This window comes from Emydura macquarii, unplaced genomic scaffold (genome assembly GCF_026122565.2).
Source record: "Emydura macquarii macquarii isolate MOO-44397 ecotype Brisbane River unplaced genomic scaffold, CSIRO-AGI_Emac_v2 contig_2768, whole genome shotgun sequence".
Classification (NCBI taxonomy): Eukaryota; Metazoa; Chordata; order Testudines; family Chelidae; genus Emydura; species Emydura macquarii.
In genome coordinates, this window is record NW_027132905.1 from 23,978,665 (window position 1) to 24,974,388 (window position 995,724).

A 995,724-nucleotide genomic window follows, 5' to 3' on the forward strand; every position below is an offset into this window, starting at 1 on the left:
CTGTCTGTGTCAGAACATTGATGCTAATGCCACTAGATAGAAACGGTTTCTGCTAAAAAGCAGAAGTATACATCCTTCCTTGTATGGGATGTTAGAAGTATTATAACAGAAAAAAAGCCTTTCCTTTCCAGCTGTGTAATAATAGGCCTAATAAACACCCTTCCCTCTTTATTATTTTTAAACAACTCTCCTGCTCCTTTCTAAAGTTTAAGCAAAACTATAGCTATTACCCTTCCCTTGATCCTGGTCACTGTCCTACCAGAGCATCATGGCTTCCTTCCTTCAAAACCCAGCAGTTATGTCTGATACATTATCAAACTCAGCTGCATGCGCTCCACACCCTTTAACCTATCCACATCTGTTTCTCTACCACTGCAGAGCCAAGAATGAAATAAAGGGTCCAGCTGGGGCTACCCTGATGGATCAAAGGCCCAAATGTACAGAAGCCTCAGGGACCTAGATAGGTAGTAAAATGCTAAGACAAGGTATGATAGGGTGTATCTGCCTCAACCCTTTTCCCACAAACAAATGTACAGCTGGTGGAAAATGTTTGAAAGAAATTAAGACCTAAATCTGTGTTAATTCCATAGGCAAAACTCCAATTGACATAAATAGGAGTTTATGCTGAGAAGAGTGCCTAATCAGGCCCTACATCACTAGAGCTCCACTATCACTTGTCAGATTGCCAATCCTCAGAGCATTAGTAATGCCCAACAGATGTCCTTTAATCAAAGATCTTGTCTATTACAACTAGAATAATAAAGTATCACATTCAATAGGTTTGATCTGAGAAGACTAGTTGTCTATTATAATATAGCATCCAATATAACAATATTAATTCTTTGTGCAGGCATTGTATAATTAAATGAAAAGCTCCAGAGGTCTTGTCAATTTATTCCATTTTTAAAGGCCTACATTTTTCCAACAATTAGAGCAGAAGAGTAGCCGACCAGGTTTAGGGATGAAATCAAGAACCCTAAGTCTCAAATTTCAGGTGTATGTACTAGCCGACTTCCACAATGCCCAGCCAGAGAAAACAATCCTTACCAGAAATCTGAACTTAAGAGTTTGAAAGGCTTCCTTCAGCCCAGTTCCTAAATGAACAAAAGAGTGGCTCTTTGCAGCCAAAATTTGAATCTGTCAAAAGCAATCTGTGGGAGTTAGCCTTTCATCCTTCCCACAAAGATGGACTGGTACCTAATACTCAGGGTATGTCTACATTGCAGAGTGAGGTCGATTTAATTTCAGTCGACTTTCATCCGCTGAGCTTACGAAGTCGGAGGAGCATGATCATACCATGCGCATTGCATCGGGTGTTTGCATCCCCACCAGCCATGCTTGCATCGATAATCAAAGCAGTGCACCATGGGTAGCTGTCCCACAGTGCAACTACCCACGGTGCCTTTTGGGAAGGTTGTCGTCCTCCCATGAAGCAACATGCTCCCTCCCCTGCTCCTTGTCCAAAACAAACACGAATGTTTTTTCATGCCATTTTTCCAAATCCATCTCTGCCACACGCATGCCATTGCCAGAGAGGCATGGAGCCCGCTCAGCTGTGCACTATCATTGTGAGTATCACAAATACCACATGACTTATCCTGCAGTATTTTCAAGGCTGAAACAGGAGCTGCAGTGTGGAAAATTGCAATATTACTGAAGCCGCCCTGCTACAAGCCATAGAGCGAAACAATTCCCGTTTGCTGCAGGCTGTCACGTAATATCTTCAGTCAGTGAAGTGCCGGTTCTGGTCCCGGGAAACAAGCGCAGACTGATGGGATTGCATCATTATGAAGGTATGGGATGATGATCAGTGGCTGCAGAACTTTTGTATGTGAGAGGCACTTTAATTGAACTTTGCGCAGAGCTGTCCCCAGCCCTGAAATGCATGAACACTCGCTTGAGACCTGCTCTGACAGTGGAGAAACGAGTGGCCATCACTCTGTGGAAGCTAGCAACCTAGACTGCTACCGGTCAGTTGGGAATCAATTCAGAGTTGGTAAATCCACCATGGGAGTTGCTGTGATGCTAGTGTGCCGGGCCATTAATAGACTTCTGCTAAGAAGGGTAGTGACTTTGGGAAACATGCAGGACATAGTAGACCGGTTTGCTGCAATGGGGTTCCCAAACTGGCGGGGCGATAGATAGATAGCACACATATCTCTATCTTAGAACCAGACGACCTTGCCACAAAGTACATAAACCGAAAGGGATACTTCTCAATGGTGTTGCAGGTCCTTGTGGATCATGGGAGAACTCAGGTCTGTTCAAAAAGATGCAGGTGGGCACTTTCTTTCCTGATCAAAAAATAAATATTGGCAATGTTGAAACGTCAATAGTGATCCTGAGGGATCTTGCCTACCCCTTGCTGCCCTGGCTAATGGAGCCCTACCCTGGGCACCTGGACAGGGAGAAGGAGCGCTTCAATAATAGGCTCAGCAAGTGCAGAATGGTGGTGGAATGTGCATTTGGCCGCTTAAAGGCAAGATGGCACAGTTTGCTCACTAGTTAGACCTCTGTGAACACAACATCCCAACTGTTATCTCTGCCTGCTATGTGCTCCATAATGAGTGTGAAACAAAGGGGGGAAATTTCCTGCAGGGTTGGGTCATGGAGGTTGATAGGCTGGCCGCAAATTTTGAACAGCCAGATTCCAGTGCTATGCTGAGAGCCAACCGTGCTGCACCTCAGGGAAGCATTGAAAACCTGTTTTTGCAATGACCTCAGTAATGTCATCTCTGTCAGTGCTGTGCCTTCCCTTCCCATCCCCCACCGTCGCACCATCAGTCCCCTCCCCTTCTTTCCCCACTAACAATCCCCAAGCTCTCAATTAACAAAGAGTAATGTTTTTTAAAGCAGTACGCTTTTCTTGGTGACCCATTACAGTGCGGGGTGGGTGCGGGAGAAGGAAGATAATTTAACATTCTCATAAGGCTGTTTGGCTATCCAGAACAAAGTGTGACTGTGCAAACAGCAAAACACGCACATTCCCATTTCTTAAAGGGTTGTCACCTCTTTCTGCTCCCCTCCACCATCGTGGAGTGGAGCACGTACTGCAGCACCCCGTTTGACCTCCTCCTATAGCACTTGGGGGTGGGGCTGGAAAGAAACAACTTGTTTGAGTGTTTTGGAGGGCTGCAGAGGGAGTCTGTCCTGCTGCTGTTCTTCCCGGAGCTTTACCAGATGCCTCAGCATGTCAGACTGGTCTCTCATAATACACAACATCTGTTGCATTGCATGCTCCTGCTCTGTGCTGATTTTCGGTTTTCTATGTCCATGTTTAGTTTCTCTGAAAATGACATCCTCCAGGCTCTGAGCTCTGTGTCAGCAGCCACGGAGGTGTTTATTAGTTCGTTGAACAGGTCATCTTGAGTTTTTTTCTCTCGCTTTCTAATCTGGGAAAGGCACTCTGCAGGAGCAGAAGCTGGGGTGAAGGCTGAGATGTCCACTGTAAGGCAAGCAAAGCACAAAGTTGCCATTGTTAGCTGGCCCCATGGATGAAAAATGTTACAATGTAATAAGAACTCCCTTTCATATTCACAAGGCAAAGCCAGACCCGCATACCAATCAGTACTTATTGCACGGGTTGGAGTGGCATTCCAGTCATGGTAAGTAAGGGGCCCTTGAATCCATTATAGGGAAGTCTCTGTAGCACTAAATTCCCCAAATCTACAGTTAACCAAGGAGAAGGATCATTGGGCTCCCCTTTACCATCCCAAAGACCGGTTTGGGAGGAGATGGTCAAAAGGGATTGGAGGAGGGTGTGAGTGAAGTGTTGTTGGAGAAAAAAAAAGGGGTTCTCGGACCCCTAACATTCATGCCAACAATATCATGGCTAGGAATTGTCTGTGTTGGGGCCCAGAACACCGTCCACGACGGGAATAACACGTAGTGACTATATTTGTCGGGTACTGTAAACTTGCACCATCTTCCATAGGTGACCATGTGTGATATCAGTCTCCTGAGGGTAACGCAGGTGGAAAGGAAAGATTTGCTGCAAGCATTGGGGTACAAGCCTGGCTGTTATACTACTATGCTGTGTTCTGCAATGATGCATGCTCATTTAATAGCAGAGTGGTGGGGAAAAGTGTCCTACCGTGGCAGAAGAAATAAGGCTGCCTTCCCCAGAAACCTTCTGCAAAAGATTGCAGAGTACCTACATGAAAATTTCCTGGAGATATCCATGAAGGATTCTCGGAGCATCCCTATGCACATAAATAGTCTGTTCTGGGGGTAACCCTCTACTGAAGAGTACGAACACCCAGGAAGCCCATCCCCACAAAAACACAAACTTCTTTTTTCCCCAAAATAAGAAACTGGACTAGGGACGTGACCACAGAAATGTGATTTGCTACACACACTCACCAGATGTGCCTTCCCCGGCATCTTGGTCAGTAACCCTGTCCTGTTCCTGGCTGTGCTTCTCTGTGGTAACAAACGGGTCCTGGCTCTCAGGGAGAATGGATACCCCGCTCTCCTGTCCCCTGTTCCCCTGCTCCTCTTTGTCCACAGAATCCTCCTCATTCATCCTGGACTGGGCTTTTTCAGAGGTATCAATGCTGTGTGGTGGCACGATGGTGGGGTCACCGCTGAGAATCGCATACAGCTCCTCATAAAAGCGGCATGTCTTTGGTAACAAGCCAGAACAACTGTTTGCCTCCCTAGTTTTCTGATATGTCTGCCTCTGCTCTTTGATTTTAACGCGGCATTGCTGCACATCCCTGTTGTGGCCCTTCTCCACCATACTATGCAATATCTTCTAGCAGATATCCAAATGTCTTTTGCCGACTCAGAGTTGAGCCAGAACAGACTCTTCACCCCACAGGCTGATGAAATCCACTGCATGCTGGAGTGCGTCTGGGGTGTGCAGTCCCATGAGCAGTTCAGCTACAAAGCTCTCTCCATGCTTACCAAACAGGAAATGGACATTCAAAATTTCCCAGAGCTTGAGGGGAAGAGCTATTTTCTGTTTATGTGGCCACGGTGCAGCACAGTGTGAATGTCCAGAGCTGTCACAACAGAGCATTATGGGACACCTCCCAAAGGCCAGTGACATTGATTTACATTGTGCTCTGCCTACACTGACGCTCGTTAGATCCATAGAATTCAACTTCAGCGCTACGCCACTTGCGGAGGTGGTTTTATAAAGTAGAATTTTACTGCAATTTAGGTCAGTGGAACAGATATGCCAGTGGAGACACATACTTTATGTGGTCGACATAAGCCGCGTTACGTTGACCTACATTGTCCATGTAGACCAGGCCTCAGATGAGAATCCTGAGGTTACATCCTTCCTCTAGTGAGTTGGGGTGGGGTGATGGATCTCAACTGTAGTTCTTTCCCAGGCAGATTTTCTGATAAGAGCTTGCCCTGTGGGCAGGCATCTATGATTTTTTTCTTCCCAGTAAAACCCCCCCTGCCAAGCCCTGGAAAAGTCTAAAACTGTCACAAGGGGGACTGTATACAATTTTTGAATGAAACTTGCCCCCCCCTTAGAGGAAGTTAGAAACATAGCTGTATTTTGAAACTTCCTTCCCTTTCCTGTAAACTCCAAGTGACTGGGAAATCCCAGGCACAGCACTTAAAGAAAGGGAATTTTGTTACAGTTTTGTGGTTTGCCCTGTAAGAGGCAGATTACTGTAACCCATAGTTTCTCAACCAGGGGGTACTTGGGAAAAACAGAGAGAAGGGGAGACGGGCAGCAGCTGCTGACTTCTGGGGAAGCCTGGTGGCAGCAACCCACTTCCCACCCAGCCCCCGGCTTCTGGGGAAGGCGGGCGGCAACCACCTGCTTCCTGCCCAGTCACAGCTCCCAGCTGGGAGGCAGGCGGCAGGCACCACAGTCCCGGGAAGCCAGGCTGTAGCCACCTGCTTCCTGCCCGGTCCCAGCTGCGAGGCAGGCAGCAGCCTCTGGCTTTTCAGGAAGGCGCGCAGCAGCCGCCTGCTTCCCGCCAGGTCACAGCTGGGAGGTGGGCGGCAGCCCCGAGCTTCTGGGAGCGTTGGCAGCCTCCTGTGTCTCAGGAGCTGGGCTCGCAACTGGGTGGCAGCCACCTACACCCGGCTCCGAGCCAAGGGACAGCCTCCAGTGCCCCGGCTTGAAGATTGGCAGCAGCTGCCTGGCCACATCCCTGGGTCCCAGGTGGCGCAGAAGCCTCCTCTGCCCACCTCAGAGTGGGTGGCAGTCGCCCACCTCCCAGGCTGGCAGCCAGGCAGCAGCCGCCTGCAACTTGCCTAGGTGGCAGCCCTTCTCCCTGGTCAAAGCCCAGTACCCAGAAACTTGTCAATTTCACTGCTCTAGCTGAGCAGTGAAATTGACAACTATGACAGCCCCAGATTTTACCAGTTTAAAAATGTTAAGAGGGGCCCATACAGTGTGATTTGCCCCAGGTCTGCACCCCCCCCAGAGACGGCCATGGGGAGCGTTGGTATCCACTCTGGTGGGCCGCTACTGCCTGCTTATACCTCAAAAGTTCACACCTGTGTGAGGAGAACACCAGGTGACCCTGACATGAGGCCATAATGATTGCCTGGTGTTGACCTTTGCTCCTAGTATGGAGGAAGGGGAAGAGGAAGGAGGGTAGAGAGAGCAGGGGTTTTGTGATCTGCCACAGCCACACAGCACTGCAGAACTCAGAACTCTCCTGCTTTATGAGAAATACAGTCATCCAGGAGTAAAGGGGGAAAAGACTGTTTCTCAGCATTTAAGCATGTGCCAGTTTGCTGTAGTTTCCACTTTTAGTGTTTGAATGTAACTGGGCTTGTGTTACTGTTTTAAGTTTACTGATTGTCAGGGTGTTAAAATGGATTGTTTTCTTGTAAAAAAAACCAAAAAAAAAAACCAGGGTTACTTACCAGTAACTGTTCTTTGAGATGTGTTGCTCATATACATTCCATTATAGGTGTGTGCGCACCCCGTGCACTGATTCCCGGAACTTTTTTCCCCCTTAGCAAGTCCCGTAGGGTCAGCTCAGGCGTCCCCTGGAGTACTGCGGTCATGCCGTGGTACATAGGGCGCTGCCGACCCCGCGGGCCCTCAGTCCCTTCTTTCTGCCGACAGCGGGGATGGAGGGTGGGTGTGGAATGGATATGAGCAACACATCTCGAAGAACAACAGTTACTGGTAAGTAATCCTGTTTTCTCTCTTCGAGTGATTGCTCATATCCATTTCATTATAGGTGATTAAATAGCCGTACCTTGGAGGTGGGTAGGAGTCAGCGTTGCGCCGCCCTCGCCAGCACGGCTCTGCCGAATCCCACGTCCTCTCTCGCCTGCTGCACGATGGCGTAGTGGGACGAGAAGGTGTGGACCGACGATCAGGTCGCTGCTCTGCGGATATCCTGCGGGGGCACTCTTCCCAGGAAGGCTGCAGATGAGGCCTAGGCTCTGGTTGAGTGCGCTGTCACAGCTCCTGGAAGCGGCACGTTCGCCCACTCGTAACAGGTCCTGATGCAGGCGGTGATCCAGGTGGAGATGCGCTGGGTGGAGACAGGTGAGCCTTTCATCCGGTCCGCCACTGCCACAAACAGCTGCGTCGACTTCCGGAATGGCCTAATCCGCTCAATGTAGTAGACCAGGGCTCGTCTGCCATCCAGGGAATGCCATCTCCGCTCCTCCTCCGAACCGTGCGGTTTAGGAAAGAACACGGGGAGGAAGATATCCTGGTTATAATGAAACTGAGACACCACCTTAGGCAGGAAAGCTGGGTGGGGTCTCAGTCGGACCTTATCTTTGTAGAAGACCGTGTAGGGGGGCTCCAAGGTCAATGCTCTTATCTCAGAGACCCTCCTAGCCGATGTAATGGCCACTAGGAAGGATACCTTCCAAGAGAGGATGAGCAACGGGCATGTAGCCATGGGCTCGAAGGGTGGTCCTGTCAGCATGGCGAGGACCAGGTTTAAGTCCCAGGGAGGCACCGGTCACGGACCTGGGGATATAGCCTCTCCACCCCCTTGAGGAATCTAGCTGACATGGGGTGTGAAAATAGGGATCTGCCCTCCATCGGCTGGTGGAAAGCCGAGATGGCCTCAGGTGCACCCGAAGAGATGCCAGAGCTAAGCCCTGTAGCTTCAAGTGAAGGAGATACTCCAAAATTGCCTGTATTGGTGAAGAGCTTGGTGGGATGCCCCGGGACTGAGCCCAATAGGTAAAACGCTTCCACTTGGCCCGGTACACCATCTGGGTGGAAGGTTTCCTGCTGCTAAGCAGGACCTGCTGTACTTGCATGGAGCAGGCTCTCTCTCCCTCCGTCAGCCACAGAGTCTCCAAGCTGTCAGGGAGTCCAGGTCCGGGTGGAGCAGGCGACCCTGGTCCTGGGAGAGCAGGTCGTAACGCCTCGGGAGCGGCAGGGGCGTGGCTATGAACAGGTCCAGCAATATGCTGAACCAGTACTGTCTTGGCCAAGCTGGGGCGATCAGTATGCCATCCGCCTTGTCTCTCTTGATCTTCAAGAGGACTCTGGGCAGCAACAAAATGGGGGGAACGCATACACAAGGGTCCCCGTCCATTCTATAAGGAACGCGTCGGAGATGGAGCCCAGCTCGCAACCCCGAAGCAAGCAGAACCTCGGGCATTTCCTGTTCCAGGTCGACGCGAATAGGTCCAATTGGGGAACACCCCACTTGCAGAAGCGGTCTGCCTCGTCGTTCCGGACCCCCGGAAGGTGAGAGGCAGATATATGAAAGTCGTGTCTCACCGCTAAGTCCCAAAGTTGTATGGCCTCCTGACAGAGAGCCAAGGAGCGCGCTCCTCCCTGCCTGTTCATATAGAACATGGCTGCTGTATTGTCCTTTAGGACCTGTACCACTCTGCCTTTGAGGAAAACTTTGCATGCCAGGCGGACTGCTCTGAGTTCCCTGACATTGATGTGGAGGGACATCTCGCCTGGTGACCCGCGGCTCTGGGTACTCAGGTTGCCGGTGATGTGTGCTCCCCTTCAGCCCAGATCTGAGGCGTCCGTGATCAGAGTCACAGATGATATTACCTCCCTGAAGGGGACTCCCTTCAACACCTCCCTTCGGTCCTTCCACCAGACTTGGGAAGCCAATATCTGGGTGGGCAGCGTGACCACCCTGTTCAGAGGGTGTCTGGCTGGGGCGTAGATGGAGGCTAGCCACGTCTGGAGAGGCCTGAGTTTGAGGCAAGCCAGCCTCACCACATATGTGCTGGCTGCCATCTGTCCCAACAGCTGGAGGCAACGCCTGGCTGTCGTTGTGGGGGAACCTGTGCAGGTCATCGATTATGTAGCCATCGCCTCAAAGCGAGGCCTTGGGAGGAAGGCTCTGGTCTGGGTGGCATCTAGTGTGGCCCCAATTAACTCTATGCGCTGCACTGGGGTGAGAATGGACTTCTGCTCGTTGATGAGCAGCCCCAGGTTGGTGCACACTGCGCACGTGAGCTCTAGGCTGTTCCTGACATGGGCCCTGGACCTGCCCCGGATCAGCCAGTCGTCCAGGTATGGGACGCAGGTGGGCCGCAACTACCGCCATACACTTGGTAAATACCTTGGGGGCGGATGAAAGGCTAAAGGGCAGGGCTGAAAACTGGTAGTGGCCACCAGCTACCACAAACCGTAGAAACCTTCTGTGCCCTGGGAGGATAGAGATATGAAAGTATGCATCCTTTAAGTCGAGGGTAGCATACCAGTCCCCTGGATCTAGGGTAGGAATGAAGGAGGCTAGGGAGACCATCCGAAACCTGAGGCGTCTGATGAACTTGTTTAGATGGCGGAGATCTAGAATGGGCCTCAGGCCCCTCTTGGCCTTGGGAATTAGGAAATACCGGGAGTAAAAACCCTTTCCTTTTTCCCGTGAGGGAACCTCTTCCACCGCTCCTAACTGGAGGAGGGAGCAGACTTCCTGAATGAGGAGCTGCTCGTGAGAGGGGTCCCTGAAGGGGGACTGGGTAGGCGGGGAGTCTGGAGAGAAGGCCGTCAGCTGTAGGGCATAGCCTCTGCGGACTATACCAAGGACCCATTGGTCCGAAGTAATGTTTTGCCAGTAGGCATAATACGGCCTGAGTCTGTGGGCAAAGGGCCGGTTGAGATCCAGGAGGAAAGGAAGAGTGCCACCCTCGAGCGCACCGTCAAAAGGATTTTTTATTATTTTGGCCCTTATTTGGGCCTTGCTGTGGCTCTGCCGAAGAACCTGAACGGTCACGGCGGTTAGGGCCCCGGAATCGCTCCCGACCCCTCCTGGGTTGAGCAGGTCTTGGGGGCTGCCTTGGGGGAAGCTGAGGCTGCCGCTGGACCTGAGGCCGAGACTGACGCCTCGAGGCCTGCGGGGTGTAGAGTCCTAGGGATCGCAGCGTGGCCCTAGAATCTTTCAGGGCATGTAGCTTGTCATCAGTTTTGTCCGAAAAGAGGCCAGCACCATCGAATGGGAGATCTTGTATGGTCTGCTGGACCTCTTGGGACAGCTCCGACGACTGGCGCCACGAGGATCGTCACATGACTATGGCCGAGGCCATAGCCCTGCTGGCAGCATCCGCTGCATCGCTGGAGGAATGTAAGGCCACTCCTGCCACCGCAGCGCCCTCCTCAATGACAGTCGAGAAGTCCGCCGCTTGATCCTGGGGTAGAACCTGTGGCAGGATCTTAGCAAGTCTCTGCAGTGAGGACCAGAGGTTGAGGTTGTACCTCCCAAGGAGCGCCTGGTGGTTCGCGATCCTCAGCTGCAGAGACGCTGTTGAATAGACCTTGCGGCGAAACAGGTCTAGCTTTTTGGCTTCCTTATTTTTGGGGGTGTTACCCTGGGCCCCCTGTCTATCCCTCTGGTTCACTGCATCCACCACTAGTGCAGGGTGATTATATAAATACTCAATCCCCTTGGTGGGTACAAAGTATTTCCTTTCTGCTCCCTTGGCAGTAGGGGGAACCGAGGTGGGGGTTTGCCAGAGGGATTTTGCTAGTTTGAGCACCCTCTCGTGTACAGGTAGGGCTACTCTAGATGGGCCTGCCGTCCCCGAAACCCCAGATAGGGGGTCTTCCTCCTCTGAGAGCTCCTTAAGCTCTAGATTCGGGTTGCTAGCAACTTTTTTTTAGCATATCCTGATGAGCCCTGAAGTCGGGCTATGGAGCCTTATGGTCCCGGGAGGTAACATCATCAGGGGATGAGGAGGAGGATTGAGGAAGTGGCCCTGTGGAGGGGCCTTCTTCTGGGTCTGATCCCCCATCAGAGGGATGGCCCTTATCCGGCTGGGTCGTGGGGGGGGTGGTGGCAGAGCCACTGATGAGTGGAGCGAGGCGGTAGCCTGGCCACTTGTGTACCCCATGGGCCCCAATATGGCCACTGTCAAGGTCCCTGAGGCCACGCTGAAGCTGGTATCGGTGCTGGCTGGGACACCTGGTGCCGGGATCTGGATATAGAGCCACTGGACCTCCACTTACTTTCCTTTGCAGGGGAGCAGCTCCTGGAGGATGACGATGGTGAGTGCCGGTTGCCGTCGTGTGCGTTGCCGGGCTGGAGAGGAGCTACTGGAGCTAGAACGTCTCTTCCCTCTTGACGACTTGCATCGACACTTCCCCCTCTGGGAGCGGGAGCGGTGCCGTCAGTGCCAACGCGAAGATCGGGACTGTGAAGATCGGTGCCGACCAGAGGAGCGGGACCACCCGTGAGATGTTGTGCGCGTCGGTGCCAGTGCCAGTGGTGTCGGTGCCGGCGCCGGCAACAAGATGTAAGGCAGCGGGATCCGCGCTGGGCTAGGTGCCGGGGATCAAGACTGATGCTGTGGAATGCGGTGCCGAGTTGGGCTCTCCAGGGATGACTGGGAGGTAGCCCTGCGTGAACCCCTCAACCGCCCTCGGTGCCTCAGTGTTGAGGAGCTTGACAACTCAGTGCTAGAGCTGGGAAGGGAGCCCGCACTCTCTACCCTCCTTGACCGTCTGGGGGGAGACTTGGACTCCTGTCTCCGCCAACCACTGGGGCCACCCAGCGTGGGTTTACCCCGAGACGCAGGTCTCCTAGCCCTTGGCCGAGGGGGGACGGAGGCATGGGCAGTCCCATGAGGGCGCGTGCCGTGGCGAACACCTCTGGCGTCGACTGCCCTTGCAGGGGCACTAACCCACTCCGCAGAGTTGGGGAAGTCTCCCTGCATGGAAATGCCGGTGCCAGAGTTATCTCGACAGCACGTGGCTGGGGCATCTCCTGATTCCCCCCCCTGGCCGGGCAGGCGGTGCAGGGAAGCCTCGGCGCGTGGTGTTCTTTGGTGCCGGGCCCTGGATCAACGACGCCGGTGCTGGAGGAGCACTCCGCACCAAGGAGACGCTCGGTGCTGCAGGGGAACACGCCGGTTCAGAGTCCGGACGCAGGGTGGACTCCATGAGGATAGCCTTCAGCCGCGCCTTTCTCTCCTTCTGGGTGCGGGGCTTGAAGGCTCTGCAGATCTTACATTTATCTCTGCGGTGCTGCTCTCCGAAGCATCGAAGGCAGCAATTGTGAGGGTCATTCACGGGAACAAGTTTGGCACACTCGGTGCAGGGTTTGAAGCCCGTTGAGCCAGGCATGGCCCAACTTGAAGAAAACCCCCCTAAGGGTTTCCTTAACTATCTATGTATACTAAATTCACGTAACTACTTAACAATCTGTAACAATCACTAACAATACTAAGGGGCTGCGACATGCAAAGCAAGAGGCAATGTTCCAGCAACCGTCAATGGGCGGAAAGAAGGAACTGAGGGCCCGCGTGGTTGGCAGCGCCCTATGTACCATGGCATGAGCGCGGTACTCCAGGGGGTGCCTGAGCCGACCCTACGGGGCTTGCAAAGGGGAAAAAAGTTCCGGGAATCTGTGCACGGGGCGCACACACACCTATAATGGAATGGATATGAGCAATCACTCGAAGAGAGAAAAAAAAGACTTCAGATTTAGAAGAAAGTAGTTCCCATACAAATGTGGAACAAGTGTTGGATGCAGAGGATCATGTTTCAGGGGGAAAAAAGCATCAGTAGTGAAAGTACAAGGTCTTCACAGGTTCATAAAGCACATAGCTATGATCACAGTTATCTGGCTTTTGGGTTTACAACAACTAGAGGTATACCTCCATTACCACTTTGTGTGATCTGCAGTGAGACATTGTCTAGTCACTGTATGAAGCCTTCCCTTTTGAAAGGCACCTTCAAATGAAACATCCTGATCTGAAGGACAAATCAATAGATTTTTTTCACAAGAAAATGTGAAAGTTTGACAAAATCAAGTGCTGCTATGAACTTGTACTCTGCGATCCTTAAACAAGCTCTACAAGCTTTGTTTGAAATTGCACACATGGTGGCAAAAACGAAGAAACCACATACCATTGCTGAGAACCTTGTCATTCCTGCTGCTATCAGAACTGCTGAAATCATGTTTGGCAAAACAGAAGTAGATAAAATTAAAACCATCCCACATTCAAATGACACTATGACAAGAAGAACTGATGACATGGCAGAAGACATAATTAAACAAATTTCAGAAAAAAATCATCCAGAAAAAACAGTTCGCTTTACAGATTGATGAATCTATGGATGTATCCAACTATGCACAACTGATGATGTTTGTCAGATACATTGATGATGAAGACGAGCAAGGAATACAGGAACAAATATATGGCTGCAAAGAATTGGACACAAGAACAAGAGGAGAGGACATTTTTAAGATCTTAAATGAGCACGTTGTAAAAAATGGATTGTAATGGGAGTGGTGTGTGTCTGTGTGCACAGACGGAGCAGCAGCAATGGTAGGTCGACAAAGTGATCTTGTTGCTCGCTTAAAATCTATAAATCCTTCAATCAAGTGGAACTATTGTATTATCCATAGACAGGTATTGGCTGCAAAGCAACTGAATGAAGATTTAAACAGTGTGTTAGGAACGGCCGTGAAAACAGTAAACTTCATAAAAATGCGGGCTCTGAATTCACATGTTTTCCCTATCACTGTGCCATGACATGGGCTTTGAACATATTACTGTACTTCACACTGAAGTTCGGTGGTTGTCACATAGAAGGTTGTTGAATTGCCTATTTGAGTTGAGATATGAACTTACCGTCTTTCTAAGAGATAATGAAATCTGAATTCTTACAGCATTTTGAAGATGAAGTATAGATTTGCAAATTAGCCTATCTTTATGACATTTTTGATAAAATCAATAACTTGAACCTTCAGCCTCAGGGATACAACACAAATATATTTATCTTGCATGACAAAGTAAGAGCTTTTAGAAAAAAGTTGAGGTTCTGGAAAAAATCGAGCTTTATGTGGAAATTTTGTTTCATTTTCACAGCGCTCAGAATTCTGTGAAGAAAACGAAATCACTCTGAATGAAGGTGTGAAAGAAAATATTAAAGAACACTTGGTAAATTTGGAGTCAAACTTTGAATGTTATTTCCCTAATGTTGAAGAGCATGAAGAGCCACAGAGACTGTGGATTTTGAATCCATTTAATGACAGCGCTATAGAACAAGCAGGGATTCCAGAAAGCATGAAGGAAAAACTTTTTGAGCTTTGCATGGACAGTACGTTGCAGAGGATGCAGAGCATGGGATTCGGTGACATTCCTGCATTTTGGCAGAAAATGAAACGGGAATACCTACAGCTGAAAAACATGGCTCTCACAGGGCTTTTCCCATTTGCCTCAATATATTTGTGTGAGACCAGTTTCTCGCACTTGACAGGGCTAAAAAGTAAAATAAGGAATTTGTGCCTGGAAAATGATCTGATAGTAGCAATAAGTAGTTTAAAACCGAGATGTGGAATGCTTATGGCATCCAAACAAGCCCAAGTTTCTCATTAAATCCAGCTCTTACAAGACCTCATTTTTATGTTATTTTGTTAAAACTAGCAAAAAGTCCAGTCCAGTCCCACATTTGTAGAACAATTCTAGAGGGGGGGTATCAGTTCCAGTCACAAAGCTACCTATGTTTAGAGAGTTTTATTAATATAAATGTTTGAGTTATATTGTTTTTACTGTTCTATAATTTTTATGATTCACGGGTTATTTTGTTTCAAAAACTAGTGTAAAATTCAATAAAAAAGAATAAATCTTACATTCTGAATTATTGTATACCTATTTGTGTGTGTGTGCGCATGCCTCCATGTCTGCCTGCACATGCGTGCATCTCAGCATGTTGCTGCATGTGTCTATGTCCTTGTGTCTTTTTATCTCTGAACTACAGGTCCAAACACTCCCTTCACCCACTGCCACCACAGTACTCCTGCAGACATACCCTTTTTAGAAAAAGAGCAACCACAATCTTCCCTCCTGCCCTCCTTCCCGGTCTCTCTCTCTCTCTCTCACACACCTTCTTTTCCTCTCTCTCTCTCTCTCTCTCTCTCTCTCTCGCCCTCCTTCCCTGTCTCTCTCTCACACCTTCCTCCTCTCAAATCTATGGCAAAAAATTTAGTGCGCCATGCTTTATATCCCCCAGCATTGGCATGCCACTCAAAGCCTCTGACCTTTGGCCAACATCACCAGGTACATACTTGAGTTGTGCATCCCTGGTGTAAAAGTGGTAACCCTATGTGACCCTTCCGTGCCTAGGGTAGCCACCTGAAAATGCCAAGGTCAGGGCAGGCTGCAAAAGGAGAGCAGATTCTCCCAGCGCTGATTGGTGGCACTGAAGTCAGGCTTCCCACACAGCCACAAACTGTGCTTCTGATTCCCCAAACCGGTTATCAAGAAGCTAGTACACAAATACACGCAGCCCCCTTTACTACATTCCAGTCTCCGGCCCCCAATCAGCCACTAGGTCCACTAAAACTAAAGGTTTATTATAAAAAGAAAGGAACAAACAATGAGAGAAATGTTAAAGGATTAAAGCAATCAGATACACACAGTTGATTTAAAAATCCATATATATCAGGTTTCTAGTAGAATTGTGGAGTTTGCAGGCTTATATAATCCCTCTGGTGTACATCCAGTACCTGGATGGGTCTCAGTCCTTTGTTTCACAGCTTCAGTTGCAGATGACTTGATCCAGAGGTAGATAGGTGGCTGAAGGCTGAACCCAACTGAAGACAAAATGGATTCCGTGCCCCTGCCTTTTATGTCCTCTGCCCTTGCCATGCTGCTTGTGGAATTTCACAGGAACCAAAATGGAGTCCAGAGTCACATGAGCAAGTCCCGGTGACTCATCAGGTATATTCCTGGCTTCTCTTCGGCCCCTTGCATCTGTGAATTTCTTAATGGGCCATCAAGCAGAACTTTGTTCTGCAGCCATCCTGTCTGGGGTGTGACCCAGACAGCACAATTTGAAATACTGATATATCAAACATATCCATAACTTCCATTACACATATAACACATGAACATAAACATTATCATCTTACGGAGCACATTATAGCCTCTCTAACAGTACCTGACATGGCATATCTTACATGAATTACTATGATTTTGACATACTGATGTCAAACAATATAATAAATGCCCCCCCACCAATCCAGCCAGTATGACACCCCCAATGCAAGACTGGTGTAGAAGAGAGTAATCAGAGCTCCTGAATACACCTCAAGGGTCCCCTTTATCCAGCCAGTGTGACACCCTACCCACACTAGATCTGACATCTGTCATATCACGGCCTTATATACTCAGCCCTTCTTCCAAAATATGGCTCCAATTAGTCTGTAAATATAAAATCCTGAGCAAAATTGAGTGTTGGGGTACTTATTACAATTTTCAGATGTTAGGGGGTACTTGCTACTTAAAAGGTTGAGAAACACTGGTCTAGGATACTCATTGTAGTATCTGAGTGTCTCACAAACAATGAATTTATTTCCTCTACAAGAGAAGAGAATATTATCATCCCAATTTTACTGATGGAGGAACAGAGAAAGAGACTTGCTGAGGCCACATAGTGAATCAGTAATAGCTAAGCTTAGAAACTGGGACTGCCTGATTCCTAAATCTGTACTCATTCCTCCAGCTTTCATTGCCTTATCTTAGTGCCAGGCGAGCTCCACATCGACAGCTCCCAACTGACGTCAGTTGCAGTTGTGAGTGCTCAGCACTTCTGCCAAACAAGCCCAAGTGGCTCAAGTTGGGCACCCATAAAATACAGACACACAATTAGTGGTTACCTATGAAAAGATTTGGTTGAAGTGACTTGCCTAGCATCATATAGGAACTCTGTGGAAAAGGCAGAGAGAAAATTCAGCTCTCCAGGTAGTCATTCAACTACTTCAACCATGATAGACATACTTTTTCTTCCTGTATTGTCCGCATACCTTTCAGTTTTATAGCACATGAGAAAACACCCCAGTTTCGGAGATACAAACAAATTCTGGCTCACTTGGTGTATACACACAAACCAGAAAAACAGTGCCCAAACCTGTACTGTTGAAGAATGCATGGTGCATGACAACTGCCCCAATTCTTACTCGGCTGTAGTACATGGAAAGCTTGCTGTGCAGAGCCTTTCTAACAGGAATCACAGAGGAATTAACACATGAACAGATATTAAGCCAAAAGGGTACTATAGAATTACTTAAAATCGTATGGAATCTAATAGAAAAGGATCTCAAAAATGATCTAGAAAATGATTTTTTGTTTTAAATCAACCTATATAATCCTACACAAGGGATATCAATTCCCTATAAAATGTATAGGACTTTTACACTTTAATTTAGAAAGGAGTCAAAACTAGAACAACTTCTCTAAGTTTTTATGGTGGTGGTGGGTTCACTTAAATAAGGACTTGGATCCAAACAACGCATGGTTTTGAACACTTGGCAGACATATATTTATAAAACCCAAAACCACATTGTTTTGCCTGATAGTCTCTGAAAAAACATACACTGATTAGTTCCTACAATTTGGCTCCTACTCTTCTTGCAGCTCAGTCACATGCCATCTAGTGACTCAATGAGAAACTGCAGTATCGCTTTTATGAAGCCAGAAAAGGGTCTATGTTAATAACGCTCAGACCCCTATGCAATCTATAGTCTGTGGACTGATAAGGGGAAAAAAACGATACTTTTAAAATGTCAAACAAGTGACTATAACGTAATCTTCAGCGCAAAAGGTGTATGGGACAGTTCTGTCACTCACAAACACACACAAAAGCAATCAGACATGGCAAAATTTCGTTTAAGGAATCTAGATGAATTGATGTCAAAACAATTCCTAGCCTATTATTAGAACTTACTCTCTACCTTAAAAAAAAAAAGTTTGAAAAAGTGGAATTAAAGACACCCCGATCGCTTTTTCCCACAGGCATATTTGTTAAAGTGATCATATTTTAAAAATGGGTCACACTTATAGCATCACAAAAATATAAAATACACTTTTTATAATGTGTGCTGGTTTTACTACTGCCTGCTTCTGACCAAACGGCGGCACATGAATATTCCTCAGCGGGAAGAATGTTTTCTTGTAACATAGTATTCTGAATGAATTTAGTATGAAACACCAAACAGGTATTAGTAGCATTCACTTTGAGCGCAAGAACACCTTTTGCAGCTTCTACACTAATTCAACCTTTTTCTTCATTCCAAATACTGTCCATCAAATTGAACACACATTTCCACTGACTATTTGTTCCTGGGAAACATGGAGCAAAATTCAGCTGTTACAGAACCATCATCCCATAGTTTTAAAAGAACCACACTGTTGATTGATGAAGTGACATTTCAGGGTTCTGAAAGACATTCATAGGACATTGTGATATATGAAAAACTATGACTGTCCCTGTAAAATTGGAGTGTAAGGTTTCTAATTTTTGTGTCTTCTGCCATGCTGCCCCTTATATTTGGAATTCCAAGTTGTTTCTGTCATAAAGATTAACATCTGTTGTCTTGTCTGCAGGAAGAGAGGGGGGGGAAGGAAATATTTTTCAATTAAAATAATGCAGCTCTTAATATGAGTACATGTTCTATTGACTTGAGTAACCATGTGTCCTCTTGGTCTTTCTCTTTTTATGTCCATTTATGACCCTAGCTTCTTGGGGCATGTCACGTCTAGACTGTATGGGTAGGGACTGTCCTTGTTTCTGTGAGGCACCGAAGTTGCTTTGGGTACTCAATTACTAATAATGAATAAGAACATAAGAATGGCCATACTGGGTCAGATCAATGCTTCATCTAGCCAACTATCCTATTTTCGGACAGTGGCCAATGCCAGGTGCTTCAGATGGAATGAACAGACCAGGCAATCATCCCCTGTCATCTAGTCCCAGCTGCTGGCAATCAGTGTGTGAGACAGTGAATTGATGCTGATCATGTATGGGACAGGCAGCTAAAACCCTGTATGCCCTGTGCTGGCTAACCATTTGCTTGAAGTTCCAGTTTTGGGTGCTGGTTATGAGATCTCATTTCAAGTCTGGTGTAGGATCTGATTATCTGAGAAGCTGTCCTGTCCTTTCATCTTCCACCAGGACTCGTAAGTTTGGCTGGGCTGCTTCTACTATCAGACTTGTGCTATTTCTTTCTGGAACTGGCACTGGAATGTTTTCAATAGAGGGCTCTGGCTTGCATTATGTCAGCCTTTGGATGATTCAGAGGGAGAGTTTGGTGAGGGCAGGTTGCATTTGTTCTAACAGGCTTTTACATTGTGGTTTGAATTGTATTTTTTTATATGGCAGCTCTTTATGTGCTGTAACATGGGTGTAACACAAGAAAGTAATGTCCGATTTTCTGTGGATAGTATTGCAATTACGTTAAAACACTGTCAAGCATTCAAGATGATAGGTGTGTGTGTATGAAAATGAAGACATAATATATACAGTGTTTATTATTCACACATGGTTTGTTTTGGGGGTAGATGAAAGGGGATTTTTTTTGCTTTGGCTGTATATAATGTGTTTATCAATATGTATATGCTGAACAAAACTGTATGCTCAGTACCTAGAAACATAATTTTATTTTTAAATACATGTAATAAACCAATACATGTTCCATCCAGAGGCAAGCAGGGTTATGTTTTTTAGCCAAGAGGCAGTGTCACCTAATGGCCAGGCAACTGAGTCAGGTGTTCTGAGTTCTGACCTGACTTGGGGAAATCTGTACTTTAGTGTATTTTATAGAGTTGGGCCCCCAAAATGAAGTGTCTGCTTCTGAAAAGTTTGGAAGTGTGTTCTAATTTGGTCCTGTTGATGGTGACTCAGAATATAACTTTTGCCACCTTCTAAATTCTTTTCCTCCCCCCCCCCCTTTTAAAACTTGTTTCTTTTTAGTCCTTAACTCCTGTCACTGAGGGTAAAACACCTTTCAGTTGGGGATCTCACATTGCTTTACCTAAAATGTATAAGCTGTGGTTAAAGTAGATTGAAACAGTGCTCCCCACACTGGCTAAAGAGAAGAATGACCTCTAGCACAGGGAACTGTGCTTTCTATCCACCCTCTGCCAATTTACTTTAATCCTGGAATGTAAGTGCAGCGTATTAGAGGTGGTGCTGATAGTATTGCCTGTTGTTAAGGTTGCCTCACACTTCCCATGACAAGACTCTGTTTTTCAGTTGCTTACAACTTTGCCAAATTTCAGCCATTTGGGAGTGAAATGTGACATGCTGGGTTTCTGCTTCAGACTGAACTTTTTTTTGGAAAAGTCCAGCCAGAACAGGTCAGCCATTTCTAAGAACAAGGCTAAAGGAAAAATCTTGCTTTTCCCCAGTTAAAAAAGTCTGGTGACCTTTTCTTTCAGCAGCTGTGGTGCTCCCATGACTTGGAGCAGGGACTTGAAATTTGGCAGGGGTTGGCCTTTGTGGTCTGCCTATTGCCATCCCTGTGAAAATCCACCAAATGTAGCTAAATTATAAACCTTTGAAAATCTGCAGTACACATATGCTCAGTAGGGACTGCGCATGTGCCAGCCTGTGACTGAGCAGGCCTTTTCCATACACATCTGGGCTGCTGCAGCCTGTCATGGGCCCTGGCAGCACTTTACATTTTCAAGCATTTAGTGAACATTTTCTGATGAACTCTCACAACGCTCATGAGAAGTGGGTAAGTTGTGCTATCCCTAGTTTACTTGGAGTCATGTGACAGTCTTCTCTTCCCTCCCCCACTCACTTAAATGTAATGCTTCTGGGAGAAAAGAACTGCCCCATGCACTTGGGGAAGGAATTATTAAGGCAATAATGGGCCCTTTCACAAGAACAGATCACCAATGAATTACAATTCTACACAGAGAAGTAATTTCTCCCCATCCCATGTGTGTGAATTTGTGTGACATCAACATTTACAGTGATGGTGTACCTAGGCTAAGTCTCACATAGATGAAACACAGGGCATGAAATGAGCCTTTGGCTCAGCCAATCAGAGCAGCACATCATTACCAGATACTATACCATAAAGGGTTATTGTTCAGGGGGCAATTAATACAAGGGCCTGTGATGGGAACATCAGAGGCAAGAAGTGATTACTATTTAAAACTCAGCAGAAAATACAGATTTGAGATAAAAACTGCTTTAAAAAAGTCTAAGACTTAAAGAAAGGGGAATGTTTTCCTTCATACAAAACTGTTTGTAAAAGCTCATATTTTTAGAGTAATGAGTTTAGCTGAAGATGCAGAATGGAATATCCATCCTGTGATCTTATAACTACATATGAAAATGCTATCTCCTAAAAAAGTTATCCCCTCAAGACTTTCCAGATTCCTTCCTACATTATTGTTAATCCTAGTTCTATTAGGTGGTGACATGACCTATGTCTGGGTTGTCTTCACCTACTTCTTTTTTCAGCTGTAGGAATCTCTTCTTGAGAAAAGAAATGTGCAATACGAGGACTGAAGAAGTTATGCTATTCAGACAAATGGATGCATATCTTTCCACAGTTGTCTGGCCTTCAGACAGAAATTATTTATTAGAAATTTGAACTTGTTACTACTATAATTCTGAAATTTTAATCCAGTAGATTTGAATTTATGTGCTATTCAGCTGCTTGTCTCATTGCTTGTATTGTATGAAAGTACAATATCTGTCATCCATCAGCAATTTCTGCCGTAATCAATGTAAATTGTGTGTATCTCTGCCCTATTATACTGTATGCCTCTTTGTAGGAATTATTTTCTTGGAAGGTCTGTGACTTTTTGGAAACCTCACTGCAATGGATTTTATTTTGAATATTGTTCTTCGTGGTTTTGTTTCTTTCAGGTCAGTCTCTCTAGATCCATTGACTTTCATAGATTTAGAAGAGTTTAATGCCGGAGGAACCATTTGATCATCTAGTCTGACCTCCTGTGTATTACAGGCCATTAGATTTCACCCTGTTACCCACTGGTTGAACTCAGTCACTTGGGTTAGAATAAAGCAATCTAGTCCCCGGGATACCACAGTACCATGTGCCCCAGGCAAAGAACAGGAGAGATCAAGGTACAACCAATGCCCAAGGCCCCTGCAGTGGCAGGGAATTAAGAGATTCATCGATTTTGAGGTCATAAGGGACCATTGTGATCATCCATTCTGACCTCCTCCACAGATCATAGAACTTCCCCAAAGTAATTTCTAGAGCATATTTTTAGGGGGAAAAAAAAATCACATCTTGATTTAAAAATTGCCAGTAGTGGGAGAATCCACCACGCCCCTTGGTAAAGGTGGGGTTAGGTGGGATAAGCCCAAATGATTGTAACAGATGATCTGTGCGCCATGCTGCAGAGGAAGGCAAAAATACCTCCAAGGTCCCTGCCACTCTGACCTGGAGAAAAATTTCTTCCCAGACTCTAAATCTGGCTACCTTGAGCATCAGCAGAACATGTAAGAAAGAGGATGTCAAAGGAACTATTCATGTGAGAAAAGATTTTCAGGGTCAGGCCAGTATGTGTGTTCTTATTAGCAGAGATAAAATAAAGAGGAAATCAAGGGAGACCAATTACCCCACCTATGCTCCCTCCGCTCTCCTTGTGGTCAGACAGCACTGTTCGCCCTCCTCTGATGAGTTAGCATTGCCAACCCTAAATGTTTAAAATCATGACCCAGGCTGCCCACAATCATGAGTCTTCTAATATAAGAAATTCGGAGCTCTGTTTCTTTTCCTTCTGGCCTCTATGGCACACTCGGGCCATCTTTTCAAGAGTCTCTCTCTGCAACTAACAAGGCTAGAAACATTTTTTTTAATAAAGGAAAACTCAGGTTCTCACCTAATCCCAGGACTCTGGAAGCCGGGGCTGAAGGAAACAGATATCGCGAGACTTGTGTTAAAAATCACAAGAGTTGGCATCAGTGTGTGATTGATTGATTGATTGATTGATCGCTTTTAAGTCTCAGTGTTTGTGTGCTTTGTTCTGCATTGGCTGAGAGCACCTGTGCAGTGCCTGAGACCATTATGTCCAACAGTGCCACCTGGTGGCATGCACTATACAATGCAGCTGGGCCCCCATACACTTGTGAGAGCATTGTGCACCGCTTCTCCAGGTCCCTGCCTAGGAGAAATTCCATGGGCACAGCAAGCAGTGCTTAATTTGTAATGAAAGCGGAGCTGGGTCTCAAACAACTAGGTGCTGGGGCTCAAGCAATTTTTTTACATTCACAGCTGATGCAGCAATCACAGATGTCAGGGCTATGAACTGCCATGCGTAGAGGTGCCGGGGCTGAGCCCTGGCACAAATTAAGCACTGGCAGCAAGGGGCAAGCAGAGGGGAGAACCAGCCCTTCTGCTGGCCAGCAGCATGTGGAGGAGCAAGGCAGGCCACAGTTGCTGAGCATCCTCTGAATCAGACCCTCAGTCCTGGAGCCCCCGGCTCTTAGGCCAGGTAAGGGAAGTTTTAGGGAGAAAGACAGGATCCCAGCAATGAGGGATAGCAGGGGGGACATTGGAGAAGAGATTGAATTGTGGGAGGAATTCTAGTTTTGTTTGTTTAAATGTGCAAGAAAATGGTAAACTACCAACCCAAGTGATTTTAATCCTTCTTTGAAAGTTCCCTGGCCAGAGTCTATTCCTAGGCCTTAGCTATGATGGTCACTTGCTCATTCCTCTGCGGGCAGGCCATATCTTTACATGGGTGCAACAGGGGCCATAAGTGAATTGGCTGGGGAGCAAGGGGATGCAATAACTGAATTGTGGGGAATTGCTCCCTTCCCTCCCTCCCCCACATTGCAAGTCAGATGTCCCAGTTCAGCACAATTGTAGTAAGGAACCTGGGGGAAAGAGGGGGGAGGGGAGGCAGCACTGACAACTGTGGGATACAAGGGAGGTGGTGAGGGGCACACAGAATCCCAGTTGGAGGCGTGGGTGACCTGTTTGTGTGCACCCCATGGCAGGAACAGCTGCCGGGACCTCAGGGAGAGGGAGGAGCAGGGACTGTGCTGAGCCAAGCAAGGTTGGGTGGGGGTGGGGACGGAGAAACAGGGTTACTTACCAGTAACTGCTGTTCTTCGAGATGTGTTGCTCATGTTCATTCCAATGTAGGTGAGTGCACGCCAGCGAGCACGGTTCCCAGAACTTTTTTTCCCTTAGCAGACCCCGTAGGACTGGCTCTATTGCCCCCTGGAGCCCTGCGCACATGCCGCGGTATATGAGGCACTGCCGACCCTGCGGGCCCTCACTCCCTTCTTTCTGCCAACTCCGACAGTGGGGACGGGGGGTGGGTGTGGATGGACATGAGCAACACATCTCGAAGAACAACAGTTACTGGTAAGTAACCTTGTTTTCTATCTTCGAGTGATTGCTCATATCCATTCCAATATAGGGGATTAAAAAGCAATACCTTGGAGGTGGGTAGGAGTTACCGCTAGACTACCCTCAGCACCGCTCTACCTTGAGCGTCCTTGCCTTTCCGGGACCTGGAGCCACTGGAGCGGTAGGGCCGAGCCCATCTCTGGCCCTTGCCGCGCTGCGCCGGGGACCGACCCCTCTGGCCGCCCTCTCCGCAAATGGTGCCAACAACTTCCTGTGCTGCTTGCCGATGCCATTGGGAGCCTCGCGGTGCCAAACCCGACTCCAAAGACTGGGATCTGCGACGCGCTGGGTTCGGTGCCGCCTGGACGAACGGCTCAGTGCTGGGGACTGGGAGCGTGAACTGCCCCTGTGCCACGAGGTGGCCCTCGAGCGGCACTGCCTTGCCTGTGCTGCCTCCGGCGTCGGGGACTGACCTCAGTACCGCGGGGAGGATCTGCTCGATGAGTAGGACTCAGAGCTGAGAGGGGAGCTTCCACACTCTACCCTCGGTGACTGTCCGGTGGGAGATTTTTCCACCCCTGTCAGGGGTCTCAACCAGCCTTCGGGGGGACCCAGCGCGGGTTTGCCCTGAGACACTGGCCCTCTCTCCCTCAGCGGAGGGGTGGGGGACGGAGGCGCAGGCAAGGCCATCAGGGCTCTTGCCGCCTGACAAGCCTCGGGTGTCGACGGCATCTGCAGGGGCACTCCTGCACCCCCAGGAGTCGGGGGAGGCTCCCAGCTTGGAGATGCAGGCACTGGAGCAAGCTTTACGGGCTATGGCTGGTGCACGTCCACACTCGACCCCGCCCATATCAGTGGTGCGGGGGAGTGTGCGCACACCGTGCGCTGCCGCCTCTTTTTCTTCAGCACCGGAGATGCCTCCCTGCGCCGAGTTGACTCCGGTGCCGGCAGTGCGCTCTGCACCGAGGAGACGCTCGGTGCCGAGGTGGAACGTGGTGGCTCAGAGGCCAGTCGGAGCGCCGCCTCCATCAAAATGGCTTTCAGCCTAATGTCCCGCTCTTTCTGAGTCCTAGGCTTGAAAGCTTTACAAATCCTACACTTCTCCCTCTGGTTCTGCTCTCCCAGGCACTTGAGGCAGCAATTGCAAGGTTCACTAACTGGAAAAGCTTTGCTGCAAGCGGTACAAGGCTTAAAGCCAGGGGACCCGGGCATGGCCCGGCCACCCTACGCCCCGAAGCCCTTCTATTCTTTATCACTAACTATTCTACTTAACAGTACTTAACACCTAACTAACTCAACAACAACAACAACAAAGGTCAACGAGGGGAATGGTACTTGCGAGAAGCAAGAGATGTTCCAGCAACCGTCATGGGCGGAAAGAAGGAACTGAGGGGGGCCGTAGGGTCGGCAGTGCCTCATATAGCGCGGCATGAGTGCGAGGCTCCAGGGGGCACCAGAGCTGGCCCTACGGGGTCTGCTAAGTGGGGGGGGAAGTTCCGGGAACCGTGCACGCTAGCGTGCACTCACCTCTAGTGGAGTGGACATGAGCAATCACTCGAAGTAGAAGCAGGAGATTTGGAAAAACCACTAAGGGAAGCCTAGCCCGCAGTGGGAAGAGCAGGTGGGGGGAGCCTGCTCCATGAGAAAAAATAGTCTCAGGAAGGTTGGGAGGAGGTGAACTCCCCCGCCACCTCTGGCTCTAGTTGTAAGAACAGGGAGGTGCAGGGAGCAGAATTACTGAGGGAAACCCAGGCCGCAGCAGAGGAGGGGGTGGGGTTGGGCAGGTGAAGAAGACAGGTGACCCCTCACCCATGCAGCAGACCGAGAGGGTGCATGACTGGGGAACAGGACGACGCCCCTCCGGATATGACCTCTCTAATCACTATTTGTTATCCGTTTTGTAAAGCTCATAAATCTGTCTCCCTAATTATACTTAAATGAGTAGAAAAATGAAGGTTGGGATCCATAACAACAAAACTTGGCGGGCAGGGAGTTGTCAAAAAATAAGAAAAATAAATTTTGTGAAAGATGGTTTCCTTGGGTCCAATCCTGCAATGTGCTGAGCACCTTCCACTGTTACCTGTCCCTTGAAGGCTCAAGCTCCTTTTCAGCTTAATCCACTGATCTCTGCAAAAGTGGCAAATTGTAGGCTAGATTGGTACAGTTTAATGAAGCAGATACACATATCAGTGGGCATGGATTTTTTAGTAAGTGCTATAAAGCCAAGTTGAGTTGTCAATGTATAATAGACATCCTCCTCCCATACATACCTATTAGCCTAGCCTTCCCCCTCAAAAGTCCAGTCTCAAATATAACTGGAGCCACCTTAGAACAAAATGATTTGAGGGTATGCAAGAACTCTGACTCCAGAGACAAGTCCAGCACATGCATCCTGCTATTCTATAGACTTCTGTAAAGCAAGTGTTTCCTGGAGTAGCTGGCTTAGGACTCTGGAACATACTCCTGAAGGAGATCAGGACAACTGGGAATTTCAGGGCCTTGGAGAAAAATGCAAAAAACTCATTTCACCCAGGCCTGGCCTCAAAAAAACAAAGACCAGTCCCTGCTGACTAAAGGGTGGGGAGAGAAAGGAGGGTGGAATATAGTGCACGCTTTCTGATTTTCAGAGGCACTGATATATACATGGTAACTGGAGGCAGAAGGCACAAAACTCTTAATAAATGCATCGCATCCTAAAAGTGGTGCACCATGCTGGGTAAGTGCTTTTGGAAGAAATCTAACATTCCAAATCCACTGACCGTGAGTAATGCCAAGTGATTATTGTTCTGATGTGTGTCAAACCAGTTTACTTTAGCCCAGTGCTACTTAGAGTGAGGCTTGAGAGCCACAAGTGGCTCTTTAATATGCCCCCTGCGGCTCTTTGCAGCACATGAGCTTAAAACACTTTGTGATTTTAATTATTAACCAATCAGGATGCTTTTACTATGTGATTCACCAATTTTAGGTGATAAAATAATAATATCGGGTCAGCCCTTTTGCTGTGAGAATTATGTATATAAACAATGAGTTCCCAGTACTGTGGCTCTTTTGGGTAATGTTGAGCACTAATTTAGCTTCTGAAGTCTGAGCATCACTGCTTTAGCTCAGTGATGCTCAACCAGGGATACACGTACCCTTGGGGGGTACGCAGAGATCTTCCAGGGGGTACATCAACTCATTGAGATACTCGCCTCGTTTTACAACAGGCTACATAAAAAGCGCTAGCGAAGTCAGTACAAACTAGAATTTCATACAGACAATGACTTGTTTATACTGCTACATATATTATACACTGAAATGTAAATATAACTTTTATATTCCAATTGATTTATAATTATATGGTAAAATGAGGAAAGTAAGCAATTTTTCAGTAGTAGGGTACTGTGACACTTTTGTATTTTTAGGTCTGAGTTTGTAAACAAGTAGTTTGAGATGAAACTTGGGGTAGGCAAGACAAATCAAACTCCTAAAAGGAATAGTCTGGAAGTAGTACAGTATTCTGGAAAGGTTGAGAGCTACTGCTTTAGTCTATACATGGCACCTTGTGTGTGTTTCCCTTCAGCATTTTTATTGAGCTGGGGGGGGGTCTCTCTGTGTTGAAATACTACCGTCTGCTCGGTTTGCATGGTTAACCATTCTAGTTCAGGCTTAATGAGTCTTATTAAGATGAAATATTTTTATTGGCTTGTAGAGAAGACTGAATGTTGTCACCATTTGTATGTGTTACCCGAACTACCAGAGGAAAACTTGAGTTCTGTGGTTAGAAACCTAATAGGTCATGTGTGCAGCCTCCAAGAAGGTGTGTGGAAAGGAAGCAGGTGTCAACTCAGTGTTTTCCATGTTTAGGGTGAAACTTGAATAAAACTGGGTCACTAAGTTATAGCATCATAGATTTCGAGGCTAGAAGGGACGGGTGTGCTCATCTAGTCTGATCTTCTGCATAAAACAAGCCATAGGACATTCCCTGAATTTATTACTTGTCCAACACATACTGATGGCATTTTCTGAGTAATACACTCAACATCCTTTCCCACTCTTCAGTTAGCTTTAGTTGCAACACTTTTATAATATTCTATCAAATGGAAAATTGATTCACAATATGACAAGTAAATAAAGTATGCAACAAACAGTACACTGCTCTTGCACAACTTTTAAATTGCAGAGGGCACATGGGGGAAGTACATATTTCACACTGGCTAGTAGACTTCTCAAGTTTGTTGAGCATTTTGAAACATGTTCAAACCCTGTAAATTCACCTTTCCATTTTGTTCTCCACGTGCTATTGGAACCACTAAGAGAAATGATCAAAAGGTGATGGCTGGGATTGGAGGGTTAGGTTAGCCAGTGACCAAAAATGTATTCAATTAGCATGATATTATTTCTCAAACTAAAGTCACCCAACCCTAGTCTGACAAGCCAGACTTGGCAATGAAGTAGCAGAAAAGCTAGTTTAAAATTAATATCCAAGCAATTTGGTGACGAGCTGCCCCCTGGCTAGGTATATTTACTGTGTTCAGCGTCTTATCCAGCTCCAGCACAAGTGCTTCTTGTGGATCAGGGGATGGGAAGCCAGGGTTTTCCTCCAAGACAACAATTCAAGGTCATTAAGCTAAATATTTTAGGTGCGCCTTTGTCTCAATCCTTCCATAATTCTGCCACCTTCTTTGGTTTGTGGTTGCACCGCTGTGCTAGGCACTATACAATACAGACTAACCTCTTGCCATAAAGGGTTTAGGATCTATGGTCACTAGCAATATTTAGGAGCAACAGTGTAGCAGCAGATTAAAATAGATGACTAATGTACATTGAGGGGTCCATGTGACTCCCTGATTGACTGCAACCCATTTTGAAGCCTCAACCTAAGTGGTGTTTGGGTCTGTAAATACTCAACAATGTCCATGGGTGAGTGCGTGCATGCGCACATGCACACACTGTGTGATCTAACCACTAGAGGAAGACAAAGCCACACTGTTAACATGGGTTACACAAGCTGTATATCTTGCATTTTTTACATGAATGCGATAATGAGAATGCACAGTATAGTAGAAACTGGGCGATGCAGGCCAGATCCTGTGGGAGGGGTTTTCCTTGGAGTCGTGTGTCGTGTCCTCCCCCCCCCACACTCATTCTGTGTGATGAGGAGGCTCCAGGGGAAAAAGTAGTACATCTGTAAGCAAACATCTGACTGTGATTTCGGTGGGAATTGGATCAGGAGCAGAGAATGGGTGGTAATAGTTTATTACATAATGTGTTGTACAACATCCTGGGCATGTATGTGTGGCGGTGGGGGAGGAACTATAAAAATAAAAATGATCTGTTAGTTGTGTGTGTTCACTCAAGGTTTGTAGGGCTCCTGCAAAGTTCTGTATTCTGAACGTATGTTAAGTTTCACAGCAGAACTCTGCCATCTTACAATAACACTTACTTGATGTGCGTGAATGGTCTGCTCTTTCCGTTTCAACAATAACAGAACTTATTTTTATTAGCAGGCAGCCAAGAACAGATGACTTAAGTCACACTGCTTGCCAGGCATGGCTGTTTTCTTAAATGCTTGCTTTCAGTTCTGGTCTTTTTATCTGCTTTAAAAAAGACCTCTGGCTAAAACATGCTTGCGGGGGTTTGGTCTCATCGGTGCTGTTGCTTTGGCTTCAGGAGTGGGAACGAGGGTTAAAGGCAAATACTGGGGTATCGGTGTCTAGGATAATCCTTGCCTAATCAGAAAATGTGGAAGAAAGTCACCTAGAAAACATCACAGAAGTCTTCAAAACTAATCAGTTTTGGGTTCCTTTGACCTTTTCCCTGACTGAGCTCTCTGGCTTTCCTACCCTGTGTAATCTTCACCACCACATTATGGTTCAACCAGTTTTTCTTTCAATCGTGGCTCATTGTTTGGCAAAGCATGAAGATGATTTGGTGATAGGGCCATAGTATACCCTCTGTAAGCACAGGCTACAGGGATCTAGAGGATTCCTAGCTTGGATGGTAGAGGAGGGAGCAGTGCCACTGTCATAGCAATGTGTGACTTTCCCCCTCACCCCCAACAGAAGACCCTAAACGGGAGTCAGGGTCTATGTGGAGAGCACATGGGCGACATCACTCAGTCATCTCATGGACTTTTTGTGGGTAATCTTACACTGCTCCACGTTTTTCCCTCGGTCACTGAACTCCTTTTTCAGTGGGGAAGCCCCATCAGCAAAGGTTCATAGGGGAAGGCTGCTGGAAGGAGCAGAGGTGCACATCCTTTGTGAGGGTGACCACATGGCTCTGGAGTCACAAAATTCTCCAGCAGCTGCTGGTTTTGGTGGCAGACCGCTCTGTACAAGGGCAGGGGACCCACTCTTGAGTGGGACCTCTGGCTGCTACTATAATGTAAATGTTACCACTATGGCTTCTTTAGGGGGAGCAAATTCAGCCCCTTTATGCCCAAATAAAGAATGGAATGGAAATTTTCCAGACCACCTTATGCATTGGAGTTGCCTGTACAGGCAGTTACGTTATGGTCTCATTGCAATACTTCAGCCACCTCAGTGGTGCAAGAGATAACATCCCCAGGAAGTGGCCAGAACAGGAAACCCAAAATACAAAGTAGAGAGAAATAATGTGCATCACACCACAGGATATGTTATAATCTTCCATAACCCAACACTTTATTTAAAATTACATCACAAGGAGCGTGATAATAAAATACATTAATTCACACCAGGCTGCATTGCCCTTTTATTTGGGGGTTGGTTTTTGTTGTTGTTGTTGTTGTTTGTTTTTTTAGGGTTAACATCTTTCTTCACTTTATATTAAAAACTTGATAGCATTAAAAATAACTACTGCATTGTACCTCCAGTAGCTGATATCTACTGTGGCATGCAGGTTACAGAGGAAACTTCCAGAGCTAATTAACACTTCGGTTAACCTCATTTTTTGGTACCAGTGAATTTTCTTATTAACCCAAGCAAACTAATTCCATATTATGGCAATAAAATCACTGATAGGAAACATGGCAAAGATTGTCGTGCAAATACTGTCTAGAAATGTATAAAAATGCTTGTTTTGGTTAAAAATAGGAATTCTGAATTATTTCTGCGTCCCAGCACTTGACTGGGATTATAGAACAAGGCCAGCCTCATGAAGTTTTGGTTAACACATCAGTCTGGGGTTCACTTAGGAGACTGTTGATGGGGTGGTTTTTGCCTTTGGTAACAGTTATATTTTAAAAACCTGTCAAGAAGGTGGGGTGGACACAAGAAACTTTATTTTCTCTCAGTCCTGCTGCTGTGTGGATGAAAGCAATGGCTACAATTTCACTTAGTTTTCAGGTAAAGCCATGCCCCACAATGTTTTGGCAGTTTACTGGCTGACAATTATCCATCTTACTAATGAGACATTACTACATTAAGAGCACAGAAGTGCTGTGCTCCACTGGTGAAGTCTTGATTTCTTTTCCCTGGGATGATGCTAACTGCTGCTATGAAAATGCACTGAGACTGAACGTATAATTAACAATAGTATTCTTGTGCCAGGGCCATTTTTATACAAGCATGTGCAGTTGGTTGCTTTTGCAAATTTTTAGAATCTACAGCTTGGGGCTGGAGGAATTTTTTTGGTGGTTTTTTTTTTTTTTTTTAAACTTTATAAACTCCAGCTGCTTCTAGCCTCACATATTACTCAAAATGAAACAAAACCCATGCTATATATAACTGGGTTTTTTCCTCTGGCTCCTGACTACTATTTCAATCAGTTTTTGGCACATTGATTGTTTTATGTTTCACTGATTGCAGGCTCCATTGTACTAGGATTTATTTTGAAAGACTTCTATTCTATCACTCATTTCCCTCCTGCCCAAATTACTCTGGGAAACAAAAAGGAAATCTGAATGCACTCTTATGGATAAGAAATATTTAATTAGAATAAGGCCTTTAAGCATCTTAGGGCTATTGGTTCCAAAAAAGGACAAAGATTTACATGGTTACTGCAATGGTGTCTGTTCTTTTGCTGAGGGGAATGAAAATTTGTACTGGCTATGACAGGAATCTCTTTTTAAAAAAAAAAAAAACTCGCTTTCTGCCTCTGCTCTTAAAGGGCCTGATCCTTTCCATTGACTTCACTGGGTATTGCATTAGGCTGCAACTGCAGGGAATAAGCTGTCTTACACAAAATTTCCTGTTCTAACCTATTGTGCACTTCAGTGGTGCGGTATGCATGGAATTTGCAAAGACAGTGATCTTTTCAGATGAAAGCTGCTACCTAAATAAACTGTCTTAGTTCTTTCTCACAAACAGACTATTTGAAGAAAGGACTACTATACTATATTGGCAGGGAGAAAGAGATAAATTACACAAGGAAACAATGGAACAGTAATTGACAGGGAGATTTGAAATTCATGGTACTAGAAAACTTCAAGGTGTGTGTAATGTAATCACTGTCCCTAACAGGTAACCCTGCCAACCCGCACTCTCCCCCAATGGTAAAAGTCACATCTCAGATTCACACTGAATTTTTCATCTGCATTGATCTCTGCTGATATTCTGCGCTCACACAGCCCTGTTGAAGTCAAGGGGAGAGGAGGGGGGTCCTGTGGGAGCAACAAGTGTAGAATATCTGAGTGTAGGTGAAGTTTTTAGCATGGGTCAGTCAGTCAATCTGTATAGTGGAAAGTGAGAGCAAAACTACATGGAGATATCCAGAGTCTCCTTAAGGAACAGATGAGAGTTCTGTTACAGTGGGACAGCCAGCAGGCCTATAGGAATGCCACATACATGTAATGTAGCTTACACTAATTTGAGAAGTAATGGGTGAAGAAGCAGCATGTTGGCCATGTACCAAAGAGTGTGTATTAATAGGCAACTGTGGCAAAGAGTAAAATTTTGGCTGAACTAAATGGAAGTGGGAATAAAGTACAATATACTAGGATGGTAAATCCTGGTTCCTGGGATATTTTTCACTTTTTAAAAATGGATTGATATATATGAACTTTGAAAGCTGTAGTGTAATGTCTTGCCAAATGGCATGGTAGTGTATTCCCCACATTTCATATACAAAGAAGAACTCAAGGCTGAGAGCTGTAAAGCATAAACCTGGGAAATAACACAGGAAGGGTAAGTAGAAGAGATTAGTGTGTTATTTAATTGGCATCACTTAGCACTTATTTTTGCCTTTATGGACAAAAACTTCCCAAAGCAAAATATTTTTCCCACATTTTCTCCCCCGCTTCCTTTTGGATAGAGCTGTCTGTGCTATCGAGATACTGTCACTCAAAAATATACTGGGAAGACAGAAAAATATAAAACAAAAATGCATTATACTATTATAATACCATCAGTGTCAGACTTTGGCTACTGCCATAACTATGTGCTTTTTGGGGAACTGGTTCAAGAGAATCAAGCTGAGCCACCGTACAGGAACAAAACACAAACTAGCATTGTTAGGCAGGGTTAAGAAGCAAGAGGGAGACTTTTTCAGAGTGCACAGATAGAAGAGATGGGTGTTGAATGTGCTTTCCTGTTCCTATCAGAACCTTGGAGATTTTTTTTTTCCAGTCTGTATCTATCGTTTTGTGGCAGGTCCTTGAAACATCTTCACATTTGGCCATCGTGCATGCTTATAAACTTACCCCATATCCCCTTTCGTTAGGCTATGATTTCTTTATTTTTTAAAAACATTTAAAGTTTTGTTTTTAACAACTGTTAAAAAAGTTTTATGGTAAAAATAACTCACTATATGATACATATACCCGAATGGTATGATACTTTATATAATAAAAGATGAAAATATTCACTTTCCATAATAAAAATAAGTTCTATTTTTTGTTTATTTTACAATATACTTAATATTCTTTTCTTCTTCACGCTGAAAGTAAATAGGTCCCATGCTGAGAGCACGTCTGAGTCGATTAAAGTGGCAAGAGATTGGAGAATGGCTTATAAACATTTTGAACAGCCACATTCCACGTGCCTCTCCAATTCTTCCACGAAGGAGGATCCATCCACACACTGAAAGATGTATTTCCGCCTTTTGCTGCGGAGAGGAACGCAACACTGACCGTTACTGCAACTACCACGACATTCCATCTGGGGAACTTTGGAGGCAGTGACACACGAGCTGTAGCCCTGCTGCTTACGGATCACTTCTCGGATAATCTCTCCCTGGCAAAGATTTTCTGTTATGACAATGCAGAGAAAAGAAAGGGAAGGTGATAATTATCTTGTAACAACTCTCACCTCCCCAAATAGCCCTGTGCATGTACTGACATTTATTTTATTAAAGATAAACAACAATGCATACAGCCTCAATTCTCCACAGCATGGCACCAGGTGTAAAATGCTATCCGAACAGAATAGTACTCACTTTGTGCAGGTATGTATTTATACAAGGCAGTGTAGAATCAGGCCTGTTACCTTCAACAGAACTGGAGATGCTTTAACAAATAATTATATACACTTCCAACACCTCTGTGAAGTATATATTATGCCCATATTAAGATGAAAAATGGAAAAAATATATTCGTCCTAAAAATGGTTTAATGACATTAGACTCACATTTCAAACACTTCAGCTCTCTAGAGCCACAGGTGCAAATCTTGGTAAGGTTGATTTGCCCTTACATCCTTTCAGATGAGATATATGGAGTTCCATGCAGTTCACTCTGTGTAAGTCTTTAGAGGAGACCCTCAAACCTAAGATTCAGCCTACGGTGTATGAACTTTAATAATCTGGGGTTGGCCCAAGTATACGTGGCAAACATGCCTGTCCTAACCTATGGTGCAGTTACTGTGCAGCAGGTGGATGCATTTCAATGGTGCTGTAAACATGGATTTTGCAAAGACTGATCCTTTCAGATGAAAATTGTTGCCTACATAAAAATTAGGGGCCAAATTGTCCCTCTTGTGGAGGAACAATGGAAGGACTGGGAGACTGAGTTAGAACTTGCTGAGTTTTTAATAGGTCATCTTATTTGGGGCCAAAGAGGTGTGGAACAGTCAGGGGCATGGGTCTCCCCAGAAGCCCAGTAGGAATACAGAAAAAGCAAAGAATTCTCCTTGAGGCTCCACAGCTCAGGAGAGGGAAGGAATGAGGGCAACTTAACTTACTCATCCAAAACAGCCTGGTTCCTAGAGGAGCTGTGCTTCATGGGAATTCTGCCTTTGCCTTTCTGAACTTCCCCCTTCGGGATGTGTTTTAATGCGGGGGCAGGGGATGGCACTTTCATCCCCGATGAGACAGTGCGGACAATCCTTGTAGCATATGAAGGGGAAGATGCCACAGAGAAGCGGCCACACAGCAAGCCCTTTCCCCTCAGACATCCCACCCAGAAACCACAGAGTTACAAACCTCTAGGATTCTGTTGGAACAGAGCTGTTACCATAGATCTGCCCTTTTCCACCCACCCAGGCAACTTCCGGTCAGCTCTCATGTGGTTTCCCTCTCCTCCTCATACTGCTCTGAAGGGGCCATTGTTCCATTAATGACAGTTAAATGGAGGAAGCATGAAAAGAAATTACAGCAAAACAGCATTCCAGGCTCTGTAGCCAGGCATACCTTTGTCACAGTGCTCTCCACTATAGGTAGGGTCACATTCGCAGTATGGTTCCCCATGGTCTGAAATTTTACACTGCCCGTGGTTGCATTTCATAATTCTGCAAGGGTTTGAGGAGTCATTCTTCTTGTCGCAGTACATGCCCATGTAACCCTCTGAGCACTTACATGTGTAAGCAAAGTTGGCGGCTGTGCATTTACCATGGAGACACCTGAGAAAGGAGAAAAGTTTAGAGCTAGCTTATGCTTGTGGGGTTTGAATTAGGGCAGGAAGCGACCTCAGTTTCTCCAAGAATATTTACTTTGGATGTTTTTTCTCCCATTCAATTTCTGGCCAATATTCTAAAGAAAAGAAGTTCAGTGTCAGGCATGCTGGCAGAAACTGCAAGTGAATATTGGATAATTCTGAATTTAGTGATCATGAAATATTTTCATAGAAAACCTGAGTAAGGGTTAGGCTCATTCAATTAGGGATAAAACAATACAATGGATCCAAACAAAACAGCTCAGATTTAAAGGATCAATACTTGAAACAAACTGCTTGCGAACAATCCACATGTCAAAGCTTACTTGGAGAAACTATTCTACAGATTACTTCACATGATGAATAAATGGGAGAAAAATCGCTGTCTGTGGAATTTGTGAACAAAAAAGAGGCTAAATTACCCCCAAAATACTTGACTCACTCAGTTCTAGTTGAATGGTTTCATGACTCAGGAGTTTTACAGTGGGCTGTGGTATTTCTGGAGAGGTAATGAGGGGAGAGGAGGTATAATAGATCCCCATTCAAAGGTCAGATGAGGGCTCAGACTGTGGAAGCAGGGGGAGGAGATGAAAGGGGGAATCTTTATGCTTGAGGATGCCATCCAGTGGTACAAACATTTTATATCTATAAAGCCCTATTTTATATACATTTTCCCTGGTTGTTATTTTTCTGGTATTTTAAAATAGCAGGTTTACTGGTATTTAAATTTCCCATTTTAAAAATTGTTCATTTTTAACCCTTGCCAGTTTCATGTTTGTGCAAAATAGGCAAATATAAAACCCAAGAAATAATAAAAGTAATAGCAGTGGGCTGTGAGGTCAGGATACAGGAAAAAAAGATAATTAAGTGGAGTCAGATTATTTAAAAAAGGGATTTTCAAAGCCACAACATTAACTCTTGTTATTCATCTCCTCCTCAGTTCTGTATTACCATGTCTCCACTTAGATTGTAAACTCTTTAGTGTGGAGATCATGTCTCTGTCTGTAGGGAATCTACCACTCTTTTGGACACCCAGGGTGAAAAAAACCTTCACCATTTAAACAACTGCAAGTCCCTAATTCTTTCCTTGCCCAGCCATCGTGGCTAACTGCTGATCTTCAAAACTCAGGGGATTGATTGCCTGAGCATCCTCATTGGTGAAATTCAATAACAAAGTGTCAGTTTAAATAAAAAGTCAAATCAATATTTCAATATTATTTAGGGTTAGGGCCTTGGATCCAGAACAGTCTCTGATTTCCCCTTACCAGTTTTACTAGTAGCTTACAATTTAAAGGGCTTCAATCTAGTGAGATGCTAGCCACGCTCAGATTGCGGAGCTGAGGGCACTCAGTACCTCCCCTAAGTGGTTCAGCACCTTGCAGGAATGCCCAGAAGCTAGATTAAAATGGTTGCTGTGCCATGTAAAATTCCTGTTCACTCCAATCAGGCACCAAGGATGATTACAGACTGGGTCACTCTGCCTGTCAAAATCATGTATTTGCAATATCCCTTTCCCACAGATTCTCCTACAGCTAACCATGGGAGCAGCTTCTAATATAAAAGTGGTTCCATGTATTTGAGATAAGACACAGGGCTACATAGACTGTTGGTCTGTGCTTGTTTGTCTATTTGTGTTCCTGTCAGGAAATTAATGTTTCTATCCAGTGTTCTGACATGAATGTGCACTTTGTTTCTTTGAATTATAAATGCTTCTCATAACCCCATTTCCTGGGACTATATGCTATTCTTTACTCTACTGCTCATCAGGGCGTTCCTCAGATGTTCTACTCCAAAGAGAACTCTTTAAAGACAACAGCGTTTGGGGGGATTTTAAACCAGTTTAAGCTGGAATACATAGTTCTAAAGAACAACGTTAATGGCCTTTGGAGAACTAGACTCTGAACATCACGTCCAGCATATGCTTTATTGAGCATTTTCTTTTATCTAGATCTGGATGCCTCAACAAAATGTGCACCATCCTGCTACAGAAAACTTATGCATTGATGTGGGGTTTACGTACGCAATGTAGGGATGTGTATTTGGCAGGCACATCCCAGCTGAAAATGTGGCTGCTGGTATAAATGCCTCAACTCCTGGGCAAGGAGCTGAACTGGAGAGCAGATCTATGGCCTGGCATAGTCCTAAACAAGAAGTGGGTGATGTAATTTTCAGAGATGAAGAGACCTCACAACTCCTAATGGTTTCAGTGAGAGTTGTGGGTATTCAGCACCTCTGAAAATGAAGCCTGGCTCGGCAAGATAAAAAGTTAAATGTCCGTTCATTGAAGAGAGCCCTCCCATCAGCACCAAGTTGACCTTACTTGTTATTAAGGCAGGGGTCTCCAATTTCCTGGTCACAGAGTGGGCCTGTCCAGCCTGGATGACACTCACAGATAACACTGGTCTTCTCTATGGACCGGCAGATGCCATGCTTGCAGATGTTACAGGATTTGCAGCCGGGAAGGACTCCTAATGACTGCTGGGGTAGATCCTTAAAGTCCTGCAGCTCATTATTAATGCGGACATCATGGATACATCCATGAAAGCCATTTGACATCCTATCTGTGCCTTGGCGCAATGAAGATAGCCCAGTAGATGTTGGAATCCCTTCAAATAAAAAAACCCAAAAATAAAGACGGTCTTGCCATCACAATAATACTAGAAAAAACGATAATGCCTAGCATTTCTACTGCACCTTCCCTTTGAGGAGCTCCCAGCCCTTTACAAACATTAATGAATTACATTTTAGGACATCTCTTTTCAGTAGTTCAGTATTATTCACATTTTGCAGATGGGGAAGTGGAAGGGCAGAAAGATAAGTACTTGCCCAATATTGCACAAGTAGTATGTGGCAGAGCAGTGAAAAAAGTCCACATCCCTGCATTTCAACCATTATATCATGCTTCTTCTATTTATATTTTTATAGCAACTTTAATCCTGAAGTTCTTTAGAAATATATAAGAATTTCTTAGCTTGCCAGTGAAATGCTGCCACCTCTGGAATGCAACAAGAAAGCTAACAGTACTCAGTACCAATATGCAACAAGCAGGACAGGAAATAGCAATGTTGTAGTCAATTAAAACTATTGCAGGAGAAATCAAGACAGGCAGAAAGTAGCTATTCATATTGGATAGAATGTTGGGACTAACCCTTGTTAAAGAGCCTTGAGATGTTTAGTGAGTGTAACTGGGCAGGTCTTTAGTTTTACATCACACTTAAAATATGATCCTTACAGAGTCTTCATAGAAGTAATGTCACATTAGTCCTTTGAATTTATAAAGCTTACGGTCAAATGTTTCTGCTTTCAATTAAAAAGGACAGAATTTTGCAATATGTATATAGAGGAGCTATGTGAGGAAGACATTGAGGTTGCAAAGGGAAGTAGTCAAAAGCCAAGACTACTTTAAGGCTCCCCCATTATATGTTTATGCATTGCAAAAATGTAATTACGTGATCATTTCATGCTTATTTCCACAGGACATACTATTTATGTTTATAAGGCTGTATCTTTCACACAGCTTGTGTGGTTCAGGAGACATGTTCTCATAGCTCTGCCACCAGATCATCTCTGCTGCATGAGGCAATTTAATCTGTGACATTCTTAATATGAGCCAATTGTTAAGGTTCAATTCTGGCCAAAACCAGATTATCTAGGTTTCAGATTTGTGTGGGGAATAATTCACTAGCCATGTAGAAAAGGATTATTAAAAGGAATTATTCACAAAGGGCCTGATCCAGCACATAGTGGAATTATTACCATCCATTTCCATGGTTTTTGGATCAGGCCCAAAGGCCTTTAGGGATCCATTATAAACTGTAGGCATTTGTGCTTGGTTTTAATCTGGCTAATTTGCTTGGTGTCCCTTGGAAAAGTCACAGCTGAAGAGTGGACGTTCCTTATCTAATCCAAGTTCTACCATGCCCATCACTGCAGTAGCTCCATGCCTATCCTGCATGGCTTCATGGAGTGTTGAATTAAAGGACACTAACATCCTGACAGACCATAATGTTGGAATGGCTAATGTTTTTTCTCTCTTATCGTCTTTATTTCAGGCAAATCATTTTCAGAGCAGTAACAGGAATCTCCACTGCTGGGAGATGCCAGCTGTATTATTAGCTGAAGAATCTTTTGTAAAATTGTCAATGGCTTAGCCATTGTTGCGAAGAGTAGTTGAACATACCTCCAATGTAGAGCGGGGTATTGAGGCTGACTGTTGGTTGTTTCTGCAGTTTGCCAAGACTCTTGGGGGTTCCTTTATCCACAACCAAGTTCAATGTTTGGTTCAGCATCACCAGCTCCACACTGTGAAACTGCCCATCATTTATTGTTTCCACACTAAAGGAGAAAACAAAGAAGGAAGAGAATTCAGAAGAAGCTTAGCTGTGACTTCCTTGCTTCTGTTACAGGCCATCACCCACTTCTACCCTTAGAAAGAAAACAGCACACCCCCCTTGGCTGCTTTGTGATCAGTTGTCCTTTTTCATATGAAGCACTTTGCTAAGAATAAAGAATCTAAAAGGTGCAACTTCAGACCTTTGTCAACTTTCATGTAATCAGTACATATACAGGTTCAACTCTTAAGACTCTGGTTAGTTACTGGGAGGGTTGAGAATGTGAGTATCGTGAGGCTTAATTTATATTTTAAGCATTTTGAGATTCTCAGCTGAAAGATGCTATATAAATGCAAAAGCGTATTTTTAATTGTTAATCTATGCAGATAAGTCAATGAGAAAGGAAGAAGAATAGACAAAAAACATTTGCTATGAAGTATGTGCATTGAGGAGCTAGGGCGAATGACAGTTTAATTAGCAACCCCCTTCCTAGTAGGATCAATGTCTGAAGATGAAACACAAGACTACATTGTCATCTGAAGAAGACCAAGATGCGATTATGTGGCAGAGGACAACATCATCACATTTGGCAGTGCTAGTTCTTCTTTGGGCCAGGACTTCACAGACATTAATCATGAACTCCTCCACAGCATATGGTTTCCTAGATTAGGGTTTAAGTGCTTTGATTAACTGGCAAAAGGAGGCCCATGTGTCCTGTTGATGCATCCAAGCTTCAACCCCTAATTCTTCACTATTTTTAGTGTACTCAGAGCTAACATTGTAATTGGAGGTGGGGAACCAGAGGTAGAGAGGGCTTCTCTGGTCCCATTCTGAAGCTGTAACTGGCTGGATGTTGTCAAGTCCCAAGCTTTCTCCTTTAGGCTACAAGAGAAAAATCTTTTATGCCCAAACTTTGGGAAACAGAAAATCATTTGTTGCCCTAGCCAACCATTTCAGTTTTATGAAGTTGATAAAGTCAAAACAGGCTAAGCACACTTTTTCTTTTAAAAAAAAAATGCTCATAAACAATGAAGGGGCCAAATGCTAACACCCAAAGGGAAAAGGGCTCTGAGAAAACCGAGATAGTGGATAAATCAAAGCATTTGTTGTTGACAAAAGAGACTTTTAAAAGGCGTTAGATTCTGAGACACACACATACACAGACGAAGGGTGAGGGGGAAAGTGCTATGTGAATTCTTCCTTAGAGCTTGGTGTGCCACTGGGTCTCTAGAAGACTCAGCAATCATCGGAGACAGTGGCTTGGCGAGAGATAAAGGGAAGAAAGCCACAGATGCTGAACAGTGCATTGTAACTGGGCTCAGCACAAACTTGCTGTGCTCTGCTTTTTTCAAGGGGCTTCTTCCCGACCTGGCTCTCTGTAAGGTTTTCATTAAAACGCTAATTGAATTCTTATTGGCGATCAGGTGGTCTTACAGCTTATCCTTCTGAAACAGCCCTCAATATATAACTACCTACCTGCATCAGGGATTTATTGCATTTTATTGGTGTTTTCATTCTACAGAACTACTCTACACAGTGCCAAAGGCACGTTAGCTTTTAAACCTGCCATGCTGACAATGGTAATGATGCGACAAACATGAGTGGTAGTCTTAAGATAGAAACTGTAAGGTGTAAACATTTTATGTATCTGCAAGGCCCAGAGGCTAGACTTCAAAAAATGCAGCTATGTTCACTATGATGCACAATGTACTCTAAAATTCTACCACTAGATGGAGATACAGCATCACACAAAGGATTGCCAAATTTGAAAAAAACATTGCTATTTTTGTATTTTTATATTCTTCTAATTCCTCACGCCACATCAGAATGTTAATAGCTTGATACACAAATGAATATTGCATTAGTATACAGTCAGGATACACAGCTACAAAATTAAAACATTACAGGATGGGCTGAAGGTTTGTTTTGGCTTGTTTCTTATAATTTATTTACTGAAAACAAGCTTTTGTAAAGTCATTCACCTGCTTGCCCTTTTTGCAAATGCTTTTATGATACGTGATTAAACCATAATCACTTATCTGAGCAAATGTGGAGGGAGTGGAGTCAGGGTAAAACGCAAGCTGGATCAGAACCAACTCTGGTTTTGGAGTCACAAAACCAAGTGCTGGCTCATGAGATTTTCCAGCCCATTAAAAACCAGTCCTGAACTTTTCATCTTGGGCAACTTCCAATGGAACAATTACAGTATTGTGGGCCATTACCATAGAATACTATAAGTTTATAATATATACTTGTTAAATAAAGGAATGAAATATTTTAAATGTAAACATTTGAAGAATTAGCAAGGGTTTTCATGAATTTGATTTAACAACACAAGTTACCAAAAAGTAAACAGCAGAAGGAGCCTACACACCAGTTTTATATAAAATGGAAACAGTTCTGTCCAAAATATGGGAATTGCCTCACCAATTGTCAAACAGTTGGTCACAGACAGTTCACTGATTTTACTACAGTAATTAAGATTTTATACAATGCCTTCATCCTGAAGCATTTTACAAACATTATATGGAAGCATCATTTCCCATACCATCTAAGTGCAGCCTTTCTAGTTCTTTGTCCATAGGTATATCAAGCAACAGATCAGAACAGGAAGTGAGGTATCATTCCATTGAAACTGCAGGGGAGAGTTAGTTAGGCAAAGTCTTAAATCATGATTTGAGGACTTCAGTAAATCAGCCAGAGATTTATGGGTCTATTACAGGACTGGGTGATCAAACTGTGGTCTACAGACCCCTGAGTGTCTGCAGACTATGTCTAAGGGATCCGCGAAAGGTTCTGCCTAAACTGCTCCATGCCTCATTTAGATGTGCCACAACAGACTAAAGTGAAGTGAGTGACTGAGGGGTGGAGGAACAATGGAAAAGACTAAAGTGATGAATTGTTAAAGCACAAAACAAAAGAAAGTAACTTGAAACCACTATTCAGCAGAATCCAATAATCTTATAGCAGACAAGAACAAACTCTGCATGAGGTGTGCCAAGGTGAAAAAATATTTGGGAGCTGCAAGGAGATAGGGCGGAGCAGGAGAAGAACAAGGAACTCCATCTAGAACAGCTATGTACCTCTGCTGAGTTTTATTTGCAGTCCTCTCCAATTCTTAATTCAAATTCTAATTTAAATTAGTCCCTGAGCTAAAATAAACTTAAACCTCCTCATGGCAATAAAAGCAAAATGAATGAATTATAGTAGCATTTGTAGCCATTGCTGCAATGTTTTGTCATGTCTAGCACTGTCATCATCTGAACCCAAATTAAAATTTGTATTATAGGTGAAAATTCATGTTAATGAAACTCAGGATCAGAGAAACATAGGTGCAAAAGACCTATCAAATTACTTACATTCAGCCCCTCAGCCAGTGCAGGGTTATTCCCCACAGCATGCTCTCTGTTGTATTCAGTCCAGTTTGAAATGACTCCAGCGTCAGAGCTTCCAATCAGCTCTACACCCTCCCAGATCTCACCACTGGTATCTCAGTTTCCCTTTGCTTGTTTTATCCCAGTTATAGTTCCTGGGAGCACCCTAAACAGTTTCCCTCTATGCTTGGTGTTTACAACCTTCAAATACTTACAGTTGATTACTGTATGTATTTCCCTTAATGATTATTTGGCCAAGATGTGCCTATCTAATTTCTACTCATAATTCAATCCCTGCAGCACACCTGCCGGCAATGAAATATGGAGAGAAAAAACAGACTTTTTATGCTACTGCAGACTGTAATTAACATGCTCTTGAATCCCCCTTTCCCAGATTATTAATACAGGGACAGAGTCTCAGCTGGATCCTTATCTTTCCCCAGAAAAATCATGGAGCAAGTCCTCAAGGAATCCATTTTGAAGCACTTGAAGGAGAGAGAGGTGATCATGAACAGTCAGCATGGATTCACCAAAGGCAGGTCATACCTGACGAACCTGATTGCCTTCTATGATGAGATGACTGGCTCTGTGGATGTGGGGAAAGTGGTGGACATGATATATCTTGACTTTAGCAAAGCTTTTGATACAGTTTCCTACAGCATTCTTGCCAGCAAGTTAAAGAAGTATGAGTTAGATGAATGGACTATATGGCTGAATCTTCGGGCTCAATGGGTATTGATTAATGGCTTGATGTCTAGTTGGCAGTTGGTATTGAGCGGAGTGCCCCGGTGGTTGGTCCTGGGGCCAGTTTTGCTCACCATCTTCATTAATGATCCGGATGATGGGGTGCATTGCACCCTCAGCAAGTTTGAAGATGACAATAAGATGGGGGGAGTGATAGATACCCTGGAGGGTAGCGATAGGGTATAGAGTGACCTAGACAAATTGGAAGATTGGGCCAAAAGAAATCTGATGAGGTTCAACAAGGACAAGTGCAGAGTCCTGCACTTAGGATGGAAGAATCCCATGCAGCACTACAGACAGGGATTGACTGGCTATGCAGCAGTTATGCAGAAAAGGACCTGGGGATTACAGTGGACAAGAAGCTGGATATGAGTCAACAGTGTGCTCTTATTGCCAAGAAGGCAAACGGAATATTGGGCTACATAATTAAGAGCATTGCCATCAGATTAAGGGGAGTGATTATTGCCCTCTATTCAGCACTGGTGAGGCCACATTTGGAGTACTTTGTACAATTTTGGGCCCTCCCACTAAAGGAAAGATGTGGACAAATTGGAGAGAGTCCAGCGGAATGAAACGAAAAGGATCAGAGGGCTGGGGCACATGACTTATGAGGAGAGGCTGAGGGAACTAGGACTGTTTAGTCTACAGAAGAGAAGAGTGAGGGGGGATTTGATAGCAGCCTTCAACTACCTGAAGGCAGGTTTCAGGGAGTATGGAGCTAGGCTGTTCTCATTAGCGGCAGATGACAGAACAAGGAACAATGGTCTCAAGTTGGAATGGGGGAGGTCTAGGTTGGATATTAGGAGAAACTTTTTTCACCAGGTGGGTGGTGAAGCACTGGAATGGGCTATCTAGAAAGGTGGTGGAATTTCCATCCTTAGAGGTTTTTAAGGCCCGGTTTGACAAAGCCCTGGCTGGGATGATTTAGTTGGTGTTGGTACTGATTTGAGCAGGGGGTTGGACTAGATGACCTCCTGAGGTCCCTTCCAAATCTAGTCTTCTATGATTCTGCGGTGTAAATTGTCCCTGCTTTGAAGTCAATGGAGCTATGATAATTTACTCTAGCGAAGGATCTGCCCCACAAATGTTAGCAAGACTAAGCCCAACACCAATCTCTGCATTACCCCTTGGATGCCTCCTCTGTGTGGATATTTTGGCCTGCATGGATGTGATGGGGCGTTGGCCCCACACTTGCCTCTACAGGGTTACACAGGACCAGAGGCAGTCAATTAGACCGGGGCTGAGGAGAGCAGCCAATCAGGGCCAGGCAGGCCTATATAAGAAGAGCTGCAGGGTACAGCAGAGTCAGTTACTCCCTGGAGCTCAAGGAAGGAGGACTGGGTGTTTGACAGGCAGGAGAAAGCAGCTAGTATCCTGGACAGAGCAGTGCTTCTACCAGGGACTGGGAAAGCTAGAGCCAGCTCCTGGCTGGCTGCTGGGATTGGCAAGCTGAGGCCCTGAGACAAGGGTGAAGAAGGGGCTGGGGCTGCAGGGAAGTAGCCTAGGGAAATGTACTGAGGAGTTGGAGGGGACGCAGCACAGGGCTGCCTTCTACAGGGTCACTGGGCTGGGACTGGAGTAGTGGGTGAGCCTGCATCCCGCCCCTAGTCACCACTGGGGAAAGGAAGCACTCACCCCTGGAAGGGGGGAACACAGATCATGATATGGCCAGAGGGCTGTATTGTGAGGAGGATGCTGTGGTTCTTGAAGTGTCATGGGTCCAGGGGCAGAATTGACAGTGGGCGAAGCACCATCAGAAGAGGGTGAACTGACCTATGGAGCTAATCCCCAAAACAGCCAGCAGGAGGCTCCAGTGCGGTGAATGGAGCCCTGTTACAATGGAAAACTGGCTGAAACATCAGGAGTAATAGCAGTGTTCACATCTAAGTCAATCTGAATTTACTTTTTGGGTCAGTGACTGATCCTGGATAGCAGATCATGGGGCTGTTGCTTTTCCAAATTAATCCCACAGAAGAAGTATGTGTCAAAGTTTGCATAGCTGTGTCAGGATGTTGCTGTCAGCACACTGTAATACAATGGCTCTTTGCTTGGCAACATCATGGTATCATGCATGGGTAAAGACAAACAGTTTCATGACATAACCTTCTACAGATCCAGAAATGATGTCAGGATTCATGAGCATCCTATATGTTACCCTGAGAAAATGCGAATGATTGCAGAAATCATAGAAGGATTGGCAAGGACCGAGTGACTAGCTCTAAGACAGCAGTGGAAGGCAAGTACTGAAATTCAAGGATCCTAAGTGGTCAGAGAGTAGAATTATTTTATATTTAGGTCCCTGCATCACTCCCAAGAATGAAGCCACCAAGCAGAAGGAAAGCTTGACCTGCACATGTCTGCCTCACAACAAAACACTACTGACCTAGTGTCCACTCACTACTGAAAGCTACACTGGCTTCAGCATTCAGTGTGATATAAATCCTTAGCCTCTCCTGACAAGAACATTTAGCAAGTATCGTCAATGGTCCATTCTAGAATAAGGAGTGCTTAGAAAACCCTCCAACAATAGTTCCTCTTTTGTGCTCTCGAAAATGTGTTGATGCACACCATTCACTAGCAGTTGCTGGTGACATTGATCATTGCTGCTGTTGAATGTAATTAAAAGTGCTTCCAGCTTAAATGACAGGAAGCGAATGAAGTTGTTCAACTAAAATTGGAAGCAAGGTACTAAGGAAGAGAACTAGTGTCTATTTAGAAACCTGATACACCACCAAGAAATGAAATAGTTTCCACTTTATTTTCTGGTGCCAGTGTATTCATAAGTACATGCTTCCCCTGCCCTGAAAATAAACAAACTCCATTCCTGTTTGGAGACCTGGAGAGTAGCAAATGTCTTTCCTATCTGCTAAAAAGGCACTTGGGTGGATCCTGGAAATTATAGAGAAGCAAGCCTAACTTCTATACCAGGTAAATTTATGGAAATAACAACAAAGAATTCTAAACACTCTTATGCTTCAGGCATAAGCTATCTATTGTGGGTGGGGAGGTTAGAAAGTTATTTTCCCTATAAGCAGTTTTATTCCATAATTGTCCATTATGGAGGTTCTTGTACCCTCCTCTGATGCAGCTAGTATTGGCCATTGTTGACAACAGAACATTGGATTACGGACCAATGAGCATTCAGGACATTTAGAAAATAATTGGCTTGGGCTTGCATACCTCTCTCACATACTCACTGGAAGTGGAGTTCCACATAAGACCAAGGTTCCAACATTCAGAAATAGAAGTGCCCCCCTGAAAGCTGGTCTAGTGTCAATTTTCCTTTACTTGTGCTCACTGGGTGTCAGAAAACTTAGCTCTGCTCTGCCATATTTTAAGTGGCAACTTCTCATAAAGGAGGCAATAATGTTTTGTGAATAGACTGACTGAATCAATTAACCACAGGAGTGGATGACATTCTTATCATTCAACAATTACACCTGCTGTAGCCGCACATTTCCTAACTGAAAACTTGAACAGCTCATCCCAGCCACCCAATACAAGGAACAGGTGACAGGTACCCTCCAAAATACTCAAATGGACTTCCATATTTTTAGCAGCAATTTCTGTTCACAAGTAAACCTCCACACTATCAGGCAGACAGCCACAGAATGCTATGCTGATTTACAATAATTTTCTTATCATTGGATAAGGACTTAAGGGCCTGATCCTGGAAAGTGAAAACCCTGCAACTGCCAATGTAGTCAACAGAGTTACAGGTACTCAGCATCCCTCAGGATTCAATCCTAACCACCCACCACTGAGCTCTTTTGACCAATACAGCTGAACACCTGATTCAGGCAGAGGCCCTTGCAGACCTTATTACATTTTATTATTGTCCGCTGCTTAAAGAAAGCAGTTTTATTGTCCTATTGTAAGGAAGCTGTGTGAGGAGTTGTAGTTTTCTCCTTTTTACAACACCATGACACAATAGTGCAGAGCAATTTGCAAACTAGATTGTGGCTAATGCTAACTTAGGATTCATAGAATAATGATACTGACCTTTTGTAAAGTGTTTGGAGAGTTACTAATGAAAAGTGCTATATAAGAGCTCAGTATTATTGTTATAAAGTCAACGGTACTGGTTTAACCGAGATGAGAAATAAACCTATAAAACACTAATATGGAGCGTCTGGATTTGGTTTCTAGATGTTAACTGAATGCCTCGAAACAATATTATGTGTTGGATGCAAGACAAGTAGCTAAGATGTAAGAAAACAGAATGTCATTTAACCATATATTATCATCACATATCATTGAGGGAATGACTTGTAAAACATCCATTAATGCCAACAGGATTTTGCCTATATAAATCCATATGAATCGTGAAGGATGAAACTATGCCCTCAAAGCATTCAGAAGTAGGCTGTTCTGAATAACACAAAATCAAGTATTTGATTCCTAAGCCTGAACACATCCATCCTTTGCCTTGGCTCATGCAAGATGTATAAGCACATTTGAATTTTACAACATTTACTGAGCAGGTCAGAGATTAATGCCAGTTGCTTTCATTATACTCGATGCAAAATCTCTAAGGGGGACCTGAAAAAATCATAGTGCAGTAGAGAGAACAAAATGAATTGCAAATACTCATAACTGTTAAGGACCTGCTGATGTCTCATGGAAATCTCTGAAAACAGTCTATTTAGAGACCGTTCAGAAGCATCAAACAGAGATCCCAGTGGGGATGAGCACAGCACAAGCTGCAGGGGAGAAAGGTATTAGAATAAAAAGGACCAGTCATACAGACAGTCAGCTTCTGCAATCAGACTTCTGGTGAATATTTTAACTGACAAACTCCAACAATTATTCTAATGATAATTAATACTTCGCACTCCTACAGCACTTTCCTTATGAGAAGCTCAAAGCATTAAAGAAGTAAGGCTCTTAACTTTCGTGGGGGGGGGGGGGGGGGGGGGGGGGGGAAGCAGGGAAATCATATCACCCTACAGATGAACAGTTGGAGGAACAGAGATATAAGGGGGAAATCCTGTCTTCCCTTCCCTGCCTCCTGTGGGTGTGGAGCTTTCCACACACAGTTGAACTGATGCGATTCCATTGCTTGAAGAAGGACTTGGGGAGCCTGCCCGGGGAGCCAGCACCCGCTGCACATTACGGAACCGAGTTCGACTCTCTCTTTGGAGTAAGATTTACAGTGGATAGGAATAGATGGTTGAGGTCTGGTGGACCCCACACTCTTCTAACCCACCAACCATTGCTCTCTGTAAAAGGTTCAACAACAGGCACAGAATAATACTCCAGCACTTTGAGGGCCTACCCTGGGCATGGGAGAATCCATTTATCTTCTGCAGCTTTGTGGAGGACGAAATCCTGTCTTTCAGAGATCCCTAGCATCCAAACCAATTACTTGAGACATGTACCACAAACAGGATTTACATCTGTGGCCTTCCCAAGGTCATATAGAAAGTATGTAGCAGAACCAAGAAAAAAACTCAACTACCTGATTTCAGGTCTTGTGCTTTAACTAAAAGAACAGCCATCCTCCCTATACACATTCTGATCATACCACTAAAACTTTTTGGAGATATTTGATGGCATTTTATGTAATGTCTATATTTTAAGCAGTAGATAGTAGCTCAACATTCTTCTAAATTTTTTGAAGAACTCTGCCATTATTTGGGATTCGACACTGAAAGAGAAACAGTTAATATGGTAAGCAGAATTGATAATAATGATTTGCGTTTCTACATTTTTATTGATGCCAGGAAATTTGCATGAAAACACATTCTTCATTTCTTAGGAGATCACTGACTTCTGCTTCTCATTCTTCACCTAAAGTGACAGTCTGTTTGCAACATGTCAGTTAGTTACCGTGGGAAGCATTACGTTATCACATTAGTGGCTAGTCTCTGATCCCACTCAGAGCTGTTAAGGAATAATTCCATCGGAGTCACTGAAATTTACATCAGGGTAAAAGAAGAGGCAGAGAATAAGGCCTATTCTATAAAAATAGAAGATAGATTAAATTAGGAAGCTCTTTACTCTAGAAGACAAATGCATGAAGTAAATCCAATGGCTGAAAGTTGGATTTAAAAAGTGGCATCTTAGTTCCAATTTAGAGTTTTAACCATTGGAACAGCTCAGCAAGAGGAAGTAGTAAATTCATAATCATTTGGAGTTTGTCAATTGAGACTCAAGTTTACACTCTAGTTTAACCACTCATTATTGGGTTCAATAGTATTCAGTAATATAGTAGGGAAGAGTAATTTCTCCCATTGCAGCAATCACTGGGTGAAAGGCTATGGCTCAAACTATCTTATTGGTGCAATCTGGCTTTAAAAACTAGAATGCTCAGAATGCAGAATTTTGTTTTTCTACGTATAACCTCAGCAATAATTAAAGAAATGAGAAGAAACAATGTCTCTGTACAGAATGGATCTTTTGAAAAATGTTTGCCAGGAGGTTCAGATTGTCTTTAATTTGCAATTCAAAAGTGATCCTTACCCATAATATGGCAGTCAGGTGTTCTGTTAAAGGCCAATTTTAATTTGGAGTTTTTCATACATTAATTTCTATCTCCTTCCAACTTGGTGATAAATGGCAATATACTGTGTGTAATCTCGTACAATGGATATTTGCTGACTTTTATCTGACTTTATGGCTAGTACTCAAGAAAACATTAATTCAAACTTTGACCTTTCCATCTAAGTCATAATGCAGGAGTGAAGAAATTTGAAGTAAATCCAGAATGAACAGCCTATTCATCTTTTCCTAACTAACTTTGCATTACACTTCTACTGAAACAAATCCACTGAAGGGAGCAAGTAAGATCATGTAATAAGTTCCCCCTAACCCCATCAGAGACCACATTAAAGAAAGCAACACCCCAGCAGGCAGTATCAGCTACGCTCACCTGACCTGCTAGCAAGCCACTATCATCTTGCTTCACCATGTTTGATTAATCCTGTAGAGCAATAGCCCAAAGGAAGCCTGTCATCTCAAAACTCCAAAGCAGGTGAGGTGATGTTCAAACTTACTTATAGATGCAGGTTTCCCTTTTCTTAATAATACTGTTTGAGGAATACAACATGTTACTGGCATTATACTAACAAGAGGAGAAATAACTGCCACATAACCCAGAACACACTCCTCATCCATCTTTCTAGCACTCTTTACACCATAATTAGCTTGAGGGGATGGTTTATTAATCTCAAACCCAAATTTGAAATACATTGAAATGGGAGGTTCAAAGCCAGGGAGGGTCAACTGAGCCCATTAGAATCAGATAAGATGAGATCATTCCAGGCAGTTTGCCACACATGGGTCTTTGGGATAAGATTTTAGAACGATCACATGGCATTTCAGACAAGTCAGAGAAAAGTTTTTGAAAAACACCAGGTCAAAAAGCCAAAACAACATCTTATCTCCCCTGGAGATTAAATATATCAGCCACTCATTATCTTTATTTCATTGCTATTAAATATTTGTAAATCCACTGGGCTGTGTTCACTCCACTATGCAGACCTTGGCTCAGAATCACCAATGATGGAAAGACTGCTAGTGGGCCTGTTGAGATCCAACCACAGGCACCCGGAAACACCCAGTACAGCCACAAAGGTCATAGAACTGCACAAGTCCAGCACAACAGAAAGCAGATTATCTGCTGGTTCTGTCCATCTTGTCTGCAGTCTCCACTGGAGCAGGGCCAACTGAAGAACCCCTGCTTGAATGTAAAGCCTCCCTTTCTCCAAGCAGACACTTCTGAAGGAGGACAGTAGTGAAAACACTGCTTATCCTTGGGGTATATCCCCTTTGGGGTGCAATCACTCTTGGTAGTGCTGGTGGGCTAAGAGGTTTAAGAGAGTTCCTCCAAGCCGGGCAATATGCTTCTAATGTGGGCCCAGGAGTGTTCAATTGCTTTAGATAATCCATTTGACCACATTAGACAGGGAAGAGGTGATTTCACTGGTATATAGTACTGGTAAGACCAATACTGTAGGGCAGGGATGGGGCCCACATTCTTAAAATACTGTTGAAAAGTTAGAGAGGATGCAGAAAAGAGCTTATTCCAGGGCTGGAGAAAATGCCTCACAGTGAGAAACTTAAAGAGCTCAATCTGTTTAGTTTATCAAAATGGAGATTGAGAGATGACTTGATTTACAGTTTACAAATACCTTCACAGAGAGAAATCATCAGGTACTAACAGACTCTTTAATATGCAGAGAAAGGCAGAAGAGAAATCAATGGCTGGAAATGAAAGCCAGACAAATTCCCACTGGAAACAAGGCATAAATTTTTAACAGTGAGGGTGATTAACCAATGGAACAAACTACAAAGGGAAATGGTTGATTCTCCTTCTCTTGCTGTCTTCTGAATGCCTCTCTGGAAGATTATGTTTTAGCCAAACACAAGTTATACATTAGTCAAACCCAAGTTACTGGGGCTCAATACAGGGATAACAGGGTGAAATTTAATTGCCTGTGATATATAAGCAGTCAAACTAGATGATCTAAAGGTCCCTTCTGACCTTAAACTCCATGAATCTATGGAGCCAACCGGGTTTCTCTTCCCTCCCCAGTTCTTATGGAAAAAAAGTTTTTAATCCATTTAGAAGTCGCTTTTTGACATTCTTTAGCTGCAGTTTTTCTCAATCAGCCTAATCTTTTCCCATCAAGCTTCATGCTAATCCCATTCTGCTTTACTCCTTAAACTAATAAAAGATTAGGGTGACATTTCAGAAAGGACATTGCATTAAGCAGCAGCTTTCCCATCTCAACAGATCACACTGCGCAAAATGTAGTGAGCAGACCATTAATCTTATGGTAACGAGGTATCTTTTGAATGGAGACCTCCTCCTTGATCAATATGAAGGGCACAAGAATAATGAGGACACTGATGCTCGCCATAACTCTGCCAGGAGGTAGCAAATCCGCACAGTACTGTACTGTGATGTTGGAAACAACTCCTGTCACCACACCATTCTGCCACTGACAATTGAGAACAGGCTCCCACTAGGATCTGTCACCTCATGTGCCATCTGAAGATAATGAGCCTTCCCCTATGTTCTAATTAGTGGCATAGAACTGTTTAACAACTTTGGCTTTGCTTTAACATGGAATCAATTAGGATTAGCAGCTGAAGAAAGAGTAAATTTTCATGCCTCTCTCATGAAGCCTGCATACTGGTGAAAATTACTAACAAAACCCTATGTTCCTTCCTAGGGTGGACAGAATACCACAAACCTAATCACTGGCTTTGCTGTTCCAGAACAGGGCCTGCAGATATCATTGTATTGCCTAATTAGTCTTTACACCAGAAGAATAGAAAGCAGCCTACTGATTTATTTTTGTTTGTTACATATATCCCAGCTCTCAAAAGGAAGAGACAGCAAATACAAACAGAGGCAATTATACATCTGCCTTTTTTCTGGGGGCAAATCTCACATGAAGTATTGAGAAAATCTTTGAGAAAAAAAAGCATCTTCTTTACCTGTATATAAACTGCATCTTTATACTTGCTATGATAGGGCACTATCCCTTTAAGATCACGGCAACTGGGTAACCTCTCCAGCATATAAAATAAAGCTCTGATCTTTCAATGACATCCATGCAGGCAGACCTTGGCATCTACCACTGAATTCAATAGGTTCTGTGTGGGTAGAGGGGTCTGACCACATGGAACAAGTTTGGAGGATCAGGGACTAGGTTAGCAGAGAGAAGTCGGTCTGTGGTGGGCTCTGGTGAAGGAAAGACCCGTGGGCACTGCAGTCAGGGTCCTAATAAAAAAAAAACCCCACTTTGGATATGGATTATACCATCTTTGTCTTTGGTTTTCTCTCTTGTGGTTAATGAATTGAGATTTGCTCTTGCATCCCTTGAATGTTCGCAATTCCAAATTGCAGGCTTCTGGAATCCAGATGACCCCGTGTCACTCCTGGCCTTCTGTTTACTTCCATTAGATATGTGTTTTTAAACCTTTTTATTTTGTTGTTAATACATGCAACAGTGCTTCTAAAAACATTCACCCAGTAAAACTACATAACTTTCATAAAACTGCAATCCTGTACTACTGGCAATATATTATATTGCTGTCTCTCTCAGGATTCTGAGTTCACTGTAGATATCAACACAAGGAAATGGATTACAATGGACATTTACAAAGTCAGCATTTACCAAAAGCTACCACACTGTAATATCTGTGAAATCACAGTATTTCCTTATTCTCAGAACAAAAATAACTGCAATAACTCAGATACAACTGGATAGTACCTGATAATAAACACTGACTTCTTAGCAGAGGTAAATGCAGCCACCCTAATTTTGCAGTCTGTGAAGGCAAAAGATTCCCAGTTCAGGAAACAGGCTTATTGGTAGAGCCCTGTGTGAATATAAAATTTGAATGCGCCTCCAATCTGCGATCTGCAAACATGGTCTACGGATATAAAGCAGATATCCACAGATTTGTAGGGCTCTACATATTGGATATGTGCAAAAAAAAAAAAAGAATAGAAAGTGCACCTCCATCTTTTTGGGGAATAGTGCACCCTGTGATAGGGGGAGGGACTTACCTGTACACTGTTGTAGGCAGAGAGCTCAGAGTGTCGTAGATAAGCCTCACGTGTCCTTGGTACAACTCCAAAGCCAAAGGGTCATTGTCCCCTTTGTACAATAAGATGCCATTGTCTTTATCTGTTGCTACCTGTTAAACATCAACAGTTAGGTTAGGATGCTTTAGAGCTAAAATGGAAGCAATAAACCTATACAGGAGGATCCTGTATTTAGACTAACAGCTCTACTGACATTTTAAAAATCAGATGCAACAAAAGCAGGAGCAATGCAAATTCCCACAAACTGCCTCAACCATTGACTGTGAGCTGAGTATCCAAACCCATTCTATCCTTGGGCTCTTTAAAGACTGCCAACAAAGGTTTCTACTGTAATGGTGAATTTTGCAAGGTGGATTCTAGGTATTGGACAGGAGCTACTAAACTCATTTTATATAGGCTGTTCAGCTGCCGTCATGAGCTTTGCTCAGCAGAGTTAGATCAATTCTGCAAATAACGTTCTGCTAAGATCTAGTCACAGTTTTTAAAGTATTTACCTAGGCTCATTGCAATGCATTCCCTGAACATTCATGCAATGGAGTTTTACCAGTGCAAATGCTCATGGGCTGTGAATTCTAAATGTTGCACCTTCAAATGTTAATGGAAATTTAACTTAAAAGCCAGTTGTGAAAACCTTGCATCTCACCAGCAAACGTAATTAACACTGATGTACTGGCTTTGTGTGAATGAGTGAGTGAGTGAGCTGAGCCCTGACACAAAAAAAGGGACCTACCACAGCCACGAGGCGCTTTCTTTAGTTCAAACGGTAGAGACCTATATTTTAGGAGGTGAATGGGCACGATTCTAGTTCCAGTCTCTCTCTTGAATCTCTGAAAGTGAATTGTTGTGACTATTTTTTGGCAGCACATCAATTCATTTCACAATCCCTACTAAGCAACAGCTTGAATTAGGGATTTAGAAAGGCAAGTTATGGAGTCAATTAAGTTAATCAAAATTGCAATCAAAGAAATGAGAAAATTTCAATCTGATCATGGACATTCTGTGAACACAAAGAGAAGCTAAAGCGAGCCTAATGGATTATACATTGTGAATTATTCACTCAACTCGTTATTACCAAGCCAGGCTGAGTTCAAACTAGTGACACAGAGGGTCAGAGTATCAGTCCCTCCTAGATTTCCATCTTTAGTGTCTTACAAGATACCCAAAAGACTAAATCAATAGGTGATGAATCCACCCTGCCATGAGGTGCCCCTAAAAGTCAGAGTAGAAAAAGTGGCACAGAAAGTACTTTGAACAAAATCTGTCTCGGAGTTATTTTTGCAACAAATACTGCAAAGGCTTTTTTTTTTTTTTTTTTTTAAATGGCAGGTATGTGGCAAAACTAAACAGTAAATATTTTAATCTATTTTTATTTAAAAATAACACTCTTCCATGTCCCTTAGGAGATCATGATTTTCATTCTTTTATGAGTATGTTTTAATAGGAAGCACTCTTTAATCCCTTTTTAATGGCCACAGAGGTATCCTAGTTTTACTTTGTTGGAAATTAATTAGCAGATGCAGAAACAATATTTAAACTGAAAAATGGGAGTTGAGAACAGCATCTGGCCTTCAAGTTATTGTTGGGAGACATTTATCCCTTGTACATTTTATTTAAAGGGAAAATGTCAAGGGTTTCAAGCTCTGAACTTAGCCTATGTTGCAGTGAAGCCATTGAGATGAGAGACTTTCCTATTATCTGAAATAAGTGAGAATCTGGAAGGGGAAAAAAAAGGAGAAGGTAATATGTCTATATGGAGTAGATTCATCTCTCATACAAAATGCATATTCAGACTTGTTGGCCTCTGCATTATTTACATCATAATGAGTCATTATTTTTTAAAAGCAACTTACAAATCTTCAGAAGGTGAGGTTTTGACACAGAAGCAAATCTCTTTGATATAAATGCAAAATTCTGACCTTATGATCACAGATGGCTCCTTTAGTTTGAAACAAATTCATCTATGATAAAAGATTTTAATCTAAACAGGTGGTGGTAATTTTGGGCCCAATAAAAAACTTGTTAAAGTTAGTGGAAAGAGTCCCATCTACTTCAGTTGCCTTGGGATCAGGCCCTTCTGAAGTTTTTTGGCAATGCCCTTCATGAATAATATTTGCAAAATATTTTGTAGTAGATGTAGTTGTTTACAATATTGTTTCAGTCAACAGAACAAACTTGGTAGAAACCATCTAAATAAGCCTTTGAAAAAGTCTATTCTTAATAATTAAATCTAGTCCCTTCTTCAAAGTCTTTCCCACTGGTATTTTGACTATGTTGAATTTACGCTCTAACAATTAGTTCTGGGACATTATTTGCAACACCAGAAGCTATTTCCTTTTAAAACTGAGAAAATAAAGCAAAATGAAAGAAGACTAATGCAATAATCTTCCTTTCTCACATATCCTCATTCATCATTTGAAATGCATTCTTCTTTTGTAGGGTGAGGCTGGGATAGAAGCAGTTCAGGTGTATAATCAGTGGTATATGGAAGAGATATATTATGTCACAGATTAATTTTGTGCTTCTCTTTTCTCTTCATTATAAAATATTAAAAAGAGGCAGATTTTCCCTCTGTTACCCTGGGCCAATGGAAAAATAATTACAATTCAAGTGACATAGGCATATTTTAAAATTGTATTTGTACATTAAAATGACTTCCAAATGACATGGTTCTAGTATTGGATTTAGTGGCTCCAATCCAAAGCATCTGTGATCCAGAAAATACAAACAAATACTGCAGGAGAAGCATGGTAACCATTATGTTTATTTTCCAGTCTTCTAAAATACATAACACAAAGCAAATTGATGTGATCTAAATAGACATTTAATCAAAACCTACACACTTTTGTCTAAGTGAACATGTACAGTAATACTTGAGCAGTCTGATTTCTGGAAAAGCCATTTAAAGCAGCATCTTTTTACAATGCTGTGCCCTAATATTAAGTATTCACTTATGAAGGATGAAAGGGTACCCGTAAATTAGCAGCCAGAGAGGGAAATTTGCAGATACCACATCTCTTTTTAAACTGCTGATACCACCTTGTTATGCACGTCTCAAGAGGTGACAGGGTGGAGAGGCAAACAAGGGATAGGTCAAACAAGGGACAGGAATATCTCAGTTTCTTCATAATGTGATAGCACCGTTGCAGAGCAGCCACTGTCATCAACCCAACACAGCTGTCTGTCACTCTGGGGGTGTCAATAAATGTCAACTGCCTCTAGGATGAAAAGCACTGCAAAGATATCTCTTGGAAGGACACTGGACTGACAGATGAGCCATTACCTTTTCTGTGCAACGTACCTGGAGGGAGATGTTTGCCTGAGGACGGATTTTGGCCGACGGCAGCTCAACATAGGAATCCTTCCCAACAAAATTGACGGTAATGAGTTTCTCGCACTTTTGGCCAGCAAAGCCAGCCAGGCAGCGGCAGACTGGTTCGTGGTGCACTACAATGCACTGAGCCCCATTCTGGCATTCATAGTGGTCACAAGGGCTGGTCTGCAGCAGAACCATTGGTGGAGGATTTTCACAGAAGAGTCCGCTTTAAATGGGGGAAAAAGCGACTGTAATTATCAGACCCTTTAGCACTCTGGAAGCATTTTCAGGATCTGAGATTCAAACACCACATTGCATTGTGACTCCCCAAGGCTAACAAACCATATGACATGGTGATCTGAGCTGCTCATAGGTATTTGGAGGAGGCCACTTCAAATAACATGCATGAAAATAGGGTATCATTAAGCATGGGACTGAGCCAAAACTCCAGATCAGACTCTCACCCTCCCCTACGCACACGCACGAAACATTTCAGAAGATTCAGACTTTGCAGCTTGTGTTCATCTCTGTTTTTACAGCAGCCGCCACGTGGCCAAAAACCCTGCTTTTAAATGTTTTAAAGGGTCTCCTTGTCTGCCTCACCGTATGGGTACGTCTTCCCGGCAATGCGAGGTGTGACTGTAGCATGGGTAGACATTTCCACAGTGGTATGGCTGAAAATAGCATTAGAGGCTTTGGTGACGGTTTCTGCATGCACAGGCTGTACAAGCATGGTGGGGACCTGCGGGATGTACCTACGCTGCTAGCCCAGTGCTGAAGCCTGTACTGCCATGTCTATGGTGCTATTTTCAGCTGCGCTAGTGTGGGTGGAGCTTCCATGGCTGTGCCTACCCAAGCTGCAGTCACACCTCAGATGGCCATGTAGACATAGTCTACATGTATATATGTAGTCAAAAAAAAAAAGTGTGCTCTCTAGTGGGCAGTTTCCCAGTGATGCTGCTTCTAGCAGCCACAGGAATGTCAGATCCCTCTTACGTGAGATTCTGGTTATGTTAAAGGACCGACAAAGTTCTGAGGAAAGTAAGGTCTGCAATAGGTAGAGATGTCTGAAAACAGGAATGCCATATCTGAGCACTCATGAAAGCAGAGGTGGAGAGAGGAATATTCAGATCCAGATCCATATTTTGTATCTGACTTTTATCTGTCTAATAGGTTGAGCCAAAACTAGGTATACAAACATCTGAACTTTGGATCTGATCTATTCTTTGAAGCTTGGGCCCACATCTACAACAGTAGCTATGGTTCAATTTCCTGTGATTTCATTGTGCCTGGAATTTGTTCCAAACTATTTGCTTTCAACAACAAGCTGGGACGATGACACTTCTCTGAAACATCAAAAACACAGTGTGTGTGTGTGTGTGGGGGGAGGGGGAGGGGAAGGGGGAGAAGTAAGGCGGGTGGAGGGGAGTGTGAAGAACTGCAGTGATCTTTCAGTGTGATGCTACTTGACAAACTAAACAGTAAAAAGCAGATTGAAAATCCCTGCCCACTATGCTCATGCAATCCATGAGTGCTGCTAGGTTGCTACATTTGGCAGACAGTTTGTTAATCCCACAGAGATGCTCAAGCAGAAAAGCCCATCAATGCACCTGCTGTATGCCCTGAAGTTCCTAATCACAGTAGCTTCCAAAGCCAACAAAACCTTTGTGCTCATGAATATAGCATAAAGTTCTGTGATCATTTGGAACCAATGGAGCTTGTGAATAACAAATGAAATGATGAAAAATCTTTGCTCAGTGCACAGAGAATGCAAACAGAGATTTGCTGTTATGCATGCCCAGTGCTCAGAAATGCTTCATGTTCCAACCATGTAGTGCATTGGCCGTTAGCAAATAGGACAGCTGTTAAGTATTCAATAGGAACTCCAGCTTAGCTGTGGACTTACTTTTGTTGAGACAGAAGTTAGTAAAGAAACTTGGGTTATGGCATTCTCTACTCTTCACTGCTGATTTCATCATGGATAATTTATCAGAGAAAGGAAATAGTTTAACATCTCATTCAACAGGTGGCATGAGTGCAAAACACTCTAATATTTCACTGCAGCGTTAGCACGGTGTTGCACTTAAATCTAGTGATCTTTCAGTAGACAACCAACTGGACCATCTTGGTGCCACATAATAGAGGTATTCATATCCCAGGAAATGTGGATGGGTCAAATTCTATGGTCTATCAAAGATGATGACGTTATACCATATTTGAGAGCAGAATTTGGCCCAGTCTTTTATAAGCAAAAGACTAAGTAAAGTACAAGTGTTAATAACATTTTGGTTTCTTCTCTTGAACCTGCTTCCACAGAACTCCTGCTTCCACAGCCAACACCAGGGTGTCCCTGGTTTGTGGGACCTACAGATGCAAGAAGGAACCTCCGCTTTCCTTTTTCTTTCTTACAGTTAGTTTCTGGTCCTTTTCCTTGGGCAGATAACCTTGAAAGAACAAGCCAATGGCTAAATGCTGAAAGGAGCAAGCAGCTAGGCTCTACCTGCTTCAGGAGGCAGCCAGCGGGGCCTAATGATCTCCCCCTCCCTATCCACACACACTGTTTATACAAATGGAGTATGCTAAGTTTGTGTTGTACTGCAATAACCTTCTCACTAACTCTCCCCCAAATCCACAGCCTGGCCCTGCACATGATAGCGTCATCACTGCACACAGGAATCTATTATATAGACTGCAAAGTGGGAGTGGGGAAAGAGGTGGCAAAATACTGTTCAACAGGCTTGGCCTCCAGTGCTCAGGCCACCTCTGCCTACTTTACAACGTGTATCACACCCAGGGATTGCTCTGGTCCAAGGCCAGCATTACACAAAGTCAAAATATACTAATGTGGATAAACACTCTTTCGTCCTTGTCAGCCACCATCATCTCTTCCGTGTTTTCCAGGATAAACTGCATTTCAACACTTTTCTTACTGTATTACCAAATACTTCCCTCATCTGCCACAGAAACCCAGCCGCGCTACACAGCCGGACTCCACATGTGCACAGCAGTGCTGCTTCAGAGCAAATTGTCTTAAGGAACAATGCAGAGGAGAGCAATAGTTGATTAAGAATCTGTTCCTTTCCCATTCTTTGAGCTGATGCATCACGCATTGAGGGTGTCACAGTGATGGGATTTAGCATAGGCTATGGGGAATATTTCTCTTGGAGAAATCAAGAATTCTCTTGTCAATCTACCCAGACAGCATGGTTTTGCAGAGGGACTAGCCAACCTATTCATATGTTTTCCCATTTAAACAAAAAAGTTTTCTCAAACCTGTAGTCTAGGAGGCAGCACCACCAGGCAAACATAAGCCACCACTTATTTATATACTGAGCATGACGCTATCATTGTGTTCAAGTCATCACTGGAAACGAAGAAGGCCAGTTAGAATTTTCTGAAGTGGGGAGTTCTTCACGGATAAATACAAGGTCGATATTACCTCACCCACCTTGTCTCTCTAATATCCTGAGATCAACACGGCTATACAGACACTGCATACAACAATGGAAGATTGGTTGGTGAATGCTTTACCAGGGGAACTGGAAGTGAGCCTCTAACTGTGGCCAAGTCAGTGGGAAGCTACTTCTGCTGACCTAGTGTCAGCTAAAATGGACTCTTTAAATATCGTAGGCTGTCCCACACATTAATGGTAGAAGGTAGCACTAGTATCCCAACCCTTAATCCTTGTCTAGCCTAGTGCCAGGTGTTCTGTTTTGTCTGAGACAAATAATTCAAGTAGAACACCAAGCCTGTACATTTTCATGTGAATTTAACAAAATCACCCAGCCCATGCTAACCTCACTAACAAAGAGGGAGTGTTACAGGAAGCTCTTTTGCCTCTTGCTGGTGTCACTCTCAAAGATTTCTAAAGAACTCTAATGACCAAATCACCACATGGATCACTGGGTAATTTACTCCCTCAATCACATCCCATTTATTGGCTGGCTCAGTCAGATGTAGCCATTCAACTAGTCGTGTCAAAAAGTTACTCTACCCACAAGTGTTTGTCAAGGGTTTTGTATTCCCAATGATCAGAAGTCAAAGTCTGGCCCTGCTTTTCCGAGCCGCCCGAGTCCACAGGGCAGGATTCTCCAGGGCTGCACAATCCTCATTTATTTGAATAATCACTGTTGAGTTTCCTGCAGCAAAATATCACTAGGGGAAGCTCTGAAATACCCACACAATGGAGAAACAAAACATGTTTTATGTAAAGCTCAGTGGTGTTAATATATATTTACCCTATCAAGCAACATTTATCAGAATGAAACTGCTGTTCCATGGATAGCTAAAGGGAACATTTGATAAGTCAGACTTTGCCCAATAGGGTTTCATGAATTGTAGAAACAGCGTCCGTCCATGGAGTAAACAAATTACACTTTGGACAGCAGACACACAGAAAACGTTTCAGGAAGAAAAGCATATCAAGTATTTAAAAGCACACATAAGCTGTCTCACAGTGCTGCATATAGAGCAACTATAAATTAGCAATTAACAGCTCATGCCATAATGAAATGACGAGTGTGAATCCATACTACTATCCTTTGCTGGATGGAAACAGAGGTGCTTAACTCTGCAGCTGAGGCCCTAGACTGCTAATAGCGATTGTCCCTTGGTCAAGTGTGTTTCCTCAGCAGAGGAATATGGGTTTTAACCCCACTGTTACTGTGCCATTCCATGTGACCATGATGAACAGAACAATCAGAACCATAAAGCTGCTAGGGGACCAGGCATATATTACAGTAGTTTAGACGTAACTACTGGGAGGTTACTCTGTACACTCACTGAGATGCTTCCTGATATTTAGCCAAAAATTTCTGTGCTCAGTTTCATCTCACACTTCCTTAGTTATCTTTCCTAGGCCATCCCAAACCTTCTCTCCCTCGGACACCCTTCAAACATTTGCAAAGTTGTCCTATCTCCTTAGTAGTCTGATGCCTGAGGCATATATCACTGCACATCTTGCAAATGCACAGGAGGTGATTTTACATGCCTGCACATCACAGATCTGAACTCTGTCCTTCAACATGTTTGCAATTACCATCATAACCAAAAAAGTCAGAATCCCCTTCAGAGCTGTGTGCTTTGAAACTACAAAAGGCCAGAGGCATAAAAAGAATAATGAGTTTTTGTTAGCAGAATTTTAATGCTCAGTTTGAAAAAGACCAGATACTGTACAGCATGGGTGGTGAGAGCGGACTAACTCCAGGAGTTCAAGGCAAATTCAGTCTCCACAGCCTATTCAGCCCATAAGCATCTTCAGAGACTACTAGAACGTGAGTCAGTCAGTGATCATTGTGACAGTGATAAGGTGGTGTGGATATCACTAGGGTCTGGACTGAAACCACCAAACTCATGTCACACAAGTTGGCAGTAAGGCACGACTCTACATTTCAAGGTAATTTATAAGGACGATATGAAAAATATCAGAAGCTGATTTCTAAAACAGGCCTTCCTTACAGTGATTTATTCACTGTACAGAATCGTATATGAATTTAGACTCAAAGCTTGAGGGAGGTTCTGTAGTCAGGGGCAATGGACTGAGGAGCAGGAGATTTGGGTTCTATAATCCTGGCTCCACCATTAATTTGCACTGGGACCACGTGGAATTCCCATTAGCTCTCTGTGTCATTTCCTCCTCTGTAAAATGAGGATACTGCTGCCTACTCACTTCTTCCTCTGGCTGAAAAGTGCTGCATAAGGCCTGATCATTACCGCTGTGCAGAGAAAGGTGATGCCATTTCATAGTGGCTTTTGATATTTGGAAATTTGGTTTCATTCCGATTTGGAACAACTGCCAACATTTTGAAATTCTCCATAAAAGGGAAGGAAGCCCTAGCTCTGGGACAGTCTGCATAGAGAGCTGTTCCAAAGCTCAAACCCAGCCACTCTGGGGCCCGTAGCTCAGGGGCAGTTCACCTGGTGAGCTGTGGAAGACCTGGGATCCTGGAAGCCTCCCTTTGTGGCAGACCACCAGGTGAGATGTGGAGGAATCTGGCTGCTTAGGAGCTGGGCTTTCCAGGCTCATGGGCTGCCAAACAGCTGGAAGCCTGAAATCCAGGCTGCCAAGGAGCTGGGCAGGTGAGCGTGTAGGAAACCAAACATATTTACATCAAGACCCTGCCCGGGTTCTATTGCAACTGGGTGAAAATTGAAGTATCTCCATGAAACATTTAGTTTTTGACTAATCTACATACTGATGGAAAAATGTTCTGGCAGAGAATTTCGAACCAACTCTATTCAGTATATGATATTTAGAGTGATTTCTTGAAGACGCACTCTCAAATGCTTGTTAGTGACTCCTTATTGAGCACCAATTGAGGAACATTCCTTAAAACACAGAACAGATCACCACTCTAGCTGGATTCTCCTAAAGGTATTACCATCTCATAGCTGGCTTGAGCTGGATTTGAATAGGCACCGTAGCATTGCATGAGTCTGCAATCCAAATTCTTGAATATTCTACCAAATAGCAATGCTATTTAGTGATTACAATTCTACCAAAGAAAATTTCTATCTCGTACCCTCTCCAGTCCAAGTACTGATATGGTCACCAGGGGATTTAAGTAGGGAATCGAACATGATGGAAAAGGTTTGCCTAAGGAATTCAGGGATTTCTGTTATCTTTTTAAGATTTGGTCCTTTGAAATTGCATGCTTACATCACTGTAAATATTAATGTCAGTTCGATAGGAGACTGACATTTGCGATAAAAATACTTGAGGAAAAATAAAGAATACGGATGAAATAGGAGAATAAAATGCCATGCACAGAATAGGGCTTATAAATGCTCATGCATTTTTTATTTTGTCCAGGCTGATCTTTTCAGGTACCCCTCTCTCTCACTCTCTCATTGTTTGTTTCAAATACAGAAAAGATTCAGTTGGAAGGAAGCCAGCATCTAACCTCAGGCAATGATTAGTGCATCTGTTTGGAGAAGCACTCCTATCTTTGACAGACAGCAAGTTCCCTGGAAGTCTGATATATTGGCAGCTGTCAGAGTTGGAGACTTGAAATGTACAGGCTGAGTTGTGTGGAGTTTGTCCACTAACAGACACACAACATTCAGACCCCTATCTTTTTAGGGCTAGATATGCTGTGTGTGAGTGTGTATATATATCTCAAATGAAAAAGCTAGGTCTCCACTAGATCTATCATCCCATTTGTTTCTCTGATGGAACTCGCACGTAATCTAGTAGGGGGTGCACAGGACATGGAGCCAGTATCTCATGCAGTCTCATTACAGCTGTGTGTGACTGAAGAGTCATTTCTGCAAACTTGTGGAGTTTTGCAAATAGCTTATTTGGTAACAAAACACAGAAAATTGTAAAACTCTGCTCATCATTGATCCTATTTGATCCTATTTGCACAGGAAAAATTTACAGAATCTAACAGAACTGAGTGAAAGCCCTGTCATTTTCTTTTCCATTGTAAGTATGTCACCAACCTGCTCTGTGTATGTCAGCAAGCACAAGTGTTTTATATGTGGGTATTAAACCACACACAGATATAATAGAAAAGTTACATGGAGTTGTTCTTAAAGTATGCACACTAATCATCCAAGTGACAACTTCATTCTCCTCTTTCCCTGCCTTATAATGACTTTCTGTTGTCTCGACTTAATGTAGAGCCTGATCCTAAAAATACCCACTTCCTGGTGCAGTAATTACTAATGTGCACTGTTCCACTGATTTCAAATGGACAGCTCACAGTGTTAAGTGCTGTGCTGGGTACCAGGTGCCTGCAGGATTGACTCCTTAAATTGCAAACTCTTTGGGTAGGGAATAAGTCTTTATAGGGTATATGAAGAGCCATTCTATAGTGCTAGACATATGCACAGAATGTATATGCGCCTGATTCTGATCTCACTTACACCAGTGAGAATCAGGAGTCCATGGAGTTCCACAGACAATCAAGATGAGAATCAGGGCTTGTGTGTAGAGAAGAAATCACTCCTGGGTTAAAATTCTATATGACAAGCTTTCTCCTGATACGAATTTTGTGGCCAGTTTACAGAATCTTCTAAAATGGGAACGGAACAGAATGACTGGTGCCACTATAAGAGTCTTCAATTGTACTGAAAAGCCAAAGGTGTGTTTGTTTTTAATGAAGAATTAACCTCTGAAACAGGTCTTCAGTTTTCCCCTATTCATTGTGGTAAAGTACAGTGCTCCTCTCAGGTGTCTGCAGATTTCCAGCATAGTAAGAGTTTTTTTCTATCACCCCCTTGCCTAGAAAGGCTGGATAAAGTAGGAGGGCTATGCTCCTAGAGCAGTTAGAACAAGCGAGGACAGAAAATCTAGCTCTCTCACTGGACGTGTAAGCACAACCCTTTATCTGCTCTACTACACCACAGTGTGGAGAGCCACCCAACTCAGAGTGACATTTCATCATCAGGTACATTTCGTTCAGTCTCTGCTCCCTGCTTCTTCCCACATCATGGTGGCAGGTTGGGCTTGTTGTGATTCCCCTTAGCAGACATCACTGCTGTGCCTCTATCAGACACTGGGGTCATTGCAGAGTGATACAAAGCAGTCTCATCTGAGTGGGCAGCCCTTCCCCAGCTCTTCTTGTCACTGCTAGCCCAGCACTGAAACCTAGGTCTCTCACATATTAACAGAATGCTGGACAAAAGGTCGGGCCCTGAGATCTTTTCTATTTTCAAGTAAGGAGAGAACATTTGAGTATCTGGTTAAACCCTTAGCCCCAGCTCATCTGCAAGATTAAGGGCACTGAACCATCAGTTCACAGAGTAAGTGATGGATAAATACCATATCTAGAGGCTAGTCAGCTTTGAGTCCGAAAACAATTAAAGAAAGAGACTAGATATTATGGAGAGAGTACACATGCTCTGAATGATGAGCATAAATCTCTGCTTACCTGAAACCTTGGGGGCAGATACAGGTGTAGCCATTGACTGCATCAACGCACACAGCACCATGGCGACATTTATGGCCCACACAGTCATCATCATCAGTTTCACAGTGTTTGCCACTATAGCCAGGTAGGCACTCACATCTGAAACACAAGGAAGATTATCATCAGTAGGCTGTGTCCTTAGAAGAGCTAAACATCAGCTTTCAGAACTGCTTGAGTTTCTTTGACTGCTGGTGTTACGCATCTTAGGCGATCAAAGCAAGTACTATACTACATAATTTCTCTTTTTCAGGTCTGCTAAAGAGGGGCACTGCATGGTGAGGTACAAGCTTTCTTTTTATGTATAAGATAATTAAGTTCACTTTGCTCAGCTTATTAAAGTTTGACATGTTACTGACTCAGCGTTTAAAAGGACTGTAAACTCCATTTTAACAGCCTCTGCTCAGCTGTCTGAGTCATAGAATATTAGGGTTGGAAGGGACCTCAGGAGGTCATCTAGTTTAACCTCCTGCTCAAAGCAGGACCTACCCCAACTAAATCATCTCATCCACAGCTTTATCAAGCTGGGCCTTAAAGACCTGTAAGGATGGTAATTCCACCATCTCCCTAGGGAACCCGTTCCAGTGCTTCACAACCCTTCTAGTGAAAACATTTTTCCTAATATCCAATCTAGACCTCTCCTATTACACCTTGAGACCATTGCTCCTTGTTCTGTCATCTGCCACCACTGAGAACAGCCTACCTCCATCCTCCCTGGAACCCTCCTTCAGGCAGTTGAAGGCCGCTACCAACCCCCTCCCCCACCGACTCTTCTCTTCTGAAGACTAAACAAGCCTAGTTTCCTCAGCCTCTCCTCATAAGTCATGTGCTTCAGCCCCCTAATCATGTTTGTTGCCCTCCACTGGACTCTCTCCAATTTGTCCACATTCTTCCTGTAGTGGGGGGCCCAAAACTGGACACAACACTCCAAACGAGGCCTCATCAGTGCCGAATAGAGGGGAATAATCACTTCCCTCGATCTGTTGGCAATGCTTCTACTAATGCAGCCCAATATGCCATTGGCCTACTTGGCAATAAGAGCACACTGTAAACTCATATCCAGCTTCTTGTCCACTGTAACCCCCAGGCTCTTTTCTGCAGAGCTGTTGCCTAGCCAGTTGGTCCCCAGTCTGTAGCAGAGCATGGGATTCTTCCATCCTAAGTGCAGGACTCTGCATTTGTCCTTGTTGAACCTCCTCCAATTTGTCTAGGTCACTCTGTAACCTCTCCCTATCCTCCAGCTTATCTACAACCCCTCCATCTTAGTGTCAGCTGCAAACTTGCTGAGGGTGCAATCCATCCCATACTCCAGATCATTAGTGAAGATGTTAAACAGCGGCAGCAACAGCAGGGCTGCTGGGTGCAGAGGTGACATACAGGAGTGTCATTTTGGAAGACACTCTAGGAGATCCTGGCCAGAGGAGGCCAGACACATTGCAGAGGTAGTGCAGTCCATTCAAGAGTGGGAGAAGAGGATCCTGATCACATCTTTTCTATGATTTGAGCTTCATTCATAGCAGCCACAAGGGACAGAGAGGGCTTTATTCTTCAGATCAAGTAAATCATAAAACCCAATCATGTAAATGATTTTGAAAGGCAAAAACAAATTTAAAGGAGGTGACCATTAGTTTTTAGTCCACCAACTGTTTGCCTTTTCATTGGAGATACTCTATGGGAGCAGTAACAATTGAATATTTTCAAATTGGATCTCCTGTTGAAATACTGGTGCAATTCCACTTTCCTGCCACTAGGTGGCAACTCACTCCTAGGAAGAAATGACATGGGATGCACCCAAAACTGCAAGCATCGGCTTTTTTATTATTATTATTTTTTATTACAGTTGTTAAGTTTGTTGTGTTAAGTTTGTGTCAGCATTTCCATTATAAACCCTATTTTCAGAGGTTTATAACTTGACCATAAAAAATGTGCTCTAGGCTGAAATTTGGCATTCAAGGACTCTCAGGCCAGGAGCAGATCTTTTTGGAAAGTTGAACAGACTCTCTGAGCCTGTACACACTACATTTTAGTCTGGTTTGAAGGCATCTTAGTCCATAAACCACATTTCAATTCTCTCAGCTGGATTTTATTCCACTGCTGGAAAATAATAAGCATATCACTTAAACCAAAACAAAGGGGGAGCCCCAATTACCTCCCAATGTGCATGTGTATTTTACAACCCATAAGTCTGTAACCCCTGAATTCTGGATTTCCCCACTTGGAGTGGTTATGATAACAGCCTTCACACTCTGAAGGGCAAATGTAGCCTCCTTTCCTAGCTGAAAGGGCCCTTGGGCCGTGGAATGGATGCTGCTCCACTGGGCATGGGCAGTAAAGAGGATGGATAGAGATAGGCTCTGTATGGACGTGTATCCCGTGTGGTATAGAGCCCTGATCCACACAAACTCAGTGCGGAAGTGTTCAGGGGCAGGAAGGATTGAGGCATAGGAAAGCCAAGGGAGGTGGCACTGGAGGATCCACCACTATACAGATACCCCTGTCCTGTCGTCCTCTACCCCAGCGGCAGTTTGGAGGACCAAGAGCATTATAAGATGCTACTTCAGATATTAGGCTGAAGTCTCTGCAGAGACTTCCTGTGTGATGTAGGGTTGGCAGGTGCCTGGTTTTCGACAAGAAAGTCTGAAAAGGGGACCTGACAATGTCCAGTTAAATCTACTGACTGGATACCAAAAGTCTGGTTACTGCAGGCGGGGAAGTGCTGGGGCATCACTCAAACCAGCCCTTACTCAGCCAAGGCCACCTCCTACCTGCATCGGGTGGCTGCAGCTCCCAGTTCTTCAGGCGAGTCCCTCTCGACCCAGGTAGGGCGGGGGAAAAGGGAGAGCAGCATGCGATGGGAGGAGGAAGAAAGAGGAGTGAATGGGGGCGAGGCCTTGAAGGAAGTTGGGGCAAGGGTGGGGCCTTGGGGGGAAACGGCAGGGTGGGGCCTGAAGGGGGTAAAGAGGCTAGATGGGCCATCTTGAGGAGAAGCCAGGGAGTAACAAGGATTAATTAAAGAGGAAGCGCAGTTGGCCAGAAAGAAGGAGGCGTCTGGATAAAGCCCAGGATCTGAGAGTAGAAAGGGGGCTGCAGAGAGAGAGAGAGTTGGCAGTCACTCTCAGCATGAGGTGGCCAGGTAGGATGCAGCCCAAGTACAGCAGTAAAGTTCAGGGCTGTGCAGCCCCTGAATGCTTGTTGTAGGGTCCTTAGGCTGGAACCCAGTATAGCGGGTGGGCCTGGGTTCCCCTACCAACCAGTGGTCAGTGGCACTGTTAAGAGTGAAAGAGAAGACTGCCTGGACAACGGGTCCCAACATACTTTGAGAATGCAACCCCCGCAAGAAGGGGAAAATTCAGTGACTTGGCCAGAGGACCAAGCCACAAAGGGAAGCAGCAAAGTCCCGAGAGAGTGAGACCATGAGAATGACAGACTGCAACCGCAAGAAGGGACGGGCGTCGGCCTGGCAGACCTAGTCCCCAGACGTGGCAAGAAGGAGGCTCCAGCAGTGAGTGGAGCACCCTGTGACACCTGTGTATATGATTCTCTCTTTTTTCGGCATTTGTAAGTACTAATAACATTGGCTCTTACATGGCACTTTTCATCCATAGACATGGTTTGTAAAGCAGCCATCATCCGTAGTATCTAGACTTCTACAGCCATCTGTAACACACCTAGCACAGTGCTGTAGTTGGGTAAAATGACACATCAGTCTGAAACCCAAATAATCGCTTATCTGAGAAAGCAATATGAGTGACTGAAAAAGCAGCTAATAGAGCAAAATCTAATAACTTAGATTCTGCCTGGCTAAATCCATTTCTATGAAAAGGGGTCCCTGTGTGGCAGCCCTCAGGGGCCATAAAAGGGTCAGGGCATAGGGTGGCTGAAGCTCAAGGATCTGATGCTGTGCAGTTCCACCAATTTCCTTCTCCACCCTCAGTGTGGGAGGGGCCCCTGTAATGGCCATACGTTGGCACTCTTTGGTTGACATTCCACCTCTCGATGTCCTAATTGTATGCAATGCATCTTGGTTGCTGTAGGAACAGTGTGAATAACATGGTGTTGGACATAATAAAACAAAACCAAAGACCATTCCTTTCCCAAACTCTGTAAGAGCTGAGTAAAGATTTTCAGCAAGGTTTCAGTCACACCTGCAAACAAATAACATCCATCTAAAGACTTGGTGGGGGGAAATGCAGCATTTAATCCTGTTGCTTTTTATTGATCCCTGTTGTCCTAATATTAAGTGATATAATAATGAATGATGTGCAGTTCCTTATTCAAAGCTGCCATGTATCACTTTTATGATGTGTATTTGCTATCACAGTAATGATGGAACCACCACTTTTCTCTGCAGGGCTGCATTAAATCAGTGTTGCATGCTGTCAGGTAATAATTCCATGTTTCGGAATAATAAAACGTATTTATATTGTACTCTATCAGAGCCACAGTGAGTGGAAAAACACGCTTCTTTCCTGAAGTTATTTTTTAAAGGCATTTCATTGCATTAGCTAATTTTTTGGTCTGAGATACTGAAAGTTGGCCTTTTAATAAATCACAGCACAATAAAGATCTGGAGGCTAGAAGTGAGGAAAGCCACCTGCAAGTCTAGCTTGAAAAACAACCAGCAAAGATCTCAGGGCAGCCAAAAGCACATCCAAACGTCATTTTGTTTCCCAAGATAAGCTTTGGCTATGCCCTTTAGAAGCACAGAATTCTCTTCTGTTCAGTGCTTTCTGTTATTTTAGTTTTTTCTCTAGGCTGGATAATTTTTAGCTACCCCACTAACACTTGCTGCTCCTTTTCAACCTGAGCAGTTAGTCAAATTTTGGGCCCTGGCAATGTTCCAATTGTTTGTTTACAAGAAGTGTACAAAGTCCTGCTTCTCTGAACACAGGAGAACCAAGAACAAAAGGAGTTTCTTTGCTTATAGCCCCAAGCCTCTTCAGCCAACGCCAGACTTAAAAGCTCACTCTGTCTAGCTTTTTCCAGGGTCATACTGTGCTCTCAGTCTACTGTTTGGCATTCTTGCTTTTTTGCCTCTCTCTCTTGGTCTTTCCTTTCCTTTCCATTTGTGTGTGTTCTGCCTTCTCTTTGTCTCACCCACACCTCCACCCGCTAACAATATTCAGCAAAACCCTGCTGAACTCACACCTGGGTAAGTTCACAACCTCCTTTAGTCTTAGATGGGGGACTTCTGATTAACAGTATTTGAAGGGCTTGTTCGCACCCTGCCTCAAAGAGGTTTGTGATCAAAGCAGTCACGCCCAGTATCTCTCAGCACAACACACTAGAGGGGTTCAAAACAGCATGCTAAAAGTAGCAGTGTGGCCACTGCAGCTCAGGCTGGAACTCAGGTTCTCAAGCCTAGGGGATCGGTACAATGCTCGAGCCCCTCTGAGTCTGTCTACCCAGTCTGGGAGGCTCATTCCCAGTTGCAGTGGAGACATACCCTTCGGGTCAGACTCTCCGATGCCTCGCCAGACAGGAATGGAAACTCTCAACCCCTTTCCTTCAACCACTGTGCACAGGTGAAAGTGACTACACAAGTCAAAGGTAGGAGAGAATCAAACATGTACATTTTAGTACTCAAGCCTTGGTAAAAGGCCAATCTACCTGATGGACCATCTGGTGCCTGATATCCCAGTGATCCAGCTGATGGGTGGGGCTATAACAACTGGCTTGCACAGAACAACCTGGAGGCAAGGCTAACATTTTCAAAAGCACCGAAATGACTTAGGACTTGGCACCGAAGTCCCATTTTCAAAAGTGACATGGGCACTTAGGAACCAAAGTCGATAGGACTTAGGTTCCTAAATCACTTAGTTGCATATGAACAGTCTACTTGGGCTTTCTCTGCTGACAAATATCTGCTCTGGAATGCTCTGCCCTCACCAAATATCAGGACATCTTCCCGGTGAGTCTCACAGGGTTTTCATTTCCTAGATTTTTGTTTGGTGAGGGGCATTTTACTTACTCTGATGGGAATAGTTATGAGGGGTTTGTTCTTCTAAACCTGCTCTGAGATTTATTAGACTATGCTACCTTTGACTTGGCTTAAGACCTGTGTTTTCTTAGGCACTCAGGGACTTTCAGACATGGGGCACCATAAACATCAATACGAATAGATTAATAGATTTTTATAAGTCCAAATACACGTTTCCCGCATGAGTGAACTGGCACTAAGTCACTCCTGGAGTTAATGGGTTTATTGTCTATAAGTGGAGAGGAGAACAAAAGTGGCCCAATGTTTGAGAGAGGGCTGATTCCTGAGCCAATGTCATTCTGTATGTTGCACTGTAGTACCTCATATTGAATACATGCCATGATCACAGGGATATGTAATACATGCCAGTGAAGTGGACTGCTGAGGAGGGGCCACTAGCAATGCAAAGTGGTGGAGAAGCCTGTTCCACCGCTGCCTGCCTGGTACCTGGTCTTTGACTAAATAGAGTAACTAAACATACAGTTTTTACATTATTATTTCATTACTACTGTTCTTACAGTAGTGCTCTTGATGAGGGTCAGGACCCCACTGAATGAGGAACACATAATAAAGAGACAATCCCCGCACTAAAGAACTTACAACTTCTACAATGTCACTGCCCTGCAAATAGTGAACTAAAAGATGTGTGTTAGCTACATTCAGTGCTACAGATTAATGACGCGTGGGATTACTCCTCGGTGGTGGGTAACTCTGAGAGCATGCCCGGGAATGGTTCAGCAGTTTGGGTCTGAGGCAGTCTCCACCCTCTCAAATCTCTAGTGACACTGAACACTTCGAGTTAATTTATGAATGTTCAGTTCTGAAAACTGTCAAGAGTACTTTGAACCAGGAGCAGGAAATGACATGCTACCTCTGCCTTGTAACATGCTGCAACTAATGGATCAAACAAACAATGGATTATTTGAATGAGGACGTCTAAAGGAACGTCAGGTAGGCAGCAGGTATTGCTGTAACACTCAGAGGAGATTACTTCAGGAACTGTCCTAAATCATTTAACAGTTTCTTTGCCGTCATGAGTTGGGAGCAGCAATTTCTTGAAGTCCTTCACCTGTCAGCAAGCCATGTGCATGGTACGTCGGGTTAGTGGAGAATAGTATGGGTTCAGCAGACTGAAAGAGACAGTCCTATAGGTGCTTCACAGGACACAGTCCCTTCCCACAACACATACTAAGTTAGACACTGATAACAGTCAGACCAAGATTTCTACTGCAGATATCTCCTTCCCTTGCTCCAGGTTGGAGTGGGCAAATCACCTGCTCTGTGGCCTTCCCATTTTCTTTCCTATCCCTCCCCCACTCCCAACAGCAAAACCAAAGAGCCACTAAGAGGGGAGGAAGATGGTTGCATTGTCAGGGAGTGGGGAGCTCAGCACGCAAACTGGCTTCACTGTCACCATCCTACTAAGCTTTCCTGAAATCTCCCCACCTCTTCACTCTTTCCCATGTTCAAGTGTGGGGGTGTTTTCTCTATAATTTCCCCAATTTAGCTCTATTTGAACCTTTGATAAGACTTATCCTATTAACAACACAGAAGTAGAGGCTCTTGCTACCATCTTCTGGAAGTCCATCCTTGCTGATAATGCATATTAGTGCTAGGCACATCTTAAGCACCTTCCATCCAAGGTTCTCTAAATGTTTTACAGACATTAGTGAATTAAGCCTCATCTTACCTCTGGGATGTAGGTCAGTATCACTCCCATTATGCAAAGGAGGTGCAGAGAGAGGAAGTGACTTGCCCAAGGTCCTTCACAAAGTCTATAGCAGAGCTGGGAACAGAATCCAGATCTCCTGATTCCCAGCCTTGACCATCCTTCCTTTCAATTTAAATTTGATTTAAATTTGATGTTTTTTAAAATTGACTGAGTGCCAGAGGAGAATTACATTATTTTTTTATTTCTTCAAGTGAGCCTTATTCTAGGAGTTGCATGTCCCTGGGGAGGGTCAGACAGATCCCTCTGCATATTGACATGACAATAACTCATTCTACTAATGAGAAGACTTATTTTCAGTTTCCTAAACTGTTTGTTGTTTGGCTGGACAATGTTTATTCACTCCAGCAAGGGAAAAGCTTGTTGAACATGGGCAGACGGTCACGTATCCTCTGTACTGGAAACATACATCTGATGAAGTGGGTTTCTGCCCACGAAAGCTTATGCCCAAATACATTTGTTAATCTTTAAGATGCCTCAGGACTTTCGCTGTTATACATTGGAAAGAAGGTCATATGACTGAAGAGTGTGGTGAACTATTCATGCTGACAGTGAACACTAGCATTTCCAATACAGAGGACACATAGAATCTATCAATGTATGAATCTATGCATCTTCTGTATTGGAAACACCAGTGTGCACTGACTACATGAATAATTCACCACACTCTGTAATCATATGACCTTCTTTCCAATTTTCCCATTCCTAAATGCAGTATGCATCCATCTGGAACAACATTCCAAAGACAAGACTAAATGCCTAAAATAGAAAGGAGTGCAAATCTAATCCAGACATCCAGTTTTCAGGGGCTAGCTGTAGTTTTTCCTACATTTTGGAGGTGAGGGAGGGGGAAAGGAGTATTTAGTCTTCGTTGACAATAGATACTTATCTGTTTATGTTCATTTCATTTCTGCCATGCAGTCAGGGCTGTGCCTAAATGGCATGATATTAATAAACTATACGTTATAGCCAATTTTAGCTGTCATTTTTGTTAGCTACACCTACAGTGTGTGATAGCTTTTCCAATCACAACAGCAGCCTTACAATTACTAAATGATTAATTGCCAGAATTAATCACCATGTTTTGAAATCTGTGCTATGCTTCATGTAGAGGTCATTCAGTGCGATGAATCCTGCTCTCCTTGGAGAAAAGGACTTCTGCTATATGAGAATAGCAAAAGTGATGTTGATACGTGAGCCTGCACAGATCGGCCATCCTTAAAACCTTGCCTTTTCATTGTGTTTAATACCAGCAATACCTCAGGAACCTGCATGTCCTGAGGAATCATTAGTTACCTAAGGCAACTGGCAGGTTTTTTGAAAAGGTGACTGCTGTCCTTCACTTGATTTTATTTGAGGAAAGTTAATCTGCTTTGGAAGTGCACTAATTAACCTGGAATAAAGTAACAAATTCTGAGGAGCTGGAAGAAAATATAAGTTAAAAGTAGCCCCTGAAATGGTCTAAATTACACCACCTCACACATATTTTCAGTTTGGCTCATTAGGTCAAACTCATCGCTAGTGTGAGTGCACTGAAGTCAGTAGATGAAGATGACTCAATGTGTGAAGGCAAGGATGCTCACTCACCTGAATCCTTTGTCAAGGGAGATACATTTGGATTCATGTTTGCATGGATTTAGCTCAGGAACACAGTGGTTAATCACCTCATCGCACAGCTCACCTGTGGCAAAAGAAAATGAATAAGGTTGCAACACATCTGCTACCAACACAGCTCATTGGCTTTGCTGAAACAGCTCCAACTATGCTGTCCAGGGATGTTAAACACACCAGCATTTATGGCTACAGGTCTGACTAAACTGAAGTGATTCAGTAGTTCAAGAGGAAGCCCCATACCTATTGTGATAGCAAGACAAACTAAATAAGGGTGGGTTCACTCAATACCGGATAGTTAAATTCTGACTATATTTAGCGACTCCTAAGCAACTGAGCTACACCGTGTGCAGTGATTATGTCATATAAACTTGAGAGGCCTGATTCAGAAGACCTTACACTCAAACCCTCTCAACTTCAGCTGGAGTTTTGCCAGAGTAAGGACTGCAGGGTCAGTTTCTGACCCCAAGTTGCTAGCATCAAAGAGAGCCAGTGACATACATGTGGATATGCATATTAACAGAGTCCTTAAACTTTTCACACCAAGCAATATTCTAGTCATAGTCGATACTTTACTGCCCTAGGAGAGGATCTGACGTCATTCAGAAAAAAGGGCTTTTCAATAATGGGAAACAGCTTTAGGGCTGCATATAATTATACAACTCCCACGATTTACAAGAAGAGCACTAAGTCTATTGTACTCATTAGAGATACTATTTTTCTGTAAAACATTCTTAAATGCAAGCACTGCTCAGCTGTTTCTAGGTACTGTGTGTAGAATTCAGTGCATTTCCCTGGATTTGTGTAACTTTTAATAATGAACAGTTCCAGAGTGTTCAAAACCAGATAGTTTATTTAAGCACCATCCTTCTTCTGAGCCCTAAATTATTAGGTTATACTTCAGTACCTCAGGACTTGAGATTCTGCCAAACAATGAGCATCAACCTTTGCCTTTGAAACAAACTTCTTGCAGGGAATGGGTAGGTCAATTATGCTCAGTATGGAAACCCTCAAACAAAATCCAGTCCCAATGCCCCTTTTGCAGTAATATTGGAAGACTGCATCTGCACAATTTCAAGGATACATGCATGCATAAAATATTCACGCACACTCACAGATCCTCACAGAAAGTAACCATAGCAGCTACTATTACCTTTCGTAACCTAAGACTGTTTCTCATTTGTGTGTGCATATTTACATGCTTTAACCTTGTAAATAACTCATTTCTTTTTCTTAATTAACCTTTAGTTAGTTTATTATAGGATTGGTTATTGTCTTTGGTTTGAGATCTGAGGTACAATTGACCTGGGTAAGTGACTGATCCTTTGGGACTGGGAGCAACCTGAATATTGTTGTGATTTTTGGTGTAAAGGACCCGCTATCATAAAGGCAGGCTTGCCTCAGTGGCAAGAGAGATCAGAGTGCCCAAGGGGACTTTCTGTGACTCCATGTTAAGGCTGTTGTTATGCTTTAGGTGTTCGCACTTGTTACTTGGTTGGTGAAATATAATTATAGAACACAGCCAATTTGGGGTTTGTGCCCTTCTTCTAGAACAGCCTGCCCTGAGGTTGGCACTCATGGTCATTAGCCACTCCAGACAGTTTGACAATCATCACCTAGGTCTCATATAGCACTAAACTTAAAATAACTTGGACAATTACAAAGAATGCCTCTGGATTGGGACGGGGGATGTGCTAAAGAAAAAGAAGTACTTTCCATCTTTGAATCTCTAGGAAAACCAGGGAAATCAATGCACATATTCTGCTGAGCTTGAGTTTCTGATGCTTGTTCTTGCACCTCATTCTTCATCCAAAGTAAGTTAGCACACTCAGTTGTTACCTGCATGACTGAAACTATTGCTGAAGACATTCAGTAACATTTTTGAGGTGGCCCAATTGGAAGTTTACTTTCATCTCCAAAAAAATTAAAATAACCCACAACCTAGTTCATTCAGGTAGCAGAGAAACTGACCTCAGGATATCTCTACACAGGGATAAAAGACAGCATGGCTGCAGCTGGCCCAGGTCAGCTGACTCAGGCTCACAGGACTTGAGCTGCAGGGCTAAAAATTGCTGTGTTAACATGCAGACTTACACTGGAGCCTGAGCTCTGGGATCTGCCCTCCCCCGCGCCATTCTTGCAGGGTCCGAGAGCTCAGGCTGCAGCCCAAGCCCGAACATCTACACAGCAATTTTCAGTCCTGGAGCCCAAGCGCTTTGAGCCTGAGCTAGCTGACCCAGGGAAGCCACAGGTTTTTTATCCCTGCATAGACATACCCCATCAGGTCAGCCTTGGCTTCCACTCTTCCTTCAGTGTGCCTTTTTTGTGTATTTCTATTAGCATAAAATATGACAAGAATTCTTCAAAAAAGAAATCCACAGAATTTTGAACAGGATGGTGACATGACAGGAACTCAACGTTCTAAAGCTTTCAAGCATCCTTTTGAAAGGCATCCTTTTTTGTTAATAGACTGCATTGTAGATAGATGCCTTAAGCTGTAACTTTGCTACAATATCCATAAAAGCTGCTTCTTCTTCTTCTTTTTAAAAAATAAAGAAAAACAGACTTTTGAGAAAAGCCAGAATAAGGGTGTAAACTCTCAAAGGAAATCATAATTCTTCTTAAAGTATTCTTCTCAGCCGGCTTGGAAAATTGACAAATGCTAGAAATCCAGTAAAAATTCCCCTAAAATGTATACACTTGTCAAATATTATGACTCACTGTGTCATACTGAAAGCACCACTATCAAAATTTAGGAGGATTTCAGGCTTGGTACCAAACACAGCATCCAACTAATTTATCATTTTTCACAGAAAACTTGGAATGTTTTAGGCTCCTTCCTATTACTTATTTTTTCTCATCTCTCTCTCATTTCAGATTTCAACATTTCCAGATTTCTCTTGGGAATGTCGTGCAACCAAGACAGCCTCATCTTAGGGAAGAAAATTCCTGTTGATAATTGAATTGGGCTTCACCGATGTTCAATGAATGACAGACAGCATGGTGGGGAAAGAAAACACTTTCTAAACAGCGATACTCAAGGCAAGAGCTACACAAAGTTTCTTACGTTTCCTTCAATCAGAAATATTTTGGGCATAAATCTGTCTGTAAACAGGGGTATGTAACATTCAGTGGCCATCTGACTGCATGTTTCTGAGGTGAAAATCTGGCCTTTTTTACTTTTGTGTGTAGCTTTGGGCAGTTAATTATTGTAGCAATTAAAGGTCTTTTCCAAGTTTTTCTTTGAAGAGTGGTATTGGGTTCAAAATGATACTTCAGCATAGTGTGTCATTTTGTTATTTATTTGCATACAGACTATGCTGGGTTCTATAGGCATTACACAGCTTTTTAAAATTTATCAAAAGTGTTTTACATAGACGACATTCCCCCACACTAAAGCTATGGCTACACTAACAGCAGCATATATAATACATATACTATATGCCCCCCAGCAGGGTATAAATAACAGTGTATATAGTAAGGCACTGCTTAAGCGAGCAAACACATGCCATTAGGGCACATACCCTATACAGTTCTCTACGGGCTCAAGCAGTGCCTCCCACATCTACACTGCTATTTTTAGCTCCCCATTGCCTCCCCACTTCCAAGAGCTTTCCCACCACTGGAGTCTCGCTGAGGCATGTAGCTACACGAGGCATGAGGCATATAGTAATGGTGATGCAGCCTGCCCTTCCACTGTGGCATGCAGTGATACATACCTTACATGCCGCCACCAGTGTAGACAAGGCCTAACAAACACACACGCCACTGGCAATACTTTCCCAACTCCCAACAATCTCCTCAAACCAACCTCCCATATGCAACTCCTCCCTAGGTATGCTACTCCACTATTCACCCAACCAATTAAGATAAAATTCACACTGTACATCCCAAAGCCTCTCCTTTCACCAGGGTCTGCAAGAATGGATAAGCTTTGTAGCATACCCTGCTGGTCAGCCGAATAGATGTAAGATTCTGTTTTGCACATGGAAACAGATTGGTAACTAGCACAGAACACAGCATTCTAAACAGAGGCCAAATGCTGAATGGGCAAGGAGACTAAGCTGCCCTCCTATCCTGGAAATAGAACCAAATGGTGGAGTGATGTGGGTGAAGCTTGCCTTGTTACTAACCATGTTCTGGATAAACTGTGCTTTATTTGTACTTGGGTCTGTCAATCTGGCACCTTTCACTACACTGACATTTTAAAAGTCACAACAAAATATTTACCCCACTTATACAACATTCTTCCCCCTTTTTTATTTCATACAATGAAATCCCAAAGAGGGGACATTGGTCATTTTAAAATAGTCCCTTTTCACGGGCCTCACCACTTACAAATAGCTGATCTTCCATAAGTCCAAAAACAAAGCCAAAATAACAGCAACAGAGCTATACAAATCCTTTTGTACGCAGTTGGCTTGATTTAATTATTTGGTTTGTTATTTAAATGACCACATTGGCATATGCATTATTTATTTTACACCACGTTAGGTTTTTTTAAGCCATGATCTGAATTATATTGTTCCTTCCTAATGGGAAAAAAGGGAGGTGGGTGTGTCAACATCTTTTTTTAAATAATCCCAACTTTGAAATGATCATAACACCCCACTGTAACTTGCAGCCAAGTACCATGTGTTCCTCAATTTTATTGTCTGCAGTGTCACTTAGGCAATCCTTTGCTCTCATTCCTAATATTATTCAAAATAATTAATAACACGGCATGGAAAATATTCTCATCCTCATGTGAAAACAACTTTTACAGACCTGAGGGCTAAGGCTAACAATGATGTCAGGAACATCACAAGATTATACAGGAAAAAGGAAAGTGTTCCTTGAGAGTGTTGCCTGATTTTAGGGGATTAATATTGTTTATATAATATAGTTTTTAGGATGGAGCAATGGATGGAGACAAACTGGCTGTTATCTACTGGACTAACTTTTACAGCTTGCAAAGGGAAGATATATAATTTGAATTGTTAAGTAGTAGGTATAGTCCACTTAATTGTGCTCAGTGAGCCAAAAGGGGAACATTGCCTCTAGCCACACCAGAACACCCACAAACAGGGGTATCGTTTCAGGAAAATCGAAGGGGAGGAGCAAAGTTGTGTCAGTATCCCCACTTCCACCTTCCCACTGAGGCAACTGCTGCTCGTGGTGGGTAAATGGGCTGGTCCCACCTGAGGGGGCTGGAGCAGTGGTATGCCAGTCCTATCCCTGGGAATGGTGGTGTGTGGTGAGGCAAGGGGTGGTGTCTCACTGAATGGCTGGTCTGGGGAAGGTATTGGGTCCCAGCCCAGGCCATCACTGCTGCTTCCCGTCCAGCCAGTAGAATATAGGGTTGGTGCTGACAGTGCAGCGATTAGGAGCTCTGGCCCAGACTGCTGCCCACTGGCCTGGGGGAAGACACCACAGTTCTGGCTAGCGAGGGTATGAAAAGTCTGGTGTGGGGTGAGAGGGCAAATCAAACTCTGGTGAGGCAACTGTTCTATTTCCCCACTCCCCCCCTTCGGGCCACATAGCAAATGACACTCCTGCCCACACAATTTTAGGAGAGAGGTGTCAAATTTGAACCTGGAGTAGAATCTCATGGCTGATGGGCCTTTATCATGGGCTGAGTCCAACTCCTGAACTTTGAAGAGATTTAAAGCCTAGATCCATACTTCTTGTATTGTTTTACATGACTCTCTTTCTGCTGGGCAGGGTTTATCGAGCTCAACATTCAGAAATAAAAGGCAAGATTTTCCATCTCCAGATATTGCTTCAATCCATTGTGTTCATTCACTGAAACGAAGCAAACAGAGAAGTCACAGCCAAAATCCTTCTGGAAACAGTCCATTCAGTTGCCATGCAAGCACACTGACCCTATCTGCTAAAAATTCTTTACGAGGGTTTGTTGCAAAAATTTCAGGCTGGATGCACGGTAGCTGATTTCCATACCTCCATTTATCTGGACTCAATTCTTGCTTGAGAAAAAGAGACTCCAACTCAGAAGCTTTAGCCGAAAAAACAATTACTTAGAAAATAATTTAAGGCTGCCTATGGTGAACTCAGATATTGGGGGAGATTTTTTCACCTTTAAACTTTTGGGCAAGATTTTGAAAAGTAAGATCCAAAAGTTTGACTCCTAATTCATATTTAAGTACCCAAGCAAGGGGCTTGATTTTCAGAAGTAGGGAGAATCAAGCAGCTATCACTGATCATTGTGGTACAAATGAAGCCAAGAGCTCAATGAGATCAGATGTGGGAAGAGAAGCAGGGATTCCAGCAGTATTCCCAGGTGTTTAAACAAAAATGCATTCTGGTTTTCTCCATAGACAAAATAAGGAAAAAGCACACACAACCTCCCAAACGAACACTGCTTCATGTTTATGGCACCAGAGACTTGAAAGAGATGTAGCCTTAGAATAAGACCCTAGAGTGTACTGATGCACTGGGACGTTTAAATTGACAAAGGAATTCAAATCCTAATTTATCACAGAAATTTAAAGACAGACAAAACATGTTACTTTGAAGAGAGATATCACTATAAATGTTGTACAAACATTAGCTGTTAAGTCATCTTAGTCTATTTCCCTGATAAGCGTATGACAGATTCTTACAATATATTATACGTCCTGGAAGTTTTATTGCATTGGTGGAAATTATGTTGCTTAGACATTTATATAAATAAAAAGAACAACCACATTTAAATTAGCTGAGCTAAAGAATTTGCAAGGGACATTTTTCAGGGCAAGAGTGAATTACTAACTAATGGGGGTTAATCAGAAATTCTCCCTTTTGGAAGGATATTCCACAAGTGTCCACTGTGAAGTTTCTTGCACCATCCTCTGAAGCATCTGATACTGGCACTATCAGAGACAGGACACAGGCCTAGATGGATTATTGGGCTGACCCAGTATGGTAATTCCTATCTTCTTATGTTGACGAAGAACTGAAATTGGAATAAGACATGTCCAAGCGCTGAAGAAAAATACTGTGTCTATTACATTAGTGCAGACATTAGTCATGGACGATTTATACTTGGGTTAGGTCTCTGTAATGCTTTCAAGGCTAATGGGAGATTTCAATTAACCCACACTCCCCAACACAGCAATTGAACATATTTGGCAAAATTATGCTTCAGTTTATGGGAGTAAATCACAAGACTCTTCAGTCCACTTTTTCCCTTTGAAGTTGGCTATATCTACTCTAAAGTGTAGCCAAAGATAGCGCAGAAGATAAATTACAGCTTGCGTCTTTGTACACCAGTTGTTAAAATATAGTGATCCTCCTAGCATGATTTATATACAAGGATACCTGCTTACATCTTGCTGGCATTTCTAATGTGCCCACTGTGTGCTGAATACAGTAATTAACGTTCACATCAAGTTGTAGATAGTGGATGTCCACTCCTCCTAGATTTGGCAGTTTAGCATGCTGTCTTATTTATTGAATATCACAATTTATTCTGAAAGTGGTTACATTTGTGCTCAGTTTCTAATCTATGACAGGTTGTTTACAGGCTGGGGCCTGTCCACCAAGAGCACCTTATGTTCAGATCTCACATGCTTCACCCTCGAAGACAGCGTTAGTCTCATTGTTCAAGAGACGTGTAGCTATCTTGGTGGGCCATGAATGCAGAGGAAGTCTGACATTTGGAGCCCACCCCTGGGTGGCAATAAGAATTAAGACTAGGGATTTCAGTTGGCATCAGAAGCAAGGTAGGAGCCAAGGTAGAATGCAGAACACCAATGTGATGCGTTGTTCATGGTTTTTCCTTCTGAGGAATCAGATAGCTGTATTCTCAATTGCTGTGCTGCTTCCACTTTCAGTCCCAGCTCAATGAATTACCATAATCTGATTTGGGGGAGGTAAACATGTGGATCGCTGTTACTAGAAAACTGACTTCACTGACAGCAGGAATGGGCACAAGATCCTTGTGTCAGTTAGGTGTGTCCAGTTCTCTTCATGTTCACATCCTTTGATTCTGGGGTTGCTGGTTTTAGTCTTCTATACAGAAAATAAACAAATTTCACATTTACCAAGTAACGAAACTGGGAAACTTCCACCTAGAGCAGGACTCTCTTGGTTGAAAGGATGGGTGCACCAAACCCTAACCATTACTTGCTTTGTCTTTCAAGCAAATTATGACTACGGTTCCATAGTTCTGAAACCGGCAAATAGTTAGGAATGTGTTTAAGCCTTAGATACACATTTAATAGCTCAAATTCTTGGTGAACTTACAAAAGAAATACTTGAAACCACACTACCAGAAAACTTCCTGCTTGTATGTGTGACACATGCTCTAAAAATATGCAAAGGCAACAAACCAATCTAAAGAGCTATGATTCAGATAAGTTCAACTCAGCACTGCAATTGGGGCCCCTCACTGATTGTTCTGTACCATATCGCCACAATGGTTAGCTACGTGAAGCAAGCTAGCAAAGCTCCATAAACTAACGGCAACCACAAGTCACCACAAGGCATCTTTCCTCCAGGCTATTTTGTTTGCTTAAGTGCTTGGCTTTGGACAGGCAACAGCACTTCAGTAAATTGGGCCAGAGGGAGGAGCTGTAATCACTCAGTAAAAATGAACAGTGTTGAGTTGAAAAGGGGTGGAACAACAAAAAATCTGTAACAACATCTAACCCAAGAGACTGCAAGGTCCCCTGAGGGAAAAAGACATTAGGCTCATCATGCTAACATGTGAAACCAGAAATGGTTTCTACTCATTTTTCTGTGATACAAGCTAATGGAGACAAATCTTTCATAAGGAAATAGACTATTTTAAAACATTTGATTTTCCAAGATAATAATCCTACAGGATCTCCTGCCCCCTTCTCCCCCTTCCTGAGAAGCCATCTGTTTTAGAAAGCGGCCATTTTATTTAGTATGGGTCATTTTTTAAATTTTTTTCCAAACCTGATCCCAATTTCCAGACCAAAGAGGGTTGGATACATGTGCTGAGACTCATTGGATCAGGCTCTTTAAAGAAATTTCTAGTATTTCCCAAATTCCTTGTGGCATCTCCTCATTTCTGTTTCTGGTAAAAACCACAATGCAGCGGTGCGAGAAATTAAAAAAGAAAAAAACAAAAGTTAACCAAATGTTTCAAAAACTTCAAAGACCAACTCAAGTTTGGGACTGGTTCAGATTCTGGCCAAAGCTTCACATAAATTCATGGATGATCTTTTGAGCTGCCAGTTCCATATGGATGATACTGTTTGGACACTACCATTAAAACAGTGAGACAGTATATGCAAGACAGATGAGGGGGACAAACTCTGGGAATTCTGTGGGCTCTGCTAGAGACTCCTGGGGCAGACAAAGCTGTGGGGCTAGCAGTAAAGCATTTCTGGAATACATGGAGGGTGATGGCTTTAGGCCAGAAAGCTAGATATTGCCAAGTCCCAGGAAGGAAGTTAAGAGACCAGCAGAGTGAAGAAACAGACCATCGACAAAGGAAGAACAGAAAACTTGAAAGAGAAATCAAGTGGTAGATTCCTGTTTTGAATCCATGACTACAAGTTCACTTGCATTTCCCTGAAACAAGAGGGAAGATTGCTTAGACCATCAAGAGAGGGTTGTGGCCACAAAGGGCTCCAACAAACTGATCTTCATCTAGTTTCTGGTCCATTGTTAACCTTAGACTTCTTCTGAACTGTCTACCCTGGAAAAAGTAGGGTTTTTTGTTTAGCTGTGGGGCTAAACTACCCATCCAGTAAGAGGAAAACTGAGGCAACAGCTGATGACAAGACGAGTTAAGGACACACAGAGACTAAATATAGCTTTAATTGCTTAAATTTAGGCACCCAGATTTGCAAGCATTGAACTTAATGAATAAAAAGGAAACCATTGTCTGGTCTTGTGGTTAAGGTCTTGAGTGAAGAGATCCAGGCCTTGTATTTTTGTTTCTGGCATTAAATATCTCTGTCACATTCAGCCAGTCACATTCCATTACTGTACCTCAGTATGGCCATCTACAGATAATTCTCACCTATTTCAAAGAAGGGCTGTGAGGCTCAATTCATTCATGTTTGCAAAGCACTTTGAGATCACTGGATGAGAAGGAACTATGAGAGAGTCAAGAATATTTTTTAATAAAACCAAAATGGGGCCTTGGGTGTGGGAAATTCCTCCCCTCTATAGTCATTTACCATACTGTATATCTTCCATGTAGAATCAACTAAGAAAGGAAAACATAGGGAAAACTATTCATTGAAGAGAGATTTACAGCTTTACTTATTTTAACCAATGAAAGCAAAATTCATACTTGGCATATTTTTCCCAAAAAGGGTATAACGGTAAAATTAGAGCAACACAAGATAACAAAGAAGGGCGATTCTGAGAAAACAAAGAAAACCCTGGATACTTCCAACAGAGACCGGCGTACTGCAACTCATCTGGCAGTTAATATTTCAAAGACACTCTCTTACTTTTATTAGATTTATATTCAGAAATGTGAGATTTACCATTCTGATGTAATTATTGGTCCAAGAGACCCAGTTGGAGACCAAGTCCTTCTAACTGAAGAATACAGAAAGAGAGAGAAAGAAAGAGAATGTCATCGTGTTTGATGCTTCAGAGGAATGCAAAAACCAGGAATGCATGGTAGCCCATTGGAAAATTTTAAATATGGGAGAAAATTCCTTCCTGACCTCGCAGTGGTTAGCTTATTCTTTGAAGCATGATATTTCATTATTCTGATTTTAGCTTGCAAAACCATGTCATTAGTTATTAGGTTAATCTGCTCAATTTTTTAAAGATATAGCCACAGTATTGTTATAGATATATATATTGATTGTATTGATATAGCCCATTGTTTGACCTGAGCTGTTTTGACAGAGCACATCCATCATGTATTGGGTTCAGTTTCCTTTTCACTCAACTTCCAGCATTACAGTATTTTACCCTAAGACTTTTTGCTGAAGTGAATTCATTGGAATGATTACAAGGTGTGAATAAATATTCTCGTTTGTACTAAAATTAGCCTACAGTTAATCTGAGTGACCCTGATCTCACATTTCACTAGATCCTTCATATTTTTAAATAAATTCCTCTAACTCTAAGTAAAATAAGCCTAATTTTTTCAGCCTTTCATTATACGCAAGTCCTATCACACCTCTACAACCATGCATACTACTCTTCTCTGGACTGTCAGCCTTATTGTTTATAGCTTATAATCAAACTGGTTTCAATCGCAATCAAATAGTTATTGGCTAAGCAAAGGGTTAATATTCTAGGCCTCAGATATTGTATACTATATCAGGCAGTGCGTGTCATGCCGCTGAAACTAGAATCTGGTCCAAGGAATTTAAATGTATGGCTATTTGATGAACTGGTATATTTTAGCTGATGAATAGCATACAACAGGCTATATTCAATCATTCATTCTGGTAACAGTGAGCTGGAATGTGACTGAAAATATTTACAAATCTGACTCTGAAGTGTCATAGAAATTCTTTGGCCATGGCCAGAAATGACTCACTGACAGGTACTATCTGCAGCAAAATCCCACTTTACCCCTTTTCCTGGTATTTTTCTCTTCAAGAGCCATTATAGCCCACCATGCGGCTGTTAAAAAGGACAGAGCATGTCCCTTGTGCTTTGGGTTCAGTTCCTTGCAGGCTCTCTCTTGCTTAGCTGCTCAAATACACTTCCCTCTGTAAATGTAAAGCCTTTATCTCCAAATAAGGAGTTCTATTTGAGATCCCCAGTATAAGGCTCACATATATATAGTGCAAATAAGAACAATTGGCTCAACACACTAGAAACAAAGTTCTTTGCTCTGGGCAAGCCTAAGCTTTACCGTCTATTTTGGCAGAAGGAGTAGATAAAAACTCTAATAAATTTTCATTCAAGTCATAAGGCTTTTCCCAGCCAAAGATTTACACAAGCCTCTAATATTGCAAAAAGCATTTTAAGAGTTTGGGAAATTCTAGAAGACTTCCCTCTCACTTACCAAGCCACTCAAACTTTATACTTATTAAGTCCCCTGATATGTAATATCCTCCAGTGTACGAGAAGCCCGTCATTAGTGCTCCATTCTCATAAAGTAACAAACCTATTTCAAAGCATCAAAATAGGAACTAACATGGATGTTTTCTTACCACTGAGAGGAGTAGATCAGAGTTGGGTGGCTTGTCATGAGTGAAGTATCCACTCCAGCAGTCATCTGACAGCAGCATTTTTACATTTTTGAGTTAACAGAGTTCCTAGCCCTACAGAAGATTTAGGAAGGAAGACATCTAAAGCACAGGACAGAGAGCCAGAAGATCTGGGTTCTAGTTCCAGCTCTATTAGCGACTCGCTCTGTGACTGAGGGCTAATCACTTAGCCTCTGTGCCTTAGTTCCCCATCTGCAAAACGAAGGTTACTTAAATGGGGTACCGTCATGGTTGATTCATTAATATGCACCATGCTTTGAGATTGTTAGATGGAAATCACTTTACAAGTGTTACTATTATATTGTAATTTGAAACAGAAGTCATTTTTATTCTCAGAAACACTAAGCAGATGTATATTGAACTAAACTCAGTACTGGGAACACTTCTGTGATGCACTTAAAGGAAAGACAAGTGGAAAACTACAGATTTCTCTAACCAACAGACAAACTTGAGAATTTCTTGTTTATATATTTTAACTGAAGTTCCAGTAACTATGATGAGTACTTCTGACTTGGGGAAGTGCATGTGTACAAAATATGCCAAGACAGTAATAGCTTTTCCCCTATGACACTCCCCGAACGCTTCCTTCTGGTATGAATTACACTCTCACAGGGGTAGTGGTGATCTTTCTGGATTAAGGGTCAGACATATTGCTGGAACAGCATCTTTGCAAAGCTATCCCTCCTTCTTGCCTCTGTTTACAGGGTGGGCAGGAATTCACTGACAACATGCTTACAATTCAGATACTTTAAAATCTACTCAGAACCTGGGTTAATTCTATGCAAGTGATCTCACCAAGTGGGAGCAAACTGGTTTCTTATGGTGCCCAAGGTGAATGGAAGTTTCTTAAACTGCTCCCCCTTGGTTCCCTATGCCCTTTGGCTGTGGTACTTCCTTACCTGTGTAATTAGGAGGGCAGAGACAGACATAGTTGTTAATTCCATCCATGCACGTGGAGTTATTCTCACAATCGTTATCTTCACAGTCATCTGGGTTTACTTCACATCGCTCCCCCTCATATCCTAGAGGGCAAGAACAGCTTTGGAGGAGGGATAGAAAAAACAGAGGAAAAGTTAGTTTGGATTTCAGATTTTTTTTTGGAGGAAGGAGGAAGTATTGGAGTGAGATGAAAACTGATACAGATGAGCTCTACCCACTGCTGCTGCAATGCTGCAGCATTCACATTACTAGTGAGTTTGGTGAAAGATGCCACACTGACCGCCTGGAGATTGTATTCGTCTACTTACCTCCAGAAAAGATACAGTATGGACAGGAGAATTCCTGCCCCTGCACCTCGACTGCCCTGCTTGCTAATGAGCCTGAACTGGAATGAACAGCTCTAGGGTGACAGGGTAGGCCATTCACCAAATTACTGGCTTCTCTGCTGAGATGGCCAGCAAGGGTATCAATTGCTATAACAGGTTTGGTTATGAAGGGACCTGTCCACCAAGAACTGGACTAAGACACCAACACACATCACCACAGGTGAACAGGAAGTTGTTAAATGGTTCTACCTCTTTCACCATTAACAACCTGCACTGGATTTGAACTGGTGATGTAGAAGTGAAAGTTTTCGTCTCATTACCACTTTGTCTCCAATCCAAACAACAAATGTTTGTTAATGGATCTTCCAAATAGAGTACCTTGAGTGTTAAGATATCAGCACTTTTTCAGCTCCTCCAGTACCCATGAAGTATCAACCAGGAAAGAGTAATTAAATTACATGTTGTAATTGTCCACATCCTAAGTATTTATGACTCCCAATGCCTGAGGAAGAGTGCTGTGTAAGTTTGAAAGCTTGTCTCTTTCACCAACAGAGGTTGGTCCAATAAAATATATTGCCTCTCCCACCTTGTCTCCCAATTCTTTAGTGACATACCCAAACAACAGACCAAACAAACAAGAACTTGAATTCTGGGTTTGTAAGGACTTGGTCACAGAACTATTGTACTAAATATTTTATCTTCTAAAAGAAGTAGTGTGTGTGCCCACTTAAGGAAGTATGGAGGACCAGAGTATGGCAGTGCAGAAAGGTCTCAGTTGTTCTCCAGAATCTCCAATTTCAATTTTTAAGACACCTAGTTGTTATTTTTAAGACACCTAGTTGTTGTGAAGAAAACCTTGAAAATGTAACCCACTGGTTTATCCAAGTACAAACCAATGCAGAGGGATCTGCCTGAGTTTGCAGAGGGCCTTAAACTCTGTGATGAGTAGAGTGGGGCTGAGGTTGTGGGGTCTGGTGTAGAATCACCTTAGCAGGGTCACAGGCAGACTTCCATAAGTTGCATATATGGGGAAAAGGAGGGGACTGGAAAATTTGGAAGTTGGCTGGTTCAGAGATTCATCACAGGCAGTGTGTGGCCTCATCTGTACTCAAGAATAACCCTTGATTCAGCAATTTATATAGCTGTCCTCTATCTGTAGATCAGGACATTTAGGGGTTTTTGTTCCAGCTGGGCCTGTAAAGCATAATTGCAAAACCACATTGTAAAACAAATCCTGGCTTGCCTTTGTCTACAGAACAGTGTAGCCTAGTGAACAGAGCACTAAGGAGTCCTGGGTTCTATTTCCATTTCTGCCACTGGCCTGCTGGGTGACCTTGGGCAAGTGACTTCCCCTGTCTGTGCCTCACCTTCCTCATCTCTAAAATGGGGATAATGATACTGACCACATTTGTAAAGCATTTTGAGATCGACAGATGAAATGTCCTAAAAGAGTTAAGTATTAATTTATTATTACTACTACTACTACTACTGCTGCTTGTAGGGGAAAGCACCAAAGCATCTATGACAATTACTGGCCACTGACTGCTGAATTAAGACTATTTCCAAATGCAGGCAAGGCTTGTGCGTGTGTGGTGGTGGTGGTGTTTATTGCTTACATGGTCAGGCTGGGGAGGAAGTACTCATCATGGAGGTGATAGGGTTGAGACATATAGACAAGGGCTAGTATTTGGTGGAGGCTCTGCTCTGAAGAAGCAGGAAGGATTTAGTAGCTGGGTGCATGGAACCAGCCTGGTGAATATGACGCTGGCTTTCCCCCTTCTCCTCCTCCGCTCTAATGATTGGCTGCATATGAACACGCCACACATGCCTCCGTATGACCCTGAGGAGTAAACTTGGATTCCCCTGAACCATCCACTCCCATGGAAAGCCAGGAATAAAAACTGTGAAGGAAAGTGGGCGTGTGTGTGTGCGCGTATGTGTGTGTGTTTGAGAGAGAGAGAGAGAGAGAGAGAGAGAGAGCGAGCGCGCGCGCTCTTGACCCAGTCATGACAGGAAGAGCTTCCAGAGGGAGATTAGCACAAAAGCATAGGTTAGAAGCAGACAGCTACATTCCTTCAGACCTATGCTGACTGTTCACAGGTCATGAGAGCTAGAAGGGAGGGGAAACTCTTCAGAGCGAATAACTGAAAACAAACTGCTCAGATCAATTCAATTTAAACCACAATAAATCAATATGAAATATTTTCTTGGTCTGGCTCTACCTCATTAGTACCAATAAAAAATGTCCTCTTCCTGACCCTGCAAAGATCCAGGGGATCGCAGGAGGCAGATATGAAAGTGAGGAGCTGGCACAGCATCTTTTGTGGCAAGGGGAGCAGAAGGAGGCTAACGAAGTCTAACTGAATAAAGTGGTACATTTATCATGTCACCCTTTTCCATTACAAAACCCCATTTTTCAGGGGTTTATAACTCAGCCATAAAAATGTGCTCCAGCCTGCAACCTGGCATTCAAGGTCTCAGTTTGGGAAGAGAGATCTTTCAATGTAAAGGAAAACAAAAAGAGGAGATTGTGCTGGTGATTTTTATATGAATATTACACCCTCTTCTTTCCACATCCTGACTGGCACAGCTTGGGTATATGTCATTAAACACTGCTAGTAATGGTCCAACCCACCAAAGAGTTACAAGGGCAATTACAGTACATGGCATTGTTATTATACAATAGGAAGGTTTGTTTGGGTCTTGTTAAGAAGGGAAATGTCACCAAAATTAATGAAATTCGGCAACCACTTACTCTATTCTAGGGCAAGTCCTTGGTTTATTATTCACATATCATTCCTGATTTCAATTTGTGTTCAGTTGTGCCCAATCAGAGATCTGGGTGCAAGTGGAAATTAAATGATAAAACATACAAATTGGGACTCTGTCTGGGTTGTACATTGGAAGAGTTGTTGTTTGGGAGGATTTACACATATCTTCCCACACAGCCTGTAAGAAAAATATGAGGTTTTCACTATAATCTGAAGGACATCAAATTAGGGTTCCTATTAACCAGAGGATAAAGTATACTCCAGATATGAGGATACAGCATGCTCTAGTGAATAATGCATTGGCCTAGGATTCAAAGATGGGTATTATTATTGGAAACTCCCTGGGCTCTGGCCTACTGTTGATTAAGCTATGGGACTATTTACCTGAACACCTCACTTGGCTTTCACATGTTATAGTCTCACATAGGGAGAGGTGATCTCCTAGATACTGTGACCAAAACCATTTAAAAGGGTAAAATTCAGCTTGCTCTTTCAGTTCAGTTATTTCATGACAGTGCTGTTCTCAAAAATCCTGGTGCTCTTGATACAATTTCCCTTTCTCCTATCACTGGTCTGCAGTATGCTGGGCACAAGTGAGTTGTTTCCCTCTACCCCACAAGTGACTACCCTCCATCCTTCAGAGATGCAGCATCTACAGAACTTGTGAAGTGCTTTGGCGTGAAAAAACAAAAATTCTTAATGGCTGACTCTACTCTAAAAAGTGATTATGTAAAATTAGCACCTTCTTACCCAACAGAGCTGCTTCCTGTGCACATTCAGACAAAAATATGGTTGATCCAGTGATTATAGTAACTTATTGTGACTTTTTACTCCTTCTTACACTATGGTCTATTATTTCTTGTGCATCATCAACATCTTAATTTACTAAATTCCACTTTCAGGATCAATCAGATGCATCCACGCAACTGAAGGTATAATTTGAAGACATTGGGGTTCATAGTTGTGACTGAAGGCAGAATATGGCCTATAGAACCTTTATTACTAGGGAGAATGCATGATAAGGGGAGAAAAAACAAATTACTTTCAAATCTCAGGTTGAGTTTTCAAAGCTGGCTATTAGGAATACACATCTTTTTACTTGTAAACTGAGCTCATTTATAAAGAGCCATTGAGATGCAATGGAACATAGAACTTAATCCCATTGTTAGAATCACTTTTCAAAGCTAAACTGTATTGGCAGCAAACTCAGTATGGTTGGCTGTGCTTTTTCCATGCTATGATTAATCGTTTTAGTATTTGGATAACAAAATAAATACAGAGATGATATATCGTGCTTTAAAAAAACAGCTCGTGTACACAGAGAAAATCTTTTCAAGAAAACTATGGCTTTTTGGCAGATGAACTTTGTGCACCTGTATAACAAGTGAATGACTTGCTAGCCTGTAAGAGCTTCATTTATCCTTGCCCTAAGAGGCATCACACCACAGAATTTATCAGTTTCAGGTTTTTACATATGTCAGCGAACTCAGCATTTGTGGAAGGCACAGGACTAACAGTCCTGGACAACGGTGTTCTTTTTATAGACAGAACTGGATAGAGCAATGCAGTACTATATACATTTCCCCACATTGTACTGTCAATGATCTGCTGCTTATATGGGACTAAATCTGAGTCAGAATCTCCGTCTCCTTGATCACAGTCTCAGCAGAGGGACTACAAGGTGCTAAATGACACGGTTGGCTTTTGTGACATAGATACGTGCTTGACACTATTGTTACATTTTATGAATCCCACCAAGCAGCTTTCAGTGGGTGACCTATGTCACAGCCGACCGAATCGGATTAGAAGCAGCAATTTAGAGGAAGGAAAGGCTTTGTGTTCTACTACCAATCCCCTGAGCCACTCAGTATCATTTATTTATTTATTTTGAAAGAAAACAAATCCACCATGATAAAAGGCATGAAAATGATTCAGAGTAAACAAATATTTAAGAATAAAAAGGTGACGAGAATGGATCGGAGAACTCCAGCTGAACCTAAGCCCTTCACCCACTCCATTGTGGTTAGCTATCACAGCAACAAACATGAGAAGTGAAATCACCTGCTGTTTAGAGGCCCTTGCCCTACCTCATGCACAGCCGGGGAAGGGTGTGTGTGAGGATAGAGTCTGATTCTTAACTGTGAATTTCCTGCCTTTGGCTGGCTTATGTCACCACCTTCCCATTATTTAAAAGGTAATTTCGCTTGTCTGTGACTACAGAAATGTGAGAGTTAAACCACTTGGCATTTTATAGGGAGGAAAGCTTTGGCTTAAGTTTCCTTTTACAAGAGTAAAGATTTGACAAGCTTGGCAGCTGAGTTTGTGTATTAATATATTCCTCCAGGGAAGTAAGTATATAGAAGATATAATTTCTTTCACAGGCCACACAACAGAAAACTCTAAGGGGGCCTCTCATTAGAACATTTTTTTTTGACATTTCTGATTTCCTCATAGCAAACAATCTAAGAGGATATTTTCTCATTTCGATGCACACAAATTTATGCATGTAACTCCAGTGGATGCCAACCGGAGTTGCACATCCACTGGAGAAAGATTTCCCTCTAGAGGGAGCTCAATATGTTTCTTCATCTTCCTCCTCTACCTCTCTGTCACATCCAAGTCCATCAGCATAGATAGCCTTAGATAATGCCTTATACTTCTACAATACATCTCCTCCAGCAAGACGAGCACCCAAGGTACTTGTAATATGGTGGCCATCACCTGAGCACCCCCTCCTGGCCAAAGGTTGCTCTGCAACACCCTGCCTCTGTTTTTCCCACCTTCACTGGGCACCAAAGGTCCACCTCACTCTCCTCTTGTATCAGGGGCTGATCTAAGTGCCTGCATCCCCCAGCATGTAGGACACATCAGAGCTTCTCCCGAGCTTAACAAGCACTCTCTGTCATGCCCAGTGTCCTTTAAATAGGTTTATTCGTCCAAATAGAAGCCCGTAACAGACTAAATACAGTTCCTCAGCTTATCCTTTCTCCTAGGGTTTCCCAGCCTTTCTTCCAAGGGGTCTCTAGTAATAGTGTTTTTTGCAGCTTCCCAGTCCCAGCCAGCTCCCTTCTCACAGACAGATCTTATTCACCCAGCTCTGCTCTCAGCCAGCTCTTGTTTCCCTTTGGGAACACCAGCTGCAGGGCTACCTCCCTGACCATCTGGCCCCTTGATCCAGGACCCACCACTGGAGTAAGCTCCTTCACTGGTTCCTCTCCCCAGGCACCGTCTGCCCCAAACACTCCTCCTCTTTCTGCACTCCAAGAGGCCTTTATAGTCCCAGGTATAACTCTGCCCCTGGTAATAGGCTAAGTTGGACCCATCTGCTCTGACGCAGGATCGCTGAGCCTGATCTAATCACAGGGACTAGCTACTCCATGACAGCGCTTTAGATGACATATATTAAAGGAAATTGATGGAAAACAGAGGCATGTGGAGGACAGAAGTTCCCTTTCATGGAGGATTTTGAGATTTCAAAATTTGGTTTAATTCCAGATTGGAGCAAAACCAGAAAACTTCAAAATTGTCAGTAAAGAACTTTTTTTAAAAAAATGGTTATGGGTCATTTGAAACATTATTTAAAAGAGGATGTTTGAACACGGCTGGGACCTTTCTTGCATTTTTTTTCTAAACAAAATTCTGGCAAAATTGACTCGATTTCACAAAACATTTCAATTTTGGAAGAAGTGCATGTTCCAGTGGAATACCATTCCATCAAAAGTTTCTCCGACTAGCTCTAAAAGGAAGCCTGAGCCATTTAAAAACAAGACTAGAAAATGCATTTGAGGATGTACTATACAGCACAATCCTAGGTTGGCTGATGGTGGCCTGCCCAAGTTGCCTCAACAACATTTTCCGCATCTGTAACCCTCACAATTCTGTGTCTCACTTCAGTCACCATTCATATGTAGCTGTATATGGGAAAAGACACAGCAGTCATTCCTGCAACAGGAACACCATGTAAGGCTTTTTTCCTGTATGCAACTGGAACTACAGTATGGGAAATTTTGAGTAAAAGATAGCGTAAATGTAGCACTTTTTTCATGATCTCAGCAACTAATTTCCAAAAAGCATCCCATTACCCATTAATGCAGATAAATGACCAGAGTCTCATTGTTATGTTTCAGTTGAAAAACAACCCTCCTGAACAATGCAATGTCCCTTAGACACACTGGAGAATTGGAGAAATACTAGCTCAGAGGCAAGGGTATCTTTTTCTTAATCATCACCACCACCACTTCATGCAACTTCCTGTATTCCCTTTGGAGGTCGCCTATCTGAGCAAGGTCTAGGCTGCACCCTGTTCATGTGGCGAGATTGAAGCCCAAGATATTAAATTATAGAGGTTGTTCTCTTATGGGCGCTAAACCCATGAACTGACATAACCTCTCCATTGTTCAATTGTTTCTTTAAAGCCTATTTGACTATGAGATTCTTTAGCATGAAAACATTTTGCATCTGGCTGTCAAGCAACAGATGCTCATTTTACAAATTAAAAAAGGGTGTGTGTGTGTTTGAAATGCCCCAAGGAAAATTAGTCTCTGGATAACACAAAGCAGATCAGGGGAATGCTCAAAACAGCTTTTAGAGTGAGTCCCATTAAGAGAAAATAAGGAGGCCTGTTTTAGAGGAAACGATATGTCACCAATGAAACCAAATTAATTTAACGTCTGGCAAACAGAATTATTTGTCATATATGGCAGTTTCAGTAAAGAAGCCATTAGACTTCATTAGTGTAAAATAGATAAATGCAAGGTAAATTCATCTCATCTTGCTTTAAATGTAATTCGCTCTCTGTTACCTGAATCCGTCTTTATTTGCCTCAGTGAGATGGCAGGTCCCTCCATTCTGGCATGGATTCTGAATGCAGGCATTAATGGGCATATTGCAGTCCTGACCCTATTGGGAAAGTTCAAGAGAAATTCAGTTAGCAACACACAGAGCAGCTGGACTAATCTATCATGTGCCCTGGACTTTGTTTTCATTTTTCTGTTTGCACTGACAGAAAGGATGTAGTCTTTACTGCAATCACATCACCTGGCATTTTTTACTGAATGACAGACATCGCTTAAACCAGGCTTCTGGGGAGGCAGGACTACAATAAGGGCTGGTATTAGTGTGTAGGCTACTGTTTGCAGTCTCTGGTTAGTTATTTTTTCACCTGCTAGAGAAAGCTGCTGGTTTTAACTTTATGTAAATCTACTTTATTCTTCAATATTAGTTACACATTGATATGAGCAAATAATTATGATGAGAGGTACACCCCAGGAATGTGCAGCACTCAGCAGCACTTACAAGTACGCAGTCAAGTGTTATAGCAGCACACAGAACTCAATACTAAGAATGGCCAAAACTTAAAGGTAAAAGCTTATTTTTCTCCTAGGAGGCCCAGCTGAAATTCCTCTACAAAATACAGTGAAACCTATTCAAAATACCATCGTTACTAAGCTGCCTTGTGTCTTTAAGAGAACATCCAAAAATACCTCCAAGTTCATCAACTATAATTCTGCCCCACCATTACTGGAAGGGTACACCTGTGTTAAGCAACTGATTTTTGCTGGTCCTTTGAGTGACAGTTAAAGCAGGTTTCACTGTACTTTGTATCCTGCTGGCTAATGCCGAACTAGCTATGGAGTTGATATTTACATCACAGAGATTGGTCCTATCCTTTGAGCAGATTAGAAGTTGAGGAAGTCTCTGATCCACCAAAGCCTGTGCAATCACGGGAAACTGAAGGGATCTGCCCTGTGATCCTACTGGATGATCCCTTAGCAGTGTGTCTCTCTGACTGTTAGATTTCCTTCACCAACTAATCCATTTGGTCAGTTCTACCAATAAATAACCACACTCGAAGATAAGAAAAATATCTCAAATTAAACCGGAAGATTATTAAAAGTAACATTTTTCATTTAAAATCATGGTTCACATCATATGTTACTAAAATAATGTTTGTGAATACTCTGTAATAGTCTTTAGAAGGACGGAGCAGTCCCCTGAGTCAAGAGGGTCGGAAGAAGTGGCTGCATGCAATATGGGAGAAAACAAGGTTACTTACCAGTAACTGATGTTCTTCGAGATGTGTTGCTTATGTCCATTCCACTATAGGTGTGTGCACGCCTCTGTGCACGGCTACAGGAACTCTGGTGCCCCCTGGAGTCCCACACGCATGCCGCGGTATATGAGGCACTGCCGGCCCTATCCCCCCTCAATCCCTTCTTTCTGCCAACTCCAGCAGTGGGGACAGGGGGTGGATTGTGGAATGGACATGAGCAACACATCTCGAAGAACATCAGGTACTGGTCAGTAACCTTGTTTTCTTCTTCGAGTGCTTTCTCATGTCCATTCCACTACAGGTGACTAACAAGCAGTACGTTGGAGGTGGGCCAGAGTTAGCGGTAAGCTGCTTGCAGCCCAGCTCTGCTGAAGCCCACTCCTTCCTGTGCCTTGGACAGAGGCGGGGTGGGAAGTGAAGGTCTGCACCGCCAGCCTGGCAGCTGCTTTGAAGATGCCCTGCCCTAGCACTTCCGCTAGGAAGGCTGTAGATGGTGCTTGAGCCCTGTTGGGTGAGCTGTGGTGGCGGCTGGAAGAGGCACCTTCACTTGCTCATAGCCAAACACAATGCAGGGAGTTATTCACAAGGAAATGCGCTGGCGGAGACTGGTGAACCTGTCATCTGGTCAGATGCTGTGAAGAAGAGCTGCATCGCTCTCCATAACAGCCTTATATGTCTGATGTAGAAGCCAGGGCCCCACTCACGTTCTAGCAAGTGCTGCTTTCTCCTCTCCTCTGAGCCATGTGGTTCGGGGAACCTGGGGAGAATATATGATTGGTCCAATGAGACTGGGCAACCCCTTGGGCCGGAGGGCCCGGTGAGGTCTCGCTGAACCTTATCTTATAGACTACAATATGAGGGAGGAGCTCTGAGGTCAGAGCTCTGATCCTGGAGACCTTCCTTGCTGAGGTAAACACCCCCAGGAAGACCACCTTCCCAGACAGCCAGAATAGAGGGTATGATGCCATGGGTTTTGGAGGGGGAGGGGGCCCATAGCCCGGGAAGGACCAGGCCAAGATCCCATGGGAGCCCTGGGTCGCGGGCCTACAGATACAGCCTCCCACCGCCTTCAGGGGCCGAACCGCCATCCAACGGAAGGGCCACAATCCCCCCTCGAGCGGCTGATGGAAGGCCAATATGGCTGCTAGGTGGACCTTCAGGGAGGCCACAGTCAGTCCCTAGAGCATTAGCTGCAGCAGGTATTTCCCAGCTCACCTATACTGGCGAGAGGCCGGGCAGAGTATCTCGGTACTGCTCCCGGCAGGCAACAGCCACTTCCACTTAACCCGGTATACAGCCTGCGTGGAGGGTTTTCTGCTACCCATTGGTACACACTGGGCTTGTTCTGAGCGGCTCGTTCATCGCCTCTCAGCCACCGGTCTATCACTCTCCTAGATGTCGGGGATCCAGGTCTGGGCCCCACAGGTGACCGTGATCATGGGAGCTGGAATCGTGAAGGCTCGGAGGCTCCCAAGGCGGGTGATCGAGAAATCTAGCAGCATGGTGAACCCATGCTGGCGTGGCCAGCCGGAACAATCGGGATGGCATCTGATTAGCCCTTCCTAGTTGAGCAGGACTATATGCAGGAGGGGAGGGCGGGAGAGCGAATATAAAGGTCTCTGATCACTATGGACAAATGGCGTTGGCAAGCACCCCTGCCCCTTGACCATGGAGGGAGCAGCACCATGGACACTTCGTGCTGCAGGCTGATACAGCCTGATTCCCTTTGGGGAAACCCCCCTCCTGATGGTCATAGATGCCCTTATAGGCGTAGCAACTCCTCGTGGTGAGGAAGCGCAACCCCTTGATGCGGTCCGTCTTGCCGTTCCTCACCCTGGGAGGTGATCACTAACAGGTCCCAAGGACCGAAAGGTTCCCTTCATAAAGCTGATGAATGGGCTCCCGCCACCTGTTGGCATAGTACATGGTCGCTACACTGACTGACAGCACCTGTACCTCCCTGCTTTCAATAAAGCGGAGGAACCTTCCACAAGCCCTGCGAGTGTTTTGCGGGTCTTCTCATCGGTGTGCCAACGCCTGTCCTTCCTTGGCCAGATGCCTTGTAAGCCGAGGTGAGCACTGATACGGCAGTGCACTCTTTCCTTGAGGTGGCTGCTATCAGGGTAACTGAAGGAGCCTGTTCCTTGAACGGAATGCCCCTTCACACGTCCCGAGGAGTTATTCACCAGACTCAGGAGGCTCGGGCTTGCTGCTGTCGGGTTATTACTATTTTTTTTGGGGGGGGGAGGGGGGGTGCGGAAAGGAGGAGAAGAGATCATAGCCCGTCAGTGTATGAGCTGCCTGCTCAGACTGTATCCTGGGGCCGTGACTGAAGTAGCCTACGTGTCAGGCTAGATATCCTCACCGCATACGTGCAGGCCATACTATGCCCTATCCACTGTTGGCAACCTTTGGCAGTTGTCGGAGGGCGTTTGTGCATGTGACCCATCCTGAGGCACTCTGACCCTGAGCACGGCTGGGGAAAGAAGGTCTGGTCCGGGAAGCAAGCGGTCACGCCCATGCATTTCGTAGGCTGCACCTGAGTTAACGTGAGTTTTGTGCATTTACCAGCAGGACTCTGCCAGTCATAAGACGCCTGACCAACTGACGCTGCTCCGGGCTTGGGACCTGGGCCTGTCTGGGTGGACAAAACTCGTCAAGCGTGCAGCTATCCCTGCACGGCTTTCAGTAAACCCCGTTGGCCAGTAAAAGATCGCGGGGTAAGCCGTAAAGCATTAGAGGGGGTCACCCTTACGAAGTGGGGGAACCTTGAGGATGTGCGTCCCTGACATCCAGGGCGGCATACCAGGCTCCTGTTCCCACTACTGGAGCTGGGGGGACCATGCAAGACTTGAGCCCCTAGTTTGGTATTTGTGTGACGACATAGGTCTGTCACCATCCTCAAATCCCCCTTCTTTTTTCCCTTTTCTTTTTTTTTGGGGGGACGAGGAAGTACCTGGAGAAGGACCTCTTCTGCCATTGCCTCTGGGACCTCTCCCGCTGCTTCTGGCTGAGGCGGCCTCAACCTCCTGCCCTAACTCGTTGAGCTACCTCAGGGGCCCATTGGGCCAAATTCTGGCTCACCCAAGCCTAAAGGAGGATACAGACTAGGGCACTGCCCTTACGTTCACCAGCAGGAGGGCCCTTCCGATTGCCCCGTAGCCGAGAGAACGTTTACTAAGGGCCTAAGGAGCGATTCAGGGTGGGTGGTATTTCGTAGATCCCCTGACTCAGTCCCATTGCCCGTAGTTCACGAGACAGCCATGGCTGGCACCTCCGCTCCTGCTGTCCCTGGAGACCTGCCTGACACCTGAAGGTCTGTGGTGCGTAGCGGCCTAGGGAATGGAGCATGAGATCATGCAGCTCCGCTTCCATGCGTACAAAGAGAAGGCTGACCCGTCGACGGAAGAGCCCCTGATGTGCTTGCTGGACCTTTTCAGGATAGCCCGGGATTGCAGCTACTAACCTCCGGGCATGCCGATGGTGGAGGGAATGGCCCTGCCCACCGAATAGGCAGCAGCTAAGGGTGGCAGGAGCCCTTGTTATCTGGAGTAGAGCCCGTCTGCTCCGCCTATCCCCGTGGCCACCAGGGACCTGGGGTGGGGTGGTGAACAGTGTTCAAACCCCTTGGCTGGGCATAATACCTTTCACGGCTCATTTAGGCATCAGGGTACAGGAGGAGGGGGTTTGCCACAAGACCCTCACTACGTTGGGCACCCCTCTGTAGGCCAGCAAGGCTAGCACTCTGTGGAGCCCCTAGGTAACATATTAAAGGTTGTCTGACACCCCTTTTGCTCTTTCGCCTCCAGGGAGAGGCCACCTCCTGAGCAGCTCCCAGTGTGCCCTAGAAACAACCAGGGCTCGGGAGTGTGCTTCACCTGGCGGGGAGGGAGGACCTGCAGGCGGTCCCCACAGAAGTCACTGCCCGTGGGCCTGAGTCGTCATCCAAGGGTGCATGGTGTCCTTGTACTTAAGGCACTGAATGCATCCCTGAGGGGTTGACGGACCGTGGTCCCGTTCCCCCTCGGGAAACCCCTTAGGCCCCCATACAGCCATTGGGGTGACCATTGTCTTTGAGGCCATCTGCCTGGGGTTCTGGCACCTTCGTTGATGGTTGCTCCTCCAGGTACGCATCCCCAAAGGGACACTGAGGCACCATTGACAGACCACTGCTCAGGCTGCCCAAAGCCTCTTACTGTGTGGTATCGTCGCTGCAGAGAGCGACCCTTCGGCGATGACCAACTTGACTACCAGGTTGGTCGTGGGTGCCATGGCCGGAGCAGGGGTACAGACCATGCTCCGGCGAGCTGGGGTGACCCGAGCATCATCCCTGCACCGAAGAATTTTTGCCCTTTGTATGCATCTCGGTGCTGAGTCAAGCTCCAGTGACCAGCTGTGCCCGGCCTCGGTGCAGGGCGAACTCCTCGGTGCCGGTTTCGTCTCCGGCATCCGAGTTGGTGCAGCCCAGGTACGGGGGGCGAAACCTCGGTGCCGAAGCTGTCTCCAGCATTTGGGCTTTGCCTCAGTACGGGGTCAAACTCCTCGTTACCGCGTCTGTCTCTGGCATCTGGGGTTCATCGTTGCCTCGGCGCAGGGGGCGAACTCTTCGGTGCCGAGCCTGTCTCCGGCTACCGGGTTCTGCACTGCCCTAGGTCTTCGGTACCGAGGCTGTCTACGGTGACTGGGATCAGTGCTGCGTACTTGCTGGCAAACTCTTCGGTGCTGGAGCGGTGGGATGGACTTCACCCGCTGCCGGGGGGTCGAGAACGGTGTCAGGCGGGCGACTTCGCTCTCCGCCTCAATGCAAGTCCTGGGATGACTTCTAGGGGAGCGATCCTGCTCTACCCTAGGAAACTGGTCTGCAGAAGATGTTCCTCTGTGTGCCAGGGATCTCCTGAGCCATTCAGGGTCCCAGTGCGGGCTTCCCCCTTAATGCCAGCTCCTTCTCTCTCGTGGAGGTATGGGTGGCGATGGCGTTTGCAAGGCCAACAAGGCTCTTGCCGCCCTTTGGCCACCGAAGCTGATAAGTGCCGAGGGGCTCTCCACTCCTCGAGTCAGGGGAGGCTCCCTGGCTGGAGGCGCTGGCTCTGGCAGCGGGTCTCCGCGATCTGACCTCGGTGTGGATCAGTGCTCCACCCCGCCTGCTACAATGGTGCGAGGGAGTCAGAGTGCTTCCATCTCCGCGGTGCCATGTTGGGTCGGTGACGACGGTGCTCTCTGTACCGGAGGTGCGCTGGGTACCGCAGCAAAGCGGTTGGCTTGGAGCTGGCTCAGGGCTCCATGAGCAGGGCTTTCATGTGGATTTTCCCCAGAGACTGAAAGCCTTATCGATCTGTTCTCTTAGTTATGAAGAGCTTCCCCCCCATGCTTTAGGCAGTGGAGGTCAGATAGTGGGAAAGCCTTCCCGCCGGAGCGCATGGCTTGAAGCCATGACACCGGAGCATACCCGCTCCCGGTAAAAAAAAGGTCAGCTAGACTATCTTCAAGTGTCTAACTACCACTACAGCAGTTACTAATCTAACTAACTAACTAACACAAAAAACCTAGTTTAAAGTTTAAACACTGGGAATAAAGCGCTTGCAATGGAAGCGCAGGCAGTTCCAGTAACCGCCATAGGCGGAAAGAAGGAACTGAGGGGGCGTAGGGCCGGCAGCGCCTCATATACTGCGGCATGCACGCGGAGTTCCAGGAGGCACCAGAGCCAGCCCTACGGGATCTGCTAAGAGGAAAAAAGTTCCGGTAGCTGTGCACGGAGGCATGCACACACCTATAGTGAAATGGACATGAGCAATCACTCGAAGAACCACCTAGCTTCCATTTCAAAGTGTTCAGTGGCAGGTCTAATGATTGGTCTTTGGCTGGATTTAGGTTTGGTTAACTTTTTACACGCTGGTCTGCACTCCGAACAAGATGTATATGTAGATAAACAGCCAACCCCATTATCTTAACCATAATTCTGTTCTGTTGTCCCCAACGCCCTCTCTTTATTGTTCATCTTGCAATGTTCAGTGAGAATACAGGCCCCAGTCCTGCATTTGAGCGCCAGATGGGTGCAAGAGTCTGCACAACTGGATCCAACTGCAGGATCAGGGCCGGAGCTAGGAAGCTCACCAGGGCTGTTTCTATGGCAGTTTAAGTGCCGATGGTGCAATAAATGCTATGTAGATACAGTACCAACAATCCAAAACTGTTTCAGGCTTGCTCATCTTGAGATTGGTGCAGCCTCATCAGTTACAACTAGCCAGCACATTTTAGAAAACAACCTGTGATCACGAGGAACTATAGAGAAACTGTTGAATATGGCTGATAGCAGCTTTTTCTTCCCAATGGTCCTGATTCCATCTAGATTTGATCCCCTTCCCCCCCCCCCCCACATAGATATGAGTCCCACAAATGTTAATGAATTAATTCTCAACATCATGTGAAGTAGAGAAACATTCCTATTTTACAGATGGGAGAAACTGAGGCACAGAGAGAGTAAGCACCTTGCCCAAGGCCACACAAGTATGTCGCAGAAATGCGAGTTGAAACCACATTTCTTGAGTGTAAATCCATTGCTTTAGTCACAACCACCACCAATCCCAGTATTAGGCAGACAGGAAGATTCCCATTTGTTGTGCTTGTTTGTTCTTTCTCCAGGCCAAAAGGAGAAAGGGAGAACATCCGTCAGGATGCTCCATTTCTGAAGGTCAGGGAAGCAGGAGGCCCAGGTCCATAAAGCAGGAGCCAGACCTAACCAAATACTGGAATGACTGGGGACTACCAGAGCCCACTTCCCAAATCAATAAGAATGAGAGGACATGCTTTACCCAGGAACTGGCACAGGTATTTTCTGCTTCATAGATACCCAAATCTCTGCCAAACAGCTTGGCATTCTCCATTTGAATCTCTCACTCAAAAATTCTTGGGACGGGGGATGCTGAAAGCCAAGAGAAAAGCTCATGCGGCTTTTGCTTTGGCACCATGTGTTCCACAGTATTTACAAGATGCCAGCCACATCTAATATGCTGCCACCAACTGCAGTGTTGTCTCTGCTTTGTCCATCTGTATTGCAAATCCTACGTGCTCATCATGTCATCCCAATGAAGCTGGGATGATGCCGTGCTTAGTATTTCTCAAGTGTTCAGCACAAATGCTTTTCCATATTCCTGGTAAATGGAGTATTTTGTAGATGATTCAATACTGTAGATATCCTTTCAACTTCACATGTACTCTGTTCTCTTGGCATCAACATCTGAAACCCTCTGTGAACTGAGCATAGCAACAAGCAAAACAAAAAGTCCAGCGTTTATTTTTCAAAAAGTTCTACGCACACTCTCAAAACAGCCTTTCAAACATCACGTGTAATAAAACTCACATTACCTTTCATGCAACTATGCACATTTCCATGGAAGTTACCAGTGACTGTTAATAGAGATGCATGTTAAAATGAAAGCATCCCCTCCCAAAGAGTTTTCTAACCCCTCGTATCTGCACATGAAATCCTGATGAGTAGAGCCCAGTTTTCACTCCTTCACCACACAACCCTGGGTTTCAGCAGCCTCAGGATCCCTGGAAACTGAACAATGTTTTCTGCTGAATCAGGCTTTTAATCATAACATTAATTTGCTGTGTGACACTAGGTAAAGCAAAACCTCTGCCTCACTTCACCCATTTCTAAAAACTGGAATACCACTTGCCTCTCGCTGACCTCATGGATGTCAACTGTCTGTAATGCAGAGTTCTTTATACAGCAGGTGCTATGGAAATGAAATATTTTATTGTATACAAGTGTGTGGAAAACAGAGAGTAACAAGAGACTGTTTAAAATATCAGTATTGATTAAGCGACAGCTAATCAGGCCACTTTACTTCTGAATGAGAGAGTCCATAAAGGGGTTTAATGTGCTTTAACTTCACAGCTTAAATTAATGCATCTTAACTTCCCTGCATGTTCCCAAATAGACAAGCCCTAAAACATGCTGAAAACATCTTTCAAATAAACACTGCAAGTGTCTGGTACCAATTTACAATAAAACTGGCATATTTGGAAAAGATGAATTTCTTTAAGTGTCAAGCACCAATCCCCAACTCAGTTCATTTGCTCTTGAACTGGAGACAACTCTTTGACCTACATACTCTGAAAATCAATTATGTCTGCTCTCAAAAAGGGCACACACTGAACATTTGGTCCAAGACTGAGGGTGTATGAATTAAGCTGTAACTGGGATTAGAGGTGAAAGCTTTGCTTTCAAATACTTAGGGCCATATTTATAAAAGTACGTTGGTGCCGAAGTTTATAAATCTGGCCCTTAGACAAAAATAAAATGATTGTCTCAGCAATTCATGCCACTATATTGGAGGGTCCCTCTTTTGACTGTAACTCTATGTTTAGGGATTTGTAACTCTACTCTAAAAATTTTGTTGTAATCTGATGGTAAGGGAAAAGCATCAGCCTAGAGACATTTTCTTATGAGTTTTGCAGAACAACACCATGCCTTCCCTCCAAATATGTTTGCCCACTCCCAAAGAAAAGGGGAGGAACAACATGGATTTTGACAAAAAGTTCCTGCAAATAGCTAGGCAGAGATCACACAGGACCACATTTTGATTTTCACAAACACCTAAATCTGGAGTAACTCAATCTGCTCCAATTTTAGTAAAGTTGCTCCAAATGAACATTCCTGTGAATGAGCAGAATCTGGTCCATTGTGTTCAGAAAACTCAAGTTCTTTTAGTTCCAGCACTGATTTAAATAAATTGTACTAAATAGTGCTATGTACACGGGTTGTAAATCACGAGGATTGTATCAGATCCTGCACTCAATTACTGACCTGTACTTATAACATTTTCCAGGATCAAATTCATCATAACAGCAAAAAGCCAGGAAGAATTGGCATAAACCAATGGAGAGTTGGGCACATAGGGCAAAGAGAGATTATGTGAACATATGTTTGATGAAAAAACACATTTGCTTTGATAGTATTTTGACCATTTAAATTGGTTGCTATGAACTTCCTCAATGTGGAAAGTGCATATTTGTTTGTGCAAAGGTTTGTGACATACAAGTTCACCTAGCTATCTGATATTTTGGAGTTTCCCCTACCTACTTCTAACAGAGTCAGCCAGTCACAGATATCCCTATTAACTGATCATACCCCAGAAAGAGGGTTTCATCCTACACTACTGAAATCATTGTGAATTTGATCCATTAGTTCAATGGGTGCAGGACCGAGTTCATAATGAAGAGACAAAGATAAAGTTAAACCAATAGTTCCTGGACAATCCATAGTCAGAAATATGTTTGCAAGTAGTATCTGAACAATTACAAATAACAGAGAAAAGCAGTTTGTTTTGCACATAATTCATGTACAAAAAGAAAGCCAAAATTTGTCAAATCACTGGCTATAAATTATTTCTCCAGCTCTACAATAAATAATAATAATAATACCTAACACATTGCATCAGTAGATGTCAAAGCACTTTAAATGATCATTATCCCTATTTTACATATGGGGAAACTGAGGCACAGAGCAGTGATGTGATTTGACCAAGGTCACCCAGAAGGCCCAGGACAGAGCAGGGAACAGAACCCAGGACTCCACCCACTGGGCTGCACTAACAGTCATAACCACTAGGTAGCTATCTTTTTCACATGAGCTAAAAATAAACTAGGGCCCTGCTGATACAGAGGCTATTATTACATATTATAATAAATATTTAAGGAAGTCATCTCATACTATCTATATGTCATTAACTGGGAAAATACTGCATAAATATTCCATCAAGATTCACTCAATATTTTAAATTAACTTGATTTGCTTGTGCCATTAACCCCATTGAATTAACACCCTGCAAATTTGTCAATTAAGTTTTAATAGCACAAATATTCATGGAAAGTGAATTTCAAAGCTCACATAGGAATTTGCAGAAACTAAACTTTGAATTTCCACCTGTGAGTATTTGCATCACAAGTGCTTGAGCACTGATCTAATCTGACCAATCACCACCAACATGCACAAATCAACAACAATATACCCCAAAAATGCCTCACATTCATGTCATGGAATTTTCAGAATTTTACAAAACTATCAAGTAGTTGTGGAAAATAATTGAGAAAAACAGTTTACATATATTCTCTGAGCAACAGGCTAAATAGACTGGATATGTTATTCACTGAGAATTATTCATTTCTCTAATCAGTTTTCCCCTTAAGGGAAGGAACATATCCGACTCACAGATTAAAGCCACTGGAGTTATTTTCCTATTCAGCTTTTTGGAGGAGATTTACAAGAACAAGAATCTTGCATCATGTTCTAAAAGCTGCAAAAATTAGGTATGAAACTTCAATAGATTAACTGATAAACCACCAAATATTATAATTCTCTTATTTACTTCTCTTAAGGCAACTCTTATTGACAAAAAGGACCTAATTCTGATCAGTTAAACTAGAGTAAGAATGGAGCAATTGCATCCACTTCATTGGAATGACTCTGTATTTATACTCTATAACAGAGATCAACATTTGGATTAAAGATTGTCACCCATTGAAAATGTGGAAAAAAATCTTTGAGATTATTTTATCACAGAAGACTTTACATACCACTTATTAGTGACGCCAGAAAAAAAGGAAAGATATGCTAGGTAGCCACTATCTATTGAAAAGTAAAGTTACAAGACGTACTACCGACTTCTTATGTTGTTCTAGAATGAAATATTAGAATTATCAGTATAAAAGGATGAAAACCTCCATCGCCCTCCCGGTTGATCTGTGCTGTGTAACATTAATCATTGCTAAATCATGCTGAGTGTAAAGGTTATTGAAATGTTATCAGATACCTCATTTTTCAAGGTGCAGAAAGTGATAAAACAAAAGGCGTAAAATGATTATTCCATGTTACTAGGAGAAAACTTAGTAATTAAGAGACATTTTGTAAGTTCTAACTTTGTAATTAAGAGACATTTTCTGTGGCTGTAACATATGGTGACTCAATTCAACAAAAGATCATTTTGTAAAAAGCAATGGCAGACCTCAGAAAACAGCAATGACAGGGAGCCAAGGAGATTTTTGTGCTCCCATGGAAAGGGACTAAAGGAACTCTGAGCACCTGGGTAGGCAAAAATCAGAGCACAAGGAGACGAGCAGAAGATTAAACAGTTTTCAGTACCCACTGTCCTTTTTGGCCCTCTGAATAGGAAGCGCAGCAGGCTCCACACCTGTAGAGTCACAGAGGCCCACAGGGCTTCCATGAGTTGGCAGCCACAGAGATTTTTTTCTGCGTGATGGGAGCCTTGTTCAGTAGCTAACATTCTTTGTGTTGGAAGCTGATAAAAAAAATCACTCTTGGAAAATGACTGCAGGAGAAAGAAAAAGTGTTGCACACAAACGCATAGAAATTGTTAACTTTTCACCCTATGTTATTCCTATTAATAGATTTTGTTGAGGCAGTCTATGGGCAGAACAGATGTCACCATTTTCATATATTTAGTGTAGATACTACACAAAGCAATTTCAGTGATAGAAAGTTTGACGTAAGATCTAGGAATATTATTTAATCGTTTTAAGTATCTTAACTCTCTAAATATCGCTAGCACTTCCTGAGAAGTCAATACACCAAATCACTCAATTGCAAAAACACCATTTTGAAAATATAGATATTCCAAAATATCAATATACCCCCTCCACCACAAACAACCTCACAAATGCCAGTGCACTCAACTTACTGATGTTCTGAATAAAACCCAATAAACCAGCTTTACTCAATAAGAAATGACTAAATAAATCCTTTACTATATGATAAACTTAAAGGGCCATTTACAAGCGGCTAAATCAAAATATAAAACTATCTTTAAGTGTTTATCTGTCCAGGAATGCCATCCTAAAATAAAATATCTACTGGCTTTAATAGTTTAGTGTCCTGCTGCTGTGAAATTAAGGAAATATGGACACTGTTTCCCTTCCAAAATGTATATCCACTATTAATGCATGACTCCATTCCTTAGCCACAACTAAATAATAAGGGGACCCCAAGTTTCTTAAACCCATTTTCAGAGCTGTACTGATAGCTGTGACATTACTGATGATTGTCCCAGTCTTGCAATCATATTTGCATGGGTCAATGGAACTCTGCAAAGGCATAGTGGTCTGTCTGCATTGATAAGATTTCAGGATCCGGATGTAGGTGGTTTGCATACAAGGAGGTAACTAAAAGAAGGCAAAACCATGTTTGTTTTTGCTTTATAATAACTACCTCTGGTTTGATGGGGTGAGAGAAGATGAAATAATCTGTGCACAAATAAGTGGAAAAGAAACAAAAGCCCTTTAGAGAAAGGCAGGTTAATTTCAAGCTTCTAAAAGGATATTGAAAAAAGAAAACATGCACAGAAGAATGATGAATATAACAGCTTCCCTTTAATAATTACATGAGGTAAACACAATCTGTAAATACAAATTAAGAGAAGCAGGAAGAATTTTACACAGATGACTAAGAAAACATGAAGGGATGAAGTCAGCTACCCAACCAATGCACTTAATTATAAGTTTGGTAGAAAAAGACTATCATGAAGTTCTGTTTACAACTGTAACATTTCAAAGCCCATCATTATAAAGGAAACCAACATTTATAAGATGAGAATGTTAAGAGAAAGCAAAACTTAATGAAGTGTGCTGTAAAACTAAAAACAAACCATTTAAAAAATCCAGCATATCACCTTATTATGCAAACTGCTACACAAATGAAACTGAGGGACAGCTACACAAAGGGAAATATATGGATTGCTACATCCATATCTAGCGTAATGAACCTAAACCAGCTGCACATCTGTGTAAAGAAACCATCTAGATCTCAACAAAATAATTACTGATGTTACAGAAATGGAGAATGAAACTAGCTTTGAAATATCTGATTACTTTGATGGGATAGATATAAAAAAGACCATCAAAAACCACAGCCTATTTACTGTACCATTCTCTCCCACTCCTATTTTACCACAGAAACCTCTTGTCCTGGGAGGTAATATACATAAATTGCTGCCTGAAGTTGAGGTCACTCAGATCTGTCTCCTTTTTGGCCGATACAGGTGATGCAGTTTCTTTGTTTATCCTGTACCTGGCCAAACATAAGATGGCTAAGGCTCAATCAAGATAAAATGCAGATGATGTTAGCTGGCAGGATTAAGTAACTAGAAGCCTCAGTAGGGTGCATGTCTGATCTATCTGTTGGAGGCATATATACAAATCCTTTGACAAAGTAGATACTTTTGGACCTGATTGCTCTTAGATTGTAAGCTAGAAGCAGTGCCTCATACAGATTTTGTTCATCTGTGCTTTGCAAATGGGCTGCCAATGCACACTTTGCAAAATAATTTGTGCCTTTGCCCCTGTGACACAGGTAGACCAGGTGCCAGCTCATGCCAAGGCCACTAGGCCTCACTGAACACTGACAAATGCATAACTGGAAACCAGTCTGGCTAACCTGTGTGTGTGATCATTGTTAAAATAGATGTTAAGTTGGTAAGAACATGTTTAGACTTGATGAAATGCTTGTAGGATGCTCTATATATTGATCTCACTTATAGCCTCTGTAGTCCATGGCATAAAATTATACTGAGTGTTTGCATTATAAATCTCTGTAACTGCGTAGCCCACCAAACAGGAAAGAAGCATTAATTCGTGTAAAGTGCTGGTATTGCAGACAAGAAGGCTCATTGAAACCACATGAGCAATTGTGAAACATCAAAGGACAAAGATTTTGTTGATAGCCTCCCCCCCACCCATGAAGAGGAGACAGGCGCCACACTTGTTCCATCCATTTGAACTCTCGGGGAAGGGAATAAAAATGCCTGATGAGAAGAAGCTGTAAAATGTTGCGGCTTGGAATTTGGTGAGGGCAATATTTCTAAGCGTAAGCAAGGGATCCCCAAGCTGCTTGGTTTGGATTAGCAAAAGGAAATATAGTGCTTGCATATTATAGCAGCTACTATTACCTTTTGTAACCTAAGACTGTATCTCATTTATGTGTGCACGTTTATCTGCTTTAACTTTGTAAATAACTCTGAGGTACTCTTGGCCTGGGATAACTGAGAGTAACCGGAATACTGTTGTTGATTTTTGGTGTAAGGGACCTTCTATCACAAAGGCAGGCTTTCCGGGATGGCAAGAAAGACCAAAGCACCCAAGCGGAATGGGTTAAGGCTGTTACAATGCTTTAGGAATTCACACTTGGTACTTGGCTGGTGAAGTTTAATTATAGAACACACAGCCAATTTTGCATTTGTGTCCTGTTCCTGGACAGTCTGCCATGAGATTGGCACTCATGCTTGTGAGCTACTCTAGACAGCTTGACAGCCACCTCCAGGTTAGATTACTGCAAGTGATAATGAATTAACTCTTTCCTTGGTAACCTACCCCAGGATTGATTACCCTCAGTGTTAAAAAGTTTCATTATATGATTGTTAATAATCCAATACTTTAATTTATTTAATGTGAGAAAAAATTTCATTCATTTCTAGTTTTGGTCACATCCTCAGAATTGGTTTGATCTCACCTGGACCAGTTCATTCATACATTTTTGGGTGCTGTGCACAGAGTTGCAGTTTTGTTGACACAGCAACCTAACCTAAACCCTGCCCACTATTGTTCAAATACAATGAGAAATACTACATGCTGAAGGCCACAGAAGGTGGTTTAAGGAGAGGAGATCAGTTTAGGCTTTAGCCTCTGAAAACTTTCATAGAATTGGTGACTGTAGTAAAAATGCAGAGAACTGTTACTGTCTTCAAGGCTGTACCTTCTGCACCAGTTTGGCTTCCTCTGGCATCTGATTAAACAATAATTGGGCATGGCAGCAGCACTTTTTAGTGACTTCCTTGTCCTTTTTAATAAATCCCATTTGTCAATTTATAGTAAATTAGGCCAACTCTGCTCTCTTAAGCCTCATTTTATTTTAATAAAAAAGATTTATGATCCTCTAGGGTATACTACATCTTCCATTATCTTTGTAGCTAGTAATCAAGATTATGTCCGTCAAAATCAAGGGGCAAGGATTTGAGATATTATTAAAAATATTCTGGCTTTGGTGCCATGAGTATGAAATTTGATTCTCAATGGATGCTTGAGGTTTATTTGTCAATAATAAACATTACTGTATATTTCTGATTGCCTTATAGACCTCTGCTTACACAAGCACACTGTATTTCAATGCTCCTTATGGGTAAAGGACTTCTGGGCTTTCAATCAGCAGGAAGAAGAGGTGGCACTAGTCTACCACATGAAAAATCCACATCCTGTGCTAATGGACAGGAACCAATCTCCATTAATCCAATGTTGGAACCTCTGGAATACTTCCAGAAATTTAGCTACTTAAAATGTGAACCAAAATCCTAGTTCCAATTGAAAAGAAATCTTTAGAGTACCCTAAAATATCCTATTATAATTGTTTCCAGGCTTATAGTATTCGGACTACAGCAAAGATGACAAAGGAGGGCTTAATTAGAATTGCAGAATTATAATGCAAATTAAAAAAAGAAAAAGAGGAAAATTTTCTCGTCTCTTTCCATTAACATACTGGTCTTAGGTGCTACTTCTAACAGCAGGTATAAATCATTTTCAGGCGAGAATGTGGCTTTCAAGATGACAATGTCTCTTTGAAGTGTTACCGATTTCCTCCAAAAAAGTTGTGAATCAGACCATGCAACAACATCATGAAAGACCAAGTGTGACACAAGCAATTGCCATATATAATATTTGGGTACTGCCATGCCCCGTGGCTGAAGTAAGGTGGATGGGCACAGTTAAGTCAGTTGGGTTAAATGGTTTGAGAGAGAGTCGGTAACAATAAAAACAACTGAAAAGACAACCACTTTTTATTCTCCTTTTAAAACCAACAATAACAGTAAAAAATCAATATTAGAGCATTTTGTTCTGTGGAGGTCACATAACCACTAGGCACCTAGCATGAGAGGAGCCAGCGTGGCACTTAACATTGGCTTATTCCAGTCTCACAGATCAGGAGCCAAAATACCGATGTTTAATGTTGTGCATTTAGGCCTCGATTCAGCAAAGCTCTTGAGTATGTGAATAACCCTATCCCTCTTTCACCAAAGCACTTAAGCACAGGTTTACCACAGAGACTCTCAGAGGTATAAGGAGGAACAGACTCCAGAGAGAGCAGTGAGGCAAGTCTCTCTGATCTCCACATGGCTCAATGACTGAGACTGTGAGACCAATTGGCAAGGACTGATAGAATGCAAGAAGCTTTGATATACCTGTAACTATTGTGCATGGGCTTTGTTTAAATGAGCCGAACACCTGTTCTGAGACGAGGTATGGCATGGCACTGTTTCTGTTCTATAGGAGGCAATGCACTCTCACTTTCTAATGAAAATTATTTTCTCTACAGCCTTAGATTGCTTATAGCAAATTCACGCTAAGCCATCCCAAGGGAAGAGAAAACAAGTAATTAATCTCTGAGGAGAGGTAACAAGCTTAAACTCTGCACAGGTTTTCAGACAGAAAGACACAGGCTAGAAGGTCGTGTCCTATGAGGTGCAGTCAATGCCAGAGCTGCACAGGAACAGCCGAAGGGTAAAAGAAAAGAGCCAATCATGAAAGGCTTTAATAACAAGGAGGACTGTCTGATTTGACGGACGGCTTCAGTTGGGTGGCTGGCGGGATTGAAGAAAGATTAACAGTTAAATACATACAGCCTGATTAAGCAGGGACATAGCTGTCTACAGATACCTGAAGGACAAGGACACCAAGGAGTGAGAGACATTACTTAACATAATAACAAGGCGTATAACTAGGAGTGAAAGGATGATATTAAGAAAAGGAAATTCAATTTGACATTAAAATACACTTCTGAGAGTGAGATTTATTAGAGTGTGGAATGGGAAAGGAAAAGGGTGGAAGCTTTATCTCTTTGGACACTTAAAACTAGGCTGACCATTAAATGTGCAATGGCGAACAATCCTGCATTGGCAGGGGACTCTTTATTTCGATTCTGGGTTATATCACTAGCTTAGCTTCTGACTCTTTAATTTATTTAAAGTTACCTTTATTTGGGGGAAGTATTATAGCTCATCCCTTTTTCTTGATGCAGCACTGAACAATCACAGCCAATGCCTCAAATTGCTCAACATCCGCTTTCTCACTGCCCTAGAGCAAATGGAAACATTTCCTCAGGTTTTGGCTTCATTGTTAACAGCCTTCATTAGGCCACAGCACAATGCATCACTGTGCTTTTTACAGGGCTCCTGGTGAGTATGTGCCTGCCTCAGCACCCTCAGCCAGCAACTGTGGCCTGTAATCCTTCCTTAAATCTTTCATTTGTATATTCTTGTGGATGTAAATCCTCACCTTTCTTAAACCTACGGTAGCAGGGAAAAAGGATCCCTCCACAAATCAGCTAAGCGGTGCAGAGTTACATCTTGGGAAGCCTAAATAAATCCTTCAAGTGTGAACAGGAGAATGGTGCACTTTCCCCTTCCATAGTCTTCCTGTTTTAGGGGCATCAGAATAAATTATAGACCCCTGCTGCTGCCCCATGTCTTTTCCTACAAAATCCATACACACAAGGAGCTCTTATTTTAGAGGGCCACCCATTACTGCTCCCTTATCTCTCAACCTCTGTGGCTTTCCCCTCTATCTTACAGAGAGCAGGAAGCACTTCCCACATTAACTGATAATTATTCTAAGTAGTGTAGCTTCACCAAAAAAACCTCATGCCTTCTAAGGATGGCATCACAGTGAGGATGGGAATCTAGTTTGCTAAGACAGAATCGCCTAACAGCAGCAATGTTTCGCTGCACTGATTTTTTTCACACTAATCAAACTTGGCAAGGGACTAGCATTCCATTGTCTTTCCCCCTACCCAGACACTGTTAATGGAAAGAGGCCCAGATAGGATAACATGTAAAGACTGAGATGTTTGAACTCTCCTTCATATGTGGAAGAGGGCAGGCAAGATTTAAGTTCAAGAGTTCCTTCCAAATTTCTCCTCTTTCTGGAATTCAGACTGAGGGATTTTTCTTGCACCGACTGAGGAATGAGGGATTTATGCACATATGTTAATAGAGCCAAAGAAATAAAAGCAAGGAGTTGTATTCCCAAACGGTATAGTCTAAGAAATTAGAGCTGACATATAGTCTCATACAGCGGACATATATCATGAGCCAAATTCTGCTCTCAGTTACACCGATGCAAAACTCAAATCATTCAAATCAGTATAACTGAGGTTACGGTTTGACGCATTGCACAGACTGTTAACCACAGGTAGGAGACAAACGTTAGCAAGGAGATGGGTCTTGAATTCTGATCTGAATATTGTCTGAGTTGGCCATCGAGTCTGATCTCCTTAGTTAAAGTATTCCAAAACAAGCTCCTAGTAGAGAGAATGCTCTGCCCCAGTCCCCGAAAGACTTATACAGGATTTTTCCAGTTACATAACCCTCATGAAGCATAGCTGTTTGGTGAATTATAGATGCAATTTATCCCTCAAGATAGTCAGGGGTCAACACATTTAGGACTGTATAAATTAAGACATTAACTTTAATCTCAATCAGGAATAAGTAGTATTTGTGGAGCAACATTGTGATGAACTAACACTAGCCTCAGTTGCTTAAGAGGTGTGCTGTAGTAGTTGCATCTGCTAAGTAATGATCATCTTAAACCTCAGGGAGATTTGCAATAGCCGAACACTGAGGTGATGAAATCACGGGTCAGCCACACACAGATCTCGGTTCCATTTTATCCAAACCACCAAAGCTCTAAGAGGCAGTGAAGCGGGAAGGGGCAGTTATTCCATTAAATATTTTCATTTGGCTTTATTCTTACATATTGAATACAGCACAGCATGTATTTTAAACTCTTCCCCTTTTATTGAGCTACTCCCTTAATTTGGGGTGGGGGAAGTGTGATTATTGTTTAATGAAGATGATTCTCCTTCACACATTCCTGGCTAAGCTCGCTATCAAGGGAAATTATTAAAAAGAACAAATAAAAGACCAGCAAGTCATGCATGTCTAATGATGTCATTATCAGAATGTAGAAGGCCAGAATATACTTACTGCTAGCATCATGTTCCTCTGGTTTTGGTAGTATTACTTACTTTATTTATTTATTTATTTACTTATATATTACTTTTTCCAATAACCTCCCAATTCTCAATTTGATTATTCTATTTAACTATAATTTAGCCATGACCTCTTTACTGTCTATCACAGTAACTGTGTAAAAAACTTACTCAATAGGTTATGTGAAATAAAATCATGCCATTATCTCCATACATATGAGTCCATACAGTCAATACAACTCAGCATTTAAAGGCGGAGAAAAGTAAGCAAGAAAGATTTCAGAATCTATTTTATAGTGATCCATCTTCAGACGGACAAACATCCTACAAGTGAAGGGACAAATATTTTTTAAATGATGGTATCGATGATGGAGAAAGGAGAAATTATGTATAATATCTAATGCATAATATAAAAGCCTAATATGTCATTTGTTTCAGTGGAAGTTGTATAAAGTGAACTTCAATTAAATAGCTGCATGTTAGCTGACATCATGATATCCTGAAGTTATCCCAAGTAAATCCTGCTAGTCTCCATAGGTGGCACTCTTACACTATTTGCTGGTTATAGTCTAATGCTCTTCAAAGGAAAGAATCTTGAAGGCAAGATCTCCTATATGGCTTATGTGTTACAAACACATTCATTACTCAACATGAGGAGAGAGCAGCAGCAGAGGTAACTATCAGGACTTAGTTTCCCCCATTTTAAAGCTGGCATATTTCCACCCTCAAACAGATTTGTCTGTCCCACAAGCCTGCCAGCTCAGATTTAGAGTTTGAACAATTCATGAGCTACCTCACTTTTAAACCCAGCCTAAAATATGCAGTGTTATACACAAGAGACATTGCTAACCAACTTTACGCGTGCATTTCAGAGGGAAAAAGGACTTCAAAGGACACCAAATGTAGCATTCCTGGTGTAATGGTAACAATGGACCAGATTTCAATGTAGTAATGTAAAGAAGATTACAAGCCTACTGCTTCCACTGCCATTCTATCTACAGCAAGTAGAAGAAACTCTTGATACCATAAGCTGGTTGGCGATTAGTCACTTGAACTAAATTTTCTGCTAAGCAGCACACTGTGCTTTCAAATAGCCCCATGAATACTGAAACTGCAGATAAGTTAATACCCCATTCAGGGATACCGTGTACACTTCAGCTCCACTGAACGAGACTATATGTGAAATAAGGGTGGTTGGTGTTTTTTTCCTTCCAGTGATACACTCCCTCACACAGGATTTTCTCCAAACTTACATCAAACAAGGAAAAACAAATGCCGTGAGGGAAGATTTAGGGCAATTTATCAAGATCTGGGAAATAGCTTCCAGATGGATGGAGCTGTTTGGTGCTGGCTGGTGAGAAGGAAGCAAGGTATTGTTATTGAATTAGCATGAATCTCTGGTGGAGAACAGCTTGGTAGAAATAGAGAGCTCCCTTCATATGGTTTACATTTGGACCTGTCAAATTTTACTTTTACTCAAAAACCCATGGTAAAGATGCAGGGTTCTTTTTTACTTATTAAATTTTCCCCAAGTCTCCCTGTACTAGTTACTAGTCAGTATTTTTAAGCTGTCTGCTTTGTTTTAAATGCCACACCTGGGTCTGTTCAGGCTTTGCTATGCTTGGATGAGTGTTTGGTACTTGCAAGCTCAAAAGCGGTTTTGTATCAGACCAAGTTCACACACTGAATGTCACCTGAGAATGAGGGTCAGCGAGAGAGAGAGAGAAGGAAAGCTAAACTTTCTAGAAGGTATTTAAAATAAGTCACCTCAAGAGCTTATCAAAATGTTTCTAAGTAAAGTTGAAGCATTCTGAGGTCTAGTGTACTGTAAAGAAGGTTTGCTGGTATAGCTACAGATGTATACCTATATTAGCAAACCCTCCTTTTATAGCTGCAGCTTTTAGCAGCAAAAGAACTGTATCGACACTCGGGCTTTTGCCAGTATAAAATATGGCAAAAAACCCACTCCCTTAACTGACATTATATTACCAGTGACAGTTTCTAATATAGACCTGGCTCGATTCACAGACAGCTACTCCACAACATGTGTCTTTTAGCATGAAGCATACAAAATATGAATGCATAAATCTATATATTCTCCAGTGAGCATGGATCAAAGTTATTTACTTTCATTGACATTACCTCAGCAGTCTCCCAGTCTTGCTTTCAATAATTTAGGTGGTTTGGGGTTTTTTTGCATACCATATTCAAAATGACCACCCTGACTCTTAGTGTCCTACTGACACATGGAGACAAGATAGCCACAGATTTCCCTAATACATAGTCAAACTTTTGTCAGAAACTGCTGCTTCTGACTGATTTCAACATCCAAAGGATGCCCCCAAAGCTATTTGTGTATGTAGGGAACAATGGTTCTCCAAGATAAACTGGGTGATAGTAAATAATAGCTACAAATAATAAATATAAATTATATCCCTCTCCCGCAATAAGATTTTCTTGGTTCGCTATCTGATCTTGGCTTTTCTATCCTGAATGTACGAGAGCCAAGAAACTAACATCAGCCACCACCACAATGAATCTTACAGTTTATTGTAGCTCATTCCTCTCAGGTTAGGACTACACTACACTTATAGCGGTGCACAGAATACGGACACCACATGCCCATCCAGCATGGGTATAAACAGAGGTGTAGACAGTGACCCCGCTGCTTAGGCAAGTAGAGTAGAGTAGAGTGCTCTATATGTCTGTATCCTAGGGTGTGTACCCTAAATGTCTCTCTACATCCCTAAGCAGTGATTCCTACATCTATACTGCTATTTTTAGCAGTGGAGTGTCCATTGTCTCCCTGCTGCAGTGAAAGACTCTGGCTGCAGGGAAAGGTCTGGCAGAGGGGAGGCAATAGGAAAAGGCTCTGGCAGCTTCCCACTGCCTCCCCCCCGCTGGAGCCTTTCACTGCTATGCATAGCAACACACCTCAGTGTGCATGGTAGCTACCCATGTAGCTACCTGTCCTCTACATGCTGCTGCAAGTGTGGACAAGGTCTCCCAGAGGCTCCGGTGAGATACCACTAGGGAAGATTGTTGTGCAGACACCTGTACTTTATGTTGTCCAAGGCAGCCAAAGTCCAGTTCAGCCTGTTACAAAAATTGTTTGTGAAACTCAGCAAAAGCTGGAGACAAACAGACTGGTACAAACTGGATTTTTTATGTTAAAAGAATTGTGATAAGGCACCTTGTAGAACCACAGGTTGATATGCTGATGAGCTGAAAGATTCTAGAAACGGGAGGAAATGTTTATAGCTGAAATCACTAAAATGTGTTTCAATTGGTTCATCATGAAGGGATGAGGCTGCTGCCCTTTCTTGGACATTGTGCATCTGGGAGTCATTCCATAGGAGTAGGAGGACAGGTGGATTAGAAAGAGGGAGTTTTCCATCACGGCTCCCATCTCCTGGGACCCCAGGATCCATTATGACACTATTGAACCTTCTCCATCCCAATCCTGAAAGGGCCAGAGTGGGCCAGAGAGAGGGAACCAATAACATCACCACTCTCAGCTTGCGCTAGGTCCTAAATAGCACTTGGAATGTGAGCCTTGGGTTTCTGCTGTCACCCCCTCCATCACGTGTGTTTTTCCTAGCTCTCTTTTTTTTTTTGCCTTTTGTGTAATAAAACAGCCAAAACTGCATTTTTGCAACACTGCTATGTGCCAGCGACCAGTGAGGTAGCTAAAAGCAAATCCCTACCTTGTCCAAAGTTGGACCAAGATTGCCAGGCCTCACAGTGCCTGATAAGACTGTACGCTGGGCCCCTTGTTTCTCCAGCAGCAAGGCTACAAGTAGGAGTCACCATCAGAGATGACAGCAGTATTTTCTATCTTTGCTGTTCTTTATTGGGCCTTTGTTGGTGAGTGTATATGTTTTATTTTATCTTGCAGGGAACAGGAACAGACTTCAACAACATCAACAGCAGCTCCAGACCATTTCAATTAATATTTTCCCCCCAAAAAGAAAATTAATAACATCTTTAATAACATCTGAAAGACTGACAAACAAGGAGTTTTCCTTATCAAAACTCTCTATAGCTAAAGAGAAAGGAAATAAGGCAGATTGTTAAGAGGAAAGCTTTACTTAATCCTTCATGTTTCAAATGTTTTAACTGTTTTCCATTCTTTTTCTGTATCGTTAATAAAAGGTTAAAAGTGGAAGTCACCAGATCACACTGAACTGTTCAGTATTGTAAGAGTGAACAATGTTTTCATTAACATTTTATCCCTTGTGGGCCAGAGACACCAGCTTTTCAACACAACGGAATATAGCCAGTGATTGATGCAACCTGCCTCTTAATTTAAAAGGGACGCACCATCCCTGACATGTCTGAACATATGATTATTTGTATTATTTAATTTTTATATTTTAAACCCCATAACTATTTGCACCTTTTCCCTTGTGCTACCCTTGATATTTACATTAAGCTCCTACTGATCTCAGTGGAAGCTGGGAACCTAGATAAAAGGCAGTATGCAGCCCTAAGTTTAAAGGGCACATTCTTCTTATGAGGTATGATTAACAGAGGAAGTTCTACACCAGCACTGAGGAAACAGTGTCGCTAAATGACTGAATTTTCCAATATGCTGTACTGGAATTGATAGTAAAGTGTTTTCTCTCTCTTTGATACTGCTACGTGTTCTATTACTAAGGATAATAGCACTTCAGATTTATAGTATTTTCAATATGTGAGAACAAACATTAATATTCACAACTGATTTGAAAGCATGTTATTGGGCCCAATCACTCAACACCTCTGTACAAAATGGGTATCAATTAGTGGCTACCAGATAGGAATGTCTCCATTATATCAGCGGTGACAGCTTACATTCACTTGTCACAGGCGCACATGATTATACAAGGTGCAACAATGAAAAATTAGGCCCATTATCCCAATTTGTAAGAGAAAGACAGATTACATGACATAGTCAAGGCCACACAGAGTTAGTGGCAGAGCCAGGATCTAACATAGACCTAATTTCTAGCCTCAGACTTCTTCCCCGAGGCCTGAATGCTTCAAGAGTGGCTGTTTTGGTGCTGATGTTAAAAATGAAATCAACTTGCTCTTTTACATTCTCACCAGTATATATAAAGTTTAAAGAACAAATACATACATTAAATGGAGTAACCATCTGTAAGCTGTGTGCAGTTGAAAGACACAACCTACAGTGGTTCCCAACCTTTTTGAGTGAAAGCCCCAGTACAGTGTAAGACTAGTTAAAACATGCGCTGCCCCTCCCCTCGTCCCACCCCTTCACCAGCCATAAACCCTATAAACACACCATGAGAACAACAACAACACTAAATTACATAATAATAAATTACTCCTATCTGAGTAAGAAACTAAGCCTTCCCTGCTTAGTGCAGCTGCCACCGCATGCCCCATGTGGCCCCGCCTCTTCCCAGCCCTCATGGACTGAGGATAACGGAGGCGGGCTCTGGTGGGTTGGCTGGGGCTGCTCCAAGCTGCCACCAGCGTGGGGATGCTCCTCTCCAGCCGGGCGCCTGGCCAGTGTGGGTCTGGAGGGGGGCTGCTCCTCCGCTCTGGCCGGCGCAGAGCTCGAGGTGGGCTGTGCCTAGCCAGCGTGGAGCTTGGGCAGGCTGCTCCTCTGCTCCAGCTGGCGCAGAGGTCAAGGCTACTGTGCCCAGTGCAGAGCTCAGGGGGCTAAATGACCTCAATATTACTGAAGACTCATGGAACTTCCAGAATCTTTGCTCCCCTCCCCCCCCCACCCCTGGTTGGGAACCGTTGACCTTCCTGAGCAAGGGATTTTTGAGTTTAGTTGCCTGTACAATTGACCCTTCATGGTACAACAGTGAAGAAGCCAGCTGAAAGCTGCAAATACTATGTGACTTTTAATATTATATTCATACCTTGAAACCGAAGGGACAAGTACACCGATAGAACTCCACTGGATCACTGTTGCACGTCCCATTGTTCTTACATGGACTGGAAAGGCAAGGGTTACATTTGGACACAATGCTGATATCTACCAGTCCTGCAAAAATAAAAATGAAAGTGTAGCTTATTAATGGAAAATGTGGATTGCAAAATTCATTCTTAGTTCATGTACAGGATTCTTACAGACACTGACACTGTGTTTCCTGTGCCCTGCAGTAACAATAGTAAGTGCCACCCTTAAAACTTCATGTTATAATATTGAATCACCAGGGATTAATTCAAATTTTAAATACTTCAAGTGTTGGACAAATCCCAATGATATCTGGATGCTCATCTAAATAGATAAATGCCCAGCCTGCAAAAATGGACTGCAAATGTCATGAGATTGGGTTGCTATCAAGATTTTTGGAAATTTCCACTTCCATCTGTGCTGGAAATTCTACAAGAGCAGCTCCTGACTGTTAATATTTTGGCATTTCTAGTTTGTGGCTGAGACCAAAAAAGAAAGAGCAGATTCAGCAGCAAAAATTAAAAATGGGTACAAAAATGTTGCACAAACATTTGTTAACCTCAAGAAAGGTTCAATTAGAGGTTTAGGAGAAGTTTCAATGTTTCACCATCCCTAGTTTTAATATGGTTTATTTTAGACTTAATTCCTCCTGGTCTTACTGTAGAAAAAGCAATAAGCAAAACATAGATATATTTGGGAAATGTGCAACTGATATTGCCCTGTATAAACACACCAATCCATATTTAAGCCATTTAATAAACTACATAATTGGACACAACCATTCCAAACAGTTAGGGGCTGGTGTGACCAAAAGCACCCCTGCATTCAGACCTTACACACAACTGCAATAATCATTGTACAAAATATGCCTAGTGAAGTATCATTTGAAAACTAATATCTCATAGTCAATAAGTTCATCGTGAAATGTATGTAGCAACATTACATGTAAAGATACGAAATTCCTCTGCACAATGTTCTTAGCACACGTTTAAAGCCACACAGTCCTGATCAGGCAGAAGGATCCTGAACGAAAAAATAAGTGTTTACTTCAATTTAAATATAAGTAGTGAACATGGTCCTTGAGACTTTACTTTGAGTGGTAACCCTCAGAAGAATCCACTTTGAAGACTATCCACTTGGACTATAAAGAAAGGGACAGAAAACCCCAAGCTATGCCTCCACTCCCCTAGAAAGACAAAGGAACCAGCCCCTTGACTTTGGGGGTAGATCTTTACCTTAGAATTTGGTCAGCCATGTTGCTGGGAACCTGTGGTAAGGACTTTATCTTGAACAAAGTCTAGCGTGCTATGTTCTACCTAATAGAAAGCATTTTATCTTTATTTCTCTTGTTGCCATTACTGAGTTTAATACCTGATACCTGAATTCACTTAAAACCCTATCTTCCTTTGTTAATAAACTTGATTTACTCTTTAATCTAAACCAATCTAGTGCTATGTTTAAACTGAACTCTTTGGTAACTCCAGTTAAAGTAGCAAACTGTTGAACATTAACCCATTACAGGGACAATGGGCCTTTAATATCTGAACTGCTCAGGAGAGGGGAAAATTTGGGACTGGCAGTGTGTGGGGGTCAGCCTGCCAGGAGTAAGCAAGGCTGGTGGAGGCCAGAGTATGACTGGAGTGTTGCTGAAAGGCTGCTGGGATCAGAGCTGCTGGGCCAGGGCTGGAGCTATACACAGACACTCATGCTGGTAGGCTGTTTATGAGTAACCCTCGTTGGGACCTACAACGGCAAAGTTTTGTAAGGCACCTAAGGTTGTGAGGCAGGTGGTGACACAACCTTTCATTGGTCTGGATTGCACCCTGGAATGTGACAGAGGGTTTGTGGGTCAGCAGGAATCCGAACACAGCCCAGAACAGTGGAATTTGGAGACTCAAGCTGAAAGCCCAGAGCCAAATGAAAATCATTTTATCCCACAATGAATGCCAGCCTCCAGTTACCACTGCAATCCCCTGACTTCTGCACAGTCAACTGCCTATACTGTCTGGCTTGCCTGCTCCTTGCAGACCCTAATTTCACTAACTACCTCCTTCTGGGGAGGGAGGAGACTGCCTGTGTGGGGAAGGGAAGTATGGTTTCCGAGGGAGAAGAGCAAGTAATTGGCTAGTGGAGGGTTGATTGCAAGGGAAGGGATGCAGCCTTGTGAAAGGCAACTATAGGAAATAGAAGTGGGGGTGGCAATAAAGCTTCATGTGTGAGCATATTGCAAATATATAGATTTAAGAATCAAAACGGTCTTATCAATCTTTTCTAAAGGTACTCCTTTGTAAACAAGAAACACAACATTCGAACATGAGAGAAAGACAGTAAGTTGTTTTCATTCCATTTTTTTTTTTGAGCATGCAAAATCCCTGTTTTAACTGCCCTAAGGCACTAAGAAAGGCCTGTGAAAAATGTAAACAAAAACAGAAACACACAAATACTTAAAACAAACTCAGACTCTAAACCCCACACACTCAGGCAGCTACACCAAAGAGAATTTCTGGTTTGCTATGTAAACACAGAATTACCCAAATTTAAAAACAAGCATTTATTTACTGGACCTGAACAGGTCATCTGCAGAGCAAAGCACTCAAATTGACAAGGACACTCCTTCAAAGTAGTTACTGTCTATTGTGTCCATCTGTAGCAAAGAGCGGAGTACTAAATCAATCATTATTATAGATCTGGTAGGATGTTAATAAAGATAGGCAAATTTGGAATTGTGAAAATACAATTGTGATTTTGTAGCCACTAACTTTCAAATATTAATGACTCAAATGCTTTTAAAATTTAAAAAGGTCAAAAGAGGCTAATTCATTTCAAGCAGCGAAGGTCTTAAAGCACTTTATTTCCTTTATGAGAAAATACTTCTTTTAAGTGAAAGGATTCCACAAAAGTACTGACAAATAATAAATTTTAAACCATTTAGGACAGCCCAAGCACATGAGAGCAGGGTGAGGTGGGCTGAAAAGGATTTCATGGGAAGTTTGTAAAATCTATTGTTCGCTGGCTGAGATCATTTAGCCTAAGGAGAATGTTAATCTCTGAGTTACGTATGAGTGAAAAACATGCTTCGTGTTTATATTGACGGCCCCTTTTGGGCAGTTAAAAATGAGCAGCCAGGTGAAAAAGCAATGCCCAGGAAATAGGAATTCTTTGCTAACATTGATCATATTAGCATTCCATAGTAAGATAGTGACAAACACCTTCCTTGTGGCAGATCCACATATGACAAATACGTCTAAAGAGAAGAGAGAACTTCTAACAACTAAAGAGAAGAAATAATTGATAAGCAGGAGAGAAGAAAACTGACTTTGTTGTCTTATGTGTTAGGAAACTGTCCAGTAATTCAGGTCTATATATAATATATTCAGGGTTTGCTTCTGACTGCCCTAGCTGAGATATTGACCTAAGAAATCATTATTAATATTTATTATTTACATAGCACCAACAGGGAGTGAAGGGCTTAACATATATGTACATCGACAATGACTCTGCCACAATGAGCCCTCAATCTAAAAGCCAAATTCTGATGCCCTTACCCAGCTCACTTACACTGCAAGTAGTGTCATTGATGTCAATGAACTACAGTACTAGTAAAGTTAGGTGCTATTTAGCCTAAATAAGGATACTGAACCTGGCCCTAAACAAAACATTACCCAGCAAAAGGACCCACAAAGAATTAATACATTCAAAAGACGACTTTTCTCCTTCTTTTCTATGTGTGTTTTATATTTAATCCATTCCTGTCCTACTTTATTTTCACTTCTTTCCTATTTGCTGAAAACTCTAGTTAGGTACAACAGCCTGCCTATCTTCAGCAGAAGAGATTAGTTTGAATGTCTGTAGTTATGCCCCAGGGCTTTTTTCTCCTCTGTGTGCTACTCTTCTGTTGCTTCTCCCAAAAGTGCACGAGAGTAGCTATTTGGGGAAAAGGAGGTGGCTCAAGAGGAAATGACACCAGCTTGGATTATAACATACACTAAAACCTTTAAGTCCTATTCTATCACATCCTTTTTCTACATATATACGCAGTAGAACACATTTCATCTGTCCCTACGGCATTGATTAAAGCCAATCAATGAAGAAGCTAATAAGAGCAGTCTTAGCTCCTGGCCCTTAAGTAGCCTATTACTTTGCCCTTGGGGGCTTGATTTATAAACCATGTGGCAAAAATGTTCTCAGTCTAGTACAGTCCTTTCCAACAGTGCTGCAGACAAGGAAGGCAATTTAATAAAACACAGGACTGAGTCTGCACAACTTGTGCCTTAAGTATGGTCCTGTTTGCACTGTTCCGAGACAAGGAGCGGACACTTGGTTTTTAGTCCAAATGTTGGGTTAAACCACAATTTTGACAAAATACACGTTCATTTACAAAGACTTGTGTGTCGGTCTTCAAATAGGGTTTTGCAGTGGCTGACAGGAATATGGCAATAATCAGGGGGAAGATAGTGAGCTAGAATGGAGATTTTTTTTAAATTAGGATTTAATTGCAATTGATTGTGGAGCTCTGCTGACTTAACTGGGGTTTGAACAAGTGAAGGAGAGAGCTCACACACAAGCAACTGCAGGATCGGTGTGTAAGTGTGTATACAGGGGTGACAGATTGCTCCTGTTAAGTTGCAAAGTCTTGTACGTTTGTTTTCAGTGAGGGGGAAGAAGATGGAGGGAGGAATCCAGAAACTCTCCTCATTCTAAACCAGCACATTAGCTGCTCTATTTGTCCACATGTCCATAGACTCCTGCTCGGCTCATGTGGTTTGTGACCCCAGGAGAATGCTTCGAGGAGAATCAGGCAAATCAATCTCAAAATATGAGCGTTTCAAAAATAAAAAAAAGTTAGCTACTTTTATCATTGCGTCATATTTAAAAAATAGCTTTATCTACAAATGCCACAATTATTTTCTTCATTTTTCCTCAATAAAAGTTAGCACATTGTTGTATGTTTATGTAGGAATATTTGTAACGCTCAGCAGTGAAATTATAAACTCAGCAAAGAGCAGAGAGCTCTCATTACAATTTGCCATCTTAAAGCTATCGTCACTTTTAAAATAACTGAATTTGAATGCTGTAGTTATTAAAAATGAAGCTGGAAGGTCAGGGTCAGGAAAGTCAGCTCCAGTTTGGGAAACAATCTCTAGCTCTATGTCAACACCTGTCCTCTATTCAGCAATCAGTTTAATCCCAGCCACTATACAACCATCCTGCTAAGCCAGCACCATTATTGTAATTTATTATTACATATAAGTGTGCATGGCACTTCATAGACAAATAACAAGATAATGTCATTTCCCCGTCATCTACATTTCCAACCACAGACCCTTTTCTCCATTACCATAAAGACACACTTCAAACTTCTGTTTTCACATATAGGCTACCAACTCCAAACAAACATTCCTCACTCCAACGGTCCTTGACAGGAAAAACCACAAACGTATCCTCAATATAGATACTAGTACCAACATTCTTTGTCCACAATTTCATAGTCAGAAACCCCATTTATTCTCATTCTACCTCCATATTATATACCTCACTGTAACTCCTCAATCAGTTTCTCCTCACATAGCTCCTATATTCCATCATTACAGTCATATATCTGCATCCTCTCCTGATCTTACAACATAAAATACATCTAATAATCCAGTCCCTGATCTAGAGTTGATGGGACATGGGGTTGGAGTTAAAGTTGTTTGTAGATCTTCAGTTACAAATTTCCTCATCACCTAATATTTGCTTTCCACCTGAAACTTCATTACTAAAGCTTTCAAACTTATTTTTATAACTACAACATTATCATTTTTAAAAAATGTAGAATTACTTACCACATAAACCTTCTCTTACCCAAGTTTTTTGAGGTCTGGAAATAAATTATTTGGTTAATTAGCCCTAAAATGACATTCCATACAGTAATTTGCAATAATATTATCTGATGTAATGACAGTGTTGCTAACTTATGCGAGATTTAATGTTTCTTTTAAAGCCCCAAGGGAGGGAGTTAAGTGATCACATGAAAACATCAGCTTTCTAGCCTTTCTGGTGGCAGAGAAAAGCTTGAAAACCTGTCCCAAGTGGGCTCCGATAGTTCAGAAACCACAAGGGAAAAAAAAGCCCCACATTCACTTTAATTTCTCATAATTCTACCAATGAAGCTGTTCACAAGATAAGCAATGACACTCAGTCAAATAGTTTACAGCCCTCAGCCAAACAGCTTGTTCCTACCTTTGCACTGGAAGCGATGGGTTGGTGTTGTGAGCAGCAGTCTGTCTGCCATGTCCTCTGGCCCACTGCAGCGTGCAATCCCTGGCTCTTTGTATCCTGCCTTCACCCATTCGGAAAGCCAACGCAGACTGCAGTCACAGTTCAAGGGGTTGGTACCTAGAGCCCTGATGATGTAAAACAATGTACTTTTTCCTTTGCTCACAAGCAAAATTAGCCCTGTGCCCCCCAAATGGCACATTTTACCCAACTCTCCACATTAAAGTTTCCAAAAAACTGGAAAACTTCATTCCAAAGAGCTGGAAAGAAAATCTTTCCATATTTAACAGAGTTTCAATGTTTGATGTCTCCAAAACCAGCCCTCTCGAGATTTATTTGGGCAAAAATCATAATATTAGATTAGAATTCAGTATAAAGTGGCCCATCCTCATCCTCACCTCACTGCTCCATTTGTGTTCTTTCCAAATTGCAGCCTCGGGCCTTCTATCTTCCTCCACGCCTAGAATACTGACTCCATGACTTTCCAACTCAACATTCTCTCCCTGCTCCTTCCTTAAGGCTGACCTCTTCCAACAATCCCTCCTCCTACCTTTCTTCTAAGCAGAGCTGAATGAATAATTTACTACAAATCATTTATTCAAGCAATTTAGCCTATTCAGCTTGTAAAATATGCACTCTGTTTCATTAAATTTTGTATTTGATCTGACAAAATTCAGGTGTTTGTTTAAACTCTATGGCCTGAATGAGAATATTCAAAGTTGAGCTGTCTTGCTTAGTTTTCATCAGTGTTCTTACTGTCCCCTCACTGGTTCAGCACATAAGCACTTGCTCAAGAATACCTAGATGGTCAAAATTAAAACTTGGTTTCTGCAAAAATGTGTGCATGTGAGTTTAAAAGTCACCTCCTGCTAACATTTGCCACTTAATCCCTTGAGTGCTTGTATTAAGCAAACCCAAATGGGCATGAGCATGACTGAACCAGATGCATTTAAAAATTGAAATAATCATTCACCGAACTCTTACATTATTTGCTGATATTCATCAATAATTCATTCGCTCACCCTATCCTGAACTGTTGTTCTGGCTTATTTAAGATGAAGGTTTCTGAGGTAGAACATGTGTTTTTGCAACAGACCTGCATCTGCAAACTTTTACTCATGAGTGTAGTGCCACTGCCTGCAATAGGGCTATTTCTATAAGAAAGTGTCTTAGAAACGATAAAGAATTTCAATACGACTTAAGCACAAACTTGAGAACTCTTCCTGGAAAGGGATATTTCCTGAATTAGGGTCTAAAGTTGTAAAATGTACTAATGAAATATCTTTTTTTTTTTAAATCAAGCTTTGGTTTGTATTTTTAAAACTGCAGAGATGGGTAACATAAGGCATATGAGTCGTTACATTTCTATTTTTCAAACTACTATGAAAATACATAAACTAAGTAGAAATAAGTGAAATATGATCTAAATCTGCTAAAAGTAGCTTTTTGAATATAATCCTGTAAGAGTTGAAGTGGAGATAGTCAGGCAACAAGCTGAAAAATAGACTAGCATCTCCACTTGAAAGAGACAACCATTTTCTGAACACTTTCTGAAAAGATGTAAGCCAAAGAAGAACAGACTTTTTAATAAAAATGCATAATGAATTTATAATTAAAAAAAAAAAAAAGAAAGAAAGGAGGGACGGCATAGACCATGCATTAACGAGGGTTCCACGAAGCTCTGGAATTGCACCTAGTTTTTTGAAACATGACATTACTTTTATTCCAGCCAGAAAACAGTTCCTATTAAGTCTGTGTGTGGTGGTCCAGTGATGCGAACAACATACATGAGAAAACTGGGACTAGCTTTAAGGCTGTAACCCAAGTCAGACTTTAATAAAGATTCCCAGTCTTGGATGGTTAGTGAATTAACTCACTGTGCCATAGGCTACTGTATTTGAGAGTATTGGAGATATTTATGGATTGCTGCCAACTATATTTAAAATGTCCTTTTTGGGAGTTTGGAGACCAGGGTCTATTTCCAACTCTCTCACTGATTCATTGTGTGACCCTGGGCAAGTCACTTAACTTCTGTAATTTATTTTAAACAAAGGGCTCAACCAAATATATTCCCCTTGGTCTAGGAAAAATTCCATGTAGCAGAGATACATGTACTTGCAAACACAAGATGGGAGAATGTATTGGTTTGTCTTCCCATTTAATCAGAACTGTTTTCTCATAACCAAGGAAGGAGGCAGCACTTCCAAGGAGAAAAATGTATATTAAGCTGTGCTTTGCTGTGCATATAAATATTTGCTCCTGGGGAAACAAAAACAACAACAAAAAACCCCCCCAACATCCTAGAATAATAAATAGTGTGTCCAGTTTGGATAATCTGTAAAATAGCTCAGATCTTCAAAAAAAGTGCAAGGCTATACGCCTCTCAGACATTTTTTAAAAATAATAGTTGTTTAGAACAATCTGATCCAAACCAAATGCAAAATATTGTTTCTTTAGAAAGAGGCTAGGGATACGTCATCTCTGAACAGGATGATTTAAGGATAACTCCATCAGAGGCAGGGAAATCACCCCAACTCGTTCTTCAGTTTGCTAGCAGAGTTTTAACAAGAATCTCTCCATGAGTTTCTGAGAGTCCCATCCAGCATATCATTGTGTGAAGTGTGAAATAAATGCAATCTTTTTTTTTCTATTTCAATGAAGTTGCAGCACAAACAAAAGAAACGCATCAATGTTGGAGGTAAGACCCACGTGAACAGAAGCAATGACATCAAGCCAGGCCATGGATCCCATATATCTCACAAGTAGGAGGAAAGAAAGAAAACAAAATCCTGGTAAAGACTGGGATTTTCAAAGAAGCCTAACTCCCACTGACATTTAGTGGAAGTTGTTTGTTCAACTCTCTTAAACTCTTGGAAATCCCAGCTAAAACATAAGTAGTTGACCAAAGCCAGTTTAAAAAAAAAAAAAAAAGCATTAGAAGTCTATGGCGTTACTTTTAAAAAAAAGCAATGCAGGGTTTTAGCCACGTAACTCTCTTTCTTTAATAGGCAGCCACACGACTAAAATACTGTAAAGTGATCAGGGCATTTAAAGGTATCAACAGTCTACAGAGATTTTGACTCGGAAAGAATTATTACAACAAAACGATGCAAATTAATTTTTGAATTTTAGCTTTACCCCATGAACCAAACGAAAAATCATTTTTTAAAATAATGTTTTGAACTCAAGCTTCTTTTGGATAAAAATGTTCAGACAGGATATTAAAAAAGGAAAACTCACTAAATTTGTTGACACATTTCTAACAGAGTGACTAATGAAACAACTGTGACCTAGACAGACTCAACTGTAGAGTTCATGGGTTCAATCCCCAGCCAGGGCTCATTCATCAAAATTAAATGTGTACAGCAGCAATATCTAAAAAAAAACCCACATCCAGCCCCACTTGTAGCTCCATCACTTTAAATGGAAAAACTCCAGGGATGACCTTTTGACCACATCAGCAATCAGCTGGCCCACCTGTGCAAGGCTAAACAAAACTCTGCATTTCAAAGTTTGGCTAGAAATTACAGTTAACCATTTAGCACTGAACAAATTCAAGGTGAAACATTCAACATACAAGGTGAGAGGAGAAGCACAAAACAAACACTGAAACATCCAGGTTAATGAATCTTTGTAATGCAGCTTGAAGATGAAATTGCTATATAAATGCTAGGAATAATTTTATTCCATTAACTGTTTAAATTATGAAGTGTATTTTTTGTTTCCAGTAATTTTTATGTACTACAGCATGCTTGTTTCCACTCACACAGACACTCTCTTCTCCTTTTGTTTCTTTCATCTATATAGCAAAACAATTTTTGGAGGTTAATCATCTCATACTGCTATGAAACACTAAGGATCTTTGAAATGAAGAGAAGATTTTTTTCTCTCAGACTTGCATATTTCTAATTGAAGGGAAATCTTCCATTAAATGGTCAATTAAAATAACTATAGACAAGATAAACTGGAGATGGAGCGCGCTATGGAGGGCATAGTTAATTTTTTTGTTAGGTATTTAACACGAGTTTGAGTAAACAAGAGACGGGTCAACAGGGACAGGAATCTGAGCTGTTTATATACAGAGTATATGTCTCTCAGGCATGTTTTTAATAATGTGTCCTTTACCACGTTTTTGATCAACTTTCTGGAGCACTGCCTAGGCCAAGCCCTCACCAGGGAGTGGCACCTGGTAGGGAGTCAGGTAGTTTGGGATGTGGGTATCATGCACAGGCACTGAATGAATTCATGGGAGTTCCTAAGCTTGCTTTGTCAAACTTTAAGGCTGCTCTTACCCTAGCAAATTTAGAGCCTTTTTTTCAAAAGCACTAGTATAGGGATTAGTGTAGACAGAACTCAGACATTTTTAACATGGTTTCAGAAAAAACTAAGTTTACTAGTGTAGACACAGCCTCCATAAGAGACTATTCGGGATAGTTACAGTATATTGCATAGGTTCTGTACAAAACGAGTATGTGTGTATTCCATAGATAAACTATCCTGTCTCTTTTAAGATAGATTTTTGAATGAAATATATAGATAATATAGCTCCATAGAATGTTAAGTTTGCAATGAGAAGCAATTTTGGTGAAAATCTTACCCTGTGTTTTGAGCAGCTTTGGAAAGTAGATTAGAATAGTCTAGATCTGAGTTTTTAAATTTCCAATTTCAAAACATATTACAGCTGCAGCTGTTGCAAAAGGCTTTGACCAAAAAAAAAATAATAATAATTTTGTCTACACTAGAGAACTGCATCTTTGGAATTTACACTGGTCCATTTGTACCATTGTAACTTTTAACGATGCTGTGTGTCCAAACTAACCATTCTGGCTAGGGTAAACCTGTTCAACATCTCAACACTCAGCATCTCCTCCCACCTTAGGAATACCAGTGTATAATAGGTACTTAATTCCACCATTTACCATGCATTCATATCGCTGGCACAGAAAGTATCTCTCACATGTAAATTTTATTCAATTAGAAGATATATGCAATTAATGCATGGCACTTATTTGTTCAATTTTTTGAAAATGCCACAGCTACAGACCTCAGAAATATGTGAATCCCAGAGAGATCAGTCTCAGTATTCATAAAATACATTGTTTTAAATTACTCATGGCTTTATTGGTGAATTCAGCTTCTTCCATTGTGCAAAGGCACTGGTTTTCCCTAGACTTACAGAAGGCAAATGCTACTTTAAAGAAACAGCCCAGAACAATCACATGGTAAAACTTAATTGTTCACTGAGCAAATTATACCCTAGACAGGTCTTAATTATTTTATGGATCCTACTCATTACCATTCATTTCAGCTTTGTGTACTTTACATTGCTGGCAGCATATACTTCTAAACAGAGATGCTACAGTGACTGTGCTGGGCCAAAGGGGGATTTTATGACTTCCTAGGGTGAACAGTTTACCTTGGAAAACAGTGTCTGCACTTAGTTTAATGTAAACTCTGATGAAAACCCAAACAAATAGCACATGACATGTTTATCATTTCAGTTCTAAATATGTCCTCAGACGCCAGCTTCTCCTGTATGGAAGGTGTCATTGCATTTCCAAGTGTAGACAAAGGAATTTAATACAATCTCACTTACACTGGATTCATCCCCATAAAATGTCTAAAATGAATTTACTATACCAGTGTTTCTCAACCAGAGGTACGCAGGATGAATTCCTATTTCCTGGGCATTGCTTTTTCAGTCAACATTCTAAGAGGGGGTCTTCTAGGGAATATATCACGTAATCTAGATATTTGCCTAGTTTTACAACAGACTACATAAAAAGCACTAGCGAAGTCAGTACAGATTAAGATTTCATACAATGACTTGTTTATATTGCTCTATGTACTATACACTGAAATGTAAGTACAATATTTATATTCCAATTGATTTATTTTATAATTATATGGTAAAAATAAGAAAGTAAGCAATTTTTCAATAAGAGTGTACTGTGACACTTTTGTATTTTTATGTCTGAGTTTGTAAGGAAGTAGTTTTTAAGTGAGGTGAGAAACCACCCTCCTGAAAGGGTTACAATAGTCTGGAAAGGTTGAGAGTCATTGTACTATACTATCAACACAGTGTAGAATACATTTCATATGTAACAAATACTTGTACTTAAACATTTATCTAGCTTAGGTACAGGCTAGAGCTTGAGGTTTGGATTTGAAGTTGAATTAGGGTTAAAACAGGTTCAAATTCATGTAAAACTCTGTTGAAATCCCTTGAACTGTTCACATAAGATTTCTGTCTCAAATAATAATATTTAGTAAGTCTTACTATTGCTTGTTTTGTAAAGAGAAACTGAGGGACAACAATGTTAAGTGATTTCTCCCACAGAAACCACAAAGTTGGGACTGGGATCCAGGGCTAGAGTTGAGCAAACAATGAATGTTTTGGTTCATTGTTAGTTCTGGGGAAAAAAGTCAATTTTTTGTTGTTGTTTCAGGTCCAATAAAACATTTATTTCAAGTTGGAGCTTATTCAAAAACAAAAGTAAAACTAAAGGAAATTTTGAAACAAAAAATATTTTTGAGGGAATCATTGTTTTGAATAAAAAACCAAACATTTCATTTAAAAAAGATCAAAACAAAACTTTTCAATCTTTTTGGATTCTCTTTTTCCCTGATCAAAACAATTCGGCAAATTTATGACAAATTTGCAAAATGCTTCAGTAAATGTAAATATGCTTTTTAAATATTGCCCAGGACTCCTAACTCCCAGAACACTCCATTCTGATGCCTTATTCACTGGACCATGCTACCTCCCATCCTGAGTGATGGAAATTTCAAAAAATCTATTTTTGCAAGCTATTTGAACATCCAAGCCAAAACTGGATCTGAACTCTGGATCTGGCCTGAAACCAATCATAGGAGTAAGTTTGGAGCCTCACAAATCAAAAGTAAAAGATGACTTTTTTACAGTAGGTGAATGACTGGTCCAAGGCCACAACAGAAGGAAGAGTGATGGAAAAATTAAAACAGACATTTGGATTGTCTTCTCATGTGGAAAGAGCAAATGTGTTTCATGTACATGGATAACGTCATTTTTAGAACACATTTTAAATATACGTGAGGAGTGAAATACATGAAAATTTCACATTTATTATTAATAAATGTGAATTATTAGTTCATGTACAAGATCCTATATTGACAAAAAACAGTATTTGAACATATGATAGTTATTATGCCCAGAATCCACATATAAGTTACTTAATACTTGTTCTTGGTGGGTGGCTTCCTGTCTCACACTCAGACTTCTGGACCATGATGATCTCTAAATTTCAGATGCACAGTGCTAGAGGACTAGAGTCTTAGCACAAATGCCATAAAAGAGTAAATAGTCATATTTATTCATTCAATTGTTTTTCCTAAGAAAATATTTAAATAAGAACCAGTCCAAGCATGTATTTTATTTAATTTGAACAGACACTATCTGAATAAAGACAGTATAATGCAAAGAGAAAATGGGCACAACTCAGAATAGTTTAGAACCGTGGTTCCCAACCTTTTTGGCTTGAGGGCCACAGATATCATTTTTACAACCCTGAAGGCCCACCAGTCTCCCACTACAGCCAGACAGAAGGAGTTCAGCAAGGAGGCTGCCTCCCTCCTCGCTGATCTCCCGTGCTCCTGACTACAGCAGGGAAACCGCATGTGTCCTGTAGCCCTGTGTGCTCCACCTGGATCTCTGGGTAGTGGTTCCCTTCTGCAGCCAGCGGAATGGGAGCAGCGAGCCACTTTGAAAGCCCGCACAGGTCACTTTTGGCCTGGGGCCTTGGGTTGGGAACCACTGGTTTAGAAACTAGTTTAGTAGCATAACCTACATCATGCTAGAGAAATAACAGTCAGAAATATTAATTCAGAGCAAGGATACTTACAGATGTGAAAGGGACACAAGGTCATTAAAAGAACCTTCAGGAACACTGGAAATATCATTACCATGAAGAGTTCTAGAGAAAAGAAGAAACAAGAAGATATTAGAACACTGTATTGTCATGCTCCACCCCAAATTTTGAACAAATTGTTAACTTTGGAACCAATATTCAACTCTCCCCTACTCCAGAGTCACTTCTAGCTTCATAACCCACCAGAGTCCATGCTTTCTTATTTGTACTTTTATACAATGATGTTATAAATGTTATCTGCAGTTTAAAATGTTCATTAACTTTTAATTTAAAAGATGTTTTGCTTCTTTTTAAAAAATGAATCAATTCCATTTAAGCATATTTTCTTCAAATAGAAAAATAGGAAAGCATCTTTTCCTCCCTGCCACAGACACCCTTATTGCTGCACAGAGTCCCATTAGTTGAAAACACAAAGAAAACAAAGGAAAAGAGGGAATGTGAAAGATGAAATAAACATTGACTACAATGGGACTCCAAGTGGAGTGCGGTTCCATATGTGTGAGTATACCAGTCTGCAAGGACAGATACATTTGCACTTCTAGGCAAAATACTTGGAAATCAGTTCTTTGAAATACCTGTCCACACTGGACAAAGAAACCAGTACCTTTCTAGTATGAACAGAGTATAAACACAATCTTTCCTAGAAGGATTATAAATGTTTTCCAGACCGTTGTAAAGTGTATTTTATTCCCCATCCCTTCCAAGAACTATATTATTTTTATTTATATAAATATCTGGGAGATTTTTTCCAATAATTTGTGGAACACAGTATTTGAAAGGTGCTACAATAAAGTAAATCGTTACTCTAAATATATACAGTTTGTGTTGCAACAGTAATCCAATCAATCCATAATCTGGACTGAGACATCATAGTGCTAGGTGCTGTACAAACAAAAATGCAATTGTTGTACCAAAGACCTTATAATCAAATTGAAAGAGGTGGCCCAAAAAGTGAGTGAGACAGACTATGGGAAGAAACATAAGAATGGTCATACTGGGTCAGAACAAAAGTCCATCTAGCCCAGTAGCCTGTCTTCTGACAGTGGCCGGTGCTGGATGCTTCAGAGAAAATTAACAGAGCAGCACAATTTATAGAATGATTCATCTTGTCGTCCAGTCCCAGATTCTGCCAGTCAGAGGCTCAGCAACACCCAGAGCATGGGGTTATGTCCCTGATTCTCTTGGCTAATAGATATTGCCTATCCTCCATGAACTTATCTAATTCCTTTTTTAACTCAGTTATACTTTTGGCCTTCACAATATCCCCTCACAACAAGTTCCACTGACTGACTGTGTGTTGTGTGAAGAAGTACTTCCTTATGTTTGTTTTAATCTGCTGCCTATTCGTTTAATTGAGTAATCCCTGGTTCTTGTGTTCTGTGAAGGGGTAAACAACACTTCCCTATCCACTTTCTCCACACCATTCATAATTTTATAGACCTCTATCATATCCCCCCATAGTCATCTCTTTTCTAAACTGAACAGTCTCAGTCTTTTTTAACTCTCCTCATACGGAAGTTGTTCCATACCCCTCATCATTTGTGTTGTCCTTTTCTTTTTCCAATTCTAATGTATCTTTTTTGAGATGGGGAGACCAGAATTGCACGCAGTGTTTAAAGCGTGGGTGTACCTTAGGTTTACATAGCGATCTTCCCAATGCACAGACAGTGGAGCTGCGGCCAAACTGATATTGAATGACACGCACCTCCTTGCATGCACCAGTGAGCAGTTGGGTTTTATTGATCCTACACAAACCATGGACTATGCTACAGATTCATCTACTGGCACATTAACTTTTCACATATATTCAGATACAGAGTTTCTCAAAAGTCATCACAGCAGAAATATAAGGAGAACACACCAGATCTTGTAAATCTTTTCTTATAAAGAGTCAGCAAGATATTGTGCAAAGTGGGAGGAGGGATTAAGAGGGCATCAGAGCATCTTAAAACAATATTTTATTTATTTTGCCGTTCTCCTGAGGCTGGTACCAATGAAAGAAAGTAGCTAGTTCCCAGTATTTATGAACTCCTTCCTCGATGTCAGTGAGAGCTGTATCTGTCTTTCACTGATGTCAAAGACAGTGATGTGCTAACCTGCTGCAGTAGCATGCGGAACAGAAAGCTAGTGTGTGTACTTCTTATAATAATTTTGTTGGAGTAATTTCTTCCCTGATTTCTTCTAGTATTTACGGTATGCAGTGACCACCTCCTACTATTTACTCTGGTGATTTTATAGATATTCACCATGTTGCAGATGAACTTGAGCTGTGATATTTATCACTTACAAAATTATCTAGATCCCTAAAGAGAAAGCTGTTGCTCTATTTAAAACAAAAAGCATCTCTGATGCTGAGTCTTTTTTCTATGTCCTGTCCTTTCCTGTACACTAGTCCCACTGCAATACTCACCAGAATTTACACTAGTGAATTACACCTTTACAGTATCACCTTTCCAGTGCACACACAGCGCAGCTGAGACCAAACTGACTATCGAATGACACACACCTCCCTGCACGCTCCAGTGAGGTTCCTGGCACTGCAGTGGGCATTTGGGCTGAGTGAGGGGAGGCAGCGTTACTGCCATCATCCTCCACCAGGATGTCCATAGACAAGGAGCAGCTTTAGTTTCAATCTTGTTGCCTTGCAGAGATTTGCTACAGAGAACTCATCCTTGTATGTGGGTGTAGAGTTCCTGGACATGCATTCTCTGCTGGTTTGGGCACCAGGACCATGAAAGCCTTGTGTTCTCACTGCTCTGACCCTGAAGCACCCCATTAAAGTGTTTGGCTCACCAAGAATAACTTGTGGCACTGACACTCCAAGATAAATCTCCAAGCAATCCACCTCAGTTGGAAGGAGAAGCAGTCCAACACAGTAACTCCAGACAGAAGACACTTATTAACAAAGCTAAAAATGAGCATCTCATTGGACCTTATGCTGCAGCCCTTACACACAGGAAATATTTTTATTGGTATAGAGACAGCAAAACCAGGCCTGTTCATTAAGTGCTCAAAAGTCAGACATGAATATAATGGCCTGGAGCTCATTAATATTATAATAGACTCACTACTATGTTACAGAAAATGATGGCAGAGATCAGAAATGTAAGCCACAAAAGGGGGTGCCTAATTTGCAGCAATGGTGCAGTTGGAATAGAGCATTTACAATGATTTCCTGTGTTGTCTTAAGCCTCCTTATTTTGTAAATATTTAAATGAAAGCTGGGTTCAGCATGTAAAAGCGTGATCCCATGAGGTGCTCAGCTCCCACCAGAAAGCCTGGATGCCCTCATCTCCCACAGCAACCAATCCATGTTGAAGGTGCTCAGATGTCACTGGAGATCCTACGCACCCTGCAGCTGTAACTTTTAGGTTACCTTTGACCCAACAGTGTCTTTAACTATTTTGCCAGCCACACATACACACATTAGTTCTTTTCATGTTTAAAAAAAAAAAAAAAAAAAATGGGATGAAAGATAAATAATTTTAAAAGATCAGTCTATCCAGGGCCAGGACACTTCCATTTCAATATGTGCAGCCGCTAATCAACTAAACGACAGTGCATAAACTGGATATAAAAACAAAGGAAGAACACTTGTAGGAGTTTTACCATCACACTGTATACTATATTTATGGGACTGTACCTTTCCCACAGTGTAAGATTTTCTATATTAACAGGCATCCAACTACAGTTTACATTTCACTATATGTCAGTGATCCTTCAAGGCAGTAGTTCTGAATGTGTATATCTGGTGGAACATTTTGTAACTCTTTTCACGATTGGGCTGTCACGTTATTGCAAAAGTCATGCTAATGACTAGGGCCCTCAGGATGCAAACCCTTTCTCCAGGGCTTAACAATAAATATGAGTAATCCCATTCACATCAATGTGGACTCCTCATGCATCTAACGTAGAGCATGTGCATAAGCACTTGCAGGATGGGTTCCGAAAGAAGAAGGATAAAAAAATATGAGAGAGAGACAGAGAGGCTGAGTAGCACAGCCAGAGAGAGATGACACGAAACATGTAATTAAATTAACCATTCATGGTTATTCTGATTTTCAGATACGTATTTTATATTTATTGTTAACAGAATAAAATGAAAGGAAAGCAAAAGGAACTGGAAAGACACTGAATCCTGCATGAAAGAGGCCAGTTACCTTCAGAAGCTAGCACAAGATGATGAAATATCGCATATACCTTAAAAAACAACAACTACCAACAACCCTGAAAATGTGGAAATTGTTTTGCTTTTTTTTTTTTCTTTTAAATTCTCCTGAGAACATGGATAATAAATGACAATAACACATTGCACACAGTCACTCAGAAGCACTTTTTCCCCTCTGGAGAATTGATTTTTAATAACAACATAGATGACATGTAGTGAGAGTTGTAGCTGACACCAGAGTTTTGTAGGTCATAATAAATCAAATCAATCTGGAGGTTTCCAAATGTATAGAGCACAGGCAGAGACTCCCTTTCAGGCTTCATTTCACTAATGTTGTTTTGCGCAGGAGTGAGAGGGCTCAGTGTTATCTCCCTTGAAGCAGGAGGTTCTTTTAAGATTTGATTAGCAGATTTTCAAAAAAAGCCAAGAGCCAGCATTCGAATTTTTAAAAGCCACCCTTTGTTTGTGTCACAGTCCAGGCATGACCTGCAGAAACTGAAATTAAATTACTACTCAGCTGCTAAAACCCCTGGAGTTACTAATAACTGGGAATGGAAACATGGCTAGGAGTGCAAGCCCAGTGGGACAAATGGCTCTCCAGCAGTTAAGAATTTGCCATATAACGGCACCCACCCACAGCCACAAGGAACCTCTCCTGAGTGGCTGAACCCTAATAATTATACTTCATTTTTCTGCAGCACCTTCCATCCAAGGATCTCAAAACACTTTGCAAACTCTCAGGGCCTGATACTTTGAAGTGCTGAGAACCCACAATTCCAGACAAAGACAATAGCACCTGCAAATACACAGCAGCTCTGAAATCCAGACTCAAATTAATTAGACCTTACAACATCGGTGATATAGCTAAGTATTAACCCCATGCTTCAGACGGGGAAGTTAAGGCTCAAAGATTAAACTTGCTTAAGGTCACATGGGATGTTTGTGACAGGGACTAGAAACAGAGTCCAGATTCTCTGACATCTAGGGCTGTGGCTTTGCCACAGGACCACCCTTTCCTCTTCAAGTGCACCAATCAAACCTGGCTTGAAATCCTTACAAACACCAATGTCCAACTGCTAACCATTCTCCTTTCCCGTTTTAGCTTGAATTGATAACTTTAGACTATAAAAATGCAGGAACAACCATCTACTATCTGCTAATAGACAATGGGACAATAGAGAATGGCTCTCAAGTAAGGAAAAGAACATAATTTCTTCACTTCAGCCCTACTATACTGCAAAACGAACACACCCAGCAGGTTCAAATTTAAGGAGGTTACATATAAATCATGTCTAATTAGGGGCAAAGGTTGCAAATGAATAGCCGAGGGGATGAAGAATGGCATACAGAATCTTTTACCATTAAGCCACCAATTAAGACGTGGCAATACATTTTGGTCACAAAAAGAGCAGGGCATAAAATGTGAAGTGAATAATACATTTGCCACAAAACATCTTTTGAGGGGGCACTGAAACTATTTGCAAATTTGCGTCAAATTCGACAAATAGTTTAAACTGAAAAAAACACGAAAATTTTTGAAAATGTGGTTTCATACTGACATTTCAAATTGTTTTCCTTGACCCAAATAATTTTTTGTGGCTTTTTGTTTTGACAAGAAAGACACAGTTTTGTGCAAAATGAACCGACTTTCCCCTGAATTTCCCATTTTGGCCACCAAACTGAAAAATCAATTATTTGCTTAGCTCTAGTCACAGCCAGACTGGACTGTTAAGAGGCCTATGAAAAAAGCTGAAGGCCTCAATCCAGTGACCAGTGGACAAATGTCTCCCAGACAATGGGCACATTCACTGAAGTCTCAGCAGAGAGGCAAAGCATTGAATGGATACAGAGATTTAACTATTCTTCTCACCGGGTCAGAATTTAGCACATTGAAAAGGCTGTGTAGAGAAGATCATGCTGTGGGTGCCCATGATGTACCTGTTTGGTGGAGTAAGAAAGGTCCTCAGTCGCCAAGGCTCTCAGTCTGGCACCCTTCTTGAACACTGCATTCATTTGAATTCCAGCCTAATAGAAAGGTCAGAGCTATGGGAAGATTTTCCATTCATAAATCTTACTCCTACAAAGTCCCACTGCAGGATTTTAGTCTGCAGTAGCAAATCCCTCCAGACAGCGGTCAGTCATTGTTTGCCAAATAGCTCTGTGAGGTAAGTATTCAGTGGGGTGTACAGTACAGTTAGCTCCATCCCAAATACTCTTATTTCTGATGGGAGGTGTGGACATAAATAACTCTCAGGCCATGTCTACACTGCTGAATGAAGTCGATTTATTTTAAGTTGACTTTCAGCAGCCGATTTTTTAGAAGTCGCAGCAGCGTGTATGCACTACGCTGTTTGCACAGGTCTTCTGCATTTACACTGACCACTCTTAATTCGAATTTCAAAGCAGTGCAGTGTGGATAGCTATCCCACAGTGCAACTAGCCGCGGTGGCTGTTGGGACGAGTATCATCGTCCCATGATGCACGCTGCTTCCCCTTCCCTTCTTCCCCCCGCAAACAAACAGGAAACGTATTTTCATGCCATTTTTTTACTCCCTGTGCTCGCCATTGCTGCAGAGACATGGAGACAGCTCAACTCTGCACTATTATTGTGAGCATTACAAATACATCGCGGCTTATCATCGAGTATTTTTGAAGTAGAGCAAGAAGCCGAAGCACAGACAACAGTGATGCCACCAAGGCTGCCCTGCTACAAGCTGTTGAGTAGAACAATCCCGATTGCTGCAGGCTGTAACGAATCATCTGCAGTCCATGGAGCACTGGTTCTGGTGCAGGGAAAGAAACACAGACTGGTGGGACTGCATCGTTATGCAGCTGTGGGATCATGACCAGTGGCTGCAAAACTTTCGTATGCGAAAGGCAACTTTCCTGGAACTATGCAGACAAGAATCGTCTTTTGTGACAACACATGTGAAGTGGATTTGCAGGGAAATATCTAGGGGGAGGTGAATGCAAATTTTCCCCCACTCCCTGATTATGCAAAAACTCAGCCTTTTGAAGCTACGCCCTAAAGAGTGGACCTTTATCTGCTGATGATCTGTTCCTGGAGTCTGAAGTTCAAAGCCCAAACTCTATAAAGTAAAGGCTGAACTTATGTGGTAACTGCAGGCAATCACACTGTTCATTAGCCATTGGGAAGAAAGCGAAGCGTAGGCACTGGCCTGTTTAGGCAGTCTGATTTACTGAGGATATCAGAGTGTTGCAGGAAACTGTGCAGCCTGGAAAAATCTCTGATCAGGAGGGAGACACACACAGGTCTCCACCCAACAGAGGTTATGGCTGAGGAGCCAGGAGCCTAGAGTGCATGCCTTTGATGAACCCTGGAGGGGAAATACAAATGCAGTTGACCTGCACTGTAACAATCAGTCAGACCACAAAGTGTTTGAAATCTGAGCCCAAAACCAAACTTTACAAATGGATCTCTCTCTTTATAACCAAAGCCATGGCTCCAAATAGCCTTAGAAGAAAGAATATGAAGATTCATTTCTTTCAAAGTACTTGAAAGTTTCTGCTACACAGACAAGGAAGCAGTGTGACTTTTGCAACCACTAATCTCCGCATCATGCCTCTCCATTGATATACCAGAATTTATTTAACAAAAATGAAAAATATTCTCTTGTAAAGCCCCAAAACCTTAACAATGGTTATAACTTTAAATGGGCAATTCCAAAGTACTATATAGACAACCAGAGTGACAGTCTGCTCTCTCAGATGTTAATAGGTGAGCATGTCACATAACACTGTATTAGTAGCATAACATTTGTAAAACAATTAAGAAAAGTCAAAGATATTAAAGAATGTCAACCTCTCTTGATGTTCCCTTAATATATCCCCCTCCATATTATAAACCAAAGAGTTTTAGACCAAAATATTCTGAGGGAACCTCATCTTCAAGGGGATCCAACTTCGGAGAGCAAGGCAGAGCAAGAGGTCAGTGGGAAAGTAAACAGCGCTTTAGGAGGGAAAAAAATCATGATTTCAAGAAACAAGACTCATTCCGCCTAACTGTTAAGAGTCCAAGGCAGGAGCCGTAAGAGAAAAAAGATTTTTGTTTAGTTTTATCTGGGGAGGGCAGAAGCATGGAGTGAAGTTCCCTTTTTCCCCCATTGTCCTACCTACTTTTGCTTTCATGAAAAATAAAGAAGGCACTAGAAAGTGTCCCTTTACCACAAGAGATTCGGGACAAGGGGCAGAGCTGTCTTTCCCCACAAAAAAGAGTGCAGAGGGTGAGGCTCCCAATGACTTTCCTTTTAGTAGGGTATGCTGGGAATGGAAGGGTCTAGGGCACTAAATAATACAGGGTCTTCTCCACCTTAATATTGGAGAAAGCACCACTAGAAAAAGAGGTGCTAGCCTAAAGGCCAAGGTTATAACCTGTTGGAGGTTTATAGACAAGAACTTCCCTATTTAAAAATGCCTATGGACTTTTAAAAAGAGGATACTTTGGAAATACATTAACACTTTGCTCACTAAGCACCACTGGGGGATTGACTGCTAAGAAGCTGTATGCATCTACTAGCACGATAAACACTCTTGCATTTGAAGAAATACTTCATTGAGTTTGTTTATCCCAACATTTCTGGGTGGATAAAACATTGATTCACAACTGTGCTACTGGAAAAAAATTTGAAATTTCAGAAACAAGCCACATGTGACTACTAACAGCAAGCAAGAGAGAGATAAGAAATCAAAAGCCATGGAATTTTTGAAGTGACATCTACCTTGCGCTGAGCTGAACTGCAAATCAGGTGCATTCCACCTCAAAGTATACAAGCAAGTACATTTTCTGACATGAAGGACACAAATACTGATGAGAATCTTGATTACACATTTTCTGCTTCTTCTGCTAGGCTCTTTTTCAGTTCTAGTTTCATGCTATTCACAACGTTCTTTATAGAAAGAAGAACTGCAGTCAGAATGTCTAAGGCTGAGCCTAGAAGTACACAATTGCTGTTACTAAAAGTCTGTTTTTCAGAGTGTAGAACCTTCTCCAAATTGAGGGATATAAGAAAAATGGTAATACAAGCAGCTCAATGTGACCTGAAGTTTCATCTCTTAGCATAAATGTTTTCTAAAACAGATTTCCAAACTGGCGCATGTAGATCACTGGTGATATGTGGAGAGATGATCCCCAGAAAATCCACATCAATTGCAACTCTCCTTCCCAATATTTTCCTTGCTGGTCATTTGCTGGATTTAAGTCATTTATTTGCATCCATGCTGCCCATATCCACATCATACTCCTGATCCCATGGTGCTCACGCAACCCTTTCCCCAACTATTAAAGCGCATTACAAGTAGCTACAAATATTACTTCTCCGTGTAAGTGATAGCTTTGGTCAACTGATATGTTAAACAATCACAGATGGGACAGGAGGTGGTCTGTGATTGTGTATTATGTGGTCTATATGAAATAGTTTGAGTGCCCCCCACCATTATATAATGTCACTTTCATTCTTATACATGTCTACTCAGTAATTTACAATAATAAAAAGAGACATAAATGTAGGTTTGTAGGTGGCGGTGGTAAATTTCAAATGAGGGATATCCCTTTAAATGAGGCACAGCTCTTGAGAGGTATGATTGAAAGAAAATGTCCTTAAAAATATTTAATGTTTTTATTGCATGCTGTGGCAAGGAGGTGGAACACTAAAGCTGAGGTGTCAAGAAGAAAAGTTATGAATTGTTTTGCACAATCAAATCTCACTGTATCATCATCACATGGTGGAGCCTCAATTCCCTCTGATTTAAACAGATCTGAGAGGTTCTCATTTGTCACAACAATTCACAGTCATAGGTATGAATTACAGTATGAAAGTAAAGTACACAACCAGCTTGTTGCAGTCTTTTTCCTGCCATTTGAATGTTTCCACTCTGATTCTTTATTTCCATTGAGTACCAGGTGAGCAGAACATCGTGCAGACTAGAAGTATGGGATCTTAATTTAAAGGGTTTCACTTGCTTTCTGCATTCAATATGCCCCCCAAACTCAGCTCATCCCATGCTTCTGATCCTATTCAGAGTAGGCTTTTAATGCACCATATCACTAAGAAGATTCTCATGAGCTGACCCATCCTGGGAAACCAGCACAGGTGGATAGCTACCTCCAAATCTGCACTGTCACACAGCTTGCCAACCTGCCCATCCTTAGGAATAGTGAAAATAGATACCTAAACCCACCCTCCTAGAGGCAGAGAATCACCTTTGCAGGCACTTATCTCTCAGCCTGACAGGGAGAAGTCACATCTGAATTTGGCTATTCCATGTCAGAACATTACAAAGCCATACATCTAGCTGGTATAATTGTCTCTGTTCATACTGGTTTCTGTGAACTACACCACTAGTTCTCAACCAGGCGTACATGTACCCCTGGTGATATTCAGAGGTCTTCCAACTCATCTAGATATTTGCCTGGTTTTACAACAAGCTACATAAAAAGCACTAGCAAAGTCAGTACAAAATAAAATTTAATACAGACAAAATGTAAGCAATTCTTCAATAGTAATAGTGTGCTGTGACACTTTTGTATTTTTATGTCTGATTTCGTATGCAAGTAGTTTTTAAGTAGGGTGAAACTTGAGGTACACAAGACAAATCAGACTCCTGAAAGGGATGCAGTAGTATAGGAAGAACCACTGTATTATGCCATCTTTTACAGGAACTGTCCTATGAAACTCAGTAGGATTCTACAGAAGTTCAAGCTTCATAAAAAACCTTTAGGATTTAAAAGACAGATACTTTCTATAGGTTCTGAGGCATCTTCTAGAAAATGATGCTCTAGATTTCTATGAATTCCTATAGGCCAGGGGGAATAAATGGATAGATGTTCTCCTCCATTCTGCACAAGCAGTTACTATTTTGTGTTCCAGCAGACAAATACACTGTATGCTGTCCCATGGAGACTGTCTTGTTCATTCTTGTCCCCATAATATTAGAGCAAGGGCATTTATACTGAAAGTATATGATTACTCTTTGCATATGAAAAAGCTTAACATTCACCTGTGGTACAGGATGTGTTGCATAAAAGTACAAGTACATTGAAAGCTAATTGTGTAAAAATATTTATGGTGTACTGAATCAAGTGAAAGCCATCTGCTTATTAAAAATCCTGCTGTCATCGACAGCATCCTAATAAGCTGCAACGCTGACACATTGAACAAGTATTACTTACAGCACTCGAAGAGACTTGAGTCCATTAAATGCATGGGCTGGAATACACCGGAGTCTGTTGTAGCTCAGGATCCTAGGAGAATTCGAAAATGCACTTGCAGTGTTATATTTTCTTTGGTTATTTTGCTACTAATTCATGTAAAAAGCAGCATGGAAAGCCATCAGCTTAAATAACAAGAGAGATACTCATTATTTAATGCAACTGATTTTGTGCTGAACAGCAATTAAAACTGATGCCAGAACTTCTGATTACTTACAGTGTTGATAGCTGAGTCATGTTGACGAAGGTGTAATTGGCCAATATGCCGATGCTGTTGTTGCTCAAGTCGCTAAAGAAATACATACAGCAGATACATCATTTATACAAATAACTTTAAAAACAAGTCATTTTTAAATGTGAAATAAGACTCAAGCAACAAAGTTAGCAATTTCAAAGCTAGCCATTATGAACTGTCATCATCTCTTATAATTAACCATGGAAGGATCCTACAAGGCACATCAGATTATTTCTTTATGAGACTCTCAAACATCTTGTGGGGAACATTTTCAGTACACTGCAATGTAGAAGCAGTAGATGTAAAAGAAATTTCTGGGCAGAATTTAGGTGCACAACAATCTGCAATTTGCCACACTGATATCACCTCCACAGGTAGTGTGTAAGTATTTTGTATACACATATACATGCAACTACTGCAGAGTACTAGGGTGAATAGAGTTTGATTGTTGAGATCTATTTTAAACCTACAGTTACAATGACTCCATTGCTCATATATCAAAAGAAAAGGCTTTGTTAGATGCCCTCATTTTTTCAGTGCCTTGATATCACAAGCAATTTTTTAACTACAAGAAATTGATGTCTGCCATTTTAATAGTCCTTTCAAGCCTACCTGCATTGTACAGGTAAAGCTGCCATACCCAACTATGGTAACATCGTACATAACAATTTTATGAACCCTTAAAGGAAACAACTGCTGACATGACAGGCACTCAGAAATGAGTTTCAAACGATAATTCCCCATATTCCACCCACAACACGTGGAGGAAAGAATAATTTAATTTTGCTGCATTTCTTACATGAGTGTCAGGTGTCGGAAGGTGGACAGCTCCTTTGGCACAGCTGTTAAATGGTTTCCTTCCAGATATCTGAAAAGAGTCAGATTTTGATGATTAGGCATAAACGGTAACATGAACTTTTGCCAGGCCAGGCTGCGTCACTTGTATTTGTTGGGAAATGTAGGATTTATTAGAATTTTAAAAGTAGTAACTAAGGGTGGAATCTTTGACTCATCACAGCTTCGAAGCTATACTAAAACTCTGCCAGAATTGATTTTCTTTGCAATCAATTGTCTCCAGTGCAATACACCACGGTAGCTTGTTGGTGGTTTTGCTCAAAAATTTGAAGTGAGTATAGCAAGGACTCTTGACCTGCAGCTCAGATGAAAGATCATTTAGCTCTTCATAGAAGACCCTTATAGAAGGAGAGAAAAATAACACATGATGTGCCCTTGGTATAAGGTTATATTTAATTAAAGTTTCTACAAGCAACTCCAAATACTAATTGATCCCATTAGAACAATTTCTGCCCTCTGACTGCAAACATTTGTACAGACAATGTTTAAATAAACCCTTGTCTGGCATGTTGCATTGCTTGATATTGGTACATCAGAATCTCACTTGTTCCAACAGGGCTAACCCAAACATCTGGATTATTTTCTAAAAGTTTAATTGCAGCATCTCCTATCTGAAACATCTTTTTTTAAATTTATTTTTACAATATATACTGATACAGGGGAAGATTTTCAAAAATACAAATCAGGGTTGAGTGTTTAACTCTCATTTGTATCCCAAAAAAATCTCTTCCATGTTCAGCAGGTATACTTAATACAATATGCTGCATTTCCACATTAGGTATGCACTGGAGTACCATTTAAATATGTGTACTTAAAAAACAAAAACAAAACTAATGTTGTTCAGAGAAATTAATTCCGCAAAGCAAGTAATCCCCTTTAACACAGGAGGAATTTTATAGGGCCGGGAGTATATATCATCTATATAACACCAAATAGATGACAACTAATTTTTAGCCCTGAAGGTTTCTATCTTTGCCAGAGAATTTTCCTTAACATTCATGTATGCAGAAATCCCTACATGTTAAGATGTGAAGACTCTTCCCTTCATGTTCATACTAAGATTAAGTACTAAATGCACTCATGTGCATTTCCCAATCATTGCACAGGAGCTACATGCACACACATTATACATGCTGGACTATAATGCTTTCTTCCAAAGTTATAACCAGTTACTCCTTAAACACATTTCATTATTTAATGAAATATATAAAGATTATAATATCTCTAGGGCTTTTACAAGTGTCTTCATACCAGAGGCACTCAAATAATCGGTTAATCTGGGATCTGAAAAAAACTCAGAATTGCTAGAATTTTGCCGGGATGTCTTCATTTAACAATGCTAGTTAAATATCGCCATTGCAAAGCATGAGAAATTGCATGTGCAATTATGCAGTTCACTTGTGTACATGGTATCATGTGCTATCTAGGTGCTTATCCCCCCACAGATGTACAACTACACGCAGTAGAACACACATAGCTGGGTGGAAAAAAACCTAGTTCCTTTAAGTCAATTTGTCACTTCTCATAAAGCCTCTCAATTATAAATACATTCCTTTTTAATACTATCAGGTCAAGCTAAGCCTGTTACGGTCAAAGCATTAGAAAGCAAAGAAAATGCAAGAGGGATTAATTATGGAAACATTACAAAATAGTGACATTAGGAACTGTGGTTAAAGACTTGAAAGTTCTTCAAATACTACCAGATGTCAACAGTATATAGTCTCACTTCAAATGGGAAACAGTACATTTCATTTAGTTAAATGTGCTGTCAAGATCTATGGAGAGTCCTTTCGCTCTACTGTTGGACCTTGTGTAACCATATTTAAGGTCTGGAGGTCTTGCTCCTGCACTCCTTACTCAAATAAACCTCACTGAGATGAAGAATGCCAAATCAGGCCCTTGAAAGCCAAAACGGCTCTTCTGTGGGAGTGGAGCAGGAAAATGGTTCTACATCATAAAGCTCTTTCAGCCAGAAAGTGTAACATGGCTTCCCAGCATATGTCTACACCTTCTCATTGCTGGGACTGCAGAATGGGAGACCTGCGGCGAGGGGAATGGATCAGATTATTAGATGCTTTTTGTATTCGTAAGGAAAACTGTCATGAAACTAAGACATCATTAAAAAAGAACAGTGAGCTAGATCATACATTCTACACTCTGCTGCCACTCTGGCACCCTCCATCTTGCTCCGTGGATGGTTCCCCAAGGTCCTGTGGCTGCAGGAAGGTTGTGAAAGGGCAGGTTGGGGTGGGATATGCATGCTGTCCTCATTTTGGCGCTGTAGAAATTGGTCAAAAATAATATAGCCCTAGGTCTTTCTTCTTTCATCCCTATGTTTTGGAGGCAGCTGTGGCAAGGAGAAGGCAATGGTAGAGAGGTTCCAGTGGAACTGTATTTCCACTGGGGAAAGGCCAATACAGAACTATAAGTAGGACCTAACATGACATTGGTCCATGTGACTCCACAGGCATCTGCCAGTTTTCCATGCAACTCCAGTGGCCTTTTCTACAGGGGGAAGAAATCCAACTTCCTCAGAACTATGTGAAGGGAGGGGAAGGATCTGTAAACCATGCAAAGATTTCATCCCTGTGAGGCCCCTTTTTGGTGGATAGACGTAGATTATTGTAATCAGTGTGGTGTCCTTGGCTTATCAGGTATCACCAGGGAGTATGTATACCCACACATAGTGGAGTGCTTAGTATACTGCATCTAAAGGTGAAAATATAACACAACAATAATCTCAGGATCTGTGCCACACACACAACTTTTATTTTCTTTGGCAACAAACCTACTTGGCCTGCATTTATAACAGCAAACAACAATAATTATAGCTACTAACATGTTATAGGTTCTGTCTCCATGTAGGCTGCTACATTGCCAAGGGATTTTGTGCAAGCTATTTGGTCTAAAAGACTCTTGCTGCAAGTTGAGTTTTATTTGTGTGCATTATTTAAAAGTAAATCAGAGTAGACAGAAAAGCTACTGTCATTTGTTACAGAATATATTATTCATATCAACTTTTATTTTATTTTCTCCCTTCTGTTTTAATGTGACACCCTCCCCCCATTTTCTGTTGCCTCAGCTCCGTCTTCTAAACTAAACAAACCCTGGGAAGAATTTCTCATAAGGTATTAGATGCTGGAGCCTAATAATAAAATGAAAAAATCCTCAGCTATCAAATGAATAGAAAGAAAATTGACCTTTCACTTGCATTTATGAACCCCCCATGTGAACAGGAATCCTATAAAGATAGATTTACATTTAGAGCAGATGGGAGAAATGAACCAACTCCTGCTAGAGTTAGGTTGGAGAAAAAAGACCAAGACTTCTTCAATTTTTATCCAAAGGCAAAATCCATTCCAAAATGAAAAACTTTTGAATTGATCAATTCTTCCATGCACAGATTAACTCTCAAAAAGGAGTGAGCAGTAAATAAGCTACAATTTCAGAGAGGGGCAAATGCTGCCCACACTTCTATGGGTGCAGAGGCCCATGAAGGCAGTGAGCTGTTGCGAACCTGGTGGTGGTGGTGCTCATCCCATGCACATAGTGGATTCCAGCTCCAGAAGTGTGCCTTCTTCATTGAAAGAGAGTTTAATGTGGGCCAGGGCAAGTAAATATATAACTATATGATCCATCAGTCATTTGCCCCAAATGGAACAGGGTGTGACAGCTGTGTGTGTTATTTCAGCTCTGACATTGAAAAACTGGGGAACTGTCACCTATGGGAAAAGATTCCTCTTTCTTGACACTCAGATAGTTCCCATGCACCAAGCCCATGGACTCTGGGCTAAGTGAAGGACCTAGTATTTGGTCCAAATAAGTAACTCACATGATAAACATTGAAGGCTACTCAGGAATCCTTATTTAGGACAGTAGCCACAATTCTTGCAATACAGTGGTGAAACCTTCAGAAATACATTTTTGGGGCATTTTCCAATTTATTTCGATATGAAATGGACATCAATTTAAACAGGTCTTTTTGGCAAGGTCTTACCCCCCCTTTTTTCTTAATATCCGGTGGGTGTTCAGCTATTGAACACTGAAAGGTGCATGTTGTACTCTAATTCTTCAGTATTCTGACCGAGACAGAGACAACCATTTGGGCCTCTGGAGCTGGACTGCTACAGCATATCTTCTTTCAGAGCATATTCATTTACAATATTCTCAACAATTTTCCAGTTATCTTAGGGTATTGGCAGAAAGTGATGATAATATTTATACCAAAGGAACATTTTGTGAATAGAACACAACAGTTTCCTAATGATTTTACCCTGAAAAATTACTGATTATACCATTATCATGCATGGCTATGGACATCTAATGATATAATGGGACTCATGTTGATTTGAATTTCTGCATTTGAAAAAGCACCATAGGAACAAACTTGATGATTATGACAGAGGATAGTGCCACATTTATGGAAAAATCAAAATAATGTAGAGATTTTGTGCTCATTTCTTTTTTGGCCAAAGAAGCAAAACACAAAGTACATTCATTCACTTGACCTTTAGTAGGCAAAGAAACTTTGGTATGAACTAAAAAAATAAATTTATCTCGCTGATTATATTATTCATAGATTAGATTAATAGATTCCCAGGCCAGAAAAGATCATTGTGATCATCTAATCTGACCTCCTGTATAAAACAGGCCACTGAATGTCCCCAAAATAATTCCTAGAGTGGATCTTTTATAACCAATATTGATTTAAAAATTGTCAGAGATGGAGAATCCAACACAACTGTTGGTAAATTGTTCCAATGCTTAATTACTCACTGTTAAAAATGACACTATTTCCTCTCTGAATTTGTCTAGCATCAACTTCTAGACATTGGATCATGTTATACCTTTCTGTTAGTTTGAAAAGTCCATTATTAAATATTTGTTTTCCCATGTAGGTTCTTATAGACTGTGATCAAGTCACACCTTAATCTTCTCTTTGTTAAATTAAATAGATTGAGCTCCTTTAGTCTATCATTAAAAGGTAGGCTTTCTAGTCCTTTAATCATTCTTGAAGCTCTTCTCTGAACCATCTAAAATTTTCAACCACCGTGTACATTAACTGACAGTATAGGAAAGCTGATTGAAGGCCAAAATAATATCTTAGATTCATAATGCTTTTAGATGCTGTAGTTTTATATTTAAATATTTGGATCCAGTTCATCCCTGCTTTAATGTCATTGAGTACAGCATCACACCATTGGATGGATCTGGTTCAATAAGTTCATCTGTTTAAGATTGTGCACTTAAAATTTCTATTAAGTTTTATCCATCAATCTAATACTAAACTAATCTTTGCCACTACTCAGATACAAAGAAAAAATAAAATGCAATCAGATATAAACCTCTAGAAAAGGTTTTTCCAAGCCCGCAGTTCCTCATACAGATGTCTCAAATAGGGATTTAGGCCCGGATTCCTAACTCCCTGATTTCAATAGAGTTAGGCACCTAAATACCTTTGAAGATCTGGGCCTTAGGACCTCTAAGAAGGTGCCAATTTAATTTCATTTTGTGAGGAGCTATTTTGTAAAAGGTAGGAATACTTAGCATTTGTACAGCAACTTCATCCTGTAATCTCAAAGAACATTGCCAACAGGTTAGGGTTTATGGCGCTAGGTACCATGCAAACATACTGTAAGAGATATTTATTCCCCTGAAACACACAAACTATACAGGCACAGAGAGTAAGCGACTGGCTCCAGGCCATATAGGGAATCTAGAGCAGAATCAGGAATTTAACCCTGATTACTTGAGGCCCACAGCAGTGTGTAAACTACAAGGCCAACGAACTCAAAAATGATGTAGGGAAATTTCAATCTTCTTTCTGACAGAAAGGACATGCCCACAAACACACAGAAAATCGGAGAGAGTTTCAAGGGAGAACCCTAAACTCTTGACTTCCAGCCCTGTGTTCTAACCACTACAACATACACTAGTCAGAAAGATTTCATCAAAGAGATGAAATTGCTAAGGATTTTGGTAATGCGATATAGAAACTTTCACCATGAGGTTGCTGTTGTGAATCTAGGTGGGGTAGCAGTGACAAAGTTGTTACCATCAAATATGTTTTAGAGCCTCAGAGAAAGGTGATTAAAGTTCTCATACATAACGTCCCACCACTTACCAATAAAAAGTGCTCAACTCCTTTCTGGTAATTTAGAAAGATCAAAGATTGAATGCCTCTTTCACCCCTACAGGTGGCCCATCTCGCTCACGGTTGTGGCACACGGGCATGCCTGGCAGTGCTGCTGAATACACTGGGCTTGCTTTGAAAATAGAGAGGGCAGCTCAGACTCCAGCAATTGACTCCAGCCCTTTCAGAGGCACTAACTTTACATTAAAAAATAAAACTGATGCACTTAAAACGACAACTGCTCTTTTTCTAACCTGTCTATTTTTATACCGGAGAACACTTGGATTTGAGATGATATGACTATCACAAGGTACCGAAGTGGCATGTAATGTTTTGAATCACTTATAATTTTTTGTATGATAGAATGCCTGCTCAGCCATAAAGACAAGTCCACAGGAGCATTCTGTGCTAAGAGAGGAAACCAAAAGGAAAATACAGTTCTCAGACAGTAACTGAAGAGGCACAAGGGAAGGATGGGAAAAACTACAGTAATTTTAGGATTTTTATTTTAAATGCTTAAGGTAAAAATTAGGAGTTGTTTGGCAATGCTACATCTAAGTTTTAAAATTAAGTTAGGGTCAAAACATTATTGATGGGATGTTCAGAACATTGTTTGAAATCAAGGCAGAGAGTAAGGGAGCGAAGTATGAAACATACCAGAAAATTTCAGATTTCAGTGACTTGAAGAGTCTTAAGGTCTGGGGTTTCAGTTCAGTTCACTAAGAAGACAGGGGCATTTGCAAAAATTTGGATTCAGAAAGATCTAGGTTTAGACTTGGACTCTGAACTCTCTGAAGTTTAAGCAGGGTTTTATGTTGGAATCATCTTTACTAAAATTGCTATTTAAAAATGACATGTAGAAAATATGGCTTTGTTTAAAAGACAGTAATGAGGGCTCCAAAGCTAATTTTCTCTAGTATACTCTATTAGTGCTGAAATCAGTTTTCTGAAGCCTGTTACACCTTTATATCCACTCAAAACACCATTTGATAACTGTTGATCTATTTCCTTTTTTTAAATTGTCAGATCTGAAATACAGATTTAAATTATCTATTTTGGCTATAGCTAAAAACACCCTTTTATAGAAAAATTCACGCTCTTCGCAACTGAAAGAGCTTTCCATTTAAGCAGACTGGAAAATCTTTCCAGACTGAAAGTCCCAAGGCCAAATCTGCCTAAACTTTCAGCTAAATAGGTTCTCTGTTTTTATTATTAAAAAAGAAAATTCACTCAATTACATGTTAACTGTTAGTGCACAAAATAGTACTGATTGCCAGGAAAGTTCAGGCACAAACAGATATTTCTATCAAATATTCCACTTTCAGGGTTATCACAGATTAGCAGGAATGATGCAGATAGTAATGTAGCAGCATTGGGAGACGGCACACAGTATGCTAGTAAATCTGTTTGCATCTCAGCTGACTCCCTGAAGTCTAAATTTGCTGTATCTACTTGATTGCAACAGGTTGAGTGTACAGCACTCAAAAGTGATGCTAGTGCTGAATGCATAGGACTATACTGAAAAGTGCTGCTACTTACTCTAGGCCACTATTACAAACTGGATGTTATTCCAGTCTCATTGATTAAAGTGGAGCAAAACAGGATGGAGAGCTCATGAATTTTGATGATGGTAATTAATGTACAATAGGCAGGTGGGAGAATGTTACTTTAACTTGTGGTGACAGGTAACAGCATAAGAAGAAAGTGGGGACTGGAGGAAGAAAAATGTTTCCTAAGAGTTACTCTCTCCAAAAGGGCTCACAGCCAGCCAAGTAAAGGTGAGTTTGAGTGTGTGAATACAGCACATGGAGCTGTGTCAGGACTTATTCTTTGAGCTTTATGCCACTGTTCTTGTCATGTTCATACGACTGATCAGGACAGAGAATGGACACTATTTAAAAATAAATCAAACTGGAAAGCCTGAGCAGGATGCAAGGGATCACTCCCTGGAAATCTGAATTATCCAGTGCAATTTCTTACATGAAGATACTTCAAAAGGTTCTTAGCAAAATTATGTATTTGTGCCTTTCCTCCAACAGGAGTTAGAATGCAAACAGTAGTGTTTCCTATTGGAGTATTATAATGATGGGCTAGCTTCTGCCATTTATTAGGATCAGTTACATTTCCAACTTGTATCCCAGCTGCCTAAAGGATAGGTAATATTTGATGAGGCAAGACAACGCTCACAGTATCTCGATGCCTTTGATCTCACTGATCCTTGTCAGTCTGAGTATGAGTCATGGAGAGGCTGAGTGACCGGGCATGCAATAGAAGGGCTAATGGGCAATGCTGAAAGAGACTAGGTGATAATCAGAGAGGGAGAACTCAGCAATGGAGAGGTCAGAGAGAACAGTGCTTGGTAAAGATCAAGTCAAATTAATGGCCCTTTTAGTGAGTGAGAGAGTTGAACGAGAGGAGAGGTGAGGGTGGGGAAATGTACAGCTAAGGGATTGGATGGTTCATCAACATGGAAGCTGAAGTTGCCAAAGAAGAGCATGGGAGATTGTGAAGAAAGGAAGAGACAGTGTGAGACAGGAATGCAATAAAAATAAAAATTCTGTGTATATGCATAGCAATACAAATAAAAAAAGTCACTAAAAAAAAGTTGATGTACAACTAGGTTTTCATACCACCCTCTTCACTGTTCTATCCAAGTGCTTCATGTCACCATAGTATTATGAATCCAGAGATAACATGATTGATGTATATTTAATCTAAAACCAGACTATGCTCATTATAACAACATAAGTAATGCCAATGTTTTCTCCCCAATGCAAAACCTTGCTATTTCCCATAGACCTAATAACAGCAGCTGGATACTGTCAGGCCTTTATTAGATACAGCCAGGCCTTTATTAGAGATTACTGTTCCTTTTTAAAAAAGAAATAAAACTCAAGTACTGGGGTAACGTATTAAAAGCATGCTTGGGAAAGTTGCTTCAGACAGAAAAAAAAAACCAAAAGTTTTTCTAAAGGCAATGATTTGGAGGGAAGTTAGGCTGAATACTGGATCAGTATGCTACTCTTTTACTCCTGAGAGCAGGACTGGAAACCTGAGTAAATTCAAAGGACAAGTCTTCCGTTCAGAGCTATTCACAGAGCAAAGGAAACCCATGTATGTACTGGCCAACAATACCAGTAACATAAGGAAGGGCAGTAAGACACCCTGGAAGGCATCCTCTTCCTCCTTCCTTCCTATGAAACCTGTGGAAAGCTTGTACATGGGGCTAGGTTTTTCAGAGGTGTGGTGGGACTGGGGAATGGCAATTGTCTCTGATATCTTCCTTCTTAAAAGCCCAGGAGATTTACACTGCAGGATACACCGGACCTTGCCAGAATTATCTTGTACAGAACCTTTCACTGCAACATGAAGACCCTTCTTCCAAGGAATGCTTGGGACCAACTACAGGTAGGCATCCTATGGCAGCATGGTTCCAAATGTCAAGGGAATAACGGGCTCCAAGGATTGTCTTTCATCTTGCACCTCCTCCCATAGCTGTGTGCTGTACAGCCCTAGACACAATCTGTGGTTCCATAATATTCCACTGCCCTTTTGAAAGCAATCCTTCACTCCTTCCCTAGTCAATCACTTGTCAAAACTTGGAGTTGATAATACTTGTGGTGTTGCTTATCCCTCATGGGAATTTCTGCAGATTTGACCCTTCCTATACAATTCTAGGTTTCTACACATCACAGAACCCACCAAGACATTTATTGGGACTTAATATGACTGGCAATCTCTATGTTTAGAGACACATAGGGTTGGAATAGCAGGATTGAAGTGCGTCAGCAAAGCAGTATGTGGAAAGCTTGTACAGCCCCTGTCTGCACTATGCCTAGCTCTGGACAGTTCTCTTAACCCCTGGTTTTATGAGACTTCAATTAACTTACAAATTACAAAGTAGACTTTCTAGTATGTATTTCATATGTTAAAAGGATAAAAGCAATAAAATTAAGAGTAATTGCTTCACTGGGGGGACTTGATGCAAGTTGACCTTCCTTAAAGTTGGCATCAACACAATTTCTATGTATAACATGCTTGAGTCTTTATAGTCAATCCAGAAAGGAAACTCAAGAGGAAAATTGGAGAGGCAGAGATACTAGTTTCCAGCCTGCCACCAGAGAAATAACACAAGGGCTGATGCTCTACTTAGGCTTTTCTGCTGAACAAGGATATGATGAAATTCTACCCACTGTGGAATGAAATTCTCTGTCCCCTTGTAAGGCGTATATTCATTTCAGCACTTTGTTATTTAGTACCTGTTGCAGTTAGAAATTTCCTGCTCTAGAGGTATTTTGGAGTTTTATATGCAACACTAATTTACTGGCTTGGTAAGCGGTATGGCAGTGTTTTTTATTAAAATGTGATGTATAAAATACATCACATTTTAATAAAAAGCATTTCAGCTGATGGCTTATTATAGAGGTTGCCATTCTAACATTGAAAATGGAAGCATATAAATGCAAGACTCCACAGTATTCATTAAAATTCCACTAAAATACTCCCCTTCATTACTTGAAAGTGCACCTGAACATCACATCGACCCTTCCCTGAGAAAGAGCCATGAACCATCAGGGCAATTAACTCTAAATCCTTGCCCCAGCCATCACCAAGGGCTCAGTCCACAGTGACACAGCTACAATTCTAACGCATAGTGGGAAGGGCAAGATGTAGACATGAAGCATGAGGGAGCCATTGCTTTCCAGGGCTCATTGCAAACCAGTGTGTAGTTTGCTCAAGAATGGAGGCAGGCTGGGGGAGAAGCTGGAAGTGAGCTGATGAACTGGTCATTTCTCCCTTGTGGGAGGTCAACACCTGCTGAAATAGTAGGGAGTGCTGGCATATGCTGGGTTGCAATAGTAGCCATGGAGAGGTTCCACTACTACTGTAGCTGGGAAGGTCAAGGATTCCCTTCTCAAGAAGACCATTGTGGATCTTTTGTATACATGGAGCAACTACTCAGAAGCCATGCAGTCTGAGGATTAGGTATTGAACCTGTCATAGCAAGTGGTTACTTAAATAATTTGCAGCACTTTGCCAAAAAATAATTGCTCACTAGGAGTATAGAGCATCTTCAAGGACTCTGGTGTATCCTGTGATGTGTTGAACACAGACTGACGAATGGCCCTGATACATCCTTATATCACATAGCAATGCTTTGGTGAGTGGTAAAAACATCACCTTCAAGGGTTAACACTAAAATCTTGTTTTCCTGCAAGTTACTGAAATCTGCTGGAGAGTCTCCTGGGTTTCATTTCTTTCTTCCAAATCTACCATCTTGCTACAGAAATAGAGACTAGAAGATGTTTGTTTCATAGTCCTAATAAACCCGCTGGGGTGCTTCTGTTTCTGCCAGAGCAGGTAAATATGTGGTGGTTTAGAGCGGTTGTTGATACTATTAGAGAAACAGACACTTTGGAAATGTCTAAGTTATGAAAGTCAAAACTTTAGCAGTTTAAAAAAAGTTAGACTTTAGCTGTGTTCAATATGGGCAGGGATATGGGGTGCCTCAGAGGAATCTATTATTGCTACTAGAAAATGAAAACCTTCAGGTAGGTTTTACCCCGAAATACAGTTTTAAAAAAGCCTTTAAATCTCCTACAACTTTTGGAATTTGCACAGATAACCAGGCCCTAGATGATACAAGGTTTTCTAGAATGTAACCAACACCTTGACCTGGAAGCAAAGAGGAAGCTTGTGAGCTGGATCATATTCTTTTCTTTTCAGACCTGTCATGCTTTGAAACAAAAAAGATCACAAAACTTTTGATGTCGAAGGAAATTTGCCTGGCTTTGTTTTTACTGACAAACTAAATAAATAATTTGCAGCACTTGCCAAAAAATAATAGCTCACTAGCAGTATAGTTCATCTTCAAGGACTCAGCGTGTATCCTGTGAAGTGTTGAATATATACCATCAAAGTCTAGGCAACCAGTTTCAGATTGGCTGAAAGAATAAGCAAGGTGGCAAAATCAGTTGAGACTGATTCAGGATTTTACTTTCAAAACATGCAAAACTCAGTGTTGAAACCGTGCAAAACGAGGTGTGGTTTGGAGTTAGTTCCATTGCTAAGTTTTTTTATTCAAAACCCAAAGCTAAACTAGAGAATTGCAAATTCAAGTAGATTAGACCGAAGGGCATACTTCCATGAATTCCTATGAACTGAAACTGCTCAGTTCCATGCAGCTGTAGTCATAGTACCACAGATTGCTACCTTAATTTGGAAAGAACAGCTGAAGGATATAGCAAACTGCAGGAATTTGTGCTATTGCTGTCACAATAGGAATGAAGTTAACTCATGTCACTGGTGTAGAGCATATAAAACATTATTGCACTGATTATGACAATCCTGACCACAAAAAGCTATCAGTGTTGCACAGTTATATGGAACTGAAGGGATACCTGTAACTGCCCATTGTCTACAAATCATGCCTGAGGACACTACTGGGGCTCCAGCATGACAAGAGCAGAAGAAGCAGCTTTACTGTTGGTGATGACACATTAGAAGGATAAGAATAAACTGGACTTTCAGATGAAATCCTATTATTTACTGCATGAACTGAGCAAATTTGACCAGAAGTTACTGAAAGACGTTAAACATGTAATCTTTCACTTCTCCAATAAGAGTCACTTTTCAGAGCAGAATTGTACTTCATTCAGCATGAATTTCCTTTAATAACTAGAAAATGATGTTAAGTATTTTAGATACTAACTGGTTTTCCCAGTAATGTGTGTATCTATGCAGAACACCCATGAACTATATTTTACACAAAAAAACACACCACAGATCCTCCCTATGGATTTTTCTACACTGGAACACTCAGAAAAGTTAAGATTAACCAAGTAAGCGTGGGAAGTTAATGTGCATAATTTAAAGTGCATTCAACCCTTGGCAGGATGCTCACTTTCAGAAGTAAAGTGGCCATAGTTTGCTCTTGCTTAATCCTCCTTAAAGGACACCCAAGGAAGGTGCCACAGAATGTTTGAGAACAAAGTCCACACAAGAAGTGCAGCATGTGCAGCAGCAGTGCAAAATTCCGTCCACTGAACAGGAGGGGCTAACCCTAACTGTGAAACTGTAGTGCCTGTTACTTTCCTTGTCTCCCTTGTGTCCACCAATGGTAGTGCTAATTAGCATCAATCAGACATATTGCCTGTTCAGTAGGAAATGGACCAAGCCCACCAACTAACTTCATATACTGTCACTATACAGTAACTAATTACTTTCATATATAAACAATCATCAGCTGGTAACAACTGCCAATAACCATTCATCTGGGCTAGATTTCAATATGTGAGCTAGAGGTGAAAAGCTCTATATTCCTACTACCAACCTTCAAGATATTCAGTGTCTCTAGTATTGTTTTAATTCCATGGAAAGAATAAAAAAAACTAATGTAAATTCATAGCAAATGAACAAGCCTAGAAAGGCACCCTCAGCTCATGCACATTCACTTTACAATTTAATCTAATTACCTCTGTTATTTTAGACATTTCATGAGAAAAGAAAATAATCCACTGTTTGTTTTCCCTGCTGTTTCTTTTGAACAAAGTCATGTAGTGGGATAATTAGCCCATAGACGTGTATGTAGGGAATATATTTTCCATAGAGCTTTCAAACTGTCCAGTGTGAACTCAAGCTGCTGAAAATGCACTACATATTATTCAGTATTGATTTATTCATTTGTTCCCCACATATGGAATGAATAGAAACAAATACATGGCTTGCATACAAGTTAAAATGACCTCGTCTCTGGGCAGAATAACATAAGCAGTTACAGCCTAGTCGGACATAAGAAAAAGGCCACAACAATCAAAAAGATAAGGAAAGTATCAAAGTACAAAGATTCATTCACTAAAGTCAATGGCAAACTCCCATGGACCTCAACTGTCACAGTACCTACCCCCCTCTTCTTATGAAAAGAAGAACATAACATGTAACTTACAGCTCAGTCACATCCTTGGGGATGCCTTTGGGCAGGATGTGCAGCCCTTTGTTACTGCACCGTACCACTGAGTCCACACAAGTACATTGATCAGGACAACGAGGAGAGAGCAGACAGCTGCTTTCATCATTACCTGAAGAGAGAGAAAGAGAACACAGGAGGACCCTGATATTTAGGAAGGAAATCAACGAGGGAGACCAGGAGGGCTTGCTTCAAAGATAACTGCTCCCCTCTAGTACAAAACAAGGACATCCATATACGTCTACAACAGCTGGGTTGCCAATTGGCCCCTAATACTTAGTATCTCCCCAACACCCTTACTGAATCATTGGTATCGGGATGCAAAACCGTCCTGAAAATGGTGGCAATTGTTTTAAAGCGAAAACAAAAGAAAGTTTTATCCAAAATGTATCTAGCTTTTTTAAATTCTACAAATCTTCATCCACTAAATAATCCCTCTCCCCCAACAATCCCCTCCCCTCCATGTTATCTGAAATGGAATACTTTACCAGACCATTAGCATTAATCTTACTTTGACATAAGACAATCATGACCTACTTTATGTTTTACAAGGCCTCTTTCTTTTTTTTAAAAAGAAAACCCACTACCTAGCTTTATTTCCTCATGATGTTAATCATTCAATGTTAAGTGTCGACTTTTAATGTTGGCATGACACTTCATTTATCACTTTAATTGAAAAGCCTCATTGTTGACAAGGATAATGAGGCAAAAAACAAACCAAGCCACACACTCAGAATTGTTGGCAATCCATCTGTGCATGCATAAAAATATCTAATACTCCTAAAGTGGATTCAAACTTCCATAAACAACAGATTAAATCTCATCATTGAAGAACAACAGGGTTTGCATGGAAGAAACCAAGTCTTTGAAGTTAAGAACATTAAAGCATGGATTTTCCCCAAAAACAACACGCTTCACAAAACATTAGAAAAATGCAAACTGTAGTATCAAGATGGGTATGGAAGGAAGCATTTAGTGAAACATACACTAGATGATCATGATAAGAAGTATATAAATGTTTATGAATGCAAGCATACTGAACGTACTGAACATTGAAATAGTAAACTTAAACCATATGACCATGTTTCCATTAGACATTTTCATTTCTTTAAGACTGATACAAAGACTAATTGAGGCAGAGATGATTTTCCTTCCTTTGCAGGTCTGCCAGGGGTATGCTTGAGCTTCGGGTTTAAACAAGACTGGAAGCCCTGCTAGAGTGCTGCAAAGCAATCCTAGGAACTTTTACTGATGAGTATGTGTGTCTGAAAAGTGATGGTTTGCATTAAGAATGATGGAGAGAAAAAGAAGAAAGGGGAATGGGAAAAAAAACCCACCATTGTGGAACAAACCGTGCATCAAGATATGCATGTAACTTAATTAAATAGCCTCATGATCTTTCATTGTAAGTCACAGTCTTCCCTGCTCACCTGTTTACTAAATTTACTCATGTGTCTTGTATTAAATTATTTGCTGATTCTGCATATGCTTCGGAACAAGAGCAACTTTATTCACCTAAGTAGTCCCACTGAACCCAAAGGAGATGAATGTGCATTAAGTTACTCCACTCTCACCCTGCTCTACTGTCCCCAAATCTTGTTTCATGGGGAGGTAGAGGCAGCCTTCGCAGAATTTGGCTGAGATGCACAGGGAGCACAAATCTCCACAGATCCTGTCCCTATATAGAGCACAACTGAAGCATTTCTGCAAAGTCCCTTGGAGCATGGACTGTCTTTTTGTTCTGTGTTTGTACAGCACCTAATACGATGCGGTCCTGTTTCATATCCAAGGCTCCTATCCTAGCTGTTACAATTATATAAACAATAACAGCAGCATAAACATCTGTGGCCCTCCCTGGCAGAGGATGAAGGTCAGGGTTTGCCCCTGAATGCCACAGAGGTTGGCATCTTCATCGAACCTTTCTGTTTGATTTCTAAATCTCTGATATCCCTCTATTCACATTATACTACTGTTGAAACTTCACAGTCCCAAATTCTAGTTGGATCTCCAAGCAAGCCCCATTTCCACTGCTCTCAGACATTAAGGGAACGAAAGGAAAAGTCAATAACTGCATTGGCATCATCCTCAAGAAAGACTGTTTTGTTCATCAACCTGCCCAGCAAGGAGCTGAGTACATTAGGATTCCAGAGTGGAAAAAGATGTGCCCTGAAGGATTCCAGAAAAACCAGTCTCAGCTGATTGTACAAGGAAGAACTCCTACTTATCTAGGCTTGGAGGGAGGCAGCCCAGAACATGGAGCGGTACAAAGGTGTCATCACCAATGAAAAACAATTCCCTAATGATACAGAACAATTACATTTGATTATACACCATTCGTTCTCTTCCTCATGACTACATTTAATTCAACTATTTTCATCATGATATTGTGGTACTGATTAGGTAGGGAAACCACTGCAGAGATACCAGTCGGCTAGTGAAATACCAAATCCAATCCAGTTCGCTTACCGTCACAGGTGAAGTCCTGTATGGCCACATCTTGAATTGGAATCTCCTTTAAGAAAGACGGTTTCTGACAACGTGGATTTCCACTGACTATTCTCCTTTTCCTCAGCCATTTCCCCAGCCATGCCAGGTGGCAGTTACAATTAAAGGGATTAGACAACAAATTACTGAAAGGGAATTAAGACAAAAATACATTGAACATGGTCAGCTACTACATAAATTAAGTGACTAGCAAAAGCCCACATATTCAGAGCTCAAGATTCCATTCAAGGCTCTGCTTCTTATTTTCCGTGAGAGCCTGGCCAATTCACTTAGGCCTGTTCTACACAGAAATTTTGTACCAATATAATTGTAAGATGTGTGTGTTTTATACTGATATAATTCCTAGTGCAGATGCACTTATATCAGTATCAAAGTACTTTACACTGATATAACTTTTTCCCATTCCTTTAAGGAAATGAACCATAATGGTATAAGTACATTTATACCGGTATAACCGTGGTCACACTGGGGAGGAGGGGTATGTACCACTTTAACTAAGCTAGTATAGTTAAAATGATACTGCCTTTATCAGTAGACAAGCCCTTGATCTGAGTGAGTTTACTCATCCAGAAAAGGCTGTAATAATATGGTGCTTACCTGCCTCTCAGGTATTGTGAGATACACACCATGTCTTGTAACTGCTTCTGATATATCTGTCAAATGCAGTCCAACAGTGGTAGCACAGCATGTGGCTACGCTATCATGGTAAAAATTCACAATAAGAGATCATTGGATGGACTGTCTCAGAGGGGTAAGTCTATATCGCAGTTTGGGCTAGCAGTGTTTACAAAAAGAAATCCCTGTGTACTCCAAATATCAACAATCATGCTGTCAAACAAGATTCCTGGGGACTGGTGGGTAACAGCTGTCTTTTCAAACACAGCTGTATCTCTAGTATCATTGCTGATGTCACTATAGACAGAACCTGAGTCCATAAATATTCCTTAAAGCTTTCGGGATCCTGTGGATGAAAGCATCTTAATGTAAGTTGGTGCTATATTTAAAACATTCATCAGCCCAGTGCTAGGGTAATTAGGAACAGAGCTGAGAGAGTTCTGAGAGAAGATAAATGTTACCTGAGACCACAGCTAATGAGTTGAAATGTCTGTAATTTGTGTTTGTGTTGTTTGAAGCTCAACAGCAGACTAAAGGAAAAGGGTGATGTTCCTGCTAAAGCAATGGTTCCCAGCCTGGGGTCGGGACCCCCTTGGGGGTGTGCCAAAGATTACAGGGGGTCCATGAGGCTTCAGTCATTTAGCCCCTGAGCTCCATGCCAGGCACAGCAGCCTCGAGCTCTGCTCTGGCCAGACGGAGGAGCAGCCCCCGCAAGCTCCACACCGGCCAGGCACAGCCCACCTAAGCTCCGTGCCAACAGGAGCAGCCCTCCCAAGGGAGCAGCAGCCCCGAGCTCCACTCCGGCCAGAGCGGAGGAGCAGCCCCCTCTAGCCCCACACAGCCAGGCACCCATCCAGAGAAGAGCAGCCCCAGCACCGGTGGGGGCCTGGAACCCTGGCCAACCTGCCAGAGCCTGCCTTCATTATCCTCAGTCCATGAGGGATGGGAAGAGATGTGGCCACACAGGGTGCACGGTGGTGGCTGCGCCAGGGAAGGCTTCGCTTCTTACTCAGAGTAAGAGTAATTTATTATTATTATTATTATGCAATTTAGTGTTATCATCATCATATGTATTTATAGGGGTTGTGTGTGTTTATGGCCAGTGAGGGGGTGGGGCGGGGGAGGAAACACGTGTTTTACCTAGTCTTAACTAGTAGGGCTTTCACTCAAAAAAGGTTCAGAACTAAAAGGAAAATCATCAGATGTATGAAGAGCAGCAGTGGCTTCAAGTATGTGAAAGACCTCCTCCAGGAAGGAGAATGAACAGTGTGCTTACCACTATCCAAGCCCTAAAAATGTAAAATGAGGGGTCCAAGCTGAAAACTAGGGAGATCTCCAGCAAGGCAACAGGAATTTTAAGGCCCCATGAATGCAGGATCTCTTGCCCAGGCGGCAAGTGGGTGGATTTAGCTGAGTGGAGGCTTTTGATATCCTACATGCTCTGAAAAATCTAAAGTCTCAGTCAAACAAAGTTACATCAAGATTTCATCCAATCACTGGTCCTTCAGATTGCTATGGAATCTCATGAAAAACATCTGAGTGAACTGTGAGGAAAATAAATAATCATACCCATGCCCATGCTATATAGTTTTAGGCCAACACCACATACCCACAATATGGTTTACAGCCACTCTTAGCAAACTGACTAATATTTTTAGCAAAAAAACACCCCAATGCCAGCAATAGTCCAGAGCAATGGGCATGTAATTACAAGTTGGTCTAGCACTGATTACCAAAAGTTATATTTAGAGTAAAAGAGGCAGATGGAAACTCAGCACCATGTGGTTCAATGACCAAACCCCCCCCAACTTTCTTTATCTGCACTATGACTCTACTAACGACCTCATTGTCAATAAAGAGATTGAAAAGAAGGAAGAAAAGAGAAGCTTTCAGAGTCAAAAAGTCATAATCAAACATATTTTCTCAGGTGAAGACAGGCAATGAAAGTGTCCATATATTTCTAGTTATTTTCATCCTAAATTGTTTTCCATTTTCTTTCATCCATAATAGGACCACAGACAGGATGTCCTGTATATTTTCCAAATGGACTTACTTTGGCATAAACAATATTTCCACAAGCCAAATGTTTAAACCTCCAAAGCCAGAGCTTCAAAGACCATTTGCTATATTGCCTGTGAGAGACTTGAGTCATGTGCGCACATAAATCTCCAGAACAAAACAGTCCACAACTTGGAGCAGCTTATATGTATATACGAGTCTCTTGGAGAAAAGGCTGTCTTGAACTTAAAGAATATTTCACACATCTACAGCATCTTTATTCTGGGTATCTCCAAGAGCTTTTAAAATACAATGAATTAAAAATTCAAACCCTCCGATGAAGGTGATTATTGTCTCCATTTTACAGATGGATAAACTATATCAAAGAGGGGTTAGTGGAGTAGCCCAGAGTCCCAGTGATTCAACAGATGATCAGGGAAGAGAATCCAGGACTTCTGACCTCCTTTTGCCAGGCTCTAATTATTAAACACCGTTTCTCACAAACGAGACCATCTTTATTGTTAGACTCATGAAGCTATACTGATTTTTGGCTCTAAGGGCTTCCTAATTCATAAATAAAAGGTCAAAATAGAGAAAACATACAAAAGAAACCTTACTCTTTTATCCACATTCACATTTCACGATTCATATTATATAGACCTCACTCACTGAATCCACTCTTTAGTGTAGAGTTTTGCTATGTGGAAAAAAATTATTGTAACTCAATTATAAGGCTCTGAATCTAGCATTTTATTAATGTGGAGTAGTATTTGAGTACACAACAGTCCTAATGCTTTTAATAGAACTACTTGTGTAGCAAGGTTCCACTAGTATGGGTGGCATGAACTGGGCCCTAAGGATTCACTGAATCTGCTCAGGCACATTGTTGAAATTTAACAGCTGTTTTTTAAATCACGTCCATTTCAGTTTCTAAGAACCCCACTGTTATCCAACTCAAGAGTTGTTTGTTCTGTGTCATGAACAAAACAGCCATGAGTCTTCAGAGTATTCTCTAAAGAAATAGAGAGGAATAAGATTAAATCAAACAAAAAATGGAGACTCATGACTTGGTGGTTTTTCAAACTAGGATTTCCTGGTTTTTTGGTGACACTGTTTTTCAGACAAACAATGTCCTTCAGTGTCTTTCAGCCAAACAGCTTTTACAAAGCATAACTTTAAGATCAATTCAGAGACAAGAACTCAAAGTGAGTTCTTAACATAATATTCTTCATGTGCTGGTATTGCCAGATCATATTGGGCATGACTATATGGCATATCAGGTGTACTGTAAACAAAACAAGAGTATAATTATTATCCTTAATATACAATCCAATTAATTATGGCAGGATGGCAGGGATTGCATAATGGTATCTGTACTAGCCCCCTATTTTCAGAGGTTTATATTAATTAATTATATTATATTGTATTTAAAGTGGAGATGTTGGAGCAAAAACAGGTTAGCCAGTTTTACCCACAGAGAGTAAATACCTTCAACTATCATAGAAAGGCTTGACTTTTTTTTTTTTTTTTTTAAACCTGGAATGCTGTGATAGACGGTTGAAAAATGGCATGACAAAAAGCCCTTAAGGAGAAGTGCCTTTAAAAAACATCAGATGTGTGTTCAAAATACATTTTGGGGCGAGGGCTATATAAGCTCCTATATTTTATGTTTTCTCTATTTTGACTCTTTTATTTATGAATTAGGAAGCCTCTAAAGACAAAAATCAGTACATTCTCATGACACTCTTGTAAGTAAACTAGAGAAATCTGGTCTGGATGAAATTACTATAAGGTGGGTGAACCACTGGTTGAAAGACCATATTGAAAGAATAGTTATGAATGGTTTACTGTCAAACTGGTAGGATGTATTTAGTGGGGTCCTGCAGAGATCTGTCCTGGGCCTGGTACTATTCAATATTTTCATTAAACACTTGGATAATGGAATAGAAAGTATGCTTATAAAATTTGCACAGGACACCAAGCTGGGAAGAGTTGCAAGCACTTTGGAGGACAGGCTTAAAATTCAAAATGACCTTGACACATTGGAGAATTGGTCTGAATTTAACAAGATAAAATCTAATAAAGAAAGTATTTCACTTAAGAGGGAAAAATCAAATGCACAACTATAAAATGGGAAATGACCGTCTAAGGTGGTAGTACTGCTGAAAAGGATCTGGGGGGTTACAGTGGACCACAAACGAAATATGAATCATCAATGTCACAGCTGCAAAAAAAAAAGCTAATATGATTCTGGGGTATATTAATAGGAGTGTTCTGTGTCTTATATACGAGGTCTGTCCCACTGTACTTGGCACTTGTGAGGCTCCAGCTGGAGTACTGTGTCCAGTTCTGGGCACCACAATTTAGGAAGGATGTAGACAAACTGGAAATAGTTCAAAGGAGAGCAACAAAAATGATAAAAGTTTTAGAAAACCTGATCTACGAGGAAAGGTTGAAAATACTGAAGTTTAGTCTTCAGAAAAGAAGAGTGATAAAGCTTCAAATATGTTAAGAGCGGTTATAAAGTGGAGAGTAATGAATTGTTCTCCATGTCCACTGAAGGTAGCACAAGAAGTAATGGGCTTACTCTGCAGCAAGGGAGATTTAGGTTAGATATTAGGAAAAGCTTTCTAACTATAAGGGTAGCTAAAACTCAGGAACAGGTTTCCAAAGGAGGTCGTGGAGTCCCCATTGTTGAATGCATCTAAAAACAAGTTGGATAAACATTTGTCAGAGATGGTCTAGGTTTACTTGGTCCTGCCCAGTGCAGGGGGCTGGACCTGATGACCTCTCGAGGTTCCTTCTAAGCCCTACATTTCTATTATTCTATGATTTGTCAGCTTGTGTGGGTTAACTAGCGTCTAGAGAAAAGTAATGGGCTGAGGAAGGATTTTAAGTTCTCTGCACATTTTGCAGGATATGGTGTGGCTGAGCAAGGTGTGCTGAAAGCGAGCTGGGGCTAATGATGTTCTACATGCTCAGGCCCAACTTCTGCAAGGTGATGCAAGCTCAGTCCCCTCTAGAGTTCACTGAAGTTCAAGAGCCTCCACATGAGTGCAGGGATCTACCCATGCAGATCAGCTTGCAGGATCAAGGATAAGGTGCACAGGAGGAAGTTCCTCTCTTAGGCACTTTAAGAATTACATAGCTGGGGAAGGCATAAGCATACTCTGGCATTGCCTGACCTAGCATTGCCCTGTTGAGTTTCATCAGGGTGAAATTCACCTCTATTTACAGACAGCACAAAGCCTCTTGCTACTTCACTGCCACATACATGCCATTTTGAGGGTGAAAGTGATGCCTTGAGCAGTCCCTGTGCTCAGAGGTGAATTTTACCCTTCATGTACTTTCTGGTATGGAGAACATACATTCACACGCCACAGTAATCTACGCAACTCTTGATGATTTTATTTAATTAATTTTCTTTTAAAAAATAAACAGTTATAAACTAATTTGGCACCATAGTCACAGGGCTGGAAGCTGAATAGCAAAGTGGAGTCTCTTTAATCTGATTTCATGAAGTTAAATGTAACCCATGGCTTCAGATTTTCCCATTTATTGTAAGTCTGAGATGGATTTGTTCCAAACCCTGGAATCAAACACCCATGAAGACTGGCAAAGTACAAATCTGGTTCCAATCCAAATTTTGTAGCTGTAATTCAAATATGTAAGTGTAACTTTTGGTCAGGGAGGAAAATTGATAATGGATGTTATTCCATACTCAGTAGTGGGAACAATGAACAAATCTTTGTTTAACGTTACTATTTTAGGAAGCATGGATTATTCATATGGAATGGTGTAATAAATATCAATCAATCAATCAATCTTAATATACTGTTCCTTTCGCTAATCCATTTTGAGATACATTTATATAATTATATTAGAAAACTAGATACAGATATGTTTTGGTACCAAAACAGCTCAAGCTGTTTCCATGGCAACATGATGATGCCACTTGGCAAGATCATTAGGTCAATGATATCTAAGCATCATATGGAACAAAAGCTTCACTATGCAAAATTATTTCTTATGATAAGCAATTTGAAAGTCTGGAAGGGACAATAAATTGTAACGGCATTAGGATGGAGTTTGACTGACCCTATTAAAGTGGGGATTTTCAGATCACAAACAGTAATGGTTGACAGCTGAAATGCTATGAAATGAAATAATCAAATTTTCTACACCTAATGATAGTAATATAGCCACTCACATTGGAACAGGACAATCAGGTTTTTAGCAAAGGTGGCTTATTGAAAGGTTTCAGTCAAAGATATAAGAATATGTTTTATAGCAAGTCAAACAGAAGTATCTTTATTAAAATTTGCAGAAGAGCTATGGATATTAAAATATTTAAAAGGAAAAGTTCCAAATTGCAACCAGTCTTGCTACTGTTATAATCATCTTGGAAACACCGTCTAAAATCTAGGCTGATATTTTAATAGTGTGTGAGCATGCCCTCTTTGCATGTTTAATTCATGCAAAAACCACTGTAAACAAGCTTGCCTAGGTATTAAAATACATGCTTTAGGAACTAGGCCTATAGAAGTGCATGAACATCTAAAAAAAGGGATCCCAACAACCTTCTTATTTAATTCAACTCACTGGTAGTAAGAAATCATAAAAATAGGTATGCTTTTGCAGTGACACACAAAATAAAGTATGTGCTCCCTCTTCTAGAAACCATTCCTTTGAATGCCATTTTCAGAATTGTATACTTTCTGATAATATTAACAATAGTGTCAGTAAACAAAAAGTAAAAATGCTGTTTTTAATTTGGTGAGTGAGGCAAAATATAGAGTTTTCCAAATTAAAAAGTGGAATGAAATGTTAGTTTGTAAGTGGTTATTATAAAAATGACTATAAAATGGAATGGTTCATAGTTTTGTATTAATAAATGGCAAAAAAGTGAAATATCAGCACTGATTAATCCTCACAATTCGGGGGTCAACAGTCCAGTCAATGGCCTAAACTCTTTAAGTCATGAAAGTAATACTTAATCTCTAGTAGATTCAACACACAAGCACAGCCATCCATAATGGAACAGCTTGGGAAAACAACAGTTCCTCATTTTTCATGTAAAGGTGCGACTGCCCTTATAGCACCATGTAGAGTACAGATACTGCACACTTAGCTGGCGTAGGTATAAATAACAGTGTAGATGGTGAGGCATGGCTTAGGTAAGAAGAGGAGAGTGCCCTTCACACCTGAACCCTACAGTATGTACCGTACACAGCTCTTTGCATGGCCAAGCATTGCCTACCATGTCTATACTGCTATTTTTAGCGGTGTAGAGTACTGCTGCCTCCCCTCTGCCAGAGCCTTTCCTCGCTGTGGTGAAAGGCTCCAGTAGCTCCCCCAGCTGCATCCCCCCACCAGAGCCTTTTACTGGTGCAGGTAGATACACACCACAATGAAAAGTGCAGATGCAGCCTGCTTTCACTGCAGCATGTAGCTATACATTTAGTGCCTCTACCTGCTGCCATTAGTGTAGACACAGCAAATATCTGAATGCTATGACCCCTAATCCAAAGTCCAGTGAAATCAGTGGTAGTCCTGCCATTGACTCAAATGGCCACTGGATCAAGCTCTACATGAAAACCCGTCTGAGTGAACTTCCTAAGTCAGATGTGCATAGGAATACAATGTCCATCTTCCATGGCCAAATTGATTACTACTAAAAGGCATTTTTGGCCAAAGCAGCTCAGTCAATGATCATCATCTTTAACACACTTCCAGAGCTGTGAAAATCTTTACCAGGAACTGACAAATACCCACAAAGGTGCAAAATTCTTTCCTGACACGACACAATCACAAATTATCCCAGACTTCTTGCAGCCAATAACCCAGTGAACTGGGTAAACAAACGGAAAAAACAGCATTATTTCTTTGAGTATGTCTACACAGCACTTGGAAAGGAACTTTCCAGTGTGGGTAGACAGATGTACACTTCCTGTGCTTGAGCTAAAAATAGCAGTGTGGCCACCATAACAAAGTGGCAACTTGGGCACCTGAAAACATGGCCAGGGGGTTGAGCGGGATTGCATTTGGCGGCTAGGCTGAGGTGCCACTATGGCCACCCTACTATTTTTAGCACATTAGTTATCCTCGAGAGAGCCTGTCTATCTACCGATTCTGGGAAGCACTTCTCCAGATGCTGTGTAGAAATACCTTTTACAGTAGAGCATGTGATGAGCTAGCTGCTTTCCTGACATTCAACAGTAAGTAAATAAGGGACGGTTTCTGAGGTCTGAGATCATATGTAACGGCAGACAAGCACACAGAGATTAGGAAAAGGGAAAGAACAGAGGAAACTGTTTAAAAAGTTGAACAGATTCACTATAGGGAGCATAGCAGAGGCGAGTTTTTGAGAGATGCTTAAAAGCAGACAGGAGTAGCCCAAGATCAGTGGCGTACCAAGCGGTGAGGAGCAGGAGAGGGCCAAGCCCTGGGCGCCGGCCTGCAGGGGGGTGCCAGGCTGGCCCTTCTTGACACGCAGGGGGCAGGGGGGACAGGAGGCTGTGAGGGGCACAGAGCCTCCTCCTGCATCCCCCGCCCTCCGCGAAGGGTTGGCCCAGAGCGCACTTACCGGCCGCTCCAACCCCGCAGCCCGGTGCCAGCTGAGATAGGGCGGCCTCGCTCCCCAGCCTGCGGGGGAAGGCCAGGCAGGGCACACGGGAGGGACGCAGAAGCGGAAGTGGAGCAGCCGCCCCTCAGCCTCCAACACTCCTCGCCCCTTATGAAGGGCCGACCCAGTGCCCCATCCGAGCTGGCAACGGGCTGTGGGGCTGTAGCAGCGGGTTAGTACTGGGGGAGGGGGGTAAGAGAGGGAGCAGGGCTCCAGGCCAGCCCTTCACAACGGGCAGGAGGCGGGGGACAGAGGAGGCTCTGTGGGGCGCCTCAGCGCCTCCCCCTCCAGGCACTGTAAAGAGCCGGCTCAGCCCCAAAGGATGAGGCCGCCCCCGTCCAAGCAGGTACAGGGCTGTGGGGCTGCACTGGGACAGGCAGGCACTGGGTAAGTGCAGGAAGTGGGGGGCAGCAGAGCCAAGCCTGCATTAGCACTCCCCCCCAGTGCCTCAGGCTCCCCTCCCCCCGCAGTTATAGATTCCCCCTTCCCTGGGGTAGGTGGGGGGCAGTGTCAGGACCCCTCCTGCCCTATGGGGGGGAGGGGTGTGAAGTTGGGGGGGGCACAAATGTAGGCTTGGTCTCTGAGTGCTGGAGACTCTCTATACAGTACTGCCCAAGATTGTCATTTCATTCATAGCGGATGCATGGGAGGAGGCATGGAAGCAACTGCACGAAGCAGAGAAACAGGCAAATAAGACTGGGAATGCTGGCAACACAAAGGGAAAAAAAGCACGTGGGGTACTAAATTTTGGAATGTATGGTTTGACCAATCTAGAATAACGAGCAATGCAGATGGTGAGCAGTGAAAATTAATTCCACTATAGATAGTGCCCTTGTCCTTCAATTTGCAGGGTGACTTTTAGGAGGATTGTATACCTCTCTTTCCCTCCTAGATGCCACAGTACTTGGTTAGGAAAAGGTTATTAACAGCAAGAGGAGGTGATCAGAATGAAGGAAGGAGCAACAAAACATTACAGGACCTCCGCTCTGCTACACACACAATCCCCCCTCACCCCCCCCCCCCAAAAACAAAAACAAAATAAACCCTCCTTATTTAAAGCAAGTAAACACCACAGAGGTTACTTTCAAAGCCAAAAAATACAATGGCAATGAACAGTTTGTTTTGTTTGGATAGCGAGGGTGCATTTTCAGTGCAGAGGATTAAGTAGACAACTTCCATTAACAGTTACGCCAGTTTCCCATTCACAGCTGGAAGCACAGACCAGACTATCTCTATATTTAACAGTCTGCATTTGTATGAAAATAGATACACTAAGAAAAGGAACCCAGAAAATACATAATAGGAAAAGTCAAAAATATTATATAAAAACCTTTGGAACTTTTTGCAAATGTTTAGGCTGGGATATGCAAATTCAAGTCCAGTGGGAACAGAGCTCCTAATCTTTGTAGGTTTAGATATTAATTTTACAGAACAACTTTTTGACATTTAGGTTTTTTAATTACATTGAAAAACAAAAATAAAAACTTTTACTCTGCCCTCTGTCTGTCCAAGCCCACTCCACACTCATCCCGTAATGGCAACTCTTGTCCCGCGGTGCGGGACTCAACTCCCTGGTCCTGGTGTTGCAACCTAGTGCAGGGGGTCCCAGTGATGATCTGAGCCTGCAGTGGCCAGACCAAACCTGAGTGGTATGGCAACCACATGTGCCAGATTGCAATGTCCCTCACCCAAAGTCCACGGGTTTGGAGGCCCTCTCAAACAGGGTGGGCTGGGGCAACCTGTCCCTTTGGAATCCTCCCTCTCCCCAAAGCAGCCCTAGACAATAGAACCATTAAAAAAACTAAAAAGATTACTTACATAGTGGACAAAGAGACAAGAGTATTGAAAGCTCCAGGAGTGATGGTGGTGATACGATTGTCATACAGCGAGAGTAACCTTACTGAGCTTAGTCCTGCGAAGGTGTCATTGTTTACACAGCTGATCAAGTTGCTCCTCAGCATCCTGCAAAGATTCAGACATAGAATTAAAATACTTGTTGGGGCTGTAGTGGTGGTAGGGCTAATTTAAGGGCAGGGATCCATGAATGCCACTTCTAACGGCAACCTGTTATGATACAGGACAGTATGGCATTAAAGGGTGGTGGAATTACAGTATGACCAAAAACCTTTGCTAGCATAAGACATGCAGACAGCTTTAAAAGTCTATTAATTTACTGTGTATGAGTGTAGTCTAATATGAATCTCTGAAACCACCTGATATGGACTCTGGCTACCCTCTGAGCATAACAATACTTACATTGCTTTAAGAAAATTACTATCCTAAATAGCTGTTTTAAAATCTGTATTTAATCAGTATGAAAGAAGTCAGCAACAGTGGAAGTTTATGTTTGGTATAGGAAAGGCTTTCCAAACCAAAGCCAGCTCTGAAATCTTATCATCATTAACTTTCCTATAACAGTCAGAGAAAAAAAAAAGTAATGACCCCATAAAATGCCTCTTTGCTCAGCACATGTACAGATGAACATACATTGCTGTGAGTTGTTATGGTAACAATGAAATCTGTGGTAAACCTAATTGATTTGAAATACTGTAATATCTCATTTTGCATCATAGCAACAAAGGCTTTAGAGATATTCATGAGGCATGTGTCACATTTCATATCAAAGAATGTCTGGGTCCGTAAATGTCACTATTCATCTTTAGATTAAACATTATTCAGTATCTAAAACATGCCACCAGAAAGTCCCAAAACACATGTGAGGATGTGCTCCTACTCCAATAATCTAAGTATGTAAACTAAAGGGGAATTAATTCTCTGATCTGAAATTCAGGCAGTCTGTATTGAGTTCAGTTTACTTGGTTGTCTGCATCCTCATCTTACACTGATACCAGACAGCTAGATACTTCATTGATAGGCACTTTACAATTGCCTGAGAGAGATTAGATTTAGCATAAAAAATATAGATATTAACAATCTAATCAGACGGTGTGAAAGGCCATGACTTGACACTTGGTATTAGGTGGATTTACTTCCAAATCCAGTTATCATCTCAGTCACCTATAATATAATGGGTCCTAGTGCCATAAGCAATGGTTAAATAAATCATGTTTAAAAATGGGGAGACCAAGAAGTACATGATAAGAGATATTAACAGGACACCAAAAAGTTGGGGGGAACCTGTCCCTTCATGCAATACAATGGAACATGCCATTAGTAGAGAGGGGGATGTGTAAGGCCCTGGTTGGATTAGTTCAATTCTGGAAGTACATTATATTGAAGACATATGTCAATATGATACGTGTTTTGGATTCCGTAAGTTTTAGAGGGTAACTTCACATAGCCAGGAATGTTTTTAAATCCTTATCCATCTCTATAACTATTCAATACATTTATAGAAGCACACAGGATTTTCAAAAGCAATGCACATCTCTGTCCAATGTGGCCTCTTGGTTTAAGGCTACAGTTTCTATGCGCAAAGAACCCAGGTTTATAGATCCAAATATGTCTCTCAAGCCAAATCTGGATTCTATACCACAATACACTACACACTGGGTGCTCTTCCTGAAGGAAAACTTATACTTACAGATTTTCATTTCATGCTGTGTATATTTAGACTGCTTTAAGCAGCTAGGGGGAAATGCAGGTCAGGTCAGCAGCATAGCTTAAATGCTAAATATCTTTTTATGAAAAAATACTTATTTTGTTTGGGAGCACTGCCATGGGCTGCTTTCATAGTATAAAAAGTTAATTTAGTGTCCACAAACAGTATTTAAAAGTTTCTCAGTAATACACACACACCAGACAGACTAAGCCAAAGAAAAGCAAAAGTTGAAAGAATAGTGAAGGAAAAGTTCCCCAGTTTTTTCCTCTATGGGCCAAGTTGTGAGGTCCTCACCCAGGCAGACCTCCAAGACAAGTCAGGGTTGTTTTGCTTGAGTAACGACTGAAGGATTTGGCACTCTGATACTTTGCAAAGTAAGAAACACTTGTTGCTGAGACTAAACTGAGCTTTTTAAAAATTACACTTGGCATTTTGGAGCCAACTGCAGGGGGCAGTCACATTGTTCAGATGTTATGTCCTTCTAGAACAGAGAGAGTGTTCAAAAAGGATATTTGTCAGGTGGTCAACCACATGCCATCATTCTTTCTGATTTTAACGGAAGCTTTATCTCTGGTGCATGGGGCAGAAGCCAATTGTGATCCATTTTCCAGTGTCTGCTGTTTGTCTATATGTCTAAGGCACTTATGCGGCCCCATCACTGTAGGAACCTCACATGCATTAAAGAATTTATCCTCAACACCCATGAGAAACAGGGAAGTATTAACCCCATATTGGAAACTTAAAAACAGAGATATTAAGTGGCTTGCACAAAACCACATGGGAAGTCTGTAGTGGAGCTAGGAATTTAAATCTTAATATCCTGAAATCTAGAATAGTTTTTTACCATGAGATCATATTGCCTTATATGACCGCCATCATCTCTGACAATCACAGATAATGTCACAGTGAGTACATTAATTAGACCTAAGTGGATTTTTAAAAGAATTTTAGAAAGGGTCTTAATTAATTCTTATCTTTAACTAACTAACTAAAACAGCTAAATGATTAAATCCACTCAGCTTTGGCCCAAGACAGTTTCAATCCTTGAAAATCAATTTATAAAGAAATAGCAGATAAGTTATCACTCGTAGAGCACCATAAAAAGACACAGCGCTTTGTAAACACAGCAAGACACATTCCCTGCCCTGAAGAATTTATTGCCTAATAAATGTGGTGTAAATAGGTATGGCTGTAACCAAGCTCTCCCAAACAAGCAGCCGCACTTTTTCAGCAGGTTTCACACTTACATAGTCTTGAGTCCTGTGAGGCCTCTAAACATTCGCCCTTGCACAGATTCCAGCAGATTCCCCGTCAGCATCAGTTCCTGCACCCCTGCTGACCCATCAAAGGCACCTTCTCGGATCTCCTTGATCTTATTGTTATTCAGGTTTCTGGAGGGAGAAAGCAAAGGTAATAGGAAAAAGATTGCTGCCTTGTTCCAAACATTTGTCAGCACAAGGGAAAGAGAGGCTTAAGGAAGGCTCTGTGCTTTGCAGAAATCATCCAGCCAGGTTTTCACTCTGTAATGGAGGGCAAACAGCAGTTTGGAATCACAACTATGTCCAAACAGCTCCCCTTGCACACCACCTATCACAAATGCAATCATACTAGGATGGGAAACAGAGCTGATGCAAGCATGTGAGACCAAAGTCAATGGAGTTGCACCTTCTTACACATGTTCAGAATCAGGCTCTTAAAGGCTCAATCATGCACTGTGCAGAGGATTCAGGCACACTACTTGTGCATACAGTTAAACACCTGCCTAAGTGGTTTTGCTAAACTGGGGCCAGAGTACTCAGTCCCTGAGGGAAGCAAGCCTTATGTAACCACAGGGAGCACAGAGTATAACTCTGAGATATGAACCATCTTTACTTGCATTGATTGAACAACACCAAACACCATGCTGGCTCTAAATCTGTCAACAGTAATGAAATGGTGAAACATATGCATACCGGTGACAAATTCAAACATGTAAGATCATAAACAGAATGACACTTAAAACCTGTTACCTCTAGATATAATTCAAATTGGAATAAATATTACATTATTTCTCAGGTATGGTTAACGCAACATACAGCTTTATGTTCTAAATATTTACCCTGAAAATACAATCTAAAGATGTTTGTTTATAGCACATAACTGAAGAGGGTTAACCTGTAAAGTCAACGGTCTGAAGGGGACAATGAATGTTAACGTACTAAGTAATTAAACTACACAATGGTTTAAACCTGAAACAAAACCTTTTATGAATGTGTTGTATTTGTGAAAAAGCCAAATGAATTGAAAACTGCCATTTGAAAAAATGCTGTTAAAGATTTATTAAAATAGACTACTCTTATTTATGAAAATCATGCCTTAAGTTCTTCAGAACCTTAAGGCTTAACCCTGTAAACACTTACTAGTAGTAATTTACATTTACGTAGTAGTGCATGCTACTGTGAATAATCCTATTGACTTCAGAATTACTTCTCATAGAAGTAAACGCTATTCTTTGTAGTAAGAGTCTGAAGTATAGGGCCATGCATAAAACACTTTTCTATTCTCCAAAGAGCATACAGTCTAAAGACCAGACTCTAACACTGATACTCTTATTGAGAAGCAGAAGTAAGGGATTCAGAATCTGTGCCTAAATGAGGGAAAACAAGCAAACAACAAGCATTGGACTTGTGCCTGGGCCACGCTGTTCTGAAAAATGGATAAAATGGATAAAAGTTAATGGAACACATGGCAAAAGTACAATTCTGGTCTTAGATGCAAACAAACAATGTGGGGCTTGCTCTTTGCAGAACTTGTCCCTGAATGAAAGGAACATTGTAGACTGGAGATGGGTTTCATGTGGTAAATTCTGGTAAACTGGTTTACATCTCCTGAACAACTGTCAGATACTGGGCCATACAACATGTGACCCATCCCTTCTTGTGCATTCTGCAGCCAGCAAGGCGGGGAAAGAATGCCAACTATAAGGTGGGGAGAAAAAAATTTATAAAAATATATACACTTTTTTGGGGGGAGGGGTGGGTTTCCAAAAGTTTTTTGTGCTTTGTATTTTCGTCCATGATGTGAAGACTAGAGTTTATGTTCAGAGTCAAAGCTAGCCTAGGAAGGATATTATGACATATGAATTTAATTTGAGGTTGAAGTGTTGTCTGATGAAAGTTTATAGTTGAGCATCTCTTTTGTGCCTGTTTTGAATTCCTACATGATGTTACTTCTATTGCTCACATTCACTGCCTTTTCCTGGTGATGACCATGGAGTGATGCATATTTACAATTTTGTTCTCTGACTGGCAATTCGTATAACACCTTTGACCTGTAATTTCACCACTTATAATCCAACCCACACTTGTAGCGATTAAGTTTCATTACCATCTGAAGGTGGTTTGATCATCCATGTAAAAGAGTGATTGCAATCCACTTCCTACAGGTCATATGCTCATGTTGCAAAAACCAAACACATTCAGTAGGCTGGCCAGAGATTGGAGAAGGCTTTACCTTCTCACCGCTCACCCTACAAATTGGACACACCAATCAAGACAGGAAAAAAGCATATTGGTTGACAGAGTGTCAAAGCTGTCACATTTAAATCAACAGAGTCACTTCTCTGTAGTTATGGGACTTCAACCACCTGGGTTCTTGAATCCTGCTTCTTTGAAACCAGCAGATACATTACTAGTTTTAAGTGTCCAAAAAACATGCTAGGTGTTTTACAGAATAGACAAAAGTATATCCCTTGCTCTGAAGATCTTAACATTCAATATCTGTGAAAGTATCCCTAAAGCCTAACTGAAATCTTGAAAGATCTACTAGAATCCTAGACCTTGGAAATAAGGGGCTTTTCACATTCAAGCTGCCTAAAAAGATTCTCACTGCAGGCAAAATGGTGAGAAAAAAAATCAGCAAAACTTCATTGTTCTTGTCTTATAATTTGGACAAAAAACAGGTTACCGTTTTCACAGATGACAATGTAATTTCACAGTGAAAATGGCATGTTTCCATCTGGAGTAAACTTCTGAAAAAACCCTGACTTCACAGCAGACTTTACTATTTCAAACATTAAAAGCCGTGTCCTTCAGGAATGCTGAGATTCCATCCCAAATCATACTTGAAACAAGTGCTTTGAAATAATATTAGATCAGTCTTGGCAACCTTCCAGCTCAATCCTATTTTCCATCTGTTACTCTGGATTTGTTTTACAGAGATACATGAGTTTCCTTTTAAGTGAATTTGTCGGAGGTGAATGATACTGGGCTAGTCTTTACGTGGGGAGCAGGGCATGCTACAAGTGGCAGTAATATAGGTTTCCTCATGCAGCCCTATTGGTGTACCTTGACCCTTCCATGCCAAGAGTCCGCACCAAGACCCTCTCCTCTTGACTCCATGGCCATCGACCTTTCTTCTGGGACTGCTGGTGGGACACGTGCAGTTCAGAGATGTGATTACCTGTCTTTTGAAGTCAGCCCACCAACTCCTTGATGTAGCCCAGTGAATAACTTTTGGTCACTACCAACCTCAGCTAGATTTGATCCTGTATTACCTAGACATGAGTGCTTAGGGTACTATTATCCAACTTCTGAGCCTCTCAGAGCAAAGGAAGTTTCAGAGACACAGAGAACCATAAGGGTAGACTTACTCACCACTAAAGCTGGTCAGGAAATGATTTTCCCGTCCCACAAAAATATCTGAAATTTCAGAAGATTTTCCCTGTTCCACACTGGGAAGAAACCAAGACCTTTAGAAACTTTTCACAAAAAATTAGAGAAAGAGAGACACACCTCCATATGAGCCAATAGCCTGGTGATTAGTGTACTCATCTGGGATGTCGGTGACTCAGGTTCAAATTCCTATTCTTCTTGATTTGGAGCAAAGACTACATTTCAGATGAATGTCCTAGTCACAAAACTATCCTAGGGTCTTTGTTTCTTTCTCTTTTGTCATTACCAGAAATTCCATCCTGGACCCAAGGAAACTTTTTTTGGTGAAAGTTTAATCAAGCCAACCCCTTCTTGAAAATTTTTTTGATTTTGATGAATTTGCATTTTCTGACTAAAAACCATTTTGTCAAAAAATTCCAGACCAGCTCTACTTATCACCTCTGCTATTATATGTCCATCCTGGACTTAAAATAAAAATCCAGAAGTCCAAACAATCCAGTAACTCTCTTTCTTTTGGAAAAATCCAGGAGAGAATGTGGCCTTCTGGCTATAGCATGATGTTGGAGGTTAAGAGTTCTGTTCTCAGTTCTGACACTGACATGTGGTCTGACCTCAGAAAAGTTCTCGTAACTTCCCTGTGTCTATCTTCGGTCTGACTTACATCTCCCTCCTATAAATATCTGGGACAGCTTCACCCATCCACTTCAGCATGGGAGTATAATGTTTGGGTTCTTTTTCAAACATGCATGCAGCACAAGTTTATTAGATAGACCTGTAATGGCTTTTTGGTATCCATGATGAGCTATCATGTAAATTTGTACCAAGGGAATTCTTAAAAGGTGGACACATTTGATTCCCAGATCCAGAGGTCAATGAATCCTTGGGGACAATTTAAATACATGGCTTATTGACAAAACGGATAAAGGCTCCAAAATGAAAGCTGCCCACACATGTACTATTATTTACATATGAATAAGCCAGAATTTCTAGGGGAGAAAGCAGCTGCCATTGCCTTCCCATAGGAATAGGTTAGGCTACCGTGCCATACTATGGGAGTTCAAATGGGCATAAATACATAAAGATTGTGAGGTGCTCAGATACCATGGAAATGAAGTGCATAAATGTGCCTCACGTAGCTTGAGGGAGGGATTTCCTTTGTTACTGTTAAAAGTAAGAATCACTTTACCACACAGTATTATAACGAGTATTTTATTCATACAACCCAGATGCACAGTGTTGCATATAAGATTAAAAATGAGGGGAACAGGGAGCACAGTGGAACCCAGCCCTGCATTAATGAGTGTCTACTGAGCAGCTGCTAGTTTACTTCAGGTCATGACCCCACAGACATGTCCAGTCTCTGCCTACACCCCGTCCTATATTTTCGGCTTTGGCTTTGCACTTGTGCATATGAGAGATGTATCACAGTGGGCTTGATATCACTAATTACCACTGCTGTGTTCCTAGGGCTCTTAACCTCATTTGTGTTCACAGGCAGCCTCCACCTCCACTTGTGCTGGAGTGTAACAGTCTGGCACATTGCACAAGGACTAGCAGGATCAATGTTCTGCATCTACAGCGCTCTTGTTAATTTGGCTGTTTTTACATAGTAGTGGTAACCCCTGATATCCCATTGCTACCATACAATAAAATCCATCAAAACCACATGGACAGCTGAAAAAGAAATGGGTCTTGAGGCATGTCTATAAGCACTTAATGTGTACAGGCACGAACCAAAGGGGAACACATATATAAAGCCTGGTCATCATTAAAGGCTTTGCTCTCTAACTTGTACCTGGTGGTAAAGTTTAAGCCCACACCCACATTATGGGAAAGGAGGGGGGAAATAAAAGAGTACCTCGGAAGTCTGGGCCTATATCAAAGTGTGTCTCTGAACACACAGAGCACAGATCTATTGAGTTATAAAGGTGCCATTTTTACAGGGTTACTGCTCAGAGTCTTATCTGTTTACTTTAGTAGCTAAAATTTATAGTGGTTTTATACTTGTGGGTCCTACAGAGTTAACATAGCTGTGGGAAAGGGAGCTGGGTTCTTTTCTGAGTCATGCATCAACAGAATTGTTTATTCAGTACTAATTGCTAGGTTAAATTCTCTCTCTTTTAGAGTTTTATCCTGCTAGTCATCACTGTAGTATGTAAGCACTTTCCACATAAAATCGATAACAGTTCAATCCCTAGTGGAATTTATGGAGTCTCTGGAATGTCTCCTGTTTCAGGGTAAAAATGCTGCTTGTGTTAGGAGTTAAATTTTTAACTATTTCGATTGCTTTTACTTGGTTTTAGGTTGATTCCCCCCCTCTGGGTTTATAATTGTTTTTAAAGTTGATTGGAGAACAGGGTTTGAGAACAAACGGGCGTGTTTCTAAGAAGGAAAGGCCTTTTTATGATTTCCTAAAGGTGTCAAGACTCTGGATTTGCTCTCATACAGCCATAATGAAGACAACTGAGCAATTCTGATTTTGGATCATTGGGCCACAGTGAACCAGAATTCATAAAACTGATGATAGAGGGAGTTGTTTTCAGAGTAGAACTGCACTTGAAGGCTTTAATTACTAAAACAAACACTGCAATGCATTCAGTGATCAGATTGAGGAAATAAAGGAAAAGCTCAGGTACATTCAGGATGCTGTGTTCCACAACACACTCAGCATATATCTATATGGTGCGTACCATATAAAGTCCATTACAGTAACCCTGGCTAGAGGTAATGAAGACATGGGTTGCTAGGGCAAGGTCAGTGTTTTGAAGAAAGGATGACAATTTAGGAATATTTTCAAGGATAAAAGCCATTCTTAGCCATTGATGAAATTTGAGATTTTATGTTAAAAAATGATCCCACATTGCAAACCCTATCAGCGTACTTGGAACAGGGAAGCCACTGATCAAGTGAGATACTATAAACTTCCCTTTAACCATAAGCAATTACTCTTGAGATTCCAGCTGCTGTTTTGCATCCACTCTGGAATGTCATCTAGGAAGCAGAGAGTGTTGCTCTGGTCTGAAACTGTATAAAGTATAGGTATGTTCAGCACTGTGCTAATACTACAGACCTTTCCACCTTACATATAGGATTATATAATTAATTACTTAAATTAATCAGGAAAAAATTGATAGGCACTGAAGTTTTACCCTTTTAAAAAACAGCAAGCTCATTTTAGTGGTTTGATTTATAAATAAAAAGCTGCCTAACTTGCAATGGGCTAGTGACCTTTAGAGTTTCTGTACCAAGGTTTTAATTTCATTTTGCAGCCCTATAACATGTAAAATCAATTTAAGGCTAGGTTGTAATTTTATACAATAAGAGTCACCATAGAAGGAATATTTTCAGATTTTTAACCACTGTATGTAATTGTATATTATAGGTGGGGCTGTTAGTATTGCCAGTTAACTTGCATGAGGATACTGGAACAGAGGTTCAATTTAAAGGTCTACCCCATATTAAAAAACATAGTAAGAGGACCAAAAAAGTGCCACTGCAGCTAAACAACAAGTAAAAGAAGCAGTTAGAGCCAAAAAGGCATCCTTTAAAAAGTGGAAGTTGAATTCTATTGAAGAAAATAGAAAGGAGCATAAATTCTGGCAAGTGAAGTGTAAAAATATAATTAGGAAGGCCAAAAAAGAATTTGAAGAACAACTAGCCAAAGACTCAAAATATAAACGGCAATTTTTTTAAAAAGTATATCAGAGACAGAAAGCCAGCTAATCAACCAGTGGGGCCACTGGATGATCGAGATGCTAACGGCGCACTCAATGAAGATAAGGCCATTGCAGAGAAACTAAATGAATTCTTTACATCAGTCTTCACATGTAAGGGAGATTCCCAAACCTGAGCCATTCTGAGAAATCTGAGAAATTCTCCCAGATTGAGGTGTCATTAGATGACATTTTGGAACAAATTGATAAATTAAACAGTAATAAGTCATCAGGACCAGATGGCATTCACTCAAGAGTTCTGAAGGAACTCAAATGTGAAACTGCAGAATTACTAACTGTGGTATGTAATCTATCATTTAAATCATCTTCTGTATCAGATGACTGGAGGATAGCTAATGTGATGCCAATTTTTAAAAAAATACTCCCGAGGCAATACTGACAGTTACAGGCTGGTAGCCTAACTTCAGTACCAGGTAAATTAGTTGAAACTAAAGTAAAGAACAGAATTATCAGACACACAGATGACCATGATTTGCTGGGGAAGAGCCAACATGGTTTTTGTAAAAAGAAATCATGCCTCACCAATCTACCAGAATTCTTTAAGGAATATGAACATGGGTGATTCAATGGATATAGTGTACTTAGATTTTCAGAAAGCCTTTGACAAGGTCCTCACCAAAAACTCTTAAGCAAAGTAAGCTGTCATGGGAGAAGAGGGAAGGTCCTCTCCTGGACCAGTAAACTGGTTAAATGATAGAGAACAAAGGGTCGGAATAAATAGTCAGTTTTCAGAATGGAGAGAGGTAAATAGTGGTGTTCCCCAGAGGTCTGTACTGGGACCAGGGCTGTTCAACATATTCATAAATGATCTTGAAAGAGGGATAAACAGTCAGGTGGCAAAATTTGCAGATGATATAAAACTACTCAAGGTAGTTAAGTCCAAAGCAAACTGAAGAGTTACAAAGAGAATCTCACAAGACTGGTGACTGGGCAACAAAATGGCAGATAAAATTCAATGTTGATAAATGCAAAGTAATGCACATTGGAAAACATAATGCTAACTATACGTATTAAATGATGGGGTATAAATTAGCTGTTACCAACTCAAGAAAGATCTTGGAGTCACTGAGGATAGTTCTCTGAAAACATCCACTCAATGTGCAGTGGCAGTCAAAAATGATAACAGAATGTTAGGAATCATTAGGAAAGAGATACACGATAAGACAGAAAGTATCATATTGTTTCTTTATAAATCCATGGTACATCCACATCTTGAATACTGCGTGCAGATCTGGTCACCCCATCTCAAAAGAGATATTGGAATTGGAAAAGGTACAAAAAAGGCAACAAAAATTATTAGGGATATGGAACAGTTTCCATATGAGGAGAGATTAATAAGATTGGAACTTTTCAGTTTGGAAAAGAGACTACTAAGGGAGGGGCATGATAGAGGTCTATAAAACCATGACTGGTATGGAGAAAGTAAATAAGGTAGTGTTATTTACTGCCGTGATATGGACGCAGCCTGCTTTTCACTGTGGTGTGTACATGTACCCTACATGCTGAACCAAATGTAGGCAAGGGTAGACAAGGTCACAGAGATGTGCTTTTTGCCATTCTTGTAAAAATCTTCCCAAATTTGGCCAAGTTATAAGCCTATGAAAAATTGCAGGTTGCACATGCTCACTAGAGTCTTGAGATTTTAGCAGCTAAAGTCCCTCAAAATTCTGTCCACACTGGGTATGCTCCAGCCCAGGTTGAGGACTTTCCCTGGAATTGCAGCTCTGGTCAGTTGTGAGCTGTGCCAGAGAAGAGTCTGGTGCCAGGCACCTGGACTGCAAGCAAGAAGAATCTATTCCCTGTACTGTTAATGCCTCTTCTGCTGGGCCTAGGCAATTGGAGAGGAAATCTTCATGATTTGAACATAGAGGGGACGAGAACCAGATCTGTCTGCAGGAACCTTAGGGTGGCGGGGGTTGACTAGGACTGGCAGGGATGAAAGGAGGAGGAAATTTGGACTGAAAGATGGGGTGTGATGGAGACTGGGACTGGCTGGGCAAGATAACAGTAACACCTCCCCCCCCAACTAATCTTGCAGGGGTGGTTGTTAAGATAAATTAGTTAATGTTGGCGAAGCACTCAGATGTGACAGCAATGAGTGCCATAGAAAAGGTAATGAAACACAGAACACCTGTTGTGTGGTGCTTACAAATGATTGTTAAAGACCCTCTCAATCTCGGCCCTAAAATGGTGGTGAAACTAGTCTGCATTCCACACCTACACGGAAAAAATGGGGTCTTGATTCAATTTCTTTGCCCCTTTTATAACAAGTGGCAGCAACAGGTGGCTGGAAGGCTTACCTGACATCTTTTCTATCACGTTACCTGCCACATACATTAAGCAGCTGTGTTAGAGTCAGAACCATCTGCAATCCCACCCACCATTGTTTCCCTGGCAGTGTTTGTGCCATGCAGTGTATACTACACACTGAAGCAGCCTATCACTTAGTAAAAAGATATTTGATAAAGGGTAAGCCATGATGTACAGGAGAGTTGTTTTCCTGGTGGCTCAGCTGCTTTATGGATGCTTCTAAAGCCATTTTATGGAAATGTATGTCTATAGCGTTTCAAACTGTGGAAAGTGGTGGCATAATCAAGTTTGATGTGTGCTTTTCAAGAAAACTAACAAATTATTTTAAAGAAAGCAGTGCTCCTCAATACCTTTTTCTAAAATCCCAGCAGGTCACGTGGAACTACCATTTTACTATGTGATAAAAGGATCTTCAGGTAGGGCAGGAAAAACTTAAGCCCAGCTAACCAGCATGGCTTGAAAACTCTGCTTGGAGGCTGCTATTGAAAATCCATATGAGGCAATTGCTTTATTATGAACTTCAAGGCAAAATTACCTCTCAATGCCAGAATCCAGACATCTGAACTGCACCTGTAATCTTACATTCTTATCTTCTGCCAAGAATAGAGCACTGAGGATTTATTGCTTCATAGGAAACAAGCTTTAAAAACACATGGCTGTTTCATGCTGTGTTTATGGATAGCAATGCTGCCTTGTCAAAATGCCCCAACTCCTTATAGATCTATAGGCACAAGAAGGACAGCTGCTTAATCAGTCTATTTTAAGTGTCAAATGAAATCCAGGAAATGATCCCAACTATCATCTCATAATTCCAACAACTAAAACATGATCATGTGAGATTATTTTTGCAGTTGTACATACTTATTTATTTTTGGAATCCTATTTACTTTCTGTAACTAGACACAATGGCCTCTTATAGGTAACAGGGCTTCATGAAAATGTCACCAACGTTTACTAAAAAGCACCAACATGCCTTCTTCATGGTGTCTCTCAGGGTGTTCTAGGCTTACAGATTTGACTAACTCCTATGTTCTCTTTCAATCCTGAGGTTCAGGATCTAAAATAAACATCATCTGACACTCTGGTAACTTTCAAACTGACCAAAAGGACCCATGCCAGTCTTGTCTCTCAGATCTTGAGATCTTGCATAACTTGAAACTGCCAGGGGGCTCCAGATGTTTAGTAACATGTGAAAATGAAAAGTATGTGTGGTAGAGAGAGCAAATGTGGTTGGTTGGTTTTCCCAAACTTGGTTGGACTGAACTATGTAATTTTACTCAGTAGAACCTATACATGGGATTTGGGTGAGGACAAGAGAGGTCAACAATAAGGTTTGATAAGAGACACTTTTTAAGATAAATTTTAAAAGAGCCCAAATAGAGCTCCAATGGATATATTGGATTATAATAGCGCTCCAATGGATACATTTGAAGCCATGAATGCTTGCAGCAGAATATTTATCGGGAGAGATCTCATATTACTGAATATCCCAAAAATATGACTTATTGAAATATGCACACTCTATAGGGACAGAAGAATGGATAGGACTGATAAAGGATACAGAACCATGCACCTCAAAGGCAACTGCTTTATTGTACTCTATAGAATATTAGTGACCGCAAGAAGTTGCCCTAATTTATTTCCCATTGAAATTATTTCAGAGTTTAGCGTATCCTATACTATCATGCTGCTTGGCAGCCTATATGAGATATAGAACGGTCCAGGAGTTGTGGGTGGGCATGTGTCGACATGACAAATCAACAGACTAATTAATACCTTGTTGGCAGTCTCAGGTAAGAGTCAGAGTACACAATGGGCATGAAGGCTGAACTCCCGTTCATCTCTATTTCATATCTTGGGAAAGATAAGGTGGGTGAGGTAATATATTTTATTGGACCAACTTCTTTTGGTAAGAGAGACAAGCTTTGAAATTCCACAGAGCTGGTAGAGCTCGAAAGCTTCACCAACAGAAGGTGGTTCAATAAAATATATTACTTCACCCACCTGGTCACTCTTACATCCTGGGATCAACATGGCTACAGCAACCCTTCAAACAACATATCTTGGGAAGTAAGGGTTGAAGCAGTTGGGCCAACACGAGAAGCTTGTAGTGCCACTGTCTGTCTCACATCTGGTTTGTGCCTAAACTGAGGACTTCCATCTTCCAGGGCTGCCCATCTCACACCTTATCCATTAAATTCACTTATATTTAAATGAAAAAAAAAAACAAAAAAAAACCAACCACAGGACATTCTACTATTGCAGTACTGAACTGTTTAAGTGGGACATCCCCTGCCTCACAGTACAAGGTAGCAGGTGTTATATTATTTATGCATACTAATGAGAAAATGACTTGAACTTACATTTTCCTTAAGTTGGGCAGTTTCTTGAAGACTCCAGTGGCTTCTAGAACTGAGATATCATTGTCATTTAGACGTCTGGTGGGAACAAACAAAAAGGCACTTAATGCTTCATGGAGCTCTGTAGATGTACAACATTGCCATACAGAGAATTCTGACCTTTGCGAAACAAAAAGAAGCACCCCACCCTAATTTCCTGCAAACTCTCTATCCACCACCTATTTGAGCTTCATACAACAGAAGGCATTATAGACAAAAATATATATAAAAATAAGTGTATAGAAAGTTTAGAATTCCCTTAAGAGGCACGAGACTGACTTAGTCAAAAAGATTTTATCTTAAAAGGCCGTAATGACCAGGTAAGGTACATCACATCCCTTAAATTCAAAGTGCAGGGTGTTGCTTTGGGATGAAACCTCTGCATCGCTTGGGGACATGCTTACCTGAGGCATCTCTTTCTCCTCACACCATACTGCCACTGAAGAAGTGCTCTAGCTGAAGCACAGTTCGGTGCAAATGAGAGGGAGTTGCTTGAAGACCATTTTTTATATGGCCCCTTAAATCTGAAATTTGCTTCCCATGTTTTGGTCTGAAATAGCCCATGCCTGTTGATCTCAGAAGTGCTGTAAAGACCATTCATTAGCAAGGGCTATTAGGCAGACCAAAGGGCTTGAGTGGGAGGCTATATTCTCCTGATTGAATTTGTACCTGGTTAAATTTAGTTTAATTTTGTTGTGCGCATGCTTTACTATGCTTGTGGATAGTTGCTCATTGTATGAATGGTTCAGATCTTTTTTTCTTTTCTTTGTATGAAGTGAAAATAAATAAAATACTTTAAATACATAAAAGATTGTGAGGACACAAGCACTATAACAGGACCAAATCCTGAAGATACTATGTTATATCCAGTATCGTCTTATACTCTATTAAATTGGATATTTTGCCTTTCATCTGAAAGCAGAAAGCTTACATAGAACATATTAGCTCTTTTATATACAGAGTCACTTCACAGTTAACGGTGTACAGACAATTCTGAGGCGGAATGCATGAGCAATTTAACAGCCTTACACACAGATTTAGGCCAAAGGAGTACCCCATTTCCTAATTAGCAGCTTTGCCTTTTGAAAGGTCCAATAAACAAGCAGTCAGAAAGGAGAGGAAAAATGTGCAAAGGATATTCAGAACATCAGCATTCACCATAACCATCTCTTGAAGATGTGTCACTTACAGATCGGTAGCATATTCAGGAAGGTGATTGGGTAAGCGGGTGAGTTTTTGGTTGGAACAGTCTACAATTGTTCCTTCACAGCGACACTTTTCAGGACAGACCAGGTCCATGAAGCACTCCCCAGTGAACTTGCTTCTGTAATCCTCTGAACCTGCAGGAAAATAGAAACGTATTCAGATAAACAACCAGACAATTAACAATCACAGAAATTACAGATTGAAAAGAGACCCCCCCGAGTTCCTTGTCAATCATCCCCATTCACTCCTCCCCCCCCCCCCAGCCTCTGCCATCCAACGCAGAGCTACTCCCTACATTCCATTACAAGGTGTTTTGTCATAGTTTTGTAGGCTTCCTTGTTAAAGCATCTTTTTCTTAATCTTGTCTAATTATTCCTTTGGGATCCATCCACAAGACTGCATACATACATCCCTGCTGCACTCAGGTTCGTCCATGTGGCTCTCACTCCTGCATCAGGGCAGAGATCTCTAATGATGTCAGCAGGCAAGTTGGTGTGTTATAGTGAAGGAGTAATTTTAAACAAGGGTGTTCAAAAAGGATTCTTTAAGACTCAAGACATTAGCTATTAACCTAGCATAAGAGAGCCTAGTCAATTTTGCAACAATTAGATATCTTGACTAACTATATTAAACAAAAAGCAGTTGGAAGTAACAGCAGATTAAATCATTTTCATTTTAATCAAGGTAAAGACAGACTGTACTTAATGAGAATCACTCTCTAACATGCCATTATATTGTAATTTCCAGACCTCTTTGACAAGGTTTTTGACCCATTCTAATGAAATGATTTTCCAATTAGTTTCAATGAACTAAACTTTACTATTCAGCTGTTTTTATTAATAATAAGGGGTTTGAAACTTGATCTCTGCGCTTCTAGGAACCAAAAATATTAATAAATGTGTATGTAAATCCAAGACTTGCCAGGACATATCCAGTCATGCAATACTTGCCTGCTCACTTCATATTTCATTATGGAACCACCAAAAACATCTTTGGAACATTTGTTATGTTCAAATGATCATAACAACCAAAACCATATTCTTAACTTGTCCAGGGTCCCAAAAGTCAATTGTAATCGTAAAACGTCTTTGTCACTACCAAACACACACAGTTGAAAAGCATTGATTCAAACAGGCAATGTCTTTTTCAGAGTGATTTGTACAAGCTCTATCTTAAAGAATTCTGAAAAAAGTAATAAAAACTAAAACGCAAGCTGAAATTTGTCTTCTGAAAGTTGTCGTCATTTTTAATTCTAGTTTCCCTATCGAGGTTAATAAAAACACCACTATTGCTCTATGACTGCTAACTGTAAGAAGAAGAAATGAATCATCCAATGCTACCGTTATTTTATTAATTCCTCTTACATATCACCTTACCAGGAGAATCCAGCAAAATCTGGTAGCTCCTAAGTTCTAGAACTTTGATCATTAGACCAGCAGTTTAAGGTCCGATAGATAGACTTCCATTTAGTTTATAACACATTGGTTAAAACTACAGAAAGGCAAGTAGGTAACATGCTTCTTTGTGCAGTACAGATACGAGGGTGATGAATGCTGTGCAAAAGGTCATCATTCTGAAGATAAAGTACATTCATTCAAGGTCTGATCTGGCTATTGTTTTTAGCCTGAAGGCACTAGAAACAGAGCATAGAGATATTCAAAGCTGAAAACTTTTGTGCTCAAGATTTCCTTATTCATTTAAAGTCATTTAAAACATTAGGCAGCAATATCCCATGGTATGTTTTAATGTGCTTTCAAAATATGAACGAGAAAAATACTTACAGTCTATAATTTTCAGCAATAACAACCAACTCTCTCCTGAAAATCCCATAACTGGGAGCTAATTAAAATGGTGACAGGTGAACACTACAGCATATGATGGACAGCGATCTACATCTGTGTTCATTAGAACTTCAGAATTGCTGTTACATCACAAAGTTATTCCCAGACTGAGCAGTCCCCATGAATTAAGTAGTGACCAGAAATGGGTTTGAGAATCTATCAAATTTAACCTCTTAAAAATTCAATTGTAACATTCATTATAAATCCATTCCTTGAAAGAATAATTGTGAATGCAATAATGTGATGGTGAGTAACTTTTTATTTAGGCATTTTGTCTACTTTGAATATAATGGCCAGTGTTCTGTAGATAAATAAGAGATGCCTAGTAAAAAAGGCAGAGAAAAGCATATATTTTGGAGGGATTTAAGATTTTAATTTCTAGACATATTTTCTCTCAACCTTTTTGGAAAAGCTAATAGAATGAAATTTACCACATGTGACTTTGCAACTTCAATTCCAATTCTCCTGCTGTGTACATCTCTCATACCCACCCTGAATCAACCATTAGAAACCCATCTAGCCTGGGCACCAGTCCACCACCTACATGCTTGGAATAGGTGAAACCCCTTCTGAGCTCAGCAGGAGAGAAAGGAAGCAAGGTGGGTTTTTTGGGTTGTTTTTTTTTTGTTTTGTTTTTTTTGTTTTTAAGATTTAAAGAAGAGTCATCTGTATAAGCATGGAGTAAAAAATGATAAATTACATACACATCCTCGTCAAGTAGTCAAAGTCATCCATTAGGCTGAAAGACAGCAAAAATCAGCTGACAATGATTAGATAAAATTTACTATTTGACTAGAGCCTTGAGATCACTTGGACAGGTGGCTGCTCTATTAAGTTATTCCCATCAGGGAAACTAATGTGAAATGCAGCCATCTGCTTGCAGAACTAGTTAAATGTGTATCCCCATCTCTACATGCAATATTTTATCAGCATACTACCACAAACCTTTAGCTGGATATGGTATGATTTAAAAAGCACAGTTAGAGATCATGTGCAAATATTATTTCCTCTGTTCTAAAAATTAACCTTGGTGAGCCATGGAAAAGAGCTACAGAAACAGTGCAAAATACTTTGTTTCAGACTAACCATTAACTCTTATTTTTATACCACTTCAGATGGGAGATCTGTGAAGCTAGCCTGAATATAAAACATGGTATGAAAGTTTAAGGTAATTTCCAGTTGAAATATGACAAGAATTAAGTTGTCTCTAAGAAGGAGTTGCCAAAGATGGTAATTGGGGAACTGCATTTAACTGATGTGCCAGTTACTGTTATAGAATTTTTATCTAATAATCTCAAAAGTGCTGTTACAACAAAAAATGATAAAGTAACATAAGCCTTCTGGGGAGACTGCTGCCGGGGATCCTGGAAGGATTTAGACTGGTTTCCCAGTCTATCGTCTTAACAACTGCACCATGTTTCCGGGCCCCAACTGTTCTTGGCAGGGAGAGGAGGTTGTTTCGGGAGGAGCCAGTGAGGCAGGGGCGATGCAAGAGGAGGCGGTAAGGCAGATGCGGTTTTTTCCATTTCACAAAAGGGTAAACTGAGGCAAAGTTAAGCACAAAGTTTTCAAGAGTGTCCATTAAGCTGGGGTGCCTTTTTTCTGCTCTTCAACTTGAGAAATTAAAGTTCTCAGGCCAAGACTTTTTTTTAAAGGGGTGCTTAGTTAACTTCCCAAATAAGTGCTACACACCTCCCAGTGGAGTCTATGGGAGCCATTGGGTGCTCAGCACTACTGGGAAATCAGGACACATGTAAGCACCTGGATGCCATTTTAAGCACTCATTTAGTTAAAATTTTGACATAAGTATTTCAAATTGACCACACAAAATTGGTGAACGAAACTGAAAATTTAGTACAAAGTGCTTTAACCAAAGTCAGAATGCCAGAGAATACAAAAAACAAAACCAGGAAACCTGACACCATTTCTTAAAGTAACCACTATATAACACTATCTCCGTGTTTACTCAGAACAAACAAACAAAAAGCAGGGCCCCTTGGTGATTCACTACTCTGTATCAGCAACTGTTGTCAGGTCTGACATATTCATTGCCCCAACTCACTGTTGTCATAATCTGTATCTAAAAGGTGTCACAAGATCTCATATACAAACTGATAAATGTTGATCAAGAAAATTGTTGTATAGGGTACGTATGGGGTGTGTACAAAGTTATAAATATGTGCTAGAATCATATCCTTATAATTTGTTTGACAAGCAATGCACAAGCTCAACCTGCCCTAGACAAAGAAATGTGTATTTGCTGGTCTGACCAGCCTGGTTGTCAGGCAGAGCCAATGAAAATACATTTACATATAAGATAAACAAAATTAACAAGCAAGGGGAAGACAGCATGGTGTCATGGTCACAAGAGGAGAGAAAAACTTTGCCTGGGCTTACTTTTCACAGAATACATTTCAAAAGTTTATTAGACTACAAAAAGAAAGGGAAAGAACCCCATAGTCATCCTTCACCTAAGGAGACAAAGAAAACCAGGTGCTTTGGGTCCTGTGATCGGATCCTGACTGAGGACTAGCCAATCATGATGGAGGAATTTCTATGGTGAGAAAACTTTGAACAAAAGACTCTAGTTTGTCGAGATTGAGCCTTGATAGCTTATTTTCACATGTTTCTTTGTAACCATTTTTATCCCTATTACTTCTACTTGGTATCACTTTATACATTTGTTTTACTTACTCTGAGCCTATTCAGTGCTGTGATTGAAAGGAGGGTGTGTTAACCCCAGTTAAGCGAACAGGCTGCTGTGTATTGTCTCTTTAAAGAAGCAGAAAACGTGTAAGATTTTGGGAGTGTTCCAATGTGACGCGGTAGGCATTACAGGGGAGATAGTTTTGGGGAAACGAGGCTGGAAGGGTTGCTGAGATCCCCCTGCAAAGAGTAACTGGGTAGTGGAAGTCAGGATGCGTCCTGCATGCTAGTCTGCTGGCTGTTGGTGCCAGGGCTATGAGCCACAGCTGCATTGCATTTAAGGCACGCAGAGCTGCAAGGCAGGGGGTTGACCAAATCCCCTACTGGCCAGAGGGAACCCCAAAGTATCAGAGTCTCTCCTTGTTATTTGATACTCGTGTTTTCAATTCTTACAAATAACTGCTTAGACAATTTAGCAACAGCAAAAGCATTTCTGGTGTTAGCACAATTTATCAGTAACACTTCGAAACAAAATATAGTGCTACCTTAGTACTAAGCTTCCATGTGAGGCTCTCAAAATACTTTATAATAGCTAGGCCTCATTATCCATATTTTACACATGGGGAAACTGAGGCAGAGAGCCGTTAAGTGACTTGCTCAAGGACACAGTCAAGCATCAGATCAAGAAAAAAGCTCTGGTATGCTCACTTGCAGTCTCCTGCTCTAACCATTTCAGGATCTCACCCTCCTGTCAGAAAATGTTTTCCATTTCAGTAGACATACAGCTATGGAGACTCTCCTGAAATGCTCTATCAAAGTACTTTATTTCTAGTGCAAAGATATTCAAATATGTTAGTTCAGTCCTGAGATTCTGTTAAGTATCTGTTAAGCCAGATAAGAACACATAACATTGCCTCATCTGTGATTCCAAGGTGTGGTTCATGCAATATAGTTTATGGGACAGCTCTAAAAACAGTTCCTCAATTTATGATCTCACTAGCTAATTAAATGAGCATGATTTTTTATCTCGTTAGAAATTATTACTGAAGCCAGAGCCTAATATAACTCATCAACAAGATGTCCAACGTGTTCACTTTAATATCAATTAAGCAAATGAGTTATTTAGGGACAGTTATTCTGCATGCAGGCCCTCTGAAAATCACTTTGAAACGCTACTGTTCACTGGAGTTATTTCCCCTGCAAGCTGCAATCAGCTGCTCAGCTGTAGGCGGATCTATTTATAGAACACAAATAATCTTTTTCACTTTTTCTGTGAGAATGAGGGAATCTCTCACCTGTTGATGCTTCTGAAAACAGCAGAAGTATCCCAGCATGCCATGCGGCAGGAAAGTATGCAGCCTTCCATGGTGCTTGACAGAACCATGTTCAATTTGTATTGTTCTACCACATGGTTAGATCAAGCACAAAGGAAAACCCCATTAACAGCCAGAGTCAGTGTTAGGCAGCACCAAAGAGAGAGGAGCGTTGAGAGGAAGCAGCATTGAGAGGCACAAGCTGGAGATTTCACTGAGAGCTGCTGTCCATTTCACTCATGCAAAAAGGAACTGGAGTACAGGAGGACATCATTTTATGCTACAACTGCAAGAACACTCTGTATAGGACAATCTGTTAGCATATGAGAACAGGGACCAGAAGGTTTTAAAGGCAGAACTATTGCAACGGAAATACACCAAAGGATTGCAAATGGCTGCCTCCAGTAGGCAGTACGCAATCGACTGTACAGTGAGCATGTGGAGGTAGGACCACATATAAAATGCCTGATCTATGCTACTATTTATTAGGTCCCTTACTCTCCTCTGGTGACTCCTTTTAGAAGATACAGTGGAAAAGCACACTCAACTTTTTTTGTTTTTATTATACTATCCATCCACTTAAGAAGCCAGCTTGGAGGTACAAAAAGCCAACTTCATATGCCAGAGCACATACTGGTAAATATAGAATTCCAACTTCATGGCCAAACTTTGGCTTCAGATGCTCGCACACAACTCACTGAAATCAATGAGAATTGTGAGTTGGGATCTCAGAGCAGAATATGTCCCCCAAATGGTCATACAGAAGTGGGAATTATATTTACAAGAGACTAATAATAAGCAGCAGTAATCATTGCTTAATTCCTGTTTTTTAAAACCACAATTCAAAACAAGGACACAGTAGAGAACAATTACAGTTTAAAAATATAAATGAGTCTATTGCTATTGCTGCTTCTTAGCATAATACCTGTAGTTTTCCATAGGTTAGGCCATGGTTGAAATTTGGCTAAATATTAGTTCTTGTCCATCATGGATCCATATAATTCACCTGGTGATCTTTTTTCCTTCGCGGAACCCAGGCTCACTTCCTTATAACTCACCCTGTATTCTTGACATTAGGGGTGGAACTTTCAAAAGTGCTCAGTGTTAGCCTTACTCTGCTTCCTATGAAGTCAACAGGGAAACTCCCATTGACTTCAGCGGGCACACAGCTAAGCCAACAGTAAGTGCTTTTGAAAGACTCATCTCAGACATATTTATACAGATGACAAGCTTAGTAACAGAGTGATGAGAGGGGAACAGGACTGAAGAAGGGCAGGCTCTATGCAGCTAGTAAGATCATTTTGCTGGACTATGATGAAGGTTGATATGTTGCCTTTTTGAAAATGAGGTCTTCCTTAGTAAAGTGTTTGTAACTAGCCAGAGGATAGCAGTCTGTGTCAGGGTAGGCCATTTACTGCAGCAATGCAGAACAGCTTAAAAACTTTTACAGAGGTGATAGACAGAGCTGGGTGAACTATTGGGAACCACAAAAAAATAAAATCCCTTAATTTTTACAGGTTTGTTTATTAATTGACCAATGTATCATATGACCAAGTTTCCACCAGTTGATTGCTTGGGAACTATGGTAACTGAGTAATTGCTATGTGTTGTTAGAGCTGTCTGGTCTCTTTAGTCACATGATATTGTTGCTCTTTTCTGGCTGGATGAGCAACTAAAGCAAGAGAAGGGTATGATCCAGTCCCTGGCTTTTAGATTGGCTTTTTAGAGGGACTAGACAAAACAGAGTTGGGGAATCTGACACTTAAAACCTTTGTGTTTAAGGATCATTTGAGTCCAAACTAGCCAGGGATATCACAGGTAAAAAATTAGGCTATTGTAATATTTAATTACCTTTCTTTCATAATTCACACAAAATTGCATGTGGGTGCATGATCACGGATTCCATCTCTGGATTATTTATAATACTTCTGTCCCAGGGCTCTTGCTGAGGGTTTTGCACAGTGCTTTTTTGTGAAGGATGCACTCCCTTATTCCGCCTCTTGTTTAACCGTGCATCCACTCAAGCCCTGGATTTTTGGAATAAACTCCCCTCCATTAAAGGTGCTCCATTAAGCAATGAGCAGAATATCTTCCAAATGCCTTTATTTAATGTACTGGTCTCCAACATTCAGCAGTCCCTTTAAACAAACCAAGTAATTTTGATGTGGGTGCACACTTTCAGTCATTGTGAAAAAGGCATGTAAAAATCACCAGGATAGAGCTTTGGGGAATTTTTGAACATGTCTGTGTCCCTCTGTTGTGTTAATTTAGCATTTTTCTCTTTTTACTTGTACTAGCCATGAACCACCATGAATAAGAGGTAGCAATGTAAAAAGGAATGAGTCTAGTTGAAATGCTCCCCATACACAAAGGGAAAGGCATTTCACAAGCATCATTATCTTTGCTTTGCAGTTATGTTTTGGGATTTCTGTTCATGGCGGCCTGTGACAAAAATATTCAGCAGCTTTTCTGGATAAATGGACAAAGGAAGGGAGGAAAGCTTACTACTTGTGCTTTGGTCCGAAACACTTGCTACTTCATAAAATGAATTTCAGTTTGGGCCCAAAACTCATCTTTCGTGAGCCTCTGTATGAACAAAACATCACTCACATAAATGTTTGCAAAACGTTGTTTAAAAAGGGGTGACTGACATGGGAAATTGAAATTTAGTTGCCAATTCACTGAAAATTTGGCAGACAAATTCCCCTGCTACTTGCCCAGCTCTAGAAGAACAACGTTAGATGTAAGTTACATCAAAGTAAAATTGTATGACTTACTGTAAAAAGAAATTCCAAACAATGGTAATCAGAAGTCTGTTATTTCAAACCCATGGTTTGAGAAGGAGTTTTATATATTTTGTTGTTTTCAGTTCTGCCATTAGGCTGCAGCAACTGAGCAAACTGTTCAGGTATCAGAACAATCAGACAGAAGATTTACTGATCTATTTCAGGTTATGTTACTGCCTTTGTTTTATTTAACTGGCTTTCTTCATGCCAGTGTTTCTCTCGTGCTTTTCTTTTTTCTATTTAAGTGACTTTTTGTGATCATTAAAAGGTGCTAAATTCACAGCTCTAGTGAGTGACCTTCGATTTAGACACAGAACAAGTGCAATAGATGTAGTGGCAATGAGCTTATCCCCAAACTAGAGGCACCAGCCTCCAGGGGTAGAGGGCAACTCTGTGCCCACCCCTTTCTTTCCAGTGCCTCTCTGCTAAGGCTGTTGGCTGGTAATTTTTACAGACATTTGATGAACCATTACCTACTTTCTGTCAAATGTTCTACTTTCATCAGAAGAGTGGGCTCTAAAGTAAACATTTAATTGGACACCTTCATATTTTACCCTCTTTGGGGTGACTATATTTTCTGGAAAACAAGATCACAGATTTTAAGATGGACTTGTGATTCCTTGGGTAAGAAAGCCTATAGCATATAACAGCTATGCAGTGTAGGAAACCTTTCACATATTGTGTTCATCCTGGGACACTGGAATGACTGGGAAAAGAAATACACAGAGAGATCTGAATTGCTTCCAATCAGGAAATGAAAAGTAAGATCAGTGGCATAATTTAATCAACTGTCTTTTTCAATGGGAATATTTTTGGAGTGAAAGGAAAATAAGAACTATTATTATCAGTCACACTAATACCAAGTCATATTGCTCTCTCTTTCAAAGTGGCTAGATAACAGAGGACGTAAGATGCATAGTTTCATGTAAAACTAAGTTTGCAAATGCAGTTACATTGTGCAACAAAGACTTCATGTTCATAAATATGATCATGCAAAATCAAACACAAGATTCAATTTGCTCATTTCCCTTCTCCCACAACATTCTATTCAAAACAGGTTTATTTAGCTATACTATTACTGCAGACACTCACTTGGACCAACTTTTAATTCCCTTTTCCCTCTGCATTCCTCCCAGCCAACCTAGTGATGAGCAACAATAAGCAACATCCTAGCTTCACTATGTTCTAACACCTCTGGGAGCATTTTCAGCTCAGCTAAAATGACCTTAAAAACCAAAACAAAATTTAAAAAATGCAACTTTTCAGTTGCCCAGATCACATGGCATTATTTTGTCTCTCTCTCCTTGGCTCCATTCCAGCAAAGCTCTTGCAAGCAGAAGCGCTGTAAGCTTGGCCTCAGGCAAGTTCTTCTACAAATGTGACTAGGCCTCAGAGAAGTCTATTTAGTTCCAGATAATCCCCAATAGTGTCAAGTACAGTATGGGATAACATAACAGCTGTCAGGTTTCTGTCTCCGCCTCCAGCTAGGAGCTGCTGGAGGTCAGCAGGATAAGAGCAGGCTGAACAGCAAATCCCTGACCAGGTGTTATTGCAACACTGTAACTAGGCAGATTAGGGCATGGGGTTATCTGCATTTATTAAAAAAAAGAGACAGGGCTGAACACTACAGATAGGAATATGAACACATAGTATAAGTGAATGATGATTTTTGCTTAATAAAATGGGGAGGAATTTCTAAAAAGAGATTATCATAGCGATTTGCAAGTTATAGGAACTGCTGCTAGCATTAACAACTGATTACACTCACTTTGCATAAGTTTTAAACATTTAAAGGAAGAAAACGACGACTTTGCATCTTTCATTTAAAGATCTCAAAGAATTTCAGCAAGGAATGCATACAACTCTGCTACAGATAGGAAATAATTATAACCACTTACTTGAGGGAAACCAAGGCATGGAAAAATTAAGTGACTTGCCCAAGGTGTATTAGTAAGTTGGTAACACAACTAGAAAAAGAATGTCAAGCATCAGCCTCTGCTCTCATGACTAAAATAGCCCTCTCTCTTCTTCATTCATGGAGTTCTCTATGTAAGATCCAATCCTGAGGTCATGAGATTTTTGCTTCAGTTAACACAGTTAACCTCAGGCTTGGGCCCATTCTGTAGAGAGGTGAAATTTCAGTCTGGTGACAGGAAAGGGCCATCACAGTCACAAATAATGGGAACTATGCTCTAACATGGAGCTCCAACCCAAGAAGTTTGAATATGTTCACAAACAGAATAGTTGCTTAGAACCCAAATGCAAACACAAAGACAGGGAAAGACAAATTGCAAATACCATGAATAGCTTTTATGCACCTATAAATCAATGATAACACTCTAAAATACATCATCTAGTCTGATGACAAGGGTCTCAGAAGAAATATGAAACTATCCCTAAGCAGGTGCTTATGTCTCCATTTTCCACATTTGCTGCCTTCTGATTGGATTGAATTACTGAGAGGCAGTGTCTGAAAGGGAGAGATTTGTGCTGGCAGATGGCTCATTATCCTCCTTATATAGTTCACCCTGTTTTTGGTTTTGACAGACCTCTCTGGTGTTGTAGCAGCTAATTACATCAGTTAAAAATCACAGGTGCCCAATTCAAGAGGAATCAAGGAGGCAGGTTTAGTTATTAGCACTTCAAATGGGCTTCATATTTCTACATTTTGGTGTGTTTGGAGGAGGCTTTTGTAATTGGCACTCTTAGAAACAAATATTCTTTGATTATCACCAAAGGTAGGGTGGGGAGGGTTGTGGCAGGTGGAACTTCCATCAGTTTTCAAATGCACAAGAAACTGACATATGTATACACACTCACACACACATATGTAGATATCTCCAAATGGTGTCCTGACACCACTTCTAGATACAGAGCTGACATCTGAAACTCCACCCAGCAAAACTTCAATGTCCCATCTTTTCCTCCCAAGCCTTACCCACAATTCCTTTTCTCTCACCCAAGATGACTTCTGGGTCACCCTGGTGCTTACAATCCCCCTCATTACCCATTTTCTCTTATGCCACATGATCACCTGTTTTCTCATTCAAATCCCTCATGAAAAGACACCTTTGTGAAGCCTTGGAGAATCCAAAGGAAGAAGAAAAATATCTTCACTGCTTTGGGGACAGAGTCCATTTCTTCCCCTGTTGCTATAGTGCTAAGTACACCGAAGGTAAACTAATAATAGGTCTGATACTGAGAGAAACTTCATTGTTTTAGGCAAATTTACTTTGAAATTTATTCATGGGCTAACACAAATAGAATGAAAATATCAGTAGCCCTAAAGGAGAAATTAATTTTGTGACCTCTGAGCAGGAAGGTAAAAGCTGTAGATTTACAACAGAAAATTACTTTCCCTTTCCTTCATTCAGAAAAATAAGAAACAAACAGATGAGTGGCAAGAATCAGATGAGCAAGATCCCTGAGTCAGCAAAGATAAACAGACAGATCACTAAGTATTCTCCTCACAGCAGTGCTGATGCAGGACTGTCCCTGGGTAAAGAGATGCATTGCACACCTCTCTTTTTCCTTTAAATACACAACGATCGCACAATTTATGCCTCTGCATGAAGACATGTTGCGATAAAGCCCAGGAGGAAGTCATATTCCTTAAGAATAAAGAGTGGAAAATTACATTTTTCTGTTGCATTCTAAGTTTGAAGCAACAAAAATTAGAAAAAAGAACAGGCTGAGCAGGCTAAATGCTAATGCTGCCTTCTTGAATGCACTACAGATCAGTTTACAAATAATGATTCGTCAAAATATCTCAGGGAACAGTACTGCAAAATTTCTCCCCATATTTTAAATGAACAGAAGAATGAGTAGCGAGCTATGATTCTCATTGCCATTTGGAGCGTTTGCTAACAAGGACAGGAGCCTCTCGAGTTTTTCCAATAGTGTAAGCTTTCAGCCAACTTTAAAGTCTTGTTTTGGAGCCTGCATACTGCATGTCTCCTCTCCTTAACCACACACCAGGAAAGCTTCAAGTATGCTTTCTCGTGTGGGGTTGATATTATTAAATGAATAAGTAGGGCTGAAACAGATGGCCTGAGAACATAATGGATTGAAGAAAGAACCCCACAGAGGAATACAGACAAAACATGATTCTCAACACCATTAAGTGAACTGTTGTCCTTCTCAACTATGATCCTTCATAGATTGTATCAGATAGTCTCAGCTTTTTCCAATGGCTTATACCACTGGATAGGATAGGATAGGTGTATAGATACTGTTACAAAGCTCTTCCTCTACCTCCTGGGTGTGTGTGTGTGTGTGTGTGTGTGTGTGTACATCACTTCCTTCTAGTGGCAGGTCAGGGAACTGCTTCACCCCTTAGTGTTCTTCTACCCTCTTGTGGTGAGTGTGGGAAATACAGCCTCTCTAAAATGGCCATTCCCAGTCCTGTCTCTAGTTCTTGTAGGCCCTTGCCTCTTCGCTGGGGCTCTTGCCCCTCCAGTGAATGGAGGGGAGAGAATGAGAATGGCCTCAACTCTGGGCCCCAACCCAGGGACCCTACAAGTAGCAGCCTCGTGCTGTGGCTTCAGGAAAGCTGCAAGCTTCCCTGGGTTACTTCCTCGTGCCCCTTGACTTAACGTCAATATCCTGCTCAGACAGGGGTCCTTCCTGGCCTCCTTGCCAGGGAAAGCTCTTGGCTTCTGATAGCCCCACTGGGCGTGAAGGGCCCAAACCAAATGTTCAGTTCAATCTTTCTCTTCTGGAAGGGTCTCTTTCCTCAGGCCTCCAAGCCTGGGAAAGGTCCTTTGCCTTCTTCCCTCTCCCAGTCTTTGTACCTGCTGGGTTCTCTCCTGCCAGCGTTCTGCTCCTTCTCCTAAACTCTCCTGGCTCTTGACAGTGTCTTCCCTGCTCACACACTCTGGTAGCTCACCTCACTCCCACAACTCCAGCCACACCATTTCTTTGGAGGGGAGGCTTTTAACAAGTCTTAGGTAGAGCCTTGATTGGCTCCAGGTGTATTAATTAACCTGGAGTAATCCCTGCTCATCTACCAGGGGAAAAGAGACTTGCTGATCCTGGGGCTGATATATTGGCCTTCTAGAACTCCCTGGCAGCCAACTGGTCTGACCCCGTCACAATACACATGTAACACACTTTGATTATTGCTCTGCCTATTAACAGAGTAAAATAAAAATGGCAGCCTGACTACAGATTTAGAGTCATTACCGTCTTCAGAGTGTTCTTTATTTTCTAAATATCCATGACTTCTCCATTCTCATTCCAAGTTTTTTTAAAGGTGAATATTAATGACTAATTACTATGGTACAGAAATGGCCCTAAACCAAATCTCTGGATCAAACACTCCATAATTTAATAATTTCAGATTTGGCTCTAAACTGCGTGGCTTGAGCCCATAACTCAAATTACTTAAAGCTTTAAGACCGGCCTACAAGAGAGTCTGATTGCAAATGAAGTTATCTTTATTTTATTTGATCAGTAAAGAGCAGTTTATCTGAGAACACGGTTTGCGGAGACACACAATGCACCATGTCTTGTTTTGAGCTGCTGCCATGCAGTCTCATACTACATCAGTCTCTGTGCCATCAATCTTGTACTGTCAGGAACACAATTAATCATGGTGTTTTTTCAGGGGGAAAAATGGACAAAAATGATAGTAATTTTTATGGAAAATACTGAAAGGTATTCCATCAATGACAGTCATTTTTCTTCCCAAAACATAACTACAGATTTTCTTACACAGAAATCCTGCCTGTCCCTACAGCATACCACAAGTACAGTAAATCTGAATCCTGTGCTACCAATACAACACACATATGAACAAATTGAGTCAGCTAAATGAGGCTGCATAATGTGATATCCTTTTGTTGACATCTGGAAGATGAAAAAGCTAAAAGTGCAGTTTATGAGCTGGTGGGGTGAGGAAGAGTTGTATAACTTTTCAAATAATTTTCATCATCACCACCTAATTACACAGACAGTACATAACAAAATCTCTGGACCAAACCCTAAGGTCAGTTTTAATTCATTCCTTCCTAAGGACAAAAATCCACTGACTGCAATGCCTGAATGAATAAAAACTAAGGTAAGAGCTTCTGGGTTGGATCTGCAGAAATTCCTTGTGGATGGCAAAGCCCTGCTAATTCATATGGTCTATTTCTTCCCTTTTCTCTCCAGGGGCAGAATTGTTCCTTGCAGTTTATGTGGGACTTAATCCACAAGGTTCTTGGTTCTTATTTCCCTCTCTCTCTCTCCCCTTCACCTCTGCACTTTTTTTTTTTTTTAAAGCTGAGTACTTACTCAGGCAAAACTCCCATTCAAGCCAATGCAGGACCTCAGGATTTGGCCCAATGTACATCCAGGTTTCTGCCCTTCTCAAATATACCATTTTGCAGAGGAATTCATCTACACCTCCACTGGTTTGCAAAGACATTTTGTAACCCAGCATTCTTTAAAAATTAAATGTCAAGGAATAAAAAAAAAAAAAAAAAAAAAGACAGAAAAAAGACAAGCTACAGACTGGGCTCTTTTTTAATCCATAAGGTAATTGGTTTTCTGGAGGACTAACTGAATTTCCCAAATTTAATTTTAAAAGATGCTCCACAGTATCCATTATAGCAAACACTGTCCTGCAGATTTGATTAGCAGGCTCTCTGGACCTGCTTATTTCTGAATTGAAAGTGCAGTACAGCCTGGATAAATGAATTACCTGAGCAGCGGAACTTCTTGCTCTTGATCTGGCTGATTCGTTTGTTGGCAAGGCGACGCGGACTGCTGCATCGAGCGCCGCTGGTTTCTATTGGATTATCCTGCAGGTAATCAGCCAGCCACTTCAAATGGCAGTCACACACAAATGGATTCTGAGCTAAATGTCTGCAAGAGGGATGGGATGTTTAATCAGAAATGACCTGTAACACTGTACTCCATCATTGTTTTTCACAAACGCAAACCTGAAGAGTAGAGTAATAGAATAAGCTCCCAAAAACTCAGGCCTGGTTGAAGTCTCATGGAGCTGCACATGAATGGGAGAATTCCGTGAGCTATCGTATTTCTTAGTCCAGTAAGCCTGCTGCAAGTCCTCTCATGGAGGAAGCAAAAATTAATACAGCAAAGACTGATTTAAAGGATACAGATCTTCTGTCTATAAAGGCCAGTGTTTTCTCTTGGAAGTATTGTAATAGAAATGCATCTTTTTAGAAACACCTGACTTGAGAGAACACTTTCTGCCCTGGTTTCAAAATAAGTTTTATTGACAAGTGGGATCAAAATGTGGATAAGTAAAGGAGAGCACCTTGGATCAGTGGGCAGCACCACAAATGAGCCAGAGGCCTTCGCTCAAGAGTGAAATTAATATTTGCATATCCTGCTCAGGGCTAATAGAATTTTTTTACGTTTATTTCCTCCTGGACCTGAAATTTCAACTTTTCAGAACAGACAGCTGATGCAAACTAGGACCTGATTAATATAGTTCAACAAAAGCCTGTGTGAAATACACTAGTCTAGTTGGCAAGGTTTTTCATCAGACATTCAAACTGCAGTGATAAAGGTCCTCTGGACTGTCTACAAATATTTCAGGTAGAGCCTCTTCTGCTGCCCTTAGGCTCCCAGAGGTTAAGACAAAAATGATTCCTACAGTTGTTTTGGTCCTCTTTGTTGGGTTCAGTGAGGCATTAAATAAAGGAAGTTTGTCAGGGCTTTTACAAAGCCTGCTCCTGCTCCCATTGAAATCAATGACAAAACTCCCACTTGTTTGAAAACTGGATTCAGAAAGATGTTAACTTGTGTTTGTGAGCAGAGGTATAAGGACATATTCCCTTAGAGTTATAGTCCTACTAGTATTAAGGCATATTTTTCTCTCCAGCTCATATTCCATCCACACTAAATTTATTTTGTTTTTTTGACCCAGGTATGTTTAGGAGTTGTGGTTTAATATAATGAACCTAACATGCCACACGGTTGTGGTGGAAGCAGCAGAGGAAGTGAAGTCAAATGAGTGTGAAGAGTGGGGAGAAAAAAAAGTTCCTGCCAGAGGTTACCTGAAGAGGCTAAACACTATTGCTGCATTGAGCCTGTAAAGTAAAGCCACTCCAGTGCTGGAAAGTCCAAATACCAAACTAAATTAACAGTATGTGATGGTGGGGATGGACTGTGCTCAGTGCTGTAAAAAAAGGCAGAAACTGGAAATCAGTGAGAACACCAGACTGCACATGAAGAAGTGTCTCAGTGTGAACCAAGAAGGAAAGCTTGATGTACACTCTAAGCAATGGCCCCAAGCACTGCCTAGAAAAAAAAACATGGAACCCAAGGAGTATATTTATAGCTTAACATTTTAAAAATATTGTTTCACTTGGTTTGTTGAATTTTATGCAACTGTAGCATTTGCAGCAGAGTCATATTAGCACTTTTAGCTTCATCTGAAACTAACTCTGATTTGTGTACACACATACGTTTCATATATATATGAGTGTGTGTGTGTGTGTGTGTGTGTGTACAAACCAGATGCATTTATACATCACAGAAATATTTATTTTAATGTCTGCTTGGATTGGTGCAACAGGTGCTGGCCAAATATTTGTGGGAAATTATCTTCATGATCCCAGCCTCTTGAGGAGCTTGCCTGTTGCTAAACATAATAATTATACATTCTCTTTTAAGTGAGAAAACATATATAAGATTCATTTACATAGTAAAAACAACGAGAGTCCTGTAGCATAGTGCATAGAGCAGCTCCTGTCTTGCAGTGGGTGTACACACACACACACACACACACACACACACACACACACACACACACACACACACACACACACACACACACACACACACACACACACACACACACACACACACACTTTAGATACTTTTTTTTAAATGAGTTTGCCAGTCAGACTCTGCGAGAGGAGAGTTAATCTTTCTCTGGAAGTTCTCACAGCTTTATGATGAAATCTTATCCTACAAAATATCAGTTATGATGTATACTTATGTATCCAGGAAAAATAAGGGGTTTCTGACCCTTTTCCTAGTCTTAATGCTTTATATCTTCTCACACTAAGACTTCAGAGAAAACTCACTAGATCCATGGATATTTTTTTAAATTAATATTTTTACCTGGACCAAATGAATAACAACTTACAGTGATATACATTTGCCCTTTATGGCTGGAATATCAATTAAAATGGAGCTTCAGCACTCATGAACTATGCAGCAGGTCTTAACCTGTGATAGGGATAAATACCAAATACATAAGCTCACAGAAAAGCATTATGCAAATATTTTAAACTATATGTAGTCTGCTATGCATAGCTACCCTACACAGAGTCAAATACACATACCCAGTATCCTCCCTATTTAAAACTATTGAATGTACCTGAATGAAATATTTATATTCATTAATAAAATTACGATATTTATAAGACCCATGAAAGGGAGGCAGAACCTTGTATAATTTGGCAAGGCTGAATTTATTCTATACTTTTCTTTCACTTGTTCCTTTTATTTCTGACAAAAAGGGAAGCTACTGGCCTTGGATTTCTTCAGTATTGTCTTAATGCCAGATGCAAAGTCTATGCAAAGGCAGGGATCATCTTTGGGGAAAAGGGAAGAGCTGTCAGTTGTAGTGTGCCTGTGTACTCACAGAGTCTGGATCGACTGGAGAGGTGCAAAGAGCCCCTTGCTGATGGTCTGCAGTTTGTTGTCATAAAGAGATAGCAGGTTGAGATTATGCAGATCTTGAAATGTGTTTACCCTCAGGCAGTTGATCTTATTGGCATTGAGAAGCCTGAAAGCAGAGGAAAGGTTTATAATTCACTAATATTGTAATTACCAGATAAAGAGAGGATGAACTTTGGGGTTAACCTCAAAAAAAATCAAACCACTCAAACCAAATCATTCCACATTAAAGGTTGTTGGTCTAACTATTACCTTAAAAGCAAAAAAAGCCTACAGTCACCATTAAAGCTATCAAACTGTGGGACATAAACAGACATGAATATAACAGAGCCAGACACATTTTTTTGTTTTTTTAAAAAAGGTCCTGCAAATATATACCAGGATATTTTATGCACATAATTTCTGCAAGGTAATTCCATACAAATATTGTACAGGGGTCCTTGAGAGACCCTTTTCTTTAATAATGGGTATATAACATACACAAAGAGATGGTCAAATAGTCGTCATCCCCCACGTAGGGCCTATTTTATGGAAGTCCACTGTAAGAGGTTGACAGGGCACTTCTTTTAACCCCCAGTCAGCAGGTGTTAGAATCCTGCATGAAGCTGCTAAGTTCTGATCACCTCATTGTGGTGGTTGTGGCTAGTCAGTTCTACCAGAGAACTAAAGAACATAAGAGTGTCTCCTGAAGGACAGGGAACTAGGACAGCAGGTTCTGGAACAAAAATCTAGGGACAGCCAAGCTCACTTGGCAGTTATGTTGTGTTACAGGTTGAGTTACTAAAAAAGACAAAACCCAGGAATGGGGAGAGTTTGGACACTTCACTCAGGGCATGCTTACATGAGACTCAGACAGGCAGTTTGCCATACATAATTACATACAAAGTACTATTATTAAGGATATGATTTGGTCACTGTGGTCATGGATTCCGTGACTTTCCAGGACCTCCGTGACATTTGGGGCAAGGCTGGAGCAGCTGTCAGCCCCAGGGCCACCCCCGAACAGCTGCCAGTGGAGCAGGCTGGAGCAGCTGCTAGCCCTGGCAGCTCTGTTTTCCCACATCACCCAGGGTATTTTAGTAATAGTCAGGGACAGGCCGTGGGCTTCCATGAATTTTTGTTTACTGCCCACGACCTGTCCCTGACTTTTACTAAAAATACTTGTGACAAAATCTTAACCTTAATTATTATAGAACAATATTCCATTTAGTTTCCATAGACCATGAGCTATTTAATGCTGGCTGCAATGACATGCATTCAGTGCAGTCCATAGGTATCACAAGCAATACGGTTTCTATGATGACCATAAAGAGTTAAGAAACAAAAAAGTCAATCCCACTTCTCTATTACCCTGTACATCCCATCAATCTATGTTCTGTCTATGGGCTGTAAACTCCAAGGTAGGGACTGTCTATGTGTGTGTACAGTGGAGTGCCAAATATATAATCATTGCCAAACAAGCACATTAGTAACATAAATAAATGTAGTGTGAACCTTATTTAAGTCTCACTGCTTCTGGTTTCACACTTTATCCACCAACATTATCTAATTGGAGCTATCATTTTTGGGCCAGGCTGTAGCTTTAAGCTACTGGACACATTAGTGCAGAGGGGTGAGAGGGACCACATAGCAGTTGGACTTTCAGGATGAATTCTGACCAACTCAGCCAGAATTCCTCCAGAGGCTTTGGGGAAAACGCACATCAGAATGGGAGTTTCACAACCCTTATTGGATGTAAGTTCACTCACCCCTTTGAGAGAATAGTACAGACAAGCATAGTGCTTGCCTTCAGTTATGTCAGCCTCCTGTGCAGGTGTGCAAGGGGAACAGTGCAGATTAAGCCATCTCAGTGCCCTCTCCCACCTTGAACACCTGCACAGAGAACTCACAATAATTCATATTTAATCCATTCATCCACAAAATCAATACAGAATGGATAGTCCCAATGAACACTTTTCCCTACCACCCAGTCATGGTCACATCAACTCTGACATGTATGGATAACCTCCATCGGTAATAGGGGAGTGCAGTTTTCATTGCCCATTCAGCCACAAGTTTCAAGTGCTATCAACCTGAGCCATATTCAAGACTAGCCTACACATGTAAGATGTTGTACCTCAAGCCAATCTAGACGTTTTCTTTTCTGTGCTCTACTGTAGTTTCTGAAGTGGCTTATGTTTCTTCAGGACTCCTGAAGTGTCTTGGTCTAAACCTTTTCCCTAGAGTTGTTTACCTAAAGAATTCTATAGTTTTATTTTTTTGAAGGGATGCCTATATCTCTTGAAATGATTCGGTAGAATCCCTCAACAAACATATGTAAAACTGACCTCTCCACTTAATTCCAATGATCCACCAAAGTTACTCAAAAAAACCTTAACTATCTTTGAGCCTTCTGAAAATGACAATGGACTTTCACCAGGCAACAACTTTTTTAAAAGAAAATCTTATTCTAACTGGTAAGACTAAGACAGTAAGGATGAAATGCTGTTGCAACAGGACCTGAACCTGATCAATGCTTCTGTGTGGTACCTCAATAACAGTAATAGGGTTGTGTTTGTGGAGGCAGAGGTATCTTTGCTTCCTGAGCAAACTAATATGAGATTTTCAACAATGCTCAAGGGTGCATTATATGGGAGCTTTGTCTCTTGCACTTCTAGCCCTAAGGACAATAGGGCACATTCTGTCAGGTAGAAGCACATGCCAGCTAGGGTCACGTCTTGCTGCTTCTTTTCTCCAACAAAGCATGCCACACAGAACTTTCTTCATGCTATCCTACCCTTCAACTACAGGAAGTCTTTAATACAAAGTATGGCCATCACTGCTGTGTGCTCTCCGTTTTATTTGGTGGGGTGCCCCAGATATTGTACTAAAGTGTTACAATAGTTGTGTTGGAAATACTCAGTTGTAATACTTGGAAACAGAGGGTCCTTTTCTCAAGGATTTACAACATACAGATCTTTGATGTAATAATTTGTCAGAATACAGCTCCTCTGCTTAACCAAAGGAAAAAAAATCAATATTAATTCACCTGGATTTTCTTCATCATGCTGTGCAGCAGGTCTGTGATGGGGGAAGGTCCAACAGAGGGCAATGAGAAATAAATGGGTGCAGTCCTTGCCTGAATAAACAGCTTACAGCATTTTACAGAACTGAAATCTTTGTCTCAAATACAGGGTATACAAGACCAGGCTGTCTCCTGGGCAGCTTAAAATTCTGTGACTGGTGCTTATGTGGCACGTAACCCAAGATCTTACTGACCCTAGCTGTACTATGGGGTAATTTTCACATTAGGACAACATTTGAATAATTCCTCCAGTGGATTAGCCATACTGAAGCTTTGCTTCAACAGCAGGCATCAGATCATCAGTTAATGACTTGTTCTTATGATTTTTATTGTGTTCAAGACAAAGCAATCACCATTATCTCTGAGTTCTCATGCAGTATGTGTGTCTCTCTCAGACTGATAGTTCATCTCCTTATGAAACACAGGTCAACACTTTATAGAAGGCAGCATAAAAAGGAGATTTTTTTGAGCTGCTCCCCCAAATAGGCACTTACTGTTATGAACCCTTCAATTTCCACCTCTTTCTTCTTATCTACCATCCCTACTTACCATTTCCCTCTTTTCACGTAACAGTCACTAACGGCTATGTTTCAAGGGGACTGTTCCTTGATCATATTAAAGCCACACCATAGTACCGATGCAGCATGGGATTACAGGAAAACATGCAAATCCCTTCCCTTTGGGATTGAAGGATAGATTTGCCTTCACATCCAAACTGGGAGTCTCCTCTATTGTGTCTCCAGCTTTCTCTGGCCTTCTCCAACAGCCCTCTAACATTCCCAATAGCTGTCGTCAGTGATTTCTGGTGCTGCTTCTGAAAGACCCTTTTAACCACTAGACCAGACACGTGACCCACTATTGTTATGCAATCTATCCCTCATTTCCAACCTCATATTAGTTGCTCTCTACCTGATCACATCAAAAGACTTCAGCTCTGGACTTGTGTATCTGAAGGGATAGTTTTTCTGCGAAGCCAAAATGTTACTTAATCTTCATGCATGCCTCTGTTGGATTGTGCTCCACAGTTGTGTCTTTGAGTCAGAATCAGCTTCCAAAGCTCCTGAACAATAAAACTGAAAGTAGCATTTATGGATCTTCTGTACCACTAGCTCTGTTTTCGATGACTGAAATTATTCTCTCACATTAATGTATGCAGATATAAAGCATGCCCTTCAGCTAAAATCAGCAGCAGAAGAGGTGCTGAACATTAGACACAGCAAACTCAAACTATCTTAGAGCAAGTTCTCCAACTTCTTGGAATACAATAAACCACTTTTGGTGAACCACACCCAGATAGAGGGATGTTTGCTTAAAAGAGTGCATCCAACCCACCAACCCAGGAAAGAATTTAATAGGGAGACAGATACAGCAGAGCTTCACTAATCTACACCCAAGACTGAGAGACTCATTGAGTGGCTGAATTTTGCCATCCAGTAACACAGGCATAACTTTAGGAAAATGGAACATAAATTTGCTTTGATATTTCTTGCCAGTGGGCATTTGGCTGCAGTTCTTTATGATAATTCTTTATGGTATAGTTAGCAAAAGTAGCATAGGGAATAGTGATGAAATCTTAGTAACCACAGCATCTGCACTCACAGGTGGGGAGGCCCTAATGAAATCTGCACTTACAGGTGGGAAAGCCCTAACTTTATTTTGTAAGGTGTGCACATTAGCAAGACTGTGCAGCCTGGATGCAATTCACCTTTTTGTAGAGGGCCAGCACAGGGCCTCCACACCACTTCCCATTGTAACCCCTCAAAACAGGAGTAATAAGCAGGATATTAGTGGTATACAAAGGGCTCACACTCATCCTCTGCACAGGAGTGAGTACTGTGCACACCAAAAATATTACAAGAACATTACGGTTGGAAAGTCAGAATTTAGGAAGTGCTAGAATCAAGGTTACCTGTAGAATCCATTGTGTGTATGTATTATGATACAGTCTTTAATTACGTGATCATTTCTTATTTTGCTAAAGTGGCTGAACAATTTTTGCTGAGACTTATAATTATACATACAATATTCAAGCTGAGGTAGAATCCGACATAGGAAACTTCAGCCCAAACAAGTTAAGTTTGGCAAAGTCATAAGGAACTGAAAACAGGATTTTGTAATGGGAAGTGCCAGGCAACCTACACTATAGTCGCACTACCAGCTCATGCCTATAGGCAGCTAAATAAGGTGCATGAAATAGGAATTTAAAGAGTGGTGTCCTTCCATGATGCATATCTCTCTCCTGAGGTCTAAAACTATACATGACTACGTTGGTCATTTGTATAACCAAAGGGAAAGAAGATATCCTTAGACTATTATTGTCTTATAGGGAACTGGCGACAGGTGCAAGAGTAAATCTCTTTTAAAAAATAATAGTTTTTTTTCATAAGCAGGGAGAGGAAGAGACATACAAAAGTTATAGGTACCATACATACACAGAAATCTCTCTAAACAAAATGGCTTTCAGAACTGTCCATGAAGCATTTTAAAAGTAATTGTGTAAGGAGAGAGATCAGTTCCATATCGCCTTACAAATCAATGTATGTTAACTATAAAGTCAGCACTTGAATAAATAATAGAGAACAATAGGGAAGAGAGGAATAGAGTAAAGAAAAACAAACACCATTCTGAGCAAACCATGAACATCCCCAGTACTAGGAACTAGAATTTACAAGTCTGACTCTCCTCGTATAGAATTGCCACTATTTAGAGTAATACAACAAGAAACAACACTGAGATACCACTGTGAGGGGTATTACAGAAATACAAACCGGGAGAGACTGATTCTATATATGCACCCAAGATATATAGGCATACTTCCTACATCACAAAAAGTAATGAAAAAGGGGATTTGTTTATGTGAACTAGAGTGAAAACTCACATAACCATTCAGAACTGGGAGCTCAGTGAAAACACAATATATTTGGTGTGACCAGAAGTTGCTGTTTGTATAGGATATATACTACCCATGAAATATACCTCTACTATCTGAAGCTACACAATACAGATACAGAGAAAACTCAGAGATAGAACAGCTTGGACATTTTCTATCACAATATATCTGACAGAAAATGCCATTTTCTTCTAGTTCAAAACATTTCTTCCTACCCATCTTTAGTTAAAGGCTGACTTATGTCCTGAAAGACTGAGGTTTATACTCCTTCCAAAACTCTTGATTACTTTTTACTCCTACTGTAATAACTTTGGATATTGTTTTAATCCATGGAAATGTCATTTTTTTTTATCCTGTTAAGATCCTGGCCTCAATCATTACATCAAATTATTAATTAGCTAGATTGGACTTAAACATGTATATTAGATAAACCCATGAAATAAAAATTGATCTCAATTCCTCTAAAATATTGTAGATGAGAAAGCCAGCTATCACATAACAAGGAGAAAAAATTATTCTGTTTAGACACTGCACATTTTAGAAACTGTGCTCAACAAATGACAAGAGTTTCATTCTCTTTAGAGTGGTTTTGGAAAGAGGGGATAGTTTGCAGTGTATTTTGCAGTCTTATCATAGCAGGGACTAACCTGTATTTCTCTTGCAACAAATTATGGGGAAACTAATTTCCTCTAATTTTTCTCATTATGTTATCAGCCTAATCAGATGTGATTTGTACACTGGTTCCACATGTGGTACAGCATTCAAAGAGAAGTTAAAAATTCAAGTAGAAATAAAACCACATGCTACTCAGAGGGATGATAGATTATTAACTCAGCTCTCTATTTTCATCCATCTGGACATGTTAAAAAGTGTGCAAGAGATCGCTCGATATCTCCATAGTGTAAGGGAGAATGGCTTAAAGACCTGTGGTTTGCACTCTGTTGAAAGCCCTGAGCAGAACACAACTCTATTACAACACTATGATCACATTACCTGAAAGAGTGAATTTGTCCAGGCACGCTGTAATAATAATGTGTTTCAGCTAAGCCCTTTGAAAGTGCATTGAGTTGGCACAGTAACGGTATCAGATGTTCACAAGTTCCATCTGCATAATTAAGATGGTCTCTTAATTGAATTATATACACAAGAGCAGTGTCAAGTGATTAATATTTAAATAATATTTTGAACTCCAAAAACAAAAGAGTAAAGATGTTCATGTGGCTTTCACCCTAAGCAGCATTTTTATTTTCTGTTCAGTGAAGACAAGTAATCAAACTATCAGCAAATAACTACATAACTCGAAGTTTGAAACAGCAGCCTAGCAACCTTAATGCACTCAGGAGACTGCAGGTTGCTCTAGGTTGCTAGTGGATAGATCAGAAATCATTCTAAGTACATTAATAAGCTGAGGAAAAGCAACGGGGAGAAAGGCTGCACAGAGCCCCTGTGAAGCTATTTCTTCTTCCTTTTATTTAGCTTTGTATTATGATAACAACAACAATACAGCTAGAATTAAAAGAGCCAATATTCTGTGACTTGACCGATGGGGCCCACCAGCCAGACTTCTTTGGGAAAAATGAGAACAGGATGGGAAAGAGCAGGCTGAAAATATGTAGGAGACTTGTAAGAAGGTAGGTAACCGAAGTTATCTGCACGGATAAGAATGAAATTCAAATCGAATACACACAACTCTTGTTAAATACCTTCAGCAAAAGGCTTCATCTACATTCAAAGGCCCCGTGTGGGAGACATTAAGGAAGGCCTACACTGCAATTAGATGCCTGTGCCAGCTGACTGGAGCTCATGGACCTTGGGGTGTGTGGGGCTGTTTAACTTGGGCATAGATGTTCCAGTTTGAACTGCAGCCCGAGCTCTGGGCCTCTCCAACTTTGCAGGGTTCTAGAGCCCAGGGTTCCATCTCAAGCCCGGACAGCTGCATGAAGTTAAACGGCACCATAGCCCAAGCCCGAGCCAGCTGGCCCGGGCTAACCACAGGCTTTTAATTGCAGTGTAGTCATATCCTAAGAGAGGCTACATCAAGACACAGGGAATCAGGACTCTTTGATTCTATTCCTGACGCTGTCATTGATTCACTCTATCACAGAGCAAAACACAACTATTTCTACTTACCTACATCTCAAGGGTGATGCGAGGCTTAATTAAGGCTTGTAAAAGTGTTAGGACCCTCATCGAGGTGGTTACATCATCATTAAAAGCCAGAATCTAGCACAGAGTGGTACCTAAGATTTCACACAGATAGCTGTTGCACTGTAACCATAGGGGTGTCTATATATAATCTTTTTACAATATTTTTACACCTTTACAATATCTATCTAGATGCAGCTTTTCAAATGCCGCTGTGATAGATTTGAAATATGGCCACCAACTATTCATGTAGAAATTATATCTTTTTTGGTGAAAGTATTCTCCTCTTGAAAGGTATTCCAAATATTGATATCCTGAGCTAAAAGGTGTCTCCCTCTGAGAAAGATGGAATACATCTACTGCCATTTGTTTATCTGGCATCAAAGTAGTCAGATATTATTAGTGGATTTCACTGAAGAGACTATTATTACAGATTGGTTGAGAAAGGAACAAGAAATTAAATGTCGTTACTTCCAAGAAAAACTAAGCACTGAAAGACCTACAGTCTTTCCAGACTTAAGCCAGTATGATCCTCTTTGTAGTAAAATGATGTGGAAAAGACTAAGATTTGAAAATAAAAAAAATGTAAAAGTCCATAAATGAACTCTTAATATGCATCACTAATTAGAAGAAAATAAAGTGCTTGTCATTACCAGCAATTGGCATGACTAGAGATACCAATAAAAGACATTACACAACTGTGATTTGCATGCTGTGGAAGATGTAGAAGGCTCCTTGCAGTCTGATATGAAGAGCACAAAGCTTGCTACCTGTCGACTCCCTCAATATATTTAGAAAACCACTGATATTTATCTTTTTTCATATTTTGACTGGTCATCAACATTTCTGCCAGGAGTCTGTTGACAATGCCAAGAGCTAATTCACTATCAGTTTTTCCTGTAGTAACATGGTGTTTTCTCAACAGTTTAGAAAAGGAGGTGAAGACAAGGAACTTGTCCAATGTAAATTATCAGGGAAATTCCCAAAGGTAGAATTTAACTATTCAAGTTGGAATTTAATCACGGTGCAGTCAAACATTCTTGACTTTGACAGATTTTAAACGCCTCTGTTTTACTTCTCCAAAAGATGGCAGCTCAAGTTGAACCATGACTAACACTATACTCGGGTATTTGTGACTGTGAGGAAAGAGGGTTGATGAATTACCAACACCTCTTGTCATAGCACCTGGACTTCTTGTGAGGTTCTCCCATTCAAATGTTGACCCTGTTCAGCTTATGAAAGCAAACAAGATCACAACTTGATTTATACAGCCACATAATGAGTCACACAAATAGAGGAGAAAATTAATGAAGCTGAAAAAACGTGCTAGGAGAGTGATTTTTCTTGTTCAGTAATTATTAGGAGAGTAAGTGTAAGGTGAGTTCGGTTTTGAACATTTACACTGAATGTCTAATGAATTATAACTGCTGTACAAACTAGCAGTTGTTTTTGAAGGCTACATGCACATGGATTACAAAAGTGACACAGAAAAGGTAAGATGCTATTGCAATCTTTCATTAATGCTTGAGTGTTGTATTTCTGTGCCTAATAGAAGCTGCTTCCTCACTTTAACAGCACTTATGGAGTTTGTAATATTACCACAAGAGTAACAAACACAGAAAGACTGAAGAAAAAAATGACAACTTCGCAAGCAGCCTGAAAATAATTTTAAAGCTCATTATACAGATCTATACAGAGAATCTTCTTCTCTACTCTGGACTAGACTCTGATCTGATAGTCCCTCTGGTCTCTCCAGGATTGTATTAAATAGCAATACAAAGGTGCCCCATGTGACTCTACTAAGAATTGAAGGTGGTCACTTCCTCCATAAGTAAAATGCTGTGGTTGGTGCCATGGTAAACAATACTTTAAGTGACAAGATACACTGTAAAGAGAAATGTTCCATTGTTCGTGAGGCCCATACCCCCACAAGGTGCTGAGCTGCCTCCACTCCCATTAAAGGACTAGACTGTGGGAGATGCTCAACACATTCTCCAGTACTACCTAGGGTACAGGTTGCTCACAGCATTTAGTAAATGTAAGTCTGTTGACATTCATGGCTTTATTTAAGTAATGATATATAGTCAAATAGAGCACGAGAAAATACCTCTCTAAAATTTAAAAATATTAGATTTATACACGCATCTGCTCAGTCATTGAGTTCACTGAGTCTGCCTGTTTCTAATGTTATCATTTACCTTGAGATACAGAGCATCTTAAAGGTGCACACCACTATCCCCTGCAGTCTTCCAACTTGGTTTAATTTGCAGAGAGAGCACAAGTGCATGGTCTGCATAGCTTTTTCAAAAGAAAACAAAAACATCCCCACTTTTTAGAGTGATTGGAATAAAGGTAGTGTGGAATACACATATTTATATTTGGTTTCGATTCATAACCATTGAATTTTACTTGGGTTTAACTAAACCTCTCAATTCAAAGCAAAATTAAGTAGAAACCATAAAATCTTCTTTTTAAAATGTAAAATGACTACATTGGCCCAGATTCAATCAGAAATATAAATGGCTTAGGTCAAACAGTTTGGATACATTCAGTCAGTCAGAAGCATAATGTGTTGACAAACACAGAAAGGTATGGGTGGGACTCTTTTTCTGAGCACTTATTGCAAATTCTGAGACTGTTAAAAGACTGAACAAGGCAAGAAGAGATATACACACACACACAAAACCTCACAAGTTTGAAAGACATGTAAGTATTTTCAAGGGCAAGAGAGTGCAAATTCATTTAAAATGATTTTTCATCAATACCATGGGACTACAAAATATTTTAAAGATTGTACTGCAGCTGCATCTGGTTGTGCAAAGAAATTGATGCTAAGAAAGTGGAAAAGCACCAGGGTCCAGTTTTAAAAATTGCTTACTGCAGGCAACTTATTTATAAGACTAAATAATAAAACTGAAGAGTTTCATGTGATAAGAAGAATTTATCTTTTACCTGAAGGGAAACACACGTGTTCATGACAGGTACACATGAGGTCACTAGGGAAGTGTTGGGGGTAAAAAGCAAATGATGTACAGTGAGAAGGATCTTGTTATGAAAAATTGTTGCTTGTTTGTATGTTTTGTTATTTTTCTATATGTTTTTGTACCCCTGGTTAAAACTCATAAAGATATATTACTTTAAAGATTATATTGGAGGTGCTGGACAAAGTGGTGCAGAACTTGGTGTTTACAAGTTTTCAGAGAGATTGTGTGAACTTTTCTCCCTTACATCATCTCGTGTGGGTTAGCAACTCTCTAGATTCTCTTTGAGCATCAGGTTCTAACTAACTCAAGTCCAATGGCAAAACATCAAGAATTTGGTGGAAACTATGTACAGCTATTGAATTCTGCATGGCATCCACTCCGAATTATAAATCAACTCACAGGCACTTCAAACTTGCTAACACTGGTACATAACTTCACCCATTCATCTGTGGAGCTTCTCTAAATTGCCTGAATGGCTTGGTGGTTCAAAATTGGGCTGAAGATGTTGTAAGAATAGCATCTCTTGTGAAAGTACTGAAAATCTCATTACCAGCCAAAACCCACAACATAGAAGCAGAGGAAAATGAAAAGCAATGAGCATTAACTAAACAAAATTGTGATTGGCTTTTAGGGGGAAAGGGCTTGGATAGAGTGTTTATTTGCACTGGTTTTACAAATGTCAGTGCAATTTGTGGGGATATGGGGTTTTGGCTTGAGCCCATCTCTAATTCTGGAACACCTTTAAAATGTGTTTTATCTGTTTATACTTCAATCTACAGGCATTACTATGTTTATAGCTCACTGCCCCCCTCAATGCACACATTTAACTCTGAGAGTCACTGAAATTACACACATATATAAAAGGAGAAGAGAGCACTAAGCTTCTGGTGGATTGTTATGGAGATGAAGCTACAACAAACCCACCATTTTCCAGTTACAAGCTCTCCAGCACACCAGGGTATGGAAAGAGCAAATATAGGGCTATATACAAAAGAATGGAAACCACTCTGGGAAAATTTTCTTGCGCATATGTCCAACTGACCTTAGTGAGCTCAACCTCTGACTCCTCAAGATTTAAGATCAACAAATCATAGCACTAGTATGATCAGTGACAGTCAAGGCAAATTTCCTCAAAGAACAAGGTTTACTGAAAACTGATACGTTAGACACTTGATAAACCAGATTACATTCCCTACTTTGTTACCTAATCTCCTTAAACAGAAAGTGTTATGATATCCGTTTGGCTCCAGAGACAAAGATACTACAAAGCATGTGGTGTTTGATGGCAATAAAAAGGGTCTGAAAATGTTTGTTTTAATATGGCTGCATAAAGTGCATTGTTCAGATATGAAAAGGATAGTTAAACTCTGTGCTCATTATCCACAATTTATTGGCAAGAGCCATTTGAATCATAGCTCTGTTTCGCTGCAGGATGGTACTGCAGATTTAGCCAGGAGGGGGTAAACAGAGCAGTCATCAAGTTATCTGTCAAACTGCTGCAGAGAAAGAACAAGCAGTGTTAAGTTTTACCTACTGTATTGTGATTAAGTTTTACCTACTGTATTGTGATTGGCATGTTATTTGGGAAACTCAGGAATTCTTGAAAGGTCTTGTCAACATTCCAAGAAAATTGAAAGACAGGTGACTAAATTGCTTTAATTTTATTCCAGCCTCCAGACAGATCAAGATTAGTTTAAAGCCTCCTGTAAAACTGACTGTGGCTAATGTTTACATGAAAACATCCATCTCAAACTGAGGCACTTCCCATTTCTGTAATACTCATATACATGTCAGACACGCCATGATAATAAAGCAAATGCTGTTCCACAGCTGCATTCTCCTTCTATGGCTTGTTGCCACAAACTGGAAATGAAAGTTGCAGGTCACTAATAAATTCACATTCCAATTCTCCTTCCTGGAAAATAGTACCTCACTAGTTGGTCAGCTAAAACCCCAAGAGGCACTTGGTACATCCTGATAAGTTGAATAGAGAGTACATGATCATCCCTTCCATGAAAGAGGTCCAGGCTCAAGATCAACCTCCCAGAATCTCATTTGGGCTACCAGAAGCTCAGATCATGACTACTCTGAGGGTGATACAGTCCAAGAAGAGAGGGTCCTGCCTACTCATTAGGATGCTAGAATCTGTATTGCGACTGGATTCCGTGGATATTGCTGGTTACACTTGTGTATTTATGGAACAGTAGGAAGATCTGGGAGAGCAGCAGTCTATTGAAATTCAATTATAGAGTTATTTATTGTAGGTTAGGTCAGCCACTTAGGTAAATTAATCATGGCACAGACTTCAGAAGTTACATTTATCCTCCAAATTTTAAATTAATCCAGTAGGGTAATAAAGTTAAATTTAAAAAAAAAAAGATGGATAACATCTAACTATGCCTTATTGGCTATGGTATATATGCCTTACCCATCACTGTGTTGTCTGAATGCATTACAGATTACCATTCTAGGTGGTCTAAAAGTAGACTAAAATGACCATCTTCCCCATATTCAAGGGGAAGATATGATTGTTAAAGGTATTATGAATCAGATTCGGCCATCCATACTCAAGCTGAGCAGTACCTTGCTCCGAAAGTAAGTAGTCCATTGACTTTAGGAGAACTACTTACAGAATTAAGATACTATTCTTCCTAATTAAGAGAGGCAGCACTTGGCCCTACTTTATGATGTTTTTGTATATAACACAAGACTATAGAGCTTTTTGTGGGGCTTAAAAGAATGGCATAATTGACAGCAAACAACAAAGAAGCATCCTCTATGCAATTTCAGAGATTTTCTTCCTAAATTGAAACCTGAAAGCTTTGAGAAGGACCTACACTCACCCTCCCTTCCTAACAGCATATACTGCTTTATAATGTACCAATACATTTTCAAAAATGCTCCAGTTCAAGCTTAGAAAATTACACTGGCTACCAACATATTCTAATCAGAGCATTTTTATCAGTGTGTCTCCAGACTAATAAGAAGAAATCCAATCTAGAGCTCACTGAATGATAAATTAGATCTAATCAGAGGGCAGTTTTCCAACTGTTCAACAGCAGGTCTAAAACCAATCCATGCCATTTATGTTTTAGGCATCCATTAAAATACAACAAGCAAATCTGTGATTGCTGCTTCAAAGGCACGGTCAGAAAATATGTGCAGACATTTGTTTGCATTTAAGCATGATCATTCAACTTTATCTTTGCCAGCAGCTACTTTACATTCCAAATACCTTCAAAAAGTCATTTAAAAGCCCCTAAAGTAACATTCCCTGGGAATGCCCTAACTTGGACAATCTTTTAAGATTTATCCATTTAGATCTTCTCATCTTGATGCAGTTTAAATGGTTTAACTACAATAGCTTTGAACTATTTCCCATTACATGGATTTTGTCACTTTGACAAAAAAGTGTCACTTTAGCTAATCTCAGTAGTAATGTTACAACGTTTGGGCTTAAAGAAGTAACTCATAAAATAAGGTGTTCCATACACAGAAGGACTATAATATAAATACAAGCACAGTATATAAACTTATCTTTATGCATCATTCAAAGGCTATACAGCCTCATTTTTATGGGACACTTAAATAGCCATATGTTAAGTGATTTTTTTTAACAGATGGGAAAGAACCCATCTGTAACTTGTCCATCTTTGAATCCAATGACTGAGCATCCTTTTAAACTCACAGCTGTAAAAGGCACTGTGTGAACAGAGTTTGACCAAGCTGAGTTCTTCATACACTTTCCTTCAAAATAACAAAAATAAACTATAATGAAACTGAGGATTATTTAGAGTTGAAGGCTCCTTTCGCTTGCAGTTCCTCCACTGAACTATATGCTGCAATTACAGAACTACAATACCTAATGTTCTTCTTGTATCAATTGGTACGGCACCCAAGTTCAGAATACTTCAGGGTCTACTGTCCTCATGTACAACAAAACAAAAAAGCCTGCATATTTACTCCATTCTTAGTGCACATGGTGGGACCAGAAGGAATTTAAGATAGAGAGGGGCTTGCTGTGAATGTTGATGCTGGCTGACAGGAAAGAAGTGTGCACAGGGCAACAGGAGGTAACTGAATGCCTGAAGGAGGAGAGGAACAGTTTGCAGAATTCTCTCCTGAAGACTTATAATAAATCCATCTTGAGTGCTCTTCCCCATCTTGTCTCTTTCCAAAAAAAAAGATGATCCAGGTTTGCAACTGAAAAACCTATTGACTAAATTACACACCTGAATTGAGAAGAGAGCAATCCGTGTAGATTATCACATACAGCAAAATTACAAATATTTTAACGAATTTTAGCTTTTCATTTGTACCAAAAAATGTATAATTCAAATCTCTCTCTACTTTTGTACAGTCTCTAGTGCAATGGAGTGATGACACAGAAATAATAATAGTTATGATTTGGGTTGCCAATTGTCTTTATGTTGAGACAGACTGAAAGGCTTAAAAATAAGATGTTTTATGACAAATTTTATTGTATGCCATCTAGAAATACCTGATTTCCCCATTTTCCATTGCATTCCCTGTATGTGTTTTATGTGATGTTAGCCTATATGGATCAACTTCATTCATGTATTTCATGAAATTCATGTGTTTCTTTGCCTACATACGCGCATCCATCAGGATGGTAAATGAACTCTGGGAATACAGTTCAAATCAATTTAACTTTTGCTCCCTCTGCTGGCTGGCTCAATGGTGGCTGATTTCTCATTCTCTAGGAATAGGCTCAAGATGCTAAATTTTGTTCCAAATTTGTTCCAAATTCCAAATTTTGTTCCAAATTCCCACAAAGGGAAGAAGGTTTGGATCTGGAATTTTAATTCTGGCCCATCTCTATTTTTCCGAGTGGGTTAATGAAAAAGTACTATATTTATAATCCAGAGTAGATCGTTCCTCAGATCATGACATTGTCTTAGAGTAAGACAAATCTACATCTTAAACTACTTGACTATGTAAATATACTAATGGCATGGGATTGAGACCATTTGTATTCAAATGGAGCCATATCAATGTAATAAAAAGAATAAAGAAATGGAACTAAATACTGCAGGTAATTGCAATATCTTTACATATTACTATTTCGCTTACCAGCACAAACTATTTGCAACATGATTATCACTGAGGATCTACACATTCACCCACATATGCTACAAATAGCAAATATGAAAAACAGTGTAAAAATTATCAACTGGCATCATCTTACTGGCATTTGGTGGTGACTTTCAGATTTTGAGTTTCTTCATAATTCACCAACAAGATACTTCCCCTTGGAGAATTATTGTGTTTTTCCTCCCCCAACCTTAATCTACTGTATCAGCTGCCTGATACAGTTACTGAGCTGTAAAAATCACACTCACCTTTTTCTTTTCTCCTCTTCACCCCATTGCTATCTTAGTCTCTTCACATGGAAAGAGCACAGTGAAGTGTCTCAATGAGTTTTTAATGCACAAGGTGATAGGCCAACAAGGGAAGTTAAAATTAGGAGCTGAAAAAACTAAAAATCTGGTTAAGCTGCATAATAGTAAAAGAAGAGATCATACTCACAGCAACTGCAGAGAGACAAGCCCATCAAAAAGACCTTTGGGAATCTCAGTGATTTTATTTCCATAGAGCACTCTGAAAGATATGGGGAAACAAAAGAATGGTAAGTAACAGTCCAGCTTACTATCATCTCACCCCTCTCTGAATTATCATTTTTATTGATCTCATGCACCATGACCAGGATCTGTGGCCATTTCATTTAATTACTGATCTCATTTTCTTTTCAGGAGGGCACATGGTATTAAATGAGTTGTTATGATTCAGGCTTTGTCTGGTGTTGAAAAGCGTTTTTAATGCAGAAACTGGACATTATCCAAAAACTGTATCTAAACTATTTTTCAGACTGCTTTTTTTCCTTTTCTTCCTGTATTAAATGTTTTAACCACTGAGATCCCCTGTTCATGATGCAAAAAGCCTATAATTCTGTGTGGTGCTGTTGCACTGCTAAAGATCCTGAAACACAAACCAGAGATGTACATACTTTAAAGGACCTAATCTGGACAAGGTCTGAACCCCTTATGACAGCTGAACTGGGCAATGAATGTCACACAAGCAGCATTTCATGCGGTATTCTGCCCCCACCAGCTGCAATCTCCGTCCGACCCAATCAGTGCAGTGGAGCCCAGGAGGGAATAATAAGGATATTTGAATATTTCACAACAACAAAAATGATTCAATTATGAAACTGAGAAAAAGATTTGGGAGCATAGATGGGAGTTACTTTGTATAAATCACTTCACTGTGAAGTGACAAGTGCATCGATATAGGAAAAGTTCCAAAGAGTTTCCCTCAACCCAAGCCAAACACAGAGCTGTGGAAAGCAGTGATCAGATCAGTGGCCATCATGGTAGTACTGCCCTTCCTGCTGATTATCCCCATCTTTGAAAATATCTTACACCAATCTCAGCCTCAACACCTGACAAACCTATTACTTGGGTTGCTACCCAAAGGAACCTTGGAAGAATGTGGTTAAAGTAATTTATCACTGGTGTTTATTTAAAAGTAGGAAGGTCGTGAAATTCAATGCTCACGTCAATTTGAAATCTTAGAAAAAATGTCTATATTTAAATTTTTTTACAAAAACCTTTACAACAAAATAAAATTTTGGATTTTTAGAAGCCATAAAAAGAAAATAAGGATTTCCAAGTCTAATGGGGTCTGCGTGCGTGTGGTACATTAACATTTGAACAAATAGATGACTAAATAAAAGTCAGTATGATGGCTCAGGCACACATTTGTAATTCATATTAATGTTCAGCGCTACACAGAGCCAAATTAACTAATGTCATTGTCTGCCCACAATGTCACAGTTGAAGTCAAACCTTCCCATACAGCAGCAGAGAAACGTGGGGGAAGCACATGACATTGCATCTTATTTCCCTTCATCCTACATTTCCATTTATTCTTTCTAATTGAGAGCCTGGAAACATTTACGCAGGAGCTTTGATTATGTTTGACACAGACAAATGTTCAAATGCCCACATAAGCCTGGCTGTTCTCGGGTCCATACTCCAAAGATATTTTGCCTTTGATACACTGTCAATGGCACACCTGAAAGTACTATTGCTATTAGTCACTTATGGGAGATGTATTTCCTTACTGGCTAATCTCATGCCCCATTACTGTATCCCCAACGCTCATCTTTCTTCCTCTCTCACACAAATACACACAGTATAGTTTCTGGAATGCCAACATTTAAGTCAGAAAAACACCACCAGAAAGTACTCAGTAAGACCCAGGAGACCATTTCAATGATTCCAGATACTCTCAAAGATGCCTTTAACAACAAGGGGCCTATTTTTGGAGGTTTAGCTTCAGAAATAAGAGCTGTAAAATGCATATGCATTTGCTTCTCTAATTTGCACATTGGTCATTTCTACTTTTAACGCATGCAGGTGTTCTAGCTACATGGGCAAATTTGATACACAAATCTACACATTCTTGCATCACTCAACATCTGACCCAAGGTCTGAAAATCAGACCCAAGATGTTTTGCATTAAAATTACAGTAAGACAGAGTAAGATACACAATAAAACAGAATAAACAAAGGAAATGGTTCTATCATACAATTAGTGAATCAAGCACTTCTACCCTTCTTTTTTTTCCTCAGAGTCCCATTAATGCTTCATTTGCGTCACAGGATATTTGGGAGAATGAAAGGACGGCTTTATAGGGATGTATACTTGTCATTTACTGCCAGGTAATGGAAGAGATTTACAGACATCATCTCCCCTTGGGGCAGGAGGAGGAGGAAGAAGATTACTGGCTGAACTAAACCTGCAGAACTCTGATCTCTATGCTCTTGATTTGAAATTTAAAAATGAGAGTGAGAAAAAGTTAAAAGGCTCTGCAAAACTGCTTCCTCTCCTCTTCTCTGCTGCTCCCTTCCCTCTCTTCCAACTACACACACCTATAGTGGTGGTCTCTGATTAAGATGGATACCGATCTTGATGTCGATGAGACCCATGAAAACAAGCAAGCACTCCTAGGTTCAAGAGTACCCAAATGCATAAGTTGTATTCAGCTCATTCCTGGCACTTCTGACAAGGCTGTTTCTTTTAATGCCAGAATAATTAATTCTGAAGAATCATATACTATCTGTTTGAGTCAAGCAAACGTCTCACAATACTGCAGTTGGCTTCCTAATGTTAGCAAGTTGTTGTTGTGGCATATGCACAGTTGACGCATTTGAGGGCTATATTCTTAATAGCATGTGGAGCCATCAGCCTGCCAGTTCACAGCTAAATGTCTTCAGCATGGCTGTGACCCACATGCTGCAATTCTTCAGAGCACCTGGCAGATTGGGTGGATTTCAGCTAGCAGCAATTTCCAGACTGTCATCAACCTTCCCAACACTGGTAAGAACAATGCATGAAAACCCCAAACTGCCGGCTGCATTTCAAACATTAGAGCAGAAGCCCTCTTAAACTAATGAGGAGATTCTTCACTAAAACGATAAAATGAAATCCCTACAGTTATATTCAGCTGTTCATGGAAATTAAAAGTGCTTCTAGAAACAGGCCAATTTATTTTACTGATCCAGCTAATTGCTTGGATTCAGAGAACTGAAAAAAGGAGTAACTTTTTTACATATTCTTTGCCTTTTATTATATTTAACAAACAATGCATTACAGAAAGTGAACCTTGCTGTTCCTTCACTATTCTACATATCTTGTTAGCTCTTCAAAGCAAGAAACACAACAAGCAAACAAAAACCTTATTTAAAGAGGTCAGAAATGCCTTCAAATGTACCATGCTAGTCTACTTCATATTGTTTGGTCACACACTTTTATGGTCTTATATTAAAGGTATCTGCCAAAAGATACCATTAAACATGAAGAAAAGTTTATCAGAACATGATATTTAGGGGTTAATTTGTCTCAAACTGGTGCCAAAATCCACAGTTGCTGACATTCTGAACAAATATTGATATTAATAAAATAATTAGACAGAAATAAGGAAAATTCTCCCCACAGTTTGGTGTCTCAGTTCTGGACTAATCATCTGATGTAAGTGGTAGAAGCACTGCTTCACACCTTCCATTAGAATATACTGTAAAGAACTCTAGAAAATATTAAACATGAAACAATCCTGTATTGGCAGGAACTTGAACAAGGGCACTGATGACTTTACTACAATCTCTAGACGTTCTGAACCCCTTAAACAATCACAAGATTAAGGAGCTTGTGACTACCTGATCAACATAATATAGTACCTCTTGTCTTCCATAAGCACTGAGGTTTATTTGTCTGCTTTTTAAGTATCTGAAATAATGGCTGAACATTTCTCTTTATTCTCTGACTCTCCTGCATGCATTCCTGCAAACCTATTGCAACTTGCTCTGTTGAGTCAGAGTCCCAGAATATAAAGCTTTTCTCCTGAAAGTCAACCCAGAACTTGCTGGGTATAAAAGCCCAGTGCTGAATCCTTTACTCTGTACCATATGTTTTCCAGCTAATAGTTCCTTTATTTTGGCTTGGTTATAACATTCTTAGTGAAGTGTCAAATCATGACTCTATGCAATGGCTTTTTCAGCCCTCAAAAGGCTTTTAACTACCCTTCAGACTGTGAAAGTGATTCTTGTTATGAAGAATTATGTTTCCAAAATTATGAGGACAATGGCATTGGTTCAACAGGAATAAGAGCTCTCAAAACAGCAGCAAGGATTGTGGGTAATAGCAGCACTAAATTTCTGATATTTTAGGAAAACTTGGACTTTTTTTCCCTACTGCATTTCATATTTCTGCATAACAACTAGTCCAAATAAATCAAGGTAAAAATACTCAATGCAATTTGTTATTTTAAAATAGATTCAACATTTATTTAAATAGATAGTATTTTAGTGCAGATTTCACATCACCCAGAATGATACCAGATACATCATCACACAGCACGTGATGATATAAAATATAAATGACATGCCAAACACAAAGCCTAGTCTGTATTCCATCTGATCTAACATGATAAATCACTTGGGAGCCTAATTCAGATGGGGAAAGATTTCTCATCTGACACAGTTCTGAAATGTATTCCTTCACAACTGAAAGGCTTAGGCTGCTTTGCTGCACCACGCAAAATGTCTCCAGACTGTCTGGAGAAGGTCTTCAGAACTCTGGCACAGTCAAATTAAACGTGCTCCCAGAATCCTCTTGTATCTTTGATACTATGTACAATAAGCAGACACTAATCTCTCATCACTCCCCTCTCTGATAGTCAAGCCAGCTGTATCACTGGCTGAATCAAAAATTAATATACTTCAGAAAGTCCATGTGACAGCTGAAACAGAGTCAAAACAGGAAAGTATTCTTAACTTATCCATGATATTCCAGCCCTGTGTATGAAACTTGTATTTTATTAACAGCTACTTAATAAAAGAAGAAGAATACTCTAGTTATATAGGTTGTAAATCTAATATATTACTAACCTAGCAGTTTTCAAACGTTTGCTTAACACTGAGATAGTGGAGCCCTTCCAATCAATTCATTCTGCTTCCACGTCTTCCCTACAACAACATTATCTGGTCTCTCTCACACACAAAGTAATATTAGGATAGTATTACAGAGGCAAGATAATAACAAGCCTTCTGATATGAATATAGCAGCTGCATTGTTACCACCTCTTTTTGTACCTGTGTTGCTTATTTTTCCTTAGGTTAAGGACTTTGCATTTACTTCTATGTATCCTAGATACTTATATGGACCCCAGCCCTGTAGTACAGTATTTGGGCACCTCACAATGTTTAATATATTTATCCTCCCAACATAGGGAGGTGCTTTTATTCCTATTACTAAGACACAGAGTGACTAAGTGACTCGCCAAAGGTCACACAGAATGGGAATTGAAACGAAGTCCTCAGAGTCCCACATTAGCATCCAAATAATAGGACCATCCTTCCTCTCCTGACTTGTACTAGGATTCCCTTTCTCCACATTTGCTGCCTGCAGACCTCCACTTCTCTAATCGCTCTAAGTCAACTCACACCTTGGTTTCATCGTCTTATGTGTTCGGTATAGTGCAGAAACAAGATCATGGACAACTTAAAGACATGAAAAGAGCCTGCAAGGAGGTGCCTGTGTTTGGTGAGCACTTCTTTAAAGTGTAGCTGGTGACCAAATAATTTTCTGGAAACTACAAGGAAACCCTGAACTCTGCTTCAACAATTGTAGCAGAAAATTTCATAGCTTGAAGATTGGCAGGAGGATTCATCACTGTAACAAAAACAACTCCATAGACTACCCAAAAATATGAACAATCAGGGACCCACAGACCATAGACTGAGAGCAACTTTATGTGACAGAACAAAGTGTCAATGCTCTTTAACAAACTAGATTTATTCTCCCTCATTCTGGGGTCTAACAACTAACTCTAAAGGAAGGGAGTTGAGGGAATGGTCAGAGTTCCCCTTTTTCCATGTGTTCCCTAAATTTTCTTTCAGGAAGAAAAACATCCTTTCCCCAAAGACAGATTCAAGACATGGCTATAGAACAAACTTCTTCTGCTGAAGACATAGGTTAGGAGATACCAGCTACTTGGTTTCCTTTTTACAGGGACATGCTGGCAATGGAAGGCACTGGGGGCCTTATATTGGATAAGCTCTTCCTCTCTCAGTTAGTGCTAAAGAAATCACTGCCAAGGCAGGAAGTGCTGTTCTGAGGAGCTGGAATGTTAGCAGAGTTTGAATCTGAGCACTAAGAGATTTCTTGTTTCAAAAAGATTATTTTTTTAAGACAAAGACTGGTGACTCTGGAGTGCATGGGTCACTCGCCACTTTTAAGAGATTGGATTTTATGTAGTGTGTGCACCTGCTGCTATAATAAGCATCACTATGTTTAGAAAACTACTCCACACTGTTTTCATCTATTCTACTGTAAATGTGGTGAGCAGAGTATCCTGCCTCACCACTTAGCCTTGTAACACTCAACTTAACTAACTACAGAAGAGTTTGGATTGGGTAAGCGACTATAGGGGCATCCAGTAGCTAGTTGTTAGCAAAACATTGTGGGCAGCCTTGCAGATAGGCACTGTCACTTCCTGGAAGTAGAGAGAGCACCACAACTACTGTTAGCTAGGATGGAGTACAAAAAGGGGGCTGCAGAAGAAAAGGAAAACAATTAAGTGTTTATTTTTTAATGGTTACAAATTTGCTTACTTTTATTTCTGCATTAGTATGTCCCCTTCCTTTATCATGATTTTAACCCTGAAAGCTACAAGACCAGCTGTACCATGTACAGATTTAATCTCAATGCTAGCTAACATTTTGATCAGACAACAACCACATTCAGTTTAAAGATAAGAAAAATTACACTCAGCTAAGACAATGCACTGTAGACAAAGCAGTGTCCATTCAGAAAATAGAGTTGAATAACGTCATTGGGCCACAGGGCTCCATAAATAATGGACTGCTTAAAAAAAAAGGGAGTGAATCCATCCTGTTCTGCCCCATTTGATAGCGCCATAGGATGGGGACTGGTGCTGTAAGGGGAGTTGGCTTCAGCCCCACTTATGCTTAGTTATCTGCCTCCCAGTTGATGGGCCTCAGTGGTGTTTGAATGTCATGACCATGCATCAGATAGTAATAGTCCAGGGGTAGGGCTTCCTATAAAAGAGAGCCAGCTCCATCAGGGAGGAAGACCAAGTGCAAGGAAAGACCTGAGGGAAATCTTTCTAGAGACACCCAGACTCTGTAGTGGGCCTGACACAACTCCCTGGCTCAGAGAGAGCTAGGACCTGATGCACAAAAACAAGGGTAAGAAGATACATCAGCAGTGAGGCACCTGCAAGGGAGCCAGAGGAGATCCATGGTTAGGGACGACTAGGAAACCAGTCCTCCCTACCAGCCAGATGGAAAGGCCTGACTAGAGTGACCTGCAGAGTGTGGCAGGAGCAAAACTTTGAGAGAGAATTTAGCATCCCTGAGATGTACAACAGACTAGTGAGCATCCAAGAGGATTCTAGTTTTGAATTTAAGTACCTTTGTGTAAATAATCCCGTCCCTGCAAGGGGACAGCAATTAAAGCACCAGTTGTGGTGGTTGGTTTGGTTACAGAAAGAGGGAACCTGAGGCAGAGGCAGCTTCCAACACCAGATGAGGAAAGATGCTGCTATAGGCAGCTTCCATCCTTTTATCCTTCTTTTGCTGCTTCTCGCCAAAACTATGCCTGCCCCCTTGATGTGCTTTTTCTGTTTTAGGCCACACCTATACTTTACCTGAGCTGGTCTGAAACAGTTTTAAACCAATTCAGGCTCATTTGGTTTAAACAGAGTTTTGGATGACAAGCCAAAGAATACACAGTCACCTTACTTGCTTCTGGGAGAATCATAGAATCATAGAATATTAGAGTTGGAAGGGACCTCAGGAGGTCATCTAGACCAACCCCCTGCTCAAAGCAGGACTAACCTCAGCTATATCATCCCAACCAGGGCTTTGTCAAGCCTCACCTTAAAAACCTCTAAGGATGGAGATTCCACCACCTCCCTAGGTAACCCATTCCAATGCTTCACCACCCTCCTAGTAAAAAACTTTTTCCTAATGTCCAACTTAGACCTCCCGCCCTGCAACTTGAGACCGTTGCTCCTTGTTCGGTCATCTGCCACCACCGAGAACAGCCTAGCCCCATCCTCCCTGGAACCCCCTTTCAGGTAGTTAAAGGCCGCTATCAAATCCCCCCTCACTCTTCTCTTTTGCAGACTAAACAAGCCCAGTTCCCTCAGCCTCTCCTCATAAGTCCTGTGCTCCAGCCCCCTAATCATTTTGGTTGCCCTCCGTTGCACTCTCTCCAACTTGTCCACATCCTTTTTGTAGTGGGGGGCCCAAAACTGGACACAATATTCTAAATGCGGCCTCACCAATGCCGAATAGAGGGGAATAATCACTTCCCGTGACCTGCTGGCAATGCCCCTCCTAATGCAGCCCAATATGCCATTAGCCTTCTTGACAACCAGGGCACACTGCTGACTCATATCCAGCTTTTTATCCACCGTTACCCCCAGGTCCTTTTCTGCAGAGCTGCTGCCCAGCTCGTCGGTCCCCAGTCTATAGTGTTATTGATAAATCCCCACATTGAATCCCTGCCTGAATCCCCGTGTGCCACCCCAGCCGCTGCTGCCAATTTGTAGTGCTCGTGTCAATTCTATCTAAACTTGAATGCCTTTGAGCTTGGCAGGGCATTATCAGTGGAGGTACCTTGTCTCTGAAACTTGCTTGTGCTCTGGGCAAACAGAAAAAAGCTTGTTGAGCAATGCTAGTCTAGTATTGTGCCAAAATTGCAGTTTTCAGTGAATGTCACTCTTTTTTCACTGAATCATTGGCACACAATTTTGTGGGATCTGACCAGATCCATAGAGGGTTGATTAACACCACAATACTCAAATCATTCAATAAATGCTGGTAACAGTATATATTTTTGGCATGCTACCAGTTGTACTTAGGGCACAGGATGAAGCTCATCTTTTAGTGATCTGCCTCAAGGGCTTAGTACAATATAGAGTTTCAGGCTGATAAGCCTTTGCATTGACTAACAGGAATACGCAGTTATTTACTAATGCTGTTCAGCACCCTGAAAATGCAGGGATAGCAGCATTTGTAAAGTGTATACTATATTTATGCCAACTTCATAATAGCTGGACTAGGGGGTCTCTAAACCAGGTTAATCTAAATTGGCTTAAAACCATATTTCATATTAACTCAGGTAAGGCCATTCCAAAGTTTTAGATTCCTCTTACTACTAGGATTTCTTCCCAACAGTTTGTCTTTGGTTCATTTTCCTTATGTAGCATTTGATCTTGTACTGCCCCATCTTTGCTATTACAAGCCCCGGTGTTTTAAAATAGAACTTAATAGTGCTGTGAGTATCTGACTAAAATACAGCAGTATTCAGACTCAACTGGACCCCAGGAACAGTTTCTTTGTTCAATAAAGAAAAATATTAGTTATCAATAGATTCTGTTTTCCCCCTTTTGTTTCTGTATTAAGTAATATTTTAGTTCATGTACCTTGTTGATAAAAGTAGTACTGACGGGTAAGAAATATAAGCTTTTTCTGGATTGGTGGAGGTCCTTCCTTATGTAATTTGCAAAAAGAAAAATAGAATCTGAGTGCTGCTGAGAAAATGGAAGAGGGTGCTGGTGTAGCATAGATTTTTTCCAAGGTCTTTATAAAAGCACCATACAAAAGCGACCTGAGCTGTGGTGTGTTTTTGGGCACCAAGATGAGGCTGGCGATAAGCCTCCATAACCACATACAACACAGATATAGAGAGAATGCATTCATTCAATGGCTTTGGAGAAGTGAACAAATAAGTAACCTTCAGGGTACTCATCTATAAAGGAACTTATTAGAGTTGTGTAAACAGTTCTCTCTTCAAGTCTGCACGATCAATTTCTCATTTACGAAAGATTAGGCCCTTCACACTAGTTGACGATTGTGCACAGAAACATAAAAGCATCACCAGCTACCATTTACTCTATTTTTTTTTCCAATCAGATTCTCCCCAAACAGCTCATTCAGCCCTACTTACAATGAGGTGAGAAATTTCAAGCCATGGAATGCATCAGGAGCTATGTCGGATATTTGATTCTTGCTGATATCGCTGTAAAGATACAGGGGAGGAAAGGACAGGTTATTTGTCAATAAGAATTTGTTGGAAAAAAAGTTACATTTTTCAGTGTTATAAGCACTTTATTATTTATTTTATTATTATTGTTATTTATTTGTATTACCATAGTATGCAGGAGCCCTAGTCACCATAACTAGGTGTTGTAATAGGTGTACAAACACAGAACAAGAAGATAGCTCCTGACCCAAAGAGCTTACAATTGCAGTTTAAAGGTATGTACACACTGATGGTGGCAAATTCGCTGCCATCAGATCAATCTATCCAGATCGATTGAGCGGAAATGAATACCCCTCAATCGATCTGGAAGTCGATTACATTAAACCACTTCCTCAAAAGGCAGAGCACAGTGGAGATGGCATGCTAAAGGAAAGTTACAAAGTCGACGGGAGTTAGACAAGCTACTCCGCGTAACTTGCGTAACTCCCGACAACTGCTGCCGAATTTCCAGGCAAGTGCAGATTAGGCCTAAGACAAGAGACAACAGATGGATACAGACAAATGGGGGAGTATGAGAAAACAATGCGGCAATACTGATCAGCATGATAGCAGTGTTATCAATATGACCGTGGACTAAGTGTTGTTGGGCTTTTACAAACATCATTGCAAAGGAGAGTTTTAAGGAAGAATTTAGAGGAGGACAATGAGGTGGCTTTGAGGATGTTTATAGAGCGCACCTCCCAAGCATGAAAGGCAGCATGGAAAAAAAGCAAAGATGCTTGTTTAAAAATGTAACAAGTGGGTGATTGAGGCTGGCATCATTAGCTGATCAGAGGCAAGAGCCAACATTTCCACACTGAGATAATAGGTAGATGTAGGGATAGGTCATGAAAGGCCATGAAAGTGAAGACGAGTAGCTGATGTTTGATGTAATAGAGAAGAGGGAGCCAGTGGAGGGATATAAAGAGAGGGGTGACGTGGTCAAAACACTGGGCTAGGAAAGTGAGCTGTACAGCAGCATTCTGAATGGATATGAGTAGAACAAGACTATTTGTCTAGCCCAGAGAAAAGGATGTTGCGGTAATCGAAATGCAAGATAATAGCAGCCTGGACAAGAATGTCAACTTCATAAACGAAACAAGACCAGCTCCAGTGTCGCTTACAGCTGGTCCTGGGCAGTAATGAATTGCACCACCAATGTAAGGTTCTTACTAGATACTATTGCCTGTTGGAGATGAACAGAGCGTATTCCACTGCACCCCCATCCTAGGAGTACTCTGCTGGGCATTTAAACCTAGATTATGGCCCTATTATGCCACCAGCATGGTGTAAAGGAGCCATAAATCACTACAGAATCTGGCCAAGGTGTTAAGTTTCAGTAAGGTCCCCTTTACACTGCCATTACAATTGTGCTGGGGCATCCAGTTACAACATACTTTCACTGTTTCAATAGAAGCTTTGAAAATGTGATGCTGAAAAAAAAAAACCCCACATGAAGGTTGGAGAACAGTTTATTTGTAAATGGGACCAAATTATTATTATATCCCTGTTAAAGACCCAATCCATCCTTCATTATAGGTGGGATACAAACATGTACTGGGTGCCTCAGCATAGCCATAACCTCAAATCATTTTCTCCATGGCCCAATTCACCAAGGTACTTAAGTACATGCAGAACTTTAAGCATGTAAACTGTCCCATTGTCTTCCTTGGGAATGGTACCTGCTTATGTCAGAAGTGACTCTGTTCCATGACACAGGCAGTATTTCATATACTACATTTCCATTGTTACTCCAATTCTGCTAGAACACATATTCAGAACAGTAGATGGGCTTATGCAATAAATCTCATTTGAGTAGCAGCATCCTAACATTGCTTTAGGAATCTACAAGTAATAAGGTTTTCTCACAAATCTCTTAACAAAGCAATTGCTCTGGGATCTAATATAGTTTCCTACTATAGCTTTTTGCCTCACTTTCATCCACCAGAGTCTCATTTTTATGAGCTATACTCAGCACAGTCAAATCAGTTAACATTTGCTGTACTTTGTGTCTAGACAGTAAGATGTAAATAGCAGCCTTCCTACTACAGTAATAGCTAAATTTCTTGGCATGAAATTTGTACTATATTATCTATTTGGAAGAAGGTGACCAGACAGTAAGTGTGAAAAATCTGGATGGCAGTGTGGGGGGGGAAGGAGGGTGAATAGGAGCCTACATAAGACAAAGCCTTGAACATCGGGACTGTCCCTATAAAATCGGGACATAATTTGGGAATATTTTTCAACCCATTACAATGGAGCAGAGAAATGTGATGGATTAGAACCCTGTCATCTGAAAGGGAACCTCTAGTTTTGGAATCAAACATCTCAATCTAGCTTGTTTCTGTATTTGTCATGTTTTGAGTGAAACAAGAGATTTTGTCCCTCCTCCCCCTCTCCAATTTAGGATGTTAATCTGGGTATATCTAATGGTGCCTGAACTTGCATAAATATCATGCTGGGAGATGACATTCACCCGTTTCTTGCGGATGTGGTATGATCAGTATCAAAAGTTAATTAGACACATTATTTCCTTTCCATTAGAGCCAAGGCTCCAGTATTATTACTTAGATAGCGAGGCTGAATATCCTCCTGCCTTGATTGAGGCACAAGGATACAATTAGGATTTTGCTTTTCTTTTTGTTTCCTTTTTGTGGTCTGCTGCATTGTGGTAAATTCACTCCACTCTAGTGCTTGATTTACATCAAGAAAGAATGGGTACAAGCTTTCCTAACCTTACATTACTAAGTTAGTTTAGGTCACAGAGCACCAACTTAAATAGTTTTGGATGTCACTAGAATCAATTAATGGAACTGTAGCTCTTTAACTGGGAATTTAATAGACTGATCAGGATTCCATCCAGGCAGGGAATTCATTAACCATCTCAAAGTCTCATCTTCTTATGCCCATGACAACACAGAAATGATTTCCTTTATCAAAAGGTTGCTAAAACACTCTTGAGGGTGACTGTACACAACTATAGCAGACTATAGCAACTATAGCAGAACAAATTGCTTCTGTCTCTGCAGTAGGGCAGAAAGTATATCCTGTGCTTCTTGTATAGCATATAAAGATACTTTAAGTTTCTTTACTGCGCTCTGTAAGAGCTTTTGAGACAAACTACTGAATAATGTTTAGAGCTAATTGAATAATGAAAAAAACCCTGCTATTCATAAAATAATTTGAGTTCTCTTCGGTATATTCCTAGGGTCCCTAGACATGTTGTTAATCCCTCTGATATCAAAGGCTCCTGCCATTTCTAAAGAATCAGCATGAACAAGTGAGCTTTTTCCTATATTAGAAACCAGCACAGTCTCCATGTCATACCATAGTGAGTTCTAAAAGCAGAGAGAAAGGAATTAAGAAAATCTGAAGGCTTCTGATGATGCAGAGCTGCCTAGCTACAATCTTCTCAACACTATCTCCCAAAGTATGAAGATTAGAGGCGTGACTGTGGAGCCTTGCAGTATTAAGAGTGAGGTTTTTTTTTACCACCGTCCATGCTTGCACTAGATTACTAATACTAGCATCTTGCACGCCCAAATGAAGATGACAATAACTACCACCAGTAACAGAACAAATAAATCTCCACTAGATTTTTCAAACCCTGATGAGTACTGGTCCAGATCACAGATCCTCACTGTCCCACAATAATATTGGAACCTCACTAAGGCGACAGGCCAACAATACAGCAGAGAAATGTCACATTTTTCCTGCCACACTGATAAAGACATCTCTTGATCTTAGATTTTTTCATAGAAGCCATCACCACATTACTTAAGTGTTAATAAAGTGTGCGAAGCACTTGGGAATCTTTCCTTGCTAAAAGTGGATAAATAATGTCACATTATCATCTGGCATAACGGTCTACTGTCTCACTGTCATGTCAGGAACAGTAATATGTCTCTGTAGAATCAAAACTGCAATAAAGGCTGTCTTTCCTATATGTACATTTATTTATTTTTTAAACTGCAAAGACCTATTTTTAATACTACTTAACATATTTTCAAGAATAATCTCAAAGCCTATGCCAACAGTGCTTCAAAAGCCTATTAATGTAACTTGCTAATGGAATTCTTGTACACAAAACCTTTACTGTTTATCCTTTTCATAATAAGCATCACACTGGATCCTGAATGGTTAGGGGGAAACGTATAATTTTCTATATCTTGACTAAGTCCTATACAGTTGGAAGGCAATCATGAAACTTTAAACAACAATAAAGGATTGTCAAGTTCTAATATTAGTTATACCTCAGAAAAAAATAAAGTAGTAACTTAAATAATGAAAGAGTTTCAGGTTAGGTCACTCAGAAGGGAACTGTCATTTTTCACAGAAATTACTGACTTGCAATCTAATACAGTACAGCTTTAAAAATACATACAGCTATATTGAAAAAGAGAGAAGAACAGAGAATCCATGAGATTGATGACTTGATCTTTTAAATATTAAGATCCATATTTACAATTCCGCAGCTCTCGGATTTGGATGACTCTGGATTGGTGGTGCAGTAACTTCACCCAAAAGCCACTGTTCAACATGGGATCATGTCAAATAGCATTAACTATTTGATATTTCAGTGTCTTATGTGAAATTTGTTTTTACAGGATCAATCTTACTCCTAGAGAGCAGTTGTTCACATAAAAAAACCCACTATCCATGATGCCTTCAGTAGCAGTCTCAGCAATGGGCCATGAAGACTGAATTACTCCTCTCATCCCCAGAGGTATTTGGTGCAGAGGAGTGCATGCTGTGCAAATCAGGCACAGTGATGGGATGGCGAGGCACTTTAGGAGAAGCTTGTTTTACCACCATTTTGGGTTGTAGCAGTACTGTCAGAAGAGGACAACAAATTCCAGTACTGTCAGTCCAGCACCTTTCATATGAGCCTCAACTTCACTTCTCGGGAGAAATATATCTATCTTCAAATTCTGTTCTTTTACTACTGATGTAAATCCAGGGTTACTATATTGAATATAATAGATTAGGCTTGTTCCAGATTTACACTGGTGACTGAAAAAATATAGACTACTAACCAAACTTAATTTGGTCAAACTCCTCTTGTAAGAACCCGCTCTCCTGCCATAATCAGTGACAACTAAATTAAAGTGATGCAACTAGACATCTGTATACAGAAGAGAAAATCATTATAACTCAGAATCTTCTCTGAGGAAAGGAATTCAATGTTTAGAAAGAAATAAAGGGTACAGCAATTAATGACTTTATTTGCTACATGATAGAGAAGTGAACCTGTATTTTATTAAGGATTACATGCACTGTTAAACATCCTAGGCCTATTCCATCCACTTTGCAAACGAGTTTCTCTATGTAATCCTCAGTGGTTTCAATAAAGAATTTGGCCCCTTATTTGAAAAATAAAGAAGATGAAGTTGAAAATGGTACAAGCTACAAGTATCAATCTTCCATGTTAGTCTTATTTTTAAACTTACATTCTCTTAAGTTTCTTGTACTGGGAAAAAGCTCCAGGGGAAATTGTTTTGATGGAGTTCTGTTCCAAGCGTCTAAAAACAAACAGAGTAATATAAACATTAAATATAAGATTGTGAAACAGGAATAACATTAAATTTTATAGTGACTTTTTGTACAAATATATAAAACTATATTTGAAACAGATTTTTTTTGAAAGCCACTAAAATTCAGCAAATGACTTTTTTAAGAAACAAATTTATCTTCCTGACTAACCAAATTTCTACCAAAAAAAAGGAAAACTCAGCTACAAGGTATGTCACAGTAAGATGGTAAATTTAGCTCTTTGGGAGCTAAGCCCACTTTATCCTTTCTCATGATAGACATATTGCAAACCACCATCTGTATCTTTAAGGCCAACAGAATTAATAAAATATTTTCTTTATATATTGTAATATTTCTCACCAAGGATAAGATAAAAAATATCAATTCCCTTCTTATACAGAGCAGTTATCACAAATGGTTGGCAAATGTCCACTTTATTTCCTCTATTCTTGTTCTCTGAAGCAGATAAAGGATACTTTCAAGCTGTTTTGATCTAAGACAACACTTTTATGCATATGGCAATACCTTTATGCATATGTGCACAACTCCCAACAGTCACTTATCTTAAAACAGAATTTGGTCTGTAACATCAGACCACTAGACCACGTTCTCTCACGGATAAGTAGATCTATTTGCAAAGTGTGGGTGTAAAAGCAAGGAACTCGTAAGTTCTAGATCCGGTTAACTCACTCTGTCACTTTTTTAGACAAGGCCTTATAATAACTTCTGTATCAGTTTCCCCATTTGTAAATTGGGAATAATAATGCTTTATTACCTACCTCACAAAGGCATTGCAAGGATTAATATATATTTGTGATACACTTTGAAAAAAAGAAAATACTACATAAAAAGTGTAAGATTTTTTGCCTCTTTTGATGCCAGTCAAGAAATAAAAGGAGAGGTCCCAAAAGATGAAAGAAAACACCTTTGTCACTGTGTTAGAATACTAGGGTCTATTTTTAATTCCATATACAGAGAGGTATCCCATATAAAACACTCTGGATGAGATGACAGTAACATAGAACACAAAATAACAACAGTAAAATAGAACACAAAAAATTGCAAGATTGACTGAGAAATATAAAATTTAATTTAGCCTTTCTGATATTTTTTCATAAAAAAATTTCTAAGTAGACATTTAAAAAGTTCCCATAATCCTCAGAAACAGGATTAGTGATTTTATAGGTTAATAAGAATAAAAGTGAATCCCAATAAGCTAAACTCAAAATGCTCAAATTACCACGTTATCAAAAATTCTCCAAATTATCTCCAAACCAGACACTGGCATCAAGGCCAAAATTTGTTTTTATTAAGTCCCTATTCTCACAAAAAGAAAATTGTATTTTTTTCAGGAACTTCATAACATCAGGAGTTTTAACTGTGTTGGCATGGTTACTATTCGCTCATTTTGGAAATGGTAGAGGGCTGAAATACAAAAGCACACCTTCCCATAATACCCTAGGAGGGGCCAAGGCAACTCAGCTACTTTAAAACCACACTTGGCGATGGGTAACTGAAGAAAACAACTACCTGAGATGACATAGAGTCAATCAGCATTGATTATTGCTACAACCAAATGGAGGCGAGAAATGAAAACTTGAAAATACAGTAGAACCTCAGAGTTATAAACACCAGTGTTACAAACTGACCAGTCAATCACACACCTACTTTGGAACCGGAAGTACATAAATCAGGCAGCAGCAGAGACCAAAACGAAAAAAAGGCAAATGCAGTACAGTATTGTGTTAAACGTAAACTTTAGGTCAACTTTTCAGCCAAGCCTTTTGCCTCACATACTAACAAAGTTTGCACGTGCAATAATTTCCATGAACAAAGTGTGGAGCCATGGCTCCAACTACCCATTTTGTGGACATAAATAGGGGTGTCTCATGCTAAAGAGGTGCATATCCATTTCTACAGCAGCAACCAACTGAACAGAATTGCAAGATGAAGTTAGGCTGGGAGAAAACTTGGCCCTGTATTAATAATTCTTTGAAGTACACAGGAAATGTTACACACAGAGAATAGAAACAATTATATGTAAAAAATACCAATCCCCCTTCCTCCCAACACACACACACACACACACACACACACACACACACACACACACACACACACACACACACACACACACACACACACACAAATCAAAATCACCAGGGATTAAAGTCCACAGCTCTTGAAAATCTGAAAAATAAATAATCTAGAGGAGGATAGAAGAATGGGGGAAAATAAAAAGAAATTAAGATTCCAGAGGCTTGTTTTACAGTCAAGGGTGATACCACATGCTGCTGCATTTTCAGTTTAGTTCTACAATAAGCTCTTGATTTTATTTCATTTTATTTTTAAGAAGTCCTTTCTGGGGGGTGGGGGAGGGGATATTGGACTGAATAGATGATGCTTAGTGAGCCCTAACATGATAATGATGTCATGCAGGTAGATGTATGTAGATTCCAAACTTTCCACAAAGCATGGTTAACTCTCACTGTATAGTATTAAAATGAGTAACTGGAAAATACAAAGTGAAACTTGGGTTTTACAATTTCTTTATTCATAAATGCATGTTATGATGCTGTGGGTATGGGCTCAAAAATTTTCATATTTCACAAATATTTCACAAATTTCATATGACAAAATTCATATTACTGTATACCACCCTGCCTGACCTCACTAATTAAGCAACATGAGTACAAGTCAGTATTAGATGGGAGATGACTAAAGAACAATTAGATTCTGCCAGAAGAGGTGCTGATGGTTCTGAGGGGTCACTCTTTACTCTGAGTCAGTGCAGACTCACCATGGAATAATGGGGACCAGTGCTGCTAGACACAATCTTTCAAATGAGATATAAAACTGAGGCTCTTAGCAGATCATTTAACATGCTTCATAAAAAAAAAAAAAAAAAAGGTGTGGGGGGGCAACCTGAGCATCATGGCCAAACTCTATTTTAAGAGTAGAGCAAGGCAGAACAAAATTTATCTAATTTGCATCTTCTGGTCGGCAGCATTCTTTAGCCCACGTCGTAGTACGTTGGATGGTGTTGCTGTACTTTTTTAAGAGCAATTTTGTTCTCCCTACAGGTGACTGAGGTTTCAGTGATTGGTGAAACAATCCCTTAAGAATCTTTTACTTGCCTCCCTGGAATATGAGAAAACAATTTTTGTGAAGCATTTTGAAAGGTTTTGATGAAAGATGGAAGTGCAAAAGAATAATTTTTATTGAGTATTCGAACCATTTCCTCCCTGCTCTGTTCTAGATTTCTGTGCTGTTTGGATTTGGTGTCAAAATGTAAGAGTAAACAGTAGGAAAACAAACAAAAAAAAATTCAGGAAAATTTGTTTCCATTCTTCATCCCAATTTCATTTTCACTAATATTTTGCAATTAGCTGTACTTAACGTACACAGAATTGAACAAGTAGAGTCCATGAGAACATGCTGTAAAAACTGATGGAATAAATTCACTCTATATGAAAGGTACTGTTTAACCCTTTCATGGGCTTTTGCTCGTCCATTCAATCATCCCCTTTATTTTGCCACATCAGCTGCTGCCTGAGAGCATCATTCATATTGGCTAGATGTATTTTAGATGTTGCACTTCCGCCTTCTGATATTAAAGTGTTCTGTCTGCCTTTGGAAGTTTTATTTTTAAAGCTTCAATGACAGTTGATGTCAAAGGACAACAGCAATTTCTTTTTTTTCCCCCCAATAAAGTATTAGAGCCTGGAAAACACAGAGGGACTGATGGATTTAAATACATTTTTCTTCTAATAATGTGACGTGGAAAATCTTTTTGATTTTTAAATGACTCCATGGTACTAAGAGCAGATAGTAAACAAAACAGTTAGAAAAAGCAAGGGGGAAAGGATGCACTTAAAGGTGACAAATGATCCTCTGGCAAAGAATAAACACTCAAAATCCCATTCTAATCCATTTCAAGGTTCACTGGGGTGCAAATCTTTTCATCACCTCCTCATCTGGTGCTTATACTACTCAAACACATGGCAGGAAAACACAAAGGATAAAAAACCACCACCTAAGGCAGCTTTCTTAGAGCCAGATCACATTCTTTGGAGTGACGAAGTCATTTGTCTTGAAGAGTAATGCCCGTTGTAGAGTGGGGGAGACAGCCATATTAATTTGGGCCTGAGCTATCTCTTTTTCATGGGGGAAAGAAAGAATTTGTTACTTGGTTTGCTAATGGAGCAGTTTGCTAGCAATTTTCCCATTTCAAACAACATCTCAGCCACTAATGAATAATAGTTTGTCAAGCCTACCCATAACACAGACAAATCACTAGCTTGGGATAAAAGAGAGAGGGAGGGAGTGAAGCATCAGTATTGATAATTCTTAGCTGTCAAATGAATAGAGTCTACAAATGAGACAGCCACGCTCTATTAACAGTGTTGTCGTGCTCTGCCTGAGATGTGTCAGAAAACGTCCCTTCCGCAAGAGGCAGCCATGAATGTCCCTGCTGGGAGAGCGTAAGAGCAAAGTACAACACCCAATCTGTTCAATGGATCATGTTGCTCTGCTTAAATTCACAAGGTTCATACAGGCTTGCACCATTTGGGTGGCCAATAGCTGAAAGAAATATCTGGTAGAAAGAGGGGCATCAGTACCTTGCTAGCTCTCATTTGTCTGACAGGGTACACAAAGTCTGTTCAAAGGTCATCGGGAAGGGGTAGGCCCTCTGTCCCCGGCTGGGGGAAGGATCGCCTATCCTGAGTGCAAGGATTTGCAGGGTAGCAAGCCAAAATCAGTGATGGGGAATTAATTAATTTCTCCCAGTGCCTTAATTAATCCCACCCAGCGGGATGTGCTGTGATGAGTTGGGGGTTAGGGAAAGGCAGTGACAGGGAGGAAATTAGGGATCTTTAGAAAATGTCAGAGACCCAGTGAGAAGTGTGGTTCTTCTGCTGATACTTGAGTAAGGTGAGATGCATTTTAAAAGTTGCCTGGAGAATGCCACATCTTATACTTGGGACTCTCATGAAGGAAGTCTGCTGAACTGATTTGGCCCTTAACAGGGACTGGTCAGGCATCGGATTTATTCTTCTGTTTGATTACAAGTTGCCTCACAGAAGTGTTGAAACCTGATCTAGATCTGCTGAACCCTTTCCTGCCTTGAATGGCCTGTCCCACTCTGCAGCCTTAGTTCCATCGTAATTACACTAACAGATACCGAGGTCACTGTATTAAAGTAGGTATCAAAAGGTAAGCTCACATTGTAAAAACACATTGTGGTTACTAAAAAATGCTGCTCTGAATTTACCCATTCAGTACTATCTTCTTAGTATGCAATTAAAGGAACAAAGTAAAATGGTATTCATACTGAATTACTGCAGTGCACATCAAAACAATGCCAATAAGTGATTTGGACAGCACCATGTAAGCCAAGTCTGAGGTCAAAATGCACAGTCTTTTTGTTTCAGAAGCTTTGTGGGTTGGCAGTGCTGACTGATGGCCTTTGTACCTCTTCTCTCCATTTGGCACCTTCCTCACACAAAAGACAACAGAAATTCTTTAATGGCTGTGTGTTTTGGGATACAGGAAAACCAAATATTCTAAATATCTCTCTTTGTACTCTGCTCTTGTTTTAAGTAATGGATATTTAAAGCTTTTATCCCTTCTTAATTGGAGTTGCTGCAACACTGAACATGTATGTGGTTCTCTCACTGTCGCAGGGATTTATACTGCCACCCAACAACATACTGTCTGACTGGCTTCCAAGTAAAGGCAACAGTATTTATTATGAATCATAATGAAACCAGGGTTTTTCCACTGCAACCAATGGAATTCACTTCTCCTCAACAGGCTCCAAGTTCACCTTTAGGAGTACAGGAGCTGTGGTCAGCAACCTGCCCTCCCATCCTAACACAAAAGGCAGCTAGCAACTCCCCTCCATGTTCCATGTGTTTTGTTAGGTTTTGTTTTTTTTAAAGAAACCTCCACCATCTTTGAGTGGAATTGGAAATCTGTCAGTTTTGAAAATTAGCCTCACAGAACTTGGATCTAATGTATACCAGAGATCAACATGTGACTTTGGATCAGAAATGATTAGACTGATAAATATCTTTGGGTATGTCTACACTGCTGGCTCCTTAGGAATAGATGCAGTGGGATCGATTTGCTCAAACGATCCCGGAAGTGCTCTCCAGTCAAAGCCATTCATCCACCTCCCCGAAAGAGTAAGGCCGTGTCGACCAGAGGGCCTCTCCTGTCGATACAGCGCAGTGAAGATACTGCCCGAGGCAGTGTAGACCAGGTCTATGTGGTTTCCAAGCACAGGGACACCGCAGATTCAATCACTCACAAGTCATGTTGATCAACTTTTGCATAAGATCTGAAATATTACAGTAGTTTTAAGAAAGCATGAGTTAGGTCTCAGGTGTGTCTGATAGAAAACAAAAGATTGTTTACCTACATGGATGTTTATCCACTTATCCAGATATGACCACTTCTTCCTAAGTAGCTTTTTTCTTTGGTTTCTCAAGACACTTGCTCTTCTCTGTCTGCACAACTTCACTTCAACTTGGCTGCAGATCTGCAAGCTTAGCCCAGAGCTATGAAGCAGGAGTATGAGTTTCCACCCAGCAGCTCAAACCCTCCATCAACTGATAATGAACAGCTATTTACACAACTCCCCGTGATGCAGATTCTTCCCACACATACTGCATCTTTAAAAAGCTAATGATGGAATTCTTAACTATTTACCTAACACTAAGGACAGACCTTTAGCAGCCAAAATTCCCATCGGAATTGTCAAACCTGAAATGGGCTTTTAAAATAAATATGCATATTAACCTATTTGTATAGTAAAGCTCAGCAAAGAGTTCTCTAGTGTGACAGCTGAAATCCTTTAGAATAAAAACAATGTAGTTGCACTTTAAGGGCTTGTTCTGGCCTCTGATACTGTGGTTCCCATTAAAAAGTCAGCAATTGCCACACCACGGTATCTGTAGTTCATTGAGTCCAAGTTGTTATGTATCAACAGCACTTTTAATACCAGCCTGTAAATGCTGAATTTTGCAAGCACTGTATGAATCCACTTGATACCACAAGAGTACTTCCTATATTCTATTTTCTGGAGAGGAAAGGCCTCCGTCTAGATGAAGCACCTTCTTGTGTTAGGTGCTCTCCAAACAGACAGGAAGATGGTCCTAATTTTATTTTCCTGCTGCCATGCTATGCTGTTGATTTCTGTTTTGTGAATCTAGTTTACATGTAACATGTGAATGTGTCTTTTTTTCAGATGACTGTGACATGCTGCTACATCTGAACAAGAGGATCCCAAGCTTTCTGCCTCAACACGGATGCATGTGACATACCCTGGATAAAATACGCTGCCCTTCACTTTGCTCCTCAATGACTACATCAGTCTCATACTCTTCTGCCTCCCCAATCCATTAATCCTTCCACATCCAAACACCTGCAGAAGTCTCAATCCACCATACTCATGCCTCTCATTACCTCCTTTCAATAGGTGGCTCTCCTCCCTGGTAGTTATAGTTGTTGCTCCAGTGCAAGTCCTAAACATGAGCACAGCCCAAATGTTTGGATACCAAACATGAGCAATGAGTTTTGAGGCTGTGGGTAACTTTACAATATTTACATTTCATCACAAAATACATTGTGTTAAAATCTGTTTATATTCCTTTCTTGTAGTTAAGAAAAACAATTGTTTTAGATTTGTTGGAAACATTACCTAACAGTAAACTGCTTAAAGGAAAAATAGTCATCATATAATAGATTATATAAGGTGTGCACAATCCCCCAGCTCCCTTAAAATCTATTTGTAGTACACACCTACAAATGTTGAGAAGGAAAAGGGATAAGAAGAAAAGGTGAACAACAACAACAGGTTGGAAAAGTGCAAATACTTTCCCTGTGAGATAAAGTGCTGTCCTTATAGTATTTTGTCAACAAAACAGATGTTTTAGGGCTCTGTTAACTAGATTCTATATGTTGTATATCCTTTCAGTGAAAACATCCATCAAAACCCCCAGGTTCATTTAAGAAACACAGTAGAGAAACAAACAAACAAATCAAACATCATAGCACCTTCCTGCAATAATAAAACTGATTAGCACATTTTATATAAAATTCATGCTTTTGTATTCCCTATTTATTTTCCCTGATGTCTTTTGCACTTTCATAATGAACTTTCAAGATGCATACACACATGATACAATACAATCTCCTTCCTGCAATATTTCAGCCAACACTATGCTGTGGCTTTCAATACAAAGTACAAATACAAGTACAAAAAAAGACCATACTTTGCTTAGTAAAATACAAGGTTAGAAACTACCTTTGAGTGACATTCGCATTGGATAAAACAAGATCTCTGAGGTTTTTTGTTCTGAATTTTCTAATCTGCGTTGCTTGATCTAAAGTTAGCCAATCTGATTACTTTATATATATATTATTATCCTTACTGTCATACAAATTCCTTTTTATTAGTAGAGCCAGATTTGTGTGTCTGGGGAGCTGAAAGGATGCTTCAGAAAATACTCCCAAGATTACAAACTCCTGCAGAGTTTGCCCTGGTGAAATTCATCTGCACGCAGCTACCTTTTACAAATGTCAAATTTAGAAATAGGCCAGAATCATCTTTAAAAATGTGATGCAACCATAAAAATGTACCCAACTATCAGACTTAGCAGAAACATAATTCACCTTCATGTCATTGGAAGTGACAGTAATCACACCTGACAAATCAGAAAATAAGTAAATATCTTAAGACACAAAACTTAGCTTGATCTAATATCTGAGATCTTGTGTAGCGATTGTTTATTTGTACTAAAATTGTTTAAAAAACAAATATTTACCTATTTTAATATCCAAATATCTTCTATGTTTCAAATATCTCATTCAACAAATATGGAAATACTTGATTATTGACTTGCTTCACTCTTTCCCTTTGAGAGTTTAGCAAACACAATATAAAGCAGAATTTACCTATTGGCAATTTAAACAGAAACTAAACATTTCCATTCAAACTGTACATTATGGTACACAGACAAAATAAAAATACATGTTCTCCTAAATCCATCTCTGCACAAGAAAGTGTCTTTTTTCCCTCCTTTTATCATTAATTTACATCTTCGCCATTGATTGTTCACAGCTCATCTAAAATATCTTTGCCCACATTTTTCATGTCCTTGTTCTCAATGGAAAAAGGGCCCAGTACATGTTTTAAGCCTAGAGAGTAGGAAATTATTTCTTGATTGTGAGCATAAGCAGTCAATGACAGCTTATGACCTGGTGACAGCTGAAAGCGGTAGGCAAAACTGACATGTAAAGATGTCCAGAGCCACTGTACAGCAGTGAGTGAAGATCATATTATTTGACTCAAATAGAGTAGACAAGCTCTGCTTTCCTACCTGGGGGAGTCTCCGCTGGAGGTAATTTTGGAACAGTCATTAGATGTTCCGAAATACTGTACTAGCCAAAGCCACATTATACATTGGAAAATGGATGAAAAAAAGTTCAATATTAACTTCAGGAGAAAGGACAATTTGAACTCTATCTTACCTCTGTCCCCAAATTTGATGTGCCATACTTTTATTTAAAAGAATAATAATTTTGGGGAAAAAATCTAAACACTCACCTCCAGTTTGAGACGTTTAAAGTCAAATTTCAATGAAAACCGAATTATTACTGTGCAATGTAAATTACTGAAAATAATGGATTTATTCTATAACAAATGCTACAGACTCTCCTACTCTAAAGGTGTCTGTTGGTGTAACTTAATATATGCAAAATTAAATTTATAAAATGCCAGCACAGAAATTTCTATTTTAAAAAGAGCATGGTAAGGATATCTTGCACTTCTATAACACCTTCATTCTCACAATCACAAAAGCTTTACCCAGAATTAATTATTTAATCTCAACACCGCTATGAAGTATATTCTCTGGGTATACTGAGTAAGAATAACTTCCCTAAAGGGTATCAATGAAGCAGCAAGAGTCGCAGAAATAGAACCAAGAACCTTGATGTCGAGTTGCCTGCTCTATTAACTGTGCAACAGTCCCTATGAGGGACTCCCTCCCAATCTTTCTCACAAAACCTATTTCCTAAAATGTAACCGTTAGGCAAAGAAGCACATTTATAACAGGTAGAATGAACAGCGAGTTAAAATTAAAGCAGTTTTCTCAGGGAAACTCAGGGAAAGCAGCTTTGTTTGCTTTTCCATGGGTAGCAGGAAGAGATAATGAATATTTAAAAATGCAGTAATAGATATTTCCACAATGTTAAGTGACTCTCTCTTATTTCTCTCAAGCTATGAGAAGCCATTATGTACTAAAATGAACCATATTTCGCCCGTATAAATCAACGTTGATTAACAATAAAACAAATCAAGTATCAGTAAACCAGATACCAAAAAACATCTGACATGAAGTTCCCACTAAACTTGGAACTATCCCAGACCGTGTTTTGAGGTTTGAAAAAGTTTGGTTCAACTAAAATATTTTGCACACTTGCACAGTGACTAGTACTGGCTATGGCTGGCAGTGATAGACCAGTGCACATATAGACCAGAGCAGTGGTTCTCAACAAGGGGTACATGTACTCCTGGGTGTACACAGAGGTACTTCAACTCATCTTGATATTTGCCTACTTTACAATAGGCTACATAAAAAGCACCAGTGAAGTCAGTACAAACTAAAACAGACAATGACTTGTTTATACTGCTCTATATACTACACACTGAAATGTAAGTACAATATTTATATTCCAATTGATTTATTTTATAATTATAAGGTAAAAATGAGAAACGAAACAATTTTTCAGTAACAGGGTGCTGTGACACTTCTGTATTTTTATGTCTGATTTTGTAAGCAAGTAGTTTTTAAGTGAGGTGAAACTTGGAATATGCAAGACAAATCAGACACCTGAAATGGGTACAGTAGTTTGGAAAAGTTGAGAACCACTGGACTAGAGCATCTACAAAACCTATGGTTTCAGCATTTTGGATAAACTCTAACCCTCAAATTGCCAGGAGTCAGGTATTAAATTGCAATTGGCCAGTGCAGAAATGAGAGCTGCAGCTAAGCTTTGTCCCAGAAAGTCTTGCAGTCTAGCAATATTTCTGCAGAGATGAAAAGCTGAATTGGTACAGTAACTACATGGAGATGATTAAATCTATAAAGTTAAGGCTCTTAAAGCAGGTTGTAAGAGGGATACTATCTGCAGTACAACAACCTTTGAAGGAAAATAATTGCTCAACGTTCCCTGTGGAACAATCAAAAGCAATTCTGTTTTATTTCACACTAATCAGGACTGTGGTAGATTGTGAACTGCTGTAACAGATAAAACTAGTAAAGACAAGTAAATCTGTAAAACCAGTATCTGATGTGAAGATACAAGATAGTGTTAAGATAGGTGTAAAAGATTTGGGATAATGAAATGTAGAAGGCAGAAAAGAGGGGAACAAATAATGGAGCAATCTGTTCTAATGTCAGACTTCAGCAAAGGAGAGATCCCCACCACATGTTCACTTTGCCAGTCTAACATGAGATATTTCCATTCTTTTGGGAGAACTCACCAAGTTAAGTCAAAATGTGAAAATAACCCTGTTAAGGGAAATGTAAAGAGGAACTGATCTATTTTCGTTTCCTGGTCTCCAGATAAAAATGACCATATCCTGTTTTTTGGGAGTAAAAATACAAATTGAAATGAATTTGCTGAAAACTTGATCCTTTCTCGGACAGGCAGGGATGTGTTGAAACAATATCTCATTTTGCATTTAAAATGTGGATTAAGCCCTAAAATTGAAAAATGTGGAGGATAATGGCAATGTGACTGGCAAATGGCCCTGGTTATCAGTTTAAATGGTTAAAAATTGCAGCTTTCTTCCATAAGTGAAGCAAACTAGATTTGGAATGACACATATGAAAATAGCTGACATTGAAATAGTATGTTGACATTGGCACTTACATTTCCACAATGCCCTCTGGTAGATTAGATGGAATTTCTGTTAAGCCCTTGCCTCGACAGTCCACAATGTTGTTGCTGCATGTGCAAGCAGATGGGCAAGTGATGGAATTAGCATTGCAGGATGGAGGTTCAGAGTGGGAACCTGAGAAGGTAAAACCAGTACCAAAATGTCAAGATTAGGTTTGCAAACTGATCACTTATTATCTTAACAATTAAAAATACAGCAGTCAGTGAATTTTCAGTTCCCTTTTACATAAGTGGTAATCCCTTTGGATTAAATTAATTTATTATTGTGCCACAAATCAATCTTAGAGAAAATGCACAGAATATTATTCTTATTATTATACCACCTCCATTTTATTAATACATTGTACCTCTGACCTTTTTTACATTGGCCACATATTTAAATTTATTATTTTAATCTAAATTTGGAAAATGAAGGCTGAAGATCCAGGAAGACTTCCAAATATTGAGGTCTATTGTAGTTCTGAATAATTTTGTTAGGAAAATGATGAGAGCTCAATCTCTGGAGTCATTTAGATAAAGACAGGACAACGAGCTCAAAAAACCCAGTATATGAGGGAACAATCCTGCATTGGCTGAGGAAAAGGCTAGCTGACCCAGTAGATTTTTTGGTGCTCCAATTTCTGTGAAACTTCCAAAATGTTGAGGTTTGAACTTACTAGCTATGAGATAGAACCATTTTACTACTCATTAAAGTACAAAGGATGGGATAGTACACTAATTTTCACAATATGAGGCAATGCAGTTGATGGAAAGAAAAACTGCTCATAAAAATTAAGAGTTCAGCATTGCAAACTTTTACTCAATTCAGTAGTCCCACTGGAGCCAAGGAAACTACTCATATGGGTCAGGTTTTATGAATGGAGCCATCTAGATGCATACATTCTGAACAATTCTTTAAGTGCAAGTTTAATTTTACCTTCATTCCAGTTTCCAAAAGTTTATCACTTTCTCCAATTTTATCCTAAAAATGGCAATTCACACATGCACAGACACACAGAATATTTTTGTACCAAGACATCATTTATATATATATGCATGCACGCATGCAAAGAGATAATCTGTGTGGTGGAAACCATTTCTTAAACCTATCAAAACTGACAAATGATTGAAAGGTGTTGATGTTGAGTCAAACTTCCAAAAATTACATACAATTTAAGAGACAGAAGATTTTTTTTGGAATTATGACTAAAGATAATGAGCTGACCAATAACTGCTAAAATGTGATAAGGCTTCATTAAAACAGCTTCTTCCTCAAGGTTTCAGAGGGGTAGCCATGTTAGTCTGTATACAGCAAAAACAACTTGAGTTCTGTAGCACTTTAAAGACCAACATTTTTAATTTCAGTAGGCATAAGCTTTCGTGAGTCTCAGCTCACTTCCTCAGATGCAATTGGTAGAAATTTCAAGAAAGTGAGCTGAGGCTCACAAAAGCTTATGCCTACTGAAATTAAAATTGTTAGTCTTTAAAATGTTACAGAACTCAAGTTGTTTTTTCTCAAGGTTGTGATTAGAGCTGAGTGGGAATTTTTTGATGGAACCTTCTTCCATCAGTAAATGCCAATCTATGAAAACAGAAACTTTTCATGGAAACATATTTGTTTTGACAAATAGTCCATCAGGAAGATTTCTCAGGTCTAGAATGGCGGGGGCATAGAGGGGTGGAAGCTAAGAAAGCCCAACCCCACAATAGCTACTATCCCAGTTCAAGTCCCTGCTTTGAATAAGGAATAATAGATACTTGAACGTGGTCTCCCACATCCCAGGTGAGTGTCCTAACTACTGGCAAATGGCTGTTCTCAGGGGCAGCTCTGTCTCTGTTTTTCTCGAAACGTTGGAAAGATCTAGAATTGGTTCCCACATGGAATGAAACCAAATGTTAAAACCTCAGTTTTTTGTGAAATGGAATTCTTATTTTCTGGCTAATCCTAGATGAGATACAAAGAGGCAATGTCAAAATACTAACAAAGTGATAAAAAGCAATAGAAAATGCTCTTTAGAAAAATTCCTTTCCTATGGTTATAAAACACTAAATAAACTCCCTACTAAAGTTCAAATCACAAATTACAGATGACATGTGGAAAGTCATATATGGAACTCTATGTTCCTTAGGTTTGTGTTTAATTAGAAACATGTATGGTATTAAACCAGAGATTAGAACTGTAGCTGGCATGATGGTCAAGAAGGTCTGAAAAATTCTGTTCTCATCAAATATCAAACATTGTTATAACCTGCTTCTCTTGACCTATGTCTGCAGGCCATCCAGATTATAGCAAGACCTTAATTGTGCAAACCCAACAGTTAACTTGAATACTGTGTCACACGAATCCTGTGTGTGTGCATTTATACACACATATCCCACAAGCCCCTGTTGGGAAAAATATTTGAGTGCAGTGTAAACACCTAATGGTTGGAAAAGTCATCTTGCAAAATAGCGCCCTTAACACAATAAAACATGGTTTTAATGACCAGTGTGGTCAGGAATTGCTTTTTTTGCATCCAGGGAAGAATAATATTTAGACAACTGATGGTTCAGAGTTCTGCTAACTTCAATAAAATATTATATTAGAAAGTTCTGTGAGATTTGGATGGGTTCACAAGCAGCTGAAAGACAGCTCCAAATATTCCCACTATCCAAAGTATGAGATGGAGGTTGGACAAATATCTGAGGCTTTGCATACTTTTCACAAACATCATCTAATTCCAATGATGGGTAAAGAAATAGCACAGGGGTAAGTAACTTATATCATATCCTCTCACATCAGAAAGATGTTTAGATTGATATGGCTATAAATGTCATGATTTTGAAATGTAGATCCAATTCCCAAGAGCTGCAAAATGAAAACTGCCAGTGATTGGCCTCACACATCCAGGGCGGATGTCTCTTGACAAAAAGAAAAGAGAATTACTGCAAACTTGTGCCTTCAGTCTCAGTAATGTCAGAGATTCCATTGAGAATTGGTGTCTGTGTGCTTGAATTTCCATTAGCTCAAACAGATTGCGTCTGATGGTCATCCCTCTTTTGATCTGTCAATATTATGTGGATAGAAAGTGTCAGAAAATGGGGAGGGAGAGACAATATAAACAATGACTTACACTTTGAGATATGAGAGTCTTAAAGTGAGTCAAAAAAGTGTTCATCCAACTTTTATAGTAGTTTCAATTCCAGCAGAATTAAAGTAGGGTTTATTTCAGAGGCTTCCTCTGAGGCAGCTGGGTATTTCACATTTCTTTTTTTTAAAGGAACAGTGACAATTTTTAAGCCATCCTTTCCTGTTTATTACTTGTACATCAGACTATTTAAGATGAAAGAATTACATAATTGTAATCTAATTTTCACTTTTGAATATCATCATTATAGGTGGAGCAGGTAGCACTGCTTATTATTAAGGTTGCCTGAAACATCCCATTATAAAACCCTGTTTTCAGTGGCTGATAACTTTGTCAAACTTTAATAATCAGGGATAACATTTTGTATGACAGGTGTCTGCCTTGCGCTGATTTTTTTTTTTTTTTTTTTTTGAAAATGTATTGTCTTTATATGTTCAATGCATAGGTCCCATTGATTTCCAATGCTGTTGTTAGCAGTCAACATTTCTGTGAGTCAGACAGAGTCTCAACTCAAGAGCCCAGAAAATGAGAAACACACAATGAGTTGGTAGTTAGGTCAAATTTTCTGCAAACATTTCAACATTCAAGTCTGGTATGTTTTCTGAACTGAACTTGTAATGTTATTTGCACTGATATACCTTGCAATATATCACTATGGTTTACGTGAGCAGTAATATACTCTGTTTTCATTAGAATGTGGTGTCAGAAAATCCATACTTGTATTGTTAGTTGGAGTTCAAGTGTCGGTATCTCACAGAACATTTAATTGACCACATGCAAGTTAGAGGACTCAACATCTACTAGAAAGCTTCAGGAGAGCTCAATTAATCACTTCAACATTTTGTGTGATACAGTATTCCACAACAGGACATTATATAAGGTGATCTACATAAAAGAGGTCATCTAGGTAGGCTGAGTGGCTAGAGATAGGCCAGAAACACAAGCCTTTACTGCTTAGAAAGTAAGCAGCAACAATAATAAAAGTCCTAATTAATTTTCCTGTTAGAGCTTAGTATCATGAAAATTTCTGGCATAAGTCTTTCTGTGTGAGAAGCTTCCAGCTATTTCAGATCACTAGTCCTGCTGGCCAGTGAGCAGTGGAAATAAAGATTCCGAGAATTAACAACAAGGAATCTTTTTCTCTCAGTTCCCCAAGTCCCTATGAAGCCTTTCAGGTCCACTCCATACAAAGACCTTGATCCAAAGCCTACTGAAGACAAAGGGGAGTCCTTCCATTGACTTCAATGGGTATGAGACCAATGGGTTCCAATGGGACCAAAAAGCAAGTTTCCACAGGGAGTGGGGAACTTTTCAGAGAAGCACAAAGCAGAGTTTTCTGGCTAGGTGGGGATTAGAAACCTCTGATGAGTTAACCCACCACAGAGTTACATGGACAAGAAACAGAGAGAAAGTGATGTTGTGCCTTTATTCTCAGAACAGATGTAACAGGGAAGTAGAGGTGGGAAAAAAAACTGTCAAAGTTTTGACCATACAGAATCAACTGCGCTTTCATTAAGAAGAAAAACATCTAAGTAAATGAAAATGCAAGGGGAAGAGGACAGCTGTGCATGGCCCCATTATTTTAGATACTTTATACTAATGTTTAATTTTTCCGTTTCCATTAAAAATACCCCAGAAACTAGAATATTTTTGGTAAATATAATATCTCATTATTCTATGCTTGGCATAATATACTCTGTATCCAGGTTTTAATAAATGTTAAGTCCCATACTTGTTGCAGCACACATTTTTGTGCTGGTTTGTGTGAATATCTTTTGATCCTGTACCTAAATCTATTATATGCCTCTTGTAGTCAGTAAGCTCTTCATTTTTTAAATGAGTGGCAGGTTGGCTGTTGGTTTCAAAGCATCTTAGTGGAATAAAAAGACTTCATGCATAAACTGTGGGACTATTTCAATCTAGTGAGTAGGGGTTTTTTGGGTTGTTTTTTTTTTGTTTTTTTTTTTGTTTGCAGAAAACAAACATTGCTTTACATGTGAAATTGCAACAGCATTTTATTAATCTGTATATTGTAAATTTCACCACCATTTCGTTCAATGTTCATCTGCTGAGTTTAAGGTTCCTTTAATCAAATTGTAAAGAGCATTTGCAAAATTATTTGGATTAAATAGCCCTACCTAAATGAGGGTCTGTGTTACTTTTACCTTCACGCCAGGTCTCTGTAATCTATCCTACAGTTTGGGAGTAAGTGTATTGCCAGGACAATGAAACACCAAGGAGAAAAATTTTAATCAGAAATTTCCACTGCTGATGGTAAGGAGGAGATATGTCCATACTAAAGAGAAGACTAATTAAGTGTCCAAATCTAAATATCCCTGGAATTTGGAGTGCTAGAAATCCAGATTTGGATCTGATTTTAAAACATGGCATTTATCTTCATAATTTTTTGCCCAAATCCCTGGTTCAGATCATCATCAAACTAAGGATGTTCAGATCAAGCACTGAATTTCCCAGATTTCCAGGGTTACCCCAGTCCAAAACAAAGAACCCACCAAGAGAATGAGCTCTACTGCTTGTGTTAGCTAACAGTTTGGTAAGCCACATACCAGGTAAGTGTTACCAAAACACACGGCCATGGCATACAGGGCTGCAGAGACAGTATTTCTTTTATGGGGTTGTAAATTTGTAGCTCACCCTGAGGCCCCCAAAGTATCATCGGGCCCAGCTTTCCTGTTCCAGTCCAGGTGTCCTCTAGTTTGGTGTAATGAGGAGGGCAAGGCTGCTCTGGGAGTTATAAATGGGAACCAGCCCAAAGGTAAGAGAGTTCAGAACACAAAGGCCAGAGACGGAGAGAGCTCAGAAGAGCAGAGCTGGGCTGGCCTGAGAGCTTTAGGGAAGGGATGACTCTGAAGGAGGAGCAGTGAGAGTTCCCTAGTGAAAAATGGAGCCAGATCAGGCGGGTGAAAGCAGAAAGGCTGTTGGAGGGAGAGGAGTCACCTATAAACTGTCCCTGGCCAGAGAGACAGGGCCAGAAAAGGCTGGAGTGGGGGAAGGGGGCCCTGAAGGCTGACAGCAGCAGCGGGAGAGGCCTACTGGCTCTCTGAGCTGGAGAGCTAAAGGTTGGGGAATGATGGGGGGTTAAATTCACTGATGTCTCCAGGCAAGATTTGTAATCATATGGGAAGGAAAGAGGGCAAAGAAGCATCTCAGCTAGAGGGGCTGCAGTGAGGCATGGTGAGAGACACCGGAGCTGCACCTGGGATCTGGAGCTTGGTGAAAAATGCTGCAGCTGTATTGGAAAGTTAGAGCAGGATGAGCCTCCAGTGCTGTAAGGGAGAACAGCAGCATGGTGAGAGACTCCTGAGCTGGACTTGGGGTGCTGATGAATGGCTGGAACTTGAAAAACTGAACATATTGTTTGGACAGTGCAGCAGAAATTTGGATGATGGTGGTGGGATGTATTTTATAATAAATTTACCCCATAAATGGCTATTTTTATTCTGATACCTTATGTGAAGTTATTGCAGGCTCCAGAAGAAAGGAGAAACTGAGGGAGGTGGCCCAATCATGCCTCAACCTGCTACAGGATGGCACCCCTGGTAGGGGTCGCCATATGACAAGGGTTCTCAATATTACCTACAACTCAGAGAGATACTACAGCTCTGCTTCTCTGTGTTAATTGCATTTTTACTTCATAGCTAATAGAACTCAGTTCATTCCTTTATATCTATATCTATCTCATTCTATATAGAGATAGACATATCTCAATAATCTTTGTACCAAAATATGCACAGTAAGATCAGTCGTCAGGCTGACAAAAATGATAGTTCTCATCTATCTGTGAATGGCATCTCTAATTTTGGTATTCGGTAGCTTGTGTGCTGAATAGCAGCATTTTGTTTTGGAACCTAAGTCCATGGGTCATGGAGGGAGAGAGGGGAGATTTAGGACCTGGGAGTTTACTGAGAAAAGTTCATTCCTGTTTCCATATTAAGTATTTCATTGGCCTCTAGCCTTTTAAGAGCAGCCGGTAGACTGAAATTGCAATTAGAACAGAACAGTTGTAGATTATAAATGAATGATTTACATGCCAGTGGCATTTAAATTAAGTTTTACAAGGAGTAAATAAACCAAATAATCTCATTCCTACTGATGCCCAGTTATGGCACTTTAATTACACACAGCAAATAGATCTCAGTATAGTCCTGCATCACCTAACCAATTGCTTTAATAGAAACCAACAAAATGTTCCTTGTTTTTTCAGAGGTTTTGCAGGCTTAAATAAAAACCCGACAAGATGAATTTACTGGGTAAGGGTCTAAGACAAGTTTAAAATCATTTTAAGTCTGGTGGATGCTAAGTTATTGATTAACAAACAAAATGGTACATTAGTGCAGCAAATTTTTGGATACAATATGAAAGCTGTAGTTCTTGACCACTTGTGCGTAATTAAATGGCTCTGTGGTATTTTTCATAAGGGTAGAGATTTCAGTCCCGATATCTAGGTTAAATACAACCACATGATCTGTATTACAATTTTCACTAAATTTCAAATAAATAAATTTGACTCCCCTTGGTTTCCTAGAACAAATGTGATGCTGGTTTTGAATGGCCATTGCATCCTGGAAGTGGTCAGATGTCACCCTCCATGTACAGAGCAAAATAAACAGAGATGGGTTAGCTACTCAACATGAACATGGATAGGGTTTATTATTGATTTCTTGACTCTTGGCTTTTCCCTCCTACTTACCCCAGTTGGGATTTTCTGTTAAAGTCTATCATGCCCACAAAGTCAGCCTCTTCCACAACTTAACTAGTCAGAGATTTTCTTGTACACACTCAGCGAGAGAACAGACAATTCCTTCTGAGCATCCATATGCCAGGCAGAGCGTTTACTCTTCTGTGAATGTTACACTTTCACCACTCTGCCCTGTGCTATGTAAGCCTAGGTTATTGTGCCCTTTCAACACAACCCAAGTCCAAAGGAGGTACGCTACTGGGTGAAAGATTTAAACGGGTATATCTTGTTCCTGAGTCCCAAGTGGAATCAGTATTGAGTAATCCCATTAAAGCCAATGCAACTATTTGCATGAGTGAGGGTGGCAGGATTTGGCCCCTACCAAGTGAGCTTGGCTTGTTTAGCCTAACCAAAAGAAGGCTGAGGGGAGATATGATTGCTCTCTATAAATACATCAGAGGGATAAATATCAGGGAGGGAGAGGAATTATTTAAGTTCAGCGCCAATGTGGACACAAGAACTAATGATATAGACTAGCCATTAGGAAGTTTAGACTTGAAATTAGATGCAGGTTTCTAAGCATCAGAGGAATGAAGTTCTGGAATAGCATTCCAAGGGGAGCAGTGGGGGCAAAAACCTAGCTGGCTTAAAAACTGAGCTTGATAAATTTATGGAGGGGATGGTATGATGGGACAGTCTAGTTTGGCAATTTATTGATCTTTGACTACTGATGGTAGATATGCCAATGGCCTGTGAAGGGTAGTTAGATGGGGTGGGTTCTAAGTTATTACAGATAATTCTTTCTTGGGTGTCTGGCTCATGAGTCTTGCCCACATGCTCAGGGTTTAACTGATTGCAATATTTGGGGTTGGGAAGGAATTTTCCCCCAGGGCAGATTGGCAAGGCTCAGGGGATATTCACCTTCCTCTGTAGCATGGGGCACGGCTCACTTGCTGGTGATGTCTTTAAATGTCTTTAAACCATGATTTGAGGACTTTAATAACTCACTCATAGTTTAGCGATTTATTACAGGAGTGGGTAGGTGAGGTTCTCTGACCTGCATTGTGTAGGAGGTCAGATTAGATGATCATATTGGTCCCTTCTGACCTTAGAGTCTACGAGGTCTATGAGAACAAAACACCACTAATTCGAATGAATTATATGACATCACCAATTTCCTACAAGTTTCATTATATACTTCAATCAAAGGTAGCAGTAAAACTAGTCCCAATATTAAAGTTTGATTTTTAAAGCCAATTTAAATTCACAGAGAGCTGACACAGATTCCACGTAACTAAGTGTGTGTCAGTCACAAATGCATTGGAATTGTCATGTATTTTCTTGGAAGGAGCTTTTGCCTAAATTCCTAGGCATTGGTAACCATCATAAAGACTTGTTTCTAAATAAGCAGCAGAGCACAAATGGTAAAGAGAATATTGATTGTCAACGGAGATAAAAATGAAGAGGCTGTCCAAGGGCTTAAGTCAAATGCATACAAGAGTTTGAAGTCCAGCCATCTTCATTCTTCCCAACTCAGCAATATTACTGCAAGTGAACTGCAGCTTCAGAATGGCATTACATTAACACAAGTAAATGTAGCACTTTCACTGTATTCTGAAACACTATTAGTGTACGAGTAATAAAACAAGCCATTAGGCTTAGACATCCAGATAAAAATGTAATTACATTAGCACTCTTGGAGTAATGATTCAAATACTGACTTTCTGTATGATTATACCCCAATCCAGCATCATAAAACAAGCAGTAACACTGCTTTTACAGAATACTGCTTAAAGGGGAAAAATCCATGGCAATGCCAGTGAAAATAACAAGAAGAGAGAAATAAATAAGAGGGAATACTTTGACGCTGCTCCATTCCACATAATCTTACTATAGTTTAACAACAATTTTCAGTCATGATCTCCAGAGAAGTTGTAGTAACAGCAATAGTAATGGGAGCTACTTTGGACCAAATTTTGCCTTTGGTGTGTGCATGGGGTACACAATTAGCTTCTTGTGAGCACACTGAAAGGCAGAGCTTGGCCAGCTTAATATGGATTACATTGATTTTCTTGCACAGAAACCAGTTTAGCTATATTTAGGGTAAATATTCCTGTTGTTTCACACTGTATAGTGTCCCTCACAGCAGAGAAGAGGCACGACTCTGCAGTCATGAACATACAGGATATTAATTATTCACGCCAAGACTGGTGCTAGATACTTTAGTGCCCAAGGTTGCTGCTACTCATTGGTGCTACCCAGGCAAAGCAGTCCTAGCTGGTGTGGGTGCGGTAGTCTACCTCTAGCAATGATCCTGATTCAGGCTAGTGGAAAAAGACTAAATCTTGCAGTTGCCCCTTTTACTATAGATTCCCACCTTAGTGTTACCAAACAAGGTCTCACTAAGTCTTGGACTAAACAGTAAAAGAATGGACTGTTGACTATTCTGTACGTCTCAATTCATCATCTAGATAAAGATGTGCTTGCTAAAACAACAACAAGCTGAAACAGGCCACCTGTATAACAGATGAGAAGGCCATTAGCACTGAAATTTGAAAGATACTTGATAAGCATTGATATGTTTCTCTAGAAAGTTTTTTTGTGTGTCTAACATTTACAAGGACAATCAAGAAAAATATTCAGTATTTATTTTGATCCTCCAGGAGACCATTTAATTGACTTTTCTGTTTCTGCAAAAAAAAATCACACATATATCTCTTTATGAAGGTTCACTATCCAGAGTGCTGTGTAGTGGCCAGGTTTCTAGCATTTCTGTACAGGTTTTCACTTGGCCCTAATCAATGTAGTCTACAATTCTGTCTTTCACTGAATGTTGCTTTCCTTTTAAATGTGCACCTTCCTAACATAGTTCCCATGGCACTGAGATCTCTCTTCATTTTGCAGATTAGTATGGATTGATCCTGGTTGTAAGACAGAAGGCAACATGGTGTGATTTTTTAAAAGTATTTTATTTCCTATCTCAAACTTAGCTCTACATCAAGAACAAAAGGCAGAAGTCTTCTGACACTCCAGCAATAGCTTATTCAAAAGGGCCCCACATGGACAGCCCTGGATCTTGCATAAACTTTGCATGTGAAACATTTTTCACATGAGAAAAACTTCACAAGTTTTCATAAATTTGGTCAAGGGACAAAGTATAATCATTTGCATTGAACACTTTGTACTTCCACAAATTTGTCTCCAGCTGAATTTAACCATTTTAGCACTAACATTTTCCCATTTTTCGTAACACAACTAAACTGCACTTTCATAGGAAAAATACAAAAAGTTCAAGCATAAACCATTAATTATTTAGCACTTTACCCACCTGCTAAAAAAGGCTTCCCCCCCCACCAACACCTGGTTTTGCCGGTGATCTCTCCCCACAGTCCACAAAATAAAATGTCTCTGTCATCATCCTGGATCAACCACAACAAGGACTTCTTATTTGGAAACAGCATGTCTGCAACTGTTATTACAATTGGCAATAAGAATACAAATAGGGATGCTTCAGAACATCTAAACAAGAACACACTTTACTGATTTCAGTTTAGTATTGGAAAGCGTGTTGGTGTATCACAAGGGTGGCCAAGCTTACTGACCCCTCCAAGACTCCCTTCCCTGCTAGACAGAATCCTCTAGCCCCACCATCATGCCGCAGGGCAGAGGCTCTGAGCTCCCCATCCCAGTCTGGTGGGCAGAGGGGATTCCATGAGCTGCATTTTAACTGTAAAAAGAGCCGCATGTGACTAACGAGCCAGAGTTTGGCCACCTCAGTGTATGACAAAAAGGTTCCAGAATGCTTATACACACAAGCCCAATTTGTCATTGTGGCTTTACTTTTACTAGTTCTGGGTAGTTGCTTAACTTGTGTGTGTATAATTAGCAATATTAAAACAGAAACAGAAACCCTCCATTTAACCAGAGGAAAAGTTCAGTATTACAAACATCCCTAAAACACTCCACAAATGGGACCTAATTTAAGAGGGGCTGCAGTTAGGAAACTCAAGGTAAAGAATAAGACCCACTGAAAAAAATGTTTCTTTATACTAGATCTCAGTTATATTTGGTGGTGACAAGAGTTGTTTAGAAGGAGCTGAAAATCCTCTGAAAATGTCACTAAAGGGCACCTAGAACAGATTCAGACCCTGATTTTCTCAAATGGCTTTAAGAGAAATGAACAAACACAGTGTTAAGTCCTACAGCTTTGTCCAAAATCCAGTTTAAGAATGTTTACCGGTACCCTTGGGATTCTCATAGGGGCTAAAACCCTCCTCAGAGACAAAACAGGTATTTTGTGGAATTTAACCCACAAGTCCCTCTTATAGAAAGGGGCAAAAGTTGGAGCAAATGGTTAGGTTAATTGATACAAATACTGAGATTTCTGTTTAGTGGTACACTGAGGATAGCAAAGCAGTCTTAATAGAAGCTTTACAAAAAAACAAACAAAAAACACATCCAAATACCTGAACCCCCTTACCATTAAAAACTGGACATCTGTAGGGGTCATTGCTATCCCATCCTTGCAGAAACTGAGATCAATTAGTTGTGGGGAAAGGAGACAAAACCTTTTCTGCTGCCTCAGAAATAACTGCTGTTGCTCAGTAGGGGCAAGGTGTCCATAATTAAGTGCACCACTAGATAAAATGGCCCCTCATCTCCATCTTTCTCTTTGTTTTTCTTTAATCTACATCCCTTCTCTTTTCAAGGGTTTACCATTTTTATCAGCTATCAGTACCTCCAGATAACATGTTGTAAGAAGATAACGCTTTAGATAGAGAGATAGATAGACAGACGGACAGACAGGTATATAGATAGATAGATAATTATTGTATGAAGGGATTTAAATGAAATATTAACCAAGTATTTTTCCCTGCTTTTCTCTTAGCATTTTTGAATGTCTATCATAATATCTAGCCTATGGAGTGTTATTTATATTAGTTTTTCATTCTTGTTTTTCTCTCCTTAACAACATACTATGAAGTTATCAGAAAAAAACTGATTAAGTCAGTCTAGTGACTCTAGAAGTGCTGGCCAGAGATCAGTAGCTATGATTTTAGTACTGCTAGACCTCTTCTTAACAGAAACCAACCAACGAACTTTCCCTACTATGGCACTTGGTGTTGTGCCAAGAGGCAGTAATGGGATAAAAGATACTACATTATCCTCCATATTACACCCCACATGCCAATTTTATCATAGGAATCAGGAACTTCAGATTCCCAAATTAGATTTGGATCAATTCAATGTTTCCTTAAAATCCGTGTCAGCTGCATTAGCCAGAGCAGATTGGAAGTCTGATTCTCTGGGACTGATTCTCCTTTCACCCAGTTTCAGTGTGATGTAACCCCAACTGAACTTCAACTGAATTACTACTGATTTATATTGCAACAAGTATGTGAGAAGAAAATTTGGCCATTGTGAGTAAGGAACAGGAAACGGGGAAAAACCGCTACTTCCTTAATGGAAAAAGAAAATTATTCAGGTAACCAAGTTCCCCCCTTTCAAACTCCAACTCCATTGCTCACTAAAGAAAATCTGTCCTATAGGAAGCAGTGCAAAAACTAAATGTTTAAATTTATGTATTGTTACATTTCCTATTGGGGAATCCATTGAAAGAAAGAAATAATAAATCAACTATGAATTAATTTCAAGGAGATTTTAGATACTAGCAGTATTGCTTACATTAAAAATAACACCACTTTTTTAATTTCTCCCCTGGAAATTTATACCCCTGGTTCTTACCCTATTTTTTTTTTTTTTTTTTTAGTTTTTAATGGTTCCCACTGCAAATTATCCCAAGTGACTGGTAAAAAATTATGTTAATACACTGTCACAAACCAGTGCCAATCTAGGAATTCAGGGTCATCGCTATGCTGCCTGTCAGAGTCACCCAGAACTTGAAGCACCAACAGAAAAAGAACAATCCCTCTTATTCCAATGCCCACTGAAGTCAACTGCAGCTGAAAAGAAAAATCACCTTTACCTATAAGCAGTGTAGGATCTATGAAACAACTGAGCAATTTTGATTCATCCAGCAGAGGGCAGCGGTGGGTAAGCATACTAGCCAGTTGACTACAGAATCACATGACAGGCTCAATTTTGTTACAATTGAGCTGCTTTACCCTCAACATTTTAGTGTGAATGAATATTTCTTTATTTCTCCTGAGTCTCTTTCCTTATTCTCCTCATATATACACTTTAAAAAACCATAGAACTTTAAGGGTGATTTATTAAAATATTTTCAAAAGAAATCAAATTGTGATCTAAAATAGGGGCATTGAGCAGATCACCCACAGGACACTGACAAGATCAAGGCAGTTGCTTGCTGACTGCATGGCTTCATACACTCACCACTTTAGACCTGCGAGGCCTGAGCACTGCATTAAAGTCAGTGACAAAAGGCTTTGTGACTCAATGTAGCTAATCATTATGTAGATTAAACTCACCTTGAATGAGCAAAGATCAGGTAGAAGAAAAATCAAAGAACCACAAATCAAATTAATGTAAGAATTAAGTCAGAGGACCCAGGAAAATGAAACAGAACAGCTACCCTATAGGGGGTAGAGAGAAAATAATCCAACGGAGTAACATCTAAACATTGTTTAGGATTTGGTTTTCACTTAAAGCAGAGATTGGAAGGTAGGTACCAACAACAAGCTCGTACTCTCATCCCCACTGTTTCCCTGATTAAAAGAATATGAAAATAAACAGTCCCCTTGCATCAAAAGAAAGCTGATATCTCAGATGACAGCCAAGTCTTTCCTCAGTGTCTTGTTACTCTTTGCTACATAATGTGGATGGGTGTTGCAGAGTTCTGGTGGAGGAAGATAGGATAAATGTGTCATACTATTTGTACCTCATTGATTGGTATAATCATCCTTTGGTTGAAAATACAATACCACCCTATTTAGTATGATGCCTTGCATGCTAACTATATCTCAAAATATGTTGCAGAGTTAAATAAAGCAGTTGCATGGTGGAAAAGGTGCGTTCGCAAAATAATTAGAGCGTTAAGGCAGAGATCTGACAGAAGCAGCTGCAGAGGAGAAGACCGTTATACTAAGAATGGACAAGTTATGTTTACTGCCAGAGAGAAGGATCATGATAGATGAAAAGAAGTCTAGAAAGCTGTATGGATAACTGCCTGACATTTCTTCACTGCTCTCCCAAACAAGATGCCAAAATATTTTTTTTTTCACCTACAGCCAATGCTGTTCAGATCACATAAATTATGTTTCTCTGCTGTCCTCAGTACCACAAATCTGATTAGACATCTTTTGAGCTATATTTGCACGCCAGCCTCCAAGTTGCTGCACACAAATCTTCTGCAGACACACACATGCCTGAGCGAATCCTTCATGTGCATGAACAAACCCCCATGTATCTAAACCATTCAATAAGCATGTGTAAAATCTGTGAGAGACCTGCTTCAAAGCTTAGTCCTTAAAGCTCTTTTATTCTGAATTTATGCATCTTACCAATTTCTCATACTAATATACACAATTACCATGAAGAGAGGTAGCATGCTGCTGCATGCAAGGAACTAGATATGGAGTGTCACAACCTGGGTTCTTCTTCCAGCTTTGCTGTGAGAGTTTGGGTGAGTCACTGCATTTCTTTGTTCTTCAATTTTTCAACCATTTCTTGTAACAGAGGATTCAGTAGTTAGTTGGACCTTTATTGCCCATTAACGCAAATTTTAAAATTTGCTATGAAATGAAAATTGTGTTTTTGTGTAGTGATCTGTGCCAATGTGAAGTGATTTCCCGTAGTTCAAATTAAATGTTGTTCTAACTGATCTTTTCTCACTTGTATTCCACCAACCCCTCCTCCGCCCCCCGCACTCTCTGCTTCAAAGCTTGAAAGTATCAGCACCAAGCTTTGATCTAGAATTCTGACAAAGTCCATAATAGGTGGTCCAAAAAAAAAAAAAAAAAAAAAGAAGAAACGTAAAGACTCTGTCTTCTCCCAAGAAATAATGCCCACTGCTATAAATCAGTTCTGTCTGAACCCTGAACATTATACTGAAGCACAATGGTGCAGCACATTATATTCCAGCACGGCCCTTGTCACTATTTTTACATAGAAGCTTTTTAGCACCACTTTGGGGCTTGCTACCATTGTTCATATCACCTTAAATTATATAAAATACATTCATAGAGGGACAAGGCCTGCATAGCACTATCTTGTACCAGTCTGGTCTGAAGCAGCTCTATGAAGACCCAGTAACTTCATAGTAAAAAAATGACTCAACTAGCCGGTAAATCCAATAGAAGCTGGCTTGTAAAACAGTGGGGCCGAGGTTTAAGATGCACTTTAGAACATATAAACCAAGTGCATCTTCAGCAAACTGTGCACACAGAGATTTTTTAAAACCAAGTGGGCACTAAGTGGGGATCTGCACTAACTCTTCTCCTGTGATGAACTCTTGTAGATTTCTTTTTAACTGCATGTCATTTACAACTGGGGGCTAAGGAATGGAATCTCAGGGCTACATAGCTGAAAGCCTTTTTGTTGTGTGTGGTTTTGATTTTTTAAATAAAAAATAACCTACCCTTAAGAGAGTTACCTTACAATGAACCAGAGAGGACTTCTTAATCATCTTATCTCCTCCTATCAACTGCACTGTCTCCCTTCCGTTTCTCTTTTGGGCCAGCATGGCTGATACAGAACACTATTTATTCTGGCAGGTACTTTTCCCCTAGAGAGGAGTTCCTCACACTCCAGTTATACCTTAGCTCTCCCGATTTAAACACCTCCTTTTGTTTCACTGTACAGTACTGTTTTTCTCGAAGCACCAGTTGTTGAGTTCTTGACTATTTTGATAAGAAAGGATCGCTGTGATTACTTCCCTACTAAAATGAAGCTCTGTTAAGGGCAGAGTTCCCTTCCCTGTGTTTTTTCTTCTCTTTACTTCTCCCCTTCACCATGATTTGTTGTAAACTTCCTAATCTTATCTTTGTAATTTAGATTTTAATGGCCTGCTTTTCAGAAGTGCTGGGCATCCACAAATCTCAATGAAGTCCATGGTAACTGCATGAAAATCAGGCCATGCATGCTCCTTGGTGGAGGGACTTTGTTTCCTATGTCTCTGTAATATACCATGCCCATCTCTATTATTTTAACTACTTGATTATCAACAATGCACGTAAGCCTTTGACCAAACCCTTGTCCCACAAATACAACTATTTACCTCTCACTTATGGTCACAAACGAATACAACAATGGTGAAAGGCTTGCAGATATGCCTGCCCCCGCAGCTGTCACTTGAACTCCAGCCATTTCTCAAATGTTCCCAGTGCAACCACCACAATTACATTTCTTATAGTTGACACTGGCCCCTCGGGCCTCACTCACCAAAGTGCACAGCACCGCCAAGTGGCCAGATGGAAGGCAACAGCCATTTTGTACAAACAAACACAAGAACTTGACAAATTCTGGTGTCCTCCATTATGTAGTTCTCACATTTTCTCTCTTTGATCAAGTCATATATAAAAATAACTAAAAAAACAGAGTTATTTGTACTGTAACTATTTAGGTCAGACAGCGTAAGTTTTAGCATTGCTTCCTTCTAAAGTCAGGCATAAAGCACTTAAAAAAGAACAAAATCTCCTATGAAATGGGGATTTTCCTGCTGTTTGACTCAAACTCTTAAGTCTTCTCAGAGAGGCTCAAGTCCTGCTTTCTGATATGTAATATGCATAGCTGCTTTTTTTTTCTTTAAGTTTGGCTTACATGCCTGCTGTTAAATTGACTGGCAAACTTCATGTAAAAGGGAACTCATCCTGCAGATAATTATACAGCATGTGGGTGGTGAATCTGCCTTCCTCTAAATCTCAGAGCAGAGATCACACGCTTGAATGAGGGTAAGGTACCCAACTGTCATCTTCCTATTAGAGCAGGAGGCGAGCACAAGCACATCTCTGTCCTTGTCATCTATCACTACCACTAACATGTATTATTGATATAAGGGACCAAACTGACAACCCTGGTGACCGTCCACAGAACATAAGCGTCTACATACTACCCCACCGACGGACCACCTCTAACAGCAAAAGGAAAACATTATCTAAGCTCATTCAATCCTTGGCCTTTCTGCTGACAGTGCCAGCAACTCTAGATAATATAATGATGGTTTTCATAATGAAGGACCTCGTAGTCATCTGAACAGTCACAAATGAATGATTCCTGCATTCTACTCCTAGTGCTGACAACAGCTTGTTGAGACACTCTGGGCAATTCACTCTGTATCTAGTTTCCCCACCTGTAAAACGGGGATAATAATAATACTTTCTTACTTCAAAGGGATGCTGTTAGTTAACATTTGCAAATGGACATAAATATACAAAATGCTATATGATGAGTAAGGACAATTATTATCTAACCTGAGATCACCTCGTGTTGCATACAACCCCAGTCATCAGAAGGTACAAACACACATTTGGTCACAAAAATCAGTGACAGCATATTAATAATAATACACTGACAGAACTTCACATACATGTATGTCAAATTAATATATTATATATATACCCATACTCATACACACACACACACACACACACACACACACACACTTTGACACCCTTATGAGATGAGTAAGTATGATCATGCCTGTTTAACCAGTGAGGAAAATTACGCAAAGAAAAGTTAAGTGTCTTGACTTCAAGTCACACATGAAGTGCGTTTCAGAGAGTGGGAGAGATTTCTGGACTCATAGTCCGTGCCTTCATAAACAGACCAATTCCCACTGGATTAAACACCATTCTAGCTAAACAGCCGTATATACAGATCAGCATTTACAACCCCTTTCTCTTTGTATGCTAGTCAGCAGCAGAGATTAGAGGGATTTTCCCCTGAGAAATGCTAGATTACTACTACTTAATTGTCCTTTCACATTAAAATAATTTCTAACACTGCAGCTGAGAAAAGAATTGGAGAACAGAATAATTAAGATTCCAACACTTTATGTGAGATGAACAAATCATAACAATTTACAATATTAGCAAACAGTTTAACAGTGATCTGACTGGCACGGAATGACATTTAAATGGGACTAATAATAATACTTCATTCACTGGTTTTGTGTGAACTTCATTATAAAAATGTCAGAAGATAGATAAATGAATAATCAGTGTCATACCAGAGCAGACGTATTCTTTTTTCTGAACATCCGCCACATTAAAACCCCGCAGGTGCACGGGTGCCATGCAGAACGTGAACTGTCCAATCGAGCGCCTTTGACGCAGCCAGTCAGACAGCCAGGCCAGGTGACAGTCGCAATACAGGTAATTGGAGTGAAGCCGCCTGCAATGGACAGAAAGAGTCATATCACATCTGAATGTTTTTGAAACAGTGACAAACCAGAGCAAACTCATACAAATCTCTCAAAGACATTGTGCTAAAACTACTGCACATATTTTCACACACGAGTAAGCTGAATCTTTACAGGTGAGTGTTGAAATTAGAGGACAGGGTGGGCGGGGCAGAAAATTGAAGGTGCTTTCATTTGATCAAATTGTCTTTTATGTTATATTGAAAAGCAATGTGTGAACCTGACAAGAGGCAGAGCTCCAAGCAAGCATCCAAAAGGATGGGTATTCAATCAACCCATGAAACTGAAAGAAAAAAAGAAGGAAAAGAAAAAGGCTGAAAATTTTCTGACAGGCAGCAATCTCAGGTGAAATTACTAGTGCCAGGAGTACCATAGCAGTTTCATGGTAGTTGGAGGCTTTTGCATTAGGGAGGTATAGACAAGCCCAGAGGACTCCAAAAAAAGAAAAATAATATCTATGAACTGAACTTTTTCTAACCCAGGAAAGATTTAGTTCAAGTTCAGCTGAGGATTCATCCATCCACAGCATTAAGTAATTTAATAGTAGCTTCACTTGTCATCATGGCCATCCACTGAACTTCTAAGATGAGTCCGAGAAGTATTGTTCAGCAACGGGATTGTCTATTTTACAAGCTCACAACAGGTTGACATCTTAAATACAAAATACTCAAGCTATGTATACTTGTGCAATTCTGCTTTGGGTTTGCTGCATACATTAATTTGCATACCACCCGCTAAACGTACTTCTCCTCCCCCACTACAACCACCTGTTCATTTTTAATATGATATAATTTCACAAGAGAAGATGTAAACTTTTAAGTTTGTACTGAAGACTTCCAGAAGCATCACCCCGCTTTAACCTCCTCCCGCTGCCTCACATTTTAAATAGTAAACATGTCACTAGGGAATGAGTCCAACACTGTTTAATAACTACCACAAACTTTAGGTCAGAGTTTACATTAAAACTGGGAAGAATAAACATTTCACTCCTTTTAACGAGTCATAAATTTGTAGTGTAATGGCAAAGTTGAAATGACAACAACAAAAAATAACCCTCCAAAGATAGCAAATCCTGTAAGATAGGGTTAAACAAAGTATTCTTCACTGTGATGCATTAATATATCAAATATTACATTTAAAAAACAATTGGTGTGTGCATAGGATTTAGCCTTGCCTATCTCCAGAAGAAATTAACCATCAATCTGAAAGATCTTCATATTACACAGTGGCAGTTGAGATCAGTGGTGGCGCCTGAGCTGACAGTCCCTAGATTTGTATGTCTGAGGGGACCCAGTTGATGCATTTTCAGTGGCTGGACCTCAAGCCTGGAATTCACTTCCTGGCTGTGGCCAGTAGCACTTATATCTGCTGATCTTCAGGGCATACTGTAAAGCATATCTGTTCACCTAATATTTCAACAAAGGGGTAGGGGTGATGCTGTTATACATAGTGAAAGTTTCAGATGACACTACATCAACTTAGATCTTTGATAAAATGTTTTCAGGACCGCCGACAAGAGGGAGCAAAGAGGACCATTGTCCTCCAGGCCTGGTGATTTAAAAGGGCCTGGGCAGATGGAAGGGTAGATACGATCCTCCTCTCCTCCACACACACCTTTTCCGCTTTGACCCCCACCGCCCACGCTCTCTGCCCCTCCCCTGAGCCAAGCTTATTTATTATACGTCATGCAGGATCCCAGGTGACTGAGGAGGCAGTATCTGCTACTCAGCTTTCCGGGTTCATCAGTAATCTCCCTGGGGAGACCGAGGGAACCGGGAAGCTGAGTAGCAGATACTGCCTTCCTCAGCCACCGGGGAACCTGCATGGCACATAATAAATAAGTAAAAACTTCCAACAGAAGCCCACTTGGACCTCAGCCATCCCTTTCGGGGGGGGGGGGGGGGGTGTCATTGGCCATTCCGCACTGAGGACTGGAATTGCTGTAGCTGGGTCTGAATGTTTTTATTATGAATTGTGAATGCTGCCTAATGCATTTTTGATAGGCAAGTTATATAAACTGAAAGAACAAACATATATATTCACAAAGCTGAGAGAACACTGTCTAGGAAAAGATCACCTTAATTGTAGCAAGACTGTGTCAACATATAGATGAACAATTTAATTTAGCTAACCTGACAAAGAATTAGCATTTCTTCCCACTATAATATTCAAGGGCATGCTATGATGTTATTCAGAATTATACTTTCTAAAGAAATTAGAAACATGATTTTTGGTTTTCAGACAGGGCCCATATGATAAACATTTCTCAAGAACTGCTTCCAGTTCTCCTATTTTTTTTCTTGCTAGATATGTAGAACTAGTTTCTGGGTTTAAATATTTTAACAGAGGGAACTATATTTCTCCTCAATCTGCCTGTGTTGCCCCATTTGAGCCCCGGCTTTAGATGTGGTAAAATGTTATTTATGTTGAAATTCTGCAGCATTCCATGAGTGTTTGGGAATTGCTCTTGAGAAGGGTCCATCGTAAACAAGCTGTTAAGCTCAACTAGGTAGCCTGTAGGAATACATCTTTAATAAACAAATTAAAAATACAATAAGAGTGCCTTAAAAGGGTATCCATTGTGGTTGAGAAACATGGCACAAGAGTCGCGTGTGCATGATAGAAGCATTACAGCCATTTGGTGTATTTTTGTATATTTAACATTTTTTTAATAACATAATCCTCTACCTCAGAGTCACTTACAGATGAAGAGACAGCAGGAGACTCACCATTCAGGAAATTAATAAAGGGGCCACGTTTAGCATAAATAAAGCTGTTTCAGGCAAATGAAAGCAGATCAATGCAAACTAATTCCTGTAAGTTCCAATCAAGGCTAAAGTATCAATAAAACAAAAAATCTTAACAGAAAAGCTTGGACACAACAGCACAGAAGAGCAGATTTATTTATTTTATTTTTTAAAAGGATTTTTAAGTGCTACAATTATATTAGTACATTTTTCTTTCCCTTTAAGGTCATGTTGACTGGACATTTCCTTAATTCTTCTTCCTATGTTCTTCACAATGGCATGACATCTTTTTCTTTTAAAAAATTCACACGACTCTTGTCTTTATAAAACAAGCTGGACTGAGAGCACTGAGAATAAACTTTCTATCCACAGAACAAGTACAGTACAGGCAGCTTCCCCAATTGGCTGTCAATGGACCTCACTATAAAGAACTACATCCAGTGAACTCTATTTATAGGGACCCATAGGGATCGCATAATTTCCAAGGCCCATTCAATCCATGGCCTCTCTGCTAAACCTAACTAACCTCTACTAACACAATGGCCGATGTTCTGGATCATTTTTGTGATGTGGACATTGTTCACTGGGAACTAAACGAAGACTATATTCATTCTACATAAGGTACTGCACAGCCATCAGATGGCTGGATTTGCACCATTGACTGAAGACTGAAATGCTACATCGTATTCCCCCAACGGAAGCCATCATGCCTGCAACAAATTCTATGCAACATACTTTCTCTCATAGATTTTGCCCCTTATGAAAGCAGCTTCTTTGAGGTGAGCATTAACATGGAAGAGACAGAAAAAAAACGTTACAAAGTGAAATCAGAAACATGACATGAGAGAAAGTATTGCTGTTCCTTCCCCCATTAATATCTTCCTATGAATATTTTACCTAACAGAACAATAAGAGACTTATTTCTAAGTTGATTATACAGAGATGCTTTAGCTGTGTGGTTGTAAAGGGGCATTATTACCTACTTCAGCAAAGCACATGTTTAATGTCAAAGCTAGATTATACTGAAATATGGATCAATGATGGTCAAGTGTGTTTCTAATAATTTTTAGCTATGCAAAATAATGTTAATATTTAGAAATCATCTTTGAGAGATATAATGGTGAGAAGCTGGGGAGAATGGAACAATTCCAGCTTTGAGGCAGCAGCAGAAGTAGTAATGAAATATTTGTGATGTTTCTGTGTTTATCTTACTTTTATTATTCTTTTTATGGCTTCACTACCTCTGAGAAAACAGAGGGAAAGTAAAATGAAAAAAATAAACCATTGTATTACAATTCTAACCTTCCTTCTAAACAGTTCAGTATTTTAAAAAAAAGTTAGATATTGAAGGGTGTTGCATGTTGTTTGGAAGCCTTTGAGGCACACATGCCACTGGCTATTGATGAAACTGCCTTTGTAAAACATAAGGTGAATAAATACAAATGCCAGCTTTTAAAGGTGCCCTTTTAGCCACAGACTCTAAATTAAATTTCCAGCAAATCCTTTTAGAGTGGGTCAGCATTCATGTTCTGTAAAATGTGGCTCTCAGAATTCAATATAAAAGCTTCCCTTTATAAATCCCATTTATGACTTCCTTCCTTTTTTTCCCCTTCCCTTTTTTTTTCTTCTTTAATTACAGCAAAGGGGGATTAGTCAGTGTAAGTCTCCAGGGAGCGATATACAAAGCCATCTCCGAAATTAAACTAAAGGGAAAATGGCAGCAGGCACTGAGCTCTGGGAACAGACAAGATTGATTGATCTGAAGTAACCAGGCAAATATTTTAGATCATTAAGGGGAAACAAGACCTTACCTCTCCCTCACAGCCCCCCGAAAAGAAGACAAAAATATAAATTCTCTTTAATCAGTTACATTAACACTAACATCTTTTAGTCATCCTTTAAAGGAGAAAAGAAAGTAAATATAAATAAGTGGTTATCACGTTATAGAAAACAGGTTATCTGTATGGCCAGACAAAAAACATTTTTCTTCAGTTCAGTTAACTGGTCTGTGATTATATGAAAATATATATTCACACTCAGCATTCTGCTTCCTACTAGTATGAACAGGCTGCTAGTATTTGGCTTACTGACTATTTTGGAGTAAATGCATATTGGCTTGTTTTTATACCCTGGAGTAAAACCAAACAGGCTTTTTTATAAAAATTACTTCTGGAGCTGTGTATTTATTTAAAGGGAATGATTTTGGAAATGGTTGGGTGGGGTAGAACTGCAAATCTGACTGCATTACCCTTTGGAATTTTACTTCTAAGCCCTCAGTCTAAATTCCACAAAAATGACACACAGGTCAATTTAACTCCTTTTGTATGTGGTTCTCCTAGAGTTGGGTGGAAATTTCCCAGAAGAACCTTTTTCCATTGGAAAAAGCAAAATTGTCACGAGAAAACATTTTGCAAAAATGGGTCAATTTCTATTAAATTTCATTTGGAGGGAAGAAATTCAAAACAAAATCTTTTAGATTTTTTGTTGCAAAATGACTTCTCATTTCAAAATGTATTTTTTTGTGTGTATTTTACTGTGTATGCTAAAAAATAAAATTAATTAAAATGTCAATCAGATTGAAACATTTTGACTTTATCAAAATTAAAGGTTTTGACTGACTGAAACCAATTCTTTATTTAATTTTGTTTGAGAGATATTTTGAAATTTTGGGGTTTGGTCCATTTTGGAACAACTTTTTTATTTATTTATTTATTTATTTTTTGACATCACAGAATTTCCCACTAAACGAAAACCTTGTTTCTGCACAGCTCTGACTTCTGCAAGATCCTAAGTCAAATTGTGCCTGCATTTAAAAGCCGTATAACCCCAATGTATAGAGATTTGCATAGGATGAAAGGGAGGGTTCAATTTGGCTTCCCAGTATTAACGGAATAGCAAAGTTACATTTCATAATCAGCACATGAGAACAACTAGGCTCAACTGAAAGATTTTTCCTCCCAAAAGTAGCTTGAGTTGACTGCACTGGGGAGAGGCTAAAATGTGCTCTCACCTGATAACCTCCAGGAATGAGGTGTAACGTCATAAAATAAAGTTTTGGCTTGACCTATTTACTGTCCTTTTCCTTAAAGAAAAGTGGCTAAAAAATCTTTACAAAAGTATTACTTGAATAAAGACAAATATCCAAAGCAAAGACAGAGTTATCCAAGGCTGCTACTTATTTCTCAACATAGTACTTACAGAGTCCTGATCTTTGGCATATGGTTGAAACTGGTAAGAGGGATGCGGGTGATGTTGTTATTGTTGAGAGTACTGTTAAAAAGAAAGAAAGAGAGAAAAGAAAAACAGATTGATCAATTATTTACATTGTTTTACCAACACACTATTTATAGACATGAACTGCTTCAGCAATATATAATAAATCTGCAGGTTGCAAAGAATGAGATGTGCTGACAAACATCTCAGAAGCGATTTGTTAGTTGTCAAGAAGGATATTTTTATGGCAAAATAACCAGTAACTGCACAGAAATAGACAAAAAAAATCTATTTAACATGCCCTGCCCTGAGTAGCAAGTAGCACAAGATTTCATCCACTAGAGAATTTGTTTTGAAACAAAAAGGGAGATGATAGCACTTACAGCCTTGTCATCACAGCCAATTTGCTGTGAGAGATACAGCTCAGATTGCTCCTTTGGAAACACACGGATGGATGGGTAATTCTTGTTTGGTTTCCTTATGAAGAAATATATGGAACGTGGAATGTACCATAATAAACATTTCCTGTTCCAAGCATGTAAAGCTTTCAAAGAGAAATTCCATGCAGTATATTTTATCAGAGCTGGCCTGGCAGAATGGGCTCTTGGCTGCCATTACGGACCCTAATAACGTTTTTTTATGATAAATTGATTAGTTTAGCATCAACTGGGTACGTTGCCCTCATTTATGTTGTTCCTAATTATATCAGTGACTCCCTGGCAAATTAAAAGCTATAAAGTTTATCAATGATGGCTTGGGAAATGGAACGCACACACCAGGAGGGTATGCTTGCCACATTCTAATTGCTCAGAAATTGCAACTACAGCAGCCTATTGTGTCAAGAGATTTGGTCAACCCGTTATGCTGCACTGTCCATCCTATCTCTAAGTGAAATGATTAAAACTCTTTACATTTCCCGTATTTAAAACACAAACACACAACAATTGTTTATAGCAATGGCCCAGCATGCTGTACTTTATAACAGCCGTACTGTGGTGTATCAGGCAATTACTGTAGAAATCAATAGCTGGGGCTTGTTTTTGTTTTAAATTAAGGACTGTATGCTTGTGCAGGTGATAAAATAAATAGCCACCTTAAATAATATTTTAAAGCATCACTGCTGTTACTTATACCTGAACTGTAGTTGTAACACTATGTATTTGTGCAGGGGATTTCATCAAAAGATTTCCAAGAGCTTTAAAATAATTAACTAATCAAACCTCTAATTCACGTGTAATCTCATTCCAACAGATGACTCGCTTTCTGTATACTAGAGATCAGCATGTACAACAGAAACCTCTCCACAGATTCCCAGTTTGCATAGCCTTAGTGTACTGCAGCCTACAATATAATATATTGCAGTATTTTAGCTCCATTAGAAAAACTGGCAATGTCAAACATTGGCTCAAATCAGAAATTCAGATCTGAACGCTCTCAACTACAGATGGTATAAGGTGTTTGAAACCCAGACTTGAACCAAGATGCACATTTCACAATCTGAGCATAAATAGAACCCCAAACTCAGAACATCCCAATTTCATTGGGAAGGGTGAAGAATCAGTGAGGAAAGTGCTGTCAACATCTGGAGCTGAATCCTGGATGCATCAGTCATGGTTCAAACCTCTCAGGACACAAACTGTGATGCCTTACAGTGCACCTTTTTGAGACTAAAAAGCTGCTCTGTCTGTACCACAGAACTCCCTCCTTAATGGCATCATAAGGCCAAAATGAATTTTCCACTATGCCAGTTTGTGTTTCAAAATGAAGCTGTCTTTATGTATAATGATTATGGTTAGATCATGGGATCTAGCAGATGGTGCCGGGGTAGAAGTCAATGGTGGATAGATAGTCAAAAGAAGTGTATGGCACAATCATCTTCATACAAGCAAATGAAACACTGTGTAGGAATAAATGACAGCAATCATTATCCAGTGACTCAAGCAGGGGATTACGATTCAGAACTCCTGAGTTCAATTGCTCGTTCTGTCACTAATTCTGCCTGTAATCTTGGAAAAGTCACTTACCATCTGCCTCTGTTTCCCCATCTGTAAAATGGGGATTATAATACTTATCTACCTCGTCATAGAGATATTGATGTGTAATGTTTGTAAAACACTCTGAAATCCTTGGATGAACCACTTTAGATGATGCTCTGGAAGTGCTGCTTTTTTATTACTGCTTTTATACTTGTGTTCTGATTTTGTTCATATGTCCACCAAAAGAATAGAGGCAAAGTGTAAATGTGCTGTAGTGTATGTGGCATGTATTACAGAGAGCATTAGTACAGGCAAGAATGCCATGCGAGGGTGAGGGGGGATCATATAGCCAAACAATGATCATACACATAGTCAGCTTTGAAAATTAAATCGTACAGGAAGTTGATGACTGAATGTGTCAGTCAGGGCATTAATGGATCCAGTGCAAGTCAAACTGAATTCAGTGGAGATTTTCTGTTGACTTCAACAGGGCATGGAGTGGATTCAGAGAAAGTGAGACGTGACCATGAACATCTTTCCCAGGTAACTGAGAGATAACTGTACACTATTCCCAGCACAATTGTCGAAAATTCAACCTGTAATGTCAAACTAACTCAGATATATCTATTTTAAAATCCCACGTATTTAATAGACAAAGTATCAGTCTAGCCACCCAAATCCTAGCTTTACTACTTACACATTTCCATTAAGAGCCCATTTGTTGCTAGAAATAAGCAAGAAGTTTTCCATAGGCCTCCAATAAATAAATAATAAAGCAATAATGAGGAATACAGTTGAATACTGAATTAAGCCCTGTTTAATTAATCTACTCATTAACTACAAAATTTCAAGTATAATCGTAGCAGATAGCTACTGCACAGAAGACTTATTAATGTATTATTACACTGATATTTAAATGTTAACCATTATGAAGTCAATAAAGCATTTATGATTATAGCAGTTATTTCAACACAAAGGCAGCTAAACACAGCTCTGCTCTACAAAGGATACTAATTGACAGTGAACTGTCTGCATTATCAGCCACCATTTTAGTTGGGGGGAGTTAACCCCTTTGCAATGATTCTTCAGCATGTGGCAGTGCAGCAGTGTTCTTGTACAGACACTTGCATGGGAGCATTCCAGGTAGATGGAACAGTGAAAGAGAGGCAATTTGAAAACCTGTGTACAAGTATATGAAACTGTTTACAAGCATCTAAAACTCACTTCCCTAGCAACCATTTTTACACCTGTGTGTCGTGGTGGAGTCAAAAGACCATAATGCACTTGCATATGGAAGATGAGTGGAACCAGAGAAAATCCTCTACCCTCTCTACGATTTTCTATTAAGTGCTATGAAGCCTATTTGAAACAGAGCAAGAACCAAACCATAGACAAAGCTGAATCACAGCAGAAAGCTATGCGAGGTCTTGGACTCTCAGAGCATCCAGGTTCCCTCAGTATCATATGGGGAGACTGGAGATTCACATCATGCCACATTTTCACCAGCATCACACTTCTCACCTGTTGCTTATTTTAAAGCCAGGTTTACCCTCATCCCTCATAAATTCACTGTCATCTCACTGTTATCATTGTAAGGTGTTCACTTCCAAAATGCTGAATCAGTAACCTGAGGTTTACAGACAGTCTTATTTATGGCTATAGACTTGCCACCTTGGGCTGAGATCCTGTCAGACCTCGGAAGCAAAGCAGGCTCAGGATGCATCAGTACCTGGTCGGCCTCCAAAGACTGCTTGGGAGCTGCACGCAATGGTGTTTGTCGTCTGGTAGGTGGCACTTCCCTCTCTTGGGCAGATCTCAGCTGCAGTAAATTTTCACAGCTCCAATGACTTCCATCTATACCAGCTGAGATCTGCCCCCAGGGGCAGCATGCTGTCGGAGGTGCTCACTTTTCCATAAGCAGTAAAGTTGACTCTGGAATCTTGTATGTATCCATGACTGATTCAGTCACAGGGAGTCATTTTCATGACATTTCAAAAGTGAATTTTTATACCAATGTTACCCACCTCCTCCCTTGGTCTAGAATCCTGGCCCAATCCCAAATGTGGTAAACACAATCTGCCTCCTTCCCCACACTTCCCATGCAAATTCAATTGCATACAACATTCTTACACACTTTCTAGCTGCTCTAAACTGTTGTGCAGCATTGCAGTGCGCTGATAAAAAGTTACTAAATTCCACCCTAAATGTGGCTGTGTTTTCTGGTGAATGACATGCTTTAGGATGAAAGGTGCTATAGATATGTAAAATCATAATAATTATGCAAAAGGAATTAATCCCACACCATTAAAATATTTCTGCTCTCGTTTTGTGGTCTCCCCATCATTTTGAGTGGGAAAAGAGGTGCTAATGGGTGATTGAAACGTACATACTAATCTTTATTCCAAATTTTAAAGCAAACAATATTAGCTTCTAGGCACAGCCCAAATATTGTGACCAAAATGTGAAAGGATTTAGATTTCTAAATTGCCCACTATAACTACTCAGTCTGAAAGACTCAGCAGTCTAATCATCTCCCCAAACCATCTGGACTGATTAGGAACTAAGAAATCCTGGGACCTTTGCTCAATGGCCAGAAGAACTCTCTCCTCTCTCTGTTTTACTGCTTCAAGTTAGAGGGAAATACTGTGGGTTTTGTTCCTTTTTGTTCTGCCTTTGCACCTCCAATTTATAAAAAGTACACATCCATATTAAAATGGCCAGCAAATCTGTAATAAATTAAAATAAAATAATAATAATCAATTACAACACATCCACCCTACGTGCTCCAGTTAAGTACTGGAAATATACTATAAGACCAAAGATATCTTCTTCTGGAAATGGCATCAGAAAACCAAATGTAAAAAGGTTATTTTAAATACCTATATTACAACAAGTAAAAGGTAACAATATTAACCGCCTTGCTATTTTTGCAGTCAACCACACCTTCAATTGGGAAAACGGGTGGATTTTGGGGGGTTTCTTTTACAGTGAAAGGGCCCTATTATATAAGGATTAAGTATCATCCACTGTACCCCAGTTAATACAAATTATGGCATTCTGTTTTGTGAGTTATAAAGAAAAAGATCACATAAAATCTAATTTTCCTCCTCTGAACAGTACACTTTTTCATAAAAAGAACATGTACGGGAAAACAAACTGAGTATCAATACAATATCCACAATGATGTTTCTTTTTTTACACAGGATTTGAATGGATGTAAATGACAGAAAAAAATACATGCAACACTAGGCCAGAGCTGAGGGCACGCTTTGGTTTCTGGATATAATAGGGACTCTGATTTTCTTTTACATTCCATTTCTGCAGCTGATTAGCACAAACAGCTAATCAAATTGAGAAATGATATAGTAGATTACATTTCTGATTAGCACTTTTTTCCAATCATTAATTAGCATCTACCATAGTTACCAGGGGTCTGCTAACCATTCAGCCTTTGATAAGCACCAGGCTTCTTTTGTGTAGCATTTGGCTCTGCTGATCAAGGGAGTTTGCAGCACTTGCAGAATTCTCAACTATGAAGAAACACTAAGGCCTGTAGGGATCAGACCCATGAGAGGGAAAATAAAATTAATCTAGACATCGATTAATGGCCATGTTTAACAAACTACTGGTCAGAAATATACTTTCAAGTGGTAAATGGGAAAAGAGAAATGGAAACGACCAACTCATTTTCTGGGTTTGTGTTCCTCTTTGAATTTCTTTTACTTTTGCTCACTAGAGATTAATAGTATCTGGTTTGTTTGCCAAAATTTTGTAGTTTAAACAGAATTGTTTGAACCCTGGAAATAACAAGCATCATATGACTGCACACAGCTCACACTTCTATGGGCCTAAAACTCAGACATTATTTTAATTCTCAGTCCCTCACTGTTCTCCTCCCCCCCAACAAAAAAAGACCAATTTGCTTCTCTAGCTGTGTGGTAAACCTGCTTTGAATGTGTGTCTTTGATTTGCATGATCTGGGCCTGGAGCTGAAAAGCAGACCTCTGAGGCTGCTTGAAGCAGCAGCAGTCACTGTGCTGCTGGTAGTGCTAACAAATCTAACATTTCCCTCTGTCTCCTTTGATTAGACGACTGCTTTATCACAGTGTCCTTTTTTGGCTGTGTGTGTAATCTGTGTGTTGTGTGTCCATAACACCATGTAATTGGCCCTAATGCAACATTATTATCTGTATGCATGCAAAGGCTGAATACAAATGGTGCATATGCAGGCTTACAACGTTCCCAGGAATGAGTTACTCACCCATCACCCTCCCTGATTATTGCCTCTGCCATAACTGCCATGTTTTTCATGTTGCCAGTCCCCAAAACAAATGGTTATTCAGTTCAAAGTGGAAAGCTAAAGGATGATGGAATTCCACACACACATGCATATACCTTCAGTTAAATGACACTGGAATATTTTACTAAGACTTTGTCTAGGAATCTCCAAGTACACGTAAACAGACAATTAAGCCTCACAACACCCTTCACATAAACAATATTATTAAGATGTTATCTCTGAGCAGAGATGGGTGTATCGAGGCAAACAGAGATTAAGCTATTTGCTTACGGACAGTGGTGGAGCTAAGAACAGAGACCAAAAGAACCCTGATACACATCCCCTGCCAGGATCAGACAGACAGCACTTTCCAGATAGGTAGCTTTCAAAAACCAAGAATCACGTGCTAAAATCATGAGAAACTTATTAAAAATGGATTATTTTTATTTGCTTTCTAGTTTTTTAGCCTTTGCGATTCACACTTTCAAGCTTCTTTCTGCAACCAAGTGTAACAGAAACTTTTTAAATATAAATTGAGATTCTCATGCAATCTCAGGATCTGGACCTATAAGAAACACATCAAATACCTCTGACTCATAATAAAATCATGAGAGTCGGCAACCTTTTCTTTTTTCATTGGGACAGCAGACTCCTGTTCATTTCAGACTTAGCTGTCACCATTTTGATTCAATAGCACTCCTGGAAATATACTGTAACCACCACAACATGAACAGTAATAGGGTTCCTATGACTTCATGTTTACGGGAAATCTTTTAATATCTATGTGACTATATTGTAGAACCACAATGCCAACAACACTGTATCTTTATGTATTATATAGAGATGATGAGTGTCTTGGCTTCCAGTATTTTTCCCCTCTCTTTCCATAAAACTTATTTGATTTCTAAAGTATCAACCCTAATAAGGAAGCCCATCTTGGGGACAGGGCAAAAATTAATAAGACTAGGTTTAACACATCATTCTGCCACTAATACTTTCTATGGTAAAATGACAATTGTGGTCATCAGTGGCAGCACTAACTCTTAGGCCCTTGTCTACATTGACACTTGAATCTTGCAAGTAGAATTCGTTTTAAATGTAGTTTAAAATCATTAATAGGGTAGATTGGACACAGCCGTTTACAAACTCACGTTCAAGGCCTTGTCCACAGAGGCTAAATAACTCCATTTGGAAAAGGTGTTTATTAATGGCCTGATTTGTAAGGGCACTGAGCACCTGCAGCTCCCACCTTCCTCACTGCAGTTAATATTGATTAGCACTTCTGAAAAGCAAGCCATAAATCTCTTTTCAGTTGTTCAAACACAGTCTGTGCACTTGCATTTTGTGTTCAGGCATAATTAATCTACGTAAAGAACATTTGGATCCTAGGATGAAAGTTGCTATATTTTCATCAGTTGGGTTATTTTTAGCATAGGTCAGAATAAATCAGCATTAAATAAAACGGTTAGTATTTCTCAAAAAGGTGAGCTGCCTCAACAACCCTTACCCTCTTCTTTCTAAGTGCTCAAGCAAAGGAAGACCCAGTGCTCCCAGGGGTTGCTTTCAATTTATTTTTCTTTTCCAATTCTGGGTGCCTCCCATGCTCAGTTCCTTGATCTCCCCATAGAGTATTTAAATTAAAGCCCATAACAACTGTGTGGGCATATAATTAAAGTAACTGATGCTGCACTGATTAATCCATTACTCTCAGCTGTTAGAAAACAATGATCTCACAAGGGGCCTTATTCACTGACTTATAGCAGTTGAGCTGTAACCTGACACCTCAAATTAGCAGCAAAAGCAACAACAGCTGGGTTTTTTGTCTCAATATTTGTACCCAACTCTAAAGAGATTTGGCACCATACAAGTGTTATTTTTTAAACACAACGTTAACACAGCCAACTAACCTTTTAAATGGTCTCCAGGTGTCATGTAAAATCCACAGAAATAAAAACAATCAGTTGCCAATTTGGTTTTTAGTCTGTTTTTATCTTAATAAACAGATTCACCATTAATCTTTTGAGATTGTTTTCTTTTTTCAAATGTGTTATCAAAGATATGAGAGGGTCTTGTATTGTTATCTCAGGTGTCTGGCAATGGAAATTTAAACAAGCCAAAGGAAACAGAAGAAAAAAAAATGTCCTTTTTTGGAAATGTATGAGTGAATAAGCTTCATGTGATTAACACATGTATATGCTATGCAGAGCTGGTAGCACCACCTATTATTAAGGTTGTCTGACACTTTCCACTATAATCCTGGTTTTTAGTTGCTTTATATCTTTTCCAAACTTACCATTTGGACTGAAATTTTCCATGCTGGGTGTCTGCCTCAAGCATTTTTTTCAGCCACTAGTTCAGCTATTTCCGAGAATAAGACTAAGGAAAAATACACTGTTTTGTCCATGTTAAAAAATTCTGGTGACCTTTTCTTTGAAATGCTCAAGTGCACTGAATGAGACAGAGGTCCAGTGGAAAAAATAGTATGTGATCATATAATTAAAGACTATCAATGGATATGCACAAGGGGGCTGAATTAAGGTTGCACAGGCAACCTTAATTCTGGTATTTTCTAACTTTTGAGAGATGACTTTACAACCATAATAATGCTCTTTTACCACACTGTTTTCATGTATCTAATGTGTGTGCATGCACGTGTGTGTGTATAAATGTGTGCATACACACACACACTTCATGCACTGAATGTATTTTTCTGGTTACTACAGATTTATACTTTAGAGTTGATATTTAGGTTTCTCATGATCTATGCCCTCCCAAATATGGGGAAAAATAAAGAGGAACAAAGGAGAAATGAGTAAAAGTAATAGGCTTCTAAAAGTATGTTTTCACTGTGAGATAACACAAGTTATCGACACTCAAGTTTCTCCTCTCAAATTATCCTTGTTCGTGTAAGAGTGGCCACATTGAAAAATAATATTCAAGCAGCTGTGCCTACACTGGTGCTGCACTCACTGATGTGTGACACTAAGGCCTGGTCTACACTTACCTAGCGATTCGGCAACAGTCGACAGGAGTTTGCTTGTGTAGCTTGCGTAACTCCCGTCAACTGCTGTGCTTCCATTCTGCACGGCGTCTTCACTGCACTGTGCCGATGGGAACCGTGTTCCTGTCAACGCAGTGCTATGCCACTTGAGGGGGTAGTTTTACTGCATCGACTTCTGGATCAATTGAGCGTATCTTCACTGACCGCTCAATCGATCCAGAAAAGTCGATCTGACAGTGTTGACTTTGCTGCCATCAGTGTAGACATACCCTAAGACAACTAGGGGCATATCCCATGGTTCTTTGCACTCCAGAAAGCTGAGTCATTCTGCAAATTCTTTCCCAGTGAACTGTGGGAGAATTCGTCAGTCCTTCCTGAGCACAGTGGGGATCGAGAGGGAATTGTGGAAAAGCATTAAAGGACTAGCAGCACTTGAGTGGTGCTAGCCTGAGTACATAAATGCAGAGTGGTCATGTTAGCAGCTGAGTTGTGTTAATTCATGCGTTAGCCTATATCCCATAACATGCCAGCCAACTCAAGTAAAAAGTTCCTTCACATGCTAATTAAAGGTTCTGTGTGAGGACAGGACTCAAGTTACAACTTGATTTAACTGTTCAATGATGATAATCCCTAAACAAGTCTCAGCTGTCAGGGGTTTTCTGGAGAATTATGTTCTATTTCAGCTGGTTAACTGAAATTCCTGAGAGTTTATAAGTTGGTTTTGCATTTGATTTTTTCATTTAATATACTTAGTAACCCAGGTTTTCAATATGCATGTACAAGAATTATTGTCTAGCCTTTTGAACAGGGCTTGTTTTTCTTTTCTTTCATGTATACTATACATATCAAACACTTTGGTTATGGAAACAATTAGATCATAAGCCTGTCAAAGCACGGACCATGTGTTTGCTCTAAAGCATCTAACACATTTGTGGGTGCTACAATAATAGCAATAATAATAATAATAATAGATATTATTTTTATACATTCCTTCATTCTGTAGCCGAACTTATTTTTTCTTGGTGATTGTCGCCATGTCTTAGTGTGTTATTTTAACATAGGAGATCTCTTGCAATAGGGGCTATCATTTTCATATTAGCTATAAAGTACAAAGAAACAGTATTTCCATTTTTGGACATAGGTAAAGTTGTAAGTAAGAGACACAGTGACATCTCAAAATGGATCATTTTTTTCAGAGTCCATAAAGAGCTACTAAAACATAATTAAAAATTCTTAAACTTTTGAACTTAGAAGAAAGAGCTTTAAAAATCAAGAAAGCAAGCAACCATCCTCTGTATAGTGCCAATTTAATCTAAAACTGTGTATTTTTGTATTATGAGAAAGGCCTTCTTCCAGCTCCAATATAAAATATTTTCATTAAAATATTTGATAGTATCTAGCACAGGAGATGCAATGGGCTGGAAAAGCATACTTGCCTATCAATACAGAGAAACAAAAAACTCTGCAACAGGGTACTGGAAGAAGTTTGATTTAAGACCGTGTAAATGGCAGTTTTTGACTTTGCAAACAACAGAGCTCTCTGCCCAAATGAGATGGATGATGATCACTGTGATACCTAAATCCTAGGCACAGTCATTACAAATGAAGTTCAGGACTCAAGGCAGAGGGACAAAGTAACCATGAGTACTGCAAAGCCTGGGGTAGGAAAGGTAACATACAAGATCCAGGGGCTGCTTCAACACACTTCACTATCTCAGATCATTATATCTGCTAACTATTAGTTTTCTGTTTATTATATTTTTACTTTTGTTTTTAGTAGACAACCAAGTGGGTATAAACTGGCCACAAATGAATTTAGGGTGGAAATTAGAAGACTGTTTCTAACCAATGGAGGAGTGAGGTTCTGGTACAGCCTTTCCATAGGAGTAGGGGGGGCAAACAACCTAATTAGTTTTAGGATGAAACTTGACACATTTCTGAACAGTATTATATAGTAGGGTTGCCTGCAGCAGCAGGGGACTGGACTCGATGATCCAAAAGGTCCCTTCACAGTCCCACATTCCTAAACTTTTCAGCACAATACATCTCTCCATTTTAGGCTTGAGCATATGATGCTTTGAATAACTCTCGTTCAAAGAAAAATATGACTCTTGAATAGGCAACCAGGTTGCCTCTTGCTGCCAAAGTGTTTCAATGATGACATTTTCCCATCTTCCATGCTAAATCATTTGCTTTCCCCATTGTCAAACAACTTCAATCTTTCAATACAATGCTAAGCTATACAATACAATACAATGCTACACTGAAAGCATTCAAGTTGTGTGTCCCACAGAGTTTCTTGTTTTAATTTGGAGTAAAGGTAGTAGAGATGCAGTCTTTTTATAAACCCCTTTTTTCCTTCAGGAATAAAATCACTCTTATTCTAGCAAATAAGTCAAGAATGATAGCAAAAATAATTGGTTAAAAGTGGATATCTCAAATTATTGCTGGCTTCTTATCCACATAATAGGCCTGTCTTTTATCGAAGAAACTAAACAATAAGTTCACGACTCTCCTGTAAAATAGATTTTACAACTATTTTACATATGGGAAACTGAGGCATGTAGAGATGAAGGGTTTCATCTTGCTCACATTAAAGTCAATGAAACTTAAGCATACGAAGAGCTGTCTGAAGAGTGATGGATTTAAGCACATACTTAAGAGCTCACCAAACTGACTCCTTATGTGGCTTGTTGAAGGTCAGCACAACATGACAGGGAAAGCACAGGGAAAGATCCCAGGAGTCCTGTCTCTCAATCCTACTCTTTAACCATTAGATATCAATCCCCATTCACGCTATGTTTCATTCCTGAATGTGCTTCACTTTTATAAGGCTGAGGCTACATTAGTCTTCCAGTTAAGTTAAGCTCCATCAATGATACCGGTGGCAGCAACTCTGGTGTAGCCAAGGTTTAATAGCCACCAACATCTTTACTACTCTGTTGTCTAATCCTCGCCATCTGATGACATGATGTTAAAAATGTTGGAAGCCATTGGCACCATGCGCACACTAGTACCAGCACTGGCGGAGCTCAACTGGTGGTAGCAATGGTAGAAAACTTTTGGGAGAAAAAGACAAGTGAAGACAAGGCTTAAAGGACTGAATAATTCTCTTTCTAGGGATATTGTTCATTTAAGCACCTATTCGATCCAAGACCTCTTTTAAAAAAAATCATCAATGGTACTGAACTAGGGTATTCACTCTAGATTATTCTTTACATCCATTTCACCAGGATGATAGTCCCTAAAGTCAAAGCTACTTTCAAGTTGTGATTCCAGAAAGGGTCCATTAGGAACTCTTCAATGAATTCCAACTCATTACATCTGTAAAAATAAGTATCTTAGGCATCCCTCCTTTAATTTCCCCTTGAAAACAACAGTACTGCCTCTTTAGAGAACTCCACTATTCTGTCTAGAATGCTTAATGTCATTCATTGCTAGTTCCCTCAGCAGCAACTTCAGGGTAAATGATGAAGTACTCCATAAAGTCTCTCTCACTGAGTCAAAGTAGTCTGTGCTTTCCCCTCCATATTGTGGCAACCAATCAATACTCTTTCTTCCCTAATGCCTGTACCCAAAGATCTGCAAAAAATTTTTAGAGTCCAGAAGTGCTGGCTTTATCTTTGCTAGCTTCTACACACCACATCTGACTGTTCTCCTGGACAGAAAATGCAACTTCAAAATTTTAAATCATCTAAACAGAAAATCCAATTGTAAATGAAACATTTCAAAGGCAAAAGTAAAAACTTTTTGGTGATTTGTTTGGGGGTGAATATTGTTCATTTGTTTTGTTATGTTTTTTGGCTGTTGTTTTATTTATTTTATTTTTAAATAAAGTGTGCTCACCAAATAATTGTAATATATTCAAACAACAGCACAATAGAGACTGGTTTTACTTACCTTTTCAAAAAGAGGAGGCTATGAATTAAAGGTTTGTGTAAGGTATTTAAGTATTTAAATGCAGCACACAGAGAGATAATGTTATGGATCTAAACTTCAGCATTTTATTAATTTCTTGTAAATTATTCTGACAAGGGGAAAGACAACCATGCCCACAAATACCGAATAAGCTGCATTGTAGCAGTTTTTCATGCTACAACAGTTGTAGTGGCATGGATGTTTGCATTCTGACATCTAATTTCCAGGCATTTACATCTCAGTCATAAAAATGCACTGTAGTTTGATCATATATTATCACCAAATTTCTACATTCAAAATTTTGGTGAGTGAGTGAGTTTATAACCTCCACATAAAAACACAGATTCATTCTACTGACTGCACAACTCAACTACACATTTTTGCCGAGCTATGAAGTTTTTAATTACTTTTTGTAATTTGTTAATGATGTCATATAGGTTGAAAACAACTTCTCCTACCTGTAGATGCGAATAACTAATTAAAAAAAAATCATATGGTTTATTAGTTGCCTAAAGCAAATCTGAACCAATGAGTACAATTACCATCACTGCACCCAATTCAATGCCCACTGAAGTCAATGATGGCCTTTCCACTGACTTAAGTGGTCCATGAATTAGGCCCTTGCAGTCTATTGACTTGGGCAAGGATTTTCAAAAGGAACTAAAGGGAGTTGGGCACTGAACTTAAATTCTGTTTCAATGGGATGTGGGCATCTCAGTCCTGTAGGCTCCTTTAAAATTCCCAGACTTGATCAATAATATGCACTTATAATTATTCCATAGGTCATATTTTATGTAACACAGCGATCACTTGCAACACAAAACAAATCCCCCCCAGAATTTACCAAATGATGAGCTTTCAGCGGTGTCCACTGTACATTATAATTCCTTATACATCACAGTTTATGTGCCTGATTTAGTTCCTACTGAAGTTAATGGAAACTGAATCAGGCCCTCTATGCATAATTCATTTAAAGCACACCTGAATACATATTCACAAGGAAAACCAAAAAGAACCAATGAGCTGAAGGGGGTTCATGTGAACACCAAGTTCAGAGCCTCAACCTCCAGGCAACGTAAAAGAGAATCATGGCTTCCATTTTAAAGAGTTATTTATAGCTCTTTACATTGCAGAGACACCCTTAAAAATGTAAACCAATTCAAAGTAATGCAATCCAACTGCTAGGGTTGAAAGGAACAAACAACTGGACTCCACTTCTGCAGCGAGACACTGGGGGAATCCAATGATCCTCATGCCACACTCCCACAATAAAGAAGTCCTATAGTATAAAACCTATACGGGTTCATCGATTCAATTGGATTCTATAAACAGAAATGATAAATAGTAATACATTTATAATTTAGTTCAGAAGAGGATGGTCTCATTCTTCTAGTTATTTTTGTCTTATTTTTGTCTAATATTCTAGAAGATGGTTTAAAAAAAAAGTATGGAAATGTTATTTCCCATGCTGTTCTGTAGAGTTTCTCCATTGGTACACAATTGTTTGGCAAAACAAGTCAGTTGAGTGGTGAAGCATCTCTTGAAACACCTCCCCGAAATCCGTAGGTCAGCCTCATGCATGGGAGTGTGATTATAGTGGACACAAATTGTTCACCTTTTCAAGTATGGAGAGTTGTAGCAAAAAATTGTATCACATACCCACTCCAAAATGCTATGATTGTATCTACTTATTAAAATGGTCACCTCTCCAAGGTTCGCCCTGCACTGGCTGCTGCCATTTGGCCAGTTGCCGCAATGCGACACTGCCTGCTGTGACTGAGGAGCCTGCATGTCCTGCTTGAGCCACTAGGAGTGTATGGGGGACAAACCGTCAAGTTCTATACACCACATTGCCAGCTTCTCCAAAAGCACAAGAATGACAATGAGTCAGCGATGAGTCCAAGCAAGTGCTCCACTGAGTGATATGGCTGCAGCCCCCCTCTTCCCCACATCATTGCTTTCATGGCCGGCCCCATCCCTGAGTTTGAAGAGGAGGTTTGGGAGGAAGCCTAGAGCCCCATTCCCACCTAAGCCTCCACACTAGTGACAGATGAGCTGCTTTCCCCTGCTACCTGCCAGGATCTACACCCACACAATAGAAAGGGGGACATTAAGAAGCAAAGAATGAAAAAATGGACAGATATGAAATGAGGAGGAAAAACATGACACTGATTTTTTTTATGCAACTTGGGAGAGGAAAGGAAACGTGTATTTTACCCAGTGAACACCACATGCATTGCCAAGTTAGACAGAACGTTTTCAGGAAGTCCTTTGTTAAAATTTTAGGTTCTAAACAGCATGTCAGCCTTATGGCGAAGTTACATGCACTGTAAATTAAGGATAATATGTACATTTTAATACACACAAATGGATGGATTAACACACACAAACTGAAAATTTATAACTTTAATGTTCAAAGTTATCATTTATATAGCATTGCAAACTGTTCAACACAGACCTTTGCCAAACCCAGGTACAGAGGCAACTATTTTTTCTGCACATGTTCTTTTGGGTGAAAGGGCAAAGACTTCTGTACTTAGTCAAGAAACCAAAAATGGACTATTTTTGTAGCAATGATGCTTCAGCCAAAGCTTGTCTAACTGAGAAAGTAAAAAGTTTAAAAAAAACCAAAAAAACAAACAAACAAACAAAAAAAACCCCGTGAAAATTACCTAATTCTGATTAGCTGTTAAATTTCACTAAGATGCTACTTGCCCAAGTGTCAGAACCAGGAGGCTTCTCCAAGTCCCTAAATGATTACATAAGTTAGTTAATTCACTACCATGTGCTACGTGCAAGAAACCGACACACCTTAAATATTCAATACTCACACAGTGTTCCACTGACATTCAGTCCACAGAGTAAAAATTTGCAAAAACAAAATAGAAGTTTGAATAAATATGAATCAATCATCGTGAATATTCTGCAAACATGAAAAGAAGCTAAATAAACTGCGTCGATTACTCACTATAAATTATTTGCTCAGTTCTAATAACTATACACATGCACAACAGGGTACTAACTCCACTTTTGATGTTCTGCTCCAGATGTTTAAATGTAGCAAGTATTAGCTCAAGCACCTCACCTGATTTCAAATGCCATCACAGTAGATGGGGAGAGAGGTGGTGTCTGAGATAAAATGGATCCAAGCCTTATAGGATTTTATAGATCAACCCATCTTGTATTATATCCAAGAGCCAATAGGCTGCTTGTGCAGTTGGAGAATTGCTGAAATAAACTCCCTGCTGCTGACCCCGCCCAGCAGACTGACAACCTCATTTTGCACCAACTGGAGGTTGGGTGGGCTTCAAGGATAGTCTCATGTATGCTGCATTGCGGTAATCCATGGATTACTGTGGCCAAGTCAAAATCTGAGACAGATGGTCACAATCACCCTCATCAGATAAAAACGGAGAAAGGCACTTTTGGTGACTGACACTAGCCAAGATTCCAGAAGTAGAGGGTGTGAAAGCCTCTCCGAACAGTGCATCTCTAGACAAAGGGCAGATAGGCTTCTTCATTAATCCTTCCTTTGTACTCCCTAGAGCTTTCTGCCAACCCATCAGCCTCACCTCTACCTTGTTTGGATGAGAAGTAAAATACCTCAACTCAATACAAAATTCCAATCTCTGCCAGGCCCTAGGAAACTGCAGACATAATGCACCATCTCGGTCTGAGGAAAATGAGATGGAGAGGTGTATTTACTGAATATTATTGGCACTGCAGCTCAAAATGTTCTGCTACCTACCTCAGTGGCCTCCTATGCAATAAAAAGCCTTGTAGAACCCCACTTAATAAGTCCTAGGGGCAGATTATCAATACATCCACATTCCAAGCTCTCTAAAAGCAAGGACTGGAAATACTCAAAAGCAATAGTTTACCACAGCGAGGATCTGTGGGTGATCCAACAAAACCTTAAAGTCAATGGTATTTAAGGAATTGTAAGGAACATCAATATATATCCAATGTTAATATACACTGAACATATGTTTAACGGTAATTCACCCAACAATGTAAAACTCCTCCAAAGTAACTGTGATCTATTTTGCTAAAAAAGTACATAGCTCTTTAATAATATTAATTTCTCATATTTTGATGAGTTTCCTTCCTTCATTAAAACTGAAAATTAAAAAAAAAGCGTTCTATCCAAATTAATTTTGTGATACAGTTCTTTTAAAATTAAGGGTCATGCTTCCATCCTTAACAAATCCTCTTTCACCTTCCTTCCTTTTAATAAACAAAACAGCACATGCTAAATAAAGAATTGAGCATTTTCCTTTCTATGTGTGATGGTTTGTCTCATTAAAAAATCCTGTTTTCTCTCAATGTCTTGTGTGTATGTGTATATATATAATAGATACATTTTTAGATCTATTTATGCTATACGCATAAATACATGTACAAAATTAAATAACCGAAAAGTTTGGGATTGCTGTCTTTTAGATCATATGCACCCCAGAATTTTGCACTTGCAATTTTGTACGAACCAATTAATTGGAGAGGCCTTTTGCAGGCACAAATGAATTTAAATACCTATGTACCTGATTTGTAAGCAAAATTTCTATCTACAAATTAAGTTCTTAAATGTCTATGTCCTACCATTTCAACCTCCAGTTGGCTGCAGATGCAAAATTATTGGCCTATCTGGAAATTTTTGGATGTTCTAATGTCAATCATCATATAGAATTCTGAATCTCAGCAGCTACAATTTAAAGTTAAATATTTGGCATGATAGATGGAGTGTTGGACCCACAACTCTGCTACAGGGAGCACGTTGGATACACTCATTCCCACCATATTGAAAATTTAACTTCAAGAAAGTCTAATTTGAGAAGAATCAGGGATATTTTGGACCAAATGGGGGAACAAGTGCCTTGCCAGCAGCACCCTCTCTTTTAGAATGATGTGGATCCAAGTCAAGCGCCTCCACTGTCCACAGCTATGGCCTTATGGTGGATGGAGAATAAGATTCGCTGACAAAAGCAGATTCCAGGCCATTTAGAACTCTATAGGTTATGACCAACTCCTTAAACAGACAGGAAGCCAGCACTGATCCCAGAGGAGCATAGTAATGCAATCCAAGCAACGTGCCCCACTCAGTAAATGAGTGCTGATGCATTTTGCACTGGTTTCAGTTTTTAGACAGTTTTAAGATGTTGTGCTATGTTAAGCATGTTGCAACAATCTCATCTTGAGGTTACAAAGACTCGAACAACAGTGGCAAGGTCTGCATCAGAATGAAGAAGTTGCAACCTGCTGGCCAGACAGATGGTAAACAACTGACTGGGTTACTTCTGTGATATGATCATCCAACAACAGCTGGGAGTCACATCGCCTCAAACTGTGAGTCCTGGTAACTAACAGCAGATCCACTCCCTCCACCAAGGGATTGCTATTACCTTCCCCAGCTACTTCCTCCACCTCAGTCTCATCTGGGTTGAGCTTCAGCCAGCTAACTCTCACTACTAGATATTAGTTAAGATGTAGAGAGCTACATGGTCCAATTCGAATGAGAGAGAGAGAGATTTAATTAGGGAGTTATGAACAATAAATTGGTCACTTACCTTACATTTAGTCAAAGCCAAAAGCTTGCCCTATGTTTGCTATAAAACCGATGAAAATATTATATCAGACAGAGGGGAGGAAAAGGTAGCAAAGTAGTCATAAAATGAACAGAGCATGCAAATGAAACAACAGGAAAGCAAGTCTGGTAAAAGTCCCTGACAGGTCACAAAAACAGGATCCCCTCAGAAATGTATTTTATTCTTGATTCATGAACATAATAGTTCCAAATGGCATTGCTCTTCTGCCTTCCTAAGGGCTCCTGGGTGTTAGTTTAAAGGGGGAAAAACACCCTGGTAGTGGGGGTAGGTGGAAAATGAGCACAGCATTCAAATATACTTCAGTAAGTGAAATCCTTTTTCTGTAGAGATATTATATAGTTAAGCATCAATATTGATTTTTCATGGAGTTCTGTAAGATTAACAAAATTACTAATTAAAGTACTTATGTGAATATAGTGAACCCCTCCATAAAGCAACTACCATTTCAGCCATAACAGGCATCAATGATGTTTTCAGAGAGCCTCTCTTCCCCCCTCTTATTTTGTTTCTGTTGGTCTTTGATATAAAACCTGTCACCTTGGTGCCATCTGGATCCTATTTCTTTCACCCTACACTGTACTTTCAACCTCAGATTTTTGAAATATGTTATACAACAGAGATCATCTCACATTTCATTTCCATATTGTTAGCAATGACAGTGGATCTCTCACTGAAAAGTTTCAGCAAATAAAAACATTCCTTATTAAACACCATTAAAGCATTCTACCTCCCATAGCCTGCCCGCCCACTGCAGAATTCTTCATTTCCAATTAATAAAACATGTTAATCTCACACCTCAGGGTTTCAGTATATTTAAAAGTTCCCAGGACCTGACAAAATCCTCTAGGGCAGAGATTTCCAAGGCATTTCTGCTGCTCCTCTTATTTCCAATGTTATTCTTATAGCAAAAGTGTAGAAGCCGCCATGCACTTTGGGAACATTGCTCCCTCCCTCACTACAGAGATCTACAATGAGACAGAAACTGATGGAGGGAGGACAATTACTGGGCATTCTCATAATGCTTATCATTGGAGTAGCTCCAGATAGCTAATGAAGTAGACAAAAGAGGAACCAGCCATCTGTCCAGTGATACCTCTATACACTGAGGCAGTGGTACTTGGCCATAGCCAAGTCTATATTTGTTTCATCTCTGGCTGTCTTGTGAGAGTAGCTTCTCTGTCATAACTCTAGGGGGAGGAAAAGCGGGTGTAAGGAGAAAAGCCTGATGATACTGTTAGGAAAGGCACAGTTGGTATTGCAAATTATTTTGGATTATATGCAATGGGATTAAACCATATATTCTGATTACCCAGACCTTGCCACTAGTAACCTATTTTGACTTTTTGTTTCCATTGCATGTGTCTTATTGTGTACAACTACTGGTGAAGTAGTTTAACAGATTTTTAACCCAAGTTTATTATGAGCCCAACTGTGTTATTTTCCATTTATTTCTTATTTTAATTCAACTGTACAAGAACATGAATGACTAAAACAAAAGTTACACAATTTATTGTGAAATCTAGTTCCCGCTACTGATTGCACTGTGGCAGTTAAGAATGCACCTCACGAAATTCAAATTTAATCTTGATTGCCTGAACTGATAGTAATTTGCAGAAAAATAGAGCAAGAAATCATTCTCGTGGCATTTTCAGGCTTTCATTAAGCAATGACATCTCATATATTTAGAATTATGTCATGACTAACTCCCTGCCTCTCAAGGTAGTTGAAGCAAATAAAATGTTGAGACATGCCTGACAAAAAACTGGCTGCGCACACACACACGCACACACAAAGCAGCAAGACCGTAAACGGAAGAAAATTGGAAGAAAAATTAAGCTCTGCTGTATCTGAAGATCCTGATTCATGCTCACAAAAATGTTTCAAGTTCGTTCTGTTGAAAAAACATTCACTGTGTATTATAATCATACATCTGAGAGTTCAGTGTCATAAGCAGCACAAGTTATTTACCAGGTTATTGTGGAACACTGTGTTATTTTACAGGTTGGAAAATGACCAATGGTAACTTGTAACTCAAGGTAAAGCTGCTGAATTCTCACCATAATCGGTGGCAACAGAAATGGATTGGAGTAGAAAATCTAAAAACGCCACAATAATATCTCCATTCTACTTGTGAAAGTTTCATTGACTGTCAATGGGTGTTTTGCACACAGTTCAAGTGAACCATACTGTACACATTTAAACTGTTCTAACACACTCCAATGTGTTCTGCAGAATACAAGCTTCTACCTAAAGCAAATTTTAAAAAGCCAAATGCATTATTTGATATGCTTGCATATCGAGATCTTCGTATTTCAGTCTGTATAAATGATACTTTTTGAGATACTAGGTTTCAGTGCATAATTTGAGACAGAAAGGAGACAAGTTCAAACTCCACCACACCTTTTTGAACTGTCATTTTTTCAAATTGTGCTTCTTTCTTTCTTTCTTTTCCGTTTTTGACAGACTGGAGCACTTTTTGTTAGGTTTGAGGATTATGACCTGGAAAGTAATTTTTGTGGTTTCTTTTTCAGATCAGCACCTGCTTTTCACACATTTACAAGCTAAAGACTAAAATTCAGGTTCTAAGTTTAATTTTTGGTGCTCAATTCATGTATTAGTAGTTTAGGTTTGTTTTAGACATCTGGCTGCTAGGGTTGGGATTTTTTCAACCTTTGTGAGTGAACTGTGGATGCATACCACCCTAAAATGGCTTTTAATGCTGAATGCCTGTATACATAGTTTGTTGTCCATTAACTTAAACAAGACTATTCACAAAAGTAGGATTACTCTTGGCAAAAGTATTGGAAGGTTTGGACCAGAACTTGGAAAGCCTCAAAACCTAGGATGAGAGGCATAATATGAAAGTAATTGTAACACAAATTAACACTATTAACAACATACCAAGAACAAAACTGTGCATTATTACCACTGCACAGTGAGAACATAATGTGTTTGAAATGACATTCTTAACAGTTTTCTTTGGGAAAATTCTTGGTATTGTGAACTGAACTGAACTGAACAAATATGCCGTGGACTTTTTATTCCTTTCCATATTGTGAAATCTGCAGCATCCAGAAAGTTTTCAAGCTCCAATTTTCAAAGCTATTTCAAGTAACTGGATCCTCAAAAATACCAAGATTTTAAGCATTTCACTGCTATGGTAACAGCAGAAACACCCCGCTAATATTCATATTAGATTGTCAGTTTTGCAGGACATACTGAACGCACCCTCAGATTCATTCCTATTGAAAGGATGTCCCAAAGGAATAAAGATGAATTCTGAACTTTGAAATAGTTGTGTCATCTATCCAATGCTCTTTTGATTACTTGGCTAATCAAGATGTCTGCTAACACCTTTATAAATAAGGATTAAAATGGCACTAACTAAAAAGTGTTCGACTCCTGGGATATGGATTGGAGGATATTGAGGGTTTTGTTTTCTTTTTTAATGAATCTTAGACTGTTGACAGCTAAGCTTGTTCAGTTTAATAACCTAATAAATATTTCTGAACAGTACTATTGTGTCTGATGGTAATATCTGGCATTATAAAGTAAGGATTCAGTGGAGTAGAACAGAAAATAAAGAAAACCTTCGTCTAGCAGAAATCAGACTTTTTGTTTTGGTGAGAAATTCACATCAATTTTTTTCTGTTCTGCCAGGTGGTAGCTTAGATTCTGTCACCGCTGTACAAATGCGTATCAGTTTTATATTTTATAATGATTTTACTGATAAGATGCACCCTCTCATTTCTGTCTTGGACTGCATGTACACAGCCTAGTAAAAACAAACTTATATTTACAAGAGGGGGGAAGAGGAAACACAAAAACTGTCCCCACCGCTACCCTGTCACTGCTATAAGCAAAGGCCCGTGAAAGCTACATAGGAAAATATGAAGCAAAAAAGGGCCAAGCTAAATTGACAATACCTGTTCTGCATGCCCTTCCTATGGCATTATCTCCATCTTGCATTTCAGATTTCATTTTAATGAAGGTGATAAACAAAAGATTCCAAAAATCCCTTTATTCCCAACATTTTCTTAAATTTGAGAGACAACTTTAGGCCCAGATCCTGTGATCTCATCATCATAGGCAGCCTGTGTCTGGAGTCAATTATGGTCAATACACGCTGCATAGATTCAGAAATCTGCCTGCACAGATGAGACTGGGGGATCAGGGCCATAGGGGCATGAGCAATGGGACATCTGAAACATTCATACTCATAAACAGGGAAGTGATCCAAAGAGTTCATTTATGTTAGGAGGCATACACAGTGAATGAGGCTTTATTGTAAAATTTTCACATTTGAGTCTTCCTAAAGTAAACTGTATCTAATTGTAGTTAGTATGGAATTACTAATATATGAAGCTTCCTATACTATTGTCTCATAACAACAACAATTCCTCCTCTCCAATATATTTCCATTTTACTTCAAACCACTATGTTGGCACATTATTAGTAAGGGGTTTGGAGAGCCAACAAAAGCCACATTCAATCAACAGTGATGCTTACTGATGAACTGGCACAGGGCACAGTAACAGCAACACAACCTGGCAATGTATGCCATAAAGTCTGAAGGGCACACTACTATAAGCACCCATTACAAGTCTGTAAGCATACTAGTATATGCAATCACATTCCTTAACTGAAATATAGGTATCCAGTCAGTAGCACAATATTGTATCAATGTACTTTTTGGGTAGAGCAATCAAATGCAGTGATGGTCCAATTTTCAACCTTCAACCTGTTTGATGTTGGTTTATTAACAAAAAGAATTTGATTACAAGTTTAGTAATGGCAGGAGGAACTGATGGTAAAGTAGGCTCTTATACATGTATCAGACCTTTTCCCTGAGAACCAATAACCAAAAATATCAGATCATGAGGTTCTCTCTTCTCAGAGACAACTGAATAATTTTCCTTCCAGTTTCAAATCTATTTTGAGAAGCTCCTCTGATGAGTTTCAATTTGGAAATTTGCAAATGCAATATAGAGACAGAACTGCTAAAATTTAGTGTAGTTATTTATTTTCTGTATAGCACTACGAATGGGCTAGATATGTTAAGCAACTTGCAAAAAAAACATGGTTTCTTCTCCAAAGAGTTTACAATTTAGGCAAGAACTTACCATGTAAACCAATCTGTGTATGTTTTGAGAAAGATGGCAATACGTTAGTTTGGAAGAAAAAGAAAAACGAACAAGGCTGCATCTTTTGGTATCACTGCAAGTTGTTCAAATTGATTAGAGTTAGAGAATAGTATTTGCCAAAACTACTGTATCCCCATCATGTGCTGCATTATAGGTGATAACATATTTGCATGCAATTATGCAGTGTTGACTGCACTAAGGAGTGTTCACTTGATGTTCTTCTGGTTCCATTGTTAACATTCTTCCTGAATGTTGATAACGTTTGATTTTTTACTCTTTGTAACCATATTAAGGATGAAGGTGTGACATCTCTTGGGAAGCTAAGCCATTTGTTTTGTTTCAGAGACTTGAAGTGCTCAGAATTGCCCTGAAGAGAGCTTAAATAAAAATTTCAAACTGGAAAGGCAACATAATACTGAGGATTTTGTGCCTGCAAGAAAGATATCTTAAGAATTAGTTAGTGCCAACCTATTTTCTCATCTCTTAGAATTAAGATTGATTTTTCCCATAAAAGCATTCCTACACTGAAAATTAAAACTGCATAGAATAACTGATTATGGTCAATTCTATACACCGAGCAGGGTTATAACAGCTTATCCCCCAACCCCAACAATTATATTGATTTGGGGATGGTTTAGAATCAAGCCATTATACACTGATAAGTAGATAAACTAATTCAACATTTGATTTGCTCTGGTAACAATGTGGGAGAGAAATGTGTTGCTATCATTTAACTCAAAGCCTACAGTTTTGGGAATATTATAGTACAAATGCCATGTAATTTGCTAGCCAACATACTCTGTTGAAAGTAATAGCATAATCTAGTGTCAGCGGATGTCTAACGCATAAATAAAATACATGCCAACAGAAAAAGTATTAGAACCGAACTTTTTCTTTCTGTATAATTGGATCAAACTTATGGTAGCTAGTGATGACTTTTTTTTAAAAAAAATCACAATAATCCTTTCAATCCGGCAGAGATGGAAAATTTTATTGTGGTAGGTCATTACCTTTACTAACAAATGCTATTAATTCAAAAGAAAAGTTCTGCCTTTCTAGCTGTATTCTTCACAAAACAAGTTTCCAGCTAGGAGATCCTTCAAATACCTAATGTGAGCTCAACACAAGAAAAACAGTATTAGTTCAATGCACCATATTTATTATATATCATTACTTCAAAACTTGATAGACAAAGACCGTAAGTATCTAAAATGACCATCCTAGACAGGCAACCATGGAAACTAGCCTTAGGTTATTTAGAGTCTGATCCTACTTCTACTCAAGTTGATGACAAAACTCCTGTTGGTTTCAGAGTAAGCGGCATAGGGTTCTCCACAATTTTTTTGAGGAGTTTGGTTATTTGTGTTGCCTGTTCTCATAATTCAGATGGCTCTGCGCTGATTCATCTCCAGTTTAACTTGCCTGCAATAGGCATGTGCACAGTATAACGATCCAATATTCCACTGTTTGCTTTCATCTAGCTAAGCGAAACCTTTTTTAGTAGGCTGGATCAGGCCTTCTCTTCTGTATTTCATTTCATATAGCTACGGTACTTGACTGCTCTTACCTTTACTTCAGGTGCTAAGGGGGTTGGTGGGGTTTGTTTGTTTTTTGTATTGTTTTTGCTTTTGTTTGCCAAAAAGTTAACATCTTCAGATGCGTTATTGCTTTTAGTTTGGAAGAATTAACTTGGCAATAACAAGAAAGCCTTTGCACCAGTTTTAGTTAAGCAGTGCACTAGAAAATGTGTCATTGCTCAGATAGCAACAGAAAGTAACAATGTTAGTAATCGCCAAATTATGCTATGCTTAGATACTTAACTGTGTGTAATAGTTGACTTTATAAATTAATGGCACACAAACACAGTCAGTATGTTTGTAGCTCAAAATCAGGCTTTATTGTTGAATCCAATTTTAAAAGTATTACTATTCTGCTTATTGCCATTCCGCTATTGCACTAAAACCATGCAAAGGATGCACTTTACTAAAGGTTGGGAAAATATTAAAGACTGGGTTTTTTTGTGCTGCAGCTTTAAAAGTTAATGTTTAAAGTTCATGTTACATATAGAACAAAACTTGCATTTTTCAGATTCTCAGGCTGGGACCTTCCCCATAAGCCAATGTTGTAAACAATCATGTCAAAGTTCCCTACAACCCTCCTCCCACCTTTTTATTTTTTTTTGTATCTTAACATGTCCTTTCTATCTAGCTCCATTGTAAGATACCTCTAAATAGTCTTCTCTCCAAACCTGTTACACATCCTCTACTCCACATTACATATATATGAATAGGCTTCTGGCTGTACATACTGTACATTGCATGTGCTCTGGATGTTACTGAACCCCATCTGTTTCACACTAACAAATATGGCAATTTCTATGCTCCTCAGGAGCATCAGCATAGAAGACCTCTATTGTAGTTTAATTAGCAGTAATCCGCATCTGGGGGAGGTGAGAAATTTCACTTTGCTGGTTATAACACTTTGGCCAGGATAAGAAGGAGACAAAAAGAAATCCCTACTGTTAATCAGCACTGCAGCATGAAGAGAGACAAACACATACAGACACAAAAAAAATCACAAAGTCAACTCACAGAATCTCCAAGTCACGCAGGGCTCTGAAGGCTCCATCTTCAATGCAGCTGATCTGGTTGTTGTCCAGTTGCCTGCAGGAAGGAAGGGAAAGTATGAAGGCTTGCTGGGTAACTAAGCTGCCTTAAAGCACCGGGTTCCAGTCTTTCCTGTCACTGAGGTGTCCCTCCACCCCCTTGCAGTCTTTGCTCGTCCCCCAGGAGGAGGCTTGCTCATAGCCTGCCACACTGCTCTGTCTCTTCTCACTGACTGTCTGAAAGAACTGCACAGTACAGCACACTGAAGCCTGTCAGGTCTCAGTAAATATTAATTGCGCTTTTTTTTCTTTCTTTTTTTTTTTTTTTAAAGGCAGAAGGGAGTAATTTCATTACATTAGGGCATCCAATCCATTATGAGCTTTTACCGTCATGTCACTGAAACAATTTCATTAAGCTAAAGGCCTGTAAATCATTGGAGGTCACTGCGCTGCCCTCTGTGACCTCCCAGAATGCCTTTTTTTCTTTTACTGGAAGTTGCAGTCTTCTATCCTGAAAGTACTAAATCTCAAGGCTTTATCTGCCCAAGAGCTGCAAGAGTGCACGGGGAATATACCAATTCCAAATTAGACTCAACTAATCTAATTTTATAGACTTTTTATTATGCTAAGCACTAAATGTCTGGGGTGGTTTGAGGCTTTTCTGCATTGTTACTGGTCCCATCTGGTTGGCCATTCTATTGAAAGATTTTTGACTAAATACAGATTCTGCCTAACCGTATCAGTCAGAAAAATCCATTGATAGAAAACATTCAAGAAATTGTACACACACACACACACACACACACACACACACACACACACAATTACAGTCTTAATAATTTAGTATTTTGCTATAAAACAGGTGTAATTTAATACACCTAATGTTGATTTTTCATATTTATCTTCCTCCAATGTGCACGTTTTAAATATATTTTACAGTATTGGGGAACATATAGTGCATATGCATGTGGTGTGTATTTCAACTGCAAAATTAGTGTTTTATGCTGCCATCATTTGAATCCAAGTTTAAAGATTAAGAATTTAAGTCCCTAAGTATCAGATAATATACATTACACACTGTAAAAAAAATCTGTATTATATATTACTGTATAAACCATTCATACATTTGAATACAGTACAGAGATTGCAAATGATGTGAATATACACCTCTCATTCTGTATGGTCTTTGCCTAGAAGACTATAAGGCAGGTTGTCTGTTCTGCAATGTTCATACAGCATCTAGCACAATGGTGCTATGATATATTTTGGGTTTATACATGTTATTGCATATTAAATAAAATTATTATAAATATTATATACACAGTGTACATATACACACTGGCACCAGTGCAGATATGATATATGATATGATAAAGTAGGAAGATCATCGTCATCTGTGCTCTGCACTGTAGAAACATTTAAGGAACCATTTATGGCCCCACGAACCTTCCAATGAAAGTAGAAATAAACCATGAACTGGATGCTCTAATAACTATAATACAATAAAAAAGAGAGTTTGCATCTTTTTAGGTAAGAAGTGTGTGTCAATGTAAAGTTCTAAATGACTATAGCGTTCATTTTAAACTTCTTTATGAATCACCACATAGTTATAAATTGAAACTATTGATATAAATTATGCTGAATATGGATATATCTAAAGCCCAAGTGAAGTTTATCCAAGCTGGTGTGGTCCTATCCAAATGTACCAGGCTCAGTAAACTCCAAGTTTTTACGATTTAAAGTATGTGAAAAATCATACTGATTATTAAGGCTACCAAACAGCTTACAAGCATAAACCCATATTAAGTTTCCTCATAGATCTCATAACTTAACAGAGCATGCTGAACTTGGCAAAACTTTGAGCAGTGTCTCTCCTATTGAAACGGAAGATGTAAAATCATCCAAAGGGGATCTTTTGTGGTCGTGAAGTGTGTGTCTCTCTCTCTCTCTCTCTCACACACACACACACAATTCTGCATCTTTTGAGGATAGCAGGAAGAAGTTGCTGAGGGATTACTTTTTGGATCTTTATTTACTGGTGGTTTGTGAAATATTAACATTTGTCACTTTACTGGAATGGTGTCTAAGTGATCATTTAGATGTCAGGATTGCTGTAACAAGCATTAAAATGGAGTTAAATATATGATAACCATTGTGTGTGTCTTTAAGAACTTTATATTTTAACTTGCTTCCTCGTGTACATTATTATTCTGATTCACATGTGCTTGACATTTGATACTAGGCATGTTAAAGAAAAAGCAAGAGCCAGCAACTCAGTGCACACAGGTACCACCTACTTCTTTCTTTTCAAACACATTAGGTTGTGTTGCCTAGTTTTAACTGAGGTACAGTATGCTATCCATTTTACTGCCAAATATGCTAAGATATAAGTAAATAAGCCCAGTGTGATTAATATATGTATTCAGCATCATAAAGCCTTCTGCTAGTCATGCTACAGCATAAGTAAACAGCACAAGTTTCTTTTTTAAGAATGCTGCTCTGTTATATGGATTTTATGGTAAAAATGTGTTTAATAAGTCATATTATTAAATATTAATAATTAATTAAGTCATATTAATCAACGGGACCACTCACAACAGTAAGAGAAGCGCTACATGCTTGACAGAGCTAATGTATTTATAGGATTGGGCCCAAAATTATTAAGCTTTCCAGATAGATCTAATTTTTCATTAGTTACACCCTGCCCTTTAGGAGTAATTTTATTTTCCTAACAAAGAAGCTATAGGAGCATGTGTCTGAAAGACAGTCAGGTTAAGCATTTAGAGAACGCAACAGGGGGTCAGTGTCACCTGAGTTTTAGTCTTAGTTCTGCTATGACTAAGGCCCCAAATCTGCAAACACTTACACATGTGCTTAACTTTAAGCATGTGAATTATTCCTCTGAAGACAATGGAATTATACATAGTCTTAATCATTGCAATATCGGGGACTAACTGTGTGATCTTGGGCACGTCACTTCACCTCTCCTTTTCAGTTTTCCCATCTATAAAATGAGAATATTTATTCATACAGTAACTCACAGCCGTGTTGTGAATATTAAATAATGCTCATGTGGTGATTTGAAAATCTAAAGTAAATGATTTAAATATCTAAATTACTACTATCTTCCTTCCCAAAGCAATATGCCAGTGTTAAATTCCCAGGATATCTTACTTACATATGTTTCCATCAGATGAAAAGAATGAAGTATTTCTAGATGGCAATGTATACAATGTATAACTCAGGGAAATGTTATTGAACAAATAAATTGAACAAAATTGAACAAAACAAACATGCTGTGATACTCAAAATGGATAACTTGTGTTTTTAAAGAAAAAATCAGGATTTGAGAAAAGCTATAATATACATAGAAAAACTGAAGAGTCTGAGAAAAAAATAGGAGAAGATGCAGGACGACATTTCCCTGAGTTATACATTGTACCACAACTGTCTCCTCTTATCACTTAGCTCTGAATGTAGTGTTAAAACACACACGTAAAAGAACTACATATTCATTTGTCAGCTATTACAATCTTTCACAGCTAAGTTTAAAAGATGCATCAGTTTTATGTGACAGTTTTGTGTGTCAACTTCCAGACATTTGTAGAAAAGAGACTTCTCCTCACTATCACCAAAATAATATAACTAAGGGAGGCTGCATGTCTGACGGTTAGAGCGGAAGACTGCAGGTCTTCCCTGGGTTCTGGTGTTATTCTGCCACTGACATGATTTGTGATCTGGAAAGTCACTCTTCACCTAACTTTCTCCCCACCTAGGAAATGAGTACAACATTGACCACATGAGGATGTTTTGAGGCTTATCTAACACTTACAAAGTGGTCAGATTGCCTCTTATGAAAGGCACTATGAAATATGCCCACTGCAGCCTTTATGAAAATGCACCTTTATATGGCTAGCTGGAAAAAAAGGGGTTTTGCCCCTGTAACAGCTCACTTATAGCAAGTGGGAGAAATGGGAAAGTTTATACATGGACGGACAGGAAGCAGTTGGGGCTAGGTTAGGACAACAGCCCTTCCTGCTGACTGGACGAGTAGGGGGGTATTTATGCCCTAAGCAGCCTCTTTACCAGGACTGGGCTACCCACATATGTACTTGGCAAATGGACCAGATTCCCTTTTGACCTACTGTTGACATTACGCTAATTGCCCTTTTCTTTTCAGGGCTGGGAAGGAATTTTTTCCTCACCCCTGGATTGACTGAAGCCAGCTAGTTTTTTTCACCTTCCCGACAGCTAGTCTGGGACCTGTGGGGTGGAGTAAGGGGTTAGGTTATAATGTCACAACATACTACATAATATTTGTGGTGGATGTCCAGTGCAGGTATTCAGTATAGAAGGGATACAGTTATCCGATAAAATGAATTGGAAAAGAATTTGGAGGGAAGCATCCCTTAAAGAAGTTGAGTAAGGGGGGGATAGGGCTCCTACATCTCATCAGCAGGACCCCCCTCTTTTTTCTGTCCCTCTTTAAGGGAGCTAAGGAGTTTTGGGGCTCCTGTCTTGTCAGTGGGGAACTGACCCCCTCCCTCCTGCACTGTACAATTTGTTGCCTGGTAACCCCAGATATTATAAGCGAACAAAGTTGTGGCCTAATTAAAACACATCCATGGCCCCCTGTCTTTCTTCTGGCATGGATGGACAAATACAATGTATTCCTATGATAAACAAACAATAAAAATATGTTTGGATAACATTATATATTTGAACTATGAAAGAAAAAATAGAGGAAACAAACTACATCTTTCTGCTCATGCAGTCGCTCCTGGAATATTACTGGAGTCTCTGAACACTAGTCAGACTTACAATATGCATCATGTGGACTGAGATAACCAGAATGAAAGAGGGGAATTGAAAAAGGGGTGCCAGATTTAATTCTGAACTTTCAGGCTTTTATCAGGTTAATTATGGATCCGTAAGATTAATAGGAATTAAAGTGTTTGCTTAGGTTTAAATGCTAAACCCCTCATGCATAATTTCATACGTTAGATACCAGACACTGGACTTGGGTCCATGATTTTTGTCAAAAGTGTCTCTTGCTTTGACGTCAGCGGGCATGGGAAACCCTGCAACACATGTGTGACTAAATACGCCTGTTTTGACGTCACCCAAAAGGCTTCAGGAAACTAGCTACTAGACTATAACAACAACTACAGAGATATAACAAATGAATTCAGAAAAAAAGAGTGAAATAGGATATCAGTGCAAAAATGTACCCAGCTACATAAAATATAGATAACGTTTGAGAGAGGAACCCTTGAAGCTTGTAAACTGGTGATTGAAGACTTGAAATATTCCGTTTTTTTTTTAAATAAATCTTCTCTTACAGATAAGAAAAATCATGGAAATGTAGGACAAGAAGGGGACATCTAGTCTATTCCCCAACATGGAGGCCAGATTAACTATATCTAATGTACAGCATGCATATATATGTATAATAATATGGTGTTATGTATAATTTCATGTCACCCATTTACTACTCAGTGTTTTCAATAGAAGTACAAAAAATATAAATTATAATTGACCAACAAATTATGTGTCTGTCAAATAACTAATTGGTCATTAAAACTGGCATTTTATTATTCAAAATTAATATAAAAACATAAAATTGAGAAACAATCCTGAACCACTATAGCTATTAAATTTCAACTACTGTATTTCAACTGTTATTTAGCCAAGAGATGGAGCTAAATTTTAGGACCAAAATCCCATGATACCATAATACTTTGGCTCATATATTTGGATTTGCATATTATCTACCAGAAGATGAGAGATACATTTCAAATTCCATTATAAGAAAGAATAAGATTTCAAAATGTTGATTTCCTTTTGCCATTAAATAAATCCTTTAATATTAAAAATCTAAATTGATCATTTTTGGCAATTATTCCGCAAATAACACTGTTCCTTTGTTCTATAATCAGATACCAAATGCAAAAGAATTCACTACCTTTTGTGCAATTAACAAGCCAGTCCAACGTACAGAAAGGAGATCATCAAGCACTAAGCATGTTGAAATAACAAGCTAAATTCTCATTTGTTTTACTATATTTTATTTATGTGTAATATAGGAAGATTTTTTTTTAAATGTACAAACATCAGTCCGGACACCGTAGAATCCAAATGATCTAGTCAAAGAACAGACAGAACACTAAGTTAATTAATGTCTTCACTTTGTATGCCCTGTCTGGAGCCTAGTTAAAAATTTAAACACGAATCTATTTTAACAAGGACTATTATGCATACTTTGTAGTTATTCCCATTTAATACATTTTATTTCCTGTATTTTATATTGCTATTTAGCATATATGATTCCTAAGTGGAAGAATAGTTTTACATTATAATAGTTGTTCATTTACAAGAACTCCACATTAATACAAATGCACATGGCAGATTAATATCACAGAAGCATGTCACGTAAGCTAATAAAAAAATATTTCACACATCAGTGTGAAAAATGTCAACAACAAATTTATTTTCACATTAAAATATTTTACTGTGTTTTAGACTGATTTTTTTTTTTTTTTTTTTTACAGACATTTAGTGGGAAGGAGCATTGACTGCACCCTTTTTTAAAAGAACACTTGCAGGTAATTTCAGCTAAAAATTAAGTTTAATTAATCACCCCTCCATAATATTCATTTTGATAGATGTGTTTATAGGAACTTTTTCTTAAAATTTTAGAGGAATCAACTATTTGGATGTGTTTCTCCTGCAGTCTTTGCATTCTGATAGTGCAGCACTTGGATAGTTCATAAGAACCAGAAACAGACTAGTCTACATTTACTGTCCAAATCTAGAGTCTGATCCTGCAAACACTCAAGCACATGAATAATTTGAAGAACATGGGCCTAACACATGTAAGTAAAATTTCTCACATGCCTAAGAATTGAAGGAGACGGATTCTATATGTAAAGAAACTCCACAAATGGGGCATCGAAGTGCACATTTTCTATTCTTTCTGTTTCAGTAATCAAGTGTATTAACATAGAAAAGGGAATTTTAAAAACATTATTTAAATCAATTTTCATTTTTCACACTTAATTTTACTCATCTTTGAAGAATTACTACAATGGAACTATTAAAATCTCAGAATAATATTTAAAAAATGTGTAGGTTAAATAAATTGATTTTAACATTAAAATACATGTTGAATGGGGGTAATAAAGCTGGAAAAGTTTATATGGGTGAAAGAGCTAAAGTGATCAGTCTCAAATCCATCTTTGACGTTTTCAGCCTTACTTCAGAATTGCCTCTTTTCATGACAATATGGCTTTGGAAACAGCAACAACTAAAGCACTATGCAGAAACAGCTCATCTGCATGGAGTAACTGGGCAATCAGGTCTTATCAATTCTCAGTCCCGTTCTGTGTTACCAAGGTTGTTAAGTAAATATATAGGGGTTTTTTAAAAAATAATTGTTCTGCGGACTAGGAAGTTTGAAGTTACCAGTTTATGCTCTCTTTATCTAAATAAAATTACATGACTTTGTTATTTTGGGGGACATGCAGGTTTTTACATAAACATCACACAAATTTAAAGCAATACTTAAAAATTAACAAACTAAAACCTTTCTCCCACCACACCCAACATCCGCTTTCAATTTCATGGTATTTACAACATCCTTATTTTACTGTCCCCGGTTGTAACAAATAGTGCATACCAAACACATACATGGCTGTCTCCATAGCAATTGGGGCAGGTTTTGTGGTTTCCCTAGTTACTCTTGACTGATAACCATCTGTTGTTCCTCATTGCCATAGGCCCAACAGGAGGGGGAAGGGAGAAATCAGAAAAATAAAATTGGTGATTGTTAGCTCATTTGAAAAGGTATCTGTTTTATTTTTTCTTAAACTTAACCTTTCTTAACAGAAAAGATTTGTACTTATTTGGGTTCCAATTCTGTCTTTTACTTTCAGTAGATGTGAACTAAATATCTTTGTGTAGAAGACGACTCTCGTGCCAAACTGGATCAAAGAGGGCATTGCCGGGAGGGCAAGAAGTTGCCAGCCTTTCACTGTATTAATACATCCAGTTTTACATCTATTTATTTACATTTATTTTACATCCAGTTTCAGACTTTTCTTTTTGAGCTAGAATCATCAGGGATCTAATGTTCCATTCACAAAACAGAAGGAGGAGGAAGAGACGGTGCTGCTCTTATACCCAATAGTCCAGTTATTTGGTTATTCACCTGACATGTGGGACATCAGTATTAAAATCCTTGCTCTGAAGCAGGAATTTTAACCCATGTCTCCCCCACTCTAAGGAGAGTGCCCTGACCACCAGCCTATAAGTTATTCTTTGGTGGGTCTCTCAATCTCTCCTGCTGAAGCTGTTCCACTTTATATAAATAATGATTGGCAAAGGGATTTGCACTTGGGTCTCCCATGTCCCAGGTGAATGCCCTAACCACTATAGCTATAGTATCATTCTTAGTCACTCTCTCTCTCTCTGGCCCAATGATTATTAAAGTATTTTATACAAAGTGGAATGGCTTTGACAGGAAAGCCTGAGACACACAAAACCCAAAATAGCTAATGGTCTGGTGGTTAAAGTACCGGGGAACTCCTTTAGGGTGGGGATTCAAATGTGAGTTTCCCACATTGCAGACGTGTACTCTAAACATTGGGCTGTTGGATATAAGGGGAAGACTCTCCTCCTTCCACCTATTTTGTGAATCTAACTCTTCATTTCCTTAAAGAGGATAACAATGCCCAGAACTAAATCTTTCATGTATAATAAAACATTTCAAGCTAAAAATTAGTTTGTCAACTTTTTGATTCACCATAAATTCTGAAAACTGTAGCTTTTGGTTCGTGTTGAACCAAACTTTTTTCTCCCCTGAACTTTCAGAGAACAAAAAAAAGTCACTTATTTGCCCATCTCTAGACAGGATGTTGTTTCATTGTTTGCTTTATTGTTTTAATATATAAATTTAAAAAACACATGTCTTTGAGGGAATACTAGGGTTTCTAAGTTTCTAAGAAGCCATGTGTTTTCTGAAGGACTTGAAGGGAGATAGGATGGAGTGATGACAACAAAGATGGGACATATGACAGATCTTAACCACTACAATAGCGTGTGAGCTCCTCAGGGTGAATCACCCACACTCACTCATCTAAAAAATCAAGAGGAAGATGGAACAGGTAGCAATCTTACTGTTGAATATCCATACATTTGTCCACTCATGTCACACTATTACATTACTTTAATATTTTTGTACATTCCATACTACCACCTTGTAGTCAATATCCATTTAATTTTTATGGATGACTTGAGAACAAACCAAAGAAGCCAAAATATACCAAAGAATATCCAAGATGAGGGACAGCTGGGATATCAACTAGCTCAGATTAGCAACATGCCACTGAATTATTAAACTGAATTATTAAGCCCACTAGACAGTTTGTTGAGTTGCAAACCGAGATCAACAGTCAACCAATGTATTTCAGTAAGTGATTTTGATTTACTAATACCCTATTTTTTTCTTAAGTCCTAGCAGTGCCAAAGAGGGCAGGGAGGGAGTTTTAAATATCACAGGGCACCCCTTTTTATACAAACATACTCAGTTCCTCTATACCCAAAAACTGTTGCTCTATTAATAACAATTTTAGTTGAATTGACAGTCACAGTGACATTTGTAATGAAAGCTATAGATTTCAAGCTGATGCTTTAGCCTTAAATCATGCTATTGTGACTAGGTATTGTCACGGTTTTCCCAATATGGATCATACTTAGCATATCCCTAGTCCTGGCAGGCTTTCCTAGGGAGCTAGAGGGGGCAGTTATAGTAAAGGTGTGGTGGCTGGTGTTATGATGATCAGGTGCCACACATGACCAAAGCTGGCTTTAACCATTTTCAAAACACCAACAAAATGCAGCTATCTGTCAATATGCTGACATGGCAAAAGTGACACTGCCCTTGAGATACTGATGTTAAATTATTCTAATGAGCTTTATTGTGGGTCACTGAAAAATTAAGTAGTGCACAATGAGCCTCCTTGATTGCTCTAAGGGAGTAAATGTGAGGACATAAGGTATTCTGTTTTACTATTGCTCTATTCTCACCACTGTCTGTCTGTCTCAGTATAAACAGAATTGAAGAATTTGGTTTGCATATTTAAATGCCCTGGGTCCCAGATACACGGTCTCTCACTAAAGGCTCTTAAGCAAAGTAAGCAGTCATGAGGTAATAGAAAAGATCCTTTCCTGGATCAGCAACTGATTGAAAGATTGGAGACAAAGGATAGGAATAAACGGCCAATTTCAGAACGGAAATAGTGCTGCCTCCAGCGGTCTGTACTGGGACAAGTGCTGTTCAACATATTCATAAATGATCTGGAAAAAGGGATAAAAAGTGGAAAAATCTGCAGATGATACAAAATTACTCAAGACAGTTAAGTCCAAAGAGTTACAAGAGTAACTGCGAAGAGTTACAAATGGATCTCACAAAACTGGGTGAGTGAGCAACAAAATAGCAGATGAAATTCAATGTTGATAAATGCAAAGTAATGCATATTGGAAAATACAATCCAACTATACATACAAAAAAATGGGGTCTAAATTAGCTGTTGCCACTCAAGAAAGAGATCTTGGAGTCATTGTGGATAGTTCTTTGAAAACATCCACTCAATGTGAAGTGGCAGTCAAAAAAGCTAACAGAATGTTAGGAACCATTAGGAAAGGAATAAGTAATAAGACAGAAAATATCATAATGCCTTTATATAAATCCATGGTATGCCTACATCTTAAATTCTGCATACAGATCTGGTTGTGCCATCTCAAAAAAGATATATTAGAATTGTAAAAGGTACAGAGAAGGGCAACAAAAATGATTCAGGGTATGGAACAGCTTCCATATGAGGAGAGATTAAAAAGACTGGGATTTTTCATCTTGGAAAAGAGATGACTAAGAGGGGATATGATAGAGGTCTATAAGATCATGAATAGTGTGAAGAAAGTGCATAAAGAAATGTTATTTACTTCTTCACATAACACAAGAACTAGGGGTTACCCAACAAAAATAATAGACAGCAGCTTTAAAACAAACAAAAGGAAGTACTTTTTCACATAATGCACACTTAACCTGTGGAACTGTTTGTCAGGGGATGTTGTGAAGACCAAAACTATTACAGGATTCAAAAAAGAACTAGTTAAGTTCATGGAGGACTGGTCTATGAGTGGCTACTAGCCAGGATGGTCAGCAATGCAATCCCAAGCTGGCAGTGGACAACAGAGGATGGATCACTCCATTATTGTTTGTTCATACCCTTTGAAGCACCTGTGACTGGCCACTGTCAGAAGACGGGATACTGGGTTTGATAGACCATTGGTCTGACCCAGTATAACTGTTCTTATGTTCATTCTTAACTTTTGGCTCCCTGCTATTGTATATATGAATTGTATAGTAAAATGCAACCTGATAATGGCTAGGCAGGTAGTGATGTGTGATTGGCTAAAAATTGCACTCACCCTATTATTTATGTCTTTTCCACACACACGCACCAGTCCAACCCTCTTGTTTGCCTCATGAACTTATTATGTCTTATCTTTTAGACTGTAAACTCTTTGGAGGATTTTCTGCTTGCTGTATAGTGCCTAACTAAATAGACTCTGACTTGGTTGGCCTGTAGGTGCCACTGCAATATAAATGTGAAAAAACAATATTGCTTAGAAATGCCCAATGTTTAGAAATTACGACGACAAATGGCTTGATTGATACAATACTGTCAGAAGCCCAGCCATTCTGATAAGATGTGAAATTGGATCCATGAATGATCTACCCAGTTGAAGATCTCATGGCATTTTTCTAAAAGAGCAAACATTCTGTGGTTCACTGCTGCATGTAAGTATTATTGAATGCGTAACACCTGCTAGATTTACCTAAGGTGTTACTGTAATACCTATTCCCATATCTAACAAACTGAGTTGTAAAAGGCTTTGGGACATTTAACAAACAAGAGGTTCTAGATAAAACCAAATTGCATTTTTTTTGTCTATTTGGTTCCTTTTCTAAGATCAAAAAAATCAATATTAAAAAAATAAATCAAGAGAAAACCCAAAAGGGGGGGAAAAAGGCAATTACATAATTGTTAGTTTGGTAAATATTAACTTTTTTGGTAATAAATCAAAAGTAATTTTGCTGTTGGTGGTCATCTTTCAGTCTTACTGCATTTAGTTGGTTTTAAATAGAACCCAGAGACTCAATAGGTGCTTTAAATAGAACCCAGAGACTCAATAGGTGCTTTGGAAAGATACAGTGAAAATTAAATTAAATTAGATTAAATTGTACAAAGATTGATATCAAAGACAAAATGCTCCTTTAGCATTCAGCCAACATTGAAATCATTTGTGTAATATTTACTAAATGATATCACAGATTTAGATTTACAAGCATTTTGTAACCTATATTTTTATATATTATTTATATTATTATTAGTCCAAGAGTATCAGATAGCAAAAATTTAGTTCCGTCATTTTGACCTAATAGATCACTGAGCTTGTGAGCAGCACTCTACTGAATCTCCATAGCAAAGCACTTCTGTGTGGTAAAAGTGTACACAACATGTGTGGTGAATCTTACACATATTCTTTCTTTCTCCCTAAATTAAATTCTGACCATTTCACTTAATTCAAAATATTAAATGACATCTGTCAATCTTAGGTACTTATCTGACCCCCATCACCATAGTATCTGAGTGTCTCACAGTCTTTAATGTATCTGTCCACCTTGCAGATACACAGCTGTTAGTATGATGAGATTTTCTAAAACCTCAGGAATTCAACACACCTCTTTCATTTCCAGAACATCTATATTATTTTTGCTACATTAAAAATTTCTTATGTCAAGTGTCAGCCCAGAGGGAAGAAAACTAGAGATTTTATAATGGAAAAGCAGAAAACGTAAAAATGATGGATCAGTATTGATAGTGTAAGTATCACTGCACAATACAGTAATAAAGATAAAAGAAGAAAATTGTACACCTGCTATTACACTATTAAGATTTTTATTGAATCAACATATCTCTAATTAAAAGTAATAATATCATCAGGAAGAAGTACAGGTATCTGATATCATCATGTAAGCCCAGTTCTTGCGTAGGATTTAAAGCAGTCTAACAGATACTAATACACTTCATTCAGCTTTCTTTCTGGATCTCTATTAGCTTTGAGAGACTAGCTGACACATAAATAATATCTGAACTCTGGATCTGAAACATTAGAGTTTAGAAATCTAGATACAAAGGGGCAAGCATAATCCCACAGACTGCATATGTTAATAAAGACAAGCCACGTGTCAGTTCCAAGTGAGTTTATTCCCTCTGTTTTGCAGAGGGACACACTTCTAATACGACAGTTAGAAAGTCTCAGTTTATCTTCAGAGAAAGCATTTCTAATTAGGGAAATGGTGAAAGAATTATCCCTTGCAGAAGGTAAAAAACAGCAAACAAACCCGCTCTCTCCAAATATAAAATAATTTTACTCCTGAATGACATACAAGGATTTAGAGAGATGTGATCTATTTTTGTGAGATGTGCTAAAATTAATTTTAACTTAAATTTGACACTTCATTACACGTCTAGCAGGAAATATTGAAGATATAGGTTTACATTCCAATACTTTTTTATAATACAAAGTAATATTTTTCTGTGGAATTTGTTTCTTTTTAAAATTTTGTTAATGAAGTCATTTTAAAAAGAAAAAACCCACAGGCCCTTTTATTAGGCATCTTTATCTGGTAAATATAAACAGTCATATATCTAATCTGGTCATCCATATTAATTATTAACCATTCACTAATTATTCCAAGAGCTTCATGAAACTTAGTTATCTACTAAGAAGTTGAAATGTAACACGCACAGTCAAACTCAATCTGCAAGGTAAGACTTCCAACCATTTCTTTCTTGCTTCCACACTCCTTTCTAAATATTTTCTTCATCAATACAAACATTAAAGGGACAACTACTTTCCCCCACCAACCACGTAATCAACAGGAAGTTCAACACAAACACTTGTTTGAGTGTATTAGCTGCTATTCCCTAGCAGTTTCAGGTAGCAGTTTGGGTCAGAACAGCCCGTCAGTAACCTTAGCTGACTGTCATAACCCAACCTTGAAATGTCTGAATCATAATGAAAGGAGAATGCCTTTTATAAAATATACAGAGACAAGATCTGTCCCTAAATTGTCTTTTAATCTTTTTATCTTATTGTTGCTACTAAAGCAATAAACATTTTATAAGTATGTAAAGAAGATACCTGTGCAATCTTGGCTTGATGGTGAATTTCTCCAGCCCTTCTTATCTTGGCCATTCTAATCCAGAATGCCTGCAAGCCTAAATTATTGACAACTGGAATTTGCTGCTTAACCCCTTCAATGCCTGAAGGTTAACACCTAATTAAGCTCTATGGTCATTCGAGAAAACATACAAGCAACACCCTTAAAAAACCAGTGTGAGTTAGTGGTAGCGAGCAAAAGGCTGGGAAAGCAGTCTATTCAAATAGATTTTAGATCACTTTGTTTCATTGTATCATTTAGGGCAAATCACTTGACCTCCCTGCAATCGTCATTCCAACTATAAGGGTGGTTTTAAAAGCAGGACCTAACCAAGAATCCATGCTGCATCTAAGCTTCGCTGTGTACATAAATTACGTACAAAACAAGGCAGGCTCAAGGGTTGACGCAAGTGCAAAAATCTTGGGTGGCATGATCAAGGGGTCATGCAACAAAGAGAGAGACAAGAAGCTATCCTTATTTCAGAAGCTAGCTTTCACATCAGAAACAACCATTTACTACTCCAAGCCATGATAACAGATGTTCAATTTATTAGTTTAAAAATATTATGAAGTTATGCTGGTGAGTGGCCGGAGCATGCAGAATCATTTCTCAGACATCTGGGATTATGACGGAGAGGGCTTATTAAAACCCAATATTTGTATTAGAATGTTTTTATGTGCCATGTCTTAGCCTCATCTTGTGCATTGTCTATTATTTTTACTATCTATTTAAATGGCAATTAAACATAAGTATTACAATTTTTTAAAATGTGTTTATTAAATACAATACAGGATTATTACATTTTGGCCCTTTAATATTCTCATCTTGGACTGACTGGCTATTTAGAGCAAAAACTGCATAGGTAAATTACCTAGATCATATTAGGATCTTTTTAGTATCATTTTACCTAGATCATTTATCATTTAGTGTGCTAAAAATAAAAATGAAAACAACAATAACAACAGAAAACATTTCGCTTTCTCCACGATGATACTAAAAAGAAAGGAATCTAGGTAATGATTATCTTACACTGCAAACCTTGAACACAAAATTATCCTTGAATTATTGTACTAATGTTTAATGCTTTGGAAAACTAACTTTAAACAATGCTCTCTCAGATTAAAAAAAGACATGACAAAATACTGGATAAACGATCACATTCACAGAGGGACCAAATTCTACCACCTCTTACACACGTGCATCTCTATTTACTTTAATAGGACCAGAAGGGGCTAGAGAAATAGCAACATTTGGTCCCACAGGCTCTTACTCGGGAAAAAGAGGAAAAGAACAACATTTTGGTGCAGAAATAAATTGTGTAAAATGAATGCTATATTGGTATACTTGGATATTTTCTGCATAAGCTAGCCTTTTCAGTGAAGACCAGATCTGTCCAGACTAGGGTGGCTTTTAAAGGGAATTATATTTGGCTGCAACTGACTTAACTCATGGTCTTGTTCCTGCATCTCCCTTCCCTTGGAGATGATCTTATATAGGAGAATTGTCAGGGACTTATTTATGCGACTGGAAGAAATGTAATTATGAACTGGAAATGTGTAAAGTTTTCACCTTCCTTCCAAGAGAAGAAGAAACCTGAAAGCCCTTCACCCAATCACCAGGTCATGAAGCATTTTGTAGAGTTTGGATTACTTTGTTGTTTGTAAAGATTGGATCTTAGAAAATATGTAGGCAAAATATGCAAGCTACCCAAAGAAAAACTAAGGAGTTCCTTCTGAAGTGAGCCGAAGTACTTCTCTCCCAGATCTACTTTGAGAGAATAATTTATTTTTGGGGATTATATTCAAGGAGGTAGGAGCCATGGGGGGTGATGGTCATACGAAGCTAAGTTTTTTCAGCCGGAAGTTCCTTCTTTTTTCCATTTCAGAGCAATTTAATCAGTTTTCTGCTTTCCAACACCAGATATTGGGTTCAGAATTCAAACAGATCTGTTTAGGCTAGGCACTTTGAGGACAGTAGAATTATACAGTTACTATAGACTTTAGGGATATGAACCTCTATATTTTCAGAGACCAAGTTTCACTGTTCCACTTTTTCAACGCTGGTTTCTTTTTTGTCATGCCTCCAAAGGCACTATGGGTGCTTTTGTGGCTTCTTTGCTGCAATTGGGGGAGTGTTTAAAGAAATAATACCTTAATACTTGACAAAGCTCTGGCTGAGATGATTTAGTTGGGGTTTGTCCTGCTTTTTGAGCAGGGGGTTGGACTAGATGACCTCCTGAGGTCCCTTCCAACCCTAATCTTCTATGATTCTATGATAATACCTTTCTATTGCTCTCAGGAGGGCACAGTCTAGTGTCCCCTCTGAATGCTGCTGTAACACATTTTTGCACCATGTTCTAATCTAAAACTGAAGAATTTTTATCCTTCGTCTCCCAGCCATTTCACAGCAACTTGCTTCCAGATTTCCATCTATCTACCCCTCGGTATTTCTATTAAGCATATCTCTGATATCTAAGTGTCAGAGGATTTGTGCTGCAGTTGCCTTAGATTTTGTCACTCCATTTTAATTTAACTAGAGACAGAACATTGTGGACATAAGCACAATACCTACTCTTATGAGAGCTTCCTGAGATTATTAATGTCCCTGCAGAACCTACGGGACCTGAGTTTCCTTTGATACCAGAAACAATCTGTTACTGTTCCTCTCCCGTTGCTGTGCAATAGCTTTTAAAAGCAAATGGACGGTATTGCTTGTTTTATTAACATAATACAATGTACATATAAAAGCAATAAATTATGAAAAGTTAACGAGAAGGATTAAGGCATTCAAGTTTCATACTTCCTTTTCTTATGAAAATATTTTCATTCCAATGCATAGTGACGACCTTGGCTTGAAGACCTATGAAAATGGATTAGTTTTCCTATGGCCACCCTGTATCACACACAATAGTTTGGTTACAGGATGGCAAATCCATCCATCCATGCAACAGTAGGCTCAGAGATGTGAAATCAAGTACTTAAATTTTCATTTCTGTGCTATAAATATGGGTAAGAAACTACACCAACTTTATATGTGGTTCTCTCCTCACAGTGCTGAAACCATGTTTAGGTTTCCAAATGGCCTAGCATTAATGGCATAGCCTTTGCCTTTTGGGCACCAATCTAAGGTTCTGTGGATAAAACACAGGATCAGGAATCAGGAGAGAGAGAGAGAGAGTCTCTGACATAGGATCCCTTTCTGATATTAAGCAAGCCATTTATCTTCTTGGTGAAGTGTGGATATTACTGCTTACTGTTTCGCAAAGATATTGTCAGGTTAAATCCATCAATATTTTTAAACCACTGAGATTTTCAGATAAATTTTTCTATTGCCCTGAAAAATGTTGTCTTCCAATATATTATTTCAGGGCCCAGAAAATGGTCTGCGTCTTAAAAAGTAGTATAAATTCATGAACGATGCTGACTATTTGCGAAATTCAATTTCAAAAGTTAATACCATTGAAACAATGCAACAACTTGGCAGCTTAGAGACTACAGTATCAATGTCTAGATATTATATTCCCTCTTCAAAACTTTGTATAAGCAATATCTAAGTATTTCTTTACAGGTTCCCTTGTGATATAGGCATGATATCCATATCAGAGATAGGAAAACTGGAGCAGTGAAGGAAATCACAGAGCAAATCAGAGGCAGGATTAAAACTAAGGAGTTCATGGCTCTTGGCCTTATCCACTAACCAATAAATTGCACCTCTCCGAGATTAAAAAAAAACAACAAACTTCGTAGTTTTCTCACCTGAGACAGATGTGAATCTGGCCCTTTTTTTTTTGGACTAATCACCAGGACCAGAGGTGCAGCAGAGAAAAACAAACAAACAGGCCTATTACTTCACTTGGTTCAAGTGGACAGGTCAAATACAGGAGTACTCATTTTGACAGAGCTGGTGGGCAATATTTATAACCCCATTATTCGTAGAGTCTGTGCTGAAATTATATCGCTATGCTGTTTTGGCTAAGACAGTGCGCACTGACCCTGTGCCCAGCACAGCACCAGAATAATTCTGTGCAAAAGGTTTGCATTAAACGTAATGAAGCAAATGTCAAAATCAATAAACCAGGAATGGTGTGGCTATCATAAAAATGATGTAACTTCAGAGTTCAGAGTGGTTATGAAGTTATTTAGAATTGTAATTAAAATCAGCACCATTTTTTTTCCAGGATAAAAGCCCCTTTGACAACCACAAATGAATGCTATAGGAAATTTTCAACAAATATATTCAAAATTAATGTATGGAACAAAGATGGCATAAATTATCCAAGAATAACTTGTATATGTTGACTTCTGATCAAGTTTAAGAGTACAGAATAAAGGGGCTTTGATTTTACATATGATTTTTCAAGTTATTCTGCCTTCCATTTTAATCAAGTTTTATATTAAAAGGACATTAATGATACAGTGTATCCCATTCTAAATGAATTGTACTTCAGAAGCTATTCTCTGTCAAAGGGACTTTTTCAAGACTATTAAAATTGCAACGAGAGGATCAAATCTGCCGTTCGTTACCCTCCACTCAAATCTCATTGATGCTGTGTTTATCCAATCCTAACTTTCAAGATAGTATTTTATACCTTACCTATATTTTATTTGAACAAAGGAACCACTGAGCAGACGAGTGATCCTTAGCAAAATTAGTAGCATTTCTCTGGCACTGGCCCGTAAACCAGATTTAAGCTTAGCAGACAAAAAGTAGCAGGTGTAAACAGATGTGTCAGACTTATTTGGGTGTGTTATACATAACACTAACACCTGAACACTATCCTCAACAAACCTACTCCTCCCATGCACAATGTGTAAGTTACTCAGGAGTTCAAGCTGAAGGGAGTGCATAAATAACCTGCAAATACTGACAGCATAATCCTACAGCACATATGCTTCCTACCAATCAGCAATTCATGGTATTCTTACCTGCAGGGTACCCCACATTTCAATGTCAAATGGGGGATGTTCAGCCAGTGACCACTTTTAAAAATTCACATCAAAATGACATTTAGGAAAGTGCAGTGCATACAGGTTAAAATAAAAGGATTCCCATATCTAGTATTTAATTGATATATCCATTTCAATAAACTGGATAAAATCCAATATAAACTCAAAAATAATATTTAAATTTGGGATTTTGTCATTCAGATACAACCATCTCACAATGCTCTGCTGAGCTGATATCACTGGACATATCACAATGCTGCAGATACACTGCTTGTGAAGGGTGCTGTCCATGCCATTCTTCAACACACCCATTACTGGGTAACTCAGTAGGCTGCACTACTGATATCTACAGAAAAAGCCACTCTTGGATCTTCTTAAACAGTTAAAACAAAGTAAATTATGCAAAGTGAAGAGAGTAAGGAATGGCAGAATAAGGTAGACGGAGAGGACAACTTGGGTCACATGCTATACTTTCTCAGCACAAGGCCTTCCCTCCCTATCAATAGAATTTCACCATGTGAATCAAGGACAGTAGAGCCCATTTAAAGATGTTTGAAAAGCGATTTTTAAAATCCATATTTGTCCCTAATTAAGTAATCAGGAAAAAATGAAAATTCATGGGAAGCCAAAAATATGACTATTGAAACACTGTATACATTGACGGTATAAAACAAAAATCATTATAATTAAATCAAATTATAAAAGAGCCTTGTCGCAGTGGCATGGAGCTTGGATTTCACAAAAATCTAACAATTAAATATCTGTATCTCTCCAGTGAATCTAAATATTTAATTTTTTTAAAATACGAAACATAAGTAAGAGATACAGGCTGAAGTAGCATGTACTGTTATTTTATTTATTTGCATTTTGCAGATTGAATACCTTTAAGAAGACAAAGAGGTATTTCAGCTTTATCTAATTGACATTTTACACAGCAGAGGGGAACTAAAACCAGCTCTGCAGTGGGGAAATTCATTTTCCAAGGGTCACAGGTTTGGCTTCTAATGATTTTTTTCTTGAAAAATCCCTCATGGCAGGTCAAACCCGCCACTATAGACATTCACAGAATACAAATACTTCTTCTAATGCAAATGGATATTAGGAGCCACGTTAATTAATATGGATATGCTTATGTAAATTTCAGTGATATCATTTAGTTATACACAGAAAAATCACAGGAAAAGGTTCATATCAGAGACGAACGTAGCTGAAGGGTTTAATATTTTTCACAAGTGCTAGTTAACTGACATTCTATTTATGAGCTAGGAACATGGAAGACAAAATCACAAAAGCAGAACATGTAATACAGAAAGCAGCTATAGGCTAAGCAAGGAACAAAAGGATGCATGGATAGAAAAGGATGGTGTCACAGGTCCCAAACTTCATGCAAGGGTACTTGGAATTCTGCCATGTCTCGCATGTGCACTGCAAAATTTGCTAGATATTAGGCCATACACATCACTGCCATTGCCCCCTATAGCCTTAATACTCCCCCAAGTAGCTCACATTTCTTATAGCAATTTCTGCTGCTCTGAAAAACCAACATTTCTTTTTAAAAAATATTCCTCTTCCTATATGACCAGGTGCAGCCCTTGCAGGTTAAAACCAACCTCTTCAGCTCCCTGGGTGGTACTGTCATGCATGAGAGCAACTGATATGTGTTTATCCAACCTGTTCTTTAAAATCTCCAATGATTAGGATTCCACAATCTCCCTTTGAAGCCTATTCCAGACCTTAAGTATACTTATAGTTAGAAAGTTTTTCCTAACATCTAGCCTAAATCTCCCTTGCTGCAGATTAAGCCCATTACTTCTTGTATTACCTTCAGTGGGCATGGAAAAGAGTTGATCCCCATCATATTATCCTTTAAATGTATCTGAAAACTTATCAGTCCCCCCCTCGGTCTTCTTTTCTCAAGACTGGACCTGCCCAGTTTTTAACCTTTCCTCAATTTTGTTGCTTGCCTCTGGAGTCTCTCCAATTTGTCCATGTGTCCTGAATGTCGTACCCACAACTGGACACATTACTCCAGCTGAGGCCTCACCAGCGCTGAGTAGAGCAGTACAATTACCTCCCTTGTCTTACACACAACACTCCTCGTAATACAGAATAATATTAGCCTTTTTTGCAATTGCATCACATTGTTGACTCACATTCAATTTGTGATCCACTATAACCCTCAGATTCTTTTCAGCAGTATTAGCCAGTTATTCCCCCTTCTGTAGTTGTGCATTTGATTTTTCCTTCCTAAGTAAAGTATTTTGCACTAGTCTTTATTGATTTTCTCCTTGCTGATTTAAGACCAATTCTTTAATTTGTCAAGATCCTTTTGAATTGTATTCCTGTCCCCCAAAGTGCTTGCAACCCCTCCCAGCTTGGCATCATCCACAAATTTTATATGCATACTCTCCATTCCATTATCCAAGTAATTAGTGAAAATATTGAGTAGTACCAGACCCAGGACTGATCTCTGTGTGACCCCTTAGATAAACTGGGAGGGTGTCACAGCGGACCATTGATAACTAGTCTTTGAATATCGTCTTTCATCAGTCGCACACCCACTTCATAGTAATTTCATCTAGGCATATTTCCCTAATTTGTTTATGAGACTGTCATGTGGGACTGTCAAAAGCTTTAGTAAAGTCAAGATATAACACATCTACTGCCTCCCCCTATCCAGTACGCATGTAACCCTGTCAGAGAAAGAAAATAGATTGGTTTGCAATGATTTTTCTTGTCACAGCCATACTGGCTATTTCTTATAAATCTATTATCTTCTAGGTGCTTACAAAATGAATGTTTAATAAAGTGTTCCAGAATCTTTTCAGGTATTGAAGTTAGGTTGACAGGTCTATAATTTCTCAGGTTCACTCTGTTCCCCTTTTTACAGATATGTATTATGTTTGCCTTTCTCCAGACTTTTGGACCTCACCTGTTCTCCAGCAGTTCTCTAAGACAATTGCTAATGGTTCCAAGATTGCTTCAACTAGTTCCTAAGTGCCCTATGATGAATTTTATCAGGTCCTGCTAACTTGAACACATTTAACTCATATAAATATTCTTTAGCCTGTTCTTACCCTGTTTTGGCTTGCATTCCTTCTCCCTTGGTATTAATATTACTTGTGTTGAGTCACTATTGACCTTTTTAATGAAGACAGAAGTAAAATAGGCATTAATCACCCCTGACTTTCTGATTTCATGCGCTGCCCTTCCTAACTATGTAGAGTACACTTACTCTAAAGTAACTACACGTTCTTTTATCTTTTGCTGCTAATGTATTTATAGAACCTCTTCTTATTACTTTTATGTCCTTTGAAAGGTGTAACTCAAATTGTGTTTTAGCCTTTCTGATTTTGTCCCTACATGCTTGTGCTATTGTTTTGTATTCCTCATCAATTTGTCCATGTTTTCACTTTTTCTAGGATTCCTTTTTGATATCCAGGTCATGAAAGTAGTGGCGTACCATGGGTCTCCGGTGCCCGGGTCCCAATGCTTGCATTTGCGCCCCTGCAGGCCTCATGTGCCCCCCCCACAGGGCTGGAAGGGTCCCTGGATCCCACCAGATGGCACCACCTCCCAGTTGTCCCAGAAAGGGTGGAGTCTGTACCTGCAGTGAACATGCTGCTTTCCTCCTCCTGCTTCGGGACTTTCTGGCGCTCATGGCAGCGCCTCCCCCGACAGTGGCTGGGCTCTACCGCTGCTCCTTCGCACTTACACGCCACGTGGAGCCCACCTCTCCCGCTCCAGTCCCACAGCCTAATCAGATCCAGCACCAGCTCCCCCTACCAGGTGGGGCGACCTCAACATCCGGCCGGGGGGCGGAGTTCCTTCTCCTGGTCACCCATAGCTCCCCACCCCCCTGCCTGCCCCTGGGCTCCACCCAGACACCCCTCAGAGTCTCCTGCACCCCCCACACGTCTCTTGTCTGAAGGGCCCGGCCGGTCATGGCCTCCCCCACCCCTACCCCCGGTCAGTCTACCACTGCATTAAAGAGCTCCTTGTGGAACCATGTTGATCTCTTACTATTTTTCCTATCTTTCCTTCACATTGGAATAATTGGCAGTAGTGCATGTATATTGTCTCCTTGAGAAACTGCCAGCTATCCTCAACATCTTTTCCCCTTCGTTTTCCTCCCAGAGACCTTACCTATCAGTTCTATGAGTTTGTTAAAGTCTGCCTTTTTTTTTTAAACTGCATTGTCCTGAGTCTGCTGCTCTCACTCCTTCCTTTCCTTAGAATCATGAAATCTATTATTTCATGATCTCTTTCACCCAACTTGCCTTCCACATACAGATTCGCTACCAATTTCTCTCTGTTGGTCAGAAACAAGTCTAAAATTAATTTCTCCACTTTCCGAAACAAAAAGTTATTCCCAATACATTCCAAGAACTTATCGAAAATTTTGGCCAGATTTGGTAACCTTCAGGTCATGCCACAAGGCATTCTTCTCCAGGCTTCTTTCTCAGACAGTGAAAAGTGCCACATGCCAAGATACTGCCAAGTAATGCAGCCTTCATCAATTCCCAAGGCTAGAATTTGGCACACAGTCACAAGTTAGTGGGTTTCACTGTGGTTTATGTACAATATTTTAAATTCAGAAGCTGCAGAAGAAAAAATACTCAGGAAACAATAATGCACTAATATTTCAAGATGCTATTTTCTGAGCGAGTAATTGGGTAGGAGAGGTGTTTAAGGGTATGAGAAGGTGATTAAATATGTGTTTTCTGTCACTGCTAGCTGTCCCCTGCATGGAATAGGAAGCCAGAGTTTAAGTTGTTTCTCAAGCTTGCAAGTGTACACAAGATAGTATCATAGTAAAGATGGAAAACATTTATCCAGACAATCCCACCCTGATTCCCAGGAGGAAAACACAACATACTAAATTCTCAGTCCAATCGTTCTCTATAACAGCTTAATTCAACACGAGAAGAAAGAAAACATTTCTGTATCAAGAAATACCCAATACCAAGACTTAACCTCTCTTCTTCATTGCATTGTGAATTATGAGAAAAATCATCTTAAATGCACACTGCACTGTACAGGGAACATGTACACGCATTTGAATCAATCGTCTTTTTAATTATGTAATTGTGAAATATGCGCTTTTTGCATTTATAATTAGGGGTGGATCAGATGGTGAAAGATTAAACACCATATTCATTAAATTAACTTATGCTTCAGGTGACTTTACACCATAGAAGGAGTTAAGTCGGTAACACATTATTTTAATAGTATAATGATGCTGCATTACAATGGAATTTCTCTGTAAGTGAATGTGACAGCCATAGGAATACCTCCTGAATTCATTATGGTCAATATCACAATGAATAACAATTACAGGAGTTAGAAAAATTTAATCCACTGGAATACTTAGAAAGTAATTGTGAATTTAGGAATATGAAAAGGTTTTTCGTTATAAATATGATCAATCTATTCATCCCGTAAAGGATACATGAGACTTGTCTCCAGCATATATTTCTCATATAAATGGTTATTCTTTATCTCTGAATGGTTTAGCACCTCTGGAAATGCTCAAGAAATATCATTGTTCAGGATCAAAGTAATTTGGAATCCATTGCACAATACAAATAAATTTGCCTTTTAAACTCTTATATTTTGGAACATATTTAAAATACAACGTGTCTCATATCAACATCAGAGAAACACTAGTTGGTCAGCCTCTACACACACACACGCACACGCACACAGGGCCAAACTTCCTTCTCATTTAAGTGGTTTTGTACAGATGTAATAATTGACTATTTACTCCAGATTTTACTCCTTCTTAAATGAGTGGACAATCAGACCCACTGATTCTTTTCTCTCTTCCTCAAATAATTTTGTGCAAACTCCAATATTAATGTAATGGTAAGTTGGCAAATTCAGCCATTCAGGAGTAAAGAAATGAAGGTTAGGATTTTCAAAGGGCCTAAGAGTTTAGGCTCCTTGAAAATCCCAACCTGAGGTTGTTAAGGTTTCTAATGCAACATTAATTAAGATATGCTGCACATTATAAGTAGAGCTCAGCGAATAACTCTTGATCACTTACCCTCTTTCTGCTTGTGAAATATTTGCAAGCAGATCACCAATTTCTCAGATTTATTCATTATTTTAATTAATTTGACTATTTATTTATTTACTTACTTAAACTCTATGGCTGGATCATGAATATTGTAAGCAGGAGCCGTGTTGCTTTGCTGTGACGGATAAGAAATGTCACACAAACACTGCTGCTGTTCTCTGTTTGGATGAGTGTACAAGCAACTGTTCGTGTTAACTGAAAATTCAACTTTTGCGAAAACTTAAGTGTGCAACTTGGAAATTAAATTTTTGTAAAAGCTAATCTGATAAATGTTAACAGAAAGTAAATACAAAAGGGGTATGAGCACAGACCAAGAGAACTCATTTAATAAGTAGAACCAATATTCACAGAAATGTTTTTGCATGTTATAATATTCTAGACATTATGGTAGATATTTAATAGCAAAATAAATGTGTATTGGTTTACAATGGTAGATAATGCTATGTAAGTGCAACATGAATGACATAATGCTGTAATTACTCCTCCTCCCCCTTTGTTTGAATTTTCCTATGCTTAATTTCTTCTGCTAAAGGAGGCGTTAGATCTGGAAAGCAAATCAACAATTTCCGAAGTGGCCCTGTCCCCGTCACAGATCCATAGGATCAGGGCTACCCCCAGCTTTGAAACAGTCTATAGGAGGAACTTCTTCAGTTTGCTAGTTGCCCCAGGGGTCTCACTCTCCCTGCACAGGGTAGGCCACACAGCCTCACCGCCTCCTTGGACTGAACTCTGGGGCTCCAGCACTCCTGCATCATACTGTGAGCTCTGTCCAGTGAGTCCAACAGAGACAGACTCCTGGTAGAGACTTGCACACTGTTTAGGGATTAATGCACCTCGCCAAGCATTTGCAGTGACACTCAAACAGACTGGTTTGTTGGTCAACTGGAACAGAGCACAGGAAGTCCTTAGATTAGCATAAAGAAATGAAGGTTTAGGCATAGACCATTTTGCTTACCCAGAGCCCAGTCAAACAGTAGTGAATCCCATAGTCCAGACTCTGTCTCTCAGTCTGTCTTCCTTGGTCACTTCTCAGATGAGAACCCTAACTCCTTCCAGCAGCCAACTCTTATCCCCCCACTTCACACCTTCCCCAGTCCCTTGTTCTCCAATTGGTTTCTTTGCTCTGCTTCCCTGTTGAGAGATGGTGAAATCCATCTCTCTCTGGGTCATTGGTTGGTAGGTGTCACTGTCCTGTAGATTGGATTTGCCACTGTCTTCTCAGATTCTCCAAATGATATGGGGTTGGCCTCAGCCAGTCCTTTTCAATGACTCATTCAGACACAAGCTGCTAAGCATCATTCACACCTATGTCTCTCTGCCTCACCCTGACAGTAAACAAGCAAACATTTCCACCCCTGGTAAGCATGCAAAATATTGAGGAAACTGAGGCACATATCGGATTCATAAAGCTATTACAGAAAATTCATAATTTTGTGACAGCCCCCTGATGCATTGCTTGGAAAAACAGCTTGCAGGATCAGTAATATGAAGTAGTACTGTATATGCTGTTATGAAATCTTGTGACATGAATTAAATCAGCCTGTGTCATCACAGGATAGATGGTGAACCTGTTAGTCTATTTTTCTGCATCATAGTCCTGCAGACTCCTATCCCACAGTCAAATGCTGCAACTGGATGACAACAAACCTGAACAAACACACATTTGTACGCTTAGTGACTTAAAATAACAAGAAAAGCCAGTTATTTCTCATGGTTAAGTATATTTATTTTTGGTCTCAACTTTATGAAATTATGTATATTAATGTGGCTCTGGGGGTCTGGCAAATTGTCCATGTGACCCCTCAATATCACCACATGTGGGCACCCCAATCTATATACAAGACAAATGCTTGCATTATCACTTTATAGGAGCAACTTTCTTTTAGTCTGAGAAAAGTGCAAGACAAGTGTGTCTAAGGAACAAAGACTAATGGGAGTGCCCAAAGGGAGTCTTGCCATCTTTGTTTTCAGACAGTCCATTCAGAATTCTGCGGGCTGGAAAGACTTGGGGTTATTGATTTTCTGTTCTGCAATGCTCGTCTTGCTGCATGTTTCTAGAAGAAGGAGAATGGAAAACGAAGGAACACACTGCAGTCAGGAGTAGACAGGGAAAGAAAGGATGGTAACTCACTGGGTAGCAGAGTTTCTTTGAGATCCTTGCCTTTCCATATGCTCTCTGCCACACAGCTGAACTTTGGGATGAGATGGTGGACAGATGTCAGCCCAAGACATCCCCTCATGGCCTGAGGGTGTCCCAGCAGTTTCCCTGCCTCAGTTTCATCCCCATGAAGCTATTTATACACAATAATCAAGTCATCCCTTTTTTATAAAATAAACAAATTGCACTCCCTAGATCTCTCACTGTAAGGTATTTTGTCTAGCCTTTGAATCACTTTTGTGGCTCTTCTCCACACCCTCTCCAATTTTTCAACATAATTTTAACCTGTGAACACCAAAACTGGACAGAATATTTCATTCACGAATGCCACAAACAGAGGTAAAATAACCTCCCTAGTCCTACTCACAACACATGTTTACACATCCAAGAATCAGATTAGTCTTTTTTGTCCCAGCATCACACTGGGAGTTCACATTCTGTTTTAGGTCTCTTTTTTAGAATCACGCTTTCCATGATACAGCCCCCCATTGTGTAAATTTGGCCTGAATACTTTTTTAAAGTACTTACTGCAGTTGCTACAAGTACTGAGGATGGAACATGCTGTGTTTTTAATGACAACCATTAGAATTTGCATATATTGTATAAATCTACAATGTATATTGCATATTCAGGGCCCTAAACCAATCACCAGCTATTAGATATGAAGATAAATCCTTCATAAAGGATTCTCACCATGACCTATTGCAGAGTTTCCTGTAACTTTTTTGAGGCATCTGTTGCTGGGTACTGTTAGAGACAGGATACTGGACTAAATGGACCAGAGATCTGATCCAGTGTAGCTCCTTTATACAACCTATTGAGACATTATTTTCCCCATGACATATGGACTGATTAGTTGGATGCTGGTAGGGTCAAGGCCACTTCAAGTGCTAAGTTACCAAAATGTAAAGGAGCAGTTCAGTTCCAGCATTACTACATATTTGCTATTGAGACAGGCATAGGAAAGACTTTGACAGCAGGGGAAAATCCACAACTCTGCTTTTTACTCCTAAAATTCTCCAAAACCCCATGGGAGATTGCTTTAAAATAGGGAGGGAATGCTTAGAAAGTGCAATAAAACTAGAAAGTGATAACCATATAATAATAATAATAATCCCAATTAACATCATATTAGTCCACACAGGGAGCCACTATGAGATTAGCAGTGCAGGTGTTAGCACAGCTGACTGGACCTGAAAGCCAAAGGATGATCAACTTGAACTTGTTACTTGAACAATCCTGGCATGCTCACTTCTGTAATACAGAAAGTGGAGCATTATGGATGCTGTGCAACATCACAATGGATCCAGCTTATCTATGGCATTCATTAACTTGCATCACCATTTAAATATATCACTCGAGAGAGGTTTTAACTTTTTATCCAGTAGCAAGTCAGCTTCTAAACCTTAGCAATATTTTTCTCAGCAACTCCAGGGACAAGAATGTGTGTCTGGAAGCAGTCACCATCTTCTCTAATGGATTATGGTAGACACACAATTCATACATTAATTATAGAGGGGAAATAGACAGTATATGTGAATAAACTACTTATCCAGCTTCCTAAGTGTCTTTTCCACCACTGATCTGAATGATCTGTATTGCTGGCTCAAACCAGCAGAATTTCCTGTATACATAAACCAAAACCCCTTGCACTGTGCTCTGGTCTTGTAACATTAACGATGTTTGTAGCATGTTTGTAGAAAAATGTATGCAGAATGTTCACACTATGGAGAGGCATTTCAAAAATAGTGTTCCCACGTGGTCTACAGTAAAAATACCAGATTGAGAAGCTAATAAAAAAATCTATTATGTAGCAAAAAGTGCTGTAGTGGGCTACTGGAGCCAGCTTCACCATTCTGGCTGCCACCCCCTGGATCTTCTTCTCCCTGATCATTACATCACCACCATCTTCACTGGCTGAAACCTAACCACTCCCTGGGATTATGGACATAGTCTCTCATCTTTCTCTCTCCTCCCCCTCCATTATATTCCCTCTTTCTTCCCCACCTTATTTCTTCTCTTTCCTATCTTTCCCTTCTGTCTAAAAAGAGCCTGGCTTAGCCAGCCAAGACTGCATATTTGGCAACAGTGATGTAAGGCTATGACTATGGCATGTGTTTCCAATTCCAGGTCTCAGAATGGCCAATAAAACTGTGTGCTGTGCCCATTTATTTATTTGCAGCAATGAGATTGCAAGTAAAAGTCAACACCAGAAACAGAAGTTGCTATTTTGCTGTTCTTTTCTCCCCATGTTTCATGTGTGTGTCTTGTTTTTCTTCAATGGGATCAGATTTTAACAATAGCAACAGCACCAGCTCATCCCTACTAATTTCTCTTTTCCTCGAAAACCGTTATTAGCATTTTTGATACCATCTAAGAGAGTGTCCAATAAGGGGGTTTTCCTTCTAAAAACTCTCTCCAGCTAAAGAGAAAGGGAACAAGGGACATTGTTAAAACAGAAGCTTTACTTCATAATCTACATTTCAAATGCTTTAACCATTTTTCCTTCTTTTCTGTATCTTTAATAAAAAGATTAAAATGATTTTTAATTGTGCGTTTGCCATAGTACTAAGCAGGCTGAAATCTCTGTATATCAAACCCTGAACTTTATTTAATACTATTTAATATTGGACATTGACTGGGTAATATTAACATATATTCCTTCTTAATTAAGACAACATTTTTGTTATTGTGACATTTTATTATCTTTTATATACTTTTTACAGTTTTGCCTACAATTAGAGTAAATTTGTAGGCCCAATTACTATAACGTAATCCCTTTTTAAATTAACTAATTTTGTTTAGGATTGGATATTTGTTTATAAAATTACAATTATAAAAAAACTTTATTTGAGTTTAAGCATATAGCAAAAAGGAAAAGAAAAACATATTTCATTATACTTTAAGGTTTGCAAATATTTTATTTTAAAGTTGGGATTTATAAATTTGATTTGATTAAATACTAGTTATGTCTAACATTTATATATTATATATTTAATAGTTATAACCGTTAAAACAATTCTGTGGAAGTTTATAAAGTTTAAGATTTTGCAATTTATTTTTAGTTAAAACTTAAAATTGTTGCTGCTATGTTTTTGAGATGATTAAAAATAAACTAGGGAGGGGTTTCTTTGGCTGAATGTTTAGAATAGGTAAGGATTTTTTGTGGGGGTTTTTTGCTTACACAGTTAATGCGATATATTTACACTTGTGATAACTGGAACTACAAATTTACCCTAACTGTAAGTTCAACTGTAAAAAATAGTTAAAAGTTCATAAAATGTCACAATAATCTTTGACAACAAATGTTAATAAAAAAGTGCAGCTCCCCCACAAAAAAATTAAATTTGTCCAAAGGCGCCTACTAATATAACTCAAAAAAATTCATTAAAACTCATTAAAATCATGCTTGATAAACAACCAAAATCAGTGAACCAAAAATAATATATCAAAAACTACACCTAAATAATAAACAAAACAACAAAAAATGGGCTACTCCACCCACCTTTCCCTTTATAAATCCTTCAATAAAATAGATACTAAAGCAAACTTCACCATCATGGCTGCCACCCCCAATGTCTCTTGGAACCCATAATCCTAATAATGTGCTGAACAAACCTGGCCAGATGACATTGCCACCTCTAACAATTCCAACTGAATCCATAACACCTCTTGGGTTGTGAGATTTTGTTACATACACCCCGTCCCTTTTTCCTGTTTTCTTTTTTCTTCCCCACTTTTATTTCTTCACACAAAAGACAGAATATTTTACAAGACGCCTTAAACCTGTAACCAGATAGAGGCAGCTAAAAACAATGCCGTAAACAGTCCAGTGCTGACCCGTTTGCCAGATCTCAAAACATCTGATAAGACCACGGTCTGTGTCTGTATTTTTGCAGCAATGAGGTTACAAGTAAAAGTCAACATCAAACACAGAAGCCACATTTTCTATTCTTTGCTAGTCTTTTCTCTCCCCATTTTTTACGTGTTTATCTTGTTTTGTCTTCTTAGGAAAAGGGATCAAACGTTAACAATAACAGCAATGACACAGCCCCAGCCTATCTGAACAAACTTCTTTTCTATTCCCTAGAAACACAATTACCATCTTTAATATCACCTAAAAGACCGTCAAATACGGGATTTTTTCCCTTCTAAAAACTCTCCAGCTAAAGGGAAACAAAAGAAAAGATGTTGTTAAAACAAAAGCTGTAATAAAATGTTATAACTATTTTCCCTTCTTTTCTATATCTTTAAAAAAAGGTTTTAAAAAGTGTATTTACCATAATACTAAGCGAGTTAAAATCCTTGTATATCAACCCTAAACCTTATTTAAGACTGTGTAACGTTAAACGGTAACTAAATTATATTAACATACTTAAGCCAATATATTCCAGCTAAATTAATACAACTGTGTGGGGAGGGGAGGGGGGGATTGTTTTATCTGCTGTGTAATCTGCATAGCCAGTGGTGAACACCAAACTATTTTGCTTTATCAAGGATCCCACAAGTAGATTTCCACAGGAAAAACCACTTGCTGAAGGTGAAATTTAAAAGTCATGAGCTAGTGGCAGTCAAGGTTGAACACAAATTGCCTCACAGTTGAGACGCTACCAATTACTGTTCGATACCCAAATACCAAGCTGACAAAACCATCGTACTGTCGCAAGCTTGGTGTCCTGATGGAGTCAAGATATGTCTGTTAGTGTTTAAAACCCATAAACATATAAACCTTTCTTTTGACTCCTCTGTAAGAAACCTGTCACTGTACAATTAAGGAGAGCAGTGAATGTGCCCTAAAAGCTCAGAGGCTGCAGCAGTCTCACTCTTGTTCCTCTATGCGAGTTTGTTAGTTTTGCAGATGGAGTAACCCCACTTCTTGTCTTCTGCTTCCACCCTTCCAATCTCCCAATGGTGCACTGATTCCAACATGAAAGGCCTTAAAGAGTTGTGACTGAATCCCTGTCTCACTGACAACTTGCTGGCTATAACCATGCTTGTCTCAAGGTGGCACTATTTTGCTTCTGGCACAATGACAGCACATTACAGATGGCCTCAAGGTAAGGTGTAGCCCTGGGAAGGCAGAACAGGAAATCTTTACATAACCATATTCCTTAGTTGTATGTTTTACAGAAAGGCAAGGGCCAAACGAATTTAAGGTAATTTTATTACCACAAATAAACACATTTTACCCCTTTAATGGCTTTTATTACAAACACAGGCCAGGAATGCAAATGGCAGAAAGAAAATAAACCTGTTCATCAAGTTAATTTCTTCTGCCTAGGAAAAGTCATACCATTTTCTCACTTCTTTACTCTGAAATTTGTGCTTGATCTGTGTAGCCCTGACCTATGCGCTGTAACATAATTACCTGCACTCTCTGAATGAAGTTGTGGAATGGAAAAAAAAAAAAAAAACCAAAACCACAAAACCTTCAGATAACATCCTGATGCTGTTCCTTTCAACTTCTCACTGATCTATTGTATTGTTTCCTTTGACTGATCCACTTTAGCACAGTCTGTAATTTAACCAGACTTTGCAGAGTAAGATTGTGTATTGGTGGCATAGGATCGTATCTGAATTTAAGAAAATAATCTGCACATCTGACTTTCTTCAGAAGTCCTACTGATACAGTGGGAATTGTTTGTGTGGATTGAGAGTAGCACTTATGTTCTTTGACTGTAACATGCTTCTCGGGACAGAGACCATCTTCATATGTGCGCTGCATAGAACTGAGCCCACACCTAAGGCTCAAAAAAATAATACCAGTAGCATGTGGCCACAAGAAAACGTAAGAGTATAACAACATAAGAAAGGCCATACTGGGACATCAATGGTCCATCTAGCCCAGTATCCTGTCTTCCAACAGTGGCCAGTGCCAGATACTTCAGACGGAATGAACAGAACAGGGCATTTGATCAAGTGGTCCCTGTCATTCAGTCCCAGCTTCTGGCAGTCAGAGATTTAGGAACACTCAGAGCATGGGACTGCATCCCTAACCACCTTGGGTAATGGCCACTGATGAACCTAACATCCGAGAACCTATCTAATTCTTTTTGGAACCTAGTAGTACTTTTGGCCTTCAAAATCACTTGGAAAAAAGCTCCGCAGGTTGACTGTGCATTATGTGAAGAAGTACTTCCATATGTTTGTTTCAAATCTACTGACTATTAATTTCATTGGGTGACCCCTGATTTTGTGAAGGGGTGAACAGTACTTCCCTATTCACTTTCTCCACGCCATTCATGATATTATAGACCTCTATCATATCCCCCCTTAGTCATCTCTTTACTAAGCTGAACAGTCCCAGTCTTTTTACTCTCTCCTCACGTGGAAGCTGTTCTATACTCCTAATTATTTTAGTTGCCCTTCTCTGTACCTTTTCCAATTCTAAACTTTTTTAGATGGGGTAACCAAAATTGTACGGAGTACTCGAGGTGTGGGTGTACCATGGAGTTAGATAGTGGCATCATGATATATTCTGTCTTATTACCTATCCTTTTCCTAATAGTTTCTACCATTCTGTTAGCATTTTTGACTGCCACTGCATGTGGAGCAGATATTTTCAGAGAACTATCCACGATGACACCAAGATCTCTTTCTTCTGTGGTAATAGCTAACTCAGACCACCTCATGTTGAATACAATTTGCAACAAACATTAAAAACATTAAAAAAGGCATCACTTACAAGTTCTTCACATCAGTAATTCCTCGAAAGGCCTTCCTTGGGATTCCTTGAATTTGGTTCTCACTCAGATCTCTAAACAAGAGAAGAGGAAAAACATATCATATTAACGCAGAGAACACCTTGCTCTAAACTGCATTGAGATAATGGAATATAAACAGTTCGGCAACTCCAGACTTGTTAGACTTTGGCAAAAAAAAATCCCAATATTCCCTTTTTAGAAAATAAGTGGTGACATTTATTAAAAATGGCTATACACATTACAGAACTTCCACCACATCTTCAAATGTGTTTTATAGGCTGTAATATCAATCATTGTGTGTGTGAATCACTGCCATGATATTTGCAGCGCGATTGTGCACCTTAGCGTGTAATCTTTTAATTTGGTGCAAGTGCGGCTTTTCCCCCACTGTTCATGTGACCTTGTATCAATCTACCTGTTTAAAAAGCAAATAAAATTAATACATTATCTTAATTAATAACATTTTAAAATGTTTGGCTTTCCTATGATCAAATCATCATCAATGTATGTTGATGTTGATAGCTTTACTAGAGGCTGGATTAATAGTTAGAGAACAGATTCTTCCAATAATTTACTAAAATGTATTGCAAAATAAGACAAATAAAAATTTGATTAGTTTTGTTCAAAAGGCATTGTGCTGTGTATCACTTAGAAAAAATGCATTTTTAAAACCTGCGGTACAACACTTTAACAACCCTTTAACAACACTTGCAAATTTATTTTCCCTTAAAATGTTACAAAATTTCTGTAAATTAGAATCTTAAGATTTGCATTAGAGGCGGCACAGGTAGCAATGCCTATACTTCAGCTTGCCAAACTTCTAATATAGGTAGGTATGTCTACACAACTGCTGGGAGTGTGTCTCACAGTCTGGGTTGACAGACTTGCTCTAGTGGGGCTTGCATTAGCGCACTAAAAATAGCAATGTGGACGTTCTGGCTCAGGCTGGAGCCTCCAAAAGGGAGTGAACTTCAGAGCCCAAGCCCAAACATCAAAACATCTGCACAGCTATTTTTAGCACCCCAGCCTGACCCCCAACTCTAGAGTGTGACTGACTGAGCAAGACTTCCCTGTGAAATTGCTCCCTCTGGCACTGGGTGCTGGCATTGAGAGCAAGGACATGGTCTCTCCTGAACTCACAGTTCTCCCCATGCTGGTGACCAAGCAAGGAGGAGGAAGCAACTTGATTCAAATGCAAAGAAACAAAGCGGGAGGGGAGATAGGTGCCTGGATTGGGGGAGGAGAAAGAGATAAAGAGCAGGAGCAGGGTGAATAACAGGGCAGGAGAGGTGGAGGGGCTGGGGATGGGTGAGGAAAGGAAATGTGATGGGGAAAGGGCAGAAGCAAAGGGATTGGAAGAAGACAGGAGCAAAGGGAGGCGGGAACATGGGTGGGGCAGCATACTACAGATTCTGTCAGTTGGTGTGATCATTACATTGTATTAAAACATTCACTATGTTAAAAGGAATTTGCCCTGCCATGAGACCAGAACTCACATTTCCAAATGATTATTAAAAGGTAAGTGACAGCAAACAGATGGCATGCCACCAGATATCTTTTTCTTTTAATAAATTGTGTATTGCAGTGAGACCCCAACCCAGTCTCCTCCAAATTGGCTTTATTGAATATCAGCCTTGGAATCAAGAGCATTTCACAAAAGTCCATGCTGACATTCCAGGTCAAGCCGTGTCACCAAGGACTTTCTTCTGTTTTCTATCAGGCAGAGAAGGGGGGGAAGGAGGAGAGGGGACATAGGTTATATGTCTTTGACATCATACTAATTCAATTTATACCAGTCATCTAGTCTACACCAAATTCTTGTAGTAGACACAATTGTTCACTCAGACTCCCATCATCAAAAAAATGCTGTTGTATACAAGAGACTCTTTTTCAAACTAGATCCAAATTCTTTTTTGACCTTCCCAATTTGTCTGCCACTGATACATGCGGCAACCATTCCCCTCCCTCCCCGCTTTCTTCTGTCGCTTGCCAACAAAAAAAAAATCAGTTGTTTGATGAAGGGCCTTCATCCAGACAAACAAATCTGCAACCAGTCTATATGGAAAGGCAAAGCAAAGGATGTTTCAGATGCACATGAATGTAAATTATTTCACACCACCTCCCCTAGAACAATTGGCTTTGGTGTACGAGAGACACACAGGAGAACTGTAGTTGCTGGTAAAAGAGTGGTAAAGTGTGATTAAGATGTGGAACAAGAAATAAGGGTCAAAGGCAAGAGAAGGGCACAGACCAAAATAAAAAGGGCTTTAACTAGTGAAATTATGAGACCCAATCGACTACATCCAGAAAAAAAATTTAATTCATACTTCAATGTTTTGTTCAAGATTTTTATTCTGCATTGTCACAAAGCACCTTCAGAAACAAATTCCTGGTTTCAAGCAATTCTTCTAATAATATTAGGGATTAATCAGACCAATTTATGTTATTACCTTCCGTTTTCTCTCCATGCCTAAGCCCTCTTCACAGTCAAGTAAAAACAGGAGACTATAGGAAATTCATCCATTTTCTATGACAATCTGCTTGTAAATTATATTAATTTTATTTTCCATTGAGGCACTCTCCTCTGGCTAACAATACTGCCTCAATAAATCTCCAGGATTGTGTATTGATTTCATAAATACCTCTAGTGATCTGACAAACTGACAGCTTTAATGGTGTTACATTAAACGTGGAGAAAAGCATGGAGAAAAGTTCAGGGCTTCATGCTTCATTTTATGTAACTGCCCTTTCATAACTATAAGCATGCCTTCTGAGATGATTACTAATAGTGTGTTTATCTCTGCTTGATAGCAATATGCCAAATTATTGTTAAGCACCTTTCATAAGCAAGTAAACTACCACCAAATTCTTCCAAAACACTACAAAATCTGTCTATAATGTGTAGAAGCTGAATTCTAGCCAATCGGTCACACTGTTTCTTTCAAGTTTCATTTGGTCATTCTACAATGCTGTTTGTTCCATAATCATCAAAAGCATCAAAAGTTCCCTTGCCTGTTTTGAGTTAATATTCACAAAACAGAAAAACAGAAAACTAGCAAAAAATTTTTAAAAAACACAAATAACTAAGTTATTTGTTAGCAGAAACTATGGAAAAATAGATAAAATAAACTATCATAAAATACAAGATTGAGAAGAATTTTGGAATAAAAATAGCAAATAAATTATTAATCATAATACAGTCCTGAATCCTTACACAGTAGTTTTTATCTACCTATCTCAAAGAGAGTAACAGAGGGTATGAACCAGTGTCTCTAATTTATCACAAAGGAAGTTAAGTGAAATGAATTTTGTCTTTAGACAAAAAACAAACAACCCCCCATATTGTATAGAGAACACGTACAGCACATCAAATATCACTCAACTTGATAGTTTGTGAAACACAAACTCTAAGATGTGTTTTTAAGCCTCTGAAAGCCAGCTATTAAACATTGTATCCTTAATGGGCCATTCTCAGTGAGAAAGCAGCAAGACCAAAAGCTTAGCGTTTCTATATGAAAAAAGTAGTTTGGAGTATGGGGTGCTTCCCTTTATCAAAAGAGGAGTGTCTAGATATGCATGCTGTCCTGTACAGGGGTCTTCGATAATCAGGTTGTTTAGGAAAGGAGAGCCTGGACCATGTGAGATAGGAACTCAGAATGGACAAAAATACAGTCAGGATTTGTTCTTGGGACATGCAAGGTTCTTATCTTTGGCCTTGTCTACACAATGCAGGAGTGTGCACCAGCAGGTGTGAATTCTAAATGTGCAACCAAGGAATTGTGCACTAACTGGTCTATGTAGACTCTGCTGGTGCACACTAAAATTTCCTGAGTGTGCACTGATGTAGTCCTGTTTTAAACAGTATTACATTAACACACACTAGGGAACTTTTAGTGCACACCAGCAGAGTCTACAGCTAGTGCACGATATATTGGTGTACACTAGAACTTACCCTGTACTGGCACGCACTCCCAAACAGGAGTGCTAAACTAAGGGGTTTTATCTAGTTTACATTATGAGATGTATAAACCTAGATATGTTAAGCATGTTTTTTCTTTTTGTTTTCACTCCACCTTCACTGTTATTAATAGTTCTCTGGTCATGAAAGGGGGTTGACCTGCGCAGCCTCGTAAGACCTTGGATGCACCTTGTGGCCAATGCACGACGCACATGTGGATCACCTGACATTACTACAAACAGTTCTGCCTCTGGCACATGGCATACATGCGCACCCACGTATGGAATCCACATAGGGACAATCACTCGAAGAACTCTCCCTACCACTCAACCTCAATCTTGGTCACCAGGGCATGGACAAAGCCATCCTCTCCCAGCGAAGGGTGAATCAGACATGCCAGGGGAGAAACCATGAGAGCAAGGAAGTGACAAAGGTTGACACTAGGGTTAGGTAACTAACATCTGCTACGAACATTAATTCTAGCAACACGCCCTTGAGGAACTCAGGTATTCTCATTTCACAGATGGGTAAAGAGAGGCACGATATTAAAGCAATTTGGCTAAGGTGCACAGAAACTCAGTGGCACAGCAGCCAGATGACAGAATCCAGAAGTTGAGCTCCCATTCCCAAGCTCTGCACACTATACCATGCACTAATCTGGATTAAACTCAAAACTTGGCATGAATCAACAGGTTTTTCTTTTTTTTACTTGTAATTTATTAAAATGCTTTGGATGCAGATTAATTCTACTTGCAAGCATAAAGCTTCACCCATTTTGAAATAGGAAATGCAAGAACTTTAATAAAAGGACTGGGAGAAAAAACACTATCATTACTAATTGGCTCTATAGCCTTGGTTACAATGCTGTTTTCTAGGCTCCTGTTTTAACACTCCCTGGTGCATCTAAAGTGAGATTTTAAGTGCATTCCACAGCAAGAGATTATATCAGGTCTATTTTTTTTATTTACTTGCCAACAATGGAAGAGCCACATAAATCAGTTAATTGAAACACAGTCTCTATACACACTCATACAATAAGATTCTAAACTTAAATTGAAGCTCTAAAAAATGTAAATAGATGCTTAAAAAGTAGCATTTATGTTACAATGTCATTGCAAAACTGATGTTATGTTGATGAAAATCACACACTGATACGCTTGGGTTTTCTCTCTCCCTTTTGTTATTTTAATTATTTGCATGCTGAAGAGTTATTGGCCAACCTTTTCTTGTATGTACAGACCCTAACATTAAAAAGACTAATTTAAATAGAGAACTGATTGAAAAGAAATTGGAGTAATAAATATTTATTTTTGTTGAATGCTGCTCTTTGATTATTCCTCTTTCTAAGTTGGAATGACGTATACCACAGAATACAGTATTACCTAACAAAGAATCTGATTTACCTCTACTATCTAGAATGCGTAATTTAAAATATGCACGCACTCCAAGGGCATGTCTACACTGCAATTAGACATACATGGCTGGCCCGTGCCAGCGGACTAGCACTTGCGGAGCTTGGGCTGCAGGGCTGTTTAATAGCAGTGTAGACTTCCAGGCTCAGGCTGCACCCTGCGCACTGGGATCCTCCCACCTCATAGGGTCAGCCCCAGCCCGAATGTCCACAGCACAAATAAACAGCCCCACGGGCACAGCTGAGTCAGCTAAGACAGGCCAGCTGCAAGTTTTTAACTGCAGTGTAGACATGCCCCAAGATTTAAAAACTCATTAAGTGCACATGGTCCTCAGCCCAACACACATCTTTTGTGATATGTTACAGAGTGTGAACTGAATCATGAAGTTCCAGTACATTGAAAAAGAAGGGAAAATCTGGGTAATTTGAGATGGTCTATTAAAATATATTTTAGTTTTATACACAATCCCATTGTTCCTTTGTAATAAGGCAGTAAAGCAACATACAATGACACTTTTAGATTGGATAAAGATCACAAGGTCTACAGTGGCCAGTTGTATTTCTGAGTGAAAATGATATCAGAGTATGCATGCTGGTTTTCAGAAAGCGTTTCTGATTTTTGATACAAGTGAAGAGAACAGATGAAACTCAGAAGAACTCACCCCCTGTATACTTTAGATTCTTTCCCAGCCTCCATTCTGCCAATTGATAGGAAAACTGCTTTCTAACTTCCTGTCTGATAGTGGCAGAAAGAGGGAGAGAAGAAGCTGCCACTAACATGTCCTCCTTGGTTGAATAAAGGAATAAGAGAAAAAAAGACTATGGAAAAGTGAATCCAAGAAAAGCTACACAAGGAAAATAAATGTTTGACTATTTCTGCTTCAATATATTGAGTAGAGCTGGTTGGAATAATCACAGGGTTTGTCTTGAAAATTTTCTTTCCATTTTCAATCAATAGTTTTATTTTATGAAAATGTTCTCACCAGTTTCAATATTACATACTCTGATAATGAACAATAATTTGTAAATATGATACTGTCTTTGTAATTCAGGGAATCAATACAGAGCGCTGTATTAAAGCTTCCCTGATAAAGGGGGCAAATTCATGGCTGTGTGTGTGAGAATGATCATGTTAGTAGATTACAAAAGCAGAATTAACTATATCCAGGTGTACAATTTTTATGTTTTCATCTTGTCAGGATATCTGGTTAATAGTCAGTCATTTCAGATATTTGTTTGTTGGTGTGTGTTTGTGTAAAAGCAAACTCTTCTGTTTTTGTGCAGGCAATGATTTGCTAAATATTTCTGACAATGATCAGAAACAACATTTTCTTTACACACCAGACTAGAGATAGGCTGAGCTAGTTTGGGAAAAACTAAAACTTGCTCATTGCAATTTGTCTCATTTTGAAATATTTTTATATTCCACAGCATCTTTCACATAAACACCATCCCCCAAAGTGCCTTAGGGTGTGTCTACACTGCAGTTAGATACCTACAGCTGACCTGTGCCTGCTGACTAGGGCTCACATGATCAGGCTGGGCTGTTTCCTCACAGTGTAGATTTTCGGGTTTGGGCTAAAGCCTGGGCTCTGGGACCCTGTGAGGGTGGGAGGGTCACAGAGCTCAGGCTGCAGCCCAGGCCTGAATGTCTACATTGCAATTAAACAGCCCCACAGCCCAAGCCCCATGAGCCTGAGTCAGCCACAGGTGTTTAATTCCAGTGTAGACTGACCCCCAGAACTAAGAAATGCATTTCTGAAGTTAAATAGTTACTGATGGAGAAAAATCATGAAGGATAATGAAGGGAGAGAAGGAATGTTTTCAGAAAATACATAATAAAATATGTGAATCAGTGAGGTGGATGAAGATATAGAAAGGCTCTTTCAGATGGTAGAAGCTGCAGAGAAGAGAACTCTTGCAGCAAGAATATCCAGATTATGAGGGACTAGAACGGCCAATGCTAGGGAAGTGAAGGCAATCCCAGAAGGAAGGAAATGGGGAATGGGAGAGAAGAAAAGATAAGAGAAGGCAAGTCACTGAGGAGGAAAGGAAAGAGAAGTTTGCTTAGTTACAACTGTAACAAGCTACAGAGTATTTTAAAAACAAAGTTTGGCCATTCTTTCCTGAAGCCTTTACTATAGTCTGCAACAGATCAAAGTACCTGAAATCCAGTCTACAACAAAACCATAATCAAACTGGGTACCATCACAACAGTTCCGGCATGCACAGTCACCACCATGGACTCCATTCTAAGTGCTGCGATTTCTTTCTTGTTCATCAGTCAAATCTATATTAAAGGATATGGGCAAGACTATAGCACTGCTGCTCTGATACCCTGCAGTCTGAACCAGCCAGTCTTCTTTGTGAAGAGTGAGAAAGAAGAGTGAGACTACTGATTCAGAAGATGAGTGGGTGTGAGTCAGGAGAGTTGGGTAGTGAGTGACTGGTGTGGTGGGTTTCTGATGTGTGAGATAAACAGGTGCAAAACGTACAGTTGCAAGAAAATCCGTCTGTGTGAAAGACACACAGAAGCCCAATCATCAAGGTCACGTGATACAAATGATGAGATGTCTGTGTTGATGTTTATGGTATGGATGATCCAGCCAATTTTTCCTGGCCGATATATTTTTCACCACAATTTCTGCAAGGCTTAAATAATACTTAGCACTTGTAACAACTAAATGCTGTTCTTGTATAAACATCACTATTAACAAATCTTCTAACTCCTGTATGAGATGGGCAAGTAACATTACCCCATTTTACAGGTGAGCTATTAAATCATACAGTTAGCTCTTTAGACTATGTCAAATGCTCCTGGCCCTAATCCTGTAGGTATGCCAGATATGCTTCTGGCAGGTAACATTTTCCAGCTTGAAACAGTAATTAAGACCAAGTTTGCTTACTGTGACTACAGTACGACTGAGCCATGGCAACACTGGAGCTCAAGTCAGCTCCTCTACGATCAGTGGAACAATGATTCTATGATACTACTAGATGTTAAGCAAAAAGGATAATAGTTAAGCACCATAAAGAAGCAATTGCATCTTTCCTCATGCCTTAAGAAAGCATATAAGAGGCTAATTGCTGATGGGGATACATGACAAGATCTTAAGAATTACAGTATTGTGACTGTCACTTTGTGAAAGCAAGCAACCATTATATTGTCACCTTTGCTTTGATGAAAGGCAGACAAAACTTGCCACCACTGCCACTGAGAAAGCACAGACATCAGCAGTGACTCGGATATACAAGACAAGAGCAGGTTCTATCTCTGGCTTGTACACTGAGCTATTAAAGATGATTGTTATTCTTACTAAAAATAATACTGCTGGAGAGCAACCCCTCTCTGGGAAACTACCAAGAAAGCCCCATTCTTAAAAAAAGAAAAATCTAGCTTCAAGCTATCTAATAGAAACATTGTGATGATTTGCAAAGACATAGACATGCACTGCTACTCATTCACTACTTCTAAACCAGTTGCTGGAGGATGTACACCAGTATTTCTTCATTGCTGTTGATTCTATTGTAGAGCAATCGATAGTGGTTCTATACTCAACATTCACACAATGCTCTACAAAGCATAAACCCAAGGCAACACACAAGTGCATCCTTTAAGGACTGGAATACTGAATATATACTGAGCTTGGAACAGGGGGAAAGGGATTAAGCATACAGCCAAGCAAAGACAAATCAAAGCAGCAAATGCTTTTTTCAGCCTTCTCCTGCTCCAAGGTCAAATTTAAAAAATCATTATCTAATAAAAATCTTTACCCACGGTTTCAATGACACACAGGCTTACACACATGCTTAATTTTACACAATGAGCAGTGTAGTTGATGGGACCACTGAGTATTAAAAGCGTAATATTTTAATTTTAGTTTGCTTTATACCAATTATAGGGCTTGTAGATTTTTTGTATTTTGCTCACTTAAATCAGAAAAATTATCATTTGCTTTCACTGCCCACTTCTTGTGCACTAAGCAAAACGCTGCAGCTTTTTGTGTAACTAACACTGCAGAGGAATATCTGACGTAGCCAAGACAAAAATCAATTAAATTAAAAATCTATCCAAATATTTGTTGTATGGAGTTTTATATTTTTTTATATAGTTACTTTTAAGTAAATGTGGTTAAGCTACATAGTAATGTCCCTTTAAGGAACTATATTTGTTCTTCATCAATGTCTTTTATAGTTATTCATGGGCTTTCTCCTACCCTCTCCTCAAATACTACAACAGCAATGAACATTGGTGAAATAATACTTTGTGCAGCTCAGTCATTTTAAAGCAACCAAACATATAATTAGTATATTTTGTTACCTATTAATGTTTGGCAATTGACACACAAAAACACAGATGTCCAATTTCACTTTCAATCTATTTCCTCTAAACATCCAACTCTGGTGAATGCTCAGGAACAGACCATTACCAAGGAACATTGGACTCTTATTTATGCACTTTAAACAAATGGAGGAGCACTGCCTCAAAACAGATGATCTAGGTTCTTCCATTTCATGCTAGTTACATCCTAGCCTTATCTATCACAGCAAGAGGGACTTTCCAGTAGCAAAATAGTACACTACAGTTTTTTGATGTCAACTTTAATAGGAATTTATCCTAGTAAGTAAATCTCTTCTATTAGTGATTCAGACACTGCCATATGCAATAGTGTCACTGTCAAAGCAAGATGAAAGAATGCGTATGTCCTAGTTACAGATCACTGATTTCTATTAATGCATTTTCATTACACAGCTTCCTTCCAGATTACAACAGAGAACTACAAAACCTAGTAAAAAAGAACCACATGTAGTTCAATGAGCTAGGACTGACCTCAATAGAAAGAGAAATAATTTCCCAACACTTTATAATTGCTAAGAAATATTCCATTGCTGGCGGTACGGTAAGAATTTACAGATCTCTCGCTGCTTTTATGATATTAAAATTTAGTAAAGGAAAGAAAAACAAAAACATAGGTGCTTTAAGACCTGCTTTCTTTCTCAAGAAGATTAATATCTACACTATTCAGACATTTTACCAAATTTTACCGATTGCTTGGGTAAAAATGATCATGAAATGATGAATTCATTATTCAAACAAATGGTAGGAGGGAAATAAGCACAATAAAGACAATGAGTTTCAAGAAGGCAGACTTTAGCAAACTCAGGCAGTTGGTAGGTAAGATCCCATGGTAAAAAATTCTAAGCAGAAAAAGGAGTTCAAAAGAGTCAGCAGTTTTTCAAAAAGGGCGCAAGAACCAACTATTCCACTGCATGGAAAGATAGGAAGTATGGCAAAAGACCACCCTGGGCTTATCTAGGAGATTTTCAATGATCTGAAACGCAAAAGAGTCCTACAAAAAGTGGAAAGTAGGTCAAATTACAAAGTATGAATATAAACAAATAAAACAAGTATGTAGGGACAAAATTAGAAATTCCAAAGCACAAAACTAGCTGGGATGGATTGTAAGTGTTTTGGAGGATAGGATTAAAATTCAAAATGATCTGGACAAACTGGAGAAATGGTCTAAAGTAAACAGGATGAAATTCAATAAGAAAAAATGCAAAGTACTCCATTTAGCAAGGAACAATCAGCTGCACATGTAAAAAATGGGAAATTGCCTAGGAAGGAGTATTGCAGAAAGGGATCTAGGGGTCATAGCGGATCACAAGCTAAATATGAGTCAACAGTTTAACACTGTTGCAAAAAAAGCAAACATCATTCTGGGATGTATTAGCAGGAATGTTATAAACAAGACACAAAAAGTAATTCTTCTGCTTTAATCTGTGCTGATTAGGCCTCAGATGGTATCGTGTCCAGTTCTGGGTGCCACATTTCAGGAAAGATGTAGACAAATTAGAGAAAACCCAGGGAAGAGCAACAAAAATGATTAAATGTATATGACTTATGAGGGAAGAGTGAAAAAAACTGGGTTTGTTTAGTCTTGAGAAGAGAAGAGTAAGGAGGACATGATAACAATTTTCAAATACATAAAAGGTTGTAGGAGGAAGAGGGAGAAAAAAATGTTCTTGTTAGTATCTGAGGATAGGTCAAGAAGCAATAGGTTTAAATTGCAACAAGGGTGGTTTAGGTTGGACATTACAAAAAAACTTCCTCTCAGGGTAAGTAAGCACTGGAATAAATTCCCTAAGGAGGTTGTGGAATCTCCATCATTTTAAGAGCAGGTTAGACAAACACCTGTCAGGGAAGGTCTAGATAATACTTAGTCCTGTGTTGAGTGCAAGGGACTGGAATAAAAGACCTCTCAAGGAGACTTCCAGTCCTACAATTCTATGATTCTTTGATCATGAACTTTTCGGGAGGAGGGGTCTGCTATCATTTAATTCGTATGTAAAACTATGCAGACTTCTGAAATTGTAAAAAGGAAAATAAATAATTATAGTGGATGCCATGTATACTGTAATTAGATACAATTACATTTCATTTATTATCATGAAGCAGAAATTAATCTCAAATTATTTTAACACTGCCATGTGAAGAAAATCATTCTGGTTGGAGTTTAAGCCTCTTCATGATGAAGCTATTCTGTGGCAAAAAGGGCCTCACTGTAAGAGGGTTCCACAATAGCCCAATGTATTACTCATGATGTAACACAATTACTTAAAATCAGATGATAACCTTAGACCAATAATACCTGTTGCTGAACTCTCTCACAGTCAACCCTGCAGATGAGCACAGGCAAGTGCCAAGAAAGTTACTTTAGAACAGTGTTTCTTAACCTGGGGTTTTAGAGGGGTTGCAAGTGCAGAGCTGGTATTGGGGGTGGCAAGAAAGGCAATTGCCTGGAGCCACAGGGGTGCCATGAAACTAAGTTACATGCCTCAGCCCCATGGGGGTGGGATTCAGGCTTCAGGGGTACAGTAGTTTGGAAAGGTTATGAACCACTGCTTTAGAAATTGTTTAGCTATTTATTTTAGAAATTTAGCTATTGTATATTGCCTGTGCTTTCATTCATAACATTTTTATAATCAGATTCCAAGCCTGGAAGAGACCAGCAGATCATCCAGTTTGTCCTTCTCTATATAATACACACCACCAGGGTTTAAATTCTCACAGCGTATTTCCTGGAGCAGACCACACCCCAATTTTCCACAGGAGGCACCAAGGCATAAGGCTTTAGCCCCATAGAGTGCATTGGGGCTAAGGGCTTCAGTCCTGTGAGGGGGACGGGGTTTGGGGTTTTGCCCTGCGGGCTAAAATATTTTCCAGAGCTCTGCTTCAGACAGCTCTGGCTGAATTTAAGCCCTGCAGGCCACTAAAACCACCCCCCACCCCGCACACTAAACCCAACAACCAAAATTAGACCAATATATTACAACTGAGACTGAACTATTATGTGCCACAGGCAGAAAACACGAGGCAGTGTATCAATGCCCAAGGCCCCTGCAATGGCAAGGAATTAACTGAGATAATCCCAGCAAGTGACCTGCACTCCATGCAGCAGAGGCAAGTGAAAACGTCTCAAGGTCGCTGCTAATCTGCCCTGAGAAAAACTTCCTTCCCAATCCTATATATGGCAATTAGTTAGAACCTGAGCATGTGAAGAAGAACCAGATAGTTAAACACGTGAGAGAGAGAATGCTTGGCACCACATCAGCACGCTGGTCTATGCCATCTACTGTCTTCTCTCCAGCCGTGGCCACCTGTGATACCTCAGAGGAAGGAGGCCACAAAACAAAACCGGAACATATTGGGAGGAAAAATCCCTTCCTCCAGGTGACCAACTGAACCCCTCAGGCATGAGCTTTAGAAACATAGGACAAAAATCAGAATGCCCCAAGAACAGTTGAGCTCTGACCCCACCATCACAAGCAATCCTATCATATAATACCACTCAAAAATTTGTCCAGCTTTTATTTTTTCTCTCTCGTGATTCTTCCTTTATATTTTACCTGCTGAGAATCACTTAGTTCCTGGGAGCTTTTTAGAAATACTAAATGTGTAACTAGATATAGTTCATACTGTAAGGGGAAGGGTTGTGTTTGGGAAAGGCATGGCACTTCGTGGGTGCTAGTGAAAACAAATAATTAATACTAAATATGAAATGGTATTTAACTACAAACCCTTCAAACGTTTTTGTATTTTTAATTCAGTTGTTCCATGTGGATATGATATTTAGGCTTATTAGACCAAGATGTGTGATCTCATGTGGCTTATGCTGTTGGGGGTATTCTCATAAAAAGCAACTGTATAAGCAAGAAAAAATCCTTCTTCCATATGCCATATGGCATGAATTCAACCCTGAGCCTCATATGCTACTCAGTTACACCATCTGTAACATAGAGGAGAATCAGGCCTAACATCTGTGCACTCATCAGTGAGGCTGCATGACCTTTACAAACCTCATTCCAATATTTTCCCATACATAAGATCAAAGATTCATTGAAGCATTACCCCAGTCATTCCCTTTCAAAAGTACCGAGACAGGCACAAACACCTTGAGAACTCGAGTAGACTCACAGAAAGTTTATCAATCAATATCTCTTGGCTTTTTTGGTGAAGTGCAAGGGGGTGGGGAGAGAGGAAGTTTTCAGTGTGGTATATATTACAGTATAGTACAAAGAAACAGGATATCTTGTTATCAAGGATGCCTGAATGCGAACCCTCAGTTGTGTTAATGTCTAAATAGTTCCTCTTTCGGCTTCCACATGTTTAAAATAATACACTTCTCCAAAACTGCAGCAGGTAGATAAACTGTGACATATCACCAGACCTACTGAAAGTTGGCAGTACATCTTCTCTACAGTCAAATGTGATGGCTTAATAGTGCTGATATTGGATAAAAAGAAGAGTTTTACTAAATATTCTGTTATCTTAATGTTTGGTAGGGCTTCTGTGCAGGAGATATAGTAATATTTAGGGACTGATGTAAGGTAAATGGAAAATCAAGGCAAGCCATTCAAAAATTTGCAACCCTCGCAGAACTAACTTCATTGCCATTTATGCACATAGCAAGTCTGGTCTGCTACTGATGCCTGAACATTCAATTTCTTATATTCAAAGCTATGTGATGGAAAGAGAGGGACAAAGATTACACACACACACACAAGTATGGAATAAAACTACTATTATTCCACTATGAAATCCTTGCTTCATATTTGTCTCCACTGCACAGTTAAGACTCCACTTTTACATTGAATTCAATAGTTCACACAACAGTTCACGCTCCCGCAACACACATACACACACACACACTCTCTCAAGGAAGATATTTGTGCTTATTATTTAAAATAACAAGAAAAGGCTCTTGTGACACGTTTCAAGCTTTATTCTTGAAGAAGACAAGGGAACAAGGGCACTACTCCGATTAATCAGCAAATGTCTTGCTTCAGCGCTCTGCAAGAGGATTTATTTACATAAAGCCACTTCCAGAAATGAACTCGACTTTCCTCTGAGTCACTGTCAAACATGTTACTGGATTTCAGATTGACAATGTCAGCTCAGAAAATTAAATTAAGCGTAAGAGGAGCTGATGGCTGAGTGGGGAGAGGGAGGAGGCGCCCTGCTTGACAGACTCCAAGAGGAAGCAGGAGAAGTACACAAGTTCCTGTTTCGTCTTTCTCTATTATAAGAAACCACTGAAGAATCACAAAGATCGTCAAGTCCCAAAGCAATTCAATGTCATCACTCCTGGATGAGTTTGAGTTTTAGCACCGGTCTCAATCTAACTTCCACTCTAGCTATGTGAGCTTGCAAAACAAACCACTCATACCAATAGTTCTTGGCTTTAAATTAGCAAAATCCTTAAAGTTAGGAACAAACTAGTAAATGTCCAGCTTTAGTGGGCTTTTGAAAAGCCAGTCAAGCCGGGTTCTGCATATAAAGAGCAGAAAGGATTGAATGGTTCACAGGAAATCCTCCGTGTACCTGAATCGTTCATTTTACCTTCAAATACACTTTCCTGAACTTTGAAAGGAAAAATGTTCTGCAAATGCACAGCAGGAGAGCTCCCATCACTGCTGACACTAAGTCCTTAGATGCAGGCAACTTCCGATTACATGTTACATTCCAAGAAAACATGAACAATTTAAGCTGTATTGTAACTGTGAGAGGCAATTTTTAGCCTTTTTTTTTTTTTTTGGCAGTCAGTCAGTCAGTCAAACCTCTGAGTTGAAGAAATTATCCCACAACATTCTTTCAATAAAATCAATGTAATTTCAAAAAGACTCAAAATTATTTTCTAGTGTAAACTAATTTAGCAGGAGCTGTGTTCCCTAAGGTTTGGAAGCATGGTACCTAGCAGCATAGCTATTCCTAAAATTCAGCATTGTATAATTTTGTCTTCCACATTGCAATTGTTCTATAGCACCTTTTTCATCCCCATACATATTTTAAACAATTTATAATTTGCTTTCATATCTTATTAAAAACACCAGATAATTGATACTAAATATATGTAGGATCTCGCTATTGATAAGTAGGTTTGTAGTTTGAATATTATCTTTGACTATTATTTTTTCTCTTTTATGTACTTAGTTCAAATATTGCACTGAAAGTTTTTCAGTCTTCTATATATTACCCTTATTTCCAGCTACTCATTTTGAAAGACAACAATTAAGACTGTTTCTCACTAGTGGAGTAAACATGGGAACAGTAAAGGTTGAAACTAAATTTAAAAATTTCCATGAGAAACTGACTCACAGGTCTTGTTTTAAAGGAAGCTATATACTGTTCTAACTTGTATGAGGTGCTTTCTAGAAAGCGAGGAAAAATGGGCTTTTTATCAACCACTTATTTGATAAATCTCTCAGTAGAAAATTGCTAACACTGTGTCCTTGGCCATCACAGACTTGGCCTAAGTATAAAAGTGACCCTTTTTTGATGTCACATCCCTATAGAAAGGGTAATCACAAATGCAGCGAAGAGAGAAGACAAAGCTACAATAAGGATCAGAGTTTATTTTTGTGAAACTGACAGAAACCCCTAAATAGAAGGCTGGCTGCACAGGGCTTTTTTGTAAGTCTCAAATGTATACATTGCAAGCATTTCAGTTAGATAACATAAAATTTCAAGGCACATAGTTAATGTTCAAATGGCAGAATGTATTGATTCTCTTCCCATCCCCTAGTAGCTTAAGTTTACCCAAAAGACTATTTTATTTAATTAACTTGATGCTTTATTAATATAAATATTCCACTATTGATCATAAGAGAAGCTGACGCATGTTTGAGTCAGGCATACATCAGATCCATTTAATAGAGCTCTACTTAGGAGAGTAGTTGGCCCTAAATCAAGGTAAATGGTAGCAAGTGCTCCTTTGGGATGACAGGACTTAGCTGAATCTATAACATTTTTACGGAGCTAGTTTTTTTAAAAGCAGAAAGCGTATGGAAATTAGATATGAAAATGGTCTCTCCTTGCACGTATCAATTAAGCATGTCAATACCTTAATTAAATTGCTCAACTTAATGAGATTTATATCAATGAATATGTTTTATAGTTATAATAGCTTTTTTGGCCAGTGTTCAAGATGTCAAATAAATTGTGAAAAGAGGATTAAAAAAAAGTAGTAATTGACATTCTGAACTGAAGCCAGTATTTTTTCCCCTCTCTTTTCCCTCCATTCATGTGATTTTGGAGAACATATAAGTAATGAACCCTGTAATAGCTTCGCTTTTTAAAATGTCTTTCTTCTGCAGTTCTAATCTTTCTTATCAAATTCTCTGTCTAAGTAGCACACCATTTGATTTTAAGGAGCACTTCATCCTAAATGATTATAGGTTCTTTTTCTACAAGGTTTGCAGAGTTCCTTGCTCCAAGTCCAATGGAAGTAACTTTCATGCCACTTAAAAATATAGCTTCTGTAGAGTCCTTTATACCAATATGGGATAGCACAATACTTTGGGGGCATATAGCTGCTTAGACCCACTCACTAGCCAAAGAAGAAGAACAAATTTTAATATTATGGGACTGTCCACTGTTTTCAGAAAAGGATTTTCTCACCCTCACCCTCCACTTACTCACTCCTAATCCATCCTCCCAGGCTCAGACAAAATATACTTTCTGAAAATCTATAGGAGGATTGAAGAACTGATACAGAAAAAGTGTCAGAAAGTACAATTTCCAGAAAGGAAACTTTCCCATTTCCTTGATGGTTTCTGCAGTGCTCTAACAAAAATTTATAAGCAGTGTCACCAAAAGAAGGAAAAGGAAACAAATTACTAACTCACTGCCTGGGAGATGAATTTCCAATGAAATAAATGACATACTTACAAGCTGCTAACTCCAGTCTTTCTGAACTCATTGGTCTCCCTATTGACGACTCAAACCTGGGCAATTTAGGTTAGAAACTCTTGTTCAGGTGACACTAAAACAAGGAACTTCAAATTAGACACCATGTTCTCAGCTTCAGGTTGATCATGAAGTACTAAAGGTTTCTGATGAGATCATTTATAAAAGTAAGCTGACTACAGGTCAGAATTTGGCACCAAGACATCGAAACAACCCCAAGTAAAAAAGTGGCAGGTCTGTTGCCTTGAAGTCTTAGTTCTGCCTCTAATATATTCCGTGCAACCTTAAAAAGGTTACTAAATTTTCCAGAGCCTCAATTTTCCAGTATGTGAAATGGGATTAATAATTCATACTGAAGAGGTGCTGTCAGGCTTAGTTAACTAATGTTCATAAAAGTTCTATGAGATTCTCAAATGAAAGGTACTATAGAAGTGCAAGACATTATTTCTAGCAAGCTGTCAAAGTGGACTGCAGTGCAGTGAAAATACATAATGCCATTCCCTCTGCGTGACACAGACTAACTGAGGAAAAGACACCTAGGAAGAAAGTGATAGTGCTGTTCACATAAGATTTGCTCTGTCATTAACCGCAGGCAGATAAAGATAAACTGAAGTTAATAGCAGGAGTTCATGGTAACATGTCATTTTTTTAAAAAACAGTCAAATAAAACCTCTAGACAAACACTAATTTTGAAGTGAACGGAGGAATTTTCACATGGAAACAATTGTTTTAATTTAAATGTGCTCAGTTAAACCACACACTTGACAACTTTTCCCTCCAAATGCGGACTAAATAAAAAAGTCTGAAGTAATTTTTGGACAGCTGAATAAATAATTGAAACGTTAACATCAGAAAAGGCACTTCCAACCAATTCTTCTGTATATGCTGAAGATGAGTTTAAGGAGACCAGCGCTTGACAAAACTAGGGAAGTGGAACGACAGATCATCTTGCAGCCCTTTGGACGGTCTGAGAAACTCATACTGTTAAGTCCCATTGACTGCAGGGCAGAAACCTCTATCCTCTTGCACACAAGGCAGACAAAGATCCTCTATCCTCTTGCACACAAGATATTTTTACCTTTTTTTAGTGTAGGGCTGACTGTTCCTAAGGAGAAGGAAAAGGCAGATGTTGGCACCCTTTCTGATGCTCTTTTTCCCTTGTCCAAGGACCTTGGAAGCTCCTCCTTGTTCCATTCCTGGCACAGGGAGGAGAAGCATACCCATGGCACTATCACTGCTGCCACTCCACCTCCTGCAGTATTCCTAGACCATGCCCCCTCTCCTAGTCTCCCCTGACCTGGTGGGAAAAGGAGTCTTGCTGGGCAGCACTGATCTGTTGAAATCAGACCTGTACAGAGCTGTGTCTGCTTTCTTCCTGCTCCTCACTCCAAACGAGGGGATATGGAGAGGATTGGCCCCCCAGGGGTGAGACTTTGAGGGGAGAAGGACTGGAGACAAAGGATTAGGAGTTAGTTCCGGGGCTACTCACTAGGGTGCCAGGTATCTCACACACTGACGGTCCTCTGCTTCCCCTCCTGCTGTCAGCTCCCTCAGAATCAGAGCCTCCCCCCAGTTCAGGCAGAAGGTACCCAGAGTGCGTCACAGCCTGGCACCTGTCCTGTATGGCAGAACCTCTGTTGGGGTCAGCTATACTACTTGCCAGCAAAAGGAGCTCATTACACATGCGACAAAGATCCTGCTTTATGGAGTGCGCTGGAGGCAAATGCACACAACTATGTCAGTTTTCCCTCGACCTCAAGGCTTCCTTGAGCTCCTGAAAGGGATCCCCCTCCTGCAGGAGACAGAAACAAGTCAAAGACATGAGTAGGTCTTTAAAAATGCTGGAGGAGGACATCCTAAAAAACCCAGTGATTTGTCTCCAGCTGCTGGATAGGATGAACTATAACCTAGGTATCTGGACTGGTGCAGATAAATGAAGAGAAAAAAACCAGTTCTTACTCAGATGCTTTTGGTAAAATGACAATGTTAATACTGTAAGGGTGTATCTGTGCACAGGTATGGGAATTAATACTTTACCTTTACTCTAACAGAAACTAATTATGATTTGGTCAATTGGTGTCTGTTAATTTCCAAATAAAATTGGATGTTGGTAGAAGTGTACAATAAAGTTGGGACGGAGGCTACTCTGTTCTACAAAAGCAAGCACTATAATAAAGGCTGGAATGTTTACAAGTTACTAACGCACCTTTGATTACACAAAGTAATAATCAAAGTCTTTCAAAAATCCATTAGACTTCTCAGTATTTTATTTCGCTGGTTTTCTTTTTGCCATTCAGCTTTGACAACAGGAACAGACTAACCAGTTTCACTTTTATTTCAATAGTCTTTATCCAGTTTACATTTCATGTTCCTACACATTGTCACCAAGCTGAAGTGTTTTGATTGCAAATACTTCAAGGAGAAATGTATTTTAAAAACTATACTACCACTTGATTGAATAGGAAATATTTGCATTTGTTGTCCTCTGTAGATTTTACAAACTAAAATTTTACCCCAATATCCATTTAAAATTAACTAAGACCTCACCCCAAAAGACTTAATAGTGTCAAGAGCAGTACAGATTTTGTTTTTGTAAATTGCCAGTTCACACCAGTCACCCCCACACAACACTACATTGTTAACTGATATACTTTTAAACAATACAGTTACTACTTTGACTTTAGTTTCTATCCTTATAGAAAGGGTGTATTGTTGATTTAATTTTGATCCTGTCATCAAACCAACTTCTTTAGCAGGATATCACAACAGCACCCTCTTGACAGTGAATTATAAACTCCTTGATATAAATCAGTTTGCTATGTTAATATATTAACAAAATGATGGTTGAAAAGTCAGGGAGAAAAGAATTGTACAGATTCAGTGTTATTTCTCTCCAGTGTGCTTACAAATATTTAAGTCTAAATTGAAATTAAATTGATTAACACAAGCACAAGTTACACAGATTCACACCGTTATAGAAACATTTTATTCACACTATGGTATCATTATTTTAGATAAAAAGTAAAGTAACCCATTATTTGATTAAAGTAACCACCGTTTTCTTTATACAGTTGAACTACGACCAACTATTTTTGTTAAATATTATACTATTCCAGTGAGACATTTAAATGTCCACAGAATGTTACAGTAAATCATTTCACTATAGTTTTTATCTCCTTAGTTTTGCCTGCTGACTACATCAATAAAGAACTACCAAAAATCTGCGATTTATTTTCAAGTAAACTGCAGTTTGCTAAAAAGTACAAATTAAATGTGATTGTCTCTATTTCCAATACATTACTGTACTGTTAAGAACAATCTATTCTAATTTGATGGCCTAAAGAAAGCAAATGTGTTTTAATAGAAAGTGACATACCCCTCTCATCTGCATTATCTGCTGTGACCTCTTTTCACTCAGAGTTACCAACATTTGATTCTCATTACCCTTTTTAATATATATTTTTCATACCCAAATCACTGCATTAGAATTGCCTTGCTGCATTGTTGCCCATCTTTCTGAAGGTTCATCTCTTCTCTTTATAGTAACATAAAGCAACTTTGTAATATTCCATTTGTCTAAAATTAGAATTTTTCATACGTAAGTAAAATATCATTAGATTTTTCAACATCACCCTGGTGGAGCAGGTTATACACTACACTAGTGGTGTACCTAAAACGGGGAAATGATACGACTTTTTCATCTGTCAGTTGTGTACATATGTGCATACATTTAGGGGAAAACATTTTATATAAACTTACATAAAATCAAATGTAAACCATTGTATGTAATTTTCAATATTGCTTCCTACACTTACATCCTAATTTGGGTGTATGTGCATTTCTCAATGCTCAAAATCACCTGTTTTTTTCTTTACCCGCGGTGATAGTATTTATATTTGGTTGTTATCCCATGATGTGTTTTCATGCTGTATCTCATTTATCAATTGAGGCCTGAGTTTGAGAACACACTTGGGGTTACATTTCCATCTTTCAGCTATGCTTGCAACTGAGGACACAAGGGGTGAAATTCTGGACCTATTTAAGTCAATGTGAATTTTGTCATTGACATTAGCTAAGCCAGGATTTTACCTATGGTGCAGAGGGCTGCTGAACATATCTCATGCCAACATGATGAAGTCTGTCCAGACATCTGATCAGGAGACAGCATTGGCTAGGTCACTGCTATCAGGACTTACTTTGATTTTATCTTCTTCCTGCCAACAGATATCAATCCCATGCTACAGATTTTTGGGGATACACAAAACTAGGGAAGGTGGCTAATATTAGGGGAAACAAAGGAAAAAATAATGAGTTGGGCACTAATCACACACCCTCCACACATGTGCACACTTGCACACGCACACATCCCTCACATGTGCCAGTGTGCACACACTAAACACTGTCTCAATTGGCCATTCACTTCAGTTTTATCAGATGAAAAGATATATGCTAATTAAATGCCAAATTATTATTAAAACGTTAGCTGGAGGAGAATAATTCTGTAACAGACCACCATCAATTGTAATTTGTACATTATTTATTTAGATTTAAAATAATAAAGATGCTAATCCAAGGCCCTATTAGACCATAGTACCTATGCAAATTTTTATGTGTTAAAACACAGTTATTCTTATGTTTGTTAAGACTAAGAAGATTTTTCTTATTGTGTATAATTAATTCTAAAAGAAAATTTGTTTTTAAATCAAAGCCATTGGCATTAAATATACTAAGGACTTCTAAGTAGGTGTATATTCAACATATAGTGTATAAAGACTATCATTCAAACATCTTCCGCCTGCTGTACTGTTTACTCCTGTGAGCAGAATGGAGAAGATAACAAGATTACTCATAACAAGAAGCAGTATTTTTCTGCCAGGACTGGGTCTCAGGTTACATATTTGAGACCCTTCAAACTCCAGACACTTTAAGCTCCAAACTGCGTGAAACTCTTATTAACATTGATGTGATCTGCACAGGCCTATAAAGCAAGAGAGTCTTCAAATTAAAGCACTATGTCTATCATTCTAAAGGAATTGGAAATAATTATTTTGATTCAAGAGAGTCAATTTAGGAATCCAGCATTAAGTAAACAGCACTGTTGACATAGAATACTAACTGAAAGAGCCAAAGCCAAGTCCAAAGCTCTTAATTCTGAGGGAGACCTGAAAACAGACAGTAGAAATGCAATTCATGTTGGACAGATCCTGCCTTTTTGCACAAAGTTCCCACTGAAGATGAGTGAGAGTTTTGGATATGGAAGGAAAGCAGGATAGGGTCTTATGAGGTGGGATAAAGCATCAGGGAAGGAGTGGCACTGGTACACTGGGCGCCCGCACAACAAGCTTTATGTGCTACAATACAATTCATAAAGCATGTACTGCACTCTGAAGCACTTGATATAACAGAGAGGAGCCAAGAGACATTCAGTCACATGAAACACATACTGGATTTTATTGTGTCAAACGACAGGGTAAAACATCAAAGGTACATCAAAGTTGTGTGCTATACTTGGGGTAGGCAGGGATGGAATGTGCCTGTGCGTGGCTTTTGAGTACAGAGAGTAAAAAGCTGGACAAAGTTTAAGGGGTCCTTATATATAAAACAGGAAATGGTGGAAAGAATCACACTCAGAATGTATGTACACATACAAACACAGAGTAGGATGCAGTCACCGAGATCTTGGTTTGCCCCTTTGTGAAAGGGCAGTGCATTTTGTTTCCGGCTTTCACACAGCAATACATTTTTGGAATGTAATGCTTCCCAAATGTTCGGTACAGAATGGGTTTGAATTATAATATGGAAGATTCACATTTTCATTGCACTATCCAACAAAACAGGAAATGTGTGCCAACATTATTGGCAAATAGTTTTGTCCTCTATGATAGTGGTACATTTAATCATACAATGGACAATTAATAAAATTCTTAAATGTGGCTTTTTATTCTTGCAAGCACTTTTTTTTTTTTTTTTTTAAACTTTCCTACTTTTATAATTTTACACTAAAAACTCCTCAGTGCTGGATAATAATGCATGAAAAAGCAGGCGAACATCCTATGAACTTGGCAGCAAATGAGAGAAAATTATTACATTGTACTCTCCTGCTAAGAACTCAGATGTCAACTGAATGTTATCCAGTCTCTTCTCTCTTCTACAGCAGCTGCTTTAAAACCATTTCTACTGGTTTGGAAAAGATGTTACAGGATTTAGAGATACTGCCTATAAATCACAATGGTTTGGAACATTCTTAGATCAAGTTAATGCACAGTCTGATTATTCTTGCCTTTGTCCTTCCTTCCATTCCCTCCTTATTGCTGATTCCATCCACTTGTTGTATCTTGTAATAACCTAGATTGTGGGTTGAAGGGGCTGAGACTACATTAGTACAGTGCCCAGCACAAAAGTGCCCTGATTTTGACTGGGGCCTCTGATCACCACCGGAATATAAACAATAGCAGTGCATCTATAATGGGAAATGCTGGTCAAATTCTATATTTCATATTTTACCAACTTCTCCAAATACCTCTGACTTCAGTATTAATATTAGTATCTATTATTTATAGTCCAATAGTACTTAGGACCCCAAACAAGTTGCTAGGCACAGAACACACCCAGCCACACGCACACACACAGATACAATCCCAGCCCTGAAGAATTTACAGTCTAAATGGACAAGACAGCCAAAGGGTGGGAGGAAAAGCTGAAGAACAGAGAAGGGAGTGCCAGAGTTGGGAATAGAATCCAGATGTCCTGAATCCCAGCCTCGTGTCCACTGGACCATGCTGCTTCTCTGAAGTCAATAAGTCTGCACTGGAATAAGCACTATACCTGTAATACATTTTGGCAGGACTGGGCCCTAAAGCAAAAACATTATTTGTATATTGGATGCTGCCAGTTCCAGTGCTCTATCCCACAGGCTCTCACTTTTGAGCACTCTCACTTAGTGCTAACTAACAGGAGTAGAAAATTCAGTGGGATTACTCTTGGTAGTAAAATGATATATACCCAATAGTGTAGGCACAGTCAAGCTTTTATTCTTCCGAAGTCTATGCCTAAAGAGAGGAAAGTAACAGAGAATAAATGAAGAGAGACCATGTGGTTATGTATACAGAATATAATATCTATTTAAAACACTATTAGTTCCCTCCCAGTCCAATAATTGTGGATGTACAATCTGATTTTTATATATTGTATTTCCCTTTTTGATGTGTACAGAATTGAAAACCCAGGGGGGAAAAACCTCAAGGAAGCCTATCAAATCAGTATGTACTGTAGTTAGTTGTGTTCTTGGAAAGAAACATACAGTAGAAAAGAGCAAGTGGAATACTCGGTGTCTGGGAAGTTTATTCTTGTAACTGTTCCTCTCTGTTGCATTTGTTTACATTTAATAGAATATACATACACTTTGTAGTGTGGTGCATGCACATTTTCCACTCAACCAGTGGCCATGTAGGCTCTGAGTTTTATTGTACAAAGTTGTCATTTCCTGTTGCTTTATTTTTTTTTCTCAAAAATAGTATGTATATGAAATAAATATGGTTACCAGGATTCTACTATTATGGGCCTGTAGTGGATGGGCTTGGCTTTTGTTCTTGTCTGCCTCAGGAGTCTATAGCTCATAAATGCCTGTTTTGCAACACTGTTTAGGGAAGAAACTCATTTTTAGCTGAAACATCTGTTGGGAGAGAGGGCAGCCTGATGATTACTGAGAGGTAAGAGGTGTTAGGACTTTTGTGCTATGTACCTGGCATTTCCTCAAAATCTCTCTTCTATTAACATTGAACATTTTTATGGAATACCACAGATTAGTGAGTGAAGAAACAGACCACACCAATTAACTCACTGGAACTAAATAGCCACCTTAATCCCTGCAGGAGAAAGTAAAGCCCCACATCTACCTGGTCAAAATACGCAAATCCTAGCCACCAATATACATTTCCTAGGCATGAAGATTAAAAAAATTGTGCCTATCCTTGAAGATCTAGGACTGTAAGGAAATAGATCAGACAAAGGGGACGGGAGGGCTTTCAAAATAGTTCACATCCTGTTTTCTTTTTAAATGTTATTTCTTAAATAGTGTGGGAATGAGTCTGTGCCTCAGTTTCCCCATCTGGACATATTACTTATCTACCTGCTGCAAACTGAAAGAATGATTATATATAAATGTGAAGTCAGCATAGTGGATCTAATTTGGAGTATGTGAACAGTAACTTTGTATCGTAAATTAAGTACTATAACATACCACCTTAACACAAGGATTCAGAGAAGCATAAATTCCTACTCCTTTTAAATGCCTTATTGCTGATTCCCTTTCCCATGCAGAAAACACACTGAAGATATTGATCTGTGACCATCTCCTTGATATACATTCAGAATGGGACCTTCAGTTACACAGATCAGAAAGACGAACGATTGTCTAGCTCCTAAAGAGGACTGGAAGCTAAGATGGTAGCTGCTCTCTTGTGATTTACCTCTAAAACTGGAATTTTTACCATTAATTAAACCATAGCTAGCAGTGCATGTACATTGCTACTGGGCTTTCACTGGCTCTATCTATATTAAAGTACACCCCAAATGTAACATATTACACCTCTGACATGAATAAACTGTGACAATAAGCTGTGCTTTGGAAGCTAACCAAATACATTTGGTGGTAAATATACAAGATTTTCCATCATGAATTCCTGGTTATCAGCAGAAAATATTTTATTTTGATACTTTCATAATGCCACGTGAAAAGAGAATGAAATGATTGGAATTATTTATCTTAGAGCGGAGACATGATAAAAGTATACAAATTCATGAACTGTATAGGGAAGACAGACTACCTGACAAAACTGATTCTTGTTCCATCTTAGTGAAAAAAATAATTGGCATTTTTGCCCCTAAAATTTCACTGTACAAAAATGACTTTGCAGCAAATATAGATTTTTCTATGAGTTGCCTCTTACATTGGTCATAATAATTTAAACAAACTCTGTGCACACAAATCTTGCCCTGTAAAGAAATCCTTGCTACCCCCAAATTCTGCGTGTGTGAACCTTGCCGTCTGAAAGAAGTTTGAGAATTCAGCAAAGTTGGTGGTTTCTTGGAGTGTTCATTCAACCATATTACATGCCAACCCACTTCCATGAGGAGGTGCAACTCACAGAGCCTCACAGACCCTCGGGTTGAGCAACCACTCAGGTTGGGTTTTTTTGTTATGGAAGGGATATGTAGTGTGTAGGGAGCTTCAGAATTGCTCTTCCAGCTTGGAGTTGTCACACAGGCCAAGAACATTTGTTGTGGGATTGATTTTCAGAAAACGCTCTTTTTCCTTTGGGTAAATGGAGGAATTTGCAGCCACCTTTATTTAAATTAAAAGTCATGGACTCTAGAAGGAAGCAGACTTTAAAAAAAAAAAAAAAAAATCAGTAAAATCTAAGTCGTGTTTTTGAGTTGCCATCAACACTACCTGCAGAGTTTTGCATTTTTTTTCCAGCCTGGGTGCTTCGTGTGTTTATGGTTTAATTTCCTACCAATGTCAACGTTCAGACTGCCAAGTGTTTGTCAAAAAATTATGACTTAGTTCCGGGAGACGACAGCATGCCTTTGTGCACAGGCAAAAGAAAAGGGAGCCATCGCTGTGTGCATGTGCACTATGGGCTCTGCATTCTTCAAGTTTGTTATTATGCTAAACACATTGCGGCTGGGGCTAATGCAGTTGGACATTACATAAAACACACTGACATTGTGGTTATGCAGAGACTTTGGCTCGGGGAATAAAAAAGGATGAAAGCATTTGCACAAGTCACTTCAGTGTCGAATGCATAACTTCTCTTTTAGTGTGAAGCTAAAAGAATTTTTATGGATCACATTCAAACATCGTGACTGGGCTCTATGTAATTTAAGTTTGGTTTATTGTTTCATTTCTGATTGATTTTCAAAAAAAAAATTCTCTTGCAGGGGAGATTACATAAGCTCTTTACTAATGGATATCTATATCTCTCTATATAAAATTTACTCTCTTGGTCATCTTCCCTAATTGAGTTAATTCATTTGTTAGCAGGAGGGCCAAGCTGCTTTTTTTAGTGAACTGAAATAGGTACTTCAAATGAAGATGTCCCAGAACAAGAACTTTTATGTATTAAGTTCAAATTAATTCAAAATGTAAGAGCGTGTTTCAATTTAGAAATCGATAACTAGGACATTTATTGAGTCTTATCAATGGAATTCATTAGTCAAACTGATGGGGTTGAGGAATGAGAGGGCACATGGGATTGATTTCACCAGCTTCCACAGTTCTTAGAGTCCTAATCAGCCTTGTAGAGAGGCTAAGAATCAGGAATTAAAACCTAAAGTCCCTCAAGGGAAGAGTAATAATTTGCAAGTACATTTTTGTTCAAGAATTTTTAAATTAATTAATATCGTTAATACCAATACTAATAATACCTAGCTCTTATATAGTACTTTTCATCAGTAGATCTCAAAGTCCCTTACAAAGGAGAGCGGTACTATTGTCCCCATTTTTCAGATGTGGAAATTGAAATTTACATATTTGCACAGCTACTCAATGGCAGACTCAGGAACAGAACCCAAGAGTCCTGATTCTGAATCTTCCTCTGTTCTAATCACTAGAAGGCACTCCCTCCAGTGCAGTGCAGTATTAGGCCACTATGATATCCTCACTTTTGAGCTTTTACCAAAAAAACAAAGATACTTTTATATCAAACTTTGTCAGTGAATATCAAAAAGCGAGTACAGATAAGAACCAATGCTCTACTATGTTAACAACAGATATTGTTAACACAGTACTATAAGATCTAATGAGGGTGAGGGAAATCACCTGATTCCAATTAATACAGCTAAACAGAAGGTCTGAAGAGTGTAAAATATTAGCATACCATGAGATCTTAAGAGTAACATTCTTTCTTTTCCTTTGCAAAACAATTCCATTTGCCTTCCCAGGGTCAAAATATTAGCCAAAATTGATAAATCTCCCTCTCTCTACCCTCCTCCTTAAAAATAAAAGTTTACTTTTATCTTTCAAAATCCAGTCTACTTTGGAATTAACATAATGCACAGGGAAGTACAGTATGTTTGGACATTCACTTGAAACTCTTCTCTCCTTCCCACCCACTGAACCCAGGACGTTATGCTCCTTTGGTTATACTAAGCATCATTCAGAGTCAAACAGACAAACAAAAACACCTACTACCCCAATAACCAATCCAAAATTATTCCACTCTTCCCCTTCCTGGAACATATTTCAGTCAAATGAATCTGAAATATTTCCTGGTCACCTTTCTCACTAGGGTAGTTCCATTAAAGGCAAGTAGACTCCTGAATAAAGCAAGCAGGCTTGGGCCCTTAATCTACAAAGTTTAGAAAAGTAAGTTGATATTAACCTCTAGATATTCAGACTTTGACAGGAATAAAGAAAAGATGAGTTATTATACTGTACACTAAGAGGGTTTCCAAAGAAGTTTGATCAGCACTGAAACATTTAATTTAACTTAATTTAATTCCACTGGAACCACTAATGCAACTACCAAGGGATGGCACATCTCAAAACAGTGTGGAGCAGGGGATGTGCTATGATCTGTGTATATGCATCATTTACTGCACTCTGAGTAGGAAGCATTACATGCCGCCCTTCATTATCACTAATGGAATCCCAAGGTCAATGACCAGTCATAAATGTCTATTCTAAATAAAATGTATTGAAGGCACCCTGCCCAATGCCTTTTACACAGGTTTCTGGGGAGACGAGGAGTGTCAAAAATGCAGTTAACCTTTAGAGATAAAAATATTATCAATTGTGTTGATTTAGAACTTAATCTCCTTCAATTAAATTTACCAACTGAGATTATATATTTCCTGTCAGTAGTTCCTACTTTGTGACATGTTTTATCAATATAATTTTTTTTCTTTGGCCCTACAGTGTTTCTCCAACTGGTGGTCCCCCACAGTGCATGTGTATGAAACCTTTGTTGGAAATGCTAGTACTATGAAAATGCTACAACCCACCTGATATGGTATTTTATTTTTGCTAACTACATCTTCTGTATTTTTAGTTTGCATTTTTCTCCTTTCTCATAGGCAGCAGCTGGAAGGTATTAAGAATACCTCTGCAACCTTTGTCACACAGAATAAATAATATGTTAGAGATCAGAGAGATGTAGGAGTGGATAGAAATAGGTGAAGAAATGAAGTTTGTGTGGTTTTTTACATTTTCTCTCAGCCTTTTTCTTCCTCATCCCCCTCCCAAATCTGAGATGTCTGAAACAGTGTAACATCAATACACAATAATGACAGACTATAGCTGGTCAGAGGTCTTTGACCCTAGAATTCACTTCCCATCTGGTCTTACAGAGCACTGATTTTGTTGAAACTCAGGATGAACTGAAAGAATAATCTATTTTACCACGTTTTTCTGTGAGGGAAGAAAGAGAGCGTGGTGGGGTGTAAAAAAAGGAGGAACTGATCAAAGTTATGAGTCAAGAGGGACAGAATTCTGTTTATGTGAGGTCGAAAGGGAGATCTTTTTTGAGTTGTTTGATCTAACAATTTCTAGTTGGATTTTTAAGTGACTTTACAGCATCTAGAGTCTCACCAAAATGTCTTTTATAAGTTTGGAAACTAAATGCTATATTTTGCACAACATTGTTTTGCAAAGGAATGAACAGCAAGTCTGGGTATGTAAGAAAATCTGCCTTTTGTGAATACACACAGAGTGAGTAAATCACCTTGGAAACAGAAGAGAGCTGATAACCAAGAACCCAGAGTCTAAAGCAGGATCTGAAAATCCTTCTTCATCCCACATATACTTTAAAATACTAATTTAGTATGGTTGTAGGAAGATTGACTGGACTGTGTCTGAAGATTTCTATTGGACAATTGTGTTTGTCTACAACTCTGACGCAGAATTCATGAATAAGTCAATGATTTGGAAGAGAGGGTGACTATAAACTCTGTAGACCCTGTAAGCCATGCCTGCTCTTTGAGACGTTCTGAAAAAAATGTTTTCTCAGCAAAAGTTAGAATAATGATTATCCTGATTTACAAGCTATATTAGAGGCAAGAGAGTGGAGAGTTTACAAAACTTGACTTTACGTCTGAAGTGACAATGGGTCAGTTTTGTTTGCTTGAATTTATTGAAATATTTTGAGGAAAATAATTTGTAGAATTTTAGTAGAGATTATTATTCCTTACAAGGGACTGTATAGGAATTGAGGGGGGAAATTCCTCCTCAAAGGAAACCAAGTGAAACATATCTTTTTAAAGAAATCTTCAAGACTAGAAACTATTCCTTTTTTCATATCTGTAAGTTAGTTTACGGTTAAATAAATAAAGATACCAGAGTTTAGATATGTGATGGATTTAGGGCAGCCACTCACACATTCCTGGAATACCAGACATTCCAGTAATCCCAGGAACAGTGTGGGCCTGCCCTTCCCAACATGATCCTGCCTCCCTTGGCATGACTTTGGTGCATGCAAGGTTACATCACATGGGGGCGCCATTTTGAAGAGTGCATTGCCCCGACGACATGACTTGCATGCGTAGTGTATGCGAGGTCACACCAGCAGGGGTGGAGAAGCATGTTCTTCATTATGGCAATCCCCTTCTGATATTGGACAAAACCACATTTGGTTTTGTCTCAGTTTCAGATAAGGGACAGACATTAGAAAATCAGGACTGTCCTGTTTAAAACTGGATGAATGGCCTGCCTAGATAGATTAGTATAGTCTGCATGTATCTATATCAAATCTGCAAAATCCATTTTGTTTTGTAAACACCATTTTGAAACTTATTAAGCCATATTGGATTGGGATTCCAGGAAGTGTCAGGATACATTTTTGCACTTAGCCGAGGACTGACAATGGAGAACAATAAGGAATCGTTACCCTGGATAGGCTTCCATTCAAATGAAAGGATTCTAGGACAACGAACTGGCAGCAGCCTAGGGGAAACACCTTTAACAATCTGGAGTGCATGGGGTCATAACCATGTAACAAATCATATGATGAAGGATGTGAACCCAATAAGGAATCACCTGATGGAACTTGAGAGGGTCTGGAGTCTTATACATGGAAGGATCTCTCACCAGCCATTTGTGAAAAGAGACTAGAAGAAGGCAAGACTGGCCAGGAGGAGGATCCTGGGATGCCAAAAGGTCACTGACCAAAACTTGAAGGGCTCTCAGGGTGGTGAGCAAACAAAGGAAAGGTATTGCGTGCAGGTTTTGGTTATTTTCCATATTTCTGTATATTTCTTCTACTTGGTCTCTGAGTAAAGTCTGATGGGTTCAGAAATTCCTTTGCAAAGTCTATGCATTACTTGCTTTCACTGCCTCTGAAAGGGGAAACAGTAATGCAGAGAGTGCACAGCATCAGTGGAACTCTGGGAGTGTGCAAGAGTTACTGGGAGTCTTGAAGGAATTGGTGCTACTTTCAGGGTTTAGACATTTGGAATGCAGACTCTCCATCTGTCAGGAAGGGGAGCTAACCACCAGAGGATCTATATTCTAAGAGTGTTCTAGAAGTCCAGGGCCAGGACTCTATCCAGGCCCATGAAGCCATCCAGTGGGTGGCTCCAAGCACAGAAATCTGAAGAGCACCAACCAGTAAGAACTCTTTTTAAGGTTATAACAGGATATATATTTATCTTCATATTTATTATCTGGTCTCAAATCACAAAAAGAAGGTAAAGTTAGTAGTTTAGGACTTTCTGCCCTTGTAATGCATGGCACTAATAATTGTAGCCATTGCTGGGTAACTAAACCTCAGCACAACAATCACTTTGTACTAGAAAGGTTTAAAATCACTGTACAGGATGTTATTTCTTTAAATAATGGTATTTGCCAATTGAACAGAATTAAGAATGTTGTAAAATGGCCCCTGAACTACACATATCTGTAGTAATTCTTGAACTTTTTGTTGATCTTTCTCCTCTCAATTTCCCTTCTCTAAAGTCAGCCCTACACAATCAAATTAACCTTTTCCAACCACTGCCTTCTCTCATAAACACCCATTTAACCCAAGGTCAGTTACCTACAAAGCCTTGGAGGTAATGTGCAAATGCAAACAGATGGCAGGGCCCCAAACTGAAAGGAATTGGAGAAATGTGGCTCTGAGTCATTGGGATATTCCATCAGTGCATTCCTTGGGTGCCAGAGTCATCTTTTTCATGGTTTGGACCATTAGGTATGATTGCTAATTAAGTTTGAGAGTCACCTTGTGAGCATGTAGACCTTTTCTTGTTCTACGTCAGTTTCAGAAACCTGGCCAGCTTGGGCCATTCCTAGAGATTTAAATTGCTCTAAAGACGAGACAGAAGGCTGCTCTGTTTGTACTGCAGATCCTTGAGATTATGCCTTACATTCAGGGAAAGCATTCAACTTCCCTAAATAGTACAATGTACTGCAGTCTGGAAAACTTTATGAAATACTATTAGACACCAAAAGCCCTTACATATTTTGTGCACAGGCAGCTGATTAATAATGAAAAATATGTAATATTATTTTCAGTTCAAAATATTTTTTGTGCAGAGGAAGAACTATAGCCACATTGCTAAATACACCAGTCTCCAACTAGCCTTCAAGGGTTAATTTTATATTATTTTAAAGCATATTGTTTTCTTCAAACAAGCTACATTAGACAGATGCCATGTTGATACAATAAACAGCAATGCCAAATCTAATAAATTAAGAAAAAGAGAACCACATGCAGAGATTTTCAGATGAAATCAGGTAATGCAGGAAAGAAAAATGAAGATTTATTAAAACGGTTTTTGAGTTCAACGTTCGAGGTGTAGAGAGATTCTGAGCAGGAGGAAGTCTGCCTCTAATACTGCCTTTGTTGTACATATGCATTTGAGCATGGTGAGTTGAATATATTTTATTTTTCTGTTGAATCACTTGCACTTTAATTAAATCTATATTCTGCTATACAACCCAAACAAAGATGAATTTGCTGCCAGGGAATCAAAACACATAACTGGATTAATTAAAATGTTCAATACACTGTTTCTTAGAATGAAATTTAATATTTAAGTACTTTGTTGTATGGTTCTCCAATTCACTTGCACCAAACTGGCTTACAGAGGCTTGTTGATTACAAAGAAGGAAATAAAAGCAAAGAGGATGCATGTGCTTGTTACAGGTGCCACTACTATTTAAAGATCAAACTAATCTACAAGGTGAAAATGCTAGTTGTGCAGGCATATTTCTAACAGGCATTAACTGCACCTCATGGATCTTTGTGACATAACTATCATGCTGTGAGCCATAGTGCCTAGAGTGAGTTAAATCCCTATTATATCAAGGGAAGTCTAGATTCTCTATTCAGAGGAGTTTACGGCTTTCTCAATTCGTGGTAGATTAAAGTTACTGCATTTATTGTAGGTTTTTTTAACCTTTTAATAGCAGGTTGGACTGGACAACTATTAACTGTTTAACAGTGGGTTGGAACTGGACAACAAATAGTATGTGAATGGCTAGTGGAACACTACATAGAAAGAAAGGATATGGGTGGCAATACAGATGCACTGATATATCAAATATACTGCCACAAACTTTTTTATCTAGAAATGTGCCTTTTTGTCATGGGATCCTGACAAACACTGAACATAGGTAGCAGTCTCTCTCACCAGTCTGGGCTGACTCAGTGTGTGTTGCCTGTCAAAGTCTAGTCTTGATTTGGACATCTTTGCTGTTACCATTCTGGAATCTAGACATGGCAGAAACATTACAACTACTCAAAATTAAACTCATGGCTTTAGAGTAAATGATACCATCAGCATATTGCTTCCTCCTGCTCAAAGAACTACAGCAGGAATTTGAAATTCATCAAACTATATTAATATGAGCTATTTATTGTACTCTCAGATATATCATCGCATGTGAACACATGTTGACACTGGTACCCATACTATCCCTATTTGTGTGAAAAGCCTCAAATTCTATAAACAAAATTACTATGAGAAAACTTAGACTAGAGATGAGTAACATACATATACCACTTCTAAAAGAACTGTGGAACAGCTATATCTCACAGAGAGGCAATTTACTGAAATTAACCTGTAATGAACTTGGGGGCTGAAAGTAAAGTAACTACACAAGAAATGACTTTTAAAGATTAATAATAATCATCTTACACCTGCAAAACATCAACGTTCAGTGTACAAGTCAGTAGACACAGGATAAATAAATGTAGTAGCACTCATCTCTTTTACATTTGGGGGCTTGGAGACCACAGGTAAGCTCAGAATTTGCTTCCTGAACAGCCTTTCTGTGAACAGCTGTTGGTGCACATGTATCATTCATGTTTTTTGGGATAGTACTTCTGAAAAACAATATTGTAACACTGTGCTACAAAATCTTGAGAAATACATTGTATGGGGAGGGAGGATATTCTGTAAGTACTCAGGGAGAGCCAGTTTCTCTATTTCATCTTATGTCCTTCACCTTTGCAGAGACTGAATGAAAAAGTATTATTTTTTGAAATGCATCTTTTATGGCCTACACACTCAAGTGTAAATAACAAGGGTAACTCTTCCCAGAATGAATTCACACATTGCTGTAGTATTCTTTACATCTTTTCCTTATAGGAGGGCTTGTCCGTTCTCTCTCCTGTATACATACCTAAAGCCCCATAGTTTGAGGAACTGACCTCTTCTTTTTGCATTTAATGGAGTTCATCTGTATCTCTGGGGGAAACATGTAGCTCAAGGCTCAAAATTCAATTAACCTATTAGTAACATTTTCAGGAATTTTTTTTTCCAAGTTCATTTGAGGTCTGTTTAGCATTTCTCTGTAAAATACAATGTCAGTTTCTGGCATGGAGAACCTGGTCCTGTCTAACATTATGCTAGTCATATGCGGCTGTTTTTTTGTTTTGTTTTGTTTTGTTTTTTTAAGATTATGAAGCAATAATCTCTTTAGTCGTCACAAACACTAGACACTCAAATGCCAGGCAAAAAATATCACCACAAAATATTTCTTGCTTTCATTAAATGGCTCAATCTATACAGTCTCTAAATTACAAGGCCATGATTTTCTGTAGTATCCCAATGTTAAAATACATAATACAATTTGGGTTTACAGTTTTAGGCAAAGATAATAAAACACCAATCAAAAGTAAAAAAAAAAAAAATGGAGCAGAGATATTAATGAAATCTACAGTGAAAATACCTGAAATTTAGAATGTTACATAATTCTGAAACTTATTTGTGAAGAAGGATGGCGGGCCCTACATGGATATATTTTTTAAAAAGGATCATGAATCTTCCCTATGCTGATCTTCTGACCAGTCTTTCCTTGACACCGGCTAATGCCTGAGCTGTTGCTGCATGTTTTGTTTTTGCCTGCCCCAGACACTTGGGAGTTGGAGTCTTGCCTTGTTTGCTCTGTAAAGCATCATGTGCAGCTAGACCACTACAGGAACTCCACATGCCTGCTGTTTATTAAGATTCACATAAAAATATTTAAAAAAAAGAAAAGAAAATTAGAAGAGTGGGGCTTTAAGCACACTGGGAACGATACCCATTAGGAGGTGTAAACAGAACTGTAAATAGAGCTATCTGGAGAAAAAATACAAACATCTTTTATTTCCACTGAAAAGCACGTGTGCAAGAAAACTTTTTTGGAAGAGCATGGGGGAAAAACAAACAAACGAAACAAAAATAAATAGAGAAAAAATACAAAAATAAATGGAGACGGTCCCTCCTAATCAGAAGAGGAGATAAGTATGTAGTAGGAACTGCAGTAGGTAAAATCTTGAACAAAACCTATCTGTTGAAGTGGAAACTCTCTGTGAAAACCTCTTCTGCTGACTTGCAAAAAAATCTTTGCTCAACATGAGATCTCCTTTGCCCTCCCACCCTGTGCATACACAGAAAAGAGCTGCCTGGAATTTAGTTAATGTTTGGTTTTCTTTTAAGTAGATACCAGCATATCTCTCACATGGTTGTTATGACAAGAGGTGTGCAAAGGCTTCACTGGCACAGGGCTGACATGAAAAGCTATTTCTTTTCTAAAGCAGGTAGTTACAAAAAGGGAGCATAGGCCAGATCAGATATTTGCTTGATGTGCTGCTATCTATTCCATAGCCCCCAAAAGGGCTGTGCCACAGCAACTTGGAGAACAGAGGAAGGACACTAAGCCTCCTTGGGGTGATGGTATACTTGTGGTTGCCATTCATTTCAATACATTCTTTACCTTTATTGGTGTAAGAGGGTGAGGGGCATGGGATCCTCCTATTTATATAATTCCCTCCCCAAACACATATTCATTTTTATGGGGAGAAAAAGGGGGATCCAGTTGAAAATCAAGTTACTCCCACCTTAGCCCTCTGCCTGGTAGAATTAGGTGTCCTATTGCAGAGTGACAGATGGCCTCCTCTGACTGGCAGAATGAAAATGGGGTGGCTGCAACATACAATGTATGTATAAAATGTAGTTCCTCTCTAGCAAGGATAGGAGGTTGAAGGGCTCATGCAATTCTTTCTCTGTTGAATCTATTTTCAATTCCTCACCCGTTTGGCCTTCATAATGGTTTGCATGCAGTGGGGAGGCCTGCAGTTTATTATTTTGTTACTCCCCAGGCCATCTGCATATGCAATCTACTCATCTTTAGCAAATCAGACTGTAAATAATACCCTGTTCATGAGAACTGCATGATAGATTGTATTCTGAGAATATTACCGATTGCCACCTATGGACCACTGGCTATCAAAACATGAGTTGCCCCCGACCCTCTAATATCCTGGCCACACAACCACCTTGTGGAGCTGTCACCACCTCCAGGTAGTAAGTAATGTGCTGAACTCACAGCTGCGTTTCATAGGTTTGCCAGCCTCCACTGGCAATATAATGATGCAACACAGCAGTTATTATGCTGTACGGTTTACAGCGATGTTTTCTGAAACTGTGAAAGATCACTGCTAAGGGATACAGGTAATATAACTCCCTCTGAAACTTCACAGACAAAGACCCGTGTCAGTTAACAAATACACCTCTGTACTGTCAGAGGCTTAGAACATCATCTGCACTCAGCTACTTCTGAGAGCGTCTCAGTGCAGCCTCAGGTACTCCATACAGCAGCAACAATGCCAATCTAGCTACCGAATCATTTTAACAACTCCCTAATAATGTTAAATCTATCACAGGACGTACAGTAAGTAGTTTTTCACAATGGTTTGCCAACAGCTAATTCAAGATCTTTGCTCTACGCAAAGGAAGCAGAGGAGGATGTGCTTTCTTGTAGTGATTATTGTTTTGGTGGCAAAGCAATAGAGAAGGGGAAAAGTTACCTGGCAAAGAGGGGGGTTCTCTCCCTGCTTTAAAATAAATAAATAAATAAATAAATAAAACAAATCAAATCAGGTTACCATTCTCTAAATCAGCAGATACTTCAGCTCAAGCCAGCAACCTGGATTTTCCTCTTATTTGGATGAGTGAATGTTTATATTTTTATTTTATATACATACACACATGTGCACACACACACTCCTATATAAACAAACCTGTTGCATGCACAGACTCATAGGCGCACACACAAAGTTGTTATGAATTTAGTGGTTGTACAAAGATGCTGGATTGCCAGCCTGGAGTTCTATAATCAGGTTTCTATCCACACACAAATACAACAGTGCTGAGCTAGTGTCCTCATGTCCTGACATGTGGGCAACACCTCTCAGAGTAAGACAGTAATTCATTCTCCAAACCCCTTTATCCCTTCCCCTTTCTGTTGAGATAGTGCCCTTGCTAACTAACAATTACTGATGGTGAGATATACAAAAAGTGTGAGTGTCTATTTTTAGCCAGTAACAGTCCCTAGGCAGAACACAGATGAATGAAAGAAATCTTTTCATGAGGTTTAAGCATCATGCAGACCTATACTGTTCTTCAGTGTTAGTATCAAGGACAGGTTTGTTGATGATCGTTTAAAAACAGCAATAGAATTTCTACTCCTTTTGATTGGGAGCAACAGAACAGTAACATCAAAGATGATTCCATAAAACAATACTCAGTTTACTTTGAAAAGCGAACAGTAGAGAACAATTAATCGGCAAATGGCATCTCAGATACTTCTCCTTGGAATGTTATTTTATCTTTTATAGAGAGACATTTTCCAACCATAGAACACCACCCATTCAAAGGGCTAAAACCTCCTCCACTACCTGGGAGAACTACACAGCTATTAAACAACAAAATAAAACTGTCAAACAATTAACAGAAGCCATCTAGGTACTGTCAAACTAATTAAAAGAGAATGTCAATATGGTTGAACTTTGTGACTGCATAATGATATTCCAGTGGAAGATAAATGCTGAGAAAAAAACAAGATAGTCACAGAAAACAAACGAGGAGCAGGAGCCAGTTTTCTAGACATAATATATGTTTCTATTGACATTATAATCATGCTAAACGATTTATTTTCTTTAAAAGGTAGTCACGCAAGACAGAAGCACAAGTCCAGCAGCAGATTTGTACTGCTGTAATTTTAGTTTGGAAACTACTTTTCAAAATATTTGATTTAATGTTTTATCATATTGAAATCTGATGGCAAGCTCTGGGTCAACTGTAGGCCTTCCTTAAATTTACCCACAAAGTAGGTTCTACAAGATTTTTCCCTGGCGCTTACCAACCAAGGTGCTTCAAAGACTTGTTTTCATGCATCAATCCTTGGCCTTGACTGATAATTGCCAAAAGGAATCAGTCAGTCAGTGCCAGTTGTGGTTCTGATTTTGTGGTGTTGACATTTGGGTACGGGGCATTGGACTGACACTCTAATCTGGGTTATTGGACAGTCACCAAATGGCAACAAAATAGTAGTAACAACACCTAGACTTTTTTCTTAGCTCTTTGTGACAAGAGATCAGAAAAAAATATTAGTTTGGGATAAAATTTCATGATACTTCATAATTTTCAGTTCCCCTTCTTTTCTGTTAACCATGTTTCACTTGTGTGAGATTTTTGTATATTCACATTTATGATATATCCAAACTGTGTGGTCTTTAATGGCCACAGTTGTACAAGTTATTCAGCCACATGATCTAAAACATTTTTTCCTCTAAGTTGGGAAAACTTGTGAGTCTAAAATTTTTGTTTTTCATCCCAATCTAAGTTTGTTGCCAGATATGACTCAGCACTTTACTGATCAGGGCCATTACTGAACTGGTGACTAAAGTGATAAATCTTGCTTTGAAGACAGGTAACTCACAGGTATGATAACATAGACAGACAGAGGGAATGTTTACAGTGCCTAAGTTTTGCTCGAACAGATATGAATGTATGCCCACTGAGAGTCTGTAAGAAGTTTAAAACAGCTCCTACTTGTTAGATAGCAACCAGAACACATTCATTAGACAGGCCCAGTGCCATAAGTGGCTGGCAGCTGGAGAGGGCTCACCCCCGACCTCTGCAAAAATCTCTCTTTGCCTTGTCATTTTCTGAAACACCCCAATCCCCATGTGCACTGCCCAGCCCGGTGTGCGAAGTCCCATATCCGACAGCACCAGAGCCAGGGCAGGGCATTGCAGGGAAAGACCCTGCCTACGTGCCAGATTCCCAGCAGGTGTGGCTAAATTCATCAGTCCTGGGAGGACTCCTGAGCAGCTCTTCTCGGGAAATTTGAAGTTTGAAAATTGCTGTTTGCAGAAGGCTTCACCCAACAGGAATACTTGGGAGCCACATTGGGAATGGGTTATAGGAAAAGAGGAGCTATGGTGTTCAGAGAACCCCAGCAGGTGGGCAGGAGGGACCTGTCCAAGTGGAGATCCTGGGAGGTTCTCTATAAAAGGAGGAGATGAGACTGGCATGGAGCAGAGTCTAAAGTCCCCACTCTGGGGATTGGGATGAGGTTCACTGGGACAGGGCAAGAGTCCCAGGGAAACTGAGATCATGAGGTGATAAGGGGAGGAGAAGAGGCATCCCAGAGAAGGGAGGGAAGATTATGAGGCAATTGGGGGGAGGGAAGTCACAGGGCAGGGGTGGAGCGCCTGATGGGTTCGTGGAGGGGGAAGAGATTCTCTGGTGTGGGAGGGGATCCTGAAGCCCCACATCTGGAGGTGCCAGGACCAGGAAGGAAGTGAGGGAGAGCATTGCAGAGGGAGGGCGTCACCTGCATGCAGAGACATGCATCAAGTGACACTGGCAAATGACGTGGCAGGCTTCTCCAAATCCATGAGTGGCGAGTGAACAGGCCAGACCTGCCTCAGCCCCACAGAACAGGAGCTGCTACTATAGGGAGAGTGAGAGGAGGGCTCAGCCCCTCCAAAGAATATTTTTACCAGCCACCTATGCCCAATGCTGCAAATGCAAAAAACAAAATTCTGGTTTATGTATCACGTTTCATGCTGAATCTGTCCCAAAGTAAGGGACATCACCTTGAGAGGGGGTAGCTATTTTGCACTCAACAATTGCGCCAAAACAATATTATAAATTTGGATTCAGAACGAATGTTGATTAAGAAAGTAGAGCTATCTCCCACTTTTTTTGACAAGCCAACTGGGATATTTAGCCCCCAGAGACAGATGGACAGGACCTGTGTTACTGAAATTCTTTTCCTCCTTTCTGTTGCTATGACAGCTCTAGGTAGAACATTCACAAACCAAGGAATGGATGCTTTGATCCTTTATACCATTAAGTGAAAGCATTTTCAAAGTATATTGAAGTTGGCAATAACAGTGAACACGTTATTTTAAAAAACACATCAATGTTGACTTTACATCCAATATTTCAGTGTTTTACTGTTAAAATCAGAACACTTGAGCTAAAGGATTTGGGTAATGAACCTTCTGCACATCCTAACTGGGGACTGAAGTAGTAGATAAGTTCTAGGAAGAAAAGGATCTTTTCGGTCCTTAGGATTCATATTGACACAACTGACCATCTCAATTCATAAGTGAAAAAGTACTAGTAGATTCCAGTCCCTTATTCCTCATTATATCTTTACAAGTCCTGTACAAAACTGTTGTTACTTCAGCATTAGCCTTGGAAATACAACAAAAATGCATAAGAGAGGAAGGATGGTCCAGCGGTTTGGATGCTAGAATGGGATTTGGGACATCTGGATTCAATTTCCTGCTCCACCAAAGGCTGCCTGTGTTACCTTAAAAGTCACATAACCTCTCTGTGCCTCAGTTCTTCTTCTGTAAAGTGGGAATTTACTTCCCTATCTCACAAAGGTGTTGTGAGAATAAATACATCAGACATTGTGAGGAGCTCAGATAATAGGCTATAAGACCCTAAGATAGATAGATACAATACAGATAATTGTAAAGTCCACTTTCCATGGTAATTAGGGTGCAGTCATGAAGCTCACAGCAACTTCAGGAAGGCCATCTGTGTTCTGTACAACTTTATCATGAACTATGGAGCTAATCCTCATCCCACACAATTTGTACACTGGTATAACTGAAGAAGAGTTACTCTTGTGAAAAAGAGTAGAATCACAGACAATTCGATTAGATGCTGATCTAGCAAGCGGGAAGAACCACAACTAACAGATAACTCCATTCTCTGCTTGCAGGGGTACTCCCTCAATTGCATACCCAGAGGGATGTTTTCACCATAATAAATAATAATAACTATACCTAGATCTTATATAGTGCTTTCCATCAGTAGATCTCAAAGCTCTTTACAATACAACTAGTCAATACCACTGTCCCCATTTTACAGATAAGGAAACCATAAGGCCAAGCTAAGAGACAACCTATCAAATGAAGGTAGCTATTGCTGATATTTTGACATGTCTCTCTGTCCAAAAGCCTTATTTTAAATCAATATTCAGAATGAAACATACTAGATGGGTGCATAAAAGACTAGATAGCTATTTCATAGGAGAGCAAGGTCTGTTTCAGTGTCAGTAAATTACACACCCTGTTTCTTTAAATTATTAAAAGTGTTTTGGGGTTTTTTGTTTGTTTCTTTTCCACAAGTCTCACAGCAGTGATATTTAACCACTAGTTTAAAGAATCAGACACGGCACGTTCATTTTTCCTCAGGAAGCACACCAAATTTCCTGCTTTAAGCACACTGTATAATTAAGAACCAACAAATAATGAGTACCCAGGATATAGAAGTCTATTAAGAGTGTTGGCAGTGCTAAAGACTCATGCTGTTTCACTGTGGGCTCCAATTGAAGAGGTGATTTATGGAGGACACTTTTTCATTAAGTAATAGCAAATGGTTTCCACACTCAGAGTACCAAGCAATCTTCTGGGAGCAACTCGTTGATATTGAAGCCCTTTCCTGGGGAGGAGTGTTTCAAGGACTTTGGGTAGATCATAAAATGACAATCACTTACTCAAGGTCAGTAAAACAAGGGCAAATGCAACCAGAGGTTAAACAGAAAGCACTTGGGATACATAAAATTGTTTTTTTAGAGAAAGAACACAATTGCTTTCAAAACACATAGGCGCTTTAGTAATACCTTTGTAGAGACTAAAAGGTGGCCAGAGCATCTCCAGACATCTCAGACTGCCATTGCTACTGCTGCATTCTCTATATTCATTATTGCCTCTAAATAGTTACCTTCTTATTACCCACATGTTCTAATTTTCCATACTTCCCCAGTTCCCCGAGTCACTCTAAATACGCCTTCCTCAATCAGAGCATACAAAAGGCTTCATTATAAAACAGTGCTTGTGTGTCAGCTAACACCACAATAATATTGGTACCTAATCATTTCAATTACCAGCTTTCCTGTTCCCAGGAGAAGAGCTGAGCATAATTACACTGGCACTCTTTCTACTGCATCTGCTTTCTCCTCAATTATCCAGTGCTGATTACCACAGTCTTGTATCTGCTAAGAGGGATTTCTCTAGTGCAGTGTTGCATAGGGTGGAAAATATCATAACTGCAATATTTTGCATTTCTGACCCTCTTGTCTAAGGATCTCAAACTATGTTACGACCATTTAAATAATTCTCAAGGTATTAATGGGAACTATTTTTCTCGTTTTACAGATGGGGAAGCTGAGTGACAGAAATTAAGTGACTTCCCAAGAAGATACACTAAGTAATTGACAGAGCCAGGAAAAAAAAAACTTGGAGTCCTGGTTCTCAAATCAATTGACGATTCTCTCAAATATTTTCCCGTGGCCATAATAAAACCATCGACATGCAAAGATGTCATCACAATGAACCAACTGAATATGAGGGAAAATTACTGTTAGAGCTTCAGGTAAGCTCTTCTACATGCCAAGCAAATACTTTGCTGAAGAGTTATACACATGGGTCAAGATTCAAAGCAAGCTGACAAAAACACTTTATATAGTATCTATCTGCAGAAATATATTGATTTACAAGAACTATAGTTCAAGAACCTAATATGTTGGGAGATTCAAATAAAACTTTAAGACTGTATAAACCACAATTCAATAAACGTGCTGTGCTGAAGGCCGTAACATCAGCTCACAATACTTCAAACACTTTCCTCAACCACAAAAGAATCTCCGCCAACCCTTTGACACCACCCCACCCCAAGTCACAAGCCTGAATGAAGACATATCTTGCAACATGCCTGAAGATCAATACTCTTGAGAAAGGGATAATCCCATAGTTTTTCTTAGACTAAGGAGGAAGGCTAATCCACAGCACTGAGACAATAGGTAAAGATATAAAACGTCTTTAAATGCCCTAGAGTCCAATAACAATCTCAGCAAATGATATGTGATACACTGATAATCTATATCATCCAAACACGCACTCCATGATCTCGCAGCAGACATGACAGGGCTGTGTAATAAGCTCTCGATTTTCTTCGGGTTGAAATAAGATGACTGTAGAAACAAAGTAAAGCAAAGAGGATTTTCTCAATCATCCTCACTTGGCTGTTTCTCTTAATTAGTTTCTTCCATTATCCTACATAGTGGGGTGCCACCCAAAGAGGCACATCACCCCAAGTGGGCACTCTGGGAGGCTTTACCCTTGGGGCTCTGAGGAGCAACAACTGCTATATCACCATTGGAGAAGGAACTGGAAAGCTCCAATATTCAGTGCAAAGAGTGAGATTACAGGCTTTCCTCATTTCTGATCCATTTGGGGAGTTTACCACCACCTTTCTTATGGGGACTCCATCCTGGGAGGATCTCTGACTCCAGGCAGGACTCCTCAGCTACAACACAGTTGAAGGATAATAGGGAGATACGTTGAATCAGCCCGTCTTCCAGATGCTCCGGTCTGAACAGATCCTTGGCCAACAGAACATACTTTGAGCAGCATCCGTAGACTCCTGACGCCCAAGAGCAGTGGCAGTTGCAGCTGGCTTTAGATACATCCCCAGGTGCATTTTCTGCTGCTAAGTGGTACAGTCTGGTTTTGCTGATGAAATCAGCCAGGCCCAGAATGTACAAAACAACTATATTGTTATTACAAATCCTCAGACGGCAATACATGTGCTTGGCAGTATCTCTGTGAAAACACTTCTACAACTCCACAGTGAGAACTGGTATGCTAGCCTTTGTTTATGTATCTCAAAAATATTGAAGTCACTCCATGTGCAGTGAAGTGACCTCTTCAAAAATCCCTGAAATTGTATACTCTTCTCTTGCTCATTTTTCTAGTAATGCCAGATTTAAAGAAACCAGCTTTGTAAAAATCACATTGTTCTCCATCTGCTTCCCTCATTCATCTCATTCAAGAGCCAGAAACTGGAGATATGTCAGCTACCACACAGAACCCTCATGCACTCTGACATCAGTCATGTTATGTGCTGTGATGTGTCATGCACATCATCGGTCACTTTACGTGAGGACCATTAACAAGCCAGATGTAATCACAGGACAGATACTTCAGCATAGGGCATTAACAAATACAGTTATGCCTATGAAAAATGCAGTTAAAATAAGATGATTTTTCATAGCTAGCTCTTTTTCTTACTTTTACTTTTATTCAGTTAACCAAAAATTTCATCTTGTTTTTCCCAACTCGGTGGAAACTGTAACTTATGCTGAGTAATACCATATGCGCCACAAAGGTACTCAGGTCTATTAAAAGATTCATCTTAACTAACAGGTAAAGAATAAACCTCTAGCCTGACCCAAATTTCTATCACACCTTGGTATATAACATTACAAAAGGCTCTACTTCAAGGATGCTTGATAGCTTGGCAGACAGCTAAAGAGATAGATACACTACATTTAAGTGCCATTTTTAGAAAACAGCTTTATCAGAGGAATAGTGTAAGTTTTACACACATTCAGTACAAAGAATATTTTGCCTCCCACAGCAACAGCCATTATCCAACGCATATAGAATATGCTTCCCTAAAACCCAGTGGCAGGAGGGGGTGTGAACAATAATAATTATCATTAGTACTATATGGCATTTAGTGCAGCTCACTCTGGTGAGCCTTACATGACTTAAACTGGGCAATCCAAGGTATTGGTAGGAGTACAGATAGCACACTTTTCTGCACTGTTCTCCACTAATCAAAATGAAGAACTATTCATTTTAATTAGAAATGGTCTCAAGCTGTAAAACTTTCATTTGAATCAGGATTTCAAATGTTCCACATTTCAAAGGCATTAGGATTTAATATTTGGTTTGGGCTATTATACAGACAGAGGGATTTATAAAATTCAGTTGTGAGTTCATATTTCAAACACACCTGAAATTTGGGAGTCTTCGTGTCAAGCCAGTCTCCACCCTTCATATTATTTTGGTTTATAGTTAAATTCCTATATAAGACAATGTCTTATATTGTGAATTATATTAAAATTTAGTAGCTAAACATAGTTAATAAATGCTATTTGTTAATTTAATTATTCATAAACATAACACTTAATGAAAGAGTAGAGTGTGTTTCAATGGAGGCCAGCTAATACTCTCTCCCCAAAATTACATTTTTTCCCAAGAATTCAACATCTTTAAAAAAAATACATACAAAGGTTAGGAAGTGCGGAAATGAACAGTTAAAGAATCCAGCCAGTTTTCCACTACTACATAATCCTTCATTAATATCATCCCCCAAAATTAACATTGCCCTCTTAACCTGCATTTTGACCCCCTAAAACACACACACACACACACACACACACACACACACACACACACACACAATCACTAGGACCTCCATTCAGCAAAACAATTAAGCACACACACAAGTTAAAGCATGGATGACAAAAGTACAACTATGCTGAGGCTGCAGGTAGAGAACATGGGTATAAATACATTGTAGATGGTGAGGCACAATTAGGCAAGTAGAACAGAGCACCTGAAGCCCTATACACACTGTACAGGTCTCTACATGCCCAAGCAGTACCTCTCTACATTGGTATTTTAGCAGTATAGTGCCCAAATGCCTCCCCAGTGCTGGAACCTTTCTCCACCACAGTGAAAGGCGCTGGCAGCAAGGAAAGGCTCAAGCATGGGAGAGGCAGTGAGGGAAGACTCTGGTGGGCAGAGGGAAGGGGCTGCTGGAGCCTTTCCCCACTGCCAAAGCCTTTTACTGCCATGTCTAGTTGCACATGTAGTGCCTGTACTCTGCAAGCTGATGTGAGTGTAAGTGTATGGGCAAAGGTGGAGACTTACCCACCCTGAAGTTTAAACAACTAGCTTTATCCCTCAGTTTGCCTCCCTCTATAAACTCTACCCCCCCTTACTCAAACTCAGTTTCCACCCTGTTTCTTGTCAATCCTCTGTACCCCAACCTTGTGTGCCTTCTCAATAGCTTCTATCCACCTCCATTTAAATCTCTTAGGGACAGATTTTTAAAGGTTTAGAGGCAGCTAGCGGGATTTTCAAAAGCACAGACTCTATCACACCTAGATACTTTTGAAAATCCTACTGGGCATCTAAATACCTTTAAAAATTTGGCCTAAGGTTTACAATTTAAACCTAGAATATTACAAGGTTTTAAGTTTTCATATGAATTGAAGACTCCACATTCACTCTGCTCCCGGTAGAAGCTTTCCTATTTCCCCCTAGTTTCCTTCACCTCCATCCATCAGCTCCAAACATCCCACCCCAACACGACTCCCCTGGTCTACACAAAAGATGACATATTTGAGCCAAAAGAGTGGGGAATGGAGACAAATAGTCCAACTGTCTTTAACTGACAAAGCAGACACTACAGCAAAATGGTCAGTTTCCGATTTATCCTTGCGGGCTGGGTTTATGTCCAGGAAATTCCTGACTGTTTTTCTTGGGTCAGTGAAAAAGAGCAACTCATCCTGGGCACCCTCTTGGTACCTCTGCTGTAACAAGCCCAAGTTAACCCCTTCCCTGCCTTAGGTAGGGTGCATAAACCCCCTTAGAAGCTCTTTATACTTACCCCACTATGCTAGTCCTATCTTACAGGAAGGTGTAGCTAACAATTTACAGTATATACATGCTCTGATCAATCCACTGCTCTTTGCCAATAATGCATTTATATTCTCCCTGCATCAAGATCATTAGCACACACAAAGTTATCCCTAACACAGTAAGCTCAGTTAGACAGAACTATAACAGAGTGATAAGGGCCTGATAAAGAAAACTAAGAGTTACTACTGTGCACAAAGAAATGTTCAAAGTTTAATGTTATTACACGCAACGGGTTAGTTGCCAAGCTAAAAAAAGGCAAAAAAACTAAATGAATAAAAGACATCTAAAACTGAAGTTGCAGTGTAAGGTAAGTGAAAGAAAATCAATCATCCCATGAGTATTAATAGGCTCATCCAATGAACACTGCCTTTTAATAATGGTAAATTTGCCCATATGTCAAGCGTAATAGCTTTCCATTATTTCTCCCTCTTTATGAAATATAAAATTGTAAAAATGGCCATTTACTGCAAAGGTTCTAGAAAAGTGTGCAGGAAAACTAGTATAATCACCCTTTTGGCTACTGCCAATGTCTAGCTAATAGTGTCTGCAGCTCACAGGTTAAAAATCTGCACTGGAAACTGAAGTCATTTTTCTCCCACAGTGAAAACACCAGAATTCTTGGAGTTGCATAGATTTATCAAGTTTTCCTTGTCATTTTAACTCAGTGAAGGATGTGCCTTCTAATATGACTAGTATGCTTCTGTTACCTGCTCATAGTGACACCTTATTTTGAAGGATAATTTCTATAAGCTAGCTAACAGCCTTCCAATCGTGTTGTGGGTTTCTTGACACCACAGTGCCCACACACTTCCTTTTCCTAACACACACCAGACAACCTCATGTGAAAAGTAAGACAAATGTGTCATAGTACATCCAGAAAGTGCTTGCTTAACTGTTAGCAATAAATGAGGGGAAACATTTATGAAAAACCAAACTTTCCAAGCTTAAAAGGACTTTAAGTAAAATCTTCAGTAATAAAATAATACTATATTCATGTTTGTGCTTTGCAAAATTTTAAAATGTTTTGCTTAGAATGAAAAAAATCAGTAAGTGTAGAAGGTTTTTAATATGAAGATGAACAACTGGCAGATATAGACTGAAATCTTGAATCTACTAGCACAGATCCTTAAGCTGTTTTAGAGTCTCAAGGAGACAGGGGGGTCCCATGAGTGGAACCTGACAAAGGACTGAGGTTTTGGTTTTAAACATGCATATTACCATATAGCTGCTATTGCTTTAAGAGTTTATGAATCAAAATTTTAAAATTTACAAGTAATCAAGGGCAGGAATTTTTAAATAAATAATTTGTAGGGTTTTTTTAACACTAAATCCAGACAACTATTTTTCAAGAGACAGCAGTAAAACACACAACACCCTCTTAAACCTTCTGTCTTCAAGTCGTGACAAAATTTCAATAGGCTGAGTAGGAATTGAGTTGTACGTTGTCCATTAACATTAACTAGATCCACTTGAGTAAATCCTTGAATAAACTGGTGGAAGCATTCCTCTTTAAATTGGCGTACAATGCACTTCATATTTACTGCCGATATTTGTTTAAAAGTTGTGTTTTTACTATGGAAAACAGTATTACTGCAAAAATTTGGACCATCTCTGAAGGATTTTCTAGTATTTTTATACAAGTTTTTTAATAAAGAGTCACATCTGTTAATATTTATCAGACAGCTAAACAAATTAAATTCAGAGTAAATGTTCTGATAGTAGGGGAATAACAAGACTGCAAAGTTAAGATTATTACATATAACTCTAAATTCTGCTTTTAGTTTCCTTTTGTGAGGTGCCCAGAAATTGAAAATAATAACAAATAGACATAGTTTCACATTTTACAATCAGAAAACATCATTTAAAGAGCACAAAGGTGCATCCCAAAGCAATAACTTGAACAGACCAAATAATTTGATTTAATTTGCTGCATTCAATTAAATTGATGAATCTGTATTAGGTATCCAGCATTGGGCACGCCCGATTTTCATAGTCAAGAAGAAATTCAATCCCCTCTAGCAAGGGCATGCATATATATAACATACCAAATAGAGCTCCATGGAGATATAGCAATATCTACAAGATATCAAGATACTTGGCAATGTCAAAAAAGCAAACTGACAATACCACAATACAAACAGAAAAGCTCCAGATTTTTAGTGAAACAGTCTCACAAAATTATGAAAATGAGCCACCCCAAAAATAAAAAGTGCTTACCTACCGTTACTAAAATGACGCTGATAATAAGGAAAAGAAACATAATTGATACATTATTAATACTCAACCATTGAAACATTTTTATAAGGCCCAGGCAAACTGGGGAAAAAGTTCATAAGGCTATATAGCAAGCAGATAAACTAAACAGGTAATGTCTAAATGTTTCTCTGTATAGTAAGAATTAAGGAGCATAAAGTTACGTTTTGCATTTTAATATCATACAGTAATATAATGCAACACTAAGCGACAAATTAATGTATAGAACCTAATGACTTATTTCTACGTCATTAGGTCATGTTTTATTTAGCTAGTGTGGAGGCTCAATTCTGAAATCTGAAAATGAATACCAAGAATAATTCTTACTTCTTTGTGTAAATAAATGAAGTCAACAGGACTACATTTTCCAGTAAGCACTGAACTTGGGGGAAGCAGCATCTACAGGCATAAGGTCTATAGTATCACGCTTACCTGCAGAGCGTGGAGTTATATAAAATAATTAAAATCTAGAGTGAAAATCAAGTTGGTAACCATGATGTTTGAGTGCAATATCACCTACATGCAGGAACACTGGGTTGGAAAAAGCTGGGTCGGCTGAGGCATGCGCATCATTTTTCAGGACTAATCAAATCAACATGATTCATAGGTATTGGAGGAAAGGCTATAAGGTTTTCTTCCCCTTTTAGATTTCTGGCAGATTCTTTCATTTTTTCTCTCCTCACACCCTAACTGTCTGGGAGTCAATTCAATCCTGTCTTGAAAATAGTGCTGTTTCTTGTTTTGATGGCTTTTCCTTCGTAAATTCAAAGTGTATGGTTTTAAAAATATTTTGCAAGTGGTGAAAAACTATATATGTAGCTGGATTAAAAAGATTTAAGGAATTAATTAAGAAAATAGTATTCAGACTTTGTATACTAACTTTACTTTTTTGTGACAGGCCATTATAAATGTCACACTAAATATGAGATTGGGCAAAAACATGCACAAGCCAGGGACATAAGAGCAGTGATTACAGCTCCTTTCAAGACATGATGCAATAAGAGAAAACAGTTACATCAGATAATCCTAAAATTAGTTTTTACAATAGCTATGTACTATAGGCAAAAATATATGGAATAACTAACCATTTCACACACACACACAAAAAATCATGATTATGCACTTCATATAGAAATAGCATTAAAATCATGCAGGGTTTAAGAATTAAGATATGAACATTGTGGTTCTGGGGAACTACTGTGCAATTCAATCATGTTGCAAGTTTATCCTGACCGGAGGCCTGTGACTTCAATAGCAGAGAAAGTGTTATAACTTCCCTGAAACTCATTGCCTGATGTAGCTTGCTGCTGTTATGAATTGAAAATTATATATAAAAGGGAAAGGGTCATATCTATTAATTTATTAATTATTCACACTGGGCATGACATCACTGACACCCAATCAGAACGCTCTAACTTTAAAGTCATATTATAATCCTTCATAACAAATTGTAGGAAACCAAATCGATCCCTTTAATTTCTTTACTTGTCATATTTTACAACTATCCAGTATTATATTAGTTTATGTGGAAAAGAGTGGGGGTTAGATTGTATTCAATCAAGAGAGATAATACATGCAGTGCATGATCTAAAGTAAATCAGTCCCAGAATAGTTCTTCCAGATTTTAGTAGAGATTATTTTAAAATAGAGTTGGTTAGTAAATCTAATGAATTTTGAAACGTTAACCTCACCAACTGATCAGTAACAATATAAATGTTCATCTTAGCAGCAGCTGAAAATACTGCACAAAATAATTACAACATATAACACATTCACTTCAGATGCTTTTGAAAAAATTATTGAACTGTCATGTCAAAGATGCTGAAAAAGCTGCAACCCAAGAGACTAAGCATGGAAACTTGAAGTCAGCAGGCTGAGGTTATACTTCCAGTTCTCTAACCTTCCATGGGATCATGAATAAATCATTCACTTTTTCTTTGCCTCAATTTAACCCTTCTGTAATAACTGTTACAAGTGTTGTAAAGTGCTTTCAGTTCCATGGATAAAAAAAGTGCTAGGTAATAGGCTGTCAATTAATCACAGTTAACTCAAGTGAGTAATGCAAAAGAAATTAACTAGATTTAAAAAAGTCACAATTATTCGCAGTTTTAATCACACTGTTAAACAAGAATAGAATACCAATTTAAATTTATTATATTTTTGAATGTTTTTCTATATTTTCAAATATATTGATTTCAATTACAGCACCAAATACAAAGTGTACAGTGCTCACTTTATATTATTTTTATTACAAGTATTTACACTGTAAAAAAGATAAATAGTATTCTTCAATTCTCATACAAGTACTGTACTGCAATCTCTATATTGTTATATTGCAACTTACAAATATAAACTTTTTTTTTTTTTTTTTACATAACTGCACTCAAAACAAAAAACTTTAGATCCTACAAGTCCACTCAGTCCTACTTCTTGTTCAGCCAGTCACTAAGACAAACAAGTTTGGTTACATTTCTGGAGATAATGCTCCCTACTTCTTATTTACAGTGTCACCTGAAATTGAGATATGCTAAACATTTATATACCCCTTCATGCTTCAATTTATAGATTGCACAATCAAAAATAATAATATAAAATGAGCACTGTACACTTTGTATTCTGTGATGGAATTGAAATAAATATCTTTGAAAATGTAGAAAATATTTACAATAAATTTAAAATGGTATTCTATCATTAACAGTGCAATTAAAATTGTGATTAATCCTGACTATTTTTTATTCTCACGATTAATTGTGCTTTTTTAAAAATCATCTGACAGCCCTGCTAGGTAATATAAATACAGAATATCAATTATCATCATACTTTGAGCACCATAAAAATATCCTCGGTCTATGACAGAATTAATGATATAGCGGCACTGTGGGCATAAATCAAGATCAGTACAACAAAGAACCACTGAATCTTACATAAAGTATTTGGCTCAATCTCTGTATATGCTCAGAAAATGGAATTTTAAAAAAGTTTTTGAGCAAGATGAGAAAGTGTCCAGCTTTGGGGCTGACATTTTTCATTGTAAACACAATATTGTGAGGAAGAGAGGAGTGAGAAATAGAATTCTGAAACGTCTCATAATTTATTCCCTCTTGTTCTGCTCCCATAGAACTGGACATTTCTAAGTCACCTATTTGCAAAATACTATAAAAAATGGTGCTTTAAGTTTTCACCTGGAGTAAGAGGTTTAACACATCGGAATTATAATGTCCTGAAAACAGAGGTTTTAATAGAATCATTAAACAAGCCCTTAGCTGCAGCTTCACTATGGGGCACTGTCCTAATTAATATTACATAATAGAAACAACACATGCTATCGATTTAGGGATCCCATGCTGTTCTTAAGCGAATTAATGTGATTTGTTAGCTCCGATCTGCCACTTCCACTTACTGCAGAAGTGTCTAAATTTCATATTACACTCTAAAGCACACTGTGAGAACTCCATTAGAACTCACGTTATTCATATAATGATCAAGTTCCACAGACGTAATCAGTACATGGTCAAGACAACACCTCTAAAACCACAACATGAAACTAGAGGAAACAGACGGGTGAGTGGGAACACTTGCCTACTAATGGAGGAGTTGCAAGAGAAAATCCCAACCCAAACCTTGCATAAACTACTGCAGTTTTTCTGCCTTTGTCCCAGAAGTAGTACATTATAAAGAAAGATTAGGTGAAAAGCTTGGCAGAATCTCAGCTAAAAGCTTTCCACAATTTTAAATTTTCTGAGCTAACATAATTAAGGTAGCTGAAGGGAAACACCAGTATGGCACTTTGGCAGCTCATCTAAAGAGAAATAGCCATAGTTCGAGGCTGATTTCCTGATTAGAGCACTAGGCAAGACCTGTGATTCTCATTGCAAGTAACTATAATTTCCACATTACAAATTTCCAAATTATAGAGCAACATTCCTATTTAGAAAAAATACAATTAGTAATTAGGGAAAGTTTGCTTATTAACTCTTGCTGTTTTTCTTTACTTAGCAAAACATGGGATTGAGATAGTCAAAAAATTTTCTAATAAAAAATTTTCCAGCAAAACAGTTTTCCATTGAAAAACACTGATTTGATAACCCCAAAGTGCTTTGTTTTGATTTTATTGTTGCAACTATTATGAGTGCTAAAGCACTTAATTTTGATTTCTCTGAAACACATTTTTTCTTAAATGTTTTGTGGAAAATTTTGAAAATTCGTTATGATATGGGACTAAAGGAGATTTTAAACTATTGGAATGTCCCGCAGAACAGAAATTTCAAGTTTCGACAAGCTCTATTAGGCAACTTAATGTATGGAAACAGAAATTAACCATACCAGCATATACTAACACTACAGAACCCTCCATTAGGGCAGTCACTTTTTCACACGTAGCAGTTTCATGATAAATGAAGGTTCACTGAGGGATAAAGTCTTGTTTAGCAGCTACAACAAAGCACTTGGAGTCAAGACTTCTGGGTGGCACTTCTGGTTCAGACACTGAGGAATGTACCTGGGGAAATCACTTAACTTTTCTGTGCCACAGTTAACTTTTCTTTAAGATAGGTAAAATACTCAACGTGTCGAGTTTTGTGAGACTTGTTCAATATAATTGGAAAGTGCTTCCTGTTTAATTGGTAATAGCCTTACCCAGGACTAAAATAATCTGAGGCCTGGAGGATTACAGTAAATCATCTCTGAGGAGGAACCCAGGAGATGGTGACTATTGAGTTCACAGGAACTCAGATTATTATTACTTTGACATGCATAAATAAATATTAATATTTTAAATGAAAGAGAAGGGAAAAAAGAAAGGGGAAGATGGGTAAATAAGGAAAGAGTAACGCGAGAAAGTACTTGATTCTGATCCTATTCAACTCCAGTACAAAGATCCTACCGCTATCAATTAGAATATGGTAGGTCAGGAAGGAGACAAGCAGAGTTAAAACATTTTAGAACAATTTTCAAAAACCAATTTCCATTTCCTTCCCTTTGCTTTTAAAGGTGTCTCTCTGCTTCCTCAGAACAAAATTTGACAATGCCTGAATATTTGAGTTGTTTGCCAGTGTAGAGGAACTCTAGTAACCAAACTAAAGGTCTGCAAAGTTACAATATGCTTAATGAGAATGTACTGTAAACTGAAAAAGTAAATGTATGCAGTTTGACTGACTAGTAATTGCTATCAATCCCAATATTTATACAAATCCAACTCAAAAACCAAATACAGAAAAATGTAAACCAGGGAGAAAAAGTATGGTTATGGGTCACTAACTTTCAATTTCCCCAGTATGATTAAATATTTCCATTTCAGTTTAATTGTTTTAAAAGCAATGAGATCCTCAGATGAAAAGCGCTATGGACATCGTTATAAGCAGAATTCCAATTTGCACATTGCAATGCACTGAAACAACCCAGGACCTTTTTTTTTCTATTGTGCTAAAATTGGAAATGCAAGTGTTCCAGCTAAATGGGTCCTGTATGTTACAACTAGAGAGCGAAGCTGATCAGAGAAATATGTTTCAGGACCAACAATCCTGGAAAACCATCTTATTTCTGAAAACAGTGATGCGTAGGATTCCCATAATAAAAGTCAGATGTTTTAACTACTTTGAGTTATTCTATTTTATTTGTTTATTTTATACATAAATAAATCCAATCCACTTGCATTCCCTGCAGGGTGTCACAATGAACAGCCATTCATCCCTCCTCCCCCAACACACACACACATACACACGTGCCCTGCTAGGTCTCATGCTGAAGTCTTGCTTTGTTATGCTCAGCTCTTATTCTAGAACTAATCTTTTTACAACGAACTTAATCCAGTTAGCTGCAAAGGATGACTAAATGTCAAAGTAATTGGATAACAGCCTGAGATTTTGTAATTATTTCATTATTCAGGCAGACACTGTTTAAAGCTGTACGCCTACTGCCTGACATTCTACCAGACAATGTTATAAGCAGCAGCAGTGGAGGAGTGTCACTCAAGTGGCCATTGTTTCCTTTCTCAAGATCACAAGTTGTTTCTGATCTCTTGCTTTGTGGGGAAACGTGTCGCCGAAAACACTTGTTTGAGAAACGTTAGCTACTCCATGTGCTACTTCATGTCCAGAATTTCTAAATTAAAGTGCTGAATTAAAGCAATGATTAATGAAGAATAGACTACTCTTAAAATCAAATCAGATGATTGGTTTAGCAGCTTTTACATAATAACAAAAGGCTCAGTTATTCCACCATGTGTTCTGTTCCTCCTTTTATTGTAATCCATGCCTGCTATTCGTCATCCAGGCCTGTTGGAGGAGCTTTGAGAAAACACCACAATGGAATTTCGAACTTGTCTATGGTGCTCTGATTTCCTTGTAGTTTGCCAAACTTTTCGGTTCTAGTTGGTAGGACTGCTGGAATAACTAGAACTAGAAAAAAATTCATCTATGTCGTGAAAAGCAATAATGCTTCATTTGTACAGCAGATGAGATTTTAAAACTGCAATATGTAGTGAAACAAAAATGTAGATGAATGTGACCTTAACGCAGCTCTCAATGGTGTGAAATGACAAAAACGTTTATGTGAAAGATACCTTCCACAACACACGCATGTGTATATGAACACGAAACACATACACATACATAAAAGCGAACAGGAGCACTGGAGCCAGATCATATAATCAGATGCATGTCGTTCATTTTATGTGCAACAACAGTGACATCCAGGGGAAAGGTAGTATGAACACAGGTGCTCTGGTTCTTCAAGCATCTCAGATATAGTCGAGCAAACAATTTGCAACTACAGTATACAAATTTAAAATATAGTTTACACGTATACTCATACATGATTTTAAAGTTCTCTTTCCCCAAACATTCTTTTCATATGATCACAACAACAATAGTAGAAAGTGACCAACAAGAGGCCCCGAACATGGCCAAAATGAGTTCACTGAAAAATCTGAACAAATATTCATGAATAATGCTTTTTACATTATCTTCCTTAAATCTAGTCTCAAGCTTATCTACCTCTTGAAACATCATTCACTCACTGTCAATAGTGATAGTGTACTTTACTGCATTGGTGAAGCTAGAAACCAGGGAGCATTCTACAAGAAAGGACAGGATTCTTTCACTCCTATTCCTGCAGCAATTTTGAATAGAAGGGTTCAGACCGTGAAAACACTTAGACAGTTTTTCCAGCTCCCAGAGTAAAAAAAAAAAAAGCATGAGTTGGAACATAGTGATGAGTGTGGAGAAAATCACAAGATTTAGAAGAGAATGTCATGCTTTTTGGACTGTCTTCTGGCTCTTGAACTTCCTTTCCCACCCCCAATGTGTGTGATAATTATAGGGTGGAAACGGAACCTTAATGAGTGCACACAAAAAATGCTGGCCAAGGCTCCCCTATGCACATGCTTTCCAGCTCCCCCTTGGCTGGCTCCACACACACTTCTACCGCTGCGGGCTCACGCCATACTTCCTTGGCAGGTTCTCAAAACACTGCCCTCCTTCCTCGTAGGCTCCCACAATCCCTCCAATTCACGCTTGCCTTCAGGACAAGGAGCTGCCTTGTGCTCCTACTGCACACTGCATTATCTCCCTTTTTTGCATTGTTGTGGAGGGAGGGATGAGGCTGCTTTAGCTGAGTTTGGGGTTGGGGACAACTCCACTGTGCTGTCCCACTCATAGAGTGTAGGGTGGCCAGTACTGCAGACAGCAGCTACAGCTGCCTGAAACACAAGCGGCAAAGGCACTTCTAGCACACAAAGCAAGGAACTGGAAACAGTGCTGGCAAAATTCCTGAGCTGATTTTGTTTCTCTCATATCAGCCCCTCAAAAATCAGCCCAAATCATGACACTCGGAATAACATTGTGAATATTGGAAATGTTATTTGGGTCCAAATCTACGAGTATCCCTATACAAAATTAACAGAGACAGCTTATATATCTCAAATATTTCCAATGCACTAATTATGGTAGTATGTAGGTACTTAATTATCAAGGCATATATCTCAGGTCAATACAAAAATTTGTAGGGAGCCCCAACGTGGAGTTTTGCACCTCCCACAGTTCTGCTCTGAGCTTCTAGTCTAGGCGACCCTACCAGGACTACAAGATGACTACGAAATCCCCCAATCTTATTCCCAGAAGTCTTGGAGTGGATAAGTGAGGATAGAAGAGAACAGAAACTCCTACTAAGGCAAATGAGGAGGCTTCAACATGGGGTGGGTCTAGATGAGCAGCCCACAAAGCCAGGACTGCACAGCTGCAACACATTAACTAGGGAAGGGCAACAGATTGTTGAGAAAGAGTTTAAATTTGTAAACGGGGAGAGAGACATCGTGGTTCAGGGATTCCTAAATTCCCCCTTTACCTAGGAGTTTGTGCCATTCTGAGACTCTGGTTGCAGGGATCAGAAAGCTCCAGCAATGCAGCAACCAGAGAGAGATCGATCAGATCCAGCACCAACTACCAAGAAGTTGCCAAGATCCCAGGAGAATTCCGGATTAGAGAAATGGAGAGCCCAGCTGGAGTCAAGAGAGTACACTGCCCAACCCAGGGGTTGGAGGGGGGGTGGGGGGGGAAGAAAGAAGAGAGAAGAAAAGAAGAAGAAGAAGAAGGGGACTTTTATTTAAACTGGCCAATGCTACAGAGATTCAACACTCCAGCACAGCCCACCACATCTTGGTTAAACCATCCACCTCAGGAAGGTGCAAGAACTGAGGTTTGGAAAATTTGTGAGTGTTAGGAATTGGAGAATTGGCTTTTGATAAATGCTTATTGGTTAACCTTAACTGCTTCCTTCCCCAAAGCCTATTTTCCATTTCCCAGTGAAGTCATCCCAATGATATGCTGTTATTTTTGGTGCGTCATTTCTTTGCTGTGGTTTGTTTCATTTACTTCTGCCTGCTGAACTTTACACTCCTTGCCAGCCAATAGTGTCACTGATTTCTCAAGGGACAGCACCTCTATGTAGATGGCACAGTGAGGAGTCATTGCAAATGGAGGCAACAGGTGCCAAGAAAGAACCCAGGATCAGACACCCCCATGAAGATAGGGAGAAAAGCAACTCCAAACACTGGTAATAGCAAGCACCAGAAAGAGAAGAGAAAAGGAAGAAGATTTACCTCAAGGGAGGAGCAGATACCTCATGTCCGGTATTTTCCCATAAGGAGATATTAAGCTTTTCCTGTCTTGAACTGAATGCTAAATTGCAATGTCTGGTTCTGACAGCCAACAGCCTTCCCAGAACTTTTCCTCTTTCACAGTGTAAAGCTTTTGGGGAAGGATTCTGGTACAAGTATCTTACAAAAGTAGGTCATCACCTTGTTGTCACACTGAGTTTTTTAATCTGAATTTCCTCATGCCTAGCAATCATTGTTTTGCTACCCTTTGTTTCCAGATACATATATTGGTTTTCTGCCACACCTACCCAAAGAAAGGAATGTGTTACCTCTGTGGAGGGGAAAAAAGTGACTGAGCACCTATGATCCTCTACCTGCTGGTTTTAATATATCCCATCTGCAGGTGCTTATGCTCATGCTCTTCTTATAAGTGAGTTTTTCCCAGGAGGCAAACTCACATGCAAGAGTTTGAAGAGCTTTTGCAGGCAGACCTGACCATGTCTGTCTGCATAAAAATCTGTAGGAATTACAACACAAAGGACATCAAAATCAAGCCCCTTTCTAAGCACGACCCAATAAAAAATTTAAGTCAATGAGCAGCATCCAAGGACGGCATATGAATGAATAAATAAAAAAATCTGCTTGAAATGTGTATCATATAACCCTAGGTACAAATATATCTGACTTCTATATGGTAGAGAAGTACAACTAAGAGATGATAATTGCTTTGTCACACGGTACAAGTCAGACTGCCATAAGCAAGAGCGAGACCTAACACACACGATTAAATAGCTGTGATTATGCTGTTTTCTCTGAGTCGCTTTGACAGAAATATTTCCTCATGCACAGTGAACTAAGAATCCTGCTGCTGTCACGCTAATATTATACAGTCGTCTAAAACTAAACTAACACTGACAAAAGCAAAGCTGGTTCACTGAATCCTTCCTGAAGGTAACAGTCAATTATTTTTTAGATTTTTCATACTTAGATGGAAGTAGCAATCACAGGCAAAGAATGCAGAAGGCAATGAAGTTGGTAATAATTATGCCAATCAAAGGGAGCAGGGGAGAGGGAAGAATCAGGTCTAATTCGTAGGTCTGAATGAGACACTCTACCCAAAAACTACCCTGCTTGAGCAAAGTATCTACAAGGTGTGTAATGTAAGCTCCTTAATCACCTCCAATAGCCATTAAATACAAATCCTAGAGAATTCAGGCAAACCATTTCCTTTATGAATGCTAAACTTCTGTGTTTCGTAACACTTCCTGTTTAAAAAAAAACCATAGTGGATTTCAAACATTATGAAAATACATTGGCCTCACTATAGTTTAACAAAATCTAATCCAGTAATTCGGAACATAATCTTTGTACTATGGGATGACTGTATGATCATACCAACTAGTGTAAGGAAACTAGCTTTCTACGGTTGTTGCCTGTTTCAAAATAAGCATTCCCCCTGACCAAAAATACAATAGAGCACATACGGAGGAAAGCACATATGAGACCGTGCAGTATCAGTTCTGCTACAATATAAAAAAGGCAGCAACCACACGGTTACATGCAAAATTTATAACCCTTACCATGGCAATGTGACATATTACTTATTCACACTCAAAACAGATTAGCACCACACTAATTCACTATGTTGATGCAGCATGTGCATTGCAATTTACAAGTCCTGAGATAGGGTTGGTAAGGAAATAACTACCATTAAAAAATCTTTTGGTAATAATAAATACAGGCCACAATACTTCAATAGTTAAGGGCATAATAGTTCAGGGCATATAACTAATAGAAAATTTGGATTAAATACTGATTACACAGTGACATTACAATAGGGAAGAGTTTTAGACCGAAAGATGAATTTCATTTAGCACAGCCCAATGCATACACTGTGTAAGTGAGTTTACCTAATAGGTAATAGAATATTTACTCCCAAATCAATAGCGGTGCATCTTTAACACGTTGTATTGCATAACTGTAGCTGTATGTTACAAACAAAAACAAATAAATAAATAAAAAAGGAAAAGTAAGAAATGTGGATGTGGCCACCTGAACGCCCACAGTCAATGAGGAAATAAAACTTGTTCTACACCTCTCAACTCGGCAGTAAACAGATTTTACAGATTGTTGGCACAAGAGGCAATCACACAGAAATCCCTGTCCAAGAAGGTACTCTTAGGGAGCCATGAATCAGTGTAGAAATCTCTAACACAAGAGATACCAGAAGAATGCTGCTGACCCCTAGGGTGGTCAGTACATACTGTAACACTAGTAAACACTGCAGATCAAGAAGTTCTGCTGTGTAGTAAAGGGGGGTTTTAATTCAGTGGGATGACTTTTCAAGTGCTCCCAAACAGTTTGAAACTTATTTGGTTGAGAAATATGCTGAAGCGGTCCAAAGGACATTTTGTCATACATAAAATTAGGTATTGTGAAAGCCATTGGCAGTATGGTATTTTATGTCATTCGTAATACAAAGTGTTGGACTAGTCCTAACATACTTTAGGGATGGTGGATCACTGCTCTAAAAGGATAAAATGGACAGGGGAAAAAATAAATACGAAAGGCAGCCAGGTTTTGATACATCTTTACTTAAGATGAAAAACCTAAATCTTCTTCCCACTTTGAGCACTACAGCTGTAACAGCTTTATTATTAGAGATTTATATATATTTACATTTTTAGCTGATCGTTGGCATCACAGCCACATATGGTATCATTTCTCTTAATGTAGGACTATTTTCACCATATTTCCCTCAATCCCTGAGCCCCTCAGGGATCAATCTTGCCCATATCCCTCCCTCTCCTTTTCACTGATTACCTTTTCCTCCAAGCCTACCACTTTGGTGGCCTTCTCTTCAAAAGAAGAATGACAACATGCAACACTTTTCCAGTCCTTTCTCCTATCAGGGAAATAGAGTGCCAATTCTGCATTTCTGTTATTCTCTGCTAGTCAGGAACATACTCATAACCTTTACTCTGACCCCTACTTCAATGAACCTGGCCAGACAATATATATTTAACTCTTCTGTTCAATTACCGCTGCATCCAAATAAACATGTTTTTTCCAGCAGCTTTTTCCCCAATCTCCTGTGCACACACACATGCACATGCACCATTTTTCCATAAACAGTCAATGAAATCTGCTTAAACTTCCCTAATAACTGTGAAGGAATGTAAATTTAAAATAGCCATCAATTTCTGTAAGAGAAACAACAAAACAATTGACCAACACATTACAAGCTAAACACCAAATCAGATCTGTCAGCTTGATTTTTAAAAGGGCTACGGTATTTATGACCAACATTTGTGACTCTGCGAGCTAAAGTAATCAAATCTTAGGCTACAGAGCATGAGTTCATTGCCTACAGCGGGTAAGAAAGAAACACCCTACCCTCATGTACAGCACTGATTTATAGAGGAACCATCTTCTTTTGAAATATTAACCATTAAGGTGGATAGAAAGCTGGCTAGATCATCAGGTTCAGCGGGTAGCAATCAATGGCTCGATTTCTAGTTGGCAGCCGGTAACAAGTGGAGTGCCCCAGGGGTCGGTCCTGGGGCCGGTTTTGTTCAACATCTTCATTAACGATGTGGAGGATGGAGTGAATTGCATCCTCAGCAAGTTTACAGATGACACTAAGCTGCGGGGAGTGGTAGACACACTGGAGGATAAGGATAGGAAGGATACAGAGTGATCAAGACAAATTAGAGAATTTGTCCAAAAGAAATCTGATGAGTTCAAAAAGAACAAGTGCAGAGCCCTGCACTTAGGACAGAAGAATCCCACGTATTTCTACAGACTGGGGATCAACTGGCTAGGCAGCAGGCCTGCAAAAAATGACCTGGGGATTTCTGTGGACAAGAAGCTGGATGTGAGCCAACAGCGTGCCCTTATTGCCAGGAAGGCTAACAGCATATTGGGCTGCATTAGTAGGAGCACTGCCAACAGATCAAGGGAAGTTTATTATTCCCATCTATTCGGCACTCATTTGGAGTATTGTGTCCAGTTTTGGGTCCCTCATTACAGAAAGGAGGTGGACAAATTCGAGAGAGTCCAGAGGAGGGCAACAAAAATTATTAGGGGGCTGGAGCACATGACTTATGAGGAGGGGCTGAGGGAACTAGGCTTGTTTAGTCTGCAGAAGAGAAGAGTGAGGGGGGATTTGGTAGCGGCCTTCAACTACCTGAAATAGGGTTCCAGGGAGGATGGAGCTAGGCTGTTCTCAGTAGTGGCAGACGACAGAAATAGGAGCAATGCTGTCAAGTTGCAGGGGGGGAGGTTTAGGTTGAATATCAGGAAAATCTTTTTCAGTAGGAGGGTAGTGAAGCACTGGAATGGGTTACCTAGGGAGATGGGTGGAATCTCCATCCTTAGATGTATTTAAGGCCTGGCTTGATAAAGCTCTGGCTGGGATGATTTAATAGGGGTTGGTCCTGCTTTGAGCAGAAGATTGAACTAGATGACCTCCGGAGGTCCCTGTCAACACTAATCTTCTATGATTCAGGCCACTGTCAAAGACAAGATACCGGACTAGACTGTCGTCTGGTTTGATCTGCTATAGCATGTCTCATGTTCCTCATCTCAAGTGACCAACCTGTGAAGTTTGTGTGTCTTTTCACATAATTTCAGGATAGTGAAAAAGCAGGTTTTCTCACCACGATGGCTTTTAACATCCAAGTAATTCTCACCTCCTAACCAGCTGTAAACAAATTTCAGAGTACTGATAGGGCTTTTATAACCCCAATCGTTATGTGAAAGTCACACATTCATGCATATGGTAGAGGCTTACGATGGATTAGAGGTGGCTTGCTAGAATCATGGAACATATATTTCACATGCTTGCTAGATAGGTGTAAGCCAGTGTTTCTCAAACTTTTAAATAGCAAGTACCCCTAAATTCTGAAAATTTTAATAAGTACCCCAACATTCAATTTTCCACTCTGAGAAATACAATCTTTTTCCCCTTTACCACTGGACGACTTTATTTCTCGTAAATCAGGAGAGTTCTGAGTTTTGCTGTGTGGCTGTGGCAGATCACAAACCCGCCCGCTGTTTCTCCCCTCCTTCCTTCTCCCCTTCCTCCATATAGGAGCAAAGGTCAACACCAGCCAATCACTATGGCCTGATGGCAGGGTCACGTGGTGTTCTCCTCACACAGGCGGGAACTTGTGAGGTATGAGCAGGCAGTAGCAGCCCACCAGAGTGGATACCAATGCTCCCGATGGCCGTCCCTAGGGGGGTGCGGGCCTGGGGCAAATCACACTGTGTGGGCCCCTCTTAAGATTCAGCTAGAGCAGTGAAATTGACAAGTTAGCCTGCGGTTAGAGCCGGCTCCAGGACTGGGCAAGCTGGGACCGGGCGGGAAGCTGGCAGCTGCTGCCCGCCTCCCCCAGAAGCCAGCAGCTGCTGCCTGCCTCCCAGCTGGGAGCTGGGACCGGGGAGGAAACGGGCAGCTGCCACCTGGCTTCCCCAGAAGTCCCTTCACTGGGTTTTTTGCTGCGTACCCCCTGCCTGTGTCTCGCGTACCCCCAGGGGTACGTGTACCACAGGTTGAGAAACTATGGTCTAGGCAACCTCTCCGTTACCAAACTAGACCTGAGTGTGGCTTCCATAACTGGAACTATCCAACAGCAATTGTTTATAGCATCTGAGCCGGTGAATCACTGGAGATAGCGTAGGATACCACTATCCTCACTAGGGATCGTTTGCATCACAAAAGAAATGAGACTGAGGGATAATTGAGACAGAAAGCTACCGTGGAAGCGTTGTTAGGGCTCAGCAAACTCTCCAAGACTAGGTTGAATGGGCCACTAGAGACCGCACAGAATTTGCTCATGGGGACAAGCTCACCTCCAAACCTCTGCAGATTCACTGCTGACCACGAGAAACCATCTAACCTCCACCCCAAAACAACATAACCTTGCCTCTGCCAAACTCGGCAACTCCACAGCCACCACTCCATACCGTATGTTATGAATCCCTCTTGGTGTTCTGGTAGCTTGCACTGAGCCTGCCAATGGGCCTTCTCCCAAGTTCTTCAGGGAAGGTGGGATAGATATTCCCACAGTGTTCTCTCTCAGGATCAGCAGGATAGAAGGCAGATTGCACTCCCGACCAAAGAATCCTAAGGGATCTATTGGGGAAAGGAAAATATGTCTCTCCCCCCAACACACCAGAAGCAGGTGAAAACACACTTGTCCTGCTGCAGCCATCAGCTTTACTGAGCTGGCAGTAAAAACATCTTATAATTTTTAGCCAGGGAACCCTAATAAACAATATCTGGGTATTTGTGTGGGTGGGAGGTTCCTATCATGGACCAGCACATTTGCATTAGGAACATTCTTCCTCTCCTGCTGTCCTCCTGGTTTGTTGTGGGGAGAGACCAGGCCATGCAAAGACAGTGTTAAAGGTAGCAACTCCCCAGCACTCCCTGAATATATGGAAAGAGAGAGATACGTGGCTCCAGGATGGATTGTGGGGTAAGCTGGAGGGATGGAGAGACTGTCACCATGACTTCATCTTCCAGAGACACCTTACGTAAATTGGGAGGACCTGAGACAGTAGGCTTTGGTGGCACCTGTGATAGCAACATCAGCAGCCAAGATCTAAGACCCTCTCACAAACTTGTGCACTGTTTACATGAGATAAAATCCTGAGCCCACAAGGATTTTAAGGAGATTCAGGGCTAAATGCCAACCTTTATCCCGGTTATCTATTAACTCCCTTCTTCACAATTTTCCCACCAACATATATAATTTATTGCATGGGATCAAGGCTCATAAATAAATACTTTAACATTTGAAAGGTGAAAACAGTCAAAAGGAGTAGTCCTAGGGGAATAAAAGGATATAGAGGTGACATTTTGTGAAGGTTTCACTTATTAGGGCAAGGTTGTGCTGCAGGATTTCTTGAAAAGCAGAAGAAGGAGAGACTATTTCACTTAAAGATAACAGCATTTGCATTATTTTAACTCTTTTCCTGTGCCTGTAATGCTGACAAACTTTCATTAAAATGTTGGAATCCCTTCAGATGCAGGAGACCAGGAATGCAAAGATCTTTTTTGCCCGAGACTTCTATAGATTTAATCTGACCACAAGTAAGCTATGTGATGGTCTAAGCTCTGACTTTCTACTTATTCCTGCCACTTAGTGGCACTCATGGTCTTTGAAAGGACAATACAAGCCGGAATAGCCAGGTGTTTTCTATTTAATTTTGACATGCAGGTTTTAACAAGAGCAATTTATGAGTATGACAGTGTCACTGGTGGTCTATGTGGTTTTCAAAGCTATACAAATGCTGCCAAAACACATTAACAGATCAATGGGGAAGTTTTTATTTTTTTACAAGTTATACAATTATGCTCATTCTCTAGAAACTAATTTAGCTCAGGGCATTTGAATTATTTCCAGGGCAACTGAGTATGACTATTATCTATAAAAAAAGGCCCTCTGTTGATTCTAAAAGTAAAAGAGTGGGTATAAAAAAGCAGAGTAACCTCTGACTTTCTGTTCCCTTTCATAACAGAAAAACACATAATAAAAGTGAAATGGCAGCTGTTCATCAGAAGACATGAGTCTTAGATGCAACCTACTCTTGAAAAAACCTACCATATAAAAAACATAGAAATAGTATTTACTCTTAGTGGGTGCATGAGTAGAATTCTACAGGGCTAATATATCAGTCTAATTAAGACACCACTCCTAAAGGAAGGGACCTTGTCTTTCATGTGTTTGTAATGCACTGTCTGCACTCTGTTCATCATCATTTATGCAAATTTTATCTCCTATTTTGAACCCTTAAAAAATCCTTATTTACAGCCAGAAAGAAAATTATATTTTTATTAAAGATGAAATTTCAGATGTCTTTTATGGAAATCCACAACTTTTCTCAACAGATGTTATGTAGCAAATTTTCCTTAAAACAACTTGAGTTTTACCAGATTTTACATTATTATTATTGTCTTCCGAAATGTTTTCTCCTATAATTAGAGGTAAACATGAATAAAACTACATGCCGCAGCTTTCATCTCAAAAAAGCCTGCTTACTCATAGTATCCATCTATTTTTAAGGAGCCTACCACCTTGGTATCTAAGCACTACAGTATATTTGTCGGACTATTTGCTACTAAATAGGCAGAGCTTGCTTAACGTTTCTATGAACTATAAAAAGTCTTTAAAAAAAGAGGGAAACAATTATACGTGTAATAACCTAAAATGATTTTTGCAGATATAAACCAGGACAAGTAACACTCAGACAAGTTAATATAACACATGGTACATGTTAAGCCATATTCAACCTATATCTTTTAGTGACCCAAATAGAAGGATAAATACATTTTCCCCAGTCTAACTCTACATGTTGATGACTTCCTTAATGGCAAATTTAAGTATTATTCACAAATAGTCTATTCATTTGTCTAATGCAGGAATAAAATAGAATTTCTCATAGCCACAGCATTCAATTTTACATGAAAATATAAGCCAAAATACATAAACCAAAATACAGTTTGGATTTTAAAACTCAGTGCAATTTATATTGATTCTTACTAAGAACCACAGACCTTGCAAACTTTCGCAATTACAGGGCTCAGTTGTTTTTTTGCTAGAAAAGTTCTTTGAAAACTTTGTTATAAAAGCATCCTCAGTCAGTTCCTCAATACATTTACAAAACATCTTTTATCACCAAGGCTCCTCAAGCACTTTACAAACCTATATATGCATACAGACAACATGAACAGAGAAATAAAATTAATTCACTTAAAGTGCAGTCACCTCTCAGGTAAAAAGCAGCAACTTGTTTACCACCACATAGCAGCAACCATATACACCAATTCAAGGTAGTGAAGAACTTGATTTTGAACTAACTGCAGTGAGAGAAACAAGGTGCTAGAGAAGTTGGAATCTCACTAGGACACCAAGACCCAGACCTCCACTCTCACAAGAAATGCCCATGGATCTTTAGTGACCTGAACTGGTCAGAACCTTAATTTTGTAACCTCCCCGAAGGCAGAGAAAAAAGATTCTAAAGTCAATGAATAAAAAGTGAATTCTTCATTCAGGTTGCTGGACACAATTTCTTTACTTCTTCCTCACTCTCTATGTCCCCAACTAATTAAACAAAGCTGTGCTTTCTAATGTCAACCCTCAAGGCTGATCTAAATTCTGACCTAAAATAACCAACTCTGTAAGGGACTGGAGATTGTAATGCAAGCTTCACATCTCATTTGAAAGATTGGATCTAGAAACACAGCTTTCCCTGGCTTTGTTTTGGAGCATTGGTCCAGCTACAGACTCAGAATGCCAAAGATTGCAATCTCCAAATTACCAACTAATAAGCCACCAGCTCCATTACCTGGGTTCTCCTAGACTATCTCCCATCCAACTGTGCTTAGCTGGGGCAATGACCAAAATCTCAGTTCAAATTGGTATGGCTGCATAAACAAGAGTTAAGAAACTACTAAGTGAAACTCTGCAGATATACTCGAGGAACAAATAATGTAGCCTAGATAGAGCTCTTTTTCGCATCAATGCTTTTTAAACAGTGGCACTTAAAAAAAATAACTGAAGTATGTTAGCAGAAATACAGCAGAGATGCAAAAAATTGAAGGGAAAGAAGAGCTCTGTCGGGTACTTCTTCTCCCAACACTGAGACCCTGTCCCTTCCAGAGGCAACACCAGGCAGCGGTGTTACAATCTCCATAACAGAGGGACTGTTAGGAATCTCTGAAGACAATAGACACAGCTACCAATATTATCTAATATTTAAACTTTTTTTTCTGGTAAGTATTAAAAGCCTATTGCCCCATTTGAATTTAAAAAGGCCAAACATGTCAGTATGAACATAATTTTCAATTTAGGTACCTTAACATAAAATCTCTGCTTTCCTAGGCATAATACATGCACTAGTTAATTTAAAGTAGATTTTGTCCTATTCCAGCTATGGTAAATCCCTTCCTATATTATAACTTTCAGTTGCATTGGAACAGATGTACAGTGCATTTTTTCAAATCCACTTAACGCAAAATCAGTGGTCAAGTCTCTAAACTATATAGACAAACTTTCCATTCAAGGTTCCTGTCCCGTTTTCACAGAGACTACAAAAATACTGTAGGCACAGGCCACTACAGAGCAACAACTGATATGATGAGTTTGGCCTGTGTTACACGCCATAATTAATTATTTTTATTTACTGAAGTAGGGCCTGCTGCTGGCCAGTTAGAGAGGGGAAACAATATAAATGGTGGTGAATGATCTTCCTGACCAGAGAGAGGGCCAGTGCTCAGTTTCTGGCAGTTAAGAGCAGAAGTCATGCCCTCTGCTCCCACACAGGAATAGAAGAAGAATGAAGAGGTGGAAATCACTGGCTTCCTGAATGGCTGATTTCTTTCAAGCTTTGAGGCAAGAGGAAGCCCTGCTGGTCATAAGACTAAACAAAAGGAAATGGCATAATAAACTTTTATCAGGGATTATAAAGCGTCCTTTTTAAAAAATTCTTTTCCTGTTCTGAGTGCTTTACATAGCTTAACATTTGTGTATCCAGCAAGGGAATGTGAATATTATATGGACAAATAGTGTATCTGTGGACTGAGCACTCTAACAAAATTCAAAATCTGGAAAGCATATTGAGCATGTTCACTTACGATGACATCATAAAAGGTCTGACAATGTGAAACATATGTCAGCAGTTTTCTGCATTCCCCACCCAGTAGGCATGAAAATTTACTGAACCTTGATCTTTTCAGTGGAGAAATTAGAGACATTTAGGGCCTAAATTAAGAAAATAAATAACCTGAGCACCAGTTAACTTTGAATTTCAGGTAATAAGTTGTAAAATGGCTATAATTTTTAAAAAGACAGTGTATACTTTACTATAAGTACCATAATTTTGAAGTTTAACGTAACACTTTGAACCTACTTTTGATGCAAAAAAACTTAGTGCACATGAGTCAGCCATTTATTACAAAGGGTGCATATGAAGTGGTGAAAATAAAAAGAACTTCCTCCTCCACAACAAACATGCACAAAACACCAAAAAAGCTGGCAAAAAGATTGGCATAAAAACCAAGTTACCAGATGTACCTATTAGTGTGGCTGCTGAAGCTCCCTGAAGTGTTCTATCATGCTGAGCAATGATGTCTCTTAGTGGTGAGTTAAAGTGTCATCCCTTTCGGTATGATGTTAGCATTTCCAAGCCTGCCATGTGTTGTGGACATTCAAGAGCCATTCACTTTTTCTTCTGCTATACATATTTGGTACAGTTCATCTGCTTTCATTTTCATCTCTGACACAGTTCACTGCAATTCTGCTGCTACTGGAGTGCCACGCCAGATATGTATGGAGACATATTTGAAAAGGCAGAAAATAAATCCCTGACATCATGTCTCCTGCTTCTTGTATCAAGACTTTATCATGTCATGATTTAGAACACATATTCTAAGTAATACCATCCACACCTATCAAAGTCACCATCAGGGGACATGAAAAGAATATTGCTTGCTGCCCAAAACAACCTTCTCCAATATTGGAGAATAGAATTTCCTTTCCTTCCACCTCTGGGAGAGAGTACATGTTCCACTTATACAGTGTTTCAAGTAAATGTATTTCCTGCCTCTAAATTTTATAAACAAAAGGTTCTATTCAGTCCAAAAAATGTAATTACTATATCATTTTGATAACACCACCTCTGAATTTTCTAAAGATGCCTAATCCAGAATTAGGAGTGAAATTCCTGGACAAATTTTGATTCAGAGAGGGGAATTGGAGAATATACCTGATTTATAATAAAACATTAAATATCTAAAGTCAGAGAATTCAAGCCTAAACTTCACAACCTAATCTTCTGTCCTCACAATCCAGACTCACATATCCCACACCAGAGATTCTTTCTAGTTGTCACATGAAATTCATATTTGATGTATTAGACCATATGACACTTGTACTTACATCATAAAAAAGGAAAAAAGTTACAGTTCTGCAGTCTCTTGGAGGGTTTTGAAGTATTGTTTTCTTCTTTAAAAGGAAGACAAGCTATATTGAAATCAGTAGTACCCATGTCTAAGCTTTTCAGAAGAGACTATCTTTTTCCATTATGCAGCTATGGAACATCTTGCTGCTTCCAAAGGAGGAGATATAAACTTAGTATTTTTCACTGGATTATCCACTTTCATGGAAAAGAACACTAATCTCACTCAAGCGTCAAAGAGCAGACTAGGTCCAATGATGACTGAAAAGATTAAATCCCAGATATGAATCCAAAATTTAGATACTTCCTCCAAACACAGGACATACTCCTCCTGACATATACTCAAGGAAATATAAGATTTATATTTCAACATTTACCGAGTTGCATTCTTGTCTGAGTTCATGAACCAAGACTCTGGGGCCTTAATCATGTTTGTTTATAATTATGTTTGTAATAATGTTTGTAATGTTTGTAATAATGCTGCTTTAGCCACCGGAAGACACTTTCTGCGTTAGAGAGAAAGATATCTAATAGTCTCTAATTGTAAGTCCCTAAAATTTACTTCGAAACACTATTTTTCAATGTTATTTTCTTTAGAGTTATACAGTCCATCACAGTTATGCAGGCAATTGTTGTGAAGCCCTTATTTGGTCAACATTGACAGGGTGTAGACAAATTTGTTTGTGGCGGATGCTTCTAAGATATATGAAGAGTACAGATTGGTGTTTCACTTACATCAGGAGGGTGCACAGGGTACAGCATGTTGTCTTTGATTAAGAGAAATGCTGGATGGGAAGAGTATGATGCGTCTTGTGTGTGTGTGAAAACTAAGACAAGACAGTTTCCAGACTTCAGTAGGACAGTGACCTGATGGAAGGCAGTCTCGATGCCATTCATGGTAATTGCTGAGTAGTTCATAAGCAAGTTTGAAGATTTTAGGCTTTTGTGAATTATAAGTAGACAGAGATTTTACAACCATTTAAAAAAAAAAATGGTAAGTCCCATTACTCACAAATCACTTATTTAATTAGCCTCCAGGGCTTTCCCAAATTCTCATAATCAGGTCTAGTGTCATGGGGTCCACTCACAACAGTGGCGCCTCCTGCTAGCCACCCTGGGGATTAGCTCTGACAGTTGGTGCCTCTCCCATCATCTTCTCATCCTGCAGACTCACCTCACTCCAGGAACCGCGGTATACTCTTCATGACTCAGCCCTCCGGCTGGGTCACCATCCCTGTTTCTCCTTTCCGCAGTTACCCAAAGTCTTTCTACGGAAACAGTCCAAGGCAGCCTTTTCCTCTGCTGTCCTGATAGTTCCCAGTGGATTCCAGTCCAGTTCAGTTATGGGCGCTACTTCTCTGGATGGCTTCCTACTCTTCCTGGTATCCCCCTTCTCTGAGAGTACCAGCTCCAAACCAATTCCCTTCTCCTTCTTCCCAGGGAGTGACTGCCCTTTTCCCCAGCAGTCCTGTCTATTCTCAGCTCCTGGGTTTTGTAGATCCCACCTCTTGCCCAGCTCAGCCTCCTTTAATCTGCTCCCTGGCTACTCCTCCAAATGCAGCCTGTGCTGTTAATTGGCCTACCAGGCCACTTTAATCCTTTCTTATCCCCATCACTCCTAGGCTTAGATCTATGCATGCAGAATATCATGCTGAATGGAGAAGTTGGAGAAACGGGATAAGTCAACTCAGTTTCACAATGGAAAGAGTCAGTCATTGTGGAGATTGCCATGTAGTGCTGAGTTTTTCAGCATATTACCATGCAGCATAATTAAAAGCTTTTCTCAACCCTTTTCTGCCCAGAGTAGCATGGAGCAGTGCCCTGCCATCCCTCAGGCTCATATACCAGTCTGAAGGAAGCCCCATGCTTTACTTTGGAGGCTGAAGTCACACAAGATCACCATTTGTTCTTGCAAATACCTACAAAGTGCCATTTAGGTTATTGATATTTCTGTTTTATAGGATGCCCAGAGATAGCACAAACCCACAGGCCTGGAATATTGCCACAAGAAATGTTGTTGTTGTACTTGAAATAGTTTCCCTAAATACACATATTTCTTCTATACTGGAGGTAGTGCTCTCTCTTCCAGTAACTATTGTGACACTTAATATCCAAACTAACTTTCTATGATAGTGCCTAAGAAGAAAATCAGTTTCTATGCATGGACTAAGAAGTATAGGAGTTAATAATCTGCTCTATTGTGCCATCTGGAGATTAGAGTTCAAAATTTGGCATATGCCACAAAATGTCCCAATGACAACTATGTGGGTGAAACCAAATGATCACCATATTCTCGAATAAACTCACACAGAAAGATAAGACAAAAACACCCTATCACCTGTGGGTGAACCCTTTTCACAAAATGATCCAGCCATATCTGACCTCTCAGTCCTCATCCTCAAAGGAAACCCGCACAACCCTTTCAAAAGACGATTATGGGAGCTTAAATTCATATCTCTGCTAGACACTAAAAATCATGGTCTTAATAAAGGCACTGAATTTATAATAGACAAGGTGGATGAGGTAATATCTTTCATTGAACCAACTTCTGTTGGTGACAGAGACATAGCTTTCAAGCTTACACAGAAAACTTGAAAGCTTGTCTTTCTCACCAACAGAAGTCGGTCCAATGGAAGTTATTACCTCACCCACCTTGTCTCTCTAACATGCCACAAATTAAAGTTTGGTGATCACATCTTTGTTACTTAAAAACATTTGTTCAAATCACAAAACAAACATATATATTATATATAATTGTTTAATACACACTCGTCTTGCATATGAAAATATATGGATCGGGATTCATTTTGCAGCCATTAGGGACAATTGGCAGTCTCCACTCAGAGAACTCTCTGGATTGGAATACCATGTGTGCATGAGTCTACAGTGAGGTGTACTGGAAACGTTTTGTGGAAAAGCTAACATAATGTCTGCCCTTATTTTGTTTGGCTCCAACTAGTACTTCAATCAGACCCTCATCTCCATATTTAAAAAAAAACTATGGGTTTTTTTTGGTTTTGTTTTGGTTTTGGTTTTTTTTTAGAAAAAACCCCCAAGTCACCTAAGTTTTAAATATAATTTAATGAATACTTTGTCTCCCTTCTTTGGATTAAGGAAAATGTAAGGTAGCAAAAATCAAAGTATTTTCATGTGTGTCACCTGAAAGTTTTCTTTTTTCTATTGGTTAACATATAATGTCAGTCACAAAAATTGCTATAAGACAGGTGTTAACCTACAACCTACTTCCCAGATGTGAAGGCTAACAGAGCATTAATTCGTAGTAGTGCTGGCCATCTCCAATTTATCCTGCAGCTCTCAGTGGGTTATCATTAGTGCTATAACCTAATATTTATCCTAACAAGGAGATTCCTTCCTTAGGAATAAAAAATGATATCTAACATGATTAGTGAAAACCTCATCTCCCAGAGAAGTTATGATTTATACCCCATCTCTCATATTGCTTACACTTAGGTGCATGTGGTTTGCATGTGGTTTTACTTAACTGGACATTTTTTAAAGGAAAGTTGTTTAACTCTTGTCCTGGTCAGCTGATACCCAATAAGAAGTCATTGAACCATTCTTTGGTTGTTCATGGAGAACTAATGAAAAACCGACTCCAGTCACCGGAAAAAATTAGAACAAACAGATTACAGGTTATCTCAAAGAGCAAAGGATACTCCTGTCTCTTGCTGGAGACTGAGATGATTCCTTTGCACTTAGATTTACAAATTAGATTAAAACCCGGGTGACGTTCCTTCTTCCTGTCAGTCTATTTCATTTTAAAAAAACCCAAACACATAGCTTTTGAAAAGAGTCTGAAAGCACATACAAAATTGTAAGCATCATTAACTCTAGTGCATGAGGCATACATTGGTGCGTCAGTCATAACAGCAGCTAATGGGATTGCCGTCCTGAAATGATTGATATAGGTGCCTAATAGATAGATTCAGGAATAAGATCTGCTTGACTTCTCTTCAAGACAGTACAAATCTATCTGTAATAGACAGCAAAAACTTGATTAAAATTAATTTAATGAAGCATTTGGAAAACCACTTATTTATACAATAATGACTTGTTGAAATTGCCTTGTCATGGGAACATATTATTAAAAAATTAGTAATGGCCTTAAAGAGAGATGCTGTGGAAGAGAATACCCCATTCATTTGGCCAAAATAATTGGAAGTAGTATTTGATGAGAAGTTTGATCTTACCATATTTGTGGAGAGGATGGTTTAATTGTCTTCCCATTATGCTGTTTTGAGATAAGAAAGTATTGGGTAGCAAGATACTTCCATAACTTTGTTAATGACTTATCTTTTATGGTGACTGATAAAAAAAACTGAAAATCATTTTTAAAATAAAAGTAATTTATCAGGACTGAAGGGTTCTAAATTTTCCCTGATGTGCTTCATGAGACACATCCCCACAAACTAAGATTTAAATCTCTTGAGAATGAATTTGTTAATACAGGAGTGCAATTTATTTTTTGGTATTACTGAGCAAAACCTCTATTCATGAAACAAATGCACGTTCTGAAATTAGGATGAGGTCCAGACTTCTTTACTCTTGAAATTGGTTACACAATACGAGAACAAGTGGGGATCCCCCAAATTGTGAATCATGATGATGTTAATCATTAATGGGTGGGAGTGAATGGGATTTATTAAGGGTGGGATTTTCAAAGGATCCCAAGGGGATCAGTTCAATTCAATTTGGGATCCTATTCAACTTTCAATTCAATTTAGGATCCTAACTTCCAGAGGTCCCTTTGAAAATTTCAGCCCAATGACTTAAAATATCTGTATATTACTTAGCTAAAAGGTAAAATAATTTTTACAGAGTTCTGGCACTGTGAAGATATAGATTAGGAAATAAGATGTCATTTAAAATAGGGAAGGATAATATTTGTTTAATAAAATGTTACAAAGGTAAGAGTCTTGAGTCTATACCTTAAGACAGAGGTTTAATGAATGGGTAGAATTGCAATATGGTAATCAATTAATTACTTAATCAACATAAATTTAATCCCTTGTGTAGTCTCTCATTCTTATTACAGTCATTAGTGGATCATATATATGAAAAATCCATTAATTTTAAGTTCATATTTTACTATTAGCCTTTATGTTAGTTCAACATAGATTAAAAATTGACTGGAAACATGTTTTTTTTCCATAGGCATGCCAGAGTGCTGGACTGAGCCTAAAATTTTCCCAAGGTGACACTATAGCTATTTTTGAACGGCCAAATATTGTAATTCATTAATGTATTTGTATTTTTGTAAAGTTGATTTACTGGAACTGCATGGATGACTGGACTATAGATAACAAAACTATTTTATGTAGTGTGTGTGTGTTTTATAAGCAAATATATATATAAAACACAGTTGGATTTATCAAATGCATGCTTTGAAAAGCATAATTTGATAGAAGACATACGCATGGAAATATAAGAAAAAGGCGCTTTCTTTGACTATATATTACAGTCAATCAGTGACAGAAGATAATGAGGGCTGCCATTTAAATACTTCTCATATGATTCTAAATACAATTGTTTAAATTAATGTCCTCTGCAAGGGGGAAGGGGGAAACCAGCTTGCTGAATGATCAAAAATATGAAGGGGCTAGCAGCAAATTCACCAAGAGTGAGTGTTTTGGGGAAACTCTGTCCACAATAAATGATGAACGAAAACAGCCTTGATAAGATGAGAAAGTTTAAATTCTAATAAAATTAGAAATTCTTTAATGGATTGTTAAAGAGTTTTGAGATCCCCAGATAAAAGGTACTGTAGAAAGGAGAAATACTACTAATATTGCTAAACTAAAAAAACAAGGAATAATCCAAACACCATACACAGAGAACCATATAGTTATTCTAGGTTGCTGGGCTAAAAAAAAAAAATATTGGGAAATGTAATTTAAAGTAAGAAGTCTGGGGAAAAACCAACCAAAATAAAGAGGTTATTTTTAATGGAACAGCCATACAATGTGCGAAGAGTCAGGGGAAAGGTTTGGGGCTATTGTTTGGAAGTCTTGAAGCTGTCAGTGCAACACATGTCTGCAGTACAGAAAACAAACAGGACAGAAGTATGCCTCCAGGTGTGGAAATAGTACAAATAAAACATGGTTTGTTCCATTTCAGAACACTGTCTAGATCTCAAATGACAAAGCATTAAAATTTGTCGATCTTTAATAGAAAAGATCTTTCCTTCGACTCAGTGCAACATAGGACAATCAGGCCAACTGTGGGATTAAAGAATATTTGTAGTGAAGAAAAGCTAAATTTGGTCATTGTAGTCTAAGTGGGAGAGAGAAGAGCTTGAAGTCATCAAATGGAGGAATTGCAGCTGTGATTTTCAAAGTTGCCGAGGATTTGGATGCCAAACTCCCCAACACTCCTTTGAAAATACCTGCCTTGAAGAATTATGAAGGAGTTCGGCAAAGTGCAAAAAAAAACCCTCTAGTGGAGTGTTTCTCAACCTCTTAAATAGCAAGTACCCCCTAACTTCTGAAAATTTTAATAAGTACCCCAACACTCAATTTTCCACGGGATTTTATATTTACAGACTAATGGGAGCCATATGTTGGAAGAAGGGCTGAGTATATAAGGTGTCAGACAGATGTCAGATCTAGTGTGGGTAGGATTACCACCTTTACATCAGGGGTGCGAAACTCAAGTATGTACCTAGGCTAGAGGGGATGTTGGCCAAAGCTAGGAGGCTTTGAGTGGCATGCCAATGCTGGGGAATATAAAGTGCCGCGCCTAATTTTTTGCCCTAGATTTGAGAGGAGGAAGGGGTGAGAAAGAGAGACAGGGAAAGAGGGCGAAAGAGAGACAGGAAAAGAGGGTAACTGGTGAAATCTGTGCTGTCATAGTTGTCAATTTCACTGCTCAGCAAGAGCAGTGAAATTGACAAGTTTTCTGGGCACTGGGCTTTGAGCCAGGGAGGGGGCTGCCACCTGGCTGCCAGCCAGGAAGGTGGGCGACTGCCACCCAATCCAAGCTGAGGCAAAGAGGCTTCTGCACTGGCTGGGACCCAGGGATGTGGACAGGTGGCTGCTGACCATTTTCAAGCCAAGGCACTGGAGGTTGTCCCTCAGCTTGGAGCTGGGGCACGGGTGGCTGCCACCAGCTGCAAGCCCAGCTTGCGAGATGCAGGAGGCTGCTGCTGGGCTCCCACCTTGGAGCTGGGATCCGGCGGGAAGCGGGGTGCTGCTGCCTGCCTTCCCCAGAAGTTAGCAGCTGCCACCTGCCTCCCAGCTGGAAGCTGTGACTGACCGGGAAGGGGGGCTGCTGTTTTTCCCCAGGTACCCTCTGCCTGTGTCTCACATACCCCCAGGGGTACACGTACCACAAGTTGAGAAACTATGCTCTAGCGCACTAGAAAGGGTCTCAAAAGGCAGGGAAAATAGAAATATATCATCAGCTCGTAGGCAGATTCCACTAACATACAAACATGTGAAACAAATTGCCAGTGAAGCCTGTAAACCAAAGAGTCTAATTAGATATGAGAGACTTTTTATGAAGAAAAAACAGGGAATCAGAAGAAATAAAACTGATTTAGGTAGGATTCATTCTCAAGGGGATGAGTCCTTCAGGACATATGGACATTTTCTATCCAGTTCATTCCTTGGGTCTTGCAGCATCCCTTTCAATCCCAGTGCAGTTAATTGAGAAAACAATCCATTGCTAAAATTTGCTTCAGAGGGGGAATAAAATATTGGTGCAGAATTCATCATGTTCTCTTTTAAAAAGTTAATACAGTAATGCTCCAAAAACCGACAACTTACATAATGATACTACATCTTGGTTGGTGAGAGAAACAAACAGAAGTGGGTCCAATAAAAGATATTATCTCACTCACTATGCTTCTCCAATAATGGTATTAAAACATTTAAGGGGAAAAAATTTTATGCAACTACTGGGTTCCTTCTGCAGTTCTTTTTCAATAATTAGAACTTTAGCGAAGAGAAACTGTGCCACTGAACATTCATTCACCTGTTTGCCAAAGAGGGTCAGAGTCTTAGCTAGTATAAACTGTCATAACTCCACTGGCTTCAGTGGAAGTAGGGCAGCTAAGGATATACCCCAAAACCTTCAACTTGCTTTTGGGAGCCAGTTCTGTTACCCTGGAATAGTACTCCAGAAAACCCAACTATAATGAAGTGTTACAATCATTGTCTTACATGAACCTCTTTCTTTCTATTTTGTGCTTTGGTACTCAAGATATATTAATCTTCAAAAGGGCCTGGATGCCTTGAAGGTTCAATATCTCCACAAACAACACATCTCCACAATAGTCTCCCTTATATGAAACTGGTGAGAACTTAGGAAAACATAATGTGCAAAAAGTGCCTGAAGATATGCTATATTGATTATGAGATATGATTGTGAGTTTTTATTACCCTTCTGGTGGGAAAAAAGAAACATAAAAGCAAGGAGTTCTGTGCCAGATGTAAGAGTTTAATACTATTCATATCTGATTAGCATTAGGAACATGTGCTTTGAATATGAAACACTTGTAAGTCTCCCCAGGTGAGTACTCAATCTTATCCTCTCAATTTCTGTCAGACATTTATATACCGGCTTCTTTTCAAACAGGACACAGATGAAGTTTGATCTAGCAACTAAATGACTTTGAGAACTTGATTGTATTTTTAATATTTTAATGTAATTCTTTCATGCAGTACATCTTCTTCAGGTAAATATTGCAATAGAATAAACAAAAGTTTCACTGCAGTTTCATCTAAGAGTGTTGAAACAGTAAAAGAGGGGGAAGTAATCTTAGGTTTCTCTCCTTTCTTTTCAAACTGTTCTTTCACACAATACTCTTCATATTTACTGTGAATGCCATCCTTAACTGTTTAATAATTTCTCATAATGTTGGTGGTCACTGTTGCCTTCAGTTACTGTACTATAATGTTTACTAGAGATGATGAAGACACTGGTAGGCTAACATAACACACATACAAGTCATCTCCTGAAGCTAGCCCAATCAAATATTTTCACTTAACAGAACTTTTTGGTTCCAGATAGGAGAAGAACTGTTACAATACAATAAGAAAGGTCACTTTCAGGTGACTTCCAGCCAATAAGAATCTTTAGAACAAAGCCTCTGAACTTTGTGAGGGTCTCATTTAAGTAAACCAGTGACTGCAGACAATAAAACATCACATTCTGCAGCTACATATATGGAGGAAACAGGATATGATATACACATTTATGTACAGCATTGAATAGTAAAATTATCCTGAAAAAGATTCTTAGATGGACAGTATATTCTTCTCTGACTAGGCTGCATGTATGAAATCTGCCTCAACAGTAGAATAAAATCTATGTGTAAAAAAGTTATTTTATGCCAGAGCTGCTGTTTGTGTTTTTCTTTGAAGCAGAAACAATGGAGACAGTTAAATGAGCCTAACTTCAAATGCGGACAAGGAGTGAATTAGTTTTAGGTTGTGATGAATACAGTATACGGAGGTTTATTCTCCTCAGCTGACATGAAGCATTTGTAGTGGCTTAACTGCTAAAAGGAGACATTTAGCTCAATACAAACAGACAAGTGTAAAATATGCTGCTAATGAGCTCTGTGTTCTCCAATTGTTCCACATTTATGATAGTTATTAAATATTTTTATTATAGCAGCAGCCAGGGAGCTCAGCTACTCTTTCTACTTTCAGTGCTAGTGACTCAATATATTTTAGCCCAGCCAAGGAAGGCAAGTACTATTTTGCCTTTAATTTTTGTACAAAGATATTGACCAGAAAAGAAGCGATGGTGCTGCGCCACTTGACAGAGCTGATAAACAAAAACACATTCACCTGTTTTTTCTGACAGTTTACTAGCCAACAGCTTGCTAAATGGGAATGAGAGACTCTGTAATAGTATTTGACAGACAGTTTCTATTAACTTCACAATTCCTGAATATTTCCAAAAATGCCTGTGGAAAATGATTTTGGCTGTTTGCTTTAGAGTTCAGAAAGTGATATTTTTGAGAGCACAGGCCTATTAGTTTACAATATACTATTTTATATTCAAATTCATATGAACACGACTGAATGAAACAGACAGATGCAACCATTATGCCAGGCTAGACTATTTTTTCCACTGAAAAAATATGTCACTGAAAATGTAGGCATGGCAGCAAGGCAGTGGTGGACCACAACCAGAATTTCAGTTATACTTACCTTACAGTAATTGTGAGACTTATTGTCCACATGGATCCTAATGTCAGCATGCAGGCACGTCATGCTCATGAGGCCAACAGGGTCTGTTAGGGCTGCTGTTCTGCATTTTGTTTTTAGGGTTTAGGCTCTAGTCAGTCTATGTAATGATATATTTCACAGCTGGTTTTTAATTTTATGGGTGCTGTTCCTCACACATCCTCTCTATCTTTTTTAAACATTGTCAGCAACCTGGAAGTTATGGATGACACTACCACCGACATGCAGATGCATCATGGAAGCAACCTGGAAATTAATGGCTATAACCAGACTTCAAAAGACTCTTCCTTCCTACCCACAGGAACCTATCCTCATTAAACGTTTATGAAATCAAGCTGAGAAAGGCTTCGCTTTTCCTCTGGTCAGCACCGACCTATGCCATGCATGGTGGAATCGCTTCATCCTTCTGTGACTTTCCCCCCCAATAGTTATTGACCAACATGCCAAGCTCTGGGGATAATATAACTTCAACCTGCCTCTGCTCAAATATTTATCCATATTAATTATTTATACCACAAGGGGCAAAAAAATACCTGCAGAAAAATTTTTATGGATCCTCTAACAGTCAAGGAAAGGCCAACGTTATGAAAATAATTAACTGTTGGTAGGTACACTGATACATATGTTATGTTAACAAAGCAAAAACAGTACAATGAAAATATTCACAAAAATACATCTTTATTGTGGTTCCTTGTTAATCACACAACACAAACAGCTCACCATCTGTTATATGTGGCAAAGGAGCAAAAAATCAGATATAAGGGTGCCACACAGTTATCATTACTGCATCTGACTTGCATATATATTCATGCTGGGTAAACCTTCACAGGCACATATGGTGAAATGTTCATGTTGTGTGATTAACAAGGAATCATAGTAAAGATGTATTTTTGTGAATATTTCCATTGTACTGTTTGGTGCTTGGGAGGAATTTCTTAGCCAAGCCTATTGATTCTTCAAAATTTGGTTGGAAATGCCAAGAGGGCCAGCCCTCATATCAAATCACCCAGTGCTCTCTGGTTCTTGCTGGGGATGTATCACTGGAAGAATCATCCCTGTACTCTCTCTTCCAATCCTGGCTGGAGCCAGGTTGTGCAAGGATGCATGGAAACAAAAACAAAACAGCAAAAAATAATGGAAGACGTAGAAGTGGTCAAAAGTTTTTCGTCAAAATGATTTTTCAATTAAAAATGGCTTTTCAAGTCCACACATTTTTGTGAAATATTATTTTAGTCAAAAACTATTTTTAAAGAATTGCAGGGGGAAAAAAAGAAAAAAAAAACCCCAAACAATTATTATTATTTTTTACTTTTTCAAGGAACAATAATCATTTCCTGATCAGCTCTGGAAAGAGTTCATTTTCACAGCCCCTCAGAAACATCGCTGAAGTTTGGCGAGAAGCACTGGGTTATGTACTTTGTCTAAGTTGTTTTGTCCATCTACGTCAACGCTTCTCAAAACTGTGCTCTGTAGCTTTGCCAGGTAGCACTTGCTGGTCATCTATGGAGTACTAGCTGGGCATGCAGCACTGACTTCTCATTGTTCCCAGCATGTACACAGCCAATAAGAGAAGCTAAAAATAGATTTTCTTCCTTCCCCACCCATAATAGCTATATATATTTTCCTGCCAGAAAAGTTGCTGGTGGAGCTCCTCTTCACAACAAGGCAGAAGTTCCTGCAGTATGTTCCAAGGGGCCAGCTTTGTTCCTTCAAGGATCTCTCTCTTCCAACTACAGAGACCAGATGTCCCAATTTTATAGGGACAGTCCGATATTCAGGGCTTTTTCTTATATAGACGCCTATTATCCCAGTCCCAATTTTTCACACTTGCTATCTGGTCACTCTACTTCCAACATCCCATCTGCTTCTTGTTCCCTGTTTCCCACACCCACCTGCTTCTAATACCCTGACTACCTCTTCCCCACATACCCCTCTCCTACCCTTAATACCCTGACCGCCTCTGCCAATATACCCCTCTCCCATCTCTAATCTTCCCATCCCAGCCTCCTGGCTCCTCTCTAGTAAGTTACTTTGTCTCACTACTTGTTTGCTTCTGCCTCCTCAACACACCACCTAACCTTCCCACATGAACCCCACGAGGCTCCCATCAACTGCTTGCAGGCAACCTCCTCTAAGAGAAAGGGAAAGAACAAGAATAAGAGGGTCTATGACGCAGAAAGAAAACTTTCAAACTACATACACATTGGTGTCTCTCCAGAATTCATCACAATGAGCCATTCAAACAAGTGGGTTAAAAAAATCCATGGAAACTTTAGTATAACCACAATCTTTATATAGATTTATCCTGCAAAGCAAAAAGCCCTAACTATAGTATTAACTTCTGACATTAGTTTACATCTCTCTTTGACCATCCAATGATGTTTCATTACTTCTCAATATTCAACATTTATTTTCTTGTGTTAGTTTTCCCTCATGACACATTTTTATTGTGTTTTTGGAGGTGGAGAACCAGGAGTACAATTGTTTAGAGTCTGATGTCTAATACCCTAGTTTCGGTACAGACACAAACACTTCCAGCTCGCCTTACACAACCTCTTTGTAATGATGCTCTAGGATGAACTGTGCAAGCTCGCATTCACCAGGGATCAGCATGCTAATTAAAAGCTGGAGGGATAAGAGATCCTGGAGAGTATCCAAATCTCTAGTGGGAGTTTGCATAACTGATTTAGGTAATTCTCCCTGGAATTTCTTTTCAATTAGGCTCTGGGAATACACAGCATGCTAGCAAGCACTAGCTTGACAATTAATGTACTTCTCAATAAAGATTTGCTAAGTTAAAATGGACCTTTGATGGGTTGAAAGGAATTCTGTTGTTCTAAAAGCTTTCTAACATTTTTTCCTTGTTTCCTCCTTCCACACTATCTAAAATGCTTTCTCCCTGGGGAACCTTTATCATTCCCCATTGGGATATAGGATTTTAATAGGTAAACAGTTCTTCTAAGAGGACAGGAACTCGTTCTTCACTTGATCATTTGCAGGTGGCTAAGGAAAATTGCTTTATTGTCTAAAGAAATCTGACACATGACTTAAAAAAGAGAAACCATGAAGGTTGACACACACAATATTTAACCAACTGTACCTTAATCACATATGCATATATTAAACTGTCTGCTTGATCCCCCCCCAAAATCCCTATTTCATAGCAGATGAAATATTGTTAAAAATCTAATTCTGCAGCCATCAGATTATCCAGAACAAGCCCAGAGCAACCACCCTATAAAGACACAACATATGATGTTAGGAGAGTTAGAGAGCAGTGTGATTAAGGCCCAAGAAAGTAGTCTGATTAAGGCCCAAGATAGGAAGAGAACTAGGTGCCATTCCAAGCTTTACCATCAAAGTCCTAGGTGAGTTTAACCAAGTCACCTCTCTGTTTTATAAAATGAGATACTATTACCTGCCTTCTTTACGGGTATTGTGAGAATTAATGCATGGTTTTAAAGCCCTTTGAAATTCTTGATGGATGCATTATAGAAGTAGATTAATCGTATTGCTGTGACACCACAAGTCTGCTCACATACATGAACCTGGCTAAAAGTTTTCAGCAGTACACATGTAGAGTACTAATGGTCTTCATGCTGCCGGCCTCATGGAACCATATAGTTTGAAATATGCTTATGCTAACTAATCTGTAAAGTCAAATTAATGCACAGTCTAAACCAAATAATGACGCCAGGTTGGGATATAGAAGGTAAGAGAGTGTGTGCTCGTGCGCCTCTTGTTCTCTCTGGCAATGGAATAGGAATCCAAACAGAAGAGAGACACTAGCTTAGTGCATACGTGTTCTCTTTCTAATATATGACTAACAAGTCAGTGCAGTGCATTTAGAGCACCAAGTACATCCTGACCCACTCCTAAAGCCATTAAACAGCTTTTGTTTGTTTTTAAAAGGAACTCATCGACACGGTGTCATTTAATCAAGGAAGACTGCAATTTATTGGCCCCTTTGTCAAGGGTACAAAAACACATCTTAATGAAATTCTTCAAAAATAGTTCTTACGTACCTTGCTAGTATGGATGATACAATATTCTGGAGAGACGTTTTCCTCTTTTTAAATACCCACTAGCATTCCAGAATATAGTACACTCATTTAAATTTAATAGAATCCCTAAACCCCAAAGAAACTACAGATATGCTGTGCTCAACAGCTGATTCTTTGTCAAATGGGAGATATTATATGATGCAATATCTCACCGAGTCCTCAATTCACCACCATTAAAAGCTCATCAACATTTAAGTGACACTGTGTCATCAGTGTAAGGAGTCTTCACTCAAAGGGAGCCTGCAAGTGTAATTTTGCAAATCCTCTAAAGACTGTATATTAACTCTTACTATCCCACTAAAGATTATTCCATCAAGTTACAACAATGAATGGCAAAAAAACCCCAAAAAACTGATGCAGTAGATTTGTATGCCTCTGACATGGCTCTCTGAGGAAAAAAAGTACAAAAAAGCTTTTTGAATTCCAGAAATGGAAGCATTCCCATGTTAGCCAATCATCTGAAATTCTTCCTATAAAGCAAATAATTAAAACGCAGCACAGCAGCTAATGCGGCTAGTAACTAAATTAACTAAAATAAAATAACTAAAGAATGCTGAATTAGGACAGAAAGCTTATTTTCATATTTACTGCATGTGACAGTTGTATAAAGTAAATGAATCATCTGTATCTTTCCATTTCCAGGTATCCATCATGATGTATTTATCCCTCTCATTTTCTGTCTTTCTTTCAATTTGAAAAAAAGACACAGTATAGTCTAAATTATTAATTTTCTGGTCAGTTCCTTCTAACACTAGCTCCAGTTCGCTGACCTGCATAGCCCATTGATTTAACCAATGAACTATCTAGAGTGTTATGTATTAACCTTCTAATCTACTAAAATATTTCTATACCAATGCATCAAAAGAATACACTATCTTTTTCCTTGATAAGGTTTTTCCTTCTGTTTTCAGGCTAACAAACAAAAGGTATTAAAGTAGCATTGTCTGATTTTGTAATGATAGCCAGATTCACATCTGATGGGCAAAGAGAGACCTAATCCTGCTCTCACCAAAATAAACTTCAAAGTTCCTATTAACTTTAATTAGGGCCCTAAATATCTTATGCCACAGGGATCTTATAAAGAAAGTTTCTTGTCACAGTGACACACACAGGTAAAAATATAAGGCTTGACTCCTCATTTTGCAAAATGTCCTCAAACTCCCACTGACTCCAAATAGAATGAAGGGCATGCTAAGTTTCACAGATGGAACACACAAACATTAAACAAAAGGACAAGGACTGCAAAAATGCACTGAAAGGCTGCCAGGAAAAGCTGCAAATCGTTTGCTCTCTCTCTCACCTAGGGCAACTGACTTCCACCTCCAGAGAAAAGAAATCCAGCCAACATTAAACTCTATGCTTTCTGCAAAGTCATTGTATGAATCTCCTGCATAACGATTCAACAGATCATAGAAAATAATAGCACATCATCAGAAAAGCCAGGAACAGCTTGAGAAAATAAGTTTGGCAATGCATTATGGTGAAAACAGTGCAGCTAACTTTAACAGGTGCAGAGAATACAATAGACATCTAAGACTTCACTAAGTATTTTGACATGAAAATTGATTGTTTCCTTCCCTCTTTGCATTTGTTTTTTTTTTAAACATTTTGTTCCCCATTATATTGGTTTATATTAGGTTGAGAAAGTCATAGTGCTTCACAGCTAACGCAGTGACATTGGGCTGAAATGCCTGGCCACACCACAAGAGGGAGGGAAGCATTGTCATTGAAATGAGAGTCTATTCCAATGGAACCTGAGAGCTTTTCCAGCTAAATACTGTGTCCGTTAAAGCTTTCACACCACTCATTTATCTCCCCAGATTATTCAGGGATAAGTTTCAACTGATATAAACCTGACTGTACCGGAAATGGAAGAGAAAACCTGGAGGGGGTGTGATTTTAGAAAGTATTTGTTTGTTCATATTCTCAGACATCTTTTAATGTAGAGGAATGGCAAGATGAATTCTACCCATCTCCTTCCTGCTGAAACAATCAACCTCTTTGGTTGTGCTTTCTTGACCTTTTCTCATTTAAAGTACAGAGAGGAAACATGGCTTCAGAATTTGGTTTTTTGGCTTTAGAATTATAAATTAGAGCTGAACAATCTACCCAAACACACAAAGCAAGTAACTACGCCCCCAGAATTACATAACCAAGAGTCCCATAACTTCTGGGAATGAGAGACTGGAGCCAACTATTGTGCGGGAACATTCTTTTTAACAGATATGGTTCAAACTGTTTTTAATTTATAGCCAGAGAGTTTCAATACAAGGAAAGGCACATATAAAACATTACAGTCTGTGAATCTTAATCTGATGCTGCAGGTAAAATACATAGAAAAAAAGTCCTTAAAAAGTAGCAAGAGAAATATGAAAACTGTACTGATTTTTAACATGCAGAAAGTCAGTGGTGGTGGGATACAGTGCCCTCTGCTGGCCACTGAGTATTTTACAGCCTAAAGCATTATTATGTTTGTATACTAATGTTAATTATTACTGTAGTTATGCTAAACTTGTATACTTGTATACTAATGCAGTTATGCTAAACTTGTAATCTTGTATACTAATGTTAATTATTACTGAAGTTCTGCTAAACTTTCTGAGCTGAATTTTCTTTCTTTATTTTATAATGGTCCAAATTAACCCTCACTGCTCTTTTCTGCACCAACAAAGCACTCTTGAGTCCTGGGGTTGCATGGACATGCAGAGGAGGGGAAGGCAGGCAACACTGAGGTTATGTCTCCACTGCAGCTGCATGGTGTAAAACCCAGCTCGAAGAGACATATCCACACTATCTTTCATTGAACTGATATGCGAAAACGAGAAGCGTAGCCATGGCAGCGGCAGGGGCCAGCTGCCCTGACTGTGAACCTGTCGGAGACCCCAGGTATGTATTCAGAGCAGATAGCTGCTCCTACAGCTCTTGCCACAACGGCTACACTCTATTTTTAGCATACTAGGTCAATCAGAGCTAGTGTGGGTATGTCTCCTCAAGACGGAATTTTCACCTTCTAGCTTCAATGCAAACACACGCTTAGAAGGAGGCAGTTTTCATTTCCACCTGGAAATCCAGAGAATTCCTGCTGTCAGATGCTGCTGAGGGGGCTAAACAGAGTAAGCATATCTCCTAGCTGCCATGATCACTCCAGCTTCCTGAACAGCACTGTCCACGCTTCCAGCCGGGCTGGTTCCCTGCAGCCACCTATGGAATTAGGAGATTTTGGCTTTTTGCATGGTAACTCTCTTCCCTGAGAAAAATACTAGGGGCCATGTTTCTGTGGATTAAACCAGCAGATGCAGACATAAACCAGGAAGAAATTAGCACTTCGAAGCCAATTAAACAACAATGCCCTTTACTGCTGATGAGTAAGCATGCAATGCGTGCACTTTTCATCCACCCTGAAACCTGGTCAAATTCCTTACACTATTTGTATGGATTAAAACCATGACTAAATCTGAAAGCAAAGAAGAAACACATGTTTGTAGTCTTACTCCTCTCAGGTATTTCATTACAGATACCCCTGGCTTCTAGAACATAAAACCAGATATAAACCACCACATTAACCTCGCTGGATTTGCCAGTGCAGTCACAAATCATGACCCAGCAGAACTGGGCACTTTGGTTTTAGATGATAATATTTGAATCACTAAAGTTATCAGGGTTTCTGCTAGAGCTGGGGTAATAATTTTCAGCAAATAAGTCATCCAATGAATTTTGCCTCCTCCTCTATTCACTAATTGTCCACGTACAGCCTAAAATTGCCCAATTATATCTACAAATAATTTCATCTCTAGTCAGATTATGAGCATTTGACAGAGTATTGCTGATATTTAAAATTTGAGTTTGAGCCACATGGTGTGATGCTGTTCCCAACTAGGGGAGTGTCTCTTTTAGAACGAGGTTTCCAGAGCAAATACTCACATTTGCAAAGCATAAATTATCATTTTGAAGACAGTCTCTGAAATTGGCTAAATGTTTGCTGCTCATATAAATGTTTCCAACAGGAAATTGACTGTTGGAATATTTGTAGAAAGTGAGCCTCAAAAGAGGAAAGAAAAAGTTGGTCCTTCCCCCTTATTGCTCAGTTTTATTTTCCACTATCTCCTCTGTGGTTGTGCCAGGGACTCCATTCAAAGCCTTTTTGATATCAACTATTAAAACCAAGAAAAACTAGCATATCCTGGCTTGACAATTTTGCTCTCAGGACAAAAGTTCCAAAAGGAGCAAGATGCAGGCAGAAAACAGCTGATACGTACAACACGTATGCTATGAAAACTACCATAGGTAGGGATTGAACTCTCAGTGTGTGGGTGAAGTACTGGTTCAACAACCACAGGATGTCACTTTGTGCCATCCAGTTACTGTGACACCACCCTGTCTGCAATATATTTGACTTCAACAGAGCCTTAGTCTTGTCGCACATGCACATTTCACTCTTTTAGGCACATCGGTTTAGTTTGTGCTGAACTAGGGTTTATAACTTTAAACAAAATAACTTTTTCAATATTGCTTCCCCAAAGGGCCACTGGGTGCTAGGCACCAAATGAGCAGCTGAGATCAGTGTGGGGAGGATTAGAGCCATAGCATGTCCCCTGCCCCCCCACAAAAATATAGAATAGAATAGAATAATCAGGTGATTTTCTAAACAGCTGATTTTATGGGGGCTGTTCTTTGGGAATCCCTTGCTCAAATGATCTCACATTTAGATCTCTAACCTTACCTCACACTCCCATGAATTACAACAAATTTCAAGACAATCTGAATCACCATGTGGATTTTAGTGCATGATAAGAAGAATGATAATCTCTTAAACAGTAGGCATGCTTGATTCTCTCTTGTATACATTTCTCATTCAAATTTACCAAAAACGTACCTGGTAAAAACAATGAGAGTTCTGTAGCACTTTAAAGACTAACAAATTTAATTTCAGCAAGCGTAAGCTTTCGTGGGCTCCAACCCACTTCCTCAGATGCAAGTAATAGAAATCAAACAGGAGGCAACATATACAGGAGGCAACATATACATACCCAAGGGAAGTGACAACAATGGGGGAGGTGGATGAAGGCAGGGTACTTGAGGCCTAATTACAACCATTGAGTAGGAGGTGAGAATGGGTGATCAGAGGTATTACTTCTTGTAATGAGATAACCATTCCAAGTCCCGATTCAGACCCCATTTGATTGTGTCAAGTTTGCAGATGCCATGTACATTGGACAAACTGGACTGTCACTACGCAAAAGGATAAATGGACACAAATCAGACATAAAAAATAACAACATCCATAAACCAGTCGGAGAACACTTCAATTTCCAAGGACATTCTGTCTTTGACCTGAAAGTTGCTATTCTCTCACAAAAAAACTTCAAAAACAGACTTCAAAGAGAAACTGCTGATCTTGAAATCATCTGCAAACTTGACACAATCAAACTGGGTCTGGCCTTAAAAACCTCTAATTACCATAGTTACATTATTCCTTAAATATTACTCATACATACATCTAATAATGATTATGAGTCTTGATAAGTTAAGAGTTTTCTGCAGATACCTTACATGTTACCCTTTACAGATAAATACCTGGCAAAACATGTGTTTGGTGTAGTGAATTTGCCAGGTCTGATATGAGTTGTTTGCGAAGAAAAGGGGACCCTTTGCCACGGGGTCTCTATATCACATATGCCTTAGTCCCGAGCACTGGGAAAGAGGATGTCACTGGAGTTCCTGTGTGCTTTGACATTCCCCAGCTGGAGATCTGAACTACTTCTAACAAGTCACACAGAAGAATGTATGTCTACAACTTTTATGAGTCAATGCCCAAATATTCAGATTTTGTACATTATATATTTTTCTTAACTTAGCCATTCTAATGTCTTAGTTCAGTATCTACGGAGACCGGGAGAAAGTAGAAAGTTAGTGTCCAATGCATTTAAGTGTAAAATGATACCACAAACTAGCCTGTTAAAATTAGACCCTGGTACAAATGAAAAGTAATAAATCCTTGGAAAAATAAACTAATGTCTGTGAAATATTAACCAATGTTTTCATAAATATTCCAGCAATTACTCATAGATCAATTCTGATTATGGACATTGTATGGAGAAGGCTGCATACATTGAGACCTTCAATGTAATGCCCTGAATTCACATTGTCAAAACTTCCTGTAAAATTCTACTTTTTTGTGCTTCAAGGTGAACTTTCATTAAAAAAAAAAAAAAAAGCAAAATTATTTCAGTCATTGTTTCCCCTAGTTACAGAGGAACTAAATAAAATTGTACTTTTCTATTTTAATATAATTTAAGGGGATTTTTTCCTCACTAACAGCATACAGTTGAAGACCATCATCTGAAATTTTTTAGGATGGTTAGTTATCAGGGACAAAATTATTTTATTGTATGCAAAAAAGAAAAACAAGGTTACTTACCAGTAACTGCTGTTCTCCGAGATGTGTTGCTCATGTCCATTCCACGATAGGTGTGTACACGCCTCCATGCACGGTTCCCGGAACTTTTTTCCCCTTAGCAGATCCCGTAGGGCTGGCTCCAGTGCCCCCTGGATCCCCACGCGCATGCCATGGTATATGAGGCACAGCCAGCCCTACGCCCACTCAGTCCCTTCTTTCTGCCAACTCCGGCAGCAGGGACGGGGGGTGGATTGTGGAATGAACATGAGCAACACATCTCGAAGAACATCAGTTACTGGAAAGTAACCTTGTTTTCTTCTTCAAGTGCTTGCTCATGTCCATTCCACTATAGGTGACTAACAAGTTATACCTTGGAAGTTGGTCAGAGTTACCGGTGAGCTGCCCTCAGCACCGCTCTGCCGAATCCTGTGTCCTCTCTTGCCTGCTGGACAATGGTGTAGTGGGACATGAAGGTTTGCACCAACGACCAGGTGGTGGCTTTGCAGATGTCCTGAAGGGGCACTCTCCAGGAAGGCTGTAGACAAGGCTTGAGCTCTGGTTGAGTGTGCTGTGATGGTTCTTGGAAGCGGCACCCTCGCCTGCTCATAGCAGAACTTAATGCATGATGTAATCCACGAGGAGATGCGCTGGGTGGAGACAGGTGAGCCTCTCATCCAGTCAGCCACTGCGAGGAAGAGCTGCGTTGATTTCTGAAACGGCTTGGGAAAAAACATGGGGAGAAAAATATCTTTATTACAATGAAATTGGGAAACCACCTTGGGCAGGAAGGCTGGATGCATCCTCAGATGCACCTTATCCTTATAGAATACTGCATAAGGGGGCTCCAAAGTCAAGGCCCTAATCTCAGAGACCCTCCTAGCTGAGGTAATGGCCACCAGGAAGGCTACCTTCCATGAAAGCATGAGTAGCGGGCATGAAGCCATGGATTCAAAGGGGGGCCCCGTGAGTCTCGGGAGGACCAGGTTGAGATCCCAGGGAAGCACCGGGTCACGGACCTGCGGATAAAGCCTCTCCACCCCCATGAGGAACCTGACCGAAATGGGGTGGGAGAACAGCAATCTCCCCTATAGCGGCTGATGGAAGGCTGAAATAGCTGCCAGGTGAACCTTCAGCAAGACCAGCACCAGACGGTGGAGCTTTAGCTGGAGCAGGTACTCCAGGATCACCTGTACAGGCGAGAGGCTGGGCAGAATGGGGACTCTGCCCAAGAGCTAAACCGTTTCCACTTAGCCCAATACACGACCTGTGTAGAAGGTTTCTTACTGCTAAGCAGGACTTGCTGGACCTGCACCAACCAAGCTCCCTCTCCCTCCATCAGCCACAGAGACTCCAGGCCATGAGGTGCAGGGAGTCCAGGTCCGGGTGCAACAAGCGAGCATGGTCCTGGGATAGAAGATCATGTCGCCTCGGGAGCTCAAGGGGTGGGGCGATCGAAAGGTCCAGCAGCATGCTGAACCAGTGCTGTCTCGGCCGGGCCGGAACAATAAGTATAACATTCGCCCTGTCCCTCTTTATTTTCAGCAGGACCTTGGGTAGGAGCGGAAATGGGCGGAAACGTGTACATGAGGGTCCCCTCTCCAGTCTGTGAGGAACGCGTCAGAAATCGACGTAGTCTCATGACCCCAGAGCAAGCAGAAACTGCAACACTTCCTGTTCCAGGCCGATTTGAATAGGTCCAGTTGGGGAATGCCGCACTTCTGGAAGATCATAGCCACCACCTCTGGGTGCAACAACTAGTCATGGCAGGGTAGAAATGACCTGCTGAGGCAATCCGCCTCGTTTTTCCTCACTCCTGGGAGGTGAGCGGCAGTCAAGTGGAAATCGTGCCTCACGGCAAAGTCCCACAGACGGATAGCTTCCTCGCAGAGGGCTGAGGAGCGCGCTCCCCTCTACCTGTTTACGTAAAACTTGGCTGCGGTGTTGTCTGTCAGCACCTGCACCGTTCTGCCAGTCAGGAATTGGAGGAACACCTTGCACGCTAGGCGAATGGCCCTCAGCTCCTTCACGATGATGTGCAGGTGCCCCTCCTCTCCCGCTAGGGAGACCATGCGGAACCTGAGTCGTTTGAGATATTTGTTTAGACGACGCAGATCTAACATGGGTCTCAGAGCCCCCTTTGCCTTGGGGATGAAGAAGTACCTCGAATAAAACCCCTTCCTCTTCTGCTTTGGGGACCATTTCCACCACTCCTATGTTGAGGGGGAGTCCACCTCCTGCAAGAGGAGTTGCTCGTGAGAGGGGTCCCTGAAGAGGGACGGAGGTGGAGGGTTGTTGGGGGGGAGGGTAGATGTAAACTGTAGGGCATATCCCAAGGACCCAACCGTCCAAAGTGATCTTTGCCCATTCGGGACAGAAGGGCCTTAACCTGTTCAGGAAAGGGCGGGGTGGATCCAAGAGAGCAGTCAGGGTGCCACCATCGGGCGCACCATCAAAATTGTCTCCTCTGGTTGCCCGACCTCCTGGTGGGCCCTTGCTGGGGAGCTGAGGACGAGCTGGGGGGCTGATTTCTCCTTCTAAACCCCCTATTCCAATCCCTATTCCTATAGGGTTGGAAAGGCTGAGGCAGGGACCTTGGCTGCTGCTGTGACTGGGGCCATGACTGAAGCCTGGAAAACTGGGGCGTGTCCAGGCCCAGGGAGCGAAGCATGGCCCTGGAGTCCTTCAGACTGTGCAGCTTCACATCGATCTGGTTGGAGAATAGGGCCGACCCATCAAAGGGGAGGTCCTGAATAGACTGCTGCACCTCCTGGGACAGGTCCAAGGATTGCAGCCACGAGCACCTTCTCATGCTGATGGCGGAGGCTATAGCCCTGCCTGCCGAGTCAGCAGCGTCACAGGACATCTGGAGCGCTGCCCTAGCTACCATGGTTCCTTCCTCCACGGTGGTGGTAAAGTCTGCAGCCTGGTCCTGGGGCAAGGCCTCAGTGAACCACCTGGGGGAGTCCCACAGGTTGAAACTATATCTACCCATGAAGGCCTGATGGTTGGTAATCCTGAACTGCAGGCTTGCCGTGGAATAAACCTTTCTCCCAAACAAGTCCAGCTTCTTATTGTCTTTGTTTTTGGGAGCGGACCCTGGCTGACCTTGCTTGTCTTGCTGGTTAGCCACATCTACCACCAGGGTTCCTGGGGCGGGGTGAGTGAACAAATACTCAAACCCTTCAGCCGGGACATAATATTTTTTCTCGGCCACCCTTGACGTAGGGGCGACCAAGGAAGGGGTTTGCCACAGGGCCTTTACAATCTTAAGGACCATTTCATAGACTAGGAGGGCCACTCTCACTGGGGCAGCCACCGCCAGCATATTAAAGAGGCTATCTTCAGTCTCATCTAACTCCTTCACCTCCAGCCCCAAGTTGGAGGCCATTGAGCAGCTCCGGGTGCATCCTGAAATCCTCTAGTGGTGGCGAGTGGTCCCGGGAGACTGCCTCGTCCAGTGAGGAGGAAGAGGACTGCTGAGGCGCGTCCTGCGGGTGCGCCCCCTCATGGCGAAGGGTTGCACCCATTGAGGGTCCCTCCATGGGGTCCGATTTCTCGTCTGAGGAGTGGTGTTTATGGGCCTTCTCCTGTGCCGGAGGCATGGACTGCACCCCTGATGACATAAGAGATTAGGGCCCCAGCCCCATCCAGATACCCCCAGGGGCCCAATAAGGCCATTGTTGCAGCCATTGACCCTGGGGCCAAACCAGAGCTGACTGCGCCACAGGCTGTGACACTTTGTGGGAGCATCAGCTCTCCCGAAGCCTGTCCTCACGGGAGACCCCAAGTCACTGGACCGGCAGTGCCGTGTTCATCCTCGGTCCCGGGCGCCCTTCCATGCTGGGGACCACCCTCTCAGCGTCTCCAACCTGGAGGACAATGAGGACTGCTTCTGTTGCCGCAAGCGGTGCCGACGAACGGAGGTGCGCTCCAAAGAGCTAGAGGTACTGGCGCATCATCTCGGTGACGATGATTTCCAGTGCTGCTTGCCTTATGGCTCTGCAGACATCTTCGGTGACCGGGGTTGGTGCCACTCCTAACTCCTCAGTGCCGAGCCGGACTCTGGCAACTAGGTTCCGCGTCGTGGACTGCGCGGTGCCGGGTCCTCCAACAGCGACCGGCTTCTGCGCCGCCTCGGTGCAGGCAAACTGCTCAGAGCTGGGGATCTGGAACGGGAGCTGTCCGAGCGCTGCCTGGCAGACCTCAACCAGTGCCACACCTTCTGGCATGTGCTGCCTCTGGTGCCGTGGATTGACATCGGTGCCGAGAGGGAGACTCCACATCCTGTGCCGGTGCCAGTCGGCTTGATGATGCTGACCTGGAGCGACTGCTGGGGGAGTGGCTCTGTTCTACCCCCAGAAGCCATCCAGCGGGAGATCTTCCTCCCCGTACCGGGGCTCTCCACCGCCCTTCAAGGGGACCCAGTGCGGGCTTTCCCTGTGACACCGGCTACTTCTCCCTCGGCAGAGATGGAGTAGGCAAGACCAACAAGACTCTTGCCGCCTGAAAAGCCTCTGGTGTCGACGGTGTCGGCAGGGACACTCTCCCACTCCCAGGAGTCAGGGGAGGCTCCCTGATCAGAGATGCAGGCACCGGAGAAGACTCAATGGGCCAGGACTGGTGCATCTTTGTACTCGACCCTGCCCGTACCAATGGCGCAGGGGAGTGTCCACACTCTGTGCGCTGCTTCTTCCTCTTTGGTGCCGGTGATGTTGCACAGTGCCAGGTCGAGGCCAGTGCCAGTGGTGCGCTCTGCACTGGAGGTCAGCAGAACTTTCAACCGGATTTCCCGGTCCTTCTGAGTCCTTGGTTTAAAAGCCCTGCAGATCTTACACTTTTCTTTTCTGTGTGCTTCCCCCAAGAACTTAAAGCAGCGATCGTGGGGATCAAATTCCATGAAGCACAGGGTAAAGGCCTAAAACAGACTTAACCTCAATGATTACAGGAGCAACCATGACTCTGCACTGGGGTTTTTCAGTCCTCAGAATACGAAATGCACTATAAAATATTATTTTGTTCTATGTTATCAGCCTAAGTCCTGTCCCCTTTGAAAGAAATAGGTCAGTCCTAGGAACATGTGAACTGCCACATTAGAACAAATTGTCTGTTTAACCTGCTCTCATATGGCATCTTATCCACTGTGCTTCTTCAGAGGAGAGCAAAAGGCCATTAAGGCAAGCTGGCTAATACCATGGTGATGGTATGTATTTCTTCTAGAGTCCCAGAAGGGGATCTCTGGAGCATGATGAATGATCATCTTTTCGGACTTCACTAATTGAACTATAGCCACTGCTATTAAAAAAAGATCTCACTGTCTTCTTTTTACTCCTAGGCCTTAAAAATAAATATCCTGCAGTTGTATGTTCCACAGGTTAATTTTACACTGCATAGAAACACATACTTCTCCTTAAAATATTGGGGCTCAATTCTCATTTTCCGTAAGGACATTTCTCTGTTGCCAGAGTGTTATAAAGGGACCTTAGGTGTTAATGAAAATCAGGCCCTAAATATCTTTGATTGTCCCATTATGCCCCTAGGAGTCATGGATAATACGAGCTTTCAAACTATCTTCTTTATAGCTATTAGTTATTTTAGAGTACTTCCACCATCGTCGCTCTGATTCTTTTCCCTTCCAAACTAAACAATGTGAGTCAACAGATTAACCATCTTTGCCAGACTTCCAGATTTATTAGAAACTTTGGACACTGAGTTCAAATGTTAAACCTCTTCACATGTGCACAACACACCCAAAACACAACCAATGTAAACTCCAGTACAGAATGTTTGTTAAATTATCCCAAATAGTTTACCATTCCAGTGCTTTAACTCAGCTTAGCCCATTGCCCCTCTAAAGCTGGCCAGTCTGAAGAATGATTTACTGCTATTAAAATAATTACACAAACTTAAAAAATCAGACAAGAGCAGGCAAAATCCTTCCCTGTGGAGACAATATTTAGAGACAACAGCATCAAGAATCAGGAAATCACCTGCTCACTGTGCTTTAAAGATTTTTGCCATTTGAAGAAAAAAAAATTAAAACCAAACTACTACTTTGCTCTCTTTTCCCCCTTGGACTCTCTCAAGGGAGTTCTCTTTACTTAAAAATAATGTTTTACTCACTGTAGCTTATGAAAAAAAAAATGCAATCTTGAAATTGAAATCTGTTTCCTTCAAACCCTCAGCTACAATTATTCGCCAATTTCCAACCCCATTTCTTATTGTAGGGTGAGCTGTGAATGTTAAGATATTGACACTGTTTCTTCCCCTCTTCTAGTGAGAAAACAGCAGCCACCCTTTTCTTATAAAACAAAATGGATACCTCAAAGCATTACTTGGACTAAACATACAAGTCTACAAGTCTATATATAAAAGTTTCAAGCTTCTGAAGCTCAGGGCCATTTTTGTTTCACTTTAAAAAAAACAAAAAGAAAAAAAATCCTCTTTTTTTGTAAGCAGTGTGAGTTTCATTTTGGGGCTTAATCTGGGTACTGACAATTTATAGTGCTGATGAAAGGTGCTGGAGACAGTCCGGGAAACTGAAGTCATCTATTTGTCCAAGAACAAGCAGCACAAGCTTTTCCTAAGAGCCCAGTTAAATGTGCCTAAACCCCAACTTACCGAGACTACTTCCACCTTTGTTCAGTCCTTGGTTTCTTTGAAAAAAATGCCCCATTTACCACCTAGTAGCAATTCCAATGGCTACTTAAAAATGTGGACAAGAAAGCTCTGTATTATTGTACTGATTCATGTAATAAAACCACTTTACATCCTATGTTGTCACTGATGTGGCCTGAGACTTGTGCTAAAGAGACAGCTGTAATTTGGAATAACAAATCTCTTCCTAAAACACAAAGCGCAATAGCTCAAACAATAGCCATATCCATGTGCATTTCAACAATATTTAGATTTGCAGTGATGCTAACCATGTATACAATGAAGCAGGCTGTTCAAAGACACAGAGGTGCTAAAACAGGGGGGAGGGGGAAATAAACATAACCACTGAGTATGTCTACACTGCAATTAGACACCAATGGTTGGTCTGTACCAGCTGATTTGTGCTTGCGGGACACAGTGTAAGGGGCTGTTTAACTGCAGTGTAGATGTTCAAGCTCGGGCTGCAGCCTGAGCTGCCAGACCCTCCCATCTCGCAGAGTCCTAGAGCCCAGACTCCAGCCCAAGCTGAATATCTACACTGCAATTAAACTGTCCCTTAGGTCTGGTCTACACTTATATTGGCAAATTCGGCGGCAGTCAGTGGCAGTTACACAAGCTATGTAGAGTAGCTTGCATAACTTATGCCGACTTCTTAAATTCTGTTCGGTGTGCCGTCTCCACTATGCTGCACCGATGGGAAATGCGTACCCGTCAACGCAGTTCTATTCTTTTTCCGGAGATAGTTTTATTAAATCGATTTCCAGATTGATTGAGCGGATCTTCACTTCTGCTCAATCGAATTGGATAAATTGATCTGACGGTGGTGAATTTGCCACCGTCAGTGTAGACATAGTCTTAGCCTGAGCCCCACAAGCCCAAGTCAGCTGGCATGGGTCAGCCGTGAATTTTTAATTGCTGTGTAATCATATCCAGTGAGATACAAAGAAACCCCTTTAGTTAAAAGTTTATCTGCATTAACCAGATTTTCTGACTTTTCTAATCTATTGCTTTTATGTCTATGTTAATGTGGCAATCACCCTTCCGAACACAGGACATCTTTCTTTGAACCAGCTTCTTATTCTCCTACATTGCCCTGACTACCACCTCTTAATACTCAATTTCCATCCATCTTCTCTACCTCCCTTTCCTTCCAAGTGCTCAACAGCTTTCGGTTTATAGAAGGAAACATTTATAAACTGCATGTCTGTAACATGGCCTATCTTTTTCTCAGGACCAAAATGTGACCTTTACACATTAAAGACATATTATATAATGTAACGTACAGAAGTGCAACAAAGCATAATGTATTTATTTATATCGTTTTGATTCAATTATGAATGACTGTTAAATTAGAACTAAATCTGGGAATGGAAATCTGTGTCAGTACCAACCTACAGTCACCATATCACTTTTGAAGTAACTAAATCAGTATCATGAAATAAGAAAGCACTTTTATTACTGGAAGAAAAAGTGACTTCTTACCATTAATTAGGAATAGCGCTGTTTGAGTTTTAAGAGAAAATAGCACCGCAATGATACATTGTGAACTGCAAGTGAAAATTGGGGATTTGATGAGTCCACCACAATAGTGTTGCTATGGAAATGTATGATTATAGCACAATATTTCAAGTTTTTTTATCCTGGTTACCATAGTTAACTTCCCCCAATGCTTTGCTTTCAAAACAAAGGTTTTCCTGACGTACTTTTTATTTCACACTGGCTACAGAAAAAAAAAAAAAGCCTTCCAGCTACGGGGAATGAAGACCCACACCTCAGCATGCCCATGTTCATTTACATCCAATCCCGGAGGCTTGGAAATTAAATGTTTAATAACTAGTGGAGTCCTCTGTTCATTCTAGGGGTTTTGCTCTGGCTACCATTAAAGTAACTTGCAAAACTTCCACTAGCTTAAGCTGGAGCAAAAATCTAGCCTCTAGCCTCTGTATTACAAGAAGATGGGTGTGGAAATGATTTCTCTGCAGAATTACAGCATCATTTATAGTTAAAAATTAACCAGTCACAGGACGAACAGTTTCTCTTGACTTATGTAAGCTGCTAGAGACAGGGAGCATGCCTTCCCATATATATGGGTGCAGCATGGAGCACAAAAAATTGTAAGTAGTAATACTCTCAGCATTGCTACTGAATGAAACCAAAACATCTATGAGTGTGCCGCACACACATACAACTGTAATATTTTAAAAAATCAATCAAACTTTTACAAGCCTCAAGTAAAGTTCTGCTCAGATTTGAACATGAGACAGTCACTTCTTCCTTTATCACTATCAAAAGGTGGGATCTTTATTTCTGCAGTTATCATAATAGATTGCTTAGTTATTCACAGGTAGTTTACTATTGCCACACTTCCAGAGCCCACTCAGTTTTGCCATATAGATCTCATGCATCCTATCATAAATCCCAAGCCTGTAAGCTGATCCATTTAGATGAAACTTGTGACCATGCAGAGCCAAGTAGTTTGGAAGGATCCAATTGTAGAGCTCTGCTTTTAATACTTCTGGTTAGCCAGAAACACCGAAAAATGAACAATTGCTCCAAAATAAGGTGCGCAATTAAAAAACCTTCAAGTACATTATTTTCTTTAAATAGAGCCTCACCCCATATTTTCAGATATAAATTTTAAATGGCAAAACCCAGCATTGTGTTTATCATCCTAGTGGTAACAGCTAGTTTAATATCAGTTAGCGTTCAAACAAGATAAAAAGAGAGAAACCAGCCTTTATTAAATTATATGGAAGAGGGTCAAAGATTAAAAATCCTCTGCCTCTCATTATTAGACTTGAGATGACGGACTCATTCCAGAGCACAGAAGGAAATATATTATCCCAAAACAGGATATGAAGTTCAGTCCCAGTAGATTAGTCTCTGTTAAGTAAATTTACCATCTAATCTTTTAACTGTCTCCCTAAAGTGCTGTCCAAGATGTTCTTTCCTATCAACTCTAAACCCACTCAAAAACCAGCACTGCCTTCTGGTCCTGCTAGGACTTTGATGGAACATGAATCTAACAAAAAAACAAGAGGGGCCATGGGTAGGAGGGAAAGGACTGTAACTGTAATCAAACTACTAATAAAACCATGATGTATAGAGTGCAGGAGCTTTTTTGTGAGGGACTGGATAGGTAGAAGAGAGAGAATAAAGTGAACACTTTTTGCCTTCTTTGAATAAAAGCTGATAGTCCAGTTAATGTGTTCAAGTGTGCTGATTTCTCCTTTGTTATGTTTGCCTAGTAACATTGCTGCAGTTTAAATACAGACATTGAAGAAAACATGCAAAAAGCTGCAATTGAACGATGGTAATTTCTGATAAAAATTAAATGCACCACACAAAGCTAGAGGGTACATCAAACAAACAGCAATTCTATCCCCTTTATTGTTTACCAAGGAAGAAGCAGTCTTCCATACAATGCTACATTTCTAATACTCTGTTTAGTCTAACTGTAGCTCCACGAAATTATTTGCAAAGACAAGGATTCCCAGCAAATGCGATTAAAAAAAAAAAAAAAGATTTTCTAAGCAGTTTTTCCCCACTCAACTATTTCTTTATTGGTTTTTCTGTATATGAAAAACAGAGAATAAGGAATCAGGCCAAGGCAGAAATAATACACTGAAATTAACAAAGAACTGCACAGTTTAGAGTACTGGCCATGGAACCATTACTAGTGTCTTTGATGCCAATGAGTAAAATACTTCACAGAAATAATTACAAGCAACATCTAGCAAATGCACACTGGGATGATGGTTCATATTTTAGTTTGTATCTTAGGTCTCATATACACTACAAAGGTAAGTCGACCTATATGAAATCAACTTGGGCTGGTGGTGCAGGTCCTCACCAGAAGCACTTCCGCTGACCTAAGAGGGGCAGTGTGGGGAGCTCCCAGTGGGCTGCCCTTCCTCCCATTCCTCATTCCCTACAAGAACAAGAAGCCTGAGCGGCTGGACCCTCTTTTCTGTCAGAAACCAGGGGAAGACACCCAGGCTTCTCCCCTTCCCATTCCCGGCCAGGAGCAGGATCTAGCTGCCCAGGCTTCTTGCCCTGGCTCTCAGCCAGGAGCGGGATCCACCCACTCAGCTGTTCACGGGAGTGGGGGGCAGCTGGGCTCTATCTGCCTGACTTTCTTGTCAATTTCACGGCTCCGCTTACAAGAATTGACAAGAATGACAGCCAACCGCCTATGTAAGGAACACAGTGTCTACACTGACACTACCTCACGCAAGTACATAAGCCCTTCACCTCTCATTGAGGTCAGCATAGCAGGGGAGTTACATCAGTGGGAGGGGCACTTCGGTGTGTATACCTCCACTGTTTTGTCGACAAAAGCTGACTTTTGTCGACAAAACTCTGTAGTGTACACCAGCCCTTAAGTCTTTTGTATCTCTCAGTAAGTCATATAAATACTCCTTGTTTTGTCTCTGGTCTCCCTTTATCTGGTACTTTATCTCTGCACTCCACTCACATGTTTTTCCTTGTCAAAGCTGTCTTGTAGCTTCTAAAATTAATACTCTCAAAAACCACAAATGGCTTGGTTTGACCGATTGAGTGTGCTGTCTCTCTGGATATTAAATGTAGGATAACAACACTCAGGGACACTTTGGTGTATTTATGTTATTTCAGCTGGAGATCTTCTCTTGCAAATGCTTGATTTCTGCAATAAGAAGTTTAAATAGATACCACCCTCTCATACCTAATGTCTAATTCCATAGGGCCTATTCGAGGACACAATTCTTCACTTCAGGAGGATTATGGAGGACAGGATCTTGTAACTTTAGTGCTTGTGGTCTCAAATAGCAGTTAAGTTTCTTTACAAACCTTCTTTATTAGAGGTAGGCAAAAAATTTGGCTGGAACTTCTTTTTTGGGGATGGTGTAAAAAAATAAATCACAGAGGTTCAGTGACACCAAAATATTTCATGAATTCACGCCAATTTCTCGGTCGAAAAAGACCTAAAAAATATAATAGAACCTGAAATGTTTCATTTTGACATTTTCATAATGAAACATTTTGATTTTTCAGTTCAAAATGACTTTTTGTTTAATTTTATTTAAAAAAAATGTTTAAAAAAAACCCTCAAAATTTGAATGCAACTTTCCATTTAACCCAAAACAATTTTTTTCGACTTTTCAATTTGCCAAGGTGATTTTGGAGCTACCCAAAAAAAATTTTTTTTTAATTTTTCAGAATTTCTAGAAAACCAAAAAACCACAATTATTTGCCCAGCTCCAGTCTTCATTTCTTTTTTGTGGTCTTGGGGGGGGGCTGGTTTGCAACAGTTTGATGACAAAGTCTCTAAATTAACAATGGTTAAGTTGACCAAAGGAAGAGTATGCTATTAAACTAGCCTTTTTTTTTTCTTCAGATTCAAGAGCAACAAGAAGGACCTCAGCATGTGTCTCAAATGACCCTCATTTCAGTCCCAAAGTTCAATGCATTCCATGCATATTAACGACAAGCTCATTTATTGCTGGAAATTTACATCAGAAAAAAGAATCATGGAACAAAATTATTGAGAGTTATTTGGTCTGAATGACAAAATCCCACTGCATTTTATGTTTCCTCAATGGATAATCTGACCCTCTTATGTTCAGTTTAACACATTATGTCCCATCTTGAGACCTTGGCAGAATGAGAGGGATGCATCCCTGTAACAGACACAGGAACTGTATTACTCTATTTATTGTTTTCAGCGTTGTTTTACGCATGTTGCTTCTAGGTTTCTTGTAACATGTGTTAGTCCCTTATGCTTAACAACCTTTCCCACCTCGTATTTAACTGTGTCAATTGGGTTACCTTTTCCAGACCCAAAGAAGTGCTCCATGAAGCTCCAAGTCTGTCTCTTCCACCAACAGAATTTGATCCAATAGAAGATATTACCTCACCCGCCTTGTCTCTCTAACACCCATTGTCAATTAACTCTCAGGACTGCTCCCCCAAAGGCAAGCAAGGAGATTTTGAAGGTTCACCTCAGTATGGAAATCAACATAAACAGTGGAAAAACAAGCGGCAGCACAGGAAACTAGGCAGCGAAACACAGACATCTACATAAAGCCAATCACACTGTCCTTTCCTTATAGCTTCATTCTGCAAACATTTATATATTAGGTGTAGCCAGGAGGGATGGCTCCCCTCTGAGAGAGACCCAGAGGGAGAGCCAAACCCACCCTGGCTGCTAGAGCCCAAGAGAAGATCACCTGACTGGAAGCCAGGAGGCGGGGCCAGGCCTTTAAAACACCGGCCTGGGAGCTCAGTCAGGCGGGGACAGCCGAGGGAGAAGAATGTCTCTCCCTGGAGGCTCCGCGCTAGAGCCGGGCCCGAAACCCCCGCTGAAAGGGAAAGGCCGGTCTCCACCCCAGACTGGGGGCTGACGGAGAGCTTGCCTGAGTCTCCCGTTGCCGGGGAATCGGACGAGAACCCACCGGAGTCACCCGCTGCCCGGGAGCCAGACGAGGACCCGCCCAGGCCGTCTGCTGCCAGGGAACCCGTCGAGGATCGACCCGAGCAGCACCGAGCCTGGGACTCGGAGACCCTACCAGCCCTACCGGCGGCCTGGGGGCCGCAGGACCTGGAGGAACTCCCATCCGAGGAGGAGCCAATGGAGTTGCCCGAGCTGCCACCAGTGGACGAAGAGGGCCTGATCGGACTACCACATCCCAGCGGCCTGGAGGAATCAGGTACCTGTGGGTACAGGGAGGAAAAAGCCCAGGGACAGCCCTAAACAGAGGCTGAGTACGGGACCTGGTTGGTGTGTTGCGGCCGGAGCCCCGCCAACGCAGTGACAGGCACCCCTGCCACTGCTAGGGCCCTGGGCTGGGACGCAGTGGAGACGGGTGGGCCTGCGTCCCCCTCCCCCCTTCCCGAGCCACCACGGGAGACCCTTATCCTCCGCACCATCCTAAACGCTAGAGTGTGTGTTGCCTCGCCAGCCCTGCCTACAGGCCGGGCACTGGACTGTTTGTTGCTTGGCCAGCCCTGCCTAGGGGCCGGGGCGACGGACTACTGGCTCGCCCGTCCTGCCTAGGGGCTGGGGCGACGGACTACTGGCTCGCCCGCCCTGCCTAGGGGCCGGGGCGACGGACTAGACTCCCACACCGGAGAAAGTCAGGAAGAGTGGTTCCCCTCCAGAAAGGACTCGGAGGGGAGACCCTGACGCTGCCCCCAGAAGGGCACGTTTACATTAGGTAATTAAACAACAATACATTTGTTTCATTTTGTTGATAAGAGACACATATTAGCAAGCAATTTACCTCTCTGTTTCCTGTACTTAGATGCCACTTTGAACACAGGTCTTAATAAGCTGGTTAAAGGGCACATGGACTTGGATAAAAGTGTACATGCCGGCATCTGTAAATCATACTCACAATCCAGTATACAAAAGACATTTACACATACACATGCAGATTGCAAACTCCAACCCTGCAGGTATGCTTAATAGAGCAATGCTGCCAGCATCTTCTTAAGATATCCACACATTTCCACCTATAAGTCTTGTGCTCAATGGAACAAAAGACATGAGCTCTAACCAGTGAAACTCATGGTTATTCAGAGCACTCAAAGAATTGCACAAATCCACCACTAGCCTGAATAATGTAATGTTACTGCAAGTCAAACTCAAGCTGCCAAATGTAATCTGTAGGCTGGCACTCAGGATGTGGAGTGTTTATGGATAGGGTTCATCAGGACTCAGAATAAAATCTAATATTCATTTCCATAGGCAAAAACAGATGAATAGTTTGGGAGCATGTACCAAATTATATTGTTTTGTAGGCAATAGTAACAACGAAGGAGGAAAATGAAACAAAGTAAGGGAGTTTATCCGATGAGGGACAGCATATATTGTCATGATACAAACCTAGAACTGACTCAACCCAAACCAACACCTTTAAATCCTCTTATGACTGATATATCCTTCTAGCCAAGGGAGAATATTAGGAACTTGTTTTGGAACCCAAGAGCATCTGTATCAGTCACAGAAGACATGCTCCTTCCTCACCTAGAGCTTAAGGTGCATTCTCAGCTCAGAACCAACGGAACTAGAGTTTCCTGTATGGCATTAAAAAGCAATAGCAATCACTAACCACTGTGCTAGGCCAGAATTTCATGGCTTTCAGGAGCTTTATGGTATACAGCATTCAGAACACCTGATAAGGTTTCAGCTATAATATCCTTTTTCTCCCTCAGGTCAATAATCCTGCTAAAAATGCACAGAAATATATTCAGTCTGTATCTCATTTCTGCTTCCTACTAGAATCTATAATGGGTGCATTATCATTTCCCTTAACAATGGGGAAACCAAACTAGTATTTTTCCTCCCAAGTTTCATGAATATTTTGATGAACCATACATTTAAGGCAAGGATTTTCATATTACAAGAGAAAACTCACTACCAAAATAAGTCAAACTTCAAATTTAAGACACACTGAACCAAAAACAAAAGAAACTAAGTGACAGACATATTGCTTTTAATATCTTTGATTTATACGTGGCTGTCAGCTATCTTTGTTTAAGCAACATACAGTAAGTCACAGAGGATTATTTTAGTTTTCTGAACATAAGAAGTAAGATTTTTCGGTATGTGTCAAGAGTCTTCAGATAAACAAGTATTAGCAGCACTGTTTCATATACGATTTTGCCAAATTTTAATAATACTAATCTAATCCAGGATGTGGCTTTTGAAAGTTCATTCAAAATGTGCTTTAATTTTTGGACATAAAATCTATGACTCAGTCTCCAGAGACACATCAGTGCATTCATAGATATTAAGACCAGAAAGGACTGTTATTTTCATTCAGTCTGACCTCTTGCATACGACAGGCTATAAAATTTCATCTAGTAATTGTTTATGCTAATCACTGCTTGGTTTTTTTTGTTCTTCTAACCTTAGTTCCATCTATATGGGTCAGCTCTTCAAGTCCTTCGTCTCCATTCCAGTCTGTAATGAAGCAGGTCCCCAAAAAATCCTCAGCTAATCAAATCCTTTCATATGACATCCATCCATCTAGTTTTGAGTCTTCAATTCTTCTCTTATCTTACACTTTTAAGTTTAATACATTGTTTCTTCTATATTCTTTCGATCTTCTTTTCATATCTTACAAACCACCTAAACCTTAGTTTTTCTATAATTGATATCATCTTCATATTTCCCCTAATTTGTTTGTTCTGAACATGGTTCATCCTTGTAATTCCAAGCTTCCACCTTAACATTTCCACTGTATTCAAGTTCTGCTTCAGCATCTTCCTCAGTGTCCAACATTCAGAGCCTTACAAAAGTGCAAGCCTATTTACTGTTTTGTAGATCTTAGTCTATCAAGCTGAAAAGTTTCCTCTATTGCAGATCACTCCACTCACTTCATTCCATTTAGTCCATGCCTTTCCTATGGCTTTTGGCTTTTTTTCTGTATCTGTATTCTGTTTCTTTCACGAGATGTTGCATTCTACATTAATTCTAAACAATATAACTGAAGCAATAATATATAAATAAAATGCATGGTCACTAACATTTTTAACAACCATTTTCTACAAAAAACCATGCCTGAAATTGAAAGCTCCAATGTGGTCCCAGAGAGCTAGCAAAAAAAGCTATGTTTAACAACTTGGCACCAATATTAAATAAATCTAAACTAAAATAAGGTTAAGTTAGCATAACTCAACAGGATTCACTTATCTCAGTTGGCTACAATCAAAGATAGTATTGATTTAAAAACTCTTTTGCATGCAAACAGAGCTCTTCACACAGAGAAGAGATTCTTACACTCGTTATCCCCAGCAAAAAAACCCTGAGATTATCTGAAGCTGCAGCTATTATTTTCTGCTCCCCAATTTCTCTTTTCACATCAACTCAATGAAGGCTTAGCATTCTGTCATTTTGATTGCAAGCTCTGGAGTTCTTTCCCTAGTGATATATAAGGAACTCTCCTCCTCAGAAACTTGAAGTCTAGAAGTGGGGTCTTTTCCTTTATATATGCAGATGGGGGCTTGGATTGTTTATTTATTAAAAATAATTAAATGTTTTAGCGGCTACTTTGAAAAGATTACAACACACTCTCATACACTAATAAAGTACTGTATCCATAATACACCTTCATTAAAGTTTTCTAGCTGAAGTGCCGCCAAGGTCTTGATGACTTGCGGTCATTAAAAAAGCCAATGGAATTCTCTGCAAGAACAAGGTGTAAGCTCTGATCCAGCCAAATTCCATTTTTCATTAATACATTCTGCCCTTTTGATTTAACTGATTGTGGTATTATTCTTCATTTCTGATCCTCAGCTATTGTGTGGTGTTGCTGCATACAAAATGGTGAACATGCCCCAAGGGTTATCGCAATTCACTAGCCAGTGAAGTAATAAATGTACACATGCCAATAGTCCTACTACATATCAAGAGCGTAGTAAAAGGTTAAGACTTCTGTTAGTTCTGCAACTAACTCATGAAAATCTGATTAATTATGTTTCATCAATGGCTTCTAAAGACAAATAAATAGCACATCCCATAGCACTGAATGATGAAAGTATTAATTCAGATGCCAGATTATTTGTACTGATTAAATTATCTGAAATACATTATTTTTGCATTGTATAATTTACTAAGTTTGGACACTTAAACATAACAAGCAAACATGCTATTTGATTGCTAGTATCTAGAACATTCCCATAACTTTATATTTTGCGTGTTGATTCCATCAGTCACCATAATAAGTAATATTCAAGTATTTGAGCCACTTGTTTAAAGAAATGTCACACAACAGATGTGGGCAATTAATGGAAAAAAAACATTTTCCATTTGTTTTGGAAACATATACATACCCCAAAAGATGAACTGTTGTGATTCTAGTGGCTTTAGATGACGTTTGAAAAATGAGAACTCCTGTGTCATAATGAAAACCAAACACACTGAAAAAAGCAGTTCAACTTCTTTCAATTAGTAGATAATACAACCAAGTTCATTGGTCATTGCTCTCTGTGTCTCCCACTAATGTGCTGTTTCAGAAGAATTGCTACAAAATAAGTGAAAGAAAAACTAAAAGGAAAACTTTTAGTAAAGTTTAAGAGTTGTGATTGTCAACCAGAAGACTCAATAGTGTGTACATTCTACAAATAGAATTCATTAGGGCAGAAATATACGTACATGAAACTTCTTAGAAGTATTTATTTTCAAGTCATTTAAATGTATTAACTGGTAATCAAATTGAGTTTGAGTTGGTGTTCTGCACTTCATAAACAATGTGCAAAAAAAAATCTGGAGTTTAAAAAACATAGCAGCTATGCTAATGGTGACAGGGTACATTTACGTGGAAGCAGTTTGGGATGGAGAAAAATTGGTGTAGAAGGAGGTACTGATTTGGTTCCTCTTGGACTCCAAGTGTGTCATGACGAATGCTGCTACAGGAAATATGGAAAGGCAACTTCTTTCTGTGCTAGCTGTTTGTTTGGGGCATGAAGACAATGATAGTATCTCTATACACTTCAGTGGAAGTTGGACTGGACCCTTGGTGCAGAAAACTTTCTGATTTATTGAGAAGTGTGCATAATGCTCAGCAACATGAGCTCATCACTGGTGAAAGTGGGAGTCAGGAGGGACACAAATAGGGTGTATGTGCTTGAATGCCATTTACTGGAAACAAATGATATCTACTGTTTTAGAATAAAGTAATGTAGATAGAACATGGTACTATGCAAGGTCTTGAACCTATGCTCAATTACAGACACCAACATTTATCTTGTAAAATCATGCATTCACAACCACAGTAGTGGTTCTGGAAGAAATGTTGCCCTGAAATGTGACATTGCAGAAGTTACCTAAAGGGTTGTACCAAGTAGATTAGCTAGTCTGCAGAAAAGCTTTTGGAGTGACTATTCACTATACGGATAGGGTGACAAAAAAAGGAATCAAAGGAAAGATCAACTACAAAAGGAATTTATGTGAACTTTTTTGCATCAAGTATCTAATTGAACTTTTTTGGCACGCCTATAATTTTCAAATGGTCTGATAATTATCACATTGCATGTTACTCAAAATTAAACAAAGCACATGTGCCTGTGGTGAAACCTATTAAGTCACATTTGGGCTAGAAGGAAATTAATAGTTAAGGTACATAATATGTAGCTGAAAATTCCTCTATGATGGAAGAGCTGACAAACTCAACTACAGGACATCAGCATAAACAGGGACACTATAATTCATTTACTTACTCAGGTGTCAATCTCATCCTAACAAACATTAATAATGCAGTGAAAGCGAGGGAAAACCAGGTCTCAGATGGGCAGGCGGCTTGAAAAACACTTGTGAGAGATCTTTTCCTCTGCTTTGGACCAGATTCTTCCTTGTTAGTGCAGGGAGCTTTAAATTACACCCTCCCTCCATTAGCTGCTCTTGCAGAAGGGAGAATCGCCCACGGAAAGACAAGTGGTTGTACCATCACAAGTATTCCTTGATCGTTACCACCAGAGATTTGTGGGTTAGGAAATGGAACAGCTTTAATTTTCAACCCAGATTTCATAGGAGCTTTATTATTCGTGGCATACACTAGGAATAGCCTCAATCAGCCAGTCCCCAGACTTAAGCTTCCTTCCCGGCCAGTATCACTGACTTTTTAGTTGTGTTGCCTCCTAAAAGAACTGTGGCAAAGCAGAGATGGCGGATGCTTTTCCTTGAATATTACTTCCCCAAGTGCCTCGTGCCCTTCACCGTAATCCTGAGCTGATTCTATCCTTCCCCATAATCCTAGGCTGATTCTATCCTACCCCAATAATACAAATTCTTCATGCTGTAAGGGAGATATTTTAAAACTTGAGCCTAAAAAATGAGTAACACACATTCTGAATGAACATTTTCTGTCAGGGACTGAAATACAGTGCTTAGGGGAAACACATCCATTACACACACATGAAGGACTTACACTTCATAACCAATCAAGGATTATTTACTAACTATACTGAATGGACAAAACACTTCTTTCTGGTTCCCATGCACAGAGAATGGTATTGGTGTCTAGTTTCTTCCAATATTTATTTAATGAGGCTATTACAGATACTAAAGGCTACAATGATGCATATCTGCTGGTTTTACCTCCTTGTTCTAGCACATGGTGGCCTACAATTCAACATGGGCAAAGCGTGTTCTAAATATTGAAAGTCACCTGTTTATTACTAACATTTAACACTTGACAGCGATGGATGTCTCTTTCAGTGACATCAGAATTAGCAGTCATGTTCCTGATATACGTTACGTTTTACATGATAAACATAAATGGTGTCTTTTCCCTTAGAATTAAGAGGTTACCCTTGTCACATTATATTTAGCTTTGGTCACTCTATATTTTAAGTACATTGCACTTCTAACTTGTTTTCGGGAACCACAACTGATCCAGATGTGTGTGCTACATAAACCGTATATATTGAGTGATTTGCTCCAGAAATTCTTTATATGCCAATAGTGAGGCATTTAGCTCCCAGGCACACCAAACACAAAATCACTGAGCAATACAATATTGTATTTGATGCTTTCTGTGAAACTACAGATGTGCTATTTGCAAGCCCAATATGGGGATTAACTATTGGAATTATAGGCAGACATGCCATGTTCATCTTGGCTTATGCTTTGATACAGATCATTTACTATGGCAGGAAAAGCAAACTTAAAAGCAAAGCTAGCATCTAATTTCTTTGCTTTTCAGCTGAGCCAACTACATGAAAGAACCCTAAATAAAGAAATCTGCCAAGCAACTGATGGAACCCTAAGTAAAGAATTAGGACACTGGATCCCAAGATACCCTGTGAGAACTTTTTCCCCTTTACATTCAAGAAATTAAATATCATTTTCATGACACTTCCACACTATGATGAATTTTTTATACCTCTAGGCTTTCTAACAAAATGGTTAGAAAGCTGCATCCAAAGTACAGATTACATGTAGGAAAACTGGCTAGCAAAACTCAAAGCAACATTTTTTATCATATAACTAAGAAGTGCATACTTGACAGCCAACTAGCTGGGGGCTCAGTCTCATCACACCACTGCTTATACTCTCACACTGGTTTTGCTTATTACTTGGGAAAAAGTATTTCCAGAAACATGTATTAAAAATGCAAAAAACTTATAATAAAAATCATATTGACCCAATCTTCAGAGTCTAAAACAAAGCATTAATATTTCATCTTTGCACATAGGGAAATGTATAAGTTTTATGGTATGTTTCCCTATGTGCAAAGATGTAACATTAATGCATTGCTTTAGACCATGAAGATTGGGTCAATAGTAATTTTCTATATAATATAAAATAATGGAAGTTTCCTGTTTTAAAAGGGTCCAGTTCTCTCAGGGGAAATCCTCCTAATGATTCAGAACTATGCAGATTTCTTCAACAGGTGACAAGGTACAAATAAGCAACTTTGTTATAACTCTACCTTTTTGAGGTTCTGCAGATATCCTTACGCAAAGGCAGAGAACTAAAGAACGGTTTCCTGACCCCAGCAAGGAATCTGGATTTCAGTTAATTTGGTACTCATGTAAACAGAATGTCACTGAGAACGTAAGTTCTGAACACTGAAGCACAGGAGCCTGGCAGTGATTAGCAATAGCTAGGCACCCTCCAGTAAAGGCACAATTCAACTACCATTGAAAACAGAAAGGAAAAAACTCCAGAGATTTTGATGGAAGATGAACAGGCCCTTAAAGCATTCCCATCTCACATTATTTTTCAGACTCCAGAGCACAACATGCAAGTTCCCTCTTTTTCCCCAGAAATTAATTGCTTGTCTTCACAATGGGGTGACAATTCTAAGGTGCACCAGTATGTTGTGCACTAACTGGCCCGTGTGGATCCCGCTGGTGCTCACTCCAAGTTCCCTACTATGCATTTACATAGTCCTGTTTCAAGCAGTACTTCGTTAACATGGATTAGGGAACTTCAAGTGTGCACCTGCGTGGTCTCCATAAGTCAGTTAGTGCGCAACACACTGGTGCACGTTAGAATTCACACCCCACTGATGTGCCATGTAGACAAACCCTAAATGCTTCCTTTTGTTTTACCAATACTAATTTTTAATCTTTTTGAGAGCAGCTAAATTGAAGGGCTTTTCTACATGGACATTTCGTTCACGGCAAGCTAGGATGTGAATCCACCCCACACTAGCCTGCTACAGATGAACTGTTTATGTGCATCAGCTGGGTCCACATGGACAGTTCATCCATAGCAAGCTTGTACAGTGCAGAGTCACACCCTAGCTTATCACAAACTAAATGTTAATGTAGACAAGACCGAAACTGCATAAATGTGTAGCTCAGCTCTCTGCTGTGTAATTTACTCCCTTGAAAGAAGAAGAGTTTTATTGTTTGACTACGGATATGTAGCAAGAAGCCAAGTGAATATGGGTTAACCCACAGAAATACATATTACTTAACACAGCATCTTGAAAATGCAATGGGGGGACTAAAATAAGAGATTTTGACACAAACGACAGATGGTTGCGAAGACCAATTGTCAAGCTAACAATTGTGCAGTTTTATAAAATATCTCATGCATGTTCTAACAACATAATCTAGCAGGTTATTGACTATACACCCCCTGGTCCATGCAATGTTTTGTTCATGCACATTAATGTAGCAAGCCATAAAAACTCTTAATACTTTAATCAACACATACGTGCAATAACACTTAAAAGCCACATTGAAATTATTTGATAATTATCATTTTTCTGCTTCTTGTACCCTTTTTTTGGTTCTTGGCTTCATCTATTCTACCAAATTAAGTTCAGAGTCAGTCAAGTCTAGACATTACTCTACATGTAATTCCAGTCACGATACTGAAAAGCTGCCCCACAGTTATGCCCTGGCTGGCTTCCTTCCTTTGGTAGCAGCATGGTGCTGCAACCCATCCTACCAAAGATCAACTTTCTGTATCACAAACTATTCTCTTCCCAAGCCAAAGTCAAATGAACTTGAAGGCAGCATCCACAGGACAAGTCATAGGCAGAAGTCACAGCTTTAAAAGATTAGGAGAAGCCATTGTTTTCATGTCAGACATGTTTTTATAATACAGACCATGTCTATCCTTGTCATTTCAATTTCATCATTATGCCAGTTTTTCAGCAGTCACCCGACCCTTTCCCACACCACAGCTTTAAAGGCTCAGAAACATTATCTTATTATATTTAGGGAGATCCAACATTTTAAAACAGATGTAAAACCGTCTCCTGCCAAGAACCTACACACAGTGTGATTCAATAGGGTGTGGATGCTGTAATGCACAGAAGACAGGCATTTTAAAATTTACAAAAGCTTGGGATCAACTCTCTGAAGGCTTATTTGTTGTTTCAAAAAAAGCCTGCACAAGGGAGCCTGTATGGGTGTGACAATATGTGAGAATAATGATCTTTGTAGGGACACTTTCGCATAGAGAAAATCAGACACAATATCCATGATGATTCATGTAAAACGGAGAGAAAGAACATTTCAGAACAGTTGAATTTTAGCCCTTGGCAGCACAGAACTAAGGCAATTTACCTTCTACCCAAAGCAGAAACGACATTACCTGTTGAGTCTGACAAGAGGTAAGATTGGAGGGAAAATTCTGCCCATGTTTCACCAATATCTTCACTGTGGCATAGTGTGATGGTACATGTTTAATACCAGGAGTATTTCTACTACTAATTAGTTTCTTCTGGGCTGAAAGCCATTTGAGTTTCCTGCTACCCTCTTTCCCTCCTTGTGGTTTTGGTTTTTGCCCGCTTTTGTTTGGTGCTGTATTTCCAGGAATACTGAGGACTTTTAAGTTAGGAAGACATTTTCCCTAGAATGCAAACTTGGCCCATCCAGCATGGGTATTTTTTATTTCCTATCGGCCACCAGAAGCTCTGATTTTCTTAAATTTCAGATACAACATTTATGTAGCAATCTTAGCAGGAGTATTTTGTGGCTATTGAAATTTGCAAGGCCAAGTTGCCAATATGACAGCTTAATTACTGAGACAATCTGAGGGCTTGGCATAATAAGCAGGGCAGTGATATGGGTCTCAAAAGATTTGCATCTTGAGGCACTCCTTCATAGCCTAGGAATGGCAAGGGAATGTGTCTGCAGGCCAAATCCCTTGTGGTTTGATTACCTCCCATTTAACTGGTTATGGCGTCCAAAGTTCTTGTGTGGTAACTGTGACCACAACTGAAACCTAAGAGGAAGGAGATAAAATTGCATTGTTGCTTCCACTGCATCTCTAGTGGATGGTCACAAACAATACAAAACAATGACACACTAAAAGCAGAGGTCTGACCAATCTGTCAGTTACATATGCTCAATTCCCAGTGACTACAGTGGGAACTGCATGAAAATGATCAGGGCCCAAGTGGTTTGGAAAACTAACCGAACCTAACCTACCAACCAACCCACTCATACACAACACACACACATTGAGGCAGTAAACAGCAATTTCCAGGGTTTTTAGCTCATATTGTTTTGAAATAAAATTATAGTACAAGCACTGCTGCTGGCCAGTAGATGGCAGCTATTTCTGCAGCCTTTCATTTAGAAAGCAAATGTAGAGATAATTTTGAAACTTAAATTAGAAAGTATATGACCCAAGCAGCTGTGCAGAGGGCTGAACACATTCAATATTGACAGTGAGGACAGGTTAAAACACATGAAAATAAAAAAAAAAAAGTTCTCCAATCACAAAAGAAATTAAGTTACAAACACCGGAGTTAAGTTTGGAAATAGTTTAAATAACTTAAAGAAAATATTTTCTAAAAGCACATTACATTTTAAATAACTAATCTAAAAATTAGTAGATTCAAACCTAAGAATTTACTTAAAAACTAGAAATGTTGAAAAGCATGGAGATGGAGTTGAAATACCCTACCCAGTCACATCCAAATGTGGATTATACATTAAGAGCCATTCCTAGCCTTAATAGTGGAGAAGTATAATCAACAGTTCAATTCAGAAAACAAGCTCTGTGTTATACTATAGCAGGACTTCTACAGAAGTGACAGGAAACATGAGAACAAGAACCATATATGTTAATTTATGTGGCATATTTACCTGCATAGATAAGACAGACAAGGCTCTCAGTTCTCTGCAACAAACAGAAGAAAAAAAAAAGGGGCAGACTATCCCTTGAAGAGTTTCCAATCATGCCTGAAGAGGATAATTAGTGTAGGTAGTATTCTCATGTATGATCAAGTGATCAAGATTTTATATAAAAGAAATAAATATTTCCCTTCTCCACAATATGACAGCTAGAATTCATATGTTACAATGCATTATCACTCAAATGATTGTAATTAACTGTAAGTGCAACATCACTTAACCTCTCCTAGATAAAAATCTATTCGTTCCACTGTGCATATGTCTACATTTGGAGCTGGGAGATGTGATTTTTAGCTCATAGTGACATCCCCAACTAGCATACTAAAACCAGAGCAAAAGCTGTGGCAGCTAAATCTGCGAGGGGGCTGTATATACACATACAAGACACTAGGCATATACTCAGGGTAGCTAGCCCCTCCTGCTGCTCACATTAACACAGCTACACTCTATTTTTAGTGCACTAGCTTGACCAGAGCTAGCACCAGGTATGTCTCCTCGAGCTGGGAGTCAGACTCCGAACACGCCATGCAGAGATAACAGCATAGGGTTATGACATAGAAGATATCATCTAATGGCAAATCTTTCTTAGCTAAACTGCTTTCAGAACAAGAAGATACGAATTATATTTCACTGGTGCCAAAACATTCAAGTAACCATGGTATGCAGCATAAGTAACAACCATGAAGTCACAGATTTGTTTGTGCATGTCACAGAATTGAAGAAAGAAGCAATGACGGAGGACAAAGTTTATGTAAACTACCCCTACAAAAATAAAGTAATAAAAACGTCCTGGAACCCATTAGTTTTACTTGAAAGAGTTTACCGACCATAAAATCTTAATTCCACAGCAGTCCTCTGAAGCAGATGCTCTGTGCAGTACCTGCCAGGCTGCATGTGACACTGCACAGTACACTCCCAATAATCCAAATAGCATGGGGGACACGGATTTTATATAGATAATCAGCTCAGATAATTGAGAGGGCAGTGGAGGCACAGCAGGGAGCCCTCTACAGTTCTGCTGTCATGTCTCCGCTCGCTCACTCCTTTGGCAGCGGGGCTGCAGAGGGATCCTGAACCTCCCGCAGCAGGATGGTCTCTCCCACTGTCAGGGGTCTCTGCTCTGTTATCCAGACCTCTGCATTACCCAGATCCTGGCTCAGCATTGCGGACAAGGAAGGGATCTGGATAATGTGGAGGTTCAGATAATAAGATTTAGAAAAATCAGGGGTATACTCTATGTGCTAGCTGCATTAATTGCTTATTTAAAAGTAAATTTAAAATTTTAAAAATTTTAAAAAGCTCCATGTAATAAGCTCTGTGTGTGTGTTGGGACCTGCCTGGGTCAATATTTTCTAATTTTCCTGAAAACTTGCATTTTGCTCTTTGGACCAAGGCCATCTCTCCTTCTGCTGGCTCTGCCCCCTCTGGGTCACGCACCACGCAGCTGAATAGCTGTGAGCTTGCCACTAGCAGACAAGTAGGAGAGGATTTACTGGATCAAATTGTGTTTTTGGAGGAAGTGTTTTCCACAATCTCTCCTTCTAAGTCAAGTTCATAGAAATTCCACCCAACTCTGTGTAAAAGCTTTATTGAGACCAAAAGTTCACTAACAGATGCAAAGGTTTGTCTACCAACCAAAAAGGAGGAATGGGGGGAGGACAGGGGTAGAAGGGAGGAATAATACTTGCATGGAGCAAATTAGCCAATGAGATTGCCTAGGCTTCCTCATTTTCCTCTAGGGATCTATGAAGACAGATTTCTGAATGGGCTGGCATATGCATACAATCATAGCTCAGATTCTGTGGAATGCCTCTTTAAATATAACAAAAATTCATATGAAATTCTCTCTCAGAGCTACAGAGAGCACCAGAAATAAAATTCCCATTACTGTATGTTTCAAACCGAGAGAAAAGGGAGGTTTGTGTTGGAGGCCAGAGGAGGGACAGCAAAATTGCAATTTGCTTTGTCCCATATCTAAGCAAACTAGTTTGACCCTGCCATTTCCTTTTATCATCTCCAGTGAAAGTTAATAGAATGTAAATCAATGCAGGAAAACTAGCTATAGCTGAACTGAGTCGTATGTTATTTTTATTGGTGCAGTTACAAGCTGTGATGTTTAACACCTTGAAGAATAAGAAGGTGGATGAGAGAAGAGGTATCATCTTTTGGTTACTGGTGGGTGGCATCTTGGGGCAAAGCAGGGGTGGCTGTAAGTAGTACACGATGTGAAACTGTGGTTGTGTTTCTAAAATCTACATCCTTTATACATTCGCTTTAAGTCCCTCACAAGACAGGATATCATTCTTTCAAAGCTGAAATACAAATTTCCTTCTAACCCCCATATGAACTGAGAAAATTGGAGAATAACTGAAAGAAACCTAGATTACATTCCTTAAGAGGTACCAAGCTGAAGTTCTGCTAAACTGGAATTATAGATTGCATAGATGTGTACAATTCTAATATTCAGTTATACGTTTATCCTCAAATAGATTTACTTACAGTGGATTTATAACATCACATGTTAATTCAAATTCTGCATTATGGCACTCTGAATGACAGAAATTAGCTTGAAGGCAAGTTGGCTTGTAATATGAAAAAGCTTTCATTAATCCCTAATTAAATATTTCTGCACTCATAATAAGTTAAACACACAAAAAAGAAATATAATGAAAACGAAGATTTTCCTGGAACACAGAAATGACTAAATGAATCTCGAGAACCTAGTTTCTAATTTCACCTTTTTTTATTGTTTTAACCTTTCCTCCAGTGCGATGCTCCTGAATGTTTTAACAAACAACCCACAGTTATTTATGAATAATGTAAAAATAAATCCTGGAATACACCAGCATATACTGTGAATTTGAATAAAAGATCCCAGATTCAGACACCCTAAATGCACTAGTTCTGTGGAACCACAATTAAGGAAAGATTAATTCAAAACAGCATAAGAACATAAGAATGACCATACTGAGTCAAACCAATGGTCCATCTAGCTCAGTATCCTGTATTCTGACAGTGGCCAATGCCAGGTGCTACAGAGGGAATGTACAGAACATGTAATCAGCAAGTGATCCATCCCATTGCCCATTCCCAGCTTCTGGCAGGCAGTAAGTTGCTGTTACTTGCCTCTGAAGAAGGTAAAGAGCCAGTAGCTAGATAAGCTGTAACATTATAAGTTGTTAGAAATAAAAACAAAAAGCAAAACAAATTTAACACATTTTTTTCGTAAAAAGGATCTTAGAAATAACAACAGAACACAGAATAAGAGGAAAATAAACTCAGCTTTTCATAAAAATCCTGCTACAAGTAGATTTTCCAAAGCACTACTTTTCCATTTACAAACTTGTAGGAAGGTCATATTTAGTGGCATAGCAGATTAGCATACTAACGTTTCTTTTCCAGTTTTTATCCTGCCTCTTTACTTTACCAGAGCAAAAAAGCTATGTTATTAACATCACAAACAACACTACACAACACTGAAAAAGACAGGGTTAAAAAAAACCCCTGTTGCATAAATTATAAAGAACTTAAGGCATATTTTACATTTTAACCTGGTTAGTATTCTAAATCCTTGCATTATTTAAAAGAAACTTATAAAAATTCTTGAATTGATTTGACAGAATAAAGTGTCACTGGTATAAAAAGAACACTTTTGTATTATAAAAATAAATTCATGCAGAATATGTGACAACTTTGCAGTCTTTAGCTTCAGTCTAGTATCTTATTTTCCAGTTTTACTCACGTTTTCTACCTAAAAATATTATATGAATGATGTTGGGGTTCATACTGCTGCATTTATTACCTGGCAAAGCATTTCACAAAAGGTTGGCAGACATAATAGTGGTAGCCATGCAGTGATGTCCAGCTATAGAAACAAGTAAAGTAGTTTACCTGTGTTTCCACAGAATTAAGATGTCTGACACCATAAAATCAAGTGAGCTGTATTGATGGTTTCATTTAACGAACAACCGTATATAGTGTAGAGCTGGTTCTCCAAAATGGGGAAATATTTAGTGAAAATATTATTTTCCATAGGATACTGTCATTTTCCCCTCGTTTTTTAAAAAGGGAAATTTCAAAACAAAATATAAATGTTAGTTTCATTTTAAATTGACATTTTTGCTTAGTTTTGGTTTGGTTTTTGAAAATTGAGTTTTTTTAACTTCATATTTCTCCCCATATTCTCTGTCTATTTTTCTTTTTGTCGATGCATATTACAGAATTAACATTCTTTAGTTTTTTTCATTTTTCCTCTCTAACTTTACTAAATTTCTCTATCTTTGGAATGGTTGCAGAGTAGCAAAAGAAACTCTAACTTTGCCACTCTAACTTTTCAAAGTTTGGAGAAACTGCAGCGTTAGACAGGAAAAAGGGGAACTGGAGGAGGAAGAAAAATGAAAGTGAAATGAAGACATAGTTCATTTCATTGAACATAGTGGCAAAAATGAAGGGGGTGGGGGGAGATTCCACAACATACACATTCTAAAATCTAATTATTTAAAAAATATATTTCATTAGAAAAATGAGGGGGGAAATTCAATTTAGAATCCAGTGAAATGGATAACAAGAATTTTTTGTGAATGATTTTATCCATTGTGACCAGTTATAGTGTACACTCATGAAGCCCACTTCAGATAATATTAACATTCTGCCATTTTTATTTATTCAATCTTAACAAAAATAATAGCTGGCAAACCACATTTTAGTATTAAGTGACAAAAATATGCATTTGTTAAGTAATATCTGGATGAATCATTCAATTTTGCTTTCCCTTTACTTTGCTATGTATCTTCATGATACCACGTTTCGCACTGGGGGGATGCAAGCAAAACACACAACAGAAGACCAAAAGAACAGTTCCTTCAAAAAGGATATATTTATTCCCACACCACTGCACCCATCCACTATACTCCGAATATTTGGAGTAACAATTTACAGTACACAGGATTTATTTATACATTTTCTTTTAAAAATACTGTCGGACACTTGTACACTTTTGTAACATGAATCTCTCTTCTGACTGTAATACTCTCTTAATTAAACACTGAATCTGATTACTCCAAATTATATTCATCATTGCCAGATTCAAGCTCTGTGTAACTTCACACACAGTTAAATTTCAGAAATAGCCAGTAGGTGGCTCTGCACTACAATTCCCCCTTCCCCCCCACCCCCATTTAATAAAGCTCACAGAACTCCCCATGTTTAAAAGTTCTGCCTATGTGAACATATATGAAACTCAACTAAATTGAGATGAATTGTGTCTAATCATTAAGACTTTTTAAATCCAATTTAACAGGGAAAGCTGAAGCTGGATGGCCATGTTGATTAGCCTCAGTAGGAAGAGGTTCTTTCAGAGAATTTTAGACTAACTGGAAAGCATGTATTACATGAGTTTATCCTTCCATGTTTATTTAGAATTGTTCCCTGCCTTTCCTAGTACTTTTTCCCAGTACAATTTTAATATGTTTTGAGTATAGGGCTTTCATACACACAATCCCACCTAACCCAATAAGTTCCTCTAAGGCGTGTTCCAAGGCACAACACCTGGATCAAATGTTTCCATTTCCCAACCTCTCTCAGGATGGAACAGGATGGAAGTAGTAGCCCAACAATGGTGATTGGTGATTCTTGAAAGCGCTGCTTGAGTACACATTTAAACACTCCAGATGAGGTTCCAGAAGCATACTAGTGGCCCTGTTTCAGAAATAGCTTATCAAGCAACTCACATTTGCCTGCTATTCCCTATGCCAGATGTATGGCTAGCATATATTAATGAAGGTCTGATCCGTTTTCTGTGGCCTAACAGTCGATTATTCCAATACGCCTGCACTGCTCCTTGTATTTCTAAAGTAACTAGAGATGAGCTTGAACTGTAACTTCATAAAGGTGTAAGTTAAAATACATCACCACTTACTTTGACTCAGAAGTTCTTAAGAATCCTGAAGTGCAAGTAGCATCAAATTAGACCCATAAGGTGTATTTACGTTAGGGACATTTTTGCTGAAATTTCCTACGGTTGCTACCACCAATGGTAGTAACAGCGACCATTAATGTACACAATATGTGAAGGTGGCCACTGCTGTTTTTAAGGACAATGTTGTGTCAGCCTACTCTGAGCAGGGTTAGGTGACAACGTACTTTAAACATCATGGCTGCCTGAAGCCCTGCTTACACTGCCTGAAAATGTGATAGCAACAGTGGTCGCATTTTAGCAAAAATGTTTTAGCAGAGACACAACCTTACACTCACTCTCTCATAAATAAGTGGGTGTAGGTAGCTCCAAAGGAGACAAAGCCAAACCAAAGAATATAAGCTATTTCCCTAAATGTTGCCTAGAAGCAAATTTTTCCATTCTGGTTTCACTACAACAACAATCTTCTCACTCTGACTAAACTACACAGTGTGGTTGCTCCTTAAACAAGATGTCCAGTTATAAATAAAGCAATGAAAAGAGAAAAAAAGTGTTGGTAAGTGGTTCCACTCACAGCTGCAGACCCCCCATGGCATCAGGTTGTGGTGTTGCATGGCTCCTCGTTTCCAGTGCCCACTTCAGCATCTAGATTCTAGTATCCACTTCTTTGGCACATAATGGGCTGTCTCTGTTTATGTCTTCCACAGCTCAGCCCTCCGGCCAGGTCACATTTAAGTTCAGCTCTCTTCCAGGGTAAGAAAAGTTCAACTAAAGAATCTAAATAAGAGTCGAAACAAATGACCCTTCTGCCCTTCTTGGCCTATGTTTCACTTCCCTGCTCTACAGCCTTACTCCCAGACACTGCAGAGTTCCCTCTTGGCCCCTTTGGGCCAACCCTGCCTCCCAGAGCATTTTCCCTGCAGGCCCTTCCTCTTAGCAGGGTTCTAAATGGCCTCCCTTCCCTAGAGACTCTGACAACTTCTCCCAGGGACTTTCCCTGTTTCTTACGGTGCATCTTCACCGTAAAAACAAACAAACAAACAAACAAACAAACAAACAAACAAACACGGCAGCGATTCTGAGAGCCCACATCTGCAGGCTCAGGCTGGCACTACAGCACTAAAAATAGCACAGTAGACACTCCTGAGCAGGCTCTGAAATCCATCAAGCGGGCTGGGTCTCTGAGCCTGAGCTCCAGCCTAAGCAGGAACTTCTAGATAACTATTTTTAGCACCGCAGCATGACTCAGGCTCTGAGACTTGCTAGACTTGCTACTGCAGTTTTTCTTTTTTCTTTCTAAGCAGTGTAGACTTACCCATCCAAAATCTAATCACCAGGCGTTGCATAGGAACCTACCCTACTCCCTATAGTTCTCTAAAGCCTGCCTCCTCTAGGCTCTCCTCAGAGAGAGAGAGAGAAAGGGAACGCTCTTTGCCCCTCTCTCCTCATGTAGTACTCCCTGGCCCTTTCCTAGCTGGAATCACTGGGGTAATTAAGCCAGCTGCTCAGGATCAGCTGGGGGATAATTACTTGGTCACAGGCAAAGCTGACCCCAAAACTCTTAAAGCCAGCCATCCTGTGACAATGTGATTGAACATGGTGGAGTTTTTGTCAACACTCTTGAAATTCTAGCAAGTGTGCAAGATGCTCACATTGCTGGGTTTGGGGGTTTTAACAGGACTATGGACCTGCCATTTTGTTACTAGCTGTTTGTTTATGTGTAGACTAATGACAAGAAGGCTGAAAACTAGGTAGAATGCAGAAAAGAGGACATTGCAAACTTAATTATCAGCTTTGTTGTTCCACCTTTCCCACTGCTATGTGTGTTCCCCCAGGTTAAAAATGTCATCAGCTAAATCTGAAATAACCCAAATGTCCTGTTGATATAAATCAAGTTGCATCAAATTAAATCAATCGAATAAAAATTATGAAGTACAAGTGTATTGTTTATCAGTGAGGGATTAGGATGCCTGCAAAGTAATATGCAAGTTATTTTATTCCTGAATGGCTCATCTTCATGCTGATTTGGTCACCATATAAAACTTGAAAGATTAGTGAAACTTATTTCATTTTATCATCAACCAAGCAAAAGAAAGCACTATGCTTTTGCATCTGGTCTTCAAGTCTGTCATTAAATCAGACACCAATTTTGAAAATATCTGACTCTTCTCCTATATGAATCTACCTTCCTTACCCATGTCAAGTACCTCTTTGTTCATCTGATGACTGTTAAACAGGTAAAAAGTGAAGTGGATCTTTAGTGCACTGTGTGATGTCACTTAGCTCTAGTTAACAGCTAGCTAAGTTTGGCATAGTGCCACTTAATGCAAATACTTGCAGTAGGCAACCAGGGAAAACTGAACATAATACACACTGACAGTCCAAGTTTTATGACCATAAATTCCTTAATGGCACTCAGGGGGCATGAAGGCAAACAAAACCCATTCTCTGTGTGGTACGATGTCATTTCTCCATTATTACACAATACCTCTTTTTTTTAATTTTTTTTTTTTTTTTTTTTTTTTTTTTTTAAAAGAGCAAGCAAGCCTGGAAAAAGAAGTGGCTTATCCTTTTTCAGATGGATGAAATATCTGGTTTTTAGATCAGACAAGTTCAGGACCTGCTGGTGTCAGTGCAGAAAAGGGAAGTGACCTGATTTATCACAGTCCTGAGACGCTAATGTTCTCACACTGCCTGAGAAAGTGCAGAGAAAAAACTTTGCAGCATACAGGAGTAAAAGGGATGTCTGATGGACACATTACATGCTGCTATAAGTTATAAAGGGCAGTTCCTCTAAGCACCCAGAGTCACTTAGAAGTTAAAGCCAAGCTAGACAAACCTTTCAGGCCATTTATTAATACTCGTGTAGTTCCCATTTCAAGGCAGGTTAATCACTAATATTGAGCAGAGGAAGTTATTCTTTATCCAAAAACATGTAAATTAATGCAAAAGTAAAATTAAAATAGGAGCTAGACGTTTGGGCCTTCTTCAGCTCTTAAGGTAAATACAGCAGAACTTCAAAGATATGAACACCTCAGGAATGGAGGCTGTCCGAAACTCTAAAATGTTTGTAGTTCTGAACAAAAGATTAGGGTTGTTCTTTCAAAAGTTTAAAACTGAACATTCACTTAATACAACTTTGAAACTTTACTATGAAGAACTAACTCACTGCTTTTAACCATCTTAATGTAAATGAAACAAGCACAGAAACAGAAATCTTTTATTTGAAACTTTCCCTTTCATTTTAGTACGGTACCGTTCCTTTACTCTTATATACTCTACACTCAGTGCCTTCCAGCTGAGGCTGGGAGAGATCTCTGCAAAGGTGGCACCTGGCACTAAGGAACCTGGCAGTACTGCCTGGTTTGCAAGCAGCTCCCTGCTCTATTCCTGTTTCTTGCCTTTGGGCTGAGCTGGGTGGACTTGTCCTGCACTCTTGGTGCTAGAAGCCTCAGGCCTCAGCCACCTATCCCCAGGGCTCGCCTTGCTCTGTGCACTGCCCGCTGGGCTCCAGAGACAGCATGTGACAGGGAGTGACTACCAGCCTGCTGCCAGTGTCCCTCCCTCCCCTGGCCTTTGCATTCCCAGAGGTGCTAGCAGGACCCAGGAGCAGAGCCGCAGGCAAAGTTGGGCCGCATCCGTGCTGCCTGTGGCAGTGTGCAGGCAGCAGCTCAGACTCTGGCTCCTCATGCTCCAGGCCAGGCTCTGGCTGCAACAGCAACAGCTCCCATCCTAGTGCTGGCAGCTTCCTTGCAGCATCAGCAGCTTGGGCTGTGGTAGCTTCTTTTCTGGGCTGGGACTGAGCTTGCAAGCTTGTCCCCCTGCTGGTGTTGGTGGTGGGGGGTGAAAACAGTGTTCTCCTCTCAGTGATGTGGGGTGAGGGAGGTGAAACAGCACCCACAGCTTACCGAAAAGGAGCACAGACCTCAGGCTGCTTCTGCTCTGCGTGCTCAGGCTGCCTTGGGCTGGCGGCAGGGGCTCACAGCAGTACCTGTAAATCTCAGAGTCTTTACCTCCTACCTGTAAGTGGCTGCCCCTCGCATGGCAAGTGTGGGTTGGGACAGGAAGCCTAGATGTGTCTTCCTTTAAGATGCAATACAGGGACAGTATAGTATTTGCTTTCTTTTCTTTTTTTCCCTCTCTGCTGCTGCCTTCTTGCTTACTTCTGGTTCCATGTGGTGCTCAGTTAACAGCCAGTCCGTAACTTTGGTCTTCGTATCTTTGAGGTTCTACTGTAAATAGAACTAGTCAAGTTCAAGAAGAGGCACAAACCAAGAAACTACAGAAACGTAGGCTTTGTGTGCTCTGGGCCCATAGCCAATGGAGTAGTTACAATTGTGCAATTTACCCCATGCTAAATTGTATTAGTACAAGCTGTAGTTTATGCCAGCGCAGCTACATCAGCATGACTACACCAGAGATTAAAAACCCAGTGTGGACAAGGCCTTTAGTCACAAAAATATTTACATCAAACATTTGCTGCACCCTGTACCTCACACCACCGCCTTAAGGCAAATGGCAATAGGAGGAGGAAAGTCCATGGAAAGAGGCACCAAAGGAACACCCTAGATGGTTGAAGGAGAACCAGAAGACAATCATGTCCCAAAAACTAAGAGGAGGATATGATTTCAGGGTGGAGGATGTGACTGAGTACAGAAAGTAACAGATGGAGGGGTTTTTCAGAAATGTTTAAGTGATTTAGGAGCACAAGTCCTATTGATTTTAAATGAAATGATGCTAAATCACTTAGCTGCTTTTGAAAATCCCATCCAAAGGGTAAAGGAGTATGAAGGGGGATTTTTGTGTGGAAGAAATCAGAGATCTTGGTGAGAGCAGTTTCAGCTGGATGAAGAAGGTGTGTAATAAGCTTGACTGGAGGGGATTCAGATGATGTTGAAGAAGAGGAACTCTTGGTGCATTTGAAGTGAATTAACTCAAGTTTGTGTTTCTAATTTCCAAAAATTTTCACACTGTTTGGAAAGCAAGTTTAACAAAGTTTTTGAACAAGCTGTTAAAAATAAGTTTAAATTTAATTTGACACGTTTAAGCCCCAAAAGTCAGGTATTTTAATTTTAAACATTCAGTCTCATACAAAATAGGAATCTTTTCATGTTTATTTCACTTGCAAGGTTTTGGCTGTTTGTTTTTTGTTAGTTCAAGGACATTCCCCTCCCGGGTTGGCCGCCCCAACACTGCAGTTTGGGACTAGTTCCTGATCTGGATATGAATAATCTAGTTTCACAGTTCAAACTCAATGTAAAAGTGAGCTGACAGCACCGAAGGTATATTCTGTCCCCAAAATCCATCTGTGCAGGCAACTATGTGGGCAGGTACCCAGTTCCCATGGAAACTGGAGTGGGGATCTATTAGCTGCATCCCAGTATCATCCTATCCTGAAGACTAGGAGCCAATGTGAAGGCTCAAAGACACCATACAAATGCCCCACAGGCCGGTGCTCAATGGGTATAGGCCCTATCTACAGCTCATTTCACAAACTTTCACTGCGGCACAAATCAAGGAGGAAATAGTCAACAAGAAGCTCATAGAATTTCTCTCTCCTTAGCTCCTCATGTGTATTCTAATCCAATAGAGGAAGTTTGACTCATTGCTAAAATCACTGAACTGCACCTTTTGATAATGAGAATTTTTTATGGCTGTAGTTTTTATTCCTTTTAGCAGATTCTTGGTATTTCCCATTCTCACATTTTGCCACATGCATGAAAATGCATAGAAACTTATGTTTCTTAGAGAAAAGGCCCACAGAAATTAATAGGGATGGAAATATTGCATTTTCATATAATTTTTTAAAGAAATGAAGTATGCGTTATACTTTTTTTAGGCAGTCTACAGAATTTTTTGTTTCTTTTAGGGAGTTTCAGAAAAACCTATAGAAAGGACATTAATTCCTCTGAAATTCAAGACTTTACCATAGCATAATGTATAAAGTGAGCATTAATTTATATACTAACATACATTCTTCTGTGATCATGAAGAAAAAGGAAGGAAATCAAAAAAGTTAACTGTACTTTTATGTCTAGTCTCATGTTCTGTATCTAAAGGAATAGCTTGGTCTGGCTTTAGGCCTGTGATTGCTCTGTCAAATCAATCAAAGCAACTATAAAGATATAAGAGTCAAGCAGCACCATCAGGGGACTTTTTAAGGACTCTTGCCAGACATAACAAGAGTAAATATGAAATGGCTTCATATTCCAAGAATGAATTAATGTTGGGGTTGTGACTGGTAAACACAAAATAGCTAAACAGCCTCTGACTTACTGGCTTTGCAGACGATGAAGCCCATATTCTCACTGGAAGGCTACTTTTATTGATGGTATCACATGCCTTGCTGTCTGGGAGAGGTTTTCCTCTCCCAGGCACCCTGTAACTAATTCGCACGTTAGCAAAACAGTGGTAAATCATCAGCATAATCCAGGAATTATTTATTTTTGCAATGTTAGCAAGATTTCATTTTTTATCTGCTTCTCATTTTCTCTACATGTGCTATAGCTATTCTATTACTTCAAAGTAACCTTGGCTTCAACTCTGTTACCAGTATGAGCAAAAAGTTTGGAAAATTATGTAAGTTCAGGAAGAATAAACTGAACTCACCTAAAATATTTACTTAGGGCTTCACAGAAAGCCACCTTGTATTTCTTTCCAGTTGGTGCTGCCTGGACTGTTGGAAACATCTCTGTTTACTTTTTGTATAAGTAACTTGGCTTGTCACCTTATTCCAGTTAATGAGTGTGTTATCTCACAACTGTCCTTCATAGTCTGAGATGACCTTCATTTTAGGCACACATTTTTTTTTTTGATCCCATACCAATCCAGTTTTCTCACATGGTTATTATTGTAAATTATTGACAACAGAAGCTGAATCACGTAACTTTGGTTAGGAAATGCTATTTATGCCGAGGAAACAATATTTTCGTAGGCTTCACATGAGTTTTCTTTTTATGTATTCTTTATTAGTTTTAAATCTCAGATAATTTGAGTTGAGTTGAGACATAAGAGAAAATACTGTTAAATTGAACAAAAGAAGGTTTATACAAAAACACAGGAGCAAGTAAACATAACATTGGATTCCTTCCTGATTAAGAAAATAAAAGAAATAAAGACAATATAAATCAGTAAAATGTCACTGTTGTCATTGTAAAACAGCCTGGGTGTGCGTGTGTCTATATATATCACAGGATTATTCAGTTTTCCACCAGTCTATAAAAGAATAAGTCATCCTTATTTGGTACCACCCTGCCACAATCTAGAGAGAAAGCACATTTCTACAATTTTTTTTTTTTGCTGTCCCCCAATTTTCTCTAAGCGAATCCCATCTAAAATCCAATCACAAATGCCACATTATATCACTTCATGAATTATCCCATGCAACTTTACAATGGTTCGTAATAAAAGACGTTTGGAGAGTTCAATGAATAGGCACTAATATAGGAAAGCATAATTCCTTGGATTGGGCAGAAGACGCAACAGCAAGGCCAGTTCAGAAATTTAGGATAGATATATTACTTCCTTTACATTAAATGAAGGCACGGCCTTTCAGCAACTTACTTCCACCTTACAAGGGCATGTTCCTGGAAAAGGCATTTGTTTTCTATGAAAATTGTACAAGTGTGAATAAGTCAATGTGTTAGGGGCCTCATTTTCTGAGATGCTTTGTACCATTGTCTTCAAAGGGAACTGCAGACTATTCAACCTACGTTGTGGGGGCAAGAAATCACGGCATAGGTCAGAAGTTTTCAAAATGTATGGCACACCCGCATAGGGGAGCATGTAGGAACGTTTGTGGGGGGCCAGTGTAGATGCCAGGGGGCTGGTGTCAGCCAAACACAGCAAAGTCCAGGCCGGCCCCCATGGGCAGCGGGAAGAGAGCGCCACCTCCATTCCCTGACTCACCTGAGCGGGCCACGCAGCCTGTGGGACACCGTCACCATCTGCTGTGGCCAGTCTGATTTTCGCTCCCAGCAGCCTCTGCACTCAGCGCTTGCTCCACCCCCAGAGACCATTGTACACACCCTCCTCTACCCTGAAAACCAGAAGAGGGAGGGGCAGAGGGGCAGGTATTGGCCCTGCCCTAGCAGTGCAGCCTGGCTGCAAGGTAGAAGCAGCCCACTGCCGAGGCAGCCTTGGCTGTGCCACTGGTAAGTATCTGGGTATTTGAAACTGACAGAGGTAGGTAATGTAATTAAAGTTGTGTTAAGGTCTCTGTTAAGTTTAAGAGTAGCCTGTCAAGCATACTTTGCCTGCGTCTATTTTTGTCTGGGTTGGGGAGGTGCAACCAAAAATTGTATCATAGCCATAAATACCGGTAACAATCAATTGGCTGTACCAAACATATTTCTAAGTCAAGTCCAGTGCTATCACGTTTATACAAAACTTTTAAGCAAAACAGTGCTGGTTTTACAAAATATTGTTTATCCAGAAGACTCAAGCTATGTTATAAAGAAACATGCATGTCATACAGTTGCAAAATTAAAGCACAGGGAAAAATACCGTTTTCACTTCAAACCATTTGGAACTGTGCCAAAAGCTTACTTACAACATGAAGTAATTAGAACCAGTTATTATTAGGATGCAAAGACAGTACCCAAATTGATCTCTCATTTTGTGTTCAGGAAGTTTCTGTACTGATAAATTCATTGCATCAGAAACTGAAGAATAATCTGAATTCTCTGGAGATTCCCTTCATTGCTATTTCCAACTTCTTTGCACTGACCTATACATATGTGTTACAGCCATGAATTAAATCCAGAAACCAGGAACTAAGCACACAATACTATGTCATAGGTCTATATAATATCATTCTGACCTCACTAAGTCTCTTGATGAAAAAGAAAAAAAAAAAAAAAGCACAATTACCATCTGTGTGTACCTGAGGCTGCAAGTTCCCAAATTTTGGCTATTAGCAAGCATTTTTTATTTGGAAGCAAAAAATGTCTGTCAAATTCTGTTTATTATATATGAAAATCATGAATTCATATAATAATTTAATGAGTACTCGTAATTTCAGGTATAAACCTAAAATGATTATTAAGGTCTCTGGCAAGTGACAGACAGAGTTTTTTACTAAGTCGTTCTTAATAATAGTTAGTGATTTTTAAAGTTATCAGTTATCAGCATGCTACAAAGCTAATCATTTTTCTTCGTTTTAGAAAGCATTATAAGTATTTGGTTTCCCATACCGTTCCTATTGCAAAACCAGCTATTTTCCCTTCACAGTGCCAGATCCAACATTCCTTGAAGCCTTTCAATACTGAGTCACCTAATCCCACACAGGAAAAATGAAATTTACATTATACTCATTGCCTTGCTTGTGGTTATCAGATAAAATTGTCTGAGTGAAAGGCAAAAGAAGAGAGAACCAGTATCTAAAAGCATTAAGTCCAGTTTTTAATATTATATTAAAGATTTTACAAAGTGTATGCTTACCTGTTGGGGAAACTACAACAGAAGGAACTCTCTCCTCCCCCCATTTCATTTTTGTGAAATTCTGATCTCTGGATGGACAACTGAAATTTCACAAATAATTTTCATTTCCATTATTTATCTGAGATAAAGACCTATAAGTTTCAATATTGCCAAATCAGAAATCCTGAGTCAGGCCTCCAGTGGATTAAAAACCACTACATTTTTTATTTTAAAAAAATATACTTTTGGGGTTCTTTTTGCCTGCTCATGCTGGAACATTTAGGGTTCATGTTTACAAGCTTTGATTCACAGCCATAAGAACTAGATACTTAGTTTATCTTTTAAATGAAAGCTGAATTTCTCACTTAATAATCAGATTCCAACTTCCTGGAACTTTAAAAGAAACAAAAATTGTTGTGAGACTATTAAAATCACAACACTCGGCTTTTTGCAATTTTAAGAACTTCCATTTCCCACTGTATTAATTTCAGTGTCAAGCTTCATTTGTAATTTTACTTAAACTAGAATGTATAACAAGAACACAACCAGCAGAATGAAAAACTTAAGAGATGCTGTAGTTCTTGGGAACTGTAACAGGGACCACACCATTGACTTCTTGTGGTGACTTAGGCTCTTCCCATGTCTACAATCAGCACTAGAGAATAACCCAACTGTTGTTTCCTTGCCGAATCATCTTATTCCTCATATGATCAAAGTGTTGATCTCTAAAATCAAGTGAGTGGTTGCCAAGGACACAAGATTGTGGGAACCCTGCCAAATCTGCCATTGTTATGGCATTACCAGAAGCATGCCAATGTTTTCAACTTATATTTCAGATTTCTCCTTTCATTGGGAAATATATATGGCCACTTGCCACCCTCATTCTACACAGAGCACTCATGCTTATCAGTCGGAGTTGCACACATACAATACTTAAGGAATATAAGGAAGTTGCAAAGGGGGTAGAAGCCACATCTACCAGCCTAATAATTCCCAACACACAAATTTCTTACTATTAAAAGAATGGATGAAAAGCTTCATAAAGGAAAAAAGTTCTTTCGAGCACCAAAATGGTGACACACGACATGTTGTTAGTATCACTTGAACACGTACATTTCGCAAGAGAGCAGGAAACCATTACTCCAGTTACATACACTGGAAATGAATCTAAATTGCTGCTGCATCACAATACCAGTTGTGAACTGAAGAGATAAAAGAGCAAATTGCACATGAGACGATTAGGCTGATACGATCTTACTAAACACCTGTATTTTTGGTAGACTTGTAGCCAGGGAAGTGGAGGTATGTCAACTTTGTGGAAATAATCTGTTGTAATATTATTAACCAGTGTGCACCCTTGGCTCCGACATTGACACTTATATCGTTATCTGGTATCTGTATCATAGGTGCTGTTGTCTCGGCCCAAGTTATTGAATAGTTTGGACTGGCTGACTGCAACAGGAAATGAACATACCCTTCCCTTTACCAGAGTGAGTGACCTACACAGGAAGTGACGGTGCCTTAGGTCAAAGAGGGAAGGCTTGCAAGAAAGAGAACAATTTCAAACAGGCCCTTGCCTGCCACCCCGTATATGGTAGCAGTTTGCTTTAGGGAAAATGTGTTTTTGTGGACATACACTTAGTTTCTTTACTGTAATAGTTTAAAGCACTAATAAATCACAAATATTTGTGTGTGTGCACCAAAGTATATGTTGCCAGAACCAATTTTGGTGAAATGTTCTGTGCTTCCCTGACACTGCAGCAACAGGGATTCTTCTCTTGCAAAATCACTGACTCTAACTGTTGGAAATTGCCAGTGCTTTACCACAGATTAGCAAGACAGACAGATTTGCTGCCGTGTGCTGAGTGAATCACTGGTCTCCTTAATGAAATAAAGGGACTAGTGAAGGCAAGAAAAGAAAAAAGGGGAAATGTATTTTGGAACCTGTTTTTTCCCCCTCTGTAAATTCGGATTCAAAGTTTTTAATCTTACTGTGGATAAGACTATAGATCAGGGTTTGACACTGACACTGGGGTCAAGAACCAGGATAGTAACAATAGGGAAATGAAACAAAGCATTCCCTCACAGTGGTTATTGCCCATAGAAGAACTATCTCTGAGCTGATAAATTAAAATTCTCTTGGTCCGACTGCCATTATCAGCAACCTATTCCCAAAGGCAAGATAATACTGCTCTAAGTGCCTGCAATTATCATTGGATAAGCGGTATAGCAGAAAGGTTTAAGTAGGTGAAAAAAGAAAATTTACGTGGAAAGGGCAGAAGAGGAAATGCAAATGGAGTAGAATAGATTTCTAGCAGAAAACAAGCTCTCAATTCTATTGCTAATCTCATTCTTTCTTCTTGGCATAATCCTTCCTTCTGATTAACAACTAGAGGAAGGTGGGATAGGCCCTTTGTCTGAAAATTATACCCTACATTAGCAAGGGAATAGATGGGTTAGGGGACCCAACTGGGGATGAAAAGCTGGCATAATGGATACTCAGAGAACATCACCATATTGGGGTCCCCTTTCTACCCCCCTCATGCAGTTTCAAAGAGGGAGAAGGGGAGAATGCCAGGACAGATAAGGGAGTGGCTGGAGCTATTTGCCCCCTGGCTATTCTCAGCTACAGAGGCAGTGGCAGCCATTAGTAGTTACCATAAATGAGAACTTACCCTTTAACTCAGTAGGAATACTCAAGGTTGTAAGTGTTAACAGGATCAGGACTTAAGTGTTCCACGCTGTTAGTAAAATTTCAAAAAATGTCTCCTATCCATTCTGTTGAAGTACCATACATTCCCCTCTCCCACTCATTTCACAATCCATTGTTGCATTCACTGATTGAAATCATGACGTGTTAATTTATTTTCCAGATTTGGCATACAGTCTAAGAAGATCATGAATTTTTTTTTTATCAGCTGAAATATTTTAAAGTACTTTCTGAAAAAATAATATAAATTCAAAATGCACTGCAAATTACTAAGTAACTGGAACACTTTCTGTACTTCCTTATTAATGTACTGCCATTTACAGATTTAACTACCAAACGCAGAACCAAGTATGAGACACTTCCAAATGCAAGTCCATGCCAATTTACTTTGTATTTGAAGTTTAGGTCCATCATTATAACATCTCTGGTAGAGGATGTTATAGTTAAGGATGTCAACAGACTATCACCACAAGGTCAATGTTCACTCAATACTACTTTTTTTCTAGAACATTTAATTTGCGGCTGATAACTTCCCATGTTTATTTTCAGTCCAAAGAAGATTTTTTTTTAAACTTAAGACAAATCAATTCATCTGATCTGCCCCCACCCCATTATTTCAGTGAGAAAAATAAATATTCACCAGAAAATATTCACTAGAAAATGATCAGTGTCACATTATGATTGAGTATTTATTATTGGTGAACTCAAAGACCCCAGTCAATCAGGTTGTGAACCTCAGTGTGTTAGGAGCTGCACATAAATAGCATCTTCCTCATTAAGTAGACTATTAAATATTTCTGCTAGTATACACAATACATATAATGTTAATGAATTCACATTACAGTCAGAACATGAATTATATTGTTTATAAAGATTTATATGGTTGACAAGGATTTTTTTTAAATGTGTTAGTTATATTTGTCCCCCTCCTGCTTGATCCTGAAGGAACCCAAATTGCTATCATACAGGACTTACCCATTGCTAAACTGCACATCCTTAAGGAGTGGAAATCAGAAGCAATGCTAAACTTCACTTTTTAGAAGGCAGCAGTGACAGCAACCAAGTTACTGCTTCCAGTTAAAATTGACCTGGTTATATCACAATCAAATACTGAATAAACCTGATCCACCTACATTTAGAAACTCGCTGGGAAATGCTGGGTATTTGAAAGTGCTACATGAAATTTAATTTTATCTTACAGAAGGTCCTATTTATGAAAGTTATAACAAAAAAATTAAGCTAAATAGGTCATTCTGTGCAAGTTAGATGGAGACGACAGAGACCAGAATAATCTCTTTTTACTGTTTGTGGTTCCTAGAACAACATGACTTATTGGCCTGACTACTGCTTCTTTTGTTCATCTTCTCTTTGTTCATAGGACACCCACTATTCGACAATAAGCTCACTTGCCCAGACCAAAGTAAAGTTGAGCTGATGACTGTGATTTATGAGGGAGCAAGCTGCGCAAAGTATTAGAGACACTGACCCTTGTGAATTGTCTGTTAGGCCACGGAAAAATACAATGTTAAAGAATGTATGTAAGCAGGAAATCAGCACATCCATGCACTGAAAATTCAATTGTTGCTTTTGCCAACTCATTATCATATTTTAAAATTTCATTAGAGAAGCAAAGACATGTGGTAGGTGCAAATTTATGGTAGCTGATTATGTAATTACCAATCTTGATACAACTGCTTTTGCAGGAGATGTTTGCTTAGTGCACAGCAGGGAACCAGACACACAAATCTGTAATCCAGTAGGAAACAGAAAACACTCTTCTCCTCTTTAATTAAAACAAGAATCCATGTTAAATCCATTTCATGTGGTTTGAGCAGGAGACCTTCACTGTAAAAACAACACGACAGCATCATGTCTCATTACATTTCAGTTGCCCACCTGAGATGAGAGAGACTGATTAGTCTGCTTTGAAACACCAGTGGATTTCATTTCTCCTCAAAACAAGAGTGAAAACACAGACGGTCTCTCTTAAGAGTTAATTTCTGCAAGATTGCTTAAAACTGCTAAGGAACAAACTGCAAGGATGCACAGAGTCAAACAAGTATGGAGAAAAACATACAGTGACGTTCTTTATGCAAACCTGCTTTGACCTCCTTTGACTGGCAAACAATAGATTGCAATTCCAAATAACTGCCTTTTTCCAATGTTTTCATTTCAGTGTCAACATTTATTTGCAATTTTAAGCCAAGCTAGAATGTATCACACAAACATGACTTGCAGCATAAGGGACTAAAAGATCAGGTTAACCTGACTCTAGGAAAGGTCAATGGGTAATAAAGTACCACCGAATGATAAAAAGGCCAACATAGCAACCAGTAACTTGTAAATGTACAGCCATTACTAAATGCTCGGATTTCATTAAGAGGCTCATTAAAATTTACAGCAGTTATAATAAGGAGGAAAGCGAGCTCTTGAAAACAGTTTTGTTATTTTTTTTATTCCAATAAATATCTAGAGATTGAGTTGCATTAAGCAACCTTACTCGAAATAAATGTGCTTTCATAATCAGTTCAGCTGGTATAAGAGGACACATTGCAATACATCACATTGAAGTTTACTTTCAGGACATTGTGCTAATTGTGTCCACCAAAATTACAAGCCTATTCATTTCTATGCACATAAACTTCAAATCTGCATGTGTTGGTGAATTATGCCTACACAAATACCATTTTACATACATTATTAAATTAGTTTGTACAAGCAAACAGATATGTTTACAATTATTATTTTGAAGGATAATTGTGTTGGGGAAATATAAAATATATGGTCATTACATTATCAATATAGTCCATTACCTGGTCTTGTATTGGCTCTATACATTCAGCATAGGTGGCTAAATTCTACTGTGCTATTTATAAAAGGTGTCTAACTACTTATTAAGAATTATCATCAACAGACATTTCAAACGATGAAACAGATTCTTTTGGGTTTCACATTTGTAAAATATACAGTATTGTGAAACTCAGGAGACCAAAAATCACGAGTCAGAGCCCCAAAATCATTGGCCCAAAACTTGTGAGATTTAAAAAAAGTAAATGTGTGTGTGTGTGTGTGACAGGGAGAGAGAAAGAGAGAGAACATTAAGCTCAAGCAGACAGACAGACATGATCTCTCTGTGATGGAACTAGCATGCTAAAAAGACCAGTGTGGCCACAGTGGCACAGGTGGAGGTTTGGGCTAGGAATTGTACTTGGGCAGCTAGCCTGAGCCACGGTGGCCACAGTAGCTCTATCGGAGATCACATATGTATGTCTGCACAAGCTGGGAATTACACCTCCCAACTGCAGTGTACATCTACCCTTACTGCTGCCCACTCTCCCAACTGTATTGGATAAGGTGATTTTGGAGCCTGCTGCAGGAGCTCTTACCCATGTGTCTGCCTGGCCTCTGCCCAACGATTAATCCTGCCCCCAACCTCCAAATCAATCCTGTCTTCCAGCCCCCCATCAGTTCAGTCTCCTCCCCTCAGCTTCACTTCTCCTGGGGTTCTTCACCCCCCTCTCCCATGCCCAGAGGGAGCAGGGTCTGCAACAGGTTTCCCTCTTCCCCTTTCAAGCTGGTGGACAGCTCCATGGATTCTTCACACCCTCGCTCTCCCAGCAGCACCCATCCTGGGAAATGAAAGCAGAGGAGCAGAAGCACTGTCCCATCAGGGTTGCTCACAGGAGGGGAGAGAGAGGAAGGAATTTTTGCTTCCCCCCTCCTTTTCTGTGAGAATAGTTTTTGGCTGCTGAGGTGGGGAGGTGAGGGAGGAGTGGCAGAGCTCTCTTCCTGCAGCAACTCTGTTTTGTGGTTCAGCCCAGAAGACAGGCAAGTGGGGTGGGAAACCAAATTGAGTGGGTTATTCCCCTAGGCAGGGCTCAAATTCACGAGAGGGCTGGAGGTTCTTGCATCACAGCGGGACTGGTTCCAATCCCACCTAAAATCCTGTCACTCTCCCCCTCCCCCCTGCCCAAAAAAAAAAAGCAAGAGTAAGAGTTGGCAACACTGCAGATAACTGGAATAGGGAAGCTTTCTAGACAAACCGAATGGAGTACTGTGATGGTACCCAGGACTGTGAGTCCCTTTGTTACTCCATGCCTCTAGCGAGAGGTAGCCTTGCCCGTGGGGACGGAGTGTTAGCTCTCTAAAATCACCAGGCTGGTAGGCACTTAAGCACTCTACGCTGGGCTATGCCAGCCCTGTCTTTGCCTTGCAGGTTAACCAGTGGTGCACTCCGGCCCCTTTGCAGCATTTCACTGGTATCACAGAAATCCCAGGCCCTCTGCCTCCAAAGAAGCAGCGTACGCCAGTTTACTAATTTTTGCCTTAAATTGCTGCTCCTGTAAACCACACATCACTTGTGGGCATTTACAATAAAACAAAAGTAGGTGTATTTAAGAAAGAATAGAGATTCAGCTAGAAACAAGAGAGAGTGATGGAAACAAATGGTTACAATACCAAACAAAATAATAAAACACAAACTAGGGTCTACACATCAATAATTATCTTTCCTATCTAATAAAGCAGGTTTTCCCCACAACATTCATTTTGTTACAGAGCTGGCTTGTTTCACAGGAACAAGGGTACAAACTTTCATGAAAATACCCCTGCCCCACAAGAATGAATACAGAGTGCCTCTCCCCTCTCTGTATTATGCTGGAAGTCTTTTGTCTCTCTTCAAAGACAGGGCGATCTCCTGTCTCTTGTAATGTTCCTTTTTTTTACCTTGAGTGGTCTTGATTGTGTGCAGTTGTCGGATGGTTTTCTCCAGTGATAGTCTTGGGATTGAGCAAGGCTAGACAACTGAGCCTTGTATCATATCACCAGCTAACAAAGGAGGGGTGACAACTCCCTTCTGCTTCAACGAGCCATCACTGACACCATGTCTACATGTGCGGTGTTACAGCAGCGCAATTGTATCAGTACAGCTACTGCGCTGCAGTGTGTGTGGTGAAAATGCTGTATGCTGATAGCAGAGAGCTCTCATATTGGCATAAATCCCCCCTCCAGCAGCATAAACTATGTAACTTATGTCACTCAGGGAGGTGGAACATTCACCCCCCTGATCGACATAAGTTTTGCCAACATAAGCACTAGTGTAGACATAGCCTGAGACTCATCTGCACATTGTGCATGCACTCAAGACAGGTATGCACTAAAGAGTGCTTTCTTTTGAAATTCTGGGCTTATGAGTACAATAGTTAGCGAGAGAAAAGATGAAACCTCACATTCAAACCCTTTGAGTTTTTAGGAAGTGGGGGAGTTGACTCTGAATCCCTGGATTTGAATCTATTTCTATGGTTGTGGTTCAAAGGTGAAGCCTAAACTGAAAGTGGGCTATACTTTTAAGCTCAGGGTCACATGTGGCCCAGATCACACAAAATTCTAGGGCTGTGGAGAAAGAACAAAAAGGAGAAAAAAGATTTTTCCTAACATATTTCTGGTTTTGTTTCAATTTGGCTGGATGGGCTTTCTGATCACTTGAATGTGATGCCCAAAGCATTCTGGCATGCAAGCCTTGTTCGCTCCATTTGGCTCAGTAACATGGCCAGCCTACAAAGCCTGAGGACAAACTGTTTCTCCTACCCGCTTTTATGAGGAGTGAGCCAAAAGGCCACTAGTTCCAACAAAGCAAAATTCTTCATATTCATAAATATTAATTAAAAAGCCATTCAGCATACTCCCATGTAGAGAAAAACAGCTTAATACAGTTCATTATAATTTCCAAACTTTGTAAAGCATGATAAGGACAGAGGTCTCTTTGGTTTTGTAATTAAAACTGAAACACGACCTTTCTTCCTAGAGTCTCAACTCCAAGATCAGCTTTCAACCCAAGTACCTTGATGTTTATTAAAACCCCAACCTGTAATAAGTATTCAGTTACTCAACATTCAACAGCTGCTTAACCTCTTTCAGTTAATTTCTTTCCTAGGTGACTACCCAAACTGAATTAAATGTTTGCTAAATACGTGGCCTGTGGCAGAGTCTAAGCCAGATCTATGCCTCAGGCAACAGAGGAGGTTATTGGAGACCATCAAATGAAGAATAAAAGATTCATGAGAGTTAAACACATGACTTTGGTGTCAGAAATGTATAGGAATGTGTAAATGTAGACCACTGCAGACTAATGTTTGATAATATGTAACAGCGAAACACTTTTGTGAAGCTCTCTGTTGATAGGATTAATTACTACACTCCTATAATCCATTATTTTTCTTTGAGAAGTTGCTGGTGTTAATTAACAGGTTCATATAACCTCGAGGTTAAACTCACCACCTCTCACCACATGAACCTGCTAAGGTCTCCTCCTGGACAAATCTCAGACACTCCACTCTATTGTGATGTTCCAATCAATCATCATCATCTTTTTGATGCCTTGTCCTCACCGGGTTTGCGAGATACTGTCCTCTCCCGATTCTCCTACCACCTTTCCAACTACTTTTGCAGTATTTTTCCATGTTTCTCTCCCCCCCTCTTCTCCTGTTCTCTATAGAGTTTCCCTGAGATCTGTTCTTGACCCTATGCTCCTCCCCCTTTATAATCTCATAAGATCACATGGCTTCAGTCATCATCAGTATAGTGATGATTTGTAAATCTCTCTCCACATCACTGAACAGTTTCCTTTTCTCTTCTTGCAAATCAGCTTCTCTCTCCAACATCTCCTCCTGTATGTCTGTTATCTTAAACTGAAAACATGGCCAAAACCAAATTCCTTATCTCTCTTTGTTTCCTATGTGACAACCCAAACTGAATTATAGGTTTGCTAAATACGTGGTCTGAGGCAGTCTAAGCCAGATCTAGTCTCAGGCAACAGAGGAGATTATTGGAGACCATCAAATGAATTCAGCAAAAACACAACCCAAAGGCACAAGCCAACCTGAGGTAAGGGAGACAGAACGAGGACCTTGAAACTTATACACAACACTGCCAATAAAACATTTATTCCAAAGCAGGGAGTATGAAAGAGGCCACAACTTTAGTACTAGAAATGGGCCCAATGCACAAAGCTGGATTATAAAATAAGAGCCAAATCAAAATTCTCTCATAGTTTGAAGAGTTTTTTTCTTTGCTGTTGTTGTTTTTTTAAATGAAAGCTTTCAGTTCAGGACCATCTCTAACACGGATACTACATGAGCTGATTAATAGGATCTCTCTCCCCCTTTGAAATGATGAAGCAGCTGAAGTTTATCACAAGTTTTGTAGTCTCATTACTCACTGAAACTGAAATCCAGAGCTCCAGTAGTTGGATAGAGGGCTGAGCATAAGTTCTAAGGATAAGCAGAGGAAGAACTGCATCTCCAGCTTCTCCAGCAACAAGAAGTTGCACCAGGAGCCACTCTGAAGTCTGCAGGCCTTCACAGACTCTTCCTCCACCTTTCCCTCTTCTATGACTTCTGTCCATGCTATCTATGAAGTTACATCGGTCTGCTTGTAGGGAATGCATATTTATTAAAATCTGAGACAAATCTGTTGAAAACATGAAAAACTAGGAATTAAAGTCTTATATAAAGGTTTATAATTACCATGTGTGTATATTTGTAAACTGAAGTTGCCCCGGAAGGGAATCTTAACATGACCGATGTGCCCGTAGAATTGGTGCTAGAACAAAAAAAAAGCTTACTGAATTTCACATGTTTATATACAGCATATATCCCTGTTGGAGGGCATAAAGCATTGATATAATGTATAGGGAATGACCACACATTTCTCCAGTTCCCATTAATAAGTTATGAGTAGCTAAGCTCCCATGCATCACCCTGGAAATTTGTCTCGACAGAAGTTCCTGAAACGTAATTGCAACCCGGCTTTTAATGTTATGCTCCTACCACTTAAAAGAATATTACAAAGTTTTGTAGGAAATCAATACACCGTAGCGTGCTATCAGTCACTTCAGTACTGTTAGCTAAGCTAAATGTCTCCACTCACCAGTAAGAATATTAATAGCATCTACAAATATGGAGATGTCATGGAACAAGCTGAACCTTAAAAAGGAAAACTTCCTCACAGATCATGTCATAGACCGACCATGTGACTAAGGAATGGCAGCAAGACTATGTAAATCTGTCAGATAGAAAAAGAAGAGGCCAGCCTCCTGAGGCTGCGGAAGACAGCCTGGGAACAGACCAAGAGATAGACACAGACAAGAGAAGGGTACAGAACCTTGTGAAGGGATAAAGCATGTAAAGGAAAAGGACAACAGTGGAGTGGGTTCCTAAACTGACACCTGAGTTTACTTATGAGCTCCAGGCATACACTTCCAACAAGGGTGGGAGGAAGTTGCACCCTCCGCTCCCCTGTATCAACATGGGTGAAATATGCGACCTAGAGAGGGTCAAGAAAGGAAAAGATCAGTCCTGCATCAACGGTGTCAGAGACTATTTAGCACTATGTTAACAAGGTCAGAGAGAGTTCAGCCCAGTGAGGCCTGAAGGACTACAGAACCCAGTCGCACCTAATCTGCCCTATTACAAAAGGGAGATTACAGACCAGAAGGGAAAGAGGCCGAACCAAATCTGACAGCAGAGAGGTAAGGAACCGCTACACACAGGCTAATTTCAAGCAAACACAACCAAATCTCATGACATTCCACAGCAAAAAATTACTATCCAACATCCAACTCCTTGCATGCAGCCATGTCAAGTTCAAACATATGCTGCATCTCTTACACAAAAGGACTATCTGAGCTGCCTGCAAAAGACATTATGTGTCAACATTTAAAATATTTTTACGTTTCAAATCTTGACTAAACTGACATATGCCAGATTATCCAGCAATGCTTAAAACAGAAGAGCAGTCTGAGAAATTTTAGGCTTGCTAAAATCTAGTCTGCTTTTTCCATCATATATTATGTCCTGAGACACTGACAGCTCTAAATCAGAGTTACCTGTGGCCATTTTTTATACTGAAATTCCAACTCCAGAAAAGAACAGGCAGGCAGAAGTTTCACAGATTTACACCACAGTACAGTGCTCATATAATTCTACAAAACACCATGGAATTGGAGGAAAACCCTGCTAAGAGTTGAGAAGCAAAGCATGAATTTGTGTGAAGATCATTTCCTACGGTAATGAGATTAAGAATATGAACTGGGAATAAATGAAAAACTGGAAGCAAACAAATCACAGGATTTTTTTCAAAGCCAAGCAGCAGCCTTGGAAATTAAAGGCAAATTACAAGATACAATACATAGTTAATTCAGTGTAGATTTCTAGAATGAATATCCCTGTTAACCAGGGCAATGAGCACTAAAACATTTAAGTATTTGTAGTTCTTATATTGTAGTTACATATGCTAGTCACTTTCCAAACAGAGGAAGATATTTCCTCTCCCAAAAAAGTGTACACATTATAAAATGTACAATTTAATTGAACATTTTCCATTCTTAAATACCAGAACACCACATCACACATACCAAAAGTCTCATTACAAGAATATAACCTTTGGTATTTGTGATTGCACAGAATATGGCATTCTGGGATATACTTCCCTAACTAGACAATACCAAGGAAGTTTTACAAAAAAAAAAAAAAAAAAAAAAAAAAGAACAAATATTTTTAAAAGGTTTTATTTAAAGACCTGAGCTACTTGATACATTCAACTGTACTTAAATATGGCTTTACTTCACATTTTAATTTTTGCTTTGCTTCATCTTTATGAAAAATATTTGTAATTCTTTTCACTGGTCCTTTACTTAGGCCATACAACAAATATTTACTAACTGGAGGCATATTTTTGTCTCTTTTAAAAGTAAGAAGTGTAAAAGGACCCTGGGAACTGAAGTTGGGCATTCACATTGGAGTAAGATGAGTGAAATGAATTGTGAAGGACAAGAGAACAGAGTGTTTGTCAATAGGAAACACAAACATGTAACTGATAGGGTGCAAGCTTCTGACTACTGTGATCACTTGACTTCTACATTGTATCTTCTCCTTCTGTCTTTTGCCTCTTTTTAGACCACAAATACTTTGGGGAAAGGGCATTGCCTTCATCTGTACTTGGAAATTTCCACAGCATGATAGGTGCTATTGTCATCTAAATAACACATGAAAACAATCATGAAATCAAAGGGGAGTGGGTCAGCAGCTGAATGAAAGGAGCTCTCATGCATAATGTGTTGCAAAGAATGGATAGACCAGAGAACCACATGGTCAACAGCATTATTCGGATTGTCAGTAGAAACTAGCATGGCAAAGTGTTAGTAATCATAAAACAATTACTAAATAAATTATTCTGATAAAATTACTAAGTAAATCAGTGAGGCTACCCATGCATGAAATCTGTACTTTCAATATATGTTAGATTTTAGAAATTATTAGGTTTTAATTAAATAATTTATCCTTGTAAATTAATAAAATTCTATCGAAGCAAAATAAATAAAATAAATCAACTAAATAAAATAAAAATAAAAAAACAACCAAAACAAAACAAACTATATGCACGTTATCTATCTGGAGCTCTTTAATACCCCCATGGCAATAAGTGACTTACTTAGACTTAGAATCTCCTGTGCCTAGTGGCACATGAGGAAACCCATTTTTCCCATTGCTGCCTGTCCAGAGCAAGGTGTTTGACTCCACTGGAATTTGTCTCCAAGAAAAGGATCGGGGGGGGGGGTGGGCCTATAGTGGATCAAGAACTATGAGGCAAAAACATAATACGGTTGCATAAAAAGCAAACATCATTCAGGGATGTATCAGCAGGAGTGTTGTAAGCAAGACAGAAGAAATAATTCTTCCCTATACTCAACAAGGCTCAACTGGAATACTGCATCCAGTTCTGGGCACCACACTTCAGGAAAGATGTGGCCAAATTGGAGGAAGTCTAGAGGAGAGCAACAAAAATGATTACAAGCCTAGAAAACAAGACTCACAAGGAAAGTTTGAAAAAACAGGATCTGTTTAGTCTGTAGAGGAGAATACTGAGGAGGGGGCATGATAACATTCTTCATATATGTAAAAAGGTCTTATAAAGAGGAGTGTGATAAATCGTTCTCCTTAATCACTTAGGAAATGGGCTTAAATTGCAGCGAGAGAGATTTAAGTTAGACATTAGGAAAAGCTTCCTAACGGTAAGGGTAGTTAAGTGCTGGAACAAATTACCTAGGAAGGTTGTGGAATCTCCGTCAATGGAGATTTGACATTGACAAAACACCATCATTGACAGGTTAGATGAACACCTGTCAGGGATGGTCTAGTTAATACTTAATCCTGCCCTCAGTGCAGTACACTGGACTAGATGATCTATTGAGATCTCATCCAGTCCTATATTTATCCGATTCTGTGATTCACACTATAAAAAACAGTATTGGCAACCCCAAGCATTCAAAAAGCATAAAATTATTTGACAAATCATGAGATTAAAAAAGAAAAGGGGGGGGGGGAGGGGTTCTTTATTTGCCTTCTGGTCTTTGAGCCTTTAGAGTACATTTCGATCAGTTTCCAGCTTTTCTTTGCAACTATGAGGGCTAGAAACTTTTCTTTTTTCTAAGTGAAAGGTGAGTTTCTCACATGACTCCAGGAACTGGGTCTTCAAGAAAGACACCAAATATTGTTAGACTATGCTTTGATTGTTAGTGCTGAATATCAATTCATACCAAATATGTACAGCATATTTGAGAGCTACTCCTACTCAAAAAGAATCAGTACTGGTTAGTGTGAATTGCTTAAAAGGAAACAACTTCAGGATGTATTACAAAGACAACACTTTAAGGCACAAGAAAAGAACAAGCGAACAGCAAAAAATATTCAGGGTTCTTTTTTATGCATTTAGATATGCCTAGGAATTTACTGCTGTGTCTGAATTTTGTTTTAACATACTGTGTGTATTTGAATTTAAGTCAGCAGCATAAAGATTTGTGTATTATATCTTTTTCTTTTTAACCTAGTCATGTGTTTTCTGCTTCTCTGAATAGGATTTCTGCAATTATAAATGGCGATTACTTTTTTTCTGTCTTATTGATTGGAAAATTAATTTATACTCTGGCATGGGAATATTGATGTGTCCACTTACGGATATGAATTATCACATAACTCCTGCTGCATTTTACAAGCTTCAAACTCAAATGATGCTGCGGAAATAAAAAGTGTCATATTTTTAACCAGTTTTTCATTTTTTCAAAAAATTGTACAATAGGAGCACACGTCTAGGTACATACTCAGTTATGCTGCTCTGTTGCCTGGCAACCTGAAGAAGGGAGCATAATAAAGAGCAGCATCTCCCACATGAAAGGTCAGATGTATGGATGTCAATTTCAGATAAAATAAGGGAGGCTCACTACAGCATTTCAATTATTTGTGTTTAAATTAGAGATGCACCTAAATCAAAACCCTGGATCTGTATTTTATCCGCAGCATATGAATAAATACTCTAAGTAACCTTTAATAGCAAGAAGACCCAGTATAGTGGGCATTATTCATCATTGCCCTGCGATCATTTTATGCCAACAAGGCTGGCACAATTCCTTCCCCTCTCTTTGAATACCCTAAAGTATAATGGAGTCCAATGCGTGGTTGCAGCCTTCAGCTATTCCTGCATGAATCCTGGGTGCAGGAAGCATTCTAGAGTGAGACGGGGTGTGGGTGGGATAGTTTATGGATAGTAAGGGGTGGAGAGAACTGTCAGCTCAGTATTCTGTGTCCCTACAAAGTCCTATAGGGGTCACTGCAGCAGGAGTGTGTATATTTAAGTAGCCCTTAGGATTCTTCGAGGGACCAAAGCCAATAGCAGCCCCTGAACATGGGAGCTGCAAACTGCTTTCTCTCAATCCCTGCCCTGGTGCAGGAATCCTACCTAATGTGTTCCCGAGTTATAGTAAGCTACTATCATGATATTCAACCATACAAACACACTAATACATAGAACTAGATAAAAAACATTCACCAGGGGTTTTTTTTAGACAAAATATTGCCTTTATGACTAAATGGAAAATTTTAGGAGAATTTCCATTCTTGATTCTTTTTTTCCAGTTCTCATCAAAAAACAAAGTCTTTTTCTGAAATTTTTCAGGGAAGTAATAGCATTTTCTGACCAGCTCTCCTAACACCATTTCTAACATTCACATTTTCTATTGGCTAGTACCATTTTGGATGTATTGTTTTTGTTCTCAGTACAAACATGCAGTTGTAGTTTTTTCACAAGCAAATGGCAACAATTAGAACAAATGGCACAGTGAGAAAGTACAATCTGTATGAAGAAACTGATGCTTAATATAATGGACTCCTGTACATTATATAATAATATATTGGATTTTATACACAGGGGAAAAAGTCATCATTAGTACCATCACAATACATTCCTAAGGACTTCTTTGTTTATCCATCTCTCTATTTTTCTAAATTGCCATTCACTATCATGCTGTCTGAGCACCTCCCAAGAGTAGGGTGGTGTATATTTAGGGCATTTTAACTTTCTCAGCCATTAGACTGTAAGTAACCCTGGCTTATTAGGATGTGAAGGTTATGCCATTTGTTTTAAAGTAATTTTCTCTAGATTTACCGTAAGATCTTGGATTTGTTCTGATGTCATTGCCATGGTCTTCCTGATAGCAGGTTGTGAGTCAGGTTGAAAACCTGTCCACGCAAAAATGCTTCCTGCTTTGGAAACAGTCCAGAGACCAGACACGTTTGTCACAGATTAGCAAATACAACATTTTTTAATGTCCTTGATTTTATGAAAGCATTTGATAGTGTCCATAGAGAAGCCCTCTGGAAGATCCTGAAGCATTATGGAATTCCAACAGAGATTGTTAATTTAATAAAAGCTTTGCATGACAAATCTGCGTGCTGCATCCCGACAAAGAGTGGAGACACAAAATGTTTTAGAGTATTACTGGTGTAAGGCAAAGTTGCATACTGTCCCTACTGCACTTCTGCATTGTCATAGACTTTGGGATGAGAAAAGCAACAGTTGCTGCCAAAGATACTGGTATTGTTCGAGCAAAAGATAAGCTGCAAGACTTAGATTTTACAGATATTATAGTCATAATGGATACCAACTTGGCTGGAATGAAAAGACTCTTCATGAACATAAAAGCAGAAGCTGCTTAAGTGGGACTTCATATCTGTACTCAGAAGACCAAGACCCTGGAGATGAGAGAGAATACTGTCAATGCTGGCGGATGTGTGATGATGGAGAAAAGTACAAAAGAGATGGTGGCGTTGTCTATCTTGGAAGTAAAATATCTGCTGATGACCAGATCACTGCAGAAATGAAGGCAAGAATAGGTAAATCCAGTGGATCACTTTCCTATCTGTCAAACATTTGGAAGAGTAAAAAAATAGATCTACATACTAAAATAAAAATCTCAGAAATGTGGCAGACGATGGAAGTACAAAACAGGAAGCTCAATGCATTTCACCAGTGTTGTTTTAAGAACAATCTTGGGAATTCATTGGTGAGATCGTGTAAGCAAAGTGGCAGTGTTGTGCTGCATGGGTCAGCAGACTGTGGACTCAGTAATTAGAGAAAGCTACAATGGTTTGGTCACATCATCAGGCAGCCCCGTGACAGAAGCATAAGGTATGCCTTACTCTGGATTCCACCTGGAGGGAAGTGAAGGTGTGGAGGACAAAGAATAACCTAACACAGTATGAGTGAAAAGGATGTCATTTTCTACATGGTCATTTCCATTTTGTATTTGTGCAATTTATTCCTTCTTAAGTGTAGTATTTTGCATTTGTCCTTATTGAATTTCATCCTATTTATTTCAGACCATTTTCCAGTTTGTCAATATCATTTCCAATTCTAATCCTTTCCTTCAAAGTTCTTACAACCCCCACCCCTCCCAGGTTGGTATCATTTGCAAACTTTATAAAAGTGTACTCTCTATGCCATTATTTAAATCATTAATGAAGGTATTGAATAGAACAGGACCCAGGCCTGCAGGACCCCACTTGGTATGTTCTTCCTGTTTGACAGTCAACCATTGATAACTACTCTCCGAGCACAGTTTTCCAACCAGTTGGGCACCCACCATTCAGTAGTTTTGTCTAGGCTATATTTCCCTAGTTTGTTTACGAGGAAGTCATGTGACATAATATCAAAAGCCTCACTAAAGTCAAAATATATCACATCTACTACTTTCCCCCATCCACAAGGTGTGTTACACTGTTAAACAAGGATATTAAGTTGGTTTGACATGATTTGTTCTTGACAAATATATGTTGAATGTTACTTATCACCTTATTAACTTCTTGCTGCTTACAAATTGATTGATTGATTATTTGCTCCATTATCTTTCCAGTACTGTAGTTAAGCTGACTGGTCAGTAATTCCCTCTGCAATCCTTATTCCTCTTTTTTATAGACAGGTATTGTATTTTGTCATTACAAAGCCTTTTATTTTTTAAAAAATGCATTATACATAAAGCCTGGTATAATGCAGCAGTTCTATTTTCACCACGCTGACTCTTTAAATTTGGAAATCTGTTCCCAGGATAGCTTTTCCCTGAGAACTAAAGTGCTCTGAGACTCCTGTAATACTTCACTTAGGAACTGTCTCTTCTTAGAGCTTGCATATATTGTAACCTTTTCTAGTTAAAATGTAATTGTTATGACGTTTTGTAGAGAAAATATTAATCCTGAAAACTAATTAAGGTAGGAATAGGCACAAGCTATGCCTTTCTGAAACTGTGGTTACTCTTAGCAAAAAGCTGCAGCACATGGCTGCAAAGACACAAGCTTTCTGACTCAGTGTAGTACCAGAGATGTTGCTTTTGCACAAAACAAATATTAAAGCAATGTAAACAACTGTATATTGTTTACAAATTACTTTTGTTGGCCATTTTAGACTAAGGTTATTTTAAAAAATGCTTAACTGACTTAGGAAACTAAAGTCCCATTGACTCTCAATGAGACTAAAGTTCTTAAGGGTCAAACTTTTGAAAATGTGATTTAGGAGCCTAAGGGCCAGATTTGTAAAGTCCAAAAAAAATCCCTAAAAAAGCAGATAGGCACCTGTTGGGATTTTCAAAAGTGCCTACACACCTAACTCCCAGGCACTACTGAAATTTCAACCAGGTTCAATAGGTTTTCAGTGCAACACAAGCAGGAATATAGTTTTGCTCTTGCAATTATGTGCAATTCAAGGCAGAAATTCAGAAATAGTGATTGAATTCCTTAGCAGCTGCTGGGTTAACGAACACCCAAACAATGTACTTGACACTTCTCCTAAACCTCCCTTATCTTCCCAGGGTTTCCTCAGATGGCCTACATGAAATGAGTTAGTTATCTCAGTGCAATTCCTAGAGGACACGTGTCCATATCACAAAAACTACCACCATAGTTGGTCCAAACTGGCAGACTCTGGCAATGTCAGTAGAAAAGTCATGTATTAAATCAGTCCTGGAAAATACCTCCCTCCTAATTGAGTTGAAGCACATTGGTGGGATGGAATTGAAATTACATTGTCACTGACTTTGTTATATTCGTTCTGTGGATAATGGAGGAATTCAGTGTACGGAGGTGTCAACAAAGCACTTTTCACAAGAATCAAATTCCTTCTAAAATCTAACACCACCAAAAGAGAGCCCCCACCTCCACAACTTGTTATTTCCAAATATTCAGCAGTTACTCTTCCATACAACTTACCGACTATTAAAAAACCCACACAACACACGCACCACAATCATCTCTCCACACAGCAAGCATGCCTAGATAATTAATTTTATAAGACAGGTTACAGCATTTCATTTCTCAAAATTAATCTATTTGGGGGTCTAGAGCTTTCCTATAATTAATAAAAATGTCTGAAAGCCTAAGGATATTATTTGTTTGGCAAGGTTTTAAAAATGTCTGACTGACTTATATTACTGTAAATATAAACTCCTAAATGAAAACTGATCTTATCTTAATAACAAATACTAAAAAAATATGGCTTCCAGGCCAAATCCTGCAGTGCCATGATCTTGTGTAATACCATCTAAAGTGGCCAGTATTCAAGCCCTGATTTTTTTTTTAAAAGGAAAAGCTGAAACAACCCACAGTGGCACTTCTCCAGACACTAATATTTTCATTTAAATGAAGACCAAATGCCAAGCTCTAAAGCTGCTACATTATTTGTTTAAGCTTGTTAACATTACATTTTGTATTTTTGGCTTTCAGAACTATCTTCATTTAACTAACTTGTTATGGCACTTAAAACTACATTTATTTATATTTAAAAAATGCAAGAGGAAGTTGGGTGGCACAGGCAATTTCCAGGCAGTCATCTGTTAAGGTGAAAGATAGGTTGTAGACAGACATTAACTGGAAATATCTTCCCCAGGATTTTTTTTTTAAACTATCTATCACTTTGGGTCAGTCTGATCTATTCCGTAGGCAACAAAAACCAACAACAAAAAGCCGTTTGTAAGTATCGTTATGAGCCAGAAATAACCATTATTCCTGACAGGGATTACTTAGTACTATCGAGAGAGGAAGATGCACTTCAGAGTTAGGCAAAATCTCCCTCGATTACATAAGAGCGTTTAATCAAACACTGAGCAGAGGAGATGAAGCACAGGCATTTCACTAAGGATTTAAGCCCTCTTGGTCATTCCAAGTAAAGTGGAGTTTAATATTTTCTCTAGACTGCCAAGTAATTCCTGTCAAAAAACCACACACACTTCAACATAATAAGCAGCCTCTGCTCAGCATCTTTTCTTTGAGACGGAATTACACACCTCACCCACGGGCAGGGTGGTCCCTTCACGTTAATGCTGAAGTCTTTTTGGCAGGGTAACCAGCGTGGTTGAGTGCCTGGTGTGTAGATAAACAGAAGGAATTCAGCATCAGTTCCAGCCCTTAGGATTCAGAAGTGAAAAACATTTGACAAAGCAAGCAGTGAAATAGTAAGTCAAAGAAGCGTTCCTTCTTGATTCTTTCATTTAATGGCTATGAAATTACCCCATCCTGTATCACAGGAACAAAACATTCAATTACTAGGCCTCATCAAGCAATACCTTGTGTGCCTTATCACTTAACTGCAAAAAAAAAAAAAATTAAATTTAAAAAAATGTGGACGGTCTTACTAAAGCATCAGGCCGTAACAGCTCAGGGGACTGGTAACAGAACAGAACCGCTTTCACTCTAAATCATCAGTTCAAAGCTAGAACATTTGCTACTTTCTGAGGGTTGTCGAGAGGTGCAGAGAACATGAAATAAATGTGATGTTCTCAGTCTCGTTTCCAGCAGACAGGTGACCACATATAACAAAACACTACACATTAACTGACAGCCTTGTTATCAGTATTAGCAGAAAAACCAAGCATTGAGCGTGCCTGAATAATGAACTATCCTCTCACCTCTACATAGGTGAGTCCTCTCAAGGACAAAGTAGACAGGGTGAGGAAGGGCAACGTGTGGAAAATTGATGCTGCTCCCTGTGTTGTATCTGATTACTTGGATAAGGAGCTGCAGTCTCCAAAGCTGTCACTCTGCTATATTCTGCAAACACTGGGCTAGATGATTACTTTAAAAAGATCTCTAAATGTGTAAGGCTCTGCATCATTACCAAGTGTTCCTTTTAACTAGAGCTTCACCCTAATTGCTTATTCAATTGTATCATTACAAATTTCTCTCATTTGAATGTAACAATATAGACATTGGTAAAGATCTTATTTGTTTGCTGAACACATATAGCTTGTTGTGTGGTCAATTTGGTTTCAGGTTTATGAAGTTCAATTTTTTCCCTCCAAATAAATGGAAGTTAAACATATTGTACACATGCACACTGTGACTAGAAGGTGTACTAGAACACACATCTTCTACTGCAGGATATATGCTCACCACTAGCTGGGTGGGGGACACCAAAATAACCTTCATTCTAGTAAAATATTGCTTATTTAGAGATTACATGGATTTTATTTCTCACTATGAATCCTCTGGCATAAGGCACTATATGAGTGAGGATACAGGAATAGGTGGACATTAGACTGTTTCAGAATGGAAATGGTTGTGTTTACAAAATCTTACTGATAAGTATACTTAATACTACAGATCAATCCAAAACACAACCTTACATCCAAATGTGCCCTCCCCCACCTTATTTAGGAAAAAAACCTGACAAAGATCTAAACTTTGAAGTTAAGACCCGAGGAATGTAATAAGATAATTTTACATCCTTCAGCAAAGCTAGTTGGGATTACACACCTGCACAATACACTAGTGGTGGAACCAAAAAGTAACATAGGACTTATCTTCCACTTGACATTAAAAATGGAGGTCATGAAGGTAAAGAAATAAAGCTGTGCTGGGTCTTGGTTAATTAGGAGTACTTTAATTTAAACAACAATCTAACCCGCAACATAAAAGGACTCGGAGGTTAGAGGAGTTGTTATAAAAATTAAATGGTGTGTCCTAAACTCCTATTAGATAACAAAGGGAAAATATTTTCCTGGAAAGGATTTATTAATTTCAATTTAAGTTCATCACCCTTTGTAATGTTCCTTAACATTACAAGTAATATTGTTTTTAAAATTCCTGACTCAGACACTGCTTTCCCCATAGATTTTTTCTTCTTGTTCTTCTCTCTCTATCTTTCCTGGTGACTTATTCCTGGTAATTTGATCTTGCTCAGAAATGCCTCTGATTCTGGTTCAATGCCATGGATTTAGAGGGATTCAATAATTCATAATATTATATGAATGACTGCAGAATCCGTATAGATTCAGAGCCTGGAATGCCATTTTAGGACTATATCTCTGATGTCTTTATGCTCTTCTGATTATATTATCAAGCTATTACATTAGCCACTTTCTTGACTTGCCTCCCTATTTTCATCATCTCATCCAAATTCAAGGCATTCTTAACCTGCAGATAAAAAGTCATTTTACAGTTAATGCATAAGTAATACTTGGAGGTGCAGAACTGCTAGGCTTTTGCAGTCTAAAGAGAAAACTCAATTTAGAGCTCATGTTACTCTAGCTGATTGAAATGAGAGCGATAACTGCTTCCATAGGAAAGCTTTTAATGAATCCCATACAGTGCTAGCAAAGGTAGCCACACCTTATTTAACTGTGAGGAAGAAATTTCATTTTGGATACGTTTAACCCTACAATAACCACAAAATTCAATAACCCGAAAACATGGTCCACAACAAGTATATTCTTGTACTACTGAGAATTCAATTTGTGGAGTGCCAGGGGCCAGATTCTAGTCTCCAGTGGAGACTTCCATTGACTTCAATGCAGTAATATGCTCTGGGAGACTCAACTGTTGTGGACCGGGAGAGGAATTTTAAGGCAAGGATTACCTTCTGAGAACAAAGGAAAATCAGGAAATATCAATTTGAGATTTTTTTTATGTTTGTGTACAAAAAATTAAATCTTAAAGGATAAAAGCATAGCCATGGGGCAACTTAATTTGAATGTTGTAGTCTCTGATTCAAAGGGTAGGAAGAAGGGTTAAAATTGCTTTATCCAGTAGAAGAACTGTCAAGGGATAAGGATTTTGTATATCTACACCTTTTCTTACAATAGCAAAAGCAAATGGAAACCCACTGAGCGTACAGACATAAAAAAAGTTGGGTCATCTTTATTTGAACCTTAAACATCTGTCTATGTGAAGTTGTGGTTTCCTAATAAAACATTAAAGTTGGCAACACAGACATTTTTATCAGCCATGTGCTTAGGAAGGAAAAGGCAATTAAGAAGACTAAACGTAATTACTCTTTAGTAGTTAATACTGCAAAGGCATGCTTTGACTTAAGACTTACAGCAACTTCTTAGCTTTCTTTGTTCCTCTACATCTCATAGTGACAAAACAGTGACAGGCCTGTCTAAATATTTAAACATCTCTACCATCCTGTTTTTGTTGTTACGTATTCTTACAAGCCAAGGAAAGAAGTTTAAACACATTTTCTATAAGACGAATTCTACTTAGGGATAAGAATAAAAATCTACTGACTCATTCTTTTCCAGTTTACAGAGTAAACCCTAGCATTACTAAGTATAGCATTAGATTCCTATCTTGCTCAGCAGCCTCTATAGAACCTCTGGTTGTCTGATGCCCGGCCCTGTGCCTTCCATTCAAAATGTGGCCCATAATTCTTTGCAACAACTGAGAGTAGGAGAATGTTAGCCATTCACCTTAATTCTCTCTTGCCCTGATATATGTTCAGACTGCACAACCAAAGTACCCCCATGCCCAGAAAGGTTTATGAAGTCTCATGAACAAAAAGCCCTGGAAGAATATGATACACCCAAGACAACACTTTTTCCATATGCAAACTTTCAACTGAATGTTTGTCTTGAAAATTATTTATTTTTATCTTGTCTTAACCAGACATCAATCATCATCAAGGAGCAACAGTCAAACACCACACAAATAAGATACAGCTTCATTAATTCTGTCTCAAGTCATATGCTTTCCCCACAAATTACTTTTAACAAATATTACTATTGTATGGCCACAATCTACTAGTAATTAGAACAAATGTATTCAACTATCATTTCTAGATAAATGTGTCATCAGTATAATGTCACAGTTTTTGTGTAGTTTAAATCTGTTGTAATACTTTTGGATTTTTTTAAATTGGATTTGGTTCACTCCACTCAAAATGAGCTCTTGATTAAAATAATTATCTTTCATTGCTTATTTTGCTACTTGGACAGTGTGTGATGGGAAGGGAGGAACAAACAAAGAGAAATCAACCATTGCCAATTTATTTGCATAAACCAGAGACCAAAGAATGGACCAATTCTAGCAACTCCATCTTTGCCTTTTGTACATTGTTATTCCCTATATTTTTCAACAGATTCAAACATTAGGTGAGAATTATTTTAAACATTTTTATTCCAAACAAACAGCAATCCTCTTAAGTAGCAGTACTTCTAAAGTGAGTGCACTGACGATTGATGCAGGCTGAGGAATAATGGTGCTGCAGATACAAATTGTTCTCTCCCCAGACACATCATTAGATCCTCATGCAGCTATACAAGAGTAGAAAGAAAAACGAAGGCAAAAAGAACAGATGACGTTGTCAATAGTGTGCTCTATTGTGTATCATCTAAAAAATTTTAACTTTAAACTTCTGAAAGAAATCCTGACAATTTCTGAAGTACCAAAATCACAAGTAACACTGAAATATCTCAGATACTATAAGTACTCTCTGACATAATTCCAGTTGAAAAAAGAGACCTGTTGGGATAATTAAAACTGTTTGCTGCCCCTCTTCCCCCCTTTTTTTTTTAATTTGCTACCTGGCCTATCCTGATCATCTATGTCAGTATAAGAGGAGCAAAAGCAGAATTGTAATTAAAACATCCTTTAAATTCTAAGTAGTTGTCTAGTAGTAGTTTATCATTTTCATATCATTGACTAAAGAGCATGGATGAAGAAAAGGTAAATAAATATACAGGAAAAACTAAAAGGTCTTATATGAAAGAGATCAATGCTTTAGAGTAAGTAATTATTAATTATTTTGTTACTGTTTTAACAGTAACCACAGTAGGAGTAATTATCACTGCCCTGAACATTATATAGTTATTCCCCTCAATGCTCAAAAAACCCAGTTTGCTACCTAATCAAACTTTTAGCAAATTACACCTACTTAGTGCTCCTGTAAGTCTTTTTCTCCCATTGAAAATCGGGCAACTGCCAGTAAAACTAGAAAAAATAATCCAGCTACTTATCTGGACTAGCCCTTGGTCCATAAGCAACTCAATAAGCAATTTTAAGCAATACTTAAAAAGATAAGGGCTTACTGAAGATACTCTCTACAAAGATTAGGAAAGAGACAGGCTGTGGCAGCATAAGAAAAGCAGCAACTTTACAAAGTTTCGTACTGTATGTGTCTCTTGATTCTGAACAATTCCTTTGGAACGTAAATATCTTAGGTCTCTCCAAGTGCCTGTTTGATATTACCAATAACAAATTTGCAAGGATAACAGACATCAAAGAACTTTATAACATCTGTTCCTGCTCCATATATGCTATGTTAATTTAAAAAAGGCATTCTCATCTTCTCTAAAAACTTGTAAATGATGACCAGTTCAACCCAATACATTTAGAATTTATAAAAATAAAAAATACATAGTTTTGGTTTTTTTTAAAAAGGTTGCTGGAAATCCAAGGAAAGTGCTGGGTTTTTGAACATGTGAAGGAAAACAAATCTCTTTTTATTATGGAAAATACTACTTCAGCGTTGACTAAAGAGCGTTAAATCAGCTGTCAGTTAAGCAACAGAAAATGCAGTGGAACGACTTAATTCCTTCTTCCATAAAGAAAATGTAAAAAAAAAAAAAAAAAAAAAAAAAAAAGCATTTCACTTCTGAATATGGCAATGTTCTTTTTATGTGAAATGTTAAGCAGGGATTAGCGATACAACACGTTACAACTCAATCTTTAATTTGTTTTGTTTTCTTGACACATCATGGAAATATTTTGGCATAACTTTTTTTCCAGTTACTTCCTCGAAATTAGATCTCCTTAATTATACACAGCTTTTGTAACTTAAAATAAATGCAATTCCTTTCTCTCTTTAATGGTTATTGAAGTACAACAGAACAGCATTTACCAACAGCTAAAAGCTCAGTTTTTAACTGCTAATGTCATGTTCATACAAAGATATATACTGATTTTGCCAGAAGCCATATATCAAAGCCCTAATATTAAGATAAGTGTCTTGGTCAAATGAGTCTATGCACAGTTGTTTTAACTTCTCTTGAAGTACAGTGTACTTTCTGATTAACTCACCTGAAGAACACAAAACTATTGCCTCATCTTATACGACATCAGATGAAATTTGAAAGTTTTGATTCGAAAAACCAAACTCAGCCTCTGAGCAGGAAATAATAATTATAAGGAGTATTTATTTATTGTTCTCCTAGCTGACCCTGACATGCAATATTCAAAAGCATTTGTGTGGCTACACCAAACACTATATGCTAAGATGTATCCTATCAGTAAACAAAGCAGGAAAAGTGAACCTTTACATTGAGTTTGCAATTGCAACAAAGCATCAGGCATGTTTATAATAAAACTCATTACAAAAGGGTAGTTGCTCCATTTTATGTTTATTTTTTCATTATTACAGCTGTCTGAACTGTGTTTGCATATTTTCATGATTTGATCCACTGAGGACTGGAGCAAGAATTTACCCAGGACACTCTGGTTAACAACCTTACTCTCCCGAAAAATGCTGTATGAATATTATTAGTATCAGTAATTTTAACAGGGTTGGATTAAAGAATAGGCATTACAGGTCCATGTCTAGGTCCCAGCTCCTGAAGTCATGCAATTATATCAAACTCAGCTTTCATTTTAAAAAGTTTTTAGCCCTTTTGATTGAAGAAATTCCTAAAAATGTGACCATTGCAGCAATATTGATCTGAGTCTACAGCCTGAAACAATAGTTCTGAGACACATGAACTGCCCCCATCCATCTCAATGGTATGTTAACTCCAAACCGCACTGCTCCAGCAGAGGGCTGTGTATGTAGCGGGAGTGCAGCAGCCCCAGCCTACCCCCTCGCATATACACTCCCGGAGTGGCTAAGAACCGGGGCAACCCCTGCTGCCACCTTTATTAGATGAGGTATAAGGCATCAATGCCAGCACAGAGACAGTACTGGAGAGGCCTTTGGAAACTCTCCCACTTTGTTTGGATGTGGAGACCAGAGAAGAAGAGGAGCTAGTAACCCCATGCCTTCCCCACAGCCTTCCATTCTGGAAGTCTGTCCATGCAGCTGGCTCCTAGCTTGAAAAACACCTGTAATGCATCCAGTGAACCTCAACTGTATGACAGACAGGGCAAAGATCTTGTGGAAACTGTGTGTGATTGTGTAATTAAATGCTGTATTAAAATATATATGCACAAGAGGACTGAATTAAGGTTGCACAAGGAGACATAATTCTGGCATTTCCTATTTTTAGGTGCCACCTTAATAATGCTCTTTAATGTAGCTTTTGTATGTGTGATTTCTTAGATTTTTTTTTAAAAGCCAATTGAGAAAAACAGGGTCATCAGCAAGGGTGGAATCTTTAAATCTACTGCACAGACCTCTCCACTTGAGCTAACAGAGTAACTGACAGCTGTAGTTTATCATCCTCTATGTGAATCATCACCAGAGGGGGATGGGAGACTGTGCCAATGGGCTTGATAGATATTTGCTGACAGCAAAGGAATGGTGAGACTCAGGATACGTGAGGTCCATGCCAGGCTCTGGAGAGGAATGTGATGTAGCAGACACAGATTGTTCTGCTCATTTTCCCCACTCCTGATCCCTTCTGCCACTTCCACTCCAACTTGCCCCAGTCCCAGTCCTGGTCTGTTTCCTACCTCTGGTACCTCAGCACAGTCCCTTTCTCCACTCTCAGGCTTCCCATCCCCAGCCAAGTCTCCTTGCTCAAGAAGTCCCGCTCTCATCCCTCCTCTCTCAATCTCCCCTCTCCTACCCCACACCCTGTTGCAATCCCTTGTCCAGCCATTCGCTTTCCCCTCCTGGCTCCTCCCTCATCCATCTTATGTTCTCTCCCTGGCTCAGTCATTCCCCAGCCATATACTGAGTATGTTCCCCATCCCCAATGACATCCAGGGAGATTTCAATTCTCGTCCACTCCCGCCCAGCTCTTTGCCCCAGTCTCTTTGCCCAGTCACTCCCAGCTCCCCCGCTTCCAACCACTGCTCCTTATCAGAATTGTTTTGCCTCCCCCTTACTCCTGCCCTCACTGCACCACTCAGTCACTCTCAGCCCCACTCCCTTTGCCAGCTCCAGGCTTCTCCCAGCTCCTCCTCCAATCTCAGTCTTCCCACACCTACTGACTCCCAGTCCCACCTTTGTTTCCCTCCCCTGCTCTTAATCCCAGGCTCCTAGACCAGCCAGTCTCAGTCTGCCCCCCTCCCAACTCCCAGTCCAGTTTCCCTCTCCACCAGCCTTCAGTCCCAGTCTCCCTTCCCACACAGTCTTTTCTCCAGTCTACTCTCCCTTTCCCTCCCCACAGTCCAGCTCTTATTCCCTCTGCATTTAAGTCAGGCCGCTTCCTCTTCTGTGCTCCTGGGTCTCAGTGGGCAGGGGGTTCCATTGAGAGCACAACAGAGATAGGATCATTGCTCTGAGTTCAGGTGTCAAGACCCAGCACAGCCCACAGCAGTTCAAAGCTGCAATTGCAGACCTGAGCTGGAGCATGCCCACGGTGCATGGAATCTTCTGGTAATTTAGCTGCTAAAAGCGTTATCTCTACTGAGCATGTGCAAACTGACATTTTTGGCCAAATTTGTGCATGTTCTCATGACAATGGCAGAATGAAACTCACTGACCCATTGACTCTTCTCCTGCCAAATTTCAACTCTGTGCTCCAAAGCAAGGGGCACCATAGTTTTCAAGGTAAAAGTTGCCAGAATTTTTAACAATGGCAAAACAATATATTTTTCCCTAGCCTCATTCTCAGAAGACCACTGAACTTTTTCGCCTGAAATTTTCCAGAAAATCCTGCCTGACGCAGATACCCAGCATGGAAAATTTCAGATCATTTATAGTTTGGCAATACTGTAAGCAATTAAAAACAGAGCCTTATAAAGGAAAGTTTTGGGAGCTAATAGATGGAGTTTCCAGTCTTATAAAATATTATTTGTTTATTTATTTATTTACACATTTCTATTGAGTAAACCAATTTTGTAAATAGGAAACATGATAGTGATCTGATACTAAATACATCTGGAGCACCTCCATTTGAGTCAGTGGAGGACAAATTGTGTGTACCTGGAGCACCTCCACTGGAGTCAGCGAGTACAAATGGTGTGTTAGATCAGGAACTTTATGACAAAAATTGATGTGGCAAGACTCTTGTAAAGATATTTGTCTCCTGAATGCACAAAGCTGAGACAGGCACAAAAGACTGGGACTATTAAAATGGTATTTAATATGGAAACTGTTCAGATTTTTTTCATATTTACACCACAAAATATGTGCAAAGGGAATGGTCCTACGCCACAAAGCTTGGATGTGGCCCCAGATCAGAACTTTTCCAAATGTCAGATCAGGCATTTTGGTTTGATATTGTCTCTACTTTTCTATAATGCAACAAACAAAATCCAATGGGGAAAAAAAAAGTTTTTTGTGTTTTGCCAAGTGTCTGATCAAAGCCAAGATACACAATTCTGAATAGCTCTGTTAATCTTAATAGCAAAATGCCAGTCTCTCCTCACATGCACATTGCTTTTACTACAGAGCTTTACCACTTCCCTTTTCCTACCAGAATACACAAATAGAAATGTAAGTTGCAAAAACTTTAAGCAATGATTTCCAAAACACTGTGAAACTGATCTAATATCATAGAGAACATATTATTTGGGTCTTATCTTAGCAACTACCATCCTCAAATGGTAATGAAGAAGATGTCATACACTAGTGCAGTGTTTATTTTCAGTTCAAAGCAAATTTTAAAATTTTGGGCATACTTTTAATTTTATATAAAATAAAGCATTATCTGAAAGAACACTCTTGTTTCCCTGTGAAAACATAAAGCCATATCTTTTGTCTTCTTATAATTGTAAGCTATTTTGATTACTAAAATACTTAGAGACAACAAACCACATTATGGTTTACTACAGATAGATTTACTACAACGTTCCAGTTCCTTCATTACAAAAATTTGGTTTCACGCTAATGGGAATGGTGAGATTTAAAACCTGATCCGGGATTTAAATCCCTTCCCGTTTTGCTGAACCAAGCACAAGCGTAGTCCCATTCAAGTCAAGAGGGCTACTCACATGATCGATCAAGTGATTTACTTTATCAGAGTCTAGATGAAGTACTGAGCAATTGACCAATTAAACCTTTCATTTCCAAATTAAAACAAAAGTGGAATGAAGAAGTGGGAAGTCATGGCAACTGGGAGACTGCATGCTAAAAGGAGAGGAACATCATCTATTAGGCACGAGGAGGCATGAGAACAGCAAGCAGGTGTGTAGAGGCACCAGGAAAGTAAGGGGAAAGAGTGGAAAGATTCAGAGCACAAGACCATCAAGAAGTAGTTGCAGGACATGAGACATGCTGCACCAACTTGCAAAGAGTTGGAATTATGTATCAAAAGAGACCAGGCAGATTCAGGAAAGGTGGTGATCAATCAGCCCAGGAGAGCTGTGGTCAAAGATCCATCGCAACTCTTGGAAATTTAAACCCATTCCTGACATGCCATTCTAAGATATTCCATTCAGAATTAAAGATCTTGTTCTTACCTTGAATCCAGGGGTTTATAAGATTTCTCAATTATAGGTGGAGCTGGTAACAATCCATATAGTTAAGGTTGCCCAACACTCTCCATTATAATGCCCTGTTTTCAGTTGCTGATAACTTTACCAAAATTTAACCATTTGGGCTGAGATTTTCCATGCTGGCTCAGGCGGAAACTTTTATTTTTAAGTTTTCTGCAAAAATGGTTCAGCCATTTCCAAGAAAGAGGTGAAGGGAAAATACATTTTGCCCATGTCAAAATTTGCCACTATTATTTTGTTTAGAAGCTCTAACGTCTCCATGCTTTGAAGCTAGGTCTTAACATTTGGCAGGGTGGTTGCCCTGGTACCAGGGATGTGCCTTTTGCTATTCCCATGAAAAATTGTCCACATTTATTGAAGTTATGAGCCTTCAACAATCTCTTCAGACATGCTCAGTAGCCACTTGTTAGAGTTTGGCCCTCAAAACCTCTGAAAATTCTGTTTGCATTGGGTATGCTCCAGCCCAAGGCTGCAAGAGCTGACCAGGACTCTTCTGCAATTGCTGCTCTCCTGCAAGTGCTGTGGCACTGGGCACCAGAATTGAGAGCAAGGGATACCGTCTCCCCTGTGCTTTCAACGTTCCTCCTCTGGCATCCAGATAGGGTGGAAAAGGAAACAGTCTGAGTCTATGAAATCTTGGACCTGACTTTCAGAGATGCCCAATACCCATAGTTCCTACTGCAAAAAAAGTGTAATGTAGCTCCTGTTAAACTCACACTGTGTTATATTAATTTACAGTTTGCACTGCAAAAACAGATGATCTGTAATCATGGCCTGTCAGCTCAGTTTAGAAAAGCAAAACATTTCTTTAGTTTGTTTACACCACAAAAATCTCTGTATGCTGGTTCAATAAAGCACTGGCTTATCTAAATAAGAATGTTACTCTTTTATCCTACAAGCTACAGATATAGCATATAAATATTTAGAAAATTGCTGGAGAAATAAACTAGAAAAAAACAAGCTGCTGCAATGCTGTTTGATCTCTCTTGCATATTCAGTCTAACATTGTAGGTGTATATTTCCTCGCTATGCAAAATCCCCCTCTCTCCCTTGACAACTTCATTTCCTGCACACTTTGGGAGACAGGCAGATGAATATTTAGTGTAGAACATGATTGTGATTAAGCTTCCAAATGCATTCTTCATCTGGATTCCAGCTGGTACAGCATCTCAATTACTCCTCCATCTTTCCTATGGGAGAGTGTCTTATTGATGTATTGAGCGTTACATGAAGGTGCTGGATTAAAAAGCTCCAAAGACCCTCCAAAACTTCTGACCGCTATCAATTATCCCTTAATGAAGGAACAGAAAGTTCTTGGGCAAAAAATATTATGGCCCGCACTCAAACTTAGGAACTTACTATTATAGCACAAACCTTTAACAGGCATACAAATACATTTTTAGTGAAATTAAGTTGCTCCCCACTAGCTTTGCTTCACTTTCAAAGGCAAATTTACTGAGCAATACATAGTTGAAAAAAACTGCTAGTCAAAACATTATGAAATTGTTGAAAACTTTTGAAATTGTTGAATTTTTCATACAGATTTTTTTAAAATCTGTTTACTAATCAGCTGTAGCTAGAAGGCTGTAATGCAGGCATTGTCTGTTATGACCTGCAGCCATGCCAAGCTCGACCATAAAACATCCCTGAAGAGAAGCAAGGGATCATTTAAAACCCTCCTAAAGCCCCTTTGTACAGGCCACCGAGATTGCCAGGTCATGCGCAAGAAAGGAGAGAAGTTTCCATGGGGTTGTTACTCCACTTCTCAAGCAGATGGGCAGGGCCTTTGCTCCAACAAGTCAATCAGTGCAGCTGAGTCAGTGCAAAGAGGGAAGTAAGTTGCACCAAAGAAAGGACTGGCCCAGCTTACTTCCCCCATGGAGCAAGGGAAAAGCAAGGTCCATATTATGGCTATTAGTCACAGTTTGGCTCCTTCCCAGCTTCTGGAACAGCACACATATGCTCTGTCTTTATTCACGCTTGATCATAATGTTACATGATAGCCTGATGTCAGTAGTCAGAAGCTATGTAGTTTCAGGCCTATTCAGTACTCTGACACCACGTGCAGACCACACAGCAAGGACATGAACTGTCTGAGCATGGTGGAAGTGATGGCACAGGGTACTCAACTGCAGATCCCTCACTGTGTACAGGTATCAAGGGGAGGTGGTAATGTCCTTCCTTAAAATCTCACAGCTGTCACCAGATGGCTGAAAAGATCAATCACACTTGTCCCTCCTCCACATTTTCTACCTTTAACACATGCTTTACTCTCCCTACTGAGCCCCTACTATCCCATCCACTGGTCCAGCCCACTGCCTGATAGAGGTGGGGGAAATAAAACTGTTCTTGGAGGTACGGATTCAACCCTCAAAACCTCCATGATGGTCCTATCTCTTTCCTCCACTTATACTTCGATTTGGTGGCTAAATGGGCGCTTGGTGGGCAAGGACCACTTTGTGGAAGATGAGGAGTGCATAATCATGCTAATGCATGTCACCATCTACTCCAGTGATGGTTTCATGTCAGTGGCCAGAGCAGTGGCAATCTCACCAATATGAAAGAGGTTCTCTTACACTCAGGCAGTGATTGCCTGAGCTCAACTTTTTCTTATCATTAGAGTAAGATTAAGATCAGAAATGTCCCTTGAGGCTTGGGCACCATCTGGGATCTTTATGATGACTACATTGTCCAGTTCCTTGCAAAATCCTTCATAAGGAATCCCTGTTATGGTCACAGAAGAATGAAGTCTAGCAACACAGTTATTCAATTAAAAGGTTTCTTCAATTTTGGGGGGAAAAGGCCGGCTGTAATTTAGTCATTCTATTTATTTTATGTCCTTTGCAGAACATAAAGCCTGTTAGACACTTTTTCCCATTCCCCAGTTGTTCTCTATGAACTTCCCACTCCTAAAAATTAATCATGGTACTTAAAAGCATCATCCATCCTGTCTTCATTTTTCCCTCCCTCTCACTCTCTGTCTCTAACCCCAGTATCTGTTAAAGCTGTCAAGCATTTCCTCCCCTGACACTTTTTCCCTTCACAAGCCCCTGATTTCTGTAGTCTCCAGTTATTTTCCTTACATTTGGAGCAATATATCTTTATATATCTGCACATTTCTCTTAAGGCAATTAATTACTTTATGGACATACCGCAGAAACTCCCAGCCTTTGCAGACCATGGTACCAGTTTGCCAGAGACGGACTTCCCACATACAAGCCAGAGCATAGCCAATCCCATTCAGATATTTGTGTTGAAATCTGCAGTGAAGCTGTGGTACAATCCACTGGGGTTTGGAGCAGCCCATACTCCTCTGCTTCACTTCAGAATAAGGCCAGCAGTGGTAGATTGGGTCCCTACATAGATAATCATTACTTAAGGGAGCTGCAGCTTTACACACCGATCACATAAACCTCCAGTACGAGCACAGGAACACATCAGTGACTGGTAACCACTGTGCTAGAACAGAATGCATTTGTTACAGAGAACCATTATCTACAAAGTTTGCTCTGTTTGACACATTCTCTTTCTACCCTAGGATTTCCATTCGTTTTATGTTGGTGCATAAAATCTCTTTGCAGGACGGATTTTAAGCAATTCTATTTTTCCATCCACCCAGTCAGTGAATAAAAAAAGATGTGGAATGACTGCTTTACGGAAAAGTGGAACATGCCATTTGTATATGAATCTTTGGAAAATTCCCAGCTGTATTAAAACTGCCTTTTCAAGAAAAAACCTCTGCATAAAATGGGGAAAAAGAGAAGGGTGGGAGGGGGAACGCAAACTATCTTTCTGATTATGGAAACACTTAACACAATTCATCCTACACATTAAAAAAATCCTCAGAAGCTAGAAGAGGCTTCACAGTAGCATAAGACATTGTAAACTCATGGAAAATTAATTTAATCGTCAAAGCCAAGACCAGTAAGAACCACTCTACATAACAAAACGGTTTCCAGTTGCATTATTAAAAACATTGCTTTTGAGAGATCAATTAATCTCAAAGGGCTTGACTTCCTGCATTAGAAATTATTAAAGACAGATGTACTAAAAGGATCCTTTCTATCAAGCATGGTGCCCGTCTGCTCTATCAGCATTCTGATTGCAATGATTATCATCAGTTTAAGCACTTGTGTGTTCATTTTAATCTTGATGTTCATGTAAGATTCCTCCAAAAATCCTGATGGTGAGTGAAAATGCAGTGAGGGGGATACCTGCTGCATGTGGTTACGGCATCACCAGGAAGCTCTTTACCAACTTTATGTATAACCCACCTTGTCCAAAGTTCCCTGGACATTTTATTTCTTCAAATGCTAAATACACATTTAGAGGTGTCTACCCAGTCCTATGGGAGCCTAACCCATACATTAAGAATTACAACATGCACAGACATAAAACTGCACATAAATATATTCATCCCAGTCCACAGCTTCCTTGACAGCCTGAAGTAAAAGATTGTCTACACTAAGAGATGGGAGTTGTGACTCCCAGCTTCAGGAGACATGCTCGTGCTAGCTCTTACCAAGCCAGTGTGCTAAAAACAGAGGGTAACAGCAGCAACGTAAGTGTCAGGAGAGGCTAGTCACCCAAAGTACACACCTAATGTCTCCCCATGACCCAGGGTGTCTAGCCCCTCCCACTGCTGAAGCTACACTGTATTTTAAGCATGCTGGCCTGATCAGAGCTAGTGTGAGTGTGTTGCCACAAGCTGGGAATCATATCCCCAGCCAAAGTACAGCCATACCCGAGGATGGACTTTGAAGTGTGCCTACAAAGTTTAATGTGGGCTCTGGAGGACTGATTTGAGGTAATGATTTTGAAGATCACAGATTATGCCATGCCAGTAACATCCTCTCATTCACTGGAAAAGGGTGCCATCCAGAGTACCTGTGATCTTAACTATGGCTATGTTTCAAGAGTTGAGAGGCAGCCTTCTATTGGTAAACAGAGTGGTTTGATTAATTTTTGGTTTTATATCGTTAATGCAATGTCCTGGGTAGGTTTAGTGCTCATGGAACAGAGTGAGAGCACGAGCTTCAGATTTTCTATACTATAGGAGATTGGGATTTATACAGAGAAGAGTACATGTAGATATTTATTATTATTTCATCTGCCTAGAGGCCAGAGACTGTTGCACAAATAGCCAAAGCACTGTGGAGTAGAGCATAAAATTGGGTCAAGATAGTGCTACTCCTGCCTCCAGTACCCCCAGAATAGTATAAGGGAGACACCCCTCTCTCAGGGGGCACTAAAACCAAAGTCTTGACTCCCTTCCCCTCCCCATTGCCATGTGATATGGGAAAAAACTGCAGGAAGGAACTAGCCAGACTCCAGCTGGTTGGAGCAGCTGAAGAAGCAGCCAAAGCAGGAAGCTTCAGACATTCAGAGAGCCACATCTATAGTGTAGACTGGACTTACTCTGCCCTGTCTGATTGGATGTTTTCTCCATCCCTCCCTCTCCCTCACTGTCTTGTCAACTTGGCTTCATTCCACACCTCCCCATCTCCCTCATCCGCCTTCCTATCAATATCCCTCCTCCCTTCTCTTTTCTTTCCATTTAGCGGATCCCTTTCAACTAAACGCACCCAAAAAATAAATCAGTCATGGTGTTAACTGACTTTTGCTGCCATCCCACAGGATACTCTGCTGTTGTGTTCTAATCCTGCTCTCACCCCATGTTTGTCTGGTCTACTGATGTTTCAGGCTCTTTGGGACAAGGACTGTCTACAACTCTGTGATTGTATACTGCCTAGTGCAATGGGGCCTTATTCTTGGTTGTTCCTTGATCATTACCAATAAACACGATTAATAAATAAATGACCAGGTCACAGCCACGTTATGCTAGAGTGCTGCCTTTTTTTTAAGATGTAAAACTCTCAGCTATTACTTCATTAAAATGCTACTAGCAGGAGAATTGAAATGCCATTTAAATATAAATTCTCAAAAAGCCCACATCACCTCTAATTTCTCTCTCTCTTAGCCACCAAGTAGTACTAATAATAATACTCTGGAGTAGTACTGAGTACTCAATCTCAACTGCAATCTCTCAGACCAACCAAGAAACACCATTCGTGAGCTTAGAAGAGAGTCCAGTCCCATCTTTCTGAGCCAGTAGCACAGGAGACCCAGCAGCACAGTGGACCCAGCAGCAAGACTTCAATGGAAAGGGATATACGTAAAGAAAATAAAATGCAGATGAAAATCTATCTGGGAAGCAAGTTGCACTGGAAGAAAAAGGCTAGTTAATCAATAGTATTGATTCATTTACCCTTAAAATTAATGTTGCTTCAAATCTTCAGAATTGGAAGTCTAATGTTTCTGCATTACCTTTTTAACAGTCCTTCCTTCCTAAATCTGAAATTGGATTTCTTGACATTCAAATGACCATGGCTAAATTATTTGGGCAACTTCAAATACTGATTGAAAATACTTAATATAAGCTTCCTAGAGATAGAGTATCATTCTTCATTGATATCTGGAGCACAGCACAATGTATGTGTCTATTCGTTCAAAGAATAATTCATAACATCATTCAAAGAATAATTATGAGACCATATATGATTGTGTTAGCATTTATATTGGTAATACTGACTTACCTCTTTGCCCTAATAGAATCTCTCTTCTCGGTAGTCTTTTCCTATCCTTATGCAAATCAAACAAACTGTAACTCACTGGAATTAGAGAATGATTGGGTGGATTTTAAATTGCCCAATTCAAACCTGACTTACTGAGTGGGATATTCTAAAGTGTACACAAAGCAGTTTTCTTTTAGTGTTCTTATGCAGTCTAGCCCCAGTATCTAGCCAAAATTTAAATATACATTGACACGAATATACTATCTGAGAAAAATTTATCACAAAACTCAGATACTAATCCATTATGCACCTTCACTGGGACTTACTATAACACCCAAATCTCTAAGAAAATCTGAACTTCCAGAAATCTTTCTTCTTCCTCCCATATGTGGAATTCCTCCCCAAATTACACGTACCTTAGACCCAAGATGGGTAATTCAGCCTCATGGGACAGCAACAGTTTTTCAAGATAGAAGAATCATAGCTTTGATATTTCAGAACCATGCTGGATAGAAACAAGAATTTTATACCATGGGAAAGGAGAGATTCTTAGCACTCACTTCCATTCCTACGAGAGCTAGAAATATTGGACTTTTATTTGTTTGGGATGCCCAGCATGAAACTTGCTCATGAGTAAAGTATCCAGCTCAAACTCCTACTGATAAAACCTTTCTACCACATTTCATTACCAAGTATTTCGTATTGCCTGATTGTTACAAGAAAGCTCTTATTACATTTTGCTAATAAACTTAATTAAGGACTAGTCATCCACCTTGTCTCTTAACCTGACTTACTGTAACCTATGGGGTTCAGACAGTCTTACACTTGACACAAGAATTTCAGCACTGCCTAGTGGGGAAAACCTCCCACTGTTTTGTTTTTTAAAACAAGCCTATCCAGTGTCCTTCCAAGCAGCAGCTCACTGCATGCTTTGTGATGTAGATACTCAATACCACATTCTGACATTACAATGTGAGATCCTTCAGAGGCTTAAGAATCTAATATTTAGTACATCTAATTTTCTCCATCTAGATAGTTAAGAAGACTCTATTAAGGAGCATGTTGTTAGCTCTGATTTTCCATCTTCATGTTATATAGTTTTTTATTTCACAAGTGGTGCCATTGAAGTCAATGCAACACAAAGGCACTCCTCAGCTTGACTAATGGTAGTCATATCTGGCCATAAACTTACTACCTAGGATGTGCTAAGCTTTCCTCGAAAAAAAAAAAATCTTATTAAAAATGAACACTAACTCAGAATAGGGAATAGCTCACCAGTTAAAGATCCATGAAAGCCACAACGTTTACACCAGAGGTGCAATAAATACCTTTGCAGAGACAACTAAAATGAGAACTACTGCTATGGAGCTCAATGTAAATTGTTAAGATACAGATCTTGCTTAGCAGCACTGAAATCTCGTATTTATCTACATATACTTATTACTGTAGCACAGCAAGTTGATGGAAAATGCTCTTCCATTATTCAACATATCTAGTATTAAATCTCTTTAAGTATTCTGAGAAACATTATTCTGTGACTCCACTTCAGCCAATAAAGTCAGCATAAAATAAAAGCTCTAGATACTACAAGTAAAAAGAATATTTGATCTTTTGCTTCACAGAATTGCACCAAAATATTATTGAATTCTTAAAGCAGATCTTGAATAAATATTTAACACCATTATGAACTAACAGTGCCTAGAAATCTGGAGATTTTTTTCCTGAAACTTCTTATAATAAATGGCTAGCTGTACATTACATATTTTTGTAGACTGTTAGCATGCAAAAAAGCCTGTTGTATATGCCTTAGCTTAAGAGGGCAGGTAACAGAAAAATAAGAAGCATAAATTTCTTGCTCATGAGTGCCATACTTCTGTTCCCATCACTGCTCATATTCAACAGCTAAGAAAAGAGCTCACAAGTGAAACTGTTTTGCAAACTTATAACTTGTTTACAATAGTGAATGTTAGTATTTTAAGATATGATTAAGACCTCTGAAACGACTTGTAAAACCCTTTGTATCAACATCCAAAAAAACTTTAACTGGTGAACAAGCAGTCCAAGAACACACTGGAATACAAGAGTCAGTTCAGTCTATAGCGGGTGACTGCCTGTGTAGATGTGGACAAGCAGAAACCGCGTAACTTGTCCCCCCACTTTATATCTCCTACTCTGCCAGTGGCATTGTGAAATCTCTCAGAACCCACTCTATAGAGGACTTTTTCAGGAATTGGAAGACTGGCACCTGGAGGTCATTGCAACAGAAATTGCTTAAAACAGTGATAATGCGTAATGCAGGGCAAGTCATTGGTTCTTAAACCCTTTTAGCATATGTAGTTAGCTTTTTCATTGTGAAATTAACACTCCCAACATTAACTGAATGTGAGCCAGTGCTGTGCTGACTTCCTGAGTCCCCAGACACCTCCAGTGGCATTGTGGTCTATGCCTTCCCCAGTGGACCAAAATGAAATAAAAAAGAAGAGTGTAGTTAATTTTGCTGCTGATATTCAGAAGCCTGTGGGCATTAGCAAAACCTTCATGCACAGATTTACACCCTCCTGCTGCTTCGCAAGATGGGTAGAATCCTCCTTTGCAAGAACTCAAGTTCTTCATGTGAAAGGAGCCAGAAGAAATTATGATGAACGGACAAGGAAACATTCATGTTTATGACACTCATTAGCTCAGGGGTGGGGAACCTCCGGCCCGCGGGCCGTATAAGGCCCGCGGGACATATAATAAGGCCCGCGAAATCATTTGGTCTGGCGGCGGTGGGGAGTTCGGCGTGATTTCGGCGGCGGGGGGTGGAGTCGGTGGCGGCGCGGTTTCACGGCGGCGGGGGGGAATGCCCGCCGCCGAAACCCTGCCACCGTTTGCCCCTTTTCGGCGGCGGGGGGAGGGGGAATTCGGCGGCGGAATCGGCGGCATGGCCCGCGAATGAAGGCAGAAATATCAAAATGGCCCTTGGCAGGAAAAAGGTTCCCCACCCCTGCATTAGCTAGAGGTTTATTTGAAAGATAGGCCCCCATGGATGCTCTAAAACCTCCATCCTAATAGAAACCCCAGCACCTTATCCCTTTCCAACTCATATGACAAAGGACTTCCCAGAAAAGAATTGTCCCAGAGATCTCTGAGGAGGTTCCCTCTCTTTTTGGATGAAATGCATTCATCCAAAGAAGTTGGCAGTTCATCCCTATTACTAGCACCTTCCCTTTTTCACAGAAGATACCCTGATACAGGTAGGATCAGAACACTTGTAGCATATAGGTCACTAAAAACTGAGACCCCATTATGCACTGTTCCAATATGATCACACCTGGTTACAATAAGCCAAGACAAGTTTAAAGGAAACACAGGTTACGAGCAATAGGACTAAGTCATGCCTTCCCCTTTGCACACAGGAGAAAATAGTCTTCCTAAGTAAATGTGGCAGTTGTTTGCAATGACCACTCTTGCTACCTGTGTCATTTCAGCTGTGGGGATAAGTACAAGGTCAAAATTTCCTACTCCACATAACGTGTTGTTAAAAGCATAAATCTGTCTTTAACCAGAAAGTGGAAAATGTGCTCAAAATGTCAGCTTTACTTTAGTAAGAGCAGATGGGATAGTTTGGAGATTTCTGCAAAATGGTCTTTATTTTTCTGAACCGAATTTTCCTGCAGTTACCACAGCCTTTTCTACAAGTGAATTATAACATAAGTCACTGTGAAGTATTTACAGAATGTATCTTTAACTGTTATTGTAGAATCCTCAACTCCTTGCATAGAGTCATAGGGACTTTTAATTGGAAAGAGTGAGTAAGTAAATATTAGTTACCCACCTATTTGGAAAGAATCTTTTTCCTGCTAAGATAAGGGAGCACTAAGCAGATCACACTGTCACAGTTCTCAACCCCTTTCTTCAAGATGTAACTGCCACTCTGGCACTTATTTTACAACAGTGAGGGCAGAATGCTTCTGGCTTCCAGAGAACCTGTCTTTAATTTAATGCTTGTTGTCACAATTTACCAGCAGGGAGGGCAGTGGGCAGACTCCAAACACAACAAGGAAAAGGAAAATTAAAGGCTAAAACTCCCCTCATTAATTTGCTTCCTGTCTAGAACATGCTGCTGTGATAAAGCTACTGCAGCTAATACAGCACATGCCAGGTGTAATCAATTATTCTTTGTCAAGGTCCAAATTTCTTGGTCATGGTATAGCCAAAGTCCAGACTCCAGAGAAAATAATACAAAAATGACAACAATAATGGTAAGTAAATAAAAAGATTTCATGGTCCGTTCAAAGGCCTCTGGCAGTCCGAATTTGGCCCACAGTCCACCTATTAACTACCCCGGCATATGCCATCACACTGCTGATGTACCAAAGCACAAGCTGGAAGTTGAAGAAAAGAACAGAAGTTATTCAAAGGGAGAGGTTCTACCCTTAAAGACATCCATCCAGTTAACTACAGATAGTGCTTGTACGCGTAAACTACATTGCATCTCACATCCTCACCTACCAGTGCCCAATTTTTCCTGAGGGAAATGGACAGTTTCTACGTGATAGGATGTGGACATTCAGCTACTGAGTTCTACACTCAAGGAGAGGAAAGCTCTTCATCTTCCAATCCATGATTAAACTCCTACGGTGCTGAGCCCTGGCAGACACAGATTTCAGCTGAAACCTAATTTCAAGAGAAATGAGGCCTTGTTTAATTTACTTCAGCCTTTTCAAGTGGGCAATAACAAGGCTTAAAATTTAGTCCAACTAAAGAATCCATTTTAAAATGAGTGGGTCCTCAGTAGCTAGTGATCATTCCCTAGCCGGTTTTTAATAGCCAAGAGTTTTCATGTGTAATAGCAAGGTAAGTGATATATAAGCTAGTAAGTAAAAGTAATTTATACTGGAATAGTTAGTAACTGGGAACCAGAACACAGTAACCATATATAGGAGCACAGCTTTATAATCAAGACGGTTCATTCATGGGAACAATATGTATTCTGGATTACATAATACACATACTGCACAATGTATATGGATTACATATACTAGTATATTGTGGCCATGTGGTATGTGGATGTTGCTAAGAACAAAAAAAGCCAAGAAAATCTATTAATTTTGTTGTGGATGCCATGATGTAATAGGTATACATAAAATCTAGTAGGCAGAGGAATTCAAAATGCATAAAGATTTCTCTGCACTACATTATTGGAACTACATTGCCCAAAATAATGACTGAACTTGTAGCTATAAAAGTCTGGACCTACGTGTTTCTCGCATGATGTTGCCAAGAGTTTTAAAACTGGCTTAAGATTTACTACAAGGATAAAATAAGGTAGTGTCAAATCACTTTAACTAGCATTTTCATTGACAAATGCTACTCCCCACCATCTCTAAATGCAACTGAACTGTGCTTTGGAATAAAAAGGACCAAGTCAGAGTTGTAGTTTTTACAAATCACTGTGTTTGTGTGTGTTAACTTCGAGACTGCAAAAAGCAGCAATGGCAGATTTTGACCTAGCAGGAAAAGCATTGGCCTTGCAGTCAGATGGCAGTAGAACGTTTTCTCTTCATTTGTTGGGCTATTTCTCAGAGTTACCAGCTTCAGCAAGTCATCTGCACCAATCCTAGTAATTTAGTCTGAGATGAAAATCTATGAAGGCAGATAGCAGTTTGTGCCCCCACACTCTGAGTAAGTATTGCTAAGTTGGTGGGGGGAATTTAAATTGTATCACAGCATTAATGTTTTTTAGTTTTCCTACTGGTTCTTCATCTCTGTCCTGTGATTTCAATCCAATTTAGATGGACATTATGGCCTGATTTTTTCAGCGTGGGTGCCTAGAGTTGGTGCCATCTTTAGGCAATAAATAAAAGTGACTGGTGGTCCACATAACGGTGAGCAACAGCAATCCTCCTGCAGTTAGTGTGAACTACTGGATCCTGAGAACCTCTGGATATGTGGTCACTTAGATTTCGGTGCCCAAATTTAGGTTTCAAAAATGAGAACATTTTGACCTATATACTTATGTAATTTGTTAGCAGTGTATGCTCCTACGTCTCAGAAATCAAAGATTTTGCACAGCCCGATCCAGAAACGGATGCCACTGTCAATGACAAGATAATTCCTACTCCCTAATATTAGTTATTAGGTAATTTGATAACACATTCACAAAGTTTAACAAAGCCTGATGATTTCCCCCAGTAGACAATATTCAAGCCAGAGAAAAAACAACGTTTGCTTCAAGTTTGTCAAGGGAACACATTGTTAATATGTTATTTTATTTTATTTTCTGATGCATTAAGCTTGTAGTATGGAAAGTGTAAATTATACCTGTCTATGCTGTATCTGTATTAGTCTATTTAAGTGCTCAAATTTAAGTGGACAGACTCTAAAGAGGAAATGAATTCACAACAGGGGATCCTCTAGTTGATTAGTTTTACCTTCAACAGTGGATGTCAGTCTTAGTTGAAATCAATCTACAGCACTTAAGGTGGCAAAAGGAATAATTAGGCGAGGTGGAGAGATGGGTCCACAGTTTTCAAAATAAACTCTATGTTAAGAACTTATTGCAGTAAGTTCTGCACCACAACAGAACCCCACAAGCATCTTCAACATGCTGATTTAATAGGCAAATTAAAGTCAGTTTGCAATAGCTTGTCTAAAAATCTAATATGGGGGGAAATGAGTCATAATACAAATTATATCAACAATAAACCGATCAAAAGCAATATAAAAAGTAGGAAAGGCAAGTTTCTAATAGTGAGTTTATATACGTGGCACATAATTTGTGAGCCTACTTTTATGCAGTGTAGAAGTGACATCTGTGCTCATATACCATTTGCACATCACAGGTCACAGTTTTAAAACATGCAGGGAGGAGCACATTCACTAAGTTACTTCAAAAGTGGCTTAGGCTAATGCCATAAACTGAAAACAGAAGCACAATATGGAGAATTCTTGCCATTTATGCAATAGATTGAAGATTTCCACATAGAAACATAGGGTTTTTTTATTAAACGTGCACAATTATTTTCTTCAATTTAAGAATACACAATACCATTGCTCTCACTTCACAAGGACTAATTTTTAGTACAGAAAATATCTTCTTTTTTACACTCATATAGCAATATGAAAGGCGAAAAATTATACAAAAGTCATTTGGCCAGAATTTCTTCCCTCCCGCCCCCCATCCTTTAGGGAATACAATGAATGCCAGATGTTCTAGTGAAATGTCTTCATCACTTCAATTGCAGCAAATACCTCTAAGACAGCCACACTGTATTTTATTTATTATTACACAGGGGTCAAAAGGTATTTAGCAGATTTATATAAAAGCTGTGGCCTTCTATAGCCTTTTATCTTTTCCATTTAAGTTACTGTGGCCAATTAACTGAAAAGATTAAGATCCCTGGTTGTTTCCCCTTAGGCCGACAAAGGGCTTGTCAAGACCAGTTAAGCACTTAGTTTTTTGGGGTTTTTGGTTTTTTTAAAATTGTTAGAAGAAATCAAACAAAGGAAGGGAGACCAGGGTAATCTCCAAGCAGTAGCCAATATGAGAGAGAGAAAAAGTAAAGTAAAACAGGATCAAGTGGAAGGGAATTGGAAGAAGTCTCTGTCAACAAATCAGTGAACAGTTCAGAATTGCTAAGCAAGCCAGTCAAATCCTCATTGTTCCTTCCTTGCTGTGGTCACCAACCCCAATAATGATCACATTGTACGCAGCTCAAAAGATGTTAAAGGAGGTTTTAAGAATAAGGAAAGTGATCATTTCCTCCCCCAAAGTCACAGATTTCCCTTCTGAGTTTCCGCCAAGTACCACTGCTGAAATACCAAGTCATCACCCTTGATTAGCTTTGCTGGCTGTAAGGGATACTGCCTGGAGTATATTGGTCTTAGAGCAGACACTCACACCACGCCTACATTTCAAAGCACAGGAAAGGAGGCGTTCAGTTTGCTGATGCAGAGAAAGCTACTCGGTAAACTGGCTAAAAGTATGTGGAGCCCTCAAACAAAAGTTGCTTAAGACTCATCTAAATATAAAGGATTAGTGCTGGAATCCCTGCACACTTTGAAAATTGTGTCTAAAGGGGACATTTGCTTATTTATTGAAAAAAAAGAAGTGTTGTATTAATAAATTTTATTACATTATTGTGCCTTTTAATACTCTCACTGGATATATCCAATGGCTAGGACTTAGAACCCATCCAGACCCTATTCATTTAATCTAAATACCAGATAGACAGTTTCATTCTCCACCCCGCTCCCCATTATAAACATGTGCTACACCTGCTGCTCATAAGAACAGCCATAGGGGGTCAGACCAATGGTCCATCTAGCCCACTATCCTGTTGTCTGACAGTGGCCAATGCCAGGTGCTTCAGAGTGAATGAACAGAACAGGTAATCATCAAGTGATCCATCCCATCGCCCATTCCCAGATTCTGGCAAACAACAATCCCTGCCCATCCTGGCTTACATGTTCCTCCATGAACTTATCCTGTTCTCCATAAACATATCCTGTTCCTCCGTTAACTTATCTAGTTCTTTTTTGTAGGAAGTTATGTCATATAGTTTTCATTTAGATCCCCGACCTTTCTTGGAGGGAGGTCAGGGTCCTTTTACTTCATTTCAATGCCAACCTGTTCCAGAAGAAGAGCACAATTCACTCAGTCCCAATAAACATGAGAATTTACACTGTGACTTCCTGAGAAGGGTTCTTCGAGCATAAGGATGTTTCCGTATGTACCACTGTGTGATCTACTGCCTGATGTCAAACTCCTGCATTCCGTTCTTGGCTGTGGCAATGACTCTTTTGTGACCTACAGTAAGCTGATAGCTATTCTGTACTTCAGTTTCCCTATCTGTAAAAATGATACAGCTGTGGGGTGCAGCTTTTAAAATTCTTTGATATCCTCAAATGAAAGGCTGTATATAATTCTCATCTAGGTATTTACTTGGTCCACACCACTGTCGTATGTGAGTGCATATTGTATAACTCTGGCTTGCAGCTGCAACTTAGACTTGGTCTACACTAGAAACTTATGTTGGTATAACTATGTCACTTATCCACACCACCCCAGAGCGACACAGTTATATCACTCTAACCCCCAGTGCAGACTGTGCTATGTCGACGGGCGGGCTTCTTCCATTGGCACAGCTACTGCCTCTTCGGGAGGTGGGGTACCTATGCCAATGGGAGAATCCCTCCTGTCAGTGTAGGTAGAGTCTTCACTGAAGTGCTTCAGTGGTGCACCTGCACCAATGCAGCATTTTAAGTGTAAACAAGCCCTTGCTCACATCCCCACTTCATCGCCACTTAACTGACAACAGTCACTACCTTCCAAAAGGTGACTGGAATGCCCAAGTAAGAGACTTGTCTTTACAGCCTATATAATAAAACTAAGCAATTTCATCACCACATTACAGCTTTAAAATTCCAAATACGTAACAAGCATAGCAGATATTTGGACACCTCCCAAATATTCTTGTTGAGTACTGGCATGGCTGGTATCTTTTTGATGATTCTTTTTTTTTTTTTTTTTTTTTTTTTTTTTTAAGTATAAACGAAACTTGCACTGACTTCAATACTTTCTCTGCTTCAAGACTCAGGAGTTGTTCCCAACATGGATTTATTTGGAACAGACACACTGGTTATAGAAGCTGCTTATTTAATACTTTAGGATTTTATAACTCTGTTTCTTGACAGCTAATGGAAAAATTGTTATGTTAAAGGTATTGCACAGACAGCTTCAACACTCCTTTGCATGAAGAGAACAGGGGACTTATCCTTTCATCTTGAAGAACAATAACTTATTTTCAAATACTCTGTGTAACTAGCTTGCTTTTAATTTCAAAGAGCTCCTAAAGCATCTCACTAGGATGGTAACACATGCAAATCATATCACAAGTCTCTCTTGTAGCCACTGCTTAGCTCAGGGATGGCCAAAATGCAGCACACAGAACACATCTGACATGAATCAAAGGCCAGTGTGTCCAATAGTGGTCTTCATCTTTAATACACCAATGAGGCTCAGAGCGGGATTCAGAAACAACATGATATTAAATTAAAATCTCTACTCCATTTAAGCATATGAAGCAATGAAGTATTCCATTACATCAAAAATGAGGCAATGTTGTGGCACTGAGTCTTCTCATCGAAATAGCTTATTGGACATTGGTGTGGATGCAATGCAAAATTATCTCTAGTATTCTGGAAACGTAGGGGGGAAGGAATGTTTTCTTTTTTAAAATGTCATAGAACTATTATATTAATTTATAGAAACACTGTTTGAATTTAGTGGATGTTTGCTTAGTTATACAAAAGTGGGGATATTGTTATTCCACTATTACAACTGGTTTTCATCAAAACTACTATTTTGTTTTAACAGTGCACGTGCAATGTGCCAAATGCACTATACCTGATGTTTCTTAAAACTATTCCCACTAAAAATGTTGGGTTCCATTAACTGCAAAAGATGAATATAGGGCATTAGCATTCTTTCCATTATTACGCTAAGCACAGTTACGGATATTGTATGCACAATAAAAACAGATTTGCCTCCACGAGGCACAGTTTAGGCATAATGAAATACATCTTGATGTCTGTGGCAAAGTTGCAGCCTCAACACACACCGATGTGGCCAGATGTGGCATTGTGGCAGTTGTGCCTCAGTTTCCCCCCTGCTGTCCTCCTCCGACCATAGGAATATCCTGGCCCTTTAATTAGACAATTCTAGAGAGCTCTGCTTCTTCTGGGGCAATAGTGTCCTTTACAAAGTCCCTGTAACAATCCCACTGTCCAGGAACTGGCATATTCCTCCTCTAACTCAGGGATTCAGTAGAGTTGCCACCTGTCCAGGTTTTCCCAGAATCATCCCTTTTTTTGAGGTAGCTGTCCTGGCAAAACTGTCAGACACACCGCCAGCTGTCCAGTTTTATGGGCTCAGGATTGTCTGGCTTTTTGTACCTCAGAAGTGGCAATCCTAAACTCTGCAGGCTACAGCTCCTCAGGGCCCCTGTCTCCAGGCAGGCTTCCAGCTCACCCCTCGAGTAGCCTGCTTGCTCTGCTCTCCTTCTTCCTTTCAGGCTGTTTCCCAGAGTGCAGGCACTTCCCACCTCCTCTGCTCTGGGTCTCCTCCCCCAGCTCCAGCTCTCCCTGCTCTTTATGGAAACAACCCCTGCTCTCCTGCAGCTGGGCTTTAATTTTAACCCCTGCTCTCCTGGTGCAAGTAAGCAGATTGATTGGCCTCCCAGATCCATAATTATCCTTATGTATGTGTGGGGAAAAAAACACACAGTATGTGTGGGGAAAAAACCCTATCACAAAATGTTATATCAAGACTAAGTAGATGTTCTGTTTTTCTAGTCAAGTTATTCTATTGTATGTGCACTTGCCAGTTTTGGACTCATTTGCTATTTGAATTAACTTGTTTATTATTTTTTTTAAAAAACCCTGCAAAGCTGTTACACAGCATTGTGCAGACATTCAGAAGCTGTTGTGTGAGCATGAGCAATGTCTCTTATCAAGTTCAGACCTGGAACGTCTTTTGCTGGAAAGAAGGTAACAGAGAAAGTCCAAACAACATACCAACACTGCAGTGAGACATGTTGCTCTTTTCCCTATGACTTACCCCCTTAGCAAAAACAAGCCCTATGGTGGTTAACCATTGCAATGAGTAAGGAAATGCTTTTTCCAGGAGCACAATCTGAAGTCAAAAGGGATTGTGGATGCTTGAAAATTAAACCTTAAATTTACCTTTCTATAAAAGAGATGAAGACAGGATAGAGAGCGGCGGGAGGGCTCATGGAGCTAAGGCATGAGCAGCAGGAGCCTCCTGACAAAAAACTGGCATCCCTCCGACTGAAGCATGAGTATTTGTTATTTAGATTGTAAGCTCTTTGGGACATGGACCACATATTTTTGTCATGTGTCTACAATGCCTAGCTTAACAGGGCCCTGTTCCCTGACTGGGGCCTCTAGGTGCTAGTGTAATAGAAATCATAAAAGTAAAATCAAAAGATTCTTGTCGCTGTTTTGAAAATACATGAAGTGAGCACTACAGTGGAGATAGGCCTTGAAGTGTACTTGGTGAGTGTTATATATTCATGCAGAGTGGGTTTGTCATCAGGTACCAAACAGTAAATCTGCTGTATAGACCCAAACTGATGGCCTTTTTTTTTTTTTTTCCTAAACACTAATAAAAGTCAATATCTGTAATTTAGTAAGATTTGCACTAATTTAGTCAGCAGATAAGTGTTTTCATTATTTCAGGTTTAAAAGAAACCAATTACTGCTATTTCTTCAGTCAAGAACATAAGCTGTTTCCTCTCAATTCTTCCTGGAATTTTATCCTCAGTCAGCTTAAACAACTAAATGGAAAAGAAATAAACGCATAAAATATGCAGATTGTGTGCTTGAATGCCATACATGAGCCTCCATTTTGCCAGCACTAATACCACCTCCATATATCACAACACATCCATACAGCATCCCATCCCTGCTGACACGAATACCCTCACAGAATGGCACAGGTGCACTATCTATCCTAGAGTATCCTAGAAAGAAGAGATTTGAATAGATATACTGCAAGAGATTTCCGGAATGCCACCTGGTAGGTAATGACAGACTAAACAAGCCCTGTAGGAATGGCCATGACCAATCTGAAGCAGGAAGTTAAATGCCTGCCTCAAAGAGCCAGTCATCAGAGATAGGGCTGGAACACAACTAATTAGGAATAGTGTCCCATGGAAATAAAGTTAGAGATACAACTTTAGTTGCCTGCTTTCTCTTAAGAAACAGCAAAAGAAGTCTTTGTTCTTGAAAACTCAGAGTTAACAGCACTGACCACACAGATCAGCAAATCAATCAGTCAAGAAAAAATACCACAGCAGAAGCTTGTGATTCTCATACACCAAAGCCCCATGAATGCCTTTTAGCAAAATGCAGGAACATTTTAAGATATAAACTACTTCCAGGGCAATCATCAGAACTAACTGCCATCTTTCCAGGCTCTACATTTGACCCCTTTATTAGTGCAAGAAATCCCAGTACTGGCTTCTGAATGCTCTTGGTTTGCTAACATGGTTTCAAGTGACTTTGTGCAACACACATCGATTGCCTAGCACACAAAGACTGCTTAGGGGCAACAAATGAACAAGCAAGGTGGCAAGCCAGGAATGCTATGCAGAAGTGGTCTAGAACTATGTTCAGATAGAAATATTCTTACAAACACTGAGGAAGGGGCTGTCCATGGGTGAGAGGGAGAAGAAAACTGAAGGAAGTGGGGAGGCTGAGGGAGCAGGTGGGGTAGAGATGTTTGTAGGGCAATTTCTTTGGTTCTAAAAATACTAGCTGAGGCACTGTGTGTTTCCCTTTAAGGAACAATGAGTCTGACAGAGACCTCCCCTGCATGTGTTGATATCTACTCTATGTTGTCTCTGAATATATACACAGTTCACTTAGCTTAGCATGTGTGGGAGTTGTACTCACCTTCCATTTATGGGCACATTTTCTCTGTGAGAGAGTGAGGGATTGATTGCAAAAGCCGTGAATCAGAGCACCCTGGGACCAGTGCTGAAAAGCTTCTGACTCCAAAAACAGGATTAGAATTCATGGGAGCCAAGGCATCAACGTCCTGTGGTGGCTTTTTGTCCAAAACCACAGAAATTACTCTTTGGGCCTGAACAGGGAACTAAAGTAAAAAATGAGGCTCTTATCAGGTTACTGATACACTCATCATCCAGCCATAGCCAGCCTCTTTCAACCACAGCAGCCTTACATACAGGCCTGAAAAAGGCTGATAAAGAGACAGCTTTCAGAATGGCTTAAGTAATCATGCAAGGGTTTGATGTAATTACTTTAACAGCTAAAACTCAACCGCAGTGTAAACTACTCAGATCTCTACCTGCTTTTTCTTGCATGTGTTCAAGTCACTAATTAGTGTTTGCTGCTTGCTGAGGTAAATTTTCCATTCCATTATCACCAGCTCAAATTTCCTAGCCAAAAAGCACAGGATCAAATCTAGAGTGGGTTGAGCTGGACACAAAGCAATGACCTCTCTCTTCACCACTGGAAAAGACCTTCCCTTTGCAGCAAACCAAAGTGAACAGAATACTCAAGGCAGGAATATCCCTGTCTAAACTTCTACAGTTCAGATCACAGTGAACTTCACTGACAACAGGCAAATCCCAATAAAAATGTGTTGCTCAAAACAGAAGTTATAAAATGGGAAATTCAGAATGGAGATTCCACAGCCAGCCAATGCTCTTTCCAGCCAGGACCTATATCTCCCATTTCCTGCACCTAAACTACCCTATCTACGTACCCCTAGTATTGTCTGCAGATCCACTGTATCTATTCTAACAGTCTACACACTGACCTCCAAAGCACTACTCCAGTCAGAGCTCACTGTGATGTTCATTACATCTTTCACTCCCCTCTATCACACTATTTCCATCTTACAAGTATCTTGTATTTTACCCTTCACACAGGGTCTCAGGAACTACAGCCTTCCAGCTTCTCCATTCCATTTTGAGTCAGATACTCCATGTGTTGTGGTCACACTTAAATTTCATTTCATATTTAGAGATACTGCTGAATGAAGCAGTATCTCAAATTTTTCAGAACTGAATGAGATTTAAGTGGGTTGTACCCTTTTAACCCTTCATGCAGGCTAGAACTCAGTGTATCTACCTTTAACATCCTCTAGTTTTGGCTCTGAGACCTCATGCTTCAGATCCGTACCCACTACACATTACACGTAATATCACAGTTACTGAAACAGACTGAAGCCTTCCTTCTTTCTCTGGAGAGGATGACTAGCATGATTTTATCACACAGTCATTTGTCACTAATTATATGAAAAGTTTCTCCAGTTTATGGAAGTGGTTTGCCTGTATCACTATAGTGGATTTGATCCTGCTACCCTACCACAGTAGGCGTAGGATTGGGGTCTAGATGAATGCTGGGCAGGTTACTGTATCTATTTTAAGAACCATTTAGGTTTTTTCCCCCTGAAAGAATTTCAGATTCAGTGTATATGAAGTTTGTCTCAGACTTGTCAGTACTATGTCACACTGCAAATGCAAGCAGCCCATTTTCAATAAGAAACAAATGGATCTTTCAAATGTTTTGATTTATTAAAAACAAGCAAATCCTTTTCATTACAAGGTGATTTTTTAAAATAGAGCTAAGTGACTTATTTATCCATTGTGAAGTATTGTTTGACGCAAAGTCACTTACCTGAGATACAAAGCCCTCAATAACTGCTAACACCACAATTGCCAATAGATCCTTAAACTACAGCTGAATTCCACTACACATATATAGCCACCTACAGATTTACTCTATCAAAGATTCAGTCATTTGGCATTGCCAATTTAATATTCAGTAATGTTGTAACATCCATATTCATCATATGCATCTACAGCCTCATCCCACAAGGAGCCCAGCACCTGTTGCAAAATGAAGGCAGCAATGGCTACAATGGGAACGGAGCTGCTGTGCATCACGATCTATGTGACACCATGGGCTTTTCTTCTTCGGGCTCTTTGTTAACAACAAACTTTGGGATTTACGTAGTTAATCCTAGTTAAATTATTTTCATCAAACCATTCACAGTACTTTTATTACTTCTCTGTTTCACTCAGATTATTCACTTGGATGATAACTTTTTTCCTTTGGCCTTTTTAATTACTTCTGTATTGACTTAGAGGTTCAATGTTAATTTCTGCATCATTCGATGTCCAACCCTAATCATTACACACTGCCAGTGACTTTTCATTTTCCAATGAATTCCACCTGCCACTAAAAGGGACTCAAACTGCACACAAGAACTGGCGAGAGAAACCTAGTGAAAGTTTTATGCGTGTGATGTCTTGCATTGTAAATCTGAATTCCTGTCAGTGTTTAAACCTGTGAAATGCAGAGGGAATTTAAATAACAATACAGTCACCAGGGCAGGTGGTTGATTAAGTTGTTGAATGTTCATCCTGCTGTTAACAGCCTGAACATTGATATTATAGAACAAGACACAGCAAGGTACTTGGAGAAGGAACTTAAGGTGTTAACAACTGATACAAAATATTTCTTTATCGTATGTTTCCTCCATTTCATGTCAACATAAACTCTGACAACAGAAAAGCACTATTAATCTATGTTATCATTTATGTTTAAAGGCTGCTTTTAATTTACAGGATAATAAGAGCCTAAATTTCAACATCCAATATTTTCACAGTCAGCGTTTAAATGATTACTTCATCTGCCCCTTTAAGTAGAGGCATATCATTAGTTTCCCAATGATGATTTACTTATTCATTTCTATTGAAATATTTTAAAATAGACATATTCCATTTAAATAAACACACATTCTGCAAAAGCACTCTCCTTTATTGAGTCTTTACAAAACACCTGTGTCTCCTTAAGTGAAATCATTTATTCATTAGAAGGAGCGGCAGTAGTTTCCACACTAACATGTTGATCCAAATGTATTTCACCATTGCCCAAAGTATGTGTCCCCAGATTCCCATTTATGATTGAGGCCCTCCAACATACACATACTTTGTCCAAGAGCACAAGTTGTCACCCTGACACCCAAGCTTTCCATGTTCTGGTATAAGAAATAATGGCTTGCTGGGAAAACTAACACTCCTGAGCCTCTGCTGAGAGTCCCAAGTGGCATGTATTTTTACAAATCTTTCAGATAACAGGTATCAAAATGCAAAACTTGTCATTTAATACTATCAGGTGGAAATCGGGGTCTTCCCTAGAGTGTTTATGATCCAAATTCAATGAACAGATTACAAGGAGATGTAAATCCATTACTACTCAATATTTTACTTACCTTTCAAATAAATGTTATATCTGTTTTTCTCTGCCTCAAAGCCTGTAATTTAAGAAGAAATGAAGCGCCTCATGGCATGAACAAACAGTAAAATGAACATGACAACTGCGTTCCTTACCAACTCCTAACTCTTGTTCTCAGAACATATTGCCTCCACAGAGACACACTGCAAGGGTCTCATTATCTAGCCATGCAGCCATGGCCAATTTGAGCAGTAATTGGTATTTATAGGTCAAACACATTTACTTTGATCGTCATATTCTACAGACCAAGAGCATCACCACCCTGCTCCCTCAGTTCCTCTATAACTCTACCAAGTGCTGGTTAGAGCATGGGTCCAAACTTCAGCTGAGGAAAAGGGTCACAGGAGATTCTATGGAGGAAATACATTCAGAGAAAAAGGGGTAGTGTTGCCTTTTCCTTTTTTTTAATGATATGGTCTTCACAGCTCCACTTTACAAGAGTAGCTGGCAATAACCTACTAGAGGAGGAAATAGGCTGAGAAGCCTTTCTTGTTTTCCAAACCCTGTTCAATTGTACCCACCTAACATACATACTGAATGGAGTATTTCTGGATGTCCTTAATGGTTCCTTTTCTTGTGAAGTGATTGTGATTTGTAACTGAACTAATAAGTACATCTTAAACCTTATAAACCTTTGTAAAAACAAGAGTAAAACAAACAAGTTCTTTGTTTAGGGGATTTCCCAAGATTTTTTTTTTAAATTTATACCTATGTAAACTAAATAAATGACCAAAGTGGTGCAAGCTAATAATGTTTGAAGCCCAAGGTCTATATTCCTCTAGTAGCTCTGAAATTGTGTGTATCTGTGAAAAGGCACTTTCTACAGACAACACATTAAACAAGTATGTGTGCAAGGGAAGTGGAAAGTACCTGATGAGAGCACATCACCCTAGTATGTCCATACTGGTAGTTTAAATAATAAATCAATGACACGGCAGTAGCAGAATATATTTGTTGGAGAACCCTCCTTTCTATCAGCTTAAGAAATGGAGAACCCAGTCCAGTTTCCAAATTAGAGTCAACTACTTCAATATTTTACTAAAATCTGCCACTTGAATGAGCCAATATATGCTTCCAGTTTTGAGGAGCAACATCATGTCTTCCTTTGGAAGATAGAGGGATCCAAACACATTTAGCCACACTGCAAAGATTTGAGAATTGAAATGATTAACATCTCTTTCAATTTCTAAGCAGGTAATCCAATTGTTACCAATTTTTCTGAACGTGCTAATAGTTGATACACTATGACTACAACCCTGGTCCTGCAGCTCCTATGCTACTTAAAAAGAAAAGAAAATCTGTAGAAGCTGTCAACTGTAGAAATACCATTGTGTTCTTCCTAAGGGCAATCAATCAAGGGAGGACAACATGCTCACACAAACAGCCTACTCGCACTTCCATTGAGGTCAGTAGCAATACTCCCTTTGACATAACTTGAAACTAGGAGCAAACTCGAAATGAGGCATAGCCAAAAGAATCCATTGCTTAATTACAACTTGTTCTTTAAAAAATAGAACAGATTTCAAAGAAAATCAGCTATATGGAATGTTTGAAAGAGAGTAAGAACTACAGCTGGGCAGGAAACGTTCCATGAACGTTTTTTAGGTTTCAACAATTTTTCCCATTCTGCATCAGGAGGAACCTGAGACCTTTCCAACTTCATTTTTTTTAATGAAAAGCCATCTCAAACTATCCCAGTATTTACAGCACTCAGCAGGCTATTGGCTGCTTTGAGACAGGTCTCTCAATCTCTCCTATTGGAACTGTTCCACTTTGTGTAAATAAATTAAATATTCTTTGAACAGTAGAGACTCACTATAGCCTGGTGGTGAATCAAGCAGAATGAAGTCTTGAACCTGTGTCTCTGACATGCTGGGCTAACCACATACTCTAGCCAGCGGGCTATTAGCTATTCCAGGATTGGTCTCACTCTCAAAATTTCATTCTAGACCTGAGAAACCTCTTTCCAATAACTGTTTCACTGAAACATATACCGTCTTGCGAAATGTTTCAGTTTTGTCAACTGAATAACTCTAAACAACTCTAGTAACAAGCCATTTTTGAGTTACAAGAGAGGAAAAACATTAAACCTAAGTCAAAATTAAAAGTATTACCCTGACATTTAATTATCAGTAACTCAAAAGGTTTGATAAATATTCTTTAAGAGATAAACTGTTTTTCCTTGGTTTTCAGAATAAACTGGACAATTTTTAAGGCAAACTTATTTTCTATGCTGAAGTCAGAAGGAATAAGTTAAATTGAGTCATTAGAAATGAAACCTGTTCTCATCCTTATCTATGGAAAGACACATCAGATAAGGACAGAAGGATATAAAGAAAAATGTATGAAAAAAATCTGTATATGCTATACTTAATACTGACTACAAAACGTGTCCCACGTGTTGTAGTTGCTAAGCATTCCTGAATTGCTCTTGTAGGATGAAAACTAGTATACCTACTGAGTAGCATTCTCCGTTATTCCACAAATGAAAGTGCTAAATGCCGAGTCTTTGTTATATGTCATACTATTCATGATTCCATCTTTCTGCTGTACATTGTCTTTTCCATAGAATGCTTGGATTATCTTTTTCCAATATGTCTTATGCACCAGTTATGTTAGAAGATTTTTCAGAGGAAAGAAGCAATAACTCTTCTGAAGTCTGTTAAGAAAATTACACACCAGGGATTGTGGGTTCTTTTTCCCTCATTTGAAATCATCCTGCCAAATGGCTAAGCTCAGTTCAAGGAAGACTTCACATTAACTATAACAAGCTAAATAGTTCTCAAAATGTACAGAACTAAGATACTTTGCTTCTTACATATGCACTGAGGAAGGCTATAACCTTAGCTTTTTTTTTTTAGCCTCAGCACTAAAGACTGAATAGCCACAATAACACTAAAATTAATGTAAAGGGAGTTAGCAGCTTATTACAAAAAGATAAGTTCTTTAGCGGTCTTAGGAAACTTAAAATCAAGTTAGTTACAATTAAGTTTACAGCCTGGGGTGGACAGGGTGAAGGTCACAAAATTCACCTTGGACTCCTAGAAATCTTAACGGAATTTGGGATGACAGCATGGTCTAGGGGTTACAACAACAAACTAAATACATCCCACTTACTCGATAGACAAGTCATTTAACGATACTTTAATTCATCCATCTGCAAAGTGTGTCCACCTTTATAATCTGCTTTAAGAATCTTTTTATGTGTACAGAGTATTAGTATTTCACTGCACATCGGATCAGTTACGGCAGTTAAGTTATTTCTGGACAATAGTGGACAAATAGATCTAAACATGTACTTTCAATCTAAAAGTAGTTTATTTTAGATTAAGAAGCAGTAAAGCAGATGTTGGCACTGCATCTTTCCATATGAAGTTATACAGAGACATGGTCTCATAATATAAATACATTAATAGTACAAATATGAACATTTAAATGTGATGACCAGGTATTGTATATCTAGCCATTTTTAAATGTTAACGCAATCAAATAATTTTTTGGCAGCAGATTAGTTGTAAAAACCCAATGTCCCCCAAGTTTTCATCTTATATTACACTGTAAAATTTCATAGGCCTGAATTATGAATTATTTAGTCTGTTTTTAATATCTGCACACTTTGTACATATTATCATGTGTATATTGTCTCAAAGTAACAATTTGCTTTTTAAAAACATGTCAACAGTCTAGAAATCAATATTAACGCTACAATAAATAATAAACCTCTGTGCATATGCAAGAAAGTTTATTTTATCGAAGCCCAGATAATCAGTCCTCATTCTCAGACCAGCTGAAAACCTGGAAGAACAAGAAATCTGACAAAGAAGCTTGGTCTCAGAAGGTGTTTGCGGCTTGGCCAGTCCAAAATTCCAAGTGGCCAGTGTGCACAGCACTCATGCAAACTGCCTCACACTTTTGGGATCAAAGTCTCATCAGCCTTCTCAGAATCTAACTATAAGATCACTTTCTTGATGATCCCTTTCACCACAAAAAAAAATTAACTGGGGCCGGGAAGGAGTGATGTCTCTCCACCACATGAAGTGCCCTTATCTACAACCCCAAACACATTATGACACCTTCTACCCCTAGACTCCTGCTGAGGAACACCCAATTCCTTACCCAATTACAACCTCTCCTTCCCTCAACCACGTCTCCACAAGTTACTCAACTCTTCCTAAGAGCCTCACAATTGTTTTTTAATACAGAGACCCACAAAAACAGTGCTGGCTTCACTTTTGAGATCCGCAGCTCACAAAGATATAATATGACACAATACAGGGATTCCCAGATCTGTCTATGCCTCACAATGTGAGTTTGAGGGAGCCATTTACCTGTGGCAGTTTGCCCATTTGTAAATGGGGAAATTGACATCCAACTTTGTCAAGTTCTTTCAGCTCTATGGATGTCAAGTGCTAAATAAACGCTAAGTGTTATCATTCAATTGTTTTTCACCTATTGACTCTCAGAGAAGAACACGTGCAGGTTTCTACTACTTCATTTATAAAAGGGCCATTTAATTTCTACATAAAGAAAATGCGAAAGGCAGTCTTTGGCTGGAAGCTGGTAACGTGTAGGAGATCATGCTGTGCTGAAGGACTTAAAAGTAATTATTTAGTTATGATCATTATTAGCCGCTTTTAATCACAATAATGAACGAATACAGTAGTACTTATGCAGGGGAAGTCAATGGAAATCCATTAAAAAGCTAATTAAAAGACAGTCTTTAAGAAGAGTCATGGCTTCTTTATCTCTCTATTAGGTAATATAAACTAGTGAATTGTGCAGGTTGGAAAATTTCCACCAGTAGAGCTGGTAAGCACTATTTCCCCCCATAGCTATAAAACTACAATAAATCCTGCTTTAGAGGAACTTTCTATTTCAAGGAGAGAGGGGGAAAAGGCTTTGCTATTCCCTCTGTTGGTAGAATTAAAATGGACACTGTTCAGCATGTAAAATCACACCTGTTGTGTGTACCCACACTCACTGTAAGAACACCTTGGCTGTATCCACACTGGCAGGACCAGGACCAAGGATTCACCACCAGTAGAAACAGTTGGCGCTGTAGTGTAGACAGAGCCCCACAGTTTACATGACCACTTTTTGTGGGAAAGGACTGGTTTCAATGAAACAAAGTCAGGAAGGTTTCTCAAGTCCAAGGTAGGAGGAGGATTGGATGAGGAGGAGAGAAAACCATCCTGTATAACTCCATGGTCTGGTGTTCAAGGCCGTCACTTGGGATGTGGGAGATATGGGTTCAAGTCCCTATTCCAAAATAGGCAGAGCAGGTACTTGAACCTAGGTCTTCCAAAAGCCAGGTGAGTGCCCTGACCCATGGGTTTGACTACTGTAGGGTGAGGGTATCTCCCTCTCCCTTCTTGGTCCTGAGAAACATTCCTGACAAAAGTTTTGTTGAAGCTATCCCTCAAAAAGTTTCAATTTTAAAGAATCAGGATTTTCCAACAAGGAACTATTTTGTTGAAATATTCATGACCCCAGCAGTAGCCATAGCTCTGTTCCTGGTATCATTTACTTACCATTCTTTCTTTAGCACTTACAGCACATCTAAACCACTTCATCAGGCATGAGGTAGATTTCGAAAAAGAAACCAAGGCAGTGGTTCCAGGATTTAAATGTATTTAAATATGTACAGGATTCTTCACTGAAAATTAGTTATTTTAGAATCATTTGTAACTGACCTGATAGACTAAGTTTGCTGGAACATTCAAGTAAAACAGAAACAAATACCTGGGGTTAAATTAAATTATTACTTTGAGCAAAAATAGAAGAAAAATGGTACCTTGAAGGGAAACAAAGTTCATGGGACACTGATTAAAGCAAAGAGTATCGTGCTATGATGAATGACTACTCTGCTCTGGAAATGCGCATGAAAAGACGATATTGTTCTCACCTGTGGACCTTTTCCTTTAGTCAGGGTCCCTAATGAATCCAAGTCCCTGTAGTTCACCACTAGTTCTTTACTTTGTTTCTTTCCAGACTCCAATTTAACATTACTCTTCCCAGTATTCTGAGACCAGAACTCAGACATACTGTTGATTCAAATATTTATTACTCAACAGGCAGAGAGCATGCTGGAAATAGAAGGGATTTAGTCTCTTTTGTATACGATATCAAATTATTTTCTCTCTTTTTTTTTTTTTTTTTTAAACTTTTATTCAGGAAATATTTATTTTCTACAGACTTTTTTATTTTTTTTTATTTTTTGTGCTTAAGGTTCAACATAGTAGGGCAGTCTGAAGGAAATGACTACACTCCATAAACACAAACATATGTTTGCTGAAAGAACGCATTTAAGTGCTCTACTGCAATTACAGCCATAATTGTGGGAATAGTAAGTTTAATATGGTATTGCTAATGCGAAAATTCAGTTTCAAGGCATAGCAAACACTTGACATTTCTTTAAAGCATATTTAACCGATACATCTTTTCTGAAGCAGTGAATGGCACAGCATCCCACTGGGAATATTATGCTACATTGGTCTACTGCACTTGACAAATAAGCAACTGGGTAAGCAAGGTCATACAACACAGGTGTTTAACCAGACCCGAGAACAAAAATCTGTAAAGACATCGACTGTAACATTTATGTGTTTTAAATAAACACCCAGTAGAATGCCTCTTCCTAGTTTTCCATCATTAAAAAACACTCAAGTTTGATTCTGAAATCAATACAATAGCACATTGTATGGGGGGGGAGTGAAGCAAACACTCAACTACCAAGCATCCAAAATATACAAGAAACCCAACCTGAACCTTCAAGGAAAGCCCACCCCCACATACCGCAATAGCCCCAAAGGAAAATAGGTGTTGTGAAGTCAGGTGCACTGCTTTATTTGTTGTAATGTTTATTATTATTATTTGTATTACATCTAGATGCCCAACTAGATGCCCAAACAGAGATCAGGGCTCCATTGTACAAGACCTCTCTCTAAGCACTCACCATTCAATGATTTGATCAAAGTCACAAAGCAAGACATTGCCAGAGCTGTGAGCAGAGCCCTACAGCCCTGCAAATCCACGAATATCTGTGAACCATATTTGTGGATCATGGATTGGATGTGGATACAAATTTTGTATCCCCAAAGGGCTCTACATGTAAGATCTTAAAAGCGGGAAAGTAGCTGTCTGTAATAGCCTATGAAGCTGCTTCCCCACCTTCGAGATACTATCTTCCCTCTCCCCCCCACCATATGCAGTGAAAGGGGAGGTGAAAGATCAAGGCAGGCAGCAAAATCCCCATGCTCCTATCGCTGCCATTTAAGCAGCCAACCGATTTAGGAAACCTCTTCTGACTTCATTGCCGTATCAGGTCCGTTGGAGAGAGAGGCAGCTGCTCCTTTGCATGGGGGATTTTCCTGCATGTCTTGATCAATACCTCCCCTTTCCCTGTATCCGGGGTTGAGGGGACAGGTGAGGGAAGATAGCCTGCTTTCCTGCCTTCAAGATCTTAGCTGCTTCCCCTCCTTTGAGATCCTATATAGGAATACACAGGCACACACACAGAAGCTCCTCCTGAGAGGCACAGCGAGATAGTGTGCTGTTGTGCGTGTGATGCGGATGCAGATACAGATAAAAGACTTGAGTGAGGATTGTGGGTTGGACACAAGGTGATTTTTGCAGATCCGCATTTTTTTATCTGTGCAGCATTCTTTCAGAGCCAAATTCTCCTGACTCCCAGTCCAATGCTTTGTACTAGACCATGCTGCCTTCCAATTATGTTAGCAATATAATATTTATGCGACCCTATATTTGTTTATTGGGTTCTTATAGACAGAGCAGGCAGCACAGCCTAATAAATTTACCCAACACTTCTTTTCTTTACTTACAATTTTGCCAAACTAATTTTTTGGGATGAGATTTTCTTTATGCTGGGTATTTGCCTCAGGCTCACCTCCCCCCTCCCCCCCAAAAGGTACAAATGCATTGTTTTGTCCATGTTAAAAATTCTGGTAACCTTTTCTGAAGAGCTCTAGTATCCCCTGATTTTGGGCAGGGATATGACATTTGGCAGGAGGTGCCCTTTGTAAGAGGGATGTACCTTTTGCCATTCATGTGAAAAAACAACTAAAATCTGGCCAAATTACAACCCTTTGGGGAAAAAAAATCCTGTATCAAACATGCTCAGAACAGACTGTTTACATTTTAACAGCTAAAGTCTCAGAAGATTCCATCCTTATTGATCACACTCAAGCCTCTCACAGCTCCTACCTGCTGATCAACTTGCACATGTGTCATTCCCCACAGAGTGACTGTGCATGCTCCCTCCAGACCAGGGCTATAGAAGCAAAGCCAAAGTTTCCTGTAATGGCTTCTCTCAGGTGCTCTGGGCTGGGGTAACACTCCCGCAATCGCACCCAGGCATTGTAGGGGAGGAGGCAGTGTCATTCAAATTCAGCGGAGGACCACAAAAACTGGACCAGGTGGGAGGAAAAGGAGTAGATTGGATCTAGCAGTCTGGTGAGACTGGGATTGGAGGAGGCATGGGAGGGCAGGGGAGAGAAAAAGATTGGGACTATCTGGGAAAGGAGTCTGGGAGCCAGGAGTAAGGGAGAGGGGAGGCTGGAACTGGTGAAGAAGAGAGACTGGGAGCTCATGAGGGAAATGGAGGGGGGGGGGAAGAGTGCATGTAGAATGGGAGCCAGTTGATGGCTTCCAAATTTCCCAACAAATGCAGCAGGAGTCCTACAGATAATGGGCTCTTTCACTGCACTCTGATTCCTCCCCAGAGTAGATACATCTTGAGGTAGGGGTACAGTGGAAAAAGTCATATGTGATCATATAATTAAAGACTTTATCATAATGTGTGTGCACAAAGGGGCACAATTAGAGTCACATAGACAACTGTATTTCTGAGAGCTAACTTTCAAGTTATTCATTTTGTAACCTTAATAATATTCTTTTAACATTTTTGTGTGTATAATTATAAATTGGTAATAGGAAGCATATTGTTGTTGTCACTTAGCAACCTTCATTGCTTTAGTTTTTAACAGAATGAAGAATAGACTATCCCAAGCCACCGCAGGAGTCATGTTGCTTCTGTTAACTAGACAAAAAGCAATGACTTAAGTGAAACATTGAGCCTTCTGCTTTGAATGTTACAAGTTCTGTGGTTTTAAGACAGGCACTTTTGCTCTATTGTAATAGAGTTTGGTAAGTTTGTGGTAAAACCCTTGGAAAAAAACAAAACAAAACAAAGCAATTCTGTCCTGGAAGCACACTGAGCACATTAAAATAGTTTTCTCTCTCATATTAAAATAAATGCTCAAGGACTTTTAATGTATAAATATTCAACAGGAACCTTTTATGTCTATCATAATGTTTATAAACACAAGTACTGTTTCCCAACTGTCCCCCACAAATACAAACTCATATTCAAGTGGCTTCTTTAAAAGCTTACAACTGATCTGACACTAATGACCTCTTGGTTGGTCAGGCTATAAAAGCTCTCTATCAGTGAGCAGATAAATCAATGCTCATGCACAATAAGTACATATGCTATAAATTCTAAGGACATTTTTAGTTAAGAAAGATGTGCAACAGCAGACCTGTTTTCTAAATAAACAATGGTATTTATTTAGCATTTTACGGATATATTCAAAAGGCACTAACTCAACATTATAGTTTAATAAGCAGAAGCTATTCATCCTAAAGATGAAGTTACTGAATGTTGTAATAGCTGACTGCATTCACTACTTAAACAAATATCCATGTGTGCAGTGGGAAGCAATGCTAACTATCTCACCTCTAACCGTTGGGGAAAAAGCTAGTGCAGTAGGAAATGAAAAGATAGTGTCTTAGGTTAAACACATTTGACAAAGGCTTGACTGTAAATACACCATGCACAGAAGACTAAAGAACTTTTGTGCAGAAGGTTAAGCATCCAGTCTTGCTCCAACTACATTCCACTGCAATACACCCATTAATCGCTCTCACCTGACTTTTCTCTCCATCACACCATTCTACTCTGCCCCAAAAGTGCCTGCACCTATTGAATTTGAAGTGGCCAAACTGAATTTAATCAAGTTTTGAGGATCTACTTGCTCTCCTGGTGACAATTCCTACAGCATGTCTTATCCCAGAGATGTTTTTTAACTCTCTCTTTCTCTTTCATACACACCCGTGTTATAAACATTTGAAAAGATAGATATTTAACTCTGTGGTGCCAACTGACTTGCCCATCAGCAGAAACATGCAGTTCAATGAGGCTTTATGTAGTCAGTGACAGACCAAAGGAGCAGTATATTTTCACAATGGTATTAACATCTTAAATCATTATTCTGTATTAAAGTTAATTGGAATTACTGTTTTGCATTTTTAACACTTCTAGCATCTGGAAGAGCTTTAGCAAAGGGAAAACCAACCATAGAACAAAAGCTGTCAAGTAGTGAGACCCTGCTGTAAGAACAATACATCACTTAAACTCTTGTAATATCTGGATCATATTACATAATATGTATTAACAGACTGATCTACTGCTGTGGTTCCAATGTAGTTTCATTTCATTCATGAAAGCTTTTTTTGCAGGAGATCAACTGATAGCAAGACATCCTCACATCTTTTTAAAAGTTTGCTTCGTTGAAGTGTTTGTAATAATACAAATTATTGTTATTATTATTATTACTTAATGTCCTGGGACAAGTTAGAATCATTTTGCAATAAGAAGGGAAAAGTATGTTGTGCTGGTACATTAAGTTTTTTATTGCTTTTTAAAATATTCTTTATAGAATTGGAAGTCTCAAAATGTTAATTTTAAATTCATCCCAATTTTATGTGTCCCAACATGTAATATCTAACATGAAATTTACTGTATTTTGAGCTTAAGTTTCCTGCACATACAACAATATTGCATCTCTCTGATTTGTTACAACCCGTTTGGTACAAAAGGAAATTAGAAGAATTTTTTTACTATATTATGAGCAGGAGAAAAATGAAGAAAAATGTAGGCCTTCTACTTAGCGGAGAAGGAGAGCTAATAACGGATGACATCAAAAAAGCTGAGGCATTTAATGCCTATTTTGCTTGCATCTTAAAAGGGTAATGATACTCAACACAATTAATATTAACAACAAAGGGGGGAAAACGCAAGTCAAAATATTAAAAGAACAGGTTAAAGAATATTTAGGTAAGGGCTGGTTCACACTTACTTCGGTAAGGCCTGATGAAATTCATCCTAGGGAATTAAAGGAATTAGCTGAAGCAATCTTGGGACTGTTAGTTATCATCTTTGAGAACTCCGGGAGGACTGGTGAGGTCCCAGAAGACAGGAGAAGGGCAAACAGAGTACCTATCTGCAAAAAGGGGAACAAAGAGAATCTGGGAAATTATAGACCAATCAGCCTAACTTTAGCACCTGGAAAGATACTGGAACAAATTATTAAACAATCAGTTTTCAAGCACTGGGAGGATAATAGGGTTATAAGGAATAGAGAACGCATGACTTTGTCAAGACAAATCACGCCGAATCAACCTAATTTTCTTCTTTGACAGCGTTACTGGCCTAGTGGATAGGGGAGAAACAGTAGACATGATATATCTTGATGTTAGCAAGGCTAATGACACAGTCCCATATGATATTCTCATAAACCAACTACAACACATGGTCTAGATGAAATTACTTATAAAGCGGATTCACAACTGGTTGAAATACTGTACTCAAAGAGTAGTTACAAATAGTTTGCAGTCAAACTAGGAGGGAGTATGTAGTGGGGTCCTGCAGTGGTCAGTCCTAGGTCTGAGTTAATTGTCCCACTCTGTTTGGCATTGGTGAGGCAACAGCTCGAATGCTGTATGCAATTCTGAATCCACCCTTTAGGAAGGATGTGGACAAACTGGAGAGCGTCTGGAAGAGAGCAACAAAAATGATAAAAGGGTTAAAAAACTCATAAGGAAAGGTTAAAAAAAAACTGGACGTTTAGTCTTGAGAAAAGACCAGTGGGGGGGCGGACCTGATAACATTCTTCAAATATGTTAAGGGCTAAAGAAGACAGTGATCACCTGTGATTCATGTCCACTGAACATAGAACAAGAAGTAATGGGCTTAATTTGCAGCAAAGGAGATTTAGGTAGATATTAGGAAAAGCTCCCTAATTATAAAAGTAGTTAAATTCTTGAACAGGCTCCCAAGGGAGATTGTGGAATCCCCATCATTGGAGGTTTTTATGAACAGGTTAGACAAACACCTATCAGGAACGGTATAGGTTTATTTGGTCATGCCACAGCAAAGGAGACTGGACTTGATGACTTCTTGAGGTCCCTTCAAATCCTGTACTTCCATGATTCTTGCACTTCATTGCTGCAGAAAGCCCTACTGCCCTGTGCACTTCAGAAAAACTTGATGGCATAAGAAATCTCTCAATACTCAAAAACTAGAGAAGTTCAAATCTTTTGAGCATAGCATAATTGCTTCTGAATTACTAACATTTAGCTTCATATCAGAATAAACACTGTTGGGTATTCAGTTATAATAGCCATCACACTTGTACACTGATCACATCACAATGTCTCAAATGCTCATTAGCTTGGCAGTTAAAGTTCCTCCGTATCTTCAATAACCAGCATCTCAACACAGAAAACTCACTCACTCACCATCTTCAACAATTCACATGCTCTGCTAGGTTCCATAATCATACAACAGGGCAAACAAAGTTATGAGTAAGAACGATCTAAAATACTCTTATGAGCAGAGAAGGACCTACTCATCCAGGACAATTACTTTATCTAATCCACAGATATTCCATAGCTTCTGAAAAAGCTCTGAGATTTGATTAGTTAAGCAATTAACTAGGGAACTGTCTCTCAGGGGTGCTATGTGAAAAAAATATTACTGTTCATTATATTTGGAGAACAATTCCAACACAAGTCATTACACTTCCCTCCTCTAAGCTCCAAATGGGAGCATTTTTCTTCACTTCACCTCCTATAAAAGCCATTTTAGATTATTGGAGCTCAAGAGTTCTATTCTATTAGTTCTGTAATATGTTCTATAACAGCTATGTTTCAGTGAAGAGCAAAGAGCAAAGTGACGGGAAGCACACTGATTAAGTGATGACTTATCTGCTCTTTGCATTTTTTGTGGCAACAGATCAGTTAGCAATTTCTTTCCAATGAATCAAAATTAAATTGTGTTTGTGTTTTCCTTTTTCATAATAATGCTTCATTGTGTTCATCCAATAGCAAATATTACTACAAACATGGGACAATTACTGTTTTCAGTTTAAGGCAATTAGAAATGGAATTTTCAATAGCTCCCAAGTCACTTGGACTCATGCTACTAGGGCATTTCTGAAAATCCTCCCAAGCTGTCTAAGGTATAGCACGCTTTCTAACTAAACAGGCTCATAAATAGAGAATTTCTCCAGGCACATTAACATTTCAGTAGACATTCATCGTGTCAGATATTTTTCTTCCCCCAAGTAGTAGATGTTAAGATAACTTATACGTTCTTGTCAGGGTCACCCCATTTTTCCCCTTGTTTCTAAAAAATTAAGGTGCTCTTAACAGAATGTGTGCCTCTGTTCAATGTAGTTTCTATTGTTTCTGTCCTTAATTGCACTAGAAAATCGTACAGCATAAAGCAACATCTCTTTCAAGGGGCAAGAAAGTGTGAATGTTGGTTGTGGAAAGATAAACTGATCTAATTACTAAAACAGGGATCTGGGAAACAAGGAGTACCAGGGTCTATTTCTGGCTACGCCAGTGAGTCAGTGTGTGACCTTTTAAGCTACTTAGGTCCTGACATTAAGAACTCCTGAATAGCTCTTGCTCCAATTGCCATCAACAGGAGCTGAAGGTGATAAGCACCTCTGAAATCAGGCCATTAACCTCTGGGTGCCTTAGTTTTCCTATTTCCATATATGGATCAAAACTCCCTACTCCTAGGTGTGTTTTATCAATTAACTCATGTTTGTAAAGCTCTTTGCTATAGAACGACTCACTATGTGATGTCTATCACAACTGTTGGATGTGTTTCAGCATAGGTGTAAAAAAGGATCCAAGATTGCTAAATCAATTGCATTGCTTTGAATTTAATCATGCTATTAAAAATAGAAGATGCTCCTACATTTAGCAATAAACAGCCAAAGGTGTTCCTATTGCTACAGTCGAGACCAGAGAGAGAAATTTATATGATTATATTACGTAATCTGTTTATACACAAATATAAATACATAATATATCTATATCTATTTATAGATATAGATTGATATATATATACACACACACACACACACACATACGTTAGCCAACATTTATTTCATCTAAATAATCCTTGCTTTAAAATATTAATTTTCACACCAGACAGAGTCTTCATATTTGAGCATCATCACATCCTCTGATAAAGTCTCGTAGGTCTCATCTGCACTGCTTACATGACACTGTTGTACCAAGAAACACCCTGCAAGCCTTAGTATCTAGCACAGCTTTGCACATGGAAGGGTAATACTGATGCAAAATTCAAATTGCATTCTGACACCAAGTTGTGCATAGTGGCATAGACAAAATGTATCAGTTGCTCTATTGTTGGAAAAATATGCAGGGGTATTGAGATTTATATGCTGCAAGAGCCAATATTGCATGGGCTGCCAATTGCAAATTCTGCACCATTATGGAAATTCAAAATGCTGTGTGGGCTTGCAAACTAGTATGTTCCTTTTGCAGAGCTATTCCTTCCAAATTTCCAGCTCTGCATTTTTCCCTGTTTTGTCCACCATCCAATCTCTTCTCATCACCACTTTATAGCTACCGCCTAGTCAGGGCTGGACATTGAGGTGGGGCTGAGAAAGAAGGAGCCCTCCCAAAGGAAAACATTCATGCATTTGACTTTGGCAGTGGCACTGTAGCTTGTGTTTTGGGGTTAATTCCCTTTCTCCCATTTAAACAGCAATTCTTGGCTAAGTTATTGAACAAAATTCACAATACTTCACTGTCAATTCCCTCAACGACTACTTATCATGAGTACCCAAGGGAAAAAAAAATCTAACCCACTGGTTTATGTTACAGCTTTAATTCTTTGTAGAGTCCTTTAGCTGTGAAATACAAAGCTGACATTTTATAAATAGCTCAGGAGGGGCTTGTTATGTGGTAAAACAACCTCCTCCCTGGAGTTCAGCCTCCCTTTTCTCCCTCCCACTTTTGTTTTAGTAGTTTCATGTTAACGAGGTGGCTTTTATTGTCTCTTTTGCATGCCTGTTGGGTTAGTCTATGTTTTGTACATCTTACATACACACCATACTTCATTAAAAGAGTGTATTAGAGACAGAAAAAATAGGATACTAGTGGCTGATTCTAGACATGTCTTCTATGCGCACTCATTAGGAATGACCTCAAAGCTGAGGTAAGCATTAGATCAATGTCTTGTGAATTCTATGCTTGTTATTTTAACTCTGCTTCAACTTTGCTTTATTTCAACTTCTGTTGTAGCCAACCGCTCAATTGAATCTATAGTAATAGCTGAGGAGAAAATTCATTATCTCTCTATTTTCACTCAAACAGCTTTTTCAAGAAACTTTCTTTTGGATTGAAACTCCTCCTGTCTACTCCTTGCCAAAGGATGATTTTTTTTTTGAGCATTCAATGAAAGACTAGTCAACCATTCTTCAGTGATACAAACATAAAACTTTAATGTAGATGGTTTACAGGAGGGGGCAGAGGATATGGTAACTTAAAAGGAAGCTAATATAAGATCAAACATTTTCAGAGACAGGAGTGTGATCTTCATAATGATGGTATCTTTTTAGCCAGCTAGAGCCTACTATTTCTCATTTGTGCAAACTAAAATAAAATAAGAAAGTTATTCTTATTAAACCTTAAGTACACACAGGTTTATTTCATTTTAACAAGATAGACATATATTTACTTTCAAGGAACTTTTTAATAACAGTACAATTTTTTTTAAGAGTAATGATTATACAGTATTTCCTGCAATGACCGGTCTAATGGTGGAATTTTTGTTAGTCTATTAAGTGAAAATTCCTTGTGTGTCTTTGCAGAGATTTATTTTTTAATATCTGTTTATATTTTCCCTACAGTTATAATTAACATGCTATCTCTACTTCTTTCTGAAACATTAATTACTTGCTATTTACACTGAAATACCATAATACTTCAGGATTCTTTTTTCCTTATAAGGTTAATTACTGTTTATCATTTTGGTTTTTCACTTAGGAGAAAAATGCAAGAAAACAAAGAGCTTCAGGCATTTAAAGGTGAAGTCTCATCATTACAGTAAAAAAAAAAAAAAAAAAAAAAAAAAGGCTGAACAAAAAATCAAGCCACTTGTTTTAGCGAACTCACGCAATGAAATTCCCATTCAGCTTCATGCACGCTAAGGTCAGAAGTATGAAAACATCCCATCTGTCATGCAGTAGCTAGTAGATGATTTAATTTGATTTTAGTAGTATTCGTTGAACTAACCCCGTAAATGAAGTAGCTGTATATATGATATGGCAACTTGGCACTAATGTAGTAAAGGCAGAATCAAAATGTCATCTAGTTTTCTTTGAGCACACGTCGTATTTCACACAGGATGACCTACAGCTTGTTAGTCTTGTCACTCTGGCTAGCCCCAGCCTGACCTTCAGCTTGTTTCTAACAGCAAGAACTAGAACGGATAATATTGAGGGCTTTGGGGAAAAAAAAAAAAAAACCCACACACTTTCTCACTAGCTGGGAAGAAAAAAATCTCAAACCTGGTGCTGACTTGTTAATTGCCAGAGGGCAACAGCCGCCATAGGTTGCACTAACACCGCAAAGAATGTTCAGGCCACATTTAAACAACCAAGGGTCAGCCAGGTGTCGTCCACTTACAAGAAAACAATTTTCTACTTCTGAACTTTGTCTTTTGCTCCCGATTTCTCCTGAGGGGTAGGCTTCCTTTTTATTTCATTAAAAATGAGTAAGGGGAAGGAGAAGAAGGGGTAGAACCAAGGAGAGTTGTGATACAACCAAGAGGTTATTCGGAACTATATTTGGCAAACATAACCCAAGCAGTTAATTCTTCTTAACAAAGGTGAATTCTTAATTCTTAATTTTGTGAACGTGCCATCTCTACTGAATTCAGCAGGAAATATCTGTTAATCTACAGAGATACTTCTGCCTAAAAACTACTTTTGGGGATGGAGGGAGAAACTCCCTTAAGAGGTATATTCCCCAATAAATATACTTCTTGGCACTGAGTAATGTAAGTCTTTTGTGAGGCATCATCTTCTGCAATGGTGAAAAAAATGGTTACTATTTGAAACAGGTATAGTGAGTTCTAAGTTGTTCTGAGCAAATTTGTTTGCTTCGGATTCTGATATCCAGAGTTTAAAACTATTTCAACGATTCATTTAAAGCAGGGTGTTCTTTTTTATTCCTTTAGATAAAGAAATTTTGCAATCCTATTTGTTCTGCCTAGAGGGCAGAATATGTAAAGATCTTGAAAACACAGGAGTTTTTGGTGGAGGGCCATCTACGTTCTTTGATGTTTAGATTTTGATCCTATTTGTAAAGTGCTCATCAAGACTTCACGACAAGCAGCATCTTTGTATACTAAATTATATTCCCATGATTAAATTCACAAATTGGCAGTCCTTTCAGGGATCTACTAATGCTAAGGTACTCACTTCAAGGGCACATCCACTATCTACCACAAAGTCAAACATACAAATTCCTTCATTATCTTATCTTCAGATAAAATAGGGGTAAAAAATTGCTTTAAAAAGTGTGCTAATAAAGATAAGTATTTCAGATGCAGTAACCTTGACAGTGCAGCAGAAATTAGTTTCATTTTCTCATCTCTTGTCAAATATAAACAGAGTATTGCTATGGGTATGTGAGAAAATTACTTTGCATTACCATATGGCTTGCATCAATTACCCTTTTAAAAAGTAACTTTTAATAAATTATAGCCTGAGTAACAAAGGAGATGAAAATGTGTGCTTACATGTCATATTTGCTCAAACAAATATCAGTTGCTTCTGGATGCCAAAAGGGGGTTTTAGTTAAAGATAACTCACACCTAAACTGCTGAGATTCCATGTTGAGTTTTATCTGAGGAAAAGTGACTAACAGGAAATTGTTCTTGTGATCTCCTCGTCTTCAAAGTAGTAGCCTCTCAAATCTGTTTATTGGTTCAAAGTTTAATTAGCCATCTATATGCACTCAATCTGTGCACAGCAGGGAAGACAAAACACTGTCCAGATTCAATTGAAACATCACAGACTACTGGCGAACACAGAGTCTGTTTTACAGCATCTCATCTTTATTGGCATTCCTGAACCATTCCATGGATACTGATTAGCCATTCCAATCCAGATAGCCAGCTCCTTGCCTTAACTTCAGATGTCTCCCATGACACAATCTGAATTCCTATAGTTTGTACAATAACCACCACATAGTGCAAGAGAACATTCCAAGTGTCTATTACTAGACTACTCTAACGGCCAGTCTACATGGGAAACAGGTTGGCAAAACCATTGCAGTATTATAACTCTGGGGAGACAAGCCCTAACACTGTTTGCCAATCAAGGAGAGAGGAGGCTCCCTGTGAATGGAGGGGGCAGAAGGATGAGACAGAAAGTGCGGGAAAGTACTGAGAGCAGAGCTAGAGGGGCAGCTGCTCCTCCCTGGGGGTCTTACCTGCTACCAGGTGCATTCCTGCTCCTCTGTGTCCTATTCCCAGATCCAACTCTGGGTGCTGCTGCAACTGCTCTAGTCCCTCCCTCCAGGTCCTGCTCCCCATCCCACTCCTGTGCCCCACAGGGGCGACCCCAGCCCTTCTTGGTCTTGCTTTTGTTTCTGTGCCCTCCTCACCCCCCAGGGCTTGCACATGTTTACACAAGATCAGAGCCCTCACACTATTTCCATTGCAGAGGTGCTAACCCTTCCCTCCCTCTGCAATTCCACCAGTTGCCAAGTATTCGGGTTTCTGTTTTTGTTTTGTGCAGTTTTACGCTCACTTTAGCACAGTCTCTCTTATGACACATATTTCTCTATTTTCTCAGCAGGTGAGAAGGAACTGCAGCACAGTAGTGCAAAGGGTGGGATTCTCTGTAACTTGAAGTCTTTAAACCATGAGTTGACGACTTCAGTAACTCAGCCAGAGGTTAGTGATCTATTACAGGAGTGGATGGGTAAGGTTCTGTGGCCTGCCATGTGCAGGAGGTCAGACTAGATGATCATGATGGTCTCTTCTGACCTTATGGTCTATGAGTCAGTATTTGGTAAGTGAAACCACATTGTTACATTTAGGAAAGAGAAACTGTTTGAACTTGCAATAGATTTACTTGACTAACAAAGAAATGTGGAAATACATAGATTCATCCCAGAGTGGAGAGATGCCCCTACTGAGTTTCTTTAGGCAGAAGTCTGGTGGCAGATCAATTTTCTATGTTTGGACTATGGCACGTTTTAATTATATAAACCTCAACTATAGACATGGCTGCATGTACTGATTATTATACCCTGTGAACAGAAGATACAAAGGAATATTGTAAACTTCTTGGGGCGTGGATACTATCTTTATTCTTGTTTTATACAGGCCTGAACACACACTTGGTACTTAATAAAAAATGTTTAGCAGGCTCTCTCACTATGTAATAATCATGCTAACTTTCTTCTTTCTTTCCTCCCTTGAAATGTATTAAGCAGACCAGGAAAGTAGTGTTATAAACCAAAATTTTACAGCATGGATTAACATGCTGTTTGCCCCCAGTTATACCCATAAAAACAACTAAAATCAGAGTTATTTAGAAAATTAACATCATTTTCATAGCTAACAAGAAACACTATGCTCCAGACATTGGAATGTTTATCAAGGATGAGAACTGAATGCTAAATTTCACATCTAGATTCAGTCTTGTCTATGACTATTTAAAATGTCATGAATTTTTTTTTATGATATATAAATTGCATCACATCATTAGAAGTATCTGTGGTTCAGCAGTTCTTTTAAACAATCATCAACTGTAAAATATTTAAGTACAAAATGGGTTATCTTCCTTTAAAATGTCAAATAATTGCTATTTTCTTGCAAATTGGGATTAGCAAGAGTTCCTGGAAACTAAATCTTATTTTTTAAAATTATATTTCTATCAGATGCTAATAACACATCATTTGCCAGTGATTTAAGAGTGTACTTAATAAAATAAATCTTGCTTAATAAAACTGCTGTAACACTTCCTCTTAGTATTACTAGATTTTCAAACCCTGGATATCTTGAGTAGGTATAATAAGTGGTAACTGTTCATATCCTCTTGCTTATGTCAGGAATTTTACATCATAAACCCATTTAATGACTTTAAAAGAAGGTTACAAATCAACTCTGAAAGAAATAATTCTTATTCTAAAGTTAGTGGAAGTTAATTAAGAAAAAATAAACTGCTATAATATATTGCAGAATCACTAATCTTTTCACAAGGTAATGTTTCCGTAGACTGAGAAATTGAGAGTATACTGAAAAAATGAACCTATAAAATGCTATGATATAAAGAAAGTAGGCAAATTGGGAAAAAAAATTCTCTCTAATCTCTCAGTTACCTACTGTTGTAAACCCTATGAAAACCTGCAACACTTGTTTATGGAGAAGTGTAATTATTCATTTGATGGCATCTCTTCATAATACCAATATATGGGTGACAATACAAATCAGTTCATGACAATATGTGCTTTAGTACTGTAAAGGTAAAATCTCATAACCTGCCCTTGTCATCATTTTGACAGACCTGAAGAATGTTACCTCAGCAAAGACAATGTCAACTCTAATTCAGATCCTTATTTAGATTTTTTAGTAAAAAAAGCTTTTATAGTAAGACCACAGCAGTGTTGCTCTGAATGTATGCCTACTAGAATTCTTAAAGAGAGACTTGTCAAACAAGTTGACTTTCTCCCTGCAGCACTTTTCCTCTATTCCACACTGATCACCTTAGTATCTGGGCACCTGGCAAAAACCAGCAGCGGTCTGTGGAGTGGTTCCCTGACCTAGATATGCGCAACAGAATAGTAAACAGTAAGGCTGAGATTTTTCAATGCTTCCTGATGTATTCAGAAACCTATCCTCATCTGTTTTGTGAGCTAACCATTGCAATTCCTCAGGAAGCTCTGAAAAGTCTCCCACAGTAAAACAAGAAGCAGGTGAATTACAGTGGATTTTTAAAATTAATTCATTTTTAATCATGTGAGTTGTTTACAAACTTAAGGAAATCTATTTGCTTGAAATACTGTCCACTAAAAAACCATGTAACTCTCAATTACAACATTTATGTTCCATGTTTGCACTCAACTGATGATTGGGAACTTTTTATTTGAGAGTTTAGGAAAATAAAGAAAGGTGTGACTAGGACAGTACAAACTCTATAAGAAGGTCTTAAGGAAATGCATGCACTCACGCGCGCACACGCACACACTATGAAATACAGTAATAGAGTCCGAGTGGTTCTTGTTTCACTAATTATGATTAATGAAGAGGCATTACAGACTAGTAAATGTAATTATGAAAATCTCTGACTAATAATTTTACATGTATTCTACTGAACTCAATAACTTTCATAAAAACACAACAACACTGCAGAGAGAAAGGGGAGTTTAAAATTCATGCAGAACTAGTAGAATGCAATGTAAACAGCCGGTAATGCTTCAGGACACTGGAGATAATCCTCACACCACAGTAATTTTGCAGGTCAAATTGAAGTGAACAATCTCAGGAAAATACTGACTAAGAGTCTTATTGTTAAGAATGGAGAAGGGAAATAGACTATGACTTAAAACACATTACTTTCCATTAGAGAAAGCTGAGACTTGACACATAGACTAGCTCAAACATGAATCCTGGAGACAGCAGGGGCAGTCTGGCCATGGGCGCAATTTAAAGGAGCCTCAGGCCTTTATTGGGTTGTCCTGGCTTGCAACTACCCCATGTACCAGCTGAAGATTTGCCCACACTAGGATAGGGGAGGAGATACTCAGATGCTGGCTTATGGGAGTTAGCAGGTCTGAGGATCTGCATCAATAGCTACTAAAGAGGATTTAGGTTATGGAAACAATACCTGAATTAGTAACTGACTATTGTCCCAAAAAACAAACAAAAAAAGAATGCTGTTGCAAAGATTTCACATGTGGAAACAGCAGTTCAGCAGGTACTATGGAGGTCTGAGATCAAAGATGCTGTCAGCTGCGAACTGTGATGCTAAGGCAGGTGAATGTGTTACACCATTTGTATGTTACATCTGAACTTCCTTGTTTCACTTTGGGTCTCAGCACAGTGTTTATGAAAAAACTATTTTGTTTGTAAAGTACTTGTTTTTAACATAGTGTAGCCAAGAACAAAGGAGTAATACCCTATGGCAGCGGTTCTCAAACTGGGGTACAGGTCTCCCTAAGGGGGCGAGAGATGGATCATGGGGGGGATGCGCCATGAGCAGAGTCTGGGGGGAAAAGGGTGGGCAATGTCCCCCCCAAACTTATGATGATGGAGCTGTCTCCCCCTGCTGGGTGAGGGGCGCTGGGCTGAAAGCGGGGCCGAGCGGCGGACCCCAGCACCTCACATAGGCATTCCCAGGCAGGTGTTGGGGGTGAGGGACCCTTAGGAGGGGAGCGGAGATGGGGGGAGGCTGCTGTGGACAGCGGGCCCAGCACTGCTGGTAGAGGGGGGAAGAGGCGGTCCAACTCCAGGCTCCAGTTTGCACAGCTGCTTCCGTCTCCAGTCAGAGCGCTGCTCCCGGCAGCCACTGATGCCGTCCACTTCCCACAGCAGCAGCAGCCCCCCGCTGCTGCCAGGCACGCTCCCCACTCTGCTGCTGCTGCTCCCTGCATCACTGCCACTCTGCAGGCTTCTGCACATTGTTTTCTTATTTTGTTGTTATTCTTATTGCTTATTATTTTCAATTTTGTGTGAGCTGTCAGCCGTTATTGATATATATGTAGGCCCTGTTTTTTTCTGAAAGTCTGTGTGGGGGTGTGTTTGGGAGTGGGAAGGGGGAACACAATTGTTACACAAAAGTCCACAGGGGGGCTCCATTTAAAAAGTTTGAGAACCCCTGTCCTATGGAAACATATGGCAGCTGAAAATCAACTAATTCCTCCGGTTTGTTGCATGTACACATACTTAGCATTGAATAAATGATTTTTGTTTTTTAGTTAAACTATTTATCTAGGAAACAAAAGCTGTTCCTCCAGAGCCATTACATTCTTACACCTCACTAAACATACACGTGCATTTTTGACATGATGCTCAATTGCGAAAATGTAAAACAATTAGCCCATCCAGTGAATATCCCAAAGATAAGTTATCAGAACCACTTATGCAACTCTCTTGTTCAAAGCATCATCATTATGTAATATGGTAACAATGGCAAGGTAGAGCCTTTCAACTACTAAAAATATTTCATGAATATATTTCAATTACTGAAAATATTTCATGCAGTCTAAAGACTATAACAGTTGACCAGGGTTCAACTCTCAAAGCTAAGAAACAACGCAGCTTTTAGCCAAATACCATTTTCCCTCACCAACAAAAACCCCAGACATGAGGTGAATGGTATTTAAATATTTGTGCCTCAAACAGCACTGGTGGGTAGGCTTCCTTTCGCTGTTGATTGTACCATCTTTGACTGGGATTCCCATTTATCAAAACTCTATGGAAAAGAGAAAGTTTCTGAAGAGAGTTTTGCATAAAGGTGAATAAAGATGTGGAATAAGCTACCATGACAGCCACTGAAGCAGAGAGCATCATTGTGCAGTATTCAAGAGGGACTGGATCAGTTTCCAAGGAGACAATAGGAAAGTGGAAATGTAGGAACAAAAAGGGCAGATTTAATGGGTACCGTAGCCTTTTCTGTTTCTTGTTCCAATGGTATATCATCTTAAAGTTACACACTGCTCAAACAAATCTTATTTCAGACTGATAATTAGCTATCATTCCTCTCATGCTTAAAATCACTTCATAACCTGCTAGACTATTCCTTGCATAACTTGCACAGGTCTCGCAACTAGATTTAACAAACTGCATTCACCACTAAAGTTAATTAAACATCAGATAAGTTGGTCATTAAATTAGCTTTAGCAGCTAATATTTTTTCCCCACCATAATGCTGCTAACTGACTGACTTCTATAAACAGAAGCTCAGAATAGAGGAAAAACCCCAACCCTGATATACTCAAAACAGACAACTGACCTGTTATATAGTTTACATCCCCATTACCTACAGGCTAGCTCTTTTTCATTTTGACTAATCAATGGTTATAAAAGTAAAATTAAAAGTGGCTGGTAATACATAAAAAGATATATTTTAAATGGTCAATTGTACATGGTAATTATAGGCCTGGTCTACACTGGCAATGGAGGTCGACGTAATGCCCCTTAACGTATGTGTCTCCGCTGGCACGTAAGTTCCGCCAATCTAAATCATGGTAAAAGTCGACCTTATAAAACCACCTCCGCAAATGGTGTAGCGCTGAAGTCGAATTGTATGGGTCGCATTTGCGTCAGTGTTGGCAGAGTGCAATGTAAATCGATACCATTGGCCTACGGGAGGTATCCCATAATGCTCTGTTGTGACTGCTCTGGACATTCGTGCTCTGCTGTAATGTGGCCATGTAAACAGCTCCTCCCCTCAAGCCCTGGGAAATTTTGAATTACCATTTCCGATTTGGACAGCGTGGAGAGAGCTTTGTAGCTGAACTACTCATGGCGACTGCACAGCCCAAACGCGCTTGAGCTGGAGTTGACCAGAGATCTTGGATCTTGTCGGTCTGTGGAGCGAAGAGTCTGTTCTGGCTCAACTCTGAGCCAGCAAAAGAAATTTAGATATCTACAAGAAGATATCTCGTGGCATGTTGGAGAAGGGGCACAACAGGGACATGTAGCAATGCTGCATTAAGACCAAAGAGCTGAGGCAGGCTCATCGGAAAACTAGGGAAGCGAACAGCCATTCTAGCTCCTCGCCCAAAACATGCCGCTTTTATGAGGAGCTGCATGCGATTCTCGATGGTGAGCCCACCACTATGTCACCACGCAGCGTCGATACCTCAGCAGAATCCCAGTCCAGAATGAATGAGGAGGACTCTGTGGATGATGAGGATGAGGAGAGCACAGTGCAGGAGAGGGAGGTATCCATTCTCCCTGAGAGCCAGGACCTGTTCATTACCCCAGAGCAGCCCTGCTACACACAGGACAGCGGGACATTGCATAATATTGAAAGGAAGCTTGCACACACTGCTCTCACTTTGGTTACCTCTTTTTATGTGTTTCATTCGGTTGTTTCTTCTTTAAATGGTCTCCTTTTCTCAGGAGAGGCTAATACCCTTTCCAACTTTGAGCCAAATGCTGCAGATAGGACTGCACTTTATACTCCTTAACTGCCTTAGAAAATAAAATTAAGACTCAGATTCATTCCAAATACATATCATTCATAATTTCTACAACACATTTTATTTCCAATTACCCAGTAGAGTTACATTTTTAAGCAACATTGAACAAGTATTTAGAAAACAGGAAACATACTTAGTGTTCATTCTTTAAAGATAGCAATTACAGACAATCTTGGGACTATCCCAAATCACACCTATTGTCAAAAGCTGTAGCACTGAAACGTTGTCAGTCTGACAGTACATAGTTCATAGCTTTTGGCTTACCCCCTCAGATAATGAAGGAAAACATATGCACATGGCACAAGACCCAAATCTAGCTTCCAAATTGGTCATTTGCAGCATAGTTTCTCAACCTATGGTACGCGTACCCCTGGGGGTACGCAAGACACAGGCAGGGGGTATGCAGCAAAAAACCCAGTGAAGGGAGGCAAGTGGCAGCTGCCAACTTCTGGGGAAGCCAAGTGGCAGCCGCCTGCTTCCCGTCTGGTCCCAGCTGGAAAGCAAGTGGCCCACACAGTGTGATTTGCCCCAGCCCCACACCTACTTAGGGACGGCCATGGGGAGCGCTACTATCCACTCTGGTGGGCCGCTTGTGCCTGCTCAGACCTCACAAGTTCCCGCCTGTGTGAGGAGAATACCACGTGACCCCGCCATCAGGCCATAGTGAGTGGCTGGCATTGTCTTTTGCTCCTATGTGGAGGAAGGGGAGGAGAAACAGCAGGGTTTTTTTTGATCTCTCACAGAACTCAGAACTCTCCTGCTTTATGAGAAATAGTCATACAGCAGTAAAGGGGAAAAAGATTGTATTTCTCAGTGGACAATTGAGTGTTGGGGTACTTATTAAAATTTTCAGAAGTTACGGGGTACTTGCTACTTAAAAGGTTGACAAACACTGGTTTACAGTATCAAGTGTTTGTGTATTTTAGCAGTTTGCCAAATTAATTGCTGAAACTTACCAAGTTCATAATCTTTAGAGATACAAAACTGAACAGTATGAACACAGATGTAATTCTGTGTTTTCCACGCATCATTTTATCCTTTTTTATACCTTTAATTATGCTTCATGACCATTATACACACTGTGCCTTTGAGAATCAGCCCCGGGGAACCACCAAACACATTTCACTGCCTGCAGTTTCTCCAATTGTTATTTCTTATTAGAGTCCAGCTTTATTTCATTTAGAGTGCTGATTTGTTCTCACATGTTACATTTTATGACTTTGCATTTTTCGTTGCATTTTGCACCCTATTGAAGTGTTCACACTAATTCATACATTGACCTTCCTTCAACACTCACAGAACATCCCTATTTTTCACTAACAGCTGAGCTCATCTTTTTCTAGATTACCTGGCAAATTCTTAATAAATGGTTAGTATGTAATCTATACTGACTTCACTAATCTCCAAATATAGACAAATATTAAAGGTACATATATATATATATATCAGAACAGTTGTGTTAGTCTCAAGTCTGAGGAACAGATATTGAGCAAGGTGATTGCTTTGATATAATCAATTTAATCAACATCAGCAAATATACTGTGCATGACACACACTGTACAGCACAACACAGAACCTTCCATGATTCTCTGATTAAGAATAACAGGAAACTACTTTTCGTAAACAAAATGTAAGTCCAGTAGCGAGTTTGACAGACCACAAAAGGAGAAAATATATGCATTACAAGCTACTAGCTATGAAATGATGTCTTCCGTAAAAGCAGGTGGCAGGGAGAGGGGAGAAAGGGGGAGAGAAAAGCAAAAAGAATTTTACTAATTAAATATCCCAAGTGACTACATTTCTGGCTAAAACTACACATCTGCATCACTGCTGCAGGCCAATATCAGAGCTAAACCATGCAAACGATTTGCCACCTTTCCAGGTCCAAGATTTGCTAAATTTATAGCATTTTTCATGTCACCTATGGTAATGCTGGGACAAGGAAACCAGAGTGAAGTATTCTAGCTAAGTGTTCACACTCTTCCCACTGTAGCTTATTAACTAAATTTAACATGCTTGAAAACATGTTCTGCCCAAACGGTATGTCTCTCTTACTTTTCAGGCAATCGTCATACTAAGTACTAACCATACTAAGGAGGTTATACACATCTTGATGTGGCCCAAATAGAAGAGAAAAGAAGGGTTATTTTAAAGCACTTCCTCAGGTTAGTTTATCTTATGATTCATTTTAATTCTAGCTAACCTTGTACCCACTCATCACCAATATGATTTGCCATTTTATAAGCAAGGGACATAAACAGATGGACCATTATAAAGGAAGCTGATTTTCACTAGAATAAGGTGGTCAAACATGACTGACCTTTCATTAATACTACTGAAAGAGAGAAAAGTATTGCACAGCTCCAGCCCTATTTATCTAATCTAGATGTCAAGCATTCCTTTGGCACCTTCAATAGCTTGTGGAACTCCAAAAGTAATTCTCTCTTCATTTCACAGCAACTTCAAAAGTGAGACAGCAGAGGATTCTCTTGCATTTCTTCCTGATTTGGATTAGTACTTTGCTCAAATGCATCAACAGTTATATCTCACCTTCATTCATACCAGGAATAGCTAACCAGTAGTCACCATTAAAATAGGCACATGCAAGATCACATTTATTAAGAGGCTCCTAAAAATGTGCCTGCAAAGTGAATATCTCTAAAATCTCACATATGCATTAATTTAAGCATTCATTAATCCATTTTCAGTTTTTAAGTGTCTGATCTGTTAACACAATTGTCCGTTAACACAGTATTAACAGAACAGGAAAATCAGGGTAACAGAAATGGAGGGGTGAAAAGAGGAAAAGATGCTTGGAAACAGTTGCCTGCACAGTGTGGGCACATATTTAAAGGCCCATCTGAAAATGTGAACCAGAGAATCAATTTTCTATATGTATATTTCTATACCCAGTTTAAGTATTTTTTGATTGGTTTTGTTTCAATGTAAAGCTGCAGCCTTTTGACAACAGGAAGTTCCTAATCCTCACTTAGGAATTCTATACAAACCAAAGACCCTTAAAATCCACAGGCATGTTCCCAAAGATAGTCTCTTGGGTTCTTCTTTCTTTACTGAATGCAGAACACATTGCCAAGGAAGTACTAATTTTTAAGAAGAATAGTTTTTAAATTTTGTAACAGATAAACCTTCCTAGAGATCACAGCTGTGTAAATTAAAAACCTTTGATGACCCAGGAACAAGAAGAAAATACCTAGAAATCTTCATGGGCAAGCTCTCTCTAGGCACATTACTGTACACTACACTCAGAAGGGTGGGATTGCTGCTATATGCTTAACTGTTCAGTCTCAATTTTGATCCCACATTTCCAATAAGATGTCATCCTTGTGCCCATCTGTGATGGCTATGCCGCTGCAAAAAAAACCAAAACACCTTCTGCTATATTTTGGTTCAAGAAAACAGAAAACAGTATAGTCTCACCTATACTGCTCTGTGGAAAAAAAATCTTGAAAGGAATGGTGGATGTACCTATTGTCTCCTTCTCCTCAAGAAGTCTAAATAGAGCCGCGTGCCTTGTCTTTACTATACTGCTCTGTCGCTGCTGCAGCCATTGATGCAGCGGCATTGATTGAGCGGGCTTGGTGAAGACATGCTCAACTGATTGCTGAGGTCTCTCCCATTGACTCCGGTACCCCACTGGAATGAGAAGCATAAGCTATGTTGATGGGAAAGCATCTCCCATCGACATAGCATAGTGAAGACAGCATGGTTATTCAACGAAAGGTATGTCAACTTCAGTTACATTACTTACCTAATATAACTTGCGTACCTCACATTGATGGAGCTGTGTAATGAGGACAAGCCCTTAGTTATTTGAGGTATATTTACAAAGCAGCTAGGAGCTTCCTTCCCAGTCCAGGTAGAAAGAGATGTGCTAGCTCTGCTCAAGCTAGTGACCTAAAAATAGCAGTGTGGCTGCAATGGCACAGGTCGCGGCTCGACCTAGCCACTTGAGTATAAACCCATCTGACCCTGTGGGTACATATTTAGGTGACTAGTCCGAACCACCGTTCATGCCACTGCAGTCACATTGCTACCTTTTAGGGTGCCAACTCAAGCACAGCTAGCATGTCTGCCTACCTGCACCAGGAAGCACGTTCCCAGATGCTGTGTAGACATATCTTTAAAGGGAAGGCAATAAAATGGCCAGGGACAGAACAGAGGCAAAACAAAATGGCTTTTGTTGGCTCAATGTTTAGCTTATGCCACAGAATGCAACTAACACTTGACTATTCGTTTTTCATTATTATTATTTCCTACAGTCTAGTCTGAACTCTGAAATGACAGTGTTTCATAACTGGTCATGTATCTTGTTTCACCAGCATTCAGTTCCAAAAATAATATTACTCTTAATATATTATTCTTCATTAAATTGGCCCACAACATGAACTGTGCTTAATTCACCTATTATTCATGCTTTTTTTTAATTCTCAACATTGACTTTGCAGTCTGTAACATCCAGTTCACTGTATCACAGCATTCCCTATAGAATGCATTTGTACTGTCAGCAGATACCTTACTGGAAAAAAATACACAATGGTTAAGAGATTTTTCCTATATTAATTATTTTAGCTTTTTAAGGCAAATGTTTAGAGAATGAGTATGTAGAAGATAATTAATTGTACTTAATTATTTAAGCAAAGAGTTATTGTATGCTTCCTTAAGTCACATTTTCCATTGTACTTTTGAATCCTCTACAGACATCTTCACCTAAGTTAATATTTTCATTCGTCCAACTGGAAACTATTAAACTTTCATTAGGCTTCACACATTTGTTAAATCAACTTAACCTTGGGTCAAAAATACTTTCTAAGCATCAAATATCAGACCCACAAATTAATTAAAAAAAAACCAACCTCTCTAACTTCATTTCATAATTATATCTCGCTTGTTAAAAAAGGAAAGATCTTGCATGCCACCAATATTTCCTAACACAGTCACAGAGTAGTTGGGCCTACATACAAATAGTTTGTATCTCCCCAAAAGAAAGAGTAAGTAAAGTGAATCTAACAGAAGCCGAACTATTCTGGTTACAAATCTCTGTACTTGGTGATTAACAAACAAAAACATGAACAGTTTGTTAAGCATTTGTGTTGTACATCTTCTACCTTTGTTTTGGGGAGAAGAATTTGATCTCAAGAAGTGTACTGGAAAAACAAGTTAACTGTTTTTAATTGAACAAGCACGAACATACCGCACCAGAGCAAGTCCTCGCCAAGAGAGCCCTCCCAAATGTGTTTCAACTCTAAACCTAGAGTGACAACTTCTAACAATGTAAGAGAAGTTCAGTCTCCATGACCATCCGCTCCATGACTTCTCACCCCCCAGCCTTACAGGACTCCATTAGTCAAAGTCAAAAAAGGCAAGTACTCAATCTCATTCTATAAAAATATTTTAAAACATTTTTGTTTTAATAAAAGCCAACACATCAGACAAAACAGTTTTACTACACTAAAAAGTGTTGTTCTTTTTTAATACCATGATTTACTAGGGTCTCACCCAGTGGAACCTATGCTGTTGAGACTCTGGGATGAGAGTTTTCTGGCACATTCATTGATTCTTATATCTTTCTCTTGTACCCACTTAGCTGCAATATACTATTCTGACCTTTTTATGAAGTTTTGATAATAGCTTAAACGAATGTGGATGTCTTCCATCAGACTGTATCAGTGAGCATTTAACTGTCATCAGTGGCAGTTTCCTTGTTATATCTATGTTTGATAATGTAGGTTGCTCAATTTATTAGCTATACATTACAAGTGAGGTAGCTGTAGGAAAGACTTCAATCTGCAGTGAGGAACCTGGGGTAAAATCAGGTAATTTACATTATTTCTCAAACAGTTCTGATGTTAATTTTAGTTTATAGTGCAAGGTCCAAAACTTCATATTCTCTTTTAAAAACAAGTGTAGACAAAAAACCAACTCATTTTAACCAAAATTTTTCTCCAACTGTAGACGGTTTCAGGAACTGAATGGTTCGAGGGCTTAAATTCTGAATTCCTTCCATTTTAAAAAATACCAGTATTGTTTTTACTGGCAATATTTTTTTTTTTTGGAGGAGGGGGGTGTTAGGGACAGACAGACAGACACTTATTTTGCCTAATTTCACATTCAAATGAAGATCATGGTTTCAAAAGCTGGATTCTAACATCCACTGCACCTGATTCTGCAAAGGAGAGTGAAATTGAATTCTACAAAATACATATGAATATTGTACTTAGAAAACTAGTGCTACTGTAGGTTTGGAGGTGGTGATGTGTGATATTTTCATCCCCCCCCCACCTCTCTCAAAATTCATTCCTTATCCTCCACCCCCAGGAAATTCTATTTTTTTTTAATCATCTTCAGGAAGAAACATCAGCTATACTATTAAAATAAATGTAAACAAACAATTCATTCTTCTAACACAAAATATAATTGATATTTATCAACCCTTGATTTCCCACAAGTGCTATGGAGAATGTGTGCAATTTCTTCACTTTTTTTAATGAAATATTATGTGTGAGTCATTTTATCTGTTTAATTTTATTATTTATTACCTGATCTCACGGAGGTAACTTGTTTCTAGAGATACTTGCAGGGAGCGGGGAATAGGCACTCAATGGACATGTGTGTCTGTTCGTGTGTTTTTTAACGTGGACATTTGTGCCAAGCGGTCTGGTAACAAGACAATGGATCACTGGTGGAGGACTTAGATCACCCAATGAGGTTGATTGGAAGGGGGGGTGGAGGCGGTATCACCTGACAATAGAAAATGGAAGTTATAAAAAGAAGGGTCTCTCACCAGCAACTTTAGATAGAGTGGAAGGACGCTACTTCCATGGGTCAAAAAGAGAGAAAGACTCCATTATTTGGAGAAGAATCCATGGGCTGCCAAAAGGGTATCCTGGATACTCTAGAAGACTCTTGACAAAATCCCAATCAATAGTGATGAGAAAACAGAGAGGGGATAGTGTACAGGTGCTCTACCTAGATCTCTGTATTTCTTGTGCTGTCTAAAAGGAATGAATAATTGTGTTAGAAACCTTTGCAAAGCCTGTGTCTTTTTTCCTTCCAACAGCACATATCACTGAAGAGGTGACCTGTAACCTGGAGTGCCCACAGGTTGGAGCTCTGGGAAAGGGTGTGCTTATGCAACTGGGGAATCTTGGGGAGCCAACTCTAATCTCTGAACCTAGCCTGGTGGACTGTGAAAACACAGCTCTCAGAAGAACATACTAGAAAGAGAACTGGCAGCTAATAGTATGCATAGAAATCCAGAACAAAAGGCAGTGCTCCGCCTCTGCTCAGACTCAGGACAAGCTTAAAAGCAGATGGGTCCAGTGTTGGGACCTAAAGACAGCAGCATCATGAGTGCCCAACAGGGGGAGCTTAACCAGGATAGTGACAAGTGCTAATACAGGTACAGAATAATACCAAGTAGGGTGTCTGGATAACAAGTGTGAAAAAATTGGGACGGGGTGAAGGGTAATAGGCACCTATATAAGAAAAAGCCCCAAATATCAGGACTGTCCCTATAAAATCGGGATATCTGGTCACCCTAATATCAAGTAGGGGTAGGTGTTTCTTAGAGTGGTTATAAAGCCCTAGTAAGGGACATCTCTGGAGGTTCTTATTTATGTTGAGCTGTTATATCAACTTCATGTTGAGCTTCATGACAAGCAAATCTCATTGATGAAACAGCAAACATCTTGCTGTTGAACTGCCTACCATTAAGCAGCAAAGAAGTGAAGATGACTAATTCTATCAGATTTACTACACTTCAGATATTATAAAGCCATTATTTTTGACTCTTATACCACATGCAATTCTCTGAGACCCACAAAGGCTAATTGAACAAAGGATAATTATCCTTACATATCAGACATCATGTTCTGAAAAAACTATTTCCAATCATTTTATCTATTGATTGGCATTTTTATACCATTCGAACCATAGTGACCTCACACACACAGTATTCTAGGACAGTATATTTTTGTTTAGTTATTTAAAGCTAAAATTTATCAGTCAGATGTTCAAAATATTCTACAATTCTACATATATTTCTTTAAAAGAATGTTTACATTTCTCTTCCTCTCCAAAAAATAGTACCTTTCAGAAAAACAATTGAGCTAGACTCCTTGTAAGAGCTATCACCAAAGTAAAAGCATTTAAAAGGTAGAGCAGATTAATTTTAAGGCTTAAAATAAGAAACTCAAATTACATAAAAGATTGAGCTGACATTGAATACTCACCATTTGTAAGTCAATATTTACTAAGTTATAACTGTTATCTTTGGCACGTCATCATTTACTCAGTTCTTAGCAGAGGAAATAATTGTGGTAACTCTTGTGAGCATAGACTTATAAAACTGTGACCACTGCAGTAATACCAGAAAAACTGCAAGAACAGTTTAATAAAATATACTGTCCAAAACAGGGAGAATATGGTTATTCTGAAGGTGCTAATGGCAGTCATGTCATCAAATGAGTGTTTGATCTGTAGATAATCACAGACCTGGTTGAATCAATTGGGGGCACTAAGCATCTTCTTTCAGGCAAATAGAAGGAACAATTAAGCTCCCTCATATAGTGAGATAGCTGGAAACAATAAAAGCCACTGCTCAAGGCAATAGGCCACATGACATGGCTAATCAGAAGCTTAGTTTTTGTCAGCCAAGAGATTCTCTGAGCAGGGGCTAAGGGATTGTTTGGCAAGCTGTTCATGTGTTGCAGACAGAAAGTAAGCAGCCAATAAGAGAGAGAACAGACATAGAGCTTCTTTTGGTACGGAACTGACTAGAGGGGCAGACTTGAAAATTGGGAGCAGAGAAACTGCCTGCGTTTTGTTTCTACTGTGTTTCAGGAAACAGGACTTTGTGTAATTTCTTTGTAAACAAACAGGATTGCACCAAAGAAATATCTGACTCATATATCCTTCTCCTCCTAACAGAAACAATCCTACAAGGCCCTGATTACTAGCTAACTACTCGGGCCAAGATACAACAATATGTCTGGAATATATTGAGTCAGCATCTAAAGGTATTATTTCATGAACAGTCTGTATATTTAGGAACATTCTCATTTTAGTTGCTTGAATCATCTTCCACCAACTTCAAAAAAATACATTACTTAAGAACAGAGCAAGGTAAAGCAACTTCAATGTTAAAGCCGTAGCATCTTCCCTTCTACTGTGCTGTAAATATAAGTATGCTGCCTCTGATAACACAGCTTGGATTGCTATCTCAAAAAAGGAGTGATGTTTCAGATCAGACTTTCCCTTAAAACAGTAAAACAAGTAAAATGCTGAAAGTCTTTACTTGTTTATGAATAAAGAAAAACTTATTTTTTCAATTAATTTCATAAGTGTTTGGCTCCAAAATATGACTCCTACCCTAATAGCTGTGAAATTGTTCTTTCATTCCAAGAGGATGTGGGTTAAAACTTTTCTAAAGATTTTTATTCCAAACCATGACCATAGTGAATGCAGTGTTATAATATGACCTCCCCTTGAATAGTTTGGGTGAGGAGAATAATGGAATGTTTTTTTTCTCCCCGTGAATGAAAAATACTGACTCTATAGCCAAGTTTGTGATTAGATGAAATAAAACAGTTTATATCAAAGGGCAGTACACATGTTCCTTACATAGGTGCCAAGAAGAATTTAGGATGACAGGTGCAATAGATCTAAGTAGAAAGAACCTGTGTTACGTATATTCTCCATATCTGCCATACATTACTTGGGAGCAACAGTTGTCAAAATGGAGTTCTGTCCTCCTCTTCCTCCTTAACAGAGAAGAAGTGGGAATCAACTTCTTGATAGCATATGAGAGAGAGCATGGGGAAAGGCTGTACAGGGTCTTGAAGAGTAAAGATAAATAACTCTTTTGTTGTAATGGGGAACCAGTGCAGAGACACAAGGGAAGCCAGGGAGGCCAAAGATATGCTCAAACCTGAAGGAGGGAAGTGGTTGTGGGAAGAGAGTTCTACTATTACTGTTAATGGAAAGCACTTGGATACACCAATGAAGGGAACCTTCCTATATTGCTAAACCCAGGAGATTAAAAAAAAAAAAAAAGTCAGGCCCAGAATGTCATGAAGTTCGCTTAAAAGTCACAGCATTTTAGAAAATAATGTATTTTGGTATTTTATTTTCCTTCTGGGTTTGAAGTCATTAGAGAGCACATTTTCAGGCTTTCCTTTGCAACCACGAGGGTTGGAAGTTTCTTGGTTGTTTTTTAAACGAAAACAGAGATTCTCATTGAATTCAGGAGCATAGCCCCTACACCAAAAAAAAAAAAAAAAAAAAAAAATCAAATCAAATCAAATCATTAAACTTGCAGTAGAGTGTCAAGGGTTGGCACCACCACCTTCTAAAAAGCCTAGATTAGATCAAGACAGAAAGTCTCCTTGGTGAGGCTGAGGTGAAGAGTACAATAGCAGAGCCAGGATCATTCCTCTGACATGGAGAGAGAAGAGATACCAGAGTATGTTCATAATAGACCTGCCCCAAAAAGTCCTGTGTGGTTGCTGGGGATGCCTCCCTAAAATTAAAGATTAAAAGTAGGCAAGTTCCAGGGGTCAGCACCAACTTCTCACTTCAATAGCTGTTAAACAATGATGTAAAAAACAACCGATGATACATTTATTCTCTTATTCACATTTCTAATGCAGACTGGAGCAGTTGTTCTCACATATTCTTACTACTGAACAAATGGGGATTGTGTAATTAGCTTCCAGAGCCGTGGATTACGTCAAAGTACTAGTGAGTAACAAATGCCAGGATTTAACAGAAACCCTTCTTCTCCATCTACATAGGAATTGGAACATGAAAATGTGATCTGGAGAATTAAATCCCATTTGAAAACTTTCACAAAGACTCTACCTAAGGCATTATTAATACTACAAATAGGAGAAAATGGATGTCCAAGTTGTCCATGTTCCTTTATGTTAAACAACGTTTTCCCTTCACAGTAATCAAACTTTGACTAGACAAAAAATGCTGGGTTTTTCAAATGCCCTTTTTAACCAAAATGAAAACAACTGATCTAAAAGAATAATGAAGTTTTGGAGGTAATTCTCACAGGTAAATTAATAAAGCATAGCACAAGTAGAACTTATTCACCCAAGTGATGGGATGTTTCCCCAAAGGCGATGAGAAATGCTATGAGGAAAACAAAATTACGGACAAAAATAATTGCCTTAAAATAAGTGTGAAATTTGAAGTAGCAGCCAATACTGAGCTAACTGCCACCTCAGTTCTTAGCTCCCTGTGTTTTTCTTATAGTCATCTTACATTGGATGTGTTATAGTTCCCAGCAACAAAACAGTGGCCTAGTCTACACTGCCACCCGTGGTCAACAGCCTGCTCAATTGATCCCACTGGCTATGCAGCCCTGGCTGGGTAGACATAAGTAATTGATCAGTTGAATGCCTACCTAAATTGTTACTCGGTAGGTATGTTAGTAGATATTTAAAAATCAATTTTATTTTATGGACATACAAATTCACAAACACACTCACTCACTCTTGCAACGCTATACAGCACACTGAAAAAGGAACCTAATTGAGCATTTGATTAATTTTGTGATAAACAAGTCACCATTTCAAAACTAATCTGAACACCTCAACCTCATGAAGCACAGGATAACTTGACAGATTAAAGAAATGCATTCCTTCATTATATGTGTAACTGGAGAAGAGTGGGCCATCTTTCATTGGCTGGTATTTTCTCTTCCTGAGCCATATGTTCATTTGTGAAGCAGTAATCCTATAATGAAATTTAAATACTACCACATCCGGGGATGCATATGTAGCTGATGTTCAGGCATGAGTACAGCATTCATTTTCTGCCAGAGCGAAGGTCTCACGCTGTATTTTAGGGAAATATCAAATTATGTTTCAAAGATGGCCAGAACCGACAGCAGTACTTTATTCCTCCAAATTATAGCCTCAATATACCAGAAATAGTCTTCTGCCTCTAACTACTCCAGCTTGGTGACTGAACAATAAAGGGAACAAACAATCAATGTATGCAGCTTTTTTGTGTGTGTGGTTTCTGATCATAAGGGAGCTTGGTTGCTTGCCTAACCACCTGGGGAGGAGACTGAAAACTGATGAACGCCTCCCAGCAGTACAGACAGAGAGGCGAAACTCTGATTAAGCCACTGACATGACAACTGGCAGCCCTCCTGTTCCTGGCACTCTTTAAAAGAGAAGAATATGGCAATTTTCCAGCCAAATTCTCCCAGTTAGGTAGTTAGTGAAACATTATCCACCCTAGGATAGAGTTGATGATATGAGTAGAGGGGTTATATTTCACTAGATTAAGCGCCTTAATAACGCTGTCTATTTTGGCTTTCATGGTTGGGCATACATTGTGCTATGTAGTTCAGTATCTGTGTGGTGTGGTGTGTTGTGCTATCCGTAAGGTAAAGAAAGGCTTCTGCTAATAAAATAGGATCCTCACCATGTTGCATTACAAAAGGCTTCATGGCTCTCTTGGTCAGCAATGCAAGTGCCAAATATTTTGAAAACCATTTCACAAAGCTTTTTATCCATCAACACTGCAGAGGATCATTGTGTCGTTCCCCTCCTCTCTCCCCCTCCTTTTTTTGAGTCACTTAACATTTCTCATTTTCATTTTAGCATCTCAAGACCAACCATTCCTACATTTTCCAGACTGGTATAGATAAAATGAAAATGTTAATTGCATCTGACAGTGCAGACATAATAGTGGTTCAAAACCTTTCAAGATGTTTCTCTAGGATTCACCACAGGTGTTTCATAAACTGTACTGTGTTAACTCTTGGGTACCATCACTCATCATGAAATGTGTTATTTATTTTGTATTTTCTTAGTGAAGTGTCCAAGTAACTGGCAAAGCAATCAGAGTGGATAAAGTTATAAACAGAAAGACAATTCACAGATTACAGTACCAAATAAAAGTTCTTACAAGAAACATCTGTCTCCTGTCCTCTAACAAATGAAATCTCTCTTTAGAGCCCATGCTGCATAATGGTTACACCGGTGGAGGGATAATTTTTTGGGCTTGTTTTGTTTTATTTTTTAATGTGAAACACTCAAGGAATTATCTCTAAGGCAAAATATTTATAATTTTGAGGACAATAGTTGCAGTCTTCATAAGAGAAAAAGAGCAAGTATTAGCTTTAGACAGGTATAGTAAGATGTGCTGAATTAATAAGATGCCTTTTACTGAGAAGGCCAGTCTTCTGGATTGCAAGTAAACAGCATAGGTAAACAGCACTCATAGTCCATTTTAAATGACATGCCTGGATTCATCTTCAAGTCTATTAGCAGATATGAAATAGTACCTGCCAGCGTAAGTTTTCATTATACAGTGCTTCATTGATGTACCCAAATTATCTTAATATAGCATTTTAAGATTTTTAAATTGAGCTGGTTAAATAATATGAGTAATTCAGCAAAGTGCAATGGCCCAGCCCCACAAGCATCTTGAGCCACTAGGAAAGGAAGGGTCATTCTTCCTTCCTCCAGAAGAAATGACTTGATGTGAAAAGGGGAAAAGCAAGCTGCAGCCTGTAAAGAGCGGCAATGAGTTATTGCTTCCTGAGAATAGAGGAGGAATTCTGGTTGAGCCAGAGTTTCTTCTAAGGATTCTTCCTGGGGCACCATAGTTTACTGCCATCCTTACAGGCTCTAGTCCAAAGGCTCAGTCTAGCATTTTACTGAAATAATTTTTGAATAGTTTAAAATAAAAAAACCACTACTTTTTAAACTATACCCAGTTCTACTTGTAAAGCCTTGTGTAGCATTTAGATTTAAAACAATTATATGGATGGGAAATGGTTTATCAACAGAAAGTAATTAAAAGAACCAGCCCAAAAATCTTTACCCATTTCTAGAAAGGAACTCGGACTCTTCTCTAAAATGGTTATAAATAAAATAAATAAATAAATACTCACTTTTATTAATTTTTGGCCATGTGGTTCTGGAAATACCTTAGGAAAGCTTATCATCATGACATTTACTAAACAGTTTTGCAAGCTTAAGAGGATCCAATAAATTTTAAGTGGAGTTTCCATATGCTTACTAACATGTGAAAATGCCCTGTCTAATTCTTCAGAGCTTCAGATAAATTAGACTGTACAAATTTCAGGTTCCAGTGGGACTTATCAATTAAGAAAATTCTCCTGTCCTCATCACAGAGCTTTATAACTGGAAGTATATGGATAAATGTAATGTTTTTAGAGTCACAAGAGATTTATAAAACTGAAGTGCACTATTTTCAGTTTCTTGAAATATCCAATTCTGTTTTGTGTCTTTTAAAACAAAATGCTTCCTGGTAAATGGAATTTATAAGACACAACCAACAGCTATTGAAATCAACTATGTTATTTCCTACATCAGTTAACTGCTCCTGCCAATAACCAGGTACGATTTTTTCTACCTGCACTTCAGAAATAGAAATAGATGCTTTATGAAGGTCAAGCAACTGTTTGGCAAGAAGAGTAACTAATGCAAAGTAACCCAAATATGGCAAGTAAGTGCAAATGACATCATGTTATGGCAGTCATACACATAGCTCACGATTTACTGAAGCATTTATGTGTATGTTCAACTTGAGTTGCTAGTGCTCTGATTACTAGGCAGAACAAACTAGTTTTCACCAATTTTAAATTTCCTCCTTGTTGTGGGGTATGTCCAACCCGTCTCTCTTTGGGGCAGGTTGGGGTGTGTGGAGACCCCGCGGTTGGTGCTTACCCAACTGTCCTTGGACTCAAGACACTACGGCCTAGCAGTCAGAGTCAATATGGTTGCCCTGGAGATCAGTCCCCTCCCTGGGCTACTTCCTATCATGTCTCCTGACATGGTGGTTCACAAGTTGTCGACACCTCCAGGCTCCTCAGCACTGGTAGTCTCCAAAGACTGACTTCAGGTGGAAGTCCATATACACCGCAGATCCTGCCTAGTTCTCTGGGTCTCTGTCTGCCTTGGGCAAGGGCTGTAGCAGCCCCTGGACTGGAGCTTCAACCATGCGTCCTTCCTCCTTGTAGTCAGCCTCGAGTGAGCTGGGCTGCTCCATTTTACACAGGGGCAGCATCTGGAACACATCCAGCACGGTATAGGGGATGGGGCTTCTGCCACCCATAATGTGGGGTTAACCCTTTCTTGGCTAGTGTGGAATACGTCCACCCTGTCATGCTCCTGTTTAACACTTGTTTGACAAATCCCCTTCCTCTGTTTGAAACCTTAAGGCTGCAGTCATGTATACTGAGACTCATTTTGTCAAGGAGACTGATTCTTAGACACCTGATTGTAAGTTTCTGGTTCAGTCAGGCTGTTTGTATTAAGCACATGCACACACAGACAAACACACAAAGGAAGATAAAGGAATATCCTTCCACCTCACACACAATTTGTTGAATCTTTAGATCATATTTTTTCCAATCACTTAAGAGGGCATCAAAGGGAAGATTTTAAAACCTGTGTTTTGTTTGACTGATGTTCAGGGTTAAGATTTCCCTGCACTGAGCTACTCATTGGCCTGGATTTAAGGTTTCGCAGATCATGACTGTCTTTGGATTGCTTCCACTGCAAGGACATAACTGCCTTTCTAATGAATGAGCCCAGTTTTCACAGGAGTTGAGTACCCACAACTCCACCTTAAATTAGTGGGAGTTGCTCATGCTCAGCACCTCACATTAGATTCCAGCATAGCATACTGCTACGCTCACTAACACCTTTTGAGCTTCTAGCTACTAGTATTTAAATTAAGACAAAATTTCAGAACGGCATCAGATGGGCAACTCCAGAAACTTTAGATTTTTTACATATCTGAATGATGGGTACAAACCAGCAAGATTCCCATGCATGTTTCCACCATCCCTGCATCTACTCATACTCTCAATAATGTGCTTTACTCTGAGGTGAAAAATGCATTATTGTCCACATCCTCAAGATCTCTGCTGAGTTAGCTAACAAGAGTGGCAATTAGCAATAATTACTTTATCAGAGATGGACCTATAAAAAAGTTCAAGATTCAGACACCTTTGACCTTTAAAGTAAGGATCCACACCTGAATTTAACATCTTGGATCCATCTCTAGTTTTCAGATTGCCACATTTGATTGAAACTGATGAGCCAATCTCCCATATCACCTCCCCCTTTCAGGTTGTTCAAAACAAGCCATTCCATTAAGCGCTGGAAATAAGGTTCCAAACGCAGCCAGAAAAGTGTGACAGCAGCAAGACGGTGTGGGCCACATGGCAGTGTGCTGGAATGAAGCTCCCATCTCACACGTAGCAACCTCAGTACAAGGACCAGGCATAATGTTCCTGAATTCAGAGGAGTACATGGACTGATCCTTCTTAGAACCATGAGGGGCTCAAACAGAGAGTCAGAACACTAGCTACTACAATTGAAACAATGCTGCACAATCCTAGTTCACACATTGCACTCCCTGCAGTTGCAGAGGTGTTGTGTGTCAGAAGGCACACTCCACACCAGGGATATCCCTGGGGCAGTCACAGTCCCTTGTCCCTTACTTTGGACTGTGCATTAATGACAAAATTGATGTTCTATTGTGAAAACCTTGATCATTTCCACAGAATCTGGCTCCAGGATTCTGCCCAGTCACAAGAACATGATGAAATTAATTATGGGATCTGTGTTCCCCCAACACCGAAGTCTTCTTAGACACACATACAGCTATGAGAAAATGTGTTTCCCAAGTTCTTTACTAAACTTAAAAAGAGGAAAATTTGACTCTGTAAAACTAATTACCCTAAACTGCCTCATAGAACCATCTATGCTTCCACCCAAGTAACTGCTCTCCAGTGTGATCACTTTTCTGACTTTGTAATTACATTAGGTGCACTCTCTCATTCACTCTGTAACAGTCTGGGCTTGATATATAGGACATGAAAACCTGAAGGGGGAACTCAATGACAAGTGCAACAGAACTGCAACTTATATCCAAGTATCATCTAAATTGGAAAGAAAAACTGAATATAGAACAGAAAACAAACTATTGGACTTGAAAATATTTTCTTTTGGAATCTGCTCTGCAGCCCTCTCTATCAACACTGTACCAATCTATACTAAGATGCAGATAGACATTAAAGTACTTACAACACCAGGGACTGAAATTAAATAGTATTCCTGAAATAAAAGGAGGGTTTACTATGAGCCCCTTCAATCTTAGACTTATATTTGGCATTTTAAAAGGCATTTCCAAACTGAGAAGAGGCGGTTTTAAAAAGTAAGACTACAGGATTTAGAATTAGATTTAGTTGAACTCCTGCTTATTTGAGAAAGTTCTCATCTTAAATTATAATTTGTATTACCAGTCTCTTAAGGCATATACCTTTGATATACCTAAAATGCACATGTCTGAAATTAATGCACATTAGGTTCTGAGTAGAGAGAAAGAAGCAATACTAGAAATATTACAAGTTCTGCAAAATGTTATGCATCAGAAAATCCTGGCCCCTTGCTTGCCTCTTGAAAGCTACCAACAACATTGGCCATATTTAATGCTTCTCTTCAAGAGCCTGACCCAGCAATGATTAACTTTAAATGGTACTGGATCAAGCCATGAAAGAGTTTGCTAACACATATCATATAGGGCCAGATTTATCCAAGAGATATTTACTAATTGAAATTAAATGTTTTTGATATGTCACTATTTTACCTAATTTAGAAACGAACAAGACTGTCTTTTCGAGTTCTCTGTTGACCCATTTAATAAATTTGGTCCTTAAAAAACAGAGGGGCTTTTCTTAATAGTTTAGTTGAAAATGTGGCTTCAGCAAAAGAGGCATCTATTTGTGCAGACATTCAAATGGCCGAATTTGCTACCTCCAATTGGTGGCATATCCTATTTCTTACTGAGTTTAAGCTCCTGATTAGAATGGTTGTGGGATACTCTGCAAAACAATATTACATCTGAAGTTTGCTTTATTTTGGGTTATGCTGTTACTCATTTTCAAATAGAGATTCTTTTAAATAGAATGTAAAATGAAGGCTGTCAGAAGTATAATTTTGTGTACAATCAGCTTCTATTACATGCTTTGATTACAAAAATGGAGGTCTCAGACCACAATCTTACATACTGAACTCAGACTGCCTATTTTGTTGCTCTTTAAACTGTCATTATTCCAACCGCTGAAATTAAAACAAGGCTGCCTCAGTAAGAGCTTGGTGTGGTATTTTTGGAAGCTTCCATCCATCCTTGAGGCACAAGCGATACATACACACTCTTACATATATTGCTATGGTGTCAGAGTTCCCCTTCTGATGCGTAATCTTTTTAAGTCTACAAGTCACAACAGAACACTTACTTGGGTAATACGCTGTCTCCTCCTGCCATCTTTTAAAATGCACAAATTGTTACAGCCTTCACTTCACTGAGAATTTAAACGGTTTTCAGAGCTACTTAATTGGGCCTTTCATTCTTTTACAAAGATTTTTTTAATCACCATGGGAACAGGGTTTATAATACTAAGTGTTACAATCCAGGTGAAACCTTAAGAGATTTCAAAACCATGGGAAAACTTCCCAATCATGAAGTGGAGTTACAAAAAAATTAAGATACTATGCCATGGAACTTGGGTGTCACAATAGAAAATGTAAACTACTATGTAAATGTACAAATATACTTGTCTTCACCCATGTTCCCAGGATTTCTTGTTTACTGTTTTACTGTAAGAATGGCTTTATTGATGTGTTCCTCGCTTTAAGATCTAGTAGCCTGAACTTTTATTCACAACTGTTGGCACAAAGTTGAAAATGACACTGCTTGCTTTCCTCCAGTGTGATTTGTGCAATGTTTCCAGCCTGAGGAATCCTTGACAAGTGCATTCCTTCCATACCAATCTATCACTTGGAGAAATTAAACCTGGAATCAGTTTCTGAAATTCACTGAGCATACCATACCCTCTCACTTCCCCAATAACTGCAGTACATAAACCAAGATCCTCAGAGATTTGCACAGGGAAAGAGAACTCCAGCTACTTCTAATGAATTAGATACTCGCTGCCAAGAAATGTTTGGTTTCACCATGACTTTATTTTAACATCCAGTTGTTTAGCTTCATTTGCTTTGATGCTATTTTAGGTGGGAAATGTCTAATACATTTTCAAAGCAGGTACTTTGAAAGTAGTTCATTGTTAATTGCTTTAAATCTGTTCAGTAGAAGGAAACGTGCATTTGTTTTTAGGATAAAATGTAGCCCTGTAAAGCAGCAATCTCAGTTCTGGAACAGTTGGGCTTTAATGTCAAATACCCAAAACCACAACAACTGTCATGTTTACAACTGAAAAGGAAAGGCACAGTGGCTAACCACATTTAAACTACCAAAAACAAGAAAAACAATTTAAGGTGTATAATTTGCTTCATGTCTAATTGACGTTTCAGTTTAAAAGCTCCTCACAATTGTCCAGACATCAGTTTCTACTGAAAATAAAATAAAAACAGGCAGTCAGTCAGATATATGGGAATGGCTCAAGCCACTGCTGTGGGTTCATGATACAATCCTAATTTTCAGAAAGGTGTGAGATTGAGTACACTTGTTCACATTTGACCTTGATGTCCATAACTGCCAATTCACCATCATGCCTGCATATGCTAAAAGTACACTTGCAGGTATCCATTCTGGGTTTTGAGGGCCCAAGCCAGGCATACACATTTGAAAATTTGGGCCTCTCCCAAATGGTAAGTAACATATACTAGCCTGGGCATCATCCCCTAACTTCAATTTATATCTTATGGCAATGCGAAAATAAGTGATGCTGATGATACAACCATTATCAGAGGTTAACAGTGTGAGAATGATAAGAAATGTCTAACCACTTATAAGTTATCTCCAGTCATAACTCTCATGCAGCAGACTAAAGAAGGCCCACAACTCTGTTAATTAAATCTGATGTTCCTTAAGTGACTTAATTCCCAACTTTTCATATGAGAGGCAGAACTGGTAGTGATGCTTGTAGTCAAAGTTGCCTAATATTGTTTCTGGATCTGTTATAAGCCCTCGTTTTCAATTTTTAAACATTTGGGCTACTATTTTCCAGGAATGGTATCTGCTTTTAAAAAGTCAGCAAAAATCGATTAGCCATTTACTAGAACTATGAGAGCAAAAATACATTGTTTTGTCATTTTTTTTTTTTAGTTAGTTAGTTATTTGAAGATCTCTTGTGTATTCATGATTTGTAATTTGGCAGGGGGCATTGGTAAAGTTAGAGAGGTGCTTTTTGTGGGCTATGAAAATCTGCCCAAATTATAAACCTCTGAAAATTGCTATTTGCATATACCCAGTAGAGCATTTTTAGAATGTTGCTGCTATAATTGCAAATATTCCACCTATTGCTGCTATAATTGCAAATATTCCACTGAGCACATACCACAACCCCAATGACCTCCATCTACACTGAGTGGTCTCTGATACCATGGATTTTATACAAATGTATTAGCATAATATTTGTAAAATAGTTTTCCATCACAGAATGTAAAGCGATGTGCAAGATACTTGGTATAGGGAAGCATGCTTTTTGAGAGCTATGCTCTGATAATTAAGAAAATTGGAGATAAGACAAAATCATCATAGTCTGAAGACCAAATAAAGACATCAATGAGGGGGAATGATACGCAATACAAGGTCCGTGTCAGTAATACAGATGGTGAAAATTTAGGCCCATGAAGTTTAAATGATTTGCCTAAGGTCACATACAAAGTCTGTGGAAGAATCAGCAACTGAACATAGATCAAGTCCTACTTCCCATTTTAATTATAAAACTAGCCTTCCCTTCACACACTTCCATCTGTAAATAGTGATTGTGCTATTCGTCAAACTATTTCTATCCCTGTCTGCTTAATTTGATTAAAGTGTTCATAAAAACAAGTAATTTTCAACCTAGACCTTACAATTTAATGCCTCATTTATCTTAGAGAACAAAAGCATCACTGACAATAAGGAGTGACTTTCAGAAAGATTTCATTGCTATCTGACCCTACCTGATACAAATCAATACAATAATTGGAAAAAGCAAACTACCCAGTTACTCATAGAATTATTCTGAACATGTGTGAAAGCGCCCATCACCATGGTATCTGTGAATGCCTTAAATTATTTAAATTAGATCATTAACAGTTCCAAATCGAGGTGCAATAACACCATCTGCTTTTGCTAAGACACAGAGATGATACAGTTCTGGCCAGTTGGCTAAGAGCCCAGACTTTCATAGTTTACAATCAGTTGAAAGCGAAGGCAAAAATGAGTTCAGCAACCCTTTCTGAATATGTCCAGGTCTGCACTTCAACATATCTTCTGCATGGGCAACCCTGCTTCTATGGAGCATCACAGTATGTTTGGGGCAGTAATTTAAAAAAACCCAAACTAATTGGGGAAACCATGTTACAGCGTAGTTAAAGTAAAACCAGAATAACATCTAATGGTAAACCCATACATCAAATATTTTATTTTTTTTAAAGCATATTGTTCATTTCCCCGCTTCTTAAATGGATGCATTCATGTTTCCTTCAGCCTGGCTCTCATTCACAGACCTCAAAAAGTGAATCCAGCAGGCACATTGTTGAACAAGCTCAGACCTCACTGTTGTGCTGAAAGGTGCTAATGCCCACCATCAGAAGTCTTGGATGCAAGACACTCACAGACCTCCTTAAAATAAATAGGTGTGCTAAAGCATCCCCCTTTATGCCCAATAGTAGTTAAGAGCAACTGAGACTCTCTTACAGTGCAAAGCAGCTGGGCATAAAGAAGGGGGCTAATGTTAAGAGCAAAACCATGCAATGCAGCAAGAAGTGGAGTGTGGAGTTAGTAGTCATAGATATTGAAGGTGTTGGTTTGTTGCTATAGAAGTGATCTGAAAAAGTTGTTATGAGACCCTGCAAGTAAGCAGAGGCAGAGAAATAGCCATACCCTGGGATCAAGACTTGAACATCTGTCGGCTCAGCGCTATGCTACTTGAGGGGGTGGACTTACTCAGTCGATTTCCTGATTGATTGAGCGGGTCTTGCTAACTGCTCAATCAATCCAGAAAGATGGATATGCCGGCGGCGAATTTTTCGGCGTCAGTATAAACATAGCCTTAGGTAGCTAAATCTCAGTCATCCAAATAAAAAACAACTTTAGCATAAAATGTTTTTGTTTTTATAGCTAAGTTCTTCCTAGTATCACTTAAACTTACATTTTTCTCATTTTGTACTCTAAAATTTGAGGAATAGAAGAAACGATAAAAAAGCAATATTAGAACAAAATATAAATATCTTCCATTGGTACCAGAAAACAGTGTACTCTAGAGAAACAAAGCTAATTAGTATAACATTTCCATCGGCTATGAACAAAGAGCAGAAATTCTGAGATAGATAACATGAAGGACGTAGTCCAGTTCTTCAGCCTCTTCATTTTGTGGACCACTTTGACAGACATCTTCATGTGATCCACCTTCCCAACAACCCATTCCTTGATTCTCAAAAGGAATTATTCTGTTTATTACCAGGAAGGGATGTACTGACTACTGGTGGTCCACAGATTTTGACTTTGAGCATCACTGACCATCCAATCATTTAAAATCTTTAGGCTAAGGTCTTAACAGAAATAATTGGGTGGATGGGTGGGTGAAAAAAGGGGTTGTACGTTCATGTCTAGTGAAACATCTTCAACTTGAAATGTTTTCAGTGATTTTGTTAATTTCCCTGGAATTTTCCCGGAGTTCTTTCCTTTTAAGTGTCCGCCAAAAGCTCAGATTAAGTTGCTGGATAATGACTCTTATGTGTGGTGATTGTTCAGACAGATATATGATGAAAAGTCAGGCTTCCCTCCTGCCGTCCTAAATCTACAGGAGATATGTGTGGCACTATGAAAGCAATAAAATAGCTGGATTTAAGATTAATGGAGGTTTCCCATAATCCTCACTCATTTTCTGCAGGCTATTCCATTCCTTTTTTAAACCCCATGCAGTTTTAGTGCAGACTCCCATCCATGCCTCCTCCAGCTTTCTGTACCCATTCTTTCCAGTACCCTGCATTCCCTCCTTCCTCTGATCATTTGACAACACCCATGTACCTCATTATCTACTTTGATATACTTCCAGGGTCCTTTCTCCCCACCAGCCCAGGTCTCTGTGAGGTGGACTTCCCATTCAGAAACCAAAAAGCATAGTTCTATGCAACCTATTCATGTGTGCACGCACACATCCACCCAGCAAGCCTGTTCTTTCATATTCATCACCCTTCTATAGTCTTGTCCCAATTAATTTCCCTCAATTTCTACTCCTGTTCCTAGTGCATATCCCCCTACTGAATTAAGTAGCATGTAACATTATATTAATGAATTTCACAATATTGATATTCACTGGGAAACTCTTCTTCCACGTCTTTACTTCCCCACTTTGAGATATTAAATGGCATGTTTTTAGCAAAACAGCATATACTTGGAATTTGTAAGTCAACCCATTTCATCAGTATGCTGAGTCCAAACAACTTTTTCTTTTATGTTTTGAAGGATGGATGTATTTGCAAAACACTAACTTTTAAACTTTTCTGAATTTTACCAAATTTCTTTAAAAATCTCTTCTGAAAAAAGATGCAGCATGCAATGTTTCTTTTGAAGGAAGTATATGGAAGATTTTAAAGTTCAGGATTCTTGTGACAGATTGTGTCTGACAATTGAGCAATGGCAATTGCACTGGAAAAGTTAACAGTACATACTATGCTAACTTGACATGAAAGTTTTGGAATTATCACTACTTCAATTCATTATACCAAACACACAAAGTTTTAAAAATTAAAAGTTTTAAAAAGTTGGCTTATAACACAAAGCTCCCTTCTATTTTAACTTTGTAACTGAGGCAGTGACTGCGTAACAGCAACATTCCATATTGTTTTCTTTCTGTGCTCATGCAGTATGTTGATTTTGTTAAACCTCCCAGACTGCCTGGGCCACAGTATAGGTAACCACAGTAATCAACTGCTCAGAGAGTGATAATTTTGATACGTCTCTTCTCTTAGGCCATGTCTACACTAGCACTTGGGATGTCAAAACTTTTGTCGCTCAGGGGTGTGAAAAATACACCCCTGAGCATCATATGTTTTGCTGGCATAAGTCCTCGTGCACAGCATCATGTCGGCAGGAGACGCTCTCCTGCTGATATAGCTATTGCTGCTGATAGAGCTGGTTTTATGATGTCTACAGGACAGCTCTCTCCCCTGTCGGGGTAATGCAGCTACACGAGCACTCTTACAGCAGCACAGCATCTGGAAGTAGTTTTTACAACCTCTTAATTTTGTTGTGCTTGTTGAGCTGTTACTTGGGCAAGACTTTTTTGAATTAATGAACATACGTAACAGGGGAAATTAGCTAAAGTCTAAGTGGGGGCTCATCTCTCCACAAACGTTCATGTTACTTGTCAGGGTCATGCAGGTGGACAATCCCTGCCACGAAGCTTTTAAAAAATATTCCTGAACAAAAAAAGCATGATATCCTACTGCTAGAAACAGATAATTCTCCGCTCCTCCCTCTGAACATCAATTGCAGAGTTGCTGCCGAGTCAGGATATTAGTTTTACAAGAGCTCTCTCCATTCCACAACCTCTACAGCAACTGTGGACAGAAGCTCCAGAAAGTGTAATTACAAAACAGTCTCAAATGACAGCATCAAAGAGCTCTGGTCATGTAAGATCACACTAATCCTTTTGTAACAAAAGAAAGGCTTCTATCTGGAGTCAAAGCAAGCAGAAATTATCTCTTAATAGAGATAGAGCATTCAAAGGGAAAAAGGCAATAAGTAAGCTGAACCTGATTGTAGTTACGGTACACCGCTGACCTTTAGGGTTCCTCAGATTAACTTTTTTCCCCCCATGCAAGGACAGTTATGATTCCTCATGGAGGATCAAAATGACGGCTTATTAAAACACACTTCTGCCATTTCCCTACTGGCCACTGATTCTTTTACGAACTACTGGACTCTTTTTCTCACACTTTTGAGAGGAAGAGTAAAGTTTTAGCAGAGCACATAAAAACAGAGTCAAAACTCATTCACATATGCTTGGCTACAAACAAGACTTAAATTCAGCCGTAGCTGTCCAGAGCAGAGCTCCGGTAAATATTTTCAACCCCTCTGGAGTTTTTATAGCATGTTGGGGAGGTGGAGGGCTCCGGGAAATACTCTATAAGAATTTAAGCCTTGGCTACATACACTATCTGGTGTATTGAAAAGTGGCTGTACAACAATAAACCAAGGACAATGGTATCTACAATCTCTCAGGTTTAGGGAGTTCCTAGTGATGTAACCTGAAAAGACATTAGATTTCATCTCAAATATCTTCATTCGTGATCTCTAACAAGGATGAAATAGCACACAGTGATATTCACAGTTAATAGTACCTAGTTAACAGCAACAATGACAAATTATAAAAACCTATGTAGGTTAACAAGCTGGGCAGAAAATTAAGTGTTTTTCAGCCTGTAAAATCAGAAGTTAGGACACTTTCTGGGAAAATAATAGGAAAGGTGATTCAAGAGAGAGAAACCTGGAAAGCATAAATACTAGAAGTACCTTAAGAATAACACAAAACAAATTAAACAAGAATCTGAAATGCAGTATGGCACCAAAAGTAAGCCAATGCAATTGTGGGCAATGTCAATGTAATCTTTGATGTACATTGTACAAGTACAAAATCTTCACATGATATACTGAAATCTTTTCCCATTTGAGTTGATCTCTTCAGAGATACCTCCTCTATTATTATCTTGATCTGAGTTTTAAGCAGCTTTAAAACAACTTTGTGCTATGCTGGTTAAGATGAAGTTGATTTGATAATAAATATCACGCAACACCAAATTAAGGTGGTGAGGATGCTCAGTCTCTGAAAGCCATATTTTGACACAGCTCAGAGAGTTTATTTAAAACTACATAGACTAAAGCACTCAAAAATACAATGCAGGAAATTTTTCTCAACTATCAGGGGAATGGGCCAGATAACCTAATGTATCATTTCTATCTTTAAAGTCTACCTTTAGTGAATTCACATTTTTTCCATCTAACATCATTTAAAAAAAATATTCCTCCTTTGCTTCAGGGTGACCATAATTAAAATGGTTTTGGTTATGGTTTGACCATTTTAAAATGGTTAATTAAAATGGTTGTTTTTCAAAGGCTTTCCTCTTTGAAATAAATAAAAATATACTGCTAAGCAAAACAAAACACATAACAAAAACATTTCTCTAGGCTCAAACATTATAGGTTTATCCACATGACAGGTGGTATATTTTCATTTCTCTCCCCGCAACTGCAAGTAACCACAGTGGCAGCTACAATGCTGTATACAGTTCTGCTTTGAGGCTTAATCTTGTGACTCTAATGATACGATAATATCTATTCTTAGGTAGACTGACATGACAAAAAAATCATGATGCTGTGGCAGTTTATTACTTCTTCATTTACAAACTAATAGAATGGATGGTCTGAGACTGCATGCCCAGCAGCCCACAATCCCTGTTCTTGATGCGTTTTTCACACCGCATCCACCACCTCCCGCAAAATAATGTCTGTTTTGACCCTGGAGCTTCAGAGACAGCAGTAGCAACATCCTATAGCAGGGCCACTATCTCCTGAACTTCAGTTTCAGACCCCTTTAGGTTCTCATGCAGAGAAGTCACAATAGAGAAGAATGACATGGTATTGAAATAACAGATAGAAGCCAGGTCCTTTATGGCTCTTGAAGTTCAGGGTTTTCATGCTAGGCTGTATATGACAATTCAGCAATGACAGTTTGCACTGGAAAAGTTAGCACACCATGCTAACTTGCCATGAAAGTTGTGGACGTATCAATAAATATACTCCAATCCATTATACCAAACTTCAATCCAGTTTGCTTTTCTGCACTGACCTAGCTAGTACAAGCTGAACACATCACTAGCTTTTTAAGCAGCAAGAAACAGCTGGCAGATAATTCTCAGAATTTTCCTCCTAACTAGATCTAACTAATGGAGTGAGGCAACAACGAATAATCTCTTTCAAATGATTATGCTCATAGGAGCAGCTGAATTTCTGCAATAGAGCCTCTGACAGTACCAATAAGTGTGCAGGTAGCCTAGAAAAAAAGAGGACACCTAATGACTGACAATAGAATTAACTCTAGAGGATAATCTATCACTGCCCACTGAACTGGCTATGGCCTGCAGTGAAAGGGCTCAAGGTGGAAACAGTGGAGACTCAAGGGGCACAGCAACCTAGACATATGCTCTACTTGAAAATCAAATGGTTCTTGGGAGGGAGTCTGCCACCATGAATATGGAACCAGTAGTGTTTGGCACTGCACCTGGATGCCTCCAGATTCCACTAGACAATTTTTGCACAAGTTTTGCTGAGCTCAAATGCTAATAAAATTATTCAGGGCTGTAAAACAGTGATTCAGATTTTGAAATTAATATGGAAATTCATATTTGAAGGATAGTGATACTTTAAGTTGTTTTAATCGTCTCTTACTTTCAGGCATTCTCGCTTCTTCCATCATAACCCTGGAGTTAAACTGGCAAATTAGTTCAGGCTAATAAGAGTCTAGAGTAATTTCCGACAAGGTTTTTGTCTTTGAGAGTCAAATAGTAAGTTACACTTATATAGCCCTAATGTTAAGCTTCTCAACAATCCTGCAAGGTGCAATCCATGCATTATGCTTCGCAGATGTGAGGTACGGAAAGATTGGTGACTTTCTACAAGGGCAAATGTCTTGCATATATTTAATGTAGAAATCCGTACTTCCTCTGCGCTCCCTCCCCTCCCCCCCGACCTGGGGTAACCATTACTGAGCACAACCTCCCAAAAAGCCATTATGGACTGGTGATTCAAGATTGCATTCCCCTTCTTTGCCACTTACTTCTCATATGACATTGCACCTCAGTTTGCCTCCCTTTCCCTTACATGTAAAATTGATAAATTGTACAACATTGATAAATTGTATTACTGTCTGAAGCATTTTGGGGTGTCTTACATGAAAGGCAATATTTAAAACTAAAATTACCATGTTACATTATGGTCATGAATTAGGGTTTTAATTTACTGTGTGGATTTTGAGACTAGGGACTACCTTACCTACAGGTTTAATCAGCACACAATATGATCTGAACACTGTGGTTATAGTTAGATTTTTGTACACATTTGTAATGTACTGCTCTTCATGAGTCATTTTGGCTTTCATTATTTTTTAAATTAAGTATTAATGTCTGCACCCACACTGCTAGAAATAATCCCTGCCATGCTCTAGAATTGCATGTTTACTTCTCAAGAGACAACATGGCCTGTATTCCTCCTCGGCCCCCAGTTAAACAATGTTTAAAATACTTCCTTTCATTCCTAGAAAGCACAGAAAGGCAATGCTGAAAGTGTTAGATAGAAAGGTGCTTTGATACACAGAAGCCATTCAGAAAATCAGGTAATTTCCCAGAACAAAGAAGTTTCCTTTCAGCTAAACAGATGAGCAGATTCCTTAACATTTTTTGTAATTGTTTTGCAACTATATATAACGGCACTTGAATTTTGCATCAAATTTCATTGTGGGCTTACACAATAATTCATCATGTAACAACTAGTTTGCAGGCGCAAACCAGATAGATACCAAATATTTGCACATGAACTCCGTGCAAGATCAAGATCAAGATCTGTGGTGCCATTCCGCAGCTGCAAAAATGTAGTCAGCTAACAATCATGCCCCGAGGTCTATTATTCTTAATTGTAAACATGCTAATTGCCATGTGTCTTGTGAAATCTACTAATGCACTTGATTGAAGTAGAAGCAGGTGTTACAGCAACTTCAACCTTTTTCTTGTAGACCTGTTAACTCATTTGATGCTTGCTAATCCTTTGTAATAAAGGTTTCAATTACTGTTATATTTACAATTAAATGTAATGCCTTAAAAAAGGTGGACATTTCTTTGGACTATGAAGTACTGTCATGGTTATATTCATAAGAGTATTTTAGTTGTCTGCATGTGGATTCAGATATACTAACTGCAGAACAGCAGTGTCACGAAGATAACTGTTTCCATGGAGAACAAAAAAGTCCGTTCATAATTAATGGAAAAAATTTCAGTCCAACATTAGTCAAGGTTGACAGGGGAACTCTTCTTTTAAAGACTTAAAAAACCTGGAAAAAAATTGGCATCTATGTCAATTGTTTACATTGCTTATTGTCTGCAACTTGAAGGCAATGGCTCAGAGGAAAGCTGTCATGGAAACACATTTTTATTGCAGATGATAAGCTGGCATAAAGATAATGCAGGTGAATAAAGGCTAAGGGAAATAAAGCTACTTGTCAGGCAGTAATAGGGGGGGGGGAAAAGGAGAACACACCACACAATTTTGTTCCTGCAATTAAATGTCAGATGTACACAATGCAAGAAAATAATTACTACAGCATAACTGATTACCATTCAGCTGGAGCCCTGTATAGGCGCCAAACAATTTGTACCAACACAGCACAAGCTGTTCAAACAAACTGATTGTTTTTAAAATTTCTACATGTAACAATCCTGTTCTAGCCCTGCCTAAAATAAAGTGTTGCATTATTAATATCTTTTCTAAGAAGCTTATGGAGGGTCAATTTGAAACACAGGCATGCATGAGAGGTTGCAATCATAAGAGGTTGCAATAGCTGATTCTCAAGATAACATGCATTATGCCACCCCTTTATGTAAGAGCTGGATGAAGCCTTCAGCAAAAAGAGATGGCATTCTATAAGAGCATCTGACAGCCCACAAGATATGATTAGCAAAAATATAAGTATTTAAATTAATTAACAAACGCCTGGATCAAGTGGGCTGCTTCTGGGAGCCTTCTCTGTTCAAGAGATACTTATCTCCAGATATAGTTAACTAAATGCTTGGGGAAAATCTTTGATATAATCCAGAACTAAGGCAAATCTGGTCCCTTATTATTCTGGTCCAAATAATCCACTCTCAGTAGTAGTTAGGTATCCCTCATTTCCAAGTGGAAACCCCAAGTTTTGTATTTTCTCATTTACAGGGATGCCAGGAGTTATTTGTTGCAACAAGTTGTTGAGCAGTGTTTCTATGAATCTCAGCATAATTACCATGGTTTTCAATTAACTTTGTTTTTACCACATAGCTTTTCACTCACTGCCACATCTTGTGAAGATCTGATGACCACTATACAAAAACAAAGTACCTGGAGTAAGTAACTAATTATGCTCTAGGTGCCCAAATTCTCTTGAGATGGACCACAGACAGTCAAATTCCGCAATCCTTACTCAAGCAAAATGTCCCATGGACTTCAATGGAGGTATTACACAAGGCCTGCAAAACATGGACCTTTGTGATCCATTCTTACAAAAGGAAACATCATGAGATCTCATGGGGAGTTATTTTCGGGATAACTGTTGCAAAGTACAGCAATGCGATTTTTAAAAAGATAATCTGAATATGTTTGACTTGGTACTGGCTTCATTTCAAATATTTCTACCATCAAAAAAATTCTGTCACTTTTACTGCTCCTGCTTTTTTTAATTGATTCTTATTCTTTTCATTATGCTTCAAACTAAATAATTGCATGCCTTGTATATTTATCTCTGATATATTCAGAGTTTGAATCATGTTGCCGCTTAGTCTTAATCTCTTTTAAGGAAAGATTAATCTCCTTTGACCTTTCACATGGAGTCAGCTCTTGAGAATTATGATGTGAAATTGTGCATGTGTGACATTGCTGTGCATCACAAAGCAATAAACGTAGAATTCAAATGTTCTCACAGATTATTGTCTGGCTATGCCAGAAGGTCAGGCAACACTGGGAGTGGTTTAGTTAGGCCACAAACTTATTCCTAAATGTCAGGGAGTACCTGGCAGATAAAAGTGTATGGTGAGGGTAATTTCATAATCATTTATATATACCTGGGGGTGGGGTGCTGCTGTCAGACTTCCCCTTTACCCATCCTGGTCCCTAGTCAACAGCTTCAGAGACCCCCTCCTTTAAATCCTTTACCAATCCATTTTATCTGATCACCTTATCCCTTCCCTAAGGAGTACATGAACTGGACATCCACTCCATGCTTACACAATGAGTTATAACTTCACAGCCTAACTCCCTTTTCATGTCCACCCCAACTAAGCCCCAGCCCGCTGTGGGGAAAGCAAAAATAAAACCGACCTCACCTTAGCCAATCTGGCAGTGAGGGAAAACATTCTTTCCCTGCCCCCAAGGAAGGAATGACTAGTGCAATGCCCACAGTGGGTCATGACAAAACCTGATACCTAGCTACATCCATAGGTGGCAGAATGGATGCTGCTTTGCCTGGTCCAGGTTAAGGAGGTCTTTTCCCACACAGACATGGACCTAAGTAGTGCTCCCTCTCTTCTGGTCACCTGGGAGGGGAGGAGGATGGGTCAGCATCCCCACACTGTCCTGGTCTGAAGCTGCACACCAAGTCACTCTCTGGCTACATAGCCCTTAAAGGAGCCACACACCTTCTCCTAAAAGCCAGACAATGGCCCCCCCTGCTTAATGCATGGTGAGGTCATTTACAGCACACTAGGAATGGATGTAGGAAGTGCCAGGGAGAATTACTGCTACCCGGAGCTTCTGTATTCCACTGGGTGCTAAATGGAAAAATGTCTAAACAGGTGTCGGAACCGGCCATAAAGTAGCTCATAGCGTGAAACACTTTACACTAAGAAGAGATATGTAAATAATCCTGTCACAATTAGGAGATTTAAAAAAGGAGAAAAAAATCTAAAACATTAAACCAGTGAAGTGAAAACATGTCTACACAAACTGAGCAGTGTCATCAAAGGACAGGATTTCTTAGCCAGCTCCATGTGAGCGGTGCTCCCAATGGAATGGTATTCTCCAATGTGTCATCTGAAATTAGGCTGCCTTCCTGTTAAATAGTTACAGTCTGAATTGTTGATTTGTGTGTTTCAGGTACCCCACTAATTCTCTTGAATCGTCCAACCATCAGTTACAGTTATGCATTCTGATTTTCTTCTCTTCACTACATACCCTTTTTTTGGGGGGTGGGGAGGGGGCAGCGGGGATGGGGTAGAGGGCAGGATTGAGAGGAGCAACAAAAGAGGAAAAAGAGTTCCACTTTAATAGATTTCGGTATTAAAAGGCCAGGAACCTAGTAGTGATTGTACAAACTACTCTGAACACAGAGATCATTCACTTAAGCTTAAAAGGTGCTGATAAAATGCCAAACAACAGTATTGGACTTGATGGACTACTGGTCTGATCCAACATACTAATTCCTATGTAATAACTGATATAGCCCTATCAAAACATAAACAAGCTTCTATTACATAAGGCGATAAGTGCTATTGGGCTCCTGTCTCTTCACATGTTGTCTCAACTGTAATCAAGTAATTACATTTCCACTGGGGAGGGAACTTCCTATTGCACAGAATTCAGGCAATAAACACCACGATATCTACCCCATTATTGTACAGATGTGCATTATCCTCCAGTATGCGAGTGCATCTCATGTGTACAGCCTGAAAAATGTATCCTTTAAAGTAACTTTTCGTAATGACCTCTGCAAAACACCTAAATGAATATATACAAGGTGAGATGTCCATTAGTGTTTTGGGGACTTTCTCTGCCAAATTCCTCCTCTCAGCCAATATCGGTATTCTAACCACAGATCAAGTTCTCTCAGAAAAATAAATATGCCTTTATAGTAATTGTTTTTCCTGGACATTTGCCATTCCAGTCATTATCATTAGTTAATGATAGAAATGGGACTGGTCAGTATTGCTATTTAACTATTTGAGGACACATTGTGATATTCTTTCGATTGTGAATACAGAAACTATACTAACTGAATTGTGCACACCAAATATTCAATACAAAACTAAACATTTGGACTTCAGTTAACTTCATGATTTCTCAGTTGTTGGTATTATTTTATTTTAAAATATCCACTTTTACAGACCTTATTTATTTCTACAGAACCTATCACAGCAGTGCTTATGACTAGTAAGTTATCTGACATGCTATAGCTAGGACAGCTCAACTCATTTTAAAACAAACCCATGTAGCACACTATGGCGCATGGTGATGTACTGCTGAAGTTCTAACATTGGATCAGATGACTCTCGCCTTTTACCAGTTGCACCATCATGAGGGCCAGTAGCCTACTGTAGGGTTGCCAATTCCTAGAGGTTTCATCACATGACAATCTTTAATTAAAGATTAATCTTTAATTCCTGGAGACTCTAGGACAATCCTGTTGTCAGACCAAAGCACAAGTCCATCAAAAAAAAATTCTAAGATTATTTTTCCTGAGTAGCCCATGTCTACATTCATCACCATCATGCAGAAGCAGCTTTCTTCTGCTCTCATTTAAGTCCACACATGCTTGTTCAGATGCTCTCAGCATGTCATATCCCATCCTACTCTTATCCCTTCCATCCCACCCCACACACATGCCTGCCTGTGCCCTCTCCATGCCACACATTTTGCTTCACAAATGTCTCCTAGTGCAAGGCAGGGCAGACATCCAATTCCCCCATCAAAGCCATACCCTTGCAAAATACAGCCAGGCCTCAACAGGAATTTAACACCAAACCCACAAAATCCCTCTAGCAGTGCGCTAACCCCTGGCATTAGAGTTACATGGTGGAAAGCCTTATTGAAGATATTCTGTAAATCCTGTACATGCACTCCTCCCTTCTTACCCACTCCCTCCAGTACTGATAACCTCAGGCATTCAGAAACCACGTCAGATCCCAAAAAACCTAGACGTTGGCTCAAAAACTAGAAGGATAATGGAAAAGCGAGCGTGCACGCGCACGCACGCACGCACGCACACCATATATATATTTAATCTCATATTTTTTATGCAATTATCCACAACCATGAGGGCTAATAACTTGACTTGCTTTTTATATGCAAGCTGTGATTCTTATGTAACCACATGGCTCCAGGAACTAGGGCTTTAAGAACAATATCAAATATCTCAAGACTAGAATCATTAGTGCTAGTGGTCCTCTGTGAAGACGCTAAGGAGAATGAAAGACGAAATGAAGCAACATTTCACTGTGATGCAAACACCACCACGGTAGCAACAGGCAATGCTGCTGCCACAAACATATTTTTCTATAGTGTTTGTCACCAAAACATTGCAGTTTTATGTTAGTATTTGAAAGCCAGAAAGTGAATGCCACTTGTTTTTCCTTTTTGCAATTCTCTCAGCTTGGACAAAGAACGAACAGCAAGTTAGACTGTTCTTTTGTTCTGATAATATCAAATGTCAGGACAATCGATTTAAAGGCATAACTTTTAATGTGGTGTTCAATTTTTTCCTTCTGTTTTCACTGGATTGTGTGTGTCAGCTCAGTGTCTCAGTAGACAATATTCAATGAAAAAACTCCTACAGTATTTGCTAAGAGATAAGAGGATTGATATAGCATGGGAATTTCAGTCAGGTGACAACTTCTACTTCTGGCTCTAACACTGGCCTGCTGTAACACCTTGGGTAAGTCTTTTCACCTCTCGCTTCTTCTGTTTCTGCTCTCACTCTAAGTTTGTCCCATCTATTTAGACTAAGCTGTTTGGGATAGGGACTCTCACTTACCACGTGTTTGTAGAGAATCTTCCACAGTTGTTTGGGCCTCTACATGCTACCATAATACAAACAAACGAACCAAGAAACACTGCTAGGAAAGGCCAAGTGGGGCCATACAACATATCTGAAGAAGCTTGTATCACCAATTTTGTGGGAGTACATTCTCAGACAGTTACTCTAGGGCCAAATTTTGTCACCCCTGGATTTTCCTAACCCCCGCTCCTCAACATGTACATTAACAATAGAAAAACAGCGTTAGTTGTATGCCCATATGCCTGTTGGCTGTAGATCACACAGTGCCAGCCTGCCTCCTCTAACCTGGCTATCCCTGCTAGATGCCTCAGTACACAGGACAGGAAATGCTGATATTTGCCAGGGCACAGCACTTACCCAGAACTCTATTCCCCACCCAGAACTGCCTCCCTGTGACTACACTTGGAGAGATTGGTAAATGGTTTGGAGGCCCAACACTTTCATCTTCTGACCACAGCTTTGTGTGTCGTGTGCACATGTACAGACACCACGCAGAACTTGGCTTCAACACAAACCAAAGCCATCTTCCAGTTCACAAGGAAATATACCTTGTTACCTGCTAGAAGAAGACCAAATGCAAATGTTTTCCTCATCTTAACATAGCTATCTTTTATGGGGAAAAATGAATTTAATTCCTTGGTTTGGTTCTTTTCAGTATTAGCAGCTAACGCCTTTCACCTACCACCTGCTGTAGCTTCTAGCTCTCTCCAAATCAATTACCATAACTCAGAGTGGACTGGTCCTCCCCCACTCCTGCTTAAGTATTTTAAACCACAACAAGATACAGAATCACCTTTGCAGATTGTATTTGTTCAGTGAAAAGAGGCCTGGGTAAAGAAATATGAAGGTTTGCAAACTTTGAGAGAGATATAATGGAGAATTTGAAGTGGTCTTTTGACTGTTAGAGCTTCTCCAGATATTCTGCAGAGGACAAATACATGTCTTCCTTGTTACCCTCAATCTTACATTATAAAACATGGAAGGACATATATGTATATATTTTACACAGCTAATAATTAACCTGCAGTACCCTCCTACTGGATTTTATTGTGGCCAATAGCATACCAAGATTAATACATTAAGTACATTAATTAATATCAAGTATTTATTGTTAATATTTGTATTACCATAGTGCCTAGGAAACCCAGTCCTGGATCAAGATCCCATTGTTGGATCCCAGGTTGGACCTGTAAGCAAATTATTTTCCATTGTGTAGTTTCCTGCCTATTTCCCTCAAGTGTCTCTGGCTACAGTAAAACAGGATACTGATCCAGCAGGTCAATTCCTACGTTCCTATTCCAATAACACTAATGATTATTCAAGAATAATCATTTGAAAATACACATTATTTGATCCCTGTTCAGTCAGGATGGAAACCAGTATCAACCATTTATCAGTTACGCAAGCCTTGATCATTTTTTCCCCCTACTGCCTATGGTTTAGCTGTGAAAAGGGGGTAGGGTTGCTTGTATAGTTTTGTCTATTTCATTAAAATGTACTCAGTGGTTCTCTAACAAAGACAGAAACCTGACAAGATCACATACACATCCCTTTGATCATTGAAAGGGGCAGTTATTGAGAATAGTGTCACTTAATTCAGCAGTTAGCCAGGCAATAGTTTATCTCACAGAAATTACTTGATAATTTCCCCTTTGTGTGTGATGGATAGCAGAGATTTTCACTGAACAAAAGATAAATATTATTAGCAACCAACTGACATAGCACAGGGTCTTTTTATGTATCCAAACTCCCTAAATTCAATGGTATGTTTCAGCGCTTCATCAGTTGAGAAGGTCAGTCAGCACCTAGAGACCTGCAAAAACTTATTAAGCCAAGTAACGAATTGATGTTCTGTGAAGAATCTGAAATTTAGTATGTTTACCAAAAATGAGTAACTGGCACCAATCCCTTCAATATATTTATAGTTCAAATGAATCCCCTTAATTTAAAACAATGTCTTTTTAATGTAGCTTAAAAAAACAAAACAAAAAAGTAGGAACAGTTTCACAGATAGGTACTACAATATGTTAGTAACTCAAAGACAACCATACAACAAGATTAAAGAGTAATATCTAATAATAAAATCTGTTTCAAGCACTGGTTGAATTCAGATAATGGCTTACCTAGAAATCAGTTTCACCGTTTATCTGTCTGCACCCATCAGGCCTCTCATTTTAGTACTGAGTCTTCGATTCTGGATTTTCATTGCCCATTCACATAGCTTTTTTCCTTAGGATTTGAAACTGAATGTGTGCGCCACAGTCTTTGGACTATATAAATTCACATTACAATAAGTGTGTGTGACAGGGTGATATTCATTATTGCTGGACTGATAGCTTAGAAACCATCTGAATATTTAAATGACTTCCCTTTGACTGTGTTAGTGCTCCGTGTGTCACTGTTTTCTATGAATGTTCACTAGCAATGATACTCATAGGAATGCTCATGGAAACAGCCAGTGTTACACTACTATTGGTGAATGCTTTCAAAGAGAGTTTATGTATTGGTAAATGAAAAGAATTCTCAACACAAACTTGATTCTACAATTCAAAACTACCCAGCACTGTTCAGATTTGATGTTGCAAATACTGACAATGTTCTTCTCACAATCCACAAGCCAAGTGCCAGTTATAAGACGTATTCAACAAATTCCAAATAATGAATACGTTTCCCAAAAGCCACCATCTACCTGAAAATACTAAATGAATCAAAAATTTGCTGAACTAATTAATCAGTAGAAATTATTCCTTCTACTTAGTAATATACTCAAGGGCTAAGAGATTTAGGTAAACGCCTTAGGTAGTCCTGTGACAGATATGGTGACAAGCAACGTACAGTTCGGTATAAATAAGTAAAGTGAAGCAGGTAGTTTTCATTTAAGCTCTTCCACGGATTTGCTTGGAGCTCCCAATCCAATTAATAGGAGTTGTATGGATAGCTGAGTATCAACTGCTGAACTTCTGGCCACAAGTTACCTGATAACAAATTGAAAAGCTTATTGCCCTTACAGAAAACAAGAATAGGGAAGCAGAATGAGGAAAAAAAGTTTCCAGGTTACATATTACAGCTAATTATACATAGTATTATATAAATCCATGTACGATAGAGAGAATATCTGCCAAAAAAGAGTTTCATACTGAAGATCTCATCTATAAACCACTATATTTGCTTAAATTACACCCATATACTCTATTATTGTGTGGCCTGAAACCAAATATACATTAAACTACCATAATTCCTTTAACACCACAACATACAGTCATATTAGTGCAGGCCATTATAACACATGTATTTTTGTTATTGGTAACTAACATGCCTTCAATGATATTTTGAAAAACTGTATACAACCAATTCTTTACCCAACAAATATATATTAGAGAAATACTTTATAAAGTAACTGAAATCTCATGGGTCACTTGATCTTTAATGTTATATCTGTGTCACTGAGTGGAGTTCAGATAAATCACTACCAATTTCTCTTAATGTACGGGGTGTTAAGTTCAACCTCTTCAGGGGGTCTGCAATCACTTAAAAGCATGAGTCAAAGTCACCTTCAGCAAATCTCATGATTGATATGGAGCTCCAAAGCTTCTTGAACTTGGAATAGTGAGCTAGTGGGCATCATACTATATTTCTCCTAATTATATAAGGAACCTTGCAAGTTCCTCACTATGTTGATATTAAAACCTTCCAATACTATTAAGCTTTTTTAACAAGAAGCAAGAATAAAAGCTTTCCGATGATGCACAATGGGGTTTTGACCATTAAAATATTAGAAATGCCTCCTGAAAATGATCTATATTTGAGCTTCATAATTTCCTGTTCACCTAATAATTCTGACAAGCCCAAAATTTTAATCTACTAGGAATTGATATTTTTGCCTTTCAAACAAAAATCATAGGACATTCTAACACCAGCAAATACAGCAGCATTCTGGAAAATATACAATTGCTGAATTTTAGTGAGTAGACTTTTAGTTACAAATGGTCTGTGAAAGAGAAAATATCTCCACCAATAAGATTAAACAAATAATTAGAATTATAACCTCTGGTTAGACTAGTCAAAAGTAGCAATTCTTCCAGGTATCTCTTTTAACTACATCAATTCATATATTTAAATTATGTGCACAGCCATTGTCTTTTTAACAGTTTTTGTGGTTTAGAAACACAAACATGAGAGTTCTCATCTTAATTGTCAAAATCATACGACAAGACTTCACTTTTTGAGTAACATGCAGCAAATCCATCAAAAAGCCAAAATACCCACAAGATTCCAAGATGCAAGAAATAAACAAAACTTGCCCTACAGCAGGGTCTGGGGCTTGCAAAAATAGAGGGCACCGGCAGCACATAAACCTTTCAAATAAATAAGTGCTTCCCTTTTATTAAGGAATAGACATTTATGAAGTGAAAAGGTTGCAGAAGCAGCAGAAAACCAATAGGTTCTAAGACTCAGTCTGTGTAAAACTCCACGTTTTTTCTATTTTGCTCACTGTAATCCACAAGACTGCATTCTTTATATACCAAATGATTATGTTTAATCAGATTCTTTTGTCCTAAGGTTATAATTATCACCATTCCACACTAAGCTTCAAAATTAATTGCCCCCTTAATGAAGCTGTTTTGCAATTAGGAGCCATGGATCTGCAGACAAAGGGGAAACTAATTTAACATTTAAGGGGAGCAGTTTCACAAAGGTGTGCCTCTATAAAAGAACACTTTTACTTTTCTTTTTAAAAAAAGATGAACATATGAACACATGAACTCCCCGTACACACGTGAGAATGATCAGAAAACCTTTTGTTTCTTCTAAATTAGAACACAACTAGGTGGGTGTAAAGAATGGCTTTCTGACTGCAAGGGAAGGCTAGTCTATAAAGACACCACGGGAAAATAGACATTCAATGGCAATTATTCCAAATATGCATATTCCACTTTAACATGGCTGAGAATACTGTGAGGTAAGTATATAAAAAGGCCTCTCCTCTGCTGTACCGACAGAAAATCTAAGTCTATTTCAAAAGTAATCTAAAGTACAATAGTCCTCTGATGCGGATGTACAGCACCACTTTCTCTAGAACAAGCAGTCTAAAACAGTTAAAACATAACTTCCCTTAAGCTGCCCAACTTTAGTAACTAATACCATACCTGGCATAAGATCCTCGGAAATCAGAAACGTCATATAACCTTTATAGGTTTATCGGAATATTCTTGCAATAACTGCCCATCCCATTAGGCAAGGAATATACGGTAGTTGGCCAAGGGAAATGGGACTGCATCCCTCCCCTGTCCACCCACCTTTTCTTTGGGTATGACCACATTCCACATTTCCTGCCTCTGACTGACAGTCAGGAAACCAGTTTGGGACTCCTGATTGGCTGCTTCTCTCCACTTCCTGCCCCCTCCACCCCAATTGACTGTCATTTCCTTACTTCTCTATGCCATTTAGCACCATAGTTCTGCAGCCATCCCCACAGTCACCCTTCCTGATCTTGACTGTTGATGGTTTCCCTATACATCTATGGGATTTTGCCAATGACTTTATGGGTTTAGGAGAGCATTGTAGCCACAAAGGTAGAGTGATGTATTCTGTGTGGGTTTATTTTTCAGGTTTTATTTATTTATTTATTTATTTTTACTTCCTTCCAGCAACCAGGAGAGCTGGATATTTGCATGTTATGTTTTCGTTTTAACATTTGCACTGAGAAGTCTAGCATAAGCCCAATTTGCAAAATAATGGCCAATTAAACTGAGCATGATGGGGCTAAGAGATGCAGGATGGAAATGTGTCTCTCTCAAATCTGGCACAGACAGAAGTTCCACCTCATTTGTGCCTTAACACTTCCACAAGAAAAGATGGAATGGAAATTAGACTTCAGAGCCTACTATCTATTAGAATGGTGAAGCGTGTCTGTACAGCCTCCCCCACTTTGTGATTGATTGAGACTTTTCATGTTGGAAGGGTCAAGTAATTTGAATCTACACTAAACCACTTCTGCTTGGTAGCTCGAAACCTTTTTACTTTTATTGAGTTATTAAATTTAAGGTTCATTTAACTAGACATTGCTGTCCAATGTCTCATTCCTGAGCATGTGCTAAAGACACGTCATCAATGCAGTTTACATTTGCTGCACAATAGTCAGTTGTATTTTTTCCAAAAGATCCAGATTACATTTAGCATCACTTTTTAAAAGAAAATAGTTCATTGGTCTACCTGAAGTTAAGTGGTTTTCAGTTCTTTGCTTTTAAAACAGGTATCCCCACTCACGGAAACTTATCAGCCTCCCTGGGAGATGTAATAAAAAAAGATCAAGAGTGCTTTAACTTAATAGTAACATATCAACTGTTATCTGTGAGGTTCTATTTGTTGTCAACGAGTTTGACAAATAGTCTAAAAAAACCTAGTTAATGTCAATGTACCTTTTTCAATAGTCTTGGACAGGTTATTTCATATATTCATTCGTTAACAAAAGATACTGAATTTCAATAAGATGAAATTGGTAAACAGGCATAACACTAAAACCTTTGTAACCATGGCACAGCATCATATATTCCATATTATTTGATACACACAGATCTCTTTCCTCCCACCTTAACATAGGGTTGGGGAAGAGGATAAAGAGGAAGCTCTCAAGTATATCTTAGGTAGGTATATATGTAAATTCACATATGAGTTATACAGGTCACTGAGTAGAGGAAGGGTTGGAAATTTACCTGCCAGTGGATCAGTTAAAGAACGGGATAGAGAAAAGAGTATTTTACCAGGTCTCTAGGATTTGGGATTTTTGTTGTCACTTGGCCCCTACCTACTATACTATGAACAAACTTTCCCAATCAAATGGTAAGATACTACCATAACTATTTTCTTTATTTTGCCAGGCCTGTCAATATTACCTCTTCCTTACAAAGACTGATCTTTAAACAGCTAATGCTCAGAGTCCCAGTCTGGACTAAAATCTGGGTAAATCAAAGGTCATGGCTGAGTTAGACAATGTGAGTAAGCTAGGGAAAGCTTATAGAGGAAATAGTAGAGATAACACTTGCGCACTTGATTCAACAAGTTGACCTGTCTCTGACTGACTTTTAATTTGGAAATCTTAGCCAGTCCTCAAGTGGAGTCAACAGTTAGCCTGAACATGTGTGGGCTGCAGGACAAGCATGATGGTAGAAGAGGAATTTGCCAGGTTTCCCTACCAACTGTTTGAATATCTTGCCATTTGGAACATAAAAATTACACAACAGTTAATCACAAATAAGATTGTCTTGAAATTGATTTTTAATTAACAACCATTTAAAATACATTAAATTTAGATGCTTACTTGTGATTATGTATTCATTTTATTAAACACTGTAATTAAACACATAATTAATAAAAAATAATACTATTTAGCCATTTGAAAGTAATATATGTTAATGCTTCAATATAAAAAAGCCTGTTTATTTGCTTTGATAAAATTATGTCCTTAATAGTTCAAACATTAGAACCAACTATAAATTTGCATAATGGTAACGTTCTTAAGTTAGCATGTTTAATTTGTTTTTCTAAAACCTCCTTTTTAGATTTACATTCATTGGAATACATCAGCGCTTCATGCCATTTCATAGCAAGAAATATTAAGACTTCACTAGAATTACACTATGGGTGAGTTTGGCCCACTGCCCAGATTGTAAAATGATTGGCACATTAGAAGTTGAGACCAATCAGAGCTGATCCTGATTGGAGTTATTAGATCTATTGATCAAATCAAATTTAAATCTAAGGGCTTGTCTATACTTACAGTGATGCAGCTGCGCCACTGTAGCGCTTAGTGGAGACCTTACCTACGCTGATGGAAAAGCTTCTTCTGTGAGCGTAGATATTCTGCTTCCCTGAGAGGCGGTAGTTATGTTGACGAGAGCAGCACTCCCATCGACATAGTGGTGTCTACACCGGGGATTAGGTCAGTATAACTATGTCACTCAGGCATGTGGATTGTGTGCAACACATTTTTACTGACATAGGTTTGTACTGTAGACTGGGGCTTAGCAATAAAGATAGGTTACTCTGTTTTCAAACACATTTTCAACATTCTTTTATCATTCAAGTTTTATTATGCATCATCCCCACTGAAGAAAATCAGGATTCCCAAATGAAATGGAAATTCCATTCTGCCCATTTCTTTGCAGTCTTTTCAATACAGTTTACAAAATCCTCAGGCTGGTGCAGTGAAAGACTGCTTATGTATGCTTTAATACATGCACTTCACAAGTTACTTCTGACAGACACAGGAAACTGGCTTTATGAGAGAGAAAAATCCAAATTTTACTCCAAAATCTGTCCCTTTTCCTGCATCCAGGTTGCAATTCACAAAAGGACCAAGAGGCAAACTGCCGAGGCATGGAGATTCTGGGTTTTGGTTTGGCCCTACATCTTTTTACAATAAGGGTAGCAAGGTCTGCTCCCTTTAGTATGTCTGCCTGGATCCTATACTTTCTTTCAATTGGTGAGGAAGGATTTTAGCCAGAGGAGATACAAGATACTCTAACTTCAGCAGCATTGCTAAGAGCCTCACTTCTCAGATGGGTCTTATTTGTCTGCAAGCTAAATAGGTAGCAGGCCTCCAAGTGCTTCATTGCCCAATGGGATCTATGGCAGGGGCAGCTCCTCACCCCATTCAAGAAGGGGTTAAAGAGCTCCTCTGCGCTCAATCAACCCCAAACCACCATACCTGTAAGGCCTGTCAATCCGGGAGAAGGACACATTCTTAAAAGAGAGGATCCTGGTTCAAGTGGGGCAGCACTGAGGAGCAGACAGAACTTCTGCACAGAGTTCCGTGGCCCAAAGAAACTCCTGGGGAAACTGAAAGCACAAGTCACCTGAGCCCTCTGAGGAATCAGAGGAACGAACTTTTCTTTCTTTGTATTCTTGGAGTCCTGGGATTCAGCCTTGGTTGTTTGGACACATGAGGGATAAGGAACCCAGCCCTTCCTCCCAAGGACTACTGGTCTCTGTCCTGCATGAGACTCTGGGGACCCAGCCCTTTTCATGGGCTGTGGAGGTATTTAATGTCCCCCTCTCCAGAAGGGGACTGACTTCCTAAAAGGTACAGCCAAAGGTCTGTACCTAAAGTCTGGAACCCAGACATCAGACAAGCCACTGTCCAGACAAGGAAATCTAAAACAAGAGGCACTTGCCTTATCCCACCAGAGAGATACAAGCTATCACAGGACCAAATTGTGCAACATTATTTTAGTCTATTACTATTTAATGCCTTTAATTTCCACTTAGATTTTCCAATATAAATGGCTATGATTCAGTTGAAAATATTTGTTGACTAAGTTTGCTTTCTTGATCTTTTGAGGATTGTTTTTATGCTGTGCTCTGTTGGAAGCCTGGCTCCACCGCCAGGGCTTTATCTCCCATGAGGAAGCTCACCACTTTGTTTCAAGTGACAAGCTTACAGCTAACTTGACTCATATCCTGGCACCCAGGACCTACGTTACTGTGCTGTTCTCCACATTGCTCAATTCACCAGCTTCCATTTGGGTTCCCCCTTTCACCCTGGCTGCAATCCAGATTGCAGCTCTGACACCTCTCTCACATCATACGGTTTTGATAACATTAACAGACCAAACTCTAGCAGAAGCTAACAGGACTGCCACAATATGGAGGCACCAGGCTATCTGCATATGTGAATTAGCATTTACTAATCAGCAAGTTTCCCACAAAATGAACAACCCCCACATCCTCCAACAGAGAACATAAAATCAGAACCAAGTGGGAAACTGACAGAGATGGCATCTGAAAGAGAACAAATGAGTAATCCTGCTTGTTATCCAGAGACAATGGGCCACAGGCAATCAATTTCCCTTTATGATTTATGTTTGGATCATGGCTGAAGAAAGCCATTAGCATGTTGGCCATCTGGAATAAGAGACTTCAATGGGATACACTCTTTTGTGTTATTATATGGTGTTTGTATGCTAACAATACTTCCCTGAAACTAATAGCAATTCCAACCATTTGTGACTACTGCTATAGATGGTAAAATTTTTGTCGTTAGCAGATTCAAGATGAAGGGAGATTAGATCTTCCACCAACATGTACATGTCAAGAAATGCGGAACAGAAGTTCTGAATAACTGGAATGAATACTTAGGGTTTCCATAGAGAGTCTTTAACAGACTTCTATTGCTGAGAAGACAGATTGAGAAGCATGGCATAGAGTAACCACAATTACAGCAAGGTAGCTAGAGTGAAGTAAGGCTTTGTATTTAAACAGAAGCAGATTTTTCTTATTTGTAAGTGGCACACTATTTCTGTCTTCAATATATCCATCTGAGCCCAGCATGCAGTTTCATTAAATGTACACTTTATAGCCAATCTCCCTCTGTGAAGTGCAGTCTATCCTCCCCATTCTCTCTTATTTTTTTTTATTTTTTTTTTTTTTTTTTTTACCATTTCACTGGTTTAAAGACTCATGTTTTTATATCTAATATTTCTTTGAGCACACATCAGCCTCAACATTTCCAGTAATTGAACTTCAGTATTCTCATTTGAAGACACATTGTTCTGAAAACCTACCTCAGTTTAAAAGCTGACAAATAACAAAATGTGTATGGCCCCGTATGGCTGCTATGAAAATATGATTACAGCTTTTGCAACACGTTACTTGCCTGTCAGAGTTTTAGACAAGGGACTGCTATAATCGTTTTCCAACTCTTGTTTTCCTCTTTTTACTGTGACAGTTCATTTGATAAATATTGGGATATTAGATTCTCTATTTCAAGTCTGGAAACTAATAAAGGAAAAACCGAGCTAGGGCTACAACTTGACAGAGGCAACAGAATTCCATCTTTGGCAGTTTACATGCTGAGTTGTGCTGGGCAGTTGACCATTCACCACTAACATTGAACCCCTTGATAGCGTAACTTTTTATTCTTCTTCCCTACCCACAAACTAAATTTCAAATGTTATGCTAAGGCTCAAATTGTGTTCAGAATAGAGACAAAAATACCTTACCTATATTAAGATCTTCACCAGACCCAGATTTCTCACCACATTCTCTGCACAATTTCAAATAGCTACACATTTCCTGTAATTTTTATCTGAGCTGATGACAGGCTAAGTGCCAGTTTTTGCAGGCACAGAAAGATATTGCAAGGCTGTCTCACACTGAACTGTTCACTCAGTTATTACAGACCTATTCTCTCCTTTTTCCAATCTAAATATTTCTGACATACAGCATCACACAAACACTACACAATTAAAATCAACTTCAGTGAAATTCTGCATTCCAGTCATTACATTATTTAGCAAGTCAAAATGTCTGACTTTGGGCCATGTAATTTGTTTTGTAAGACTATAGCAACCTATCTTCAAATGTTTCCACAGATTGTTGTATCATACTTCATAACAGAAATATTACCTTGGATGACAACAGGGATGAGATGATTCCTCAGTTAAAAAGCTATTTGTATAGAACTTTGTCCATACAAATCTGATTCTTAAAATCTATTGGATGTGAGCTACTTTAATACAGCTGCTATGTGGCCCCGTCTCCTCTACATCCCTAATATTTGTCCTGCTCCTACTAGTAGGCCCTCCCTCAGCTTCTTCCACAGCTCCAGAGACTGTCCTCCAACTCCTGTTTATCCAGCAATTAATGTTTTTGTGATGTGCTCCATCAGTATATTTACCAAGCACCTTAGTAACCATCCTCTTAACTCTAGTCATATGCACTTCAACTGCTTCCACAGTGGCATCTTGCCCCATACACTCCATCCATTCTTTAGGATTTCCAAGATTCTTCTCCAATAGCTATGCTCTCATTCCAGTTCTCAGTAGGTGGCATTGCTCACATCCAGAAAGTCTAAAGACCAGTCTAATAATAATTCATTTTATCTAAGTATATAAATATGCAAGAAAAGAAGTGAAGAGAAGCCACTTACTGCCCCATTCTTATGCCACCCACACCATAAACACACAAATAGCAATGCATTGTTCAGTATCTTGGTTTGTTGGGTTGGTGTTGTTACACAATTTTGGGTCTAATTTAAGAAACTTATGTAATTGTTATGGATGCAGTATGAGGACAATGTATATGAAACCTCATCTCTAACATGGACTGCCTTTTTACTTCCCATTCCTCCTCGGGCTACATGGGGCTGGTTATTTCAGCCATTGATCTTCTAGGTATACCAAATGAAGTTCAATATAGAAGCTCCCCCAAACTACTTTTATATGCTACATGAGTGTTTGTATTTTAACTAACACAAATGTATTAGTAATATCACCCTGTAAGCATTTAAATCATTTCCTCAAATACAATACTTTCTGTTGCATATAAATCCTTAATTGTTGAACAAATGCTGAACAATTACAGCCAGTTTTTTGGCAAACAAAATTCTGGGGTTCATTAAACAGAAACAGAAACAATAAACAGAAATCTGAAGAAATTATTCTAAGCATTGTGTATGAGCTAAGCCACATGTGAAATACTACATTGTCCTACCAGAAAGGGGAACTATTGCAAAAACATGACAGACATTTCCAGGATTTGCAGGATCGTTTATTAGATAAAAGTTTGAGACACTTGGTTACTTTATGTTATCTGGGAAAAAGATTGAGGAAAGTTCTGTGCTGTGTAGTGAAGTGTTAAGAGAAGGGCAAGGACAGATGCTACTACAAATGCTAGACCATAAATACTGAGCTAAAAAACAAGCTAAAAAAATTTGACTATAGCAGTGAGAGTGGGAAGGCAAAAATATATATCCAGTTGTACTTGACAGGAAATTACTATGTTGCTGCAAACCACTAATTTACTGATTAACCTAATTTAAGAGCCATCTAATGGCAGCATAAAGTCTGATATTTTTAAATGTGTATTTTAACTGTGACCCCATTCATCTCTGTTTATAGTGTACTTGCCTCAGGTGATTTTGTCCGTGCACACATAAAAAGAATAATTTGTTTGAAAAAAAAAGAGAAGTATTCCAAAGAGGGCTACAAGGTAAGAACTTATATTCTATCTCATTTCTTAGATCTGATGACTGGCTACAACTGGGGTGTGATGGGGTATACTAGGCTCAGAAGTTCCCACTGGAGGCCTCTTGGTCCACCCTGCCCCAGAAAAGAGCTGTAGAGGTGAGTCCTTCAGGCTGCCTAGAGCAGCTGCAGGGAAGCAGCCAATCACAGAGAGGCTGCAGCGAGCAGCCAATCACAGCCCAGACGCCTCATATAAAAGAGCTGCTGGAAAGAACAAAGTCAGTCAGTTGCTGGCTGGAGCTAGAGGAGCAAGTAAAGTGCTCCTGGCTGGCTGGCTGGCTGGCTGGCTGGTTGCAGGGACTCAAGAAAGACTTCAGCTCTGGGCTGGGGCTAGGGAGAACTGGCTCAGGAAATAGCAACAGAGTAAAAAGAAGGCAGCAGATGGCTGCTATTTGTAGGGTCCCTGGGTCAGGATCCAGAGTGGTGGGCTGACCCAGGTCCCCCTGCCCCACCAGCCACTGGGTAAGTGGCTTAAGCCCTGAGCAACAGAGTAGCCTAGGCAAGAATGATTCATCTTGGGAGCTGGGGCAACTGGTAAATAGTCTCCAGAGAGGAAGCCCTAGGAGAACCGCTCTATTCCAAAGCAGGGACCTTTTGAGAGCTGGTCCAGAAGGGGCTGAAGGACAATTTGAGACTGAGCCTAGGGAGGGCTGCAGGAAGAGACCAACTGAGGGTACTGTGACAGGCCTGTACCTGGAAGGGACCTGTTGTTTCACACATGAACTATATGTGACTTGGCCAGAGGCGCTGAGTTGCCAAAGATCCACCTGACAGGGCAGAAGCTGGCAGGAGGCATCATGAGCACCACAAAGCTGGCAAAAAGAGCGTGCACATGCATACCCACTAGTGGGTGCTTGTAAGAGGTGAGTGGACCACCTCACATGGGGCAATTTTATTCTACTTCGACATCAAACAAAACTATCCCTAGAATTTCCAGAAAGGGTGGTGGGATCCTTCTTTACCCCAGGCCATCTCTCACATAAATAGGTACAAAATAAATAGTAAAAACAAAACTACTCTATACCTAAATTGGCCCCATTTTAGGAGTTTGCATAAACCCTTCATCCACGTACCCCATTTCCTCCCTATACATTAGGCAGACATCCTGCATGCAGGTTAATTCCCATTATGTCAATAGAAGTTAGGCTTATGTTTTTCATGAGACACCCAATCAGAGACTACAACCCATAAAACTTACAGTTAATCTTACATCCAGCTTCAAAATGAACTCTACATGCTCTGTGTGCCTTAGTGAAAATACTGTCAGTCGCTTTCACTGAACCTTACAAAACCAGTAACATACCATATATAATTCTAGTATCAAGAAAAAAGGAAATCATACAAAACTTGTCTACTAAAATTGCTATTACATTTTTAATTTAAGTGACCTCATTGAAAAGGAGCTGGGGAAAAGCTTTCATTGTTTTTTTTATTTTCAATAGTTTTGGAAAACTATTGGAAGCAGGGAAAATCACCCATGTATTTACAGTACACATATGTCTGAACAATAACCCTAAGGACTTGTGTCCACTTGAAAGTTAATTCAGATTAAAATACAGCATGAATTTAACAAACAATAGCTATTCCTAAATGACTCCACAAGAAATTATTTTGAATAAACTATTCCTTCCTGAATAACTCCATCTATGGACACCCTTATCCAGAATAAAAGTTCCCTGTCCCTTAAACCGGAAAAAAAACACTCTTATTCTGGGATAAGTGTGTCCACACACATAGCTATTCAGAATAACTCTGAGTATATAAACTCTAGATTTAAATCCCCCTCCCTCCCGGCAAGATTGTGGGAGTTCATATTCAAATCCAATTATAAATCATAATTTCCTAAATTTGAACCCTCATTAATTTAGCCAAGTGTGTACACTGGTATCATTTATAAGTGAACTTTGGCATAATTTAGTTGTACAAAGTGACTTAAAACAATAAGTTTAGTTTGGATGCAATTTTTAATTCAGCCTGTGTAGTATAATTATTGGTAGATTATGCTAATGATATTTGATAGGAAAATATTCTCACAATGCTCCCCTTTATTCTTTGAATACATTAAGTCTAATCTTAAATCTAACCTAAGGATTCACAGAGAAATTAATATTACTACTACAGCATGTGGATTTCCTAAGAGAAAAATCAACGATAACCACGAAAGAAAAGTTTTGATCCCATGAAAGGCAAGTCAATTAGTAATTAATTTTTGATGGATTTTCTCAATGCTACAGGTACTTAATTTATCCTCCCTTCCCCCCTTTTTATCCCAGCAGTTTTGATGTGTGCATATTAACAGCACTGTAATGATGGCATGCCTAACATCAAGAGGTAGTAATCAAACAGTCCACTCTATTTTAACAAATGAAATATGGCAACAATTTGACGTCGCAGCAGTGTTTTGCCCTCCTGAACCCTGGCAATGACCCAGAGGATTTGCACTCTGCTGCTAATCAGAATGCTGGCCATGGCCATTTCCCATGACATAGCTGGAATTCTCCCACTGCTTGCCCTCCCGGCTTCAGTTACCAAGCCATACTGAAACTATTTGTTATATCCCCAGGCTGTCAATCATAGCACCTTTCCCCCCTAGACACTCCTCTGCAACACCACAGTCTCTAAGTTCCTCCGTGGCGGGGGCTGCAAACCTTTGCACCTTTTTATTACTGACCCAAAACCAGAAGTGAAAACTCCCTCAGCCAAGCCGCTTGTCCTAAAAAGCTGCCTTTTAAACAATGATATACCATAGTAAAAGTAGCAGCTACTATGCCTGAATGCACCAATAGCAAAAGGGAAGCCAACCATTTTATTCTTAAATTGAGACGATAAGCGTGTTCTTTAGACACATCTAAGAGTGAAAGTTTTTGATTCAAAAGTTGACACTCCAAAGACCAATTTTAATCCAATATTTAATCTGCTATTCAAAGTTTCCCAGACCTACCATGGCATTCTCTCTAAAGACACACAGAGAGAATGCCAATACATTTATGTTATCTTTGCAGATAGAAATTAAAATGCCACAAGTTTATGTGACACATGAAAATACCAAAAATAAGAAATACCACAGATGACTCAACCCATGGTCCAGCCATATAATTCTGTACCCAGTCATGAAAAATGGTAGCAGGAGAGGCTTCTAAGGAAGTGAAGAGAAATCCCATAATGAAACGTGCCATCCACCTTGACCATAATCCTTTGACCAGAAAACACTTGACAGATATCTGCTGTTCACTAACCACATTTTTAGGGATCCCACCATCACACCTCAAGGCAGCATGGAATTGAATGTTTGCTGCCGTGTAGGTCCTTTGATCAAGATCCCATTTTCCTTTTTAATTTATCTCTGGGTTTTCTACTTTTAAAAACTTATCCAGAAGGTTTATTTAATCACATGGCCATTGTTGGCATCTTCTCCTTCCTTTGGTTTCTTCCACACTCAAGCTAGAGTGCCTTGATTTATTCACATCTGCTTAGTTTTTAAAAGGTACTTTACAATGTATTTCATAATGGTTTTAATTATAACTCTTATTTGTTTTTCAGCTGTGCACTTTTTAAAACAAAAGTTACCCATCAACAATTAATGGAAAATGATGGCACTAATTTAAGCCTCTTATTTTCCTTGTGAAACAAAGTCTGTGTATCTCCTAATTCATGGCCATATCAAGCTTGATCATTTTAAATTCACAGTACTTAGCCACACAATTTACTGACTTTCCTAGGCATAGCATAGATAAATTTCTGTGCTGTGATTGAAAGTCATAGTGTGACAGTATTTAAGCATTGACACCTGTATAAGATCAGAATTTAGATGATGGATTTTGATCCACTGTACCTACAGAAACAAAAGCAATCAGAGTTTAGTCACTGAGTCCAGCCTGCTTTGTTTCATTCTTTATCTTTACAAGAGAGAAGAATTCTCAAGCATGTAGAAGCATTTGTCAAAATCTACCTTAATGTTTTGAAATTTTCCTTTTAGCACAGGAAGTATCCCAATAGCTAGTAAATACACCTATAATAAAATAGGGGGAAATCACATACCAAGTTAACAATTCCATTTTACCATTAATCGACTCTATTATTTTAAAGCATCTATACTCTTTTAAACTTCACATTTATACTATTGTGGTATATACGCCTTTCATTTGCTATTAAATTTTCTTGAAACAAGTCCAAGTGTTTATATTAAGAAGTTTTGTTTTGTACAGATTATACTCATATGATTTCAAAGTTTACCATTGACATCTCGTTCTAGTAAACATGTGCCTATTAAAAGAATAGTGTCCTTGCTCATCATAAAAGCCCTCACACAAGGAAAGCTAGATAGCTATCTAAGAAAATGATTGGAAAAAAGTCCAACACAAATGCTGGCCAATTTTCATTCTTCTATACATATTGTTTGGCAATCTAAATTATTTTACCCAGTTATTTTGGACACTGACTCAAATAAGGCAGTTATTTCAACAATTAAACAAGTCCAGCCGTGACAGTGAAGCTATTGTTCATTATACCCATAAGCCTCTTTTCTCTCTCTGAATTTAACAATTAAGACTAGCATACTGGTGTTTAGAGCTACAATCCTTTCTGTTTTTTTCTTTTTTTTTTTTAAATCACTCAAACCCACTCTCAAAAATGCCACTGCTAGTTTCTGAATTTTCCATGTGAGTTTGTTTTCACAAACCACAACATGAACAGGTTCAAAGTGTTGGCCAGCTAAGTGGGGAGATTTGTGGACACCTATCCTGAAACATGGTGTGATGACATTTCATCTACTATGTGCTAGTGGACACATCTCTCCTAACCTGACCTTTGCACTTAATGACGAAATTGCTCTTTAGTATTTTTTCATAATTAGATGTCTTTAATAATAAATTCAGCATACTGGACAAGTACATCATACTCTTCTCTTTCAGGAGTACTTTACTAACGCCTGTGTACATATAGGAAATTGTTTAAATCAGTAAGCGTGTTACTTATCTTATGAAAAAAAGTTATACTCGAAACTTTAAAATTGAATATTCATCATTCATCTCTAGATGAATACTCTAGGTTTGTTTTTACACTACTAAGCAACATAAGCACATTTCTAGATTGGTGTGTTATACTTATGAAAACAATTTAATGTTTTTAAGACATGCCTTTGAAGGAAAATTCAAATGTTATCCAATAACCTTTCAACTATTTAGTCACATACATACATCAGGGACAGGAAAATTGAGTACATTTTAACACTGGGAAATAATAACGATGGTCCTCAGAGTCATAATACAAAAACATTACGCCAAGATCACTTTTCAGATCAGTGAATCAGTTTGTAAATTGCCTCATGATATGTTGGCATATCAAGAGACGTAAATGCAATATCTTAATTATGCACAGAATGTATATGCTAAGCATAAATGAGATAATGGAAGAAAGCTTCTCTTGGTATTGCATGTTGCATTTCAGGCCTTACTTGTGTTGATATTTCAACAGTCTTAGCAACACACTTTATAAAGAATGAATGTACTTAAATTGATCACTTGTATTCCTTGAACACCTGGAATAAATTAACACAGTTTTCTAATTTCTAGTACTTTTCAAATAGCCTTTAATGTTAATTGTTTTAAACAATTAGCCATTAATATATTGGATATGATGCAGTAAATGTAATTCTGACTAACAGATAACAGTAAGCATGAACAGTAGGAAACATCCAACTTTGCTATAATAGAGTTAATTATTTTATTTTTGGGAAAGAAAGTAGATGCATGAAAGCAAAAATTCAGTAAACAGTGCTAGCCAAATCTAACTGTCTGTTACCAATAGTCTAAGGCAGAAAAATTCCTAAGAGTACCATTCAGAACACAGGGAAGTTTCAGAGTGACATGAACCATCAAGCAAACCTAACAATAGCCCCCATTGAGGGACCTCATTGCTATATTACATGCTTATGCTCTGCTCTGAAGAATGCCTTCTTCCAAAACTGTAGGAAATAAGGAAGACCGAATTATGGTTTTTTTTGTTTGTTTGTTTGTTTTACATTATTTGAACAATTTACAAAGTGATTACATATTTGATTTTTATAGAAAATATTTGAATTGAATACACCACAAATATCAATCTCTCCCTCTATTTTAATATTCATATCACACAATGAATAACAATTAACTTGCTTATTACCTATCATTTGCATTTTCTACATTTAAATCTATGCAGAGTAGCCAATTGATTTGGTTAGAGTTTTTTATTTGAAAATATATGAACCACCTAATTCATTTGTATAATCAGGCCCACAAGGTTAAAAGCTGCAGTATTTTGTCAATTTTCAGAATAATTTTTTTTGCAATATACTCATTTATTTTGTATATGCAAGATTGCCAGATGTATTCATAGGACCGTTTTGGAACAAAAAAAAGCAAATCAGGATTTCAAAAGTTCTTCTGGCATACACATTTAAATCCAACATAAAAGGTACACAATTCATTGGCAATAGGGGAAAACTTTACATTCCACAGGAAATAGCCACTGGAGAACTACTTTGCTAACTGTACACCTTTCATAAACTCCTCTGGTTGCTAAATCCTAACTTTTCATTGTATCCTGAAAAATAACTCCTCATAGGATATTTGTACATTTAATGTAAATTGCATCTTTTGCTCGGAAAATTTGTATTATAAAAAATAGTAATTGATGTTTTAGTTTGTAAACTCTAGTCAGGGACTTTATTTATTGAACAGCCTAGCTGACTTCTGGAACTTTGCAAGAAAGCTTGATCTGTTTTATTAGAAAGTGTGTTCATAACCAAAATAACTTAGATAATTGCTTCTTAATTATTGTTTGTATTACAGTGACGTCTACAGGCCTTAACAAAAATCAGGAATTCATTGTGCTAAGCATCATAGGTACAGACACATGCATGTTCCCAAGAGCTTATTGTCTAAATAGGCCAGACAACCAAAAGATGGGAGGGAACACGGAAATGAAGTGGCTTGTCAAAGTTACACACCAAGGCAGAAGAATAGCTGGGAACAGAATCTAGGTCTCCTGACTTACAATCCAATGTCGTCTCCTATCCACAACACCACATTGCCTCTCAATAACTTGTTATTTTGGGGGACACAAACAGGGTTCCAATTTCCGTTCAATCTCAGATTTCTGTTCATACTCCCATTAAAGGCAATGGATATTACACTATTTCCCAAAACTGGAATTTTGCTACAGGCCTCAAAAGAAGTAGACAAACTGGAAACACTGCAAATTTAACTGATACCCATCAATGCAAGAACACATTTTATCTTTTTAATATACACAATAAATAAGGAAACACTATAGCATATGCCTTTCCCATGGGTATCCTTACCCTGCCACTTCCCACATATACCATTTCAAAAATTGACTCAGTCCATTTGAATGAACCATCATTTCCTTGGCCTGGTCTACACTGACAATAGAGGTCGACATAAAGCCACTTACATCGGCCCCCTAAAGTATGTGTCTCCACTGGCACATCAGTTCCACCAACCTAAATCGTGGTAAAATTCAACTTAATAAAACCACCTCCGCAAGTGGCACAGCACTGAAGTCAAATTCTGTGGGTCAAATGAGCGTCGGTTTAGGCAGAGCGCAACGTAAATCGATGGCACAGGCCTCCAGGAGGTATCCCATAATGCTCTGTTCTGACCGCTCTGCACATTCACAGTCTGCTGCACTGTGTCCACATAAACAGGAAATAGTTCCTCCCCGCAAGCCCTGGAAAATTTTGAATAACCATTAGTCAGTGTGGAGAGAGCTTGCCAGCACAGCTGATCATGGCGACTGCACGCCCCAAACACGCTCCAGCCTGGAGTCGACCTGAGGTCTTGATCTCATCCGTTTGTGGGGCAAAGAGTCTGTTCTGGTTCAGCCCCAAGACAGCAAAAGAAATTTGGATATCTACGAGAAGATCTCGTGGCATGTTGGAAAAGGGGCACAACAGGGAGGCGTAGCAGTGCCGCATTAAGATCAAAGAGCTGAGGCAGGTTTATCAGAAAATTGGGGAAGCTAACAGCTATTCTGGCTCCTCACACAAAACATGCCACTTTTACGAGAAGCTGCTAGTGATTCTTGGCAGAGACCCTACCACTATGACACCACGCAGCCTACCCAGATGCAGGAAACCATGACTGACTGGGATGCTGGGGAAGGCATATCTGGTGAGTTTGTACACTTTCCCTCATCACTCTGTTATAAATTGTGCAGGCATCATCGCAGAACACGGCATAACAGCATAAGGGCCAGGCCTGTAGCCAGATGCTTGCAGCAAGTCCTCCTTTTCCATCTCTGTGACTCTCAGCAGGCTGATATTACTCATGGTTACCAAGGAAAGATGGCGCACATTTACAGTAGCCAACCAAGGAAGTTTTTTAAAGTGTATGTTATTGCACAGCCGGGGATGGTTTCTTGGTTCAGCACACCGCAAGTCCCTAAGCAGGACGTTGTTGCTATGGCCCTTGGGCATGCGCAAATGGGTTCCCGTTTTTTTATTCCAGAGACTGTTAACCCTTCACCCTTTCTTCCACCTGTTAAAAGCCTGATCAATTAGGAGCCCCACATCCATGCAGCTCTAGGGAGCATAGACTTGTGCAGCATGGGCCCTGGAGATTTCACTCACACAGATGCACTTGCCCCTTACTTACCATGGCTGGAATGGCACACTGACCCCTGCAATAGTCAGGAAGTGGAATGCAGTTGTAGCCTTCCTTGGGAATGTTCAGGAGACTTCTATTTACACTGTAACACTGCTTTTCATCTATGGGATGAGATAACAATGAGTACCTTGTTTTTTGCTTCCCTCACAGTGGGCAACGTGGCCTTCAACACACCACTGTCTCATACTCCTGCAGAACGCCTGTCGCAGATAAGAAAGCGAAAAAAAACCCCAGGGATGACATGTTTAATGAGATAATGAACACCTTCACAGCTGTTGACGCACAGCTAAAAGCGTGGAGGATTTCATTATCTGACAAACAGGACATGGACAACAGGAAGGCAGCACAGGAGTATGAGCATTTAACACAGGAAGAGATGCTGCATATAATGTGGGATCAATGAGACATGTTGAAGCATCTGGTTGAACCTCAGGAAGCTCAGCAGCAAGATACTCTCTCTGCAGCCCCTGCAAAACTCTGAACTAATGCAGTCTTTCCTAGCCCTCACCCCAAAGTGGTCTAGGAAGAGGTTGATCAGGATGCAGTACATGCTGTACTCCTCGCCAGTGAAGACAAGCAGAAAGAGGCGACGGCCCCTTTAAGGAGTGGGGAGGTGTAATTCTTTCCTGTGTGCATAGCCAAAATGGGCTCTGCATCCCTGGCCCCACAAAATGCATGTGGAAGATTCCATTATATTCCATTTTCCCCCCTGTGAAGGATCACCAATAAAGAAAGTACTGCTTTCCAATTCATTAATCTTTATTTCTTTATTGATAAAAAGGGAATAAAGGGAGGGGAAGGTGGAGGGGCAAGGCTGGGGAGGGAACATACCGTTTCACATTTCATTACTTTTTGTTTTTTGATAAGAAGGAAATAAAAGGAGAGGGAAGGAGGGAGGACTGGTACGGTGGATGGGAGGGACTGGCGTGGTGGGGGATGGGTAGGGAATGCAAAGTGAAAGCATAGCACAGATAAGCAATGCACATTAGTGGTGTATCTCATTGCAAAGGCGGTTTCTCACTGCTTCCCTGAGGTGCAGCGCTCCACAATTAGCTCTCAGCGTTCCATTGGCATCTGGCTGCTCAAAATTTGTGGCCAGCCTATTTGCCTCCACAACCCAACCCAATGGGAACTTCTTCCCCTTTATAGAGCACAAAGCAGGCAGAAATAATTATTGGGATTTTTTTTTAAACTGAGGTTTAACCTAGTGAGCAGACTTCGCCAGCACACTTTTAAACATCCAAATGCACATATCAGCACCATTCTGCACTTGCGGAACCTATTATTAAAACGCTCCTTCTCACTTTCCAGGTGCCCGGTGTAGAGCTTCATTAGCCAAGGGAGCAAGGGGTAGGCAGGATCAACTAGGATTATTATTGGCATTTCAACATCGCCAATATTTATTTTATGGTCTGGAAAGGAAGTGCCTACCTGAATCTTTCTGAACAGTCCTGAGTTCCTAAAGATGTGTGTGTCATGTACCTTTCCAGACCACCCCACACTGATGTCAGTGAAGTGTTCCGTGATCCACAAGGGCCTGCAACACCACTGAGAAGTATCTTTTTCAGTTTATGTACTCTGTGGCAAGGTGGTCCAGGGCTAAGATAGGGATATGCATGCCATCTATCACCCTGCCACAGTTTGGGAGCCCCATTGCGGAAGAGCCTTCCACTACATCCTCCATGTTTCCCAAAGTCACTACCCTTCTTAGCAGAAGTCTATTAATGGCCCGGCACATTTGAATCTCAGCTGCTCACATAGTTGATTTACCGACTCCGAATGGATCCCCAACTGACCGGTAGCAGTCTGGCATTGCTAGCTTCCACAGAGGAATGGCCACTCTCTTCTCCATTGTCAGAGCTTGTCTCAAGCGAGTATTCATGCATTTCAGGGCAGGGGCATGCTCTCCACAAAGTTCAAAGAAAAGTGGCCTTTTGCATTCGAAAGTACTGCAGCCACTGCTCATCATTCCACACCTTCATAACAATGCAATCAGTCACTGCTTGTTTCCCAGGACCAGAAGCTGCGCTCCACCGACTGCAGACAGTGTGTGACAGCCTGCAGCAAACAGGAATTGTTTCATTCTATGGCTTGTAGCAAGGTGGCCTCAGTAACATCACAATTTTCAGCGCTGCAGCTCCTATCTTGCCCCTGAAAATACTGCACGATAAGTTGTGAGGGGTTTGTGATGCTCACAAAAATAGTGCAGAGTTGAGCGGGCTCCATTCCTCTCAGGCAATTGTGTGCATGCAGCAGAGACTGAAGGCGCAAAAAGATCATCTGTTTGTTTTGGACTGGGGCAAGGGGAGGGGGTATGTTGCATCATGGGAAGACGACAATCTTCCCAAAAGCCTCTGCAGCTAGTTGCACTGTGGGACAGCTATCCATGGTTCACTGCTTTGATTGTCAACCCAAGCACGGCTAATGGGGGACGCAATTCACCAACACGAGCATGGTGTGATCACGCTCCTCCGACTTCTACAATTCGGTGGGTAAAATCTGATTTAAAATAAATCGACTTCACTCTGCAGTGTAGACATACTGTTGAATTACCACCATCACCACATGCAGTCCAGGCCTTATGTTATAATAGCCTGAACCATTTCTGAATACAACACAGCTCAACACAGCTGAAGGTCTCCTTTTACCTAGATTATGTTATCCTAGAACTTTATTAAATGTGGACAGCTTGCTGACACATTGATAAGCATGGCCTTAGAGGTAATGCAAATAAACTATAATACTGAATGAAGTCTGTAGCATCAAGATGAGTGAACAACTATCAGGGCTGCCCTAATTGCACTACAATATGAAACTGGATTGATATTGGATTACACTAAAAATCAAAAGCTATTTCCTCAGAAACAGCAGAACAAACACTAAACACTCAGTATCTAATACCTAACATTGCCGTGTGCTCCAACTCAAGACTGCATTAGCAGGTGACGTGTTCTCGTCCACATGGAGCTTTTTTCCTTTCAACACTCAGGCAGAACCTTCTCACTAAGGTCAGTATGAGTTCCCATATATGGAAAGGGGGCAGAAAAGGAGAGAAAATCCTCATTGAGTATGTTTTGAAATATCAAGTTTGATACATATGTCCAAGTAATAAATCCCATTATTCAGACCTGCAACGCCATACTTGCTGGAAAAAAAATTAATAAATAAACTTTGGTGTACCCAAAGACTTCATTTCTGTAACAGAGAACTGCTTTTGAGAATTTCTCTAAATTTTCTACTTTAAGTCACAGGAGCAAAAATAAACGGTGTATTTTCTCCACAGGAAAAAAAGGCAAATCTATTGACACCAGCACCTTCATAATATTAATTTCAAAAAGCAAGAACATCAGCAGAAGAATCTAAGTGGAAAAGTCAGCAGCCATCCACTATGGTAATCACTATGACAACTAAGTCATTCCTTTTTATCTATCCTTATGATAATGTCCTGTAGAATTCGGCAGGGATGATGTCAGTTGTGTTCAGCATAAATTACTCTAAAAGTCAATATAAAATGATATTACTATTGTATAATTATACAGGTTAGTTTAAAAATTCTGCAGAAATGATGTGTCATTGGTTACTCAACTCTGCAGATATTTTCCATAAGGGTGGGTATTAACACCTCCTTTCCCCTGATATCTGAGTGTATAGCACTAATAGCTGTGTGGAGAGAGTGGGAACAGAACTTCAATCTGAGTATCTTGTATTTTGATAGCAAAATGGAACGTATCTGCACAAGATTTTAAATCACTGTTTTAACGATCAAGTGTCATCTTGGTCAGAGGAGACGATCAAGGTAGAAAAAGCATGAAGAGTTTGTTTTGACAGTGTTCTTTTCAATATTTTGTTCAAAACAATGGTCAGCAAAAAAAGAACTTCCTTACACACATTTGTACTAAAACAGAAACTCACTTGTCATTTTGGGAGCATACAATAGATTCAGACCCATGCTGCTTATTTGTCCAGCTTCCTTGGAATGATTCCTGTGCCTTAGGGAAGAGAAGTGTTCCTTCATTTCTTTTTATCACTTATTAGGGAGAATCCCATTCACAGTTAGAGATATCAAGGATTTTATACAGCTGTAACAGATGCAATCCTTTCTTTAGGGAGTGTATAATCGCTTGTTCTTTCTAACTTTCAAATCCCACTCATCTGTGTGGAGAGTCAATAGATGTGATGTTGGTTTAAAAAAAAAAGTGTTGCCATTTGGGATTAGGATGGGCAATGGGTGAAGAAAGAAGGGTGAAAGGAAGAATTTATTTATAGCACTTCAAATATCAATTCTAAAGATTAATTCAACTAATATTGACAGACGGCAAAGGGCAACAAAAGGTAACAACATTTATTGCTCTTCAGAAAATATCTTAATTGATTGTGGTATTTGGTTTCAAGCAACGTACTATAGTCTTGGGGAATTGTTTTCCTTGCCCCAAGCAATAACTTTACTGTTATTGCTCCTGCATCCATTCAGTATTTTTAATTTCTGACACACCTCTCCAATTTTCTCAAAGAGCTACACTCATGTGGTTTTGAAAATAAAAACGAAGCAGACTTGCTTTGCTTTGGTGGGTTATCACTGACCTCATTCCAAGATGCTGTACAACTAGAAACATACTGTCATCCTCCCCAATGACCTATTGAATTTAAACCTTGGAACCACAGAGCTCAAGTAAATACTAATTCATTAAGAGGAATAATTTGTCTTCAAAAGCAAGATTACTAAATTAACTGCTTGGCCCTGGATGCAGTAGGTATCCTCTGCAGATACAGCAATTAAAACCACCCAGATGCCCTCTAACAGTCTATTTTTTCCCCAGGCTGCAAGAAACCTGGGACTGCGAAAGGTATTTGAATTCTCACTCCCTGGCGGCAATGCAGGAAATTCACATAGCACAACAGAAATATTAGGTGGAAGGTGGAGGAAGAAAAACTGCTAAAAGACTCTTATCCTTTGCCCCAGAAGAGCAGAACAGTTGCCACTCTGGAGAGAAAGGCTCACATTATTGGAAAAAACAACGAGAGACCTGTAGCACCTTAAAGGCTAACAAATGTCTGCGGGCATAAGCTTTGGTGGGCTGCAACCCGTTTTGTCAGATACATGAAGTGGAAATCACAGATAGGAGGTGTGTACACACACACACTCACCCACCCACCCCCTCCCCAAGGGTAAAACAAGGTTACTTACCAGTAACTGATGTTCTTCGAGATGTGTTGCTCATGTCCATTCCACTATAGATGTGTGCACGCCTCTGTGCATGGTTACCCAGAACTTTTTTCCCCTTAGCAGATCCTGTAGGGCCGGCTCTGGCACCCCCTGAAGCCCTGTGCACATGCCACGGTATGAGGCGCTGCCGGCCCTACGTCCCCTCAGTTGCTTCTTTCTGTCAACTCCGGCAGCAGGGACGGAGGATGGATTGTGGAATGGACATGAGCAACACATCTCGAAGAACATCAGTTACCGGTAAGTAACCTTGTTTTCTTCTTCAAGTGCTTGCTCACGTCCATTCCACTATAGGTGACTAACAAGCAATACCTTTGGAGATGGGTCAGAGTTACCGGTGAGATGCCCTCAGCACCGCTCTGCCGAATCCCGTGTCCTCTCTCACCCACTGGACGATGGTGTAGTGGGACGTGAAGGTATGCACCAATGACAAGGTGGCAGTTTTGCAGATGTCCTGCAGGGGCGCACTCTTCAAGAAAGCTGTAGACGAGGCTTGAGCTCTGGTTGAGTGTGCTGTGATGGTTCTCGGAAGTGGCACCCTCACCTGCTCATAGCAGAACTTGATGCATGATGTAATCCACGAGGAGATGCACTGGGTGGAGACAGGTGGAGCCTTTCATCCGGTCAGCCACTGCAACGAAGAGCTGCGTCGATTTCCAGAACAGCTTTGTACGCTCGATGTAGAAGGCCAGGGCTCGTCTCACGTCCTGTGAATGCCATCTCCTCTCCTCCTCCAAACCGTGCGGTTTGGGAAAAAACACAGGGAGAAAAATATCTTGATTATAATGAAATTGGGAAACCACCTTGGGCAGGAAGGCTGGATGCGGCCTCAGCTGTACCTTATCCTTATAGAATACCGTATAAGGGGGCTCCAAGGTCAAGGCCCTAATCTCAGAGACCTTCCTAACTGAGGTAATGGCCACTAGGAAGGCTACCTTCCATGAAAGCATGAGCAGCAGGCATGAAGCCATGGGTTCAAAGGGGGGCACCCATGAGTCTCGAGAGGACCAGGTTGAGATCCCAAGGAGGCACCGGCTCACGGACCTGTGGATAAAGCCTCTCCACCCCCTTGAGGAAACTGACCGACATGGGATGGGAGAACAATGATCTCCCCTCAAGCGGCTGATGGAAGGCCAAAATGGCCGCCAGGTGAACCTTCAACGAGGCCAGTGCCAGACCCTGGAGCTTTAGCTGGAGCATGTACTGCAGGATTGCCTGTATAGGCGAGAGGCTGGACGGAATACCCCGGGACTCTGCCCAACAGGTAAACCACCTCCACTGAACCCGATACACAACCTGTGTAGAAGGCTTCCTGCTGCCAAGCAGGACTTGCTGGACCTACACCAAGCAGGCTCTCTCTTCTCCCTCAGTCAGCCACAGAGCCTCCAGGCCGTGAGCTGCAGGGAGTCCAGGTCTGGGTGCAACAGGTGACCATGGTCCTGGGATAGAAGATCGTGTCACCTTGGGAGCTCCAGGGATGGGGCGATCGAAAGGTCCAGCAGCATGCTGAACCAGTGCTGTCTCGGCCAGGCCAGAGCGATGAGTATAATGTTTTCCCTGTCCCTCTTTATTTTCAGCAGGACCTTGGGTAGGAGCTGAATGGGTGGAAACGCATACATGAGTGTCCCCGTCCAGTCCATGAGAAATGCGTCAGAAATCGACCCAGTTTCGCGACCCCGGAGTAAGCAGAACCTCTGACACTTCCTGTTCCAGGCCGATGCAAATAGGTCCAGTAGGGGAATGCCCCGCTTCTGGAAGACCATAGCCACCACCTCTGGATGCAATGACCAGTTGTGGCGGAGTAGAAATGACCTGCTAAGGCGATCAGTCTCATCGTTCCTCACTCCTGGGAGGTGAGAGACAGTCAAGTGGAAATCGTGCCTCACAGCAAAGTCCCTCAGACAGATAGCTTCCTCACAGATGGCTGAGGGGCGCGCTCCCCCTGCCTGTTTATGTAAAACATGGCTGCGGTGTTGTCCGTCAGCACCTGCACCGCTCTGCCTGTCAGGAATCGGAGGAACACCTTGCATGCTAGGCGAATGGCCCTCAGTTCCTTCACATGGATGTGCAGGCGCCTCTCCTCCCCCAACCAGAGCCCGAGTGCCTAGGTTGGCACTGATGTGGGTTCCCCATCCTACGTCCAAGGCGTCAGAAATTAGGGTGACCGACGGGACCAGTTCCCTGAACGGAATGCCCTTCATCACTGCCCTGGGAGTCCGCCACCAGTTTAGGGAGGCTAAGATGGGTGGGGGAACTGTGACCACCAGGTCCAATGGGTGTCTGCTTGGCACATATACCAAGCCAACCATGCCTGAAGTGGTCTGAGCCTCAGGCGAGCTAGTCTCACTACGTACATGCAGGCCACCATGTGGCCTAACAGCTGTAGGCCGTGCCTGACTGTTGTCGTGGGACATAGGTGCAGCTGGGAGATGATAGAGACCATCGCCTCGAAACGTGACTGAGACAGGAAGGCTTTGGCCTGGGAAGCATCCGGGGTAGCTCCAATGAATTCTATGCGTTGCACTGGAGTTAATGTGGACTTCTGCTCGTTTATGAGCAGTCCCAGCCTACTGCACATGGAGCAAGTGAGGGTCACGCTTTCCTGCACTTGGGACCTGGACCTGCCCCTGATCAGCCAATCATCCCGGTAACGAAAAATTTGCACACCCTTTCATCTCAGGTGGGCAGCCACTACCACCATGCACTTGGTGAACATCCTTGAAGCCAAGGATAGGCCAAAGGGCAGGGCTGTAAACTGGTAGTGGGAGCCAGTCACCGTGAAACGGAGAAAACGCCTGTGGCTGGGGACGATAGACACATGAAAGTACGCATCCTTGAGGCATAGCCCGGCCGTTCAAAATCCCCACAGGGACTTGCCTTATCTCTAACTACTCTTAACAACACTTAATAACTACTTAACTAACTAAAACCAACTTAGAATAACAAACAAGTTCAAGTAAAGGGAATAGTACTTACTCAGAGCAAGGCTAGTTCCAGCAACTGTCATAGGCAGAAAGAAGGAACTAAGGGGGCGTAGGGCCGGCAGCACCACATATACCATGGCATGTGGAGGGAGCTCCAGGGGGCGCCAGAGCCAGCCCCACAGGATCTGCTAAGGGGAAAAAATTCTGGGTAACTGCGCATTGAGGCGTGCACATACTTATAGTGGAATGGACATGAGCAAGCACTTGAAGAAGAAGAAACATAACAATGGGAAGGGCAAGTGCTAACAAAGTCAATTCAGCTAGAGTAGATGAGGCTTATTCACAACCATTGATTAGAAGGTGAGAATGTGTGAACAGTGACAATTACTTCTTGTAATGAGATAACCATTCCAAGTCCCCAGTCAGACCCATACTGATTGTGTCAAGTTTGCATATGACTTCCAGCTCTGCAGTTTCTCCCTGAAGCCTGTTTTTGAAGTTTTTTTGTAGAAGTATGGCAACTTTCAAGTCAGCTACAGAGTGTCCTGGAAGATTGAAGTGCTCTCCTACTGGCTTATGGATGTTACCATTTTTTATGTCTGATTTGTGTCCCATTTATTCTTTTGCATAGTGACAGTTCAGTTTGGCCAATATACATGGCAGAGAGGCATTGCTGGCACATGATGGCATATATTACATTAGTAGATGTGCAGGTGAATGAGCTCCTGATGGTGTGGCTGATGAAGTTAGGACCTGTGATGGTGTCACTAGAGTCGATGTGCGGGCAGAGTTGGCAACGGGGTTTGTTGCAGGGATAGGTTCTTGGGTTAGTGTTCTTGTATGGTGTACGGTTGCTGGTGAGTATTTGCTTCAGGTTGGGAGGCTGTCTATAAGCAAGGACAGGCTTGCCTCTCACGGCTTGAGGAAATTATTATTTTGGAAGGGTGGAGGAACTATGAAGGAAAGCAGCTGAATGAAGAGGCAGACAAAAATCCTGCGCATCTGAGAAGGTATATTTATCATGCACACAAGTTAGTTCCCGTAGAATCAGTTCAGAAGGCTTTGAGGATGACAATTTTCAGTGCAGCCTGTGACCATCCTTCATTTCCAACCACACAGAAAACAAGCTGATGCAGGATTCTCCTTGATGCTGTCAGCATGATCAGCATAATACCACACAAAATTCTCTACATGTGATTTCCTGGTAGAATGCCACAAGAAAGTTCTCTCACAATGGAAGCTAATTTGTTTAGCCACATACAGAAAATGTGGTTTATATATTTTTACACTTTTTTATTTTTCAACGCTTTTTCTTACAATTCATGAACCATTTTGAAAGTCTATATCTGGCATTCAAACCACACATAAAGCATCAAAATTAACCTATGAGCATAATCACCCAGGAATAAAGTCAATCTATAACAGCTATTTCCTGAGAGTGGATGTCCTTCCATCTGCCTCCAACAAACAGCCCTTCAGGCAATTTATTGTACTGCAGCACAAAAATGCACACTGGCAGTTAGCTGAAAAACATGTTCTTCGATCATTGCCACAATTTATTTTCTAAAAATCAAAGAGACAGAAAAACAGACAGAAAGAAAGACAAAGATCTATAGACTTGATCACACCAAGTCTATATACACAGTGAGAGACTTTTGGGGGTATTTTTAAAACGGATATCCTTTTAAGGTTTAACAGTGCAACTGGTCCTTATTCACTTGAATAGCTGCACTGAGATACAAAGGATTGTTTATGAATAGAAGGATAAAGATCAGTCCTTGGACTTTTTATTACATAAGCCATATGTCACATGCCTGTGTCTTATTTCTTAGCCCAGCACAACACATTAAAAGCATCTCAATGGCTGGGCATCCTTCTAATGGTAGCCAACAAGCCGCTCCTTAGCTCTTATTTATGGTAGCACCAATGTTTTGTGTTATACAAAGCTTATGTTCTTATGTATAAGCTATTTAATTTTTAAATATTGTATAAAAGGCTGTAGTCTGCAGAGCCGTAGAAGATTGACTGTACTTGGAATATGAAACTTCTTCAGACACTAGACTTGGTATCTCTGTAGTTCAGCTGCATATTCACCTTTTTGAAAGTCAGTGACAGACATTCATTCACCTCAAGCTACAATCATGTTCTCTCTCTCAAGCTAAGCAGAGTCAAATCTTCGAGTATGAGAATGGCAGACTTGTGCAGAGAACCTGTGGGGCTGGAGGAAGTGATGGTGATATAGTAGGGTCCTCTTCCAGTGTTTTTCTGATATGCAACTAACAGAGGAGCTGTTAATTTATGAACATATGAGATACCACAGCACATCTTGGAGGAGTAGCAGTATTTACTTCAGAGACCTTTAAATACCTGAAATGCATGTGACAGGTATGTCCAGTTATACCAGCAATGTATAGTAAGAAGCTCTAGAAAGTCCAGCCTAAGCCTCCTAATACTTTCCTAAGGTAGGTATTATACATCTTTTAGTTTCCAGGAATATAAGTATAGCAGTTAGAGATCTAGATGGCTGATGGGATTGGTGATGGGAATGACCTTTCATCCCTAAGCCATGGTTTGAAACCCAGGCCTGGTTTATAGTGTCCAGAAGTTAAGTCTCTTTGGTAGCTAATGAACTCATTTCAGTTACTCAAAGTAAGCATCCACATCACAACTGGCATTAATTGCAAGATATCTCCAAAATAGGCACAAAGGACAGAATTGATAAGTAACAAACTAGCTTTTTAGCTCACTATGACGGAGCATATTAGAGAGCTATAGTGGGGATGTTTGCATTCTACTGCTTTACCTGGTCTTCCGTATCCCAGGGCTGTTCAGCATCTTTCACAAACACAATATTCACTTCTTTTGTTCAAAGGGCAGCAGATTTAACAGGAGAATTATTTCAAAGGCTAAAATTAACTCCATGATCTATGCCATGATCTATTAACAGAGACTGATAGCTATACTTACTCTGCTCTTTCCCTCAATTACAATGATTAAGCTTTGCAGGCACAGAGTTCACTACTGATTCTAACTCTGTTTCTATGAACGTTGGTCAGATTTTGACCCATTACATAGTTTAGTGTTCTCCAAGATGATTTTCATCTGCCAACAAAATCAGCCAACGTGAAAGTTCAGAATGAAAAGTCAGTTATGCATCAATAAACTAAAACTTTGCTTATAACTTTGTTTGGGTTTTTTTTGCAAACTAAGTAATACTCATATAGAAACAAACTAATGCTTTCTGACTGCACTGAAATCTACTGGCAATTTGCACAGCTGGTCCGCTACAAGTTTTTGTGCTGCAGAGTTCAACAAAAGCCACTCATGACTTCAGCAAATATGCTGATTTCTTTATAGGCCAATGGAAACAATGCTTCCCTAAACTCGGATTCCCAGAAGCAGAAGCCAGAAGAGTCAGAATCCAAGAACTCTGCTGTGAGGGTTTAACTAGCAGCATTACAACATGAACTGGTGCTAGCAGACACTAAAGGTCCAAGATCCTAAAGACAAATGTATCAGCATGGTGAGCCAATATGCCCACCCACAATTATTGACTGGCAAAAATCTGTAACTCCTTGTAGTCCTAAGGAAGTTGTATGATTTTTTCCTTCATAACAGGAAGCTGAGTTACACTATTTTTCCCCAGGTTTCCTTAACACTGTAAAACACAAGCAATGATGATTGGTAAAAAGAGCACACTTAAGAACTGGTGAATGTACATGACCATCCTATGAAAATATATGTCCACTTCTCTAGCTGGTCATTGCCCACAGCAGGGTCCTGCTGCAGTCATCTTTGCTCCCGCACTCTCAGATAGAAGCAGTCAACAAAGAAGCCTCATGCACTGATAGCTGGCTAAGAGACTGCACCCTTTCCTGTTACTGAAGGCCAATCGATGATGATTCATACTTGTCACTTCCAAATGATATTATTGTAGTGCAGTGCATCTGGTGCTGGACATGAAAGAACCCTGAACTTACAGCCCAATTGCTAAGCAGCACCAAAACAAATACGTTTCACATGTTCCACACAGGGTATCTCCCCAGATCCGAGTCCAATCCAAAGTCCTTGTCCTCATCTTTAAATCCGTAAAGAAGCTGGACTTGCCTAATTCAGTGGTCACCTTTCGTCTCTGTGACTTGGTATGGCAGCTGTGAGAAGAAGCTATAAGTATGGATTCAAGGAAAGATCCTGGATCTCTGGACTGTTTGGACTCTTACAGGGAAGTGTACCAGATGCAAAGCAGAGATCCCCACAGACAATCTGGGTACCTTGAAAAGACTTTTGGGAAACTGGCACTTTATTACATCACTGCCACCATCTGGAATTGCAAACTGTGACTCAACTGTGCATATATTTTACCTGCTCTGTCCTCCCAATAACTCTCATTTCCTTTTCCTAGCTAATAAACTTTTAGTTAGTTTACTATAGAATTGGCTGCCAGCATTGTCTTTGGTGTACGGTCTAGGATATCAATTGATCTGAGATAAGTGACTGGTCTCTTGGGACTGGAAGCCACCTAAATATAATGTGATTTTTGGCATAAGGAGCCATTTTATCACAAAGTCCAATTTGTCTGTGTGGCAAGATAGATGGGAGAGTATAAGTGCTGTCTGTGACTATGTTAAGACTGGTACAGTGATCCAGAAGTTCATACTTGTTACTTGCTTGGTGAAATCTAATTATAGAACATTCCACTAGTTTTGGGTTTCTGCCCTGTTTACTGACGCACTCACGGTTATGAGCCACTCCAGATAAAGTGACAGTTGCTTCTCTCATGTGTTAACTGTGGCATATTAGTTGTCTCATCATATGCGAGAAATTTGGGCTGCTTCAAGCTATTAGTGTATCACTGGAATGAACTGAAAGCTTTAATGTAAATTACTTCTGTCTTAAAATCAAGTAAACAAGCCCCCATAAATAAGCTGCACAGAGTTTTTTGTTAACCTTGTTACGTTATCTTTTCAATTATCTAGTATGAATCTCAATATAAAAACTGATGAAGTGCTTCCCAACAAATAGTCATCAAATTATATCTAAAAAGGCACTGTTAGTAACATTTCCCATGTTGAGATAGGTAATCATGGTTTAGTTAGAAAACTACCTTAATTAGCATATCAATTTAGTGTTCTAAATTGAAGGCTTGCTAATTGGTTTTAGGTAGCTAGCCAATAAATGTGCACAATAGAGAAACAGAATGACCAGCACCCCTCTGCAGAACTTGTTCCAATGAGTTTGGTATTGTTGAGTTACAAATGAGAGATTTATGTCTTTTCATCAGAAAACGACATGAAAGTAACTGAGCTTTTATATGTGTAAATCTTCTTATAAGTAAACCAACCAAAATAAAACACAAAAAAGCAATAAAAAATATTGGCATAGATTCTGTAACTGAAAACCGAAATTAGTTTTGAAAAGCAAAGAAATGAAATATAAACACCCTGAATAGTAATCTGAGCCACAACACACATGCCCTCACTAAAACCAGCGCCTAACATTGGTGCTAGAACCAATGCCTAACATTTTCACTGAGTGGCCTCACTAAACTCTGCTCGTAAACTAAAGCTGCTAGCAAGAAGGAATTCAAAACTGGAAACAAGCTACATGACTGGCTGATACACTTAGTTTTTCCTCTTTATTGTTTTAGAAAGTAGTGTGATGAATCTGCTGAAAACAATAGGTCAGCAGAGAGCAATGTGATAAATCTGCTGTTGTTACTCCTCTGTTCCCAGACTGGAGTATGATAAGTCAGCCAAGAGGGAAAGGCTTAGTGGCATTTGCGAGGACAGTATGAGACATGGAGAAATAGTGGTAAAAGCAGCTTTTCCTGATGATTATTGAACATGACAGAGCTGGAGTTTCCAGAATAGCCTGTACATGGTTGGGTCTACCTTGGTTGGTTTAAGCATATATGAAATATGTATATAAAAATGTGTAAATAGTGTAAGTAAACAAAATGACACAATAATCCGCTCCATGATATTAATTTCTGTCCATCAATGAAGTTGACCTGCTACAAAGGCCCATAATCCACAACCACATGAATAAGCGGCACAATTGATTGACTTCTTTAGTGGTTGATAAAGTTTCTCTTTCAATACTTAACTCTAGAATGTTGATAATATCTGTCATTTCTCTGAAGCCTGCTAATTAGCTTTCCACTGATGCATCTAGTCATCACATGTACTTTACTTGCAGATTTTACATAACTCTAATTTCCATTAATCTTATGTCTGTTCAACATCAAATCTAGTGTTTTTGGTCTTTAAAAGACTGTCAAGAGGAATCTTGGTATCCTTGTCTGAGCTAATTAGATACGATGATTACAAAGATGCCACTTTTCTCTCTCACTTTTTACTGATGTGAAAGAGGCTATATTTTAAGCAAGTGATTGTTCACAGCTTTAGGATTTTATAATCATATTACCTCAGCAAAATTAGCCACTTCAATTCAACTGAGATGGTCTGAAAATAGTGTTTTTCAACACCATTTTATAACACATAATATTGTATCAAATAATGACTTTTTTCATGTAAGTATATGCATTTTAAATACATCGATATTTCTGAAAAATACCTGTTATGAGGTTAGAAGACCAAAATCCTACAATGGGTTCTGAGTGAGTGGACCTTTGTGCCCATCTGGTACTGCACTGACTTCACGGGGGTCCATATGGGTGCAGGGATACATCTGCACCCAACTCCCTAGAAGATAGGTCTTGCCCATTAGTTTAGTTTAGTTCAAGTTTGAACACTGCATAGAACTGACTATTATTCATTTTGGAAGCCTGCCTAGAGTTTGTGTAAAACATTCAGAAAATTAAGGATTCTTGCCTGCTTTGCATATAAGTCAGACGAGAAAAGATCAGTCAGATGGTTTACAGCCTTTGCTTATTCTGCATGAGTGAATGTACACATTGCAAACAGAGATGAAGAATGTGTACTGCATTGCAGTATTTAGCCTTTCTACTTTATCACCTCAAAAGCACATTCATATGCCGTTATTTAGAATGTTGTCAAATGTATTGCAAAGAATACTTCTACCAGATTATTTTCTAATCAGCTTCCACAACTCCTCCTCAATATTGGTCTAAATAGCCTAGGTTTGTTGAACCAGGCCAGACATAGCATTTTCCAAGCAATCTGTATGTATCTAGGTTTCAGGATGGGAATAACTTGATGGGAGTTGATGTATAATAGGAGGGGAGTTATTGAGCATTGAGTTTTATTGGCATTGGGCCATTTCCACCACAGGAACTGAAGGACAGCCACCCTGGCTGAGAGACTTAAGTGCACACACACACAAAAAAAACACCTAAGTAAGCCTACTTATCCTGTAGGCCTTCAATAGCTGGGCTAGGTGCCCAGCACACTAGCTGGGGGAAGGGAGGGAACTAAGCCTGTTTTTAACTCTGAATTTTCTGCTTGAACTGAGGATAACGAGAAAGCAACCTCTCTTATCTGAAGCAAAACAGAGATATGACCTGACACTGGATGCTATCATACTAGAGTGTTTTGAAAATTTGAATTAATCTGTGCTACCCTTTACATATGGGAAAATCAAGGGACAGAGTAATATCCCAAAGGCTACTGAGTGAGTTAATGACAAATTAGGATTACAAATTGGGAATTCCTGGACCCCAATACCAAACTCCAACCCAGAAAACATGCTGGCTTTCTGAAAATGTGTGAACATTTTATTGTATTAAAAAATAATGCAGAACACACAAAACAGTCCAGTTTTGCAGCTTATGGAAGAATGCTGCTGACTTCCATCAATATAGTGGTGTCTAGTGTGTGATGTTTCTTCTGGAAATGTTCAGTCATTTGCCACAAAGGGCTTTAAACATTTACATAACTGGATGACCTGATGAGTAGAGAACTTAATAAAAGGTAGCCCTTACCTGACACACGATCCTGAAACCACAAGCAAGGTCTGATGAAGTACCACCCCCTCCACTGATTCTCTCCCCCAGCAGCCTCCACACTGTTTAGGAAAACAAGACATCTACAAAAAATAGTTTTAAATAACTAACTTCACACAAGGGGGAGACTGGAATCCAGGATGGAGAATTTCTAAGACTGCCTTATTTATTTTCTACTAGTAGGTGCAAAAAATCTGAATGTATATATATATTTTTAATTTAAATATAAGAGACCTCTGTTTGCACTGGGGAAAAAGCAGTGAACAGAAAGATACAATTAGACTCTGCAGTTAAGGACATTTCATTTCCAGACATAATTTTGCTAAAATATGCCATTTACCACTAAAGCAAAAAAAGCAAGCAATAAAATGGCTCCAGCTTGATAAACAGAATACATGTCACCCAACAATCTCCAGTATGCGCTTCTGACCTAACGTACATCTTTTCAAATCAGAAGTGCTCCCTAGAGATCAGCAAACATTTATTGTAATTATTTACTGTCCTCTGAACAGACATGCTGTGATCTACACACACTAAAACTACAATTATTGGATCTGGAAAATACCATAGCAACACCCCATTATGGTCCGTACTATTTTGTCATGGCAATGCGCAGCAACTCAAGCTCACTGAATAGCTGAATTGTAAAGGCCAGGCTCTAACATGAAACGATATTGGAGCTTTAAGTCGACGGCCTGTGAGATCTCTATTTTTCTATCTAGTGGTAAAGAAATGAGAACATTAAGAGAATTTATGAACTGGTTGCTTGTTCTGAACACAGCTTCTCTTGATGCTCATTAGATAAAAGCCTCTGGGGATTAGGTCAGAAAGTCATGATTTCAGTTTCATAAGCATGAAGGTGGAATTGTGAGCTTAAGGACTGTCGTTCTAGATATGATCTCTTTTAAAGTCCATTTTTGGAAATCTAGAAATGACCTCAGAAATATTCTGGCTACACTTAATCCCTCAGGTGCTGTATCAGCCAAAAGAAAGTAGTAATAGGCAAAATCCAATCCACATTACACTTGTGTGGACTCAGACCAAAAGAAGCTGACCCACTGGGCCAAATTCTGCCTTAAATTGCACCTGTGAAGAATTTGGCACATTGAATCTGGATGCTTAACTCGAGTTTTCACACCTTTGGATATACCGTACATTCAATAAACACGGTGTCAGCTGTGTAATTCCCATTAATGTTGTTGGAAATTACTTAACTAAAACCCTGTCTAAGAATAACAAATGGATAACACACTTAAATCTTCACATCAGATACACAACCAAGTTTACCAGAAGGAAAAACAATTCCGAAGATTAAAATGTATACATTAAATAAAGTCAAACTCTGACAGTTAAACAGGTGGCTTGAACTTCTACAACTCCTGTTGTAAATTCATCCAAGTGATTTTGCTGAAATTTCTGGATCCTGAACAGGTCACACATTTGTGATCACACTCATCAGGCTCTGTCACTCTTTCCATTATAAACTTATATGTTCAGGTGTTTTTAATGTAATAGTACACACCTTTTGCAGGTTGAAATTGGGCATTCAGGGTCTCAAGGTTAGAAACGCTCCAAAAAGAGTGTTGTTTCTGAAAGGTCTTCAGAAAATACAATATGTTTAGGTCTAACTTTTATGTATGGACAAAGAATAGCAGAAAAAATGGAGGTTAATGAAGGTCAAAAAGAAATCCAAGCTTTTCAGTTTTTCCTTGACATATTAACAAGTCTAATCACATGCTCACTTGCTCAAGTCTTTTTATACCCTACTATGCATTATGTCTGTATTAGCTAGCATTAGTGTACTGCTTCTCTCATCACAAACTAGACACTTAATAGAGGAGACGTGTAATACAGTGCACAAATTCAATATGTAATCTTTGAGGAAATTATTTCCATTTGCTAATAACTTTATATTGAGTAAGCAAACAACCCCATGATAAAAACGCAGACATATTTCTGTTGAATGGGAGAATTTTCATAGTTAAACTTTTGTCTCTTTCCTTTCTGTAAAAGCTATACAGGCCTGTTGCAAATGTTATTTAATATCTGCAAAGCTCTGAAGATCTTTTGATTTAAAAAGGTGTTAAATTCAAACATAAGCATCAAACAGCTCCCAATCAGCCATCCACAATCTGGGATTCAACAAAATCATTTGTTGAATGGCATTCTGAACAGCTTTCAGAACACTGGGGCATCTTTGTTGGAAGGAGAAGTCAGTTTTTCCCACAGTGGAAAAATCTATTATATACATGGCAAGTTCTCACTTTACAATTTCTATGAAAGAAAAATTATTGTATTATTAAGCATTGTCAGCACTTTTAATGATAAATATCAAAAAGATAAATAGTAACACAACTCTGCATTACAACCAAAGATGGAATAAATTAGTGTAAGTGAATGAAGGCTGTAAGGTTCCCTCTTTGTTATAAAAGCATCATTTCATGAGCAGGATTGGTGCCAGTTTAATTTCTCTCACCCCTACCACACAATAACAGAGAGGAACAGCATGGTCTAGTGGATTGAGCACAGGCTTTAATCTCATTTTTGCAATTAACTGTGTGTCTTAGTTCAATATTCATCTTCTGTTTTCTTACTGATCTATTTTTTCTAAATGGAAATTGTGCTCTTCTCCTGCCTTCACATCTATTTTGAGGACTAATTAATGTTTGTATGGTGCTTTTCGAATGGAAAGCATAATGTAAGGACCAACTATTATTGCTACCACAGTAAAATCTCAGTGGAATGCATTAGTTTACAGTTGGGTGATTTACAGTTGGAGCTGCTTGCTTGTTGTGAGGGGTGGAGGGAGGCAACTATACGCCTTGTAACTAACGGATGATGTTGCTAATGATTGAATCTCTAAGGTCTTGATTCAACAGGAGAGAAAACAGCATACAGGTTTTGTTCAGAATATATTTCCTTACACTGCAAGATTATTTTCATAGCCCAGAATAGATAATGCAGCCTGCTACAATGCAAATAAACTGAATTTACTAGACGTATTACATAAAATGCACCCATTCTCAGGCAACGGCTAAACAGGATTCCCATTCAGGAAAAAATAAGTCCTGATTAGCCATAGATGTGAGAGTAGTATTCTGAGACCAAGGAGTTTATTAATTACTGTTACAAAAACTTCTTACCTGCTTTATTTCACGAATTATTGTGAAACTACCTACAAACTTTTCTAATGATTTACTAAGAAATTAAACAGCGTTCACCCTGTAGACCAAGTTGGTTGGCAAATTCGCGTTGGCTATAAATATTTGGAGCATGTTACAAACTATATGATGTTATATTCAATAACCTTTACCCATTAGCATCTGACAACTTTTTATTATTGAAAATAGATCTGGTCTCTCTTTTCAAACACAAAGGAACTGGATTTACAGTATTAATTTTCCAATTGATATGCTTTACCTGCATGTCTTCTCTTGGGCAGGTACAAATTACAAGTTAAAACTACAAAACTTTGGTGCTTGATTACTTGCAATGCTTTACAAGCCTTTGCTTTTAAAAAGGTGCTGTATGTACTTAGTCAGACGTAAGTTTTGCCTGGACCAACGTATTTCACAATTCTAAAATCTCTCTGCTGCCAGGCTGCATTTTTAAACTTCTAGATCTTTGTATTTTAAGATATGTCTACCCTGTAACAACACACCAATGGCTGGCCTGGGTCAGCTTTCTGAGACACACATGGCTCAGGCAGTGGGGCTAAAATTGCAGTGTAGATGTTCAGGCTCAGGCAAGAACCTAGGTTTTGTGCACACCCCCTCTTTGTGAGATCCCAGACCTAGGCTTCAGCCTAAGCCCTGGCTGTCTGCACTGCCATTATATAGCCTTGCATCCTGAACCCCACAAGCCCATCAGCTGATCCAGGCCAGCCACAGGTGTTTGAATGCAGTGTAGACATAGCCCAAGGCTGTTGGCAATCTACTGTCTTCATATATTTCAGACCTTCTCATCTAATCCGGTCCATCTATTTTTCAGAACCTCGCTGGCTTTGTGAACTGACAATATACTTCTATGGGTTACAGAACCTAACATGGACACTCTTCTAACCACAAGTCAATTGTAAATTCAGAAATCTAACCAATCATTTAATCTCATTCAGGCTAGCTTTTTAAAAATGGTTTTCATTCTAGAGGCATACTTCCAGTGAAGTGATTTGGGTTGGCCTTTGTCATTTAAAATGCTACACAGCTCAATAGGTTTATGTTGTATTCTTTGTACAAAAATGTAAATGTCATGATCTTCTCCAGAAGTCACCTATGCATACAGAGGGTAGAAATTATTCCCTTAAACTCAACCCACAAAAAAGGTGGGTTTTTTTGTTTTTTGTTTTTTAAAAACTGATGGAATTAAAGTTCTGCTTCTCATGTTAAAAAAATTTAATATAATTACAAATAAAAGCTTGTTTTTACAGCTCTTAAGTAGGTTTTTGTGTTTACACATACCTCAGCTTGCAACGTATTTTAAGTTTAACATTATTTTTGTTATTCGTTTGTTAACTGGTTGCCACCTCACTTACCTTGACTTCTGGATTTAGTAAGGTGCTCTCCCCCTAAGTACCTATGCACGGATCCAAGAGATTTAAATATTAACTTTAACAGTGGTTCTAATAAAGGTACTTATGTTAGATATGAAATTATTTGGGAGATAAAGTTTAGTTTAGGACCCAGGCAATCAAGACAACAGAAAAATGACAATTATGCACACCAGGACAACTGATCATTGGACCATTTATCATGAGCATTACGTTAAAACTCTTATCTTCTAAGATAAAGCAAATATTAAATCCATGAGTTCCAAAGCTCCACCTTCCAAAGCAAAAGCTCCACATGTTTTATGCACCAGTCTCTGAGAAATTCATTTTGTGGGATGTTTCACATTCCACTTGAAAGTTTATTCCTCTATATATTCCTGCTGGTAATGTCAACCAGATGTGACAAAGAAGCCTGTGAATAATCATAAAAATTACAAGCATATTCTAATTCTGAGGTACTGTAAAATCATAGCTTGTTCTCTACCACCCGACCTCACAGAGGGCATCTAGGACTACTTGCTCCTTTTAGAATGCTTATCAGTGAATGACTTGTTCTTCATCTTATGTTAATTACTTATTAGCGCCAAGGCTAAGCAGGGCACTTCAAGGTAAATATCAAGCCATTTACTTGATAGTTTTTCAGTCTAAAATTAGATCAAGCAACTCAATGACAACTGCACAGTGAGATTGGTTGAGACAATCTAGAAGAGAGAGAAGATTCTATTTCATGATGTAGCTTCCTGCACAGAGAAAAATAGTTTGCAAAGTTTTTATTATTAATTAATATTTGAAAAAAGTGAACAAAGCAAGTTTCCACACTGAATAATGCTCATCAGCTCTGATGCACTTGGTTTTAAGGAGATATCTAAATAAGAAGAGTCTACAGTTTTTTTTCCGTGCAACATTGAAAATCTACTTTGAAATTTTATATACATAAATGAGATAGGTTTTTTCACTGAATTTATATTTCATGTTTTAGTCTTCGACTCTTCTTGTTGCATACAAACATTAATCCAAGAAATATGTTGAATATGGAAAGAATGGGAAACAACTATAGATTGAAAATGCATGTTTCCCCAGTAAAGCTGGAGGAGGAATAACAGCAGCTAATTAAATATTAATTGAAATTAAAGTATTACAGAATATCTATGCACACAAGAAAAAGTTGAATGGGTCATATATGTTGATCAAAATTTATAACTTCTTTTCTAAAAAATTCTGTTCATCACATCAAAAAGTACTAAGTATGTATTGAAACATATATTTCACTGTGCATGAATATTCTTACGGAGCGTAATCATCATCACATGGAAATTAAGGCCCAGCAAATCACAACATCAGGTATTGTTGCCTACTTGTGGGCGACATATATTGGGCCTGATTTTCATAAAAGCTAGTACCTCAAACTCCAGCTGAAGTCAATGGGAGCTGTGAGTGTTCAGTCAGCACATGAGAATGTCAGGGCTAAGGCCAGCAGTCACAAAAAACTCTCCAAAACCAAAAGTATCTTACACGTTTCTAGGATCCCAAACAAATCTTGTCTTCAGGTCAAAGCTCAAATGTTATTTGTCCCTGAAGTTTTACAGTACCGTAATAGAACTACTGGGGAAGGATTTATGTATTTTTAAACAGTCTTCACAAATAGCACAAAAGCAGTTTTAAAGACTGGGAAAGACCTCACTTACATTAACTGGAAATTATCTTTCACTGAAGTAGTAGGATGTCTTATTAAATTTACAAAAAGTTGCAAGAATCTGATTAATAATGAAACTCGGAGCCCAGCTTGAAAAGTAACCTGAAATTTCCCTGAAATTGAAGTTTTAATGAACTTTGATTTTTCGAGGTGAACCGTGGTTTGAGATAAGTGTTAATTGCTCTCTTTCCAATTTGAGAACTGTAGCGCTACAAGAAAGCGCCAGGTTATTAGATATTTCATCTGTCATCTGCAGTAAAGGAGAGGCCACAGACAAGGCATTAACTCAGGTTTTATTGTCAGCATTTGTATAAAAGAAGGAGCCCTTGTTTCCTTTGTTTCTGGGGAAGAAACGTAAGTGTCAAAGTATTTAGAAGAAACATTTTTTCAATGAATTTAACTATGTGTTGCTTACATTTAGTCCATAACAGGCAGTAAGGTCTGTCTAAACATACATGAGGAAATAGAAAAAATGGTCAGTAGTAGTTCTCAAGACCCAGAATTATTTCTCAGCTCCTCTGAAGGATGAGGTTATTGATTACAGTAGGTAAGCAGGTTCTGGTTTGCCAATACACATCCCAACACATGGTGAATGAACTTTTAAAATCAACACCAGTTTTTTCCCCCAAGGCAAGCAAATTAATGTGTATGGAAGAGGAATGCATCTGTTCCAGCTCTAAAGTCTGCTACTTCAGACACGTTTGCTTTAATATGTAGTCTTTAATATGCATAACAACACTGGAAAGAATTTTCACTCCCCCTTCCCCTCCAGTTTCCCCTAGTTCAAACAAAACTTGAAGGAGTTCTGCTGAAATTAAAAACATAAACACAAACAACTTTAGTCCTACAGTAAAACAACAGACAACATTTCAGCTCAGACAGTAACAGTTCCAGGCAGTCATGACTGTGGGGAAAAAAGGAATTTATATTTCTTTTGCAACTTTTGTAACCAATTCTGAAAACACTTGCAGGTCTTCTGTCGAACTACATAGGGTAACAAGAAGTATGCCCAAATGTTCATCAGACTGGATGACCTCCAGACCCCTGCCATCTATCGCACTTGCTATCAACACCAGTGTTAATAAATAAGATCAAATTGCTAGCTCTTATGAAGTTATCACCCTTTTAAAAATTGCCAGCTGGGTTTTTTCTAATTTTTAGGTAAAGTTGCGTTGGATGGCTTGTCATACATTTTCTTAGGGTCCAAAAACCTGTCATGTTTCTGCGTATTTCTGAAATAAGGAGCTGACACACAATTATTGGGGTTTCATGAATGTGTACAGTTTGTATATTTAAACAAACTCTTCAACCTTATATGCAACATTTTCTATCTTAGCTCTATTATTATGTCATTTAGTTTCCTTCAGCTACTGAATTAAGCAAGTTAGAGGCATAGATTGATTATAGAGAGCTGAATTAATAACTGACCTGGTCACAAATCTAGCAGGTTGTCTATGTTCTGACTTCTACTAAGAGGATGAGGAAAGAGATTTATACCTTAGTAGTCCAGTGGACTACCCTGTGTCAAACTGTGGCAGTCCATATAACACATGTTTGAGTACCGTGCATAACCAAAAATATAGCTAAAAATGGAACTATTATCATCATCTTTTCCTTTTTTTCCCCACCTCCGTTTATTTTCTTCTCTTTTTGTCTCACCCTCTGTTTAAGTCTTGTCACTCTTACTTCTATTCCCTCTTTATCTTCGCCTCACTTCTGTTATTGCCCTTTCTTGCTGTCTGAATTGTTCTCTTTTCTTGTAAGTTCATGCCAACCACTGAAAAGGAATGTCAGAGCCATGCCCCTTCACTGAAGTGTTTTACCCAGAGACCTATTGCTAGAGAAATTGATTAGCTTTGCTGGACTCCATTGAATTTAACTCACAGCAGGGAAGTGAGAAAAAGCACCTCTGATTTTTACTGTGGGTAGGTTCAAAGTAGTTGTTCAAAAATCAGATATCAGTGCTAGTTTTCTTATGTAAAAAAAAGGGGGAGGGGTTAGGCTGCTGCTCTGGTTATTCGTGCCCCACAAACATGTGTAGCAAAACTAGCCTATTACTTTTGGCAGCAGCAATAATGATAAATAGTTACTGTATCTAGCATACATGATTCATTTTAAACATTATTTCAGTTTAATGCTTGTACCTTTAAAAGAAAAAAAAAGACTGCTTCTGACTAAGCACAGTATGAGGGGATCAATCCCAATTACTACCAATGACTGAGATCCTGGGATCACATCTGCATGCTTCACTGGGGTAACAAGACTCTTTATTCATTAACATTTATAAAATGTTCTGATGGGAATCACTACAGAAGTGCAAAATTCATACTTAACTAGCCACCTTACATAATTACTCCCTAAGCTTTATAAAAGCACAACTATTATCCTAGTTTTCAAGGACAGTAAACAACTTGATTATCTGAATAATCAAAGGAACATACTTTTGAATATATTTATAATCAAAATACCTGACTACTTGCACTTTGCTTAGTTGCACCACCTTCTATTAAGGCGTACCTTCATAGGAGTGATACATGGAGATTTTTACAGATATATATAAAACCGTACAGATACTGCAAATATCTGCTACACTGACACCCGACATAATGGGAATACTAAACTAGAGTATTATACTATACCCCTTGGGGGAGGAGGGGAGGCAGTCTAAACACATAATGCAAGGAGATCCTGCCTGTTATTGAATCCTGATATGATCATTCTACTTGTGTATCAACATGCTGAACTGCAGAAGCTGCTTTAAACATAACGAAAACCACAGGGAGTGTGACAACTACCTTCTGCTTCTTAAATAACTGACATAATGTTACTACATACAGATTAGCTCTACATAATTTTACTTTAACAAGTGCTGGCATTTGCTTATAAAACAAACAATCCAAACGTTTTAGGATAATGGTTTCAACAGGATGTGGTTGTGGACAACTACCTTATCTACAAGGTATATAGCAGTGTATAGTTTTGACTGCAGAGCAGTTTCAACATGCGGAATTTACATAAACTTGCACTAAGGAACTTAGAAAACTCAAGCAAACACCACTCAGTCCTAGAAAGTCCACTCAACAAATATTTCCATGGCAGTTAAAAGCTACAGCAAGGCTAACATTCCAAAAGCAGGTGTTTGTTGCACAGTGGTAGATTTTTAAAGTAAAAAACAGGTATGGGCTTATGAGGTTTTTTTCTCCAGAATTATGCTGCTGATCAGAGTTGATACAGAAGTTTCAAGAGTTATGCAGGAAGTTCTTCACAAAGAAATTCTGACCACATGAAATTCAATATATGAAAAAAGGTCTCCACAATGGTACCAGGACTGCTTCTGGCTGAACATTGCCCAATTCTTCTGCTTTAAAACCTGGACAAAGAGTCTATTTTTTAAATAGTGAGTTGGTTTCCAAATCAATCTTCACTATCGCCATGTGTTTCACATTTCCACAGGAAGAAAAATTTATTACATTGCCTAAATTGATAGTTTGATTGCATAAAGAGGTATTAAAACACAATTATCGGAACCCCACATCAGTGTCGCAAGTTTTCATTCACTCTGTAGTAACTTTACAATTTCACTAGCCAGATCATAAATCTTACTAACTAGCCTCCCATAAATCTTGATAGCCAGCCTTTAAAAGAGCTTGACCATGTAACTTCTGATTCATTTTGTGGGGTTTTGTGGGGTTTTGTGAGAAGTTAATTTTCCAGGTTTCAGTAAACTGTTCTAGAGACACTCTGCCTCGTGCTTAATACAGACATAGCATTCTAATCTTGGTGGTATTTGTATAACCTTACTCCCCGCACGTGAAAGCACTATCAACTCCTCTTCCTTGCATTGACAACTTGGGGCAATCATGGTCAACATCACATTATTCTACTCCACTGAATAGACTGAGAAAAATATATCACCTGCCAACTTGTCTCTGTTACTCTTCTTCTGGTGTTCAAGTCGGCTCTAATGCCAATCTACAAATCTCATCTAACAACACCTTCAATCTCCATGGGAGGTGGAAAGTATTAAATTTTCCCCATTCTTTCAGTTTTAACTATCTCTGAATTTTGGCTCAGTTAAAACAACATGTCTTTAATTAACAGCTAGTTGTGACAAACTGTTTTATGCCATCATGCCCATCCTAAATAGCACAAGAATCGACTATTTCTCTGTGAACAGCTTACTACACTAAAAGCAAAAAGTTGCCACTTCTGCACTTATGCTCCAACTCTATATAAAAGGTTTTATATTGATTCTGAAGTCATCATTTTGAATCTACATCAATTATGGAACAGGGAAAGAAAGCTTGTGGTTTATTTCATGTACGTATTTATTTTCAGTACATAACTACTATAATGTAATGGTAAAATGTCCTCATGAAACTATGGAAATCTAGATATATCTTAAATGCTACTAAACTGAAATACCTAACCAAAATCTCATAGCAAATGCACTATCCACATAATGAAGCAAGGCACATACACAATAAAAGTAAACTGTACTTACAATCTGGTTAACTTCAGTGTGTTCTGGAAAAGCAGCTCTGGTAAAACCTGTAATTTATTCTTGTTCAGACGCCTAAATAAATAAAGAGAATACAGTTAATAAAAAAAAAGGCATTAGAATAATTTTCATGCTAAGGAGTCTTCCACAACACATGTAACTCCCATTAAAGGATGTGAAAAGCCACGGTATTAAACTAGTACAGAATGTATGAGCCTTTGTGTACATTATTAATACACAGGGTGAGGACATCGTGCCATCTGTAGACCACCTGGCCTGCTCCTTGAAAAATAAAATAGAGACAGCAAATATTAAGTCAGAACGCTATAGTGTGTATGAGTGTATCTACATTTTTAGAGTTGCGTTGGATGCTTACTAACATACAAATCACATGGCTTCCATGTTGCGTTTCCAGTGCTTTGAAGAGGTTTGCAGAAGGTATCTGGTTTTCATCTTTCTTTTTAAACATGTAGGCACAATAAGTTAAATATCCCAATCACTTTGGAATTATTTCCAGACTACCTATTGTATCTACCATCCATGGACATATGAAAATTTTAAAAAAGGAATCTGTATATTAAACATTAACTTTGGGAATCTGAGCACTATTGTGAAAAGTATGAAAACACATTTTAATGGGACTACTGCATCCTTGCAAAGGCTTCTGCGATTGGAAATGCAACCTATTTTATTGAAAGTATCTCCTAAAATAACTTTTGGGGGACCTGTTTTAATATCTATTTTATAGTTAATTTTACTATAGTCATTTAAAAAAAAACAAATGGTACCAGCTGGGAAAAGTTTATTTGCTCATCCTGTACTCCATCAACTACAAAAGTATCTATCATCCCAAAGTAAAAATGATCTTTAAAACAGTCATGCAAAACTGAAATCAGCTTAATGTACACAAAGCGACCCTCTTTAGAAACACAAATTAAATACTGCAATGTACAGCAGAAACAGACATCTGTTCATCCACAAGCTCAATAAATGTTAGTTAAATATACCAACTGACCTGAAGTCACAGAGCTAAAACTAAATATCTGGCTCCAGTCTCCCACAGAATAGTTCTGTTTTGTGTCTTTCCATAGCTTAAAAAAAACCCCACACAGCATTTGGCTAATCTGTCCTGAATGTTTATAACAGTAGTAATGAGTCTGATTCCAGGATATGATGGGGTTACTAGGGTTCTGCTCCCAAAAGGCACATGGGCCATTTGGATGCTTAGCCTCCAATTCCCGGTGTTTAATTTTTTTGGATGCTGAGTACTTTGTTTCATTTTCCATGCCTTTCAGGATTTATTCACATTACAGGCCTCCACCATTTTGGCCTGAAAGGTCTTCCACAGGGATTAGTCTAAGGTCACTGGGACTGAAAGGCTGGAGTTTTCATATGGCTACCATATGAATAAAGCCAGCAATAGAATGGAAAAAAGCAATCATATAGGTACTTCTCTTCCTGATATCAAGAACAGATAAGGTTGGGTTTGGAAAATTTGCATACAGCAGCACATACTCAAAATTACATACCTAATGCAAACAGTTAATAAAACTGGTTCACCTTCCGCTACATTTAAGTAGCAAACATCCAAATCAGTTTCCTAGGCAAATGCATTTAATAATGAAACATAGCAATAAATGAAATACTATCAAAAGCCACAGAACGGGTTTAGTCAGCAGGTGGGGGATTCTAAGTCTAAAAAGGGCTAGCAAAATGAACTATAAGAAAAGCAATTATTTGTGATAGTATATAGCCAAATGGGGTGAAGGTAAGGTTCTGTCACTTCTAGCATTAACTAGTTTTGAATAACTTAACCATCAAGTTGTTGTTTTCCTGAATTTGCAGTGAAAGCTGTGTAGACAACATGTAAAAGTGGTAGCCAAAAGAAGTTCTATAAGGTAGCTAATGGAAAAACTCTAAATATATTATTTAGAAAGTAAATTAAGATCCACACAGTTTATTGTGTGTAGATTTCAAGCTGATATGCCGTGATCTGCTTTGTGAAACTTTCCAAGAGCTCATGCCATTTTTCTTCATAGTAGTTTGACCCGGCCAGTTTTGGGGCCAACCTTACTCACTCTTCTGCTCCTTTTACAACTACTGGTTAGTAACCATCCTTACCTCCACCACCCAGAGGTGGCATCATTGCAGTGGTGTGATTTGCACTTTGGGCTCCTTTGTAAGGAAAGGCATTGACAATGTTACATTTCATACCAAAAATATATATCCATGATATAGGTATTACATCTGTCAGTTAACTGAAAAAGAAAACCTAAGAATCTTAATACATCTGAGGACATTTTGTATTCCTTTCTAATTTCCTTCAAATAGTTTTCTCAGCATGGGCGCTTCTTTGGGGACCAACATCTTTATTCTAACTCTCAATTGTTTTACTATTTATAAAAGGGAACTTTTTGGAAAGAGAATCACTTTAAGGAAATTGGTTTTTAGAATATGCTCATTGAATGATACTTTATGTAGTCAAGACTTGTAAATTTCAACTACTTGCCTCAACAGGGCTCACTCCCATCTGTTTTTACCAAATATAAAAATTGTACTTGTAAAATCTGCACAAACCTGGGTACTACTTTATTCAGGGTTCTTAATGATAGCAGCAGTCACATAAATACAACAATTATGGAATAACAATTGCAGCTATTTGCTAGCATATTTTTAGTCAATTCCAGAAGCTACTACACAAGCACAAAATTATCCTGCTGGTACTACAGCAAAATCCTGCATTCTCCCTTTATCTCCTGAACAAAAACAGCTGTATTGTTAAGGGGGGGGGGGGGGGGGCAATATAGTCTACAGATTTGCTACTCTTTTCAATCCTCACCTGACACAGGTATCTCCTAGTTGATGTGATAAAGTTACAGCAAACTGTGATTAACAACTATTATTAGGGGCACCAGGTCTGTCAATGGACTCTGTCAAGAAGTGACTTGCCGGCTGGAGCACCGTGTCATGGGTGGCTGCGGTGTAACCTGCCCTCCTTCCTGGCACCTTGTGCTGACAGCTGCTTTGGCTCTGCAGCAGTCTGGTTCTCCTTGTGACTCGGCCCTCTGGCCAGGTCACATGCAGCCCCACCCCTTCTGTGGTAACAAAGAGTACCAGAACACAGTAGTCCAAAGCCTTTAGATCAGGTTTTTAGCTCAACTGGGCTCAACGGTCTCTAAATCCCTTAACGTGCTTTCATGCCACCTTCCTCGGTGGCTAACAGGGTAACTCAGGCCCTCCATCTACTCGGGGTTCCAGTCCAGGGACAAGTGGCAAGTAGCTAAATCCTCCATTAGATCAGTGCTACCTCCCTGCACTACTTCCTACCTATGGCCTGTTTGTAGACTCTTTTCCCCAGTCCCTTCCTGGGCTCACGCCGCCACAAACGTTTTACCTTTTTCAGATTCTAGAAAGTTCTTTCCAGCTCTTGGACCAAGTGATGCATCCCTGGAGGCCCAGGCTCCTCTTTGCCTTTCCCAAAGATCTCTGTGTGTCTTCCTCTGGAGATCCAAACCCTGGGCTGCCTCCCTGTCCTGAGTCTTATTACCCTTTTGTCCAGGTTCACCAAAGGAACTTGCTCCACCCCTGTGGCTTCCCAGTCATGGTCTTCTGGCCCTTTGCCAGAGCTTCTTTCCTAGAAGAAGATCACAAAGCTTAATCTCCTCCTGGGGCTCTGGCCTCCTTTCTACTACCTTGAAATCCTTCCTTTATGAGTCACTCCACTCCTCACAGCTAAATCATCCTTAACTCAGCCACTCAGCTCCTCCCCAGCAGGTTCTAATCCTAAACTGGACCTGGCCCACCCTCTAGATGCAACCAGGTGCACTAATTGCTCTCTGGCTCCAGTTAACATTTTTCTGTCAATGTGGGGTATATACTCTATCATAACTCATTTTCTCCAACTCCAGCTACGCTATACAAAGGCAGCATTAAAACAACACAACAGGTTCAGAAACTAGCTCAGTACTGACCACCTCTTGCAGGTATCAGGCCTAACTAAGTGATTCACATCTAAAACATTCAGTTAAAGTTAAAACCGACAGGGGTCGAATGTGTACTGTTGCCCACTAATTACCATGGTGGGCAGTCTTTTTTGACAATGACAAGCATTTGAAACAATACAGTCCTGCTGTTTCAGGAACATATGTCACTTACAAAAAGTTACACCACACTGTAGTGCTGTAGCTTGGCTACCCCCGCTCCTCCCCATACATGACCATTTAGTAAGTTTTTACTCTTGCAGAAAACAGTGGCCTTCTAACTCAAGAACAAGACTAGACTCTAGAAACCTCAACTTTCCACAGTGAATCTGCTTACTTTGCTACTGCGTAGGTGCTTGCCAGAAATTGTTTAGTAGTCTATTATTCCCTCCTGAACAGGGCTAGTGGTTTCTTTAATAATTGTTTCTGGGTTTTAACTACATGAAATTTACTGTAACCAAAGGTCTAGGTATGCATCCAGACTGTTGCAATGTCAGAGCCAATGTCTCCCAGCCTTCTGAGGTTTCAATTACACTTTCAAAAATTTCTTCTCTTTTAAACGCATCAGTAGTCTGTATTCTGTCAGCAGCCTTGCACACTGCAATGTTTACTGGCCATTTCTCCTTTCATTTCATTAAAAAAGTTGATGTCTTTCAATTCAGTCAATCTGCATCTCTGTCTCTCTCACTGTGTTCTACCCTCTTATTCAATATCTGGGAGCTAAAATGAAGGCTTCCAATGGAGGACCTTCCACTAAACTTCATTCAATAGGATGCAATGTATGATCCGTCAATTTACTTAGCTTCTGAAGACAGTGGGAGTGATTGAGTCACGTACCGAGCTTTGTTCATAATTCTGTGTCAATATTTATGTCAATTCTAATATATTACTGCTTCCAATAATGGTTAATGAATTGAGTTTTGTTTTAAATGCTTTTTCTATTTAAGACATTGCTGGATTTTACTGGGATTTTATGGAAGTACAAGAGCACATGAAAAAATGTTTTGTGTGAACAGCCCCATTTTAGATGCTCCAGAGACTGGAATCCTGTTTATCTCTGGAACAGTCACAGCATGGGCAATAGAAGCACAGCCTTCCCAAAATTGCTCCATCATGATGCCTCAGTTCTGATTTCAAGCAACAACTGCTAGGAATCAAAGGAGAAATTATCCTTCAGCTCCATTCTTTGTTTGGAGACTACCAACAGTACTTGCTTAATGGCAATTGTGTTAAGGTCATTTATCTATTAGGAATAGGATTGACTGTCAATGCATTTTATATATTTCAGCAAACAAATGTCTGCAAGTTATGACTGCCTCTGATCTGATTCCCGTTGGTGTTTTTGACATAAGAATCCATATCCCATTACCAATTCCAAGCTAGTCATTCTCCTGACTGCTTTTATAATGTATACTAGAACTGGGCAATGACTATAAAACTTTTTCTGTGAATATTCATAGACAATGTTAAGGAATTCACTTTAGTTCAGTTTAAACCCACTGTATTTGCAAATATAAAAGTATTAGTTGCTAGAATAGAAAACTCATCAGCAGAACAACACTGAGGCTAAAAGTATATCCACCAGAGAGCAGATCAGCTTTTCAGAATTAAATAATTTGTAAACTCTATTTGAACAACTCAAATTTCCAATTATGGAAATTGCTTGCAAACAAGTGTTTGAGAAAAACCTAGCACCAAGAATTGTTCATGGTAACAAATACGTTTGAGAAAACTGCTGTCACAAAATTCAGCAGAAAGGCACATAGGTGAAGCGATCGGTTACTTGTTATTCGTCTAGGTTCTTATGCACACACATTGTCTGCAGGAAGATTAATAGAAATTCTGCCCTTTTCACATCCATACAATGGTGCTGCATAGATTTCAGCTCAAACATTTGATCCCACTATGCCTGTGACTCAAGTGTTCAGTAACTAGGATGCCCTTAAACATCTTACCCTTTTTATTCCCAAGTGGTTGGCAAGCTGATTGGTCAAAACCCTGCTACTTATTGGTACTGCTACCTAAGGCCTGCTTTTCAGAGGTGCTAATAGCATGCAAATTTCTGTCTGCCTACAGATCGTTTGGCTAGTAAATTAGCTGGATGAATAACTGATAACTATTAGGAGCTAAGTATGCCAAGCATGTCAGAAAAATCAAAGGTGCAATAGTGTCTTGTTTCAATCTTTGGAACATTGCCACCCACAGGTACTTTCTATCACCCTGTGTATAAAGATTTCACATGACTATTTATCCTGTAGGATTATATTATATTGCCTAAGAAATTTTTTTTACCTACTTCTGGTTTGATTCTCAATGGAGCTCAGATTGTGAAAAATCCATACCCCTGAGCGACGTAATTATACCCACCTAGCCCCCAGTGTAGACAAGAAGGCTTCTGCCATTGACATAGCTACCACCTTTCACAGGGGAGGAGTACCTATGCTGATGGGAGAAACCCTCCCGTCAGCCTAACTAGTTTCTTCACTGAAGCGCTACAACAACACAGTCGCACTGCTGCAGCGTTTAAGCATAGACCTACCCTCAGTTTAAGACACCTTTTTAAAAGGGTTTCTTCTCCTCCCCCTCTGTCCTGGCACGATGACTCATGGTTATTCAGATAGTGAAAACCCCCTCCTCACTTGAGAGCTGGGATGTCTCAATGTACCTCCATTAACTCTAATGGCCCATCCTTGCCTTCTCTTGGGTTTTCAATGGATTGTTACTTGAGTCTTGAGTCTAGTTTTGTGTAAACACCTGGCTTGGGAGGTGCCATGCTCTGACTGATCGCTCACTGTCCTGCTGTGAGGTGGAGCCAAAGTTTATGAGCGCAGTTCTTTATATACACAAATACATAAATTCATAACCATAGCCTGAATGCATATCTCCTAATGATTATTAAGTTTAGAACATTTACAAGCTTTCATAAAAGATCTTACCAGACATGCTTTTATAGTACAATAATACAGTATGCAATCAGTTACTTTAATTAGTTGCTTATTTTGGGGGTTTAACCCTTCTGTTCTGCCCTTCTGGTGTTTGGACTCTGATTGTCACAATGACATCAATAGCAAGAACTATAAAAATTCCCACCTGACTTTCATCCTGCTTTATTTCACTTCTTCTGTGCTTCAGAGAAAACCTCTAACCCTTGCCAGAAAAACCATTATGAAGCATTCTCAGCATGTGCTATGATACTTTCCTATGTAGAATTTTTTTTTAACATCCTGTTTTGAAGATTAAAGCAAGCAATTTTTAATTTCAAATTTAGAAGAATTGCTCTTTAGAAGAAGAAATGTTTTAAATGCCCATTTAGTAGTGGCTATTTCCTTAAAGCTGACAGGTAAGTGCCTGCCACATATGAGTGAATCGTAAATACATTTTTTTTCCAAAAAACACCATGTCCATAAGAACTCCACCTCACTGTCACATGGCAGTAGTCTCTTTGACAATCACAAAGAAAGCTCAGCATAAGTTTTAAGTACTGGTGAAATAAGCTTCTGAAGCAAATATTAGAAATGGCAGTGCAGCGTCTGACAAATGCTACCCTTCACCTCTTCACAAATGGCACATGAAAGCATGAACCGCACATGCTTTGGGAACACAGCACAGCAGCACCATTCTCTTCCCAACTAAAAAAGCTCAGGGGCGGGGATTTAGAAATTCCACAAGCTGGCTGGAGCCTTTTATCTGCGACAGCATGTCACATCTGCAGCCTTTACTGCCATGCAGCCATTAGGTGACAGAAGAGACAGTGTTAATGGACAAGTTCAGTATGCAAACATTGGCAGGACAGTGCCACTGATGGAGACCGCTTCTCTCTATTTGCACAGGTTTGTTTCACGTAAGTGGAGAAGCACATTATAAAGTCCACTTCCTAATTCATTCTCTTTAGAAGGCAATGTGAAGTCTAGCAGCTTTAAGGACATGTCCCCTCATACCTGGAAAAGGGGTAGAACTGTGTCTTTGATACACTTGGGCATTGCTTTTCTATTTATTTAACAGAAGAGTCAGTTCTCTCATGACCTATTTAAGGTCAAGTTTATTTTACAGAAAGCTGTACTGTGTTGATATTTCAAACAATGCTACATGCTTCATTGCACAGCTTTTCCTAGAGCCTGCTTCTGCCATGTGATAAGTTCATCTTGAGAAGTACAGAATACCTTCAACTCCCAAAGTTACAATTTGTCTTGAAACTTTGTGCATAAAACATTTACCTTTTCTTTTGGCAAGTAAATGAAATGGAATGAGGACTAATATCAAGATCAGTGGGATAGCTACAAAGGGTATGTTTCACTACAGAGTTAGCCCAACGGCTTGGCCCCTGGTTCAGAGCACTCGGGTTCACCGAAGCCAGTATTAGCAGCCACATCGGCTATGCATCGCCATGATTTCTGGGGGGTACATCTGTAGCTCTTTTGTGCTGCAGTAAGCTAAGACTCTCTACGGTTCTTTCACAGTGAACTGTGGGACTACTTGTCTGAACTCTGGGACTACTTGTCTGTCCTGTGCACACTGGGGAATTCTGGGAAGGCACTGGAGAACAATCAGCACTCAAATGATTTAGCCTGCATCGTCATAGCAAAGAGGGCAGGTTACCAGCTTAGGCTGAAAGCACCACTTAAACTGGATGAGAGGTTTTCGTGTGTGGACAAGAGGGAGGCTATAGGTAACACCCCGGTAAGAACATGGGCAAACGCAGCAGTGAAAACATATCCTTAGAGGAAACTATTCACTCTGCTTAACCTAGGAGCATGAAAGATCACTGAGAAAAAAAATGTCTTAATATGAATAAAATGCCTTTAATTACAATAAGCTTTTAAGTTTGCTACTGAGAGCAGTCAGCTTGCAGAAAAGTGAAGCCATTTGTGACCATAGTGGAGAGAATGCACAATGGAAAGTACAGAACAATATTAAAATCAGCTGCAAAGTGGTTTCATAATCATAAAGAGATAATCTGAACCAAATGTTTATCTTAAAATTACTAATTATGATGACATTTTCCTTGTGACTACACTATGTAAAGTAAAGTAATTTAGATAAATCACTACTTTAACTGTAGCAATGGGATATTCAATATAAACGTGACAAGAAGATTTGACAGCCAAAATTAGGTTTTAAAGCCTAGTTTAGCATTTCTTATTAACTCTGTAATGGGCACTATACGTATGAAATGGCAATGACAAAGTCACTTTTTGGGAACATCATTACTGGAATTAAAATCTTCAGTAAATTAAAAATTAAGACTTAATGAATCCCTAAATCGACACTGATTTAATTTAACAAAACTAAGCAAAGCTATCAAACGCTCCAAAGAAATGACTGCATGCCATTCATAGAAATGGACTCGTGTGGTGTGTTGAACCAACCATTGGCAACTGTCTATATGAGTTTTGTATCAGAAATATTACAGAATACTTATCTAACAGAAGTTAACTTCTATCAGCATGAACACTCATTGGCACATAGGTCAGAATTATCTGACTGCTTCAGAAGCCACATTAAGCACAGCAAATACGGGGAAAGTATTAGTGTTTGCGGCTCTCCTGTATTTTTTTTTGTTAATTTGAGTAAAACACTAGAATTATAAAGAAGTGCCAATATTTGCTCATGAGCACAGTTACATTTTGAATTTCACACCAAATGCTTTACAAAGTTCAAACTGAAATTAAACATTTTCAGAAGAAAAATGTTTGCAAAATGGTTTCCAAGATGACAATGAACTTAGACGCCACGGTGAATTATTTATCTGTCCATCAATTCAGCCAATGAATGAGACCAATAATTGATTTTACAAAGAACGCACTTCCAACTTTCTTGCTGTGAAAAACTGAGGAGGTGCTAGCACAGCTTTACAGAACAGCATTATGCATATTTTCATTTGTTTGCTCCCCAGAAGGAAAAAGGTGCTTTGTATCATTTCCTGAGAAGATAAGCTTCCAATTTTACTGGGACGCTAAGTCGGATTAAAGTCACCATCTTCTGTAAAATATGTCTTAGATGCTCAATATTCAGTCAAGAAAACTAATCTTACACCATGGAAGTTGAAGTGGATATCCTTAGAATGGTTAATTGCTGTACAGCAAGTCACAATGTGCCTAATTCTTGGAATGAGTCACGGTTTTTGCATGAGCAACTTAACTTAAGCAATAAGCTGTAGTCACAGTTTTGCATCTATAACACATGGAAGGCCATGAAAGAACATGAACAGGTTTTTAAAATTCTGAGTGCAAGTCACAGCAGGAACCTACTAAAGAGGGGGGAAGCTTAGTGGGAACATCCAGCTCTTACAATTAGTCATATGGCCATAAAAATGAGAAGGCATTACTAAAATTAGTACAAGTCATTCAACTAGCACTGTAAACCTACACATGACTTTACATAACTTTGTTATGACATTTTTCCTGCTCCAACATGCTTACAATATTAATTAAAGGTATTAATAGAAAAAGCATTGTAGCATTAGACATTGATTCTTCCTAAAATTACTATACTGCTGTCCATCACCATGCTCTCTGTAATTAAAATGGCCTTGAAATGTAAAATGCAGGTCTGGATATAGGCTTAGCTGAAATTCTGTGATGTTTGGATCCAGGAATTTGGTTTGTGCCTGTCTCTAGTCTCTACGGACAGATCTATTCCTGCAGTAGCATTACAGTGTAACGGACTTAGACCTGGAAAGTTCATGTGTGCAGTACTTGAGCATTGCAGGATTATCTATCTACAGATGGCAATGGACAATATACTGCCATGCCTCTACACAGACCAAAACTGTTTTCAACACCAGCTTCATATAATAAATTCTTCATTACTAGACATATCCATTAGTTTAATTCAAGGCATGTCCTCTTTCTGCAAGTCTGAGAAGAACAAAGTAAATATCTGTATTGCTTGGGGAAAGACACTGCGGATGAGACAGGGGGAGGGAGAGAGACAGAGAGAGAAATTGCAGGTGGAGAACATCTCCCTCCCTAACCAGATATAGACAGAGCACATACAAGGCTGTGGAATTAAAGATAGGGGCTCTGCGGGATGCATTTGAGGCAACTGGCCTCACCTGAGCCTTGAGAGGTAATGAGCAGCAGACTAGCCCTAGGTGTGTGGACCTCGGGTGGTTTTAATCCTTTCCTCCACATGCTGTGTATCTTTGGGTGAGTAGACAAAATGTGTGTCTGGGAAGAGCTATTTGGAGTCAGTCAGTCAGTTTAATCAGATACTCGTCACAGGCTCGTGGAGAGGCCTGACTTACAGACTGCCTAAAAGAATAAGCCACCATTTGCTATGTAACTTTGGCAGGACAGCGGGAACAGGATGCATAGCCTGGTAATCCAGTGTGAAGTGGGGCGAACCACAGAGTTACACTCGGGGAAACAATGCACATAGATGCCTGTCCCTAGGAAAGTGTCCCCAGGAACATGTGGGGAAGAGATCACCATGTGGCTGTACTGTACATGCATCACATCAGTAAGGTCTTCTCCGTATGGCTGATGTAAATGTAGAGCAACAACTATCATTTTACATTCATATGGTAAAACCAGATAATTGCATCTTGAGTAGCAGTGTATTGCTGTGATGCCTCCTTTGTATTTGTGAATTGAGCATTGAGTAGTTATATGTTCCATGGTCTGTTCTAGGTGACCACAGTCGCAAACTGGAGAGTCTTTAATTTTACATTTGTGCAGCAAATATCCACATCTGCCATGGTTGCACAGATGTGGTTTAGCGTTGCCCATAAGCTTTATGGGAGATCAAAGCCAGGGATCTTCTGTGTCGGGTCTTTTATGAGGTGTTTATTTGTAACTTCTCGTAAACTCCATTCAACTTTCCAAGCTTCATCAGGTTTGAAGCTGCATTGTTGAAGGTTATACACGTGAGTCCAAAAGAGCTTACGCAACTTCAAGCAGTGGCAAGGGATGTTTTTAAGGTCCTGGTGGATGGGAAGACATTCATTTTCCACAATCCTCTGGAATTTCCAAAGGGTTGTGGCATTGCAGCAAATGGATGGGGGAGCAATGTGTGACAGTACCGGCAGCCAACGTGTTGGGGTTGACTTGAAGGTTTCAGTGATGCATGGCATAGCAGTGTTCAGTTGGACATCAAGTTGAGTATGGCTACGTCTGCTCCATTGTGGTGCACAGTCCTCTGCTATGGATCATACAAGGGCCATCACTGATGTCTGTAGTACTGATACTGATGCCCCCCACAACTTGCACTTAACAGTTTCTGAACCAGGTTGACCCTTGTCTTCGTCTTGGCAGCTGCTTTCTTCAGATGGTTGTGGAAGGTTAGCATGTGATCCAGCTTCACTTTGAGATAGGTCGGAGTGGGGTCATGTTGCACAGTGTTGCCACAGAAGGTCACTTTCATGGTGCACTTAGCGTTCCTGCTATCAGGATGGAATACAGTGACTGTTTTGTGAGGATTTGGCTTGAGCCTCCATTTCTGGAAATATGCCTCCATGGTGTTTAGGTCCCCATTCAAAGTGGACTCGATATCACGGAAGGTGGCTGCTTGCGTGGCTAGGGCAAGATCATACATATATGCAAATTTGCACGATTTCATTGGAGGCATGTCACGCATGTAAACATTGAAAAGCAACGGCGTATATACTGAGCCTTGTGGCAGTCCACTGTTGAGGAACTGGGGCGAACTGACTTCATTGCCCAAGTGGACACAAAGCTGCCTATTGCTCAGCATTGTCCATAGCAGACATAGTGTTTTGCAGCAAGGGATGATCTTTGAGAGCGTCAGCATAAAGCCTTTAATCAAGACTGTGTTGTAGGCCGGTGACAGGTCTACAAAGGCTGTAGGTACGAAGGTGTACAGAGGCTTAGATTTCCTTTGGAATCCAGCTTCAATATACATTACATGGCCAGAATTTGGTTGCAACGGCTGCATTTAGGCTGGAATCCTGTTTGTTCTTCAGGGATCACTGACTCGACAAGGGGACTGATTTTCTGGAGGATGATACCTTCCAGGAGTTTGAGATAGTGCATAGGAGTTATATCAGCTTATATTTTCAGAGGTCGTCAGTCGGCTTGCCCGGTTTTAGTATGGCAATGACTATTGCCTCCTGCCAGGCTTTTGGGATGCATCCAGATTCCATAGTTTTGATGTACAGTTTTGACAGCTATTGGAGTCCCCAGGGACTTAGTTGATGAATAAATTCCAAGGGGATATCATCTCCACCGGCACCTTCCTTGTCATCCTTGTGGCTAAGCCCTCTTTTGCCAAATCTGTACTGATGGTGATGGGGTCTCGCGGAGAAATTGAGGTCATTGTTCAATATAGTTGATGATGGAACTCTCACTTGGTGTTTTTGTCGAGTGGTCCTTTTGTGCTCTCCACCAATTTGGAGGCTATGGCGTTGGGCTGGACTTTTCAGGTCCAATATTCCATCGGATTAGTGGCTCCGAGGTGTTGTTGTAAGGGCCAGGCATAATGACTACAGTGTGTGAAGTTCAGACCTTCAACACATCCAGTCCACTGCTAGCATCTGGCTGAATCTAGAGACTCTAACAGGGCCTTTGCAACCTGTGAGCTACTGAACAGTCCAAGATGCATATTTCTGGGGGGCCAAGGATGAAGGGTATACAGGTGTCACTCTTATCTATTCATGAATGGCTGAGCATAGCATTCATGTACTCAGCTGAGAGTCACTTTGCATGCTGATGGCTGTGAGTGATCATAACCTGGAGATGTTTGCTGTTCACTAGCAAAACAGTGTAAAAGGCATCCCAGGTTGAAGAGCTAAGCTAAGGGGAAGGATATTCAGTATGTTGTTATGATATAACTGATCTTGCATGAATTGCATTTTGCAATCATAATTGCATTTTATACATTGTACAAATAATTACTGGCTCAGAATCTGCCATAGAGAGGGTTGAAAAAGTTAACCAGCTGCCTCTGTTCAGGCTTTTAATGTTTGCCTAAAGTGACATGACAAAGTTGTTCTACATTAAGAGAATTGTTCATTATTATGGCTCTGCTAACACAAAGCTCACTTAAATATCCTAGAAATTGCTTGTCCTCGGTCAGGTACGTAGTGACACCCTCCCTCCCCCCGTGGTACAACCTGGACTGTTAGACCACTGTACCCCCATAAACTCTCTGGTTCAGGTATCTTTCACACTGCTCTGCTAGTGAGAAGCAGCCCATTCAGGCTTTGCTCTCACACAGCCATTATCTCGTGAAGGGACATCTAAGGTTACATGCAGGCTCTCACAGCCTCTCATGAACTATACACAGGGAGACCCCAGCAAATCCCCCACAGCCTTGCATCCCATAAAAGTACCATCTTACACTGCTCAAGACCTTCATCAGTGCAAGCTCATTAATTATTTTGCTACTCCATCAAAGGGTGGTGGACATGCACCAGTCACTATAACCTGAGCAGATTTTTTAAGCACTACAACCAAAAACACACTGATTTAGATAAAACATTAAACAAGTTTATTAACTACAGAAAGGTAGATTATAAGTGATTACATGTGTTAGGCGTAGAGGTCAGAGTTGGTTACTTAAGAAATAAAAGGTAAAATCACAGTCTAAATCCTAAACTTTATCAGACTAAGCAAGATTTTAATCAACCATTTTTCTCACCCTACTGGATTTTGCTGGCAGAATTCAGTTCACAGTTCATACTAAAACTAGAAATCCTAGTTAGGATAATCCCTTCTCCCTAGTTCAAGGTGGCTTCCTCTTTTCTTCCAAACGATTTTGCTTCCAGGTGTTGAGATGGGGGAGGAGAGAGATGGCCTGGTCATGTCATTGTTTCTCATTTTTTACTCTCCTCCAGGTGCCTGGAAAAGTACTGGCCCAAACATAGAGTTTGAATCACTTGTCCTGATATGCCTTGCTGAGTCAGGAAGTATTCATTGGCTATCTGCTCTGAGGAGTCTTTGTGAGGGGCTCATTGGGAGAGTAGATTCTCTTTAAGGGACCATCACCACATGGCTGACTAGTCCTGATGTAAATCTATCTTGTAGGTGTTAGTTGCTTCTTTGTTGCTACTGAAAGGCTGGCTGTGGGCATTTCCCAAACTCACAACATATTTCAGTAACAAACACATAGCAAAACTTCATAACTTCACATACAATGGTAATATATACAATTGAACAGGATAGTAATGTTCAACAGATCATGGCTTTTCAAATAATACCTCACAAGGCATACTTAGTACATAACATATCGTCATCATAAAACAGTGATGTATGTGCAGGTTCCAGGGGGCTATTTTGAAGTCACATACTTTGGAGAGAGTACTTTCGTTTCCTGCTTTGTGGCTTGGTAGCTTGCAGATATAGTGCATAGCAGGAAAACTTGTTACTGAAAATTATTTTCAACATTGGAATGGGATAATGAGTCACGAAATTGTCACCTGGTTTCTTATTTTACTTTATTACTAGGTGAGCTGTGTTTTGGCCCTTTTGCAGTCACTCTTGAGTACACCCTTGAGTACATCCTTCATGTCTCTCAGTGGTGGAAACTTTTAATCTAACCCCTTTTGGACTGCAGCCCTCCAGTTTCCAATTCTGCAAATATGACAGTCTCAACTGTATTTGTCACCTGCAGGAGAACTTCTCTTTGGGAGCGGTTGATTAAAGTGACTGAACACAGTTTACATTTAAAGTACTGTTATTCACCCAAAGACACACAGCAAGAAGGGGGAAAGAATAAAACAACAAAGGACTTGGGCTTTTTCTATGCTTCATTCTTTCCTTGCAAATGTTGGGTCATTTCTACTCAGCTCAACTATCCCAGCTCCTAGGCTGGGAGAAACAGACATCTGCAGCATTCTCTGTCTCTGTCATAGGCTCATCCCCAGCTGCTGCTGCCCATTCAAACCCTCTTCTTCCCTAAGCCAGGGATTTAAAGGGTTTAGCATATCTTTTTATCCCATGCAGGAACCAGACAGGTGGGTATTCTCCAGTGTAACATTCTTCAGGGTGCAACCTAAACTATCGCCTCAAGTGTGCAAACCTATTCATACTTACACAGATCACTACTGTGATTTTTAGGACTTCAAAAGTTACAAGGTACACCCACTTGCATTATCTTCTATTGTATGCCATAGATATGGATATCAGCAACACAGTGTAGGAAGGAATTCCATTTTAAGAACTGTTAGAAATATATTTTTCATTATGGCCTGATAGAACCAATTAAAAAGATATCTCATGCAAGCACTTTGGTTTTTGTTTCACAATAAACTAAGTTTGTCACTGTTCCATCAGCTCTACACACTTGTGCAAGTGTACGTTTAAGGGATTTTTGTTTTAATATGATATTATGTGAACAATGTGACCTCTGATGCAAAGGCTCGTAAGGAGCTCAGCCTTCATGTATCATATGGAAGAAGTGTACCTAGAATACATAAAGAGCTCCACTAGAGCCCTTGCCAAGTTGGGCACACATATGGCAGATATCTGAGAATTCTATCATCGAGCAGCTAGCTGCCAATGAAGGAGTTTTTCTGCTTGGTCAAAACCTAGGTAATTCCATACTATATTAAATGAATGTCACTACTTGAACTTTGAGTGCTTGACTTAAAGGAACATAACATAACCTTAGCTCTGTCCCCTCATGCACAAATATTAGTACCCAATCTGTCAGTACATGGGAATTAACTAGTTTTTCTAATGTATGCCTGTATCATTCAGTGTAGGGTTAGGATGGCATGAAGGTTCAGTCAAGAGGCCACAAATTCTATGCCAAGAATAATAAATCTCTTTGGATGTATGCCTTGGTCACTAGACACCAATCATCATACATGCTAACTGGGAATAAAATATAAGATACTGTAATGCAAATAAAGGGAAGGAGATACATTTTGTCTGCAACCTTAACTTTCACATACCTACCAAGTGCTTCATTTGGCATTGTTATTTTAGTGTATTTTATATGAAATAGTTGTATCTACCGTGCATCTGTTCACTCCCAGGGCAGGACCAGAGCATCAAGCTTTTTTTCAATACACCTGCTTCAAGCAAACATGCTGGTTAGTCACACTAGTGAACAGAGCAGAAAGAATTCCAGAAAAGCATACACTGTCAAGGAAATAGACGATATGTAATTTCATAGATTTTTAAATGATCATAGGCCATTATGACCTGGACAGAGTGGCTTCTGCTTTCATTGCTGGCAAGTTCAAAGAGAATGTCAGACTACGTCACTGATATTCTTCTTTTCCAATGGATCATAGACTGCATGTGCACATAAGCATACATACATATAAAGATCATTTAAGCTTTTCCAGACACTTGGGTGACCAGATAGCAAGTATGAAAAAATCGGGACATGTGGTCACCCACCCTACCAGACACCCATACATCCCCTGATTCGCAAATGTGACAAATCTCCACCTATAACTAATTAGAGACTTTCTGCTCCAACCAACTTTTTTAGTATTTTAAATCATGCTGTACAATGAAGTTACCCATATATTGTTACCAACACCTCAGGCCTGAGCAGTTAATTTACAAAGTTATACCGCTGCTATGATCAGTTAGTCTCTCAGTCTGGCTAATTCCTTTCTCAAATGCAATTTGCTCACATGTAGGATTTTAAGATGCTGTACTGTACTCTCAAGAAGCAAATCTTGGGGGTCACAATCTCTGATTGTGGATGAGCAATTTGGCCCTAAATATGTAGCTCATCAGCACTATTCAGCTTTCAGAATGTTTAATATCTTTCAGAGCTAAGGCAGATTGGTATTCAGCTGAAGTCTATAGGTACTATAACTGACAGAATATCATTCCCAGATAAGGTTTATATCCCAGTTGCAGAACTGTATTTTTTCTGTGTTGTGTGTTGATTTTCAATCACAAAAGAACATATATTGACATATCCAAGGTGTTTTAGATCAGATGCTCCATGAAGACGCTGTCCATTTTTTTGATTTTTAGAGTTTACACATCACTTTTTATTTTTCCAGAAGTGTTAGTGTGTCTATACCGGCCACAGTACAATGTGGCTAGATTTAAAGGCTATTAGGAAATTATTTGTTACATGTACTTACAAGACAGTCACATATATTTTCACAAGTGGAAGATGTTATAATTTAGGCTGAGATGTGGTTGAATATCCAAAGAGTTTTGAGAGAGAGAAAATGATTTCTGGTACTATCAGGCTGTAAGCTTCCAAAATTTGATAGCAAATCTCCAGCATTTCACTTTAATGTTTTGTTCTTCCACCTCCAAAATGGTTTTATTTTGATCCAACAATAAGCAAGGAAGGAAAATCAATGCTACCAGCTCTTCTACAGTCTTAAAGCACAGTGCATATAAACAAAGCAAATATTATTCAAACCTACATCTTTGAGAAACAAAGTGGCCAATTTGAAAGAGCAGAGGACCAAAAATAAAGACTTCTATATTACTGCTACTGATCATTGTGAAGCTTTGGAGTATCGATTACTGTCTGTAAAACAAGCTTAAAATTAACCTTAAAGGTTTTAGAGTCACATGTGTTTAAAGAGGTGTGTGATCATCAAACTGAAGGTGCTGTGTAAGAAATAAACGACCTGGCCTCTATCAAGAACAGAGCCACAAATTAAGAAATAAAACAATCTACTTTCCTTTATCAAATTTCACGCAAGTTGTATTATTTGATAATATGGGATCATTTTATATATACATCCCTTCTAAAAAATTAAGTTGATGTGCAAAATCATGGTAAATCAAAGCTTGATCTTCTTTTAAAATATACCAAGAACTCCATTCTGCCCTCAGTTATAAAATTGTCTCCCCTACTGGCTTCAGGAATTTACCCATCCAATTCCCTATTGACCATCCGTGGCTTCTGAACTAGATAGAAGTATTGTATCTTTGTCAAAATAAAGTGCTCTCCCTCCACCAACTACACGAAGATGTTTCCAGAGAGATACCTTTATCAATACATTTTATCAAGAGCTTTGTCAGTGGAATTTCAGTAAAAACACACATAGGCAACCAGTCAGTTCAGTACATCTTTAGAACCTGTGCTTGTTTTTCTACAGTTTAAGATCAGTATCTAAATTGCTACCTATGGCAGAATCCATTACACTTTTAGTTAAATTGAAAAGTCATGTAATCTATAGAGCTTTTATGAATCTTTCAAGACACAAGGAGAATATTTAAGGGGCTAGCTGGTAGTGCAGCTAATAACACCTGGAAGCTTTCCAAGACGACCTTGGTTTTAAGCCATGGCTTGGTCATTTATTTATTTCACACTAAAAACATCTGGGTTTCATTTTTGGGGGGATACATATACTAGTTGTAGGACCATGACTTTTTTCTTTGTTATTAAGAGCTGTACTACACTACCCTTGAAGAGGAGCCTCAGGGAATATGATGTAGTTTAAGCTACTTTGTAAGAGTTGGTTTAAGAGCAAAGTAGTTAGATGACAGGCTTGGGTATAACCAAGAAGACACAAAATTAAAATAGCATCTTATAGCAAAAACAGACAGAAAAAGACAGTAGTTACTCAACTCTGAGGATTTAGCACATTTTATCCTTTAAAATGGTGCATATTTCAACATAAGAAACTGAGTAAACTATAAGCACATTCATAATTTGCGTCAATGTAATTGCAACAGGAGCATGAACATTCCAAACAGTATGAATAAGAATGCTAAGGCTATGAATATAATTATTAACTATCTTAAGCACATCAGTTTTATGTAGTTTTGTTTGTAAGGGATGCTGCTTGAAATTCAGTGCCCCCTGAGAAACAGCCAGTTTTGTTTATTAGAGTCTGTTAACACTCCTTTGCATTACCACAGTTGTAGATAAAGACGGAGGACATGCACTAGAATTTCAAGTAGACTGCCAAGAAGACAGCCACTAGGGCCAAAACACAGGACTATGCTTTGTACTACATAAAAATATATCTAATTATATTCATGTGTCAGCCTTTTCCCACAATTGGGAGAAGTGGGACTTTACCTCACTATAATGAATTATGCTTATACTTTCATTTATAAAAAAGGAACTGTGTACATTGATTAAAACAGTGGTTCTCAACCTATCCAGACTACTGTACCCCTTTCAGGAGAGTCTGATTTGTCTTGCCTCCCCAAGTTTCACTTCACTTAAAAACTAATGGCTTATAAAATCAAACACAAAAATACAGAGTGTCACAGCATATAATTACTGAAAAAGTGCTTACTTTCTCATTTTTACCATATAATTATAAAACAAATTGATTGGAGTATAAATTTTGTACTTGCATTCCAGTGTGATTCTTGAGCCTGTTTTTCACGTGTGAGCCTTGACTGAAGCCGGAGCCAAAGCCTGAGCTCTGGAACTGAAGCATGTAACTTAGCTTCATGGGGGCTCCTTTGGCAGGAGGCCCTGGGCAACTGTCATGCTTGCCACATCCCTAAACCCATCCCGTGACCCCCCAGGGAGAGAGGCACAACCCCCAGGCTGATAAACACTGATCTAGATGACTTGAGTACCCCCGGAAGACCTCTGTGTACCCCCACAGGTACGCATAACCCCTGGTTGAGAACTGCTGGATTAAAACACTGAGATCCATTGCTGCATAAACAGACAGGGAGACCTTGCATGACTGTTTGAAGGCTGGCAGAGATAATGGTCTGCATTAGTTGGACTTCATTAGATGGAAAACAGGGATCTCCAGCCTCCTGTGGAGGACCTTTATAGGGGCTTACATACAGCAAGCAAGACCGATTGCTTCCACCTTTCTATGAAGAATTAAATCTGAATTGAACGCTTTGTATGCAATTTTCAGTTTTCAATTTGAATTACTTAAGAATTTCTCAGTTTTTCTGTCTGTTCCTAATGATCTTATGGAGGTAGGGACAATGCTGGCCTCTGTAGTTTAAGCTCAAATTTCCTCTGCCTTGGAGTAGATATTTTTTCATGACTTTAGCTCAAATGCCTGCATACACTTCCAAACCTGCAAGTTATGGCGGAATATTTATAAGCTTGTCTTGAGCAGACTAAGTTTGAATTTGTACACAGTATAAAATCCAAGTGAGAATGCCTGTAATAGCATAAATATCCAAAATATTAAAGACTTTGAAGTCATTGTGAAAGTTCCAAAGCAGTCCCACAACTCATTCTAAGGTTATGTCTACACTTGAAGCTAGGGATCTGATTCCCATCCCATGCAGACATACTCACCACTAGCTCGCATTGAGCTGGTGCACTTAAAAGCAGCATAGTTGCAGTAGCACAGGCTAGCTGCCCTGAGTACGTGCCCAGGGGACACAGGTGGATTTGTACTCAGAGTGGCTAACCAATGCCTCTGCTACCCGTGGTACTACGGCTACATTGGCATTTTTAGAGCGAGTATGTCAGTGTGAGCTGGGAATCACACACCCCAGCTCTAAGTGTAGACATAGCCTAAAAGAGGAAAAGATGGTTATAATGAAACCTGAAGAGCGGAATGGAGAATGGAAATGTAAGGTGGATGGTAACTATAACCCAGGAACAGCAGCAGAATTGCACAGAACATCCCAAATTGAAGTACTGTATGGTCACAGAGCTACAGTGGATTACAAACTCAAATGTTTAATTGCCTCCTGCTTTGCTTCTTTTTTTCATACTTTAAGAGATTCCAAACAAGATGGATCACCAATGCACTGTCACATACCCAGAGACATGTTTGGCACAAGCTGCTTGCATTTTAGTTTCAATATTTTTAATAAGTTAAAGAACTACATTTTTTTATTCTATAGATGTAAACAATGGTGTGTTGTTCCCCCCCCCCCCCCCTTTTTTTTTTTTTTTAAACAAAAGAGATGAATGGTGGCTTAGGAGACTGATAAATTTGGAGTTTTTCCATGTTTATGGATGAAAATTCAGTACAGGGTGATAGCAACCAATTGTGATGATGGTTCTTCAGAAGCCTATATGAAATTAGTATCTTAGTTCCATTCCACGTCTCAATAGACGTGGGTTTTTTTGTTTGTTTTTTAAATTGAAAAAGGACATTTGATTACTGTGATTTCAGCACAGGTGTCAAGGTTAGACTATGCATGGTCATCAAATTATTTCCTCTTCAGGTCAAGGCTGACACCTAACAGGGAAACTTATCCTGATGCTTCCCACGCTCCATTCTGTGCTATTGATAAATACTTCAGTTTGGAGTAATCAAGCGGTCCCTTTCCAGAAGACCTCCACGGATGCTAAAATTCAGAAAATTTGCAAGTAGAGATATTGTGGCTTTATTTTTTTCCTCAGGGCATACACCATGTATTATCCTAATAAAATGTTTCCATTTAGGAAATCCAAGGCTAACTTGCCAAGCCTGTTCATGTACTGTGAAAAATGCTTTAGTGGCAATATTTTGTTCCCGCCAATCTGGAGCTATATGCCATTAATCTCCACCAGAGAAATTAAGACAAAGGAAACTACCTCCTCCTCTGAATTAAACTGGATGCTTGATAAAAGACACACCCTCCAGAGCAGTGGTTCTCAGCTTGCAGCCCAATCAGCACACGGCTGCGGTTCATGTAATGTCCTCAGTGCCATCCAGGTAGTATTGAATACAGTCCACATAACACATGGTGGACCACAAATGGTAAATCGGTCGAGAACCACTGCTCCAGAGCCCAATTGAAGGGAGATGGGGAGGAAGTTACTTATTGACACAAATCAGCACACCATTACCCTGTGTGTCCCATTAAGAGAAAAAACTATGGATAAATAAAACCACAGCAGTTAGAATAGAGACAATTCTTATTTATTTACAGAGACTCTTCCATCAACCCTCAGAACCAGCCATCGTGGATAGCCATCCATTAATTTTGATAGCAATACTAAAACTGGATTAACCGTTAATTCTAATGGATATAATTAATAGTATGCCCCTGTTTTAACACACAGTGACACATAGGTTCTCTCTCAATTTCACAATACCTTAATCTTTTTCCATTGTTATTAGCAACAACAAACATTTGTGTTACCGCAGCATCTAGAGTCCTACTCGTGGACCAGGACCCATTGTACTAGATGCTATACAAATGCAGGATAAAACATAAATTACTCCCAACCACCTCTCTTTTGTACCTGCAAAAACACCGAAGTAGTCTGGTCTAGATTTTCTGAAGGGCTCAGCACTCAGCAGCTCCTATTTTCTCAAGAGGTGCTGAGCATATTAGGAAATCTGCCCTTTAACTCTGGTGCCTAAAGATTGTGCTGAGCTCTTGAAAATTCTGTCCCTTCATTTGTGGGTTCTGGGCACTTCTGAAAATGTGGATATTTATACACACACGTCATCTTTCTCTTCCTATTGCCAAAAGGTCAAACGCTCAAAAAAAGGAAAGAAAATGAACAGAGCAGCTAGCACGCAGAACACTAACAAAGCTCTAATTGCCTTCCCTCCTCTAACAACAACTTGGAGATGGGCAGGGGGGAGGGAAGATGTAGCAATTGCTGTATCACTTTGTGAAACCAGAGAGTAACATTAGAAAGTTAAAAGTGAATTTTAAACTCAGACAAGTCATGAAATAGAATTAGGTTTCATGCCTTTGCAATACTGAAGTTTTAGGTGCTCCAGTACAACAAAGATATTGACTAACTGGAGATGATCCTAAGGAGTAAAAATATGATTCAAGATAAAGGCTCTGATTTAGGACAGAAAGCCTTGAAGAATTAAATATCAAAAGCTTGATGAAAAGAGAATTAGACATAAAGAAGTATTGCATTTCATCATGAATACTTCATCATTAATAATTAGGAATAACTGTTTAAGGTAGATCAAGGAGAATAGATACAAACAGGAGAATTAAATTTAGCCAAATACAGGGACATTTTACACTGGCATCAAAGTAAGTGAAGATCAGTTGAATAATACAATAAGATCAAGCCAAGAGAGAGAATACCTGTTGGCAAAGTTATTCATGTTTCTGAGCCTTAATGAAGCACTTGGGAAGATACATCCAGTCCATGAATATGGTTGAGTTTTCCTATCACTAAGACAAGTCCTGGACTACTTTCCATAATGACTAGAGTAATGATTGCTAAAACCCAAATTGCTAAACATTCAATCTATTGCTTATGCAAAGTATTCTCTAAATCCCCTTAAAGTACAAAAAATGCAAAGATCAAACAAATAAACCACAGCAAGAATAATGTTTAACATCTTCAATGTAATGGTCAACATTAATCTAAAATTCCATATGAATTATAGCTATGCTGTATATAAAACATCATTACTTCATTTGCTCTTACAGTCACCGCTTCTGGAAGCTTAGAAATTCTGTGGTTACAAAGCCTCTTGTCTATTTAAGCCTGACCCATATTTGTTTTTTCTTGACTTCTTATGGGTCAGTGACCTGCTATGAAAATGTTTCTGATGAAACCAGGATGGTTTATTATGATAATAGTTAAAATAAACAACTTTGTTTTGCAGTCCTGGACAGATGTACCAATGCAAACCAAGTTAGTTTGCTAAAACATGTGTCCTGTGTTCTTCCTAGCTGCTTTCTCTTCCATTCTTCCTGTGTTTGGATTTCTCTTGTGAAGACCTGTTGACAGAGCTGCTAATGGTTTCCTTTCCAGAAGAGGCGCCAACTTTTTGAATGTTTAGAAAGGAGAGAAAGGTCCAGTCTCACATCAGCAACAGTAAAAGGAAAGAGTAAAGGTTCATCGTAGCAGGGTAATGTAACTATTTAATTACTAACTATAGACAAACATACTAAATCAGAATTAAGCAGGGCATTGTGCCCTGTAGTAGTCTATTGTACATAAACAGGTCGTGTGCATGAGCCAACTTAGTAAAGGCTCTATCCAACTATAAGAGATAACTAGAGAAAGGACATTCTGAATATACAACTCTTCAAATGAGCCACTCCAAGGGGTTTTCTAATTTGAGATATGCCTGCTTTATTTCGTGTAAAGCCCAGAAAGGAGGTGAAAATTAATATACAATTTCACAATTTAGCTCCAAAAATTGTGCCAGACAAACACACACGAAGTTCTAGAGTCTTTGTTCACTTTCAACTTGACATTCAATGGACCATCATTATGCTGTACCTCCAATCCAATGAAGTTATAGATTCAATGTATCATTATTTAACATAACCAAAAATAAAAGCCACTTAATTCAAAACCTCAAGTCATAACATCCACATATTAATAGCTGACAAGAAACTATGAGTATTCACTCTACAAAACAGTATCACACATCTAAAGATGTGCAATGGGGGACAATTCTGAGAAGCATCCACACTAAAAGTTACCTAAAATGACCTGGGGGGTGGGGGGGGGGGGGAGGAGGAGGAGAAGATGGATAATCAGCTGAACACAAGCCCCTGGTGGCCGAAAGGGCTAATGCGATCATTTGATGTATAAACAGGGGAATCTCTGAGCAGAAAGAGAGGTTAATCACCTTTCTATTTGGCACTGGTGCAGCTGCTACTGGAATGCTGCATCCATTTCTGGTATCCATTGTTCAACAAGGATGTTGAGAAATTAGAGATGGTTCACAGAAGAGCCATGAGAATGATTAAAAGCTTTGGAAAACATGCTTTACAGTGAAAACACTCAAAGATTGCAATGCATGTAGCTCATCAAAGGGAAGATTAAGTGGTGACTTGATCACAATCCCCTACATGGGGAACAAAAATTCAATAGAGGGTTCTTCAATCTAGCAAACAAAGTTATAAACAACATCCAATAGCTGAAAGTTGAAGCTAGATAAATTCAGACTAAAAAAACAAACAAACAAACAAACAAACTTTGAGGGTAACTGACTATTGGAACAATTAATCAAGGATTGTGGCAGATCCTCCATCTCTGGCAGATATTAAATCAAGATTGGATTATTAGTCTTTATAAACATGCTACAGTTCAACCACACACATTGGACCTAAAGCAGAAATGAATTCCAAGAAGTCTTATCAACTGTGTTATGCTGGAGGTCAGACTAGATCATCACAGTGGTTCCTTCTGGCCTTAAAAATCCATGAAACAATATTCCAGAGAGAAGCACAATATTTGCTATTTGTTTACACTGGCCGATTTGATCAACTGTTAACAGCCTAGGTCCAAAAAACTGACACATTTCTTCCAAGTACTTCAAATTAAAAGCAGGATTCTATGCTTCTCTCAAGCACAGATAAAGTCCATTGTTTTTCCACTAGTTTAGATTCTTCTTCTCCCCCTCCCACCTCTACCTATTCCCTTTGATAAATTCCATTTGCAAAATCATCCAGCAATGCTTAAATCTAACTTTTAGTTCTGTATTAATTACCTTGAATGGGAAACATTTTAGATTCCAGTGACAATTTATTCTTGATTACTATATAATAAAACTAAGTTCTAAAGAAACTAAGAAAGTAGCCATGCTTCAATTTCACACTTTAGTAAGAGGTTCTCATTTACCATCTTCCCCTGCAGTAAATTCACATAGAAAATGCTTTTATGTAAATTCCAGAAAAGATGGAGTCCAAAGTCAGGTGACTCAAAGTATAACTCTTTCAGTGTCAACAGCGAGAGAGTAAAAATTTAGAATGACTCAAATTTCTTCCCAAGCATTTTATACTCTGGGAATAGAGTTCAATGAAGCAGTAAAACTACTGCACATTTAGGAGGTTTTGTGCTTCAGAGCAAGCAGTTTGCAAAACTTTTATAATGCCATGTTGGGCTAAACTATATATTTATGAACATTCCCATATGTGGTCAAAAGACAATTCAATGAGAATTATTAAATTAAATACTAAGTGACCACTATCCTTAATTCTAGGCAGTTTGATGCAGTATACGGTGAGCACCTTAGAAAGATCAGTTATTTTGATGCTTTGGCTTACACCTCTTCTGTAACATACAACTAAATTTGGACTTATGATTCCATCTGTTGTCCCATCAGACAGAGAAGCTCTTGGAGATCATTGGAAGAGTAGAGCTATGCAATTATTCTCCTCTAAGTTTCCATTTTTATGTGGAGTTGTCATTTGTGGAGTTGTCATAAGCACATCAACTCCCAGCTTTCTCCCTTGAAATATGTTTGCAGCATTTATGTCAACTGAAGCTCCAGGAAAGGTAATTTTTCAAATTTGCGATGGACAAATGCTAATCAGTACCAAATATACTCAGTTACTCTGCCAGTACCCTTCTATTCTAAATGAAAATACATTTATTTTTTCAGTCCTTGAGAACTTCAAGTATTGTCTACTAATTGTATTACAGCCTGCCCAGCTGTGGAGATTTGTTTTTGATTGACAATGAACCACTTCATCTTTCTTAGTTAGTTTCCAAGGTATATGGCATCCTCCATCTGCATAAACTGTATTTGTGTCATATGGTGGTTCCTCATTTTAATGCCTGCAATTTTACTTATCTTGTATTAACATGCATATGAGTTAGATATGTGCCTCAAGATGGAAACAGATCTGTATTTAAATAAAAACTGTATTAGCTCAGCATCCCATATGCTGCCTTTGATCCCTGAAATAACGCCAAGTTCACTGGAAGTCCAGTATGTGGCTAGAAATAAATATTGCTCTAATGTAGTTATGCAATGCCAAACTGGTAGCAAATTTCTATATATAGACCCTTTTAAAAGTAAATTAGAAAAATAAAATCAATATTTCTGAATGTTGAAGTCTTTCTTGCTCCTAAAACAAACTACAAAAAATTCCAAAAGAAGAAACAAACAATTAAGTGACAAGGTGGCTTAAGCCATTTGAATATTTTAAATAGAAAACAGCCAGTCATGTTAAGAAACTAAGCAGCACGCAATATGCATAGCCAAAAGACTGCGTAAGATGCTCTTCATGATCCTACACTTTATTATTCAGAAGCTAAATCTGGTGCAGAAAGTGGTTGTCTGTTTACTGAGTGTTGTTTCACCACAGCACACACCATACCAGCATTTCATAACCTGAACTCACATTGATCCATACTTTTCATCACAATTTGAAATTCTCTGCCTACAAAGCCTTAATTGGCTTGGAAGTTGGATAATGTTAAAGAGAAAGTATCTCTGCTTGTGCCAGACCATGACAGTTTCGATCAGAAGAGGCACCCAAGCTCTGCCTCCCCATCTGAAATCAGGTGTGTGGCTCAGATGCTAGCAAAAGTTGCTAGGTGGTTCTCATGAGGACTTTTAACTCTGTAATTTGGTTTTCACTTTGTTTTGAAATAGTCTGGATCTGTTAACATTCAGGGCACACTGCAAAGTCCATTTCTTGTATGGCACATTGAGCCCATGTGTGGATAATTTATTTACCTAGTGGCCAGATTCATATATAGCTGTGTTGCTATTTTTTAACATGTGGATTGTTACATTTAACTACTGAGACATCTGTTCAGATGCCTGGAACAGGCTTTATTTACAATTACATGGAATCCCACTGAAACCCAACGGAGCGAACCATTTATCATTGAAGAGAGATCAGTACTTTGTACCATCATGCCAATGATACCAAATGACAACTGCAAAAGGTATCTAAGTTATGGGTGACAAAAACAGTGTCAATCTGTTGTTCACTTTAAATAATGGGTGAGAATTAAGGGTTATCCTAAATGTCAACTAGGTCAATGTCACATTGAGATAAATAAATATTTTAAAGTTGCATATTTAAAAATACATTTAAAATAGCTTTCCATGTATTTCATTTTATACATGTAGATTGCCATCTTTTATTTCTTTATATCATGTGTGATTTCTTTTGGACAGCGCTCAGTTCACTACAGTTCCAATAAAACCTTCTGTGGCTGGCATTTCTCAAGCAGAGGAGATCCAACATGTGACACTGGTCACAAAACAAACTGAATATTTGCATGACAGGCAGTAATTGAGTTTATTTTCTTCTGTTCAGTAAATGTTCAGAGTAGTCTGACTATCTGGAAAAGTATGTAGAACAGATTTCAAAAGATTCCTTTGAAATAACAACTTTCTGCACTAGAAGCTTTTTTTCCCCCTTTCACAATTTTTTTTTTTTTTTTTAAATCTAGCATATGCTGGAGTTGTGGGAACACAAAGTTAAGAGAAAGATTTCTATGAAACATTGAGCTTTCCTGACCATATCTGGTATGCCACTTTCAGGAAAGAGTAATGCTTCACTAAATTACAGGAACTTAATCAAAACTACAGTGAAATGTCCTAAAAAGGCCACTTAACATTACTGGTTTAGGCAACTGAAAAAGGCAGATCTGAAATCTTAATCATCATTTCAGCAGCCAAGGATATAGTCTGGGAACATTTATTTTGACTGCTTGAGCCAATGTAACAGCATATTAGGCTGAACCAATGGAAGCAGCACATTACACTGGGCACATTACTCTCCAGCCCCCAAAAAATTATTAGCTCAGGTGTTCTATCATCCTAACCATGTAACAGCCTGCAGCTTTAAATTCATTCAAACATATGTCTCCATTTTCTGGCATATTCTGATCAATGATTCTATGCTCATTTATTCCAGAATATCTACACTCACCTGGAGTACTAAGATAGTAAAACTCACAGCAAACCACCATGAGCAGGTCACCCCTATTACCATCATTGTCAGAGTTTTCAGGCTGCTGATAGGTGCCTCCTACTTTACAGACGCTGAATTATCCTTTGGGCACCCCCATCATATGGGTCTCTATGATACAAAATATATTATATTGTCCATTTTTGTAGAAGGGGATGAGATTCTTGGCTCTCACTCCCCTAGTCCCTTTTATATGTTTTCAGATTCCCCAACCTCAAACAGGGTAGAGGGATAGCGGTACCAACCACCTAATCCGCTCGCCTTGGGGCTTGCAGAACTTGTCTTACCCAGCTAGTACCCCAGAGTCATTGTCTCCTTCTAGGCAAATGGCCTCCCTGTGGGTAGTTCCCCCCTAAAAGGCTTCCAGGAGTCTCCTTTTGGAGCTGCAGAGCTGCCCAGCAGCTGCTGGAAACTTCCTGCTTCTAAACCCTTATTCCACTCTTGACATGAATGACAGGACATGGGCCAGCCTTGTAACTCCTTCATCACTGTTGTAGGGTTTATACACCCATTCACAATTCCTTAATAAAAAATGACCATCATGAAACCTTTTCTTGAGTAAATATCACAGTGTTTCTTAACCCTAGGAAAATCACTGCTTTGTTAGTCAGCTCTATTATTGGGTATTCATAAACTTAACTTTTTAGGAATATGGAAAAAGGCATGTTTGCCTAAAGAAAAGGAATTCTGCGCTCTTTGTATAAACTCCATAAGCATAGGATGCCTCAGGTCTGCAATAAACCTTTGTTTACAATAGTGAAGAACTGTCCAATACATTTATTATTTTACCCACAACTCTGAGCCACTTAGCTATCTTTCCACTCAGCATGTTAATTGTGGAAAATGTTTTTTGTATTACATGATTTATTTAAAGCCTGTTCAGTCCTAATTGATGATGTCTGGGTTGCAAAAGCATCGCTCAGAACAATTTATTCTCCTCCACTAGCATCCTCAGTCACTAATAGTGATTTTACAGTACATTATGCCCAAACACCACACTTTAATATCATAATCAAACATTTAAAATTCAGCTTACAGAAACATAATACACAGTAGCATCTCTCCAGTTAAAGGCCAAACCCAATTTCCATTTTAAAGCGCTATCGCTGCACAGAACAAGGGTTCTGGAGCTAAAACTTGGCATCCAAATTCTTTGCCTGAGAACTAATTATTTTTCCTAACATTGGAGAGATTAGATTTGGCTATATTTATAGCTCTTTTCCTCCTTTAAAAACAGAAACATATTGTTAGTGTTTCCAGATATTGAAATCCTTTAGTCCAAGCTAAAGATGCTGATCTGAGGAGAAAGAACAAACTGTGAGCTAAAGTCAACCCACTTGAAGATAGTAGAGCTAGGGGACAATTTTTGGCAGATGGCTATATAAAAGTCAAGACTATTAATGTCTTGTATCCAGCCTCTTTCTTCTACAGAGATGTATGACATCTGGCTGTGGGAGGGATTTCAATCTGTGCTTTCGGCCCCATCATGCCCAGTATCCTGTGTTTATCCATTAACTGTGGTACACTTAGGTTCTTGAGCATGTGTCTCACTTTGTTTGTATAATGTGTAACAGCCTTCCTGCTCATTTTGTTACTTGATAAATTTAAGTATGATGTTAACATGAACTGTATAGCTGAAATGTCAGGGTCCAAACAAACGAGCCAGTAAAATATTGTTTTTTTAAATGTTTTACAACCTTTCTATAGCAATATTTCACAAAACTATACACATTAAGTTCACAGTATAAATCAGAGTAACTTATCTTGTAAAATTCTATATTTTTTTCTGATCTATTCCAATGTTATGTGTTCTAGAACAGAAAGTCAGAAATAATACATTACATTAGACACTATTCTGATTCATCCTGTCTGGGTACTACATCCTGCACTTACAGGAAATGGACCAGTTTAACAACTCCCCCTTCTCCCACAACTTTATGATTAATATGACCTGCAGGAAGGATCACAAAACTGCAGGATACTCCTCAGTGGAGTATCACACCAAATTAGCTTGCAGGAGCATACAAATATTTATTGGCCCCTCACTTACTACCAGTACTGGAGATAAAAGAGCATTATGGAGAATACAACATTTCCCGTTCTCCAGCTTAGAAAATGTGAAGCATCTTTTTAAAACTTGAATCATCCATAGCACTTACATGGCACCTTACATGCTCACCTGGCTATACAAATATCATCTATTTAGTTAAGAAAGGGCTACAGTTCATGTCATGGCAATTTTAGAAGGCTTGATTGAAACCAATATCCTACAGATTGTACCAAAGATTGTATCTTGTGAATTACTGTCTTTAAACAATCCCATGCTCATTTGTGTATGTTTAGTTCATGCTTGCATTAAGAGCACATCTTTTTAATTTTTCTTAACATACAAAAAGTACAGAAGCAAAAATCTCTGCTTTTTCTGGTTTTCAATCAGCATTGTTAGTCATCTTTTACAGTCAATCCAAAAATTATCCCTACATAAAACAAGCATGAACAACTGTTAACTACACATTTTCATTTTATATGATGAAGCATAAATTGAATTAAGGGATAGGGCTGTAATATAAAGGAGCCAGAAATTATTAAGATAGGGACGTTGTCTTCTGAGACATTCCATACACCAAAAGGTAGAGCAGTAACCCTAAAATGGATATGGTGCTACCAGCCAAGTGACCTGAACCCTGGGGTATCATTTACAATAATCTTGGAGGGCACTCCAAATTCATTCAAGGCATCTTCACAGCTACTTAAATACTTACTGAGAACTTCTACTACACGCAGGGCCTGACACATGAATTCCTTTAGCTGACATAAATTCGTCACACATTTTGGAAGACCGCACCGTAGATCTTTGCTATAAAGTTTATGAGAGCAACAGCAGTAGCAACCACACCCGATAGAAGATTTACACTAATCAGTGATGGATTAATGCATGGGCCCCGACCAATTTGGAATGATAAATATTCTCTCTGCGCAGTATTTATTGGAAAAACTATACTGTCATTGGTTTAGTAATGAAAGAACATCCTGTTGTGTGCTCTGGCGCATCTGAACCTCGCTTATTCTTAATAGTGTGATTTACTGTATACATATGAGCTAGTTTCTGATTAGCTGAAATAGTTAGTCCTAAAACTTCATTTGTAAAATATCAACTTTCTCATAGTTTGACATGAATTGCCTTAGGCAGAAAGTCAAAATAGTCACTTTGGCACACATCAGATTCTTTCAGCATTTTTTTCATAGCCTATATGATCAATTGAAAACTTTGTTTTAAACCAGTTCTCATCACTGGCTGAAACAAAGTTCCTAATAGTAGAGTAATTTTACCTCAAGTTAGGATTATTTCTTTTAATTAAGTTACTTTCTGGAATTGTGACTGTTGTCTTTCAGACATCTTTGCTTCCACAGCAGAAAAACCGGACGGTAACCGGATCAATAGATGGGGGGGGGGGGGGGGGGGGGGGGGGGCGTGGTGGCGGCAGAAGCATAATGATCAGGTTTAAGAAAACTGAGGGAGATGAAAGAACCACTTGTTGACCAGTGAATGACTGATTCATGTAACATCAGCATTGTCCAGATTAGCAGCGAACTCCTTTGCGTAATCGTATGGATAGTATCTAGCATATTAATTTTCTATGTGGAAAAATGGAGCAGCTAATTTAGACATAATGAAGTGGGATAGGATTTGCTGTATTATTAATGCCATGTGTAAACACTGAGTGCAGTCTTTGTATTAGTGCATTTGGGTACATTCGTGTTTTAAATGGCATGGGGGGGGGGAATATTTTGTGCCCAGGGCCCCAATAAATCTTAATCCACCTCTGATACCAATGCTGTTTCAGGGCCTCAGTCCTGAAAGCTGTTCCATGAAGGTGGACACCTGAACACTCATAGAGCCTCCTAACTTCAATGGGGTTATGCACAGATGTGGAGTCAGCCTATGCAGAACAGATTGCCAGATTGGGCCTACAGCTGCAGAAGAACAAGCATTTAAGTAAGGCAGGCTATCTGCACACAGCAGTTTTATGTATGTTTTGTTCAAACCATTTTTTCTTTTGATGGTTAGCCACCCCCACAGAAATTGCCCCCTTTAGTTCTGGCTTGCCTCAGAAAGGCACAGAAGGCAGCAATGCTGTAAAAACTCATGCTTGGTGTAAAGACACTAGAGCCTCCTTTTTTGATGTGCTGAAAGACCTGTAGTTCCTACTGAACTTAAATGAATTGGATTTGTAGTTGCTCAGCGATTCACAAAGTCATGCTCTTAAAGAGCTGTAGCAAGCGCACAAAACAGCTTGCAGACTCATCATATGTGGATTCACATATCTAATGGATATTTTAAAAACCCAGTCTGCTTGGAAAGGTGAAGGAAAATATGGCTTGATCAGAAATAGCTAGTTACTGTTAGCAATATCATTTTAATTAGCAAGTCTGCACTGTAGCTCTCCATGTTTTGACTGGAATTCAATGCTTACATCACCTCACAGTCTCACACTTTGGTCATCTGCCACAATTATTGATAGAAATTTGCCCTTTGTTAAACCAGCTGCTTTGGATGCTCTGCTCTTGTTGTGAAAACTAGCATCCATTCAATCACTAAAGCTAAGTTATAAGTTTCTAGAAGCGCAAATGGTAAAAGTAAAACAATTGGAAAATTGTCAACAAGTAAGTTTTTGGCATCAATCACTGCGACCCATATAGACATTTAGTTTTATAGTTTCAGACTGATTTAAAGGGGAGAGTGGAACGACATCACAGGCAATAAATTTCACAAAGAAAACTCTGTCCATATTTTTAGTTAATAATGAGGGCTTTGCTTTGATGTCTAGACAAATTAAACTACATTAAGAGAAAATAATATTCATTTTGGGTTACGGTCCATGCCCTTTGATTGATCACTACTGTAAAAAAAAACAAAAAAACAAAAAAAGCAATATATTTCCAATGTTATTTTGAATAAGAAAATTTAATGTACAGTATTTTGCCAGGAATAAAATTACTCCAGTGTTTAGAAGTCTGACCCACTGCAGTTGCTTTGTTTTTGTTTTGTTTTGTTTGTTTTGTTTTTTTAAGCAAACGATTTCTTTTGCATCCACTTTAAGAGATCAAAAGCCAACTGTTTTCCAAAGCCTGCAGCAATGTAAGTGAAATTTTTATTTGTTATTTGAAATAAATTAAATGGAAAAAAAGCCAGCTTCTTTTATTAATTCAGCCATCATATTTTCTGCATTAACTTTTTGCAGTGCTTGACAATAGTTAATAAAATAGTTTTTATATTGCCTAAAATGTTGCAATTTAGCCCTTAAAAGTTATGCCAGGCTTTCCACAATTCCTTCTCCAAATAACTCTGATTCATAGCAAAAAAACAGATTTATAGTCATCTCCTATAAAATTATTTAAAATGAAGTACCAAAAAGTTGTGAATTTCCCAATCTCCAATTCATAGTATATTTATTTAGGAAATGCATTAAAGACAGGTAATCCTAAAGCAAGCAAAGATATATGTATGATAAACAGTATAACGTATACAGCAGGGCAATTTAAGAGATTACAGAGAGCAAACTTAAGGGAGGCATTTAGCTATCACATACTTTAGCAGTTATTAGTAGAAGAATCCCATTCCTTTATTTCTGCTTTCAAACAATGGAAAATGGAAAACATCAAGAAAAGATCAGAGCAGCTTTCTGGTTATGCTTATTCATTTAGGTATGCTCACAGCATTTTCCCCAAATACTCCTTTTAGGTAGATGAGGAATCATTTAAAGAAATAAACAAAAAGTGGAGGAGAAGGGGAGAAGGAAGGTATTCCATTAAAGCACATATAATGAATGTAAAACTTCAAGACAGTGCTGATTTTTTTTCTAGAAGAACAAACTTTAGCTAAGCCAATTGTCATTTACTCTGTCAGGTTATGCATTTTTTATTTTGTAAGTACAGTAACTTTGTTAGTAGCTGCTACTTCCCAGAGGTTTCCCTGAACATGACATACAAAATAACCACCTTTTCACCATTAACAGTGTTTTATATTTCAAGGTCTGTTTTCTCAGGAGGAGGTCACCATCACAGTGTGAATCTTTACATCATTTCAATTTCAAGCACAGTTTTGTAATCCAGGATAAGATATACCCTCTATTATAAGAGTGAATCCTGAGTTTGAAAAGATAAGTCAACCTGTAAAAAAAACAACTCACTTGTCAATAATTAAGGCAAGGCCTCAATTGCTTTAGCACAGCACTCTTCTTTGTTCTATCCTGTGTAGACAAAATTAACTACACTCCATGGCAATTTAAACAGAGATGTTTTCCTACTCCATGCACTGTTATACAACAGCAGGCCCGCTCAACCAAAACAATGAGATTGGGGTTACCTTCACACTCTTGGATATGTACACAGCCCTTTTGTACACCATAATACATGACCAGAGGCCTTGTAAATAATGGATTTAGGATTATCTATATTGCTGTACATCCATTTTCTTTAAATCACTAACAAAAGCAGAAAACCAAAGGCCCTTATTTTCTAATCAAAGACAAATTTTACACCTCTCGGACTTCACCAGTATCAGTGCCATTACATAAGTATAAAGCAAATGTAACTGTATATAATCTGATGCAAGGAGTTCTAGCTTGTATGAAAGTGCAGAGCATTTATATAATGGCAATGCAAATTAGTGCTGACAGGATGGGTTGTCTTGAAGACAAACCACCATCATCACCACTGAAGTAATTACAGAAGTCACCCTGAGAATTTCAGAAGACAAAGTGAGAGAATTTAGAACTGGCTCTTATAATTTTGCCTCAGTGATTAGCTATATTAGAAATTATTTATCACTGGTTACAGTTCTCTTAAAAATAATTGTTAATTTTATTTTGAATTACGAGAAACCATGGATATCAAAGTTTTAATCTAAAACTCAAATTTGTTTAAGACTATCCTTAACTCTAATTTATGTTAAGTGCTTTGTTCTTCCTAGCCACTTTCTTTAAAAATCATTACATAAACACAATTAAAAAAGATGCAGAAAATAAGGCAAAAAAAACTTTAGCTCTTTAAGTTAACATAATGTATGCAATAAAACATACTTACAGCCGTTCAAGTTGCTTTAGATCCTGAAATGCTCCACGCTCTATCATACTGATTTGATTTTCTTCCAAATGCCTGTGATTAAAGAAATACCAGTTGTCAATGATACTGTAAGAGAACTCCTTCTATAGACAATTTTATTCTCCCACTTCTCTTTGCATTACTTGATTTAAAGTGCAGTTCACAGCAACACTAATTACAGTGATAGTGATAGACTGGTGAAAGACACCTCCACAGAATGGGAGTGTTCTTTTCATGGTCACTTCTACCACCACTGGAAGATAGAATTTAACATAAAAAATCCACATAACTGGTAGTTTTTGCATGCATGTAAATTGCATTCTGATTGCCAGGGCTAGTAACCACATTACTGGCTTTCAGTTTTTATAGCCAAACCCCATTAAAACCGTGCAACATGTTCATTACAGGCCTGATTCTGTCCCTATAGTAGCTTACTATTCGCCGTTCCAATCATTTTAATTTTATTCACTGTAAGTAAGGATGGAGGCCCATAGTCAACATTAGAAGATTAATGCAGGGCAAATAATCAAGACAAAGCATTAAGACTACTGGTAAAGTGTATACATATAGGCATCTGCATGGAATTTCAAACTGATCCAGACGTTACTGATAGGTCAGTGGCTCCCATTCAGTGAGACCTCCCCAAGGGTGTAGGAGTTCCAGCTGTTTGTGACCACTGAGTACAGTCAATGTGCATCACAGGGAGTGGAAAAAGCTATCAAGGGAAGTACTTAGGAAATCTTTCCCTTTATCACATCCCTGTCTGTCATGAGACTGGGGATGGGTGGGAGTGAATCAGCTGAAGAGATTGGAGGCCTTGAATAGTCTTTATTTACCATTATGTAGAATCCCACTGAAATCCAGTGCGGCCAACCATTTATCAAAGAACCTAGGGGTTACAGTGGATAAGAAGCTGGATATGAGTCAGCAGTGTCCCCTGGTTGCCAAGAAGGCTAATAGCATATTGGGCTGCATTAGTAGGAGCATTGCCAGCAGATCGAGGGAAGTGATTATTCCCCTCTATTCGGCATGGGTGAGGCCGCATTTGAAGTATTGTGTCCAGTTTAGGGCCCCCCACTATAAAAAGGATGTGGAAAAGTTGGAAAGAGTTCAGTGGAGGGCGACAAAAATGATTAGGGGGTTGGAGCACAAGACTTATGAGGAGAGGCTGAGGGAACTTGTTTAGTCTGCAAAAGAGAAGAATGAGGGGGGATTTGACAGCAGCCTTTAACTACCTGAAAGGGGGTTCCAGGGAGGATGGAATTAGGCTGTTCTCGGTGGTGGCAGATGACAGAACAAGGAGCAATGGTCTCAAGTTGCAGTGGGGGAGGTCTAGGTTGGACATTAGGAAAAAGTTTTTCACTAGGAGGGTGGTGAAGCACTGGAATGGGTTACCTAGGGAGATGGTGGAATCTCCATCTTTAGAGGATTTTAAGCTGTGGCTTGCCAAAGCCCTGGCTGGGATGATTTAGCTGAGGTTAGTCCTGCTTTGAGCAGAGGGTTGGACTAGATGACCTCCTGAGGTTCCTTCCAACTCTAATATTCTATTCTATTTTACTAAAGGGGGGGCCTGATTCATTGACAGGTAAGGGGAGCCCCTACCTCACATATGAGCTGCAGCATTGTGACAGATGGCTCTGGCACTCTGATTAGCTAGGGGATGGAGAGACAAGAGAAGATGCCTTCTTTACACCTCACAAAGCCCTGATTGGGTAGAGGGCTGGCAGAGAATCTGGCCTATATTTCTTGCCACCAGTTTCTTCCTGATTGGAGGATGGGATTGTCTCCCATCCACTCAGAGCCCGTATTTTCTCCCATCCACTCAGGCCCTTTTAAATCGACGGGCCCCTGGGCAATTGGGAATTGGCCCTTTTGTCCCTGCCATCAGGGGGCCTGGCAACATCTTGTGCTAAGAAAATCATCCAATCCTGATTTAAGAATTGCCAGTGATGAAATATCCACAAGAACTCTCATAAGTTGTTCCAAGGTTAATTACTCTTAGTATTAAAAACTTGCACCTTATATCTAGTTTGACTTTGGCTAGCTTCAACTTCCACCTACTGGATCTTTTTGGACTACAGAAGAACTCTCTATTATCAAACCTTTTCCCCCACATGATCAAGTCACCCCTTAACCTTCTCATTGATAAGGAAGTCAGTCTATTTAGTTTACGTCATTTTTCACTATACAACATATTTTACAATCTGTCAGTCAGTGTCGTGGCTCTTCTCTGAACTGTCTCCAATTTACCAAAATCCTTCCTGAATCATGGACAGCAGAACTGGACACAGTATTCCAGTATCAGTCACACCAGTACTGAATACACACTGGGCAATACAACCTCCTTACTTCTACTCAATATTCCCCTGTTCATACAGTCCAAAGATTATATGAGCCATCTTGGGTATAGCATTGCACTGGGAGCTCATGTTCAGCTGATTATCTACCATGACCACCAAGTCTCTCTCAGAGTTGCTGCTTCCTAGGAAAGAGTCCCAAGTTCATTAAGGATAGCCTAATATTCTTCGTTCCTAGATGTGTGACAAAACATTTGGCCATATTGAAATCATATTGTTGGCCTACACCCACCTTACCAAGCATTCTAGATTGATCTGCATCAAAGTGCATGGATATTCTCATTGATGTCTATGGGTCTATATAAGTGCTCAGCATGTTGCAGCATCCAGTCCTATCTTACTTTGCCACTGACCTTTTGCAAAAATCTGTAGAATAACCAAGCAACACAATTCTTGGAACAAAAATTAATTTGGAGCCTCTCTCACTAATTAAGATAACCATGAAAAGTGCATTGCAATTATCTCCCTTTTCTAACCCCTTAAAGGGAAGTTGGGCTCAGCCACACCTGTGCCAGATTAGCTTTTCCCCCTCCAACATCCTCCCTACACACACAGCTGCTCTTAATAAGCCAGCTGGTTTCTTTAAAAGGGCTAAGGAAGCTTAGTTTGAGAGTAGAACCACAGAGAATAGGCAGCCTTCTATGGAAGGCACTGAGCAAGGGTCTGTGAGAGGTTATGATGGAAGTCTGGGGAAGGAGCCCAGGAGTCAAGGATGTATCCTAGAACCACAAAGGGATCGAAAGGTAGCCCAGAACAGACTGGGAACTGAGTCCAAAAGGTGTGTTGAAGAGGAGCCCAAAGGGCAGTGAAAGTATTTTTTGTTTTGTCTGGACTTCTGTTACCCTTGAAGGGGACTGAACGCAGAGGTAGCCAGATTGGAGGCTGAGCCACTTGAACCCCGGGAGAGATTTAAAAAAAAAAAAAAAAAAAAAAAAAAAGCCACTGGGGAGAAGGAAAGTGAGGCAGAAAGTGCTTGCAACACCATACTCGGCCAACAGGGGGGCTAGAAGACAGGCCCTGTGACATTGTTTTTCAGGTTTATACCAGTCTGTTCACTTTTAGCAGTGACATTTCAACTGGCAGCTCTCCAGGCACCAAACTCCCATTAGTTATGCACATGGAAGTACTGATGTAATTAAATCTGAAGTGTAGACACCATACTTTACAGTTTGTCTATGTTAAAACATTATTAAAAATATTTTTTTAATTCTCTTCTGCCTAACTCTTGTTTATGTATCAATTATAGTATTTTTTTTAACTCTCTCTTATTATGGCAAAATTTGTTATTCTTATATATTTGATTAAAAGATACACTGTTTCCAGGTTAAATGGTGAAAATCTTTCTACGTCTCTTCCGCATTTAAGTAGTCTCTGATTTAAATGGGACTATTCCCACAAGTAATATGCTATTCTTAATAAGGGTTGCACAATCATGCACTAAAAGGTGAAATAGCTATAGAATTAAAAAAAAAGTGAAATAAATTGTGTGTTTGTAGATTACTGATGAACGTAATCTAGGTTAGTTAATGCCATTCTTTCTCTCTCTCTCACACTCACACACACACACACACACACACACACACACACACACACACACACACACACACACACACACACACGGCTTATACCAGATTCTAACTGTATTTGAATAACCAGCATAGTACAATTTAGCCAATATTTTATTCAATGATCATTTCTTTTCAGGAGCACGGCTGGACCTGCAACTGGACCAGGTAATAGCAGTGACTATTGTTTTATCATTTACATTCAGCCAGGAGCTACGGACTGTTTCCTTTAGGTGTGATCCTTACAACTGTTAACTATTCCTTAGTCAACTCAAATTTACGTAACAGCTGCAATGTGTTCTGTATGGGAATATACCTTAAACCATCCTAAAATGGAAAGAACCATTTGACAGTGGTTTAACAGAGCTAAATTGGTTTAATTAAAGTACAAGTCATTTTACAATGGAAAAAAAGTTTAATCGCAAACATTGATTAAAAGTGAAGCAGAAAATCACCAATAAAATAACACTGATTTAAAACTATTTAGAGTTCCTCTCTTGTGCTAAGGCACAGCATAGAACTATAATTAGTGCTTTAGTTATGGAAACTGTACAGGTGTCTGATGTGTATGCTATTTCACAACTAGAAAATGGGAACAGCTCTACAGTACATAGAGCATCAGTACTATACATCTTTTCAGGTGATTATCTTTGGAGGCTAACAGTCTAATGCAGCATTTTGAAGGTCAAGCTAGTTTTATACTCACAAGACACGGAGATTCTTCAGTCCAGCAAAGTCCATCTTAGTGATCCTTGAGATATTATTTCTGTCTAAGTCCCTGCAAAGGAAAGTAAACAGAAATTCATGTTCAGGCACTTTAGTAGATAAACAAAACTCTTAGTGAATGCAACCTGTTCACCTGGGCATTTGTTTCACAGCACTCAAAATTGTACAAACTAGCTTTCCAATTAAAATATAAAAAGAGTAAAGATTTATTAATACTGATGAATTTACTTCCCCCCCTCCCCCCCCCCCCCAATGATGCTCCTTTTAACTAAGTGTTTTTTGGGGAAAAAGAAGAATGGGATTTTCAATGGAACTTAGCCCTATTGCACTTCAATAGGAGCTGGGTGTAACTCCCTTAGGCTGATATTTTCTTAAGAGCTAAAGTAGTTTTAACAACAGCCAGTCACTATGCTGTAACTAACCCCACTACAGGGAATCATTCGGCAGTTGGGTGCACTAGCTACTCTTGGATGCGCTAGCTACTCTGTCTGCCTCAAAGTCAAGAAGCAGCACTGTAGCTACTCTAAACATTGATTGACTCCAGCCACTGGCAGAATCTCATGCAGCAACTGCAGTTACTAAAAAAAATAGAATTTAGTAGGCCTGGCAGAATGGAAAGGTACAAAGACTTATACCACTATGATCTAATTGCAGCCTCATTTCTCCCAAAGGCCTTATGGGCAGTTCTCTAAAGCAAAAGCATTAGTGTTCTCCTTGGGGCTTCTCAAACATTCTCTTCTAGTCCATCTTTCTGAGGGAAAAGCAGCACTGGCTTGCAGTTCATATTAGCTACAGCTTCCTGTACGGTGTTCTTCAGGACTTCCTCTGCCCCGTCCTTTCATCCAGACAGGTAGGTGCCTCACACCTCGACTTGCAAGCTAATTCCCCAGTCCTGTAGCTGCTACCACCCCTTTACCAGCCACAACCTTTTCCTGTTTCGCTGGTCAACCCCCAGTTTTTCAGGTACAACTCTTTAGCTGCTTGCTCACTTGTCTTCCTTCCCTAACCAGCTGCCAGGTTTTTGCCTCCAGCCTTCAGAGCCTGTTCTCCTCTGCATATCACTTTCTTTTCCCGTTCAAGAAGCAACACAGACCATGGACCACTTGGAAACACCTTTTCCTGTTTCTGGGCATGAGAGAGGTCAACTGACTCAAATTTATGCATACAGAAGTTTATGGTTAAAGGATCTTTGTAACAGAAATACTAATGCAGGTAAAAAGTTCAGTGTTGTCATCTTAAAAATCATGAGTCTAAATTTAGCTGCTTGCTCACATTTTGTCTTTTCTGTGCAACTATAAGAGCTAGAAGTTTCTTTTGTCATACAAAAAAAGAAATTTTCACATGACTCCAGTAGCTTGGACTAAGTGAAATACCAAGTATCATCATTAATGTTAATGTATGCTTTAAGACATATCCATTCCTTTCTCACACGTGTTGATATATTTTCTTAAATATAGTTTAGGCACCATAGCCTAAAAATGCACACCAGTCTGATCATGAGATTATTTCCCAAAAGCAGATGGTGCTATTAAAATGTGCAATTTCTCTCAAGTATTTCCTTAACCATAAGGGAGACAGTAGAGGCAGGAGTGGGACTTGGGAAGGTCCTAAAGTAAAGCTATCCATTAAAGCAAAGAAACTGTATTTACATATAAATACCACTTTTATAATAATCAAATTTCCAGTTCAGATTCAGATAAAATCAGATGAAATTCTTTATCATTGTCACATGACACCTACTGAACGTGACTCTATAAAAAATGGATTTAACACAACAGGTTATACAGTCTAGACTTCTCAGGAACATATCTGCCAACATAGGAGTAGCATAGCACCTTCAGAAAAATCAGCATGTGGAATATTGACTAGAGGGAATTGGGTTATATTTTTATTTTTGCATGAGCGGATTTTAGAAGAAATACAGAATATTTTAATGTACTTCATGAGCAGCATACAGCGTTTTCCGTTGCTGTTGAGTTTCTCTGGAGAGAAATTAAGATATGGAGGAAGAACAATGTCTAGATACGCTTAGTTAAATACATACATGGTTTTAACTCCTTCCTAGTGTGCAGGTTTCCCACAACCCTAGCATACCAAGCTCTCTTAAAAAAACTGGGGAACCAGAGTCTTGCACAGATGGGAGCCAATTTGTGGCAAAGAAACTCCAGCTTCAGGAATCAGAGTTCTCTCTATTTTCTGCTAAGAATGTTTGCCTTTTTTCATCTCAGGGAGCCAAAGTATCTTTTCTTATATTAGCATATAGAAGGAGACAAACAAGGTGGTTGAGGTAATATCTCTTACTGAATCTACTTCTAATATAATATAATAATATTTCTAATATAAGTAGTAAACCTCAGGAGGACCTTCATCTTGAAGCCATGAAATCTTGAACTGACAAAAGGGCACTTGCGTCATTTGTCCTTGAGCACATAGTTTCTCAACCTGTGGTATGCGTACCCCTGGGGCATGCAGAGGGTATGCTGCAAAAAACCCAGTGAATGGAGGCAGACAGCAGCTGCCAGCTTCTGGGGGAGGTGGGTGGAAGCTGCCAGCTTCCCACCTGGTCCCACCTCCTAGCTAAGAAGTGGATGGCAGCTGCCTCAGTCCTGGGAAGCCGGAAGGCAGCCATCCGCGTCCCGCCCAGTCCCAGCTTCCAGGTGGGAGCCCGACAGCAACCTTCTGTGCCCCACGAGCTGGGCTCGCAGCTGGGTGGCTGCCACCTGTGCCCCAGCTCTGAGCCGAGAGACAGCTTCCCGTGTCCTGGCTTAAAGATGGGCAGAAACTGCCAGCCCACATCCCCAGGTCCAGCCTGCACGGAAGCCTCCTCCACCCAAGCTCAGAGCAGGTGGCAGTTGCTCACCTTCTGGGCTGGCAGCCAGGCGGCAGCCGCCTGCAACTTGCCCAGATGGCGCCTCCCCTCCCCAGCTCAAAGCCCGGTGCCCAGAAAGCCAGATGGAGAGCCCAGCAGCTTGCCCAGTCCTGGAGCCGGGCTCTACCCGCAGGCTTACTTGTCAATTTAGCTAGCTAAGCAGTGAAATTGACAACTATGACAGCCTCAGATTTTACCAGCATAAAAATCTTATAAAAATCAGTGCGATTTGCCCCAGGCCCGGACCCCCCCCAAGGGACGGCCATGGGGAGCGCTGCTATCCACTCTGTGGGCCGCTACTGCCTGCTCATACCTCACAAGTTCCTGCCTGTGTGAGGAGAACACCATGGCCAAACTCAGCATCCTCTTTTCCAACTACTGTCAACATTCTCCAACCTGGTCCTGTCACCAGTGCTCTCTTCTCTAGAGCCATTTTTCCTGGCACTTCTTTCACAGCACTCTTCTCCTCACTACCATGTTAGAACAGTCTGTATTGTATAGAGCCCTACGCCCCACCCAAATGACTTTATTAAGGATTAATAGTCCAGGCTCCCCTCCCCACTAGAACAGTGAGTACCATCAGCTAAACCATACTCTACCCTAGGACAGGCATAAAGTGCGGGATTCAGAAGGGGGATTAGGCTGACCGATGCAGTGCCTAACTTTTAGCTGCCTTGCCACTAAGTAGAATTCACAGCACTGAGTTGGGTGCCCAGGCTCCTTATACAGTGTATGGGGAAAGACAGATGACTAAAAAAGGGATTCAGGCTGAGCGGGAAGCTGCCTAAACTAGCCAGAAAGAAGTACTACGGAAAGTGGTGTGGCCGAAACCTAAGACTGCCAACCCTCCAGGGTTGTCCAGAGGTCTCTAGAATTAAAAATTATGGCACGTGATGAAAGCTCCAGGAATACATCCAGCCAAAATTGGCAACCCTATGAAAATCCCTCTCCTCAATAGGGCGGGGTGAGGGGGAGAGATGGACACCTAGCTCTGGGCCAGAGGAAGGCGCTTCACTCCACTTGGGATTCACTGCCATGAACTCTCTCCTGGAGTTAGGTCCCTAAGCCAGGTCAGCCCTTTTTTCAAGAGAAAATGAGAAGGAGCAGGAAAGGTGGTGCCCCCACTTAAACTCAATATCCCAGTGGTCAGAGCTCCCACTCAGGATGTTTAAGATCCAGTTCAAATTCCCCCTTTGCCTTATGGGAAGCAAGGACTTGAACCCAGGTCTCCCACCTCTCAGCTGAGTGCCCTAACCACTGGGCTCCTGGGTATAAGGGGAGGGGGGCACCACAACCACCTCTTCCTCTTCTAGCTGTGGCGTGTGGGGCCATATCCAGAAGTGCTCTCTGTGAGCATGTCTACTGCATCAGGCCCTGCAGGAGAGAAAAGCAGGGAAATTCCTACTTTCTGAATCCCACTGGGGCTTCCACATGAATTAGGCACCAAGCCGCACAGTGACATCAGTTCTGAGGCAGCTGTGCACGTGCCCACCGATAGGTACCTAGGGGACTTCACCCATGCAAGCTTCAGCACCTAGGGAGTTTAGGCACCTAGAGGGTAGCAGCTGGGTGGGGGATTTAAGGTTAGGCTCCCAAAGTGTCAGTTAGGCATGTGAGTCCCCCCTGTCAATCCCACCCAAACTTTCTACAGTGCTTCCAAGTCCAGCTTCTCAAGTGGAACTCCTTCTCCAGCGATTGTTTACTCTGTCACAAGCTATTCTCTGACCTCTGCCTCCTCTCTTTGTACAGTTTCCTGCCTATCAGCTGCCAGAGCAGAACTCTTCCTCCAGGCTTGACTCTTAGCTGGGAAGGAACAGTCTGAAGCCCCATCTCTTAGATGAACTATTCGATGCTTAGTGCCTTGGCCCAGAGTCATTCTTGCACACACTTTACTGCCAAAGTCAAAGACCTCTGCAACCAATGTTCTTTTTATGCAATATAACTTTGGGGTTCAGAAGCTAGGTTACTGAATGTTGGTGATTTATCCATTCATGCATGTGAGTTTCATCATTTGCCAGGCAACAGTGTGTTCTTGTTGAATTAAATTCCCCTTTGTAATTTACTGATTTTCATGGACATTAAAGTTGATTGACCAATCACACTATTTGTCTTTTAATGACAAATGATTGTTTTCTTAAACCAATTTGTTCATTATTCAGCTCACTCTATTGGGGACAAATTAAAGATGTGCAAGTTTTTAGTAAGCAGCTGTGCCCAGAAGAAACTCTTCTGTTTTCAGCTTGTTATTAACTTGGATTACATTCATCAACAGGATTGCAGAGATTCGAGCCAGTTAGCAAACTTGGGCTAACCTACAATTTCAGATGGCAACTGTTTATTGCTTGGTTTCAACAGCAGCTCTTGAAACTTTGTGCTAATATAGACGGTCAGGAGTGATGAACCACTGATAAAGCCGAAGAGATGGCATGAACTTCTGCTAGCCAAATGGCGTTTGTAGGAAAATAGCATTTTAGGTTTCTTTATAAAAAGCTTGGTAGGTGAATCTGAGATCACTAGCAGGTTCCAGCTGCAAAAACCTAGACCTTAACATCTAATCTTCTTTGACTTTCTAATATATCTATATATGTCTGAACTGGCAGAAAAACATACATTAGAATTGATGGAGTCTGTTAGTGGCTATGTCAAAGTAGCTTTCAGTTGAAATTCTTAAATCAAGCCATTCAAAAGACAATTGGAAAGTTATACTGCAAGTCTAAAACGTCTTACTTTACAATTAATAAGCTCTCCTTTTTTTAAACAGAGATTCATGGAGGATGGTATATGTTCATTATGGATGAATATCACTGCAGGACAGAAGTCCTGCATCTAAATGGCATTCAAGGCCAGCTACAATCCTTTTGCACCATGTTAAACTTCACCCTGCATGCACAAGAGTCCTGTTAATATTGTGTGAAGTTACATGTTCTGAGAACACTATCCCATATAACTCATGCTACAGGAAAGCTGGCAGTCTGAAGACTACCTCTTCTCTCATGATTCATAAGTAGCTTTGTTAACACTACTTACCTTCACCCAAAGGAGAATAGATTGAGGTTGTGACCCTCTCCAACTTTAGTAAGACTGCTGGGTCTTATGACTCACTGGATTAATTTATTTTTCTTTTGCAACATATAAAGCAAAGCAGTATAAAAACACTACTAACTTTTAATATAGGTGTTGTGGCAGCTTTGTGCAAACAGGAATAAACAAACAATGGAATGGAATGATTTCAGTTGGAACATAAACATGGATTGCAATAGCATGGAATGCATAATTTGTGTGAATACTAATAAGTTCAGACTGAGCTGTTACTTTAAAGGATGTTTTTACCCATAAATATATCCTGCCATGCTCTAATAACTATTTAACTTGATACATATTTGATAAAGATGCTGAAGAATAAGTCACACAATGTATACTTATTGCTTTGTTTCGCAGTTTGCAATTGGAGCAAACCCTGCTCCAAAGCAAGAATTCTTCAGAGTTGCTCAATCCTACATTCCTCTTTGAAGACAATTTAGTGAACTCAAGCCAGACATGTGAAGAGTATTTTAAAGTGTCTCCAAGATTCCATGATGCATGCCATAATACAGCTTCAAATAGCATTAGAACGACATACATTTTTCTATTCTCCAGAATAGTTTGAACATTTTTTAGTTTACACATTCTTCTGTGACACCCAAACCCTTCAAAAAGTAAGTTGGGAATTTGTTCTTCCCAAACCCACACTCATCAGGAGAATTAAAAAGGCACATCACGGGGGGAGGGGGGTAAATTCATTTGTCACAGTATTAATTTTGTGGGGGTGTGCATTTGCATGTGTATATACACCATAATTAATTAGAGGGAGCATATTCAGGTATTTTGGCTTCTATTCTTGCAAAACGGATGTTGCAAAATTGTTCAAATAATTTAATCTCTGTTTATCTCTGTAAAGTCACAGTACTTTGGGATGAGAGTTTAGAATGGAGATATAAAAAAATACTTCAGATGAAATGCCATACCCATTTCTCATATTATACAATATTAAACAATAACCAGGAGCAAAAGATGATTAGCACTGGAGAACCTAACAGGGTACGTCCACACCACAAAATTAAATCTGCCTAACAAACTGACATACAGCTGCTATAGTAATTATATCACTTGTGCATGTCTACACTTGGCTCCTTGTGTCAGCAGTGTGCATTCTCACTAGAAGCGCTTGCAACTGAACTGTCAGGGTGGGGCACTGTGGCACAGCTTCTGAAAGCTAGCAACAGTCGACGTAAGCAACACAGTGTCTACACGGACACTGAATCAACATGGGCTTTACATATCTTGTGGAGCTGGAGTTATTAAGTTGGTATACCGGGCAAGTTACACCAGCAGGAGCAAAATTTTAGTGTAGACACTTCCATAGGTAGGTAGACATAAGCTGCCTTGCATCGACCTAACTTTGTAGTGCTGTCCTGAATTCAGATCACTAAGCAGCCCTCAGACTGAATGTGTGGAATGAACATATAAAGAAGTATCTGGTACTCCACTCCACCCCCCCACAAGCACACTTATGGTGGGTGCAAAAGACATGCAAGCTGTTAGCAAACCATAGGGAGTATACTTCCATACATACCTCCAGTCACAATCTGTTCCCAAACCCCCTTTCTGGATGGACCCCAGTCTGTTGTGATTGGATTCAATCACTGAAACACACATGGTGCTAAGCCCTCCTGGGTCTGGGTAATGACTGATCACTGATCCTAGCACGGAGCATCTCAGGCACACTTCCAGATACAGACCCCATGTCTGGACACTCTTCTGTGTGGGGCTGCCTAGACCTTGTACCAGTGTCTCAGCCCTCCTGAGCCCCCAGTTGCATAAACATATCCAACCCAGGAATCTGGTTTCTTAATTACATCCTTCGTTGACAATGTGGCAGTAAAGCAAGGAACCACCAAACACTTTTACTCTTACAAAGCAGAAAAGAGAGTTACAAATCTATGGAAAATAATGAACTCCTAAACACAAACGCCCTCAAGTCTGACCTCAACAACTCAGAGTCCTGGGTTTGGTCCAGATCCATAGGCCAAGGCAACCCTCCTGGCCTTCTTAGCTAGCAGACTTCCTTAGGCAGTGGAATGGCCCTTCTGGCTTAGAGCACATTCTTCTTTTAGAAACAGCCTCTTTCACCTTTTCTGCCCATGCACTTCTGCTTGAAGATTTCCAGGCACCAGCCCCATTCCCTATCTCCCACTAGCTTCTGGGCAGAGTTGTTCAAAGTCCATAGCCCTAATCAAGGGCTGCAAAGGGCCATTTAAAGAGGAGGGGCAGGCATAGGTTCCCCCCCCCTCCCCCCACCCAACTCTCCCAACCCTTCTCTTCCCCTCTCATGTGCCCCTACTGCCACCAGCATCCTGACTACCCTGGCCCAGGAGTCTCTACATTTAACCCCTCCAAATCTGAGTGAGTGGCTCTGTAACGTCACACAAACCTGAGCCATGCTACAACCCCGGGGGCCAGCTCACAATGCCATTCACAAAATTTGCCCAGACCGACCCTATCTCATGAGTGTGTGGCATAGTGTCCTGGTGTGCAGAGCACAGGCCAGTCAGGTTTGCCCTGGCTTGCCCCCCAAATCTGCAGTCTAGGATCCTAATGATAGCAAAACATTATTAGGATAGATTCCACTCAGTGATGATGGCCCTTGATTGCTTTCTCTCAGCTTCCCAGGCTTAGTCTCTCCAATGGATGTCAAGTTCCTGCTACAAAAGTCAATTCTCAAAGCCACACTGCAGGATACATTCAAAATGGAAGTCAAAATACAAGGTGGCAGTCACAAAACCACAATGGAATTCATAAGCTGACACAGACATATCCCACAATCTGTCATATCTCCCAGACAAAGCAATAGCAGGTTAGTTTCTCTTTCAATTTAGTCTTGTAATAAAACAAGCTATGCACACACATCTGCAATAATGGCAGCAAAACTCAAGGGTTGACCTCTAGCATCTGCTTCTGGAGTGGGATTGCCCATGAAAACCAGAACCTTGTTTTAAAATCTGTCTCTGCCATTTAAGCTGCTAAGGATATGTCTTCACTGTCGGCTCTGCGGCGACTGATGCAGTGGGATCGATTGAGGGGGTAGTGGAGACTGGAAGGGAGTAAGGCTGCGTCAATAGGAGGGCATCTTTGTCGACGCAGCGCTGTGAAGACACCATGGTATTGCAACATAAATACATCAACAGAAGATACACAAGCTATGTTATGTAGCTTGTGTATCTCCAGTCGACTGCCGGTGGCAGCGCAGACCAGGCCTAAGACATTGTCTGATAGCGATAAGATTAGAGTTGTGTCTTCTCTACATTCGTAACAGGAGCCCTTAACTAGGTAACCCATTCCTACAATTAGCGCCTTTGTAATACCATGTGTAGTAGCACATTTTAGTCCTCCTTTTAGAAAATATTCTCCTTGGACTACTCAGAGTAGCCAATGCAGTTGCTGTTTTAAAACTGAACATGACCATTTCTGAGCCCCTGTTGCTTCATGTTTGTGATTGATTGTACATCTTGGTGTTAAGCACCATGAGTTCTGTAATAGCACCATTTGAGTAAACTTTTCCTGGGAGGAAGCAAGTTACATTTTTATTGGTATGTTTCTTTATACTTTGACAAGCCATCATATTAAGCTAAAATATATAAAGCAAAAATAGTCTAATCTCTCAGGACATGAAAACACAAAGGTTGAAAATCCCAAACTTCCTAAAGTCAATAGGAGTTTTGCCATGGACTTTAAAGATGGTCAGGATTTCACGAAGGTGTAAAGAAGGCACATAGAGAGTTTGATAACAATTAAGCACCAGTAACTTTGTCATGGAGTCGTTATCTTGGAACACCCCCTCATGGAATGGGATGCCACCCCCTGCAGGCATCCCACCCTCAGTCCCCCCTGCTCCTCAAGAGTACTTTTCCAACACTTAACTTCCTTGTCATAGGGTAATTATTATAAACATCTCAAAGGCGTAAACAAAGTCCCATACTGTAACTCATGCTCGGATGCCTTTTAACATTCTTGACTCTTCTTCAATCTCTGATCTTCCTTCAAAATGAAGGGCTCCTGGGCTTACCCCTGCTCAAAGGCCCCATTGAATCAATCAGGCAAAGAACGAGTTTAACAAGTTAATGCAAGCAATTATGTCAGAAGCTGGGACTGGATGACAAGGGATGGCTCACTCAATAATTGCCCTGTTCTGTCATTTCCTTGGAAGTATCTGGCACTGGCCACTGTCAGAAGACAGGATACTGGGTTAGATGGACCATTGGTCTAACCCAGTATGGCCATTCTTATATGTCTATGTAATATCTGCCACCCTTGGCTCATTACCACATCCCTTCTGAGTACTTTCCCATCTCCCTGCCCTTTGTACAGAACAGTGGACAGAGGGCACTTTCCTGTATTTTTCTCTTCACCCCAGCTCTCGGAGATTAGCAGGAAGCATCCCCTCTGCCATTCTGCAGGCTGTTGGCTGTCTTCTGCCTGAGTTTTCTCCAATTTCCTGCCCCTTATACAGGACAGTGGTGCTCCCTGGGCCTTCCTCTAGTTCCAGTGTCTCAACATCCCTCCACCCAGGAATTCCTAATTGTGACCTGTCTCTCCCTTACTTCCTGGATCCCTCCTTATACTGTACATCTCTTGACCCCCTAATCGGACCTATCCAGGGCCCATCTGTTCAGTCACAGGAGGATTAAGGAAGATGATCTCAAAGGACTCAGTCAACATGTGATGTGGGAAAAGAAAGCAATGTTTTAAAATGAGTCTAGATGTCAAGTTTGCGATTCTTTTTCACGCTGCCCCACGTGTATGGTATGGCCTCCCTATTACACTGTGTGCATCTCATTTAAATCCCTCATAGGTTCATGTTCACAGCATAGTCCACAAACTAACCTGAATCTAGTGTCTTCTCAACTTCATCTATACACTACAACTGAACAGAATTACATCAGAATAATCCAAAAAGCGATCATAAAATCTAAGGCAACTGCCCATGCCCACTCTGTGTCTACCAGGACATCTTGTCATATGTGCTATTCTCAAGTTTTAAATTCTTCATGAGAGGCTGACCTTAAGTTTTAGCATCTTGTACAGCACCATATCAGCAGCTAATAAAACTATCTTTTGGATCCCAAGTCCCACCACATCCAGAGTAGACATTCATCTGAAGCTCATGTCAAGTCATGTTTCAATCAACATTCAGTTCCAATAACAAGGGAGAGCACTCACATGGAGAAAGCAAGTTTGTGTGTCACTCTGAAGTCCATGTAAAGCACAGTGCAACATTCTCCATAAGGAGTGTGCAGTCTTTCTAATCCATTCATTAGAGATTAGGTGGAATTTGTTCATCAGAAAGGCGACATCAGCTGGACAATCTCCCTTCTCCAATTTACCAAAGTAGTATTAAAGTGCTCAATAGCTGAACCATGATTCATTAAACAAAGAGTTACTGGTATTGTGCAGTAGGCTAATTCCTCCAAATAACTGAAGCAACTCACATTCTTGGGAACAAAGGTTGCATTGTTTATCAGTGAATTGCTACAGATTTTGCTGATTCAAACCACCTGCTGGAATGACAACTGAATAATCACTTTAAATTTCATCTGTTTGGCTTCTTTCCTCCACCTGTTCCACAAGGTAACCATCAACACAAACATGCAGCACCTGAACAGCAGTAAGGGTGGGATTTTAGAAGGCACACGAACAACTCAAGTTGCAAATTTTCTGCTTGTGAACACAAGCACAAAGTGGTCAACAACTCTGCTTTGTCTTTCATGGGAACCATTTGTGGAGTTTGATGCAAAAGAGTTTTCAGTAAAGTTGAAACTCTAATACTGCCTGACAGTGCCTGTACCTCCTTATGAATGCTTTGGGGACTAGTCTAGCACCATTCTCCTGCTGCACCAGATAGTATTATTTTACTTGTTAACTGAAGCCTCTGCTGCTGAACTGCTTTGTCTTTAATGGACACAGGCTGCTGCCTGCCTCTTAGCCCTAACCAACAAACTGCATTTTCAAGCATAAACTAACAAAAAGTTTGTTACCCACAAGGGGAGCAACTCATTCAAACATTTGGATTCAAGTTCTTTTACTCATATTAAGTTACTTTTACTTACTGGATATTGAAACACCAGATCAGACCATTGGTTCATGACGTCTAGCATTCTACCTCCTACAATGTCTAATACCTGAAGCTTCATCAGTTTACCCCCATACTATGTCCCAGTTAAGATTTTGGCCTTCAGGTTAGTGATACACCATACACTGGAGGGAAATTCTTCCCTGATCCCTGGGACAATGAATTTGATCCTTAAAAAAATAAGGTGCAAGTAGTTCTATCTCAAGAAGCAAACCATATGTTATTCATCACAATATTTATTTAGGCCCTTTTAGAATCCAGCTGCAGTATATATATATATATATAGCCCTCCTCCTCATCTGTTCAATAACTTTTTGAATGCTGTACTGAAAAGAACCAGTAATGGCATCAGCATGATGTGCAGGAAGGACAGTGTTTCATTTCTGAAGCTCAGGGGAAAGGAATGCAAAATATCTGAGTTCTAATCCTGGCTCTGCCACAGTTCCAGTGTCATGAAGGTACAAAAGAACCTCAGAGTTACGAACTGACCAGTCAACCATATACCTCATTTCGAACTGGAAGTACACAAAACAGAGACACCCCCACCCCTCCCTGCCCCGCAAAAAGCAAATACAATAAAGTACTGTGTTAAACATAAACTACTAATAAAGGGAAAGCAGCTTTTTTCTTCTGCATAGTAGCATTTCAAAGCTGTATTAAGTCAATGTTCAGTTGTAAACTTTTGAAAGAACAACCATAACATTTTGTTCAGAGTGACAAACATTTCAGAGTTCTAAACCAGTGTTTCTCAACCTTTTAAGGTAGCAAATACTCCCTAACTTCTGAAAATTTTAATAAGTACCCCAACACTGAATTTTCCATGGGATTTTATATTTACAGACTAATGTGAGTCATATGTTGGAAGAGCTGAGTATATGAGGCTGTGATATGACAGATGTCAGATCTATTGTGCGTAGTGTTACCTTTACACCAGGGGTGTGCAACTCAAGTATGTACCTGGGTTAGAGGTGATGTTGGCCAAAGCTAAGAGGCTTTGAATGGCATGCCAATGCTGAGGAATGTAAAGTGCCGCACCAAATTTTTTGCCATAGATTTGAGAGGAAGAAAGGGTGAGAAAGAGACAGGGAAGGAGGAGGAGAGAGAGAGCGAGACAGGAAAAGAGGGTAACTGGTGAAATCTGGGGCTGTCATAGTTGTCAATTTCATTGCTCAGCTGGAACAGTGAAATTGACAAGTTTGCTGGGCAGTAGACTTTGAGCAGGGGAGGGGAGCTGCCACCTGGGCAAGTTGCAGGCAGCTGCCGCCTGGCTGCCAGCCTGGGAGGTGGGCAACTGCCACCCAATCCAAGCTGGGGCAGAGGAGGCTTCCGCGACAGCTAGGACCCAGGGATGTGGGCAGGCAGCTGCTGCCTGTCTTCAAGCTGGGGCACTGGAGGCTGTCCCTCAGCTCGGAGCCAGGGCACGGGTGGCTGCCATCCAGCTGTGAGCCCAGCTCGCAAGACACAGGAGGCTGCCACCGGGCTCCCATCTGGGAGCTGGGACCCGGCGGGAAACGGGGGGCTGCTGCCTGCCTCCCCCAGAAGATAGCGGCTACTGCCTACCTCCCAGCTGGGAGCTGTGACTGAGCGGGAAGCACCCGCCTTCCATAGAAGCCGGGGGCTGCCACACGCCTCTCAGCTGGGAGCGGGTGGGAAGCTGGCTGCTGCTGCCTGGCTTCTCCAGAAGTCAGCAGCTACCGCTCACCTCCCCTTCACTCTATTTTTCCCCAGGGATCTCCTGCCTGTGTCTCGCATACCACAGGTTGAGAAACTATGTTCTAAACAACCTCCATTCCCGAGGTGTTCATAACTCTGAGGTTCTACTGCAGTTTGTAATCACCTAGAAGATAACAGGGTTCTAAAGATAGAACCACCATGGATCTGTCAAGAACCAATTATGCCACATCAACCTAATTTCCTTCTTTAACAAGGTTACTGGCCAAGTGGATGGGGGAACCCGTAGACAAGATATGTCCTGATTTTAGTAAGGCTTTTGACACAGTACCACATGACATGCTCACAAACAAGTTAGGGAAATTCAGTCTTGATGAAAATACTATAACATAGGTACACATTTGGTTGTAAGAGTGTCTTCAGTGAGTAGTTATCATTGGTTTACTGTAAAACTGGGAGGACATATCTAGTGGGGATACATGGGTCAGTCCAGTACTATTCAATATTTTCCTTAATGACTTGGATAATGGACTTGTTAGTAATCTTACCAAATTTGTGGATGACACTTGTAGGTAGGCCTATAAAAAAAATTTTTAAGTGAAAAAATAAAAAGCATTTTTAATGCAAACATTAAAAAATTAAACCTTAAACTCAACTCACTAACTCATAAATTTAGTCAAGCCACACAAAAAAATGAAGGAGGGATTAGTACTTTAACCTTGCAGCAAAAGGTATTAACTGTTAATAATATGCATTCCACTGAGCAAGCTTTAAAATGAATTAAAATACCTGTAAATGCTGTAATTAATTAATTAAAAAATGTTTTTAAGCAATTATGTGAAGTATATATGGTACCAAACTTGCCATGCACCTAATACAGGAAATAGAAAAAAGCAGGGGGAATGATCAACATTGTTAAACAACACACTTATCTGGACCACATTAGTGGAAAGGAGAATTAAGAATGTTAGGGACAAAAATTTGCAAGGCTAGAAAGTCCTGGACCTTGGGCACCCTATAAATTAATAATTCAACTGTGCCAATTACAGTTGCTATGCCTAGATGTCCAGGGAACCTAAAAAACTGGTGGATGTTAACAGTATGAATACAATAAAAAGTAAGACCTATAAATAGTGTGAAAATGGCCACGCAAGGAGAAGAGGTAGTAAACAGCATGCTGTAAATGAATGAAGCACAGATGGTTCTATGAGTGCTTTGCACAAATAAACCTAACCACCAGGAAGGAAGGTTGGACCCAACTAGTCATTACAAAGGGAGTGAAGGAGGCGGTACAGCTCGGGAACACACTATGGGCTCTGAAATACCACAAACTTTTTGGTGGGAACAACACCATGCCAAGAAAGCCTAAATGGATTTTGTCTAAACCTTACCCCTCTGAATCAGATTGAGAGTCATGTTCTATAGCCAAGCACTCAGATGAAGGAGACTGTGACAAAGGCCACAACAGACACCATCAAATGGGAGTCACTGGTAATCATTCTATTTGCACCCAAACATCCCTTGTCCATGGGCGGAGGGGGAGGGGAAGGAGACCTCGTTCTTTGGAAGATAGGATTAGGCAGGTAAATGAATCATCAGACTGAAAACAGAATGTTTGTGCTAATTAAATAAGCAAATAGCGTCAGTAGGCTAAAAGACAAAATGTCTGAGCCAGCTAAGATAAGAGGGAGAACACTTAAGGAACTATTTACTATAAACAAAATAACAAACAATACAATAAAAATATAAAAATAAAATAAAAAGTCAGTCAAGCATAAATAGAATGTGAACAAAGCATGCTATACTGGAATTGATTCCTACAAGGTAACGAAGCCAATCCAAAATATGTAATGCAGTGTACAGTAAATACAATAAAATGTGTACATGTGTATAAAAGGTAAGGGTTTCTGTGTACCCTGCATCCACTTTCCCAAGTTTGAATCTAATCAACTCAGTGTTGTGCTGCTGTATGCAAAATAAAAATGTGTAAGTAACAAAATCTAAAGTCAAACTAAATTCTTCAAAAGCAGAAAGAAAAGAGGCCTCAGAGAAAATTCCAACACTACCAAGTTGTAAAGAGTTCCATCACTTTGGAGGACAGGGATAGAATTCAAAATGACCATGACAAATTGGAGAATTGATCTGAATCCAACAAGATGAAATTCAATAAAGACAAGTTCAAAGTACTTCACTTAGTAAGGAAAAATCAATGTATAGCTACAAACTGGTGAATAATTGGCTAGGTCGTAGTACTGCTGACAAGGGTTTGGGGGTGGCAGTGGATCACAAATTGAATGAGTCAACAACGTGATACAGTTGCAAAAAAGGCTTCTCTCATTCTGAGGTGTATTAACAGGAGCGTTGTCGATAAGACAAGGGAGATAATCGTCCTGCTCTACTCAGCACTGGTGAGACCTCAGCTGGAGTATTGTATCCAGTTCTGAGCTCCACACTTCAGGAAAAATGTCAACAAATTGGAGAGAATCCAGAGGAGAGCAACAAAAATGATGAAGGGTATAGAAAACCTAATCTATGAGAAAAGGTTAAAAAAACTGGGCATATTTAGTTTTGAGAAAAGAAGACTGAATGGGGACCTGATAACCGTCTTCAAACATCTTATGGACTGTTACAGAGAGAACTATGATCAATTGTTCTCCACGTGCACTGAGTTAGGACAAATAGTAATGGGTTTCATCTGCAGCAAGGGAAATTCAGGTTAGATACTAGGAAAAACTTTCTAACAAAAAGGATAGGTAAGCACTGAAACTGGCTTCCAAAGGAAGTTGTGGAATCCCCACCAGAGGTTTTTAAGAACAGGTTGGACAAATGTGTCAGGAATGGTTTAGGTTTACTTGGTCCTGCCTCAGCACAGGGAGTTGGACTTGAGGACTTCTTGAGATCCCTTCCAGCCATACATTTCTATGATTCTATTTCCTAGGTACAAAGGAGGAAACCATTTTGCAGTTCAGCTTGACAGCAAGCTTTAAGACCAAAGCACAATAAACATATAGAAATATTATGGCTATAGCAGAAACAGATATCTCAATATGGAAGATCCTGGATGCATAGGTTATCTAAAATAAATAAGAGATTGTAGTAATCTGTGCCATTTTAGCTCAGGCACCATTTTCTTTCAGCTGAGGAACTTGTACAAAACTCTACAGTTATGTTCACAAGAGTACTGCTTATTGTTTTGGCTCCATTTAGAACTTCATGCTATTTCTTTCCAGAAGTCATACTACTTTTTCTAATTAAGCACTCCTACTTAATTTCCTACAGCAATTACACACTCCCTGTGGGCAACAGCAGCTCCCTCCTCTCTTCCATATCCAACATACACCAGCTGGTTCCATGGACATGTAGGTGGTTACTACATCAATCCAGCATGTTTGGATTGAAGCCCAAATAATGGTACAGACAGGAATATGAGAGATTCGAATATCTTTGCGCAAACAGGCAACATTTCCACTAGCTATCTGCTGCATCATTTTACTAATCATATACAATTGCATTTCACCACATGTTTCACTTTTTACTTACAAACTTAATCATTAACTTCCCCAGTGACTAAGTGAATGCACACATACTCGCGTGCATTGTATTAATTTCAATTAAGGATACTTTGTTAATGGATAAAGACGATAAATGGCACTCAAGATTCGATTTTCTAAGATAATATCCCACCCTCCACCCCCAAGCATATATGTCATTTAAAGGTAAGGTTAGATTACTACTCACGATAACTAGGAATTGCTTATCCTTGCCAATCCATGTCAAGGATTTGTTAGAATATGTTCAACATTCATGTGAAGTTAACTGTATTTGCAAGCACAACAATGGGGACAAGCTTTCTGTGCCCAAGAGCTTAAATATGTTACGTAGAACAATTCAGTAACATCAAGCATGGGGTTAACACAGGAAGATTTCTCAAAAGCAGCAGAATTTAAATAGGGACTTGCAGAACTTCGGGAAGGCGCTAAGAACATAAAAGAAAATTGAAAAGTCAGCAAGAAAGGATGGGGCAGAACTCAGAGGATAAGAGGGAGTTGTGCACAGCCTTGACAATGAGAAGTTTGAAATTTATGCCTCAGGAAATGAGACACCAATGCTTTTTTTATGAAGTTAGAAGGCCTTTCTCCACCCGTCCCACTATGAGGAATTGTAAAGCCATTTTATGTATCTTGATGCGTTGTTGGAACATTGTATGGTTATGCAGAGCATTTCTTTAGCTTCTGCCTGAAGATTTAGCAAAAGCTGTATTGCTGTGTTCCATGGGACCAACATTTCATACTTCCATCTGAGGCTTCACAGCAAAATCATTAACTATTTAGTATCTAACTATAACTCAGTTAAGAAATAAAGATCCATTTATGAATTATTCACTATCAAAAAAGGTTCATATTGATGACTAATAATGGTTTCACCAGTTGTAGCTGCAATGCTCATTCAATATGAAATCATCAATAAGTGAAGATGCTTTCAGTCAACTTCAGGACTGAGCCGTGGCGCTCTCTGACTTGAACCCACATATTGGCTTAGAACTCTTCATCAAGCTCTTGCTGTCACCCCTAGGAGTGCACATGGTTGATATGTCTCCTAATAAGCAAGCAGCTAGAAAACAAATATAAAGAGTAACGAATGTGAAGAGTTTTAATAAGTAAACTGAAATAATGAAAAATTTTCTACAAAGAGGATTATTTGCAGTTAGTTATTCATTAGAGTAATGTTGAATTACGATGAATCCTGATATCTTTCATGTGCCTTCTTCCCTTGAACTCCCTCTGCCCTCCATTTTTGGTTTGGCTGCTTAGTGGAAAGATGCTGAGCTGACTGATTTTACAGCACACTTCCGTGTGTGCTAAGAGAACTTTAAATTCCACCATGCAACAGAAGTTATTGTAAACAAGATTGGTTTCCCACATGCTCCTTAAATTGCACTCGCATTTGGCATGACATGTTATCGTAACCATTCTTGCTTATGAAATGGTTTTGCATTGAGCCTCTGATCTACATTTAGGGACTGAATGGCAATCTTCATGGAAAGCAATGTTTTGTTGTTTGTTTAATTTAAAAAGTAATGTCAGTCTCACCAAAATTTGGAATCACCACCCCTTTCATGAAATGCGAGAACCCAAAGACACAAATTACAAGAAACTGCAAAATGCATAAGTTCACATGGGCAGTTATTCAAACACTTATTGGAATAAATACAATCTAAATATAGTACAGCAGTTTCTATCTTGTGGCATGAAGTAATTTAAAAACCACCATGTACTTAAACCCCCTTAGGATGAAGGGCCTCTCACTGTTAAAATCTTTTGTGTTCTTATCCGAGGGACTTCCACCCACATCCCTCTTACCTCTCCAATGGGTCTTTGCTTTTTGGACCTCACCTCTCTCAACACTCATTTCCATTTATAGAGAAACAATAAGGCTCTGATTTCTGTCTTGTGCTTCAAGAACTCTGACTCACTTCCCTGCCATGATTTGGTCCTGCTTTCTCCCTTCCTATGGAATTGTCCTCTCTTCCTTCCTCCCCTATACCACAGATATCTCCTACCAACTGTAGTTTGTTTTAGTGTTTCTTCAATCATCAGTATACAATTATCTTATATAATGTGGCTCCCCCAGTCCTCCAGGGTCTGCTTTCCATTTCAAATACTTACTACACCAACCATCTTTAACCTGCAACTACTGCTTTTGGGGAGCGCTGGATGGAATCTGAATGCTTGTCTCCTTCCACCAGCCCTGCATATTGTTAGTACAGCTAACCAACTCGATTTTAGCAGGCCGGCTGTTTTACATGGCTAACTGACCAGGGAACAGCTACAGAGCTAGCAACCTGGCTAGTTTTTAAGAGAAGAAAACTAAGTTCAAAAAGACACTTCATCCAGACATTTCAAGTAGATTCAAAGCAAAACCTCTCTCCCTCAATATAGCAATAATTTAACTGTATGAACAACGTGACAATTCATGAAAAATTCCTAAAGTAAAGTCACTAGTGTACTGCAATTTAAGTATTACATATAAATGCAGAACTTGCATTAGGCACACCAGCTAGACAGGATGAAACTAGAACCCCCTTCAAAATGAAGTTCTCATACAAATATTGTCCCATGGGTTTTTCAGGTCCCACATGCACTGATTTTATTATGTGTTACAGTCTCCACATATTTGTGTCACTAAAAAAGATTAGTCAAAATATATTTGTAACAGTTTTTCTTACAGGCCTGGTGTTTTGTGACAACATCTCTTTTTTATTCCACCCTTGCTCTACAGTCATCATATAATAGGAATTTCCTGAAACTATCACGGTGGTCCTAGCTAGTGACTCGCCTTTTGGAGGAAGCAACTTTGGAGGAAGCAATTTTGTATTTTTCATTATTCATTTATGCTGGTGATATATTTATTTATTATATATAAATATTTATTGTATATATTACTGGTGTATATTGCTGATATAAAGTTCTGAAGACATAAGTTGTCTACTTAGAGAATATGTACACTCATAATATGTACACTCAGTAATTTAAATTCCTTCAGTTTTGATCTACATGGGTGACTACATGATTTAGAAAGAGATTATGACTAGGGGCTCAGAGTAGTATAATCTACGCAAGTTCAGGGTAAAATTTGCAAAGGCAACAAGGGCAGCTTGTTTTGATTAAGCACCAAAGTCCTATAGACTTTCAATGAGAGTTTTATATTTAATTAACTCTGGAAAAATTTCCCACCTATTCTTTGGCTTCTTAGACTGCGCATCTCCACTAAGCACACCAAATAGTCAACAGTGACATCCATTTTGTGATGTCAACCTCAATTTTTCCAGGAACATGAAAGTCATACCCATGTAAGCCCTAAAGCCATTGAACAGCCAAGCAACTGTTAATCATTAACAACCTGGGCTCAAAAAATTAAAAGCGATCCAATGTGAATCCAGTTCTGTTTGCAGCTAGCTATTGGTGGTAGATTTCATTTAAGTAATCTCACGGTTTTGCACACTAATTAAAGCACATTCTGTTTTACGGAAGGGAGCACTAAGCCAGTGACTTCAGATAGCATATAAGGCCTCTAAGAGTTAATGTGTGATTAAAAATTCTTGTTATAGCCATCAGCCTTTTTTTAATTCATTCTTGTCTTAAGGAAAAGGTACAGTGCAACATGTTAGTAGTACATAGAGGTACAGTGTTATTTCAGAACACATCAAGATCAATTTTACTAAGAATTTCTTAACATCTATGGCAACAGAGGAAGAGACAGGAAGAAGGGTGGGATCAGGAAAAGGCAAACCACTTCCACTGGTTACCAGTATGTGCAAGAGCTCATGACTTTGTTTTCATCATTCTTGAACTCAGAGATAGTTAAATATTTGTCAAGATCCAAATTTCTTTGTCAAGGTATAGTCAATATCCAGACTCCAAAGAAAATAATAAAATAACAATAAAGATCATAACAAATAAAATGATTTCGGAGGCCGTTAAAAAGTGTCTGGCAGTCTGGATTTGACCTGCTTACGGGGAGTTGATTACTCCTGCTTTATCTAGTTATTTGTTACCCTAGTTAAAGTACTCAGCTTCTGATGCAAGTTTATATCAATGTCCATCCACAATAGTAGCTGATGTCTTTTTCCCTTAGAGTAAATTAATCAATCTCCAAGCCATCCAGCATCAGGGAGCACAGTTCTAAACCAGATATTGAAAACTAGCGTTCGTGATGCAGTGACTTTGTGGACTTAAGAGACAAGTGTCTGAACTTTACTAAGAATAATGCCCTTAAAGCCTCTAACAAGACCCATACTCATTCTATCTTCCCCTCCTGCCCCCACCCCATGAAGACCACAGCTCCCTGCTGCCTCATATGTTGGAAGGGGATGGGGGAAAAGAAGAACGCTTACTATCTTCTCTAGTGTGATTGAAAGCAGACCGGGCTGTCTTCTATTGTCTATTCAGGAGGCTTATGGCCAACCTGCCTCCAAGCCAGCATCTTCAGGGGCTGTCAACCTTTCACACCCACACAAACTTAGGAATTCCTTGTGCTATCTTCAATGTCTTTTTTGCCTTCAAGTAGCAGTGGTCTGAGGGGCTGAATATATTTTCACAATAGAGGGAGATAAGTAAGGCTGCCTTCTCTCCCTGAAGTACAACTGTCTGAGCAAGAGAAGACAAGTCAGTGGGAAGATTGCTGAAGAGCAGCATGAGACGCTTAAATTGCTTAACATTGGCTACTACAAGCATTTTCCCCCAGCTCCCTCAGACAGAAAGAGGGCTGTAGACGGAGCCCAAACTCAAGTACCCCCATCCAATTGAGAACCTCTGGGGAGCATGAACAAATTTTTAAGATTCTGTAATTTCACACAGACAAATGAGTTGCACAGAGGCAGGCAGGAAAAACAAAATCATCCTTTTCCAGAACTTGGAATTAGTTTTCTGGGTTTGTCAAAATAGTTCAGAATTAAATATATTTACAAAGCAAAAGGAAGTAAGTATTTAAATGAACTTTAAATGTCAGATGAAAGTTCAGTGTTGTCTTCAGCCAAAACTGAAAAACTAAAACAGTTTCCAGAAATGTAGTTAGAAAGTTACAACAGCATTGGTGGGGAGAAGAATTGGATAGCCGTACAGCTGTGGCCAGAAGGGGAGCCTAATACATTTAAGTTGCATACAAGCATTTTGTTTTCCTTTTTTACAGGCCTGTGTGTATATGGAGTGAGTCCAGGGAAAAGCCAAGATCTTAAGCAGTGGCTTCCTTTCCTCATCTTGATGCAGGAATGAGAGAAGCTGGATTCCTGTTAAATCTGCTACTCACGAGAAATGGCTGCCATTAGGCCTAGGCCAGCCCAGCTGCTGTTCATTTCCAGGGACCAGGTGCAAAAGCGGGCAAGCAAAGGCAATGAGGTACTCTGGGTAACTGGAACTATGTAAAGGGACCTGGAACAACTAAACCTTGGGTCATTTGAGCTAGCAGATCCTAGGAGGCATCACATCCTGATTCTAGTCTCCAGAATAAGCTCATAAGCCAAAGTGTGTGATATTTGCCATACTAAGACTGAAGCTGTTAAACCCCTGTTTACTGGCTTTTGTTACATGTTTATATGGTGTCCCCATTCCCCTGCCACTATCTGAAAACCTAAGGCTGTGTCTATATAGCCCCACAGCTTGGACTACAAGGGTGTGAACTGCAGCATGCACTAGCGTGCTGTACTCTAACTTCCCTATCGCTATGCTGTGGGTGCCAACTAAAAGTACTTAGTTCACATAAACTAAAGTTCAAGCAGTCCTATTTAACGAGGACCACATTCACATAAACTAGGTACCTTTTAGTTCACACAGGAGAGTTAAAGCACTGCATGCTAGCGCACTCTGCAATTCACATCCCCTAGGCCAAACTACAAGGTCATGTAGACAAGCTCTCAGAGTATCTTTGCTATCTAGAAGGGTCACATGAGGAATGCTAACCATGTTGGAAGTCAGTGTCAATACCATGATCAATGCTTGAAAATTATGGTACATTAAATAGCTAAATTATGCTGGTATTCCTGTAGAATTACTGACTATAGCCACATGATGCTCAAATTAATTCATAGTGATTAAGGTTACAGCAAATACCAAACTACTGAATAATGACTGGATCCTTATATACATTACTTAAAAGCTAGCCACGTTTTTTCAGCCTTGCACATTGTCCAGTTACTGTAGATTTTTTCATATGAATATGGGTGATAATGTAGAAATTTTAGAACTCATTTTGAAATCAGTCCACTAGAAAAGGCCCTTTTTTTTGGTCAGTGCCATCAATCTGAACGGGTTTGGAAGGGCTTCAGAAGGTAACTTTACCCTGCTTCAGTGGGGTGCTGGGACATTTTTAGCAAGGCACGCAATTCTAGCCTTGCTTGACTTAGGTGGTGCAAAATGGTGTCCTCTGCACAGTCTGACCTTTTTATGCACTGCATGTGCGAGGTCACGCTGTGCCAAGGATGCCATTTTGTTCTACAAAGCGCATTCAGGGGCTGGACAGAATTGTCCCAAGGGCTGGATCTGGCCCATGGGCCGCCAGTTGGACCATGTTTTTTGAAACCTTGCAAACACAGACAGCACGCCACTGGCCTGCTCTGACTCAGCCTCATTTTCTCAAGCCAGTGATCAGAAAAGCAGCGCACACATCGTTTAAATTATTGGATGTGCCTAAGGAAAAAAAGAAAGACTAGCTTTCTTCGCAAAGACAGCCTCTTTTTTTGCTATACTTCTTTCAGCAGCTTTTTTGGTATGAGCTTAGGTTTAAAAGACTAAAGGGGCTTTAAAGCTAGATAGGGTCACAGAAATAAAAATAATACAAGCCCACAAGTAACACCCCTACTTAATTATTATCTACAGTTTCTAAGTTAACTTTTCACCCTTCTCCTGTAACATGGAGACACCCAAGATGACAGACCACCTCTGATCTGTTGTTGGCATAAGGAGACTAGTAACGTTTTAGCATCTGACAAAAAGTTGTGCACATTGCTAGACCATGTAATTACAGATATTGTGGCTGCTACCCTCATCATCCCTCCCCCCTTCCATTGTTTATACAATAAGCAACTATACTATAGTGAGACCATGATCCAGCAATCATGCACATGATTACAGTATGCACATAAGTAGTCCCATTAAATTAGGAAGGGAAGTCCATGTGAGTAAAATTAAGCAACTCAGCTAAGGTGGGTTTGTTTGTGTTTGGGTTTTTTTTGGATCAGGGATTTAGACAACATGCTCTAAGCTCTCTCCCCTTATTGGCACATGGCCTAATCGACGGGTCTTGACTGGGGATTTGGGACTGTACCTGTATATACATAAAGTGAATATAATAATTAGTGGTAAGACTTCTTGAAAGTCAGAGTGTTAATCTGACAATTAATATATTTCAAATATTTGCATATATTTTTTAAAATGCTCTGTGGTAATATGGAAGTATTGAAGAAATGAGCTTGGAGTAAGTTACGTGACAAACAGAGCTGAGTAGGATGAAAAATATTACAAGCCAATGCGACCTCAGCAGCTCCATTCATTCAGGCCAAGAATACTACAATAATATATTTATACAACAGAAACCCTACACCACATGAAAAAACTCTATAGTATGCTGATGACTAAACTTCCAAATTGCTCCTAAATATCAACATACTTGAATTAGCTACTCAAGCACAGTGTAGGAGAGTGATTAGCTTTGCTATGGAGAATGAAACAAAAACTTTGCTCTAGCAATTCAGAACAGTAATATGCCACCAAAGAACTTATTATTTAACAGGAGGAGAAGAAGAAAACACTGACTGCTGAGGAACCAGATGGGCTCAAATGGCATACTTAACAGAAGCTAGATCTGGATGTAAATTTTTACTATGTTTCTCAATCTTAAGTGTCTTTAGATTTGGAGCAGAAGGGTATTATGTGGTCCAATGGGGCCAGTGACTGGCTGTGACACTGTGGATGAGTCAATGCACATATGCCTCAGCTAGAGCAACCAGACATCCCGATATTATCAGGACTGTCCAATATTAGGACCTTTAAGCAACTATATCCACCCCCTCCCAAAAAAGGTGTCCCAATTTCACACTTGTTATCTGATCACCTTAGCCTCAATCTCCCCATCTGTAAAACTGGGGTGACTGACAAATTGTTAAGTGCTTTGAAATCATGTATTTAGAGTGCTATAAGAGTTAAATGTACCATATTTCATTACAGATCTAGGTTTTCTTTCTAAACACCATAAATCTAACATAGTCTGTTCTGAATAGCTCACAGCATCCCAAAGTGATACAGCAGTGAAGTCCTTCACAAACACTACACAAACAAAATCACATGACACTGTATATTTCAAACAAAATAGATTACTAACTACATTACAAACAACTTCCAAAAACAAATATTAGAAGATAAGTCAGTTTTCTAGACAAATACATTACAAGAGTCAAATTTTTAGGTTATAGTCATATGGTGCTTTCATGAGCCTCATATAAAAGGTAAATTAACCAACAAGCAGAAAAGCTAAAGGCATTTTCCAATAACCAAATATTCATAAACAAATACTAACATGCCACAAAAATTGGCCTTGGGAATGATTTTATCTGTTCAACTAAAGGTTTCAACTATAGGATTATGTCCCTCTTTATAACATGGCACAGCCAGTCAAGGTTCCACAGAAGAAATAAAATATAATATGAAATTGTACATGGAAACAACAGCACTTCCAAAAGCTGATTACAGCATACCAGTTCAGTTAGTTAATCAAGTATAGTCCTCCTATAGAACACTTTGGTAAAGTAAGATACATCCAAAAAGCTGAATGTACATCCTTATATATGCTATGTAATTTCTAAATAACCAGTATTTGCTTAGGGTCACTAGTGCTATAATAATCTTTCACTGGAGCCACATATATCACTGCCTAATTTACTGTTTTCTATACATAGTGACTCCTTTCTATAGGATTTCACCATAGTGCTTAGCTAGTTGCTAAAGGCTGACAAATAATTTTAAACAAATAATTTTCTGCATTATTTAGGGTGCTTGTACTTTTCAGGATTTTGTTATGCAAGTCTGCAAAGATAATAAACATGAAACTTACCAGCACATGCTTAAGCCAAGAACCAAAGTAAGATGTTCAGCCATCTTTCCCTATGGTCATATACTTGTTCGTGTAGAAATTTTATTTACGGATCATCAGTTAAAAATCAACCCTCCCCTTCCCCCCAAAAAAACAAAACCCCAAACAACCAAACCCTAAAATCCACATTTTAGAACCCATTTAATTTATTTAATGTTCTTGTCTGAGGTTTTGGGTAGAAGTAGAATTACATTTGTAGGTTCCTTTTGTAGTACAAAAGGTAAACGTAACATCTGTTTACTCTGTGCTTCATGGCAAATATTTTCATTTCAATTGTTCATTTCCTCTGCATTTAGCCATATCTTTGCTGCATGGACACATTACACCAAAATCTCTGCTGTTTGTTTGGCTTTGCATATAACACTGCTAGCGTAAATTAAATGTATGCTAGACTTTTAAGGGAAAGGGGCTAGCATAAAATGTGCTGACATTATGTAAAATGCAGCAATGCTTATGCAGTAGACTTGATACTGCAATTTTTTACAATTTACTATGGAACATTAAATTGTAAAAAGTTAATCCTAAGGAAAATTGGACTAAAATTATCTCTGTGACCACTGGTTGCTCCGCAGACTGCAACCCTTGGAAAGAGTTACCATCAACAATTTTCTTTCCAAGAGAAGCAATTTCCAGACATTAAAAAATAAAGCATATGTTTCACATTCATTATTAAAAAACTGTCAAAGCAGTGACTTTATAATACTAAAAACCTCTAGTGACTTTGCACTTCCCTTGATACAGATAGATTTGTACTAGTTAATTCTAAAGAACAAGTGTAAAGCACTAATTTATTTGGCAGAAGGCTTTTCTCCAGGTCTCCTTAATGTTACATTTTAGTTTATTTTTAATTTGGTTTCATTGGGAAAACAAAATTAAAATAATATTTATCTTGGCTGCAGTAGCCCAAACATTCCTGAAGATCTGCACAACCAGAATTTTAAGAGCTTTTGTGTGAAAGTATTTTAAGTGATTCTATTAGATATCTTGTCAATTTCAAATCAACACAAATTGAAACTGGCATTTTCAGCCTATACCTTACCTGGATGCAGAAAGGATGAAGATTTCTGTTTATACAGAGTAAAGCAGGATGACAGGCAAATCGCCATCAAGAAACTCACGAGAACATGATTTTCCAACATATCTTACAAACCGTAGCTATTTGTTTCCTGACCTTAGTGACAGCATTATCATTTCAGGGCTATTTAAGCATTTGTTTTTCCTAGTCACAAGTTAGTATATTAAGAAAATTGCAAAGGGCTACAAATCAAAACAATCTAATGTCATGCACAGAATTAGCAGATTGCCATGGAACACACAGTACTGATTGATAAAATGCCTGTTCCCAATCACTCCATATAAGTTTAGCCTGTCTTTTTCAGGCAATCGGACCTTTTAGTACACTCTGGAGTTTAACAGGAAAAGTTAAGACTGAGAATAACTGCTTAAGGTGGCTCCAAGATATACTGAGACTCTAACAGCACATTTAAAATCCTATGCGATTATTGTATAGAATATTTATGGTTAAGCGGACAGAAAACAGGCATTTATTTAATATGCAGAAAAACAAGGCATTGGAATGAGCTCCTGGTCTGATGAATTTGGATTCATAAGTAATAATCAGAACGCTAACCAAAAAAGGCCTTTTTTCATCTGTGAATTTCAAGTTCACTCGATAAAGTGCCCCTGTTCTGTTCACTCCCTCTAAAGCATCTAGCATCGGGCACTGTCAGAGACAAGATACCGTCGTAGATGGACCATTGGTTTGACCCACTATGTCCATTCTTATAAGTTAGTGTAATTACCAAATGTAGCTTAAGAAAAAAAAAGTTGGTTTACTATATCAATTTAAATAAGGGTTCAAAATAGATAAAGTATTTTTAAAAGATTATATTTCAGCTGATACCCTAAAAACAACAAATGGTTCATAAGAGACTATCAGCATCAATAGAATAAAAATATTGAAAAAAGACTGGGTACTGGTAGATAGCTTGTGAAAGTAGAGTATAGATTGCACTGTAATAAGATTTGAGGACTGTTTAGATGTATATTAGAGTCAATATTTTTATTATGACATGCTATCTGTTAATATTACGCATGAGTGAATTCTGGCAAGTTAATAGCCTGCTACTTTAGATTTTACATCAATAACTTAAAAGCTCTCCATTTACACATTATAATAAAGATCATCCTAGATACTGTATTATATCAAAGATTAATTTTTTGCAATATGGTCTTCAATACTTTTATTTCTGAGGTATGTTTGATACTTCAAGTTTTATCAATCTATTATAAGGAAATAAGCTTAAAAACTACATTTGTTGTAAAGGACTAAAACAAAGTTTTATAATCGATACTGAACGTTACAACCACTTCATGTACATAGTACATTCCCCTATAATGTTACTGTATTACACATTCATACATACACACAGAGTAATAGCATTTAAGGCCACAAGGGACAATTATCATTTAGCCTGATCTCTGGCACAGCACAAGCCATTAAATTTCACCCAATAATACCTGCATTAAGTCCTTATCTTGTGACTGAGCTAGAATATACATATTTTAGAAATGTCTATGTCAAGAGTGGATATGTTAAGTGATAGTGAATTCACCATGCCCCAATAAGTTGTTCCAAAGGTCAAATATCTTATTGTTAATATTTGCACCTTAATTCTAGCCCAAATTTAACTCATTTCAGCTTTTAGTCCTTGAATCTGGCATACAGAATGTGCACATCTCACCAAGTTTATGAGTTGTGCATGTGAATTTTAGTAGTAGTATATGAAAGTATATGGACCAAATGTTACTGTTGTTGGCTCTGTGTTCTGCTACGAGGTTGAACGCTATTCTCTAGATTCCCAGACTGCTGCTAAATAGTTTCTCTCTTTCAGATCAGAGTTTTATGCAACAATAGATGTTAATCCTTTCTAAAACACTGACATCTAAAGATTAATATTCATTTGCTCAATTGGTGTTAAAATGGTCTGTGTGTGAAACTGCAAAGTATTGCAAAGTATTGCCAAGTATGGAAGATAGGAAGTTGTGTGGTTTGTAAGATAACAGCACTGCTATCATTAAAGGGCTGTTAACATTTCCATCATGAGCTGAGTTTTTGGAAGCATTAATGACCTCCATAACAATTCATCCTGGGCTGAAATTTAGCCTTTGAGAGTTGTACCCATGAGAACTTTTTGCTTTGTCACAAATCATCTGCTTCATTTTTACTTGAAGGAAAGTAAAATAATTGGAGGGTCTGAGCTTTCCCTAAATAAACTAGCCAAAATGAAATATGGTGGGCAGTCACTCCCTACACTGGGCTAACCTGTGTTATTTGCAGAATAGTTTCAACACACTTACATATATTTTGTATGAGCTAGCTAACTTTTCAAATGTTAAAACTTAACTACACTTCAGTTTGGATTTCACTGGCAACTAACTATGGAGCTGCAATGACATTCTGTCAAATGTTCAGTTCTACACATCTCCATTATACGTTGTAATATGTATATGCCATATGCAATATAACAACCTGCGTCACAGATGCAGTCCACTATGCCTGAAGGCAACTCCAGCATTCCATTAAGGGTTAATTTCAGATTGCTTCAGCTCTCTCATTCACAAAGGAACTTTAGCCTCAAGATAGCAAATTAAGCGTGCATCTATGGTGTATGGTCACAAAGCAAGGAGGATCTCCTTAGAAAGCATTAGGGCCCCCAACTCCTCCTGTTGCACTCAGGTATTCTAGCTCATGCAGTCTGCAACACTCCACAACGCAGCGATATCTGGGATATACCATAAAGGGAATTAAGGACTAAGTGACAGGCTTCCCTGTAATATTGCCTTGCTCTGTCAATTTAAGACAGTAACCAGAGATTGTTTTAATGCAATCTATTATCCATTTTAATTTATTTCTGCCAGCAGCTGATGTTTCCATGGGAATGCAGTCACCATACTGGGAAACAAAGCAAGAAGGAATCAATACTAGTCTCCAGGTGAAAGTACCCAGATTGTTAATCACGTATGGTAAGCCTCCTGGAGCGTTTCCAGACAGTGCTAAGCCAGGGCAGTGCCACAGCCAAGGAGGTTTGAAGTCCTTTGAAAACTAGTTACTGCAAAACCTAAAACAACAATATTTTAAACTTAAGTTACTGCAAGAGACAAGAACTTGGAACATAGGGCTTGCTCTTAGTGTACGACCAGTATAAGAACGGTTGCAACTTGCCCAACCTCCAGCAAACACGAAAGCCGGGCTTGATTATTTAAGCTGTTATGACTGTGCGGGCTCTGGGTCCGCCCGGATATGCAGCTGCAGGGGATCGCATCAAGTGCGCTCGAACCTAGGTGTTTGTTACTTACAGTCTCTCTGCATTCCTGGGAATACCGCGGGGCACCGTTTTCAGTCCCAGCCCGTGACAATCCACGTTGGAAGCAGAGCAGGTACATTTACTGGGGCATCCTCCGACAGGCACCCAAGCCATGGAGCTCCAGAAGCCCAGGATCACGCCCAGACACAGGGATGCGCCGCTCCCACCGGGCAACATGGTCTCCTTATCCCGTCACCAAAGGGTGTAAAAAGGGCGCGCGCCCGGCAGGCAGCCAGTCCTCAAAGGTGGAAACCCCTCCGACGGAAAGGGCCGAGGAACGGGAGGGGCTCTCAGCACAGCCCAGGGGAGCCCCCTGCCTCCATCATCTATCTCCGCTCGCGCTCCTGGAGTCCTCGAAACACCGCCCAATCCTCCAGGGAGGGGGGGCGGGAGGTTATGCTCGGGGGTGGAGGGCGAGCCTCTCAGGTTGCCCCGTGTTCGCTCTGAGCGGCACCAGCAGGCGAGGGGTTTAGCAGCGCTCCGCCCGGCTGGAAGAGACCCAGGGAGGTCAGGTAAACAGAGCCAACCATCCGGCAGGGGTGTCGGCAAGCGCCCCGCTCCGCATCGCCCAACCTGACAGGGCAGGTAACCCCCGGGGGAGGAGATGGCGGAGACCTCAGAGCTGCTCAGCCCCTCGCTCCCGCACCTTCGCCGCTCGCAGGCCAGGCCAGCATCGCTGGGCGCTGCTGGTGCGCAGAGACCGGGGGGCGGGAGACACTGGACGCGGCTTCCACGGCGGCCGCCTCCCCATTCACTGTGCGAGGCAGCCGGAGCCAGACAGGCACCAGAGCCATGGGGGCCACTCCTCCCCCCTCCCAAAATATCACGGCTGGCTCTCATTGGCTGCCGAGCCCCTGACGTCGGCAAAGTTCTGAACTTTGGGTGGGAAGTGAGAGGAGGCGGGTCGGAGTTGCCCTCGCGGAGCAATGGCTATTGTCCCGTGCGCTCTGCCGGGCTCGCCGCACGCCCGGGGCGGCCCCGGCCGGGGCCGCGCTCCCCACAGCAGAGCGCAAGGGGTAACGGTAAGGGCTCTGCGGCCAGTCGCACCGGGGCTCGGGCTCCCCTCGCTGCCTAGGACGGACCCGATTCGGGGGTCAGGAAGGACCGGGCAGGCTGAAGCACCAGCCCCAAACCGCCGACCCTTCAACGTCCCGTGAAACGTCCCCAAATTTCTCCCTCGCAAGGCGACGCACTCGCCTCCTTTTGTTGCCTTCTCTTCTCACTCTCGTGCTACCCTCTGGTGGCGAGAGAGGCGCAAGGCTCCATCTCGCTGATGGGCCGGACCCCTGCAACTGACAGAGGAAACTTTACTCCTCCCTCAAATTACCCCGCAGGGTTGCAGACATGGGGGCCAGAAAGGGAGAAGGGACTGACCTGAGACAAGGCTGCGCTGCTCGCTCCTTGCCACCCCAGCTATTGTTTATTCTCTAACTACAGTGTTAGCCCTGTGACAGCTGCCAGAGGTGCTTAAACTATATGTACTAGCAACTAGGGCCAGCGTTGGGAGGGAGCAAGCAGGACAATTGCCCATGGCCCTATGCTACAAGGGGCCGTGGCAAAGCTAAATTACATCATATCTACGGTGGCACTGTGGGTAAATGTAATGCCAGTGTTACAGTCATTTTAATCTCTAAAAGTGGAAATAAATCACACTAAAGCAGAGGTTTTCAAACTGTGGGGCAAGCCTCCTTAGCCGGACACAGAGGAACATCTGGGGGGCGAGCCCCACGATGAAGCAACTCTGAATGCATCTTCAGCCCCAGCTCTGGGCAGCAGGGCCCACTCCTTTGTTTCTGCCTTGGGCTCCAGCCAGCCCTGCTGGCATTTATATAATGCTGATCTCGTATCTCTGAAAATTTGGGTTTCAGGCCAGTTATATGGGATAAAGTAACTTTTCCTAAGTTTTAACAGGATATTTGAACTAAAATTCAGGAACCAAAGGAATGCATTGTTTTTAAATTATTGCCAGACTACAGCTATTCAATCAAATCTGCTATTAAGTACACAGGCACGTATTTCTATTATGGTAGCACCTAAAGGTGCCACTTATGGCTCTAAGTCTATTTGCACTATATACATTCTACAAACCCCTTGATTGTCCTGCCCCAAAATATGAACCAGCTGTACAATGTAAACTTGTACAATAACATATTCAACCCACCCAATTCCTCAGTTTATGCACCTTGAGAGCTTTCAAAAGGCAAGTTAGTGCAGCATATTCCTGGGGGAAGAGACAGCCTTTTTCATGTTTGTTCAATATGTCACAAAACGGGGTCCTGTTTGCGTAAATGGAGCTTAAACACCTATGATATTTTTAAAGTTAAACTGGAGTTTATAAGCCTCTAGTGGGCTTGGCCGTTAGCCTTTGTAATTCATCACTGTTCAAGCTTTTCTTTGCAATCATGAAAAGCTAGGTTATGTTTTGTCTTAAAAAGGGAAGCCAAGATTCTCATCACTTGACTCCAGGGGTTAGGACTCCCAGGGGAGAAAAATATCCAATTAGCACGAGACTCATGTCAGAATAGCATTGCACTCCTTTTCACCGGTGTGCAGTAGTATGCACTAGCTGCCAATTTGTTTCTAGATGTAGTTTTAGCTGGTTGAGGCCTGGCTCCTTTAAAAGCTGCCTCTTCTCTCTGTGTGTGAAATCATGCTGGTTGGGGTCAGCATAGAAGCTGATGGTCCACTGGTGTAAAACGGAGGGGTGTGGCCACAGGTTATTATCTATCCAGAGTCCCTGACTCTAGAACTCTCCCCACCCTGCTGCCATGGCAGCCTAAATCTGCTGACTGTTGGTTCATGCTAAGGGTATATCTACAGTGCAAAAAAAAAAAAAAAAGTCTTTGCTTCTATTTTAACTTAAGTTAGCTAACGTGGGTTTTCTTGTTTTGCAGTGTAGGCAGACCAAGGCTCTGTACTTTTACATGTCTTTCCTGAAAGGAAAGTTTGTAGCGGGAGGAAAGTGGGGTGTTGGCTGATCTGCTGGTTTTATATTTGTTTTAAAAACAGGGAACTTGTATTTTCAAATGTATATGCATATAGCTCATTTGCACAAATAGGCTAAACCCCCTCCATTAAGTGGCCTTTATATAGCTGCAGAAAGGACAAGTGGATTCAGTTCATGCAATGAGTGACATAAGCTATGTAAATGCCTAGTTGCAGGTAAGAGGCTCAGGCATCAGCACTGGAACTGGCTGCTTTGGGCCCCCAACAGCTCACCAAAGATCATAGAAAGCTGCCTTTAAGAGGCAATTGAGGATATCCTCTGCACAAGAAAAGGTTCAGGTAGCTCTGCAGCACTGCTCTCCCACTTCCCATATCTTCACAGGAACATATGTGGGGGTGGGGCAGGGCAGAGTACAGGGCTCTGTGCTTGATCATCAGCTGGCCCTCGGCCTCTCCATCGCTTTTAACAGAGGTCACCACCAGATAAGTACAACATACTTCAATATTTCAGTAGATGGCAGCAGTACAACTCCTCCCATTGTTAGGCTCATGTAGACCCAAGAGCAGCAATAATAATTGCCATTTCTCACCTGCAGGATCCCAGCTACCCATCTTTTTTCCCACATATGCTTGCAAAGCCAAGAGCGCAGCTGCAGCCACGTCAGTGACACTCATCTGCATCTCTCTTCCAATGCAAGCACCACAACTGCTAAAGTGACAGTCTATAGGAGATTAGCTCTCTGATGAACAACAGCTGGCTCAAATGCACCCCAGGCAGGACTAAAGGGAAAAATGCTTTGAATAACAAGCCAAAATGCTGTTTCCCTCTCTCCAATGGGAGCATAGAGCCAAGTGGTGGGAATTCTCAGGTTCCTGTTTGGCTTATCACTATGGTTGGATGACCAGCCAACACCATCTCAGAATGCATTTTCACCTCCAAACTTAGCAAACTTGGCCCATTCTTTCCAGATGAGGAGCTGGCCACAGAGAAATGTTCACAGATCACCACCAGATGTGATTATTGTATTCATTGTACCTGACAATGACTATATAAGTCCAAAGGTGGTGCTGCTTTCCATCTTCCTGATTTAACTATGGTGAGCATAATCCCATATGTCAATTGCTTCTATTGGCCCCCAATGTCCTTCCAACAGTATTGCAAGGCTTTGATCCTAATCTTCAGAGCTATTAATAGACCAAGACCCAAAGACAGAAAAAACCTAATTTTTATTTAAGGGACATCAGATGAATTCTGGAACAGATCACCTTCAGGAACTGCTACCTCCACTAAATATTTTCCACCATATCAATCACAACATTAATATCCTTCTCTGCTCTTCACCCTTCTCCCACAAAACAAACTGAACTAGTTCCTCAAACCACCAAAGTAAAAAAATACCAAGTCCAAGTAAACCAAAGGAGATAGACAACTCAACCAAAAGTGAACTGTTTCTCTCCCACATGAAGTTAAAAGAGACCAAGTCCACAACGAACAGTTATTTTAATTGGGAGATACTATGGGTGACAGTATTAAGCACTACAGTCGTAGTGTTGCACTCTATTTGTGGAGTCATGATTTCCCTTTTCTCAAGTTTTGTGACACATGAGCACATTACATTACAAAAGGTTGGAAAATGTATCATTTCAATAATTTTAGTACTCTAGTTTTGAGGAACTGAAAACTAGAGAAGTCAGCTGGACTTTTTACTATTGGCAATTACTAGGAAGTGAAGAAGAGCATAGACTAAACTCCTGTTTAGTATCCAATGTGACCGTGGTCAGTCATCATTAGAAGAAAGTGCAAGAAACTACACCATTGTGGTGTAAGATGGCCAGAAGGGAAGTTTCTTCCAACAGTGTCTGGCATTTTAACAATGAAAATTAGATATACATTTTAAATGAATTCTTTTTGAAACTCACGCAGGGAATTGTGCAGCATCTAGTACAATGGGGTCATGATCCTGGGTGGGGGACTCTAGGTGATACTGCAACAAAATAGACATCTAACAGAAAAATGAAATAGTTAACCCCCTTTAGGAACAGTTCTTGCATCAACATGGGGATGGACTGAACAAATGCATCTCTCTTGTACTCTGAAATTAAAAATGCATCAGGCTTTGACCAGTCGGGGAAAGGGAATTTAAAGTAAAAGTTTGTTGGAAAGAAGGAATGTAGCTAGCAGTTAGGAATTTAAACAGGCTGGCCAATACATTTCTTCCCCCTACCCCCATCATCTTTAAAAGTTAGACGAGCTGTTATACTCATTATGATCACTAACAGTAGGTGCAGGTATAGTGGATTTACTGTATGAGTCTAGCAGTATGAATAAAGAGCTTGTTGATTAAGCTGAAACCACTGGCAGCGTGTCAAAAGAAATATTGCTAGAGTTAATTAAAATTTGTAGGCCTTGTCAAAGATGGCATATACCTACCTACACCTATGGCAAAGCAACATCAGTGGCTGTTAAAGTGTTATGTATAGCGGAAATGTTGGTTCACAAGCTCTTATTAGAACCCATGCCTATCTGGCTTTTATTTGCTTTTCACAAATGTTTGTACAATTTAATTTATTTTTAGTAGAAATGAAAAAGCAAATTTGGAGCCATAGCCAAGGTAAGGGAGTGAAGTAACATTTATGTCTAATATGAGCAGTAGTTACCAGTCATGGCAGGAAGTAATGAGTAGTTGAAGTTCTTCATGGCAGCAACTGTCTTTTGTATTTGTGTGCATATTGCACAATGGGGCAGTGAACTTCGCTGAGGCCTCTAAGCAATATGGTACCACCCACAGCATTTGTTTTTCTCCCCAATGGAGCACAGAACTGCCAAAAGACAATGTTCTATTTATCTCCACCTGCGCTCCATTATTAGGTGGTGTGTAAACTTAGTACTCTTTACTGGCTGCAGGAGACTTTCTAAGGACCTCAATCTGCAAGCTTATGTGCATGAGTGAGCCAAGGCCCATGGATCACAGTGAGGCTCAGATGGATGAGGTTGCAAGATCCAAGCTCTAAATTCCAGTTCAATGCAATTCCTAGTCAGTTAATAACCATTCTGAACAACGGTAAGAGAAACTCCTAACAAGCATATCCACCCCAGCCCGAAATGCTCCGCCATCTGTACATCAAGCTAATGTGTGCATTTGAAGTCTGCACCAAATCTGAATCCAGCTGTTTGAGTCCATTTAATTTTGAAGTCATTGACTTGACAGTCTGGGAAGCAACGACTAAGTTATGTACCCTCTCAGTATTTTATTCCAACAAAAAGGGAAAGAAGGCTACCACTGTTAAGAATCAAGTCAACAGCCGGTATATGTTAAGCTTCACTTCAATTGCAGAGCCAGGAATACAACATATCTCCCAATAATCCTGTCCCACTTTGACCCCCCCCAACACCTCCCCATCCCGGTTGAAATAGAACATTTCCTATATTAACTTAGCTACTTTAAATTAGAACCAATTACTATAGGTGAACAAAGACAATTAAAATTGAGCATACAAACATAGCCACGAAGTTGTATTTCATTTATTGTGCAAAGTCACAACTACTTTCACCCTGTCTGAGTTATTACAAAAACCAAACACTCGCCTTGAACATCATGTGGAGTAATCATCACACAAGAGTTCTAATTTGAGGAGAAAACCACAACCAGCAACACGATGATGTTAAAACGAGTAACCATAGGAATAGACTATTCTATCGGTGGTGGAGTCTCAGATAATGAAATTTGAGTAGCATAGGTCAGAAATTGCAAGATGACAAAAGGAGTCAAACAACAGCAGTGGCTAAAGACAACACTAATGCTTCACCAAAGGGAAAAAATGAAAAGTCTTTAAAGACTCTTGGTGGGCATAGCACCATTTTCTACAAAAAAATCAAACTAGGACAAACATTTGCTTTTGGGGAATATTGCAGAGCTGATTTTTCTGTTTCTCCTGGCAACTACAAGGATATTTCAACACCTATCACTATGGAGAAACATGCAACTTGTACCAAGGCTGTGACACAGTCAGAGTCATTGGCAGCTTTCCCCATCCCCCCACTTGCTGGGCAAAAAATGAATTATAATATAACCAAAACTGAAGTTTTATTTATAGGATTTCTTTTGGAGCATAACATACCTCTTGCTAGCAGTGATCATGTTAGACTTTTTATTCAAGAAAATGATCCCAGACTCCACAATTGCCCAAGATGTATGCGTGTGCTTCCACAAAAATAACCTATATTATTTACAAAGTGTGATTGAAAGCCATGAATGATATTTTGGATTGTCACTGGACGCTAGTTCTGATAAATTTGTATTTTCTAATCTTGGTTATATATGAACACCCAGAAACCAACATCACATTTACTGAGTTTTTAGATATGGTTTCTTGCACACTGAATAAATCTCAGGAATTTTGATGCAATCCAGAATGTGCTATCAAAACACCATGTAGACTAGAATGAATGTGCTATGTATTCAGCAGACAATGCTGCAAACACGCTATGTAAGCACAACAGTATATTGTCTCGAATGAAAGCCAAGTAAATAACAAACCAAGGAGTGTATGCCATGGGGTGCCCCAGCCATCTTGCTCTCTTAATGGCAGAGCATGGGTTGAAATGCTAAGGGTTTGATCATAGACATTTACTACTGCTTTCAGAGAAGTGTCAGAAGAGTGGCATCATTGAAATGAGTACATGACATTTTGCAGTACCAGTCTGAAGAAAACTGTGAAGCATCTGAAATAGTGCCGGCTGCCTTTGGATCTATTGAATGTATGTTGGCTACTTGGATTGGGCTGTACTCTCACTTTGTCAGTACCCTTGATGAGGAAAAGCAAAGAGGTTCTGTTGGACTGCAAGAACTAAGAATACTGATGAATTTAAAAGAATCTTTTGACAAAGGTGTATTGTTTTTAGCATGCAGTGTTGCCCATATTTAACAAGTTCAACTGACTTCTCCAGTCTGAAGCACCAGTGATTTTAACTTGTGCATCTAGCAAGGATGACACTATCCTAAGATATGCTTTTGGGATATTTGCAACCCTCTGTGGTAGCTCCAAGTGAAAATTTTATGGAACTAAATTTACAAGGACTCTTTTGTTCAGTAACCAGTATCTGAAGTGTTTGTGGTCTTTGATACATGTAACTATGCAAGAAAACGTAACATGATCAATACAAGGCTGTATAAAACATTCTTGGTTGAAGCTATGCAATTTTTGAGGGCAAAGCATTGCATTATGTAAAAAAGGCAATGCCTTTAGAAGACCTTGTATTTAAGAGCCTGCTTTTTGGTAATCCCACCCCTTGTTTATCAGCATCCTTCCATGATCTAGAGTTGATAATTTATTTCCTGATGTGATCAGTGTGCAACAAATGGATCCTCTGCTTTCTGAATTCAAGGATTATCACATTTTTATACACTTCCAGAATATGAAAGCACTGAGAGAACTGAGGAATTTTGGGATACAAATCTCAAATGAATGACTTAGTAAATGGCCAGGCAAGATTCTCTGTGCTTTCAAAACCTGTAAAATTCGTGTTTAATCCCCCACAGCATAGCTTCATGTGAAAGACTATTCTATGAAAAATAACAAACATGAGAAATTAATTGGGGAAAAAATCATCTTGTCCAGCAACCTGGGTCCAATGTGTATGAAGAGGCAACAATGGTGAGGAATACAGTATGTGCTATAGTGCAGCAAAAGTCAATATCTTTTCCCACATGAAGCAACACCAGTGCCTAGCCTTTATCTGAAGCCTGCAAAAGGCAAAATTTGCCACATATGACTGTTGGTTCAGCCAAAAGAACACTTTGCAGAGTAATGGAAGAAGGAGATTTTATATAGGTAAATACTTAGACTTTAAGGTCAGACGGGACCATTGTGATCATCTAGTCCAGTGTCTCTCAACCTTTCCAGACTACTGTGCCCCTTTCAGGAGTCTGATTTTTCTTGCATACCCCCAAGTTTCACTTCACTTAAAAACGACTTACTTACAAAATCAGACATAAAAATTCAAAATTATCACAGTACACTATTACTGAAAAATTGCTTACTTTCTCATTTTTATCATATAACTATAAAGAAATCACTTGCAATGTAATTATTGTGCTTGCATGTATAGGAGATAGACCAATATAAACAAGTAATTGTCTGTATTAAATTTTAGCTTGCACTGACTGCACTAGTGTTTTTTTATGTAGCCTGTTGTAAAATTAGGCAAATAGGTGAGTTGATGTACCCCCAGCATATGTTGTACTCCTGGTTGAGAGCCACTGATTTAGTCTGACCTCCTGCACATTGCACACCACAGAACCTCAATCACTGACTCCTGAAATAGACCGCTAACCTCTGGCAGAGTTACTGAAGTCCTCAAATCACGGTTTAAAGACTTCAAGTTACAGCGAGAATCCACCATTTACACTAATTTAAACCTGCAAGTGACCTGAGCTCCATGCTGCAGAGGAAGGCGAAAAACCCCTAGGGTCTCTGCCAATCTGACCAGAGGGAAAATATCTTCTCGACCCCAACAGGGTGATCAGTTAGATCCTCAGCATGTGGGGAAGATCCACCAGACACACACCTGAGAAAGAATTTTCTGTAGTAACCCAGAACCCTCCCCATCTAGTGCCCCGTCTCCGGCCACTGTGGATTTTTTTGTTCTGTTTTTGTTTTCTCACGTACTTACTTTTGTTCTATCTAAAACAGGTAGTAAAATTAAAACAACAAACAAACAAAAACCCTGGCACCTAACAGTCATTTTACAAATTGGCAGTGAAGACAGATAAATAAACATTTATTGGGCTTAGTTTTTCATTAGTTTCGACCTGTTATTGTTTTAAGCATCATACCAAATCTTCCCCAAAAACATAATTACTTATTTTTTATTGTGTTCTGCCACTTAAAAATGTTGGGAGGCTCATTGAGTGGGCCTGGGCAGTCAGATCTAGGAGTCAGAGCAGGAGTCATGCCTAATGGTCAAAGCACAAGGTCAAAACCAGAGACCACATCAGGTGCCAGGCCAGTGGGCCAGAGCTGGAGACAACATCAGGGATTAGGCAGAGGAGCAGGGGTCTGGAATAGGTCAAGACAGCAGGGACTAGGCATAGATGGGGTTTTGGGATGGGAGAAAAGGAACCAGGAGTAGAGAGGGAACCAGGAGCAGGCAGGAATGCTGGGCTCAGGAGTCGGGTAAGGAGGAGGGGTCTGTAGTCACAGCCAGTGAAGGATTCCTCTAGTTCTGTGATTCTCACTTATTTGATCCTGCCCCCTTCTTTGTGTCTGTAGTAGTTTACACACACCCCCTACCTAACCGCACGGATTAAAAACAAAACTCTCACTAAAATATTAAACAGTAAGGCATTAATTCAAACAGAGCCAACACTCCAGTGTCATAAGATCAAAAACAAAACTTCAATTGTGGTTGGTGTTTACAATTAAATATGTACACTGCATTGTCGCAAACAGATTAACATACAGACAGCAAAAATTTTGTATAATGCAATGCAAGTTTAACAGAAGTCTGTCAAAATACACAGTGCCATCTAGAATCAAATACACGGTGCCCTCTGAGGATCTGATATGTCTGGAGGAATCAGCTTTGCTAGTTATTCATTGCTGTGGGTAAAATGTGCGCAGTAAGGTTCCCCCCCAAAGCGTCTCACTCCTCCCCTCAGAATACATTCTGTGGCTCCCCCTCCCCCAGTTTGAGAACCTCTGCTCTGGTTGCTCGGACAACTTCCTTTTGTTATTTGTAGGTTTAGATAGTACTCCTTAGCCAATCAGGGGGCTGGATGTTTCTCCCCATCTGGAACTTTGATGACGGGGTCCTCTGCATGCTCTCCCCCTCTCTCCTCTTCCTACCCCCCCATCCTCCGCAAGCCTGCAACAACCTCAACCCCCAACCACAAGGCAACTCCACAACTCACTCCCCCAGCAGCCACTTAGAGATAACACATACAGATAAGATTGATAATATTGCATGCCTCCTCATTCTCACATGACTCAAAACCTCTCTCACACATGCACAGTGCGTTTGTGTGTTGGTGGGCAGACAGCTGTTGTATTTTCAACAGTTTTGAGCTATCATCACTTAAAAAGTGGAAGTGGGAACACTCTAGCATCTTTAGCTGGACACAGAAACTTTTAACATTAAAGATCCTCATGTATTGTGATGATAATGCAAATCTTTAGACCCACGTAAAAAACCCCAACAGATTAAATTATTTTTCTGGCAACTGGCAAGTCCATAAAAAACCAGCCAAACCGGTCAAATAGTGGCCAGGTAGTAACCCTATTGGGGACCCATGGGCCCAGGTTCGAGGCCTATCATCCCTCATAGGAGGCATAAGACAATCTAGATCTAATATGACCGACAAGTTTCAACAACTGTGCCATACTACATTTCTGAGTGTGCAGAATCTATGGGCTCAGTTCTGCTGCCTGTAACCACTGCTCAAACCTCTAGACAACTGTTCCAGCAGCTAGGACAGGATACAAAAGAGTTTTGATATTGAACATACTAGTGCTATCACAAGTAGTTGTTTAACCTCCTGATTAACCTCACATTGCAGTCTAATAGAGGATTAACCCAAAGGATAGTTCAGCTAACAGTTACTTCTTTAGGTTATACATAGGTTTGGCAGAATTCAATTTTTATTTTTTCTATAATTTTGAGCGATTTGTTTATTCTTAAAAATAGAAAAAATGCTTATCTATTTAAATGTTCAGTTTTGGGAGATTATTGGGAGGTCAGACAATTATTGAATGACAGTATATATTGAGCTTCAAAAAGTTTAAGCTTTATAAACATTACCACAAAATGAACATCACATGTCAAAAATATACAAAGTAAATATCCTTAAATCAAACTAAGTTCACAAGCAACTTTTTTTCCTCACTGTGCTTATCTGTAAACTTCTATTATCAATGGAAATATTTTTCCATCAATTTGCTTGTGTGTACAGTGAAATCAACATTCATCAATTTTAAAAAAAGACCAACCTAATCCTTTCAAGCTGAGTTATATAGAAGAGGTCTGTGCTGTGGATTGGAAGGTCCTGGGTTCAACCCCTATTGACAATGCACGTGAGGAAAATAAATACTATTTGATTAAATGACGGGTTTCACAATGCATATGCCCAAGACAGCAAAACTAAAGTCAGATAGGAAGTGCCAGAATTCAGGTGACCTGGTTGTTTGACTTTACAGTTATGTTCTTTTAATATAGTCTGTGCTCCTATATCACAAGCTCACCACCATGCTTAACATAAACTGGCAAACTAAGTGGAGGCATGGAGAATTGTACAGGTGATTAGGAATAACATTTAACTGCAGCAATCCAACAATCAGCATTGTGGCATGCTAACAGGACACCATGTGCATGCAGTTTGCTATGCTGCTGGTCTGTAGAAACAAAGCTTCATTGCCCAGACTGTTAAGCTGGCTCTGCTTGATAAACATATAAGCAATTAAAAAAAAAAAAAAGGAATAGTTGAGAGTTTAAACAGGATTTCTCTGTACTCACCCCACATGTGCCTCTTGTCAGCAACAAGTACATAATCATAGAGGCCCATGATTTAAACTTAACATTAAGTGCTAATACACATCACCTACTCAGTCATTTGTTTAGACAGAGAGCTAACTGCAGCTGTCCTTGAAAAGTGGAATCAAGTTATTCCCACTGACTCACTTCTAGCCATGGACAAGCATAAAACTAAGCTTGATCCTCATTCTTGCTTCTTTCACTTCCCCATTCAAATATTTTAAATCAAAATGGAGAGCTAATAGACTAACATTCGCAAAAGACCATGAAACATTTGTTAAAGGTTTTTAAGTTATTGCTTGTGAAGAAATTGAGAAAGAGTAGTTTCACTAAAAGCTTTGCAAATCCAATTAGGTTCTATTGTATTAGATCTACCTCACCCAGGCAGCACTCCACATCTCTCATTTCCTTACTAAAACATGGGTATGAGTCACATAGGATGCAACCTATTCCATGGAGTGTGAATGCTGTCTATTTATTTAGTGATTCACGTCCCCATCCAGCAATAGACCTGTTTGGCTTTTCATCTTGTTTGCACTTATTATTTAAAATACTGCTACTTACATTAATATCATATGAAAATGAAATTAAGTTGAAAAGTGGAAAATGAGGCCTGGTTTTGGTACTTGTTTTTATTAAAAAGCTTAAGAATTACATCTAATAATTGGACATTTTGATTCCAAACCAACAAAGCCTGTGATCAGTATGCAAAAGCTTGCACGTATTGGATACTGTTCAATAAGTCTCATTGTCTGTTTGCAAGGGCATCTAGGCTTTGGAGATAAGGTATTGAGCTAGGATGAAAAATCTAAATTATTTTGAAGTACTTGTGGAAAACAAAGCACTAAGAGGCTTGGTTTTTGTTTAACATGTCATTAAATATTAAAGCCATAAGTTCCCAATTGTGCTGGAAAATGTGACTTTACAAAAACAGAAAGACAAATACAGTTTTAAGTGTTGTTAAAGTCTTAGATATAGAGTAAGTGGCCAAATTCAGCATGGGACACTGAGAATTTTTCTCCTTTTACTAACAGAAGTCATGTTGTGTTATATTCTTTAAACCACTATCCGACGATGCATTGTCGTTGTGCCTCCATTGGAAGTCATGGACTCTTTCCTAAGCATTAAATTTTAATGGTATTAAGTTAATTGTCATTTATTACAGTGATACACATGATACTTTCATTCCTGTTGGTGGTGGTTTGACAGAGTACTTCTGAAAGACTAATATCATTACATTATTACATTACATTACATTACATCATTACATTAAAATACATTAACATTGTATACTTGAGCATTTTAATAATGGTTTCTCTTCATTAAAGAGAGAGCCAGATTAACAGTACCCCTTCTTCTCTGAGGAACTTGGTTGAAGTTATGAGATGAGAGCTGGTTGTGTGATCATTTGCCTGTCCTGTGAAAATCTGAGATTGTGAAAAGTTTCCCCAGCCCAAATCAAGTTGAAGACCAAAAGACCTTGAAAATGTTCATGAGCCCAGAATATTAAGTGGTTTGAGTCAATTGAAATGGTTTGTTTTGATTTTATTTTAGAAGGCTTTTGTGTGTGTTTGTTACTTGTTTTCTAAACAAAGTAATTTTGAATAAGAAAAACTAATTTTCATTTAGAAAGTGTTAAATTGAAATGTTTTTACAATTTCCTCCCTAAATATTTGAAATCAGTTTTGACTGATTTCTTGACCTATGGCCTCAGACCTTTTCAGTTTCAACAAATTGGCATTTTCTCACAAAATATTTTATCTAATAAGAGCTGTCAGTTCTCAGGTTAATTGCATCTCTACCCCTCCATGATCTGTTCGAGGGCATCCCTTTAAGTGTCTGGTGTCCAGCTGTCACCTCTCTAGTAGCAGGTGCTTGTATTCCTCTCCTGCAAGTCACTGTGCTTATCCCAGCAGTTCTGACCTTAGTCCACTGCCTGTTGCCCTGCTCTCTTGAAGGGGCTAGGACAGTGGTTACCAGTGATCAGCCAGCTTTCACAGAGCACAGTACATTTATTTTGGAACAAAAACATGACAGAGAAAAACATATCATAAAGCAATCAGCAGTTCACAAACACTAGCTAACCAGCTGTCACCCATCTGCCACATGGAGATCCAATCAGGTCCCAGGCCTTCAGACCCTTCCACCGTGATTTTTGTCCTCTTGGTTACTATCTAATGACAGGTTTGGAACAAAATGAGGGAACTCTCAGCCAGTTCAAGCTGATCCTTTTACCACAAGCTCTTTCTTTGTCCTTGAACCCGCTCTGAATCAGCAAAGGCAATTCATCTCAGGCAGTGATCCTTCTCTAGAGTGGTTTACCTGTTCTAGGGTTTGCTGTAGTTATCCACCATTGATTTAAGTTTCTGGAAGAAGCTCAGTAACCCTCCCCCATCCTTAGCTCCCAAAGATACATATAACAAATATAGACACCCAAGTTCATTACTAATTCTGCTGCCTATGGCATCTTGCACATCTCACTGTAATCATCTTTTGAAGTTTGTGTTTCCAAGGTCTCACATCTGTCACCAGAACTATAACCAGTGAGCATGCACAAACTGTCCCTGAAAGTACTTTCTACCTCGGACACAAGACCCCTCTGTTGTGGCAACCTCACTCCAAACCCACCCCTCTCCCTGACAAAGGACTTCCCTCCAAGCTTTGTAGTAGTAGCTGGCGATGTGCAACAGGGACAGCTTCAGTACTTATGTCCAGGAGAGATGATCAAGACCTTTTCAAGTGGGCTCAGCATGGAGTCTGCTGCATTATATTATGATCCCTTAGATCTCTGTTGCTGTGCTTAGGTCAGAGTCTGCAGTAAGGGGGCTATGAAAGATTCTGCCCTGGCTTCAAGGTATATTATTGTTCCCACTGCTTGATTGCTCTGGAAGCAGTTTGCGAATAGAGTTAGTTGGAAATGTTCCACTGGAAAGTTTTTGTATCAGAATGTGCCAGCAATCGCAATCACCAACTATCACAGGAAAGTGCTGTTTTCATCAAATCTTTCTGGCTGCTTGCCCCATCATGGGCTGCCACAGACCTGGGACCCTGGAAGTCCTGGCTGCACCTGTTCAAGCCAGGGCTGTCAAGCCTTCTCAGTAACCCACCAGGTGGGCAGCCAGAGCTCTGAGCAGCCTTGCCAATTTCATTTAGAATGGGTCATAATGGAATGTCATTTCGGTTTTTCTAACCAAACGTTTGGACTCACCTGTTCTGAGGGAAATTTTGAAATTGTCAGTTTTCATTTTATCATGGAAACAACTTATTTTGGAATTTTTTTGCAGATAAGAGAATTCCAGGTTGTGGCCAGCCCTTTTTGGTAATGCCTATTGCCCTAGCACCTGATACGCCTTTTAAAATGAGGCATGTTTTGCTTTCTACAGTGACAATTTAATCCACATCCTTCTTGAATTGTTGACACAAGAACTAGACACAGTATCTGGCACTGGTGCAACTACTGTTGGAATAAGGAGGTAAAATAAGCTCTTTACTCCTATTAGATATTCCCCTGTTTATACATTCAAGGATTGCATTAGCCCTTTTGGCTACAGTGTCGCATAGGGAGTTCAAGTTTCATGACTCTGAAAAGAAATTTGGGGGACAGTGCTTCCCAGGATAAAGTCCCCTATCTTGGTGGTATGTGTTGTCATCTTATTTGACCATGTTTTATTGCACCACTACAGCCATTCTATTTTCTTCCTTTTAGCCTACTGCTGCTGGGCATGCCATACTATAGTTGCAGAGCTAATTCATGGCACCTTGCAAAATACAGATTTTGGATTTCTCCTTACGTGAAGCTTCGCATTCTGCTTGCACATAGGAGTGCTGAATAGTTAGAGAAGCATATTTTTAATGGTGTATTCAATAACTATGCTGCATGCTGTAAACAAGGAAAAGAAGGCCAATGAATGAGAGATTCATCAGCGGCTGGAGACAATGGATGTTATATAAACAGCTTTCACAGGGGAAGGTCAGGTATTCAGTTCATATTTTATTGATTCCATATATCGAAGTATAATTTTAACAGGAACAGTTGGAAGCTTGGCAAAGGAAGTGACAGCAGGGAAAAAATAAGACAAGTAGTAAATCAAATTTGGCAGAGGACAAAAACATCCGTATCATGATTTTGTCCCTTCAGCATGTAATATTTATATGCTAATCAGTTTTCTTTGAGAAGGTATATGTGTCTGTTAAGGCTGGATTCCACACAGGCTTCCTCAGCCCACAGTTTGAAAACGGATCTGCACAATTGCACACTAGTTCTCTAATATATCAGTGTATTTTGTAAAGCCTGTTCACATTGCCAAGCTTCATGTCCCATAGTGCACCACCTCACTTACCCTCATCAGGAACTAGGATAACTCACTCTAACTTTTCAGTGTGTGGTTTTTGTTTGTTTATCTCAAGGGCCTTAAGCAATTGAACTTTTATCTGCTTGCTTTAGTATAACAAACTTTGTTACTCGAACAACAATTATACACAAAGTGCATACAGCCTTTAACTAGATGTCATCTGCCTTCCCTTTCTGATGTAGAAGTAGAGACCTGATTTACAAGGATAGGCTTTATATATTCAAGGAAGTGTTTGAATTTGAGGTTTTTTAGGCTTAAAAAAGCATTTTGTACTTCAATGGATATATCTTCTATACACCAGTATTTAAATAGGTGTCTTATGTTTTGTTCAGCTTGGTGTGTGAGATACTATTTGTCCTTTGATACAGTTGGGTAGGAAGAATCTACTTAAATATGTTTCCTTCCTTTACAATGACCTCCATCTGACCTGGTGCCTTTTTCATTCCCTGTCATGATTAATATTGTGCCTTATAAACATCAGGGAAAGCTATACTCACACTACAGATGGATTCAGTTTTCCAAGATGGAGTGTGGAAAATGATATTTGTCTTCTGCCATGATAACATTCCCACAATTAAGACTGAAACAGTACCTAATGCTAGTAAAGGTTATTCTTCATTCTCTGTGTGAGTTTAAGGCCAAATTTGAGATATTTGGCTTTAAAACAGCTAAGGATACATGGGTTGGGAAATGCAGTCCACTGTGTCTGACATTTTATTGTCCACTGGGTATTTTAAATTCAGCTTCTTTTTGTGCAGCTGAAGAATACAGACAAGAGGAGATGAATAGCCCAAAATGCTAGGTATTGTTAAATCTGTTAATACTAATATAGAAAATAATTCATTTTGTATCTATGGGTTCACAGCAGGTTTTGTTGAAATCTTCATTAAGACTATTTTGCCAAATCATAATATTATGGCATGTACACTCCTCATCATAACATATGCACAATCAATATCAAGTTATTTTTAGTGCAAACAGCTGTTGCATGGCCTTTACCAAAATGATTTGCAATTAAGTTCATATTCTATTTCTTTCCCTTCATCGTATACATTTCCTATTATTTTTCTGGCTTCATTGCTCTTTTAGAGTTCTGGGAAATACAAGGAGAACCTGGAACAGGTGCAGTATGCTAGCAATGGGACAAAAGGAGAGAAAAAAAACAAAAAAACCCACACACTTTTTTGTAGGAAAGAGATGCCAACATTTCTCTAGGAACTCACTGCTGATCAGTAGTGGATCTCATTTAAATTTCTCCTGTGACTGTGGGTGCTGAACATCTGGAAATGGCCAGATTTTCGACTTCCCTGCATGCTGTCAGCTGTTAACCAATAGTTAAACACTAATCTCGATATAGAACTAACTTCATTCTTAGTTTAGACTGGTTTTCACTGACTTTGCTCTTCATTTCCTCTCAACCAGTGCATGCCAAGAGTCTCATAACAGGGCTGGCCCCGCATCTCTGAGTCACAACTGTTATACTATTGAGAGTACAGCACTTCATGAGTGCATGCTGTACATGATAGAAACACACCAGGAAAACTGTTGAAACAGCCGCCCCAGGATCAGGTCACCACAAAGGGCTTGTTTTCACTTCCCATCCACAGCACATAGCCCCATTTCTCTACCTTGGCAGCCAAAGATTTAGAACAACAATGTGCACTCCGTCCCCCTCTAGTGGTGGCAAGGCCATCTAAAGATTGATAAGCCTGCTACTGCGTTGGCTGAGAGAGGTGTCTTTTAATTCAAAGTCACAGATTTGATCCCCGCCAATGAAGTCCAAAATGGTTGGCATTTCAAGTGGTGGGTCTGTACAAGAATTTCAACTGGGAAGTCTCTGAAGCTCACTGACGAAGCTTTAAGACAAAAACTTTGTTGTGTGTTAACAGCACCTAGCAAAATAGGGCGCTGGTCCTGAATGGGACTTCTACTAATGCAGTACTGAAGTGTTTTTAAAAGCTCAAATGAAAGGCACTGTATGAATTGCCACCAATTGAAAATGATAAATATAATATATAGTTTTATATAGCCCTTTTCATCACTGGATCTGAAAGCATATTAAAAGGAGGTCAGTATCATTATCCCTATTTCACAGATGGGCAAATTGAGTTACTGTGAGAGGAAATGACTTGCTCAAGGTCACCCAGCAGGCTAATGGCAGAGGTGGAAGTAGACCCTAGGGCTCCAGAATCCCACTCAGGTGTTCTATCCACTAGGTCACATACCTCTAGTCCTAATACTTTCTCATCTGAGTCATCTTCACGTTTTGCCAATTGTGATTTAGATGGAAGAACTATTACCTGAATGTAACAACTCACATTAAAAGGAATCTTAAACAATAATCTGGGTAGCAACTCAAACTAACTTGTCTATGAAGTCTTTATGTCAATTATCTTGAGATGCTGATATTCTCTGAGGCAAACAGATGAGCAGCAATTAATTAGGTTAGAGTGCAATTCAATGCAATTAATTAGGTTAGAACTTTCACCTCTGAAGGAAAGTTCAGTGCCATTCCTCATTGCTGCAGGATTAATCCTTGAGCAAGTTGTTATGTTAGAGTAGGAGCATTTCTTGACAAATGAAACTATAAAACAGTTCAAACTACACATTTTTCGTCAGTGTAGACAAAGCATTATGGAACAACGGGGTCAGAAGCGAATGCTATGCATAAATACTACTCAATTAAACAACGTTTATGTGAAGACAGAATGGCTCAGAAAACATATATCTGAGTTTCAAATGACCAGCTTTCTAACCCAGATTAGTACATTTTAAACAAGAATTCTTCTTGTTCTAGAGCATTTTGTTTTACAGCAAGTTTTGGAATTATCTGAAAATTCACTCAAGTGCAGTGTTAGTACTTTATCATTTATCTGTGTTTACTTGGTATAGAGGTGTTGGTGTGTGAGGAGTTCTGAAAGGGCTGGATTTTTTTTAAACTACTAGCAATGCAAAATTGATGAAGAAAAAACTGCTTCATTTGTTTCAGTGCGGAATTTTGTTTTCTTACATGTACATACAATAATTACACAAATACATCAATTTATCAGTGCTTTTCCATTTATGTTTAAGTCCTAGATAATAAGAGGAAAACAATGAGAATGGACACACAGCAGTAGAAAAAAGTGCATGAAGGGAAGATGTTATTAAACATAAGCTCTCGGGTATCCATGCACAATAAGGCTCAAGTATTTACATTTCAAAAAATTTAAGACATTATGTGACCACCACAATAGTTCTGAACAAATGATACCAAAAGATCTGGGTCTTATTTACAGAAGCTAGAACAGATAAGTACTTCTGTATTTTAACTGGAAGGGCTTCTATAACAAGAATGCACACGATAGAAAAAATAAATTCACACAGGTGCTGAAAACAAGTGATATTTCGGTTCAAGACATAACAGAACTGTCTGCACACATACACATGGTAACATGACAAAACAATACAGAGAATGTTATGACAGGTGTCAGATAGACAGAATTACGTCAACATAAATCTAGTGAGACCCATTTTCACATGCAAAGAAAGGCAAAACAATCGAAGTGAGCCATGATAATAGAAGTCTTCTGCCAAGAATGGGTCCAAACAAGTCTCTGTATATTTTGCACATTTAGTTGTAATCTATGCTAACTATATTGTGGTGCTTTAGGAGCATGTGTCTGCACTATGCTTGTTTCAAGCTAATGGTCTTAAGTCCCTCCACCTTCTTGAAGTATTAAATTCACTCAGTTGCATAAAGTAGGTGTATTCCTATTATTTGCTTTGCTTTGCTTACTTAAGAATACATGGGATCAAATGGTGCCACTACATCAGGCAGAGAGAGCGCGAACTAATAAACACAGGACTTGCAAGCAATGTTAGGAGCTATAAAGAGAATCTGGGCTTGCCAACACCTACCTGGGGTCACTGTGTTCATCTCCCAAGTAATTTCCTAGGGTTGGGGCTGGGCTAGGCCCTTTGCACTCAACTCGGCAGCTTGCTGCATACATCCAGTTATGGGAATTTCAATCCTCCAGCAGGGTTCCAGGATAGTCCACTCCTTCCAGAGATGTCAATGAAGGAAAGGAAACAGATACGAATTAACTAACATGGTCTTGGTAGGACTGATTCCTGGTAAATTGTGGCCCGAATCAGGCTCATGAGCCAGTCTATTATAGGTCTACAATAGTAGTTCAATTTTGGGCCCTCGCTTACGTCAGGAAGGGGGCTATCATTAGAGAAACTCCTGCCTTCAACCAACCCTTCTCTAGGAGTTTAAGACTAGAGATCTGCTCTCCTCTCTGCACTCCTCTCAGCTCTGTTCCCAACTGATCTGTGTTCTCCCCTTTTAATCTCCTCCCTTCACGTTTGATATCTCAGACAGGCGTGGTGGGGCATGGCAACATGAGCTTCAACTATTGTGGGCTCACCTGCCTAGTGTGGGGTTTGTATACCCATCAAACAAGTAAGGATAGGAGACAAGGTAAGTGCCTGAGGAGGACTCAAAGGGACCATGAAACTTCAGAGTAGCTTACATTAAGGCCAGGAGGAGCAACAAGTACGTGAGGATTGGATCAAAAATATTAAGGAGAGACATCCAGCTCTGTGGGAAGCATTGTGGCTTAGCTTCTCTCTTAGCGTCTACACCTCAGGCAAGTCCACAGTGGTAATCCTTTACAAAAAACTAAATAAATGTTATCTCAGTATATAAAAGTATTGCCTCTGCTTATTATAAGGAACATGCAAGGAGTTGCTTCCAAACAATGAGACACTTAAACAAAATTAGCATGTTTAATGATGTTGTGTACATGTCTGATTAATTATCGCTCTGTAGTTATGTAGCCTCACAAAAATGCGTGCTTTAGCACAACATGCTAAGCTTGGGTGAAACTGCAACTAAAATCAGAAGGACCTTTATTCCTCACAATCATATGTTCCATATAGACCACATCTTACACAACAATTTGGTGTTAAGTTCTAGGGAGTTGACTGGGTTTCATTGTTACCATTTCTCTACATCTCTTCACTTTTAAAGCTATAGTCAGCCTTTGTACTGTAAATCCAGTTGTGGAGCTCTTTAAAGCTTAGCTTGAATCCTGACTGAGAAGCTATTTTAATGTGTGACACTTTGGGTACCACTTAGGCAAAAGCAAGTGCAGTACTTTAATAGAAAAAAGTATTTTACCATTCCACTAGAGTGAAGCTTCTCTTTCTGGCTTTCAGACAGACCTATTTGTTACCGACCCAGAACTGAACATTGTTAGTTCGGCATTTCAAAAAAGTTTTTAAAATAAAAACAGCATCAATCTGAAGCTGCTCTGAAGTTTGGGGTATTTTAGTAGACTTCCCAACAAGGAAACTGGACAGAATTCCAAGTGAGGTAGTCAAGTGCACTATAAGTGCAATCACATACATCTCTACTTTAATATGTAGGTACTATCATGTCATGCAGACTTAGTGAAGATATACAATATCCACAACTCTAATGGTGAATTTTATGCAATTCCATACATTTAAAATCCTTTAAACCTACACATTTTATTAGAAAATAAGTTTTGTGAGCTTTCTGAACCATGCCATAAAATTATAGCAGGGAACTCTCTATTAAACTTGGTAAAATAGTTTAAGATTAGAGAAAGCTTAACTTTTAATACTAACTTTACTAGTGTATTTCTGTACGCAAAAATATATTTAAGACATATAACATTATATAGAGACCCACTTGGACTTAATATTCTCTGACACCCCAGGAGCATCCTAATTGTGTCTAATTTTGAAAAGCAGATCATTTAGCAGCAATTTGTTTCTTTAGTTCCCCTCTCCCCCCAGTTTTCAAGTGGTTATTCCCTTAAAGCCTCTATTCTAATATTAAGATCTTAAAATTTGTGTCAGCTATGTCCACTGGATCATCTTTACGTACCACTTTAATAACACTTTGAAAAATCAGTAACCAATTAGAAAAATACAATTTGTCCAGCCAACACGCATGCTCTTTGATCTCATTGACTTATCTTCATGTTTCACTAGCTCATTCTTAGGCTGTGAACTCAAATGCACTGCTACATGTTGCTAATCAAAGAATGCATAGCAAAAATATGCCTTTGACTGAATGTTAGAGCTGACCATATTTGAAGAACAGTTAATGTATATTGTTTTGGATTAACTTGAGTGTTCATGAAAAGAGTCAAATGTTAAACCCTGAAGACTGTATTCTGTTGTTTGTCCACACAACATGTTCAGAAATTACAATGGCTTTACAGCTTTCCACAAACTATTGTGATGTGCCTCAAAATTTTTTCAAGGAATCTGTGTCAACTTAGTCCCTAGCCTATTTTATCTTCCCCAGCCGCCTCCACTTAGACTGCTTACAAGGATTCTAACTAATGGTGGACAAGTTAATGAAAAGTTTGACCGAGATAGTCAATTCACGTGATGTACAATCAGCCAACTTAAGGCCATCTTCTTATTAAAACTTTCTGTCAATATTGGCATTAGTCAGATTTGGAACAGTGACCTACAGGTAATAGGTTTTTTAACTTCTTTACAATCCACATTACTGCCTAATCCAAAAGCTCTTCACTTTTAGAGCAACCTGCTTTTATCAGATTTTTATAATCAAGGGAGCTAGTGGTATTCATCCCACAAAGCAAAATGTTTGAAATCCTTGTGGGTAATTTCCACTAATTACTATAATGTTAACAAGCTGAGTCTTAGATATCAGTGAGCAATAACTATCCAAATCACTATACCCCCATCTGATAGGTAGTGAAACACAGATAACGCTGTTTAGCTTACATATCTAACTTATATTTATGTCCCCACTACATCCACACCGCACTAACCCAATTTAGATCAAAGCTGTTTAAGAGTGATCCAGTCATTCAAATATAATCTACTCCAAACATTCTTAGAATGATGGATTTTAAAATTTGGGCTAAAAGTCCCAGTATATTACCAAGTATTATATAGAACTGTTGTCAGAGTACAAATAGGTTGGCATTTTGTCTGAACTTTCCCAATATATTTAATGCCAACTTCTAGTAAAGATAATGGATGCAGAATGAGCGTAGATAGAGTTTATGAACTGCCATAATCTGTAGACCTTGCCTACAAACAAAAGTTCTACCACTTCAACTATTCTGTTATACTTAGACTTTTACAATCCTTTTAGTTGGGAAGGAGAATAAACTACTGCAGTATAAAGTACCTGTATACTAGTATAACAGTTCACACTATAGGGGTTGTACTGATATAATTCTCATTTTTTAAACCACATTCCAATCTGAAATAGTTATACTAGTACTACATTTGGTGTAGACCAGGCTTTGGAAGGGGGTGGGGGAAAGGAGGGAAGGAATCTTCTATTGCTAGATTGACTGTGCAATTTCTACCTATATAAAAGTGAAATGCAATTTCACTTATCTCCATGCTAAATGTGGAAACATACTAAGTTAGATATTTACAGCAGTAACTTTTGATTGATGCTTCAAATTACAAAAGTAGAGAGATATCACATGGCATGTTCCTAGAGTTTGCAACAGGCAGTATCTGCATCTCAGTGGTCCATGGTTTATACGGTGAAGTCTTATCTCAAGAAAATACAAGACAGCTTACTCTTTCAACATTGTATTAACCATTATCATGCAAGTGATGACATCCAGGGAGGCCTGAGTCGTAATTGACTAAGCACACCATATATTGATTGGATTAGTTTAAATTTAAGTTCTGGCCAGTGTGGGCTAAACTTAATTTATACAGAAACACCGTCTTCTTAAATTATGACTCTGACAAAACATTTCCAGTTATATTGATGACATTTTAAAGGATAATGTTTGTGCTGGCTGAATGTCACTATGAAGTAAAGACTCTCGAACACACAGTTATGGCAAAATATTTTCTTACAAAATGCTTAACACAAAATTGATTAGATATGTGCAACTCATTTATTATTCATACAGGTCCCAGAACACTGGCTCCCATGTCTTCAGGTTTATTAATTTATCCTTATATGGCAGAAGGTACCAACCACAACAATTGAAAACTCAGTCTACCTTTATTTGATAAAATTATATTTGGCAGAATAGGTCATGGAAACTTCAATGTAACAGAGGTACTATATTGTGATTGTTGGATGTGTAATAGGCTGTTTAGATACCTATCAAGTTAAAACACATTCCTTTTATGAGCCACTAATGATTAGATTTGTTATGCCTGACTAAGAAATGTCGCCCCAGTCAAATACATGAGATATAAGTATTTAGGTTCTTGCTTCCCTGATTTAGTAGTTTCCCTACCATCAATAGTTTTAATTGGAAATACAACAAAGTTGTAGAAGTTCAGATCCAAAACAGGAAGTTTGAGGTTGCTAGCTAGTGTCATGTGATATCAACCATGGAACTCATCCATTAGTACTTGCCATAGTGTTAAGAAGGAATACAGCTCTTTGAGGTGTCAGAACAGCTACTCCAGTATCACTATGTTTTCAGATCCTTTACTGTAAAGTGATACTGTATGACCTGGGAGTACTGCAGAACATCTTTATGACTCTGATCCCATAGTGGAAAGGTCGTACTTGTGTCACAGAGCGTCATAAGCTTATCTTCCAATCCTCAGAGAGGGGAAAAACCTGTAGGATTTCCTAACCACACAGAACTGCAGCTGTGTTCTGCTTTATATCACTTTTTTAAAAGTGAGAGAGATTGTGTGGGGGTTTATATGTACATGGCATTGTATAAGAACCGTAAGATTGAGACAGGACTGTTAATGAAAATAGGATTTGTTAATAAAATAAAATAGGATTTGTTAATGAAATAAAATTATGTACTATACCTTCTTCTGAATATCTGTTTTGTAACACTCAACATAGGTGTTCTGAAATGTTATTAAAACTAGTTCACTAAACTTTATCAAGAAACATTTCAGTACAAAAGCATTAGGGTTAGCATTCTGCAGTTGTCAGTTCTGTTACAATTTTTTACCCTCATCAAGTTGTCAGTTTCCTCCCCTTTACCTCTTGCTCTTGAATTACATGTGGCCCCTTAATTCTGAGGGACATCTAATAATAGAGACAATACCTCAACAAAAATAAATGTTGATTAGTTCCCTTTCTATCTTGTATGCCTATCCTGGATCCATTGGCATGAGAGGACAGCAATGGATGCAGCAGCAATTAATCAGGCCACTTAATTTATGCTCAGAGTAGAGCAATCACTTAATTTTTCAGTTTCATCAGTGTGCCAGAGCAAAGCTCTGAGTAGACCACGTTTCATCACTAAGGCACAGCCATATATGAAAACTAGGTACACCTTCATCCCTGTTTTATGTGCAGTCCACAGGCATTAATTGTCAACTCCCCCAGTTGAGAGATACTTAGAGGGCAGTTGGAATATACCATATTCCAGCTCAATGCATAGAGTAATAGTCCTCTACAGCAAGGGGAATTAAACTTTAATCAAGTTATATGTGCAAGGAAAATGACTGTGGTTTTACCCATCTGAAGTTATACATCAGTCTGACTAGGAATAACCTCTGCACTAAGTGCCACAATAAACTATGTGAAACCATGAATCAGGGCAGCAGAGCACAGTGCAATCTAATGAATAAGCTAATGAGCTCAGCTGGCCTATAGGAGGCTGCCTGATTGGCAATACTACATGATTGGTGGAAGAGTCAGCAGACAGGTCTTATGCCCAGGGCCGTTTGAAGACTTTCGTAGGCCCTAGGCACACTTGCCTTCGTAGGCCCCCCCAACTGAAATAACTAATTTGATTTTAAGCTATTAATAAATAGTTTTTTAAATAAAAATAAAAATATATATATAACTTTTTTTTCGTAGGCCCTGAAAGTTTCGTAGGCCCTAGGCACTGTGCCTATTGTGCCTAATGGATAATATGGCCCTGCTTATGCCCAGCAGCCTCAGCAGTTTGTTAGTGCTCAAAGCATTTTTCCATGGTTGCAATAGTGTCTGTTTGTTCCAGCCTTGCTCCCACCTTGTTCTAATGCCTGCCTTGTTCTAGCTATGCTCCTGCCTCTGACTCTCTCCAGGTAATCCTGTTCTGATCCTCAGCTCTGATTCCTAGCTCCTGCTCCAGCCACTAGGCATGACTGCCCATGTCCCCATCTCTGACACCTGGAAATTTTTCCTAGGTTCCAAGAAGTTATGTTTTGTTTTCCACAGGAAAAGCAAAAAAAAAAAAAAAAAGAAATGCTTGTTTCTATCTACAGGGATTCATTCCTCAATATAGTCAATCTTGAAAGATGGAGTAATTTCACAGCTCCAGTGATTCTGTATGAGTCCAGTTCCCTCCTCTGGAGCTTCAGCACTTCAAGTTTGGCAACTTAGATCCCATGTATACAGGTTCACAAAACTATGATTAGCATGATACAACCCTAAAAATGAGGGACTTGCAGCTGCAACAAACTTAGCACAACTTCTTTTGGGTCTTAAGGAGAAGGCTCCCTTTTGGCTCATTGAGTAGGATGGCTGCCTTCAGCATCCTCCCTTAAAATGAGACTTTGCATTTTTATATTCCCAAGCACTTGACAGTACTGGCCTGCCATCCTTAGCTGCCTTTTTAAAAAAAGTTGACTACACCAGAAAAGCTAGTGAATATGATGGGTTCTCAGTCTTTAAAGTTAATTTGGCATAATCCAAGCACCGTTTCTATCTCTAAGAAGACAACTACGTATGTGAAACCTGAATCAATTGTTACTGACGGCACAAAGACATAACAGAGGGAAAGAGTGGGAAGCATTCCAGAAACATTGCTGTAGAGCAGACAGATAATATACATTGGCAGGGAGAACACAGTCCACCAAAATCTCTCATTGATACAGAGGGACAGTTATGCCCAAACCATTTTGACCTTTTTTGTGGAGGCAGACATTAAGTCCCAAAACTTTAAGCTTTCATCTGCAGAAAACAGTTCAAATTAACATTAGCTTCCAAACAAGTAGGTTTACGTACGACAGTTATATCTTCATTCTCTTAACTTTTCAAAGTAGTTTTAATTGCAAGAGAAAAGGCTTGAGGAGACTGTTTTTATCTGTACATGTTTTCAATTGTTTAGCATTTAAATTACTATGGAAATTATGTAATAAATCACAAAATTCGTTATTTGAAACTGCATACAATAAACCGTGTCCATGTGGTAACCAAACTTTCATGTTGCAAAAGCATATCCATATGCTTTGTTCTAAGCCCATGGGCCAGTCTTTTCAGGAGTGGAGCCCAAGAGAACATCAATTGTTTTCTAATATGAGAATACTGGAGCAACAGTTTTAAATTGGATTGATGTCAATATAGGGATAGATGAAATCCCCCTTATGATTGTATTTTCTGCCTTTATAGTTTCTCTTATCTACCTGAGCATTTAACCATCACCATCCTGGTCATGCAGTCAGTAGTATATTCCTACTGCTATACCCTTGTTGAAGCATGGAATTTCTATCCATAGAGATTCTATGGTATAGTTTGATTCATTTAGGATTTTTGCTTTATGCTTTCTCGCACATATAGTGCCACTCCCCACCATTGTGACCTACTCTCATTCCTACAGTTTTGTACTCTGGTATTACCATGTCCCATTGATTCATTCCCCCAGGTTTCCGTTATGCTTATCATATCACTATTCTCATGTAATGCCAGGCACTCTAGTTCACCCATCTTAGTATTTACACTTCTAGCATTTGTATATAAACACTTGTACATTTTGTCAATATTAAGTTTTGTGCTTTCATGTGTTATATTTAAAAGGCAATCTTATGTTTCACTGTTCCTCATTACTTCGAACCTGTACTTTACTAATATCTTTCCTATCCTCTTCACTAGGCTCTAGAGTTTCCCCTTTAATAAATACATTCCTAAGGCTATCTCCACCCAAACTGTGTGCTCCTCTGCACCTGTCAGCTTTCCCCCAGCCCTTCATTAAAAATCCTCTGAAAGATTTTTAATTTTACATTCAAAGAGTCTGGTTCTGTTTTGATTTAGGTAGAGACCATCATTCCTCTATAGGCTCCTCCTTTCTCAAAAAGGTCCTTAGTTTCTAATAAACCTAAATTCCTCCTCCCTTCACTGTCGTCCCATCCACTCATCAAAACCCTGCAGTTCTTCCTGAGCATGAAACTGGAAGCATTTCAGAGAATGCTACTATGGAGGTCCTGAACTTTTAATCTCTTACCTAGCAGCCTACATTTAGCCTCCAAGATCTCTCTTCTACCTTTCCCTATATCATTGGTACCCACATGTACCACAGTTACCTGTTTCTTCCCAGCATTGCACCTAAGTCTGTTTAGGTGTCTTGTGAGAGCTGCAACCTTCACCCCCAGCAGGCAATTTACCATGTAGTTCTCCCAGTCATCACAAACCCAACTATCTATATTTCTAATAATTGAATCCCCCATTCCTATTAGCTTGCTCTTCCTAGTAACTGGGGTTCTAGGCCCAGGAGGGGTATCCTCAGTACAGTAGAATGCCATGACATCCATCTGGAAGGAGGATCCCAACTATAGGATTCTTTCCCTCTGCTCCAGCTTGCTGTTCTCTTTCCCTGAGATTTTCATCCCCCTTGACAGCACACACTGGGGGTGGGACTGCTCTACTATGCTCCATAAAGTCTCTTCTCGGTCTCCTTTAGCACCTCCAGTTCAGCCACTCTGGCCTTACGAGCCCATACTGTGTCTCTGAAGGCCATGAGTTGCTTGCACAGCATTAACTCATATGAAACCTGCTCATGAGGCAGGAAACCATACATGCTGCATCTAGTGTAATCAACTGGATAAGAGCCCCCCACCGTCCACCCCACACACAGCTACTGGACTTCTGCCTGCATTATATTTACTCTTGTGGGAGGGGGCTATTGGCTTAAGTTTAGATTGATGTGTATTGGGTTTTTCCTCCTCTCTTCCCCTCTATCCCACGTTTCTTTTCTTGGGGGCTTTTCCATCACCCTTCCGTAGCTATGTTATAGTCTCTTGGCCTCCTCCCCCTACCACTGAACTCTGTCTAATGCTCTCACACCCTGTCTCAGGGCTTTCTCTGTTTGAGAAATAGACCTGGGAAGAATGCCTCTCATGCTTCCTGTCTAAACTCCCTTGCAAAACTCCCGTTTGCTAGCTCCTCTAATTGATTGGGAGCTGGCTTTTGAAACCTGTGTCCTCCTCAAGTTAGCCCCACTCCTTTCTCAATGGAGCGTAAAGGAGTTACAGATCAAGGGATAGCAGGCTACAGTCTTGTTAGTAAGGTCTCAGTCTTGCCTCACCTAGCTTACCTGGCCACTTGGCTCAGCACACAGTTCTCAAAACAGACCAAACTTATAATATTCAAGCAAACACACATCAAGCAAGCACACACACTAACAGACAAACTCACCCAAGGATCATGTAATCTTTCCTCCTTCACCTAGAGAAGACCATCATAGAACTCCACTATTCGCTAGTTCCAGTAAACCCCTTAGGATTTAAAGGGGTAGCTTGCAATGTTAATTGTTTTCAACACACCACACAGAGCAGGCACAATGACATGAAGATTGGACCATAGCATCTGTCCATTTTTGTATTAGTAATCTGCTTCAAGTGACTAGGCGTGAAGATTAGAGTTAGCGTCCAAGAATTAGATCTATCCCAGGGTATATCTGCACTGCAATTTACAACCTGTGGCTGGCCCAAGGCAGCTCACTTCGGATCACAGGGTTTGGGTTAAGGGGCTGTTTAGTTGCCGTGTAGACATTCTGACTCGGGCTGCAGCCAGAGCTCTCAGATCTTCTGCCTGAGCCTGAACATCTGTACTACAGTGAAACAGCTCCTTACACCCGAGTCCAAGTCTGCTGGCATGGGCCACACACAGGTTTTTAATTGCAGCGAAGGACCCTGGAGGAACTCGTCAGCTACAGCTTAGCAAAGCCATGCACTTGTCCCATACATTTCTGATAGCACATTTAATCAAAAAGAGTTTTAACTCCCATTTGGCAATTTTTACTTTTAATGCTGTTTTATCACTTTTACTAGTAGGACTTCAATCTTGTGCTGAAATGTACTATCAACACTGTTCCAATATTGATGCCTGGTTAATTCCCCTTAATAACAACACAATCATTTCAGACTATGATGTGGTCACTATATAGACTGACATGTAGCAAAACTGAATTATCTATAGGTAAGCATTATTTAACATCAAAATTAGGTAATGTTTCTTTCCACGGAGTTAATTTAGTAGACAAGGAACAAAATGCACTGTCTGGAGCCAGGTATCATAAGGGCAGATTCACTCAAGTTTACCTACACAGATCAATTCAATTCAGGTCTGGATTTTTGTTTCTCAACTTTGCACAATTGCTCATTCTGTACCATCTTCACATTGGCATCACACCAATAACTGAAATAGGGAGGTAAATATACTTTAATGCATACATTCCCTCCCATGTGCTCGAAGCATTTGCTGATCTGTTCCCACTTTCATTCCTATACCCCTTAAGTTTTCAGCTCTGCCCAGGAACCTTCTTCTAGCAAAGTACCATCCATCTCAATGGGGATGTATAATTATCAAAAAGTTTCTTTAGCTGTACGAATTACATGACTTTTCTGATATTTAAAGTAGTCCTCTAGGAAGCTACTTAAACACATTTTTTACTTTTACTCAGTGACTAGATAACCACACATTCGGAAGAGTGGAAAACAATTAGTTCTGTGAAGCTTTCTGTATCTCCCCCCATCCCCTTTCTTGGGGCTCTAAAATTGGCATGCTTAGTGACAGAAATATGCTGTTTTACTACCCTTAAAAGTTCTTAACTTTGAAGTGAAAATAGTTAGTACTCAGGTACTTGAACACAGATTTAGTCAGTTTATCTCTGGGCTGAACAATATTCCAAATACAACTGGCAAATACACCTGTGTAGGTTGACTTGTTCTGCAGACAATGTCACTGAACAAAGATGAAAAACCATGTGCAAGTTGCAGCAACTGACACACAATTGGGACAGCTGTGTTCAATTTGGCTTTGATTTGTAAGACCAAGTACAAAGAAATATGTGGAGCTGCCATTACTAACCCTTCATCTGTTTAATGGGTATATTGAAAAAATGTTCAAGTTATTAATTGGATGCAGATTGTCCAAAATGCACAAGGCTTGGAACGTGCTTAAACACACACACCACACTTTACATGTGCATTTTTCCAGAACTTCTATGTTTTTCCATAGATTTGGAGAGCTCCTGAATTTATGCCTACTGGACCAAACCAAGAACACACACAGACCCTTGCGTTCCTGAAGTTTCAGAAACCACTTAGCACCAAGTTCTACCAAAAGGAGTTTTAAGAATTAAGCTTAACAGCATTGGGCCTTTATCATTAACACACAGTGATTTGGAGAGTTAAGGGAGGCATTTATCAAAATAAATGGATTCAGTGAGGGTAGTGGTAAATTTCTTCTCTCTGCCAGAAATTCAGAGCACTCAGTGTGTCAGACTGCAAATTTTAGAGTTGGCTGAAGCTGCCACAGAAAGGCAACTGATTTCAGTTTGGAAGTTATTTATACAATTAATATAGCGTTCCTTGAATTATAAAGGGAGCTGTTTTATGCTTCACTCTTTTTAATGTACTGTTCCTTTTCTATTAATTACTAGGAATGGGTGTACTGGTGAACAGAGTCAGAACCAATGTGCACTATTACCATGAATAAGGTTTTTGTGTTTCACTGCCGGGCTCTACCCATTCAATGCCAGAACTCAGTTTACCCATTTTTGCAAGATTTCTAGACCAATATTTGCAAAGTTGAAGAGTTGTATTGAGTAGTACCTTAGTTATCAGGAAAAAGATTGAAGATACGCTTAGGTTACTTTTTCAAGAAACTATTTCTTAAGCAAAAGAGGCACAAAATTGTGAAGTGGAACTAGTTAAGGATTTAACTTATAACATTACATTTAAAATCAATGTTAATCATTTACTTGTAAGAAATAAAGCTCAGTGGGAAATCATTAGCTTTTCCTTCATCTGAGGCCACCCATCACTACACAAGACATATATAATGTTCAGATGGTATAAAAAATTACAATTGTAAGCAAATAGTTTTCCCATTTTGAAGCAGATTCCTATACTGGAGGGAAAGCCAGCTGGCACTTGGAGTCACTTGCTGGTTACTTTATATGCCACAATGTTTACTTCCTTAACAGGGTGTTGAGCTAATCCACATCATTGACAGTTTAAATTTAAGACCAAAACTAATTTCTCATGGAAAACAGAACTGAGTAATCTTGTTTTAAATATCAAGACCCAATTTAGCAGCACTAGCAATTCATTTTCCACTAACGGGAAAGTGGTAAAGTCCAAAATTGATTTCCCATTTATTAATTTCAGTGTATTGTGAAATGCTAGCTAAATGGAAACAGACAAAGCTCCCACTGACCAATTTTTGAAAATTTCCAAAATAATTGCTTATGTAAAAGTTATAGGAAAATAGTAGCTAGTCAAGATTTCTGGACCAGTATGGTTGCCTTCTCTTTTATGACTAAGCAGTGAAAATCCAACTCAATCCATAGTCAGACTTCAATGATCTAGGCTATACTGCTATTTGTTAGACATCTGATACAACTGTTGACCATAAGAGTAAAAAGTTGTTACACTATTCTCTCTTCCACTGTAATTCAGAAATTTGTGTCAGAGATTTTGTAAAATTATTTAATGAAGCACATTTTGGTTTTGTGGTGAAAGTGAAACCTTCAGTTTTAGTTATTTTTAAAGTTTACATTAGCTACCAGTAACTTTTTGTACATAGGGGTTGATGCTACCACCATGGGATACTACCACCAGGGAAACTTGAGCTCTTTGAAAATGTATACTTAGCTAAATTTGTTTTAATCTACTGACCTAGTTATATGTAGTGAGTGTGTAAATTCAGTTGTGCTTTATGAAGTCTAGCCATGCAAATCTTTCTTTAACAGAAATATCTACCTCTGTCTTTCCAGAACACTTATTTGTAATACATTCTATTTATTTAAAAAAAAAAAAAAAAAAAAAAAAGAGACAATTGTTAGCTATGCAGCCAAAGGAACAGAAATCAGCATCTTTATATCAGAAGATTTCCACTGGCATAATCTAATCCAATTTCTCTCCAAAGGGTTTCTCAAATAGTTGTGGCATAATCTGCTCAAGAAGTTACCAATAGCTCCACTTAAATCTAGAAAACCAGTCCTTTGCTGAACCCCCATCCCTTAGAATGAAGTGGACCCTCTAATTATTTCCTGTATAAATCTTTATCCTCCTGAGGGAAAATAGAAGCAACTAATTTCCTGAAATTATCTATTTAGTTTTGCCATCTTTATACTGAGAGTTTTGCCACATAGCCCACATTTAACTGAAAGCAGTTTGATCAAATTACTGAAAAAGGAAATATTTTGAAGAGGTATTATCAGCCTTCTGTGGAGATGAAGAGACAGATTCAAACAATGTACAGGATTTCCATCAAGATATGAAACTTCCTTTAAAGGAAAGCATACCTAATATACTCTTATTATTCAGTTCTTAAAAATGAACCAGACACACAATGGGGAGTGGGAGCAGCAATAACAGCACTGGTAATTTTTGTTGTTGTTGAAGTCCTTACTGTAGTGAATGGAGTATTAACAGCCCAAGACAATACTGTTTTAAAGACATTTAAGACAGGATCACATGACACCCTTAAAATGGGTAGCATCTTACTCTGCTAGCAAAATCGATTGGCTTTCTGAGCAGTAAATTGGTCAATGTATCCCAGAAGGATTCACTAACTAACTGGTTTGAGGCCTGAAGGACAAAGTTCTCATTAAAGATTCATATTCCAGGACTGAACAGTTTTCAGTCTAGTTTCAGACTGTTTCAAACCAATACACTAGCTATGTAAACAGTCTTCAAGAACTATCACTTTACCTAGTTTATTACTGTGATATGGGCAACGTGCAAAGGCAATCAGAGTGATTTCCTACTATGGTATATGAGGGGAACCCTGGCAGCTCAGATCTGGAGTTTGTTAATATTGACCATTTACTTATGCCTTGTATTGTAGGTACTAAATGAAGACTCATCAGTGAGGTTTATGACTTCAACTTGAACCTGAATTTGTTTAAAAAAACCCCAAACCAACCCACTTTATTTCATTTACATATTACATTTCATTCAACTCTGCCAATTTAGTTTGCCACAGTTATCACTGTAAAGTATTAACCAATAGAGAGGGAAAAAAAATGCTGTTGACTTCATTAAATCCAGTAGCCAATTTAGGCTATTTAGAAGTGCTTTACACAATGGTGAATTATGTTAATGATCACTTCACTATCCATGAAAATGCAGCCACCTCTATGTAGTCTGCAGCAACTGCTAAAGTCATCAGATATATAATCTACAAGGTTTAAAAGTCTGAGCCAAGAGCAGACAATAATTTAGATGTCAACTTTCAAAGGAACATGGCAAAAAGGACAAATGCAATTTTGGTCTGCAGATTAGGAGCACACTAGGAAGGTCCAATCCCTCGCTACCCAGTCCTAGTGAGAAAGCTGGAAAGGCTGTTTTCAGTTCTGAAAACCTCAATATCAAGAGGACTACATTAGCAAGTTGGATGGAAAATAAAAAGTAGCAACAAATGTGATTTACAAGAATGGTTGGATTACGAGTAAAGATTTAAAGAACAAGTATGTGAAGCTGAACCAGTGTTGACTAAACAGAATGTGCTAATCAACAACAATTTGATTTTCTATGAACCCATGCCTGTGGCCTCAGGGAACCTTAATAGAAATAATTGGTTTGTTAAAAATTGGTTTTCACTTTAATTAGCATGAATTTTACATTGCTAAATTGAATCCCAGTGGCACAAACAGTTGTTAAAGAAGTCAAGTGACAGAACAAACACCTATCTTAGTACTTGACAAAGTAAAAGGAAACATACAATTAGTTCTAAATAGGTTAGTTTGCTAAGTTTATAAATTAACTCGACCATAAAAGTCTGCCCTCATTATAGGTATGTCTACATGGGGATAAAAAAGCCCTGGCTGGTGCAGGACAGTTGAGTAGGCCTCAGGCCCAGGAGCTGAAAAATTGCTGTGTAGATGTTTGGGCTCTGACTCTAGCCTGAACCCAAAAATGTCTAGCTCCAATCAGCTGACCCAGGCCAGCCACAGCTGTGCCGCAAGGCTTTTATCTGCATGTAGATGTACTGTGGCATTTTGCAGTGACTATTCATCTTTCGTGGATTGCAACTGAGAGTTCTGTCCCTCTAGTGGTGTTATGTCCCATGCAGCATATGGGACTGTTAGCTCCAAGTCCTTTATGGCAGTCTTTGGTGTTAGTGAAAGCTCTTACGCCTACTGCTTTCCATATACTAGAACCAGATTGCTTCCTTTTACTTGCGCCTAGTGACTAGGATCGAGAATCAGTGAAGCTGTCTATGGGGTATGCAACAACAGCAACTCTACTGCATCTCCTTACCTCTCTGCCTCCTCTGATCCCACAGGGGTGCCTGCATTGGCATTTAATGCAGATACAGCATTATCTGTATATGCATCTGATGTACATACCTCAGCACCTTGCCCAGGTTCTATGCTTTGGAAAACCTTGCTCTCAGGGAAGAGGGGCATCTGTTTCAGCCCCATTTCTTTGCAGTGCCTGAAGCTTTTATCTAAGTCTGGTTCTCTTAGTCAGTTAACACCAATAAAGATCTTATACCCACCAACACCCCAAATCCACATTTGCCTGAGTTTACCCAACTGAGTTTACATTTGCCTGAGTTTACCCAACCCAAGCATGTATGGTAAATATTGTGCATTGACTTACCTAAAATGTGCTTATATTATTGACTTCACACAGAACTCCTTTTAGAGATGCTGCAGTGTTAGTCTATTTTCTCTGTCTAGAAAAAATCAGTTCATTAAGCATTTTGGTGGAAACATTAATTGCCCTGAAGATTGTGCTGATTATTACTAATTAGTCTTATATGCTAACTGCTGCTTCAGTTAAGAAGTCAGTCCAGGAGACAAAGTTGTTTGGCTTAAATAGAAACATTACTGAATGAATTGGAGTAGTATATGGTAGACTGATAGCACACTTTCTAAATGTCTTACATAGAAGATATGATGGACACTGAATTGTTGTGTAATATAAGAATATTGATATGTAACAGTTATTATCCATACCATATGTGACATGGTCAGTGAGGTTTGCCAATACATCGTATGTTATTTACTATCTTGAAGAATGTATCGCTGAATAGGTCATGGAAATGGAAAATAGGAAGCCCTGAGGATTGCAAGGCCATGGGAACCAAAATATAGAAGCAGCCAAGGAGAAACAGGAAGACAAGGTTGCTAAAGGTTGCTACCCTCAGTGTGATAGATTAGGGGTTGAACACCTTCCTGATGTCAAGTGTTTAACTTCTGGAAAAGTATCAGAGAAAATGGTCTTGCATCATCAATTATGATATGTAAGTTAGTAACAGGTATTTTGTTTTCTGTCATGCAACTAAAATGCTAGAAATGTTGGGATACTTTTTAATATTGAACCCAGTTTGCATACAACTGTCTGAAAATGAAATGATAATGGGACCACAATATCACTGAACTTATTAAATAGCAACAGTTTAATACTACAGCAATCTTTGATACATCTTAAAAATATATACACAGCTACAGTCATGGAATAACAGGTCAGGTCTTCTCATGAATCAGAAATTGGTTAAAAGATAGGAAACAAATGGTAGGAATAAATGGTCAGTTTTCACAGTGGAAAGAGGTAAACAGGCGAGTCCCGCAAGGGTCTGTATTAGGACCTCTGCTGTTAAACATATTCATAAATAATCTGGAAAAGGGAGTGAACAGTGAAGTGGAAAAGTTTGCACATGACACTAAATTACTCAAAATAGCTTGACGGTGAACAGCTACAGGGAAAATCTCACAAAACTGAGTGACTGGGCAACAAAATGGCCGATGAAGTTCAACATTGATAAGCCCAAAAAAATAACCCCCAACTATACATAATGATGAGTTCTAAGCTATTATCACACACAAAATGAGATCTTGGAGTCACTGTTGGTACTTCTCCAAAAATTTCAACTCAGTGCCCAGCAGTATTCAAAAAGCCTAACAATATGTTAGGAACTATTAGAAAAAGTGATAGAAAATAAGACAGAATATCAAAATGCCACTGTATAAATCCCTGCTGCACCCATACTTCGAATATTGTGTCCTGGTCTGGTCACTTCATCTCAGAAAGGCTATAGTAAAATTAGAAAAGTTCAGAAAAAGGCAACAAAGATGATCAAGAGTATGGAACAGCTTCAGTATGAGGAGAGACTAAAAAGATTAGGGCTATTCATCTTAGAAAAGAAGCATCTAAAGGGGATATGATACAGGTCTATAAAAATAATGAATGGAAGGGAAAAAGTCATGAGAGAAGTGTTATTTACCCATTCTCACAATATAAAAACCAAGGATCACCCAATAAAATTAATAAGCAGCAGGTTTAATACAAACAGCAAGAAGTACTTTTTCAAACATACAATTATCCTGTGGGACTCATTGCCATGGGATATTGTGATAGCCAAAAGTGTAACTGGGTTAAAAAAGAACTGGATAGCCATGATGGATCTATCCTATATGAACCTATCAGTCAAGATGATCAGGGCAATCCTCAGCTTCTGACTTCCAGAAGCCATGAGTGAAAGACAGGAGTGGATCACTCCCAAATTGTCCTGTTCTGTACCCTCTTCTTGAAACTCGCTATGACCTATTGGAGACATGATACTGGGCTGGATGGACTATTGATCTGACCCACTATGGCAGCTCTTCTGCTCATAATCTACATTCCGAGTGTACTTGGTCATTGGGAAAATCTCAAGAAGGGCCAGCTGTGGCAATTATTGAGGCATTGCTCTCCTCTCCATTGCTGGGAAGATTTTTCTAGAATCTTACTGAATCGTCTGCTCCCTCTCGCAGATGAAGTACTCCCAGAGTCCCAGTGTAGTTTCAGAATATCATGAGGCACCACCAAAATGATTTTTGCAGTCAGGCAGATCCAGGAAAAATGTCAAGACCACCACCAAGAGCTATATATGTCCTTCATCGATCTGACAGAAACCTTTGACTTTGGGTGTGTCTACACTGCAGACTGAAGTCGACTTACTTAAAGTCAGCTTTCACCCGTTGATTTTTAGAAGTCGCTGGAGCATGTACACACCACAGTCTTTGCACCGGGCTCGTGCATCCACACGCACTACGCTTGTGTGGCATTCAAAGTAGTGTACTGTGGGTTGCTATCACTCAGTGCAACTAGCCGTGGTGGCTGTTGGGATGCGTTTCATCGTCCCATGATGCAACACTCCTTCCCCCCTCCCTTCTTCTCCCAAACAAACAGGAAAACAATTTTCGCGTCGTTTGTTTATGCTGTGCGCTCACCATTGCTGTGGAGACATGGAGCCAGCTCAATTCTGCACTATTATTGTGAGCGTCACAAATACATTGCGGCTTATCATTGAGTATTTTCGAAGTAGAGAAAGAAGTCAAAGCACAGGCAACTGCGATGCCACCGAGGCTGCCCTGCTACAAGCCATTGAGCGGAATAATTCCCGATTGCTGCAGACCATAATGCATCTGCTCCAGTCCGTGGCACACTGGTTCTGGTCCTGGGAAACAAGCACAGACTGGTGGGACTGCATTGTTATGCAGCTGTGGGATGATGACCAGTGGCTGCAAAAATTTCGTATGTGAAAGGCCACTTTCCTTGAACTTTGCTCAGAACTGGCCCCGTCCCTGGACTGCGTGAATACTCACTTGAGACAAACTCTGACTGTGGAGAAGAGAGTCACCATCACTCTGTGGAAGCTGGCAACCCTCGACTGTTACCGCTCGGTTGGGAATCAATTCGGAGTTGGTAAATCTATAGCACTGCCGCGATTCAAGTGTGCAGGGCCATCGATAGACTTCTGCTACGAAGGCTAGTGACTTTGGAAATGTGCAGGACATAGTAGATGGGTTTGCTGCGATGGGGTTCCCAAACTGCGGGGGGGGGGGGGCCATTGATGCGATGCACATCCCTATCTTAGCGCCTGCCCACCTAGCAACCGAGTACATAAACCGCAAGGGGTACTTTTCCATGGTCCTGCAGGAGCTTGTGGATCACAGGGGTCTTTTCACCGACATCTATGCAGGATAGTCTGGGAAGGTGCATGACGCATGTGTATTTTGGAATTCGGGGCTGTTCTCCAACATGCAGGTGGGCAATTTCTTCCCTGACCAAAAAATTCACATCGGGGGTGTGGAAATGCCAATAGTGATCCTGGGGGATCCTGCTTACCCCTTGCTGCCTTGGCTAATGAAGCCATACACCAGGCAACTTTACAGCGACAAGGAGTGTTTTAATTACAGGTTAAACACTTGCAGAATGGTTGTTGAATGTGCGTTTGGGCGTTTAAAGGCCAGATGGAGGAGTTTGCTCACTAGACTGGACATGAGTGAGAAGAACCTCCTGTCAGTGATATCTGTGTGCTGTGTTCTCCATAATGTGTGTGAAGCGAAGGGGAAGAGGTTCCCCCAGGGTTGGGCTGTGGAGGTAGAAATACTGTCCGCCAATTATGAGCAGCACGATGCCAGCAATACGCTGAGAGCTAACCACAGAACGCTTTGCATTAGGGAAGCATTGAAAACCAGGTTCTGCAATGAGATGCAGGACTGATTTCTGTCTCTTATTTGCCTTTGCTCAACATCCCCCCCACCATCGATATCAGTACCCTCCAAATCCCTCCCAAACAAGATATGATTTAATAAAGAAATGTGTTGATGCAAAATTTTATTTATGAACATTCAAGTTGTCTGTGGGGGGAGTGTTCATTCACAGTCTCAAGGGGTAGCGTGGTTTCTTGCAGGCCAGCTGTCAGCGGGGCCACCACTGCTTTCTGCTCACCTCCACTGGGGTGGAGTGCATCACGTACTGCAGCCTGGCCATTCTCCTCCGAGACCTCTTGGGAGTGAGGGGAGAAGCAGGGCAGCAAAGCCATAGGTGGAGGAGTGTTATGGAGGGGCTGCAGCAGGACTCTGTCTGGCCTCTGCTCCTCCTGAAGCTGCACAAGCCGCTGGAGCATGTCTGCCTGGTCACGCATGATTCACAGCATCTCCGGCATGGTACTGCGATCATGCTCCTACATTTCTCTGCGACTCTCCCTGTCCATGTCCATATTCTGGGAGAAGGTCAGCCACCACACTCTGAGCTCTGTCTCTGCAGCTGTGGAGGCTTTCATGAGCTCGCCAAACATGTCATCTCTAGATTTTTTTTCCTCTTTCTAATCTGCAATAGTTTCTCTGCAGTATTTCTAGAGGGTTGGGCCAAGGCCGAGGTGTCTACAGAACAAAAAGAAATGCACAAGGTTGCCACTGTTAGAAAATGGAACAACTGCAACAATGTATAAAATACTCCCCTTGCAGTGCACCAGGCAAACCCAGACCCTCATTCCATTCCTAACATCCCAGAAGGGTCAGCTCGCTGTGGTGTTACAGAGATGGTAAACCAGGAGCACTTTGCTGTGCTATAGAGAGGATTAATGATCTTTAAAAAGCTCATTTCAAATGCCCTGTATTACAGGGGTGCCAGGGCAACATGGTTTAATTTGAATGACCGTTTTGTCAGGAGGCGGCCACAGGGGATCTGAGTACAGTGCAGAGCTGTTAATAGTCTTTTCTGAAACCAAATCAAAATAATTAAAGGGACTTGGTAGGACACTACAGTGGGGAATACAGAGGTACAGGGTATCTTCCGTATAGCTCGGGTATTTTAAACGTGTGCCATCTTCCCTAGGTGACCATGAGCGATATTGGTCTCCTGAGGGTAACGCACGACAAAAAGGAAGATTTGCTGCACGCAGCGGGGTACCAACCTGGCCCTTATGCTGCTATGCTGTGTTCTACCATGATGCTGACTCCCTTGATTGCAGCGTGGCGCAGCAAAGTATCCTACTGGGGAGGAAAGAACAAGGCTGCCCTCCCCCGAAATCTTGTGCAAAGGATAACAGATTACCTACATGAACGTTTCCTTGAGATATGCTCTGAGAATCATCAGTTGATATCTCTGCACACAAATAATCTGTTTTAGGGGTAACCCCCCAGTATAGTCCGCTAAACGCCTGAAATCCCCTTCCTGCCCCCCACCTCCCCTTTAAAAGGACAGAACTGCTAAGAAGAAAAAAAACCTCACCAGATATGCCTTCCCTGGGATCATTATTGCTGTCCTGTGTGCTGCTGGACTGCTCTGGGGTCAGGAATCTGTCCTGACTGTCTGGGAGAATGGACACCCCGCTCTCCTGCTCCCTGCTCTCCTCAGCCTCCTTCTCCTCCTTGTCCACAGAGTCCTCATCATTGTCCATGGACTGTGATCTAGTGGAGGTATTGATGCTGTGGGGTGGCACCGTGGTAGGGTTGCCGCCTAGAATTGCATGCAGCTCCTCGTAGAAGCGGCATGTTTTTGATGAGGAGCCAGAATGGCTGTTAGCTTCCCTGGCTTTCTGATATGACTGTTGCAACTCCTTGATCTTCACGCAGCATTGTTGCACATCCCTGTTGTGTCCCTTCTCCAGCATGCCCTGGGATATCTTCCCGTAAATGTCCAAATTCTTTTTGCTGGCTCTGAGCTGAGCCATAACGGACTCCTCGCCCCACAGACTGATGAGATCTGAGTCCTCTGGTCAACTCCATGCTGGAGCGCATTTGGGCCTTGCAGTAGCCATCAGAAGCCCAGCGACAAAGCTCCCTCCATGCTGGCTGCACAGGAAATGAAAAATTCAAATTTTCCCAGGGCATGAGGGGAGGGGCCATTTCCGGGTTGTGTGAGCATGTAACACCAGAGCACAAATGTCCAGAGCGGTCACAACGGAGCATTCTGGGATACCTCCCGGAGGCCATTAACGTCAAATCACATTACACTCTGTCTACACTGACGCAAAATCGATCCAATAAAATTGATTTAGGCGCTACGCCACTTGCGGAGGTGGTTTTATTACGTCGAGTTTTGCCGTGGTTTATGTCAATGGAACTGCCGTACCAGTGTAGACGCAGGCTTTCGGAGATCGATGTAAGTGACGTTATGTCAACCTCCATCACCAGTGTACACCAGGCCTTTGTCAACCATGAAGCTTTGTAGAAAATCATGTCAAAGTTTGATTGCCCAAGCAAATTTACCACCATTGTAAGACTTTTCCACAACCAGATGACTGCCTCCATCCAGTGCAGTGGCTCTACCTCTGAGACCTTTGCCATCTGAACTGGCATAAAGCAAGATTGTGTACTGGCACCCACTCTCCTCTCTGTTTTCTTAGCAGCTATGAAAATGCTAATTTAAGACTGTCTGCCACAGGGCATTGGCATCCAATATCGGATTGATATTGATGGCAACCTCTTCAACCTCTCACCTCCATGCCAGAACTAAAGTAACATCAGCAACAATAATTGAACTCCAGTACAGAGAGGATTGTGAGGATCTACAGACAGCCATTAACTGCTTCCCCAAAGCTCATAAAAGCCTAGGGCTAACCCTGAACATTGGCAAAACAAAAGTTCTCCACCTCCCTGCTCCAAGTCAATCATCAGACCCAGCAAAAAAGTTTTACATTGACAGAGAGAAATGGGAAAATATAGAACACTTTGCCTTTCTCTCACAGAGGGCAAAATAGACTTTGTAATTCAGCACAGAATCCACTGTGCCAGCCTTGCCTTTGGCAGACTGTCTTGCTGGGTGTTCAACCACTATGACATCAGAACACACACTAGACAAAGTGGTGATAATCCCCACTCTCCTCTATGGCTGCGAGACTTGGCTGACCTACAGAAAACAACTGAAAAACCTGGGACACCAGCACTTTCTCTGGAAGATCCTAAACATAAAGTAAGAGGATTGTCAGTATCCTCGCGGAGGCCAATATCTTCAGTACTGAGGCCCTGATTATCCAGCACCAGCTGAGGTGGAGCTGGCACTGCATGTGCATGCCTGATCTATGCCTACCAAAACAATTGCTGTAAGCCCAACTCAGAGAGAAAGGAAGCGGGGAGGCCAAAACAAATGCTTCAAAGACACCATCAAGACCAACATCAAGAGATGTAGCATCATCACCAAACACTGTGAGACAGTAGCCCGAGATAGTAGCCCAAGGTAGGACTAAATGGCAAAGACTTATTAGAGGAAGAATGACCACTTTTGAGGAAAATTGTCTTGCCCTGGTGGCAGAAAGATGCCTGAAAAGAAAGGACAGGCAACTGTCATGTGGCAATCATGGCCCAATCCTGCCTTCCAAACACCATCTGCAACGTCTGCCAACAAGTCTGTGGCTCAACAAATCAGACTCCTCAGTCACCAAAGGACCCATATAAAATAAAGCTTGTGAAAGAGTTCATCCTTGACTCCAAGGGATCGCCAATGACAAATGGAAAAGTCTGAGCAGCATCAGAATGTCTGGGTACTTTTTTATACGAAACTTATGTTTGCATTTTAACTTCAGATAATGAAAACAGTTTCCTATAGATGCTCATAGATACAAGGTGGAAGCAAACCTCCCAAGTGATATTGTGCACATTTATGCCCAGTGGAACAAGTTGAATTGAAACAGAATAAAACAGAAGCTATCCCTTCTAGGTTTTACTTATGGAATCTTCACATGTTTCACAAAGTTAGTTTGAATTTTCTTGGCAGAGTTTCAGAGCAATTTTTCAACTATGTCAGACAACATCAAGACTCTTAGATGTGCACAGTCCAGTGTTCCTGGAGACCTGATCCACTAAACCTAGAAATTCTCGATGAAGATAATATTTGTTCTTCCACAAATTGGGCCTGGCTTGGCCGTCAGATGTGATTGGTTTTGGTTATCTTTGAATAGTGTTTTGTACACCAACTTTATCCCAAAAAGATCTTAGATAAGCCATATTCATCCATGGCAACTGAAAGGGAGCCTCTTTTGAGTTGGCAGTTAACAACAAGCACAAAACATGCTGGAGCGGAAGTTCTGGTTGGAAGTTGTTCAAAGTCTCACTCTTATGGAAAATGGCACAGAAGTTCTGTCAGTGCACAGCAGGCAAGACTTCACCTTGTGGTTCTTTTGGCTGTGACTCAGTTTTAACTGCATGGGTTATGTACCACAAAAGGATAAAGGGTTAAGTCAACCTCTGCACAGTAGATAGCCAGCTCAACACACCCAAAAATGTAAACTGGGAAGCTCAGTACACATTTACTAATGCAAATCACTTGACTTCAATGAATATGCTACAAATTTGCATTTGTTAGCAGATAAACAGGACCAACATTTGCAAGATAACTCGTTAAAGAGCAACCATCCCTGTTTCCTAGTTTCCCTACTATTAGTGCTAAGAATGGTAGCTATGGCAGGGCTCTGCCCTAAAGTAAGTTGAATAGAAAACATTCTTGCTTAACTCAAGGGAAAAATTCACACTTTGCTCCTGCAGGAGATGTGTTGCTATCAGCTTTCTCCTGTACCTGCATAAGCCCTGCCATCAGATTGTCTACCATTGGAGCTCCATTGGAATCAGTGACGTTTTTCCAGCTAAGGATCTGGTCCAGTGTGCTCTCTCCTAAAGTGTGCTGTATAGAACAATCTCATAGAGTAACAACCAGACACAGATGTAAATACAGTGTGCTATGTGGCTTCTGCCTTGGCCATAGTTTGCTCCATCAACTCAAGAAGTCCCACCCCTACAGTCTGGGCATGAGGAAGGCTTTTACATGCACTTGAACCGCTGCCTACTCCCAAGCTTGTTATACAGGATCCTGATTCTCTTAAACACAAACAATAAGAAAGTTCAGTTTTCACTCAAAATTCCATTTGCACTATTTTTTTAAACATTTATTACTAGAGCTACATCTTAATTTAGATGTTTTTAACTAAACAAATTGGGACTAAGTTTCTACAGTTTACAGCTATAATATTCAGATCTTTGGTACAATCTTCCATGTGCGCATGTATACTGTACATTAATTACAGATCTGTGACCTGGCCATGGGAAGTGAATGAGACTCTTTCATAGGAAATACTTTTACACAATTCTGACTCAGAGTCAGCATTACAATATGAGGAATGCTTCTATTACATAATTGTTTCAAGTAATTTCTCCCTATTCATATGATGTAAGTGATAAAGAGCAATGCACATTATCAAAGGCTGACTAAATCGGGTCTCCACACAGCCACTCCAGTTCTTGATTGGCTGTGAGCTCCCGTATTCAGCATCAGGGATGGATGGTTTGTCACTGGGATAATCAGTTCTCATTAGTATCTTTCCTTGAAGTTTGGGAATTTTTCTTGAACTTGATTTTCAGACTAATCCTGTATTTATGTTGTACTAAACCCTAAAGGCCCTAACTAAGACTGGGGCTATATTATCTAGCCATTGTATGGTATCTCATCACCACATGTACATAATCATAGAATCATAGGACTGGAAGGGTCTTCTGAGAATACTCTAGAGCTTTTCAAACATTTGCAGTCCACATAATTTAGTTTTCCCACGTGACTAGACATTTTTGGTTCCAGTATTTTCAGCTCCACAAAGTTCATCAGCTCCTGTAGTATTCTCCTCAAGTGTTCCTTTCTCAATCTGTTAACATCATACTATTATCATCTCAGGCATAAATTAGACTACACAACTCAGAAGGGGCTTGCGCAGAAATTTAAATTTCACCTCTTTTGGAGGGGCACATTGTGTGCCCTCTGCCCCTGGCTAGAGCTCACTCTTTCTGCCCCCTGGCTCTAGGAGGAGCTCACTCGTCCCTCCTTCTGCCCCCCCTCCCCTCGGCCAGAGCTCAATCTTCCTTTCTCTCCCTCCCCTGGCCCCAGAAGAAGCTTGTTTTTCCCTTCTCTCCCCCCCTCCCCGCGCAGTCAGAGCTCGCTCTTCCAGCCCCAGCAGGAGATCACGCTCTACCCCCACTCCTGAGACTGAGAAGTTCTGTGCCTCCAACTATTTTGCGGGGGCCATTGCCCTTGCTTCCCTCCCTCCTGTGCATGCTGCTGTGACTATCTTTTACAAGGCTGTAAGAATTAAGCCTTGCTCAAAGAAGCACACAGCCAGCAAATTCACTAACTTCATTCATGCCCACTAATATGTTTACTACAAAGTATAATTAGATAATAAAGACTTCTATTAACTCAAGATGCAGTGGTAGCACTTCACACAATCAGAACTTACTCTTGGTTTGTTTCCTGTGGTGTTACCCATAGTTAGGGAACAAATACTGATATGTAATTCATTTGTGAATTACTTTACATAGCTATATGCGATCGCTGTATTGACCATTATGCTATACCCAGTGAACCAAGTTATTCCATCTTCAAATAAGAATGTACTGAATGGCTAATACAGAATTTCATTTTCAAGTGTCAGAATGAAGCGTATACCAACAGTATATAATGTAACTTCTAGCTTTGTACTCAGTCTTCTGAAGAGTTCCAGAGGGGTAGCCGTGTTAGTCTGTATACAGCAAAAACAACGAGAGCTCTATGGCACTTTAAAGACTAACAAATTTAATTTCAGCAGGCATAAGCTTTCGTGAGCCTCAGCTCACTTCCTCAGATGCAGTAGGTAGAAATGATACAGCAAATAGGTAACATATATAGGAGGCATCATATACATATACAAGCGCATAGAAAACCATGTGGAATCCCTACCATTCTTAAAAGTCCTCATTTTAGGGCAACATTTTATCTTGAATCATCTTAAATCTTAGCGATACTAATCACTACGGTTTGTGGAACGTTACTACCATTTCTAAATACCTAGGAAAAACATAACTGGTTTTTGTATATGTCACCTGAAGCTCCTGAAAGGTGTTCAAATCTATATTTTAGAGACTCAATTTAATCCAAATTAAAAAAATTCAACGGTTGAAGTCTACAAGGAGAGTCAAGAGGAACTGATATCTAATTGACCCTTCAGACATGAATTACTCAGGAAAAGTCAAATAGACAAAGCACTATGAAAATATCTGTTTAAAATTAATTCCACTCTGTGCATATAATATCATCTGTTATGATCTCACAAGTGATAAAGACACTACACTAAACTAAAACTTCAAGCTTGGCAGTCTCAAAACCATAGTTATTTGTTCCGGTCTTTAACAAAGCTACTCTTGGATTAATTCTTGAAGTAAAACCTTCTAGGAAGCATGCATAACAGCTTCTTGTGTAACCTAGACATGAACATATATGCAATCCCTTTTATCCTCAACTTCACACCTACTAATAGGCTGAAAATTAGAAGACTAAAAATTGTGGCATCATTTTTATCTGTAGTGAAGAAAGGTAGAGGGCACAGAAAAATGCTGAACTAAGGTAATCCCTTATTAAACTACAGTAATCCTGCAAAATTCTACAATAATGGATCAAATCATTTCAGCAACACTCCTGTTAAATTGTTACATTTTGGACCACTCCTGTAATATTTTTATTATATAAATGTTAATCTGCTCTGTAGAGCACAGGACAGATTATGAAAACTGCAACCAAAGATTTATATTGCAAAGTCAAGCACCCAAAAATTATGGGTACCTTCACACTCTTAATTCTTTCCTTTTGTGTGTCTGTTTTTTGTGCTCAATAAGACAGGCATCTGGGGGAAGGCATAATAGGGGGAAACCAGACTGATCAGAAATTAAAGACCTGACCTTACTTACATCTGACTAATATATCTTTACTATGGGCACTCTAGTTGACAACATTTGTCCTCAGATTTTAGTACTAATTATTTCCCGCAAATACTTAATAAAATTACAAAAACAGACAAAAGTTAATTTCTGTGATCAAGTAATAGCATCAATGCACAATAGGATACACATAATCAAGGAGAAGAACCCTTTCTTTACAGCTCTCATAAGATTGCTCTAGCTAAAGCTTAGAAATAACGGGAAGTTTGATTTCAAGACCATTGATTGAAAAAAAAATGACTGCAGTCTAGTTAGATCTGCTTTGGCAAAGGATAGCTTTTGTAAAGATAGTGATGATTTGTCAGTTAATAAATAAATCAATCTAATGTAATTGCACCACTCCTGTGAACACCTACTCATTCCACTGCATCAGTAAGTGTGCCTACCAGGACACCACTCAACTACTTTCAGGAAGTTTAAGGACTCATTTGTTTTCATTATTTCCCATTTATATTTTGCCTATGTTAAGAGTCACTGAAATAAATTTTCTAAGGGATGGGTATTCACAGAGGAAAATCGGATGCTATTCATATAGCTAATTTACTGGTTAGATTGATGTACAATATGGTTCTTGCACAGCCTGCCGGTATCTGTGCGCCGATATTCAACAGCTGTAAAATGTTGCTATAACTGATATGTCAAGAGCTGTGACTTTACAATTTTCTTGAATGCTGCCCAGCAACTTTTTACATACTAAGTGCTTTAGTCTGTCTAGCACAGAGACCAGTAATACAAAGTTAAGGTTCACAGTACTGACACTGAGGGCTGGTCTACACAGGCAGCGGCAGTCAACAGGAGATACGCAGGAGATACACAGGTCAGCAGGAGGTGCAGGTCTCCGACAGGAGGCCAAGAGGAGGTACTTACGTTGACATACTGCGGCATCTTCATAGTGCTGCATCGACAGAGACGCCCTCCAGTCGACAGAGCTTTACTCCTTTTGGGGAGGTGGACTAATTGAGTCGACCAGAAAGCGCTCTCCAATTAACTGAGAGGATCTGAATTGATGCCGCTGGATCAATGCCTGCCACTGCAGCAGTGTAGACTACGCTGAGTATTTATTTATAAATTTCAGTTTAGGAAAAAGTACCTTTTAAAGCAGTTAAGCGCCTTACTTTATGCAAAAAGTGGACACCACTTCCTCCCCAAATACCTTTACACTTCTATTTGGAGCACAAATTTTGAGGGTCAATTTTGTGAGTGAAGAATAAAAGTTTAGTTATTTACCATATAATCAATTGTCAATTATGGATTAATACCAGCTGAAAAAACCTCAGAAAAGACAAACTTCAATTACTTGTTTAAAAAAAAATCTTATTTGAGGAACTGCAGATTGCTATCTAAATTCTTCTTGCCGTTTGGGAGATTGGACTGCCTCATGGATGAGAAAGGAGAAATGTTGCAAACATCTTAGCAGCCAGATGGATGGGAGGGAGATGGCATAACTGCCATCTTACAACTGAAGCAGCTGGTCTCTCCCACACTGCAAGGCTAACCACAGGCACAGCACCTGAGAAAGGCTCTTCCACCTGTTTAAAAGGGTGAACCCAAAGTTTAGGCCTGAGCAGGCTCCCTCAGGGGAAGGTAGTGCTTAAGTATGATCTAAGTTCCCACTTGCCTTAGGGAAAGCTATCTGGAGTTGAAGGCATTTCTAGAGCTGAAACATAGTGCGTCCTTCTGTTTAGGGGGAGTTGTGCTTATATACTATAATAGTTGGATGCCATCTTCTATTTTGTGTTAAATGTTCGTCACCATCTATATGCATCATCCAGCCTCTTAAATAAGCAGCATGATTTTTAAAACAACTATTGGCAATTTTCCTGACCTCTTTATTCTCACAGCTCTATAGGCAACTGCTCTCGTGATCCTCAACCCTTGGGAATGGAAAAATGAACCAGGTGTGGATAATCAGCCCACAAGCACCTAAGATTTCTGAAAGAGCTTTGGTCTCTACCCAAATAGCTTTGCTCTGCAAGTAGAGATGGATCTGGGCTAGTGTGAAAACTATTAGGGCACCAGTTCCAGAGGGGTAGCTGTGTTAGTCTGTATTCAGCAAACACAACGAGAGTTCTGTAGCACTTTAATGACTAACAAATTTAATTTCTGCAGGCATAAGCTTTCGTGGGCTGTAACCCACTTCATCAGATGAAAGGAATAGAAATCAGATTCATCTAAGGTTAAGGAACAACAATGGGGAAGTTAGGTATAAGCAAAATCCATTCAGTTAGAGTAGTTGAGGCCTATTCACAACCATTGATTAGGAGGTGAGAATGTGTGAACAGTGACAATTACTTGTAATGAGATAACCATTCCAAGTCCCTATTTAGACCCAGTTTGCTTGTGTCAAGTTTGCAGATGAGTTCCAATTCTGCAGTTTCTCTTTGAAGTCTGTTTTGAAGTTTTTTTTATAGAAGTATAGCAACTTTCAAATCAGCTACAGAGTGTCGTGGGAGGTTGAAGTGCTCTCTGATTGGTTTATGGATGTTACAACATTTTATGCCTGATTTGTGTCCATTTATTCTTTTGTGTAGTGACAGTCCGGTTTGGCCAATGTACATGGCAGAGGGGCATTGCTGGCCCATTATGGCATACATAACATTAATAGATGTGCAGGTGAATAAGCTTCTTATGGTGTGGCTGATTTGGTTAGGACCTGTGATGGTGTCACTAGAGTCGATGTATGGGCAGAGCTGGCAACGGGGTTTGTTGCAGGGGTATGTTCCTGGGTTAGTGTTCATCTTGTATGGTGTATGGTTGCTGGTGAGTATTTGCTTCAGATGGGGAGGCTGTCTGTAAGCAAGGATAGGTCTGCCTCCCACGGCTTGAGCGAGTGAGGGACCATCTGCTAGGGTAGGTTGTAGATCCTTAATGATGTGTTGGAGAGATTTTAACTGGAGACTGTAGGTGATGGCCAATGGTGTTCTGTTGTTTTCTTTGTTGGGTCTGTCCTGTAGTAGGTGACTTCTGGGTACCCGTCTGGCTCTGTCCATTTGTTTCTTCACCTCTCCAGTTGGATATTGTAGTTTTAAGAATGTTTTATGGAGATCCTATAGGTGTTTGTCTCTGTCTGAGGGATCGGAGCAAATCCAGTTGTATCTTAAGGCTTGGCTGTAGACAATGGATCGTGTAATGTGTCCAGGGTGGAAGCTGGAAGCATGAAGATATGTATTGTGGTCAGTTGGTTTTCAGTATAGGGTGGTATTAATGTGACCATCCTTTATTTGTATTATAGTATCCAGGAAGTGGATTTCTTGTGTGGACTGGTCCAGGCTGAGATTGTTATATATGCCATTATGTGCCAGCAATGCCCCTCTGCCATGTACATTGGCCAAACTGGACTGTCATTACGCAAAAGAATAAATGGACACAAATCAGACATAAAAAATGGTAACATCCATAAACCAATCAGAAAGCACTTCAACCTCCCAGGACACTCTGTAGCTGATTTGAAAGTTGCTATACTTCCATTTTTGAAGGTTTTTTTTGTAGACTTCAAAGAGAAACTGCAGAATTGGCACTCATCTGCAAACTTGACACAAGCAAACTGGGTCTAAATAGGGACTTGGAATGGTTATCTCATTACAAGAAGTAATTGTCACTGTTCACACACTCACCTCCTAATCAATGGTTGTGAATAGGCCTTAACTACTCTAACTGAATGGACTTTGCTTATACCTAACTTCCCCATTGTTGTTTCTTAACCTTAGATGTATATATATATCCCCAATCTGATTTCTATTCCTTACATCTGATGAAGTGGGTTACAGCTCACGAAAGCTTGTGCCTGCAGAAATTAAATTTGTTAGTCTTTAAAGTGCTACAGAACTCTCATTGTTTTTGCTTAGGGCACCACTTTTCTAAGCATCTTTTCAACTTTGGCAGTCTGCTTATATAGGTCCTCAATCTTTAGGATTTAGTGGATTTATTTTTCTATGATGCAACCCCATAAAAAGTGTTAAAAAGTCAATATCAATTAGATGGTTAAATAGCTCTTCATGTTCACTGTAGGTTGAATAATTCAAGATGGTAAGTCATTGCTGCTGTATTCTTGTCCTTAGAGACCATAGGTGAGAGTGGCTGAGCACGTTCAGTTCCCATTTGACTTAAATGGGAGCAGAGAGGGTTCAACACTTAGCATGAGGCCTGCACCATTTTGCACAATCAGACCTGAAAAAAAGAGGTTTAGATGCAAGCACTTCCATTCAAGTTGCAGACAGTTTGTACTAGTGACTCAGTCTCAGGAGACAGATTAACACATCTGTGGTCTTGTTATTGAACAAGAAGAGTTGAACAACTCTTTTTGAAGACCACCTTGAAGGTTTAAAGCTGCAGCTTAACAAAATCATCTTTATGGATAGGGTGGTCCTTCCGGAACACAGTTACAAACAGCTTGTATCAGTTAGACTGTTTTTGAAAACTTGGGTTAAAACAGAAGGATTTCAATCCTTCTCCTTTATCCCCAGCTCTGTGTCCATTGGGAATGCATTAGAACTCTTCCAAAACCCAGATTAGACTTTCATTTGAAAAGTGTTCCTTGATTAGATGCAGAAGTTAAGAGTTTTTTTAAAAAATATATATATACTTGAGTCCAATATCAGTCTACATTTGCCTCCTAAATCAAGGTAGCATCTGTTCCTAAACCTCAACAGCCTTAGCCCATATTTCAAAATGAATAGGCTATCTCCAAAGGATAAGCTAACCTGAGATACACCTTAATCTATTTATGCAATGTAGGAGCTGCTTCAAGTTTAAAGTAGTAGGAAATTATCGTGGGCAATTTTTATACTTGTTTTCTTTCAGTTTAACTGTAATTTTTCTCCTGATCAAGTGAGTTTGACATATTTAACAAGCAGCACTTAAACTGAGATTGTTATACCTGTAATAGGTTTATTGACTATTTGATAACATTCTGTGTGAATTTGACCTTCTTGTTTAGCTGCCTACAGCTCCAAAAAAGATAGTCATTCGAAGTTACAATAAGATATGGACAATTATGCTAGCAACACAACAAATAACTCTGAATGATTCCTTAAATATCTGGGAGTTGAAAGTACTGCAAATAATCATTTACTGTAACAAGCAACATTTTGTGCTAGGACACATGATAACCATTTTATCTTTTGTTGAGTGCTGCACAAAGATTCTTTTCTATAAATTCTATAGATGAAAGTTGAAAAATAGCTGCACATTACCCAACAGTTTTTTATTATGTGCATTTAAATTACTTTTGAAAAATCTGGAAATAGCCACTTGAAGGATGGACCCTAAAAATGTATTAAGAATAAACTTATATGTTTAGGAGTAATTTATTGTTCAGACGTTGTACTATCTGATTCAGTCTTTGAAATAGTTCCGAAATCATGTGCAGGGACTACTTAGATTATACATTATAATTCACATGTTCATTAGTGTGATGCTTTCTCAGGGTGTCCAGAACTGTAATGAACCTTATTACTTCTCTGCCTCAGTGAGAGATTTGTTGCTCCTGAACTGTCTCATCTCTGACCCTCTACTCTGTTAACCAGCCCAACAAACTCTCATGGCTCTGCTAGTTCTTTCCTTGCATCGAACGTAACTCTCAGTGTCCCCAGTTCACAGACTCCACTGATAGGGGCTGGATATTGCAGAGGATGGTCTTTCATGGACACTTACAGAAACATCAAGTCTGATGTCTCTGAAGAGACAGAATACAGATCAGCCTGCTGGCTCAGCAAGGATGCCCACCTCACTTTAATATAACAGCACAGGGATGAATTTATAATAAAACAAGAATAAATGTATTAAGAACAGAGATTTAAGTGAAAGTAAGCATATATAATAGAAACAGAAATAGTTACAATCAAAACAAAAAGTATAATATACTTCTAAGAGACTACATGTAACCTTAATGGTTCCACTCTTTATCTAAAGCTGCTTTTTCACCTACAGCTACTTCTCAGCATCACCGACTCACGTAGTTGGGGATCCACCGTGCATAGATGAAAAGAGCACTGACCCCTTTGTTCTCTCAGCAATGCAAAACTTATAATCCAGTAAACCTTTAACATATATTCTTTTGAAGTGTGTCCCCAAATAAAGTTCCCTTCCCCTGCTGCTTGTGCTCCAGTGAGCTGATACCATGCTACTCTCAATTTGCTTATGCTCTTGATTCAGATGCAAATGTAACTTCCATCCTTTGTGGTTTAAGATGCAGACAAGTAAATCAAGATTCCTTGTCGTTCAGCCTTGTTCATCAGTTCTGCCTCCAAAACACACACATTTCAGCACACTAACATAACTCTTTACACACATCTGTTCATAACTTATGCAATGTTATTAGTGGCCAGTGTGTCACGTGCTTTCATTTGATATTTCACACACATTTTATTAATAAATACCATGATAGCAATGTGTTAGGTGTAGTGAGTGTGTCAGGCCTGGTAGGATTTACAGAACAGTGGGCCCTCTACTATTTACCATTGAGGGTCTCTTAGAGAACATGTTTTGACATTGCTGCCTAAGGGCAGTTTCTTGGCGTCCCAGTAAGGTCAGGTCATAATAACCATGAGAAACTTCCCACTCATATTTCATCTAAAACAAACTACAGCTTACCCCCACCTGACTTTACATTACAGTGTTTGAATCTTTTGTTCATTTATTGGTCTCCACCCCCAGATTTATAATCCTTCCATAGGCTTCTGAGGTAGGTTTGGGGAATGACTGGCGCACACACTCAGATTATGTCTACACTACAGACATCACGCCAGCATAGCTATGACACTGTGACTGTTGGCAAAACCCTGTTATGCAGATGCAGTTTACAGTGACAGAAGGATTTTCCCTCCGTTGGTGTAGAAACATCACCTTCCCAAGAACAGTAGCTATGTTGATAAAAGCATTCTTTCATTGACATATTTACAACTGTGCTGGGGGTTAGATTAGCATAGCTATGTTGCTTAGGGGTGTGGCTTTTTCATAGCTATTTTGACCTAACTTTTAAGTGTAGGCCAAGCCTCACTCTGGGGCAGGGCTGGATTAATACACAGCAAACTAGTTAAGTGCATAGGGCCTAAATGCATGGGGAGAGGACCCACAAGACAACCATACAACACACTCTCCACAGCCAGGCTGGCTATGCTATGGATCTAACTACTGATCCTGCTGCTGCTTAGGGTGCTGCTCACCATGATGAGTGTGCAGTGTGGTGTCAGTCACCCCTCTCCCTCTGGCTCAGAGGGAGACCACACCACATAATTATATTGCTGTGGTCTCAATCAGAAGGCAGGCCAAGGGGCTCTGGCCTTGAGGCAGGATAGAGCTAGCATTCAGGCCTCCTGGCCTATAGTGGGATGGCTGCTACCCTAGAAGTGGGGTTGGCAGCAGGGGGACCCAAGGCCACCCAATCCACCAAGCCCAACCCAGAGCCCTAACAGTGGTGGAGGATTCTGCCCCTGGGTCAGCAGGGGTCCAGCCAAAACTTGCAAACCTGCCTTCTGGCGGTATTGCAGCCAGACTAGAGTCAGTTGCCCTTGGGCCACTTCCTCCCCTCTGGTACCCGGGACCATCGCTGTCTTCCATCACCTCAGGGTAGATAGGCAGTGGTACTCCCAGCAGCCCCTCAGTGTCTTGGTCAGATGTTGGCTCCAGTAGCTCTAGCCAGTCTTCACCCCAACAGACATCCTCCCTGAGCCCTAGGAACAGGCAAAAGGCATCTGTCTCTTCCAACAGCTTCCACTCACCTGAGCTGGGGCCCCACCTTTTATACTTCCTGTCTTGCCGCTCAACTTCCAGCAGGATCCACCCCCTCAGGCACAGAGAGCGACCCCTCCCTCACTGGCTCTATGAGAGCCCATACCACCTTACTAATGCCACTCACTCAGATTTGGCCTACACAGCATAGCTAGCCTGACTGTGGTGAGTGTGTTGTAGGACTGTTTGTTGTTGTTCCTGAGAAGGTAGGGCCCAATAAGTGTATTTTTCCTAGGGGCTCAATGATGGTCCTGCTCTTGGGCATTGTAAATAATGGATCAATTCAATTTCTTCACAACAGGGTTACTCAGTTTGTTTGTCAGCTAGGTCAGCACTCAGTCATTACACTCTAACCAACTGTCTGAAGGTTGCATTTCAAAAACTCTCTTTCAGGACTGCATTTAAACCAAGCTCTTACTACTTTACTAAATGTGGCGGATAGTTGAAAATTCTCTGCGGGACAGACAAACAGGAAACTCAGAACACTTGAGACCACCACCATATGACTTATTAGAACAAAGACTTGACTCATCTTAATTACTCATTTGGGACATGACTCATTACTTAATTACTCAATCTAGAAATAGAGTGAGTAAAACCCAGTTCGGTTTGTTCCCATGCAAATCTCAACAGGCAAGCCAGCCTCAGTGAGGTTTGATTGGTTTTGACAAAATAGTTGTGAAAAACTGAAATGTATGGTTGTACCAGCGACAAGTTCTTATTCTGACCCACAAGTCCTGCACCTCATTTCATGGCGATGTCAACATTTGTATCTTGAAAGTAAAAAAGGCCTCACTTCATCTGCTCAATCATCTGTGGTCCTAATTGAAGCTATTTATTAATTAGAAGTTATTTGGAAAAGCCAAGGAAGAATATTTGAGATATCTAATATTCTACAGTGGATTTGGACATCTTATACTTTTAGAGTCAAATGCCTTATGTATTATCCACTTTTGCAGGGTAAACTGCTGCAACATCGATAACACTGAAAATTCTTATTATGGACAAAGTTGTAGTTTCCTTTCAACCAGGAATTATCATTTTGTCTTTTGCAATTTGAAAGAGAAACATATTGGCATTTGTTTATATAAGGATTGTGCTCTATTTAAGTATTGGAGTATCTAAAATATTTAATGATGTCAGCATAAATATAACAGGAAAGGCTAGTTCTAAGTTTTATTAAACAAAATTATAACTACAACTCACTGGAAAACTTGAATCTTGCTTTTCAGTTTACTGAAAAGCCCTTTCATTGAATCAGGTTTACTTATGGAGAAGAGTAATTCTGTGTGAAGTATTTTTAAACTAAGTTTTTATAAATAGGTAGATTGCTCTGGACACAACAATAGAGAACCTGTGACAGGTAGAGAATTATATTCTGTGGCTACCTCAATCATTTTTCAGAGAAATTCAGTTTTTAATCACATCTTCTGTGTCAACCATGCAATTCAGTTCCAGTGTGTGAAGGAGAAGAGTTTAACTCAAGATTTCATCGTTCTCTTAGAAGCCACCATACATTTACAGCAGCCCAAAGGAAATCCATGATGGTGTAGTTTTCTTTTGCATCCAAACCTCCATCATCTGTTATCTCTTGATTGGGTTCTCTTGGACAGCAGTCTACTTGGAGCAGTCACCATGTATGTCTATTGTTCATTTGGTCAGCTCCATGCATATGTGAAGTCTAATTCAGCTTCATTTACTTTAGTTCTGAAGTAAATGGCAAAATCTTCTGCTGAAGTCTACATTTTCAGAAGTGGCAACTAATTTTGTTTGTCAGAATTTCTGGGTATTCAGCTTGACACCTTGGGACTGTTTCAGGAAAGGCTGCTCATCAGTAGCTCTCACTGGTTTCAAGCTGAACATGAGGATCTGCAAGTCTTAGATTCAAGTTGAATGTGCAGACATTGAAACGTTTAAATTTAATTGCCAGTTTTGAGGAACATTTGCTTATATTCTTGTTCTGCATGAGAGAGGGAGGAGGGGAAATTTAAATGTGGCTCAATAGAATTGCAATCCTTAGTTCAATTGTAAAGCCTGTCTTTGTTTAATATAAAACTCTTTGTTTTATTTGTGTCAGCTTGTGGCGTACTCCATTTCCCAGCTCCAAGTCAAAAATCAGAGAGTGAACAAGCTAGAGTTTGCAGAGCTGCTTTCTATTCAGCATTTAAAATGAACAATGTTAAATAAATGTTAAATAAGAACATTTGAAGGGGGAAAGAAAATCCACTGGTGCCTTAAAAAGTCAATTTCAGAAATACAAACTGCAGCAGAACAGACCAGTTATTTCACATATTTCACCACTAGATGGTCTTGTTTAAGTACAAATGAAACAACATTGTCATTCTGAAAGCATGTAATGCAATAACTATGAATGGGTATAATCTCATTTCTGTGATTTCTTCGCTGACTTGGCAAGAGGAACAATTAGGGATGCACAATGAATCTGGAGACTTGCTGCACCCCTCCACAAGGTTCATTTGCCATCTGCCCAATTCCACTGAGTCAGGTAGCTAGGAACAGTGTGATTTTTTGAACTAATATAAGTCAAGAACTAATCACACTGGCCTTAGCAAGGCATAGTTTATAATATCTGCTGCTCAGCTTCCCCTCAGTGCTGCTAATAGTACCTCAAACTTGAATGGTGGAATCCCCTTCTAGGCTTGGACTTAGTTTAAATGCAATTCTGCCAATTGTTCATGTACATGATTTAGGTTATACCTCAGTAGTGTTCTGATGTGTGAACTCATCTTGGTTTAATTTGTGACCTAAATGAAGAGTCCAACTTGTTTCCTTCACAAAGGCAAATATGCATTGATCTGCTACACCACTAAGTCTTCATAAAAGCTCCAGTGCCTCGTTACATGTGCTTCCTGTGCTCCTTCTTACATGAGAAAATGTCTGCCTGCCCCTCCTATGCTGTGACCTACTGAAAAGACAGGCTGTGTTTCTCCCATTAGGTATTTACAATCAAATGCCAACATTTAAATGTTGAAGGGTGAGCAAAGTAGGCAACAACTTTACCCATCAACACCCAAACTAGGGATGTAAAAATTAGTTTAACTAAAAATCCGTTTAAACGTTCTAAAAATAGAACAGGGTCGGGGGGCGTGCTGGGTTCCACTCCTCACTGCCACGTGACAGCTGCCTAACTGCGGTGGTAGCTGCACAGCTCTCACTCATTGGGAGCTGAGCCAAGCCTGCTGCAGCTCCCCCTCCCTCCACACTTCCCCCCCCACTCACAGGAAGCCGAGGCCAGCTGCAGCTCGCCCTCCTGTGCTGGGCTCTGTGCCTCCCCACCGCTCACAGGGAGCTGAGCCCAGCTGAGCCTCCCCCTGCTCAGGGAGCTGAGCCCAGATATGACTCACCCCCCCACACCCCCTGCTGGGCTCTGAGCCTCACCCCTGCTCATGGGGAGCTGAGCCCAGGTGCAGCTACCTGATACTGGGTTCCACTTTTCCCACCAGTGAGAGCTGCCCAGCTGCTCTTGCTCATGGGGAGCCAGCCCAACTGCCGCTCCCTCCCCCTCCCAGTTTAAACGGTAATCAGCTGTTTAAAGTGTTTAAACAGCTGATTACCGTTTAAACGGTTAACCGTTTACATCCCTAACACAAACCCATCTCATTTGTTTACCATTAGTGTTCTTTTAAGTCCAAAACTGAGGAGTTAACAAGAGTTTCAGAAAGAGTCTTCACTTCAGTCTTACAATAAAAAATAAGTAGAAGTATTCTATCAAGCATTATTTGTCCATTGTCTTAGCATGCACCAGAATCTCAAGCATTTATTGGCTCAGCCATAATGGGCCTGAAATATTATGCAGGCAGATGCCAAAACCACCTTGCACAATTCGGGCTCTTAATACTATTTGCTAAGTGGAAGAAAACATTTGTTCAATATATTAATTTTATCAAAAAAACCATAGAATTTTTATTGACTGAGCATTTGGATTAAGGTTTAACCATCACATGTCTATTCCAATACCATGTGGGAGAGTACAGAATTTAGGTGTGATAAGCTAATAAAATTAAACAACAGCCATATTCCTGCTATGAATTCTCTAAGTCATTAAAAACCATGGAAGAATGTTTAAATTGTTTAGAAACCTATAGGTTTCATTTGTTTAATTATTATAGGATTGAATTGAGGATGTTTTCACTCTTTTCCCTTAAGTGAATTCATTTGATTCATATTACAGCCATTTAAACTGGGCTGGAAAAATGTTTTCATTTTTCTCCAGAACAGTTTATGTCCTAAGGAAATTGTTACAGTTAAACATTTCAGTTCCACGAAACATGTTTTTAATAGAAAAATTCCCATTAACTAACACTAACAGCTTTGTCTTCACGCCCTTTAAATTAGACATGAAATTCCTTGAATTCAAGTGAATAGCTCTTTTATTGTAATAGAAGTTGGAGACAATTCATTTTTCTTCACTCCTTGTTCTAGTGAAGCACTGTTCGTGTGTATTTACAAAATACAAAAAGCAGAATTGGTAAGCAAAGGATTATATAGAGCTCTTCAACAAATTTCAATTATATCCCATTTAGGGGGCTATCGGTTTTGTTTAACCTTTGCAGGAGGGTAACTTTCAAAAGAGGAGAAAGCAGCTAAATAGGCTGTTGCTGACCATGTTTAGGGGCTCCTTTGCTGATCCAATGAAGTAAGGGAAATCTGGCATGAGTCTGCTCTCACTTCCACTCCAATAGCAAAGACTAGCAGAATAGTATATAGGGAAGCTCATATTCTTCATTTCACCAAGCACTATCTTCTTGGTTGAAGAACATGCCTTTGTTCTTTTTAAGCTGAAGGGGAGACCAAACAGTGAAGTTTTGCTTCAATGGAGTCTTCTAAGGAAGGGAAGAAGGATAGGTCTTTAACTATTCACACATAGTAGTGCAATTAGTTTACACAGTACACTACTTAACAGCACTGTGTTGTGCAGGCACTCTGCCACCTTCCTTATATGCATTCATAAAAGTTAAGCTAAGGGAAACACCAAGTAAACTTGAAGTTTTATGTTGTGCTTTGATTTGCTTTGAGCAGCTTAAACAAATCTAATGTTGTTTGCTTATGTGAATGAATTCTCTTTTAGGAATAAGCAAGCTCTTCAACCTAAATTTGGAATCCACTGAGATTCTGAGACCAGTAAAAACTTGTAGAAAGATATACCACTTCCAAGAAAGGGAAGAGCATCCTGCAGTGTGAAGGAAAATTTTTATACAAGTTTTCATGTTTCATGTACAAAGCACCACATGAGCCAGGGCAACTTTTGGAGTCAGAGAGTTCTTCCATCTCTTATAGGGACCTGGTGAAGATAGTGATTTGGGTGAAAATTAGATTTCTCTCCATAGTAATAAGACTAGTCATAAAGGTTAACAGTGTAGACTACACATGAAGCTTGCCAGTGTTGGAAGTAGGCAAGATATGGCACTTGGACTCAGGGGCCGCTCTGCATTGTTTTTTTTGAAAGTCTGTGGATGACTGATCTTTTGCTAAGACAGGTTGCTGTCCCTGTACTTGTTCAGAGCATGACTGATCACTTCAGTGATGATTTAAGCTTGTTTTTCAGAACCTGGTTTTCTTAATTTTACAAGAACATTTTGGCTAGGGAAGCCCCTATCCCTTTTCAGTAAGATGTCTTTGTTTGGTATTTTCATTGTTTTATTTACTGCTGTGTCTCAGGGTGTGGGAGGAGGTAGGTCAGATGGATGCTTGACAAGTTGATGAAATAGAGCCAAAATGCTGGACCACCACCTAGCTTTGAGTGTGACATGGTACTAGGGAGTATTGTGAATGAACTCTATAATGGGCTGAACCAAAATCAGATCTCTACACTGAAACCCAGACAGATATTGAGAGGCAACTGCAGAGTAGTTGGAGGAATGCTTAATCCAACTGCTGTATTGCATTACTAAGGTAAGAACATTTTCCAATTGTCTCTCCTTGAGTGATTGACCATCTGTTATGCCCATTTTGACAGCATGAAGGTCACACCAATGCACCTTTCTCTCAGGTGTGGCACTGCAAGTGAGCCTTGCTTCACTTCCTTTCACTCAGATTATAAACAGGTCCAGACAGATCTTTTTATCAGAAAGTATCATTCTTTCCAAGAGTCTCATTTATGAAAGACAGCCATGACCATAAGGAGGAGTTTATTCAGATACATGTAGGGACATGTCACCTCAGGACTCAGTCCAACAAGCCATCAATGACTTCTTCCTTCAGGAGACTCTACTTTCTTGCACCTGCTAACAGTCTGTTTCCGGAACCTTTCCTGATTCCTTCTCTGGATTACTCCTTTTCAGTCCTTCCTTAAGCAGAAGTCCCCAGCTCTCCTCTTTGGAACGGGGCTATATTAGTTAGCCCCTTGCTCTCTCCTTAAATAGGAGTCTCTACTCTCTGGAGCAGAGTTCTGGGTTAACCAACTTTAGGACCTTTGCCATCTTCTCCCTTGGCGGGCCTCTTTTCCATAATTAGTCTGCAGGGTACTCAGGAGGCCAGTCTTTCCCTGCTGAAGTCTCCTGAGGTCTGCCCTACTAGGAGAGAGGAGGCAGCCTTTATGCTGGTCCCCAATTGATTGAAATGCTCTGAAATGCTCCTAGCTGCAGATCCTTAAAGATACAGTGATAGGATTTCCTCCCGTGCACCATTCATTCCCAGGACCACTTTATCTCTATCCAGATCCTCCTTATTTCCTTTTATATATGTATTATGTATAATGGGCTTTCAAACCCTTAAAGAGCCATGCAATGTGGTGGAGTGAGCTGACTACTATGCACACTGCCTAGTAAGGCAGACTACCCATTCACACCCATTTTTAATGGAGAAGTGTTGTCTGGTTAGCATTTGCAAGCGTCTTCCTCAAACATGGTGCTTCGGGGTTTTTTTTTGCACATCCAGACAGCAGAAGTCTAATCTGAACTGTATTGGCATCAAAATAAACACTCACATTCCCTTCCCCATGTTGTTTTCAATGTAATCATTTGCCAAGATTTTTAAAAGTTCCTTTATTCCTCAATATGAAAAGCAATAGCTTAACAGTTCATAAGTTTTATAATTAGAGATCTGAAGTACTTCCTGCACAAAATATTTTTATCAAGTTAGCACAGTAAATTATTTGTTTGATATTCCATGTTTAAGGTTCCTTTAGTTCAAAAAAATTTCCAAGAAATGAAATAAGCTTATTTTGGTTCAAGGATCAAGATCCACTTTTTTAACAACTGAACAGAAAATTCCAGTGTTTGCATCTGATTTTATAGGAGGACACACACACAGCAAAGCGTTTCATAGAACAGTTATCACTTGGGTCACCATGAAATTATTTGAGTATTGGACATAAATTTTATTAGCTGCTAACATGAGAAGTTGGCTACATGATAATTCACTAGGTTAGTTCGCTACTAAACTGTGCACAGAGAAGGAGCACACTTATTGTTTAGAGGATAAGGACTGGAACATCTCTAGTTCAGTTACTGACTCACTTTCTAACATGGGAAAGACATTTAGGAGCGTGGGGTAGTGTTGAATGCCTGTATTTTGGAAGTCTGACTTGAGACATCTGGAGTTTAATTTTCTGTAGCGGTGAGCAGTGCTCCAATTTAAGTCAGTGGGAGCTAGCAGTACTCAGCTACTCTGAAGGTCTCTGTTTTGAAGACTTTTTTCCAAATGCTCAGCACCCACTGCCCAATGGTGTCAATAATAATGATACCACCTAGCACTTACATAGCACCTTTCATCTGTAAATCTCAAAGTGCTTTACAAGGATTTAGTCTCTAAAAGCCTTTAAACTGTGCCTCAATTTTTCCATTGAGCAGCATTGATTCACTTCCCAGGGGATGTTTCAAGAATTAATGAGGCTATATCCTCCTTCATGTACACTTTAGGTGATTAAGGGCTGCAGAATTGGTCCCTTATCAAATCATGGTCAAGGACAGTTGGCTTTTATAATATGAAGTCTCATGCATAACTGTGAACAGCCTTTGCCTGGTGGTATGACCGCTCCCTTGGCCTTCTATCAGTGTCTTATATCTCAACTACATAAATGCCTTTATAAAAATTACTTTTCTTCCAAGATTTGTTAGAGGAAAGATCTCCAAAAAGAATGCAGTATCAAGAATTGATGCAATCAGAAGGTGGCTTAAAGATAGTAACTCCCCATGCCCTGGTTTCTGATGCTTTGATCTAAAACAAACGTTTTTAGCCTTTTGCATGCAGACCACTAGTAGTAACTGAAAGTTATCACAAGCAAGTGGCTCTTGCATCTTCTGAGTTTAGTTGGTTATTTTGGCTTAGTTCCTAGTGAAGAAGTGTTCCACAAAGCATTAGCAACTAGCCTCATAGCCAGTGGCAACTGACATTTTAAGCTCTCTGACATGGCCAGAAAGATATTTCAGGCTCCATACCCAAACTATAGCCCTTGTAGAGATGTTAGCCTCCAAATGGAATATGTTAACCAAAATTAGTGGAACAAAATAACTAAATAAGCATTGCTGAGGTCCATGTTTACCTGTTCTGTAGACCAAGTATTTCAGCATTCTGAGATGTCAGCTAAACGGTTGTCAATAGCTCCAGACACAAAGTACCAGCCAGAAACATTCAATATGGGTGCAAATACCCCACTGAGGGTTAAGCAGGATAAAAAGATAGAATAAGCTTGAGAGCATACTCAGTAGTGAATGTGTTATTTAAAAGCCACTTGCTCTAAAGGTGCATTCTTTCTCCCATTAAAATAAAATAGGAGCCTTCTATACTACACTGTTCCCCATAGTTATCTATTTTAACAAGTGGTTTTTCTATGCCACCTGTTTTTAGACATATGGGACGTCTAAAATTAATCGAATGTAATTTTCCCTTGCCAGAACTTTTTTAAATTTTAGGAAGAATTACTAACTTTGAGAGCTCTACCTAGTTCTGGCTATGTTACAACTATGTCTGTTCCAAAGACAAAGGTGTTCTGCACACAGATTTTTATGTATTAGCTCTATGTGTTGCATTGTTAAAACTAGCAATCAGTAAACATGAAAAGAAACTGGTTTCAGTCTCACAGCACTGGATCATCTTCTTTCAAACTTAAGTGAGAATCAGCCACAATTTATAAGATTTTCTATGAATTTTAGTAACTATTATAACAGCACAGATTTTTCTGAAAAGGAAGATGAAATTTAGCAGTTCTGAAAGGTCTTAAATTCTCTTGGTAGGTGGAATCAAGCAGCAATAAAGAACCCTTGAGAGACTCAGTTTGTGCTCTCAGAACACTGGCACAGAGTGTGAAAGTTTAACATCCAAGCAGATGACCTAACTCAACTATGATAAAAATGGGTTCAATTAATAGTATTTGGTGGAAGGAGGCAGATACATAGCATAGCCTTGGCATCTCAAGTGGCCAGGTATAAGCGAGTTTGCCAAATTCAGATGTAGAAGAGAGTTTTCAACATCCATTTGAAAGCTGCTAAATTGGAGAATTTTTACAAAAACATTCTCTAGCAGACATAACAGGATTGCCAAACTCTACATCTTGAAACTCCATACTCTGTAAACTTTTCACCTCACTGCAAATTACACTAGTAACCATTATGCGGCAGTCTTCACTGACTGTCCTGAGTGACCTTTAATAGCATAGTCTTGGGAATTGGATATAAAGTGGAATCCAGCAGTGAACACAGTATTTATTCTGTGTGAAACTGTCATTAATATCATAATCTGTCATCATGTAACGCAGTGGCCTAATTGGTTATGTCCTTGTGGACTTCACCATTATCCCTTTTCTAGGCTGACCAAATTAGTGTGCTGTCACCATCAAACTGCCCCTCATTACTCACTTTCTCTCACTAAACGTTGGTATGTCAAAGACTGTTCCTACAACTGATCCTCAGGGTAAAGAATAAATTATGTGTATTTACTCCATCAATCAGTAGATAAGGTTGATATTTCCAGACTGGTCTACAGAAGTAAGACAAATCTTCATTAAAACTGACAATACATCTGGATGAAATGAGTACAGTTATAATTTGTGGCCATCATATCTGTAATAGATGTCCGACTTTAGCAATGTACGCCTTTCCTTGTATGATAGTGAGATGTTTGCTTCCAGGATCACCTTTGGTTCCTTTTTTAGGAAAGTGCTACACTGCAAGTGAATGGGCAACTGTTTCACAGATAAACTTTAATCTAGTTAGCATGGGTAACAATATGGCATGGGCTTTAGCATAGGCTAGCATCCAGAGGACAAGCCCACCAGGGATCCTGGGCATGTACTCTAGTTGCTAGCCCGTGTCACCACATCTTCACTACTGTTGTTACCTATGCTATCTAGATTAAAGCTAACACAGATAGGCCTACTCATGCTACAATCTCACCTTCACTTGCAGTGTAGGCATGCCCTCAGAATAAACTTCTTAGTTGGCCATCTGCTCTCAAGCATGTTAGCTTTTTTGTTATTATATTGTTTTGCTGAAACTTAGCCTTGGTTCTTACAACTCTCAAGTGAATGTTAAAGATAGTTAATTAATTATTCCAGGGTAAAGTCTTGAGAAATTGTATCACTTTTTTTTTTTATCTGACATGCATTTAACAGAATTGAACATCAGCATAGATAACCAAAGCTTCTCTTCAAAAGGTGACCAATTTTGAGGTAAGAAACCCCAAATCCTACAAATCTTTAAAAGGGATTGTGTATCTACAGAACAAAACAGCTTTGAAAGCTTTTCCCTTTAAGTTGACTACCCAGCACACATGGTAATGTTCAGGTAGGCTTTTGAATCGCAGGTCACTGACATTTTTACCCATTAACAAAGCATATGTTTATATAGTGGTAGTCTTCTAAAAGTTACTTCAGTTTTTAAAAGTTTGTTATTTTGAGAGATACCCTTTGCTTAAGAACAATTAATGCTTGTGGAAATAGTCTTTTTTCATGTAGCAAATTGAAGAGAGTCCACTGTATGCCTTTATCGGTGGCATTCCTATTCCAGAGCTAGTTTCACTTACATTTCAGTAAATAAGTATTAATTCCATTTTGTTTAGCTTGGATCAGCTGAACAGCAGTATGACTATGTTAATTCAGGATTAGGCACACCATATTCGAGCCTTTTACTTTAATTCCCCCCTCCAAGATTTACGTTTTAAGCATTTGTTTAATTGGAGCTCAATATAGCTCCAATTATGATCAACATGTCAGATTCACACCTTGTAAAACTCCATTCAATTCCTTCAAGCTATTGGATTTACTCTTGATTTCCAGAGCAGAAGAATTGGGCTAATATTGGTTAAAATCTTTGTTTTTTTGTAGCCAGAAGAATTAAGTACTAATCTCCATTCCTGAAAACTTTAAAGTCCTAGATACGGAGTACACTGGATGCAGTGTCCGAAGCCTCATTGTTTCCAACAGTTTTAATCAGTTAGTTTGCTTTCCCATTTTGCACACTGCTTAGCAGGTTTGCTTTTAACACTAAAACACTTATTATTCCGGCAACCCATAGCCAAGCCTGTCTATCCTACACTCTCCTTACGGTGGCATATAGACTAGATATACACTATAAATAGCAGTATAGATGGTGAAGCACTACTTAGGTGAATTGAGTAAGGACATGCCTGAACCATTAGGATATTTACACCTGCCCAGCTCTGTGCACAACCAAATTGTGTCTCTCCAATCTACACTGCTATTTTAAGCCATGTTGTATCCTGTTGACAGAGTCTACCTGCCAGGAAAGACTCTGGCAGCAGGGAGCTGGTGGAGCCTTTCTTTGCTGCCTACCACCCCATACCAGAGCCATTCACTGTGGCATGTAGCTACAGATTCCCTACATGCCATCGCCTGTAGATGTACTCTATGGACCAGCTCAAACTCTCAATGGGTAATTCAATAAGAGTTTACTAAGGTTCCCTTCCTTATAATTTATTAGAAACCTCAAGACAAATGTAACCACAGTAGCAGTTGTATTTTCAAGAGAAGTGTTCCATAAGTACTGGACGTCTTTTTTTTTTTGTCTGAAAATGTCTCAAGTTTCAACATGTAAGAGCTCACCACCCCATGCGCAGTTACCTTTACAAGCTTTTGTAAGAAGTTCCTTCCTGTCTTTTAAAGATGGTAGTTTCTTCAGCTGGCTTCTCTCATTTTGGAAGCTCATTTGAGAACAAGCTTCTCAATTCAACTAATTGCACCGACTGTATATGTATTTTTGTGTGTACTAGAGAGGCAGTTGAACTTGGAAGAGTGCCAAGTTCCTCAAATGGATTTTCTTATATTCAGATTTTGATTTCTTGGCTGAAGCAAAGTGAATTTGCATTGCTCAAAAACAATTTTAGAAGTCTCCACATACTTCCTGTTTCTCTGAAAATTGTTTAGTTTTTCAAGCTATATCAAAGCTAAGGAAAAATGCAGTTGCTACTATTAAGTTGTATTATTCATAAACACCCAGTCTGGTAACATGGATGTGACTGAGCATTTCATAACACGTTATTTCACAATAATTGTACACACAGTGCCCCACTGTACAGGAATTATTTCTGCATTGAATAAGAACAAAAACTACACCAGCTTACACTGTTAGCTGCAGTTTGCATTTCCATATTGAAGAACTAGTGGGTCAGAACAAAAGCTAGTTTCTCTTATCAGTGCATTTATTGAGCACATGTTCAAGCATTTTAGGAGACTAAGGGCATGGCTACACTAAAAACTTAAGTCAACCTATGTTGTGTCGACTTACAGCCATCACAGTAATTACTGTGGTGGTTCATGTCCACACTGCCCTTCTTCTGTCGGTGGTACGCGTCCTCACCAGGAGTGCTTCCACCAACTTAAGAGGGCCATTGTGTGGGATCTGAGAGCCTGTCCCTCAAGGGCTTTTTGAATGGCTTGTGGTTTACTTGGTGGTGTCAGAGGTGCTTTATCTAAATTAGTCTTCTGCATTCATAGCAGTCTGAAATACTAGGAATATTCAAAGAGAAATTAAAACAGAAATTATCTTGAAGGGTGAAAGTAATGCCAGGCAAATTTACAAAGGACAAAAGGCTATCAGATCCCAATAAAGTTTTTGGATAAGAGGTTTTCAATGCTGCCTTAAACACACTATTAACAGAGTCAGAAAGGATGCATAAGCACGATGGAGTCGGAGAACGGTTTGCTTTTCTGATGGGCAAGAAACTGAAAAGTTTCAGAAGTGAAACCCTAAAGTGGCACACTTGAAACTTAGCAAAATGCTACCCAGAAGATATAAACTCAGTTCTGAGAAGGAGACTGAGCTCTTTGCCTAGTGTTGCAAGCGAATCTTTAAGGAGGACTTGGAAACAAAGGCTTCCATTGCTTTCCTTAGCTGCATTCACAAATGTAGTTCCCCTAACACAAACAGGGCTGCCTATTTTTTGCCATCTTTCCATAACTGTGTCTTTAGTATGACTGTTATGAAAAGTCTGGTTATGTTCAAGATTAAGCTAAATGTACTTTCATCTGACCTTTGAACATCAAATGAAATTCCAGTCTGTCCAGATCTTTCAGAGGGTTTTTTTTTTTTAAATTATACTTGTAGATAGCTCTCCAGAAAGCAAATATATTCAAAGGCTGGGTTTGTCCTGTTACACCATTGCAAAAGCTGTTTACACACAAGTGAATTTGATCTTGTCAGATTTTCCTCCTCCATCAATACACTAAATGTATATTTTATTTTTTTGCAAGTGATATAGATACACCTTTGCCTCCAGTGACAATAAGATAAATCTACAATACCTATAAATCTCTTTAGCCTGAAAGCCAATCTGTTTAAAAAATATGAAAGTCACATCACTGATGACTAGAACCTCTGCCCCTTTTGTCACTCAGGCTGTACAAAGGGAACAAATAACCTGAAATCACCTGCTGGGGATTCCCTCAGCATGGTAGACACCAGCTGAGTGCATTATAGTTTAGGCTTGCTCTAATCTATAACTAGACTTAGCAGAATTCAATGTTTATTTTTAAACATTTATTTACATTTTCACAGTTGCAGAAAATTATGGCAGAGTCAGACAGACAATGGTGGGGTAAGTCAGGCAATAATTGTTTAAGGACAGTAAGTTGCAAAATGCAAAAAAAAAGTTTAAGCTTTGTAACTGTGAAAACTGAAGTTTGTCAACATCACATGTCAAAATATAGACAGTAAATATTCTTAAGTCAAACTCTAGTGATTTTTCAAGCTTTTTTGTAAATTTCAGTTATTGATGTAAATATTTTTGGTTGGTGTGCCTACAGTAAAATCAGTGTTTATTCATATTTACTGAGAAAAAAGTCTATTTTTCCAAGCCTATGTACAACAAGTTCTCATAGTAATTCAGGGAGTTGAGTTTGGCATCATTTTAAAATGAAGGCTTGTGTATGCTACAGTTACACCTAAAACAAAAAAGTCATGGATGTGAACAACCTTAGTTTGATAAATCTGGGTTTTACATACAAAATGAAATTTCTTAGGGGACACCTAGCTGTATTAATTTAGTTAAACATATGAAGTCTGGTTTTAACCTGTGTACCTCAGGCCTCTCTTTACTACTATACACTTACGCAGACTGACTTGAAGCTGTACTATTACATCCTAGTTTGTAGGATGGATGGAGGAAAGGAAAAGTGGTTTATTTTGTCCATCCATCATTGTTGCAGTCAGTGATGGAATAGTACTTATGGGCTTTGAAAGAAGTCCTGGGCAATCCTCAAAGTTTCACATGCAACAGAGTAAAACCTCAAGGGTAAGGGATCTAAAAATAGCAAGTGAGGGATCCAGGAGCTGGAAGAGGGAATGTGAAGAACCCCTGGGCATATTCAGAGTTTTGGGGCATAAGGAAACCAAGCTGTGCAAGGAATAAATCTATGTATAACAGTCACCATTAGTTCAGCTTCATATCTTGTTTTAGTTTAAGACTTTGTACTTGCCCTGCTTTGTACTTGCAGACCATTCTTAAATTACTAGCAAGTGCTTTCAAGTGTCCAGGGATCCTGCTGTTTGTTTAAATTCTCAGTCTTAATGTTTAGTTGACAAACTATTTTTAAACATATGATGTTGCAGGTTTCCTACATTTTTTTGTTTGTTTCTGAAAAGTTTTTCTCCCAAGTTGTTTATCATCTCTAATCTGAGACATCAAGGAAGGGCTTAGTTTTGGCTTCCCTTCTTGCCCAAGCAAATGATTATGTGTAAAAGTTCTTTTCATCAGTGCTTCAGCATATTAACAGTTCATTGTAATGTGTATAGCTCTGTATGAGGGATACAAAAACTTATGTGGAGAAAGGAATTGAACACACATGTTAAGGGGTAGAGACTGCAGGAAAATACTTTCTTTAAAGAAACCAATTCTTAGTAAAGTTTGAAGAGGATACCACAAGATGTAGGGAATATGGATGAAATAATGAAGGTTGGGTTCTATTATGCCCTTAAAGCAAGACTAACTTCTTTCATAAAAGTTTCTGCCCAAACAATTATGCAAATTTAATTAGCACTTGACTTTTGTAGAGTAAACTGATGTGTTCACTAGTTTAAATTCTAATCACTAAAATACACCTGAAAAGTTACACTGTCTCTGCTTATGTAATTTAAGCTAAACATTAGTCAAAGTTAAATCCTTTTGCACAATGCTTAGCTAGTTAAAGATGATTTACATGAGCTACTTTTTATCCAACATTTGTTGAAGATATTTTTCACTGTTCTGGAGAAGATTACGTTACCTCTTCTGTTGTACCCCCAGTATAGTTCCCTGCATTCCAGACTGAAATCTGTTGGCAAATGAAGGCCTAAAGCCTAAGCATTTATCATAACTATGCTAAAGAACTCCCATAAAGCTCTGGAAAAAGTAATGCTAAAAGATTATATAGAATTATTAGCCAATAAAAGCCAAACTTTTAAGTGGAAATATGTTTAATAATATAACCTTTTTATGACCTATCTTTACAGCCTGCTTACAGTTGTAATGGAAACCACAAGAAAAGAATAAATGGATAAAAACTATTAAAAAGGGAAAAAACAAACCATGAAAAGGCAAACATAATGGAATATGACATTTAATTGGTTAAAAACTTGTTTTGAACTGATGTTAAAGTAGGTCAAAACTGTAGTGACCTTTTGTGTGCTGGAAATTTGGAGTCTATTAGGGCATAATGAAAATGTAACTGTCTAGACAACTGGCTTCAAAGTAGATATGCAATCATGATTGGACCAACTGCAAAAATTGTAATATGGGATAAACATGGGACAAGGAGTCTATATAAACCCAAAGAGTCATAGTCTAACTTGGAACAGTGCAAGCAGGCCTAGTTACCCCAGATTTGGTAGGTTAGCCTTTTCTGTATGTGCTGTTTGATCTCAGATGTGTAGTCTGATTAATAAACCAAATTTGAGCTTGATCAGTTGATGTCTTAAATCAATAAATAAAGCAAAAGAACCCATTATTTACACATCTAACATGGCACATGGGCAATATGTTTTGTTAGTCCAGGTCAACATGTTGTTGGGGAAAAAGATCTTTGAAAAAGGGATGACATCTCTTATCAACTAGGATTGTATTGAAATATTTCAGCCTAGATTGTTCCATGAAGAACAGGATCTTCAGTAATGCAGCCATTGTTTAAGATCCTGTTTAAGGATCCATTTGTGAAAATGTTCTCCATATTCAGGAGCATACATTCTGTACCTACTGGGTAATCTCACAAAGATCATGTTCTTTGTTAAAGTATACACATTTCCTTCTCTTAATAGTGCTAAGAAACAAGAACACTGTCAGTTATGGTTTGTATACACCCAAATGATGTAACACAACTGCCACCACAAGTTAGTGACAATACATGCTTTCTGCTATTCCAATGACAACTCCACTCAAGATGCTGTACACCAAATACACACCACCTTAATGGCAGCCCACCAGGGATGCAAGCCTTCTCTGAAGGAAAAACATCACTTTCCATAACTGTGCAACAGGAGTAATAAGGGCAAGTGTTCATAGTAGTGGGTGAGTTTGAATTAACTCCCATCTTTATTGGTAAATTGTTGTAACAAAGATAACATCAGATTTCAATATTTGTACAGACTGAGAGCTCTTCAGTGTAAGGACTGTGTGTGTAATGCCCAGGAAAACAGACCATGAGCAGAACTTCTAGGCACTAAGGTAAAGTTAGTCTTATCTCCCATTTGGTAATCAGTTGCAAAATTTGACTAGGCATTTGGGCATCCTATACTGCTGTTTTTAGCAAACAAGAAGGGTCAGGGTGATGGGGTTTTGAGCCTCTGAGATGACTTGTTTCAGCCTGAGCCGGGTGATTGAGAACATATTGATGGTGGTTTGGTGGCTCAAGTTAGGAGTTGGTCATCTCAGCTGTAAGTCCATATAACTAAATTGACTACTATTGTCAGGCAATGCCAACAGTGAAACCCAGGAGGCAGCAAGTATAAAGACTTAGCTACCGTTTTACCCTCAGATAAGAGTTGAGATACTTAAGCAAAATACCACGGAGAAAACTTGCACTTCATTCATGTTATCTGTTTTCAATAGTATCATGGTGCATACTCACAGTCAGATTGCCCCTTGCATCAGGGAGTTATGTTGCTGTAGCTTCAGGGTTCTCCCAAAGCAGGCTACCCTGCCCCCGGTGGGTTTCTTCAATTCCAGGTTCACTTTCCAGGACACTAGACCCAGGACTGCCTCCTTGTCCTTGTTCCAGGGGCTCATCACAGGAGTTAGCCCTACTCCAGAGGCTCAGCTCTCCAGCCACAGCCAGCTCCTAAACTGCTGGGTCTTCCCCTGCAATCTCTCCCTTCACTAGTCTGTCTCAGCCTGCTTATAAGGCCCAGTGCCTGATCGTCATCTAGCTCTGTCCCCTCTGGCCAAGAGGCAATCACCCCAGAAGTGTAGAGCTGGTCTCGGTGTTTTTCTCCACTTCTCTAGTAGGTGATGGGGAAACCTCATCACAAATAGAAAACATCATTCTTTGAAGCCTTCAGTCTACTTCCTTTCTCTGGTACAAAGGGTTTACCCCCATCCCCACCCCACCCCAGCCCCTTTTTTCAGTATATGCCTTTATACTGGTTTAATCTCAGAACTACACAGTTTAAATCCCTGGCTACTGGAGCAAGAATGTTAAAGTTTCTGGCTCAGGGTTTTTTAAGCAAGACCCTTACATATCTCCTCTCTCTCACACACACACACACACACACACACGATATTAAACGGTTAGACCCAATATTATTATTGGTTCAGCTCTGAAAGAATTTTTGTAGAAGAATATTTGTATTGAAAGGGAATCAGAGTTATATTTTAATGGCTCAGTCAAGTATGCTGATTAACCTATCAGGATTATTTTGTACAGCATGGTAATGAGGATAACCACACCTGTCTAGCCACTGGACTATAGACTCTCTCTCTCTCGTCCCAATGACTGTTCCACTGTGGTTAAATACTTAACCAGTCATTGAGCCAAAATGAAAGAGAGTGACTATAGTTCAGTGGTTAGGACACCCATTGGGGAAGTAGGAGACCCAGGGTGCAGTTCCTTGTTTCATTTTTTAATCCCAAATGAAATAGCTTCAACAGGAGAGACTGAAGGAGGCCCATATCAGAATATCCCATAGGTCAGTGATTAGAGCACTCTCCTGAGCGGTGGGAGACTTCTCTTCGAATCCTCTCCTTCAAACAAAGGGTTGAACTGATTGCCCACACTCCGAGCAAGTGCTCTAGCCACTGGGATAAAAGCCATGAGGCAGGCACCAAACACATCCCCCTCTTATTACCATTTTGTGTGGAGCCAGGCAGATGCTTTACTCATTTTTGTAAAATATGCCTTGAGCAGCTCAGGCTGCTGACTCCAGAAGATGGGTCTCCACTCATGGATTGCTAGCACAGAGGCATCTCTCTGCAGCCTGGACTTATGCAACTATCCCTGTAACAGGAACAAGACTTAAGACACAATACTCCTGTCAGAATCCTCCATTGGCTACCTAGGGCTCATCTCTGCCTAGTGTGCTGCCTTTTGTGGATCATATTCCAAGGCATCTCACTCCCCCCATTCATTGTACAGGGAGGCAAACCTAACTCAATTTGTGGATTGCATTGTTGTTCTCCTGTGATTTTCTAGGTGCCTTAAAGGTAGGCATTGCAACACTGAGTGCTGCAGTGCCTAAGTCCCTTTGTGGATCTGGGCCTAACAGCACAACTTACTCTTACTTTACAGAGTGGTCAGATCACTGCCATCTCATCTGCTAGTCAGCTTAACCAGGCACAGGTGAGGCTGAAGCAAAAACTCTTCTAGGACGAGCCTTTTAACAGGCACGCTGAAACATGCTGGCAGTTCAGGAGTAGGGCTCTGTTACAGGGATCTTATCAGTGGTGTCTCACCCTTTGCTTCCCTTAGTCATTAATGCTACAAGCCAGCCACACACACGCATATCCACACATTACTTAAACAAAACAAAAACCTCTCAGCCATGAAACAAGCCTTAGCAACCCATGTGACCCATGGAGGAACCACAAGTGAAGCTTGGCACTGAGCTCTGAAGTTGTGAATTCTCTAGTAGCCTGACAAGCTATTTCGACAGCCAGAATCTCATCAGTGAAACAATCTGTGACACTGGCTGGATTGGGGGATCATTTATGATATTATTTAACAATTCATATGAGATAGGCCATGTCAGATACCATTAGAAAGGTTATAATTTGCTAAGTATGATGATATTATGTGTGTGTCACATTTGTATTGGAAGTTATGGATATGTTTAATGAATCTGCATTTCAATTTGTGCTGTTTCGGAGTGACACCCCAGACAGGATGGCAGCAGCAATAAACTGCTTAATGGCTCATTAAGGGACCTCAAATGTACAATAAGCCCAGGGAAAGAACCCAGGGGCTACACCTTATGAGTCATGAGTCACCAGGGCTTGCCCAGGTGACCCTGGACTCCATGTTTCTGTAAATTTCCACAAGCAGCATGGTAATGGGACATAAAAGGCAGCTGCACCACATCCATGTTATCTTCAGTCTTTAGTCTTCATTTCTGCTTCCTACCTCTGGACCAACTCATCTGCTGCAACTGAAACTGAAACAAAGGACTGAGAACCATCCAGATACTGGATGTACACCAGAGGGACTATACAAGCCTGTAAATGCCACAATTCTACTGAAAACTTAATATATATGGACTTTCAAATAATTTGTATGTATCTGATTGCTTTAACCATATAACACCTCTCACCTTGTTTCTTTCTTTCCTTTTATAATAAACCTTTAGTTTTAGTTACTAAAGGATTGGCTGGCAGCGTATAATTTGGGTAAGATTCAAACTCATATTGATCTGGCAATATGGCCTTTTGGGTCAGGAAAACCTTTTGGTAAAGAGCAGAGAGTTTTAATAACTTATGTCTTTACTGACCTGCCAGCAAGAGTGACTCAGTAAGAGTGACTCAGCTGATCAGCTACATAAGGATAATGCCCCAGAAGAGGGGAGGGACCAAATACTATTCCAACATTGCTATTCATCTTGAGCAACTCAAGTAGTTTCAGTTTATACAACACAGAATATCTAACTTTCTAGCTTGACACTGATCTCACAGCTTTTTAACTCTAGTGCAATGCCCCTGACTTCATTTGAGTTGCTCATGACAAGTAGTGCTAGAATAAAGTTAGGCCCTTCTCTTTCTATGCATCCTCACTACTTGACACCAACTGAACCATGCCTGTAAACAGCCTTTAGATTCAGTTAGTAGAGTACCAGTGAGAATCATGGGATCTTTGGCCCTGAATTCAAAGTCTCATGGAAAATGTAGCTTTTAACTAGGTAGCAGTTCCATTGCTGGCATTGTTCATAGTGATGGCTTAAATGCCAAGAAGTGGTTTTACTAAGAAAATTCTTGTACTATGAAAAGTCACCTGGCCTGTTTGCAGCATGTAGGTTACAGGGGTGGGGAAGTAATTAAATGGAGGAAAGGAATTACTAGATGGGTCATTAAATTGAGTCGGAATCATTAATTTTAGTAATTTTGTCTCCTCCTCCCCACTTTAGCCCCTAATTTTTAAATTTAAAAGGTTTTATAACCCATTCTCCATTTGCAAAAAATTAATGTGGCTGACATGCTGCACAGAAAAAAGGGGAAATGGTTCCAAGCCAGGTGGATGGAAGCAGAGAGATCACAACAGTATTCTTCATGCAGGAGAATGCAGCACTTTTGAGTTTCCATGCTTAGCTTCCACAAGCATCGGTGGCTCTCTATTAGCCCTATTGTTAGGACAAAACATTATTCTCTCCTCCCCCCCCCTCTGAGTGGCAAGGGGCTTTATAACAATTTAAGTCATAAGTATGAATGCTGGCCAATAAGATATTATCATGCCAACAATAATTCCTTGCAGTTAGCAAGCTAATCAGTGCACAACCAGGGCTCTGTATGTGAGTTAGTATTCATACAAAACTAAAGTGATGGAAGTTATGAACAGTAATTGCCTGTCAAGCCATACTGCTGTTTTACTTCAGACTGAACTGATCTTTTGTGACAACTATTTTTTAACATACTCTTTCCCATTTTCTCATGTTTGAAAACTGTCCATTTCTGTTAACAATGAAGCTCCAACTACTGACTCTATTACCAAAATGATTTGGTTGGAAGAAGCTGGGGAAAAAAATCTTACAATTAAGCTTCCAGGACTTCACCAAGTCATATTAACCCCTTTGTTACAGAAGTAATAAGAAAGATAAATCATCTCTTGATCAAGGAGAGCTATGGCAGCATAGGATATTATAAGACAAAGTTTCTAACAGTATATATAATAAAAATGATTTTAGACCAGAGTGAGAGTTGAATGGGAAGTCCATGAACCAGATCTTCAGTGTGTGTAAAACAGTGAGGTTCCACTGAAATCAAAGGAGCGACAATGGATTTATAGCAGCTGAAAATATGCCTCCTACACATCATCTCTTAATTTAGCACTTAAAGCAACATTATGAAAGCCACTGCCTTGACTTGTGGAGCACGTGGAGTAAAATACTCTGTCACAAGTAACAGTGTCAGACAGAAACCCATCATGATAAATAAGGTTTTTAAATACAATAATCTCAGTTGAATGTAACTGTTCCACCAACTTACTGTACTAACACAGGGAAGGGGAAAATAACTTCCCAGAGAATTAGAGCAAACACAAGTCACATCTGAAAAAGTCTTTCAAAAGCAACATGATAAACAAGTGTCATGCCCCCTCCTGAGGAAGACAGTTAATTGGATTTGGTCCCAAGCACTCAAAGCAGCCTTGAGCATGGTTCTGATTTGCCCCTTGCTGCTTAAAGCTGCTGTTGGCCTTAGAGCAGAGCTAGGGAACTGCTGGAGCCAGGACTTCCCTAGCAACACTCTAATAACTGGGACTTGGATTGAGGAGGGTGTGCAGAACAGCGAGAGCTGGCCTCACATTGGGCAGAGAAGGTCTCTTATGCCAAGCATATTGTCTGGTATTGGCACTCATATTTGCCTTGTGAACCATTTTGTACCAATGTACTTAGTGAAAAAAGATCACAAGGCAAATATGTATCAACTCCTTTGTGAGGCTACTGATGAATAATACACTCTACCTGGAAAAAGGTAAACTAAGGTACCTGTTTGTTTAGGCTTAGATGACAAACAGTGCTCCATACATTGCACTAGCCTCCCATCTATTTTCAATTGCTAATCAAAATGGTCCGCTTGCAGTTAAAATACCCTAACTACTTGGAACCTCAATCTCAGACCTGATTCTTCTTTCTGCTTTTTAACACGAGTGCAATCCAACTGACTTGAACAGAGAAGTTACCATATTGCTGAATGTAAATGTAGACCTCTAGGAACAAAGAATGCAGGCCATATTTATAGGATGGGAAACTACCTTGGGAAGCAGTGACTCTGAAAAGGAACTTGGGGGAGAGAGAAGGGAATAAATATTTAATAATGAACACAAAAACGGCCATACTTGCTCAGACCAATGGTCCATCTAGCCAAGTATCCTGTCTATCAACAATGGCCGATTCCAGTTGCTTCTATAGAAATGACCAGAACAGGACAATTATTAAATGATCCATCCCATTGTCCAGCCTCAGTATCTGGCAGTCAGAGACTTAGGGACACCCAGAGCATGGTGTTGCGTCCCTGATCATCTTGGCTAATAGCCATTGATGCACCTATCCTCCACGAACTTATCTAATTCTTTTTTGAACCCCATTACAGTTTTGGTCTTCACAACATCCCATGGCAACAAGTTCCACAGGTTGACTGTGCATAATTCAATCTAGCATTGAAAGGTATATAGCATGATCCAATTACTAGAGGTTGAAGATAGACAATTTCAGACTGTAAATAAGGGGTAAATTTTTAACAGTGAGAATAATTTTCCATTGGAACAACTTACCGAGGGTTGTGGTGGATTTTCCATTACTGAAAGTTCTTTTTGTGAACAATTTTTTAAAATCAATTTTTTATAAAGAAACAAAAATATGGAAAAGTAAATGACTTAATAACTTGTATATGTCACCAAATACCACACATGTAACAGGACATCCAATAAAATTACGCAGTTATGCAACTTGACAACTTGTGAAAGCGGCAAGACCAGACAATACAAAATTGTCTAATATGTTAGGACAAATAGGCAATAAAGCGAAGAAGGCACTAGGCGGCAGGGGAAGAAGAAAAAAAGTGGAAAGGTCAGGTGGAACGAAGTCTTGCACTCTTGGGCTATCTCAGCACTCTTTATCCAAATGTGTCGTGAGAAAGGGTCCACATTTCTTTACATAAAATATTCTCTTTTTTGTTGCTAACTCAGGTCAGAATACCACAGAAATTTTAAATCAAGACTGGATGTTCTTCTAAAAGATATGGTCTAGGAATTATTTTGGGGAAATTCTGTGGCCTGTGTTATACAGAAGTTCAGACCAGATGGTCAAAATGGAATCTATTTAAGCAAGTTTAAGCTTCAGAGCTTGAATTACTTGTTGGTAATATTGATGATTATGTTCCTGTCTTGCACTGAAGATACATTTTATGTAAAAGCATGAGAGTTGTCTTGACAAAAGCTGAGCAGTCAGGATGATCGCTTACCCATGAGGGGAGTGCCTAGATACATGCCTTCTAAGTAAGATGGATATGAAAATTAAAGCAAAGTTGGCATTAAATTTCATATCGGACTTTTAATGAGTGGGGGTTGCAGCTCCTAGGAAATCACTAATTGAAGTTTGAGCTAACACAATTGGTATTACCTTTAAAATAAACAAACATACAGATGCATGTAGCAACACTGGCAACTGTTGCTTGTGAGTACTAAAGAAAAACTGCAATATGTCCCAAAGTCAGAAACATCCATTTGGAATATGACCACACAGCAGCCAGAAGAGGACATTCCCAGCTTAGGTCAACACACACACGTTAGTTCTCTTTGTGCCAATGTATTAAGAATTGCAGGGTAGCAGTGGTGGCCTGGGCAGCAGCTCGGGTTAGCCAGCTGAGTATGCAGCCAGGGGGTTGAACAGGATTGTACGTGGGAAGCTGACCCAAGCCTCTATCTGTGTCATTGTGGTCACATGGTGATTTTTGGCACATTAGCTTGAGCAGAAGTAGCGTAATCATGCCTACCCAAACTGAGAATCACACCTCCCACCTGCTGTACAGGTGATATACCCACTGTGGCAAAGGTAATGCTACTGACGCTGGTGATAGGAACATCCTAACACTGTAACATGCTCAGCTGCTGCATCAGGAATAGTCACTGGCATGTTCTGAGATGCAGCGTTATTAAAGGCTCTTCATCTTGCAGTAAATATTTTTCAAATTATAGTCAAGAATCAATAGTGTGTAGCTATTGTCCTAAGTTTAAGAGCCTCGTGCTGGTTCTGTACACTCCATATGAACTAAGAATTTGAATCTTTCCTTAAGTCTATAGTGAGTAATAACTGGGCCCACGTAGTTTAACTTGTCTAATTATGCTTACCAGCTCACCTCTTCTATCACTATTAACTAAATATGCTTCTTAGTCTCCACTCAATTCAGCAGACTACCACAAATCCAAGATCACCTCCCGCCCCCCCACTGATGGCTTTTCCACCAAGCAGTACTTGTTTTTAAGCTGAACAATAAAAATACTAGTCATCTGTAGAGGGCAGTGCTGAGAAGAAGCTCCCAGGTATTTCATCTTATGCTTAGAAGAAGAATCCTTATTAATATAAGAGGCAAAATAAAAACACAGGGCAAGACATCTGGCTGTCAGTTCATGTTTTTACTGTGAAAGCCATACTGACAGAAAGATATGCCTTTGCCTTGCCCCCATTTTAACTAGAGCGGATGTAGTTACAGAAGCAAAAATGCTGCTTTTTACCAGTCTGGGCCCTGAAACAAAGTTCATACAACTATCAGAACAGTCCTCTCCGGATTGGCCTTTCCTTCCTATATAAGAGTTCCTGCAATCACATGGGAGTTTATCAATTAAATACAATCAGTAAAGGGAGATAATCTCTGGAAACAAGAGTACATGTGCCAGAAATGTTAAGTTTCTCCTTTCAACAACTATGGGTGGTCTCCCAAAGAGACTGGTGTTAGATAGGAAATAAAACTTGCTCCATCTAACAGTGTAAGCTCTTCCTTGGTAAGTCAGTCGGACTAATTTCTCTCAAGTTTCCCAAAAGAAGATTTCTTTACTTCAGTAATTAAGGTGAAGGGAGGAGAAGAATCAGACAAGAAAATTAAAGTAAAAATCCTTTAGCGTTTTCTGCTAAAGTACCAGCTGAAGAGCAATGGAAGGGTTATCTGTCGTGACAATAACATCTCAATTAATTCAAGTAGAGTCTGAAATTAAGGTCAGCTTTCCTTTCTCAAATACAACCGGTATTGATGTAGGACACTATGGCTAACATCAAAAAACTCTCATGAGTTAGAGGCTGGTAAACCTTGGATTGTTGGTTTCTGCCTGTCTGGAAGTGATTTTCTACGCTAACTCTCTTCTCCATGAGTGCACATAGTGCAAAGGAGCAAACTGTAATAAAAAACAGATGACAAATTTTTTTTATTTTCAGTTCAGGATATTGCAGAAGAGCTGACCAGTTAATATTGGTTAATTACATGTCCCTAGTCTTTCAGTAACTGAACTGCACAATATTGACTATTATTTTCAGTTGCTATGAAGTGCTAGAAGATGTCATTGTTTGTCAGAGGGCAAATTATGACTTTATAGCTGGATGACTAATGGGTTTCAATTATTGGCAGGCATTCAGAAAACTGAAGGAAATTGATAAACATTCAGCCCACTTCTCCTCCCAGATGGCCATCCATGGCTCTATGACTTAGAGTTTTTGTCCTAGAAATTGCAGTGTTTATGCAATTAGTGAGCTCTTTAAAACTTCCACTATTTTTAATAGCTTAAAAAAACAACAACACATGACAACATGGACTTGTATATCTGAGGATCTGGCCCCTCACATGCCATATTCACTGAAGATTATCACTACCACCACAAGGTACCTATTCCAGATCACCAGAAGCACATTAGAAACACAATGCAAAGAAATGTCAATGACAGAGACAGCTAACAATCTGATCCTGCCAAGATGCACAATGACTGCCGCACAAATAAACTTGTTTCTCTATAGTAAAATGAGAACTCCTGTGGCTTCCCCCCACCCAAGAGTGTCAAATTGCTACTGATGATGGAGCTTCAGAGAAGTAGACGGACCTAAGATGCCTAAAACATCACATCGGATATATGTGCATGCTGCTCTACAGCAGAGAGGACGCATTGTTGGTTCCAGGGAACACTTAACAGTTACTTTTACCCACAGTAATTTGCACACAGTTAACACTGGTGGGGAATGTCCCAGTGCCAATGGCAAGTGGGACTTGCATCAGATCATCACAAGAAAAAGTCTGCTGATACAGCTATAATAAGAAATTCTTTATCGTAGACAGTTATGCCAGCATAATTGCATTTACTGGTAAGCTTAATACTAGTTTCTCAAGCAAAATAAGTTAGAGGAAAAAGTACTTGTACGCTAGTGCTTTTGCTGGTATAGAAATGTTGTAAAAACCCCAATAAATAAATCACATGTCTAACTGATGTTACTATACAGGCAAAAAGTTCTAATGTAGACCCGGCTTAAAGAAACTACTAAAAGAAAACATGGGTTGTGTGGGGTTACTCAGCTGCCACCAGATATCACATCACCTCATAACAGACACTAAGCTATTTACCTCTGCTTCAGATTAATTGCTTAGGATGTTAAATCAACTTGGGTCACCAACATTATCTGTCATGTTGACAAACTCTTCAGGCCAGCTTGCAGTCCCAGTGGACAATGATCAGCCAGGCTATGAGGCAGACTGACATCACCTTTGGAGCCAGCCTCCAGCGGCTACTTAGGCAAGGAGATTGAGACAGATATGAGACCAAGTTCTTGAGGATGCCTGACAAATGGCAGTTTGGTCTGTCGCCTGCCCCACACTCACACTTAGAGATTTACTTTAAAATTTACTTAAAGAACCCTATTTCACAAGTGCCTTAACACTGCTGGATTTTAAGAGGCCATAGTATACATTGTGTCCATCTACTTCCTGCAATTCATACCTTTGACATGAATTGTATAAAAAAAAGTTGGTTCAAAGAAAAAAATGCTTTTATGCAACAAATGGCCTCACAAGGTGAAGCTTTACGGACACGAACAATGCAACAGAACAGATTGTGAGTAAGAATTTCCCAAACGAGATGTTTAACAGGACCAGGCCCTACACTTGTAGGTGGAAAGTAAGTAATTTTCCAACTAAACTTTCAGCAATTGTATTTGAAAAAAAGACATCATATGAACACTTTTTACTTGCTCAGCACAATATATACAGCACTGTGCCAAACAAGAGATACTGTTCCTGTACATCAGTTTTGTCTGACAGTACAGAATAGAAAAAAAGCACATAAACTCTCTTGTGCTTGAATTTGAAACAATTCTTGTTCATCTAGCTGTATTTAAAATGGGCACACCAATTTTCCTTTTAAACATTGGAATTAAAATGATCTCCACAGTTGACATTTTTTGCCAGCATAAGCAAATCTTAAAGGTTGACTCTCAACATCTCTATGCAGCTAGGGGTTGTAATATAAACGACACAGCCCTGTAATTATAATTGTGAGAATAACACTAATGTTGAACTTATCTGTGATCAGAAATCTAAGCCAAGCCACACAAAATAATAATAATAAAAAAGCTACTCTGGTGTTTATTCTTCAGTTTCTCCAGTACAGCTTGCCAAATTCTTAGTTCCCAAAGATGGCATCATAGTAGGGTGTAGTCTAGATTTCCACAGTGTTTTCAAGAGAAATAACATAGCACAAAAGAATGCTAGATAGATGTGGGTGATAAAAATATAACTGCTTAAGTCTATTTTGTCATTGAGGCTCATACATCTGGCATGGTCAATGTATACTTTATGGGGAGATGCCCCTTAAAAGTTCTAATCAATATTCATTTCTCTACCAGACCAGAGTTTTTACTGGTTTTACAACTTCCATTATTTAAACAGTACTGTTTACCCTTCTAAAAATATGCTGGTATTTCTGTAGGTGAGAAAACCTTAGAATCTATACAGCATTAGAAGGAACTAAACGCAAGCTCACAAAGGAAAATTGCTAATATCAGAGACTATTTTGCAGGGTATGGATAATTTACTAAGCTAAACTTAACAAGTTTTAATAAGGGAAATTTTATTTTAAAACTCCTGGGATGTGCAAAATAGTCAAAGTGAAGTTAGGACCTACAGCAGAGAAACTATTTCTCATAAATATCCCTCTGGGCCAGAACATCACAATAGTAACTGAACTACTAGCTGCAAAATTATAGTGTCTGAATGCCTGTAATTAAAATTTGCTAACATCTATTTAGATTAAGCATGCAGAGTTTACCAGTCCATAAACTACTGAGATTCAATGGCATTTGAACTCATTGTTAACAGTCAACACAACATCTAAGCATTCTACACTGACGTTTTAAAAGAGCTTTAAAAGAGCTGGCTGAGAAGCTTGCAGATTTTCAGAATGTCTTTGAACACCGGAGAAGTTTGAGAAGATTGGAAGAAAGCTAATGTTGTCCTAATATTTAAAAAGGGTAAACAGGATGACCTGGGTAATTACAGGCCTGTCATTCTGACATCAATCCTGGGCAACATAATGGAGTGGCTGGTGTGGGACTTGATTAATAAAGAATTAAAGGAGGATAATAAAATGAATGCCAATTAACATGGGTTAATGGAAAATAGATCCTGTCAAACTAACAATGTTTTTGATGACATTAGAGGCTTGGTTGGTAAAGGTAATAGTGATGATGCAATATACTTAGGATTTCTGGAAGGCATTTGATATGGTACCACATAAGATTGATTAAAAAACTAGGAAGACATAAAATTAACATTGCACACATTAAATGCATTAAAATCTGGCTAGTTGATAGGTCTCAAAATATAATAGTAAATGGGAAATGATCAAAAGGGAATATTTCTAATGAGATCCCACAGGGATCAATTCTTTGCCCTATGCAATTTAGCATTTTTATTAGTGACCTGGAAGGAAACACAGTCATCCCTCACAAAGTTTGCAGAGGACACTAAAATTGCAGGGGTGTGGGGGAGTGGTAAATAATGAAGAGGACAGGTCACTGATACAAAGCGATCAGGACCACTTGGGAAGCTGGGCACAAGCAAACCATATGCATTTTAATATGGCTAAATGTAAATGTATAAATCTGGGAACAAAAAATATAGGCCATACTTACCAGATGGGGACTCTATCCTGGGAAACAGTGACTCTGAAATAGATTTAGGGGTCATGGTGGATAATCAGCTGAACATAAACTCTCAGTGCAACGCTGTGGCCAAATAGGCTAATGCAATCCTTGAAAGTATAAACAGGGGAATCTCAAATTGAGAGTGTGGAATATATTTTACCCTTTGTATTTGGCACTGGTGTGATGGCTGCTGGAATACTATGTCCAGTTCTGATACCACAATTTGTGAAGGATGTTGATAAATTGGAAAGGGTTAAGAGAAGAGCCATGAGAATGATTAAAGGACTGGAAAACCGGCCTTATAGCAATAGTCTCAAGGAGCTCAATTAGCTCAACGAATGGAAGGTGAATGGGTGACTTGATTACAGTCTATTAGTACCTACACATGGGGGGAAAGATTTTTTTAATATGCTCTTCAATCTAGCAGAAAAATATAATATGTATATTATATATATAATATGATCCAATATGATCCAATGGTTGAAAGTTAAAACTAGACAAATTCAGTCTGAAAATAAGGCAAATTTTAATGATGAGTGTAATTAACTCCTCCAACAATTCACCAATGGTTGTGGTGGATTTTCTATCAATGAATTTTCAAGTCAAGATTGGATGTTGTTCTAAAAGATCTGCTCTAGGAATCATTTTTAAAGATTTGTGGCCTGTGTTATACAGGAGGTCAGATTAAAAGATCACGAAGGTCCCTTCTGGCCTTGGTATCTATTAAATTAACACATGGAAAAATCTACCTTAAGCTATTGAACTAGAGTGTACACATACACTAAGAATGCATTGTCTTCCACCAAGTAATGATTATGTGTATTAGAACTGGATTGATCATTTCTAAAACAAAGTAATTGTGTGATTCACAAACCATCATTTACTTAAAACTGAACAAGGAGTTAGAGGGGTAGTGAGATCTTTGAAGTAATGAAAATGTGTTTTTAAAGATTCCTTAATTATATTTTGATGAGAACTCTTACAAAATATCAAAATTGGTATTTGTCACTAGAAATTCCTCAGTCTACGATTATGGCTAGAATAAAACGAGTCAGACAATCATGTATCCTTAATCATCAAGCAGATATTTTTTTAAAAGTGTGAAGTCTGTACTCAAGTTATAATTAGAGACAAGTATGGATTGTGTGAAATATTAAAAATAGCCCCTATGTTTACAGAGGAGAATGAAGTAGCAAGCAAATACCCAAATACATGTGTCTAAGCAATTCTGAAGTCTGCAAACTCAACCCATTGGCCATGTGAACAGCAGATGTGAAATAGGGAGGTAATAGTAACCAAAAAGTGAAGCAGCAAAGGATTCATCGGATCCTAGCTCCCAAAAAAAAGCAGAGTCCTACATAAAGGGGTAATAAATGTAATACATTTTGTTTCACCTTTCTTCAGTGTATATTCATTTTTTCACTAGTTATGTTAAACTTTTCCTTTGGTCATTCCCTTTACATTCAAAGGCGTATATTGCCCCTTTGAGATATATGTTCTAGAGGCTAATGAGTATGGGTAATAATAGAGCCCTGTGCTGATACAAATTTTTTTTCCGCATCCGATCAGTGATCCGCAAAAGTGATTTGAGGATATAAAACAGATATCTGCAGTTTTGCAGGGCTTTAAATGTAAAATTTGGATCTGCGATCCATCCACGATCTGCAAAAATGGTCCATGGATGCAGATATCTGCAGATATGAAGTGAATATCCACGGATTCTCAAGGCTCTAGCTATTAGACGCCACAGGTCGAAGCATTAGAATAAGCAGCATGAGCTTGTGGATAATAGGCCTACCAGCCCAACTTCTTATGGCTGGCCTCCAAAGGACTTCATGGCCTCCAACCATCTAACCTAGCACCAGCTGACATATCATGCTTAACACCAACTTCAAGATTAGCTCTTAAAAGTCTCCAGTTCCCCTTAGGAAAATTAATACTGCCATGGATGAGACAAAGTGGGAGCGGTATATCAGTGCAGAAAAGAACAGGATTTTCTCTACTAAACAGTTAAAATTTTAACTTGCTACAGTGACAAGGTGCGCAAATAAGCCCTACCTTCTCCTAATCATATTGGTGTCCAAAGATAATAAAACTTGCTCTGGAAGCACAGGAAGCTAAAGTCCAATAAACTTATTTTAAAATGGTTTAAAAGCCTATAAATTTTCCAGTCCACATCAGAAAACATATGGGGTTTAGGGCAATGGTGGAAGGACTAGCACAAGCAGACAGCTGTGGGAGGCTAATTTACCCTCCTTGCTAGAATAGATTAAGTTTCAACTGGAAGTTTAAAGTTCCCACTCAGCCTGAAAGACATTATCTAGTGATAGACTCCCCTCAAGGAAACAGGAAGTTATCATAGAAAGGCAAGACCCAGTTACAGACAGACAGGAATATAGTTTGGCTGGAATACAGCAACTTGAGTGCTGTTTCCTCTGTAAAACATTACTTGTAGGTTTACAAAGTTAACCTACAACATGCCATAGTCATTACATAAATACTACCCTCACCTTCCTCTCTCATATATCCATCAATATCACACTTGCAAAAAAGCCAAAGAGCAGGACAGAAAAGGAGGGGGACTTGACAGAGTTGTAGGATAGATCAAGGGAAAGTTCTTGTAAGCATAGTTTCCTCCTCTATCTTCATATATACTGCTACCAATTGTATGAAGTTTGATGCTCAGAAGAGAACTAACTTTGCATGATTTGATGCCCTTTTAAGAAGCACAAAGTTCACCAGTCTGGTAGTAACGCAGCATGCCTGCCTTCATGTTCCTGTGGTATGATGGAAAGTGGATGGTGAGAATACACACCCCTGACTGGAATCTGTGTAGGTGGGGCTTGAACTTAAACATGGACCCCAACCTCTGACTTTTCCAAATACCCATAATCCCCATGCTATTCCCTTACTTGCTTGCCCTATGACAGGGAGGCATCAGACATGTCAAAACCCACAGGAGAGGTGATTATGATTTTTCATATCTTTTTGGATGACAGGAACTCCTCCATTGCAAGGACCACACAGTGCAGTGTTACAAACAGGAGTAGGTGTTGCTTTCACACTATTTTGAATCTCTGCATTTTGTATGACTGGTCAAGATAGGCTGAGTCACCAGCCGTTGGCACTGATGCAGTGCCCTTTTTGCACATAGCCAACCAAGTTGTGGCTTGGGAAGCTAGAATCCGGCCCTGGAAAACTGAAATAAGCAGACCACAAAGAGCCATCAGTTGAACTGATTACTTACTTATATTTTACATTTTGTCTTCTCAATTAATTGAACACAGGTCTGGTTAGCTCCGAGACTTGTAGTACTTCATATGGATGGAATATAGTTCCAAAGGCTTTTTGTGCCTGTGCACTTGCTTGCTGCTTTTGAATGCAATATGATTAGTCTTCTCTATAGTGAGAAAGAGGCTCTTCCCACCATTCAGCCTAGCACTGCACAATTCCACCAATGGAGGGAGTGTTAAGAGACTTATCACTGACATTACTGCCACGGTCATCTAGATGGAGCAGAAATAGATGACAGGGGTAACACGAGATGGACAACCTTTGCACTCTCTCTTTTATTCACACTGGAGCTGCCTTGGAATAAGGCCATATGTTGGGAGATTGCTTGAAAATCCTTCAGTTTAGATCCAGCCTTGGAGAATACACCAGAGTTGTCAAATACGATTGCATAAGCTGTTGGAGTCAGACCACCTCCATATTAAAGCAGCTATAATGAAAAGCAGAGTGGAAGAACTTCTTGGACAGTCTGTTCATATTAGATGTCTAGATACTACCATATCTGATCATCTAAAACTGTGGTGTTTGTTTCCTCTGCTTATTGGTGCCAAAAAAAAAAAAAAAAAAAGAGAGAGAGGGGTCAGGCAATGAGTCAAGAGGCCCTGTGTATTTCCAAATGCCAAGATGAATAAACATTCTATCTGTATACTAGTGTATACTACATAAAAACTAATGCAGATGGCCACCAAAACAAGGAGTTGCTTGGAAATAGTTTTGAAATGTGTTCCAAAAAATAGAATAAGATTTCTATGCATGCCTGCACTTCAATATTGCCTGGGGACCACATAAGGGCTTCACAGCAATAAGGCCCAGTGCAAAAGGTACTTGGAGTAATATGGTTTTAGGTCTACTAGACTGAGGAAGAGTGTAAGAATGTGAAAACCATATGCATTAATCACAGCATACTAGGTATGCGCAAGGGCTCATCATGGGCTGACTTGAAAACTAAAACACCCAGAACAGCCATATAACTGCTAAACATAAATGTGTGTTCTCTAATCTAGTCTAGCAATAGGATGCCCAGCTGCATAAAAGTTAAGCATTCTGCTGCAGGGGCTTAGATTCATCTACAGCTGTGCCGTACTAAATCTTTTCTTAGACCTGAGGCAGAAGCCAAGTATCTCCAGTTTTTTGCCATTTAAGGTTGTGACCCTAAAAGCAGGCAGCTTGCCACTTACCAAATTAGCAGTTGGGGTCACAGTGTTGTTAGTGCTGCAAAGTGTTGTTGCTTCTGCTGGTTTGGGGAGCTTTTGCATACTGTGCACCAGCGGACAGTGCAGTTTGCGGATTAGCAAACCTATATGTTATTTATAAAGAAAGACCACAAGCTTGGTTCAGTGGCGAAGGCGCTTGGCCAGGTTTATTGTTAGCAAAGCACCATACTGACACCCTAGCCAATGGGTTACAGGGACACTAACACAGGTATACCCATGACAAGATAAAGGCTTAGTTAACATACCAGAATGCTGTTCCCTTGGCCAATTCAAAGTTGCCCTTTTTATAACCTTTTTAAAAAAATGAACAATTTATGTATTACACTCCACATGTTAGTTGCCACCCTTATACTTTGTACGTGCCAGTTTAAACAACAACATTTTAAAAATTGATTTTTATACAAATTCAGTGTGGTTTTTTACCATATCTTAATGTGTTTATGTGGTTACTTTAATACATTATGTATTTTTGTACCATCCTCTCTGGTCAAAAATGTACTTACTTGGTTAGCTAACCCTAGTGTGCTACTATTTTGCCAAGGCCTACTTAAATTTATACTTTTAGATATATCTAAATCTTCAGTAAGGCTACATCTTAATAAAGTGAAATCTACAGCATAGTAGGAAACGTCAACTCAGAAGGTTGGAGACAAAGTGTTTCAAGACTAATGATGGGATTTAAAAAGCATAAGTACCATTGATTTATTTTTTCCTCCAAAGAGACTTGAGCTATTAAGTCTTGGGTGCTTTTAAAAATTCTACCCTTAAGACACCAATTTTAAAAGGGCTGGGAAAGAAACAGCAAATGCTGCTATGCAAGAATTGATGATACCACACACACTATGATTTGAGCCTTCAGGACTGGTTTAATGTGCCATTCATTTAATGTGCATCAGTAACAGTTATGGCAATTGTCTGCAGTATTCTTGAAAAATCTTATTGAATTAAATATTTTTGGAGTTCATTTTATTAAAAATGCAAAATGTTTATGTATTATTGTGGGATTGTATAGAATTTATTTAGGAGGAGAACAGGATTAATGCAATTTCTTGGAAGTATTGTGAGCTTCGAAAGACTGTATTGAACAATGTAGCAGACCGGGATGATCTTTTGGGACCATACATGTGAAGTGGAATTCCTAGGAATGCTTGGGAAGAGGGAATTGCAAACTTCCACCTACGAACTCAGCCTCCGAAGCTTTGCCCTGAGGAGGAGTGGGGAAAGACAGTTTGTCTGGGTGATTGCCTATTCAGATACTTTGAATACCCGAACTCAATAAAGGAGTGACTCTCAGTCAGGAGGGGACTAGTTCTCAGTGAAAGCTGTTATGAACAGGTGACCACAGAAAAAAAACAACCTATCCAGGATTTGAAAGAGTAATCACCCACCACAGCACTTGTTGGAGTTAGGAGGTAATCTCCTGGTAAGCTTATTAGCATGCATATAGATTCTTTTATTGTTTTAAAAACATTTTATCTGTAATGCTTTTACCTTAAGAATAAAAGTTCTTGCTCAGAAGGAGCTGCGTGGTAGCTTATCACTGTTGGCAATTACACGGTCTACCATTTGAGGAGAGAAGTGAAGCAGGCCTGCGAAGGCATTGTCTTTTGGGGAATAACACAGTGAAGGACTGTTCGGACTGGAAATACCCCAGCCAGAAGGGAGAGAAACACAGGTATCCACCGAAGAGGGGTGACAACTGAGAAGCCCGAATCCTAGATACTGTGTCCTTGCTGGACCATAGATGGGGAATACAGGTGCAGTCGACTGAATTGTGACAGTATCCATTGATAGCTGAGACACCCAACAGTGCAATATATTTTGCTCATACTTAATATCTTGCTAAATCGCTAGGCAGCACATCTCTACTTCTTGCACTCATGACCTCACTACACATTAAGCAGTGCAGGCCATTATCTGGCTTGTAGGAAAGTGTGTGTGGCCCCTTTAAGGACTAGATAGTCAGAGAGTGACTTGTTGTGGCAGCTTCAGACCAGGTGAGTGATGGGACACTGACCCATTATTCCACCAGGTGACTGAAAAGGGTGTGTGGGGGACTATTTAGGTCCACACCTGTGCAGGAAAAGCCCTCTTTTACCTGGACCAGCCAGAGCAGCACTGACCCTCCCATTCATGAACATAGATACCAGGTTTTATCATGACCTGCTGTGGGCATTGCACTAGTCACTCCTTTCCATCAGGGCTGGGAAGGATTTTTTCCCCTTTATGGCCAGACTGAAGAAGGCAAGCCTTCCCCGCAGCTGGTTCAGGGGGACTTAGTTGGGGCGGCCATGAAACGGGAGTCACAACTCATTAAGGAAGTATGGGGTGGATGTTCAGTGCAGCTACTCGGTAGGAAAGGGATACGGTGATCAGATAAAATGGATTGGGAAATGATTTAAAGAAGCTGAAACGGGGTGGGGGGAGGAGGAAGAAAGAGGCTCGCCTATGACAGGCCCAGCAGGAAGCCACTCCCCCCGCTCCTTCGTAGGCCTCCCCCCCCCATAACCCTCATTCAAGGTGGGTTGGCAAGGTCCCAGCAGCAGGTTGGCTGGGGACCAGGATGGGTGAAAGGGGAGGACTGACAGCAGCTCCTCTCCTCCCCCATGTATACATAAATGGGTATATAATTACCTGCACTGTATGCTTTTATCTTCTGGATACTCTGACATTTATAAATAAAGTCGTGGCCTAATTAAACACATTCAGTATCTCCTGTTCTTCCGGCACAGCCGGACAACTGCTCTTTGTCCACAGTCACAGGCAAACTTAAAGCTAAGGAACAGAGGTTTCACCATCAAACCATACAATATCTCAATAGCCACACCCTGCCAACTCCATACATGACAATTTACTTTGGTTCACTGTTTGCTATCATTAATTGACATGACAACTTATATCAACCTAATGTTTAGTTTTGAATGTAATGGTAAATAAAATCTGTAACTTTGGCTGTACATTGTAATGCTGTCTGTGTGCTTTGTTAATGTAAAACAGATAATCTTGACCAGCATATTAGTGAATTTGGCCCCTAATAGATAAGCATAAGGGAATTTTTGCCCCAATAGATAAGCATAAGGGAAAATCTACCAAAGTAACAATACACTCCTTTCCCAACTTGAAATCTAGCATTTTGTGTATGGGCCTGGTCCTTAAAGGAGAGAATTCTCATCTGCCACTGAAACAATACCAGCAACTTGCACAATTAAGCCTCTGAGTGTAACTGGCTAGCCTGAGGCAGAAGCCACAAATGTGAGCCCCAAGTCATGAAATGCTGTTCTATTATGCTGAAGAAACTAATACTGGCCAAATGTTATTTCCATTATTGAACTAAATTTATGGTGTACAGCTTAGCTGGGACTTAAGAACTCAAGCGGTCAGTAGCTGGAAATAAAACCACTTCTGAAGAAATCGATAGGTTTGATTTCAGCATAGAAAAGGGAAAATGAAGGCTGGAAACTAGGAGAATGATCCTGTCAATCAGATCTATTAAACTGTGAAATAGTCATCTAAGGAGAGGACATTATTCCTATTTTAATCTGGAGCTTTCTTTAGGAAAATGACTTGTATTGGAATCTTACAGTTGTGCCTTTTCTCTCCCAGAGCTCCTTCACACTTGACTATGTAGCCATAAATGGTTTTGTAAGTACAGTGGAGCCTCAGAGTTGTGAACACCAAAGTTACGAACTGACTAGTCAACCACAACCTCACTTGGAGCCAGAAGCACACAATCAGGCAGCAGCAGAGACCAAACCCACCCCTACCACCCCCTAAAAAAAGCCCCAACCAAATACAGTGCAGTGCAGTGTTAAACATAAACTACTAAAAAAACGAAGAGAACATTAAAATTTTTTGACAAGGTAGGGAAGCTGTTTCTGTGCCTGTTTAATTTAAATTAAGATAGTTAAAAGCAGCATTTTTCTTCTGCATAGTAAACTTTCAAAGCTGTGTTAAGTCAAAGTTCAGTTGTAAATTTTTGAAAGAACCACCATAGAGTTTTGTTCAGTGTTACAAACATTTCAGAGTTACCAACAACCTCCATTCCAGAGGTTGTTGGTAACCCTGAGGCTCTGCTGTAAAGTAAAACTTTCTAGCAAAGGCACAAAGTAAAGCCTTAAGTCGTAACATGTAGTGCAAGACATCAGGCAGCACTATGGACAATGCAGCCAGATCAGATTAGAGAATCAGTGTAGTCAATTAAGGGATGGATCCTATCTGGTTTGTAAGCCCATGCAGGGACATAAGAAAAAATGGACAGCCCCTCTAACCCTGCAGTATCCTGAGACCCCCGCATCCACTCTCACTCCCCTCCAACCCAAGGAAGTCCTCAGAGCCTTGGCTCAACCTCCTGCATCAGCCAGAGCAGGTGAGCCAGAATGGGCAAGGAGAGGTAATGATTTGTTGCAATCAGTGCCACTAGCCCTGGAAGCAAGCAAGAAAAAACAATGTACCTCCATGTACTTCCATGATTTTGGGGTGGTTCAGCTTTATGGCACCTCTTAGAAATTGTAGGTGGCACAGTCTAGCCCAAGGTATTGCTTGATGTCAAAAGGCAAATTTTTAGGGTCACCAATTTAGCTAGATTTCATAGTGAATAGCTTCTCAAACAGAAAAATCCACCTCTACCTCTATCTTAGGGCTTGACTAAAGCTAAGTTTTATATTTGTACTTGTACAATACTAGTATAAGTATTGGCTTAACTGTACTAATATAAGCCCACGTGAACATTTTAATTCCAGCATAAGAGTGGCTTTTTTCAGTTTAGTGTATCCCACCATAAGCAAGACAAACTAAATTAAAAAAAAAAAAAAAAAAAAAAAGGTACTTATACCAGAATTAGAGTATTTACAGATGGTGTTATGTTGGTATAACTATATAAATTTACACTTTAGCTTATATCTGTCTAACTTTCCTGTTTAGACAAACCCTTTTTTGCATATTTTAAACTGAAATGCACTGAAAGACGTTGGTCCAAAACGACATGTTAAATAACTCAATCAAGTATAACGAAGGAATTCAAGAGCTTAACCCATTGCATCAGGGAACATGAAATAAGACACAATCAGGGTATTAAAAATACAGGTTCAATATGTAAGTTTTTGAGGCTTCATGCTTTATCACCCCCAGGGAGCTCCATGCATATCTTAAGAACTAATGCCATACACCAGTTATCCAGTCAAAAGAATGAAAAAATTAATTCATGACACAGTGCAGTTAACTTGGAACTAAAATTCTGCTCTTCAAAAAGGTTAAGAATAGCATTCCAGCCAAGTAGTGACCACACCCTGTATGTCACAGTTCAAGCTGAAGCAGCCAACTTTTGAACTAACACAAAAACCATGGTTAAAATCCTTGGGTCCTTAACCAATTGTTAACCAGTCCCTACTCATAAAAATTCCCATTGAAGTCAAAGAGAATCTGCCTGAGTAATGACTGGTGTTGGAAGGTGGGTCAAGAGAGAGCCCCATGGTCTCCAGCTGTAGCACAACGGCTGACTACTGGGATAAAGAAATTTAGGGACTGTCTAAGCCTCCTGGCTAACATACTCCAGCAGCAACCTCCCAAGAAGTCCTGTCCCCTTTTCCAGCCTCTGTAGTGCCCAGAAATGCCTTTCTCTTTCTTGGCTAGAATTACACTCCATCAGAGGATCTCTGCACTGACTAGAGCAGTGGTCCCCAACCTTTTTACCCCACACCTCCCAATTATCCCCTCCATGCCCTTCCTTCCCCCAGCTGGAAGGGAAGGGGGGGGGACTGTGATCATGGGCGGGGGCCCAGATTAGGAGAAGGGCCATAGAAGCAAAGGCCCCCAGGCAGCTGAGGACCATGGGTGGGGGAGAAGCACCACAACAGGGGCCCAGGTTGCAACCAGTGGCTGAGGCCCCGGCTGAGCTGGGAGCACAGGCCACAGCCAGGCCCATAGCAGAACTCAGGGAAAAGTGGGGGTGGGTGGCACTCCCTCCTGCCCCCCATAGGGCCTGGGCCTGGCCACACCCCCTCCCCACACCCCCTCCCCACACATTCCGCCATGCCTCCCTAGGGGGGAGTACACCCATAGTTTGGGGACCTCTAGACTAGAGAGACACATTTGACAAAAATAAAAAAAACATCACCAGGAAGCATCACCCTTGGACCTGAACTCTCAGTCCTGGTCATGACTTAAATTTTGTATTTGCATGTGTGGAATGCTGTGATTATGTGTACAGGATCAGACCCACCAGTTTGTTAGTGCTACAGGTAGGTTAGGAGATCACTTTTCCCCTTTCATATGAAGCTGTTACTTTAATTTTATTTTTTTAATTAATTATTATTATTATTATTATTATTTTTTTTTAAACACACGTTTCACTCCCAGGATAGCATACATAGCTATGAACTTCATTCTAGTAATAGCCTGCTGTAGTTAAAAAGAATACAAATGTAAATAGGGATTATATTCTCAGTGCATGTCCCACAATTTCAATATTGACAGTCTGCAGAAGAGTTGTAAGTATAAGGGAGTAAACAATCGTTAAATGCTGTTCAAGAGGCATTCAATAAATACAATATCATTGTTTACTGGACAGCAAAACAAGTATTTTAACTTTTCTCTGTCAGCTAGTAATCTGCTTCCTGCTCCCCCACCGGAGGGAACTCCATTACGGATATTCCTGTCAGTTACCAAGTCAGAAGCAGTTTGTCATAATGGTTGGAGCAATAGTCCAGCCTACCAGTTAGAGCTGAAGCCCGCCAGGGCAGGGTTCAGGAGCAAAGACAAAAAAGTCAGAGCTAGGAGTCAGAAACCAGGGAGTCAGTCAGGAGGCATACTCAAGATTCAGAGTTGGGAATCACAAGCCACCACAAAGCTGGAGTAGAACCAGCAGGGATAAAACAAAGGACAGCTGCAGACAAGCAACACATTGAGCAATCTCTAAACTGTTGCTGCTACTGAACTTAAGTATCAGCCTGCTGACTCCTGCAGCGAATCAGGTGGTTCAGTTAGACAGTTTCTATCAGGCCAGCTATGCTCATTAGGTTGCCAGGAGACTCATCTGCTGCAAGCTGGCCTCTGACAATTCCTCTCTAGCTCAAATAACATATTGCTATTACTTGAAGTACCCAGTTTGGCTTGAAATGCAGGCCTTATTGCAAAATGTTTCTTTGTGAAACAGTGATGAAGAAAAAAAATGGCTGAGTTAAAAGATGCTTTTAGGATCCACTTAGAAATAGCAAGAGAATACTGTAAGTCTTCCTAAACAAGCATGGGCATTCTAATGAAGGGAATGCAACTGAATAGATCTGCTCTTGGTTCAAATGACCTTCACTTGGAGACTTGGAAAATGGTGCCGTGTATTTATATTCTTGTACAAACAATAGTATTGGTGTGCACACAACCAATTAATTACTTACTATTACTCAACTGTTGGCTGTTAAGACCTTGAGTTTGTCCCGGCAGAGAACTGATGCAATGCTATGTGACATGCACATTTTCATATCATGAATAATCAGAGTTGACTGAAGAGTTGCATTTTTTCTAATAGATTTTTTGCTAGAAAAAATAGTTTAGAAATAGTTTAAATTAAAAAAAAAAAAAAAAAAAAAAGTATTTACTATTGGTATGTTTGAAACAAAATAAACTTGTATTTTGGGTGGGAAACTACAAATTAATACTTTTTTCAAATTAATACAGTGCAAATTACTTTTTCTACATCATACATTGTTTAATTTACATTTTTAAAAACTGTTTGATTAAAAGGGTTTTCATGTGCTTTTTTGACTTTTACTCTTCTCCTTTGTTCCACTATAAAGTGGATTGAGGGGGTGAAACAAGTGAGTTTTATGTTTTTATGTTTTAAATTGTTTCCAAAGTTTGGAGCAGAATGAAACTTAAAGTTACACACCATTTTCCCAACTGACAAAAGTTGGAAGAGAATTAAAGTGGAACAAGCATACAGTATTATAACAATTGGTTTATTTCTCATTCAGAAACATTTTTCCATGGGCAAAGTGACCATGGAACTAAAGATTAAGGGTCTGATTAACAAAGGTATGTAGGCATCTAAAATACAGAGAGATGCCTAGTGCAGGTTAGGCACCTAACTCCTATTGAGTCAAAGTTCAGCACCTAACTCACTTAGCTGCCTAGTGCAGGGGTTCTCAAACTGGGAGTTGTGACCCCTCAGGGGGTCACAAGGTTATTATGGGGGGGTTGCAAGCTGTCAGCCCCCAGGCATGCTGGTAAGGGTGGCATGGCATGGGGGGGGAGGGTTGCTATAGCTTGCAATATTTTCAAAGGGGGGTCCCAAGAAAAAAAGTTTGAGAACCCCAGCCTAGTGGAACTTACAAAAGTAGGTATTTGCATTTTTAGGTGTGAAGAAATGCAGAAGAAAGAGGGAGACAAATGGAGATTTCATGACTAAACTCAGTTCTGTCATCTGCTAGCTTCTAGTGCAATCTCACTAGGTGTATTTGGTTTGTACATAACTTTCTAGATTTTCAAAAAACTGAAAGAGAAATTGCATCATGTGGCTGCATGTGCAAGTTAATATGGCTCATCAGCAAGGCTGGACCTTGATCTCCACTGCTGACCTCAAGCACTTGAGCTAAGTGTGACTGTGGTATTAGTAAAAACCTTTACATGGTCCAGTCACTAGAGGGGGATGAGAGACTTTTTGCCAGCGGGTTTCACAAGTATGTACTAGATTTGAGTCTACCATTTTTGAAATCTACTAGTTTAGCTAACAGTGACTCTGTGAGACCTGTTATGCCACTTGGAAAGTTAGAGAAGTGATAACTTGCTTCCTATTATGGTAGGAGTATGAGATGTTGTTAAATGGCTGTGATCTTCACAAAATTAACACTCAGAAGAAGAGCTGGGACTAGAAATCAAGATGTCCTGTTGGATCCCAGCCCAGCATACTTTCTTCTAGGTCAGAGCATAGAATTTAAGTCCTGAACAGTTTCATCTGTCTTTTCCAGCCAGTGAGAAATGGTAATCTTCCCTCTTCTGGTTGCCCAAGGGCAATGGGAAAGCTGACAGAAAGAAGGAACCAGTTAGTATCAATATTCAAATAAGAGGCTTGAGGGATCCAGATGTGACTGGGGAGATAGTGGGAGACTGTGAAAGAGCCCAGTGACCTGTCAAGGCAGGAGAGCCTGAAGCTGCCTCCACAATACTTTGCTTCATACCTGTCAACTCACATGGGCACATCAGGATGAATTCCACAGGGACAGCACAAGGCACCTCCCTGCTCCCAGTGTAACATTCTTGCCAAATTTCAAAGCATTACTCCAAAGCATGGAGGTGCTATAGCTTCCATGAGAACAGTTACACAAGTGTAGTAGTTCTGTGGTCTCAGGCTCAGAGGGAGACCACTCTGGATGACTAGGTCAGGCAGCAAGTAACAGTCAATCCACTGTCTGTAGCTCCGCACTGCTAGGCAAGGCAGAGCAACACACCATCTATAGCCATAGCTTCCTGGGTGGGGCAGACAGCTATTCACAGTCCACAGGTGCTGGCCCTCTGGTCAGGGCAGCACCATAGGTGGTCTTTAGCCCAAGCCTCCTGGGTGGGGCAGACAGCAGTAAATGACTATAGGCCTCAGGGCCAAAGGTAAGCATGTGCCCAAACCCCGGCTGTGCTGTGGCAGCAAAAGTGAAGAGGTAGGAAGACCCGGGCTTACCCTACTCCACTAGGTCCAGTCCCTGGCCCTAATAGTGGTGGGTGGACCTACCACTGGGTCAACGGGGGTACACGCACACAGATGCTGCCTGACTTCTCAACAGCACAACTGGATCAAACTCTCGTTTCCTCTAGGCTACTTCCTATTGCCCTCCAATAGCCTGGTCCGTTCTCAGCAAGTTCTCGGCCTCCTCAGGGTAAACAACTGATGGCAGTCCCGGTAACTCCTCTCTGCTCTCAGTTCAGTCTGGGGGCAGAGCATAGCACGGCTCAGTGCCTGATCCGGAGTTCTGCAGCAGGCTTGAGCTTCAGCTCCAACTGAACTGAAAGGCCCTGAATGAGGATCTGCAGGAGACTGAAAGGACTCCAAGCTCTATCCCAAACTCTGAAAGGACTGGAAACTGAGCCTGGGGCAGGCAGAAGAGTTGCTCAAGTGGCAGAGAAAATACTTTGTCTCTGGGACTTTTGTTTGGACTTGTTAGCCTGGAAGGAAAGGGGATTTAACTCAGAGTGACCCAGCCAGGAGGCTAAACTGTGTTTATGTCAAGGAGAGACAAAACCTGTGTGAGGGGAAACTGAGGGAGGCAGTGTCTGTAGTGCCACAGTTGGCCAGTAGGGTTTGCTACAAGGCAGACATGGCCCAAAAACACATCGTTAAACTGAATCTTGTTTAACAAAACAACCAGAATTGCCAAATTGCTTAGTAATTCAGTGCAATTAGTCACCTTCTTAAACTAATTTAATTACTTTAGAGCTAAGTCTCAGTTTGGGTAAAATGAGATGGATCCAATGAAGTCAATTTCCGTTAACATCATTTTATCCTCACTGTGGCTATGACCCACTGTCTGTATTGCAAATGTACAGTTGCTGCGGTACTGGGTTTTATAGCATTTTATGTACACACGCACTGAAGGTCACAGGGGTCGTATAGCTCTGGATAATTCCTTTGCATTTAAAGGAAGCAGAACAGGCTTAGTTACAGAAATGGAAGCTTCCAAGGTAGCAGATGTTTTCCTTCGTAGAAGTGAGCTAAGGTTTGGTTTCTTGAACCAATGATTTTGGCATAAAAATTTTGCATTTCTTTAACTGGAAGAATCTTCTCACCTGTCGGTGGAGCATGTAGAGAAAGTAGCACTATTGCAGATAAGCTACTTAATAAAAATATACTATTGACATATGTTTCCACTGAAAGCATAAACAAAAATGAATATTGCATTTTAGTCCTTAGCAGACTTTCATGGATCTTCAGCACATGGCCTAATGTGATGAGCAGGAGAAAGGCACAACTATATCTCTAGCATAGTTCTCTAGTAAATGAAGAGGTGCAAAGAATGCTGAAAGGTAACAGTTTTAAATATAATCTTCATAAAGTTACCTTACCTTTTCTGTAGAAAAGAGATTTTGCATGGATCACTAAGATTCTCATTTAAAACTGTTTCACAAGAAGGAGGAGCCAGATCAGTAAAAACAGCTTCTTCCAGATAAAGCACCACTAAATTTATCCAAAAAGAGACCCTTTTTGTTCTTTTTTTTAAAAGCATGGCTGCTATGCATGAAGACAATAGAAATGGCACCATCTGCTAATAATCCAATTAGGGAATTTCAAAGCAACATCTAAAAAGCTGACTGTTAGTGATTTATTTTTGTAAACATTTTTCAATTACAACACATGGAGGTCTACATTCCTTCTAATTACATTCTACTTGGAAACTATAACAATTCATGGGATCAAGGAAAAAGTTCAGGGCGGTGTAATGGAAAACACTAGCTTCTTTCCCAAAGACATTTGCGTCTCCAAATGTGACAGAACACATCTCTGGCTTTGCTATCCTTGTGCTCACAATTTCCCTCGTGGTACATTATAGTCAAATACGTTTTGTACATGGCTTTAAGCAGTGATCTCAGTGAGGAGCTGGAATACTTCTCTTTCCACTTGGTTTATGGCTGAAATGATTATCAGATGTACGAATGTTAAGTCAGTTTACTTACTGTGACTAAGTGCTCTGAGGTGCAGGGGTTTAGAAAAGAATTGCAACACATAGTTTAAACAAGAACATGAGTGTGTGCATCTGGAGGAGAGGATGTCTGGCTAAAAGGAAAAGAGAGACAGGCACTCTGACATGACAGACAACTCACTTGTTCTCAGTCTCCCTCAAAGGTCTAAGAAAAGCCACATAAATAGTGTGTACTATCTCAGTGAGGAGCTCAGATCACTTCAGACATACTAAAAGCTCTAGAAGGTAAGTATGACCTTATGTACAGAAGGAGAGGCATAAAGACTAAGGACCAAATCCGCAAAAGTATTTAGGCACCTAACTCCCAAATTAATGAGAGTTAAGTGCCTAAATATTTTTGAGGATCTGGGCCCATCTGATTTGACCAAGGTCAAAGCATGTTTCTGGCCAAAGTAGGATTAAAACCTCAAGCTGTGAATCTAGGGGCAGGTCTACACTGCAGGCAAAATTCGGTGGCAGTCGATAGGAATTACGAAAGCTACGCAGAGCAACTTGTGTAACTGGTGTCAACTTTGTTACTTCCATTTAGTGTGCCATCTCCACTGTGCTGCGCCAAAAAGGAATGTGTTCCCGTTGACACAGTGCTACGCTTTTTTGGAGGTGGTGCCTTCAAACACCAGAAAAACTCTGTGATGATGTCATAAAGGATAGACTTGTCAGTTAATTTGGTTTAGTTGATTCTGATGCAGAACATGAACACATGAGCTCTTCAAATGGAACAGGATCAAAGGCAAAACCTGTCTTGCAAGCTGAGTTTCACTGCGTCTGGTTTTGTTTTAGTATCTGTCATGCCTTCAATATTTTTGTGCATTCAGTATGTTAACTGAAAGGAACTTTCTAGGCTCAGAACAGTCTGGAGAGGACCTGTCATACACCTACACATTTAGCCAAATACAATAAATCATAACCAGGGAAAACAATCCTGAGCAGAAGGTGGGAGATAAAAACTACTTTAAATTGTACTGCTTTCCAAAACTAAGTGACCTGTCCCCAATCTGCAATGACAGAATTTTAATTCAACACTATAATAGTGGCTGGATGTATGTACTTTGACTGGATGTATTGATTAACACAGGTCCATTGTAAGAGTGTTTATTCATTACACAATGTTCAGTACTTTATTCCAGTTTCGAGGATACATTAAAGCAGGCCTATGTATTAAAAGTACCTCTTCATGTAATTAGTGCTGGTTTGAATTTTTATAACTTCGAATTTTATCTGCTTCAAAATATAGGAAACAAGAGGCATTCAGCAGGAAAATTACACATGCTAAATTTCACAAGCAACTGTCAAAAGCTTAGCTAAGGTAATTTGTGCTTGAGTAACTCAAGTACAAGTTAAAAAATCTTGCTGGTTAACTTGCATCCTGCTAATGATGCCAGCTGGTAATCTGTTTTGGCCAAGAAAGCTGTTTTTGACTAGTTTAAGGTACCTTCACTTATCCAATATGAAAACCTTTTTATCCAGCAACAAAAAGATTGCTAGCCAGGTTTATTCATTAATGATCTGGAAATAGGGATGAACAGTGAGATGGCAAAGTTTGCAGATAATAAAAAATTATTTAAGATAGTTAAGTCCAAAGCTAACTATGAAGAATTACAAAGTGATCTCACATAACTGGGTGACTAGGCAACAAAAAGGCAGATGAAATTCAATGTTGATAAATGCACAAAGTAATGCATGGTGGAAAAAATAATCCTAACTATACATACAAAATGATGGGATCTAAATTAGCTATTACTGCCCAGTTAAGAGCTCTTGGAGTCACCATGGTCAGTTCTCTGAAAATTTCCACTCAGTGCCCAGCAGCGGTCAAAAAGGCTGTTCGGAACTATTAGGAAAGTGATGGATGATAAGAAAAAGTATCATAATGCCACTATATACATCCACAGTGCACCCACACCTTGAATACTTCGTCCTGTTCTGGTCACCCCATTTCAAAAAAAGGATATCATAAAACTGCAAAACTTCAGAAAAGGGCAACAGAGATGATCAAGGGTATGGATGGCTTCTGTATGATGTGAGAGTAAAAAGACTAGGGCTGTTTATTTTAGAAAAGGGGTGACTAAATGGGGATATAACAGATCTATAAAATTATGAATGGTACGGAAAAAGTCAGTAGAGAAGTGTTATTTACCCTTTCTCACATTACAAAAAACAAGGGTCACCCAATAAAATTAATAGATCACAGGTTCGACACAAACAAAAGAAAGTTTTTTTTCACACAGCGTACAATTAACCTGTGGAACTCATTCTATGGGAAGCTGTGATGGCCAGAAGCACAAGTGAATTGAAAACAACAACTGGATAAGATCTACTAATGGCTGTTAGCCAAGAGGGTCAGTGGTCCAATCCCATGCTCGGGACAAGCCTAAACATGTGACTTTCAAAAATGGGATTGAAAGGTGAGGGTGTATGACTCCCAAATTGGCCACTTCCAAACACCCACCTTAAAGCTCTGGTACTGGCCACTATCAAAGACAGGATACTGAGCAAGATGGACCATGGTCTGACCCAGCACGGAAGCTCTTATGTTACTTGTACAGGGCTAATCCTGATGCCATTGAACAGTCATTTTTGACAGACATGAATAGGTGCAGAACTAGACCCATAATTATATAAGGGAGAAAACAGCCTACTTATCATCTTGGTGATTAATTTGAACCATTAACATCAATGAACTAAGAAGCCGGCCTGCAACATAGAAAGTGCAGAGACAAAACCTTAACCATCAGTCATGCCCTCCACGTGATGCCTAGTGCAGGCACTCTGAATTGAAGTGAATTTTATCTCAAAATACATGTTATAGCAGTTGCCCTTAAATATAAAAACTTAGTCTTTGTTGCAAATTACCTATATGGAGAATGGTAAAGATTTGGATACTGTAGTGAACTTAGCTATAGAACAAAGTCAGAAATGGGGATTTTAAGGAAAACACTGTTGCTGTAGATGAATTTTTCCCAGTGAAGTTAGAAATAAAAGTCAAAGGACTAAAATTACTAACTCTCTGCTATCCTTTTAAAAAAAAACTTAACTTCCTCAGTGATAAGGTTCACATATGCACATGGGTCCAATAAATGGCCTATGGAGAACTTGGATGTTTTGGTTAAGGCTACTGAATTGCACAAACAGTCCAGTTGGTGTCCAAGTTAAGTGAGAAAAGAATAAAGGCAGAAAAACTTATTTATTAGGTGAAAGTAAATAGAGCTGTCAAAGGGAATTAGAACTGTTAATGGTATAACCCTGAAATGCTCAGAATATGAAGGGCAGTAAGCCTTCTCAGTCACCTTGTTTTTATGTGCAGGTCAGCTTGCACTGTGGATATTGATATTCAGGAATCCTGGCCCACAGAACTTGTATATTGGCAGAACTTCATCTGATGTTACATAAAGTGTGAAATAATTAGGTCTGGCTTTCAGTTCCGTTGGCTCCAGAGAAGCAAATCCTCCTAAATAGAATGTGCTGTAGCATCCTGTTTCAGTCAAGTACAATACCTTCCAAGCTGTAGGGTTTTGATCCAAAGGTGATTTACAGAAAAGAAAAACATGTTAAAAGAAAACATTCTTCTGGGAAAGACTTCAATAGCCACATGCTCTCCTGCGGCTGATAGCTGCCAAGCTGTAAATCAGATGTACATCATAAACTGGGTAGGACTCAGTTTTGTAATTTTGTTTCCTATTCTTTCTCTACCAGATATATTTGTTCATCCAGACTAATGACCTAACACCAAAGGGCACTGAGCACCAATAAATATTAATGGAAGTTGCAGATGCTCAGTTTAGTATTGGGCTTATTATGCACCTACCTGGACGTAGATACCACAAGCTGATAGTAAGACTGACTTCCTAGGTGGCCTTGATTGTCCTCTGATTTATGCTCGTTCTACATACACATAAGACCACTAACTGCAGTAGGGCCACTCCCAGCATGAACTGGAGAGCAATTTGGTTTATTGTGATTAGAACGGACAGGGAAATGTATACAATATCATTTTTTTATTTCTATTTTACAGATTCTTTCAATCTTCCCATAGAACTGAAAGAAAGAAATTTCTTAAGTAGAAATAGAATTTCTAACTTTGAAAAAATATACTATATTTCATATACAAAGGTGTTTAGAAAAAACGTAAAGTACTGTCAGTCTGATTTATAAGAATTTTTGTCCTACTTGACAACAAGGGGCACTACAGGGGCCTGAACAACTGCACTGACTTACACTGGAGTGAAACAAAAGTAACAAAACTGATTTGGGTGAAAACTGTCTTAGTTGGGAAAAAGCAGTAACTTTTTTCTGCTCCAGTTGCACCAAGCAATATGTCTGGAAACAAGATCAGTGTATTGCACTGGAGCTTTTTAAAAATCTGGACATGCCAAACTCCATAATGAGCATTAAATTGCACAAGCAAATAGCTCAGAACCTACCCCTTAGCTCCTAAACAAAAACAGTTGGAGATTTAAAAAACAATGTCTTGTGTTTCCCTGCACAACTGCATTTCAAAGTACCTGCTGGACCTTGCACTGTCAAAGCTGCACAAGTTACTCTTGTGATATTTTGCCTATGGCTGCAATATAAATAAGGCAATCTCATGTCAAAGAGAACTCTGTAATGGCAGTACTTATAAATGCATTATAATTAAGGTACAAACCATTTGTTAAGTGCAATGAGTACAGAGAACATCATAGAAGTTGGGCTTGTGCTCTATTGTGTAGCGGTTGCTGGAAAAAAGGCACATGTGAGAGCTATACATAGCCATTTAACAGTCTCTTTTTCTGTTATGTTGTTCTAGCCTCTTACATATCTGTAGGAAAGAAAAATAAAAAGAAGTGCAGCACCCTATCAGCTGGATCTTTTCCTATCACAAGCAGTTTGGGCAAATGAGAGGGAGTTTTCCAGAGTATGCAAGCTGACCTAAAATCATGTTTAGGATTACTTGGGTTTTTACCCTTACACATCTCAGTTTGGACAACGTATTTGTCTTCAAAAAAAAGATTACTCTAGAGTTGTGGACTACCATGTACATATTCTAAGTCTTAACTTCCAGCTACAAATATAGATGTACCAGCCTATCTTGAGCTTAGTGATAAGCTTCTCAGGCTACTCTACACTTGGAACCAGGGGTGTGATTGTACTGATGTACTAAGAATAATAATGTAGCCAGGGTGGTATGAGCAGCTGTGAGAGGCAGCATGGACTAGCCAGCTCGACTACGTGCCCACAGAGTCCTGTGGGTTTGTACTCAGGGTGGCTGCTTCCCGTACTACCGTGGCTACACTACTATTCTTAGCATACTAGTTCAATTAGAGATAGTTCAAGTAGGTCTCCTTGAGCTGGAAATCACAACCCCAGTTACAAACACAGACATAGCCTCTAACTAGTTACTGCATGGAAATGGCTAGTGTTCTATACAAAATTGGCAGTCGTTGCAATTCTCTTCGACAGAATGAGCGAACTTAACGGCAGCAGAGTTAAGTATTAAATTAATTGGTGATATAATTTCAAGGAATGACAAATTGCTAGGGGGAAGTGAACAAAAAGCTTGTTCACTGCTCTCAGTACAAAGTTGCAAGCAATTACCAGTGATTTTAAAACATAGCACTCCATCTTCAAGTTAGTAGAAGTCTCTGATTTAGTTGCCCTTCTAAATGATTTTTAAATAGTTTCCTAGTGCGGTTCCTGTTTCCAAGTAGGGATTAAAAAACATTTATTTTATTTGCTTGAAAAAGAATCCCCCCTTAATACTAAAGGTCAATAGCAATTTGTTGTGTTTTTTTAAGCTTGCCAACTTAAGTTCTTGTCCAATAACCAGGACTGATCAGGGTGAACATAATCAAATGTTGTGCTTCCTCTGCCTTTTGGCTTGCATCAAAAAAGCAGCTAACTTGGAAAGAGGTCTAACATATTGAACTCACAAAAGTATCTGGACATCATAAAAAGCCAGCAGTGGTGGCAAGAATCAGAGTGTAATGTAGTCCTTCATCTAATTGGCTTTCAGTGCCCATCAACTGTTTCTAATCCCAGACTTCTGTCCCCTGTATTACTTCCAAACTGCTTCTTGAATGGATCATCATGCTATGATGGATAGTTCCTTCATTTCTTCCCATTTCTTTACCTTTGTTTTTGTTCTCCCCTTATTTTTGTGTGGGGGAAGGGCAATATACATCAATGAAAAAATTTGAACAGGAAAATGTGAAACAATGCATATATTTGGTTTATATTCCCTTTTAGTAATCCTTGGCACAAACAGTCTGCAATATCCTTTAAGGCAAGAATACACAAACTGCACAGCTATTCGTATACTACTTTCACATAGGGATAACAACATGAAGAGTGAAACAGTTCTGGCACCATTGTGTATGTTCAGAATCCTGCAGACAGCACACATGACTGAATGAGGCCAGATTGACACATGGTTACATGACTAATAACTTGTGCAAACAGGTGGTGTCAATTACAATTGAAGCTTCAGATTTCAGTGTGAGCTAATAGATATTGCTGTTCAGAAGTGTTGCTTCATCTAGCTAAATTGCATTAGGTTCTATTAGCTGTCAATCCAAACTAGTATAGACTGATACCCTTGACATATGCCTACTGGGCTCATACAGGGGCAGTGCTCTCCCCAACAAACTTGTGATCAGCATGCCGTTGGTGAAAGACCAATCAATGAGCACAAACTATTACTCGAAGGAATTACTACATTGTTTTTATTGGTTGCCTTTGGGGGCAATCCAAGGGGCAGGTAAGGAGGACGAAGGCCCTGGGCACCACATTGCTCCAACATGTGTGGGATTTTTGTTGTTGTTTCATGGCTGGGAAGAAAGGCACTGAAAACTTTCTCCTCTCTGAGCAACAAAAATCATCAAAACAAGTAGGGCCAGACCTGGTGGCCTTACACTGATTAAATGGATACCACTACTTTGTTATAAATAAGTAAATTAATCACATGGATCAGCTCAACAAGATTGTCAGCTCCAAACTCTTACTTGTTCCAAAACAATGCTTATTCTTCCTCACTAAATGGTGTTACTTTAAAAGCACACTTCCCTCTTGAAGATACATCACAATACACTTCATGCCTACCCCAAACTTGACCATTGAAACCTAGGTAACTTGATGGCACAGTGGCATCTCTTCACAGGACATATAGGCTGCACATGTTTCAATTATTAGGTCAGAGTCAGAACTTTTAAGGAATAGATATTCAAGAGTAAATCTAGGTGAACTTTTTCAGACAGATAGTTTATTCACCACAAAATGCTGTTTTGGTCAACCTGAAACTAGTCATGAACTTGACACATCCCCAAAACAGTGCTGGCCAAAAGACTTTGGGAGGCTGGATTCCCAAGCAGACTGCGGACCCAGGTGTAAAACAGTGGCAGGAGAAGGTGTCACCTCCTTTATAATCCTTAGCCCAGGAGTTAGGGCACTCATCTGGGATGTGAGATACCCGGCTTTAATTCCCTTCTCTGCCTGATGTGGACCAAGGATTTGTATTTGGGTCTATCACACTGCAGGCAAGTGCCTTAAGCATTGACCTATGGGGTATTCTGGGCAGATCTTTCCCACTGAAGCTGTTACGCCGTGTATAGTCACTGGAGCAGGATGTGACATATCAGGGCACAACCCAGACTAATAAGTAGCTGTGTCACCCTTGCCCTGTAACCTGGGGTGCCCTTTACAATGCCTTGCTGCTGTAGCCTCCAACCTGGACTGCTAATGAACAGTCTCCAGCATATAAGTCACTCCCAGCTATGTCTGTGTGTGCGCTGCAGACAGATATACAGACAGACTTTGGTTCTTACCAGCCTGGGTTATGCTGCAGGGTGACCCCAACACACTCCAAGCCCCAGATTCCCCCCCAGAAATATATGTCCTGTGCTACCCAGCCCTCTCCTGGACAATACAAGTTTATGAAGTCCATTATTCCTTTAAGGGAATAATATGCCCAATTATTATTTTAAATAGAGTGCCCAGACATTCCAATTTAAACATACTGGTTTAGATAAAATAGTAAAAAGTTTATTGACTACAAACTACTACAGAGAGCCAGATGGGTACCCAGAAGTCACCTACTGCAGGATAGACCCAACAAAGAAAACAACAGAACCCCACTGGTCATCACTACAGTCCTCAACTAAAATCTCTCCAACACATCATTAAAGATCTACAACCTATCCTAGCAGATGATCTGTTTCTCGCTCAGGCAGTGGACAACAGACCCATCCTAGCTTACAGACAGACCCCCAAGCTGAAGCAAATACTCACCAGCAACCATTCACCATACAAAAAGTCCAACCCAGGAACCTATCCCTGCAACAAACCCCGTTGTCAGCTCTGCCCACACATCGACTCTAGTGACAACATCACTGGTCCTAACCACATCAATCACACCATAAGGGGCTCATTCACCTGTACATCCACTAATATTATATATGCCATCATGTGCCAGCAATGCCCCTCTGCAATGTACATTGGCCAAACTGGACTATCACTACACAAAAGGATAAATTGACACAAAGCAGACAAAAAATAATAACATCCATAAACCAGTGGGAGAACACTTCAATCTCCCAGGGCACACAGTCACGGACCTGAAAGTCACTGTACTTCTCCAAAAAAACTTCAAAAGCAGACTTCAAAGAGAAACTGATGAGTTAGAAATAATCTGCAAACTTGACACATTCAAACTGGGTTTAAACAGAGATTTGGAATGGCTCTCTCATTACAAGAGGTAAATTGCTTTGCTCACCCATTCTCACCTCCTACTCAATGACTGTCATTAGCTCTCAAGTACCCGGCTTTCATCCACCTCCCCCATTGTTCTCTATGCACTTGTATATCTATGTTTCCTATTTACTGTATCATTCTACCTCTGCATCTGATGAAGTGAGCTGAGTCTCACAAAAGCTTATGCCTACAAAAATTAAATTTGTTAGTCTTTGAAGTGCCACAGAACTCTCGTTATTTTTGCTGTATACAGACTAACACGGCTACCCCCCTGGAACTGTTCTACAAAGAGATTGATTTTAAGTGTGCGTAAATAATTAGGCATAAAAGTCAGAAATGGTTACAAGAAAAGTAAAGATAAGACATTTACTAGTATCTACTTACATTATTTTAGTTGCAAAGCAAACTTTCTCATGACATGCTCCAGCAGATTACTGACCACGCTTTCAGGGTGTTTCTGCTATTCATATAAAAATTACAAATACTCAGAACTAATAATTATACAATACAAAGTAGAATACTTATATATTAACTTAACATTGTTCCCCAAATAAAATTACTCTTCTTTCATACAGCAAGTGACAGTCCATAGAATGGCTGATCCTGTCACTTCAGGTTTCAGTGATCTCACAACTCTGAATAAAAATTCCTGCTAAAAGTAAGAGCATAGCAGTTCTTCAGGCAATCTGAATTACACTCAGGCACTGAAATCCCTGAAACACAATTCCATAGGATGGTTCAAAACCCTAACCTGTATCACTGATTCAGTATAACTGCACCTGTATTCCCAATTACTGGTCCCTCAAGGGCACTCACATAAAGTTTCCGGGTCCCAATCATCACCTCTTCTGGGAAGAGACCCATGCATCTCTCTCCCCCTCCTGACCAGGGTTTTAATGCTGCACAGTTCCCTGCCTTACACTGTGACATCTTCAGTAGCTTGTCTACCTAAAAGCCAGCGCCTGTACCTGGTTCTCCCTCAGTTACAAGTTACCGCACAGCTCTTTCCAAGCAAGCACATTTATTCTTAATGTCTAAAGCACTACAGAGAAAACATATAAAAACAATAAAAGAATCCACATGCATGCTAAAAGTTTACCAGAAGTCACCCCCAGCTCCAACACAGGACTCTGGTAGGTGTCAGTCTTTCAAACCCCACAACTGGGTTTGCCCACTTAGTTACAAGTTGATGTCAGTTTTTAGAGCAGATACCAGACCCCCAACTGGACAATTCAGCTGTTTCTTTATACAGTTTGGGCCTTTTATCTCCAGTTTACAGGAACAGTTAATCACCAGTCAATGACCCACTCCTAGGGCGTGGTTTCAAAAGGCTGAATTTTTGCATAACCAGGGTTGTGGAATTTAACTTATCATTCTCCAGGGATTTCCCAGGAAACCCACTTAATACTTAGTGTCCCAAGGGTCCATGCCTGTCTGGCACATTTAAATATGGTCATTTGGACACCTTACACTTTACCTCACACATCTGTCAGACTTGTAAGAAAAATAATTTTCTAACCTCAAATTGTTAGAGTAACTACTAAAATGCCAGTTCTCATTATTGAAATGCATATGACTCAGTTTCTGAATTTGCTCCTAAGCAAAATAGTCCAATGTGAACTGCTGGTACAAATGTAGGCATTTGCTCTTGCACAAAGGACTTCATATGTATAAATGGCAATATTTAAAAAAAATCACTTGCACTAATCATGCAAAGGACTGACAAACCTGTGTTGACAAACCTGTGCACACTGGTCTGTGCTGCTGTGAAATAGCTTGTTTTCTCTGTAGGCCAGCCACTGAAAGACTGAGGCACGCCATACCACTGCCCCTTTAGAGCTCATCAGTAAACATTTAGAAGGGACTTTAGTTCTGCATACCCAACTCTCGAGCATAAGTCCAGTACATAGCTAAAGCATCATCTCTGTATGGAACCAGCTTTTTTGGGGCTATTAAAAATCTGTCAAAAGCTTCTCCAACAGATTTCCACACGTTTACTTACACTACACTGCACTAAAAAAATATTTAGGCATTGCTGAGCTCAGTGTTGCCACACCTAACTGATTAAGGATTCTGAGTCTAATTTTTGAAAGCCTAAAAGAATTCATCTTTATTTAGTACATCACAATGCATTGGTAATGCTACGATAAGGTTTACTTATAAGATCAATTCTAGGATTTTAGGAATATGTAATTATTGTCGTGCATACCTTGACCACAACACACTGTGACATTATGAGTTAATTTATTTTAAGACATTTCATAAAAAAAAAAGTTTTTAACTTGTTGAAGTTTAGAGCTTTTTATCAGGTTAAATAAAGTATTTAGAAACTGAATTTCAGTTTCTTTCCTGGCCAGTTTTTTTTTTTTTTTTAATGCAATGTTAGTTTCTGTATTTTTATAGAAGAATCACGTACGGTAGTTAAAACTACTAGAAGGAAACAATATAACTTTTAGGCCAACAAAGGCAGAGGAAATTGACTTAAGTATCCAGCGAATCAAGGAAAACCTACCTTCCAGTACGATGTTCCTCTCAGCTTTCTACACTAGAATCTGAATCAAGTGTCTTTATAGCACATGCACACTCCTCCTCAAATCATGTGCCCTTTATCCATATAGAGGGAAACAACATGAATAGGGGCTTTAATTTAGTTTTGGAAAACTTATTTCCTAGAACAGCATCGTGTCTTAAGGGATGTCCACGTCCCCCACCCCGCTTCCACCACCACCTGGAGTCATGCTTTAGTTTGTCAGGAGTCTAGACTCAACATCTTTTTTGAGACTTGCTGCCGATATTTTGAAATATTAACTCTTCACATACCCTGTCACCGTGACACTGTGGTAGGGTTCAGTATATTTCACTGCTTGGCTATCTGATACCTTACTAAAGGAGCACATGCACCCAGGTACTATGCTTGTTTCTCCATTATGAAATGTGTTAAATTGAAGCTTTGTTTCTTGCAGCTGCTCCTCTCAAACTTCTGAGAACTCAATATGGACTTTCCAGATCCTAGTTTCCAAAATTCAAATTCTTTCCAAATTCTTTTCCAGATTTCTTGCAGACTGCAACAGCAATTCTCCACATGGGGGAGCATTTAATTGATTGGAAGCTCAGCTTGCACTGACATTCAAATAGCTAATAATAAGGTCTTATGCAAAAACTTAGCTCTTAAATTGTGATCTTTTCTGATTGTAAGGGTTTTCTCTGTTCTTATGCCTTAGAAATTTGCCACCATCCAGGTTCAAGCTCATTTACCAAGCAGTTTGAAATCCTTTCCTCTCACTTGCAGGTGCTGCCTCTGCTTCCATCATTTCCCAGCTTTAAAAAAAATCAGTTCATTCAACTAGTTTACAAGAGGCCCCTCAGGTTTTTTATATGTAGATTTAACACTGCAGTGCTCCAAGCACTTGAGTTCTGAGTGATCCATCATAATTCCTTTCCTCTGCTTGGTTTAGTTTTCTAAGGAGCCTGGTTCTCATCTTTGTAGCCAGTTTTGTTCACTACATCATGTTGATCTTGCAGCTTAAGATGACTATTTCAACAATATTCATGTCATTTGGAAGCCATGCACCTAGTACTTGATGGGATCCCTGAGTTAGAACACAAAATCTGACTTTTTATTGGGCTTGACAACTAACCAAATGAATAAACAGCAGCAAAACAGCAGCACCAAGTTCCACAGATTGGTGCTGTTTCAAGGCTTACTGTTCTTTGCAATTTTTAAAATCCAAAAGGTGATCCTTCATTCCCACTGAACTAATCCTCATTTTTCCACTGCTCACTCTTGTTCCTGGGAAGGCAGCCCCATTCCCTGTACCTCACAAAGTTAAAGATTGTCTCTCTTCTCAAACAGTTTGAGAATAGGCATTTGGGTCCAGATTTTTAAAGGTGTTTAGACGTTGCTGCACTCAGCATTGCAATGCCTAACTAAGGCCATGTCTATACTGACGGCGGCAAATGCACCGCCACCAGATCGATCTCTCTGGATCGATTGAGCGGTCAATGTAGACCCGCTCAATCGATCAGTCGATGCTGGTAAACCGCCCCCTCAAGTAGCGTAGCGCTGTGTCGATGGGACAGCGCGCAGAAGGGAAGCAGAGCAGTCACCGTGAGTTACGCAAGCTACTCTGCGTAGTTTGTGTAACTCCCGTCGACTGCCACCAAATCTCCAGGTAAGTCTAGACCAGATCTGATTCAGGAGCCTAAGTCTCATTTTCAAAAGTGATTTAGGCACTTAGGAGCCGATATTCCACTCACTGTCAAAACAATTAGACTTTGATTTTGTCACAAACCATTTTGTTAGACCCAAAACAATTTTTATTTTTTGGAATTGCCAGGAAACCAAAACACCTGTTATTCACACAGCTCTATGGCCAGCTGAAGGGCCACACTCCCAAATGGCCCTTGTTACATTAGCATAACTTTCTAGGTACCATCCTGTGTACAGCTGACTTTCAGCTGGACCTTAACTTCACCCAAGTACACATCCTGTGAGCCTGTTGAGCACTGCAGGATTCCCAAAGCTTAAAGCTCAGGTAACCACCATTAAAGTGAGGGAGTGCTGCAGGAGGGGTTCACAGTACCGACACTTTCACCCAAGGCAAGTATGGCACCATTTGGCATTTGTTGCTCTTGGCTTGTGCTTTTACAGATAACTTTATTCTTTCTGTTTAAGGCATACGTCTTTCTCTGGATTTGGCTTTTAAAAACGGTAAAGTTATATTTTAAAATACATCTGCTGGCTTGCCAGCAGATAGGTAATGGACTCAATTTCCTGCAGATCATTCTGCAATATTGAGACAGAAATTGAAATAAACATAAAGGAGTCTGGTTTTTAAACCTAATTCAACAGTCTTTTAAGTGAACAAGTGATGAACCATAACTTTCATGCTTTGAGTCATTTATACTTAAAGTAGCTGCAAAAATATATAAAAATGGTATTATAAGTATTACATAACAAGCTACTATGAAAGATGCACTTCAGTTGGACATAACTTACTGTACAAAAATAATGGTAATTCAAAGCTATTGTACACTTTACATTGTATATTTTGTCTTGTCATAATAGCATTGTCCGGCAAAAAACAGTTAATGCGATCATTGGAAAGCATTGTTTTTAAATAAGTGTGTTTCTGAACTTTGGGTCGATTTATCTCCCAATTCCCTGAATGTCTTCGTTTAATGGTTGCTCCTGATGTGACAGTAGCACTTTTTGTGGAAGAGGAGTTGATCAATTACAGACTCTCAAGACTGTTGAGCACAGCTGAGCTGTTGATTCAAACAGATGTTATATCACTTCAAAATCCAGTGGGAACCTTATGAGTTTCACTCTCCATTTAGGAACAAAAGGCAGCACAGTCAACACATTGAAACACATCACTTGACTCTGAATAAAAAGCTAAACCCATCAGTTCTATTAGGACATGAATCCAGGCTGCTAAATGGAGATCCTTGGCAATGTGATACCTCAGAATTAAAACAGCCTCACATTTCTTGCTTTTAGCACTTTCATTCCAATAACAGTATTCCTGAAATCTGGACTGGACCCTAGACTGCCAGGCCAAAGAAGGAAAGACTCTGAAGTCTGACTTTAGATTTATTGCTTATGACTTTCCCATTATGTGAGACTTCATTAAAACTTCCTAGTTTGGAATATAACCTGACTTTAAAAATACATATTTAATACCAAATACTTATCGTTATAATACTTAATCTAAATTTGGATATATGCATGGCACTACTCAATCACCTCCATGATTATTGCTACCTGATAACATTTTGGTAATGTAAGATATTTGAGGGGAAAACTAGACAAAAGATCGCAATATAAAGTTAACACAAATACTAATAATTCCATTAATGCGGAGGCACTATTGGATGACTTAGCTTTGGCTGTGCGCATTTACATGCGATTCTCATATTTAGAGTTGTCAGACAACAGTGAAACTACCAAAATATGCTCCTTGGTGAATCCAAACTAGTGTTATTTGTGACAAGTAAACCAAGAAAGTAATACACCTAGACAGCTTCATTATTTCAAGTGACTATTCCTTGAAAGTTTTGAGGTCTTGATGTTTTATAGAAAGCCATATACAAGTTAAAAAGGGTAAAACAGAGTAAGTCTGTAAGAATAATAAACTCACATAAGGAAGAAAAAAAAGCTGAGGTGAAGCAACAGGAGCTCTCAAATACTCTTGACAAGCAATCTAGTGAAACATCAGTTGTATGTAATTAGCCTATCAAAAATTGCAAGCCTCATCCTTCTCAACTATAAACAGTTCAATCTCCAGTGATTATTAAAACAAACTGAAGTGCATTTCAAACATAAAATCTCTATATTAACCATGTATATGATCCATTTCTCAGCCTCAAATTGAAAGATCACAATGAAATTTTGCTTCTAAGCTATATCGACTTCAAATGAATATCAATAAATGATTCATGATTAAAAGTTGTAACTTGCTCTCCACTCACTTTTAATTCTAAAAGTATTGTCAGGAATAAAGATAATAAAAGTGAAGAATAAGGAGGTCTTAAGTTCTAATTTGGGTTCCAATTAGAAGGCAAACTGGACATAAAAACAGGTCTAAAATAAGCCAAAATTACTGAAAGCAAAAAGAAAAATATAAACATAAGAGACAAGGAACTTCAGGACAGGCATTGCCACACTAAGGTGCCATAGTGAGGAAGTTTAATTAGTTAAGTATGGGATTTTCAAAAAAGCCTAAGGGGAGTGTAACAGGGTAACCATCTCCTTAAGGGTAGTAAAGACTATTGGTCAGTCAACACCTTTCCGTAGTGTGTCCCTTTAAGTTCTTGGACTTTTAAAGCAGATGAAGACCTAGGGAAGGCAGAGCTAGATGTTGGGAGAGAGAAAGGTGGTCTCAAGGGAATAGTTAAGGAAAACATAGGCTACTGTTTCTTTCAGGGTCTGGGATCAAAAGGGTTCTCTGTCTCCCTTCCAATGAAGACAAGCTCTGGGAAGAAGACTATATATATTCTGTGTCTTCCTTGAGAACAGGAGAAGTGCTATCTGTGAATCTTTTTCAGTGAAGGTTGGGACATAAACAAAAGGATTACAGAGATCTGCTGAAACAGTTCCTGAAAGAAATATAGGCTGAAGATGAAGGTGAACAACTCCTTGAACCCAAGGAGACTTGATTTCAAGCTTTTCTGGAGTTAATAAAGTAGAAGCCCAGCAGAGGGACTCTCTCTTTACCTTTGAATTGTGTTGAGTTCTTAAGGTACTCTGTGAGGAGTGAAACTGAGGCAGGAGGCTATCGAGCCATGCTTAACCAGCAATGGGCACTATAGAACAAGTATGCCATTTGTCAGAGAACAAAATGCCCAACTTTTAACTCCACTTTATTTGAAAATTTGAAGAAGACTACCCTTGCTTTGTTGCTACTTGAACCTCTAACAGATGAGCATTTTTATTGAACCTTTTGCCAGTCTTCCATGTTTGAAAGCTACAAATGTGTGGAGGAGGTGGAATCATTCAAAACACTCAGAAAGGACTAAACTGTTCGGGAGACTTCACTTGTTGCTGTGGAGTCTTGAACCAAAGAGTAGTGGGTATATTCAACAACACAGATCTCTCTCTAGGCAAATAAACCCTGCTTGTTACAAACTATTGCATCACTGGATGAATATTTTTCAATTTTTTAGAAGTTGCCTAATGGGAGCATTCAATTTCGCCTTGTGTTTTCAGCCTGTGACATTGCTGACAAAGCTGACTGTCTCACTAAGGGAGAAATTCACCCTGTGCAAATGTTCTCTAAGGCTCATGGATCACTCAAGTTTCCTTTGAGCACTATCTTTAGGACACGAGTGTAGTCTTTCTGCTGGCACAGGACTGGGTGACATGGAGAGGATGTTGTCAGGTAGTAATACTTGAAAAAAATGAACAGTGCAGAATTTTCTTTGGAGGAAAGTTATGTCATTGGGTCTTAGTGGAAACCTTACTCCCTTCTCTTGGTGGACGAAAAGAATGTATACATCTGCATATGAATCTGACCATTTCAGGGGGGATCATAAGTCTATGGCATTGCAGCAATACAATTTTAGGCATGTTTTGGTATGTAATCCATTAAGTTAAATTTACTGAATTTTATGTGAAACTAAAATACAACCCATATGCCAATGCCTGGCTGCAAAACTGTTTCTCATTACTACACTTAAAAGCTTGGAGAATTCATGTTTTGCATGAAAAAATGTAAAAAATATGACTCAATAGCCTAAGCTGCTTTTTTATTACCTATGCATCCAATCAGTACTGTCAGAAACTTTTATGCCACATGATGCTACTAGAGTATTTTGTAACAGGGGAAAAAGGTACAGGATAGGCAAGGACAAAAACTTGCACAGAAAATATCCTGTCTTAAGTCTATAAAAAGAGAGATGATTAAACTCACGTTTAAGTTCAAAGGCTGATATAGCCTTCAGAACTATGCCAGAGCACGAGGCGAGGGGAAATATTGATGGCAAATCTTGGAAATATAAGAAGGTACAAATTCACCTATGGTGTAGAGGCCAAAAGGAATACTCCCAGGGAGGCATTTGTCTCATAGTTCAAGGTCAATGTAACTATTCTTAATTTCCTACTCTTAGTAGCCTCTGAAATCTCCTGCAGCTTTTGAATGTCAAGAAGACAGAAATGGTTAATGGGGGAGGATCCCACACAATCTGGGTTGTAATCCAAGTTTTCATACTGAAGTACTGTGACCTTCAATAGGTAAATTCATATCTGCCTTTCCTCCACCCCTGTATATTTAGATTGCAAACCCTTCAGGGCAGAGACTTATATGTATTGCACGGAGTAATTTTATATGTGATTCTAATATACTGTTGAGGCTTCAGAAACGATTGTAATACAAATCATAAGAAACACAAAGATGCAAACAATCTTTCTGGGACAAACACTATCAATAGCCTGTTTAACATGGCCAGTGGGAGAGAATGAATCAAAAGAGCAAATGGATAGCTAGGACCACATAGTGAGATGACTGGGACTGGCATTGGTGCTTGTTTCAACAAACCTTGGTGATGTAGTGTGTTAACCTTGAGGATGCATAGCTCTAACTCGTAGTTAAATGCTAGTTATCTCTCAGTCAAAGCATGTTAAATTGATCTTGATGGGGTGGAGAAAGCATTAGACAGAAATGCAATAGGTATGTGTGGCAGCCATCAGCTCCCCTCTGGTGGGTCCCACGCTTGTACTGTCTCTAGTGGGCCAGACGTGTCCAGTCACCCCATCTTCCCTAAGGAGGGGGGTAGGGACCCGGGCCCACCCGCTCCTCCGGGTCCCAGCCCAGGGGCCCTAGGAGAGGCAGCTATGTGCTGCTGGCACCGTGTTCCCAGCTGCACTGTCTTCCCCTGGGCTACTTTTCCCCCTCCTTCTGGCTCCTTGAGCCGGATACCTCCGTTTGTCCACCGGCCTCTGCACTCCGTTCTGCTCCTCCACTTTAAGTCAGCTCACCACTCCCCTTCACTTCAATCCGATCCACGTCACAGCACAGCACAGCACACTCCTCCTGCTTGTGCTCTGACTGTTTGGGGCGGAGGGCTTTTATGAGGCTCCTGGCTGGTCCGTCACTGGCCCCAGCTGCCCCTAATTGCCCCCTAATGGCACCTAGCTAATCTGCAGGGAACAGAGCCCTGAGCATTCTTGGGCTCACATACCTCCCTTCCTGCACTCTCCTACTGCCCTCACTATCTCACACATACTCCCCCCCGCTCAACACCACGGGGTTGGGCTACCTGGGACGCGAGGCAGTGCTGGCGTGACAGGGCGTCAGCGTTGCCGTGGAGGTTGCCAGCCCTATGTCGTATCTGAAAGTGGAAAGGCTGTAGGGAGAGGAACCATCTGGTCACTCTGGCATTCTTCTCTTTGTTAAGGTGCATCCACGGGAGCGGGGCATGGTCGGTCACCAGGGTGAACTTCCTCCCCAGTAGATAGTAGCGGAGGGTTTCCATGGCCCATTTAACTGCCAGGCACTCTTTTTCAACCACCGCATACCTCTGCTCTCTGGGGAGGAGTTTCCGGCTGAGATATAGGACTGGGTGCTCCTCTTCAGCTATCATCTGGGAGAGGACAGCCCCTAGTCCTGTCTCTGACGCATCAGTTTGGAGGATGAACTCCCTCCCAAAATCTGGGGTTATGAGCACTGGGCAACAACAAAGAGCCGTCCTCAAATCAGCAAATGCATCCTCAGCCTTCGTGGTCCACTTCACCATATTTGGGCCCCGTGCTCTTATCAGGTCAGTCAGAGGCCCTGCCCTAGTGGCAAAGTGGGGGATAAATCTCCTATAGTACCCCACTATTCCTAAGAACGCCCTGACCTGTTTCTTGCGGACTGGACGGGGCCAGGCCTGGATGGCCTCTATCTTGTCCCACTGGGGTTTGACCAGGCCTCTTCCTACCACATACCCCAGATACTTGGCCTCGGCCAGCCCTATTGCGCACTTGAGAGGGTTTGCGGTGAGGCCAGCGCGACGGAGGGTGTCTAGCACCGCCTCTACTCTCCCCAGGTGCGTCTCCCAGTCAGGGCTATGGATGACCACGTCATCAAGATAGGCCGCAGCATACTGGGCGTGGGGTCTCAGTAATTTGTCCATCAGCCTTTGGAACGTCGCGGGAGCGCCATGGAGACCAAAGGGGAGGACGACATACTGGAACAGGCCATCAGGCGTGGAGAAGGCAGTCTTTTCCTTGGCATCCTCAGCGAGGGGGATCTGCCAATAGCCCTTGGTCAAGTCCAAGGTGGTCAGATATCGAGCCTTGCCCAACTGGTCCACTAGCTCATCGATGCGTGGAATTGGGTAGGCATCGAACTTCGAGATCTCGTTCAACTTCCTGAAGTCGTTGCAAAATCTCAGAGTTCCGTCGGGCTTTGGGACCAGGACAATCGGGCTGGACCACTGGCTATGGGACTCCTCGATAACCCCAAGTTCCAGCATCCTCCTCACTTCGGTTCGAATTTCTTCCCTTTTGGCCTCGGGTATCCGGTACGGCTTTATCGTCACCCGCATGCCAGGGGTAGTGACGATGTGGTGTTCAACCGCCGCCGTACGTCCAGGCCGCTTAGAGAACACATCCTGGTTCCGTCGGATCATGTCGATGACCTCCGTCCGCTGCTCCGGGGTTAGCTCGGGGGATATCCCCACCTCCCCTTGGGGAACGCCCGACTGGGGGGGCGCTTCTCGGACAACCAGATATGCCTCCCGGTCTCGCCAGGGCTTCAGCAAGTTCACGTGATACAGTTGTATCGGCTTTCCGCGGTCCAGTTGCCTCACCTTATAATTTACCTCCCCGACAGCTTCCACGACCTCGTATGGTCCTTGCCAACTGGCCAGGAGCTTGCTCTCCGCCGTCGGCACCAGCACCATCACCCGCTCTCCGGGATGAAATCTCCGGCCTTTGCCCGTCGGTTGTAGTAGGTCCGCTGGGCCTCCTGGGCTTTCTCCAGGTGTTCCCGCACTATGGGGGTCACCCGGGCTATCCGTTCCCACATCTGTGCTACATGTTCAATTACATTCTTCCCCGGGTTAAGCTGTTCCTCCCAATCCTCTTTGGCAATGTCTAATATACCCCGCGGATGGCGGCCGTATAATAGCTCAAATGGGGAGAATCCAGTGGACGCCTGGGGGACCTCCCGTATTGCGAACATCAAGTATGGTAGTAAGGTGTCCCAATCCTTCCCGTCTTGTGCCACCACCTTTCGTACCATGCTCTTGAGGGTTCGATTGAACCTCTCAACTAGGCCATCCGTTTGTGGATGGTATACGGAGGTCCGCAGGGCCTGGATACAGAGCAGGGTGCGTAGGTCCTTCATTAGCTTGGACATGAAGGGAGTCCCTTGGTCCGTCAGGATTTCTTTAGGGATGCCCACTCTGGCGAAGACCTGGAGCAGTTCCTTCGCGATTGCCTTGGACGTGGGGTTTCTTAGCGGAATGGCCTCAGGGTACCGTGTGGCGTAATCCAGAATGACCAGAACACTTCGGTGGCCCCGCGCCGACCGTTCCAGTGGCCCCACCAGGTCCATAGCTATCCTCTCGAACGGAACCTCGATAACTGGCAAGGGCACTAAGGGGGCCCTCAAGTGGGGTCGCGGACTGTGCAGCTGACACTCTGGGCAGGAGGCGCAGAAGCGTTGAACCTCTGCCCGTATTCCTGGCCAGTAAAACCTCCTTAGGATCCGGTCCAGAGTCTTATCTGCTCCCAAGTGTCCTCCGAATAAGTGGCTATGGGCCAACTCCAGAACGGCCCTCACGTGCTTCCGGGGCACCAAGAGTTGCTCCACTTCCTCCCCGCGTATTGGGGCCACACGGTACAGCAGGTCACGCTTCAGGACATAATAGGGTCCTGGGCCCTTGGTCTTCCCCTCCACGGGAACGCCGTCAACCTCTGCTACCTCCTCCCTCACGTTCAGATATAGCGGGTCCTGGGCCTGATCCTGTCCAAATCTTCCCCGTAGGGGTCCCAACCGCCCTACCTCTAGGGGCTCAACCTCACCTTCACCCCCAGGGTTGCCCCCGCTAGTACTGGGGACCGCCCCTGGGTCCTCACTAGCTTGAGTGGCCTCCTGGCTTCCTGAACGGGTTCGCGTACTGACCAGGGCTGCTTTCTGGTTCCCAGCCAGTATTCGGGTTCCCAACCTTTTGTCCGCCCTCCTTTCCCTCTTGGACTTCCGGTGTCTTCCGGGGGGTGAAAATAACTCCTGGGCAAACTCGGCAAAAACAGGGGCAGCACCGGTTGCCTGTGTCTCAGTCTCAGTTTCAGTTTCAGTCTGGGGTTCGCCGACCACCGTGGCCTCCACAGGGGGGAGTAGGTCCTCAAACCCAGGAAAATCCCGGCCAACCAAGACCGGGTAGGGAAGCCTAGGGACAACCCCTGCTGTTACCTGGGTGGCCCTTCCCTGGATTTCAATTAATACTGGGATTGAGGGGTAGAAACTTATTGTCCCATGTACACAGGTTACCCCGGTGTGTTTCGCCCGCGTCAGCTGGTCTCATCCCACCAATTTTCCAGAGACCAGTGTGACTGCGCTCCCTGAATCTATCAGGGCCATGGTTGTGATGCCATTCATTTTTACAGGCCTCACATATCCATTGGGGGCCATCACAACCCCTACTGCACCAATGAGTCCACAACACTCCCCACGACTCCCCAGGTTGCACTGCATGGGCTCCCCCCGGTTGGGGCACTGGGCTGCTATGTGACCCAGTTCTCCGCATTCATAGCACCGGTATCTTGGGCCAGCGGCCCCCTCTGCCGTGGGCTGTTTGGTCGGGCCCCCAGCCTTCACCCCCCGAGCTCCCAGGTCCCTTCCTGTCCCCGGGCCGTTCCTCAGGGTCTTGGTGTCCGGTCCCTGTTCCCCTGGGCCTCCCGATAGTCCTGGGGCCGGGGTTGAGGACTGGCCTCCGTGCCTGCCGGGCCTTCTCCCCGGGGGTCGGAGACAGTTCTCGGGCTGACAGCTGCCTCTCCACTAGGGCAACCAACTCGTCGTAGGTAGCGGGGTCATTCTGGCCAACCCAGGTTCGGAGGTTTGATGGTAACCGCCACGTATAGCGGTCCATCACCAAGAGTTCTAACATCCCCTCGGCGCTGAGAGCCTCAGGTCGCAGCCACTTCCGGGTCAGGTGGATCAGGTCAAACAGCTGCGACCGTGGGGCCCGGTCTTCCCTGTATCTCCATTCGTGAAACCGCTGGGCCCGTACTGCTACTGTCACTCCGGCCCTGGCCAGGATTTCAGCCTTCAGCTGAAGGTAGTCTGCAGCAGCTTCTGCCACCATATCATAATAGGCCTTCTGGGCCTCCCCTCCCAGGAACGGGGCTAGGATACTGGCCCATTGATCCCGGGGCCAGGCCTCCCGCTGGGCTGTCCTTTCAAAAGCCAGGAGGTAGGCTTCTACATCATCCTCCCGGGTCATCTTTTGAAGATAGTGGCTGGCCCGTATAGTCTGTGCTCCACCCTGGCTGCCGCCTTGCCCCACCAGGACTTTCAATTGGCCTACCACCTCCTGAAGTAGGACGCGGTCCTGGGCAGCCTGGTTCATCAGCAGGCGGTTGGTCTCTTGCTGTACCCGTACAGCTTCCTGCTGGGCAGCTGCCTGGACCCGAGTAGCTTCTTGCTGGGCGGCTGTGGCCTGTACCAGGGCTTTTACCACGTCCTCCATCTTGGAAGGAGGGTGGGGTGGGTTAGGACCGCCCTGAGTTAAGTCCACTGCGTGAGGATCCCACTTCTGACACCACGTGTGGCAGCCGTCAGCTCCCCTCTGGTGGGTCCCACGCTTGTACTGTCTCTAGTGGGCCAGACGTGTCCAGTCACCCCTTCTTCCCTAAGGAGGGGGGTAGGGACCCGGGTCCACCCGCTCCTCCGGGTCCCAGCCCAGGGGCCCTAGGAGAGGCAGCTATGTGCTGCTGGCACCGTGTTCCCAGCTGCACTGTCTTCCCCTGGGCTACTTTTCCCCCTCCTTCTGGCTCCTTGAGCCGGATACCTCCGTTTGTCCACCAGCCTCTGCACTCCGTTCTGCTCCTCCACTTTAAGTCAGCTCACCACTCCCCTTCACTTCAATCCGATCCACGTCACTCCAATGCAATGCACAGCACAGCACAGCACACTCCTCCTGCTTGTGCTCTGACTGTTTGGGGTGGAGGGCTTTTATGAGGCTTCTGGCTGGTCCTTCACTGGCCCCAGCTGCCCCTAATTGCCCCCTCATGGCACCTAGCTAATCTGCAGGGAACAGAGCCCTGAGCATTCTTGGGCTCACATACCTCCCTTCCTGCACTCTCCTACTGCCCTCTGCCCTCACTATCTCACATATGGTTTCTACCTTAAATATAGGATTAACATGCCCTTGCCCACGGCCATGGGTGCTTTTGAATAACTAATTGTTTCTAGATCATCAGATGGCATTGGTGACCAAAAGCATCTTTATTTTTATCTGCACTTGGCAACTGTGGGATCACTCCTCTCTGGACTTAGCCAGAGTTGATAGTTTTAACGTCCAGACTTTAAGCACAATACAGTTACCATTCAGAAAACCTGAAACTGTGTATTTGCTTCATGAGATTAGCTAAAGGGAGCTATTACTCCTGGTGATAGACAACAGTGGCTCCCTAATTGCCTTCTACTGCCAATCAATGAGTTGAATCCAATCTGCAAAGCTCCATATGCACTGGGTTTTAACTTCTTGAGAAAGCTCATTTGAACTTGTGACTATGATTCTGATATCCCTCATGATATGATATCCCATATGATATAATTTACCCATCTGATTAATTGATGTATTAGTACCCTCTCAAGAGGACTATGAAGCTTAGTTCAAGTTGGTAAAGAACTTTAGGTTCTTAATGAATGATTTAATAATAAAAAGCAGGATTTGGATGGTTTGGATCTGATTCAGAAGATTTCCACAAAACGTTTCAGGTCTGAATCAGCATTTTTCCACAAAACTGTGGGAATATTTCCTACCAGCTCTACTTTTGAGACATTTAATAATTATGATAAAATGGCTTTTCTGCTCTAAACTTCAAATGATAAAATGTACAATACTTTAGATGGATTTGATAGGTTTACCTTTATGTATCGTTGCCTTCAAGTATATGCTGTACTATGCATATAACCTTGAATGATTATAAGCAGCAAAATTATTAAGGATAAAAGAACCCCTTGAGTTCAGTTTCAGGATGAAAAGCCCTTGTCTAACGCAACACTGTATGCTGTATAGGTGTTAAACCCCAATAAGAATGAGAACCCGACTTCAAGATTACTTAAACTGTTAAATAAAACTCACAGATGGATCAGAGACTGACTTTTGGGGATTCTTTTTATGGCATTAAAGGACACAAAAACTGACCTGACATTGTTTTGTACCTGGGAATTCACAAGGGAGCAATCTAGGAAGATCCACGGTTGAACTGGTCTGACCAGATCCTCAGCTGGCGTAAACTGGCATAGATCCATTGAAACAACACTGACTAACCAATTGAGGTTCTGACTCCTCCTGGTTTTCTTAAAATTGCATGTTGAACAGAATGCAGTGAAGCAGAGGTTGGCTGAAAGTGAGGTCTGCTCCTCAAGGTTGGTTTTTTTGGTTGGAGATACAGCTTTAAGCAACCCAGTTTCTAACATTGTAGTAGAAGTTCTAGATTCAGGGACTGGTGAGAACAATACTATTAACAGCCTTAGCTAGACAAATGAAGAATGCAGACAGCTCAACTTCAATAAACACAGAAAGACAAAACCAAGTATCAAGGAAGGAGAAGATTGTTTCAGGCAGCTTTATTGAGACTTAAAAAAATAAGAGGAAGAAACCATATATCAATAGCAGAGATATAATTCATGAGGCAAAATATAATTTGTAAATCCCAAATGCCCTACAATTATCAAAGGAATATGTAGCAGGAAGAAATGGCAGAGAAACAGGAACAAAAGACTAAGTGTAACTGAAAAGGCAGACCAGCGATAATTGGTAACGCTTTCTGCTCCTACAAACTTTGACATGGGATGGTGTAAATTGGTGCCATTTTCTGTGCCACTTATCAGAATCTTTGTCATAGAAAAGATAATGGGGACAAGGAGATAATAAATTAGACCTTAACATTCTGTTATAACTATTCCTGGTACGTGATAGACTAAATGAGAACAAAAACCATGAGAGTAATACAGTCATGGATATTACAATCTTGGATATTGCTAGAAAAAAAAAATAAAGGTCACAGAATGCATTTGTTTTTGAAATAAGATTGTAGTAAGAAGTGGAAATTAAAACATAATGAACCCATTCTCAAGCAACTATTAAAAAAGGTAATTGCATGACACAGTAATCACAGGCTCCTCATATACCAGAGTAGAGTAACAAAAAAGATTTCCATTCTGTACCAAATGGAAGACCAAACCATATACTGTAGTCTGTGCCAGCTTAATGGAAAACACATCAGAAACAAACAGATGCATATCTGGTTAGCATTGCGGAGAACACAAAGATTTTCCAGATGAAGCAGTTGATTCTGTCCCATACCATACCTCTGCTCTGCCAGGACAGAAGGGGGATTATGTTTTTCCTCAGGACCAACACTAGCTTTAATGACACTTAAAGCTACCACTGGGCACCCTGAAGTCCCACAACTGGCTACCCCACATCTCTTCCCTCTAACTCCTTCTATTCTGGAGGTGCCCCTTTGACTGTGGCTTTTGCACTGCTTGTTTGGCCTTGAAAAGGCCAGTTGTAGACCTAAAATGGAGGCAAAGGACTAACATGTTAGTTGATCATAAAGATCTGCGTTGCTCCACAGTGAAAGAAAGATGTGTAGTAAGTTAATGTATACTTTGAGGATGCTATGGTGCTTTAAGTTTCTGTTAAAGTGGAGGCACTCCTGGATTCCCCAATATGGTGTAGAATCTGTCAAGGGAGCAGGATGATTTGCTTCATTCAGAAGCTGTGAAAAGATACCTGGCTAAACTTGTCCCTCCATCCAAGCTCTGTCTGCTGGTTAAGTGTCCTTGAAGCTGCACCAACCTGGCCACTACTATGGTAGAAACAGACTATGGACCTTACTGTCATGGTAAATTGGAGAGCAACTACACTGTCACATATCATACACCAGGGAGGGAGGCACCTGACCTTTCCCAGATTTCAGCCTTTTTTTACAGCAAGAACCTAGCCATTTTGTGCTATCTGACAGTCATATAGTGGCCAAAGTATTGGAGAACCTGGTCCACTAAATACAGCAGCCTTAATTCCAGCTCTCTACTGATCCCTGACAATCACACTATATTTATTTGATATCCTGCTATTCACCTACTTTTAGAATGGGTGGCAATTGTGGTATCTCATCCCAAACTGTGATGTACTGATGGTCCATTAAAGCAAACTTCTTAAATAATACCTATCAAAGTTGTGGGGTTAATGACATCTATGTATCTGCTCAAGGGCATCCTCTTAGGTTTCTAGTCTCCAGCCATCACCTCTCTGTGAGTAGGAGCCATGTCCCTTTCTTGCCAGAATGGGAATTTAGGTTTGTGCCCTGTAATTCATGTGCTTATTCCAGCAGGTCTGACTTTTGTCCAGTGGCTCTCTTCTAGAGGCTGTGACAATGATTACCAGTGACCTGCCAGCTTTCACAAAGCTCAGTACAATTATTTTGGAAAAAAATATCAGAGAGAACTTATGTCATAAAATTATCAAGATTCTACATGCATGGTAGCTTACCAGTGCCACCTGTCTTCCTTATGGAGACCGTGGCTGGTCCCAGTCCTTCAAATACTCCAGCAGGGTTTTGTCTTCCTGGGTACAATCTCATGTCAGGTTTGGGTCAAAATGAGGCCCTTTCCAGCCAGTTTAGCTTCCCCTTTATACCAAAGGCTCTTTCTTTGTCTGATGGGCCTTTTCAACCTGGTCTGACTTAGTATATGCAATGCCTCCAGGGAGTGGTACTTTTCTGAAGTTTATCTGTCCTGGGATCTGCAGTAATTACTCATGATTGATTTTGTTCCTAGGAGAAGCTCAATAACCCTTGCCCATGAAGTTAAAATACAATCCCTAGCTGGCAAAGTATATGTAATATTTGTAGCCACACAAGTTCATGAATACACCCTTTGCCCATAGTGTCAGGTACATTTCAATATGAAGTTTCCGAGGTCTCTCATCTGTCACAGCACCACTTGTCCATATTAAAATTACAGTGAAGTGATCCTAAATCAGGCTAAACAGCCACTTTTTTTCTTTCACTTCATATTCCTTGCTTCACTTAAGTGCTTGGTCCCTTCAGCCTGCAAGGATATAACCTAGGCCTGCATATGAAACTGGCTTTTCAGTATCAAGTGGCTATGTACTTTAAACTAGAAAAATGCCTGGTGATTAATTAGTAAGGTGGGCCTTCTAAATAACTACAAAAGGAGAAGGTGTTAATTGAGCCTTTGGCTATAATTTGGTGGACTATGCTCTCTAAAGGTAAAAGTGCAGGACTTTTTTCCAACCCTGTGAAACCTGTTTCTTTCTTGTTTAAAAGTTGAATACACACTGGGCCCGGTCCATAGAGAAGGTTTTGTATGAAATGTACTTTTGTCCAACTTTACCTGGAACACAAAACTCTTTTTGCACATCTATTTGCTTATCCAGCGTGTGAGCAAATATATTGGAACAGCAAGAACCTGGTTGTAAACAAATCTCATCAACTGATAACGAGTTAGATTTCATATAAAACTGCTTTAACAGCATCCGGTGACATTCTGCTTTGCTGCGCTGAATAAAACATTATTCAATACACATGAAATATTTTCATATCCTCTCAAGTAACAAATGCACAACATAATGCTCTGGCAAATTATTATTACATGAATCTTAGACTGGCAGATCATAGAGATCCCATCTGGAAAAGGTTTGCCCTTATATTGTTATGGCTTAAATAACTTACTCAAAACTTGACTAGAATGCCAAATCATACTGGAAGATTTTCCACTAAATTTATATGGTACTTAAACTATGAAGTGTGAAATACAATTAAACATATCATATTTTTCTTTTCTTTAAATCTCTTAAAGATGAAAGTGAAGGTGATGTAGTAAGGAAGATGCACTAGATTTCTAGCAGGAATCCGGACTGGTATTTTGGAATTCACATTTTGTATTAGAGGAGCTAAGGTGACTTATTACTTAAAATTTTAAGCTTATAGTAATTTGAATCTATAGATCTCAAGCAAGTAAGCATCAGTAATCCTTTTCACAAGCGACAAACTGAGGCAGAGAGTTGAAGGGATGTGACCTGGGTCACACTACACATCAACAGCAGATTTGGGCATAGAACCCAGAATCCTTGCATAGCTCTAAAGAATGTTTTTCTGAAACATTCATGGGAAAGTCTATATTTTTAAAAGTGTCCAGTTAAAGCCATTTGAATTCAAGAACTGATTAAGCCATGGGTTCACACAACAAACTAACCAAGTTTAAAAGAGTTGCTGAAAGGGAAGGAGGCTTAGTGGGGGAGAAGCTAGGACCCATTGAAAAGTTAACAAAAGGAATTAGCAGCAAGAAGAGATGGTGTGAAAACTACTGGTCCATGCTTTGGCATGTTCATAGCTGTCAGGGGTGGAGAGAACACAAATGGCAGCTTCTGTTACAGGATCACTGTCAGAGGGAGATGAACCCAATCTTAAATTTGGGGGAAAGAAAAAGGACTGTTACAGCATGGAGGATTGAACTAAGCAGATACATAATAGCATGCTGTATTGAAGCTTCCATAGTGGTTCCCTCAGCTTCTACAGATTAAATGTAAAAAAATCCCAAAAAAGCACTTACTGATGACACACGCCTTTCCTAGGATCCAAAGTAGTGCTGTCCTGATGCAGGAGTCAAGCAATTATAGATATGAACTTCAGTCCTCTCAGTGGGGTGTTTAGTCAAAAGCCAAATGAACATTCCAATGTCAACACTATTTGACTACAGCAGAAGTATCAAACTATTCTGAGATTGTGGGTGGAGCTTGAATAAAGTGCTGCATTGCTTTCCTCCAAATACCCATGAAGGGAAGGAAGCCTTGAGTTTCAAGGTAAACTGTGAGAATGAAGAGATACACAGAGAGCAACAAAAATACTATGTACAGTGAGTCTGACTGTCTCTGTCCAAAACCTTTTAATACTTGACCTGGGCAGAATAATGTTCTGTATTGATGCCCAGACTGAAGTGACGGGTTCCTAAAATGATGAGCTCATCATGAACTTTGAAAGGTTTATCTCAACTTCTAAAAAGATTGTTAAATTTCAGAAAGGACTGGAAGAAACCTGAGGTAACACAGAATATCATGCACAATGGCGAACAAAACACGGTCTAGTTTGAAGCTAATTTACTCTAGAAAATTTATCATACTTAATCATTCTGGATGAGATTTAAGTATTAATCCAGTTCAGCCCAAATTTATTGGGAGGGTGGAAAAAAGGCTTTGAAACTCTGCCTATCATTTGTCTCCTTGCAGGAGGCATCCATGGGACTTCATCTAAAATAGGATTTCATGGTATACTTAAGATCCTTCTTAATATATTGGCTAAAGGGAAAGTCAAAATTAATGATTTTCAATGGCTGCTTCTCAGTGATTGGAACACAAAATTATGGCAAATCCTCAAAGAACTACGATGAAATTCTCCATTTAAAAGTTTACAGTGAAAAATAGACAATCATATGTTTCTTAAATAGCATAGTGATGGGCACTATTGGAAACAGTGATTCCCAGGTAAATAAGATGGGAATAGTACAGCCCTGTGGATTTCATCAACCGTAGCTCTTCTGCCTTCTATCGTTATAGGAAACTGAGTTCCCACTTAAGTTATTAAAGTCCAACTATTTTTTCATATACTATAAAGATTCTGGTAATGGTGGGAAAGCATGCCCAAAGAACTCTACAGCAAACACAAAATGTAGTTGGATTGGATTATTTTGATTGCTGCTTTATAACTTGTCTCACAGAAGAATCCCTTTCACTGAAGCTGTGGCTTCATCCTAAGCTTTGTGCTAGCTTGTCACAAAGGACTGAAGCTGTCTTGGCAGGCCATGTATGTGATATTACCTCACCCACCTTGGCAGGTTATGGATAGAAATTCAGTTTGCTGCTGGGCCCTGGTCTCTGATGGCTTTAAAGATCAGGCATAAGGATTTAAATTGGCATTACTGGTGGACTGGCAGCTGACATATGGAGCAGTGCACAGGGGCAATGTGCTATCAAACATTTGGTGTCGTAGATCCTTCCATTATCAAAAGTAACTTTTTGTCCTTCAATAATCAATGCCCAGTGCTGATGTAGGTTTAAAAACTAAATATAGTTTATGCATATATAGAACCTAATCCTAGATTGCAAAACCCCTGCGAAATGTGGGAGGTGGAGGTAGTCAGTCATCTCAGGACTGCAGGATTTATCCTAAATTGTAAAGTAAAAGTTTAGTGATTAAAAACTTTCATTTCCCAAGTCATTGGCTTCTTGACACTTAATTATATGCTGTGGGACAGTTCACACCAGAAAGATAAAATTAGAGACAAAAAAAAACGTTTGAACAAATCTTCTTAAAATAATTTTCCCACTCAAATTTAAGAGCCGTATTAGGCTATCTGTCATAGCTCATAAATGTACAGTTGTCAGATTCTTTGACAAGTATCCAGCTGTTGGCTCACTTCAGCAGATTCCCTCACTCAACTGGCTTTCAGAGGGTTTAAGATGGCAGGGAGAATGAACTGTGTGAAATGTACTGCCACTCATACAACTCTGAAATGGGAACTTCTAATAACTAAACTTTCACATTTTAAGGATATTGACTTCCATTCAATATGGGATAGTTGGTGCAGCTGATGAATTACCAAAGGAATCTCAAAGTATGTCACTTATCCATATAGCTGAAAGAGTGTCTGGCATTCTGGCTAGGTAAATACATCAGGAATAGAAGAAAAATGAAGGATGAACCAAATTTAAAAAAAAACACAAAACTATGAGAGCTGGACCACATTGCCAACTCTGTCTTGTAGAGTCAAACATTTTTATATGAGAATCCTGTCTTTGTGTGTGTGTGTGTGTGTGTGTGTGTGTGTGTGGGGGGGGGGGGGGGGGGGGGGGCGTGTGCGGGGGGCGCGCGGGGCGCGCTGGTGAAATGAGTAATAATTCCATATCTTAAAATACCATTGTCCTAATACTGTGGTGATGTTAGGTAAGCACAAAGGAGAAAAAAAAAGTTTTTTTCCAACTAAAGCACTACTGACTGTATATTCCAGAAAGTGGAAGACATTCAGTATCTTAAAAGATAAGGGCCTTATATTTTCCTGACAGATTGAAGTGAAACATTTTTAAGTTCAGCTGTTTCCATTGGCTGGGGAAGAAGGTCTTGCCTGGGGGGAACTGGCTGACTCAGGTTATAAGATAAGCTTAGACTGAGTCAGTGACTGACAGCCATTAACACCAAATGTAAGGTATAAATTAAATTAAATGAGGTAAAGATCTGCTCCTGCTCTCTTTCACTGGCTGAACACTGCCAGACAGGGCCTACCCACCTGATATGTGGACTGGGCCTCCGAACTGATAAGAAGGGGTGAGAATAGGCTCAGGGCAGAGAGCAGATAAGCTTTTGTTGTCCTCCTAAAGATCTGTAACTCCTGCATGCTGTGAGACTAAAGCTGCTGAGGCTTTAGAGATTCCTGAGCAACACCTGTGGTCCTTTCTTTACCTACCACATGTCCCCACTCCAAAAGGCCATGGAGGTAGACTCCGGAAGAGCAGGTATAAGTGACTGGGGAGGCTTGGGAGCTCAAGGAACTGGTTTTGGGCCCTAAAGTAGTTCGATCAAGGAGTCCCACAACCCAAGAAAGGGGCCAAACGTGATGTCTGCCCCCAGGAGTGTGCTTCAAAGGCCCAGAGTTAGAAACCATGACTGGACATTGCCCAGACCCAGCTGGCTTGGAGGCATGTGGGTTCCAAAGGTTAGGACCAATTAAAACAGACTTGTGATTATCCACAAGGGGTACTCACCCAAGTCTGTAACACCTTGTATAGCCCTTAGGGTCATATTCACCAAGGTACTTAAACACCAGATTTAGGCACCTAAGCCCCAGTTTTGAGTTCCACTGTGATCCACAAAACTCCTGCCCACCTGCTGCCTAACCCAATAGGCACCTACATTCACTCAGCGCCTACATTTTCAAGATAAAAGTTCCCTAGGTGCCTATGTTTCTGCCTCAGAGCATGTGCACCACTACCTCAATTTAGGCATCTTCATGCCTATCTCTAACCTACGGCCCAGAGTGATCCATGAACCGCAGAAAGAGAGGCCATCCTCTGCCTATCTTCCCTGCAGGGTCAGATGCAATAAACAGGCTCTGAGCGCACTGTATGGATCAGACCCCACACATAATCCAGCTAGAGGAGGAAAAGGTGGTGGTGCCAGGCCCTGCTTATACATTTTAGCCCAGTAGTTGGAGCACTCACTAGGAGTGTGGGAGACCAGGTTCAAATACCCCCACTGCCTGAGTAAGTGAGTAAAGATTTGAACAGGGATCTCCCCCACTTCTCAGAGTGCTCTAACAATGGGGTTATGAATTAGTTTCATGGAAGGCCCTATCAAATTCCCCTGTTGAAGTTACACAAAAGTACAGAGACAAACGTACTGCACATCAATGACACTGTCAGTCTGAGGCATTTTTAGAGTTTAGTTCCCAGTGCAGTCTCTTCTTAACCCAAAATTCAGAGAAAGAAAGAGTAAATGCTGGCAAAATGTTTAGAAGTCTGTCATCTTCTCTTGATTTCTAAATGCATCTATGTTACTCACTGGAAGAATTAAATGAAATGAGATTAGTACCTCGCCAAATCAGCCCTGCCATTTCTACTTTCCCCCTCCAGTCTTCTAGTATTATTTTTCTCACTTGGACTGATGGGATCTACTGATTGAAGATCAAAGCCCTAGCTTCAACCAAATGCTAGGAAAGCCACCTTACAATATCGAGAAGACATTGAATAGACAGAGCAGAGTACCACCAGCACACAATAGCCCTGAAACTAATGATTATGCCATGTCTCCAGTTGGCGCTGCATTAACACTGGCCCGTGGTGATCCCACAGCAACCTACGTAAGAGAGACTTTGTGGTAATTAAGCCATTGCCCAATACCACTTTCCTGGAGTGAGACTAGTGTAACTACCCAAGTGTGATAAGGGCCTACACATCATCTCATGGTCAATTATGTCAAATGCTGCAAATACACCTTCAAGAACCACTATGAACAGTGGGAACCACATTCAGCCCTGACCAGAACAAGCAATGCCAGCTGTGCCATTAAATTAAAGCTGCATCTGGTCCTTCACCATCACCTTTACAGTAGGAAATGATCCATCAAAAAGACCAGTGCCTTATCCAGATTTTAAACCAGACTTAAGGGGCAAGGAAATAGGGTGAAATCAAATTAATTTTCACAAATGAAGATGCTAAAGCTACCAACGTACTTGGCATAAAGTCTCTTACAGCCACCGGAAGAAGGCAGTGCTATTAAAGATCAGTTTGATGGTTCATCTAGTCAAATACCTTACCTCTGGCAGTTTCCAAGCCCTAATCCTCCAGAAGAAGGTATAACCCCCTCAACACAAATTGCCATGGCCAGTTGTGAAGGATGGGTAGCTTTTCAGATGCTACAAACTGTATGAAGTGTTTGGACAAATCTAATGTCATGAATTGCCAGCTGGCTTACAGTGAATCAGTGTCAGACTCAGGTCCCTCAGCTCCCACTCACTTTTGTTCTTTCCACCATGCTGCCATGAGAACAAGTGTCTGCAGAGCATGGCAGTGGTTGCACGCTTAGCCCTATGCGGGACTAAGTTCTGTGTGGTGCTCTCCAGCAAGCTGGCATAGATTAAGTGAAAGAACAATGCTGGAGAACCTTAGAATTCTAGCTCTTCTCTTTGGAGAAGTAGCTGCAGGAGTCACTGAAGAGAGAAGGAAAATGTGGCAGTTCCAGCTTCCCCCACACAATATACATGGGAGTTAGGAGATGTGGATTCAGATCTTCTCGTTGCCTGATTCAGATGAGGAATTTGTATCCACATGTCCTAATTCCTAGGTGAGTGCTCTAGCCACCAGTCATTCTCACACATTAGCCCAGTGAATATTCAAGTGGTTATACAAAGCTTCAGTAGGAGACAGTGAGAACAACCCCCCCTAGCATAACTCATAGTATAGTGGTTAGGCTGCTCAGCAAGCACAGGGCAGAATGATGTTCAAGTTCTTGTTCCACAGTGTGATTCAAACCTAGGACTCCCAGACCCCAGGCATGTGCTCTTACTGTAGAGCTCATGTTTATAAGGACAGACACACATGGTTCTCTGAAGCTGACTGGACTTCTCTGATTTGCTGAAAAATTCCAGGTATTTTCAGAACTGAACATTTGTTCTGATTTTTGATTTGCTAGCCAAATTGCAAAAATCAGTTATTTGTCCAGATATAATTACAATACAATTGCTTACAGATGATTTGCATTAGAGATGTGTTTACCCACAAGAGTCGAAATCAAAATTGCCTTTCTTAATGCTTGCTTTACTAAAGCACAAAAGAGTTTCTCTTTAAGCTCTGCATCTGTAGATTGACAGTGACCTCCAGTGGCTCACAACTTAATCACTGTAATGTTTTACTAAAAGTATATTTCAAAATACGTATTTTAAGCCCTATTACCCATCTAAATGTAATCATTTAAATTCATGCCAGATACCAACTGCTTAATCAAATTAGTGCACAGCTAATTTAAAACAGATACTAGAACTGTTAGTGTATGCTGCAAAGACTGTCTGCAAATCACAAAAAACATTGACTCATTGTGATCATAGTAATGCTATCCTTTGTTGATGATGCAGATGTTGATAAATTGTATAGTCAATTGCTTGACCACACTTTGGTTCATTATGAAATACACTCAGGAGACCAAATAACCAATGTCAATCAGATTTATTAATATGGAAAGGAAATGAAACCAGTCTCCAAAGAGCAATCCCATTCAGCGATGTTACATTCACCTTAACAGAAAGCATGCTCCCCAAGTTACGCATTTCAGCTGGTATTATTTACATGATTTTACAAGTTACACATTTCTTTACACTAATATCCAGCCCATCAGTTTGTTTTAGTTCCCTAACTTGTCACTTTGTTCCTTCTTATCCTTGTTTTGGATACTAGCATTCAAGGTACTGATTCAGGAAGGTACTGCCCTAGCTTTTACTAAGACATAAAACAAAAGTTTCCTATCTGCTTATGCCAAATGCTTACTTCAGCTAATGCAAGGTTTTATGGGATACTTAGCATAAGTGAACAGGATTGTGTTATAGGCCAGTTTAGGCTACATCATGGTTACAATACTTGTGTTTCATGTTATTGGTGCTTATGGCATACGAATATATATGTGTGGTCTATATTTATATATTAATATGATCTATATTTATATGCTACCCAGAATATTTTGGACAACACAGAGGTCAGTGGGAGAAAAAAAAAATCTATTAATATGGTTTTAGATATACTATGTTTGCACTCAGATATTCTTTCTATAGATAGAGATGGCTATACTTTCACTACTATAATCCACAAGGAGAAATTATTATTGAAGGAACATTTAAAGAAAAAACTGTCTGCTCACCTGTGGCTCATGAGGGAATGAATTGTTTTATTATTTTAAAATCTAAAATATACATCAGTGTGCTACAGTAGTTAGAGGAAGGAACTGGGACTCAATATTACTATATTCTGTTCTATCTTTTGCCACTCAATTACGGTGGAATATTGGTTTAAGTAATGTAACATCTGAAAAATGGATAAAATATTGGCCTGTGTCACAGGGCTGCTGTTGAGACTTAAAAACACACAGATCACCAAAGGATCTTAAGTGCAAAACAATGGGCTGCTATAAATTATAAAAGACCATGTCTGATACTGAACATGGTATTACATGGAGGGGAAAAAAGACTAAGAAATAGAGAGAGAGCCTACAAACTACCTGACACTTCTGTTTTCCAAGTGCAGTTGGACTATTGGCTGAGCACCAGCAATATGCTTGAGTCTGCATAGAACAAAAATGTAGATTTAGACGTGACATTCTTTGCAGCTTCCATTGTAATTTCCCTTTCATACTACTTCCCATTAGTTAGTAGTGGTGCAAGTAGAATCACTGCTGTCCTTTATACTTAACCACAGATAGTGGAAATAGGACATGAAATGGTTTATCTTAAATTAACAGGCATGCTAATACTGTGCAAACAGTCTATCCAAGTCTATTCCAGACCAGTTGAAGCACAGTGGGGAACCATTAATTATTGCAGATTTTTCCTCAAGTTTTCAAAATATAAGCAGCTTTCCTTAAAAGAGCAAAAAGTGATATATAAACTTTTCTTAAAGAAAGGACTCACTCTGGTTGTAACTGCTGTACAGACATTCTGTAATAATTTGCCTAATTTCCAGTTTTGTTACCTTCCAACAAACATGGCCTGAGTTAAGATTTAAGGTAAAAGGTGGCTTTGGTTCTTTGGCATGGCTTCAGGATTTAAACAGACTCTGCTTTCTTTAACATTAATAATTTTGATGGAATTCATTTGAACCCAAGGTCAAAGTGAAAGTTGGGATGTACCAATCTATCCAACTAGAACCCAAATAAAAATAAATAAAATACAGAAGACAAAGCAGGACAGATGAAGACCTAGTTTAATAAAGATGCTGTATAAAGTCGTTTTCCACTGCTTAAATTAACAGACAATTTTTTCTTACGGCCCCCCATCTCATTCACTATACACCTTTCAGTGTAGCGTTCCTAAAGAACAAAACTGCTTTCACTATTTATTCTCATAGCACCATCCATCCTATGCACTGAATGAGGCAGGGATTTTGTGGGAAAATATAGTATGTAATCTTGGAATTAAACACTGTATTACATGTATATGCACAAGGGATGAAATAAAGTCAGAAAGGCAATTTGTATTCTGGTATTTCCTAATTTCTGAGGGCTTCACTTTGCAACCTTAATATTGTTCTTTTAATGTACATTTTTTTTTTTTCCCCTTAGGTTTTGGGGATTTTTTTAACTGAAACAAATTCCATTATGAGGAACAATACTAACTTACACAAGGATTATCAACAGGGCTAGAACCACTGGATTCACAGCACAGACCTCTGTCACTTGTGGTAATGAAATTAGTGGTAGCAGTAGTAGACCATTATCTTCTACATGGACCTGCCACTACAGGTGGATGTCTAGGAAACAGCTGTGAAAGTAAAGTTGGGACTAAAAATTCCAAGATTCTAGTCCAGATCTGTATGGGAGTGCATGATAGGGTCTATCAGTCCTTCTCTGGTCCCTGCTGGATACATCGATCCGTGAACGTCCCACCCTTGGAAAATCCACTCAGGCTGGGCAACCAGCAAGACAGTCTTCCAGAGGCCTAAAAGGGCCATGAGGAGTTAAGAAGGCTTGCCTGCTTTTGCTGAGGAACAGGGGAAGAGCTGCTCAGGACTAACCCAGAACCTTGCCTTAAGCGCCTGCAGTCTGAAAGTTATTTTTTCCTCTTTGTTTAAAGGCACAGACAGCTGAATTCTGAGTTGCTGTTTTGTTACATGATTGTTTAGAGACTGACACCAAGCTTATGTCACAGGCTACCATGTCCCAACCGGCAACCAAGCCTTGCAGACTAAGATGGGAAACTGTAACTGCAAGGGCAGTGGGACAGGCTAGACACTCCACATCACCACCTGTGCAGCCACAGCTATCCTATTTTTAGTGCACTAGTGCAATCTGAGCTAGCCCAGGAATGTCTGCCTGAGCTGGAAATACAATTTCAGCTCCAGTATGGATATTCCTACAGACCCTTCTGCCTCATCCTCCCAGCCTCTCCCCTTATGCATTTGACTAAGTCAGGATGGCTCTTTCTCCTCTTCTCTACCTGGAAGCTAGCAGCAGGGGCACTGAGAGCACAGGAGAAACTCCCTATTCAACCTGGTGTCACAGTGCCCTCTTCTCAGTAGCAAGAAAGAGCAATTGCAGGGAAAGGCCATGGTCAGACCCTGCCGTCCTGGAATGGAGCATGCTCAACTACTCTGTAGGGATGGGACATGAATAATCTGGTAGGCATGTAGGAATTGTGTGGGGATAGACCATGCTCAGTGCAGAAAATCCTGGAAGAAAATGGTGCTAAGAACTTTACTAGGCATTTGCAAACTGATTTCAGAGACTTACCACTTGGTTAAGTTTGGGTGAAATTTAAAAGGGGGTGGAAGGTAAAAGGCATATTCCTGAGAGCAGGGGGGGTCCCAGGGCAAATTTAAAGTCCCTTCTCAAAATGGAGACACTAGATCTTCTCAGTGAAGTGTCTTAAAGAATTTTTCAACAGGGAATTTTTTTCTTTACCTTTTCTCAGAAGTGTCTCAACTATTTCAGCTGAAGCTTTCCAAAACCATTAAGTTTTAAGGAAGAAAGAGGCATGGAAAATATCAGCCCCCAAGGTTAGTTTGGCAAAGTAAGACATGCCTGAAAACACGGTGTTAAAGTGGAAATTATTGGGCAACCTTAACTATGCATCCTTGGTGGCTCAACCTATAATTAGAAGAGTTAAACAAAATAATAGAGGATAGATCTGCAATGACTGGGGCACAGAGCAGATCTCAGAACCAAAGATCAAAACCAAAGACAGCACCAGGTAGCAAGACAAAGGCCAGAGCCAGAGGTAGAATCAGGGATCAGAATCAGAGACAGCATCTGGGGTAAAGTGTAGGAGCAGGGACTGGGAATAGACAGGGGTCTGGGATAGGAGAACAGGAACTGGAGCAGACAGCAACACAGGATTCAGGAGCAGGAAGGGTCCATAATAGCAGCCAGACAAGGATTCCTCTGGTTGCTTAGACAACTTTGTGTGCTACTTCCTGCTTCACATAGAGCTTCTCATCCAATTGGTTGGGTGCTAGATGTTACCCCCAATTGGGAGCTTTGGGGGTGGGTCCTCAGTGAGCTAGCAATTCACCTGTTCCCTTCTGGGTTACACAGGTGAACTGCTGGGTGGCAGCCATGTTCTGAAGACCTAGGGCCTGGGTTCCAGGCCTGTGAGCCCTCCCAACAACACAACTCACTACCCATTCTTCCCACAACGTGATGCCAAATGAATCTTTGGGCTTACACTGAACTTTAGATGAACCTAATGTGATCAATTATGGATTGTGCATCCTCTTACTGTGACCCACTGACTCTTAACATGTTTCCAGATGACCAGAGAGGGACTACTTATGATTGATGAGGGGCAGATCTTTTCCATACTTGACAATAATCTACTGATAAGCTAAAAGCATCTATCAGGAATTATTGGGTGTTACAGGTGTTTCTGCCATAATGGCTTGAACAGATGTCTTTCGCTTATCAATTATGTAAACTGAGATACTATGAAAAGAGCTCCACAGTATGTTTTCTTTGACTCTGTATGGTATATAAGAGTATGCAGTGTTGTAGCTATGTTGACCCCAGGATATTAGAGAGACAAGCCACATGCTTATGTTTTATTGGACCAACTTCTGTTGGTAAGAGAGAGAGAAGCTTTTGAGCTATGCAGAGCTCAACTTAGTTAGTTCTGCTAACTATCTGTTTGACCTTGTATTTAGCTGGGACACCCTGAGGACCTTTCATAGACCTGAGGAAGAGCTCTGTGTAGGTTGAAAGAAGTTGGTCCAATAAAAGATATTACCTCATCCACCTTGTCTCTTTGCTCTATAAAAGGTGTGAGTTTGAGAGCTAGTTTGAAGAGTCTGATCCCTGCTCCCCAGACTGTTCTGGTATGTACAACCTTCCTTTCTCTCTTGTGCTGTGTTAATCTTTAATTAATAAATTCCAAGGGAGCCTGTTTATTTGACATCTTATTAATAAGATATTGAACCTAAAACAAATGTAAGATAAGTATTAATAAAGAATCAACCCCCGTGAAAAAATTATTTAAAAAAGCTCATTATGTTTTCAGGGGGCCACTATTACATTGGCAGTGGTCATGAGTATCTAATGTAACCTCAGTACTAGCAATATTTTCTAAGTAAACCCTATAATGAATGCAGAAGATACTGTAAATATGGAGGTAAACTTATCTCACTTCTCTGCTGAGCAACTTCTATACTAGGGAAGAAAGAGTGAGGGGGAATGAAATGTCTTGAACATCACATGGCTGAAAAACTTCATTTAGTGTTAAACTTGTGAAATATTGTAGGTAATACAGATAAATGAACTTAGCATGGGTTTTAGAATACTAATGACTTGGTTCATTAACGTTAACACTGTCAATATAAATGTACTTAGAGTACAAACTGTTACTTACTGATGCACTTCAGAGGAAAAGAAAATCTCAATGCATACTCGTCCGTAGAACAAAATCTTGCCCTTCAATTGTTCTAAAAAGGATTTGAAAGGAACACTAAAAAAAAAAAAAAAAAAAAAAAAAAAATGAATGTGTATGCCTACATCAAACATATTACTACAGGAAACAAATGGCAGGCATGGGGGCTTATGTGAAGGAGTGTACAGACCCCATATTGGTGAGGAGAGGGCTACTGGGGTTTGATCCAATTAGCCTTGCCCCACCCAACTCTACCTGCAACAGATGTCAGGTCTGGAGAGGAAAGTTAAAAGGAGAAGATGTAGTTGAGTTGGAGATGGACCAAGAAGGAAAGGAAAGTGTTGCTTCTTCCTCTTTAAGAGAAGCCTGATTTCAGCCAGGAGTCTATGACACAGGATGACTAGGCACTAGGAGACAAACCAAAGGACTGGTTGTTTTTGAAGACAGGCTTGAGTAGAAGGATGGGTTCCTGCCGAAGACTTTTTGGACTATCCTATTTTCTTCTTATTTGAACACTTTATTATCCCAAAAAGGGTGAAGCTATATATGACCCGGCTGGAGGACCAAGTCACTAGAAGAACCAGACAACCCCAAGATGTCAATGGCCTTCAGAAGGAGTTAACTGAGGGGAATATCCTGTAATCCCATGCCTAGCAATGAGGGGCTATACTCACTGGTGAATCACTCTCCTACAACTGAAAATTGTATTATGTTCCTTTGTACTTTTTTGTAGTGATAAGGTTGCTAAGGCAGTAATGGTAAAATACTGTACTTTACATGGCTTTTATCATGTCCAACGGGACACATTGTCTGTCAAGCAAGCAAGGATAACTCCATTGACAAACTCGCCCTACATCAGTCCATGCCACCACTTGCACATGGAAAACATTTCAGGAACAAAGCCACTATTATTACAGAAGTACTACCTCTGTGCTGCCCTTCATAGAGTGATTAGCAGTAACAGACAAAATGAGGGCCCTTATGAGAGTTTTAGCTGTGTGTATGGAGGGCAAAGGCCAAATCTTAGATGATAGGCAGGAAGAATCCACCATATTTAGACACTGCTACGTATTGGAGATGTAGAGAGCAGAGTTGAGGACGTCCAGATTATGGACTGAAATAAAATGGAGGAGTGGATGGCAGTCACAATGACAAGAGGAAGGAAGGGATGAATGCATGAAGGGGAAGTTAAGAGTTTTGTTCTGGCCATGGTGAGTTTAGTCTAATGTCTGGATCTCCAAGAGAAGAGGGCAGGAAAGCAGGCTGAAGTTTTGTAGAGGACATGAGATTAGTCCTGAGTGCAGAGGCAGGGCTGAGTAGCCTTTCATCTCCAGGCTGATTGATTATTATTATTGCAAATACGTTTTCCTATAGGGAGAAAAGGTGGCCAATGGACTGAACCCTTTGAAGCTTCCACAGAAAGCTGGAGTGAGAGGGATGAGCCTCTGAATGAGACACCAAAAGAAGCAGTTATTGAGGTAGGAGGAAAACCAAGAGATATTTAAGTTACAAAAGATAAGGGAGGGAAGGGACAAATTTGAAGATGCATCACTTCTTAACCTTCATCTGTTTCAGACTGTAAGCACTCTTAGAACAAGACAGTCAGTGCCCCAGATGGAAAGTACCTATAATATTTTGGTTACTATGACAAACAAAGAATGGTGCAACTAGAACAGAGTACAATTGCCTAATACATCCGTCGTGATAAGTAATTGTACAATATCATTGCATTCTACCGAGACAATTACATAGTTAGTAGTAATATCAGCAACGTATATCATGTACAAAGAAATAGTTGCATATCAATATTTTTGATAAGCTGAAGTAATTGAAGGAAAAAACTGCTGCTGAAAAATGTAACTTGAACAGAGACAGAGCCTTCATAAAATATTAGTGAAGGTATGTATGCAGTATTGTAGCTGTGTCCATCCCAGGATATTAGGAAGACAAGATGGTGAGCTTGTCTCTCTCACCAACAGAAGTTGGTCCAATAAAGGACCACCTTGTCTGTCTATTAGTAAAGATATCAGACTACCAAAATACTATGCTTGCAACGGTTTGCTCAGTGATACTCAGACCTCAGTGGTTCAGGAGCCAAATTAGCAATCAGCATTATCCAAAACAGCCACAATAGGGTGAATTAATTGTTTCATTTACTATATATATTTTAGTATTTGTCAGAAAGGCTGCCAGATATATAATATATAATTATTCTCACAGCAAAATGACTGACCAAGTATTATTTTATCAACTACAATTGGTTAACAACATAGTAAAAGCATCCTGACTGGTTAATAAATAAGTGTTTTAATATCACATACTGCAAAGAGCTGCAGGAGACACATTAAAGAGCCATTTATGGCTTGGGAGCCTCAGTCTGAATATCACTGGTCTAGAAGCTATCTGTGATTGGAATTACATCAGCGCTGGGCATGTAGTACCCTTGCAAGTTAGAAGAAGCAAGACTTACTTTTTTTCTAGGAGGGAGCTATGGGCTTCTTCATAGAAGGATCAGGTGTTTGAGGGCTTGCCTTCTCCCAGGATTCTCCAGGCATTAGCTAGCAGTCTGGAATGCTGGCTCCTGATGCTACCACTCCTGAAGCAGAGCTGCCTGATTAAGATGTGGCAGTGGATTTCATTTTTCTTATTACCCAGAGAGGAGGGGGTTAAAGAAACCAATCTCTCTGATGAAACCAGGGGAGGGAACTCCTGCAGGCCATGCATAGGTGCAGAACTGAGGTAATGGTACAACAAATCCTGCATCTTGGCAGGGGGTTAGATTAGATTAGTGGCTCTCAACCTTTCCAGACTACAGCACCCTTTCCAGGAGTCTGATTTGTCCTGCATACCCCCAAGTTTCACCTCACTTAAAAACTACTTGCTTACAAAATCAGACATAAATGTACGGACTTTGCTAATGCTTTTTATGTAGCCTGTTGTAAAACTAGGCAGCTATCTAGATGAGTTGATGTACCCCCTGGAAGACCTCTGTATATTCCCAGGGGTGCATGTACACATGGTTGAGAACCACTGGACTAGATGACCCTTGTGGTTTCTTGTAACCCTATGTTTCTATGAAGCAACTTTGCATCTCTCAGAGGAAAGGTAGACATGAGGTTAAGGCCACTGACATGGGTTCTCCTGTGTGGGGTGGAGGGACAGGTATGGTGTGATAAGTACTACCACAGCTAAAAGTCCCAATCTTTCACCAACGCAGGCTTATCCAAGAGCGTCTGCTCCAATCATAGTGTGGCTTAGCAAATCCACTGGAGATCTCTAGAGGACAGTACATAGAAATAAGGAAGTTGTGAGGGAAGGAAGGCAGGGCAAATGGAACAAGGGCACTGAGACTAAGTCTGCCAAGAATAACTTGGGTCTGGGAAAGCTGACGGGTCACCCAACCGACATGAGTCTAGCCATGGGGGGGTGAGTTAAAGACTGGGATAAAGAAAGATATCAGGTGGATCCAGGTCCTCTTTCTGGGGTTAAATTTAATCTGGCCTGAGATATTGCACTAAAGTTCCTAGTGGGGAGCCAGAGGAGAGTGGCTAACTTAGGTGAGCGTGAAGGCTAACTGTCTGTCATGAAATTAACTCAGGTATTGAATGTACAATCAGGAAAGATGGGGTACATCTCTCTTACTGGGGATGTGACAGGATTTAGACTGGAAGGATTAGATTAGGGAAGGATTTAACCATAGAGGAATCTGGAAGGTAGTAAAAACTATCACTTTAAAGAATCAGGTGGAATCCCAGGCTTGCTAGCAGGTGAGGAACTCTGTAGGGAAGTGAGGGATATGTGCCCAGAGTAATCCAAATCAGAAAGCCAGGCTATACCAACTTGGGTTGAGTTGTGCCTCTTTGCGGCAGGCGCCGCCTGCTCTCTCTCCTTTTGTGTCTTGTTTGCTAATGTTCTGGATTATAAGAAAAACTGGTGTCACACTGCACCTTTCCAGAAAGCTTAAGGCATAAAATAGTCTAACATCTTGGTTTTGTGTATTAGGAACCCAACAAGCCTGAAGTAGGGGGAGGCAGCCAAGTGAACTGCTAGCATCACCTGCTGTCGGATGTCTACTGCAGGTAATAGTTCAGTAGAAGGCCCCAGCTTCCTGATAAACCAAATTGGAAGCAGACTAGGAGAAAGCATTTCCTAAAGAAGGCGAGGAACTGGAGTGGGGGTTTTAATGGCTGATATAGCGAGGAGACAGTTCCTTGTTCCAATACTCTCAACCCAGGCCAAGGGTGATGGCATCTTGGCACCTGGGCTGGGACCAAGGTGCAACAGAGATGGCTGCTGAGGACAGCCCTCTCCCCAGCTGTTAGGAATTAAAGAAGGAAGGAGGACCAGGACTGGGTGAGGCATTGCCCTGTCATTTCTGATGTGCTACTCTCTGATATGTTACTTAGTAAAGTTCCAACCTAATCCAACTACATTTCCGGAGTCTTGTTCTTTTTGTAGTGTCCTGGACAATATAAAAAGCATGAAATGAATGACTATACATGCAACCTTAACTCTGCCCTTTATGTATGAACTAAGGTGTAGTGTTAATACAAGAAAACATTTCTCCATTGATAAGCTAGTATGATATATTTCTAGCCCTAGCAGAGGGATTTACTTGTACATGTGGTAATGAAGACTGCTAGAACAACAGCACAGCAATTAAAAATATAGGATAATTCAATCACTAGTAAACTGAAAACAATCTGGAACTTCCTGGTCTGCTGTCTGTGATGACCTAAATGACTTATGACTGTTAGGGCCCTGTAATAGCCTTTAAGAATCTGGAATAGCCTGTAGTTACCTTTCAATAATTGCATTGACATGGCATTAATTGTCTAGCTAACAAAGATGTTGGAAGGCATCTTTTAAAAAGACAAAAGGGAAGAGACTGGATTTTCACAAAAATAGATGTTTTCTCAAATCTCTAAACTATGCAGTGAAAGGTGAGCTCTGATATTTTTCTTCTGCAAGATTTAATTTGAGTTCAGGATTAATGTAAAGTTCAACAATCAAAGCAATCTTAGAACTGATCAATTTTAAGTGGATTGGGAATCTCATGCAACTTTGAAGGACTAGTTCCAGAATGAATTGAAAGGCCTATCTGATGAGTCAAAAGAAATTCAGGCTTAAAAATATCTACCAGAAAAGAACATGGCTGTTTCAAAGTAAGAGCATTGCACTACCAGCTTGGAAATAATACCTTGCCAGGAAAGGTTAAGGATGCACAACAGGTGCCGTCATAACTAACAACTTCACTATCTAGAACCAACTTAGGGCTTTATTTTTTGACACACCCTTATGGCTAATATAAAAATGTTTTAAAAATAATGTAAGGGTTGGCCATTTAATTAATTATAGAAGACTCCTAAACACTAAGCCTTTTAGAGGGCACTATAACTAAAAATAAAGGATATGAATTTTCAATAGTTTAGTGTCTCCTAACTGAGTCAAAGATGTCACACAGTGCATGCAACTATTGACAGAAATCTTTGCGACTGATTGTTTTCTAGCAATTAGTGAAAGGAGCTGTGTTACCTGCGGTTCTTTCCACCCAAAGCTCTTGATAACCTTACTCTGTGCGAGGTGGTGTGAGGAAATTCAATGGAGACCTGACTGTCCGACTGATAGATGGGCTGGCACAAACACTACAGCACAAGAGTGCTCTCACTTAAAGCTATACTTTAGTTTCAAGCACTTACACATGTCCGCAACAGGTTAGTAAAACACCCTCAACCCCCATTACTGGTTTGGGGAGGCTCCAGTGGTACTGTGGCAGCCTTCTGACTGGCCCATCCTTCAGCTGCCGCTGAAGCCCCCAAACTGTGTCCAAAAAGCGATTCTCAAAAGTCCAAACCTCTCCCCCTTATTTATCCTTGTTAGTAGATAAGGACACGTCTATCAAAAAAACTTGTTGGGCAAGCCATTTCAAAAGCTAATCAAAAAGGTTTCCTCACATTACTAATTAGCCAGATGTGTTCATGGACATGAGGCCCTAACACACACATCCCAGAGGGTAAATAGAGAAGATTTTTTTCCCTCCTGAAACACAGACCCAGCACGTTTAACAGAAATCTTAGTGGGGGTTGGAGGCCACACAGAATCAGATAAAGGTTAAGCAAGAGGGACCCACCCTTCTGCCTTAGTCATGGAGGCCTGCAAAAAGGCCTACCGATTGTGGCTACTGTTAGCAACAAGTATGAAAATCAATGTTACACTATTGGTATTGGTCCCTGGCCCTTTTACTGATCCATCACAATCTCCCCGTACAGCTGGATGAACAAAAAAGCAGGAGAGGATGTTACTATTAGTGCATACCTTGATGGTGGTGAATTTTTTAAATTTGTTTGAGTGTAATAAATCACTTAAGTGACAATGAAGTTTCTGGGGTACATTTGAATGAAGAAAGGTTAGTGGCGTAGTGAACAGATACTAAGCATGGAGAAGCTTGGATGAGCATGTGTGATGGGGCCTATCAGGACTTCTCTGTCTCCTGCTGGAGACACCACTGCTTACAGGAAAATCCTCAGCCAAGACTGCCAACAGAGACCAGAGACTGAGAACAGCCAGCAGGAGACCCTGTCCAATCGGCCTGTTAAGAAGGCTTGGCTGTTTCCTCTCATGGGGAGTGCTGGCTGAGGCTAGGACCAGGTTATTGGCCAGAGACTGAATCTCGTAAAATGGACAATTTTAAAGGCCAGTTGGAGCTTTTAAATATATGTGAAGTAGTAACCACTTCCAGTAGTTTAACAAAATACAGTATTGCTGATGGCAAAATTCATCTGCTGCTGCATCCCTCTCATTTAAATTATTTTGTATGGAATTCCACATGCTCAGTTATAATAAATGGAATCTTCCACACAGCTGCTTCATGGGGAGTTTGTTTCTCTGTCACAGCTTGCGGTTTTCAGGCAGGGTTTTCATGCTTCACTAATGTGCTGGAGCTCTTTGAAGACTTCACTGCCAAAGGAGATAAGGAAAACTATGTATTTTTGAAAAATCTAAGCATCAGAAAGACAGGTTACACATCAACCATTAAGGGCTACACTAAAAAGCCATGGAAAAGGAAGTAAAATGGGGTGCAAGATAAAACAGCTACACAGCAAGAGCCAAAAGGATTGAAAGCCATAAATGGGAAAGCCTGAGTGTGACGCCTAAGGGGGCAATTTCATGACCTCTACTTAACCATATAAATCATGGATTTGAATGAAAATACCAAAACAGGACCAAATTCTAATCTTCTTTCTGAAAATATATCTAACTCAGTTATTCTAGATTCAATATTGGAACAATAGTATAAGTGACAGGAGAATTGGGGTCAAGGGGTCAGTTTCAGCATCAAATAACCCTGGTAACAGAACCAATATGAGGAATGAAACAACCTGAATTAAAAGGATTTAGATCACTTCAGTGTACAGACTAGTCAATGGCAACTGCAGAAGGCATTTGAGGGCAAAAGGCCAAACTAGGAAATGGAGAACCAAGAGATGAATTGTTTAGATAGCACTATCCCTGAAGCTCCTATTCAGATTATTAATGAAGCAAAACCCAAAAGAAGTTAGGCTTTATTAGGGAGTACAGGATTCGGCCCATAGCTGAAACTATCAGATACCAGAGGACAAATTTAAAAGGAAGAAATCAGTTCAGCAAAAGTACAAAGAAATCAACGGGGAGCTCTGTGTAAGGGGTCTATTACCCCTTACTGACATTTAGTGGGTCTTTTAGGTTGGCCATCTCTGGAGGAAACAGGACCCTGAAACAGACAGCCCCCAGGGCCAGTGGAGAGAGGTCAAAGAGGGGGCAGGAGGGTGAGGGGAGCCCCCTGCCCTCCCTGTGAGCTGGAGCTGCCTGCCTGGGCAGAACAGACTGGAGCTAAGGGCAAAGGAGCCAGCAGCTGGAAGGCTAGAAGAGGAATACAGAAAGCTGAACTGAGTTAAGCTGAGCTGACCCACAGCAGTGGAACCAGAGGGGCATCCCAGAGAGCCGAGCTGAGCGCAGCTGCACTGAAGCAGAAGCTGGGGCTGGAGCCATCTGGAGCCGGGTGCGGTGAGCAGTTGGGGAGAGTGAGGGGGACCCTGGGAGTGTGTGGCTACTGCCAGAGCAAGTGTCTGACTCCCTGCATCCCTGCTGTGTAGCCAGGGCCTGGACAGTGGGCCTGTGATGTGACAGACTGTGAACCTCCCCTACACCCCAGCAACACTGTTTGTGGTGCCCCTGTGCCAGGGGGCAGTGTTGGGTGTTTTCCTTTAACCTTTCTCCTCTTTTCTTATTTTATTTGATTTTTTTATTGCTGTTTGTTTAATAAATTGTATTGCTTTGTATGCAATGATCAGTGGATCAAGGAAGCACCCAGTGCAGAGTTAGTGCCCCGCAGTAGGGACACCCTAGCCCCTGCCCCAAGGGACCAGAGCAAGATTGGGGGTTGAGCCCCAGGAATTCTGGGCCCAGCCTTGTCAGGGTTACAGGGACCCCACCACACAGAGTGGGAGGGGAGCCCTTGAGGTCAGGTGGGCCTCTGGGTAAAGAGAGTGGGAGCAGGGACTCAGATCCTTTTGCTAGCCAACTCTATGGGGGTAGTGTATAAGCAAGGAAAGTTCCCCACAATAGTGGGCCCATTCCCTCGCTTACATCTGCTTCAATTGCACATGAAAAATACAAATTAGTTTAAGGCACTTAGATCTGACCCTGAAATAGTAGGGATAGGGTGAAAATACAGGAAGATCAAATAAAGCAATGAAGGGCAGACAAGCTAAGACAAATCAGAGTCTTATGTTTGTAAACTGCTCTTCAGAAGTATTAAGTCTCAACTGGGCAATATTAAAGTCTGTGGGAATTTTGAAACTAGCCACAATGAGCATAGGTTCTAGTCAGAGCAGACTTACAGAGCAGTCAGAGTTGCTTTAAAGAAATGGGAGGGTCGCTAGTGCTTGCCAGGAACCATACAAACTTGGAGGGAATGACCCAAGAAGTGAGTTTAAAGATGTTGTTAACCCCATTCAACATACTGAAGGTTTCAGAGTTTTTTTTTTTTTTTTTTTTTTAAATACCACATACTTTGAAATGCCTCCCATGCGGCTAAACAAATGTTTTACACAGAACGGAATGATTACATCTATAAAATTACAATGAGTTCCATAAAACTTAATACTATTAAACCAAACTGTTTTCTCAACTTCATGCATGCAGTTGCTTTGACAATGCTAGGAACGACACATGAAAGCAAGAGCAGGACTGAAGGCTAAATAAATTAGTAATTTGAAAAAGCCCCTACTAAATCTCCATTTTAAACCTATTTTAACTTAGGGCTGCTTTTCATTCCACACTTCCTCAGTCTCTCTGTTCCTTTGGCTTAAATATATATTTGAGCAATTCGTATGCAGTGTTTGTAGGATGCACTGTGGAGGCACACAGCACAGATTAATTGGCATATTTTCAGCAGTAGTACTTTTTTCAGAAAGTCTGTTGTAATATCAATAACCACTAGATGGCAGAATGAAAAGAAATATTGACAATACAACAGCCAGGTAATAGTTTAAGTATTTCAGTATAGTGTGTACAACACCGATAAGTCCAGCAATATTATACCCAATGTTATACAATATGGCATTTTAGTAACAGCACTGTAAATCAACAAAATATTTAACCACTATGTTCACAGAAAAAGTGAAGGTGCTTACATTCTTCCGGAAGAATAAAACTTGTAATTTGTTGAACAGATGGACACTCACTAAATGATGAACATACAGCTCTTGACCACCTGTGTTAAGTTTGGTTGAAGCTATTTTCCTAGTAACACACAGGAACTCTGTGGCAGAGGCATAGTTAGAATCCAGTTCTTCTGGGCAGCATTCAACTGCCTTAACCATAAGGTCATCCTTTCTGTTCCTACAAAGACCTGCCCTATTTACTACTCACTTTTCAGTGTCTGTAACAAATGATGCAGGGGGCCTGCAGACAACTTCTTTATTATATAAAGATGATCCACCACAGATCAGGTCCACACTATGCACTGGATAAGACAGGGGTCCTTTGGGAAACAGTATGTGATCATGTAATTATAGTCTGTAGCATAATGCATACACACATACGGCCAAATTAAGGTTTCACAGGCAAACTTAATACTGGCATTTCCTAATGTGAAAGCTTGACTTTCATAAGATTGCAACCTTGCCAATCTCTTAACTAGAGCCAGTCAGAGTGGTTGTTTCCCCCACCCCACACACACACAAAATTTCAACAAATTAAAAGGTGTGTCTATTTTCCAGGGAAATGTTTGATATTTCCCAAAACAATAATACTTTCACAGAACACCAAATGTTGTTGTGATACCTCATGGGAGTTGTAGTTTGGTTGCCTCATTTTTCTCTGTAGGCCAGAGACCTTGGTCAGACTACATCTCTCATGCTGCAACACAGTCTCCATTCTTTGTGAAGGAAGGAGGTGCATCACAGCAGATGCAAGGCTATGGTGCTTCATGGGAGAATAGTCATTGGGGAGCCTGCTCCTTAGTGGAGATTGGGAGCAAGGGATACTAAAAAAACCTTCAAGACTTTACATGGAAAACATTTTTCACAAAAAAATTGTTTAATCAAAATCACAATTTCAAGTCAGCATTTTTGTTAAGTTTTAGACCACCCCTACTTCTGACCTTTTTTATTGTAAATTTCCTAGGTTTTTAAAAAAAGCAAATGGGAAAACACCCAAATTCCATTATGTGGAACTCTGCTGATTTCCCACTTCATTCATTAGCAAGGCTGGAATATTTAAGATCTACTGCTTAGACCTCCACTACTTGAGCAAACAACGCAAACGATAGCAATAATGGGTTGCAGTCTTCTTTGTGGGCCAACAACGAGACTGGGATGAGACACTTTCAGTCCGGCTCCTGTTGCCACAGTTTAAAGATAAATAGGGTGGAGATTTGGAGGCCCTAGGAGCTGACTAAGGATGAGGACAGTAACCACAAACACACTTACAAGTAAAAAAAGTCTTGCTTGTGCTGTAAGTTAAGTTACACTCACAAACATTTACACAACCTGAGAAAGTCCATGTACTGGCTAATGTCATATCCAAACTCAAATACCCAAAGATTTCATCGAGTCAGGTGACTCTTTCAACAGGTGGTCATTGAGAGAGGGGTGGTTCCTGCTGGGGTGGTCTCAATGAGATCTTCCAGAGGTCTTTTTTCCACCTTAGCCTAACCACGGATCTGTTATGACCATGCCTACATCTTATACATGTGCATATGGGTTTCAACTCTCCTTATTTGTACTTCCATACCCCATGAATGCTAGGGTGCCCTCTTTTTCATAGGTTGTTTTCTTAGTCTCCCTTATTCTCATTAGCATCTACACACAAGTCCATGACAACTTGTGGTCAAAGCAAGACATCCCATCAGGTGTCTTGCAGTCTAGATGGGTACATTACAACATATTTCCCATAACATCACCCATCAGCCCACTTTTTCTAGTGCTCTTGTAACCTCGCTGGCAAAGGGTTATTCCTAGGGCACCCACTCATGTCAGTGTTCTAAAGCCTATGGCCTAATAGGGCTAAACTAAAATCTTACAGGTCTCAGTCTGCAGGCCTTGCATTACAATCAGGCTTTACTTCTATACTTGTACACACTCATCACTGCTAAATACTTGTCACTCTTATACTTCTATAATCCTACAATTTAAAAACTATTGAGCATACATTGATTATGCATGGAATAGCATATGAATGGACCATAATAATAAATAGATGAGGAAATTAACTAATTGGCTACACTAATAAATAAAGATTTGGCAGGCCAAAATTAAGGCTTCAGTGAAGTTATGCAAGCTCATTGCCTCCAGTAGGTTTGCACATGGGTAACAGACAATATAGCTTGTCTCTCACCAATAGCAGTTGGTCCAATAAAAGATATTACCTCATCCCGTCTGTCTAAGCAATATAGTTGTGCAGCTAGCAATGACAAATTGGAATTAAGCACTACTCGAAGGTGTAATCACCAATGATTTGCCATGTTGGAGTCAGTTAGAAAAGGAACTTAAAAGCTCTGATTCCCAGTCAAATACTGTAGCCATTTTAATAAGGTATAACAGAAAATCACTTGCACTGAAACATCAGCTTACAGAAAAATAGTGTCAAAAGTGCATAAGAAAAAAAAGTGTGTTTTTTTTTTTTTTTTTTTTTTTTACACACAAGTTAGGCAGAGTGGGAGAGAACAAGGCTAGTGAGGGAGCTGTTTGCAGGAAACTGGAAGCCTGGAGCAACATTGCTAAATGAGCTAACCAGAGATACCTGGAGTACAGAGGGACCTTCAAGCAGCTGGTTCCTTATGAGAGCAATGAAGCAGTTGTTTGAGAAGGTTGACTCTGGAAAGGCTACAGGGGAGTCAGCTCTAAACAGAATAGTTACAAACCGAGCCCTGGGGTGGGTCATCCCATAAGAACTCATAACAAAAGGACTCAGTGAAGGAACACTTTTGCTCATTCAGGCTCTGAGGTAAGAGCTATGACTTGAGGCTGTTTTTTGGGACTCAGTTTTACTTTTGAGTTATTTGTCTGAATAAACTTCCACTCTGATAAGGGTGGTGACTAGTCAGGAAGTGTGTGGAGTCTCCGTAAAAAGGGCTGCAGGGACAAAGGGCAGGGCAATGCAGAGACATGCTGCCCACAAGAGGATGCATAGGGAGGCCAAATTGTTTACACAGACTTATAAAGCTCAACATGAAAATGGTATCTGGAATCTGTTGTTGGCTATTGCCCAATGACAGCTGTTAAAATACCTTGCTGGAGGTTTGTACCATATGACTTAGTGACTTTTAAAATGTTTGCTTTACAAAAATGTATACACCCATCTATGCACTGTTTATACAGATGGGTTTTAAGCATGGGTGAGTTTAAGCTTTTCATACCCGTACAATTTGACATGACACTGTAAATTCCATATATTAGATAAATTTACAACTATAATTCTTGGTATAAAGTGGGTTTCAGCTGTCAACTTCAAAAAATCAGTAATTCTTTTGATCAGAGTACTTGAAATTGGATTTTCTCTAGGCAAAGTATGAAGAGGAGCCTAAAATACCAGAGTTAGTATTTCTAGTCAGATTGGTCTTGAGAGAAGCTGTTCACAGACCTTCTTGAATTCAGATAGGAGCAAATTAGTACTTGGTTAAAGTCATTACTTGATAGGTTCTCTTCTTTTTGAAACCTTTTAATAAAATCAAAGACTGTAAAGCTGTGGCCACCCAGTACAGTAAGTAACCCAGCACAATGAATGTTAAAGCACATAATATGCACTATAGCAATTAACACCACATGCATATAACCTTGGCATTTTTAGATGAGTTTGGACTACACACTATAATAAAACAGATGCTTTTCATTTAAATCTCACTCATTCAGGGATGTAACTGAAGGATGAGAGCAGAACTCATCCTTCAGTAGGGCTGTTGACTATCCATCATGCTTGGTTATGTATCAGTAAGAAGCAGCAAATGGAGAGAAGTGGCTGCTATAGATTAGTAAACTTGGAAAAGAACAATGTCCAGTATACATAAGATAGTGAACCCCTAGCTGTGAAAGTTTTGATGGTAAACACCCAAAGTCAACAGCATCTCATGACTGCTTCTGCTCTCTGTCCTAAGGCATGAGTTCGTAAGGGAACTACATGTGCTGAAGTGAGCCAGAGCTCTTTTTTGGTAGGAGTAAGTGAGAAGCCTAAACATAGCCACTAGTCACCCTTGGACTCAGGTGATTGCATTTAAGCCCTGCATCCATCTGGTCTCTAGCCCTCATCATGCCCATTTTCCACCATCATGCTCTTTCCTGTGTGGCTACGGGAGATTGCTGAGCACTGTGATGCACATCTGATGAGCACGTAGGCATGTCGCTCACCATGCTTCTGGGATGCCTGCAGGATGAACCCCTTAGCTGAAGAAAAGGCTGGTATCAGAATTTTAGTTACTTTCTCTCGTGTACATAGCAAAATCATCATAAAGAAAAAAAATCACAGCGTATGCAAAAATACCTTTTCCCATCTCTGCATTTCTCCATATGTCCCTGTGGAGCTGTGGCAGGGCTTGTCCTCATCTGTGTGTCTTATACAGCAGCTGTCACCATTAGACAACACTGTCACTGTTAGACAAAAACCAATAACAATGTTGGTTAGGCATGTTAAATTTTAATCACTAAATAATGCTTTTTTTATTCTGTAGTAGAACATGCAAGTCATCCATCGGAAGCTGAAATGAAGCCCCACAGGTTTTAGTTGTGTGAGTGGTGGGGTGGGGAGGGGGGAGAAGGCACTACAATGCAGCCCACAGTTAAAATTAAGGTTGCAGGAACTAAGGATGCTTGAAGTAATACTGGCTTGAAGTAATAACAACCACCACATACATGGGTTCTGCTTTCAGCACTCCCACTATAAAAATTATTCCAGCATCCCTGGGAAAGACAGTAGAACCTACATGAAAAAAAATAAATAGGTGATGTTTGAATGCCCTCCCAGTGACCCACATTTCTTCTATGAATTAGCCACAGAAATTATCTAAAACATCTAGCCTGTTTGATAGGGTGGATATAAATTAATGACTTTTTAAAATAAAAAGTCATTTGGATGTATTTAAATACATGTTTATTTTTAAAAGATAAACTTGTTTTATGTCTTAAACTTGTCAGTTACAACTTAGTACAATCTATTAAAATAACTGAAATTAACACACACAAATTAAGCAGTACATGTTTGCTGCCAAGTTTTAAAGAAAGTTGCTCCAGTTCAGTGGTTTGAATCACTGGCTAAGCACATGGAACCTGTGTTGGCTGAAGTGCTAAACCAGTTTTTCCACTGTAGTAGATTCTTCAGCTGGTGCAAGGAGACTGTTTTCTTCCTTTCTATTTATTCAACTAGTTCAGTTGAATGACAGTTATTCAAAGTTAAGAAACCCCTTCAAATTTTGAAAAAGCAGGAAAGCTTATTTTCCACTTAGAATATAAAATTAAAATGGTGTGTAAGAGGGTGAGATCTACTTCTTGTAAATCTTGAAAGACATGATGACCAAAAAAATCAATTCAAATCACTAACTAGAGATAATTCTTTGTTTTAATGAATCATAGTTTTAAATGCAAAACATGTTGGATAAGTTTTCTGGTAAACTTTTCTTATGTATCCAGCACACTTAAGATACTTAAGACTATGTTTGTTCATTTTAATTTAATTTCCCTGCAAATTGAGCTTAACACAAATTGCAAATAAAAAACCAATCATCCTGTAAATAAGACAAGAATCATTCACCATTTTCTAATACAATAAATGTAAAAGTTAACAATTTGAATAAATGTAAATTAAGCTATGTAATGCTCAAATGTTTATAGATGTAATTTATTCTCCTGGTTAATAAAAAGAAGCAAATTTTGTGTAAAGGCTCTACTTAGCTGCAAATCAACATTTTAATAGTTATAAACCTTTCCTTAGGAAAATAACTGAAGTACAAATGCAAAAACATGATTAAAATCAAATTTAAACCAAGGTTTCCTTCTTGCTATCTTAAATCATGTTTAAAATGACTGATTTAAATCAATCCACCCTGATGTTTGACTCTCAGGTAAACCCAACACAGCCTCCTGAGTGAGGAGGCAAGAGATTGTGAGGTGCCTTGGAAATGATTCAACTAGTCCTACCATGGAAGCTGTCAGGAAAAAGTGGAAGGAATAAAATACCAAGTTATTGTTTTTGCTTGAGCTGTGGCTCAAACAGCAAAGCCCCAATTCTGCCTAGGGAGTATATATCTCTGCCTCTTTGGGGGGCATTTATCACAAGACTAGAAACTAGAATTAAGTATCTAAAGTATTTTTCCCACCTGTTTCCATTATTTATTCTAAACAGCAAAGATGAGAAGCCCATTTTACCAACTGCGGAGTTGACACCCAAAAAGCCCTTAATGTACTGATTTTGTGGGAGGGAATTAATGAAGCAAAGGGCTCCATAAATCAAACAGCACAACAGGTTTTTTCAAAACAAACATTTCTGGGCTGAAATGTCCTGGTATATTTCAGCCTAGAGGCTTTTTATAGTTGAATTAATAACTCCTGAAAATAAGAGTGTTTTAATGCTAAATCTGACAGACCATTAAGTGTAGCACTACACTACTGTATGCATATTTATAGTTAGTGATGGGTAACATCTCTGTAATTGTCTATTTTTTCTAGTACTGGATAAACACAATCAGCTACAGTCTCCTTTTCCATATGAAATGGGGCGCCTTCTCGGTTTCTGTAAGAAAGGGTGCCTGTACTAAAAACAGATAAGGGGAAAGTAAAAGAAAACAAGTTCTTGCAAATAATCCATCATAAATGGAGAGCTCACAGAAAACCAAAGGTGCAAGAGCCAATTGGAAAATAATCTCATGTGTTAAGTATAAGTTCAAGTACAGTAAGTGTACTGTAGAAATTATATATTACAGTACTTAAGACAATTTTTTTCTAGATGCAGGGTCAGGTTAAACTGTCATGTTAGTGGTAACGTTAGCACTTACAAGTCATTTCTCCATGTTTCTTTATTGATCTTGGACATTAGACACAATTCTTGGCAACTAGCCATTCCATTTCTATAACTTTTCATAATGTGCTAACAGCAAGGGCAGCTTGAGTTTTGACACTGTTGGCTTCCCATCATTTGTCAGATTATTTGACAACCACTATACAGTATGGGCCACATTGTGAGCTGGTTACACCATTATAAATCTACAACAAATACAGTGGAATTAGAGATTGAGCTGGTGATTCTAGTTAAAAAGTTACCTGGCACCCCACCAGGCTCGCTGGCAAGTCCCTGTACCGATCTCCATCCTTACTGCCAGTATCTTCCCCTCACCCACTCCTAGTCTCAGTCCTGGCTCCGCCCCTCTCTGAACTCTCCCTCTTCCCCAATGGTTCCCAGTTTGCTTCCACAGGCTCCTTATTGAGGCCATCTTCCCCTCCCCCTCTCCCAGTCTCTTGGCCTGGCCGGTCGCTGTCTTCCTTTCCCTTTCCCCAGTTTAATTTTTCCTCCTTACAATCCCAGTCTCACCACACTCCTTGTCTCAATTTATTCCTTTCCCTCCCCACATCCAGCTTTTGTCCCCTCTGTATTCCAATCAGGCATCTTTCGCCTCCACACTGCCTCAATGCTGGTGTGGAGGGAGACCTGAGTGGATGGGAGAGACAGGCTCTTCGTTCTCAGTTCCAGTGCCTGGACCCAGCCTGAAGCAGAGATGAGCACAATTAGAGGGAAGTCCAGCTTCGCCTCTGTTACTCTGGATTGGATCGTGTTCATTCACTCTGGAGATGGTGTACATGACAACTAGAATGTGTCAACGGATGGAGCATGTTCAATGCACACTCTGCTATAAGAGGCCTAAACATGCTCAGTAAGGATGGAATTTTGGTACATTTAAGCTGTTAAATTCTAGCAAGTCTTCATTAAAGGTGAACTCCTCCTCTTCTCCTCCCTTGCTCTGACATATTTTTGGGCATATTTTCATGGGGAAGCCAAAAGGCATAAATACATGACAAAGGCCATCCCCTGCCAAATTTTAAGTCCCTGCTGCAAAGGACAGTGCTAGATCATTTCAAAGAGATGTTTTTTCCACATGGGTAAAACATTTACTAGTCTCACTCTCTGCAACAGTGAGAGATGTTCTGGCCAACACTTTCCAAGACCACTGAGCATGAGGCAAGCACCCAGCCTAGAAAATTTCAGTTTGAACAGTGAGTTTGGCAGAGTTATTAGTAACTTAAACAGAATTTATAATAGGATGTGTTGGACCACTTTAACAGGCAGTGCTGCCAGCTCCAATAAATACACAAATGTTTGCAATAAGTATTAACCATCATTCTGACCACCACATTAAGTTACACTATGAGGAACAGATTTACCCAGTTCCTTGTTGTTGCTTGTATCTTAGGGTAAAGTTACATTTTTCTCTGATCTCTTTATAGGTGATTCTAAGTCTCCCTAGTGTAGCCTCAAAATGGGTGTCTCCAGAATCTGAAACTGGCCTCCACTGCTTGCTTACAAACCCTTCAGAATTTCTTCAGTGAAACAGTAGGCCAAAAAACCTTAAAGCCAGCACACAGTTCCAATTTGAGGGAACCTTCATTTTTTAGCAAAAAAGGGTAGCTGTAGCCTGTCTCAAGTTGGAATAGGTATTAGAGTGCAGCCTGCACAGCAGACATTTCTTGGTCCTGTACAGATTCTGCTGGTCTTCCTCCAACTCCCATATTTATAATTTCCCCACCCCCCTCTAAGTTCTTACTGACTCAGCTCTCAGTGCATATGTAGAACCTGCAAGACTGCTTGCCTTCAATGGAAGCTTCCTGTACAGTTTCAGAAACAGCTACTGAGTATGTCTAGTTACCACCACACCTCTCGTTTGTGTGTTTTGGACCCTACTAAATAAATTGCCCTGCCCTACTTTCTGCACAGGTGCAGAGATGGAGGATTCAAGTCTCACCTCCATGCTTTTTTTTCCTCTCTTTCTTTCTTTGAACTTAACATGAAATAAACTGCTGCAGGATAAGCATCGTAGGTACATAGACACAGAACAGACTACAATCCTCAGATCAGTCTACACTACAAATAGAAATACTACATGACCTGCTGAAAACAATTTCCCACCCAAATTTTAGCATGGCTTACTCCTGTATCCTTGAGGGTACTTAGCCATTCTTGAAGCTCCCTACCCATCCCTGACAAAATAGTAAAACTGTAAATTGGTCACCTAACAGTTATTTGTGCATTTCTCCTTGTGGCAAGGAACGAGTGAAACTCACAAACATTAGAAGCAACCTTTCTATTAAGCAGCAAATAAAATACACTTACTAAGTCTCCCTTGATCTTGTTTTCCCATTTTGTTTAGTAGAAAGCTTCAGTTCCTTTACCTTTTCCAGGATATGGTGTCCTCACTCTCACTCTTCCAATAATGTTGAGTAAGTATCTCTTCACGTTTTTCTTTGCAAGTGCATCTTTCCCTCTCATTCCCTGTCCCCCTATGCCTGGATTTGTGCAGAAATGATTTAGTTTAGGGATCAGATACTTTCTGGTTATATCTTTACATGGAATCAAAATTCTTGAAGTGGCTCATGACATGGTTAGGGAACTGACAAAATACTAATGGGTCCATTTGCATATAAATGGGCTCATGTGGGGTGGCTGCTGCTAGGATCATTTAATAGATTTTTTTACTGGCACCCAAAGTCTTTTTGAGTAAAGTTCTTCCCATGTGCCTCTTCAAAAGAAACCAAATGTAAAAAAGTTAATAAATAGCTTCATTTTCAATTAAGGGTTGCCATGCATATCTTGGCCTGTGGCCAAGTGTTCTGATTGACATCTGTTTGAGAAGCTCCTTTACATAGACAGGATTGGTTCTCTTTTCAAGCCCCTTGAATTGAGGACATGTCACAAGTGTCCAAAGGTGACTCATAGGAATGGATTAATGAGTGTCAACACCATCCTTAAAATAACTCTTGGAAGTTTTAATTTTCTGTTTCCTCAGCAGCATGGGGCACAGTCACTTGCAGGTTTAAATTAGTGTAAATGGTGTCTCTATTTTGAAGTCCTTACGTCATGATTTAAGCATTTAAATGACTCAGCCAGAGTTGTCTCTATTACAGGTGTGGGTGGGCGCGGTTCTGTGGCCTGCAATATGCAGGAGGTCAGACTAGATGATCATGATGGTCCATTCTGACCTTAAAAATCTGAGTGCAAATCTTGTCTAGTAGGAAAATGACATTTTAAACACACACTAGTATCAATTGAACTACAATGAAATATCCATATGGGGGTAGGGGATTTGAAGGGAACAACCATGCTTACAATTGGGAAAGGTTGAGAAATCACTACAGATATCTTAAAAATTACTGTAGTAGAAAAAAAGAATACCACACAAGCTTTCTAATGATGGGAAGAGGGAACATCGGAAGTCAAACTTATACTTGGGGGAGGAGGCAGGAGAAGGTGCTATCCCTATGCCAGTTAAGGAGTCTGACACCAGGGAAATCTCAAGTAACTAGTTAACCTAGCTGCAGTAGCACAGGACCGGTCTTAGGGAAAAGGGCATGCTGGGTGAACTTTCTTTGGCATCCTTTAAGTACTACTCCCAAAGTAGCAGGCAGTCACTGAACAGGTAGAGCACAGCAGGTGAAGCAGTGGTGGCGCTGCAGGTGTGATGCTGTTGGGAGGGCAGAGCAGGAACACCTGTGAGCACCCAGCTCCCACCCCCTAATCTGCTTTATTGCCTCTCAGATGGGCATGGCCCTTCTGTAGCCTCTTGACCATGGTGCTTCCTCCCCTGACCAAGCTGTCCTGGGTGGTTGCCCACATTACCCATCAGTAAGGCCGGCCCCGGGGTGGCCATGATCTTGCCCATATACTTCATTTATAGAATGTAACAAAAAAGTGGGGAGTGTGGGACAGAGGAAATCTTGATAGCATGCAAATTTTCTGGGTCCACTTTTACACCTTGTGCCTGAGCAGCTCTCATCTATACCCTAACTTGCTCATGCTAAAATTATTGATGTATAACTCCAAAACATCAGGGTGAATCTCATCTTAGGAAGAAACTTCTAACAATTAAAAGACACTAATAGCAATTAACAGAAAACTAAACCTAAGAAAAACAACTTTTTGCAGCTAAATACCATGTCTGCGATGTAGCAAACACCTTTGTTTTACTTGCGTATCTACATTTAAAACAAGTCACAGCATTCTGATTGCACTTCATGGCAGTTCACAGTTTATCTTGTAACCATGGGGAAGTGTGCAAGTTCCTCTCAGTATGTGAATATATTGAAGAAGCAAGAACCATCTTTTTACATCAGATTATGAGAACAGGTGAGGTGTGAGATGGCTTGTATCTTAGGTAAGTACCTGCAAGTTCCGGATGTACATATTTTTTTTTATTTTTAAAGAATCACGTATTTTCAGGATAAATGCTACATCTTATAAAATTGGTGACATTATGACTAAGTATACTGGAATACTAGCTGTGACCCCTGCTACTGTGAACGCCCTAATAAAGAGAGCATTTCCTGAACTTTTGTTTCCTACCTATGTCTTTTAGTACTTGGGGAAAAATAGCATATTGATAGCAATGAAGAATGGCACTCCCTAGTTACAGCACAGTTAAAACATGGGATAGCAACATTGCAGGATTACCCTACACTGCTCCACCCATGTGCTTCACCTAAGGATCAAACAGTTAATCTCTTAATGTATTTGACTTCTCTTCTTTTAGATGACACTGGAGACAGCTCCAATTAATGGTAATTAAGTGGTTTATGAAATGCACCTCTCCTCAGGTAGCTAGACTGAGGCCCCACACAAGTTCAAAGCTATTACCAAACAGCTATAACACAGTAATACCAGACTTATCAAGAGCTGAATCAGCGATGTCAAGTTCAAAGCCTGAGCAGCCCATTAATTTCCTGAGCCAGTTAGCATGTCCTACAGAAAGACAAACATCACTGTGCTATATAAACCAACACTTGCATATAATATAAAATATAAATTTTAAACATTTGTCATACCTTGTAATTGAAATTTTAAGAAACTGCATTGAAAACAAAAATATTACTCATATGGAGTAATTATTAACATGCATTTCAGATAGAGCTTTTAGCATGTTTTGGACACTACTTAATTTGACACTTATTGCCAACACAATTTTTGGAAGGATGCATACTGTTGCTTTAAATCTGTAGCAAGAAGCCAGGCAGAAGGGAGCTGAGGAAGCTTCCAGACAGAGGTTCTACAGGAATTAGAAAATAGCTTTGAGAAAAATACTGTTTTCCTTATGGTAACACTGGCTGCGAGGACTTTATTAGGAGAACTAGACTAGAGAACTTTAAGTTGTAGGACAGCTTTCATTGATTTAAAGTGCATTGAGGTCAAGGGGAATTGAAGATGCACAGCATGTTGCTGAATGGGGATCTTAAGTCATAAGAACATTATGACTTATGGAAGTCCTGCTCCAAAGCCTACTGTAATCAATGTGAAGATGCCCATTTACTTCAGTAGGCACTGAGTCAAGCCAGGAAATGGCTTAATTTAAGGGAGTTTCACATGTCAGAATCACTAATGTATATTACCACTAACATTCAAGTATTTCTAAAAGATGTATAAATAAACCTCCTTGTACTTAAACTTTAGAGCTTTACAAAACAAAATACATTAAGCCAGATGGAAGAAATACATTTGGATACTTTTAAACAAATGAACACTGTATATGTGGAGATTAGACCTCACTGAAGTGGTTTATTTTATTGCTCAGAATAATTAAAGGGCTACCAATGTACTTGGAACAACTCACGCTCCAGTTAAGTATTAACTATACTTCACACTGATCTTTCTGGATTCAAAATTTGTTAGAGTTTATGCTATTTTTGTGCAGCAGGCCTCTATTGCACTAAAAGGATTATACATAGTTGTCCTCACTCTCCATGAGTAGTAGAAAAACAGAAAAGCCCCATAACTTCTACAATGGAGCTTTCCTACTTTTAATTCATGCCACATAAATGGTAGGAAGTTGAAACACTAACCTTTTAGCATACATAAGCTTTATATTCTGGCTAATTTCCAACACTTTCCTATATTATCTTTGGTTTCTGCTTGTTTTGTTACTCTTTTAAAAATAATGTATCTAATACATCATTGTAAGACATGTTTACATGATAAAGCTAATGTGTTTCATATGTTCTGCTCTTTTCCATTAGTAATTTAAATAAATAAAAGGACTTGAAATATTACCTGTTTGCATGTAAAAATATTGTAAAATATGCCTATACTATTTAAGCTATCAAAATATCAGCTCCAGAGGAAGTTGGCAAAACCATCACATCTGTTTATGTTGAACTATTGTAGAGTTCAGTTTTTTCATCTCTCAAAACTCATAATGTTATATGCCAAGGAATATGTACAATAAAATTATTAATGATCCCAAAAACAAGAATATGCCAATTGTAAAATATAAAATTATAGCTCACTCCTGCAGAATGCTCTTGCCTCTGTGAAATAAGGTTCTGTGCCCTCCATGCATTCAGTTTATAACTACAGCATCCTTGTTGGTACTGGTGGAAAATAGTTATCACCCGAGTGATAGTCATGGTACATCAGTTTCATCATTCTATCCAGACATTTACCATCCTATGTGTCAGATTCTTGCCTGTTCTGTTCAAAAGGCTTGCAGCCCTGTCTCACAAGATTTCCAACACATAGTTTTCAAGTCTATTATGAGAGCCTTGGTTAGAAAACACCAAAGAAAAGATGATTTTAAAAAAAATTATGTCCCAAGTTTGTTTCACTTGAACTGATTTCTGTCCACTCTACTAAAATTTCATTTGATTTTGATTATAAGAAATTGTTCTGAAGATCCTGAACTAATCTGATCTTACTCCATATTTACTCTAGTGTAAGTAACTCCACAATCTTGTTGGGTGTGGGAGACAATGGGGATTGAAGAACAGATGAGACTTCTGTATGAAAATTTGAATGTGTGCCTTTACATTTTATATAATAGAGGTTCACAAGGGATACACTTCATGTTTCGGAATGTAGGCCAACCACTAAGTGCCTATAGTCAAGAATAAAGTCCACCTCTGCTTTCCCCACCAGCATGTTGTAGTAAAACTGTCCATTATGGGTATTTATTTTCCTTGGAAGCATGCTGATGGATACAGGATATTAGGCTAGTTTAAAGGTTGCTATGATGCAATAGGCTACCTTAACGATTGGTGTGATGCATGAGAACAACTACTATTAGCTTCAGTGGTGTAAGAGAGGGTTTGCACCAGTGTAGTTGAATCTGGTCCTACAACAGAATATATACCAATATACCTGAATAATTAAAGCAAAAACAACTCCCTCGTGTGGATGCAGTTATAAACATGCACTTATACCAATACAGCTTACTCACTCATGATTTGTACCACTAGAACTTTATCTTTGTTTTAAAAAATGCCCCACCTCATGGACATAGCTATACCAATACAAACTCTATAGGTAGACCAGGCCACACTATCTGAAGAATGGGGAACAAGAGAATACAGACTAGTTTTATGATGTTTTTAGCACCACAAATGGAGATGATTCTGTACAAAACAGGTCTACTCTGAAGCCTCTGGTAACATGGTAACTTTGTTATAACTGCAATTAATATAAATGTGAGAGAAACCGCATATATAGAAGTACATTATTAAGATATAAACTCAAGTCCTAAATGGGTTTCATCTTGATATAAGCAGCCTTTGGAGGAAGAGGGTGTCTCAGAATTAGTCTGTGGTGTGTAAAACACAGTTTTTAAAATGGACTTATAAAAGACTCTTCCCAACACTGATGCTAGCAAAAGATGACTTAATTCAAACGTGGTTGGACTAAGCTGCATGGCTCCAAGATAGCACTAGATTTGTCTGAAGCCCTTAGGGGGAAGTGCTATAAAGCACAGTATGTGACATTTGCAAACCAGAAAAATTAAAGGAGAGGCTGAGAAACATCACCTTCCGGATCAGCAACCCCCATGAGAGAAGACTGATGTTCCAAAAATCTCTAAGACATGGCTACCTTGGAGAGAGGAAGTAAAGACAACAACAGATGGGCTACACAAGTCTCCCTGCACCTAAAAAAGGTCCACTAGTGAGAAGCACTATGCAAGTATAACTTCACTGTCTGACTCCTTGATTACAGTTCCAGCTGCTATTCTATGAGTCTCCAGAAGACTGAAAGAGCTCAACAGTTTGCAAACCACCTGATCTCAAGTACTTTGTTTTTTATTAGCTAGGAGACATCCCAACCTTTCCATAGTCATTCAGTCGGGGTGTGAAAATGTGTTCGTGTGTGTGTGAGAGCATCCATCAGGTCCACATGGGGGAAATGCCAGAAGGAAAGTTCCCCCAGTTTAAGCACTGCTACTGTATTTATTCATTAGACCGCTTTTATGTTTAAAAATCCTGAGTTTAAATTGTCATCTATAATTTCTGGTAAACAAAAGCTGTCAAACTTTTATCTATCTAGAGTGTTCTGGTTGTTGTTACTTAGTATCTTGGGGAGGAAAACGAGGAAAGAAGAGGGTTAGCCACAAGACAATATTAGAATTTTTAAAAGGAAGCTTTATAACTGGTTCTGAAGTAGTGGTTCAAACATGGTAGTCCTTTGGCTTCATTAATAAGAATCTAACCCTCTACAACTTATACATTTGATTGACTTTGATCAAGTTCTTTAGTTAGAGTTTATAAGCAAATAAACAGCCACCTTCTTAGAATTCTCCATAAGATGTATAGGGATGGATTATTTTTAGTATGATTTAATTCCAATCAAATGTTGAGAGCAGTGTGCTTACTTGATAGTTGAATTGCTTGTTCTTAACTTCGTTGATGATACTAAATTAATCTGTTAATGTTCTCTTGATTTTTTTAGTTTTTGTTTAACACATTTTTATAAAACTGATAGTCACATGCTTTCAATAAGCACCATTGGTCCAAAACCTTTGAGGACCTCGGTGGATATCAATGGGTCAATTCCAAAGCCTGACCAGCTCCCCCCTATTTAACCTTTTGTTCTCACAAACACAAACCAGGAATGGTTCTAGTATGGCATTAGTTAATAACAGTGAATGTAGCAGATTGGGCCTGGAAAGCAGTTACTATAAGCCAGGCACCACAAGGTGGTGCTGATGCCTTGCTTTGCCAAAGGCTTAGTGGCAGATGTGTCTCAGCTCTAATGGAATTTTACTTAGATTCAAGAAGTACAAAGACAATACTGTACAGCAAATAGGCATGGCTGGCAGAGGGAAGGACTAAAGCATCTTAACTAACAGTTAAGGGGATGAGGGTGCTACTGAACGAAACAGTCTGATTGGTAAATGAATGAGTTCAGAAAGACTTGGGTAGCTAAACGGTTACCTGTTCCATTTTTTGGTTGGATGATAGTGTTTGCATCATTTTCCATTAACATGTGTCTTAAATTGTCTCCCCACAAGAGAGCACTTTGGGCTGTTGCCTAGCTGCTTCTTTCTATCAAGGGGAGGAACCAAAAACCTAACTATTGATCCATGCAACAGTAAAGTCTCAGTTGGTGATTGTTTTGCTGTGTTGGAACTCCGCTGGTATGAAGTCAATGAAGCTGTACTGATTCATACCATCTGAAGATCTGGACTAAAGCTGATTAATCTAGTCTTCTGTTACAGCATTTGTAGTTGGCCAAAGCAGTCAATGGATCTAAACTGATAGCTGTGGCACCAACAAAAAAAATTCCCAAATTCTCCAAACCTAGGGGTATCTAGCAAACTGATCAATTGCTTAAATGCTTCTCTACAGAAGAGAAGGGAAAGCTAAAGCCATATCAAATTCAGTTTAGGTAACCCTGCAGGTATATTCAGTTTAAATATGTTGTGTGGGTTGTCAGATAATTTATCCAGTATTGTATTTTAGTACTTAAACAGCAGTGCAAAATAAAATACAGCATATTTAAATCTCAAACAAAACACCTTGATTTGGACTTAATCCCAATAAATTTTGTAACTATCCTAATCAAATCATGGATGTTGGAAAGAATGGCTAAGGGAATGTCTTTGGGACCAGATATTGTAAACAATATATACATTTCATAATGGTAGTTTCAAATGTTTTTCATATACTCGGAAGCAAGGGGTGAGGATAAAGATGAGAAAGAAGATTTCCCTGTTAATTTACTCTGTGCACAGCTTAAAAAAAGATGGTTTAGATAAAGATAAACTTAGCTGTAAAATCCATATCTGAATGCATGCATCCCAGTTTGCATATTTAAACTGAGTACCCAATTTTGGATTAACAAGTTCTTGTAAAACCAAAATCTTGAACCTGCAAAATGCATTTGTCCACCCACATTAGGTAGTTGAAATTCTACTTGCCAGATAAGCGTGAATCAAAATGCAACAGCAAGCACCATGTTGTATTTTGGAGAGTCTGAAATTTGGTGTATGGAATTTGTACATAGATTTAGAGACTAAATTGGAAAATGTGGCCCCGCCCATTCACTTAATTATTTTATAAAGTAAAGTAGTATTGGAAAACCTGAAATAGAAAAGGTAAATACTATCCATCTTGTAAGCACTACATTTCTGTAGCTGTAGCCTGCTGTCACAGCCAGAAAACAGACCAGCACGTGTTCATGTTGTTTAGGACTAGTGGGTCACATACTTCATTGCTTTTATAGGCTAAGATAGCACATAGCAGGAGAGACAGGTATGCATTCTCCATCTCAAACTATAGCATTCTCCATCTCAAACTGTAGCAATTTTACAGGACACTGATGCTGAACCTATTTTTTGTTCAGTCAGTTACACTATTGTCCCTAGTCTCCTCTTTGCTTTTAGTTTCACGTCAACAATTTTCCCCAGATCAGTGGTTTCCAACCTGTGGTCTGCAGACCCCTTGTGGTCCACAAGGCTATTATAAGGGGTCCACAGAAAAGAAATTCAAATAAAAATAATTTCATACAGTTTCTAAAAACCTGCTATTGTAATTTATTTTACAAGTATGCTTATATAGTATTTTTAATTATTGTTTTTATTTTGGTCTGTGGCTGGAGTGTAAAAAACAATAGTAGCATGTGGTGGTCCATGAAATATTTGGAGGTTGAAAAGGAGTCTGGCACACTCAAAGGTTGGGAACCCCTGCCCTAGATAGTATCCATTTGGTGCTGCAAGCACAGTAGCATGAATAATAGCAGTGTGATATCAGAGGCAAACCAGCCAGTGTTGATCTACTCCCTCCAGTAACTTAACCTTGCTGCCTATCTTGGTAATCTCTCTCCTTGAGAGTGCCACAGGCAGAGGAATCTGCCTAGATGAACTAAATCAGTTGTGATGAGGCAAAGGTAAATTATCTTGCCTGATCCAGACATGTGGAGGGAGTCACAGTGCAGACTTCCTGCCTCACTACTCAGCAAATACAGCTCCTGATCTGAAGTAGCCCATACTTTTCCACTCCTGGGTCCTTGTACCTTGCCCCCCCCCGCCTCCAACTCTGCCAAAGCACCTCAGTCCTGGCTTTCAGTTTCAGTTGCTGACTCATTTCAATGGGATTGAACTATACAAATAACCTGGAATGAATGAGGAATAACAGATGCGACAGCAGAGGTAAATCAAATTGTCCGCTGCCTGCATCAACAAATGGCCAATGTGGAAAATCAGGCTTCTCTGATTTACCAAGATCAGTAGGGTTCTTCCCACTGAGGACTCAAACGTTCTGACATTTTTTAATTGATCAGACAGACAAGAGAAATGCCATCAAGTTGAGTATTGAGCCTCACTGTACTTGGCCAACTCCATGAGGAGGAGCAGGAACAGATTGTGCTGTCAATAGAAACAGGCAGAAAAAATCTAAGAAGCCAGGATCATGTTTGTGTTGTTTGTTTTTTTAAATTTTACAAAATGTGCGCTTCCCCAGCCACATTCTAATGGGGGAGGAGGTGGACAGAACAGACCAAGTAGTGGACCAACAAGACCTATAGACAACAGGCAATTAATAAAGGAATACATACAATAAAAATTCAGTAGCTTCCTCTGCATTTTACCCCTAGATGTTGGAATTCACCTAGTGCCTTGCACTAGAAAGTCTACCATTCAATTTATTTATATTTCTCCCATGAATTTTCATCTTGTAATCCCCCACCTAATGGTATTAAAACCAACTCTTTCTCAAATGCAAGATTTCTGCAGAAACATCTTGTTCATTTTGTATTAAGTACCATTGTCACCCCAAAACCAGATTTAGGGTACTCCAGAATAGCTTACCTATTTACCAATCTGTTCTCCTAAGGCAGTGGTTCTCAACCAGGGGTACATGTACCCCTGGGGTACAGAGGTCTTCTAGGGGGTACATCAACTAATTTAGATATTTGCCTAGTTTTGCAACAGGCTACATAAAAAGCACAAGCTAAGTCAGTGCAAACTAAAATTTCATACAGACAATGTAAATTCCAGCGCTTTTGGAGGGGCACATTCTCTGCCCCCCGCTGGAGCCATGGAGGCTGGCTGGGAGGACCTCTGCCGCACCTTCCCGGCCAGAGCAGCTCTGCTTGTGCCTGCCAATTATTGGGGGGCCAATGCCCTGCTTGAAGGCCCCCTCCCATTCATGCCCCTGATTATAACTATAACTGACAAGCTTACTCTGTGTGGGATAACAGTGCAGAAAAGTCAGTCTCTTCCTCTGCTTCAGTAACAGTACTCCCTTTGCTGCTTGCTTGTCAGTCAGCTCTCAACTTTTGTTGGCTGCCCTCGCTTTTCTACCTTCTCAACTGTCCACTGACACACTGACCTTTATACAGTCTTGACAGAACCTTCTAGATCCTTCTGATAATATTTTTGTCCATTTTTTTATCTATACCAACTGCCAACATTCCTTGGATGCATGCCAACACATTCTAAAGGGTCAGTTCTATTTTTAGCCTGGTTTCTAAACTGCTAGTTCTATTTTCAGTCTTTCCCTCACCAATTCTATTTTTAGTGCTATGTCACCTGCAGTTTCCAATCTAATAATGGAGTGACTCTTCCTTATTCAAAATGGAAGCTAGGGATACAAAATGGAGTCTGGGAAATTTCTCTAGTATCAGCATAATCTAGTCTTCACTTTCTTAGCATTTGGTGATCATGGCAATGTTGCCACTTCTTGCCAAATCCTTTGTGGATTGATTGTTCAAAAAGGCAAGGGAATTAGCTTCATTTCTTTTTGCTCTTTTCTCATCTCCCTCCATTTCTCATAGCTTGAGACTTATTCCCTTTTAAAATTTGCCTTTTTTTTTTTTTTTTACCACAATAAAAATAGGTGCCTACACGTCTTCCACCTTGTGTTAGTAAAAATGGTACTTCAATATATGGAAGTGTGAAAAATATTTGCTATTTAAGAGTTAAATTACACAAACAAAATGGATCAGAAAAAAATTGGACTACTCCAGTAATAGATGCCTTGCTCCTTATCAAAAGATGACATCATATTTGATTAAGTATTGCATCAGCAGAACTCTCATTGGCTAAATACACCTTGCAAACCAGACAGTTAGTACTTTCTGAAAGCTGGTGATTTAAAAATTAAATCATTCATGGGTGTCATGCTATAGGCTTCCTGCCTAGGCTCCTTTCTGCACTGGTTTCTCTGCCCACTTACAGGTACTAATGCCATCCATATATAGGGAAACTAACTACTTTCTCTTCTCTACACATGCTGCTGCTGCTGTAGTGGGTCATGGTTGCAGGGATAGCTGCACTTTTAGCCATGCTGGTCTCTGACTGCACCCTCTGCAGCATTTAAGCCTTCAGTCTTTACTTTCCTGGAAGGGAATACCATGATTCTCCCACCCTTTGACCATGTCCCCAGCCCATAGCACCCTGCACATCAATCATGATTACTGAGACCTGACTGAAATCAATCTCTGCAATTATTCCCTTCAGGAGCTGTGATCAGTGGTTAATACAGTGAGCAGATAGCCTTTTCAAAACAAAGCATTGTTGAATCTTAACAGTAGGAACACAAGCATAAAGGAGAAAGGACCTTAAAATGATAGCCATGCATATAGACCTATCTTTAAGGCCTACCATCCCCCTGGAAGTTTAGGAAGGGACAACTGCTTCAGACTCTTGCCATGTTGATCAGGAGATTACCCACATGGAGGCACTATTGCCTTCCCACTGGTTTCTTAATAGCCCTACTCAAACTAAATCAACATTGCATACAGTAAGCATTTCACTAACCTAATATGGCAGCTATCTCACTAAACAGATCATATTCAGTATAAGCCATGGAGCTGAGGGGGGAGAACCTGGGCTATTGCCTGACCACTGTGACCTGGGGTGCCTGAGAAGAGTAGGGTCAGGAGGGGGGGAATAGGCATTTGTGCCTCTGCCCATTTTAAATGGTGATCTACAGTCCTTGATATACATTATTCATAGACTATTACAATTTTGAAGGCCATGAAGCAGAGCTGTATTTTGGGTTGTCAGACATGGAGGTAATATAGGACTGATACTCTCAGGTTAACGGAGTGGTGGAGGACTTTGTAACACGTACAACTCAAAAAGGAAAAGGAGGAAGAACTGGTAGCTCCACAGTACAATGGTGTCAGGGCAGGGAAGAAGGAGTTGAATGTCATCCCTGACAAATATGATAATGCAAACCTGCTAGCCTCCTAAGAAATTTTTTCCATTATGAAACTGCTTTCTTGTGATAGTCAGGAAGAAAGGTCAATAGAGGCTGAGATATTATGGAACAAAAACTATATTAAGTGACTGTATAGTAATTATGTAGGTTCCACTATGGGTTTCCATTCAGAAACTGGACACAAAAATGCCACTCAAGGCAGAAAGTTTAAAGATCTATTTCTCAAACATGTGTTGGTAAAAAGCCCTTTCTACTGCTTCACTTTTCCCTTTGTTTGAGATTCCCTACCATCCCACGTGTACAGAAATAATAGCAGGAGCACTTTGTGAGCCATATATTAAAGCCATTTAATGAGTATGGCTCTTAAATCTTCAGTAATCTAAAACAAACTGAGCCATTCAATTTTGTTAAAAGCCTTTCCTGTAGGTAAGGAAAAGGCTGCCACCAGACCTTCAATCAATCTGTAATAGCACTTGCCTTAACCAGTTACATACACTTAACAAGGTTAACTTTCACTCAATTTATTTTATCTACCTGACACACAAGAATGAGTCAATCCTTATAATACTGGAAAGATGTCCCCAATTCTTAGACACACAAAGTTAGCAGCAGACAACTAGGATTCAGTCTTGTGCATAGCACTCCTAAATAAAGCTCCTTGCTCACCATTCACCAGTGGAGAGAAGTTATGAGTCTGCACCCATAACCATTTGTACCACCCACTGCCAGACAGGTGTCTCCTGCTGGTCATCTGGGGATTAGCTCCAGGCCAACACCCACATCCACAATCTGCATACCATTACTCATTTTCTCCCAGTTCACCTGTAGCTTTTCTCACAGCTGTCAGGACCCACAGCATCTTCTTTATTATTTGACCTTCCAGTCAAGTCACAACTAGTGTTCTCCCCTTTCCAGAGAAGGTTTGGCACCTAAGTAGTCCAGCCATTTCCTCAGCAGCAAGTGGAAAGAGGAACCCAGGCCCACCCACTAGGTGGGTTCCAGCCTAGAGATACTGGGATTGCAGCCTCAAATTCTTCTTCCTGCTGCCATCTCCATGAGCCCATTTCCCCCAAGACCTAGCACCTTCTTCACCTGTCTTCAGGGCCTGCCACTACCCATTTTCAGGAGGCAGTTGGGTGCTAATTAGCTCCCCCACTCCCTACTATCAGTAGCTCTGCCTAAAGTACTGCAGACCTTTCAGCCTATCAGAAAAAAAGCCTTCCCTCCTACACCCCAAACACTGACTAATCTAGTTTGCACTGCAGCTCATTTTATATTGGCCTCCTGGGCCCTGATTGGCTGCTCTCCACAGCCTCTGTCGGATTGGCTGCTCCTTGCACAGCCTCCCTAAGCTGTTTTTAACTCCTTCAGTGCCACTGGGGGGCAGATGCCCTATCACTGGATCTTATCCAATGTCCACTGAAGTAGAATGGAAAGCCTCCGATTGACTTCAATGGGCTTTGGGTCAAGCTTTTATTGTGCAAAAAACTATTAAATCTCATGCACACAGTGTTGTTGTATTTCTAGTGTTTTTATAATTTTTTTTTACTAGGAAACACTTCATTTTGAATTAAATAGTTTATACGTTTAAACTAGAATTCTGTTAATAATTCAGAACAAAAAAAGAAGACAAATTTTACCTTCTTTGGCTTGCACATTGCTGGCAAGCAGATTACCTCAAATTGATAAATTAAATTTATTCAGCAAATATTTTGGGTTTCTTTACTCTATGGGTTGTCAGTGAACAGGAAGCTTTGAGTGCTTAGAACTTGATAGGCAGAATTGACTAGCTGGATTGAGTAAGAAGTTGACATTTTCACATAAAGTATTGAGAGGACACTTTCTAAGCTATGACATAGCTGCATGTTCTTACAAATTTTGCAAAACCATCTCTACCCTTAGGCACCAAACAGAAGTTACATTTGCTCTTAAAACATAAAGTTATTTTGTTGTTGTTACAGCCCCTCTCACTCGGATGCCCTTTTCCTCGCATCTTGCTTAAAGTTGCCTTTAGGGGAAGCTGCTCCATCTCTTGTTCCTCTCCACCAAATATTACCTTTGACATCTGCAGTTCAGGGGATGGCTTGATTCATTCCTGCAGCAAGGGGACAAGGAATCGGCCCTGGTATTCATGTATTGGCACTTGTATTCCTCCATATTTTAGACTCTATGTTGCACTGGGCTAACGGGATAGACTTTCCTATAACATAGTGCGCTCTGGGGATTCTCAGTTCTAAAGCATTATCAAGTCAGTGCAGAAAGATAGGGTCATAGCACGTGCATGGAGAGAATGATAGTCAGCAAATTATCTGCTCCTCTGAAGATAAAAGGACAGATTCTTTCACCCAATCTGGATTATCTGAGTTGTTTAAGTAGCACAATTGAACTGGAATCTGGCTGTAGCTGCATAGATGAAAATTCCCCCAGTGGGGTGTAGGAGTGCCAACCATACTCATACAGGGGGATTTTCAGGGTGGAAAGAAGGCATGTTGGTGTGCAATGTAACTGTGGTTGGCTAATCAAAACTGGCCTATAGTTACTTGGGGACCATACCTAGTTTGGGACCCCTTTATGTGCTCTAACCCATACTATGGCTAGGATCACACATCAGTTCCCAGTCACAGAGCAGTGACCTAATGCTTGGTGTGCCCTGCCCCCACATTTCTGCACCTAAGAGATTTCTATGTAGGAGATAACTATGCCCAATATGTGTTTTTTGGGGAAAGATGTTTCCTTTGCCTTTGCCATAGAAGCAATGCAGAAGGGCGTGGCCCAGCTAGATACTCCTGAAAATTGAAGGTAAATCTGTCCACATGAAGATGGAAACAAATGGAGGGAAGGTACAATAAAATGTAAACTATCACTGCAAAACCATAAAAATATCAAACATGCAATCAACTAAATCTCCTCCTGACTGTTTTGAATGTAAATGAATTTTAAATAAATCTGAATAACTTTTTATAAGTATTTAAGAATTATGTTCAAAGAAATTGATCCAAGTACTTGCTGGAGGAAAACCTGTCTACTGAAGTTAATTTAGAGCCTGAATGAATACTGGTTGCTTTTTAAAGTTAGATATTTCCCATGGTAAAGCTCCCATTGTATTCAATGGGATCTTGGCTAGAGAGTACTGAGTATAAGGACTGCAAGATTTGGCTCTTCTTTGTTAGGTGCATATTCGTTATTAGCCCTTTACATAGGGCATTAAGGCTGTGCCGAAATAATATAATTTATTATTAATACTTCATTGTTGCAATTATATGAGCACAATCAGATGGAATTCATAATTAAACAGCCATTAAAGAAACAAATATTAAAATGCTGCTCTGGCACAAATTGAGCTACAGAAGTGCTGGTGAGCTATTTAATATTCAGATCTTAGCAAATGACCTTTTGTATAACCAGTAGGATTTCATCCTAAATTGAATTTGGTTGCTAATCCTGGTAAGCAATCCAATTTCTGATTGTACTATTAAAACTGCAGGTCGGCATTTTCTGGCCCATTTCAACCAGTGAATAACATGACAAATTATGAAGAGTTCCAGAGGGGTAGCTGTGTTAGTCTGTATACAGCAAAAACAACAAGAGTTCTGTAGCACTTTAAAGACTAACAAATTTAATTTCAGCAGGCACAAGCTTTCGTGGGCTCCAACCCACTTCCTCAGATGCGAGTAATAGAACTCATACATCTGAGGAAGTGGGTTGGAGCCCACGAAAGCTTATGCCTGCTGAAATTAAATTTGTTAGTCTTTAAAGTGCTACAGAACTCTCGTTGTTATGACAAATTATAGCTCTTTATTTAAAAATTTTATTTTCAAAGTTTAGCATGCTGAGTTCTTTAAACAAACCTTATCCTATTCGGCACCATCAGGAATGTTTTAATTCCACTGTTATAGAAAATTAGTCTTGCATTAATAAGATTTTTTAAGACATAATAGTGAAAGAGTTAAGAGTCTAAAAGAAATAAAATAGTTGTAGTAATAAAAAAGGAATTCATGGCTTTAATATTAGGAAATTAGCTTAGGGGAACAATGGGTTAATCCTCTGCTGAAGAAAGGGAGCCCTTCTCTAACCCTCTGCTGAAGGGAGGGACTCCTTATCTAATCGTAAACCCTGAACACAAAAATTCCATTAGAGAAGTGCAAAAGGTAAAGTAGATGGGCGCATGCTTAAAAAGGTAATAGAATATTAACACACACCTTGCATAGAAAATTAGCTTATTAGCATGAACATGAAATGTATGTCTTGTATGTAAAAGAGAATGTATGTAATAGGTGGTCGCAAAAGTTGTAAACCTTTTACTACCCAGCCAATGGGGAATGAAGGGAGGGACTTTTTCGGCCAGCATAGGGAATATAAACTGTTGAAAAATGTAAAGAAGGCGCGCTCCTTGCAGAATACATTTTTTTTCTCTTGAGTTGCGCCCAGCTTTGCAAAACTGTTTAAGAAATAAAAGTAGTTTGTTTTTTTACTCTTTACCCGTTTATGTCCGACGTTCTTTATTGGACCTTTTTGGTCCTAAGTAGAAAAACTAAGAAAGTGTTTCTAACAATAGCTACAGTCTTAATTTTCAAAGACCTTGAATTATTTAATTGGTTGTATCACTGTGATCTACTGATTGTATATGCTAACACTTTTTTTATTAAGGGAGCAGAAGAAAGTGTTTAGGGTTAAAATCTTTACATGTTTTGGGTACATGAAAACTCAGCCTTGTACATGCAAACATTATTTGCAGTCAGATTGGGTAGCTGTGAACATCACTGCTTGATTTTTGGGATATAGAATACATTCATACATCCACTCCAACTTACCCACCACTAAAGAGGTAAATAGGAGAAATTATAAAGAAAGTGTCAGGCACTCCCATTAACGATTCCTCATAGTACAACAAGAGGACAGAAAATGAGATATAAAGGCAACAGATTTTATCAGAATTAATAAAGTATTAAAAAATCTTATGGATAACACCTAGAGTTATTTGGATAATATACATATAAGGAATAAAAATATTCCACTTCAGGGTACAAATACACCACTATCAGTTTAAGACAAGGAAGAATGTTTCCCAGGAGGCAGTTATTCCATAAAATTGTCCATTACAGAGATTCTCAAACCATCCCTGAAACATTTGCAGACCTAATGCTGCCATTTGAAGTTACACAAGGTAACTTTTTGTCTCCTGTGATGCACAGTCTGCTTAATTCAAAAACTTGTGCTTGATAGAGATACTAGATTATGAGTTCCCTTAACTTAAGCAAGGACACTAGAGTAGAAGATCTTCCATGGGTGGGGGAAAAAAGGACAGCCTCTCCAGTGAAACTTCTGCCCTTGGATTTAAATAGTCTGGGATTGTTGACCATCGGAGTAGGTTATAAGGCCCGTCTTGTTTCCTGGACTTATTGAATAGGGCTCATTTTAAGAGTGCATGTGGTGTGGGCTGGGAGTGAAGGATAGGAGCTTTCGCAAGGAACTACAGTTATTCTGGAGGGTTGATGCTGTTTTTTCTTTGTTTAATTTGTTTACATAATATCAAAGATGCTCATAGTAGGACATGGATACCTTCTTAATGCCATGACACATCAAAAGAACTAATTGGCATTTCAGGAAACATATCTACTAATATACTCTGAACAACAGGGACTGCCTTCTGTTTTTCTTAACAGGTCCTGTTTTTATCTGGGATGATTGATGAACAATGAGATGCAGTGACTTGCATGAGGTCAGAGTAATTAGTTAGCTCAGCAGGGATTAAAAACAAGACATTACTGGCTTTCAAGCTGTTGCTGTAAGCATGTGGTCTCCTTAGAAGAGACAGGTATTAATGCTGAATGAATTTATAGTGCTAAACAATGCTGAGGAACTTGAATCCATGAACTGGATTTAATTTTAAACTAAAACTATAAATGCCTCATGCAAGAAGCAGAACTCTCTTGCTGGTTTCATGTCAATTTAAGAATTGTGTAAACAAAAGGGATGAAATCCTCACCCAACGGAAGTAAATGTAAATTTTCCCACTAATTTCAGTGGGGTTAGGATTTCAGCTGAGGTTTCAATATGGGGGTGCAATGACAAGATTTTAAACTTGTGTTTAAAAAAATATTAACCCCCTTTCATTACATAGGATTGATAGAAAGGGCAAGCACAGAGGAAACTAATGCTCCAGGTCAGGGTAAAGAACCCCAAAACTTCACTTGTTGTATCAGTCGTGCCATAGTATGCAAAACAGCTACCAGTTATCTGGTTCTGGAAAAACTGCTCATAATAAACTTGCCTGCTCACCACTTAATATCCTCCAAATTATCTCAGAGTAGTGGAGTGCCTACTAAAATACTTCAATCTAGCCATATGTTACTAGTGATGTCAAGGCTGATTGAGCAATTGCCAGGTAGAGATTACACAAAAGCTGTCTTAGTTTTCAATCATCTAGATAAAGGAAACAAATCCACCCACTTGCCGTAATTGCTGTTAAGGAACATTTGCCTACTGGCATAGCTAAGACTGAGAAGACAAGACAAATGCTTGTGTTTACATTCTGTACTAGGTCGGGGTGCACAAACTTGTCACACCAAGGGATGCATTAAAAGAATGTGTTGACAATCAGGAGCCATAGTTAACTTGCATATATCTATATAAATTGAAAAACAAAGGCACAAACTATACTTTCATGTAATTGTGTCTTCCTTGAGAAATGCCTAAGAATCAGAGTAGCAACTGGATTTCTATAAGTGGTACCACAGAAGAAGGTGGAGGTTATGGAGGTCAAATGGGGGAAAATGATTAGCAAAAGCCAAGGTACCAATTCAGGGATACATGCGGGCTACAGAGGTGAAAATGTTATTTGAACTGAAAAGAAACACTAAAACCTAATTCACTGAAGCATCAGCCACTAAGATATCTAGCAAGATTAAATTATTCAGATCAAAATGTTTGATCAGTGCATAAAGGCCACTGTGCACAAAGGAGTTCTGATGCATGCACCTTTCACTACACTCTTTCACAGTGCTCTGAAATTGCTAATTTCACTAAGTAATTAAAAATGGTTACACTTGGACAATAAAATAAGATCACAAATATTTCCCCTCCCCCCACTCCAAAGAAGCTTCCTAGTATGGTGAGGTCTAATACTGATACAATCTCAAGGTTTCTTTCAGTCACAATTATATTTTCATTGCTCACGGTAGTGGAAAATTTTATAAATTTCCAGAGATGGTCATTCTCCATGCTTCAAATCCCACACTCTTTCTAAGACTTAACAGCAATTGATACAGGAGTTCACATGTCTACAATTTACTTTCATTAAATGTGCTACTGAACCAATGCCTTTATTTCCTTTTCTCTGTAGGAAAGTAGGTTATTCTATTACCTCCTTCCTTATAATTTTTAGGGAGCACAATTTTGCTGGGAAATGCAAGTCTGAAGTACCTGAGACAGTTTCTTAGAAAGCTCTAGCAAAGAAAAAAAACAAACATTCTGAGGTCAAGAATGGGGAAATAAGTTATATCTAAAAACTGACTAGTCATTTAGCAGTTGGTACAGATTACTCCTCCATTTGTCTTGGGAATACAGAATTTCTAAGCATAGAGAAGATTGGAGATTTTCCAGCTGCTTAAATTTTCTGACTCATGCTGACTTTAATGGATATCTAAGGCAGTAGATTGGCTTTACAGAATTTTAGAATGACTTTTTCTAAAATACATGCTAACATTTTGCCTCAGTTACTTTAACAATTTTATGTTTTAACAAAATGTTTTAAATAACTGTAGACAAGTGGCCACCTTATGGCTCCCCTGGTGCTCTCAGGGCAGCCCCGCCTGCAGTCCCTCTTCTCAGTTTTCCTTCTTGGATCCCCAAACTCCACACAGGTTTTTTCCAGTCAATCACAACAGCCCTGCTTAGGATTTAATTTATTAAGTTCAAAACTAAACACAAGTCTTCCCTCCAACTGCATACAGACCAAACTCCCCTTGTCTGGTCTGAGTCCCTCCTGCCTTAGCAGGCTACACTCAGCCCTTCTTAGTTGGAGTAGGTCCCCTGCCTGCAGGGTCTTCCCCGCAGGGGTCTATCACTCTCTGCAGTCTCACTACAACTTCTTAAGCTGTCCCCTTACTATAACCATCTGCTGCTCTTTACAGGAAATTGCCTGATTCCCTTCAGGTAGGGCTCATACTGTAATCAGAGTTGGCTTGCCCTCAGGCTCTCCAGCCCAAGGCCAAGCTGTCCTCTTAGTCATTTTTGAAAATGAGACTTGTGTTCCTAAGTTTCTCTGACACTTTTGAAAATATCATAGAAAACAATAATTCTGGCAATGATTGGCATTTTAAAGAAGGAAAGGACATGTAAAAGCTGCAGAAAAAAGAGTATAACAATTCCTGTGTTTGCCATGCTCACAATTGCGATTGGTTGCAATAAAGAGATAGATGTGTATCAGAGACACTGGAAGAGAAGACAAGTCTTGCACATCACAGCACCAAGGTTAGGGAGCAGCAGCCATTCAACTGACCACTTTTTGCATTCCCTCATCCCCACAAAATAAATAAAACCCTCCTACTATATTTGGAAGTGTCTTAGAGCAATTTCGAACTTGAAGAAATATGCATATTGATGTAAAATGTCAGACAATGCTGTAAACACCAGAATGTAAATAGACACTAGGCAGCAGTCTGTTACTGGTGACAAACTGGACAAAAAGTAAATTCAGAAGATTTAAGATGTCAAGCCACAAACCAATTTGGAAAGCATTGTTAGCATATGATAAGAACTACAAGGGAGAATGCCAGTAAAGGTAAAGAGCCAGAACCACGTATTAAATTTTACTTTACTTGTATCGGAAAGCAAAGGTTTTAGCAGAAATTGGATTAACAAGTTAAATTTAGACTGGTCTAGAGAGGCAGGATGGACACGTTGATTAAAATGGAAGCTAGGCACCAAAAAATCTTACATTCTAATCCTGGTTCTGCCATGTTCACTGTGTGAATAACTGCTCATAGCTCAACTTCCTTGTTGTAAAAGAGGAGTAACACTTCCTTACTTATTTGTCAGGTGAATTATAAAGATTTGTCAATATTAGTATATCTTGGAAACTGTAAAGTACTTTGTAAATGCTAAGTATTATTATAACTAGCCCATTAGAGCAACAGTGCACTAAATGTGTTTTGCTAAAACACTTAGAAGCTTACTTCCTGTAACTTTCAGTGAGACTTGGGCTCCATGATCCTGTCAATTTCAGAAATAAAACCTTGGTACATCTATATGGTCCTGCAGTTTGGACTATGGGGGTATAGACAGCTGTGCACACCAAAGTGCTGTGTTGTAACTCCCTCTGTGGATGCTGCAAGCATGAACTAAAGAGTTCCTACTTCACATTCACGTTGTCTTCTTCAAACAGGACTACATTAATGTGAAGTAGGAACTTCAGGCCTGCAGCGTCCATGTGGGGGAATTACAGCGCGGCACTTTGATGCATGCTGTGACCCATACCTCTTTACTCTGAACTATGAGGCAGTGTAGACATGGCCTTGGTCTCTTAAGTCACTTAGGATTTTCTGAAAATTACACTATGTGAACTGGCTCAAGATCTAGAGTAGAAAGGAAAGTATCTCTGCCATTTATAATAGGCTACTTAAATTTTTTTCATCACTTAAATAAGATTACAGGAAGCACAGAATTAGCACAGACATTTTCATTTAGAAATGGGTAATTATCCTACCATAATACTATTAACTAGAAAGTGCTGAGGACAGATTACACACATTTCACAGGTATCATGTAACATATACATTGAAGATTTATTTTTAATTAAATCTGTAGACTTTCATTGGCTTTACTTTTGACCGTACTGGATCCTGGTGTTATGTTTACGTTACTGTTGGAATATTTTTCATTATATTTTGTTTTGAGGCAGATACTGTTCACTCCAGACCCTAGGGTGACCAGATAGCACATGTGAAAAATCATGACAGGGACTGCGGGGTAACAGGTGCCTATATAAGAAAAAGCTCCGAATATCGGGATTGTCCCTATAAAATCGGCATATCTGATCACCCTCTCAGACCCTCAAGTATAGAATGTTAAGCGTACACGAATGCAAGAAGCCTGTGAAACAAGCCGGTACACGAACGCAAGAAGCCTGGGAAACAAGCAAGAAGAACTGAAAGTCCTGGCACAGTCAAGGAACTATGATGTGATTGGAATAACTGAGACTTGGTGGGGTAACTCACACAACTGGAACACTGTCATGGTTGGGTATAAACTATTCAAGAAGGACAGGCAGGGGAGAAAAGGTGGAGGAATTGCACTGTATATAATAGAGCAATATGATTGCTCAGAGCTCCAGTATGAAACTGGAGAAAAGCCTGTTGGGAATCTCTGGGTTAAGTTTAGAGGTGACAGCAACAAGGGTGATGTCGTGGTGAACATCTGTTATAGACCACCAGACCAGGAGGATAAGGTAGATAAGGCTTTCTTCTGAAAAGTAGTGAAAGTTTCGAGATCACAGGACCTGGTTCTCATGTGGGACTTCAATCACCCTGACATCTTCTGGGAGAGCATAAAGCAGAGCACAGACAATCCATGAAGTTTTTGGAGAGTGTTGTGGACAACTTCCTAATGCAAGTGCTGGATGAACCTACTAGGGCAGTGGTTCTTAACCTTTCCAAACTACTGTACCCCTGAAGCCTGAGTCCCACCCCCATGGGGCTGAGGCATGTAACTTAGTTTCATGGCGCCCCTGTGGCTCCAGGCAATTGCCTTTCTTGCCACCCCCAATACCAGCTCTGCACTTGCGACCCCTCTAAAACCCCAGGTTAAGAAACACTGTACTAGGGGCTGTGGTACTCTTGACCTGCTGCTCACAAACAGAAAATAAGTGGTAGGGGAAGTAGAAGGAAACTGAGGGGCAGAATCCCCTAGGCTAATATGAGGGGAAAAATAGTCCAAGAGTGCTGGCTGTATTTTAAAGAAACCTTACTGAGGGCTCAGGAACAAACCATCCTGATGTGCAGAAAGAATAACAAATATGGCAGATGACCAGCTTGGCTTAACAAAGAAATCTTTGGTGAGCTTAAACACAAAAAAGGAAGCTTACAAGAAGTGGAAGCTTGGTCAAATGACCAGGGAGGAGAATAAAAATACTGCTCGAGCATGCAGGAGTGAAATCAGGAAGGCCAAATCACAACTAGAGTTACAATTAGCAAGGGACGTGAAGGGTAACAAGAAGGGTTTCTACAGGTATATAAGTAACAAGAAGAAGGTCAGGGAAACTGTAGGTCCCTTATAGAATGGGGAAGAGAACCTAGTGACAGATGATATGGAAAAAGCTGAAGTACTCAATGCTTTTTTTGCCTCTGTCCTCACAGATAAGGTCAGCTCCCAGACTACTGCACTGGACAGCACAGAATGGGGAGGAGGTGAGAAGCCCTTAGTGCTGAAAGAACAGGTTCAAGACTATTTAAAAAGGCTGGCTATGCAAAAGTCCATGGGGCCAGATGCAGTGCATCCAAAGGAGCTGAGGGAGTTGGCTTATGTGATTGCAGAGCCATTGGCCATTATCTCTGAAACTCAAAACGATTGGGAGAGGTCCTGGATGATTGGAAAAAGACAAATATAGTGCCCATCTTCAAAAAAGGGAAGAAGGAGGATCTGCGGAACTACAGTCTCCCCTCAGTCCCCGGAAGAATCATGGAGCAGGTCCTGAAGGAATCCATTTTGAGGCACTTGGAAGAGAGAAAGATGACCAGGAACATTTAGCATGGATTCACCAAGGGCAAGTCTTGTCTGACCAACCTGATTCCCTTCTATGATGAAATGACTGACTCTGTGGATGTGGGGAAAGCAGTGGATGTGATATACCTTGACTTTAGCAAAGCTTTTGGTATGGTTTTCCACAGTATTTTTATCAGCAAGTTAAAGAAGTATGGGTTGGATGAATAGACTATAAGGTGGATAGAAAGCTGGCTAGATCTTTGGGCTCAATGTGTAGTGATGAACTGCTCGATGTCTAGTTGGCAGCCAGTAACAAGCGGAGTGCCTCAGGAGTCGATGCTGGGGCCAGTTTTGTTGAACATCTTCATTAATGATCTGGAGGATGGGGTGGATTACACTTTCAGCATGTTCATGGATGACACTAAGCTGTGGGGAGTGGTAAATACCCTGGAGGGCAGGGATAGGATACAGAGTGACTTTGACAAACTAGAGGACTGGGCCAAAAGAAATCTGATGAGGTTGAACAAGGACAAGTGCAGAGCCCTGCATTTAGGACAGAAGACTACCATGCATTGCTACAGACTGGGGACTGACTGGCTAGGCAGCAGTTCGGCAGAAAAGGACCTGGGGGTTACAGTGGACAAGAAACTTGAGATGAGTCAACAATGTGCCCTTACTGCGAAGAATGCTAATGGCATACTGGGCTGCATTAGTAGGAGCATTGCCAGCAGATCGAGGGAAGTGATTATTCCCCTCTATTTGGCATTGGTGAGGCCTCATTTGGAGTACTGTGTCCAGTTTTGGCCCCCACTATAGGAAGGATGAGGACAAATTGGAAAGAGTCCAGCGGAGGGCCACAAAAATGATTATGGGGCTGAAGCACATGACTTATAAGGAGAGGCTGAGGGGACTATGCTTGTTTAGTCTTCAGAAGAGGAGGAGGGATTTGATAGCAGCCTTTAACTACCTGAAATGGTGGTTCTAGGGAGGATGGAGCTAGGCAGTTTTCAGTGGTAATAGATGGCAGAAATAGGAGCAATGGTCTCAAGTTGCAGTGGGGGAGGTGTAGGTTGGATATTAGAAAAATCTTTTTCACTAAGAGGGTGGTGAAGCACTGGAATGGATTACCTAGGAAGATGGTGGAATCTCCATCTTTAGAGGTTTTTAAGGTGTGGCTTGACAAAGCCCTGGCTGGGATGATTTAGTTGGTGTTGGTCCTGCTTTGAGAAAAGGTTGGACTTCTGAGGTCCCTTCCAACCCTAATCTTCTATGATTCTATAACTGTTTAATGACAGCTTGTTTGATACATGAGATCATTCTTTTCCTATACATTGTGCCGGCAGAAGAGATTTCTTCATGCTTTTTGGGTTAAAGACAATTGTTAATTAATTTTACTATAGCAATGAGTCTCTTGTTCTAAATGAAAACTCAGATGTGGGTAACAAATCAATGCCAGTGTAAATGATTATCTTTCTTTTTCCCCCCTTACATCTTCCTTCTCAACTGAGTTATTTATATTCTAAAAAGCACTTGCAATGTTGGGATGATCTTGTGCCACAGGCCATTAACAGAAGTTCAGTGTGTGTAAAGATATAATTGTCAAATATTCCCTGTTAATGGTGGGTTACTGTACATGTGGAAGGTGTATAATAGCATGGAACTGCATCTCATCTGCATGTAATTTACCCAGTCATAGGTAGAACCTTGCGACCCAATCTAAACCTGTTGGGACTCTACTACAAATGTGTGGTTCAGATTGGGTATGGAAACAACCCAACACTTACAGGTGTGGATTTTTTTTTTCTTCTGTGTCCAAGGGGTTCTGACTTCCTAAAGTGCAACTTTCTTTTTTGCTCTCCTATTCCCCTCCCTCCTCAGTCCCTCCTCAGTCTCTAATTATGTGATCACATTTTCCCCCACAGGATCCCTGCCTCATTCAGCGCAAAGCATTGTCCATGGTCTGTGGCAGATCAGGATTGTGTAGAGAGGAGACTGTTGTCTGTAGGACCCTGCTTCACTTGTAGAAGTTGGAAGATGCATAGAGAATGGGGTCCAGGGGATGTAGAAAAGAGAGAAAAGATATTCTCATGGTGATAGTTAAATGCCACCCTAGATAACTGGATTCTATCATTGTCTCTGCCACAGAGTTCCTGTGTAATGTTGGGCAACTCTCTGGGCCTCAGTTCCTCTTTTATAAAATGGGGTTAATAATACTATCCTGTCACAGGTGTGTTGTGAAGCTAAATTAGCTAATTTTAGTGATGCACTTGGATTCTATGGTGAGAGCACAATGGGTATTTCCAGTGAGGAAATGAATAATTTAAATCAGCGCAAGCTTGAATGGCATGTGGCTAATAAGGCCTGGGACCAGTGATAGATTTAAGGGTCCTGTGGAAAAAAACACCTGGTTATGATCAGCTAATTTAATTTTACTATAGCAATGAGCAATGCCTATGCACCTGGAGGCCGAAGTACACTTGCTGGGCAACCTTCATGCTGGTAGGTGCTGACTTTTAAGTGTTTTGTTTTATCATGTCTCCTTTCTTTTAATGGGGGTGTGGGTTTTTAAAGGTGGTTGTTTTGGATAATGAGTGGATAAACTTTGGCATCTTTATTTCTGAAATATCCTTTACCTGGGGTGGGGTGGGGTGGTGCTGGTTAGTCGTGGGCAGTAAGTACTGCTTGAATTAGGGTACGTACTTTCTCTTACTCCTACGCACAATTTGCCGTGTTCAACACTAGAGCTTCATCAGTACAAGGGTGGGAATGAAAGGGACCAAAATATCTGCCGTGGTTGTCATGTGAGCAGCACACTGCACGTGGTCTCACTGAACCTGCGGAATGTTTATGTTCTGCAGCATTGCGCTGGCTGGATGTAGCTGTTCTCCCCTCGGCTATGCAAGCTGCGGCGCCATGCACACCTCTCAGTTATGCATCCCTCCGCAGCCCCCTGTCCCACCTGGAGGTCGAAGGTGCTGGCTCGCGGCAATTCAGACTGTTGCACACATGCGCAATGGGAAAGCGACTAGGAATTAGCCGACCGCTTTCTTTTGCGCAGGCGCAGTACGACCCTAACCTCAGACGCCTACATGGTGAAGCACGCACAGCCGGGGGAGGGGGAACTTTGAACGCACGCATGCGCGATTCCCGCATTGCTCTGCGCACGCATAGTGATGCATTTAATTGGGGCTGATTGGGCGAAGTTTGATATCGCGCGAGTTTGGGGGGGGGGGTGGAAGTCTCGGCCGGGCGCCGGCAGCCGAGTTGGATTTGAATTTAACGCGGTGAGCGGGCGGGGGTAGCTGCACGTCCCGTTGTTGGAGTCGGCTGCCGGCCGGGCCAGGTACCCGGGAAAGGCCGGGGAAGGGAGCTATCACCGGCGGCTGCAGTGGCTCCCCGCCCCAGGCTTGTTCCCCGCGTCTGCGGGGGGAGCTTCCTGGGGTTTTGCCCGGACCGGTCACTGTCTCCTGGGCGGGACTCAGGTGCCGGCGCCGCGCTGCTGCTCTTCCCTGAGGGCTGGTATCGGCGATCGTCGTTAGCTTTCCTCGGGGGCCGGGGGGGTCGGAGCTGGGCACACCGAGCCCCCTTTCCCCGGGGCGGGGGTTGGTGGAGGGGGCTGCAGCCCGGCAGGGCAGGGGGCGCAGATGACTCTGCCTTTGGGCCCCTCTTTTCGTGCCCCTTTTCTGAGGCTGGTGTGAGGCAGTGGTGGAATCTGGTCTGGGCTCTGCCCGAATCTGCGGCGGGCTGAGTTCTGTGTGTAACCAGTGACGGTCCGAAAAGGTTGTTAAGGTTGCAAAATCAAGCCCTCAAAAGTCAGGGAGAGACAGAGTCCCCCTGTCTATTGCAACTGAAGTTAAGCCCCCCCATATTTATTATTACACACATTTATGTAAGCACATGCTATATTTTCCTCCAAAACCTTGGCCTTATTTGGTGCGTGGGATGGGCTGGGCTGGGCTGTAGTCACTGAATTTTCTTCCTTATTCATTGTGTGGCCTTATTTAGTGGATATTTGCAGTTGCCACTATTAATGCTTACTGCTACTTCAAGTCAGACTTTAGGGTCTTAAGTTTGGCATCCAGAAAGTGAGAAACCCAATTAGTGAAAAGTTGGTTTAAGTGACTTGCCTAACAACATGGAGGAAGTTAGTGGCAAAGACAGGGATAGTAGAATCCAGTTCTATGAGACAGCATTTGACTACTTAAACCATGTGATCAGCCTTTCTGCAGTCATATACTTCATTCACTGTACATCTTGCAACTGCTGCAGCAAATGAAATTGATCCTAAGACAACAGCCTCCTATGAAGTTGATAAGCTGAGAACAGCCTTAATAATGTTCTTTTAATATAACTTTTGTATAATTTCGTAGGCTGTTAAAAAAGCAAACTGGGGAAAAAAACCAGATTGCTTCTTGTGGCATCATACTGATTAATTACCAGAGTTGGAATCTTTAATCCACTGTACAAGTCTCACACTTGAGCTGATAGAGTAAATCACTGGTGCCCAACCTTATTACACAGGAGGGCCATATAAACCCAAGCACGACTTTGTCTGGGCCAAACAGATTTTGCATATTTTAATAAAATTTAAAGTCAACTGTATTGATTTATATTAGATTGGTTTTATGTACAGCATTGTCTATTTACATTCTTGTGTAAACTAAAATGATGTAAACATGATGACAAAACGCTAATGAATTGGTTGGTATATTATTTTGAAGCAGGCTGTGCGCCTTAAGAAATGCTCTGGTAAGGCTGCAGGTTTGGCATGCTTGCGTTAACTGACAGCAGTAGTAGGTTATCCTCTTTGGGGACAGCACTAGAATGGAATGGGAAACATGTTTGCTGATAGCACAGGAGTGGTGAAGCCTTTGAAATCTTAGATTCTATTCCAAGCTGTTGTGGATTCACTTTTCTGTCCATTTCCCTTAAACTTGACCATTTCTGCCCTTTCCCCTCCAACCTCCTCCCATCCTAGTTGAATCTCTAACCCACCACTGACTTCTTGTCCCAGTCTCACACTTGCCCAGTAAGTCCTAGGCTCACTTCTCCAGTCTCTGTCTCATTCTCCTTACATGGCCATTCCCACTTAACTCCTTTGCTTCCCGATGTCTCTTGCCTGCCTGCATTCCCTATCCCCCATCTCCCTTTCCAGGTTTCTCATCTAATGTGTTCTTGCATGCCCCAGCTGCTTGTCCCAGTTTCTTTGCCAAGCCAGTCCTAATTCACTCCCTGCACTCTGGCTCCTTGTCAGGACTGTGTCCCCTTTCTGTCCCCCTGGCTCCTCATCTAATCCCGGTTCTCTCCACCTACTAGCTCCCTGTCTTGTTTCTTTCCCTCCCTGGTTCCCAGATCTAGTTTCCTATCAGCTCCTTGTCCTAACCTACTCCTGCCCTGCAATGCCTTAAGGCCACCTCTTTCCTCTATACACTTGAATCAAATGGCTTTCTCTTCTACTCTGCCTGGGTTGGGGCAGTCATTGAGAGAACAGGAGAGACTGTCTGTTCGGATGCCCAACCCAGAGCAGATATTGAGGGAAAATCAGGATTCATCCTTGTAGACCTGCCAGGAGGCATCATAATCAGTCACTCTGTGGGCATGGCACATGTGCAGTCCTGTCATGTGCTGGAGCTATGGGGGATGCAGTATGCTCAGTAGTACTGTGGGGTTGGTGTATTTGCCATCTAGTCATGTGCAGACATTTTTGTAGGGATGGTGCATGCTCAGGGAGGATGCAGTCTTCAGAGATTTTAGCTGTTATGCTCTAGCTAGTGTCTACTTAGCATGTGTCAATTGCAGTTTTTTTTCAGAGGCTTCCAAGCTGATGAAATTTGGTTGGATATTCATGGTGATGGCTAAAGATGCATCCCTAACACATGGACAATACCTTTCCGAATTTCAAGTCTCTACTCCAAAACATGGTGATAGAACTTTCCAAAGAAAAGATCACTTGAATTTTCTTTTTAACATTTGAAAAACTTGTTTTCATTAATCTTGTTCTTAAAAATGGCTGAACTGCTTTGACTGAAGCTTAAAAAGCAAAACCAACAAACAAAAAGCCCCTAGCCGGAGGTAGACACATGAAGTGGAAAAGTTAAGCCTGAATACTTAGTTTGGTAAAATTATAAGTAATTGAAAACAGGATCTTATTGTGGGGAGTGTTAAGCAAATACAGGTGGTGTGAGCAGCCCTGTGTAGAACATTCCCTTTCTTAAGCTTTGCACCCCCTCTTCCTGCTTCCACCTCCCCAGTGCAAATTTAGACTGGTTGCAGGTGTTTCTCCTTCATGTGGCCTACACTTGCTTTAAGAGAGGTTAAATGTTGAGTAACTTCTCAAGCATCAACATCCAATTGACTTTCAGTGGGTTTTTGGCTTCCAAGTCAATAGGGCATTTTTTAAAAATTTACTTTCCTTGAGAAGTTGGCAAGTATGATGATTGACAACAGCAATTTTGGTGGGAGGTGAAGCCATCCTACATTGACTTCTGCAGAGAGTTTTGCCTCTTGTCAAATTGAAGGAAGTGACTGGAACCTCTGAAGAACATTGTTTATAATGTGAGTAGAGGTGATACGCAACAGCCAGAAGGAAGTTTGTGTTGCATTCTGTCCTCCTATTGCTGTCATGAAGGATAAAAAATAACCACACAAATACATTGGTCCCATCAGTCTTGCATTAAGGTTTTATGATTCAGGTGTAAGAACCTTTCATTACATTTTCAAAGAAGTATTACTTAAGGTAAGTAACTTTACCAAACTTTTAGAGGACTTGCAGCTTCTGAGAGCCTGGGAATGGGCTTAGGCTGGAGTTCTCTTTCCATAGAACTTGGAAAAAGCCAGTGATTCTGGCAAGTGCCACCTACCTGGGAAGGAGAAGGGGTGGTGAAAGAGAACACAACTTGTTGTTATGCAGTGGAACGTTTTTGTTTAAAAACGAGTTTGGCCCTTGTGGTTGTGAAAACTGGTGCATTACTCTCCTCCAGAAGCTGCAGACAGAACTCTTATAACTCAGCTACTACTCAGAGCTCTGCCAAGTAACTGCTAAATCAAATTAATAAGATCCTGGTCAGTTTTGATACTCTGAAACTTGGGCTTGTATTTATTAGCTAACTAGGTCATGTAGTAGTTCAGTTAACCTGATGGGTTAAATATGATTTAGTTAGTTTAGGCAGTAACCTTAATGTGTAACATTTTGTCAGCAGTTCATGGGTAAAAGCTCCTGGAACCATCGATGCCAGCTTAAATGATAAACATGCAGGTCACTGCCCATGCTGTTCTGCTCTCTAAGTAGCAGCAAAATGTCACAGTTCTCTCTCTTCCCAGCAGTGGGTGTTATGGCAACTGAGCGTTAAGATGTTGCCCCTTGAAGTATTTTAAATCTCCCCTTCCCTCCCTCTCAATTTTCTTTGCAGTACTAGGTTTTGTTTGCTGGTTATCTTTTGAGATCCTGAAGAGTATGTATGTATGAGGGGAGGGAGTTAAGAAAAGGGAGGTGTATGGGGGGCTAAATTGAAATTTTCACATTGTTTGTGTTGGGAGTAGAGGAAGGCCAGGGATGTAGCATTCTGTTTTTTACTGACTGGTGCTGGTTACAGAGAGTCTCCGTCTGTTGGCAGCCTTGTGTGGTTTTGCTGTCCCTGAACTAGCTGACAGCTGCCTCAAATGGGATTTGCATGGGATTTGCATTTCCATGGGATCTCAGCCTGATTTGCATTTTCAAAAGGCAGCAACAGATCTGAAAGAATGTGGAGAAAAGCCTGATGTGAAGAGCGTCAGCTATGGGCAGAAACTTTATTCATTTAAATTAAACGAAAATTGTACTTTGAGGGTAAAAACTGAATAGTTTAATGGACTCGTAAAGGTGAGTTAAATGTTTCCTCTTAAAGATTTAATAAAAAATTTTGATATTTAGAAAGCAGCATAAGAATGTATTCCTGAGGTAATTTAGAATTGATTTGTCTTTTTTTCTTTATAAATCCAGACTACAAGCTGTTAGTCATAGTTTAGTTACTAACTTTGAACAAGGAAATGGGTAAAATTATCCCTTCCTGAATACAAAATCTGCTCTGATATAGTGCCAATAATAGCAATGCTGCTTAACATTACTAGAGACCACCTATATTCCTAGTTAGTCTTCAATAACCTTTTTTATAAGCCATGAAGAATCTAGAGTTTTAATCACCAAAATCAAATGATCTAAAAATCTTAGATTTTTGAATCATTCCTGGCCAGATGACCATTCTATGGCCAGATGTAGAGCAGTGATTCTCAAAGGGGGGGCAGGCCCCCCTGGGAGGGTGCGAGATGGATCATGGGGGGGAGTGGAGCAGGGGACAGAGCTGGTCCAGCTCCACGCTCCTAGGAGATAGAAGCAGCCACCACCCACCTCCAGCAGAAGCCGCTGCTGGGGATGCTCCCTGCGCTGCTGCTGCCCTTGCACTGCAGCTGCTGCCTCGGCTTCCTGTGCTGCTGCTGGTGCTTGCTGCTCCCCACTGCTGCTGCTCCCCAAGTTGCTGCTGCTGCTGAGGGGGCGCAATTGTTAGGGGGGGTGCTTCCTGCGTGGCAGGCCTGTTTTTTTCTGAAAGGGGGGAGGTTTGAGGAAGAGGAGAGGAGGCGCAATTGTTAGGGCCTACAGCACGCCCCCCTTTCCTCTGAACCCCCCTTTCAGGAAAAAAACGGGACCTACAGTGTGGGAAGCACCCCTGTTTTTTTCTGAAAGGGCTTCCCCTTTCAGAAGGGAGAAAGGGGGGGGCATTGCAGAGGAAGAGGCGATGCGATTGTTAGACAAAAGTCCCCGGGGGGCTCCGTTTAAAATTTTTGAAAACCACTGATGTAGAGGTTATAAATGTCAAACTTGGTGACAAAACACGTTTCGATGATATGTTGATCATATAGGAAAAGATAAGGAATCTTGGATTCTGTTTCCAGTTCTGTCCAACTTATGGCAATCTACTAATTTCTCTACCTCAATTTCTGTTCTGTAAATGGTATTTATTTCAGTGAGGGGATTGTGAGGCTTAAGTAGGTACTTACTTACATGAAAAAATAATGCAAGAAGGGGATGTAATAAAATGGAAAGGCAGCTACTTTCAACCAAACACAAGGAAATGATTTTTTTAATACAAAACTTGTAGAACTTTCTGCCACCAGATTGGGAGCAGCATCTTGACAGAATGTAAAAGAAGAATGAAATGTTTATCAACTGCAATGTGATCAGGTAAATTAGGTGTTTGTTTAGAGGGGACAAAACCTTCAGTAGAGACTGGCTTATGATCTGAGGACAGACATAGGGGATAGGAAGAAACTTGAGCTATGGATAGGTTATTGCATAACAGTCAACAGACTTTTCACACTGTCTATAAAGCATTCTGACCATTCTAAAGGATTAGATGAACCCAGAGTTAGCAATTGCTGTATTTCCAGGTATTTGTGGAGGGGCCCCCATCAGTGGCTGTTATGTACTTGAGGCTGATATGTGAGAGTTTGGTTGGGTGCTGGGTTTTGTTATGGCTGTTTTTTATTTGTATAGTGGTGAGGAGCAGCTGCGAGCCTCGTCTTGGGTTTGACTGTCTTATTACAGAATGGATTCAAGGCCAGGATACCTGCTTTTTATGGTACAAGATGTATTTAAAAAAAACCTGACTTTTCATTTGTAAATTTGTCAACCGTTAGTAGTTAATTATTGGTATGTCAAGTTGTGATGCTCTTCCTAATGATTATACTGTACTTAACCTGTTAACCATTTAGCCATATGTTTCTCTCATCAGGCTAGACAATGTTTTCAAAAGCAATTAAGAATAAGCCCCAGTAAATAAGTAGACAAGATACATGAACCCTTTTAGAAATAATTGCAATTTGTTCTCATTCACTCTACTTCAACTGTTCATACGAATCCACCCACCAGAAATGTTTATATTTACCTAGCATCACCAAGTAGAGTAAAAACACTCAGGACCTGCTCCTTATACCACATATACATGTAAATAACTTCAATTGAAACAGTGGTACTATTTGTATGCATAAGTGTTGGCAGAAGTAGGGCCTAGGATTAAGCTTTTGTCTCCAATGGTTAGTTTAATGATCAAGACTGACAAGTCTGTAGTTTTAAGTTTGATCATCGAGAAGTGTTGACTTAAACGTCTTGAATAAACACCCTGAAGCATTTAGTTACAAAATAAACTGTGTCCAAAAGGCATGAATTTGGACAGCTTCTTCAAGAATGAACAGTTAGTAGTGATCACTGTATTTTAAACTTACTGGGCTAGAACCAACAACAAATGCACTACAGAGCTGAAGTGTATATTGCTTGGGCTATTTTATATGGAATCCCCCATGTGTTGAACTTAAATTTTGACCATCCAATGACATGGTACTGTAATTTGTAATCAGCTCTCAGCTCAGAATTTCCCGAGCTTTTCTGGCTCTCTATCCAGAGAACACAATTTACATTTTTTTTGGTAGAGAGGTAGAATAAGAACCTTCATAGGGTATTTAAATGCAAGAGTTGAATAAATCTGAATAGAACGCTGGAATGTAAAGAAGCAAAAAACTAGTGTGGGGAAGAGCAAGTGCATACTAAAACATATGAGGCCATCCATCGCAGATGTAGTTGAACACTGTCTTTTGGGCACTCTCCAGACTGCTGTGAGGGAACCAACTGCTAGAACCCATGTGCCTTGAGCTTCTACAGTCTGAATCGAGTCCAGGCATATACCTGATCTTGGGGTCCCTGGCCATCCTTTCAAGATGCAGGTCTTTAGTTTAGCATCCTTCTTGACAACTTGGACCCCAAGATCTAATTGCCTAGTGCCTGGTATTAGTGCTTACCCTCCCCTCCCCATAGCTTAAACACACACACTTTCAGAACTCTAGCCATGTGGGCATTCTGAGTCCCCTAATAAACTCTTTAAGGACAAGTGATAGGTGTAACACAATTTACATACTGACTTTGCATAGGATTCTAATCCATCAGTGGTCTTTACTTAACTGCACGAGAACTATGCAGAGCTATTTAAAAAAGAAGCAAACAAAAACCTATGTACGTTTCCATGCTTCAGTTTCCTCATCTCTCCTGAGCTTTCTTTGGGCTAGGGCCAGTCTTCTGGTGTTGTCCAAGGTACTTCTTCAGTACATGAATTGTCTTCCTAACCAAGCCTCTCCTCGGCTCCCTCCACATGTCAGTTGCTTTGACCTTAGTTGGTCCTGTGCCTAAATTGAGTCTCCTGTTTAAAAAAAGCATGCCAAATATCTTCTGTCCCTCTCCTTCTCAGAACTCTTCTCTAGCTGTATCTCTTCTCTATCAGGGATGGGTTCTTGTTCCTAAACTATTTAACATTTTTGTCAATGGCTTGGAAAAACAAAATCACAGATAGTTTGCAGGTGTTACAGAAATTAGGAGAGTAGTAAATTGCACTGTATCAGTGTATCACTGTATCAGTGACCTGCCGTCTTGGCGCAAGCAAACAATATGCATTTTAATATGGCTAAACAAAAATGTGTACATCCAGGAACAAAGATGATGAGCTATATGAGGGTCTATCCTGGGAAGCTGCAACTTTTAAGATTTGCAGGTTATGATCAGTTGAACATGAGCTCCCAGTGCAAAAAGGGCTAATAAGATCCTTGAATGTATAAAAAGGGGAATCTTAAAATTAGGAGTGGGAAGGTTATTTTACCTTTGTATTTGGCATTGGTGCAACCAATGCTGGAAAAAAGCATCCAGTTCTGGCATCCACAATTCCAGGAGGATGCTGATAATTTGGAGAAGGTTCAGAGAAGAGGCACGAGAGTCATGAAAAAATTAGAAAATATGCTTTTATATATAGTGAAACTCAAGGAGCTCAATGTGTTTAGTTTAACAAAGAAAAGATTAAAGGGGTAACTTGATCAGTCCGTAAATACCTACATGGGGGACAGAGATTTAATGAGCTCTCCAGTCTAGCACACAAAGATATAACCCAATCTAATGGTTGGAAATTGAAGCATGAAAAATTCAAACTGGAAATAGGCATAACATTTTAAGTAAGAGTAATCAACAGTAGGAACAACTTACCAAAGGTTGTGGTGCACTCTCCATTTGTGGCAATTTTTTTTAATCAAGATTGGATCTATTTCTAAAAGGATGTTCTAGTACAAACAGGAATTACTTTAGGGAAGTTCTAGGGCCTGTGTTATAACAGAGACGATAGTAGATGGTCATAGTGTTTGGTCCCTTCTAATCTTGGAATCTATGAAAACCAATCCTACAAATAAGATTTAGTAGGTCTCAAACTGCCCAGAGATTGCCACATTCAGCAACAAGAAGTGTCCCATATTCTGACCAAGAGGAGGCCCAGGTCTCCACTTTTTGAGGGACACCTTTCTCCTTCCCTGGACAAAGGGCCTCTTGTATGTGTTCCAACACTACTAATACTAAGCGTTATGAACAAGATCAGACAAGACAAGGTCAGGGTTACCCTTGTAATACCAACCTGACTGAACCAGGCTTCACCTGTGTCCAGCCAGCATTCAAACTTCTGACCATCCCTCATCTGTCCCAGGATGCAGTCATGTGCTTCACCCCAGCATAGTCCATCGCCTCTGGATATGACTCCTAGATGGGATTAGAATCCATTTGTTGTACAGGAGTACAGCAGGTATAGAAGGGAATGAACTCTAATTTACTTATTTTCAGAAATGGAAAAGATTCAATTACTGGAGTTGTCATCTTTGTCTGAATCCTTTTTGCTCTCAGCCATCTTGAATAATCTGCTGGACTTGAAGAAATCATGGCTATCAATTAGATGTATTAAGGTTCATCTGGCCGTGATATCAGTATTTCATTTCCCACTAGAAGGGTTTTCTATATATGCTCACTTTTTCTTCAAGATTTATTAAGGATTTAGGGACCCTCTACCCACAGATGAAGGATCCTTAACCTGGTACTTAAATACCTCATGGGACCTCCATTTGAACTTATGGCAACCTGCTCCTTGCTTTACTTATCCATGTGTAGCCATCACATCACTCTGCAGGGTTGGGGAGATTGAGGCCTTGATGACAGACTCCCCATTTCCATCATTTTTTCAAGGACAAGGTCTCTTTATGACTGTACCCTAAATTCTTACCTAAGGTGCTGTCAGATTTTCATCTTGGGCCATTCATCTACTGGTATTTTCCCCCTAAAGCACACCTCTGAGCCTGGGGCCTTCTTTCCTACTTGAGTTGTTAGGTGGGCATCACCCTTTTATCCAGATAGAACCAAGCAAGTTTGGAAATCACCTAGACTGTTTGTCTCGATCACAGAGAGATGCAAGGGATCCACAGTTTTTTCATAGAGACTTTTGAGGTGGATCTATGGGTGCTCCACATGCTACCAGATCACAGGCAACTTCCACAGCTGTATTCAAGAAGGTTCCAGTGTCTGAGAAGGGGAGAGCTGCTACATGGGCCTCAGTGCATACTTTTTTTAAACACTATGCGCCGTATCAGATCACATGTGGTGGTTGGAACTGCTGTACTATCTTCAGTGTTGGACTCCATGCTGACGTTCCCCTGTCCCTGTGGGGATACTGTGCGGGAGTCACTTGAAGTGGAGCACCATAGGAACATAAATTATATTTATACTATTTTATAGCTCTTTAATCTTATGCAGTGGAAGCCTTCGGGAAGGACCCATAAGTCAGAATGAAGATTAACTTTCTCAGAAACATCTGCATTATTAATACAACAAATATTTCTGCAACAAATAACCTTAAAATGCACGTTTTCCTCAGTTAAATCTGTTCAGGATTGCAACCTTAAGCAAAATTTGGTCTGAGTATTGAGAGAGCCTTTAACAGCATGAATAATTAGCTATTAGTACAATTTATCTAGGGATGTGGTGGATTCTCCTTCACAGGACGTGTTTTAATGAAAACTGCCTGTTTTTCTGGAAGAGGTGCTATAGACAGAATTTTATCTGCTTAATGCAGAAATTACTGGTTGAAAGTTCTGTGGCCTGTCTTGCGCAGGTCAGGTGAGATGATCATAGCAGTGCCTTCTGGCTTTAAGAGATGATTGGGGACTGTTAGGTGATACTGGAATATTAATAGATTAGAACAGTTTGATTTGATCCAAGGCTGAGTTTATACAAATGAGTTGAGACTAGTTTATAGGAAATCATAACTGAGAGATAATTATGGAACCTTATTATGCCATTTTAGATAGCTTTCAGAGTAGTATCACTTCTAACTTCAAGTGCCTTGAAACTGGCAGTTAAGCTGACAGCACTGCAGTTCTCAATACTGTTTCTTGCCCTTTCTATTATGACTTTGCTGTCTACCCTAAATGTATGGTATGCACAGCAGGCAATACAGTAGACAGACCAAAAGTGAATTTTGGCATGATTTGCAGGATCTCGTTAAGAACATTAATTGGCTTTTAATTTGCATGCCTTTCTCTTCTGTCTTACAAAACGAAGCTATTGAACAGACGTATGTGTAACCCAGATCCTCTTCTCTGGCCTTCACAGACCGTACTGGTTCTGAGTTATGAGGTGTTCACTCAAACCAATCTACTTGTGAAAAAATGAACTAAACTTGAAGGTTGACTTTCTTTAGTTGGACTTAGTCTCTTTGATACATTTATACTGTAATTTGTTTATCAGAAAAGGTTCCCACTTCAATGCTTAATTAATGATGATATTCAAAATGTAAACTTGCTACGTGGCACAACTTTGCCAATAACATGTCAGAAAAATTAAATGTAATAACAGCATGACAAAAGTCAATGCTAGGAAACTGAATTAAGGCAATAAATTCATGGAATGGAAACTGAACATGTTCAGAGTAACTTTTTTAGTCTGACATCTATAGCAAAAACTTCCTAATTGAACACTTCATGTAGATATAAATTCAACATCTCCAAAGATTGGGGTGGGTGGAGGGTTTCTACCATGCATGTACAAGATGAAAAATGGTTATAACACAATTATTTTTACAGAAAATAATTTTTTTTGGTGATGACTGACCTGTGAAACTTAAAATTACAGCAGTATTCAAGTAAGATTCTTCTCCTTAGACTCTTTGAGCTGTCTAACACAACATGGTTACAACTTAAACAAAATATCCATACCATATTTTGTATTGGGCCCATCGTGTAATGTGTAAAATAATTTTACATACAGATGGTCATATAGAAAGTCTAAAGTCTTGATATAGTTTTAACTAGTCAGTGGTACAAGGTGATTCTATAATAATGTGGCAAACTTTTACAATAGATTGCAATGGCCACAAAAAAAATCTTGTTGAAAGCCTGAACTAGTGAATGAGTTCAGGCACCATAATCTGTTGTTTCTAATGGTTGCAGTCTGAGAGATGAAAATGTAACTTGGGATCTGAAATTCTTCCACATTATTAATTAAAATAAAGGCAGTTTAAAATATGGGTGGTGTGCTATAGTACAAAAATGTTTTAAAATTTGGGCGTGTTAGAAAGCTGAGCTTTCCTTTTTGACATATGTCATTTTTAGCTGTTCGAATTCAGTTCACTCTTTCCTCAGACAATTATGAAGCAACAGAGAACCTATGAACATGAGCGCTGATGGAGTTGTGCCACTACAAAACCTCACTTCTTAGGCTATGTAGCGTTTCACAAATCTATGTGGGAATATATCTTGTTGAAATATCCTCAGGTTTGGAGGAGGGAATAGAGAGACACACAAAGCCCTGTGTTAAGAAAACTCTCTGTAGCCTTGCTTTTTGCTCAGTTAGAATGCTGCACTGGACACACTGTAAATACATTAACAGTATTTGAGTATTATCCAACAAAACAATCATTACACATTTTGTTTTGCTTAGCTTTTGTGTACCAAAGATACTAATTCTATCTTCATCTTATCCTGGAACTTAAACAGTTCAGTCAGGAAACGGTTTCTTTGTCGCTAGATACAATTAATTCAACTAAAATTTCAGAAAAAAATCAATTTTCTTAATAAATATGAAAACTCATCCCAAATATCTAATTCGTCAATGTAAATGATTAACAGTGGCCTTCTGTTACTTTGTGTGATAGAGTTGTGATAAGACTTCGTGATAGGGTTGTTGTCTAGATACTTAAGTGAGGAGCTGCTCCCTTTATTATGTGTTTTTGGTTGTGGTTTTACCACCAATTTTGTGCTTGACAGTGAGTGAGTTGTAACTTACTCCTTCTAGGTCTGCCTTTTATTTTTGTTTGTAATTGTGGAGTCTTCATTTGTGGGTTCAGGACTAGAAAATAGTTTGTATTCACGTCCCAGATGAAAGAAGCAGCATTAGCAGACTTGTGTGCTTAAAAAAAACGATCTGGCCTCTTACCAGAATTTTTTTTAAATAATTGGCTGCTCCAGAATTGCAATAGGCTTCAAAGCCTGCTTGCTAGTTGCCAGTTCGTGTTGGCTGCACAACTTCTGCACCCAAGGATTTAGCTATTTTTTTATCCTGTTCAGTTGAGGAAACAGTTTGCCAGTTTTTCTAGTAGCACTTTTCAGTCTTGTCACTCACTGCATTTTATTTTACTTGAGGCAGCCCTCTGTGTTACAAATTAGATGTGTTTATCTTCGTTCTTAAATGAGCATTGTCAATTCTTAATTTATTCTTCAAAATCCACTACACCAAGACCATACATCATATTTGAGTGTTGAAAAGGAATTTTCCTTTCATTTTTGACAGAAACTAGACTTTTTTTTTTTATTGAACTTTGTTTTTATATTGACTCTAAATTTGTTCACTCATCTTGTGTGTACAGACTTCTAAAAGAAGCTGGAGGGAGAAAACAAAATGGATTCAGAAGCTGTTTCTAATCTTCGTCGCCAATTGAAGGAAGCAGAAGATGAGCGGAGAAAGGCAGCACAATATGGCTTGGATATACTGGAGCAACAAAATGAGATGCAGAATCAGTTAGATCAGCTACGCAGTGAATTGAGCACCAAAACTGAGGTGAAGTTTTAAAATATTGCAGAATAAGGGAAACTGCTATAGAATAATGGCTCTTTACTTTAACTAGTCCACAGTTCTAGAAATCTGTTGTTTTATGCTTTTGACTTACACTTTTGGCTTGCATTAATTGGATTAACCTCTTCAGTTTAAATACTTGTTTTTTCTTTAACCTTATTATGTAGACATTACTTCTAGTATATGGAGAAAATCATTTAGTAATTCTGCACCAAATCGTATGAAACTCTCTAGGCAGCTTCTCACTTGCTCAGCACAGCATTGAGTTAATCATATATAAACTGAAATGGATTTCAGTTGTTTATATTACATTGGAATGTATGGTATCATAGTGGGTGGCGCTGGGAACTCTTGATTTGCAATAGAACAGCATAAAGCAAGATTGTAAATTTATTCCCTTCTGTCTTTTGTAGTAAATTTATGTTCAACTTGTACTAAATATTGAATAACTATTGCACTTAATTTAAATGTTCTTAAGCTATTTTCCTCCCACCTTTGCCAGAAGAAGAGAATAAAATTTTACAGATCATACAGGTAGGATTTTTTACTTCAGTTACTAATAAATTCTCTTCCAATAATTAAATTACTTGATCATTATTCTACCTGGGCCATTATTCCCTCATTGTTTGTTTTTTGTTTTTTTAATCTTTTGGTTCTGCTTCTGTCTATTTCCCCATCTCCACACACACCCCCTCACCCCCCTCATCTCCTCCCATCTTCCCAGACCACATTTAAACTGCAGCCTGATGTTATGAGCTGAGCAGAGGCACTAGTGAAATTGAAGTGAGCCTAGTCAGTGTGTAACTGTTACTTAAAAGAAGTGTTCTGTACATCAATCACAGACCTAAGTTTTTCTGTGTCACTGTGTTGCTGTTTCTGAGTAAGTGATCTCCTCTGTCCCTCATCTTCACCCCAAAAGCCACATTGCTGGTTACAGAATCTCCTGCAGAGTAATTTTGCAAGAGAAACTTGAAAATGTGGGACACGTGTAACCTACGTTGAATTTAACTTCTAGTGATATTTAACATTAAATATTAAATGTGCTGAAGATATGAGTAATTCATTTTAAATCGTGCATGTAGCTGAACACTCCAGTTGGGGTTTTTTGTTTTATTTAACTGAATTTGGGAAAGCCCACAATCAGGTGGGGGATATGGAAGGGAAGCGTGGCAGTGTAGCAGTAAACTTTCAAAATTGGACAACCTGAATGAAGGATTCTTTCCTGGGATGTGATGGGAGTGGGGGAATTTTTCTTATTAACTGTTACAGGGATAGGTGCACCTCTGAGCTAACCTCCCTCAGATGTGAGGCCTTGTGCCTTTACCTCTGTAGGGTGGAATAATGTGATTCTCCAACTATTAGACTGGATGCTAGGCTACGATGCCCACTTGTACCAACTATGCTTACTCAGCGGATCTTACTAGACTCCGTACCTGCAATTCTTCCCTACAGGAGCTGTGACCAGTGGTGGGTAGTGATCCTAAACACCTGCCTTGAAGCAAGACTTGAATCTTAACAATTGGAACAAGGCAAAGCATATGAGATTTTCAAAATGATAGTCTAAACACACATCTACTGTACCTAAAGGCTTGGGCACGTCTATTTTACCCTCACTCCTGATCTCTGGGTGTAAATCTGCACCCCAACAGTATCTTCAGTATATTGCCCTGTCCTTCATGGCTGTTGTTTCATCCAGCCGAAGGTCTATGTTCTCTCCTATGATTTTTGAACCTGGTAAAACATGTTAAGGTGTCTCAGCAGGGGTTGGAAGTGGACTTGAAAGCAGATGGCTCTGCACTGTTCCAGAAACATTTGAAAAGAAGTGAATATCAGGATTCCTCTTGCCCCAAGACTAGAGAAATGTTGTTTGAATAGACTGCATTCTACCCCAGATAATGCTGTTACACTTAAGGAAAAGAGAGCCTTGGTCTTCATCCTTCCCAACCCCCTTGCACTAATGTTTAGAGTCCAAGCTACTTTCCCCTAGCAGTTGGGTTTTATTTAGAAATCCAAGAATAAGTTAATGCTTGATTATACTTAAGTTTGACAGAATATGATTTTTATTTTTTTTTTAATTTCAACAATATCTGTTTTTTAAACTTTTTATGAGTCATAAATATTTTCAATTTTTAAAGTTATGGGGCATTAAGATGGGGAGAGTTAGGGCAGATCTGACAGTGATACTGTATGACACTCCCAGTGCAGCAGATGGACCCAAGACACCTGGGCACAAGTTGTGGGACTCTGCAGGCCGGGTCTGGCCTGGCAGAGCAGAAACCTATAGCCAGAGCTGCAAGGAGGAAGACGAGCCTCCAGCTGTGGGGGGGAGGTCACCTTGCTGCTTAACACTTTGTGCCTCAGATTGGTGCTGCACTCCTGGTTGGTGAGTGAGTGAGCACGGCTGTGACAGCAGGGCTGCAGAAAGCTCCCTGTGCAGATGTGGAGCTAATGGCACTAGATCCCTGCAGGCACAAGGTGCGGGGAAGGCTTCAGTCCTGGAGGAGAGGATCAGAGAATCCCAGCTCTCCCAGCTGGTGAGAGAGTGGGGTTGTGACAATAGGGCTTCAGAAGGCTCCTTGCACGGCTGCAGGGCCGGTGACACCCAATCCTTACATGAACATGGCGCAAAGAAGGCTGCGGTCGTAGTGAGGCAGAACAGAAACCCCTGGCTAGGTCTGTGAGGAGGAGGATGAGTCCCTGGCCACAGGGGATGTCACCCTGCTGTCTCCAGGCAGGGCCATTCAGCAGCAGGATGGTCTTTCCAACTGCTACGGGGTAGCCTGCCTTCCTTGTGGCCCTGGCTGAGGCCTATGCTCTGCCCTGCCAGGATGGCAGTATTTCCTGCAGGAGTTCAGTGTCACCGGCCCTGGAGATGTGCAGGAAACCCTGTTCAGTTCCATTTGTACTTCCTCATTCCCATGTTCACGTGACAGCAGGGCTGCAGAGGGCTCTCTCTGCTGCCAGGGCAGGTGACATATGATCCCTGTAGGTGGAAGGTGCAGTGGGGGGACTGTACTTGTGCCAGCTGTTACTGATGGATAATTTTGTGTTGTCGACTTTTAGAGCCGGTTGAAATTGGCGTTTTCCGACATAGAGATTTGAGTCAAATTTTCCAAGCCTAATTATACTCATCCATTCTAGAATGTTGTTTTTGTCATACAGTTGTATTAGATTCCATTGGTTTAAGCTTTTATATCATCCTCTCTTTGGAATAGCATCTTTTCCAAATATCCAGCTGAATCAGAGCATAAAGGATATGAAACCCAAGCTCTCCTTTTTAATTAGCAAACTATTTTGGAAGACTTGTAATAAACTATTGAGATGCTTCTTTGCATTGGAAGCTGGAATCATAAATAGGACTTGAATCTATTTTGTCATGTGATATCTGCCAGACATTCAGATCAAGTTGTTCAACAGCTGTGAAAACAGTTAATCTATAGTAGACATATGAATAATTGTTTGGCTTTTTAACACAAGCCAACATTTTAAAATGTTGGTTAAATGCAAAAAATACATTAAAGCATTTCATGTAGTGTTCATGCTACATCATCCAACGGTAGTTGGAGGGTGATTGGTCATTTCACAAGATGGTTCATGAGTGTTGTGTACAAATACTAACACACTGAAGTACATGAGACATTGGTTGCGGGGAGGTGGGATTATGCAGGCTGCCTGGAGAATTAGACGAACGTAGTAAGTGCACTACCACATAAATTACAAAACAGTTGGGTGAATGGATGTTTCCTGTAACAGACAAATGAACAGAAAATCTTCATTAAGCAATTGATGACTTTTTTGCAAAAGATGACAGGTCACTTGGAATTAGAAGTCCTAGTAATTAGTTGGTCTTGGATCTCAAGAGTCTAGATGCAGACCACCAAACCAGGAAGAAGAGGTGGATGAGGCTTTTTTTAAACAACTAACAAAATCATCCAAAGCACAGGACTTGGTGGTGATGGGGGACTTCAACTACTCAGATATCTGTTGGGAAAATAACACAGCAGGGCACAGACTATCCAATAAGTTCTTGGAATGTATTGGAGACAATTTTTTATTTCAAAAGGTGGAGAAAACTACTAGGGAAGAGGCTGTTCTAGATTTCATTTTGACAAACGGAGGAACTGGTTGAGAATTTGAAAGTGGAAGGCAGCTTGGGCAAAAGCGGTCTCAAAATGAGAGTTCATGATTCTAAAGAACGGTAGGAGGGAGAACAGCAAAATAAAGACAATGGATTTCAAGAAGGCAGACTTTTTAGCAAACTCAGGGAGTTGGTAGGTAAGATCCCATGGGACTTAAGTCTAAGAGGAAAAACAATTGAAGACAGTTGGCAGTTTTTCAAAGAGACATTACTAAGAGCACAATAGCAAACATCCCATTGCGTAAGAAAGATAGGAAGTATGGCAAGAGACCACCCTGGCTTAACCAGGAGATCTTAAGTGATCTAAAAGTCCAAAAAGAGTCCTACAAAAAGTGGAAACTAGGTCAAATTAGAAAGGATGAATATAAACAATAACACAAGTATGCAGGGACAAAATTAGAAAGGCCAAGGCACAAAACAAGATTAAACTAGCTAGAGACACAAAAGGTAACAAGAAAACATTCTACAAATACATTAGAAGCAAGAGGAAGACCAAGGACAGGGTAGGTTTGTTGCTCAACGGGGGGAGGGGGAGAAGCAATAACAAAAAATGCGGAAATGGCTGGGGTGCTAAATGACTTCTTTGTTTCGGTTTTCATCAAGGAGGTTGGTGGCAATTGGATGTCTAACATAGTGAATGCCAGTGAAAATGAGGCAGGATCAGAAGCTAAAATAGGGGAAGAACAAGTTAAAAATTACTTAGACAAGTTAGTTGTCTTCAGGTCACCAGGGCCTGATGAAATGCATCCTAGAATACTCAAGGAGCATACTGAGGAGATATCTGAGCCATTAGCAATTATCTTTGAAAAGTCTTGGAAGACAGGAGAGATTCCAGAAAACTGGAAAAGGGGCAAAGATAGTGCCCATCTACAAAAAGGGAAATAAGGATAACCCAGGGAATTACAGACTATTCAGCTTAACTTCTCTACCCAGAAAGATAATGGAGCAAATAATTAAGCAATCAATTTGCAAACATCTAGAACAGCGGTTCTCAACCTTTTTTTACAGAGTACCACTCGGGTCAGGTACAGTCGGGTCAAGTACCGCTTCACCTGACTGTACCTGGCCCGAGTAGGACTCGGTAAAATTGCGGGGTTGCGTGGAGGAATCGATGCCCTCCGCCGAAACCCTGCCGCCCTTTCCCAGTTTTCGGCGGCAGAGAGGATGGGACTTTTGGCGGCAGCGCGGTTTCTCAGCGGCGGAAAATGAGTTTCCCGGCGGGGGGGATTAATTCGGCAGCAGAGAGTTTTTTGGGCGGCAGCGGGGGAAGAGATTCGGCGGCAGCAAGGGGGGGGGTTCAGCGGCGGCACGGTTTTTCGGCAGCGGCAAGGGGGGGATTCGGCGGCAGCAGGGTTTTTCGGCGGCGGCAAGGTTTATCGGCGGCGGTGAGGGGGGATTCGGCGGCGTGTTTTCCCTCACGTACCACCGAGCCATCTTCCACGTACCACTGGTGGTACGCGTACCACCGGTTGAGAACCCCTGATCTAGAAGATAATAAGGTAATAAGTAACAGTCAGCATCGATTTGTCAAGAACAAATCATGTCAAACCAACCCGATAGTTTTCTTTGACAGGGTAACAAGCCTTGTAAACGGGGGAGGCGCTAGATGTAGTGTATCTTGACTTTAGTAAGGCTTTTGATACTGTCTCGCATGACCTTCTCTTAAACAAATGAGGGAAATAGATGGAGCTACTATAAGGTGGGTGCAAAACTGGTTGGAAAACCATTCCCAGACAGTAGTTATCAATGGTTCATAGTCATGCTGGAAGGGCATAACGCGTGAGGCTCTGTAGGGATCAGTTCTTTGTCCGGTTCTATTCAATATTTTCATCAATGGTTTAGATAATAGCATAGAGAGTACACTTATTAAGTTTGCAGACAATACCAAACTGGGAAGGGTTGCAAGTGCTTTGGAGGATAGGATTATAATTCAGAATGACCTGGACAAACTGGAGAATTGGTCTGAGGTAAATAGGATGAAATTCAATAAGGGCAAATGCGAAGTACTCCACTTAGTAAGGAACAATCAGTTGCGCACGTACAAAATGGGAAATGACTGCCTCGGAAGGAATACTGTGGAAAGAGCTCCGGGGATCATAGTGAACCACAAGCTAAATATGAGTCAACAGTGTAATGCTGTTGCAAAAAAAGCTAACATGATTCTGGGATGTATTAGCAGGAGTGTTGTAAGCAAGACACGAGTAGTAATTCTTCCTCTCTACTCTGCTGATTAGGCCTCAGCTAGAGTATTGTGTCCAGTTTTGGGTGCCACATTTCAGGAAAGATGTGGACAAAAAGAGAAGAGAGTAACAAAAATCCAGAGAAGACTAACAAAAATGATTAAAGGTCTACAAAACATGACCTCTGAGGCAAGACTGAAAGAACTGCCTTTGTTTAGCTTGGAGAAGAGAAGACTGAGAGGGGACGTAACAGCTTTCAAGTACATAAAGGGTTGTTACAAGGAGAAGGGAGAAAAATTGTTCTTCTTAACCTCTGAGGACAGGACAAGAAGCAATGGGCTTAAACTGCAGCAAGGGAGGTTTAGGTTGGACATTAGGAAAAACTTCCTAACTGTCAGGTTGGTTAATCACTGGAATAAATTGCCTAAGATGGTTGTGGAATCTCCATCATCGGAAATTTTTAAGAGCAGGTTAGACAAACACCTGTCAGGGTGGTGGTCTAGATATTACTTAATCTTGACTTAAGTGCAGGGGAGTGGACTAGATGACCTTTCGAGGACCCTTCCAGCCCTATGATTCTATGATGAAAATAAACAAATACCTGAAGAGCTGCTTAAAAAGATACAGACTTATCAATATCATAACATTTGTTTTTCAGAAATTTGAACAAGAGAAGTACTCACTTCAGAGAGAAGTTGAGCTCAAGAATAGAATGGTGGAAAGCTTGAACTTCGAATGTGATGCTCTTAAGCAGCAACAAAATATGCAACTGGAGAAACAACGGGAACAACTTGAAAGAGTCCATGGACAAGAAATCAATCAACTTAATAACAAGGTTTGGGATGTAATGAACTGTTAAAATGTTGCTGATGTGCATATAAAGGAATATTTGCAGGATTTTGAAGACTACTTCACTTATGTCTTGAAATAATAACTGCACAACTATCACTCAAACAAATCAAATGAATGGTTCAGGCATGCAGTCAGTTTTTTTTCCCCCTTGTACTTTATATATATATATATATAAATATAATATATATAAATATATATATATATAGAAATTCCAGAATTCAGTTAGCTGTCATTTCTTCTGACTGTTTCCTTTTTTAATAAAAAAAACTTTCCAGCACTGTAGCAATAGTGAGTAGTACGTAATAAAAGAGTATTGGAGATGACAGGCTGCTTATGGTAGAATTTCAGAGGGAGTGAAATATCAGCAATATTAAATGAATATTCCCGATTCTATCCAAGATAAATGTATTTGTTCTGCAGTTTACTCAAGCCAGCTATTAATTGGCAATGTGCAATTTAGGTAGAACGTAAGGAAGAAAGTTGTCACAGGGAAAGGTGGTTGATTTCACAGTAGCATGTAACAAAAACAGAATATGATAACCTTGCAGAGGGTGCAGCATGTTGATTCAACAGGCCTCAATGTTACTCATAAAGAAAGACCATGTGCTTGGTTCAGTGGCGAAGGACAGGTTTATTGTTGACAAAGCATGGCACTAGTGTCCTGGCTTAATGGTACAGGTACACTAAGAGATATATGCTTGAGGCAGTGTAGCAGCTTAATCAACATAAAGTTGCTGTCCCCTAGGCTGATACAAAGATGTTTGTATCAAAGGAGAAGTCATAGGAAAGACAAGTTCCATATTGCACTCCAGATGTTGTTAGCTACCACCCTTGTTCTTGTACCTGGTAGTTCAAACAAAAAGTTCTTAACTATTATTCTGTCATCCCCGCTATCTTTATGAGAGGTCGGTGTGTTCCTGTACCGTCTCTTAGGAATGTGTTTACGCGCTGTGTGTCCAGACCATTCTCTTAGGTCAGGAATGTGCATACTTGGGTAGCTGACACCCAGTATTACTACTTTAGTAAGGCCTACCCTAATTCACAGCTTTTAATTCATGCTATTAGTGTGCCTGGAGCTCCTGCAGTGCCTAAAATATCAATTGCTTAACTACTGTGTTTTTAAGTTAGAGAAGTTGAAAGCAGACCTAGATGAAACCCGACTAAGTGAGAAACAACTAAAACACAAAGTGAACCATCAAAAAGGAGTCATTAATGCTAAATCAGAAGAATTGCACATGATGTCTGAACGTGTACATGAAACCATGTCTTCAGAAATGCTGAATCTCCAGATTGAACTAATGGAACTTGAAAATGTGAAGGTATGTGACTAATATTTCGTTATCAGTGTAGGTTCATGGTATGAACATTCTACTTGAAGACACATGTCTACCTCTAGTCTCCCACTGTATTTGTATGGTTTTAGAAGTTCATGTCCAGTATTCTGTATCTTGTGAATAAACTGGCATACTAATATAGTTTTTCGTAAATCATAGCAAAGATGGCTGGGAAAAACTTTTTACCTTAGAATGGTTAGCACTGCAGCGTATGATATACTGGAAGAAAGTTGCACTGATGCCAAAGTACCTAACTACTGATAAGTAGAAAATAGAAATAAAATCATCTGTTTGTTTTCGGGACAGGCCAATGTTGAAGAGAAGATGAATGAATTGCAGTACAATAAAGAGCAACTAGAACTTGCAAACAGCAACCTACGCAATCAGTTGGAACGCCTTGAGGGAGAAAAGGAAGAAAGAGAAAAAGAAATAGTTTCTTACTGCAATACATTGGAGGTACTGTGCTTATATCTTTAAGTGGTGTAACCTCAAATATCAAAACACCACTTTTCATACAGAGGTGGTAATGAGAATCAAAATGTCATGGGTTTATTTACAATTGTTAGGTTGTTAATGTTGCAACACTTCACAGAAGTACCTTTTTATTCAGCTAGATTTAAAGACTTGAGTCTAAGGGTTCTTCTCAGCAAAGCAGATAGTTCTACATATGATAGTTCTGTATTGTGTCAATCTAGAGACCAAGTATTTTCAGTGAAAATTAACAGGAGAGATGTCTGTATCATCTGAACACCTTTGAAAACATCAACCATATGTTGATATTGATACTGGCTTTATCCACAGTTTATACCATCAGCTGAGGGATTGATTTCTGTCCATAACCTTTTGAATCTACAGCTGCTTGTAGGTAACTTTTTTTCTTCATGTTTTTAGCTCCTAGAGGGTGAAATTGATTTCCTTTTCCAAGGACACACAGGTGGCATCTGTTGAATTCATTTGTGGGCTTCTGGGAGGGTTATTAAGAGGTAAAGAGCATCTGCTGTTAGTATGTTGATGCTCACTCAACCCTGATTCAGTTAGTTTGAGATGATGAAGGTGGGGGTTGGGAAAAACATTTGAAAGATACAGCGAAGAATGTCAGTCCTTTTGGCCATTTGTTACTTGTTTTCTCACTTGAGTACAAGATTTGGTAGTTTTTAGATGACCAGCTGCTCCTAGATTAGTCTTGTCTTGGATGGTTTTTTATCACTTGCATCTTGTCAGAAGATGTCTGCCACTTATTTTAGGCTGTGGACCTTGAAACAACGATGTGTGCTTTTACCATGAAGAGAAATTGCTATGCCCCTTCACCATATTATCTAGATTTTTACTCTTCCCCCCTCATCCTCCTTACAATTACCATGCCACATCAGTTTTTTGACTGACCATCAGCCACCTGATTTCTTTTTATACTGTCTCAGGCTGTCTGTGTACACAAACTCGAAGCAGTCAAAAGGTGTGGTTTGGGTTTTTTGTTTTAAACTGATGCAACATCCTGTATGGATACTTACTTTGTTTTAAGTTGCTTATATACAAATTGCTTAGATTCCTAACACTTCAAACAGTTAAAGAATACTTGATTAGCCATTTTAAGACCTGCTGAGAGATTTGACAGCAGACATTGTGCTGGTAACTTCACCAGCATAGATCTGCACTAAAACATGGAATCAGTGAGAACAGTGTGTGTAACTACAGTATTGTTGTTAACTGAATTTGGTAACTTTTTTCCCAATATTTTTTCTGTCGTGTGTAAAGTAAAAATACTTATCCTGGTATCTCAATATTAAGATACAGGGTAGAGCAGCAGAGCTACATTTGTCTTGTTCCAGTTATGTAGATCTAGGTCAATAGTTAAGTTGTACAGTGCCTGCTGGGCTACACAACCCATTGGGAAGCGTGCCGCTATGACAAAATTCAGTCTGCCCAAAATAAAAATTCTAGTTAATACAACATCCTTGTCCTCAGTATTGTACAGTTAACCCTAACAATGTGAGCACTTAATATCAGCAGAAAGCTATACTAAGCCTCTTTATTTGGCGTTTACATAGAAAGGGCTCCCTGTGGACAATCATTAATAGCAGTTAATTGTGTGTGCAAAGCTCTCAAACACAAATGCCCTCATTGACTTAAGTTCTTAACAAAACAATGTACTGATTATCACTCAAATATTTTGCTTAGAACAAAAAAGATGTTTTTTGGGCTGTGGCAATTTGAAATTTTGAATGAGTGAACTCTGCAATAAAGATTTAACAGGAAGTCATTGCAAAGACTTGAAAGCAGGAGCAATATCACCAGATGGTAAGTCTGTACTTCCACATAGTAAATATGTATGTGGCAGCATGGTAGTTGGAACTACCCAGATCCTCCAGTATCTCTCCTCTGGCACACTCCTTCCCCCCCCTCAGGCATGGCAGAGCTGTCCTGCAGGCATTAAGATAGATCTATGTGGGCTCATTATGTGAGGCCGTATTTGCAGGCTGTGCAGAGGGTAAATTATGCCCTGTATGTCATCCAACTGACCCTTGCATTTACAGGGTATTGGGCTCCTTCTCCTCCCAGGAGGAGCCCCATGCCAATGCAGAAAAGCTCAATCAGGAGCTTGAGTGTTGTTTTGGGAGCACGGCGGGGAGGCTTGCAGAAGAAGTCATGGGTGAGGACACCATCAGGCCATGTGGTGAGTCCCTCAACAGATTAAGGTTGGCTTAGGGTTAAAAGACAGGATCTGAAGTCCACATCCTGGTGCTAGATACTGAAGCGGGTCTTTGGCTCCTTTGGGAAAGAGACAGGGGTCTTGCACACCTCCTTTTCCTCACACAAATGAATCAATGGGTTCTTATGACACTCGGGTAAATCTTGCAAACTCGAGAAACTGAGTCCCAAAAAAGGCAAAAGCAAGTGTCTCTTTAAGGCAGCAGTTTATATTGTTAATGAACAAATGATGTAAAAGTTGGGAATTAAACCTTTTTTCCTTTACCCCATATACCTTTCCCAGGGAAGTGTTCACTGAGACTTTTCTCATATGCAAAGAGTCTTGAAGTGCTCTTTATCAGAATCACTATCCTTCCTCACATAGAAACGTATTGGGACATGCAGAGAAGCCTGATAATTGTGAAGTCCCTCCTCAAACTGCAGTGTTGTGGGAACTATGACTGTCGGGCTTTGAGTCCAAGAATCTTCGCTTTTCCAGGGAAAGGGACTTAGTCAGAAGGGCAGGAAGGGATCTCTCTCAAACCCTCGGCTGCTCCATGGGTTGGCTCCATATTAAAGTGCAAAGAGCACTTGAGATGTTTTCCAGATCTGGTCTGAGACTGGAGAATCCACTCCCCGCTAAGATAAACCTTCATGGGATTACAGGGGGGAAAGTGAGAAGAAATAACTTCCCATCTTCAAAAGGACTTGTGAGTGACTGAGTGAAGCCCCAAGTGGTACTAGATTGCTCCTACAGTATTTATGTAGTAGCCAGCCTGAGGGAGGTAGCAGGCAATCTTTCAGGCTCCTGAAGACCATTCGAGGTATTGGTATCAGTATCCCTCCTTGCTTGAGTGGTTCCCACGCCACGTTGAATCGCAAACTACCTCGTTCCTAGAAACAGGCTAGGGAAGTAGCCTGTACACTCTACCCATACCAGGCCTCACCTGCAGGTAGGTTTATGGGGGTGCAGCTAGGGATGGAAGCTTTGGGATGTGCCTTCTCTAATTGCAGCCTCGCAAACCTGCCTTTGGCTGCTGCTGATCACATCTCAGTGCTTCCTTTAGGGCTGCTGCTCTGCGAACCTGATTGTACCTGGAGACCATGCAGGAGGGTAAGGGACTGAGGTGTCTGCATCTCCAGCCAATGGGGAGCCCCTGTGGGAGTCTTTGCTCTGTGGACTGGGAAGAAAGCTTGTGGGGAGGGGCGCTGCAGTCCAGATGCCAAGGTTTTCCCTGGGGATTGGGAGTGCTGGGGGCCTGTGGAGCTACACACTACCTTTGTCTGCTGCTGTCCTGCCCACAGCTTTCCCTTACAGCCCACCAGAGAATTATTGTGCAGCTCTGTGGGCCCTTGTTGCTGGCTTGCTCACAGCCTCCCTCTACCCTTTGTCAAGCCCCAGCATCTAGGTTACAGCCTTTCCCTCTACCCCGCATGCCGCCCTGCCTTGGGGGCAGGTTTGTGGGGCTGCAGCCCGGGAAGATATTGCTCTGGTTCTTCCTCCCCTGGCTGCAGCCCCACAAATCTGTCTTTTGCTTATTGGTAACTTTCTGCTGACAACAGAGGGGTTGCTAATAATCAGAATTTACTATAATTCCTGTACAAGACCTCTGCACCTAGAATCTTAAGAGACAGTTGGCGGTAGTCATAGCAAGGTTAGATTGCAAGTTAGGCAGTTGTACCCATTGATGGACAACATACTGGTTGATCATTGCCTTGTCTAGGGAAACAGTAATTTGTGAGTGGCCAGCTATGGGAAAGAGTTTATGCTCACCATTTCAAAATCAAGAACTCTTTGGACCCAGTGCAAAGAACTGCTCAGATATGCCTACGCCATAATTTTACCACCCTGGTAAAGATTTGCAAAGATCCAAAATTTCATTGCATCGTTCAGTTTTGGTGATGGTTATCAATAGCTAATTAACTCCAATGGCTATGATTACTGAGGCCATACATTTGTGTCACTTAGGGATTTTTCAAAACCATGCCTTCAGAAATGCATCCTAATCCATTGCAGAACTGGGAGGTCACTCCCAGGTCACATCCTAATGTCCCTTTTGTCTGTATAAACAACCTTCTAAAATAACCCAAATTCTACTCTACACCCATTCATGCTCACTGTGGAAAGAAGCCTTGTATGGATGGGGGCATATTTCAGAGTTCTAAATCTCTCTCGTTATTCTAGTTCACTTTTTAACAGAAGGCCACATCTAAACAGAAACATAAACATGGCTGTATGGGATTGGATCTGTGGTCCATGAAGTTGCTGCCACTCTTACAGTATACTCTACCAGCTGCACCAGAAAAAGGTGCAAAGAACCCTGTTGAGTTTAGTGAGAGGATTCAGGATGGTTTGTGAAATACAGGTCAGACTGGATGATCAGGCGGTCCCTGGTCTTAAACTCTGACACTCTAACTGCACTGGGCAATGGTACCTTCCTTGCACCAGTAGAAAAGGCTCCATCTCTTGAGGAAGAACTCCTTCATCTGGACTTGGACCACTTACAATTAATGCCAGGGAGTCTCCATTAGTTTCACTGATTAAATTTTGGTTTCCAGAATACTGAACGAGGAAATTTCAGTTATTGATATGGTCAAGTTATACTTAAGTGTGAGGAAACAAAGTTCTTTAGAGCAGAGACCAATTTGGCTGTATAATGTCCTGGTCTGCCATGATGACTCAGATACACAGAGTGATCAATTCCATATTGTACTGTCCCAGGTTCTAGCAATTGGAGGTTTAGGGACACGTGGAGCATAGAGTTGCACTCGTGACCATCTACACGAATTTCTTCAGGATGGTTGGTTGGAATTCTATAACTAGCTATCATGGAACATTGATACCAGCCCTGGTGGTGTTCTTTTGGCAGGCACAATGGACTCCTCCTAGTGTTGAGATTAAGTGGAATGATGTTAAACAAGACTGTGGCTGAATTTGTAGTTCCCATTACCTCAGAAAGAGGGATACTTTGAAATTAATTAATTCCTCTATATGAGGATCACATTGCTGTTGCAGTGAGGAAGAGGTTATTACAGCTCTAGAAACCTTTTTGTTCAAATTAAATTCTTTCCACAGTTCCAGGGAAATAACTTTCCCATCACATTGTTATTGCTCTTTGGAAGATAGTAACGAATGAGCATTCCTAGAGCTCGGGCGTAGATACACAAATTGTACTCGGCTCATCACACCATCCAAAATGCCATGGTTCTAGGGTCTCCAATTGCTGCAGGCAACGTGTTTAAAATCGTTCACTAGTTTGCACGTTAGGCATTGGGGTGAGTATTTATGGAGGATATGTCTTCACTGCCATCAGATCGATTCTTCGGGATCGATTGAGCGGAAGTGTATTTCCAATCGGTGCAGTGTAGTGGGGACGCTGCACTCATTAGAATTTAGGAAGTCGACAGGAGATACACAAGGTCCTCTATGTAGCTTTCATATCTCCCGTTGACCGTTGCCGAATTTGGTGGTAAGTGGAGAGCAGGCTAGAGAAGGAAAAGGTCCCTAGCGATGTGAGGAAAGTGTATGTGAAAGATTTAGTAAGTAGGTTTCCATTCCTGTGCAGAGGCATCCTTTGGTGGCATGGTACCTCTGCTTTCTAACTTTAAATTACAAAGCTCAGGCTCTATAGGGGATTCATCCAATTTGTACCTTTTTGTCTACTCTACTTTAAACTCTGCTACTTCTTCCTGTCCCCTCTGTTTCACAGCTTGCTACCTCCCAGCAGTGTTGAATGAGGAGAGAAACACTGATGTAGAATGCAAAATTCATCACCTGATATCTTTCTGCTAACATCCTCTCTAATTGCATTCATCCTGATAGCCTGATAAACTGGAGTACAATTTATAACAAACTGAATTGTTTTCTCTAAAGGGAGAATTAGACCAACTTGCCTCAATGTGAATTATGTCATGTTAGTTATCTTGTTGCTAATAATCTGTTGCTAGAGTACTTTTACAATTTTGGAAGAACTCTTCTTGTGACTTGAACTGAATGGCAAAGCTTGTTGCTGGAGCATCCAGCAAAAACAGTGAGGAACCTAGCTAATGTCATGAAAATCTTCTATATATAGTTCTGACCTGCAATACAAACAAGACACTTTACTGACTGACATACCTTTTTTTTTTTGGCTTTAATCTAGAAAGCTCGTGAAGCTAACCAGGCACTTCAAGTTCAGTTGGATCATGCACTGCTTCAGGCTTTGGACCCTACTAGTAAAGGCAATTCTCTGTTTGCAGAGGTATGTTATGCCCCAGTGATTCCAGAATGTGTTCATTGGGGAGAGCTATAAATACTTCAGTCACTATAAACTTGTTCCTTCAGTTACATGCTAAATGCTGATGTATTTGTGTTCCTGAGGCATCAAATGTGACTCTATAAAAACTAACTTAGATGTTCAGCTGTTTGTGGGGACTGAGTAGTAGACATTTGTTTCTAATCTCTAAAGTGGTGTGGGAGTTAAGTGTTGTAACCACATTAATAAAACTGCATGGACCACTTTGGAAAAACGTGAGGGTTGATGCCGTTTTGGCTACTATATTAAGCCAAATGTAAATCCTCAGCTGGGAAGGAATATTCAGCTGGATGTGCTTCTCTAATGTATCTGGGAAGTTCAGTGATTGGGCTGTGTGTCTGACCTCATGTTGGAGCCTGACTGTGTCTGACTTATAAATTGGGACAAATAAATACTGGATAAGTGAATCAGCTGAAGGGATCATATCTTCATACCTGGTATTTATGGGAGTACACATTGTAGTTCTGTTCTAATCCCTCCCTGTAAATTAGTGTAACTGGCGTGCATGTGTGTGGTGTTTTTTTGTTTTTTGTTTTAAATATAAAAACTTCATGACAACTTGCACTAACGTCAGTAGGCAAATCTAGGGTTTATAGAACTACTAAGGCAGCTTAGGAGTCACTTTACTTGAATAGCCATAGCACAAGGGGCCAAAATCTTTACTTCAATCCATTGACCTTACTTCAGATAGTAAGGTAATATCTATTCATTTTAGCTGCCTTAGAGGTACATGAAGTACTTTGAGGGAGTTTTGTTAGAAAAGTCATACTAATAGAAGTGTCTCACTGGTGATGACTGTAACCTCATGTTCTTACCTTAACGTCTTAAAAACTAGCATCTAAATGACAATCATTATGATTTCCATAGTAGTAATGTGTTAAAAATGTTCTATAGGTGGAGGACCGTAGGGCAGAAATGGAACGTCAGCTGATCAGTGTGAAAGTAAAATATCAATCACTGCAAAAACAGCATGCATTCACTAGAGAACAATTGCAAAGAATGAAGGTATGACCATTTATTGTAATACTCCATTTTTTCCTTGTGGTCTGACAAGACACTGCTTGAGGAAAGAGATTAGGAATCTGATTTTACAGGCTGCAGGTAAAAAACGTACAGTCAGTCTTCCTGCAAAAATAACAAACAGAATGTGTCTGAGGATTTTGTCCATGTTCAGTTTAGTATCACATGAAGAGTTAATGTATTAAGGTTATCTTATTGGTAACTTTAACTTAAGAAATATTATCAGTCATCCCAAGAAATCAAATATTAGATTAAAACTACTTCTGTAGTAGTAGCTGTTTTGTTCAGCTGTCAGTTGTTCAATACAGGTTTTAAAAGCATCCAAAATGATTACTCTATTGTCCTTGTTTCATCCCCAGTGCTCATTTATTGTCCTTTGCCATAGTGCTGGAGTTTTTGTATCCTAAACATTTACTTCTGTGCCTTAATAGAGATTGGCAATAATGATGACGTTGGCTGCCTATGCGTTGCAGATCATGCCAAGAACTAAACATTTTCACTGTTCCCTCTGATTCTGCTGTTTTTACTATGTATTGATTTCTTGGGTCTGTCATCCCTGTCCCAATACTCAACTCAATACACTTTACAAGACCTTTTCTCAAGATTTGAATTCAGCTGTATTTTCTTAACATCTCAGCTTGTTTGTCAATTAAAATAATCACATCTGAACATCAAATATTGTGCACCCTCTTGAGTTAGAACATAATTGTCCCATCTTGTAGGAAAAGCTCAAGGGGAAAGGTGTCCACTAGGAACTCTGAAGACGGTCTGATAGCCAGCATTTGTGCGTTATCTTAAGGTGAAGGGGCCAACTTCAGGTTGGGAAAGAGTTGGACTAGATGCACAGAAAGTGCTTAACTGCTATGGGGATGATTATCATGGGTGGGATAGTGACGTCTAATCTTACACGTCCTCCTTAGTATTATCTGGATGCAGAAATAAGCTGAAAACAATCACACTTCCAAAAAAAGATTAGGAAAAGAATTGCTGCAGAACTTTTGCATGCTTAAGATAAGCATCTGGTGTGCACATACAACCAGTTGAACAGCTGAGATGAAATTTCTTGCTCTGTACTCCCAGCAAATGTTTGAGCAATTAAAATGGCTAGTCAGCTGTCAAAAAGACTTTCTGATACCTCACTACTATAAATATTAATTTTGACTAATTTTGGATTTTGGACACCTGATATCTGAATTTTTCATTTCTCACCAAAAATTAGTAAAAAGGAAAAAGTTACCTTTCATATTTATAGTTAGAAGTTAAGAGTAGTGACCGCCTCAATTCCCACTGATTTGTTTTCCTCAGTTGTTGTTACTTACCAATATTTGAAATGCCTTTTCTGACAAGCACTTCTGCTAAGATGGATTTATTTATTTCTTTGTCCTCCACACTTTTTTTTTTATCTCAGCCTTGTTGGTTCCTTTTCCTGATAAGTGTCCTCTCTACTCTGTTCTGCTTTGTAATGTTCTCCAGTTCTATCCTAATATTACTACATCTAACAGTTCTCAGTTGGATTAGCATTGAGTAGCTCTGGAAGAGGAAAACAGAATGTAACTGCATGCTTTGGGAGCATCCTACACTGTATGGATACCCACTGTTGTTCCCCTCCCCATAAATTCCAAATATATTAAGGACTAGCCTGTTCCTTCTGCGTCTTGTCTTGTAGTGGGAAGTTGATTTCCGTAACTATGCGTGATGTTGGGAATATTGCTTTTCACAGCCAATTCCTTCTCTTCCTTAGACTGGTAACCAGCATGGGGAGTACTACTGGGGTCATAGAATCTGACAGTGCAGATTGACTCTGCTTTAAAATGAAAGGTGTTGAAATGTGAGCTTTCTGCCTGCTGGGAGAAGTAAGGGTAGCATCACTCAGCAAAGGAGAGTTGGGACAGATGGTATTGGGTGGGTTAGGTGGAGAGTGAAGGAGTAGGAAGGAGAAAGAAGCAGAAATTTACCATCTCCTGTCTCTTTGAAATATTAAGAAGGAATATACTTGACTTCAGGGGCTTTAAAGGTTAATGTCCTTTTTATCCATCTGTATTTTACTTCTGGTAATGTATATGCTTTGGATACATTTTTTTATTCCTTTCCCTATCACTTCTATACAGTGTCCTTCAATATTAACTGTATATTAAATTGTTAAAGCTGTTTTTATTAAACCAGTGAAATGCAATTCATAATGCCTTTGCTGCAACATCACTTTCAGCCTGTGCTATGACATAGAGGAAATACACTGCAGTTCTGTGTTGCTTAGTTGTATGTTGCTTCTCTTTTATTGTACTTTAGTTTAATTGTTTTTTGTCTTCTGTGTTTAATGTGTGTACGTGGAGTCTTTTGAATGTAGAGGACACCTCACTTTATAGGTCCTGTAATGAAGGCTTTTTGGATGGTGCAGATGTTAAGTGAATGACACAAGTTAAATAACACAAAAAAAAAAACTTCAGATGAAAGCTTTGTTTGGATTTTTGTGCAGTTACTTTGAAAATCACTTCAAAAGCAAGTCAGTTAAATCCATGTTCTTGAATCCTCATTTAAAGGTGTCCTCTCTGTTTGGCTAAAACTGAAACCAGTCTGTGCCTTTTAATAGAAATGGGTATGGCAGATATTAAGCCTCACTCTTCAAACATGTGGGCTGTAAATGGAATTTTACTTGAATGTTGACTTCTCTCTCATGCTCATATGCATTCCAATTTAGGTGTGTGCATGCCCCGTGCACAGATTCCCGGAACCTTTTTCCCTAGCAAGCCCCGTAGGGCCAGCTCAGGCGCCCCCTGGAGTGCCGCGCCCATGTCGCGGTATAAAGGGCGCTGCTGGCCCCGTGGGCCCCCAGTTCCTTCTTTCCGCCTCTGACGGTTGCTGGAACTTCTTCCACTTGCCGTTGCAAGCAGCAGTCCCTAGCTAATTGCATCGATTAGAAGATTAGAGATCAGTTGTTTAGAAGAGACTATTGTTATTCAAAGACAAGGACAGTTAGTTGAAGCCACTGACTTTGTGTTCAAGGGCCCTTAGGGGTTTTTGACTGGAGCCATGCCTGGCTACGCGGGCTTCAAGAGCTGTTCCCTCTGTGCGAAGCATTTCCTGTTAGTGACCCCCACGATCGCTGCCTCCGTTGTCTCGGAGAGCAGCATCGAAAAGAGAAATGCAGGATCTGCAAGTCCTTTAAGCCCCGCACCCAGAAAGAACGGGATGCGAGGCTGAAGTCACTTCTCATGGAGGCTGCGCTCCGACTGGCGTCCGAGCCGTCCAGGTCACCGGCACCGAGTGTATGCTCGGTGCACAGCGCATCACCGGCACCGGCTGCGGCACTGAAGGCTTCGGTGCCGAAGATCAAGACTGCCGCACCGCCTCCAGAAAATCCTCCCATCCACAGAAGCAAGGGGAGGAGGAGGAGACACCCCAGCCACGTGCCGTGGAGGTTTCTCTGGCACCGGTGTCTCCTCATAGGGAGCCTCCCCCGACTCTAAAAGGTGAGGGAGTGCCTCTACAAGGACCGTCGACGCCAGAGGCGTTCGATGCAGCAAGGGTCCTCATGGCCTTGCCCATGCCTCCGTCCCTCCCTTGGCCGAGAGGTGCGGGACCGGCGTCTCGGGGCAAACCCGTGCTGGGTGGCCCCGGTGGGTGGAGGAACCAACGTTCTCAACCCTCACCCAGACGGTCACGGAGGGCGGAGAGCGCATCCCCTCCAAGCTCCAACTCTAGGTCGTCGAGTGCCGCGGCACCGGGGGCAGTCTAGAGGCACAAAAAGCGGGTGCTCGGCTGTCAGAGTTGACTCCAGCACCACCCAGGAATCGGACTCGATCCCTCTCTAGTGCGGAGAGGCACAGCGCCGTAGCAAGGTTTGGGAAACCCCCTCCAAGACGGCACCGACCACATCGGTACCGTCCTCTACCGTGGGGGCACCGGCACCGGGACTGTCAATGCTGCCAGATCCACCGGGGCAGCAGACTTCCCTGATGTGGTAGACGCCGTCCATGCCTCTGACTCCAGGGTTTCCGGAACCGACCCCACCGGTACCGCTGCCGACGGCACTGCCTCAGACAGCATCAGCGACACCGGCACCGCTCTACGCGACTCCAAACACGTCGGCACCATCGTACGCAGCACCGAGCCTATCGAGATCATCGACGCGTAGCCATAGAAGCCACCGCTCCCACTCCCGTGGCGGGAAACGCAGACATAAGCGGTCCGGCCGCAGACGAAGAAAATCCACTAGTTCGTCTAGTTGGCCTTCATCCAGGAGGCATCGTAGGCACCGGTGCTACTCTTCCTCCTCTTCACGGAGCCGCTCCCCGCAAAGGCGTCATAAGAGATGGTCTTGGGACTCGGGACGCAGGGATCACAAGGGGGATGCCGTGCAGTGCCTGTACCAGGGTGGCAGCAGGGACCTTGGCACTGGCCGTACTGGGGTCCGTGGGCAGCTCAGCAGGCTTGGCGCTGACTCGCTCCACTCCGGGGTGGTGCAGCCTCCCCCTCCACCTTCACAGTTGCCACCACCCATTCCCTCTGATGGGGAGTCAGACCCGGAGGAAGACCTATCTACAGGGCCTCTCCCCCGTCCTCCTCTTCATCCCCTGACGAAGGCACCTCCAGGGACCATAAGGCGCCCCTCTTTGATTTTAGGGCGCACCGAGAACTCCTTAAGCGGGTGGCTAATAACCTAGGGCTACCGCTTAAGGAGATGTCTGAGGAGGACAACCCATTGTTTGGCCCTTCAGGGTCCTCAGGCCCTTCACGGGTGGCCCTCCCCGTTCATGACAGGGTCATGAGTATTGCCAAGGCCCTATGGCAGACTCCTTCCTCTGTTCCTGCAACATCCAAGGGAATAGAGAGAAAATATTATGTACCTAAAGAGAATTTTGAATTTCTCTCTAGCCACCCAGCTCCTGGGACCCTGGTAGTCGATGCGGCGAATCAAAGGGATCGCCAGGGCGGCCAGGGGAGTACCCCTAAAGATAAGGAGGGGAGGAAATTGGATTTGTTTGGCCACAAGGTGTATTCCATGGGGGCACTACAATTCAGGGTGGCTAACCACCAGGCCCTCTTGGGCAAGTATAACCAGAATTTATAGGCCTCACTACAGCGGTTGGTTGCTGCCCTTCCCCCGGACCGGGCAGTGGACCTGGCCACAGTGGCACAGGAGGGAGAGGCCGTGGCCCAGGCGGCTTTGCAGGCGGCCAGTGATGCGGCCGACACCGCCAGCAGGGCAATGGCTTCGGCCATAGTTATGCGCCGCTGTTCTTGGCTACAGGCGTCGGGGTTGTCAGTGGAGGTCCAGCAGGCCATTCAGGACCTCCCCTTTGAGGAATCCGCCCTCTTTTCGGAGAGGACGGATGAGAAGTTGCATGCCCTCAAAGATTCTAGGTCCACCTTGAGGACCCTAGGGCTGTACACCCCTCAAGCAGCAAGACGCCAGTCTAGCCCACAGCCTCAGCGCCAGCCACCTCCCCCACCCAGGCCAGCCCCTAGACCCACTCAGCAGAGGAGGGGGCGAGACGGCTTTCGAGGGCCTAACCGCCGGGATCGGCAAGGCTCCTCAGCGCGGGCGCAGCAGGGGGGAAAAACCGGCGGCGCGAATGGTAATAAATGCTTTTGACAGCGATTATGAGGGTGGCGCTTTTTCCTTCCCCCTGGGTCATAACCAACCCTTCGCGAATAGGCTTCAGCCATTCTACCATGCTTGGGAGGCAATCACGACGGACCATTGGGTCCTGGGAGTCGTCCTCAGGGGATACGCCCTCCAGTTTACGGCTTCTCCTCCGGAGTCTCCTCCTACCCCGTCGAATATGGGGGACCTCACACACAAACAGCTCCTACTACAGGAGGTCCACTCTCTCCTAGAGCTTGGTGCGGTAGAGGAGGTTCCGCAGACAGAAAGGGCAAGAGGTTTCTACTCTAGATACTTCCTGATCCCCAAGGCCAAGGGGGGTCTGAGACCGATCTTGGACCTCCGTCGTCTGAATAAGTATATCAGACGGACTAGGTTCCGCATGGTATCCCTTGCCTCCATAATTCCGGCCCTAGTCCCGGGGGACTGGTACGCTGCCCTCGATTTAAAGGATGCTTATTTCCATATCTCCATTTTGCCGGGACATAGGAGGTTCTTGAGATTCAGGGTACAGGGAGGCCACTACCAATTCGCGGCACTACCCTTTGGCCTGTCCTCAGCCCCAAGAGTCTTCACTAACTGTATGGCGGTAGTGGCGGCCCACTTACACCGTAAGAGGGTTCAAATCTTCCCTTACTTTGATGACTGGCTCATCAAGGGTAGATCGTGTGAGCAGGTGCAGCACAGCCTGGAGCTGGTTTGCGCCACATGCACCAGACTGGGCCTTCTCATTAATGAGCAGAAGTCCACGCTCACCCCGGTGCAGCATATAGACTTTATAGGCGCCTCCCTGGATGCCATACAGGCCAGAGCGTTCCTACCTCGGCCGCGTTTTGAGGCAATGGGATCCCTGATCACAGACTTACAAACGTCTCCCATGACGACGTCTCCCATGACTCCCAGATGCTGTTTTACAGCTGTTGGGGCATATGGCAGCCTCCATGTATGTGGTGAGGCTGGCCCGCCTTAAGCTAAGGCCCTTACAAGCATGGCTAGCATCTATCTATGCGCCCTCTAGACACTCAGTGACTAAGGTGGTCACGGTTCCCCCACAGGTGCTGTCCTCCCTCAATTGGTGGAGGGATCCGAGAGAGGTGCTCAAGGGAGTTCCGTTCAGAGACCTGATTCCATCCGTGACCCTTATCACGGACGCCTCAGATATGGGATGGGGAGCCCACATCAGCGGAGGCCTGAGTACCCAAGGGTTATGGTCATCGGAGGAGAGAGCTCTACATATCAACGTCTGAGAGCTTAGAGCAGTCCGGTTGGCCTGTAAAACCTTCCTCAGATTCCTGAGGGGCGAGGGGGTTCTCACGGACAACACAGCAGCCATGTTCTACATGACAAGGCGGGGGGGGGGGGGGGGCGCTCCTCAGCCCTATGCCAGGAGGCTATGAGTCTGTGGGATTTTGCAGTGAGACACGATTTTCATATCTTTGCCTCTCACCTCCCGGGGATCAGGAACGACGAGGCAGACCGCTTAAGCAGGTCTTTTTCTCTCCGGCACGAGTGGTCGCTTCACCACGAGGTAGCGACTTCAATCTTCCGTGTGTGGGGCACTCCCTTTCTGGACCTCTTCGCATCCTCGCGCAACAAGAAGTGCCCGAGATACTGCTCATTCAGAGGTCGCGAGCTGGGCTCCCTGTCCGACGCGTTCTTAATAGAATGGTCGGAGTCTCTGATGTACGCCTTTCCCCCCCATCCCCTCTCCTCTCTCAAGTCCTCCTCAAGATCAAGAGGGACAGAGCGGATGTTATCTTGATTGCCCCAGCGTGGCCGAGGCAGTTTTGGTGCAGTACACTGCTCGACCTATCCATTGCCACCCGGTACAACTTGCTCTCCCAGGACCAGGGGCGCCTTCTGCACCCGGACCTGGACTCCCTCCATCTGACAGCTTGGAGACTCTCTGGCTGACGGAGGGTGAAAGGGCCTGTTCCTTGCAGGTCCAACAGATTCTACTTGGTAGTAGAAAACCCTCCACGCAGGTTACATACCGGGCAAAGTGGAGGCGCTTTACGACTTGGACGGAGACCAGGGGTATTATTCCTACCTGCTCTCCCATACAGGTGATTCTAGAATACCTTCTAAGTCTTAAACTCCAAGGCCTGGCCTTGGCCTCTTTGAAGATACACCTGGCGGCTATTTTGGCTTTTCACCAGCCGATGGAGGGACGGTCGTTTGTTTTCCCACCCCATGTCAGTTAGATTCCTGAAAGGAGTGGAGAGAGTGTTTCCACAGGTTCGAGACACCCCCCCCCCCCCCCTGGGATTTAAACCTGGTCCTCACCATGTTGACAGGACCCCCCTTTGAGCCCATGGCTACATGCTCCCTGCTCCTCCTCTCCTGGAAGGTAGCATTCCTGGTGGCCATTACTTTGGCCAGGAGGGTCTCTGAGTTAAGAGCACTAACTTCGGAGCCCCCCCATACTGTTTTTTATAAGGATAAGGTCAGGATGAGGCCCCACCCAGCTTTCCTTCCCAAGGTGGTGTCTCAATTCCACTGTAACCAAGATATTTTCCTCCGTGTTTTTCCCGAAACCACATGGTTTGGTTGAGGAACGGAGATGGCATTCGTTGGATGTCAGGCGGGCCCTGGCACGCTATGTGGAGAGAACCAGACCCTTCCGTAAATCGACACAGCTGTTTGTAGCAATGGCTGACGGGATGAAAGGCTCCCCCGTCTCCACCCAGCGAATCTCCTCTTGGATCACATCATGTATTAAGCTCTGTTACGAGCAAGCGAAAGTGCCATTACCTGGAGTGGTAACGGCACATTCGACCAGGGCACAGGCCTCTTCGGCTGCCTTCCTAGAGAACGTGCCACGGCAGGATATCTGTAGGGCAGCCACCTGGTCATCAGTTCATACGTTCATGACCCACTACGCCATTGTTCAACAGGCGAGAGAAGACGCAGCGGTTGGCAGGGCCGTGCTGAGCAGAGCCACTCGTCAGTGACTCCTACCCGCCTCCAAGGGTATGGCTACTTAATCACCTACATTGGAATGCATATGAGCAATCACTCGAAGAGAGAAAACAAGGTTACTTATCAGTAACTGTTGTTCTTCGAGATGTGTTGCTCATATCCATTCCAAACCCACCCGCTGTCGGAGTCGGCAGAAAGAAGGGACTGGGGGCCCGCGGGGCCAGCAGTGCCCTTTATACCGCGACATGGGCGCGGCACTCCAGGGGGTGCCTGAGCTGGCCCTGCGGGGCTTGCTAGGGAAAAAGGTTCCGGGAATCTGCACAGGGCGCGCACACACCTAAATTGGAATAGATATGAGCAACACATCTCGAAGAACAACAGTTACTGGTGAGTAACCTTGTTTTCTCTGGCTAAATGACCACACACGAGGCATCTTCTTGGATCTTCTTGGCTCCCTGTGTGTACTAGATGATTCCTTTTGTTAGTCAAATTCTTTCACTGCTTTATATTTTTTTGTTAGCCATACAAAACAAGTACAACTCAAAGCTTTCTTGTGTATAAACCCACACAATTGTTCATGAAGTTCTTGCTGATCTGTGGTCTTACAAAGGAGTTACTGAGTGTATAACTAGGCTTGGAAAAGATCACTAGATAATGCCTAATAAAAAGAGCTAGGACACTTGAAAGCCAGCACAGGATGAGTTGGACAGGCCAGCAGGTATTAAAAACCTTTGATTATGTAAAGGAGCATATTTAATATGATGACTGAGATAACGCAATGCCATTTCTGTACTTGTGGGAATGGAAAAGCATTAAAAAATAAATTGCAGTGAATATCAGCTGCTGAGTTAGGACTGTAGTCCCCCAAATTTTCTGGTTAAGGATATGAATTCTGACAGTTTGTCTTTGAATCTTAACATTTATATGGTTTTTGCTTGATGTTTAGCTACAAATAGCTACGCTGCTACAGATGAGAGGTTCTCAGGCGGAACTTGAGCAGCTAGAACGCTTGCAGTCTATGTTGGAACAAAAGAATGGTGAAATAGAAGATCTCCTAATGAAAGTGAGACAACTGGAGAAATTTAAGGTATGTATTTCACAAATTAAAAGTGTAAACTATTGTAATGTGGGACAAATAAGTTATGAAAAGAGGCTTTTAGTATAAACAAATCCTGTATAATCTCAATGGTGCTCACACTCTCTTATTTAGGTTGATAAGTCTCCATTTTGCAACTATTTGTGTACATCTTTTAAGTCCTAAAGAGTTACAGAACTCAGATTTTTAGTCTTGGATTTTAAGGCCAGAAGGGCCACTTAATCTGACAACCTACATGTCTCACACATCATTAAATTTCACCCCGTTGCACATGTATTGAGCCCAATAATTTGTTTGCTAAAGCATATCTTCCAGAAAGGCATCTAGTCTTGACTTGAAGAAATAGCTTCTTTCAGTAGCTAATCACCCTCATTGTTCAAAAATCTGTTTTATTTCTAATTTGAATTTGTCTGGCTTTAGCTTCCAGCTACTTGGTTCCTGTTATCCCTTTTCCCACTAAATTAGAGCCTTTTGGTACCCTACATCTTTCTCTCTATGAAGGTATTTATACACTGTAATCAAGTCATTCTCAGTCTTCTTGGTAAGCTAAACAGAGCTCTCTAAATCATTCACTGAGTCACTTTGTCTGGCCATTGAATAACTTTCATAGCTCTTCCCAACCTTCTTTTAGAAAAAGTGAAAAAATGTAGACACCAGAGTTGGCTGCAGTATTCTATTGTCTCAGCAGTGTCGTATACAGAGGTAAAATCACCTCTTCCCCCTCGTTTGCTCTTTTAAAATAAATGTATTTTGCTTTGTAAAAGCTAGCTGGTCACAGGTATTGGAGCTGGGATGCAGGTCCTTGCTTTGAGAAAGATGAGGGCTAAGAAGCTTGAGACCTGAGTGGGTGCCCTTACAGATTTCTAGATGGGGATCCGTGGTCCAGTTGATACCAAAACCTGTCAGTCGTCACAACAAGGAGACTTTTAAATTCTGTTTTTTATTAATCTACTGAATGTGGGGGTAGCTTACTCTATACTGGAAAAGGAGGGTACATTTTTAAGGCTTTTTGTGTACCTTCAAGACTGGAGGATTTTTTCCAGTTCTGGCTGCTTCTCTAAGACAAAATTTTGGATGAAAACACACACAAGAAATGTCTCTCTTGCTACCTCAAGCTTAAATCCCTTTATAAAGACTACCTAGCAGGTAGCTTTGTCTGCAACAATTATATTACAATTTTGATGGAACAGTGAAAAAAGTAGACTAGAACTAGTTCACTTTTGGAAAAACCACTGGTTGACAATTTTGAACTCTTCTTTGCATCAGAATTTATATGAGAACATGGAAGAATCAAAACCTTCTAGTAGCTGTTCAAGAGGTGGAGAATTTGAAGATGGCTATTATACGGATTTGCTTCAAATGAAACTTGAGAACTCAAAGTAAGTGTGGGGGGGATTAAAGCCTAGAAATAGAATTTAGCTATTTGTCTTACTATTGAAAAAAATACTCGTAATCTACATCAATTTACCGCTGTCAGTATTCTGCCATTTCTTCAAGGGCTTTTCCACAGGTATTCCGTTGTTGGTGTACATAGACCCCATGTGCTCAAGGTTGGAATCTTTTGGTCAGCAGTATCCTACCTGTACCAGTAGCATAAAGGAAAGAGTGGCCCCAGTAGCCCCTCAGTTACTTCTCACCACCTGTGGCTGAGAGATGGGAATTGTGTATAAATGCAGACACCCCCGTTTTTTAAGTTAGTTAGGTGTGTGTGTGGGTGTGTGTGTTTTTGCATACAGACAGGGTAGCTGCCTGTTGGTAAAGCTTGGAAGTTTTAACTTCCTTATTTTGTTTTGCTTTAATTTTCACCCCCCAGTACCAGGACTTTGGGAATGATCCACCCTAAGTCTTCTGGCTTTAAATATTGCCCCTTTTGCTAAGCAGTAGTTCCAATAAATGATGGATACATCTTTTGCCTCCTCTGTCTGGGGCATCCCATATCCGTGACAAATGTGTTCTGGTGCAGTCTTGAGATTTGAAGTTAACTGTCGCTAGTATAGAGGCTGGGGTATTGGATCGCTTCAGCACAGAGTGCTTCAACATTGGTCATTACAGAACTAGCCTCATTGGTACCATTCCCTTTAATGCTACCCAGTCTGTATTAAATGCACTGGTGCCAGGAATTTTGGCACCATCAACCTAGATGCTTTCCTGTCCTACACAGAGACTTATGGCATTGTCCCTTTATATTGAGAGAAGATGTAATAACGAGGTAGCTTCAAATCTGAGATGAGTCAGTCTCCTCTGCTCTCCACAGGGTTAAAGATCCCTTCCATGATATTGAAGCCCTTTATTTCATTGGTATAAAGTCGTGTGTCGTCGTTCCCCCGAGCTGGTGCCCACTAGGATCCCCTTTGCAGCCTAACATCCTGGTTTCAGCATGGTCCTCCTTTACAACTAGAATGCTTATTTTCATGCTTCATTGTTTCATCATCTTCATCTTTGTTTTAACCTTTTATCATCTTAAGTTTCTCTTTGTCCAGGAACTGAAACAAAACTACATTAATGATGTGATTGTGAAAGACATTGTCTGGATTACACTACGATACTAGGTTTCTTAGTTTTTATTGTCTTTGTTTTTGTTTCTGTAGGCCCTTGGCTTTACTTCTGCCTTTAACTGTATATAAATTTAAAATGTCATTGCCATCCCCCAGTCTGCAACTACATGTTACAGAATTTCCTCTTCAATTTGAAATAAGTGTTTATAAAATATTATTGATAACTTCCTTCTGGTTTGAAGTCCAGGTTTGATCATACAGAATAGCAGTAGTGTAGTCTTCTACAAAAACAACCCAATTTTGATACTGTAGGTAGAGGAGCAAAGCCTGGGCTTTAATGGAGTCATGGCAATTTAGAGCAACCAGAGATCTGTCCCCCAGTCTTCAGTGTTTAGCTCAAATGGATTTCTCTTAGTCCAAATATTGCAAATACAGGCTCCGAAGTTGAACACAAAACTAAATCGTATTTGCCCATGCATAGCTTACCACTTTTGGAGGGGAGGTTCTCAGACTACAGTTGATTGTATAATTTTCACTACAGGGTTACGTAACTACCCGTTCAAGTACCTTGTGTTTTTCATTAATTAAACTTCATTAAGTCTAGAAATGAAGAGACGTCAAAATTGCTGTTAATTGTTCTGGGGACAGAGGAGGAGGTTTGAGCAACCGAATCCTTCAGTTTTGAAAGCTCATTGTAAATTGTTGATTTATTTGATCCTTGTTTATTTCAAATCGGTTAACTCCTTTTCCTGCCTAGTAAAGAGACTGAAACTTTGAGAAGCGAGCTATCCTTACAAAGGATGAAAGCTTTGTACGAGAGCCAGAGGGTTCTGGAGGTAGAAAGGAAGCTTTTTGCCAATGAGAGGCACCTGCAGGTTTGCCAAAGTGAGAACATGAACTTGCGAGTTATGCTCGATGAGCTGAAAATGAAGTATGAACCTGAAGGTAAATATTTCTGATCACAAACACAGGTGAACAAAATTAACAATTTTTTTTGCTTTGACTAGCTTTTTGTTGAGATGTGAGTTTTCAACCAGCTAAAAAGATGTCTTTAAGCAGAATGTTTATGGTCAGATTGAACAAGTGATTTTTAAACATCCTGTTGTCTTAAAGTCTGTAAGCTGCTAAACAAAAGTCATTTTCAAAACTTGCTTTATTGAAATGAATATATTCAATTAGTATATTCACTCTTAATTTAACAAGTCTGTGAAATCTGTGTATGTGCATGTATGTCTATATACACGTGCTATAGCATTCTGAAACTAAAACATGGAAATTCACAACAAATAGTGAATGGAACTTCTGAAGCAGGATTAAAATTCTGGATGCTGATATTGTTACTAGTTCGACAGTTGACCTATGCATTACTCTAAGGAGGTCTGAGGCAGCTTAGATTTCTCTTTGAAAGTAAGGATTGACCATGTAACTTTTTTCCTTCATTAGAGAGCATCTGCCTCAGCCATGCATACAAAGCAGTGGCTTTGCACTCTAACTGTACCCATTATTATCCCAGCTTTTTAAAGACGAACTTTGTGTTGCAGCCCACCTTTACCCTTGCCACCAGAGCCCAAGTTGTAGCCTGAGCCACAACTTCAAAGGGTTGTCTATGCAGCTATTTTTAGAGCACTAGCCTGAGCCAGAATATGTCAACCCAGGATAGGAGGCTCACTGCGATGGGCTATATAGACATATCCACTAAGTACAAAATATTTTGTGGTGCTGTTTACTGAATGCATTTACCTGTTGAGCTCCTTCCTTTCTATATGTCCCCTCATGTACTCAATATGGCATAGTTGGGAAACAAAACCTTCTTCTCCACTAGAAAATGGTAGTGAGGTTGAATCTCTCTTGAATTCACAAAATCTTGTCAGAAAGGAGTATCTGCTGCTTCAGTCTGACGAGGACGCCATTCATACTCTAAGCCTTCTGACCTTTTCCCCACCATTGCTCAAACTGGGGAGAAGTCTGGATTCAGAATACCACAGAAGTTGCTTATTCTGAGTGACTTCTTCCAGAGTCTGCCTCCTTGATAGGTGCTACTATGTGGCCCTTTCAAAGCTGTGTGTACAGGCTAATTGTTCAGATGACACTTAATCCTACAATGGGGATTTCAAGGAGTCCCAGAGCCCAAAGGGAAATCAGCTATTTCAGGTCATCATACCTTCTGCAACGAGTACCTTGTAAAATTACAGCAGACAGTGACAGAAAACAGATATAATACAAATTCTTTCCTTGTATGGCTAATAAATTAAAGCTTTCAGTCAGTCTTTCAGGCAATGAGAAACTGAGGCATAGGCAAGAAGGATGCTTTCAGGTGACGGTTGAGAAAATGTAGAAGAGGCAACAAGTCTGGAAACTATAGATAATCTTCACAGTAGCAATGGTGAAATGATGAGGGGGTGGGGGCATAAGAATGAGTTGCTAGATGAGTTAAGCTTGTGGCAGCAAATCCATGACGGTCTTAAAAATTCCTTGGCTTCCAGTCACTTCAAAGTAGAAGTGCTTAAAGATGGATTGATATGGTCTTGCTTCTTCAAAATCATAAAAAAAAAAAATCAGCATTTTTGGAAGTATTGGAAAACCTTCGGGTAGGTAAGGTCACACTTGCCCACCTAGAACTGAAAATATGGCCCACATGAGCAGTTCTGCAAAGATAATAGACAGATACGTATTGAAACAAATGTGGAAGAAGTCCATGGACTTGGAGAAAGGAAACTAAAGGTAGAAAAATGGAATACTGTTTGAGGTAGCACCTTTTGCCTAAAAGAAGCACTTACCTTTTATTTAAGCAATTTATCTTCAGTAAGTTTTAGCTACCAGGCTAGCAGCCCAAACATCAGAAGAAGAATTAAAAAAAAAAAAAAAAAAAAATTTGTGTGCAGTTAGGTAAAAAGGGTTTGGTGAAAGTTTTAAAATGGAGATGAGAGAAGGGAAAACGGAGGTACCAATTATGTCTTTAAAAATTTGTTACTAGAGAGTCACTGTCTGATATCTCCATCAAGATGGAGGCTGTTAAAGAGCTTGGAATGGTCCACATTAAACAAATTTTCTCACCTAAATAACATTGAACCTATTTTGCTGGCTTAAGTAATTGTATGAACTCCTTAGTAATTGAAATAAACTTACATGTGTTTGTATACAAACATGATTGTCATTCTTCTCTAGAATTAATTAAAATCCCTAAAAGCATAAAAAGGAGGGAGAAGATTCCAGTGGATGTGACTTCTGGACCTGTAGATAGTAAAAATGCTACAGTAGAGGAAACTACTCACTTTCCATCTCAAAATATGGATGAAAGAAAGATATGTACCAAGAACTTGGAGCCAAGTGATGACTCTCAAAAAAAATATATACTTGTGGCAGCACCGCTGAACATCACTCCCTTTCCAGCAACACAACAAATAGCTGAACCTGAAAAGGACAGGAAAAGAGTTAAAATCAAAGAAGATAACACCAAAGGTTCAAAAGAAAGAAATGGAAATAACTCTGTAACTCCAGCTGCCTCAAGGTCAGTGTCATCCTGTGTGTATGCTCAAGGCAATCAGCACAGACCTGCATCTATTTTCTTTCGCTGCATGAACTATGCTATCCATTTCTTTATCTGTTTTCTCAGTGTTGCATGCAGTGTAATTCCTCAGTTCCGGCTGCCTACACTCAACTTTTCAAAACCTTTTAAAAAGACTAAAAAGATTGCTAATGAAAAAGACTTTTAGAATCATGAACCTGGATTGTGGGAATAACTGATATTTAAGGTTTCCTATTATTCAGAATATCAGTCTGTGAATTTGTATATCTTTAACTTAACTATGATAGATCAAATTTAATTTGCTTAGACTTCACCATGAGGGTTCTTTTCCTGATCAGTTTGAGGCTGCCATACAAAACAAACTGTGGCAGGTCTGCAGGTTTTGCATTCTAGGAATAGTACAAAAACTGGAGATTTAAGAAAAGTTTATATGTAGCCTAAAATTTGCACTTTACAATACATGTTTACCATTAGCTCTCAAATGTCTTTTTACTGTCCAAGATCATGTTTTAATGGACTATGTAATAATACAACTTTGTTTTGAAAACTAATATTTGTCAAAATTACCGAAACTTTAATCCCTTTACTCAAAATTTAAGTAATGATTAATAGAGACCTAGCACTGTGTACAGCACTCCAACTTTTTTGTCTTAGTAAAAGGAATGCTACTTTCTGTTGCTGGTGCTTTGTTTTCTGTTCAAGCTAATATTCTCATGTGGGAGCATGTGTGTGTGCGTATATAGAAATCATTTGAAGGCTAGTATGTATTTGAGCTATAATGACAGGTCAAAAGTTACATAAGTAAAATTAATGAGAAATCACTGGCTATCTCTAGTATTTCAGTTCAGGCTCTGCACACAATAGATTGTAGCCATTTTTTGGTTTCTTGAGAACATTGCTGAGTGAAGCCATTCTGGAAGGAGGATGGAATAAAATGTTAAGTGAAAAAAGCAAAGTTTCCTTTAAAAAGAGTTAATTTTCCATGAAGTGTCCAGAGGCCTGATTACTTTGTTCCCTTCCACGGTCTCATCTCTGTCTTTCAGTAGTATTGCAAGTAACTCCCAGTGGGGCAAGCTAGTTTGCCAGAAGAAAATGGCTACAGGAATGTGAGGCACTTCCTCTAACATTGACCCTATCTCCTTATAGTCCTGCTCAGAAAACTCCTTTTCCCCCCTCCTCACTTGTATCTGAAATGTTATTTTTTCTTCGGCTTCTATTGAGCATTGTTTATGCTGTCCCATAATGAATGGACTAGCTTTATATTGGAAACAATTATGATATTACAATCAAACATAACTGACTGTTTGAAGAAGTATGGAAATTAGATGCAGAACTATGCTGAATGAATGTTACAGTTATGAGGACAAAGTTAGGAAACGTCAGAAGTAAAGATTCCTGTGCAACCTCTGTTTTTGCTTCCTTGTGTAGATGTAATTAGAGGCAATCAAAATGGCAGGATCATAATATTTTTTGTGCAAAGCTCAAGCATCATTCACTGCACTTCATACCAACTATGTTTTGTATTTATGCTATCTAGAGAAGCTTCAAAATATAAATTTAGACAAGATCTGATTAATAATTAAGGGATGCATTAAGAAAGCGCAATAGGTAAGATACCATCATCAATAGGTTGGAAGAACTTGCTGGTTCCATTTTATTTAGTAGGTTACATAGACTGAGGGGGTAGTAAGAATTTGAATGAGGAAGGGGCAGTGGCTTGAGAAGGCGAGGCTCCTGAAAGCACTACATGTATGCTGCAGTATGGAAAAGGGCTTGGGTGAGAAGTTGATCAAGGCAGCCTTAAGTCTGTCATGAGAAGAATAGAGGGGGAATATGGTAAGACAAAATCAGGTAATAGACAGGGAAGAGTAGGGGAGACTTAAATGCAAAAAGATTATGCTTAGTACTGCTATTTGTTGGCATGAGTTACTAGAGTACCTTTTTAATGGGTGAGAGTGGGACTTAATAACTGAAACTAAACTGTGACAATTGTCTGTTTCAACAAGTGTGGAAAATGCCACAAAGGTTCAGTTAAGTGTACATACAACTTGGAAGAAATAGAAGGAACTTCAAGGTAATTATTGGATGCACACTTTTGGCTTGTGTGGTGTAATTCATATACCGAAAGTTTTGTTTTGGTGGGGGAGCACAATTCTTGAGCTTCTAATATAGTTAGAGTAGAATCTATCCCCTCCCAAACAGTTTTATGAACTTATTGTCCAACTGATTTTAAGTAGATGGAGCCACAAGTATTGATCTTTATCTAGGAGAAAGGTGAGGAGGAATGAGCAGGAATGTCAGAATAAATTGGGAAGGCCTGAGAGGGCCAAACTGGTAGTTTAATGATGGCTTTTGGAGCATCAGGCCTTGTTTGGGACCCTCTTGCCTTCCCTAGAGGGGAAGGAAGCACTTAAAGCTGGATGTGAAAGAGGTGCCCAAGTATGGCTAACTGATGAAGCAGCATCAGCAGGCTCTGGAGAAAGTAACATCGGTAATTCATTGGTTAATGGAAGGCAGTTAAAATGTGTAGCATTTCTGACCGTGAAAAGGTGGATTAAAGTAGTAAGCTGTGTAAGGGAGGTTAAAGCCAAGGAGGAAAGTGTCTGGAGGGTTTGGGGAAGTAAAGGAGGGGGAGAAGACTAAATAAAACTAAGCACAATTTTTATTTCACAGGAAAACTATATTCTCTTGCATTTCTCTTTGTTGGCCTTGATAGCAGGTAGATATAGAAAAGGAAGAAAAAAAAAAAAATCAAAGCTCTAGGACTCATGATCTCTCTAGTATTACATAAAAGGTGGTTTGGTTCTCCTGAGTTTTCCTTTTCCCAAGAGGAAAGCATCCGGACTCAACTATTCTAATTTCATTTAATACTTCATTTTGGATTACCCTGATTTTTGCCCCCTGCACTCTGTAGTGCAGACTCAGGAGAGAACAGCAAGGCTTCTCAATCAGCCCCTCCTTTTATGAGGCAGTTTTGGCACCTCAGTCAAGGGCATAATTGTCTAGTTCACTGGATTCCCTGTTGTGAATTTTTTCCCCCTTTGAAGATCAACTGTCACACTACTTACCTACCTGGGAACTCCTTATCTAAGATAAATGGATACTGGAATCGTCAGAGTAGATTACTCTATCCCCCTCAACTCTACCCCCTCCATCCATTTCATCCCTACTCGCTTTACAGAGACCCCTCTCATGAAAGGCTTTTAAGGCAAGAGGTCCTATCCCTCCTTCTTCTGAGGGCAATAAAGCTGCTGCTTAGGGTGCTTGCTCATGTCTGTTCCATGTCATGTCAGGTGTGTATGCGTCACATGCACCAGATCTTTTTGGTAGTGGCAGCTCACCTCTGTCGATGAGGAGTCTTGGTATACCCATATTTGGATAACTGGTTGATCAAGGGGATTGATCACATCGAGAGGTTTAGTCAGCTAAGACCAAGGTGTTAATCTTGTTCCAGTTGCAAGGAGTTCATAGCAATCACACAATCTATATTAATGCAATACAAAACATAAACTTCATAGGAATGATTTTGAATTCCATCACAGCAAGAGTCTACCTACTCAGCAAGATTGTTCACCCTATCCAGCCTAATCTTGGTGCTGCAGTTCAGTCTACAAATGACCATGAGGGTTTATTTTCAGCTTTTGGTTACATGTCCGCCTTTACATTCATGACTCCCTACATGAGACTACTCCTCAGATGTTAAGAACAGTACATATCCCAAACAGATACAACCCCTCCAAATCAGCCACAGTGCCTCAAAAGGTGTTGGATTCTTTGACATGGTAGATGAATTTACAAAGGGTCTGTGTGGGAATCCCATTCTTGCATCCCACACTTCAAAGGTCCTCACAAAAGATGCCTATTTGTTAAGATAGGGAGCGCACTTGCAGGGAAATACAGCTCCAGGCACATGGTCTCTGCAAGAGTTAATGCTTCACATCAACTTTCTGGAGCTGAGAGCATTTTGATATGCTTGCCAAAACTTCTTCCTCGATTTACAAGGCTACTTGGTCAGAGTAAAACTTGATAACGGATTGTCTTGTAAAACTTGTAATGTATTACATCAACTGCCAAGGCAGAGTAAGATCCCAATCATTACGTGTAGAGTTGCTAAGACCTTTGAACTGGCAATCTCCTATTGAACGGATATATTAGTGGTCTATCTACCAGGCCTTCAGATTACAATCACTCATTCCCCAGGGAGACGCTTCTGGCAAGACTATGAATGGCAGCTCAAAGACTGTTGTTTGCAGCATCTGTCAGACCTGAGGTCTACCACAAATAGATTTCTTTGCCACCCTGAACAACTCCGAAAGTCCCGTTTTTGCTCTGGGAAAAGTTATAGCCTCAGTTCTAGGAGAGATGCACTGATTAAACTCCATGGCCTCGTGCCCTGCTTTATGCTTGCTTACTGAGACCATTAATCTTCGAAACTGTTCTCAAGCTACAAGCGGAAAAAGTGAGAGCCATTCTCATAGCACCAGCTTGGCCAAGACAGGTGTGGTACTTATACTTCATCCATTTCTCAGAGGCGGCACCCTTGCGACTTTCTACCACAGAGAACCGATTGACACAGAACTCAGGATCCCTCATCCACCACAACCCTTCTTCTCTAATCCTTATGCCATGGCTCCTGAATGGCTCTTAACCATTGAATTGACCTGTTTGGATGCAGTTCAATCAATTCTTCTGTCCAGTAGAAAACCCTGTATCTGCAAGACCCCTGGAAAAGTTTTCATTCTGGGTGCTATCTTCCATCTTCCTAAGCCTAAGAAGTTCTGCTTCGCAAGATGCTGGGCTGCTTACTGGAATTAAAAGTGAGAGGTCTATTGATGAGCTCTATTAGGATACATTTGACTGCTATCTCAGCTTTCCAGTCACCCGTCTAGGGGTTCTTGGTTTTTGCCCACCTTATCACAACCAGATTTTTCAAAAGTGTATACAGTTTGTCTTCTATCTGAGACCCAATCCCCATAGGGGTACCTCAACCTGGTTGTTAATGCACTAAGAAGATCTCCCTTTGAACTGAGGGCAACCTCCGTGCCTCTAGAAAGGAATCAAGCCTTCATGACTGGATTTTAGACAGACCCTTGCCTTCTATTTAGACAGGACTAAATCTTAGGATATTTGTATCATTTGTAGAAAGAATGATGGGCCAACCTATTTCTATGCAGCAGTTGTCTAGGTGAATTCCGGGTTTTATTTTGACCTGTTATGAAAGACCTGGGTTACAGCTCGCCCCTGAACAACAGGACATTCTACTAGAGTTGAGTCCACATCTATGACTCCATTAAAACATATTCCCATAGTAAAAAATCTGCAGCACTGGAAGTTGGTCTTCTCTTCAGACCTTTGCCGAATGTTACACCATTTTATCTGCTTCCAGGGATGATCCTGCATTTGGTGATGCAGCTCTCTGAACAGTTACTGACTTACCTTCCCAGTATCCCATCACCTCTTTGAATTACTGCTTGGGGTTCTCCTACAGGGGAGCACCCAGAGGTGCATATACTTGGAGGAGGAGAGGTTACTTAGCTTACAGTAACTTGAGATCTTCAAGATGTTTTTGTCCCTTTGGGAGTTCCACTTCCCTCCTTCCCTTCTGCTGTGGAGTCTGTCTTCACAGCTGATAAGGAATTGAGTGGTGGTAGGACTCTCACCTCCCTATAGTCACTCATTTGGATCACAAGGCATTCTGTGCAGGCATGGCCTGCATGCTCTAATTTGTAGTTTCCGATCAATAGTGCATGGTGCATATATCCTATGGTGGGAGAAAAACCCCCTTAAAGACCTCGAGTTACTGTAAGGTAAGTAACCTCTCCTTTGTTCACTTGAAAAGATTACACAGGGACCCTAGCTCTTGGCCTGCAGTTTTGAGGCCTGCTGGAGATGAGAAGCGAGTGCTTTCAGAGACTTGTGTGCAGCATACCACAACTGGTAAGAATTTCATGCCTTTATATTTGGTGTGAAAACTAAGTGGTGGGATGTTTTGCAGATAGATGGAATCGGGGTCAAGACTCTAGAAGTCGTCAGGTCCATGTTCCAACAAAGTTTCCCAAGTCCTCAGAATTAGACTTCCTTAACCAAATGTGTGCATCTTATATTGTTCCTCTCTTTCCATGACAAGTCATCTCTGGCACCTGCAGCACTTGCTTACGTGGAAAAATAATAGGAAAACCATTTGCATTGAAAATGGCTATATAACAGCAGTAAATGAACCTGCACCATATGACAGGCAAGACCTATTAGAGAATAATTGAACAATTACTTATGTATGCTGGAAATAGATTACAAACAATATGATTCAACAGATTCAATCTCCATGACATGTCAGATGTACCAATAATTGATAAGCTTGTAAAAATCATTTATAATCAATTTAGCTTAGTTAATATTATACTGTTTGAAAACTTGTTTAGTTGTAGCTTGTATTCTGAAAACCTGTGTATTAACTGACGTCTTAAATCACTATACAACAGCCAACATTTTTTTCTTTTTTGAATACAATCAGATTAAAAACATGGTTTTGGCAAATTATGATAAACTTTGAGCCCAAGTAAGTGAATAAAAACTGATTGAGCTTTTAAGGTGTTCATGACCATTTGGACAGAGGCTACTGTACCAGAGAGCCTGGATGGAAATGGTTTGCACTGAGCTTGGGCCTATATTTTTGTGTTACTAATACAAAAGTTGAATTGTAACTTTGCCACTTTATGATCATATGTAATGTGTTAATCAGGAACTAATAAGCAGCTTTCTCTTGGAACTTGTGCTTTTGTGTGTGACTTGTGTTCATTTTTTGTTCTATGCATAGTATGATAACATTGTTTCAAGTCCTGATAACAACCAGTTTACCATCTTTTAATCATCAATCTCAAACTGGTTCAGTAGATCAAACAAATTGGAAACCAATACACTTTTCTAAGTGGCAAAATAAAGATGGAGAACATTACTATGAGAATTCAAAACAGTTTTGGTTTTTTATATTTTCAGATCTTGTAAAAATACTAACTGATCCTACATTCTCTTGCGGATAGGGTGATTGGTATTCCATTTGGCTTCTTGATCTAAGTTAAATGGGACTCTCAGCCTTGATTTTTTTTTTTTTTTTTTTAAATTTAATATGTATTTAGAATGGCTGCTTTGCCTGTAGGTTAACTGCTGGATCCAGACTTGAAACTGTGGAAAATGAAGATATGAGTGAAAAAACAATCAAGCCTCAGAAGAAAATACGAAAGAAAACATACACTACATTATATGTATCTTCTAAACCAACTCCTGAAACACAATGTCCACAGCAATAAAACTCATTTTTCTAGAGGAAATCTGGAAACTTACTCTTGCCTTAAAGACTCTGTTGTGCAGCAATGAATATATAATGTACCATTTTTAATGTATGTACACTTTGAGTTTTCAGAAGCTTTCTGTTTCATGAATGATTATTTATATTATGGTTTTCATCATCCAGACCTGGTTAACCTCAGAAGTGCCACAAAAATAAATTCTTTGGTAATTTGACCCAAAATATCTCATCCTGTATTTTAGTTAAGACCCTAATCATTCATTGCCTTAGATTTCCATAAGTGTAGCTCAGTTCAGAATGATTAGAGTTTACTGTGGGTCCTCTGAAGTTATATAATCATGACAGATGTAAACTGAGTAGGACTGCATATTTCTCTAGTGATTAAAATACCGTGACTCTAGAAGAAATGAAGGGAAGATAGATAGAGAGAGAGCAATAAATACCAATGTTAAATTCTTAAAGGTGGCGGGTTTTTTTTTTTAAATGGGCAACTTCCAAAGCAATATTTTTCCCCTTAGTGTAGCAATTTCTGATTTTTCAGAACACCCTGTATACATGAATCCTAGATTTAGCACCTTCTTTAGAAGTCCTATTACGGTGAGGTGCATTTGAAGTTCTAGAAATTTCCTTGTAAATGTACCTGTAGTTAAAATAAACCTTGCTTTTTACTCCTTTCTAAGATGCTGATAAATGTTGCATTGTATGATAAAGTGCTTATTTTTCCTAATTGTAGTAAATGAAAACATTTTCAGGGAATCTTTTTGTAATATTCTGTATATTAAAAACTATTGACAATACTAAAAGTTTAATGCGCTTAATGTAATTACTACTTTCTGTTAATCTTGTTTGTAGAATACAAAACACGTAAGCTTCCTCTAACAATCAATAAATGGCTTATTGCAACTCTCACTTTGTACTTGGAATAAATGTGCAGGTTAATTCTAATGGATGTTGATGTTCCCAGTTAAGACTTCTAAACTACTTAATGAAATTTGAAGTATGATAGTTGCTAAAATTGCTCTGGTTCCCCCTAGTGGCTAAATCAGCCCATTCAAGTTCTTGCCCATAGCTTTCATATCTAAGATTTCTGAAAGTCTTAGTTGGGAAATGATTCCAGAAGTTTTTACCCACTGGAAAACTTGTTGGGTAAGTCTTTAGGCACTTGTGCCTTGATTTATTTTCCCAACAGGTGGAGTTCCCTTTAAACTTTCATTGAAAACTCTGTGTGCCACACAGGAAACCTGAACACTCCTAAATGTGGCTGCCTGAACTTAGGCTCTTAAATATGTGCTCAGCACTTAAATCAAAGTGGATCCAAGTTTGTGTTAGTAGCAGGTAATCAAGTTTCTAGAAAAACGAGGTGACTGAAATCAAAGTTAAACTTATTACACAGCATGAGTCTTAGCCAGCGGAACATTGCTATTGATGTACAATCCTGTTGTACTTTCATCAGTTCAGCTGATATTTTTTTTTTAACTTGTACTGTACTATGGGCCTCCTGTTTTAAAATAAAATTAAAAAGTCATTCTTACCTTGTGTTGGAGCTGGCCTTGCCTGGACACTGATCAGGCTATTGGTATCCCACCACACTGGCCTTATGATTTTAATCTTCCCTTGAGTTGGGTAGGCTGCATTCCTGTCCTTTTTTCCTTGGTCTCCAGGTGCGCATCCTGGCCACAGGCTGTTATCCTTTCACAGAAATGGGACCATGTGGCCCAGCTCCCCTAACCCCGAGCATCAGTGCTAATTCCCTAGTAGCTTCACCATGTCCTTTACCAGACCTCCAACCTAGTGGGTGCTCTAGGTTTACAGTTCACCTCTTCAGTGACATGTAATAAGCATAGAACATACACACACACACTGGTTTTGCAATGGTTTCCAGGCACAATTACGTTAGATTGAGACAAAAATAATAAAATCCTACATTCTTTTCACCGTCTGTTTCCTCACCCTTTGGGAGCTTTCTATGGTCTTAAGTCCAAGTCCTTTTTGTTGTCCAGGATCCTTCTGAAGCTTATAGCTTTTTTGAATGTCTTTATTTTACAGTCAGATTCCTTTGCTCTTGGCTGGTTCCACAGTTAAAAACACTTCCCTATGACCTTTGTTCCTCTCACTTTGCCCTATGAATCCCTTGAGTTTATAAATTCTAACACTAATGCCTGGCTCCGATGTTCTGCCTCTGAGGAAATTCCAGTGCTCCAAACCCTATCACCCTACAGAAAAGTTAAAGAAATGAGCTTCTGAAGTCCTGCAACCTTTCTCTTGTTCCAAGGTGGTTGGATTCAAATGGAACTTGTTCAGGTTAACTCCATTGTCATACTTGAATTTCAATCCAAAATGGTGGTAGACCATCAGAAGGCAACAAGCCCCACATTGAAAATGGAGTTCACCATCTTGTACAAACACACAGTCCCTGGTATCGAACAGAATTTGTAAGCTATATATAGATTCCCCAAAGTATCATTATGTGCACTTGAACAATGGCTCAGGGTAGCTTCTTAAAATTAAATTCATACTATGGGCTTAGATCAGTGCTTCTCAATTGATGTTCCGCGGGAACACTGTTGGGGTTCCGCGAGCAGCTGTTCTCCGCGCTGCAGAGAGCAGTTGTTCTCCGTGCCGCCGAAAAAGGGAAGATGTCCCAGATTTTCCAGTGGAGGGTATCCAGTGTAAGTGTAAATTAAGTGTAATTTAATTGAGAAATGCTGACCTTTGCTTATTTCAACATTTGAAGACTGTTAAGAGTTTGGGGGGGTTCCGCAATTATTTATGGAGTTCGAAGGGGTTCCGTGGCTAAATTTAATTGAGAAACACTGGGCTAGATCATCTTTCTATGGGTGATAAGGATGAAAATCTGACCAGACTTTCAGACATAGCAATGCAGAGTATATTGGGCACAAAGACCGATGTATTGGCAAAGCTGTTCTGTTAAGTTTGCATTCACATCACTTGCATGAGTACTAAATCTATACAAAGTATCATACATTTACTCTTAAAATCTTAAATTTAAAGTTTATAATTAACTTGAAGTGGCTGTAAGTACTTAGTCCCTACAACCCCTTCCCACCATTGTGTACTATTTTAATGCTATTCTATTTTTAAATTTTTGAGCCACTAATATTTGGAGACCCATAGAGCTTAGCAGGTAAGTGGTAGCAAAGAAGGTAAGTGCATCTCTGATCTTACATTTGATTGCAGTAAAGGGGTGACTTGAGCTCACATCAACCTGCTTTTCTTGATCTTGTACATGAAAACTGTCCATGTTTTTCACCAAAGGAAATATTGACAACTTTTAGTTTTGAGTCTCAAGAGTTCATCCATGTAAAACCTGAGTTTTTTTTCTGAGGTTTTGCTTTCTAAAAGAATCCAAAATTCAATTCAGGAATATTAAAATATTTTGTTAAATAAGCAAGTATAAAATCAAAGGTAGACATACTTTAGACTAGAATTAATAAAAATATCATGAAGCAGGCAATACATTTGAGTTGTAAAGTAAGAATTTCTTGGATGTTGTACAGCAGGAATTAACAGCCTTCCAGTTGTAAAGCTATGTCTCTGCTTTAGTTCAGTCTTGTCCATAAAAGACTAAATAAGTACAGGTTTTTATTGTCCTAAACCCTACTTTCATATTTGGGGACATGGCATCTAACTGTTCGTAGAAAATGTGATTTTAAAATGACTTGCGTAGCAGTCTATGCATATAAAAATATTGGGTCACAGTGTTTTTATTTGTCCATTCAAATACCCAAATCTTACGCAGAGAAATTTGATAGCCCCCAGAGAAGTGTGACACTTGCAAGGGGTTCCTTTTGTCTCCTATGATTCTTGAATGAATATAGTTGAGACTGATCCCAATATGTACCAAGGCATGTAAACCTTGGCAGGCAAAGCTGGCATGTCACTACTAATACAGAATTAAAATAGTTTAAAGTCTTCTTCATATGTGAAGATTAAGTGTGTAAAGCTAAACATATACTACTTAAATGTTTGGTCAGCTGCCTCCAATGTTGCTTTTATCAGTAATACTGTTTTCTAAATTATTAGCTAGCTTAGTGAATATTTTATACAGATACTTAAACAGCAGCATTGCTCTTCCCTGCCAAATTGATTAATCCAGCCAATGAATTTTATTTCCAGACAGGCAACCTTATCGAACAATATTACATTTTCAAGCACCTTCAAGTCATCCTTGAGTGTTACTTTACATATTCAAAACTTATTGATTGCATGATAATTTCTATTGTATAAGTAGAGCCCTACCAAATTCACAGCCATAGGAGTTGGAAATTGACCAGTTTCATGATTTCATGTTTTCATCTGAAATGTCACTGTTGTATCTGTAGGACTCCCGCCCCAAAATGGGGTTGAGGGTGGGAGGGTCACAAACCTGTTGTAGGAAGTTGGCAGTATTGCCACCCTCACTTCCATGCTGCCTTCAGAGCTGGACGCTCGATGCAGCAGAGAGGTGAAATTGGTAGAGGCCTATATATCAGGCTTTTTTAGTTTTAGATGCTGCTTAGATTATTCTGTGAATTAGTTTGACCAACTTTTTTTCCTCCCCAGTGTTGCCAAAGCATTAGATTCTACCAGAACCAAAGTTGGAAAGATTTTTTTTCAGCAGCACAATTTTAAAGCTTTTGTTAAGTTAAGCATTACTCACACTAGTACTGCATCATATAATTTAACCTAGGGTCTGGTGCCAAGTTGATTTTGAAATACAAATGAACTTTTACCTCGGATGTGTACTTCTGTAACCATAGGTCACATACTGAAGATTCCTAAACTTCAAAGAGTTGGGAAATCTACTTTCTTGGGACAGATAATATGGGGTAGGGGAGGAAAATAAATGTTAGTTAATACCATTTGCAGAACATCTTGACCACAAAAAGCTGACTGCATTACATATCCTTTTATGTATGTCTCAGTTATAGCTATATGTAGCATGTTTATCTTAAGTTTGTGAAGCTGTAAGAACTCACGTGACATTTAGGTGAGGGAAGGGAAAAATGCGCAATAAAAACTGGTAAGAGGCACATCACATGTTTCCACTAAAGATGTGTTAATTCTCTAGAATGTACTTTAATCATGGTATTTCAAGGAATATGCCTTTACTAGGAATTTTTTTTTTTTCCCGCTAGGTGGCTTCTTCCCCAAGTATCTATCATTGGGTACTTTATGCTTCCAGAAAACTCAGTTTTGCCAGCAAAAAAAAGACTAAGGAAAGAGACTTCAGGAGGAAATGTAGTTCGCATCCACTCATCTTCACCTACCTATCTTACCGCTCATTCATTTATTGGTGATGGGAGCTGCAGCATCAGTACCAAAGAGAACAGAAAGAAGGGTTTGTATTAAAGTATTACTTCATCTAAAAAAGAGACTAGTTTAGTTTCATCATGGATTTGAGGAAATCAGTTATGTCAGAAAAACGAAAATGGACATATTGGTTCTGGCTCCTACTAACCTTATCCTTCATTAGAGAGTGGTTCAGGGCTGTCCACTTAGAACCTATAGTTAAGGAATGTAGGTTGCACTTTCCAAACACTCTTCATGTAAATCAATTTTAAAATAGAGGCATTGTACCCACTTCAAATGGTTCCTGACTTTAAATTAAGTGCCCAAGCCCATCAAGCCTTCCCATGGTCTGCTGTCACAGTCTAGAAAGCTTATCTAGAAGGACCAATATAAAGGGACAAGTTAAGGCTCAAGCCTGGGCATTCAGGTACAATAAAATAGGGGTAGGGGCTGGTTGAATACAACAAGGATTCAGTGAGAAACACCAAGGAGAATTTTATCACTGATGTAAATTCAAGCTAATATGAGTTAACTAATGGATTAATTTTTTTCAATTAGTCTAATTTGGGGATGATGAGTTGCACACTATAAATGTCTACATAAAGAAGAAGGGTGAACGATTTCAGTACATAGGTGGGAATAACAGACTGTCAGGTGTGTGAGGGGTGATTTCAGAGGCTCAGAATCCCATTTAGTATAAATCCCCATGTCTGTATATCAAATACTGTTTTTTTTAACTGCTAAAATGTAAAGTGCTTTCATAAAGTCAAAATAAACAAGTGATCGCTTGGGAACTTCCATCACCTTCTGAAAGTACCTTTTTAAAATAAACCTATACCACATGGGGCTCAAATTAATAATAAAACAGAAGTACAACACTCAAGTGACTGATGTTCGCAAGCTAACATTTAAGATTTGTTGTTGTTCCACACTGCTTTCACTAAACTGAAGCTTGGATGAGCAGAGTCTGTCCTTGTGTATGAGGTCTGTGGTTGAAATGAAGACTGAAATTATGAGATGTCAGTGTGGAATGTTATGCCAGCATTGTCGCTACTGAATTTTTCAGGAATGTTTAAAGGTGGAAAGAAATCTTGTACCTAGTGAGTTTATCCCACTGAAAAAACCCGGGAACATAACTTCATCTAAAGGCCTTAAGTCTCTAAGGCAAGCCCAGAGAGAATGGTGAAGGTGAGGCATCTTGTTATAGTTCATTGTATCTTGCTCTCCAACCCAACTTTGGGCACCTGGATTATAGGATTTTTGCAGGCCCAAAACTTAAAGCTAAGCCAATGGGAGTTTTGTTTGAGCATGGAATGTAAAGTCAGGTTGTAAGTGGAAAAATACAGTTTCCTTGAACTCTGGTTTTGTGTTACAATGGAATATTAAAGTGTTTCAGTGTTTTGAACTAGAGGACCCTAAGCAACTAGCATTATTTACAATTTACTGCTCTAAATCTTATATGAAAAGATTTCAAACCCCACCCATCCTTGTTTGCCACCACATTTTGCTCTTGCTATGTCTATGCTATGAAACCACATTGCAGAACAGCTAAAACATAGCAGTCTCCACACAGTTAAGTTGCATCTTGTGGGGCCAGCTGGTAAAATCTAAGACTGTAGCACAGTACAAGAACACTAACTTGTACCACAAGATTCAAATGTTCAGTGTTGAGAGCTGCAATATTGTGATCAGGTCATACAGCATAGTAACCTTCTTTTGTAGATGGGACCTGGGCCAGAGATGAAAGATGTGTGGTAGAAGGCTATGTTTAGTATGACTGCCTTTCCATCTTCTCTGTTCACATATTACTATCATTGTCCTGTTGCTAAGACACCCACTTCAGGTCTCCCCTCCCCCACAATAGGCGTGACATTTTGACAATGACTGTCTCAGTTGGGAGAGTTAAAAAAGAGGAAGGAAGCAGGAGCCACTGAGAACAGCAGCAAAGCGCACAGAGCAGTATCAGCTTGCCAGCCCCAGTTTCCTCCCAAGTCATCAGTGACTATAACTGGGTAACAGATTTAACTTCCAAGAGCCTCACTCACACCACTGCTGCAGTATACTGCTCACATCCAGTGGCTTTTGCTGGGGGCTGGCATCCTCCGGGACCTGACGGACACATGTGTAATGGCTCCCTGGCGCAAAACTGACAAGGAGAGGAGCGGTGTGGGTATGTAACATACGCAGAGTGCCATTTGAGTTTTGCACCGTCTCTTAGTTTACTAGCAGGATGTGGGCAGGTATTTGCTGCAGTGCAATGAATTCCCTTCCCCACCATTCTCCTGCAATACCTTATGAAAAAACTGCAATTCTGTTTTAACACAAACCCAAAGGGGAGGTTGCAGGGAAAACTTTGTGGTGCCTACTTGAGATTTTTCACCTCATTCTTTGCCACTGTTGGAAGAATCAGGCTGCCACTTTAGAAATGGTAGAGGAATGCTATATCTTCAGAATAACGAAGGCTAGGGTTTTCACAGTGTCAGCATGCAGCAATGTGAGGAACTATTTAGGGTGCTGCTTGAGGAATGATAGGGAGTTGCAAAAGGAAAACAGACTTACATGTCTAGAAAAGTATTTACTGGGGAAGTGGATGACCCCCTCACTTGCTCTTGGAGTGGTAATGCAAAAGGGGTTAGTAAATAAGAATGAAGCTCTCGTGTTGGGTGGAGGGGTGGCCTCTTCCATCTGTGGTTTCTACAATTATATAGTGTTAGTGTTCTTTCTGGAGTTAACATGAATTTTGTAATTGCACTAAATTATACTCGATCAAGAAAACCACAATAATCAAAGTTGGAACAGAAGCACTCAAAATTTGTCTCTTGAGAACCTTCAGGTAATTAGTAACAAAATATTTCTCTCACTCTCTTGGGCAGTCTGCTGTTGATAGCAAGGAATCTTAAGTCACTGTTACAATATACATTGATACATATTTATATAAATAGCAGCATAAGAATTTTTTTATAAAAGAAAGCCAACCCAGGAGAGAACAGAGTGCACATGATAGTTACATGGAGTAAAATAATTATTTTTAATTTCTTGGAGGAAATAATAAAAGCAAAATAATTTCTCCTTCTTTAATTTCCATGTACAGAAGTGGTAAAATTGTGAAATCGAAGCAGTATATACTGGTGGTAGTTTCCATTGCAAAACCAAGGGGCTAAGATACTTGCTTTTCTGTTTCAGAAGTAAGAGGGTGGGGATAGAAAGAAGAAACACGTAACTTTAATTTTGAACTTCTGTGTTCTGGCAAGCTGATGATATCTACTCTGAAACAGTTGGATTTGTGTCTTTATTATCTGCCCTGTAAAAACCGGATTTGTGGCTGGCGTTGTCTTAATGTCCGTATGTTGGTAAACACATTGTACTGCTTGGGTTAGCTAGAATATAGATTGACAATTTAAGTCGCTCTAAGTGCTTAGTCTATGTTGAGCTTTTTTTTTGTAGACAACATTGTGATGCTGGGTGTGCTTAGTTTTTTCTGGGTAAGGCTAGTCAGAGTAAATATACACTAATTATTAATAGATTCTTATAAAGAGAGAAGAGCCACTAGATCATCTAGTTTCACCTCCTGTGTATCACAGGCCATTAAATTTCACCCAGGTACCCCTACATTGACACCAACAACTTGTGTTTGACTAAAGTATATCTTTCAGAAAGGCACCCAGTCTTGATCTGAAGACAGCAAGAGATGGAGAACCTACCATTTACCTTGGGTATTTGTTCCAAAGGTTAATCACATTCACTCTTAAAAATGAGTGTCCTTATTTCTAATATGAATTTGTCTGGCTTTAGATTCCAAACGGCGTGGTCACTGAAAACACTTAAAACCATCATGGGTGGTGTGTGACTGGAGGAGTCCTTATAATATTCGCTAGCTGTACCACAGCAGCGATTTGAATCCCACATGCACTATTCACTATTTGAAATAATCATCTTTAGTACATAAAATAAATAAAACTTCTTCAGCAAAGGCTTCTGGTTCAATTAATACATTTGTGTATAAAAGCTGTATTTTTACAGTACACAAAATCAAATTTTGCTTGTGTTATCAGTAGGAAGTTAGTCAGTCCACACTTGTTTCCAGAAAATTTGTTGCTTGGATTTGTAGTTATCCATCACATCTCAGTGTTAGGCTTGCCAACAAAGGCTTTGCAGTATTTAGCTATGCAACTTTTTACATAATGATTTAGAATCCCTAGCAACTTACCATCATGAACACCTTATATTGTTTTAGTGCCTTAAATGCCTCAGATATGTTCCCTTGAGAAAATAACCAAAGCAAGTGACAATTTAAAAAAAGTACTCTGATAAGGTTAAAAATTATGTAATTAGTTATTGAAATTATTCAGTTGAATTTGTTTCTACTTTTGTTACAAGATTAAAATCTTGTGTCAGTTTGACAAAATTAAGGGGTAGGTGATTGAATCACAAGTGATACTATAATCGTGTGTTAGCTGACCTTTAGTTCTATCTTGTGTCAACCCAAATCATAGAAGACTATGGTTGGAAGGGACCTCAAGAGGTCATCTAGTCCAACCCCCTACTCACCGTAGGACCAACCCCAACTAAATCATCCCAGCCAGGGCTTTATCAAGCTGGGCCTTTAAAAACCTCTAAGGATGGAGATTCCACCACCTCCCGAGGTAACCCATTCCAGTACTTCGCCACCCTCTTAGTGAAAAAGTTTTTCCTAATGTCCAACCTAGACCACTGCCACTGCACTTGAGACCATTGCTGCTTGTTCTGTCATCTGCTACCACTGAGAACAGCCCAGCTCCATTCTCTTTGAAACTGCACATCAGGTAGTTAAAGGCCGCTATCAAATCCTCCCTCACTCTTCTGCATACTAAACAAATTCCCTCAGCCTCTCCTCATAAGTCATGTGCTCCAGTCCCCTAATCATTTTCGTTGCCTTCTGTTGAACTCTCTCAATTTGTCCACATCCTTCCTGTAGTGGGGGGCCCAAAACGGGGCACAATATTCCAAATGTGCTGAATCGAGGGGAATAATGACTTCCCTCAATCTGCTGGCAAGGCTCCTACTAATGCAGCCCAATATGCTGTTAGCCTTTTGGCAACAAGGGCACACTGTTGACTCGTATCCAGCTTCTTGTCCACTGTAACCCCTAGGTCCTTTTCTGCAGAACTGCTGCTTAGCCAATCGGTCCCCGGTCTGTAGCAGTGCATGGGATTCTTCTGTCCTAAGTGCAGGACTCTGCACTTGTCCTTGTTGAACCTCATCAGATTTCTTTTGACCCAATTCTCTAGTTTGTCAAGATCACTCTGTATCCTATCCCTACCCTGCAGCGTATCTATCACTCCCCCAGCTTAGTGTCATCCATGAACTTGCTGAGGGTGCAATCCACCCCATCATCCAGATCATTGATGAAGATGCGGAACAAAACCAGCCCCAGGACTGAACCCTGGGGTACTCCGCTTGATACCAGCTGCCAACTAGATATCAAGCCATTGATCACTATTTGTTGAGCCTGACGAACCAGTCAGCTTTCTATTCACGTTATAGTCCATTCATCCAACCAACCCATACTTTAATTTGCTGGCAAGAATAGTGTGGGAGACCGTATCAAAAGCTTTACTAAAGTCTTTTGTTAAATGACTGACTAAGGTTGTCTCTGAAAATGAAAGAAAAATTTTTATTGCCTAAAATGAAACTTAACACCTTTTAAGTAACACCTTTTCAGATAAAATTGATGGTTTCTTCTTAAATCTGTTATCTGGGCTCATGACAAGGCTTGGAATCCAAGAAGCATACTAGAGAGGTGAATAATGGCGTTATTGCTGCCTATACTGCTAATCATGTTTGCATTACTCATGAATCACCTAATTAAAATCAATGGGATTATTTGCATTGCATGCAAAGTATTCCACAACTTGGTGTATTATAGGACCCAAATGAGTAAACTGCAATATTGATAGTGGGGTGGTGGAGGATGGGTGGAGAGAGCATATCAGTACAATTGAGAGGAAAGTAGTCGATTACTGTTACATACAGTGCACATCAGGACAAGTTACACATAATTACAGAGGAATATGGTGGAGATAATGAAATCATTTTTTGACAAGATGCAACTATTTTATACTTGAACGTTTATCTCAAATTCATTTCCTGCTACAAATTAAGGACGTAGTGAGTCAGTTATCACTTGAACTACTCCTCAGATTAGCTCAAAGAAACAAACTGTTTCAGTTTGACTAAGACAAATTGGTAGTGCCTGTGAATAATGGAAAGGAAATATTAGTAACATAAGGTATGTGAAGGTGAGAATGGCACAGGCTACTTGCTTATTTAAACTATGTGAAGGTACTTCACTGGCATTTGGGAACAGAGGATAAGTGTACTGTACATATATTTGTTTAAATAAGGCAGACGTGCTATGTAAAGTAGTGAAACAGCTGCTGTATTGCTGTTTTTCCCTAGTGACAATTTGCAAAGTCTTTGTTTGTTTGTTTATGCACCCCTGTGCATAAATAGTCTTATCAGGAATAACATAAAAGAACATAGCATAAACACTATGCAGCATTGGCTGTGCATGATTTCCTGTAGGTCAAATTGGCTTAAACCCATTGTTTTAGAAATGCTTCAAGCTTTATGGCCCTGGTTTTATCCAATTTGACCTACCAGGCAATCAACTACTAGCAGAATGCTAGAGAGCGGTATTATGTCCAACCTTTTAAAAAAAAAAAAGAAAAAAACCAGATGAAAACATCTGCTTTGAAAAGTAGTGTGTATATATTTGGTATGACTACGGGAATGTAGTGTAATATTTGCCAGATAGCTTATGCAGTAATTGGCAAAAATGTTGAAACACTGGAATGTCATGCAATTAAATTAACTGTATTGGGGATACCATCTCAATGAGTGACCCTTGCACTAGCATGATAATGTTTAGGTCTTAGGCATCTCATCTGTACATCTCAGCGTACTCTACAAAGTATGATAAGTATGAGTAACCTTGTTTTCCATATGGGGAAACAGAGGCACAGAAATGAAGTGACTACATTGACTACAGTAACTACAAACACAATAGGTCAGGGGGAGATGTGGGAGTGGAATCCAGATGGTTTCCCAGTCTAATGTCCCCTGCCACTTTGTGTTCTTGAGGATATAGTATGCTTTTTCAACAAAATGCTTTATCAATGAAAGATTTTTTTATAATATTGATGGAAAGTAAACTGCTGTCCTAAAACTGTGTATTGAAATTTTATTTCATAAACTGGACAGGGAAAGACAGGATCAGCACTCAAGATGTCCCAAGAATAATAAAATACCAGCAGTATAAGCACTCAAATGTATGCCCCTTGTTCTAGGATAAAATGTCTATCATCTATGTGAAGCCGGCAGAACTCACGTCTGTCTAAAGATGCTGCAGTGTCCTGGGTTTCAGCTGGGGCTTTCCTGGTTAATGGACAACTGAAAGTCCAGGGAAGTTCAACAAAGCTAAACTGTGGGGTGGCTATCGTGAAAGTTGCAGCATCTCTTGGCCTCCTCCACAGCTAAGGCTTATGTAGGCTTTTAAGAATTCTTTCACTTCATCTCTTTAGTTGCCTGAATTCACATGATTAATCTCTTCTGCTAATTTGCTTTCTTCCCCTTCCTTCCACCTTGATCGGTCACATGCTGTTCAAACAAAGTGATTGGGAAGAGATGATGAGAACCAAGGTGGCAGAGTCTTTCAAATAGCATAAGTAGCAGAGTAAATAGCAGAGATGAGTCAGTGAGGGGCAGTGTTCATTTAATCCCATTTAATCATTTTGCTTCTAGGTAGGATACTCTAAGGATATTTTGGAATTGAAATGGGTTTGGAGTTTTGAAGGAGGAATTTATAGGATGATGGTGGATTCAGGGGGCTGGGCCGGCCCTTCAGGATGCATAGGGAGAGAAGTGCTAAGGGGTGCCCCACAGTGCTTCCTGCATCCCCTGTCCCCCACCTGTCGTGAAGGGCCGGCCTGGCGCTGCACAGCACGGCGCACCCCTCCCCCCCGCACTTAGCTGCTGTTTCAGTCCGGCCGGGGTGGCCTCACCACTCCCCCGCCCAGTGCCCCCATGCACCGCGGCGCCTGGGCTCCTCCCACCCCCCTCTTGGTACGCTGCTGACTATGAGGCAATGAATGGGAAGACTACCTAGGACTGCTAGTGAGGAAAGACTTTCCAAATCTGGAAAGATAAAATGTATAGAGTGCTCTGGCTGGAGTGCTGAGTCACAGAGGCAGTAGCAGCTCATGCAGTGAGAGAGGGGGACAAGGGTGTGCAACTGTGGGAAAGGGTGTTGACCTTGTGTGCTATTTCCCAGAACAGAGGAGGTGCCCTCCTAGCAATGAGTGGAGCACTCTATCACACAGTGCTTGAGACACAGCGGCAGGTGAAGAATAGTTGAGTGGGGCATATAAATCCAGGCAAGATGGAGATAATAGCCGGGAGGGAAGCACTTTATTGCAATATCACTTTCTTCCAGTGAGTGCATCTGCATTGAGTCTATGTGGTCTGCAGCCTTGGAATCATTCTGGACCTTGTAGGATACAAAAGAAGCTAAGAAATTGCATCCCCATCATGCTAAATTTGAATATGAGCACAGTGAGTCATGACAGAATAATCTCTAGGCTTGGTTAATATAAATTCAAATGAAAATGCTAACTGTGTGCTACTTTTCTAAGTAGCACACAACAATATACAAACTTCACTTTCTTACTCAGCAGATCTGATCCTTGCATGTAGTCAACCACATCAGCTGACATCAGCGAAAATCGCTGTTGTTGGTACAGCAAAACTCACCCAGTTCTGGGAGAGAACTACATGTTAATTTGGTTTGTGTATCCTCAGCAGACTTGCTATGTAAAGCCAACCCACAGGGCCCACTATGCTATCTTCCTATTCTGCCCCTCCCCCTCCCCTGCACCTGTGCACCTGCACTGACTAGGATGCCCAAAAGACACTGAGAACAAGGTTTGAGACCCATAGGATTGTGCTGGTGTAGTTGTCAGCAGCTGGCCTGCACAGTTGGCAGTGGTGGTGGTGGTAGCGTGTGAGGTGAAATGACTTCTGAAATTCTATAATGAGATGGCCCGGTGTATGATGGGGACAGGCATATTTTTATTTACATTTCTATATCAAAGATATTTATAGGGCCCTCATTACCATAACAACTGAATGCCTCACCATCTTTGATGTATTTATCCTCCCAGAATCCCTGTGAGGCAGGCAAGTACTATTTCCATGTTACCTGTGGGGAACTGAGGCCTTAAGAGAATTGCCCAGGTCACCCAGGAAGTCTGAAGCAGAGCGGAGAATTGTACCCATCTCCCCTGAGTCCTATGCTGACAACCATTGCACCATTCTGCCTCAGTGAGGTACAATAAATATGAAAATCCATGATGCCACTGCCACCAAATCACTTCTCACAGTAGAATCCTGCTTGTGAGGATCTCCAGTGGGTTCAGGGTGCAGCAGTCATTAAGTGGGCAATAGAGCTTATCACCTCAGCAGACAAGACAAACGTGAGGTGGGGGAAGGGGTAGACCACCCAAGCAGAGGGAACAATGGGATGGCAGAAAAAGCCATGTTGGATTGACAGCTTTCTTCGTATTGTTTTGGTAGTTTTATTTAGAGAGGATACATTGCATGGAGCGGGGTGTTAGTGGGATGAGGTGGGGTGTTATGGGGGATAGGGAAGGGCTGAAGATGGTAAGGGGAGTGATGGTGAGGTGAAAGGAGTGGGGGGGAGGGTTGGGTCAGAGCAAATAGCCAGTCAGCACAGGGGAAAGACAATCCAGGGAAAACAGGAGAAAGTTCTCCGAAGGGCCAGAGGTGGTTGCTTTTTCCTCTACCTGCTGGAGTCTCTGGCTGGCTCCTCTCTGCAACTTTCTCCCAAAGCTACATGGTAGAGGAGGAGTGGATGCCACCTGGATCCTAGAGCCCCCAGAGTGTAGGTGGGGTCCTCCCCTCTACAATTCTGGGTCCAGATGGTGCTTGGGAGAGGGTTGGCCTTGTCTAGGACCCATTCCTCCTGTCCCACCCCCACACTGCAGTCCATGCTTTGACTGCCTCTGCCTTTACCCCTTGGCACCTCTCTGCGGCTTTCACCCTCTACACCTAGTCCTAGTGCCCCCCATGGTACATCACCTTTCCTGGTCAATTGTGGTTACATGATTGACAGTTCATACCCATGGATCAGTGCAACAAGAGCAAGACTTGAGATGGAACCACATTGGTGTCAGGACCTTGCCTGTGAAAGTAGCCTTTGTAAGATGAGAATAACAATGAATCTGACTGCCTTTAAAGGAAATGTAAATCTTATGACTTCTGACATATCCTTTTCATGATAGTGGCTAGTAATAAAAGTTAACAAACCACTACCACTAGCACAGGGGTACAGAGACAGGGATCCTTTTGCTGTAGTGTAGAATGTTGTGGTACTATTTCTTTAAAATTAGTCCTGTAGTCACCAGAGGGAATCCCAGCATGAGGGGGTTTCCAATATGATGCAGGCACTCAAGGTCTGCTTGCTCAGACTGTGTCAGTTGGCTTGGGCTCACTGGTTCTAATTAAGAGGATAGGCCACACCTGGGTCTATAAAGGTCTGCTAGGGGCAGTGATTGGGAAAGGCTGTGCTGGGGGGACAGAAGTCATGGAATGGAGCTAATCTTATGGTGAGTCCCCAGAGCGAGGGACTTAGGTGCTCAGGAAGGCAGCCGTAGGGTCACTGCTCCAGAAAGGAAGCCAAAATGACGAACTAGGAAGCTGGCAAGAGCATGGTGCTAGAGACCCCTGGGAGGGATGGGCCTGAGAGCAAAGAGTGAGTTAAAAGTGTAAAAAAATAACTGCATTCTTTCTACTTGAATTTTTGCAACATTTTAACCTTACCATGGTATTGCTATGCTCAGCTGTTATGTACTGTTGCTTTGCATTATTTAACAGCAGTTGAATTTTGTCCCAGATCAGAGTGTCTCTTTATAGCTTTAGTTTCTAAGTTCTGAATTTTTAGAAGATCATTTAGAATGGAAGGTGTGCAGAATGACTGAAGGTGTGCAATATGTACTCTGTTACTGTGAAGTTCATGATTTAAATCACACATGGGGAATTTTTCAGAATATATCTTGATTAGTCCAATAATCACTTATAGGGGAATAATTAGGGTTAGAAATGAAATTTTCTGCAGAAGTTGGAAACCTAGACCAGAAAGAGAGAGGGAAAAAGGTATTCATATGTCAAAGCAGTTTGTGGCTTTTATCTGCTCTAGTTCGTTATAAAAACTCTTTAGATGGAATATTTCTGGAAAAGTTTGATTACCTTCACTGTGTATTTTAAAGCATAATCCAGCACAGCTGTGAGTAAGGATTAATAGCTAGCTTGTTCTCTTAGACTGTGCGTGCTACTTCAAACAAAAATATTGTACCATTGTTATACAAGGCACCTATAATGTATTTCTCATTTTTGAGGGGTCTGATGGTAGATAATTAAACTTTTAAAATGGTCAGTTTCTTAAAGGGACCTCTGGACATATTTCCATCCTTTGTCAAACAAAAACATCTGTTACAGAAATCACTAAAAATCCAAAATATTTTTTCCATCCAAGTGTTATAATTTCATGGTAGATTGGTTTTTCATTTTAGCCTTACAATTTCACTTCAGATGCTTCTTCTAAATGGACTGATGTTCTTTTAAACTGTATAGTGGCATTGCACAGCTGTTGAACTTTTATAACAAAATGGTTGTCAAAACTTGTATGATATTAATGCATTTGGAGATATTAAATGCTGTATATAACAAACTTGCCTTATTGTACTGAGGCTTGTTCTATGATCAATTAATTGCTCAGTTGCATGCTGTGTATTGAATTTAGGCTGATAAATGTGTAGACTGTCATGGCAAGACAGGGTTGAAAATTTTTGTCTGAAATAAGTTTTTTACAGAGAACTTGTTTCATTCTTGTTGCCAACATGTAGCCATGGAAAATCTTGATATGATGATGTAGTGAGAGGAAAACCAAGCTTTTCACAGTTTGAGATGTTGGGAAGAGGATCATTGACCCTGGAAAAAGTGGAATTATTTTCTTAATTTCTGTTGCCTCCTCTTTCTCCACTGCTTTCTTTGAATTCTTAGTTTGTCAAAACCCAGTCCCTTATTAAGTTATTTTGTGCATACAAAGGTTTGTGATTTGTGCAATATTTTCGAGCGCATTTGCAAGTTGATTTGTAAAAGTGCCATGAAAAATTAGCCCAAAGAGTGCCCAAATAAATGCTTTTATAGTTCTAAGCACAGATAAAATATTTTCAACATGCATTTTCATTCTATTCATGAAACGTGCAGTATTAACTAGAATAGATGTAATAAGAGGAATTAAATGGTACTGGTTTCCATGCTCATGTCATAAAAGAAGCACTAGTTTAACTGCTGGGTCAGTCTGACATATTCTAGAATTGAAGAATGCAGTTGATGAAAAATTTGACTGGGATGACTTCCTTTCTTCTTATTTCTGTGCAACCCCCCCCCCCCCCAAAAAAAAAAAAAAAAAAAACTGTATCCAAAAAGGATAGGAATTTTGTAAAGAATTACATTTTCCAAGTAGCTTTAACATTTCTTTTGCTAATCTGAGCCCAAGCATATATCTAAGTTATTTGATTTAGATTACCAAAAATAATTCCCCTGAAGTTCATTAGCAACTATTTTGTATTTCATGTTGGACTTGATGGTGGGTTTCTGTAGTTAGATCTTAAAATTTTGGGGTTTTGTGGTACATCAAACAAAAGAAGACAAAATTCCTGGGGCTTTCTTTTACAAAAGAACCTTCTTAGTGAGTAATAGCTTTAAACAGTGAACAAAACTGAGAAACTTTGGGACTGTGGAAATGTACATGTGAGGAAGCTGAGTTCAGTAATATTAACTAGTGCAAGCAAGGATCTCAAAGCAACTTGTAAGAGTAATGAAATAAGCCTCACTACACCTGCATGGTAGGAAAGCATTAATAGATGCATTTTACAGATGGAGAAACCAAGACACAATTTAGTTAAGTGCTCAAAGTTTCATAGTGTGTGCAGTCCTTGCTTTTAAAAACTGATCAGTACTCCTTCCTCTCAGAGAAGGGTATAGTTTAATTTGTGTTGCCTGTATTAGGTTTCTAGCATTGGGCCATGTGATGGGGACCTAACAAGTTTATATTGGTAGAGATGTTAATCTAGAAGGTGCTGATAAATGTGGAGTACAGTATAAGGTTTTTAATTTGTAACCCAGTTAAAGATCTGCATGGGTAGGTAACACTGTAGTCCTATCTCTGAAGATATTGCTTAGTAGTTAGCCATCACAGCAGCTTTTTTCTGTAATGCTTTTGCTTCTGTGAAGTTAGCAATATTACTGAGTTTTCCTGAACAACTGGCTGTGATCGGTCATGATTACAATACTGTTGAAATTTGTTTTTACTGATGCCTTTTTATTCTTGTTCCTACTTTCAATTAACTAATATTTTTGTTCATAAGTAATGCAACAGGGAAAAGGAAAAGTACCTCCACTTTTTGTCCCTGACTCTGTGAATGTGGGAATAACTTGTGCAGGGAGATTATGGTTCAAATGGCATTGCAGATGTACTGAATCTGTGTTTTTGAGCAGTGTTCTATCTGTGCACATGTAATTCCAAGATAAAGTGGCAGTGGATCATGTTCAAGAATATGAAGACTACTTGTTCTGTAGGCCCAATAAAATTGGGGTTGGAATGTAAGCGGAGTCTTTTGTCCCGCTCTTAATGAGGAGCTCTTCACTTCCATGTCATGGTCACCCATGCGCTGCGTTAATATATGCTGTTACAAACATTGCAATGTATTATCAGCATGTTCCACTGCAGTTATACTGATGTGCTCCACTTGACAAATGGCTTTCCCATTCCTAGTGTGACAACCACTAAAATAAAAACTTTCTAAATACCGAAGTGGCTTTACATCTAAAAATTACTCAAAAATGGGACTGTGAATTAACATGCACATCTCCAAAAGGTTCTTTGTTAACTAAAGGGTGTTCCCTAACTGAAAGCCCTCGGATTCTGCTGAGATATGAAAATCAAGCTGTTTTCATTGCTTGCTGTACATCACTACCAATAGAGCCTACAGGCCAAATGGGTCATTGACATGTGGCACCTCAGCAATTTCACTGGAGCTGCACAGGTGTAACTGAAGATAACTTAATAAATGTAACATCCATTCTAATAACCAGAGCTCCCAAGTAGCAAACTCAAAAGGTATTCTTAATTCAGGGTGCTGGCATGCCCTCTGCAGCTCTCTAACTCAAGAAACTCAGTCTGTGCTGCACAGTGTTTCCACAGAATGCTTGCCTGCGTCCTGGTCCTTATCAACTAATTATGGAATAGACTGTTCGATAGACCACAGTAAACAAGGGCGAATAGAATGCAGCTCTTGTGCTGGCTTTACATGGCCTCCAAGAATAAAAAAAGCAATCAAAACTTCATTTGGCAACAAGTGATGATTGGACTAATGTAGAATTGCATGGAGCAGTTCTTTTGAGTTTAGAAGGTAGAATTTTTATGTCTTTCTCTTAAGACTAGAACTGCATTTTAAGGAATCTGAATTGAGAGTATAAAAATGATAAAATGTACAGTTCAGAATTTCAGGATCAGATTGCAGACTTCCTAATGGTATCCTATTAGGCCCCTGAGAACTTTTTCAAATTCCAAGATATTGAGATTTCTAAATGCAGCTTATTTTTCCAACACAACTGTTTGGTCTAAAAATATTGGTACGGTCTTGCAAAATCTATCTGTGTTTGAAGTTCTTCATTATAACTCGCTGGCAAATAAAACGGACTTGAAATGAGGTACTCAGCCAGAATCACTGCTGTTAATTCACTTTGTTATAATGAAACGAAACAGAAAGCTGGTTTAACAAAGCTGTGCTTCAGAAGAAAAGTTTGAAAAAACCCAAAACGTTAGTACAGCTTTTTTATGGGGGGAAGGGCAGAAGGAGAGGCAGTCAGGTGGAAGGCTGATGGTTGATCTAGGTGACTAGAGAGAGGGACAGGGCACTTACAGATGCAATGGTGTAAAGGGCAAAGTTAGGCACTTGCAATGAAGGGAAAAAACATGCAGAGGGAAAGATGCTGGTAGTAAGAAAAGGTTAGTAAGTTAACTTTTTCTTTGAGACTTTCGACTGCAGGCTTACCCTAATCAGCATTTCTGTCAAGATGCACTACTGGTTAGATACTGGATAATATACTGCCTTTAGTTGTTAATCTTCTTCAGAAGGTCTGGGAGGGGCTGTAACAGGCTTATGTTGCTCAAGTTAGCCTTGACTTTCAGTAGGTGTTAGTGGCAGGAATGGTTGGCTAACAGGTGCCTTCTGTTCCTAAAATCTCTCACAGGGTCAATGGAACAGTCTCTCTGTGTGACTGGAAAGGACTGCACTTCAGTATCTCTCACAGATTAAAGCATCCCAGTGCCCTGCTTGCTCTCACAAAGAAATGGTGGTGGGTTGCAGTGGTCTTTGATACAGAGGGCATGTCTAGACTAAAAACTTTGTCGACTTATCTTGGGGTCCACTTAGAGTCACCACAGTAATTACTGCAGTGGTTCATGTCCACACTACCCTCCATCTGTTAGTAGTGTGTGTCCTCACCTGGAACACTTCCACCGACTTAAGAGGGTTAGTGTGGGAGGCTGAGAGTCTGAGCTCTCAACTCCCAAGGCTCTTGGTGCTAGGCTCTTGGCACAGAGTTCTCCCACTCACCCTGGAATGACAGCCTGAGCTGTCAGCCGGGCTTTCTTGGCAGTTCCACGGCTCGAGCATAGAGCTGTGAAATTGACAAGAATGACAATCAACAGCCAATGTAAGTAACCTGCAGTGTCTACATGGACACTGCATTGTCCTAACTACACTGCACTGATATAAACCCTTTGCCTCTCGGTGTAATAGGACAGTTACATCGACAGGAGAGGATGTAGCGTATATTGACATGATACGGTTGACATAAACAGCCTTATAAGGACCTAACTCTGTGGTGTACTCGGGGGCTGAGCCACGTCCTGAGGAGCAGCTGGGGTGAGAGGTGTGCTAAGGGTTTGTGGAGGGGCTTAGAAGACTGGCTTTTGTATACTTCACTATGTTGGGAAACTGGTGGTAACTGTGCTCCCGGGTGAAAGAAGACTTGTTGATTAAGATGTGGCCTATGGTTAGACCACACTGACATCTGTCTCTCATTCACCTAGGGAGTCCATGCCAATAATGCTAACTCTGGTGCCTGGTTAGGTCAATATTGGTCATTAGGAAGCAGATTCAAAATGACATCAAACTTTCCATGTGACCCTCAACATGAGACTTTTAAAAAAAAATCTATTCTGTGGGGCAGCGACTGTTTTATTATTGTGTATAGTACCTAGCAAATTTAAGCTGGCAGGTAAGAGATTAAAGTCCAGGATCTCTATGGTAGCATTCACTGAAATGCCTCTGGTTCCATGTGCATGTCCAGTTAGAAAGGCAGAACTGCAGGGTCTCAATGTGTGGCTGAGACAGTGGTATAGGGAAGAGAGATTTAGGTTTATTAAGAACTGGAGAACCTTTTGGGAAAGGAGGAGTCTATACAGGAAGGATGGGCTCTTCTTAAACAAAACAGAACCAGACTGTTAGCATATAAAATTAAAAAGATTGTAGAGGAATTTTTAAACTAAGAGCTGGGGGAAAGTAGACAGGTGACATCCCATAGAGGAGGATCTATTGACAAGGATTTTCCATGTACTAGTAAGGAGGAGAGGATAGAGGTTGATAAATCACAAGTAGGAACTGAAGAGAAAAAGTCAAATGGAAATGTCCCATTCAGTTGTATCACATAATGCCAGACAGCTAAAAGGTGACAAATTTTGTAACAGCTTGTATACGAATGCAAGAAGTCTAAATACTAAGATGGATGAACTTGAGTGCCTGGTATTAAATGAGGATATTGATACAATGGGCATCATAGAAATTTGATGGAACGAATATAATCAATGAGATGTGGTAATACCAGGGTACAAAATATATAGGAATGACAGAGTAGATCATGGTGGTGGAGTGGGACTATGTGTGAAAGAAAGCATAGTCAAGTATAGTAAAAAAAACTTAAATGAATCAAACTGTACCATAGGATCTCTAGAGATAGAGATTCCATGGTTTAATAATAAGACTATAGCAGTAGAATTTATTACCTACCAACAGGCCAGGATTCTGATTGTGACATGCTCTAGGAGATTAGAGAGGCTATACAAATAGCTGAAATTCCCCATTATTGAATTTTCTATCTCTTTATTGAGTGGGTATATGTCACCTCAGGGCAGGATGCAGAGAGAAAGTTTCTAGACACCATAAATGACGGCTTGTTGGAGCAGCTTGTCCTGGAACCCACAGGAGAAGAGGCAATCCTTGATTTAGGCCTGAGTGGAGCACAGGATCTGGCCCAAGAGGTGATAGTGATCAGAATATAATTAAATTTAATATCCTTGTGTGTGAGGGGGGTGGATACCAAAGAATCACAGTCGCATTTAACTTCTTTCAGTACATCAGAAGCAGAAAGCCTGCTAAACAACCAGTGGGGCCACTGGACGATCGAGATGCTAAAGGAGCACTCAAGGAAGATAAGGCTACTGTGGAGAAACTAAATGAATTCTTTTCATCAGTCCTCATAGCTGAGGATGAGTGATATTCCAAAACCTGAGCCATACTTTTGAGGTGACAAATTGAGGAACTGTCTCAGATTGAGGTGTCATTGGAGGAGGTTTTGGAACAAATTGATAAATTAAACAGTAATAAGTCACCAGGACCAGATGTCATTCACCCAACAGTTCTGAAGGAACTCAAATGTGAAATTGCAGAGCTACTAACTGTGGTATGTAGCTTATCATTTAAATCAGCTTCTGTATCAGATAACTGGAGGATAGCTAATGTGATGCCAGTTTTTTAAAAGGCTCCGGAGGTAATTCTGGTAATTACAGGCTGGTAAGCCTAATTGCATTACCAGGCAAATTAGGTGAAACTATAGTAAAGAACAGAATTATCAGACACACAGATGAATGTGATTTGTTGGGGAAGAGTCAACATGGCTTTTTTTAGGCAAAATCATGCCTCACAGATCTTCTAGAATTCTTTGAGTCAACTAATACGTGGACAAGGGTGATCCAGTGGATATAGTGTACTTGGACTTTCAGAAAGCCTTTGACAAGGTCCCTCACCAAAGGCTCTTAAGCAAAGTAAATTGTCTTGGGATAAGAGGGAAGGTCCTTTCCTGGATCAGTAACTGGTTAAAAGACAGAAAAATGGTAGGAATAAAAGGTCATTTTGCAGAATGGAGAGAGGTAAATAGTAGTGTTCTCTGGAGTCTGTACTGGGACCAGTGCTGTTCATCATGTTCATAAATGATCTGGAAAAAGGGGTAAACAGTGAGATGGCAAAATTTGCAGATGATACAAAACTATTCAAGATAGTTAAGTTTAAAGCAGCTTATACCTGGCATTGGCCACTGTTGGAAGACCAGATACTGGGCTGGATGGACCATTGGTGTGACCCAGTAGGGCCATCTTTATGTTCTCTCTAACCAGTTGCTGTTGCTAATATCACAGTCAGGCATATCTTGATTATCAGCTTGTTACATACCCTATTGAATGAATGTTCATAAATTCATATGGAAATGTGTGTTTAGGGAAACTGGTTGTACATTTTCACAGTTAATTCTCAGTGGTTTTGTTGGTATTTTTTCAAATAAATGTGGTCTGCAGATAATTTTATACTATGTAGTAAGTTATATATTTTTAAATATGGGATTTCAGCACATATTTATAATGAATATAAAGTCATCCAACTAAGCAATCAAAATTCAAACAAGAAATCTGTTTTGTCTGTAAATTTCCACTTACTCATTTAGAAAATGCTTAGTGTGCAAACTAAGCCACTTCCTTTGTCAATTATTGTGTGCTTTTCAACATATTAACTAGCGTTAAAGGCAGCAATTGAGAGAAGGCAAAACTAGTTCACAACGTGAATTGATGATTGTTAGTATCTATAATGTTTTGGCTTTCATTTGATACCATTAGTGGATGAATGCATATTTCAAGTGAGAGCTAATTAGTATTAATCTTGCCCATAGCAACATTCTGGGAGAAAACACTCAAATTTTATCAAGTGTGTGATTATTTTTAAGTGGTTGTTTTTTTTGTTTGTTTTTTTTTTGTTTCAATATATAATTTACTAAAAACTGGTTTGAAGTATCTATTGAAAATTACTCCTATTAAGAGCATAACTTTCAGAACCCATTATTTAAAATTAAACCTTGGTGATAGAGAAACCAGTTTTCTGCCCTGAGGAGTTTATAGGAAATGTGTGCTCAGTATTAAAAATTCTGTTCTTTCAGTGGTCCATTCTGAAGTGCAGCGCTTATGTTTTCAAGTGAGTTTCCTTCCACTTTGGTGTTTTTAACTCCAGGCAGTCAAATAGATTGTTAACACAGGGACCCTCCCATCAACAGGATAATAGCTACTGGAAGTTTTCAGTTGGTTCAGTTTCAAGCTTTCCTCACAGATTTTTCATCTACACCTTAACTCTGCTCCCTCGTTTCTCCTCACCTGAAGTACTGTTTTGACTCAGATTTCCTTTCTATCCTCTTCTCCTCTCCCTCCCCCCTCTTTTTTGTTTTGTTTTGCCAGAATGGGTCTGTTATCATCTAATTATAGTACCATGACTTCCACCAGTAGTAAGTACAGATGGGAGATGTGAAACCCAGTAATGGACAGCTTACACAATAACATATTAGGACTACTTTTACTTTCCCTTCTCCCCTTCTATCAGCCGTCTATCTTCACTTATCATGACCTTATACGGTACATACTGGATGTTATGGATGAAAAATACATCCCATAACATTGCAAGACTGCTATCCTTGATATTTAAATAAACTTTCTGGGGAGCTACATCAAGCAAAATTCAGTAGGCTTTGGAATCGCTACATAACTGAGCAGACATATGATGAATTGAATTGAATGTTGACAAACAGTAAGAAAATTCCCTTTGATCAGAAGAAATAACAAAAGGAGAGAACAATAGCAATTGAGATGCAAGATTTATAACAAAGGTGGAAGTGATGGAATGACGATTTCTAAATATTTAGATGGAAGCAATTAAAAAATCTGAACACAGTCATTGGCATTTTTCACTTGATTTGATGCAATATTTAATTTTCTTTCTGTTGATATTGTAATACTTGAAAGGCACAGGAAAGGTAGATGAGGTTTATATCAGAATCACAGTGAGTTATGAGGACAAAAAGATTCTGATCTAGGCAAATACGTGAAATGTGTCTGACTAAAGTATATGAACTCTTAAACTTCAGGTACAAGTTATTTCATGGACAATTCATATTGTGATGGAAACATGGCAATCATAAGGGACATGAAATGTTTTTAGCAGCAGCTACATAAAAACCTATTTGTTTTCAGGTTTTATGTTTAATTGTAGATGTTCAGAAAAGCCAGGTGAGAGACAACAATTCTACTTGGGAGAAAAATAGCCTTATAACCCCCATACATTTGTTAAAGTAAAACAGAGGCCAAAATGACATGCATCATCATGAGCCTCCTCAGAGCACATTGAATTATGTTACTGTGCTCAGACACTCAAAAAATGTTTCTGTATGTCATGGTGGCAGTGGGACTCTAGCAGTCGTAGCAAGTTTTTTAGTAGCTCTTGGTTTGGGAGTTGTTACTAAACTCTGACAGCTTGGGTATAGTCCTTTAAGTTTTAGTGCTTGTGTATGGTGTGCATGATACAGCTGAATTATGACAGAGCGTAATACTGGGCACCTAGGGCAGCTGGAAGCCTGGCACAGGTAGACTTTACACTGCTATACTTGGTTTTCTTGGCATGCTGTACTTAATGTCTTTATGGAGTGGCTAGTGGAAAATGGCTTAAACTCCCCACCACCACCCCACAAAATATATGTGCAACACAGTGACTGCCTAGTTATGGATAGTAATGACTAGTGGTCAGGTAACACTTGTTCCATGGTGTGTCCCTTTAACTCCTGGAAACTTTCAGAGTAGATGAAGACATACAGAAGGCGGAGTTGGGAGAGAGGAAGTTGGCACTGGGGAACAGTGAAAGCTTGGTGAAAACCCAGCGTGGGTTTTAGGACCTGAGACCAGGAGCCTTGTAGAGTGGGTGAGGCAAGACTGCCCTCTCTCCCAGCCAAGCACTGGGAAGAAGGCTATATATATTCTGTGTCTTCCTTCAGATGGAGGAGACAGGGGCAGGGAAAAGAAGGTATCCTACGAAGGTAAGGGAAAGAACTACATGGAGAGCTAGGAAGGGTTCCTCGGGGAAGCTGCTGGAACTATTGAGAGCCCAGAAAGACAGGCCACAAGAAGGTCTGTGCACGCCTTGAACCTGAGGGGAGAGACTATAGGCCAGAGAGACTTTATTTTGAGTCTGGAGCTGGAAGATGCTTTATATCAAGTTTATCTGGACATAATAAAATAGAACCCTAACAGGGGAATTGTGTCATTACCTTTGCACTGTGTGACATTGTTAAGGGACCAGAAGAGAAGGAAAACAGTGGCAGGGCACTGCTGTTGGCCAGCAGGGGGTGCTACAGGATAAGCATGTTTTTTATATATGATGAACTGTCTATTTAAAACTTAGAAACATGTAACACCTCTTGCTGACATATTATTGTCTCTCTTCAAACAAATGTTAAATAACATAGTATTAGAATGATTTATAGTATTATGTAATTAAGAGAAAGTAGTAGGTCCTAAGCTGTTTGGGGAAGAAACTTCAGTTTCGATTTTAAGCTGGGAATATAGGGAAATACCATCTACAAATTAATGACAGTAAATGACTCAAAAAGCAGAGAAAATGCCTCAACTTTAAGAATAAGGGAATCAGAATGTGACAAGTCACAGATCTTGACAGAATAAGAGTAGGGCTATGTGGAATCCAATGGATAAGGCTTTAGGGAAAGAAGTGTTTCAGGTGATGGAAGGGAACATTGTGGGGAATGGAAAGCTTTCAAAGAATAATTATTGGGTATAGCACACTGAAAGCAACACAATAGCACTAGACAATGGGAGCATGAGCAAGGAAGTCAAGTAAGTATTAACAGAGCAGAAGAGCAAATGAAAGGAAGAAATTGAACTACAGGAGATAAGAACTTTAACAGAATAAAATGGAGTTTCTTTTTCAAAGGGATATGATAGGCAATATTCTGCTGTCAGCTTCACCATTGCAACTTGGTAGCTTTAAGAGAGGCAAAGTTGATCTCAGCAATATATATATTTTGTATAAACCTTATTGACTTGAAGTCATGGTCCTATAACATTCTGCTGCATGAGTGCAAAGGAGAGAAAAATGGGGCAGAAAGGCAGCCAAGTGTGCTGAAGAGGAGCTGTGCCTCTGTAGCATGCTCATTTCAACTTCCGGACAGTGCAGATTTGTGGGTTTGTTCACTCTGTGTTTGGCGGGATTGGGGGGAAAGAAGGCTATTCTGGGAGGAGAAGAGAATGGAACTAAAAAACCTTCCACTGCATGGTGTGTACTTCATTGTAGATCAGAGACTCTGCAACAGATATCTTCATTGACATTAAACACAGGATCTCTGTGGGATGTTTATTAATTAACCACTTTCTCATTATGTAGCACATGCCTCTATAGCCCAGCCCTGAGCATATACAAAAGCCGAACACTTTCAATGCCAGCCCACATCCTGTAGGCCTCAAAGATAATGAACAACTGTTTGAGAGAACCTGTTCCATTTCTCAGCTTCAATTCTATGCTTTGAAACCACATTTGAATTACTTGCTTTTGGCTAGAAGGCTGTTAGAATCTAATATTTTTGTGTCAACTCAAATGTCTTAACAGTACAACTAAATGTTTTCTGTATTAACCATGATTTTGTTTTAAGGTTGAATACTTTACCTTTAGAATATTTTTAGCTTGTTGAATTAATAAAATTAATGCATGCATTTTTTTCTGTGACTAGACATGAATTTACTTGAAGAGTGCATATAGAATAGGTGTGTGGACTTACATGCACACTGAACATTTATGCATGCATATATTTAGAATGAGTGTTTGGATCTTAGTAGGGACTCTCATATATATGCAAATTAAACTCTGGATAAAACTCTAACCTAAAGGGCTGAATACATTGCATATTTTGCTTTGACAGCTACATGTAAGGGTAAAAATACAAATCCTGATTCAGCAAACACTTAAGCACATAATTAAAGTTAAGCATCCACTTAAATACTTGGCTGAATAAGGACAGCGGCCACCAAACTGTTTCCCACAGCATTATCTTTAAATTCCTATTGATGATCATTTGAAAATGTATACATAATCTTCTTTTGACTTCTAGCAATGCATGGCTTCTTTGTGCTCTTTCTAGGCAGTGTTCAGGTGAGAAGAAAAGAAGAAACTTGTTTTCTGAAATCATTATCTCATTTTTCTCATTCTCCCTAGTCGATACATATTGTGATCAAAACCTTAACATCAACCATAGCTTATTTTTCTGTTTAATGGAAAAGTATGACTCACTCAGTTTAAATCATGGAATACTTTTGTCCTTTAACTTTGCAGCCATATACAACTTTAAAGGGGCAGGAGAATCGCAGTTACCCCTGCAGATTGGTGATGTGGTCCATATACTGGAGTCCTGTGAAGGTAAGTCACTTGCATTCAGAATATAGCTTCTCTTTTTAATTATTTGCATTTAAAACTTTTACATTTATATCCTGTTACCGCATGTGCTTTGCACCATCAGCCTGTATTACATTAACATGGGGAAACAGGTGTCTTGGGCTAATTATTTCATTAATTAATGCTCTTTTAATCTTAGAATTAAACTAACCTATTTCCTATCTCCTTATTTCAACTGACCATCCAACTTGCAATCAAGCATCAATTGCTCTGATTGGACTATTGTCTTCATTTTATTGGTTTCAATAAATAGGATGTATTATTAAAGCCACCTGAAACTTATCATGTGATTATTTTATCTGTGTGCTTAGCCTGAAAAGCCAGCTTAGCATGAAAAGATTTAGTGAGTTTCAACAACAGGGTTTCCATCTAATTGGTGGTAGAGGAAAGAGGAGTGTTCAGTTTATTCATATCTCATCAGGAGCCAGTTGGTGTGAGTCCGTACAGATAACACCACTGCCGTGTTTTGACTCCACAGTTGAGTGGGTGTGTGCAGAAACAAATCAGCTATATCAGGAGGTTATCCACATGTGGAACCTATACATAAGAAACAGTTTCCTTGAGAGTTTTCCATCTTCTGGGAGTGAGGAACACTACTGCAGGTTCCCTTGGCTGGGATTTTGAGGACCACCAGAAGTGGTCAGTCAGAAAGGACACCCTCCTTGAGATCTTCCATCAGCTGGGATACCCAAAAATAGACTTGTTCACTACCCACTTAAACAACAAATGCAAAAAATTGTTTTTGCTCCAGCCTGAGCTGTAGTTTGGATTTCTTAACGCATGTATTTCCTCTGCCATGGACCAATCATCTGCTGTATACATTTCCTTCAGTCACTCTTATCCCAAGTGTACTTAAGAAGCTGAAAGTAGACGAAACAACATTCCTCTTAGTGGACAAGGTAGTACTGTTTTGCAGACTTACTCTAGCTTTCAATCAAGCCACCTAACTTTGCTTCAAGTCAGGGATCTGCTATCTCAGAACTAGGGCTGATCTCTGTTCCGCAATCTCTCCATCTCACTGCATGGATGAACTCTGGTTAAATGCTAGTGGAAAAATTGTGCTCCAGAGATGTCCAAACTGTCTTTGTGAGCAGCAGCAAGGATTCTGTTAGAGCTGCATCCACAGTGTCCAGATGAAAAAAATCTCCAATTAGCTATCTTAGCATTTATCACCCCTCCACCTCTAGTGATAGTACACTAGTCAGATACTGGATTACCTATTGCATTTGAAGGCATCCGGCCTGACAGTTAGTTCTGTGAGTATACCTGGCTTCCATTTCTGCAGTCCATCTGTCAGTGGAAGGGTTTTCTGTTTTCTCTCACCTTCTAGTATCCAGATTTCTGACACATCTGGTCAGTGTCTATTGTGCAGTATGTCACCTAGTGCCATCATGAGATTTTAACCTAGTCTGTAAAGGTTAATGAGGACCCTCTTTAAACCCCAAGTGACAGCACCATTGTGTCTGCCCTGAAAACTGTTTTCTGGAGACAATAACTTCTCCAAGAAGAGTGTCTGAGCTACGCATTCTGCTTGCTGACCCTCCTTAAATACTCATTCAAGAAAAAAAATCATTTTTCAAACTGCACCCTAAGTTTATACAAAATGTGGCATCAGCTTTTCACTTACGGTGTCAATCAATTCATTTTCTGATGTCTTTCCCAAAATCTCATTCTTCCAAATGAAGAAAGACTTCACACTTTGCATGTCTGCAGAACTTTGGCATTCTACCTTGATCATACTATTGTTCAGTTTGTGTCCCAGGCTCTTTATATCCCATGCAGAGAGAGAGAGAGACAAAGGATCAATCGGTGACAGCTCAATGTATCTCATTGGATCTTTGACAGTATTAAACTTGATTAGAATCTTAGAAAGTCAACAACAAAAAAGACTAGCTCAGTCCACTTCTTCAGTCTTGTTGAGCAATGTTCTGAAAACAGATATCTACAAAGCAGCTGTGTGGTTGTCTGTACATAACTTAGGTGTCTCAAACATCTGAGCTTGAGTAAGTCGGTGTTGCAGTCTCTGTTCAGTGTGACTGGGTGCCTAATATTGACCACGTTGAAAGTGCCATACTCAGGGCAGACTGGAAGAAACAGGGCAGGCATACCCCAGAAACTGGTGGTTTATTCATTAATTAGAGTCAGCAAACCATGAAAAGAGCTTCTATAGCCCCACACTGGTTAACAAGAAGCCAAACACAGTCCCCTTTAAACATTCCAGCCTTAGGTTCCCATCCAGACGAGTCTGGTTCTAATATAGCGAGCGGTTACTGAAAACAATTCACCACATGTGAGGTTCTACCAATCCCCAAGGATCAGACATTTACCCCAGGGTCAGTATATAGTAACAATCTTACCCAAATATCATGCTGTCATCCAATCCTTAGTAAATTAACTGAAGATTTATTGATAAAGGAAAACAAGCTATGAATAGTTAAAAGATGTTTGCAATGATCTTAGATCAGGTTTGTAGCAGTGATGGAATACTCTTCTGGTTTTCAAAAGACTCTGGTACCTTCCAAAGGATTGGAAGGTCCTCAGTCCATTAATCAAAATACTCTTTCTAGTTGTAAATCCATAGTCCAGAGAATTAGAGCAGGAATGAAGCAAAATGCAGATATCTCAGGTGTCTCTTATATTCTCTGCCACATGCATGGAAACTTACTGTCCTGAACAAAGCCCATCGCCCCTATGTATAGAAAGTGATTGACAAAGATGGAGGCTGAGGTCACATGTACACATGTTTTGCTGAATCACAGGATAGCCATTGGCTCCTTACTGTCTGAGGTGTTTACAGGAAGAGCTATCTGGAGAGTTGATGCTTCTTAATGACCCATCAATCTTGAATGGTCCATTCATATTGGGCTGCCCAGACTGGATGTAAACTATTTTGTGAGTGTCACCCCAACAACAAACACATTTGAGATACAAATATTGGCTATGCATTTGTAACTTCAGATACAATCAAGTATGATTATCTTGGTAAAATCCATATATCACTGTAACTTTTCCATTAACCTCTTACATGATGCACTTTGTACAAGATTTGTTGCAGTTGCATATCAGTGGTACACTGTTGTACAACAATGTTATCAATTGTCATCTTCCTTCTCCTACAGCAACTCATTGGGCTAATCCAAAATTCTAGTGTCTGTAAGGGAGCTGCTAGAGTCACCTGCAGTGGAACATATATGTGCACAATCACTTGAAGGAGAGAAATTGGCTACTTACCTACAGTAACTGTTTCTCAGAGGTGTTGTATGCGCATACATTCCAGAACCTTCCCAACTTCCCCACTATATTGGACAATAACTTCACTAGCAGGAGATGGAAGTGAAGTGGTGAACCCACTCGACTTACGGCTTTCAGCTCAATGCATGAGGAATGTGAGGCTGCACATGCTGCTTAATGGTACTGCTACCAACAGTCTGACAAGTGCTTTGGGGGCACACCAATTGTAGTGAAATATATATGTGCATCCACACCATGAAGAACATGGTTGCTGTCAGTAAAGTGTTTGTTTCCCTCTCCTCATTTCTTCATCCTACAGCTGGTAAGAGACTAGCTCCCACCCAAAACCAGAGCTGTTTTGGTTACATTTGCATGTAGACTGTTAAGAAAGAAAAGTATAAGATAAGCATTTTTAGCGTGAAGATTTAACAAACACAACTGCACCAGAGAATCTTGTAATTCATTGTCACAACATAACTTCTGCAAAGGTGAACTCTTCGGGGAATTTTAAGTAGCACAGCCACAATCTATCCTGACAATAGCAGGCAACACTGTGTCTAGTCCTGCTCTCATTGAAATTAGTGGGAGTTGTAAATACACTAGCTCCACAGGACTAGGCTATTAAAGCATCCATAGTGACTGGTTTCTATCCCTTTTCCTAAAGCTGGTCTTAAAATATGAACTGGAAAGGGTTGCCATAGTAGCTCAGTGGTTTTTAATATTTTTCCCTTTCTTGTTTAAAATGCCATCTTAAGACAGAAAATACAATTGCGAGGAAACACTTCATTTTCTTTTGCACATTTGTTTGGCTGCTCTCCTCTTATTTCCAGAGTGTATGCCTTACTACCACATGCCATAAATGTGAACACTGCTGCACAAACCCATAAAGCACAAGGCTGCAGCCTGTATGAGCTCAAAATATAATACAGACAAAAAGCATATGAAATATGCTGAGGAATTAAAATGACATCACACAGTGCTAGAGGGGAGATCAATACCAGAAAGCTAAAATCAAGCGGTGGATTTTAATGAGGAATTTGAAGGAGCTTGGTGGGGCCATGGAGGAAGATTAATGTCGTCATGAAGTATGGCATAAAAACAAGGGGGAGGTAAAGGGAGTGCACGAGGAGAAGCTGGAGCACAAATATGATCTCTAGCAGAGTGGAGGGTGGCTCTCTGAAAAAAGCACAGAAGTAGGGATCCACAAGCCCCCTAAAACCTGTAAAGCTTAATTATAGAGCTGGCTGGAAGTTGGAGGGAGTGTGAACGTGATGGTTATGGTACTCATCTGGGATGTGAGACCTGCAGGTTAGGTCCCTAGTGCAAATCCAGCAGGGTAGGAACTAGAGCCTGCGTCTCCCACCATCCCAGGTGAGTGCCCCAGAATCCGATCTACTGCTCATCCTGAGATGGGAGGGTGGGAGAGGTTCTCTGTTTTTCCCAAAAATCTTCCAGGAAATCCATCTTTTTTCTCCCAGTGCAGAAAAGGAAGCTTCTGGAAATGAAAATGTTTCTCAGGATGGGAAAACCATTTTCTACACAGCTATACTTGGTTGTCCTTTCCCCATCTGCTTAATGTGAACCATACACTGTAACTGTGGATGGTAGTTAGTGGGGGGCAGCGGGCGGGAAGCCTTTGGGGTGAATAGAACTGGGTGAATAATTGATGAAGGCTTTTTTAAGTTGATTCACACACTACACTAAAAAAACAAAACCCCACACTCGCTTCGTTTTGAACTAAAAGTGATTTCTTTGTTTTTTCTCATTTGAAACGAATGTCTAAACGAACCAGTTTGACATCCCCCTCTCCCCTACACCCTAAAACACTTATTTCAGCTGAAACTATTTTCTATATTAGACCCAAATTAGCAAATAGTTTTGGTGCACCGAAAAATGTATTTTTCAGCAAATATACTATTAGCTTGAAAAAATAACACCCACCTCTAATGGTGGATCCACAAGTCTGCTTCACTCTGGCTGCTGACTCCCTGCATGCCTTTTTGAAGTGGATGTATGAAGCTGAACTGAATTTTAGTGTAGCTATATAACCTCAACTCACTCCAATGGGCAGAGCTGAACCCTGCTCCAACTGTGCAGGGCAACAGGCTCTTGGGGAAGGATGTTGGTGTGTGCATTAATAGTGCTCTGTATAGCTCCCATGGTTTGGTTTGAGATCAGGAACCTCACTCCTTTCCAGTTAGGAAAGAAATCTGATAGTTTTAAAATGGAGCTGAGCAAGGGATAGCGATGGGCCCAATGGGCAAGAAATGTATCCGTCAAAGTGATTGGGAATGTCAGTGGTTTGCCAGAGCCAGTGGAGCATTCTCCAAAGCAAGCTCCCTTTAACTTTACAGCAGTTAATTGATGCCCAACTCAAGGGGGCCACTTGGGCTTTAAATTCTACAATGGAAAACACTTTCAAAAGTGCTGTCAGAATTAGGACCCTCAACCAGGCTTGACTTCTGGCTTAAGACGGAAATCTTTCTCCCCTGTCTCAGCTTCACTCAGAACTGCTCCCTGGAGGAAGCAGACAGTCCTTATTAACTTGCTTGCCTGGTACAGATTTGCCTCTGCCTGCTCTCAGCCCTTCTAGCTGCTGAAGGACTGCTTTGTGTTGGTTTCACCAACATTTGATCCTAGATGGCCTCAAAAACCTGCCTAGTGAGGCTTACATTTCTTTTTCCCCAAAAGTGCCCCCTTGGATGGGTGTGTGAAAGCAGTTGGGCACCAGACATCAGGTACACCGTTTCCCAGGGAAAGTTGAGGAGCCTCCTAAACATCAATGAGACGCGAGTCTTCTACAATAGATGTTTCCCTCAGCTTCCCCTCATTAGTTAAGGCTAGAATAGACCCTTTTCTACAAATAATTGTGTTTGGGATGGTTTTTTAATTATTTTTAGTTAGTTATTTAGTTCTTAGTTGTAAGAGCGCTGCTGTTCACAACAAGAATGCTTTATATGGTGATCTGCAAACCTTTCTTGATTGAGTGGAGCTTGCGAACTAGTAGCTATTGCCCCTGAACACTGCTGTGCCAGAAGCACCCCTTTCTGATCTCTACTGGTTTTGTTCACAGGACTGTAGGCCAAAACATTTTAATGTAATTCAGAAACAAGAAATGAACTACTTGTGGGGAATTTCCATACAGAAAACTGAAAGAGAACAATTTTCTATTCGGGCTTAGGTAGGAAAAAGGGGCCAGCGAAGTCTTTGTGGCTTCATATCCTGGGTATTTACAGCTCTGTGACATAGTTAAGACTAACAATTAATAACCAGCTGTGGCCTGATGTCTGACATGCATAATAACTGGACAGAATCCTCTGTACATTAGAGGAGCTCCATATGAATGTAAGGGCTTGTTTGTATCAGTAAGGTAGCAGGATCGGGTATATTTATGCCACACAGCTTTGAAAGGTCAGTCGACCCAGTTTATCTCTGCTAGATACACTATGACCTGTAGGTGTGCTTTTTGTTTAGGATAATGGGATCTCTCTTGTTTGCTGTATACATTTCAATTTGTATTACAGCATAATGTTTCAAACTACTTGCAAGGTCCCATCCCAAATTTATTTTGGTATAAATGGGGCAACCCTTTTTATTACAACTGCAAGATGAAACTCTGCTTTTTTTTCTTTTTGATTAAAAGAGAATGAGTCTCTCATGCTGATGAATTGAGTAAAACCTGCATGATTGTCCTGCATTTTTCAAAGTCCTCACTCTGTGCATTTTATTCTTCCTCTCAAAAATCAAGCCTAAGAAGCCTTTTTAAGCAATGAGTGGATGGAAGACTTGCCTTTTGTACTTCATTGAGAGCTATTGAATGTTTGAGGGCTATATGCTGCCATGATTATTAGTGGGTTTAGAATGTGAAGGAGATCTTACTATGCTTTCTATTGCCTCAGTACCTTTCTCTCTCGATTTCTGTTGTATTGCTTTTGTACATTGTCTTGCTTATTGTGTGCAGCAGCATATTAGAAATCTTAAGGGTTAGTTTTTTTGCAACAGCTACAAATTTTTGATGTTTAGATTGGTGGTACACACGTCTGTCTGCACTGTCAGTCCACTAACCAGAAATTCATAGGCCACATCTTCCTCTGAGAAATGACACCCAGCAAATCAATCAAGTCTAGGGAAATATGGTGACCCACACAATCTGACTTACTGGGAACGTCTCACACTTGTGGGTCTAGTCTTGTAATTTAATGGTTGCTTTTAAAACTAATTTTTTCGATCAGAGCTGAATATGTCTCTGTACATAATGCAAGACTGCTCCTGAGTAAATGCAGATTAAAATTGTTACAAATAGCATTGCTATAGGCATCAATAAATGTCAAAGTTTGAGAGCAGAAATGGGGTGAGGAAGGGATTAACAGAAGAAAATAGCCGAGGAGAACAGAAAAGAAACCAGAACTGAAGAGGAACTATGCCAGTAAAAAGTAAGATTAAGGAGAAGCCGAGAGAAGACATTAAAAACATTCAAGCATTCACTAAAAATAGCATGAAAGGGAAAAATCTGACTAGTGTTGCAGACAAAATAAAATTCAGCTAGAGAAACAGACTTGAGATGGAAGTGGAAGTGAATGTATGTTGGTTCAACTTCTTCAGCTTAATTTTACTGGTTTGTGTTTGGTATATTTAGCACTTTGTAGCTTTGTGTTTGGGTTCAGCGTTGTGGTTTTCTATTGTGTATGCCTACAAGTAAAGGCACTCCCGAGAAGAGAACAGCTTTCATTCTTCTTGCTCAAAAGAAGCTAATACTAACTACAACTTTTATGAGTGATATCTTTTGCAGGTTTCTTCTTAAGTCACAATTTTCAGTGCTTACATGAGTGGAAATGGTATCATTAATGAAAGACTAAGATGCCACAAAGGGATCAGACTGAAAAGTTTTGTTTAAATCCTACAGAGGGAATAATTGGGCCTTAATTTGCTACCCTTGGTTATTTACACACATTGAAAGGAATAAATGGGTTGAGAGTACAGGATGTGTCTTTCCCTGTATACAAAGGGTAAGCAAATATTGGCTCAAATTCATATAAGGGACGTTACCCTGAGGGGCGCTTTCGGTCACACACCTATTGTTTTGTCTAAACACAAGAAATGGAGGCCCCTATATTTTTAGAGGTACTATATTTAATCTTTGAATGTCCTTTGTACTTTCCAGTATGTTTTTTATCATTGCATGTAAAATAGCCTAGAATATGAATTTATTTTGTGCAGTTTATGTAAGTATTCCATTGTACTGAGTTCTGTTCTCTTCTTGATTTTTAGATTGGTACAAAGGATACCTAGTAAGACATAAAGGGTTAGAGGTAAGGTTGTACTTTTCATTCTTGTAAGATTTAATGCTAAAAATGAACAATTTCGCTTCTTGATGTTAATGTATTTTAGAGCTATCAAAGGATCAAATCCTGGTCTGTTATCCCAACTGGCTCATTCTGTTTAGTTCATTGGGACTACACAAAGTGGTAAGGTGAACAGGATTTGACCGGAAACTTCTTTCATTATGAAAGTAAAAGAAGAGTGAGCAAAACAAATCAAAGAGAAAAGAACCCTGCCTCGAGGCCAAAAGTGCTGATGAAGATGAGACCTGAAATACTTGATTAAAGTTTAATTATTGCAAATAGTACAATATTGAAGTTCTTCAGCATTTTTTCCAAACATTCTTAAGCCCAGGTTCAATACAAATTCCTATCAGGCTTAAACTTATTGGCTAGGAAAGATAGTGCAAGCCTTAAACTGTGATTGCTTTGGAGGCTTGTACAGGTTTCTTAATGTGGATGCCTTAGAATTTGAATCTGAGCCCCTATGGGAGTTACTGTATTATAAACAGCTAGCTTGTAGTTACTGTGGTAACTTCAATTTTCATTGTGTGGTCAATTCAAACATAACATGTTTCAGCTATGACTTCCTGCAAGGTTAACTTGTTGTTTGACATACGCAAAATCCTAAGTTGAATAAAAGATACTTGGGTTTACTTGATTGTATGGAAATTGCCAGAGGTTGAAAACTTTATTTTGGGGTTTGAGTGGAGAAAAACAAAGATGTTTTTATATGTCCACTATTCAGCTAAAACACAATTCAGACTGCTAGTGAGCAGTAGTCTATATCGCAAAAGAGATGTAAAAGTGATCAGGACTACCTGCAGACATATGAAAGCCTCAGAACAGAGCTAGCACAGAAAATGAATATATCTGACAAGTAGGACATTCCTACTGTCAGTAAAATGATGTTTGGGTCATTTAATATAAATGCCCAACCAAAATCCATGGAAGGCCTTCTTAATAGGGTCAAATTCGTGTCCTGTTTTTCACTGCTTTGAATAACCTGATTGTCATGTTCTTAAAATGTTTCAAAACTACAATCCCCAGGAGGGGCAGGTTTGAGTCACTGGAAACTAATTGCTGTTAAAACTTTCTGTGGATCCAGGTGCACACCAAATTGGCAAAAGCTATTATGAAACAAGTCCATAATTTTGTTAGTCTAGGGAAAGGGGGCAAAACTCATGCACAGCCACTCGCAGGAGGATGCTTGTGGATTGGGGGATGCTTTTTAAGTATGGACCACAATTTATTGATCCACAAACATCAGATTCAGCATTGAGCTTGCAGCTTCAGTCAATGAGCCATCTTGATTTGGTGTTACTCTGAAGTAAGTATTTACTCTATCATCGATAATTCTCCTTCATCTACTAGCCAAGAAATTGGAAAATTGTATTGTTGTGTTTGCCTTTGCTTCCCAGTGCACCCACTTTTTGTCTAATCCTCACTTATGTATCCTGAGTCAGCAGCTGGTGTAGCACACTTCCTTGTGAGTTTTGGTCAACGTAGTTTGTTTGCAGTAATTTTAGCTATTATCCGGCAGGGGGAGCCATCTGCTACAATCAAATGGAACTTGAGCAGCATATTTTCTGTACCCTTTGTTTTTTCAAACTTGCTGAGAATAATTTGCCCTGTGTGCAGATTAATATATATGAATTATTTAAACACAGCGTCTGCTTCTTGGCTTCACCAGAACTGGAACAGACTTGCATCTTCATTACCGTCTCTTCACTTATTGCTCTATTGTGTGTTTCCATGGGCATAATTACAGCTTTAATGTTCTTAGGTTAAGTAAGGAACTGTTATCCAACAGGCAGGTTGCAAATTGTTATACAAATACTTTTTAAAAAAAAACAAAACAAAAAAAAACCTTAAGCGGAGAAATGAATGCTTAATTACTCCTCAGTTGGTAGGTGAGATCCAAGTTAAAGGTTTTGTATAAAATTTACCAGAGTCCTACTGGTTTGATTTTCTTTTATGAAAGTGTTTGTGGTGTTAAGTTTTAAGCAAGTGAGTATTCATAAACTCAGACTTTAAGGTCAGAAGGGAGTATTGTGATTATTTAGTCTGACCTCCTGCACATTGCAAGCCACAGAACGTCACCCACCCACTCCTAGACCCCTAATCTTTAGCTGAGTTACCAAAACCCTGTATCAGTGTAAGTAAATGACGAGTTTTCTTTATAAATATGTATAATCTATATATTTAGTCCACTCCATGGTATTCCTCATGGTAGTATCTGAAAACTAAAAATTATGCTAAGAGTAGATGTGTCGGGCTCCTCACACACCTGTTGGCATTACTAGCTGTTGCAGATACCATGGAGGGCCTTCCAATGCTTAGGTACTGTATCAAGAGTAGGAGGTGATGCCTGCTGGGGCAGTAGCAGCACCTCAGCAGAATCTTTAAGAAGAGAATAGGCTGCTCTCCCCCCATATGTTGCCTGGATCGAGGTGGGGAAGCAGTTATTCCTTTCTCCCCATCCCCTTACCCCCACCAGTGCCCCCCACCGTCGTCCTCATTAGAGCTGCTGCCTTTTTGAAGCTTCTGTGGCCCCACGAGTTGCAGTTGCAATTGGTACTACACTCTGATAAGGACTTAACAGACAAAAGTGAACCTGACATTCTTGCTTTTAAAACATAAACCAGAACTGGTCACTGTTGCAGGGTCGGTTGAAGAGAGAGAGAGAGATTGAGCTAGGTGGAGTGATAAGGAGCATTTGTTTGGTTACAGCTTCTAGTCCACTTGTTCCCCTTTGCCTCGTGACCAACAAAGTGAGCCCCGAGTTCACTACTTTTTATCTAAAATAATATGTAAATACACACACTTCTACAACGCCCCATAAATCCCTATTTGGTGATATAAAGGGTTATAAAATGAATATTAATGGCTAGGGGAGGCATATAATTATACCCGCCCTTGTTTGTTATTTCCCACGGAACTTGCATAGCAAATACATTTGTCTTAACAGCAGGAATGACCATGAAGTCCTTTAACAAACTAGCAACAAGGGAAGAACTTGGGGGGGGGGAAGATCCTGAGCTTCCCTAACAGACATGTCTGGGAAAGAAGAGAACAACCTTTTACCACATTCTTTGTCCATGTGATGAGGGGAGGAATGGTAGGGAGAGCATAGCCTACTCATATTATGCCCTCGTTACCATGGTGCCTATTGGGCAGGTTTGCCCTGTTCTGGACACTGCTAGAAAGTTGCTCTGATATGCTCCTCCTTCCCTAACTTCAAGGCTAGAGAAGTGCTGTGGTTTGCACATGATTATTGCTTGTGTAGTATATGGCCTTTTTAGCCCAAGACAATTCGTGTCCAAAGCCTGGGCCCAACTCTCAGCCCCCCAGGAATGTGGCCCAATGCTGACATCCTTTGTCCCCGTGCCCACAGTCACGTACTCATCTTTGCCCTTTTTGAAATTCAGATCAGTGAAAGGTTTCATCCAGATGCACTTGAACTGTTTGTCTAATGGTTCTTAATGGGATTCCTCTAAATAACAATTTTCAAGGTTTGTTTTCTTTCCTCTGTTCTTTGCACTCACACTATTTTGTATTACACCCAAAAGGAATTGTATATGGCTGTCTTTCTACCAAATATTGTACAACTAATTCACCAAAAGGTGCATGTTAAAATTAATATGCTTAAGTTTTGGGGGGGATATTGAATGGTATATTGCACACTGCCACAGACTTCCTATTTGATGGGAGGCAGTTTCACATAAGACATGTAGAGGTGCTTAATTAAGCTTGCATGAGCAAACTTTATGCTACACTTCCTAACATTTGCATGCTTGAAACTGTGACCTCAACTTTCCTTAATGTAGAGGTTTTTTAATGTAATTCTACTTTGTAAATTCAGTGTGCAGGAGACTCGTCTAAGTAGTAATCTTGTTATGAAAGTTTCCCAATGAAACAAAAGGGCCAAGAAATACTGATGAAAGTCTTCGTCGTCCACCCCATTCAAAGAAGAGGTGAATTATCAGGAAATACCCCTGCAGAAGAGGAGACAACTGAAAGATTCCATTACCTGGCGTGTATAGTATGACAATCAGGAGGGTAACAACGTCTAGTTTCCAGTTTGAGGCAAGAGAGTTATGAAACAGAAAGCCAGCACATCATCTGTGACTGGTCCATCAAATGTAGCCAAACATGTTCCAGAAGTTTAAAAACTTAGGCTTGGTCTACACTTATCTCAGTGATTCGGTGACAGTTGACGGGAGTTACGCAAAGTACACAAAGAACTTGCGTAACTCCTGTCGACTTCTTCTGTGCTTCTCTTCTGCGCGCCATCTTCATTGCACTCGCTGATGGGAACTGCGTTCCTGTTGCCGCAGCGCTACGCCACTTGAGGAGGTGGTTTTAGTACATCGACTTCTGGATTGACTGAGCGGGTCTTCACTCACCACTCAGTCGATCTAGATAAGTCGATCTGATGGCGGTGACTTTGCCTTAGTAAATAGCCATAGTCATAGCCTTAATAAATCTCCAAACTGAAATCTAGAGAGAGAGCCATTTGAAATCGAAGGGCATGCCCAGGAAAATCTGAAAGGTGTAACGGGCTGTTGTTGACATTCTGTAATTCCCAAAAGTCCAAAGAAGTCCTAGCTCTAGATACCATATCTGTTACCATATCTAGGCATATCAGCAGCTTTGCTTGCTAACATGAGGGAGATATCTTCCCTGAAAAACCAAATTGGCTGTGTCAAATGTTCTTTGAGGATAATCTACGAGAACGCAGCTGCAGCAGTTCCAGTATCTATCACGTGAGTTTACTTCATCTGGTCAGCAATTGTCTGCAGAGGTCTATTAGTGATAAGAAAATCAAATTCTGTTTTTTGAGAAAAATCATTTGCTACAGCATAGGCCTGGCATCTTGCTAGGCACTACTGAAAACTCCATGGTTTGTGGGCACATATGGTCATGTGAAATGGCTGGTTTTATTTACAAATTGTAAGGAAGGAAAGCTTTGTTTCATTAAAGTAGTCCTGAGTCTTATGCACACTTCTCATAGCCCTAGCCTCACACTGTGAGTGTGACATTTCATAAGGTGGTAGGGAGGTGCTACTTGCCACAAAAGCTGTTTACTGGGCACAATTGATGACTACTCTTTGGGCCCACTAGGTCATCTTCCCTTCAGACTGTTGCTTCTTGACTTCAGTGGAAGTGCTGATATACACTCTGCCTTTTCTCTGGGCTGTTTCCCTTTGCCCAATAACATTGTTGATCTTGTCCATATGTTTATAGATACTTAAATTTTAAGTACTGAAGGACTCATGTAATCATCTTGTCTGACTGCTTGTATAATGCAAGCTACAGGACTTGCCTGAACTATAGCATATTTTATAGAAAAAAATCCAATCTTGTTGTTCATAGGAATGGATAATCTATCACTAACCTGGGTAAGTTGTTCCAATGGTTAATTATCCTCACTGTTAACATGCCCCATATTTCTAGTCTGAATTTGCCTAGCTTCAACTTCCAGGCATTGGTTTGCCCTGGATCTTTGTTGGATAGATTGAATAACTTTCTATTAAGTCTGTGTGGGGATAACAAATATTTATAGACTTAAATATAAATGACCTCCTCACCAATATAAATAGCCTTGCTAAATATAAATAGCCTCCTTGCTGATCTCCCATCCCCTGGCTGCATCAGGGAATCCACACATATCCTGTAGTCCTGTGCACTCCACCTGGGTCTGTAGGTAGTGGCTCCCTTCTGCAGCCAGGGGGATGGGAGATCAGTGCTCCCCTCCCTCTGGTTCTAGCAGGGTCCCCAGCGCCTAGGGACCCAGGCAGAGCACTTTGCTGTGCTCCCTGCCACAGCCAGGGGGAGGACGTGCTGTTCTCCCATCCCTTTGGCTGCAGCAAGAAGTCTGCACGGGTCTTGTAGCTCCACGGCAATGCGCTCTGCCTGGGTCCTTAGGCAGTGGCTGCCTTCTGCAGCCAGCAGGAGGAGAGTGGCAGTTCACTTCAAAAGACCCCGTGGGCCATGGGTTGGGAACCATGGCTCTAAGGAATCTTTTAATCATTCTTGTAGCTTTTCTCTGAACCCACTCCTATTTATCAATATCCTTCCTGAATTGTGGACTCGATATCTGAACACATGAGTCTAGCGGCAGTTGCAGCACTGCTAAACTGAGGTAATATAGCCTCCCTACTCCTACTTGTGATGTCTGTTTATATAGCCAAGGACCACATTGGCCGTTTTGTGGCCACAGCATTACTGATTATCTACCATGACTCCCAGGTTGTTTTCAGGGTCTGCTTCCCAGGATAGGGTGCCCTATTTTCTAAGGATGATCTGTATTCTTTGTTCCTAGGATATGACTTTTTACATTTGGCTGTTTTAAAATGTATGTTGCTGGAGTCCAAGTTACCAAGTGGTTCAGATCACTCTGTGACTCTTCATTATTTACCACTCCCCCAATCATTGTGTCACCTTCAAGCTTTATCAGTAATTCCTTTTTCTTCCAGGTTACTGATTTAAAAAAAGGTTAAATAGTTTAGGACCAAGAAGCAATCCCTTCAAGCCTCCCCCCGCCTCTCCTCCTCTCCCTCCCCCCCCCCCCCCCCCGGCCGCTCCAAAATATGCCAGTTTGATAATGATTCTCCATTTTAAGATCAGCCATACCACGTAAGACCAATGGTCCATCTAGCCCAGTATCCAGTCTCTGACAATGGTCAGTGCCAGATCCACCAAAAGGAATGAACAGAAGAAGGCAATTTTGAGTGATCCATCCCCTGTCATTCAGTCCTGGCTTCTGGCAGTTGGAGCTTTTAGGGACAGCTGCAGCATGGTGTTGCATCCCTGACCATTTTGGCTTACAATTAGAAAAATTAACATGA

The 995,724-nt window shown here is 40.1% G+C and overlaps 2 protein-coding genes and 1 long non-coding RNA gene across 9 annotated transcripts; 2 read left to right on the plus strand and 1 right to left on the minus strand.

Moving 5' to 3' along the window:
• The first annotated feature begins 19,204 nt into the window (after positions 1-19,204).
• LOC137165393 (uncharacterized) lies at positions 19,205-34,779 on the plus strand. Its single transcript, XR_010923359.1, has 2 exons — positions 19,205-19,338; positions 34,357-34,779. It is a non-coding gene; the product is annotated as an uncharacterized lncRNA (long non-coding RNA).
• Positions 34,421-710,825, minus strand: SLIT3 (slit guidance ligand 3). Of its 2 annotated transcripts, none has more exons than XM_067566650.1 (36): positions 709,308-710,825; positions 678,584-678,655; positions 673,938-674,009; positions 637,442-637,513; positions 342,659-342,730; positions 308,481-308,552; positions 281,954-282,025; positions 275,817-275,980; positions 256,838-256,979; positions 244,807-244,878; positions 239,282-239,353; positions 229,268-229,339; positions 212,600-212,743; positions 209,675-209,838; positions 194,387-194,537; positions 193,162-193,236; positions 181,350-181,493; positions 178,359-178,502; positions 167,264-167,427; positions 164,777-164,909; positions 150,643-150,711; positions 149,826-149,897; positions 149,570-149,641; positions 138,186-138,257; positions 130,270-130,433; positions 124,010-124,134; positions 97,826-97,923; positions 89,888-90,027; positions 76,816-76,909; positions 67,484-67,621; positions 58,593-58,833; positions 55,256-55,386; positions 40,459-40,613; positions 38,599-38,884; positions 36,038-36,246; positions 34,421-34,659 (listed from the first exon to the last, which is right to left on the minus strand). In XM_067566650.1, the coding sequence occupies exons 1-36, from the start codon at positions 709,490-709,492 to the stop codon at positions 34,421-34,423; spliced, it is 4,563 nt and encodes a 1,520-aa protein (XP_067422751.1). In that variant the 5' UTR covers positions 709,493-710,825. The 2 variants fall into 2 exon arrangements, with proteins under 2 accessions (XP_067422751.1, XP_067422752.1); XM_067566651.1 differs by lacking the exon at positions 709,308-710,825 and adding an exon at positions 689,729-689,819.
• A 186,454-nt stretch (positions 710,826-897,279) lies between these two features.
• On the plus strand, positions 897,280-952,212 carry SPDL1 (spindle apparatus coiled-coil protein 1). Of its 6 annotated transcripts, none has more exons than XM_067566677.1 (12): positions 898,134-898,191; positions 911,647-911,837; positions 918,829-919,005; positions 920,147-920,341; positions 920,663-920,812; positions 927,184-927,282; positions 928,231-928,341; positions 937,830-937,970; positions 939,246-939,358; positions 941,232-941,419; positions 943,640-943,982; positions 951,154-952,212. In XM_067566677.1, the coding sequence occupies exons 2-12, from the start codon at positions 911,679-911,681 to the stop codon at positions 951,302-951,304; spliced, it is 1,827 nt and encodes a 608-aa protein (XP_067422778.1). In that variant the 5' UTR covers positions 898,134-898,191; positions 911,647-911,678; the 3' UTR covers positions 951,305-952,212. The 6 variants fall into 6 exon arrangements, with proteins under 6 accessions (XP_067422775.1, XP_067422778.1, XP_067422779.1 ...); XM_067566678.1 differs by lacking the exon at positions 951,154-952,212 and adding an exon at positions 944,088-944,673; XM_067566674.1 differs by lacking the exons at positions 898,134-898,191; positions 951,154-952,212 and adding an exon at positions 897,280-897,406 and having other exon boundaries at positions 943,640-944,673.
• The last annotated feature ends 43,512 nt before the right edge of the window (positions 952,213-995,724 follow it).

What these genes read in the sequence shown, in the direction of transcription:
- SLIT3 (XM_067566650.1), bottom strand. Translation starts at nt 709,492, where the DNA reads ATGTTGCCCGGTGGGAGCGGCGCATCCCTGTGTCTGGGCGTGATCCTG. An exon ending in TACAAGAAACTTAAGAGAAT is followed by an intron (nt 239,354 to 244,806) that starts GTAAGTTTAAAA and finishes GTATCTTTACAG; the next exon opens with CGATATCAGCAAGAATCAAA. An exon ending in CTTGTCCCTTCGGTTTCAAG is followed by an intron (nt 97,924 to 124,009) that starts GTATGAATATAA and finishes CTTTCCCAATAG; the next exon opens with GGTCAGGACTGCAATATGCC.
- SPDL1 (XM_067566674.1), top strand. Translation starts at nt 911,679, where the DNA reads ATGGATTCAGAAGCTGTTTCTAATCTTCGTCGCCAATTGAAGGAAGCA. An exon ending in TGGAACTTGAAAATGTGAAG is followed by an intron (nt 920,342 to 920,662) that starts GTATGTGACTAA and finishes TTTTCGGGACAG; the next exon opens with GCCAATGTTGAAGAGAAGAT. An exon ending in ATGAAACTTGAGAACTCAAA is followed by an intron (nt 939,359 to 941,231) that starts GTAAGTGTGGGG and finishes TTTCCTGCCTAG; the next exon opens with TAAAGAGACTGAAACTTTGA.